Here is a 1,098,755-nt window from a genome sequence, read left to right on the forward strand (position 1 = left end):
TCTCTCTCTCTCTCTCTCTCTCCAAGGGATTCAGAGCAATGGACAAACACTGATGGTCTTCATAAAAGAACACTTTTAAATACTCGCATGAGCAAAAGTTAAATGTTTCCAGGTCATTATTCCAGTTTTTTAATAACAAATAACTAACAAACAACACTGTGAGAAATTCTGTGTACGAATGTCGATCAAATATAAATATAAACGGGATTTTTGTTCCTAAACATCAACGGTTGGTAGGACTGGCCCCGCGCTTCTGCTATGCTTAGTAGTGATGGGCAGTCTGAGACTAGGCCTCGAGATTTCTCAGGATTTCTCGAGACTAGCGCAGGCACTATTTCTCGCGAGAAATTTCGAGAGATCTCGAGAGCGTTGTCCTCGCATTGTGCGGCGAGCCCCGTGTCGTGGTCGGAGCTGAATGTTGTTTGTGCCGAGAATGCGAATAGCCAACCACGGGCCTTCTCCATTTCGTAAATACGTGTCAACAAGCGACTAGGGCGTTCATTTCCACCGAGGTCTATTTTGACATAGTATAACATAACGCATTCTGACATTGTATCGCAGTGGTCAGTACACGAATGAAGAGGCTAAGTACAGAAGCTAACGGCTACTGTAGGTACACCTACCTGGATACAGTACTAGAGGCGTGCATTATTCGAACTGGAGACGAGACGAGATGCGCCTTGCTGCATATGCATCATCCATTACGCATGAGTGGAATGTGTAATCTAAAATGCTTGAGTTTGCTCCAATTCATTCGATAGGTAGGTGTACATCGTTATCAGACCCCACATTCAATATCATATTATGACCACTGTTTGTGTTTACTGATATTTTGGTGACGAAGAAAATAAATCCTTACAATATTATAGAGTATTCGCGTCATATGTAAAGTTAGCATAATTACCCAACAAAACAAGAGTACCTACGACAAGCAATTCCATGTAAAGGAAATATTACAAGTAGTACTACTAATTTAACATTCTAAATCCAGCATCATACACAAATTCAGTATTTCAAGTGCTTAACACTACCGCTTACAATACTATAGGTTGAGCTATCTACTAGCTTAATATTACAAGTGATAACAAAGTGAAGTTAATCCATCATTTCCCTGCAACTATAATGACAGCAACGATCGAAAGTATGACAAGAAATACTGTACTACTAGTTTAACTTTCTAAATCCAGCTTCATTATACACATATTCACACACAACTTAAGAATTTTCATTACTTAACACTATGGCTTCCAATACTACAGGTTGAACTTACCTACTACTAGCTTAACACTACAAGTGATATTTAAGTTAAAACATTACTACCCAACAACTAAAACGACAAGAGTTCAACAAACAATTCCATGGAGAGAAAATATTAGAAGTACTACTAGTTTAACATTCTAAATCCAGCAGACAATCACAAATTCAGTGTCCGTCGTTGACAGCTTTTACTTTGCACTAGCACTAATCATCATCTTAAACGATTTGATAACGGAAGAGAATCCATCAAAGACTGCTGCAGGTAATTTATTCCAATCCCTTATGGTCCTGTTTACGAAGGAAAACTTGCCCACATCAGTATGCTGGTTATTATTACACTACTGTAAGAGACCATTGCCACTGGGATATTCCCATCTGCTATGTATTTGTTAATAATAATAATACTTCGGTATATGACAGTGCAATGTGTAATTGTGTCTAGTTGTACATGACAACTTGAAGACGATGTCCGAAATGCAACGTAAGTCGTGGATGTCGGTTATTTTGAAGAGAAGCCACATTGCACAGCCCGCTGTGTTGTTTATTCAAAAGAAGTAAATTACGTCGGCAGAAATAATTCTGGGATGATCCGACACTTAAAAACTCATAATATAAATGAAGAGGAATAGTCACAGAACACCTCCGGTCCGGTCTGAATCACAAGAAGCTGCTCTGCCGACAACGATTGTGAGGCATCCAGGTAGGTTTACATCATAATAACAGTTACAGTTACTAACAAATTATACGGGCTATTCAGCTAAGAAGTCCACCTGAAATAACTCGTGAACAGTTTAAGATACCGGTACTGGCATTCTGTCTTCACTTTCTTTAATGGTATTAAGGAGCTCATAGGTTAACATGCAGTGCTTTCCTAGGTTTTTGACAAGATTTATCGTCACACGTTTCCATATGAGAACTGCTGATTATAACTATGAAGCTTACCCTCATAGTTACTGGGACGTCGCGTCGCACAGCTCGCAGCACACGAGAATCGGTCTCGAGGGCGTCGCCCATCACCCCTGCTGAATGAATTGGAGCAAAGTCGGGCATTTTAGACAACACGTTGCATATGTAGCAAAGCACACCTTCCCCGTTTCAAGTTCGAATAATTTACGCCTCTAACATCCAAGTAGGTGTTCATCCTATCTACAATTATTCACGAATTATGCAGGTTTATTCAGCTAAAATGTCCACCGCAAATTAGCCGTGAACAGTTTAAGATACATTCGGTTTTCACTTTCGTTAATGGTGTTAAGGGGTTCATAGTTAAACACGCAGTACTTTTCCAGGCTTTTGACAAAATGTATTGGCTCACGCGTTTTCATGTGAGAACGCTATTTCACGCAATAACTGCCAATAATATACTATCAAGTTTACAGTCGTAGTTACTGATACGTCGCACAGCTTGCACTACAGAAGGATCGGTCTCGAGATCTGTTATGTCAGTCTCGAGCGAGGGCGTTGCCCATCACTAATGCTTAGGCGGGACCGTTAGGAGTGGGGAGAGCGTACTGTTAGATATTTTCCGCCGTTTCGTCAGTAACGCTCACGATGTCGGAGCAACACGTGCACCCCTCCACTGCGCAACGCATAATAATAAAAAGTCTTGCTCGTGGAGTTAAAGCGGCGGAAATTTGCCACAGATTGACTGCACAGTTCGGTGATCAAACATTGTCAAGGACGCATATGTTTGCCTGGCATAAAAATTTCAAGGAAGGACTAGAACTTGTGAAAAATCAGCAACACGATCGTCGTCCTCGGACCAGCATTACAGACGAAAACGTTCGTGCGGTTAAAGACATTATTGACGACGATCAACGGGTGAGAGTATCAGAAATTGCAGAACAAATCGGAATCAGTTATGGGAGCTGTCAAGCAATCATCACAAACGACCTCAAGTTCCGTAAAGTGTGTTCCAGATGGGTCCCTCGCCTTTTGACTGAAAATCTGAAGTCGAGACGTTCGGAGGTCTGTCAGAGGCTTACAGCAAGGTCTGCGGAAGAAGGTGATGTATTTTTGAGTCGGATCGTCACCTGCGACGAAACATGGGTCCACCACTACACTCCCGAATCCAAACAAGCCAGTAAGATGTGGCGGAGGAAAGGGGAGGCAGCACCAGTGAAAGCCAAGACTCGACTGTCAGCTGGCAAGGTTCTTGCATCCGTTTTTTTTTTCTTTTTGATCGGCAAGGCATTTTGCTGATTGATTTTTTGCATGAGCGACGCACAATCAATGCTGCTTACTACTGCGAGCTGTTGAACAAGGCGAGGGTTGCATATCGCCGTAAAAGACGAGACCAACAGGTCATCCTCCACGACAATGCGCGGCCCCATACTGCATTTCTGTCTCTAAGCTACAGGAAATGCACTGGACTACACTTGATCATCCTCCTTACAACCCGGACTTATCACCCTGCGATTTCCATTTGTTCGGACCGCTTAAAGAAGCTCTAGGAGGGCAACGATTTGAAGATGACGGAGAGTGTGGAAGACTTCGTGCGCAGCTGGCTGGTGACACGACCCTGTTCTTTTTACGATGAGGGCATCGAAAAGCTGCCCATACGCTGGGACAAAAGCATCTTCAAAGCAGGAAACTATGTGTAAAACTAAATTGTAATTGCCTCATGTTTTTCGATAAATCAATTTAAATAAAATATAAAACTCCGTTTATATTTGTTCACCCCTCGTATTACAATATCCACAAACTGGTAAAGTGAAGTTCTTTCTCGGCTTATTAGTATTTAGATGATGTACCCCTGCTTCGCTACGGGATTCTCAGAAAGACTGACTTTGTGGTTTTCCTAACTGAAGTCATCACAGGTCATTACAAAAACGACAGTAGGTATGTAGCGATTAAAAGCAATGTTATCATAAAATACTCGATCAAAAGAAAAACTGCACATTTTCTCACTTATAACGAACGGTGCCGATCTAAGAGTCCAAAGTTCAAGAGCTGGAATGACCAGGCCGCAGACAGCCGTTATTCCTCTGCCATTATTCCGTTAAATATGCACTGCTCATTCCAATCAGTGCCTCAGAGCATGGATTGAATAGATCGAATGCTATGATGAACCAGTGTATTACGAACCAGTAGTATCAAAAAATTTATGAACCAGAGGAATAACATGCTAAAGAAGAAAGTTATCTAACTCCCCAGCTACTTCCCGCCAATATTCAGGCAGGCTGTTACGCTCGGTACGACCGGGCGAGATGGCCGTGTGATTAGGGTCACGCAGCTGTGAGCTTGCGTCCGGGAGATACTGGATTCGAACCCCACTGTCAGCATTCCTGAAGATGGTATTCCGTGGTTTCCCATTTTCACACCAGGCAAATGATGGGGGTGTGCCTTAAGGCCAAGGTCGCTTCCTTCACACGGTGCGGCGTAAAGCAAATAAAAAATACTCTGTACGCAGCAGTAATCCTATATATCGGAGATGAGTGGCAACAGAAGGCACGAAGCACATGACAGCAAACAGTGGTCAATGTAATGTTATTGTTGAACAATTTTATGAGCTTTCTATAGTGTAGCCCTTCACATTTAGTTGCCTTTCGACTCTGTGATATTAGAGCGTCTTATATAATTATTTATAGCATAGACTGTAGTTCCTTATTCTCCGATTTTACATACCGATTTTCATTAAATTCTGTTTACCTATATTCTCGTGACTCGACGCTGATACGGACTTAGTAACAAAAATCCAAATTCATGAATTATCTGTGATGATAGCCGGCACGGTAACAATGTGTAAGACATAAATGATAGGAAATTTAATCTATATATATAAAATAACTTGTCCTGACTGACTGACTGACTGACTGACTGACTGACTGACTGACTGACTGACTGACTGACTGACTGATTCATCATCGCCGAGCCAAAACTACTGGACATAAAGAAATGAAATTTTGGGGATATATACATATTAAGATGTAGGTGCTCGCTAAGAGAGGATTTTTGGATATTCCGTCGCTAAGGGGGTGAAAAGGGGGTTGAAATTTTAAAAAGAGTGTATCTATATCTCAAAACTTTAAAAGTTTACAGATGTAAAAATTGGTATTTAGAACCTTATTTTAAGGATACACGTATTTTTTTGTTTTCTGAAAACACCAATAGGAGGTGTGAAAAAGGGTGAAAATGGGGAAAAATGGGTTGAATGCCTTCAATCAGGATACCGGTACTTATATCTCAGAAACTGAAGATATTACAGACATGAAAATTGGTACTTTTGATCTCTTTTAAAAATAAAGAAACACGCATTTTTTTGTTTTTGGAAAATCCAATGAATGGGAGGGTGAAAAGGGGGTGAATTTTTAAAATGAGTGAATCTATATCTCCAAACTTTTAAAGTTTGCAGATGTAAAAACTGGTATTTAGTATCTTCATTAAAAATAAAGAAACACGTATTTTTTTTGTTTTCGGAAAATCGCAATAGGAGGAGTGAAAAGGGGTGGAAAAAGGGTTGAATGCCTTTAATGAGGCTACTTATATCTCAGAAACTGAAGATAGTACGGACCTGAAAATCGGTGTTTGGGATCTCCTTTAAAAATAAAGAAACACGTATTTTTTTGTTTGTGGAAAATCCAATTAAGGGAAGGGGGTAATATTTTAAAATGAGTGTATCTATATCTCAAGACTTTTAAAGGTTATAGATGTGAACATTGGTATTTAGAATCTCCTTTAAAAATAAAGAAACACGTATTTTTTGTTTTCGGAAAATCCCAATAGGAAGGGTGTAAAAGGGTGAATAATGGGTTGAATGCCTTTAACGAGGCTACTTATATTTCAGAACCTGAAGATATTACAGACCTGAAAATTGGTATTTGGGATCTACTTTAAAAGTAAAGAAACGCGTATTTTTTCGTTCTTGGAAAATCCAAATATTGGGGGACGAAAAGGGGGGGGTGAATTTTTTAAAATGAGTGTGTCTACATCCTAAAACTTTAAAATTTACAGATGTAAAAATTGGTAGTTAGAATATCCTCTAAAAATAAAGGAACACGTATTTTTTTGTTTCCTGTAAATCCTAATAGGAGGGGTGTAAAAGGGTGAAAAATGGGTTGCATGCCTTTAATGAGGATACATATATGTCCGAAACGAAAGGTATTACAGGACTGAAAATTTGTATATGGGATCTCCTTTAAAAATAAAGAAACACGTATTTTTTAGTTTTTGGAAAATCCAATTAATGGCGGTTAAACAGGAGTGACAAATTGGGGTGAATTTTTTGAAAGACTATATCTACAGAATATCTCGGAAACGTAAAATGTTACAGGCGTAAAAAGTGGGTGTTTGGAACCTCCTGTAAATGTAAAGAAACATAGGTGATTTGTTTTTGGAAACTCCACTTAAGGGGAACTCAAAAGGGGTGAAATTTTAAAATGAGAATTTTTACAGTATATCTAAAAAAACTTAACATGTTACATGTTTTATCTCTATTAAACATAAAGAAACGTGTATTTTGAGTTTTCGGAAATATCACTTGGGCGGAGAGAGGGGGGGGGGGGTAAAAGTGACTGAAAATGGTGTTGAAGTCTTTTAATTAGGCTACTGATATATCAAAAATGAAGATGTTACAGACGTGAAATTTGATATTTTCAATGTGCTTTAAAAGTAAAGAAACACGTATTCTCTTAAAATCCTATGAAGCCGGGGGGGGGGGGGGTGAGAGAATTGAAAAATTAATTGGCTTAATTGTATGAGAATACATACATCTAATAAAAACTAAAGTTGTTACAGACGTGAAAATTCGCATTTGGATCTTCTTTAAAAACAAAGAAAAACGGGGTTTTGGGCGGGAAACCATCTTGGAGGGCGGGACTGTAAAGGAGTTGAATTCCTTTCATGAGGACACATGAATCAAAAACTGAAGAAGTTAGAGTCGTGATCATTGGTATTTAGAAGATCCTTTACTATCAAAGAAACAAGTATTTTTTGCGGGAAAGTTCACTTAGGGGGGGAGGGGAGTAGTGTGAAATGAAGTGAAAAAAAGTAAATTACTTATATGGGGATACTTATATCTCAAAACTGAAGGTAATAGACGTGAACATTGGTGTTTGGAATCTCCCTTAAACATAAGGAAACAAGCCTTCTTTTAATTATTTTTTTTTTTGGGGGGGGGGGTTGGCGGTAAATAAACTTAACGGCAGTGGGGTGTAGAAGGAGGTGAGACCAATTGATTTTACTGTTATTAATGTACTTATAAGGATCCTCCGTTGCTCAGGCGGCAGCGCGCCGGCCTCTCACAGCTGGGTTCCGTGGTTCAAATCCCGGTCACTCCATGTGACATTCGTGCTGGACAAAACGAAGGCGGGACAGGTTTTTCTCCGGATACTCCGGTTTTCCCTGTCATCAGCCATTCCAGCAACACATAATAATAATAATAATAATAATAATAATAATAATAATAATAATATTCCGGACCGTCGTCAAATGTGCGGACCGCGCTGGTAACGGCTCCTGGACGGGTAATGACTAAGAATGCAGTCCGGCCGCGGGACAGTGCCGCCAAAGCACCCAATATGACACCACGCCGGATCTCCTGAAGGATTTTATCCATATTAAAAATGATTAAAGGAAAAGATGGCAAAGATTTACGGACCCAACTGACCAGGAGGAATACCTGAGCCTAGCCCGGGAAGTACGAAATCGATTGCTGGAAAGGAAGATTGAAAAATGGGAGGAAACGTGCTGTAAAATAATAGAAAACGAGTCAGATCGGGAAATTTGGTGGATTCTCGCAGTAAACGAGTCAGATCGCGAATTTTGGCGGATTATATATCTAAACCAATAAGCATTCAATTATAAATTTCAGTATAATACCGTAGCGAAGCACGGGTATCTTGCTAGTACTGTATAAATTGAGTTATGTAGTATTTACCGATAAGACCACTAATAAAATATATTTGAGAATTAAACTGTAGACCTTCCGCTAAACTACAATTTCCCTTAGCGTGAATAACATTATTTAAGGCCTATATTATAATGGCTTATTTCCTGACTTTGCATACCGATTGTCTTAAGATACGACCGCTAATAACATGAATGTTTAAAAATTAAATTTTAGGACTTCCCCTAAACTACCATTCCATTCAGCATGAATAAAATTAGTAAATTGTGGCCTGGATTGTAGCGACTTATTCCCCGACTTTGAATACCGATTTTCATTCAATTCTCTTCAGCCGTTTTCTCGTGGTGCGTGTACGTACAGACAGACAAAAATAACGGGGAAAAATGCATTTCCTTGTTACTGTGGACACGACTGGTACAGAAATACCACCATTTTTAAATTCTGATCAATATGCAGAGAAACCTCCTCTGCGAACCATGTGACCTTGACGCGGTGGGGAGGCTTGCGTGTCCCAATGATGCAGATAGCCGAGCCGCAGGTGCAACCATATCGGATGGGTATCTGTTGAGAGACCAGACTAACGAATGGTTCATCGAAAGGGAGATAGCAACCTCTTGGTAGTTGCAAGGGCGGCAGTCTAGATGATTGACTGATACGGCCTTGTAATAATACTCAACATGGCTTAGCTGTGTTGATACTGCTACACGGCTGAAAGCAACGGGAAACTACAGCCGTAACTACCTCCCGAGGACATGCAGCTCTCTCTGTATGAAGGATGTACTGATGATGGCTTCCTCCCGGGTAAAATATTCCGGAGGTAAACTAGTCCCCCATTCGGATCTCCGGGTGGGGACTACACGAGAGGGGGCGATCACCAGGAAGATGGATACTGACATTCTGCGAGTCGGAGCGTGGAATGTTAGAAGTTTGAATCGTTGTGGTAGGTTAGAGAATCTGAAAAGGGAGATGGATAGGCTAAAGTTAGATGTAGTTGGCATAAGTGAAGTACGTTGGCAGGAAGAACAAGATTTTTGGTCAGGCGACTACCGAATTATCAACACAAAATCAAACAGAGGAAATGCAGGAGTTGGTTTAATAATGAATAAGAAAATAGGGCAGCGGGTGAGCTACTACGACCAGCATAGTGAAAGAATTATTGTCGTCAAGATAGACACCAAACCAATGCCCACCAAAATAGTGCAGGTCTATATGCCTACTAGTTCAGCGGATGATGAAAAAATTGAAAGAATATATGAGGAGATAGAAGATTTAATACAATATGTCAAAGGTGACGAGAATCTAATTGTGATGGGAGACTGGAATGCAGTGGTAGGCCAAGGAAGAGAAGGTAGTACAGTAGGAGAATTTGGATTGGGACAAAGGAACGAAAGAGGAAGTCGGCTGGTTGAATTCTGCACTGATCATAATTTAGTCCTCCCCAATACTTGGTTCAAACACCACAAACGACGGCTGTATACGTGGACGAGACCTAGAGACACTGGAAGGTATCAAATAGACTTCATTATGATTAGGCAGAGATTCAGAAACCAGGTGTTGGATTGCAAAACTTTCCCAGGAGCAGACGTGGACTCTGACCACAACTTGTTGGTCATGAAATGCCATCTGAAGTTGAAGAAATTGAAGAAAGGAAAGAATGCAAAAAGATGGGATCTAGACAAGTTGAAAGAAAAGAGTGTGAGGGATTGTTTCAAGGAACATGTTGCACAAGGACTAAATGAAAAGGCTGAAGGAAACACTATAGAGGAAGAGTGGAGAGTCATGAAAAATGAAGTCAGTAGGGCTGCTGAAGAAATGTTAGGAAGGAAGAAAAGATCAACTAGGAATCAGTGGATAACTCAGGAGATACTAGACCTGATTGATGAACGACGAAAATACAAGAATGCTAGAAATGAAGAGGGCAGAAAAGAATACAGGCGATTAAAGGATGAAGTGGATAGAAAGTGCAAGGTAGCTAAGGAAGAATGGCTGAAGGAGAAGTGCAAGGATGTTGAAGGCTGTATGGTCCGGGGAAAGGTAGATGCTGCATACAGGAAAATCAAGGAAACCTTTGGAGAAAGGAAATCTAGGTGCATGAATATTAAGAGCTCAGACGGAAAGCCACTTCTAGGGAAAGAAGACAAAGCAGAAAGATGGCAGGAGCATATCCAACAGTTGTATCAAGGTAACGATGTAGATAATTTGGTTCTGGAACATGAAGAGGCTGTTGATGCTGATGAAATGGGAGACCCAATTTTGAGGTCAGAGTTTGACAGAGCTGTGAGTGACCTAAATAGGAACAAGGCACCCGGAATTGATGATATTCCCTCTGAATTACTGACTGCCTTAGGAGAAACCAGCATGGTAAGGTTATTTCATTAAGTGTGCAAGATGTATGAGACAGGAGAAGTCCCATCCGATTTTCGGCAGAATGTTGTTATACCTATTCCCAAGAAAGCCGGTCCTGACAGGTGTGAAAACTACCGCACCATTAGTTTAGTATCTCATGCCTACAAAATTTTAACACGAATTATTTACAGAAGAATGGAAAAAAAAAGTTGAAGCTGAGTTGGGGGAAGATCAATTTGGCTTCAGAAGAAATGTAGGAACACGTGAAGCAATCCTGACTTTACGTCTGATCTTAGAGGATCGAATCAAGAAGGACAAGCCCACGTACATGGCATTCGTAGATCTAGAAAAGGCATTCGATAATGTTGATTGGACCAGGCTATTTATGATTCTGAAGATGATAGGGATCAGTACCGAGAACGAAGAATTATCTACAACCTATATAAAAATCAGTCTGCAGTGATAAGAATCGAGGGCTTTGAAAAAGAAGCAGCAATCCAGAAAGGAGTGAGGCAAGGCTGCAGTTTGTCCCCTCTCCTTTTCAATGTTTACATAGAACAGGCAGTAAAGGAAATCAAAGAGAAATTTGGAAAGGGAATCACAGTCCATGGAGAGGAAATCAAAACATTGAGATTTGCCGATGACATTGTTATTTTATCTGAGACTGCAGAAGATATCGAGAAGTTGCTGAATGGTATGGATGAAGTCTTAGGTAAGGAGTACAAGATGAAAATAAATAAGTCCAAAACAAAAGTAATGGAGTGCAGTCGAACGAAGGCAGGTGATGTAAGAAATATTAGATTAGGCAACGAAGTCTTAAAGGAAGTAGATGAATATTGTTACTTGGGTAGTAAGATAACTAACGATGGCAGAAGTAAGGAGGACATAAAATGCAGACTAGCAGAAGCAAGGAAGAGCTTTCTTAAGAAAATAAATTTGCTCACTTCAAACATTGATATCGGAATTAGAAAGATGTTTTTGAAGACTTTTGTGTGGAGCGTGGCATTGTATGGAAGTGAAACATGGACGATAACTAGTTCAGAAAGAAATAGAATAGAAGCTTTTGAAATGTGGTGTTACAGAAGAAGGCTGAAGGTTAGATGGATAGATCGAATCACGAATGAAGAGATACTGAATCCAATTGGTGAGAGGAGATCGATTTGGCTAAATTTGACGAGAAGAAGGGATAGAATGATAGGACACATCTTAAGACACCCAGGACTTGTTCAGTTGGTTTTTGAAGGAAGTGTAGGTGGCAAGAACGGTAGGGGTAGACCAAGGTATGAATATGACAAACAGATTAGAGCAGATGTAGGATGCAATAGTTACGTAGAAATGAAAAGGTTAGCACAGGATAGGGTGGCATTGAGAGCTGCATCAAACCAGTCTATGGACTGATGACTCAAACAACAACATGCAGAGAAAACTCTTATTTTATATACTCAGATTTTGCAGCGCGCAGTTTTTTTTAATGTGGATGAATGTGGTTATTTTTTTTTCAACTAGTGCTCAGCAAGTCACATGTGTTCAAAGAGGAGAGATGTCACGGTGCCATACTAAGCATGGAAAGGGTCACTGTATTTGTTGCTGCAAATGCCGAATGATGAATCTGTGATATTGTCACTCATTTCATAGGGAGGTCTGTTAGACCCTGATATATTAAATCCGCTAATCCTGCCTTGTGAATTCAGGAACTAAGCACGTGCCTGGATGAATGACGACTTGTTTTTCACGCGAGTAAAAGACTTGGAGCAAAAAAATGATAAACAACCAACTGCACAATTCTGGTTTTCGTTGATAACTGTCTAGCTCACCCGAAAAAATGTGTCTCAAAATGTAGAACTTGCATTCCTGCTCTCAGACATCTAGCAAGCTTACACCAATAGATCAAGGTGTTATTAAAGTGCTGAAGCATTTTTGTCAAAAATGGTGTTGTGAAATATCTACAATGATAATGGCGACGAAAATTCGCCTCTCCATGGTGGACGATATGAATTTCATCTCTGCTGCTCGGGAAGGGATTGACGCTCAGGCCATTATCAGCTGCTTCAGGAGAGCAGGATGTGTTTAAGGTAAGATTCTCAATGTTATTTGATTAGGTTGTTGAGCTTTCATCCAAAACTTTGTTTTCTTCAATAGGGTATTCTTTTTTAATGTATTCGGAACCTGGAAAAACTCCGTGTGAAACGAATGCAATTTTCATAATGGATGACAACGATTGGATCGCATAAGGGAGAAGTAGGGAGATGTTAACTTACGTGATTTTGTGTCAGTTGACAATGATATACTGACGCCAGGAACCCATGATATCGATGAAATGATAGCAGATCATGTTGTTGCTACTGTTCAAGATGAAGACGACAAGGAAATTGAATCCAGGGAGGAAAATGTCCCTGCACGAAACGAAGTCCTCAGAGCAGCAAATCTTTGAAAATACGATTGTATTGCTCCTAACAGTATATCAAATGATGTTAATGGATAGTTGAACTGCATAGATAATAATATATAATTCAGAAGAGCAGTAATTAGACATGGCAAACAACAATCCTAAGACATTTTACATAAGAAATATTCATTTTCAGTATTTAGTATTAAATTATATATGAATGGGTGTCAGAATTGCTTTCCCCATAGCATAAAACATTTCCCATTTACAGCGCTGTGCAGCTTATTACGTGTTTAAGACACAGTCCCTTGCGGAGCATATTAATGGGGTTTTGCTGTATTTTAAGAGGGAAATTGCTTTTGATTGGTAGGTTTGGTAGAATTTTGTACTCGGTAGCTGCAGTCGCTTAAGAGCGGCCAGTGTTCGGGAGATAGTGTGACGTAAATTCTAGAAAGAAATCTTTCGATTTGCATGAGAATGATTACTGTACCTTACCCTGTCCTCTAAATTTTGGCCTGGCTCAGCGAAGAAGCTGTGTAGAGCGTTCGGTTGAAAGGTAGGTCTCAATATCTAGCTAAAATCTGCTTAAATCAATCGGACAGTATCTAGAATACATATTTTAGTAAATGAGAAGTGAAAATAAGGGTGGAAACAAATTTATTATCAAAAATGCATGAAAAAATTATAATTTGGTAAGATAAAAATTTACAACAATCTCAAATTTACAAAATTTATACAAGGAAATTCGACGTCACAAGTGTGAGTCGAAGCATGGATCTCGATCCCAAATCAAAAACATCGTGAGTGAAAATTACGGTGGTATCATTGTATTTTTGCGCAGTGTACAGATTAGTTATATCTACGGGTGGCATGAAACCTGAAATTAACTATACACTGCAACTGACCTACAAATACAGACTCGCGCTTCTCACACCAGTTTAATAAATCCGATCCAATCGGTAAATATATACAAAAAACCTGTCTTGGGGATGACACATTTCCCCCAAAAGAGCACTGAATTTAATATCACGAAATCCGCCCGGATAACTGGAGAGGACAAAACCTCGTAACCACAAATCCAGCTCGTGCCGAAATACCATTATACAATGCCGCACACAAATGACAAATGACAAAATGAAATACACAAGCAAAACAAATATGCACTGAAACCCGTCTGAAAACACGTAAATACACTTGATGTCTGATATTCTGGTCGCGAACTCGGGATATCACCAGCTGTATCCTGCGCACGTGGCAGGTGTCGGTGCACCAGCTAAGCGGTGCCAGTGATTGATCAACGAAATGGCGCTTTAACTGAGGACAGGCCTCCCCTTGCCTCGGTCAGAACATAACTGTACCGTGTGTACACTCATTCATTTACCACGTCTTGGGTCGCTGACATTGAAACTACCTGCGTTCCTCATAAATATTTATCCTTGTAGCTTACATAACGAGCTGCAACTGCCACATCGGCAGAAAAGCGACACAAGTAAGCCTCTTCGCATTCCAACATTTGCGTCACAATAAACACCACGTCAGGGCTCGCAGTAACCCATATTCGCATATATACGCAGTAGCGCTTCTGGCGTCTCGCATTTCGAATATACAGGTTCCACTCTTGGCTCGCTCTCGGTCCATTGTCCAAGTCTTCTCTCGACTAATCTCATTAACATATCGGCTCACTCTCGTCCTGTTAACTAAGCCTTCACACGGCTAATTCCACTGTTATCTCGTGGCGGTAGTACACACAAATATCTGGGCTCATTTCGGCCTCATATCTACCCCCCTCTGGGTTTGCATCTACCCTACGGATCGGCCTTTCGCATATAAATCTAAAAGATCCTCGCTCGTCACAACGGTGGAAATATTTCACTGGTCTTGCTCCAAGCTGTAAAACATGCTTTGTGAAACTCATGCACATCGTGACATTAACTACGTGATATTCGATACCGGGTTCCCCGTTCGAAACGCTTGCATCCGAATCTAACTGTAGAAAATGACATCAATAATCCTAAAACGAAACTACATAAGAACACATAACCATTACTCTAATATCACCCTCATACCTTCTTAAACAAAGCTAAAAAACGCTGACGCGTGTCGTCAGTCCCAAGTTAAATTAATTAAAGTGTACTTAATTAAAGTGTGCTTAAGGCATTGGACTTATGTAGTTAAATATTTACATGAAGGAAAACGGGCTTGAATCGAGCTTATAATTGTAAATCATGCTTAAAGATTGCAATATAACTCATCTGATAACCTTCGCCATTTGCCTCGGGCCACTGTCCGGGGCTCGTGGTACAATAAAGCCATCATGGAGTTGCGGACGTCAAGTCTGGAAGCCTGGCACTCGACCCCTGAGAACGCCATCACTGCTGTCGTCTCCTTCTTCCTTGTCTTCTCTTCACGTCCTAGAAACTGGCTGCGGCAAGTAAATATTCCCCTTTCCTGCCTTGTACGAATATGCGCAGAGTGCTGTGACCGAGGCGAGATCGTTTAGCTAATCTCCTACTTACGCCTCAGTCCCGTTACAAGTAGAGCCTGTTACAGTAAGAAGCCGTTCACAACGAGTTCATTAGGCAGATAACTACCGCGACCCGAAATAAAAATGACGAGCTTGACCTAATTCAACTATCCTCCACTCGCATTATATGCTTGGACGTGCTTGTTACATTCTATTAAAAACTCTATTCTCACTTTGTATAAGGCACTCTAATTTAGGTGAGTTGTCTCGAGGTTTCACTCGAGCGGTACGCACTTCGCACTGGTCTGTCAATTACAAGGGCTGAGCCATTCGCCCGGTTCTCCTTTATAGAAAAAAGTCTGTTTCCGTTATGGGTGGTACTTCCCCGTTCTTTCTATAGCCTGTCTTTGTGTACTAGCCGTTTGCCGTCAACGTTCGTTTGAATTTTAGTGAAGAATTTTAGTGTGGAAATAGCTTGATCTACTAACTTGCTGTCAGGCCTGAAGTGCTTATATTTGGCTGCGTGTAGTTGGCACTATTCGCTACACGTGACAAATTCAAATCTCTCTGTCACCCTCGCGCGATCTCCTTTCTCTCCCGCGGTCTTTACCAGTAAGTTTGAAATAAAGCTTCCTTCCCGTCCGGGGTCTTCACACGTAATCGCACGGACTGGAAATTGCAGTACTGGGTCGTTTTCTCCTAAAGCACGGAGTTCGGCCTCTATATGGTGCTATATTTGAATATACTGGTTATATCAAATTATGTTAATTTTACCGTGAATTGGTTATACGGTTCATTACCTAGTTGTACTTTCTCGTAAAACGCAACATCACCACGACTCTTACACAATAAACTGAATTGTTGATTAAGAAAACCAAGATCAGTGACGCGCACGAGCTATAACAACAGTGAGTCCTTACTCACAGCGCGACGTCGCAAGTCAAATACAAAACTGCATCGCTGCGTGGTGTGGCATTATTAATGCCCAGCGTATATTATTTATAAGAATGCTTCGCATCACCTTCTCTAATGGAACAGTTCGACTTGGAGCTGTCTCCCTTGATTGCTGAGAACATGAACATTGTCCGTTAGAGATTCTCCGTGAACGACCATCAGCCGATCGCCGTGGTAGAGATAGGACAGTCTGTCTCTGTCTGGTACTCAAAATGCTGCGAAAAGCAACTAGCCCCGTCTGAGGCTATAGTTTTAGACGCAGGCTGAATGTCAATAATTTCAGCGCCGCTGAATCTAGTATTTTCGTCTGGTAATATTCATTGATTACATCTAAGGGATGGTCTTCTACTGAATTGTAAGTTGCTTTTCACTTCATCACTTGGGCATTCTACATGATTACAGTATATTGCTTGAAATGTCCTGAAATCGTCGACCAAATATGATAACTCGTGTGATTCAACCTATCTGCGCGTGATACCCGTGTTTTGAGCATTTTAAAATGTGTATATTGTACCAGGAAGGCATAGGCCGTGGCACATATGTGTTATAAAATCTTTATTCATGAGCGAACGGCTAAGTTACGACGTACGAACAGCTGTGCGAGAGAATGTTCTCGTCCGCACTGCGCTGCGTGAGAAAGACAGCATGAGTGGGACAAGGTCGAGTGACGTCAGCACTGCTTGTAGCCTACCTCCCCGCAGAAACGTCTCGAAACTATTTTTAAGCTTCTCAACGGCTGGATCAATAAGTATGAGACTAACATCAAGTTGTAACTCACATTTTTAAAATTCAACCCTGCAAATTTGAGACCAATCCGTCCAGTGGTTTCAAAGATATGACGAGTTGAAGTTTGGGAAGTATTATCCACCCCCCTCTGTCACCTGACTTAGAGTGCGGCTCCCAGCCGGATATATACAGGTCGACGAACCAAGGGTATAGTCAGTGTATCTTAAACTCTACAATCATGACAAGACGTCAGTATGCTCCGTCGCGCTTCGCGAGAGACATAAAAGTTACACTCTAGAACTTTGAAAGTGTGCGAGGACGTCGCAAATGAAGTTTCAGCCGCGTCGAGGCGTGTGAAGTTTTATAAAATTTTCTCTGACTAAATCGTCATTGTATAAGATTTGCGAGTGTCTTAACTAAAGGAATTTACGATAGAGGCTGTGCATTGAAGATAATTGGGAATTCAAGTGTTTAGTTTACCAGTTGACGGTATTGTGGACTTTGTCACCCTCTCGTAATTTTGAACTTTGTCATTGAGAGTAACAGCATACTAGGACATTGTGTGTGATAAACTGAACTTCCAATTTATGACAATTTAATTAATTCTGAGACGCATTTCTCGTATACTAGTACGATTATGAACTGTGTGAAATAATATTCCAATAAATATTCAACAAATAAAATGACTATTTTTTCACGTATTTTCTCGAAATTTCGATTATTACCCTGAAAAACTTACTGAATGTTAAGGACTTTTTATGGCAATTTTAGGTCATACGAACTCGAGCCATGCAAATTCAGTCATAAAAACTTAATCTATGAACACTGGTATTCCACAGACTGTTATAGGAGTGATATTAATGGCATTTTCTCAAGTGTTTCATGGACTGTAATGATTATACTACGATTGAACGTAAGACATAATCAGTGACTGTTATGAACTGTGACAGTGTTCAATTCTCGTCCTATAAACTGTGAGTGAAAGACTGTGTTTTCCATTTTTGAAAACGACTGTAGGTCCTTACTGCATTAACTTAACTTGTGAATCATGCTATAGCATAAAGTGTGATATTCTAAGTCACGTATTTAACATTGTAAAACAAAAGTGAGAATACGAACTATGCATTAAGACTTTTGTCAGTGTAAAATACCAATCTTAATGATAATTAAGAGTTCTATAACCCATGATATAGTGCCAAAAGAACATCGGAAATCTTGGCGAAGTGTCGTGATATTACACTGCGTAGAACGCCATTTCCAGCGTGGGATTAAACGTGGTTTCTTCAATTGTGGTATCCAGCCAGGGAATGATCGTGATTTCGACGAGGGATAATAACGTGGTGTCTTCAATGAATGGACGTGTCACGCTGCTGGTGATGAGTTCGAGTCTTGGCTGCACGCTCCAAACAGTTCCAGCCACCAAGCCGCAGGACAGTACTTCATCAATCCTTACAAGCAGATTACAGGTGATATAATTTTTCATATTTTTTTAGTGAGTAATTCCACGTAGACACTAACTGACTTTTAACAAAGCACTCAATCATTTTTAGTGCTACATTCATCAACAGAAAAGTGCTTCGTGTGAATTTTACTATTCTTAATAATTCAAGAAGATTCCATGTCTTGTTTTTAACTGTAGATTTCTCTTTAAAATCTTTTCACTTAGACGAACTATAGGGTTTGCCATAAAGCAAGTGCACTATTTCATTTTCTTATAAAATCGATTTAGATGAACTGTAGGAGTATACAGCAAGTGATTGAAAATTTTACTTGAACTATCAGATTATTAATGGAAGTGTGTGTTAATATTATGTTCAAAAATTTTGCATCACAAGTGATGGACTTGATTTTTATGCAATTTGGTCAAATGAAGTTCCATGTGCCAAGTGTTATTTTGGAATTTAAACCTATATACGAGATCCTAGATGAACTGTAAGGTGTTTATGATCTCAGAAAATTCGTATTCCTTTTGAACATTTTTAACATCAAGTGGATGTCTCAGAATATAACAGCACCGATATTTCATTTTTGCATTTTGAAAAGATTGACTGAAAATTTAATTTTGACAATCCAACTGCAGGGTTATTTACATAAAAATTTCAATAAATATTGTCAAAAATTTTACCATCTATTATTCGCCCTGCGAAAATATCCTTCTCTGTACCTGTTCCAATAAGTAACCGCACACTACCTGAGATCCTTCCCATGCTCTGGCCCCACAATCATTTTCCGGTACAATATATATTGAGTTGCCAAAAGCCACGGGAAAGGGTGTCCCATTAGAAAATGTATCGTGTACCCATTTCCCGGTTGCAGGGAGCGCTGGCAAGTGCGTGTTATGTGGACATTCTCTCCGACCATCTGCATCCCTTTCTGGCCCTAGAGTACCCTGATGGAGATGCCATATTCCAACAGGACAATGCGCCATATCACCGCTCTGTGGTAGCACGCAAGTGGATGGAGGAGCACTCCGGTGAAGTTGCGACCATGGATTGGCCTTCCAGATCTCCCGATCTTAATCCCTAGCTGTGGCGTAGCTGAGCAGTCTGTCACATACACCAGTGTCGTGAAGATGGAAACACGTCGCGTGTCAACCGACTTTGAACATGGGATTGTCATCGGCGCATGGGTAATAGCATTGTGGATATTACACGCGAATTCAGGTCAACAGTGGCACGGGTGGATCTTCAATATCACAGATTGTTACCACCCGCGTAAACCGCCGGACGAGAAGACCACAGGTGTTTAAAGAACGGACATCACGTAGCTCCCGCAGAAACATACTGTGCGCTCGACGGCTATTGTTAGGTCACCGCCCAGTTGAATGTTGGGAATCAGGAACCCATTTCTATGAGGGATGTAAGGAGGCAACTGCACATCTCGACAGAGAGCTGACGTGCATGGGCCTGCGAAATTTGGCACTGGACCATGGAACAGTGGCGGCGAGTTGTATGTTCCGATGAATCCCGGTTCCAGTTGTATCGAGCTGATGGGGGCGAGAGAGTATGGCATATGCCACATGAAGCTATGGATTCTGCGTGTCAATGAGGTTGTGTCCAGGAGGGTGGTGGCTCAGTTCTGGTCTGGGCGGCATTCTCATGGTCGCAATTAGGCCCCATTTTCCGCCTGCAGGGAGCTCTGACAGGTGCTCGTTATGTAGACATTCTTTCATACCATCTGCATCCCGTTCTGGCCCTAGAGTACCCTGATGGAGATGCCATGTTCCAACAGGACAATGCGCCATATCACCCCTCTATGGCACGCAGGTGTATGGTGGAGCACTCCGGTGAAGTCACGACCATGGATTTGCCCTACAGATCTCCTGATCTTAATTCCATCGAGCATTTATGGGATTCTGTCGATGCTGGTGTACGCTCCAAGAACACCGCACCAAATAAACAAGAACAATTGTGGGTAGCATTGCAAGATGCGTGGGTTCAGGTCCCTCCAGAACAATTCGAATACCTTGTAGAGTTAATGCCTCGCCGTATTGCTGCCGTTTTGAGGTATCGCGGAGGAGCAGCTCTCTATTAACATCACATTCAGTGTTTTATATGCTTTTTGGCCACTCAATGTATATATATTTGCTGAATTTCAGTTATGGCATGTTGCCAGCGCTGTGTGCAATGTTCAATTCCAGCGTGTGTTAAATATTTTCACATAGTTCCTTGCCTGCGTAAATGCTTCGAAATTCTTTTTAAGATGTATTCATCCTTATGTTACCGGTAATTAATTTAATGTTTTGTAACGTGTATATTTTTCAATATTTTCTTTTTACTTCACACTTCCGGCAGACACTTTATTATTAGTAGTAGTACACTAATCTGTGTGTGTTAATTTTTCTTATTTTAATTTTCTACAAGCCGTGTACTAAGTTTTGTAAGATAAATATCATGTATTATGAATTACTCTTACCATTACACTACCGTAAAAACAGCCTGTACTTGCGCACTCTGTTTTCATATGTGATAGGTGAGAGGATATGAAGGGAATGAACTAAGTACAACAGTTTACTGTGTAGCCGAGTCTAGCTGAGTCTGGTATACTTCAATGCATGTGTGTGTGTAGTCTTAGCTGCTAGAGTTGCAGATTATCTGAAAAGGTGTCATCTAGCTAGCCTGCGTATCAATGCATCCACCTAACATATAAAAAGAATTATTGCGGGACAAAATTCCGAATCCACTGAAAATACAATTTTCAGTCATTTATCTCATATTGTGTTTTTGCTGTAAATGGTATGGAAAGTATTATTTCATACGTATGTTTGAAGCTTATGTTCCAGTTCCAAGACTTATCAACGACGTAAGTATAACAGACTTCAGACTTTTCAGTGTTAAAGGACAAAATAACCAAGATAGTATATGCTTTTCGTGCATGAGTATAAAGATTTAATTTTTGTAAGCTTCAGCTAACTCTACTGCTAGAAGGGGTTCAAACCGGTCAGGTCACAAGCCACTTCAGAAGAGTCTAATATGATGTGCCCCCACTGAAGCAGGTGAATTGGTTAGGTGACCTGCAAGTAAGGTAACATGTGTGTTTACCTAACCTAAAATCACACAGGCTCTTTAACATCTGCTCTTAGAAAGGCGTAATCAATTTGATGACACCCAGTTGAGGTTCAAATGTTATTATGTCATTATAACCTAACTTTGATAATAGAAACGCTAACTTAAACTCACACACGACCTTTAGTGATACCTCTTGAAGGAGTTGAACAGGCAATGTAACTTGTAGGTGAGGTTAACACGTGTGTTAACCCAACCATGCCCATAAACACTAACCTTACACTCTCCGTTTCAAAGTGTCCCAATTACCGACTCTTCTTAGAAGTGTCAAACTGGTGAGGTTGGTTCACCAAAAATAAACACGTAGGTGTTCTTTTCTGTTCAGAATACAAGAGATTGTATGCTGACTGTTCAAATCTTTTCTGTTCACTACAAAATACATGTATATTAGAAATTTATGTACAACGTACGATAACAAGCGACAATATAAGTTCTAAAGACAAAATATAGTTTGTATGCATTCAAAATTGCCAGTTGTGTCGCCATCTTGCTCACTTCCGCTACTTCTGTTGGAATGCGGTACTTTACGAAGTACACGCAGACCAACAAGGCCGCCATCCAGGATCGTCGACCACCTACCAAGGCGAAGTGGTCGCAGACGCAGGCCTACCAGGAGGGGCCTGTAACCCGGGCGCAAACCAGGAGAGCGCCCGTGATGGTGGATAGCAGCACGGCAGTGGACAAGGACGCCCCTTGGCGTGCTGAGGCCGCCGTCCAAGCCCTGCCAGTCAACATGTCGTTCGAGATGCAGACCTCGATGTGCGCCCCACAGGACAGGGAACGCAGTCGAGTGTTAGCACCGACCGACGCCGCCGCCGCCGCCGCCGCCACCCAGGAGGAAGAAGCAGATGGCAACGCAGCGGAACCACCAGTCACCCCGGGGTCACCAGGTCGGGAGGAGGGCCACCAGGACGAGGACTCCCCCCGAGCCAAGAAGCAGCCCCAGGGAAGAAGAAGAAGTCGACGCTGGCTCATCAGGAGAGGACCGCCCAGCCGCAACCCAAGACTGCTCCCAGGACAGCAGTCAACCGAGGAGCCAATCAGGAGAGGACCTCAGCAGGTAGCGGCAGACAGGTGAGACTAAAACGTCCCCCTCAGCAGCTCTTGCAGTGTTTCCGCTGTCTGAGGTGGGGCCACCGTCAAGGTAGCTGTGGACTCCAAGTGAAGTGCAACCGCTGTGGTGGTGATCACCACTACACGGCCTGCGCAACATTTAAGGAGGCGCCGGTGTGCGCCAATTGCGCGGGAGGCCATCCGGCCTCCCACCGCAGTTGCCCAGTCTACAGGGCCATGGCGCGGGCAGAGAGGAGGGAGGCGCGCCGCCATGACCCACCCCTGCCAGGAGGCCCCCGCCTCTGCGGGCTTGGCCTCACTCTCCGGGATCGGAGACTGGGTACGAGGTACCCCAAGGAGGTGGAGCTGTGCGACAGGCCCTAGTGGTACTTGACGCATGGCTCCGCAGCCGGCAAGGACCGTGCTAGTCACAGCAGTGCCCAGACGGACAGATCCCCAGACGATGGAATGGCAAGGAATTGGTTTATGTTTTGTGCATGTTACCTGTTCCTAACTAACACAACCTCTGGTCTTTCTCCAGCCCACATCCTTGCATGTGCTATCAAAAGATGTCAGGTTTTACATGTAGGCTCTTTCTTCTTTCTGCCTATGTGGTTTTTCCCTGACCCTTCAATACCATACTTCAATACCATATACCTAACACAAACTCTTGCCGTGGTGGCGAGTCTGACTCGGAAACCGGCAGATACTCCTTGTATCACTTCCCACTCCTCCCTGCTATCTCTTTCTTCTTCTTAGAAATAATAGCATGTCGGAGGCCATGTAGATTGAGTCGTTGGTCACGCGGGGGGAGCGGGCTTCGGCCCCCCCCCCCCGAAAAATAAAAAAACGCTCCTCGCCACTTTCTGCAGAGAAGGTGGTCATGCCTGGCTTCTTGCCAAAGAAGCTGGCAGTATTTTTGGTCGAGAACCGGGAGGTGGTCCTCTGGGAGAGAGCAATCCCTCTCTCTTCTCCTATTTTTGGTAGGGGCTGGGAGGTGGGCCTCAAGGAGGGATGAGGCGACACTCTCCCTAACTCCCAAAAAATTTGGTCTCAAACCTAACCCAATGAGGTTAGGTTAGCGTCCGTATTTGTAGGTTAGCTTAAGACGGGATCGTGACGTCATAATCTCACCTACGTGAGGTTAGTCCAGCTCACGTAGGTAAGGTTTTACGTAATTGTGACATCTTTGACTTGGAGTCTGTAGTGACGTTTATTGCATGCTAGTGTGGGTGGGGATGTATGCACGATGAGTGGAGAGACTGAAACCGCGCATGCGCACTAACTAGAGTGATATCAGCACACTCACTCGGGTGGACTTGACAAGTAACTATCTATCTCCGGGTACACAGCTGCAGCGTCTTTGCAAGTTACTGCGTTTCAAATATCGCGCTAGTGTGCTCACGTGGTGAGAGGACTTAAAAAGTGCATGCTCTCGTGGGGTAAGTTACTGAAAGCAAACGACGAACAGATCGCACAAGAGATGTATTGCCGCACCATCTATTCATCGACTTCGCGAGTTACTTACAATCAAATCACTAACAGTTCACGGCAGTCCCACTGGTGTGGTGAGGGGAGGGGAACTGTCAAGTGCACACTCTCATGGCGAATTTCGTTACTGAAAGCAAATGACAAACAGATTCGCGCAAGAGATATATCGCCGCTCCAACTATTCATCAACTTCGCGAGTTACTTAAATGCCTAACAGATCCCCGCTTGTGACGCAAAGGATACGCCACCTAGCAGCTAGTTAATAAAAATAGTCAACAGATTACACACTTACACAATATGTGATGAAAAGTAATTTTCATGTCAACTTGGTGATTCTGCTTTTTAAATATCCCTCTAGGCATTGGAAAGGTAGAAACATTATTGTTATTATTATTGTTATTATTATTATTATTATTATTATTATTATTATTATTATTATTATTATTAAAAATGATCAACAAATTCAACCCCCGTGGGCAGCCCAACTAGTGCGATGAATTGAAGGTGTGTCATCCGCCCGTAAAACAGGGTCAAAACCACACACGTGCTACGCATATCCTCCCAGGTATGGAAAAGTAGAAAAAGTATCCATCATATGCGGAATCTTAATACAGGCGAGAAACCACACTGATGCAATATCATTATGTAGTCGAACAGCTTGCTGCCAGATAGAAGAGTTAAAATGCGATTCAAACGTAAAGGAACTGACAATGTGGTTTACAGTGGAAGATCTATGACAATTCCTATCTAGAATATGCAGATGAGGCACTGAGATTAGTATTTAGCCTGGGATTAAAAATTGAAATTGCTACAATAAAGAAAGCTGAGATTGTGCAGTTGTACAGCGCTAATCAACATAACAGAAAATTTTGTGAGTATTATAATTTATTCCATTGTACATCTTTTAAGTACATGTAAACTTTGTAAATCTACAATTTACATGTAGAGAAACATTTATTTCCAAGCCGAGATTGATAGTAAACTGCCTAAAATATTCAGGTGAAAGTTACTGTATAAACAAAAACCAGAGATTTGCTGTTAGGAAGAAGCAATCTCGATTTCACAGTGTGAAAGCACTTAGTACGTTTTTGCACAAAGTATTGAAAAATTAAAATAATAGAATTTTCAACTAGTAAATACATTATATTCAAGTAAATATTTCTCTTTTGGCCTTTCAATAGTTCATATTTGTCTAAGATTGTTTTTAATCAAGTAACTAAATATGTTCTTCAATCAGGGAAATCGCACCCCACCTGAGAGTGAGCTAGTGTGTACCGAGCTCCCCGCTTAAGGGGTTAATGACTAATTCGAGGCCTTCTGTCCCGTTATGTATATTACCTGATATGTACGATCTTCCCCTCTGATTATCCCTGTGGTCAATTCCCTGGTGGCCATTACCATGCCCCCGTCTCCTGCATCCTCGCAGTGTTGACACACACTCACCATCAACGCCGCCCGCCCCTCTGCCTCTCACAAATAAAGATCGTACTCTAGAATCTCAAGCAACACAAATTCTGTCGCCCAGAAATTATTGTTTCAGTACCCGCTCAGCGGTCGGCGGCCGTATATCCACCATCAGGCGAGAGATACCGGAGCGGGAACTGGGCCCACTCCACTCTAGTGCGGCCTCCTTCTGAACGGTGCGCCGGAGTCCATCTTCCCGCCAAGGGCTGAAGTGCGCTAACCCTACCGCCAACACATCTGGGGATTGCACATGTACATCTAATCTGCGGCGACCATCATCACGACTACCCCTCTCATAGTAGCGCGAGAGGTGTATCTGAGAATCCTTCGTGGTACCGGGCGATCTCACCTTGGGTATCGGCAGCGGCGGCAGGTCTTGCCGTCAAACTTAATCAACATGTAATTAACTTCTACGATCACCGAAAGACTTCAAATATGGATTTCAAGACTAATTTTCTAAAAACGAACTTTCAATTTTTTCCCTCTCCGATACAACTATGTGCAAATATTCTGTAAAATTGTTCTACGTCTCCCCAACGAAGGACATTTGGGTGGGGGGGGAGGAGGTCTGTACCGGGAGGTACACCTCAACCCCGCGCACTAAAAAAACGCCTTTATGAACTCCTCTATTGACCAAAAAGTGAAATTGCTACTACAGGAATTTGGGACATTAATCTTAACAAGTCACTAGTGATTTATTGAGAAGTTTATCATGTCTAAGTTTCCTAAACTGATTGGATATATTTTGTTTTGTTTGGCTGTACATCAAGAAGTTTGGACATTTCCCCATATATGCCATTACAGAAACGGAGATCATGCACTCTGGTGCAAAGTGGAAGAACTTGTAATTTAAAGAATTTTGGTGTTTCTAGGTTTTCATAACTGAATCAGTGTACATTTATTTTTAGGCTGGCAACACTTCTTTTTCATTCCGCCAGTTTTGAATCTGGCCAATCATGAATTTGTGTAATTCATTTTCAGCCTATCTCTCATTTCTTATTTATTTTGATTGAAGCAATAAAAATTGAGAGGGTGTGTCCAGATTAGTCCAGAATCTTCTCGAACCTTCCCTGAGGGTATATAAGTTGCGGCTTTTCAAGTTTCCTTGCCTCATTGATCGTCGTCTTTCTGAGTGTGTGTGTTAAGACAGAAGGCGGGGCCTCTCATTCTTCGGCAGGCAGAACATCATCCTGGTAATGGCCACTCATATTCTATCTTTCTAGCTGTCTCCGCAAACGTATCCGAAGGAAAGTTCCGAATTTCTAACTATGTAACCGTTTGATGTAAACTTCTTCTTTTTCATGTAAAATTTCATAAAGTCTTTAACTTTAAATCGGGGATAGAAAGTGCGTTACCCTCTTGAGTTACCCTGCACCGTGGTTTGAGGTGACTACGACTTGGTAACTGTTTTTCTTCTTTTCTGTAATGCGTTAAAGTAACTTTAATTCGAGTCCAGAAGCTTGGGATTAGCCCCTCTATCACTGGGCCGAGAGCCCCGTTAGGATTTTATTCTTCATTTAGGAGTGCAAGAATACGCCTCCTTTCATTTTGTGTTCGGGCCGTTAATTTAACCTGTTATTATTTTTCCACGAAGGCCCAGTAGGTTGGGTACTAGATACCCCTGTAAACTAACTTTTGTCAACTGTACATTACGCCCAGAGAGAGGCCTGAGATTGTACGATTTTTGATGTAATGTGGCCTTGAGTAGGCTGAAAGAACTTTGTTAATGTTGGAGGGCATGTAAACTCTTTTCGAAGTTCTGTAATTGTGAGGAGTGCCTTCGGAAGGCTAGAGATTGTAATTTTTCGAGCAAAGTGCTCTTGAATTGGGGGATTTCTGCCCTTGCCTAAATTATTACTCATTTTGAATTGTAAATTTTGTAAACTTGAGCTTGTAGCTCAGAACTTGCAAATCTGGGCCTTGAAGCCCAAAGCTGTTAAATTCCCTATTCTGGGATGTTCCACCCTTGTAGCAAAATAGGCATTGTACCTGCGATTTTGTTGTTTTCTCGCAGTGACAAATTTGTTAATTTGGTGATTTAAAGCGAAATATAACCTTTGTTAAAGTTTTAATTCAATTTCTGATATCGTAGTTAAACCCATTCAACACCCACACCTTCTTTCACCTCTTTCTGCTCCACGGGTATCCCCGTAACGATGTCCAATCATTTTTGTCATAACATGCTTTTCTGTACGAAATACAGTAACAGAGCTAATCGTCAATTTAAAAGTTTGCCAAGTTGAAAATAAATGGTTGAACAGAATGTAATAATATTCGCAGTATAAAGGTTTGGAATAAATCACAACCGAGTAGGCTATAAATAATTTTATTCATGCTAGTTGAAATGGTAATTTAGTTGAAGTCCAAAATTTAATTCTCGTATAATAGCAATAACATCAGTTCTGTCGAAAAATACTACATAACGGAAGTTGTTGAATGAAACATTTATGTAATTTTTGCCATAACATAGATTTGTGATCATACTATAATAAGAGAGAGTTGTGAGAAAATAGTTGAACAAAATGTAATAAAACCAGCAGTGTACTGCAGATTGCCCCGTACTTATTAGCGGCTGCTCATTAGATCCTGCTCATTAGTGGCTGATCATTAGCCCCTGGCCATTAACCTTTGCTTATTATCGCTGCTCATTAAACCGCACTCACTAGCGACTACCCATTTGCCCTTGCTCATTAGCGACTGTTCATTAAACACTGCTCAATAGCGACTGCTCAGTAGCTCGTGCACATTAGCCCCTGATCATTAGAAACTGGTCATTAGCTCTTGCTTATTAGCGACTGCTCGTTAGCCACAGCTCTTTAGTGTTCTCATTTGCGCTACAAGGTAGAGGTAGAGGCAGAAGCGGAGGACCTGTAAGGACGAGGACGATGAGGATGACAGAGAATCCTTCCAGTATCAGAATTATCTGAAGCCTACAACAAACCAAACCTTGGCCTAGGACTAGATATAATGCTATAAGCGCTTGCATAAAATAACATATAAAAGAACAATGAATATCAAATTGTTTATTTTCTAGCGTCCCTGCCCGCAACGTTTGAAAATGTACCAATGAAGGGTAGAAACGTTACGTGAAGATGAATAACACGTAAAATTACACATTTTCAGCTGAAGAACAGAATTCTAGAATTACCAGTTTAGAAGATAATACATTATTTAGTTAATTGATGCTTCCATCCCTATCTTATTTCTAGTCTGAAAGTAATTTGAAGCACATTCCGAGTCTGTTTTTTAACGTTAGAAGTTATTTTTGCCTAAAATTGGAAAGAAATAATTAGTGGCAATTTGATATATATAGACTATTAAATTATTATTTTTGATGAATTTTAAGCTAAAGAAAACTTTTCTAAGTTATCCTGTTTAGAAAATAATATATTTTTAACTCAAGGGGTGTTTTCAACTTAAACGAATATTTTACTCTAAATGTAATGTTTACACACCAACTCATTTTTACTCTAAAAGTAATTTGAATATTCAGAGACTATTTTAACATTAGAAATTACTTTTGCCAGAAATTTTGGAAATAAACCGGGATGATTTGATACGCACGGACAACCTGCCCGGTGATGAATTTTAAATTATAAAAAACTTTTCTAGGACTACCGGTTTGGGAAATACGAAGTGTTTATTTTAAGGGATGTTTCCAAGCATGCTGTACTTTTACTCTTAAAGTAATTTGAAGTACGGTATAATCCGTGACATTTTCTTAACTTTGGAAGTAATTTTTACTGAAATATTTAAAAGAACCAGTTGTGGATGAGCTTGTACTTATAAGCTGTTCAAGGATATTTTTGATGAATTTTAAGCTAAAAAGTATTTTAAGGCATCGCTTTAGAAGATAATTTTTAAATTAAAGGATGTTTTGGCCTTCCTGAAATTAGAACGTGTTTACGCACTACTACAGTAATACAGATTATCAAACAAATTCTGCATACATACAATTACACGAGGCTGATGAGCTCAATGTTTCAAAGCTCCTAATGTATCAACAACAACGACAACAACAGCAACAACAACTTGAAAGAACAGTTCGTTAATGAGAGAGCATGAAATAGTTAACAACATAACGCGTCTAGTTACCGTATACGTGGTAAAACACACGAAGCATGAATGATGAAATAATAATTGATTCGAATCAATGCCAGTAATGTTAATATTGCACTCTTCTCAGCATCAAACTCGAGTCTGTAAGGTTGGCACCATCAACAACGTCATATGTCTTCCAGTAGCGGCTCGCTCTAAAGGGCAGAGGGCCACGTGCTAAGTAACTATTAATGCATGGTTTTTGCAACTACTGGCAATTTGAATGATGATATATTCAGATTTTAATATTAGGCGTCACATGCAGCTAGTGCGTCAATTTTTTAATCAGACACGTACTTTGCTTCCTGCAGCGGGCTTTCCGCTGGCTGGTCATGCTGTCCCTGTGCCTCAGCTGTTGACTCTTTCTTAGGTAATTTTCGTTCGCGCATGCGTAGAACTATTTTTTAACATGCACTGAATTGGAAATTGTGTCATTGCCGAAGCCAGCCCGCTACGATTCCGAAAATACGCGAAGGCTTATCGCGCCGAGTAAAACATCCGTTTCATATTCGTGTTTCAGGTCTGTCATCTGCGGTCTGATAAGCATTCTGTATTGACTAATGAAATTAATTAGCCAGTATCCTATCTCATAATATTTAGTGCGGTGTCGTTAAGAGTAAATCTGTCGTGTGTTGTGTGAGGATATATAGAATCCCTATGAGGAGTCGCATAAGGTATATCACAAAGGTATGATTAACCTGTAGGCTACGTACAATGAATTCTGTGAGTAATATTTTAAGCAGACCTTTTTCCCAACTGTCCCTAAAGGAAAAGACAGAGATAAAGACTCTCGGTCGACCAACACCTCATTTACAACTAGAACAAGTCGGACAATATAAAGAGCGCGAATAACGACGTAGATTCCAGTCAGGGGTGTATACAGAATGCAAGTGTTTGTGTGGCTGCGATTCAAGGAATGCGTTTTTGTGCTTTCCGTGCATGTTTTTCGGACATGACCTGATGTGGACGAAAACCGGAATAACAGATCTCAAGCACCTGAAAGAAAAAATTAAAAAGAACGAAAGTTCCTCCCAACATATCAATTCATGCATGGAATTAGCTGTGCTAGGGAAAGTTAATATAGTGTCTCAAATGGATTCTGCTTATCGCCAATCCATTTACAAACACAATCATCAGGTTAGGAAAAATAGGCTCTTATTATGTAGAATTTTTCAGTGCATAAAATTGTGTGGCGTATTTGCAGTGGCACTTCGTGACCATGATAAAACAGAACATTCTCTAAATCCTGGAATTTTCAAAGATCTCATTGATTTTACAGCTGAAATAGACGTTGCTAGGAAAGAACACCTGTCCAAAGTTCTGTATTTAAAGATACGTCAAATATCACTCAGAACGAGCTTCCCGACCGTATGTTGAATGAGTGTAGGGAACACATTTCTTCAGAAACTGGGGAATCCCAATTCGTTGCAATAGAAGCAGATGAAACAACAAAAGCCAACTGGTATTTGTTTTCCGATATGCATTAGAGGGTGACATCCATGAACGGTTTTGGGGGTTCACGAATCCAACCGACAGGACAGCGGATGGATGGAGTCAATGTATGTTAGAGCAAAGTAATCCCATAATAAGGGGCACACCACATAAACTTATTTATCAGAGTTATGACGGAGCCAGCGTAACGAGCGGAAGGGTATGCAGGCGAAATTGAAAGTACACTACACTAATGCACGTTCATTAATTGCTATGTACACTCCCAACTAAATTTGACAATGCAGAAGGCTTGTTCGTATAATCCCCAAGTCAAATAATTTTTCTGTAATCCGTCCGCAATCCCAACTTTTTTCCAACTCGTCTCAGAGAATGAAATAATGAAGACCAGACTCCCTCGGACAACTAAAACATTCGTACGGTGAATGTAATTTACGAGAAAGGTGAGAAACTTATTGAGTGCTTTCGTGGAATAGAATAAGGTAAAACTTCTGTTAACGTAAACGAAGCCATTGGACTGCACCGCGCTCTTGAGAATACCAGATTCATGTTCTGGTTGTCGGTTTTTCACAAATTAATGCAGCATGCTGACGTACTGTACAGCTACGAAAACAAGAAACAGATTCAATCCAAATAAAAAAAGGTTATTTCTGACTTCGCAAAGTGAACATGAAGAAATAGACACAATTGAATGTGATCTCACGGACTACAACAATTCCGACAAAAGACGTAGAGTGACACAAGGACCTTTGCAGTGAAAGAAGTCTGTGACGTTGTAATGAACCAGGTACATGATAGGTTTACATTTACTTGGCATATTGAAGCTGCAACACTACTGTACTCCGATTCATTAGACAAATTCTCTATAAATTTTCCAGATAAATTGTATTCAATTCTACTGTGTTACATTATCCAATATTGCAGAAAAAAGCCAAAGATAGAAGGGATTCATTAACGAACAGATTTCAGGCAAGTCAAAGCAGCTGTACCACTCCTCGTTTTTATTTTAGAAAATAATCTCAAATCGACGTTCAAAGCCGCTTAAAGCTTCTCAGGATAATTGTGTAAACACCCATGTCCACAGCCGAAGCAAAGCGCTGTTCTTCGACACTGGTTCGTTTTTTTGCTAATTGCTTTACGTTTCACCGACACAGATAGGTCCTATGGCGACGATGGGACAGGGGAGGGCTAGGAGTGGGAAGGAAGTGGCCGTGGCCTTAATTAAGGTACAGCCACAGCATTTGCCTGGTGTGAAAATGGGAAACCACGGAAAACCATTTTCAGGGCTGCCGACAGTGGGGTTCGAACCCACTATCTCCCGAATACTGGATACTGGCCGCACTTAAGCGACTGCAGCTATCGAGCTCAGTACACTGGTTTGTATTAGGACATTTCTACGCAACACAATGACCGAAGAATGACTGTCTACTGTGTCAATGATTTCTTTGCGAAATTCCTCATTTACGATATGTTTGACTTCGACGATGAACTTGTGAAAATTTAGATTTTCACCTATACAATATTGTAATTGTCTTTACGACAAGGACTGCATTAAATTACACTCGTGAAACATGTTTCGTCCTCTTATAGGACATCTTCAGTCACAAATACAAATACATAACATTGAAAATAAGGCCAGGACACATTAAAATAAGTAAATGCAAATCTTTGTATCCTGTGACGCGGCGTGATAGCGTCTTGTCAATCTTCAATGTTAAAATAGTGCGGTGTGAACATGATATGAAGCATGATGTCCAATTAAAATCATATGTTAAAACTGTTGTTGAGAACAACGAATTGTCAATTATAAAACACCGTAAGTGGCTATGCAAATACAATTATGTGCGTATTGTACAGAAAACAGTGTTGTGGTGATGCCACATTATAATAGATTTCTTGATTAGGAGGTGGAGTAATACTGATGCAAGTTGTACCTGATTGTGTGTTGACAATAGGGGCCTAAAAAGAAAAAGAAGATATGAATATACTGAAGAATAAAATGCCGTTAAAATGTGAACTAAGTGCGCATCCAGTCACTGACCTCCTTGCCCGTCCTACATCGACCACTCCACCTCAAATGCTAAGGCTAACTGAGTGACGTCCTCGAAGGTCGTTGAGGACTGACTATGAGGGGAGGTTGAGAGGAGTTTGACGTAAGGGGAGAGGCGTGAGGTGACGTATTACTCACGCGCCTTCGTGAAAAGAATTTATTGATTAACTCCTCGAAAAGTATATTGATATCCTCCGATATCTCATTAAGATTGTAAATCGGATTGCATTTTTTATCAATATTACAAAGATGTTTTCTAAAATATTCAATAGATTTCCTTTCTTACATAAATGGAGAATTTGAAGGTCTTGTTGTATGCCCGTGAATGTATGATTGGTATCGTCCATATGAGAACCGAATGCTGAGAATCTGCCGTACTTTGACGCATTAACATGTTCATTATATCTTATGTTAAAATTGCTGCCTGTCTGTCCAATATAACTGGCGGGACACTGCTGGCACTTTAATTTGTAAACACCTGATTTCTGAAATTTGCTATTGCCGTTATTGATAGTGTGCTGATTGAAGAAAAGATCAGTGTTGTTATTGGTTGTTTTAAAATAAACTTTCATATTAATTTTTTTGAAAATATTCGTGATTTGGTATATTTTACTGTGACTATAAGTTATAAGGGCGTAACTATCTTCTTTTTTTTTGGTATCCTTGGTTAATGTGGAAAATGATTTTTTCTCATTTTTGCTAATAAGTAAATTGCCTGTTGAACCCGTTTCTTTTTGCTATAAAATAAATAGTATTCAATTCATTTTCACGATCTGCTTCTGACATGGGTATATTATAAGCTCTGTATAAATCATACTGTAAAAGAAGGCCCTCTTATGTGCTGCCGGGCGTACGGAATTTTATTTAATTACGTTTGCCGTTTGAGTAGGTTTCCTAAATATTTTAAACCTAAGTTTATTAGAGTCATTAATAATTGTAATGTCAAGAAATGTCATGAAATTTATAACGTGCAAATTCGACGATGAAGTCATTTCTTTGTGGATTTACGGCATAGAAAAATGAAATCCGTGTTTAAATAATGGAATAACACTGCCATCGCCGAACAATTCCCAGGCCCTATCGTATTCTTCATTTGAATGACCAGGGCGAGTAGACTGTACTTCGTTCGTCCTGTAGACTCAGTAGTAGGCCTAACAGTCGGTACAGTAATCCGAATGGACCTACGGATTACCCGGCCATCCAACGGTAGTTCGATAAAGTATACTGTATAGTGTGTGAACGTATTTCTGATAGACTTCAGTGACATTAGGTACATTTAAATAGTTCAAGGTACTTTAGTGTCAGTAGTTACTGTATATTTAAACAGTTCAATATACTTGGGTGAGGTAAGAGTCTGGATCACCGTCTTCTTTGAATGGGCACCAATATTTCATTGCACATTTTCTCTTAAAATTAAGAAGATAGCAGTGAAGTAGGTGAGTAATGATCAAGTATTTTACATTGTATGATGTGTATCCGTGCATGCACCTGTTTATTGTGTGTGTGTTTAGTAAGTCCAGGTTAGTGTACGAACTTTGTAGATAACCGTTCTATATCGAGGATCTAAGAATCAATCTAGTTTTGCCCTTCACAAGACAAAGCGCAGAAGAGAAGAATGAAACGAGCCCAAATTCTATTCCACCGAAGCCATGCTGGAGCGAAAATGGACAGGCGTATCGAAAATAATAGAATTCAGTGTAACAGTATCACAACACATATACGTTGACGACATGGTAATTGGGTCATCCAACTTGGAAGACCTTCAGGAAGCAATGAACAGGTTGGAAGCATGGGCAGAAGAAAATGATCTGCAGATAAACGAATGTAAGACGGTAATGATGATCTTCAGAAAGGGAGGAAGAGCTGCAACAAAGGACAAAATTAAATTTCAGAACAGAGACCTAAACATAAAGAATGCCTTCAAATACCTTGGAATAATCTTACAAACGACAATGAACTCCTACAGAATTCACATAAAGGAAAGGACAACAACAGCCATCAAAGCGATATATAGAATTAAGGACCTCCAAAAAATTCTTTAAAAATAGCACTAGAATTATTTTATGCTGCAATAAGCCCAATTGCCACTTATGGCATTGAAATTATTTGGGAAAAGTTATCTGTGGCTGACCTTAGGGCTCTAGAGAAACTAAAAGGAAGATTTCTAAAGCGAGAATTAGGTGTGCCTACGAACACAATGTCCAGGTTGGTGTACGAACTTTGTAAAGAACCATTCTATTATGAGGATCTAAGAATCAATCTAGTTCTGCCCTTCACAAGACAAAGCGCAAAGATAATTGAAGAGAGAAGAATGAAACGAGCCCAAATCGAGCTCGAATTCTATGCCACCGACGCCATGCTGGAGTGAAAAAAGACAGAAGCGAACTACGAACAGCGACATGTGGTTACAAGGATGGCAGTCCATGGCTTCCACCATAAGCTATATGCGACTAAGCTATTCCATGAGGTGAACGACGAGTGTGTGTGCTCTCTATGTGAGGAAGTGTGTGATCACTACCACATACTTAAGTTTAAAAAAAGAACAAGATCACTCAACGAATACTGTAAAGACAATTAACTATTTAACTCTTTGCACACTTGTGCGCATTTCACTTATTAATTTAGTAAGAATGTAAATTTGTGGAAATATAGTGCTCCTCCGGCAGTCCCCCTCAGCAGCCACTAGTGATGTCTTCACTCTATTTCGATATGAACTCTGCGGAGTTGTTTGGAAGAGAATCCAAACTTTTTTCGATCAAGGGGACTAACCACAGTGTCAGACCATATAAACTTTTACGCCTTAGTGCTCATGGCCACCAGGCCTCATCACGCACTAATCTTTTGTGGCATATACTGTTTGTTAATTGCACTTAGCCTGTTTCAGAATTTTATATAATTAAAATTGAATTATTTTACGCGGGAGCAGTTTTAGTAAAATCCTGCAGTGCTGCTAACGTGCGTACTCCATATTTCGCAACTACGCGTATGTTATGTTTGTTTTCACTATAGAAATGACCATAAACTTTACTTCACAGTGTCGCTTAGATATCGTAATCTGATTAAATAGAATGTATGGCAGACATTATTTTGATTGTGTGTGTTTTATAATGTAACTTGGAGGGTGCTCTAAGAGTTCATTGTGAAGAATGTATATGTTTTCTATCGTGGGTGTTGTTCTCTTTGGTAACAAATGCATCTCAGCTAGCGTCTCTATTGTGAGACGCATAAACTGCTACGAGTTTGAGTTCTGTCGGCGATGTGACTTTGTGGCGAGAATAGGACTGTGTGAAGAAAGTAAGCTAATGTCGATGTCATACTGTGAGAAGTAATGATTTGTTAAGCATGGATAGTTGTCGTATAAATAAGCTTGCGACTTGCTCGCAATGCTCCCAGTTATTTACGATCAGAGGTAAGTGTTTGAGAACGTGCAACATTTGGCATTGTTTCCTTAAAGTCCCTTTCTATATTATTTATTGTGCGTTATTCTTACACGTGGTGTTGAATTTCTTTTAGTTAGTGTAGTGGAAAAGCATGTATGATTACTTGTAAATACGGGTGTATAGAATTTAAATAAGCTATACTTGAATGCACTGAGGCATTTTAAAAAATGATCCACTTGACATTTTAGGTTATTGCGGATAGATTTATTTCACAGTGATTTTGAGTTGGTGGAACCATGATCTATGTTTATTTTTGTGCTTAATGTTCGGTATTTTCAAGGGGTGCTGATATTTCGAATAGCGTAAGTGCGTATGAATGATAGGTTATTAAGACAGTTGTGCTTTTTTTGGTTAATTTGTGGACACTATACGAGCATGGAATTTTCTAGTGAATTTAGCAGTTTAAATAAACCTATCTTCGCTTCTTATTCATCTATGATTTGTTGTTTTTTGAGCGTTTTGAGATTTGGATAATGCAGTAGTTAACTTGGCTGTTGGAGAATTAGACTCAAAAACAGGTATGTGTTAACTTGCTTTTCTGGTTTGTGAAAGGTGGTTTTCCATGAGATGCCATTGTTTGATTGAATTAAAATGTTGTATACTTATTTTATTGTAAATTATTTTGTTTAGGCTATGCAGTAAGCTTTGTTTAGAACCATTATTGTAATATTGTGATGATGGTTTACAAACTGCTTTTGTACCGTAAATTTAAATGAATTCATATCGTGTTGACTTACTGAGTTTTTTGACAAGTTCATAAAAACTCAGTTTTGTTGATTCCAGGGTAGATCCCAGTCATATGAGATACATGAATGGGTCTGGTTGGCAAAATATAATATGGGAAAACATTGTGTCAGACAAAAATGTTGGATATTCAGCTGAAAGGAGATGATCTCTGGCTTAATTCTGGAAACCAACCTTCCTGCTCCTTTTGCGATACTTCATGTACATATCTAAGCAGATATTTGGATGGCTATCATGTTAACTTATGCCCAAGAAAGTAAGGCATAAGGATTAGATGTTCTGCTGGTGTATTTTGTCTATTAGGTTGTGATTTGCCATTGCTCTTACTAAAGACCTCTAGGAGTTAAGTCATGCTGCTTAGACACTAACATGTCATTGGATATACTTCATAATTCCAGTTCAAGGCCAATAACTTTTCTTAAAATATTCTATTCAGTAGGCCTTGTCCATCTTTACGATATCCATCCAGTGGGTTCTTGGTCTTCCCACCATTCGTTTCCCTGCCATACGTCACACCAAGTTAACGTATCGTCGCTGCTGGGACAAAACCTCCTATGTGAAATATTTTAGCTTAGAACTTTGGCCGGTAAGGTTCTGTCATCTAAGGTGCAATTTTGTGTGAATATTGTCAAGGCATTCTCGCTCTTCATAATGTATGTGCTGCGGGTCAGTATATCTCCAAAAATGCTATCACATAGGAGGTTTTGTCCCAGCAACGACGATATGCTGTCCTTGTTGGCTCCATCCTCATTACATGCCCAAACCACCTCAGTGTGGACATGCAGATCCGATCTAACAATGATGTAATAATTCCAGCTTCCTTTCTAACCACATCATTCCTCAACTTGTCCAGTTTGGTTTTTTGAATTGTGGACCTAAAGGAACTTCATCTCAGATGCCTGCAACCTTGATGAGTCTTTCTTAGTGAGGGTGCAGGTTTCAATACCATAGGTTTAAGATTGGTATGATGTACTGATTAAACATCACCAGCTTTAATTTTGTTAGTACTTTGGGATCCCAGAGGAGTGTTCATACTTCCTGGGAAAAAGTGAGAGCTCTTCTGCACTCTATTCGCCACCTCCTTTGTGGCTAGTGTATGCCGAGGTATATAAAGCTTTCCACAATTTCTAGTAGATGGTTTCCTAGCATGATGTTCGCTGGCCGTCCCTTTCTGTTTATTGCCATCACTAATATTTTGAGTTCACTTACCTTGAGATTGAACTCCTGGAACTTAACCTTCCATTCATTGAGTCTCGACTGTACTTCTTCCTCAGTTTCTCCCTAGATCATAACATCATCAGCAAAGGACATTGCATTTAGTTCACCAGAGGTTTTCTTGATGTTCTTCAATTATGTCATCCATGATGGTGATAAACAATAACGGGGATAGTGCACTGCCTTGCTCGAATCCACTTTCGGTCTTGAACCAGGATGAATGTCCGTCAGCCAATCGCACACAGTTGGTACAGTTCTCATACAGCATCTGAACTTTCCTCACCAGTCCCTCTGGCACATTCCTTTTTCTCAGGCATTTCCATTCTCTCTTGCAATGCTGTCATATGCCTTCTCAATGTCAAGGAAAACCAAAAACAGATCTTTGCCTTTTTCCCAATATTTTTCCATTGACATATGGACACTGAAGATTAGGCCTGTTGTGGACCTGTTGGGCCTGAAGCCATACTGTTCCTCTTCAAACTGTGACTGTAAGATGACTCGCAATCTGCTCTCTTAAGATTTTCTCAAGAATCTTTAAGCCCATGAGAAATTTGTGTTATTCCCCAGTAGTTGGAGCATTTTGGCGATTTCCTTTCTTAAAGAGGGGGATAATGACACCCTTGCTCCAATCAGTAGGTATCTTGCCATCTTTCCAAACTGCATTGAGCACTCTGTGTAGCCACTGTAAACCCTGGACTTTTGCTGCTCATGTCTGTGCTGATTTCATCTGGACGTTATCCTTGTAACCAACAATCTTTACATACTGCTGACTGAATACTTCTGCCTTTTGAAGATCCTAGGGAGCAGTGATAAGGGAACAGGGAACTGGAAATCAAGTAGGGATGACATAAAATTGTTAGTGTTGAACTGTAGAAGTATTGTAAAGAAAGAAATAGAATTAAGTAATTAATATATATTTACCAGATATTGTAATAGGAGTTGAATCATAGCTGAGAAATGATATATTGGATGCAGAAATTTTCTCACGGCACTGGAGTGTGTATCGTAGAGATAGGAATGGTGGGAGGGGGAGTATTCGTTCTGGTGAAAGAAGAATTTGTAAGCTACGAAAAAGTTAAAGATGAGACACATGAAATTCTAGGTGTAAGGCTCATTTCTAAAGATAATAGGCAACTTGATATATTTGGAGTGTACAGACCGGAAAGGGTAGCAATGACACGGATTCGGAATTATTCGATAGGATAGTCGGCTATGTGGGAAACGACATGGACAGAAATGTGATTGTAGCGGGAGATCTGAATTTGCCAGATGTCAATTGGAAAGGAAATGCGAACGACAGGAAGCATTACCAACAAATGGCAAATAAGTTAATATGGGAAGGACAGCTGATTCAGAAAGTGATGGAACTAACCAGAGGGAAAAATATCCTGGATGTGGTGCTGATAAAACCAGATGAGCTCTATAGGGAAACTGAAGTAATAGATGGTATTATTGATCATGAAGCTGTTTTTGTCGTACTCAAAAATAAATGTGATAGAAAGGAAGGTTTTAAAAGTAGGACTATTAGGCAGTACCATATGGCTGATAAAGCAGGCATGAGGCAGTTTCTGAAAAGTAACTATGATCGGTGGAAAACAGTAAATAAAAATGTAAACAGACTCTGGGATGGGTTTAAAGAAATTGTTGAGGAATGCGAAAACAGGTTTGTACCATTAAGGGTGGTAAGGAATGGTAAAGACCCACCTTATTATAATAGAGAAATAAAGAGACTAAGAAGGAGGTGCAGACTGGAAAGAAATAGTTAGAAATGGCTGTGGAAGTAAGGAGAAATTGAAGGAACTTACTAGAAAATTGAATTTAGCAAAGAAGGCAGCTAAGGATAACATGATGGCAGGCATAATTGGCAGTCATACAAATTTTAGTGAAAAATGGAAGGGTATGTGTAGGTATTTTAAGGCAGAAACAGGTTCCAAAAAGGACATTCCAGGAATAATGAATGAACAAGGGGAGTGCGGCCAGTATCCAGTAATCGGGAGATAGTGGGTTCGAGCCCTACTGTCGGCAGCCCTGAAGATGGTTTTCCGTGGTTTCCCATTTTCACACCAGGCAAATGCCGGTGCTGTGCCTTAATTAAGGCCACGGCCGCTTCCTTCCACTTCCTAGGCATTTCCTATCCCATCGTCGCCATAAGACATATGTGTCGGTGCGACGTAAAGCAAAAAAAAAAGAAAAAGGTGGTTCCATCACTTTCTGAATCAGCTGTCCTTCCCATAATAACTTATTTGCCATTTTTTGGTCATGCTTCTTGTCGTTTCCCACATAGCTGATTATCTTGTAAAATAATTCTGAATCAGCGTCAGCGCTACCCGTTCCCGGTCTGTACACTCCAAAGACATCAAGTTGACTATTATGTTTAGAGATGAGCCTTACACCTAGAATTTCATCTTTGTCGTCTTTTTCATAGCTTAAAAATTCTTCTTTCACCAGAATAAGTAAACCCCCCCCCCCCTTCCGACCATTCCTATCCTACCTCTACGATACACACTCCAGTTCCGTGAGAATATTTCTGCATCCATTATATCATTTCTCAGCCATGATTCAACTCCTATTACAATATCTGGTGAGTATATATCTATTAAATTACTTAATTTCAATTTAGGCCTACCACTTCAACCACAGTTCGACCATGGCGCGTGCTGTGTGTGTTGTGTAGGAGAGCTCTGTGTTACCAGCCCGAATTAGCAAGATAATTAGCAGACATGTCCAGTGAGTGTGTGTCAGTAATTACACCAGACAACTGACATCTAGTTCTAGTAAAAAGATGTCCGTAAAAAGTGTAAATAAGCGTGTGTCGGACTTTGAAACAAAGTTTGTTAAACGGACGGATGAGTTCCAAGCTCGCTTGGAACAGTTGACATCAGCCTGTGCCAGCAGGGCTGCCAACACTAACGACCGCGCCGATGAAAATCTGTCTTCCCTCTGTTCTGAGTTCAAAGACTTCCGCCAGTACATCTCGGCGGAAATTTGTGTAAAGGAGTTACTAGTTGTTCAACGGCGTCTTGACCAGCACGAAGCCAGGGCTGGCGAAGCCGAACAATACCGTAGACGGAACTGTCTACTCATACACGGGGTGAAAGAAGAACCGGCTGAGAATGTCTATGCCTAATTGATGGACAGTAAAATCTAACCTACAAGTGGAATTATCGATGGATGACATCAATCGCTGTCGTAGACTGGGACCTCTATGCAGATCAGCTGCGGAAGTTGTGACGTCGGGAAACAGGCTGATTATAGTTAAATTCGTCCGGTTTCATGTTCGCGATTGTGTCTGGTGCGCTAAGAAGCTCTTCAAAGGCACCAAACTATTGGTTACGGAGTCATTGATTGCTTCTAGAAAAGATCTGTTAAATCGAGCCCGAGACCAGCTCGGAGTGCGTAACGTTTGTACCCAGGAAGGAAGAATCATAGTTCTAGGCAAAAACAAATTCACTGTGACCACTAAAGCGGAACTAAATGCTGTTATTTCAAGGCTAGGTGATTAGTAGAGTACATGACTCACGGATTTACATTTTAATTATAAGTGGTTTTATTATAAGTTTAGTGTGAGTGAATGTTTAAATGATTCAAGTGGCTTACGTGGGCAAGAGGAAGCCATGGTAAGTTGCCCTCTGTTTATTTTTGATTATGGTTAACACAGGTAATATCTTTCTCCCTGGGCAGGGTAAACAACCTTCACCTTGATACTGAACCCTCCCACCCTTCTCTTTCCCTGACCCCTTCTCACCCCGCCCGCAGTCACCTGGAGAGAGAATTCTCGTCCTTTCCCTGCTCATTACTGTGTGCCCATGTCAATGCTCAGTCTATAATTGCCCATCACACTGAGCTGAAAGCTATTTTTGAAGGAAGCATGGTAAATGTTGTAGCAATTAGTGAGAGTTGGATGAAGGACTCGGTCCCTCTGAACTCGGTAAATATAGAAGGATTTAATGCAGTTTTTCACAATAGACCGAAGCGCTGTGGAGGAGTAGCTCTATACTACAAAAACAATTTAATGGGGAAGATTATACAAACTTCGACATTATCTACTGACACCTTAACTGAATATATGTTTGTAGAACTATCTGTTGATAAGAGTAAAGTACTGATGGGAGTTGTTTACAAACCACCAAAAGCAGGAAACTTTGCCGACTTCGAAGAAAATTTACTAAGACTCTTACCTACCTACGAACGTGTACTCATATTTGGTGACTTTAACACAAACCTGTTAAGACTCCGTTGAAGCAAATCGTTTACAGAACATATTTACCTCTTGTAACATGTCGGTATTGCCACTTAACCCCACTCACCATGTGCACACGGCTAACGGATCCTCACACACTCCAGTAGATATACTTATCACAAACAATCCTCAGAAAATACTAAAACACGGACAAACTTCTGTACCTGGTATATCATACCACGATCTCATATTTAGCTTATTCTTTGAAAGTTCCCAAAACAAAGCCGAAGTGGATAATCTATAGAGACATGAAAAAATTAAATCCTCAACAATTAATACAAGATGCTAATCTCTGCCCGTGGGACGAAATACTGCACTTGACTGACAATGACGAAAAAGTAAAGAGTTTTAACACATTATTGTTGGGATTGTATAACAAACACGTACCTAAACGTACTGCTAGGGTGACTCACAAAGCTGCTCCATGGTTATCAAATGACATTAAGTCCGCAATGGCTGAACGAGATGCACTACACAGATGTTACAAGCAGACATTATCAACTGGAGATTTTGAAAAGTACCGTGTGCTTAGAAATAAAGTTAAACAAATAATCAGAAACAAGAAAAATATGCGTACTTCCAACAATTAGCCAGTAACTTGAACACAGAATGTACCTGGAAACAACTCAGATCCGTAGGTATTGGGAGGCAAACTACAAACTCCAATATGCATGACATATATTAAATGCCCACTTTACTAGAGAAATAGTTAATACCCACCCGCATATTTATTTATTTATTTATTTATTTATTTATTTATTTATTTATTTATTTATTTATTTATTTATTTATTTATTTATTTATTGATCTGAAAGTACACAGGTTTTAAAAGAATCAAGTTTCATAATGATAGATCCGTATTGAACTGTGATTACAATAGAGTAAATTAACATATTATTTTGGGTCCACCTTTTCAATACAAAATGTAAATAGTTTAAATTACATAGGGACTAGTTTCGACCTAGCAATAGGTCATCAGCCTGAAGTAAATTAAAGCGCAAATATCGAAGAAAAAATAAACAATGTAAACACAAGTACAGTCTTTTTAAAAGTACATACCATGTGGGATATTGAGCAGCAATATATTAAAAATAATAACTCTTCCAATTGACGATGCACTGAGCGGAAGTTATGTTGTTTATTTATGAATAAAGTTCAGTGGGCCGTATAGTATTAAAAGTCCAGTGTGCACTAAAAGATGTTATAAAGAAGAATTATCAGTTGAATGCTGGCTTCTTGAGTTTGCTGTTGTGTATTCGAAGAAGTTACGTCATTTTTTAAGGTATTCATAGACGTCAAAACACATGGATGTTGGAAAGGCTCTTCAGTTTTTTGGAACTAGGTAATTGTTGCGCGTGGAGGATTAGGAGTCCAGAGAAGCGCTATATTATGTTAAAAAATAGAGATCCATAAAAAAGGTCCCGTGCGTCGTATAAAAATGACAAGTTGTGAAAGTGGAAATCGAAAAAGGTTGGTTTTCAAGCGATGGTGTTCATTCAGAGATCAATTGAAAATAAAGTATCGTGACATTGTCTTCTCAAGATTTTATAAACTAGAAATAATTGTCGATGTGAAGTAAGATGCTAGAAGAAAGCTCTTCTGCTTCTGGAATCTTGAAGGACGATGGCTGTTTTACGGGGCGGAATAACATATATGGAGTTAAATAAAGGTGGTTATAAATTCGCAGTTCAATGCGGACCATACAATTGACTCTGAATAAATGACAGTAGGAAATAAATAAATTTGGTCAGGTGGAAGAAAATGTTTAAATAAAATATGTCATAAGGGAATTTACGCGTGTTGTGATAAGCTGAAGAGAGAAATGGTGGTAGGTAAGGTTCAAAGGAAATCTTGAGGAGGTGAAGGGAGAAAAATAAAGGAAGTAGAAGAAATAAACAATATTTGGTCTGGTGGAAGAAAATATTTGTCATGAGAGAATTGACGCTTGTTGTAATAAGCTGAAGAGAGAAAAAATGGTGGTAGGTGAGATGCAAGGAAAACTTGAGGAGGTGAAGGGAGAAAAATAAAGGAAGGAGAAGAGTACCTTCTTGACATTCATTAACAATCTGTATCTATGAAGTTAAAGTTTAACAAAAAGTTAAAAATCAACAAAAAAAGAAAAAGAACAAAATTAACATTATATCTGATACTATTTACAATTTATAGGAAATAAAAAATTCACTACGATATCACCCGGTAATACAAAGCAAAAGACAATAAACAAAGAAACTTAAAAAACGAATGAGTACACTGGGAAATATGGTGAGTACCAGAAAGAAGGAATTATTAAAAAATTTGCAAATTGTAAAGGCAGGCTTCTAGTTTCTTATTGAATTCATTATCCGATTCGGTGAATATATAGACTTCTTTGGTTATAGTGTTATAAAGGGTTGTCATTTTCACAAAAGGTGAATTTGACTGATACAAAGTTTTTGACCTTTGAACATAAAATAATTGGTGCTGATGTGATCTTGTCTGCGGAACATGGAATGAAATGTGTTTTAACAGATCCATAGAATCAAATCGTCCTATTACAATTTTTCCTAGTATTTGTATAGAAATTAGGGACCGTCTGATTTTCAGTGAAGGAAATAGAAATAAATTCCTTAATAACTGGGTTGATGTGTCAAAAGGGCAAAAAGTTTTAAAAGTTTTGAAATAAAGATAATGTAGGAACTTGTTTTGTACAATTTCAATAGCATTCACTTGTTGCTTTGTATACGGGCTCCAAATTATTACAGAATATTCCAGTATGCTCCGTACTAAGGTAATGTATAATTTATTCAGTACAGACGGCTGGGTAAATGGTCTCAAAGTTCTTACCAGAAATCCTAGCATTCGGTTAGCATTCTTTGTTATTGTATTAATATGATCTTTGAACAACAGCTTACTGTCAAAAATTATACCAAGATCCTTAAACGTTAAAACTCTATCCAATTTTTTCCTCCTTATATGATAGGCTGAGACATCATATTCCTTCTTCCTGGTAAACGTCATGTATTTACATTTACTAACATTCAAAGACAAATTATTAATGTCACACCAGGAAATGACATTATTAATGTCCTTTTGCAACTCGTCCTGGTCTTGGTGGTCGCTAATATATTTGAAAAGTTTCAAATAGTCTGCAAAATGTAAACAGTTAGAGTGGCAAATATTGTCTGGTAGATCATTAATTAGAATTAAAAACAAGAGAGGTCCAAGATTTGAACCTTGTGGAACACCAGGACGACTGATAAAATTTTCTGAAATTCCATTGTTAAAATAAACAAACTGCTGTCGATTTTTTAAATATGAACATATTAACTGCAACAGCTGTTTAGAAAAACCAAATTTATACATTTTTGTAATTAAAATTCTATGGTCGACTTTATCGAATGCCTTTTCTAAATCCATATAAACATCAGTCCTTCCGTTGGTATTAATTGCATCATACAAATTTTGAGTATAACCCAGAAGATTGGTGATAACTGATCTGTTAGGTACAAATCCAAGTTGAAATTCAGACAGGGCAATCTTAACATGGTTATAAATCTTACGGTGCAATATATGTTTGTATACCTTAGCTACGGCGTTGATAATGCACACTGGACGATAATTAGATATCATTACAAAACTGCCTGTCTTAAAAATGGGCGTAACTTTAGCAACTTTCCATTTCTCAGGAAAGGATGAAGTGCGAATAGAAAGTTTAAAAATGAAAGTTAATTGATTAGCCAATAAATCGGCACAAGCCTTAATTATATATGGAGGTATGCCATCAGGACCAGTCGATCTTTTAGGCTTTAGTTACCATTAATAACCTTTTTCACCTCTTCAACAGATATCTCACTGACATGTAATATATCAACAGAGGGAAATAGCGCAATGTCATCTAAAGCCAAATTATCCCGTATATAATTAAAATCTGATCTGATATAAACTGACGAAAAATATCTAGCAAAGCCATGAACAACATTTTCGCCTTCGTAGCTCTCACCATTATACTCGAACGTAGTTCCTCCTGATCTCGTGAATCGCTTATTTTTTATGTGCCTCCAGAAATGTGTTATCGCATTTTAAAATAACCTCTAATTCACTGATGTAATTTCGATATGCGGAATTTATTTTTACTTGCAAGTCAGATCTGAGCTGCTTGAAACGTTCATCATAGTACCTAGAGAATTTCCTCTTTTTGGCACACTTCCTTTTCTTTTTGATTATCTGAATGATATCGTGATTGAACCAGGCTGGAAATTTTGATTTTTTTAATGACTTGACCCTTAGGTATGCAATTATCGAAGCATCTATATATTGACGAGTAAAGGAAATCCACTGCCTCATCCACATCCTGATATGTATACAACGGGTTCCAATCAATATCTCTTAACTCGTAATACAGTCGTAGAAATCCGCTTTCTTGAAATCGTAGTGATCTCGATTTATATTTTTTGGTAATGAACACCTCTTTACTGAAGGTAATGATAAACTGAGTGGGGGATGATGTAAATCTTCAGACACGAGCAAATTCCTCACGTTTCACGTCAACTATGAAATTGGCCAGTACAAGATCCAGCGTCATAGAATTGTAATTAAGAATATTATTATACGACGTTAAACCTAAATATGATTTCAATTGACCCAATCTTTTACTAGTCACAGTTCCTTCTATAAATGAATAACCAGTACCATTAATTTCAGGAAGATTGAAATCGCACACGATAGCTCTGTCCGAAATCATAAGATCGTCAGTGCTTTCTAAATAACCAAAGTAGTCCTGATAAACTCTTCAAGATGATGCTGGAGTAATGTACACAACATTTATAAATAACTTCCTATTATTATTTGAGATGCAAATAGTGATTCACAATGCTCTCTAGAGTACTTGGATAATAGTTTTGCCTTAAAACTCCTTTTGACGGCAATCAAAACTCCCCCGCCCCGCTCCTTGCCGGTTACTAAAGGATCTGTCATTTCTGAGCACTAAATATCTACTGTCAAATAATTCAATATCATAATTATATACTATTTGATAGAGAAGTCTCAGTCAGTACAACAATATCGTATGAAGAGCACAGGAGATTTTGGATAAATATATCAACCTTAGTTCTAAGTCCTCTTACATTTTGATAATAAACTAAAAACTCAATATCATGGCTCATGAAAAATCAAAGTTGAAAGAATAACAACGTTACGATGAAAAAATTACAATTTATCCAAATCACCCTCACAACGAATGGCATGCACTAGACTTCCATCAGTCTTTCTCATCAAAATTTTGCCACTCCTGATACTTACATTCTCTATCACGTTGCAATTGTTTAGCAAATAGAATTCACCTATTAGGAGCTATAGACTGATTAATATTTATATGGGACTAGGGACGGAAAAACCAGGATGAGTTGTGGACAAATTCCTTTTGATCTTACGCTTTTCTAAGATCTGTTCCTTATAACATCTTCTAACAAACTTTACAATAATGCCACGAGTTGGACGATTATTAACCTTTTCCAGCCTATGACATGCATCAATCATATCGTCTTTTATTTCTACATCTAGCGCCTTGGCAACACTTATGACAGTCTGACAGACATTTTCATTCGGCACTTCCAGAACACCGTATGTCTCAAGTGTATTAATCCTAGAATACTGCTCGTCATCGCACTTGATTTTAAGTTCACTGAAAGCTTTTGCAAGGTGATTGTTTTCAGATAATAAATTATCAATAATATTTTGCTGTCTGTTAATTATTGCCTGTTGATTTTCTAGAATTTGTTTTAGCTCGTCCAGTCATGACACACATCAGTGGACTTACCTAAATGCTTTTCTATTTCACTAGTTGTTTTCTTCAATGTAGCCATATCTTCAGTTAAAATTTGCAGCAGTTTATAAATATCCCCAACTGATGGTGCCGACGAACTTGACTGCGCTTCTTCTTGCATGCTCCTATGCCGCTGTGAGTTACACTGGTCACACCTCCATGTCTGATCTTGGGACTTCAAGTATTCCACATCTTGATAGTTAAGCTTCACACATTACAGACAACAATAAATTCTCTTCAATCTACTCCGTTACCACAACGGCCTTTGTTCAAATTTTGTAAAGTAAATGAAAACGATGTAAGAAGAAAACTAACATAAATCAAATCGCAAGCAATCGGAGTGGACGACATCCCGATATCCTTCGTCGTTACCTTGATAGATGTAGTACTGTCAATTTTAACCCTTATATGTAACTCATGTCTTTCAGAAGGCTACTTCCCAACTATTTGGAAGGATGCTTTAATTTTCCCAGTACCAGAAAAATCTGTAGGAAATTCTCCATCTGACTATCGACCTATCTGTATACATTCTTCACTTTCGAAAGTCTTAGAAAAACTCATGCATGAACAACTGCTCCAATATTTGATGCACCATTCGTTACTTGATCACTTCCAATCTGGATTTAAAAAAGGACATAGTACATCTGCTGCTCTTCTAAAAATTATGGATAACTTAAGAAAAGCAATGGACGAACGTAAAGTGACCGTGCTCATTCTCCTAGACTTCGGCAGTGCTTTTGACACTATCAGTACGGACATATTAATAGCGAAATTGCATTCCTTCCATCTTAGCCACGCTGCTCTCAAATTGTTCGCTTCCTACCTCCATAACCGACGACAGTGTGTTGTCATGAATGATAAGGGAACCGAGTGGAAGTACAAAGTTAATGGTGGGCCACAAGGTTCTATACTGGGCCTCCTGTTATTTATTTTATATTTGAATGACATCTCTTTTAAGTGGAAAAACTGCAACTACCATCTCTATGCCGACGACCTTCAAATTTACTGCCACACAAAAATGAATGACATAAATGCAGCTATTGAAAATATGAACCGAAACTTAGAGCAGATCAGCTATTATGCAGCTGAGAATTCTCTCTCCATCAACCCAACGAAAACACAAGCTATCATACTAGGGCAGAGAAAACTGCTTGCCCTTTTACACAGTCTACAAATTCCAGTCATTCAACTAAATGGCATTGCTATCCCATTCTGTAAATCAGTAAAAAGCCTTGGAGTCACTATAAATGAAACTTTAAACTGGGATGAGCATGTCACTAACGTATGCAGGGAAGTTCATTCATCACTTCATCCCCTTAAGATTCATCAGACCGTATTACCTCTCAACTTTAAAACTGGTTCAAACATTGATACTTCCAATTTTTAACTATTGTGATGTGTTGCTGGATGCTACCAGTGAATAAAATAGGAAATTGCAGAGAGCTTTAAACTCCTGCATTAGATTTATTTTTTCATTGAATTTTGCCTTGCATGTATCCCCTTTTTATGCACAACTTTCTTGGTTAAAAGTAGATCAGCAGAGAAATCGCCATGTACAAACCTTATATATCGACTCTTGACTGAAAATATACCTGAATATCTCTCCAGTAATTTCCGTTTTCTATCCTCCTTTCATGACTGTGACACGCGATCTGGGTCAACAATTGCAATACCTCCACATCATATATCTGCCTTCAGTAATTCATTCCTTGTGTCAGGCGCTAAAATATGGAATGCTTTACCCCTGAAATTAGAAATTGTTCCTCATTAATTACCTTCAAAAGACAGTATAAAGATTTCCTCTTGAATACGTAGCCTGTATCATGTAGTTGTGTGAATGTGTGGAGTAAATATTTCCCAAAATTCACATAAATTACTGTTATATGAATTCCACCTAGAGTAGTTAATATTGAATTTATTTTTCTAATTTTAGACTTAGGATGTAATCTTTTAGTCTATATTATGTTATATTATTATTATATTATATACACTGTGTTAAGTTTGAATATTAAGTTTGTATTCAGTATTATGCCGCACAATGTGGTTAAGTGTTAGAGAGGGCCAAGAGCCCTAACTTTGCCACAAATAAAGACATCAATAAATAAATAAATTCCTGTTCCTTTCTTTACAATACTTCTACAGTTGAGCACTAACATTTTTGTCATCCTTACTTGATGTCCAGTTCCCTGTACCCTTATCACCGCTCCCTTGGCCACCCCATTTTTCCTGAATGTACCTCTGCAGTTTAAGTGAAGGCCATCTGAGCGCAGATCCCTATCTCCTACCAATCCATTAGGATCTAGAAAGCTAACTCCCAGTTCCCCACATACCCACTCCATAGTTTCATTTAAATCCCCAACCACCTTCAGTTAGTATACCTCCTAAACAATATTCCACTGAATCTCTGCTTCCTTTAACTTCACCCATGCTGCATTTACCAAATCCCACACATCCTCAACTATGTTGCTACTTATAGCTGCTTGTCTTATGTTGTTAGTACCAACGTGAAACTCTACTACCTTCTCCTTTCCCTCCTCATGACCAACAAATCTATATATATATATAATAAGAGTTTTGTCTGTACATTGCTCAGAATTTGAAAAGAATGGTATTTCTGTATCGGTCATGCCCAGAGCAACAAGGAAATGCACTTTTTACTTTTCCGTAATTTCTGTATGTCTGTATGTACACACTTCACTAGAAAACGGCTAAAGAGAATTTAATAAAAATCGGTATGTAAAGTCGAGGAGTAAGTCGCTACAATCTAAGCTGTAAATAATTTTATTCACGCTGATAGAAATGGTAGTTTAGGGGAAGACCTAATATTTAATTCTCAAATATTTATATTATTAGTGGTCGTTATCGATAAATACTACATAAACCAAAGTTATATAGAATTAAATTTCCGACCATTTATGTCTTATACATTTTTACCGTACCGGCTATGATAACACAGTTATTCATGAAATTGTATTTTTGTTGCTAAGTCCATATCGATGCTGAGCCACGAGAAAATGGGTTAAAAACGGTCTGTAATGAAAATCGGTATATAGAGTCGGGGAATAAGAAACTACAGTTTAAGCTATAAACAATTTTATTCATCCTGGATGAAATTGTAGTTTAGGGAAAGGCGCCTAAAATTTAATTTTTAAATATCTATGTTTTTCGTCCTATTGAAAAGTACTACATAGCAGAAAGTTTCAGAGAATATAATTTCCGATCATTTGTTTTATTCACTTTTACCGTTCCGACTATGATGAGTGGTATTTCAGAGTTGGAAGAAAACTAAATGTGAAGGCCTACAATATCGAAAACGCATAACATTGATCAACAATAACATTACGTTGACCATTGTTTGTTGTGATGTTATTTGTCTCTTATGCTGCCTCTCAGCTACGATAGATGGGATTACTGCTGCGTACCAACTGACTGACCGTACTGACTGAATGTTGGTGGGAAATAGCTGGGGAGTTAGAAAACTTTCTTCTTTAGGATGCCATTCCTCTGGTTCATACGTTTTCTGATACAGCTGGTACGTAACACACTGGTTCTTCATAATATTCCAGTTATTCGATCCCTACTCTGACGCTCTGTTTTGGTTGAGCAGTGTGCATAGTTAAGGCAGAGGCTGACTTAGAAGAAGAAGAAGAAGAAGAAGAAGAAGAAGTAGCAGTATGGCCTGGTCTAGAATAACAATATAGGCCTATTTCAAATTATAGCACCACAATTCACTGAATAACTCAAAATTCAACCCTGAAAAGAGCCATTTCTTAAGAAAAGCTTCTTCACCTTCACTTTCCTACATTCATTTAATTCCAAATTATCAGTGAAGAGAGGGTTTCTCCTCTGGCTTGGAGAAAAAATTTGCCTCCATGTTAAGTAGATTTTTCCGCCGCCAGTGTAGTGAATAGATATTTTCTGACTCATCGGATACTCCGAGGAAACATCAGTAACAGGGTATATTTTTTACCCTGGGAGTCTCCACTATTCGACCCCCCCCCCCCCCCCGCCGAAAAAAGACGAAGAGTGTTCACGAATCACGGCTGTCTGCAGCTTTGTCATTCCGGCTTTGGAACTTTGGACTGTTAGATCGGCAGTGTAGTCCTGTTCGTTAAAAGTGAGAAAATGTATGGTGTTTCATTTGATCGAGTATTCCATATGAAAGCATTGCTTTTAATCACGCCATTCCTCCTGACGTCATAATGAAAATCCGTATGTAAAGTCCGGGAATAAGTCGCTGCAATCTAGGCCATAAATAATCTTTTCAGGCTGAGAGAAATGGTAGTTTAGGGGAAGGCCTAAAATTTACTTCACCGAGCTCAATAGTTGCAGTCGCTTCAGTACGGCCAGTATCCAGTAATCGGGAGATTGTAGGTTCGAGCCCCACTGTCGGCAGCCCTAAGGCTGTTTTTCCGTGGTTTCCCATTTTCACACCAGGCAAATGCTGAGGCTGTACCTTAATTAAGGCCATGGACGCTTCCTTCTCATTCCTAGACCTTTCCTATTCCATCGTCGCCATAAGACCTATCTGTGTCGGTGCGACGTAAAGCAAAAAAGAATTATATATATATTAATTCTCAAATATTTGTTAATGGTGGTCCTATCTTAATGAAAATCAGTACGTACAGTCCGGGAATAAGTCGCTACAATGTAGGCCATAAATAATCTTATTCACGCCGAGAGAAATTATAGTTTAGCGGAAGGCCTAACATTTTATTCTCAAATTTTGATATTATTTGTGCTATATTAATGAAAATTGGTATGCAAAGTCGGGGAATAAGTCGCTACAATCTAGGCCATGAATAATTTTATTCACGCTGAGTGAAATGGCAGTTTAAGGGAAGGCCTAAAGTTGAATAATCAAATATTTGTGTTATCAGTAGTCCTATTGACAAATAGTATGTAACTAAATTATATATTAAATTTCCGATCATTTATGTCTTATACATTTTTATGTACCGGCGATATTAATGAACTTGGATTTTTTTTTTTTTTGCTATGTCCATTTCAGTGCTGCCACGAGAAAATCGGTTAACAGAATTTAATTTCCTCGACCTTACATACCGATTATTGTTTGCATGAAGGTGGTATACCAAATGATTGGAGAATTGCTATAGTAGCCACTATGTATGTATGAAGGAAAGGGTGATGGACATACAGCTGAAAATTACGGGCCAGTAAGTGTGACATGCATTGCATACAGTCTACGCTATAATTAATTTTATATGTCGCCCTAATATTAGAGTCGAAAGGAAACAATGTGAAGGCCTACAATACAGTTTTAATAACATTGATCAACAATAACATTACACTGACCATTGTTTGATGCGATGTGCTTTGTGTCTCTGTTGCCGCTCATCTCCAATAGATGGGATTACTGCTGTTACCCAGTTTTGTAAAATTTGCTCTACACCGCGCCGACACAGATAGCTTTGGGAAGGCATACTTTCTGAATGATTGAAACTGTCTTTACGCTGGTCTTTTTTCAAACCAACTATACTTTACGGGAATGAAAGTTGGGTGGACTTGCGATATCTTATTCATAAATTAGAAGTAACAGACATTAAAGTCGCGAGAATTTTCACTGGGGTAAACTGGTGGGAACATTGGTAGGAGGGTACTCTGAATGAGGAGTTAAAGGCTAGGAATGAATTATATTGATAAAACTGTGTGCATAAGCCAGCTTCGGTATTGGGGTCACGTGAGGCGAATGGAGGTTAGGTTACCTAGTAGAATAATGGGCTGTCATGGAGGGTATGACTATGGTTACTCTGTTTCTAATGAAAGATACTAGGTATAAAACTAAACAAGACCACAGAACTAATTGTAAATAGAGGATTGTGGCATAATTTTGTAAATTCAGAGGCTTGCAAACTGAACGCTGAAAGGCATAACAGTCTATAATGAAGATAGAATGTATGTAAAATATAATGTTCAATAAGCAGCGTATTGCACAGTTTTTGCAAGTCATTGAAATTTCTGTAAGGTCAGTGAAAACTGCTACTGCATCCTATGTCTACTGTTATATTAATGCTGCCCCTGCCCTTCTTACCCCCTACATTTCCCTCAGAAATCAGTCTGGGATATCCATAAATGTGTCCTGTTAATCCTTTGGTCAAAGGTTGCCAAATCTTTCACCAACTTAATACAGTATATTGAAGTTTTTGTCTAAAATCCAGTACCAACTTATAACAAAATGGTAGTTGGTAATAGTTATAAGTATCGGAGAAGTGTTTTATTGAGTTTATTTTCAATAATTGGTTGTATTAATTAAACAGTATTTCAGGCAAAACCTGTCTGGTGCTATGTCGAGACTGTGTTCTAGAGTTAGAGTGAATAGTGGTTACCTGATTTATAAACTGTATTAGATATGAAATGCAAAGCATGCTAGCTGGTTCTAATAGATGTGAACAATGAAATGAGAGTGCTGGTGAGGAAATAATGCAATATTAGAATCAAACATTATATATATCCTGTGTATATATATTGGCTTAGTTTTGGGAAGATCATATCAAGTGAATGGATCTTCAGAGAGAGCTACCTATGCTATTACTCGTTTACTATTGGAGAAGTGTCAAACCTAAGGGAATCTTAAGGAATTGGTATAAAGGAGGATTTTGTAACTCCTGGAAGTGATTTTTTAATATTTTTTTTTATAGGACTTCTTTCTCTAAATGTTACAAATTGTTACAAAATATTGTTCATATAAAACAGCTACATTCCAATTTGAATGTATGAATGTAAATATATTTTCCTGTTGCAGATCCATTACGACCTCGGGGATTTCGATGCCCACTTGTCTTGCCATGTGGGCATTCTGTATGTGAACAGTGTGTCAGAAGTTCACTACAGAGTTCTAATGGTGTTGTGTGTGCAGTATGTGGGAGCAAGGCTCCATTCTCTCAAGCAGAAATCATGAAGAAAGATATTCCAATCAACATGTACCTATTGGGCTGCTTTGTTGACAACTTTTCCACCAAACAAACAGTAGACACCAGGATTGTATTCCAACCAGCTGGAATGAACTTACAAACCTTGAAGAAAGGAAAGGGACATGGAACGAAACCTGGTGGGTAGCTTTGTTCCTTTGGTTTTGTTCCTGAATTATAGGATGTTAAAACATTAATCGGAATCAAACTTAATTCATTATTAGTTTTTTTTTTTTTTTTAGCATTTGTAATTCTTGTGATATGTTTATGCTATTATATCGTACACCAGTATGTATCAGTTCTGCATGCTTACAATAAGCTTTCACATGGAGTGTGGAATATTAGTTAATGCATATAGGAGTGCCAGTTGTCTCCCACCAGCTAAATGTAACAAATATTACTGAATGTGTTCATCCTGGGAAAAGAACAATTCATTTTTATGGAAAATTTTAAATTAAAGTTGGAAAAAATGAAAATGAAATTGTCCAGGATGTAATTTAACTGATGGACGATAACATTATCTTCAAGGTGTAAGCTTTTAGGTTTTTCTGACTGAGTAAAAAGTTGCTTAATATCAATCAATCAATACTGATCTGCATTTCGAGCAGTCACCCAGGTGGCAGATTCCCTATCTGTTGTTTTCCCAGCCTTTTCCTAAATGACACTGAATTTATTAATGATTAAACCACTGCTGGGCCCAATGCCACCAATGCCATTGTCCGAGTGAGTAGGGCCTGAAAATAAAACAAAGTGTTATAAGGTACTTTCTGGATTAAAAGGATAATCTCATAATCTCCAGATCTTTCTGAAGTAGACACCTTTCACACCATTTGTTTTTATCTGCATGCAAGCCGTCCAGTCATGCACAGAAGGTTCCCCAACACGTGTCCTGGTGGAGTGGTGTTTCTTGAAATGTGTTTCTGCCGGGGGGGTACCAAATTGTCGCAAGACACTTCTAGATTAATAATTTGTCATTGTTTCTGCAACGATATACAGGATGTTATGGGGGATATATTTCAGTTATTCACACAATTCACATGATAAAGCAGATTTTGCAATATTTTGTGAGTTCATTTTTCTAAAATATGGTACTTTAATTTCCTAGGAAGCCGTATATTGGTTAGAAAGAGCATTTGAAAAATTTTGCGTTTATCACTGTTATCAAAATATAAGACCCGTATGTATGTCACTATTTCCTCAAACCTGATATGACCGGGCGAGTTGGTCGTGCGGTTCGGAGAGCGCAGCTGGGAGCTCACATCCGGGAGATAGTGGGTTCGAACCACACTGTCGGCAGCCCTGAAGATGGTTTTCCGTGGTTTCCCATTTTCACACCAGGCGAATGCTGGGGCTGTACCTTAATTAAGGCCACGGCCGCTTCCTTCCCATTCCTAGGCCTCTCCTGTCCCGTCGTCACCATAAGACCTATCTGTGTCAGTGTGATGTAAAGCAAATAGCAAACCTGATATGTGTCATTAAGTGTTGTAGTGTGATGCAACTGGGTAGGTATTCAGAGTTCCTGTCCAAATCTAAGTATTGTGGAATTGCTGCTAAGTTTGTGAATGATGACGTTTGTCCAAATATTTTGGAGCTTATTGTGATTAACCTTCCGATAGGCGGGCCCTCTAAAAGTTCATGAACGGTTGTGTGTATGTGAGAGATACTTACCTAGATTTATTTCATTGCTGGCCATAAAAATGGTAGGTTTAAAATGTCTGACTACATTTTTATATACAACAGTGCGCATAATGTTTTCAAATGTTACATATTAATGGCTGATTCCAGAGAATAGTCCACCCAAGTAGGAAAAAGTAAAGTTTAAAATTAATCTCGACAATTTGTTTGTATGATTGATAAACATGATTTTTTATTAATTTTATGATATGTATTAATTTATTGATGTCTTTCAGTTCTTAATTACGTGCTTAATTAAACTTTTATGTAGAGGCTGAATTCATTTGATTGTTATCAGTAATTTTAAGAATTTCTCTTTATTATTGCGCCTTTCCTGCAACCAGGGCGGGTCACGAAGAAATCCAGATAGTAGACTTAGGGTTGATTGCCTTTCAAAGTTTCCTTTTTAACATGGATCCGTGAAAGTTGCGAAAACTTTCTATCTTACGGATAAGTCATCCGCCGCAAACACTAATGGTCGTCTCCATCGTTCCAATTATCAATTATATTGAGAGATAATTCCTAATCTATCTTGAATTAAGAAATGTATATCTTACACATGTAATGCTTACGCTAGAGCAGGGCCTCTCAAACGCCCAAAATCTCATTCATGCAAACCTAGGCGCAGAGATTCCGTGCACTGTGTATCGGTCCGACTCGGCTCAAGTCGGCTTGACTCGGATGGTGTAGTGTACTGAGAGCGACGAAGCATTCAGTGATAGACAGCTTGTTTATCAGTAAAATAGATAAGTGCAAGACAACAACATAATAATAGAGCAACCTGTTTCGAAGAAGCAAAGACTTCCGAAAATCGAACTGGGTACTTGCGTATTTTTCCTAAGTCGTGATGATAAAGCCAAATGCTTACTCGGTTGGGCAATAATTACGTTATCAAAAAGATCTATTTTTCAATACAAAGGCTTTGCTCGAATTCTACGAGAATTTGTCGAAGGAAGAATTTCCTACACTGCATCGAGAAGCACATGCATATGTGAAAGTTTTTTCTGTTTTGACTTGTACGAAAAGTAGGTTGCGTGTGAGTATTTTTGATTGTAATGTAAAGAACGCTCTCAGAATTGCTGTCAGCTGATCCCTTCTTCCAGACATTACTGGTATAATTGCAAAGAAATAGGGAAAAAGAGCTAGAGAAGATAAATTGTATGATCAAACTAAGCTGAAAGAAGAGTTTTTAACACTGGTAATACTGTCCCATACAACAGAGTGTCTCCGCACACCGCATATAAACATTTCGCAGTGAGGGGAGTGTGAAAAAGGCGGAGACAGGCCAAACAGGCAAGACAGATGTAGGGAAAGAGGAGTGGATGTTTGTGTTCTGGTCAACCTACCGAAGTCGTGTCCTGCACCTTGTGCTGTGCAGTGCACTGGCGCATGCACCCTGAGTGGCCCTGTGCTAGAGTATAAATATAAATACAAATATATATTGTTATCACAACTATTTATTCAAATTCTGAGAAAATTGAGAAAAAGGAAATATAGTTAAAATAAAATTATCATATTTAAACATTCATTAATTTTCATTGTAGTGCTTGGGGTCCTTGATTGAATTGTAATAATAATTATCTACCACAAGAAAAATAAAATAATTACCGGTATGTAAAACGTTCATTATTGAAATGAAATCAATCACACATCATCTTCTCATTATCTATACAAAAGAAATTGTTCATAAATTCCAATCAAAGTTTCTCAAATTATTTATAGATCATCTGAGGAAATGTAATATCTCAGCATAGTCTTTTTACTTCTAATCATTTATTTATTTATTTAGTTAGTTATTTAGGATGAGAATTAGATTTTCTATTTTGGGATTATGCTTTAGGATGCATCAGTAAAAAGGTAAGTACCATGTCAACCATAATATGCACCAATGTCTACATTAATATCTAACATCACTAGTCAGCTCAAATATATCATTCATCTTATTAATCTTACAAATTAGTTTAATCATGTAAATGTATGTGATGAAACATGTTGTCAGATAGCTAATCGAATTCCAACACATTACCTAGTGTCATTTGCTAAACTAGGTGTAGAATATTATTCATGAAGACTAATTAATTTTACCTACTGGAATATTCTATATGAAGAAATTATACTACTTGTGCATAGGGTTCAGTGAGTGCCATGTACTTCAACATATACTCCACTACAGTAGAGCTGTATTTTACTTTTAATCAATATCCTACTCAACTTTCCCTACAGTGAATTATTTCAGTGATTTACTAGTGCCATGACTTATTATAAACTTCACCATATGTCTTCATTCATGTTGGATATGGAATACCTGTCAGTGATTATACACCATGGTATCAAGTATATTACTGATCCTGGATTGCATCAATACTCTTCTCTTTATCTTCATAATTAATCATTCCCTTCCTTACCGACGAAACGATACATATCACATTTATTTATCCTTCCTTGTATTCATTTAATATTCTAACATTTTCTTCATATATTATCATTTCTCTTCCAAATAATTCTTAACTATACCTTAATTTGACTCTTTTATTTTCACCTAGTGTTTAACAGTGATACGCTTGAGACATTTTAACCATTCGAAAGTGATCAAGTCTTTAAACATTTATTGTCTTCACTTTCATTTTATACTTTGACCAACAAGTACATAACTTGTTTATATTCTTTTAAGCATTGTATTTTTACTTCATTTTAATGTCACTTATTACTTTTTGCTTGTTGCTATACGTCGCACCAACACAGATAGGTCTTATGGCGACGATGAGACAGGAAAGGGCTAGGAGTGGGAAGCGGCCGTGGCCTTAATTAAGGTACAGCCCCAGCATTTGCCTGGTGTGAAAATGGGAAACCATGGAAAACCATCTTCAGGGCTGCCGATAGTGGGGTTCGAACCTACTATCTCCCGAATTCTGGATACTGGCCGCACTTAAGCGACTGCAGCTATCGAGTTCGGCCACTTATTACTAAGGGTCTATTATATGTATTATATATATTATATGTATTACATAATTGTATATCTTTGTTCGTACAACCTGTTTCAGCTGATGATGGTGTCCATAGACACCAAAACTGAATAAAAAATGTGATTATATTAACAACACATTATGTATTGAAAAAAGGGGATCAATCAAAATTTCCCTCTATTGTATGTTATCTCCTTTCAATATGGGCCAGATATGAAGTTTTTAATGTTGAATTCTCTATTATTCATTCACTTGATTAATCCATTTCTTCTCAAATAATCTCATTACCATTTTATATTACTCTCATCTATATATATATAAAATAAGAGTTTTGTCTGTACATTGCTCAGAATTTGAAAAGAATCGTATTTCTGTATTGATCATGTCCACAATAACAAGAAAATGCAGTTTTTACTTTTCCGTAATTTCTGTCTGTATGTATGTATGTATGTACATGCATCACAAGAAAACGGCTGGAGAGAATTTAATAAAAATTGGTATGTAGAGTGGGGGGGGGGGGTGAGCCGCATCAACCTAGGCTATAAATTATTTTATTCATGCTGAGTGAAATGGTAGTTTAGGGTAAGGCCTAAAATTCAATTCTCAAATATTTGTTATTGGTGGTCATATCGATAAATACTACATAACTTAAGTTATATAGAATTAAATTCTTGATCATTTACGTCTTATGCATTTTTATCGTACCGGCTATGATAACACAGATATTCATGAATTTGGATTTTTGTTGCTAAGTCCATATCAACGCCGAGCCCCGACAAAATGGGTAAACAGAATTTAATGAAAATTGGTATATAGAGTCGAGGAATAAGAAACTACAATTTAAGGTATAAACAATGTTATTCAACCTGAGTTAAATGGTAGTTTAGGGAAAGGCACCTAAAATTTAATTTTTAAATACCTATGTTCTTGGTCCTATGGAAAAGTACTACATAACAAAAGTTATAGAATAGAGAATATAATTTCCTATCATTTATGTTTTATTCAGTTTTACCGTACCGACTATGATAAGAGTGGTATTTCAGAACCGGAAGATGATTAATAATGTAAAAGCCTACAATATCGAAAGCAAGTAAAATAGATCAACAATAACATTACACTGACCGTTGTTTGTTGTAATGTTCTTTGTCTCTTATGCTGACATTCAACTCTGATAGATAGGATTACTGCTGCGTAGCAAGTATAACAGCCTAACTGAATATTGACGGGAAATAGCTGAGGAGTTAGATAACTTTCTTCTTTAGCATGCCAATCTTCAGGTTGATACATTTTCTGATACTGCTGGTACGTATCACACTGATTCATCATAGTATGCCAGCTATTCGATACCTACTCTGACGCGCTGTTTTGAATGAGCAGTGTACGCACTTAAGTCAGAGGCTCAGGTAGTAGTAGTAGTAGTAGTAGTAGTAGTATGAACTGGTCTGGAATTACAATTTAGCCCTATTCCAAATTATAGTGCCACAATTCACTAAATAACTCAAAATTCAACCCTGAAAGAGCCGTTTCTTTGGTAAAGCTTCTTCCTCTTCACTTTCATTAAATCCACATTAATTTTATTCCAAATTAGCAGCGAAGATGTGGTTTCTTCTCTGGCTTGGAGGAAAAATTGCCTCCACGTTAGATAGTTCTTTCCCCCGCAGTGTAGTGAATTGAGATTTTCCGACTCATCGGGTACTCCCAGGAAACAGATAAATATAGGGCATAGTTTTTGCCCTGGGACTATCCACTATTTCAACCCCCCTCCTGCCGAAAAAAGGATGAAGATTGTTCACTTATCACGAATGTCTGCGTCTTCGTCATTCCAGCTCTGTAGCTTTGGACTGTTAGTTCGGCAGCATAGTACTGTTCGTTAAAAGTGAGACAATGTGTGGTTTTTCATTTGATCGAGTATTTCGTATGAAGGCATTGCTTTTAATCATGCCATTCCTACCGACGTCATTGTAATGACCCATGTTCGTTTCAGTTGGGAAAACCACTAAGGGAGACTTTGTGAGAATCTATACAGGCAGGCAGAGAGTGAGTGTCTGCCATTATAATGAAAACTTCCCAACCTGATTGTGACTGACGGTAGGCAAGCTGGCCTACCATTACAATGAAAATTTCCTAACCCAGTCTTCATATGAAGAAATACGTTGGTGACTTGCCAGTCATTTTATTCAACATTTTATGCAACTTAATACAATCTTGCTCACAACGTTTACACTACCTAACCTAGAATTCTGTATAAAATTTAGAATTCCGTTGTGAAGCACGGGTACATCAGCTAGTATCCCTATATAATTCTATTCTGATTTTATATGGCATTGTTTAATCTTCATACTACAAGATATAACCATCACTCACTTTTAACCTTAACTATTCTACCGATATGGATCTCATAATTCATATATAATAACCTCTTCACATGCTTAAATATCACTGGTATGGCACTTACGTATTGTTCACTTCACATTTCCTAGTCAAGGATTGGTTATGTTATTCAGGTGACTACCTATTATCCCTGTATTCTGACACTAACATATCTGAGCTAATTTGAAGATCACAACGTTTAACCATCTGTTCACCATCAAATATTAACGATTATATTACAATTTGCAAGATTTATCTAACTGCGCTAAGAAATTAGACTTAGGCCTATCTTTTTCCGTCAGCTCCACTGGGATTGAATTAGTTGCTCCGGGAGATCTGTGGTTCGAGCTCAGCAATTACATCCTCTCACTGGACATCAAGATGCTCTGGGATAGGTGAGGTTCTTTTGCCGTCACCTCAGCTCAGCCTCCTCTGGACATCTCGCCATCGTCTTCGTAGAGCGTCACGAGAGCCATGTCTTACGCAAATGTGATAGGAAATAAACAAATATGAAGTTGGTTGCGTCATAATACGAAATTCATAGCCTTCTAACATTCTAGCTTCAATGTGCATTCTGTCATTTTAACTCTAGTTGTAATAGCGTTTGTAGACTATTAAAGTGTCTTCCCCGGTCTCCGATATCTGTATTAGGCTGATTCCAGAGAATTGTCAACCCGAGAAGGAAAAAAAAGTAAAGTTTAAAATAGAACTCAACAATTGGTTGTTATGATAGATAAAACATTAAATTTTATTAATTTTATGATATATATGTATACATTTCTGCCTGCTATCATTTCTTGATGGATACAGTACTTTTGCATCCATCTCTTGGCACAGGCCAGAGTAAAGTGTAGCTTCCACCGAAGTCCAAGTCAACATCATGGCTGTGACAATATGGAAGCTGCTGGTGTATGGGTAGTGCTGAGTAATGACATTCAGAGCACGACTAGTGCTTCTGAGTGTTATGAAAGGTGCTGCTCACAGGGTCAGACATGCTGCAATAGTACTTTCTGACCCAGTGAGGAAAGCAATGGCAAACTACCTCACTCCTCATCTTGCCTAGTATGCCTCATTTTGGTGCTGCCATTGGTTTTTGGGGTTTCCTTATGACCCCACAACCTTTGGTGGTGCTATTTGAGGATCCAACCAGCCTCTGGGCTGTTGACCAGACAGACAGACATGTATTCATTACTGTTTATTATGATCAAATGGTATAAAAATAATTATGGTAAATGTTTATTCTAATGCTCTTTCTCTTCATAGTAAAGTACTTATTTAGGTTATTAACAGTTTATATAAGGTATAATAAGGCAACAAATTTATTGCTGCAGGCCGTGTAAACATGCGACGAAAAAGGTATAAAAGTTTCTGTAGACGAAAAGTGCGTGGCTCAGTTTGAATAAAATTTGGTATGCAAAGCCAGTACTGTACACCCTTTCAAACTGCTATATCATTTGTGTAAAATTTCAAATGGATTCATACGAAGCTGATAGTAAAATACGTCACGTGTTTACGACGTTTTCGCGAGTGGGCAGCTGGGGAGATCTCCGTCGCATGGAGCCATGTGTACAGGAATGCTGGAGACTAAATTGAGTGATACCAGTGGCAAAGTGATGATGAAAATCATGCATCTCGAATTCAAGAATCTGGCACAGTTAAAGTAGTAAAATCGTGTCCCTTGTTTATGAAGCACAACATTTATTAAAAGAATGCAAAGCAAAATGTTCGATGTGCAGAAAAAACAAACGACTGGAAATTCTATGACTTTGCAAGTGGATTTTGCAGAGAATTTCACTATTCTTCCACAAGATGAAATTCAGAGTTGTTATTGGCATCACCAACAAATTACGATATTTACTGCTGTTGCGTGGTTTACGGGAGGAAATCATGCTTCATATGCGATTGTCTGACCATATGGAGCATGACAAATATGCCACGCACTAATTTTTAAGCAGAATATTAACAGACATCAAGGAAATACGACCAGAAATCACAAATGTGTTTATCTTCTCGGGCGGGGCGGTGAGTCAGTTCAAGCAAAGGTTCATGTTCGCAAACCTAACGTTTTTTAAGGAAACTTTTGGAATGAATGTAACTTGGAATTTTTTTTTTCGCCTGGTCACTGAAAGATGCTGTTGACGGTACACTAAAACGTAATTTGACTGTTGCTCTACGTGCAAAGAGAGACCTTATAAATGTGCACAATGTCGTGAAAGTAGCGAAAAGAAATTTGACAAACACTTCTGAAAAGTCGCTTCGCCGATGTCTGTGCAGTACCAGGAACACATGATATTCACTGTGGAGCCATTAAAAAAATACATAGTTCAGAGATGAAAATTTTATTACTTTTATTCAGAAACAACTACCACACACTCTCTACATCCAGACTACAAGATCGAAGCAGATGACAAAAATCCTCGCCGTGATACGACTTTTGAAGTGGGAGACTTCATTCTTGGAAAATACAGCGAAAAGAAACATTCCAAGTATTATGTTTGTACCATAAGTGATGGTGATGTTTATTTTGTGACCAATTTTGCAAGTGCAACAATGATGCTAAACTGTTTTGTGACGAAAGACGAGTGCTTTTTAAATGAAAGTGAAATTGAAAGAAAATACCGGTGCCTCGTTTTACTTGTGGGAAATGGTATTTTGATGGGTCTATACCAGGAGCAGAATGAACATAAATTGATTTCATTTTATTTTTTTTCTGATCAAGCTTTCATTCAAACTGTAGGCTACATACCAGTAAACGTTGAATGTCCAGATATTTTTAAATATTTTAGTTCATTTTACATTCACTATTATTAGTGTTAAATAAATGTGTGACAATTCATAAAAACACTACTTAGGCCACATGTCCGTACCAGTATCTATAGTTATATATCTTCTTATTATTGGGAGGAAGGAAGCTTGTAGTTTTATGTAACCGATAATCACACTATCATAAGCGACAGAATTTCATATTTTGCGTGAAATCCGAACCACCGGACGTGACTTTCACGTCGAATCACAGATGCATTAATCGGGACTCGAACCAGTCCGTCTTGATGGTTGCAAGCAGTTTGACCGCTGCACCATCACACCCCTTATTTATTATTACTTGCTGCGATATTAAATATACATGTTATCATTCAGTGATCGTATTTGATGCGGAGTTAAAGATTTTTTAGCCACTCATGCCATGTCGCCATAGCGCAGATTCGAGTGTGTAATCCTGTGACGCTGTCAAGTAAACACGCGACGATCGTTTTTAAATATATTACGCAACTTACACATTTGGGTTTTTTTTCACAAAATGTATATTTGTCCTTCTTGTAAACAATATATTAACATTACTAATAAAAGTGACCACAATTCGCAGAATTCAGGAAAAATGTAAAGGTATGCGAAGTTAAAAGTCCGTCCCATGTAAACACCGATCACTACATTTAAAAGTTTATTAAAGCGCACACATCAGGTTTATAACAATGAAATTTGTGGGGGTTATTAAGTATCATCTAGACTTCACTATGCATAAATCTCAATTTGTTTAGGTGGTAAGCTTCATATCTATGTTAAAAAGAGATGTACAAATTTAAACACGCAACGCCTGGAATTGGCCATTAGTTATTTTATGGGTTAATTTAGCTATTCCTCCGTATCCTCGAGATTTTCTTACTTGTAATCATGTCAATGGTTATCCCTTACCGTCTTGTTAATCCAATGTATGAAATTCTTTTTAATTTTCTTCTTGTGTCGGAGATTTATCTACGGTTTCCATAATTGTGTTCTCCAATAAGTATATATATTCTGCCGATCTTCTTCCTTGAATGTTTTTCTAAGTCTTGAAATATTGTATGCGTTAGTTATCTCCAGATCAACAAGACTGTTTCTCAAGCTTGCTGTTCCAGTTTTCCATTTTTCAATAGTAGTATCCTAAAAATTCTGAATTCTTTCTTTGTCTCAATCACTGCCACCTTGATCTTTTCTACTCATTGTATCTCATTGATATAGATGACTGAGTTTATGCATCATATTTAACTTAAATCTTGGTAATTGCGTCCATTTTAGGTCCATTAAATTATCATTTTTTGACAGTGAAATGGCACATTGTTCTCCCTAAGTTGATTTAAATATACTGCTTGCGATATATTTACATATTTTATCTCGATTTAAATGACTGCTGTCTTAAATTACTGTCCTCTCTTTATCTTCACCGGAACGTGTGTGCCTTCTCATATCTTTTTCTTAAATATATGTTCCTTTATATAAGCCGTATTTTATCTATTGTGGTACCGTCTTTGTTTCTAGTATTCATTTTCACTACCAGAACTGTCTTCTATATATAATTTCTTAGTCCTCATGATATAGCTTTAAATTTGCCGCATTATGTATACTTTTATGTGTACCATTCATGTTTTCAATCTCATATGCATTATTACAAAAAGTTTTTTTAATTATAAATGGCCCATCAAACAGTTGCATAAATTCTGAGAATATTTTAGCTGACATATTAAAAATTATCGCTTTTCTGATCAGCACAAGATCACCTTCTTTCAGTGGTGGATGGAATTTTTTTATGTTGGACTCTTCTCCTTCTCCGAGACTGCCTACACATCCATTTTCTAACCATCTGATTTATTTCCCAAGACTCGATTTGTGCTATAATCCAACTTGAAATTTTGCTATATTCTTTGTCTCTAACATTTCCTACCTCTTCTTATATCCAGAAATTGGCTTAAATTGTTTTTTTTTTTTTTGTAAATTATCATCATTTGCCTCTAATCTATGATGAAAGATTGAGCAGTCGAGTTTAATCCCTGTCCTTCCTGTTCCTTTCTTTTGTATCTCTGCAACTCAAGACTCTCCGCTCCTTCGATGTCTCCATTCACATCCTGATCCTTGATTGCGCGTTCCCATTTGTCTTTATTTTGGGTCGCTTTTTTCAGATCCTGAATTTATCTTCTATTCCTATATTCTCTATCCTGATCATTCCCATCTTCTCTTCCTTCGTATCCTGGCTTTCTTCTATAATTGGATCCATCCCTGTTTCGGTGATAAGGTATAAATCTATTATTTCCATTGTACCTTTCACAACCATGGTTACCTCTTCTACACTTACATCCGTCTCCTTCTGTCCTTCCTTCTCATTGAGTCCACTCTATTCTTCTAGAGCTTTGTTTCTTTCCTCTTTGCTCACTTGGTATATTTTTATCAGAGTTCTCCCGAGTTAAAATATTTGTTTCTTTATTATTTACGTTTCGCACCACTCTGTCTGACATACAGTGGTCATATCTGTCTTAAAATGTTTTCCATTTAATCGCTGTCTCTACATTTGCGGCTGCCAGTAACCTTTGTGCGTCTGGTAGAAATTTGTTTCTGGATGGTCTTTGCCTCCAACTCACTAGGAGCTGTATCTAAATCTTAGAAACGATGAAACTGATATGCAAAATAGTTACTGAATCTAGTTTGTCCATTTAATGCATATCTTTTAGAATACAATTCAAGTCTCAGATTTTATTGCACTTCAGAATTCCAAAATCTCCTTTAAAATGCTGTTTTAAAATCGTCATATTCATGGAAACTATTTGAATGCTTGAAACCACAAATTAGGGTTTGAATCTAAATGTTTTTCTATTGCTCTCAGCCTTTCATCTTCGGGGATTTTATTCTCCTTGAAATAATCTTCCATTTCTCTTAGAAATCTCTTCGGAGATATACTTGCTGAATTATTTGTGTTTTGGTCTGCCGTCACAGGTCTTAATAGTATTGATTATAGCTGGGCTTCCATTACTATTTCCCATTCTCATTTCACCATTACTCGGGTTAGTTTGGGCTGTCATTGTAGGTGTTGTTTCTCTTTCATTTATGTGCAATTCCATTGCCCTTTGCCTTTCATTATAACTATACATCAGACTGTCATTTGTGTTTTGTTTCGTATATCCTGTATCTCTTTCTGGATTTGCCTAATTCCTTCCTCTGTTCTATTTATCCTCTTATTAGCCTCTACCTTATTCTGTTCAATGTCCTTCATAATATCTAAATTGTCTCCGATCTGATCTCGGGCTACTGTAAAACTCACTTCCATTGTTTTATTCGCCAATTCAATTCCCTCATTCATCTTATATATTTTTTCTTGACATTGTCCCCATTTTTCTTTTGAATGAATGTTCAAAGCACCGCCGTCTCAATCCTATCAACTGCCTGCTCTATGCTATGCGGTTAACATGCTTCTCAGCGAGCTCTTAGTGTCACAAACCTCCCCTAGGGGCGCCAGCTAACCCACCCAAGTTATCTCCGTACCTACGTTGTTGTGTTCCCACGCATTTGGATCGAGCAATTTATGTGTGTGTCTGTGGTTCTAAAATGATGTATTGTTGTGTTCCTCTCTGTATATCATAGCAAGAAATCCAAATTCTTCAGGTGTGAGGATTCCTGAAATCTCTCCAAATAAAGAACTTTGGGAAAATTGGCTTAACGGTATAAAGGCAAGGATCAACCAAGGGTAATCAATGTATTCCATCTGATTATTCTGGTGTTTGTAGCCTGAATTTTAGAGATGGAGGTAAAGGATAAAACTAAAATAACAATATATTGAAGCCAGGGAGCGCGCCTAGTCTTCGAATTATCCCTATTACCTTCAAACCAGAGAAATAGCTTCACAAAAGACCAGACAGCGACAAGATATGTCTCCGGAAGAAATCTATGATGAAAGTTCTTCAACCACAGGAAATACCGGATGACGAGTACGAAATCCATGTGAACAGTGATGTCTCAAGCCAAGTCAGTATTCCAACGAGTAAGAATGACATCAGTGATCAGAAAATCAGACATTAGAGGCTCCGATCGAGAATTCTGAGACTGCGATAACAGCTGATGAGTAACTATAATGTAGTTAAGACTACAGAGGAAATTTGAAGACAACCCAGAAATTGATCGTCTGAATAAAGTAACAGAAGCAGCTAAATATAATGAAAAATAAAGACCGTTTATCTTTAAAATTAAATCCAAAATTTTTGCAAGACAAAATCTGCGCGGTCAGAACAAATCACACGGTGGCGTGGGGAATAGTATCCCAAACGGTTACGAATATGGCAGGACTCCTGGTCTGGTGTCATCTCTGTCACAAAGTACTCTGGACAGGTAGCCTAAATGGAAAATGTTGATAGTTTTTGTCAGGATTTCCCAATTAGTGAAGGAAAGACTTGGGGCCAAATTCATAGTGAGCTCTTATACGTAAGTGGAACCCTTAAGTAATAAGGGATCGCTTATAATAAGTATTCACTTATGAGTTTACATTTCATAGACAGCACTTACAGAGCACACTTACTGATACAGTTAGTATTCACTGGAGATGTGGCAATGCTGTATATTATGCCAATGCTTCCTGGATCGTGTAGTTCTGGCTACCGAATAGTTGGATGATCCTGATCTATTGTGTTTTGTTTATCGAAGGATATCGCGCGACCGCGCACAAAATTTTTGAGGTTAAAAGATCGTCTATATCAGGGCCTCTCAAACGCCCAAAATCTCACGCGTGCAGAGCGAGGCGCAAGAGCTCCGTGCACTGTGCATCGCTGCCGCTCGGCATGGCTCGGATCAACGCTTCGTCTCTGGGCTACTCGGCTAAGCTCGGCTCAACTCGCCTATACTCGGCTCAAGTCAGCCCGGATTTGGAGCGCTACGGCGCAAGTGGGGCAGAGGGAGACAGGCGGAGCGAGCGAGACAGGCGTGAGGAAAGAGAGAGTAAGCGCTATTGCTCCAAATCGAGGAGTGGGGGGTCTGCACTTTGGTCAACCAAGCCAAGTCGTCTTTTGCACCGTGCACCCTGAGAGGCCCTGGTCTATATTGTATTTGGTTATCAGAATGGATAAAAAAAAAACCAGCGAGCTGAGACGACACCTGCAAGAACTTGTGTCGAAGTCCATGCACATAATATAGAACAAGTAGATCGACGCAGTTTCTCATCAGAATATGAATGACGTGGGAAAAACTTTTTGTGGACAATGCAAACTACGAAAATGCCCAGAGTCTAATTTTCTTCTTGAGATATGTTTATAGTTATCCAGGTACTCAAGCCTATACAAATATTCATCCAAATGTAGAATATCTAGCCTTACAACTCTCTTAATGATTTGACAAATATACCCGTAGCCGTTACATTGTAATAGGCCTAATTACTTCGCCAATAAAACGTAAATAGTATGGTTTGATGTGTGATGCCAGAAACTTCTGATATAATCCGGCAAACAATTGGTTGACTAACCTGATATAATTAGCACACATCAACCTTAAAATAAATGGTAGTAGTGCAACACATTTTTTTCTTCTTATAACTTAACTCGGTATAGTTCTTTTCTATTCCATAGGTCTACAGTCTTGATAACTTATCGACTTGTAACACGTTTCCAATTAAGCAAAATACTGGTAATGATGACGGTGATGTTGATAATAATAACAATAATAACCTGAAATTAAGAGGTGGCATAAAATCTCAAAACAATATCTTCGTTAATGGTGGGATAGTGAGTCCTCTAGTAGAGGGTATGTTCTCTCTCTCAATCAAAGGAACAAGAATATTAATAACTGTCACTTTACTAACACAAAACTTTCTTTAAATTGTTGATCACATTACATTTTGACAGGATTTTCTATCTACTGTGTGTACGGAAAGTATTCTGTGAATGAAATGCAACATGTTCAGCAAAATCATCCTCCATCTTGCTGCAACATAAGTGAGTCACTTAAGTGTGTGTGGGAGGTCCACTTATAGCAATAAGTGGGACACTTAAGTAGGTAATATGAAATGAAACCTGGCTTATAAGGGGCACTTCTGTATAAGTGGTGTCTATGAATTCGGCCCTTAGAGCTGAATGTAAAACTCGCAGACCATCCGAGAGGAATGTAACAGTGATTGCTGATTAAATGGCTAATTAGGTACGGCTCCTCTACAACCAAACCAGTGACAAGTTCGTTTGCATGTTCAGTGTTGAAGGTGGGTACAGCACAAGTATTGGAAAATCTGCTCTCGCGAATGAGCGGTTCCGTTTACTTGTAAACGGACATGCAAAAACGTCCCTATTTCTGCTGCCTACTTCCTCGTTAAAGGTTTAGAAGTCTCCGATCTATTCCTTTTCAGAATTAATTAATGCCGTTGACTGACAATCATAGAAGCAATGTTTAACCCTTTGTTGCCTGACGGTACTTTAAAGTACCATCTCATATTTCATGGCTTTGGAATTATTCGGTAAATCCTACCCTTGTATTTTCCTCATGGTACTTTCAAGTAACTAATTCTTGAAACAGAGATTTCATTTTTGATGTTGGCATTGATGAAAAACGCGGGAGATCGTTTTATTCTTAGGAGTGTAGTCATAGTGTTACCACTGTAAACAAATGACATTTTGATAGATTATTTCTTTGCTCCTATTGTTACATTCGACCTGCAAGTGATCTTAGTACATGTAAGTATGCTTCTATAATGCAATAAAATACTAAAATTGATGAAATTTGCAATTGGTGCAGATATATAGCTAGTAAATGGCAAGGTACTTAGAAGTACAGTCAGGCCATATGGAGGGTCTCATGTTATCATATCCAAAACCGAAAGTAGTGCTTTCCTGCGATGGACATCAGTGTTTTTCTATGGAAAGACAGTAAAGGTGTGCTTAGCATCTAATTTCCATGGAACAGAAGCCAGAACTTTCTAGGAAACAGGATGATGGAAGTCGTGTTACTGTTAATTGCCCGGTTGTTGTGCAAGACTGCAATGCACACATTGGTGGAATGGACCGTGCTTACAGACTTCGAGGCGTATATGGTTTAGGCTGTCGATCCAAAAATGGTGGCATAGATTATTTTGGGGAATGATTGAGATAGCATTTGTCAATGCCTACATCATATCCTGTAATCAGCATGAAAAAATCCCTCTAATGGCATTCCGGCATAATGTGGCCCTAGGACTGGTGAACAAGAAAGAAATTCCTCTTCCAGAAAAACTTTCACGTGATATGAGGTCACCAAAGTCACCAGAGCAAACTTGTCTACCAAAAAGGAGGAAATCAGAATATTCTGTGCCCAGTGATGTCAGACTAAGTAATCGTGGAAATCATTTTGTTGTTTTTGTGTTTTCGAGAAAGAAGGTGCAGTCAAGACCGCATTCAAATTTTACTACATGTAGTGTTTTTCTTTGCTGCAATGAAAAAAAGAACTGCTTTGCAGAGTATCATAATGTGTCAGCTGTATAGGATGTATGCAAGATGTTCTACATATGAACAATAATATTAGGAAACTTCACTCTTATTACACATATTTGCTTTAAATTTTGCTTTTACATTTTTGTAACAGTTTTAGGTATGAAAAACATGTTCTACTAATATTTTGAGACACTAAATGTGATATAATTTCAAAATGTGAACATTCTTATCTACCCAAATATGAAGCCTCCTATATGCCTGACGGTACTTAGAAGTACCAGGCCCCAAAAGCATACCAAAGATTATTATTTGAAAGTATTAGAATTTACTATTTGAACATATTCCATTAGAATAAGGTGAAAAAATCAGGTATACTTATTATTTTTCACTATTCAGGCAACAAAGGGTTAAATATTTTGGAGAGGGAAAAGTGAGAACCTGTGCGAATCATCCATGTGATCCTAGTCGTAAACTTTTTTAAGTTTTCACCTACCATTTGATAAATGTGAGGTCCCTGTTTCTAGACAGTGAAATGACAGCAATTGCATCATCACCTCCAAATAATGTGAAAGAAATGTATCACCTCCTGAGAGACTTCACATCCAAGCCTGTTCGGTGCTACGAATAAACAGAGGAATTAGGAAAAGATTAATGTTCTGCTGTAAATATATTTCCCCAGTGGTCACTGCTGCTATTCGCTTCATAAAAGAAAAACCATTCCTGTTTATAAACACATGTTTAGACTTTTCTTACGTGGAATCGACGGTGCGCTTCATGGAATGAATTTACAAATTTTTCACATTCCACAAAGTTATTGACAGAACTCAGCATATTCAGCAAAACAATCCAGATTGTGTGCATTTTTATTCACCAACAGGTAATATACTTACAATGGTTGATGATTTTATCGTGTACGTTAAAATAAATTCATTTGGAATCAAAACGTGGAAAACTGAATTGTCTGACTGAGAAAGCAGATGTTGTCTCACTAACTGTGAAATCTATGGTGGAATGTGCGTGTTATCTGTTACAAAATCGGTTATTTTTTGTTCTCAATAAATGATTTTCTGGAGACTCAATAGAATCTCTGTTTGGTGCAGTGAGATTGGGTGGTGGATGTAATGCCATGACGGACGCACGCACTGCATTATGTGCTATACAACGTATCCTGAAGTCTGGTCATGAATGAAGGATCAACGAAATAGCGATAGAAAATTTTTTGCGTCCACTGCTGGTAAATAAAAGTAAGAAAAGTAGCTGCGTTAATCATGTCGAGAAAATTCCGAACTTTGTATGTACCATGCAGCATGGGATGATCTTAATATATATATATACTGTAACTGGTAAGATTTTATATATTTTACGTTTCTGTATCATAAGTCGAACTCAAATGTGAAGTGTTAGTTTCTGTATGTGCATTATCTTCTCAATTAGTAACATGTTAAGGATTATTTTTCATTTTATATTGGTGTTTCAGATGAACCCTCATTTAACCAACGTGTGCTCTGGGTGCGGTAAGTGCTGCCATCTGCAATGATGCTGTAGACTGAATTCTCGCGGCACAGAGCAGGCAGTATATAGAGATTGAGACGGCGGTGGTTCACAGTGATCTGGCCTCACGGGAGCGATAACCTACAGCTATTTCTCGACCATCTCAACTCCATACACGTAAATATTCAGTTCACCATGGAAATAGAAGTAGACGGAAAACTACCGTTCCTGGATGTGCTAGTAATACGTAATCCCAATGGGACGCTGAGTCGCGCAGTATACAGGAAACCCACTCACACAGACAGGTACCTACACGCCTCGTCTCATCATCACCCATCACAAAAGCAGGCTGTCCTAACATCACTAGTGAACAGGGCCATAGCGATATCTGACGCAGAGCACCTCGAGGAAGAGAAAGAACACCTCACGGAAACCCTTAGGAAAAATGGCTACTCGCTCAATAACATCCGACGAGCCCTTAAAAAATCAGAAGCGAACAAAGAAAAGGCCTCCGCAGGAGAAAACAACGGGAAGGAAGAACTGACCTGCCAGAAAACAGCGATACTGACATACATTAAAAATACAGACAGGATCGGCAAGATACTGGACAAATACGACATTAAAACTATCTATAAACCTCACTGTAAGCTAGCCCGTTATCTACCACCAGTAAAAGACACAATAGAATTACAGGCCCCTGGAGTGTATCACATTGAATGTAGCTGCGGAGCTTGTTATGTAGGTGAGACAAAACGTCTGATCTCCACCCGCCTAAAAGAACATATCCGTCACACCAAGAACCAAAACACAGATATTTCAGCACTAGCCAAGCATTCCTACGAAACTAGGCACGGAATATCATTTGACAAGACCAAGATCCTAGCAGCTATCCCTTGGAATCTGGAAAGGAAAATCCACGAGGCTATCGAAATCAAGAAACATCCGAACAACAAATTTAGAAGGATATAAAATCAGTAATTCTTGGATGCCTATCATTCATAGTTTAAGACATACAGACCACAACATCAACACACGGGCCGCAACCCCATTACATAACAGCGCAGGCAAGCCCCCACTACCTGGCTGTAACATATACTTTCCAGAAGTCTCGCGAGACAGCCAGGGCTTACGTCAGCCAGAAAGGCTAGGATATAAAAGGCCAAGATCAAGGCCACTCTAGTAGTGTAATTTCTGCCTGGGAGACTGATTACCTCGGATCGAGTAGGGGTATTTCAGTCTCCTTGACAAAGAATACTGCAATGTATTCGAAACGTTGGCAAACTGTACGTGATATGCGTGCAAGTACAACACGGTTCAACCCGGAAATTAAATTAAATAATTCTGCACACCGTGGAAGCTTCACTTCTAAGATGTTATCACAACTATTTGTTCAAATTTTGAGAAAATTGAGAAAAAAGGAAATATAGTTAAAAGAAAATTATCATCTCAGTTAAAAATTCATTAATTTTCATTGTAGTGCTTAGGATCCTTGATTGAATTGTAATAATAATGTAGCCTACAACAAGAAAAATAAAATAATTATGTAAAACTCAAATTATTGAAAGGAAATCACAAATCATCTTCTCATAATTATATCTATACAAAAGAAAATGTTCCTAAATTCCAATCGAAGTTTCTCAAATTATTTATAAATCGTCTCGAGAAATATATAATCTCAGCATCGTCTTTTACTCTTCTTATAATCATTTATCTATGTATTTATTTGGTTATTTAGGATGAGCATTAGATTTTCTTTATTCTGGGATTATGCTTTAGGATGCATCAGGAAGATGAGTACCAACTCAACCATAATATGCACCAATATCTATATTAATATCTAACATCACTAGTCAGCTCAAATATATCATTCAACTTATCAATCTTACAAATTAGTTTAATCACGTAAATGTATCTGATGAAACATGTCAGATAACTAATCGAATTCCAACACATTACCTAGTGTCATTTACTAAACTAGGTGTAGAATATTATTCATGAAGACTCTAATTTATTTTACCTACTGGAATATTCTATATGAAGAAATTATACTACTTGTGCATAGGATTCAGTGAGTGCCATGTACTTCTTCAGCAAATACTCCACGTTACGGTAGAGCTGTGTTTTAATTTTAATCAATATCCTACTAAACTTTCCCAGCAATGAATTATTTCAATGACTTACTAATGCCATAACTTATTATAAGCTTCACCATATGTCTTCATTTTGGATATGGAATACCTTTAAAGATAAAAATTTCATTGTTCCGTATTGAAAGTATTAACGTTAAAAATTAAATAATTGAAAAAGAGGTTCAACCTATTCAATACATAAAAGAAAGAAATGTAGTGATTACATTCTTATTTAATAGTAACTATAAATGGGACCGGTTTCGACCCTAGTCCAGGTCATCGTCAGCCGTAAAAACATGTAAAACAATGCATATGAAAAAGAAAAAGATTAAGTGAACTCTGGATCAGTATAAGATGAAACATAAATTAACGATGGGGGTAGAAATTGTGAGTCACCTAAAAGAAAACAGTACGTAATATTAAGAATGGTAGTATGGCACACGCAATGATAGGGAAGTCTCACAATGTTTATCCTTCCTCAATACCATCTAACTTCAATTTTTTTATTCTTTCTCTTATTTCACTATCACTCTTCCTCTGTTAATTTATTCTACCTTCTCTATTTAAAAAAAAGAAAAACCCATCGACCTTCATTTTGGTTCTCCTCTTTCAAATTTTAACTCTTGTCTTGCGCCAACTTCGACTACTTCAATCATGACTTTAAATTTTTTCAATTTAAAAAATAGCGCACTGTGCATATAAGTTTTCATTTGTTTTCCGATATTGCGCTTTTTACTATATTTTTTTCTCTTTACAATTGTTTTTTCAAGTCAACTGTTTTCCAAGAACTTAGCAGGAGCACAAGTACTCATTCAATTATACTGATTTGCGTTGTATATTTCTATATATACGTACTTAACTTCCCGCTACCGAGACAAATACTGGACCTTCAGGATATTCTCCATTCTACTTTGGCGTTCGAGACCGCAGCGCATGATCTTCAATGTGCCGCGCTGATCACCGGGAGCTGGCGGTTTGCTTCTACAAATCTATTCGTCTGCGACTTCAAGTTAATTATGATCTTCATATATTATTTGATATTGTTGTGGCTTTGTGCCTGACAGTGTGTGGAAACTGACCCATTTGACCGTTCTCCAATATTCATAAACATTGTGAGACTTCGCCTATCATTGCGTGTGCCATACTACCATTCTTAATATTACGTACTGTTTTCTTTTAAGTGACTCACAATTTCTACCCCCATCGTTAATTTATGTTTAATCTTATACCGATCCAGAGTTCACTTAATCTTTTTCTTTTTCATATGCATTGTTTTACATGTTTTTACGGCTGACGATGACCTGGACTACGGTCGAAACCGGTCCCATTTATAGTTACTATTAAATAAGAATGTAATCACTACATTTCTTTCTTTTATGTATTGAATAGGTTGAACCTCTTTTTCAATTATTTAATTTTTAACATATGGAATACCTGTCAGTGATTATAAATCATGGTATCTAGTATATTACTGATTCTGGAATGCATCAGTACTCTTCTCTTTATCTTCACAATTAATCATTCCATTGCTTACCAACGAAACAATACATATCACATTTATTTATCCTTCCTCATATTCATTTAATATTCCAACGTCATTTTCTTCATAGATTATCATTTCTCTTCCAAATAATTTTTAACTAAGTTATACCTTAATTTGACTCTTGGAATCCTCTATTATTCATTCATTTGATTAATCCATTTCTTCTCAATTAATCTCATTACTATTTTATATTACTCTCATATCCCTATAAAATTCTGTTCTGATTTTATATGGCACATACCTGAGCTAATTTGAAGATCACAATGTTTAACCATCTATTCACCATCAAATATTATCGATTACATTACAATTTGCAAGATTTTTGTAACTTACTGCGCTAAGAAATAAGACTTATCTTCTTCCATCATCTCCACTGGGATTGAATTAGAAGCACCAGGACGTGTCGTTTGGGATCGGCAATTACATCCACTCGCTGGACATCAGGATGCTCTGGGATAGGTAAGGTTCCTTTGACGTCACCTCAGCTCAGCCTCCTCCGGACATATCGCCACCGTCTTCTTAGAACATCATGAGAGCCATGCCTTGCGCAAATATAATAGAAATAAACCTGTATAAAGTTGGTTAATAATACGGAATTCATAGCCTTCTAACATCTAGCTTCAATATGAATTCTGTCATTTTAACTCTAGTCTTAATAGCCTTTGTAGACTATCAGAATGTCTACGCTTGTCTCAGATATATGTATTGAAGTTATTTTATGGGTTAATTTAGCTATTCCTCTGTATCCTCGAGATTTTTTTCCTTGTAATCGTGTCAATGGTTATCCCTTACCATCTTGTTAATCCAATGTATGCACTTCTTTCTAATTTTCTTCTTGTGTTGCAGATTTATTTACAGTTTCCATAATTATGCGTTCTCCAATTAGTATATATATTCTGCCAATCTTCCTTAAATTAATTTTTTTCTAAGTCTTGAAATACCCTATTTACTCATGTATTAGACCCCCTCGCGTATACACCCCCACTGGCTTTTTGATACGCAGAAAATGAAAAAATAAAACTCGCATACAAGACCCCCAACGTAATTCGTCAAAGAACGATTCCGCTTTGAAGCAGCTACAAGCCTTTTGCAGCTCTGATGACATTACACGAATATTTGAATCGTTTTGTCCGTACGACTCGCGCGTTGAAGTCATGCAATAATCTGTGTTTCGTAGTTAAGAAATATCTGCCTCCTTAGTGTAGGCCTACTGCAGCTCTGACGTCGCACAAATAGGTGAACAGTTTCGTGTCTGACATGCGCATTGCAAGCACGCATCGGTCATGTATGTGTGTCTGTATTTTGTAGTTAAGAATGTCCGCCAGCATGATGGTTAGCACAATTAGCTGCCATTCTCGGGATCCTGAGTTAGATTCTCCGTACTGTATTGCCAGAGATTTACGAATGGCAGGAAGGTTGATTTGCGATAAAAATGGTACATGAATTTCCCTTCCACTGGGAGCCTGTCTAAAAAGGAGCTGCACCACCTCGTATGAGAAAAACAAGTTTACTTCAGGTAAGAAATATTTACGGTTGTTGCTAGGCCTATTAATATAGGTACTGTTGGAGTTGGCCGTGCAGTTAGGTGCACGCAGCTATGAGCTTGCATCCGGGAGATTGTGGGTTCGAACCGTACTGTCGGCAGCCCTAAAGATGGTTTTCCGTGTTCTCCAATTTTCACACCAGGCAAATGCTGGGGCTGTACCTTAAGGCCATGGCCGCTTCCTTCCACCTCCTAGGCCTTTCCCAACCCTTTGTCGCCATAAGACCTATCTGTGTTGGTGCGACGTACAGCAAGTAGCAAAAAATTAATATAGGCAGCAAGATCATTAACAAAGTGATCGTTTAATATCTCGTAACTCAGGCCAATATGGGGTTTTCTGGGAGAGAAGTAGGTTTAAAACTTGATAAAAACAATCCAATCACATTTGTTTTACTCGCCAGCGTACCAAACAAATAATAATATTAATAATTATGTCCCCACCTACTTTCAATGATTTTTGTAGATGCCAAACAAAACATACTAGGGTATGCATTAATAAAAAATGGAAGGCAAGAAACGTACAGTTAAACATTATTATAATAAATAGGTATCCATAAGGGATATATCCATATATATCCATAAAAGCTGCAAACTTTCCTGTTATTTATTTCTATTCTTTCCGTCTTGGAACTTTTGGCACAATTCGGGCGATATCATACCTAACCTAAACAGTGCGGTCTCTCTTATCTCATTTATAGCTGTTTTGGTTAAACTTGATGTGATAAATTTAGAGAAATAAGCATGAAATATACTTTAACATAAGGGTCTGACTTTCAACAGCTGCAGTTATCAAAGGAATGCTTTCAGACACTATGTATTACATTCAGAAATACAACTGGTAAGATACCCTAGTTATCAGTTGGTGGTTTGGCCCACTTTCAACAACATGGCCTTATTCAGAAGGCGTGGCTTCTGCTACAAATACACCAACTGGGAATATCAGAGACCATCTCCAGAAACGATTTGGGAATAGCTTCACACAGTTTGGACTCGACAGTGGGGAATGAAACTATTTTTAAAAGATTCAAAAAGACGAGACCTCGAATGCTGTCTGTCTCGGTTATAGTTGCAGTGCATGGTTGACAAGGTGGCAGTGCAGATGACGTCACTTGGAATGACGACGCCCCAGTAGCAGGGAAGTTGGTGGCGCGAGACAGTTAAAATGAAAGCGGTGATCAGGTTTTTGCTGTGTAATAGGCCTACTGCTCAACTGGCAGAGACAAAAGACTGGCCATTGAGTTATTTTGTATCAATATGGCATAATGTGATAATACGAGACCCTTATCCCTTTCTCTATGGGGTCGAGTAGGTAGTGAGACAAATCTTTGTAGCGAGTTTTTAAGTCCGGCCCTTCCTGACGTCTAACCCATCAGAGGAACGAATTATGTGATATGAGTAACTAAAAAGTAAGCCTAACATAAAGATATACTTCCTTGCAACGAAAATAGCCAGTATAATTCAAATATATTCATAGGTTTTGTTAAAGAACAGTGTAGAATGCTTACATGTAAAAATTATAGCTCTTTATGCCCTGGAAGTCATGTGTTCACTGCACAAAATTTGTTGTCATTGCGTATTGGATCCCCCCTTTACCTTTTTTCGGCTGTAAAAGTGGGAAAAGAAGGGGCCTAATACGCGAGTAAATGCGGTATTGTATGCGTTAGGTATCTCCAGATCAACACAAGTTTCTCAAGCTTGCTCTTTCAATATTCTTTTTTTCAATAGTAAGTGTCCTAACGATTGTGAATTCCTTCTTTTTCTCAGTCACTGCCACCTTGATCTTTTCTACACTGATCTCGTAATATATTGTATCTCATTGATATAGATGACTGAGTTTATGCATCATATTTAACTTGGATTTTGGCAATTGCGTCCATTTTAGGTCCATTATCATTTTACAACAATGAAATGGCACATAATGATGAAAAGTTGTGAAAATAATTATAGTAAATGTAATTCTGATGCTCATTCTCTTCGCAGTAAAGTACTTATTTAGGTTATTAAGAGTTTATATATGGTGAAATAAAGCGACGAATTTATTGCTGCAGGCCGTGTAAACATGCGACAAAAAGGTATAAAAGTTTCAGTAGATGAAAAGTGCGTGGCTCAATTTGAATAAAACTTAGCATGCAAAGCCAATACTGCACACCCTTTCAAGCTGCTATATCATTCGTTTAAAATTTCAAATGGATTCATACGAAGCTGATAGTAAAATACGTCTCGTGTTTACAGCATTCTTGCGATCAGGCGACCGGGAATTTCCCTGCTGCCGCAACACGCTTTCCACAGGATTCAGTTTCTGCGTCACACACACTTGTAAAGGACGTATGTTAGAATAGCAATCGGTGTTCACAGTGAGGTAATATTTAATAATGCCGCTTTTTCACAAGGAGCGTTGTAAACAGTATCGCGAGAAGAAAGATGACACCTGTTCGGTTACGCGTGCGCTGCCAACAGGTACGAGAATCTGTGAAGAAACATAGAGCTCAGAAAAAACTTTAGTGCTTATCAACAGTTACTTCCTGTTCTACAAGTCCAACAACACAACCATCAACATAGATTGCAGAGCCGAGTACGCTAACGTCTGGTTATAAATGCAAACAAATATTGGGGAACTCAGCTCTGCAATCGATGTTGATGGTTGTGTTGTTGGACTTGTAGAACAGGAAGTAACTGTTGATAAGCACTGAAGTTTTTTCTGAGCTCTGTGTTTCTTCACAGATTCTCGTACCTGTTGGCAGCGCACGCGTAACCGAACAGGTGTCGTCCTTCTTCTCGCGATACTGTTTACAACGCTCCTTGTGAAAAAGCGGCATTATTAAATATTACCTCACTGTGAACACCGATTGCTATTCTAACATACGTCCTTTACAAGTGTGTGTGACGCAGAAACTGAATCCTGTGGAAAGCGTGTTGCGGCAGCGGGGAAATTCCCGGTCGCCTGATCGCAAGAACGCCGTAAACACGAGACGTATTTTACTATCAGCTTCGTATGAATCCATTTGAAATTTTAAACGAATGATATAGCAGCTTGAAAGGGTGTACAGTATTGGTTTTGCATGTTAAGTTTTATTCAAATTGAGCCACGCACTTTTCATCTTACAGAAACTTTTATACCTTTTTGTCGCATGTTTACACGGCCTGCAGCAATAAATTCGTTGCTTTATTACACCATATATAAACTCTTAATAATCTGAATAAGTACTTTATTGCGAAGAGAAAGAGTATTAGAATTACATTTACTATCATTATTTTCATAACTTTTCATTATAATGTGCCATTTCACTGTCATAAAATGATAACCAAGATCTAAGTTAAATATGATGCATAAACTGTCATCTACCGGGCGAGTTGGCCGTGCGCGTAGAGGCGCGCGGCTGTGAGCTTGCATCCGGGAGATAGTAGGTTCGAATCCCACTATCGGCAGCCCTGAAGATGGTTTTCCGTGGTTTCCCATTTTCACACCAGGCAAATGCTGGGGCTGTACCTTAATTAAGGCCACGGCCGCTTCCTTCCAACTCCTAGGCCTTTCCTATCCCATCATCGCCATAAGACCTATCTGTGTCGGTGCGACGTAAAGCCCCTAGCAAAAAAAAAAAATAAATAAATAAACTGTCATCTATATTGATGAGATACAATATATTAAGAGATCGAAATAGAAAAAAATCAAGGTGGCATTGACTGAGACAAGGAAAGAATTCACAATCGTTAGGACACTACTATTGAAAAGAAGAATATTGAAAGAGCTTTTGATCAGTTGTGACAAGAACTTTTAAATTGAGAATCTTCCTACTCTAAGTAGAACTCAGGACTTTGAAGATTCCATCTTGAGTAAAATAATTGTCATTCTAATTGTGACTGTCATATTTACAGAGAAACTCTGTATGTGGTTCGACCTTTGTATAACATTTCATTTATGACAAAACTTTTTATTTATTTGAGAATCTTACAGTTCTAAGTTGAACTCAATACTTTCAAAGTTCTAACTTGAGTGAAATGAATTCTGTTGTGTTAAGTGTAGTTCTAATCATGACCTAAAGATTTTAAAATTGTGATTATTTGAAGTTTTGTTCTTTAGATACTTTTAGGGGCATTATAAATCCCATAATAGGAGTGTTTATATATGTGCATTGATTTAATGATATATTTACGATTGCCTGTTTTCATATTTGGCTGAAGATGATGCTCACCAGTGTTGAAACTAGTTCCAAGTAAATGTTATGACTTATTTATTTTAATACTAGTTTTGAAATGGTGGATTTTAAATTTTGCTTATCTATTATGATGAAGCATAAAGCACGGGTACGTTAGGCTAGTGTTGCTACGCGACAGGCAACAATGAACAAATGGAGCTAAGATTATCATGTGATGCTCTGTAAACAGATGTGACTTACGTATCTGCCACATACGGTAGAGGTCCTAGTGTCAACAATATGTTCACTACAGACTTGAAAGTTTGCAAGTGGACTCGTCCAGAGGCAAGGGAAGGATAGCAGAGTGTGGAAACTTTCACTGACTTAGGTTTCCTACGGACAGGTTATGAAAAATATTGACTGTATCTGCTGCACATGTGTGCCAAGGGAAGAGTGCTAAAAATGACTGACCCATCATTTCTGTTACAGGATCAACTACAGAGATCTGCAGTGAATGTGGAACTGCTTCTGCTGTTTGGAGTTGCCCACAGTGTGCTGTATTGTACTGCAACCAGTGCTATATGAAGGTAATACTATATCTTCACATTCCATTATTTGAAACTAGTCCTTGAGATGATCGGTTCTGAACTCTGTAATGTTCGTAGTAATAATCAAATTACTTTTATTTTAAGGGGGTAGACAACCTTAAAATTTGACAATATTTTAGTGATTTTCTTTCTTGATCTTATTTTGCATCCATAATCTGTTCTAACAAGATACAAAGTGGTTTTCTTGAAACCAACAACAAATTAGTTTAAGAATTGGAGTTATGAAATAGCTGCAACAGGGGTGAGAAGGTGTGACACCAGTGTCCTGGTGGAGGGGTATCATTGTGTTTCATGAAAAGTGTTTTTGCCAAGGGGGAAATACCAAAGTATTGCAAGGCAGAAATTCATTTATCTCTGGACTCATTATTTGTTGCAAGTAATCCCTGTTCATAAGAGGCAGTTCTAGCAATATGCAGTGCTATTAAAACACAGAATACTAATGAAAGCCTTCTGAGTGGTCATCTGGTTAAAGTACCTTAAGGAGAAATTTGTCTTAAATAAGAAGGTTGACTTGGCTATTGCAAAAACGGTTTCTGTTGTGAACCATGAATAATATTACTACTACAGTACAGAGATATCCAGAACTTCAGTGAAAACTTTTTCTCAAGTTAGGTCGAGACCAGCAATGAATAAAGCAAAGTGTGAGGTGTGATCTGGAAGTAGAAAAGACGACATGCAACCAGAGTGACAGAAATTCATGTGAAGGATCCTACGATGAGCAAGAAAGGAAAAGCATATGCTGCTGGCGACTCCAGTGTTTTGTGTTCTGAAAAATATTTTAAAAACTATATTACATTTTTGATTGTTTTTTGTCTCAGGCTTTTTTTCAAACATTGAACTACCACTTTGTAGCTTTCTTGTTTGCGTATTATACACATACAGTGGAAATTTGATTCTCCGTTTTTGGCAGGACCACGGAAAAAACATACAACACAGAAAACCGAAAGATCCGGAAACGAATGAACCATCGGCAATTTGGCTAAACATCACAGAAATGAAATACGTATAATTATAATCTTACAAACACTCCTACACCAAATCAAACTACAGACCCAATGGGTCTTTGCCTAAGCAACCGTTGCTCAGCCTGAAGGCCTGCTGATTACAAGGTGACGCACGGTCAGTGTGACTAATCCTTTTGGCCGTTATTCCTGGCTCTCTAGACTGGGGTCACAGTCTCACCATTAGGTAACTCCTCAATTAAAGGTAATCGTAGAATGAGTGAACCTGGAACCAGCCCTCATATCCACGTAAAAATGCCTGACCTGGCCAGGAATCGAACCCGGGCCCTCTGGGTGAGAAGCAGACAAGTTAGACCAAAGGGCCAGCTTCAAACATTAATTCCTGGTATGGCGCGGCTGTGAGCTTGCATCCGGGAGATAGTAGGTTCGAATCCCACTATCGGCAGCCCTGAAAATGGTTTTCCGTGGTTTCCCATTTTCACACCAGGCAAATGCTGGGGCTGTACCTTAATTAAGGCCACGGCCGCTTCCTTCCAACTCCTAGGCCTTTCCTATCCCATCGTCGCCATAAGACCTATCTGTGTCGGTGCGACGTAAAGCCGCTAGCAAAAAAAAAAAAAAAAAAAAAAAATTCCTGGTATGCAAATTATAAACTTTCGTAACTTTACATTTAGTTTTACAGGGGAAACTTTGTCAGTTTCCCGTGAAAACTTCTTTCAGTTCAGCAACTTTCAGCCAAACTCTTATAAAAGTCTAATGGCGCCAAGCCAAACGGCAATCGACCACAAGTAGTTTTTAATTCTCTAATATAATAAAATAAACCACATTGGATACAAAAGCTCCCATCGGGATGGCGAAATCTTTTCAAAAAAATCTTTTCTTGTAATTTGATCCCCGGTATACTGTTCGTAGCCAGTTTCTAGAAATCTCGTACCGTGTAAATTAGGCCTCTATCAACTTTTAAAGTTTATGTTGAACTCGAAAATCCAGACAATACTGACTCGTATAGAAAATAAGGCATCGGGCTTATAGATGGGGGTTTTTAGAGTCAGGGTTGGGGGATGACTTCGGTCCACCCTCTTTTGGCGTGGTTCTTCGCAATTCAGAAGTTCCTTGAATTATTCCGCTAATATCTTACAGGTGCCTCTATTACTATATGCCATATTCCCTTTCTTGTCCTGAAATTGGAGAGTTGGAGGGTCATATCTGTTCAGCTTCTCCCTGAAGAAAATATGGTTTCGAATGTAAGTATTGATTTTCAAAAGTTCTTGAATGCATTATATTCAATTCTGCCAGTCACTGAACACAATCACATTGGAAAGAGAAAGAATGTCAAAACTTCAGAAATTACAGTTATTACTGATCTTGAGCTTGGAAAGTGTGCTCGCAGTGCAAGTGGATACTAGTGAAAAATTATATTAACTTTTTAAATGTAATATGCACAGATAAAACAACTGTGGTTTTTATAACGATTTTAACACAAAAAGTAGCATTCTCAGGGCCGAATTCATAATCAAGACTTAGGAGTGCATTTCGACAGTAAATTGTTGTTTGTCTCGCACATAAACAGGGTTACCTCACGTGCTATGTAACTCCTTGGTTTACTGTACAGGTTTTCTGACATCACAGATGTAAATGCCCTCAGAGCATTCTACGTCTCCTGTATCTTACCTATTGTTGAATACGCCTCTCCAGTCTGGTCCATTTCTGCTTCTTCAAACCTCAGCCATCTTGACCGTGTACAATCTTTTTTCTGTGCTATCGTCAGAGCCAGGGTCCCTGCATGTCACAATCTAAGCACTATCCAAGTGCTTGGGAAACTGAACCTCAAGACTCTTTCTGCTCGGAGGAAAGGAGCCGACCTAAAGCTGCTATACAAAGCAGTTAATGGTATGGTTAGGTCTCCAGATTTAGCTTCCTTATTTCCCCTCCACGTCCCATCCCGTAATACCAGAATGAAGACCCTATTCCATACTCCTTACTCCCGGCTTTCTCTCATCCAAAGGTCCCTTTCGGTACGTATTCCAGCAATGTTTAATACATTATCTATCAACAACAACCTAGATCTTTTCGTAACGTTTCCTTCCTTCTGTCATGATATTTATCATATAACTTAATTTTCCTTCTTGTTCTTTCCCGTTCTGCTCCTGTATTTACTGTAAATGTGTTTTTCTTTGTTAATAACGTTGTTTATGTAAATATGTATTATATATGATTGTACAGTTTTTATTGTGTATATTCGTGTCCTTTGTAAGTATTTATATATCTTTCATTTTAGATTCATATATATTGTACATAGCTCAGATCGTTGTAATTCGGCGTTATGCTGTTGCTGATCCTGAATAAATAAATAAAATAGAATAATCGTATATGATAATATTAAAATACTAAATTTATGTTAAGAGGTGCAGATTCGATTCCTGCCTGAAAGTCCATCGACTATACAGTGCCCTGAGGGAAGTACCGAAAACCTGTTTGGCGATACAATCAATGAAAAAAAAACCCTTCTAACCCTGGATATAATGTAGATGTTTTACAAGTACGAACATTTTACGAAACTCATTCCATCTCTAAGTAGAGCTGTCGAAAAGTGCTCTGTCCCCTTCCAGATGTGGCCACTCTTTGCTTTGATTTCCAAGGATTCTCTAAACAATACCAACCGAATGCGATTCTAAGATGGTCCCTTATGCAAGTTCACCGTGATCGCTTTTCCTGTACACCATTTGCTGCAATTGTCACAATGACGGGACATTAACACCAAGGTCCATAAGTATTCCGTAGCCGTCCTTTCATGAGATACAGTTTCTTGAAAAAAAAAAAGTTGATCGAGGATTTACCATTGTTGAGACTGAAATTTCTGGGCGGTTGAGCCTGGAAATTGTTTCTTCGAGGAACGGATGATGCAGGGTTTTTACAATGTGATTTAATCAGGATGGTCACGAGACCACGTAATTTGACCGAATAATCCAGGAAAACTTAGTTTCCGGGAACGTATAATTGAGGTTCTACTGTATTGCTTGTTGGCAGCCCGTACAAATGGAAAGGTGATGGTACAGTAAATCATATTTCTCTCTAATGAACAAATTTGGCAAAATTTTTACAGCTTGTGCAGTCATTAAACAGATATAAGTATTCATCAGTTCAACTGTGTGAAAATACTTTTGAAAATATTTCTGATACCGTGATACCTCGTTAATGCGTTCCTCAATAAAATGTTTTCCTACTTAGCACGTCGTAAATAAGACGTCCCGATTCTCCTCATTTTAAATATATGTAAAGTACCTCTTTTATCACGTCAGGAATTTTCACTTTACTGCTTATTACAATCATATTTTTCCTAGCCCATAAAATTTCAGTTGTCATCCATTGTGAATGAAACTTGATTTCCAGTTCATGTAAGAGCTGTCACCACATTTGCGTCGTTACGGAAAGAGGCCTTGAATTCCTGAACTTCACAGGATAAGTTGCATTTTCGGGGAGCAAGCATTTAGCCTCAGGAATGTTCAGTTTTGCTTGCCGGTTAGCAGCAAGATTGAGCCTGTTTGTGCTTGTATTTTGCATTCCATTCAGAAAAACATTTATGTTAGGTGGTACAGTGTAGGGAAGCGAATATTTGTCGCGTGATAACCTATATCTGGATTAGGAACATAATTATGTGAAGTTGACTAGCGTGGTGCATATTTGTCTTTTGACAGCCTAGTTACGGATACGGAGAAAGTCGTGAAATTCCTTGCTAATGACAAGAGAATTAAAATATTTCAGAAAGTAACCTGGCATCCGCATCTTTAAGACTGCAGAGGTGGCACAAATGTTGAAACTCTCACCTTCAAGTTTCGACTCAATCCACTCTGCAATTTACAAACTTCATCATATAGGTCCTTATTGATACAGCTTAATTAAGAACTAGTATTAGGTTGCATCTCTTATCTAATTAAAATATGTAATTATTACTGTCTAACAATTTAAAATGGTTGAACCCACGTCCTTTTTGAAATGTTAAAAAAATACACTATAAACAATACATGCTGTTTTGCCTTAAAACTATCTGTCACTTTCTTACAAACATTCTTCACACATTGAAATTTGTTGTCTGGTATTTTTCACACTTTTCATTGCACTGTGATTTTATTTTGTAAGCCCCAGCGGTAGAGGTTTTCATATTTTTATTTTTCACACCTTGTAATACTTTCCTCTTATTTTTAGAAAGGTAGACATAGCTTTCGCTGTACTCACGAATACACAATGCAAAATACCCTCATTACAAGTTATTATCCTTATGATTTTTTCTGTATTGAAAGTTATTCATATAAGAAATAACAAAGGTATTTTTACTGTTCCACCTATTCAATACAACCCACTGTTCTGTGGTTACATTTATAAACAGCTATATAGGTTATCTGAGGGCAAAACATGTACCATTAATCTATATAGCTGTTTATAAATGTAACCACAGAACAGTGGGTTGTATTGAATAGGTGGAACAGTAAAAATACCTTTATTTCTTATATAAATGCCCTCATGTCAGAAAAAATTGTATCTAGTGTTTCTATATCCCTGTTAGATAGTTTTTATTCATGTATTTAGTAGTACGTATTCTCGCTTAACACGTTTTTTCCTGGTTCCCTGCAGAAACTTCTTAATAAGGTTTTACTGTATTTTTTTTATCATAACACTGGACGAGTTGGTTGTGCGGTTAGGGGCGCGCAATTGTGAACTTGCATCCAGGAGATAGTGGGTTCAAACCCCATTGTCGGCTTCCCTGAAGATGGTTTTCTGTTTCCCATTTTCACAACAGGTAAATGCTGGGGCTGTACCTTAAGGTCACAGCAGCTCTCTTCCCACTCCTAGGCCTTTCCTATCCCACGTCGCTATAAGACCTATCGGTGTCGGTTCATCATAACAATCATTATCCATTTACCTCTTCCAGCTCCCGCCGGTCTGGGATGTCTTCCTCTATCCAACCGCCATTGTTCTTCGTCAGCTGTGTGTTCCAATTCAGGTTTCTTCTAATTGTACCATTCTTGATCATTTCCATCCACCTTAGTCTGGGTCTCCCTCTTTCTCCCTCCTATCGGGGCTTTCGCCATCTGCATCGGCGTTCTTGCCTCTTCCATCCTCTTAACATGTCCAAACCATCTCCCTCCTCCATTGTGTTGAAAATTTTTTGCACTCAGATTTCTTTTCTGACTTCCTCATTTCTTACTCGGTCCTTTCTTGTCTTTCCTATCATACTTCTTTTAAAAAATGTGATTCACTAGCCTGGATTTTATTCTCCTGGCCTTTTTGTCGGTATCTATGCCTCTGCTGCATATATCAGTATTGGGCAGTAGTAGATCTTGTACATTTCCTTCTTACACTTCATTGGTACTTCCTTCCTCAGCACTAGGTTTCTCACACACTGGTAGAATGCATTTCTCTATTGAACACTTTTGTTGATCTCCTTGTCCAGCTTCCCAAGTACTTGAAGCTCTCCACAATTTCAAGGTTTTGTCCTTTTGTTTTTATAATTCTCTTCTCGTCAACACCCTTGTCTTACTCTTTTCCATGCTGAGTCTCATTCCATAATTTTCGGTCATTTCACTCAATATGTCGAGTTACCCATGTACTTCCTTTTTGTTAGCTCCCCTCACCATACCATCTGCAAACAGTATTACTTTCAGCTCCCTATCCCCATATTTTACTTTAGTCTCCTTCAGAATTTTGTCCGTTATCAATGTGTATAGCAGTGGTAACTGCACACTTCCTTGTCGTAGTACAGTTTCATTCCAAAACCACTATGTTCTGCCCACATGTATCTGGGCACAGCTGCAACAGCTTTTGTGCATTGCTTGCACACAGTCATTTGTTTTCTGCTTTCTGTTGCTTTACATTCCTTACCTTTGCTCTGGGTACACTGTCGTAAGCCTTTTCTAAATCAAGGAATATAATCGCTGTGTCCCTTCTGAACTTCCAATGATTTTCCATTGACTGCCTTATACTGAAGATGGGGTCTAGTATTGACCTTCCATTTCAAAAGCCATATTGCTTTTCTTGTACTTGCCCTTCGCCTTTTTCATTTTCTTTTCTAGTATCCTTTTAGATATTTTTGCTGCTTGAGTTATGAGGAGGTTGCTCGATAATTATCACGTATTCTCACTCTTTTTTCCTAATTTATTATTGTAAACTGATCAAAATAGTTCAGAAATGTGAAAAAAAACAAAGTTGACTAAACTCTGTTTTTACCCTTGAATATTTGAAAGTTATACCATAGTAAAGGTCTCAGTAGTATGTCCTCCTTCCTTGTTGGTTTAACAAGGAGTGTGAGCGGTCATTGCTCTGTCCTTCGCTTGAGACCAGCTGAAAAATTGGAGTTGTATCTCACCAGTGGCTTCTGGTGATGAACATTTCAGTTTTCTTACTCCAATTGTGTCATCCAACCTAACTTATATTGTGAAAACATATTTCAGGTGGCAGTAAAGTAATAACCTTTTCTGTATAAATTTACATGGGAATAACCTTTCCGAAATTTAACCAGACTTGAGAAAATACAGTGAAATCTGATTGTGGATTTCCTCTTTAAGACGATTTCTCACTTAGCACACCATAAATTTGAAGTACCAATTCACATCATATCAAGTTTATTTAAAAACACCTTGCTTATCCCGTCAAAAATTATCACTATTGCTGCTTAGTTCGTTCACATTTTTCCTAGCCCGGAAAATGTTCTTTGTCATCCCTTGTGAAAGGAACGTGATTTACAACACAGATTAGTCTTCGCCACTGGAGGTCGGTCAGAGAGTGTTGTGCGAAAATGCAGAATGGCCTTGAAGTCCTCGACTTTACAGGGTATATTACACCTTCAGGAATCGAGCTGTTAGCATCACAAAAGTTCCATTTTGCACTCTGCTTTTCATTGATATTGTTGAATAACTGAGAAAGCCTGTTTTTGCTTGTATTTCCCATTCCATTCAGAAGTTAGAAATTTGTGTTGAGCAATGCAGTGAATGGTAGTGAATATTTGTTGCGTGATAGACTACCTATGGATTAGGAACATAATCGTCTGAAGTTGACTAGCGTGGTCATAATATTGTGTAGGTCAGTTATGGATAGTGAAAAAGTTGTGTAATGAAGACAAAATTTAAATCCAGGAAGTCTTTCAATGGTGGCATGTATGTTGAAACTCTCACCTTAGAGTAGGCATCGTCAATCGAGATCGAAATGCCTTCGTAGCCAGTTTGCTCCCCGCTGTCGAGGAACATGAGCAGCTTAGCGAGCAAGTAGAGGAAGTGCATGACATAGTACGTACTGCAGGGCAGTGGTGCAAAGGTATAGCATATTTTTCTGGACAGGTTAGATTGCGACACGATACGCATAAACTCATGAGAGGTGACACTAGTGTGTTTCCTTCTTTATCCTCATACCACACAATGTTCAAATTTAGTATGTTAATGTCTCATTTACTATGGAAGGGATTTCAGCACAGCATGGGCCATCGACGCCAACAAGTTTCAAAACTTCTTGGGAAGAAGAGTATTTAATAGTTTAAATAACACTGCAAAATGTGTAATAACGTAATAAAATATGGAATCAGAAGAATATAAAGAGGTTTTATGTCGCTATTAGAGTAGGTTTCACGACATTCAGACATTAGAAAAGGATCTGCAGGTGTTCGCTGTGCCCTTCTCAGTGGATGTGCAAACTGTTAGACCAGAACTGTAGCTAGAACTGATTGACGTACATTGCGATGCTCAAATGAAAGATAGGTTTGCAAACACAAGCAGTTTGACTGAATTTTATATTCGTTTTACACGGGAGAGATTTCGTGGAGTGTACACATTTAATGCTCATATTGTAAGTATATTCGGATCAACCAACGAGCTAGAAAGAGGACTATAGAGTGGCTATTGGACCACCATATTTGAATCTACTTGAAAGCCACGTCCGCCATATTGTAAGCGATCAAATCGAGTGGGCTTGTGATGAAGCAAGTACAGAGGCTGCGGGAATAAATACCGTTTCACAGTTTTCTTTATTAGGGAAGCACTGAAAGATGCGCAATGTCTGTTTAAAAGGACATTAAAAATACAAGATACAGGCTACGCAGTTACATATTGTATAAAGAAAGAAAATTAGCGCATTTCCAGTAGCCCGAATTACAATACAAATCACAAGACATTGCCAAAAATTTAGACCCACTTACAGGGAATGAAAATATAGAACAGAAAACCTTGAGCAAAGTAATATAACAACATCGAGAAATAATTAATATAACTTTAATAATAATAATAATAATAAATCCTAATATCTTTCCATTTACCTGGAATTGGAATTTTGTATGGATTTAGCCTAATTTTACGACCGGATGCCCTTCCTGACGACGCCAAACCTAAGTGGAGTGATGTATTTACTATTGCGTGTTTCTGTAGTGGTTTGTAGTATGTTCTGTTGTGTGTAGATGAAGGTTATCCAGTCCCGGATCCAGAGTAATTAACTGTCGACTGCCCGGTTAAAATCCTCAACCCGGTCGAATCCGGTGCCCTCTGAACCAAAGGCCAGCACGCTGATCATTCTCTCAAGGAGCCGACACTAAACAACTTGGCAGGTTCGATCCTGGCTCAGTACGATAGTATTTGAAGGTGCTCATATCCCTCAGAACTCCTGCGCGACAACATTCCGGCACCTCGGCTTATCCGAAAAAGTAGTTAATAGGACGTAAAACTAATAATAATTTACGAAAAATAAGTATTCTAGAGCCGTGGGGTACAAGGTTTGAAGTGAACAATGGTGTAATAAAGTATCCCTTAATAATAATAATAATAATAATAATAATAATAATAATAATAAAATAACAAGAATTTGTAGGATAAACAATTTGAAATAATTGTTGAAAAAGAGAACAGTTCTTCTTGTGATAATGATCTTAAATCACATAACTTTACTGAATAATTCACTTCGATTATCTTTGGAAGAAGATTATGGTAACGCCGATTTTTATTTGCCTTATGTAACACCCACTCAGACACGCCTTACAGCTACGATGCTAGGACTGCGAAGGAAGTGTCAGTGGCATTAAGGCACAGCAGCCCCCGTATTTGCCTGATGTGAAAATGGGAACCATGGAAAACCAGCTATCAGTGCTGTCGGCAGTGGAATTAGAACTCACTATATCTCTAATGCAAGCTAAGAGCTATATACCGCGAAGCACGTAGCCAACTCGCTCAGTAGTAGTGGTGATGTAGGACTGAAAGCCCTCATATTACTCCGTATCGTTGGCAGAGGGGATGGGCTGACTAGGAAATTCTAAATATTGTAGGTGTGGCGTTGGACAGCAGGCGTCTTGTAACACCGTTGTTCACTTTATATTTATTTTCAAAATGCTGGGGAAATGTGCTCTGTAGGATACAATGTAATAATAAATAGTGGTCTTGGTTTTTCGTCGTACCGACTACTTAGTACGGTTTTCGGAGAAGCTGAAGTGCCGGAGTTTTGCCCCGGCGGAGTTCCCTTACGGGCTGGTAAATCTACTGACACAAAGGTGACCTATCTGAGCACCTTCAAATACCAAATATGGCAACTTGAGCCACTTAGTCAGGCAGGATACATTTTTATCGTGTTTGGCTGCCAGTTCCTACAAGAAAATAAAAGTAGGCCTGATGTACACGTGCTGGATTGTGCTTACACAGGCAACGTAATTCTGCTAATCGCCCAAAACTGTGTACTTTAGTAAAAAAAAAATCTTATCTGAAATATGATATTTATTCTTCGTGTTTTCTCTACAATTTATGCAATTGCATGCCACACACGTAGAGAGCATAATTTCTTCGATCTAATCTGTTAAAAGTATCGCACCGTATGCGGAAGAAATTATATGAATGGCACTTAAACTATGGAGTCGCTATTTCGTCTTGGCACCACCCAGAGCGCTGTAGCAGCCATGTTAGCCACTCTATAGTCCTCTTTCTAGCTCGTTGGGATCAACTTATTTATGTGAACATATGTTTTCATTAATGAGGATTTGTAAATCTAGACACAAAAGTAGGCTCAGCGATGAAAACTTGAAATGTATTTTGAGACTTGCCAGTACGCAGGCAATAGTAGCAAACATTGAAACAATATCTAAACGAGCTCAAAGGTTCCGTGAAGGAGTACACCAGTTCATGTTTCATTTGTTGTCATAGTCATAAATGCCATACAAATATTGAAATGTATGTTAATGAGAGTACAAAGAATATGTACAAATCACATAAATTGTATTTTCTTTCGGTAAATCGACATGTCCCAAAGCTTCAGTTAATCATGAAAATTTATTTATTGTGGAAATGTTGCACACTGCTGTATATTTCCCTTGTCAATGAATAATTTTCTTGTCCTGATATACCCCATAATCTGTCTTTTGTTCGTCTTGTATGATACATGCTGAAAATTATTATTATAAAAGCTGTTGTTCAAACGGTAACATTTCCGAGCGGCAAGTACAATACGGTCACGGTATGCAACCCGTCTGTCTGCTGCTCTCTTGTCACGTGACAACCGTCCAGAGTGGAGCAAGAAACACCGGCTCCCTAGAGCAACTACGTGATGACGTCTGGCTTAGAGTTTAGACTAGAATCAGTGTTTCACATTCGAGATGACGGTCAAGATAATCCTCTCGCACATGGCAGAGTTGAACCATAATTCATAGTTGAAGAGTGTGATCAGAGAACAATATTTAATAACCCACCAGTCCAAAATATAAGGCTTCAGCCGACATCTGTTTTAGAAAGGGTGTGATCTGCAAATAATGTGCTGATACTTTTTGTGAACCTGACTGCAAATGTTTTTATATTTGTTGTCTTGTGTGTGTGTGTCACACACCTTTTAATACACTGTTGTTATTTAACCCTTTTGCTTTCAAGCTCTCAGCTGATGGATGTGTGAAAACTGTCAGCTATATTTACCACACTATGCACACACTTCTTTAAAAATTGCGTGGTAAGCACGCCAGTAAAGATATCAATATGAAAGTTTGTAAACTTACCAGAGTATACATCACTTACTACCACTGCAGATAAGTCATGTCTCTAAACGAAACGGGTTCAGTGTTTAAAAAATAACACATGTGGGAAACAAAGTTATAAGTTTGAGATTTTGAAAGATTTGAAGTATTTCTGGAAAATATTGTTCACTGCCCAAGTTCATGATTGATGTTAGTAGAAAGCCTGTATTATTGTCTACTAGCATGGTAAATATTACAATTCTGTGCACAGCACATCCAAGGATAGATTAAAATGTGTCAAGTGATGTATGGCTGACGAATGTCGGCCAATTTCGTATACTATACTTCTTACTGGAAGTGTTAGATTACTATCTGTGTCATCTACACTTTATGATGTGGACAATGAAACATCATCTCTTGAATAATTATAAAAATATTCCCTGGTATCATCTTCGCCATGTCGCACACATTAAATAACTAGGCATAACCTAACTGAAATATATCTAACTTAACACTTCACTAACACTATGCACCTAATTACCTAAGAAAACTACTTAAACAGTGAACTAGCACGTAAACTAAATACTATGAAACTGCTTAATTTCACTATAAAATACCCAACAGAAACAGACTGAAACGCATGCAAGTTCGTCACCAATCGCAATGTAAACAAGACACAGAACTCCAATGAACACATTGGACTCTGAGAATACAGATAAATAAGGATAGTCGGCTGTTCCCATGGAGCATAACGTGACTTAGAACTTTGCTGTTCTTATTCCGTGCAAAATGCTGCTGTCTGGTGCATATATAACGAAATAACAATAAAGGCCGGTATAAACGAATCGTTACCATGGCGGTTTTTGCTGGTACCAATGGGGTACCGATGGATCGTTACCTTGAAAGGGAAAGGGTTAATACGCCCCAGTGGAAAATGTTTCCGTGTTTGTTCATCTTTGTCACGCCTTTCAATACTCTGATCCTTAGAATCAGTAGATAGCCTGTTATCTTTCACTGTACCCGTACATACACGACTTGAAATGCAGGCATGTCGGGGGGGAAAGAAAAATATTGTGTCTTTAACCGAAGGACAATACAGTTTATTATAGGAATTTTCAAGGGACAGAAAAATCTTTCGTTGAAACAGTGCTCTCGTGATATGCTATACTCGATATAGTTAACTTCTGCTGTATATGGATATTGCTTAATGGAGTATTTAATGGGCTGGCTAGTTTACCGGTAATGTTCCTCGCATCAATTTTCTGGTGCATTTTGTTTGATATGTTTTTAATACTTGGTTTAATAATGCTGGGGTCTTTGTAAAGGTATATTATGGGGTTGTAGTTGTTATATTTAGTGTTCGACATGCTGGAGAACTCTGTTGTATTATCTGAGTCTACGCTGGAAAGTATATCTTCTTTTTTTATCAAACCCTCTTCTCAGTAGCTTAGTAAAATATTAAAATCTAATTTTTATCTTAAAAATTTTCCACATTTTCTATTTTAAAAATAAAAATTAGATTTTAATATGATATTGAAACTCAGTACAGATGGGGAACTGAGGTCATAACTTGCAAGAAGCAGCTTAGAATTGGTGAGAGTAGCTTTTGCATGCTGCTCAACAGCACTACTGTTTGCAATAACGGTTACCCTGCTGTTGATTTATTTTTAGTGACAATTGTCCCTGGAATGGTGTTATTTTTCTGATAGTCAGAAATCTGACACAACTTAAGTTAGTGAAGAGACAAATTAAGAAACATCATGGAGACTTCAAAAATCTGCTTGATACCTACCTACCTGTCTGTCTGTAGTAGTATTGTGGGGTCGGGGTTCTTTATGTATATTGGGGATTCTTAAGGGGCCCATAGACGTGCAATATTATTGTGCAATATCGCGGTTTATGCAATATAATTGATAGTGTGTATTTAATATTGACGGGTTGTGCAATATATTGTACGAAATCAAAAAAGTTTGAAATATATTGCATAAATCGCAAAATACTATGTCGTGTGTTAGGAATATTGTGCAATACCGCGCCCTCCCATCAGTTGGTATCGACAAATGGGGGAGAACATATCGTGATGGCAGACAAACAGATAGTGAAAAAAATTATTTTTAGTTTATCGACGCCTTCTGGCTCTATGGGACGTTAAGAGCAAAGATTACAGTACTCGCGTTAGAAAAAGGTGAACAGAACGAGGTGCTTATTGAGAAATATCATGAAAATGGGTGGGATCGAACGGGCTGATCAGAATCTTTCACTCTATAGGGTGTCTGCCAGTAGAAAGAAATGGTATTTCCCCCTGATAGCACACATGATAGATTTAGCAGAGCAAAATGCCTGGAAACTATCAGAAAGATGGTGAAAAACTAGATCATTTCAATTTTAGAAAAAGTGTGGCCACACCTATTTTGAAATCCAATAAACCTGTGTTGTACTGACTTATGCTGTGCAAAACTGTAACTACCCTATACTGTACTATACTGCAGAGATAAAGACTAGTATGAAAAACACTAATTATGGAAGAAAAATTCAAAAGATTGCAAACCCTATCAAATATCATACATGCTGAGTAAGAGAGAGGTTAACCACGTGGTGAATGTAAACAATAGAGTTGCCAACTAGATTTCGATATCGCATTCCGCTGATATAAATCAATATGAATGGCAGCTTGGGATTGGTTGGATGTCTGTGTTTCAGCGCATAACCACCAAACAGTCAAAATCGGCTAAAATGTTGGTTTAGAAGTAAAGCCGTGTAATACCTTCTGTATTCAGCTGGATACTTGGCAACAACCGAACTAGTTCACAAAGTAATGAAATGAAATATCAGGATCCACCTTCAGTACTAAATTATGTGAGATTATTAGATCACCACATATTTCTTTCTTTCTTTCTTTATTTATTTATTTATTTATTCATTTCATGGTACCAGTTTCGGCAAAGTGTTTGGCATCATCCGCCATAGGGGGTTTACAAAGACATACAGTGACATTGACATGTTAAACCTTATAATGAAAATATACTGAACAACTTAAAATGGATATCCGAATAGTAGCTGAATGTTATTTACAAGTATATGACTTGATAGTCATTTAACTGAATTTTACGAGCAGTAACTTGAAAGTCATGTTTATTAAAGGAGAGTAACAATCTAAAATCCAATATTAGATGTTGTAAAATATTATGATTGCACTTTGTCAGTAAAATAAGGTGTATTTTACATCTATAATTTACTAGTAGTATGATGTGTACAAGTGACAAGAAGTTCCTTATTAATTGTTTCCTTCATTAAAAACAGCGTGAGTCAATTATACGAGGTTTGTCCGGAAAATACGTATAAATCCGTCGGGGTGACGTATCACGTATTGTGGAGGCGCCGCCAGGTGGCACTGCTGTTGTCGCCAATCTTCTCAACGCTCAGTTCGAGTCGGAGAGCTCTGCGTGTCAGTAGCAGTGTGCGGCTGCTTGTTGAAAGTTACCCGTTTTCACCTGCCGTCGGTATGGAGCTCTCTCTGATTGAGGAACAGCGCATCAACATCAAGTCTCAGAGCTCGTGTGGCCAGAGTTCGACCGGATTTGGCACAATGGAGCAGGTGGATCCTTCATCACGACAATGCGCCCGCTCACACGTCGCTTGTTGTGCGTGAGTTTTTGGCCCGAAGCTCAATCACAGTGACAGACCACCCGCCTTATTCACCCGATTTAGCCCCTTGTGACTTCTTCCTGTTCCCGGAATGCAAAATGGTGCTTCGGGGGCGGCACTTGGGTGATGTGGAAGCCATCAAGGGAGAAACGACACGGCAACTGAACAGCATCACAACTGAAGACTTTCAACAATGTTATCAACAGTGGAAACGGCGTTGGCAGAAGTGCATCTTGTCTCAGGGAGAGTACTTTGAAGGAGACCATATTGTAATACCTGAATAATTGTCAAATAAAGTTATTATTCAACTTTTATACGTATTTTCCGGACAAACCTCGTATGTAGTCCATGGATATTGTGGCCGTATTTCAGTAATGATGGGCTGGTATGAAAGTAACCGAAGGGTCTTTATAAGAAGATAGTTCCTAAGAAATACAGGTTGCGACAGAAATACCTGACGAATTTCAAACGTAAATAACTCGGCAACCTAACAAGCCATTTAAAGATTTATTGCAAATTTGGAAAGAGTAGTGTTTGCCATTTGTCACAAACACACTAGGTTTTGAAAATGTCATCCAAATGCCGACTGTCCTGGTCGATGCACCTCTCAAGCCTCTCCCTGAAGTTCCGCATGACTCGCTTGAGCATGTCATGTGGTATTGCCTTGATTTCTTCACGGATGGCAGCTTTCAGGTCATTATGTTCACAGCTTACGTCGGAAGACGCGATCCTTCAAATATCCCCAGAGAAAGAAATCACACGGGGCAGGTCGAGGAAACAGGCTTGCCGTGGAACGTCACCATGTAAGGAGATGAGACGTCCTGGAAACATTTCTCTGAGGAGACCCATCGACGCCCTGGCTGTGTGTGCACTGGCACCATCTTTTTAGAAGCACGGAGCAGGATTCCTTAAGTCGGTGAGTCTGCTGCAGGAAGTTGCGTAACAGCTGTTCGTAACGATCAGATTTTACTGTTGCAGTTCTGCCCTCCTCTTCAAAAAAGTAAGGGCCTACAATTCCAAAATCGGCAACAGCGCACCAAACAGTAACACGCTCGCTGTGGAGAGGTCGCTCATGGATCTGTTGAGCTTTGGTTGTGGACCACTACCGAAAAGTTTGTTAATTAACGTAGCCTGACAAATGAGTGTGCTTCATCACTTGCCAGGACACTGGTGTCAACTGTTACAGTTTCCAATCACGTTCACTGAGTTTCTGAACATCCACCATTTTGTACGGATGGAGCTTCACGTCTGCGTGTAAAATCCTCCTTACAGTGCGATCCGAGAGTCCCAGAGCACGTTGATGCCTACGCACCGAACGTTAAAGAGATTGCGTAACTGCGTGTCTCACTGCACGGACGGTCTCTGGTGTTCGGACGCTATGAGGCCTACCAGGCGGCTTCGTTTTCACACTCGCACCACTTTTTCTCAAACTGTTCACTCATAACAAAATGGTGTTCCTGTCAGTAACTTTCTCATATCGACCTAAGCCAGTGTCTGCGAAACAAACGCTGTGATGTGGTAACAGAGTTGGCATTTTTTAAATAAGTCTGCCATGAAATCTCGGTGTTCACCACTCCACGCCATGCTAGCGGCTGGCTGACTGACCGACGAGCCCAGACGAGACGATGCACATGTTCTCCAAGGCCAATGCCAAGACTGCGCACACCATGACAATAACGCCTGTTTGAAAACTGTGGCCAATACGACAGTTAGTTCACTCCAATCTACTGTATATGACATATATGGCAAACCCTGCTCTTTTAAACAAAATTGTGAATGGCTTGTTGCGTTGCTGAATTATGTATGTCCGAAATTCGTCAGGTATTTTTGCTGCACCCTGTATAAGGTTGAGTAATTGTATACAGAACTGGGCTCAAACTTTGTATCGTGGTGTTAACATAACAGAAGAATGGATCTCATAGAACATGTTTGTTGCTACAGAAGACTCACCTCTGGTGACGAGTTGTTGTTTGGGAAGGGGCGGGGTTACTAGGTTGGAGGGGGTCAGAACGGGGTAGCAGAGGATGTGCAGTCAGGTGGGCGTGGGGAGCGGTAGGGGTAGCATGCAAGCGTATTGTGTCTTATCTGAAAGACTGATCGGTTTTTAGGTAATTTAATATTGTTTAATAAACATGTTGAACACAATTTTAGGTTTTTTGGATAAATCGTTGAGATTTAGATTTGGATTATGATATTGATCAAGTTGAATATAGCATTGATCAGAAATGTCAAGTAGGGAGCCCTTGTTTATTATTTCAATGGTGTCTGTCATGGTCTTTGCCGTAGAATTTATGTTTATAGTCGTGCACATGTTGACCTACTGCAGAGAATCTTTTATATTTGATTGCATTCACATGTTCCATGTATCTAATTTTCAATGACCTACCAGATTGATGTATGTTCTGCGGCAGTCGTTGCAGCGGAATCTGTATACAAAAGGGTTAGAAGCATTAATTAAATAGGAGTTGTGTAAAATGTCTATATTTCTATTGTTCGTTCTAAAGGAAATGTTAACGTTCTGCTTTCTTGAATATGTTAGCGACACTATAAATATTACAATTTAAGGTAAATGTTGAGAAAATTTTGGATTTAATTGTTTCTTTAATTAAATTTGATTTTAGGGACATTATTTAAATTTAAAAATTTCATTTTATATCTGTATTGAACTGAGAACATAAGATAGGTAACTTGAAAGGTCCACCTTTTCAATACAAATAAATGTTATAATGGTTAAGTTTCAACATGTTTACTTGGAACTAGTTTCAACGCTATTTAACAGTAAACCCGTTTTTTCACTAGGCTATTATAAGTGGTGCGTTTATGGTTAAGAGGGTGTACAGAATCTTGTTTGTTGTAGCAGTGTGTGTGGGTTTCCTGTAGATTTTATACTTAAAAGAAGGGAGTCTGGTAATAGTTGCGTCTAACTATTACTTCAGATTCTAGTGTGAATTTGATGTCCGTATCAATGTTATTGAGATATGATATAGTAGTGGCTGCGTCGGTAAGCGTTTTGTCTAAAATGATGAATGTATCATCTACATATCGAGACCAGAAGTGTATATTATTGAATTTTGCGTCTATAAGTCCAAATAATTTTCAGCTAATATACCGGAAGCCGGTGACCCCATGGCTAGACCGTCTTATTTGTACACTGTCTTGTTGAAGGTGAAGTAGTTGTTGTTAATTAACAGCTTCAAAATGGATATAAAGTCAGATATTTCTAGTTTACTTAGTTGACTATGTGTAGTTAAGTTCCTGGAGTTGATGTGTGAGTTTTTCTGTTCTTATGCTTGTATACATATTAGTAATATCAAAGGAATGTATAGAATGGTACGGTTGGAGTTTGATGTTGTCTAATCGTTTGATAATTTCTAAAGAATTATTGATGGATTTATTTGACTGGAAAGTATGTTTGTTAACCCTCAAGCACACGCGCCAGATCTTAGGACGCAGACACGCGCTTGGGGGGTGATTTCCACCCCACATATCATTGTATTGTAAAATATGAATTACTGTATTAATTGGAGATTTTAAGATGGATTATGTAAGAATGACTCTTTCTGTGGTGATCCAGCCAGAAAGGTACAAGAGCAGGGAAAGCACAGAAAAGTTATTTGTACATTTCACTAGGAAATAAAATGACCTGGGGTTGATTCCACCCCATACGCGTGTGTTTGAGGGTTAAGAAATTGTTTGATGAGTTGTGCTGTTTTATATAGGGGACTTCGTCTAAAGTTTACGGTTGGGTGTTTGGGGATGCCGGTTTTATGAATCTTAGGTTGTGCCTTAACGGTAGGTAGTCCCGGGTTCATGTTAATAAGTTTGTGTTTTTCACTGTCCATTAAAAGAAAAGATGTATTTTTAAACGTCTGTTTAAGTTGGTGTTGGATGGATTGGGTTGGCGACATGGCATCAATATTGCATTTAAAACCCATTATACAAACAGATATATATTAAACTCCCATACAGTAAATTTAACACACAACAGATACTCAAACTCAGGGATTTATAGACGAAAATGCCCCCACTGTAAGTTTTCATACGTGGGACAAACTGGATGCAGGTTTCAAAGGAGGTACATTTAATCCATCTAAGCACAACAGTCTGCTATGAGTATTCATACTAAAGAAACGGGACACAGTTTCACCACTATAGACCAGGACCTTCAGATCTTAAAGATACTTAATAAAGGCAGGTGAATGACGGAATACGAAAACGCCTATATCTCTTTAGACCAGCACTTCAATAAGAATCAAAATCTAAATGACATCGTACTAGTTGCTTCAGAAGTCTCGAATCCTCCATCCTCATGATATGTCCAAAGAATCCCAGTCTCCTCTTACGCATAGTATCTGTAATGGGTTCTAGCTCTTTGTACACGACTTTGCTAGGTATTATCTCCTTCCAATTTTCTGAAGTCTGTCGGTCTTTGATTGTTTATTCAGGTGAAAAAGGTGTTTCTGCTGCATATGTAGCTTCTGGTTTTATTACTGTGTTGTAGTGTTTTATTTTTGCATATATTATAAACATTTCTTTTTGTAGATATCCCATGTTAATTTTTGTGCTTTAGCTAATCTATTTGTTCTTGTTTGGATTGAGATTTTTTCAATTAGGTTATGTGTTATTACTTCTCCAAGATATTTAAATTGAGTTACTATTTTGATTTTATTACCATTTATGGTAACTTCTTTTAGTTGTGTTGGTTTTTGGGGCATAATTTCTTTTTTTTTCAAATGATACTTTGAGGCCAATTTTATTTGCAATGTTTTGAAGTTCTGATATCTGGATTTCTGCTTTTATGTCCAGTGCTAGTAATGCCAAATCGTTGGCGAAACCCGGGCAATTTGTTTTGGTTTTTCGGCCAATCTTTATTTTTGGGGGACATTTCCTAAACCATTCCCTCCTTACCATTTCTAGAGCACAATTAAGTAATAGTGGTGAGAGCTCATCTCCTTGCTGTAATCCAGTTTTAATTTCAAATGACTCTGATATTTCACCCGTAAACTTCACTTTTGATTTGGTGTTAGTGAGAGTCAATTTTATCATGTTTATTAATTTGGGGTGTAGTCCAAGGTGTCTTAAAATTTTAAACAGAGATTCTCTATAAGACTCGTGATCTGATCAGGACAGCTCCTCCAGGGTCTGAAACCTCCTTGATAATCTCCTAGTTCTTTCTCAAGTTGTACACTTATCCTATTAAGGATGATTATTGAAAATATTTTGTATGTTATGTCTAGGAGTGAGATTCCCCCCTTTAGTTATTATGGTCAGTTTTGTTCTTTTTTGTTCAGTGGGTGAATGAGGGCTGTTGTCCAGTGTTCTGGCAGTTCTTCTTTAATCCATATAGAGACAAGTTGTTGATGGAGGGCAACTATTGCTGATCTTCCTGCATATTTCCAGATTTCCGCAAAAGTCTGATCTTCTCCTGGCGCTTTGTAGTTTTTTTAATTTATTCAGTGCTTGGTAGACTTCCTTTATTGTGGCGGGGATTGATGATTTATGGTGGTGTTTTTATTGGGGTGTTGGTGTCCAAATGAAGGAGTTCTGTAGGTTCCTCACAATTTAGAAGCTTGTTGAAATATTTAACCAGAATTTCTGCATTGTCTTTATTGTTACGAGCCAGCTTACCATTTTCATCCTTCATCAGTAGGGTCGGGAGTTCATATTTTTGGAGCTGTTTTCGGAAGGTTTTATAGTAGTCCCTTGAGTTTTTTTGAATTCTTCTTCAGTTTATTGCAGTGTGTCCTTATGATGCTCTCTTTTTATTCTTCTTAAGATTTGGGTAGTTTCTTTTCTCTTTTCTGCTAGATTTTGATAGGATATTTCTGATTTTTGGGACTGATGTAATAGCCATGCCTTATGTCTTTTCTCCACTGTTTCATCACATTCTCTGTTCCCCCGTTGTTGTTTTTTATGTGGTTTAATTGGAGCCAGGTCTTCTGCAATTTGTTTAAGGTTGTGTACTAAGTCTTAAAGTTTATCTGTGATTTTTATTTTTTCAGTTGCTTTTTGGATTTTCATTGTGGATTAGCTGGGTAGGATCTATTTTTCTTTTAATTTTAGGGGCTTTCTTTTGTAGTTTCCTCGGGAGTGAGCTTAATTTTTATTTTAACGATGTAGCGATCTGAGACTCCATTCTTTGGATGACTTTTATGTTATAGATCTCTTTGTGGTGGTGTTTGTCCATGCAGATGTGATCCAGTTGCCATTCTCCTTTAGTGTAGTGAGGGTGTTTCCATGTTTGGGTTTTTGAGGTTTTGTCTTAAAACATGTAGATTTTGAGCTTAAATTCTACACAGGTCAACTAGTCGCTCTCCATTTTTGTTTTCTTGTGTGCTGACCATTTTCCGATGATGTCACGCTATTTCTTTCTCTGCCTAGTTGAGCATTGATGTCTGTAGTGTAATTTGTGGTTTATCATGTCATTTTTCAAATAATTTAAGCTATTTGTTTCTTAATCCAATTATACCTTTATGATTTGTTCCAGGTTCATAAAGCTGCCAAAGCATTGCAGAAGCATACTAAAATTCAGCTCGGTATTGATGTATTAGTTCCAGCTTTCACACAGCCTAGATGTAAGGTGCATCCTGAACAGAAATTGGAATATCATTGCAAAGAGTGTGATCTTGTTATGTGTCCGATGTGCGCCATTGAAGGACATGCTAAGCATTCTATCTGGACCATTCGAGAGAGGGTAAGTTACCTGTTTGAATGTTTACTATTATTTCTGCATTTTGACAGAGGAATTCATTCTACAGCGAAGTGAATGAAAAGACGTATAAAAAACATATTGTAGCTAACGAGAGAAAATAAAAGTTGTACATGGTTATTATATGCATTGATCTCTTTTGTTTTTTCACTACCATATAATAGATATTTCTGTCAACATTTTACTTGCCACAAAAACAACTGTCATAATTTATGTACTGAGTATATTATAAACTCCAACCCAAACACGTAAAATTTTCCTTCTGAAGTCTCTTACAACAAACTGTTCAAATTTCTAACAAGCTTCTTCTTTAAATAAAAACCATCTGTCTGGTGTAAATCATCAATGTGCATAAAAGAAAATATGACTTGCCTATAGTGGAATGATATGAATGGTCACTGCAGGGCTCTAATGTATAGATTGAGATATACTTCAATAATTAACGTACTTCACCCCAAAATCTCACACTTTTATTACTAAAGTTTTCAAAAAAAAAAATTGTAGTTTGCGACTATTACGTAGAGAATTTTTATACAGTGCCAATATTTGTATTACTCAAAAAAAATAACGTAATTGTATTTGATACAAGTGCAAGTTGCGCTTAATACTTGAGTATTGCACCCGTCATGCCGGGCTCAGCTCGGCCGGTGAGCGAGGATCTCCAGGGGGTAGATCGTTCGCTTATCGGCTGTGTGAAAATTTTAAAGTGCAGGGATAGATGATGAACTAGTGGCAAATGAGAGAAAGCTAAATAGGTTTCACACATTTATTACAACTACTGCTCTTCTCAAATTCTACAAATAATTTACAAAATCTAGGAATTGTCATATAACTCGTCTTCTTTTATGTCATTACCAACATGGACACTCCATCGATAAATGGAACAGCAAATGCCTGAGTCTGTAAATATAATATTTAGATTTTTAGTTGAAAATTAATTAAATGATTAATAATTAATTTGAGATTATCTCTTCCATTAATAATTAAATGATTTGAAAATAAAATTTCCTTCCTCAATGGACTTAAATCGAGTTTGAAAATGATCATTTTCACTCCTTTCTGAAAATTAAATAAAAAAATTTCTCCCATGAAATTATGGTTGAATCGTCTTCCTTGACCTTCAAACTAGTTGATAAATTCCCTTTCATAATTATTCAGTAGTTGATCTTCACACAATAATTTGGAACTTGACATCATGTTAACCTATATTTACCCATTGATTGAAAATAATTAGCTATGTCACTCTTACAACTTCTATTTTGTGAGTTCAATCCACTGACATGGCCTATACTTACTTATATGTATTCGCTAGTTAAGACCCTATTCTTCCTTAAAAACGAATAAAATTCACTAAAGGTTTATATTCTGTCAAATAGTGAACCACTAAAGTTGGCATAAATTTGGCCAAAAATCCACGAAACAGCGAAGAGCATCATCACAAATATGGACTGTAAAATTACAATAAGCAAAATACAGACAAATCACACACACTACATTCACACAAAGATACACGGAAATATTATATACATATTTACGCGAATGCTAGCCCTTGATTATTATTTTCATGTTTAGTCAAAGTCAGGGAAAATATTCTCAAGATGACAATATCGTGGGGACTTCCTCTCATCAACTTGAGATGTGATAGAGCAATGATTATCACTTTATTGAAGAACTCAGTCATACGACGATGTTCAGGGAAAATTTACGAGCAAAAATCATCCGAAAATCGACAAAATTGCTTAAACACAGGTCAGAATGAACATTCCGCGCACGCGGTTCATGAGCTGCGATATTTATTTTTACCTCTCCAACATAATTGTGGCTCTCAATTAATCTGCGCTCACAACGAAGAAATTATGTCAGGTAACATTTCTTCTTAAATTGACTCAATAATGGATGCACAACTTATCTGCTAAATTCAATAATATCCATCTACCAGTCAACTAATTATACTAGCACAGCAAAAATATATATAAATGTATCGGTCAGATACTGCCATTTCCCAGGCCTAAATTAATATAAATGAGCGCACATCAACCTTATTCAATAATAATTATTATTATGCTCATGACCTTAGGTGTTCTTTTACGCGATAATTAAGTTAATTTATTTTTATTTTTTATTATTATTATTATTATCCCTGGCCGCGCAAGATCATACATGCGGAAGCTGCTGCACAACAATATCTCAGATGACTCTATCGCACTCGGAATCCAACCATACGTCGTATAATCGAGGAATGAACTCTGATATAATGGAATCCACGAAATTACTGTCCCATTAGATTAGGAAACGAAGTCTTAAAGGAAGTAGATGAATATTGTTACTTGGGTAGTAAAATAACCAACGATGGCAGAAGTAAGGAGGACATAAAATGCAGACTAGCACAAGCAAGGAAGAGCTTTCTTAAGAAAAGAAATTTGCTCACTTCAAACATTGATATCGGAATTAGAAAGATGTTTTTGAAGACTTTTGTGTGGAGCGTGGCATTGTATGGAAGTGAAACATGGACGATAACTAGCTCAGAAAGAAAGAGAATAGAAGCTTTTGAAATGTGGTGTTACAGAAGAATGCTGAAGGTGAGATGGATAGATCGAATCACGAATGAAGAGATACTGAATCGAATTGGTGAGAGGAGATCGATATGGCTAAATTTGACGAGAAGAAGAGATAGAATGATAGGACACATCGTAAGACACCCAGGACTTGTTCAGTTGGTTTTTGAAGGAAGTGTAGGTGGCAAGAACGGTAGGGGTAGACCAAGGTATGAATATGACAAACAGATTAGAGCAGATGTAGGATACAATAGTTACGTAGAAATGAAAAGGTTAGCACAGGATAGGGTGGCATGGAGGGCTGCATCAAACCAGTCTATGGACTGATGACTCAAACAACAACAACTGTCCCATCTGATCTCAATTCAAGTATAAAAATTATTCAAATAGTCCTAGTTTAACGTTGAGGTCGTATTACTTTCATCTCTCCTGCCACAATGAACTCAGGACAGTTGAAACATTTCTCGATGACATTCACTCAAAACAAGCTAATAGGTTCAAAATACACACACTCATTCCCAAACTACCTTCACCAAGAAAGAAGAGGCAAAAAAAATTCTAACTAATAGAAATTCTTCTAAGCAAATAAGTAGAGGCTATATCATTACACTGTACATTTACAAATAGGAAGAAAGAATAACAATGTTTAAATATTACTTGGTGGTGACTGCCGATCGTAGAACTCGGGCTGATGACCTAGTGCATTACCACGTTACGCACCATCGATCCTGGTCTCGCCCGTCTGAGCTGCTTTACATTCTACTCGTTCACTGAGGACATGCTGGCGCGCTGGAAACCACACCATTCATATCGTAGGAAGACAGGCATCCTGACTTGCACTCGAACCAATGATCTCCTCTGTAGAAGTTCTTGCGAAAGCTGAAACTGAAAATTAAGTCTGAGACAAGTCCAAAACACACACCGCTGTTTGACGAGATGGAAAAGCAACTTATCTTTTAATATCTTCGGTTAATTGTAAATAGAATCCGTGAATGTCTGAACTGCTATCTGCAACAAGTTGGAAGCTCTAAATAAGACGAAGTTCCCCAGTAAGCAAAGTGCGTCTTCTCACGTCCGTAGTCGAAGTCAGGATAAATCTCCACTCGTCGCGTTCAGAGGTAGAAATTTTAGAGTAAAATTTCCTTAGGAAAATCCATAATTCACCGTCTTAAGACAGGGGTGCGTCTTTTCATTATAAGCGATTGGTCACTTCATTAACTTCACACCAAATTGATCACTTGATTGGCTGCCATAGTCAGACGTCATATACCTTTACTAATATCGATCGAACATTTGACACACATTTCGCCTGATCACGTTGCACCCGCTCATGTAGCGGTCAGTGCCAAGTTATCCCGGTTGCTCTCTATTTCTTCTCAGGGTATCCAATTCCGCTCATAAAATCTGTGATTTTATATATGATTATTTTACGTGGTTTCGAAAGAGAAATTGGTCGCTGGGATATGCTTCACGGGAGTATCTATACGCACAAGAAACAAACCTGTGAGCGATAACTTCAAAGGGATATCGCTTTTCGTTTGAAGAACATATCAATTGCTTACATCTAGAAGACTTATTGACTAACTTACAACTAGACGTTACCCGAACAAAAATTAAAACACAGTCACTTACTGAAGAAAAAATATATAAGATTATTTATTGACTAAAATAATATTCGATGTTAGATATAGTGAAATCTGGGTAGTATTAATTCTGTATTATTTAATCATGGGAAAAACTAGAGTCAGCGCTGGCTCAAATAAAAATAAATAATGAAAGCTTAAAAAAAAAAAAAAAATGCTAACATTCTCTCATAACTAATGTTCAAATTCCAATTAAAACATATCTGAATATTCGTAGCCATGTTCCGAAAGTATTACATTTTCTCCAATTATATTCGCGATCACTGAGCATTCATGGAATCAAATAAAATTTACATATTGTAAATACTGCTCTGTTAATTATTAAAATTATCCTCACAACATATAAGACATCATACTGTGGAAAAATGAATAATTTGTTAACTTGAAAACGTAATGAAATTACATAGAAAAAAGTTAAATTGTAAACGCAAATCTGCTCATATTTTCACGTAATTATTTCCCAAATTTACTCTTTTGTGAGTATTAAACTGTAAAAGTGTCCTCCAACTTTCCATTCACAAGTTATAGTCTTTCACAGATTATATTCATTCATAGATCTGAACTCTATTTGGTCACATATTTTGAGTACGCACAAGTAACTAACTTACGAGCTAAGGCAATACCACCCTAAAGCCTACGACATATGGCTCCTAACTAACCATAGTAATATACTTCATATTTAAAATTCCCGAATTGAAATAATTATTGTATGAAAAGAAATAAATATCTAACTATTTATTCAAGTAGTTTCTGATCTACACACTCCTCTATTATTGGCTCAATGTACTCTTGCGATCTGCACTGTCTCAATATTTCATATATATACGTGCTACTGAACTTGTATGGATAGTATAGAAAGAAATTATTTCGTATTATCCTGTAACGTCACCGCACCACGAAATATTAGATGTATACTCAGTCATGAGTCTATTGAAATCGTATATTAAAATACTCTCTCATACGCAGTACCTGTTATTCACCAAAGTCAGACATAAATATAACTGTCACGATACACAATTCTACATAATACATGTTTATCTTACCTTATAATGGTCATCTGCGCGTTATTCTCTCCTTGTCATATACTTTCAAATACGGCACAGAAACTCACCTTGTATTACAAATATAACATTATCACGTCGAATAGCAATTCTTACACTTCCCGTAGGACATAAACAAACCTCTATACTTTAACCATTCATCAATATACTCCAATAAATAATCACATATCAACACTATTCCAAAGACACTTTAACATAATACCGGCTTCAATATGGCCGTATGCATATAGCCATTACTCCCAAAACTATATGCTAAATATTCAAGAATTGCTTTGTAAAAGTACGCAGTTAATAACCTTTATCTTAACGTCAGTAGTACGAGTTCAATGCCCACTTTCTATGATGAAAGGAATACTTAATTTGACAATAATCAACGCATCGCGCAGGTATTTCGTGACGTAATCTATATTCAGGTAAGCGAGATTAATCGAAATTTCACTAGTAAGTTAGACTCATTGCTACAAGGTATTCACAAGTGACACTTCTTTCTCTTATCCAAACTAGTTCCACTGTAGATATGCTAGTGCGGTAACCCGTATATGTCATATTAGCATTCTAATTCTACACTTCCATCTTATCTTAAAGCCTTAAGTAATTCACACTTCACTTATATTACACACGCGTTCTTTATTACTTCAAAAATCACCAAATATTCAGCACATGCCAAAATAGATTGAGGGTGCAGATTACAAGAAACTACTCTACTAAAGAAATGTATGGACTTAGCTCGTCAGTTGCTACGTTTGGTCTGGTGGATGCTCCATCCTTCGGTTGCAGCTAGACCCTCAAATCGGATCTGGATCTCTGGTTGGATTGCACGTTCATGGTCATCAGCTGGTCACATAGCTCGTCGGACCACTCCTTCTCGTCCGGTCTATTGGCTGGCCGGTGCTCATCCACGTCATCATGTCCACTGGTTGGCCGGTCCAATCATCCACAGCAGGTCATCTGGCTTGACGGTACACATCCCCAGTTCGGTCCATCTTGTTAAATTAGCAGACAGTCATCATCTTATATCTGTAGACAACGAAAAGAATTCCATGTGCGCAGTAATTAGTCATGATATTTTCCATTTTTCTAATATTTAAGGTAATCGTTGAAGTTTTTCTTTGCTCTGAAAAGATTCCTCCGTAAATAGTTATTAGGTTTACTGCTACGGTATTTGCTATCTTCTCGTATGAAGTTATTCAAAATTATAAAATGGTGAATTCCGATTCTTTCGATCGCTGATTTGGTGTTCACTAAACCAAGTCCGTCGTATATCACCAAAAATTATATATTTATATACTTTTCTCGCCTCTTCTACTAGTATTCACCAGTGAATAATTTACTCGTATGCTATCGCCGATATATATAGTTAATATTCTTCTTCAATAGCTAAGAGTATTCTTCGAATATGAAGTTCCGCTCGTCTCTGCGTCTTGTCTCCGCGAAAATAATTTTTGAGAGTGAGTTCTTAAACAATCCTCCCGCTGCTATATTTTTTTAAAACAATTCAAAATGAGCCTCTACTGTTCTGCAGTGTCTTCGAAATTTATCCTTTCCATGACGTACATAGCCTCCTATTCGCTGCATTGATATGAAGTTCATTGCCTTAGTAGATCGCATGGGCCATACCTTCCTACGCCGCCATTTTGTTGTTGGTCTTCGAGATGCGAACGGGCACAACGTGGTATTCACGGCTGATTTGAAGGTTACTTGGCTAGCGGTTTCTGCTCGCTCCCTCTTGCTCGCCCTTAGCTGGGATTTCCGTACACCTGGTGTCTGGTTCTAGTCGACTCGACGTGCTAAAACTCCCTTCCTGGTTCACAAAATAATGTTCCAATTTACAGTAGAAATAAAATATTCTCCAGTAAATGCTTTTTACCACTTTTGAAGGGGACAGTATATACATTGAAATAATTAAATTAATCTATTGTAATAATAAAAGTAGGCCAAATCAAACTTATAAATAATACAGATATATGTACGACACATGACAGTATGGTTCCAGTGTATGATACCTTCACCAGGACTGCTTGATTCGAGAACTGGGAAAAAGTCCTAAGGAAAGCAACACGAATTTTAGTTTGACTACATGGTCGCGAGACAATGTGCAATTTATTCTCCAGTGATATGGATTCTGATTTGAAATACGTAAGCCTGCAAGTTATCGCTAGTCGGCAGCGTCACTGGGAAATACCAGCTCCGCATACATTTGTCTACTAGTACGGCTTTCAAAGCCTTGCAACCAAGGGTACACTGGTTTTAGAACACACAGACAAATGGCGACAAAATGAGTCACTGATAAACTAATTCAAGAAAAAGGATAATATTTGTTCTTGTCACTGGTAACATCGAAATGAATGTCCTCCTTTCATTAACACTGTCATGTAATCGGCCACATTCTTGTGGTCTTCTTGTGGGACCCTCACCAAAATTACCTGATTCAAGAACTGGAAAAAATCCAAAGAAAAGCAGCTCGATTTGTTCTGGGTGATTTCCGACAAAAGAGTAACGTTACAAAAATTTTGCAATGTTTAGGTTGGGAAGAATTGAGAGAAAGAAGAGGAGCTGCTCGACTAGGTGGTATGTATGTCTGAAATATTATTACAATATTATAAGTCCACCTGTTCAATACAATACAATATGATCCACTATTTCATATGGTCAAAAATTTTATACATAATACATAAAAGTCAATGGTACATGTTTCACCCTCCGTACGGGCATTACATGTTTCACCCTCCATACGGGCATCATCAGCCTATATCAATCTTAAAAATAATACTTATGGTGTCATTCTAATCTTATAAATTATAGGTTAAAATGTTGAAAAATGATTTTGTAAAACATTATACAATAACATCTAAAACTACGATAATGCACCAAAGTATGTTAAAAGAGAGTAAATTAACTGTTTTTGAAGATTAAAACGTGGTTAAACATGAATTTTGAGAGTTTAAAACTAAAATGGATCCTTTTTTTATAATATCATTAAGACTGTGATGGCCTTGAGTGTAAACACAATCATCAAAGTTTTAATGCAATGATACTGAACAGTTACTAGCAGTAATTTACATAGCAACACACTGTGTGATTGTGATCATCAGCAATTACAGAAACTATTTTGTGGTCTTCAAGCAAAACGTAATTGTCTTCGTTGAACATTACAGATACAGAGTGGAGGAAAGAACGTTTTCTGTGAGTGAAAAGGTTGTGCGTAACTGGCGAAAATGAAATGAAAAGCTAAAGTGCACACAATATTCTACACGTGCGTTCATCAGCTGGAGCAGCAGCTTCGTCTGACGAGTGACGATGTCGCGTGATCACAGCTGATCAACATGGCGGGATCCCGGTCCTGAAGTAGTCTCCGCAGTGTCAGTGTATTCTGTGAAAGTTGTACAGACATCTCGCAAGCGTGACTGCGTTGCTAAACTCTCCATACACCATTCATTTATTTAAATTGCGCTTTGATATGCAATTAACATTTACCTTTCAAGTGGCTTGGGGTACAAAATTTGAACATGCGGCTGTTATGCGATGAAATTTTAATATCCGATTTTTAGAATTTAAAATAAGGATACGACGATAACGCACTGGCTATGATTGTGCAGTGAAATACGGTATTCTCTGTTTAATCAGAGGCTCTTAATGCAGATTCAGTCAAGGTTTAGCAAAAGTATTGAAGTGATCTCACTGTTGCAATCAGCGGTATTCAGTAAGAAAGAAGTGAGTTTGTGGTGTTTTCGGACCAGTGCTATGGAGAATCAAAAACTGGGTGGACACAGGATATCTTACTCATAAATTATAAGTAACAGAAAGAAAGAAAGAATGGTTGCCATTACAAACATATGTGAGACTAAGTTAGGAATGTACTCGATAGATGAACCTGTGCGCATGAATTGGCTTTGTTATTGTTAATGTGAGCCAAGTGGGGAAAGAATTTGTGGTACCTTGAGATTAATGGATCCTGCCATGGATGGTAAGTTGAGCAGAGGGGAACCAGTGCAAGATTAGTTACACTCAATGCTTAGGAATATCAAGGTCTTGGATGTTTAAGTAGATGAGACGACTGCTCTGATTAAAAATTACGCATTTTCTCGTATAATTAGCGCCCTTGCATAATTTGCGCATTCCAGTATTTTTGGTTACAAAGTGGAGAAAAAGAAATGTTCATGTATTTGACGCACCCACTTCTTCGAAAATCCATCACACAGCTCCAGATGCGTTTTGAAATAAAGGTGTCAACTACTCCAGTAGCAGCTTTCAGTTGCGAAACTGGGCATTCCAAATACCGTGCAACGTGCTGTTCTCAGCTGGTAGAAAATACCACTGCACTAGTTCAGTGAGAGAATCAGTGCAGAAGTAACTAGTAATGCTCTATTCCAGTCTGGTACAAAGAAGTGTTTTGAGTACGGACATGCATTTTCTGTGATCTCAAAATTGTTTTAGTTCACAGTGAGCAAGTATTTGAGTAATACTGCATCATATAAACTCACGGTGATCAGTTACGCTGAAACATACGGGAATAGGCCAGTGAGCTGCAAGTATTCAGTGTCCGAATGCAATGTGCGCTACCGCATAAACAGAGAAGTGAACTTCAAGCGACCATCAAGTTTTGCAAAGCATTTTGCAGACCAAAAAGTGACAAGTTTCCACGAAAAGAGGAGCCTCTTCTAAAATATATGATTTTGTTACGCAACGTTGGATATGTCATTTCATACGAAGTGCTGTATTTTAGAGGTCACGAAATAGCTACTGGACATGGAATCAGTGTCTAGGATTTGAAGGTTAGCCGAGGCTTGATAAAGAGAAATGTACTTTCTCTTCAACGAAGAATATTATGCCACAAAATGCCGAATGATTTCAACCAAAAAGTAATTGATTTTCATCGCTTTGTGATTGAGATGCATCAAGTGAAGGAATATACGCTCTCCCAAATAGGAACCACAAGTCAGAAGCCAGTCAGTTTCCGTATGCCACAAAGTCGAAAAACCGATAAGAAAGGGATATCGAGTGTTATCGTACGCGCTGCCTCTAGCGAAGAACAGCAGTGTGCTGCAATGCTTTACTGTAACAGGTGGTGTCAAAAAGCTTGCTCCTTATGTTGTTCTAAAACAATTTTTTTTTTTCTTTTTGCTGGTATGGCATTATGTCCTTACATGAATTGCACTTTTATTAGCACATTTTTATTTCACTTCAGGCCAAATTGTCAGCTCATAATGGGAAGAATGTTTTCCAATGTCTGTACTTCAAACCCACGTGTCCAACTTACCTGATGTACCCTATTTGACTTTTCAGAAAAAAATTCACGCCAGAATTTTATGCCGAATAAGGATTAACCGCAAGTGAGTCGACCTAATTGCATGTATATTTGATGCGTCTCTTAAATGTAAATTGATTGTAAATTATTTTTTAAATATCTGAATTCCTCAAAACATTTACTCATCCAATTTTTCACCTGTATTTTTCATCAAAAATGCGTGTTAATTACGTGAGAAAATGCGGTAGTGTGTTATGCCTAGGCTTGTAGCCTAAACGGTGAAAGGCATAAAAGTCTATAATGTGTATGCATGTGTGTAATCCTCCCCTGCGAACCATGTGACCTTGCCGTGGTCCCAATAAAGGAGATAACCGAGCGGCAGGTGCAACCTTATTGGATGGGTACCTGTCGAGAGACCAGGCTAATGAATGGTTCATCAAAAGTGAGGTAGCAGCCTTTCGGAAGTTACCAGGCCGGCAGTCTAGATGATTGACTGATATGGCCTTGTAATAATACTCAACATAGCTTCGCTGTATTGATACTGCTGCAGGCCTGAAAGAAACAGGAAACTATAGCTGTAGAACAAGTCAGTGATAAAAAGAACATTCTACTTAAGACAATCCATAAATTTGTCAGAACTTCTACAATAAAAATTAACCCTGCCTCCATCTCTCCAATTCACCACCACTCCCCCTCTCCCCCTCAGTCCTGCAATCCCTCCCCTTACCCCTTCACTCCTCCCGTCCTCGCAAACACAGCTGAGCCAACAATAGACATGATCGTGAGAAGGCACTGTTAACTTTGAGAAAGTCAGGCCATTTCGAGAGGAGAACCACTTAAATAAGTTTAAATAGTTTCTTTACACTTATTTTTTACTACCTGATGTCCCCGTGCTTCACTACAGGATTCTCAGAAAGACAGTCTGTGGTTTTCTAACCAGTGTCAACATAGAAAATTACAAATAATGTTCATAGGAATATAGCGATTAAAAGCGATGTTATCATACAAAATACTCAATCAGATGAAAAGCAGCACTTTTAACGAACAGTACTACAGTGCCAATATAACGGTCCAAAGTCCCAGTGCTGGATTGACCAGGCTGCATATAGCCGTGAACACTCCTCTGCAATATTTATGTAAGTGTGCACACTGCTCATTCCAATCACTGCCACAGAGTAGGGATTGAATAGCTTGAATGCTGTGATGAACCAGTGTGTTACGTACCAGTAGTATCAGAAAATTTATGAATCAGAGGAATGGCATGCTCAAGAAGAAAGTTATCTAACTCCCCAGCTACTTCCCACCAATATTCAGGCAGGCTGTTGTATTCGGTACGACTGGGCGAGTTGGCCATGCGGTTAGGGACGTGCAGATGTGATTTTGCATCCAGGAGATAGTGGATTCGAACCCCACTGTCGGCAGTCCAGAAGATGAATTTCCGTGGTTTCCCATTTTCACACCAAGCCAACTGCAGGGTGTACCTTAAGGCCACGTCCGCTTCCTTCCCACTCCTAGCCTATTCCTATCCCATCGTCGCCATAATACCTATCTGTGCCGGTGCGACTTAAAGCAAATTTTAAAAAAAATACTTGGCACGCAACAGTAGCCCCGAAATGAGTGGCAACAGAAGATACAAAGCATATCTCGACAAACAATGGTTAATGTTATGTTACTGTTGATCAGTTTCATGAGCTTTCAATATTGCAGGCATTCACATTTAGTTTTCATTTCACTTCGTGATATTATTTACATACCGATTTACATTAAATTCTGTTCACCCATTCTGTCATAACTTGGCCCTGATATGGACTTAAACAACAAAAATCCAAATTCATGAATATCTCTTATCATAGCCAGTATGGTAAAAATGTATAAACCCCCTGTGGCTGGGGGGCGCAGACGAAGAATACACCCATGGTATCCCCTGCCTGTCGTAAGAGGCGACTAAAAAGGACAACCAAGGGATGATCCAATTAGAACCATGAGACCACTTGTAATTAGTACCACCTCGCAGGGAACACCATGGGTCGCATTTACTTGCTCATAGTACCACCTAATACCTATCTGTGCCGGTGTGACGCAAAGCAAATTTAAAAAAAAATATTTGGTAAGCAACAGTAGTCCCATCTCTCGGAAATGAGTGGCAACAGAAGATACAAAGCATATCACGACAAACAATGGTCAATGTAATGTAGTACGAGTCCCTGTGGTTAGTATACTTACGTGATGAACACCATAGGTTTGCGTTGCCTGTAGGTGGCACCACAATGTGTCTTTCTTCTTTATTCGTGTCAGAAGTATCAACTTTACTTACAGATATTTAACAAAAACCAACAAGATATCTACATTCCTACTATACAAATATACAAGTCTATTATACAATCACAGATAGAGCAACAATATTGAGAGCCAGATGATGCTTGCCCAGTATTGGGCGACGTCAATAGCGTTGGGGGAGGCTGCAATCAAGTCTTTCATAGTACACATTGAAGGACATAAAACACACTGACCTAGATGTTGGATCGTCTGCTGCTCTCCGCAATCACAAAGTGATGAATCACTTGAGAAGCCCCACTTCCGCAAGTTTACTTTGGTTCTGCCGACTTCTGTGCGGAGTCTGTTAAGGGCTTTCCATACTGTCCACTTCTCCTGGTGTCCACATGGAAGACTTTCCTTCGGCTCTATCCAGTTGGAAAGGTGGTGGATTCTTTCTTTCCACATTGTGACTCTAGCATTCTCTGCTTTCCCCTCAAGGTTAACTGATGTGCGGAGAAAACTTTTCCTAGATTTTAGCCTCTGTGTGACTGGGTGGTATCCATAGAGAGGATGTGCTTCTGAAGAAGATGCCTGGAGCCTTTCTTTGTTAGCTGCTACCTCCCTACGAATCTCACCGGGAGCAATACCAGCTAAAAGTTGGACCTTCTCAATGGGTGTAGGTTTCAGACATCCAGTAATGATCCTGCAGCTTTCGTTTAAAGCGATGTCGACTTGCTTCGTATGAGCTGACCTGTACCAAACCGGGGAGGCATATTCTCCTGCAGAATAGCATAGAGCTAGAGCTAATGTTCTAATTGTTTGTGGTTGTGTTCCCCAACTTGTTCCTGATAACTTTCGTAGAATGTTGTTTCTGGCAGCTATCTTTTGTTTCAGGTTTTGGCAATGTTTCCTATATGTTAATGTGCGATCCAGCATAACTCCCAGGTACTTTGGTGTAAAGCAGTGTTCCAGTAAGTTCCCCTTCCATAGTACTTTGAGTTTCTGAGAGGCCTGCGCATGCCGCAGATGGAACGCACAAATTTGAGTCTTAGCTGGATTTGGTTTGAGTTGGTTTTTCTCATAATAGGTACCTAGCTCTTCTAATGCAGCAGTTAAAGAGATCTCTGCTTCATCAAAGGTATCAGTTTGAGTAGTAAGTGCAAGGTCATCAGCATAGATAAAGCTTTTAGTATTTTCTGGTAATGGCTGGTCATTAGTGTAGATGTTGAAAAGAATAGGAGCCAGTACACTGCCTTGAGGTAGTCCATTCCTTTGATTCCTCCATCTGCTTCGGCGTCCTTGGAATTCGACAAAAAAGCGACGATTTTCCAGGAGAGTAGCTATCATCTTGGTTACCTTGATGTCTGTAATCATTCTATAAAGTTTGTGTAATAATATCCTGTGATTTACTGTATCGTAGGCGGCTGAGAGGTCCACAAAAGCCACACCAGTAATCTTCATTTCAAACCCGTCCTCGATGTGTTGGGTTAGATGTAAAACCTGTACTGTGCAACTCTTTCCTGGGCGGAAGCCACATTGCTGAGGGATTAGGACTTGGTCTACTACTCCCATTAAGCGATTGAGCAACATTCTTTCCATTATTTTGTATAGGTGGCAGAGTATGGAGATTGGTCTGAAATTTTTGGGGTTTGAAGGTTCCTTTCCAGGTTTCAGAAATGCGATCACCTTGGATTTTCTCCATATTTTTGGAATGTTTAGGGAAGTAAAGCAGTTGTTGAAGAATTTTAAAAGCCATGCCTGTGTGGTTGAACTGAAGTGTTTTATTTGTTCTATTGTGATATCATCTAATCCTGCCGCTTTTCCATTTTTGGCGCATTGAACCGCTTTCTGTAATTCCGTTATTTCAAATGGCCGGGATAGGTTACTGGACTTCATTACCTCGCTTTTTATAATATTATGTTCCATCTTCCTTATTGGGTGATTTGTTTTCCCATTGATGGCAAGCTGATTTGCGATTTGGTTTGCCGTAACATTTGCATGGACAATGTGTGAAACACCATAGGTCTGTGTAACGTATGAAATAGGTTTGTGATTAGTACAGTGTGTGCTGCTGGCTTTTACAGTACCTGCGATTTGTACCATTAAATTAGTGACATCCTGGTTCTGGCTTGCCTGTGATTAGTATCCACTATATGAGGAACACCACGGGATAGTACGAGTCCCTGTGGTTAGTATACTTACGTGATGAACACCATAGGTTTGCATTGCCTGTAAGTGGCACCACAATGTGTGAAACACCATAGGTCTGTGTAACGTGCAAATTTCATTACCTGTGAGTAGTACCATAATGTGTGGAATACCGCGAGTCTGCACTCCATTTTTATTAGTACCGCAACATGACAAATACCATGGTTCTACTTTCCTGGCTATAAATACCATTTTGAGGGGCCAATGACTTTGATTTTGGACCTCTTTAGACTACAAGCATCATAGATTTAGTATTGTGCTATAGAAGCAGTCCCTTGGTCAGTAATACTATTGTTTTACGTCAGTTTCTGTGAATGTGAGACATTGCGGGTCGGATCCACTGACTGTTTTAAATTCACATCCATTCATTCTTCGTCCTCACGTTTTGAATTCTGGTCAGAGGAGGATTTTGGACTTATAATTTGTCAACAAGCATCATCTTCAAAAATGTATGACATACATGATCGGAAATTTAATACTATTTAACTTTAGTTATGTAGTATTTATCGATAGGACCAATAATAACTTAAATATTTAAGAATTAAATTTTAGGCCTACCCCTAAACTACCATTTCACTCAGCGTTAATAAAATTATTTATAGCCTAGATTGTAGTGACTTATTACCCAACTCTGCATACCGATTTTCATTAAATTCTTTTTAGCCATTTTCTAGTGATGCGTGTACATACTTACAGACATACAGAAATTATGGAAAATTTAAAAGTGGACTGTGGACATGACCGATACAGAAGTACCATCCTTTTTACATTCTGAGCAGTGTACAGAGACAAAGCTCTTATTTTATATATGTAGACTTATCAGCCCAAGCTTTTCATACAATCTCATTTTTTCTATTACAGATTGGAACTTCATTGACGGTTATCACTATGGTCTCGTGCAGTTTACCAGGCATCTGTTATAATACAGCTTCTCAATTTTCTTTTTTTTGCACTGAGTTCGATAGCTGCAGTCGCTTAAGTGCGGCCAGTATTTGGGAAACGGTGGGCCCATTTTTGCACCAGGCAAATGCTGGGGCTGTACTTTAAGCCCATGGCAGCTTCCTTCCCATTCCTAGCCCTTTTCTGTCCCATTGTCACCATAAGACCTATCTGTGTCGGTGTGAAGTAAAGCAACTTGCAACTACAATAAAAAATTTTCGCTGTCCTCCTGTTCAAAATAAGGCAAACAAACCTAGTCAACATTGGAAACAGTCATTGAGAACGGGAGTGCTATAATTGACAAGATCAGGCCTTTTCATATTCACACTATTCTAAAATTTGGACTTCATTGGCGATTTTCCAACACGTGTCGCGAACATTTCACCTGGCACGCATTTCCTCTCAAACCCAGGTTCTCAAGTGTTTCGATCCCCTCTTGACTATTTGTGATGGTGGCTACATAGACACTGTCAGTTCTGAATTTTTAACCCGATGATTTCGTCCTGTTTTTTTACTTGTATCACACAGCAAAATTTTTAGACTAAGAGGTCCACAACCTCACCTTATACACTTACTGTTTGTTTCCTTCTTATCTCGTATTTCTTTTTTTTTTTTTCAGTACACTTTTTAACTTCAGTTAAGTAATAATTTTTTTTCACTGAAGATGGCTCAAACAGTTCGAAACATGTTTGATTTTATTACTCCATCTAATGATGGTGATATATATGTATGAATAGGATGACTTTACAAAAGAAAATAATAAAATCCTCCTAACAATACAAGTCAAGTCATCTGTTAGATGAAGCAAAGTCTATACATGTTTCAGCCTAATCTCAAGGCCATTTTCAGTAGTAAAACAATGATTACATAATATACAAACAAATTAAAAATGTAATGATGTGAAGTGACAGTCATCATGATTAGTGAGTTAAAAACACATTGAGGTACAAAGTCCTCTCGTCTAAAAATCTTGCTGACTGTTAAATAAAAACACTGCTGAGAAGTGTAGTGAGACCGTCAATACTACGAATAAAACGTGTATAACATCTGTAATGAGAAAAAAAGGAATATATGAGTGGATGAAGAACAAGTTAAAATGATATACGAAAAGAAAACTCGTATGACTTACTTGTAACTAAAAGTTGTCTCGAATGGAGATGACCTTGTCGGTCTCAAGTCACATTGACAACTAAGCCTGTGTGTGGCTTACTGTGTATCTGTGTCGATGTGGTTGGGAGGGGTAATGGAGGGGGAGGGGCAGGGAGGGAGGGACGTTGTGATTCGCGGAAGGAGGGTGTTGATGGAAGGGCGGGTCTTGTTCTAGAATGTCGGTAGTGAAACTCTTTTTTATTAATGAAATGTTCGCAGATGAGCGGGACAAAGGTTTCCAAACAAACATTTTTCTTTTCGTTGATTTCATTTAAGTTATAGACGGGATTGTTATATTGGTCGATATATATATATTCTCTAGTATATTAAGGGACCTTTCTGTTCGTAATGCAGGATCTTTAAATGTTGATCAATTGTTGTCTATTTATGATTTTTCTCTCTACAATGTTCGCTCATGGCTGAGTAGCAATTATACTTTAGGGCATTAAGATGTTCGGAGTATCTTACATTGAAACTGCGGCCTGTTTGCCCAATATACGTTGAAAGACATGATTGGCATTTTAATTTGTATATTCCAGAGTTAGAAAATTTTTTGCTGTTGACAGTATGAGAAAATTTTTTGCTGTTGACAGTATGAGAATTCAAAAACATTTTTGTATTGGTGTGAACGGTCTTGAAAGCTACTTTTAACTTGTGCTTTTTAAAGATGTTTGTAATAGGATATATTATTATTATTATTATTATTATTATTATTATTATTATTATTATTATTATTAAAGGTAAATGTGGTGAACTTCTCTTTATGGGAAGATTTTTTTCTAAGGTGGTCTTGGGTTTATTTCTAAATTTATTGAGAATTTTATTCACGAAAGCTTTACTGAAACCATTACCTTCGGCTATTGCATAAATGGTGTTGATTTCCTTTCTAAAATTCTTACGGGATAAAGGAACATTAAGAGCTCTGAAAATCATACTATTGTAAGCTGTCTTCTTCTGTGTCGCTGGGTGTAGAGAAGTTTGGTGGATTGTGTTTATTGTGTGAGTGGGCTTCCTGTAAATATTAAAAGAAATGGTTTTATTCTGATTGCGAGTAATAGTTAAATCGAGATAATTAAGGGAATTGTTGTTCTCGGATTCTATCGTAAACTTTATGTGTGGATCCAGGTTATTAAGTATTAAATATTTTCTTTTGTAAAGTGATAACCGTCAATACGGAATGAGATTCATAACTTGCAATGAATAGGATAACACGTTAAATTTTCCTTCGTAAAGTGAAAACCGCCAATACGGAATGATTCTAATATCTTGTAATAGAAACCAGCCTGGCCAGTGTGCAAGATGTATGAGAGAGGAGTAGTGCCATCCAATTTTCGGCAGAATATTGTTATACCTATTCCCAAGAAGGCCAATACTGACAAGTGTGAAAACTACTGCACCATTAGTTTAGTATTTCACGCCTGGAAAATTCTAACACGTGTTATTCACAGAAGAATGGAAAGACAAGTTGAAACTGAGTTGAGAGATCAATTAGGCTCCAGAGGAAATGTAGGAACACTTGAAGCAATCCTGACTTAACGTCTGATCTTAGAGGATCGAATTAAGAAGGGCAAGTCCACATACATGGCGTCCGTAGATCTAGAAAAGGCATTTGATAATGTTGATTGGACCAAGCTATTTGAGATTCTGAAGGTGATAGGGATCAGGTACCGAGAAAGAAGATTTATCTACATTCTATATAAAAATCAGTCTTCCGTGATAATCAAGGGCTATGAAAAGGAAGCAGCAATCCAGAAACGGGTGAGGCAAGGCTGCAGTTCGTCCCCCTCCTTTTTAATATTTTTATAGAACAGGCAGTAAAGGAAATCAAAGAAAAATTTGGAAAGGGAATCACAATCCAAGGAGAAGAAATCAAAACCTTGAGATATGCTGATTGTTATTTTATCTGAGACTGCAGAAGATCTGGAGAAGTTGCTGGATGGTATGGACTAAAGATGGGGAATCTGATTCATCTAGAATGATTCACCAAAATGATTCATTCATTTGATTCGTTCATTCGATTGCCACGTCTCTGAGATCCGAAAGCGTAACCATGGAATCAGATGAGCCATTTCGTTATGTGCTTTATAATTGCTACTGCTTTACAAGTTTACAAATTACAAGAAGTGGCATGATGAAGGTAATTGCTAGCATATCCTTTTTAGAGGTTACAGTTGAAAAATGCTACACCGTTGTCCAACTAATCCTTTCCAAACTTAAATTAGGTTAGGAACTGCCGATGCTTACCTGTGATTTTGGGAAAGTAACGTGCATTCTTCAAAGCTACCCTTCGACACTATACAACAATCAAATTTGACATCTATAGTATGAAGGTCAATCAAATATAAACTGGATTTTTGTTCCTGAACATCATTAGTTGGTGGTAGGACTGGCCCCGCGCTTCTGCTATGCTTAGGCGGGAAGGTTAGGAGTGAGGAGAGCGTGCTGTTAGATATTTCCCGCCGTTTCTCCAGTAACGCTCACGATGTCAGAGCAACAGGTGTACCCCTCCACTGCCCAACGTATAATTATAAAATTTCTTGCTCGTGAAGGAGTTAGCGGAAATTTGCCAGAGATTGACTGCACAGTTCGGTGATTAAACATTGTCAATTACACGTATGTTTCCTATCATAAAAGTTCTAGGAAGGATGAGAACATGTGGAAAATGAGCAACATGATCGCCGTCCTCGCACCAGCGTTACAGATGAAAACATTTGTGCGGTTAAAGACATTGACAACGATCGAGGGGCGACAGTACGAGAAATTGCGGAACAAGCCTGAATCAGTTGTGGGAGGTTTCAAACAATCATCACAAACGACCTACAGTTCCATGAAGTGTGTTCCAGGTTGGTACCTCGCCTTTTGGTTGAAAATCTGAAGTTGAGACATTCGGAGGTCTTTCAGAGGCTTACAGCAAGGAAGAAGGTGATGCATTTTTGAGTCGAATCATCACCTGCGATGAAACATGGGTCATTGGGAGATTGTGGGTTCGAGCCCCACTGTCAGCAGCCCTGAAGAGGGTTTTCCATGGTTTCCCATTTTCACACCAGGCAAATGCCGGGGCTGTACCTTAATTAAGGCCACGGCCGCTTCCTTCCACTTTCTATACCTTTCCTATCCCATTGTCGCCATAAGATATATCTGTGTCGGTGCGACGTTAAGCAAAATAGCAAAAAAGAAAAAAAAAGAAAAGAAAAAAAGAAACATGGGTCCACCACTACTCCCGAATTCAGACAAGCCAGTAAGAAGTGGTGGAGGGAAGGGGAGGCACCACCAGTGAAAGCCAAGACTAGACCGTCAGTTGGCAAGGTTTTTGCAACCGTTTTTTTTTTCGATCGGTGAGGCATGTTGCTAATGAATTTTTTTTTGCATGAGTGACGCACAATCAATGCTGCTTACTACTGCGAGCTGTTGAACGAGGCGAGGGTTGCATATCGCCGCAAAAGAAGAGGCCAGCCGATTCGACAGGCCATCCTCCTCCATGACAATGCGTGGCCTCATACTGCAGCTCTGTCTCCAAGCTACAGGAAATGCACTGGACTACACTTGATCATCCTCGTTACAGCCCAGGCTTATCGCCTTGTGATTTCCATTTGTTCGGACCGCTTAAAGAAGCTCTAGGGGGACAACTTTTTGATGATGACGAGAGTGTGGAAGACTTCGTGCACAATTGACTGGTGACACAACCCTGTTCTTTTTACAATGAGGCCATCAAAAAGCTGCCCATATGCTGGGACAAATGCATTTCCAAAGTAGGAAATTATGTGGAAAAATAATTGCCTTTTGTTTTTCAATAAATGGATTTAAATTAAAAATAAAATCCTGTTTATATTTGATCCCCCCTCGTAGATATGTACATTTTTGTGGCAGTTTGAAAGTGAATATTGACAGCAGCTCACCATCATTTCTCTTTTTTTTTTTTTTTTTTTTTTTTGTGAAGACATATTTCTAAGATATCTGAAATCAAATGTAAACATGACCACCTGATAATCAACCGTGACATCGCAACTGCTACGTTATGGTTTTTTGAACTTTGATTGTTCTTAACAGCATTCCTTAATATTTTCATTCAGTTCACTGCTACTCACTAGATACCTACCTTAGGCAGGTCACACAATCTGCAGTAGGCGGTGAAATGTTATTAAACAAATCTGCACCCTCATGTAAGACTATGGATGCAATGTTATCCTCAAATGGATCATGGTCACTTTTGGCAAGAATAACTGTTCATAAACAGTAAATACTCGAACACTATAAAAAGCAAAATAATACACTGCTGGGCTGAGTGGGTCAGATGGTAGGGGTGCTGGCCTTCTGACCCAAACCTGGCAGGTTTGATCCTGGCTCAGTCCGGTGGTATTTGAAGGTGCTCAAATACATCAGTCTCGTGTTGGTAGATTTACCGACACATAAGAGAACTCCCGGACAAAATTCTGGCACCTCGGTGTCCCCCAAAACCGAAAAAGTAGTTAGTGGGACGTAAGGCCAATAACATTATAATTAAATAATGCATTACCGCCAATAAGTCATTGCATTATCGAAATAAAGCATCTGACTGTCTTAAAGAAATACAGGAGTAAGAAGAAGGCAGAGCTGCCGACATTGGAGTTAAAACCCACTATCTCCCAAGTGCAAGCTGATAGCTATGTGAATGAAACCGTGCAGCCACTCAGTCGGTGACTGTCTTTTCTTTAGTACGGTTGCCCCGTAATATAGCCTACTGCCCTTTCTCAGAGAAAACTTAGAAACCAGAAAAGTGACTGCCAAAGGGGGAAGCATGGAAGAAAATGCTTAAGAAATAATGGAGGTTATGGGTCAAATAGTAACTGGTGTACATATCACTTTCATAAGAATCTATCGCTTGGAGGACTTATTCATTCTTTGCTTTATTTGCTCCCTTGGTTATCATGATGAAGAAAATCTTATAAAAAATGTAACCTAATGGACTTGTATAGGTTATACGCTACAAAGAAATTATGGTTAGCTATTCCACTATTAGCTATTTCATGACATGAAAAAATAAAAAAAATATCACTTGTATCTATTCATACTAAGGGCTGAGAATGAAAATGGGGGGGGGCTTCCATGTTCCACAGGTTAGTTCGCAGTAGTTCGCGAGAATGGGAATCTTGAAGTAAACTTAACCTAACATTTCGCAATGAGTTGGAAGTTGAGTGCACGTTTCAGTTCCGTGAAGTGTGGGACTTGAAACGAAGTGATAATTTCTTATTTAAAAAAAAATTTTTTCCCTGTTAGGTTTGGTGTGGTTGACTCGTGAAGCAGACTTTTAGATAGGTTATTAAAAAATAACAAGAGTCGGTCTTCACAACTTGTCATTGATTTAAAAATGGCAGATATGGATATCCGAATTAGCAATATGAATCAGAGTGAATCAAAGGAGTAGGAGCGAGGAACCAAGGAACAAGTTGCGGCTGCGCGCTCTCGATTCAGCTTGTGATACACAGAGTCGATTCATTCCGTGCAATGATTCGTTCGTTATGAATGACTCGTTCAGAATCTCCCCATCTCTAGTATGGACGGAGTATTGGATGAGGACTACAAGAAGAAGATAAGTCCAAAACAAAAGTAATGGAGTGCAGTCGTACGAAGTCAGGTGATGCAGGAAATATTAGATTAGGAAATTAAGTCTTAAAGGAAGCGGTTAAATATTGTTACTTGTGTAGTAAAATAACTAACAATGGCAGAAGTAAGATGGACATAAAATGCAGGCTAGCACAAGCAAGGAAGGCCTTTCTTACGAACAGAATTTGCTCACTTCGAACATTGATATAGGAATTAGAAAAATGTTTTTGAAGACATTCGCTTGGAGTATGGCATAATATGGAAGTGAAACATGGATGATAACTCGCTCAGAAAAAAAGATAGAAACTTTTGAAATGTGGTGTTACAAAAGAATGAAGGTGGTATGGTTAGATCGAATGACGAATGGAGACTGAATCAGATTGGTGAGACGAGATCTTTGTGGCTAAATTTGATGAGAAGAAGAGAGAGACACCCTGGACTTGTGCAGTTGGTTTTCGAGGGAAGTATAGGGGGTAAGAACATTAGGGGTAGACCGAGGTATGAATATGACAAGCAGATTAGAACAGATATAGGATGCAGCAGTTATGTAGAAATCAAAAGGTTAGCACAGGATAGGGTGGAACGGAGAGCTGCATCAATAAAAATATAAGAAAATTTATTGGACTCCAACCTATTCAATACATTACAGGATGTTAACATTTTTAGTTAAACATCGTTAAAATGGAGACATGTTTCGCCCCCTATGTGGGGCATCATCAGTCCTATCAAAGCACCTCAAAATTACACCAGACGTCTGGTTGGGACTTATCAACATAATATGAGAGAGAGAGTACATTAACACGTTTGCGGCCGCTCGGATATCGGCAACCATTACCGTGGTACCGTAATACGTTTTTGCTTAAAGGACTTCATTTCTGTGTCCTTATGCATTTTAAGTTATTATTTTAATTATTTCAATATATGTGCATACGAGCCATGACGCACACGCTGTGTCAGCGGCACTACCGATGAGTTTTTCGGCTTCAGTGCCGTTTGACGCAGCGTGTGTGTCATGACTGGTAATGAAGTGAAACGAGGAAACTAATGTTTTGTTAGAATGTAGAACTTCTTTACAGCAGAAAAATAAGTTTTTGAACATTTCACACAAAGATACTGTGCAGTAGAATCTTATTATTGCTGTGTCAACATGTATACTTACACTAGGCCTACTCCATAAGCTGTACAATGTAACAAGTCAATACAGTGGGCTACCTTCCAGTGACATTTCCTCGCAAAAATAACTCTTCTGCAAATGCGTTACATTCAGTTACAATGTTATTCAGCAAGTTGTCATCTGCAAGCAAGCTGAAATAATCAATAGGTTTCGCATCACTCGGCAGTGGAACATTCATTCTCGGCCGACCAATAAATTTTATTTGTTTCATTCAGGACTAATCTGAACTCCAAGAAATGACCTCTGAAATATTGCCCATTTTATTTGGCGGGAGATTTGGAGATGAGATATTACTTATGTCTTCCTCATCTTCTGTAATGTGAGAATTGGGAGTAGACACTCGACACGCACACATCCGTGATTAAGATTCTCACTCAGGTGGCTACAGTCACTTTTCACACTGTGATCACTGTTGTCACTATCAATGCTGTCACTGTCACTGGCATTCAGGAGAGCTTCCAGAGTATCATCATTAATTGCAAATCGCCTGTTTATCCCGCTATGACGTGGTTTCTTCCGAAGAGAAGGTTCTGAAACTTCACTGTTCTCTCTTGACATCACAGAAATGTATGCCGACTTGTAATGGCTACAGAGATTGTAACTCACAATTGATCTGATGCCTGGATGGCGCATATGTTTAATAACACCATAACAATGCACAGATAAGAGGTCTTAGTTTACATACATATTGGCGGAAATACGAGCTGTAATATTTGGCGCGGAGTGTGATGCACGTGTGTCGTCATCAGCACTGAGTGAAAGTGGAGTCGTGACGCATATGTGTCGTCATTGGCCGCGAACGTGTTAAAAAACATTTACAAGGTCTTAGACGAAATATTATAATGCCTGCAGCCAGGACGGCCGAATACCCCCCTGTGAGTAGGGTACGCAGACGAAGAATTCACCCATGGTATCGCCTGCCTCTCATAAGAGGCGTGACCAAGGGATGATTGAATTAGAACCATGAAGCTACTTGTGATTAGCACCATCCCGCGGGGAACACCATGGGTCACCTTTACTTGCGAGTAGTACCACTGTTAGGTATGCAATAGGTTTGTGATTAGTAGCAGCAGAGAGCGGTTTTCTGTTGGTTCCAGTACCTGTGATTAGTACCACTATATGCAGAACATCGCGGGCTTACTTTGCCTGTGATTTGTACCATTATGTGAGAAATACTACAGGTCTGGGCGTTGCCTGTGATTAGTACCACTATATGAGCAACACCGTAAGTTTGCGTTGCCTGTGATTAGTACCCACTATGTGAGGAACATCATGGAATAGTAAGAGTCCCTGTGATTGGTGCACCTATGTGAGAAACACCATAGGTCTGTGTTACCTGTGAGTAGTAGCATAATGTGTGGAACACCGTGAGTCTAGGCTATTTTTTATTAGTACCACAACTAGAGAAATACCATGGTTGTACTGTACTAGCGGTAAGTACCATTATGAAGGGCTGTTGACTGGATTCTGGACCCCTTTAGACAACAAGAATCATTGATTCAGGATTGTGCTTTGGAAGCAGTCCCTTGGTCAGTAATACTGTTTTATTACAGTTTCTGGGAAGGTGAGGCATTGAGGGTCAAATCCACTGATTGTTTCAAGTTCATAATCATTGTTGATCGTATTTTTAAACAATTCTTGTCAGTGGATCGATTTTGGAATTATTTTTAACTTTTAGTGTGGTGAGTTGGCTCTGCTGATTATTTTAAAATCATTCATTCATTCATCATCACGTATTGAATTCTGGTTATTGGATCAATTTTGGAGTTTTAAATTGTTACTACATTTAGGCTCATTTCGAACCATTAGGGGCTGATGACCTAGATGTTACGCCCCTTTAAACAAGCATCACCATTAGGACGGCCAAATAATTGTACATACTGTTGACAGGAACCAACTGAACACTGCAGAATTGTATCTTCTGATCAGGTGGTGCTGAACTAAAAAATACATGGCACTACAGCTTCGAAGGGCCTTGGCCTACCAAGCGACCGCTGCTCAGCCCGTAGGCCTGCAGGTATGAGGTATCGTGTGGTGAGCATGGTGAAAGCAGTAAATATTTGTATGTGTAATAGGTTTACGTTTGTAAGTGAAGGGTGGCGTTGTGGGGTGTGCACATATGGTAGGAATATGTCACTTTCTCTTCTTTCAGTGACACCTGGACAATAATAGCCCATCTTCCTCCCTCTCCCGCAAATCGGCACCAATTCCCTCGCCTCACCCCTCTGTCCTAGTTGTATGTTCCCATAGAATATTAGAGAATGAACTCAAGGCTTTTCCATGAGTGGTATGTTGTGCCCATATAAATAGCCAGACTGTTGTGCCTCACCTAGAAGAAATAAAAGCTATTTTTGAAGGGAGTGTGATACAGGTTGCCACTATAAGTGAAAGTTGGTTGTGAAATTCCATCGCTTCTAGCATAATAGCATTGGAGGGGGGTACTGTATTGATCTCTACGACCGGAATCGACTGGGTGGAGGAGCGACTTTGTTTTGTAGGCCCGATTTGAAGAGCAAAATATACATACGTCAGCTTCAACTGTAAACCCCACTCCTGAATCCATGTTCATTGAGATTGTTATTGGTATGGTTAAAGTTCTTATTGCAGAAGTATACAAGCCACCTCAGGCAAAGACAGGAAGCATGGGAGACCTAGAAGACAACCAAGTGAGACTTCCTCCCCTTCATGAACATGTACTTGTTTCTGGTGACTAACATTAACCTACTGCCACAGAGCACTGATAAAGTAAAATAATAAAGATTCCTGTCCTGTGACATGACTGTATTGTCTCTTGAACAATCTAATAATGTCAAATCAACTGTAAACTCAGACACTATGACACCGAAGGAGTTGGCCATGCGGTTAGGTGCGCAGCTTTGAGCTTGCATTAGTATAGGTCAGTCCTTAAATGACTGGTTAATTATTTCAACAAGCATACTGCAAAGTTTACCTGCTTGTGTTTGAGGTGTAAATAGGAGTTTGCTCTTGGTATTTTTGTACATGACCTTGTAGCTTCTAGTCATTTCTGCATATTTTGGTAATTACTATTTTATGTTAACCCTATGAAAAATTCTTTCAGAATGAAGCTGTGCTGCCAGAAGTGAAAGAGGCTTATGATAAGGCTAATGTTGTATTGAAACGACTGATGAAGGCTCAAAAGGTAAGTTTTTTCATGCATTAATTTTCCTGTCCGTGCCTGTTTACTCTCCCCTGGTATGTGTGGTTGAACCTGGCCTAAGGCTAGGGCTCTATTTTATAGGAAATTGCTGAACTAACAAAATCTCTGACCATGGGATGCTTCTCTGAGTTATTGGTCGTATGAAATGTGCATAATGGTTGTCGCAGATAAGTCGGCCATTGCAGTTAACCCTTAATTAGTCACGCAGTATCTTTTAGACATGTGTGTTATATTTTGCTTCTGATGAGCTTTGCAGGCAACAGAGATAACTGCTATATTCTGTACGCACACTCATTGTTCATAACTCGGATTTGATGTTTTTACAATTCTTCTTTAACATCTTGACGTAAAGATTAGATCTTGGTCATTACCTTTCCTAATGCCTAATGCCTAGAGCTACAGTTGAAAGCCTCCCTTGGCAACTGAAAGTGTAGGCTGCTTCCTGGCATTCTTGACAGGCAAAATCAAGTGAAAAAGCCACAGGTGCACTGGGAAGACAGTTTCTAAACCTCGCAGCGGAATAACGCGTGTTACCAGGTGTATGCATTAGTCTTTTCCTGTTTCACTAAGAAATGGCGCCAGCGAACACTACACAGCGTATGAATTTCACACATACGTTGGTTTGTTCGTCTTACATTAAAATTTCTAAAAGAATGGGTTTTTTAGTGAACCTTTTCAGTACATTGTTTATTGATGTACATAAATAGTTTTACATTATTGTGTTTTAAGTGGGATATGTTTTGCCTGTTTTTTAGGCATTTTCAGCTGCTGTTCTTACTACCTAAGATCAAAATAGCCAGGATCCTGGGTTTTGTTTAATAATAAAATAGACATGAATTGTCTTAATTGAAAAATATTTGTGTATTATTTATTCTGTAGAAACATCCGGCTGATGTGAATTGTTATGACTAGTGAATTGCGTTTACATGTCCTGTATATACTAACATTTAGCTTGCATACAATTGCTCTGTCTAAGAAGGGTAAGTTTACAGTTATTGTACATTTGATTAAAACATGATTGATATGCTTTAAAAACTTGTAATGAATTTGGTTGGTTTGGGTTATTAAGTCTGTAATAACTAAAGGCCTTATTTTTTAGTGAAATAAAATTGTTGTTTTCAGTGTTAAAACTGACATTATTTTGGTGGGTATTTCGTGAAACAAACTGCCGAACTGATCAATGTTTCTTGCGAAATCTTTTGTATAGTATGGGGTAAATCTAACTAATTTCTGGTAAGGGTTTTTAAAGTGAACTCTTATGTTTCCTTGTTATAAAATCTTAATACAACCAAACATACAAAATTTTGTAGAAATATACAAATCACTGATACCTCGAAATAAAGTCAGGTGATTTGCCGTGTAATATGAATTTATACATGGCCTACATTTTCTTTACATGTTAAATTACTTTTCTCCAAAGTACAAACTGGCATGGTTTCAATATCATCAGCAGGTGCGATGGTCAGAAAGTATCTTTGTGTAAGCAAAGAAGCCCCTCTCGCTGTCCTCATTAGACGTCAGAAACCATAATGCTTGCGAGAAATTGGATACAAATTCACTGTGGTCTTCTATCAAACCACCTAAAACTTCACTAACAATGTCTTCTTCCTTCTCCTCTACCAGATGTGCTTTCAATGCATTTTGCAAACCCATACAGCCCTGGAAGATGTTCATGGATACGCTGATGCTCCCCGGCCAGCTAAAACGGTTAAGGCGCTGGCTTTCTGAGTCGAAGTTGGCAGATTCGATCTTGGCTCAGTCCGGTGCTCAAATAGTCAGCCCCGTGTTACTAGTTTTACTGGCTCGTAAAAGAACTCCTGCGGGGCAACATTCCGGCATTTCGGAGTCTCCGAAAATCGTAACGACTGGTAGTGGGACGTAAAAACAATAACATTATTACTACTCAACCAGGCGATTTATTTACAATAGGCCTACTAATACCATCACACTTTAACAATAAAGACAGAATTATTTATCTTTCCTTTTATATTCATCCACTTCCTCATGCCAGGATTATTAATTTTTTCTAGAGGAATGTTGGCTTACATGAATGATTTTGTTGTGTCTACTACAAATTGATCTCTATCTCTTTTAAACTTCTTTGCGATATGTGAAGTATCGCCGATTGTTATCTTGCGCTTAGAATGATATTCATTTGCTTCATTCTTCTTCCTCGTGTGTGTTCATGATCCTCTGCAGTGTATATCGCACGAGCCTCTTAGTTTCCATGTAATACAAACATTACAGTATTTACACATTAGAATGTTTCTTGCAGCATCAAATACATAGAACGTCTCACTGTTGTTTTCCTCGAGCCTCGTAAAACCTCTTTTGACTTTAGTTTTTGGCATTTTTATACTTAAATGCTGTACATTTGCCAGAAAAGGTTCATAGGTAGCCAACTCTTACTGCGCACTGTTGTATCTACGACCGGTCTTGTTAACGCCATTTGCTGTGATCGATAAGATATCGATCTTTATAGACTGCCTTCGAGATCGCGGAACTGAATACACGTACAGGGCAATTCAAAATGATGGACCAGATTTCATAAATTTATTCTGTGAAATCTAACAAATATTGTAATGTGAGACGTGCTAAGAACGGTAAACTCTCAAAGTTTTTTTTCAGTCATATCCCAAGTGTTCTATGTGAGCACCTTGCGTAACACACCATACATCAAGCCGATAGTCTATCTCTTGCCTAACTTTGTGTAGTGTGTCGTGCTCAATCTCTGCGATGGCTGCTGTGATGCGGGCACGAAGGTCGTTCAGTGTTAGTGGAAGATCCTTACGTTGTGTCTATTCACAGCCCCGGAAAGGTGAAAAGTCACTTCCTCACTGAAAATTACCCCTTCGAGAACCCATCCTCTTCCATTAATGCGAGAAAATCAGCACAGAAGGATGCTCGAGCAGCATAATCGGTGTCTTTTAAGGCCTGCACCAGTTGCAAGCGGTAGGGTTTCATTCGTAAACGTTTCCGCAGAATGCGCCAAACAGTTGCCTGTGGAAGTTCAAGTTTGCCTCGCTGCCCGGTAGGTGGACTTCTGTGGAATCTGCACGAAACTGGCGTGAACGAGTTCCACTCTCTCTTCCTCGGTCGAAGGACGGCCAGTCGACTTATGCTTACAGATGCAGCCCGTGTCTCTGAATTTTGCATACCACGCATGAATGGCCTTTTCCAGTAGGTGGGTCTCTTCCATATCTGGTATGGAAATGCCGTTGAACACTAATCACAGACTTGTTTACATGGTAATCAAACACAAAGAACGGCTTCTGCTCTCCAGCCACAGCCATTTTCTTTACTCGCTTCCTGCGTGGTCGTAACAGCTGAGTTTGCCTTTGTTTGCGCATCTCTCACAGTATGATATGGTCATTAGATTTCATAGAATAAATTTATAAAATCGGGTCCATCATTTTGAATTGTCCTGTACTTCCGATACACAGTGCGCATTGCTTTGTGTGCGTTTGTATAGAGAATGTACAGTTCTATCAAGCAACTGAGAAGGAAACTACATTAGTCAAGTTGTCAGAAGCATTTAAACATTTATCGGAGAGCTTTTCCGCTACTATTTTGTATTTCTTCGTACCAAGTAGGGTATATTTCGCGATTATTTGACAAATTTGCGCAGTAAATCAAATTTCACGATGTTTCGCGAGTTCATTTGGATAAAATACAGTATTTTCAGTACCTAGAAGGTCATATCAAGGCAAGAACGAAGATATTTAAAAAATTTGTCCGTATCACTCTTACCAAAAAATACAGTCCCTAGTAATAACCAATGTGCGTACTCTCACTGGAATCTTCATGGACTTGAGTGTAACCTTGGGAGTAAAATTGGGTAGTGTTTTCTTAAGATATTGTATGATCCGTTGTCTGAATGTTGCTTTATGGTGATTAAAATTATGTAAAATCTTGCTGCTCGTCTCTGTGTGGGTTTGAAGAATAGACTTCTCAAGGTCATTGTGACAATTTGTTGTTGTCTTGTTGCTTCTTTTAAGGGCTGATATTGGTGGATTGAGAGTTATGTAACAAAAAAAAAAAAAAAAAAAAAAAAAAAAAAAAAAAAAAAAAAAAAAAAGTATCTCAGTTCTGAAGTTAGTGCGAACTGAAGTATAAAATGAGGATGTTGAGCAGGCTCTTCCTCACCCCCTCTCTTCTTTTGCGGCTGGCTTGGTCTTGTGGCACCTTCTGTCTGACTGGCGATGGCTAATTCCGTGCACCTAGTGTTGTGTGTGTGTGTGTCATGTGGGGTGTATCGATTGGGGAGGGGAGGGGTGGGCGGATGAGGTATTGTCTGTTCTCGGAGGAGGGGGTTTATCTGTGGGTGGAGCTTTTACGAATGGGAATTTATTGATGTTGGGACATGTTTTCTCTTATAATTAATATTTTTATTAATTGTGGGATTTGATCGTATAAAGGATTTTTAGTCTCTATAATATCATTCAAATTGTGGTTTCTGTTGAAAAACTGGTCTATTAAAATGTGATGGTTTTTGTATTCGTTCATCAATTTCTTTTTTTTAAATTCTCTTTAGTGTAGTTAAATATTTTTCTGTGGTCGTGTAGGCATATCCAGTTTCTTTCATATGTACGCTCATTGCCAAGAATTTATGATGTTTGTTTGCATTGTAATGTTTTAAGTATTTCGTTGAGAACATCCTGTTTGCCCTGTGTATGAAACGAAACATTGGGTACAGGTGAGTTTGTAAATCCTGGATCCTGAGTATTGGTCTTTATTGGAGTTGACACTATTTTTATTTAGGAACATGCTTTGGTTGGTGTTTTGTGTTTTGAATGAAATTTTGAGGTCATGTTTCTTGAAAGGGTTAGAAATTTGATATATTTTATGATTACTGTAAGTAAATGACAAATTTAGATTTTTTTGTTTTTCTGGAATTAATTTTGAAATTTGTTTATTTCTAATTTTTCTTATTATTTGATTGACCATTTCTATGTTAACCCCTCTGAACTTGGCTATGTTCCTTATATATTGTAATTTTTCGTTGAGGTCTTTAGGTGTGAGGGTTTTTTTAAATGCTCGAAGGATTAACCTGTATTAGGCTGCCCGTTTTTGAGTGTTTTGATGTAATGAGTTGTTCTTGATTGTGTTTGGTGAAAAGGTTGGCTTCCTATAAATATGGTATCAAAGCTTTTGTCTTGTCGTGTGATGGTAATGTCTAAAAATTTATGAGCTTATTGATTTCATCTGGTGTGAATTTTATGTTTTGATCTAAGAGTTGAGGTATTGCAAAATAATTTTACTGTTGTTGAAACGTTGGTCCATGATGATGAACTTGTCATCGACATAGTGCATACATAGACTTAAACCTTGTATTTTCGTTTTGAGTTTTGTGTGTTTTTGTAAGATGCCTGGTGCTGGATCTCCCATTGATAAACCTTTCTGATATGTTGTCTTATTGAAGGTGAGAAAATTGTCGAGGACGAAATTTAAGTTGTTGATAAATTCGATTTCCATTACACTGAGATGGCCTTGTTTAGTAAAATTGCCTTTAATGATAACTGTTTCTCTTGTTGGAATGTTTTGAATACACATTGGAAACTTCAAAGGAGCACATAATGTAATTTGTTTGTATTTTGAATTTTTGTAACTTCTCTCAAAAATCGATGGAATTTTTTATTGGAGAATTGTTATGGAATTTTTAGTCTCTTTTAAGAACACTGTGTATGAACTGTGAAGTTTTATATGTTGGCCTATTTGTACTGTTGATGATTGGTCTAATGGGAATTTCTGTTATGTGTATTTATGGTAGTGTTCTGGCTGTTGGTATATTGGGGTTCATGTTTATTCATTTTTGTGATTCCTGTTCATTTAGTAAAAAGGTTGAATTTTTGAGCAAAGTCTTGAGATTGCATTGGATTTGGGCTGTGGGATTCTTGTTTATTAGAGAACAAGAATTATCTGTGAAAAAGGCTTCAGTCTTATTAATGTAATCCTTCTTGTTCATTATTACCCCGGTGCAGCCTTTATCGGCCAGTGTGAAGATTACATCATTCTGCTTTATTTTATTTTGTAAATTTGTACTTTGTGATTAATGTGTGTTGAATTTATTTCATTTGCCAAACCAGCGAGTTTTTTCTTGATTTTGTACCTCGTGTTATTTTGTTAAACAATGGGAAGCTTGGGAATATTAGACTAGACTTTGGCGATTGTCGTTATGTCTTTTTCTTTGTGGGCATTGGGCTGATTGAATTTGAGGCCTTTGTTAAGCAAGTTTAATTCGTCTTCTGAAAAATGTTGGACAGGTTTACAGTAAGAAGTGTTGTTTAATTTTGGGTTAATGTTTTTGATTTCTGTGGTTTGGTCTTTTTCTTTTTGGTTTGAGGCATTAAGGCGTGCGAGTTTGCTGTATTGAGTTTTTTTGTTTATTGCTTAGAATAGTTTTCAATTTGTTTGAGACATGCATTTGAATTGAGCCTCATTCTATAGGAGCCAGCTGCTGGGAAGCGTTTAAATTAACCATCAAAATGGAGGTGGGCTTTGACACAATATTTTTCTACTTGTCTCATAGGTACTGGCATTTCATATCCTTGAGACTTGAAAGACATTTTCAGTGGGATCAAGACATGACATTTTACTGAAAGGAATAACAAAAAAATCTCTCAAATCTTTTATTACAAAAACTTACATACAAAATATTGATAAATTAATTAATCCAGTGTTATGCAAAGCTTAATATACATCGGTATTATTGCACACTCAAGTGACTAGAGATGAATATTCATTACAAGGCTAGTTCTTGTTCTCTGATATATTTGCCACTTTTCGTGTTCTATCAGTTTATAATGAAGTAGACATAATTTATAATAAAATTCTTCCGGGCTGTTATGCCGTGGTCCACTCCTCTCGTTTCTCCCAGACGTTTCGACTACTGCTTCGGTAGTCATCTTCTGTGGCAGTCGCCAGCGGGATACAGGAGAGCGTATCTGCACGACGTCACAGAAGATGACTACCGCAGCAGTAGTCGAAACGTCTGGGAGAAACGAGAGGAGTGGACCACGGCATAACAGCCCGGAAGAATTTTATTATGTTGACACCGGCCATGAAAGCCTTCATACTTTAAAGACATAATTTACATTCTTGTAAATATTAAATTATACATTACACACACATTGTCATAATTTCAAGTCATACAGTATTAGGATCATGTTCTTATTGTTTTTCTACCGTATTTACGTAAATAATCCCCTTTAATTTTAGGGAGCTCATTTTAAAAAAATGAACTGAACTAAACGTCCTTCCATCAAAAGAGTAACATAGGCATAAACCTTCAGTATAACTCTGCGAGGTCCATGTGGTCTTTATGCAAATATGAACCTGTAAATTTACAGATATAGCTCCTTTGCCTGAGGTAAAAGAAAATCACTGCTATGCAATATATTTGCCATGAAAATTAGCAAGTAGGTCTACTTAAGTAACAGTTATTTCATTAATCTGAAATTGCAATAGGCTCGCTCGACTCACTGTAGATCGGAAGATTCGTTGTCTCTTGCATCACTAGAATTCTCTCCTAAATTACTTAGAAATTGATCACACTCCACGTCTAAAACACTTCTCACACTCAGTCTGTTTTTACTTGGGTAGTAACATGGCCAGTGGTGGATAATTCTTTTCGTGCAGTGTAAACACTTGAAACAGACACACTGGTGCATTGGGATGTTAGTTTTGCAATACAGTAAAACCTCATTAATTAGACGTCTTTGGAACGCAGAGATCATACTTTGAATTGTGTGATTACGAATTAACCCTCGACTTGTAAGAAATGCCAACCCTCACTGTGTCAGAAAATATTCTAATACCCATTACTGCAAGCAATTAACACTGATTCACAGTTTACGACTTTCAAATGCCATGAAAAAAATAATTTCCAAAATGTATCCAACAAGGTGCATTTACAGTATTCAAATAACCTCATACAACGAAAGAAAAAATTATTCAAAGGTGGGGAGAAATCTATGCTGGCTACCCTGTGCAGGTGCTTTATTCATTGGATTACTGTACTATATGCACTTTAGATGCCTTGTACTTGCACGGAAAGTGTTGGGGCATATTGAACTTTCCTATGATGATTGAAGTCTTTCGCTTCTGTCTGCATTGCTGTCTGTTTGGGCTCAACATTAAAATAATAAGAAAAATTGGTTTCATCGGCATTGACAATATTAGTAAATTTACGAACTTCGTGTAGATCCATATTGATACAGTTAAAACTAAGAAACAATGTTAGGTTTTGATCCACCCAATCAATACACATCAATATTGTTCGGTGCTTATGAATTGATTATAATTATGAGCCACGCTTTTTCGCCAACTGTTGGCATCACCAGTTTTCACAGATTCCACTTCTCCGCACACTGCCTGCTACGTGTTATTGTGGCATTCCTTAAAACGCTGAATACAAAATACTGTAATTAAGATTTCACTCGAACTTCAACTATGAAACACACTATAAACACACCAAACCGAGTGAAAGTGCGGAAAGCCACCACTGCATGTTCCGGAAAACACGTTCCACCGTGATACAGAGATTTGAATTTAAATTACTTTGTAAAATATTTTTAAAAATGTAAAGGCAGTTTGGAATTAAGTTTGAATTATTTTCTATTTATATATTATGTATGGGGACAGTTTTCTTTCGTGTACAGTTACACAAAGCATAACTGTACACTTAACATCAAAAACTACTTGAGCAAGGAGCGTGTTGCCAACCTTGATGCAAATAAAACCCGCACCCCAATTTCATGCCCCAATTTTTTTTTAAATGCGGGGATTATTTGCATAAATATGGCACTTGATGAGACACACTTTTTTGTTCTTTTCCGATACGTAAGTCGCCATTTGTATATCAGATGTTCATGATGAATCTTGAGATAAAATTAGGAAAATGTTTTATGTATTTCAGTATAATTCAGGTTCTTCATTTCTTGGCAACTTAAAAATAATCTTGCATTTCTATAAGAAGCCACTACCCATACTTAATTACGCAAGCCATGGTATTATATAAGTGCACTTGTCTTCGATGCATCTTGCAATTTATTGTACCAAAGGAATATCTGAAATGAGTCAGTCTAGTGTAATTCTTTGTTCTTTGTAGCCTCTCGCTTGATAAACTATATATCCACCACTTCATGAGGTGCCATTGCTGGCAATTTCCAGATGCCACATAGCCCATAAAAATACCCAGACACTTGATAAAAGGAGAGAAATTTGCTGTCTTACAATTCATGGGGATGTTCTATAACTGTAAGCCAAAAAGGTAAAATAATAATTTACCAAAGCACGGTTGATGCCACAGAAGACAGAAAGTTCTTATAACAAAACAATTACAGCACAAAAGATTTATCTGTGAGCCGGAATGTGTCACTCCACCTTATTTCCTTTGCTTGATTAATGATACTCTAACCCTATGTTTGGTGATTTTGTAATAATTTATGTAATGTTCTTAGAATCCTTCTAGAAGAATGTTTCTACTTTGTATGTTCACTTGAAGGTTGTAACAGCCTCATGAATTGCTAATACAATTGAAAAGAGGGAGAAAAAATGAATTTGTTGAGTAAATCATTATTTATTTATTTATTTATCTATTTATAATTTTTTTTTTTTGCAAGTTGCTTTACGTCGCACCAACACAGATAGGTTCTATTGGCGACGATGGGACAGGAAAGGTCTAGGAGTGGGAAGGAAGCGGCCATGGCCTTAATTAAGGTGCAGCATTTGACTGGTGTGAAAATGAGAAACCACGGAAAACCATCTTTAGGGCTGCCGACAGTGGGGTTCGAACCCACTATGTCCCGAATACTGGATACTGGCCGCACTTAAGCGACTGCAGCTATTGAGCTCGGTGTAAATCATTCTAACAGTGTCAGTTGATTATTATTCAGGCTTTTTCTCTCCTGGGAGAATTTTTGCTTTCTGTGCCAACACCATGCAGCCTGCTCTGCAGCAGCAGCAGCTTGCACCCATCTAGCAAATTTTCCAGACAGTTCTTGGTTGTTTTTTGCATGTTTCTTATCCTTCAGTGGTAGTTGTTTAGTTTGGAGACAAAGGTTGCTTGTAGTAATTGTGTTGGGGAGTATTTTTGTTTTATTTTTACTTGTTGTAACCAGGAACACTTACATTCCTATAATTTTTGTGAAATTAAAATACAACTTCATTACTTTAGACTAGTGTATTTTACCTGTACGATTATTACTTAAAAAGAATAGTGCTGGGTACATGCAAGGACATGCATAGACATAAAATCAATTCATGCCCTGGTAAAGAAATGAAGATTTCTTACAGAGGAGACACTAATTTTATATGCTAGCCCTTAATGTTCATTTTGTTAATTTAGCTGGGATATGGATCTGTAGGTGGTAAGTACATCGTCTGAACTGCCACAAAATTGTTCAAACTGCAATAGTACAAGAACACCTCAGTGCATGAACTAGAGCCATGAGATACAGTAGTTAGGGTATATTTCTGTAATTGGATTGTACAGATGATTTGTGATGGTGAGATAGATCCACTACTGATTTTTCTTTACATTTACTGAACATTAGGTATTGTTCAACTATGAACCTTAGATTGACATACAAAATTCCCTTCATGATGTTATAGTTGGCATATGATGTGCAAATTGTATTATGGACCAGTTTTCTTCCTGTTAACAATTAACAGCCATAGGTACGTTACAAACATACTGCGTCCTTTCTCTGAAAAACTGGTGAAGAGAAGCCTCTGTTTTCATCTAGGTTCTGCAATGGCACTAACAGCATAGGAATATAAGACAGTCTTGTATGCAGCATTTGTGGCCACTCCATTCTCCCAACCTTTTCTTTTCCTGGCCGTCTGTGTGCCCACAATGGACACACTCGTATCACGCACGGTCGGCTCTTTTGATCCTAAGAGTACTCCCTGCGGTTGGATGTCTCCGCCACTGGAATGCCGTTCCTTCTAACCCTGTGATTTCAAATTGTAAGGAAAGCTGAAATTCAGTGTATACAGATCAAAATGCCACACCAAGGACGAACTAAAACAAAACATAAGATTTTGTTACTTTCTAAACATGACCTGGGTTACAGTGGTTGTGACTGCTAGTTAGTGAGCCTTATAAATTTTGTACATTGTACCAATATTCGCCCAGTGTGACGTTTCAGTAGGTTTTGTCATAATCAGGCTTTGAAATTGGCATTTATTGAATTTTCTCCTGCTTAAAACTATTCTTTATTTAATCATTTATGCTTGCTCTGTCTTGTAATATTGAGCATTGTTTGCAGAAATAAATGTTGAAATTTTATGATATTCCACATAAAATGGTGGATATTTTCCTGGGGGAAAAATTATCTTAAATCACGTTCATATGATTGTTTCGAATATGCCACATAAATCTGCTTCTAGCATTATCCACTAATTTTCTAACAGTTCACATTCTAATTTATAATCTTATTCTTTGCTCTTTTATTTTGCTGTTGAACACACTAACAAATGCCTTCTATTGTTAACTTTCAGTAAATGATGGCACTGTTAAATGAGTTGGCCAAAAGAATCTTATCCTGTATTACACTTCATTTTGAGTTGCACAATTTGAGTGCATATTGTAGTCAATCTCCTGAATGCTGAGGTGAAAAGTTTCCTCTTGTATGGCTAAGGTTTGTTACAATTTACGTTGGTCTTCTCTCCTCCACTCTGAATGCCGAGGTGAAAAATATTTTTAAATCTGTAGTTGTCTGTTGAAGATGTTGGATCAGAATTATATGGTATTTATTGCACAGCAGTTAGTAGTTGCATTGGGTAGTTGTATTGTTTCAGCGTTGAGTCTGTTCACTGGGAGCTTCAGTTGTGGTTGTGGTCGTTGTCTTATTTTTCTTCTTGTTTTCTTGTTCTTGGAATTTACGTGTCAAGTACTGGTCCACTAGTGGCCCACTGAAGTCCTCGGGGAAGCTGGGCATCACTGGTAGGATGTATTTGTAGAGGCGCTCGTTGAGAACATACAGCTGCTCTGTTGAGGCACAGCGTACGTTAAACCACCAGTCACATGTCAAGCCCACTTGACTGAAGATGGTCCCATTTGGACAAAGAAATGAGGCTTGTCCTCCATTCAGGTCACAGTAATGCCACACCTGTAAAAGAAAACCATTCCTTTACTTATTTTACAAGTGCATATGAAAGGAATATGTTTTTATTCCCTTACTCCATTTTAAAACTGACAATATTAAAGGAATATGTTTGTGTGGTGGTTTTGGTTCTTCAGCTCCAAAGAAATGGTGGCCATTTTCAAGTTTTCTCTGTGCATAGGCTTTTACTTTCTCACATGAATTGATATCCTTCCTGTCTTATTTATGTATAGAACCAGATATTAAAGTTCGTTTAGTCATTTATAGAATGGTTGAGCTGTTGTAATATTATAAAGAGAGAAAGTTTGAGCTTGTACAATACCAGGAAGATATGGTGTTGCTTGCTCAGACCATTAGTCCTTTTACTTCAGTTTCCTGAAATTGGTATTTGGATTTGTAGTAGGGGGTTTCCCATTTCCCAAACAAAGTAATACGTGGAAATCAGTCTGTTGTTACTGTGAGAGTAATGCATTGCTTCGAACTTCATCCCAGTGATGTAAAATTGCATCTGATTTATTTTTTTTTCTATTTGCTTTACGTCGCACCGACACAGATATGTCTTATGGCGACGATGGGATGGGAAAGGACTAGGAAGTGGAAGGAAGCGGCCGTGGCCTTAATTAAGGTACAGCCCCGGCATTTGCCTGGTGTGAAAATGGGAAACCACGGAAAACCATCTTCAGGGCTGCCGACAGTGGGGCTCGAACCCATCTGATTTATTGTGTAAAGAACAACCGAAAATGTAATCAGCAGCTAAGGTTACGTTAAGTTATTGAATGGAACAAATTTAATGCATTTTTGAAATATATTCTACTCTTTTTTGATGGATAAAAAATATAAATTTTCACATTCACGAATTGTGAGTAGAAAATATGCTATAGAAATGTGCTGAATGTAATTGAGGACCAGCAAGTCTTAGCTAATATATTTGAGTGGTATGTTAATGGTAGCATTATTAAGAACCAGTAAATAGCTGCATTTATTAAATTAATCTACAAATATGTAGGAGGATTTTTTATAAATCCAAAGAAATCTTTGAAGGCAGTGTCTCTAGTGTAGTTACAGTAGTTCACATATTGACAGTATCAGACTGTTACAGTAGTCTCCCTCATCCGACCTTTGCTTATAACATTCCGTGTTATCCAACACCTGGTAGACTTAATTTGAACTTTTGGTGGAGACTAATACATTCTAGGACACCCGGTGTGGAGGATGCGGCCGTAGGACAAGGACTGACCTGACTGCTGACGGTAGGACTGGTTTTTTTGTTCAATGACAGGTGCAGCTAGCCATCAGTCTTTTATTGCTTGGGTGTGGATGTTATCATTTTTCACATCCGCTGTATGGCGAGTAAACGGAAGAAAGAGATTGTTTCCATGGAAGGCATGTTGAGTGCATTAAGAGACTGGACAAAGGGGAAACTCGTCAAAATGTGACTTCACATTATGGTGTTGGGTGTGTCTCAGTGGGAGACTGAGCGAAAAAAGAAAAAAGGCGGGGGGGGGGGGAAGAAATTGAAAAGTGGTGCTCTACCAAAGCAATGAGTGATGCACTAAAATTAGAAAAACAATGAAAAAATGAGTACCAAAAAGTAAATGAAGCACTATTTCTTTGGTTCACTCAGAGCCGGGAAAAGGGCCTGCAAATATCTGGCCCCATCTTGCAAGGAAAGGCGGTGTATTTCCAGAAGGAGTTTTATGAAAGGGACCCTAATTTTACTGCCATTTCTGGGTCGCTTGATTGGTGGAAGAAACTGTCCGGCATTAGGGAACTTAATATCTGTGGAGAAAAACGGTCAGCTAAATCCAATGATTAAAATGCTAAAAAGAGAAAGATGTTCCACCTATTCAATACAATAATATTGTTGCACGAATTAATGTAGCAACAAATATGTTATGGGACTGGTTTCGACATGTCCATGTCATCAGCCGACACAAAAATGGCAAGAAATCAACACAATTGTAACACTTATGACACTTTTCTTGATCTTGATGTACAGCAAGAGTGCTCAAGAATCTCTACATGAACTTCTATTTTTAATTCAAGAAAAGTGTCAAGTGTTACAATTGTGTTGATTTCTTGCCATTTTTGTGTCTGCTGATGATGACATGGACATATGTCAAAACCGGTCCCATAACATATTAAATATGTTGCTACATTAATTCGTGCAACAATATTATTGTATTGAATAGGTGGAACATCTTTCTCCTTTTGGCATTGTAATTATTAGTTCAATACGGATCAGTGATGAAGTTTTAACATTAAATAAATCCAATGAGGTCGTGAAATTTAAAAAAGGAATTTCAAGAAATAATTTTGGCTGAAGGTTGACCGGTGATCAGGTTTTTAATAGTGATGAGATTGGGCTCAAATTTAAGATGCCGTATACAACTCTTGCAGCCCAATCCAAGACGTCTACACCTGGCTACAAGCGTAGTAAGGAAAGAGTTACTGTTGTTGCCTGTAGTATTACTGGGGACTTAAAAGTAAAATTGCTTATTGGTAAAGCAAAGAAGCCTAGAAAATGTAACATTATTTCTCTTAATGCTCTACCAGTCCATTACACGAATCAGAAGGCTGCCTGGTTGTCTGCTGGCATATTTATAGACTTTTTTTTTTTTTTTTTTACACATTTGTCGCAGATGTAGAACAATTTCTAGCTTCAAATAATCTCTACCCTTTGATTAGTGATCAGTTGCCAATACAACCATAATTAAATTCATTACTTATGATTAAAATAATCTCTCAAGAAAACCTCTTCTTCTACTAGACAATGCTCCATCGCACCCGAATGAAGAACAACTTGGAAGTGGTGACATCAAAGTCATGTTCCCCCCTCCTAACATGACATCATAATGCGTAAAATATTGGCGTTAACTCCTTTCATCCCTGATATAAAAAATGGACAATGGCAATAACATCATAGAAAAGTTAAAACGAATCAACATGTAAGACATAACATTCTGGATCTGGATAGTGCATGCTTGGTAAGAAGTTGAAACAACGGCATTAGCAAAATCTTGGAACATATTATTGAGTGTGGCTGAACATCAAGAGGAGGTGGTACAAGAAGACAAGAATTGCATTCTTGGCTATGAGGATACTACATCTCAAGATGTGTGGTGGGCATAAGATCAGCTGTTTGAACTAACTGACCCTAATGACATTCGATGATGATGATGATGATGATGCAGGAGGCATTACAGAACAAAGAAGAAAAAGATGATTCACAGTGAAGGATTAGGTGCATTGGATATGGCAGTAACCTACGTGGAGCAACAACCAGAAGCAAGCGCAAAGGAAGTGTTGATTTTTTGTCGATGATGAGTTCTCGCAGCAAGAAAACATGAATCAGCAGACAAGTAGACGTTGGCAGGGTTTTTTTCCGTAAGCCGTTTGGGAAGTTTCAGTTAAGTACTGCATGTACAATTGAATTGATAGTTCAGTAAATAGAGTATCGAAAACATGTCATTGTTTTAGTAATACAGTATAGCATAACTGTTTTAGTTCATTTTCAGTTATTCTGTATTAAACATTTTTGGTGATCCGACGTACTCCAGGTACTGTTTAAGTTGAATAATCAAGACTACCGTATACAAATGATCTTAGCTTTTTAAGACATATCTTGAATTTTTGCCACAATTTTACATTCATGCTGTGCATTTTATTTAAAAATCTATCTTAAAAAATGAATTTGGGGTTTATGAGAGCTGTTTATTTGTAGAAATAACTGATTTTAAAGTTCCTACTTAGAGCAATAATTATTAGGAGTATTATTTGTGAATCAAAGTTTCACCTCGGTGATAAAAATTTGAGCTACTGAAATCTACAAATTAGTTCTCCCATTGTCTTAGTAATTTTTTTTTTTTTTTGCCATGGGTTTCTATGGAGCTATAGGAAAGCAGCACAGTCAGCTTTTACTGACTGTATATCTTTATTTCCTCAAATTTTTTTGTTTGTTTGTAAATATTGATTATTGCACTATACAACATGTTCTTTTAGCTAATAGTTTACTTGATAATTATCTCTTATTTTGTAAGGTTGTGAAGACATATTTTTTATAAATCCTTTAGAAAGTAGTGGTTTGTAAATACCAATATAATATGTATTTTACCTGACATGATGTCTCAGGGTCTCCAAAGAATCCCTTGTATCTTTGTGTCTTGCAGTTGAAGCTAGTTTGAGGAATGCTTGAATAGGTAGGGTAATCTATACCAGCCCGTCCTGGTGTGCTGCCCTCTGAATTGGGATCTGGATAGCTCTGAGTAAATGTGCTTCCTCCATAGTAGGATGGAACCTTGTCTACATCCTTGTTGGCATACTCGTATGGTTGCAGTTTGTCCTCATCGTCGGATGCTGGTCTGTTACTGTCTTCTCCATTGGGAATCACCTTTACTTCTGATAGCCTTACCGGAATGTTATAGTTTTGTAGTTCATTTGTCTGCTCTGTAAGGGAAGGTGTAGGTGTTGTTGAGATACCATCACTGTAGCCTCTAGAAATTTCAGGAATGTTGGATTCTGTGACCATGGATTGTAGTTTTGGGACAGCTGTGTTGTGTAAAATATTGATGCCAGGAAGTGGAGTTGTTATTGCTTGGGGCAGTTTGCTTGTGTATATTGTTATTGGAAGTTTGGGTGTTAACTGCGGTTTGGCAGAAATTGGTGATCCTGTAGAAGTGATGCTAATTGCTTGTGGCTGTTTGTAATAGTGTGGTATCTGCGTAATGAATTTCAGCAGACTGCTCCGCGTTTCAATTGGCAATTGATTAGTTTGTTGGAGTATGCTTAGTATTTGTGACAATGTTTGTCCACTGTTGCTAGCTGTTACAGTCTGTGGTAGGCGTTGAGTTTGTTGTAGTATGCTGAGAATACGAATTAGAGTAGCTGTTCGTGTGTTGACAGACAATATAGATGGTGATGGTGCTGTTGGGAGTGTAGGATATGGTAGCTCTATTTGACCCTGTGTGGCATCGTAAGAAGGTCTCGGAGTATCAGCGAAGTATGGATCATTATTGAAAAGTGTATTGTAGCTACTGGCGTCATTAGAGGGGAAGATTTGTGGGTTGTGCTGTCGAATGCTGGATTGTGGTTCATACACCTGCTGTGGGAGTGGTTTAGTCGCTGGTCGGTTGGGTCGTAGATATGTGGCGGGTACAACAAGATTTCCCTGATACTGTGGTAGTTTGTTGTTAGATACTGGATATACTGTTGCAGGACCATGGTATTGCTGAAATTGTGGTTTGCTGCCGTAGTTCTGCTGCGCGAAGTAGAACGTCATATAGGGAATCAGCCGACGGAATCTTTCGTTTGGTTTCAACTCTGGTGTTGTGCTATTGTGTGCAGCAACCAAGCCTGAAATAAAAATGGCATTACTCAGACATTTAAAGAATTGTATATTAGCAATTACAGTAATTTGCTTGATTTTCAACTCTACAGTAAAAAATGGAGAATGAGAGATGTCAGTCTCAAGTTGAAGGAAAATTATAATTCCTTGAAGAAAACAGGCCGGTCAGGTCGGGAATATCCTGCTACCATATGTGACAGTAGACTATATGACCTGCGACTGTCTGGCCGAGGGTCAGGCGGCCATTACCAAACCTGACAACCAGAAGGGGGACCAGCGGCTACAGGCGGAAGGAGGTTCCCTTTTGGAGGCCAGATGAAGCCTTTGTGCAGGAAATGGCACATAAATTAATCAAAAGTTGGCAGTCAATGTCTACGAAGGCGGAAGAAGGAACCTTGTAAACACCTCAAAGGCGGAGTAGGCAGAAGAACTGCGAACCACAAACTGCTGCCTTGCAGGTAGGGAGAGGACCCCAAAGGCTAAGGGAAGGTACACTGAGAAAACGGGCTGGTATGACAGCTAAGAGGGCAGCCCCCTCATCATGCTAGCTTCCGTAGGGCTAATAACCCACACGGAGCGAAATTAACTATTCAGAGAAACACGAGAGTAGCTGGACGGATATCAAAGAAACAACATGGCACGAAGCGGTATATGGAAATTGGTATTTGGAATGTGACCTCTCTGTCAGGGAATAAGATAGAAATAGTTGAAGAAATGGAGAAGTACAAGCTTGCTATACTTGGAGTCGGTGAAATCAAGAAAAATGGTAGTGGCCAAATAAATTTGGATAAGGAACATGTAATGAGATACTCAGGAGTCAGCAGGAATGAACGGGCGAAAGGAGGAGTGGCCATCGTTATGTCCGAAGCAGTGGAAAACAGTGACAGGATGGGAACCTTATTAACTCCAGACTTATCACAGTGGATGTGGAACTAGAAGAAAGTATTATGCTAGTGCAGGTCTATGCCCCCACCGGAGATATGCAAGAAGTAGATAAGGAGCAGTTCTATGTTCAAATGAAAAAAGCTATAAAGCCAGGGAAAGAAGTAGACGTGCTGTTGTGATGGGGTGCTGGAATGCTAGGATTGGAAACAGGTTACGTCAAGGACATGGATGTATGGGCCAACATGGAGCAGAACATACCATCAATACCAATGGTGAAAGAATGTTGGATTTCTTTATTGATAACGAGCTAAAAATTGGCAACACCTTTCTCCCCCATAAAAGTATCCATAAAATAACTTTTGAGGCAGTAGGCCAAGTAGCAAAGAGTTGCATTGACTACTTTTTTTTCCACCAAGAACATGATTTACGCAGCACTACATGTAAGGGTCTTCCGCAGTGCAGAAATGAATACAGAACGTCGGCTTCTGGTTATGAAAACAAGGTTTAAGGCTACACCCACACCCTCTCATCTTCGAATCAAGAAAATGAGAATTTCTGCATTCAGAGAGGAAGAGGTAAGGCAGAATTTTCAAAAGTTGGGGGGATATCTTCAGCAAACAGAAAGAGAAGAATCCGAGAAAGGCTGGAACTTAGAAGAGAGATGGAGGGAATTTAAGATGAATATTATCAAAGTAGCAGAAGAGGTATGTGGGAAAACTACAGTAAACACACAAAGGAAATTAACAAAGTGGTGGACTGAGGAAGTCAAGGAAGATGTAAGGAGGAAAAAAGGCAGCATGGAAGGAATACATGAGAATAAGAAGGGTAGAGGACTGGAGGAATTATGTTGAAGCATGTAATGAAGCTAAGCGGCAAGTTCAAGAGGCAAACGTAAGGAACTGGCAGGAATTTGGTGAGGAAATGGAATCAGAATACAGAAATAATCAGAAAAAGTTTTGGAAGATACTAAGATCCCTCCAAGTCAAAATTGGAAAGAAAATCAGAAACATTAAAGGCAGGAACCAGAAGACCCAAACGGGGCCACGGGACATTCTTGATACGTGGAGCACTTATTATAAGGACGTGTTCCGTGCAGACCAGAATTCACAAGAATACTCCGGTAATTGGGCAGACGAAGAGCGCGAAGAAGGGGAGACAGTTATGCAGAGTGAAATAAGTGTGTCTATCACTGACATGTCGGTGGGCAAGGCAGCTGGTTGGGATGGAATCTCACCGGAATTGATGAAGTATGGAGGAGAGGATGTGGTGAAATGGATGACAAGAGTATGCCAACAAGCATGGAGCATTCCGAAGATTCCAAAGGATTGGGAGAAGAACCTTATTGTTCATATCCATAAGAAGGACAGCACTCTGGACTGTGCAAACAATCAATCAATCAATCAATACTGATCTGCATTTAGGGTAGTCGCCCAGGTGGCAGATTCCCATCTGTTGCTTTCCTAGCCTTTTCCTAAATGATTTCAAAGAAATTGGAAATTTATTGAACATCTCCCTTGGTAAGTTATTCCAATCCCTAACTCCCCTTCCTATAAATGAATATTTGCCCTAGTTTGTCCTCTACTGGGCGAGTTGGCCGTGCGTGTAGAGGCGCGCGGCTGTGAGCTTGCATCCGGGAGATAGTAGGTTCGAATCCCACTATCGGCAGCCCTGAAAATGGTTTTCCGTGGTTTCCCATTTTCACACCAGGCAAATGCTGGGGCTGTACCTTAATTAAGGCCACGGCCGCTTCCTTCCCACTCCTAGGCCTTTCCTATCCCATCGTCGCCATACGACCTATCTGTGTCGGTGCGACGTAAAGCCCCTAGCAAAAAAAAAGTTTGTCCTCTTGAATTCCAACTTTATCTTCATATTGTGATCTTTCCTACTTTTATAAACGCCATTCAAACTTATTCGTCTACTAATGTCATTCCACGCCATCTCTCCGCTGACAGCTCGGAACATACCACTTAGTCGAGCAGCTCTTCTTCTTTCTCTCAATTCTTCCCAACCCAAACATTGCAACATTTTTGTAACGCTACCATTGCCCGCTGTCCATCTCACAACATTTTCGAGGTCACGTTGCAGTTGCTCACAATATCGAGCAATTTGCCTTTCCAGTGTGGCTGGTGAGGAGAGGAGGCTGGGACAAGAAGTAGAGGAAAAATTGGAAGAACAGTGTGCTCTCAGGCCAAATCGACAAACACGCGACCATACATACACACTAAGAACCATTATAGAGAAACGACTTAGTCGTTGGGAGGATGCTCTAGCTGCATTTGTCGACCTTAAAGGCCGCATTTGACTCGGCCCCCAGGAAACAGCTTTGGGGAGCACTTGAAGAGGAAAAGGTAACCAAGGCTCTCTTATGCCGCATTAGGAGCATGGACAATAGAGTCCAAGGAGTGGTGAGAATAACTGGTGAATGCTTTAGGGAATTTTGAAATGGTGAAGGGAGTAAAGCTGGTGACAGCTTGAGCCCTTTTCTCCTTATGTTCATGAACCAAGTCATTAAGCAGTGTGAAAGAAGAACTAAAGGAATTAATGTTGGCAACTGGAACATGAGACCAATATACAATCTTTGGTCTATACAGATGACATTATGATTTGGGCTGGGCAAGAGGATCTCCAAGAAGCTCTTACTGAATGGGCTTATGCCTTCCAGAACTGTGGGATGGAAGTGAATGCGAGAAAAACCAAGGTCATGCAGTTCGTCGAAGGAGAAAAAGGACAGCTTCAGATCAAGTGGAACAATGAGGATATTGAGCAAGTAGAACAAATTGAGTACCTGGACACCATCTTCAGAGAGGATGGAAAATTAGAGGCAGAAATAAACAAAATTAGAAAAGCTAATAAAGTTTACTATGGTATAAACAACAATCATAGGGAACAAGGAAATTATCAGAAAAACAAAAATGCTGGTTATATCATGCCGTGTACCTGCCAAACCTCCTGTATGGTGCAGAGAGTTGGACAGCGCCTAAAAAACTGGAAGTCGTTTGGTCCCGCCGAGATGAGATATTTGCGGAAAGTTGCCGGGAAAACTCGAAGAGACCATATTAGAAACACCATAGTGAGAGATGAACTTCAGCAGGAGTCAGCAATGAATGTCATTGAGAGAGAGGATTGGGCTGCATTGATCACCTGGAAAGAATGGAAGATGAAAGGAAAGCGAAGCAAGTGTGGCGAGCCAGACGAACAGGAAGAACAACACAAGGGAGGCCACGAATTGAATGGAAGGAGTACATCTTGGGACTGATCAGGAAGTGAGTGAAGACCCTGGGTGATGTTCAGAGAATGGCGCACGACAGAAGAAACTGTAAAAAATGACTGAAATGCCCCGGCGCCTAATGGCACAAAGGGAAAGAAAAAGAAGAGAACAGTACGCATTTCCTACAGCACGTGAGGGGGTCTCTTTGTGTGGCTGAGCAAAGAGACTATAAAGTAAGTGCTTTCGCAATCTTGAACTTCACATGGCGGTTTACTTTGGGATGAGAAATTGCCACTGAAAGCCATTAAGCTATAGTCAGATTGTGCGAGTGGTATAGACCCAATGAAGGATGTACTCAATTGGCAAACTTAGAGTAATATTTAACTACAGGGTAGGCGAAAAGTCCCTTTGTATTATGTACAGTATATACAGTTAAGCGCAAAACCCTTTTTATGGATCTGTACCATCTTTGTTCATCTCTCCATGTTCGATGCAAAAGTTGATGCGTTGCCATCTTCTGTTGTGCAGCATAACGGCGGTGACTCATTTGCACTATGCTATCCGTGCTGTTGACCCTGACTACGATGTCACTCAATGATTCATAAAAATTGTCAACTTCATCTTTATCTGCACCGTCACATGGTTAATACTCTGAGACAATTTTCGTGTTATTTCCTTAAACGGCCAGGGCCTATGACCTTCGATGTTAGGCCCCTTAAAACAACAAGGATCTTCAACGGCCAAATCTACCAGTTATCATTCGGTCATATACGTGCCTAACAGAAACTGTTACTTGCAGTAGTATTCCTGATGAACAGTCCTGCGCCACACTCCGCCCTTCCCATTTTAACACCCGTCAAGTGCACTTTATAATCTCTTATGTCTTTCTCATCTCCTCTTACCCGAATATCATCAACTTCTAACACATCCAGATGCATCATCTTTGCTGACTCAGCCAGTTATACTTTCTTTCTTCCATAAACACCATTAAATGTTGATAGCTCCCATTCGAATTCAGTTTCGCTCGCCATGCTGTTTTGAAGGCGTCCCTCGCCTGTCAAATGGGAGTGGGACTCCTGTAGGCTGAATGGTTAGTAAGTGGTCCTGAAAGGTCGGGATCCCAGTTGCTATGGAATGGGAGTGGGCAACTCGGACATGAGTCCGAAGCTTGCTTGAAACGTTCTTACGCGTGCTCTGGGAAAATTCTGGAAAATAGGAAACCATGGAAAACAATTTTCAGGGCTGCCGGCAGTGGGATTCGAACCCTAGCTAATAGCTGCTAACCGCGTAGCTAACTCGGTCGGTCGTGCGTTCGTATTTACCTTTCCCTCTTAATGTTCGTTCGAATGACATGGTGTGGTAATTGACACTCTCCACTTCCTTTCTCATTGTGGTCCACGTTCATTGACAGTACACTTCAACAGTACAGTTGTACAGCTTGAGACACATACAGTACACGGGGATGCTGTTTACGATGTCGTAGCTCTCCTTCGATTCCAGAAAAGTATACAACATACTCTCTCTGTGATAATAATAAATGGACTTTTGGTTTTATGTCTCGTCATTTTTTTCTTTTCAGGAAACGTCTCATCATGACGAATATAAGAACCAAGTGTGATGACTCATCGAGTTCAGGCGCGCCCCGCCAGGCAGCGCTAGAGTTTGGTAGCTCCACAATACCTATCAGCTGGTCTTAGGAATGGTGACACAGGAAACGTATTACTCCGTAACTGATCAGTATATACACTGTCTTTTATATTAAAAAAATGAGAGATTACAATTAAAATACCACGGCAGAGAACAATGGAAAAATATACACGGAAATAAGAGCTACGACTTTCATCACATGTTGCGAAAAGCACAAGGTACTCGAGTGTATATATACATAAATGACAAAACTCCCAACATATTAAAAAACACCCATGAACTATTTAATACTCTACTTACAATCTCAGTTTGTCGGTTACTGGACTTTCGAAAGCTTGCGTGAAGATTTGGCGGATGTTCGAGATTGTAAATCTCGCCGGATTTCTTTCATTCTGAAGAAAAATCGGCACTTCAGATAATGATAAACAAGGCTGGGGAATATATTCATAACATGTTGAAGACAACAGCCAGCACCTGAAGGATCAACTGAAATTTTGTCTATAGAATCGATAAAATCAAAAAATATTTCGCTCCGCATCGATTTTGAGTTCAGTTTTTCGCTAAATACTTTCTCGGCCTGGAAAAGAATGTCACATATACTTTTCGAAGGGCGTGTTAAAAACACTTCATTATTGCTTGAACCGTAGTCTTTTATTTCGGAGAGAACTGAAAATGTACTATGATTATTATCACGTAGAGAATGGGCACAGGGCGAACACTTAAAAAATTTAGAAGAGTGCTTCACAACGTACCCAGCCAAATGGTTCACTATGTTTCGAACTGTGTATTTCTAACCCGCTTCTCCAATAAATTAATTCTCGATTTTGCTGAGTTTAGACTGGAAATTTCGATTAGCATTTTTAGGCGCCTTTTGAGCGATAATATTGTCTTTTCGGCATCAGAAAGCACACTAGAATAACCCAAATTTTGATCAACATTAGACTGACCTTTTAATTCTCTATTTGCTGCTACACTCCCGTCTTTCTTCTTCTCCTAGTGGTGTCTAGATTCTTCTTTCCTGTTGGGAGTTTCATGGGACTTAATCTCACTTGAAAGGTATTTCGGCAAATTAGGGAAAATATGAGGCACTGCTCCTGGACGTAATTTCTATCTCTCACGAGACATAACCACTTTTTCACCATTCACTATAAAGTTATCTGATTTTACTCTCAAATCATCAGAGAAATGAATTTGACAAATTCTACTATTACGCGTTAACACAGTATCCTTTCGTGGAAAAGCTCTGACCCATTTTTCAAATTTATTTCTATCCTTCGGTGATGAAAATAATTTTATACCATTAACTACTCTACCATAGCCTGACTTACAGCCAGGCACAAAACAGTACGGCATGTTGAACTATTAATTTAATCAGGCCACATAACACACGTGCTTCAAGTGCACAACACACAATGAACTGAGTTTAGGAACTGAAAGCAAAGGAAATTCAACTTGTTGACTTGAAATATCTCGTACGATAACATCTCCCGCACTTTTCCAACACATGGTTTGCCGGTCTATTGAAGTACGTGTTGGACACCGACGTTTGCAGTGCTCGCAGTGGCGGGTCCACAAACTACCACGCTATAACAGTTGAGTCATCACACTTGGTTCTTATATTCGTCATGGTCTCATTTTAAGGTTTTCAGAGGTGCCGCCGAAATGTTGCACCACACGAGTTCTTTAACGAGTTGGTGAATGTACCGACTCAAGGCTAACGTATTTGAACACCTTCAAATACCGCTGAGGAGCCGGGTTTAAACCTGTCATCTCGGTCTCGAAAGGCCTGCGCTCTACGGCCTGAATCAGTCAGCCCGGCATTCTGACACGTCGTAACTTGAAGTATCGTCTAGGTATGCTATTGTACCCGAATTCTTCATTTGAACCACAGAGTTAAGGTTGCGATTTCGTTACGTGCATATCTGTTTAATCTAGGGTAATTTTCATTTAAATCAAGCACTTCCTGCGAAATGATGCTTTTATGAATGGTGACCATCAAATGGAGATGCATATTTGCTGTAAGAAGTTAGGTTCGCATAAAGGCAGTTTTATGTTCATGCAGTAGTCTGTGAACTGACTCGTGGTTTGTGCAAGTCTGATTCCAGGATGGTGCCATTACTGAACATAATTCGAGCAGGGACATTTTGATGATTAGAATGAAAATATTGGAATATTACATCTCTTGCTACCGTGTCTACTTATGGTTATCGGGCCATCGCATGTATCGCGCGCTGTAATTTTTGACATGGAACTCTGGGAGAAAAATAATCCCTGCTTATATCTCAGATAGGTTGTTCTTTCATGTTAGGTCATCAGCCAGATGCTGGTTGGATACTCATATAGTACCACAAAGGGTATGCGTTTACGGAAAAAGTGCAACAACCTGTGGCGGCGCCAAATAAGGCGTGCTATAAGTAATTTCATGTTAAGAAAACAGTAGGCCTACTGCTCTTATGGCAACAAGGTTGCCATATCGAACGGCTCTGCTCAACATCACGGAAAAACCGTGGCATATATGTTGGTGAAACTCAGTACTTACGTTCAAAATGAAATGAAGAAACTAAGCTGCAATTTTTTAAGTCTAAGCTGCAGGGGTTGTAAAAAGTGGGAGGGGGTGGGGCTTATGTTGTTACAGCAACATGGATAAACGCAAACTACTGGACATACAAAACCTCAGTATTGAAGTTCAAGGCAGACTGGGAGAAAAGAGAAAATGATAATATTTTTGGGCTTGGGGTGGGGATTGGAGTTAATTGCATTGAAGAAATTTGCCCAGGCAACGTCGTGTACTACTGTGACGTCATATCGCCCCACGAAAAGGCTGGTAAAAACTAAATGCGCTTGTAAGAAAAGTGCTAAAATGTTGGCAAAAATAAAATGCGCCTAAGAAACAAAAGCTAAATAACAAAACCAAGGACGATAAAAATCATAGGGTATTTCTAGATCAGTACAAGTCGTGCCGTGGTGTTTCGCTGCACACCACATCATCAAAATCTTCAGTAACAACTGCTGTACAATGCGAAAGTATTAGAACACAAATAGATGACTTCTCTAGAACAGTGATAAGCTGCCGGTGATTCACAGCGTAACGGACGTTGCATGTACCAGAGCAACTCAGAAGGAAAATGACGGAAGGCAACAAAGCGATTTCTGATCCTGCCATTGTGCTTCCTCCCTGCGAATGTATTTATGAAATAGGAAGGCTTCAGTAGTTAATTTAATAACTCACGAGCAAAAGCATGCCCCATCCATTTTCTGTCTTTCAAAATACATTAAAAAATGGCATTATAGTATTTCTTAGTACTATTTCCTTAACATGGAACGAGCTATAGGCAAGATGAGGAGTGAAGTACGGTAGTTCACCATTTCTTTCCTCTCAGGACCAGAAAGTTCTGTTGTAGCACGACCTACCTTATGAGCAACTCGTTTCATAACAATCATATTCATACCTCGGCAGCTTCCGTATTGTCACAGCCGTGGGTGAGAACTGCGGAAGAAAAATAATCTCTGCATATGTCTCCATGTGTCAATATAATGCGGCATGCATGCCCGCTCTCGGCTCAAACTCGAACTGTCTCCCATAATCCTGTTCTTAGTCGCAGCAACTCGCTGCGCTTGTCTGGTGACAAGCAGGCAGGTGATCTGAGTATATCCTGGCCTAATGAACTAGATGTAATGTAACGCTCTTCAAGTAGCTGTAATTTCAGTACACCAGCGTATGGTGTATGCGAAACGTAAGGTATAAGATTAGAGTCCATTATATTACGATGTCGTCATTGCTTTTCAGCATTACTTCTCTTCTTGGCAAGTTATGGAGAAGCGTTGCAAGTTTTACGGCAAGTTGTAACATTCAAGCAATTCAGTTTCCTGAGAAACACTGCAATCATGCTTGAACCTAGAATTCAATGCTACAGTTTAATGGTCTACTGGCGAAAACGCAAACAGATCAAGAAAAACGTTCCGGTGGCCGAAAAGTGGATACGTTTCGCGAGGTCGAAAATGAGCTGCTTCATTTCTTGAATTATTCACGTGATAGTGGATATCGTGTTTCACACGAAATGGTACAATTTCAAGCACGTGAAATAGCGACAAAGCAGGGTTTTAGCCATATGGAACAAATTGAGCTGTGGCTGGATAGCCCAATTACGAACAGGAAGCTTAAACGGCAGTGTAGCGTATTCAGCAACCAATGAAATCCTACCAACTTCAATACTTATATTAACCCTTGCACTCCGGTCGACTGCTCTAGCAATCGGAAGGGAGCTGTGCCGCGCAACTGTACGGTCCGCATTGAACTGCGAAATCCAACCACCTTTATTTACTATTATGTATTAAGCCTCCACGCGCAACAGTCATCCTTCAAGTTTATAAAAACAGAAGAGACTTTCCAACATCATGCTTCGCATCCATGTGTACTGAATTTATGAACATCTTGAAGACAGCGTGACTTCGGCTCAGTTGATCTTTGAATGGAAAGCAGTATCTTTAAAGAGCCAGCCTATATTGATATCCTTGACCAGCAATTTAAGTATCTCTTTCTTAAACAACTTTTTTAATGTTGTGCGGCGCACTGGATTTTTTATGAATCTCTATCATAGAGCTATTTTTGAACGTAGTGCAGGCCATCTCTCGAATTCTTAATATATCACATGGTATGTACATTTTTAAGACCTTTGTGTCTTTACATTGTTTAATTTCTTTGATACATTTGTGTTTGATTTACTTTAGGCTGATGGTGACCTAATGTTAGGTCGAAACTAGTCTCTTAACGTATCATCATCATCATCATCTAAAGGCTTCGCCTTGTCGCTGCAACCATTGATCTCTTCTCTCTGCGATCCTTTTCATCTCTCCATAACCTTGGCATCCCATCATCTCAACTACCTCTTCAGTGTTCTTCTTCCGTGGTTTCCCTCTGCCTTTCTTTCCCATCACCTTGCCTTCGAACAAGTTCTTTATGAAGTTATTATGCCGGAGAATGTGAGCGAAAACTGATGCTTTTCTCCTTTTTATCGCTGTTATTAAATGCCTCTGGGTGTTTATTTCTCTAAGCACTGCTTCATTAGTTTTCTTCTCAATCCAGCTAGTTCTAGTCATCTTCCTCCATAGCCACATTTCCACTGCCTCTAGTCGTTTCACGTCCTCCTTCAAGAGAGTCCATCCTTCACAGCCGTATAGCAGCACACTCCAAATGAACGTTTTGATAAATAATTTCTTTTGTTCAGTATTTAAGGATTTATTAGTTAAGAGCTGCTTCTTCTCCTCAAAGGCTTTCTTACACAGGGAAATCCTTTTTTTTATTTCCACAGTGCATCTGTTGTCATCGGTAATAACTGATCCTAAGTAGCAGAACTTGTGCACCTGTTTTATTAAAATATTTCCAATTCTGAGCTGTGCCTCTGGCTTCATTTTAGATTTGCTTACAACCATAACATTAGTTTTATTTACATTAATGTTAAGTTGAATTTAAAACATTGTACAATTTGTATTGAAAAGGTGGACCTGAATAATCTATTATTTAAATACTATTGTAATCAGACTTCAATACGGACCTATAATGAAATTTATTTGTTTTAATTAAATACTTGTTAGGCGTCAAGGTCGACATGCGTTATATAAGGTTAGTGTTCTGACTGTAAACAAAATATATTAAACTATTTTAATGTTACTTTAAAACAATAAAAAATTATGAACAGCAAATATTGTGAGTTAATTCTTCCTTATTAGCACTATATTTATAAGAATGCAATGTTATGAGTCAGGCGAATAGTTTTTTTATTAACTGTACATTGCTCCGCGATTTTTAAGCTCAGGTTTTCAGAAAGAAGTAGGAGATACACGCGAGCAAAAACGGTGTTCATTATACGGCTCGTGATACGGACCATTTTGTATTTATCATACGTCTATACATGTATGAATACTTGCACCTGATTCACTTTTCTCTCTTGTCTCACTAATCAAAATATTCTCGTGGGGTTTTATCTAATGAGGCAGAAAAATCGTAGTTTAATGTAAGTGGGTGAGTTAAGATTGTGACTGGAGAACTGATATCCGTTATACCAGAGGTTTGTAGCTCGGATATCCAGGCACTGCTTTTTGTGCGTGTACTCAATTGCTACAGGATGATGGGAAAATGTTTATTTACCGGGCGAGTTGGCTGTGCGGTTAGGGTCGTGCAGCTGTCAGCTTGCATCCGGGAGATAGTGGGTTCGAACCCCATTGTCGGCAGCCCTGAAATTGGGTTTCCATAGTTTTCCATTTTCACACCAGGCAAAAGTTAATGAAGGTCACGGCCGCTTCCTTCCCACTCCTAGCCCCTTCCTGCTCCATCGTCGCCATCAGACCTATCTGCATTGGTGCGACGTAAAGCAAACAGAAAAAAAATTAATAAAAATGTATGTATGTATATATATATATATATATATATATATATATATATATATATATATATATATATATATATATATATATAATTTCTGGAGGGCTAGTTTCTGGTGGATGGCTTTTCCTATTTGGTCTTGTGGATCTGTGTTTGAGTTTGCTTGATGTGGACAACCTGATATGTTATGAATTCTGTTGACCTGCAGCTGCAGCGGCACCTGACGTAATGCTGGAATCCTTCAAGAAAAAATGCATTTTACGAGTGACTATAATCTTGCATGCCCAGAACAAAGCCATCAGTTCCTGTGAAGAGTTTGGGAAAGGGAAACGGGTAGAATGGTCATTCATGCATGCAACATACTCATTGATAAGGGACTTACCCAGCTCATGCAAGAATTTCTCGCGCCGAGCTGTTTCCATTGAACTGTAGATATTACCTATAGTTCAATGGCTGTTTCCAGCAAACGGTGCTGATTTCCTTTGGAGACGACTTAGGCACGTGTGATTCTAATGACAATTTTGTATGATTCACATTTGCTGTAGAGACTGCTTAAGGGTACGTTTATGCTGCAGCTTCGCTGCTGGCACATGGATGCTCGCCCTAGCCCCTCGCGACTACGAAGACGTACTTCCAAGAGCTACCCCGTCGAGGAAAAACAACGCAGCTCCAGCTGAAGCTTCTGAAGTGCGGAATAAATTGAGAGTTTTTTAACGAGTGAGTCGCAGTTCTGTTGGCGAGTGTATCTTACAATAATTTGGTATACTGAATGTTAAAAAGTGTAAAATGCTTCGCCTGGATTTTTCAGTGCATTTGTACTGCGGGACTTAATTGAAGAATGAAGCTACAAATGCTTCATTTCGTAATTTAATAGTGCACTTTTGAATAATGTAAAATGAGGGGTTATGGAGTATCTCATTTTGACTTTAGTTAGGTCTCCTTAACAAAATGTGTTTTCAGTTTGAAAAAATAACTGTCGACTTTCCATGAAAAACTAGGTAATTCATATAAATCACCTGCTTATAATGATAGAGGTCCACTAAATGGCAAGAATAAAATAACAAATTTGACGTAATCGTTCCGTATTCTTTTGTCACGCCATTCCATAGTTTGATGATGATTATGCTTGTTTAAAGTGGGCTAACATCTAGGTCATCGGCCCCTGATGGTACGAGATGAGACGAAATGGATTAAAAGTTAATTAACCTACTGACTAGGATTAGAAAAATGATGAAAATTATCATGTATTTAAAATAAGTAGTGGATCTAATTCGCAATGCCTTATTTTCTTCTAAAATGAAAGAGTAAAACGTAATAAAATTTAATATTTAATTCAAATTAAAAATACACAAAGTTAAACGCACAGTCAATAGAAAAAATAGGTTTTTGCCATTTGTTTTACGTCGCACCGACACAGATAGGTCTTCTGGCGACGATAGGATAGGGGAGGCCTAGGAATAGCAAGGAAGCGGCCGTGGTCTTAATTAAGGTACAGCCCCAGCATTTCCCTGGTGTGAAAATGGGAAACCATGGAAAACCATCTTTAGTGCCGCGGACAATGGGGTTCGAATCCAGTCTCCAGGATGCAGGCTCACAGCTGCACGCCCCTAATCGCACGGCCAACTCGCCCGGTAGAGTAAAATAGTAGTTAACAGTAAACCAAATAAAACACAAATAGAAACTTTACTTTTAAACACGATAAAACAAGCTACTCTCCCTCATAAAACGTAGAAAAAGCTCTACTGGCCGCTCGTTATCTCGTCACTCGTTTTATCCCATATGAACCTCTTGTGATGAGCCGCATGCCGCTGGTTCCAAATCGCATTGTGTTCGAAGACAGGTACAGATGACAAGTGAGCAGGTGATCACTGAACGTGTGTATAGAGTGCGAAGAGTGGGAGAGCGGGTGATCTTGAAAGAACCAATCACAGTCCAAATTACAGGATAGCCGGCGATGTGCCGGGCTCGAAAATCAAACGTGTTTGAGACCATGGATGGCGCGAGGATAGCAGCCAGCAGCGCAGCTGAGCCGGGCTCCAGGGTAAAAGCACTGATTGAGATCCATTGACTTGTTTCATCATCGCCTAACATCGAGCAGCGAGGCTTGGCGATGTGCCAGCAGCCAGGCTGCAGCATAAACGTACCCTAATGGATGTTGGGGCATGATAGAATTCGCGGGAGACTTACCGAAATATTATGTGTACTCGAGTTTTGAAGTTTATGAAATAACCAGTGGGCTTACAGAAAATCCAATGACATAGTTTTCCTCGTTTCATTTCCCGTTGGACATACCTGCCAATCCTTTTGATTTACCCGGAAACTTTCAGTTTTTAACTAGTCTTCCGATTTTCCGATTTATTCTTCTTCCTATTTTTGACGGTCAATAATCTCCCCCCTACTTATGTGGTTGTGTAATTTACGCAACCCTATTTTTAAGAGTATTTATTTGATGCTTTATTTTGCGAGGGTATCGTCCGTCGCCTTCGTGTATCGTTTGTACTTTACAGCTGGGGATTCGGGACGGAATTCGTCCTACAAGCAAGAGAGGCTAACGTGCGCTAGCGACTCAGTTAATCGAGATGAAAGAATGAGTTCATTATTGCGTGGTTCGCGCACTGTTAATATCGTTTCTGCGCGTAGTTTTGTTGGAGTTGTAGGCCACGTGCTTTTTCTTACGGTTCTGTGCTTTTTCCCCTGTCAGAGTCGTATTTTAATGTATAAAACACGTTGATCTGTTTTGTATGTGGCAGTTTTCTGTGCATTTGTGTTTATTCTTACTTTATAATTTTAACGAGTTTCATGTATTTCAACGGAGTTGTGTCGATTGTTTCTAGTATTTTATCTTCATGTTATGCCAAAAAACATAACAGGCGTTATCTCAAAAGTGTTCAGTTACCAATAAAATTTAATTTCCGTTCATTTTACAGTCTAATTCATATGTATGTCATAAATGAGAATGATTATGTACATTTTCTTGTAACCATTTTTGTTTTCTTAGTTTAAGATTCTAAATTTAATGGTCAATTCCCATTGTAACTGTAGATGTGTATGCCTTCTATCCTGTTCTTTTTTCACGTAGATCCTAGACCGTAGTGCAATATATGTGATGAAAGTCCAAGAATCTCCCTATTTTTATTTCTAAAAGTAGGCAGGTATGCCGTAGTCATGTAGGTTTGGACTGTGCAATTCAACATTTTTATCATTGTATGTGGAACTCAAAGAGCGCCTATTTCGGAATGTGTTTCAACCATGCGTCAACTTTGACATTGTTTCTCAAAAACCCGTCGTGTGTTTGGAAACATGAAATTCTGCAGTTTATAAACAAAGTATAAAACATCCCAAGTGTATATTGTGTTTAAAGTTAGATTCGATCAGATGGCGATTTTTTTAGAAACTTCACGCTTTCGTGAAACACATTTAAACACGGGCACTTTCTGCGTTCCACTTCCGATAAAAAAAATAGTAAAATACACCTTCAAAATTCCAAACCCATTTATGACCTAACGTAAAATGAAAAAAAAAATGACATCGTATTTTTTGTAGGCCTATTGGTTATTTAATAAATAATCTCTAGACTAGAGTTTACATCCCATCACATTTTATCTAGGCTTTGGATTGGCATAATGATTGTATTTAAATAGTTTTTGCGTGTTTAAAATACGCTGTAGCTAAGCTTCGTTAGTTATTATTGTCGGCTTTAGGTGAACGTCGTTTTGATTTTGTGTTATGTACATACCTGTTTACATTAGGGACACCTAAAGCCGCAAGAATATTAGGCTGTTTTTTATGTAAGAAATAGTCACTGGTTTCTTCAAATTTCTTAAGGGTTTTTTCAATAATGTCGTCTTTCTTCACATATATAGTTTTTCCATTTCTTACCTTCAAGATTGAGGTCCATTTCAGGTACATGCAGTTCGTCGCTTTTGCTTCCTTCGAACTATCCACCAAATCGTCGGATCGAGGATGTGGTTTTCATACTAAAGAACAGATCTTGTGATGCCATCCCTAACAGCATTTGTTGGTCGATGTCACTTTTAGTAACAGTGATTGGTATCTCGCTGTTTTCAAGCCGTACGTCTACAAAATATTTGAAGAAGTCAGCAAGTTGTTTCCTGTAGGAGCAGACTGCGAATGGATCACCAGCCATTCTTCATTGACGTCATTTGGCTTCATAAATACCAAAGCAGCGCACATGCGGATGTAGAGGCTTTTCTTTGTTCTTCTTTGCAGTCAGTCCTTTGTCAGGCCAAGTTTCTGTACTTCCCTCCAGAGACATTGCTTCACGTGGTAAAAACCACGTAACTCTGTTGACGGAAATACTTCTCGTAGGGCTGAAATCGTAACTTCTTCGAAGTCAGTAGTGATTTTGTTAGGATTCCATTGAGGAACCGCTTCCAAGACAAGGTGAAAGAAACTAATGTAATTTTCTTTTTGTTAGGCAGGAACGCAACAACTACTGTATAAATGTTGCTTTTATCACTCCGGGTTTCAAGGTCTGCAAGGATGGTGTATATCTGGGCGAACTGTTTGCTGCAACTCTTGAACGTGCCATCCATATACAATTGCACACGATGCCTAAGATAATTAATCCGGTCAAGAAGATTAGATGTTTTGGATTTTTGGTAATGCCTTCTCAAGCGTGGGGTTTATGTTTAGCGCAATCTGAAGAGTACAGTTATTTGAAAGGAAACTAGCATTAAACTGGAACTTGAGAAAATTAGCCCCAGCTGGGTGTGGATGGCCAGCCCCGTGGTTTAGGGTGGTGTGCCTGTCTCTTACCTAGAGCCCCCCCCCCCCCCCCGATTCCCGACTAGGTCAGGGATTTTATTTGGATCTGAGGTCTGGTTCGAGGTTTACTCAGCCCACGTGATTACGATTGAGGAGATGGCGGCTCTGGTCTATAAAGCCAAGAATAACGGCTAAGGGATCGTCGTGCTGATCTCACACCTCATCTGTCGGCCTTCAGGCTGAGCAGCGGTCGTATGGTAATTTCAGGGTTTGATTTGGCGTGAAAGGGAAAAATGGAGGCCATTCAGCGAGAATGAACGTGAATGATGATCTGAGATTTCGTATTGTGCTAACTTTCTGTGTGTCCAGGACGTTGCTTATGTTATTAGACAAGTCTGGGAAATGAGCAATGAGAAGTGGGGTCACCGAATTTAGTTTTCAGATCTCCCACTAGGATAGTCTTTCTGAGACACAAGTTTTGAGTGTTTTCTTATGCTCAGCATGGGTCTTGTGACAAGTGCTTGTGAAAATTCACTAATGTATTGCTAATTATGATATTTACGTAGAAACCATATGTTCTGAATTGTGCTTATGATCCATTTTTGTTGTAGTGCAAATAATCCGTCAATATGATGTTAACATATCTTGTTGGAAACTTGTTTGCATCGGTATTTTGAGGTTATGAGTCGTCATAATATGGACCCACAGTAAACACTAATTTACACATATTTGCAAAGGTGCTGTTTGTGAGAATCTATGGTCAATTGTACACACGTAAAAGTTAATACTTAAAAAAATAGTCTTTGCAGTTGGTTTCCAGTTGAGATTCACTATTTGAATCTCACATCACTGCCCAGCTTAACTTAGCTTAACACTTTTCTATTCAAAGATTACTTTTGTGTAAAATAATGACACAGGAATCTTGTAATGTGTGGAAAGGCCTTTGAACAGAATGCAGAGCAATTTATTAGAAATCTTGTCTTCAATACCGACAGGATCTCTCTACAGTACATCAGTTATTCTGAGAAGCTTATCCAAATTCCTGTCATAGATCAGCCTTGATTTTATTGTCATCTATGATAAGAAAAGCAACCTTATAATTATCGTGCTGTAAAGATTTCTTTTCTGAAATCAGACGAGCTCATAACAAACAATTAATTCTTATCTCTCCACTGGAATGGGCAATGTAAGTTTTTAAAGTTTTTTGGTGTGGTAGGTGCAAAATATTAAGATATCTTAGGAACTTGTAGCCTGTGGGTGACCTGTTGGATAGTAATGTGCAGACCTTTATAGTATTCTCTCTAAATTTACACTTTTGTTTACAAAAAGCTTAAATCTGCTCAGTCAAGAAATTTGCTTTTAAATCGCCTTGTTCAACTAGTTCTGTAATTTTATTTAGTTGACTCTGGAGTCCATTCTGACCTTTTTTTATTTTCCAGTTGATGCATCCTTTCTTTTAAAGTGGTAATATTTGTCCGCTTCCCTATAAGTGCTGTTTGTTTCCTACATTTTCTAACTATTCTTTTCAGTTCCAAATGTACATTAGTGCACCCTGTGCTATGGTTTTATATAAGGGTTCACTGATGATGAGTGGAGGGCCTTTCTCTTCGCTGACTGTAAATGTGGTTGGTTCTACACGAAGTTCAAATTTCTTGTAGAGTTTAGCTTCATTTCCCACTTCTGCAGCCTTCCTCTTCTGCGGTCTTCCTGTATGTGATTTTTTTTTTGTGTGTGTGTGCGGGAAAAACTTGAAATGCAGATTGACATTTGAAAGTAGGATTTATTATGCTGTGTTTACTGTTACGAAAATAAAACTCAATGGGCCGATTGCAGAAACAGTATTTAGACGATGTCTACGGTTAAACAATGCCTAAGCATGGCTGCCGCATTGCAGAGACGTAATTTATCACTTAGACACTGTCTAAAACCGATGTTCAAGCGGTCATGTTTAAACACTGCCGAGAGCACTGTTTAACCTCAAATGAGAGGAGTGAATCACAATCAGAGGTTGTGTACTGTCCGCACACTTTATCTTGATGCATTTGTGTACGGGGTGAGGAGTAAGGAGGGAGCTGTCCCGGTATCGATAGTGCTGCCTGGTGCTGCCAACTGAATGAAAATGAAATCTGAATTGAGTCGAGAATATGATCGATCGATATGAAATTTCTAAACCGTTGTCATCTTAAGCCAACAACTATGTCACATACACATTATATAACATTATAAAACATATCTCTCGATGCGAATCTTGTTCCTAGCATGAATTCTATACTTTGACTTTGATGTGTAAACAACAACAGTACCAGTACGTAAAGTTTACGCCAGATGTCGCACAACGATGCTTAAGCGATTCATAGCTTGTGTTTCAAAGGTTGCCAGTATGAATCTCGAAGATCGCCGAGGTCGACCGATTCAGCACTAGGATGTAAATGCACCAAGATAAAGTGTGCGGATAGTAGGTACCATGAAATATGTAATTTGTATTATCATGTTCAGACGATTCTGGGAAGAAAGGTTAGTCCGACGGCCTCTCTGTGGGTCGCCCGCTGCTAAATCGCAGCAATTCGTTTTACATGCACGGGAGATAATCATAAAATAAGGTTTCGCTTTACGGGACACTTGTTTCTTGAGACTGACAAAGTGACAGTCCGGTAACTCAACTTGAATACAATTCTTGGCAATCGATATATTTTATTATTATGTACATGGGGTAATTTCCATGGAATTATAGGTCACTTCGACTACATACACATCAGAATGACGTGTCCCGATCGTCTGAGGGCTGTCACATACATCAACTGGGAGGGATTGATTCGCTTATATTTACTGCCAAGTACACGCACATAATAGTGAAAACTAAAAAGTAGGTTGTATGGGATTTATATATATATATAATCGTATAAGTTTTCGGAAACTATCAGATAGGAAAAGGCAAGTGGTGGTGATTATCGTTTAAAGAGGACTGGGGAAGAAGAGCCGTGGCCATAACAGCCTTAGTATTTGCCTGGTGTAAAAATAGGGAAACTACGGAAAACAATCTTCAGGGCTGCAGATGATGCTTTTCGAACCTGCGATCTCCAGAATGCAAGCTACATCTATATAGCCCGTACAACACACTCGGTTACACATTACTATTGCTTCATCTTCCCTTCGTCGAAGCTACCGTATTTATGAGTAGATTACACTCACTGTAACAACGCTATAATGAAAGCTACACTTCCCCGTACGGTGGCGTGTCGCTTTAGTGTCGATAATATGAGATTTAATTACCACCGAAAGCGATACTCTTATCTGTGAGCAAGTCATGCTCAGCCATATTTGAGTAATGTGTAGGCAAACAAACAGCTGACTGGCGTTCGGCGCGCGCACCGACGAATTTCATTGGTTGCGGCAAGCAGAGTCGCATGTAAGATACTTCTGTCTCCATTTTCAAACCAAAATTGAAACTTTAAGGGATGTCTAGTTAAACATCGACTGAACATTGTTTATGCAATGGAAGATCGTGAACGATTTAGACGTTGTTTAGGTAGACGATGTCTACGGCTTAAAACTAGTAGTCGTTTCTGCAATCGGCCCATAATCTGTTTCATTATTATAATTTATTTTAGGATGGCCTAACAAATGCACACACATATAAAAACAAACAATTCTAACCAGTTATGAATGGCCACAATAATTATCGGTACATATAAATGCAAACAATTTTAACCAGTTATAAATGGCCACAATAATTGTCAGTCTATTTACAAATCTCTCTGTTATGGCGCAGCAAGGGTCCAGCCCGTTCCTTTACCTAGGACACTAATCCTTACTTTCACTTTCCCCCAAGTCCAGTCACCTCTTACAGCCACTGTGCGTAGACAGCTCGATTTGAACACGGTGCCCCTGGCGATACAACACACGACGACTGTTCGTCGGTTCGACTCCAATGATAGCCCAGTACTTAACACAGTCACATGAAGTGAACAACAATCAGCAACAGCTCAACAGTGTCCAACAGCAGGACGATACACACAGCAGAGAATATTAGCACACGTCCAATTATCCTCTCACTCACAATAACTGCTTCAATCGCCGATTCACGGCGGTCTTCAATCCACAGAAGTACACACACAGTACTCCAAGGCAGTACAGTTTTCTGTCCCGTACGCCGTCTCCCATGCAGCTACTCATTGGACACTCCGACACCACAACCACAGCTCCTGGTTCAGACCTCAGTGGGACACCTCTGTCGCCCTCAGTCCAGCCACCGAACCCCGACTCACTGTCACATTGGCTCCACCTTGGAGCCGGAGTTCCTCACCAGGGGTGATGTCGCGGCCAGACAGATTTAGGATAGAGTTAGTATATATTTAATGCAGTAAAGTAGTTAGTTTAGTTATAAGTAGAGGTGGTGTGTTGCATGTGGAGCTGGCGATCCGCCCATGTGCAAGATACTACAACATAGTAGATTTAGAGGTAGTTAAGTAGTAAGTAGTTAGTGCTTAGCTATGAATAGTCTGTAAGTGTTTATTTTGAATTACATATTTGGAACATTGTAACTTAGCGAAAGCCTGTTATGTTCAATTCAATAAATACATACATACACACACCTTGGAGCCCCACTGTCACTGACTCGCACACGGAGTCCAACTCTGACTGTCCGCGACTAGGCTCCCTTTTTATAGCTCGCGTGATTTGATCCAGAAATTTCACGATGTCAGTACAGGCAGAACATTCCCGATGAATCTTCAAGGAACTCGCAGGTACCGGGCGAGTTGGCCGTGCGCGTAGAGGCGCGCGGCTGTGAGCTTGCATCCGGGAGATAGTAGGTTCGAATCCCACTATCGGCAGCCCTGAAGATGGTTTACCGTGGTTTCCCATTTTCACACCAGGCAAATGCTGGGGCTGTACCTTAATTAAGGCCACGGCCGCTTCCTTCCTACTCCTAGCCCTTTACTATCCCATCGTCGCCATAAGACCTATCTGTGTCGGTGCGACGTGAAGCCCCTAGCAAAAAAAAAAAAAAAAAAAAAAAACAAAAAAAAAACAAAAAAAAAACAACTCGTAGGTAAGCAGGCCGCCGAGAACAATACACGGAAAGGCTGGTCCCACCCCGCAGGCCGGCTGAGAGATTGCAGGTCGGCTGAGTCACCAGCCCCTTCCTGGAAGTACCGAAAGGGGCTACCACGGGGCCGGCACGTAATATTACGCTAATGAGTCCTTACAATGCCTACTGCAAACAGTGAAATGCACGCTAGGTTTCCACAGAGTTCCCAGTCTATTTCCTTGACGAGAAATTGCCAAATACCGTCTAATTTTAAGTTCCTCGCTTTCGAAAATCTGTGAAACTAAATACCACATTCTTTTGAGGTCTTTGATGTATAGTAAGGAACTCGACAGTATACTATGATTTTAAGAGTTATCCGATGTTCGCATTACGATACGTAAATACGGTCATTAATTTCAATCACTAAGTTATAATCACCCGTACTAGCACGAGAAAGCTCATAAAGTACAAAAATACGTCTTGACATGCTCGTGAATGTTTGGAGGAGTACCTACTTCAACAGCGCAATTTTATCACCAAGAAGAGCGCACCTAGCGGCAAAACGATGCGCTTCACGAGCCCGAGCGGGAACCAGTTTCACGACCAGCGAGGCCTTGTATTTCCCAGCCTTTATAAGTGCAGGAGCTAGTGTACCGCTGTACGTTACGTAAGTTTAGCGGGAAGTTTCTACTGCATGTCTTGCTGTAAGCCGCTCCAGTAACAATAGCCATCCATCATTTGAAGCTAGACCTACTTCTGCATTCATGGAGTAATTACGTTAATGAAAAGTTGTGGTCGTTAATATTAATTACATATTATGTTGCTGTAATGAGACCTATTGTTACCAATGGCAGTTCGGGAGTTAACTCATAGCTGTTCCGCCCATTGCATCCTTGTTTTCTTCTGGCCACGCGGTTCGGTTTAACGTAACTGCGAGCTTACATTCGGGAGATGATGGGTTCGAATCCCACCATCGGCAGCCCTAAAGGCGTATTGCCATGGTTTACATTTTCACTCCAAGAAAATGCTGGGGCTGTACCTTAAGGCCACACCGTTAGCTTCCCATTTATACCCTTTCTCATCCTTCAGAGAAAACCTTCAGTGTGTAGTTTGACGTTACACTGCTAGCGAAGAAAATATTTATTCAGGGCAGAAGTCCAATAATAATAATAATGATGATGATGATGATGATGATGATGATGATGATGATAATAATAATAATAATACACAGCCTGTTTCCAGTCATTTGGCCGGGTCAGGAATGGAATGTCTAAAGCCCCCATCTAGCGACGAGGATAGGAATCGTGCCAGCAGCCGAAGCCTGTTGCAGTCCTCTGGGGAAAGGATTAATGACTGACGGATGAAATGAAATATTGGAGTGTGTTGCTGGAATGAAAGATGACGGGGGAAAACCGGAGTACCCGGAGAAAACAATGTCCCGCCTGCGCTTTGTCCAGCACAAATCGCACATGGAGTGACCGAGATTTGAACCATGGAGCCCAGCGGTGAGCGGCCGGCGCGTTGCCGCCTGATCCACGGAGGCTTCCAATAATAATCATAATAATAGTCCGAAACTTCTAAAGAGCTTGTTACTCCTTTTGAACTATTGCTGGAGCTGTAATAGAATTTCATATTGTAGTTTGTTAACCGCACACTTCAGTTAAATACGCTTGCCTTCTTAAAACTTACAGAATCCTGTTCAACCATTAACCCAAAGACTGGTAGGATCCACGCAACTCACTGTCCTTGTATGATACATTATGCTTATAAAATAACAAACTCTCAGAAGTGCTAAAATGTGTCGTTTTAAGCTACATCTTCGGTATAGGCCTATATGACTAGTAGCGTTCATTGTAGAGCCTGTGCAGTACTGGATAGCGGTGATTTCAAACGAGTGTGAAGTGTTATATCTTAGGGGTGGTGACTAGTCTCAAACAACTTCACGATGGTTGGAAGCAGAGGCGACACGTGACAAAATTTTCAGTGGGTTCACAGCAACATTTTTGTTCACGCCTCATATGTACCAAAGTAGAATACATATCAGTACAAAGCAACTTGCTTAAATCATTTTACTAAAAGTTCCTTGTATGGTTCATTCTCATAATATGGTACAACCCCTACAACCGAGGATACATTTTTCCTAGATTAATGTGTGAGTGTACAACAAAACTAAAATTACGACTGCCGGTCTGAGTAGCTCAGACGGTTGAAGTGGTGGCCTTCTGACCCCAACTTGGCAGGTTCGATACTGGCTCAGTCCGGTGGTGTTTTAAGATGCTCAAATTAGTCAGCCTCGTTTGGTAGATCGACTGACACGTAAAAGAACTACTGCGGGACTAAATTCCGACACCTCGGCTCCTCCGAAAACCGTAAAAGTAGATAGTGGGACGTAAAAACAATAACATCGCCGTTATTATTATTATTATTATTATTATTATTATTATTATTATTGTTGTTGTTGTTACGACTGCTACTGAAGTGTCTCCATTCCGTACCCTGATGGTGGGCCTCCTAGAGGTGGGTGAGGTGAGAAGAACGTAGAGAGGAGCGACCGTGACCTATAAAAGGAACTGTTCATGTATTTCATCATTCGCTTAAGAGGAGAATGGAAATCCTTGGAAAACCATTCTCAGGACAGCGGACAGGAGGAGGAGACCAACTCCACCCCCTCCCGAATGTAGATCTGAAAGCCACAGTAAAGCCGTGGTCACTGTTAGCCGAAGCTATTCATCTCGGTGAAAGTAAAATTCACAGCAACGTTGCTACAATGTTGTAGGCTACCGTAGCGAATATTGAAAGATGAAATGGCGTATGGCTTTTAGTGCCCGGAGTGTCCGGGGACATGGCGACCTGCGCGTCGTGATGAGGATGAAATAATGATGATGAAGACAACACACACACGCGAACACTATTCTCGGTTTTACATAGCACGAAGTTCTCCTAAGCGAATATATTTGAGTGGTGTCTTTAAAAGTAGGAAAGATCACAATATGAAGATAAACCTGGAATTCACGAGGACAAATTGGGGCAAATATTCCTTTATAGAAAGGAGATTTTAGGGATTGGTGTAACTTATCAGGGGAGATGTTCAATGAAGTTTCAATTTCTTTGCAATAATTTAAGAAAAGGCTAGGAAAACAACAGATAGAGAATCTGCCACCTGGGCGACTGCCCTAAATGCAGATCAGTAGTGATTGATTGATACGTATAACGAGCATAAAAATAATGCGTACTGGTACCACATTTACCAGTACTCAAATTAATTTCACTGGAAACAATTCTCCACCCTTAATGTAAAGCAAACTTCTTCCCGCGATTACGAACACCTGTTCAGAATTTACCAACTGGCGAAATTTTCCGGCGATGTAATGCAGTAGTAACTTCTGGGAGCTCTGGCCAGCAGTAACAGGGGAGGTAGCAGACCGTTGTGGTTAACTGTAGTACTATCTCTGGTTTGAGGGTGGTTTAGACGGAAAACATACCTTAACCGTGCTCCTCGTTCGGGAGGTTGTGGGAATAAACCATGACGTCATCGGTATGCACATGCGTAGTCTTCAGACTCGTAGCACAACTGCCAGCGTGCTTCCTGCATTGCAGTGATGGGTCGATCTAGCTCTTTCGAGGGAGCTAGAGTAGAACGCAGCCCGGAAGAAGGTTTCATTGCGCAGAGAGAGACAGAAGTATGAGGTGCGGTGATATCAATTTGGCTACCCATAACAGCATGTATGTGAAAACATTTTTTCATCCAGTTATATCATGAATTCCAAAGCGATGACCTATATTTTTCGTGGGCTTAAACGTTTCCTAAAAGTCCAAATTAATGTTTAACATCAAACCCCGCGAAAGTGTTGAGGGAAATTTTCGAGATATTAAGGTAAATGGACGGTCCAGTTTCAATGCTGTAGGATATTCGCCGTTTTTATACATATCAGATATTGTTGTACGCAGAACATTTTTATTGAAATCATCGAGGTCACTGGCTTCTTCCTCTAAGGGTTCTTCTCTGGCGACCTGAATACGGCATTATTTTTATTTCCGAAGCTTCTTTTATCCTCTGCACTGTTCGCAGGCCGATACCACACGCGAGTGCTGTCTTCTTTTGAAGCGTGGCAAACATGGCGTTCTCACCTTCTCCGCCTATGAACGCCTGCTGCTGCATGCTCACAAAATACAAATACACTTTAAATACTATTTCTCTCGCCTGTCGACGGAATACTTGTCTTTTTGCTCTTCCTCGATCTACCGTACACACGCAAATAGTTCCCTAAATTCGTTGATTATGATATTTACAAATAAAACTCGAAACATTCACTCGTGACCCGCACAAACAGGCACCTCTTACTGAAATGATTCTATTGGCTCAGCGGAAAACACGTCATACTACTAAGCGCGCGAATGTTACTGCGCAACCCTTTTCAAACCGCCTTCCGGGCTGCGTTCTACTCTAGCTCATTCGCTTCCGCTCCCAGCTGGGAGTCGTACGAAAGAGTCGACTCTTGGGGGCGGGAAGGTTGGAGTGAGCCGAGGAAGTCAGGCCGCTCTCCGCCTCCAGGTTCGTTCGTTCATTCGTTCATCCGGTTTAGGAGAGACGGCTCTTTGACTTCCGGTCGCTCTGTATGACTTATGGGAACGAACGAGATAGTGCAAATAGTTTAAATTTCCCACAACAGGTGGCAACACAATGTTCAGTTTGGCACGCTACTCTTGGAATAAAACAAATGAACAACTAATATATATATGCACTGCTAGCAACATTGGTAATTAATCCAATGATAAAGCTTTACCCTCTACTGGAATGGTAACAACACAGAGATGAGAAATGGAGTAAGATTGTTGTCTAGAGAGTTAGATGGTATTACAGAGATCTAGTACATCAATGAGAGGATAATGAAGGCAACAGTTCGCCTTGGGAAAGAGAAGCTGATACTGGTGCAAGTGCATGCCCCTCGGACGGGTTGCATTCAAGATGAAAAGAACAAGTTTCTCGAATACCTAGAAGAGATCATCAGTGAAGAGAGGACAATCATCATCGGGGACCTCAACGCACAGCTCGGTACAGACAAGAATGGCTATGAGAAGGTGATGGGACCACATGGCTATGGGAGAAGGAATTCAGAAGGCGAACAGTACTACGCTGCCGATCTAACAGTCTAAAGTTCTAGAGCTGGAATGACCAGGCCGCAGACAGCCGTGAGCCGTAAACACTCTTTAATTTCGGGTGGAGGGGCAGGAGGCTGGGTCACTAGTGTAGAGTCCCAAGGCAAAATATATGCCATTTTACTCATCTGTTTAATAGGAGTACCCGATGAGTCGGAAAGTCTCAATTCACTACCCTGGCGGGGGAAAAATATGACTTGGAGGTAAATTAATAAAATTAATGTAGAATTTAATAAAAGTGAAGAGGAAGTTTTTCTCAAGAAACGGCTCTTTTCAGGATTGAATTTTGAATTATTTTAGTGAATTGTGGTGCTGTAATTTGGAATAGGCCGAAATTGTAATTCTAGACCAGGTCATAAGCGAGCCAAATGAGCAGTGATTTTAATTAGATCCCAGTACCGGTGTCGCTTTAGCGATCCTCACCTGGGCTGTTTAGGAAATAAGTATAGGTATAATAGGTATAGATGGTTGTTGATAGTAATAATAAATAATAATAATAATAATAATAATAGCTGTAATTTTGTATTGGCATTTGTATGTAATGGACTATTGTGTGAGCGTATTTGGCACAGTTGACTTCGCGCCATTGTTGGCCATGGTTTTCTGCCAATATTCCGTTAAATATGCACACTGATCATTCTAGTCAGCGCCTCAGAATAGGGATCGGATAGCTAGAATACTATGATGAACCAGAGGGATGGCATGGTAAAGAAGAGTCATTTAACTTCCCGGCTATTTCCCGCCAATATTCAGACAGGCTGTTATACACGTTGCGCAGCAGTAATCCCTTCTATCGGAGATGAGTGGCAGCATGGGAGAGAATATCACAACGGTGGTCAGTGTAATGTTGTTGTTTATCTATCTTAGAACTTTCGATATTGTAAGGCTTCACGCTTACTTTTCTTCCGACTCATAGTCGGTTTGGGTAAAACTGAATAAAACATAAATGATTGGAAATTGTATCTCGATAACTTGTGTTATTTAGTACTTTTCGATAGGACCAATAACATAGGCATTTAAAAATTAAATTGTAGGCACCTTCCCCTGAATTTCCATTTAATCCAAAATGAATAAAATTGTTTATAGTTTACACTGTAGTATCTTATTTCCCAAATATATATATATATATACATACAAATTTTCATTAAATTCTGTTTACCCATGTTCTCGTGGCTCGGCGTTGATATGGACTCAGCAGTAAAAATACAAATTCACGAATAGCCGGTATGGTAAAACTGTATAAGAAAAATGATCGGAAATTTAATTCCATATAACTTTAGTTATGTAGTATTTATCGATAGGATCAATAACATAAATATTTAGAATTTAATTTTAGGCCTTCCCCTAAACTACCATTTCACTCCGAGTGAATAAAATGATTTTTAGCCTAGATTTACATACTGATTTTCATTAAAATCTCTTCAGCCGTTTTCTCGTGATGCGTGTACACGCAGACACACAGACAGAAATTACGGAAAAGTGAAAAGTGCATTTCCTTGTTACTGTGGACATGACCGATACAGAAATGCCATTCTTTTTAAATCCTGAGCAATGTACAGACAACTCTTATTTTGTATATAAATATGCTTCCTGTCCAGCTATCCCAGAATTTTTAAAGATTTCCCAAGCTAACAATTTGTTGCTACTGACCATAAGTATTTTCTCGAGAGTTTAATCTTGGTGTAAACATGGTATGCCCGGACCTGCACATCTTCATGGGTGGTCCGAGGAACACTGTTGACGCTCGAAAATACAGGGATGAGGTACTGAGACCACATGTTCGACTCTTCAGAGGATCGATTGGTCCAGACTTCCTCTTAATGGACGATAATGCCCGACCGCACCGCGCTGCTATAGTGCTTGAATTTCTGGCTGGGGAAGACATTCATAGCATGGACTGGCCAGCGAGGTCTGCGGATCTGAATCCTATAGAACATGCCTGGGATGCATTTGGGAGGCGAATTGCATCCCGGCAATTTCCACCAAGGCCCCTCCAAGATCTTCGCATTGCCCTTTCGGAGGAATGGGATCGACTGCCACAAGAGCGCTTTGACCATTTGATAGAGAGCATGCCACGTCGCTGCGAAGCATGCGTGGCCGTTAGGGGTAACCATACACCCTATTAACAGTATATTTTGTTGTGGAAGACATTGCCAAGTTTTGTTAGTTGTTGTCAAAGGTGTACCTTAGCTATAAGAACCTTTGTCACTTTTTTTTGACATGTTGTGTGACATTTCAGTTTGTTCAGCAATTCGTTTGACATTCCTATCAGGCGGTATGGCCTCGTTTAGTGATTATGCTTAACTTTTGGACACTAGTGTATATTGGACTCTAGTAATAAAATTTCAATTGGAATAGCGCTAAACAGACGAAAACACCAGGGAACACGTATACCAGCGCGCTTAATTTCACTATATTTTCAGTAACCTTATTACCAACGCAATAAAAATGTTAGTACATCTTTCGCATAACAATACCGTCGTTAAATTCCGTTGGTAGTATGCAAGAAAACATTTAACTTCCAGTTCGCAAAACTGCGGTCTACGTATCTGGCTGTTTATCTGGCATTCGTAGTATAGGCCCTTACTGGCAATGTGTCAGATTTAATAATGCTGCAACAAAGTAAACACAGTGTAATAAAATTAGCACCTGCTCTTGATTAAAGAGAAGTACTGTTCCCGACTTCCTTAGAAATGTAGAACGTAAACTTAGGTGCCTGGGTTTTGCGATGAAAAAAATGTGGCTGCTCTCAATCAGCTAGAGTGTAGTGTCTACAATGTTGAGGGTGTCCGATCTATTGGCTGAATGGTCAGAGTACTGGCCTTCTGTTCAGAGGGTCCCGAGTTCGATTCCCGGCCGGGTCGGAGAATTTAACCTTAATTGGTTAATTCCAGTGGCCCGGGGGCTGGGTGTTTGTGCTGTCCCCGACATCCCTGCAACTCACACACCACACATAACACTATCCTCCACCACAGTAACACGCAGTTACCTACAAATGGCAGATGCCGCCCACCCTCGTCGGAGGGTCTGCCTCACAAGGGCTGCACTCGGCTAGAAATAGCCACACGAAATTTAAAAATGTTGAGGGTACTATTTGTTCTTCCGAAGTGATCATTAATGTTCTGTTTTCTTGGTAGTTTGGATCTTGATGTATATCAATCATGTGGCAAGGATTTAAATACATTTAAAAGAAAGTGTAGGCCTATATTTACGTTTTGTAATGTCTTACTGAAGAACGATAGCTAATAAAGCAAAAGTTAGGTGTTGAACGCAAGAAAGCTACAAAGAAAATTTTATAAGCTTACTAATATGGAATAAATGAAGACTGGAGTTTGTGATCTATTTTCCTACAGCTACTAAATATTCTTCTAAACATTTAAGATTGTTTATTTGTATCCTCCTTCTGTATACAGTTAAATCAGAAAAAATAAAAATATGTACTGGTTCAGTTAATCACAGCTAGGAAAGAAAAACTGTAATCGGAGCGGGGCTACGTAACAGAGCAGAAGACAGCGGGACTATCTATTGCTGTGACGTCACAGAAACAGCAGCACGACCTGTATATAAAGTTGTGGCTTTGGCTGATCACCCCTCTCCCCCAATCTTCATCGTCATACTCTGTAGCTGGACCTGTAGTGAAACAGGTGCTGGGTTTCTGACCTTACCTTTTTAGTCGACATTAAAAACTATTTAAGTGACGTGTTTGTTTGCAAGGCAAAATTGCGTTGATTTGTGCTGTGTGTGACAGTTTCCTTCTAATATGGAATTTTGATTGTTCAAACGATCACAAGAGAAATATTTTGAAGAATTTCCATCTTCAAACCATTTGGATTGTGGGATTGTTCCACTGATAGTTACTGTGAAGCCTTTCAGAATTTTAACAAAGGATTAGGAATATCGAAGTAATGTCATCTGTATCCAACATTTTATGCCGCCAGTTTTTGGAAATTTTTAGCAGGCTCCAGTCATATTTCAGGGGGAACTGATAACGCTTTAGTGTAACACAATTTTGAATGATTTTCCAGGCGGACTTTTATTAGAACTTGGAACAACAAGAGACTCCGCGTATCTAAGCATTACATGCAAGTTAGTTGCTATGTTGGGCTGTGTTTACCTCTCAGAAAAATGGTCATACTTGTCCAATATTGCATTGGAGGCATGATTGCGCATTCATTCTGCTGAAACAATTTTCCCTGGCATCATGAAGGTAGAGAAATAAGGGAAATTCAAGTACCGTCCTAAATATAGAAAAATGAGTTTCATTTTTTTTTAAGGCTGATTTGAGTATTTCTTGAATGCTTCTACGTTCATGACATGTGCCGTCAATACAAATCACTCTCATCCTGCTCCTACTCTCTCGCCATCTCCTTCGGGGCTTCCCCCTGGAGGTGTGGGTGGTAGATTACATCCACGATATCTTCTGCCTGTCTTACAGGGCTAGTAAAAGGGAACTCAGCGGCTTTCATCTTGGGAGCGTGGATTAGTGATCACAAGTCCCCTAGTTGAATCTGGTATCGCTTCCACTTATGTGTCGTGTCCCTCGGATATTTTTTTTAAAATCCTATCTCTTTGTCAACTCTTGTTATTTTTCGACCCCGTTTGGATTAGGCTTGCTAGGCGTGGGGAGCCTTTCATTTTTAAGCATTTCGTGGCCCTTCCCTTCACTTTCTTTTGCCAATACTATGCTTCTATTCTTCGAAGTGGTAGACCTCTTCTATTTTTCATCTCGATTAGTGCTACGAGAGGATTGCTGCCCAGCTGTACTTTCTCTTACCGAACGAGTGGCTGCGCGGTTTGAATCACGTAGCTGTCAGCTGGCATTCGGGAGAAAGTGGGTTCGAACTCCATTTTCGGCAGCCCTGGAGATGATTTTCCGTGGTTTCCGATTTTCACGGTCGTTACCTTCCCACTCCTAGCCCTTTCCTATCCCATCGTCGACATAAGACTTGTCTGCATCGGCGCGACGTAAAGCAAATTGTAAATAATAATAATAATAATAAATAATAATAATAATAATAATAATAATAATAATAATAATAATAATAATAATAATAATAATAATAATGTACTTCCTCTTAAAACAATTGCCACAGCTCCTTTGGGGTTCGATGTCAGCGCTGAGAGCCCGTGACTAACAACTTAGAATGACCTGGATTAATTGGATAAGTGGACGCCCCGTACTCGAGCAGGACTATGAGGCATACTAGGCAAGATGTGAGATAGCTTGTTCATACGTTTCTCACTGAGCTAGGGCGTACTATTGTTGTACTGTTAAATATGAGTGACACTTCACAGCACCAATACCTGACCAGTTTCCATATTGCTATCCATTGAAGAGTTTGTTGGCTTACTCCGGTCCACACTGTGAATACATCTTGTTCATGTTACTTCAGTCTTCAGTTGGGGGTTGCCTAGCTGAGACTCAGTAGGTGTGTTCGGTTCGATTTCCTCTCAGGAAGACGAAAAAAATAGGAACGAGATTTCCACTTGTGGAGAGGCACATGGCCTGAGGTTCACTCAGCGCACACCAAGATGAGTACCATGTTAATTCGTGGAGATGAAGGCGGTCGGTCTTAGAGTTAACTAGTTTATCCCACGTAGTGCTGGGATTACGGGTAATGGAAGCCAAAACATGTGTTTAAACGTAATCTCATTGAATTATAAACACTAAAATGGGTACCGGAATAACCCTAATAAAAGGATTTGTACACACTATGTACATGGGATTGATGGCGGTGATGTCATTGGTCCCTTAAATTAAGAAATACCAACGTTTTACCTGTGCGAAGATATGGAAGGCTTCCAACTCGGTCATGGCTGACTAGCCATCGCGAGGGAGTACAAAGCGGTCAAGGACATGCGTGCTATGAGACGGAGAGCTGTAGTTAACATTCGTAAAACCTTCCGACTCGTGGCACAGATGAATGACAGTGCTATGCTTGACAGTTTAATTGCCGAGATTGAATAGTAGCAGTGTTGTCAAGTTTTATTTTTTCATTCTCGCTGTTGTGCGGTTTACAATTTTTTGAAACCTCTTACGTTGCGAAAGAATACAAAGGCTCTGTTTTAGATTACTTGTGTTGAATACATAATTTATATAGAACTTTTCTCATTCCTATTACCTGAATCGCAGATCGTCTACTTCAGTTACTTCAATTTTCGGGAAATCACGCAGTAATTCTGCCTGCTTAATTTTTCCATTTGGTTAATACACAGACTAATTTCGTGATTGCTTCTGTTCTACAACCGTATAATTATCATCTGTGTTGCTGTTTTTTTTAAATACGAAGACTGAGCGAGTTGGCTGCGGACTGCCGAGGATGATTTTATTAGTCGTAAAGAAAGACTTTGACTGTTTCGAGACTGTTTTTGCTTTGAGGATTATTTTATTCGTTGCAGATATTTCGTCCGGATTCAGAAGTTCTTTATACACAGGGTGATTCAGCTAAGTTGTCCACCTCAAATGTCTTCTGATCCGTTAGACATAGATTTTCTTTTTTCAAATTCTTAAATTGTATTAAGGGGCTCATAAAATACTGTCCTACTCCTCTCACATACGTAATTACCGAGAAACCGGTAGCAACTTTGTTTTTTAAAATAGAATATACTAATTTCACCTAATAGGACAATTGAGAATAGATCGACAAATTCAATGCAAATCAGACGAGTACTTGTGGAGATATTTAAGGATTTCGTATGTGTGGGTGTTAAAGTGATGCGCCACTCGCTGTGATGTCCAGTGAATTGTCCTGCATGACACGTGCTTTGTTGATACGTAGGCTACCGAACGTGTTCCATACATAGCATATGGTGATGGTATTGTTCATTGTCAGAATGTTTGATGGTCAGTCACCCTCGTATAGTAAAATTAGAAGAGACGTTCACAAGAAACTAAATGGGCGAGTATTGTTTCATTTTAAACTTTAATGTGTAAATTAATTCAATTTTCTCAGGTTCGCCCGGTACTGAACGAGTACAGTACTTATTATTTATCCTATTCATTAAGGTGGTTTCAGATATTTCCGTTAGGATACTGGACGGGTTGTAGTGGAGGAAATACTTCCGGACATGAGACGGCATTCCACACATGCCACCCCATGTTTACATAACATGTAGGTCATGGTCGCAAGACTGCCATGATCAGGCCCATCCTTTTGAATGGTTGTGAGGCCTGGAGATATATTCCTATAAAGGTGCGTCCACACTAAAATGTTTTCGTTCACTTTGTTAATAAACAATGTTCGTGAACATTTTGTATGACCCCTTATGGGTGGGGGACGCAGACAAATACACCCACGGTATCCCCTGCCTGTCGTAAAAGGCGACTAAAAGAGGCGGCCTAGGTGCGGACATGGATTGCGGTTTGGTATAATGTGTTGGACCCCCTATGGATGGGAGGTGCTGGATACATTCACAGGTAATCCCTGCCTGTCCGTAGAAGGCGACTAAAAGGCTCATGCGGTCATGGTCCCCTCTATTTTTTATTGTGTAGGTCCGTACGGCCATTCAACATGTTGCCGTCCTACACCATGGCGCTACCACCACCACCATATTGGTTCCGTTCACGATGTTCCTGTGGTTGTATCGGCTACCCGGTTCTCTCCAGATGTGCGATGGGAATCGTTGTGCAAACTGAAGCGGGATTCATCTGTGAAGAGCACATGCCTACATTCATTCATGGTCCATTTTCGATGTTGGCGGCTCTACAGTAAACGGGCCCGTCTCTGCTGGAGTGAGCGGGGGACACATCGCTGGACGCCGGGCAAACAGCCCTGCTGTTCTGAGCCTCCGGTACACAGTTTGCCGGGAAACGCCAACCCGTGAGACGGCTGCAAGCTCCGCCGAATATTGTCCTGCAGGTGCTCTCCGATTTCGTCGGGCACTTAAGGCCATATATCGGTCCTGCTGTGGGGTCCCTTGGTCGACCTGGTACTGGCCTTCGACTATGTCTTTTCACGAGAGTTTAATCCTGATGTAATCCTGATGTAAACAAAATTGCGGAGCACGTTGCCTTTGCACGTGGACATAGACGTAGTTGATTGGAGAAGCAACCGTCGCACTCACTCGACTGTATGCGAGCTCGAAGAAAAGTAGTACGTGGCATTAATTTTATTTTATTTTAGTTTATTTCATTTAGGGAGTTTGGAAGAGTATATAATCAAATTAACATATGGTTGTCATATATATCGGTATGTATTTGATTAAAAAATATAAAATAGTGATTAAATAACGAGAAATGGAGGCACAAGGCGTGGTGTAATACAGGAAGTCTTCTCGTAGTGAGGGAAAGTCCCAAGCTGTACAGTGTAGAGATAAGGTGTTGCATCTTGCAGCACAGCCAGTGTCAGTATTCACAGTGAGAAAAATGGAGCAAGAGGTAGGACCATCGCGTGTAGTGAAGCACAAAAGAGGAAAACCGCTCAGAAGTGATCATAGGCAGTGCATTGTGAATGTGTTCAATAAACTAAGTGTTCAGAAGTTCAGATCTTCGCACTGTTATCGTATGCGATGCTCAGCCCTGTACGTCCGAACACGAGGCGTTGACGGCGTTGACGGGGTGGAGGTCGGTACTACGCGCTCAGCGAATCACAACTCTTTCTTTGGCGGAGGCGTGGACATACCGTTTACATCAGGATTAAACTCTCGTGAAAAGTCATATAACATTTCCTGTGTCTCGAAATAGTCTCCAAAGTCTGAAAATGACACTTCGTGGCACATTCAAGGATACGGCGACTTCGGTCTGTGTCTAGCCTGCTTCCAGGCGGCCGAGTATTCTACCCTGCAAAACGGGGTCCAAAAGGCGTCGTTGTGCCATTATGTTGTCACGTTCATCACGAGGTTACACTCCGCACACTATAACGGCAAACACGACTAAGGGAGTATGGGGCGCAGGGACTGGCTGTGTTTACCTAGCGGTTACTCTGCTAGTTAAAGCAGGGAACTCTCCTATACAGAGCGAACACGTAAGGTTGATAGGTCCATATGTCGTGCGATTTGCTGTCTATTTCCTGTTGCACTGTTTACTCGTAACTTATGAACTTTTGGACACTAGTGTATACTCTTATTAAGCAATAGTGTGGAAGTTCAGGTCAAAAACAAAATTAGGACTGAAATCTACACATACGAAGAAATGTTAAAATTAACTAACTACTAGCTGATGTACCCCTGCTTCGCTACGGAATTATACATTGTATACAGAATTCTAGGTTATGTAGTGTACACGTTGTGAGTAAGATTGTATTAAATTGCATAGTACTTAACGTTACCCTAGAAACGCGACGGGGAAGTCGCCAAACGTCCTTTCTCATATGAAGACTGGGTTAAGGAATTTTCATTGTAATAGTAGGACCCCTTGCCTACCATCAGTTTACAATCAGGGTGGGGATTTTTCATTATAATGGCAGACACTCACTCTCTACCTGCCTTTTTACATCTTCAGGAAGACCGTCTTAGTAGTTTTCCCAACTGAAATGAACATAGGTCATTACAGTGACGTCAGTAGGAATGGCGCGATTAAAAGCAATGCTTTCATATGAAATACTCGATCAAATGAAAAACCACACATTTTCTCACTTTTAACGAACAGTACTACGCTGCCGATCTAATAGTCCAAAGCTCCAAAGTTGGAATGACCAAGTCGCAGACAGCCGTGATCCGTGAACACACTTCGTCTTACTTCAGCAGGGTGGGGGTGTCAAATAGTGGAGACTCCCAGGGCAAAAAACTATGTCGTTTTACTAATATGTTTCCTAGGAGTACCCAATGAGTCGGAAAATCTCAGTTCATTACACAGGCGGCGGAATCTATCTGACTTGGAGGTAATTTTTTTCCTCCAAGCCAGAGGAGAAACCCCCTCTTCACTGCTAATTTGGAATGAAATAAATGTAAAATTTAATAAATAAGAAACAGCTCTTTTCAGGATTGAATTTTGAGTTATTTAGTGAATTGTGGTGTTATAATTTGGAATAAGCCTAAATCGTAGTTCTAGACTAGGTACTACTACTACTATTACGTGCGTCCCTGTCTATGCACATTGCTCATTCAAACCAGCACGTCAGAGTAGGGATCGAATAGCTGGAATACTATGATGAACCAGTCTTACGTACCGGCAGTATCAGAAAGTGTATGAACCAGAGGAATGGCATGCTAAAGAAAGTTTTGCAACTCACCAGCTATTTCCCGCCAATATTCAGTCAGGCTGTTATACTCGGTACGCAGCAGTAATCCCATCTATCTGAGTTGAGCGGCAGCATGAGAGAACATCACAACAAACAATGGTCAATGTAATGTTATTGTTGATTAATGTTATGCGCTTTCAAAATTGTACGCCTTCATATTCATAAAATTACATTTTAGGCGCCTTCCCCTAAACCTTAATTTCATCCAGGGTGAATATAATTGTTTTTAACTTAAACTGTAGTTCCTTATTCCCCGACTCTATATACCGACTTTCATTAAATTCTGTTAACCCATTTTCTCGTGGCTCGGCGCTGATATGGACTTCGTAACAATACAAATTCATGAATATATGTGTTATCAAAGCCGGTACGGTAATAAATTATGACATAAATGATCGGAAATTAAATTTCCTAATAACTTTCGTTATGCAGTATTTATCGATAGGACCACTAATGATATAAATATTTGAGAATTAAATTTTAGGCCCTCCCTTAAACTACCATTTCGCTCAGCGTGAGTAAAATTATTTATAGCCTAGATTGTAGTGGCTCATTCCCCGAATTCACATACAGATTTTCATTAAATTCTCTTCAGCCGTTTTCGCTTGATGCGTGTACATACAGACAGAAAATACGGTAAAGTAAAAATTGCATTTCCTTGTTACTACGGACATGACCGATACAGAAATACCATTCTTTTCAAATTCTGAGCAATGTACAGATAAAACTCCTATTTTATATATAGGCTATAGATGTAACGAAACTCAGAAATTGTAGGAAATAAAAAGACTGAAAATGTAACCCGGATGCAAAAGTTGCGATTCAGATTATGTACTTTACCAATAACCCTACCACACTGCATAATTTTGTTTTTTGTCTAATATGTATTAGGATGTGCTTTTCGACGAAAGTGAAATTTATATTCGTAATTAATGCCACTGTATGCGGCGTAGAAGCATTGATTTTATGTTATTAATTCAGTTTATTGTTCCTAATTTAATTAGTTAGTTTCTTTTTTCCAAGACAATGTTAGAATAGTAGTAACCGACAAGCATTTATCTCACTTTAGTGTGAATACTTAGTAGTAAGTTGTTACGAAGTCAAAGAAATAAAACCTTAACGTCCTCATTCGACGGAATTTATTTCAACCGTATTCTGTAAGAACATTAAACATTGTAAATAAGGTCTTCAAATGCATGCGATTTTAACCATAAGCTGAAGAAAAGAATTTGTTCTCGAAACATGTACTTGAGTGTATATATGTATATTATAGTTTAGATACATAATATATACTGAATTGTATTGAGTAGGCGGAACTTGGACATTATTTACGGTAGTAATTAAGTCAATACGGACCATTGGTGGCCATCATGGTCAAGCTAATATATACACAATTCTAGAGCACTGTGAGGAATAGAACCGTAGTCACCGTACCACGACCGCCTATTAAGCGATGTCTCTGTGCATACATTTCACGGCTTCATTTCACAATTATCTTTTACCTTGTACCGAGTAAGTCACAACCAAACAGCATAAATGAAAAACGAAACTAGGTCTTCTGACACTCTTTTAAAACACGCGCACTGTACACATAAACAAATACATCCGATACACGTGATAAGTGAAGGATTGGGCACTATCTACCCTGGGTCCTCGTGGCTAGCTGTTCCACCGTGACGTCATGTGCTAAGCGAGGACAAGAGGGAAAGAAGAGCGCCCTTACAAGGCGTCCTTCCGTCTCTCCTACGAATGGGGTGCGGCTTGCCCCAGGGGAAGGGAGTTGGAAACATCAGTAAGGGAGCTGGATGTATGTATTTTGAATATAGGAGAACCAACTAATTTCAGTGTACGTTACGGTATATACTATCGCATAGACTTAAGTCTATGCAGCCGAACGTTGGTTCCGCTGTTTCAGTGGAATACACACGATGATCTCTGTGACAGTGATCATGTTCCCATTGTTCTTACTTTGTTCAAACAAAAATCCGTCGAGGCTCCTCCTCGAGGGATTCTTACACGTGCTGATTGGCCAAAGTTCACATCCATAGCTGTTTTTAACGACGAGACCAGCCGGACCCTAGACGGCGAAATAACGTGCATAACACAAGTTATTCTTGTGCTGCTGCTGCTGCTGCTGCTGCTGCTGCTGCTGCTGAAAAGTCCATTCCCTCCTTTTTCAGCGACTCCTTGCTGAAAACTCGTTTCTTCGTGGAACGAAGCAATTGCAGCAGCTACCAAAGAACGCCACCACGCTCATAAACGTTATCGTAGGTAGCCTACTGTGTCCAACTTGGTAAAATATGAAAAACTCCGCGCTAAGGCGCGCGTTCTTATTCGCCAAAGTAAGAAAACTTCGTGGGAGAGAGAGAGATGTGTCGTCTATGACGTCACATACTCCATCTCAAGTCTGGACTAAGAGGTATTTCGGCTTCTGTACCGGGAATTTTCAATTTCCATTGCAGGCAGTATCGTCACTGAACCACTCGATTGCTAATCATCCAGCTAGTCATTTCGCGGATGGGCCTGTCTTCGGGAATTCCTATAGTGATTTCCTCACTCTGAAGTGGGAGGCAGAACATCATCACTTTAATTTTGCCCCTCAAGCTTCATAGGACTCTGTGTCCTTTATGGAGTGGGAACTGCGAAGCGCCTTGGCGCTGTGAAAGGGCACGTCTCCTGGGCCAGACAATGTCCATAACCAGATGTTCAAATACCTTGGTGTGGATAGTCTGTTATATCTCCTTCGTGTGTTCAACAGAATCTGGATAGAGGGCATAGTCATTCCTGTCCTCAAGCCTGACAAATCCCAAGTATGCAGGAAGCTATAGAGCTGCTTTTCATACTGTCTGTGTAAGCTATTTAAGAGGATGGTAAATCTCCGACTTGTGTGGTGTCTGGAGAAACAAGGACTTTGTTCCCAGTACCAGTGTGGTTTTCAAGCCGATCGCTCGACCACTGACCACCGGTTACGCCTGGAGAGTTCTGTCCAGGATGCATTTATCCGCAAAAAGCATTTGGTGGCTGTTTTCTTCGACTTAGAAAAGGCCTATGACACCACACGGCGAAATGGCATCAGTGGAGATTTCGACGTAACTTGCCGGTATTTTTTCCGAATTTTTTTGTCCCTTCGTTTATTCCGTGTCCGAGTTGGGACGGCATATTCGCAATACCACGTTCGAAAAAAGGGAGTCCCACAGCAATCGGTTCTTAGTGTCATTCTGTTCGCGATTGCCATAAACGTTATTGTCGCTGCTGCTGGTTCAGCAGTAATACCGTCGCTATATGTGGACGATTTTGCACTGCATTATGAATCGCATAATATGGCAGCCGCAGAGCGACAATTACAGCAAGCTATTAGGAGAGTGAAACAGTGGACTCTAGAACATGGCTTTCGGTTTTCAACCGCAAAGACCTCTGTTGTACAGTTTTGCCGGCAGCGCAGTCCACTCCCATGTTGAGCTTTGTTTAGGAAATGTCGCTCTTCCCGTAGTTGGCACAGATTTCTTGGGCTCCATTTCGATGGTAAATTATCGTGGGAGTCACATGTGCGGCAGTTAAAAGTGCAATGTCCCCCAAAATTATTTCTTAGCAGCACTAGTTGGGGCGCTGACCGCACAGTGCTCCTACGATTTTGTAGGGCACACATATTATCCAGGGTAGACTACGACAGTGCAGCATATGGTTCAGCAAGGCAAAGCGTCCTTGCGAAACCGAATAGCATCTACCACAGCGGGATTAGTTTGTCGGCGGGATCTTTTCGTACAAGCCCCATTGCTAGCCTGCTCGCTGAATCTGGTGTGCCGCCTTTACGCGTGAGGCGCCAGCAAATGCTTCTGTCCTATGCTGCAAATTGGCAACAGATGCCATTACACCCAAGCTATCCTTGCGTATTTCAGAATGGAAATTGTCCGCTGTACGATGCTCATCCTCGAGCAACGCGGCCGGTTGGAATACGCTTGGATAGCAGTCAGATTGTTTGATGCATCTTCGGGTCCCTGCCTTTTCAGACAACCAAGTGGGGTACCTCCGTGGATAATACGACGACCTGAAATAATCCTGGATCTGCACACTGGCCCGAAAGAAAAATTGGGCCCTTCGATTTATCGTAGTCTCTTCCTGTCTGTTGTTGGCCGGTATTCAGGTTCAGTCGTCGTTTACTCGGATATTTCAAGGACAGAAACGAAGGTGGGCTGTGCGTTCGTTTTCGACAATAGCTTTTTTGTTTGTCTTTTTCTCCAGGAAACCTGTAGTGTGTACACAGCAGAGCTCTTATGCTATCTGTGAAGCTCTGCGGTACGCACTGTCCGATGAGCGCCGACACTTTCTTCTGTGTACTGACTCCTTGAGCTCGGTACAGTCTATTGATACCTTTTTCCCTCGGCATCCGCTGATGCAGCGGATCCAGGACCTTCTGGCTGGGTGTTCGGATGCCAGCACCTGAATCAGGTTTTTATTTGGGTCGCAAGCCACATGCATGTAGAGGGAAACGAGCGAGCAGATAGGGCTGCCAAGGGGGCGTTTACACTGCCCCTGTTGCTTTACAAGGTTCCAGCAAATGATATTCGCTCTCAGCTGAGACATCCGGTTATGTCCTATTGGAAGATGGAGTGGCGGCCACTTCCAAATAAGCTGAGAGCGATTAAAGGTGCAACGAAGGTGTGGAAGACTTCCCTTCTGGCTTCTCGGAGGGAAGCAGTGGTTATGACGTCTTCGGATCGGCCACGGTAAAGTCACGCACTCCTATTTACTGAAAGGAGAACCCCCTCCGATGTGTACTTGCGATGACCATCTTACCGTGGTACGCATCCTTACGGAGTGCGTGGACCTGATCGATCTGCGTCGTAGGCTAAGTCTCGAGTACCATCTTCCTCATCCTGCGAGATGACGAGCAGTCAGCAGGCCTCGTAATCCGTTTTATGAGGGATAGTGGTCTTTTTTTTAATCGTGTGTAGTAATGTCCTTTATCTTAGTGTATTTGTGTGAACTGCGCTTTTATCGCATTGACTCTTTCAGTTCGTGTTTGCGTATTTTTTGTTATTTTAACTTCTAACTTGAATTATATATGTACTTCCAGACAACGCCTTATTCCATTATCGCGTGTATTTTCTATAATTTTATTAGAAAAGAAGGCATTGTTTTAATCTCATAATTAGGGCTCAGATGTTTAAGACATAAAAATAGCCCAAATAAGCAAGCAAGTATGACGTCAAAAGTGATTAAATATGACCAAAAATTGACGAAATATGACGCAAAAATGACTCGAAAATGATTACTCTAAATATGGCCATTTAAAAATAAATTATAAATCGAAACGCCGACTGTGTGGTGTAGTGGTTAACGTGATTATCTGTCACTCCTGGAGGCTCGGGTTCGATTCCCGGCTTTGCCACGAAATTTGAAAAGTGGTACTAGGGCTATAACGATGTCCACTCAGCCTCAGGAGGTCGAGTGAGTAGAGGTAAGTTCATTCTCATCTCAGCCATCCTCGAAGTAGTTTTCCTTGGTTCCCCTCTTCTCCTCCAGGCAAATGCCGGGATTGTACCTAATTTAAGGTCACGGCCGCTTCTTTTCCTCTTTTTGTCTCTCCCTTCCAATCTTCCCATCCCCCACAAAGCCCCTGTTCAGCAACGCAGGTGAGGCCGCCTGAACGAGGTACTGTTCCTCCTCCCCGGTTGTATCCCCTCGACCCAGAGTCTCACGCTCCAAGACAATACTCTTGAGGCGGTAGAGGTGGGATCCCTTTTTGAGTCCGAGGGAAAACCAACCCTGGAGGGGTAAACAGATTAAGAAAGAAGATAAATCGAAACGGCACATTTGTATTTATTCTTACTTTGATATTGATTTTCTGAATATGCATGTGTAGCAGTTATTCAATTTTCCTTTATTCACTTGTCAAACATTTGTGAATACATACCTATAAAGTACTAAGTTCGCTAAGATTATCAGATCACACAACATTTTCAAAGTCAGAACATGTTTGCACCCTGCATTGATGGTTTGAAATACGAAAAAACTAGGAATTAATATATTTTTTGAATATTTTGGAACGTTTGAGCCCAGATTTCATTGATATTATTCAGATGCGTTAAAGTTTAAATTGAGTACCACGAAACGAATTACCGGTGAGTAGATGTCTTTCAGTACATTACGGTAGGGCCTATAGTGCAAACTCACATACGTTTTTAATTCTTCTCCGTGGCTGGAATTGAGGTGTATGACAAGATTCATGTTTTGTGAACACTTGCATTTGGCGAGTTGAAGATGATTTTGCACAGCTACAGTTGTCAAGCCGCCGAAATATGACGTTTCTACCAACAAAAAAACTCAAAATATGACCATATGACAAAAAATAGCCAAAATATGCATTTTTATGACAAAAATCACTTAATTGTGACCATAATCACTTGATTCGCACCAAAATCCTATCAGGGAAGAGAATAGACAAAGGCATAAATGACTTTTCCTAAACATCCGAGCCCTTTTCATAATCAGCTTCACCACCATTTATTTTAAACTCTAGTCAGTGGATACATTTTAAAATTTTAATTATGTCGTCCATCTCGTACCATTAGGGGCCGATGACCTTAGATGTTAGGCCCCTTGAAACAACAAGCGTCATCATCATTTTTGTATGCTAATAAACAAAATAGCGTGTTCATCAACTTTTCGAGCATGTTGATAAACAAAATTTCTTAAACTTTTGTGAATGAAACTTTTCATTAACATTTCGTGTTTTCGTTAACATTTCGGTTCGCACATGCACAATGACGCAATTGGATCACGCAGATTCGTAGCGTGGAATGCGATGATTTCTTATGGTCTATACATATAAAATAAGAGTTTTGTCGGTACATAGCCCCGAATTTGAAAAGAATGGCATTTCTGTATCCGTCATGTCCACAGTAACAAGGAAATGCACTTTTTACTCTTCCGTAATTTCCGTCTGTCTGCCTGTATGTATGTATGTATGTACACGCATCACGAGAAAACGGCTGAAGAGAATTTAATGAAAATCGGTATGTAAAGTCGGGGGATGAGCCACTACAATCTAGGCTATAAATCGTTTTATTCGCGCTGAGTGAATGGTAGTTTATTGGAAGGTCTAAAATTTAATTCTCAAATATTTATATTATTAGTGGTCGTATCAATAACTACTAAACAACTAAAGTTATATAAAATTAAATTTCCGATCATTTAAGTCTCATACATTGTTTTTTGTACCGGCTGTTATAACACAAATATCACGAATTTGTATTTTTGTTGCCAAGTCCATATCAATGCGGAGCCGCGAGAAAATGGATAAACAGAATTTAATGAAAATAAGCATATAGAGTCGGGGAATAAGAAACTACAGTTTAAGCTGTAAAGAATCTTATTCACCTTGGATGAAATGGTAGCTTAGGGGTAGGCGTCTAAAATTTAATTTTTAAATACCCATGATATTTTTCCTACCGAAACGTACTACATAACAAAAGTTATAGCGAATACAATTTCCGATCATTTGTTTTAATCAGTTTTAAGGTGCCGACTCTGATTAGAGTAGTATTTCAGAGTCGGAAGAAAATTAAACGTGAAGGCTTACAATATCGAAAGCGCATAGCATTGATCAACAATAACATTACATTGACCATTGTTTGTTGTGATGTTCTTTGTCTCTTGTGCTGACACTCAACTCCGATAAATAGAATTACTGCTGCGTACCGAGTATACCAGCCTGATTGAATATTGGCGGGAAATAGCTGGGGAGTTGCAAAACTTTCTTCTTTAGCATGCCATTCCTCAGGTTCATACATTTTCTGATACTGTCGCTACGTAACACACTGGTTCATCATAGTATTCCAGCTATTCGATCTCTACCCTGACGCGCTGTTTTGAATGAGCAGTGTGCACACGTCCGGCAGAGGCTCTCTTAATAGTAATGAACTGATCTAAAATTACAATTTAGGCCTATTCCAAATTCTCACCACAATTCACTAAATAACTCAAAATTCAACCCTGAAAAGAGCACATTCATAAGGAAAGCTTCTTCCTCTTCACTTTTATTATATCTGCTTTCATTTTATTCCAGATTAGCAGGAGTGGCTTGGAGTGAAAATTTGCCTACAAGTCAGATAGTTTCTTCCCCCGCCAGTGTAGTGAATTGAGATTTTCATACTCATAGGATACTCCTAGGAAACAGATAAATAAACGGGCATAGTTTTTGCCATGGGACTCTCCACTATTCAAACCCCCGCCTATAAAAAACAGTGTGCTCACGGATCACGGCTGTCTGCGGCCTGGCCATTCCAGCTCTGGAACTTTGGACTGTTACATCGGCAGCGTAGTACTATTCGTTAAAAGTTGAGAAAATATGTGGTTTTTCATTTGATTGTTTCATATGAAAGCATTGCTTTTAATCGCGCCATTCCTACTGACGTGATTGTAATGACCTATGTTCATTTCAGTTGGGAAAACTACTAAGACGGTCTTTCTCAAGATGTAAAAAGGCAGATGGAGAGCGAGTGTCTGCCATTATAATGAAAACTCCCCAGCCTGATTGTGTCAATTCCCTAGTCCAGTCTTATGAGAAAAGACGTTTGGTGACTTCCCCGTCGCGTTTCTAGGGTAAAGTTAAGAGTTATGCAATTTAATACTATCTTGCTCCCTAACCTAGAATGCTGTATTCAATGTAGAATTCCGTAGCGAAGCACGGGTACATCAGCTAGTTTCTTTTAAACATTGACTATCAAATCGCAAGCGAAAGTTCTAATTTACAATACCTTTAATTATGCATATTATTTAAGCTGTGTTCTAATGTAGTTTACCGGGCGAGTTGGCCGTGCGGTTAGGGGCATGCAGCTGTGAGCTTTTATCCGGGAGATAGTGGGTTCGAATCCCACTGTCGGCAGCCCTGAAGTTAGTTTTCCGTAGTTTCCCATTTTCGTACCAGGCAAATGCTCGGGCTGTACCTCACGGCCGCTTCCTTCCAACTGTTAGCCCTTTCCTATCCCATCTTCGTCCTAAGACGTATGTGTCGATGTGACATAAAGCCACTAGAAAAATCCAGTGTAGTTTCATTCCAGCGTAGCTCCTCGCTGAATAACCTAACGTCCCATAATCGCTTGTATATCATCAAAATAATGCTATCCTAAGTGGGCAGGTTAAATGAAAATTTTCTTTATTTCGCACTATTACCAATTCCTTGATATTGTTGTATATCGCTTCAAACATCTTAGACACAATAACTGAAATTGCTTGTTTTGATACTCTAGACCAGGGATGGCGAATCTATGCCACCCGTGACACGCGAACACTATTTCGGTGGCATATCACATGCACATATTACTATAATGTTTTTATGTACATCTTGTGCTAAAGACTATACATATCTCGTGCATTGTAACGTCGTAGTGTTTCAGGTTCAAGCAATAAATACTGAAAACCTAAATTCTACTTCCATTCGGACGTATGTTATGGCAACACTGCAACACTGATAGGTCCGGAAGCCAAGTGAAATAAACGTCAGACGCGGCGGACGAGCCATTCGCTGATCTACATCGGTCGATTAGTGAAGTTTGTCATGAGTGTGCTTGCCAGCATCGCGTAATTATTCTTCGCGAGTAACTGTTTATTGTTTTCAATTTTGTAAGATAAATAGTTGCCAAGAGAATATTCCAATTTCTAGATTTGGAGAAACTATCGCACTTTATTTCAAAACCTCATATTACACAAAGGAGTGATATTAGGCCTAATGTCAATTTTTTGTGTGGTTAGATATTGACAAATTCGTACACCTTGGTGAAGCAATGGTGAAAATCGAGTGTGCTGTTGATGGTGAATATTCTCTCAGAAACCGGAGAACATAATACTTGAACAGTGGAACAGGCAGCTACAAATGTTTTCGGCCGTGAAGAAATTTGTTAGTTATATTGTTTGCGTCAGCATACGCCTGCGAACAGCTGTTTTATACAATGAACATTATGAAGTCAACAGTTAGAAACCGTTTTGCTTCAGATCTATGTGCTTCTCGTATGTTATTGAAGACAAGAAGTGAACCTAACATAAATGACATGGCTACTAAGTATTTTTGCGGTACTGGCAAAATACGACCACAAAACATGCAATAAAATGTATTATTTTACGATGTATACATGTATAAGTAATAACATTATGAAACACAATTTTGAATTAGGGATGGAAGTCGGTGGTGATGGGGGTGGGGGGAAGGTGGCCATTAAAAAACGAAAGTAACAAGTGGCACAGTAGACAATTAAGAGTAATAAACCACACTTCAAATGGCACACTAGTTGGAAAAGGTTCACCATCCCTGCTCCAGACAAATAGGAATATAAGTGAAATGTCGCCAGTTGCTAGGAATCTTCCAAGTTTTAGTCTATATGTATATATAACTAGTCTGTTATTAGTGGAGCCGGCTTTCCGATAATCTGTACCATTACTTGCAATAATTTCAGACCCAATTTTTGTGTGAAACCAGAATATGATTATAACTATCAGAGTTCCTTTTATAAATGAGTTGACTCTGTGTTGACACTGTAAAACTTAACTAAACATATTTTTTCCCTCTCAAACGAAACATTTGCTATAAATAGTTTTCTTGAAAAAAGTGTTGCTCTCGAGGTAAGCAGTTGGAAATTTAAAACACGCTATGTAATACCACTCTTCTTTTAGTGCTGTAACAGCATGTAACAATCTGTTTTATAATATAATTTGAAACATGGTGTCACTTCAGTTCAGAAACACAGGAATATTCAGTTATTTTTTAACAGATAATTTTTTGTAAATAATGATGAATTTTGTGTAGTCACTAAAAATTTGAAATATTTCAAGTGTTAAGAATATTGGACCCTAAATAATGAAAAGAAATTGCTATTGTTCTTATTTTAAACAGCATTACCTTTTGGCGAGGTACGGTATATGATACAAGCTGACAAAGAAGTTGAAAGTTTGATTCACACCAATCTGTGAAAAAATGAGTGTATGACCGAAATGACGTGTGATCTAGCTCAAACGCTTTTTCAGTGAGTTAATTTAAAAATGTAGCCACTTCCAACTCTGCTGTTAAATTACGTGGTTCAGTTGTTTTTAAAGTACCTTATAGTTGAAACAATAATTGCGACAACTTTGTTTTACGGAACAATAACAAATGTACACTGTTGGGAGGGCATATGGCGCTATTGATTGTGATTCGTCCGTAGGATGGAGACGTTAAGGCTCGAGCAGACCCCTTGGTGCTCTACGACAGGAGTAGTCTATGTGCCAGCACTGGGTTTCACCCTCTCCCTACTATCTTATATCACGTCATTCATTTCATCTCATTAACACCTCTGAGGAGGTTGACATCAGGAAGGGCATCCGATCCCAAAAACCCGCTATGACAGATTCATCTCATCTCATACCCGACCCCGTAGAGAAACGGGACATGGGTTGTACGGACAAACAACTCATGTATTTCTTTCATTGGAATCTGAAGCACACTGAGTGAGGATGTTGGTGAGAACTTCTGGTGCTCGGAATCGAATTCCTGATGTTTGAATTAAAAAAAAAAACAAAAAAACTTTAAATGAATGTTCTGTCTACGGGGCAAGCTAGTGAGCGTGATGCCCCACAGATCGGACTTTCTCCTGCACTTCTCGCGTGGTTCCTTCTTGCCGACGGCGGTTTGGTCATCCCAGCTCGCCTACCTTGCCGCAGGAGAAAGTGACCCTTTACTAGGTGAAAGCTGGTTAGGTTTACTACATCGATCCCAGTATTCACAACACGATATTCTTGACATTCGGAACTAGGAGCCATGTACTGGGTTCCTTTATTGCTTTGAATAGCTGGTGAAAACTGTGTTCTTTCATCTTTTTACTTATAACTGAACTACTAGCAGGAGACCCTCCAAACATAGCAGTGTAGATCATGAACGACGAAGTATTGAACAGAAATAGTTAACCATCAGTGGTTTTGTTATTATCCACCTTCGTTGCTGAGTACCTTATTCTATTCACTGGTAGGTACAATGTTCGCAAATGTTTTGATTTGGTTTCCAGTGGTTATTTTGAGTGTTATTTTTCCTGATTGTCTAAAAATTTCCAGAGTCGAGCAGATGGCAGGGAAACGGATCTCTGCTGGGCGATGTATGGCTGAGTTTTAATGATTAGTGAGAGATTTACATGCTGACAGCGTACCACATCGAATACTGAATGGACGTTCTTTTACCCTTCAGATTTAAACTCTACCCAAAATCTAGAATTCGGAGGCAGACATTCCACTACTTAAAATGTACACGCATGCACAGAAGCAGTGTTCCAATATAAACAAAGCAAGCCCCCACCTCCTCGCTTAACGCATTTCTGCATGTAGGCAGCCCACTGCAAGATTTCGTTTTAATTGAAATGGACAGTGGCGGATGTATTGAAGGATAGTAGTAGGAAACCCACTCTTGATAATTACAGTATCAAGAGATAATGGAGGTTTTTAACCGAAAAGTATTCCTACTATTTAGGAATATTTTGTATCTGCGTCATTTAACTGGTTCGTAACTTGGTTCTAGATTTTACTGAAGTAAACATGTTCATGAAAACCTTAACACCTTGAAAGGCAATACCACAAAACATGCTCAAGTGACTCAAGCGGGCCTTAAGGGGAAGGCTTCAGAGGTGCATCGAAAAAGGACGGTCGGCATATGAATGACATTATTTTCAAAACCTAGTGTGTACGTGACATAAATGGCAAACACCACTATTTTTAAACTGCGTAATAAATTAGTGGATGGCTTTTTGTGTATGCGTTATTTATGTTTGAAATTAGCTATTTCTGCCGCACCCTGTACTTCTATTTTTGAAATACTTTCTGAGTTGATCACTTGGCACGCGCTCAGCTTTTTCCAGTCTTTGCGATCATTTGTTTTCATATCTCCCCTACCCTGTCCATGGGCTGTAGGGTTTTTTTGTTTTTTTTAAATCTTGGACTGTAGAATATGATAAGGCACAGATTCTTCAGAATTGTGTCTTTAAAGAAGCATCCTTCTCGAGGTGGCTGGAGAAAGCCACGATGTGCACTGTTACGAAACTCATTGTGCCATATAGAGCTTCCGGTGTTGTACACTGCGATGTAATTAGTGCAAAACTATGTTTCATCGGTATCTTCTGGAAAGGAATGTAAGCTTGCTGCTCATTGTTTACTGGTGGAACTCGAGAGTAACCGTCAGGTATGCCATTGGATACTTTTCCGGAGTATTTTAGGCTGCGGTCTCATCAGAGGTGCGTAGTGCTTGGGTGGTCGCCTCGGTAACCGGTAGCCGATCTTAGCTATTTCGGACAGTAGGGCCTAGACGAAATAGAATGAAGGCATAGGACATGATAAAGATACACCAGAAAATCTGACAAAAACTATTTTGTATGGTCCTGTCACCATTTCACGCAATGTAAAACTACTACTGAATTAACTCCCTATGGAAGCTATCACACCTGGCACCAAAATATGTTGTTCCCTAATACCGGTGAACTATTTCACATATTTTGACACTAGACCCTCTGAATATGAAACAAATATGCTACTGTCGTCTATAATGCAGGAAGTAAGGCAAAGGAGAAGTCCTAATTTGTTCATCCCCATAAAGTAAAGAAGGCAAACAACTCACCATTCTCTTCACACATGCACAGTTTTTTTCGTGTAACTGTTTATTTAACTTCTTGCACTTCTCCACTTTACTACTTTTCTGTTTGTAATTGATAGTCATGCGTTTATTTGAATTGTCTTCATACGACAGTACTGACATTTTTTTACTTGATCAAGCTCACACTATTCATGGCAATTCACTGCACCCCAAAGTACTCGTTATAGGCATACAGCCCGTAATGGCAAACTACGCCAATGAAGGTGGTGGTGATTTTTAAGAGGAAGTACCACTAGTTAACCATCCTCAGAATAGAATAATAATAATTAGAATAATAAGGATAGCGACAAAACAACGGGAAGAGCCACAAAGCGTGTGGAAATGAGACTCCGTAGACCTCGCAAACCTAATACCGTTGGGAGTCGGAAGAGAACAAGAGTTGTTGACCTAGGGAGGTCGCATAGGATAGAAGAAAACGAAGAGCCTGGCGCAAATAAGTGGAAGCAATGCCAAAACTCAGCTAGGGTTACCGTGGTCGCCAACCCACGCTCCCAGGTTGAGCCCCTAGATCCCATTTAAGTTTCAACATAATCATGGTTACTGCTACAAGTACAATCTGCCATCTACAAGCAACTTAAGAATTGCTCTGAGAGAGTTGAAAGTTCGGTTGACTGTCAGGCTACCTCAGTCGACAGCCTGTGGTGGCCAAAGATTGACACGATCGGTCGTAGGATGCAGAGTAAAAAGGCTGAAACCATAAGAGATTACCTTAGCAGATAGAATATTATGGCGGGATATATGAATTGTATTTCCTCGTTTGAAGAAATAGTTAGACGATTTTTATACGGCTTATATTAACTTTAAGCATAGGGCCATGGTACAGTGACACTGCCGCTGAAGCCGCCTCTGTAGCTAAATAATCCAATTAAGCAAACAAACAGTGGAGAACATTAGAGAACAGCCGCCGAGTTAACTCATGAATTGCCAAATAACTATCCTAGTGAACGAACGCGGCTGTTTTGCCTGGACGGATAGTCAGGGGTTTACCGGCTTTACTTGTTCTTTTACACAATGTGTGCAGAATTATATGTTGAGCAGAAGTATGGATGAAGCTCTCTACAGAGAGAGTTTCGCTTTCGTTCTCTCTCTCTCTCTGATCCATCTGATGAGCTGCATAAAAACGCAAGCCGAAGAAATTAACGGTAGGATTCAGGCGTCTGAAAACTGGTACAGTCCTCTGTGGACTACAAGTTGCTACTCTAACTGGGAGAGACACCAGAAGATCCTCAGGTCAAGTGTAGAAAACACCAGACGAAACAGAATCAGTCTGCCTGCAGCTAGGGCAGCAACAAAGTGTACTTGAAATTCGGAGGAGTTACGTTCGAAATTGTTTGGTCACCTGATGATGGCATAAATCCAGTACCTAACTGGAAAAAGACCTAGCAGACCAAGATTTGGATGAAGCAGGTGCAGAAGGACGTGGGTAGAAGCAACCTGAAATGGGAGAAGATACTGAAAGACAAGCGATGGCAGGACAGTTATGGAAGAGGCTTGTTCATTCCCACTGCTGTTGAATATCGAACGTGTTTGTACTCATTCTCAAATCCTCAACGAACTTGCATCTTCGTAATTGTGCAACTACACTGAAGAAAATGAAAATTGCAACACCGAGAAGAAGTGGTGCTACAGTGCTGCAATTGAACATGCTGGACGAGTGTTAGGTTGTGATTCGATGATTACACTTTCATGTCCCTCTGACCGCAAGTTTGGACAACAATACAGGATGTGCCCACCACGAGCTGCAGTACATTGATGAATTCGTCGAGGTATGGAGTCAATAAGGTCCTGGATCGCTTCCTGAGGAATTGTGGCTCATGCTTGCTGCACTGCACGGGTCAGTTGTTCCAGAATTGTGGGTGGCCGAGGACGGTTGGCCAGTTGTCGACCCATCATGTCCCACACATGCTCAATAGGACTGAGGTCCGGGGATCTGGCGGGCCATTCTAAGGTTGTGTTGTTCTCTGGAGATGCATGCAGTGTGAATCCGGGCATTGTCGTGCTGAAACATTCCATTAGCAATGTTCGCCATCATAGGGACAACCACTAGATTGAGTACCCTATCAACGTACTGTCGAGCAGTCATAGTGCCCTCAAGAAGCACTAATTGTGATTTCACATTAAATCCAATAGCTCCCCAGACCATAATGCTTGGTGTTGGTCCTGTGTGCCTCTCGACAGTAAGATCTGGGCGGCCCCTCCCCCCGGTACGTCGGCGCACACGATTCCGGCGATCACTGCGGACAAGACAGAAGCGCGATTCATCACTAAAGACGACCCAATGCCATTCGTCGACCCACGCCAATCTTTCTCGACACCAGGCCAGCCTAACACGTCGCTGTTGTGGGGTCAATGGAACACTTGCAGGGACACGGGCTCGTAAGCCAGCTGCACGTAGGCGATTACCAACTGTTTGTTGTGTAACATGGGGTGCAACAGCTGCTCGAATTTGCGCTGCTGTTGCATTGGGTTCCATCCGGGCCATCCGAATGATGCGGCGATCCTCTCTCACAGTTGTCTGTGCCAGGTCTACGAGTGTGGGTACCTTCATTTGACCACTGCAGCCATACACGTACCGTAGATGCCTGCCGCCAACACGTGCAGCGACAGTCCTTAGCGATAATCCAGCCTCACACAGCTCAATTATCCGAGCCCTCTCAAACGGCGACACTTGTTGATAGCGTGCTCTTCTCTGTCGTCGAGGCATGTTTGACGGGGAACACTTCACTGCACAGACTGCAAGTCAACTACCGGTACGCTACACCAGAGTCCGTATACTGGAGTTGATTCCTCCGCGACCAATCACGTAGGGAGACCTGTAGAAACAATCCAATGGGTCTGAAACTTTGATCGTTTACATACCTACATGACATCGTTCCATATTTTGAAAATCGACACAAACGACCAATGCCTTCATGGTGTTCAAATTTCCATTTTTTAAAAGTGTATTTATGTAGAACGTTTCACTCCCTTTTTTCTTACTCGCGAGCTACTAACATCATGCATCCAACATGTTTGAGATAACAAATCTTTCTTTAAGGGAGTATTTTCTGGCAGAAGTATTCGTCAACTTTCAGAGGGACATTTCCATCGTTTATCATTCTGTTGACGTCGCGAACAACTGAGCTTATGGGGAGAATGATGTAGTGAAGTTACTCTTCAGGAAGTGGAAAGGATGGTAAATAAACTCTTATTGTCATAAAGCAGCAGGAATAGTTGAAAAGGTGCCCGAAATGTTGAAATATACTAGGAAGAAAGGGATGAAATGGCTTCACAGAATATCAGCATGGAATGCTTGAATGTTACTTAGTAAGGTACGTGGTGATTGGACGAAAGCAGTAATTGCACCTTTCTGTACGCAAGATAACACGAAAGATTGCAACAAGTATTATATTGATCAGTATACCAGGCAAGGTGTTCACTGACACTTTGGAAAGGAGGGTGCGATCAGTGGTTAAGAGTACGTTGGATGAAAAACAGTGTGGTTTCTGACCAAAGAGGGGCTGTCACGATCAGATTCTCAGAATGCGCCAGGTAATTGAAAAATGCTACGAGGGGAATATACAGTGGTTTGTTTCGTAAACCTGGAGGTGGCATATGACAGAATACTGCGGGAAAATGTTTTCTGTACCATAGCGTATTGAAAGAGGGAGTGAGTGCTTTCTCGTAGTTAATAGGCGGTGGCGGGAGACTGCGCTACTGTAGCTGTGGATGAACAGCGCTGCTCGCGGTAATACAATAACTGGGCGCGGCACTATACAAAACGTACATGAAATGAATTGTCGAAGACTTCTAGTGCCAGAGTGACCTTTGAATTATGCCCTTTCATGTGCAATGTGTGTACAGTCCAGGAATTTTTGAATGAAAGCTGGTCAACACACTAATTGAATGGCTAAATGTTATCCTCTGAAATGATTTGAACATCAGTAAATCTGAAATGACTTACAAAGTATTGAGATAGGCCCTATAGTTCAAACAATTATGCATTTCACATTACGTCACAATACATGTCGTTTCTAAGACGTATACAACAAGTTTTTAACTCGCCCTCGAAAGTGTTAGTTGTCCGAAACCTTGGAGAACTTCCGAGACGATTTTGGCTGATTTGGACGATAGCTGCTCTTTCCTTATTTCTTTCGTACGGAAGAAGAATCGGCACTTAATGTAATGAAACACTAATTTTCTCACAAGGTCATATCTGTAATCACTGCTGCATCCAAACTCTGTGGGTCCCACAACTGTAGAGTCTGTGCTGTCCAAACATGCACAAAATATATCACCCCATAAATTTTGTTCTGATCGCAGTTTTTTCTGAGACGACCTCTTCTACTTGCAGTAACAAGCTGTTTAGCTCGTGAAGGATATGTCAAGTATCGCAAGCCTTTCTTCGTGCCATCATCTTTAATGAGGGTGGTTGTTGCCAGTGGAAGCTGAGGTGGCTGTTAAGTACGAAGAGTGCGAGCACAATCTAAGCAGTCAACATATTTGTCACTTTTTCTTTCTATGTAGTCGGCCAAGTGAAACACTAAATTCTGTTTTGTGAGGTTTCCCTCGTAAGGAAGAGTTATTTAATTTTCCCAGTCCGTGAGTACTATTTTTTCTTTAATTTTGACCTCTGCTGAATCTTTCATTTCTTTACTCTTACGTTCACTTCCTTTAGCCATTGCACGGATATGATTAACAAATGAAGCGAGGGGGGAATCTACAACTGACTCTCAATTTGCTGTCGAATTTAAGGCGAGTTTGGTAGGTATATTGATTAAATTTTGCCGTCAGGACATACCTAAATCCTCTGCTCCACAAGTAGTCCGCCATTTCCAGAGTACTTGTCAAGGTTACTCTTAATGATTCCAAAGTTCTTGAAGATGCAAGTGTGTTTTTCTGAGATGTGATGTTTTCTAAAAATTCAAGCAATATTTTGTGGGACGGAGAACCTTTTACGGGCAATGTGGAGTTAAGGGCATCTGCAAGATTGATTTCTCGTGTGAAAATTTCTGTGTGCTCACTATCACCGAATTCATTAGGCTTGGTTTCTCTGAACAGCTTAATTGCGTCGGCTACACTATTACTCAATAACTTAAAAGCTGACCTGGCGTTCATCCCCTGAAATGAAGTTGGGTCTATGTGAGAGGATGTTATCTTAGGACAACTTCGAAGACCAGCGAACTCAGGAGAAGTGTCAGTCTGATATAACTGTCTATAAAAGTTGTAATTCACTTCTTTTCCTTTATACAGCAAAAGAACGTTATCGTGGAAATAATTACGTATGCACTGCAAAATATGCACGGAATCAGGAAATGCCCACACTCGCTTTTGATGATTGCCGGGTTTTCAATGGAGCATTTTATTTTATCATTCTTACCTGAAATTCCCAAATTCATCCACGCCCTTTTATTACACTGACTTCCATCAAATGTAAAACCAATTACTTTCAGCCCAGCTTGTTTCAATTGAGTTATGACCTGAATTATTGTTTTTGACAGTTGTCCAGGAGTTACATTCTTGCTAGCATACACTGCTACAGGCTAGATCCAGCTGTGCAACAAAGGGACAAACATAAATACAATCGCGTGAATGGCAAGGACGTTCTTTTTGTCGTAGGGAGTTTAATCTCCTGAATCAACAAATCTGTCAGCTGTCAGTGTAGTTGTATTAAATCCAATGTATCAATTTCACTCCATAAAAATCACTATACCTAGTCGCATGTTTTCGTCTTGCTCGTTTAAAAAAAAATCGTTAATTGAATTCACGCCATTTCCATTAATATCATCATTACATTTGAACCCGTGGCATAGTCGTCTCAAATGAGCTTCGGTAGGGAGAGGAAGTAACTCATGCTTCAATGCCTGTAACCCTTAGGGAATTTGATTTTCAAAAGCAAACTACTATAAATTCATTAGAATAGTGCATACCTTTCGGGCTGGTGCTACATTTTTTGAGCATTGTGCCCACAGTTTTTTTTCCTTGCCAAGGAACTTAAGACTGTCTTTAAACTTCACTTGACGACATTGACTTTATTTGCAATCTGCTTTAATTTAGCTCTGCATGCAACTAATTTGTTTGGTTCTAATTAAATTCCTACCAAGATCTCATTTGAGACGACTATGCGAAGGGTTCAAATGTAATGATGATATTAATGGAAATGCCGTGAATGCAATTAAAGATTTTTATTTAAACGAGGAAGACGAAAACATGCGACTAGGTATAGTGATTTTGATGGCGTGAAATTGACATTAGATTTAATACAACTACACTGGCAGCTGGCGGATTTGTTGATTCAGGAGATTTTCTCCTCAGATTTACAATAGTTCTAGAAGCATCGTCACTATCAAACTACTTTACAGGGTAAACTGAGACCAGGTTCTTTTTACATTATCGTCTCTATTAAGTATTTTAGATGTGGAGGGAAAATTTAGTTCATTACATTTTAATCTACTACTGTTAATATTGTAATTGCCAACATATTCTTTCAGTAACTCTCGTTTTAATGAGGTTTTTCTATTTTTCAGGGACTTGCTTAAATAGGACGGTAAGTTAGGAAAAATGTGAGGGACAGCTCCTGCCTTTAAGCCCCACCTTATTCTCGGAATTTCAACTTTTTCGCCATTAATAATAAACGAGTCTACCTTTATAATAAGATATTCCGAAAAATGACACAAATCGTAGACTTACGCGTAAGCTGCATGTCTTTTCTTGGGAACGCTCTAGTCCACTGAGAGAAATGCTTCTCATTTTCATGTGGAGAGAAGAAATGTTTATCTTTACCTGACCTGCAAGCAGATCGACACCTCGGCACAAAGCACGACGGTATTTTCAAACTCACTATATTCCAAAATATAGTTATTACACTCAAAAAATCACTCCCGCTACAAGTAAAAAGGCGCGCACCTTGTATAAACAATGTCATGTGTTCACCCAAAGCGGTCGTTGCGCTGCAGTGGCAAATCCCCACACTGTAGCCACTAGTTTCTCCGTTGATGTAATGGGAAAGAGAGTCGAAGTGCTCTCACTTCTTTTTATTCGGTATGGCTGTACTAAGGGTTTATGTATTATTAAGGTTGGGTTATTAAAAGCAATCAAAAGCATTCGTATTGGCGCATTTTTGTTGACATTTAGGTTGCAGTGATAATTGATGGTAGAATGAGCTCTAGGATAGTTACTTATAGGGATTAGACTAGGTTGTAATCTGTAACCTGTGTTGTTTATAGTTCGCATGGGGCATTATTATTATTATTATTATTATTATTATTATTATTATTATTATTATTATTATTATTATTATTATTATTAAAGCGTCTTTATTGTGGCGAAGTTTGGGCTCCCGGCCCTTTCTTACACTTAACCACTTCATGTATATACATCTATTGAAAGGTATAAAGTGATAGGGACTGATTTAGTTGGGTTGAATTGCAGTAATAAGTTTGGCCTATGATGACGACTTGATATTTTTGGAAGACTGTACTGAAAGTCTGTAATGTATTGGAACTTGAAAATAGGTGCAGTGAACGTGATATGAAAATCAGCACTTCGAAAACTCAAGTGGGGAAGAAACCTAACAGAACTGAGTCTTCGGTTAGGAATACAAAATTGAAACAGGTAGATCACTTAAAACATTTAGGATGTGCGTTCTCCGAAGTCGAAACTGAAGCTAGTAAATGCACTGAAGTTTGCGATCGCCACCTACGCTGCTGAGACGTGTACACTTAAGTCAGCTGACAGGAAGACGATGGAAGAGTTAATGACGTTCAAAAGTGGAAATGGAATGCCATATGCTCAGGCCACTTGGTACGCTACCGGCAGGAAGGCGAGCAAGTGCTGGAGAGAATAATGGCCGTGGATGAATTTTGGGGGAGGGCGTATGGACCAGAAGTCTGAACTCGAAACCAGTCTGCAGAATGGTGACATGCAGGATCACTACGAAGACAGAAGTTCTGACAAAATCCTTTTCCCATGAAGCTAATGGTCATTGTGGCTTACGACGTCAAAGGGCACGATTGCTTGTCACTTCATTCCACATGGCACAACGGTGACAGCAGCGTACTACAGGGCCCTGTTTCATAAAACATCTTTCACCAATAATATTAACTAATAATATTAATATAATGTTTCATAGAGTTATTAGCTAATATTAGTAATTAGTGAAAATTATTAGTATATATTCCTAATAATATTAATACATTGTTTCATAGACAACACGACTAATAAAAGTTACATTAGTAGGATTATTTCCATGAGTTTATTTTGACTCATAATTCATATTAGTGAAACCAAAGTGAGTGGTATTTTAATATTTTGGCATAAAATCGTGAAGATCACTGAAATGGTCGACTGTGATTCAAATAGTGATAAGGAACGAATGTAGGTATTCACCGTTCAATAAATGTTACGTCAAAAACAGCCTGTACTGGCATGTAACAAACATTAATACAATGGGAGATTTAGGTTAGATTACAGAACTTTTGAGTATTTTGTTGATAGGATTGGTAATAGAACGTTCCACTGCAAGGAATGAAGCGTAACCTTAAAACAGCAGCTTTACATTGCACTCCACCGGTTGGTAGTGGTACACAGTATCATCGTGTTTATCTGGTGGAGTTCTGCTCGGACACTCCAGGTGTCCTTTTAAATCTTGTCTTATATCACCGGTAAACAAAGATGATGGTGGCGATGATTATTGTTTTAAGAGGAAGTAGGCTACTACTAGGCAACCATCATCTATAATAACACTAATCAGATGGAAAAATGGAAAGGATCAGTCATTTTGAAAAATGAAGGTATCGGCCAAAGAAAGAGAAGGGCCACGAAGGGCGTAAAAATGACTCTCGGCCTCGCAACCTAATACTGTCAGGGTCGGGAAAGAACAAGAACAAGGGAGTTAGGAAAGGTAGATGAAAATGAGCCTGGCACAAGTAGGTTGAATTAATGGCAAGACTCATCTCAGTGCCCTGTATTCGCCAACCCACGCTCCCAAGTTGAGAACCCTGGGATCCCTTTTAGTCGTCTCTGACGACATACAGGGGATACCGTGGCTGTTATTCTACCGCCCCCACCAACAGGGGGTAGTAAACAAAGATTTTGCTAGTCCATCTCAACGCATTTTTAAGAGCACATGAAATAAAGTAGTAAAAGGAACAAGGAGGGTTGTGTGCAAAAGACTGCGAGTAGTTGACGCTTTAACTCAATCACTTTCCGCAAAGGAACTTCCTTCTCTCACATTATTTTCACTTCTTTTATCCATTTTCATATGTGTCAGTCACAACAACGAAAATATCAAGTTAGCCTCTCGAACATGTGGATTCATAGTCTGTTGTAGTCTAGTATTAGCCTACCGCTAGGAACAAACTCAAACCAAGCACGTATGCCACAGACAGATTCTAACCTCCATTTGTATCAGCTGACTAATGAACTAATATTATTAGTGAAGATATTTTATTAGTCATCTGTAAATCTTTATGAAACAGAATTTGGTTAACTAATAATGAATTTTTATGACTTCTAATATTATTAGGTAATGTTTATGGTCACCCACCATACTTCCCAAAGGGAAAGAACCATTCCGTGGCAGATGTGGGACACAGGAGGTCGTAACCATTTGTCTGGTAGATCTCGCATTCGTGCGGGGGGGAAACGTTAACATGACTTAACGTTGTTGTTGTTACGATTATTATGTGGTTTCTTTTCGTAATTTTTGTCGAAGTATTCTCTAATACTTCAAGTTGGGACAGCCTGTGTCAAAGTACTCTCCCACCTGTCTTTGGGCGCCGTATGAAACCTCAATCCCTTCTTTGCCCGTGCTAACTATGAGCGGCACGTCCCGTTACATGTTGTAGAAATAAGTGGTATGCATAGTAAATTATCAGCGCCTACGGATACCTGCTGACTCATATATTCCGAAAGTCCTTGAGTAAATTGTTATACCGCCGGTATATGCGGTAAATGCGAGGATTAATTTCAGCTTCCACCCTCGTCGTATTCTTTCCTAATGTGATTCCCACGGTCTCGTTTGTAAGGGGATATATCGACAAGATATCAAAAGTATGCCTTTCACATGCTCACGATTACTGTTCCAGTTGTTACACCATACTGTGAATTACTCGATCCTGTTTGTTTGCATGTTGGTGAAGTAACGGCTGTGAGACACCTTTCACTCAGACTGCACACGACCTTGAAACAGTTGCTCTGCTAGGCGTATACACACCATTTTCTTTCCGTTGTGCTTTCACTACGCGTAGCCTTCTATGCGCGTGTCATTCAGTTCTTGTCACTTCCGCACCTTCTTCTTGAATGTAGTTCGACTGTTGATGATACGTTAATTAATCTGGCAGGTTATCTGTTTGTAAATATATTAAGATTCGATAAAGGTTCTGTGGGAGGATAGTACTATAGAGCGTTCCAACCTTAAATTGCAGTACAGCAGTAATGGCATAATTCCGTCTCTCATTCTCCCATGTTCCGCGGGTAGCGCTGTCCTACTCTAATGCAGCGGGTTTGCCAAATATCCGTAAATCAGAATGTTATCGGTTAAAATGGGTGAATATCGTGTTATGTACAGAATTTCAAGGCGCATTTGATGTCGTTAACAAAAAAATGTAAAAAATTAATTTAGTATGAAAATAGTAAAATAATGGAAAGTGTTGCTGTAAGAATGGGGCCCTATCTGTGATAAATTGTAATGCTGAAGACGGCACACACACCCAGCCCCCGAGCCATTGGAATTAACCAATGAAGGTTAGTAAAATCCCCGACCCGGCCGGGAATCGAACCCGGGGCCCTGTGGACCACAGGCCAGAACGCTAACCATTTAGCCATGGAGCCGGACAAGATCAGTGATAAATGTAAAATTCTGGAGGACACGTGGATTGTGTTTGTGTCTGTGTAGTCTGTGTAGTTGTCAGTTCGTGCTCGTACAGAGAGTTCTTAGTTCGAAGAAAAAGTGCAGAAGGATGTACAATGGATCGTAAAATTAAAAAGAAACGTTCCTTAGGTAAACCCAGGGGAAAAGAACGCAATAATATGAGTGTCCTGAATTATTTTTTAAAGACTATGAATATGAGCAGCGCAGTCAGTGAAACAGCTAAAGCTACCGGTTGTTCCGAAAGAATAATCTATGCTATAAGAAATGAACACACACATGGTCATTTGCGAACTGTCGCAAAAAAAAAAAAGAGGCAATAAAAGAGAAGAACGGCAGAAAAATGCAAGGAAAATTAAATATGATGAAATTATGCGATGTTGAATGCGTCAGGTGGTTCACTCTTTTATTTGCCAACATACCACCGACATTGAACGTGATTTTGAGTCGGGTAAATGGAGAAGATTCTTTGCCACGATTTTCCAAAACTACGTTGTATCGCTTCTTACATGTTACAGGCTTTCATTGAAGCCGATGAAATTAATCATTAGAGGCACAAATATCTCAGGGAGATAAAACGTTTGAGGGCACAAAATAAAGCTATAATTTACACAGATGAATCGTGGGTAAATATTGGGCAGACAGTGACAGAAGAATGGAAGGATACGGCAGTGAATAGTGCACGGCAGGCCGCCATTGAAGGGGTGAGTTCGGGACTTAGGCCACCGAAAAGCCGAGGACCGTGATTTGCCTTACTCCACGTGGGTAATGTACATGGTTTTGTTCCAAATGCTGAGCTAACATTTTTATGCCATAAAAACATAAGACAATTGGGCAAATTACGTGAACGAAGTAAAGAAAAATGAAGGATTTGTGGAAAGCAGTCGAATTACAGAACGATGTCGACGATGAAAAGTTTTTAATACGACTTACTTCATCGTCCGGATCATCTTCAAGTTCATCTCCCGAACCCGGTTCATCCAAAGCGGGAACATCAGGCCTTGCAGAAATGATAAGTGTACGTCCAATGTCTGAGAGCAACGCCAGTGATTAAGATATGTTGTATTTATTTTACCATCCTACAAATAATTTATGAATGAATGAAGTTAAAATTACAAACGAAAAATGTGGAACTGTGACGCCCTGTTTGTCACACTCGAGCGTGATCTTCACGAGTCTATTTCGCAACAGCGCGCTCCATCTACGCTGTACTGCAATTTAATGTTGGAACGCTCTATAATAGCTATTTTTCCAGATTCAGTTTGGAGCTAACTCCCTATGGAAGAACCCACAATGTTGAAATGATGTATTTATACTGTAGTAGAAATGTAGAAAAATGTCAGGGAATAAAGCCCACTTGCTGTAAGTACTTTGGATCTTGTAGCATGCACTGTTAGAATTTGGAAACTTTTTGCTGATTCATCGCAGTGTTGTGGGTTTTGATGCCCTAACGACACTAGGAAAGGTAACAGCCCTTTGTTCTCATACATGGCTATCAAAGAATCTGGTCTGTGTTATTAGGCGCTCACCTCGTAGACTCAAGAGTATTCCCGTTCCATGTTCCCTCTCTGATAAGTTTTAATGGAGGATGATTACACAGTTGTACTTCCTCTTAAAACAATCACCGCCACCTAAACTTCCAGTCTGAAGGGTTGCGCCGTATAGCCAGACTATTTATACAGATATTCATTCAATTCCGTTGTCATTTCCTCGCCATGTGCGGACAGACAGATGATGATGGAAAATTAAAAATGGCATTTTCTTACTACTGTGGACACGACCGATACAGAAAACCTTTTTTTCTTACTGGATATTCGGTATTTATCTGCGGCTAATACGGTCATACAAACGTGTAGTGTGTGAAAGTTTTGGTAAAAGGAAATGGCGTATGGCTTTTAGTGCCGGGAGTGTCCGAGGACATGTCCGGCTCGCCAGGTGCAGGTCTTTTGATTTTACGCCCGTAGGCGATCGGCGCATCGTGACGAGGATGAAATGATGAAGACAACACATACACCCAGACCCCGTGCCAGCGAAATTAACCATTGATGGTTAAAATTTACGACCCTGCCGGAATCGAACCCGGGGCCCCTGACCAAAGGCCAGCATGCTAACTATTTAGCCATGGAGCTGGACGAAGTTTGGGTGATGTACAGTAAGTGATATTTATGTAAAAGAATTGAGACTGACCTAAAGACTAATGGGAGCGAGAAAAACCTATAAATAATAAAGTTTTTATTGGTATTGAAATATCTGTTTATTTTGGTCATATACTTCGAAAGCGGGGTAGCAGCCTTTCGGAAGTCGCAAGGGCGCTAGTCTTCTAATAATACTTAACATGGCTTCGCTGTGTTGATACTGCTACACGGCTGAAAGCAACGGGAAACTACAGCCGTGACTAACTCCCAAGGGCATGCAGCTCTCTCTGTATAAATGATGTACTGATGATGGCTTCCTCCGGGGTATAATATTCCGGAGGTAAAATAGTCCCCCATTCGGATCTCCGGGTGGGGACTACGCGAGAGGGGGCAAAATGAAATGAAATGGCGTATAGCTTTTAGTGCCGGGAGTGTCAGAGGGCAAGTTCGGCTCGCCAGATGCAGGTCTTTTGATTTGACTCCCGTAGGCGACCTGCGCGTTGTGTGAAGACGGCACATACCCCCAGCCCCGTGCCAGCGAAATTAACCAATGATGGTTAAAATTCCCGACCCTGTCGGGAATCGAACCCGGGACCCCATGACCGAAGGCCAGCATGCTAACCATTTAGCTATGGAGCCGGACACGAGAGGGGGCAATCATCAGGAAGATGAATACTGACATTCTGCGAGTCGGAGCGTGGATTGTTAAAAGTTTGACTCGGTGTGGTAGGTTAGAGAATCTGGAAAGGGAGATGGATAGACTAAAGTTAGATGTAGTTGGTATAAGTGAAGTACGTTGACAGGAAGAGCAGGATTTCTGGTCAGGCGACTACAGAATTATCAACAAAATCAAACAGGGGAAATGCAGGAGTAGGTTTAATAATGGATAAGAAAATAGGGCAACGGGTAAGCTACTATGACCAGCATAGTGAGGATTATTGTGGTCAAGATAGACACCAAGCCGATGCCCACCACAATAGTGCAGGTCTATATGCCTACTCAGCGGATGATGAAATCGAAAGAATGTATGAAGAGAGATATTGCATACAGTATGCAAAAGGTGATGAGAATCTAATGTGATGGGAGACTGGAATCCAGTGGTAGGCCAAGGAAGATAAATTAATGCAGTAGGAGAATTCGTATTGGGACAAAGGAATGAAAGAGGAGGCCGGCTGGTTGAATTCTGCACCGTTCACAATTTAGTCCTGGCCTAACACTTCGTTCAAACACCATAAACGACGTCTGTATACATTGACGAGACCTGGAGCACTGGATGGTATGAAATGGACTTCATTATGATTAGGGAGAGATTTAGAAACCAGGTGTTGGATTGCAAGACTTTCCCGGGGCGCAGACGTGGACTCTGACCACTACCTGTTGGCCATGAATGCCAACTGTAGGTGAAGAAATTGAAGAAAGGAAGGAATGCAAGGAGATAGGATCTAGACAAGTTGAAAGTAAATAGTGTTAGGGATTGCTTCAAAAAAAGGCGTGTAACATAGGGACTAAGTGAAAAGGCTGAAGGAAACACAGTAGAAGAGGAACGGACAGTCATGAAGAATAAAATCAGTAAGGTTGCTGAAGAAAAGTTAGGAAGAGAGGAAATATCACCTAAGAAACAATGGATAACTCAAGAGATACTAGACCTGATTGACGAACGACGAAAGTAAAAAAAATAAAAAAATAAGATGGCAGAAAAAAATACAGGCGAATAAAGTAGATATAAAGTGCAGGACAGCTAAGGAAGAATGGACCGAGCTCGATAGCTGTAGTCGCTTAAGTGCGGCCAGTATCCAGTATTCGGGAGATAGTAGGTTCGAACCCCAGTGTCGGCAGCCCTGAAAGTGCTTTTCCGTTGTTTCCCATTTTCACACCAGGAAAATGCTGGGACTGTACCTTAATTAAGACCACGGCCGCTTCCTTCCCACTCCTAGTCCTTCCCTGTCCCATCGTCGCCACAAGACCTATTATTGGGAGATCAGAAGAATGCACATGCCCGGTGAGGCACGAGGCGAAGGGGGTTTACACCAGGAGACCCAGTAATGCAATGGTTACCATAGCAACCCCGCTACTACCCAGGCGACTTTATATTATTTTCTACTGGCGGCTCTTCGTCCTTGACAGTTGTAATCCACCAAACTGCAAAGTGTGAGTCAATGTTTTCGTGTAGCAGATAAGAGCCGATCTGTCTGAGCAGAACAGCAAGTTCGTGCTTGCAGGCCACTTCTCAATGATAATTTTGGTATAGGTGTTTCAGATTGGATGGTGCATCATAAAATCAGCAGATGTAATCAAATAGTGACTTATTCAACAAGATTTATGTCTTTGCATCAAGGCCACTCTAGTTGGTGCTGTTGACATACAAAGGAAGACATGCCAGTGCATGTATGATAGACGTACAGTACTAGAAATTAGTAATCTCCCATCTGATGTAGTTAAAGAAGTCAGTCCCATAACGCATGTTACTAGAGGCGTTATAACCGTCATGTGGAAGTTTGCGAAGTAAAACTTAACTCGCCGGACGAGTTAGCCATGCGGTTAGGGGCGCGCAGCTTGTATCCGGAACTTGGGTCCTCATGCACACCCCCGATGGAGGTCAGCTGCCCATACCCTTTCAACCACATACCAGCCCCTCTGCCATTCTTACATTTCTGGCAGTACCGGGAATCGAACCCGGGCCTCCGAGGACGGCAACTAATAGTAGTTTGCGGAGCGAATCTTCACTAACGCTATGGGCAAATTTGGTATAGGCCTACCCTCTGCAAAAATTCATGCTTGGTGTTAATATTGGGCTGGGCACATTCGAAAGGAATGTGCTCTTTGCTGTCCAGCGTGTGCCCGGGGCTCAGGCTTCACCCCGAGTGTCCATTCAGTTCGGCGGTAGCATGTTCTTGACAGTATCTATTATTTTTAACAAATAGCTTCATTTAGTACATATGGCGTATGGCTTTTAGTGCTGGGAGTGTCCGAGGACATGTTCGGCCGGCTCGCCAAGTGTAGGTCTTTTGATTTGACCCCCGTAGGCGGCCTGCGCTTCGTGATGAGTATGAAATGATGAAGACGACACCTACACTCAGCCCCGGTGCCAAGGAAGTTAACCAATGATGGTTCAAATTTCCGACCCTGCCGAGAATCGAACCCGAGACTGCTGTGATCAAAGGCCAGCACGCTAACCATTTAGCCATGGAGCCCGACTTTTCATTTAGTAATTCAATATTACTGTTACTGACATGAAATTAATTTTTCATTTCTGTTTTCACGTGCGTTTGTATACGAATTACGATAACGGTTGTCTTGCAGCGAATACCAACCAATCCCTCGGTCTGCGCCAGTGTATAAGAAGTGATATGAGTCCTTGCGCATTCACTGTAGTTACACTAGACTATTATCTGGGACTTCGGCAATTCATGTGTGCCACTACTTATTTCTAGTACTAATAAATATTACCTTCCATTAAGATGTTCTTAAAAATCCTTGCGATATTATTATTATTATTATTATTATTATTATTATTATTATTATTATGCGATTTCGTGTTACTGATACTTCAGTTAACATTCACTGACGTGGGAGAGACGGCACCTCAAATTGAGCACCCACCTTTCTGCGAACCCTTTACTTTTTAATATTCATCGTGCATGCTAGTGTGTCCCTTAATGAGAAGTCGAAGGAGCTCCAACATCATTTGTCAACTTTCCTTTATGGTCCTTTCTGATAAGTGCGCGTATTAACTCTTAAAATTGGGCATTGTCCTTCTCGTCAGTCCAACTATCTAACAGTTTTCACAACAGGGCAGCGTTTCCTTCTTGTTAGTACCAGTTCAGCTTATTGTCCTTTCAGTTCATTTTGTTTTAATGGATTCGGGCGAGATACAGGTAATTTATAGTCATTTTAAGAGGATTCAATATCAAAGACCACTGACAAGAAAAGGGTCGTACCAAAATCTTTTTAAAGTGTGTTCATAAGATTTCTAATTATCCGTTAAGTGTCTTGAAAATTTACTAAATAGTTGACATTCTAATTTCTCTCTCATTTTGAATCTGTTATATGACCTGTGCTGTCCTGTTGTTCATATAGTGCGGATCGGGAATTTTAAACTTTATATTGTGCAACTAGCCTGTTATTTACATTGTTAAAATGATTTTTCTTATTATTATTTTTAGTAGTAGTAGTAGTAGTATTAGTAACAACTCCAGCTGTCACAAATGTAACTCTTTCAATGGCAAAATCTTTGTAATTTTTGTTCTCAACTTGATCCAACACACATGGTAATATATGACAATACTTGTTAATAATTGTCCGGGTTCGGTTCTCAGCCGGGTAGGAATTTTAGCCGTGTCTGATTATTTCTTCCGACTCAGGGACTTGGAATTTGTGTTTGTCTTAATACACTCTTCTTAATTTACACGCAACACACTACACCACACGAAATTACGGAACATTGCAGAAGCACGCAATAGGGAATACATACATTTACATAGGATTTGCGTCAAGAAGGGCATCCGGCCTTAAAACTGGGCCATCTCCACGTGTTCAGCACAAGCCGCTCTCGCGATCCCACCATGATGTGGGAAAAAGTGGCATAGTAGAAGGATGATTATTTCCATATCAATGTCTGGTTTAAACCTAGGAATAGTGGTTATCAGTAGAGCTGATTTATAAAAGTCCAGCGGTGTTCACGCCAGCTAATAAATATTGTACTGTATGCATAGGTAGGCTTTTAGACATGGAGGCCGAAGGAAGATGTATTTATTCAGCATATTTATGTTTTTATTTAATTGGCTTTAAATCGAAAATAAATACGGTAAGCTCTGAATCACAGAATTTCCAGGTTCTCTTTCTAATATCTGAGAGTATCGCTTGATCATCGCCGGCGTCATAAAATACGTCCAAATGCACACTTCACACTTCACTATACTTTCTCCATCACAAGACAAAGCGTTAGACCTAATCGCTGATAGTTTATCAGGACACTTGATAGGACCAAGGTGCCAAATGTGATAGATCCTTTTCTAATCATGACGACTGAACAGCAGCTAGCACGGAAATTTCCCTCCCTGTTGGTATAGGAGCTTTTTTTTCTTCACATGTATAAGGTATACCTTATTACTAAAACGAGAGCCATAAATGCACTCAGTTTACTCCGCTTTGACTACTGGAAACTTATTTTAGGTGTTTAAGGCCGCCTGGTGACCTTGATCGTAAGACGTCAAGTCTATATTGTCTGACACCAGTGTTAGCCTGTTCGAATCTCGTTGGTCGACAAGAAAATAGGTATCAGAATGTTGGCCGCCAGGACGGGAGAGGCGGTGGTATACAATTTCGAATCACTATATTGCGTGCCAAAAGCCTCGGTTCCAAGCATTTCTGCAGTGTTCATATGGAGTGAGGACTTAAAAATAAGTGCATTTTAGAGATTTTATCATCAATGTATAGCTTACTTCGTTCGACCTCTACAACCTCCGAAAGTGTTACAACGAAAAATCTAATTTATTCATGCCTGGAAAAACTGACGGTTTTCAGTGTTCTGACGTTAACTGCTTTGCTTAATTCGAAAGGGTGTCCGGCTTCTTGGCTGAATGGTCTGCATAGGGCCCCGGGTTCGATTCCCGATCGGGTAGGAGATTTTAACCTTGAATGGTTAATAACACGCAATATCCTACATACGGCACATGCCGCCCACCCTCGTCGGATGGTCTGCTGTACACTAGAAATCTTTAGTATCTCGTGGCCAGAAATATTAATTTCAGGCAGAAATCATTACAGCCCTCAGAACCACCCAGTACCCGCTTACACTCTCTCTCATTGTTCACATCCATCAGACGCGTTAACACATGCACACATATGAAGAGTGAGTGGAGGTGGAGAAAACGGAAGTACTAGGATATATCTAGCTTGAACGAAGCACACGCGGAGGGGAAGGTACTTGCTTCTCCGCCTGCCCACACGTTCCACTGGCTCGGCAATGAAGAGAGAGGGAAATCAATGGAGGAACTGCACGCTTCCTTCAAGGCAACAGACGTAATGTGTATGTCAACTCATTGAGGGTCAAATTCTCCAGTTTCGTTGTAATTCTCTTGTGCGAGGTCTGGCTGAACTGTTAGCTGTCTCGACTGTGACTTCATTATCAAATGGCATCGCGCTCAACCATTGTAAAAAAGAATGAGCTTTATTTTCGTCAGTATAGGCCCTGTTAAATACTACTACTACTACTACTACTACTACTACTAATAATAATAATAATAATAATCAAAAACCAAAGTAAATATAACCTGGTATTAATTATGATGATTATCAGAGATGCAAGGGCGTTTGGAAAACCGTTCCTATGAAGTTGTCAGCGCTGATCAAAGAATTAAATGCTATATATTGGGGTGGGATTACATCGTGCACACTTCATCGCAATTAAATTACAGTTGTTTTCTTTGAGTAGGAAGAGCTAGTATAGTCAGAATGTTTAACCACAGAAACATCTTAATCAGTTCCCGAAAAAATGGAGGTGGGAGTGGCCTGTCTGTGCAACGTCGCAAACCACACCTCCTGGAAGACGAACACATGTGACATTGCCTTGGTTACTTCTCCTTCATCCTCAGGGTTGGCCAAAATCTTCGCCCAAGCGTTACCCGTTTCCTTTTCCACCCGGAATTCTTGTGATCGCGATTGTACAGGAGCTGCATCAGGTTAGAAATATCCACACGATTGTTTAAATCGAAAGGGTAATTTTGAGTTGTAACTATTTTGCAGGTAATAAATGATGTAAGAACTGTGTACAAACCAGTTTTCGTTAAAAAATGTGTAGCAAGTGTATTGTTAAGAGGCAATGATGTAATGTGATAAAACTTTCAAACTTTTCTGAAAAATTCTGGACTTCCTGCCATTGACATGACGTTGTTGGTGATTCGCCCGTGAGATGGAGACGTAAAGCCTTGAGGATATTCCTATCAACCACCACGCCTGCATGGACGTTTAACTACTTGAATTTGATAACTTGGAGACTGGTGATTTAAATCGTGATCTTAAGAAGTGCTCCGTTATTTGTCTCTGTAATTAATACTGTATTGTTTATTTCCCAATGAAATTCCACAGCATTGATTATTATATTCCAACTGGCTTTAGATTATGAAATCTGCTTAAATACTGTTTCGAAACCATTGTTTAAGCAGCGTGACTTACGTCGACCTTGTTTCAAAATGCCACTTACTGGGAGGCGCCGCCTTGTAACAAAGTCGTCGAGGTCTGAACAATTTTGATAGCAGAAATATTAGTTGTGATTTGCTAGCATTAAGAGGGGGTGGTATGCGGATGTGCGTGTTGTGTGTATTTAATGAAGTCTGCTGTACATAACGTCATTTTCTTATTTCTATTAATGTTTATGTATAAATAGTAGGGTGGATGGTCGTATACGTGATTCTGAGTGTGCGAGGGTGAATTCTGAGTCATTCTACTAGAATGCCTGTGGGGGGGGGGGGAATCAATTGGTAGTATTGTAGTGTGTATTTCTCAACGAAATGCCACAGTATTATTTCAATATTATAATTATTATAGTAATCCGCGCGTGTGTACAAAGAATTGAATGTCTAGGTTCTGCACCAGATCGTGTCCATACTTCATATATAAATAATACTTTAATGTAAATATGGTGATTATACATACACATACTGAAGTCAGTGATGACCAAGTGAAGGGATTGCAATAACTAAATGTTCAGAATGTGATACTGTGTCCTATTATTTTAATTGTTCAATATTGTAATTTGAGTGGGAATGGAGGCAGCTTTATATACGTGGGGTAATTCACTTTCTTCTTTCACCATCCCTTATTGTATATGAGCTATATGAATTATTTGTGGGGAAAAATGTTTGGGATGTATAGTTGTCGCCTTGGGCAAAATTAAGCGAGTTATACCCCGGGAGCAAGTATAAGGAATGGCATTTTAACAGTGTTGTGTACGCCGGAAATATTTTTTTTCTTTCTAAATAGTATGCTCTAGTTTACTAAACTGTCATGTCTAGAGTTAAACTTGGATTGCTGCATTTCTGGATATCCCAAGATTTGTTTCTCGGCGCTGTTACATCTGTATAGGCTACATCTACATGCTGGCGACCTCCAATCATTTTGTGAATTAGTTCATAGAGGACAGAATAAGTAAATAGATAAATAGATGGGTAGAAAAATCAACGCTGTATGTTCCCAATTAAATAAAACTTAATTATACAACAAATACACCTTGAATATAAACGAATCGCTTAAAGTGAATGCTGATTGTGCGCAATAATCACGCATTCTTGATTTTATTAAGTGAATACATCGATTAATGTGGACAAATCCTCGACATGTCTTCTACCAATAGAAAATAAATCTTCGTTATTGTACTTTTCTTGGGTACTCGGTCCCAAGGCTGGTTGGGTCCTTAACAGCTCTGCCATCAGCCTTCATAGATGACCTAGGCGTCGCTGAAGAGGCTTATAAGAGAAATGAGGAGCGAGGTAGTTTCCCTTGCTTTCCTCATCGAGCCGAAATTTGCTGTTACATATGTCTGCCAGGCCGACTGAAATGCATGTGCCAACCGAAGCATTGCCAGTTGGCAAATGTCTGATATACTGAACTTATGCAGGTTCGATCCCAGACGACGTTGATATCATGAGGAAGAGTCGTTGACCTTCTTCTCAAAGAATCCCTGCTGGACAAAATTCCGACATCTTTGCGTCTTTGAAATCCATACGAATATATATATAGGAGTTTGGCCCTCTAAGAAGCACGTAGAACCATTATTTAGTATTGGTGTTCTTGATCTTGTTCCATCTTCCCGAAACTTCCTCATCCGTTCACTATGGGCATGTCGTCCTTTTTGTGTCCGCGTTTTTTAATTCCAAATTTCTTGCCGTCGGTTTCTTGGACGCAAACTTTTGGGTGTTGATCTTTTGTCTATATGAAGCCCTTGCGGTTTTCAGTGGGTCAGTGTCGACTTCCGCGAGATCTTTTTGGGTGTCTACTAGCCAGCGCACTTTGGTTTGTCGTGTTCCATTGATAACGAAAAAGATTTTCTTGGTCAGTCGTAAGTCATCCATTCGTGCCAAATGCCCGTAGAATTTCATACGTCTCTTGCGTGCAAGTAAAGTGAATAGCTCAGTCCGGCGAACTCCCTATCCGCCACCTGGTACGCGTCCGATAGGGGAACAGGTAAACCCCCGCGATTATTATTATTATTATTATTATTATTATTATTATTATTATTATTATTATTATTATTATTATTATTATTTCAAATGGTTGCTAGTAGTTTGTTCCTTCCATCTGGTAGGATATGACAGGATTGTGCCTTTCTTATTCGTTACGATCTCTCCACGCCAAGATTAGAGAGAGTACTACGCTAATCACATTTTCACTTCCTACGAAACGAGTCGCAAAGTGCCTGACTGACAATGTGTTAGTAGCACGTGACCTCTCGTCATCTCAAGGGTGTAAACAATATGTTCAATAACATTCAACCCTCACAGAAAAATGTGATCTGACTGGGTATGGTAAGTGCAGACCCTCGTGCTCTAAAAATGTAAGTTTTGTATGTCTATGAAGTTGACATTCATATCATTAGAATAGGGACTTCGTTAACCATGATTAACTATGCCTGGAAGAAATTTACATTTCCAGTTGAATGTTGTGCATTCGATGCTCCTGGCAATGTTATCTAGGACACTGAAGATTGGAGTTACTTAACTTACAACTGCACAAATAAATCTTTCGTCCGCTGTGCTTGTTATCTTTTATTTTTGTGCTTAGCCATTTCTATATCAAGACGCACAAACATGTTTAAGTGTCTGTAAGGTCAGCTAAAACTAGTAGATTGATAATTATTTCTAGCAGAGTTTCCTGTCGTATTTGTTACTATACCAGTATCTACCTAGGTTCATAAACATGTATAAGTACCGCCATGGGCAGCTAACATTGGTACGATTGTAGCTGTACGTTCCATCATGTTAGATTTTGTCATTTCTGTGGTTACTTTGCATTTAATTACCTTTTCAGTTCGCTAAACACACTGTCTGGGGGCACAAAAGAATGCTGAACTGCCGGAAACCCTACCTCAATTTTAGTCGATGCCGATGGGACCCAGCTTCTGAACCATTTCATGATAGTGCCAATCATAGACACGCGAACACGACTTAGCGGCACGTTAGACAACATACAAACATATAATATTTTTAACATATAATACATAGGTCGAGCATATAGCAACATAGCATACTGTAACATTACGCTTTCATAAGGAAGAATGTCTCAATTCTATCGGCATATTTCGTACAAATTGTATTAGGTTGAAGCAAAAATATACCTTATTCTTAAAATGTATCTTTTCTGAAATGTAGTTTTCAGTGATGTTCGCAAAACAAAATCATGAAACATTCAGTCGAAGGGATTTATATGTAATGCAATCAAATACCTAAATGAAGTCTAGGCGGGGTTTCATGATTATTTTAAAAGTAATTAACCGATAGCACACCAGACGGTAAAAAGTAATAAACAAGACCTTAATTGACACGCTAGTCGGTAAAAGTTTGCCATCCCTGGCCTAGGACATCCATCATAGCACAGTATAAGGTATTTCACATTGTCTAAGGCGAAAGAATATAAGACGTAACGGATCATATTGAATTTCTTTAGCACCTCATGGCGGTCTGTATTCTCTTAAGAGAAGATTGTTGCGTTATTCTTGTTTTGTGAAGACGACGAAACCTTATAAAACCGGGCGAGTTGGCCGTGCGGTCAGGGGGGCGCAGCTGTAAGCTAGCATCCGGGAGATAGTGGGTTCGAACCCCACTATCGGTAGACCTGAGGATGGTTTTCCGTGGTGTTTCCCATTCCATTTTCGTAACAGACAAATGCTGGGGCTGTACCTTAAAACCATGGCCACTTCCTTCCCATCCCTAGGCCTTTCCTGTCCCATCGTCGCCGTAAGACCTATCTGTGTCGGTGCGACGTAAAGAAAAATAGCAAAAAACCCCACAATAAGGAACAAAAATACCACTCACCAGCAAAAAAAAAAAACGAGCTCGATAGCTGCAGTCGCTTAAGTGCGGCCAGTATCCAGTAATCGGGAGATAGTGGGTTCGAGCCCCACTGTCGGCAGCCCTGAAGATGGTTTTCCGTGGTTTCCCATTTTCACACCAGGCAAATGCTGGGGCTCTACCTTAAGGCCACGGCCGCTTCCTTCCACTTCCTAGGCCTGTCCTATCCCATCGTCGCCGTAAGACATATGTGTCGGTGCGACGTAAAGCAAAAAAAAAGAAAGCAGTTTTCTGTTTGAGCTGTCTGTTATCCAGACTTGTTAAGAAGACAGCTGCCTGAAGAAAATGTGGCGACGAACAGGAAAAACTCACCGAGAATTTTTTTAAATGCGTTTGTTCAGAATATAATAGAAAATATTTACGAATTAATTTTCTCAATTTAGTAACACCAGTTTGGATAATGAGATTAACCATATCCAATCACAAATGGCGTCATAAGGATAAGGCTAACGTTGTTGCATATAATTTCATGCGGGTAAGGAGAGCGCTGGAACAAAATATTCACAGGTCAAGGAGAGTTTTTAAGTCACTCATTTCTGAAACTCTTTATTTCTGTAGTTTATAAGCAGGCTTGACACGGAGTTAATTTTCAGTTGCAGCCATACCAGCTTACTTGGAATCCTCAGTTTTGATTCTCACCTCCTCAGTTGCACTATTTGTACAATAATCTCCCTCGTCGCGCGCACGCGCTCATTAGATACAGTTAACATTCCAAGCTTTACCGTTTATCTAATGTCGTTCTAACCCCTCAGTACATAAATCACATGGAGTAAGAATGCACTCCTTTCTCCGGATAGGAGTGGGTCATTATTGAGCGGATACCCTCTTGTGTTCGGTGGCTATGTGCTGACACAATAGTTCCGTTCTCAATATGGAATAATATGACAACACAGTACTAGACTTCGAGAACTCGCTCCAACAGCTCATTCAATTTACTTATCGAAAAGACCATTCACGTATTCATATTGCTAAATTTTTTCATCGACGTTTTCTACAAATTTGGTGAAACGCTGATGATTAAAGACACTTCAGTTGAAAATAGTGGAGTAACTATGAGGCCGATGACCTGCTTTTAAACATCTTTAATTTAACTGTTGGCACTGAATGTTATTCTTGCTTAATACAAATTTTAGATTAAAAGAACAGTCGCTGATTGGTGCGTTGGTATTTCCATACTTCAGTAGATGCTAAGTTTTTGTAAACTGAGAGTATGCCAGTTTGACAATCCCAATTATTTATTTACTTACCATTGATTGCATAGTATAACGGCGGATTCTTTTCATGTGTTAACGTTGCGTTTTCCATTCTGAATAATATTCATGCCATCGATCTTAAGTGGCATATTTTGTCATTGAAAAGGTTTTAAGGACTTACCGCAGACGTGGAGCAGCAACAATAACAGTATCAGACAGCCAGTTCCCATGTTCACTTCGTTATATCTGGTGTGGCCTCAACGGTGTCAGGCCATCAACTAAGCGCTGGATACTGGGTAGCGCGCTAGCTGGGCTCGTGAAAGTAGGGTCGGTCGCTGTCAAGCTGCACCCGGTCACGTGGATCTCAGCCAGTCACTTTCATCACATTTTTATTGCCTTTCTATATTCTGATTCCTTTACTGCATAGTAGCACATAGAAATCTGAACAAGAATTGAACTAGCCAGGAACTGATTTATACTGTTAAAATAGATATTCTGTGGTCCCAAAGAAGATCTAACCAGATTAGTGAAAAGAAATGTGTGACCATTTCTACTCTATGGAGATGTGTGGATAATTTACAGGAGATGTGTGGATAATTTACAGTATTAATTATTGTAAATTATAAAGTTATTTTATTGAATGCTGTATCACAATCGAAACATCGTAATGAAAATATAACATTTTACCTTAATTATGGCACTTTTTTTTTTTTTTTTTTGCGAAAGCAAATTAGCGTGCAATTGTGACTGTTAAAGCTTTAGTCGTTAGCTAATTAAGGCACAGCCTCAGCATTTGCTTGGCGTGAACATGGGAAACCACGGACAGTCGTTTTCAGGGCTGCTGACAGTGGATGTCGAACATATCTCCCGAAAGCCAGCTGGCAGCTACGTGACCCACTCGTTCGATTCATGGAATCCTGATTAGTTCAAAAATTCCTAGTATACTAGTCTAGAATCGAACTGTGGTCGCTTTTGTTAGTAGCCAGTGACGATTTCGTATAAGGTCTCGCATCCCAAGTCTGTCTTATAGTATTCTTAAAATGCGCGTGTTTGTCGATATATATATATATATATATATATTTTTTTTTTTTTTAAACCAGTTAGGAATGTTTATGATGCTCGATTCCTTCGTCGTGCTGGTATTACCCGAAAATAGTGGCATCCCTCTTCCCCTGCACGAACCCCATTGAATTTGTCCGGGATATTGAAACGTGATGAATATGGACGTCCTGAACGACCACTTTATGTGCAAGACTGTGAAGAATTGCCAGCGATGAGACAAATTGGACCAAGAATGTTTTTTTTTTTTTTTTGACCTTGTGGACTATGTACCTTGACGGATTCGGGCATGGGTTCGAGCTAAGGAATGTGCTATGTAGTAACATGGTCAAAATTGCTGTTGTGAAAAGATCAGCTGAGAAACTCCGATGACTGGGTGTTAATGTTTATTTCAATGCACTTCTTTTTGTATACACAGCACATCACACTAGAATACCAGTCACCGCAGAAATACGAATGGTGAGTGCATCCCTCCAAATAGGGCTGACGTTAGGAAGGCCATCTGGCCGTAAAACACGGCCAAGTCCTCAAGTACGACACACTTCGCACACGCGACTGCACCAAGTGTAGGAAAAATGGAGGAAGACACCTGGCGATTAGTGGGACTATACCTTAATTTAGGCCACAACATTTTCTCGAATTAAAACCACTAGGCAACAAACAGCTGACTTGTACTGGCCTGATACGGTATCAGTTAAAAAATATCTGATACGGTACCAGTTAAAAAATATCGCAAATACTGGTGAATAATTTATGCAGTAAAGCTTTTCCATAGCATCCTGAGATAAGTGTGATATCTTGTGAATTATTATTATTATTATTATTATTATTATTATTTGCTATTGGCTTTACGTCGCACCGACACAGATAGTTCTTATGGCGACGATGGGACAGGAAAGGGCTAGGAGTGGGAAGGAAGCGGCCGTGGGTAGCCTACAGTCCCAGCATTTGCCTGGTGTGAAAATGGGAAACAACGGAAAACCATCTTTAGGGCTGCTGACAGTGGGGCTCGAACCCACCTTCTCGAATACTGGATACTGGCCGCACTTAAGCGACTGCAGCTATCGAGCTCGGTGAATTATTATCAACGTTAGTGTAAGCTTTGAGATTTGTAAGGTTCCAACAACGGGGGATGCGATGAATATGTAACATTCGTTATTACTTATTACATTATATGATAATCCTACTGCGAACGTTTCGTCTTGATGATCTGCCCCTGTGGGTGGGGGCGGTAGAATAACACTGCCTGTCGTAAGAGGCTGCTGAAAGTGGGACCGGGGGTTCTCAACTTGTGAGCGTGAGTTGACAACCACGGTTTCTATGCACGGGTTTGGCATTACCTCAACTTGTCAGGTTCCTCACTTCCATCTTCCCTATCCGACTTCCCTTCGTTAATTCTTGTTCTCTTCCGACCCCGATGGCTTTAGGTTTATGAGGCCTAGGGAGTCCATTTTCACGCCCTTCATGGCACTTCCCATTTGCCCATACCTTCATTCTTCGAATGTACGACCCTCGCCTATTTTCTCTCTAATGTTAATAGAGGATGGTTGCCTAGTTATGCTTCCTCTTAAGACAATCACCACCATCATCCTTGGTAATCCTGGTGTATGTCGATAAGGATTAATTTTTGCACCTATACACCTTGTGGCGACAGTGGCATAGGAAGAGCTAGGAGCGTGAACGAAGCGACCATGGCCTTAATTAAGGTAGACCACAGCCCCAGCATTTTAATGGTTTGAAAATGGGAATCCATGGTAAACAATCTTGGGCTCGGGGTTTTCGAACCCACTGCCTCCCGATTGCAAGCTCACAGCTACCTGAATCAAACCTCGTAGCCAACTCACTCGGTCGATGATGATTCTTGTTTGAATATGTCATTGTACTATTGTACTATATATTACATTAGTAAAGGTATCTATAGATGAAACCATTGCGAGGAAAAAAAAATGACAAAATGCTTCACATATAATGCTATTTTATTGAACAGGAAACTTGCCTAAGTGCCCTTAACTATCTTCTGCTGGAATATGGGTTTAGTTTTCCAGTTTCTTAATTAGACTAGTGACAATAAAATTTTCTCTAATGTTCAGCGTTAGTCCATATAGGCGACTCCTCAGGTCGGGTCCCAATAGACGACACACTTCTTGTCCCAATAGATGCCATATTTAACGCAGAGAAACATTTAATCCAGATCAGTGCTGCAAGGAAGAACGTTTCTAACAGTGCTAGTTAAGGAAAACGGTTGCTAGTATTAAAGAAAAATGTAGAAAATCAGTCTTAAAAGTAAAATCATGAAATCAGACTTTAAAATTAAAGAGGTGATGGAATCAGTCTTCAAATAAAAAAATAGCCAGGGGATCAGTCTTTGGAGTAAAAATGCAATGTAATGTCTTCAAAGTTTTAAAAATTAAAGCCACACAAGCAATAAAATCACAATTCTCTCACTGGAACAGACGTTTCAAACATACATATCTAATTCATTTTCCCTTGCTTGATATTTTAGGCAGATCTAGTCTTCCAAGCACCTGTTTGATAGAAATGGATGAAATGCCGTTTTCATTCACTGTGAATTCCATCTTTCGTTCATCCTGAGATTTTAGACCCATAACCTGGATCTCTGGCTCATCTTTCGCTTGCACAATACACAAGTACACATATTCTGATTTCTCTTGCCACCTTTGAACTCGTACAACTCGGTCTCCTTTGAGTCCCTCTAGTGTCACTGGTTCGCAGGACACATCATCATCACTATCCTCACCCCAGTCTGAATCATCCATGCCTCTGAAACTGAAGTTGAATTTAATGTGCAGTCAGGCTTTTCATTTTCTTTCTGCTGTTTCTTCTGTTTTACTTGGTCTTTGGCCTTTTTTCTGATCTGGCCCTTTTCTTTACCTCTAAAGCCTTTTTGTTTTCTTCTCTGCTTTTCTTTTTGTGTTTTTTTCCTCGTTCTTATAGTAAGCTGTCATTTGATTTGGGTAATTTCCGACAAAAGAGTAGCGTTACAAAAATGTTGCAAAGTTTGGGCTGGGAAGACTTGGGAATACGGAGACCGTCTAAGTGGTATGTTCCTAGCTGTCATTGGAGAGATGGCGTGGAATGACATCAGTAGACGAATAAGTTTGAGTGGTGTCTTTGAAAGTAGGAAAGATCACAATATGAAGATAAAGCTGGAATTCAAGAGGACAGATTGGGACAAATGTTCGTTTATAGAAAGGGGAGTTAGGGATTGGAATAACTTACCAAGGGAGATGTTCAATAAATTTCCATTTTTTTAAAAATCATTTAAGAAAAGGCTAGGAAAACAATCAATAGGGAATTTACCACCTGGGCGACTGCCCTAAATGCAGATCAGTAATGATTGATTGATTGATTGATTTGGTGTGAAGTGAGGACAGCAGGAATTTTTTCCTTTTTCATTCGTTTAGATGTGACTGCAGATTCACCTGGGCAAAATAAAACTCTCTTGAATGGTGAAGGGATATTGCATTTACTAGTACCAGAAGTTACTCACGTTCCCATGGATTTTTGAGGGGTTTATAACTCTAGATCCAAAACTTGCTGTTCAGGAACCATTAATAAAGACTCCGGCTCTGGGGATACCATCTCTTCTGGTTTATTAACAGCTGATGTTGAAGGTAGTATTTCCACTTATGGTTATCGACTTGGTATTGGTAATCCTTTGTACATTTCTATCTGAACATTAAAAGTTAATTCTTCTCACACTAATTTTCCTGGTTACAATATAACTTATTTCATCGTCATTCCAAAAAAAAAAAAAAAAAAAAAAAACCCCTTTAAATGTAAAGTTTGTCTCCTGCTCTTCCAACTTGTCTTTGTTACTCTTCCATATGTTGTACAAGGTCAAATCTCTGTTTCCGCTCCATTCTCCTTTATTGTTCCTGAATACCAACAGTTTCTGCTGTCCAATCTCATGCTCTAGGTAAGATAAAATGTCCGTGACTCTCCCGAGGTCGGTTCTTGGTGTTGGAGGCATTGGCTGGTCAGGGTCTAAACACACAGCTTGAGGATTCCAGGGCATTAATCCAGACTTTCTGAATCCACTTTCAAAGATGCAGTAGCAGAGGTAAATCTTTTTTCTTCATTCCCGTGCTTTTAAAGAGTGGAAAACTGCCGCATCCATGGGCTGCGGAATGTGTTGCGTTTGGATGGAGAGCAACCAGTTCGATGTTGTGGTCAACACAAGTGGGAAAGATGGAGAAATATATGTGAGGAGTGATCATCAAGGAAGAACACCACATGCAGCTCAATATTCTCTTTCTTCAGCCATGACCGAGCTCGATAGCTGCATTCGCTTAAGTGCGGCCAGTATCCAGTATTCGGGAGATAGTAGGTTCGAACCCCACTGTCGGCAGCCCTGAAGATGGTTTTCCGTGGTTTCCCATTTTCACACCAGGCAAATGCTGGGGCTGTACCTTAAGGCCACGGCCGCTTCCTTCCCAGTCCTAGCCCTTTCCTGTCCCATCGTCGCCATAAGACATATCTGTGTCGGTGCGACGTAAAGCCAATAGCAAAAAAAAAAAAAAAAAAATCTTCAGCCATGAGTAGAAGATATTTACTATATACTCGTAGAAGAGTTCATGAGTCATCCATCCATTTTCTGATCTACCCATAGCCCATTCTTCTGGGAATGCCTCAGCAATGTGCATTGATATCCTTTGGTACCTATACTCAATCATTGGTGGTGCTATCTGGCCAGCTGCATTTGCTGTCATGAGCACGGTGACATTCTCCTTTTCATCATTCGCCCCGGATAGGTACACTGTCTTGTTCCCTCTTTCAGCAGGTACTTTGCCCCCTCTTGGACTGAAGTAAAATGCTGACTCGTCAGCATTAAAAACTCGTGATACATCTTTCAGTACAGCCATTAGACCCTTCTTCCACCTCTTCATACCATTTTATGAGCTTCTCCTTCGTGACCGTGTAAGTGCTTGATAAATTCTGTCACTAATGGTAATATTCCTGCCTCGAAAAAGTTTGTACCATTTCTCTCCGGGAGGTTTTTTCATGCCCAACTCCTTTGACAGCTTGGACCACTAATCAGTGAACATATCCTTTGTAACAGGGAAACTGGCTTTTGCCGTGGTCATCACCCACTCGGTCAAGGTTTTTACCTGTTCAGGAGGAAAAATAGTACCTGGGCCCATTTTCTTTCCCACGGGCAGTTTCCCCTTGACTCCAAATTTCTTGGCAGCTCCCATCACAGAACTCCCACTTCTGACTTCTTCTGTGGCATCAGCCATGGTCTCTTGCGAATAATTTAAATTCTTATTTTGTCATTTTGAATCTAGGGATACAAAAGAGAAAAGAAATTTTAAAAAGGATTTAACGAGCCAGTGCCTGACACCTTGAACACCAATGGCTGATACCCCCTGTCAGCTACTGGAAGTCAAATTATAATGAAATTAACATTGTTTCCCGTATATTTTTTTTTAAATAACTCTTTTAATTTAGCCATCTCCGATGTAGAACAAAATCCACTGCCTGCCACTCCTGTCACCATTGGGCCAATGGGTTCAGTAAGACCAATAGATGACACCCATAATAACATATGCAGTTTAGGATTATTCCTTTCTACCAAAGCAAATAAATAGCCTGGAACCCTGCAACCTATTATACAGTGATAAACTTTACCTTCCTATATAAAACAATTTAAATAAAACAAACTTTCAACTAACGGTACCTCTTAAGGAATGTGTTTAGAAAAAGAGAAATGTTGAGCCATACATTCACAAGTCTTACAGAGATCTGTTTCACATGAAAACAAACCCACCACTGATCCTAAGGACCAACTCAGGTAATCAAGGAAGGCTCACCAATGTTCCCAGTTCTTGCACTACTCCGTGGGGATGTGAAAATTCCTTAATGTTGCAATATTCAGACTGTCACCAATTGGTATTGCCAGGCATGGGTGTCTGTCGTCTATTGGTACATTTACCTGTAATATAGCACTGACCAGCAGTTTTTAACATGTCATGTGTGATGCATCATAAACGGCGAAAACTGCTGGAGGGGTCGAAGGTGTTGACCTCGGTAGCTTCTTCGGAATGGGTAGAACAGCTCTCTTGACGCTCATGCTACTTTCTAAATACTTGTTAAGCATTTTAACATCACGTGGTTAAAAGTTGATTTTGTGTCGGTTTCTCTCTCTCTCGCTGTCTCTGTCAGTCATTGTAAAATTGTAGTACTCTGCACAGATTTGCACGTTTATGTCCTGCGTGGAAATTCGACATTTCCTCTTGTGATATTAATTTTCAGAAACTATATGAAACAACAATAATAATTATAATAATCGTATGGACTCAGCTGCCATCTTGCAGATATTTTTCTTCGACGCCATTTAAGCTGCCTGCTTGTCAGTTTGGATGTTTCCTTTCACTCTGTGGCAGAGAAAACGGATCCCTCGTCGATTTGTGAGTGACTTATATTTTCGGGTAAATACTGAATGTCACCAGATTTTTTTTTTCATGCCGCCATCTTACCACACGCATTTTATGGACTCTCTTTCTGCCGTTCAATAATCCGACTTTCTCTGTCGGGTTTGAACATGCGTTCAGAATTATATCAAGATTAATAGCGGAAATACCCATGGAGCAAGCGGGATTTAGGCGTCACCGCAGCTGTACAGACCAGGTGTTGTCACCAACAACGTTTACTATAGCAGTTTGTCACCAACAACGTTTACTATAGCAGTTTCTCAACAGTGCTTGAATTCATCTGTGGCTTTCATCGATCTTAAGGTCGCATATGACACAGTATGGAGAGGTCTGATTTACTAGTTACTCAGAGTAATTCCCTGCAAGGCTGTTGCCAATCTGGTCAGTAACATGCTGATTAGTGGACTGTTCAGAATTGTCATGGTAGTAGAGTTAGTGCACAAAGGAAATTGACGGACTACCACGAGGTTCTGTCTTAGTTCCAATTCTTTTCAGCTTCTATATAGCTGGTATGCCTGAGACAAAACCAAGGAAGATGATTGGACAATAGCCGCAAGGATCTCGGACAACCACTAAGACCACACAACACATTCGAGTATTCTACAGGACTATTTCCGCAAATGGAGACTCCGTATGACCAAGACTAAGTTTGTTCTATTCATCTGAACAATCGCATGACTAAAATGGATCTCAGAGTGTATTTTGGTGACGTCCTTTTACCACACAATCAGCATCCCAAGTATCTGAGTGGTACTTTGGAGGGAACGTTATCCTTTAAGCAACAGTAATGTTGTTGAAGACTGCTCTAAAGCTGAGATACGTAACATGATCTAGAAACTGTGAGGAACAGCATGGGTCTAACTTTGACATAGTGTGACGTGGTTGGTTGGAGCTCGGTAAAAGCTTTCATTCCGTACTCGACAGGATGCGGCGGGCCTCATAGACGGTTACGCCATCTCTCAGGCCAGGGAGATTTGCTTTGATGTGATTTACGGGAAAGGTCAGGTGGTTGCAACCATGGCTTGTAAAGGAACTGTTCCGCCATTCGCCTTAGTGCAGAAGAATGGAGAAACCACGGAAAACCATTCTCAGGACAGCCGACGGTTGGGACTAGCCCCTCCGCCTCCCGAATGTGGAGCGCCAAAGCTAGTAAGGCTAGCCGCTTTTAAGCCGAAGTCTACTCTACTTGGTGGCGATTGTGGTCCCTTGTTTAGAAGTCCTTAGGTTATGTTATTTGCTCCTAACATTTACTAATCTTGTTTATCTAGCACAACCCTTTTTTATTTATTTTATTAATTCCAACCAGCCAAAAGCTCATATACAGCAATTGTACAATACAATTTGTTTAGCGTCTAAAATTAATGTTATACATATACAATGGCTGCAAATGAAAAAAAAATACTCGAAATATTCCAAAATTTCCTGTATGTTACAATTACAGCCTTTCTCAGAAATCGTCTACTTACTTAAGTACGTATTCTATAGCACTTTATTTAATTTCATTTTGAAAGATGACAGATTTGGAAACTGATTTTAAATCTCTTGGAAGATGATTATATGATTGCATGGCTAAGAACTTAAAACTACAGTTGCCAAACTTATGAGTGTGTTTGAAAGAGAGCTGTGTCACCTGTTTGTCGTATGTTATAATTATGAATGTCGGAACTTAGAGTGTAGTTACTATCGTGCAGTACACTGTTTGGTTTAGTTTAGTTTTGTGAATTAATATTGATGATCTAAAAGCAGTGCACGTCGATTAGAGCATAATTTTACTATTAGCGTATAGAACTCGATTGTGTGTGTCAAAAGGAAGACTATAGATATTTTAAAGTTCATGAAGGACTCTCTTTCTGCAACGAAATCAAATTATGTTTAGGTACTGTGAATGTGTAATATACTGTGAGTGTAACTTTTCTAGGAAATGTTAACCTTGTCAATAGTCCACATAGTGGAGCTATCTTTTTCGCAATGTAATCAACATGCTCTACCCATCTTAAATGTTCATCTGTTATTAGACCCAAATACTTAAAGTGATCGACGTCACCTATTTCTGTGTTATTAATATATATTTTCGAGTGATTCATTTTTTATACTCGGCGTATTTATTATATATTTAGTTTTATTGACGTTCGTAGTTAATTTATTGATACTGAGCCAGTTGTTTTTTGCGATTATGTCTTGCATATTATTGATTACCGAGTCCACTTTGTCACAATTGTAGAATACATTTGTATTATTAGCGTAAAGCATAATTTTACTTTTTAATTTTAGAATGTGTCATTTATGTGTATCAAAACAATGTTGGGCACAAGATACACCCTTGCCACAATTCACCTCTTTTTCCGTGCTTTGATAACAATTGACGGAAACAAATTGCTTTCTTCCACTAAGGTAGCTGCGGAACCACTCTAATGCAACACCACGGACTCCAGCATATCTAAAGTAGTTAACAGAATTTCGTATTTTACCAAATCGAAAGCTTTAGGGAGATCAATGAATAATCCGGCAGCTATCTGGTTACTGTCAGCGCTGTCCTGAAGTATCGACACAAGATCAATAACTGCGAGTTCACCGAGCTCGATAGCTGCAGTCGCATAAGTGAGGCCAGTATCCAGTATTCGGGAGATAGTAGGTTCGAACCCCACTGTCGGCAGCCCTGAAAATGGTTTTCCGTGGTTTCCCATTTCCACATCAGGCAAATGCTGGGACTGTACCTTAATTAAGGCCACGGCCGCTTCCCTCCCACTCCCAGCTCTTCCCTGTCCCATCGTCGCCATAAGACCTATCTGTGTCGGTGCGACGTAAAGCAAAAAAAAAAAAAAAAAAAACTGCGAGTTCTGTACTGGAATTCTACCTGAAACTATACTGGGCTCGATAAAAGAATCTGTTCTTTTGAAGAAAAGCCATTAGTCTTACCTTTTAAATGCCTTCCAATATTTTGGAAATGATGGGCAGTATGCATATAAATTGCGATCAGCATGCCACAGTAATTTGCGCATGTGCCCCCACATTAGACTGATGATTACATCAAAGAAACATTCTATACAGATCTGAATGACATCCTATCAAACATCAATCGCCGAGACAAAATCATCTTGCTTCGTGATTTTAATGCCAGAGTGGGAAAGGACCACAAAGTATGGAATGGTGTCATTGGCTAGGAAGGAGTTCGCAGTGAAAACTCCAATGGTATTAGACTCCTCTCAAAATGTGCTGAACTTGGATTGTTAATCATAAACACTATATTTCGCCCAAGGGATCGCTTCAGAACATCATGGTAGCAACCTAAATCGAAACACTGGCACCTCATTGACTATGTAATCGTCCGCAAGCAAGATCTGCGTGATGTTCTCATCACCAAAGCAATGGCGGGAGCTGATGACTGTTGGAAAGATCACCGACTTACTAGATCAGTGATGCTTTTGTCACTGGCCACCCAGAGGAGGGAACAACAGAAGAGCTGCAGACATACAACCTGTGACAATGAAGTTCGGTGAATAGTCCTGTACTATCAACATAGATGATCAATGCACGACAGTGAACCTACTGTCCTTCGAATAGTCCCCTCCCATAACTATGCACTGCTGAGATCGGCGATACATGTCCCGGAAACTTTGCAAGAAGGTTTCTTTTCGGATGGTGTTCAAAAGCCTCGTCACGTTTCGTTGGATGTCAGGAATATCGTCAAATCTCTCTCCTTTGAAAGCAAGTTTGATGCTTGACGTTTCGGCTCTGACCTTTCTTCGACGAGATGATCCCGGAGAACGCAATTCCATGTTTAGCCGTTTCGTTTCAGGGTCGTACCTGAGACACCAGGTTCCATTCTCAGTGACATTACAGTTCAAGAAATTTCGTGTCGCATCCGCCATTTCGACAAAATCCTGTGAAGCCTCTAAACGTGCCTGCTTCTGATCGTCAGTCAAGTGATGTGGCACAAGACGAGAACACGTTTCACTCTTCCCTAAATTGTGGGTAACGATTTGTCGCACGGATTCACGGTTGATTTGCAGTTCTTCCGCTGTCATGCGCACAGTTAATCGCCGATCGTTCGTGATTAATGTCCTCAACTTCTCAATGTTTTAGTCACTGACGGCGGTCGCCGGTCTTCCGCTACGGGCATTGTCAGAAACACTTCCTCGGCCGCATCGGAAACGGGCGAACCACTCGTACATACACTTCAAGGACAGTGCATGATCTTCATAAACACGCAGCAGCATCGCATGCGTTTCTTTCGGTGTCTTGCCAAGCTTAAAACAAAACTGTACATTGATCTTTTGGTCGTTCATGTTCCTGTTCGCAGTTCAGAACCAACGCACTAAACACGCACTGTGTCAAACCGGTCTTACACGGCACACACACGATGCTCAACTGAACAAAGTTGGGAGCAGGTGGTCAAAACCTGTTGCTAAGCAGGTGCAGCGTTGCGTGTCGCCAGTGTTGCCTGATCTCCCGTTCTGACTTCAGTCACTGAACTTTGTCACGGAGAAGTGTGGCAATATAGAAATTACTTCCAAATACAGAGCTCCTTCATCGGACTCGGCCGAAGGAATATCAACCTGATGTAACGCAATACAGAGTCTGAAGACCACTTCAAGATGCTTGCAAAGAAACAGTATGGTATAAGACTAGAACACATCAGGACTGATTTGATGAAGGGACATGGACTCCCACTCTGAGAAATAAGCCGTAAGTATTCCCAAAGCAAATGTCCAAAGAAAAAACCCGTGAGCTCAAGAATGCATGTTGGACAGCAAAGGCAAAAGAATTGCAATATCTAGCAGATAAAGATTCACGACAGTTCTTCCAAGCGACAAAAGCAGTTTATGGTCTCACCACCTTTGGGAGAAATCCCCTTTGGTCCAGCGATAAGAATACACTTTTGAAAGATCAATACTCCATCATGAATAGGTGGAAAGAGCATATTTAAGACCTCTTGGACCAAGAACTGGTGTAAGATATATTGAAACAAGCTCCTATCAATGTAGAACTTTGCTCCCCGCCAAAACTGGATGAAGTTAAGCATGCTGTCAATCAAGCAAAGCGTCACAAAGCCTTTGGTCCTGGTGGTGTACCAGTGGAAGCTCTCAAAGGAGGTGAGGAACTCATCAGACGCATACATGAACTGATTGTCAAAATTTGGAGCACTGAAGAAATGGCTCCTGATTTCAGAGACAGTCTGGTAGTTTTCATATTTCAGAAAGGGGACCGAACAATCTACAATAACTAACGGGGAATATCCTCACTGTCGTGCTTGCGAAAGCTTATTCCTCGAATCTTGGCAAATCGTACTGTACCCTTGGTGAAGAAAATACTTCCAGAGAGTCGGTGTTGCTTCAGGACTTCTAGAAGAACCACAGATATGATATTCACAGATCGTCAACTTCAGAAAAAATGTAGAAAACAAAATATACCTCTTTATATTGCCTTTATTGATCTTACTAAGGTATTTGACTCTGTGAACCGAGAAGCTTTGTGAAAACGTTTAGCTCTATATGGTTTTCCGCAGAAATTTGTTGCCATCTTGAAAATGTTCTACACTGATACGATGGCAGATGTCATTGGCAACAGCTATGTTGGAGAGCCATTCCATATCAGTACCGGTGTTGAGCAAGGCTGTGTGATAGCCCCCACTTTGTTTTCCTTGTATGTTGCTGCTGTCATGGAACTTGTCAGTGATGATCTCCCTCCAGGAATACATATAACTTACAGGATATATGGAACTCGGACATTCCCTGCAGCATTAGTTGAGTTACATTACGCTGATGATAATGTTGTCGTAGCTGACATTAGAAGAGCTTGTGATAATCCTGAATGCTTCTTCCGCTGCGTACAACAAGATCGGACTCAAACTGAATACCAGCAAAACACTGATCCTATACCAACCAGCCCCTGGGGAAGGTCAAAGAGATATCAATGTCACAATTGATGGAGTGAGCCTTCAAGTTGTAAACACCTTCCCATACCTTGGCAGCACCCTCTCATCAAGCCCAAACATAGATTCAGAAATCCAACACAGAATTAACCGTGCAGAAGCATCCTTTGCTAAGTTAAGATCTCGAGTTTTTGACAATCATGTCATTAGTGCAACACAGATTCTTGTGTACAATTCTGTTGTAGTTCCAATCTTACTCTACGGATCTGAATCCTGGACATGCTACAGTCGACACCTTAAGCAGCTGGAACAATATCATCAGGGTTGCTTGAGGAGAATACTGCAAATAACTTGGCAAGACGAGCGCACAAATATCAGCGTTGTTGAAGAAGCACACACCACCAGTATAGAATTGATGGTTTTAAGACGCCAGCTACGATGGACAGGGCACGTAGTTCGCATGCCCAATAATCGCATTCCCAAACAAGCTTTTTACTCTAAGCTATCAGTAGGTAAACGCTGTGTAGGCGGTCGGAGGAAGCGATTTAAAGATGTAATCAAGGCTAACTTAAACAGATGTAACATTGATGTTGATAACTGGGAGAACTTAGCCCTTGACCGTTCATCCTCGAGATCACTAGTCCATCGTGTCACTCTGTCTTTTGAAGGAAACCGCCGACGTACAGCGAATGACAAGAGGCAACGTAGGAAAGAAAGAGAAAGTGCTGAGGAGAAATAGAAACAATATCACTGCTCCACCTGGGACTATCTGTCATCACTGTGGCAAATTGTGTAACTCCCGCATTGGACTTACTAGTCGCCTCCGAGCGTATAGATGAAGGGGCATCCTGTCTGGAAGACTAACTTACTCGATTACGAGTGTTTGCTATCATCATCATCAGCATCGTCCCCTGCGTTGCTTGTGTTCCCTCCTTGTAAAATCGGGATGACTTCGGCCATTTTTAGAGCCTGCGGTACGACCCCAGTTGCCATGGTTCATTAATTAATGTAACAAGATAGGTTATTAGCTGTTCATCAAATATTTTGACCACAGTAGCTGTAATTCCGCCTGCTCCACAACTTTTTTACTTTTAAATTCTTAATTATACATTTGACCTCCTTGTTATCTGTTGGAAGAAAAAATCAAGCTGGCGTTTACTATTCAGACCTGTGAAACCATGTGTTATCTGAGATGCAAGATTATCGGCTATGCATGTAAAATAGTCATTTAATTCATTAGCAATTTCTTGTTTATCATTAATTACCACGTTCCCTATTGACAGAGATATGCAAGTTTCTGAGCTGAGCTTTTTGTTATATATAATTTCATTCAAAATTTTCCACGTTTTCTCGGGATTTTTTATCATGCATGTTTAATATTTCCGAATAATAATTTGTCTTTTGTGTTTTCTTTTTAGGAATGTTACTGAATTTCTACATTTAATGTATTTTTCTCTCAAGAGAGTATTATCTTTGTGTTGCGCAATCATAAGTTTAGAGTGAAGAGTGTTACGTTGCTTAACGAATTATATCAATTTTTCACTTTACAATTTGCTTTACGTCGCACCGACACAGATAAGTCTTATGGCGACGATGGGATAGGAAAGTACAGCCTTGTGTGGAAATGGGAAACAACGGAAAACCATCTTCAGGGCTGTCGACAGTGGCGTTTGAACAATGTTGTTTAATTAGATACTGTACTTTTCCACGTCTTTCTGTGTTGGACCGTTTCAATCGTGTTTCTCCCAGCATGGCGCTGGGTATCGTCTTGGCACCTTGCCTGGGGTCTGCCTATTCTGGGGTATCCACTGTATAACAGACTAAATCCATTTTGTGTCACCTCTTGCAACATGGCAAACACATTGCCACTCATTCCATCACATCCTATGACTCTTGTTCTCCGAATATCTTGGTTCGATATTCCGTCCCGCAGTTTGACTCCCAGCATCGCCTGTCCAATCACTCTCTGGCAAATTCGAGTCGATTTAATCTTTTGAGCGGTGTTCTCCCGTTGTTTCTACTGAATATTGTCGAATATGCCTTGGTGGGTCAGTGATACTCATGATTCGAAGTTCGCCGATTCGATCGCGCTGAAGTGGTCGATTTTTGAATGAGCAGTCAATAATCCGGCAGTCCACATTATTGTTATTGGCTTATTGCAGATGTGGCGCACTCAGTGTCACCCGGCAAAATTAAATTAACTCAGCCATAATATTCGTCCAGTAGAATTCCGCTTTCGTTGCTAGACAGCAGGACAATCGGAATGTTGAAATCGGTAGCCAGGCACCACTTCAGAAGGTCTGTAACTCGGTAGTTGAGGTACGATTATTATTATTATTATTATTATTATTATTATTGTTTTTGTTTTTGTTCCGGGTATCTGTGGAACGCTGAGAGGTGAAAGAAGGTGTGGGCTTGAACGAGTCTAACTACAATATCAAGAATTGAATTAAAAGTTTAAATAAAGGTTATATTTCTTTTAGAATTTCAAACTTAACAAATTTCTTCACTGAGTGAACAATAACAAATCTGTGGATTAAAACAGAGAACCCCAGAATAGGGCATTTAACAATTGTGAGCTTCAAGCCCTCAGATTTACAAATATTGAGCTTCAGGCTCCAAATTTACAATTTTCGCAACTGTTTCGTTGATCAGATAAGGAGAGATATCTTCCAAATAAAAGAGCACTTGCTCCAAAGTTCCAGAGACACCCCTCACTATTACAAAAACTTATGAAAGAGCTTACATGGTCTCAATTTCTTACAACCTGCTCAAGGTACCATTACATCAAAATCTTACACTCTCTGGCCTCACGAGGCACGATTTACAAATGGAAATAGTTTTACACAGGGGTATCGTGTACCCAACCTACTGGGCCTTTGCGGAAAAAGAACAAGTTAAATAAATGGCCCGAAAACAAACTGAATGGAGGCGTACACTTGCGCTCCTAAATAATGAATTAAAATCCTTACAGGGCTCTCGGCCCGATGATACAGGGACTAATCCCAAGCTACTGAGATGACTCGAATGAAAGTTAATTTAATACAGGAAAGAAAACAGTTATGAAATCGTAGTCACTTCAAACCAAGTTGAAGGGGAGCTCGAGAGGGTAACTCACTCTCTATCCCCGATTTACAGTTAAGGACTTAATGAAATTTTTACATTAGTCGAACGAAAATTGACATTAGGAAAATTCGGACTTTCCCCTCGGATAAGTCTGCGGAGGTAGCTACAGAAAACTGTCATGTGGTCATTATCATTATTATTATATTGTTATTTATCTTTTACTTACAGTTCAAGAACGAACTAAGGGGAGCCGACCCATTTGTTTTATACAAAATCAGTATGATATTCGGGTTAGCTAAGAACTCGCTGTGTACTTTCATTCCTACATATATCAGTGGCATGAATTTTTTCCGAGGTACCTGGTGGCGCGAAATACAAAATTGTCGGAATCTGGACAAGGTAGCAAGAAGACATAAGTTAGCAGCTGTAGGCGTTATAAAACCAGTTTGCTTATTACATTTGAGTCTCCTGGATGTTTGAGTATCTTAACAGAGTGAACATGCATTTTTTTAAAGGAACCCGAGTAAACCAGTACATATCTTTGTGATATACGATGTAATGTGCAGATAATATATTTTGATGTAGTCTAAATGAACTACGGAAGCTATGTGGGACCGACATACATGGTCCAATGAATGTAATTTAACTAACTTCCTTCGCTGTAAAGCGTTTTATTGAATCGCTACGTTCTACGTCAGGAGAATGAATCAAGGTGCAGTCAAGCTAATGCATTTAGTTCGCAGTTGCGATCAGTAGTATTCTCTAAGAAGGAAGTCGGTTCCCTTACGAAACTATCCTTACATCGGTCGGTCTGTTTTCAGACCAGCTTTGCTTTACGGGAGTGAAAGCTGGGTGGACATAAGACCGAGCTCGATAGCTGCAGTCGCTTAAGTTCGGCCATTGTTCAGTATTCGGGAGGCGAACTCCGCTGTCGGGGCCTGAAAATATTTTTCCGTCGTTTCCCATTTTCACACCGGGCAAATGTTGGGTCTGTACCTTAAGGTTTTTTTGCTAGCGGCTTTACGTCGCACCGACACAGATAGGTCGTATGGCGACGATGGGATAGGAAAGGCCTAGGAGTTAGAACGAAGTGGCCGTAGCCTTAATTAAGGTACAGCCCCAGCATTTCCCTGGTGTGAAAATGGGAAACCACGAAAAACCATCCTCAGGGCTGCCGACGGTGGAATTCAACTGGAAAAAATTCCAAAGAAAAGCAGCTCGATTTGTTCTGAGTGATTTCCGACAAAAGAGTAGCGTTACAAAAATGTTGCAATGTTTGGGTTGGGAAGAACTGAGAGAAAGAAGAGGAGCTGCTCGACTAAGTGGTATGTTCTGAGCTGTCAGCGGAGAGATGGCGTGGAATGACATTAGTAGACGAATAAGTTTAAATGGCGTTTATAAAAGTAGGAAAGATCACAATATGAAGATAAAGTTGGAATTCAAGAGGACAAACTGAGGCAAATATTCGTTTATAGGAAGGGGAGTTAGGGATTGGAATAACTTACCAAGGGAGATGTTCAATAAATTTCCAATTTCTTTGAAATCATTTAGGAAAAGGCTAGGAAAGCAACAGATAGGGAATCTGCCACCTGGGCGACTGCCCTAAATGCAGATCAGTATTGATTGATTTTTTTTTAACCCGCTATCTCCCGGATGCAAGCTTACAGCCGCGCGCCTCTAACCGCACGGCAAACTCGCCCGGTGTGTACCTGAATTAAGGCCACGGCCTTCACACTCCTAACCCTTTCCCGCCTTATCGTCACCATAAGACCTATCTGTATCCGTGCAACGTAAAACAACTTGTAAAAATAATACATTACATACATTGTCATTATAGACTGTTATGCCTTTCAGCGTTCAGTCTGCAAGCGTCTGTGAATTTACTAAACGTAGCCACAATCCTCTGTTTGCAACTGTTTGTAAAAATAATAAATAAATAAATAAATAAATAAATAAATAAATAAATAAATAAATAAATAAATAAATAAATAAATAATACTGCAAAGTTAGGAGTAAGCAACATGAAAGTATCGAGGATGATTGCTGGTGCCAACAGGTGGGAACAATGGCAGGCGGGTACTCGAACTGAGGAGATAAAGATACGTTAGGGATAAACTCGATGGGTGGAGATGTACGCATAAACCGGCTTCGGTGGTTGGGTCATGTGAGGCGAATGTTAGATATGTTACCTAGGTGAATAATGGTTTTCTCTCTAACTATCGCCGCCGATCTTCGTTCCTACCCATAAGGCTGAGGTTCGAATCCCGATCGATCCAGGGTTGAGATTTTCATTTCAATCACGTGACATCAGGAAGGGCATCCGGCTTTAAAACGCCGGTTGAAAGCAAAATGTGTTTGGGTAGCTCCAGTGACCCCAGAAATAACAGGGGTGAGCTAAGTTGAAGAAAGTACTCTGGACTGTGTGTCTCATGGTAGAAAACTAGTTTCCTTAGTCCATGATGGTGGTTTCGAACCCGACTCAGTCCGGTTGTATACACAAGCCTCGAGTTAGTACATTTATCGACGCAAACATTACCGTCGCCTCGGCGTCTCTCAAAGCTGTAAAACCTATAATATAAAACATACAATATATGATCAAAATTATGTTTCGCCGTCTTGGTATCATCTACTTCTCTTACCCTCCATAACAGAATCCACCAAGTTCTTTTCTTTATTTAGTTGTATGATTAATTAAATATTTAATTTCTTTTTCTCTTTTCATTTACAGGTAAGTCTCTGCAATGACTTCAGTTTCCTTGTGCTGCTGAAAGTTCTTATACGTAGTGAGTAATTTACTTTTAGTGAACTTTTATGTAGCGATCATCCCTCTCTTGGTTGAATTTTGAAACAAGTTTAGAATTAATTGTTTGAACTTAAGGTTGGTAAATGTGGTAAGTTGAAATTGCATGAATTTATTTATCTATTTTTTTATTTATGTATTTATTTATCTATTTAGAATCAGAAATAGCATAGCGGCGAATTACAAAAATCCGTATTAAAGCTCTTTATGTACGGCAGTTAATCTAAAATGGGAAATACACAAAAATTTACAAAGAACACGAGTATAAGCAAAATAAACTGTACAAGTCTGATGGAGCTAAAACCCTCAATTTACATAAACAGTAACATACAGAAAGAAAAAAATCCCGCAAATACAATAGAAGAGGCAGAGATTGGACGATCAGTGAAGGCCGGGCTGAATTGCTCAGACGGTTGTGGCGCTGGCCTTTTGACCCCTATTTGGCAGGTTCGATCCTGGCTCAGTCCGATGCTATTTATAGGTGCTCAAATACGTTAGCCTCGTGTCGGTAGATTTGCTGGCATGTAAAAGAACTCCGGTCATTGAAGAAAGACGACTAAAGAAGTAAGATGTATGGTGTGGTGGCTAATGGGTATACAGTATATAAAAAGGAGGTTCTGTGAGGAAAAATTTAGAGAATTCTTGTTTTTATGTGGAGAAGGAATGGAAGAGGCAAATCTGTTGAAAGTATGTAAGGAAGCTGACTCACTTAGGTTCAAATACCTGTGTAGTGATTTTAGAGCAAAAATAGAGAGAACCTTGTACGACTATACAATTATTAAATATTAAACAAAGAATAAATCAGATCGGGTAGGACAGCGACATCTTTTTGTTATAGTTAAAAATACGTGGCACAAGAGAAAGAAAGAAAGAAGTAAGCACTAATTTAGCATGTTGTCCTAGTAGACTATATAACATTAACATCTAAGGCTAAATGTCAAACACTGCAATTTAGAGATCGGAATGTAGATAGTTATTAGGCTTAATTATAATGCTCAATGGTTTTTTTTTTCTTCAAAATAGGCACCCGAGTCAAGGCTCATAATGGTGCAGTACAATTATATTTGCAACAAAGATGAGATTTGAGAACATCAGCTTCTAGGACAAAAATATAATACACTGTACAATGAATAATAATAATAATAATGATGATGATCGAAACCAAATATGAACAGCAGTGATATAGTATACTAAATCAGTACTCTATGGGCTTGACATTTTTACTTTTAGAAAATTAACAAGCTTGGTTTTAAAGATGGGAAATTTAGCGGCTTCTGGAATATGCTCAGCAAGGCTATTGAAAAACTTTACAGAATACAATAGATAACTGATTTTTGGCTTTACTGTTCTATAATTACCGAGTAACACCGTATCACCTTTCTTGAAGGTAGGGACCGCGTAACCCCTTTTCCAATCAGCTGGAAAACACCCACACTTAAATGATTAAGATATAATTTCGCATAGTGGAATTTCCAGTTGGGAAGCACATTCTTGGAGAACGATGCCAGGTGTTTCGTCAGGCCCTCGCGATTTGTCGATAGCTACCGATGATAGGATCCTTTTCACTTCTGCCACAGAAGTTTGAATCTGCACTGGATCCATTGTGAATGTGGGAGAAAAAGTTGATTTGCAGGGCTCGGAAGGAAAATGGTACTTAGCGGAAGTTTGCGGAAATGTATTTAGAATTTGATCTTTTCGTGTATTTCCGTTCCGTTCAGTAGCATAGTAGGAAGCAGACGGGAAGATTTTCTTTTACTATTATAGAAATGCCAAAAGCGCTTAGGGAATGTGATGACTTCATCTTATACCATACTACGAGCTGTTAAAACGCCACTGTGCGGCCGCTACACCCCCCCCCCCCCCGGACCCGTAAACTTAATAAACCACGTGATGGTAAAATCGCGGATGTTAAACGTCGATCAACACGCTCAGCTATTCTATACGAACATTTAAAACGCTGTTATTGAGCGGTCGCTTTCAAAATGGACTGTACAGATCGGGTGTGTCGCGGGATTTATTTTGGTTGAAGAAATTCGTAAAGAAACATTTCGTGAAAACGGACGTTGATGGACTCTCGACGTGTTGTTTAATGGTCTTCTAACAGGACAACTTCATGCCATATTCGGTAAACATATAATGTATGGAGACAAATTCTTTCAGCTCTGTAGGATGTCAGTATCTTAATTCGATGAACGACTTTATTTAGTGAATGATAATTCTGCAAAACGTGATACCGTCATGAGGAAGAGTATTATTTCAGCATACTACACGGCGCGGACGCTTTCAACGACTTGTTACTTCCTCGTCTAGATCGGTTCGCATTCCTACCTCAAACAATGCCTCCATCATGATCCCTGACCCTAACGATACCGCACACCTCGATGATAATATTGTAGTGGCTGCGAGTACCTGATAGTCTTATCGAGGTTCAGTGTACTTTTAGTTCCTGCTAGAGATGAAATCACGGATAGAATTACGGTACTGTATATTAACGTGGACATTCGTGTCCTACCAGCTAGGTAGCGATATGTCCTCTCGAATTACTTGTGGAAAACGAACACGGTAACAAATAGACCTGTTCTCTAAATGCCAGCAGATGTTGACCGATATTGAAGTCAGCTGTTGATTATTGCCTTGACAGCTGGTGTCCGTGCTTTTGCGGAAGGTAGTCTCGTAAGTCTATCACCTGCCTGTTCTTGTGATAATATATTGGGGTTATCGTGAATATTAGTCCTCGAGCCGTGCAGCATAGTATGCCTTTTCAGGTTCTAATCACAATGATATCCAACATAATGTTGATTTTTTCTCTCTCTCTCTCTCTCTCTCTCTCTCTCTCTCTCTCTCTCTCTCTCTCTCTCTCTCTCTCTCTCTCTCTCTCTCACACACACACACACACACACACACACACACACACACCGCTCTCTCAGGCTGTTGGCATAAATATCCCAAGCCCCATACATGAAGCTATAACAACTTCAGGACTGCAGAGTAGGGTACAGGGAAAGCTACTTATTGTGATGATCTAAGATTCTGTACATTCTTCAAATCTTATATTTCTAGGGTTGAAAATTATCTTCCATGTTGCCTTAACCATGCTATTTCGCGTTATCCCGTCCTTCAGGCATCATTGATTGTGAACATTGTTTTGAATAGATGAAAACTACAGTTTATTGGTCTCACCTGCGAATTTATTACTCTGAATATAGATGTTTTCTTAAATTATTATTCGATATTTTACTGGGAATTCCTTTTAGTTTTTTAAATCTGAACACCGGCCAGTCTAATAAGGGCCTTTATTACATCTCCATAATTCTTTGTTATTTATTATGTTGCTTATTATTATTATTATTGTTCCTTAGATTGTTTAGTCACATAAGGGAAATATTTATTCCTTTTTGTTTTTATTTTATGATGAGGGTATTTCACGAATTGATAGTACTGGAGTGTACTTCTGAAGAGAAAAGATTCTCACTACCTAATGCATCAAATTGCCTTCAAAAATATAATTATAATTATCTAACCCTTTTTTGGCATCAACGGTAGCATATTATGCACGATGCGTTAGTCGCGTTTTTAAATTAAGAGTTATGAACAAAGAAAAAGATCACATCGCACAAGTTGCATACATAATTTAATATATTACCAGCATCACAACAAAAATATCAATTCTGTGGCAAGGTTATGGAACTTCAATTTTCGTTTACGTCGTAGTATGTACTCTTTGGTATTATCATTAATCATCTTTCTGTCTCTTGAGTTTTGAATATCAACCTGATGTTTGAGTTTTGCACCGGATAGGACAAATATTGGCCTACGGCGGGTTTAGTTTGTTTGTGTTGGTTTGCCTGTGACAGCATCACGGGAAAACTCTTAGGTGGATATCCATGAAAGTTGGTACTTATGCTAGTGATAAGAACGAGTAGGGTCGTAGCTGTATGTTCAGAAATATTCACCCGGAGAGATGCTTCCGAGTGAGTCTGAAACATAAAACTAGGTTTCTCTCTTTTTGTTCTATGCTGTTTTCGATACAGCGAAAAAGAAAGAAAATACCAGTGACACTTGTGAATGTTTTCATTATCAAGACAGAATTAACAGATTTGTATTACTAAGGGCCATTAGAAATTCAAACTAACCCTATGAGATCATACCGGCAACGTTTTAAATGCTTTGTGCATCTCTTTGTACTTTTTGAACGTTAATCTGATACTCGTTTTCTTATCTGAAGGAAGAGATCAAACTTAAAAACAGCAGAAGCCCCCAAGGGCAGGCAAGTTTCTTACCCAGTGTGCATGAGGTAGGTGTGCTTGACACTTACCATAATCAAAATGTCAGGTAAAACTTTTCCCTTTGCGAAAATCAAATGGTCATAAGTATGTTTCCTCGGCTATGGCCATCCATCAATGGCTGCTAAATTCAGTTGACAGCCAGCCATAAAATATAACCTGTATGGTTGCTAGGTTGCATTGTCTGACCATCAATCTATACCTTACATCACTGCCTACATGGTTGCTATGGTTTCACTTCCGCATACATTTTGTCGCGTCACGCTACCCAGATTTTCGGATAACCCCTAACCATAAGACATATGTCAAAATATGAAACTCAACACTACGTGAGAGCCAGGAAACGAGTACGTCACGGCAAGCCGCTGACAGGGAGAGGCGATCTACCTATGTGTCTTAGAATGTCGGCAACAACGTGAGGGGTCGACAGAAGTGTAATCATGCACATGCTGAGGCCCAGTTCATTCAACGAATGTTAAATGTTAACACTGCTGTTAAGGAGACTTAACACATCATTTAACAAAATGCTCGTCTCATACAGAATTGTTAGCTTTAACAAATTGTTAATACTTGTGTTAAATGAACATGGCAGCAGCCCTGTGTTAAACCTCTTAACTGCTAAAATTTCAAAATGGAGGCATGTAGAAGACGTAAGTTTGAAGCTTCGCTGCTGTATGAATACTATTTATAAACTGAAGAGGGCAAAGAACGAAATTTTTTTCGAAAACGAAAACATATTGACCTAAACCCTTACACACGAGTTACTGTTGAGTGTCCCCTAATAGGTATATCAATTAGCTCGTTGAAATCGATTGGACGCCGGGCCTGACCTCTCCTTATAAAAAATATTAGCTACTGTTGCGCTGTAGACACTGATGTCTTAATCTGTTGGAAACTCCAACCCACGTCGACGACGTTGGCAGACAGGTACAGTGCCCACTAGGCTACCGCTCGGTTTGATTGTGATATAACTCACAAGTACATATGCGTTGAATTGGGATTGGGGATTCATCAATTGTTCAGAAATTATTAGGTTGCGGACCTGACATAAAATTTGTTCGCGTTTTAGTGTTTCATCATCTCCACTTCGTTCGAAGCAGATCATGTGTCATGACATCTGACTTCATTTTTTGTCGAAATGAAATCGTATAGACCTAAACTGTAACAAGAATTTACGCTACCCTCATTTGTTGTACATATGATTTGTGTGTGGGAACTTTATCTACCATTCTCGGCCATTGTTTGCATTGTCGTTAATTTATGTGCCTGAACTGTATATTTAAAATGTATATTTTGCCATTGTTACGTCGGTCCTTCGATTTTTCTGATTCGCTCAATTAGCTAGTTGATTCGAGCGCGCAAGCGCACTTCTACTTTGAACTGAGCGATGCGCGGCTTGCTCGCCTGCACGCCAGTCTGTTGGGCCGCCATGACTGACGCATTGGAAAAGCTGTCCTGTACAAGATGTGGTTGAAAGTTTTTGGAGTGGAGTGTGATAATCCAGGCCAACAGCCACGTGAATTAAGGCATTTGCCTTAGTTGTAGCGTAATTATGTTTTAGTGTGTTTCATATTTACAGTTCTTTAGTATTAGTGTGACCGGAATATATGAAGGAGGGCAATTCATTCCAAAATGGCCTAAAACGTACGCTATTGGATTACCGTATATTAAATTGGACACCCAAAGATGTAAGTACAAGTATCTTCTTAATTGTTTCGAAACTGTTCTACTGCCGGATTATTTGGAGAAGAAGAATGTGTGTAACAAGGTATCTGTGACATCTATTATATATATAAAAAATCGGCAACGCTGCTAGTTTCGTGTCTACTCCGCAGCGGTAATTGAAATTAGGCCTACAGTTTATGGACATGTCGGCCACCGTTTATTCATTAAATTAAACTGGAATTTCTTCTGCATCGGACATTTTAATGATATAAGTTCTACCTCCAAACTATTAAAATGTAACCTAACTAGTGGTGGCAGAGCGTGGTTCTACACTACTGCAACCCGATGAAGATGAAAACAAGAATGATGATCAAAACCCATAAGTAGCACCAAATGAGCACAAGAAGCAAAAATACCATCGAGCAGCAGCAGCAGCAGCAGCATTAAATATACCAGCGTGGAGGGCACAGAACATACAGGAAAAGGGCAGGATCAAAACTAGCTACTTGGGGTGTTGCCAGGTCAACATTACCAACTACTAAATGAAAGCAAGATTAAATTTCAGTAATTTTAACTTTACTTAAAAAAATCAGGATTTTTTAAAAATTGAATGAAAACTGAAGAACAAATAATTGATCTGTAAATAACCTCTTTGAATTATGGATAAAAATCAATTTTTAAAGCAATAACTATGAGTGCGCACTGGGATAACAACGTAAAATAATTTTTATATAGTAATAAATAAGTAAATAGAAGAACATATACCCCATAAAAGAAAAAATCTTATTCAATTCATTAACATAATTAAAATCGTGAAAATACACTCAGATTACAAACTAGAGCTTGCATTAGTCAATAAATGGAAAAAGTTAAAACGGATCCGTGCTTTAGAAAATTAATTACACCAGTGACCAGTGTTTTTGTAAGCGGGTGTACTACATTAAATGACACTAAACTGAAATTTGTTTCCAGACCCTGTACACAATAATTTCAATCATCCCAGAAACACGGAATCACACCGAATATTAAAGGCAACGGTAGCCAACCAAATATTCCCCACGTAAATAATAAAAGAACACAAAAGATAATAGCACGAACCCGAATACAAATGTCTCAAATAATTTACAAATTACGAAGGGAAACACAATTAAAATTCCACAGAGAAACAGAACAATGGTCCACACGAAGCATGCAGCTCCCTAAAAATCAAGCCAACATCCGACTTAAAAACAACAGGCAAAGCCCACACAAAATTAGCGTTCCTGAGATAAGATAAAAACATGACACGCAATAATTACAGAAAGAAAACACGGACGCGAATTGTCTGAGGAGGGCAAGTAACTATCATCAAGAAATGGGGAAACAAATTTCAGTTTCAATAATATAATTATAATATTTTGAATTTAACATTTCCTCCAACCAAATATTAATAGAGGATGTGAATGCCGGTTATTACATTTTAATTTTAGGAGGCTCTGGGAAACGGTAATGGCCGAATAAGACCGGAAATAGACCATCCCATTAAGTAATTAAACAATGATCCATTACGAAAACAATACTAGCACACAACGTCTTTCAAAACATTGATAACAGTCCAATGGATACCACAAATATGAACCAAGAAAGGTAGAAGGTAATCCACCAACTAAATTAGTAATAATAATAACTTATGAAACAGAAAAAGGTATCACAACGATAATCTCAATTTAAATTAAAGGAATTTGCCCGTCATCAGCGCATATACCAAGTTCCAGAATTACTCCATACTTCATGATTTGGATATAGAATTTTACAAAAATCTAGTTAGGTTACATTTTAATAGTTTGGAGGTAGAACTTATATCATTAAAATGTCCGATGCAGAAGAAATTCCAGTTTAATTTAATGAATAAACGGTGGCAGACATGTCCATAAACTGTAGGCCTAATTTCAATTACCGCTGCGGAGTAGACACGAAACTAGCAGCGTTGCCGATTTTTTACATATATAATAGATGTCACAGATACCTTGTTACACACATTCTTCTTCTCCAAATAATCCGGCAGTAGAACAGTTTCGAAACAATTAAGAAGATACTTGTACTTACATCTTTGGGTGTCCAATTTAATATACGGTAATCCAATAGCGTACGTTTTAGGCCATTTTGGAATGAATTGCCCTCCTTCATATATTCCGGTCACACTAATACTAAAGAACTGTAAATATGAAACACACTAAAACATAATTACGCTACAACTAAGGCAAATGCCTTAATTCACGTGGCTGTTGGCCTGGATTATCACACTCCACTCCAAAAACTTTCAACCACATCTTGTACAGGACAGCTTTTCCAATGCGTCAGTCATGGCGGCCCAACAGACTGGCGTGCAGGCGAGCAAGCCGCGCTCGAATCAACTAGCTAATTGAGCGAATCAGAAAAATCGAAGGACCGACGTAACAATGGCAAAATATGCACTTACATAAACCCTTATACCGGTACACGAGTTCAATCAATCAATACTGATCTGCATTTAGGGCAGTCGCCCAGGTGGCAGATTCCCTATCTGTTGCTTTCCTAGCCTTTTCCGAAATGATTTCAAAGAAATTGGAAATTTATTGAACATCTCCCTTGGTAAGTTATTCCAATCCCTAACTCCCCTTCCTATAAATGAATATTTGCCCCAGTTTGTCCTCTTGAATTCCAACTTTATCTTCATATTGTGATCTTTCCTACTTTTATAGACGCCATTCAAACCTATTCGTCTACTAATGTCATTCCACGCCATCTCTCCGCTGACAGCTCGGAACATACCACTTAGTCGAGCAGCTCTTCTTCTTTCTCTCAACCCAAACATTGCAACATTTTTGTAACGCTACTCTTTTGTCGGAAATCACCCAGAACAAATCGAGCTGCTCAGTTACTGTTGTGTGTCCCGCCACAGGTACATTGAAGCTCGTTGAAATCGGTTGACCTCAGGGTCTGTTAGATATTATGCTTGAGACATTTTTCATTTAATTGTAGGCGACTAAGTTCACGAGTGCAAGACTAGAGTGTGTAGAATTCTGCAAAGAATTCCTGCTACCATTGCGGCATGAACAAGGCATTACATTATTTTCCCCGCAGTAAAAGAATGCCCGAAAATCATATAAGACATATCAGTTATCACATTCACCTGGTGATGTAGGAACCTTAGTTTGCACTCATATAAGAATAACATTGAATGTTGTGATACAGCAATCCATTCTTTAATATTCCAAACACACTCGCATACTTTCAAATTACAATTACAACATTTGTCCCGCATGCATCATAATAACGCTTTTGTTGCCTCTTTCTACTCATGTTTACGTCGTAGCAGTCTTAACCTATAATAATGTCAACCATGTGTGACAAAATACTATTCCAGCGTACCGCTAGGAGCGCTTTATGTAAAGAAACAAAAGACTCTCACTGCCAAACGGGTTCGGAAATCTCACGGAAATATGTTAATTTGTTTTTAACAATCGTTTCGTAACAAATGTTGGAAATGTGTTCGTGAAACACTTTTAACCGTAGTGTCAAGTTAATAACAGTTGTTGGTTAACATCATAAAGTAGTTACGTTTAATTTAATGTAAATTTGTCATCTTGCCCCGTGTCCGGGGTAAGTTGACAGACCAATTGGAGTAAGATGAGCATTCTTCTCAAGTGCTTCAACATAGAACTTCACTGAAATTTGTTACACACACCATCAAAACTTGAAGTAACTTTGTTTTAATTATGTACTACACAAGGACATACATTTCTAAAGAACATATATTTTTAAAATGTTTAAATACTTTCAAATAAATTAAAAATATTTTTTAGAATCTCCTGCTAAAATGAATAATTACTGTACACTACACTGAATACAAGAACTCTGAAGAAAACACTTTTAAACTGGAATATATTCGGCACATATCACGGAGAAACCGTCCACTACCTTCATGACTTGAACAGTCTTCATGCCACCACACTTTACCGTCTTGGAGGATGAACACACCTTTCCTCACACACGGGACATACAGAATTTTCTTGCTGCCGATTATTGCCAGATTCGGATATGAAGCCCAACTGCTTGGCTAATTTCCTTCTCTGAGTTTTACATTCCTGCTCTTTTTTCGGCATTTCTTTTTGATGTAGCATGTCCTTCATGGGCGTGCTCATTATGATGGATGCTGATCTAGCTCTTTTCCTCGTTGTGACGGGCCTTTCAGCGTGCAGTAGTGGTCGAATATCATGTATCGTCGTTGACGTTCCTGGCTGTGGTGATTTTGACACTTCAGGTTGTAGTGTTATGTGATTACTGATAGTCGTATATTCTTCTAAAATTGAAGTGTCAGGTACCGAAGGCAAATCTGCATGTCCATTACGCTCATCGTGTGCTCCTGAGGTAGAAGGCCCTGCCAGGTCCTGCGAAGAAATAAAGATAACTTTTGAATAAGCTATATTCCAAAATATGCTATTTGGATTAGTTACTGGCCGAATTCCTTACTCATTAAACTAGAGGCTTACCTCTTGCGTCTTCTTCAAATAACGCCTTAAAGTCGCTTTAGTGCTGCGGCTGCATTACAAGACATCAGAGTTTCTTTGACAGCATGCATTGCGGCTATCATGCTTACTTCATCCCAGTCCCGTCTATCCATCTTCCGCTGAAAATTTCTAGGCATTTCTGTAATTAGCGGAAGGGTATGGGTGACTAAGTGTAGCCTATACCTGGCCTGGGGTAAGATGACGAATTCGTCAACTTTCCCCCGTCATCTTGCCCCAGGTTGCTTAGGAAGTGGTTTGCCCTTATAATCCACAAACGTCTTACAATAACGATTCAGTTACTATTGAAATAAGTAATACATACATTGACATTTGAAGAAAGTCCGACTCCTTGGCTGAATGGTCAGCGTACTGGCCTTCGGTTCAGAGGGTCCCGGGTTCGATTCCCGGCCGGGTCGGTGATTTTAACGTTCATTGGTTAATTCCAATGGCCCGGGGGCTGGGTGTTTGTGCTGTCCCCAACATCCCTGCAACTCACACACCACACATAGCACTATCCTCCATCACAATAACACGCAGTTACCTACACATGGCAGATGCCGCCCACCCTCATCGGAGGGTCTGCCTACAAGGGCTGCACTCGGCTAGAAATAGCCACACGAAATTATTATTTGAAGAAAATAAAACTGTCAATTCGTATTGTGCACACACTAGTAGCAGAAGATTCCTGCACATACCTAAGATATTTTAGTGCGACAGCGCCAGGTACCCCCCTACCACTGCATGTCTTAGACAAAGAAATTTCCTTCTATGTGTAAGTTATACGTGTGAGATATCGGGCCGAAGGTCACATGGTAGCAAACTTAGTGGACAGAATATTACAAAAGTTATGGTTGATTCGTCATCTTGCCCCGGTCTTCCCTAATACAGTAGGCCATGAAGTATGCTGTAAAGTTACTTCATATTTGCAGTAAAACATCCTTGTTACAATACCCTATTTTTCAACATAATATCCGTTCAATGTTACGGCCTTGCGCCAACGCAGTGTGTGGGCCTGTATGCCTGCATGGTACCACTCGACTAGTCGATGTCGGAGCCAAAGTCGTACTGCATCGATAACTTCATCATCCAGATAGTGCTTCCTGCAGAGTTCAACCTTACTTGGGCCAAACAGATGTAGGGTGGATGAGGAAGAATAGTCCACTAAAGTTTTGTGAGCTCCTGTCGGGTGCGCCGACTAGTGTGAGGTCTTGCGTTGTTGTGGAGAAATAGTTCATTTTCATTTTTGTGGCTACGAACACGCTGAAGGCGTTTCTCAAATTTCCTTAGAGTAACACAGTACACTTCAGAGTTGGTTTCATCACGAGGGAGGGCATCGAACAGGAAAAAACCCTTTCAGAGTTCAAGAAGACCGTAGCCATGAGTTTACCAACTGAGGGTACAGTTTTGAACTTTTTCTTCGTGGGAGAGTTGGTGTAGCGCCACTCCATGGATTGTCGTTTTGTTTCCGGTTCGAAGGGATGAATCAATGTTTCATCGCCTGTGACAATGTTTGACAAGAAATTGACACGTTCAGCCTCATAACGAGCAAGCAATTCCGCACAGATTTATTTTTCTTTGCTCATTATGGGCTTCCGTTAGGTATCGGGGAAGCCAGCGGGAACAAAGCTTTGAATACTCAAACTGGTGGATAAGTGTGTCAGCACTACCAACAGGGACGTCAAGTTCAGCAGCGAGCTGATTGTGATCCGTCGATCTCCTCGAATAAGGGTGTCCCGCACGTTCCAACTTTGCAGGCGTCACAGCTGGCCGTCACGCTAGAGACAGATGTTGTTCGACCTTATGATGATGATGATGATGATGATGATGATGATGATGATGATGATGATGATGATCATCATGATGATGAAATACGCCTCACCCAACGACTCACCTTGTCCACTACCAGGTCTCCGTAGACATTCTGTAAGCGCCCTTGAATATCTGTGATGCCCTGGTTTTCCGCCAAAAGAAACACTATAACTGCTCTCTGTTTGGTACACACCTCCGTTTCAGACGCCATTTTAATAGTTACAGCGCTGCCACCTATCGGAAATGAATGACACTCTATTAGACGAAGCGGGAATATTCAAAGATGTCCCGAACAGAATTCCAATTCTTTAAACCGAAATTAGCCGAGAAATAAAATGTGTTGCATTATATATTAAATACCCTTCGTGTGAATCATCCCATCTATAATAGTGGAAGTAGGAATTAATAAACAATGCCCGTTATAAAAGTGCGTTGAATTTTTTTTGTCAGCTATTGTATCTCGCGCCGAATATTATTGGTGGAAATAAATCACTGATTTATGTTTTCATAGAAGTTCGTCATTGGGAAGGGTTTGCTGAAACCAGTTTAGTTTCCCACACAAGCTGATAGTGTTGACTCTGTGTTGTCGTTTTGGTTCTGTCCCCGGATGTAGCATTCAAAGCAGGGACTTTTTAAAATATTAGCCTACATCAGATTAATCGAGTTCAGTGGGATGTTTCATGTTTGTAACTTTCATTATGAAACGGATCGTATGTTAATCATGGACTGACAAGAGTAGTTTTATATTCCGGAACAGCTCATCTTATGGAAGGTCGTTACATACTTTATTTGATTGTGATGTAAGTGTTACTTGTACACTCACCACATCTCATGATAGGACGTACCGGTAGCAGTACAGTGTACCGGTAGATCCTTGGAAATCTTGTTAGTCTTGATTTATCTCTCAAAAATATTAGTACCGATGCACGAGCTAATCAATTTTGATTTATAGTCCTGTCCATGGAAGTTCAATTTCCTTCCTTTCTTCTGTACTCTATCTCACATTTCATTTTACTTCGAATATATTACTGTGATACATTAAAGTAGGACTTCGATCGTTGAGAAAATCGACACTATTGTTCAGATGCTAGCCTCTGTTTCCGTGATTGCGGGATTGAATCCCTACGCAGTCTGTTGACATTTCTACTATCTTTTAGTACAATCATATACTACAGGTTGATATCTATTACTGGACTTTTCAGAAAGGAAGATGCCGTGGCCTGGATAAACTGAGGTCAGTTGTCCGTCAGTGGTGTTATTCTCACGTTGCCGGGCGGAGTGGCTCAGACGGTTAAGGCGCTGGCTTTCAGAGCCCAAGTTGGCAGGTTCAATCGTGGCTGAATCCGGTGGTATTTGAAGGTGCTCAAATACGTCACGTTCGTGTGCCGGTACACTTACCGGCACAAAGAGCACTCCCATGGGACAAAATTCTGGCACCTCAGCGTCTCCAAAAACCGTAAAAGTAGTAAGCGCGACGTAACAACTATTATTATTATTATTATTATTATTATTATTATTATTATTATTATTATTATTTACTCACGCTAACACTGATCCTCTCCCATTTTGCTTACTAATTTCAACTTTCGGATTTTGGATTTTTTATTTCGCATTTGACGTAAATATTAAGTTTTCTTCTTCGAAACCTATATATTAAGAGTTTACTAAAAACTACTCGACCGATTTGCTTCAATTTTTTTTATTCTCTCCGGAATTACCTGCTGGTGAATCACGAGACAGATTGGTCTCTAAGTTCAGCCAACTTTGGGTAATCATAAAATCAAATCATTAAATGATCGCTCCAATAATTGCAGGCGAGGGCTCACCCTAACCCGATTCTGTACTTAACAGGTTGCGAAGCTACGAACACTTTCATAAATATTCTGACATATACAATTTTCATCCGTGGTAAACCGGGCGAGTTGACTTTGCGATTAGGGGCGCGCAGCTGTGAGCTCGTATCCGGGAGATAGTGGGTTCAAATCCCACTGTCGGTAGCCATGAAGATGGTTTTCTGTGGTTTCCCATTTTCACACCAGGCAAATGCTGGAGCTGTACCTTAAGGCCACGGCCGCCCTTTCCTGTCTCATCCTCGCCATAAGACCTGTCTCTGTCGGTGCGACGCAAAAAAAAGAAAACCCTTGGAATGCCATATTGCATGCAGCCATGTTTGATTACTACCTCTCAATGTGTCATCAGACATCTTTTACATGTCGACATCGTAGTGTCGAATGGACTTTCTTCGGCCCTTGAAACAACATACTACCTCTGCTGGGTTTGAACCCACGATGTTCGGATCCAGAGGCCAACACCCTACCACCGATCCACAGATATACTTATTAATTCGTGATTCTGTCAACCAATGAAATGTGCTCTGCAGTTCGTATTTCAAATGAACTTTCTTAAAAGTCGATGTGTCTATTCCATGAAACAGAACGGGGAACACGCTACAATTATGCATAGATTTTAAGTAATCGTTTGGCGGGAAACTTGTCATTTTAGAGAATATTGCCTATTCCGTGCAGTTCTTGACCTCTTATTTTGTTTCCTATTCATTTTTAGAATCGTCCCCCTATATTTAAATGAAGACACCATGAATGTTACTGACCACGTAGGTACAATATTTAGGTATTCTCGGGAACTTTTTTATCCGACCTTGTACATATTCACAAGTGCTCTGTGCCACCGATTTTTACGTCTGATGGAATGCGATGTTGTTCTTCTTTGAGTCATCAGTCCAGTGACTGATGCAGCCAACCATGCCACCCTATCCTGTGCCAACCTCTTCATTTCTACGTAACTACTGCATCCTACATCTGCTCTAGTCTGCTTGTCATATTCATACCTTCGTCTACCCCTACCATTCTTATCGCCTACACTTCCCTATAAAAACAACTGAACAAGTCCTGGATGTAACAAGAGGTGTCCTATCATTCTATTTCTTCTTATCAAATTTAGCCAAATCATTCTTCCCTCACCAGTTGGATTCAGTATCTCTTCATTCGTGATTCGATCTACCCATCTCACTTACAGCATTCTTCCGTAACACCAAATTTCAAACGCTTCTATTCTCTTTCTTTCTGAGCTAGTTATCGTCGATGTTCCTCTTCCATACAATGCCACGCTCCATACGAAGGTCTTCAAAAACATATTTCTAATTTGTATATCAGTGCTCGAAGCGAGCTAAAACGAATTTAAGGTAAGTTCTAATAATCTTCAAGTTCTACAAGGTTATTTCCCCTCCGCACAAATATAGCATGGATTCATAGATCAGGACTCAGACCTAGAAAAGTCCGAATAGTTTGTCGGTTGGACCATTAAATGATTGTGCGAAGACAAATGTCAGAAGGAATTTCCTTGCGAGTGCTAGAGTGTAACAAGGATCACTACTCCAGTCGATCTCCATGCGTTATTAAAGGTTGTGCGACGGTTTTGCACCAGCATGGTTCCCCAATGTCTTCTATACGTTGTGGAATCCATGTCACGCCGCGTCCCTATAATCATCAGGGCGAAAGGGGGCGTTACACGTTGCTAGCCAGGTATCTCGAATTCAGTGGCTCATCAGCGTAGTATAAACTTAAAATCTGCTTCTGACTATCCGGGAAAGCTCCGAAACTTCTCAATTTTGCCTTCTTGCTGTTTCACAGTTTACGAAGCGTGCGTGGCTATCACAGGACCCCACCATAGAGTGGATTTATTTCACGTGCTTGTGGCGATCCTCTTCTCAATCATGTTCCCTGAATGCTTCCCTTGGTCAAACTTTTTTCAAACCTACAAAACGAAGTTGTCATTTTTTGTATGTGTATTACCGACCTTTTATTTAACTGTTAACCTCATTATTGATTATCTTCTACTCTTATGGGGCGATCATCTTCGATAGCTATGCATTTTAAACCGAATCATACAAAATCATCTCCATAAAAAGGCAAATAGCCTTACGAGACCTCCCTATCTCTGATATTTTTTTATTGACGATATCTGCCGTAGATGGATAGGTCGTCTTAAGATATCTTGTTAATGTTTATGTTAATTCTGAGCTTAATTTGCCCCTTGTATTTGCATCCTCTTTTTAAAGGTATTTTTTACTTAACTCAAGAACACTCCAATGCAAATACCTTATTTAGGCCGAGTTAAATGAGTCACCCTCTTATTTAATTGATCGTGTCGTGCACGCATTTCTAATGTGTTCTGGTGTATGATAAGGCAGGGTGATTTTGGTTGATTTCTGCTTCACCTTTAAAACTCTTACGGATTGCAGTAGCAGCTCCGATGTAGACATGTTCTCGACATTTTGTTCTACTAGCGTTCTTTGATGTCTGAACAGTATGTTGGTTGGAGGGTTGCTAATTTATTCTCCTTTCTGCTTTCTTTGTAAGGGCATGTTTATACGCCCAGTCAAACTATTTCTTTCGTCAGTGGAACTCGCCATTCGTGCGGACCGCCATGTTATTTTCTAATGAGTATAGAAGTACATTTCGTGTTTTAAGTTATGGAGTTTAAAATGTAATAACAGGAATACATAAGTATGGATACGGAACAAAAAGAACAAGACATAAGCGAGTTTCTGGGTGAACGGAATTCATCTGATGACTATTCATTGCTCTCGAAGATTTGCGCCATTCATATACCGATACTGAATGTGGAATGTGTGGAGAACGAGCCACAATTTACACGCGTTCCCGAAAAGAAGGAAAATACATTGTATACTATGTCCATCTACATTACATAACAATAATTCTGACAGTTGCAGTAATCATGTTGCGCGTCCTTATACCGTGAACTGAATTTCGGCGACTGTTGACAACTTGAACCTCTCCAGCCTTCCGCGTGTAGATAATAGCGACAGTGAAGATAAAAGGCTCCGATAGTTAGAGCCCTGCACGGATGCGGATATCGGCGAATTTATCCGCGGATATCCGCTAAGTTAGTGTCTTAGCGGATGCAAACTGTATGACACTGCGGATAATTTATAAATAATGAAGTTTATTGATTTTCACTCGGGTAAACTCTTATTTTTGCTTGTGATTAGGCAACCCTTGATAATGGTACGGGAGAATGGTGATATATAAAGACTTGAGACCATAAAGCCTAACTGGTTCATGCCCGCAATTAATGGAAGGAAGCAACAAAGGTCAATATGTCGATAGTTGTCGCAAGAGAAAATTCCTCATAAACCTGTGCCTGTAGGCTGTCTGGTGTCAGGTATTAGGCCTATTGTATTATGTTAACAGATCTATCCGTTTCAATACCTTGGGTGTAGGATACTGTAGTAACATATTTACAGAATTTCCGTCCCGAACTTGGGACCCTCTGAACTGAAGGCCTCGACGATGACCATTCAGCCATACTCTGGTGAAGAACAGGTTATGAATGAGTTGACTATTTTCAAACACTCTTGACTAAATTACACGTTCATTTCGACATATTAAGAACATTTTGTTAATTGTTTGGGAAAAATCTATTGTTACAAATTAGGTAATTCATTAATGAAAGTGCAGAAATAAAACAGAATGGACTGTTAGCAATATTGAAAAGAAATTGTAGTGCAAAGGGTTGGTTTGATCTTAGGGGTTTTTCATACAACCATTTGCCATATCGTAAATTTACATTCAAAATGAAAGCTGGATTTCAGACATTCTCACTGTTAAACCAGCTGGACTTTGTTTGATGTCCTTGATTTCTGGTAAGTTATTTAGTTCCGCTAATGCTAGCAGCGGTTCTCTACGAAAAGTGATTGCTAGTTTCAAGGGCTTGGAAACGCCGTGAGAGTTCAGTTGTTTCAGGTTCACCTTCTCTTGCACGCAAGGTCGGGTATCGCCCATTCACCACCTATCTCCGTGCCGCAGGCATATTTTACTCAGTTAAGTACCCGTCGTCCGGCTCCGTGGCCGAGGGGTTGGGTGCCTGCCTTTGAACGAGTTCTGGGTTCGTTTTCCGGCAAGGTGAGGCGGATCTGAATCTGAGAGCTGGTTCGAGGTCAACTCACCATACTTGATTACAGTTGACGAGATATCTGACGGTTACAACAGCGACCCTGATCTAGAAAGCCAAAACTAACGGTCGATTGCATTCGAAAGATAGGTAGTGGGTTCGAACTCCACTGTCGGCAGCGCTGAAGATCGTTTTCTGTGGTTTCCCATTTTCTCACCAGACAGATATTGGGACTGTACCTTAATTAAAGCCACAGTCGTTTCCTTGCCCACTTCTAGCCCTTTCCTATAACAATGTTGCCATTAGACCTACCGGAACTGGTGCAACGTAAATCCAATTTTAAAATAAAAAATGACGCTCGAGAAAATTCGTTGCGCTGACCACGCATTACCTCGTAATCTGCAAGCCTTCGGGCTGAGCAGCAGTCGCTTAATAGGCCAAGGCCCATCAGGGCTGTTGTGCCATGGGGTTGGTATGTTTGTCTTATTAATACACATCATTTCAATTTCCTTAGTTAGTACCCTTCACTAAAAGTAGGAGGCTATAAATAATTTTATTTACGCTGAATAAAATGTTTTGTTATGGGGAAGGCCTAAAATTGAATTCTCAAATATCTGTAATATTAACGAGTACAACATAATAAATGTTACAGAAAATACAATTTCTTATCATTTATATCTTACGCAGTTTCACTGTACAGACTATGAAAACAGAATTCATGAATTTCGTCTTTTGTTACTTAGTCCATATCAACACCTAGCATCGCTAACATGGACATATTGTTCAATCGCTTTAACTTGTGTTGTTGGTGGGTTTTGTCGTTTTTGGCGAAAAAAATGCCGCGTGGTCATCAAGTCATATCGGCAAGGAACATTGCGAAGATCATTCTCAAAATGAGAAAAAAATCGTGAAGGAATGATCACCTCGAAGAATAAGACGAGAAAGAAGCATGAAAGTGGGGAAAAAGGTTTCCTAATATCACTAGTCGGAAGAAAATGAAATGCGAAGGCATACAATATTGAAAAAAAAAACCCATAAAATTGATCAACATTAACATCACATTCATTTGTTCGTTGTGATGTCCTTCGTCTTTTTTGCTGCCATTCATCTTCGATAGATGGCATTACTGTTGCGTCCCGAATAATAATAATAATAATAATAATAATAATAATAATAATAATAATAATAATACCGGGCGAGTTGGCCGTGCGGTTAGGGGCACGCAGTTGTGAGGTTGCATCCGGGAGATAAGTGGGTTCGAACTCCACTGTCGGCAGCCCTGAAGGTGGTTTTCCGTGGTTTCCCACTTTCACACCAGGCAAATGTTGGGGCTGTATCTCAAGGCCACGATCGCTTCCTTCCCTCTCCTAGCCCTTTACTATCCCATCGTCGCCATAAGACCTATCTGTGTCGGTGCGACGCAAAGCAATTATCAATAATAATAATAATAATAATAATAATAATAATAATAATCGAATGGCCTCGGCTACCGTGTGCAAACATTTTCATTTAATGGCATCTCGCTGCCTGCTCGTCAATTTTGACCTCCCTTTTTATTCTAGACCTACTAGAGGGCAGAAGAAACCGAATCTCTCTTGGGCGTCTGTGCCTTGAGTTTTTAATTTATTTTGTTGGGTGAACACCAAATATGTCACGAGGGATCCTTTACATGCCGGCATCGTACGACGTGGAGTGTCGAATGGACTTTTTTTCGCCTTTGAACGATCAGACTGCGTCTGCCAGCTTTAAACCTGCTATCTTGTGGTCAGGAAACCGACACTCTGCCACTGATCTACAGAGGCAGTTTTGGGTCCCGAGTAGAACAGCCTGCCTGAATATTCTCGGGAAGTAGCTGGGGAGTTAATTATTTTGTAGAGTACCATTCCCCTGGTTCACACATCCTGTACTTCGATAACTACTGGTACGTGACACATTAGTTCATGATAGTATTTCATCAGTTCGATCCCTGCTCTGGGACGCTAATAGGAATGAAGAGTGTGTAGACTTAACGGAAAATGGCAGAGCAGTATTCACTGCTTTATGTTACCAGGTCATTCCAGCTCTGGAACTTGGCACTATTAGAACTCCAGCGTAGTACTCTTAGAATAAGGTAGAGTAGGACCCTAGCTATACGTTGTCAAAAAAAAAAAAAAAAAAAAAAAAAAATCACCATGAAGGGGTGCTTTATAATTGGTTTAAAGCAGAACATTCGATGCATCTCTCGTATGGTTAGATGGCACGACAATAGCTCATGGAGAACTATTTGAAAAATAAGGGAAATATCAGTGCCAATTTTAGTCCGAGTCGGTAACTAACTCCATAGATTGTATAGGGAGTTGCTTTGGAGAACGTTCCGTCAACGTTAGGAGAATATGTATTAAACCGATACTTGGCTATCTCTTATACCGGAAGTAAGAGATCAAATCGAAATCAGCAATAATGCAAACAAATAAAAATATATATACGGAATTGTAAAGGGCCACAGAGAGCAAGGAAGGAAGTACGTCCCGACAAGCCGCTGATAATACGAGGCATGCTCACTTATATCTCTTAGTATCTGGGAACAATGTGACGAGCTGACAAAAATAAAATCCTCATGCTAAGTGATGGTCACATCAACGACAGGTATTACACCTGTTATATACTAATCGTCACCATAAAGTTACATCTTCATTATAGACTGTTTTGCCTTCCAGCGTTCAGTCTGTAAACCTCTTGTTAATTTAGTAAACGCCTCCATAATACTCTATTAGTAACTAGCTCTGTGGCTTCGTTTAGTTTCATACCACTTACCTTTAAATCGCTAGAAAGTGAGTTTTAAAGGATATACTGTACATGTCGAAAGAATTTCAAGTGTGTAAAGTGTGTGCGCGAGCTTCTTTGTATAGAGGTAGTGTGTCTATCTTTCATCCGGAGGGTCCGAGTTCGATTGCCATCTCGTTCGAGGGTGTGAATTCTGATCTGACCTTGTTATGTGTAGAAGAAATTCACGCAGTCTCGTGAAGTCAGCCGAGGAACTACCAGATTCAAAAGGCAGTAAACGTAATCAAGAACACAAACGGATAGGGAAATCGTCATGCTGATCAGTTGTTTGGCTGAGCAACAATCTTCTTGGTAGGCTACGGTTCTTGATGCGATAGAATGTATAGGTCACAGTTTATGAAGTGTATTCTGTTACTTCATCAACGATTCGGTAGTTTTTCCCGGAATTTTCAGTCAAAGAATGGAGTTTCAAAACCTTTTTCTGACCCCCCCCCCGCCCTTCCCCACAATCATATTCTGTTTATTACTGCAGCCAATTGAAAATACTTGAAATATTCTGCAGGAAAGGATTGGTACCGTACCGAACCACCACAACTTAGGCTCCACATGGCTTTGTTAGCCGCGCAACATCCGTCAATGCATTTGTTATTGTCTGGGCGTTTTACTTTGATTTCCGCTTACTCTTTCCGAGTAGAATTATGGACAGGAGGCAATGGTATGTTGATAAAGGGGGTTAAAAGTCAGGTTGTGAGTTTCACAAATAGGAAAAGTCCTCTGTTTTAATTACTGCGTTGATGGGGGTGAAAGTTCCTTTTGGCGATCATTGTAAGTATCTAGGTGTTAATATAAGGAAAGATCTTCATTGGGGTAATCACATAAATATGATTGTAAATAAAGGGTACAGATCTCTGCACATGGATATGAGGGTGTTTAGGGGTTGTAGTAAGGATGTAAAGGAGACGGCATATAAGTCTCTGGTAAGACTCCAACTAGAGTATGGTTTCAGTGTATGGGACCCTCACCAGGATACCTGATTCAAGAACTGGAAAAAATCCAAAGAAAAGCAGCTCGATTTGTTCTGGGTGATTTCCGACAAAAGAGTAGCGTTACAAAAATATTCCAAAGTTTGGGTTGGGAAGAAATGAGAGAAAGAATAAGAGCTGCTCGACTAAGTGGTATGTTCCGAGCTGTCAGCGGAGAGATGACGTGGAATGACATTAGTAGACGAATAAGTTTGAATGGCGTTTATAAAAGTAGGAAAGATCACAATATGAAGATAAAGTTGGAATTCAAGAGGACAAACTGGGGCAAATATTCATTTATAGGAAGGGGAGTTAGGGATTGGAATAACTTACCAAGGGAGACGTTCAATAAATTTCCAATTTCTTTGAAATCATTTAGGAAAAGGCTAGGAAAGCAACAGATAGGGAATCTGCCACCTGGGCGACTGCCCTAAATGCACATCAGTATTGATTGATTGATTGATTGATTGATTGAATGATTGAATTTCATTCACCACCACTCTTCCATCTTCGCTAGCTCAACTGAAGTTGGTGTCAGGAAGGGTATCCAGCCATAAAACTTGCCATGTAATTTCATGTCACCTCATACCTATATCGGTAAGCGCGACTAACGAGCAGCCCGTCACATGCTATGCAATGAATCATGACCGGTTGAATACTTCTCCGTTTTTAAATAAAATATTCACTACTTGATTACCCATGGGTTGTTAAAGACTTTTTAAAAAAATGCAAGTTGCTTTACGTCGCACCGACACATATAGGTCTTAATGGCGACGATGGGACAGGAAAGGGCTGGGAGTGGAAAGGAAGCGTCCCTGGCCTTAATTAAGGTACAGCCCCCAGCATTTGCTTGGTGTGGAGATGGGAAACTACGGAAGACCATCTTCAGGGCTGCCGACAGTGGGGTTCGAACCTACTATCTCCCGAATACTGGATACAGACCGCACTTAGCGACTGCAGCTATAGAGCTCGGTATTTGAAGTCTTCAGGGATGCCAGTAAGCTTCTTGCAATAAACATTGTTACATGTTGTTGGCATGCGAGTGTGTTGCTTCGTTCCGGGAAACGTCACTGTCGGTGGGATACTATATCAGTAGCTGCCCTGTGGATCAGTGGTAGTGTCGGCCTCTGGATCCCAAGATAGTGGGTTCAAACCCGGCAGAGGTAGTCGGATTTTTGAAGGGCGAAAAAAAAAGTTAATTCGACAAGTCATGTCATACGATGTTGGCATGTAAAGTATATCTGGTGACAGATTTGGTGTTTACCCGACAAAAATTCATTAAATCTGTCATAGACGTCCAAGAGTTTCGGTTTAGGCCTACTCAGTCTGCCGACTAGTAGGTCTAGAGTGAAACAGAACGTTGAAATTGACGAGCAGACAGCCAGATGGTGTCAAATTCAAATGTCTGCATACGGTAGCTGGGGCCATATTATTATTATTATTATTATTATTATTATTATTATTATTATTATTATTATTATTATTATTATTATTATTATTATTATTATTATTATTATCATTGCTATATCAATATTGTTGAGAGTATTCAGAGAAAGATTGGTAGGAGAATAAATCGCACATAGATACTACTATTGCTTGAGAGAATCGTTTTGTTATAAGGTTATCAGGAAGTGATTGTTATGCTCCATGTGCAGCGTTAGTTCAGCATTGACGGAAGAGTAACGAGATATCCAGTTCTTCTGTAACAGTTCATCCTTGTTTATTACAGTGTGGGTTGCGTGCTTTTCATGTTCTTTTAAAAACTGCCAATGACAAAGCTTCACAAGCTTACCAGGCTGTTCGTGTAGATTCGAAGGATAGTGGGTTCGAATCTCATCGTCGGCAACCCTGAAGATGGTTTTTCACACCAGATAACTGTCTGAGCCCATGCCTTAATTAGGGCCGCAGCTGCTTGTTTCCCAATCCCAGCCCTTCTCTATCTGAGCAACGCCGTAAATACGTTTCGGTCCAAAAAAGTATCCCCACCTACAAATTTTACTTAATGCATGTCAAAACAACAACAAAGAGGCTATATTTCATTGGTTTATTAAACTTTTTTTAGTGTGAGTTAAATTAAGTTGTACAGAACATATTACATCAAAATCAACCTATATCGTGTCTTTTTAAGGGCCTGGACTCGATGTGTCATTGACTCATCAAGTTTTTCACATGTTCCAGGCGGAATTCCATGGTATTGGACTTGGTACTAGACTTGAACAACAAAATGTAGTTTTTGAGACATAATTGCCCACAAATTCGCAATAGGGTTCATGTCGGGAAAATTTGGGGCCCACCATAACCGCTCAATACCCATGCAAACAGCACGCACATTTACAGTTTTGTTCCATAGCGTACGATGTTGAAGCACACACTAATGTTAATGATAAAGAGCTATGCTTATTTATAGTCTCGTAACAATATTCGTTAGCGGACGGTAAGTAACATCACTATGAATAATAAGACAATAGGCTGCTGTGTTAGCAGGAATGTTTTCAGATGTTTCAAATTCTAAACGAATATCAACTGGAGATTCTTTTATAGATTATTCATGATAACAGCAGTCTATGACTGCAATCGGTGCTTTATTTTTAAACTAGCTGATGTACCTGTGCTTCGCTACGGGATTCTCGGAAAGACTGACTTTGTGGTTTTCTTAACCTGAAATCAACATAGGTCATTACAAAATCGTAAGTATGAATGTAGCGATTAAAAGCAATGCTATCATATAAAATACTCGATCACATGGAAAGCCGCACGTTTTATCACTTTTAACGAACAGTGCTGCGGTTAGATTGCGGTGCCAGTCTAATAGTCCAAAGTTCCAGAGCTGGGATGACCAGGCCGCAGATTGCCATGAACACTCAACTGCCATTATTCCGCTAAATATGCACACTGTTCATTCCAATCAGTGCCTCAGAGTAGGGATTGAATAGCCCGAATGCTATGATGATCCAGTGTGTTACGTACCAGTAGTATCAGAAAATTTATAAACCAGGGGAATGTCATGCCAAAGAAGAAAGTTATCTAACTCCCCAGCTACTTCCCATCAATATTCAGGCAGGCTGTTACTCTGTACGACTGGGCGAGTTGACCGTGTGGTTAGCGGTGCGCAGCTGTGAACTTGCATCCGAGAGATAGTGGATTCGAACCCCATTGTCAGCAGTGCTGATGATGGTATTCCGTAGTTTCCCACTTTCACACCAGTCAAATGCTGGGCCTGTACCTTAATTAAGGCCTAAGGCACTCCTAGCCCTTTCCTATCCCATCGTCGCCATAAAACCTGTCTATGTCAGTGCGACGTAAATAAAATAAAAAAATACTCGGTACGCAGCAGTAATCCTATCTACCGGAGATGAAGGGCAACAGATGACACAAAGCACATCACGACAAACAATGGTCAATGTAATGTTATTGTTGATCAATGTTATGAGCTTTCTATATTGTAGGCCTTCACATTTAGTTTTCTTTCGACTCTGTGATTTGTAAAATATTTTATACCATAAACTGTAGTTTCTTATTCTCCGACTTTACATACCGATTTTCATTAAATACTGTTTACCCATTTCTGGTTACTCGGCGTTGCTATGGACTTAGTAACAAAAATCCAAAATCATGAATATCTTTGTGATCATAGCCAGTACGGTAACAATGTATAAGACATGAATAATAGGAAATTTAATACTATATAACCCTAGTTATGTAGCATTCGTCGATTACACCTCTTAATAAGAAATATTTGAGAATTACATTTTAGGCATTCCCCTGAACTACAATTTTACTCAGCGTGAATAAAATAATTTACAGCCTGTACTATAGCGACTTATTTCCTGACTTTGCATACCGATTTTCATCAAGATAGGACTACTAATAACAATATTTGAGAATTATATTTTAGGCCTTCACCTAAACTACCATTTTTCTCAGCGTGAATACAATTATTGATAGCCTAGATCGTAGCAACTTATTCCCCAACTTTGCATACCCATTTTCTTTAAAATACGACCACTAATAACAAATAGTTGAGAATTCAATTTTAGGCCTTCCCCTAAACTACCATTTCACTCAGCGTTAGTAAAATGATTTATAGCCTAGATTGTAGAGGCTCATCTCCTGACTTCACATACCGATTTTCATTAAATTCTCTTCAACCGTTTTCTCGTGATGCGTGTACAGACAGACAGACAGACAGACAGACAGACAGACAGACAGACAGACAGACAGACAGACAGACAGACAGACAGACAGACAGACAGACAGACAGACAAATTACGGAAAAGTAAAAAGTGCATTTTCTTGTTACTATGGACATGAACGATATATTTTCAAATTCTGAGCAATGTACAGACAAAACTCTTATATATGTAGATTCTTGAGGTCTAAATAGCGGACGATCTTCTTTCTTATAATACGATGATTGAAATTTACAAAACATGTCATAGAGCATCCCAAGCTTATTTTTCTCAGTTATGTTTGTTTTCGTAGGGATACGTAATTCCGTTGAGATATAGTCTAACGTGTCTTAATTTACAGTGAGCTATCTTTTTCGTGATTGAATTTACGATTAGTTTGAAATCCAAAAATAATATACAAGGCCTTCTCAGTAAAACGTGTTGTTTTAACGGCCCAGCTATGCTTGTTTGTAGGTGGTAACACAAGATATTCATGCAGTTCCCAACTTCCCCAGGTTTCAGTATGGTACACCTATCTCGAGAGATAGGTGTTTGTGTTATGCCGATACCGGTGTCTCTTCGAGACTCCTCTGTCGGCCTTTAATGTTATTTATGCAGTCAACGTTGAATTAATAAAGAGGATGTACTTTAAATCTTATGTGTGTTTTTTAATCCTCTACCTCTCATTTCTTGTAAGTCACTAGGACATGCTGTAGGATTAAACAACACATGTAATATGTTTTGGAAATTCATATTTATTTTAGAATATATATACATTTTTATCCTTTGTTTATTTTACTGTCTTTGTCACTCAGTTTTCGTTTTATCGCACCAACAACAAGTGCTGCTATCTTCTGAGCAGCTGAAGCCCTAGGTAATAACACACACATAGCATAACTTTGCGAAGCAGATTTTATCAGCTACACGTCTTAGTTTAGGATTGTTTTGTCGACATACTCTTTGCAGGCAGCATGTAACCACGTGTCAGGCGAACGTGTTCTAGGGCCGCAGGGAAGATGAAGCTCGAGGAAAAGAACAATCATTTTATTGATGAGCCCATGCCCAACATGCTTCCTCTTCTTTTTCCCAGCACGTTTCTTTCACCTTTTCCTTGTTTACTCTCTTCGCAGCCATGGTAAGTGTTCATAAGCGAAGACAACTCGTTAGTTTTAGGTCCGTGATACAGTTTAATTAGTTGACATGTACGGCACTGTCTCATAGAAGGTCTGGCTAACCTCACGTGTTCATGATGTAAACTACACGTTTGAAGCTCTGACAAAACAGGATCTTGAGTCCACTCACGAGGCACCTTATCCCAAATCTTCTTTACAGCATTCGCAGCTACATTAACCGAAAATACCTTTGGTAATGCATTTAACTCTTCTTCAGTAAAAGTGTTTAGTTTCTTTTTGCATGCATAAAACTTTACGATTGCCTTTTCAACTGCGTTACACTTAGTATATGTTAGAAATGACATGATGTCTTTACAAATGTTTCTTTTACACTAAGGTTATTTCAACACTGCAGTTTACATATGTTCACTTCCCGGCATGCACTGCAACACAACCAATCAAAGAGCATGCATACATGTTGTGAAGACCGTTTACTTGTTTCTCTACTATGCTCTTTCGGAAGAGTTTTAAATGAAGGACACCCTAATTCATGCATGTCGATAATTTCACACGATGATGGTAGATACTCACGTAACCATTCTTTCTTCACAACCCTTTAAAAGAACAAGATCTGCTCTTGACAAATGTGCATTCATCATTAAAGATAAAAAACGATAAGGTATTCCTTTTTCTTCCCACTTCAAACCTAAATTATGGTCGATCCATTGAGTCTGCTTTTTATCTTCATCTGTTTGCAAACAGTAAGGGAAAGGTGGGCTAAATACTAAACTAACAAGTTTTGGTGCCCACAAGACACTGCAATCTAAGCCACCTCTTTAAACACAAATTTGTTGCCGTTTACTTTAAAGCCTTGTACATCAACTATTAATGTTTTCGTCATGTTTGCACTCCACTCTCTTTCACTGTATCTCTAAGACTAAAGCTTTTAGTCAACGAACAGGTTTAAACATGCACACCTGTAATAACGTCATCGCTGCAGCGCATGCACACTCTCGCTTTTATGATGCATACTTATTGCATTCCATACACGTACTCACTCTTAAGAAAATGATCAAGTCTAAACATGCACAATGACGTCATCACTGCAGCACGTGCTTACTCTAGCTATCCCGATGCACGTTTAAACTTGTTCGATAAAGCTATGCCTTAACAGAGGAATAGGCTATAACAACCACCGCCATCTTGTGTAGTAGCTTGTAAGTGCTAATTAGCGATGCAGTAGCCGTAAAGATAGCAGCACGGTACTCTGTTGAATAAAGATAGCTGCTGTCAAAAAAGCATGTAGAATTTTTTTAAATTGTCCGCCACCACATTTCAAAGGTAAGTAGCTAAAGAGTGCAGCACCGAGGTAAGCGATGTAAGATAGCAGTAGCTAAAGATGGCAGCACGGTGCTGTGTTGATTAAAGATGGCAGCTTGTCAAATAGAATTTTTCAAATTATCCGCCACCACATTTCGAAGGTATGTAGCTGAAGAGGGCAGCACGATGATCTGTGGATTAAAGATGTCTGCTGTCAAAAAGCATTTTTCAAATTGCCGCCACCACATTTACAAGGTATGTAGCTAAAAAGTGCTGCACTGAGGTTTGTGATGCAAGATGGTGGATGGCAGCTGTCAAAAAAGCACGTGAGTTTGTTTCCAAACAAGATCACGTGGAATTTTTCAAATTGCCGCCACCACATTTCAAAGGTATGTAGCTGAAGAGGGCAGCACGGTGCTCTGTTGATTAAAGATGGCAGCTTGTCAAATATAATTTTTCAAATTGCCCTCCTCAAAGGTATGTAGCTAAAGAGGGCAGCCCGGTGCTCTGTAAATTAAAGATGGCTGCTGTCAAAAAGCATTCTTCAAATTGCCGCCATCACATTTACAAGGTACGTAGCTAAAGAGTGCTGCACTGAGGTTTGTGATGCAAGATGGTGGATGACAGCTGTCAGAAAAGCACGTGGATTTGTTTACCGATTCAAATCTCGCGCTAGTAAGGTTAAGTTGGCAGCATTGAGGTTTAGGGCCGTCAAGATGGCAGCAGTGAGGTTAGCGTTGCGTTGTTGTCAATGACAGCTGTCGAAAAGCACGTGGCTTTGTTTGCAAATTCAAATTTCCCGCGGGTGGAGGAGCCGGCCCCTGGGAAGGCCTCCCGGGTGGCGGCGGAGGAGCGGGCCCCTGGGAGCCCGGCGGTGGCGGCCGTCGAACCATCCAATATATCTACTGACTCCATTACTCCCATAGGTCCGAGGCTTGCTAAAAAATGTTCTGAGCTCGATAAGTTCATGAAGCAGGATGCTACCCTACTTGCAAATTGTCCAAGTGAGGATCTCTCCTCCAACGGGTTATGGACCACCGGTGATTTGTTTAGTCCTAGCCGCCTGAGCACAAGGAGAGCCATGACTCAGAATATGTCCGAGATGCCCACTCCCATTCTATAGCAACTGGTATCCCGACTCTCAGGACCACTTACTAGGCCACTCAGCCGTTCCCCATGGTTCACGAAGTAGGACGTGACTACAGTAACCCACAAACATGAACCATTTACTGTAATTAAGGCTAACTTTTTTTTTTTACATTGCAATAAACGGTGTTACATTGACACGTTCCATTTGAAGCCCTTGAAATAGACTCTCATACTTTTCACTCCAATGAATTGCCTTCAGCAACTTCGTCTTCAACCAGTATGTCTCAAAACCGCTTTTAATTTAATCTTTTGTTAAGCGATACGACAGCACAGTAGTACCCTGCGTTGCCTGAGAAAATATAATAATAATAATAATAATAATAATAATAATAATAATAATAATAATAATAATAATAATAATAATAATAATAATGTATGTATGTACAGTCCTCAGCCCGAAGGCTGGTTGGACCCTCAACAGTTCCTCCATCAGCTGTCATAGATGGCCTAGGCATCAATGAAGAGGCGTACTAGGGAAATGAGGTAGTTTCCCGTTGCTTTCCTCGCCGAGCCAGAAGTTGCTATTACATATCAGTCTGCCAAGCCCACTGAAATGCATGCACTAACTGACCCTATGAGCAATATTTTCACACCATTCATAGCAGGGACTTGCTGCAAAAGGAATGGCATTACTAACATCACTCATACCTCAGTCACTTTCATTTTGTTCAAGTCAAGGATAAAGCTGAGACAGATCAATGAAAGTAACAAAATTGCTCTAGCCCATACAAGACATAGTGCACTGTAAACACTAGGTCCTGCCAGCAAAGGCACTTATTATTATTATTATTATTATTATTATTATTATTATTATTATTATTAATTGCTTTACGGCCCATTAACTACTTTTACGGATTTCGGAGACGCCGAGGTGCCGGAATTTAGTCCCACAGGAGTTCTTTTACGTGCCAGTAAATCTACCGACATGAAGCTAAGTATTTGAGCATCTTCATATACCACCGGACTGAGCCAGGATCGAACCTGACAATTTGGGGTCAGAAGGCCAGCGCCTTCCACAGTCTGAGCCACTCAGCCCGTCTGGGGAAATTTATTGAATGCAGTTAAATACATCCTTCACCCTTCGAGCCCATAAAAATATTATTTCACTATTTTCTCTGCCGATTTGCCCTACACTTCAATGATGAGGTTTTTTATGTGCCGTAGTTTACCTCTGATGCTGTACAAACCAAAAATAGCCCCTGTAAACCCCCTTCCCCATTAGTTCATGCAAATAATTTGCTGCTTAGTTTATTCCGCCTGTTATCTTGAAGTTAAATATTGAATTTCACAGATTTATGTGCCGCCGTTTCCCCGTGATTGTGTTGCGCAGAGCCGTTCGATATGGCAACCCTGTTGTCATAAGAGCAATACGGTTTTCTTAACGTTGAATGAATGTTTTATCTGGTACGATACCTATGTAGAAAAACTGCAACTTTGCCTTTAGTACACATTTACCGTAAACTTTCGGCTTGATTACCACGGTTACCTTAAACCGCACTACCTTATCTGGATAACCACTACTGCACAGAATAACTACACTGCTCTTCCCGTCGTGAATGTAACGATAACCGGAAACTGGAGTGTTTATATTTTTAGCTGTGGACAATTTAAATGTATGTTATTTCTCGTTCCCCTTCGTTCGTCCGAATCATAAATAATTACAGATAATACATTCTGGAAAGGGATAACGCGATTTATAATACAAGAATTATTTCACAGTACTTTCTCAGGATATTAAAATCTTAGTGATATTTATACGATTTTCGAGCTTCGTTGCGGTTCGCAGGATAGCGCGTTAAAAGAAAGAGTATCCTACGAAAAGCAGGACATCTGGTTGCCCTAATCGAAAATAAGGTATTAATACTCGCATACACTTTTTCCTTGCCCACAGTTTAGTAGATGCCAGTAGGATCGCAATTTGGTACGCACTAGCCGTTTTGCCTACTGCAAATTGATATTTATATCAAAATCAAAAGTTATTCAGTATTCTTCTTCTTATTTTATGACCACATAGGATCACTTTAGTCAGTCCGTCGTTCAGGTCTCTTTGAAGGGATTGTTCGGGCTTTGCGGTCCTCCCAGTACTTCTTCAGACGCTCCGATCTTCGTGCCCTTTCCTCAGTTGAAAATGTGCGTGTTGTTGGTTTGTTTTGTGTAAGGGTAAAGCGGAGGTTTATATTCTTGAGTTTTGTATTCAATTTTATCTTATTTTTGGTGTCTTCTGTTGTAAGGCCTATTTCCTTCAGATCCTCTCTTACTTCTCTGATCCATTTACATCCTGTTGTGGTATTTTTTGAGACGAGATTGTGTTGTACTAGTTGTTTCAGAAGTCTCGAGTCCTGCATCCTCATGATATGTCCAAAGAATCCCAGTCTCCTCTTACGCATAGTATCTGTAATGGGTTCTAGCTCTTTGTACACGACTTTGTTAGGTATTAACCGCCACTGTCCATCTTTCTGATATTTTTTGTTGATACAGGTTCTTCCAATCCTCCTTTCAATTTTCTGAAGTCTGTCAGTCTTTGATTGTTTATTCAGGTAAGAGTGTTTCTGCTGCATATGTAGCTTCCGGTTTTATAACTGTGTTGTAGTTATTCAGTATACTGTACACCATTGAACACTTCATGACGCAGCTAATGCAAAACTGGAAGGTAGCTCTCTTTGATCGCTATCCAGGGCAGTGAGTCTCGGATGGTACTAACAATGATGAATACACACCACTTCAAGAAGAAAGTGATGCCATAGTTTATTCAGTGGTTAGGCTTTTGGAAAATCATATTAATGCTGTGTGTTTTGTAAGTTTCGTGCTTAACAATATAGTGCAGCATATCAACTGAGTATTATATACACTTGACGCGTGTCTTCATCTTTTGCGTTCCAAGGGCATGATAAAAATCCACAAATCCTCTTCCTGCTCTTAAATTATTCACTATTTTTATGACTGCAGTATATAGATTACACTCTTGCGTTATGTTTTGTTGATAATGTGTTACAACATGTATTCTGTTTTTACTGTAAAACCTTCCCGCAACAGCTGCGGGTTGCCAGAGGACAAAAGTGTACCTGAAGAACAATAATAGATACAGAACGGATTAGGTCTACGTGAGATAGCACGAAGTTACTTAAGTATAGGTACAAGTGTGGATAACTAAAAGTCAAATATTTATTGAGATATGAAAGTATGTTTCTTGAAGATCATGATGTAGTTCGCATATTTTACCCTATTGTAATGAAATGGTGTATGGCTTTTAGTGCCCGAAGTGTCCGAGGACATGTTCGGCCCGCCAGGTGCAGGTCTTTTGATTTGACTCCCGTAGATGACCTGCGCGTCGTGATGAGGATGAAATGGTGAAGACGTTACATACACCCAGCCCCCGTGCCAGCGAAATTAATCAATGATTGTTAAAATTCCCGACCTTGCCGGGAATCGAACCCGAGACCCCTGTGACCAAAAGTCAACACGTTAACCATTTAGCCATGTAGCCGGCTGCCCTATTGTTATCATTTGTATGTAATTTTCCCTTTTATATGCCACTGGTTCTCTTTCTTTTCTGCACATTCTCTTTCCAAATTGGAGGATTTAATTTTTTTTCTACGTTTGTGTAAAGTTTTAACAGCTTTTGCAGTTGAACTGCTTTCTGTTTCAGTTATGTTTACTTGATATTTGCTATTTCAGGGTGACCAACCTTACAACTGCAAATAGACAACTTGTAATCAGGGGGGGAAAAAGTCACAGAAACTTGCCTCTGTAATCTTATTCATTCAGAAGCCCATTATTGCGAAAAATGTGATATACAGCCTTCTTTGAGAGAAGTCTTGAATTAGAAAATGAAGTAGTTGTTGATGTTCATTACTGACATAATCCCAGTATGTATGATCGATTCGTTGTTTAATAGTCGAACCGTGATCAAATTGTTGAGTTATACAGTACTTTTATGGCTATTCCATGATTTTAGTGCAGCATTGATTTGCATTTACTGCGTGAATTTCTTATCAGCAGAAACCCTAATCACATTGTTTTGCTCCTTGAAACAGTCGCCATCACCACGCATCCTCTCGTATGTAGGCCTTCTGTAATTGAGACAGATATTTTTATTCTTCAATTGCTTGAGTTTACAGTGAATGCAGTCTTGAGTGTTAACCCTACAAGTTCTAAGGATTTTTTGTAACATGGATTACGAAAGGGAGTGGGGCTAATTAATGTCCACCGACGTCTTACTGTATTGAAGGTTGCTTATGGCTGTGACATATTGCGTAATCCGCTAGATAACATTACAAGTAAAAAACAAAAACAAAACAAAACAGTCATCTCCGTACAGGCGATGAAGGCTCTTCGATGGGTGGAAGGTAAAGGCTTCACTAGTCGTAACCTCGGCACGTGATGGGGTAGAGTGATTAGCCCTACGCCCGGGCGCCTTTGCCCCCAGGAATTAACCTGGTACTCATTTTTGGTGTAGGCTGAGTGAACCTCAGGGCCATATGCACCTCCGGAAGTGGAAATCTCGTTTCTTAAATTTTTATGACTTCCTGACGGGTATTCGAACCCACGTCCTTCCGGGCGATCCGAGAACGCCTTTACCTCCTCGGCCAGGCAGCCCCTAACAATACAAATAGACACTGTAAAAGAATTAAACTAAGATTTTGCAGAAATAAAAATGTCATCACAAACAGTACTTCACATATTTAAGTTCTGCTTGAGCTTTTCTCACTCATTTCTCTTTTTGCTTTGTTTTCCACAGACAAAATTGTGACGAATTGTGCATTGAATGGTTGTTTTTGTGAGTTTTTCTCACTCTTGGGACGTGTATTCTTGCAGCAGATAGAGCATCTTCCTTTGGTAGTGGTGGGTACTAGCTCTCGCTTCACGTTGTTCTGCAGTTTTCTTCCTAGAATGCTTTCCTGTGGTCTTATAACGTGAGATGTTACGCCAATCAGGTTTTTCGCACGGCCTTCAACGTGGGTCTTTCTTAGCTATAAACCAAGCTCCTTGAGAAAGTCTCCGTTTTTTACTTTCTTTGCATTCCGGCGGATAAAAATTACGAGGAAGAGGGTAAAGGTATATATTCCAGCTGTGTGTATAAGAGTATAGACACAGACTAGGGCCACGTCCTTGTACCTCTTCTTGTTTAGCCTCGTGACTTAACTGGTCAGTGGTGTCTATGCCATCTTCTGTTAGCTTCAGCATGTTGGGTCTACAGCAAAAGTAGTAGTCGCTTTGGCTTTTATCGAGCGAGGTATGATATGCCTACTACGGTGACTGCTGACTTATATAATTTAGGATCTGTAATGCAAATTTGCTAGAATAGAGTTCTCGCCCTGCAGTGATTTTCAGTTGTTGAGTAATGTGCTTTCTGCTGTTTAGAAGCGTGCCTACCGTTGTCAGCTGATGCTGTGTCCTGAGATCTTCGGCCAAATCAGTAGATGTGTAGTAACGATTGTTATGTCTGGTTTTGTCGATGCGTTTCACAACTCGTTTCACCACAGCTGTTGGCCGTGAGTTGCCACTGGTCTTTACAGCGTATGCTCCCATTGTTCCTAACTATCGGCAAGCATACGGATCCGTATCCCGCACTTTTCCGGTTTGTCTTTCATAAATACTTTGAACGGACATCTCCCTGCAGACACATAGCATTTCATTAACTACTGTGTGTGGCCTTGGGTTGTAGAACTTCGGAAAATGATCATTCAGAAAGTCGAACACTTGTCGAAAGGGAGCAACTTTATCTTCAAGTGTACGGACAGGTTTTACCTTATAAAACTGCATTATTTTAGGTATATGGATGAGCCTGTTTCTAATCATACAGCCGACATAAAATCCCCGACCTAACAAATTAGACCACAAATCAGGAGTAGGTACGGTAAAGTCTTTGTTTGCTCCCATCAGTATATGTATTCCAATTGTTACGAATAAAACTTCCGGTCTGTTTCATTACTCCAGCTTATTTCAGGATGACTCAATAAATGCACACAGATATTGTACCAGGAACCGTCAGCGGTCTGGAACATAATTTAATTGAGCGCGAAGCATTGCCAGTCACGGTCAGAACTTGTGTTCAGCAAGCGAGGTGACTACGTCACGAGCTCTACGCGAGGGAGCTATACTGAGAGTCAACTCAAGACCTTAGCGGTCCCTTTGATGTTAGTCAGACTTCTGGTCGGTGAAAAGGCTTCCGCAGCGCCCTTTGATGTTAGTCAGACTTCTGGTCGGTGAAAAGGCTTCCGCAGCGCCAAATAGTTCTCTACGTTTGTTACTTGTTCCTGAAGTCAGGAGCTTCCTTCAGTTTGGTTAGATATTCTGGTGAACTAACTTGACGAATTAAAAATTTTTTGTCCTGTATAAATATGGAAAATATATCGCAGGTTGTATATTATTCGGGTTCGTTACTAACTCTTATATTTCATACGTAGACGACTATGAATAGTTATTGTTCTCAGTGGTGTATGTAGCAAAATAATAATTATTTAATGATATTGATATCTTATTGCACTGTGTGCTTAGTAAGCTTTGTTAGAGTTCATTCCATTGCTGATAAGTTCGCATAATATGTGCGACGTTGAAGATGGATCCTGCAGAGGTGCCAACTATTACGGATTGTCCGCAATGATTACGGATTTCACTTCGCGATTACGGCATTACGATCGAAGGGGAAATTATTACGGAAAAGCAACATTGCCACGATAAAAATTAATTTCTGTGAAGAAAAAGGAAAGAATGTTCAATCCCTTGGAGCATCACTGGTCAACCCTCCTCGTTTCAGTGTTGGTAAGTTGGCAACTAACCATATTTGGCAGTTATTTGGTCGTCACTTCGTTTTGTGTCCCGCGAGCGTTGTGAAATCATGGCCAGCTACATAATTTACTCTGCTGTCTTAGCTGGAATGACGTACCAAGTCGGCCGTGAGGTAGGCTCTACTCCTTGCTCTGCTGTTCTCGAGTGCGCGGTTTGTTGTGTGCGTAGAACGAGTGGTATATTTAGCGCATTTCAGTTCTAAATATCCTAGACGTTGATTCGAAAAGTAGTGATAGGTTTTGTGAAATGAAGCGGAGCAATTGTCAAATTGCATCTTCTCAGAAGACAGCAGTGTTACAGAAATATCGAGACGGTTATACAAAAGAATGGCCGTGCTTACTTGCCTCACGTGTTAGTGAAAACCACGTGTTCTGCAGTGTGTGTTCGTGTAATTTCTCTGTGGCTCACGGTGGACGAGATGATTGCAGAAGACGCATAGAATCCTAGAAACATCACACCTACGGTGAATCAAAATTACGAAACGAGTATGTTTCATCGTTCTTCGTAAAAAGTAATGAAACTGCTGTGACAAATGCCGAATTATTGTTCACATAATTTCTTTTGGAGCATAATATTCCGTTATCAGTTTCAGACCACGCTCGAAATTTGTTTAGATCAATGTTCTCCGACTCTAAGATATCTCAAATATGGTTGTGCAAGACTAAAACCTCTGCTTTGGTTCAATACACGGCATCTGAGGCAAAAAAGGAAATAAGTGAACTTTTGCAAACAACGCCTTTTTCTTTGGCTACTGATGGTAGTATGGATTGAAATGCAGTTAAACTTTATCCTATAGTTGTATCTTTCTTTAATGCTCAGAGAGGCCAAATATCAAGTCTTCTATTGTCATTGTTAGAGAGTACCGACAATAACACAGAGTTTACACGAGGACAGTAGACTGGACAATACAGTGAGCCAAGACAATATTGTCCTCGTGTGAACGAACTAGCCGAGGACAGGACAATGAATAAGCTACTGTCTTACGAGTTAGCCTCGCTTCCTATCTATCGGGACAATGCCTTCACCCCACCATCGCTCTTATTGTCCTGTTGATAAGTATGTTAGAGTAATTTGTAGTTTTTCTCTGGCGGGTATTGCTTCTCTCATTAATGTATTGTTACGTTGAATTATAGGTGAGACCTTCCTCAGAAGGTCTTCAAAACATTCAGTTGACATCTTCATGCACATTTTATATTCTTGAGGATCTTCTAATTCTTTTAATAATAAAACAGACGATCCTAATGAAGATCTGCGTGACAACCATTTCCGTAACCTCTCTTTTTATTTGTAGTTATAACGTCTTCAACTATATCTAACACATCTTCGTATAAGATATGAATCAATTGCCTTAATTTTCCTTGAAGAGCACGGCGTCGTGGATCCATTTTGATGATGGAAAGCGGACGACTTGATATTGTCTTGTCCTGCGCAAGGGAACTGTTCACGGAGCACAGGACAATACCAGGAGAATACAATATTGTCCTGTCTTGCATACTGTTCTCGTGTAAACTCGGCTTAAAGGTGAAGGAATTTTCTCTGTTATTAATAGTGAATTGTTTTCTTTAGCCATTCCATGGGAAAATTGCATTTCTTTTTCATCTGACAATGCATACACAATGATAGGGGCAAATAAAGGTGTTGCCAAATTTGTGAAGGACAGGCATTCTTCTGTATATGTCCCGGGTTGTTCATGTCATCTCATACACATCTGTGCACAAAAAGCAGCAGCCCAATTCCAGTCAGTGTAGAGAACTTTTTGGTTCAGTTATATTACTATCTTGATAAGAGTTCTAAAAGGCAAAACACGTTGAAAGTTTATCAGGCTGTTTGTGGCACAGAGGGGTCACAAAATTTTGAAATATGTTAGTACCCGTTGGCTCTCGCTTCTTCAGTCTATTGATAGAGTTCTTGAGCAGTGGGAAGCTTTGACACTCATGTTTTGTAGTGAGACCCACCATAAAAATGATACCACCAAGCAGTTTGAAACTGTGAAATCTTTCGTACAAGACCGACACACAAAACTGTTCTGCTACTTTCTTTAGAGTTCACTTCCTGTTTTTAACTCTGTGAATATATTTCTGTAACAAGATGCTTCAGCCATACATCTTCTTAGGAGGAAATTTACTGGTCTTTTAACTGACCTATTGGTCAGATTTGTTCAGCCATGTTCTCTTCAGTCAGAATCTACCTCCCTTTCGAGTGTTGAATTCAAGAGGAGGAAATACCAGAAAGCCAATGAGGACTTGGTAATTGGAGCAAAAGCTAGGGCATACTTGAAAGATAATGACTGTGATAAAGAGATGTTTTATAATTCTGCCAGAGAGTTTTATATGGCAGCTTGCAGTTACATTACCAGGAAATTTCCCCTTGATGATGAATTTCATCATCATTCCGAAGTTCTAGACATCTCTCTCAGAATGAAGGTTTCCTATTCATCTCTAGAATATTTTGTACGAAGATTCCCAACTTTGGTCAAGGAAAGTGAACATGACAAACTTGAAGAGGAATTTGCAGTTTACCAGTGTGATACTTTCCCTGAGTACATTGTACATGGACCTAGCATTGATGTGAATTGGGGCAACATTGCAGAGCTTAAAAATGAAAATGGACAAATTAAGTATAAAGTCTTCAGTAATGTTGTATTTGCAGTACTAAGTGTACCTCATGGTAACTCTCCCACAGAAAAAGTTTTCAGTGTTAGGAAAAATCAGACAGAATTCAGGCCTACGTTAAGTACTTCTACACTGGAATCACGGTTCTGAAGACGAAAATGTAATCTCAGGGGGAAGTATGTTTCAAGAAAACCTACACCGAAAAGCAGCTGCTGGTTGCGAAACAAGCTACAAAGAATTTTTTATCGCAGAACTAACAGGTAATGAGCTAATTTTAATGTGTAATATGATACTCTTTAGAATAGATTGCTGTAGTAAAGGGCAAACGGCGTGCTTTGTATTTAACTCGTAAACGTTTTGTCGGGGGAGGGAGTTAAAAATGGGATTACTGATAACCCACTTCAAAGGTTGGCACCTCTGGATCCAAGAAAACTGTTGGCAGTACTGGCTGCAACAGCATGTTCAGTATTCATAATGCCTGCCAGCTGTAAGCAAGACGTGTTTGATGCTGTGACGCTTTAGTCTCCTGTGAAATATTTTAAAGCTAACAAAAGTGGAGAAAAATGAAGTAGGGAATCTAAACCAAATTGTTTTAAACGTTTACAGTAGCCTACAAGATGAGAATCCCCTGTGGACTGTGGAAGACGTGGTTAAAAACACCGCGCAGCTGACCTGCGTTTCTGTGCAGAGCTTAAAAATGAAAATGGACAAATTAAGTATAAAGTCTTCAGTAATGTTGTATTTGCAGTACTAAGTGTACCTCATGGTAACTCTCCCACAGAAAAAGTTTTCAGTGTGAAATTTAAACTCCACGGAAGATCCAAGTCTCCAGCGAAAGGTCTATGTGTCAGCTCAGCACTCGCCGTAAATAAAACAGGAAGGGTCATAACACGGTATGGAAATAGGATCCTTGGCGTATTCGATGATAATAATTTGTACATTGCTTTATATTCGTAACCGCCCTCTACCTGCAGAAATGTTGTCATGAGGGGATCATGAGTTCGTTTTTACTTTCCGAATGATGAGACTACAGTATGTACAACATTCCTGGGAACATTGTGGTTTGCAATCCCACTCACAGGTGTTTTTTTTTTTTTTTCCAGCTTTTTGAGCTGTGGGGAAACTGCCACTGACACGAGAGCGGAATCGTATACCGGTACTTATGTTGTAAGTCCCCATGTGCCTCACACAAATTGCAGTATGAAATAAAAAATAAACCTTGCTTCTCTTGCTTCGGTATTCGTCAGCAATCTGTAGGTTTTACATGGTCAATATAGGAATAAATAGCTATGGTACGTAATCAAAGTACAGCTATGTGAAAGAATGTGATTTCGGTTGATGCTTCACTATTTCAGAATGAAGTACTTGTCAGATGGACGCACGGCGTTAATAATAAGCTGATTGTGGCGGAGATGGAGAACGGAGATGGGAAGAGGAACAGGGGACGTGCTCATGTGCGGAGGGATACTTTTCCTAAGCTCTGTAGTTGAATTTCAGTATAGCTACCGTGCGGAAAAATAAAATGGCGTATGGCCTTTACTGCCGGGAGTGTCCGGGAAAAAGTTCGGCTCGCCAGATGCAGGTCTTTTGATTTGACTCCCGTAGGCGACCTGCGCGTCGTGATGATGAAATGATGTTGAAGACGACACATACACCCAGCCAGCCTCCGTGTCAGCGAAATTAACCGATTATGGGTAAAATTTCCTACCTCGCCGCGAATGGAACCCGGGACTCCTGTGACCAAAGGTCAGCACGGTAACCATTTAGCCATGGAGCCGGACGCTACCGTGCTATGACGCATCGATCACGTGTACAGTGCGTGATAGCCTGGAAACGACCAGAACATGTTTCACTATGTTTTGATCCTGATACTGTATCGAATAATGAAATCTCATATTGTAGCACATCATTTGAAGGCCAACATATTCAAATTTCAAATAAATCGGCCTAGGGATTTGCAAGCAATTCGACCTTGAAGGAAATCAATTCTGTCACGGGGACAATGAGTCAAACCTGGCAGAATCGCATCAAAGGTCAAGGGTTTGCCAAGTAAAGACAGTTCACAACTAGTGCTGGGAAAGGAGCGGTAGGAGCGGAGAAGTTGTTCGCGCCACATCAATCGGTATCTCGGATTACCTCCGTTTCCTCCGCCTCCCCCGCTAAAACGGTCATGTAAGGAAAGGAGAGGTAGGAGCGGAGTAGTTTGTTTTAGTATGACATATTTTAAGCAGAGTGTCAATGCGGTCAAGCCGTTGAACTGTTACATATGGTACTATACTTAAGCAACAGATGTGGTAGTGTTGATTTGAATGAAGAAACTGCCGTGTATTATATAATACCGATACATCATTTAATGTAACAATAACTTTTTTGGTAGCCCATATTAAAGAGAAGTATGTTTATAAAAAGGCAGCCTCATAGTAAATTCACTCAATTATTTCGGAGCCAGAGCCATACACCAAATAAACAAATAAATGAATCAAATAAATAAACGTTTCAGTCAAGAAGAAACTAAGTTCAAGGCTACATACGTTACTTGAAGAAATATCTAGAGTTTCCGTGTAAGAAAAGCGAAGTGTTTGCTCGTTCTGGTGATACAGCATTTCTTCTTGCTGTGATTATTTGTCCGGCAGCAGAAAACATTCTCTCCGCTGGGACAGAGGTAGCTGGAATACAAAGGTAGTATACCGCTATTTCATGCAGCGGATTAGATTGGTTTGCCATTTGAGCCCAGTACTTGACAGGGTCAGTCAACCTATGCTCTGGCTCTAATTTCACGTACTGTCTTAGGAGTATCGTGGTATTCGACGTAGGCGTCGCAACACGTCGCTTTTGGGCCAGCTTTGCATTAAAAATTATAACAATAGTAACAATAACCAGTTTACGTACTTTTTCTACATGATCTGGTATCCAAAATCCATCCATTTTGTATCTAGGATCAAGAAAATTTGCCGCCCTTGTCACAGAATGAGTTTCATATGCAAAAAGTCGCGTTGTTACGGCTTCCAGACTTGCTTCGAAGACCATCTGTCCCACAGTGGTAGCTGGTTTTTCTACTTCCGTAGAACGAGTGATAAATAACCCTTGCACGAAAGGGATCTCGTGAGAACAAGTGGTGTATATTCTCCGGATTACATGGTAGTCATCGTTGCGAATGGGACTAGAATTGCTACGCACTCCTTCAAGATCAACCATTCGTTAGCTGAAAATAGTTAAGGTCATACATTATATTCAAATGTTACAAAAATACAGGGTTTTCAATACATTACACTGTATTCATAATTATCACGTGTTAGTGTTTGAGGTGCATTCAAAAGTTCCGGCTGAGCCACTATGAGTTGGTCCTTTACCTCTAGGAGACGGCGCATCATGGGTCGAACAGTACTGAATAAGCCGGAGTGGCTGCTTACCAGACTCTGACTGTTGATTTTTTAATTTATGGCTTGCAACAATACTTTGCTTAGGAGAAAAATCAGGACACAAATAGTAGCAGCGTTGCGAGCAGGCCTGGAGAAAATGTGTATGTACAAGCCTTAGTTCGGCACTACCTTGTGTTTAACATTTCGAAACTTACAATCCTAATCTTACTTTTACTTCTATTGTGACATGCTTAATTCAAATGCGTGACAAGGGAACGTGCTTTTTACCCCACCACTTATCGCCAAATTAACTGTGTGCGCTACACAGGAAACAGGTCGTACCCCAGCTAACTGCACCATATTTGCAGCGTTATCTATTGCTAGCACTTAACCAGACATGTATTTGACGTCTTTGATATAAAATGGGCAGTCACAGTTATGTACGGGTCTTGTCTATTAGATATCCAATAGTCAGTCGTTAAAGCGGTTGCATATCTATGAGGTAGAAAGAAACATAGCCAAACTCCGATTCAAGCGCTTATGCTTTTCACTGCTTGGCGCGTACACCTCGCGCTTTGCTCAGTTGTTGGCTCCAAACATTGCTTAGGACTCCTCTTTAAATGATCAAATAAATTAGATGTGCCGCCTCCCCTTGAAAATTTACGAGCACATAATTTGCACTTGGCAGATTTCTTCTGATCGCCTTCTGCATCGAAAAGTTACAAACAACTGATGCTTGTCGTGGCATTAGCTACCCAGTGGAGTTAACGGTGCCAGAAAGTTCACCCGTTACACGCAGCAAGTCACGGGAAGGAGTATCTTGTCTGAATGAGCAGAGCACGTTCGCTCAGTTTCCTCCGCCGCCCTCCGTATACCTCCGCAATTCTCCGCAGTAGTACCGGAGAATACCGGTGGAGCGCTTCACTTGCTACAACCGATTCAATCACTCGGACTGCCTCCTAGGGATGGGTTGCGAACGGAGTCGCGAAGAGTCGAGACTGCTACCTCTGGAACCGACACTCTCGACTCCAATGTCGACTCCACTGATGCACTAACGCCATCTAACAACTATTGTCGGAACTGCTTGGAATTGTAGTTCCCTGTTCCTCCCTTGGTAACTTGTGATACGATGAATACAAGATGATTATTAGCCAGCAAACATGAAATTTTTTTTCGGGATTTTATCATCGTTAGTGTTATTTTGGCGACGATGATAATGATGACGATAATAGTAGTGGTAATTATAATCTGACAGTACACTTTTACATAATCGCCAATATTGGCTTAAAGGAGTTTAGCTCCACGGTGTAGGGGTCAACGCATCCGCCTGTCACGCGGCAGTCCCGTGTTCGATTCTCGGCCGGGTTAGATTTTTAATTGTAAATTATTAATACCCCTGGCCTAGGGCATAAAACAGAAAAAAAGAAGCGAGTACTCACAGTATGATTTTACAACAAATATTTTACCATACATTGTGCGTCATGATAGCCGCCTCCGCAGTCTAGGGAGGCCCCGGGATCGATTCCGGCCAGATCAGGGATTTTTACCTCTATCTCAGGTTTCGTGATAACGGTGAGATAGGGACCGGGTCTAGAAAGCCAAGAATAACGGTCGAGAGGATTCGTCGTGCTCAACACACGTCACCTCGTAATCTACTGGCCTTCGAGCTGGGCAGAGGTCACTTGGTAGGCCAAGACCTATCAGGGCTGTCGCGAAAAGGGCCTTTTGTGTATACTACTACTACTACTACTACTACTACTACTACTACTACTACTACTACTACTACTAATAATAATAATAATATATTCTGACAGAATAATCTTCAATAATCGCCAACGTGAACTTATACATAATACAAACAAATTTCATGTACTAATGGAATATTACAACACGTTTCAACAATTTTTTTATAATATTAATAATGTATTATGACAGAATCGTAAGTAATCCCCAATATGAAATTCAATTACATAATAACAAAACACCGGCGAACGTATTACGTATGACAACAATTTCTTATCAGTTAATGCTTATAATAATAATAATAATAATAATAATAATAATAATAATAATGCACCAAGACCTAACGTGGTCCTTGAATTATAATGAAAACCGACAGCCTGTTTTCCAGTCAGTGAATGACGTCCCCATCCTGCGGCGAGGATAGGAATTGTACCGGCTGCGAGGCCTGTCGCACTCCTGGGGAATTGATGAATGACTGACAGATGAAATGAAATGATGTTGGAGAGTGTTGCTAGAATAAAAGATAACGGGGAAAACCGGAGTACCTGGAGAAAAAAAAGTCTCACGTGGAGTGACCGGGATTTGAACCACGGAATCCAGCGGTGCGAGGCCAACGTGCTGCCGCCTGAGCCACGAAGCCTTTTAATGGTTTAATCTATGTTCAAATTATGTTAGAGGATTTACCCATATTAGATTTGTTTTCATCGTTTATGTGCAATTCATAATGCATACCTGCCAACCCTTCCGATTTACCCGGAAACTTTCCGGTTTTTAACTCGTCTTCTGAGTTTCCGATTTATTTTTACTTCTTCCGATTTTTGACTAATATAATCTCTAGTACGGCCAATACTCTTCCCCTAGAATAAAGGATAAATTCTTATGTGCTTGTGTAATTTACGAAACCGAATTTTCAAGCGTATTTGATGCTTTATTTCGTGAGTGTTTCGTCCGTCGCCTTCGTGTATCGTGTTTCCCGCTCACCACAGCAGCGTGTGCGCTTTATACAGCTGGGGATTCGGGGCGGCAATCGTCCTACAAGCAAGAGGCTAGCGCGCGCTAACGACTCAGTTAATCGGGACGAAAGAATGAGTTTGTTATTGTGTTGTTCGCGCGCTGTTAACATCGTTTCTGTGCGTAGTTTCGTCGGAGTTGTAGGCCACGTGTTTTTCCTTGCATTTCTATGACCGTTTCTGGTATTTTCTTTTCTCGTTATGGCCAAAAAATATGACAAACGTTATCTCCAAGTGCTCAGAGATGCCTATAAATTTCTGTACATTTTACCGGCTATTGAAGGAAACTACCGTATTTTCCCGCGAACCGTAATCGACGCCCTTGAATAATTTACACATCCCAATATTTTTGGGTCCAAAGTGGAATTCGACGCACCCACAACTTTGAAGATCCATCACTCAGCTCCGGATGCGTTTCGGAATAAAGATGCCAACTACTCAGGTAGCAGGCTTCCTATTGCGAAAATGGGCATTCCAAATACAGGCAACGTGCTGTATTAGCCGGCAGGAAATCCCACTGCACTAGTTTTACGAGTGTTTCGCGTACGGGACATAATGTGATCTCAGAATTGTTTGTCAGTCCACAGTACTCGATTAATACTGCATCATACGAACTTGCGGTGATCAGTTACGCCGAAACGTAGTGAATAGAGCAGCGGGCAGCAATTTCTCAGTGTGCAAATGAAACATGCGCTACCGCGGTAACAGAAGTGCACTTCAAGCGGCCAACAAGTCTCGCAAAGCATTTCGCGGACCAAAAAGCGGCAAGTTTCCGCAAGTAGAGGATTATCTGCTTAACTATATGATTTTGTTACGCAATGTTGGATAAGCCGTTTCTCACAAAATGCTGCATTTTAAAGAATGAGAAATAGCCGCGGCACGTGGAATCATTGTCTCGTATTTGAAGGGTAGCCGAGGTTGAATTCATTTTATGAAGAGAAATGGACTTTCTCTTCGACGAAGAACAGCATTATGCCAAAAAGTGACGAATGATTTCAACCATTTTCAGCGCTTTGTGATTGAGAAGCGTAAAGTGAAGGAATATTTTATCTCCCTTATAGGAACCGCAGGTCAGACGCCAATCAGTTTCCATATACCATTAATAAGTCGAACAATTGATAAGAAAGGAACGTACAGTGTTATCGCACGCGCTACCGGAAGCAAAAAAACAACGATGTACTGCAATGCTTGCTGTAACAGCTGATCGCAGAAAGCTTGCAGCTTACATTGTTCTAAAACGAAAAACAATGCCTAAAGCAAAATTTCCGCGAGTGATCCACGTTCGTATTCAAGAAAAAAGGTGGATGGACACGTCATTCGTACAAGATTGGATACGAACGGTTTGGGGTAATGTAGCAGGGTCCCTCCATCGATGCCCGGCCCTTCTCGTGTTGGACAGGGTTTTTTTTTGCCGGTATGTCATTCAGGTCGTATTGTCAGCTCGTAATGGGAAGAATGTTTTTCAGTGTCGGTAATTCAAACCCACGTGTCTAACTTATCTGATGTACCCTATTTGACTTTTCAGAAAAAATCTCACGCCGGAATTTTACGCCAAATGACGATAACTGCAAATGGGTTAAACCAATTGTGTTTGGATTATATTTGATGTACCAGTATCTTTTAAATGTAAATGAATTGTAAATAATTTGTAAATATCCGATTTCCTTGAATCGCATCCGAAGTTTTCGCCTGTATTTTTCGTCAAAAAAGTGCGTTAATTATGCGAGAATATACGGTATTATGCATTTTGTTGCGCGTGTCGGTGTGACAAATATTATTCGTATGTTAATGTCATAAATGAGAGTGATTAAGTACATTTTCTTGTAACCATTTTTATGTTTTCTTAGTTTAAGATTTTAAATTTAATGGTCAATTCGCATCGTAACTGTAGACAAGTATGCCTTTTATCCTGACCTTTTTTCACGTAGACCTTGGTGGAATATATGTGATGAAATCCAAGAATTAAAAAATCTTCCTATTTTTGGTTTCTAAAAGTTGGCAGGTATGATAATGATTTACCATCGATATCTGTTTATCAATTTCCTGATCACGACAAATAAGACGTGAAATTAAATGTCCGTGGTGTGCTATGCCGATACTTCTGACTTGACACGTGTCAACTACACCATTATGCTCGTCGTCTTCGTTAACAATATCGTACTTCACTCTACAGTACTCTTAAAAAAACCTAATGGGCAAATGAGCAGCAACATGTATGATTTTTCACGTTATTTTCCGCGCCTCGACACGCAAGCGGCCCCGGAGTGAGAGTTAAGTTCGCTTGGAGTCGAGAGGCTTCATGCGAACCGAGACCGGTGTTCGGAGTCAATGGAGTCGACGCTCTCGATTCCAGGCTTCAGTCGCGCTCATCCCTACTGCCTCCTCTCCCAGCACTATTCACAAATCGCAGCAGAAGGGAAAACATCCTGTCGTGCGTGTCTCCGCCGAGGCTCGTACTTGGTCGTTGCGAGGAAGTTCGTAAGCGGGAACTCGACCGTAATTATCAACAGACTTATTTTAAAGTGTTACTTCCTGGACTTAGAAACTTTTCAACCATTCATATACGAACTTATTCTTCTCGTAATTCTGAGAGTGTTTTCAGGACGTGTGACATTAACTTATATTGTGAAATAATAATTTGAACTTCAGCTCGATTGAAAGGGAATTGTCAGAGCTTGTACTCACTTCAGAGTTACACTTCGAACATTCGTGAAGCGTGTGCACATTAACTCTATTTTCTAGTGAACTACATAAATATCCCGTCTATTAAAACAAATAACTCCACAAAAGTCCTTGAAGACGCGTATTCAATTTAAAGTTTATTTAACTTTAAATAAGATTAATTCACTCATCGCAAGTGAATAAGACAGTGCCGCATTTGACGTTCCATAACATTATAATGCTTATTGCTCACGGTAAAATTTTCTGTCAGATTTATTGTACAGTAATTTTATTTTATAAAATTTCTGTTGCTCATGGTCAAATTCAAGTTTTATAAAACTTTTCGTAAAATAGGACATGTTCTATTCCGTAAAATTAATTTTATGAAACGAACCAATCAGCGAAGCTACGTCGTGAGAAGATTGTGAAGCTCGATTGTAAACAAACGCTTCTTTTTAAAATGGCAAGATCCGGGTGGACTAAGGAAGCTGTTAGTGTTTTACTGGACGAATACCAGAAATATCCTTGTTTGTACGAAGTTAAAACGCCACTTTACCACAACAGAAATGCAAGAAGAGCGGCAGAAAACAGTTACCGAATTCTTATATGAATGCTGGTCTTCTAACCTCAACTAATATTTGACCAAGGACAACAATCCTCTACCTTCTTCTCTTCTGTTGATCCAACCCGAGTCCAGCATTTCCTGGCATTTCTTTTCTTCCTTTTTACCACTGTACAACATATAATTGCAGCTAAAGCAGCAAGTTTTGCTTTGTTTGTTGGAGCAATACTCTCAAACACACTGTAAGTTGAACAGCTGATTCTTGGTTTAAAAGTTTATCGATAGATGGCAGCACATGCACATCCTAGTTCAATAGTGAGTTCATAGATGACCATCCTGATGCTTCAACGGATTTTATAAAATAATTTTACCGTGAGCAACACAACTTTTCACCAAATTTTTATAAAATTAATTGTACAACAAATTTTACGAAACATGTTACCGTGAGCAATAGGCTTAAGCATTGCAACATAAACATTCACGGTTTAGAACAATTTTCTATAGTGAATAATCTTTTCCTTCTTGTGTAATACCTGTAATTATGTTAGAACTGTGTTTTCCATATGAACAATTGTTCCAGTTAGATGATCTTTCATAATTTTGCTGCCAGTATTAAGAACAGTGAACAAATGCACTTAACGAAATACCGTGTCTATTTTATGATATGCAAATACGAGTTATTCTGAATAGGACACTACTAAGCAATTCTAGTCGGTTGACCTTTCGCGTGTTCGCTATACCACATGGTGACGCATGAAACCCTGACGATTGCCAAAAAAAAAAAAAAAAAAAAAAAAAAAAATCTACATGCTGCTATCTCGAGTCGATGTGGGACGTGTCTACGAGGGATGTGGAACGTGGTTTCATCGTGGGAAATGGAACGTGGTGCCATGGGGACGACTTCGACATCGACTGCCCATGTTATCAACTTGCTGTTCGCTGACCAGCATCTATCTACATTCCGGTCCTGAATTCCAGTGAATGCTGGTGATATGATGTGCAGTTCAAACCATTTTTCAGAACAAGTGCGTAGAATTCCATCAGACATTCTTTTAAGTGGAATGATATAGTGAGTGATTTTGTTGGCAGTTCTACAGGCAGTTAATATAATGCTCATTGGAAATCAGATTGATCTTGCATTATTTTCAAAGTGTTAAATTTCAATACTTAGAAAGACTGTAGGAAAACTTTGGAAGTGAAGAAATATTTATTTTGAAGTGAAAATCATATTTATGGTAACATTATTTAGAAAGACTGTAGGAAATAACTCCGATATGTTGGATCTCCAATTTTAAACGAAAGATATTAGTTTCCATTAATTTATGGTGTTTTCAAACATTAAGACTAAAGACAGTCATCTCTTGAAATATTTTGCTTTAATAATTTATCTGCCATACTAATATTTCGAGCAGGAATAACAGGAAACATTAAACGTCAGTTCATGGTAATGAATATATTGAATTTTAAGCACAACTATTGTTTCGCTCTGCATATGCCCCTCTGTACCTATTCCATAAGAACAGTCCACCGTTAAGTGTAGATTCCCATGCCCAGATCCCTGATCATTTCCCGGCAGATTATATATACCCACACAATTCTAATTAATAGGGCATGACATTTTATGATTTTGCATCTTTTTTGTATGAAGGCCGAAAGATAGCTCGAGTATATGTGTTATCGGCACACGTTATCTTGGTGCATTTACACCCTAGTGCTGAATCGGTCGACCTCGGCAATCTTCGAGATTCGTACTGGCAACCTTTGAAGCACGAACTATGAATCGCTTAGGCATCGTTGTGCGACATCTGACGTACACTTTACGTATTAGTACTGTTGTTGTTTGCACAGCAAAGCCAAACTATAGAATTCATGCTAGGAATAAGATTCGCATCGAGAAATGTTATATAATGTGTGTGTGACATAGTTGTTGGCTTAAGATAAAACGGTTTATTAACTTCATATCGATCGATCATATTCTCGATTCAATTCAGATTACATTTCGATTCAGTTGGCAGCACTATCGGAACCGGGACAGCTACCTCCTTACTCCTCACCCCCGTACACAAATGCACCAAGATGAACTGTGCCGATAATACATGTGTTCCATGAATTGACTGATTAAAATAAGGGCAATTTGTTAGGGCTTTTTTGTGCATTATTTGCCGTTTACAAGAGAGAGGTCATTTTTTTGAGCAATTTTAGGTCATTTTTGGCATTTTTGTTTTCTGGTAAGCGTTATATTTCGTTATATTTGGATATTTAATTAATACTATTTATGTTTACAATACTTGCCTGTTATATTTAACGTAGACAAATAACTTGCTCAAGAAAGAAAGTAGACTTGCAACATAACCTGCTGCCACTAGTTTTCAAGGAGAGAGTATTTTCAACTCAATTATACTTCTTAAAAAACATACTAGAAGCAGTACGTGCTTCCCCTATACGCAAGACGCATAATGGACTCGCCCAAGCTGAGCATTGCTCTTTATCTTCAGCTAGATAAGAAAAGTCAGTCGCCCGCGCGCTGAGAGTCGAGTGAGTTCTTTGCGGACAAGTACTGTAAGATGCCCAAAGTTAAAGGAAGTGCAATTGTTAAATTAAAACAATTTGTTACACAATATGGAGAAAATATTTTATTCCACTGGTGGAATAAAATATTTTGCAGTGTGTGATGGACGAGTTTCAGCAGAAATGTTTACAGTTGAACAACATGTGCCGCGAGAAAAACATGAACGTGGTGTGCAGCGACTTGAAGATAAAAGAAACCGTGGCTTACACCAGATACTAATGGGTAAATCTTCAACATTTTCTCCGTTTTGTGAGAAAGTGTGTACGGCATTTTTATGCGCCGATATTCCACTGAACAAATCGAACCATCCGAAGCTGCGTACATTCTTAGAAGAGGAGACTGGAAAATCTATACCGATCCCAGAACGTTAAGAACAACCTACGTTGGAAGGTGCTATGACAGAACGTTACCAGAAATAAGGATAAGGGTATGAGACGGAAACATATGGGTATGCATAGATGAAACAGCAGTCTAACCTAGTCAGCGTTCGGTGGCAGACGTATTGTGGGGAGGTGTCGGGAGAGCCGGCGTGGAATGTGAACGGTGGCCAGTAAAGTAATTCGAGAGGGAAGAGGAAGATGATTGGCGTGGATCAATATCGTGTGGCTATTGGAAGATGGCAGATGAAAGGGAAAAAGGAGATAGCTAGAAATAAAGGAAGTATAATGGAAACAAGAATGATGGACGAGATGATATTGGCGGCAGTGGTGATTATGATACTACTAGTTATAGGAGGAGTAGAGGTAAACCCCGGCCCGACTTCTAGTAGCAGCATGAACTGGGAAGACGTGGAGGTCATTAGAAAAGTGGTGGAAGAAGTATGCCCGTTTGACCAGATTAAGAATATGATGAAAGAGCAAATGAAAGAACTTGAGCATATAAGGCGGTGGGTACAGGGAAAAACAGACGAGATAATGAGTAGAGTAGAAACCAACGAGAGAGAGATCATATCACTCAAGTCAAAAATAAGGGAGATGGAAGGAGAGGTGGTGAAGTTGCGAGCGGAAATTGAAGACTGTAACCGAGAACGGAGGAAGAAATGCCTATTCATATATGGAGTACCGGAAGACAAAGCAGAAGATAAAGTACTGACAACATACAAAGTTGTGGAAGTCATTCAGAAAATGATGAGAATTAATTTTAGCGAAGTCGATATTGATGATGTAGAAAAGATAGGTAAAAAACGGGGTGATAGACCGATAAAACTGAAGCTATTCTCCACCTTGATGGCAGAAGTGGTGATAAGAAGTGCAGATAACATACGGAGCACAAAAATTCGGATTAAAGAAGACAGTGGTAGAGAAGGGGTAAAGAACATAAACACTATGAAGAAACATTTGGCCAGGGCTAAATTACAGGGGTTAAGAGCTCATATTAAGGGTAAAAAATTAGTAGTGACCAATGGTACTTGGACTAGAATGTGGACTGCGAAGAAATTACGAGAAATGGAAGATGACAGGAATGACGAAGTGGTAGTGGGAAAGAGTGGAGGAAAGGCAAGCCAGAGACTGTAAAGTGGGGGATGAAGGACATGGAGGCAAAGAAAGAAATAAGGTAAAGGAACCAAGCTCGCAGCATGAAGGAAGTAACTTGATAGATTTGTTAGCCATAGCGAATAGGGAGGTAATGGCAGAGATGAGTGTGATAAGGAAGGAAACCAGGGAGACCTACGCATTAACGAAGGAGTCCAGGACGGAGGCCAGTGGGAGAGAAGATATAAGGATACAGGGAGAAATTGTGGGAGTAGAAACGCAGGACGGAACAAGAGCAAGCAAACGAAGTGAAAACACGACTGGGAAGCAAGAAAAAGAAGCAAGAGGTGCCCTAGTGAGAGGGAAAGTCTGAGCCTAAGAGAGTTATGGGGCAAAAAGAACAGAGTAGACGAAGGCATATTGACAAGAAGCAAAAAGTTGATGTGTAGTGAGAAGTAAATGGTTGTATTCACGATAATAGTGGAGTGTGTGCGTGTTGTTCATAATTATGTTAAGAGCGAGTAAACGACAGGTGTGATAGAAGAGGCAAGTTTCCAGGCGGTCAAGTGTGTAGTGAATGAGGAAGAACATTAGACAAATTGGTCAGATGATAATGAGAAAGATAATATCTGGTGCGGTTGGTTTATGAGCTGGGGTCCTAGTTATAAGTGAGTGAACATGGTTTCATTTAAGGTGGTGAGTTGCATGGGTTCTAAAGTTAACAAATGTAGCGAATTAATAGAGGTCGAAGAGTGATCAACAAGAAAGAAATGTAAAGTGTAATAAACTGCATATCGGCACTACAGTGGAGATAACACGTAGTCAGGTTAGCAATATAAATACCGTCTTACTAATAAACGGTGTATAACTTTTATACAAGGTTTATACACCGTTTACGCGAAATTCGTTACTAATAAACCGTGTATAAGCCTCCTATGTATACATCTGTTATAGTTATTCACTGAATTGCTTATACAGTCCAGGACCCTTGTATAAGCGTTGTATAACAGCTTTTAGCGGAAAAAAAGAAACGAGTGAGCAGTTTATTTTCGTGGTATTTATTGTCGACAGTAATATAATCGTTGTAAAATATTCGACTTATCCATTTAACATTGAACACACGTTGAAAGAATGACGATAACGTTGATGATCTTCACGATATTTTAAACATAGAAGACATACGGTACCGTACACCATTCAGAGGTTATGGAAGCTGGACATCTTCGTCAAGTAAAACACTTTAAAGAGACGGAATGACAATGAATAACTATAAAAGAAATGATGGTTGGGCGTATTTTTGTGTAAAAATGTGTTACAGCTTAATAGACCTTTGATATTGCGAGTTTATTATACACTATCTGCCCCTACAAAGATCTTTCTTAATTGAGTAGGTACCTACCGTATACAATGGGACATATTCCTCGAGATAAAAAGTGGCATAACTTGAAAACCATACGTAATATGATTTCCATACTTTGTAGTTGAATACGTAGAAATGTGATGTATAAATGCCTAATAGAAACTTTTTTGATCTAACCTTTCGTTTAGCTACAAAACAGGTTTTCCTTTCTCCTGAAAAGTAAGGATTTTGGAATGTGTACCCTTTTCAACTCGCCGATTCAATTACAATTGCTCACGTTTTCCGAACTACCCCAGTTAGGAGCTTTTGATATTTTCTTAAGCTTTTCCATTTCTTTTTTAGCGTCCATTACACAAGCAAGCTGAAGAAATGTTGATATCAATATAAGTCAATTTCCAGCTGTCTCACGGAATGACAATGAATAACTATAAAAGAAATTGTGGTTGGGCGTATGTTTGTGTATTAAGGTGTTACTGCTTAATAGACTTTAAATTGCGAGTTTATTATACATTATCTGCCTCTACAAAGATCTTAGATCTTTCTCAAATTTGAGTATAAAAAGGGTCATATTCCTTGACATAAAAAAATGGTATAACTTGAAAACCGTACGTAATATGATTTCCATACTTTGTAGTTGAATACGTAGAAATGTGATGTATAAATGCCTAATAGAAACTTTTTTGATCTAACCTTTCGTTTAGCTACAAAACAGGTTTTCCTTTCTCCTGAAAAGTAAGGATTTTGGAATGTGTACCCCTTTTCAACCCGCCGATTCAATTACAATTGCTTACGTTTTCCGTACTATCCCAGTTAGGAGCTATTGATCTTTTCTTAAGCCATTCCATTTCTTTTTTTGGCGTTCATTACACAAGCAAGCTGAAGAAATGTTGATATCAGTATAAGCGAATTTCCAGCTGTCTCACTTAGTGTTGCCACTGCCTTTTCGATATGCCGTGCTACTGTGCGACTTTCCGGAAAGTTTTGCTCGTAGATAACCAGCAGAAGCGATCATAAAGGCGGTGAACGTGCGAAATACGTCAGTGAACTGCAGGAAGAGATTCCTACTCCTTGGAACGAGTGTATACGTCCTGTGTAGTAATACAATGCGTATACCTCGTTTATTAGTAAGAAAACTGTAAAACGCTTATACAGGGTTTATTCACTGTATAACTAAACAAGAGTTAAACAACGGTATAAGGACTTTTTATTAGTAAGACCCGTAGAATATAAGAAAGGCCAGTGTCTAAGAGAGAATGTGCTGAGTGCGAACCCGGCCGGAAATGGAACAGTCTGTGGTCTAGTGCAGACTCAGCCCGACACAGCACTGTACTCTGCTCAGTTATATGTTGCCAGTTTCAGTTTCACATTGCCATTAATGCCATACAGTCTATAGATGGAATTACCCTGTTGCAATAGTTCTTTTAGTCTTCGTTTTATCCCTTTTCTTAATAGCAATATTGAGTTTTCACATTTTATTATTATTATTATTATTATTATTATTTTCAGTATTACTAGCTTTCGTTTATCCTTGGTCTTAATAGCAATATTGAGATTTTTTGAGGTTTTGTTTATATCAGAAAAGGTAACATTGACTCATGGACATTTGATTATTATTATTATTATTTCCAGCAACTTTGTTTTTCCACATTTGGTGTTAGTTATGTTTACTATACGAGTATTATTTTATGTGTATAGCATCTTAAGCTGTCTAGGTTGGGCACTGTTATTTTTCTCCCTTAATGGATCAATAAGGCCTCATCGCTGTAGATCTGGAAGAAAAAGGATTTACTTTCTTACATAGATGAAACAGACAATATGTACGTTATTGTAAGCATCCTGGAAGCAGAGAATGCTGGAGAACCATTTCTACTACATTGTGAGCAATTGGACAAACCTAACTGGTCAACAACTAGCAAACTGTTTGACCAGTCTTTGAGGCTATTGTGGCCCTATGGCATTCGGAATGACAATGTCCTCCTTTAATAACAGATGCAGTACCCTACATGGTGAAGGCTGCAAATTCATTACGTGCGCTCTTCTCGAAAATGGTGCATGTCACATGCGTAGCCTATGCATTACGTCGGACCGCGGAGGAGGTACGACATAATTTTCCTCAAGTTGACAAGTTAATTGGTTGCACAAAGAAAGTGTTTTTAAAAGCCCCACCTAGAGGTCTAGCATTCAAAACAAGCTCGTGAAATTCCCTTACCCTTTTCACCTGTTTTGACTAGATGGGGAACGTGGATTGAGGCTTGTTATTGCTACTGCGAGAACTTTGAAGTTGTAAAGAAAGTGGTCGATTCCTTCGACAAAACTGAGGCTGGATCAATAAAAACAGCGCAGGAACTATTGGCTGACAAACAAATTGCAGGTAAACTTTTCTACATAAAAACAAATTTCGGATCCTTTCCTAATGCAATAAGGCTCTTGAAAAATCCCAAGTGCCACTAGTGGAGCAGCTGAAAATTGTGTATAAAGTTGTGAATGATATGAATCGTGTGTATGTGGTAAAGTGGGTGAAGTTGTATCCGTGAAATTGAATAAGGTGTTGCAAACGAACAGTGGGTATAAAACTTTGTGTTCTATTGGCAAAGCATTGTCGGGTGAAAATTTTTCTCTTACCGACTTTGAATTGAATCCGGGAGATATTTCATGTTTTCAGTATGCACCAATTGTTTCAGTTGAGGTAGAGAGAAGCTTCTCCATGTACAAATCGTTACTTGCAGACAGTAGGCAATCGTTTTCGTTTGACAACCTACGCAAAGTTTTCTTTGTGCATTTTTGGAATTTATTGTAAACAGCCACAGAACTTTGTTTTCTTAAATATTCTTTGTTAATTAAACTACTAGCTAGTAGTTTCTTGCATGTTCTCCATAGATACGCACCCCACTGTCGGCAACCCTGGAGGCTATTTTCTGGGGTTTCCCATAATCACACCGGTCAAATGCTGAGGCTGAACCCGAAGACTACGGTCGTTTCTTTCCCAGTCATAGTCCTGTCCTATCCCATCATTGCCATAAGACCTGTCTCCGTCGGTGCGACGTAAAACAAATAGCAAACCAATTTGAATACAGAAACATTCTTTGTTCTATTTTGGGTGACTGCTGTATTTTAATTTCGATACAGTCAAACATCACTCTGCATTTAGGATACTTTATCCTGTATATTATTGGTATTGTTTCATGAGTATTTTCTCTGCTGTGCCAAACACAAAATATTTATCGTTGCAAACGCGAGCATCATTAACGTTTTAGGAAAAATGCGCGAAACGTTTGTACGTTGTTTCAAAAATCACTAATTGCTGAGAATGACGGTACTTCTGTCTCACCTGTTAAAGAATATCCATGGGAGCCTTGATGTAAAATTTCTTACGTGATTTCAGATCTGTATGCAATGGGACAGACGCTTGTGTAGACAATGTACATCTACTAATTGTGCGAGAAGAAACGAAATCGCTAAACACAGGTTCACATCCATCCGTCTGTGTAGCGGTTTCATTCTTTGTAAACGCAGGCTTATTACTTGCTGAAGATTTATTTGTCCTGCCTCAAACTTTTATCTCCCCCCTCCCCCCTCCGCCACCCGGTATTTGCCGCTCTTGCAAATTTCTCCGAAGCTAGTGGAGGCGAAGTAGTCTTTGACATAAAATCACCTGGAAAATTGCTGGGAACATATGCTGGATTCTGGGTGTATCCTGACCTTTTGTTTCCAATTAAATTAACACTACCCATTCTTGATGCGGGCCGGGTGTTAGCTGTCATGCTGAACCATCAGGATTGAAAATCCCAGCATTACATACTGATACTAGTACTTTCCTAAGTAAGCCGTTTTAATGATCCCATTTTGAAACCCTTAAAATTAGATTTAATAACGAGATCCTGTCCCCGTCGAAAATGTGTTCAAAGAACACTTTTTCACTGTTAAATGTGACGTAGGCTATTGAATATTTATTCATACATTACTTTTTTCTGCTTGCTTCAAAATCTAATATAAGTATCCTATACTAAATATTTACCTTGTATGTTATAACGGCAATTGGCTTTAATTTTCCTGCGCATTGCTTGAATCCAGTTTTCGTCGTTCCTTTTTTTTTTCCTTTTGTTTTCCTCGTAGAGAATAAATGAAAGGCTATGTACGGTGTGTTTTAATAATCATTACTGCATCCAACAAAGTAACATTTCGCGTTAGCTGTACTCTGTTCAGTGTCCTCCATATATATAGTTCGGGGCAAATCATGATGCCCTCGCCTCACACCACTACTTTTCAGCGACAGCTCGGTGTCTGTTAGCGACTTATAGGATTTACTACCTCTACTAGAGCCAGAGTTGCCAAATCGGTTCCTGCACTCTACACGAAGAAAGGGTAAATACTACAGATAGTGTGGAAGAAAGTGGATTGGCAGCCTCTCCAAAACAAACAAGGATCACTTAGAACTCGTTAATTCAGCAGGGTGCAGGGTGTAATTGACTGCTGGCTTCCAGCTCGCTTCTAGGAAATGAGGCAGTCATGTTTTGTCCCCAACTATATAATTAGTAATACATGCTTTCACCTTCACTCGTATGCTTCAAGCTGCGCCTACCGCGCCGTAATGTAAGCACAGCCGTCACCAGAGGAGCATACTCGGTGCCTTTAGAGATAAGAATTGATTGTTGCTGATTTGGTGGTCTTGTCTGGTATTCGAATTCTCACATTTTACTGATAGTACTGGCTGTCTGTTATTGTACGACTGTAACTACTTAACAGTAGAGTTCTAGTGGATTCCTTTCAGAAAAGACGTGATGATGATATGGGACAGCCATAACTACGGAGAAGATTAGCATGATACGCCTGCATGCTTATACGTCAAACTATAAATGAAAATGATGCATTCATGCGAGGCAGTCGGATCTTGCAGGAATTTATAACGCATTCGAACAGCATGACAATGTATATTTCAAAATTAGTGTCTACCCGATTACCCAACAACTCACTCTTGGAAGATAATGTCGATTCTATATTACTATTGTATTTATTATAGGTAAGTACATTGAATTAAACTAATTCGAAATAATGTTTTAATTCGTTGCTGACAGAATGAGTGTATTACTATGTTCGAAAATTATAATAAACTAGCAGAACGTTCCCTTCATTAACGATATCGGTGTTATATATTTACCCAATGGTAACCTGTACAGTAAGTTGTAGCTTTTATATATAAAGCGATTTTACAAACAATCGCGCAAATCGTATAGTTACAGGTCAATATTTTGAAGCAAGACAGTTTATCGTGTGGCATTTTCCACGGAGAGTGTCATTACGACTTTCACCGATTTCCACCAAGTAATTTAAATGTGATAGATATTTCGGAATGCAAAGTGGCAATTTCAGCTATATCTAGAGAGATTACGCAAGTGGGAAGGTCATGCATGCAATAACGTTTTTACGGCCGGATGGACTTCCTGACCCCAAACCTATATAGAGTGTTGTGTTCACTGACTTAAGTGTTCCTTTCGTGGTTGGTAGTGTGGTGGTTTTTCTTTAATTCAAGATATGTGTATTAAGACTATCACAAACATCCGGTCCCCGAGCGAGAGGGATTAACCATTCGCAGTTAAGTTCCCAATCCCGGCCAGGAATCCAACCCGGGGCCCTCTCAGTATTTCAGTAAACGACTTTTAAATGACAAGCAGCTGAAGCTTTATAATGATCAGATTATTATTATTATTATTATTAAGCGTATGGAATTTACAGAATGGACAAGTATATACAATATTATACAAAAGAAAAACCTGCAAAGAATACAAGTTAAGTAGGGAACAATTACACATGAATATCTAAATTGTTTATCCACTGCACTAGGGATACTGAGACATCAGCAAAGTCTTTTCGGTCTCCAATGATCAGATGCACTTAAATGAAATATCAGCGAAACTACTTGATTCATTTGTCCGCTGTCGGTAGAGAAATGAATATGAACGAATTTACACAGCTCGCAAGGAAACTGTTTGGGTTGGACCAGATCGATAGAAGTGAAACTTAAACGATCAATTAAGACTTCATAATCTTAATAATCCATTCTGCCGTAAAATTACATTTACGTACTTAAAAATTTGTAGTTCGTTCTTGGCATATTAAATGGAGCGTAGTGTATAGAAGGCATCGATTGCAATTATACTTAGTAGGATGACCGGCTATAACATCGGAACATTACTGTAAGCCTGGCGACACTGTACACTGTCCGCAGTATGACAAAATGAATGATTCTGAACAAGAATCCGGCTTTTTACTTGTTGGAGCGTGCACGTTTATAATATACATGACCAGTTTTCATACTCAGTACATGTACATTTAAAATGGAACCGTCGGCCGACTTCCTGGCTGGTCAGCATACTGCCCTTCGGTTCCGAGGGTCCCGGTTTTGATTCCCAGCCCGGTCTGAGATTTTAATCGCTTTTGATTAATTCTTTCGGCTCGAGTACTGGGTGTTTTATTCCGTATGTCCCAACACTCTCCTTTTCATACACAAACAACACACCACACTGCCAACTACCACAGAAACACGCAATAGTGATTACATCCCTCCATATAGGGTTGGCGTCAGGAAGGACATCCGGCCCGAAAACGGGGCCAAATCCACATGTGCGACGCAGTTCGCACCCGCGACCTCACAGGTGTGGGAAAAGCGGTAGAAAAAAAGATGTTGATTTAAAATGGAACCATCGGTATATTGCATACGCAAGATCATCAGGTAACTGCTTCGAGCTGCCCATCTACTTTTCAGCAATTAATTATTACACTACCGTTCGTTTTATTGCAAAGTGATTACCGTTAAGTTTCAATCAATCAGTCAATCACTCACTACTGATCTGCATTTAGGGCAGTCGCCCAGGTGGCAGATTCCCTATCTGTTGTTTTCCTAGCCTTTTCTTAAATGATTGCAAAGAAATTGGAAATTTATTGAACATCTCCCTTGATATGTTATTCCAATCCCTAACTCCTCTTCCTATAAACGAATATTTGCCTCAATTTGTCGTCTTGAATTCCAACTTTATCTTCATATTGTGATCTTTCCTACTTTTAAAACCACCATCCAAACTTATTCGTCTACTGATGTCTTCCCACGACATCTCTCCACTGACAGCTCGGAACATACCACTTGGTCGAGCAGCTCGTCTCCTTTCTTCCAATTCTTCCCAGACCAAACTTTGGAACATTTTTGTAACGCTACTGTTTTGTCGGAAATCGCCTAGAACAAATCGAGCTGCTTTTCTTCGGATTTTTTCCAGTTCCTGAATCAAGTAATCCTGGTGAGGGTTCCATACACTGGAACCATACTCTAGTTGGGGTCTCACCAGATACAAATATGCTCTCTTCTTTACATCCTTACTACAACTCCTAAATCCCCTCATAACCATGTGCAGAGATCTGTACCTTTTATTTACAGTTCCATTTATGTGATTACCCCAATGAAGATCTTTCCTTATATTAGTACCTAGGTATTTACAATGATCCCTAAAAGGAACTTTCACCCCATCAACGTAGTAATCAAAACTGAGAGGACTTTTCCTATTTGTGAAACTCACAACCTGACTTTTATCCCCGTTTATCATCATACCATTGCCTACTGTCCATTGCGTAACACATGTAATTTCTGCGTCGTTTCCGTAGCGTTGCAATGCCTTCAAGTCAATACACAACCACGTTATTCAGGAAATAGTTAAGGATATGTTAATTGATCATTCACCTGTTTCATCGGTCTGGTCGAAACCGAACAGTTTCTTTGTCAGATATGAGTAAATGTTAAGATTTACTTCAGCAATAAGTACTTAGAGCCACGGAAGTCATTCTTCCTCTCTGTGCAGGGTAAGTCTTCAAGAAAAGCTTGCGTTGTTCTCGAGTGGTGGGGATAGAGAGCGCGGTTAGGCAGCGCAGCGAGCATGGTTAGCGGTAAGTGTACGGAATGAATGTTTAGTTTACGAGTGGAGTTCTTGAGTCCACGTTGTATTCCTATACTTGTTAAACGTTATTTATGTTATCCTTCAGTATGGTGTGGTATTGTACTGGACAAAGGATATTTCCGTAGCGTTGCAATGCCTTCAAGTCAGTACACAACCACGTTATTCAGGAAATGGTGAGAAATATGGTATATTTTAAACGTACGCCTGAAGCCCTGGAGAATTAAATCAGACGACTGATACGTGAGATTTTATAGGTGGTGATACGAGTTTCGGAGGTGGTTTTTACACCTATGCAACGTTCGTATTGAGGTCAGTGGGCATCATTTTCAACAGCTTTTTGAAAAGGTAATATCTGCATTAGTTTAAAACTAATAATTTAGGCATACCGTAGTGAAACTGAACGCCGCTCACGCTTCTAAAGCTTACCTGTGAGTCTAGCCATTCAATGCGGGCGATTTGCACCCCAATACGTCTCCTGTATAGTGCGCAGTGACTTAACGCAGCCTCCCCATTGATGGATCTTCAGGAAAATAATATAAATTTAGAGGAATATTTATTAAACATAAGTTAGAAAATTACCTTTTTATTTACACACTTCAGTTGTATAGTTTAACAATAGAGAACAAAGCGGTTCTATATTTATATTTCACTCACCTGACTACATATCAAACATGTGCTTCATTTTTATTTGGATATTGTCTTCCGCTCTTCGGTTTTCTCTGTCAGTAGCGTGAATAAACAATGGAATATCCGTAGGACGAATATGAAACTCAAACTAGAAATATATTTCTTCATTTTTTCCCCAGTCAGAACAATGTAGTCTGAGAATGTTCGAGAATTATCTCGCCTCGTTTCCTCTGCAGTGTCCCTCATTGATAAATATTCTTATTTATCGTGAAAAAATTGTCCACTTAAATTGCCAGATACATAACGCCTTTTAAAACGAATATCATAGTATCAGGGAATGTGTTGGAGACTTAACAAATAGTTGAGTCATTACACTGGATCGTGAAGATTTCGAATCTTTTAATCTTACTTGAAAAGTGAGGGCTAACCGGGAATTGCTGGTGGGATATTGGTTAGTTTTCACAAATACAATATGTAAGCTATTTTGTGTCGTGATGCAAATGGGTTGGTATTAAATGAGATGAATTAACGGCGCTGCTTCCGTTGGAGATTCAGCAATTAGAAGCAAAGTGCAACAGAATTCTTGGTTAAAGTTTCTTTCTATCCTAGCTAGTAGGAGAATCCTCTTCGGATTTAAAGTCGTCCATTCTTTCAACGAAAGTTCAATCGGCTGTTCATTGTTTCCTTCAACCCTGCTCGTACTCGGACGAAATGCTGTCGTTGTCCTGGGAGTTCGAGTAATTCGTTACTACATGCCCACTGTAGTTCCAAACGTTGCTTATCTCTTACCGTTTGTAAAGAATGTATATATGCATTATATCTGGAACGTTAAAACATGTAGAGAATCTCATGAAGATAGCTTCGGATTCTTTACTTTGGTACTGATTGGCTTAATATTACACTATTTGGCTGATACGCAAATGCATTTTACCTGCCAGTCTCGGAAATAGTTTGAAGACACGCGCTCGATATGGTTCTTTGGAGTTACACGAAGATATTGTCGATCAGGTCCTTGGTAATGAGACGGTGAGGCTTTGTGGGATCTGGTTTGGGTGGCCCGTACAGGCGGCTATTGATGGCATACAGCGCCCGGCTCAGCTCGCAGCGCACGTTGAACCACCAGTCGCAGACGAAGACTGCCTGAGAGAACTGCGTCCCATTGGGGCACAAGAAAGTTGCCTGGCGCCCATCGATGTCGCAGTAATGCCACGTCTGGCAGCGTGTTTCTTCATCAGCATAGAACCCTGGATACGGCTGTTCGTCGCAATAAAAGTTAGTGTATGGCACTGTGCCTAACACAGGGTAGTCGGTGCCTGGTCGTCCTGAAACATACGAAATTTGTTCAAATTTATGTTTTCACGGCCTGTGGGGGTTTTGGGCTTATGCCGTGTCAAGAAAATAAGGCTGTTCACGAGGAAGTCTTCTAAAATAATTAGGGTTTGAATTTAATAATGCTTTACCATTGGAGAACTGTAGGGGTACGCTCGTTCGTTACCGGGTGTCCCGTTGTAAGCGGGAATGACAACATTAAGCTCCAAAGATATTCCATCACGCCGTGTGTGCTTAAGTATCAGAGAGGACATAGGACGAAGTTTGAGCTCTGTGCCAGCATACAGCAAGTCACTGGTGACAAACGAGAGTACCTTCTCCAACGGTAAAGTATTCTTAAATTCAAACCCTCATTATTGTAGACTTCCTCGTGAACAGTCGAGATTTTCTTCTGAAGACATGGAGCAAAGATCTCTGCGAAATGTAGGGAGTTTCACCTTGTTTTCTTGACACGGCATAACCCCAAAAGCCCAAATCATGTCTATAGGAAATTTGCTTTATAGCGGAAGAGACGGGAATTTGAGAAATCAAGATTAGGTTATAGGAATTAGTTTTGTGATACAGGGATATGTGCAACAATTTTCTTTTATTACAAGTTGTTTTACGTCGCACCGACTCAGGTAGGTCTTACGGCGCCGTTGGAACAAAAAGGGCTAGCAGTGGGAAGGAAGCGGCCGTTGCCTTAAGTAAGGCACAGCCCCAGCATTTGTCTGGTGTGAAAATGGGGAACCACGGAAAACCATATTCAGGGCTGCTGAAAATGGGGTTCAAACCCACTATCTAACGAATACTGGATACTGGCCGCACTTAAAAGTTTGCAGCTATCGAGCTCGGTGCAACAAATTTTGCAATCCTCTTAACGTGACTAGTGGACGCGCGCTGCTCCACAGCATCAGTTACAAACAGGTAAGATGACACTTCTTGATATGCCTGTCGTAGGCATATTGTTTTGCTGCCCTTTTCACTAGTTTTATGAACGTTTAATATGGTACTTAATAATAACTGTTTCATTTGTTATGTAGTTTATAACACTTCTTTCCATACAGTATTCACTTTGCTTCGACCATTCGGGCGTATCTAGATCTTAATATTTTTCCAAACCATCTTGCCTGAGATAGTGCAAACATACAATTGGCCGTGGCTGAATACTGGTTCGGATAAGCAAACACCCACTTTTTCAAGAGGTTGTCCCTGCGCGTTATTGCTGGTAATGGTAATACAGAAGGCTAGTCGACTTGACATTTTCCCGTCGGTGCGTACGTCGATGTTTTCTATTGGCAGCATGCAAGTTATTTGGAAAGTTTTGCCATCTGTTGAATATTAAGAAAATGGGGAAGGTCAGAGAAGGAGCATACAGCACAGACTAATATTCTTTCATGATCAGTGGAAGTGTATACTCTCTGGCTTTTGACTGCTAGTAAGTAATCTTACATGGCTGCATGCAATGGCATTACTAAGGATGAAAATCACATAAATTAGATCAGAATATTAATGAAAGTATTAGTCGCTTAGCAACCTGCTAAGTACAGAATGTATAGCGGGTACTCTGAAGCCTTCACGATTGATGAGGTTGATACAGCATTAAAGGGCATGAAAGTTGGTAAGGCATCAGGTTTTGATGAAATACATCCTGAATTTATCGTAAATATGGGACGGAATGTGAGAAGGTGGTTGACGTGCTTCTTTACCCACATACTTCAGACAGGTGTTCTTCCTAAGGAGTTTAAGATGACTAAATTCCTTGCCATATTGAAACCTGGCAAACTAAAAGATATACCACAAAGCTACAGACCAATCGCTCTCCTCAGTTGTTACTATAAACTCCTTGAAAGACTACAATACAACAGAATTAGCATTGTAATTAATCAACATATTCCTATTGACCAAGCTGGTTTTAGGCAGACTCGTAGCTGTTGTGGCCAAGTCCTTGCACTCACAACATGCATTGAAGCAGGATTTCAGCAACAGTTGAAAACCTCTGCTGTTTTTCTGGATCTTTCTGCTGCTTATGACACGGTTTGGAGACAAGAGATGCTGTATAAACTTCTTCAGGTATTACCATGCAAAACCACGGTACAATTAATTGGAAACATGCTGAATAATAGACTCTTTCATGTTGTTCTAGGGAATAGGACTAGCAAGCTGAGAAGATTGAACAATGGTCTCCCTCAAGGATCAGTCTTGGCTCCTCTCCTGTTTAATCTGTATATATCAGACTTGCCACCAACTAAATCTAGAAAATATTGCTATGCTGATGATATAGCTTTAGGTACAAGTCATAGTAACCTGAAAGAAACGGAGGACATTTTAACCGATGACCTTTCCATTCTTAGTGACTATTTTCGGAAATGGAGACTCCAACCAAACACCAGCAAAACTGAGATGTCCTGCTTTCATCTTGTTACCGTGTTTTGGTGGATCAGCAGAGGTGAACGAAGGTGCGGGCTGGAACAGGTCTAACTACAAGGCCGAAAGATTAATTTAAAATTTAAATAAAGGTTATATTTTCAACAGATAACAAGATTTAACAATTTTACACTAGGTGAAATAACAATGAATATTCAGGTACAATAATTTTACAAGCGAAAACACAATTTAAGGTGTCTTTACAAATCCTGGGCTTCGAACCCCAATTTGACAGTCCTTGAGCTCTCGGCTCACAACCACAAATTACCAAAGGGCAGAAAACCCCTAATTGCATGGTGCACTTGCTCCCACCTCGTAATGTCAAGCCTCCTAGAGGCACCTTTCAAAATACCAGAAAGAGCTGACCCGCTCTCAATCGTCCAGGCCCATTGAAGCCAATAACAGACTATTACACTTATCCGCCATCAAGGCACAACTTATAATGGAACAGGGGTATCTCGTACCCAATCTACTGAGCCTTAAAAGAAAAATAATAGGTTAATGAAATGGCCCAAAATACCAATGTGAATGGAGGCGTTGCTTGCACTGCTACATGTAACTTGTTAAAACCTAAGGGGCACTAGGCCGAGTACACAGGGGCTATTCCCACACTAGGGAGGTGACTCGTATAAGAAAAATAATTTAACACATTAATGAAGAGAAGAAAATCGGTTAGGAAAACGTAGTCACCTCAAATCCAAATTGAAGGGGAGCTCGAGAGGGTAAGGCACTCTCTATCCCCGATTTACAGTTAAAGTAATAAGAAAATGTTTACATAAGCCTGCACTAAGTTACATTTTTGAACAGGATACTTTGAAAATGTTTTGAACCTTCCCCGAGGATTAAACTGCTGAGCTAGCAAGAAAATAAAGTTAAACGGCCATTACCTTGTAGAAGAGCTGCTGGCGGATGAAAGAGGCGCTTCCCGCCTCCTGCTGTACTTCCATACACTAAGCTAGATGTTGTATGAGTGGCCGAGAGCCCGGAAAATCAGCAGTTTTTATACTCTCGGGGAAGATTCGAGACCTTTCATGAATAATTAAGACACACCCACAGACGTTTATTGGTCGTCTAAAGTTACAGATCAAAAATTGAGGAAGAAGGACATGATTGGCCCAAAATGAATTAAAGAAATTCGGGATTGGGTAAGTTCAAAAGTGGCGGAAAGAAAGATTTATATTGCCAACCTACGAATGAAAGAACGAAATTTAGTTATAGGAAAACTTATGAGTATAAAATATCTTCAAGAAAAGTTCCATCACTTCGCACCAGGGTGCGTGATCATAATTTTTGGTAGAGACATCTGTGAGAGAATGTCCACACTTCTTGATAATTAGTAAACGAAAACAATTCAAAATTAACACAGTGACATCTTCAGATAAACGGTTGAATTAATTCAGTTTTATAGTTCAGAGTTTCAGCTGTAGAGGCGTACTTTAAGGCGGAAAATTCAAATGTGCGGCGTATAGGTGTACCAACCGGTACACATCTAAATAACAAAATGTCAAACTGTACTCTCCAAGTGTCTTTTAACGGTAAGGTCCTCAGACACAATAATTACCCAAAGTACTTAGGTATAACATTAGATCGGACACTCTCCTTCAGGCAATATCTCGTAAATACAGCAGCAAAAGATTAGGAGTCGTAACAACATTCTGCAGAAGTTGTGTGGTACAACCTGGGGTGCTTCTGCAACTACCTTGAGATGTTCTGCCCTTGGTTTAGTTTTCTCTGCGGCAGAATATTGTGCTCCTGTGTGGATCAACAGCTGCCATGTGAAACTTGTGGACACTCAACTCAACAACACAATGAGGATTATTTCAGGTGTAATAAGATCAACTCCTACCCACTGGCTTCCTGTCTTGAGCAACATCATGACTCCTTCATTCCGTAGAGCACAAGCACTGTTGAGAGAATACTCCAAGATAATGAGAACCCTGACTTGCCCATCCACTCCAACACTCCTGACCAGGGGGGTGAAACTCTAATAGGGCTTTTGGTTCCAATCTGTAGCTAGCTTCAGGTAGTTTCAGTCTCTTTTTCTAGATGGCGCTGGAGGTCATTTATAACGTGTAAATAGTTATATACACGTTCTGTAGATGGCACGCAAGTAAGCATGAAATGACCGTTGTTAATAATTAAATGCAGTTTGTCTCGAAGTGAAGTATTTAAAGTTTTTCAAGTCTAACCTGAATCAGTGGGTACTTCTCACAAATTAATTAGTCATAAAATGTCAAGCATTGTGGAGATAATATTGCTGAATTGCATCGAATTCGACTTTACCCAATCGATTAACCTTGTTCAAACTTATATCGATTTTAATCGATAGTTCCCATGATGCTACAGTATTTGTGTTGTTTGAATTCCAAGTGCTCATGTGCTTGTGATGTAAATCTTAGTTCCTTGTGCTTGGTTATTTGAAATATATCTCCGCCAGTCCTCCTGAAATCCTGTATTTCCTGTTTGAGTACACATCAGGGGCTGAAAGCTGAATGGTTCTATTAATGTAGTTCTATATATTTCCTGTCCCAGTGCTTTTAATTCTGTTATTTTTATTTTCATGTGGTACTTGGATATTGATGTGATACCCCATTGTCTTGTATATGGTGTGCTCTATTGTCTTGCTTTCGAAGGGATTTTTTATTTGTTATAATATCAGCGTTGTGTTAATGTGTCAGTCATTCATTTGAAGTTAAAGCTGCTTTGAGGTGTGTGGTTATGTTCTCAGTAACATAGTATGCCATACGAACTAGGGGTATCAGATTATTATTTACAACGTAGTAAGTACTTGGAAATAAAAATATATGAATTACAATGTATTGGGCATGGAAGTAGTAGAACTGCATTATTATTGCCGTTTGGTGGGAGGGGGGCGAGGGGCAGGGAAAGGAGGGGGGAGGAGCCGTAAGCATACCCGGATATGCGTCACTGTGCCGGATGTTAATTCTCCGCGCTATCTGTTGATAGTAATACTAAGGTATTGCACCAGAATGCACACTGTGGCGCTATCTCGGAAAAGAGACTAAAACTACTAGCGCCAAGTGGCTTGGAACCGAAATTTATCATTGAGTTTCATCTCTATTCTATTCTATCCTCTTTGCTCCTGACCTTCAGAGGAACCGGTTGAAATCTAGACATCCGCCAGTTAAGTTCGCTCAGAAGCTCACAGAGGACAATTTCAACCCCTATGCCTAGAGGCATGATTTTTTCGCATTAATTTTTGTTCGATTTCGCGTAAGGAAAACAATTTTTCGCGTTATTTCGCGAAATAGGGCTGACCCCATCGCTTTAATTTCGCTTTAATCATTTCGTAAAATTTTTCACAAAATGTTTAATTCGTGAGATTTGTGAATTATTTATGTGAAAAATAAAGAGAAACAAAATTGTTAATCATTCATTATGCCTTATGTAACTTAATCTTGATTAGAACTATAATATAGGCCTAATCAAGATTAATAACAAATTGCCCTTTTCACTATATATGGCTGCAGCTGTCACTCTATCGCCATACCATTAAGGGTTTTTAAAATTTTAATGAAAACAAAGAGATACTTCTGTCGAATTGAGAAATCGTTCTTCTGTCATCTGTTTCTCTTCACACGCGTGATATTCGAATACAGTTTCAAGATCGTTATTTTCAATTAATTTCGCTGCATTTTCGCACTTATCGCAAAATAAGTGCATTTCGCTTTAAACTGGCCTCATCGCTTTAATTCGCTGTAATTCGCGAAAACAAAATCACTGATTTCGTAACCAGAATCATATGATTCTTTAAGATATCTCAAAATCGCTTCAAAAGATTTTTTTGTCGCGTTTATCGTTAAAGCGAAAAAATCATGCCTCTACCTATGCCCAATGGAAGGAAGATTGGATCTCAAAAACAGGTGAACATCTCTGGCCTTTCTTCCCACCTAAAACTTGGTCTGATCTCCCAAGAACAACTTGGACCATCCTTAATGGGATTCGATGTGGTCATGGTGTCTGTGCTGCGTCCCTGTATAAATGGGGAAAGAGACAATCACCGAGTGTGACTGTGATGCTCATTTTCAAACCATCGAACACATTGTAAACGAGTGTAGCAGAAGAGCCTACCCTGGAGATTGGTTTGATTTTCTAGAGGTCAATACAGAGGCTCTAGAATGGATAACATCTTTGGACATTAAAATATAATGTACTTGCTTTCTTGTTTCTGTACATATGTATATATGCCATACGATAAATAAATAAATAAATAATAATTGAGGCGATTTTATGATTACTCAAAGTTGGCTAAACTTAGAGACTATCAATTTCTCCTGATTCTCCGGCAGATAATTCAGGAGAGAATAAAACAGAAATAAAGCATATCGGTCCAGTAGAACAGACGGACGGATATGCCAAAGGTTTTGTAGCACTCTCTTGTAATATATACAGTAGATTGGAGCTAAAATGTCGAAGTTTGATGCGATATTTCTAAGTTTACTAAACATATGGTACCCATCATCTCTGTACGGCTCCTTGGCTGAATGATCTGCGCAGTGGCCTTTCGTTGAGAGGGCCGCGGGTTCGATTCCCGGCCGGGCCGAGAATTTTATCTGCGTATATTTTAATTCCTCTGGTTCAAGGGACTGGGTGTGGTATTTTTCATTTACACTCAACGTACCACACTACAAACTCCAACAGAAACACGCAGTAGTGAATACATCCCTCCACATTGGTGTGAGGAAGGGCATTCGAACGCAAAACTGGATTAATTCCATTGAATTGAAGGCTAGGAAGAACAGCATTGATCATTGTTAAATTTAATTTATAGATCATTTATCTCGGAACCGACCTAGTTGGGTACGCGTTACGCGCCGGTATGAGCTTGCATTCGGAAGATGTGGATTCGAATCCCGCCGTCAGCCGCCCGGAAGATGATTTTCCGTAATTTCCCATTTTAAGAGCATACAAATGCTGGAGATACAGCTACCCTAAATAAATCCATAGTAGCTTTTAGATCCTAGCCCCCTCTTCATCGCCGCGCCACCCTTCGATGCATTGTCTGTCTGTTAGGTCATCAGCCCAGAGGCTGGTTGGATCCTCAGATAGCATCACCAAAGGCTATACAGTTATAGGGAAACCACAAAAACCAATGGCAGTACCAAAATGAGGCGTACTAGGCAAGATGAGGAGCGAGGTGGTTTGCCATTGCTTTCCTCACTGGGCCAGACAGTGCTATTGTAGCATAACTAACCCTATGAGCAACACCTTTCATGGCACTCACACTGGTTGTGTTCTGAATGCATTAATCAGCACCACCCATACCCCAGCAGCTTCCATATTGTCACAGCCATGGATGAGACTGGGACTTCAGTGGAAGCTACACTTTGCTCTGGCCTGTGCCAAGTTAGTGCGGCATTAAAACTAGCAAAAGAAGGTAAAGATGGATGTCATCTCTAGTGCACTGTCACTGCATTGTAAATCAAGGAGATCATTTTGCAAAATGTTCAAGATAACATTTTATCCATACAGAGGGTCGTTCGGGATCTCTGGGGACTATTTTTGAAGTGTAATCAGCTTATGAAAAGCCATGTCTCCATCAACGATCATGCTCAATTTGAAAGCCAGCATTTCTGTTGTAGCTCGACAACATAATTTCCACTGCAGCAGACTTGTTTTTTGCTGAGCTAGCATGTCGATCTTATCCTACTCCTCTTGACAGGCTTTCCGGAGCCCATCGATAGTGCGTGGACGTCGTATTTCATAAGGCCCTTGTTAAGAAGTAAAAATGCACAGTAGTCCCTGGGGTGACCCATCGGGTGCCTTCCAGTTTCCATGTGCATTCTCCCTATGATCAGACGGGTTGAACGAGAGGTGTGGCTGGATGCTTTATCTTGATGTACCCATACTTGATTATTCGCCCTGTGTACAGTGCTGGGATATCCGTGTTGTAAATGGGTGTTAAAACTTCTTGCTGGTAGTACCTACGTAGAGTTCACCTTCACGTTATTAGAGAGACGGCGAATGGTTCACTTGCAATTGTAGCAGTATCCAGCGATGATCATAAAACCCCTTGCAAAGCTATCCTGGCATTCTTTATACAATGTTTTCTTGTCTCTAAGGCGGTAGTAAATCGAGCGGGGTTTGTTACAATCACTAAGGTGATTCACCGCATTTCTCCATCTGTCCCCTGCTAGATAACCCTCATACAGTTTTCTTGCATTAGTGCGACGTTCGGATATTGGACAATGCTTGAACGAGGCAACAGCTTGTGAACTCGGCACGTATGCCGCTTTTCTAATTGCAGGCCATTGTTGATTATGAACTGTTGAAACGGTCATCCCCAACTTACGTGCGATAGTCCTTCGGGGGCAGCGTTCCCATCTGAGACAAGAGCCTTCACTTTCCTTACCACGTCTGGTGTTCGGCTGGTCGCTGGACATCGATTAGCCTGTTTTTTTTCCTTTGGAATTAAGATCAGTCGGCCTTTGCCTTTTTTATTCAGTACAGCACTGATTCCGTTCTTCGATATCAAGAAATCACCCTTCTTGCACATTCCTTAGATTGCAGAATAGCCATATTTAGCATCTGAAAGAGTTGTTATATAGCCCTCCCTGCAAGGGTTATTCCGCTTCAGCCTCGTTGCTGCTAATGTTATGAAACTCTACACACATGTTCTAAGTACTGACGTGAATTTTCACCCCCTGTTTTGACGTGCTCAGGTTGATAACAGCGCCGCCAGCGGCCTTCGAACTCGTGACCAGAGATCCCTAACGACCTTCAGTATTTTCCCCTTAGCATTCATGTCCTTGTATATGCAATGTAATTAAGTTTTGTTCCTACCTTTTAACCTATTTGATCCCATTGTTCCCAAATGGGAACATGATTTCTTATTCTTTTCAGGAAACATTAAGCTAAGTTAACGCTGTTCTATTGTTACTCGCGCCTAGTGTTGAATTCCGTTTGAGAGTTCCAACTCAGTTCCTGGTTTTATACAGTACCGACATCTGTAATTTTGTTGTTGTATCTTCATGCTGCAGCCGAATATCTTCGACTTCGCTATGTTTACGTTTGAAGTAAGTTATAATATTTTGTTTTCAATACCAGTAGCAAATACATGTTTTTGAATCTCTGGAGTTTACAATATACTAAAATAAATATTAACCCTCCGTTAAACGCGCGCTCTGTTGTAACACCACTACACGCGCGCGGACTAACAGTCCGCGATTGTTTGTAAGCTTCCATTCCTTTCATTTCAATTCTTTTTTAAGGAATTCTTTATTTCTCTCTTTTGTCAACCTGTCTTACATCGTGATTACTTTATTTTGATTTTATTTATATAGATACATTTATATATAATCTACATTTACAAGAATATTTCAGTCCTTTAGGATAAATTAGAAGGTATCATCTGCAAATCACAGGACTCAGCAAAACTAATTGTAAATTAACAATAATTGGTTATTAATTTACTTCTTGGAATAAAATTGTAATCGTTACATTCTATTAATTGATGTATATCGCACGGAAGAAGTCACGACGCGACGTCGTGATGTTCTTGCCACGGAGTAAGTGCATTTCATTTCATCCTCCTTATCAACGCCCGACTTCGTGTAATTATAGAAGGTAATCATTGAGGGTTTTGATCCATCTGAATCGTCATCAATAGAATGGTCTTCATGGAAAGTAGATAGAACCAATAAAACTTTGTCTTTTCTTGACTGTATGATAAAAGGGTATATATAGCGATTTGTGCATGTTACGATTTCTTTTAGCATTTCGTCGGTAAAGAACAATTGCGTCTCAGTATTCTTGGCAACTCCTACTACTCCAGGCAAGTGCTTTATAATATTATGTTCAAGTTGCCTAACCCTTCCATTACGGTTCATTACAGGCCGATGATTCCACTTCGTCCCGTCCATTCCTCCATACATTTCATGCTACTCACTTTCAGCCACGTCCTCTTCACACGTGGACTGTTCGCTCTCAGAATTATGATCACTATCGTTTACGACGTCCCGATCACTATCATCACTTGCACCAACTTCATCGTCGTCCAACGACTGCTCGATTTGATCCATAACTCTCGGAATAAATCGCACCAACTCCTTGGAAAGAGGACGCAAAGTAATTATTCATAGCTCATTTCGTAATATCGTGTTTATCCCACTATGAATAACCAGATGTAGAAAATATATGAAAATGAGCCCACTACTACACTTGTAGGTAATAAAAGTTTATCATTTTATAATAAATATTACAGGAAGTGTGGATGACTTTCCAAAAGAGTGAGTAAGATTAACAACTCACCAATACACGCCTGCGGACTGAGACTCCGCAAGTCTACAGTTGACAATAGAAACTTCTGTAATCAACAGCTCGGCTATTACTCAGACATTTTCACGCCGTCACGGCCTTAGTATTATTGCAGAAGGAAGCTACAAGAAGGCAGCCCGTTCTGCCTTGCTTTTTCGGCCTATGATTCCAAAGAATAATAAAGTGCGGACTCTCACTCCGCGGCGCGTGTAACGGAGGGTTAAGAACACGATAGATGGGGGGGATGGTAAAGGATTCATTTTTGTTGTTCCCAAATGGGAACAATGGGACCTTATAGTGTATTTCCTATAGAATACAAAAACATTTCCACTCATAACCTAAACATTTATCAAATTTGACTATATTAGTTAGATTATTGAGAAATTCAAACGCGTTGTCAATGCTCATTTTCTGTGGATTAATAATCAGAAAACTTCTATGACTTTTGCTTACATACAACCGCTTCACTTCACGTTGTTCATGTAAGTTCATTTCTCTCCTAATTTAGATTTATTTCAAGTAATTCCTCAAACTTGAAGAGATTTTGGAAGAATTAGAAAATGATAATCTACAGGGTGAAGTAGATATTGTTATAATGCCCCCTGAAGGAGGAGATGGGAACTTGACAGATGAAGCTGGTGACGATGACGTAACATGTACTGATGAGCAAGATCTGCCTGCAGAAATGTGTGGAGAGGTGGAACTACGCCATGTTACTAATGATGATGCCGATGATGGCGGTGAATCGCATTCTAAGAGGATTAAGTCTGAAAAAGATCCACGCATTTCCAGTAACACGGCAAGTAGTAAAGGGAAGAGGGAAAGAATTACACCGCAATGGAAAAAGTCGGAAGAATATACAGCCAATCTACAAGAAACTCCTATTTACAGTTTGGAACAAAGTCATCCTCACCTTGTAGGAATGGAGCCGTTTTCCCTATTCCGTTATATTTTCAATAATCGTATTTTGGACATGTTTGTAAAGGTAATGAAAAGATACGCAGATAAAAAAATGACTCTAATTTTTACCGTGATGAAAGAGATGTGCTAAAATTTTTTGGAATAATATTTATGTCAGGGTAATCATTCCTTATCATGAGAAATTCTATATCGGTCAAAAGCAGATGTTTCTGTTTCATTTGTTTCAAGGCAAATTAGTCATAACAAATTTCAGGCGATGAAAAGAAACATTCATGTTGCCAACAATAAAGACCTGATACCTGGAGACAAAATGGCAAAAGTGAGTCCTCCCATTCAGGCAGTGAATGAATCATTACAACAATTCGGGATTTTTGAAAGAGAATTGAGTGTGGATGAACAAATGGTATCTTACTATGGACGCCATAGTTGTAAAATTTTCCTGCGTGGTAAACCGATCACATTCGGATTCAGACTTTGGATGTTATGTTCTGCTCGTGGATATCCATTCAACATTGATCCATATTATGGTAGAAACATCAATAATCAGAAATCTGGTATTCCTTTCGGCACACCAGTGGTGAAAAGTATGTTGAGCTGTGTATTCAACCCGTCATGTCATATTGTGTTCATGAATAACTTTTCCACGTCATATGATCTCCTGGCTGAATTACGCCTTCTTGGATTCAGGCCTGCGGGAACAGTGCGCGAACTGAGACTCAAAAACAGCCCTCTGCAGAATATACGACTTTAGAACTGATGGAAGTGTCCTCGCAGCAAAGTGGAAAGACAAAGTTGTTTGTGGTGCAACAAATTTTGACAAAGTGCATCCTACCCAGCAGGTGAAACAGTATAGCCAAAGTCAGAAAAAGCATATACAAGTTACCCAGCCTCTTTTGATAAAACCTTACAACAAGTATATGGGAAGAGTGGATTTGCTTGACAGTTTCACTTCCCAGTATAGGCCGGTAATAACGTCAAAAAAATGGTACTGACCTATACTTATGAACTGCATCAGTTTGCTGAGAATTGCTGCTTGTCGGGTCCACACACTACGTTCTCCAGAGTCAAAGCTGGACCACCTTGCTTTCACCAGAATGCTAGTCAGTGATATGTTTACATGCACTCCAACATCTCCCAGAACTGAAAGTTCAGGATCACTTTCTTTTGTACAGAGAACTGATGTAGCACACCATCTCGTACCAGCAAAGAAACAAGGAAGATGCCGTTCTGCAAAAGAACACCCGTCTAATGTGTTCAACTTGAAGTGCACAGATACCAGTCCTGTTGCACCTTCACTGCTCACTATTGTTCCACAGTGCAAGATAAGAAGACTGGACTGAATATAGCTATTGTGTGGGACCATTGTTCCCAAATGGGAACGTATATTTTTGAGGATATTCGTATATGTAATTTACTTTTAAATGTGTTTTGCAGTCTAAAATGATGTCAAAAAATAAAAAATAAGGATAAACTGTAAAAACGAAATTTTAATGGGGTTGGGTCCAAATGGGTTAACTCGGGTACCTAATTTCTGTAATTCAATAAAGAACCGAACTAGAAACCTCTACTCGTTCCCTGATCCCATAAAGGCTCTAACGATATCTCGAGCATTTTCACGAATTCAAGACTTCAAATTTAAAAGGACTCAGTTGTGTATGAACGTAGATTTTTTGCCTTCTCCATCATGTTCTTTAGTGTTTATTGCTATTTAATGTGCTTTAATAATCTACCTTCATGTCCGAGAAACTTCAGACACGGTCAACGAGAAGGTTGGATTAATGCTCGTTGGCTGTCTTGAAATGTTTTCGATTCGATCATATTTTTGTATGATAATGCTCTGATATTAGATGATGCCATCCTCTTTCCAATTTTTATTTTCTCTAAGCCATGTTGTAAATCAGATTTTGGTATACCTATTGTAACCCTAGACCCTAATACGAGTAGTTACAAATGCACTACTGCAGATTGCAATACAAATGTGTTCAGACACTGCATACATACACAAGTTCACTAGGTAGATGCCCTTGGTGTGACTAAGAATTATCAGCATCGTATTTCAACTTTCCGACTCCTATCCCCTTAGCTGCCTTATCCCTGTCATATCCCCTTATCCCCGTATCCTGCACTAGCATCGATTTTATTCACATGTATACATGTACTTGGAATATATACCTAGCATTTTCTTACAATCTGACAGTGTTAGTTTCGAGACATATCTTGTTGAAGTATACGTTATTTAATTTTATTCTGGATTTCTGAGAAAGTCGTGAATATCCTTAACGCAGTTGTTAAAATTGAACTTCAGTTCATTTTTTTTTGTTGTACTGCAGCAATGCTGGAGTAAACTATAGTAATTAGTATGTAATATTCAGAGAATGTATGAACATACTGTTTTATGTTGATGTAAAATTAAAAATTGTGTAGCTACGGAATATTCGCGAGTTATTTTTCTGTCTCAGAGCGCAATTTCTTCAAGAGTATTGTATGTTTAGGTTTTAGTTATTGATCTTATGGCGAGTGTAAATCTGACCGGTTTCTTACAGCACAGAAGTGTGAATGTAGACTGTTTTTTAAATACTTCTTTTTACAGTGGACCACTTTTATTTTGTATTACTTGGCGAAAGCCACTCGGGGATGAATTTACGTCGTATCACAATCCTGAGTTTTCTTCTTTTTTTCTTTCTACTTGTTTAACGTTCTTTTAACACTGATTTCTTTTTATTTGTTGAGCTTTGCATTCTTTCTTAATTTAATATTCTTCACATCTGTAATTTAGTTTAGTTATCTTTGTTTTTATCATAGAATGGTCCATTTCTTTTATGTATTATCTTTTAAATTTGTTACTGCTAAAGATAAACAAATAAATACATAAATAACACATCGAAGGTTTATGACAACGGAAGAATGGAAAAGGGCTAGGATTGGAAAGGTAGTGGCCTTGGCCGTAATTAAAGTTCAGCCACAGCGTTTGTCTGGTGTGAAAATGGGAAACCACGGAAAACCATATTCAAGGCTGCCAACGGTGGAACTCGAACCCACTATGTTACGAATGCAAGGTCACAGCTGCGCGACCATAATCACACGGTCAACTCGCTCCGTAAATCAATAGTTTAGCTGTGCAATGAAGTGAGTAACCTCTGAAGTTTGTTTCAAAATTCACTTCAAAGAACCTTCTGGAAATCGTATATTGACGAGGAGAGAATATTTTTACTACATCTGAAATGAAGGGGAATTGATCGTGCTAATTTATATTAATACTTTTACCCTGTATATTAGTTGACGATAGGACCCTTCTTGAATTTGTGCTGGTATTTCAACATGGTTTGTCATTCGACTGCTCATTTTCTGATTTACGCAATGCACGTGTTTAAAGATTTAACATTATTATCGTCATCAGCATAATGAGCACGTCTTCTTCACGTGTTTTCTTCACTAACTGGACGTGAGTTGATGTGGCTAAGACTAGAGCCCTGCGCGGATATACAAAATATCCGCATCCGCGAATGGTTATCCGCGGATATTGTAAATATTTAACTACAGTATATTACATCCAAGATATTGAAACGGATAGATCTGTGAACATAATGCAAAAGGCCTGATACCTGGCACAAGAACCCCTAGTCACAGGTTTACGAGGGATTTTCTCTTGCGACAACTACCGATATATTGACCTTCGTTTCTTCCTTCCATTAATTGCAGACAGGATCCAGTTTGGCTTAGGTCAGATTTACAGCTTTATGGTCTCAAGGCTCTTCATACAGGGTGCCCCCCCCCTCCCAAAAGAAAAACACGGACAAAGCTAGTATGTTATCCGGGAAGTCAAACTGACCCGTTTTCAAGGAACCCATATCCAGAAACGCACGGCTTGGACGCTGTAGCGCTTCGAAGTGTGAGATATGTGTGCGTTCCACATGTCTTCAATAAATCCAACATGAGTAGCGCATTGGGCTCATAACAAACGGGCTTCGAACTGTGTACCTCCCACAACATTGCAGATCCTACATCTGCGGTGCTGAGTCTCACGGCCATGACCGAATACGTGCGGTTTTCTTTGAAGAATTTCAGTCGCTCCGTGGACTCGGGCAATAAGGTCCTCCGCTGACGTTATAGGAGTGTCATACATCATACTACCTACGTGGAACTGTCCGGCTTCTCTTAGTAGTCTCTCGATGACCGCGAACGTGGTATGATGCGGGGTACGTCTGTTTGGAAAACGTTCCGCATACAGTATTGCAGCAGCTGTACCATTGCAATCCTCTTTGCCGTATACAAGCTTCATGTCCGTCATTTCCGCAGTTGTGTACTGGTAAATGTCGCACTGCTGTTAAACGTTACTGCACTGGCAGACTGCCGTGCACAAGTAACGTAGTAGGGTGCGCACCAAGGGCTGTGTGCAGGAATGTAAAGCACAGGAATGTTATTAGGCTGAAGTCGTCCATCCGCAGTACACGGATGGCTAAGGGATTGCCTACTTTCCGTATTAAGACACCAAATCGGAACAAATTGTCACAACCGTTCTCAGACTTCGACGGTCTCCAGCGGCCAAACTGTGCATTTCCGGACAGGGGCGCCTTGAAAACCGGTCAGTCCGCCATCCCAAATAACATACTTATCTTTATCGGTGATTTTTGGGGACACACTGTATATCACCATTGTCCCATACCACTGTCATGCGTCACCTAACCACAGGCAAAACTAAGAATATACCTGAGTGAAAATTAATAAACTCCATTATTTGGAAATCATCATTAAAATTATCCGCATCGCCATACAGTTTGCATTCGCCAAGACAATAACTTCGCGGATATCCGCTAAATGCCGGCAAGACCCAAGCAATTTTTTTCGAGAAGAAGGCCTAGACTTGGTCATCTTCGTATTAACAATACCCCCGTGTCCTGGACTAATCAAATCAAATATCTCGGCTTAACAAGGGACAAAAGTCTAATCTGGAGAGGGAATATAGAATAGGCCCTGCAACGAGCATGGGCACGTGTGGCTAACCTGAAACCTCTGCTTTATAATACTGTAGATACCAGTGGCGGTGCGTTCTATATGTTCAGTGGTTCAGTGAACCCCCTAGAAATAGATAAGTCTATGCAAAATGGTTTATTACAGCCTGTTCCTTTAATAAGCTCTGCATATCCACGCGCGTAGCGGTATTTTTGACATCAACACTCTGTTGCTCTTCGGAACCAGCGAAGAGGTTCAATTTCAGGACTGCGGGAGCGGGGCCGTGAGACGTAAGGAGGGTGCACAAGGCGAGCGGCTGTGAGGAGCAGGGAAAACAGCCCAGGAATCGCTGGCGACTGGACCAGCGATAGACACGAGTTACATCGAGCAGTTCCGAAATGAGCCGAAGCGCTGTCAGAGCGCGCGGTTAAAGTTTGCCGTATGTGGTAGGTTTTGGAGGGGTATTTTGGTAACTACAATTTTGTATAGCATGACCAGGTGTACCTAGCCTGAGTTTATGTAATTAATGAAACGTTTCATTAGTAAGTGGTGATGGTGATTATTGTTTTAAGAGGAAGTACAACTGGGCAACCATCCTCTATAGAACACTAATCAGAGAAAAAGTGGAAGGGATCCTACACTTCGAAAATGAAGGTGTCGGCCAAAGAAAGGCAAAGGCCACGAAGGGCGTGAAAATGAAACTCCCCCTGGGCCTCGAGTGCTCTAATACCCTCGGGGTCGGAAAAGAACAAGACTTGATGAAGGGAGGTCGGATAGGATAGATGAAAGTGTGAGGCCTGGTGCAAGTAAGTGGAAGCACTGCCAGGACTCAGCTAAGGGCCCCATGGTCACCAACTCACGCTGCCAAGTTGAGAGCCCCTGGAGCTTTTCATTAGTAATACGTGTTTTATAAAAAGTAAACAGAAAAATCCGTCAATACAGTAGTCTGCCTAACACGTTCTTAAAGAAGTTATTTGTACGCAAGCAACGTCTCCAAAATCAGAGGAAATGGGATCAGCTATGAGTAATTGCACCTCATATTCTCTGTCTTACATCTTCATTGCTTTGGTAACTTCTTCGAGCTGTAGCCGTGTTCTTTCAAAGGAAAGTCGCGTTTCTAATCAAGCAATGTCACTATTTTACATCTATATAAACATCACGAAACAATAAATCTCAACACGTTATTTTCGACAGAAGTGAACCCCCCGACGCTTTTTCCACGCGCCGCCACTGGTAGATACATCTCTAATTCCATCAAGAGAAGGCTCTATTTAGCATGTTCAGGCCCATACTGCTTTATGGGTGCGAGGCCTGGGGCTATATTCCCAAAACTCCTCTTTCTCAATTAGAAGTATTCCAAAACAAAATACTCAAAGATGACAAGAGCTCCCATTCTGAGATCTAATAGGAAGATACGCAGTGAAGTCCGTATTTCGACTATTAGAACTCAGATAAATTTAACCAAGATGACTAAGACTAAAATACTCCAAGTCCAGTCTACCGATCAGGGCATCTCGCTACTAAAACGGGTCATCAGGACCAAGAAACCAAACACTCGCTTGAAATACTGCAGCCCTTGGCTCATGTATGACCCGGCTTAGTAAAATATTCGGCCTGTTCCAAATTCTGGCACCACCTGTTCACTAAATACCACTAAATTGTACCCTGAAAAGCGCCGTTTGTTAAGAAGACTCCTTCCTCTGCACCGCCACTAATGATTGAGTTATTTCTTCCAAATTATGTAGCGAAGAGGGGGTTTTCTCCTCTGACTTGTGGGTCCTCCACCTACAAGACAGATCGCTTTTACCCCCGCCAGTGCAATGAATTCAGATTTTCAGACTCATCGGCTATTCCTTGGACACAGATGAGTAAAAGGGCATAGTTTTCGCCCTGGGACTCTCAATTCCTTCTCCCACAACAACAAAATATATCCGCATCCGTGCAGAGCTCTAGCTAAGACGAAGTTGCTTCCCGTCGTTGCATGCAACCCGTCTAACATGCGTGTTACGCAAGTGGATTCTCAACATGGCGTGGTGTGTTGTATCGTGTACAAATACGGGGTCGTCCAGCTCCGTGGCTAAATGGTTAGCGTGCTGGCCTTTGGTCACAGGGGTCCCGGGTTCGATTCCCGGCAGGGTCGAGAATTTTAACCATCGTTAATTTCGTTGGCACGAGGGCTAGGTGTATGTGTCGCCTTCATCTTTCCATCCTCATCACGACGCGCAGGTCGCCTCCGGGTGTCAAATCAAAAGACCTGCACCTGGCGAGTCGAACTTGTCTTCGGACACTTCCGGCACTAAAAGCCATACGCCATTGCATTTAAGGGGTCGTATTTTTTTTATGAACATAGCTTAGTCAATGCGATGAAATGTGTTCTCGTTGGTTCGTTTCTGTGAAAATCCCGCTCCACATGGGATGTAAAGCAACTCGGGCTCTGATTCGTAGCTGGTGATACCTTTTGTGGATCTGGTTGTAGAAACAGCTATGACAGGTAACTTATGGCAGTTGTTTCACGGCTGGGCCGAAGTAAAGTAAAAATAACGATTTCTGCATAAGCTTCCGGTAGTTCCTATGGTTGAACTTCCAGTAGGTTGTCGGACAAGAACTTATTAATGTACTAGACTGTTGAGCAAGATATTCCAAATCTCATATATTTAACAGTAATATACCGTATGTATAAATCTAATAGAATAGCACGTACACAGAGCACGTTTAATCAACACTTCAATTCTTGCTGTGTTCCTTTTTTCTCTCCGCCCACATCTGTTTCATCCGTTCTGATCTTTGTTTCCGGAACTGTTCTATGTTGTTTGGCTGCTTTCTTTTTCTTCTTGTTCATCCCTGAAGAACGCTTTTTTAATTTTGTCCCTAAACAACTTCCTATTATGTACCTGTATATCCTTAATGTCAGTGTTTGCTTCCTTGAGGTCATTTAATGTTAGTGTAAATCATGCTGGTTGTACTTTAAGTATTGTGATTTTTTTTAAAAAAAATTCAGTGTCATAATGCATTTGTTCAAATATCCGAAAAACTAACAAGTTTCTTTTACGCATGTTGTGTTTATTATTATTATTATTATTATTATTATTATTATTATTATTATTATTATTATTAAGTTCGGTCATATTGATAGCTTGTCGCCGTGAGAAGCGTAATTACATTTTTAATTTTTATTTTATGTTCAAGATTGTGTAACTACAGTCCAGATAGTTGCAGCAACACCAGATACAGTGCGTCTAATTTCTCCTGAAAATTATATTTTCTCATGCTTTTGATATCTGTCAACGTTGTTTGCGTGGTTTTTATTACTTCATATTTCGTCGAGTTGAAGACAAAAGTTTACCTGGTTACAAGATAACAAGATGCGTAAATGTATATCGTTCCTCTCTAACTTGATGTGTTACCTCTGCGAAGAAATTCAGCTACCTCGTTTGATGTATCCTGTAAATAAGTGACAGTCCTTTGTGGAACGTGAAAGTATATATTATCTTACTCATCACTGACTAGTTACGTTCGTGAGATAAGATTGGTTTCTGTCAAAAGAACGCTTCAGCTAGAAGACTGTCATAGGTGCTCCGCCTCATGGATCTAAAATACTATTAGCGTCTATCGTTGTCTAAGGTCGTTGATAACACTACACCGTCCACAGGGCAAACCCGAAACCCCTAGGAAGGTGAGCCTTAACCTTACCCACCCAATGGGAGTCCACCAGGCAAGAAGGTTGGTAGTATGTTAGCCCCCGAAGAGAGTTAAAGCTAACACGAAAGCAAGTCATAAGAATACAAGGGGAAACAATTACAACACATCACAATGACAAGCAAATGGGAGAGAAACAAACACTTATCTTGGGAAGCGGGAGGAGAAAGCTCAAGGCCGTGGACAAAATTAAGAAAAAGAAAGTGACTGCTGAATTGATTCAAAGAAATGAAAATCAACATTCTAGTAACACACGGCAACTTTACTTCATCTATATATATAAAAAATCCTCCTGTGAACCATGTGACCTTGCCGCGGTGGGGAGGCTTGCGTGTCCCAATGATCCAGATAGCCGAGTCGCAGGTGCAACCATATCGGATGGGTATCTGTTGAGATACCAGACTAACGAATGGTTCATCGAAAGGCGGGTAGCAGTCTTTCGGTAGTTGCAAGGGTGGCAGTCTAGATGATTGACTGATACGGCCTTGTAATAATACTCAACATGGCTTAGCTGTGTTGATACTGCTACACGGCTGAAAGCAACGGGAAACTACAGCCGTAAATACATCCCGAGGACATCAGCTCTCTCTGTATGAATGATGTACTGATGATGGCTTCCTCCCGGGTAAAATATTCCGGAGGTAAACTAGTCCCCCATTCGGATTTCCGGGTGGGGACTACACGAGAGGGAGCGATCATCAGGAAGATGTATACTGACATTCTGCGAGTCGGAGCGTGGAATGTTAGAAGTTTGAATCGTTGTGGTAAGTTAGAGAATCTGAAAAGGGAGATGGATAGGCTAAAGTTAGATGTAGTTGGTATAAGTGAAGTACGTTGGCAGGAAGAACAAGATTTTTGGTCAGATGACTACCGAATTATGAACACAAAATCAGACAGGGGAAATGCAGGAGTTGGTTTAATAATGAATAAGAAAACAGGGCAGCGGGTAAGCTACTACGACCAACATAGTGAAAGGATTATTGTCGTCAAGATACACCAAATCAATACCCACCATAATAGTGCTGCTCTATATGCCTACTAGTTCAGCGGATGATGAAGTAATCGGAAGAATATATGAGGAGATAGAAGATTTAATACAATATATAAAAGGTGACGAGAATCTAATTGTGATGGGAGACTGGAATGCAGTGGTGGGCCAAGGAAGAGAAGGTAGTACAATAGGAGAATTTGGATTGGGACAAAGGAACGAAAGAGGAAGTCGGCTGGTTGAATTCTGCACTGATCATAATTTAGTCCTTGCCAATACTTGGTTCAAACACCACAAACGACGGCTGTATACGTGGACGAGACCTGGAGACACTGGAAGGTATCAAATAGACTTCATTATGATTAGGCAGAGATTCAGAAACCAGGTGTTGGATTGCAAAACTTTCCCAGGAGCAGACGTGGACTCCGACCACAACCTGTTGGTCATGAAATGCCATCTGAAGATGGGATATAGACAAGTTGAAAGAAAAGAGTGTGAGGGATTGTTTCAAGGAACATGTTGCACATGGACTAAATGAAAAGGCTGAAGGAAACACTATAGAGGAAGAGTGGAGAGTCATGAAAAATGAAGTCAGTAGGGCTGCTGAAGAAATGTTAGGAAGGAAGAAAAGATCAACTAAGAATCAGTGGATAACTCAGGAAATACTAGACCTGATTGATGAACGACGAAAATACAATAATGCTAGAAATGAAGAGGGCAGGAAAGAATACATGTGATTAAAGAATGAAGTGGATTGAAAGTGCAAGGTAGCTAAGGAAGAATGGCTGAAGGAGAAGTGCAAGGATGTCGAAGGCTGTATGGTCCTGGGAAAGGTAGATGCTGCATACAGGAAAATCAAGGAAGCCTTTGGAGAAAGGAAATCTAGGAGTATGAATATTAAGAGCTCAGATGGAAAGCCACTTCTAGGGAAAGAAGACAAAGCGGAAAGATGACAGGAACATATCCAACAGTTGTATCAAGGTAAAGATGTAGATAATTTGGTTCTGGAACATGAAGAGGCTGTTGATGCTGATGAAATGGGAGACCCAATTTTGAGGTCAGAGTTTGACAGAGCTGTGAGTGACCTAAATAGGAACAAGGCACCTGGAATTGATGACATTCCCTCTGAATTACTGACTGCCTTAGGAGAAACCAGCATGGCAAGGTTATTTCATTTAGTGTGCAAGATGTATGAGACAGGAGAAGTCCCATCCGATTTTCGGCAGAATGTTGTTATACCTATTCCCAAGAAAGCCGGTCCTGACAGGTGTGAAAACTACTGCACCAGTAGTTTAGTATCTCATGCCTGCAAACTTTCAACACGTATTGTTTACAGAAGAATGGAAAAACAGGTTGAAACTGAGTTGGGAGAAGATCAATTTGGCTTCAGAAGAAATGTAGGAACACGTGAAGCAATCCTGACTTTAGATCTTAGCGGTTCGAATCAAGAAGGACAAGCCCACGTACATGGCATTCGTGGATCTAGGAAAGGCATTCGATAATGTTGATTGGACCAAGCTATTTATGATTCTGAAGATGATAGGGATCAGATACCGAGAACGAAGAATTATCTACAGTCTGTATAAAAATCACTCTTCAGTGATAAGAATCGAGGGTTTTGAAAAAGCAGCAGCAATCCAGAAAGGAGTGAGGCAAGGCTGCAGTTTGTCCCCTCTCCTTTTCAATGTTTATATAGAACAGGCAGTAAATAAAATCAAAAATAAATTTGGAAGGGAATCACAGTCCAAGTACAAGATATTTTTTATCTAAGTCTCCAGAAGATATGTTGAAGTTGTTGAATGGTATGGGTACAGTCTTGGAGGATGAGTGCAAGATGAAAATAAATAAATAAATAAGTTAAATAAATACACTCAAAATGAAAGTAATGGAGTGCAGTCGAACGAAGTCAGGCGATGTACATAACCTGCAGATTAGCACAAGCAAGCCACGCCTTTCTTAAGAAAATAAATTTGCTCACTTCGAGCATTGATATAGGAATTGGAAAGATTTCAGACTTTGGTCTGTAGCGTGCCATTGTATGGAAGTAAAACACGGAGGATATCTCAGAAAGAGAAATAATAGAAGGTTTTGAAATGTGGTATTACAGAAGAATGCTTAAGGTGAGATGGGTAGATAAAATCACAAATGAAGAGATACTGAATCAAATTGGTGAGAGGAAAACGATTTGACGGAATTTGACCTGGAGAAGAGAGAGGATGGTAGGAAACATCTTAAGACACTCGGGACTTCCTTAGTTGGGTTTTCGAAGGAAATACAGGCGGTGAGAAAGGAAGGCGTATACCAGTTATATGAGAAACAGATTAGAGTAGTAGAAAACCGAGCGAATTGGCTGTGCGGATAGGGGAGCGCAGCTGTAAACTTGCATTCGGGTTATAGTGGGTTCGAAGCGCACTGCTAGAGGCCCTGAAGTGGTTTTCCGTGGTTTTGCATTTTTACAATCAGAGACAAAGTGCTGTACTTAATGAAAGCCACGGCCACATCTTTCCCACTCCTATCCCATCGTCGCTATAAGACCTATCTGTGTTGGTGCGACGTAAAGCAATTATTGAAGGAAGAAAGGATATAGTAGTAGTTACATAGAAATGAAAAGGTTAGCACAAGATAGGACGGCATGGACAGCTGCTTCAAACCAGTCTTTGGACTGATGACACAATCATCAATATACCGTCTTACTTTGCGCAGTTGGTCATCCGTATGTATTTTCTGACCTTGTCATTGTTACCTTTCAACATTTCTATTGCATTCCAGTTTTAGTTTCCAAATACGGATCTGAGGTGGTTCGACGATTGGAGAAATTTGAAACTGAAAAACCGGGGTGACTTGTACTATCGCTCATTCTGATGCGCCTGTTGCATTGACTAGTGAATGCGACTGTGCTCCTGAAATCGAAGGATCATTTCTGAGATCCTGAACACATGCAAGCTCAACATAGGAATTCATTCTTACATGGTATGGCAATGAGTGGGAGCAGAAAATTCAGATATGAGGCGTTACGGAGCAAATGCATCAAACCTGCTTAATGGCATTGACAGTCAGGAACTAAACTCTATGTAAAATCTCAATAAGACTGTTAGATGATGCAACCTTGGCTGTGGATCCGATTGGTTGCAATACTCTTCAAGTATCTTTCCATCTGATAAGTATTAAACACAAGAACGTAAGCGGTAAAAGACGTACCGAAGACTGATTGCTTACAAGTAATTTGCATATGTATGTATTCTGCTCTAAAATGACACCGGTCGTAGATTTACTAACAGTGCACGGAATTTGGAATGTTACAAAATAATAATGATGGCGTGTGGCTTCCGAGGAGGCCTGGTGCAGGTATTTCGATTTGACGCTGTGTAGGCGACCTGCTTTTCTATGAAGACGGCACGCACATCCAGCCCCCGAGCCATTGTAATTAACCAATGAAGATAAAAATCTCCTGTCCGGCCGGGAATCGAACCCGGGACCTCCTGGACCGAAGGCCAGCACGCCCACCATTTAGCCATGGAGCCGGACGGAATGTTACAAATCAAAAAGGCTTCTGGAGAACTGCTTTTGTGTGTTACTGATAGAACGAGACTACTGATGTTTGAGATATTGCACAGTTAATGCAATAGGTAAGCCTAAAGTATGCTCATGATAAATTATTTTCGTTGCGACACTTGACTTTGTAAAACTGCGCCAACGCGATGAAATGAATATCAGTAATATTCTACACACGAAAGTGAAGGAAATGTAAATCGAGCCCAAAATAGCATTAACTACTCTAGAACAGTATTATTTCCCTGATTCAGTCGGGAGTTTGGTTCATATTTTAGTAATCGTTCTGAAAAGAGTTTTAACTACTTGAACAAATGCTACCGTTCTATTCATATGGTTTTAACTCAGTTAATTTCTAACTTTTAAAAATATTGTGTCATCTTCAAGATAAAGTTTCTAAATTTTATGTTTAAAGTGTGCTGGGAATTCAGATACAACTACAATCTGAACATGACTTCTTTGTGTGTAAAATATAAGTTAAATAGATGTGCAGGCTCGCTTAGTAACGAATGCTATTGGGGGGAAATGAGATACATACATACATACATACATACATACATACATACATACATACACGTATGAAAGGTTGATGTTAAGAAAGACCAGTCACTCGTAGGACAGTTACGTAACTGAGCGCAAGTAAGCCAAGGTTAGTTTAGGAGTGGTCGCCGTCTCCTGTTCTCTTCTTCTAATGCAGAGATTAAAATCACAACAATGAACGACGTCTGTTGAGCTCATTTTATTGTCTGTTTTGCCACTAAATTCTCCTATAAAAAAGGTTCCGTTTTTATGAGTTTCGACTTGACAGTCCGGAAGTCAGACGGTAGTGCCAAATTGCTACGAATACAAACAGCTGATTTACGATACACAACACGAACGGAAATGTATATACTGAAATATAAGTCCATAATCAATTATTCTTTGTAGCAAAATACAAGATTCACATAAGATGAACAATAATACACAACACATTTAGGATAAGGCTACGAGATAAAAAATATGTCAATGCTCGAACAGATAAAACGTGAGAAAATAAAATAAAATTTCTACTCGCCATGTAGAAGTTCTCGCGTTGTTGTTAGATTCAATTTCCAATAAGGAAGGAAATAATCCCACAAAGGGAACACACCACTCATTTCTGAGTCACTATCGGCATTGTCATCTTCTGTTGAGGTTTCATTCTAGCCTGACCCTAAAGAGATATTAAAGTTTTCAACATAATCTTCTGTGAGACATTCTTTCTCCCAAGCTTTAATCTTCTCGGATTTCGCGTGTCTCACAACGTTGCACCAGTCCTTCGCACTTATACGGCATACGGCTTCGAAAATAAGTCTTCCAACTTTCGAAACTGTGAAGAGTCGGTTATTCTCAGATATATAATCCTTCACTTGGGTCCAAATCAGTTAAAATGACAGTATGGTGGAAGGTGAACTACTATGACCATGCATTCTGGCTATTTCATCCACCACATAAACTGGGCAATAGGGCTTGTTTTGTTTCAAAAGATGCATGAGCTCCCCCTTCCTCATGTCATCGCGAACCGAAATATTGTGCTCCGTCAACCACTTAATCAACTCATTCTTTCTAGCCGCAATTTTTGGTGCTTTGTCAAGAATGACTTCCTAACATAATTTTCCGGGCCTGGCTCCTTAGTGGAGTACCGCGTCCGAAGGGCTCTCTTCTCTTGGGAGCTTCATCCTTAGACGTAGGCGTCAACATGACAGAATATAAAATTCGCACACGGGCCTAAAATTAACCTGCTATATAACTACTGAATGAAATATTAAACTAAGGTACTATATAAACTAGATCATTATTGTACCTTGTTACACACTATTCACTACAATATAACGCGCTCTACTATAAAAACATACTAAACAACAAATTTATAAACTCTACACTACTAAATTTAAACGAACAACCTAGCACAAAGACACACAAAGACCACCAAAAGAACTGAGCACAATCCAACACACAGCTGGTAGCACGTGGTTACAGTAAACAGCAGATCGACAACACTGCTAACTGGAACTGGAGTTTAATGCGCTCTATTGGAGCGATCGGCTGCCTATGATTCGCTGTTGATTAATTCACTTACCCTCCGCGAAAAGGCAGCGCTCAAACGTCAAGTCGAAATTCATAATAACTGAACTATAGTTAGCCAAAGCTGCCAAAAGTCGCTTAGTTTCTCCGTTGCCCAGCTCCCTAGTCGAATTTGTATGGATATTTTTTTGGCGATGAGCAGTGGGAGGCAGATACCCAGAGCAAGAAATAGCCTTTAATTGACTATGTTAGTGATGATGGCATTTGTATAAACATCTCATCAGTTGCTGTAGATTTTAAGAGACATGAGCATTCTTCGTCTTCTCCCTTGCCCCATCCCCCGGGCAATAGTTCTTTAATGTGCTGAAAGCTAACGAGACAACTTTGTGATATCGCATTTAAACATCCCTAAATACCACCACCTCTCGGTCGGGATGGAATCCATTCTCCTGGGAACAAAAGGACAATAGATAACAGGAGGCCCTTCTTAGATCATTGGACATATTAGTGATTAACTAAATATTATTGCTTTATGCTGATTTTTAGTCCATTTTTCGTATTTAACGACAGAATAACTCATGTTTTCAGTGATAGTAGGATAAGAGTGAGAAGGTAGCGGCCGTGTCTTCAGTTGAGGTACAGCCTCGGCACTTGTTTGGTGTGAAACTGGAAGAAATCACGGACAACAGTCTTCAGGGTTGCATACGGACGGGTTCGAACTTGCGATTTCCCCGAATGCAGTATGAGATTCTTTTGGCATCAATTTCTAGAAATTATACGAATCCAGAATAAGTGATGTCACGACACGTACAATTTTTCGCGGAATTTGAACCAATCTGAGAGTTCATTTTAAAAACCACCTACCATTAAAGCTAGCAGTGTCACTGAACTGCCACGTTAGTTCACATTTAATCCTTCCTGCTTTCAGTGTTTCTTTGATACAATTTATATCCAAAATAGACCATAGTAAATGCGCACGAAGAGGCTCTGGTGTAGCCTGTTGCTCCTCTATTGACGATGTCTTAAAACTTTAGACCTTAAAATACCCATCGTAATGGGAGTTGGCATGAAATTTACTGTTAATATATTGTTTGCAGTAAATCTTTTCCTAGTCGATTTGTAAACAAATGTTTTGCAAATAAATGTTTTGCAAATATTGTTAATGCTTTTCTCAATCAGCTGTTCATAGGAGATGAAACGATGGTACAATACCGGGAATGGATTTTCCTAGCTCCAGGTATTCACGTACAGATGGACTAAGGAACCCTGGTGGCACTGTACTTTGTGGCTTAGGGACATTCCTATCCTGTAGCTCCAATTCGGACTCCAATTGCGGCGCTCTGGGACGCTTAGCGCCATCTGAAAAAAAAATCAAATTAGTGTTAGATTTATTTTCTACTTGGTGCTATTTTAACACTATAATAGGACATACATTCACATTAAGGACATGACTTTTGCTTAATTAGTAAAAGGTAACATAAGTTTGTTAATGAAGATCGAATCGTGTTGGAAGACTGTCCTTTCCTACTTACGGCCTGAAAATATCATATGTTCATGTCTTGAAAGCTTTGTTAATAATAACAGTAATGCTGTATTCGCTGTGAACGAAAATAGTGGAGTTAGATCTACAATTACAGTATGCATACTTACGCAAGATAGTCACGGGCATTGCCTAATCATGCTTTCCCCTAAAACAACAATAGCCAACAATGACAATTTTCTAAAATAATTCGGTATTTCTTACAGTTCGATATACTGTATTGTTTTGGGCAAATGAACATGCGGTCCTTTATGACCGTATTTAACATTTTCTTAATATGAAAATGGCCTATGCTACTAACGCCATTCCGCATGCTGCCAGTCCCTGGGATTAATGGTGTAAAGGTGGTTCTCGTAGGGTCGGTTGATGTATGCTTTTGTAAACTATTAGCAAGAACACCATCTGACTTCGCGAAGAAAATAACGAGAAACTACCTCACTCCTAATTTACCTAGTACGCCTCTTCAGTGATGCCTAGGTTCATTATGACAGCTAATGCTGGATTTTTTCAGGGGATACTTGACAATTTTGAAGTACCATTCCGGCATATGGTTTGTAAATTCGATTTTATTCATTTCGGGGTAGCTCGTGAGGTTCATTCTTCCCTGATGTGTAGCCTATTTTTACTTGAATTTATTTATATGCAATATTTGACGGTTCAAGGAATCGTACGAAACAAACAAATACCCTATGTAATAAGTATCAGAGGAGAAAAGATAGCCTACCTGGGGAAGATTCATAGTAGGTATGTTTTGTAGCTCTTTATAGCGGGTTATTTTTATTCGTGGGACTCGGACATACGCTTGAAAGCAGTCTCATTTAAAGGATGGTTGTGTACTTCTGTACCGGATACGAAATTAGATGAACAGAATTTTAAGAAGAGAAATTGAAGCCATGAATTCCAAAACAGCTCAAGTCCACATTTCGACGCTATTGAGTTTTGGGTATCCCTTGCCTGTCGTAGAAGGCGACTAAAAGGGTCATGAGGCCATGGTCCCCTATTTATTCATTGTTTTTTGAGGGTGGGTTGTAGACCGATTCAAAATTCTCGATGTGCGTGCTGCTCGGAGATCTGTGCGTGCGATTACGCTCGAAAGCCCGCGCAGTGACTACTCAGGAAACGGCGGGTGGAGTGTCGTACCCTTGCAGTATTATCCGCCTGACAACACCGGTCCCCGCACAGCCGAATGCCAGAAGGACATAATATTATTGTTTTTTCCCTCTATATTTAGAGCTCTGTACACGCTATGGGTTACATGCAATTGCGGATGATTGGAGGAAGGGAATCGTAGTGCCCATTGCCTCAGTCATACCGTATTAGTCATTGTCCAACATCCGACCCCGGGCAATACCGGCTACGACCAGGTGGGTATTGTCTTGGCTGCTTTGTTCGGCTCAGAGACTCCTGATCAGTGTGGGTGGCATTCGGGGAGGGTGATTTCGGGCATGGCGTCGAAACCACTTCCGCCTGCCTTCTCGAGTAGTTCGCTACCCAAGTCTTTAACATTTCATTCACTAAGCGGGGCAACCCCTTGGGAAAAAGCGCAGCGTATTAGTCTGGGTACCAGCTTCCGTAGGTTCCTTGTTGCTACCAGAACCGATGGGCAAAATTTCAAGCTGATGAAATCGATTCTTTTCAGTCGACACATAGAAGGTGTATACGTTGAACTTGAGGATCTTAAGAAAATGCGCGGTGGTGGTTTGCTTCTTAAAGCGATCACTGCGCTCCAAGCAGATCGGTTGCTTATGTGCGACCACTTTAGCGAAATCCCCGTCAAAGTGGAAGAGCACAAAACCATGAATCTGGTTCGAGGAGTTACTTTCCACCGTGATCTCGTTCTGAACTCGGACGATGAATTGATGGAAGACATGAAGCACCTTGGCGTGACACACGTTCGGCGCATCACGCGCAAAGTCAACGGTGAAGACGTTGCCACGGGTGCTTTCATAGTCTCCTTCAAATTGTCATTGTTGCCAGAGAAAGTCAAGGTAACAACCTATCGTTACGATGTGAGGCCGTACATCCCGCCTCCTATGTGATACTATCAATGCCAGAGTTTCGGAAACATGGTATCTCGTTGTTAGAATCCATCTATGTGTGGTGCGTGTGGAAGAGAAGCTCATAGCACGGTATAGTGCTGAACCATGCTAATATAGCATGTTCATTGAGATGATGTTTCCCGTATTACAAAGAACTTGTATCGGCCTCGCCTCAATTCACTTAAGTGTTTCAATGTTTGTATCAGAGGGCAACTACCTCGGTCGTGAGCACGGGAGACCATTCTTTCGGCGAGAGAGTAGTTTTATTTCTTTGGAGCTCTTCCTTGCATTTTTACGTGTGTGAAATGTAAACATGGACCCCATGCATATTGGAGTGGCGTTTTTGTGCCACAAATGGATCTTTAACAGATGAAAACTTGATCCGTACTACCTTTCTTCTTGATGTCTTGAGTATTGATACGGCAGGTACGGTAAATCTTGTATTTCTATTACTATGCATAAATTGTGCCCTTCACCTTTTAGTAATGATGGCCGGTTGATAATGCATCCTTGTGCTCTACTGCATAAATGGGCTGTGTGTCTGTGGTTGATGTGACTGCGATGTATTAATAACTGGGTCTCTGATTATTTTCGTGGTATTGTGTCTAGCCGTCAATGAATGCACACCCTGCGTGTCGACGCGGGATCCATTCCTGTTGTACGCAGCGCGTGAGATAATAGTTTAATGCGTGACTACTGAGTCTGTATTATCCTGCTGGTAATTATGCGCGCCATTGACGCTGCTCTGTCATACGCGAGACCCTGGTTTGTGACCGTGTGAGTCATACTGAACCCATAATTTTACGATGAGAAAATTATTTTTTATTTTTCTCAATATTTATTTCAGCTACAAACTACTTTTTTGAGAGCAGCCATGTTTGCATTTCAAGAGCCTCTCTGTTTCGTGGGAGCGAGCGCCCCGCGTCAAGCAAGCTGCCAACTCGTGAAACGCCGGGACACTTCGGTGGACTTCGAATATTCAACAATTTTTCAAATTCAAGGAATTCTTTGTAACGAGAGATTTTGGCTACACAGTAAATCCAGAAATAAAGAATCTAAATTATTTTTAAACCCTACGGGAAGACAGAACCCCAGGGTAAAAATAAATGCAGTTAAGCCCAGAGAAGAATTTGCGCCCGGCTCCCGAACTAGCGACACGTGCCAAGGTCGATGGATGAAGAAAACCCGCGAAACGCTCGGGCAGAAATAATTTATTTCGCCTGTTGCGAGTATGGTAAAAATATTAAAATTACTCCGTAATAAATCGTAAGTCTGTCCGAATTTATGGAACAAATTTCAGAAAAATTGTCTATTGAATGCGGAATTAGCATATTACACAACCAAACTTCATGGTGTGAGTAGCGTCACCCCATAGGGTATAACAGAAATCTCCCTTCGAACATTACACACTCTCTGTCTGGTTACTGGAGCAGCGGAGCCCGCGTCACTCGTCGGCAGAAAAATGTGAAAATTTGGTCTCCAAATAACTTATTACATGTTCGTGTGTATGGTTCAAATATACTGTTAGAATGGAAGATGATAGACATTTTCTGAGCTGCCGCTAATGGGAACTTTGAAGGTTTAGATATTTTGGTGAATAAGTAATTGAGTTTCCCTTTGTATTCAGTGTGTGCGTATAATATTTGTTAGAGTCTGGATGTGAGCTACAGGGTCTGGTTTCTTATCTGTTGGAACACCTGGACTTTTAAGTGGGGTGATAGAAAACAGGGGTCTTGTGAGCACAGTAGATGTGGTCATTTGAGCAGTGTTCGTCGCTTGCTAAACGTTTGAAAGTGCGTTGGAAAGTGTTGTGTAATTTAAGTTGTATGTATGGGAAGATGATGGTAAATTTAACCATGGAAGGCTAAATATACGAGGTCTGCTGGCCAGATGCAGCTAGAATCCAGGACGATGGCTACGATCACAGGTCTTTGAATATTTTTGTATCAGTGTTGTAGTTAGATTATTGTTTGTCCCTACCAAATTTCATTGCGTGTGTTGGGTTGATATTTCGTAATGCTCACGCGAAGGTATTATATTTCTGGTCAACGTGTGAAAATCTTTAGTGTTGTAAAATTCACGTCAAGAAACTAAAATGCGAAGTTTAAATAAATTGTTAATATTCTTTGAGATATTGTCCGAATTGAGAAAAATTAGGAAGGTGATAAAGATAACGTAGTCGTGGCGAATGTCTTAATTTCAAATGTCGTTTGAATTCAGACATTTTTGTCGTAATAATAATAATAATAATAATAATAATAATGTCTACCGCGGGATAAAATTTTCCTATGTTAAAAGTGGATTTAACAAGTATGTTCTACAATGTTTGCGGGTGTCTAGAAAATTCCAGTGAAATCCGATAAAGTTATGTTTTATTCATTGGAAGTAAAGTTTTGTGACATCGTGTATGTCGATGATATGGAAAATCACGATGTGGTGTTGTATTCTCGAGGTCCGAAAGTTGTAACAGTAAAATGAATTTTTTTTTTTACAAAAGTTGTTTGTCACGAGACGATTGAGGTTTGAAAAAAGTCTTGAAATATAAGAAAATGGATTGAGAGCGAAGAATTTATATATGTGGAGATAAGAGTTGTAGAAATGTTGAAGGCACAGAAAACCTGGATATTTCATATAATACCGCCACGAGAAGGCGATGAGAATGATTTTTTGAGACAGGCTATATTTGCCGAGGAAGAATTTTTGAGACAGGCTGTATATAAAATCAAATGTGAGATCTATGTGGCAGGCTGTAGTATATTCCGCTAACAATCCGAAAGCTGAGACCTGGAGAAGGTTGGTTCGAGATGATTATTGTGTGAGGCACAGTAAATTTCAAGTAAAATCCCAAGTGAAACACGATTTATGGTGGAGAGTGTAAATCATGGTAGTAAAAGAAAAAAATGGAAGTGACTAGTTACATAAAGTCGGTGGGTGTAATGAATATTGGAATAATATGACCTCAAGGATAGAAGATCATTTTGAATACGCGGGTGGTGTTGTTTGACTGTAATAACAAGTTTCCAATCAGTAAAGTTCATAAATTACAAGGCGGTAATTTATCATTAAATCGGAAACATTGTGGGATGAGATATTGGACGTTATTAAAGCGAGATGTTTGACTGTGTAGATTCATTGGGTTTCATTTCACTGGATATTCATGGACGTGAATATTTGGAAAATGACGGTGGGCGATTTGAGGGCTTCACCCTAAAACTGCAGTGTGGAGTTTTGCGATGGTGATGATTATTATTGGGCGATGGTCAAGTAGTGTCAGACGTGTGTTGGAAGTCATTATTCTTTTCTAAACTTCATTGAGCATGCTGAGATCGTGTTTGAGTTGTGGATTGTTCGCCACGCATTATTTATATTTCAATTTCACGTTTTAGTAACAAAATTGGATTTGTTGCATTTTCCCGACTTACGTTCTTTCTGTGGCAAGATTTGTTTCGTTGTGTGTTATTAGTTTCGACCGGATTTACAGCTAAAAATATCAGAGTTTGAAATTACGATTTCGCCTGATATGCTAGAGGAAGCGTATACGACCTAGTTTCCGCTCGACAATAGATTTAGGACGTCACATGTTATCCTAGGAACATACTGATGACAGACGTCCTAGTTCACGCTCAACGATAGAATTAGGAAGGTATGTGTACATAGAGGTTAGTGTTAGGGTGTGCAGACTTTAAGTAGGCCCGACGATAGGTCTGGGATGTCAGCTGTACATACTCAAGTCTTAGATTAGATGTTTTTGCGAAGTGACTTGAGCGATGGTAGTGTCTGCAGTAGTGTATGCAATGCGAAGTGTTAGCTCGGTAATAACGAGACCAAGCTTGTACGCATCTCTTTACCAGCTGGAAAGTGTTTACCTAAGATTATGAAATCACTAATGGCGAGGGTTGTCCAACATTGGGTACTGAGATAGCGGAAATTGACTATTAACTGCAGTTCGCCATGCGAGTTTGAGTTCAATGAACTTCAGTATTTTATTTTACGGACTTAATTGTTTTGTCGTTCTGACGTCCGTTTTTGCTTTGGCAGTGTGCGTGCTGACACTCAGCGTATGTGTGTGAGACTTGAGTTACGAATGCGGATTCGATTCGTCAGCCGGTAATATATTTTATTTTCAATCCTTGTCGTTCTTTAATTTTTATACGTAGTTGTGTTTGGTCAATTGATAAGTTTGTAGGTAGTGTGTTGGGACAAACAATAAGTAGATGGATCTGTGATAGTAGTCTTTGTTACATAGGAAATAATTCTATAATGTTGTTTTATTTTACTATGTGGACTTGTAATTTTATTAAACGTAACGTAACGTAACCAATCATAACCTGAAAGTCGGTTTTATACAGTAATAATATTTTTCAAGTGATTTACCACTTTTTAATTAACTTCAGTGTTTGGCATTTCTTCTAAATGCGTGATGAATGTTTTCTGCGTTTCGGAGTTTTGTTCCTCCAGAACGACGTGACGTAATGTCCTCTCGGATCGTGTTGTTGTTGGTTTTTTCTGAACAGCTGTTTGGGTGATACACGTTTTAGCATCGGGATTATTTTATCACTTACGGGTGTCATGAAATCACAAATACATGATGGAATTTTGTTTCAATTGGTAATGCTGCTGTTAACTTCTAATGAACACCATGCTTTCCAATAATATTTCGCAACCTATCCAAAGCAACTGATAGTCAATTTGCTTCGATTAAGGGTCCATTCTGCGGGTGTTCCGTATCCGAAAGGGTATTCGATTGGTGGATAACCTTAATTAAGAGGTAATCAGGCGTTCTACTTGCTGAAGGTCAGTTTTTCCACGGATCGTGTGGATTAATTCTCAGTTATCGTTTGGATTAATAGGTGCCCGAATTTTCAGGTTTTCTTTCTCACTTTTTCACTTTTTCTGTCCACTAATTTATGAGATTCCTACTTTCTCCGAAGAAAATTCTTCGATATTGTAAAAGAAAATATATATGCCATGCAATGTGACTGCGTTTGAAACATTTTATAATTAATAATTTATTTTTTGGCCGAGGATTTATATATTGAAAAAAAAATTGTGTCATTAAGAATTCAATAAAAGTTAGCAAGTACATATTTGCTCCTCATTTCGAATAGTTAGGCTCTCTTCTTAACCCCATCGTTTGGTTAAGATCGTGACTGAAACATTCCCGCAACGACCCAAAGATTTAAGAGTTCATTATTGCTCTACTGTAGCAGCTGTGGTCGACCAACGATGGAATGGTAAGTCAAGGGTTCAGTACTACTAGTGATTGAGTTCGACTTATTTATGAGAGCTAATGCTCAGATTTTGTGCGTTCCGGTGATGTCTGAATGTTTGGGAGTGTGCTTGTGAGTGAATGGGGAGAAGGGATGACATATCGATCTGCTTATTTTATATTTTAACCTTGTTTCTGTGCCTGATGTTTATTTCCGGCACGATACTATTTGTTTTGCCTTGGTTTTTATCGTGGCCGTTGTTTGCCTAGGAGGCCGCCATTTTCTTTTCTTATTTTGACCATGCGCATGCCTGTGATGCTCCTTCAGTTTAAACTTTACTTCCGTGTTCCAGTGATGTTTGTCTATTATGTCGCGATCTCTCGGATTTTTCCCCTGTACTTTTGCCCTCCATGCTGCGTGAAAGCTTTGATCTGTGTTGTAATTGTTGTGGATGTGGAAGTTAAATAGATGGGTTCATAATGAATTTTATCAATCTCGCGGAAAGAATGACCGAAATAAGCCGTACGTATTGTATTTGCATTACCAGATTATGCTGTTAGATTGAGAATATAACGGCGAACCCATGTTATGAATAATTTGAGGTGTGTATTTGATGAGTTTGTGCTCACGCATTAGCGTCATAACTTCAATTGGATGGGCTGTGTACATGTACGAATCATTTATTTTGTTTAATTGCTGGCTTCATTTGCTGTTTCCTTTTGATTTTTATTATAATAAAACCTCATTTAAATTTTCTTGGTATTTTATTGCTAGTTGCTTTGTGTTTTTCCTGTTATGATTTTGATATGAGCACCGTTTACAGTTCAGGGCTGTGTTTGGCCTTTCCTAGTCGAGGCCCACGTCTCGAATCTCCGACGTGCGCGTTTTATGCGTAGGTGTGTTGTCGGTAAGGGTGGGGTGTGGCTCAGTGCACAACTCCATATAACTGCCTTGATCTTCATTCTCCTCGAGATCGGTACCGTCCGGTATACCTAAGTGAGAAGAAGATCCAGGAGATTAAGACGCTGGGTGGTCTTTCCTACCAGAAAGCGTGCCGTAAGTTTTTCTCTGAATGCACCGGCCAAGACACTAGACTTCAGCATGATAGCACAGTCTCTCCCACGTTCGTCATTTACAACTGGAACATCTTGCCAGAAGATCGCTGCGTCCAAGGCGGCAATTCCTCCTGTGAGCTCGAAGGCGGGTTCATCCTACCCTTCGACTACAAACAAGCCTGTGCCGGCTAAGAAACCTACGCCGGCACAGTAGGGGAAGAAGACAACGTGTCCTCCCCTCACGAGGTCGGCGAAAGCCGCGCCTAAGCCGGCGGAGGCGCCATCGTCGACCAGGGCTGGGGAATTACTTCCCAACCCGTCTAAACAAGAGTCGACGGCGGGAAAGAAGAGCGCCTTACAAGGCGTTCTTCCATCTCTCCTACGGATGGGGTCTCACGCTCTCCACCCGGAGGGTCTGAGTCTGCGCCAGCAGGTTTACCTTCTGGAAAACCTGCGTGCTCCCCTCGTAGGAAGAAACGCCGCTCCAGGAATACGTCGAAGTAGTTCAAGGCATGTTCGTCACGAGACGAGGTGATACACATGGAGCATTTATCTCGAATTGGGATGCGAGTATAGCATTTCGCTGCTTCTAACCCAAACCTCAGAAGTCCACATTCACACGATGGCACTGTTACAATGGAATTATAATGGTTATGAAAGGCATCTTGCTGAGCTGCGCCAGCTCATTGGCGAGTATTCGGCGACTATAGTTTGTATTCATGAAACAAATTTCAGACCAGATCATCATACATTCTTGAGAAATTTTCGACTATACTCGACAGAACGACATTATGCTGACTGGGCTTCCGGTGGCGTTGGCATTTTTGTCCGTATTGATACCTACAGCGAAGAGATTCCACTAAGAACCTCACTGGAGGCTGTAGCAGTTCGCGTTCCGCTGTCTGTCATAGAAACAGTGTGTGTAACGTTAATTTTCCACCACGCCAGCCTCTTAATATAAGTGATGTCACTGATCTTACAGATCAGCTTCCACCTCCCTTCCTGTTATTGGGCGATTTTAACACCAATCACCCCATATGAGGCTCCGAAGCGCCTTGCCCCAGGGGAAGGGAGTTGGAAACATTAGTAACAGAGCTGGATTTATGTATTTCGAACCCAGGTGAACCAACTCGTTTCAGTGTACGTTACGGCACATACTCTCGCATAGACTTAAGTCTATGCAGCCGAACGTTTGTTCCGCTGTTTCGGTGGAATACACACGATGATCTCTGTGACAGTGGTCATTTTTCCATTGTTCTTACTTAGTTGAAAAAAAATCCGTCGAGGCTCTTCCTCGAGGGATTCTTACACATGCTGATTGGCCAAAGTACACATCCCTAGTAGCTGTCTTCAACGACGAGGCCAGGCGGAAGATAGGCGGCGAAATAACTTACACAACACAAGTAATCCTTGCTGCTGCTGCTGCTGCTGCTGCTGCTGCTGCTGTTGCTGCTGAGGAGTTCATTCCCTCCTTCTCAGAGAGTCCTCTCTGAAAACTCGTTCCTTCGTGGAACGAAGAAATTGCAGCAGCTATCAAAGAACGCCGTCGCGCTCATAAACGTTAAAGTAGGCAGCCTACTGTGGCAAACTTGGTAACATTTCAAAAACTCCGCGCCAAGGCGCGAGTTCTTATTCGCCAAAGTAAGAAAGCTTCGTGGGAAAGAGATGTCGTCTATGACGTCACATACTCCATCTCAAGTGTGTACTAAACTTTGACGTATTTCGACATCTTTACCGGGAATTTATATTGCAGGCAGTATCGTCACTGAATCACTCTCGGTTGCTAACCATCTTGCAAGTAATTTTGCGGATGTGTCTGGCTCCGGAAATTACCATCGTGATTTCCTCGCTCTGAAGCGGGAGGCAGAACGTCAACTCAGTTTTGCCACTCAACCTTCAAAGGACTATAACGTGCCCTTTATGGAGTGGGAACTCCGGAGCGCCTTTGCGCTGTGCAGGGACACGTCTCCTGTGCCAGACATTGTCCATAGCCGGATGTTAAAAGACCTTAGTGAGGAGAGTCTTTATCTCTTTCTTGTGTTTAACAGAATTTGGATAGAGGGTGAGTGTCCGTCTCAGTGGCGAGAGGGCATAGTCATTCCTGTCCTCAAGCGTGACAAATCCCAAGTATGGAGGAAGCTATAGAGCTATTCGTCTTACTGTTTGTGTGAGCTATTTGAGACGATGGTAAATCGCCGACTTGTGTGATGTCTGGAGGAACAAGGACTTTTATCCGAGTACCAATGTGGTTTTCGAGCCGATCGCTCGACCACTGACCACCTGGTACGCCTGGAGAGTTATATCCAGGATGCATTTCTCCGCAAAGAGCATTTGGTGGCTGTTTTCTTCGAATTAGAAAAAGCCTATGACACCACATGGCAATGTGGTATCCTTTCAGTCCTGCATTAGTGGAGATTTCGAGGTAACTTGCCGATATTGCGAATTTTTTGTCCCTTCGTCTGTTCCGTGTCCGAGTTGGGAAGGCATATTCGCAATGTCACGTTCAAAAAAATGGAGTCCCACAGCGTTCGGTTCTTAGCATCACACTCTTCGCGATTGCCATAAACGTTATTGTCACTGTTGCTGCTGCTGCTGCTGCTGGTGGTTCAGCAGTGATACCGTCGCTATATGTGGACGATTTTGCTCTGCATTATGACTCGCATAATATGGCAGCCGCAGAACGACAATTACAGCAAGCTATTAGGAGAGTGGAACAGTGGACTTTAGAACGTGGCTTTCGGTTTTCAACCGCAAAGACCTCCGTTGTACATTTTTGCCGGCAGCGCATTCTTCACTCCCATCCTGAGCTTTATTTAGGAAATGTCGCTCTTCCCGTAGTTGACACCGATTTCTTGGGCTCCGATAGCAAATTATCATGGAAACCACATGTGCGGCAGTTAAAAGTGCAATGCGCCAAGAAGTTGATGTTTCTTAGCAGCACTTATTGGTGCGGGGAGGGGGGGCTGACCGCACGGTGCTCTTAGGATTTTATAGGGCACACATTATCCAGGTTAGACTGCGGCAGTGCAGCATATGGATCAGCAAGGCCAAGCGTCCTTGCGAAACTGAACAGCATCCACCATAGCGGGGATAGGTTGACGACGGGAGCTTTTCGCACAAGCCCCATTGCTAGCCTGCTCGCTGAATCTGGTGTGCCGCCTTTAAGCCTGTGGTGCCAGCAAATGCTTCTGTCCTATGCTGCAAATTTGCGACAGATGCCACTTCACCCAAGCTGTCCTTATGTATTTAAAACCGTCCGCTGTACTATGCTCATTCTCGAGCAACGCGGCCGGTTGGAATACGCTTGAATAGCATGTACAGATTATTTGATGTATCTTCGGTTTATCGGAGGCTCGTTCTGTTGTTTACACGGATGGTTCGATGACAGAAACGAAGGTGGGCTGTGCGTTCGTTGTCGACAGTGATAGGTTTCCGTTTGCTCTCCCGGAAACCTGTAGTGTGTACACAGCAGAGCTCTGTGCAATCTGTGAAACTGTGAGTGTTTCATTGTTCACTGTAGTACGCAAGTTATGTTTTTATCTTCTTCAGAGTACTCATACTCCGTTCAGAGGAAGCCGTGGTCACATGAAATGTTAATATTAAGCGAATTTTTACACTTCCACATACACTGATTCGAGGTTATTGAGTACAATATAATGGACAAATTTTTGAGGGGGCGTTGTTTTTCTATATCGAAACAAATGTTCATCTATTCATTTTCCAATCTTTCTCTATTAAAAATGGGGGTAAATGTTCATAAGACTATCAGCTTAATAGTAGGGAAGCTCCATATAAACTGTGACATGAGTTGGATCCAACAACTTTTCAAACTGGATGTTCTCCAAATCGACAAACCGTATTTCCATTTGCATAATTGAGGTGTCAAGAAATTCACATGTTTACATTTTGAGCGCTTCGAATGTTCTGTCATCTACATTCGTCTCACTGTTTATTTTGCGACATTTTTTCAAGGCAAGATGTTTTCTGATCGCGTGTCGTTGAAGATACCAATGCAAGAAACTTTCAGGTAGATTTCCTGCCTACCCATTCATTAACTAATAGCTTCACCACTGAATGATTATCCTTTGCAGTCAGTGACAGGACTGGCGTGCATTGTCTTCTACATCTGGAACAAATACCACAAATATTAAAATAACTGTGTTATAACGTATTTTGCTACTGTGATTCTGAAATCATGCTCTTTACTTGCAATCCTCTCCTGTTTGTCGGCCAGGGAATGATTTTCTTCCAGTTTTGGCGGTGATATTTCCGTTTCGGAACTGGTATACCATCTTAACCACACTAGTCACTCATTTTTCAATACTGTTTCATAAAATATTGTACGAAATCCACTAATATCGCACTACATAAAAGTAGATGGCAGGACGAGCATATTCCACTAATCTACTGGAGGCAAGATCAATCAAGGTGCAATTATTGTTCTACTCGGTAATGAACTTATTGAGAAACACTCTTTACTTTCTTGTACAGTTCTGCTTTCGGGTCTCTTAACGTACTCAAGAAGGCCCAATTCATTTATTTGCTCTGTCCCTTTTATATATACAGACCATCTCCTTGCTGTACTGCAATATAAAACATCGATGTAATTCTGTGCCAGCAGTATTTTTCGATGTAGAAAAAGCTTTCGACACTGTCTGGCACGATAATTTAATTGTAAAACTCCTGGAACTGTATAAAGTTCCATCTTATTTAGTCAAAATTATACAGTCATATTTGACAAACAGGAAATTTTACGTTTCCTGTGAAGGGGAGCAATCCACCCCTCGGGCACTCAGAGCTGGAGTCCCACAGGGTGGAGTGCTGAGTCCCACTCTCTACGGCCTATACGTAAACGATCTACCAATGAGAGATGGTGTCGAGGTCCAGCAGTACGCCGATGACTTAGCCATTTACATTGGTATGAAAAGAAATGACTTTGCTCTTCGGCGGTTACAGCAATGGATAGATCTCTTTAGGGAGTGGTGCCAACGTAACAAAGTGAAAATAAACGCCGACAAAACCCAGGCGATTGTTTTCACTAAACGGCGGCCTAGTTTCGAACATCTTACTATTAATAACGTCCTCGTGTCTTAGACTAACCAAATTAAATATCTTGGTTTAATTATGGACCGTACTTTGTCCTGGAAACACAATATAGAACAGGCCCGTCAGCGTGCCACTGCACGGGTGTCAGCCTTGAGACCTCTGCTTGAAAATAAATATATCTCTACCTCCATAAAGAGAAATATTTACCTAGCATGTATCAGGCCCATCCTGCTGTATGGCTGCGAGGCCTGGGACTATATTGCGAAAACTCCACTTTCTAAATTACAAGTTATTCAAAATAAGACACTTCGTATGATGACTAAGGCTCCATATCTGAGGTCTAACAAGCGGATTCGAACTGAGCTTCGTATTCCGACTCTTAGAACTCAGATTAATAAAATAGCTAAGATGGCCAAAACTAGAATCCTCTCTAGTAATTCAACCGACCCTGGCATCCTATTATTAAAGCAGGTCATGAGGGCCAAGAAGCCGCGTACTCGTCTCAAGTACCGCGGCCCTTGGATCACTTATGACCCGCCGTAATTAGACCCAGCTCAAAACCCTTTCGGACTTTTCCAAATTTTTTCGTAACATTTTTCCTCACTAAAAATCTTCAAAATTAACCCTGAAAATGCCCGTTTGTTAGGAAGGCAACATCGCAAAGCATAGCTCTCCGACCCTCCAAATTAAATTACATTCCCCGTAGCGAAGAGGGGGTTTCAGCTCTGACAGGAGGTAATTATGACCTCTCTGACAGATTGTTTTTCCCCCGCTAGTGTAGCAGAACAGAGACTTTTCCGACTCATCGGCATTCCCCTGAAACAGATGAGTAGAGGGGCATAGTTTTCGCCCCGGGACTCTCGTGGACTTGCTCTCAACAAAAAAAAGTGTTGGAAGTCTGAAGGATGACCTTGCGGTCAATTATTGTTGATGAACATACTTCAAAGTAGGTCCCGATTCTACGAGAACTCAAGGTGACTACACTACGAGAACTACTTAGAGGCATGTTCGTCAACAATTGACCATAGGAAGCTGGAATACGTGCGATGTTTACGTGTATTTATTCAATCATTTTATAGTGTTGCCAAGTTTTTTTGATACCATAACGTTTCGGCATGACTATGTACTTACTGTTCACTTCATTGAGAAATTCCTTTCACGATCTAGCGAAATTTCAAAAGGCAGTGGATCTTAGCAGTAAACCGCGAGAAGTAACTCGGTTCAAATATGTTAATTAATACAAAATAACATTATGAAACTTTTTTTTTTTTTACAAATATTTTGTGCCGTGCCGAGCGGGACCTAGAGTGTATTGTCTTCTGGTATAGGCTTGAACAATTTTGTTACTTTCATTGATCTCTGTCTTATCCTTGCCTTTGACAATATGAAAGTGACTGAGGTATGAGCAATGCTAGTAATTCATTCCTTATGCAGCCAGTCCCCGCTATAAATGGTGTGAACATGTTGCTCATAGGGTCGGATGATGCATGCATTTCAGTGGGCTTGGCGGACGTATGTTATAGCTCGGCGAGGAAAGCAACTGGAAACTACCTAATTCCTCATTTCTCTAGTACGCCTCTTCAGTGATGCCTAGGCCATCTATGACAGCTGATGGCGGAGCTGTTGAGGATCCAACCAGCCTTAGGGCTGAGGACCGAACATACAAATAGGTTCAAAACACAAACACATTATTATGGCAATGCTGTATTTGCAAAGTAAGCTGCAGTAGGTCATCATTTTTTAAAGCGCACTAATAGACGCACTATTGTAGTCTACAACCGCAGTCTTAATAAGGTGCGTTTTCCAAGGTGCGATTGTAGCCGCACGGCGACGGCAGTCTTCCATCTCCGCGCATGCGCAGTTTGAATTTGGTCTGTGACTCGCTGCGATTGCGGCTTGAGCCGCCACACTGGTGCAGTGAGCAGTGCTGGCGGCCGCTGCGGAAGTGGCAATTGCTCAACACCTCCTCCGCAAGCACTCTCCTCTGTCAATCAAGGGCTGATAAAAGCCGAGCCGTGCTCAGATGTAAACAGTCTTAATATTTTGTCAAGATTACTGGGTCATAATTTATAGGAATTTTATAGGAATGAATATACAGTGTAATATGTACTTTTAAATAAAATGCAAATCCCACACTGCATTATTTTTATGCGTTTTTATTGATTCCTTAATTCCCTAGATTACACCGATGGAATGGCATGCAAATAATTGACATATTGGCGCAATTAATGTTGTGTCACTCAATTAAGTTGCGGGTTTGTTAAACTTGAAGTTTACCGGGCCAGTTGAGTGTGCTGTTAGGGGCGCGCAGCTGTGAGCTTGCATCCGGGAGATAGTGGGACCGAATCCCACTATCGGCAGTCCTGAATAGGGTTTTCCGTGATTTTCCATTTTTACACCAGGCAAATGCTGGGGGCTGTACCTTAATGAACCCACGGCCGCTTCCTTCTAGCTCCTAGGCCTTTCCTATGCCATCGTCGCCATAGGACCTATGTGTGTCGGTGCGACATAAAGCCACTAGCAAAAAAAAAAAAAAATCTTGAAGTCTATTACGACCACAGATTTACTGATCGTTATGTCTTACTGTAAAAACACTTATTCAGCTGAGCTAAACACTGTTAAAATAAGATTAAAATATCCGTACCTGAGAGTGAGTGCCAGTTTCTCAGCTGGGCCGATAGGCTTCTTGTACCGATTGCACGGGGTTTTCAAAATTTAAAAGTTAGAGAATATAACAAAACACTCAGTCTGAAATACTTCCTGAACTTTGTATCAACACTTAACAGATGCCTGTTAATTAAATTGTTATAGCGTCCTTCCTCATAGTGCGATTCAAATATACTGTTGACTTTCCTTCTTTTCGGGCCGATATACCACATTGACAGTTCTCCTCCTCCTCCTCCTTCTTCCATTAAAATGTCAAGGAAATCCCTGCCACTAACGAAATCGCCCGTGCTCTCGTCCATTTCTGACGGACTGGACTGCGCGACTAGCGGCTGGAGTCGTGTCTAAGAAAACACCCCACGTGCCCGTCGCTTGCGGCTGCTGTCGCCGACGTATATGGCGACCCCAGTCGTTGCGGCTCTGGCCGCCGTGGCGGCTACAGTCGCACCTTGGAAAACGCACCTTAATGATAGGCGGTATAATAATAATAATAATAATAATAATAATACAGAGCAACGTGTAAAATGTTGTAGTATTCGGTCACGATCTCACATAATTAATTTTAAAATGCAGTAACTTACATAGAAATATAATTACAGAAAGAGGCCTGCATTACACAATACCAATAGCTCACAGAAATACCCTATTTTACAAATGCGTAATCATTCGTGTCCCGAGGTGCAACTCTTTTCAGACACAGCCCTAGTGGATATGAGGTGCGTATACCGTTTTTACCATAAAACGGCCCTAATGTCAGTCTTACATTTCTGGCACTATCGGGAATCAATCCAGGAACCCGAATACATTGGCTAATAGCGCTAACCATTACACTAAGAACATAATCAGATTGTATCAAGTCAAAATCTGATGTTCTTTCAAGAACAAAACATATAATCGTTGTTTAATAACAAAACAAAACCTCATGGTACAACAGTCCCGAAGGGTCATTGCCTACCAAGCGACCGCTGCTCAGCCCGAAGGCCTGCAGATTCAGATATTGTGTGGTCGGCACGACGAATCCTCTCGGCCGTTATTCCTAGCTTTATAGACCGGGGCTGCTATCTCCTTGTCATATAGCTTCTCACTTATCACGTAGGCTGAGTGGACCTCGAAACAGCCCTCAAGTCCAGGTAAAAATCTCTGACCTGGCCAAGAATCGAAGCCGGGGCCTCCGAGTAAGACGTAGGCACGCTACCCCTGCACCGCGGGGTCGGCTCTGTGTTTTATAGTGTGTATTTTTATTCCTTGTTTAATAGTGTGTTATATATTTATATTGAACGTATATGTTCGACAGAGTGAAAAGGTTTCAAGTTACATTTAACTGAGTCGACACCGGAAAGTATGGCTCCTACTTAACAAAACATTCACTGGGTTGATTAGTTTTGCGTGAACTGAATAACTTAAATATGCTTACATTTCTCTCACGGAGAGCATTCACAGGAACAGTTAATCGCCACCCTAGCAGCGTTTACCTTCGCTAACATGATATTGTATTAGAAATAGGTCAAAACTATTTTTTTCTGAAGACAGCATTGTTGAATGTGTACATGAACATTAATCTCATTATCACCACTACTGATACATAAAACACAACGTTGCCTCTATCGCGAGATCGTAGGGTAGCTAGTGAACAGATGTTTCTCATATCACATTAGCAATTATTACTCTATTACTATTTCCTGCGAACTTTTTACTTGTAAATATGACTACTTTATGCAAGATTGGATGAATTAGGCTGATAGCTATCATATAAACCACTCTGAATTCCCACTGTTATTTAGTCGGCCATTCTCACACACCGTGAGTCTGCAGCAGATTTCGCAGCGACACACAATAACTTACAATGTTCGCCACGCGCAGCGCAGCGGTGCATTTCTCCCATTCACGCAAGGATTCTATCGTATATCTGACAATCAAGCTTTCATGTTTCCGTACACAGAACTTACTGAAAAAGACGCCTAATGAAACGGTTTCTTTTTCGGATCATTTCATCAAACATTGATTTGGCCCGAGTGTGAAACATCTGTATATTCTCACAGATGAATGTACAGCTCAAAACCGAAACAACTCTGTTATCAAATATCGACATCACTTCGTGAAATGTGCACGTTTTGAATAGATAAGACACGTTTATCCGACAAAAGGCCACTCCTATCTACCCCGCGACAAAGATTTTTTGTTAGCATAGAATTAAAAGAAGATAAATCAGGACACTGTGTACACTCTTCAACAATGGATCGACATAATAGAGAAGAGTGCAAGTAATATACACATTGAATATTGAATTTTCACGACTGCATTGTAATCGAAACAGACTTTCAACCTATTAGGTCGTGCTACGTACATTTAGTACTTGTTGAAGGGTTGTTATATGCAGAACAAAAATGGCCAACCGAACACCAGCGGGATCCGAACGCGCAACCTACCGATTTCGCGTCGGTTGCTCTACCAATTGAGCTATGGTGGCATAGGTCATCCTTGTTCTGTTGAAAGGAAGCTACATGTCTGGCACTACTGCTATCACACTGTAGAGTGCGTGCAAGTGTCCGGTTGGCCATTTTTGTTCTGTAATTAACATCTCTTCAACACGTACTAAATGTACGTAGCACGACCTAATAGATTGAAAGTCGGTTTCGAATATACACGTTGTTCGAATTGATCAATCCATGATTAAGTAATACCGGTAGCTTTTTTTTCTTTTCTTTTTTGCTTAAGTAAATGACCCTTGTGCGACTGTCTAATCATGAAGGAAAATGAAAAGTCTCATCTTACAATATTATTCAGTACTAGATGATGTACCCGTGCTTCGCTACGGAATTCTCAGAAAGACTGTCTTTGTGGTTTCCCAACTGAAGTCAACATAGGTCATTACAGTGGTGTCAGTAGGAATATCGCGATTAAGAGCAATGTTATCAATCATATGAAAAATACTCGATCAAATGAAAAACCGCACATTTTCTCACTTAACGCTGCCGATCTAACAATCCAAAATTCCAGAGCTGGAATGACCGGGCTGCAGACAACCGCGAACATTCCTCTGCCTTTATTCCGTTAAATGTGCACACTGCTCATTCCAATCAGACTCTCGGAGTAGGGATCGAATATCTGGAATGCTATGATGAACCAGTGTGTTACATACCAGTAGTATCAGAAAATTTGTGAACCAGAGGAATACCATGGTAAAGAAGAGAGTTGTCTAACTCTCCAGCTACTTCCCGCCAATATTCAGACAGGCCGTTATACTCGGTACGCAGCAGTAATCATCCCATCTATCGGAGATGAGTGGCAGCAGGCAACTCAAAGCACATTACAACAAACAATGCTCAATATACTGTTCTTGGTAATCAATTTTATGAGCTTTCTATATTGTAGGCCTTCACATTTAGTTTTCTTCTGACTGAGATATTAGGGCATCTTAAGTAAATTGAGTCCTCTCTTCTTTCATGACTCCCTCTTGTCTTATTATTCAAAGCGATCGTTCCTTCATGATTTTTTCTCATTTTTATAATTACCTTCGCAATTTGTCTTATCGATATGGACCGATGATCATGAGTTTTCACACCATAAGGCAATCATGACAGAATCCATCGCCAGTTAACACGATTAAACAATATTTCCATATAAGCAATGCTTGGCGTTGATATGGACTAAGCAACAAAAATCTAAATTCATGGATTAACTTATTATAGTCGTCCACCTGTGGGCAGGGGTGGTAAAATGGCATCCACGGTACCGCCTGCCTGCTGTAAGAGGCGACTAAATGGGCCTCGCGGGCTCTGAACTTGAGAGGTTGGGTTGGCAAACACGGGACCCTTACCGGAGTCATGGCATTGCTTCCGCTTACTTGTGTCAGGCTTCTCACTTTCATCTATATGCACTATCTGACCTCCCTTGGTCAATTCTTGTCCTTTTCTGACCCCGGCACTGTTACGTATGGAGCCCTAGGGAGTGTCTCATTTTTACGACCTTCGTGGCCCTTGTCTTTCTTAGGCCGATATCTTCATTCATCGAAGTGTCGGACCCTTTCCATTTTCTCTCTAATTAGTGTTATATGCTGTAGAGGATGGTTGCCTAATTGTACTTCCTCTTAAAACAATTATCATCATCACTACTAATCTTACCATAGTTGGTACGGTAAAACTGAATAAGACATAAATGATCGGAAATTGTATTCGCTATAACTTTTGTTATTTAGTACTATTCAGTAGGACCAATAACATAGGCAATTAAAAATACAATTTTAGGCACCTTCCCCTAAACTACCATTTCAACCAGGGTGAATAAAATTATTTTAGCTTGGACTGTAGTTCCTTATTCCCCAATTTTACATACAAATTTTCATTCAATTCTATTTACCCATTTACTCGTTATTCGGTGCTGATATGGACTTCGCAACAAAAATCCAAATTCATGAATATCTCCGTTATCATAGCCGGTAAGGTAAAAATGTATAAGATATAAACGATCGGAAATTTAATCTATATATATATATAAAAATAAGAGTTTTGTCTGTACATTGATCAAAATTTGAAAAGGATGAAATTTCTGTATCAGTCACGTCCATTGTAACAATGAAATGCATTTTTTAATTTTCCGTAATTTCTGTATGTATGTACACGCACACGAGAAAACGGCTGAAGAGAATAAATAGAAAATCGGTATGTAAAGTCCGGGAATAAGTCTCTACAATCTAGGTCATAAATAACTTTATTCACGCTGAGCGAAATGGTAGTTTAGGGGAAGGCCCAAAATTTAATTCTCGAATATTTGTGTTATTAGTTGTCTTATTGACAATTACTGTATAAATAAAGTTACATAGTATTAAATTTCTGATCATTTATGTCTTATACATTTTGACTGTACCGGCTGTGATAACGGAGATATTCGTGAATATGTATTTTTGTTGCTAAGATCATATCAGCGCCGTCACGATTAAATGGGTAAACAGAATTTAATGAAAATCTGTATGTAAAGTCGGGGAATAAGGAACTACAGTTTACGTTATAATTAATTTTATAAGACGGCCTTATATTATAGATTCGAAAGAAAACTGAATGTGAAGGCCTACAATACAGAAAGCTCATAACACTGATCAACAGTAACATTACATTGACCATTATCTGTTGTGATTTGCTTTGTGTCTCTGTTGCCATTCATCTCCGATAGTTGGGATTACTGCTGTATACCGAGTTATTTTTAAAATTTGCTCTACGTCGCGCCGACACAGATAGGACTCATGGTGACCATGGGATACGAAAGGGCTAGGAGTGGGAACGAAGCAGCCCCTACGATAATTACGTTACAACCCCAGCATTTTCCTGGTGTGAAAATTGGAGACCACAGAAAACCATATTTGGGGCTGTCGACAGTGGAGTTTGAACCCACTACCTTCCGGATCCAAGCTCACAGTTACGTGCCACTAACCACACAGCCAACTCACCCGGTCGTACCGATTTTAACAGCCTGCCTGAAAATTGGCGGAAAGTAGCTGGGGACTTAGATAAATTTCTGATACTATTGATACGTAACAAACTGGTTCATCATAGCATTCCAGCTATTCAATTCCTACTCTGAGGCACGGATTGGAATGAGCAGAGTGCATATTTAACGGAATAATGGCACAGAAGTGTTCACGGCTGTCTGCGGTCTGGTCATTGCGGCACTGGAACTTTGGACCGTTAGATCGGCACCGTAGTACTGTTCGTTAAAAGTGAGAAAATGTGCGGTTTGTTAATTTGATTGAGTATTTTATATAACATTGCTTTCAATCACTCCATTCTTTCTGACGACTTCAGGTAGGAAAACCACAAGGACAGTCTTTCTGAGAATCCCGTTGCGAAGCACGGGTACATCAGCTAGTCTATATAGGCCTGAGTTTTGTTTGTACATTGCTCAGAATTTTAAAAGGATGGTATTTCTATATCAGTAGTGCCCACAGTAACAAGAAAATGCACTTTTTACATTTCCGTGATGTCTGTCTGTACACGCATCACGAGAAAACGGCTGAAGGGAATTTAATGAAAATCGGTGTACAAAGCCGGGTAATAAGCCGCTACAATCTAGGCCATAAATAATTTTATTCACGCTGACTGAAATGGTAGTTTAGGGGAAGGCTTAACATTTAAATCTCAAATATTTGTTATTAGTGGTCATATCTTAATGAAAATCGGTATACAAAGTCGGCGAATAAGTCGCTATAATCTAGGCCATAAATAACTTTACTCGCGCTGAGTAAAATGGTAGTTTAGGGATAGGCCTACAATTTAATTCCCAAGTAATTGTTATTAGTGGTCGTATCGATAAATACTACATAACTAAAGTTATATAGTATTATATTTCCGATCATTTGTGTCTTATACATTGTTATCCTACCGGCTATGATCAGAGATATTCATGAATTTGGATGTTTGTTATTAAGTCCTTATCAGCGCCGAGTCACGAGAAAATAGGTAGACAGGATTTAATGAAATTCGGTATATAAAGTCGGAGAATAAGGGACTACAGTCGACGCTATAATTAATTTTATAAGACGCCCTAATATCACAGAGTCGAAACAAAACTAAATGTGAAGGCCTACTATATAGAAAGCTCATAAAATTGATTAACAGTAACATTAGACTACATTGATCATTGTTTTTTGTGATGTGCTTTATCTTTTGTTGCCACTCATCTCCGATAGATAGGATTACTGCTGCGTACCGAGCATTTTTTTAGAAATTTGCCTTACGTCGCATCGACACAGTTAGGTCTTATGGCGACGATGGGATAGGAAAGGGCTATGAGTGTGAAGGAAGCGGCCTTGGCTTTAATTAAAGTATAGCCCCAAAATTTGTCTGGAGTGAAAATGGGAATCCATGGAATAACATCTTCAAGGCTGCCGACAGTGGAGTTCGAATCCACTATCTCCTGGATGTAAGCTCACAGCTGCGCGCCCTTAACCACACGGCCAACTCGCCCAGTCGTACGAGTGTAACAGTCTGCCTGAATATTGACAGGAAGTTAGGTAACTTTCTTCTTTAGCATGCCATTTCTCTGTTTAATAAATTTTCCAATACTACTGGTATGTAACACACTGGTTCATCATAGTATTCGAGCTATTCAATCCCTACTCTGATGCCTGATTGGAATGAGAAGTGTGCATATTTAACGAAATAATGACAGAGAAGTGTTCAGGGCTGTCTGCGCCCTGGTCATTCCAGCTCTGGAACTTGGGACTGTTACTTCGGCACTGTAGTAATGTTCGTTAAATGTGAGAAAATGTGCAGTTTTTCACTTGCTCGAGTATTTTATGTGATAACATTGCTTTTAATCGCTATGTTCCTACTTGACGTTTTTGTAATTACCTATAGTGACTTAAGTTATGAAAACGACGAAGTCAGTTTTTCTGAGAATCCCGTAGCGAAGCACGGGTACATCAGCTAGTACTATATAACTTCAGTTACGTAATATTTATCGATAGGACCACTAATAACATAAATATTAGAGAATTACATTTTTAGGCCTTCTCCTAAACTACAATTTCTCTCTGCGTGAATAACATCATTTATGGCCTAAATGGTGACGATTTATTCCCCGATTTTCATTAAATTCTCTTCAGCCGTTTTCTCGTTTTGCGCGTACATACAGACAGAAATAATGGAAAATTTAGAAAGTGCATTTCCTTATTACTGTGGTCATGGCCGATACAGAAATCCATTCCTTTTAAATTCTGAGCAATATACAGACCAAACTTTTATTATATATGAACAATGATGTGACTGTTAGCACATCTGCTAGTGGACTAGTGACAGACATATCAGTTCAAACGAAAACGTGTTTCTAATTTGGCAGCTTTAAAGAATGCTAACAGCAGTGAAATTAATTTGTAACCCGCGAAAGCAAGAGAGATTTCGAACTATATGCTATCCATTGACGCACAGCATCGGCCATACTTCGAGCGTCTACTTCTTTATGGAAACCGACAATGCTGCCTCAAAGTGAAGCCTGGGATTCATACTGAACATTTGTTAGGGACATGTATTTACTGATATCTTTCTGAATATGATTTCACCAAAACTAAAGTTTTGCAATGCATTTGAGTGCAATCAAAGAACTGTTAAGTAATATTAAAAAGAATTAAAATTATTTCCACAACAGCACAATAACACCATTTTTATATATTTTTTGCTCTGAACCCGTTCATTGTTTTGTTGTAATATTTTCCAAGACACGTACGTCTTGTAATATCTATGTTGAGAGCGGCAGGTTCCGCATAGAAAATAATCAAAGTAATAGCTTTCATAGGTTTAAAGATGTATAAAAAGAGTGCTTATCTCAAAACTTTGTTTAGTGGATTTATGCTGTTATGGAATTCACGGCTTCAGTTAGTGATCGGAGTGAGTTGCACCTAAGCTGTTAAGCAAGTCTGTGCAATTATTAGTCTGCTTAGAGTATACAGTATAGGGTGAACAAATCTGGTAAGAAATTTATGTGTGTAATTACGTATTTTCATCATTAGGCTGCTTTGCGAGGCGTGAAGGGCTGGACTTCGGTCTTTCTTTGTTGTTGTCACTATTAGATTTCAATTTTTATCATTGTTCTCCTTAAATGATCAGAGGTCGCGCGGCAGCTCGTTGGACACCTTTCTGGAAGTTTTATTAAATAGAGAATTAGGTCATGGTACGAAGAGATAAGGATGGGCTGGATGTTATTTGTAGGTAGGAGGTGCGCAATTAATTTGTAGTAATAGCAACTTCCAACAGAATTCTAACAATAACCCTTGCCAAGGTAACTAGAATATAAGGTAGCCTACTCCGGCGGTTGAAGCTTCCATTGGCTGGAGCGCTCTGACGTCACGCGGTATGAACGATAGCAAGTAAGGTACACAGTCGCAGTACAGCCAGCCTGTGAGTTCTCGTCCATGTGAAACATCTTCTCAATCTTTCATCAAATAATAGTCTGGTTTAGTCCGATTTGGTAAGTAACGGCACTTCCAATAGATTTAAAAACATGAAAATGTGTTAAATTTCGTCACATGCTGAGCAGGTAGAACATCAACTATCAAATACATGACATATATTACGATGAGAAATAAAATATTGCCATGAAACTCAAAATAATGAATTTATTTCCTGATGAAGTAAATATTTAGATCATATCGACATCTTTATGGAATTATATTAAATGATTAAAACGTACGTGTCAGGAGACTTAATTACTTGATGAACCAGCCCAAAGCTTAGCCTTCTTATTGGCATATTTTCTCAGTGCTAGCTCCTTACTCTTTGCATTAAAATGCCATATCCTAATAAATGTCCTGGTCCTTACGTAGAGACAAATTATTTTGTCATGGAATACTGGACATTTTGACTTAATAATAGAAATAAGAGTTTTCACGTTTTTGCATCTGGATACAGTCTTACCGTGAAACACACCAAATGAAATTTCGAACTGGGCTATATTTTTAACCACTCATGACTGGGATGTGTGAGGCCCCCTTTTGAAATAAGAGATCCAGTAACAGGTCTCTTCTCACACGACATTTTTGTCTCTTTCTTCGTATTTACTGTATAGCGGATCACGGATACTGTATTATTTCACGAGCTTCGAAGTATATTCAGAAATATAAGTTATTAGCACTTAATAATGTTAATGTTATTGGATTTTACGTCCCACTAACTGTTTTTGAGCACCTTCACCACCGGACTGAGACAGGATCGAACCTGCCAAGTTGGGCTAAGGCCAGCGATCTACCATTTGAGTTGCTCTTAAGCATAATCGACGGAATCCTACAATGACCAACCATTGCGTTTCACCGCCTCTCCGCTAAAGCCCATTTCTTGATTCGAGAAAAATATGCGTCTTCCATGACTTCATATACTCCGTCATCACAAGTGTGGACCAAACTCTCCAATTCCCAAACAAGGTAAAGATCCGAAGCTTCTGGATAGTTACAGGACAATATGCCTTACAAACGGCCTCTGCAAGCTACTTGAAAGGATGGTGAAGCGACGAAGAGAGGGGTCTCCTAACTACTAGTATGGTTTTTGCTCTCATCGGTCTGCCACCGATCATCTCAGTCATTAGATTGGAGAGCGCCGTTCAGGACGCCTTTCTCCGGAAGGAACACCTAGTCGCCGTGTTTTTTTTGACCTGGAAAAGGCTTACGACACTATCTGACGGTATGGGATAATCTCCACACTACACCAGTGAGGATTTCGGGGTAATTTACCTACGTTTATTGAGAACTTAGTCCCTCCGACTCTTTCGAGTGCGAGAAGGGGATTGCTTTCCCCCCACCCACGTTCAAGAAAATGGAGTACCACAGGAATCTGCTCAGAGTGACACGCTGTTCGTAATCGCCATCAATGACATAGTTGCCGCTGCTGGGCCAACAATCATTTCATCATTGTATGTAGACGATTTAGCTCTACATGGCAGTTCCGGAAGGATGGAGTTTGCTGAGAGGCAGCTACAGCAGGCTATTAACAGAGTCGACAGATGGGCCCTACAACATGGTTTTCGTTTCCCAACGGCGAAAACTTCATGTGTACACTTTTGTCGACGTCACATTGTGCATCCTGAACCAGAGATCCGCTTGCGAAATAGTATCCTACCAGTGTTACACATGTCGGTTCCTGGGTCGCAATTTTGATGAACGATTAACGTGGCAGCCCCACATCCGTCACTTGAAGGTAGCCTGCTTAAATATCGTTCGGCACCTCTTGGGGTGCTTGGTGGGGGGGAGGGGAATCTATCCGTGCGATTCCACCCCAAATTGACTGTGGTAGTGCGACTTATGATTCAGCATTAAGATCAACGCTGAAACTTTTATGAAGTATTCACCAAAGTCGAGTAAGGCTGGCAATTGAAGCTTTCCGTACTAGCCCCATTCCCAGCCTACTCGCCGAATCGGGAGTTCAACTTTTACGAATAAGACGGCAGCAAATACTGTCCACGTACGCTGCAAGAATTCGTGAAATGCCGCTACATCCAGGCTATAAATGAATCTTTAGTACCCGATACCACCTGACGTACCAAAACCGACCGAATGCCACACGGTCGGTAGGGCTTCGAATTGAATTGATAGCTTGTATCGTGGGTTAGATATGGCTATCGGTGGTTGTTTTGAGCGAACCCATAGCGAAGTATCCCCATGACTAGTCTCGCGGCCGGATATACGGCTTGATCTACTCCGTGGACCCAAGGAGAACACGCATGCCTCTGTTCATTGGAGGTATTTCCAGGACTTCGTTCACCAGTATCCGGCCGCGCGACTTGTCTTTACGGGTGGTTCTAAGATCGGGGAAAATGTAGGTTGCTCTTTCGTCTCTGATGATAATTAGCACGAAGATCTCTCTTCTCAGTCTGTGTAGCGTGGCTTTACGCCATATTAGCCTAAGTGTACAGTAGCAAGTTACTGCACGGAGTAACTTGCTGCGCCAATTGAAAGTCTAAATTCCTCAGCAAGCTGACTTGCGGCGGTTAGCAATTTCTTCGACAAGACTTACAGCCACTCTCATGCTAGCAGTGTGAAGAACATATCGTGAGCTTCAGCATATTACTTTCACGGACAGAATGCGATCCTATTTTTGTGCAAGTAGAAGGCGCAAGTTCGTAAGTAGATGATCGCGAAGGTTGGCGGTCAACATGGCGATCTTGAATTTGGATGCAGCCACACGGAACAGACACATCGTGTCCAACGTAATTAAATTCATGCAAGCACCACATCACTCATACAAGAAATTGAGAGCTTCCCAGAAATTTGGGATGTTCACAGTAGTGAATTCAAAGACAGAACTACTAAGACACCCAATGTTTTCAGTACCAATGCGGAGGACTTCACACCACCGAAGAAAATATTGAGAAAGTGGCACAACCTTTCAACATTTATCCCAGGAAGTGAAGAAACATAAAAAAGTGGCTCCTCAGGGATACCAACCGAGTCTCGGTGGCCGAATTTTTCAGCTATGAAATTCATAGAGAATTGATAGGTGTTCCCAGATGATGTCTAAAGCGTATGTCATGATGGGATCTGTTTGTACGTAGACAATTATCTCATAGCAGCATGTAAGTTATGAGGAACGCTCTGCATTCTATTAAATATATTTGGAAGATGGGGAAAGGTTCGAGAATCAAAGAGTATCTCGCAGTGAATAGTATTTTTCCGTGATCAGAGGAAGTAGTATTCTCTTTGGCTCGACAGGTAGTAATCAAACATGACTGCATGCAATGCTATTACTAAGGATGAAAATCACCTGCAGTTTGGCAGATTTTTAATGAAAGTGTTAGTCGCTTAGCAACCTACTAAGCGCATAATGTATTGCGGGTTAGGGTAATCCTGTAATAAGTTGATGACTACTGATAAATAAATCATAATAAAATCATGAATAAAAATGTATAAATAAAATTACTCAAAAACTTAATAAAATTAATAAGCATAATTAACCGAAATGTCCGTAGTATGGGCGCCAGAGTTCACCAGAATGGATCCCTCGAATTTAGATAAGAGCATGATAAACTTTATATCCCAGGGCGTGTACATAATGCTGCGTACTGGTACATCTGCTGCAGGCCTTACCTAACCTCCTGAAAACGACTAATTAGGTAGGAACTGCACCTAGGTTTATCAATAACACTGATTCTAAAATAGCTAACTATATTCTGAACAAATTCCGTGCATGAGCACCTCATCAACATACAACATTAGACATATAATACACACATAAAATATTGCTGGAAGACTCCATATTTACAACAACAACAATAATAATGAAAATCGTGGGAAAACGAAAGTGAGAACTAAGCTACCATTTGCAGATAGTCCGATGAACAATGTACATGTATGAAGATAAATACCCTTCACTGTCTCTATATCAATTCGACTTACCGATTCTCATAATCGGCAGTTATCACTTCACACAGATACTGTACCTTGTACTACTGTGTTCACATATTTTAACACTTGTAAAGATATATACACACGTCTGTCGATCCTCAACATATAAATTTATGGAAAGTCTGAGATAGCTTTCACCAACATATAATGCTAGGCCGCCACAAGTGCTGCAATACTTAATGCGCAAGCACTCTCCACAAACATAACACGACTACGCTCCACGAACGTTTGAAGTCCAGTCCATTGCAGCCATGTCAATCCAGTACCGTGTCTCAGCACCACTTCCTTCCAGTACAGTCCGTCAGTTGTAGTTGTAGTTATCTTCCTTCTCGTTCCTATACAATCACCTTCACAATCACCCTTACAATGTTTCTTATACAATCTCTCATACAATCATCTTGGTTGCTGCCGTATGACCAACCTTTATAGACATCAACATCCCCCTCCTTTCAGATGAGACGTCTGGATTGGTGCTTGCCAGCCAATCATGAGTGATCTCAAATCAAGACCAAGCCCTGAACTACTTCTTCCTCCCAAGACAATAACAAACTCTGGGGAGTTTTCATGAATCACCAAACTTTCCTGGTACAACAACAAGCTTATCTCATCAGGCTGGGATATATACATGAGTAAATGGAATTTCCTGACACAAGTACATCACAACAGACACTGGGGTAGCCAGATGACTCATTCAAATTACCAGAGTTATTACAGCAATGTTTTCCCACTGGTGCAAAACAAATTACTCATACCTACATATGTGGATATCTTCCAGCTTACCAATATAAATGGCAAAATATACAAATGAAATAATAATAATAATAATAATAATAATAATAATAATAATAATACAAATCGAATACTGACAATAATATCTCTAACTTCTACATATAATTCGGGGGTGTGATATATGTACTATCACATAACGCCCCCTTGGTGAATCGATGATATCATATATTATGATTCACCATAAAACAGAACTTCATAAATTATATAACTGAACTCTTAATTTACTGTAATAATGATATATACATTGCGTCTACTGCATTGTATTCGCACACACGAAATACAATTTGTCCAAACAATAATAATAATAATAATAATATGGCTATATACACACAACTCCGATTGTTTCATATACCATTGAATACAATCCCTTCTTACTACTGTACACATAACTCATAAATGATAATATATACATCCAAGGTGCAGATCCTATCTCTTATATCTGCGAAGGCTATAGATATTAAATGTCCCAAGGACCTTTTTTCAGCGGTTAGGAGCCTATAAGCACACTTGCCTATTCTACTGTCCACAGAATACGGACCCTGATATAATGAAAAAAACTGTACATAAACTTAACATTGGCATCGATAAGCGAGGAATGCGTACCGCAATAAGAACTAACTACGTCTAGAATCCACTCTATCTCACACACAAACATTCATACCATCCAGTCAGACAAGAATCATACAAACTTTCATTCGGAACATTCATAAAAAGGAAATCCCTCTTTCTGAAATGCGCGGGAATCTCACTACGTTTACTCTTCCACAAAACCATAATTAATGCAAGCAAACAGATCACATACTTTTTCACACATTCCACATCGATATCACTCAGCACGTCATTCAAATCTTTCACACATCTCTCAGAATTAAATAAAACATTACACACACGCTTGGATAGACTTTCTTTCATCTCACGCACCCTTCCATTCTCACTTACGCTCACTCTATTACTGAAATTCTTACCATAATACACTTCGAAATTGCTGTCATTACTACATAATGACCCAACAATTAATCCATCTTCACCACCTTCAATATCAGCTCCTACTTGCACCACTTTCATGCCAACAACACTGCTACTTTCGACTCTCTTATCAGAAGTTTCATTAATCTCAAAGTCACCATTTTCACACATAATGGTCCTAACTTTACTCTCCTCACGTACACTTAAATCAACAAAAACATCCTCATGATGTATACTCTGTGAACACACTTCACTTACTAAACAACCTTCATCAACTTCACAAAAAACTTCACTTTCAATTTCAGAAACTTCTACAAGATTATCGATCGCAGCACCGCTATTACCATCACCACTAGCACAAAGTAAGACATCCGACACAGCTTTCTTACCTTCATCACGCCCTCTATTCTCAAAATCTCCCTGAACACAAAACACATGGTCACACAATAATTCCTCTTTCACGTCTACCTCGTAACTTACCTGTTTCATCGCGTGAATAGGAATTTCGGTATCGGACTGCCTATCTGACCCAACTAAGAAGTCCGATTCCGGTTTAAATTACTTGACGTGGACTGTTCACTGTTATCATGTCTCGGCACTTGTTCTGGAGGTCTTTGATCCGTACGCCCCCTACTTTCTGATTCCTCTTGATTAGGTCTTCTGCCAAAATATTCCTGGTGATTAACTCCCTGATTAGACTGTCTGTTTCCCCTTCCGAAATTACCACCCTGATTCTCTTGCCTAGAATGACTGAAATTCTGATTATTCCTATCTCCCGCTACCTGATTACCTTGTCTCCCATTATCTCCGTAATTCCTACCTTCACTTTGCCTAGTCCTCCCCTGCCCTTCCAAAGCATCAAACCTCTCTAACAGCTGCTCTAATTCTTTAATCGTAACAATATTCTGCATACATGCAGCTAATCCGACCTTCTCAGGAAAATGCCTCAGCATCTGGCGGACTGTATCTCTCTCCGATGCTAGACCTTCAATATTCTGGCTGATCAGAACATGCGCCAAGAAATATTCCGTCATAGATACACCTTCCGGAGGTTTATACTTGCCAAATAGCACGCGATCTCTTTCCCTTCCCTGAATAGCTTCACTCCAAAATTTAGAACTAAATTTCTCCCTAAATTCCTCTAAACTCGAAATACCCTGTCTATAAACTTGAAACCAGGATCTCGCTTCTCCAACAAATGCAATATCCAACATCTCATCAACCATACTCCACTCAATCAAACCATCGTCAAGATTCTTGGAAAACCGTTTCTCCACTGTTTTCAAGAATTCCATCGGATTAAACTGCCGACCATTAAACTTGGGTAATTCAGAGTCCTTCGTACAAGATACGTACCTATTACATATGCTGCTACCTAATTGGATTTGACTGATCTCCTGCCTTAATTTCACATGACATGATTTAATTCCTTCTTCCACTACCATTCTGGCATTTCCTTCTACTGACTTGAGGTCATCTTTTACCGACTTAAGGTCTTTCTCCAATTTCTCATTCTTCTCATCTATACGCTTCGCTAAAACGTTCTGATTGGATTTAATTCTATCTATTTCTTCTACTTTATCTTCCACTATTTTTATTCTCTTATCACATTCCTTGCTGTTTTCAACAAATTCTTTCCTAACTACATTAAATCGGCATTCAATTTTCTCAGTCAATTCCAAGCATTGAGCTTCTACCTTATTATTGACTTCCTGAATTTCCCTGCTTTGATGGTCAAACTTCTGGTTCAGTTCATCTATTCTACCATTCACAGCACTACTTAAACTATCAATTTTACTAGACAATTCAACACTCACTAAATTTAACTCCTTACTCTGATTCTCAATCTTACTAGACAGTTCCGTACTAACTGAATTTAATTCACTATTAATACTGTATATTTCATTGCTTAAAAAACGCAATTCACTCTTCAACTCTTTACTCTGACTATCAATCTTATTGGACAATTCAACATTATTATTGTCTATTTTACTGGACAGTTCAACCTTCAACTCTTCATTCTTCCTATCCATTTTACTGGATAATTCATCACTCTTACTGGACAATTCATTAAATAGTGATTTAATCATACTAAAAGTTAAAACCTCCCCTTGAACCGTTTCCTTAACAACCCCTACATTCTGAGTTTGAGACGGGTTACTGGATTCCTCACCGATCGTTGCAAATTGATCTTTCCTACTATCAGCCATTTTGCTACTCTCACTTAAATTAGATAAACTCAATGTGGTGGAATTCTTTTGACTTCTCTTATCCTGATTCTTAGTACCAGCAACTTTCAAAACCTCTCTACTTCTCAATTTTATAATACTGGACTCGCTACAACATTTCTTCATACTCCAAAATACACATGAAACATATAAAACACTTCACTGACATAGTTTGCAGAATTCCAACCACACCTGACAAGTGCACCTACGCTTATAAGCCTAACAGATGTACCAATCATTCAGCCACACGTTGGGAAGCCATTTGTAACTCTTTGATGATAATAAAAAATAAAATCATGAATAAAAATGTATAAATAAAATTACTCAAAAACTTAATAAAATTAATAAGCATAATTAACCGAAATGTCCGTAGTATGGGCGCCAGAGTTCACCAGAATGGATCCCTCGAATTTAGATAAGAGCATGATAAACTTTATATCCCAGGGCGTGTACATAATGCTGCGTACTGGTACATCTGCTGCAGGCCTTACCTAACCTCCTGAAAACGACTAATTAGGTAGGAACTGCACCTAGGTTTATCAATAACACTGATTCTAAAATAGCTAACTATATTCTGAACAAATTCCGTGCATGAGCACCTCATCAACATACAACATTAGACATATAATACACACATAAAATATTGCTGGAAGACTCCATATTTACAACAACAACAATAATAATGAAAATCGTGGGAAAACGAAAGTGAGAACTAAGCTACCATTTGCAGATAGTCCGATGAACAATGTACATGTATGAAGATAAATACCCTTCACTGTCTCTATATCAATTCGACTTACCGATTCTCATAATCGGCAGTTATCACTTCACACAGATACTGTACCTTGTACTACTGTGTTCACATATTTTAACACTTGTAAAGATATATACACACGTCTGTCGATCCTCAACATATAAATTTATGGAAAGTCTGAGATAGCTTTCACCAACATATAATGCTAGGCCGCCACAAGTGCTGCAATACTTAATGCGCAAGCACTCTCCACAAACATAACACGACTACGCTCCACGAACGTTTGAAGTCCAGTCCATTGCAGCCATGTCAATCCAGTACCGTGTCTCAGCACCACTTCCTTCCAGTACAGTCCGTCAGTTGTAGTTGTAGTTATCTTCCTTCTCGTTCCTATACAATCACCTTCACAATCACCCTTACAATGTTTCTTATACAATCTCTCATACAATCATCTTGGTTGCTGCCGTATGACCAACCTTTATAGACATCAACATCCCCCTCCTTTCAGATGAGACGTCTGGATTGGTGCTTGCCAGCCAATCATGAGTGATCTCAAATCAAGACCAAGCCCTGAACTACTTCTTCCTCCCAAGACAATAACAAACTCTGGGGAGTTTTCATGAATCACCAAACTTTCCTGGTACAACAACAAGCTTATCTCATCAGGCTGGGATATATACATGAGTAAATGGAATTTCCTGACACAAGTACATCACAACAGACACTGGGGTAGCCAGATGACTCATTCAAATTACCAGAGTTATTACAGCAATGTTTTCCCACTGGTGCAAAACAAATTACTCATACCTACATATGTGGATATCTTCCAGCTTACCAATATAAATGGCAAAATATACAAATGAAATAATAATAATAATAATAATAATAATAATAATAATAATAATAATACAAATCGAATACTGACAATAATATCTCTAACTTCTACATATAATTCGGGGGTGTGATATATGTACTATCACAATCCTTCGCCTGCAATTATTAATCGTAATTTAATGATTTGACTTTATGATACTCGATGTTGGCTGAACTTCGAAACCTATCAATGTCTCACGATACACCGGCAGGTAATTCCGGAGAGAATAAAACAAAAATGAAGCGTATCAGCCTAGTAGAACGGGTGGATGGATTTGCCAAAGCAGTTTTTAGTAAACTTTTAATATATCGACTATTATTATTATTATTATTATTATTATTATTATTATTATTATTATTATTATTATTGTGGATCTTTGAGCGGATGCTGTGACTTCTTCGTTTCCATTACAGAATGTGACCGTAGCTGCTTGTTGAGATGTCTGTTCTGTGGATTGTGCTTTGGGTTGTGATTTCTTGAAATGTTACGCCTGTCTTATTTAGGAGACCAAGGTGAGTTCTGTTACGGTCAGTGGCGAAGCGTGAACTAACGGGGTAGACACAGATTTTTTAACATTTAAACTATTATTATTTTCGACGCATAATAATCTGTATTCAACATTATATTAATGATTACGAAACTAAGACAAACCCTATAACAACCTACAATCCTACGTGCACTCGTTTTATTTTTAAGTATAGACTAAATAGGCAGCGGGAGTTGTCAAATAACAACATACTTTTAGAATAAAAAATGCCGATATATTTCATTGTTACATAGATTTAATGAGAGAAATAAGAAATAAATATATTTTCGCACAAGTCTAAACATACAGTTCAATCCGCCTGTACTTCATTTCAGCAAAATCCCGTCTTGAAGTCAGTCATGTTGCTAAGATGCCACAGCAGTGCTCCTGTATAGCTAGAGTTCCCAAGTTAGACAGTCTCTGGTTGGTCATCGAATTCCTTAAACAGGTTTTAATTCGTTTGAAGGCACTCATAGCGCCTTTACTAGCAACTGACGCTAACTGTATATACAGCATCAATTTAAGCAATTTTGTTGTTTTCCGTATTCACACACTGGGGTTCATTATTAAGAATGTATGTCAATAGTTGTTGGGGTTATAATACCATAACTAATATTGGCGGGCAAGAAAATGCACGTATTTGAAGGGTTTTGATGCCATCATTCATTCATTACGTGTAAGTTTGCTATACTTCGTATTTGAATATTATATTGTTTATAGACGTGCCGTATAATAAAGTGAATTCAAATTAATTACACTAAAACCATGAATCACATGGTAGCCAATAAGAACACCGTTATAACCGAGATCCAAATACTAGCCAATGAGAGCAAGAAGAGACGCTGGTAAGTCTGTCTACTGGGCGGAGAAATCTCGCTATAGGAAAGTCCTAGTTCCACAGTCAGAACCTACAGATAACGTTAGTGTTCCTCTATCTGAAAGCCTTGAAAATCAAAGGGATCATACACAGAATGGACAGCGCTACTTTCGTCTACGTGCTTCGTGTAACTGACGCGAGCCCTGACATTGCCAAAGTGAGACGAAAATAATTAAATCGGGGAATAAAATATCATAAATGTAGAAATAATTAATGTTCTAAAAAATAATTGAATTAACTAGACAACATTTCGTTCACAAAATGTTAAGGGTACACACTGTCTACCCTGTCTCCCCTGACGCTTCGCCCCTGCTTTTGTATTCATCTCTTGGCACAGGCCAGAGTAAAGTGTACCTTCCACCGAAGTTGCTGGGGTATGGGTAGTGCTGAGTAATGACATTCAGAGCACGACTAGTGCATCTGAGTGTTATGAACTGGGCTGCTCATAGGGTCAGTCGTGCTGCAATGGTACATTCTGACCCAGTGAGGAAAGCAATGGCAAACTACCTCACTCCGCATCTTGCCTAGTACGCCTCAGTTTGGTGCTGCCATTGGTTTTTGGGGTTTCCTTATAACCGCATGACCTTTGGTGGTGCTATTTGAGGATCCAACCAGCCTCTGGGCCGATGACCTAACAGACAGACAGGTCAAACTGGTCATAGTGCCCTGGACATGCATCAACTGTGATTTGTGGTTGTACCCAATAGCACCCCATACCTTAAGGTCGTGAGTTGGCGCTGTATGTCTTGTGCGAATGCAGTCATTGTGATGCCTCTCCCTCTGTCTGCTGCGAACAAAAATGCGGCTGTCATTTTCAAACAAACAGAACCTGGATTCGTCCGAAATACTTTTCTGCTGCCATTGCTGTCCCCAGTGACGTCGTTCCATACTCCGTTCCAGTCTAGCATGTTTATGCACGTTAGTCAAAGGTAGGCGGAGAAATGGACGACACGCCGGTAGCCCAGACCGCAATATACGGCGATGGACTGTCACTCCTGATAGTGTGCTATGTGTTCCACTGTTGCGGCAGAGCTGAGGACGACGCAGATTTGTCCTGCAATGCCATTAGGATGAGGTGTCGATCTTCTCGGGGGGTGATCTGGGTGGTGCGACCAGACCCATTTCGTCGTGTTCTATGGCCTTCTGTGAGCGATTCTGTACACACCCGTTGCACTGCCGACAGACTTCGTCTCACACGAGCGGCAGTTTCCTGAATCACGTTCTCTCATGCCAATAATGCGCCCTCTTTTAAACTCACTCATTTGACGGTACGGTTCTCGCCTACGCCTACGAGGCATCCTGCACGTCTGCTCAAGTCACACTGATCCATTACCTTCGGTTTATAGAGACGAGCGTCGCAGTCACATTTTACCAGTCGGTGGTGGTGGTGCGCCGAGATATCGATATGGACCCTGAACCTGAGGGCCGACGTCGTTCAAGTAGTGATCATTTCTTCAGAACATACTAATGCACTTGTCTGTGAATATGAACTTCCTGTCTCTAGTCATTCAAGTGTTTTCGTTTTTATATACGTGAATGTAGTTAGTGGGACGTAAAGCCATTATTATTATTATTATTATTATTATTATTATTATTATTATTATTATTATTATTATTATTATTATTATTATTATTATTATTAAATTTCAGTGCATTTTCAATAACCCTATTGCCAATGCAATAAAAATGTTACAATGCCATAGTTAAAATCCGTTGGTACTGAACAAGTGGCTACGTCGTTTGGGTCACACAGTTTTCAGCTTACATTCGGGAGATAGTGGGATCGAAGGCCACTGTCAGCAGCTCTGAGGATGGTTTTTCCTTGGTTTCCCATTTTCACACTGGTCAAATGCTGGGGCTGTACCTTAAGGCCACAGTCACTTTCTTCGCAGCCCTAGCCTTTTCCTGTACCTACCTGTGTCAGTGTGATCTAAGGCAAATTGAAACAAAAAATCCTGTGGTAGTATGCAAGTAAAGATTTGTCTCCAAGTTAGAAAAACTGCAATTACGTATCTGGACGTCTTTTGCCAGTCGTAGTAGCGTGCAGGCCGTAAGTGGGATGGAGTACTTCGCTCTATGCTCGACCACCTCCGCAAATCTTCCTGGAATTGAATTAGTATTAGAGTGAACATCAGGGAAATGGGATTCACGTCATGATGGGGAACAGAAACTACGTTTTACTGGGTGAATCCATTGTAGATAGTCCCCAATTCTCGAGATGCCTTTTTCATTTCCTGACACAATAAATTAATGTTGCAGCAGACGGTGAAGCAATTCAGATTACGTATGCGGGCATGAGCGCATGGGATAGTGAACAGCCTCTTCTAGATTCGTAAGTCTTTATGCAAATACACCAGCCTCATGTCGAAAATTTACTGGCATGTAAGTGCGGAACAAAATCCTTACATCTCATCTTCTACGAAAACTGGAGAAAACAGAGTGAGTTGGCCGTGCGTTTAGGGTCACACCGTAAGACCTGTGTCGGTGCGACGTAAAGCAAATTGTAAAAGTAGTTAGTGGAATGTAAAATCACTTTATTATTAATATTTATTATTGTGATGTCCAGGCAGTGAAGGATTGACTGCGCGGAATTGATAGTGTAAGTGTAAGCTCGTATTACGGAGACCCATTTGTGGGACCCCCTGTTGGGAGTTGTGAATGGTTGCTGATTTTTACACTGGGAAATACAGGGACTGTGTCGTAATTAATATCACAGCTGCTATCTCATCAGTCCTTGACGTCTATTGTATCACTGAAAACTTATGTTCGCGTGTTGTATTCTGTAACTATTGGAAAACGAATCAACAGTAAATATTATCATATCGCGTTACACATCAGTGACATACATAATCTTTTCAAAAAACTAATCTGGGTGGTGGATAAATGTTAGCGTAAGGTATTCCTGTTGGCGTTTTGTCTTCCAGTCGTGTGCGTATGCTTGGTCGAGGAGGGTGGGGAGCTACAGCCAGTTGAATGTAAATGCAGTATTGCGTCATGGTCTTCGTGTCATAACTTCCGTGGTGCTGGGAGAAAGCGCTACCTTCCGGCATGCGTCTGTATGGCCAACATGTCTATAATATTTATGGATGTAAGCGCCATTGTCATTATGTACTGTAGGTAATTCGTGTTTATTAGGGCCTGTTAGATGTTGCTGATTGAGATGTTTGCGTCTAGTATGCAATTGACGATTTTTTTTTGCTATGGGCTTTACGTCGCACCGACACAGATAGGTCTTATGGCAACGATAGGATAGGAAAGGCCTAGGAGTTGGAAGGAAGCGGCCGTGGCCTTAATTAAGGTACAGCCCCAGCATTTGCCTGGTGTGAAAATGGGAAACCACGGAAAACCATTTTCAGGGCTGCCGATAGTGGGATTTGAACCTACTATCTCCCGGATGCAAGCTCACAGCCGCGCGCCTCTACGCGCACGGCCAACTCGCCCGGTCAATTGACGATTAATGTTCCTTTTCCTTAAGGAGTACTACGTAGTATTTTAAGACAGACGATTCAGAATTTGTAACAGTGCGCTGACGGAGACTATATGTACGGTGGGTTAGTTGCGGCGGTTGGGAATTAGAAATGGTGGAGGGGGCAGGGTACAAAAATGTATAGAAAAAAAAAGTACAGGGGGCCTGGGAATAGCACGGGGTAGACAATAAAACTGAAGCAGAAATATTTCGGGTGCATTACGGTCGTATTTACGTCTTCAGTATGCACTTACAGTATACCGTATTAAGTTAGTAATTTATACGAGAAAATATTCTATTCACCATAGGGATATAGTGAGTGTGATTAGGGCCTCCGATTTACCGTTGCCGAGTTCCCGGGGACGAATAGAAATACTGCACCACTTAACTCTTTGGTGTTTATCTTTTGGTGGCATCAATAGTGTAAACCTATTCTCTTGTGAAACAGGCCGATGACACGTTCAGTTTTGCATGGCAATAGTGTTGGTCGTATAGAAGATTCACGTCGATTACGTTTTTTAATATTTTGTAGGACGTGGCGCTAAGAAACAAAACAAAATAAACAACATAAAAACGTAAACATAGATTCTTATGATGAGCTGAACATGAATAAAACCGGCTTTTTACAGAATTTTAATGAACTTACCAAATATTTTTCTCAATCCTGGTAATAAACACGAGGAATATAACATCAAATATGATTACGTTTTCTGGTTCCCATCTCTCTTTACCCAGGCTTTGGACGGATAAATCTCCTCTTGATTTTATAAACCCACAACACTTGTCCGACTGTTCGGCCCCATGGCTAAATTGTTAGCGTGCTGGCCTTTGGTCACAGGGGTATCGGGTTCGATTTTCCGGCAGGTTCGGGAATTTTCACCATAATTGGTTAATTTCGCTGGCACGGGGGCCTGGTGTATGTGTCGCTTTCATCATTTCATCTTCTTCACTGCATGCAGGTCGCCTACTAGAATCGATTCAAAAGACCTGCACCTCGCGAGCCGAAATTGTCTTCGGACACTCCTGGCACTAAAAGCCATACGCCATTTCATTTCATTTCATTTCATTTCATTTCATTTCATACTTGTCCGATTGATGCTTTACACAAATCCAAGTATCAGTATCGTCCTTCGCCTGTCGCTTGTACCTGTATGCGTATCTCTCGGAAGTGCACACACAAACCTCCTTGGTCTTAGAACACAACTCCATGTTACAATTCCCAAATTTTAAAAGCCGCGCAGTGTGATCACTACTAACGTTAATGTGGTAATGAACGTGGAACTGCTATTCCCATCTGATATTAGGTGGTACTACGGATTGTCCTGGCGTAAATATGGAGAATACGGAAAAATCGTTCCCCGGTATTTAACGACGTAGGTACGAAATGTTCTCAAAAATCAAGTAGTACGGAATGTCCGTGGTACGAAATGTTCGGACACGGTTATTATATTTTCAAAAATCTCCACAAAGTTGGGGTGGGGGCTCCCTCCCGCTCCTCCCTTCTAATCGCCATCACTGCGGTGGGTTGAATTTTTTTTAATGGTTGCTGTTTAGTTTGCCTGAATTTATCTATCGTCTCTTAAAACAAAGAAACTTGGGGAAGTGGCAAATTAAGTATCAAACCGACGAGAGCAACTCCATGTGCTGATCACGGTTGGCTTTGAATTCGGAAGAGGCGTACTATTGATCCCATTCCTTTTATCGACCACCCTCAAACATGGCTTTTGCGTAATTTTAATGTCCCCGCTATAGCTAGCTTTCCTCATGGGCGATACATGCTTTTTATCTTCTCCATTACTTGTCTAAATTCGAACTCGGGCAGGTTATGAGGCATATTTTCTTGAATTAAGTCGCAGGGCTGACTGATTTCCAATGAAATCCCCAGTCTTTACTACCATTCGACAACAAAGATCAAAACCACTTCAATTTATTTTGGCATGCAGAATTTGTAAAGAGGTGAGTTCATCTGAACGGTGTTCCCTCTGCGCAGCAGTTTGTCGATAATGTACTTCAACTACGAAATGGTGCTGTGACTTAGGGTGGGCAAGATGGGAACGTGGGGATGAAAAGCGCAGGAAGAATTGTTACAACCCAAGAGCTGAAAGAGGCGGTGTTTCCAAATGTAGCTCAGCATTTCACCGATCACGCATGGCTTTGTCAGAGAGCTGGACGTCTAAATTCAAAGCTCATTATTTAGCCTTTCTCGTTGTCAGTCGAGATTTTCTTCTCACGACGCAGAGCGCAGTTCTCTTTATTTTCTAGACACGGCATTAGCCCAAAAACCTTATAAGTACGGATCGTGAAAGCATCAATGGCAACTCCTCTCCCATATTCCGTTAAGTGTACACACTGCTCATTCCAATCAGAACCTCACAGTAGGGATCGAATAGCTGGAATACTATGATGAGCCAGTGTATTACGTACCAGTAACCAGAGGAATGGCATACTAACGAAGAAAGTTACCTAACTCTCCAGCTACTTGCCGTCAATTTTCAGGCAGACTGTTTTACTCCCATCTATTGGAGATGAGTGGCAGCAAAAGCGACAAAGCACATCACAGCAGTGGTCAATTTTAATGCTATTGTTGATCAATTTTACGAGCTTTCGATATTGTAGACCTCACATTTATTTTTCTTCCTACTCTGTGATATTAAGGCATCTGAAGTGAGTCGTCCTTTTCGTGACTCCGTCTTGTCTTATTCGAGCGATCGTTACTTTACGTTTTCTTATTTTTATAATCATCTTGACAATTTTTCTTGTCGGTATGGATAGATGACCATGACCTTAACACAATCATGACGAAAACCTTAGCCAGTTAACACGGCTGAACAATATTTCAATGTGAGCAGTGCTCGGCGTTGATATGGGGAAGCAAGAAGTCTAAATTAATGAATTCTCTTGTAGTCGGTACAGTAAAGCTGAATAAGACATAAATGATCAGAAATTATTCTCTCTAACTTTTGTTATTTAGTACTTTTCGATTGAACCAATAACATAGCTATTTAAAAATTAAATTTTTAGGTTCCTTCCCCTAAACTACCAGTTTATCCAGGGCGAATACAATTATTTATAGCCTAGACTAGGTGACACGCTAACACGATTTCGGTGGCACGCCACATGAACATATTAACGTTTTTATATACGTCTTGTGCTACAGACTATACATATCTCATGGATCGTATAGTTATAGTATTTCACGTGTAAGAAATAAATATATGAAGTCAGTCAGTGAATGAAGTTTGACTTGTGTGTGATAGCCAGTAGCGCGTAATTATTCGTTGTGTTACTGTTTTCTGAATGTCGTTTTCGGTGTCGTAAATACAAACAGAAACTTAACAAAGATAGTGACCGGATTCTTTAAGAACACTGGACAACGGAATTCGGAGCCATAGAAAGAAGCAATAAAGCTATGTGTTGTCTGTGCTTGAAAACTATCGTGTTCCGCACATTCAATGTAGGCCTAAAGCGCCATTTCGAGACGAATCATTTAAATGTTCGTTCCTTGCAAGTGAAGAAAAAAGAGAGCTCGTTTCACAGAAAATCGAACAATACATAAAACAAACTAGTTGTTTTGTATCGTCTTTCAGGCCAAGGAATAATATCAGTGCGGTTATTTCCATCTGTCTCACTGCATATTAGAGCATGAGGAACTGATTTTTTCTGATGGTGAGTTCTTGAAAGAGACTTTCTTATTGACGCCCGATACATTAATATGAAGACTTTCCTAACAAACAACAAATAATTAACAGAATTATAGAAATGCTAGCCAGGCGAAATCCTGTTAAGGGTAGAATAATAAGAATGAGTGAAGATGTTTCGGAACAATTATTAAAAGCTGATTCGGATAACTCCCAGATATATTCAGTATATCTTGTTGAAATCACGTATGTGACCTTACAAGAAAGGATCGCTGTTTTTTCTGATTTCCTTGTGGAAATGTGATGAGGGAGGAGTTAGTTAAATTGTTGAGTTTACAAAATACGACAATAGGTAAAGATGTAATGAAGGATGTGAAGCAAGAACTTGTATTAAAAATGGGGTTTGACGTACAGAATATTGCCTGAAGTATGGTGGGTATTCATAATGGGTTTGTGCAATTTCTTAAAGAAAGAGTTAAACATCGTATTTTACAGTTCCATCGCATATTGCACCAGGAATCCCTATGTGCGAAGAAAGGTATGCAGTTAGTTGATAGAGTACTCTCGGTGGTAACTACAATAATTGTGAACTTCATACCTGCACGTGGTCTAAATAATCGCCAGTTCTTGAAAATGTTATAAGAAGTGGAATCTCACTGTGGCGTACTTGTAATGTACAATAATGTTCGCTGGCTGAGCCGTGGTCAAGTACTCCAGAGGCTTGTCGACCTTTTGGACGAAATTCGCTTCTTCATGATAGAAAAGCACGAAGAAGTCCCAGAACTCACGGACCCTATCTGGCCGTGCGAATGTATGTTTCTCCGTGATTTTACAGCAGTATACAATGATATGAATCAGGAACTACAAGGAAAGGGACATACTGCAGAAGATTGTTTGAGATCATAAAATCACTCCAGAGAAAACGTGTGTTCGTCAGGGATGTTGATACAAAGAATTTTAAGTACTTTCCTTCACTTAAAGTACAACTTGAACTCATGTCAAAGTTTGCAAATCAATTAATTTTGAAGTCACAATAAGTATTTGTAAGAAGTATGTGGACGTCTCAAAAAATGCAAAACAAGTAATTTCCAAGAAATTTTCCCAATTTCGAGATTTGGAGAAAATATTTCACTTTATTGTAAAACCTCGTATTACACAAATGAGTGACATTAAGGTCATTTTTTTACTGGCCATTTAGAAGTGGAGTTGATTGAATGTGAAGAAAGCAGTACATGGATGAACAAATTCGTACAACTTGGTGAAAATAAACTGTGCTGTTGATGGTGAATACTCTCTCCAGGAGCCAGACAACTTAATACGTGAACAATGGGACAGCCTCCCACAAAAGTTTTCGATGATGAAGAAACTTGCTACAGCATTACTTACTTTGTTTGGGTCATCATATTCGAATAGCTATTTTCTACAATGAACGTAGAAGCCGTCTTGGTTCAGACCTAAGTGCTTCTTGTGTGTTAATGAAGACAAGAAGTTATGAACCTAATATAAATGACATGGGTACTAAATGTGAGAACGAGATTTCACTTAAAGTCCATTAGCAATATTAGTGTTTTTAATTATTATATTTTATAATACTGTATTTAATGACGAAGTGTTACAATGAGAGCTTATTATATATATTTTTACAGGTAATGTTAAGTATTCTCCAAACTTACATACCGGTACTTAAAAATGTATTTGCAAAATACAACCACGAAATATGCAATCAAATGTATTTACAAGATATATATACTGAATAAATAAATAAAGAAATAAATCACTAAATGAATAAATAAAATATTATGAAACATAATTGGGAATTAAGAAAGGAAGTTGTGTGTGTGTGTGTGTGTGTGTGTGTAGGGGGGGGGGGGGTTGGAGCCATTCCTTAAAAGAAAATAACAAGTGGCACAGTAAATAGTTGAGAATAATAAACCAGACATAAAATGGCACACTAGCCGGAAAAGATTCGCCATCCCTGGCCTAGACTGTAATTCCTTATTTTCAGACTGTATATACCGGTACCGATTTTCATTAAATTTTGTTCACCCATTTTCTCGTGGCTCAGTGCTGAAATGGATTTAGTAACATAAATTAAAATTCATGACAATCTCTCTTATCACAGACGGTCCGGTAAAATGCATAATTCGTCGCCATAAGACCTATCCGTGTCGGTGCGACGTAAAGCCCCTAACCAAAAAAAAAAAAAAAAAAAGCATAATTCCGGGCGAGTTGGCCGTGCGCGTAGAGGCGCGCGGCTGTGAGCTTGTATCCGGGAGATAGTAGGTTCGAATCCCACTATCGGTAGCCCTGAAAATGGTTTTCCGTGGTTTCCCATTTTCACACCAGGCAAATGCTGGGGCTGTACCTTAATTAAGGCCACGGCCGCTTCCTTCCAACTCCTAGGCCTTTCCCATCCCATCGTCGCCATAAGACCTATCTGTGTCGGTGCGACGTAAAGCCCCTAGCAAAAAAAAAAAAAATAAAAAATGCATAATTACCGGACGAGTTGGCCGTGCAGTTAGGAGCGCGCAACTGTGAGCTCGCATCCGGGAGATAGTGTTGTCGAACCCCACTGTCGGCAGCCCTGAAGATGGTTTTCCGTGGTTTCCCATTTTTACACCAGGCGAATGCTGGGGCTGTACCTTAATTAAGGCCACGGCCGCTTCCTTCCCATTCCTAGACCTTTCCTGTCCCATCGTCGCCGTAAGACCTGCCTGTGTCGGTGCGACGTAATGCAACTTTAAAAAAACTTTAATTAACTGAGCTAGTTGGCCATGCGGTTAAGGGCGCGCAGCTGTGAGCTTGCATTCTGGGAATACTGGGTTCCAACCTCACTGTTGGGAGTACCGAAGATGGTTTTCCGTGGTTTCTAATTTTCACACTAGGCCGTACCTTAAGGGTACGGCCGCGTCCTGCCCACTCCTAGCCCTTTTCTATGCCATTGTCGTAAGACCTATCTGTGTCGATACGACGGAACGCAATTATTGTAAAAAAGATAATAATATATAAATGATGGGAAATGTAATCCTATATAACTTTAGTTATGCAGTTTTATCGATAGGACCACTAATAAATATATTTTTGAGAATTCAATTTGAGTCCTTCCCCTAAACTACCATTTCACTCAGCGTAAATACAATTACTTATAGCCTAGATGGTAGTGCCTTCTTCCCCGACGTTACATACACATTTTCATTTAATTCTCTTATGCCATTTTGTCGTGGTGGAGGTATATAATGGTGTACGGTCGAACAAAGTCAGGCTATGCAGTAAATATTAGATTAAGAAATTGTCTTAAAGGAAGCAGATGGGTATTGTTACTTGCTGCGTAGTAAAATAACTAATGGTAATAGAAGTAAGGCGGCATAAAATGCAGAATAGCACAAGCAAGGAAGGCCTTTCTTAAGAAAATGTTCACCTCGCACATTGATATAGGAATTAGAAAGATGTTTTCGAAAACTTTGGTCTGAAGTGTGGCATTGTATGGAAGTGAAACTTGGACGATAACTAGCTCAAAAAGATAGTAGACGCTTTTGAAATGTGGTATTACAGAAGAATGCTGAAGGTGAGATGGATAGATAGAATCACGAGTGAAGAGATACGAATCGAATTGGTGCTAGGAGACCGATATGGCTAAATTTGACCAGAAGAAGAGATAGACTAATAGGACACATCTTAAGACACCCAGGACTTGCACAACTGTTTTTATTTTTTAAAATACGGAAGTTCAGGTGGCAGGAACTGTAGGGGTAGACCAAGGTACGAATGTGACAAGCAGATTAAAGCAGATGTAGGATGTAGTAGATATGCATGAATAAAAAGGTTAGCACAGGATAGGGTGTTATCAAGAGCTGCATCCAACCAGACTCTGGACTGATGACCCAAACAACAGCGCGTACATAAATAGGCCTACAGAGATGACGGAAAATTAAACCATGCATTTCCATGTTGCTGAGGACACGTCTGTTACAGAAATCCCATTCTTTTTTATTCTGAGCAATGCACAGACAAACCTCTCATTTTATATATATAGGCTCTACTAATGCGAAAGAGGCATTTTAACACTGTTTGAAGAAAAGCTATTCGTATTTCCAAATCGTATCGAAGAACGATACGGGAAGGTTAGGTGTTCTCTTCTGATCGAAACATAATTTCCTGTAAACTACGTCAGTGTTCATACAGTCCGATATGGTGCCCCCCCCCCCCACCTCACTCTCTTTAAATTGTAAAGTTAACCCAGTATTAACAATGTCATAGTCCAGCTGGAGCCTTGCGGCTGAACTTGCATCTTGTTAATATTCTCATGTTTTATTTCCAGATCAGGAAATGATAAATAATTTGACTGCTTACCTGATACATAAAGCATCCGCAAGCATAGGAGCAACAGAGGGCCGAGTATGTGTCTGGAGTCCATGTTGTGTCTTCTTAGCCTGCCATAGTCAACTAACAGCAGTGAGAGTGTTTGGTAGGATTGGGGTCAGGCCTTAGGCAGCTCGCAGGCGAACCCCGCCCCTTCCCCCCTTACATTTCTTATACTGTATAGCTGCCCACTAAGGTTTGCTATTGTGTCCATTGCATTGTTAACTACTGTCATCAGACGGATACATTCTGCACATTTCGATGCATAATGATCAGTTTATTAAATTGTCGGGAAGAATTTCTGTCGTGTTTGAGGACGGTCGTCGTTTTTTCATTTAACATACCGAGCAAGTGTACCAAAATTGGTTGCGCGGTTCGGGGCGTGGAACTGTGATCTTGCATTCGGGAGATAGAGAGTTCGAACCCACCGTAAGCAGCCCTGAAGATCGTTTTTCGTTGTTTCCATATTTTAACATCAGGCAAAACCCGGGACTATACCGTAATTTTGGCCTTGACAGCTACCTTCTCAATCCTAGCCCTGTCCCATCCTTACGTCTCCAAACAACTTCTGTGAGTTTGGTAAACCAATAGCAAATAAATCTATATATATAAAATAAGAGTTTTGTCTGTACATTGCTCAGAATTTGAAAAGAATGGTATTTCTGTATCGGTCATGTTCACAGTAACAAGAAAATGCATTTTTTACTTTTCCGTAATTTCTGTCTGTCTGTCTGTCTGTATGTATGTATGTACACGCATCACGAGAAAACGGCTGAAGAGAATTTTATGAAAATTGGAATGTAAAGTCGGGTGATGAACCGCTACAATCTAGGCTATGAATTATTTGAATCACGCTGACTGAAATGGTAGTTTAGGGGAAGGCCTGAAATTTACTTCTCAAATATTTGTTATCAGTGGTCGTGTCTTAATGAAAATCGCTAGACAAATATGGGAAATAATTCGCGACAATATAGGCTATACACGCTGAGAAAAATGGTAGTTTAGGGGAAGGCCTAAAATTTAATTGTCAAATATTTATTTTATTAGTGGTCGTATCTTCACGAAAATTGGTATGCAAAGTCGGGGAATAGGTCGCTATAATCCAGGCTATCAATAATGTTATTCGCACTGAGTGAAATGGTAGTTTAGGGGAAGGCCTGAAATGGAATATATATATATATATATATATATATATAAAATAAGAGTTTTGTCTGTACATTGCTCAGAATTTGAAAAGAATGGTATTTCTGTATCGGTCATGTTCACAGTAACAAGAAAATGCATTTTTTACTTTTCCGTAATTTCCGTCCGTCTGTCTGTCTGTCTGTATGTATGTATGTATGTACACGCATCACGAGAAAACGGCTGAAGAGAATTTTATGAAAATCGGAATGTAAAGTCGGGTGATGAACCGCTACAATCTAGGCTATAAATTATTTTAATCACGCTGAGTGAAATGGTAGTTTAGGGGAAGGCCTGAAATTTAATTCTCAAATATTTATGTTATTAGTGGTCGTGTCTTAATGAAAATCGCTAGACAAAGATGGAAAATAAGTCGCTACAATATAGGCTATACACGCTGAGAAAAATGGTAGTTCAGGGGAAGGCCTAAAATTTAATTGTCAAATATTTATTTTATTAGTGGTCGTATCTTCACGAAAGTTGGTATGCAAAGTCGGGGAATAGGTCACTATAATCTAGGCTATCAATAATGTTATTCGCACTGAGTGAAATTGTAGTTTAGTGGAAGGCCATAAATGTAATCTATATATATAAAATAAGAGTTTTGTCTGTACATTGCTCAGAATTTGAAAATAATGGTATTTCTGTATCGGTCGTGTCCATAGTAACAAGAAAATGCACTTTTTTACTTTTCCGTAATGTCTGTCTGACTGTCTGTCTGTATGTATGTATGTATGTATGTACACGCATCACGAGAGAACGGTTGAAGAGAATTTAATGAAAATCGGTATGTGAAGTCAGGGGATGAGCCTCTAGAATCTAGGCTATAAATCATTTTACTCACGCTGAGTGAAATGGTAGTTTAGGGGAAGGCCTATAATTGAATTCTCAACTATTTATGTTATTAGTGGTCTAATGAAAATCGGTATGTGAAGTCGGAGGATGAGCCTCTACAATTTAGGCTATAAATAATTTTACTCACGCTGAGTGAAATGGTAGTTTAGGGGAAGGCCTAAAATATAATCCCCAATTATTTTGTTGTTATTAGTAGTCCTATCTTGATGAAAATCGGTATGCAAAGTCAGGAAATAAGTCGCTATAGTATAGGCTGTAAATTATTTTTTTTACGCTGAGTAAAATGGTAGTTTAGGGGAAGACCTAAAATGTAATTCTCAAATATTTCTTGTTAGAGGTGTAATCGATGAATGCTACATAACTAGGGTTACATAGTATTAAATTTCCTATTATTCATGTCTTATACATTGTTACCGTACTGGCTATGATCACAAAGATATTCACGATTTTGGATTTTTGTTACTAAGTCCATATCAGCGCCGAGTAACCAGAAATGGGTAAACAGTATTTAATGAAAATCGGTATGTAAAGTCGGAGAATAAGAAACTACAGTTTATGGTATAAAATATTTTACAAATCACAGAGTTGAAAGAAAACTAAATGTGAATTCCTACAATATAGAAAGTTCATAACATCAATCAACAATAACATTACATTGACCATTGTTTGTCGTGATGTGCTTTGTGTCATCTGTTGCCCTTCATCTCCGGTAGATAGGATTACTGCTGCGTACAGAGTATTTTTTATTTGATTTACGTCCCACCGACATAGATAGGTTTTATGGCGACTATGGGATAGGAAAGGGCTAGGAGTGCCTTAGGCCTTAATTAAGGTACAGGCCCAGCATTTGACTGGTGTGAAAGTGGGAAACCACGGAATACCATCATCAGCGCTGCCGAGAATGGGGTTCGAATCCACTATTTCTCGGATGCAAGCTCACAGCTGCGCACCGCTAACCACACGATCAACTCGCCCAGTCATACAGAGTGTAACAGCCTGCATGAATATTGATGGGAAGTAGCTGGGGAGTTAGATAACTTTCTTCTTTAGCATGACATTCCCCTGGTTTATAAATTTTCTGATAATACTGGTACGTAACGCACTGGATCATCATAGCATTCGGGCTATTCAATCCCTACTCTGAGGCACTGATTGGAATGAACAGTGTGCATATTTAGCGGAATAATGGCAGATGAGTGTTCATGGCAATCTGCGGCCTGGTCATCCCAGCTCTGGAACTTTGGACTATTAGATTGGCACCGCAATCTAACCGCAGCACTGTTCGTTAAAAGTGATAAAACGTGCGGCTTTCCATTTGATCGAGTATTTTATATGATAGCATTGCTTTTAAACGCTACATTCACACTTACGTTTTTGTAATGACCTATGTTGATTTCAGGTTAAGAAAACCACAAAGTCAGTCTTTCTGAGAATCCCGTAGCGAAGCACGGGTACATCAGCTAGTAAATAAATAAAATAAATTAATACTCATAGGGCACCTGAGCCTCTGTGGCTCAGGTGGCAGCACTCCGGCGGCCTCTCACCGCTGGGTTCTGTGGTTCAAATCCCGGTCACTCCATGTGAGATTTGTGCTGGACAAAGCGGAGGCGGGACAGATTTTTCTCCGGGTACTCCGGTTTTCCCTGTCATCATTCATTCCATCAACACTCTCCAATATCATTTCATTTCATTAGTCATTCATTAATCATTGCCCCAGAGGAGTGCGACAGGCTTCGGCAGCCGGCACGATTCCTGTCCTCGCCGCTAGATGGGGGCTTCATTCATTTCATTCCTGACCCGTTCAAATGACTGGAAACAGGCTGTGGATTTTCATTTTCATAGGGTACCTGATCTCCAGACCATTTCGGCTAACGTATGGAATCCGTAGTACCGTCCTTGTTAGATTCCATCAATGTGGAATGGACATTATTGATACTGTTGTAGATTTTTGTAATCTCTTTGATCTTTCCGTGCAGTCTAATTTCTTGGAGTTTGAAAAGAGGTACAGTGAGTATGGATTTCTTGTGTACTTACTAGGCTTTCACAGAGCACAACAGGTGACTAGCAAGGTTGTCCGAAACAGTGAGCTATACGAATACTTACCTTGCTAGTAGAGCTACTAAATTCTGGGCCTAGTTGAACCAGTTTTAAGAGTCTGGAAAAGCTAAATAAATACAAAAATAAGAGTATCCCTGCCCCGAACTCGGACTTGTAAGACTGGCGCGCCGTAGCGTTCGGTTTGCTCACCTCCTCTACGCCATATTGTACCGCGGTATTATCCGTGTAGATTACACTTCATGTGATAGTTTTACATAGTCACGATGTCCACTTGGTGTTTCACTGACGTTCAATTTATATATTAGATTATTTAAAGAGCGCACTCATGGTTTCTATTATTTAACGATATTATGGCATAACAGATTACTGTGTTTGTGCAGACCGTAGCTACAAGGATATCAGTTTTACTGTGTTTACTCTGCTTCCGGAGGAGCACATGTTTACAGGATGTATATCCAACTGGGGTTTGCAAAAAACCAGTGTTAGCAGAGGTAGCTAATTCTCCTCGTATAGATGCCCACTACAGGTTCACTGTTGTGCCTGTTGCATTGTTAACTACTGTCATTTGAAGTAATCAAAATTCTTTCCGGTAAAATCTAGTTGTTTTCCATATTTATATCTCCTCGCTCTGCTTTACTTGTATTTCTTGTGACTTACTGTGATTGAGTTCGACTCGTTGGCTGAATGGTCAGCGTACTGGCCTTCGGTTCAGAGGGTCCCGGGTTCGATTCCCTGCCGGGTCGGGGATTTTAACCTTCATTGGTTAATTCCAGTGGCCCGGGGGCTGAGTGTTTGTGCTGTCTCCAACATTCCTGCAACTCACACACAACACTATCCTCCACCACAATAACACGCAGTTACCTACACATGGCAGATGCCGCCCACCTTCATCGGAGGGTCTGCCTTACAAGGGCTGCACTCGGCTAGAAATAGCCACACGTAATTATTACTGTGATTGAGTACCGTACTGAATTATTGTTCATTAAAACACGCACGCACTCTCTTTCTCTCTCTCTTTCCTACCATTTTCTTCTATACTGGAATAGCCGTTCTTCATTTGTCCGTCCTCCCACACAGCATGAATAAAATGTTTTTGCTATTCGCTTTACGTCGTACCGACACAGATCGTCTTATGGCGATGAAATAAATAAAATGTGTATGACCTAAATTGTAGTACCTTATTCTCCGACGTTACGTACCGATTTTCATTGAATTCTCTTCACCGATTTTCAAATCGTTTATAAAGGAAGTAATCTTCATCAAATTCAATGTTAGTGGTATAACAAAAGTTGAACAATGTAATGTTTCCTGAACGCCGTTCAAATTCTTGTGCAGTTGTCATGATCTGTGGGTTGTATGAACACTGCAAACTGGTATGGGGAGGAAATCTCTTGACCGTAGGCCTACCTGCTATACCATCGCATGGTCTTTTGCGTGTGAAGTGGCAGAGAAATTTCATTCTGCTGATACATTGAAATCTTTGTATTGAAACAAAGGTTAACACATTTTTTTTCTGTTTTTATACTTAGTCTAAGACCCATCACAACAGAAATAAGCATGATTAAGAGTTCTCTTGAAATGATATGCCAAAAACTTCATTAAATATCCTTGGAACAAGTGCACACTGACAGTTTCATGACGAAGGATCATCAGTCCATAAACTGGTTTGATGCTGTTCTCCATGCCACCGTATTCTGTGCTAATCTTTGTCATATTCATACCTTGGTCTACTCCTGCTGCCTACACTTCCCTCAAAAACTAACTGAACAAGTCCTGGGTGTCTAAAGATGTTTCTTCTTCTGATCAAATTTTGCCAAATCGTTCTCCTCTCACCAATTCGATTCAGTACATCATCATTTGTGATTCCATCTAACAATCTCACCTTCAGCATTCTTCCGTAACATCTCATTTAAAAGCCTCTGTTCTCTTTCTTTCTGAGCTAGTTATCGTCCATGTTTCACTTCCATACAATACCACGCTCAAGACGAAAGTTTTCAAAAACATCTTTCTAATTCCTATATCATTGTACGAAATGAACAAATTTCTTTCCTCAAGAAAGGCTTTTCTTACTTGTACTAGTTTGCTAGTCTCCTTATGCCGTAATTAATTATTCTACTTTCCTGGTCACAACATTCATCTATTTCCTTTAAAACTTCATTTCCTAATCTAATATTTCCTGTATCATCAGACTTCATTTAACTGCACTCCGTGACGTTTGTTTTGGATTTATTTAATTTCTTCTGGTATTGCTTCACCAAGACTGTGTCCATACTATTTGGCAATTTCTCCAGATCTTCTGCAGGCAGATGGAATAACAATATCATCACCAAATCTCATAGTTTTGATTTCCTCTTCTTGGATTGTGATTACTTTTCCAAATTCCTCTTTGATATTCTTTATCGCCTGTTCTATGTAAACAGTGAAAAGGAGACGGGACAAACTGCAGCCTTGCCTGGCTCATTTCTAGAGTGCTGGTGCTTTTTCATAGCCTTCGATTCTTATCACTGCAGACTGATATTCGTACAGATAGTAGAAAATTATTCTTTCTTGGTATCTAATCCCGATCACCTTCAGAATCTCACATAGCTTGGTCCAATCATTATCGAATGCCTTTTCTAGATCTACAAATGCCATGTGCATAGGCTTGCCTTTCTTAACTTGATCCTCTAAGGTCAGACGTAAAGTCAGGTTCGCTTCACGTGTTGCTACGTTTCTTCTGCAGCCAAATTAATCTTCTTGCAGCTCAGCTTCCACCTGTTTCTTCATTCTTCTGTAAATAATGCGTGTTAAAATTTTGTAAGTGTGAGATTACTAAATTAATGGTGCGGGTTCTTCACACTTGTCAGCATCTGATTTCTTGGGAATAGGTATAATGACATTCTGTCTAAAATCGGATGGCACTTCCCGTATATCATAAATCTTACGCACTAAATGGAATAATCTCCCCATAATGGTTGCTCCTAGGGCGGTCAGTAATTCTGAGGTTATGTCATCAATTCCAGGTGCCTTGTTCCTATTTAGGTCTCTCAAGGCTCTGTCGAAATCTGGCTTCAAAATTGGGTCTCCGATTTAATCATCATAAACAGTTTCTTCTTGTTACAGAACCTTATCTTCTTCTTTTCCTTAATACAATTGTTGAACATGTTCCAGCCATCTTTCTGCCTTGTCTTCTTTACTTAGAAGTGGTCTTCCATCTGAACTCTTAATATTCATAAAGTTTTCCTCTCTCATAAGGTCTTGATTTTCCTGTATGCAACATCTACCTTTCCTAAAACCTTAAACATCCCTGCACTTATCTTTCAGCCAAGCTGACCTGCACTTTCTATCCACTTCATTCTTTAATTGCCTGTATTCTTTTCTGCCTTCTTAATTTTTTTTTTTTCCCATTCTATTTTTGCCGTTCAACAGTCATGTAATATCTCCTGAGTTATCCAGATGGTTAGCATGCTGGCCTTTGGTCGCAGGGGTCCCGGGTTCAATTCCTGGCAGGGTCGGGAATTTTAACCATCATCGGTTAATTTCTCTGGCACGGGGACTGGGTGTATGGTCATCTTCGCCATTTCATTTTTTTTTCTGACTTATCCTCTTATTCTTACTTAATCTTACCTTTCTTCCTAACTTTTCTTCAGCAGCCCTACTGATCTCATTCTTCACGACTGTCCACTCTTCATCTATTGTGTTTCCTTCAGCCTTTTCATTTAGTCCTTGTGCAACATGCTGCTTGAAACAATCCCACATACTCTCTTCTTCCAACTTATCTAGGTCCCATTTTCTTGCATTCTTTAATTTCTTCAATTTCTTCAACTTCAGATGACATTTCATGACAACTACCCTGTGGCCAGAGTCTGCATCTGCTCCTGGGAAAGTCTTGCAATCCAACACCTGATTTCTGCTCGAAGTCCCGGTGCTGGTGGTTTATGATGAACGCCCTTCACAATTATATCTTGATGTCTGAGCCGCCAGAGCGAAAACTCTCATCATAGCGAACACTATAGGTCGCATCGGTTTTCTTGGTAAAGATTTGTTCTAGAAATATAGGAGTTTTAGGTCCATATGTAGTTCTAAGTTGGCAGCACGTCGGCCTCTCACCGCTGGATACCGTGGTTCAAATCCCGGTCGCTCCATGTGAGATTTGCGCTGGACAAAGCGGAGGCGGGACAGGTTTTTCTCCGGGTACTCCGGTTTTCCCTGTCATCTTTCATTCCAGCAACACTCTCCATTCTCATTTCATAGCATCTATCAGTCATTCGTAAATCACATTGGGAGTGGCGACCCCATCGTACTAATAGCCTATATCTGCTTCATTCATTCCATCCCTGACCCGGTCAAGACTGGAAAACAGGTTGTAGGTTTTCATTTTCATTTAGTTCTAAGTAACGTCTTGGAATTGCGCATGATATTTTGTTGTAGATAGGTGTTTCCGATAAAGAGTGTCGTGACATGGTAGGTGTTCAAGCAATGGCCGGCGCTGACAGAAACTTGAAGAGAAAAACATGTCTTCGCCATTGCGTGAGGTCTGGGCTGTCTTCGATTGTGTTGTCATTTACATGTTCTTTATACCTAATCTTCATACTTCTTCCAAACTGTCCTATATATTGCTTATTACATTCTTGGCACATTATATACAGTAAATTCCAGTTTTATATTTATTCTCCTTATTGATAATGTGGGTGTTGAGTAAAATTTTATTATTTGTTCTATATATGACTTCGTTACCATGTTATCTAATTATTTTGTTTAAACTGAATGAATGTTTATTATGGAATGTGAAGACAACTGTGTTCTTCTCTTTTCGGTCGCTATTCAGAGTGGACTTCGGCTTGTTTAAAATGTTATTTTTTTGTTCTATTAATATATTTCTTAGATTAAGTTTAAAGGACATGTAAACACGATCAAACATACAAGATTTTCAGCAATAGGAGAATATATAGACGATGTTATTCATAATTTGACTGACATCACCAAGGACTTCAAAATATTACACACAAGTAAAGAAAAATTTACGTATAAACTTGAAGATTCCAATCTATGTAGCACAGAAAAGAAACAATGATTTAAATTTGAACGGACCATTAAATGCAGTGTGTTCTATTTAAATTAGCAAGAAGATACTTTGGGAAGAAATGAGAGAATAACCCAGCAAACACTCCCCCTCTAGTCTTTAGCTACCATAAAATTCCAGTTATCATTTCCTTGTCTTATCTTTGGTAAACCAGCAATACATAAAAGAAAACACGATTGTATTCCTATTATTATGAGAACAGAAATTTTTATGCATTTACATTCTTTCTGGAAAGCTTGTTTTTAATTTCTAACATCTTCCTTTCATAAATACAATTATTATATGAATATCTTCCAAAGAAAGAAGCATATAATAAATACTAAGCTAACATAATTTCAAAGCTCATTTGTTTTTTTATTGAGGTAATTGTGACATGATATGCTCAATACTATAGGAAATGTTCTTTATAATAAGTTCTAAGATTTGCAATGGTAGTTTAAGCTGCTGGAGAGCACAACTTTGCTTCTTGAAACATGTTTGTGTTTTGAGATTGCAATAAATTACATATTGCTGTTGACAAGGTGAACATTGAAATTTGACCTTTTAATGTGATACATTTCTTCACTGAAATCATTACTTTTGGTTTCCTTTTCTCATTTAATGTGCTGTTGTACATCAAACATACTTTTTGCTCTCACTTCAGCACTGCACAATTTACAAAATTAAACATGCCCATCTGCTGTAAATGCATCTTTTCCAAATTCATTCACTAGCTGATTTAAAATTACTCTTTGTGGTGGTTTCACTTTTGGCTTTTTTTTTTTTTTTTTCACAGAAATACCCAGGAGGATAATCCTGTACTGAAGCGTGTCATTATATAACTGTTGTTTCCAATCCCTTCTCATTTCCATGTGTTCTTGGCCTTCAGGTACACAGTGGTGAATGACTAGCTGTAGGATTAGGTGCGATGCCTGGTGCATTTCTTGTGGTTGAGACACGTTAGGAAATATTTTCTGATAATTATCAGTTTTGTATTGTGTTCCTGCACATATCTTGGATACACAAGACTCCTAGGTATAAATCCTTTTTTATCCTTTTAGTCACTAACTGTTGGTCAGTTTGCCTGGTCATGAAAGATTTAGCAAATTTAACCTTGTGTAAGTAAACTACCTATCCCCACAGGCCTCACATTCAGACTGAAGTCCTGTCGCAGGGAGTGCTGCACTCACCCCCCTCCCTTTATAGCAATTTTAGTGCAATGTTTGTAGCACTTCCCTGGACAGGACGTCAGTCGGGTTTTCGGCCGAGGGGATAGGTAATCACGAGAGAAGCACACTTCTCTCAAGAGCTTCCTTTATTAATTTTACATACTATGTTAACAAATAGGAGTGTACATGTTAAACGGGGGTCCAGCCCGTTCGGAGAGTCCAGAGAGCTACACTGCTGTCGGTGAAGATTCGTAGTTCCGTGAAGGCGTGTGGCAGGACTGCCAGAGCCTACAAGGTTCCCATAATGATGGCAGTCATCTTGGCAGCATTGATGGAGGCTGGTGTGGCATAGGTCTGTGTGCAGCCTTGATTTGTGGTTGGTGCGATGGCAGCAATTGAGCGAGGAGTTGCGTCTGTGTAGATATCCATTCGGACGCCGATGGTGGCCAGGTGTCGTGGTGTAGCTATGACCTGAGATGTGAGGAGTCGCTTAATCCAGAATGGTTCACCTGAGAGGGCGTATTTAGGTGTAAATCTAGGCCAGCCCATCACAAACGCACCCAACTGAGGTAACCTGCAATCTGTTGTCTTTCCTCGTTGTCAGCCACGGTGATGAGGGGGATGAGTTGGCATACCCGCTGCTGTGTGGAATATTGTAGCGATAGCTTCTGGCAGGGTATATCAGTTGTAACCCCTAGCTATGTCAATATTTCCACTGGTAACAGTGAGACCTGTGGAGAATCTCTTTCAAAGAAATGTTTACTTTATGATGTAAAATATTATTGCAGAATATTTTATTTGTATTCCCTTTATCTACCTAAGTAACTACTAGATTGTAAATTATTATTCTTCAGTGATATTTGGTAATGTTCCGGAAATATTATGATGCGGACATTTGGAACAGGGTGTGTTGGCCCCTGTCAATTTTAGAAGCATGTCTTTACTAATTCTGGAAGATGGAAGGTTCGCGATTAGGCTTTGCCATGTTCTGGAATATTGTGAAAACATCGCGACTTGATAAAGAGTTTTGATTGGTGGATCTGGGTGGCGATGGGATAGCTCTTGTGCTCTGATTGGTCAGCCTTGCCTTTTTAAGCGAGTGAGGCAAGATTTCATGGTCTTTCGTTCTCTCGTCAGTCCAGAGATCAGATGCACGTCAGCGAATCCTCGCTTCTGCGATTGGCTACCTTGGAGTAAGCACTATTGGTTTCAGTTCCACTTAATTTTACATTTATTGTTCGCGTGTATTTTCACATAGGAGTTTGCCCTACTCGCCCAGACTCACCACTCAATTTCTCAGATGTCTTAGAAAGCATGCTAACTTTCATTTAATATTGTATTTGTATCCTTGTTTCCTCTTACCCTCAAATTGTATTGTAGAAGTTGCATATATGTCAAGATATCTGTGGTTAACCTTTTGTCCTAAAAGCAAAGCTCTTTGCAAACTTCATCTAATTTGTATTTTGGAAACAGTGTAACTGGATTGTTGGGTTAGGTGGATTCTGTTCTGAATTTCTTTGTAATGTTTATTTTGAAAAATAAAATCTTGAATAAAGGGATCACCGTTGATTTTTCTGGAAACCCGCAACCTTCGTATTCCAATGGCCCTGGTAGGTTTCCCAGACCCGTTCCACGTTCCTTTATTATAGTCGTCACGTTGCCCAACCTGATGTTTGTTTGTATTGGCGCAGTTCATCTGGTGTTTTATTGTGTGCTAAGGTTTTAAAGTGCCTTGTAATTTGTTTTCCCCCCTTTCTTAACTGTGTTATCGTGTAACCACTGGAAACCGGTTACAAACAGGATGGACTTGTGGGAGTTGATGGTGATACCCAAGATGACCGTTAGGTAGAGATGGATTTCGTCAGCGAGGTCTGCTGTCATATGCTCGGCGCGGAAGGGCCAATTGTCTCAAGTATACAATCGTCTTCATGGGGAACTCTTGCTCCAAGATCTGGGCGATGGCCGTGGCCCACCGCTGCATGACCGATGGGGCCAAAGCATGTTGGTTTTTAGTTGACTGTTTCCAGTGGTGGGTTATTTGGTGTTTTACAGATTTGGTTCTTTAAAACTGTTCGAACGTTTGTTATTCTTCTGTAGCATGCCATATTTCTGCTAGGATTCCATCAGTTGCTGAATCTCATAATTGGGTTGTTGACTTAATGGCACTTCTAACTTCATCTTTCAATACGGAAGATTCCTGATTAAATCAACGTCTTCTTCTAAGCTCTCAGTACTTGTGTCTTAACTGTACTAGTTCTCTGTACCTCTGTTTGATCCCTACTCTTATCACTTACTGCATCTCTCTCTCTTTCTCTCTGATGTTTTTGTGGACAAGAATGGAGGTGCCCATTTAAATATGTGTTTTACCACCTATCACCTCTGGAAATATAATATATAGTTGATTTTAAGAACTTTAGTAATTCTCTCGTTCAAAATTTACAGGGTAGAGGACAGTTTTTGCACTAATTTACTATGGTTAAATTATGTCAGTCTCGTTTTAATATACAATATTTTTGTTTACAGGATGTGAAGAACATAGCCTTGAGTTCAGACACCACCAACAAGGTGGCCAATGATGTCCTGGTACAAACACAGCGCGCTGTGTCTCGTCACTTTGTGGACTTGCATGGTGCTCTTCAATTGTTGGAAACCTCCATTCTAGGGCAACTGGAACACGTTGGTTCAGGAGCAGCACGTAGTCTGGAGCTTGCAGCTCAGGAGCTAGACCTTCATATCGAAAACGTCAAGCAGCTGTTGGATGAAGCTGTAGCTGTTTGTGATCCTTCCAACCTTCCTCAGTCAGATGTACTGAAGGTTCTCGAGAAATTACAAGCTGCTGGGAATTTGCCTTGTCACCTGTTAACGGAAGAACCTAATGATGATGTTCAACTCAAGTATGTGTTTAATTTCTTGTTGTTACTATTCTTTTTGGTATTGCATAATTTGTGTCATGTTAGAACCTATATTTTAGCTTCAGAAAAGGGACAATTTTCTTTCTATTTAAAAAAAAAAAACAAAACTATTCAGGACGATTCACCGCTACATTTTTTATGCAGGTGCCATAATCATAATTCTGTTTTGTGACAGTCTAGTTCTGTTTCTCCTGCTTCCTTTAAATATCATTAGGACTTTCTGAACTTTTTGTCATTTTAGTCCTAAAAAAGTGTTCTATTTGTAAAGCATATCTAGTTAGCTACTTAATACTTATAGGCCCTAAGCAAAAAAATAGTTGACCTCTTGAAAGTTATTCTATGTCAAGACATTTATCCAGTAACAAAATTTGTCATACCAAAGGTTTAGCAGTGAGACAATGTTGTAAATATATTTTAAATAAAATAGAAAATATTATTTTGGAAGACCGTAGGTTGAGAGTTACTGGACGTAGCCAACTTGCTTGGCGATTGCACGTGTACACCCAGCAGAAGTACGTGGATTTTTATAGGAATAGAACAAATGAAGTCTCCATCTAGCGGTGAGGATAGGAATTGTGCTGGCTTCTGAAGCCTGTCGCACTTCTCTGGGACAATGATTAATGAATGACAGATGAAATAAAATTATATTGGAGAGTGTTGCTGGAATGAAAGATAATGGGGAAATCCAGAATACCCAGGGAAAAACCTGTCCCACCTCCGCTTTGTCCAGCACAAATCTCACATGGAGTGACAGGGATCTGAACCACGGAACCGAGCAGTGAGAGGCTGTCGCCCGAGCCACGGAGGCTCTTACCAGAATACATAACACTAGAGATATTGCAGTATCTAATAAGAATTACACAAACCTCAAAAACAGGAATCAATCACATAACAAGTACAGATTCAATTTCTTACCGTGCTGATTAGCCAGACAAATCGGCAATAACTGAGCACACTCTGTCATCGGGTCGTGATGTAGTGTTCCAAAATGTACGAGCTCTTACCCACACTAGACACTACCGATCCAGGATTATGTGGGAAACTGTGGAAATACGTAGAAATCCTAACATTTCATTGGGGACACTTTCTGTCAATTAAGTAATACGTGGTTGCCAGTCATTAAATGTTTCATTCCAGTCTTGTATCTATGTCATACTTTCATATTTGGAGCCATTTGGTTACAAATGAACGTACCACTTCCACTTCTATTATAACTTCTAAATTCAAGCATTATTCCTTCAGAAGTCTTTCTTGTGAACAGTCAAGATTTTCTTTTGAAGATGCAAAGTTCTCAGCAAAACGTAAAGAATTTTACCTTATTTTCTTGACACGGCATAAGCCCAAAAGTCTATATCATGTCTGCAAGTATGGGCCGCGAAAGCATCAATGATTAGTTACTGTTAATTTCTGGTTCGGCTGAAGTGAATGGATCGTTATAAGGATATGTAAGTTGTCTTTTTAATTTTTTAAAAACTGCATTTGAATGTTAATGTTGGTTAAAGGTTGATTCATTATTCAACCTTCCCATGCACTGTGTCAGCATCATAATTGCTTAGCTGGTCATTTACTATTAAGTCTGCATTTGATTTTTCATGTTTGATATTCAGACCAATCTGTTGAGACTAGTTGACAGCCATTCTGGTTAGAGCAGTGTTTGCTGTGACATCTTTTCCAACTATTTCCAGTCATCTGCATAGCATGATATAGTTGGAATATTGTTGTCTATTGATAATTTAAAACCATAAGAGTCCTACCATTACTGCTGCTGCTGCTGCTGCTGAATCTTAGGTATTTTCATTTTACACCATCTAGACTGTCTGTATGCCAGTTTTGATGTCTTTAACTCACCAGATGGCAGAGAAATTGATCTATATTGGGCAGTCCAGTAATGGACCAACTACATTTGTATTACAGTCAGTGGCTGACAGTTAATGTTGTCGGGTAAACATCTTTCACATTCCTATGTCATAAGTCATTGAATGCTAGATGGACATTTTTCTGTCCTTGAGAAAATCTCTCTCTGCCAGGTTTGAACCCGCATCTTCCAGATGCGAGCTCACAGCTGCATGCTCCTAACCGCATGGCCAACTCGCCTGGTGAAAGAGTATTTAATTGATTAACTGAAAGAAGCACAGTTTCGTATAAAGGTAAAAAATACATGATGATTTTCATAACAATAGACAATAATAACCTCAGTGAGGTAAAGTTCCTGTCTTTAAAATAATTGTGATATACGTCCCACAGTACCAGTCTTTTAAAAACTGATGAAATCAATTCCTCTGTTCCAAAAGACATGGCAAACTTGGGACAACGTGTTTTCTGCTGAGCAGCAAGAAACAAACTGATCCGACTTGAAGCAGTGTTGGGCAGCAAGCGTGTGAGCGATAGAGCCAGTTCTGCTCTCTGCCTGGCCATGTCAAACACTGGCTTGATTCTATGCACTCAACTGCTCAGGACCGCTTGTTAATGCTTGCTACTTCAGAATGCTTTCTGTGTGGCCTTACCCTTAGTATTACATAAACAAGGTGTTTTTTGTTTTACCTGAGGACATACTGATTGTTCATTTTATTAGCATGATTGTGCATCTTTACATTTTATTGAAGTTCCTCTTGGTAGTTGCAATCCTTTCTTGCAGATTTTCTGTAGATGCAAGCTTTGTGGAGCAGTTAAAATCACATTGCCACCTTGAAGTCCCTGCAATGAGGAAATTCATTCTTGTGCCAACTGAGGATTTACCAGAGGATTATAAACTAGAAACTATAGACGAAAGTGCCCCAGGTAAGAATCTCATTTCCCTAGCTCTAATTTTATAAAGAAAAATACTTTCTTTGTTTGCTTGGTGGGTGGAAAATGTCTAATAACTAGAAATATAATATTTAAGTTTTAGATGCTTGTATACAGTAGGTTGGAAAAATATTTCCTTTAGGTAGGTGCCATGAAATTTATGAAGTACACCATAAGGAATATAAGTAGATATAAAATGGTCAGTTAATGGGAAAACCATTAAGGATTATCAGCACCATTGGTAGATCAAGCTTTATTTTAAAATCTTGGTGCTACTCGACAGGAGTATGCTGTAGACCGGCACCGGGGTGTCCTCTCCCTACTGTCATACATTGCACCATTCATTTCATATCGTTAACTCTTGTGATGAGATTGATGTCAGGAAGGACTCTGGTTTTAAAAACTCTCTACAAAGATTCATCTCGCTTCATACCCTATCTCTTAGAAAAATGGGACAAAGATTGCACATACAGAAGAGGTTGATGTAATGTTTTACCATTCATATTCACTGTATAACTATGGCCCACCTTAGCCTGACACCATTGGTCGAAACAATTTTCTCTGTCATTATGTTAGCCGGAAGGGTAGGAGATGTGTTGGTATAACATTTCTAATCACTAGGTTGTGTGCCAAAAGTGCATCAGCAGTTTTTATCTACTGTACTCACTTCGGCAGTACATATACTACCGATATCAAATTCAGGGGTATTATTTTTGCCCTTATCTCTTAAAGTTTTGTCTGTTGTACACTCTTAATTATGCTCCTGGATGTTCGTTGCTCCAAATGCTTTGCACGTGTCAAAGTAGAACTACACTTGCCAGCGTAAAAAAAAAAAAAAAAAACAGAAAAAAGTAAATAAAAAATCAGAACGCTAAGAATTTCAGACAGAATTTAATGTTGGTCAGGTTCATACGTTGTATAAATGAAAAGTTATGACATTACAACAATGTATCTTAAATTTATTAGTCCATTTGGTAAGTTCCAGGTAATAATTTATAAATATAATTGATCGTGACAATCGTAGTACCAATATCGCCATTTCTTGTCTTTGGCAATTTGCCCAACACCCATTGAAACTGGACTGTGGAGTAGTGGAGCTCAGTGCTGTTAATGGATGATTCAAGCTTCTATATGGGGCCACTGGGTGGAAGGGGGAGACAGTATGGCAAAGCCCTGGGGAATGTTAGTCACCCTGTACTTTCTCTGCAATGGCACTGTTCGTTGGTGATCCTGTGATGAGCCACACAGCTTGTGTTCGTGAAGAATGGGAGTCTGACAGTCGGATACATTGAGGAGACTTAGTCGATCGCATTGTGCCTTTTGCAGCTGTCATCGGTGAGAACCTTAGCCTGATGCATGACAACACTTGACCACACTTTGCAGTCTGTGTAAGCGAAAACCTGGAAGAAGTCTGAGTTACGGTGTATTTTTCTTTGTAGGATGCTAAAGGGTTAGTTTTTTCCACCTATTCAATACATATAAATTTTATAAATTAGGAATTTATTATTGATTCCACTTGAGACATGTTTCGCCCTTCATTGAGGGCATCATCAGTCAAAATATCACCTCAAGGTAAAAAATCAGGTAACTGGTTAGTAGTTGACATGTACAAATTAATACATATTATTAATACAATTACAAAAATTAAGTATGGGAAATAGTTGTACAAAAGTGATGGTTGAACATATAGGTTTATAGATGAAAAGTCAGCACCAATGCCTAAAATTAACATAGTAGAGTTCGGCAGTGGTGCTCTGGAGAAACAGTTGACGCAATCATAGGAAAAATAAAGTTGAAAAATATTTACATTAAAACAATTAAGGGAGAAAAGGTGTAGTGTTCGGCGAACACATGGAACATAGGTTTGTGTTACCTATATGAAATAAAATACTTGTGAGTAGTACCATCTTGTGTGGAACATGGTGAGTCTTCGCTACTTTTGATTAGTACCCCAACATGACAAATACCATGGTTCTACTTCACTCGCAACATGTACCATTCTGAGGGGCCTTGGACCTGGGACCCCTTTAGACATCAAGCATCCTTGATATAGACTGTGCTTTATAAGTGGTCCCTTGGTCAGTAATACTATTATTTATGATCCTTTTTTTTGAGTCGGATCCACTGTTGTTCTTGTTTGTTTCTTGTTTGTTTTTGTTTTTTTGGGTTCATGTCCATCCATTCATTTTTCATGACATTTTTTATTTCGGTCAGTGGATTTTTTGAACTTTTTGTTGTCATTTCATTTTTCACCATTAGGGACCGATGACCTCGATGTTAGGCCCCTTTAAACAAGCATCATCATCGTCATCATCATCATAATCATCATTTCTCTGAAATTCTCTGGCAACCTAATGACATGATTTGATCCAATTACCTGTCTCATGCAAGTGATATTGATATGGAGCAAATTGACATTTTATTTAATAACGGTATATGTCTAGATGAAATCAACTTTGCTGTTCATCATACAGCCGTGGACACATCACCCGGTCCAGACCACATCCTCATCACAGTTATCAAAGACAGTATTGCGGTCTACATAACATCTCTCATTGCCACACGTGTGTTGAAAACTGGGGTTGTACATTCTATCTTGAAAAAGGCTAGGACTGTTCTTATCCATAAAGGTGGAGATACACTCAGTATTAAGAACTGGAGACCTATCGCAATCTGTTCGGTAAGAAGAATAATAATTGAGCATATCCTTGACAGGCATCTCTGTGAACACGTTTTCTTAAACGCCAATCAGCAAGGATTTACCAACTCCTCTGGAATGCATGTCAACACTGCGATACCTGACCCTCTTCTCCGTGAATCCAAAAACAAACATGCCAATCTAATATTTTTTTTTGATATACAGAAAGCCTCTGACAATGTATGTCATGCTCATTAAATGAGACACTAAAGTCGTTACCAATTCCATCGAAACTTGCAAATTTAATTATGAATCTGCAAACAGGAAATGTCACACAAATTCAGACGCAGGGAAGCAAAACAAGAGTTCTCTTGAGAAGCACGGGAATTATGCAAGGTTCTCCTCTTTCGCAATCCTGTTTACTCTCGCCATCAATCATATTCTGGATGACCTTAGCGAAACATCAATATCTACCCAATGTGGCTTTCAGTTGCGCCCAGATCATGAAGTTCTAACAGTATTAAGTTTTGCTGATGATGTAGTTATTGCTGGAAAATATTCTGAGTCAGCTTTATTACTTGCTCATGAGGCCATACATGAAGTACAAGAAAGTGAACTTAACATCAATATTGGAAAATGTAAACGAATATGCACCAGACAGACATGGTCACCTATCAGAAGAAAAAACTATTCACAGCAGATGAAAAACAGATACCATGTCTGAAGAAAGGAGAATCTATTAAGCACTTAGGTGTAAATTTCTCCAATGAAATTACCTTCCAGTCCATCAAGGTCGTAAATAAGTTCAAAACCACCCTAGAGCTCATCATTTCTTTACTGCTTTTGCATTCCTATCCAAAATTTGTAATCAAAAACACTTCAATCTTCAGACAGTACCACCACAAAAGATTCCAGTCAAATTTATAAATGACGCCGGTATTATGGTTAGGGGAGCATTAAAGGAAAATTTGCAACTTCCCATGGATGTCCCGAATGATATGATTTTATATATATATATATGCTGAAATGAAATTTAAAGGTCTGGGTTTATTTTGTGCGTCATGGGAAATATATCTGCAACATATTAATGCATGCAAAATTTTGAAATCTTCCAATAACGTTTTATTTTTACACTAAACTAGAAACTTACGTCAAGAAATCAGCACAAGCCTCGCTGCATGGAATGTAGCAGAAACAGTATCTATTGGAGTTAAACGGCTTGGTTTTGTAGATACAAAGAAAGTTCGACTCGAATTGAGAAGAAGAGCTTTCGGCAACTGAGCAAGAAAGAGCATAAAGGCAGGCAAAGGTGTAGTCCTATATAAACAGCGAATGTATGGATTTGTGATCATAAAGAATTGTCTTGCAGTGAATGGCGTGATGCAATAAAAATGAATGCCAATGTCTCTGCTGTGCGTGCTGTACGTGGCAGATCCCAGGGCAACAGGCTCCATCGGCGTTGCCACAGAGAGTTCGAAACTCTTTCACATGTCCTGGGAACCTGTCCACATGGTGAATTACTACGCACCTCACTCCATAATGTAGCCAGATCAATAATAGCTAATGCTTTGAGAGGACAGGGTTATAATGTCTACGAAGAAGAACACTGTCTCTCCAACAGAGGAAGCAGCAGATGCATAATTAAAAATTTGTAACCTACATGACCCGACGTGAAATGAAACTAGGAAAATTAAGGTGTTACTGGATTTTCTATAGTCCTCTTGGTTATTTGTTAACCCACCTCCAGACTCAAGTACACATAATACTTTTGTTGACAGTAGTAGCTATTTGACATAGAGATTTTCCTCCTAATGCCTTTTCACCTACTTCAGAGATCCCCGTGGCTTCTGTTGGTCTTGAAATGCGGGCAGAGTATCTCAGGAAAACTTAATCACTTGTTCAAGAGCCTATCCTTAAATCTGAGCTTCTTGAGAACAGAAACAAGATATCCATAAGACATGGCAGTGCCCCACAATCCCAGTAATTCTGTTTTATTCTTATCAGCTGTCTGTGTGGAACCTAATCCAACATTGTTAATAATGCAGTGCAGATCCTATGGCAGACATGGTCTGATCCTACTTTTGGTTAGATTTCTAATTAAGTTGTGGGAAAATGGTGGAGGGGCATATAACATAGTTCTTCTTCCTCTTTGGTTCCAGTTTCCTGTTCTCTCCTCAGTCAAGGACTTCCTATGTTGCCTGTCACTCCACAACTCTTTTCCTGCTCCCAATATTTTTGTCTAAATTTCCTTGTCCCTTTTCTATACTCTCCTCCACTGTATCCACACACCTCTTTCAAGGCCTTCTTTGTAGTCTCTGTCCTGTTGGCAACTCTGAAAATGCTTACTTTGGGACATGGTCTTCTCCCATTCGCATAATTTGTCCATACCGTTTCAGGTTATATGTTTCTGTCCTGTCCTGTATTTTTGAAACTCCAGTCCACTTTCTAGCCTCTTTATTTCTAGTTCTGTCTTTTCTTGTCTTTGCTACAGTACCGCTAAAGAATTTCATCTCGGCCATTGAACTCTCTCATCTTGTTTTGCTGTCCATATACCTGCTATATATGGCTATATTGTTAGGTAATAGGTTAAATATAGAACTGCAGGGCTGAGTGGCTCGGACGGTTGAGGCGCTGGCTTTCTGACTCCAACTTGGCAGGTTCCATCCTGGCTCCACACGGTGGTATTTGAAGGTGCTCAGGTACGTCAGCCTCGTGCCTGTAGATATACTGGCACGTAAAAACTCCTGCGAGACTTAAATTCTGGCATCTTGGCGTCTCCCTTAAAAGTAGGTAGTGGGGCATAAAGAAAATAACATTATTTTTTATAATACAGAACTTTTTTTCATTTCCTTTGAACTCCCTGGTTTTGCAGCATATCAGTCTTACTTGGGTAAAGGCCATTTGCTTGTTGTACTCTTTACTCTCTCTTCACTTATCTTCCCATCTTCTGTGATTACACTCCCCAAGTATTTGAAACTTTTTGCAACCTCTATTGGCTTTCCATTTACTGTTATTTTCCACTTTACTTCATACCTCTCGTCATCACTACTGTCCTCTTAATGCTTATTCTCATTTCAAACTCTTCTATCACCTGATTCCATATATTAACTTGTTCTAGTACTTCTATTTTGTTTGCTGTCCATTTCACTTCTCTATTGCCCAGTCCCAAGTCCGGGATGAGAAATGAGTAATTCGTCTTTATTCATGGCACAGTTAGGGCTCAAGGCCCTCCCTTATGCTTTACAACAACATTAAAAAAATTGTTTAACAGAAATGTAACTTCATTTTTAAAATACAACATATCATTAAAGAAAATTTGTATGGTAGTACTATGGAGATTGTAATAATAGAAATAATTATAGATTGTACAACATGACAATGTAAATGAACATGATCATAATTATAGAAAACAATAGTAATAATAAAAGAAGGAAATGCAGTAAAAACCTATAACTAGCAACTACATTTCTAATTTTTATAAAGATGTGCTCATTCACACACTCATTCACACTTCACTCATCGTACAAGTCAGCTAGAAGTATTCAGCAAGTGATTTTGGCCATTCATCTTAAATCTCCTACAAGAACGCAAATCTCTAATGTTAGTAGGGAGGGTATTCTTTTCCAACTCAGTTCTGTAATGAGGATTCTCTTTGGCCCACACTACAACATTTCTAGCATGTGAGCTGCGATAAGTAGCTTGGTACGGCTCACTGCATTTGGGAATTTATTTAACGAAGCACGGCATGCTAAAACGCGCTAATTCCAGTCTCTATCCGATAACTTGTTTTACGGACGTCGGTTGAAAAGGTCTGAACTTAAGGACTTTTAGGTCTTTTTAAATGTAATCTTGCATTGTTGTCCTCAGTATACAGAGTTCCGAAACACGTTTACGTGTCTACTTCATAGGAGATTGTTCAATCGAAGCTCAGACTGCAGCACATGTTTCTTCTTGTATCTTCTTCCTTCCACTTCGCGGCCTGTCTTTAACACTGCCCAAGTCAAAAGCACGTCTGTGCCAATCAATAAGTGTTGCTTTTCGTGGTGGAGCCATATTAAATCTTTCCTGGAATGCTCCCATAATGTCTCATTGTCTGCCCTGTGTGTTGTCATTTGTGCCCCACATGCTTGCCACTAACCTCTCCTCAATAGTATAAGGCTGATGGCACATGGAGCGATTTTTGCCGAGTCGGCGCATGTTTTTATTGTATCATATGGGATGAAATATACACAGTGGTGCTCGCGGTCAGACGGCAGATTTGCTGACTCGGTCTGTGGTTTGCTGGCAGTGCAGTGAGCGTTTAGAAGATTTTGTGCGCGCTCTAAGGCCATAGATTGAATACATACATTCAGCTGAATTTACGCAGCATCGTTGGTATTCATTCATACGTTTTTTTGGTTGCTATTTTGCATTACGTCGCACCGACACAGACAGGTCTTATGGCGACGATGGAACAGGAAAGGCCTAGGAATGGGAAGGAAGAAGGTACAGCCCCAGCATTTGCTTGGTGTGAAAATCGGAAACAACAGAAAACCATCTTCAGGGCTGCAGACAAGAGGTTTGAACTCTATATCTTCTGAATACTGGATACTGGCCGCACTTGAGCAACTGCAGCTTTTGAGCTCGGTAAACTACTTCTAACAAACAAACAAACAAACAAACAAACAAACAAACAAACAAGCAACATAAAAATAAAAGTACTCGCATATATTACGCCAGGAAATGTTGAAACTGCCTGCCTTCGTTGTTCAAGCATTTCTCGCACCTGCTTAGGAAATTGTTCATTACCCTCTGCAGTTCTTTCTGAGAAATGCCAGCAATTTCTTGATTCGAAGTTCATCTAAAGTGTGTGGATTTGTTTTGTACACTTTCTCTTTCAGTGCCCCCAGAGATAAAAATCGCATGGGCTTGTATCGGGGAACCGAGTAGACCGTATGTTGTTAGTGATAACTCGCAGTAACTTTGTATCTGGTATTATAATAATAATGTTACTAGTTTTACTTCCCACTAAGTACCATTTTTACGGTTTTTGGAGACGCAGAGGTGCCGGATAGTCCCACAGTAATTCTTTTAGTGCCAGTAAATCTATCAACTCGTGGCTGACGTACTTGAGCACCTTCATATACCACCGGACTGAGCCAGGATCGAACATGCCAAGTTGGGGTCAGAAGGCCAGCGCCTCAACCGTTTTGAGACACTCAGTCTGGTTATAATAAAGATAATAATAATAATAATAATAATAATAATAATAATAATAATAATAATAATAATATATTTTTTACATAGTTTATGCCCACATTGGAGCACTTAAATCAAACCCAAATACATTAATGTTAACAAAGAATTAACTGAAGATTTAGCTTGCATCATCTTCTTCCTTTCCCAAAACCTCTTCATTCTGGCTGACCTGGCTGCCCTTTCTTCATCAGATATGACATATTGTTTGTGTTGTACAGTTTTTAATGACAATCTTATTTGTTTGTTCTTGAGTATCCTTTTTTCTTCTCTATTTTCAATTTGCTTCATTGTAATAATCAGCTCTTGTAAATCATTCCGAACTTCTTTAAACCAATTATTTTTTGTTTTACTTTTCCAAAAGTAATTAAATAGTTGTTTTATTATCCTATTTTCATTTAATCTGGAAAGATGACAGAAAAAGGCAATTCTTCTTTTTCTCATCGTATCTATTATAGATTCACTTTCCCTATAAAACCACTGCATTAGGCAATAATCTCCATTGTCCATCCACCTGATGTTTTTTATTAATGATTGTTCTGAGTATCCTTCTGTCAACCTTTTGCAGTGTATCAGTTGTTGCTTTGGTGTTCAATTTAAATAGTGTTTCACAAGCATAAGTCGCTTCAGGTTTAATGACAGAACAGTATGTTGAAGTTTAGCATTTATTGAAAGAGATTTTTTCTTGCATAATAATAATAATAATAATAATAATAATAATAATAATAATAATGTGTTATTTATATTACTGATGACAGTAATATGTAAAACAATATTAACAATAATAACAGTAATCTGTATATACAAATAAAGAGTTTTGTCACTATATTGCTCAGAATTTGAAAAGAATGGTGTTTCTGTATCGGTCATGTCCACAGTAACTTTTCACTTATCCATAATTTGTCTGTATGTACACTCATCTGCCGGGCTGAGTGGCTCAGATGGTTAAAGTGCTGGCCTTCTAACCCCAACTTGGCAGGTTCGATCCTGGCTCAGTCCGGTGGTATTTGAAGGTGCTCAAATACGACAGCCTCGTGTCGTTAGATTTACTAGCACGTAAAATAACTCCTGCAGGACTAAATTCCGGCACCTCGGCGTCTCCGAAGTCCGTAAAAGTAGTTAGTGGGACGTAAAACAAATATCATCGTACACGCATCATGAGAAAATGGCTGAAGAGAATTGAATGAAAATCGGTATGTAAAGTCGGAGTATGATCCACTACAATCTAGGCTATAAATCTTGTTATTCACTCTGAACGAAATGGTATTTTAGGGGAAAGCCTAAAATTTAATTTTCAAGTATTTGTTATTAGTAGTCCCATTGATAAACAGTACATAACTAAATTTATATAGAATTAAATTTCCGATCATTTATGTCTCAAACTTTTTTTTTACCGTACTGGCTATGATAACGCAGATATTTATGAATTTGTATTTTTGTTACAAAGTCCATATCAGCGCCAAGCCACGAGAAAATGGGTTAACAGAATGTGGTAATCGTTACATAGAGTTGGGGAATAAGAAGCTATAGTATAAGCTGTAAAATTTTATTCACCCTGGATGAAATTGCAGTTTATGGGAAGGCGCCTACAATTTAATTTTTAAATACCTATTCTATTGGTCCTGTCAAAAAGTACTACATAACAAAATTTATTGAGAGTACAATTTACGATCATTTGTGTTTAATTCAGTTTTACCTTACTGACAATGATAAGAGTGGTATTTCCGAGTCAGACCAAAACTAAATGTGAAGGCCTAAAATATCGAAAGCGCATATCATTGATCAACAGTATTACATTGACCATTGTTTTATGATGTTCTTTGTCTCTTATGCTGCCACTCTCCTCCTATAGATGGGATTACTGCTACATACCGAGTAAAGCAGCCTGACTGAATATGGGCGGGAAATAGCTGGGGAGTTAGGAAACTTCATTCTTTAGCATGCCATTCCTCTGGTTCATAAATTTTCTGATACTGTTGGTACGTAACACACTGGTTCATCATAGTATTCTAGATGTTCGATCCCTACTCTGTTTTTGAATGAGCAGTGTGCAAATTTAAGGCAGAGGGTGGTGGTGGTGGTAGTAGTAGTAGCAGTGCAACCTGGTCTAGAATTACAATTTAGGCCTAATCCGAATTATAGCACCGCAATTCACTAAATAACTCAAAATTCAGCTATTTCTTCAGAAAAGCTTCCTCCTCTTCACTTTTATTAAATTCTACATTCATTTTATTCCAAATTAGCAGTGAAGAGAGTGGCATTTCCTCTGGTTTGGGGAAAAAAAATTCCTCCAAGTCAGATAGATTTTTCCACGCCAGTGTAGTGAATTGATATTTTCTGACTCATGGGGTACTCCTAAGAAACAGAGTAGTAAAAGGGCATAGGTTTTGCCCTGGGACTTGCCACTATTCGACGGCCTCCCACCACCGAAAAAGACTTAACAGTGTTCACGGATCATGGCTGTCTGCAGCTTAGTCATTTGCAGCTCTGGAACTGTTAGATTGGCAGCGTAGTTAAAATGTGTGGTTTTTCATTTTATCAAGTTTTTCATATGAAAGGATTGCTTTTAATCGCGCCATTCCTACTGACGTCATTGTAATAACCGATGTTTATTTCAGTTGGGAAAACCACTATGACCATCTTTCTGAGGATGTTTAAATGCAGGTGGAGAGTGTATGCCGTTATAATGAAAACTCTGCAACCCGATTGTGACTGATCTTAGGCACGTGGTCCTACCATAGCAATGAAAATTCCCTAACCCAGTCTTCATGTGAGAAAAGATGTTTGGTGTCTTCCCCGTCGCGTTTCTAGGGTAACGTTAAGAGCTATGCAATTTAATACAATCTTGCTCACAACATGTGCACTACCTAACCTAGAATTCTGTGTACAGTGTAGAATTCCGTAGTGAAGCACAGGTACATCAGCTAGTAGTAGTAGTAAAAGAAATCACACATAAAATATCATATTTGTATAATACACATCGTACGTACAGCTCATTTAAATATATGAATGAGTACTATAAATATTACTTAAAGAGAAAGTTTCGAAAATAGATACATTTTTACAATATACTGAGATATCGCCTTCAGTTGAGAGGTGAAGGGAATGACTAGTAATAATAATAAGGTGATTTATGGAAGGAAGAGGGGGGAATAATGATGAGGAGGTATTAGGAGGCATTTTCAGGTCATTATTTGATGATTTATATGCATTCTTACCTAGTATTTAGACACAGGCATTTTTAAAGGCTGAGCTTCTGGACATGATTGTGATGCCCACTGGTAAGAGATTCCACTGTCGGCCTGCGGTAACGGTGAATGATTTAGTGTAGATTGTTGTTCTGTGTACAAGAAGGTATATATATATGGTGCTGCAGGATCGAGTATTTTTGTTACGGTCTGCTGAGAGGAGTTTGATGCGATCACGGTGATAGGCTGGTTCGGAAATTTTAAGAATATTATGCGAAAAAGTAGTATGCAGTGTGCGTCGTTCTTGCAGGTGAAGTAACTCGAGCCGTGTGTACGACTGTGTGGCGTCAGCATAATGAAGGCCACAGATAAATGTTACAGAAGCATTCTGAGCACACTGTAATTTCCTTCCCCATTCTACTCCTAGCTTGTTGAAACCTATATCGCAAGGAAAAAATGAGGTAATGCGAGTGATTCAACAAGAATTTCCTTAGTTTGAAGGGGAAAGTGGATTTGAATTTACTGAGACAGTGTAGCGTTCTGTATATTTTTCTACACACAGATATAGTTAGGGCTGACCAGGACAGATGTTCGTCAAATATTGTACTAAGATTCCTTACGGTTTGGCTATACTGTATGGCATTATCACTTATGGACAACTGTCGTAACGCTGTTCAGTTGAGTTTGCAAAGTAATGTAGGGTTACTGGTGACCAATAATTGTTTGGAATTTTGATGGGTTTAATTTTAATCCGTGATTTTTGGCCCATGTATCTATGGCCATTAGATCTTCATTCGGTTGAAGTGTTTCTAAGTGCAGATTTTCGGGTTTGTGTGTGTATATCTGTAAATCATCTGCATGGAAGTGGTATTTTCAGTGTTTTAATTCGGAAGCTATTCCATTTATATATGAAAAGAAGAATAGGGGCCCAGTACAGATCCTTGTATTCCTACATCAACCGTATGCCAATTTAAATATTCATTATTGTTATTAAGTACACACTGCCGGGTGGCCAGTGAGACAGAAACTTATTCACTGGAGTGCACTCGCGGAGAAATTTAAACTATTCAATTTGGATATAAGTGTGACTCTGTCAACAGTGTCGAAACCTTTACTAAAGTGTAATAATGCTCAAATTGTCAGTTGTTCTCCATATCTTGCCTTATGTCATCAGTCACATGTGTTCGTACAGAACGATAGGAAATATCCATTTCCTGAGCAAGTCGTCCAAGTGATTTGTTACGAGACCTATCCATGGCGTTACCAGTGTTGCCTACAGTTTCTTGTGCGAGTACTGTACATGGTTTATTACGTGCTTTATCAAGAAGACTTCCCGTCTTATGTAATTTATTTACTATTCTATGAATCGAAGTCTGACTTGGAACTTGAATATCAGGAATCTTCTCTTGAAGTTATCTCCTTACAGCCCTAGCACTTTCTGTGCGAAAGTATGACCCTTAAATGCTCTTTCAGGAAAAGAATATCAATATCCGACTTGAGCCACCTGAGCCATCTGAATTCAGTCACTGTACTAATGACACCAAGTAAACACTTGCCACGTTTGCAGACGTTTAACAAAGACTGAAACCTGGCACGGTAGCGCGGCCTTAAGTACATCCGGCACTGTATTTCATCCCCACCACACTCACTCAGGAATTCCCGCGCACAGGATGGAGCGATTCTCCTTTATTCTGCTCACCATGTAGATCCACATTATTGCAGAGATAAAGCACGAGGATCCAATACTCATCTTACAAATACAAATCCACCGCCTGTTTCCAGTCATTTGACCGGGTCAGGAATGGAATGAATGAAGCCCCCATCTAGCGATGAGGATAATAAATGTGCCGGCTGCCGAAGCCTGTCGCACTCCTCTGGGGCAATGATTAATGAATGACTAATGAAATGAAATGATATTGGAGAGTGTTGATGGAATGAAAGATGACAGGGAAAACCGGAGTACCCGGAGAAAAACCTGTCCCACCTCCGCTTTGTGCAGCACAAATCCCACATGGAGTGACCGGGATTTGAACCACGGTATCCAGCGGTGAGAGGCCGGTGCGCTGCCGCCTGAGCCATGGAGGCTCCGCAATACTCATCTTGCACACTATCTGAATTCAAACATGGTTTTTAGTTATATCTCTTGAAGAATAATCTAAATTAGAGTATGAATTACTTAATGTGCACATACCACCTCTCATTCAGAGGATGTTTAGTTGAAACATCTACCAGTGGAACAGTCTTATCCCACATAATGTTTGCCTAGCTTCAGGAATTGTACATTACTGTTTACTGTGATGTTTAAAACATCAAGTGACATTATGTGTATGAGAGTGTAGTTAAACATATTAGTTTGTTTATAATTGTTAGTGATCTTGTTGGGAATTTTTGTACACTCTTTTTGATATATGTGATAGCTGTGGAACATAATCACTGGCTGCTCAGCGAGATAGCTGTGGTTAAAATCACAGGTAAGAGATTTTTGAACTGAAAATTCGCATATCTGGAGTTCGAATTTCATGGTTATGATCTTAATAATACAGAATTAATTTTGATTTTGTTTCTATAATTGCTAACCTAGAGTTAAAATATGCTATCAAGAGGATTTTCATAAAGGCTTTTTTTCTGAAGGTACATCAAAAATGAAGTGGGGCCATCTTTCTTCATGTAATCATTCATCGATTATATCAAAAGTTGTATTACGCACTTTCTTCCATAGCATTACCACCACCACCACCACCACCAATAATAATTTTTAATTTAATGCTTACCTTTGTTTCTTGCTGAAGGAATTTGGGAACGGCTGGCAAAACTGGGATCTGTTACAAAAACATCTGGTATGTAACATTAATTTCTTGATTTTACTGAATCTAATTTGTACAACACTGATCAACAGCATTTTTGTCACAAAGAATATGCATAGTGTTCTGAATGTTAATAAACTTAACCATGATAGGTTAATATTGTGTTAGGTCCGTATTGACTGGTCTGAATGTATAATATAACTATTTATAATAGTTTATTTAAATCCGCCTCGATCAATACACTCATTAAATGAAAGAAACGTTATTAATTAAACCATACATGTTTCGGGAAATCTCAACCATTCCCTTCATAGTGTCATATTGTGTTATTCTTTGATCTAACCACTGATGAAGGGAATGGTTGAGATTTCCCGAAACATGTATGGTTTAATTAATAATGTTTCTTTCATTTAATGAGTGTATTGATCAAGGCGGATTTAAATAAACTATTATAAATAGGTATATTATACATAGTGTTCTGAAGTCATAGGTGCCGATTTTGAAAAATTAAATTTGCCTATCAGGCTCAGTTTTCATGTGATGGTCCAACCTCCGTCTATTGAAATATTTGAAAACGCTGCATAATGATTAATCTGCTGTAATATAAGTATTGTCTTTTCTTTGCAGTTACACATAAAATGCTGGGTGTGCAAATTGAGGAGTGTTTTTGGCAAAACTTGACATTTGCAGCAAACATCATTTTTCAGGAAATGTGTTCTTTTATTTTCACTTAGAAGCATATGCATGAAACATTTCAAATTTTTGTCGATATTAGTTCCAATAGAGACAAGCACAGTACCTGAATAGAACTTGTTGAAACTTAAGGTGGATGAGGTAAGATTATAAGATAATTTTCTCAAGTTTTTTCAAAAGTTGATATATGCAAATATTCTGGTAAAGTGGAACTTCACATTAATACTCTAACTGAATGATATGCTTTTGTTTATCGTATTATTTACTTTTAAATTTTTTTGTTACTTTGTGAATAATATTTTTTGAATATTTATTGATTTTTTAGCTCCATTGTCATACATTTTATAATATAGGCTACTTGGGGTATTGTAAGATTACACAATATTATTAGTTATTACTAATATTATTAGCATCAAGCAATGTAAAAAAAACAAAATACGGTATTAACCTATATTATCAATCCTATTGTAATGAATGAGCACATTAAAATCACAGAGGTTAAATTAAAATTAAGTCTTACAAAATAAAGTCTAACTGAACTCATCAAAACACATAGCCATCAGAAGTCTGTTACTTGTCGTCTAACACAACCCTGCAGAAATCCACAGCATCATCCGCTATTTCAAAAAATTTCAACAGAGTTTGAACATCCTTCTTCTTTCCTTTGCTCACCATAGTTTTCTTTGGTAGAAAAGAGAATTTCTAAATGCTTCATGGCTGGATTTCATTTTCAGAACTTCAACTTCCACTGGGTATGCGAAGTAGGTATCCGGTACTGATACGGAGACTCTCTTATGTTTATTATACGCGATAACACGTTGACTATTCATTTTAAATGACAACCTAGTTCGTAGTACCTTCTGTGAACTCTCTTTATCTTTGATTTCCCAGTCCCTGCTCAAAATTTTAAGGGTGCCATGTTTCTCTAAGATATCATAGTATTGTTTGGGAGACAGTATGTTTTCCTTGTCTTCTGTAAGATTTCTCAATTCTACTGAACACTCTGTCTGGAGCCATGTTGCTGTGTCCCGGAATAGGGAAGAAATGGAGAATATTATTGAATAATGTACTTGTTTCTTTCAAGAGAGGAATAAGTGTGGCCAGGATGACACTGTTTTTGTTTTGGTTGCTACAAGAGTCTGAGAATAAATGTATCGTGGTAGGGCCATCATTGTGCAGTTTCTTTTCTACGTTAAAAAGAAAGTCCAATAAAGCTGAAGCAACTTGATTGCAACCTCTTGAGGATTCTGTTTCTATCTGAGAGATATGACGGTAAATATCCTCTCTTAGACTTTCCCCTGCCATGGTGGCTCTCTCTGCATTTATACCTTTTGATGTGATTTTTAATGGCAACCATTATGTCCTTGTGTTCCTTGCCTGATCTGTCACCACCTCGATTTTCCTTAGGTAACTTCCCAGTATGATGAAACCTACTAGCCAGATAAGATAATCTGTTCTTTGACATGCCAGAAATTCCTTGAAAAGTTGCACCACAGACAGGAAGTATTTCACTAGTTTTCTTCTTGATGCTGTACTTCATAGAAACAGTTTTTTTCTTCCTAGCACTTTCAATGTTCACTACCCTGCACTGAGGTGTGGAAATGTGCATATACTTCAATAGAAACTTGTCTTGATAAATCTCGTTTAAAGAAGTCACATGATGATGGAATTCTGTGATATCTTCATAGCAGAGTCCAGCAGCTTTGCATCGTTTTATCCTTTTACTTTTTGTACTTATGGGCAAGTCTTTGAGTCCATGAATGCATTTAATATTAGGTTTGTTTTTAGTTCTAGCCAGCTTTCCAGGTACTCTCTTCTTGTATCTAGACTTTCTTCCACCGACACATTCATAAACCGGCACGCCAGTTTCAGAATCTTCAGATTCATCATTCATACTGTTGTAGAGTGAAACAGTTCCTCACACATTAACTTGTTTAAAACTTCTCCAGAAGTGAGTTTCTTTTTTTCGACGACAATGAGGGTTAATCGCGGGAACATGAGGCATGCAGTTCCAAGAATACATCCTTTCAATAAAGGAGTCTGGCGTTCCATTGTTCCACAGAATAACACTCCCGATTATCCATGAGAATGCTACGTGATTAATAGTTAACTGCATTTACCGAGTTTTGCTTTAACTTTCCAAGAGCACATATCGACTTTTGCAAAAACCTAGCGATTTCAACCACTTCTATACACAGCAAATATCGACTTATGCAAAGGATGATTGCACAGGATGGTGAGCAAGGTCAAACTGATAACATTGGATGCATAACTCAGTTCCGAAATTTTTTGCATTTATCGAGTTTTGAAAAACCGCTCCTGATTTTGTTTTGCTGTTTTTTTAAATATTACAATAGAAGTCCATTATAACGAGTTCTTATAGCACATCTTAAATTCCCTCAGGACGAGTCGACTGTCGGTGTTCTGTCTCCTGATCCGCTGTGTCATGGCCCTACAGGACTTGTCTTGTTTTTGTCATAGCTTAATTACTTCCAGATCAAGTTCTTTCTTGATGATCATAAGGACAGGTTCATTGGGTTCGCTCCGGTGATTTTGTGGGAATTCCCTCTTGACAATGGTGCTCTTAACTTCAGGTTCCATCACTGGGTGGCTAGATAAGCTATCTGCCCCTATGTTCGTCGGTCCTGGGACGTCACACACATCAAAGTCAAATACTGCGATTAACAGAGCCCATCGCATCAATTTAGATTTTGAGCCAGAGACAGATTTCAACCATTCGAGAACTGCATTATCGGTGTAGAGCTGGTACTTCCTTCCCTCCAAGTAGCCTCTTAATTTCCCCATGGCACACACCACGGCTAAGGCTTCCTTCTCGGCAGTGCAGTCGCATTGTTTGGTGGGAGATAGATTTCTACTGGCATACTCGATGATGTCCCTTTCGCAGTCACTCCTCTCCTGAACTAGCATTGCTCCTAGGCGACAGTCGATGGCGTCCATCTGCAGGCACATCTTCCGTTGAGGGTCGGGATGGGCTAGACCGGGAGCGTTGCATGTCGCAGCCTTAATGTTTTGGAATGCTGCCTCTTCCTTGCTGCTCCATCGGAACGGGCGGTTATAATGGAGTACATCGGTGAGTGGTATTGCCTTCTCTTCAAAGTATGGCACGAAACTGCTATACCATCCATACAAGGCAAGGAACTGACATACTTGTCGTTTGGTCCGCGGGCGTTCAGCCTTCTCGATAGCTCGATTCTTCTCTGGTTGCCTTTCTAAGCCTTCAGATGTTAGGACATTGCCAAGATATTTTACACATGACTAGGCGAAGTGGCACTTCTCCGGTTGGCAAGTCAGTCCATGAATCTTCAGTTATTCCGGCACTTTTGTCAGATGTACCAAGGTGTTCTTGAAAATTCTTGCTGTGAATTAAGATCAGGTCGAGATACACTTGGCAGAGATCTGCAACGTATCCTGACAATACCTTATCCATCAGTCGCATGAAGGTTGCAGGAGCATTCTTCAGTCCAAAAGCTTTACTGTAAATTGGTACAATCCTCTCGGTAACATGAAGGCGGTCAGTGGTCTGGAACTTTCCTCGACCTCCACTTGCCAGTATCCGGAGTTGAGATTCAGCATGATGAAAATCCTAGACCCACTTGTCTCGGCAAGTCTTTCAGGTCAGGCATGGGGTACGCGTCGCTAACGATCTTCTCGTTCATTCTGTGGAATTCCACACACAGTTGATTCAATTCTTCTTTTTCGGTAGACGATAGGTGAAGCCCAACAGGATGTAGAGGGTTTGATGTGACCTTGCCCTTTCATCTCTTGGATCTTCTGAATGACGAAGTTGCGCTTATCCAGGTTGATTGGATGTGGACTTTTCTTAATGGGTGAGGAAGTGCTGCATTCAGTGTTGTGAGTTACCGTGGGTAGTCCGTCCTATTTTATTGGTGATGTCTTCCGGAAAGTCTTTTAAGGCACGTCTCAGCTCCTCTTCTTCAGTTGGTTGAAAATGTGTTAACTGACTGGATATCTCCCAGGTCTACGTCGAATTCTGCGTCCTTGGGAGTCCGGAGATTTCCATTGTGCCAGGTGACCCTCAGTCGTCTGCCTTTTCCCAAAACGACTTCATGAGCTGCATAGCCTAGGATCACCTTGTATTCTACCAAAAAGTCATGACCTAATATGATGTCACGTATTAGGTTCTGAATCACTGTAAAGTCAATTACAATAGGCAGGTCCATGCATGGAGCGGTTAGGTTAGTCTGTCCTTGGATGGAATAGGTTACCCTGTCCGCTGCTGTCACTACCCTTTCAAGATGGTGAGACTTCATAGGCGGTAGTAATCTGGCAACAGTCCCATTGACAAATGAATGGCCTACTTGGCTGTCGAGTATGGCTGAAAAATTCTCGTTGCCTGCCCTCAAGATGATCTCTGGGCGAGACTGGTCTGTTCTGCCCACAATCTGACCAATCCCTCTCCTGCTGTTCCAGGTCTGCTTGTCTGTCAGGTCTGGAAGCACCTTCCTTTTCTTGGTCCCATCCACCCTTAATCCACAATGGGCCGTACCTAGTCTCTCTGACGCCAGAGTGGGGCATTTGTTCTTCAGGTGTCCTATTCTCCCACAATGGTAGCATTTCTTAACCAAGCTAGTCTCTTCTGTGGCTGAGCTCTGGTGTTCTTCTTCCAACTCGGCATTGATTCTACGTAGATCATCAAAGGATCTCGGTTGTGATACTTTCACTAGGGGTCTAATGTTATCTTGGAGTAGCTCTATGATGTCTGGGAAGATCTCGTTCTCCCTTCTTCCGGGTGCAGCTGCTTGTAGTTCGTCCAGTTTAAATTTAAGCCCTTCAAGTTATTCCACCGGGTAGTGGCTTGGCCTTTTAGCCGCGGTGTGATGAGTTGAGCAAAGATGACCCTCTGGTAGATTAGTCCTTCCTAATAGGTTGACCGATCCCTAGGCGAAGCTAGTCGGGGTTCTCCTCCAGTCACCCATGGAATTCTGTAAGGCTCTTTATAATCACCGTCGGGTCTAGTTGTTCTGTGTTGCCTGTACCAGTTTTGACCTGCTGTCCGATATCTGCTCTGTTAATTGATTGGTGACGTCACTAATTTGGGATGAAATTTTATCATTTACGGTTGAAATTTTCGATTATAGGCACTGTTCTACTTTGTAAACCTGCATGTACACTTGCGATATTTGTCCGGTTGGAACTGAATTAGATTGAGATATTTCGTCTGAAAGTTTGTCATTTACTTTAGAAATTTGTTCTGAAATCTTTTCTGTTAGGGCGGAATTGATGTCTGAAAGTTTGTCTTAAAGTTTGTCATTCTGTTTTGGTAAGGTGGAATTAACTCTTGAATCAACGTCTGAGATTTTGTCATGGAGTGCCTGAATCATGCTCAGTAAGTTAAAACACATTTTTGTTATATTTACCTCTTCTTCCGATGACGAATCCTGATGTTCGTTCACCTCAATGAAAGACTCTTCGGGATCTTTTCCTTTTTCGATGAGATCTTCTCGTAATCGCGTCTTGAATAATTTCTTCTTGCCGCTCGTCAGAAGATTTCTTTGCGAATTTGTCTTTAAGTTATTGTACAGACATATTTTCTAGTATCACTTGCATTTTGTTCTGATGCACTTGCACTCGTATTCCAAAATTGATTCTTCAGTCCAGTCGCCACGGTCACTAATGATGTATCTACAATGATGCACATGAGATGCTGTCAGTTGTGTACACTATTTTATTTACAAATTATATTTACATCTTCTGCAAATGCACACTAATAAGCTGCCATCATAAAACACTACTACGAAGAATCAGAAGAAGACTGTAACAGATGCATGTCAACTACCAACCAAACAAAACCAATTCACATACTTCAAACACTTGGCTTCAGGATTATGGTGACTTCTCAGCATGCAGTGCTAATCCCTAAAGTGTTTACAGTGCTTCTTGAACTGCATTTGCCGTTGTTTTCCCGTGCATTGTTTTGATATTTTATGTGATCCGGAACAGTGGTCGAAACTGGTACAGCATTTAATTAACTAGGTATGTAACATTACATTTCTATTTCTACTTGTATCGAATAGGTTGATCCATTATATCTTATTTCAATTTAATTGTGGTTCTACACAAGTCTCATTAAAACAAGTCAACTCTACCTCAAGACTGCCTCTTTATATACGTTGCCTGGCCAGGCTTCTAGAAGAATGACACAGCAGATTTTCTCGTAAATTTGAGAGTCTCCAGTATCCTAGTTACAATGTAAGGAACTTTCTACATAATTTTAGTCGCACATAGCATGGTTCAGGACTTATTACAGTGTGTTGCATAATGTTACATTAGATTATACATCATGTATATAGGTAATAATAAATTATATATTATTGATTATGCGTTCTTACATTGAATAAACTCATATTAATAAATAAATAAGTAAATATATATATACAGCAGATGTTTCATGACATAACCTCTCAAATAATACGATCATGATTATGTTCATACACAACTATGTAAATAATAATACTAAATGGATGTAAACACTCAATAGCCATACCTCACAGTAATAATAATAATAATAATAATAATAATAATAATAATAATAATAATAATAATAATAAATATTTGTTTTATTTACCCATGGGTTAAAGAAAATTGTTTCCAAGTTATATTAGTCTATTACACTTGCATCAGCTTCCATTCAGCAAAACGTTGCGACGAAGGTGATTTATTTTACTTCAGTGTACTGCACATCGAAGCACCAGTGGTCAGTGGATGTTCGTATCTAGAATGGTGAACATGTGTCCCAAAACGAGAGATTTCAAGATCTCTGCGAGATAGAATTGTGTGGTTGCATCAGTAAGGCAAAAACTATCGTGAAATAGGAACAACTGTAAATATCAGGTATTCCACAGTGCGTCACGTCATGAAGAAACTGGTGACGCAGTGAATAAGAATAGTTCAGGCCATCGGCGAGAACTTACTAATAGGGAGCGCTGGCATATTATAAGACGAGTTACAAAGAACCCTTTTAGAAGTGCTCAAACATTAGCTTCACATATTGCCACAGCATCTGGTAAATGTATTAATCCGCAGACAGTAAGAAATGTATTGCACAGCGCACAATTGCACAGTGGAACACAAAGGGGGAAAACCATTCTTCAGTGAGGTTAATTAACAAAAGCTCTTAGAATTTGCTAGAACTCATGTAAACAAGCCCATGAAGTTATCACACTTTTCGGGTCTGATGGAAAGGGAAAGAGCAAATACTGAAGTCTGTTCAAAGAATCTCCAAGCTTCTGTGAAACATGGTGGTGGCAACGTCATGATTTGGGCATGCACGACATAAATGGAGTTGGAAATATGATGTTTATTGATGAAAGAATGACTGCCAAGATGTATATTGAGGTGTTGCGAGGTCGGTTAAAATTAAGTGCACCAATAATGAACCTGAGTGATACATTTTATTTCCAACAGGATAATGATCGCTTCTGTACAATGTCGGTAGAGGGCTCAACACACCTCCGCAGTCCCCGGACATTAACCCCATTGAAAATTTATGGCAGATATTGGATGTGGAAGTGAAAAGAAAATGCATGTTTTCAGTAAACGTCACTTGTTGGAGGCATTGTCAGAAGAATGGTACAAGATCTCATCAAACTGCTCACAAACTTTGGTAGTATCAATGCCAAGATGATTACAAGCCATGACTGGCGCAAATGGAATGCATTCAAAATTCTGATGTGCATACGTTTCTTCATAAGCTGGAATTTTGTTATTTGTTTTGATCGTCTGCATATACTGTATTTTTTTGACATTCAAATTTATGTTTGTGTTCTTTTCGTTATGCTTGTTGTTTATGACTTGCTAATAAGTAATAGTTCATTAGCTGGTCATAAGCTATGACCCAATATCATTTGTAATATAAATATTGTCTTTTCTTTGCAGTTATATATAAAATGCTGGACGTGCAAATATTTATTTGACCCACTGTTTGACTGTCTCGAAAAAAGCACTGTGGAGGTGAGCCTCACTTAAGGGTTGTGGTCGGGAAGGGGTGGAATGAAAATACTGTTGAAAACATAGGTTTCAGGGTCGCTGAGATGCAGTGACACTGTGCATGTATTGATGCACACATGACTATCTGGTTAAAAAGTAGTAAGTGGGGTAAGACACCCCTAGCACCCCTGGTGGAGGGGGCGATACTAAAAATCGAAAACGACAAATATTATTGCCGAATCTATAGTTTTCGGGGTCGCTTAGATGAATGCTGACACTGGGGATTATGTCCAAGTTGAGCACCCATTGGCATGGCGATTCAGAAGAGGTGATAAAGAATATGTCCAAATTTACTGATATTAATGTTGCTTACAGAGTTTTTGGTGTCACTCGGCTGATTAATGACAGTCCCAGTGACAGTTGGAATCGTGTACAACATATCTATAATGCAACGCGTAAATACATTACAACTTATTTTTATTATTTGTTTAAAATAATCAGTTACTTCCCAGACAATCTGGGCTGCTACAAGGAAATACTTTGAGGCGAAACAAAATAATCTCATGCTGAAACCTAAAATTATACACAACAATATTTCTAAATTTACAAATTTACAAGAGAGTTGATAATCAATCAACGTCACTATTAAGACAACTTAAAACCACTTGAAACAGATAATACAAATCCTAAACGTGAAAGGTGTGAAAGAGAAAATTACCGAAATTGTAGATACGTGTACAGCATCTTCCAGAATAGATCTCAACCAAACTTCGTACAAATACGAATTAATATCTCAAAGATACATGAGGAGTAAAACACCTTCTAGCGAACATAGGGGAAGGAATGACATACAAGAATAATCGAAACCCACCAATATTAGCGTCGATCCATAGTTTCCGCGGTCGCCGAGTTGTATTGTGGCACTCTGGATGCCATTTAAGTACCAGTTCAGCTGCGTATGTATGTTCATTCCTCAGCCCTAAGGGTGGTTGGATCCTCCACAGCTCTGCCATCAGCTATCATAGATGGCCTAGGCATTACTGAAGAGGTGTACTAGGGAAATGAGTGGTGATGTAGTTTCCCATTGCTTTCCTCACCTAGCCAGAAGTTGCTATTACATATCAGTCTGCCAAGCCCATTGACATGCGTGCACCAGCCAACCCTATGAGCAATATTTCCACACCATTCATAGCAGGGACTGGCTGCATAAGGAATGGCATTACTAGCATCGCTCATACCTCAGTAACTTATTGTCAAAGCAAGGATAAGACAGAGACAGGTCATTGAAAGTAACAAAATTGCTCTAGCCTATACCAGAAGACATTGCACTGTAAACACTATGTCCTGCCAGCAAAGGCATGGCAAAATGTGGTGATGACGAAAATGTCCAAACTTACCAAGATTGGTTCAATTAACGAGAAACTAAACAATCTATAAGACTTGAGATTAAACACACAACAATAATCTTTAAAATACAAAATAGTTCTTAATCAGTCAATGTCACAATAACGAAATCTACAAAAATGATCTTCACACATAATTTATAGGTAATAAAATAGTTAAAAGTAAACGATAAAATAACACCGAAGGAATGGTTTCTCTAACACACGCTTTCAATTTCCGGAGAATATCTTTATATTTTTCGCAGGCACGGTGTGGTATTCCTGTATTGGAGATAAAAACATATATATCACAAACTACTAGGAATTATGTATTTACTGCATTATGTCAACCATCTAGTCCTAACTCAAGTTATTTACATTACATCCTAAACAAATCTGAAGCTTGGGTAATCCTTAACCTAATATAATCCTACCTCTTACATGCATATTCACATACATACCATAGTAAACACACGTTAAAATAACTCTATAAATTATTTACAATGTTTTTGACACTCCTTGGAATATCCAGCAATGCAAGTACGGCTCTCTTTGGACACCTCTGACGTGGATCACTCCAACGACGTCTATCTTCTCAGCTGAAGATGAATACTCAAACGGAAAAAATCTATCTCCCTGGAATTACTCCTGTCGTTTAAAAAACAATTAATCTAATATTTTACAAGTTAACATTAATTCTCTTGACTAATTAATAAGTAGCATTTCCCACTACTAGCACTGAATGATAATTTTGTCTCCTGTGGATCTCCGTAGCGTGTAGAAAAAAAATCATTTCCTTCAACCTCTAAACAGATATCTTAAAAGCGCATTCATAATTTAAGAAATAAATTCATGTTTGCACAACAGTAGCGTGACAGAAATTATCATCAAACTAATACCATGCCGAATATGTTCATGCTTTTACGATATGCAAGAAGGTTTGAGTAGACAAGTCTCACAAAAATTAGACCTAAATTTTATTCAACAGGATCGATGGTCTAACGTGGACATCAACCCAAGGTGTTTAGAAAACTTCCCGTGCCATACGATATAGGCAAATAATCCTTGGACATCTCTGACACAGAATGCCGGCATGACACAATCTGAAAATACCTCAGGACAATCTACTTCTCAGTAACTACAAGACTTCAACCTCTTGGGCCAAATTCAACGTCCCTTCAACAACACTGACATGGCATATCTGATCTACATCTACATCGTCTATCATGACATATACACTAGTGTCCAAAAGGTAAGCATAATTACTAAACGAGGTCATAGCAACTTATAGGAATGCCAGACGGATTGCTGAACAAACAGAAGCTGAATGACACACCATATGTCACACAACTTGTTTTTAAAAAAAAACAAAAAAAAAAAAAAGAAAAGAACCGTGTCAGAAAGGTTCGGTTAGCTAATGTACACCTTTGACAATAACAAAATTTGGCAATGTCTTCCACAACAAAATATGCTGTTAATAGGGTGTACATTACCCCTAACAGCCACACATGCTTCGCAGCAACGTGGCATGCTCTCAATCAGATGGTCCAAGAGTTCTTGTGGCAGTCGATCGCATTCCTCCGAAGGTCTTGGAGGGTCCCTGGGCGAGGCTGACGGGATGCAATTCACCTCCCCAATGCATCCCAGGCAGGTTCTATAGGATTTAGATCCGCAGACCTCACCGGCCAGTCCATGCGATGATTGTCTTCCCAGCCAGAAATTCATCCACCAGAGCAACACGGTGCGGTCGGGGATTATTGTCCATTAATAGGAAGTCTGGACTAACTGCACCTCTGAAGAGTCGAACATGTGGTCTCAGTACCTCATCCCTGCGTTTCTGAGCATTAACAGTGTTCCTCGACCACCCATGAAGATGTGGAGGTCCGTACGGCCATTCAATATGACGCCGCTCCACACCATGACGCCACTACCACCATACTGGTCACGTTTTACGATGTTCCTGTGGTTGTATCTGCTACCCGGTTCTCTCCAGATTAATGTGCGATGGGAATTGTTCTGCAAACTGAAGCGTAATTCATCTGTGAAAAGCACATGCCTCCATTCATTCATGGTCCAGTTTCGATGTGTACTGCTCCACAGTAAACGGGCCCGTCTTTGTGCTGGAGTGAGCGGAACGCACACCGCTGGACGTCTGGGAAACAGCCCTGCTGTTCTGAGCCTCCGGTACACAGTTTGCCAGGCAACAGCAACCCCTGAAACGGCTGCAAGCTCTGCCGACAATTGTCTTGCAGGTGCACTCTGATTTCGTCGGGCGGTTAAGGCCAGATATCTGTCTTGGTGTGGGGTGGTTACCCTTGGTCGACCTGGTACTGGGCTACGACTAACATCTTCTGTGTCTTGAAATTGTTTCCAAAGCCTGGTAATGACACCTTGTGGCACATTCAAGGATACAGCGATTTCGGTCTGTGTCTGGCCTGCTTCCAGGCGGCAGAGTATTCTACCCTGCAAAACGGGGTTCATATAGCGTCGTTGTGCCATTATGTTGTCACGTTCACCACGAGGCTACTCTCTGCACACTATAACAGGGCAAACACAACTGAGGGAATATGGGGAGCAGGCACTGGCTGTGTTTACCTTGCGGTTATGCCGCTAGTCAAAGCAGGGAACACTTCTTTCCTATACAGAGCGAACACATAAGGTTGGTAGGTGCATATGTTGTGCGATTTGCGCTGTATTTCCTGTTGCCCTGCTTACTACCCGATTGCAGAACTCTCATGATACATTACAAATAGAGAAAAAATTTAAATGTTTTAAGTTTTATTTCCAATGGACAATACGGGTATCAAAGCACGTCAAATCTTCTACTGAACATATCTCAAACTACTGATATCAAATTTTCTTGAAACCACACTTCGCCAGTTTTACCTTCGAAATACATATAGAGACAAAATTTTTACTTGACGGAAATAATCCAGCCTTCGACACAAATATCGTATATTACCCTCATTAAATACACAAAATTAGACACGCACACGCTAATGTTTCCCTATAATGATTTCCCAAGATATGAAACAAATGGTTGACCAAAATTCATCACAAAATTTACAGAACACGGTGACATTGTGAAGTAAACACTTTATGTAAGGGGTAAGTCGCATTACCTTAAGTAAATATAGGAATCCATCACGAATGTTACCAGCTTTCTCTGTGCCTTAGCCGGCCATCATAAATGCATTCCTGTATTTGTTATACATTTTATTTCCTTATTTGGGATTTCCCTTTCGATGCAATGGGTTTTATATTTTTCCGAACCTATATGTAAGTTTAAGTAATTACAAAAAATATACCGTCACACGCAAATTTGCTTTTACAAATCCGCACTCGTTTGTACGAATGTTTTCCCGCCCACGCTTCAATTGTATGTTCAACACCACCTTCTATTTATTTCAATTCGGAACTCCGGCGTACGTGCGATTGTCTATGAATTTTAACACTATTCCAATTCTGGAATACCGACAATACTTTTAACCGTTGTGACTGACAATCTGATTTGCGATTCGAAGTGTTTTACTAATTCTTTGACCACTGCCAAATGCAATCTGACTGGCAAATATCGAAGACAAAGTTCACTAGTGTTATAGAAGTACCGCTACTGCTGGAGGCTATGTCCCAGGCTAGCCTACACACAGTAGCGGCGATAAGAAGCCCACCAACCTGTGGGGCGGAAGGGGTCATGACTGTTTCTTAATTCAGTAGCTGAAGAGTGATTTTACATATTGATACAGTTATAGCCCACAAAAGTGTCATTTGTATTACATAGGGTTATTTCAAACTTAAGCCTTTGTAGTTCAGAGCTTCTTTCCTCAATAAGTGTGCAGTAGTTATTTCTGAAAGAATGTGGGTTTCCCAACCTTTTCCACTCACCATCCCGGGTTACCACTCACAACAATAAACTAGGCTTCTGAAGTAATTAGCCAGTTCTGAGAACTCAGTAGTCAGCAAAGATGCGATAATAAAGATATCCTCCTTATCTAAACTCTAATACTGAAGTTTCAAATTGAAATGGCGTATGGCTTTTAGTGCTGGGAGCGTCCGATGACATGTTCGGCTCGCCAGGTGCAGGTCTTTTGATTTGACATCCGTAGGCGACTTGCGCATCGTGATGAGGAGATGATAACGACACACAGGCCAGCAAAATTAACCAATTATGGGTAAAAGTCCCGTCTCTACCGGGAATCGAACCAGAGACTCCTGTGATTTAATGCCAGCACGTTAACCGTTTAGCCATGGAGCTGGACACTGAAATTTCGAGTCTGTTATAACTTTCGGCAGTCAGTGTAGCTAAGTTGGCCTGCGATGGACGGTTGAGTTGTAAATAGTAGTAAATCATTTGTGATGGTCAGCGTGTTTTGGTTACTATAACTGGAATGTGCCTTTCTTTTGTGTGTGTATGTGTGCGCGCGCGTGTGTGTGCGCGCATGCGCACGCGTATAATATAAGTGTATTACTGTAATTCCTTCGAATTTAAAAACTTAATTTGTATCATTATTATTATTATTATTATTATTATTATTATTATTATTATTATTATTATTATTATTGTCATTGCTGTTCATTGTAATAATATACAACTTTGTACTACGAAATAAACTTGTAACTTTCCTTATCAGGAAACGAGGGGCCTATTTTCAATTATTGCAGGGGACCTCGAGCTTCTTAGCGCCACTGCTGCCTACACGGCTAAAACCTAAGTCCAGTTTTCGAACTTGTAGTCTTTAAGTGTTTATTTTTAGTGTATGCAAAGCGACGTTTTTTACTCAGTTACCAAGCTAAAATGATCAAAATTAAGATGGCGGGAGCTGTTTTATTGCATCGTAAAGATGTCATAGACCAGACACTGATAAAATAACATCTAAATAATGGTAACTGGCACTCGTCATAGGGTATTTGAAAACTACACTGATATTTGTTCTCTACGTCCAGGGATTGGCATTTAAATTATAAACCTTTATCTTCCAAACTGAAAGTTCACCCAGGCACTGTGTTTTCGATGTTGGCAGAGTTTTAAAACTCAGGCACGTCCTTTCAGGATATCGCTAATGTGAGCAACTAGAGGTCATTAGTAATGAATTAATTACACTTCTAGTTCTTGCAACTTTTCTTCCGTCAATTTCGTCCCAATTCCTCTGTAGATAAAATACGACTTAAACTCCCACGAAGCATCCTGTATTCTTACACCCACACGTGTGTACCCGATATCATTTCTTAATTCGTGGGAAACAAAATACTCCTTTGCCTTTCCGCGTGTCTAGGCTGACCAAGAGAAAAACATCAGCCATGCGCCTCATGCTGTTTGCCCGCTTGATTCAAACCTTCTGAACTTTTCAGTTACGGGCTCTGATTTACCCTCCCTTGGGTTCAAGACTCCGGTTCTTCCTAGCTGAAAGGCTAATTGGCTGATGATGACACTTCAAATGTGTTGAAACCGGTCCCAAATGAACAGGTTGTACTATTTTGTTCAGCTTAACAACGGAGTATTGAAAGGTGGATCCTTCCTTCTGTTTAATATTGTATATTTCTCTATTCAATACGGAACAATCATGAAATTTTTAACTTTAAACTATTTTTTTCTCGTGAGCAGGAAACAACACAGAAAATCTAAGATATGCATTTGGAAACTTACGGTATGTACTTGCGTATGATAACACTAGATGGTGTATGGAAATGACAATGTGGGTCTGAGCATGCCCACAAGTTCAGTGTGTGAGTGAGAGGTCGCAAAACGAGAGTCAGCAAGCAGGAGCAATGATCATATATTATAATAGCAGTTCTTCACGGCAGAAATGCACGCTAATGCCATGCTGAGCTGCGGGAAGCATTAGGTGTGCATGCCGTGGCCTATAGAACTGTGCGAGGTGGGTGGAGACATTTAAATGGGGTAGAGTATCAACTGCCTATTTGCCTCGCCCAGGCCGTCCAGTGTCCATAGACAAAGATGTACGGAGTAGATTATTTCGAATGTCTGTAACCAGTGGAGACCTGTCCTTTGTACGTAGTCCTGTGTATTTGCTATCTATACCATAATAAAACAATGTTTACCAATGTCGTGTGTTCTGTCACTTTCCTACGAGAATCTCCTGGAGTGAGAATTTGTCTTCAGGCACTGTGCATAAGTACATGCCCTATATTTCCAAATGCCTATCTTAGATTTTCCGTGTTGTCTCCTGTTCGCGAGAGAAAAAAGAATCCCGTGACTTATGACTTGACCCTTGTGTATGCGCGCGCGCGCGCACACACACACACACACACACGGGTCGAGTCATATATGAACACACATTACATAGAATCCAAAATAACTACAATACGTATACACATACAACTGAAAGCTTTATTTTTTTTTTAATTGGGGGCTCAGCTCCTGTACTGTTTGATTAGTGACATTGAAAGAACCCAACAGTTAGACAAGTATTAATTACTACCTTCAGTATTAACAGGGGAGAAAGAGTAACGTTGTATCCTTAGTGTATACGCTTACATGGTAGGGACTTCAACTCAGTTATGGATATTGAAAAAGTCACCAAATTGCCTACTAGCAAAGACAAAGTTAAAATCCAGGAAGTGGTGAGGCATGTGTTGAAACTCATACCTTCCGAGTTTTGATTCGAATTGAAGTGATGTCTAATTGATCAAATACAGTGGTAGAAATAATACAGGACAGTCTGCGAGATATCGAAGGACAGCGATTAGAGCTCTGTCTAGTGGAGTGACCTGTAGTTACCAATTCTGTCATAAAGAGCATGTGTATTTGTTTGTGAAGTGTTTGGTGTTATTTATGCGTTTGCAGTAAATTAACATAAGTAAATAGTAGCGTGTGTCATTCCTTTATATATCTCCTTGCAACATGAGTGGAAAGATGTGCTGTGTTGCCTGCAGAAGGATTCGCGGTTGGTCTTCCGTTTCCCTCGTGACACGAAAATGTAAGTAAATATTGTTTTTGCATATATATATTCTTCCAGTGACAAGATTTTTATAGTACTTCCTAAACTTCTCACCAGCGCGACCCATATTTTAACTGGTTTAAAATATAATAAACTTATTTTATTGTATAGTGCAGCAGTTAACCTTCAGTACTGATGTGGTGTTGTAGGTGTGAACTGTGGGCTTTAAAATGTCAGAGAAGTGTCTTCGATAAGGTAAATAGGAAAGAAGGAAGTTACGCTTGAATAAGAATTATACAATCTCTTCAGATCATTTTCAGGTCAGCGACTTTACAAATCTCCGACTAAACAGCGAAGTGTGTGTTAAATTTTTACTCCAATTGTACGTAAATATTCCTCAAAACATAACTATTGATAGCATTTTCATGCTTTTCCTTATTTTATCCCTCTCCTCAGATTAAAGCCGTGATCTGTACCAACAAAGAATCTCCCAAGAAATGAAACATCAAATGCTACCGACCCTGCCAAAAGGGTAGTCCTTCCAAGAGGAAAGACAAAAAGACAGGAATGTGCTGATCTGTTTATTGACAAGTGTCTTAATGTTGTGATACAATGTTTTTTAAATGAGGGAATATACAAATCTCACCAGAAACGTCCAGGCAGTAATGCTAAATCAAGAAAAATAATGCATTAATGAAAGATCAAGCCTTTTCACAATAGTGCATTTCACATCTTGATTATATGTCTAATTTCAGTTTTTAAATCATAACTTGTTAAATAATTCTTCTTTCATTTATCTAGAATTGCTTTAGCAACTTTGAAGTTTATATCTTTCTAGACTTAATTTATTTATCCATTTCCATATATGAATTTAGCACGAATTTCCAGGTCACGCCACTAGGAGTGCCATTTGCTAATTGTCTCCCATTTTAACAAGGCTAAATCCGCAAATGTCTTGTATTATCTACGTATACTGTATTTGATCGCATTCAAGATGACAGTCATTAACTCTCACATGGCCGAATTTAACCTCCAAATTATTCATGGTCGAAGAGTGTGACCAGAACACAATATTTAATAACTCGCTGGTCTGAAATAAAAGGCTTCAGCTGACATTTGTTTTAGAAAGAGTGTGATCTACAATAATGCGCTGATACTTTTTATGGCCCCGGTGCAAATATTTTAAAATATTTGTTGTTTGGTGTTATACACACCGTTTTACTTCACTGTTAGCTGCCTCTGTGGATCAATGGTAGTGTCGGCCTCCAGATTCTAAGATAGCGGGTTCAAACCTGGCAGAGGTAGTCGAATTTTTGAAGGGCGGAAAATATCAATTCGGCACTCCATGTTGTATGATGTTGGCATCTAAAAATCTCTGGTGACACATTTGGTGTTTATCCGACAAAATTAATTAATGAATTAATTAAAATCTCAGCCGTAGACAACGAGAGTTTCGGTTTACTCGGTTTGCCATCTAGTAGCATATAGATAGTGCACAGTAGAGTTTTCCACGTAATCAATACTAAGTTGTATTTATAGTATTTACATTACATGGAACTAGTTTCAACCCTACTCGGGGTCATCATCGGCCATATTAAAACATACACAATATAAATGCGAAATCCTAAAACATGTTTTCTAGCAGTAAGAGTCTTATGAAAAAAATAATCTTACAATATGAAGTGGGGTTGAAATGTTGCAAATGAAGATGAAATATTATGTGTGATGTGGGTGAGTAATAATTAATACAAGTACATTATACATGCTAAGTATTCTGGAACAGTAGTACATATAAGGTGCTCTGTGTTTTTAATTAATAACTGTTAGGTTCTTCAGTCTGCCAAAACTAATTTTGAGTAATAAATTTATATTCTACCTTAATAAAAAAAAAAAAACCCATGGTAACAGTATTATACTTGTATTAAAATAGAATACGTTTAGTTCTTGGAATAACATCAGATTCTATCATATTACACTAAAATAGTTAGAAAATTATAAACATTTGATATTTATTTCTGTGTAAATATTCCTGAACTTGAAATCCGTAACTTATCCTAATGAAATCCTGTTTTCTGTCTACTCGAGCATAGATTCTATGTGAAACATCATCTATTTTAAATCTGTTTCTTTACCATATGTTTTCTTTTTCAGGTAGTTTATAAATGCTATAAATTAGTTTCAGCAGGCTGAAAAACCGAACAGTTATAAACAGATATTTTAGGCCAGGATTTCAGTGTAAATGTGTAGCACTCGTCCATAGACAAAGTTAGTCTCGAAGCAGTACTTCTCCTCAATGGGAACAAATTTCTTTTGTTCCGATTGCTTATGCAGTTAACCTGAAGGAATCATATGAGAACTTTAAACTTTTACTCCCACTTATCTAATATGAGAAATACAAATGGCACATATGTAGAGATCTCAAAGTAATTGCAATTCTGCTCAGCATACAGCTAGGGTATTCAAAGTACTGCTGCTTCCTATGCGAGTTGGACAGGATACACAACCACTATTGTGGGGAAATGAATTGAATGAATTGCCCGGACAGTGAAATATACCGAACACTCCCCTTGTTGACCCCAAGAATACGTATCTACCTCCGCTGCACATTAAACTGGGTCTCATCGAAAACTTTATCAAAGCTATGGATGAAACATCACATGCATTCAAATACTTGGGAGAGAAGTTCCCTGGGATCAGTCAAGCAAAAATAACGGAAGGGATATTTGTAGGACTGCAAGTTAGGAAGTTAATGACTGATGAACATTTCCGTGATATGTTGAGTAGTGTTGAAAAAATGGCATGGCTGTCTTTCATAAGTCTCTGCAAGAACTATTAGGGCAACCACATGGCAGAAAGCTATCGGAACTACCGAGATCATACCACTGTATGGGATGTAACGTGTCACTTGAACTACATTTCTTGAATGATCATTTGAACTTCTTCCTGGATAACCTTGACAGCGACCAACACGACTAACTGTTCCAGGATATATCTCAAATGGAATAACATTATATAGGCAATTAGAGTGCCACAATGTTGTCTGACTACTGCTGGACTTTTAAGAGATGTTCCTGAGTCAAAGTATCACAGAAAATCGGACAAGAAATATTTTTAGGTATGTTTTTGCACCTCCTTTTACTTATGTTGCTTACTTCTTTGATTCCTGTGTACTGACACAGATATTTTTGCAGTTTACATTTGAAACTCTTGTTGCGAGGATGTGCCATTTTGCCAGACACATTAATACATAGCCTGGCGTAAGCATGCACAAAAACTGTCACATGAAAACTGAGGCCAATGCACAAATTCTGAAATTGGATTTGGATTGAGGGATGAATTAACTTCCAGAAATAGTATTCTTTTTGTTCTTGTGACATTTTTTTTTAGACCAGTGTAATTTTAATATTTGCTTGTTGTACCTCTTTGACTACAGCAGTTTATTTAAATTAATTTGGTTTGTTATACAGTACACATTTCGTTTGGAGACTTGTTCATTTCTTTGTTCAGTCTGTATGATTCTGTCATTCTGTCTGAGAATTAATTTTTTTGGTGAACCTCTATTCAAAATGAGCACTTCAGACTTGTTGTGTTTAATTACTTTTTCCCCCCCTTAGAAATTCTGATTTTCTATGCAAGTTCCTATGTATTAAACTGTAAGTTTTGGACAAGTTCATCATATTTTGCTATCTGTGTGAAAATAGTTCTTTTGTATGATATTTCTATATTGTTTCCTTATTTAAATGGCCATAGTATTCCAAACCAAACCCTATGACGCAACAGCCCCGAAGGGCTTCGTCCTACCAAGCGACCGCTGCTCAGCCCGAAGGCCTATAAGAGGTGTTGTGTGGTCGGCACGACATCCTCTTGGCCGTTATTCTTGGCTGTCTAGACCGGGACCGCAATCTCACCGTCAGATAGCTCCTCAATTGTAATCACGTAGTCTGAGTAGACCTCGAACCAGCCCTCAGATCCAGGTAAAAATCCCTGACCTGGCCGGGAATCAAACCCAGGGCCTCCGGCTAAGGGGCGGGACGCTACCCCTACACCACACAGCCGGTGGTCATCGTATTCAGTGAACAAAATTATTTCTGCCTTTTGTCATTTTTTAAGTACTTAAAACCAAGAATTTCCTTTTTCATGTATTCTCACTACAGTCTAATAATCACTGTAAGTACATTTGATTTCTTGTTATCTGTCCTTGAAGTATGATAGAGGTTCAAGATGGTCAAAAGATTTATTTCTTTGTATTTAAACATATAGTTTTTTTAATAACTGTGGAGCATTAGTGTAACAGAGTATTCCTCTTGTTGTAACATTCTTAATTAATTTAATTTGATCTTGATGTGCCCTGTGTAATCTGAAATCATGCTGGTTTCTTTTCATCTTATTTTCCAACCTTGTTCACTTGTGTACATTAAGACTACATTACTGATCTTAAAAATATTCTAATGTACCATAGTCATCAGAATTCTTTGTGTGCCCTTACTCGAAAAATTCTGTTGGTATTATTCCTATTTATCAGAAGTATTTTACCCACTTCCTTGTCAATCCTGTTTTTATATTCAACCATTTCTTTTCATCCTTGTCACTTTGCTTCTCCTTTCCTAGCATAATTAAATGTAATCCTATTGCATTTCACTATACTTTAATTTTACTTTCATTTGTGTATCCATCATCATAAACTTTCCATTTACTGTAATTCCAAACATTGGATCATTTCCAGAAAGTTAGCTGCGTACTTCACATTATAACTTAACATTTGCAACTGACCCCAATGTCTCATCTTGCCATACATGCTATGTAAGATAGTTTGAAGGATGTTCCACCTTTCAACACATTGTAAAATATATTCATTTATAAGAAGACCGGTTTTGACTCCCTTGGAGTCATCATCAGTTCTTGTTGAAAATAAAATCAAGGGAAATCTGATAACAATCATCATAATAAAAAAATATATACCTAAAGGTGATTACCTTTTATATTCTGTTCCGTCTATTTTTTTTTTAATTGACCCAAGGAAATTCATCTCCATTGTTTATATCCAGCAGTTGTCCCTTCTTGTCAAGGTAGTAACATACACAGTCCATAGGTTAGAACAGGAATCAGATAGAACTTATACAATGACAATTTGGCTTCCTGGGGGGAAGGTTGTTTCGTCCTATAGAAGTTGAAAGGCAGAGCTGTAGAAGTTGCAGATGTTTGAACCGTACAATTGTTTTCTTGGGTTAATTTGTCGATTGCTGACATAAAGCTACTGTTATATACAAAATGCTGGACTGTTTTAATGTCATGCTGTCTTAGTTTCAGATTGACAGCTTTGCTCTCCCAGCTCGTCGCCAAGCAAACAGCTTTTACTTACCTGATTTTAAATCCAAACCTGTTGAATCCTTCCATCGATTAAATCATTGTCATTTTCAATCTTGCCCCATATCATGACATCATCTGTAAACCCATTTGCATTTGAGGGTTGTAACAAAGTGTACTTGAGGGTACTGGACTTCCTAGAGGAGTCTAGGTTGAAATGGTTGAGTTACCTGTTGAAGTTGGTAGCAACACAAACACCCCAATACTGTTTTGAAAGAGAAAAAGACCTTGAAGCAGACAAACGGATAGATGATTGAAACAGGTTAAATATGACATGTCGCCATAAGACCTATCTGTGTTGGAGCGACGTAAAGCAAAAGAAAAAGAAAAAAAGAGATGACTGGAAGCAACGTGGAATGCGAGAAGATAACGGAAGACCAGTAGTGGCAGGACATAATAAGTGTTCATTCTCACATACAGCCTGTTGGAGTAGAGAATTGTTGGCGGCAGTGATGTAAAAACACTACAAAATAATTACCGACTATTCATGGATTGTACTTCGCACTGCTTTAATTCTAAATTGACAGTTTGTAAAATACATGAGCATCGTCTTACCTCTGTTGCCAGTGCTTTACTGCCGTGATACCGAGCTCGATAGCTGCAGTTGCTTAAGTGCGGGCAGTATCCAGTATTTGGGAGATAGTGGGGTTCAGGCCCGACTGTCGGCAGCCCTGAAGATAGTTTTCCATGGTTTCCCATTTTCACACCAGGCAAATGCTGGGGCTGTACCTTAAATAGGGCCACGGCCGCTTCCTTCCCACTCCCAGCCCTTTCCTTTTCCATCATCGCCATAAGACCTATCTGCATCGGTGCGACGTAAAGCAACTTGAAAAAGAAAACCCGCCATGAGAACAGCTGATGCAGTACGACCGTGGCGAATAGCCATCGTAAAATGTAATACCGTACTCAGAAAATCTGATGAATCGAGATTGAAAACAAATTCACAAAACCTTCAACACTGCTGTATGTGTACACTTACTAATAACATCTGGCACTAGAAAGAGAATACATTATTAAGAATGAAAGAGAATGAGGAAATAACACATCACTCACCACTAATGGCTGTCACAGGAAGGAGGTTTATCCTACAAAGAGAACACCACTGATCTGCAAGTCACAGGAACCCTACAACGAAGAATCACTGTCAGTATGACCAGCTCCCAAAGATATTCTTAAACTTTCGGTGCAGTTCTCCACTACACGTTCATTTTCCCACGGCTCTCATATTACTGTTTGTGTATTGCACTCAACTTTCCTCCAGTTATTGGCATTGACATTCACCACAGGTTCGGCTAACAGATTTTCCACTTCGGAACCAGTGAACCACTTATTTTTTGTTGCAACATAACTCTTAATCTGAGCCCAAACGAAAAATAAAACTATAGCTATTTTATACACTGAACTATTAAACCTGTATTGTACTAACTTACATTATGCTTAAACTATGCTATACTATACTAGAGAGATAAAGAGAGAAAAACATGGCTTACTGAAGAAAAATGCAGATCATCCTGAACTGTACCGAATACCATATACGCTGTGCGAGATAGGTTAACCACGTAGTGAATCTAAACAATAGACTTTTGAGATCATTCTCTACTGATATAAACCTGTATGAATGGAATTTTGGGATTGGTGTTCGATGTGTTTCAGCACATACCACTAGACAGGACCAAAATTGGCCAAAATGTCAATTTGGTATTAGGCCGTGCGGAGTATAGGCACTTGTATGGAAAGTAGGTTAGCTGAGCACTTAAACAGGGAGTTCCAACTTACATGAACTCATATTTTTGAAAATATCAGGTGACTTCATGTTTTGAATTCTAATATATGTAAAAGTGTGGCATGGTGTTCCATGTCTGTGATAAACAGGGAAGAAAGAGAATGTCATCAGAATAAACTTCAAGTCAATTCGCTCATTTGTTCGGGGCAAGGCCTTGCCGAACAGTGCTCCTTGGATGCGAGTGCAGTGGTGTCAAGGAGCAAAAGATAAGCAATGTCGCTGCAGTGGTTAGGTATAGCTGGAGCACTGCATAAACATTGACCACCACCGGATTGGAGCTATAGCCTCTTGATGAAAACTTAAAATCAAGGCTATTTTATGTAGTATGAATGCATTTAATTTTATCCTGGTTAAATTCTCGATCAAAAATCACTTAATGAGGATAAGAGAAATACATGTTCATAAAAGACATTTAACTAGCAGACAAGATCACAAAATATTAATTATGGTGCTTGATATTTCACAATTTTAAAAATCTAAAATTCTTGTGCTGAAATTCTGTTTCGTTAATTGCTTGTTCTAGAAAACATTTATATATACCGAGTGTCAGGTAAAATGTTCACCCACCATAACTTACAACTGTTAATGATATCAAAGATCTGTTTTCACTTTGAGTAATATTACCAAGGGGCTTATAATTTGACTTGCCTTTTCCAGGGAGCCAGTATCCGCTGAGATAATAATGCTAACTTCTTTCTTATGGAACTACATTACTTTCTACACCTAGCATTCAAGTCGTCCTCCGTGAACCATGTGGTCGGGAGGTTTGCGTGTCCCAATGAAGTAAGTAGCCGAGCTATAGGTGCAATCACATAGGTATCTGTCGAGAGATGACTAACGAATGGTTCATCTAAAGTGGGGTAGAAGCCTTTCGGAAGTTGCAAGGGCAGCAGTGTAGATGATTGGTCTGATATGGTCCTGTAATAATACTTAACATGGCTTAGCTGTGTTGATACTGCTACAATGCTGAATGCAACGGGAAACTACAGCCGTAACTAACTCCCAAGGACATGCAGCTATCTCTGTATGAATGATGTATTGATGATGGCTTCCTTCCAGGTAAAATAGTCCCCCTTTCAGATCTCCGGGTGGGGACTGAATGAAAGGGGGCAGTCAATCGGAAGATAGATACCGACATTCTGAGAGTCAGAGCGTGGAATGTTAGAACTTTGAATCATTGTGGTTGGTTAGAGAATCTGAAAAGGGAAGTGGATAGACTAAAGTTAGATGTAGTTGGTATAAGTGAAGTATGTTGGCAGGAAGAGCAGGATTTTTGGTCAGGTGACTACAGAATTATCAACACAAAATCAAACGGGGGGGGGGTTGCATGAGTTGGTTTATTAATGAATAAGAAAATAGTGCAGCATGTAAGCTACTACAATCTACATAGTGAAAGGATTGTTGTCAGGATAGACACCAAGCCAATGGCTACCATAATAGTGCAGGTCTGTGTGCCTACTAGTTCAGCGGATGATGAAATTGAAAGAATATATGAAGAGATAGAAGATTTAATACAATATGTAAAAGGTGATGAGAATCTAATAGTGATGTGAGACTGGAATGCGGTGGTACACCAAGGAATGTAAGAGGAAGCCTGCTGGTTGAATTCTGCACTAATAATAAGTTAGTCCTTGCTAGTACTTGATTTAAACACCACAAACGGCGGCTGTATACGTGGATGAGATCTGGAGACACTGGAAGGTATCAAATAGCCTTTATAATGATTAGGCAGAGATTCACAAACCTGGTGTTGGGTTGCGGAGCAGACATGGGCTCTGACCACAACTTGTTGGTCATGAAATGTTATCTGAAGTTGAAGAAATTGAAGAAAATAAGAACTGCAAGCAGAAGGGATCTAGGTGAGTTGAAAGAAAAAGAGTGTGAGGGATTGTTTCAGGGAACATGTTGCACAAGGACTAACTGAAAAGGCTGAAGGAAACACAGTAGAGGAAGAATGGACAGTCGTGAAGAACGATATCAGTAAGGCTGCTGAAGTTAGGGAAAAATTAAAGATCAACTAAGAATCAGTGGATAACCCACGAGATACTAGACCTGTTTGATGAATGTGGGAAGTGCAAGAATGCAAAAATGTAGGAGGCCCATAAAGAATACAGATGAATAAAGAATGAAATAGAAAGTGCAGACAGCTAAGGAAGAATGGCTGAAAGAGAAGTGCAAGTTGTATGTTCCTAGGAAAGGTAGATGCTGCATACAGGAAAATGTTTGGAGAAAAGAAAAGTAGATGTATGAAATAATAAGAGATCAGATGGAAAACCACTTCTAGGGAAAGAGAAAGGGCGGAAAGATGGCTGAAATATACCGAACAGTTGTATTAAGTTAAAGAAGTAGATTGCAGGGTTCTGCAACAAAATCAGCTGTTAATGGTGACTATGTGGGAGATCCAGTTTTGAGTCAGAATTCGACAGAACTTTGAGAGACCTGATTAGGAACAAGGCACTGGAAATTGATGACATACCCTCAGAATCACTGACTGCCTCAGGAGAAACTAGCATGGCAAGGTTATAATTTTAACATGTATTATTTAGAGAAGACTGGAAAGATAAGTTGAAACTGAATTGGGAGAAGATCTACTTGGCTACAGAAGAAATGTAGGAACACGTGAAGCAATCCTGACTTTACGTCTGATCTTAGAGAACTGAATTAAGATAGACAAGCCTACACACATGGCATTCGTAGATCTAGAGAAGGCATTCAGTGGTGTTGATTGGACCAAGCTATTTGATATTCTGAAGATGAATGGGATCGGATACCGAAAAAGGAAAATTATCTACAACCCATACAAAAGTCGGTGTACAGTGATACGAATGGCTGGCTTTGAAAAAGAAGCAGCAGTCCAGAAAGTAGTGAGGCTAGGATTCAGTTTGTCCTCTCTCCTTTTCTATGTTTACATAGAACAGGCGATAAAGGAAATCAAAGAGGAATTTGGAAAGGGAATCACAATCGAAGGACAGGAAATCAAAACCCTGAAATTTGCCGATGATTTTTTAAAATTTTTTATTTGACTCTGCAAAAGATCTGGAGAAATCGCTGAATTGTATGGACAGTCTTTGGGAAGGAGTAAAGATGAAAATAAATAAGTACAAAACAATAGTAGTGGAGGGCCATAGAACAAAGTTGGTTGATGCAGGAAATATTAGATAAGGAAGTGAAGTCAAAGGAAGTAGATGAGTATATTTACTTGGGTAGTAAAATAAGTAATAGTGGTAGAAGTAAGGAGGACAGGAATTGCAGACTAACACAAGCAAGGCCTTTCTTGAGAAAAGAAATTTGTCCACATCGAACATTGATATAGAAATTGTAAAGACTTTTGTTTGTAGCGTGGCATTGTATGGAAGTGAAACATGGACAATAACTAGCTCAAAAGAAAGATTATTTCAGGAATCCATACTCCATTAGATTTGTTGAATATTTTGTAGTAGAAAAATTTTGCTGATTTAAATGTACGGTTCTATAGATATTACCAGTTTGCTTCTCGATGAATGCATACTTTTGGATGTATGGCAATATTGTTGTATCGCTAAGGGACCCATGATTAAATTTGCCTGTTCTAAAATTTCATAAACATGACACACTGGTGTTTCATTTCAGAACTGTCAAGTGGATCACGTACTTCATCAGTCTCGGCTTTGAGTGATATTGCTCTCTCAGATTCAAGCTCGGTAACCAGTTCATCTCGGCTGTTAAATGCAGGCCAACCTGCTAAAGGTAAGTAACTTTCTTGAGCTATGTTAATAAGTCCTATATATGACAACAAATATAACAGGATAAAATTTCTTCTTCATACAAAATTCAGTAGAACATCAGTTAATCTGCCTCAATTAACCAATGGTCATATTATCTGAATGCCTTTGCAATGTTTAATAATCAATACTGCTAACTAAAATTATACTTCTAAAATTCTGCAGGGTCTTGTGAAAGCTAAATGGGAGGCTTCATTATCTGTAACAGTCTGTTTCGCGTATGTGATGCTCGCTCCACTTTGTCATAGACTTGCAGAGTGAGAGGAAATCTGTCTTTGGCATTTTTAATATCAACGAAGCTGATAACAACTGGACTGGCAGGTGATTAAGAAGAGTCCTAAGGGAGAAGGCCTTTCATCCATGGGCTTCTCACTCCTTGAGAGGAAGGGGTGTCTCAGTATACACTTACTTACCCAAAGCCAACTTTTGAGAGGAAAATCCTTGTAGCGGACAAACTCCCTTAAAATTTCTATCATCTCAACAGTTCGAGCATTCCCTGGAAGGTGCACAAGTACAACCCATTGCAGTCAGCCTGACTGTGGCGAGACAAACTTTAGGACACGTGCTTGGTATCTGTCCCAAGGGAGCACTGCAACAGGGTTAGACCAGCTCTGGCTTCAGCATTGAGAGAAAAAGAAGTACCAAGTTTCACTGCGTGTCTTCTACAGGGTAGACTAGAAGAGCCGTCATCATACAAAAAAAAACAAACAAAAAAAACCAACCATATTGCTTTAGTGTTGGATCCCACTGTAAGCTTAGAAAGAGACCTTGGGGCATATGCATAAAGTTGAGTAAATACTTGTAGTAAATACTTCTGGTAAATACTTATAAGTAGAAGCATCTACTAAAATAGTTGTCAAATCATTAGTGGTATGTAATGGTGTCGTTCAGGAGAATGAATGGTAGAATGCTGCCTAACAGCAAGTGGGTAATGGCTTTATCGTTTGGGGTGGTTTCAGTAAAAGTAAGAGTAAAAGTAAAAGTAAAAGTAAGGTGAGAGTGGAAGGTATCTATCTTCAGGAAGCATATTCTATCGAGCAATGCAGTACCATTTGAAACTTAGTTTAGTGGAAGAGGGTTTGTTCTGCAGCAGGACGATGACCTGGAACACTTGTCAAAGCTGTGCAAGAAGTATGTAAGAGACAAAGAACAACTGCCAAGAGTTGTACAGGTAATGACCATCACGAATAGTATGTCAACAGTTGTGAACATTTCTGGCAATGCCTCTTGCATGCATGGTGGACTAAAACCACAGAGATGTTGGAAAAACCAACCGGAAGATTGCTATATATTTGTCAAGCAATATTCAGAGCAAAGGTAGGAGGATACAGATGATCACAAAAGTTAACAGTGTAGCTCTAAAATACATTATATTCTATTGATTGAAGCATAAATTGTTTTATCGTTCGTCAGTTTGTGTATGATGGATGCCTATGTTTGTATTTTCATAAGAAATAAATGTAATTTGAAATATCACTAATTTGCTGCCTACCGGGCGAGTTGGCCGTGCGCGTAGAGGCGCGCGGCTGTGAGCTTGCATCCGGGAGATAGTAGGTTCGAATCCCACTATCGGCAGCCCTGAAGATGGTTTTCCGTGGTTTCCCATTTTCACACCAGGCAAATGCTGGGGCTGTACCTTAATTAAGGCCACGGCCGCTTCCTTCCAACTCCTAGGTCTTTCCTATCCCATCGTCGCCATAAGACCTATCTGTGTCGGTGCGACGTAAAGCCCCTAGCAAAAAAAAAAAATTTGCTGCCTAACGAATAACAAGAACTGGAGTTTTCTTAAGGGAAGTTTGAACTTTCTGATGCCAGTGTATAACATTACAGGGTTTCTTTTCTGGGCATGTTCTTTACTCTGCTAACTAACACTGTGCTTCATGATGATGATGATGATGATGTTTATTATGGATCCTTACGGGAAGATTGAAAATGATTACCGAAGCTCCATTTGTCGTGGGAAGGCCCGTATACCATCACCCCGATTAAGGGCGTTGTCTACAGGATCGAGCGACCTCCTTGGAGGAAGCTGATGGTTGTCCATCTGGATTGCCTGGAGCCATATCATGGAGCTGCCTTAGGGATGGTGCAGTATGATTTAGAAGGCCTCGGCGATGCCATTTTTAATGGAACAAGCCTGGGTGGATGAAATAGGGGCGAATCACAGAGTTGTACTCCTCGTTCTCGCACCACTACGGACAACCCGTTGGAGATGGGACGGGGTGATATTGCTGCCAACTCGTTTACTGCTATTGCAGTGTGGAAACAATGAGAATCGTGAACCGAGACCCTTCCATATCCAGAGGTTTCCACAGGCTTCTAGTGCCTGATGGATCTTGAAGGGTCATTCACCTTATATCAAGGTGCAGGATTGTTTAGTGTACACTGTCAGTCAGCAGTTGATTTTGATGAGTGGAGAGTGCAGTCAGTGAGACAGTGCTGTGTGGTGTACTGCTGAATGTTAGATCAGAGCAGTGTGCTAGAGTTGACGGAGATCTGTGAGTGGACAACGAGGTATTATAGTACAGAAGAGTGACTGCAGTGTGAGTGCGAACCATGTGTCTCATACGTAAGATAGGTAACTTAAAGGCTCCACCTCCTATCTTACGTTTTCAGTTCAACATGGACAAAAAATGAAATTCTTAGGTTTACAATGTGTCTCATACGGACCTGTTAGACTGTTGTGCACACCTTTAAGCTGTGACCAGTGCAGCCGCTTAACCTCTTAACATGAAAGCCCGAGTATACTCGGGGTTTTATATATTCATATAAAATAAAATCCCGAATATACTCGGGAATGTCGCTTATTGGTCGGTACCTAATTTAAAAGGCAGAATATACTAGTTTCTTGTTGTTTCTCAATATTTCCGCCAGATGTTTATGAAATTATTACTTTAGGGTCCCATTTTTGCCAACAGATGTCTCTGACTCAACCGTAGTGGATGTCGGTGACTCAGGCAGTTTGTTTTTGCGGCTTTCCAGCGATGTAGCATTGTGATCCTTGTTTTAGGGCATTTCACACAGCCACAAACATTTGAACAGTATTGAGTGTCATGTTGTATTACTTGCCATCTGTTTAGTGCTGTGTTATTTATTTTAGAATCCGTAAAAAATATCGCAAGTATACTCAGGATTTTAATGCAGGAACTTTTCGGTGGCTTATATTTCATTGTTAAGTTCGAAAAATGTATTTTTATTGTTACCACTGTCATTAGTTTCCAATAAATAGCCCATTTTATCAATAAAAAAATATTCATATTCATTCTATAGCTTGAAATTCTTTAGGTAATGAAGAATATGTACATATAAATTGGCATTATCATTTTCTTTGTGGTTCATATATTTGGCTCTGTTGCCCACATATTTTTTTGTTTTCCTGACCATTACCTCTCAAGATGTAGGAGTCTTGAGATTGGTAATGGAGTCATATCCCATTGTGTGGGAGGAAATACACTGTGTCCACGAGGCACTCTATCAAACCCCTTTCATCGTTTATATTGTACTGTTTTCATCGTCCTGATATCGGAATAAAGGTTGTCATACGACATTATAAGTTTGCCATGCACGGTAATGAGATCGCGAAGATTACGTAATTGGGCCATACATCAGAAAAGAATGCATATATTAAGTAAAATAGGCCGTGATTTCGGAGTGTATATATTATACAAACGTATATAATCAAGAAGGCCATGCACGTGACGGCAAAGATGTTTATTTGATGAATTAAATATGCCTAGATCACGGACTGAGACGGAAAGTTATAAAGGATCCATGCGGCCGTGATAAAATAATAGAAGGTTTTAAAATTGTTAAAAAGAAGTAGCTGAACAATAAAAAAATCTGTTACGCAAAACGATGTAAATTTATCCACGAGAAGAAAAATTAATCCTCGTATAAAGAAGAAGGGAGATATTGTAGTTATTACCGGCTGGAGAACCTGCAAAGTGAAGGAATATTTGGATATCATATATATTCGAACGAATATCGTGACGGAAAATCAGAGCAAGTTGGAAAATACCCGAACAGTAGTCGGAGTATAGACTAAAGGCCATACGAGCAATCAAGCCGAATTTAACGCAGTATAGGTTGAGTAGCTGGACAAAAGAAATTTTTAGAAAGCTAACTTGATAGATTTTACCTGTTAAACTGCCGCAAAGAATTAACCTTGAATTACTGTCCTGATAACCTGAATCTTAGATACAAACTTGATACTCATTCCCAAGAGTATGGACGTGAAATTAATTCCCGTTTTGGAAATGTTTCTTTCATATATGACTGACGGCTACAACATGAGAGGCTAAATCGGAGATGGAGCTGACTGTCCGACGCAGACCGCCCAGCTGTTACTACTATCCCGGGTCCCAAAACTACAACCTGATAGTGACGTAACGGAGGATGGAGTCGTTCTACGCAATCTTAAGATGACAACATCGAAGCCAAAGCCAGTCATCTAACGTCAGTGATCGCAAAATAAGTTCCAAAGAGTTACTTTATTTTCTTGAAATTAATATGCAGTAAATATAGTAGTTATATTTGTAGTGAACATTGGTATGTTGTTTTTACGTAGTTCTTCGTGATAAAATCTCAGTCGTTGCCATCTTTGCAATGAGATTGTCCTTGTTGACTTATTATTATTATTATGGGAATAGGTATTTCTTCCAGAGTTTACAATCAATGTCATAATATAGGAATGTTTATAATTGAACAAGGAGAGATTTAGAATGTGATTTTCAACCATTATGGGACTGAAACATCGTATATAAAGAGACGTAACCCTAATTAAATTTTTTAAAGAAGATAGTTGATTTCTGAACAACCAATATCTGTTTGCTGATGCGACGCGATGACATGTGAGTACATATTAACTTGTTTGATTTATATATGTGTTTCATTTTCAGGCTAACGTGTTTATGTGTATTATATATGAAATCTAACCCAAAAGAGTACCGTTGCAGTACATTAATGAGATGTTAAGATGATTTGCCGTCATGTTGGAAATGATAAATGTTTACGTAGGGAAGTTATGATTAGAGTGGCATGTTAATGTGGATTTACGAATAATTATTCGCCGAGATATGTTTATGGGAATGAATGGTGATATATTATGGTAATTAATATTGGTAAATGGAGACATAGATATGCTTATGGATAATTTTGGCGGTAAATACAGTGTATTATTGGCCGATGGTGATGTTTCACATATGCGGCAAAATATTAATATGGTAATGCGAGATATATTGGGTTAGCGGTACACGAATACAATGAAATACATCGCAGATTTCGTATATGGGTTACCGTAAACTGTCTTCATAGGAAATATCCAAGTAGGAAATAAAAGAAGGGAAACTTGTAGTCTTCATAGATAATATATATCAACGTTGTACTGAATATTATTGGAAGTTTGTTGTCGAGAATGAATTTAATTCATAGAACAATCCCATAATTTAAATCTCTACCACAATTAGATAAAATAGGTTACCAAATGCATTCCTACGGAATTCTTGATACCTGATTGAATATTGGTAAACCGTAAGACATGTTAGGTATAATTTCTATTTGAACTACGATTATAATTATTCTTTACACGATACCTACATTTAATTTTAAGGTGTTATTTGAATATTTTAACCTAATGACATGGTCAAGGTGACCAATATTTCTCATTTAATGAACTATATATATTTGAAATAGCCATTTTGAGCTGATATATATTTGGAACTTACTTGCGATTGCTAACGTTATAACATGGGAGGAAACACGTGTGTTTGACAGAATATCAATATGATAATGATGAAAATAAGCATTTTTATTTTTTTTAAAAGAGGAAAGAAACAATAACTGATGGACTCAGACTATGCATATTTAGTATGGAGATTACTTAGGCTTAGGGACTTAGATTTATTTTTAACCCAAAAATGTTATACTACGTTTTCAATAGAAAGAATATGTACTTTCGATTTTTATAATTAAGAGAATTTATCCTTTATTTTTGTGATGCGCATAATTGATACAAGAAGAATAGTTGAATCAGATCGAAGTTAGATTAAATTTAATTTAATTTTTTTTTTTTTTTTTTTTTTTTTTTTTTATAGAGAGGAGGAAGATAATTGATGTTGATAAATATTATCAGATTTTCTTTTATGATTCTGGAATCATGAAATAAATTATAGATTATCCAATTTAGATGTTATTATTTTAGGAGATAGGCTAATATCATTATGATATAAATAATTTTGGATTAATTCTTTTTAAAAAAATATTTTATTTATTTTCTTTTCTTTTCTTTTCTTCGAATAAATGGACTTGGAAAACTTGATATTGATTCTGGATGATGAATGGTATCGATAGTAATTTATTGAAAAGGAAATGTGGTGTCTCACTTGATCTCACGTAAAAACAGTATGGTTCGCAGATGCAATTTAATTATCCCTGAGAGGTGTCGCGTGGCAATTTAAGGATTACCACATCAAATATTGTGATAGGAAAAATGAAGGTTACGACATCGCTAAAATTCTATGATGCGATAACTGTTTATATGATGAGTATTTAAAGCTAACATAGCTACCGACACTTAGCATCAATTTTATTATATGCATTCATCCATTTAATGATCTGTAGGAGTGATGGATGATTGAGGGGAAAATAGCCGGAGCAATTGTTAGGTCGCCCAATCTGGCGCACATATTAAAAATGGTTGCCCAATATGGTGCAAGAAAGAAACCCCCTCAGGATGGTGCAATATATTTTTCAAACCACCTATTCTCATTCAGAGAGAGTAGGAGTTTGTATTATTTTTTTAAATTTTTTTTTTTTTTTTTTTTTTTTTTGACTGAACGCTGAAAGGCATAACAGTCTATAATGATGATGTATGTTTTTTTTTTTTTTTTTTTTTTTTTTTTGTGAGGTTGTAATAATATTCCCATAGATAAATCTTGACAATATACGTAGGCAAGTCAATAAGTATCTGCAATTTTGCTCTAGTTGTCTTTAGGTTGGCTCTACGGCGTATGCTCACCAGCCGCTAGATGGCACCGTTGCCTACGTCTATGGTAGGTTTCAGTGTTGTCAGTCAGTACAGCTTGTGCTTGCAACATAAAAATGGCTGTGCCACTCTCTTTGCACCAAGGAAGAACAGCATTCCATAATCAGTTTTTTTTTGTGGGCTGAGGGTGTACCAGGAATGGAAATTCATAGAAGACTTTCAGCACAATACGGGGACAGTGTTTTGCCACAGCAAAGTATATATTAGTGGATTGAACAGTTCAAGAGGTGTCGCACGAGCGTGAAGGATGAGGAAAATTCCGGGCATCCATCTGCAGCCGTAAGTGATGTCAATTTTGAATAAGTGTGTAATATGATGCAGAATAACAGGCGAGTGACTATTGATGACGTGGCAAACCATATGCACATTATCCATGGTTCTGCATATGAAATAATGCATAACCAGGCTTAACTTTCACAAAATCTCTTGGAGATGGGTTCCAAAACAACTCGGTGAAGAGCAGAAACTCAATCATGTGAGAATCTGTCGGCACCTACTGGACCGTCATGCTAACGAAGGTGAAAAGTGTCTGAAACGGATCACTGGAAATGAAACGTGGGTTCACCACTTCGAACCAGAGAGCAAATGTGAAAGCATGGAATGGAAGCATCCCAGATCCCCATTCAAAAAGAAATTAAAGAGTCAACCTTCTGCAGGAAAAGTGATGCTCACACCGTTTTGGAACTCTCAAGGGCCAATCCTGCACCATTACCAAGAAAAGGGTGAAACAGTAAACGCTGAACGTTACAATGATATGCTGGTAAACAAGTCGAAACCTGCAATTCGCAACAAACGCAGAGGTTGATTGTCAGAAGGACTTCGTTTGTTGCATGACAATGCGCGTCCACATACTGCTGCCCACAGCGCTGAAACTCTTCAGATACTGTGTTTTGACGTGTTGGAGCACCCTGCATACAGTCCAGATCTCGCCCAGTCAGATTACAATCTGTTTGGTCCACTTAAAAATGCTCTAAGAGGCCATCGATTCAGCTCCAATCAACAGGTGAAGGAAGCGGTGCATATGTAGCTTGCTGGACAGCCAAAAACCTTCTTTGCAGAGGGTATCAGAAAGCGTGTGAAATGGTGGACCATATGCATGGAGAAGCAGGGTGAATATATTGAAAAATGATATCAAAAAAAAATGTATACTCTTTTGTAATAAATTATAAAAATTGATTGCAGGTACTTATTGACTTGCCCTTGTAATCAGAACCAAATTTCCCCGATCTAATTCAGGGTAGACGTTATGAAGAGTAGTAAAATAACAGGATATTGTGATAATGATTTTTAGTGTAGTGGCTATGGGAACCATTAACTCGATAATATTTGATTACTTCTTCTTGTCTTATTAGGGTCTTTGGTTGGGAGAGAGAAAAAAAAAAAAAAAAAGCCCTCTGTCAGTAAAATGACTATTAAACTTTTCATACTGGGAGTAGTTCAGCTCAACCCTTGATAAAATAATATCAGATATCCACCCAACACCAGAGTTTTATGATCAGTTTGTTGAAGCTGTGAAGAAAGCTTCCCGCGCTTCCATACCACGAGGATGCAGAGTTAACTATATACAAGGTCTAACTTCAGACACAGCTGCCCAAATGATTTCACTGTTTCAGGAAGATCCACTAAGTGAAGACACTATCTCAGCTGGAGGGAAACTGCTTTCCTCAATTGCAGAGGCAAAGAAAGATGCTTGGATCAAACTTATGGAGGAAACTGACATGTCAAGGGATAGCCGAAAGGCTTGGAAGCTTCTCAAACGACTTAGCAACGATCCAGCCAAGGGACCAGTCCATGCAAATGTTACAGCAAACTAAATCGCAAATCAGCTTGCCATCAATGGGAAAACAAATCACCCAATAAGGAAGATGGAACATAATATCCTAAAAAGCGAGGTAATGAAGTCCAGTAACCTATCCCGGCCATTTGAAATAACGGAATTACAGAAAGCGATTCAATGCGCCAAAAATGGAAAAGCGGCAGGATTAGATGATATCACAATAGAACAAATAAAACACTTCAGTTCAACCACACAGGCATGGCTTTTAAAATTCTTCAACAACTGCTTTACTTCCCTAAAAATTCCGAAAATATGGAGAAAATCCAAGGTGATGGCATTTCTGAAACCTGGAAAGGAACCTTCGAACCCTAAAAATTTCAGACCAATCTCCTTACTCTGCCACCTATACAAAATAATGGAAAGAATGTTGCTCAATCGCTTAATGGGAGTAGTAGACCAAGTCCTAATCCCTCAGCAATGTGGCTTCTGCCCAGGAAAGAGTTGCATAGCACAGGTTTTACATCTAACCCAGCATATCGAGGATGGGTTTGAAATGAAGAAGATTACTGGTGTGGCTTTTGTGGACCTCTCAGCTGCCTACGATACAGTAAATCACAGGATATTATTACACAAACTTTGTAGAATGATTACAGACATCAAGGTAACCAAGATGATAGCTACTCTCCTGGAAAATCGTCGCTTTTTTGTCAAATTCCAAGGGCGCCGAAGCAGATGGAGGAATCAAAGGAAGGGACTACCTCAAGGCAGTGTACTGGCTCCTATTCTTTTCAACATCTACACTAATGACCAGCCATTACCAGAAAATACTAAAAGCTTTATATATGCCGATGACCTTGCACTTACTACTCAAACTGATACCTTTGATGAAGCAGAGATCTCTTTAACTGCTGCTTTAGAAGAGCTAGGTACCTATTATGAGAAAAACCAACTCAAACCAAATCCAGCTAAGACTCAAATCTGTGCGTTCCATCTGCGGCATGCGCAGGCCTTTCAGAAACTCAAAGTACTATGGAAGGGGAACTTACTGGAACACTGCTTTACACCAAAGTATCTGGGAGTTATGCTGGGTCGCACATTAACATATAAGAAACATTGCCAAAACCTGAAACAAAAGATAGCTGCCAGAAACAACATTCTACGAAAGTTATCAGGAACAAGTTGGGGAACACAAACACAAACAATTAGAACATCAGCTCTAGCTCCATGCTATTCTGCAGGAGAATATGCCTCCCCGGTTTGGTACAGGTCAGCTCATACGAAGCAGGTCGACATCGCTTTAAACGAAAGCTGCAGGATCATCACTGGATGTTTGAAACCTACACCCATTGAGAAAGTCCAACTTTTACCTGGTATTGCTCCCGGTGAGATTCGTAGGGAGGTAGCAGCTAACAAAGAACGGCTCCAGGCATCTTCTTCAGAAGCACATCCTCTCTATGGATACCAACCAGCCACACAGAGGCTAAAATCTAGGAAAAGTTTTCTCCGCACATCAGTTAACCTTGAGGGGAAAGCAGAGAATGCTAGAGTCACAATGTGGAAAGAAAGAATCCACCACCTTTCCAACTGGATAGAGCCAAGGGAAAGTCTTCCATGTGGACACCAGAAGAAGTGGACAGTATGGAAAGCCCTTAACAGACTCCGTACAGAAGTCGGCAGAACCAAAGTAAACTTGCGGAAGTGGGGCTTCTCAAGTGATTCATCACTTTGTGATTGCGGCGAGCAGCAGACGATCCAACATCTATGTCAGTGTGTTTTATGTCTTTCAATGTGTACTATGAAAGACTTGATTGCAGCCTCCCCCAACGCTATTGACGTCGCCCAATACTGGGCAAGCATCATCTAGCTCTCGAATATTGTTGCTCTATCTGTGATTGTATAATAGACTTATATACAGTGGAACCTCGATTATCCGTTCCCCGAAAATACGTTTTCCCGGAATATGCGTTCAAATTACGTGGTCCCGCGAGCATCGTAATTAAATCACGTTGTAAAAGTCCCGCATTATCCGTTCCTCGAAGAAACGCTTTCCCGGATCAACCGTCCAGAAATTCCAGTCCCATTAATGCTAAATCCTCGATCAATCGTTTTTTAATAAACTGTATCTCACGAAAGGACGGCTATGGCATATTTATGGATCTTGGCGTTAACGCCCCGTCACTGCGATAATTAAAGCAAGTACTGTACCGGTACTAGAAAAGCGATCGGCGGTGAACTTGCATAAGAGACCATCTTAGCATCGCATTCGGGTGGTATTGTTTAGAGAATCTCGGAAAATCATAAAGCAGAGGGTGCCCACAACAATTGCAAGGAGACACGGTGCATTTCGACAGCTCTGCTTGAAGACGGAACGAGTTTCGTCATATGTTCACACTTATAAAACGTCCATATTATGTCCAGGGTTAGATGTTTATATTTTTACATTTTTTTCGATCATACTGCCGAAGAGGTTTTCGGCACTTTGATCAGGGCACTGCAGAGTAACTGGGCTTTCAGGCACGAATCAAAACTGCTCCTTCTTAACACAAATTCAGTACCTTTTGATATTATCGTACATGATATGTTAGCGAGACCAAAACAGATGTTGCACGCCACATTAAAAAGAAAAAAGCAATGGGAGGTCTTGGGATTGCCTATTACTGTTTAGGTCCTGATGTAAGACTGGGAAGTTACGTTTTCGTGTTAAAATACCAAAAACTGCAGTCGTTTTATTTGCGCACGTTACATTTTAAATGGTTGGTATCATTTCAAACTCGTACTGACATGTGCAGCGAGCGCGCTTTCCAGATGACCTCAAGGTCACGAATAACCGTAATTTCTGAAGTTTTTACATTTCTTTTATCTTTCCAATTTGATTGGATTTGTGACGCGCAGAATTGAATATAATGCATTCGAGAACTTTTAAGAATCGATACTTACATTTGAAACCATGTTTTCGAGTTCAACATAACCTTTAAAAGTCGATGTAGGCCTAATTTGCGCGGTACGAGATTTCCGGAAACTGACTACGAACAGTATACCGGAGACCAAATTACAATGAAAGATTAAGAAATGAACGGATTTCGCCATCATTTTGGGTGCTTTTGTATCTAATGTGCTTTATTTTATTAGATGAGAGAATTAAAAACAGTGGCGGCTCGTGGATATGAGCAGTGGGGGGCGTGCCTTAGTTTCATAATTCCATAATATATCTCAAGTTCTTCAAACCATGTCATCAAGATACACACTTCGAAAACTATAGGCCTACGGTGCAATGCATATGCAATTATTATTATTATTATTATTATTATTATTATTATTATTATTATTATTATTATTATTATTATGCGTGAATGGTCCCTTTTGGAACACACGAAGCTTTATTTATGATATGCTTTCATCTGTTGACTAAAGATCCTCTTCCTTTCTTACGTCCACTTGGTACCCGCTCTTTTTGGTACTTCATCCTCTGGAGTAACTTCCCACGTGTCAATTTTCTTTCTATATATGTTTCGATTCAAAATGTCTTCGGGTTGAATTTGTGCGTTCTTCATGTCCGCTTTTGTTTGTATTATTATTATTATTATTATTATTATTATCATTATTATTATTATTATTAACATTTGCCTGTTCTTGTCCATGATCGAATTATGTTTACGAATAGTTTCGTTGTAGTGATCACTCAAACAAGACATGACATTGACTTTACCAAGCATTTCAAAGTCCATGGTACTATTGATATCACCCCTGTGGTGATCAATTTATCTCCTTTCCTAGAACGGGAGAATAGCGGGCAAGGAATGCAGTAAAAGGTTTCTGAGACATCACTTCCACATATCCGCGCGTTCTTGTTATATACGTCAGGAGAATTAATTTGTCTTTGGAAAGCCCTATTTTCATTTTCCTTGGTCTCCGGACTTTTCAACGAGAAGTCTGGTGTCGGCCTACCACACTCAATCAATCAATACTGATCTGCATTTAGGGCAGTCGCCCAGGTGGCAGATTCCCTATCTGTTGCTTTCCTAGCCTTTTCCGAAATGATTTCAAAGAAATTGGAAATTTATTGAACATCTCCCTTGGTAGGTTATTCCAATCCCTAACTCCCCTTCCTATAAATGAATATTTGCTCCAGTTTGTCCTCTTGAATTCCAACTTTATCTTCATATTGTGATCTTTCCTACTTTTATAGACGCCATTCAAACTTATTCGTCTACTAATGTCATTCCACGCCATCTCTCCGCTGACAGCTCGGAACATACAACTTAGTCGAGCAGCTCTTCTTCTTTCTCTCAATTCTTCCCAACCCAAACATTGCAACATTTTTGTAACGCTACTCTTTTGTCGGAAATCACCCAGAACAAATCGAGCTGCTTTTCTTTGGATTTTTTCCAGTTCTTGAATCAGGTAATCCTGGTGAGGGTCCCATACACTGGAACCATCAGTTCGATAGAAAGAGAAGAAAACGTTAGTTCTTTAATATGTTCGATGGTAATCATACTGTACGAAGTGCAAACATAACACTACGCCTACATATAAATCACAAACTTTCTCCTAATTTCACCTCGTCACAGTCACCTCACGAGATCATTCATCAACACACAGCTAAACATCGCGTTCTCCAGTGAGTATGGCCAACATGAGTCAAGTGCGAGGAGACAGTAGTTACAGTCGTTACGCGTTTCGTTAGTTAATAATCCTGAAAACTACAAGACTATTTTAAATATATACCGGCATATTTAACTCGGGTAAGTGCCACAGTAAAATAGTTCCTAGTTTTAGGAGAGAAATGGCACAAACTGACCCCTGTTAAATAGAAATCAAATCAGCAATGTTTCAGGTAGGTTGGCTGCAACCATGGGCCGCGGCAGAAACGCGCCGGAATCTCCCTTAGAACAGCACATCTCTACTGTGCCTCTGATTGGCTCCCTCAAGGCCAGTCGTGCGAGACTCGGAGTATTTGGTCCGCTATGAGAGAGCGCCCTCCTGCGCCGGGCCAGCAGCGCATCGGGCCGCAGTACAGTACAACTCGCGCCCTTGACAATAACAGTACAACTCGCGCCCTTGATAATAATAGTAAAATATTTCACTTGTTAACATTTAAGATTAAAATTCCCTAATTTAATGGAACCCGTGGGGGGCGCGCGCCTTAGCGCCTCCCAAACGAGCCGCCACTGATTAAAAACTACTTACGGTCGATTGTCGTTTGGCTTGGCGTTATTAGATTTTTCGAAGTTTGGCTAGCCTAATCAAAGTTGCTGAACTGAAAGAAGTTTTCACGGGAAACTAACGAAGATTCCCCTGTAAAATTAAATATAAAGTACTGAGATTTTGAACTTGCGTACCGGTAATTAATGCGGTTTCGCGGTCTAACATGCCCGCCTCTCATCCAGAGGGCCCGGGTTCGATTGCGACCAGGTCAGGCAATTTTACCTGGATATAAGTCTGGTTCCAGGTCCACTCAGCCTACGTGAATACCTTTAATTGTGGAGCTATCTAATGGTGAGATGGCGACCCCGATCTACAGAGCCAGGAATATTTGCCGAGAGGATTCGTCGCACTGACCATGCGCACCTCGTAATCTGCAGGCCTTCGGGCTGAGCAGCTGTCGCTTGGCGGGCAAAGTCCCACTGGGGCTGTAGTTTGGTTTGGTTTAGGAGTTTTTGTAAGATTATAATTATACATATTCAATTTTTGTGATGTTTAGCCAAATTGTTGATGGTTTTCATTCATTCCCGGATTTTCCGTTTTCCCGTGTTGTACGTTTTATTTTCATGGTCCCTCAAAAAACAGAGTATCGAGGTTTCACTGTATTTGTATAGTTGGAATGTAGATATCTTGTTGCTTTTTGTTAAATATCTATAAGTAAAGTTGATACTTCTGACACGAATAAAGAAAGAAAGGTGATTTTATTTAAGATACATATCTCTGAATGGATCTTGTATTTTCTTATGGATGGATGATTGTATTTCAGGTTGTACTGAAATTGTGACAGTCTCTCACATCAAGGATCCCTCAAGCTTCTATGTCATCAGAGAAAGCGATAAGAAAAGGCTTGACATGTTAAGCAAACAGTTGCATCAGTATGTTTCAAGAGGAGCTAGACCTCCAGCTGTTGTTCTTCAAGGTAAGGCCATGGCTGCTGTGTTATATAAGATAGCCTTTTAAAAAAATTAACCAGCTGCATATACCATAATTGTAGTCTTGATGGTTGCTTTCTTTATAACAAATATGTTTCCCATTTTAAGAATATTTCAATATTAAAATATTTACTTCATTTTTGCTGTTATATTAAAGGTAAACAGGTAAATTTCTAATAGTTCCTTCAGAATAATGGTTTATAAGGAGAACTAATATCATATTTACTCGTGTATTATGCCCCCTGGCATTTTGAGAAGAAGAAAATGAAAAAAATTAATCTTGCATACAAGACCCCCAAACGTAATTCGTGAGAGGAACAATTATTCTGCTTCGATGGGGGTAAAAGTCTTATTGCAGCTCTGATATTGCCCAAAATTGTGAATAGTTCCGTTCGTATGACCCACGCAATGAAAACACGCATCAGAGTCATGTGGTACATCTGTGTTTCGTAGTTAAGAGATGTCCGTCTCCTTAGCGTGGGCCTACTGCACCTCTGGCGTCGCACAAATAGGTGAATAGTTTAGTGTCCGACCCACGCATTGCAAGCATGCATCAGTCGTGCTACATGTCTGTGTTTTGTAGTTAAGAATTTCCGCCAGCGTAGTGGTTAGCACAATTAGCTGCTGTTCTCGGCAGTATTGAGTTTGATGCCTGGTACCGTACTGCCAGAGATTTATGAATGGCAGAAAGGTTGGTATGCGGTAAAAATGGTATGTGTAACTTGCCTCTATTGGTGGCCTGTCTAAAAGAGCTGGATGAGAAATGAGTTTACTTTAGTTGAAAAATATTCCTGGTTGCTTTATTTTTATTTACTCGAGTCAGAAGCATAGATTAGGACTTTTATGTTTTGGTTTTTACATTACAATTTAGTAACAATAAAACAGAAGGAATTTTTACATATACTGTATATGCTAAAATGGTATTAAACAGTCTTTGCCCAGAAGCGATCAACTGCGACTGCATATCCTTGTGCCATGAGCAAGTCCTTCCACTGCAAGAATCGGGCCAACACAAGCACTGACACAGATGCTTGGTAGTCTGCACCTCTCCGCATTCACATAGTGGTGACACATCCAAGTATCCCTATTTCACTAAGTTGTCTTTAGACTTTCCAACACCTGTTCTTAACCTGTTCAGTGATCTCTATGTGATCCAGTCCAAGTTGTGTCCGGTTGGTAAGCATTCAGCTGGTTTTGTCCATGTTTGAAGATGACTTGTTCTGAATGCCCACAATTTTTTCTCTGTCTTTCTTCAGAAATGTATTTAGTAGAGATGTTAACTGTAGGAAGCTCCTCCTACATTTCAATATAGGCTTTGATGGAGTGTGTCTGTGTAGGATGTCGCTCATTTTCTTCAATTTTTTTCCTTTTGGCATTTGCGGCTACTTCCCGGTGCGTATCAGGAGGAGAAATTTCTGCCATACAATACAGTTTGTTGGCTTCAAACATCCAGTAATTAGTCTTGCAGTTGTTGCTATCAATATAGCAGGCGAGATCATTAACAAGGTGATTGTTTAATATCTCATAACTCAGGCCAGTATACTGTGGGTATTTTTTTTGGAGAGAATTAAGTTTAAAACATGACAAAAACTATCCAGTTACAATTGCTTTACTCGCTAACGTACCTAGTAATAATAATAATAATAATAATAATAATTTTATGTCCTAATTTACTTTTAATGATTTTTGGTGATGGCAAACAAGACATACTAGGGTATACATTAATAAAAAAAAAATGGAGACAACGAATGTACAAAATTAAACATTGTGATAATAAAACGAATTACCACCACACCTGTAGATGTCCACAAATGCGGCAAACTTTCCTGCTATTGATTTTTATTCTTTCCATCGTGGAACTTTTGGCACTCTGGCTGATGGTATACCTAAACCTAAATAATGCAATCTCTTCTCATTTACAGCTGTTTAGATAATTCCTGAGGTGATAAATGCAGAGGGCAAGCACGAAATATACTTAAAAATAAGGGTTTGGCTTTTAACAGTCGCAGTTATGAAAATAATGCTTCCATTCACTAGTATTACATTCAGAAGTACAACTCGTAACATACGCTGGTTATCAGCTGGTGGTTTGGCACACATTCTACAGCACGGCTTTATTCGAAAGGAGTGGCTTCTGCTACACATACACCAACTGGGAATATCAGAGACCATCTCAAGAAACAGTTGGGGAATAGATTCACACTGTTTGGACTCTGTAGTCGGGAACAAAAGTATTTTTAAAACGTTCACAAAGACGGGACCTTAACCTTTTCAATGTCATACCCCACAATTTAGGTTTTTACAGGCACATTAATAAACCTCTCTCTAAATAGCAAAACACGCTCATGGGACACTATATTCACAAAAATGGATAAAATACAGATGAATAAAATTGAAAACAACCATATCACACAATTTACCTGCTTAAAATTTTTTTTTTTGGTATGATATTCCTCAAAGCATGGTGCTGGGCACAGAGTTTTGTTGCAGTCCTTGAATTGGTAAATTGTCCTCGTGGTCTTCTTCTCTCTTCTTGCAGTGTGTGCACACACGCTGGTTTAACCTTGCAGGTGTATCACCTTTTGAAGGTCGGCCTCCAGTAGGTCGTGTGGCTCTTGGAGGAGCATTCTCTGCTAGTGATCGGATGACTTCCATTCTGAACACCTTATGAGGTCTCTTTAGTCCTTTCAAAACCCTTTCCAAAATGAAGCTGTTCAGAATTACAATCTCCAACAGGTGGAAGAATAGTTTTTTATACAATTTTTTGGATTTTTGTGATGGCTGCACACCCGTAATCATCTGGTCGGATTTATCAACTGGTCCCATTTTCTGGTTGTAGTCCTGAACAGACACTGGGATAATTCTCCGTTGTCCTTTGGCTCTTTCAGTCTTGCCTGTATCAACAATTCCACTAGTATGAGCAGTTGTGAGCATGTTTACTTCCCTTCTATCCATCCATTTGACAGCAAGGTTATTTGAGGTATGCCTCTCTTCTACCTCACCTCTTCTTAGTTTGGTAGTGGACCCTGACATTCCCCTTCTGTTTTTCCTCACTGTTCCACAGGCATGAGTACGCTGTGCATGCAGATCTTCTAGAAGTTCTGGACTGGTGTAAAAATTGTCAATATAAAGTGTATGTCCCCGATTGAGAGATGGTTTCATGAGAGTGAGGACAACAGAAGCAGAAAACCCTATCTGTGAATCTTCAAGTTCTATTGTGGCTCCAATATATACAATAATATTGAAAATGTATCCAGTCTCAGTCACAAAGTACAAATAACTTCACACCAAATCTACTTCTTTTTGACGGAATGTATTGCTTGAACGCTAAGCGTCCTTTGAACAGAACTAGACTATTGTCGACCGAGCTCGATAGCTGCAGTCGCTTAAGTGCGGCCAGTATCCAGTAATCGGGAGATCGTGGGTTCGAGCCCCACTGTCGGCAGCCCTGAAGATGGTTTTCCATGGTTTCCCATTTTCACACCAGGCAAATGCCGGGGCTGTACCTTAATTAAGGCCACGGCCGCATCCTTCCACTTCCTAGGCATTTCCCATCCCGTCGTCGCCATAAGACCTATCTGTGTCGGTGCAAAAAAAAAAAAAAAAAGACTTTTGTCGAAGCATAAATCTCTAAAAGGCTGAAAAATGGCAGGGAAAGTTTGTTTCAGGTGCTCAATAATAGGCTGGATTTTGTATAGTTTGTCACCTTGAGGTTGGTAGTAGTTGTCATTTAAATGAGGGAACTGCAGAATTGCTTTATACACTCCTGCATTTTCACAGTTCAATACGGAAACATCAGTAAGTTCATATCTTTGAATAGCAGTGGTCAGGTTTACTGTGTGGTAGGCTTACTGCTCAACTGACAGAGACAAATTACTGGCCATTAAGTTATTTTATATTACATGATATGGTAATAAGATACCCTTATCCCTTTTCTCTACAGGGTCGAGTATGAAGCGAGACTAATCTTCATAGTAGTTCTTATGACCGTATGCCCTTCCTGACATCCCCTCATCAGAGGAATTAAGGAGATGAAATGAATAACATGAGTACCCAAAACTGACTATGTTTACTTCATATGTAGGGATAAAAGTTGTGTTCACCATTTACTGGTTTTTTTTACATTTAGAAATATTGCCTTCCAATGAAAATAGCCAGTATAACACAAATACATTTATAAGTTTGTTAAAGAATAGTATAGAATGTTTACACGTACAATTTATAGCTCTTTATAGCCTAGAAGTCGTGTTCACTGCACAAAATTTTAGGTTATCGCATATTGGACCCCCCTTTACTTTTTTTGGCTGTGAAAGTGGGGTGAAAGGGGTCTAAATACACAAGTAAAAGCGCTAATTCCTCACTTTTCAGTGTGACATCTAAGCCCCTCATCCAGTTTATGAATAGTGTTTCTGTGTTGTACAGCTGCCTGGGGTACAAAATAAAATGTCGTGTAGCTTTTAGTGCCTGGAGTGTCAGAGGAGAAGTTCGGCTCGCCGGATACAGGTCTTTTGATTTGATGCCTGTAGGCGAATTGACTTTCAGCAATGACTGAAAAATATGTTGTATCTGCCATCTATCAGCTACATTACGGAAGCTTGCGCTAATTTGTATTCTGTTTGGGAGCAGTGTTAACTTTAATTTTTCATGTGAATGTCTAACACACTTGGGAGTCAATGCGGTCTGATAAACATGGCTGCTCGCAGGCATACGGAAGTTTTGAAAGGTGATGAAAAATTGTTTGAAATATTAATGAATGATGAAAGTGAGGGTTCAGATTTGTGTGAAAGTGATTTAGAAAGTGTTGAGGGTATTATACCCGAAGTTTCAACTATCGACTATGAATGCTTGAGCGACAGTGATGAAGTATACCCGAAGTTTCAACTGTTGACAATGAAGGCATAAGTGACAGTGATGAAGAATTACAACCAGCTACTACGAAGTGGCAGAAACGAAATGTATCAACTGATCACCAGATCTGGGAAAAAGAAACAGGTAATAATAAACTTTTACCAACTGATTTCGGCTATAAGCCTGATCTAACTGGAATCCAGGATCAATCTTTGACTGAAAACTCTCCAGAAGTAGATATTTTCAACTGACATCAGTTTAGTCCCAAAATAAATGGTCCGTTATTGGACATTATAAATTTTCCAGCTAACTCATTCCTGGTTGCCAGTGTTTTACCCCTGTGTGCTGTAGGCTTTCGGCACTATCTGCCATTAAGACCAAGTCATCAGCATAGGCCAGACTGCTTACTACATTTCCACTTATCTGACTCCCTCCCTGCAATTTTATACCTTTCAGCAGATGATCCATGTAAACTACGAACAGCAAAGGTGAAAGATTACAGCCTTGTCTAACTCCTATAAGTACCCTGAACCAAGAACTAATTCTACCATCAATTCTTACTGAAACCTAATTGTCAACATAAATGCCTTTGACTGATTTTAATGATCTACCTTTAATTCCATAGTCCTCTAGTATGGCGAACATCTTTTCCCTCGGTACCCTGTCATATGCTTTCTCTAGATCTACGAAACATAAACACAACTTCCTATTCCTCTCGCAACTTTTTCAGTTACCTGGCACATACTGAAAATGTGATCCTGACAACCTTTCTGTGGTCTGAAATCACACTGGTTTTCATCCAATTTCCTCTCAACCACTAATCGCACTCTCCCTTCCAAGATGCCAGTGAATACTTTGCCTGGTATAGTAATCAATGAGATACCTCGATAGTTGTTGCAATCCTTCCTGTTCCCTTGCTTATAGATAGGTGCAATTACTGCTTTTGTCCAATCTGAAGGTACCTTACCAACACTCCATACTAATCTTACTACACTATGAAGCCATTTTCATTCCTGCCTTCCCACTGTACTTCACCATTTCAGGTCTAATTTCATCTATCCCTGCTGCTTTATGACAATGGAGTTCATTTACCATCCTTTCTACTTCCTCAAGCGTAATTCCACCAACATCATTTTCCTCCTCCCCATGAACTTGGCTGTTCACAACACCACCAGGAAGATTTCCTTTTACGTTGAGATGATGTTCGAAATATTCCTTCCACCTCTCCAGTGATTCCCTGGGATCTATTATGAGTTCACCTGAATTACTCAAAACACTGTTCATTTCGTTTTGCCCTCTCTTCCTAAGATTCTTTATTACTGCTTAGAAAGGTTTCCTTGCTGCTTGACCTAGCCTTTCCAGGTTATTACCAAAATCTTCCCACGACTTCTTTTTGGATTCAACAACTATTTATTTCGCTCTGTTTCATCTACGTACAAATCCCTGTCTGCCTCGGCCGTTGTTTGAAGCCATTTCTAATAAGCCTTCTTTTTACATTCGAAAGCTACTTTCACTTCATCATTCCACCAAGATGTTCGCCTTTTCCCCTCTTTACACACCGTTGTTCCTCGACATTCCCTTGCTGTTTCTTCTACAGCATCCCTGTATGCCACCCATTCTCTTTCTATATCCTGAACCTGCTTACTGTTTACTGTTCGAAACTTCTCACTAATCATATCCATGTACTTCTAATTTCCTCGTCCTGGATATTTTCTACTCTTTTTTCGTTTGCAGAGAGATTTCACTTTCTCTACCCTACGCCTAGGGATACTTAGTTCAGTGCAGATCAGATAGTGATCTGTATTATCGAAAAATCCCCAGAAAACTCATACATTCCTAACAGATTTTCTGAATTTGAAGTCTGTTAAAATATAGTTTATTATGGATCTGGTACCCCTAGCCTCCCATATATAGTGGTGAATAGCCTTAGGCTTAAAGAATGTATTGGTAACCGCTAAACCCATACTAGCACAGAAGTCCAGCAAACACTTCCCATTCCTATTAGCTTCCATATCTTTCCCACATTTACCAATCACCCTTTCGTATCCTTTAGTTCTATTTCGCAACTCTCACATCGAAATCGCCCATTATCACTATTCTATCCTTGCTGTTTACCCTGGCCACGATATCACTCAATGCTTCATAAAACTTGTCAACTTCATCCTCCTCTACACCCTCACATGGTGAAAACACGGGGACAATTCTCGTTCTAATTCCTCCAACTGACAAATCTAACCACATCATTTGCTCATTTATGTGCCTAACAGAAACTATCTTGCGTGCAATGGTAATCCTGATAAACAGCCCTACCCCATGCTCTGCCCTTCCCTTTCTAACACCCGTCAAGTATACTTAGTAATCTCCTATCTCTTCCCCGTTATCTCCCCTTATCTGAATATCACTTACTCCTAGCCCATCCAGATGCATCCTCTTAGCTGACTCAGCCAGTTTTACTTTCTTCCATAAGCCCCATTAATATTGATAGCTCCCCATCGAATTCCATTTCGTTCGCCAAGTTGTTTCCAAGGAGTCCGTCGCCTGTCAAATGGGAGTGAGACTCTGTTACTTCCATAGGTCCGAGGCTTGCTTAAAATGTTCTGAGCTCGGTAAATTCATGAAGCAGCATGCTACCCTACTTAAACATAGTGCAAGTGAGGATCTCTCCTCTAACGGGTTATGGACCACCGGTGGATTGTATAGTCCTAGCCGCCTGAGCGCAAGGACGGCCATGACTCAGAATTTGTCAGAGATGCCCACTCCCATTTCATAGCAACTGGTATCCCGACTCTCAGGACCACTTACTAGGCCACTCAGCCATTGCCCATGGTTCACGAACTAGGATGTGACTACAGTAACCCACACCATGAACCATGTAAACATAAAAATAATATCCAGTAATTAAAAAAAAAAATACTACAGGCAGTTACGCTAAGACTAGGTTACAAATCAGTAGGGCAATTTGTGATAATACTACAGCAATAATAGGACGATGAAGAGGAAATGTAGTGGTGGTGGTGGTGGTGGTGGTGGTGGTAGTAGTAGTAGTGTAAGTAGTAATAATAATAATAATTATTATTATAATAATTACTGAAGTACATAATTGATAAAGCAAGACCCATTCACACAGCAACCACACGATGGCTCAAACATCTCAGTTATATGTTCCCAGGAAAATCTTTCGGCTGGCAGATTTGAATTTCCGATAGAAAGTAACATGCCGAATGTCCATTGGGAGTGTATTCCAGAGTCTTGATACAGTAACTTAAAATAGAATGAAATTCGTTTAGTGGAATTTCAAGTAGGGAACCAGAACGAGTACTAAATTCATGGAATGAAGAATGGGGGGGAAAAATAAAGTAGAAGGTGGGTAAGTAGAAGTGTTCCTTGAGTGTGTCATTAGCTACAACATTCCTTTGTTCATTTATGTGTAGCCATCCCAGTGTTTCGAAATATGGTGTAACATGTTGTGTCGTAGTTGGAAGGCATATCGTATGGTTGAGTTTTGCTCGTTGAAGGTGCAGAGTTTGTTGAGCATTTAGATTGATTAGTATCTTTTCACAGTATTGTAAAATTGGGAATTTTAATCTAAGGTTTTGAGGAAAAGCATTCTTATGATGTTTCAGGGGATATAGAGCTGCATGAACATACATACATGTACATACATTATAGCACAACAAGTTGAAGTAAGACCCTGGAATGTGAGCGACGCTAGCGTTAGTTTCGTCAGTAGGAGTGACAGAGGGAGGATGGTGGGTATGAGAGAGAAGAGTGTAGATGCGCTTTTGCCGTAGCGAAGCACAACAGCCATAGTCAGCTGTTTAACACGGCGAGAATAAATTACTGTACGAATACGCTTATAAGAAAATAAAAGAAAAGGATATAAAAACAGTTACTTTAACTTACCATAATAATTAATTAAGGAATATCCAGTTTAGTGTTGAGGTGCCTGCAGAGTACCACGTAGGTTTATATTCTTAAGTTAATTCCTCTATTCTTGATATTCCACTGTGAACTGAACTATCACTTTCAGGGTTGGAATTGGTATCACTGTCATTGCCACTTTCACTGTCACTAACATGTACGCTCTGCCGCTATCACCTCCCTTTGATTTTCTTAATAAATGTCTCGGATTTTCCTGTTGCCGCTGAAGCTCGTTTGGTTGCTTGACATAAAGGCAAACTGAAGCATTGTGTAGACTTTTCTAAATCACAGAAAGCAATTACGTTGTGTACTGTCTCCCTTCATTTGCTATGAACAACTTTCTTCTTAGTACTTGCCATAATTTAACACACGGATGTAATAACTTATTTATACTTTCGATAAGACAAATATCACATTCCAAAAAAGACGTCAGGGAAAATCTCTCGCTGAGTACATTGCAACACTCAGCATACGAAACCCGGCAGCTCTGCCTGTTTAGGCCTGGTTCACGCTCGGTGTTGCCAAGCCTTGTGCAGTGATAGACAAAGCATGGAGCTTGAGCACTTCAATGCTGACTTAACGGAAACGTCTCCCTTGAGAGCTTGGCGAGCACTGAATTGCAGTCGTTAATCGGCAACATTGGGCGATGTTCATTTCTATTGGCTCGTGAGGAGACACGCCCTTGTACACTATTGGTTGTGCATGACTAGGGACAGAAGGGGGAGGAGGGAGTTATTCTAAGTTTGCATTCCTTGCAGGGTCTCGGTTGGAGTTGCCGAACTCTAGCAGCATGTTCATTCCAGGTCAGATTCTCATTGATAGAGATTCCAAGATTAGTTACATTTATAAGGTATGGTACAGCAATGTCATTGATGATTGGAGGGGGATTGTTATTGCTTATCTAATTTAATAATTTAAAGTTTCCTATGATGATACCTATTTTGTTTTTTTACGAGGGTTAAATGGTTGTTTTTAGAATAGACAGAACCTGTATCAACAAAAAATATCAGAAAGATGGACACCGGCGGTTAATACCTAACAAAGTCGTGTACAAAGAGCTAGAACCCATTACAGATACTATGCGTAAGAGGAGACTGGGATTCTTTGGACATATCATGAGGATGCAGGACTCGAGACTTCTGAAACAACTAGTACAACACAATCTCGTCTCAAAAAATACCACAACAGGATGTAAATGGGTCAGAGAAGTAAGAGAGGATCTGAAGGAAATAGGCCTTACAACAGAAGACACCAAAAATAAGATAAAATTGAATACAAAACTCAAGAATACAAACCTCCGCTTTACCCTTACACAAAACAAACCAACAACATGCACATTTTCAATTGAGGAAAGGGCACGAAGATCGGAGCGTCTGAAGAAGTACTGGGAGGACCGCAAAACCCGAACAATCCCTTCAAAGAGACCTGAACGACGGACTGACTAAAGTGATCCTATGTGGTCATAAAAGAAGAAGAAGAAGAAAAAAAAGAAAAAGAAGAAGAAGGCAGCAGTGTTCTCCCTAGGATTTTTTAAATTGGCGCACCACCCTGCAGTTTTTAGACCGCCTAGGTAACATAACCTAGATATGTAATGTTATTTGCTTTACGTCCCACTAACTACTTTTACGGTTTCTGGAGGCGCAGAGGTGCTGGAATTTAGTCCCCCAGGAGTTGTTTTATGTGCCAGTAAATCTACCGACACGAGGCTGACGTATTTGAGCACCTTCAAGTACCACCGGACTGAACCAGGATCGAACTTGCCAAGTTGGGGTCAGCGCCTCAACCGTCTGAGCCACTCAGCCCGGCACCCAGATATGTGCAAGTTACATAAAGTTAATACATATTTGAGTCATTGGGTGCTTCAATTCAAAACATAAATACTTCAAAACTGTTTAGATGATAAAACTTCATTATTGCCAGCATAATTGCATGAATTACATCGGAGTTTAAAAGTTATAGCTTGACTATCATTTGGGTTTGGATTAGCGCAGAATCACCTGCAAGCACACAATTCTGTATGACCTCACAGACTCGTTAGCATTTTCCCTGTGTGTGTGTGTGTGTGTGTGTGTGTGTGTGTGTGTGGGGGGGGGGGGGGGGGGTAGAATAATACCCAGAGTATCCCCTGCCTGTCGTAAGAGGTTACGAAAAGGGGCCCTGGGGCCCTTAGCTAAGTCCTGGTATAGCTTCCACGTACTTGTGCCAGGCTCCTCACTTTCACCTATTTCGCCCGACCTGCCTTGGTCAACTCTTGTTCGTTCCAGGCCCCGACGGTATTTTGTCATAAGGCCTATGGAGTCTTTCATTTTCACGCCCTGTGTGGTGGCCCTAGTCTTTCTTTGGTCGATACCTTCATTTTTCTTAGTGTCGGACCCCTTCCATATCTTCACTGTGATTCCAAGAGGATGGTTGCCCAGTTGTATTTCCTCGTAAAACAATCACCACCACTACTCTCCACAAAAGTGAGTGGTAAGCTGCAGTGTCACACGATTACATTCGAAATGTTCAAAAGAATCTTTTGTCTTGTTCTTGATAATAACACTAAAACAGTTCAATTTTGCAGTTAAGATCTATGGTTTCTAAAAGAATGTCAGAAATACTAATACCTAAGTAACTTATCAAGTTCAAGATCGTATGACATCCAAAACAAAATCAATAAGATATGGCTAAAAATGAAATGAAAGCATTATATAGGAAAAATCTTTATTAAACTTGCATCTGTATAAGGTACACTTAAATGTCGCTCACTTAACAACCCCATTAGAATGGAATTCCATCCAACAACACACTATCGAGAAATTTGTCAACTTCTTAGAAAAAATAGAAAAATATGCTAGTAAACAGGCTAGAACAACTAAAAGAAACAAATAATAGGTCAAATAAACCTTTAATCAAAAAAGAAAAAGAACTAATTTCACCAATATTCAACAATCTCAACACAATTAATTTATCAAGCACTAAATTTTCTGATCAAGAAATGAATATATTGAACAAAGGAGCGAAGTTTAATTGGTCCAACCCATACAGAATAGAAGACCTAAGAAATACAAATAGCAGAAACAGAATTTAATATTGGGAAACTACCAATAGAAATACAGAACGTTAAATTTGAAATAAAAAAGAAACTCCCAAATTTAATAAAAGAAATGAAAACAGATTCAAATCAGATCCTATCAAAGCAAATAAAGGATTTAAAAACCAAAATAAAAGTTAATAATGTAATTGTCACTAAGGCAGATAAAAGCAAAACAATAGTTCTTGTAAATAAGTGACCATATAAAGAAAACCGTAGAATTTTTCTCGGACAACTTTTATACCATTGTAAACAAAGATCCAATCCCCCAAATTCAAAGAAATTAAAAAATCTATCCTTAAAATTTCTGACTTTTTATTCAAAGAACAAGAACAACAGAAACTGATAAACTTGAACCCGAAAATACCAAAGGCAATTGCTCTACCTAAAATACACAAGAATAATATACCTATTCGACCAATCATAAATAGCATGAATAGCCCCACATGTAACACATCAATCAAAATTTATATACCAGTTGCTTAAATACAAATTCAGTAATACTTCCTCAGTCAAGAACTCGATAGAGTTCTCTGAAAAATTAAAGTAGTTCAACCTGCAACCCCATCATAAAATTATTTCCTTTGGTATCACTAACATGTACTCTAACATACCTACTAACGAAACATTCAAAATAATTGAGTCCAATTTATCCAAACATAGCAATCTTAAGTAAATTAGAAATAGTCATATTTATTGAACTACTTAAATTTGTATGAACAATAACTCTTTCTCCTTCAATAACAAGATCCATCACCAATTAAGCTTGGCTATGGGGGACTTCAGCTCAGGTTTATTAGCTGAGATCTATACAGATAACTTGGAAGAATTTAAAACTAAACCGAATATAGAGGCTGTGCGTTTGGTCGAGGTATGTGGATGGCGCGTTCGTGATAATAGACCACCAAAAATTAATAGTACAAAAATTCTAGAATTTTTAAACAAGGTAGATAGTTGCATAAAATTTACCAAAGAGGATGAAAACAATGGTTCATTAAATTTCCTGGATATAAATGTAACACATACAGATTTTGATTTGAGTTTCAGATATACACACCCCAATTACAATAAGAAATGATTCCCTTCATCCAAAATCACACAAACAAGCTTTTTTTTTTTTTCAGCTTAGTATACAGAGCTTTTATGATACCTTTATCACCAGGTAACTCAAAGAAAGAACTTGGATTTATAAAAGAACTAGCTGATGTACCCGTGCTTCACTACGGAATTCTACATTGTATACAGAATTCTAGGTTAGGTAGTGTACACATTGTGAGCAAGACTGTATTAAATTGCATAGCTCTTAATGTTACCCCACATATTCATTCATTCATTCATTCATTTATTTCAATTAATTCCAACGAGCCTGCAGGCTCATACATAGGAATTGTACAGGACATTACATACTGGCGGGCACTTACACATCAAAATATAGTTTGTGTATATAAGATAATTAGTAAATGGTTGAACATATAAACACATACAATATATAAAATATGTACATCATCAATATGAGGATTACAGAGAATTATTTCTGACTGTATTTACATTTACGTAACATGAAAGTTGCAAAAGTACAAGAATGGATTATGGAATATTTTCATTTACATAAGAGTTGCTGAAGTACAAGAATAGATTTCAGATTATTTACAATTACATAACACAAAAGTTGCAGACGTACAGGAATTGATTACAGAGTATTTATAGTATATATACATAACACAGAGTTGCAGAGGTACAAGAACCGATTACAGAGTATTTACATTTACATAACATAAAAGTTGTAGAGGTACAAGAATAGTTCCGGACAGTTTGCAAGATTGTTTGGGAGAATGCCTTAAATGACATCTGATATTTTGATTTAAACAGCACTGTACCTTTCCCAAAAATAATGCTTGACTCTTTGTTTGAATTTTGCCAAAGTTGGTGCTGTTTTTATCTCCACAGGGATGTTATTAAATAACTGGATCGCAGAGAACTTCAAGCTGTTTATACCATATTTATAAGAGCAAACATTGTATAAGGCAAAGTCATTTGCATGCCTAGTACTATATGGATGGTTGTCAGAATTCAGAGTATATGTAGTGTTGTGTTGTATAAATTTATGTTTTATTTTATACATGAGTACAGCTGTATTGAATTCTGCACTCATGCTTAGGGGTGGTATTTTAGCACTTAGGTATAGATATTTTATTGGTGTTAAGTAGGGAAGATTAAGTATATTTCTAACAGCTCTATTTTGTACTACCATTAGCTCGTTCAAGTCGGACTTCTTACAGCGCATCCAGATTACATTCAAATATTGTAGGTGACTATGAATTAAAGAGTAGTAGATGTGTTTTAGAAGATGTTGTGGGACAAGATAACTAAGTTTCTTTAAAATTCCTGCAACAGGTGTGATCTTTTTAGTAATGTATTCAACATGGTCTGTCCAGTTCAAGTTCCTATCAATCACCAACCCAAGATATTTGACAGTTCTAACTAGTTTTATTTCAGTATTCTGCATATATATTTTACTGTGTGGGATTTCATTCTGACCTTGTTTTGTCATTATCATATAATTAGTCTTTTGCACATTAATAGTTAATTTATTTGCTTGAAACCAAAAGCACAGAGTATTGAGGTCTTCCTGCATATCCTTAACAATGGAGTCTATATTACTACCAGTATAGAACAAGTTTGTGTCGTCGGCATACAGTGTGATACGTCCTTTCAAGCGGCAAGTTGCAATATCATTGATGTAGACTAGGAAGAGAATCGGCCCTAATACTGACCCCTGTGGAACGCCATGGGTTACCCTAATTGCTGAGCTCCTACAGTTATTCAGCACTACATACTGTTTTCTATCGGACAGATAATTATCAAACCACTTCAATGCAACACCACGAACTCCTGCTCTCTCTAATTTAGCTAACAGTCTTTCATGGTCTACTGTATCAAAGGCCTTCTTTAGATCTATAAATAACCCACCAGCAAAACTATTAAAATCTATTGACTCTTGCAGCATATTTATGAGATCTACGGTTGCTATTTCAGTGTTAGAGTTCTCACGAAAGCCATATTGTGCATTGTAAAAGAAATTATTTTTGTTTAAAAAAGTGAGAAGTCTCTTTTTAACAATAGTTTCTAATATTTTGGAGATTATGGAAAGAATACAGATAGGCCTGTAGTTACTAGGATTCCTCCCGTCCCCACCCTTGAAGACAGGAACTACTTTAGCTACTTTTAGCTCACTAGGTAGTGTACCAGATGCCAAGGATTCGTTAATGATATCTGTTAGCATCCCACTTAAAGAATCCTGGAATTCTTTTAGAAAGTTGGCAGTTATACCATCCTGCCCACAGCTACTCTTGCTTTTTAGATTTGATATTATAGATCTTACTTCTGTTTCATCAGTTGGATATAGGTAAAATGAGTTCAAGTAACTAGGAACTGCAAGTGTTTCAGTGCTCTGGGGAGGGATTGCTGTAGCCAGGGTTTTAGCAATATTTGTAAAATATAAATTTAATGATTCACATATTTCCTGACTGTCTGTAATTATCTTGTTATCTATTTCTAGAGATGTACAATTATCGCCTTTTGTTGTTTTGCTGTTATGTATGATTTCATTGATTATTTTCCACGTTTCCTTTGGGTTCTTGTTATGAATTCTAAATTTTTCAGAGTAATATTTGTTTTTTAAGCTCCTTTTTAGATTTGTCACATTATTTCTACACCTGCGATATTCCTGATTGAGATTGATGTTATTCTTTAGGGTGGGATTTTTAAGTTTTGCATGTAAAATGTCACGTCGCTTAATAAGGCTGAGAAGTTCAGAAGATATCCATGGCAAGCTACCAGTTCTTTGTGTTTGATGACTTTGTGCTTTCTGTTTTTGTGTACCAAGCGGTAGCTGGTCAATAAAGGAATTATACATTATGTCAATTCTACTAGTAGTGTTGTTTATGACTTTTGTGTTATGTTCAGTGATATGACTACTTTCAGGTCTATCATTATTTTGGTCTACATTAGTTGCTTTCAGCCTTTTCAGTTCAAGCGATTGTGATGGAGATTTAGAATTTGGCAAACGAATATCAAATATTAATATATTATGGTCACTTATATAGCTACCAACATTTGATAAATAATAATATATTCCAGAATTATTTATAGACACATGATCTATTAAAGTGCTTGTGGTATCACATATTCGTGTTGGATATACATTATTGCATTGCTTGAAATCATAGCAAGAAAGCAGGTTCATGTATTTTCTTTTTAGTTGGTCACTAGTTAAGATATCAATATTCGTGTCACCCAAAAATAGGCATAAATTGTTAGTTGTTTTACTTAGAAAATTTTCGAGGGATGCTAGAAATGGTATGGCATTATTCCTATTTGGGTTATATCCTGCAATTAAATCAATACTTTTATATTTACTACTACTAAATTTATCCCTATAAATTTCAACCCATATCAAGCTATGATCAAGTTCACAATTCATTTTCACATTTGCTTTCCAACAGTGCGAAATGTAAATACCTAAGCCACCTCCAGCTTTGCCGTCTCTGTGTGAAAAGATGCTTCTATAATTTGGTATATTATAGTATTTCGCCTCCTCACTTTTTACCCAAGTTTCTGTCACAACCAATATATCTACCTGGCCTAAAATGTGCAACAGAATTTCTATTTCCTCAAGTTTGTTTCGGATACTCCTGCTGTTTAGGTACAAGCACCTAACCGCACTGTAAGATTTTGACGGGCCAGTAGAACTGTTTCCGTCCAGGTGAGAAGCAACTGTATATGAACTGATGTTCTGTAAAACAAAATTATTTATGGAATCGTATTGTATTTCATAACAGCCTAATGGAAAAATGGAATATTTGTTGTAACACTTAGGTACTGCCATTAACGAGTGTTGGTATGATATCTTGGCTGTGCCGTTACACTTGTGTCTTCGCTCTGCAACTTTTTAATATCATCAATGCTCCTAATTCGCACTGATCGATGGTTTTCAGTCCTTCTTACGTAGATTTTGCAGTCCCTTGTCCAAATATATTTATATCCATGTTGCCGTAGATCCCTGGCCATCTTGTGGAGATATTTATTCCCCGATGTCAGATGTTCGTTGATGTATACAGCTCGGTTAGCTGCTTGGATACCTAAATCTTTTGAGCTTAGTGTTGATTTATTCTTCCTTGCTGCGAGCAGCTGATCCTTTTTTAACCGGCTGCAAAATTTTACAAGGAGAGGAGGAGGGAGCTCCTGCTTCTTTTGGGGTAGACGATGACACGCATCAATATCACTGTCGGTCACTTCGACACCGAGCGCATTGCCAAGTGCTTTCACAACTGCGACTGGATTCTCGTCACCAAGCTGAGGCAGTCCATGAATTTCTACGTTGTTCCTCCGGACGTACTGTTGGAGGTCTTGATTTTCCTCTCTAAGCTTAGAGACTTCTTCGTCTGCTATTGTCTTTTCCCTTTCGAGGACAGCAACCTTAGACTTCAATGCCGCTACTTCTGCCATAGCGTTTTTAAAGTCATCAGTTATTTTGTGCAGCTGACGCTTAATATCGTCAAAACTCTCAGCACAGAAGGACACCGACTTTCTAATTTCCGCTTGTTCAGCTTCGATTCCTTCTAGTTTACACAACCTTTTGTGGATGTCCCTAACTACAGATTCCATATCCCCAAGCTTATGGTCACTCGGCCCTACAGCCAGATCACCATTCACACTATCACACTTGCCGCAGTACCACTTCTTTGATTTGTCCTCAATTAGTGTCTTGAATTCCCGTTTATTTAATTTAACACACGCTCTGTGATGTTTTCTATCACACTTACCGTCACAGATGATGTAGTCGTCCTCGGCAGTAATTGATTTTATGCACGAACCACACACAGCTAGTTGCTTATTGCCCGCCATCTTGATGCGACGGGAAAATCACCAAACGTCTTTTGTCATATGAAGACTGGGTTATGGAATTTTCATTGTAATGGTAGACCCGCTTGCCTACCATCAGTCACAATCAGGTTGGAGAATTTCATTATAATGCCAGACACTCGCTCTCCACCTGCCTGTTTACATCCTCAGAAAGACTGTCTTAGTGGTTTTCCCAACTGCAATGAACATATGTCATTACAATGACGTCAGTAGGAATGGCGCGAGTAAAAGCATTACTTTCATATGAAATATTTGATCAAATTAAAAATTTTACATTTAGTCACTTTTAACTAACAGTACTTTGCTGCCGAAGTTCTAGAGCTGAAATGACCAGGCCGCAGACAGCCGTGATCTGTGAACACTCTTCGTCTCTTTTTGGGAGGGGGGGTCGAATAAGGGAGAGTACCAGGGCAAAAGCTGTGCCCTTTTACTAATATTTCCTAAGAGTACCTGATGATTCAGAAAATCTCAATTCACTACACTGACGGCGGGAAAATCTATCTGACTTCGAAGTAATTTTTCCTCCAAGATGGAGGAAAAACCCTCTTCACTGCTAATTTGCAATCAAATGAATGTAGAATTTAATGAAAATGAAGAGGAAGAAGCTCTTCTTAAGAAAGGGCTCTTTTCAGTGTTGAATTTTCAGTTGTTTAGTGAATTGTGGTGCTATAATTTGGAATAGGCCTATCTTGTAATTTTAGACCAGGTCATACTACTACTACTACTACTACTACTACTACTACTACTACTACTACTACGCCTCTATCTTAAGTGTGCACACTGCTCATTCAAAAGAGCGCGTCAGAGTAGGGATGGAATAGCTGGAATATTATGATGAATAAGTGTGTTACGTACCAGCAGCATCATAAGAGACAAAGACCATCACAACAAACAATGGTCAATATAATGTTATTGTTGATCAATGTTATGTCTTTTCGATATTGTAGACGTTCACAATATTATAATATGTCTTAGGATTTCGCCACAAATTATCTTTGCTCCAACACGGCTGATGATGACCCCTAGATGGGTCGAAACTAGTACCGTATAATTTTGTAATCTTGTGAATATATTGTATTGAAAAGGTGGAAACATTTAAGTTATTATTATTATTACTTATATATTGTTCAATACGGACCAAAAACATGAAATTCATAACCATCAGTAAAGCCAGTAGTAAAAAAAAAAAAAGAAAAAAAAAGTGTTCAAAAGAACATTTTTGATTTCCACACCAAAACTCCTTAAGTTTTTACCTTCTGCCTTTTGCATTTTACAATGTACACGGTGCATACCTCTGAGTTTCAACCTGTACACCATAAACAGTAGTTGGTGATCTGAGCCACAATCTGCACCAGGGTATGTTTTTGCACTGATGGCAGAGGATTTCCAGCGATTGTTAACCAATATAAAATCAATCTGATTTCTGTGAAGACCATCAGGGGAGCACCATGTATACAGTCAATGAATATGATGTTGAAAGAATGTGTTGGTTACACATAATTCACGTTCCTTACAAAACTGTAGTAGCCTCTCTCCTCTTATCATTTTGCTTTCCAATGCCATAATGGGCCACAATGTGTCTAAACTTACTGTCAGTGGTTGTTTCTCCAATCTTTGCATTAAAGTCTCCAAGAACCACTGATATTTCCTTACTTGGGATATTCTTCATTACATTATCTAATTCTCCATAGAATTTCTTGATTTCTTCTTTGCTTGAAACAGATGTAGGCTCATGCACTTGAATGATATGGAGTTCACATGGTGCTGCCTTAAGTGTTAAGTGGATTATTCTGTCGTTAACACTTCAACATCCATCCACTAGATTTGCCAAATGCGGAGGGATAATTACCGGAACCCCATTGGCGCTTTCATTATCTGGTAGAGAAAAGTACACCGTATTACCCTTGTGGTGCAGAAGAAGCCATTACCTTTCCAGTATTTCAGGTAGACCTAATAAGTCTAGATTGTGATTTTCCATTTCCTTCTCAATGATCTTAAGCTTCTCAGGTTGCAAGAGTCCCCTTACATTCCAAGTTGCTACTTTATTTTGGCATCGAAGAGATGTTCTCTTTAAGATGTTACTCTTCCCAGTCGCAGATTTTCCACACAAGGCCTGGGAGTCTACCTTCATTTGCCCAGTCACCAATTTCACACCATTCAGACTGGACCCGAGATGGCGCCGGGTGTCAACCGGATCGCGTGATGAATTCATTTCCAAATTAGCCATATCCATCAGAGATTCTCTTGGGAAGGTAGTGTTGTAGTTTTGTCTTGTTTTCCACACTGCAGTATCGTGGCCATTGATGCTGATTCAGCGACGCCCATAATAATCTAGTGAGGAGCCGATCCAAAGTCATTCTTTTTACGCCTCATCCTGGTACTGATAGGTGCTGCTGCCCTCTATCGGGTATGGATTCCAGTGACATTTCCTCCACTGAGTGGACCACCACCCCACCTAAAGGAGCTCATCAGCCAAAAGCCGTTGACACCCTTAGGGAGTAGGGTTATTTATCGCCGCCCAATACTCAGCGTTGAGTCGTGGCCATACGGTCTACTCCATTACTGTAGCAGGGTAACCTGGCCAGACACAGACCTATACATACTCTTCCATTTTTCACTAAAATTTGTATGGCCGCCAATTACTCTTGCCATCGTGTTATCCATAGCTGACTTCTTTGCTAGATTCAACTTCCTGGTAAGTTCCTTCAATTCCTCCTTATTTCCACAGCCATTTCTAACTCTCTTTCTTTCCAACCTGCACCTCCTTCTTAGTCCCTTTACTTCTCTGTTATAATATAGTGGATCTTTATCATTCCTTACCACCTTTAAAGGTACAACCTATTTTCACATTCCTCAACAATGTGTACATGGATATTCCACAGTATTGGGCCTCCTGTTGCTTTTCTTTTTCTTTCACTTCAGTAAACTGCTATAGTTTTTATTCCCTACTTACATTAGTTGCAAAGAATTTAAACTCACCTTAAGAAAACTCCAGTTTTTGTTATTTCTTAGGCACTGGGGGAATTGGCCGTGAGGTTGGGGACACGCAGCTGTGAACCTGCATCCGGGAGATAGGTTCAAACCCCACTGTCAGCAGCCCTGAAAATGGTTTTCCGTCTTTTCCCATTTTTCCACAAAGCGAATCTTGGGGCTGTATCTTAATTAAGGCCATGGCAGATTACTGAGGTTTCAAAGACATGTATTTTAAATCAAAATACATCAACATCTAGTGTACATGGACACAGTATATAAAGCAATTTATGCTTTAGATAATGGAAAGCAGTATCCTTTAGAGCTGTTCAAACTTTGTGTTCAGTTGAGAGTCCCCCTTTTTTGCTGTGTTTACTGATTAACAAAAAGTGGTATTCTTCTCGTCAGTTTTTCCAACATTTCTGTGGTTATAGTTTCCCGTGTTACAAAAGGCATTGCTGATTGGCAGAGATCTTCACAGCTGTCGACAGAATATTATTTGGCCTTACTGTCGGGTTCTTCCCACATCAACTGAATGGGTGATAAATAGGGTAACTGAACCTGCCAGGTTATTTCTTGTAGAATTCAGTTTCTTACATACTTCTTGCTCAACTTTGATATGTGTTTTCGGGCAGTCATTCTGCTGCAGAGCAAACTTCTTTCAGTAAGTTAAGTTCAAGAGTACTGCATTGCTCGATAGAATGCAATGGTACTGCTTCTTCCTCCTCCTTCCATTCTCACAAAATCTCCCACCTTACTGTTACCCAAACAACCCCAAACCATAATGTTACCACCCCAATCCTTTATAGTTGCTATTGGGTAGCCTCCTAGCATTCGTTTTCCTGGATCACTGCAAATATGCTGACTGAAAAATCTTCTCAAATTTTGATTCATTAGTCCATAGAAAAAGTTTTCACTGGTCAGTGGTCCAATCCTTGTGTTGTCTGGCCCACCTAAGCCTTCAAGATTTATGTCAGTGTGTTAAGAGGCTTTTTCATAGATACACGTCCACACAACCCAACATCACGTAAACAATATTTCACAGTCGACACAGACACTGGTTGTTCTCTAATTCTTTTGACTTCAATGCATATGTCTGCAACTTGCCTTTCTCTTTTCTTCACTTCAAAGCTGAGTGAAGACCAAATTCAGGAATCCCTAATACTCGAGGATATCCACTGATTTGACCAATTGGTTTGTTGGTACAGATTTCCTAGCTTTCTCCCAATTTTTGCAGTGAGAGACTATCCTGCAAAAATTGGAGCAGAACTGAATAGAAGTCGGTGTGGAAAGCGTCTAAATCAACAGAAACATTCAAAATGGAGGGAAAGTAGTTTTTATTATAGCTAACAATTTATGATTTCAACAAGAAGTATATGTCTTCTAAGGTTAGGAAATGCTTTGGTGGGGCATTATAACAGAATCCAGGCTGACGTTTTGTGGCTGAAGATAATACGAGGCATGTTTTTTAAATAAGTACAGTTTTTATGTGATAGGAAAAAATGTAATGCTATTTTTTAAGTTAAGTTTTTTCATGTAAGCCTGTACCTTCAACTACTTCTCAACATAAGGCCCAAGCATATTGTGACATCGTGGGTGTCGAATGGGTACGTGAAGCGCAAGGTATCCCAAGCAATGGATACCAATGAATGAGGGTGGTGAATGCCTCAAATGTCACACTAATATTTATCATGCGCAACCAATATCAATCATATGGCAGCATCCTAGCAAACCGGGTTACTATCATAATAAATATGTATACATATTAAATATAATTGAATCTGAATTATTGTATATATATATATATGACATCACCAAAATGAAACTCTAATCATACATGTAAGTTTTGCTCATGACCATGTAAATACAGCATAATAACTCCAGCTGAACATAAGGTTCTGATCTCGTAAGGGTATGTTCTCACGGCAGATAATCACCCCTTAATAATAATAATAATAATAATAATAATAATAATAATAATAATAATAATAATAATATCTGAGACAGACTGGCGCCTCGTGCAATGGCAGTAATTTAATATAAATGAAGGGATATGGAAGGATTCACTATATCTACAAATAATAAGATTAAGTACGGCATGGCTTGTTTATTGACATACTTTCTTGGCATTGTTGTCGAGGTGCAACATTACATTGTTAATGCAATAAGAGGGAGGTTTGTGATAATGGCAGTATACTGATCTCTAACAAATACATACTTGAAACATTGACAATTCATCATCATCCTAAACCATCTCCAGTTTCCTGGGTGTGGTAATGACTGAAGTATATGACTTAAAAATATGACTTGGTGACTTATGACTTCCCTTGCCTGCGGTTCTAAAGTAAAATCCTGGCATCACTATCAGCATTCGCTTCCAGGTTGTTGCCAGTTAAGCAAAAAATACAAATTAATATTACATCAATGGCAGTAACATCCAGATATTCATTAAAATATGAAAAAGATTTTCCCTCTACCAAATCACGTAGTTCAATGTAAATGTGGACATAGTGAAATTGAAATGACTCATTTTGAATATATGACTTGCAAATATGACATCATCTCAAGGTAATAAATGAATTATACACAAACATGCTAGCAGAAATAACAAAATGGCATAGGCTCGTTCCCTAGAGTGGATAAAATACATTTCCAAAATACACTTCAGTTGCATAGCCACTGAGTATCTACGGTTCTGGATCCCTCAGTCACAAATACCTGTAATAAATCATGCATATGCACAATAATACAATCATGACGCTAGTCACAGGATCTGGGCAGGTTTCCGTAGAATGTACCTGAAAGAAATGTATCGAGAGCAGAACTTGACACACAGCTCCTAATATCTATTCTGGTTCATATTAAAGATCACTATATTCTGTTGCCTTCATATATTTATTCATTACTCTAAATATTCTACTCATTTTCATATGTGAAGATTCTATACTCAACATAATTCCTCTCTATCTCTACAAAATGTAGATTCACAATAAACACATAGATTCAAAATAAATAAATAAATAAATAAATAAATAAATGAATGAATGAATAATCGCCTAGATATCGCAGTCTTCGCTCCTCCAGTAATAAAATTCCTCTGGTACTTTGCAATAATTCTGCTCTACTATGCTGCAAGAAAATTCCTGCTCTACACTGCAATCCAGGTACAAAATCAAGTAATTCTAACGATGTATAATTATCACCTTGAAGATCCTAACTTACTCTGACCAATGGAACATCATTGAAATTAAATATATTGACTGAATGACTTCCAGAGATTAAATTATATGAAATGAGGTACAGTTAAATTATTCAAAATCTTGCGTAGCATTTGGTTATTGAATGAAGAGTAACATCCCTAAATAATTTGATTTCACTCAATGACACGATATCAGTTTCATATTTCTAAATATTCTAAATGTTCTGCTCATTTACTACACTAAGGGCCTGTGCTACGACAGCCAGATAAAAGTGCAGTATAAATTTATTTGGCAGTTTGGACATTTATCTGGAAGTTCGGTTGAAAACGCGTACTACGACTTTCGTTTATGTGCAATCTGGGAAAAATATTCTCGAGTATAGCTATGCCGAAGTTGGAGAGGCTGTTAACGCTCTTATCGGGGATGCTACTGTAAAGAATCAAGATGGCTACACATCAAGGTGAATCTACATCTGCATGATGCTGTGCGAAATTAAGTTGTTACAATGTAATCTATGTATATATTTTTAAAGTATGTCATGCTTCCTGTCCAGGTATCACTGAATTCTTAAAGATTTCCCAAGCTAGCAAGTTGTTGCTACTGACTATATGAGTAGCACACAAGCAGTCCACAGGAATCTTCATGGGTAGCCGTGGTCGTTAGAGCAACATCGTTTGCTGCTATGCAGCTTTTTGTGGGTTCGAGACCCAATAGACTAACATTTTTTTTTACCTTCTAAATGATAGTCTGCAGGGTACTAGAGGTGATAGTACACATTTCCTAATCATTAACATGCGTGTCAAAAGCGTGGGTTCTATTCCAAATCTATCCACGACGCACATATGGATTAAAGGTATACGACGTTGTTAATGGCTCTTCGTCCGTCGAATGAGGATGTTAAGGAGGTTATATCTCTTTTACTTCATAACAACTTGCTACAAAAGTATTTACGCTAAAGTGAGATAAATGCTTGCCAGTTGGTATTCTCACATTGTATTGAAAAGGAAGTAACTAACTACTTATTCAATGAGCAAACAATAAATTGAACTAATAATAAAATTAATGATTCTACACTGGATCAGTGGCATTAATCACGAATATAAACTTTACGTTCGCCGTAATGCACATCCTCGTAAATAGTACTAGACAAAGAAAGATACATAATCTGAATCTTAACATTTGCGTTCAGGTTAAATTTTCAGTCTTTATTTTCTATAACAGTTTCAGTTTCATTGTACAGTTAATTAATTTTTACATTTCTTCGTATGTGTATATTTCTGTCCTAATTCTGCTTTTGACCTGAACTTTCACAGTATAGCTTAATAAGAGTCTATTGGATCCTAGTAATAAAATTTCAAAAGGAATAGAGCTAAACAAACAAAAACACCAGGGAACATGTATACCATCGCGCTAAATTTCTCTATATTTACAGTAACCTTGTTACCAACCCTATAAAAATGTTACTACATCTTTCACATTACAATACCGTTGGTAGTACGCAAGAAAATATTTAACTTCTAGTTTGCAAAACTGCAGCCTATGTATGTGGCTGTTTACCTGACAGTCGTAGTACAGGCCCTAAGAGCTATGTACAAAAATTCAACATCCTGAAAGAAAATAATTGATTATTAAAGAATTAAGCAAGGACTTAGCTTTCAATGAACCGGCCACCACCGGGGTCTGGTGTTGTGTTGTAATCCATCATGGGTGATGTTCTTACGCCTCGCATATTTATTCCTTCTTGATGACACACTCACAAATTAAGAACACTTTCACTTCCATCGTGCACTGAAAAATAACATCACTCATTGTTGTGCATAGGCCAAGCACAAATCAATTAAATATCAGTTATAAACACACAATAAACGGTAAAGAAACATTGTCAAATGCAGTATTAACAGAGCATCACAGTTGATGGTTCTCTCTCCGATATTAGAATTATTGTTGTATGACAGTTCGCGACCCATTCTGTCGTCTTCACGGCGGCGATACGTGTACGTAAAACACGGCGGTTATGAGTGCAGATACTGTATGTCAATACTCGGCGTTTTCAACTGGCCTCACTCACATTCAAATCAAGATTGGGCATTGACAACTACTGGAGGTACAATTTTGCCGCTTTTATACAACTCTGGTCATGTCAGATCTAGAATTCTGAGTTTCCATGTGTAGCTTCTTAAATATAAATATAGCAATATAATATTAAATTATGGTGTGAATTATAATGTGTTATTCCACACTTGTAAATTCTGTTATCACATATTTCATTTAAAGAAAATTGTCATATTGACAGGTTGTCATTGCATCTCATTCCAAAGATATTATTGCTATGAATTATGTTCTCCATGAATCAAAGATTGTTTATTCCAAACCCATATGAGAGAAATGTCACAATATTAAGACATCATGAAGTCAGCTTCTGAATTCCATCCTCGTAGAAATCTGTCACCTGATGTGCCAGCCATTGCCGCACTTTTTTTTTAAGGTCATTGCTGTGGCGCTGACTTCCTAAATGCTTTTCAAGCGCAGGAACAAGTGTTAGTTACTAGATGCTATGTCACGGATATATATGGAGGATGATCATATTGTTCCCAACCAATTGAAGCTATGAGATCTCGGGTTCAATTAGCCACGTGAAGTCGTGCATAGTCATGAAGCAAAAGAAAACTCCTTGTGAGCATGCCATGCTGTTTGTTTTGGATTGCATGATTGAGTTTTTGTAAGGTTTCGCAATAAGTCTTGCCAGGCTGAGTGGCTCAGACGGTTCAGGCGCTGGCCTTCTGCACCTAACTTTGCAGGTTCAATCCTGGCTCAGTCCGGTGATATTTGAAGGTGTTCAAATACATCAGCCTCATGTCGGTAGATTTACTGGCACATAAAAGAACTTCTGCGAGATAAAATTCTGGCACTTCAGCTTTTCCAAAAAGCGTTAAAAAAAAATAATTATTGGGACGTAAAAACAATGACATCATTATTACAATAAGTCTCTGCATTTATTGCGTCAACCCGGTGTAAAAAAATCCACAAGCAACGCACCCTGCCTATTCCAAAACACATTGCACATTGTTTCCAAGCTGAAATTTTTTACTTGCACCTCTTTTTCTTGGGTAATGTTGAGTGTCTCCATTCAGTGGAATGCCGTTTTGATTCTGGCATGTTTTGTCGCCGGTGATTTTTCAGCTTAGGAACGCATCACCTGCATTGCTGTACTGCTCGAGGAAAGTCAACGCACTGCCTATGCACTTTGTTTTGTGCATCTCAATCAGCATTTTCGGTACCCAATGCAAGGACAACTTCCGATAATATAAGTGTTGTAAAGCGTCTGTCTTCTCGAACCTTCACATGAACTTTCTGCACCATGACTTCAGTAATGACAGACATTCTCCCATTACGCTTCTCGTCATAGACCTTAGTACAGCCTTCTTTTAAGGCTCTAACTCATTTTCTTACCATTCCTTTTCTATCATAGGGTGTTCTTCATACACTTCAATACTCAGCCCATTAATTTCAACAACTTTTACGTCTTTTGTATTTAAATAACTAATCATAGCGTGTACCGTACTTCACACTCGCCAGGACCATTAGTTGTCTGAGGCATTTACAATAGGTACAAACATAAATACTGACATGGTGTTCGTGGCTAGCCTACAGATGTACATACTGAGCATGCATGCTCTAGCAGGAGTGCTGTAGTGGCCATATTTGAAAATGGTTCTTTCCTAAAAAATGACCTTCATATTACAAGTATTACTCTCCAGGTACCTACATAATACCTAAATAATCATTAAATATCAAATTGTAAAGTGAGAAATCCAATACATCTTTAAGTATCAGTTTCAAGAAAATATAGGGTCTTTCAGAGATGAGTTAAAACTTTTTGATGATAGTGTATGTATTACTGTTATTCACTTGCTTTATGATAAATAAAGTAAATAGTTCTCTGTGTCTTCTTTTTAATTTTTAGATGGCCTCTATATAGTGCAGTTTGATGCTGATAAAAACTGGTACCGTGCTCGTGTAAAGAAGGTGTTCCCAAATGTGTCAGAATTAGAGGAAGAGAAAATTGAAGTTTTGTACATAGACTATGGGAATACAGAAATAGTTCCTATTTCCAGGTATGTTATGTTGTCTGTTAAAAGTAATGCTAAATACAATTAATTAGTTTTTGTGCCTTCAAGGATATTTTTAATGTTTTGATAGCGTGTGTATATATTCTTCATTTTTGAAAAGTAAATTGCACCTTTTGTGAATTTGATGTATAAGTTAAAGGTCAAAACATGGCTTCTAAAATTCATTGAATATATTCATAAGAAGTAAGTAAAAAATCAAATAAATGCTATATGAATTATGGGATTTTTTCTGGTTTGGGTAAATAATGAAATACCTTTTTTTTTTAAACTCTTTCCTAGATTGCGCTGCATCAATCCAAAGCACACTGTCATTCCACCTTTTGCACAGCACTGTGGTCTGTTTGGTATTACTCCTAAAGGTGGGAAGTGGACCCATGAGTCTATAAAAACCATGGCTCAAATGCTTGATGGGTAAGTTTATTGCAAAATAATATAGATGGACTTTTTGACATCTTTTATCTTTAAGTATTGTGTGTCATGTTCAGGTTAAGTGTTAATAATCGTATGGCCTCACCTACTGTGTGCATAGATTTTAATTTGATGCCATCTTGCTGTTGGCTCATCAATTTCGTCATTCTGTTTTACTCCAGGCCTACTAGAAGGTAGAGTAAACCAAATCCTAGGTTAATCCAACAGCATGGAGTGACGTGTAGAACACCTCATGCGGTAGCCGTCTACTGCTGTGGAGTGATGTGTCTGACACGCATTCTGCCGCATCAGCATTGTCGTTCCCTGTCGGTAGTTTCCTTAAAACTACATCCGAAATATCTTCACAGCCATCCAGATGGAGCTACAGTCTTTCGTTTCATACATCTATTAATTCATTTGAACGATTTTTCACCTCGCTATCGATTAGTAAAAATCGACTTTTCCTTTGTGTAATCTTCCCGCCATGACATTCTTAAACAAAGATATATTAACTCGCGATGCTATATAAGGCATTTTAAATGAGTGTTTTATGATTCTGAGGATAGTAATTATAATTTTTGCGAAGATTCTGTTGACAGTGATGTTCATGTTGCTGAATTAGACCAATACGAGTGTGAAAGTGATTCAGAAAAGACTGTCATTGCCGGTGCAGCAGGTGGTAGTGCTGCCTTTAATTTTTACTGGGAAGACGTGGATAATTACGTGAGTAGAAAAGAAACATTGCTAAATGTGTTTGGACCCCAAGGTAATTGAACTGGTAAAGGCTTTCAAACTGTTTTTTATTGAACTCGTTGAGCTGATTGTGACGGAAACAAATTGCTATACTGAGCAATATGTGAAGTCCTGAGGAATATTATTTCTGTTTCGATGTAGGGTAAAGGAATGGATTCCACTAACTGAAAATGAGATGTATGTTATCTTAGCCCTCATCATGCTGATGGGAATTGTACAAAAATAAACTTTTTGGTCATAGTCCTCAAAATTGTACCATTGCCATGCCCCTTTTTGGATCTGTCATATTGTTATAGGTGGGCCGGCGTAAGGTTGCACATGACAGCTGCGCACAATGTTGGTCACACTGCAATGGCTCATGAAGCGATGTTGCCGCCGCAACAACAGCTGATTGCATGACACGTGAGTTTTTAAAATCAAGGGAGAAATGTTTTTAATGTCATCGCAATGATACACAATACAAATGAAATTCGCCTACAGAAATCGAACTTTCAACTCGCTGATTATTTATCACACAAAATGATACGAGATATACTAAGAAGTTCTTATTATCGCAATGTTAGAAAATATGGAAGAAATCGGCCGATAAGAATCTCGCTTTACATACACCAAGGGTTAGAATAATATACACCGGTGCTAACACACAAGGTTTCAAGTAAAATCTATAAAATTTACGAAAATTCAGAAACCTTATTTTCATACCTGATTCACAAAGGTAGAGGCTCGATACCCTCCAGATCACTGCCATCACTACCGTCGCCTTTGTTGTCATTGTCATCGTCGTCTAGGCAGATCATCAACTCCTGACAGTCACTGATGATGCCATGTATTGCCATTGCCGAGTTAATGAATGTTGCGACATGACTAAATTTCTTCATCCACAAAGCCGCATGTATTCGAGCAATACTCTCCCAGAACAGTCCATCCACTTCAGTAATTGTGAAGGACATGTAAAACATTACGTACGCACTAATAACTTCATCCCATACCGTACCAACTCAGTGAACTTGAAGTGACAGTGGTACGGCAGCAACCTAATAACCTTAGCCCTTGTTCCTTCGCTACCTCTTCAACTAATTTAGTCATACACATATGCGCTGGGATTTTCTTTATTGCAGTCATTCCACTAACAGTTCTTTACGGGCACTCGAAGTAGGTGTCTTGTCCATCATTACGGAGTAGTAAGGTGCATTGTTCATAACAATGACAGAAGGGACTTTGAGCTGTAATAATTGTACTCTTGTCTTTGTATTACATCAGCCTGGAAATAATTAATTCCTGTTACAGGATATAGCTTAATTCGTTTCTTTACCGGAGTGCTGTGAAATAAGTCCCTACTATCAGCCCCGTTTCCGCTACTGCTATGTACTACAGTCCCTTTTCACTTCTGTTCTTGGAGGCGAACACCATTCTGAATAACAGTACGCTTGTTTGATATATACGTTCCACAACATGATCTTCAGGAACAGAGAGACGGCTATACAAGCGTACGAATTTCTTCTCCCTTTCGTAAAACTCACGAGTTCTTCGCACTAATTCTAATGCATGACTATTAAGGAACACTCCGCGGCGCAAGGAATTATCACTTCGCACTTCATGACTATGTTGTCGTTTCCGAGACATCACCAGTATCCAGTATTCGGGAGATAGTAGGTTCGAACCCCACTGTTGGCAGCCCTGAAAATGGTTTTCCATGGTTTCCCATTTTCACACCAGGCAAATGCTGGGACTGTACCTTAATTAAGGCCACGGCCGCTTCCTTCCCACTCCTAGCCCTTTCCTGTCCCATCGTCGCCATAACACCTGTCTGTGTCGGTGCGACGTAAAGCAAAAAAAAAAAAAATCAAATCACAATTATCTCACAATGAAAACAAAACTTTCATAAACGCGCGTATCACACCTGACCGCGTGCTAGCAGCGACACACAATATGGCAACACTCCATTACGGTAGTCAAGCTAGTTATAGATAGCACTACTATACCATACACATTGCCAACAACAATCAACGGAAAATAGTTCGTATTTATTTTGTGGCTCGCTTAAACCTTATAATATTTCTTTTAAATGCTCATGTTTGTGTAAGCAAATAAAACATAAGTTTTATACAGAATTATATATGAATTAACATGAATAAAGTGCGTAACTGTATCTGACATAAAAAGTAGTAGATTGGTGATTCTGATTGACGAGTCAAGTTCTTCATTTCATTTTTGTAGTGGTGCTAACATAACTTACAACTGTCAAATGCAACCTTGTGGCAGCCCCCCTATAGACAGTTTTGAATCCATATCTAAATTTCTGCACTTCAACGACAATGAGGCTAAACACACTTTGTATGGGAGGCTAAAAAACAATTTCCAATATATCCATTTATCACATATCTCAATAACAGATTTCAGCCTCTTTATTTACCTGCTCTGGATATTTCAATTGATGAACCGTAACTTTGTGGAAGGGACGACTCATTTCAGCAGTACCTGCCACTCAGATCTTCCAAATTTGGCATTGAAACATTCAAACTATGTGAGTATAGCATTGGATATCTCTGGTCTTTCATAGCATATACAGGAAAGGACACTATACTAGAATCTTCTTTTGTAACCAGTGATACAACTAAAACCATGGCCATAGTCTTGACCCTCATTGAACCCCTTCTTAGAAGAGGACATACCTTGCGGATGGACAATTTTTACAACTCTCTCATCTTGGCACAAATGTTAAAAAACCTGAAAACAGAATGTGCAGGAACCCCCAGGCTTAACAGGAAGGAGGTGCCAAAGAAAGTCAAAGACAAAAACCTAAAACCTGGAGAGATTATTTCCTGACATTCAGGACCTGTTACTGTTATGAAATGGAACAACATTCCACAGTGATGAATCCAAATTGGTCAGCATGAAGAAGAATAAAGAAAAAGTCAAACCTATTTTTGTATTGGACTATAATAAATGCATGGGTGGTGTCGACCTGAAAGACCAGCTTCTTAAAAGTTATTGAAAGAAATAAAATTAATAAATCAAACCTGAAACTATTTAGAAGATTGCTAAGTGTGTGCGTATTAAATGCTTAATAATATGCAGGAAAAACTGTCCAAAAAAAAATAGACTCGCTCAGTTTCAGAGTTGAATTGGTGGAGGTACTGCTGACCGTGGGACTGGAGTTGAAAGAAAGGTTCCAGAGAGTCATTCCACATACAATATGGTGCCGTGGTTGACAGGGAAACAATTCATAGAAAGAATCCCTTCCACAGGGAAGGAGAGTAAGCCAAAATGTGGTGTATAGTTGGCACAAAAAAAAAAAAAAAAAAGAAGAGGATGAAAGAAACAGTATATTGGTACCCGGACTGTGCAGCTGCACTTTGTATAGGTGAATGTTTCAAAGTCTACCACACAAAAAGCCAGTTTTTGTGTATTCCATGCATGTAGGCTACATTTCTCAAAGTCTTTGAACTTACTGTTTGACGTCGCTGTAAACTGCAGGGTTATAGCATTGAGACCTACAGTGTAATGTGAAATCATAACCACAGGAACGTAACTTTCAAGAATTCCACATGTGCTGTATTTTTTCTAAACATGTGCAGTGTAAATAGTGTATACTGTGCTACTGAAGAAGGATGTCTGTGAAGCTGTACTTCGCATGTTTAAATGTTGCAAAAATGCTATAGTTGTAAACCTCATGTGTAAATATTTCTTCAGAATGCTTTCCATTAGTGTTTGTACAGTGTGACTGGTGTAGATATGTGATAAGTGTATAAGGGAACTGTAGATACTCTACCTTACATGGATATATGATCAGGTGAGTAATTATGGAATTTTTAAATTGTACATCATTTTAATTAATTTGTGTAAATATGATCTAAATTGATTGTAAATCAACAGAGATATGGCATTATGAAAGAAATTGGTGCTTAGGTATGCTAGCATTTAAATGCCCAGTGAAAGCTCCTCCCATATCCAGTGAAGGCCAGGTCTTAAAATGTTCCCGCTCAGAGGGGTTAAGTGTTATAGTGCTGTATATATCCTGCATTTTAAAGATTTTCCTCAGTACAATAATGCTATTCGATGTTTGTTTATTTCTTCCTGTTTTACATGGCAGTGGTAATATATTTTCCCACATTATGGGCACTTGCATTCATCACTTAGGGTCAGCTCATTTAATCTAGTGTTGGCTACTGAATGCATGATTCGAAGCAGTGTATCGATTCATTCAAGTGTCCGAGTGAATCGATTCACAGGAACGGCGAGCTCACGGCACACGATTCAGCTTACTCCCAGCGGACAGTGCTGAGTGGCGCACTCACTGGACGTTGACGGGGAGCCGAGCTTCCGCTGCAGCGAGACAGTGAATCATGGCACATCGAAAGAATCGTGAACGAGCGCGGCTCGGTGAGATGCAAGATACACACGGCTCCTCTTCGGTTCGCTGGACAAACGGAGAGCCGAGCTTCCGCTGCAGCGAGACATACAGTGAATCATGGCACATCGAAAGAATCGTGAACGAGCGCGGCTCGGTGAGATGCAAGATACACACGGCTCCTCTTCGGCTCACTGGACACGCGGAGAGCCGAACTTCCGCTGCAGCGAGACGTACAGCGAGCCATGGTTCACTGAAAGAATCGTATGCTATAATGGACTCTCGAGTTCGGCTCATTTGAAAATAATGCTCATTTGCATTCACTGTCCTCTTCTTACAGGGAGGTTTAAAAAATAGATGGATTTATTTGCAGTGTTAAAAACGTAGTCAAAACATAATTCTGAAGTAGCTAGTAAGTAGGTAGGCTATTAGGTTATACTATTTATTAGTTTAATGAATCTTAGTATTATAACTTAGTTGATATTTGACAATTAAACTCGACTCTAGCCTGCCCTATGACTATGGGTCATGTTCATGACCACTCAAAAGTACCTGTTTTATATTGGGAAGAACGGCTCAGTATTCTCTCAATTCATATGTCACATCGTTGCACAAGACTTCAATCATATGTGGATAGATGCAATAACTTAACGAACAGTATGTTGAATCAGAAAACCAGCGGGCTACTGCACAACTTGCGTAGCCTATACAAATTATGACGATTTAAAAAACATCCTCAGCTGATAGAAAAATACATATTTTCAAAAATGACTGAGCGAGTTGTAGTGCGGTTAGTATCGTGTAGTTATGCGCTTGCATTCGGGGGATGGTGGGTTCGAATCCCACCGTCGGCAGCCGTTAAGATGGGTTTTCCATAGTTTCCCCATTTTCACACCAGGAAATGCTGGGACTGTACCTTAATTCAGGCCATGGCTGCTACCTTCCTAATCCTAACCTTTCCCACCCTGCGTCGCCGGAAACCTTCAATGTATTAGTGACTAGCATTTTTTCTAAGAAAGGAGTTCATAGTATGAAGACCAGATGGCAGCTGCGAGCACTGAATGCTGTTGCTTCTGTCTTACCAGTACATACTACACAGATGCAGGGAGCGGTGACTAATGTGCCGTGAATCGGATCACTGTATCGATTCAGTAACGTGAATGGAATCAAATGAATCGATTCAGTAAAATGAATCGAATGTCCCATCACTAATCTAATCCCGAGAGAGTATTCACACCTTGTCTACATCTAGACTTCTGGGATGTCTTTCTTTTTCATGGCAATTTTAGATGTTTGACACAACCTTGCTCTTCGTGTTTTCTCAGCCTCACCTTGGTTCTGTGATTTAGCGATTTTAGTATATAGATTATGTACTTTCTTCTTCTGGTTAATTGAATTTTAGTGTACAGAACATTATCATGGTAACATTTCTTTAGTCTACCTTTCCCAAGCTTATAGTTTAAGAAGGAAACCATTTTTCAGTGTTGACTCAGTTTATGTAACTTCAAAGTTTTTCAGTCTGTCGAAAATGATAATTATAAAATACACATATCAAGCGAGTGACTGCTTAGTTTTGGTCACACAGCTGTCAGCTTGTATTCAGGTGATACTGGGTTTGAACCCCACTGCCGGCAGCCCTGAAAACGGATTTCCGTGTTTTCCCTGTGTTCACACCAGGCATATGCTGGGGCTGTACTTTAATTAAAGTCACTGGGAAAAGGAAACCACACACTAATAAACAGAGAATGACATGTGAAGTTCTGCCCTGATGAAGGCCTATTCAATTTGGCTGAAAGCTTGGCTTCATTGGTGGCTTTAATCCAGATACACATTTATTTCTTTATGTTAATACAATGAACCACAAAAACCTACTTTCGTTACAAAGAATGACATGTTATATTCTTCAAGAACATCCTCAGATTCTATCAAATTACTATAAATAAGGTGTATATATTTCCAATATTGTTTGTTGTATAAACTTGTCAGTGATGGTGAATTGGTGATGTTTAAACAAGTAGGATAAATTGATTGTAGTAGTCCTCCACTGTTATCTTAGTAACTTTGAGAAAGTTTCCTATACTTAACCTAAGCTGATAATTGTCCATTATATCCAGCCACTGTATTTGGACTGAAATCAGTTCCTTAGTGGTCATGGGTGCTATGTAGGCAGGTTAGGGTAATGCTGTAGGCAATAACTCTGTTCATTGGAAAGGGGAGAAGAATGTTGCTTGGCCATATTACAATGCCTTTTTGTGAATTGAGTAATTGTATGATAATAATTTTGATAAAATAAAAGTGTGGAATTAAGTTGTATCTTGTATGACATTATTTTTAGTGATAAATAATAATCTGCTTTTGCTAGTTGCTTTATGTCGCACTGACACAGATAGGTCTTATGGCGACGATGGGACGGGAAAGGGCTAGGAGTGGGAAGGAAGCGGCCATGGCCTTAATTAAGGTACAGCCCCAGCATTTGCCTGGTGTGAAAATTGGAAACCACGGAAAACCATTTTCAGGGCTGCCGACAGTGGGGTTCGAACCAACTATCTCCCGAAAATAATCTGCTAAAACATCTTGAGTGGCAAAAGTGCTGCCCAAATTCAGAAAATATAGTACATATAAGAATATCCTAACCCAGATTCCAGACTTTGAGCCTCAGAGTAGCCTCCTGTGGGATTCATTAAGCGCTGTTACAAAATGTGTGAAATATTGTTCAAAACTTATGTAGTGTGGAGATGGGGGAATTTTATACATATGCCATATGTACTTGCGTATCGGTCGCCATCGCATATCAGCTGCACTCCTAATCTTTTGACCAAATATTCGCTAAATTAACGCTATTTCATTCCGAAGCTATTCCACTTGATGTTCACAACACAATGATCACATTTAAAAGAAACATCACTGTTTCGTGCCGAAACAAATCCAGTTGAAGTTCATAAGCAGGTCTAGTACAATCCTGTTATGCCGCATTCTCATATAAAGACGTATGAAGATGATGTATTTGAGATCGATAATGAGTTAAAGGACTTGTTCTAATATGAAAACTTGAAGTATAACTCGTTATGAAATTGAACTTGTGATATGCAGTTATGTATAGTTGTTGGTAGGCAGGTCTTGTAGGCATTTGGTTCTCCGGCCGAAGAGTAAAAGGTGATGTAATTGAAGTCTTAGGAAAACAGTGTAGGACTTAATTTCGACAATTCGAAGATATATATTTTTTTAAATAACAAAAAAAGAATAAAACCTGATAAATATATATATAAAAATATGAAGAAAATTTTAAGAGAAATTACAATGTGAGGCTCAGCTCAAAACAGCTTGCCGTGGTGACTGATAAATGAATGGGAGATGATAAATAGAGAAAAGGGTGGGGAATAATGAGCATTTATCAGGCATGAAATAGTCTTAATTGTTTGTCTGTGATCATTATGTTAGTTGTTTTTAGATCTTTATAACTTAATTTTTGCACTGCTTTGCTAACTGGCTGATGACACTTCAAATGTGTTGAAACTGGTCCCAAATGAACAGGTTGTAACTTCTATTTGGTTCAACTTAACATCAGAGTATTGAAAGGTGGATCCTTCCTTCTATTTAATATTGTATATTTCTCTAATCAACACGGAACAATCATTAAGATTTTACAGACCGTGTCTGTATTAGTGGAGATGAATCGGATGTGATCATAACACATGCCGCTCCTCCACGGCAGACCATTAATGCGGTGTACTAATGTTAATTTTTTGCAAAATAATCTGTGAGCAGCTCTGAGAAGAAAACGACAATACTTCATGGATAACCCACCCGTCGTTCTGCTTGACACTGTTACGGCACACACAGCAGGAGTTGTCTTGAATGGTTCAGTCGCTAGGGGTGCTCTATCACTCCATATATTTACCGGATTGAAGTCCCTGTGACAACCCTAATAAGAGGGAGCCACTACACAGGAAGCGCTTCTGTAGAATTGAAGGAGTATTGAAGGCCACCGACCGCTCTCTTTGCACCATCAACAGACTGAGCAGTGCCAACGGGATCAAATGGTTTTCGCCTAGCTTGGAACGTGTTGTACACAACGCTGGTGACACATTGTATGCAACGCTGGTGACTATATCGAAAGCCTATGGAACTATGTATCAATAAATAAAATAGTTTCAAAAATTTAAAAAACGAACCCTTGTACAATGTCATGAGACCCGTCAGCAGGCTCACCATCCAGAAGTAAAGAGTTGCCATGATCCACCAGCAGGTTTCACAGTTGCCACGTTAACCCTCCGTTGGTCGCGCCTCATTTCTTAACGCCGCTGGTCGCGGGTGAGCGGAGCACTCACCATTAATGTAATTGATTTTTGAGGCCTTTATTATTATTATTATACTTGTTTATTCTTTAATTACTTTTTTGTTGACAGGTTGAGTACAATATTCATTGAAACAGAATACACATAATTATGCAAATACCATGGTGACTTACTCTCCTACGGAATAGCAAACTTTACAGCGCTGTACAAAGCCCTCAAATATTTCTCGTATAGCTGCCAATTTATCGATGGATTTCCTCACATTTCTCGTTTGAGCATCATCAAATCGGAGACATCTCAAAAGTAAGTAAAATCTCCGGTATGACATCACTAGGCGAAATATTTCTGTAGCTGTCCCATCCGTCGCCCACACTGTCTTTGCATTCTGTGTAACACGTGTGACACCTGGTAGATGAATCACGATGTTTCTTTCCTTCCTACGTTTGTTGGGGCTAGGGCTATGAATATTTCACAGAGTAATGTTGTTACGACCAACGTATTGAGGATCAGGCTCGAGTGGCTGACCAGGAACGGCTTCGTCCACAGAAACATCAGATGCGCTGTTATGATCGCTGTTGGCGGGTTGCTCTGTATCTGAGTACTCAGAATCTTCATTATTGCATTCAGCTAAGAGAACTGCTTCATCGTCCGACTCCTCTAATAACCAATTACAAATCATGAAATCTTGATTCGTGACTTGTAGGCTAATATGATAGGAATAATGTGGAAGTTGGAAAGAATGTAACGCCAATGGACGCGGACGAGCGACTCGCTCACTTATAGTGCACTGTGGTCATTAACAATTGCCTGGCTGGTAATGAAAGTCGCGCCGCACCCTGCAACATTGTTGGACTTGCTCAGAACATTCCAAAAGTCAGCTACTCGGTGATTAAGAAGTATAGTGCTACTTAGTTTCGCACGGCTCAACTTTAAAAAGGAAAGTGAGCGCCACGCTCACCCTGCGACCAACGGAGGGTTAAGAGAACGTGATAAACTTTATTATTAGGTATCCGCTTGGACACTAATTAAAGTCGAGAGCTTTATGCATTGAAAGGTAGAAAGTTCTAGACTTTAATTACTGTTAAGGCAACATTAATATTCTCTGTAAATAATATTGGTTTATGTTTTGTGCTGTGTATCAGTTTTAAGAAGTAAATTGAGAACAACTTGTGATTCAGGACAAAACCTTCCTGCCTTCATGTTAACAAATAATATTATTTATGATTTTTGTAAATACTTTCTTTGGAAGTGCAATAATACTGACAGTTTCTTTTAACTGTGTTTTAGTTGGCGAGTAATAATGACTGTAATGGGCCACAGTGGTGGAGTGTACCTTGTTGATTTGTCCCGTCTCCCTGGAGAAGAAGACAGTGATGTACCAATGTCTGTTAGAGATGCTATGATATTCTTGGAGCTAGGTTGCTTCATGGATTCTGCTGTGCCATTGGTATGTATTGTCAGTGTTCTACTAATTTAGAGATCAATTTATTTGTCATGTAATTTTTCATATCTCTTCATTAGAAAATTACTACAAGGTGTGTCGAAATGGTACAGTGAATAGACCAATATTACAGTGGCAGCTGTGGTAACACGGCATGTGCATGTGAATAGACGCACATGGTGAGAAGCGCCCTCTAGTGTTGAAAACATGAAGTTGAAGCAGGTTAGTCTCCTGCGGCTAGTTGAATCTAGTGCTTTGAAGACTTGTGTCATGGTGCAATGGAGCAACATGTTTTGTTACAAATTGGGAAAAATGGCATGGAAGACTCGTGCAATGTTGGTGCAAGTATATGGACCAGAAGTCTTAAGCAGAATGGACATGGCATATAATAAAGCTTTTTTTGTCTATCCCAAAAGCGCTTGAACCAGTCGTAACTGCTTTTCCCAATTTGTAAAAAACTTGACGTTTGTGCATTGCTGCATTGCACTATGACAAGAGTCTTCATACACACTTTATTCGACTGGCTGCAGCAGAATACCGTTTGTCACCGTGTAATCGTCGCATCCTTTATTTAAACCTAAGAATTTCATTTTTGTCCGTATTGTACTGAGAATGGAAGATAGGAAAACTTAAAGGGTCCACCTTTTCAATGCAAAAAATGTTATAGTTTATTTATAACATGTATTTGCACTTGGAACTAGTTTCGACGCTGTTTGGCGTCATCATTAGCCAAAATGTGGGAAATAGGCCAGCATGTAGGCATTTATATTACACAAGGCGTTACATTAAACAATACACATCTTACAAGGAGATAAAAACAGGGATGAATATAGAAACAAATGAATCGTTGAGAAAGCAAAAGTTATACATATTAAAAATAACCTTAACCACACATCTTGCAGTTCGAAAGTAATCTTCTTGAATGATTCCTGAATATAAAACACATGCGCACACATTTCTGAAGAGCCAGCAGGCAGGAAAAAGTAAAGTGAAACCTTAAGAGTTCTTCTGAGAAGAGTTCATCATTCTTTCTATGTTCCGACTAACTAATGAAGTCTCCCTTGAGTTCCTGATAAACATACACAACAGGAAATTCTCCTTCACTCTCAACAATAGCTATAAAGACCAACGGTAAATTTCATTTTAAATATTGTGCAGAGACGTGAAAGCATGATCTTGTACATGATATAACTTCTTCATTTAACCCAATTTTTTACACAAGGTGTTACATTAAATAATACACATCTTACGAGGAGATAAAAACAGGGACGAATGTAGAAACACATGCATCGTTGAGAAAGCAAAAGTTATACATATTAAAAATAAGCTTAACCACACAACTTGCAGTGCGAAAATATTTGCCTTGAATGATTCCTGAATACAAAACGCACGCGCACACACTTCTAAAGAGCCAGCAGGCAGGAAAAAGTAAGGTGAAACCTTAAGAGTTCTTCTGAGAAGAGTTCATCATTTTTTCTATGTTCCGACTAACTAATGAAGTCTCCCTTGAGTTCCTGATAAACATACACAACAGGAAATTCTCCTTCACTCTCAACAATAGCTATAAAAGACCAACGGTAAATTGTATTTTAAATACTGTGCAGAGATGTGAAAGCATGATCTTGAACATAATATAACTTCTTCATTTAACCACCTTTGAAAGTCTTTCTCTATATTACATAGCTTCATTAACACACCATTCTGTAGAAGCACGAAATAATCTTGTAATCTTCACAGGTCCGGTATTCAGCTCGACAAGAATATAAAATTGGTATTAAGGAATACGTTTTTGAGAGTTTGGAGGTTGACTGTGCCAGTATTTGTGGTGTATTGTTGCAGCGTTACGTGTAGGGTGGGGGCAGGTTTCTATGATGTTTATTGCGGGACTTGAGGCGGTAAAGCTATGGCGCGAGATGAAGAGGAACAGAGCGTGTTGGATAGTTTAGGTCTGGGGAGCGGCCATTGTTGGATTAGGAGGGGAGAGGGGAGGAGCGGTAGGGGAGGAGGAGTGGAAGGAGGGGAGGTATGGAGGGTGATGTGGTGAAAGTGTGTGGCGTGACAAAGTATTATGCATAATCTGAAAGACAGATCTGTTTTTCGGGATATTCATGTTTTTGAAAAATTCAATGAGAAAGTCGAATAGGATCTTAGGTTTCTCTGAGATATCATTTAAGTTTAGGTTGGGATTGAAATATTGGTCTAAATGAATATAGAGGTTTTCAGTGACGTCTAGGAAAGAACCTTTGTTTAGAATATCTAATACCTCAAGATCTTGATTTATTTCAGTAAAGTTGTGCTTAAATTCTTTTATATGTAGGCCGACCGCGGAAAAACGGTTGTGTTTTATGGCATTGACATGTTCTGCATATCTGATTTTAAAGCTGCGTCCTGTTTGCCCTAGGTAAGAACTTTTGCAGTCTTGGCAAGAAAACCTATATACACCTGATTTAGAAAAAGGACTACTTTTATTTATTGATGATGAGTTGTGTAGGATCTCTGTGCTTCTATTGTTAGTACGAAAGGCTATTTTAACGTTGTGTTTTTTAAGAACGTTAGTGACGTTGTAAATTTCTTTATGGAAGGTAAATGTGGAAAACGTGGCAGTGCTGGTATTTTCTTTTATTAGGGTGGTTTTTGGGCGGTGTCTGAATTTATTGATTATTCTTTCAATAAAGGATTCATTATATCCATTGAATTTTGCTATAGAGCGAATGCTGTTCAATTCTTTATGTAAGTTTTTTCTTGACATCGGAATTTTGAATGCTCGGTTCCTCTTCATCTCGCGCCATAGCTTTACCGCCTCATGTCCCGCAATAAACATCATAGAAACCTGCCCCCACCCTACACGTAACGCTGCAACAATACACCACAAATACTGGCACAGTCAACCTCCAAACTCTCAAAAACGTATTCCTTAATACCAATTTTATATTCTTGTCGAGCTGAATACCGGACCTGTGAAGATTACAAGATTATTTTGTGCTTCTACAGAATGGTGTGTTAATGAAGCTATGTAATATAGAGAGAGACTTTCAAAGGTGGTTAAATGAAGAAGTTATATTATGTTCAAGATCATGCTTTCACGTCTCTGCACAATATTTAAAATGAAATTTACCGTTGGTCTTTATAGCTATTGTTGAGAGTGAAGGAGAATTTCCTGTTGAGTATGTTTATCAGGAACTCAAGGGAGACTTCATTAGTTAGTCGGAACATAGAAAAAATGATGAACTCTTCTCAGAAGAACTCTTAAGGTTTCACTTTACTTTTTCCTGCCTGCTGGCTCTTCAGAAATGTGTGCGCGTGTGTTTTGTATTCAGGAATCATTCAAGACGAATATTTTCGCACTACAAGATGTGTGGTTAAGGTTATTTTAATATGTATAACTTTCCCTGTTTTTATCTCCTTGTAAGATGTGTATTGTTTAATTTCCTGTTGTGTATGTTTATCAGGAACTCAAGGGAGACTTCATTAGTTAGTCGGAACATAGAAAGAATGATGAACTCTTCTCAGAAGAACTCTTAAGGTTTCACCTTACTTTTTCCTGCCTGCTGGCTCTTTAGAAGTGTGTGCGCGTGCGTTTTGTATTCAGGAATCATTCAAGGCAAATATTTTCGCACTGCAAGTTGTGTGGTTAAGCTTATTTTTAATATGTATAACTTTTGCTTTCTCAATGATGCATGTGTTTCTACATTCGTCCCTGTTTTTATCTCCTCGTAAGATGTGTATTATTTAATGTAACACCTTGTGTAAAAAATTGGGTTAAATGAAGAAGTTATATCATGTTCAAGTTCATGCTTTCACGTCTCTGCACAATATTTAAAATGAAATTTACCGTTGGTCTTTATAGCTTTAAGGTTTCACTTTACTTTGTCCTGCCTGCTGGCTCTTCAGAAATGTGTGCGTGTGTGTTTTATATTCAGGAATCATTCAAGAAGATTACTTTCGCACTGCAAGATGTGTGGTTAAGGTTATTTTTAATATGTATAACTTTTGCTTTCTCAACGATTCATTTGTTTCTATATTCGTCCCTGTTTTTATCTCCTTGTAAGATGTGTATTGTTTAATGTAACGCCTTGTGTAATATAAATGCCTACATGCTGGCCTATTTCCCACATTTTGGCTGATGATGACGCCAAACAGCATCGAAACTACTTCCAAGTGCAAATACATGTTATAAATAAACTATAACATTTTTTGTATTGAAAAGGTGGGCCCTTTAAGTTTTCCTATCTTGCATCCTTTATTTTGAGTACAGAAATTTTTAAAATTTCATCGCCTAATCATCGCATTTAAAATTGAAATAATAAATAAAGAGGTTCATCTTGTTCAATACATAAGAATAAGAAATGCAGTGATTACATTCTTATTTAATAATAAGTAAAAGTGGTACTGGTTTCGACCCTAGTCCAGGTCATCATCAGCCGATTAAAACATGAAAAACAATGCATAGGAAAAATAAAATAAAAGATCAAGTTCACTCCAGATCAGCAGAAGAGGCAATATAAAAATGCCAACCGATGAACAAGATGAAATCAAATATGAAGTAAAATGAAAATTCGATAAAATCTTCATTAACAATAACACCAACACTTCTCTTAATAATTATAATAAAAATAATACCAATAATATTAATAATTTAATTACTGATAATAAACTCATTAAAAAGAAAATCAATGACAATCTCATCATCACCATATCTGATAAAGGCAACACTACTGTCATAATGGAAAAAACTGACTACTTAGATAAAACTAATTTTTTTTCAGTGACTCTTCTTTTTCTATAGTAAAAAAAAAGACCCAACCACGAAAGTCCAATGCCTACCCAAACAAACTTTAAAAAACACTTCCTTTCTCCTCACAGATCAAGAAAAACTTAATTAATAAACATGAACCCAGGCCTACCCACTGCCAAAGCCCTTCCAAAAATTCACAAAACTAACATTCCCATCCGTCCAATAATCAGTTACAGACCCAGTCCCCTATACAATACTTCCAAATTCATCCAAACGTTTTTACTAAAAAACTATCGATTTGTATCCAACAAATCTATCAAAACATTTCTGAACTAATCAACAAATTAAAGAACTATGATATACATCCAAATTTTTCTCTCCATTCTTTTGAAATTGTAAACATGTACCCTAGTATTCCTATTTCCAAATTATTCCCCATAATAAACAACAACCTAAACAAATTCAGTAACCTGAGTAAACTTGAAATTCAAGACTTCATGTCGATTCTAAAATTGTAATTCTTTTACCTTTGATAACACCATTTATCAACAAGATGGCTTGGCTATGGGCTCACCAGCTTCAGGCATTCTTGCTGAAATTTACCTTGACTTCTTAGAAAACACAGAAATTAATAATAATAATAGTAATAATAATAATAATAATAATAATAATAATAATAATTTCTCTAACATCCTCTTTTGGGCCAGATTTGTCAATGACACATTAGTAATTTTAAATGAAGAATCAACCAACGCAGCCTCTACACTTCTTCATCTCAACAACATAGACTCTAACATTAAATTCACCCTCGAATCAGAACACAACCAAACTCTTAATTTTCTAGACTTAACCCATTCGCCTCACATTTAAATACCATAGGAGTTCACTAAGAAATCACATTTAAATATCGCTCTACGGCCGTCGTCATCACACTATTATTTAGAAAATCATACAAAACCAACCAGTAAATATTCCTTTCTGAAAATTTTCATGCATGATAACAAAGTAATAAACTTACCAATGCCGCTATTTTAGTACGTCTGCTGGGTGTGGTACACCTCAAAACATTCTTCTAAGTGAATAGCAACGCTACATTTTTTGCACTGCCAGCAACTTTCGCTTCTTTTACCCCGGCTGTAGTACACAACACACCTCCTTGTGACTTTTGATTTCTTCTCTGTAGGGCGAATACGCATGGGAAAGTGGGCCCATGATTTAGCTTGTAATCTGGTTGGGGTGGTACTCGCTGAAGGTCGACCTCGAACCGAGTACTCCGGCAAATGAACAGTCTCTAGTAGCTGCTGTGCAATACTAGTTCGGTAGTCCATGTAGCTCGTCTTTCTGTTAGCAGCGATCTTGTGATACACAATGAAGGAATTGAAAATACACATAAGAATATTTTCCTATGCCCTTTTACTGTGCGCTGCACGACAGGGAACAGAGCTGTAACCTGATCCTGAAGGTCAACACCACCCATCCCCTTCTGATATTCAAGGCCACACTTGGGCTTTATCACTTCTTCCCTCAGGGTTTGTCCTCTCTTTCGTCTGAGTTTGCCTGTCCCTGTCATGTCAGCTGATTTGTGTTTAGTGGTGAGAAAGCAAACATCCTTGTTATCTTTCCACTTCACACACAACATACTGTTGGCAGCCCACGTCTCGTACTCTCCACGTTTTAGTTTCGTCGTACTGATATCGCGAGGCATGTCTTTTCGGTTCTGTCTAACAGTTCCAATTACATTCATCTGCTTGTCGTGTAGCCTTTTGAATAAATCTGGGGAAGAATACCAGTTATCTAAAAACAATGTATGTCCTCGGCCTAACAAGGATTCACACATGTTGAGCGCAACGTTTGTACTTGCTGGCAGTCTTGGATCCGTTACATCATCACCTACATAAATTTTGAAGGACAGACAGTAGCCAGAACTTGATTCACAAATTTTGTAAATTTTTATTCCAAACCTAGAACGTTTAGACCTATTACACTGGACATATGAAAGGCGGCCTCTGAATTTCATTAGACTTTCATCTAGAGCAAGGTCCTGTGAAGGAAAATATAATTCTGAAAATTTGGAGCAGAAATGTTATATTATAAGCCTAATCTTTCTTAGTTTGTCACTACTATCGATTTGTTCATCGTCAACAAAATGTAAAAATCATGAAATTATAATAATTCTTCCCCTGCTCATGGTTTCACGAAAAATAAGAGTGTTTATACACCTGTTTTTACTCCACTATAACTGTATTCTTGATTTTCGCACTTGTGACATTAGTATAACTAACGCAAAATATGCCCTAATATCGTCGGGTGTAGTCTCAAACCATTTGTCATCGTCTTTCAACTTTTTTCTGTCAGGATTGCTCAACTGTTTTGCTGCATATGAATTTGTCTCAACAGATATTTTGTCAAACAAAGGGTTCATGTATTCACAAAAACTGAGAGTTCAGATAGTGGCTGCGTTTCAAACTTTTTCAGTAAGTTTTCACTAACCCCACTGTATTCACTAAACTTATGTACAACAGGTTTATTGTCACTTTTTGTCCAGTTCCAGTCAGTCAAGTTAGTCTGTGCCGAGGTACGAGCTCGTTTGAAAAGACTCGGCACACCGTCGTCATTTGCATCACTTTCTGTGTCATCAGAACTATTATACGCATCGCTAGTTTTTGAACTAAGGACTTCAGGGTCTATTTCGTCGTCACAAACATCACTGCCTTCAATATCACTCTCTAAAACACTATCTATTAGCTTCCGTATTCCTTCCTCATCAACACCAGCACATCTGCTTGACGCCATGATGGCAACTGACAGGAGCGAAATTATAAGAAAAAATATTATCTTATCTCTCGTTCCGGAAGTGTGTGAGAACCTGGTGAAAAGGAAAAAACTGAAGCCACATGTGTAAACTTCAGCTCAGAATGCCTACAAGTGGCATCTGTGGGTTAGTAACTGAACTACATGGATTGATGTACAGCTGTGCATCGCCGCGAGCAGAGCTCGTCATTTGATTCATATGCCACGAATAACTATGACGAGCTAGGGTCGTCAAATGATGCGATTGGGTTAACTATCACTAGACATCCTTCTTCTTTATGTTACAAAATATTCAGAAAACCAACCCAAACAGCAACCACAATACGACAAGATTCTTCGCACCCTCAAGCACATAAATGCGCTACTTATAACAGCTTAATTTTTTGTGCCTTCAGCACCCCTATGTCTAAAAAAGATTTAAATAATGAAATGAACACCATCCGTAGCATCGCTAAATTCAATGGCTTTAACAACTCCTTCATTAACCGTGTCATTAACAAATTCAAACACCGTCCTAAAACCATGTTATCTAAATACATAACAAAACCAACTGCATTTTCCACTTTCACTTTCACTCAAGATGCTTATAAAATAAACTAATGTTTTTAAAAAATACAACATGAAAATTTCTTTTAGAACTAACAATAGAAATTTTGATATTTTACACAACTCTAAATCACTAAATAAATCTAATGCTTTATCTAAATCTGGAGTATACAGATTCAAATGTAACAACTTCAGCTCCTGATACATCGGACAAACTGGCCACAACTTTAATATCAGACACTCCGAACATATCAACGCCATTAAATACAACGGATTCTCTGCCATAGGACAATACATACAAGACTCCAGCATAATTTCACCAATATTGAAAAAGACATGAAAATACTTAAAATCAGCAACAAATCCCCCCCTCTTAAACACTACTGAAAATTGCTTTATTCTCCTTGACCAATACTTCAACCCCAATTTCAATTTAAACGACATTTCTGAAAAACCCAACATCCTTTTTGACTTCCTATTTCTTCTTCTCAAAAATTCTAAATTTCAAAACCCCAATTCTATTTTCCATGCCTTACAAAGTTCTCACCCACATTTTCTACCTCCAATAACCCACCCTCCTAACCCACCCTCTCTTATCCTTCCTCAGTACCTTTTAACTTCAATTATTCTTCTCTTATTCCACTATTCCTCTTCCTCTATTAATTTATCCTATCTTTTCTTCTAAAAAAAAAGTCACCTTCATTTCAGTTCTTCTCATTCAGATTTAACTCTTGCCTTGTGTCGACTTTGATTACTTCAATCACGACCTGAATTTTTTTCATTTTAAATAATAGTGCACTGTGCATTTATGTTTTCATTTGTTTCCGGTATTGCGCTTTTTACTATATTTTTTTCTCTTCACATTTGTTTTTTCACGTCAACTGTTCCAAAAATTCTACAGGATCACAATTACTTATTCAATTATATTGAATTATATTATATGTATCTATATATACTGTACTAGGAACCGCCAGCGGTCTGGAACATAATTTATTTCAGCGTTAGGTACTGCGAAGTAAACAAAGTCACAGCTGGAACTTTCGAGTGAGAGAGAGTAACTACGTCACGAGCTTCACGCAAGGAAGTAACATTGCTATGATGCGCCGATCACGGCTACAGCGCGTGATTGCATGGAAAGGGATGGTATAAAAGGATAGGGATTCACCAAGTAAAAGTCAGTTCATAACTCGCAGCTGAAGGAACAACACGATGTTGTACGCGGGTGAGTACGCCGAGGTTCGAACATAGCCGCCACGAGTGAGGTTCGCCGGTAAGAACTCTGCCGTAATTGTCGTCAAAAGACTTGTATTCAAAGTGCTACATTTGGACTTACAAATTTTTCGAAAATTAAAATACGAACTTAGTTTTCACGAACTACTAGGACTATTTCGAGAATGTGTGACAGTAACTTAAACTGTGGTATAATGTATTTAAACTTCAACTCAGTCGAAAGCGAGTGTGTAGAACTTGTCTTCACACCAGGTTTATCTTTAACTTGGAACATTTGTAATTTAAAAGCAGTTGCATATTAATGCAATTTTCCAGTGAAATACATAAATACTTAGTCTTTTAAAGCAAATAACGCAATGAAAGTGTTTAAAGATTGGTATTTAATACAAGTGTGATTAACTCTAAACAGCATTAACCCCTTAAGCGGGGAGCTCGGTACACACTAGCTCACTCAGGTGGGGAACGATTTCCGTGATTGAAGAAAATATTTATTTTCGTGATTGAAAACAATCTTAGACTAAAATGAACTATTGAAGGGCCAAAAGATAAATATTTACTTGAATATAATCCATTTAATTCTTGAAAAATTCTATTATTTTAATTTTTCAATACTTTGTGCAAAAATGTACTAAGTGCTTTCACACTGTGATATCGAGATTGCTTCTTCCAAACAGCAAAGCTCTGGTTTTTGTTTATACAGTAACTTTCACCTGAATATTTTAGGCAGTTTACAATCAATCTCTGCCTGGAAATAAATGTTTCTGTATATGTAAATTGTAGATTTACAAAGTTTACATATACTTAAAAGATGTGCAATGGAATAACTCACGAAATTTTCTGTTATGTTGGTTAGCACTTTCGAGGGATCAAGTTTATATAGCCTCCCTACAATTACTAAGTGACATAAGCGGACCACATTACACTACAATACAGGTAATATTTACAGTATTTACAGTGTTATGTCTTTTACAGCTGTTCATTATGATACACACGGAAGCAGGTCATGTTATATAACCTGTCTCGCATTTGCATAATTTATATAATCCCATACCGAAGCGCGATCGTTTTCTTGTTATGTAAACTTTCCACTCTAGCCACCCTTTCCACAGCAAGAGGTTCTCATCAATTGACATTTTGCCATCACGGGTATAAGCTTCCGAAAATTTTGCTAACAATTGGTCAAGTACTGGATTTATCTCGTATATTTTTGGAGGAAATTGTGAATTATTCACCTCATTGTGAGAGATATGTATAAAGCTGTGGAGGAAAAGCTGATGATGATAATAATAATAATAATAATAATAATAATAATAATAATAATAATAATAATAATAATAATAATAATAATAATAATAATAATAATAATGATGATGATGATGTTATCGGCTTCAAGCCCCACTAACTACTTTTACGGTTTTCGGAGACACTGAGGTGCCAGAATTGAGACCCGCAGGAGTTCTTTTGCATGCCAGTAAATCTGCTTACAAGAGGCCAACGTATCTAAGCACCTTCAAATACCACCGGTCTGAGCCAGAATCAAACGTGCCAAGTTGGGGTCAGGAGGCCGGCCCAGCCACTCAATCTGGCAAGAAAAAATCTCTTCTGTGTCATCAGCTCATAGAAAATAGGTGAAGTGAACAAGCAATTGTGAGAAATAATGTCCTAATTTAAGTTTCTGTACAATCCCCTGCGGCAACAGTATGGCCATAAGAAGCTGTATTTCGTCCTTATTTGTTCGGAACCGGTCTTGATCTCGATTCCTTCCTTTCGTCTTACTAAACTGGGTTTTATGTGTGATTTCCTGCTCAGCATCTTTTATCTGTTCAGCTATGTTCTGGCATCTCTCGTTTTTTTTTTTTTTTTTTTTTGCTTGTCTTTTAATTTCCACAAGTTGCGTATCACCCCTTTACTTACGGAAAATTTTCTTCCCTCAGCTCTGTTTCTGTACTGTTCAGTGCATATAAGAAATAAATTGACCTTTTAATACTACATATCGAGTAAATAATATTACATAAGTCTTGGGATTACTTTCAGTCCGTTAAATTGAACAGATCATATGATAACTAATATGTATATAAGATAAAGACAATGTTGCAGGAATAATTATAAGATTAAAATACGAGATCATCTTGTCGTAATATGATGTCTTTGAGTTAGGACCTCAGGCAATGAAGTAAATCTGGAAATGATAACCAGAATTAGGAACGAATATACAAACGGAATTGAAATTACAAAGGAAAAAACTTATTCATGAGACTCACCTCTAGCGTGAAATATACAGTATATGTAATGTCTGATGTAGAACTAAACACTGACATGCTAGAGGAAGCAGGCAGACCGAGGAAACAGAGGAGTGGATAGGGAACAAAACGCTGACATGCTGTAGGGCGCAGGCAATGTAAACAAAGGAGTTGATTGGGTAGGGGGAGGGGTGGGTGAAGGAGAGAAGGGGGTGTCTAAGGTGGGGCTGCAGGATGCGGAAAGGAAGAATGCTGCTGAGAGGGGAATTTAAAGAGATTGTAAAAGAAAGAATTCTTTTTTCTGACAAGTAAACCTTCTCTTCTTTGACACTGATTTCCTGGAAACCCATATATTTTCTGAGGGTTTATATGAACTAATATGATAAGAAGGTGGAGATCTCAATATGAAGGAAAAAACTACTCACCGAAAAGAAACAATATACATTGGGATGTTGAAAATGTGACATTTTATTGACTTCAAACGAAATCTATTACACGAGACAATGTGCAATTCGTCAAATAAACAGTGAGATGGGCACAAACACAGTTCACAATGGGCACGTTTTACGAAAGTGATAGCCTTACATTTTGCACACGCATCATTTGTCAATGAATCGAAGCAGTAATCCATTGGCACGATCCACATTTCAGGTTCGTCGTCCAAGTATCCGCTATTATTAAATGATATTTAATGAAGTTCTTGAAACAAGGCGCGCTGGACTGATATAGGGAAAAGGACTGCAGAGCCAGAAAACTATTGTGATGCCAAATGTGCTCCTGTGTCTCGATAATGATTGTGTCTGTTATGTAATGAATAAAAGATTTGTACAGTAGAACCTCGATGATTCGAAATCGGTTAATTCAAAATCTCACCTAATTCGAAGCTGCTCTCGTTCCTGGAAACATGAGGTACGGTTTTGCAAGTTATTTAATTAGTTTAATTCGAAATATGGATAATCCGTCATTCAAAGAACAATGTCGGTCCCATTTCCAAAATTTAGACTTTTAATTCGAAACTGCCTTTACATTTTTCCAGTATTTTACAGAGTATTTTAAATTTAAAATTTCTCCGCGTCATGAAAGAACGTGTCTTCCGGAGCATGAAGGGGTAACTGAGCCATGTAACTCTTTGTCAAATCTACTCTGGTCAGCATTGAAGGCGTGTGTCGGTGGAAAGTTTTCTGTAATGATGAGATTGTGAATTTTTGCAACAAAATCATCGCTCGCCTGTGACAAGTTTGCCTTCTTATCCTGCCAATTTCTGCCAACTTAGTGGGTAATTGTTCTGTCAACAATGTTACTCAGCTTCTTGAAGCGATATACTCAGGAATCAGAAGCTTTAAACTCGATTGTATTTTGCGGACCCATCTCTATCTTAAGTTGCATTGGCCACAGTTGCAACGTCCGGTCGTGAATAATTGCTCCTCCTGTTTCCTTTTCTTTGAAATTCAGCAGGACAGCCTGATATTTTTTTTTAAATCTACGGAGTATTCATTTTTTCATGTTCTTAATTTTCTTGAACTGGTTCATTACTGACGCATGCGACAGACGTCTGAGGTTCGCCTGTCATAGGATCTGTGGTCCAATACACTAAATCGTGCTGCTGATAAGCTGTCCAGTCTCCTTATGTCATATTTGTAGGACCATCATGCTTTCGCCTTTTGGGCGAAGGCAAAGGCACATACTCAGATGCCGATGAATTCGAAGTAGAGGGAAGCGACTGCTGCAACGAGCATTGCTGTTCCATATCGACACCATCATCTCCAAAGACCATTTCCTCATCCCATTCTTCTCCATTGTCTCTAGCAAATTCTAATCTTAGGATCTCTTCCACAATTTCCACATCATTTTCCAGTAGAGTAGTTATGTGTTTTATCTTCTCCGATTACTGGATGTTCGGAGACCGATTGCTTGTTCCAAATCGGGATACCAAGGCAACCACAATGACTTTTGGATCCATCTGCACTGTAAGATGATGACATACAATATGTTAGTACTTGACAGCAACACCACATCATCACCCACAACGTATCATTAAAGTGTGTATAGATGGACATATTCCCGTAATGATTGAAAAATAATCGGTGTGCTTTTGTAAAATTTGCCCATTCTGAACTCTTTTTTTCCCATTTTACTGTTTATTTGATGAATCACACATTGATTGTCTCTCGTAATAGATTTCATTTGAAGTCAATAACAAGTCACGTTTTCAACATAACATATATTGTTTCTTTTCAGTGAGTTGTATCCTCCTTTATATTGAGATCTACACCTTCTTACCATACTTTTAGTTCATATAAATACATGAAACGAGCATTTTAGCAACTTTTGGTGTCATGTTTCCAAAACTTTACTGGTTCTTGAGTCTTATAGATCTTAAACGTTTATCCCTCTGCCCCTAAGATTTCATAGTTTTTCTACTTGTGACATAAGCTTTCAGAAAATATAACGGTTTCTGGCAAATCGGTATCCAAGGAGAGGTTTACTTGTGAGACATGATTACTCATCATCATCGTTCCACTCCAGTCGCCCAGATGTTGTTACTAAAGATAGGAATTAAAAGGTCAAATAAAATGGGTTTTTTTCTTTGAAATTTCATTTAGACTGAAGTAAGGATTGAAAAACTGTTCCGGATGGATAAAACAATTTTCAATTTTTCTATAACTTTGAGAATTTTTATGTCTTGGTCAATATTAATGTATTTACGGTTAGTATCACTGATGTGCTGTCCCATGGCTGAAAATCTGTTATATTTTAGGGCATTAACATTCTCTAAGTATCTTGTATGGAAGCTCCTACCTGTTAGATGCGTCACAGTTATTGCAATTGAGTCTATAAACGCCTGACTTGGTGAAGTTGTTGCTATGATTAATAGAATTGGTATTTTGTAAAATATATGTTTCTGTTATAAGTTTTGAGGGCTCTTTTGCCACCATGCTTTCTAAATATGTTCATGATTTGGTAGACTCGTTTGTTACTAAATGAAGGTAGATTTAAAAAAATTTGTTTTTCCTTTTGTTAAGTTGGTTGAAGGTTGATGTTTGTTTATTAATGATTTTATCTACAAAGGAGCTGTTGTGGCCATTAAATTTGGCTATACAGTGGAACCTCGATTATACATTTCCGGAAACTATGTTTTCCTGGAATATGCGTTCAAATTGTGTGGTCCTGCGAGCATCGTAATTAAACCACGTTGTAAAAATTCTGCATTATCCGTTCCCCGAAGAAACGATTTCCTGGATCAACCGTCTGAAAATTCCAGTCCCATCAACGCTAAATCCTCCATCAATCGTTTTTTTTATAAACTTTATCTAACGAAGGGACGTCTATGGCATACTTACAGATCTTGGTGTTAACGCCTCGTCACTGCAATAACTACGCAAATACTGTACTGGAAAATCGATTGGCGATGAACTTGCATAAGGGACCATCTTAGCATCGCATTCGGGTGTTATTATTTAGAGAATCTCGGAAATCATAAAGCAGAGAGTGGCCACAATAATTGTAAGGAGAGACGGCGCATTTCAACGCCTCTACTTGAAGACGGAACAACTTTCATCAAATGTTTGCACTTATAAAACGTCCACATTATGTCCACAGTTAGATGTTTATATTTTTACTTTTTTTTTTTTTTCGATCTTACTGCCGAACAGGTTTTTGGCACTTTCCTCAGGGCACTGTAGAGTAACTGGGCTTTCAGGCAGGAATCGAAACTGCTCATTCTTAACACAAATTTAGTATTTTAATATTATCGTACACGATTATGTTAGCGATACCAGAACAGATGTTGCACCTTACATTAAAAAAGAAAGCCATGGGAGGTCTTGGGATTGCCTATTACTGTTTTGGTCCTAATGTAAGACTGGGAATTTCACGTTTTGTGTTAAAATGCCAAATACAGCAGTCGCTTCATTTGCGCACATTATACTTAAATGGTTTGTATAATTTCCAATTTGTACTGAGGTGCAGCGAGCGCACTTTCCAGATGACCTCAAGGTCAGGATAACCATAATTTCTGAAGTTTTGATGATTTTTTTTCTCTTTCCAATTTGATTGGTTTAGTGACGGGCAGAATTGAATATAATGCATTCAAGAACTCTCGAGAATCTATACTTACATTCGAAACCATGTTTTCGTGTTCAACATAATCTTTAAAAGTCGATGCAGGCCTAATTTACGCAGTACAAGATTTCCAGGAACTGACTCCGAACAGTATACCGGAGCTCAAATTACAATGAAAGATTAAGAAAAGTAGGGATTTCGCCATCAAGTTGGGCACTTTTGTATCTAATGTGCTTTATTTTATTAAATGAGAGAATTAAAAACTACTTTCAGTCGTTTGTCGTTTGGCTTGGCGTTATTAGATTTTTCGAAGAGTTTGGTTAATCAAAGTTGAAAGTTGCTGAACTGAAAGGAGTTTTCACGGGAAACTGACGAAGATTCCCCTGTAAAATTAAATATAAAGTATTGAGATTTTGAACTCTCGTACCGGTAATTAATGCGGTTTCACGTTCTAGCATGCCTGCCTCTCATTCAGAGGGCCTGCGTTCGATTCTGACCAGGTCAGGCAATTTTACCTGGATATAAGGGCTGGTTCCTGGCCCACTTAGCCTACGTGATTACCTTTAATTGAGGAGCTATCTAATGGTGAGATGGCGATCCCGATCTAGAGAGCCAGGATTATCGGCTGAGAGGATTCATCACAATGACCATGTGTCACCTCGTAATCTGCAGGCCTTCGGGCTGAGCAGCGGTCACTTGTCTGGCAAAGTCCCATTGGGGCTGTAGTTTGGTTTAAGAGTTTTTGTAAGATTATAATTATACGTGCTTCATTTTTGTGATGTTTAGTCAAATTGTTGGTGGTTTTCATTCATTCTCGGATTTTCCGTTTTCCCGTGTTGTACGTTTTATTTTCATGGTCCCTCGAAAAATGGAGAATTGAGGTTCCACTGTACTGCGAATGTTGTTTAATTAGGTTTAAAGTTGTTCTTTAGACAGCGGGTGCTAAAAGCATGGTGTACCATACTATGCACGTTTATGGGCATATGGAATCTTGATGGATTGAGTTAGTGGTCAGTTTTCTAAAAATCTTGTATCTCATTGAACCAGGTTGTCTTGTCAGGGACACTCAAATGTTCCGACTCAAAACTCGTGAAATTTTCAAAAGTGTTAAATATCATGGGAGAAAGACATATATACAAATTTTTAGGTTTACTCACAAATTTATCGCAACTAGAGAAATAATCGTGCATTAAACAGTTATCAAAGGTAAGTAACATTCAGTTCTTATTTTCTTTTGAATACTTGTATTTTGTTGTGGGTGACGTAACAACGTAACAACAGACCGTGCTCTGTTACCTGCCAGCTTTGACAGCAGAGTGGGTTAGGGATTGTAACCAGTTCTCTGTTTGCAAAATATCGTAATAGAGATTGCACGCCATTTGTCCCGCTCAAGTAGTCGCCAGATGGAAAGTGATGGTCTATTTATGCACTGGGCGGGGCGATACATAGGATTGGGTGTATAATTAATGCAATATTGGTATCTTATTGCGGGTTTGTTTTCTTGCATTCTGATCAAGTATCATACAATAGAGATCCGTCACTTCCTTGTTGAAACTTCACTCGAAAGATGCATGTGTGGTGCACAATACAGTTGCTTTAAAGTAGCAGTGATTTCGTAACATTAACCTCTCACTTAACCCCTTAACTGGGTTTGACGCCTAAAGGCGTCAACAGCTGTCGCACGAGTATTGGGTTTGACGCCTTTAAGCGTTCTTGTACTTCTAAATGTGTTCTTACGTAGGGTTAGCTTCCTGTAGGTGTCTGACTATTCTTAATCACTTCTGCCATCTACTATCATAATTTAAAACAAATTCCATTCATATTAGATGTGATTATTGATGTTCTATTCATTTTTATCCAGTCTCACGCCAGTCGGGTAGTTCGCGCTTACGCGGCAGTTCAACAGCTGTCTCGTGTTGTCTCATACGGTCCGCGCCAAATTCTTCGTAAATAATTTGTGTATGTGTACATTAAAATAACTAAATTTGTGAGTTGTTGTCGTCGTCGTTGTTGCTACTACGGTACAGTTGTTCTGCGAACTCCATTGTCCATGTTTTGATAACTTCTTGTAAATTGGTCTGTATATGTTCCGTGTGACGTGATAATGGCTTGATTAGGAAAGACGTTGAATTATCTGAGAATCCACCGACCGGATATAGGAATCAATCAAGAAAACGTTGTGTTGTGTTGTGTGCCTGTCAAACCAGAGGCGATGGGAAACTGTCTACTATTGTGAGGAATGTGACGTGGCTCATTGTGCTTGCCCTTGCTTCTGTATTTACCACACTGTGCGCAATTTCTGAATGACCTGCGAACCAGAAAGTATGTAGAACCTATTGATGCATATCTGAAAACTTGAAAAAATGTCATCATAATAATGAAAGGAACACTTTTTAAATTCACTTTTGTATGAACACACTGTGTATATAGGTATATAGTTACGGGTTTACTAGAAAAACGGTAATAACATAATGCTATTGAATTTCTACTATATCACTCATAATTTAAATAAATCAAGTAAAATATATTTTTCTGTTGAGTATTTACATCTGTGCCGGTCTGTGGTGTAGGTGTAGCATGCCTGCCTCTTACCCGGAGGCCCCGGGTTCGATTCCCGGCTAGGTCAGGGATTTTTACCTGGATCTGAGGGCTTATTCGAGGTCCATTCAGCCTATGTGATTAGAATTGAGGAGCTATCTGATGGTGAGATAGCGGCCCCGGTCTCGAAAGTCAAGAATAACGGCCGAGAGGATTCGTCGTGCTGACCACACAACACCTCGTAATCTGCAGGCCTTCGGGCTGAGCAGCGGTCGCTTGGTAGGCCAAGGCCCTTCAAGGGCTGTAGTGCCATGGGGTTTGTTTTTGTTTTTTGTATTTACATCTGCCGCACGCTACTGTACCCATTCCAAAAAGTGCGTGTTGCGCTGAATAATTACCCACTGGCTGGTTGATGTTACGAAACTATTCCCCAGTTAAGGGGTTAAGCTGTAAGCCGTAGCTATTAATCCTTAATATTCAAACTTCTTCTTTTCCTTCCTCTTTTCTCACACCTTTGGGATCATGGAAGTGGATTTGGCCCTTGTTTTACGGGCCCTTCCCACCGCCAACCTCTTCTGTGAAGGGATGTATTCACTATTTCGTGTATCTGTGGTGTTTGGTAGATAATTTAATTGCACAGAATAATTAGTTGCATTTTTCGGACTATTAGGGGGCCAAACTGGATATCCTCTCTCTAATCGATATATGATATCAGCTAATATTCCCTTAGAAAAGGCAGACCACCCACCTTTCAAAGAAAGGGTGAAGAAGAATATTGTAGGTTCATACCTGCCTATGATTACGGTTTATCTGTGAAATTTACAGAAATATCAGCATTTTACGATTTTACGGATGGACGTGTCATTTTACGACTTTGCAGACAAAAGTTTGACAAAAGATTGATTGCGTGGGTCGAAGGCAAGTCCACGGTAGTTGATAACTCATTCTTTGATATGATTGGTACTTTTAACCGTATGATGTTTGTGTTGTCATTGTAATTGAATTTAAAGCTGGAATAACAGTTCTTCCATGTGAATTTTGGGCGTGTTGACAGGTTGCTCCCCAAATGATTATTCCGCTCCGTTCTCTTGTGATTTAACCCATATTCTTTGAGCACGTGAGTGTTGTTCTTTGTTCACGAAGTTGACGTTCCTTGAATATTTTGGCCTTTTAAGGTTTTGACATATTTTAATGAAGTGTTTGAGTTTTTGTGTTATAACTTCGTGCTTCGTAGTTTCCTGTGTTCCTTGGAACAATTACATTTGTTCCACGTGTGTGTGTTTTTAATATGAGCATATTCTTTGTTCATGAGGTTGGCTTCGTGTTCATTTTATGGTGTAAGAGTTTTGTGTTTTGACATGTTTTAATGAAGTGTTTGACTGCCTTGAGTGTTTGTTATAATTTTATGTGACGTTCAGTGATCCAGGTTCCTTTCAATGTTTCAGTAGATATCGAGACATTCGTTCTCAGACATTGCCTTTTGCACACTATGTGGGTGTGATGTTAATATTGCACATGGTGGAAGAAAGGATTTAAGTAACCAGTGAAGTGCAGTAAACATGTAAGTTATGTTAAATAGAAGGAAGATAACTACAAAATTAACACAGTTTTTTGCCAAGTTTGGAAACATTGGCGGTGACGTAATTAGGGCTGAGTGTCTGTTTACTTCCTTCTTGGTGAAACACAATGTGCCCTTAAGTACGGCTGATCATACTGGTGCTTTATTTCTGATGGTTTCCCACATCAGAAGTTGCTATGGTCGCATGAAAACATGAATTGTAAATAAAATGGCAATAAGGGAATCATCTGAAGTTAAGTGCCTTCAGGACGGACCATTTTCTTTGGCAATGGATGGAAGCAACAATACAAATGCCAAGTTGTATCCTGTTTTTGTTACATTCTATGATATTCTGCAGGAAAAAGTAGTGAGCCCTGTACTATCCATACCAGCTCAACAGGGCGTAACATAGGTAATCTAATGTTATCAAAGCTGAATTCTCATAACGTATCAATTGAAAACTGTGTGACTTTCTGCTCTGACAATGCTTCGTTATGATAGGACACAAAAATGGGGTTTCAGCAGTTCTGAACGGAGTTCAGCCAGGTATTGCCATCATAGGATGCATTAGCCACCTAATTAATCTAGCAGCTGAAAAAGGTGCTGGAAGATTACCACTTAAATGCGGGTGAGATCCTATTGGGTCCGTGGTAGAGTGTCGGCCTCCGGATCCCAAGATAGCGGGTTCAAACCCGGCAGAGGTAGTCGGATTTTTGAAGGGCGGAAAAAAGTCCACTCGACACTCCATGTCGTACGATGTCGGCATGTAAAAGATCTCTGCTGATACATTTGGTATTTACCTGACAAAATTAATTAAATCTCAGCCATAGACGCCCAAGAGAGATCCGGTTTACTCTAGGTCCGCTAGATGGCAGACAGAGTAAACCGGAACGTCGAAATTGACGAGCAGACAGCCAGATGGCGTCAAATCGAAATGTTTGCAAGCAGTAGCTGAGGCCATACGATTATTATTATTATTATTATTATTATTATTATTATTATTATTATTATTATTATTATTATTATTATTATTATTATTATTTCTTAGAGAAGAGTGTCAAAAGAAAAGAACACCTTCAGAAGTTTTGGAACTTGCACAATAAAGAGCCAAAGATTAAACTCAACTGCCTTGCTTTTGCGGACGATTTAGCATTACTTGCAAATACAATAGAAGAGGCTAAATTTCAAATTGAACAACTAGAAATTATAGCAAAAAAAAAAAAAAAAGATTACAAATTTCATTTGAAAAAACAGAAATGATGCCAACTCTTTCTTTTAATGTTGATTTACCAGTTATTCAACTGAACAGTAATAAAGAGATTAAAATGGTTCAGAAATTCAAATATCTTGGGGTAATAATAACATGGAACACAAATGAAAAAGAAGCAATAGAACACAGAACAACTAAATTTAAACAAGCACGAAGACTTACCTGGCCAACCTATATATATAAAAAAAACTATTTCGATAAACGCTAAACTGAAACACTATAATTCCATAGTTAAACCAGAGGCAACGTATACTAGTGAAACTTTATTCAAATTAAATATAAAATCTACAACAGACAAATTACAGAAAACTGATAGAAGAATTCTTAGAACAAATAAAAAACCACAAAGTTGATGGACAATGGAGATTGTTGGCTAACAACATTGTCTATCGTGAATGTGAATCAATAATATCTACAATGCGTAAAAGAAGAATTTCCTTTTTCTATCACATATCAAGATTACCAGACACCAGGATATTGAAACAACTATTTGATTACTTTTTGAAAAATAAAATCAATAATAATTGGTTCTAAGAAGTTCAGGATGATTTGGAAGAATCGGGTGTAACTCGGCTACAAATCAAAGACAGAAAAGAGAAGAGGATTTTGAAGAACAAAAGCATAAGTCTCAAACTAAAAACAGTTGAACGGAAACAATATACTATATATCAGACACACAAAGGGCTTCCAGGTTGGAGAGGATGAGAAAGTTCTGGGAGAAGAAAAAGAATGCTCCAATGTGGGTGTAAAATATGTAAATAATAAATAGAGGCAAAGAAAATTCTGAAGGATGTATGTACAGTACTAGATGGTTATCTTTAGGCAGATGCTTGGATAGACTACTGGACCAGTTGGATTCTTCTTTCTTTCTTTCTTTCAAGGAAGAAGTAATATTATGTACCCAAAACATTTCCACAAGCTTGACCAGAATACCTAGAGTTGAACAAAGAGTATCCAAGGAGTATCAGAAGAATGGAATTCTTGATTCTGCTACTATACATGCCCCTAAAAGAATAGCATATTCTTCCAAATGTGACAAACCCATCCTAAAAAGTAAGACTTCTGCTACAACACACGAGGAAAAATTGTTTATGTTCCTGTCTTCAAACTTGAACAAGATCTTTTGCATTTTCATTCATGTGACCATTCCTGTATTGGACAAATTAAGAGTTGCCCTTCAGGCTTCTTCCCCACAAGTTCACTTTTTATTAGAACTTCTAATGGATTTGCTAAAGATGTTGTTCACCAAGTTTATGCCCAAAATTATTAAAAGCTCCTCATTGCTTGAAGTTGAGTACAACTTGATTCAAAATCAAAGAAGTTATGGTGAGTTAGTTATTGGCATCCAGATTTCGAACATAGTGAATGATATCCAGGATACTGATAAATCCCTTTTCATCCCCTGTGGGTGGGAGACGCACATGTAGACTACACTCACGATATCACCTGCCTGTCCTAAGAGGCGACTAAAAGGTGCGACCAAGGGATGATTGAATCAGAACCATGAAAATACTTGATAAGTACCATCATTCGGGGAACACCATGGGTCACCTTTACTGTACTTGCGAGTATTACCACTATGTTAGGTACTCAATAGTTTGTGATTAGTAGCAGCAGAGAGTGGTTCGCTGTTGGTTTTCAGTACCTGTAATTAGTACCACTAAATGCGGAACATCACGGGCGTACGTTGCCCTTGTTTAGTACCATTATGTGAGAAACGCCATGGGTCTGGGCATTGCCTGTGGTTAGTAGCACAATATGAGCGGCATCGTGGGTCTGCATTGCCTATCATTAGTACCCACTATATGAAGAACACCACAGGAATACGGGCGCCCGTGATTAGTACACCTAGGTGAGGAACACCATGGGTTTGTGTTGCCTATGAGCGGCGCTACGAGGGTTGGGGCAAAAGTCATGGAAACTATTTTTTTCTTGAAGATACCAGTTTGGTTGGAAAATTTGACATATACAGACGAAAGGACAAGGTGTTAACTACATGTGTGGACAATAAATAGCACTGAAATATCGTAACACACTAATTCATTATGGTAGTATACAGGGCAATGTGGCCTTCCCGGTGCAAAAGAATGGGAACACAGTACACGTCAAGTTGACATGACAAACCTGGGCCTAAAGACCCTCAAATTAGTCCCCTGCTACTGACACCACATGCTGCCAACGATATGGGAGACGCTGAATACCATCTGCCTCAGCATTTGCCGCACCATGTGTGAATCAGGTCACCTGTTGGCGCACAGCATTACCAATGTCCTCTCGTGTTGCAAACCGCCTACCACATAGAGGTTCCTTAATTTTTCGAATGAGATCAAAGTCACAGGGCGAAATGTAGGGAGAGTACAGTGGGTGCTTCAATTTTTCCCATCCCCAATGTCGCAGTAGCTGCCCTACACACTCTGCTTTATGTGGTTTTGCATTGTCGTGCAGGATTATTGCACTGTCCACAAGATCCGGATGTTTCTCCTGAACGCCACATCGTACCTGTCGCACCAGGAAGTCCCTGTAGTACTGTGCGATCACTGTTCTGCCATGTGGAACAAAGTGGCAAACAATGACACCCCTGACGTCATACGCGACTATCACCATCATTTTGACTGGGGAAGGGTTCTGACGGACTTTCTGCCTCCTTGGTGATCCAGCATGTCGCTACTCCGCGAACTGATGTTTCAGTTCTGGTTCGTATGCCATGGCCCAAAATTCATCGATGACGATCATTCGTGACAAGAATTGATCGCCGCCCTGTTGCCAGCGTGCAAGGTGGTCGGAGCATAATGCATAGCGCACCCGCCTTTGAACTTCCATCGGTGCATGTGGTTCCCACCGCGATGCGATTTTGCGCAGTTGCAGCTCATTACGCAATATCCTGTGGACGGTGTGTTTCTCGATGTCACTTGCCCTTTCTAACTCCAGTAGCATCCATTGTCTGTCTTCTTCCAGGAGCTACTTGATGATGGCATGTGCCACGTTGGTCCGCACACTGACAGGTCGTCTCGAACATTACTCATCACTGGTTGACACACGTCCTTGCTGAAACTTCCCTACCCACCGTGCTACTGTACGGTATGGTAGGGCATTATTCCCAAGGGCTTCCGCTAAGTCACTGTGACATTCCATTGCATTTTTCCCTCAGAGAAGGGCTATTTTGATGTAAGCGTGCTGCTTAACACCGGTTACGACCATCTCGCATGACACTCACCAACTGACAGATTTCACAGCCCTCTGTGCTACTACCAGCTATCACATAGCCATCTGTTGTTCTGCATACACACTATACCTTCAGAACTTCCACACGGCACATATACGTTTGTGATCTGTTCACATATCTACAAGAAAAAAAATAGTTGGCATGAATTTTGCCCCAATCCTCGTATTATGTGAGGAACACCATAGGTCTGCGTTACTTGTGCGACGTACATTACTTGTGAGTAGTACCATAATGTGTGGAACACCGTGAGTCTATGCTACTTTTGATGAGAAATACCATGGTTCTATTTTACCAGCCATAAGTACCCTTATAAGGGGCCATTGACCTGGATTTCAGCCCCCTTTAGACAAGCAGCATAATCGATTCTGGATTGTGCTTTGGAAGCAGTCCCTTGGCCAATACAATTATTGATTCAAGATAGTTTCTGGGAAGGTGGGGCAATGTGGGTCAGATCCACTAACTGTTTGAAATTCTTATTTATCTATTCATTCTTCATCATCACGTTTTGAATTAAGGTCAGTGGATGATTTTGGATTTTAAAATTGTTATTACATTTTGTCTCATTTTGTACCATTCCGGGCTGATGACCTACGTATTAGGCCCCTTTAAACAACAAGCATCATAATTATAAAATTCCCTTTCTTTTCATCAGTAAGAAATTACTTTTGTGCTGCCTGTGACTACATCATCAATAAGTTTCCACTCAAGGATGATGTGTTAAAGCATGCTCAAATTCCTAGGTTTGACAAAATTGAAGATGCACAGCTTTCTTCTGTTTGTTTTTTCATGGAAAAGTTTCCTATCATGTTATGCAAGGAAGAGAAACTACAGGTGAGGTGGTGAATGAGCTTCAGAGGCAGTTCACAGCTCTTCAGGTAGATGGCAATTCGGCTGCAAATCAAGATGCTGCAAGTGATTCCAGTTGGGCACAAATATCATGAATTTGTGGAGCCGATTGACTTCTTAAGTACAACAGAATTTCTAGAGTAATGCTCTCTATTCTCACCATACCCCATAGCAATGCAGAATGTGAACATGTTTTCAGCCTTGCGAGGAAAAATTGTTTAGATCACCCGTGTCCAATGAATCTCTGGAGTCTATTTCTACTTTGAAGATCAGGAGTTTTGGTCCCTGTTATGAGAAAATATTTTCTCAAGACTTCAAATCAAATCAAATCAAATCAAAATCTCTTTATTTGCAAATGAGGTGTCTACCTCGGTGGCAAATGGTACACTAAAATACATTATTGTCAAGCACTAAATATTAAATTAACAAGAGAAGAAAATTTTTCCTATAATACAATATTATACAATTTACGCTAACAATGTTTTCTATTAAACACACAGCTCATCCTTAATAAATTTATATTGTTTACAAAATTCTACTTATAATATATCCTGTCCTACTTACAAATATAGTCAACTGATATACAGTATGTGGAATTACTTCAAATGATACTATACAACTGGTATAGCATTAATATTTACATTGCATTTATTTATTTACTTTTTTCTTTTTTTTTACCCGTTCTGGATCCTAAGTAGCATAACGACCTGCTGCGTCTTAACCAGAGCCCCTTTTGCCACCACTTTTCAGAGTTCCTGAAGGGCCTTCACAGCTACCGTAGCGGTCCCAGGGCCCTCGAAGTCCCCACTGTACTTCACCCCTACAGGCAGTCCCCTACTTTGGCTGTCCAAACTCCTTAGACCAGGGGATGGAATTAATTTATTCACACACATTTTTTTATATACAATAACCTGCACTGGTCGAATGCCCTCTAACATTTCATTTATTTTCTCTGTTGCTGTTTATTCTCTTCTTGAATATCTGTACAGATTTTGGAAAAGGATCAAACACTACCCCTGGTAAACTGTTCCACTCCTTCACACCCTTCCCAATGAATGAAAATTTACCCCAATCGCTTCTGCTAAAATTCCTTCTAATTTTATATTTGTGGTCAGTCCTGCCGATATAATTATTTTCCAACTGAAGCCTCTCACGGATATCTCCCCATGCTTCTTCTCCTGTATAGGCTCTATATAATCCTGTAAGTCTAGTTTTCTCCCTTCTCTTACTTAAAGTTTCCCACCCAAGTTCCTTTAACATTTCTGATACACTACTCTTTCTCCTGAAATCCCCTGTTACAAATCTTGCTGCTTTCCTCTGCACACTATCTATTTCTTTTATTAGGTATTCTTGGTGAGGATCCCAAACACTGTTTGCATATTCCAATAATGGACGAACCATACTCAAGTAACTTTTTTCTTTTAATTCTTTGTTGCATCCTTTAAGTAGCCTCATTATGACATGTAACGATCTGTATGCTTTCCCAACAATGTCATCAATATGACCCTTCCAGTGCAAATTACTTTCAAATCTCACACCTAAGTATTTGCACTTGCCATCTTTTGGGATAACTACCTCATCCAAAGTATATTCAAATTCAGTTTTAAAGCTCCTGTTTGTAAAAGTTGTAACAGTTGATTTGCCTCCATTAACCTTCATATTATTTTCTTCAACCCATTGTTGGATACTTTCAAGGTCCCTTTGTAATTCTGAACAATCCTCAATGTTGTTTATTTCTCTATAAACAATTATGTCATCTGCATACAATCTTATTTTTGATGTTATATTGTTCCCTAAATCATTTGCGTATATTAAGAAAAGTAACGGACCGATTATACTACCCTGTGCAATTCCCTTCCAAACTTTCTCTTCCTGAGATACATTATTTCCTACTTTGACTTTCTGAACCCTTGAATTTAGAAATGCTTTTATCCAACGTGTAACCCTTACGTCCAATCCTATTCCCTCCAATTTCTTTAATAATATTCCATGTTCCACTCTATCAAAGGCTTTGGAAAGATCTATGGCTATGCAATCTAACTGACCTCCTGAATCCAACTGATCTGATATGTCCTGCTGAAATCCCACCAGTTGTGCCTCACAAGAAAATTTCTTTCTAAATCCATACTGGCTCCTCATGAACCAATTTTTATCATCACATATCCCTCTGATGTACTTCGATATTAAACTCTCCAGAATTTTACAAACTATACTGGTCAGGCTGATTGGTCTGTAGTTCTCTGGTTTCCTTTTATCACCCTTTCCTTTATAAATTGGTATTATTATAGATTCCTTCCATTCCTTTGGTATTACACTATTATTTATGACATAGTCAAAGAGAAATTTTAAATAAGGCACTATGTACCACCCCATTGTCTTTAATACCTCCCCAGTAATTTGATCACTCCCTGCTGCTTTTCCTTGCTGAAGCTAAAAAGGCCACAACTATGACTTCAAAGTCAACTAGCATGTAATTTGCTGTGTGTGTTATATTATTTCTTGCCTGTGTTACATTAAACAAATTGTGTAAAGCCTTTTTCAGTTGCCACATATCTGTTTAATTTATCAAGGAAGTCCTGCTATGTATGCTCCAAACCTATATTCAACACGCCTGCTGCCGTTTAACCTGGTTTTATTCTTGATTGTTATGTTCATCTACAAATCATTGGCTTATGATGTAAGTAGATATGATTTCATTGAAGTAGCCTGTTTAAAGCAGGAATTATCGTATTTTGTAGCCCAGAAGTATTATTATTTTCGTCTAGCCAGGGTGACTTACGTCGAACATCATTAGATTTTTTGTCACGTGTGAGTTTTACTGATAGCCCTTTTCAAAAGTTGGCAGGTATGTACGTGGTGGAGACGTTCCAGGAAATATAACGTTCTTTGTAGGAAATATTTGCCTCTCATGGCAATCAAGGAAGGAAGAGGTTGTTATAGCTGTACAGAACAAGTTGCTGTGAAGTGTGATGAAACAATTGACAAGATGGGCAGGGCAGTTTTTGTTGTTCTGATGTCTACAGTGGAGCCTTCCACATCACAGGACTAGCATGTGGCAGCAGTCACTTGTTGGAGGCAGTTGGAGACTTGTTACAGAGGCACTGCGTGACACAAAAGTGAACTCTGACCAGGTTGTGGCCTTAGTATCTGACTCAGTCAAATAAATGTCCTCATGTTTGCTGGGTTGTCACTCGTCTTGTGAGATGACTCTTCGCATTCAATGCTGAGCACATAAGGTCAATGTAGTTGGTGTTGTGGACTGTGGTGAAAGAATGTCTGTCATTCCTGAATAAATTAGTTGTTTCCATTAAGCAAACATTTCTCCATGCCAGAAAGAAATGGGGCCTGGGATTTTTCCAGTTTCTTTTGCCACAAGGTGGAATTTGTTAAAGATGGTATAAAACTCTGCCTCTGAACCAGAAGAATCAACCAGTGAAGGTTGAAATCACCAACAAACCCTGAATCCTTGGACCTTACGCCAATACGCCACGGGACCGGATGGAATATGAAATAGTAGACCAAAGTTGCATTCAGGGAAACGGTATGGTAAGAAAGGGAGTTCGCAAACAAATGATGGGAATTCTACGTGCAATATATGGCAGTATTTTAGCGGAGTCTAGACCAAAGTTGGAAGGGCTGAAGTTTTTTTTTGCTAGTTGCTTTACGTTGCACCGACACAGATAGGTCTTATGGCGACAATGGGACAAGGAAGGGCTAGGGGAAGGAAGCGGCCGTGGCCTTAATTAAGGTACAGCCCCAGCATTTGCCTGGTGTGAAAATGGGAAACCACGGAAAACCATTTTCAGGGCTGCCGATAGTAGGTTTCGAACCTACTATCTCCCGAATACTGGAGACTGGCTGCACTTAAGTGACTGCAGCTATCGAGCTCGGTGAAGGGCTGAAGTTTAGGAATGTTACTGGACCAAGACAGGGAAGCATGTTGTCACTGCTATTATTTACAATGAATATGGATGGGATTGTGAAGGAGTCAAAGGAAGCATTTGATGAAAGTGAGTTGAAAGTAAAGCTATTTGTTGAGGATATTTTTGTGTGGGAAACAGTCACTAAGGAAGTACAAGAACAGCTGGACAATCTGAATTAGAAAATAGTGAAATCCTATGTGAAATTCCCTAGTCTGGAGGGAGAAGGTTCCTATTTATTTATTTATTTATTTATTTATTTATTTATTTATTTATTTATTTATTTATTTATTTATTTATCTGTCTATCTATCTATCTATCTATTTATCTATCTATCTATCCATCCCAGTGCCTGGTGTGAAAATAGAAAATGGAAAACCATCTTCAGGGCTGCTGACACTGGAGTTCAAACCCACTACATCGCAAATACAAGCTCACAGCTGTGCACCATTAACCGCACGGCCAGCTCGCTTGGTGGAGGAAGTACCAAGGAAATGTAAGGAAGTGATGTACTATTTTTACTATACACTTACGTTGACATATACAGCAGAGACTTGGGCAGTGACAAGAAAGGAGAAGAGTAAATTTGAGCCAGTGAAATGAAATTCTATGAAGTGTGATGGGAAAGACAAGGAAAGACAAAATTGAGAAGATGGTTTAGACATCTAAAGAATTGAGGTGGAATACTTAAATAGACAATCAAGGCTATGTTTTAGAAAAAGAGAGCGCAAGAAACCCCCTTAGCCAGATGGATAGACTTCATAAAGACCAGTATAAAGAGTAGGAATCTAGGATGAAACAGAGAAACAGAGTGGGAATGGAGATGTCTGAAGGAAATTGTAGTAGAATGACTGAATTAAGAATAGACTAAGATGGTGGAAGGGGAGAGTAGAGTGGAGACGTACTGTATAAATATCCCAACCTGGCTGGAGCTTGATAGGAGGAAATTATATCGATGGATATTAATTCTGGTTTTACTTTCCACTAGCTAGTTGTATGGTTTTTTGGGGATGTCGTGGGGCTAGAATTTCAGTTCCCAAAAATCCTTACACCGAGCTTGATAGCTGCAGTTGCTCAAGTGCGGCCAGCATCCAGTATTCGGGAGATAGTGGGTTCGAATCCCACTGTCAGAAGCCCTGAAGATGGTTTTCCATGGTGTGGTTTTCCATTTTCACACCAGGCAAATGCTGGGGCTGTACCGTAAGGCCACGGCTGCTTCCTTTCCACTCCTAGCCTTTTCCGCTCCCATCATTGCTTTAAGACCTATCTGTGTCAGTGCAACATAAAGCAACTTGTAAAAAAAATTTTAAAAAATATGTATGTACACATTACATGTAACTAATCTCATGATTAGACCCGTATTGAAATTTGCTATAAATGCTTACAATATAGTGATTATTTTAATCCACCTATTCAATACAAATTGGTTTTGTGTTGCTAGTTCATAATACTACAACACAAATTTACAGGGACATGTTTCACTTTATTTACAAGCATCTTCAGCCTACAACAATTGCATTGGAGATCACAATTATTAATCAAATTCTCAATATCGGAAGTTACTGTGTTCCAGAAATCAGTGGATCTTAGAAAAAATGGCTCCTATATTTTAACCTTCAGTTTATATTTATGACTCAAATTTAAAGCCAAATTACAGTAGATTCAGTCAACCACAGCATTGTGAAAACAATTTTAGCCAAATTTTTAAATTGTAGTTACTATGTTTTGGACGTCAATGTATTTTAGAGTTAAGGGTTACTCCAATTCAACATTGTAATTGTGAAAACAATTTTAACCAAATTTCTAAATTGTACTTGCTATGTTTTGGACGTCAATGTATTTAAATATTAAGGGTTACTTCATTTCAACATTGTAATTCATATTGTCATACTTTTAATGTGTACCCAATTCCTATGTTTTTTACATTTTATTACTAAACATGGATTTATACTCAAGCAGAAAATAAGTAAAAACAATCCAATTATGACAGGTCTTAACCTTGAGACAATTATGTAGGCTGAAGATGCTTGTAAATAAAGCGAAACCTGTCCGTGTAAATTTGTGTTGTATTATGAACTAGCAACACAAAACCAATTTGTATTGAATAGGTGGATTAAAATAATCACTATATTGTAAGCATTTATATATACACATACCGGTAAATCTACCTGCATGAGGCTCTGTATTTCAGCGCCTCCAAATACCACCGGACAGAGCCAAGATCGAATATGCTGAATTGGGGTCAGAAAGCCAGCACTCAGCTGCCTGAGCTATTTAGCCTGGCACAAATTAATGTGCAGATTGTAATATTCTTCTTAACTCATATGGCTCATCTTTGATTTACTTTTCTTCCTTCACTTTTGGTGGGTTTTTTTTTATTAGGAGCTGGTAATCACATTGTTTGGTCCCTTAAAGGGGCAGTTGACACTACCAGCACCCATACTACTATATTCATTTTGAAACAGATAGAAGTTGATATAGATGAGCAAGTTTGTTATATGGGGAACTGAATGTTTGATTTCACTTGTTTTTAACAATGTGTTTGACATCAAGTTTTTCTCTCTACAGTTGCAGAGCACTCCTCTTAATAAGCAGTACCTTGGACCTGAAACCATAAAGAAAGGATTGGTGTATGAAGTAGTTGTAAGCCACATTGACACTCCAGCTAGCTTTTATGTGCAGAAGGTAAGCTCCTTCTAGTGAATAGTATGAAAAATATGAAAAAGGTATGGAACTATAGCAATAAGTTTTGTGATCTAGAGTATTCAGTTCCACAATATTCACTATTACAGACTCATAGCCTTTGATAATTTTTCATCTTTCCATTTAGGAATTACATTATGTTTACTTTTTACTCATCATCATCATCATCATCAGTTTTCGCTTCCAGCGAGCTGGGTAGGGTATTGGAAAACGAGCGTCTTCCTAAAGCTGCCTATTCAAAATGATTTTGTTGTCCATGACAGATTCCCAATTCCATCCTCTTCTCCCCACGTCTTCCCTCAGTTAGTCCATCCATCTTCTTCTTGGTCTTTCAGCTGGTCTTCTACCTGTTATTCTCTTTTCCAAATAACCTTGTGCTATTCATTCTTTTAACATGCCCAAACCATTTAAGTCTAGATGACCTAAGTCTTTCCTTCATAGATTCATTTTGTCCTAGGTTAGATCAGATCTCATAATTTTTCACATGATCAAGTTGTGTCTTTTGGAGGCAGTTGTAAGAAATTTCATTTCACAGGCTTGAATCCTACTACAATCCTTTGATGTTAGTGTGCAGGTTTCCAGAGAATATGCAAGGATGGGAATGAGATATGATTCGTACAAGATCATTTTTGTGGTTTGTGGGACCTTCTCGTCCCGTAGTAGGTATGTAACGATACTGTACATGTTAGAGCCTTTAGTTACTCTGTTTGTTATTTCTATCTCAGCTCTATTATTACTAGCCATTACACTTCCTAAATATCTCATTTGGTGTACTACTTCAACTTGGTGGTCCTGTACTTTATGTTGCATTCTGTATCATGTCTGCTGATTTTAATTGCTAATGTTTTTGGTGGGTTCAATTTCATTCCATATTCATCAAACTTCTTACACCATGCATTCAGATTATTTTGTACTCTCTTCCCTGTTTCATCCCATATTGCCACATTGTGTGCAAACACCAGAAGATCTTTATTACCTTTTCCTTTTATTTCCTTTAAAATGGTATCCATAACTGCTATGAATAAAGATGGTGTTAAGGCACTTCCCTGTTGTACTCCTTTGGTTGTATTGAGACATTCAGAGTGACCATCTGCAGTACTGACAAAGCTTTTACAATTAATATATAGCATCTGGATCTTCCTGATAAGGTACTCTGGTACACCAAGTTTTCTAAGACTTTTCCAAATAGTTGATGTAGGAACATTATCATACACCTTTTCAAGGTCCATAAACACAATAATTAGGTCTTTTCCTCTTTCCCAGTGTTTCTTTGCCAACATCCTTAAAGCAAATATCAGATCTGTTGTGCTTCTTCCAGCACTAAAGCCATGTTGTTCCTGTTCTAAGGCTCTAGCAGAGGTGCCAACTATTACGGATTGTCTGTAATGATAACGGATTTCACTTCGTGATTACGGCATTACAGTCAAAGGGGAAATTATTACGGAAAAGCAACATTGTCACGATAAAAATTAATTTGTACGAAAAAAAAGGAAAGAAGTAAAAAAAAAAGGTTCAATCCCTTAGAGCATTACTGGTCAACCCTCCTCATTTCAATGTTTGTAAGTTCGCAACTAAACATATTTGGCAGTTATTTGGTCGTCATTTCCTCTTGTTTCCCGCGAGGGTTGTAAAATCACGGCCAGCTACATAGATATACGCCGCTCTCTCAGCTAGAATGACGCATCAAGTCGGCCATGAGGTAGGCTCTACTCCTTTCTACTCGCTACTCCTTGCTCTGCTGCAGTTCTCCAGTGCACGCATTTGGCTCTCTGTCTGTTGTGTGTGTAGAACGAGTGGTATATTTAACGCATTTCAGTTCTAATTATTCTAGTCATTGATTCGAAAAGAAGTGATTGGTTTTGTAAAATGAAGCGGAGCAATTGTCATATTGCATCTTCTTCTAAGAAGACAGCAGTGTTACGGAAATTTCGAGACGGTTACACAAAGGAATGGCAATGCCTACTTGCTTCTCATGTTAGTGAAAACCACGTGTTCTGCAGTGTGTGTTCGTATGATTTCTTTGTGGCTCACGGTGGACATGATGATTGCAGACGACACAGAATCCAGGAAACATCACACATACAGTGAATTAAATTACGTAACCAGTCTGTTTAATCGTTCTTCATAAAAGGTAATGAAACTGCGGTGACAAATGCCGAGTTGCTGTTCACATCATTTCTTTTGGAGCATAATATTCCGTTATCAGTTTCAGATCACACTGGAAATTTGTTTAGATCAATGTTCACTAAGATATCTCAGAAATGTGGTTGTGCAAGAACTAAAACCTCTGCTTTAGTTCAATACACGGCATCTGAGGCAGAAAAAAAAAGGAAATAAGTGAACTTTTGAAAATAACGCCTTTTTCTTTGGCTACTGATAGTAGCATGGATTCAAATGCAGTTAAAACTTTATCCTACAGTTGTCTCTTTCTTTAGTGCTCAGAGAGGCTAAATATCAACTTTTCTATTGTCATTGTTAGAGAGTACTGACAATACAGGCAAGGGAATTTTCTCTGTTATTATTAGTGAATTGTCTTCTTTAGCCATTCCATGGGAAAATTGCATTTCTTTTTATTCTGACAGTGCATGCACAGTGATAGGGGCAAATAAAGGTGTTGCCAAATTTGTGAAGGACAGGCATTCTTCTATTTATGTCCCAGGTTGTTCATGTCATCTCATACACATCTGTGCACAAAAAGCAGCAGCCCAATTGCCAGTCAGTGTAGAGAACTTTTAGGTTCAGTTATGTTACTATCTTGATAAGAGTTCTAAAAGGCAAAACACTTTGAAAGTTTATCAGGCTGTTCGTGGCACAGAGGGTCACAAAATTTTGAAATATGTTAGTACCCGTTGGCTCTCAGGTCTTCAGTCTATTGATGAGAGTTCTTGAGCAGTGGGAAGCTTTGACACTCATGTTTTGTAGTGAGACCCACCATAAAAATGAGACCACCAAGCAGTTTGAAACTGTGAAATCTTTCATACAAGGCCCACACACAAAACTGTTTTGCTACTTTCTTCAGAGTACACTTCTGTTTTTAACTCAGTGAATATATTTCTGCAACAAGATGCTCTAGCCATACATCTTCTTAGGAGAAAACTTACTGGTCTTTTAACTGACCTATTGGTCAGATTTGTTCAGCCATGTTCTATTCAGTCAGAATCTACCTCCCTTTCGAGTGTTGAATTCAAGAGGAGGAAATACTAGAAAGCCAATGAGGACTTGGTAATTGGAGCAAAAGCTAGGACATACTTGAAAGATAATGACTGTGATGAAGAGATGTTTTATAATTCTGTAAGAGAGTTTTATATGACAGCTTGCTGTTACATTATCAGGAAATTTCCCCTTGATGATGAATTTCTTCTTCATGCTGAAGTTGTTGACATCTCTCTCGGAATGAAGGTTTCCTATTCATCTCTTGAATACTTTGTTCGAAGTTTCCCAACTTTGGTCAAAGAAAGTGAACATGACAAACTTGAAGAGGAATTTGCAGTTTACCAGTGTGATACTTACCTGGAATATATTGTACGTGGACCTAACATTGATGTGAATTGGGGTAACATTGTAGAGCTTAAAAATCAAAGTGGACAAATGAAGTACAAAGCCTTCAGTAATGTTGTATTTGCAGTACTAAGTCTACCTCATAGTAACTCTCCCACAGAAAGAGTTTTCAGTGTTGTTAGGAAAAATTAGATAGAATTTAAGCCTACATTAAGTACATCCACACCTGAATCACTTATGGTTCTGAAGACGAACATGTCATCTCAGGGGGAAGTATGATTCAAGAAAACCAACACTGAAAAGCAGCTGCTGGTTGCGAAACAAGCTACAAAGAATTTTTTATTGCAGAACTAACAGGTAATGAGCAAATTTTATTGTGTAATATGATATACTTTAGAATAGATTGCTGTAGAAAAGGACAAACCAGATGCTTTGGATTTGACTTGTAAACGTTTACAATGGGCAGTGAGTGGGGGGGGGTGCGTGAGTTAAAAAATGGGATTACTGATAGCCCCCTTCAAAGGTTGGCACCTCTGGCTCTAGTATATATCTTACTCTGGCTTCAATGATCTCCATAAGTTTAAGGCCATGTGATAGGAGGGTAATGCCTGTGTAATTTTCACTTTTCGTTCTACTCCCTTTCTTAAAGATGGGAACTATCATCCGTTTTGTCCAATCTTCGGGTATTTCATTATCCTTCCAAACTGTTCGGAGAACTCTATACAGCCTGTATATTCCTGGTGTTCCAGCAGGTTTAATCATGTCAGCTGTAACTTCATCAGCTCCTGCTGACTTACCACTTCTCATCTTATGGAGAGCTTGCTCTACTTCTGTCCATGTAATTGGGATATCTTCCTCTATTGTTTTCTGTCCTACATCCTCAACAGAGATCTCCTTAGGGCCATTTAGGAGCTTGTCAAAATACTGTCCCATTGTATCCCCAATATCTTTCATATTTCGAACTATATTACCATCTGCCGTCTCCAGATCTGTAATCGCTTCTTCATCTGATCTTTTACTTTTTACTATTCCATATATAATTTTCATATTCCCTTTAGTGTCTTCTTCCAGTTTAGTTGTAAATTCTTCCCAACTTTTCTTCCCGTACAATTCTCTTCAAATCAAAATCACTTTATTTGCAAATGAGGTGTCTACCTCGGTAGCAAATGTTACAATAAAATACATTATTGTCAAGCACTAAATTTTAAATTAACAAGAGAAGAAGACATTTTCCTAGAATACATTATCATTCAATTTACACTAACAATTTTTTCTATTAAACACACAGCTCATCCTTGATAAATATACAGTAGAAGTCCGTTATAGCGAGAATTCATAACAGCGAAAGTTTACTCGCTATAACGGATTGTTGTTATATCCGATGTTTGTATAAAAGTCGGAAAACCCTTCATGCATTTTAAAATCTGTATGAAACGGCAATCAGTTTGTTCAAAACTTGCGTTTCCGCAGATGATATCCACACTACGGCTTACTTGTTTGTTATTTTTCGCAATCTGATACTACGTGAGAGTGTATGTGTAATTTCATTCTGAGAAAAACATAGTTCCGTATTTCTCCGAATCCAAGATGAACCCCACTTTTTCCTTCAAAAAATGTAAACCAGGCTCAATAAGAAGTTTGTAAAATCATACAGGCCTACGCATTTTTAGACTATTTTTAGACGCTGAACATTGACTTTTGTCAAGTCGTATTTCATTTTTTTTTTTTTTTTTTTTGCGGCTGCACAATTATTCTTTATTTCGGCGGGTTTAAGGACCATTAACTTAACATTGGCATCATAGTACCGAAGAGAACTCATTGAAAATTTTCCGGCAATACCTATTCCATGCGTCTCTACAATACAACGATCCATCAGGAAATTATTCTTGCTGTCTTTAAAACTGTTACTTTTACGCAGCGTCAGATATAACCGGCTACCGCTACACGCACGTCTTGCTTGTCGGGTGCGGCCAAATCCAACGGCTAGCGATGTATAGGCCTAATCGCGAAAGTTGAAAGTCAACGAACGAGTTTATTGCGCCACGGTATGGCCAACCGCTCTTGCGTGTTTCGTGCACATACCTCACAATTTCATCATCGACTTCTTTAAAGCGTCCTTGTTGCAGACCACTGAATGCATTTTTTGTACATTACGCATTTTTTAGCTCTTTGTCTTCACGCTAACGCCAAATATTGACTTTAGTTAGGCCTATGCCGTGTTTTTCTTGCGGCTGCACAATTATTCTACATTTCCGAGTGTTTAATAAACATTAACTTAGAATTGGCATCATAATATCGATAGAACCCGTTAAAATTTGCCGGCAATACCTTTTCCACGTATCTTTACAATACGACAATCCATCACGAAAATATTCCTGCTGTCTATAAACCTTAATTCTACTAAGCGTCAAGTGCAATAGACGCGTTATGACTCTGCCACCGAGTAGCCATGGCTTTTCTAAGAATTCGAAGGGTCGCATGTTTTGATGCCATTTTGCAGATTTTAGAAATACACAGGCACTGTACACTGTAGAACCGGTAGCGATGTGTAGTAAAGAGGTGGTCGTTTATTGTCAATGAGTTCTGTGTGCGTGTGAAAAGAAGCAGCGTGGTTACCGCGGTAGTTGCCAGTGGTATCCATTAACTTACTGTTAGGCCGCGAATGCAACAACCCTTGAGTTTTCGCATGAGATTCTGAGAAAAAAAAGTCTTGGATTCGGAGAAATACGGCTATCACTCCAGAGATTTCTGTGGAAAACACCTAAGGTTCTTCTTCAAACAGCGTCACCTAACCTTACCGTATATGTAGCCTATCATGAAAACATATTTGAAACGCATGTAGAGAAATAACCTCCTCGCGAAAAATTTACATGTAAATAGACGTAACTAGACGCGAGAAGATTTGAAATATCCTCTGAAATCAGTGATGTACTCTGTCATATCTTGAGGTGTATGACATTCTTACATAATTTACGTATATAACACTAAAATTAAGATATCGTTTATTCAGTCTTTATTTTTACGAGTTAACAACTGCTATCGGCCACGTTATTTACACATTTATTACGAAAACATGTTATACTCTTTTCATTTCGAATTTTCTTTAGAGAACAGCAGTCGATGTATTTTACTAATCAACTCCAACATCGCCTTTGACTGCCAACGAGAGAGCTCGCAAATGCACAAAGTGAGAAAACTATACCGTACCGAAGATGATCGATCTCATTTTGTTGCAAACGTTTCAGTTTACTTATTCAAACAGCGTCACGTATCCTAATTTAACCGTACTATACGTATGATGAAAACACTTCAAGCGCCGGTAGAGAAATTATACCTTTCTCGCTATAAATTTTCATAATAGCCTTTCCATAATTTAACCAGACGCGACAAAATACAAACTAACCTCTGAAATCAATTAAGCACTCTGCCATATCCCGAGGTGTATCCCCTTATAACTTAATTGCAGTTATTAGCCTCAAAATTAAGCGGTCGTTTAGCCAGCCTTAATTTTTAACGAGTTAACAACCGTTATCGGACACGTTATTTACGCATTTATTACGAAAATATGTTCTCTTTCATTTCGAATTTTCTTTACGGAACAGCCGACGGATATTACTAATCGACTCCGACATCGCCTTCAAATGTTGACGAGAGAAATCGCTAGTGCACATAGCGAGGAAACGATGCCGAAGGTAATCGATCGTATGCAATGTCATCGCTGGGGTGCATAAATATCGGTAACGGAAAAAATCGCGCGCGCTTAATCGCTCGTAATAACGGATGCGCCAGTGATAGGGTTCTTGCTGTAACCGAAGGACGATACACAGTTTAATATAGGAATTTTGAAGGGACAGAAAAAAGTCGTTGCTATAACGTAGTTCTCGTTATATGCCGTACTCGTTATATCGGACTTCTACTGTATATTGTTTACAAAATTATAATATCTCCTGTACTTACATAGTCAACTCATATACAGTATGTGGAATTAATATTTATTTATTTATTTATTTATTTATTTATTTACTTATTTACTTATTTACTTATTTACTTACTTACTTACTTACTTATTTATTTATTTATTTATTTATTTATTTATTTATTTATTTATTTATTTATTTATTTATTTTGTACCCATTTTTAAAAAAAAATAGATTTATTGATCAAGTAAATTACAGATTTTTTAATGTTACATCTTCAAAGAAATACTGTAATTCTGGTACGGACTGGATTGTCTTTTTAAAAATGCTGTTTACGTGTTACATGTTAGACACACCTAAGAAGTGATACAAACTAGTTTCACAGAGTATTCTAGACAAAGACATTACTGTACTGTGTTCAAATTTCTCTCTGTTGAGGTTTTAGAGTCCGTAATGTATCCGAAATTCCTGTGGCACTTTCGTAATTCCTGTAACAAAACCAACAAAGACGTCAACAACAAAGTACTACTTATCACAAATCACTTAGATAATGTCCACACACGTCGTTGACTCGGGGAGCAACAAACTTCCATCTTGTTCGCTTCAGGTATGCACCGTAAAGTTCCTTGTTAATTTGGAACCTAAGTAGCATAACGACCTGCTGCGTCTTAACCAGAGCCCCTTTTACCACCGCTTTTCTGAGTTCCTGAAGGGCTTTCTCAGCTATCGTAGCGGTCCCAGGGCCCTCGTAGTCCCCACTGTACTTCACCCTTACAGGCAGTTCCCTACTTCGGCTCTCCAATCTCCATAGACCAGGGGATTGAATTCATTTATTCAGACACATTTTTTTATTTACAATAACCTGCACTGGTCGAATGCCCTCTGACATTATTTTCTCTGTTGCTCTTTATTCTCATCTTGAATATATGTACAGATTTTGGAAAAGGATCAAACACTACCCCTGGTAAACTGTTCAACTCCTTTACGCCCTTCCCAATGAATGAAAATTTACCCCAATCGCTTCTGCTAAAATTCCTTCTAATTTTATATTTGTGGTCAGTTCTGCTGATATAATTATTTTCCAACTGAAGCCTCTCATGGATTTCTCCCCATGCTTCTTCTTCTTCCTCTCCTGTATAGGCTCTATATAATCCTGTAAGTCTAGTTTTCTCCCTTCTCTTACTTGCAGTTTCCCACCCAAGTTCCTCTAACATTTGTGATACACTACTTTTTCTCCTGAAATCCCCTGTTACAAATCTTGCTGCTTTCCTCTGCACACTATCTATTTCTTTCATTAGGTATTCTTTGTGAGGATCCCAAACACTGTCTTCATATTCCAATAATGGGCGAACCATACTTAAGTAACTTTTCTCTTTTAATTCTTTGTTGCATCCTTTAAGTAGCCTCATCATGACATAAAATGATCTGTATGCTTTCCCAACAAAGTCATCAACATGACCCTTCCAGTGCAAATTACTTTCAAATCTCACGCCTAAGTATTTGCACTTGCCATCTTTCGGGGTAACTACCTCATCCAAAGTATACAAAATTCAGTTTTAAAGCTCCTGTTTGTAAATGTTGTAACAGTTGATTTGCTTCCATTAACCTTCATATTATTTTCTTCAAACCATTGTTGGATACTCTCAAGGTCCCTTTGAAATTCTGAGCTATCCTCAATGTTATTTACACTGACTGGACAAATGTCGTGGGATAGCGGAGCACTGATGCGCAGGTGTGTTGTCTGCGCACCACACGCCCCCTTTGCCAGCGGCAGTTGTATAGGAGACCTTGTGAGCAGTGGCTGTGCATTTGACAGGTGTAACATGGAACGTCGCTGTAAGCTGACACTGTTCGAACGGGGTATGGTGGTCGGTGCCCTACGGATGGGAAGTGCGATTTCGGAAGTGGTGCGGGAATTCGGCTTCACACGATCAACTGTGTCCAGGGTGTATCGTGAATGTTGAATGCGGGTGTCACCGTCCAAAACAGATGCACGACCGGCCGTCCAGCCACCCTTGATGACCGTGACCTGTGACGTCTGAGACGGATTGTCAATAGTGACGGATGGGCAACCGTGCAACAAATCACGGCTCAATTCAACACAGGCCATGCTAGACACGTCTCCCAGTGGACAATCCGTAGGAACATGGGTTGTATGGGGTATGGGAGCCGACGCCGCACACGGGTGCCACTGTTAACCCAACGTCATCGGGCACGACGACGCGCGTTTGTCGCTAGTCACCAGGGATTGACACAGGAACAATGGCATAACGCGATATGGTCGGATGAATCACCATTTCAACTGCACCATACCGATGGGAGGCACCGTGTGTGGCGCAGACCACATGAAGCGATGGATCCCGCCTGCCTCGATGGTGTGGTCCAGGGCACTGGTGTGTCTGTTATGGTTTGGGGTGCATTTTCCTGGTATGGAATGGGCCCCCTAGTTGTTCTGGAAGAGACTTTGAATGGTACACGGTATGTTGAGCTGCTGGGAGACCATCTCCACCCATTTTTGGCCTTCCAGCGCCCAGACGGTTCTGTGGTGTTTCAAGATGATAACGCGCCACCACATCACTCCCACGTTGCCCGGGAATGGTTCCAGGAACATGCAGCAGAGGTCCAACGACTGCCATGGCCACCCAGGAGCCCCGATATGAACCCTATCGAGCATATCTGGGATGTTTTGGAACGCAGGCTCCCTGCCATGGATCCTTCTCCCACGAACAGACCGGCATTGGCGGCTGCTCTACAAACGTTCATAGGACTATCAGGGACTTGTCGACTCACTTCCACGGCGTCTCACTGCTGTTTGCAGGGCCAGAGGAGGCCCCACACGCTATTAGGTGACTATCCCATGGCATTTGCTAAGTCAGTGTATTTCCCTATAAACAATTATGTCATCTGCGTACAATCTCATTTTTCATGTTATATTGTTCCCTAAATCATTTGCATACCGGTATATTAAGGAAAAATAATGGACTGATTATACTACCCTGTGCAATTCCCTTCCAAACTTTTTCTTCCTGTGATACATTATTTCCTACTTTCACTTTCCGAACCCTTGAATTTAGAAATGTTCCTATCCAACGTATAATCCTTACGTCCAGTCGTATTCCCTCCAATTTCTTTAATAATATTCCATGTTCCTCTGATGTACTTTGCTATTAAGCTCTCCAGTATTTTACAAACTGCACTGGTCTGGCTGATTGGTCTGTAGTTCTCAGGTTTCCCCTAATCACCCTTTCCTTTATAAATTGGTATTATTATAGATTCCTTGTGTTCCTTTGGTATTACACTGTTATTTATGACATCTTCAAAGAGAACTTTTAAATAAGGCACTATGTAGCACCCCATTTTCTTTAATAGCTCCCCAGTAATTTGATCACTTCCTGCTGCTTTTCCTTGCTGAAGCAGTTGGATTTCTACAACCTACTGGATCTCTGAATTCCCTACTAAATAGATTTGCTTTCTCAGTATCTGTTAAATAGTGTTCACCCTCTTCTCCCACCATTGTGGGAATTTGGATTCCTTTTCATTTTTGATTCCTAATATATAAATACACCTTTTTCCATTTCCCTTTGTGGTCATTAGCCTCTTGAAGTATGCCATTCATATAATTCTCTTTTGCTCCCTGTTTCATTCTATTCAGTTCCTTCATGAGCTGTTTTCTAGTTTCTCTACTCTGCCTACCCTCTTTGATTTTTCTGTTTACTATTCTACATTTTCTTTTTAATTTTCTTATTTCCCTTGTATAATAAACAGGGAATGCAGGAACGAGAGGAGAAATAAAACTTGGAACAAAAAACAAAGGAATCACGATTAAGTGTTTGGCATTTGCTGTCTACTTGGCGCTGCTTACAGAAACGTGGGAGGAAGCAAGAGAAAATATTGCCGAATTACAAGAGCAGGCGGGGAAGATAGGACTTAAGATTTCTTTCGAAAAGACGAAGATCATGACAAATATACGTGACTCCTAAGAGATTTAAAGTAGGAGCTCAAAAATTAGAGGTGGTGATGAGTTTCAAGTACCTAGGGGAATGGATTGAATGGAACAACCTTGAAGGGAAAGCAATGGAAGCGAGAAGGAACAAAATGGAACTAGCTTTCCAGAAAACCAAAAACACATACAATAAGAAAGCCCTCTCTGGGAACACCAAAATAAGGCATTATAACACGGTAATTAAGGCGGAAGCACTCTATGCAGCTGAGACACTAGTCTTGGGGAGGAAAGGGCAAATGAAGAAATTGAAAATCATGGAGAGGAAAATATTGAGGAAGATCATGGGTCCCAAATTCCAAAATAACAGACAAGTTCTTTTTATAGAAACAAATCCCTCTTCGTAAAGTCGGAAGGACTCGCGGATACCATGAGGAAAAGGCGGATTGATTTCTATGGACACACATTCTGAATGAATCCTGACAGATTAACTAAACAGACCTTAGACTTCTTTTACAAAACAAAGGCTAAACCCAATTGGTTTAAGGAAGTTGGAAAGGATCTGAGAGATCTTAAGATTACCAAACTCATGTTAAAGAATGGTACAGCCAAAACCGTGACCAAAGACAAAACTAAGAGGTTCAAAGTTAAGAATAACACCAGAAAACCGATTCATATATCAGAGGAAGAAAGGAGGAAGAGATCACTTAGAATGAAGAACTGTTGGGAGAAGAAAAGAGCACAAGCATCTAAGAAGTGGTTGATGTGACGTACCCCAAAGTTGGGTGATTCGAAATTAAGAAGAAACAGGGTCTCTGTAGTTTTTGTAGGAAGCTTGCTTTTTGGTCGTCACTACAACCCTCCTGGGGAGCATAAACTTGGACCACAGTTTGGATTTCTCCATTTAGGCATATTTTAGCTTCGATTAATCTCTCATTGATGAATGAGATGTCTGTTACATTATCAATGTCTTTATGGAGTATAAAACCTACTCCATTCCTTGCCACTGCAGGATTACCACTCCAGTATAATTTATATCCATCCTCTAACATTCTTGTTTTGCAACTTTTCCATTTGGTTTCACTTAGCCCTAGGATGTGAATATGTCTGCGGTTCATTAAATCCGTGATTTTGTTGCATAGTTAGTCATAAGTTTAAGGTTCTAATCCGAAGCTTGTTTCTATGATCGGTTCTTCTCGTGCATCTTGAATGAACATCGGACATGAACTTCAAATTAGATACTTAGAACACATTAATGCAATAAAATACAACAGATTTTCGGCAGTGGGGCAACATACACATGACACAAAACATATTTTCACTACAATAGACCAGGATATTGAAATTTTCAGCATTCTAAATAAAGGCCCTCTCCTAGACATCACCGAAGTCTGTTATATCCACCTTGACCAGTTTTTCAATCCAAACCTTAACCTGAATGATATTTCTGAGAAGCCTAACGCCCTTTTTGATTTTCTCATCTCCATTTTAAGTAATCTCAAGTTAGCAAGTAAGCGATCACTCTTTCACAATTTACACAATACCTTCTCATGCTACTTGCCCCTTCCACAATGTACCCATGATCCTCCTTAGATATTTCTCTCTCCCCCCCCCCCCCCCCCCCTTCCTTTTCCTCCCACTCTCTAATAAGCGCTTTATATTCCCCACCCTTTTCTCTATTTATTGTCTCCCATACATTTATCTATCGCCACTGCAAGCTGTTCGAGTTGAGCCTCACATTGTATAATTCTTTAAAATTTCCTTTTTTTTAAAAATATTTTTTATTTGGTTTTATTCTTTTTTAATGATTCTAATATATTTTTAGGATTTAAATATCCGTTCTGAATTGTTGAAATTACGTCCTACACTGTATTCCTTAGACTTAAATTAAATCGCTTTCCACTCTTCGGCTGAAAAAACAAATGCTTACAAGACTTTGCCTAGCAACAACTATACATAACTGCATATCATCATCATCATCATCATCATCATCATCATTTAACAGTTCCAGATTCCCACCATCCGTTTCCCTGCCACATGTCGCTCCAAGTTAACATACGCTGTCCTTGTTGGCTCCATCTTCATTACGTGCCCAAACCACCTCAGTCTGGACATGCTGATCCTGTCTAACAATCGTGTAACAATCCCAGCTTCCTTCCTAATGACATCATTCCTCAACTTGTCCAGTTTGGTTTTTTGAATTGTGGACCTAAAGAACTTCATCTCGGATGCCTGCAACTTTCATGAGTCTTTCTTAGTGAGGGTGCAGGTTTCAGTACCATAGGTTAAGATTGGTATGAAGTACTACTTGAACATCACCAGTTTTGATATCCGAGAGGAGTGTTCGTACTTGCTGATATAAGTGAGAGCTTTTCTGCACTCTATTTGCCACCTCCTTTGTGACTAGTGTATCTCGAGATATTACATTGCTGAGGTATGTAAAGCTTTCCACACTTTCTAGTGGATGTTTTCCTAGGATGATGTTTGCTGGTTGTCCCTCTCTTTTAATTGCCATCACTACTGTTTTGAGTCCGCTCATCTTGAGATTGAACTCCTGGAACTTATGCATGCCATCTGAGAGCTGAAATGATGCAGGCCAGCAGAAGCCATATGGAGAAAATACTTCTACACATGCATGGTCAAACTGGTGTCATAACTGCAGTTTGTCTCTGTAAGAGCCAAGATGGTCATAGTTTTTCAGTTAGAGATTGAGTTGTTAGGTGAAAGGTATGAGCTGTATGTGTGAATTTTAACTTGTGTTATGTTGTGGTTGTAACAACATGATGAACACATTTCAAAGCCTCTTAAAGAGACCTTTTTCTGGCAGAACTCTTGAGGGAAGAAAGTGGAAATAAAACAGTTGGATAAGCCTACTCCAGAGTGGGCAATTGCGTCGTCGTCGCCATCATCATCACTACCACCACCTGTGTATTTGTTTGCTTGCTTTTTACATCTTAAATTGGTTATTTAAAATATAGTGCAATTTAAAATAAGGTACTGGTCACACCTGATTTCTTGCGCAAGCTGCCACTGATACTTAAGTATTTTGTACTTGAATGTATTCAGCTCTTATTCGTGCTCTTAAATTGAAATTATTGAAACTGTTTCTCAAGGATTTAGGGTGTAAGTTAAGGATATCTCATCAGTAAACAGAAGAGTTAAATATTTGCAGAAAATGTTTTTAGAGTGTGTTTCCTTAAATAAAAGTGCAATTACAATTATAATCTTGTTCTTGGTTGATGGGTTGCCTAGTTGTATTCCTCTGTGTTCAGTGTATTTATTTTTACCTGTTGATTTGTTAACTTCCTTTTAAAAAAAACTGAGGGTGTTCTCTTCCAGCTTGGGTCACATGCTCAGTACTTGACATCTGTCATGGAAGATATGAATCAAACATACACGGTTGCTGGACAACGAGGCATGATATATACCCCAAATGTTGGTGAGTTTCTTTGTCATTGTTCATATGGTTCTCCAAATTGAACTTTTAGTAGTCTTTCATCCTTAACTAACTATATATGTGCGCTTCCCTTTTCTGTCTCATTTTTGTTGCATACCTACACTGATTTCACTTAACCGTTTCTTCATTGAATTGTTATTTTTTTCTGCACAGAAATTTTAACACGTTCAGAACCTGCTCCTGAGCGGGACACTTGAATGCCTGGACCAGCCATTTTCATGCCCGGCCCTCTTAACGTGTATCACGTAATACAGTTTACAATTACTCCTAAAATAAAATGTTAGAAAAATTATACTTTGTGCTTATCTCTAGTAAATATTTAGGGTGTGAATCTGGTATCACAGGTTTCAAAATACGTCCAATTTTATGCAGCCTATCTGTATTTTCAGCATAATGATTACTGTCACCGAAGTGAAGAAATGAAAGAATACGAAGGAAGCGTATTCGGAACATTGTCTTAGAAAATATCGGAGTATGAAAAACATGGTCCTCAGTCCAGTACGTTTTTATATCAAGATTTTGGACTAATCGGTTTCCACGATTGCATGCTCGAATTCTTTGTGAAAGGCTGGGGCACCGGACTTGACTCGCGTATAGATTGGTCTGCTCACACACATACTGATAAAATTCGTCATTCACGAAAATACTTACGTAACTCAAAATATCCTGCTTATTTTCTGTTTGAAAGTTTTACCTGAATTCTCTGTAAATAGTGGAACGGGTGGACAATAACTAGGATGATATGTATCAGGCACTTCACTTTTCTCTATAGGCCTGTCGGAATTTCATCGTCATTCTCACTATCTGAGTCTATTTCAGGAATAAGTTCATCACCAGAATAATCATTGTAAACAATATCTAATAATTATTCTTCCGTTTTATAAGACATTATACTACACTCGGTAAGAACGACACGCACTGCACTGGAATCTCAAGTACCGTCTTGACGCGCGAGGAAGTGCTGAGATATTCCCGCTAAAACAGCTAAGATAAACATGAGCACTCAATGAGACAGTTATCTCAAAAAGGTCAACCAACTTCCTGCTACAACCAGTAATGCTGACTAAGGTGTAAGAATGCATAGATGACGAATATAAACAGCATTGCTTCGCGCGGAACATTAAACGTCTTACGCCGTCCACGGCTCGCAGCTTAAGAGCAAGCTTAAACGTCTTACGCCGTCCACGGTCCACGATGAGTTAATATAGTTTACTGATATGTAGATGTAGATATCCATGGATCTATATGTGATATACAAACATGTATGCAACCATAAATATGCAAAATATGAGTAATTTGTGCCTAAGTGCAAATTTTTCACCACCAAAGGATAGAAATCAATTTCAAAAATGTATCAGAGCGATTCCACAGAAGGATACTAAGTTATTGCATAATAACAGAATTTGTCATATTCATTTCTCTGATGATTTGATTGTAAAATCAGATAGTTTTATAGTGAATAGTGAATTTACAATCTCGAACATCTGCCAAATCTTCATGCAATCTTTAGAAAGTCCACTAACCAATAAATTGAGTTGGTAAGTAGACTATGGTAGAGTAGTTGATAATATGCAATACAGTTCATGGGTGTTTGTTTTGATATTTATTTATATATTACGCCGTTCCTGCATCCAGGTTGGTGTACATAAAAGGAATCCCAGCCAGCTTTTTAAGGTGCTTGATTATGTAAGTTATTTTACGTGGGATCAAAGAAAAGTTGATGTGTCAAGTCTGATGTTACCTAAATGAAATGAAATGGCGTATGGCTTTTAGCGCCGGGAGCGTCCAAGGACAACTTCGGCTCGCCAGATGCAGGTCTTTTCATTTGACTCCCGTATGCAACCTGCGCATCGTGATGACAATGAAATGATGAAGACGACATATACACCCAGCCCCCGGGCCGGCGGAATTAACCAATCATGGTTAAAATTCCCGACCCTGCCGGGAATCGAACCCGGGACCCCTGTGGCCAAAGGCCAGCACGCTAACCATTTAGCCATGGAGCCGGACTGATGTTACCTAAATTTCAGTCTACTTGACGGACGTCTCCATCCAGCGCATCAATGGGTCGACACAATTGCTTGAAAACTCCTTGTCTTAACTCTAATATTCCTTATGCTACTGAAGAAATCTATAACCGAGCTCGATAGCTGCAGTCGCTTAAGTGCGGCCAGTATCCAGTAATCGGGAGATAGTGGGTTCGAACCCCACTGTCGGCAGCCCCGAAGATGGTTTTCCATTTTCACACCAGGCAAATGCTGGGGTTGTACCTTAATTAAGGCCTCTGCCTCTTCCTTCCCATTCCTAGGCTTTTCCTATCCCATCATCGCCATAAGACATATCTGTGTCGGTGCGACGTAAAGCAAATAGCAAAACAATAGAAATCCATATATAAGACCGAGGAATTTTTAACTACTACTATTTATTAAAATAAAATATAAGCATATTGGAAGAGAAAAATTAAATTACTTTATTAAAAGCCAAAATTGATTTATATAGCTGATGTGTTAAACTCATCTGATATATGGCCACATTTACCTCTGTTACCTCTCTTTATCATCATTGAGATAGGCTAGGCTTTATTTTATTTACCACTTTGCTGAAATGAAATTACCAGAAAATGCAATCTCCTCATGGGAGAATTAAGTTGCTATCAGATAGTATTCTTTACATTTAACATCCATTGCTACCTGAAATAGTCCTACATATTCATATCACAGTTCAATAACAATTATGCTTGATATCTTCATTTCTGAATTGTATCATGAAATTTATTTTTATCGTTAGCATTGTAAACTTGACAAGTTTTCTTGTTTAGTTTAGCAGATATTTACTTATAATAACTTACTATTTTTCTATCATTCGAAAGACAAGTCCTGAATTCATATTCCTATTTAAAATAAGACAGTCACAAAGTCAAATATGTCATTTATAGCCTTTAAATGATTTAAATAGAATTGTAAGATCTCGCATGTGCTAGTTGGTATTAGGGAAATCTCCTTCTTGAAGACATTAAACAACATTAACCCATTCATATTCTCTTATACAGAAGCAATGAAAAATGAAATGGCGTATGGCTTTTAGTGCCGGGAGAGTCCGAGGACATGTTTGGCTCGCCAGGTGCAGGTCTTTTGATTTGACGGCCGTAGGCAACCTGCGTGTTGTGATGAGGATGAAATGATGATGAAGACGATATATACACCCAGCCCCTGTGCCACAGAAATTAACCAATGATGGTTAAAATTCCTGACCCTGCCGGGAATCTAACCCGGGACCCCTGTGACCAAAGGCCAGCACGCTAACCATTTAGCCATGGAGCCGGACTACTGAAGCAATGATCCACTATATTACTCCAATCGTCCCATGATTTACTTAAAAGTATGTAGCTAGCTATAAGATGTTCAACCTTGTTTGCTGGCGTAGCAGGGGAGTTGTGATACTCCCACGTGGCACGTCCCAGGTGGCGGATAGGTGGGTCCTAACCGGCTTTGTGGCAGACTTGAGGGAAATAAAATACCTCTCGCGGACCACACACCCACCCCCTGTGGGTGGGGGACGCAGTCGAAGAATACACCCATGGTATCCCCTCTCTGTCGTAAGAGGCAACTAAAAGGGGCGACCAAGGGGGTGATTGTATTAGAACCATGAAACTACTTACGATTAGTACCACCACATGAGGGAACACCATGGGTCGCTTTTACTTGCGCATAGTACCACTATGTTAGGTACCAAATAGGTTTGTGACTAGTAGCAGCAGAGTGTGTTGCCGGCTTGTACAGTACCTGTGATTAGTACCACTTTAGGAGTGACACCATAGGTGAGAGACACCATAGTTCTGGCTTGCCTATGAATAGTACCCACTGTCTGAGGAACACCATGGGATAGTAGGGGTCCCTGTGGTTAGTACACGTATGTGATGAACACCATAGGTTTGCGTTACCTGTAAATGGCGCCACAATGTGCGAAACACCATAGGTCTGTATTCCACATGTGAATTTCTTTACCTGTGAGTAGTACCATACTGTGTGGAATGCCGCGAATCTACGCTACTTTTGATTAGTACCACAACGTGACTAATACCATGGTTCTACTTTCCTAGCGATAAGTACCATTATGAGGGGCCGATGACCTGGATTTTGGACCCCTTTTGACTAAAAGCATCATTGATTCCGTATTATGCTATAGATGCAGTCCCTTGGTCAGCAATTCTATTGTTTCTCGTCAGTTTCTGTGAATACAAGACATTGCAGGTCGGATCCACTGAGTGTTTTAAATTCAGATCCATCCATTCATTCTTCGTCCGCATGTTTTGGACCTTTAATTTGTCATTCCATTTCATCTCATTTAATACCATTATGGGCCGATGATGTTGATGTTAGGCCCCTTTAAACCAGCATCACCATAATTTATTTATGGTAGGTATATTATCAGATTACCACGAACTATCATCATATGTCTTGCACTAGGTTAAATACTATGCAGTTATTGTAGTATGTGTTTTCTTGAAAAATTCCTAACCCCGCCCAAAAAATAATCTTTGGTACAGCCTTGTTGGGGTCCACAATAAAGCAAAACAAAATTTAGCAAATGCGTAGAACTTGTGATTACACCCCAGTTAATGTAGGCATTTCACGTTTCCCACCTTCCTTTATTTGAATTTAAATTGCATCTCTGAGGGAACTGTAACCAGACTAGATTTTCATTTTTGAAAGAATTGATGCACCAAACAATTTTCTCAAACTGATCTTTTTTCCATTTATTGAAGATGACATTCTTAGGATACCTAGCTTGAGAAAGTGTGATCGATGTAAGATATTATAGGGATTTTCACTCTAGCTTGCTCTTTGATGAATGAGCCACTTTGACAAAAATGTCTTTGTATGCAGTTGCTCTAAAGGAGTAAGCTCAACCGAGGCATTGTTAGTTGCTGAAGGATAATTCCCCTCTCGGTTGCAGAAAAATTTATGGTCATGAAGTTTGGAGTACAGCAAATGAGAGGTTCGATACAAAGATCCCTTAAGTTCAGTAGTTCAACAATCTCATCTGCATGATCCTTGACAAAGGCCAGATGTGAATTAGATCTATTCACTTCCCAGTCTGTCAGATCCTTTGGGTACTTAATGCAACAGTTGTTGATACCCTTCATATCAAACTGAATCTGCTGTGGCATGTAATCCATTCCACCAGGCGAGTTGGCCGTGCGCGTAGAGGCGCGCGGCTGTGAGCTTGCATCCGGGAGATAGTAGGTTCGAATCCCACCATCGGCAGCCCTGAAGATGGTTTTCCGTGGTTTCCCATCTTCACACCAGGCAAATGCTGGGGCTGTACCTTAATTAAGGCCACGGCTGCTTCCTTCCAACTCCTAGGCCTTTCCCATCCCATCGTCGCCATAAGACCTATCTGTGTCGGTGTGACGTAAAGACCCTAGCAAAAAAAAAATTTAAAAAAATATATTAAAAAAATCCATTCGAATATTGCTGAGTCTTGTAGGCATTTACAGTATACAGTAGATGTGTGCCCATAACCTCAATAATTAATATTGATTTAACTTCATCTAATGAAGTTCAATCATGAATGATGCGAAAAGGAAACACACATCTTACGTCTTGTCTCATGCCAATCTCATTTTTCACTAATAATCGATAAAATAATATTCGGTGAAACAGGGTTATGGAGGGGGTGGGGCACACAACTCTCACTTTTCTCTATAGTCGATAAAAACAAGTCTTATGATCGTTGTATGAATAGATTATTAATTCATTTTACACCAAACAAAAAGATTTTTCCCCCAAACAAAATAGTGCGTTTATTATGAATTAACTACAAATCACATATATTCGCAAAATTATGGTTTTGAGTCAAAATTCACATTTTTTTTGCATTTTAAATTTTGTTAACACAGTGTTTAACCACACCTTACAACTATAAAATACTGGTAACCATCAGACAAAAATGTGTGGTTATGGTCCATCATCATGATGATGATCATCATCATCATCAATGTCCCACTCCAGTCGCCCAGGTGTGGTTAACAAGGCTCCTCAACTCTGTTCTGTCCTTCCACTTTTCTTGTTCCATTACTTCCCGCCACATCCAATCCAGCTTCCCTAATGTCCTTCCAAATCTTACCCATCCACTTTCTCTTGGTCTTCCAGCTGGTCTCTTTCCTTTAACTTCTCTTTCCAATTCCCTTCTTGCTACCCGTTCCTTTCCCATTCTTTTTACATGTCCGAACCATCTCAGTCTTGCTTTCTGTACTAATGATTCTATATTTAGCTCTTCTCTGATTTTAATATTTTGAATTCTATCCCTTCTTGTCTTTTTAACCAATGTTCTTAAAAATTGCATTTTTACTGCTTGGATCTTACTATCTTGTCGCTTATTAGTTACCAGCGTTTCTAGTCTGTGTGTTACAGTTGGTATGAAATACTGTTTATATAATGTTAATTTCGTTCTCTTGGGTACTTTGTCATCACATAACAGCTCTCCGACTTGATGATAAAATGTTGTACCTTTACTTAACAACAGACTAAGGATTGATTTCATTACTTCCATTAATAATGCTACCCAGATATGTAAACTGTTGTACATTCTCTAACTGTTCTCCATCTATGTTCATTTGGCTTCTCTTTTTCTCTTTTCCACAGTGCGTGACTACAGTTCTCATTTTACTAATTACTATTCCAAACTCCTTCAGATTTTCATTCCAATTGTCCAGTCTCCTTTTTACTTCCTTTTCTCCCTTTCCCCAAATCACCACATGATCTACAAATACCAAAGCATTCAGTTCATCACTACTGATACTCTGTTTTACGTGTTTTATGGTTTCACCCATCAATATATTAAACAAGAATGGCGACTGTGCACTTCCTTACTTGAGACCTTTTTTTGTATAAAATGTTTCAGTCACCACTACCCACTTGTACACTGCTTTTACTCTCATGATACAACATTTTTATGTTGTTAATTAATGATTTTGGTACATTCCTTTTCAGTTTTCTCTTAACTGTAACATAAGCTTTTTCCAAATCCAAAAATACGAATATGATTTCCTTGTTCCTTTCCAGATGTTTTTCCATTATCGTTCACACTGTAAATATCGAGTCTATTGTTGATCTATTTGGTCTAAAGCCATATTGTTCTTCCTCTGACTGTGTTTCTATTATATCCCTCAGTCTTTTGTCTTTTGTCATTTTTTTTTACCCATGTGATAATAGAGGTATACCTCTAAAATTTTCACATTCCTTCCAATTTCCTTTTTTGAACAGTGGTACATTTCTTCCTTGTTGCCAATCTTCAGGTATCCTTTCATCCTTCCATATCGCATTGAGGGTTCTGTATAGCTACTGTAGTCCAATGCTTCCTGCTGCCTTAATCATATCAGCATTGAATTCGTCTTTTCCCACTTGCTTTACCTTTGGTCATTGCTTTTACTGCCCTTTCATGTTCTAACCATGTTATCGGGTTCTCTTCTTTTTCTCCATCTATTTTTTTCCATTTTCTTATCTCCTTCTTCCTCTGCACAGTCATCCTTATTATAACATTTTTCAAAATACTTTGCCATCACCTTCTGAAGACCTTTTTCGTCATGTACTATGGATCCACCTTCCCTCTCTCATGCCTTGGTTATTTCTTGATTTATTCTTTTTGATTTTATTACTCTGTATAATAGTTTCTGATTTCCTCGAATATCTTGCTCAGTTTTGTTGGTAAACTATCCCCAACATTTCTCCTTTTCTTCCTTGATACTCCTCTTTACTTGTAGTTTCAATCTTTTGTATTCCACATGTAACTTTTCTATCTTATTCCCATTCCTGTTATATGTTTTTTGCTTTTCCTTATCCATTTCTTTCTTCAGCTTGTTCCTTTCTTTTATATCTGTTTTTATTTTGTCTGTCCACCACCGTGTTTCCTTTCCCTTAACCTTTGCTTTTGTTTTCCCACATACAATTGCTGCTCCCACAAATGTCTGTCTTGAATTGTCCCACTCTTCGTCTCCACTTCGTATTTCCATGTTAGGCAACTTCCTTTTTATACAATCTTGGAATGCCATCCTCCTCCTCCAGTTCCCAAATCCTGATCTTTGGTTTCTTCTTCAATACAATTTTAGGGAATTTTACTTGTTTTAATTCCACAATCAATAAATTATGATCATCTTCCATACTTTCCCTTGGGATTATCTTCGTATTCATGACGTATCTTCCATCATTCTCGGTCTGTTTTTATAAAATCAGTGAGTGTTGCATACTCTCCATCCTAACTATATCGGCTTTATATCTATTCCTCTTCATAAACCATGTGTTCTTTATTATCAGGTTATTTCTGATTTTTAAAAAGTCCAACAGTTTCTCCCCATCTTCATTTCTATCGCCATACCCATGTGGGCCCAGAACATTCTCGTATCCCAGTCTATCAGTTCCCACATGAGCATTCAGATCTCCCATTATCATGATCCCATCTCCAACAATATGTGTTTCCAGTTCATTGAGGAACTCTTCTTTTTCTTCCAGGCTACATCCTGTCTGTGGAGCATACACCTGTATTATCTTCAATAGTTCCTTGTTTACATGTATGTGCGTTATTATAATTCTTTCCTTTACATACTCAACTTCATTGGTTCGACATTCTGATTCACTATAAATCCCACTCCATTTCTTTTCTCTTTACTGTTACCCATCCAGTACAAAGTGTACCCCTTTCTTAGTTTCTTCATTCCTTTCCTTTTCCATTTTACTTCATTTAATTCCAGGATGTTGAGTTTTCGTCTCTCCATTAGATCAATTCATTTTCCTTCCCAGTCATTGTTAAAATATTTATATATCCAAATCAGGTTTTGTTCTCTGATCTAACACTTGCACAAACATCAGGATTACCATCATACTGTAGTCAGAGACTTGTCAATTCCATTTCCATTTTTAAACTTCCATGTGAGGCTTGCATTGTAGTTGAAAGCAAGTACAAATTTACTCATCTGCTGACCTGCCAAGCCAAACGAATCTGAGGTTTTCTTTCGGGGTTTACTCGCTTAGCCTTTGAAGATCCCTCTTCTCCACAAGGCAGTGGTTTCCTCTCCTAATTTTCCCCAGAGAGGATGGGTTTCCTCATCCACCACTTTTGCCATTCCAAAGGTCTTCTCTGCCTAAGATGCTGTTAAGGTCTTCACCCGTAATTCTGGGTATGGGTTCCACGTTATAACATTATACCCCGTGAGACTGGGTCCCTGCCTGAACTTTGCTCTCCTTTACACCGGCGTACTGATGTGGAGGATACCCACCCCCGCAACGTGGATGCGCGAGACAAGAATTACTCAAATGAAGGATAGGGAACATGACCGTATCTCCCTTGAGCTGGGTTAATGCTTGTGTATGATGCCACAACCATTGGTCCGTATTAATGGTTATTCATTTTTACAGCTGATTTTCAAGTAATGGAAAGGCCGTAACCCCTATTGGTAACTGAAGCTTAAAATATGCAGTTCATCCATCACCATCTTTGGCATACGTTGACACCATGCAATCCAAAGTTTGTAATATTATAAGGAAGTGGAAATTATGCAAATCTTACTGGAATTTCTTTTAGAGTAGAGATGTTTTCACTGCGATGTCTAGGAGCTGACCATCCCACCCCCAGAAGTACATTTACTATTACAACCTAATAAAGAGCAGCAGTAGGTACTTGGATTCCTTTTGGCCAACGTGGAAAGAATGTCTTGATTAATTAATTAATTTCATAAAGTTCCGTATTGATATCTATAATATGTCATAGAAAGAAAGAGATCCACCTGATCGATACCAATTTTATTAAAATTTTCTTAATAATAGGACCAGTTTCGGCTCTTTACAAGTCGTCCTCAGCTGTCATATACATACACATTAGAATACATGTTTTAATAGTTTCACCTTGCCAATAAACTTTCATATTTGACTAACATTAGGTAATATGTTTCAGAGTGAATAATTCTGTTTTTTATGTCTAAGTTTAGAAAACCACTAATATATTAAAAAGATACCTCTTTCTAAACACATTAAAAGGATCACAACACATGATAAAATTTGCTATGTACATCTGACCTTGAATATATAATTAACGTTCAAGTTTTACCAGTAAAACAAGTTCCTGGGATGACTTTGTCCTATTGCGTTATTTTTAGTCGTAAGGTCTAAAAAATGTGCTTAAATGTAGCTTTGTGGAGTTCATATGAAGTACTGTTTTCGTTACGCGTACGTGTCAAGTTCAAATGGGGCACTTTTTGGTCACTATATGATAATTGCTTAAAGTCCAACCACTATATAGCTTATATTTTGTTCTAGTTAAATGTACAGATTTGAAGATGAATGTGCTGCTGAAGTTTGAAACCGTTAATACAGGAACACTAGCGTGTGAAAGCTGTTGTTGTAGGTGGCTCTTTTCCGGTCTATGACACTTGCTAACTCTCTGTAAAAAGTAAATAAATAAATTAGAAGTGTCTTGGGATGTTAAAGGGTCGAACTTGTGTGTGTATATAAAAGTTACTTACTGTTGTTGGGTGATTGGGAAGTGTGTAGCTTGGCTACTTGGCGTGTACTATAGCGCGAACTTCTGGTATTAGTGTCTGTTGTCGTGAGGGGAAAGGAGGAGTGGGCGAGAGGAGTTGCTACACGCGTAGGGGTGGAGTTAGGCGTGTCCTTCACCTGCGCTGTGAGTTGCGCGTGGCATTGTTTACTGACTGTTCTAAGATAGTTTTTTACAAAAGGGATAATTTTGTTAAATAAAATATTGGTTTTTTCGGTCATTTCGTTAATGTTATGATTAAGGTTGGCATATTGATCTATTGTTATGTATAGTTCTTCAGTAATATTGAGTAAGGGTCCCTTGGGGTTTGTACTTAATATTTTCATATCATTATCTATATTAGTAAAATTATGTTTGTAAGAAGTACAATATTATAGGGAAGGGTCCACCTTTCAATACTCCGTAGTAAGTTGAACAAAAAAGTAGTTACAACCTGTTTATTGGGACCGGTTTCAACACATTTCAAGTGTCATCATCAGGCAATTAGCGAAGATCTTAAAACAACTAATATATTGAACACAGGCAAAAAATTAACATTGTATCATATCGTAGCAATTCAGTTAATGTTCAAAACTCTCTTGACTGTGATTGTTTGTGTTTTGAACATTAACTGAATTGCTACGATATGATACAATGTTAATTTTTTGCCTGTGTTCAATATATTAGTTGTTTTAAGATCTTCGCTAATTGGCTGATGATGACACTTGAAATGTGTTGAAACCGGTCCCAATAAACAGGTTGTAACTACTTTTTAGTTCAACTTACTACGGAGTATTGAAAGGTGGACCCTTCCCTATAATATTGTACATCTTCTTATTTCTCTATTCAATACGGAACAATCATGAAGTTTTTAACTTTAAATTATGTTTGTACTCGACCATGTGTTGTCCTATCACCGAAAAATGATTATGCTTTATAGCAATGATGTGTTCATTGTATCTGATAGTAAAGTTTCCACCAGTACGTCCTATGTAACTTGTTAAGCAGTTATTACAGCTGATTCGGTAAACTCCAGAATGAAGGTATTTGTTGTTTTTGCTAATAGTTTTTGTTTTATGTATGATGATATTACTATTATGTGTAGTCCTGTAGGCTATTTCAAGATTGTTTTTTGAAAATGTTGGTTAATGAGTATATGTGCGTATTATTAAATGTAAAGGTGCGTAGTCTTTCTTAGGTTTGTCTATCTTTGACAGTTTAGTTTTGGGTCGTGATTTGAACTTGTGAATGATTGAATTGACTACATCTTTCTTGTATCCATTTTTTCTCTAAAATCAGTTTTTGAAAGTGGTATGTTAAAGGCTCTATAAACCATGCAGTAATACGCTGCTTTTTTATGGGAGTTGGGGTGAATGGAATCTGTTCCTATTGTATTTTATTGCGATAAATTTTGAAGGTCAAATGATTATCACATCTAGTAATAATCAGATCAAGATAGTTCGGTTTGCAGTTGTTTTCTGATTCTTTTGTAAATTGTATATGTGGGTCTATGGTATTTATTCTGTCTAACAAAATGTTGTCATTAGTTAATCTATTATCGATGATGGCAAAAACGTCATCAACAAATCTGCACCAAAAGAATATTCCGTCTATTGTACTAATTGAGTTGTATATGAGGTTGTCTATATATATTTCAGCAATTATACCGGAGGCGGGGGATCCCATTGGTAAGCCTAGCTGTTGATAAATTGTGACATGGAACCTGAAAAAGTTGTTATTGACAGCGAATTCTAATAGTATTATGAACTCCTCGATTTCTAAATTACTTAGTTTACTGTGAGTTTTGAGATTGGATAAGATTATATCTATAGTTTTTTTAGTGGGGATATTTGGGTACTTATTGGTTATGTCGTATGACGTTAAGGAATGGTATTGTTCTAACTGTAGCTCCTTAGTTTTGTTGCAGAAATCTACTTTCAACGTATCACCAATAAAATAGAGAACTTAGCTATAAAAAATAAAACAACCTTAGTAAAAAATTAGATTTTTTAAAACAGACACAAAGAACGGAACCCATGATTCCCAGTACAAATAAGATCACTTCATCCCAACCTAAATCTGACATTGAACATAATTTCCATCCATCTGTTAAAAATCTCACGAACACAGTGTTCGATGAAACAGAAATTGAAATATTGAGTAAGCATCCGAAACATAATTGGGGCAATACCTCAATTTTACAAAATATCACAACTACCATCGCGGAAACTGAACTTGCAATACAGAAAATTCCATATGACCTACGAGATGAAGTAAAACACGACATCGCAAAAAAAACTACCGCAGTATATTAACTAAGTACAAGAAAATAGTTCACACAGCAACAAGATGAATATAACACACATAAACAGACTAAATAAGATAAAACAGAACAATCTGGTCGTAACTAAAGCAGATAAAGGCAACACTACAGTAATCATTGACCAAAATGAATACATTAAAAAAACAAAAGTCTTCAAAAATGACACCTTCCGGATCATACGTAAGGGTCCTACAAATACGATACAAAGAAATCTCAAGACCTTACTAAAAAACACACACCTTTTGCTTACAGAAACGGAAGCATCAAATCTTATAGTAATGAACCCCCAACTACCGAATGCAAAAAGCTCTTCCAAAAATACATAAGGACAACATACCCATGAGACCCATGGTAAATTACAGAGAGAGTCCTACATATACGTTATAGCAATTTATCCTAAAATTTCTCAAAAAACATTACTTATTTCAAGCCAATAAAACTATACGTAATTCAGTAGATTTCTGCAACAAAACTAAGGAGCTACAGTTAGAACAATACCATTCCTTAACGCCATACGACATAACCAATATGTACCCAAATATTCCCACTAAAAAAACTATAGATATAATCTTATGCAATCTCAAAACTCACAGTAAACTAAGTAATTTAGAAATCGAGGAGTTCATAATACTATTAGAATTCGCTGTCAATAACAACTTTTTCAGGTTCCATGTCACAATTTATCAACAGCTAGGCTTACCAATGGGATCCCCCACCTCCGGTATAATTGCTGAAATATATATAGACTACCTCATATACAACTCAATTAGTACAATAGACGGAATATTCTTTTGGTGCAGATTTGTTGATGACGTTTTTGCCATCATCGATAATAGACTAACGACAACATTTTGTTAGACAGAATAAATACCATAGACCTACATATACAATTTACAAAAGAATCAGAAAACAACTGCAAACCGAACTATCTTGATCTATTACTAGACATGATAATCATTTGACCTTCAAAATTTATCGCAAGCCCACCCATACAATAAATACAATAGGAACAGATTCCATTCACCCCAACTCCCATAAAAAAGCAGCGTATTACTGCATGGTTTATAGAGCCTTTAACATACCACTTTCAAAAACGGATTTTAAAGAAGAGATACATCTGATCAAAGAAATACCAAGAAAAAATGGATACAAGAAAGATGTAGTCAATTCAATCATTCATAAGTTCAAATCACAACCCAAAACTAAACTATTAAAAATAGACAAACCTAAGAAAGACTACGCACCTTTACATTTAATAATACGCACATATACTCATTAACCAACATTTTCAAAAAACAATCTTGAAATAGCCTACAGGAGTACACATAATAGTAATATCATCATACATAATACAAAAACTATTAGCAAAAACAAGTACCTTCATTCTGGAGTTTACCAAATCAGCTGTAATAACTGCTTAACAAGTTACATAGGACGTACTGGTAGAAACTTTACTATCAGATACAATGAACACGTCATTGCTATAAAGCATAATAATTTTTCGGTGATAGGACAACACATGGTCGAGTACAAACATAATTTTACTAATTATTTATTATTATTTACAGAGTTTACCTCCACATTGGAGCACTTAAATCAGACTACAACAAATTTGTCTTCCTTTTCTTCTCCCAAAAAGTCTTGAGTCTGGTTGACCTGGCTGCCCTCTCCGCATCCGTTATAACATATTGTTTCCTCTGTACAGTGGTCAGAGCAAGCCTGATGCATTTATTCTTCAAAATACTTTTCTTGCCTCTGTTTTCTATGGTTTGCATGGTAATATTCAACTCCACCAAATCACTTTGGACTTCTTTAAACCAACTGTTTTTTTGATTTATTATTCCGAAAGTAATTAAATAATTTTACTAATATAGATAATGATATGAAAATATTAAGTACAAACCCCAAGGGACCCCTTACTCAATATTACTGAAGAACTATACATAACAGTAGATCAATATGCCAACCCTAATTATAACATTAACGAAATAACCTAAAAAACCAATATTTTATTTAACAAAATGATCCCTTTTGTAAAAAACTATTATCTTAGAACAGTCAATAAACAGCGCCATGTGCAACCCACAGCCAGGTGAAGGACATGCCTAACTCCACCCCTACGCGTGTAGCAACTCCTCTCGCCCACTCCTCCTTTCCCCTCACGACAACAGACACTAATACCAGAAGTTCACGCTATAGTACACGCCAAGTAGCCAAGCTACACACTTCCCAATCACCCAACAACAGTAAGTAACTTTTATATACACACACAAGTTCGACCCTTTAACATCCCAAGACACTTCTAATTTATTTATTTACTTTTTACAGAGAGTTAGCAAGTGTCATAGACCGGAAAAGAGCCACCTACAACAACAGCTTTCACACGCTAGTGTTCCTGTATTAACGGTTTCAAACTTCAGCAGCACATTCATCTTCAAATCTGTACATTTAACTAGAACAAAATATAAGCTATATAGTGGTTGGACTTTAAGCAATTATCATATAGTGACCAAAAAGTGCCCCATTTGAACTCGGCATGTACGCGTAACGAAAACAGTACTTCATATGAACTCCACAAAAACTTGAATGAATGTCTTATATTCTTTGTTTAACATTTGCGTATTGAAGTGTACTATTGTCTTATGTTGCATGTAATGTATTTTACACAGTATACAATTGAAGAGGTCATTCAACACAGGTTTTAATTAGCTGGCTTACTGTTATTATAAACGCATACATATCACTTTGTCAACGTAAATTCAAGTTCTAGGGGCCGATGACCTTCGATGTTAGGCCCCTTTAAACAACAAGCATCATCATCATCAATTCAAGTTCAGATTCATATTACTCAATTTGACAAGGTATAAGCCTAACATAAAGTATATTATAAGAGTATACGCAGCTACATTTAAGCACATTTTTTAGACCTTACGACTAAAAATAACGCAATAGGACAGTCATCCTAGGAACTTGTTTTACTGGTAAAACTTGAACGTTAATGATATATTCAAGGTCAGATGTACATAGCAAATTTCATCATGTGTTGTGATCCTTTTAATGTGTTCAGAAAGAGGTATCTTTTTAATATATTATTGTTTTCTAAACTTAGACATAAAAAACAGAATTATTCACTCTGAAACATATTACCTAATGTCAGTCAAATATGAAATGTTTATTGGCAAGGTGAAACTATTAAAACATGTATTCTAATGTGTATGTATATGTCAGCTGAGGAAGACTTGTGAAGAGTTGAAACTGGTCCTGTTATTAAGACATACATAAGAGGAAAGAATGTGACGTCATTGCTGCCAACGTTGATAATTAGATTGCGTCACCAATCCTGGTTGAATAAAAGTACAAATAAAAACACCATGTAAAGGAAACAAGTTGAAATACACAACAGCAATAACTTTTATGAAACTTAATGTAGTTGCGGATAAAGGGCTGCGGCAGTCTTCGGGAATTCCATGCACCCATGCACCTAGGGGAAAGGAGCTCTTAATTAGGGATTCGCCTGCCGCCTTAGGCTAAATAGAATAAGTTCTTATCACCGTACAGAATGCTAGAGACCTAAAAGCCACTTCGCAGCCTTAACCTGGGGGGCCCTTACGCCCCCCAGTCCCCCTTCGTTTGGTCACTGTCCAATGGTTTTCTCACTAATCTAGGTTCCCAACTAAACAGGTTGGCAGCATTGTTGACGCTCGAGCACATATGTCCACAGCGAGGAGGCCGCAAGATGCAAACAAATTAGTCATTCCGCGTACATCTGAATGTAGCAAGTGTTGGGTAGCACGGTTTCAACTATTGATCCATCTTCTACGTAGTGTCCTGCCAGTCACTATTGCTTCCTAGAGGTCGTAACTCAGGGATATGTCCGAGCAGCCCTCGAGGATCAAACACTTGACATCTGCCCCATACATTGTTCAGATGCCTTATATTACACTAATTCTGAGCGCTGGGCTGCCTCTTCCATCACATATGTGGTTCTGAAATTCACCTTCTCCACCTTAGTTGCCTTTGATTAAAAGTTTCTGCCAGGTGGTCCAGCTGGACAAAGGATTTTCTGAGAGGTGTCCCTCTTGTATCATTCACCCCGTTTCCTGCTTTTCCAGCTTTATATGACAACATAATTTTTAAATTCCAAATATCGCTTACTTTGAAAGCAAATAATTGCCCTCAAATATCCATCATTTTTGGGTTCTCAATCAACATCTGATCCTTTTGGCCTCTAGGTGTGAGATACTATTTACCGTAAAATGACATACAGTAGTTTCAATTATCAGTACAATATCCTATCTTTTCTGTAGTTTATTTTCTGCAGCTGCAGTATCTAGTGGAACGTACAGAGACTTCTTCCCACATAAAATGTCTGTTAAGTGCTGGATATCTCCAGACTTTGTTTGTGGTATAGATGCTTTTTGTTTTGAAAATCACTTATCAGCATCTTTCCAGTTTCCAAATTTTTCACGCAGTCGGCCTAGGGTTGCTTACCAAATTCTGCACCATCACTTTGAGTAAGGAGTGCACAAAATTTACCAGTACTGAAAATCCACAGCCTGTTTCCAGTCATTCGACCTGGTCAGGAATTGAACGAAGCCCCCATCTAGCAGTGAGGATAGTGTCGTGACTCACCTTCTCCCGAGATGTTCTGGACAATTTGTTCTCCCGAGCAGCTTGGAGATTCTGTGGGTTGGGTGCCCTGAACCATTAAATGAAGTACTGAGTCCCATTTAATATGATATATATTTGCCTTCAACTCTGACTTCCCAACTACCGTTCATATTTACAATGTCTATTTACAGCATATTTCATTGATTTGCCTGCTCCGGAAGCTTCTCCGGAAGCTTTTAGAATACTGACTTCCAACCTGGGTAGAGTTTATGTTGAAAACCTGAGAGTTGCCCTCTAGCTTGTCTCTAAGCCTAAGTCTGCATCTCCCACTACTGTCTGAGAGACTAAGTCTTTCCAATATCACTTCTAACGCGGCTATGTCCTACTCCTCTCTCTCATTCTGAATGTCAGCACCTCCAGTCTTATTACCGACTTCCTTGACCTACGTAGAACGTTCTTCTCCCCAAGACGAATGATATCCCTTAAGCCTCTGCAGCTTGCATACATATCCTGGTCTGGCCCTTGCTAACTAGTGAGAGGGGGAACTCCCACCCTAGTACTAGTCTACCCCCAACTGGGATCCCTCTCCAGTAGGTGGTGCTATAGTGGTCAGTCTCAGAACCACTTATTCTCTGTCTCACTCAGCCTAACTCATATCTCTCACTGAGTGGAATGTTTTGCCATGAAGTGGAGATTTTCCGAGGCTCCATCTTTCCATGAGTCATGTATTCTTTCCTTGTCTCTCCCTATGCTAATTATTCTGAATGCTGGATTTGTGCTTGTAGCTAGCCACTGTTCATTTACTCAACCCTTGGTCAGTTTACATAGATAAGATTACAACTCAATAACAAGTTACTCATAAGCCTTCCGTAGCAGGACTTGAAGAACAAGTAATTTCACATATCCAATTCTAAATGTTTCAAATATAAAGTAGCACATTTTACACAATTAATTACCATAATTCTCCTTGTAAGAAAACTCTTTTATCCTTTCGTTTATACACTGACTGACAGAGCAAATGCAACACCAAGGAGGAGTGGTTCGAAAGGGATGAAAGTTGGGGAAAAAAACAGAGACGGCACGGACGAATAATTGATGTTTATTTCAAACCAATGTGCAGGTTACACAATGCGCACGGCATCGACTCAGTAGGATGTAGGACCACCGCGAGCGGCGATGCACGCAGAAACACGTCGAGGTACAGAGGCAATAAGAGTGCGGATGGTGTCCTGAGGGATGGTTCTCCATTCTCTGTCAACCATTTGCCACAGTTGGTCGTCCGTACGAGGCTGGGGCAGAGTTTGCAAACGGCGTCCAATGAGATCCCATACGTGTTCGATTGGCGAGAGATCCGGAGAGTACGCTGGCCACGGAAGCATCTGTACACCTCGTAGAGCCTGTTGGGAGATGCGAGCAGTGTGTGGGCGGGCATTATCCTGCTGAAACAGAGCATTGGGCAGCCCCTGAAGGTACGGGAGTGCCACCGGCCGCAGCACATGCTGCACGTAGCGGTGGGCATTTAACGTGCCTTGAATACGCACTAGAGGTGACGTGGAATCATACGCAATAGCGCCCCAAATCATGATGCCGCGTTGTCTAGCGGTAGGGCGCTCCACAGTTACTGCCGGATTTGACCTCTCTCCACGCCGACGCCACACTCGCCTGCGGTGACTATCACTGACAGAACAGAAGCGTGACTCATCGGAGAACACGACGTTCCGCCATTCCCTCATCCAAGTCGCTCTAGCCCGGCACCATGCCAGGCGTGCACGTCTATGCTGTGGAGTCGGTGGTAGTCTTCTGAGCGGACGCCGGGAGTGCAGGCCTCCTTCAACCAATCGACGGGAAATTGTTCTGGTCGATATTGGAACAGCACATGCTGAAGAATGGCGGTTGACGTGGCGTGCGGGGCTGCCACCGCTTGGCGGCGGATGCGCCGATCCTCGCGTGCTGACGTCACTCGGGCTGCGCCTGGACCCCTCGCACGTGCCACATTTCCCTGCGCCAACCATCTTCGCCACAGGCACTGCACCGTGGACACATCCCTATGGGTATCGGCTGCGATTTGACGAAGCGACCAACCTGCCCTTCTCAGCCCGATCACCATACCCCTCGTAAAGTCGTCTGTCTGCTGGAAATGCCTCCGTTGACGGCGGCCTGGCATTCTTAGCTATACACGTGCCCTGTGGCACACGACAACACGTTCTACAATGACTGTCGGCTGAGAAATCACGGTACGAAGTGGGCCATTCGCCAAAGCCGTGTCCCATTTATCGTTCGCTACGTGCGCAGCACAACGGCGCATTTCACATCATGAGCATACCTCAGTGACGTCAGTCTACCCTGCAATTGGCATAAAGTTCTGACCACTCCTTCTTGGTGTTGCATTTGCTCTGTCAGTCAGTGTACATTCCTAGTGGTCTCCTGTACTGGGGATCCACTAGTTCAATTCTAATCTCCTTAACTTAATATATGCTATGGGACTTAATATACCTTGGTTCGATTCCCGGCATCGGTGCCATCACGACAATAGGAAATGTGCCAGCTGCTGAAGCCTGTCACACTCCTGGGGGGAAATGATTAATGAATGACAGATGAAATGAAATGATATTGGAAAGTGTTGCTGAGATGAGATATGACAGGGAAATCTGGAGTACACCGAGCTCGATAGCTGCAGTCGCTTAAGTGCGGCCAGTGTCCAGTATTCGGGAGATAGTAGGTTCGAACCCGACTGTCGGCAGCCCTGAAAATGGTTTTCCGTGGTTTCCCATTTTCACACCAGGCAAATGCTGGGGCTGTACCTTAATTAAGGCCACGGCTGCTTCCTTCCAACTCCTAGGTCTTTCCTATCCCACCATCACCATTAGACTTATCTGTGTCGGTGCGACATAAAGCAAAAAAGGAAGAACCAATCAACCAAAATAAAAACCATTAAATTTATTAAAGTTCGGAAGTTTTGAAATGAACGTGCAGTATATTGGGGGCCAGTAAAATCAATCATTCCTGTATTTAAGAAGGTTAATGGATAAAAATCCAGCAACTACAGGAGCAATCACTCTTCTGTCTCATGGACTCAAAATAATGGAATGAATCATAGAACAGAGATAAAGAATCTTCATTTAACCACAGCTTGAAGAAGAGCAGTATGATTTTAGAAGGAATAGGGCAATGACAGATCTAATATTTTCTGTAATCATGGAGAAGCACTGGGAAAAACAAAAATATGTAGTCCTCATTTTCCTGGATATTAAGAAGGTTTACAACAGTGTACAGAGACAAAATATCTGGGAATGCCATGAGAATAGGTCTATGCTATGTGCTTTAACCCTTAGCCCTCCTCTTTTTCTGAACACTTCTGTCTCTCCAGCTCCATTCAAGTATCTACTTGCAGAGGGATAAGAGACAGCACAAACATATGACAGCATATTTGTAAAAATCAACTAAAGAAAACACAAAATAAATATAATACAAGTACAACGCAGTATTCAGGTGTAATGTTCAGCAGTTTCAAACCTGAAATTATCTCAGTCGCCTTTTGTCTGTAATAGTGCATTGTGTGGAACTTCCCAAAACACTCACTGGGATGTAATCCAGGCTTTTGTACAAGTACTGCTGAAAAACACAGTCTCACGTCGTAATTCAGGCTTACTGTTCATTGCCTATTTAGAAATACTCCTAAAAATGCCTTGAATTCAGGAGGAGTAATAGCATCTATAAACGACCTCCTAATGGACTCACGTCTGAGGGGCATAACCTTTTTGCATGGTTACATTAGCATACCGGTTAATCACGCGCACAATTTCCGACAATAACTCGTCAGTCATGAATAATTGGAGAAAGTCAAGTTCACTCAACCTTGCGGTGGTTTATAAACCTACGTACCTGTGAATGGGCTTTTGAAGTCCAAGTCATTGTCATGTTATTTCCTACAGCCATCAGTAGAGGTACCAGCACTGTCATTCAGCATAATTTTCTCATTATCGATATTTTCATCACAACTCACCAACACAATCTCGTTCCGCAATATCTTCCTCACCACTTAATTGAAAATCACTCTCACTATCGCTGAAATCGTCACTTTCACCTAAAAGTCTGACTATTTCTTTCTCATGCTGCTCGAACGACGCCATGTTGCTAAGCAACCTCTGATAACAAACTCGCATAGTCTTCAAAGAATGTGTACAAAGCCTGATTTCAAAGAGATTATAGCTATATATGGCTTCATATTGTTGAAGGATGGCAGTAGCTTACTGTACTTGTAATTTATGCACGCGTGACCCGACAAACGAGTTATATAGGGCATGGCCCGACATAGGATCTATGCGGGATATTCTCGTTGTCTGGCATGGCCCGCCGTGTGAGTGCTAAGGGTTAATTAATAAAGTCAGAATGCCGTACGAACATTGCCAGAGTTATGTTCTAACCAAACAGGCGATGGGTGTTCCAAGTGGTTTGAGACTACGCAGGGTATGCAACAAGGGGGCCACTATCGCCACTTTCATTCATCACTGTAATGGATGAAATAATGAAAAGAGTTGTGAGACTTAACAACTCTTGAGTTTAAGGGTCTTTTTGCAAATGATGTGATATGCGGTGATAATGAGGCTGAAGTACAACAAAAGCTGAATGACTGGAATGTTATGTTAAAGCAATTTAGTCTCAAGATAAAAATGTCCAAATGTCCAAAATGGTAGTGTTGGCTGTTAGTCGACAGAACATCATTGTAGATGGATCAAACTTGGAACAAGTACATCAGTTCTGCAGTGTAGTAGCAGCATATAGCAAATTATCTTCAGAAATCATTAGTAGAGTACAGAATGGAGCACAGTTTTATCATTTTGTGAGAAAACTTTTTTGGGAATAGCAAGTTCCATTAAGATCAAGATCATTACAGAAGCCTCTTTATACCAGTTACCACATAGTCTAGAAACCTTAATCGAAATCAACAAAAATACCAGGAATCTATAGGCAGTAGAAGTTAAGTTCTTAAAAATGATGATTCAGAAAACAAGGAGGGACAAAATAAGAATTGATGAGGTACTCCAGCTTGTCAAAGTGAAACAACCCGCTAGAGAGATCAGCATTGAAGCCAGGCTGAAATGGTTTGGTCATCTCTAAAGAATGGACCTACAGAGAGTGTGGTTTGAGAAGGAACTCGAAGGCATAAAGTTCAAGAGGTCAGCCAAGGAAGAGATGCATCGATCAGATCTAGCTGGGTGAGGTCTGGGTTTGCAGCAGGTTATGGAGGAAGACCCCCTACATGGGCAAATTAATTATTTTATAACTGCTATTATATCAGTTATATTTAAAACATTTTCATTAATTTGTATTTTAAAAAATATTTTCATTATTAACCTCATTACATCTTATTCAACTTCATAATTATTGAACTCATATTCTTACAATTCTACTAGCTAGTATTAATGTAATTTATTTACCACAATTGTGAACAGAAATAGGATAGGTCTAGAGAAAAGGGGCAAGCCCCATGTACATATAAAAATGTTCTGTAGCCCTATATTTATCTATATTTTGTTCATAACATTAAGGGCCAACATTAGGGAGAAATAGGAAAACTGAATATAGTGAATATATTTTAAAGTCCACCACATTCTTTCATATTATTATACACGAGCAGAAACTGCACTCTCTAGTTACACAAGTCTGCTGCTGCCACACTCTAATAAACAACCATGTCTCACTGCCCTCTCGCTAGCACAGAACTTGCTGCCTTCGCCTTCTGCCCTCTTTTCCTTGCGTTGAGGCTGCGTAGCCTACATTGTAATCTGTCATATATGTTTCCTGGTTTAGTACTACTTCTCTAGTTATTAAAATTAATTTCTTTTAACAGGAATGCCATGTGCTGCTCAATATTCTCTAGATAAAAAGTGGTACCGTGCCAAAGTAATGGGATTGCCTGGCCAGAAGAACGTCGAAGTATTCTACGTGGACTATGGTAACAGTGAAATTTTGAGCTGGACATCGTTACGAAAGCTAAAAGACAGGTTCCTGCGTATTGCTCCTCAGGTGAGTTGAATCTTGGTATTCCAGTCTGTCTTGCCTTTCTATACACTCTTCTTCTAAGAATTTTAGATTATCTGCCACAGTAAGGTTGGGATTGTGGAGCACGAGGCCCATTGCTGCAGTCCTTTACCTTTTGATTACCCTTGTGTCAGCGTGTAAGATCTGTATCTAACCAAGACTTACAGTTACTTCTGCCAACATCAATGCTGTTATACCATGAAATGCCCTCATGGTCAGAATGTTGCCTATTAATTTGAAAATTTCAATACTACACTCCCAAATACTGACAGTACTCCAATATTGGAGAGGCTATTATCTTCTCGACTTGTAAGTATATAATAGTACATCCTTCTGAGGAGATTAGTTCATTTACCCATAAATTTTAAATAAGGGTCCATTTCTGCTGTGAATATTACAGTGTTAAACTACGCTTTGCCACAAATTACACGCTGTGTCTAGTACAACTACATTGCTTTCATTTTATTATTTCTTAAGTGTGACTCTGTGATGATATAAAATAGTATTAACTGGAAGTGTATGAGATCTCTTTAGAACTATCAAAGGGTAGGAAGGGTCCACCTATTCAATACTATTAGTACTATTAGTATTCGGCACTACTTGTATCTTTTACCTTAGACTGCCCCCATGTAAATATGTTAATATAATCCTTTTTAACTCCATATTAATGAACATTGTTTTTCTCATTGAAATTTTAGTAACATTTTCCTTACATTTCTGATAGTGTAACGTCAATATTTCATACGGACCACTGCTGCTGGACACTGTTAAATACCCTGTGGTCTTACCTATTGGTGCCAGTCACTTATTTTTCCCTTAGACTGCCCCCATGTAAATATGTTAAGTTAACCTTTGTAAGATACACCCTAACATTTTAACGCTGTTATCCTTCACATCTGGTAATTACAGCTAACGGCGGATATGTTGGTATCCATATTATCACTGAACATTGTTTTTCTCATTGACTATCCCTACTGTAATATGTCAATATTATTTCTTAGTAATTACAATTTAATTACAAATCAGGTACCTGATTTATGCGTTGAGGTAGTACTGTGACTGATGATGCCTTCAATGAAAGGTGAAACATGTCTCATGGAAATAAAGATAAATTCCTACTTGTTTAAAATTTTAATGTATTGAATATATGATATTATAAACTAATTAGCATCCTACATATAGTATCTTCAATACGGATCCATAATGATATTTATCACTTGCAATATACCCCTTAGTCGAGCAGCTCATCTCCTTTCTCTCGTCTTCCCAGCCCAAACTTTGCAACATTTTTGTAATGCTACTCTTTTGTCGGAAATCACCCAGAACAAGTCGAGCTGCTTACAAAATTACTGACACAATTTATCACTTCAGAGGGCAGGAGGTGTGTCAGTCATTATTTCAATTTGTATTCGCTTGTGGCTCTAAGAGAATAAAAAAATTAAAGGAACAATCCAAGAAAGAAGGGTTGCAGCCTAAAAATTCATCGAAACATATTAAAGACTTCTCAGGTAAAATCTATTTCTTTTGATGATCGTAAGCATGCATTTGACTTTATGAATAATTTCATCGAACAAAGTGCACTTGTCATACCAGGCCGGATTCCTAGAAAACAAAGAAGTGATCTTGTGCTTCTCCCAACCAGCATGTCTAAGGAGTACGTTCATACATTATACTCTGACAGTTGTAAATCATTAGAGAGAATTCCTGTATCACTCTCGTCCTGGTATCCCAACTGGCATACATTTTGCAATAACATAGTAGTTCAGAACCCCAAGTTTGATATCTGTATAACTTGTAGAAGCAATCAAACTGTAATTGGGAAACTGTCAAGTATGGATGAGGAGGAAAAAAGAAATCTGACGGAGCAGGCTTACATCTTAATCACGTCCAAGCAGAGTGGACTGCTTATAAAAACACCATAGACAATTATTGTAGACAAGGGATTAGACAACTGGTAACTCCATTGTCTCCTGGGCCACATAGCTGTAACACATACAAAGGCACAGTGCATTATAGTTTTGATTTTGCCCAACAGGTGCACTTACAATACGATCCGCAACAAGTTGGACCCATTTTCTTTCTTATACATTACAAAGCGGGTCTCCTTGGTGTAGCTTGTGAACCACTTAACAAATTTTTGTACATTATTCCAGAAGCTTGTATTGGGGGTAAAGGAGTAAATACTGTCTTATCTCATGTATTCTTGGAAAACTTTTCAGTAGGTGCGGAGCATTTAGAATTCCATGCTGATAACTGTGTTGGGCAAAATAAAAACATCTTAATGAAATATCTCATGTGGAGAGTTATGACATGAAAGAACGCAGTTGAAAAATTTCATTTTTGTCAGGGGGGCTCACGAAATTTCAACCTGATTTGTATTTTGGTTGTTTCAAGAGAGCATTCCAGAAAAGTTAAAGTGAAGTTATTGAAGATGTAATTAATGTCGCCTGTGCAAGTTGTCAGGTTTCTAGCTCTATTATTCCCTTCGCTGTTGGCACAGAAGCCAGAAATGTAACAATTCCTACGTATGACTGGCAATACAACTGTGCTGGAATGAAGAAAATTGCACAAATAACCTGGATACATCACTTCGTGTATATGAAAGAGCACCCTGGTGTAGTGCTGACGAAGAGATCCATAGTTTCTGACGAAGTACCCTACACCATACTTCCAGAAAATCCGCTGCCTGACTTCAGTGACCTTCCACAAGTCACCAACCCTCAAGAAATTATCATCGATAAAAATCTCCATGAAAAAATTAGACCCTTTGTATCAGAAGATAAGAAAGATACAATATATGTCCTGCTGTAACATCTTTCCCCCGCCAACAAGTGAAAATCTTATGGAGCCAGCTTCTGTTTCTCCTCCTCTGCCAATAATTACACCATCATCATCTTCTTCAAAAAGTGTAAGGCCTAAACAAACAAGTAAGGCTCAGAAGAGAAAACCACCAACTCCGAGAAAATTCTCCCTAAAGAAGAGGTCTTGACCCACCTGCAGCTACTGTGGCAAGGCAGGACATTGGCACTAGGTGGTGAAAGGGCATATACTACGCCCAAAACACAGGCTTCAGCATGAATAACTGATATTCCTTTCTTATGCTGGCTGTGATTAACGATCATTAAGGTATGTGATAGTTTTTGTAAAGTGCAGTAGTGTTGCAATTAATTGTCGTCAGGGACCTTCGGCAAGTCATAAAACTTCGGAGACTTAGCATCGATAGATCTCCACGAAAAAATTTGACTGTAAATAGTATCTGCTGGGAATCGTTAAAAAAAATCTGTCAATACCGGTGAGAATGAAAATGTAAATGCCAGCGTAAGTTCCAAATAGTTTACAAGTTGTTTGTGTCACAAAGTAACCAAATTTTTAAACAGCTCTACTGAAAAGTTATGAAATCTTATGTTGTAACATTACATGCTAATTTAAGGCCTTAATTTCTTTCGAAGTCATTCACTTCAATTACATGGTATTAGTTACATATTATGGAACACGACAGTACCTTTATCTCAATACATGACATGTGGTCCCTTTTCATATGCACGCAGACATATTTTAATTATTCACACATATTGAATAACATTAAATGTGAACGGTACCGTATAGGTTAACTACAAAATATTGGTCTGGACAAGGCAGTTAGTGTGGACTGGTTAGGGCCTGCTAGTGACAAGGCCATAGGGACAAAGGAGACGTGGCATTATTTAGTTTCAGGCTTTTCCTGTTTTAATTCCTGTATATAAATAAGAATACTTTTTGGGGCGGGTAGGTTGGTCCCTGCCAAGTATCGAGGAAGGATCTCTTCTCTATCCTACTTCAGGTCTTATAAAACATTATTTTTCTATGGTTCCAACACCTGAATCAGATAACAAAATGCCATCAAAAAAAAAATTACACATTGTCAAGCTCTTGTTAGTACTGTAGACAGTCTTAAGGCTTCCGGCTGCGAACTGAATTTTTACATACATTTACGTTGTACTGATTTGAATATTAATATTACACGGTGATTTTTTTTACAAAATATTATTATTAATAATGATGATGATGATGATGGTGATGATAAAAACCGCAATTATGCATTTATATGCACATATGTACACTAATCATGATGACTATTCATATGCACTGAAAATGGCAAAATATGCATGAATCTATGCACTACAAAGCAGCAATATATGCACTCATATATGCACTGTTGCATGCTCTCTTATAGAATTTGAGGTAAAATAGAAATTTTATTCAATCGTAAGTTAATGGAACATTTTGCATCCTGTGAAAGGAATACAAACAATGTGGGACATTTTCCTTAAATATAGGGTTGTCCAGTAAAATATAGGATGCCTGGATAGTGTATGGATTGATTAAAAAGGAAAAAGAAAAGAAAGATCTGCACAAAATTGGTGAAGGAAGAAAGTGGAAACGTAATAACAGACTCAGAGGAGATAAAGAATAGGTGAAAAGACCATTTTGATAAACTCCTGAATGTGAGAAATGATAGAGAAGAAAATGTAGTGGTAAATGAGGATGATCCGGAAAGAGAGTGATATTGCAATGGTAGAGGTGAAAATGGCTGTCAAACAAACGAAAACAGGAAAACAGCAGGGATGGGTGAAATGTGAGGAAATGATAAAAACAGCAGGACCTATTGGTCTATATTGCTTATACAGGCTGGTAAGATATATATGGAGTGTAACAACACTACATTATAAGAGCCAACTCTACCTTGGTGTCTCTAAAACCTTCCCAATCGGTAGCAGTTGGACAACACTGGACCTTTCAAGCAAACTACGGAAATGAGTTACTTACTACTACGTCCTAAGAAGCGTGAAAAAACAAATACTCGGTGCTAGAGGCTATGTGAATCAAAACAAGAGAATGTACCGACTATAAAGGAAAAGACAGATTAAAAATTTAAACTAACTTTAATGAATCAGGATTTCAATTCTCAAAGAACAGTAATAACATTCGGACTTACAATACGATGATTAAAGGAAATGAAGAAAATGATCATCACACTAAAAGAAAAGATAATATAACTTGGGTCGACCCTTGAAAATATAAGAAATAATCCTTCGGATCACAATCCTTGAAAACCAAAATTATCAATCAGTTAAATTAGTTGAGTAGCAGTGAATTAAATAACAGTAAGTTGAGACTTGTTTCTCGACACTTCTAGTATGAATTCAGTGAAATAACCGAAGGGTAAATTCATGTTATCAAGTTTTAGGCGAAATAGAAAAAAATCATCAATAAATTAAACCGAAGCATAAGGTATGGAGGAAATGCCATCCCGAGTCGAACACCAGGCTCTCTCCAAGACTTACAACCTTGGAAGTAACTTGGTCGATGTAAAACTACACCAACCCCAAACTACAAGTTTTCAACTGCAAAGCATGGAGGAAAATTCAACAGGAAATTGTACCCCAGGTGGTAAACAATCCACCGTCGCCTTGAGTGACGCATGCAGGCCTTCGGATTGTGGGGTGCCTGCACCTACATGCAAGGAGGTATCGGAGACTCCTAGGAACAAAATCAGCCACAAACACCGAAATTTTTTTGCTACCTTCAATGCCAACTCCCTCTTGAAAGTTGGTAAACTCAAACATCTTACAGATGTCCTCTCCCATCATGAAATCCTAATTACAGCAATTCAAGAGTCAAGGTTTGCTGATGAACATGCGTGTGAATCACAAGGTTATAGAATCTTCAAAGGGAAAACTGGCAAACGTGTGATGAAAACTGTTCCACACCTTCGCACAGGATTTGTCATCAGGAAAATTATTGATTCAGTCACTGATTTCAGCTCTCCTAACAGCAGGGTCTCGATGCTCAGCTTTCGGATTATGAACAATGTACACATGCTTGTGAACGTACATGCGCCAATCAACCAGGCAAACAAGAAAGACCCAGAAGGAACAGACAAATTCTGGGAGGACCTGGAAGATGTTATATCAAAAATTCCTGATAAACACACAATCATTTTGCTTGGAGACTTCAATGCCCAGATTGGCAAAGAAAGGAAATTCCAAAAGATCGTTGGAAACTATCCAGCCCACAGACGAACCAACCGAAATGGGGAAAGGCTTATAGAGCTTTGTAAGGCATTCAATCTTGTTCTTAAGTCAACAGCCTTCAAACATCTACCGAGAAAACAAAAGACATGGATATCACCAAATCCTCACTTGGGAGAATTTCAAATAGATCATGTTGCCATTGCACGAAAAGCAACACAAGAGATCCAAAATGTTAAAGTCCTGAGAAGTGCTAACCTTGACTCAGACCACTATCTATCCAAAATCAAAATTAAGCTTCATCCAAGAAACACCAAAAGAGTTAAGATAAAGAAAACTAGCAAATTTGATACAGAAAAGCTGAAAACCAGTGAAGAATTCATTGAGAAACTTCAGTCTTTGGATACAGAATATTGGGAACAACTGAAAAATGCCATTGTTGAAACGGCCGAGGAGACAGTATTGCTAAAAAAACCAAAGAAGCATCCGTGGTGGACTCAAGAATGTGATGAAGCCATAACACAAAGACAAATCACTTGGCAAAGATGGAATTCCCTGAAGAATCCAGAAAGATATGAAGACTTCCTGGAGGCTAGGAAACATGCAGCGAAAGTGATCCGCCAAGTAAAGTGCGCATTTGACAAAAACCAACTGACACAGATCGAGCAGGACTTCAATAAGAATAATACTAGGGATTTCTATAGAACCTTCAAACGCAACCTCACCAAGTACACCCCACCAAGTCTACATTTCCGAGATCACAATGGAAAAGTTGCCTACAACGACAAGGATAACTGCCAAATCTTGGCTAAATATTTTGAATCTCTTCTTAACTGCAAAGAACCAGAATCAGAATTCACCTTTGAAGAATCCAGACATCCCAACCCAGACTCTTCTCCCCCCACAAAAGAGGAAATCAAACAGATAATTACATCATTAAAGAACAACAAAGCACCTGGAGAAGATGCGATAATTGCTGAACTCTGGAAGTCTGCAGGTGAAAAGGCGATCGATAAACTGAGATCATTCGCGAGATCTGGGAAACAGAGAAGATCCCAAATTATTGGTCAGCAGCCCTGATTCATCCCCTACATAAGAAAGGTGACAAAACAGATGTAAACAACTATCGCGGCATCTCCCTTCTCTCAGTAACATACAAAATTCTCTCCAAAGCCCTTCAAACTCGGGCAGAAGAGCAACTTGATTCACAGTTGGGTGAATACCAAGGAGGCTTTAGAAAAGGATGATCTTGTGCAGAGCAGATCATGAACCTTAAGTCTGTCCTGTCGTACCTAGAGTCCAGGAATAAGAATTTTGTAGTTACTTTTGTTGACTTCCAAAAAGCCTACGACTCCATAGATCGACACACACTCCTCCGCATTCTGAAGGAAATGGGCTTAGACAACAAAACGAGAGCTATCATTCAACAGACCTTAACCAGCACTACGTCCAGGGTGAAATTCATGGGAGAAATTTCAAACGTCTTCGAAATCAAGACTGGCGTTAGGCAAGGGGATGGAATATCACCGCTTCTCTTCAACTGCGTTCTGGAGAAAACCATTCGGGAATGGCGCAAGATGTGCAAGGAAGAGGTTGAGAATGGCCTTAGAATAGGATGTAAGAAAGATGATCTTATCATAGACTGCCTAGCTTTTGCAGATGATCTAGCGATCTTTTCTGATTCCCTAGATACTGCTGAAAAACAAATTAACCAACTGAGAATCCAAGCAGCAAAAGCTGGCCTCCAAATCTCTTTCCAAAAAACAGAGTTTATAACCAACATCAAGCCAGCTCCCAGAGAGCTCATTGTGGAACAGGGAAAAATCAAGCAGGTGGAAAAGTTTAAGTACTTACGCGAGTGGATAGTACCTAACAACTCTGAGAAAGAAGCAATCATGTGCAAAATCAACAAGATGGAGGTGGCATAACAGCTGACTAGGAATGTCTACAACAAAAGATTAGTGTCCATCAACGCCAAGCTTAGGCATTATTGTTCGGTTGTACGCCCGGAAGCACTGTACGCAGCAGAATGCCTTGCAATGAACAGAAAAGGTCTGATGGAGAAGCTAGAAGCTAAAGAAAGAAAAATCCTGAGAAAGTTTCTTGGACCAATCAAAGAAAATGGTGAGTACAGGAGACGACACAACAGCGATCTGTACCAGCATATGTGGAGCATAACGGACACGATTCGGAAAAGGATGAATTTTTATGGCCATATAGCACGCATGAGCACACAGAGACAGACCAATAGGATCTTTTCCTACTTTCTTAACAAGAAAACCAAGGGACCCTGGTTTATCGAAGTTGAAAAAGACCTTCAAGAAATAGGAATCACACTCGAAGACATCCAGAAACGTGCTCCTCTCCAGAAAAAGCTCCAGGGATACAAGAGGTTCCAAGAAAGGCCAAAGTTGAAAACAGACAACAAGTGGACTGATGAAAGAAAGGAGGCTCACAGAACGAGAATGCGCGAGTACTGGGGAAGAATTAAAGCTCAAGGATGCATACGGTTGAAATAACATGGTCCACAGCAGGCCGAAACGAAGAAAGAAGAAGAAATTAAACCATGGGGAAAGGAAGACATATTTCAATTTAAGGGTTAGTAAATTGGAGTACAATATGAGTCGTCATACCGGATCAAAGGTACAATCTGCAGCCATCAGCTGTTTTTGTCAACACAAGGAATACATGTTTGTTTACCACAGTTCCGATAGAAACGGGTCACGTGTCACGATTAAAAGATGGCTTCCAAATTTTTATTAGACAGACATCGACCAATCAACTCCAACTTACCGATTTTCATCTGTGATCTACCAAATAACGCTTAACTTGGTGTTACAAGAAAGGTTTTGAAATGAAAATTTACAATGTACATAAGAAATCTGAGTCCTGATTTTAAGAAAAATGACATCTTATTAATGCCAGATTAAGGGCTACCGCGTGATCAATGAAATTCCTCTTGATAACCATAGTTTAAAACATACTCGCAATTCGAATCTTTTAACTTATTCAGTCCAAACAAAATATCTTGAGCATTCTGGAGATACCTCAGTAGGAAAGGGTATTCATGCAGATTTCATCATGTAGGGTAATTAAAATTTCTCTGAAGTAAATATAAGATGTTAAACAAACCACAAATCCAACCAGAATTTGTGACCGGTTGGCCACAAACTTAACCGGGGTCAAAAATCAGCCTCATCTCGCCCGTCTTTTCTCCTTATTGATTGAGTTTCTTTTAAAAACCAAGTATCTGCGACCAGGTTCCAAGAGTTTACCTTCGCTGATCTCAAACAACTAGAAAACAAAAACAACCACACATATATTGTCGTACTCGATCGATAATTCTCCGTGCGACTCTGTACTTCACAGAGCTCTCACATATGGCAGGAGAACGCAGTTCAGGTGGAATACTCAGTCTGATAATCACCGCCGAGCGCTCGTCAACGGTACAACTAGTAAGAAACCAGCTTCTTATGAATCGTGTACAATACCATCGGGCCTTGAACGACTTTTAGATAATTTTCAAGTCTATACATACTCCAAATACGTGATATATATGCATACACCATAGGAGGAAGAAGCAAGTACTTGATGATTGGTGTAAAGTTGTAATTATAAGAAAGGTGACAGGAAGGTATGTGATACTTATTGAGGAATTACACTGTTGTCACACGTAGCCAAAATATTGGAGAGAATAATAGAACAGAGGATGAGAGGAGGAGGGGTGTAAAGAAATTTAGAAGGGCAGTATGAACAGAGCAGGTCAACAGTAGACCCTACATTTACCATGAGATTGCTGATGATGAAACAGTAGGAATATGGAAAATATCTGGTGATGGTATTCGTTGATCTATAGAAGGCATACAGTGATGTTAATAGAGAAAATATTTGGGAAACATTGGAAAGAAAAGTATGTGGAAGACAATCAAGGGAACTAGTGAAAGTAATGTATAAGAATGGTTTCATTTGTGTCCAGACTCCATTGGACAGAACAGATTGGTTTAGAAATCAAACTGGATTAAGACAGGGAAGTGTATTGTCTCCACTTATATTTGTAATGTTTATGGATGGAATTCTAAAGGAAAGAAAGGCAAGATTTGGAGGGGATATGAAAATATTCTTGTTTATAGATAACATAGTCACCTGGGGAGTCTACAATAAAGAAGTGCATAGCCAACTATAGAGGCTTCAAATGACAATATTGTGAAATATGGTATGAAAATCAGTGTGGAGAAGAGCAAAACAGTGGTGATGACAAGAGGAGAAAGAGAAGGAAAAGGAATCGTTAGTATCAGGGGTCAAAATCTTGAGGTTGTTGATTGCATCAAATATTTAAGAAGTGAAATAATGCAAGATGCTAGGTTGGATAAGGAGATCAGCAGAAGGGTACAAACGGAAAATACATTTTACCAGGATGTAACGAATCTGGTATGGAACAGAGAAGTTTATTTGAATTGTAAAGTGATAACGTACAAGATGTACTATTCACCTCATAAAAGTGCCACCGCATAATCTTCACATCCTGTATTTTCAATACATAATTCGGATTTTAAAATTTCATCGCATAATCGGCAAATTACATAAAATCAGCTTCATGGTCCGTATCGCACTTCAGTAGATTTACAATTAAGTATTTATTTATTTTCCACGTAGTCGATACAGTGATTGCTTAATGCAATTTAATGGTTAAAAGTGGTACATGTTTCATATATTATCAACATCTTCAGCCTCATAACACTGTTTCGTTGAAAAATATATAAATTGTCATAAGACCTATCTGTGTCGGTGCGACGTAAAGCCCCTAGCAAAAAAAAAAAATTAAAAATAAATAAATAATAAATTGACAAAGTAATGCTTTAGAGGAAGTGTCCTTAAAATTAACATAAGATTGACAACATTAAAATAAACAAATAACTCAAGAGAAAATATATAAATTATTTCTACAATTGAAAGCAGTCGTCAAGGAAACACTTGTACAATATTCCATAGAGAATATGTCCTAATGAATATTCTTTTTTTAATAATTCATGAAAAAAGGTCAATTCATAAATTAAAAATTATACAGTTTATAAGTAATTGTCGAAATGAAGAAATCCAGATATCGCAGTGTGGCTCTTATTATTAATGCAGATGAAAATATAACTAATTCCTAGTTGTCAATTCTTATTAAGCCTGCAGGAGTTACTGTTCCAAAGGAAAGCAGGCTTAATAAGAATTGACAACTAGGAATTAGTTATATTTTCATCTGCATTAATTATAAGACCCACACTGTGATAGCTGGATTTCTTCATTTCGACAATTACTTATAAATTGTATGATTATTAATTTATGAATTGACCTTTTTTTTATGAATTATTAAGAAAAGAATATTCATTAGGACATATTCTCTATGGAATATAATATTGTACAAGTGTTTCCTTGATGACTGCTTTCAATTGTAGAAATAATTTATATATTTTCTCTTGAGTTATTTGTTTATTTTAATGTTGTCAATCTTATGTTAATTTTAAGGACACTTCCTCTAAAGCATTACTTTGTCAATTTAAATATTTTTCATCTAAACAGTGTTATGTGGCTGAAGATGTTGATAATATACGAAACATGTACCACTTTTAACCATTAAATTGCATTAAGCAATCATTGTATTGACTAGGTGGAAAATAAATACCTAATTGTGAATCTAATCGGCAAATGTTCGAATTTTGTTCCTCAAGCCACTCAAATGTAAACGGAACTGCAACGTAAATTGCATATGAAAGCACAATTTAAATACGTGTGTAGCATATGGGGAGTTTAGCAACACAGTCATGTTTGCGGGATGTTGGTACAACTTTCACTGAATTCATTGCCATCGACAGTGCACAGACTACTTCAAAGGACCCAGATCCCGCCATGTTGATCAGTTGTGATCACATGACATCAGGATTGAAGCTGACACTCCAGCTGACAAACACACTTATAGAAAAATTTGTGTTCTTTAGCTTGTCCTTTAATTTCCACCAGTTACACACCACCTTTTCACTCATCGACAATTTTCTTCCCTCAGCTCTGTTTCTGTACTGTTCAGCGAAGAGGTTAGCTGGAAGACCACAGAATAGTTTCTGTAATTATCCATTATTACAAATAAATGCTTTTCATGTTACTGTGTTGCTATGTAAATTACTGCCAGTAACTCTTTAGTATTATTGTATTAGAAAACAAAAAAGTCTACAAACATGCCAAAAAACAAAATAAAACTAAAATTCTCACACACACATATACCTACAGTACAGTAATCGCGTCACTCTCAAACACACATGCATCTGTACATTCCAGATCAGTTGATACTTCCACGGGAGATGTTACCAGTGACAAGAACAAATAAATATTTTTTTGCGTCAATTAGATTCTCAATGACTCATTTTGTCACTGTTTGCCTGTGCATTCTGATACCAGTGTACTCGTAGTTGGAAGGCTTTGCAAGTCGTACTTGTTTCATTATTTATGTCCGTATTGATGGATTACACATACACACACACATATCTATATATATTGCACCCATCCGTCACAACGGATTGCAAATAACTCCTGACAGCTCAAAGTAATCCCAGGGTATTTCATTCCAGGTGAAAAATCTAAAAAAATTTCATTTGGTTCCGCTTTACGTGAATTCATGAAGAGAAAAGTTCACCCAAAAGAACGCAGTAGTATTTGCCTAGTCCCAATGCTAAAGTTATGACATCACCAATAAATGCATTCACGTTTTTACAATTAATTAATGTCTCATCTTACAAACTAGATAAAAAATTAACACTAAAAATTAACACTCACAAATTATATAAAAATAATAATCCACATTTTATTTAATTAGAGAATCGCCCTAAGAAATGAGAAATAAACTTTTTAACGGGCTACATTTATCACTATATAGAATAAAATATTTCAAGAATTGTAAGTCAGTCAGTGCTGGCTTATTAAAAAAAATTAACATCAACTTATTCGAATTGTTTCTGAAATGAAATAAAAAATATCAGCGTTACTGTCCATAAATATCCTTGGGACATCCTATGTATCACTGAAATGCGTTATCCAATTGCAATTATTATATTGTAATAACATTTCAAAGATTCTTCTCATAATTATATTACCATTAAAAACAAACAAAAATCTGAACTCAATTAATTCGGGTTCATTCTCGGATTTAAATCGGTAACGATTCACGTGCTAAGGCTTAACATCCCTAATGCCTGCTAAATCCGGCTCTTAATGTATCATCTTCCTGTATATTAACTTTTCATAAAATTCATATTCAACTATACATTGTTTAAAAATAAATAATCTTCCTATTCTATCCACATAATTCTTAATTTATGTATGTATGGCTCGATATGCTTAAATCCGTCGTATACTATTCATAATCCTACTGTGCAAGCTATTTAATTCGTTTATGCAGTGTGAAGATGAACATTTCAATATAATGCTTTGCGATTACACTACCGCATATGTATACTATGTCTTATATCTGGCATTTATACGATTTGAGAATGTGTCACGGAATTCATATACTTCCTACATAACAGCTATCTTGACACTACATCACCATCTACATCTCAATTAAATATCAATATTCAATTTCCATACCTTAATTCTGGTTACTCCCGCGGTGTACTTCCTCTTATTTATTTGCATCGTTTCATTAGATTCATGTCTTCCACATTTGACATTTAACTTCCTTCAACATATATACCTTGCATTTACCATAAATCATAATATAATTCTTCATATCACTTGATATACCTTCCTATTTCATCGTCTGACGATCCATTACTATCATCACAACTATTCAATATTTCCTCTTATTTAACATAACCTTCAACACAAACGTCACAATTACTAACATATTGCTTTGATAAATATGCCACTATGTGATTCCCATACTTTACTCTTCTCAAAAAAATTACGATGCATAACCTCATATAAGTTGCTATTACTACAATATCGCTCTATAAGGAGTACATAATTACAATCATTCACTTTTGACGCGCGGTCCATGTATGATGTAATCCATGAATACATTCTATGCAAGATTTATCGATATCCTACAACATATGTTAGTTCTTAGTGATCAGCTGTTATGTCAAGTCTTTTCAAATCGTATTCACGACTACTTCACTGATCTATTTGCCCAGACACGGTAATGCGTTCGCGAGACATATATATAGTTCTACACTGCCTTAATATAGCATTAATATCTTAAATATCTCACACTTCACTGCATATTATCACTTGCACACTTAAATATCATGGTTTCAAACATCTATTCAACTCCAAAGCATATGCCAGCTAATCATATAATTTAAGAATTATGATGCTAATTGTAAAGACTTAGCTCGTTTCTCGTTACTCCAATGTCAGTTGTTCCTCTTTGACCGTCACATGGTTAGCTTTGCGGTCTGGATCTAGGGTTGAACAGGACTCCTTCTCCCGTTCATAACTGGTCTTGGTAGGCAATAACCATCTCTCGTCATGGGCTGGCCATCTGGCTGGATAATACCTCTCTCGTCACGGGCTGGTCATCTGGCTGAATGATACCTCTCTCCAGGTCGGTCCATCTTAAACGTCTAGCAGTTCATCATCTTTTTCGTGAGGCTGCCTAAAAAGTCAAAGATTCCCCGAGGAGAACATGGTTGTTATAAAATTCATATTAGAATAATATTTTTTCTTAAGTTACTCTTCTTATCCTTCTTCTGCGATATATATTGCTAACTCTTTAAAATTGCGTATATTTTATCTTTTTCGGGGAAAAAATCTTCAGAATTAGCTTAATCTTCAGAACTATTTTCCTCTTAGCCTCCGCGCCAATAAAATAACCTTCTTTCAGTTCTCATCTTTCTTGTGCAGTTCGTATAATTCTTCCCTGCGATAATGTTGGACTTGCTCTTCGGGTTCCAATAAGCGTATTTAATCCGAGCTCGCTTATCTGTAATATTTTGGCTATTCACAGTATATTTTTGGATTGATTATCCCCTTTTCTTAATGAATATAGTCTTTCTTCAAGAATTTCGCTGAAATCTCGTAGAATTCCGTCCTATACGTAGCACGTTCGCAATTCACATCTTGACCTTGCCAATTCAGTTTTTCAAGTATTTTTTTAACAATCTCTTCTGTTCTATTTTTTTCTCTAAAACAATCTACTTTACCTTTTTGCTGTTCTGCACTGCCTTCGGTATACATCCGTTCCCAGTTATACACGGCCTTCTGTTATACCACGATATCACGTCTTCATTGTGTATTCTTTTAAGTTGAGTGGGCCATACCTTCCTTCGGCGCCATTTTGTAAATGTTTACGAAATGCAACGGGCACAATATATATATAAGCCGTACTTGTAGACAATTGTGTGCGGTGCCGGTATTTCCCAGTGACGTTGCCGATGAGCGATAACTTACAGCCTTACATATTTCAAGTGAGAACTCACGGTATCACTAGTGAATAAATTGTACATTGTCTACAACAACGTTGTCAAACTACAAATCGTGCTGCTTTTCTTTGGACATTTTTCCATTTCTCGAATCATGTAATTCTGGTGAGAGTCCTATACACTGGAACCAAACTCTTGTTATGCGTCATGCGTATACCGGTATTATTTATTTATTTATTTATTTATTTATTTATTTATTTATTTATTTATTTATTTATTTATTTATTTATTTATTTATTTATTTATTTATTTATTTGATTTGGACTATTTTAATTATTTTGATGTAGGTACACAAATATTATGTGCACCTTACACTTTTATCAGATACAATTTAGTTATTTTTTTTTTTTTTGTGATAGAAATATTGGTATGATAAATTCTTTGCATAATGGTCGCACCCTAGAATTTTTTCGGAAGTTTTTGGTATAAAAAGTGCAACGATTATGCTATGAAATACAGTACTCCCCTATATTAACATATGCATCAGAGACTTTACTTTGACAGCAAGAATTGAGAGTAAATTTCAAGCCAGTTACATGAAGTTCTTGAGGATATGGTAAGTAAGACAAGGAGAGAGGGCGAGTAAGAAAGGTTGAGGTCAGAAAAGGGATAAGGGTAGAAAAACTGAGTGATAGGATGGAGAATAAATTGAGATGGTTTGGACAAGTTATGAGGATGGAGGAGGGAAGGATACCAAAACAAGTGTTGCAGGCTAAGATAGAAGGAAAGAGGGCAAGAGCGAGGCCCGGAGCAAGATGGATGGACTCTGTCAAGATCAGTGTAAGAAAAATAAGACTGGACTGGAATACAGTAACTGAAGAGCAGTGGTGAAAAGAAAGGCAATAATGGAGAAGTGCCATCAATATCCCGACCTGGCAGGAGCTGGACAAGAGGAAATGAATATGAAATGATGAATGCACATATGTGAAGAATGTGCACATCTCCCATATATACGCATCTATATGCATTATAAAACTTAGCCATTCGATTTTAAATGGTATGAATGGCCTTTCTTTTGGGCATATTATATTGTGAAACAAATAAAACATGCAGGCATGCCAAAATCTGCCCTGGGATGACTAAGCATGATAATCATGATATCTCGCCTTACAAAGTCATAACCATGTGTTGTTATTATTATTATTATTATTATTATTATTATTATTACTATTATTATTATTACGTGACAAATCTCTCTCATCAGAAGCTTAAAGCAAGTTAATAAAGACAAAATCACAATCCTCTTTTCTTAAGAATTTGAGGAATTTGAGGTAAAATAGAAATATGATTCAGGTTTTAAAATGTGACAATTTTGCGTCCCGTACAAGAAATGCAAATAATATAGGGTTGTATATAAAATAACATATCCTGACTGACTGACTGACTGACTGACTGACTGACTGACTGACTGACTGACTGACTGACTGACTGACTGACTGATTCATCATCGCCGAGCCAAAACTACTGGACATATTTTGGGGATACATTTATATTACAGTGTATATGATCACTAAGAATGGACGTTTTGATATTCCATCGCTAAGGGGGTGAAAAAACAAAGGGGGCTGGGGTAAATGTTTAAAATGAGTATGTCTATATCTCCAAAATTTAACAGTTTAAAGACGTAAATTTGGTATTTTGGTGTCTTTTTTAGAAATAAAGAACCATGTAGTTTTTTATTTTATGAAAAACTACTTGCAGGGGTAAAAATAATTGAAAAGGGGGTTGAATCCTTTTTATGAGGATACATTTATGTCAAAAGCTGAACGAGTTACAGACATGAAAATTGGTATTTGGAATCTCCTTTAAAAAGAAACCAACTTTTCTGGAAAAACCACTTACGGGGGTTAAAAGATTTGAAAATGGTGTGAATTTTTAAATTGCATATATCTACAGTATTTCTCAAAACCTTAACCTGTTACAAACGTGAAAGCATGTATTTGGAATCTCAAATAAATACACTGACTGACAGAGCAAATGCAACACCAAGAAGGAGTGGTCAGAACTTTATGCCAATTGCAGGATAGACTGACGTCACTGAGGTATGCTCATGATGTGAAATGCGCCGCTGTGCTGCGCACGTAGCGAACGATAAATGGGACATGGCGTTGGCGAATGGCCCACTTCGTACCTTGATTTCTCAGCCGACAGTCATTGTAGAACGTGTTGTCGTGTGCCACAGGGCACGTGTATAGCTAAGAATGCCAGGCCGCCGTCAACGGGGGCATTTCCAGCAGACAGACGACTTTACGAGGGGTATGGTGATCGGGCTGAGAAGGGCAGGTTGGTCGCTTCGTCAAATCGCAGCCGATACCCATAGGGATGTGTCCACGGTGCAGCGCCTGTGGCGAAGATGGTTGGCGCAGGGACATGTGGCACGTGCGAGGTGTCCAGGCGCAGCCCGAGTGACGTCAGCACGTGAGGATCGGCGCATCCGCCGCCAAGCGGTGGCAGCCCCGCACGCCACGTCAACCGCCATTCTTCAGCATGTGCAAGACACCCTGGCTGTTCCAATATCGACCAGAACAATTTCCCGTCGATTGGTTGAAGGAGGCCTGCACTCCCGGCGTCCGCTCAGAAGACTACCATTGACTCCACAGCATAGACCTGCACGCCTGGCATGGTGCCGGGCTAGAGCGACTTGGATGAGGGAATGGCGGAACGTCGTGTTCTCCGATGAGTCACGCTTCTGTTCTGTCAGTGATAGTCACCGCAGACGAGTGTGGCGTCGGCGTGGAGAGAGGTCAAATCCGGCAGTAACTGTGGAGCGCCCTACCGCTAGACAATGCGGCATCGTGGTTTGGGGCGCTATTGCGTATGATTCCACGTCACCTCTAGTGCGTATTCAAGGCACGTTAAATGCCCACCGCTACGTGCAGCATGTGCTGGGGCCGGTGGCACTCCCGTACCTTCAGGGGCTGCCCAATGCTCTGTTTCAGCAGGATAATGCCCGCCCACACACTGCTCGCATCTCCCAACAGGCTCTACGAGGTGTACAGATGCTTCTGTGGCCAGCGTACTCTCCGGATCTCTCACCAATCGAACACGTGTGGGATCTCATTGGACGCCGTTTGCAAACTCTGCCCCAGCCTCGTACGGACGACCAACTGTGGCAAATGGTTGACAGAGAATGGAGAACCATCCCTCAGGACACCATCCGCACTCTTATTGACTCTGTACCTCGACGTGTTTCTGCGTGCATCGCCGCTCGCGGTGGTCCTACATCCTACTGAGTCGATGCCATGCGCATTGTGTAACCTGCATATCGGTTTGAAATAAACATCAATTATTCGTCCGTGCCGTCTCTGTTTTTTCCCCAACTTTCATCCCTTTCGAACCACTCCTTCTTGGTGTTGCATTTGCTCTGTCAGTCAGTGTATAAAGGAATGTTTCGTTTTCGGAAAAGCCACTTGATGGGAGGGAGGGGAAGAAGTGAAAGAGGAGTTTAATTCTTCTTATGAGGATACTTATATCTCAAAACTGAAGATGATACATATGTAAAAATTGGTATTTTGAATCTCCATTAAAAATAATCACGTATTTTTTTGTTTTAGAGAAATCCACTGGGACGGGGGAAGGGTGGGGGTTGAGGCGGGAGGCCTGATAAAGGGTTTAATTATTTTTATGGGGATACTTATATCTCAAAAACTGCATATGTTTCAGAAGTAGAAATATGTATTTGGAATCTTCTTTAAAAATTAAGGAACACGTTTTTGCTTTTTTACTTGAGAGAGGACGGTTTCTCACATATATAGTTCTATGTCGCATGTTTCAGAGTTAGCTCTGGCAGTAGCCTGGTCATGTTAGCTCTAATAGGCAATCTCACAAACGTGGTTTACAACGAGGTTCTGAGGTAAATGAAACTCAATTTTTCGGTGAGTTTTTATACTTAGGAATTTTCAGTTAATGTTTTTTTTAGTTCCAGGCATCAATTTTTGGAAATGAGACAAAGTCTCTCATAGTGCATTGGCACTGCCAGTTGCTCCAAGTAGCCTATGCAGTGGCCTCCACGGTATGCACTAGTCATGCCTCTTGGTAGGTGTGCTATTTACCAGCTGATGAGCCCAACTTAGCACACTGGGGCGAAACGCTGGCAACCAGGAATGAGTTAGCTGGAGAATTTATAATGTCGAATAACAGACCAACTATATTGGTATTATAAATTCTTTTAAGCCGTCTTCCTGTGATGTAACAGACAGATGGAGAAACATTAAATTGAATCTACTTTTGTATATTTAATCAGAGATAAAATCTATTAGGCAAAACTTTCAAGTATATAGAGTAGATAATTTTATGCATATATAAATATTTGTGTGTTATTGCTGTATTTAGTATATAAGGATGTTGGTTTAGTAGAGAGCTTGCCAAATAAGTATGTGGTAAAAAAGGCAATGTATATACGCAGACGACATGGTGATGGGTTCTCACGAAACTAACGAACTCCAGAAAGGAATAAATGCTCTAGGAACATGGGCTGAATACAACGGACTGCAAATAAATGCAGAAAAGACAGTACACATGGTCTTCAGGAAAGGAGGACGCCTATCTGCAAGGGACAAAATTTACCTCAAACGTGAACCTTTACAAACTATGAACAGCTTCAAATATCTGGGCTTAACGGTCCAGACAACAGCACACTCATTCAGAATTCACACAACACAACAAGCAGCTGCCGCAACCAAAGCCATCTACGACATCATGTCATTAAGCAAACTTTCCCCGGATACAGCTATAGCCCTCTTTGAAGCCAAAATTGTTCCTATTCTAACATACGGAATAGAGATAACATGGGAAAAGTTAAGCTATAAGGACCTAATACGAATGGAAAAAGTGAAAGCCAGATTCTTGAAAGCAGCCCTCGGGATTTCAAAGTACACCGAGTCAAGACTAGCGTACGAACTCGCGAGAGAAACATTTCCAATAGAGGACCTGAGATGGAAAATCAATCTGCCCTGTACAGACAACTGGAAGAAACTGCGGTTGGAGAGGGAGAAGAAAAACGAGATATGGCAAGAGTTCTACTCTTCAGAGGCCATGATGAACAGAGCATGGACCGGAACAAACCAGGAGCTGAGACATTTTGTAAATTCCATGGCAGTCCATGGCTACCATCATAAAATCTGTAGGTCGAAGACATACCACGACCCGGACTCGATGTGCATATGTGAACTCTGTGGTAAACATTGTGACCAATATCACGTACTGTCGTGTAAAACGTGCAAAATCAATCATAGACCTCTGTATTGATTAATGTATCCTAATAATGCACAACTTGTGCGCAATAAAGTTTATATATATATAAAAAAGGCAATAATGATACAATAATGAATAATTTCTCTTTCAGGCTATTCACTGCTCAATGACTGATGTGATTCCAATCAGTGGGAGTGTGTGGTCACTAGAAGCCAAAATGTATTTCTTGAAGATTGCGACCAAGAAGTTACTCATGTTGTTTGTGGATGAAGTGTTGAAGACACACTGCCGTGTGACGTTATACGAGTCACAGTCCACTATTGATATATGTCTTAATGCACTATTGGTTAAAAGTGGACATGCAACGAGCACAGGATCCAGGTATTAATTTTTTTTTTTTAATACATTCATTTTTAAAATCATAATTAATTATGAACACAGTTCCATACTTCTCCTCTGGGACATGCTAATAGAACTGAATGTAAGCTCTTGACTAAAATTTAATGTTGTTTTACAGTTCTGTGTTGGTGGAGTATCATAAAACGGGAGCTCGAGTGTTAACTTCTTCCAACAAAGGTCCAAAGAAAGGAAATCTCTGCAAGAGTCCGGTAGGCATAGTAATTTTCTTTTTTGTTATTGAAATGTATCTATTTTTTATCATCCATCTTTATTGAACTGTTACAACAATGCTGTTTGCTATCAGGAAGAGTTCTAATGAACAACTGATTAGGGACTCCTGCAAATCAAGTGATTTACTTACTTACTTCATCTGGCCAACTGAAAATTTCCAAAAAATTTATTAGCTGAGATGAACGTGTCATTGCTCGAGATGTCTTCCACTTTGAATGAATGATTGAGCTGGGGGCAAATCAGCAGGTGAATATCATCCTGGACAGCGCCATACCCACACAGGATAATATGCTTCTGGTGCAAGGAGGCACCAATTCAGTAGGTTGGTCTTGCACATTGGCATTCCCACTCTCATGCATTTTAATGTCCTCCATACTTTGTAGAGCAGGTCACGACCAAGAGCCAGTTCTTCTTTTACTGGGATGTTGGAAATTATCCAGCCCATTTTTCCACTTTGTGATGCAGTTTTCTTTCTGCAATCCCTCAAGGATCTGTGTTCAGCACAAGAATCTTCCTGGGCTTGAGCCATCATACTATAGGCTGGTGTTTGCAGTGGGTGACCCGAATCTGTTTCCTGCTTTGTTCTCTCCATATCTGCAGCAATGTCTGTTGCAGTTTCTGTACTGGGGTTGGCCTCAAGCATCCAGTAGCTTACGTAATGGAATAAATTATATTACGAGCAACTCTCTGCCGACTCTTGAGCAGTGGTAAAATAGTTTCAGCTGAGGATGTTCTCTGGATAGGGTGATGGCTTTTTGGTTGAGGAAATAACTCAGTTACTTTCATGCAGGCTCTCTCAAGATTTGCAGCAAAGAGACATCTGTCTCCATGTTAGGAACAGTGTAACTAAAAGCTGGTGGTAGATATAAAGCATTTCGTGAGAGTGATCATGCCATCTTAATATTTGCCAATAATTACTTACAGATATAGTGTTGCAAGAAAGGGACAGGGAATTTTTTTATGTATCTGGTCCACAGTCAGTTTAGAGCAGTATTAGTACTTTATAAAAGTAATCATAGTATGATCAAATTACCATTTGACCTGGGCAAAATTGCTTCAGAAGCAATTGAAATGTTGCTTTTTAACATAATCAAAACTCAACCCTGGGAAAGTACCTTAAGAGAAATAAAAATGGCTGCCCTTTTTAAAAAATCTATAACGGCCGAGAGGATTCGTCATGCTGACCACACAGTATCTCATAATCTTCAGGCCTTCGGCCTGAGCAGCGGTCGCTTGGTAGGTCGAGGCCCTTCAACGGCTGTAGTCCTGTGGGGGGTTAAAAAATCTTGTTTGTAAGTATAAAATGAAATGTTTTCTAACGTGTAATTTTAATAGGTAAAATGTTGAAAGAAAATTTTGTAGTTTCGGGTAAAGTTTACTCAGAATGGCTGCCACTGGACAGCATTGTGTATTTGCAAACAAATTGACGAAGATGGCCAGGAGGTAGTGACTTAAATGCAGATGGCGTTGTTGGCCTAAACACAGCCAGTAAACTCCATGGAAGCAGTGCAATCGTAAGTGCTGGAAACAGAGTTCAGATGTTATGCAGAAGAATGCACACTGATGAGAAAGGGATTGGTATATAGAGCACAACAATCAACAAGTAAAACATGCATTGGAAGGAGAAGTGTCAGTTTAGATGAAGGACCTCTTTTTGCTGAAACTGACTGCTTGTTTTGTGGAACTCCTGTGGATTTTTCTGCAAAGTACTAACTGAAATGAGATCAATGTAAGGTGTGGACATCCCAATTTGCTGAGACCCAAAAAAGAATGCTGTGAGAAATGCTGTGATGGTCTTTTGTGGTAAAAGGATTCTGAATATTTCCTTTCAGATCTGCTTGCTGCCGATTGCATGTACCACCACACATGTAGTGCAAACTTTTGTAATGGGAAAAATATTCATCAGGAATATGCACGTATCGTGAACAGTCCTCAAAGAGACAAGAAACAAGGGGGTCCGATCAATGAAGAGCAACAGTACGCTTTCATGAAGACGTGTACGTACCTTGGATCTAATGACAAGGAAAAATTACTTGTTGTGAATCTTATTTGTAAGATGGAAAAGTATCTTTAAAAAAAAAAAAAAAAAAAAAAAAAAAAAAAAAAAAAAAAAAAAAAAGCATAGTCACATGAAAAGAAAGCTTGAAGAACATTGTGGTGAAAGTGTTATAATATCTGGTGAAAGTGGGAGGGCTGACATTGTAACATTTAAAGAGTCCGCTGATCAAATTCTTAAATCTTATCAGGCAAAGTAAAGACTTTGGTCCTGAATTACAAAAAAATATGCATAGTAGGGGCGAATGAAAGACTAATTAAGAGTGATGAGAAAGTTTATGAATGGGTAAATAAAGAGATATATCCATCAACAGCTGATCTCTCAACGGGGGGGGGGGGGGGGAGATTACGTTCCTGGCAGCTTAAAGGTGCTCTGTGCAAGCAATATGCCCTCGAGCTTTAATATTCCCACTGCAGATAGGTTTAGCTATGTAAGTAGGAGGTTTTCTACAAACACTTAATCATCAAATATTAGTGGAAATAGTTTCAGCAACAAAGTACAATACCACAGTTTCCGTATGTATTACCAGATCAGTGTTTGAAAATCGAAATAAACACTTTAACTACTACAGAATGGGGTGGTTTGTTACAGAAAACTTGTTTTCCCCTACAGTGTCCGATATGCCGCCAGCGTTAGAGTGGTTACTGAAAATGATCCATTGCTGTCCATTGCATCTTACAGAAACAATGCTATGTAGATGCAAACAGAATGGGCTGTATTGTTCAGGCTCTTGTGGGGAATGCCAGATCAGTGGATGTGACAATATTGTTGTAATAGAAAACAGTAATTGTGATTGAAATGCTTAGTTGTGCCAACATCACTTATCTAATTCCTGAAGCTTTCACATCATATTTGATTAGTCTTGCAACTGCTGCTGCTGACTTTGCATGGTAGGATCTAAGAATTTGATCAGCAGTCTCAAAATGTTACAATGTCAGCCTTTCCACTATCACCAGATATTATACCATTTTCACCGTAGCGTTCTTCAAGCTTTCACTTTCATGTGTCTTCAGTCGTATGCTTTACAATCACTTTTTTTAAGATACTCCTCCATTTTACAAATAAGGTTCACAACAGTTAATTGTTCGCTGTCATTAGATTCATGGTACGTATGTATCTTCAGCAAAGCGTATGCCGGAGAGGAGACTAAATTGGACTTCCAAATTTCAAATTCCTAGACCTTTGTACAAAAATAAACATAAATATGTCCAAAATACTGAATGTGACTTGGTAGAATCTGATGTTCTTTTAAGAACAAAACATGTCATTCTTTGTTTAATGGTGCATTTTTTTTGTTTTTTCAAAATCAAAATCTCTTTATTTGCAAATGAGGTGCCTACATCGGTGGCAAATGGTACACTAAAATACATTATTGTCAAGCACTAAATTTTAAATTAACAAGAGAAGAAGAAAATTTTACTAGAATACAATATTATACAATTTACGCTAACAATTTTTTCTATTAAACACACAGCTCATCCTTAATAAATTTATATTGTTTACAAAATGCTACTTATAATATCTCCTGTACTTACAAACATAGTCAACACATATACAGTACGGTATGTGAAATTATTCAAATAATACTATACAACTGGTATAGTGCAATTTTTATTGCATTTACCGTATTTACTTGCGTATTAGACCCCCTTTTTTCCCCCCACTTTTACAGCCAAAAATAATAAAGGGGGGTCCAATATGCGATAACCTCAAAATATTGTGCAGCGAACACATGACCTAGGTTATAAAGAGCTATAAATTGTACGTGTAAACATTCTATACTATTATTTAACAAACTTAGAATGTATTTAAGTTATACTGGCTATTTTCGTCGGAAGGCATTGTTTCTAAACGTAAAAAGACAAAAAATGGTGAACACGAATTTTAGGCCTACGGTACGTATAAAAGTCCATTTTAGTTACTCATATCACGTCATTCGATACATCTCATTTATTCCCCTGGTGAGGTTGACGTCAGGAAGGGCATACGGCCGTAAAAACTCGCTACGAAGATTTGTCTCACTTCATACTCGATCCCGTAGAAGAAAGGGATAAGGGTGTTGTGTTATCATATAATTAAATATTGATACAAAAGAACTTAATGGCCAGTCATTTGTCTCTGTCAGTTCAGCAGTAGGCCTACCACTCAGTAAACCTGATCACTGCTTTCATTTGAATTATCGCTTTGTGCCGCCAACTTCCCTGCCTCGGTGCGACGTAAAGCCCCTAGAAGAAAAAAAAAAAAAAATCCCTGCCTTGCTACTGGCGTGTCGCCATTCTAAGTGACGTCATCTTCACTGCAATCTCTCGTCAGTCGCGTCAGCCTTGCTTCATTGTTCATTCTCTTCGAGCCATGCACTGCAATCAAGAGCATGCGAGGTCCCGTCTTTTTAAACCTTTTAAAAATAATTTTGTTTCCGACTATAGAGTCTAAACAGTGTAAATCTATTCCCAGATGGTCTCTGATATTCCCAATTGGTGTATATGTAGCAGAAGCCACTCCTTCCGAATAAAGCCGTACTGTAGAAGGCATACCAAACCATCAGCTGATAACTAGCGTATGTTACGAGTTGTACTTCCGAATGTAATACATAGTAACTGGAAACATTTTGATAACTGCGGTTGTTAAAACACAGAGCCTTATTTTTGAGTATATTTCATGCTTGTTCTCTAAATTTATCACATCAGGATTTGCGTAAACAGCTTTCCACGAGATAAGACAGACCACGTTGTTTAGGAAAAAATAAAAATAAATAACAGGAAAATATACCGCATTTATGGATATCTACAGGTGTGGCGGTAATGAGTTTTATTATCATAATGTTTAATTGTGTACGTTCGTTCTCTCTTTTTTTATTAACGCATACCCTAGTATGTTTTGTTTGGCGTCTCCGAAAATCGTTTAAAGTACGTGGGGACATAAAATTATTACGGTATTATTTGTTAGGTACGTTGGCGAGTAAAACGATCGTTTGAATTGGACAGCTTTTATCACGTTTTAAACTTACTTCTCTCCAAATATGTACCTATAATGGCCCGAGTTACGAGATATTAAACGACCACTTTGTTACTGTTCTCGCCTTCTATATAAATAGCAACAACCGTGAATATTTCTCAACTAAAGTAAAGTTGTTTCCTCATCCTGAGGTGATACAGCTCCTATTAGACACATGCCTAGTAGAGGGGAGTTACAGGGACCGCTTTTACCGCATATCAGCCTTCCTGCCATCCGTAAATCTCTGGCAGTACGGTACCGGGAATCGAAGTCAGACCCCCGAAAACAGCAACTAATTGTGCTAGCCATTACGCTGGCGGACATTAATTACCACAAAACAAAGACATATAGCATGACTGTTCTATGCTTGCAATGTGCGGGTTGGACACAAAGCTAGGTCTGTTCATCTATTTGTGCGACGTCATCAGAGCTGTAGTAGACGTACGCTATAGAGGCGGACATTTCTTAACTACAAAACACAGATGTACCGCATAGATTCGACGCGTTTTTCATTGCATAGGTCGTACGGACGAAACTATTCACAAATTTGTGCGATTTCATCAGAGCTGCAATAGGACTTGTACACGGTTTGAAGCGGAATCGTCATCGTTCTCTGACGAATTACGTTGGGGGGTCTTATAGGCGAGATTTTTTTTTTTCATTTTCTTCGTCTCGAAAAGCCAGGGGGGTCTAATACACGAGTAAATGCGGTATTTACTTATGTATTGTTCACCCATTTTGGAACCTAAGTAGCATAACGACCTGCTGCGTGTTAACCAGAGCCCCTTTTGCCACCAATTTTCACAGTTCCTGAAGGGCCTCCACAGCTACCGTATTAGTTCCAGGGCCCTCGAAGTCCTCACTGTACTTCACCCCTACAGGCAGTCCCCTACTTCGGCTGTCCAAACTCCATAGACCAGGGGATGGAATTCATTTATTCACACACATTTTTTATTTACAATAACCTGCATTAGCCAAATGCCCTCTAACATTTCATTTATTTTCTCTGTTGCTGTTTATTCTCTTCTTGAATATCTGTACAGATTTTGGAAAAGGATCAAACACTACCCATGGTAAACTGTTCCACTCCTTCACGCCCTTCCCAGTGAATAAAAATTTACCCCAATCGCTTCTGCTAATATTCCTTCTAATTTTATACTTGTGGTCAGTCCTGCCGATATAATTATTTTCCAACTGAAGCCTCTCACGTATTTCTCCCCCTTCTTCTTCTTCTTCTTCTTCTTCTTCTTCTTCTTCTTCTTCTTCTTCTCCTGTATAGGCTCTATATCAATCAATCATTCAATCAATCAATCGCTACTGATCTGCATTTAGGGCAGTCGCCCAGGTGGCAGATTCCCTATCTGTTGTTTTCCTAGCCTTTTCTGAAATGATTGCAAAGAAATTGGAAATTTATTGAACGTATCCCTTAGTAAGTTATTCCAATCCCTAACTCCCCTTCCTATAAACGAATATTTGCTCCAATTTGTCCTCTTGAATTCCAACTTTATCTTCATATTGTGATCTTTCCTACTTTTAAAGACACCATCCAAACTTATTCGTCTGCTAATGTCCTCCCACACCATCTCTCCACTGACAGCTCGGAACATACCTCTTAATCAACAAATTAATCTAAAAAGCCACCTAATCGATACTTTATTTCTTTTGCCTTTGGCAAACTTAAAAATGTTGTCATCTAAGATTTTTTATATACAGCTGAAGATGACCACTAAGTGGTCGAAACATGTACTGTGTTTGTTAATGTATTTTTAAGTTTGCCAAAGGCAAAAGAAATAAAGTATCGATTAGGTGGCTTTTTAGATTAATTTGTTGATTATACTCATCGATACGGCCATGAAGTGGACAGCTTGCAATACATACCACTTAGTCGAGCAGCTCGTCTCCTTTCTACCAAGTCTTCCCAGCCCAAATTTTGCAACATTTTTGTAACGCTACTCTTTTGTCGGAAATCGCCCAGTCTAGTTTTCTCCGTTCTCTTACTTAGTTTCCCACCCAAGTTTCTCTAACATTTCTGATACACTACTTTTTCTCCTGAAATCCCCTGTTACAAATCTTGCTGCTTTCCTCTGCACACTATCTATTTCTTTTATTAGGTATTCTTAGTGAGGATCCCAAACACTGTTTGCATATTCCGATAATGGGTGAACCATACTTAGGTAAATTTTTTCTTTTAATTCTTTGTTGTTGGATGTTTTTTCCTGGCAGTGAAGGGTTAGGTAACAGTCTCTTGATGATAATGTTACTGGTTTTACATCCCACTAACTACTTTTACAGTTTTCAGAGATTCCTAGGTGCCAGAATTTAGCACCACAGGAGTTCTTTTATGTGCCAGTAAATTTACCAATGCGAGGCTGACGTACTTGATTAGCAATATTGGTTGGTGAGAAATATTTTTCTTCTTTCCTGTGTGGTATATTGAGCAGTATATCTCTATCTACGGCTGGCCTTGAAGTCTGCAACTCCACGTCCTCTTGGCAATGTGGGAGAGCAATTAAATGATACGTTTTCTTTAGACAGCACAACTGAATAGTTTTTTATCCCTCATATATGCCATCTCATTGTCCTCTGTTTTGGGATACTTAACTTTTTGCCCTTGAAATGCTCTAATACTTCTGTTTTGTAGAATCAACCCACATTACAGTGACATTGTCTGTTTCATAATATTTTATAGCATAAAACAACGGTACTAAAATGAAATTTTAATATTAGAGTACCTTAATTAAAATATTGAACTCTTTACTTAATTTTATGTCTATATATATGCTAAATACCTAATAATATAAAACAAATTTTATCAAACATGATAACATATTGACATGATATTGGCTTTCTGGGCTTATGCCTTGTCAAGAAAATAAGGTGAAATTCTTTAAGTTTCGCAGAGAACTTTGCTCTGTGTCATGACAAGATAATCTCGACTGTCCCTAAGAAAGGCTTCTCAAACTTCACTGTGCGCAATAAAAGGAATTAATACAGAGCTGTGATGGGCAATGACATCTTTGTAGCATTCACGGTCAGTATGATGGGACGTGGTTTCAAGACTCCAAAAATCCTGTTTTAGATATTGGCAAATAAGTACTGTATATGGAATTGCTGAAGATCCTTCTTCAGTGGTATTCCTGAGGCAGCAGATAGGAATTGCTATCCAGTGAGCAAATGCTGCCAGCATTATGGGAACGTTTTCAGGTATAGGTCGGCCGCTCGTTCTTGGCCGGTCACTTGCGCTTGGGAACAATAGAGTGTGTCTAGAAGATCATGTGACTTACCCATGCCAGTCTTCGGGCACCCTTCGCACATCACCGCACTGCAGGCTGTATAAGGAACCGTCAAAGCAAAGCAAAGCAAAGCAAAGCAAAGCAACTTTCAGTTCACCCAAAATCTTTTTACAAATTATTCTTTACACTAAAATATTCACATCACTAGTAGGCATTACTGTACTTTCCAGTTAACTGAAAAAAGAATACATTTTCTAACTTCTACTCAGGTAAAGTATTAATACTAATATTCACACGAGCTAATAGTAGAGGCTTTAGTTCAGTTCCTGTACACCTGACATTGCTGTGTCGTCACTGTGTAACTACCGCAAGCTATTGAAATACTGAACAGATAAACGTTGACTCAACTAAGTGTAAATAACAAGGATAATGGGCGCCACCTGCAAAACAATTGCAGGAATATTTAATTATGTAGAGCAACGAGCCACTCCCTTTCCCAAGGCGACGGTCATCAGGCTGACGAGGCTCCAGACTTGCTTTATAACCTTACCTGTTGCTATATAACCCCTGAAATTAAATTTGGGTAACATGCCAGGTTCACCCTTACTCCACTGACAAAAGACTCACTTTAAGTTTGATTCTATGACTTTACTCCCAGAATAAGAACTAATGTGTGACAAACACCAACAAAAATGAACACTTATGCAACCCACTTAGTGCTTGCCGTTTACATAGAGCAAATATACACAATACAACCCAACAAAATCATCTCTTCACGAGATTTACTCGTTTGCCGTCTATAAAGGCAAATTACAAATCATTAAAATCACTAATAAAAATAGAACATCATTATACTTTTAACATATCTCCAGGTAAGAGCCCCTTCGCACTCCACTGTTACCGTGAATCCTAATCTGGTAGAGAAAAGTACGACGACTATTTCTCTACATATGGATGCAACCTTCTTTAAGACGAGCATCCCTAACCTTATTTACACTTCTTCGTCGACGTCTTGAATTCTTTCCAATTGCTGGCTGGACAGAAATCGTTACATGTCCGGAGGCAAGCAAACGGCAAAATTCTCCATCAACTGAAGCTGCATACTCGGGTGACAAGTTCCAAACAAACACTTTCTTTTTTAGAAAGTCCACTGCAAAGCCGGTAAGTCGTTGAGATTATCCCATGTTCACTCCGCAACAGATACTCCGAACAATAGCAGATCGTATAGCAAACTGCGCAAATACGTCGCTCCCGCAGACCAGTACAAATGAGAAACACACAGTATCAGCATCAGAGTCAGAAACAGAATGAGAATGAGAATCAGAATCAGAATGACTCGCCGCACACGCGTACCCACTTATATATGCTTGCTACACGTGGTTATCGCGTCCTGAAAAGTTTACTGGTAGCAACGCTCACACTGGCACTTCTTCCCGCGTCACTCTGTCAACCCAAACCTCGCTCAAAACAAAGCCCTCGCATTGGCTATCGAGTATATGATGTGACATAGACCGTCCACTCATGTATGTCCACATTGATTCACACCAATTCTTCAACCGATACAACCTGCCGTACCCCGTGTTTCAAAGCCACTTAGTTGCAACACACACAACCAACCTCAACCGTCCTTCCCGATATAGTCGCTGTTTTCCCGGTTGCACAATCCTTACGGCTAGGCCATATTTACAGACTCTTACCCAAACGGAAATTTATACAAAATATAATGATGAACATATGCAATATTCCCTAACTATACATTCTTCTTATAATATTACGTTTTTACATGGTAAATAAACAAAATTACATGATTTTAACCTAACAAACTATATACGAAAATTTCCTAACCTAAAAACTCGGGGATCGTACATACGTACGGTTACAACTGTCTCCTGATTGAATGTTCTCTTTGGATTCACTGTCACCGTCACTAATGTCACTACTGCCATTAACTGTGAATGTTATTCTTTCAATCGCGTCTTCGATTAGTCCTTCCCGTACATAATATTCTAATTCATTTTCCTCTGTGCAATGGCAAACCTTTCTCCATTCCTCTTCTCTGATTTCTGATAATCTTTCCTTGCACAAAGCGATAACATCTTCCATTTTAAAAGTGGTGTTCCTACTTCCTACCCATTGTTTCACGTAAGCCCATATCATTTCTATAGGATTTAAATCAGGATGGTATGGGGGTAGTCTCAAGGTTGTGCCCCCATGTCTCGCCATAATTTCATCTATGAGATACTGCTGATGGAGCAGTTTGTGCAATTTAATAATGTTGTACAATTCGGCCTTGAGCATATTCTCTTCAAACGGAATTCCTTTTTTTCTAAGCCATGCTTTCATGGTGTCTTTCCTACTATTGGAGGTTGGAGTTTTGTTCAAATGAACGTTATGATAAGAAGCATTATCTATTACCAGCACAGAATTAGGTTGTAAATTTGATATTAATTACTCTGTCAACCATCACTGATAATTCTCAGAGTTCATTTCATTATGGAAGTCTCCCGTTGACCGCCCCGATTTGAATATTAATAGGGATTCGGTACAAAACCTGACGAGCTACCGGTGTGAACGATTATTAATCTATTGCCTTTTGATACAGGTGTCATCAAACCTGCTGCCGTGTCATCACTCAAGTTCTTAGGGCTTCAGTGGCTACTATGAATGTAAGACTCGTCTTCATAAACTATGGGACGACCCTCCTCTCCATATTTCTTAATCGCCTTCAGAAACTGTATACGCAAAGACCTAATGTCATGTCGTTCTATCAGAACAGCCCTTGTCTTTTTATCCATTTAAAACCCATATTCAAGATAAGTTTTTAAACTTATTTTCACCGGGCGAGTTGGCCGTGCGCGTAGAGGCGCGCGGCTGTGAGCTTGCATCCGGGAGATAGTAGGTTCGAATCCCACTATCGGCAGCCCTGAAGATGGTTTTCCGTGGTTTCCCATTTTCACACCAGGCAAATGCTGGGGCTGTACCTTAATTAAGGCCACGGCCGCTTCCTTCCAACTCCTAGGCCTTTCCTACCCCATTGTCGCCAGAAGACCTATCTGTGTCGGTGCAACGTAAAGCCCCTAGCAAAAAAAAATAAAAAAAATATATATATATATTCCTTTGACATTAGGTGGTTCCAGAGAAGTTTACTTTGATCACGTAAGATCGTGATATAAATAAAGATGAATTCCCACTTCAGTTTAAACCTGAAGGAGAAAATAGCCAAGTTAGATGTTGGAAGCAATGTATGGAAATTACTAGAAACATTAGGATCATTGAATGGTGGATTAACTCACCTATAAGTCTAGGAAGGAGTTTGCCGATTGTTGGTGCACATTTCTCTACAAGATAAAAGTCAAAAAACAGATCAGATGTAAGGCTTTTCAGGCATTTGCTCTATTAACCAGCATTTCGTTTTAGGTCTGACACTAGACTCATCAGAGTGGGATGTGTCAGACCCTACCCACTGACGCTGGGGTGTATGCAGGTGAACTTATCAGAAGTCCATTATAAGAGGCACAGTCTGATAACTGCATATGCGAGATAAATCTCCACAATGGAATTATTGCCCGCCGAGCAATTCCGAATAGAAATTCTAAGTTCCCATGGAGGGAATTAGATATTTTTCCAAAAAGTCATGCACTGTACGGCGAATCACAGACACGTCGAAGTCATCCACACCAGTGATAAGTTTTCTTACTGCGTGCTTTTTCCCAGGCGTTCCAAATGATGTTCCCGTTTCTTCAGCAGCTTCCCTTTCTCTAATAATCCGTCTCACAAGTCGTTCAGACACACGAGTCGCCCTTAAGACCCTTTCCTGAACGTTTTTCAAAGGGATCATCACTTCACCGGCCGCTGCTTCTCTCTTCATAAATTTGTGTACATTCGAAATAATTTCACGTGATTGACTATGCAAGGTTTTTGACGCTAGTTTTGAATGAACAGGAGGCATTGTAAGAAAGTAAAAATGAACCACTAGTCGCTATTCTTACCGCTCGCGTTACTCTGCTGTCCGCATAATTATTATGCACATGCCCTGCGCAGGAAGGTCACTGTGCATGTCAAATGTATTGGTTACCGTAGTGGGAAGAAACTTATAGGTTCGCTATGCGTGGAGAGACCACTACGCACGTGAATTGCACCAGCCAAGAACGAGCGGTCGAACTGTAATGCTCCACTGGACAATGTTTTCTATCTGGTATCGTAAGACTTTCGAAGCTGGAGCAAAGCAACAAGTACAACAGTAGGAAGTCTTGTTTGAGTCATCTCCTTAATAGTATATATAGCCTAAAAATGTTATAATATTTTTCTTTGTATTCTAAAAATAAATACATACTCATATTAGTGTGAACAATCACAATCACATTCTCTCACCTCTATATTCTCTGCAAAGTGAAGTGAAATTATCATAGAAATTGTCCACTGTACATCACCACACAGTGGTTGGCATTTGCCATTGCCATTTTTAACCCCTTTCTTCTTCTTCTTCTTCTTCTTCTTCTTCTTCTTCTTCTTCTTCTTCTTCTTCTTCTTCTTCTTCTTCTTCTTCTTCTTCTTCTTCTTCTTCTTCTTCTTCTTCTTCTTCTTCTTCTTCTTCTTCTTCTTCTTCTTCTTCTTCTTAAATGTTCGTTGTGTCAAAATTCTGTAAACAGTATTTTGGATGCATGTTTTTGCTTTTGTATTTTCCTTCCTCCAAAATACCTGCCTGAGAATAATATTAAGGGAAAAGAAAACAACAATGCACTGAGTTGTTCCCTATACATGAGCAAAATAAGGAATGAGGAAAATTTAAAATAATTTCTTTCTGTTGTTATGTATTTTGTGTGTATAGGTCTGGCCAGGTGACATTGCTGTGGTAATGGAGTAGGCCTTGGAACTTGCAGCTCAACACAGTGTTTCGTGGCAGGAAAATGCCTGACACTCTGAGAGGTCCATTAACTTTGGACTCTTTGACAGGTTGATGGTCCGTCGGAGGAGGAAATACCTCTGAAACCCATCAGGTAGCGTGTCTACCCTAGGTTAGGAACAGATACAGGGGTCTGTTCTCCAGGTTAGGAGCGGGCTTTTAACTCCCATGGACGGTTAGCGACAGTAAGGGCATGCGGTCGTAACACTTTGCTCCAAATTGAGCAGCAGACCCAGTTGAAGGCTGAATCCTGTTTGGTGATAATGTTGTCCTTTGTCATTTCTGTACACTTTTACTAGATGATATAGGGCTAGTCTAGGTAATATTAATCTAGACTAGCTCTATATTCGATTCTCAAGAGTCTTTGAATAAAGTAGTTCAGTGTGTAACCTAAAATAAAGCTAGGAGATTGTTGTTGAAATGGCAATACAAGTGGAAATATCATGTTTTCATTTATTTCTGTTGATTCCGGTTTTATAAATGATGGTTCTGCTCATTCTAATTGTGGAAAGTATTTCAGGTTGCGATACAAAAACATAGATCAAAAAAGCAATCTAAAGCCACGAGGCAGAATTCGAGGACAAATGTGAGTTCTGATAGCTCTGAGTTGCAAGATTCTTCAACCGAGAAAATTGAACTGGGACAAGAACCTGAAGATGGTGGTGGTGATAGCTTTCGTCTCGAAGTGACTGTACTCTCAGCTGTCAACCCTAGTTGTCTCTATGTATCCCTCACTAGTCAACAAGATATCATGGATGAGTAAGTACCTTAAATATATATCAGTACCTTAAATATATATCACTTATGACACTTTGTTATAATACTGTATTGCTAATTTCCTCTGCTTCAATGCTGAAGAAATGAGATAGTCGTTTGTTCTACAAAACCATGTATCCAGTTTTGACTTCTTTTGTAGGAGGAGAAAAACTTCTTCTCTACAGAATCCTTCTGAACTGAGACAAACTTCTGTTAATATATCCGGAATTTCTTTCAAAATCGTAGCTAATCTGAAAAAACTAAATCGATGTTATAATGTTGTAGATATGCGAGATACGTGGTTATGCTTTGGAAGTTGCTGGACAGAAATCGTAGTTCTGTGGTATTGCAGCGATGTTTTACGATATTGAAATCATGTATTTGTACATTTTAATACAGTTTTTTTTGTTTTTGGAACCGTGAATTGAAATATTTATGGCAGATTATTGGCTTAATTAGTATCAACATTTGTAAGTTGATTTGGTTAATAACATTGTCTTAAGGGACCCATAGACGTGCAATATTATTGTGCAATATCGGGGTTTGTGCAATATAATTGATAGTGTGTACTTCGTATTGAAGGGTTGTGCAATATATTGTACGAAATCAAAGAAGTTTGAAATATATTGCACAAACCACAAAATACTGGGCCGTGTGTTGGCATTATTGTGCAATACCCCGTCCTCCCCCCAGTTGTTATCAACAGGTGGGGGAGAACGTATCGCGATGGCAGACAAACAGGAGGAGACAAAGTTTCTTTTGGAGTTTATCGAAGTGTACCATGACCTTCCGGCTCTATGGGACGTTAAGAGCAAAGATAACAGTAATTGCGTTAAAAAAAGTGAACAGTACGAGGTGCTTATTGATAAATATCGCGAAAAATACCCGAACGCCGATAAACAAGAAGTTATTAAAAAATCAATTCTTTGCGTAATAGTATTCTTTTTCTCGATTTGAGGCATAACCAAAGCGATAAGTTCATCAAACAATTCACCATTCATGCGCAGAAAGTTTCGAAAATCATTTGGCTTGCATTTTCTCAGTTCAGTGAGTAAATTTTCATGAGTGTACCTTTCTCTGTCCAGAAACCACTGTTTGGCCCATGTCCTCCTTTTTCGTTTCTGCTTCTTTTTGGCACTTACGCCCACGGCGAGCAAAACTCAGCAAAGATCAGTGTCACTCAACATGTTCACCAAACAAAATAACATCACGGACTGACTATATATTGCAACACATATTGTACAACCCTTCAATATTAAGTACACACTATCAGTTATATTGCACAAACCCCGATATTGCGCAATAATATTGCACGTCTATGGGCCCCTTTAGACAATTCTCATAAAATGAGACATGTTTATTAACAACCCTGAAATAAAAGTAAATGGAATATATAAAAAGACATTCATAAATGAACATCAGTAGCACCTATTTTTTGCTAGTTGCTGTACGTTGCACCGACACATATAGGTCTTATGGCGACGATGGGATAGGAAAGGCCTAGGAGTTGGAAGGAAGCGGCCGTGGCCTTAATTAAGGTACAGTCCCAGCATTTGCCTGGTGTGAAAATGGGAAACCACGGAAAACCATCTTCAGGGTTGCCGACAGTGGGGTTCGAACCCCACATCTCCCCATTACTGGAAACTGGCCGCACTTAAGCGACTGCAGCTATTGAGGGCCAGTTTCATCAACTACTGTTAAAAATCTGCTAACAGAACTTTAGTTAACACCTTAAGATTTTAATGCAAAGATTATTTTCACTGAACAGTATAATAAACTCATTAACTAACATGGTGTTAACATTAATATCAAATCAGCAGTGTGTAGCATTAACATTATTTGGCTCTTCTGAACAGTGCCAATCATAATGTTATTCATTTGTCACCTTTTGGCATGCAAAAGAACTCTTGCAGGACAAAATTCTGGCACTTCAGCATCTCTGAAAACCGTCCTGTACACTTCGTGCAGAATAAGAGGTTCTGTGTGAAATTCAACTTACTTGGTGATAGGAAGAGATTGTAAATTAGACTATGCACAAAAGAAAAATAATCATAATGGAAGGTGACGGGAAAATATCTTTGGGGCAGTAATTTTACTTCACTGGAGAATAAGATTGTCAATTTACTTTCAAAAATATGTGAGAGCATTGTAACGTAATGCTTTTTATTCTATCATTTCCACACAGCAATGCAGACTGAGAGACTATTTTTAGTATATTTACAAGGATAAAGAAGTTCAGGTCAAAGCTGCCCGAAAAAGAATTCTGGAAAAAATTGAAATCTTAAAACCCGTTCAACAAGGCCAGTGCTTTGAGCATTAATCTAGTTGAAATTTATGAAGAGGCCTAAGGTAGATACAGTGAAGAGTAGTGTTTTCTAAAGCTCTGATACATGCAATATTTCAGTATTTATAAATTAATTAGTAAGAGAAATGACATAATTGAGTAGTATAATTAGTTAAAGATTCTTCAAAGTTACTCCATCAATGATGTGTCGTAACATGTCGGGATATGCCGCAAAAAAAAAAAAAAAAAAAATATTGTGTACTAGTTTTTTCCTTTATTTTCGTTTAGACTTCTCTGTTAAATATAGAAAGGCTAAAACACCTTTTGCTAATGATATCCAACCAAGGCCACACCAGATATACAGGCCGTGCTGCTCCCCCACCACCTGAGATGCCATGTCACAAATGTGCATGGTGCAAGCAAATACCTTGCTTCATGCGCATTCATTGCCTGTCGGCCATCTTGGATGTTTGCATGTTGTTCCTTTGATCAATTCACCCTCTTGACGTGGTTAATCATTTCTAGATATAGTGATGTGATATTATGAAATTTGAGAACGAATTACATGACATTGACTCTGAATGAAGAGATAGGCTAATTTAGAAATGAACTCGATAGATGAAGCTGTACGCATAAACCGGCCTCGGTGGTGGGGTCGTGTGAGGCGAATTGAGGAGGATAGGTTACCTAGGAGAATAATGGACTCTGTTATAGAGGGTAAGAGAAGTAGAGGTAGACCAAGACGACTATGGTTAGACTCAGTTTCTAACGATTTAAAGATAAGAGGTAAAGAACTAAATGAGGCCACAACACTAGTTGCAAATCGAAGATTGTGGCGACGTTTAGTAAATTCACAGAGGCTTGCAGACTGAACGCTGAAAGGCATACCAGTCTATAATGATGATGTATGTACAGTATCGGTCAAAAGTTTAGGACCACATAAAGAAACCACGAAATGTCATCCAGAACCTAAAATTGTGCCATTATACATCTGTAATTTTCTTTCTGAGCTCTCATATCTAACAGGATGTATGTTACCTGATTTCAGTGAGTTAGTCCTACTACTGTAGAAGTTATGTATTTTTAACTCTTGGAAGGTCACACCAAAAAATAAAAAATTTGGTAACATAATGTCGTGTATACTCTAATTGGTTGCAAGTATCACCAACAAGATTTTTCTGTAGACTTAGCAATGTGGATGGCATCCAAGAACACATTTCTGATGATCATAGCTCACACTGAGACCTATGACAAGAACAAGGTAAAATTGACTATTTTAGCGCTTGTTTGAGAAAAAATAAACTCAAAAAAACGAGTGCTTCATTTTTTCGGAATTTTTATATTTATACTAAAATGACCCCTAACTATTGCTGAGTCTCTACAAGAATCTTTGTGGTGATACTTGAAACAAATTAGAGGATACAGTACATAATATTTCCAAAAATGTTGACTTTCTGAGTGACCTTCCAACAGTTAAAATTGTATAACATATACAAAACTTGGCGTAAATCACTGAAATCAGGCGATGTATATCACATTAGATGCAATAGCTCAGGAAAGAAAATACAGAGGTCCAGTAACAAAATTGTAGGTCCTAGATTGAACTTCATGATTTTTTTAATGTGGTCCTAAACTTTTGACCGGTAATGTATGTATGTATGTATGTATGTATGTATGTATGTGTGACTGAATATGTTATCTACTTAGTGTGTCCCAGGTTGTAAAAGTAACTATGATACTAGAAATCCCGTAGTGTATTTTCGTTTCCTAAGGATCCCACTAAATTTCAAATATGCTTTAGAGCTATCCTCGGGAGTAATTATAAAGTTACTAATTTGTCAAAGGTATGCATCATAAATTTGGATGAAGGATACATAGTACGGGAAGAATCAGTGACACAGTTTGATGGTTCTGTGCTGTGAAATGTGACCAATTAAAATGAACTAACGATGTCATACCCACAAATTTAGAAAAACTTGCCGGCATATCTGCCTAAAATTTTGCCTCAAGAAAGAAAAGATCCTAAAGAAAGACAGAACAACACATTCAGAATTCCAAGAAAGAAGAGAAACTACTAAACGACATTGTCTTCCAAGAGATAACCAGGAATTTTGCAGTAGAGTGTGCATCTGAACTGGAAAATGTGTATGCGAAAGTAAGCAATAACCAGCTTATTTACAAGTAATTTGATGGAAAAGGAGTTTCCAAAAATAGGAATATCTTTGGTAATTAAACCTGATTTGACTTTCACTATTGTTAAAGGTGAATTATTCATAAATGATAACTAACCTTCTAAAATTTATAAATGGTCTCAGTTCAAACAATTATGTAACTTGATATTTCAACAGGGCATCCCGTTAAGGATTCAGAAAATGGACAAATTAACAACTTGATGGATGATATTAAGGACGAAACTGATGACCAACACGTTTGTGACGAATTCAGTTTCTGCAAAGAACGAATTAACCTATATCCTTGATATTTGAAAAGATTTACTTCTAAGGTATGCTGTGAAAGTTCTGAAATAGATGTATCTCATGTACGTTATTTAACGAAGAAAATATCTGCACTGAGTGAACACAACACAAAAGTCATTGTAATTTGCTTTTGGATGAAATTTATGTTACTGGTAGGTCTGAAGTAACATAAAAAGGGGGGTAAGCTTGAAGCTGTACAACCCTCTAATGAATATTCACTGTATGTAGTTATTACTATACAGACTTTTATGGTATCCTCTTTACTGTCAAACAGTAAAGATGTAGGTTTATTTTCTTGCAAAAATTTAACGGGAGATCAGTTATGTAAACTTTATTTATAGGTATGTGTTGACTGAATTGGGCTATAAGGTATTTAGTTTTATTTTAAATAACAACCTCATGATTACAAAAATATTCAGTTGAACTTTTTCTTCTGAGTTCGTTAATCCTTATGACAATACTCAAAATATTTTTGTCCTGTTTGACTCAGTACACATTTTTAAGTGTATTAAAAATAACTGGTTTAATCAGACTGATAGTAAACAGACATTTTATGTCCCAGGTTTTACAAATCATAATGCCACTCTTACTGCCAGTGTGTCCGATTTAAAAATGCTGTAACAAAGTGAACAACCCAATGTAATTAGCACCTGCTCTTGATTTTTAAGAAAATATTGTTCCCAACTTCCTTATAAAGGCAGAATGTGAACTTATGTGCCAGTTGTTGTTTTTTTTTTTCCCAAGAAAAAATGTGGCTGCTCTCTAACAATATCGGCTAGAGCGTAATGACTACAATGCTGAGGGTACTATTTGTTTTTTAGAAGTTAGGGGAAGTTGCCCCAGTGCTACACACTTAAGCCTTTTGTCTATTTTATGGAAACCTCCATGAATTAATATGGAGCCCAGTTCCGAGGATCAAGGATAACGTATGTAATAAGGTAATATGAGAAAAGTGGATATATCTGATATTTTAATAGTATGATTTTGAAATATAAAAATGGTTACTAATGACGTCGTTCAAAAAACTGTTCCCAGTACTGGATGCATTATCTAAAGTACAAAAAAAAAAATCAATAGTCAACACACACATACAATTTCAAATGACATGAATCAGAGGTTAGTTATTTACTTCAGCTGAATCGCTTAAGTTATAGCTTGGAACTTTTACACACAATGTGATCAATGTTATCACTGTCAGCACATGCAACGTGAGCCCAAACACTACAGGTGCAACACTGTACCCAGTCCTCCTCAAAACACTCTCCACAAATTAGACACTCAGTCTTCTTGGAATCATTTTCATCTGCTTTCCTATCCAAACTCAAGCCTCCTTTTCACGACTGTGATATCTGACCGTGACTCCTTTTTTGACCTCTCCCCAATGTTATCTGTTTTCTGTCTTCGTTCTTGTTTTTATTTCTTTAGCAACTTCACTTCTTCTTTCTCTTCCAGCAACTTTTTGCAAGGCGTGGAGGTCAAAATCTCTCTTTTTTTCTCCTCTCCTTTTTTTCTGACAGTGATTTTTCCTCTTCGAAACATCAGTCACAAGGGAGATCTGATCGATGGCTTTTTGAAAGGCTTTAGAAGTGGAAGAAACAGCCATATTGACTAGAGGAGTGTTCTGTTGTGGGACGATCACAGGCAAGGTGTTAAAGTTCCCTATGGTCACTGCTTGTAGCTGATCAGAAGCACTACCCACTCTGACATCTTCTTCTGGCACTGATCTGGTGTTTGACACTGGGAGGAAGTCCAGTTCTGCAAAAATATCCTTATTGAATGGGTAGATCCCTGTGCACTCAAATGAAGATTTTTGCTAGATTCATTCTGCAAAGTTATGAAAAGGCAGTTCCAACCAATCCGCAGATGTCTCTTTCAGTGATTTTCAATCCTTGTCTTCCATACTTGCTCATCCTCACCTCACATGCTGAATTGAATGCAGTTTTAAAAGGGCTCATAATTGCTTGATCGAAAGGTTGGACCTTGTGTGTGGTATGGGGGGGCAAACTCAACATATGAAGATGGTGCTTCTTTGCGTACAGAACGACTTCAAGGTCTTTATGAGTACTATGACCATCCAAGATAAGAACTGGACTTTGTTCTGATGGAGTAATTCTCTCAACAAAAGCTTTCAAACATTTCAGGAAGCCTGAAACTGTGATCCAAAGATCTTTGTAAATCAAAGATGCTTCCATCAGGTGCGTCCTTGGTCAACTTTGGATCCATTCAAATTCTGTGAAAAACGAAAAGAGGGGGTATAAACTGGTCCTCTGCAGCGTTAATACAAAGCATAACTGTAATGTTCCTCCCTCATTCACCCGACGTCGACGTCAGCTTGCTGACTTTTTTTTTTCCTTTAAGGGGCAGAACTTTCAATGTGTTTGAATGCACAACACTGACACCAATTTCGTCACAATTAACAATTCTGCTTGGAGGAAAGGAATATTTCCTTAATAGTTCCTCTAATTTGAGATGAAAAGCATCCACTTGTTCCTTGTTAAATCCTTGGGCTCTCTGTAAACTTGTTGATTGAGCACAGCGCAAATAAAATTCCAGATGCCGCTTGATGAATCCGCGATAAAACTTGTTTCCTGAAATTTTTTGTTTTGTTAAACTGGTGTGGTAACTTGAAGTATTCAGCAAGGTCGTGCTTAAAGTAAATACAAAATTTTAATATTCCACCTTCTCAATAAAAAAATAATAATAATAATCATTTGATGTTTTTACAAAAACATTACAATGATATTAAAAGGTACTAGTTTCGGTCCACTGTGGACCATCATCAGCCTAGCCAAATTACAACAGTAAAAGACATAGTGATAAAAATAGTGTGGAGAAATGAGAGAGGATCTAGAAGGATGGGATGGTGGTGGAATGACAGACAAAAGTGAAAAACCGTATTTGCGAATAATGATAAAAGTAACAGAAGTGTTCACATTGACAAGTAAAATCTTGTGAAGTCACGTAAAAACCTCTTGATGAGATAGTCTTTGGTTATCAGTTACTCCTGTGTTGCACAATTGACATATATAACTAAGTATATGCTTCTAGAAAGTTGTAGATGCAAGTTCCACTTTTGCATAGAGGGAAGAATTGTCCGATGAGACCAGCACAAGATTAAAAATTGACAAAGTTGAACATGTTCTATGGTGGAATGAAAAGCTTGCTGTGTTAAACAGAAGTAGTCTCAGTTCAATTGGGACCCAATGAACCTGGGGAAAGAAGATAGTATTAACGTGAGTAATCGAATAGAGAACAAGCGAGGCACCGGAAAATATAAACGATGACTCACCTTGCGCTGCGTGGAACAAACTTGCTGTATTGAATGCAACTTACGGAGTGAGCGTAGCGCGGAGTTGATCAGCAGGAGAGGGGTAGGTGAATACGGAGGGGAGGAATGACGTAAGTGGTGGAGGGCGGCAGGGATGGGAAAGGTTCAAGGCGGGGTGGACAGGAGAGGAAGTGATGGTGTTTGTATTGTCGGGGGACCCTTAATTGACTTAAAGAAAGAATTTTGAACGATCGATTTGTTTTTTCAACATTGGATATTTAGAACATTTCAATGCAGTCAGATACAACAAATTTTCAGCTATCGGCCAACATATGGTCGACTATAACCACAAATTCACGAATATTGAAACAGACATGGACATTCTCAAAATAGCTAAGAAAGGACCCCTACTCAATATAATAGAGAACTTTTACATTCATTTAGATCAATACCTTAATGCCAACTATAACCTTAACAAAATAACTGAGAAACCCAATATTTTATTTGACGTTTTCATTACTTATTACAGAAAAACAAATCGGTCGTTCAAAATTCTTTCTTTAAGTCAATTAAGGGTCCCCCGACAATACAAACACCATCACTTCCTCTCCCGTCCACCCCGCCTTGAACCTTTCCCATCCCTCCCACCCTCCACCACTTATGTCATTCCTCCCCTCCGTATTCACCTACCCCTCTCCTGCTGATCTACTCCGCGCTACGCTCACTCCGTAAGTTGCATTCAATACAGCAGGTTTGTTCCATGCAGCGCAGTTGAGTCATCGTTTATATTTTCCGGTGCCTCGCTTGTTCTCTATTCGATTACTCGCGTTAATACTATCTTCTTTCCCCAGGTTCATTGGGGTCCCGATTGAACTGAAACTACTTCTGTTTAACACAGCAAGCTTTTCATTCCACCATAGAACATGTTCAACTTTGTCAATTTTTAATCTTGTGCTGGTCTCATCGGACAATTCTTTCCTCTACGCAAAAGTGGAACTTACATCTACAACTTTCTAGAAGCATATACTTAGTTATATATGTCAATCGAGCAACACAGGAGTAACTGCTAACCAAAGACTATCTCATCAAGAGTTTTTACGTGACTTCACAAGATTTTACTTGTCAATGTGAACACTTCTGTTACTTTTATCATTATTTGCAAATACGGTTTTTCACTTTTGTCTGTCATTCCATCACCATCCCATCCTTCTAGATCCTCTCTCATTTCTCCACACTATTTTTATCACTATGTCTTTTACTGTTGTAATTTGGCTAGGCTGATGATGGTCCACAGTGGACCGAAACTAGTACCTTTTAATATCATTGTAAAGTTTTTGTAAAAACATCAAGTGTGGTTTTTTTTTTTTTAGTATTGAGAAGGTGGAATATTAAAATTTTGTGTTTACTTTAAGCATAGTCTTAACTCAATACGGAACCTAACAATGAAGTTTATATTACTTTTAATCAGCAAGGTCATACGCTAGTGTTAAAAGTTTGGTCTTGTTCACAAGTAAGAAACATCCGTCAAGATATTTGAGATGGCTAACAAGTTTATTTTCCAACTCGTTGAATGTCTTATGAAATCTACCCATTGATTGCGCCATTTTAATCGAGTCTTCTCTTTAAGGGCACAATTGCGATCTCCCAAAGAGCTTTTGGGGACACACAAGTGTTTATATGCTCTCCTAATGCTGAATTCTCCTTCGAGCACACCATCAACTGCCTTTTTCATAATTTCATCACTCCACTTTCTGTATTTGTGTGCATCCATCTCATTAAGTATCCCTAAAAAGAACAACAGCATTAGTATGTTTGTCACAGGATTCTGTCTTTCTGTTCGATACTGTTGACATATGCAGTGTCCGGTACTGAGGCCACACAAGAGGTCAAAGAATGTTGCTTACTATTAATACCCAATGAATATTTCCTTAACCCCTCAGCGCCGACCTCTATACGTGGTATAGACCCTCTTTCCTTCCGTAGCCGCCAACCTCTATACGTGGTATAGACCCATACATGGTTTCACATTTATGGCTATAGCGCGAAGAGTTTTGGAGTTATTGATATGCAAATTGTTTTGTTTCCAAGAAGACATTTTCGGGTTTATCAGCGTTGTAAATAAGAATTGAAAAATCGTTATAATGTAGTTGTTTTTGCAAGGATAATTATTTGTCAAATAAGTCTGAGCACTAATCTCTTACTTTTTTAAAAGTCTGGTTGCTTCATTCTTTCCCACAGAATAAAATAAAGAAAAGATGATCTGAGAAGTTTGTCTTTTCGTGTGATGTTCTTTGCTCTATTTGTACATTGGGAGTGCGGTTTATTTATTATATTTGTCTTTATTTCTCAGCTTGTAATATTTTCGTAACTCTCCACGAGCGCTCTGTGTAGGCATCAGTTAGTGCTGCTTTCTGTCATACGATACGAGAACCAGTTGTTCATGGTATATATCTCGCTTGAAAGACGATGTCTCGACCTTTTATCTGAAATATGTATCGAGTTGGTTTCTTTCGTCATAAATGTTATTCCCCTCGTTCAGTTTCGTCCTGTTGCTTTCGGTCTCGCTGCAGCTTCATCAGTCCGTGTGACGCGCCGCGCTCAGCCGCGGTATGACTGACAGTAACGTGCTTGAAATATTGTATAATTCAGATGAAAGTTTAGTCGGAAGTAGTAGTGACAGTATAAGCAGCAGTGATAATGAAATAGATGATGTAGCAGTGGTAAATGATGAGAGTGACGATGAGGAGGAAACAGTACTTGGAAATTTCGTGTAAGAGACTAGATAATTATACAGGTCAAAGAGAAGTTTTCAACGATGAATTCTGATTGCTAAATTCTCTAATAATACTCACACAGGTCACAGAGACAAATATTGAGCAATTACCTTATCGGGTTCAGCTGGTGAAAGGTTTGTTTACAAAATACGCTTGCTCGGGAGGGGAACGAAATATTCAAGGCCGGCGCGCATCAGATAATACAGTTCCAAGGTTGCAGGAAAGACATTTTATCAGGAAATTAGCACCCAAGAGTTGGAAATCCAAACCTCAGAGACGTTGTATCCTGTGTTCAAAACACGGCGAAAAGAAGACGTCAGTGTACTGCTTCCAGGAGTGTGACTTGAGTCCCTGTCTCAAAGAGTGCTTCGAACTCTACCACACGGAACTAAATTACTAAGGAAATGTGAAACAATTATGTAATTATCTGCATGTACATAGTTCTGTCATAAGGTATTCTAAATTTCGTGAAAATCGGGCTACTCTTATACTTGTAGTAACGCTTTAAGTGAATCGATGTATTTCAGTCGCGCGTAGTTGAAATCTCATCCGGCCGCGGGGTAGGAAGCTATTTAAATGGCTGCGACGCTGAGGGGTTAATCGAAGCACATTATCCTCTTCTCTATTCACATAGAATATTGAATAATATATACATAATTTCTTTAACTCAACTAAAGAGGGTAAAAAGATGCTGTAAAAGTTAACTGCGTAATGCTATTAGTATGCGACACGCACTTCACAACGAATATCTCAACACTGGCAAACTCTACAAGCAAGTTGCGTGAACGTCTGCTGTCCTCTGTCTCTCCCTAACAAGTTTGTCCATCAAATGCATCCATCCAGCGAAGGAATGTGTAAACCTCCACTGCCCGGTACTGTGTTACGTCCGGCGCTGGGGCAACCTCCCTTATACTTAAATGAATGGTGGAAAATAATGAATATAAATCATGTATTTAAGTGGGAGAGATTTAGTGATAATTACTGCCGCCCGGTGACATCTGTAGATTGTGATAATTATTTAATTTTTGAGAAACATTTTTGTTATGGATAAAGAAATGGAATTATGTTGTCGTACCAGGAGAAGGTGAAAAGTCGAAGAAAAGAAATGGTAAGGTCACATCAGATATTCAGTTAGCTTTGACTCGTACTGTTAGTACTGTACTAGAAATAGTTAAGTATTTATTAACAGTATAAAATTTTAAATACATGTTGCTAGATCAAATTTAGACATGATTTGGAGGCTAGGTTCGGACAGTATCATCAAATTAGTTTAGCTTGTTATAATATTTCAGCCGTGCAAGTGATCAAATCAGGAAAAAAAAAAAAAAATGCTCACAACAATTAGTATTAAGATATTTTCTGTTAAACGTTCTGACGTAGAAATAAGAGATTTTAATGTAAATGAAGAAGACATGCCTGCCAACGTTTACGGTTTGTCCGTAAAATTTTGCGGAAAGACCGTGTTTTATGAATGAGCTATAACATTTTACGATTTTACGAACCAAGATCTTTTTTAACATTCATGCAAAAACAAACTTTGACCGGCTTCCAATACACGCTGTGTGACCAGTGAATATTTAATACATCGCTCTGATTATATTAATCTGATCGTTAGTCTTCAACTGGGAATATGAGATGCATCCTGAATCCCAGTTGATCGTTATCGATTTATTTGTGAAGGAATGTGTAAACCTCCACTGCCCGGTACTGTGTTATGTCCGGCGCTGGGGCAACCTCCCTTATACTTAAATGAATGGTGGAAAATAATGAATATAAATCATGTATTTAAGTGGGAGAGATTTAGTGATAATTACTGCCGCCCGGTGACATCTGTAGATTGTGATAATTATTTAATTTTTGAGAAACATTTTTGTTATGGATAAAGAAATGGAATTATGTTGTCGTACCTGGATAACTGTACGCTTGTTCTTTGCATTGATTCGTTCGATAATATCACTTACCATCAATAGTTTTGTTCTTCACCACAAATTACAAAGCATAGGTCATGTGGTAGTTATGAAAAACACATGTGAATTGTGTTCATCGCTTAATTATCTTTGTATTTATTGCCACGTATTGCGAAGCTGAGTTTATGTAGTTGTGGAGTAACGTGAATCGTATTCATTGCTTATTTTGTATTATGATCGTTGTTTATCAGTAATCATAAGTTAATCTACGAAAAATATCATGTGTTTAGGGAAACCTATTCTTTGAGTTTCCCGTGGGTACTGAAATCGAGAAAAGGTGACGAATTTTCACTTCGTGCCTAACCTAATCTTGGTAATTTGAAATCTAAGGAAGAAGATCAGAAAATGAACAGATTTTTTTTGCCAAAGCTGGAGATAATGTTTATGGTGTAATAAAGGCTGCGTGTTTGCTTACTTCTTTTTGTAGTGGAACATAACATTCCATTGAGTGCAGCTGATTATCCGGGAGCTTTGTTCAGAAAGATGTTTACTACTTTGGAAATCACAAAAATGTGAACAGTGCATGTCCTAAATGAAATGGCGCGTACTGTAACACAGGACAGTCCATTTTCTTTGTCGACAGGTGGATGCTATGATACCGATTCAAAGTTGTTTCCCAAAGTGGTTACTTTTTATGATGCTGCTCGAGAAAATATTATAAGTACTGTTTTATCAGTGCCAACATTGGAAGGGGATTCAACAGGGCGCAATATAGGAAAGCTGCTATTGTCACAGTTGGAGTTAAAGTGCTAATTAAGAACTGTCTGGCATTCTGTTCTGACACTGCTCCTGTTATGATTGGACAGAAAAATGAAGTTCTAGCAGTTTCGAAAGAAGCTTATCAGGATATTTTTTGTATTTGTTGTAGCTACCATCTAATTTACTTAGCTGCTAAAAAGCTGCTGCAACTTTACCAGTTAGAATTGATGAGAATCTTGTTGATATTTTCCATTACTTGGAGGAGAGTGCCAAAAGAAAAGAACGTCTTCAGAAATTTTGAAGTATGCATGGAAAAGAAAAAAAAGAAGTTGTTGAATCATGTGTGCACGAAATGGTTATCCCTAGTCAGGTGTTTTCAGATTATTAGATCCAAATATTTCTGCCAATTTTTTTTTTTTCTTGGTATTCTCAAAGGACACAGTATATCTGATGACAAATGAAGAATGCGTTTGATCCTCCTCTTCCTGATCTTCTGCCAAAAGAATGGAATTTTCTTCCAAACATGACTCGCCTGTTCTCAGAAACGTGAATCCCATTACATCTCGTGAAGAAAAGCTGTTTGTTTCTTTCCTATGACCTACAGTAAACAGGGTATTTTGTACGTTTTTATCTGCGACTATCCTATCATTTGACAAGATCAATACTGTCCTTCAGAGTGCTTCGCCATATATCCATGTACTGTTTTAATTAATGACGGATGTATTGAAACAGATGCTCCCCAAGTTTGTCATGATTTATGATAGGATCTCTAGATTCATGCTGTCTGTTCTTACCATATCACATAGTGGTACAAAGTATGAACAAATTTTTAGCTTGATTAAGAAGAACAGGACACAGTTCAGGTCATCGATCCAATGGAACTCTTGAAGCTATTTCGATTTTTAAGACCAGAAGTTCTGAAGGATGTTATACAAACATGTATTCTTTTGACTTCTGAAGATAGCAAAACAAGCCACAACCATGGCTGTTAAATCAGAGTGAAGATGTGCGTGTGATGATGTAAGTAATGTAAGTAACTTGGGTGCATATCATTTTGTGCAGAAACGTATTTTCTTCAAAGTTTTAGTTAGTTGTGTGCATAAAGAAATTACATTATGTAAGTAGATTTCGTCATTGCTTTCTAAAGATATTTGTGGTGGTTTAACTGTGGTAAAATATTTTGTCCCTTATAATGTCACTGGTTGCATGTAGTGTTATTTATGCTGTTGAACTCGTAATTGTATGAAGTAAGGAAAATGCATTAATTTTGTCGGGTTTTACTGCATTTTGGTGCATTGCTTTCATGCGTATTCAAGATTATAACCTGACATATAACCAAAAATACCATCATCATTACGTACATAGGAGGCTATCTCTGTGTCAGAAATTATTTAAATACGTTACTGTAACAAACTTGTGTGTTTATTTTTTTGTCGTACATTTTGTTCCAAGTCAGCAGCACTGCCTTTTAATTTTCAGCTTTCTTATTTGTTTGAATAATTGAATATGACATGAATAATTTATTCTTTTTATAGCTTAATGTCAGAACTTCAAGCATACTACAACTCTATGGACACAGACGACTTTGGTCAGCCATGGAGTGTAAATGACAAATGCTGTGCTTTTAACCAAAAGGAGCGGAAATGGTATCGTGGAATTATTGCTGAAATCAATGGGAGTTTGGTTAAGGTACTTTTTTGACATCCTATTTCATTTATAATATGGGATAGTTCATTTAATATTTGGTTTGTTCATGGTAACCTCCTGGAACAATACTTATACATAAAGTATTCTAATCCCTTAGAGCAAGTTCAGTGTGAAGATAAGAACAGTTTCCACACTTGGCATGATCTATGGATTTTATGGTGGTTAAAATTTGATGACTTCACATTTCGGGCTTCTGACACATTAAAAAATTCCTGTTGAACAAACTTCTGATGCTCTACCTCATGTTAAAACCATTAACTGTTCGAGTGGACAAAGAAACAAACATATTTATTATTCAAATCAAGCCGGTGTATAGTCTGAGAAAATAATAATTCTTTGCTGGGCTAATGCTCAATTTTAATTGAAGTTCTAATCCACCAACCAGCTACACTGTCATAGCAGGCAGAAAGATTATAACCTGACGTGGTGCGTCCGAGGTGGTGGTTAGGTGGTCCTCGCATTAATTTTATTGTTATTACACAGAGTTACAAAATTTCATATTTTGTCAAGGCTTGTTAGCTCTGATGGGTAACTTTAATGTGCACTGCCGGCTGAAAGTTTTCGGACCAAATATATATACCCTCACGAATGTGTTTAATGATTGTTTAATGGCAGAATATATTAATGTAACCAAGTTTCCAAGGTTTTTGGTTTATGGCGATGAGTTTATAATCAACACTCAGCATCGGAAAAAAATGATTCTACTGTGTAACACCTACAGTGAAACATGGAGAAGCTCTGTGATGGTTTCACATTCAGTGGAGTTGGTAGACTGCACCGAATTCAAGGAACACTCGACAAAAACAGGTACGATTCCATCCTATCTCGTTATTCTCTTCTGTCTGGACAGCAACATGGGTTTGTCCTCCAACAAAATAATGACCCCAGTCCCACGTATTGCTATTTCATGAATTATCTGCAAAATAAACAAAACTATGGGGAATTCTTTTTTTAATGTAACGGCCCCCAATCCCTGGACTTAAATCCAATTGAGCTGCTGTGGAAGGAGCTGGATCAGCAAGTCCGAAAAGAGTTCCCTTCATCGGAAAAGCTGTGGATCTCCTGCAGAATGCCTGACAAAGAATACCCGCATCAGTGTTAGAAAAACTTGTTCTGGGGATCTGCGAGAGTAAATGTGTACATATTGTTTATTTCTTGCTCAAATGTAATGTAAAAACATATTTTTATTAAAAATATTAGTTTTATAATATGTATTTGTCAATTCCTTGCATAGGTATGTTGTTTGCTTTTAATCTTAGTCCATTCTATCAGTTCACTGCTTGTCTGAAAACTTTTGGCCAGCAGTGTATTTTTGCCTCCTGTTTATCATGAAGTCGGATTGTATGTATCACTTTAAAATCAAAGTGAAGTTATTAAGTACCTATGATATCATTTATAGTGAAGTTTTGGGAAATTAAATGCAGAAAAGTAACAATGTTATAATAAAATGAATTCAGAAAAGAGGCTTCTTATTACTTTATTTATCAACATATAAAATTAATTTTGATGTATATCAAGTCCAAGATCCACATTTTATAACTTCACAGAAATCTCCCTTGTTTTGAGGGAAAAGTTCAAATGGCTATGAAGTTAATGGAGCTTGATACTCATATTACAAACTAAATTTTTCATAGCCATAAATCTATTTTAAAGGAATTTCTTATCAGGTTGCTTACTGTTCTTAAAGAATCCTATCCTATCCTTAGATGTCATCAAATTCTCAAATGGTTTGTCATAATGCTCCTTATCTGTGGTCCCATAAAGATTTCTTCGACTTTCACCATACAAAAATAACAATCGATATGGCTTCTGCTTTTCATGGATCCATTTTCATAAATCTGTAACACACCTATGACGCACACTGTGTGATGCAAATTGTTGTTCTTGTCCCCTAACTTGACACGAAACTAAGCTTCTGTTCTGTCAGTGATAGTCACCGCAGACGAGTGTGGCGTCAGCGTGGACAAAGGTCAAATCCGGCAGTAACTGTGGAGCGCCCTACCGCTAGACAACGCGGCATCATGGTTTGGGGCGCTATTGTGTATGATTCCACGTCACCTCTAGTGCGTATTCAAGGCACGTTAAATGCCCACCGCTACGTGCAGCATGTGCTGCGGCCGGTGGCACTCTCGTACCTTCAGGGGCTGCCCAATGCTCTGTTTCAGCAGGATAATGCCCGCCCACACACTGCTCGCATCTCCCAACAGGCTCTACGAGGTGTACAGATGCTTCCGTGGCCAGCGTACTCTCCGGATCTCTCACCAATCGAACACGTGTGGGATCTCATTGAACGCCGTTTGCAAACTCTGCCCCAGCCTCGTACGGACGACCAACTGTGGCAAATGGTTGACTGAGAATGGAGAACCATCCCTCAGGACACCATCCGCACTCTTATTTTCTCTGTACCTCGACGTGTTTCTGCGTGCATCGCCGCTCGCGGTGGTCCTACATCCTACTGAGTCGATGCCGTGCGCATTGTGTAACCTGCATATCGGTTTGAAATAAACATCAATTATTCGTCCGTGCCGTCTCTGTTTTTTCCCCAACTTTCATCCCTTTCGAACCACTCCTTCTTGGTGTTGCATTTGCTCTGTCAGTGTATTTCTAAAGCAGACTTTAAAACTTTGTTCACACATTACCACTGCAAACTTAGACGTCGACAAATGCTGATCTTCCTGCGTAACAGCCCTTTCCGATGCTACATATAGCTAATCTGCAATCCAAGGAATGTGCAAGAAGCATGATTTCTTTATATCAAAGAACGGGATTGGTGCTGTATTGGATAAAAGAGGCAAAGGCTGACTGGGCTTAATTCCAGAGGGGAAAGAACAGCTAAATCCACAACCAGCCACCAGCCATACACCAGAAGTAGTGAGTAAAGTGAAGGCCCTTGTCTCAGGAGGTAACCCTGCCCCACAAAGGACTATCGCATGGAAGTTGGGGATGTCTGTTTCAATGGTTAACACCATAATCAACGATGACCTGCGATTAGAAAAGCGGCATATTCGCCGAGTTCACAAGCTGTTGCCCCATCACGTTTTGGAACGTCTGACTAATGCATGAAAGCTGTATGAGGGTTATCTGGTAGCGAACAGATCAAAAATGTTGTGATTATAGACGAAGCATATACCTTAGTGATTGTAACAAACTCTGCTCGATTTACTACCACCCAAGAGGAAAAAAAAAAAAAAAAAAGATCAAACATTGTATAAAGAATGCCAGGAAAGTTTTCCAGTGGGTTTCGTGATCATCGCTGAATACTGCTACAATGGCAAGTTGATTATTTGCCATTTCGCTAATACTGTGAATGTGAACTTGACATACTATCAGCAAGAGGTTTTTAACACCCATTTACAACACAGATATCCCACACTGAATGGGAGGGCAAAAGATCAGATATGGGTACATCAAGGTAAAGCATTCAACCACACCTCTTGTTCAAATAGTTTGTTCTTAGAGAGAATGCAGATGGAAACTAATATCTGTGCATTTCCTTTTACTGACATTTTGATGAAGGCACCTGATGGGTCACCAGTAGACTTCCGTGCATGTGGACTCATAAAAAGGGCCATAGGAAATAGACGTCCACGGATTATCAATTGCCTCTGTAAAGCCTGTCAGGTGGAGTCGGATAAGATCGACATGCGCAGACGAGGTCCGAAATAACCCAGACTAAACCACTAGAAACATCTCCCCCACCTCCCTCCCCTCCACCACCCATGCCTGTTGAATCTAGAGCAGTCCAAACCAACTCACAATAATCATCACCACCTCCTACTCCACCACCACCACCACCATCCACCCAATCCACACAAGCCGAAACCAACCCACGCAGACACCCACACACAGACCAAGAGCAGGCGTAAAAAACCTGCTCCTAGGCCGTACACTCACAAAGCATCACCTCAAAACCGAACCCAGACTCTCCTACATACATCCCTCCTTACACATTGCTTTAGCTGCCTAAAGCATAAATCATTCTGCAGCTTCATGCTCAGATCCCACCAGCTGCAATAGGTATGGCGGTCCCCACTGTCACACAGATTGTAAGGTGCCCCGGGACCAGGCGAGGTGTGCCAACTGCCAAAGCAGTTATGCCGGCTCGTTCCCTCGCTGCCCTTTCATCAAAACACACATTACATTCTCAGCCCAGCGCTCATACAGAGCACACCACAGAGATCCAAGCACCGAGCCAGCACCCTGCTACCAGCCAGCTCGCCTACCGCCAAGAAACTTCTCCAGCCCCCGCTCAGTCTGCCTGTAATTGTCTGCTGTATAGTTTCCCAGAAAATTCACACAAAACAATTTAAAGGCAAGCTATCCTTTTTTTTTTTTCCCCAACAGGATTGAGAGTTCCCTTGTAAGAGAACGCATATGTGTGGCTTTTAAAGATACCTTCCTTTAGTTTTGCCACACTCTTTCTTTGAAGTTTTCCCCTTGTATACTGAAATGCCCTTCCTGATATGTCTATTGCCTTAACAAAGTTTTCATCAACCCCAGTTTTATATGCAAAGGGTGAAGAAATATTTTGGTGACATCGAGTGGTAAGTTTTTAACACTTTTGTCCTAATACTACACTTCTTATTGACGACCACTCTCTAATTTCATAATGATTATGTTTATCTCGACTATCCCACTCACAGAGAAGACAACAAAATTTTGTGAATCCGGACTGCATTCCTGTTAGCATACCTATCACCTTTAGATCTGCACAGATCTACCACCTGTGTTCTCTATTGTTCAAAGCCTTACGAATTGTTTTCATACTATCACGTGTTCCTTTCATATTAATGGAATAGGCAACTGGGGGGTTTAACATTCCTTTAGAGTAATAAAACCAAGAGGTATAGTAAGAAAGTTGCCCAGACTGGGAGGCAATAGCGACTTCCGGTCCTGAAGAAAGTAAGTTCCGCTGTTGAATGCAATACAAATATTCAACAACGTTAGGTAATAGAAAAAAACTAATGTTATTTTCATGATCAGCGTGTCCAAAAATAAAAATATTGATATATTTTGTGTCTGAGAGTATTTCACTGTTGTACTGCGTAATCTGTACATAAATTACGAGATTCTAATTCAGGCGCTTAAGATGTAATGACTGGTGCTTACAATAACATGGTGTTCTGTATATTACTGATGGTGGTTATGGTAATTTATTTTTTACATTGTTTTTACACTGTAGATTCATTTAACGCTTACAATACTTTGCCAGCATGTGTAGTGGAGTCCGACTGATCTGTAAAATTCATAACCTCAATTTTGACAAAAGTGTCTTTCCTGGGACAATATGTTATACTTCATGATTATTTTATCACATGAGTTTTAGCTTCCTAGCAGACCAATCCTCTCCAGCAAACGACGTGCCTTGCCTCGGTGGAGAGCCTTGTGCCTTCCAGTGAAGCAGATAGCCGAGCCATGGGTGCAACCAAATTCTGTTGCGAGACCAGACTAACGAATGGTTTATCAAAGAGGGGGCTACCAGCCTTTCAGAAGTTACAAGGGCGGCAATCTAGATGATTGACTGATGTGGTCTTGTAATGATACTTAACGTGGATTAACTGTGTTGATTCTACTACATGGCTGAAAGCAACGGGAAACTACAAGACTAAACTTGGATGTAGTTGGTATAAGTGAAATATGTTAGCAGGAAGAGCAGGATTTTTGGTCAGCTGATAACAGAATTATGAACACAAAATCAAACAGGGGAATGCAGAGGTTGGTTTAAACGAATAAGGAAATAGGATAGCAGGTAAGCAGTGTAGTTAAAATATTATTATTGTCAAGATAGCCACCAAGCCATTGCCCACCACAATAGTGCAGGTCTATTTGCCTGCTCGTTCAGCTGTGGATGAAGAAATCGAAAGTGTAATATTACGGTGAATTTGAAAATACAAAATGCATAACTGGCAACTAGAGTAAAGTATAAATAACGAAATTGAGTGCCACCTGCAAATGATTTACAGGAATAATCAACTCTGTAGAGCATGAAAGAACTCCCTCTCTCAAGGCGGCAGTCATCAGGCTGATGAGGGTCCAAATTTCATTCATTTCCTTACCTGTTACTCTTCAATCCTGAAATTAAATTTGGGTAGTATGCCAGGTTGGTACTCCACCAGTTTCACTACATGAATTTACTCCTGAAACAAAATTAAACCAAGACAAAATAAACACCAACAATCATCACATGAGACCAATATAAACATCCACAAACAACATCTACAAGCTATACACCACACCTATACATAGTTCTGAAGACCACGCTTCCTATTCATGATATCCTACAGGTAAGACGACTGTCCCTTCTTAACCATATATACATAAGCATAATAGCATCAACATCGTGGATCTATATATCGTGGGTTATAACTGCATATACAAGTATGAAGGATGAGGTCTCCACCTAATCAATACTTTATTTTACATAGTGTCAATGATTTACATAAAAACAGTACCAGTTTCGACCTGTAAATAGGTCATCTTCAGCTGTTAGACAACTTGCTTAATAGCGACTGTACAGAATAAACAGTACTAAAATTAAAACTAAACAAGAATGCCATTAAATAAACATGATACCACTATTCTAAAATTACTTAATATTTACATATATATATATGGTACAGTTTTGGGGTTAAGGGTGTTATTTTCAAATATTACACATATTGAGGCTGGAATCTGATACAATTCTTTGAGTTGATCAAGAATCACTGGTATTTAGATGTCAGGTTATCTGTGTTAAAGCCACTATTATGTCCAACGGTTTATGAGATCTTTGAAGTGCATTGTTGTTTCGAAAATATTCGGAGGTGTCGTGTTCCTTAGAATAAGAGGTTCAGGGACCAGTTCACGGACACATAGCTTATACCCAGTCTATATCACTGCTGAAAAATACATTAGTGAGTGCCACTATTCTAAAAAATACTTAAAATATATACATATACAGTTATGGGGTTGAAGGGTTTCACACTGGCCCCATGATTACCACATATTACAAAAGTTCCGTTTGCTGAGGTTGAAATTGGATACAATTCTTAGGGTTTATGGAGAATCATTGACATACTGGTGTCAGGCTCAGATATCCAATGTTAAATGTCAGTACCATGTCCAACGGTTATTCAAGGTGCATTGTTGGGTCGCAAACATGCGGGGACGCCGTATTCATTAGAATGAGAGGTTTAACAACTTGTTTACAGGTACATAGCTCTTATTCAGTCTATATCAATGATAAAAAACAAGCTAGTTTATATTAGACTTCCTTATTGAGGTTTACGTTGCTGTGCGTGACATATTGAAATCAGTGAAAGCTAGTTGTGGGTGCTCCTCTCTTCATATTTGCGTTCCCTCATATAATTTTAGAAAATCTGAGAAAGAAGAAAAGGAAATTAGGTATTAGAATAACTGATAGAGAGTGCCTGTTAAATAGGTTGTATATACAGTATGTGTGTGTGTGTTACTTACGTGTGAGCTGGATATTACAAGTTGTCCATTTCATGACCGTATCGATGTTTAATCAAGAAGTAAGTATAAATAACCACCTAATCGATACTTTATTAATGCCTCAGGCAAAATTGAATAAAATTAAAACTTACAGGACATGTTTCGACCACTTAGTGGTCCTCTTCAGCTGTATAAATAAAGAACTGAAAAGAAAAACATTGACAATAAGCACAAATAAAAGTTCTTTGGAGACTCCTTTGATAAAAATGGAGGTCGTCAGAATAGGTCATCTTGCCTTTCGTTCTTGTTTGGAAAAGATGTTTATTCTGCGCTGTCTAGAGGGTCTGTCTTTGAGCGCGACCTGGTGAAGTAACGATGTGATACAGTTTGACAGTTCATGGAAAGCTCTGGAGAGAAGGGAAGTAGAGTTTCATCGTCATCTAAAATAACATGTGAGGGAGGAGGGAGATTGGGCTGTGCTTCTGCGATGTCGTGTTTGATTATATCTCTTGTTCGTCTAGTCTGTTTCATGTCTACCCATTCTAAGTATTTGCTAATATTCTCATATAAGATGTTTTTATGCTCGTTGTTTTCGTTGAGATTCTCTTCACTGTTTTCCAATTTATCAAGAACGATGTGGATGTTTTCCAGGTTGTTCATAAGATTACCTTTATTAATCATACAGATAATTTGAAGGTCCTGTTTTATATTGGTGAATTTGTGGTTGGACTCTTTCATATGGGATCCCATGGCAGAGAATCTTTTGTATCTTTCAGCATTGACGTGTTCTTGATATCTAATTGAGAAGTTCCTTCCAGATTGTCCCACGTAAGTTTTTTTTACATTGAGCACAAGTCAGTTTATAAATACCCGATTCCTGGAATTCGTCATCTTTAAGTTTATTAGCTTTATTATGACTAAAGAACCTATGTTTCGTGTTGTTGTTTGTAGAGAAGGCTACCTTGGTATTGTGTTTCTTGAATAAGTTGGTGATTTCGCTAACAGAAACAGACAGAAAAAAGGAACTTTCTTTCATTCGTCAACAGGCTCTACATAATGGTTTCAGTTTGAAATTCATCAATAAAATCATCACTAAATGCAAATACCAACAACAAATTAAACTTAAACAGCATTCAGAAAAAGAAAAAGGATATGTAAAATTCACCTTTAATAACCCGAAGATTTACGAATCAATTTTTGTTGTGTTGGAGGTTTGTGTAGGTTTCCTGTAGATTTTGTATGTTAATAAAAATTTATTCCACTCACCCAAACGCACACACAAAAAAAGCGGCATACTACAGCATGATTTACAGAGCTTTCAACACACCTCTCTCTCAAGAAGAATTGAAAAAAACAACAACATAGTTCACGAAATAGCTGAGCATAATGGATACAACAGAAACATGATAAACAAAATCATTCACAAAATAAAACATCAGCCAAAATCTAAATTAGGCAGAAACAATGAAACTAAGGAATACTATGCACTTTTTACATTTAACACCCACATCCACCCCATAACCAACATTTTCAAAAAACACAATCTAAGAATAGCTTACAGAACCTCACGTAATAATGCTTCTATCTTACACAACACTAAATCGGTCAATAAAAAAAACAAATACAGCCACTCTGGAGTATACTGCATAAAATGCAACGTCTGCGAAGCTAGCTACATTGGGCGCACAGGCAGATGTTTTTCTATCCGATACAATGAACAAATCAACGCTACCAAATATCACTTTTCTTCCATAGGGCAACATGTTGAGGAACACAAGCACAAATTCACCAACATCGAGAATGACATGGATTAAACCCCTCAGGCCCATTGCTCAATATAATGGAAGATTTATACATAAACATGGACCAATATGCTAATCCCAACTACAACTTAAATGAAGTCGCAGATAAAACAAACATCCTTTTCAACACAGCCATACTCTTTCTAAAAGACACATATTTAAAAAGAATCAGCAAACATGGGCCCACACACACCCCATAATACACGCCTCACTCTACACCACCCCCTCCACATGCCCCCCTCCTCCCTACCACCACTCTTCTCAACGCTATGATAGCCACATGACGTACACGCAACAATGTGCAGCACGCTCCTAACCATGCTCAAGGACATATCCAGCTCACACGTAAGTAACACACACACACACACACACACACACACACACACACACCGTATATACAAACTATTTAACAGGCACTCTCTATCAGTTATTCTAATACCTACCTTCCTTCTCTTCTTTCTCAGATTTTCTAAAATTATATGAGGGAACGCAAGTATGAAGAGAGGAGCACCCACAACTAGCTTTCACTGATTTCAATATGTCACGCACAGCAACGTAAACCTCAATATGGAAGTCTAATATAAACTAGCTTGTTTTTTATCATTGATATAGACTGAATAAGAGCTATGTACCTGTAAACAAGTTATTAAACCTCTCATTCTAATGAATACGGCGTCCCCGCATGTTTGTGGCCCAACAATGCACCTTGAATAACCGTTGGACATGGTACTGACAGTTAACATTGGATATCTGAGCCTGACACCAGTATGTCAATGATTCTCCATAAACCCTAAGAATTGTATTCAATTTCAACCTCAGCAAACGGAACTTTTGTAATATGTGGTAATCATGAGGCCAGTGTGAAACCCTTCAACCCCATAACTGTACCATATGTATATATTTTAAGTATTTTTTAGAATAGTGGCACACTCTAACGTATTTCTCAGCAGTGATATAGACTGGGTATAAGCTATGTGTCCGTGAACTGGTCCCTGAACCTCTTATTCTAAGGAACACGACACCTCCGAATATTTTCGAAACAACAATGCACTTCAAAGATCTCATAAACCGTTGGACATAATAGTGGCTTTAACACAGATAACCTGACATCTAAATACCAGTGATTCTTGATCAACTCAAAGAATTGTATCAGATTCCAGCCTCAATATGTGTAATATTTGAAAATAACACCCTTAACCCCAAAACTGTACCATATGTATATATGTAAATATTAAGTAATTTTAGAATAGTGGTATCATGTTTATTTAATGGCATTCGTGTTTAGTTTTAATTTTAGTACTGTTTATTCTGTACAGTCGCTATTAAGTAAGTTCTCTAACAGCTGAAGATGACCTATTTACGGGTCGAAACTGGTACTGTTTTTATGTAAATCATTGACACAATGTAAAATAAAGTATTGTTTAGGTGGAGAACTCATCCTTCATACTTGTACTTGAACTATCAATACGGACCATGAAACTAATAGATTATAGTTATAACTGCATGTCAAACAACCCAGTCACCTCTCTATACACTGTTAATCAAACTACTTCACCTTGTAAGAAAGAAAAACTTCTGTCGACTAGTTGAAAACAAATACCATATCCAATCAATAAAAATAAAAAACCAAGCACTGAACACTTGGCCTACAATTTCTTCTAGCAATAGCTCTGTTCTGTGCCCAACACCACATCTCCAGATTACCTATAAAACACTACCCACAGTGTGCATTTCCTCAGAGAGGAATAATCCAGAGTCGTACTTACAAAAGAACACTATGTAGCATCTTCAACCAACTGCTCATTGGGTACGTAAATTAGCGAGTGATGGACTCGTCATGACTCTGTAATGGTACAGTAATGCACCTGTAAAGAACTCTTACTGCAAAGACTTCATAGTGGTAATCGTCATCAACAACAACCACAATGGTCATGAACAGTAATAGTAAAAACCTTGTTGCACACTTGTACAATGTGCACTCTGTAATAAATAATATCTCCGTCGCACGTGCATACCTGTATATGTAGGCTCGCTCCACGTGGTGTAGTGTCTGCCAAAATCCACTGGAAACAACACTATCACTGCCACATCTTCATCAACCCAAACCTCATTGAAAATCGTAGCTTCCGGATTGGTTATCAAGCTGCCGATCCACAAATAGCGATCTTGCACAATCATTCACATTGATGATTTACCATCTTAAGCATACACTTCCTGGCCACACCCTGGGTTTCTAAACTACTTGTTGCAACACTTAACAGACTTCAGCCGTACAGGATTGTGATGGCGTGTAATAAATTCACAGAGGCTTACAGACTGAACACTGAAAAGCATAATAGTCTATAATGAAGATGTATGCATGTATGTATCTTTAAATCATTAGTAACAGAATCTAACCATTGTGGTCTTGGTTTTCGTTTACGTCTCTTACCCTCCATGACTGAGTCTATCCTCTATGTTCTTGCCGATTCCGATATGTTACATGACCGAGGGAGTTGGCCATGTGATTAAAGGCGCGCAGCTGCGAGCTTGCATTCGGAAGATAGTGGGTTCGAACCCCATCGTTGACAGCCCTGAAGATGATTTTTTCCGATATACCATAAGGTCATGGCCACTTCCTTTTCAATCCTAGCCCTTTCCCATCATCGACATAAGACTTGTCTGTGTCTCTGCAACGTTAAGCCAAATGTAAAAAAAAAACTTTAGGGAAGTCAGGTTTGCCCCTCCCTGCAAGAATTGTACTTTATCCCTACAAGAAATTGCACTAGTCAGTCAGTGGTGTTGAACCTCTACAGCTCCACCAACAGCTGTTGTAGATAGCCTAGGTGTCACTGAAGAGACATACTAGGGAAGTGAGGAGTGAGGTGGTTTCTTCACTGAGCGAGAGGTTGCTGTAACATATCAGTCTGCCAAGCCCACTGGGATGCATGCACCACCCGAATTTGTGAGCGATATTTTCACAGGATTCATAACAGGGACTGGCTGCATAAGGAACGGTATTATTACAATTGCTCATACCTTGGTCACTTTCATATTGTCAAAGAGAGCTCAATGAAAGTAACAAATTTATTCTAGCCCTTACCAGAAGACATAGTGCACTGTAAACACTACATCCTGCCAGCAAAGGCATTTGTATTCCTATTATACCATTAGTAGGGTGTAATTGTCAGATCCTAATGTTCTATTGGTTAAGGATTTTACGACTTATTTTTAATTCAGATTTACAACTGATATACGGTATTCTATATGATCTTTCCAAATTAATTTACTACCAATTTTCACTCCTAGATATTTAAATGAGTGTTGGACTAATATTTTGTAAATTGTCATATTTTGTATGTGTGCGCTCATGTACAGTTCTTAGTAAAAATTACTGCTCAAAATTTATTGTGTTCTAAGCAGGATCCTATTGGTATTTTTGTAGTAGTACTAAAGTTTGCTCCATTGTAATAAGGAATTCTGTACTGTATCTTTTTTAGAATAAATGTTATCTCTTTTGGTACCATAATTATTTATACCAAATTATTTTGCATTACAATGCTTGTAAAAGAACTACTGGTGGAATGCCATCTGACAAGTATACACAAAAGTTGGCTGGCAGAGAAATATTTCATTTTATACATTTTTGATTTTTTAACTGTGGATAGCCGATGGCTAAAGAAATTATACTTGGGATCCTACCTCCCGAACCAGATGTTTATCCTGTTTCAAACAAGAGGGTTTTGAAAGAAAGTCGTCTCGTGTGATTGAGTGCACAATTATGCCTAGAACCAAAACATGCCTCTGTGCATAAAGAAGCCAAAACTAAAGCAAGGAAAGTACATTGCATTCCACATTGAAGAAATGTTGATGCTTGCTTGGCAAGATAGGTGTGCCATTGCAATGCTTTCCACCAGTGATTTGGCAAGAGAAGTGCCAAATGACAGGAAGTAAGGGATGGGGGAGATGAATGAATTGAAAGTTCCAGAGTTGTTCCCAATTTCCCAAATTTATGAGAGAAGTGGAGACAGTGGTCTACTTACCAGCATCCTGCTGTTTCCTTAAAAAAACAGTCAAATGTTAATGGAAATTCTTCTTCCGGAGGATGGAAGTCTGTGTTATAAACAGCTACCACCTGTACAATAAGACTCTTTCCAGAAGTGAGGAGGTGATAAAGCATGTTCACTTCCTCTGGAGTCTTGTGATGGATGTGATTACTTGCAAAGTAATAGTACCAAAATTATTTAACACCACAGGTCAGTTTATTTTCACTTCTTAGGAAATATTGCACCGAGCTATGTAACATTCAATAGACAGTAGTTATTCAAGCAAATTATGTAAATTAACCCATAATTACTAAATTGTTGAATGATGTAAATTTTTATTTCAATAGGGAAACTGAAATATTTAAAGTTCCCTATGAGAATCAAAATATACCTATATCATCTGATTGCCTAGCAGACATCAGTGTTTGTAAAAGAGACAGTCTTGTAGTGTATTGGGATTGTCTGTGGTTCCAAGTAGCATGTGCAATGACCTTCAATATATGCATTAGCCATTAGCCTTGGTAGGTGTGCTAGTTACCAACTGACGAGCCCAAATTGGCACAGTGGGGTGAAAACTGGCAACCAAAAATAACCTAGCTGGAAAATGTATAAAGTCCATTAACGGGCCAATTATATTGAAACTATTGCATACCTGCCAACTTTCCCGATTGAGGCGGAGACTCCCGATTTTCGACAGTTTTTTCCCACCTCCCGATTATTCTATTATTTCTCCTGATTTTAGCTTATTTTTTTGGTGAACTTCAAACATTTGTCTTTCTTACAAAATTGTACAAAACTATTTTAATCCTCCTAGTCAATAATACATATTTTTACGTCCAATTAAGACGGAAGTTCATATATATAAATAGACGTAGGTCGAAATTTGTCTATTGATGTCAATTGACGTATTCGGCAACCCGATTTATTTCAATGTATTATTCTGTCCTTGTCTTTTTTGTGCTTTTTCTTGAATATTTTACGGCTGATGATGTCTACAAGTTAGACGCAACATGTCGCATCATATTTTAAATAATGTTGTTTAAATAATTAGACAATAAACTTTTGGTATTTTAAAGGTGGAATATTGACTTAACCTTAAAGTACACATCAGTCTAGTCGATTCTAGAAACTAGTCACCAGATTTAAGAGTCTTTTTTAGTATGGTTAGTGGCAGAATGTCAATGATAGTGACTAGTGACTATTCTATAGATTTTAGGAGCCATTTAGAGACATTTCTGGTAAATTTTAATTTATTACTTGATACAAATAACATTGCGCTTTGCATGATGCAATATATTTTGCAAAGTAATGGCATATAAGTACACGAGTGATTCACGCATGTGGAGCACGAGTTCATACTATTTTCAGTAGACTTACCAGAGACCAATTATCTCTCTCATATACTTCCTGTGTAATTTTTAGCCTTGTAACCTCGTATAGCATAAGTAGGGTTTTGAGACAATCATCATCATTTCCCAGCTCAAGTTTCCCGGGTGTGGTGTACAAGCGCTCGCAATCTCCTTCTGTCTTCAAACATCTCCTGTTCCAGTACATCCTCCCATTTGTGTCCCCTCTCCTCCACATCTGATCTTACAGTCTCTATCCAGCATTTTCTTGGTTTTCCCTGTGGTCTTCTTCTTATGAGATTAAGGTCAAAATATTTTCTGGCAGGTATTTCCCTGTGCATTATCATTATGTGCCCATACCACCGAAGTCTGCGTTTCTTTATGACACTGGTAATAAGAACCTCTAAGTGCGGCCAGTATCCAGTAATCGGGGGATATTGGGTTCGAGCCCCACTGTCGGCAGCCCTGAAGACTGTTTTCCGTGGTTTCCCGTTTTCACAGCAGGTAAATGCTGGGGCTGTACCTTAATTAAGGCCACGGCCGCTTCCTTCCACTTTGTAGGCATTTCCTATCCCATCGTTGCCGTAAGACATATCTGTGTCGGTGCGACGTAAAGCAAATGGCAAAAATAAAATAATAAAAAAGAACCTCGATACCAGCTACTTTCCTATTCACTTCATTTCTGACTTGTCCTTTCTGGTAGTTGGGTTCATGGTTCTAATGAATCTCATTTCAGTTGCTTGGATTTTACTGAAGTCTTTAATAGGGTACATGTCCCTAAACCGTACTTGAGGATTGGTACAAAGTGAGTGTGGTACACAATGTTTTTGGTTTTTGTGGTATTTTGCCATCCCAGAGAAGATTTCTGACTTGACTGTAGAAGTTTGGTGCTTTCTGTGTCCTGCTGAGTATTTCCTGCCTAACAGTGTTGTCTTTCGAAATTGTGCTTCCGAGGTACTTGAAGTGGAAAGTTGACTCAATTTTTACTTCTTCCAGAAATATATTTGAGTTTGTTCCTTCCCTATCGAGGGTCATTTCCACTATCTTTGTTTTGCTCATCTTCAGTACAAAATTTTTGAATGTATTGTTCCATTAGTTCAGTTTGTTCTGAACTTCAGCTTCTGTCTCTCCCCATAAAAGCAAATCATCAGCAAATACCAGGGCGTTTGGTTCACTGTCCATTTTCTTGATAAATTTTATGACCTTGTCCATTACTATTACGAACAGGAGTGGTGTTAGGGCACTTCCTTGTTGGACATCTCTCTTTGTTTCAAACCATTTTGATCGTCCGTTGTCTATCTGAACACAACTGTCGCACTTCTGGTATAGCATCTTGACTGTGTCAATTAAGTACTTTGGCAACTTTAGGTCTTCCAGATATTCCATATCTTGTTTCGAGGAACACTATCATATGCTTTGTCAATGTCCACAAATGCAATCACAAGATTTCTTCCTTATTCGCAGTACTTTTCTGTTAGCATTTTTACTGCATACCTGCCAACCCTTCCAATTTACCCGGAAACTTTCCGTTTTTAACTCTCTTCCCATTTTCCTATTTATTTTTAATTCTTCCTATTTTTGACAAATATAACCTCCAGTACGGTCAACACTCTAGCCGCAGGATAAAGGATAAATTCTTATGTGCTTGTGTAATTTACACAACCTTATTTTCAAGCATATTTATTTGATGCTTTATTTTGCGAGTGTATCGTCCGTCACCTTCGTATATCGTGTTTCCTGCTCGCTACAGCATCATGGTTGCTTTCCGGCTGGGGATTCGGAATGGTAATCATCCTACAAACAAGACAAGTGAGTGCACGCTAGCGACTCGGTTAATTGGGACGAAAGAATTACAGTACTTTCTTATTGTGTGGTTCGCGCACTATTAACATCGTTTCTGTACGTAATTTCGTTGGAGTTGTAGGCCACATGTTTTTTCTAGCGGTTCTGTGCTTTTCCCCGTGTCAAAGTAGTATGTTAATAATGTATGGGATATACAAATTCCATGAAGAGCAGCGGAAGAACAGGCCCAAATTTGTAATATCTGAGGAACAGAGAAAAATAAGGAGTGAACGAATGAAGAAGTTCTGGGAAGAGAAAAAAAGAATGGCCAGAAAGTATTAACTTTCACGCGGTCCACAGTTGGCCAAATTCGGAAGCAAGAAGAATACCGATCTGTTTTGTATGTGGTAGTTTTGCGTATTTCGATGTAATTTTGTTCTTTCTTACTTCATAATTTTAATGAGTTGAATGTATTTCAGGGAATTGTGTTGGTGACAGTTTCTGGTACTTTCTCTTCATGTTATGGCCAAAAAAACATAATAAATGTTATCTTCAAGTGTTCAAAGATACCTATAAAATTAAATTTCCATTCATTTTACAGTCTAATAAAGGAAACTGTTATGTTTTTTGTTGTGTGTGTTGGTGTGATATAAATACAGTGGAACCTTGATATCTCGAATCACCTCGGGAGATAAATTTTATTTCAAATTATCGAAATTTTGAGATATAGAGAATACCGTTTTTGAGCATGTATAGTACATAATTGAATCATATGTACCTACGGGCTTTCACTGAATGCATTATTTTTAACAGTACCGTACTTAAAAATATACAAAGAAACACTATTTTACGGCATCACTTTAATTATAGCATTTATTATAGTAACTTTTTAGTAGAGAGGATACAGTAAATACAGTAGTGAAACAAGAAACATAGCTTCGTTAACACCTTCAGAAAAAATCCGTTAGTCTCTTTTGTTAGTTACTGTTAACCTTTCCTCCCTTCAAGTTGAAACTTCTCGTCAATACCACGCAACTGAGTTTCGTAAATGGAGCTTGTCATCCGCGACTTCTGGGCTTGATTTCGTACGTGACCAGTAATTAATTGACATCCAAGGAACAGCGAGGCTTTGCCGATTTTCCGATCGCTAGAAGTTCGAGTGTTTTGGTTCCCGTCCTTTTTGTTCCCAGCTTCACTGTAACCCGTTCTTTACTTGTTAACTGTTCCTCACAAACCACAAATGCCGTATTGCACAGTTAATTTTGCACAAAATTTGAGGTATTTATTATTCTTTTAGGATGGAAATGTATGCTTCGAGAATTCGAGAAATTCATGTAACCGAATTTCAAGTAATAGAGAAATAAATACACGTGAAGATTAGGGGAAACGGCCAGAAAATGCAAGTTACTTCGAGATACTGAAAATTTGAGTAATGGAGATTAGAGTAGAGATATCAAGGTTTGACTGTATTATTATTCAAATGTATGTGTAATAAATGAGAGTGATTAGGTACATTTTCTTGTAACCATTTTTATGTTTTTTATAGTTTAAGATTTTAAATTTAATGGTCAATTCACATTGTAACTGTAGATATGTATGCCTTTCATCCTGCCTGTTTTTCACTTAGATCATGGCACACACAATACATGTGATGAAATCCAAGAATTTAAAAAAATCTTACTATTTTTCATTTCCAAAACATTTGTAGCTATGTTACTGCAAAGATAAGATCCACAGTACTTCGACCTTTCCTGTACCTGTGTTGTTTTTCCTCAAGCAAAGGTTCCACTATCTTCCTCAGTCTCATTTCTATGATCTTTTCCAGCAGCTTCAGTGTGTGTGACAACAGCGTGATGCCTCTGTAATTTCCACATTTCCATCGGTTGCCCTTTTTGAACAGTGGGATGATGACTCCTTTTCTCCAGTCTTCTGGGATTTTGTTTCTTTCCCAAATCACTGATAATACTCTATGTAGTCAATTCAGGCCTGGTATTCCAGCTGCCTTTATCATGTCTTGAGCTGAGATCATCAGCCTGAGGACTTCTCATTTCACATGCTCTTTAGTGCTGTTTCTACCTCAGGCCATGTTATAATGGATATTTGTTGTTTTTGGCCACGCCTATACTACAGTCATTGGTGGTGTTGCCCCATCTCCATTTAACAGCACGTTGAAGTACTTCTTTATTTCATCCCTGATGCCTTCCTCTGTTCATATTAAGCTACCATCATCTGATTCCAGTGCAAGGATGTTTACATATTCATTTTCTTTTACTGTTTACTATTTCGTACAGTAGTTTCCTACTCCCTTGACAGTCTTCCTCTATCCTTGTAGTAAAAGTCATCCCATCACTTTTCCTATTCTTCCTGGATCTGTATTTTTACAGCCGGTTTCTTTTCCTGTATTCCTTTGCTAGATAATCAATTTCTAATTCATTTTTTCTATTTTCTGTTTTCTGTTTTTTGAGGTCTAATTTTCTTTTCAGTAAATTTCTATCTTTAACTGCTGTCTCTTCACTCGGTCATTCCACCAAAATGTTTCCTTCTCTTTTGTTGTGGCACTTGTTTCTCCGCAAATTTCCATGGCTTCTTTTACAAGGGTTTCTTTGAATAAGTACCATTCTTCTTCTACTCCCACTTTAGCAGTTTTGGGTAATTTGGCTGTTATCCTCGCTTCATAGTTTCCTTTCTTCTCCATGTCCTTCAACAGCCATGTCTTAATCTTTGGCATTTTCTTTTGTTTAATTTTGGGCACATGGACATCTTTTAGATCAGTGATTAATAGCCGATGGTCGCTATCTAGGCACTCGCTGGGAATGACTTTAACATCTGTAACATACTGACCTGCTTTTCTATCAGTGATGATGAAGTCGATCATAGTCTTGAGCTTTCCATCCCAGCTGTATCTAGTTATTTTATGGCTCTCCCTCTTCTGATGCCATGTGTTCTGTATAGTTAAGTTGTTTCGCACAGAGAAATCGATCAGGTTCTCCCCTTCAGAGTTTGTTACCATAGCCATGGGGGCCAACGATGTTTTCACGGAGTGAGCGAGCGCGCATGTGGGTGTGTTATTTTTTTCATATTTGTTGGTGAGAGAGAGGATATTGAGTGTTTGAGTGTATCAATTTTCAGTCGCTCCTTCTTGGGAGGGTTTTATATCTTCCAGTATCTCCGATGAGCATCAGGCTTTTGGCCATCATAAATTTGGACGGAACGAGAAGAACTGTCATGTCCGGCATTTAATTTATTCTTCCACCCGAGGCTTGTTTTAGGTTTGAAAGCAGTATATTCATACTCTACTGGTGACTTGCTTGGCCCAACACAGGTGAGGATTTTCTTTCGGGGTTTACTCCCTTAACCTTTGAAGATCCCTCTTCTCTGCAAGGCAGTGGTGTCCTCTTCTAATTATCCCCCAGTTGACTTGCTAAGCCTAACACTGCTGAGGATTTTCTGTCAGGGGTATTCTCCCTTAGCCTTTGGCAGTCCCCTATCTCACTGCAAGGCAGCAGCTGATGAATATGTGTGTCATTTCCTACACAAGGGTCTCATCAAACCTTCTAGGGGAAAATTCCTCCACCCGTAGCTGTTGGTCTTCCCCTAGTTTGTCGGGTTTGGTGTCGGCCGCCCAACCCTCGGCTACACAGTCGCAGGTAGTACCGTCTACTGTCGCATACGGTAGCAGGATCACTCCTGACCTGACATATTTCAAGTGATAACAGAATACAGGATGAGATTAACAACCGCATTCAAAAATCAGCTCAGTTTTACCATGAAGTTCGGAACCTCCTCTGGAACGAACAAGTTCCCTTAAGATCAAAGCAGATTCTATTCCAATCATACTTCACCCCCATAATAACATATGGCCTAGAAACCTACACAACAACCCAACAAGTGGATAGCAAACTACAAGCCGCAGAAATGAAGTTCCTACTAACTATGGTACAGAAAACAAAAAGGGACAGGGTAAGGAATGAAAGAATAAGGGAGGAAGCTGGTGTGTACCCATCCCTGAATGAAAAAGTGACAAGGGCCCGTTTGAAATTGTTTGGCCATGTCAAACGAATGGACAATAGAAGGACAAGGACAACAAAACAATGGCTACACACATTCATGGCCGGAAAATGACCGGTAGGAAGACCTAGGAAGAGATGGCTGGACCAAGTAAAAAAGGACATAGGAACAAGAGGAGTTGGTTGGGATGTCGTCTTGAGAGAAGAGTGGCACATTGATAGACAGAAGTGGAGAGAGCTTGTAAACCGTACCCGGGCAACTGGAGTAGAAAACTAATGATGATGATGATGATGACATACACACAGTAATATTGCATCTCTTTCAAAAGATTTTCAACTAGTTTTAGCACTTCCATACTTTATCAAATTCCTAACAAACCATTACTTGATGCTCAACATATATGGCTCGCAAACAATGACTACAAAAGAACCAAGTCATGCAATGCTTTCTTGAGGGACAAAAGGCACAACTTTTCCTATAGTTCTGTGGCACAGTGTATATACTGTAGTTTGTGCTGGTAGCTTTACATCATAGAAGATGCTGTTTGCCATTTGCAAGGGTTCTGTTAAAGTTGACGTATTTAGATGCTTTACGAGCAAGGGCTTCTCTAGTTTTCAAATTAGTTAGAACAAGGTATAAAATGGCTAAAGTGACAACACTGTAGATCCGCTGTCAACAAAAACAAGAGGGTTAATTGTTCCCAGTTGAACAATTAGCACTAGTTCATTGACAGAGTATTGTGACAGTACAGATGCAACTTTATGCATTAAACTGCGCAAATGTGATGAACGTTTGATAACTAATCAGTATCACAGTAAGCATAACTTGGAACATTCCAGTGATGATTCCTCTCACTTATTTGTACCCTGAAGGTGAAAATAGGAAAATATGGAACATTATCTTCAAGATGATCTGCGATGGGATACAAACCACTCACAATCTGTTTGCAGCAAACTTGCCAAAAGAGCGTGCTACTGACAACTGAGCCTTAAACTCATTTGCTACAAAATTTTGACTTCAGCTATTAGCTACATTTTTACCAATAAATTTCAGTTAGGTGAGTTATTTTGGCTTTCTCCCATTTGGTGCTTTACTTATAAATGGATTTTAATATATTCACTGCAATTGACGGTCAAGACGTATTGTATGTTTAACTTATTGGTGGCCTTTGACAAAATGGTACAACGGTTATTAGTTGCATCATTCATTACTCCGGTGTTTCAACCATTCATTTACAGCACTGCAGGCTGTCAACCAGTCCATCACTCGGGAAATCCCTGAATTCCATCAGTTAGCTTCCTGGCTGCCTGAGAGTCTCAGAATAAGACATTTAAACCAGTTCAATGCAGTTATGTAAACTGTGGAATTCTTAATAATTTCTGTGCCCTTAAGAATGTGTTAGCATCTTATTTCAGTCAGAAACTGATTGCATGTATAGGAAATGAGAAATTCAATCTTATAACAGATAAGTTGTAAAACATTTGGCCGTTAGTGAGTGTTATTTCAGTTGCATGAACAGTACAGTTTGGCTATTTTATGTGTTCGTAAGTTAGCAGCACTGACCAGATGCTCGACCTTGATGATACAACAGTACGCTGCAACCATTTTAAGCAGTTGCTCATGTACCCCGGCTAATCAGTAATATCTCATTATGCATAACTTGGAATATTCCAGTGATGATGCCAGTTGTTGCGTTGCAGTTCTTGTAATTCCCAAAACACAACTATCCTCAAGAATGGTGCAAGCTACAGGCTCGAAACTTGCAACATTGTGATCCTCTACCCAGTATCTATTACTTTTCTTCATTTGGTGTATCAGTTCTTTCCACCCTCTGTATAAAAGTACTGGGCAATTCAGTCACACCCAGAACAGAAAGCTTTTTCTTTATTTCCGTAGTTTCTGGTATAGATGCACTTCCTAAATTTTGTGATTAATGAAGTTAGGAGGTCAAAAGTACATAAGAAAAACTGGTAAACTGTAGGTTTATGAACTGTTGGTAAATAAAAGTATAAACATCTGAAACTAGCTCAAAAGTATCATGCCTAGAACTGTGGAATGATTCAAATTCTCTTATAGAAATAAATTAAATAACATGACAACTATGTATTTGATCTGGTTTTCTTGCTTGTAGGTGTTCCTGAAGGATTTTGCAATAGTAGAAACCGTTCCTATAACATACTTGCGTCGACTAGTCCCTCAATTCATGGAAGTTCGTGATGGTGCTGTAAAATGTCACTTAGCTGGAATAAGAGCAGCTGGTGACAAAGCAGAATGGCCAACCTTAGCCTGTGAGCAGCTCACCGAAATTGTCAACCGTTACGATACTTTCTACATTTCCAAGAAGGTGAGAAGTTCAGTTATTATTGTCATTTCTAAAACGTTATACTTTTTTACTGCAGTACAAAATCTTGTCTCATTGCTGCAACAACACATGGCATTATCCCACTGTGCTTTTTCAGTGTGGTGATGAGCATCCTTGGACTCGGGATATAGGTTTAAATTACACTACACAGTATTTTTGAGGTGGTTTTGTTGCTTACTTCATCAGTTTCAGATAATTCATCTATATATATAAAATAAGAGTTTTGTCTGTACGTTGCTCAGAATTTGAAAAGAATGGTATTTCTGTATCGGTCATGTCCACAGTAACAAGAAAATGCATTTTTTACTTTTCCGTAATTTCTGTATGTCTGTCTGCCTGTATGTATGTATGTATGTATGTATGTACACGCATCACGAGAAAACGGCTGAAGAGAATTTAATGAAAATCGGAATGTAAAGTCGGGTGATGAACCGCTACAATCTAGGCTATAAATTATTTTAATCGCGCTGAGTGAAATGGTAATTTAGGGGAAGGCCTGAAATTTAATTCTCAAATATTTGTTGTTAGTGGTCGTGTCTTAATGAAAATTGCTAGACAAAGATGGAAAATAAGTCACTACAATATAGGCTATACACGCTGAGAAAAATGGTAGTTTAGGGGAAGGCCTAAAATTTAATTATCAAATATTTATTTTATTAGTGGTCGTATCTTCACAAAAATTGGTATGCAAAGTCAGGGAATAGGACGCTATAATCTAGGCTATCAATAATGTTATTCGCACTGAGTGAAATGGTAGTTTAGGGGAGGGCCTGAAATGTAATCTATGTATAAAACAAGTGTTTTGCCTGTACATTGCTCAGAATTTGAAATGAATGGTATTTCTGTATCTGTCATGTCCACAGTAACAAAGAAATGCATTTTTTACTTTTCTGTAATTTCTGTCTGTCTGTCTATCTGTCTGATTATACACGCATCAATAGAAAACGGCTGAAGAGAATTTAATGAAAATCGGTATGTAATGTCGGGTGATAAACCACTACAAGCTCGGCTATAAATTATTTTATTCACGCTGAGTGAAATGGTAGTTTAGGGGAAGGCCTGAAATGTAATTCTCAAATAAGTTATTTATGTTATTAGTGGTCGTATCGGTAAATCTATATATATAAAATAAGAGTTTTGTCTGTACATTACTCAGAATTTGAAAAGAATGGTATTTCTGTGTCGGTTATGTCCACAGTGACAACGAAATGCATTTTTTACTTTTCCGTAATTTCTGTCTGTATGGATGTATGTACACGCATCACGATAAAACGGCTGAAGAGAATTTAATGAAAATCAGTATGTAATGACGGGTGATGAACCACTGCAATCTAGGCTACAAATTATTTTATTCACGCCGAGTGAAATGGTAGTTTAGGGGAAGGTCTGAAATGTAATTCTCAAATAAGTTACTTATGTTATTAGTGGTCGTATCCATAAATACTACATAACTAACCTAACTTTAGTTATGTCGTAAGTTAGTAGTAGTTATGTAAGAAGTTATTCAATTTCCGATCACTTGTGTCTTACACATTGTTACCGTACCGCATATAATCGGAGACATTCATGAATTTGGACGGCACCGAGTCACGAGAAAATGGGTAAACTGAGTTAGTGAAAATCGGTATGTAAAGTCTGAAAATAAGGAATTACAGTCTACGATATAAATAATTTTGTAAGACACCCTAATATCACAGAGTCGAAAGAAAATTAATGGGAAGGCCTGCAATATAGAAAGCTCATAAACTTTATCAACAATAAAACTACATTGACCATTGTTTGTTGTGATGTGCTTTTTGTCTTCTCTTTCCTCTCATCCCTGATAGATAGGATTAATGCAGCGTACCGAGTTTTTTGTTAATTTGCTTGACGTCGCACCAACACAGGTAGGTCTTATGGCATCGATGGGATAGGAAATGAATAGTGGTGTGAAGGAAGCGGCCTTGGCTTTAAGGTACAGCCTAGTGTGACTGGTGTGAAAATGGGAAACCACGGAATACCACTTTTTTCTGCTTAACGTCGCACCGACACAGATATGTCTTATGCGACGATGGGATAGGAAAGGTCTAGGAAGTGGAAGGAAGCAGCCATGGCTTTAATTAAGGTAGAGTCCCGGCATTTGCCTGGTGTGAAAATGGGAAACCACGGAGAACCATCGTCAGGGCTGCCAACAGTGGGGCTCAAACCCACCATCTTCCGAATACCATCTTCAGGGTTGCCGGTAGTGGGGTTCGAATCCACTATCTCCCGGATGCAATCTCACAGCTGTGCGCCCCTAACCACACGGCCAACTTGCTTGGTCGTACCGACTGTAACAGCCTGCCTGTATATTGGTGGGAAGTAGCTGGGGTGTAAGATAACTTTCTTCTTTAGCATGCCATTCCTCTTGTTCATACATTTTCTGATATATCTGGTACGTAACACACTGGTTCATCATAGTATTCGAGCTATACAATCCCTACTCTGTGCCACTGATTGGAATGAGTAGTGTGCATATTTAACTGAATAATGACGGAGGAGTGTTCACGGCAGTCTGCGACCTGGTTATTCCAGCTCTGGAACTTTGAACTGTTAGATCGGCACCGTAGTACTATTCGTTGAAAGTGAGAAAGTGTGCGGTTTTTCATTTGATCGAGTATTTTATATCATAACATTGCTTTCAATCGCTACATTCCTACTGACGTTTTTGTAATGACCTATGTTGAATTAAGTTAGGAAAACCACCAAATCAGTCTTTCTGAGAATCCCATAGCGAAGCACGGGTACATCAGCTAGTTACGATTATACCTAGTTTTTTTTACAAATACAGTATTTAATATCTACCCCAAAATAGAAAAAGTTGGTTCGTGTGTAACTATTTGTGAATACCAATAAATAATAATAAAATATAATAAATAAAATTACTCAAAACTTAATAAAATTAGGAAACATAATTAATCGGAATCTCCGTAGTATGGGTGACGGAGTTCACCAGAATGGATCCCTCGAATTTAGATAGAGTATGATAATTCTTTATATCCCAGGGCGTGTACATAATGCTGCGTACTGGTACATCTGCTTCAGGCCTTACGTAACCTTCTGAAAACGACTAAATAGGTAGGAACTGCACCTAGGTTCATCAATAACTCCACTGATTCTAAAATATCTAACTATATTCTTAACTAGCTGATGTACCTGTGCTTCGCTACGGGATTCTCAGGAAAACTGAATTTGTGGATTTGGTCCTTAAAATCAGAATAGGTCATTACAAACACATCAGTAGGAATTTAGGGATAAAAAGCAATGTTATCATATAAAATACTCGATCAAATGAAAAACAGCACATTTTCTCACTTTTAACGAACAGTACTGCGGTCCCGATCTAGCAAGACAAAGTTCTAGAGCTGGAATGACCAGGCCGCAGATTGTCGTGAACACTCCTGTGCTATCGCTCTGTGAAATATGCAAACTGCTCATTCCAATCAGTGCCTCAGAGTAGGGATTGAATAGCTTGAATGCTATTATGAACCAGTGTGTTACGTGCCAGTAGTATCAGAAAATTTATGAACCAGAGGAATGGCATGCTAAAGAAGAAAGTTTTCTAACTCCCCAGCTACTTCCCGCCAATATTCAGGCAGGCTGTTGCACTCAGTACGACCGGGCGAGTTGGCCGTATGGTTAGGGACACGCAGCTGTGAGCTTGCATCCAGGAGATAGTGGATTCGAACTCCACTGTTGGCAGCCCTGAAGATGGTATTCCTTGGTTTCCCATTTTCACACTAGGCAAATGCTGGGGCTATACCTTATTTAAGGCCAAGGCCGCTTCCTTCACACTCCTAGCCCTTTCCTATCCCATCGTCACCGTAAGACCTATCTGCGTCGGTGCGAGCTAAGGCGAATAAAGAAATAATCGGTATGCAGCAGTAATCCTATCTATCTGGAGTGGTGACAGAAGACACAAAGCACATCACAACAGACAATGGTCAATGTAATGTAATTGTTGATCAGTTTTATGAGCTTTCTATATTGTAGGCCTTCACATTTAGTTTTCTTTTGACTGTGTGATATTAGGATGTCTTACAAAATCATTTATAGCGTAGAGTCTAGTTCCTTATTCTCCGACTTTACGTACCGATTTTCATTAAATTCTGCTTACCCATGTTCTCGTGACTCGGCGCTGATATGGACTTAGTAACAAAAATCAAAATTCATGAATGTCTCTGTGATCATAGTTGGTAAGAATGTATAAGACTAAATGATCGGAAATTTAATACTATATAACTTTAGTTATGAAGTATTTATCCATACAACCACTAATAACATAAATATTTGAGAATTAAATTTTAGGCCTTCCCCTAAGCTACCATTTTATTCAGAGTGAATACAATTATTTATTGCCTAGATTATATCGACTTATTCCTCGACTTCGAATACCGATTTTCATTAAGATATGACCACTAATAACATAAATATTCGAGAATTAAATGTTAGCCCTTCCCCTAAACTACCATTTCACTCAGCGCGAATAAAATTAATTATAGCCTTGATTGTAGCGACTTATTCTCCGACTTTGCATACCGATTTTCATTAAATTCCCTTCAGCCGTTTTCTCATGATGCGTGTACATACATACATACAGACAGACAGACAGAAATTACGGAAAATTAAAAAGTGCATTTCCTTGAAGCTGTGAACACGACTGATATAGAAATACCATCCTTTTTAAATTCTGAGCAATGTACAGACAAAACTCTTATTTTATATATACAGTGAAACCTCGATTCTCCGTTTTTCGAGGGACCATGAAAATAAAACGTACAACACGGGAAAACGGAAAATCCGGGAATGAATGAAAACCATCAACAATTTGGCTAAACATCACAAAAATTAAATATGTATAATTATAATCTCACAAAAACTCCTAAACCAAACCAAACCAAACCAAACTACAGCCCCAGTGGGACTTTGCCTGCCAAGCGACCGCTGCTCAGCCCGAAGGCCTGCAGATTACGAGGTGCGCATGGTCAGTGCGACGAATCCTCTCGGCAAATATTCCTGGCTCTGTAGATCGGGGTCGCCATCTCACCATTAGATAGCTCCACAATTAAAGGTATTCACGTAGGCTGAGTGGACCTGGAACCAGACTTATATCCAGGTAAAATTGCCTGACCTGGTCGCAATCGAACCCGGGCCCTCTGGATGAGAGGCGGGCATGTTAGACCGCGAAACCGCATTAATTACCGGTACGCGAGTTCAAAATCTCGGTACTTTATATTCAGTTTTACAGGGGAATCTTCGTCAGTTTCCCGTGAAAACTTCTTTCAGTTCAGCAACTTTGATTAGGCTAGTCAAACTTCGAAAAATCTAATAACGCCAAGCCAAACGACAATCGACCACAAGTAGTTTTTAATTCTCTCATCTAATAAAATAAAGCTTATTAAATACAAAAGCACCCAAAATGATGGCGAAATCCGTTCATTTCTTAATCTTTCATTGTAGTTTGGTCTCCGGTATACCTATCGTAGTCAGTTTCTGGAAATTTCGTACCGCGCAAATTAGGCCTACATCGACTTTTAAAGGTTATGTTGAACTCGAAAACATGGTTTCGAATGTAAGTATCGATTCTTAAAAGTTCTCAAATGCATTATATTCAGTTCTGCGCGTCACAAATCCAATCAAATTGGAAAGATAAAAGAAATGTAAAAACTTCAGAAATTACGGTTATTCGTGACCTTGAGGTCATCTGGAAAACGCGCTCGCTGCACATGTCAGTACGAGTTTGAAATGATACCAACCATTTAAAATGTAACGTGCGCAAATAAAACGACTGCAGTTTTTGGTATTTTAACACGAAAATGTCACATTCCCAGTCTTACATCAGGACCTAAACAGTAATAGGCAATCCCAAGACCTCCCATGGCTTTCTTTTTTTTTTTTTTTTTATGTAGGGTGCAACATCTGTTTTGGTCTCGCTAACATATCATGTACGATAATATCAAAAGGTACTGAATTTGTGTTAAGGAGCAGTTTCGATTCCTGCCTGAAAGCCCAGTTACTCTGCAGTGCCCTGAGCAAAGTGCCGAAAACCTCTTCGGCAGTATGATCGAAAAAAATGTAAAAATATAAACATCTAACCCTGGACATAATATGGGCGTTTTATAAGTGCGAACATATGACGAAACTCGTTCCGTCTTCAAGCAGAGCTGTCGAAATGCGCCGTGTCTCCTTGCAATTGTTGTGGGCACCCTCTGCTTTATGATTTTCCGAGATTCTCTAAACAATACCACCCGAATGCGATGCTAAGATGGTCTCTTATGCAAGTTCACCGCCGATCGCTTTTCTAGTACCGGTACAGTACTTGCTTTAATTATCGCAGTGACGGGGCGTCAACGCCAAGATCCATAAATATGCCATAGCAGTCCTTTCGTGAGATACAGTTGATTAAAAAACGATTGATCGAGGATTTAGCATTGATGGGACTGGAATTTCTGGACGGTTGATCCGGGAAAGCGTTTCTTCGAGGAACGGATAATGCGGGACTTTTACAAAGTGATTTAATTACGATGCTCGCGGGACCACGTAATTTGAACGCATATTCCGGGAAAACGTATTTTCGGGGAACGGATAATCGAGGTTCCACTGTACAGATAAAATCCGTGCATGAGCACCTCATCAACATACCAAAATACACTTATAATACACAAACAAAAGATTGCTGGAAGACTCCATATTTACAACAACAATGAAAACAGTGGGAAAACGAAAGCGAGATCTATGCCACCATTTGCAGATAGTCTGTTGAACAATGCACATATATGTATATACCATATTTACACGAATAATACCCGCACAATGTTTTAAAAAATTTGGGGGAACAAAATTGGGGTGCGGGTTTTATTTGCGTCAATGTTGGTTTTTATTTATTTACTAGCTGATGTACCCGTGCTTCGCTACAGGATTCTCAGAAAGACTGACTTTGTTGTTTTCCTAACTGAATTCAACATAGGTCATTACAAAAACGTCAGTAGGAATCTAGCGATTGAAAGCAATGTTATCATATAAAATACTCTATCAAATGAAAAACTGCACACTTTCTCACTTTCAACGAAGAGTACTATGGTGCCGATCTAACAGTCCAAAGTTCCAGAGCTGGAATAACCAGGTCGCAGACTGCCGTGAACACTCCTCTGCCATTATTCCGTTAAATATGCACACTACTCATTCCATTCAGTGGCTCAGAGTAGAGATTGTATAGCTCGAATACAATGATGAACCAGTGTGTTACTTACCAGATATATCAGAAAATGTATGTACCAGAGGAATGGCATGCTAAAGAAGAAAGTTATCTTACACCCCAGCTACCTCCCGCCAATATACAGGCAGGCTGTTACAGTCGGTACGACCAAGCGAGTTGGCCGTGTGGCGCGCAGCTGTAAGATTGCATCCGGGAGATAGTGGATTCGAACCCCACTGCCGGCAACCATGAAGATGGTATTCGGGAGATGGTGGGTTCGAGCCCCACTGTCGGCAGCCCTGACGATGGTTTTCCGTGGTTTCCCATTTTCACACCAGGCAAATGCCGAGACTGTACTTTAATTAAAGCCACGGCCGCTTCCTTCCACTTCCTAGACCTTTCCTATCCCATCGTCGCCATAAGACATATCTGTGTTCTTGCGACGTTAAGCAAACAAAAAAAATGATGGTATTCCGTGGTTTCCCATTTTCACACCATTCAGACCAGGCTGTACCTTAAAGCCAAGGCCGCTTCCTTCACACCACTATTCATTTCCTATCCCATTGTCGCCATAAGACCTACCTGTGTCGGTGCGACGTCAAGCAAATTAAAAATACCTCGGTACGCTGCAGTAATCCTATCTATCGGGGATGAGAGGAAACAGAAGACAAAAATCACATCACAACAAACAATGGTCAATGTAATGTTACTGTTGATAAAGTTTATGAGCTTTCTATATTGCAGGCCTTCACATTAGTTTTCTTTCGACTCTGTGATATTAGGGTGTCTTACAAAATTATTTATATCGTAGACTGTAGTTCCTTATTCTCAGACTTTACATACCGATTTGCACTAAATTCTGTTTACCCATTTTCTTGTGACTCGGCGCTGATATGGACTTGGTAACAAAAATCCAAATTCATGAATATCTCCGACTATATGCGGTACGGTAACGATGTAAAAGCATAAGTGATCGGAAATAACTTTTTACATAACTACTACTAAGTTACGACATAACTAAGTTATCTTAATTTTTAGTATTTATCGATATGACCCCTAATAACATAAATAACTTATTTGAGAATTACATTTCAGACCTTCCCCTAAACTACCATTTCACTCAGCGTGAATAAAATAATTTGTAGCCTAGTATCAGTGGTTCATCACTCGACATTACATACCGATTTTCATTAAATTCTCTTCAGCCGTTTTCTATTGATCCGTGTACAATCATACATACATACATACATACATACATAAATACATACATGCATACAGAAATTACGGAAAAGTAGTAAATGCATTTCCTTGTTACTGTGGACATGACCGATACAGAAATACCATTCTTTTCAAATTCTGAGCAATGTACAGACAAAACACTTATTTTATATATAGATTACATTTCAGGCCTTCCCCTAAACTACCATTTCACTCAGTGCGAATAGCTATATTGATAGCGTAGATTATAGCGACCTATTCCCCGACTTTGCATACCAATTTTCGTGAAAATACGACCACTAATAAAAATAATATTTGACAATTAAATTTTAGGCCTTCCCCTAAAATACCATTTTTCTCAGCGTGTATAGCCTATATTGTAGCGACTTATATCCCATCTTTGTCTAGCGATTTTCATTAATACACGACCACTAATAACATAAATATTTGAGAATTAAATTTCAGGCCTTCCCCTAAACTACCATTTCACTTGGCGCGATTAAAATAATTTATAGCCTAGATTGTAGCGGTTCATCACCTGACTTTACATTCCGATTTTCATTAAATTCTCTACAGCCGTTTTCTCGTGATGCGTGTACAGACAGACAGACAGACAGAGAGAAATTACGGAAAAGTAAAAAATGCATTTTCTTGTTACTGTGGACATGACCGATACAGAAATACCATTCTTTTCAAATTCTGAGCAATGTACAGACAAAACTCTTATTTTATATATATAGATTTATTTTTTCAATATCTGCCTTCCTAAATTTAGGGTGCGGGCTTATTTGGTGGCTGGTATTATTCACGTAAATACCCGCACATTTTATAAAAAATTTGAGGCGCACTAGAGAGGACACCACCTACTGCACACCGTAAGTTTAAGCATTCTTCACAACCATTCCACACTTTTTACTTATCAACCCATGTTTCTCATACAACCTCATTTTTTCCATTACAGATTAGAACTTCATTGACGGTTTCCACTAGATTACTACAGTTTACTATGCATCTGTCTTCCACCTAACACAGCTTCTCATATTTTTATATGCGGCTCTTCCGACCCCTCTATAATAAGGCAAAGCACCAGCCAACATTATGAAACAATAATGAAGAAAGGGACCGCTAGATTGAGAAAATATTGAGAATGCTGCTATTTCTAAAGCCTTAAATTTCATGGTGTTTTTTTCTCCTTATCACAGGCTTTTCTCCTGCAGGTTAATTCAGGCTTGGTTTCTCTCAAAATGTTTGCTCCCGCTCTCCTCCTGACCAATTTGAGGTGATGGGTTTCCACTAAGATGATTTTGACAGCGATTTCAAACTGTTTTGTGATTTTTATAAACCAATAGTTTGTAAACTATGAGGTCCACAACCTCACCATGTGCTACTATTATTCATTTCCATCTACATCATTTGTTTTCTCATTCCCTTGTTTCTTAGGTTAACGCAGTTTTTAGTATCTATTATTATTTCAAATTAACACCTGTTTCACTGAATTTTGTCACAATAAGTTGTTTTTTGCTCTGCATATTGATGTAAATATTATATATTTGTGCTAATTTTGTTTCCGTATAGGCTCTCTTTTGTTTGTTTTTTCATTTGCGCTTTCATTATGTTTTTTAGCATTTTTTCAAATCATATTATGTAAATTATTCCAACCCCCCTAATTTTTTTCACTGAAGATGGCTCAAACGAGCCGAAACATGTCTGATCTTGTTTACTCCGTCTAATGACGGAATATATGATGTATTGATTTGGAGGATACTTTCATTTTTCGCCATTGTAAAGTGAAAGCCGTCAATACGGAATGATTCTAATATCTTGTAATAATACCCTTCACTGTCTCTATATCAAGACGACTTGCTGATTCTCATAATCGGCACTTACAATATCACACAGATACTGTACCTCAGAATACTGTGTTTACTGCTTTTAACACTTGTTCATACCTGCCAAGTATTCCGGTATTTCTGTAAAATGTACGGATTGTGAGTGTGTTTTACGGTTGTACGGATGAACAACGTTATTGTACGGATTTTGAATATCCGCGCTCTGTTTCGCTTTCTGAGGTCAAATCGGATTTGTTTGACTTTCAATAGTAGCTGGTAATACGAGATGCAGTGTTTGAAATTCGACCGGTAAATGTATCAATAATCATGTTATCGATTATCACCGTGCATTTGTCACCTGTTCAACCTCAACTGCCACTTCATTCAATAAGATGTTCCCAAACAAGTAGCAGACTGCGATTTTGAAGAAAATGGAATTAATCAAGGAAAGTTAAAATCCTCGACACAATCGAGACCCCTTGAACCAAAGAGCAACACGTGCTCATACTATACATAACTGTATCAAAATATTGCAACCATGTTATAGGCCTACGAGGTTAAAATAAAAAGCGTGACTTTTACGCCGTTTCGTTTCACTTTTCTTTACACATTTCGTAATAATTGAAAACCTTTAAGTTCAGTTCTCTTATTGTAATTTAAGGATATAGGTGGATATTACGGCGATAACCTGTATTTAGGAAAAGATTCCGTAGACCCTTTGCGAACGATAGATTATATACCTAATACGGCGTGGCTCCCGCAGCTCAGCTGACACAATGTCACAGAGGTCAGAAATTCAATGGGGCGTGTCTCGAATAATGTCACAGCAGCTTGTGCGAAGCTGCCAACGTAGGAACTAGTTACAAGATTAGGCTATGAGAAAAGATTCTTGGTCTGGCTTGGTTAGGTCCGGCTTGTAACAAGTCTATTGGGTAGAGGGAAACAAAGCGGTCAACAGGCCTCTAGTATCCCACACACTCCACAAGGTATGGCGCGATTAATCACCCTGTGAGTAATTAAAACGAATCTGGCGCCCTGTGCGATTTTCTCCTTTTTATTCTACGAAGTTGGCAGCCCTAGCCAGCTTATACCAACACAGTAAATGGTGGCAAATTTGATTTTACGCCATCTACGTTTTAATTCTGGTAAATAAGAATACTTTTAGGGGTCGGTTAGTGGGTCGAGGAGAAGCGTTGGCACCAGGGGGCTTGTAATGAGGTTGCCCGTGTATAATCGGCGCACAGCACTCCAGCCTACAAGATCCTTGTTCAAGACTAGCAACTCCGAATTGCTCGTACATTCTCGTGTAACAGCTTGCCCCTATTATATGCTGAAAGTATTGAGCAGTCCCTCTAAATTCAAAAAACTTTTGCGTATATTTTTCTTACGTACGATCGATCAATGCGGGAAACATGTGACTGAGTACAAACCATTTTTCGACGATCGAAAAACGATAGATGCGGGGAAATTTAACATTGGTTTATAAGGAACATTTTTGGGACCGAATAAATTCAACAATGAATACGAGAAAACCACAGTTCCGGGAACGATGCATTGAGGTTCTACTGTATTTGACTTGTATTAGTATTTTTTATAATCTCCCCCCCCCCCCCCCCTGCTGTCCTTTTTCATTATGTCTCAAGACTGTTACGCATGCGCGTGTTGTTAAAAATTTTCCGCTTAAGGATCTTCCGGATTTCTGTTTTTGAAAGTTAGCAGGTATGCTTGTTGTAAAGATATATACATTTGAGCAACACACGCTTGTCGAACCTGAACATAAATTATGGAAAGTCTGAGATAGCTTTGACCAACATACACTGCCAGGCCGCCACAAGTGCTACAATGCCTAATGCATAAGCACTCCACAATTTGTCGATCAGCCACTTTCCACGAACATAACAAGACTACGTTCCACGAACATTTGAAGTCCAGTCCATTGTAGCAGCGTCACTCGAATAACGTATATCCAGTTTCACTCGCGTGTGTTAGTACTACTTCATTCCTGTACCATGTGTGGTCTCTTTCCTTCTCATACGGTGTTCTGGTTGTAGTTACCTTCCGCTGTGATGTCAAAGTATATAAAGACCAGCATTCCCTTTCCTCTCACATGATTCGCCGAGATTGATCCCTGCCAGCCAATCATGAGTGATCCTCTTGTCAAGACCACGCTGTGAACTCATTCCAGTGTCCCAAGGCAATAACACACTCTGGGGTGTTTCACATGAGTCATGGTACTTTCCTAGTACAACAACAAGCTCTTCTCATCAGACTGGGATATATACGTGACTCATGCAAAGTTTCCAAGTTCCAATATAGCAATGTTTTCCCACTCGTTGTTCAAAACAAATTACTCGTACTACATATATGGAGACATCCCAGCTTACAAATATTAACCTTTTGGATGCCGACCCATAATAGCTCATCATATGCATAGAATGCCAAGCATGTTTCAATTAATTTTGCATCACTGTATAAAATATTTTATTTACGTCTCAGTTTAAAAGATATGGAGGTAAAATTAGGCATGTGAGGTTGACATACTCCATCATTCTTACATTTCAAAAAACAAAATTTTGTGGAATAATGTGCACAAAAATATTATTTTTTATTTAAAGAAAGGAAAAAAAATATTTTGAAATTAATTAGCACATTTTACACTAAACCCAATGTGACTAAGTGAAGATATTTAATCTTAACTCATATCTGGGATCATATATACCAATTTTTGTTAATGTAAGTCTACTTTACAATTTATAAACTAATTTCCAAAAATATTGAACATGTGGAGAGAAAGACACAAACAGCGTAACCTCTCAACGATTGAATATTTTATGAATTTTGGGAGAGTAATAGTTATCATTTGAGAGAACTGTGTCTAGTAGCAGTATTTGTTACTGCAGAACAGTTCAGAAGATCAGAACAACATACAAAATCAACTAATAGTGTCAGAAATGAAAGTGTAAAAAACAGATTGAAATATTCTATGGGCGGAGCATCAGATTGAGGTAGGCCTACGTGTTTAGGCCCTGGGATTTGATAAAAATGGTGGGGATGGACAACATTACTTTCAGGGAATATGCATTCGGTCCAAGAATCATCTAATGCACTGTCACTGTCATTTTCATTAGCACTGTCACTATAACACTTTGACATTGCACGAAATGTTGTAAGCCCATTAGCCAACAGCACGGCTCCATCATTCTGTGGTGCGCTACCCGAAGACCCCGAAAATATCATAATCAACACTTTCGATAAAATTAGAGTCGCTTACATCTTCAAAGCAACCCAAAAGTTCCTCAATTTCTTCTCCCGAATTAGGCCTACGTGACGACATGCCTTGTTGTGATAATTGTACTATTTACAACTTGACTACGACCTAAATAAATTGCTAGGTAATTATAACTGCAGTAGAGATAATAACAAAATTAATATATTACGATAAATAACTCAAATGCGTCAATTAGAACGTAAAATTATTTAAAACAAGTCACAACAAGCGGACATAAACAAACAAGGAGGTTGCCATATTGGATCGTAGATGTCAAGCGCTCACAGATCATACACTCGCAATCGACGAGTAAATTAGCAAAAATGAAACTATGTCAGTGCCATCTAATGACATAAGTAGGAATTACAAACATTCTACCTTCTTTCTACTTGATTTGTGACACAATCTAGTGCCTTACTACATAACTACACCACTTATAAGAGGGTGCCGATGGAATCGGCATCCTGGCATTTTTCGTACAGAATGTACGTGCCGATGCATCGGCATCTTGGCACTGTAAGAGTTAATGACAAAATATACAACTGAAATAATAATAATAATAATAATAAAAATAATAAATTGAATACTGTCAGTAATATCTATCACTTCTACATATAGTGTGAGGGTGTAATATTTGTACTATCGCAAGTTCTACTACGCGTATAAATTCCTATTATGAGTGTTTCTCTGTGGTGGTCTTCTAAGAGTTGCAAGTATTTATTAACTATTATTAACTATATCTGTTATAGGCCCTCTAGTAATACATTGGCTAAAATTGTTTTAGAAATCCAGTGTTGCATAGCAGAATAAATGTTTGTTTCCATATACTGTATATCTGAAGTAATTAGAATGCAACATAAGACCAAAAGTAGTTAAAATGAATGTGTGGTTGTATTTAATGATATTCTCAAACAATGGGGAAGGTTCATATAAACCTGCTCTGCCTCCTCTTGTCCAGCACAAATTTCACATGGATTGCTGCAGACTTAAACTTGAAATTCAGCAGTGAAAACTAGTCGTAAATCACCTTAGCGAAGGAGTTGATACCAGTGATGCAGTCCTTGAGTCTTTGTTAGTGTGAATCGGTCAAAAACCATTCTAACACAAAGTTCTATGGCTAGGTAAACTCCATGATCCAGTGAGAAGTGGTGGTGGTGGTGGTGGTGGTGGTGGTGATCTCCTCGATGTATGCGCCGATGGCAACATTCTAGCATTCTTCTTCTCCCTAATGTTTATCCCAGGTAATTACAGATCCACTTTTCTGGACTTTACTTTCCATCACTTCCAGTCCTTGACGTCAACTGGAGTAATGCCCGTTCAGCACGTCTTCCCGTGGTGTGTCGAGCCATCTCTTCCGTGGCCGTCCCTAGTGGTCGACAGCCCTCGGGGTTTAAATCTACTGCCATCTTCACAACTGAGGTACTACAGCTGTACCATACATGGCCATATCATCAGACGAGTCTCCCGCATTTTGTCAGTAATTGGAGCCACTCCAAATTCCACTCTGACATCCTGGTTCCTTACTTGGTCCAATTTACTTAGTCCCAGAGGCCATTGAAGCATCCTTATTTCATGACACAGAGATGTTGTTCATGTCTTTCTGTGACTTGCCTGGTTTCCGCCCATGTAGTGCTGCAAGACGACCATTAGTACACCAGGATCTCCTAGTCAAAGGAACTCCCATAACTTGGTGTCACTTCATCCAGGCAGTGTTCACTCTATTCCTTGTATCTGGTAGTGTATTACAATCTGAAACAATGACTGATCCCAGATATTTATACCAGTTTTTATATTTTTAAGAAGATCAATGCTGTTGATGTTAATGGCCTTTTAAATTTACTGCTGGTACTAGCATGTAGCCCAACCAGACATCGCAAGAATTGGTATCATCATTGTCATGACTTTGAATGGCAAGGTAGAAGAACTGATAGAGTATATGGAGAAGAAAGACGTAGCAATGATGGGATTGGGCGAGACGAAATGGAAGGGAAAAGTTAAAAAAGAATCAAAGAAAGGGTATAGATTATATTGGAGTGGAGGAAAGATAGCAACAAATGGGGTTGGTGTTACATTGAGAGAAGACCTAGCGCAATATGTGGACAAAATTGACCAGATCAGTGACAGGATAATTCAAGTTAGACTTGGACTTGAGAGTGGAATCAAGGATTTCATACAGCCCAATTGGGGAATGCAGATGAATGTTTAGAAGAGTTTCTAGAAGAACTGGAAAGTTGTATTGAAGACAAAGAGGTTATAATAACGGGAGACATGAATGCACATGTTGGAACACACAGGGAAGAGAAGAGATAATTGGGCCCTATAGTTATGGAAACCAAGATGGAGATTTGGTAGTAGATTTTTGTAGAAGGAATGGATTAATTGTTGGCAAAATGTGGTTTAGGAAAAAGAACTTAAAAAAATAACTACATACCTGCCAACCCTTCTGATTTACCTGGAAGTTTTTCGGTTTTTAAGTCTTCTTCCGATTTTCTGATTTATTTTTACGTCTACCTATTTTTGACCAATATAACCTCTAATACGGCCAGTACAGTGAAACCTCAATTATCCGTTCCCAGAAACTAAGTTTCCCGGAATATGTGTTCAAATTACGTGGTCCCGCGAGCATCGTAATTAAATCACGTTGTAAAAATCCCGCATTAGCCGTTCCTCGAATAAACGATTTCCCGGATCAACCCTCCGGAAATTCCAGTCCCATCAATGCTAAATCCTCGATCAATCGTTTTTAATAAACTGTATCTCGCGAAAGGATGGCTATGGCATACGTATGGATCTTGGCGTTTACGCCCCGTCATTGCGATAATTAGAGCAAGTAATGTATCGGTACTGGAAAAGCGATCGGCGGTGAACTTGCATAAGGGACCATCTTAGCATCGCATTCGGAGGTATTTTTTAGAGAATCTCGGAAAATCATAGAGCAGAGAGTGGTAACAAGAAATGTAAGGAGACACGGCGCATTTCGACAGCTCTGCTTGAAGACGGAACGAGTTTCGTCAAATGTTCGCACTTATAAAGCGTCCATATTATGTCCATGGTTAGATGTTTATATTTTAAAATTTTTTCGATCGTACTACTGAGCAGGCAGGAATCAAAACTGCTCCTTAACACAAATTTTGTATTTTAATGTTACCGTACGCGATTATGTTAGCGAGACCAGAACAGATGTTGCACCCTACATTAAAAAAGAAAGTCATGGGAGGTCTTGGGATTGCCTATTACTGTTTAGGTCCTAATGTAAGACTGGAAATTTTAAGTTCTCGTGTTAAAATGCCAAAAACCGCAGTTGTTTTATTGGCGCACATTACGAGTACATTTAAATGGTTTGTATCATTTCCAACTCGTAGTGACATGTGCAGCGAGCACGCTTTCCTGATGACCTCAAGGTCAAAAATAACCGTAATTTCTGAAGTTTTGATGATATTTCTTTTATCTTTCCAATTTGATTGGATTAGTGACAGGCAGAATTGAATATAATGCATTCGAGAACTTTTGAGAATTGATACTTACTTTCGAAGCCATGTTTACGAGTTCAACATAACCTTTAAAAGTCGATGTAGGCCTAATTTATGCGGTAACGGTACAAGATTTCCAGGAACTGACTACAAACAGTATACCGGAGACCAAATTACAATGAAAGATTAAGAAAAGAAGGGATTTTGCTATCATGTTGGGCGCTTTTGTATCTAATGTGCTTTATTTTATTAGATGAGAGAATTATAAACTATTTGTGGTCGATTGTCGTTTGGCTTTTCGTTATTAGATTTATCAAAGTGTTTGGCTAATCAAAGTTGCTGAACTGAAAGAAGTTTTCACGGGAAACTGACGAAAACTCCCCCGTAAAATTGAATATAAAGTATCGACATTTTGAACTCGTGTACCAGTAATTAATGCGGTTTCGCAGTCTAACATGCCTGCCTCTCATCCAGAGTGCGCGGGTTTGATTCCGACCAGGTCAGGCAGTTTTACCTGGATACAAGTCTGGTTCCAGGTCCACTCGGCCTTCGTGATTACCTTTAATTGAGGAGCTATCTAATGGTGAGATGGCGACCCCGATCTAGAGAGCCAGGAATATCGGCCGAGAGGATTCGTCACACTGACCATGTATCACCTCGTAATCTGCAGGCCTTCGGGCTGAGCAACAGTCGCTTGGCAGGCAAAGTCCCATTGGGGCTGTAGTTTGGTTTGGTTTAGAAGTTTTTGTAAGATTATAATTATACATATTTCATGTTGTTGATGTTTAGCCAAATTGTTGATGGTTTTCATTCATTCCCGGATTTTCCGTTTTCCCGCATGGTACGTTTTATTTTCACGGTCCCTCGAAAAACGGAGAATCGACGTTCCACTGTACTCTTATGTGTTTGAATTTACGAAACCTCATTTTCAAGCATATGTACTTGATGCTTTATTTAGTGAGTGTGTTATCCGTCGCCTTTGTGTATCGTGTTTCCGGCTTACCACAGCAGCGTGTGCTCTTTATACAGCTGGGGGTTCAGGGTGGCAAGCAAGAGAGGCTAGCGCGAGCTAGCGACACAGTTAATCGGGACGAAAGAATTATTTTATTGTGTTGTTCGCGCTCTATTAACATAGTTTCTGTGCGTAGTTTCGTCGGATTTGTAGGCCACGTATTTTTTCCTTGCATTTCTGTGCTTTACCCCTTCTGTCAAAGTCGTATGTTAATAATGTATGGGACATATTGAATTGTTTTACATGTGGTAGATTTGTGTATTTAACTGCATAATTTTAATGAGTTGAATGTTTTTAAGGGGGTTGTGTCGGTCACAGTTTCTGGTATTTTCTTTTCTCGTTATCGCCAAAAAATATAACAAACGTTATCTCCAAGTGTTACCTATAAATTTCTGTTCATTTTACCATCTGATAAAGGAAACTACTGTATTTTCTTGCGTAATTAACGCCCTTGCATAATTTACGCATCCCAATATTTTTGGGTCCAAAGTGGGGAAAACGAATGTTCACGTATTTGACGCACCCACAACTTCGACATCATGCAGCTCTGTATGCGTTCCGATATAAAGATGTCAATTACTCTAGTAGCAGGCTTCCTATTGCGAAAGTTGGCATTCCAAATACAGGGCAACGTGCTGTTATTAGCCGGTAAGAAATCCCACTGCACTTGTTTTACAAGCGTTTCAGGTACGGGACATTCTGTGATCTCAAAATGTTTGTCAGTCCACAGTATTCTAGTACTACTGAATCATACGAACTCTCGGTGATCAGTTTCCGGAACATTTGGGAATAGGGCAGCGGGCAGTAAGTATTCAGTGTCCAAATGAAACGTGCGCTACCACGGTAACAGAAGTGCACTTCAAGAGGCAAACAAGTCTCGCAAAGCATTTCGCAGACCAAAAAGCGGCAGGTTTCTGCAAGTAGAGGAGGATCTGCTTAAATATGATGTTATGCAATGTTGGATAAGCCATTTCTCACGAAATGCTGTATTTTAAAGAATGAGATATAGCCGCTGTACTTGGAATCAGTGTTTTGGATTTGAAGGTTAGCTGAGGCTTGGTTAATTTTATGAAGAGAAATGAAACAACAAAGAACAACATTATGCCAAAAAATGAAGAGCGATTTCAACCATTTTCATTACTTTGTGATTGAGAAGCGTAAAGTGAAGGAATATTTGATCTTTCATGAGTTCTATTTTTGGGCTTATGCCGTGTAAATAATTATAAAACACACTCAACGTTTCAAAAGGAACCTTGCCTTTCTTCATCAGGAGACCAAAGAGAAGAGAAACGACGCACTGATGGTTGCTAGGAGAAAGCAACAAGGAAGCTACAAATGGTGCACCATTTGTAGCTTCCTTGTTGCTTTCTCCTAGCAACCATCAGTGCGTCGTTTCTCTTCTCTTTGGTCTCCTGATGAAGAAAGGCAAGGTTCCTTTTGAAACGTTGAGTGTGTTTTATAATTATTTACACGGCATAAGCCCAAAAATAGAACTCATGAATAGTTACACGGGCCGTGAAAGTCTAAATGATAATAATATTTGATCTTCTTTATAGGAACCTTAGGTCAAACGCTAATCAGTTTCCATTTGCCACAAAGTCAAACAATTGATAAGAAAGGAACATACAGTTTTATCGTACACGCTACCGGTAGCAAAAAAACGATGTAATTACTGCAGTGCTTGCTGTAACAGCTGATGGCAGAAAGCTTGCACCTTACATTGTTCTAAAATGAAAAACAATGCCTAAAGCAAAATTTCCGTGGGTGATACAAGTTTGTATTCAAGAAAAAGGGTGGATGGACACGTCACTCGTACGAGATTAGATATGTCACAGGGTCCCTCCTTCGATGCTGGCCCTTATCATGTTGGACAGTTTTCTTTTTTGGCCGGTATGGCATTGTTATGACATTACATGAATTGTACTTTTCTTAGTTCATGTTTATTTCACTTCAGGTCGTGTTCTCAGCTCGTAATGGGAAGTATATTTTCCAGTGTCAGTACTTCAAACCCACGTCTCTAACTTACGGACTTTCCTCATGTACCCTACTTGACTTTTCAGAAAAAATCTCACGCTGGAAAATTACGCCAAATGACGATAATTGCAAATGAGTTGAATCAATTGTGTTTATATTATATTTGATGTATATTTTAAATGTAAATGAATTGTAAATAATTTGTAAATATCTGAATTCCTTGAATGTTTACGCATCTGAAGTTTTCGCCTGTATTTTTTATCAAAAAAGTGCGTTAATTGCACGAGAAAATACGATATTATGCATTTTGTTGCATGTGTCGGTGTGACATAAACATTATTATTCGTATAAGTGTCATAAATGAGAATGATTTGGTAATTTTCTTGTAACCATTTTTATGTTTTCTTAGTTTAAGATTTTAAATTTAATGGTCAATTTGCATTTTAACTGTAGATAAGTATGCCTTTTATCCTGACCTTTTTTCACCTAGACCGTGGTGGAATATATGTGATGAATCCAAGAATTTAAAGAATCTTCCTATTTTTGGTTTCTAAAAGTTGGCAGGTATGTAACTGGATGTGGTTTGGGAGATAGAAAGACAAAGACAATGATTGATTTTGTTCTGGTGGAGGAGGAGAATTGTAGACATTTGAAAGATGTGACAGCAATGCCAAGAGCAGATTTCGAAGGAGACCATAAATTGGTGGTAGCCAAATTAAGACTTGGTAAAATAACAAAGTTAATAGTAAAAAGGGAAAGGAAAAATGAAGGGATAGAAGTTAAAAGAGAAAGAAATAAGGGAAAAGTTTGAAGAGGATCTGAAGAAAGAAATTCCCAAAGATGACGTGAACAATGTGAAAGAGGAATGGACATGTTTCAGAAATGGTTTTGTAAAGTGTGCAGAAAAAACCTGTGGAAGACTGTCAGAGAGGAAAAGGGAAAAGGAGACTCCTTGGTGGAACAGCAGGGTAAAGGAAGCAGTTAAAGAGAAACAAATGGCTTGGAGGAAGTGGATAGGCAGCATTTGTACAGAGAATTGACAGAAATATAAAGAAGCTGAAAAGGTATGTAAGAAAATAGTACAAGAAGAGAAACAGAAGGGCTGAGAAAAGTTTTACAGAAACTTTACAGGAGATAAAGGGAAGTAAAAATGTTTTGTATGGTTTGGTGAAGAATAGTTTATGAAATGGGGGAGATACAAAATTTGTAAAAACTGAATCAGGGCAGATATTGATGCAAAGAGATGACATGCTGAAAAGAAGGGAAGAAGACTTCTGAGAATTACTAAATATTAAATACAGAGTACTGGTAGAAGAGAAGGAGCAAGAAGAAACAATGGGGAAAGAAGAAGAGCAAGAAAAGGAGATATCGATGTTAGAAATAGAGGAAGCCATATGAAGGATGAAGAGTGGTGAAGCAGCAGGAGTGGATGAGGTAACTACGGAAATGATAGAAGCAGCAGAACCAATAGGGCTACAGTGCCTGTATAGATTATTTGGAATAATCTGGAGGAAGAGATCCCAGAAGAGTGGGGGGAAAAGGGTTGAATTATCCCAATATTTTAAAAACGTGATATAAATGAATGTAAAAACTACAGAGGGATCACCCTTATTGCCGATGTAGCCAAGATATTCGAGAGAGAATTGGAAGGAAAACAGAGGAGGAAGCTATGGAAGAACAACAGTATAGTTTAAAGAAAGACAGATCTTTGACCTGATCTTTACATGAAGACATATGATGGAGAGAAGATGGGAGTTTGGAAAAGACATCACTATCACTATCAGCCATATTCAATCGTTTTTACGATGTAGCCTCTTCAAGTCCGAAGCAAGACCACTTCCGAAATCGCACTTCCCATCCGTCGGGCACCGACCACCATACCCCGTTCGAACGGTGTCAGCACACGACGACGTTCCATGTTACACCTGTCGCATGCACAGCCACTGCTTACAAGGTCTCCTATATAACTGCCGCTGGCACAGGGGGCGTATGGTGCGCAGACAACACACCTGCGCATCAGTGCTCCGCTATCCCAGGACATTTGCTCAGTCAGTGTATATCCTTGTGCTTCAACCCCTGTTTCAAGGCATCATACTCGACCCAAATTGTAACACGGGGATGTAAATACATTTCGTTACTATTTCAAAATAAGAATATTTCGAAACTCTTTTTTTGGTCAACGGCGATGTCGTATATTTTTATTATTTCTTATTTTTACTGTGAGGTTCTTCATTATTCTTTATTTCCCATTTCTAGTAGTCTGGGTTGGGTTGTGAGTCAAGGACATCGACAGTTTTCTTTCTCTCCACCACTCCCTCCCTTCCTTGAATATTTTTACTACTCTCTTTTCTATACTCTTTTCCACCGTATCTGTCCACCTCTTTCTGGGCCTTCCCCCATTGTCTTCCTCCTATTATTTTCTTCATAAATACAGTAGAGCCCCGCTCAACTGAACTTCGCTTAACCAGAACCCGGTTTAACCGAAATGCTCCAGGAAAATTGTATTTTAACATTTTGTTTTTATCCTCTCGTTCTTAGCCGTCGATATGTGCTGAGAGCTATTAGGTAAACCCTATTTTTATATTATGACTTATGCCAGAATGCACATGTAGCATAAAACAAATTAGTTTCTTACTCTCTAGTTCGTTCCACGATACACTTTTTCTTGAACAAGCAAGGATTATTATTATTATTATTGTTGTTGTTGTTATTATTCGTCATGAAGATTATGTAGACGACTCTAACCTTGACAATAGCAGTTCTGAGAGTCGAGCTACACTAGGTGATGGATTTAATGCATTGGAGGTAAGATTGATTTTGAATTTTTATTAAAATACATTACCACCCGCTTTAATTACAGTACTGTAATAAAATTACTGTATACAGTATTCAGTTCAGTAGTAACTAAACAATGTTTTATTATTTCAGATTGCTTAGTGCTTTGTTGAACAAAGCAATGAACCTACACTAGCTGATGTATTGTTGATTAAACGGTGGCATGACATAGCTGCACAACAGCGCTGCACCAAGAAAATAAGAAGAATACACTGATTTTAAACAATGAGTGACATTGTGTACATTTTAATGTTAATGTACAGTATACACCTTTGCTTAACAGAGTTTATGCATTTTTATTTCAACATTAAACTTACAAAAATATTTACCATGTGTCATCCAAAAAAGTGTCATCCGAAGAAGCTCCGTCCCCTTTATTTTGGATAAACAGGGTTCTACTGTACTTGCTTTGGTGCTCTATCCTCTTCCACTCTCATGTGTCCATACCATTTCAGCTTACTGGCCTCAATCTTGTCTTGCAGTTTAGGGAATCCAAAGCTCTCTCTGATTTCTATGTTTCTGATTTTATCCCTTTGTGTCGTTCCAATTATTCCTGTAAAGAATTTTATCTTGGCTGCTTGGATTCTGCTTTCATCACATTTTGTTAGTGTTGTCCATGTGCCTGCCATGTATGTCAATATTAGTACGTAAAACATTGAGTACAGAACATTTTGCATTACTCTGGGACGTCCTAATTCCACATTATACCTCTCACACATTGCTAAAACCCATTGGCTTTATTGGATTCTCCTTCCAACTTAATTTATTTTCCCATCTTCTGCTAGTATACTCCCGAAATATTTGAAGCTTTTCACAACTTCTAATTGTCTTCAATTTACTTCAATATTCTCTCTTCTTTCCTTATTATCTCTCCTCATCACTACTGTCTTACTCTTCCCCACACTTATTTTCATCCCATATTACTCTATCTCCCATTCCATGCAGTACCGGTAACTTGTTCTTGTACTTCCATTTAATCTTTTCCCCTTATTACTATGCGGCCTTTGTCACTTTGCTTCCCATTATTTGCTGTACACTCCTGTGGATTTCATCCACAACTGTGATGAGGAGTAGAGAGGATAATAACACTTCCTTGTTACACTTCCTTGTCGAAGTCATGTTTCCACATTGAACTGGTTTGTTTTTCCGATCTTAGTCTTCACACTACTTACGCACATTTCATACATGGCTTTGATCATTTGTACTTCTGCTCTGCCCACCTTCCTTTTTTTTTTTTTTATCAGTGCATCCCAGACCAGTTGGCAATGATGCACTATCGTGCCTTCTCAATATCTATAAATGTCATCACTAAATCCTTCCTGAACTCCCATCTCTTCTCCATCATGTTCCTTAATGCAAAACTTAGATTAAAAGTTGGTCTCTCTCTTCTAAATCCATATTGCTCTTCCTCCATTTCAGTTTCTACTTTCGTCCTTAGTCTTTCCTCTATTATCCTCAAAGATTTTTGCTACATGTGAAATGCAGGCGATTCCCCTATAATTGCTACATTCTTTATCACCCTTCTTGAATACTGGGATTATCAGACCCCTCCTCCAATCGTCTGGTACTTCATTTTCATTTTCATCACTTGAAATAGTCTATATATCCAATGTAACCCTACTGGTCCTGCTGCTTTTATCATAAGTTATGTTAAGTTGGCAATGGTTGGTTGTGTGTGAATATTGCTCCAGTAACTGTGAGTTACTTTATAAAATAATGTAAGTTTAGTGATTAGAACCTGGACCCCCAGATTCTGTTAGTGTTAAATTTGTGATAATTTTTGCCAAATGTATGTAAACAAAGGCATCAGTTAAATGTGCTTTTGAGCGGTCGCGACACTTCCATGTACTGTTTTGGTTCCTTCGATATGTCGAGTCAAGGTGAAAGTGTGGTACCGGGGTCACAGCACACTACTCACATCGCTTGCCTATCTGTTAATTTTACATTAAAGAACAGATGAGTACCTGTGCCAAGTGTGGGAAAGCGGTACCTAGGCAGGACATAGCATGTAAAATTGAGTGTAACACCTGTAGCAGTTAGTTTCACAGTAAGTGTGTGAACCTTAATGATCAAAATGTAGAATTTTTGAAATCCCGGGGTCAGACTTGGAGATGTGACCATTGCAACTCACAGCAGCGTAGGAGCATGCAAGAAGAAGCGCAGTCACTTGTGTCAGCATCTTCCGTTGGGGACATTTATAAACTGCTGCTAACTTTAACTAAAGATCTGGCTACACTGAAGAAAACAATTAGTGAAATAGAAAAACAGTTAGGTAAATTGATTGATGTGTGTCATGAAAGGCTGGATGAGCACAAAAAATTCTGGATAATCAGCATGCAATAATTAATCTACAGCAAAATATTATTGGTAACTTACTATCTGAAAACAATCGGCTTGCAAAAGCAGTTAGTGAACTTAAAATCGGGTGTGATCAGGATTAACAGACTCTAAATATACGGTGTTCCAGAAGTTCCAAATGAAAATGTCAGACGGTTATCAGTGTCTCCAAGGCACTAGCTGTAGTTATAAGACGATATGATTGTTGCGTGTCACAGGCTGGAAAAGTTAATAATTGTCTAACTCGTGGCATTACTGTAAAATTTGTTAGATGATATAAGGAACAGATCTTAGAAAAACGTAAGATCAATCAGAAATTGTCCACAACTCATCTTGGTCTTCCCGTCCCTAGTCCTATATATAGTCATTAGCTTCCTAATAGGCGAGTTCTATTCACTTAAGCAAAAGTATCTGTGGGTGAACAGGAGTGGAAAAATTTTGATGAGGAAGACTGATGGAAGTCAAGTGCATGCTATTCGTTGTGAGGAAGATTTGGATGAATTGTAATTTTTTCATCGTAATGTTTTTACTTTAAACTTTGATTTTTCATGGACTGGGACACAGTGTTGGAGGAGGAGTGGTGGAAAGACCGAAGAAAGTGGAGAGGAACCATATTTGCCCCTACCCGGCTACAGCTGGATAAAGGGAAATGATGATGATGATGATGATGATGATGATCAAAATGTAAGAGGACAAAACTAAGGTTGACATATTTATCAAAAATCTCTGTGCTCTTCATACAATATTGTTGTACTGACTGGGACTTCTCTATCAAATAGTGTGTATGATAGTGAATTATTTGGCAGTAGATATTTAGTGTTCAGAAATGACAGAGATCCTTTAGTAACCAGTAAGGAGTGGGGCAGGGGGAGCCCTGATTGCCATCAAAAAGAGTTTCAAGGCGAAACTATTATCCAATTACAGTTAAACTTTGTTGGTGCATTCCTCATTAACACATTTTCCCGTTTAATACGTTGTAAATTTGAAGTCCCGATTCTCATCATATTGAATCTATGCCTCACTTATCGCATCACAAATTTTTGCTATGACCGCTTAGAACGATTACATTTTTCCTAGCCCTGAAAATGTTATTTGTCATTCCTTGTGAAAGGAACATGATTTTCCACTCTGGTAAGAAAGAGCCCTCGCTAAAGTTGCTTGATAATGCAAAAAGGCCTGGAATTTCTGAACTTCATAGGCTAAGTTGCACCTTCTGGGAGCGAGCAGTTAGCCGCAGGAATTTATTTTGTGTTGGGTGGTACAGTGAAGGGTAGCGCCTGATAAGCTACATCTCGATTAGGAACATAACCGTATGAAGTTGACTAGCGTGGTGCATATTTCCTTGTGACAGCTTATTTGTGGATTCAGAAGAAGTCCTGAAATTCCTTACTAATGAGGACATAATTAAACTCTATCAGAAGGTGGACTGCCACCCGCATCTTTAAGCATGCAGAGGTAGCACGAATGTTGAAACTCGCACCTTCGAGTTTCGACCCGATCATTTGAGTTTATCGAATCAAAGTTTTGTCGATTTTAAAATGGCAGCCAAAGTTACAGTTGCACTTGGTTAAATGTGACCTTCAATTCATTGTCAAAGAGTGTGGAAATAATGTTTAATAACTCACTGCTCGAAAGTAAAAAACTTCTAACTTTTGTTTCTAGAAAGAATGTAATCTGCAATAATACTTTGATATTTTTATTGGCCCCCATACAAATGTTTTCATATTTTTGTTGTCTGGTGTTTTTCACACCTATCAGTGCACCTTTGTTATTTTATAATCCCCAGCAGAAAGGTTTTCATATTTGTTTTTGTGATTTTTCAAAAAAAAAAAAATTTTTTTTTTTACACCTTCTCTCATCTTTAGACATGGTATATAAGAGTTTTCATCGTACCCGCAGATAAACGACGTAAAATGCAGTCAGGTCAGAAAAAATCGTAGCTAGTGTTTCCATGTCCCTGTTGGATAGTTTTTATATGTGTATTCATTAGTACGTTTTCTCGCTTAACACGTTCTTTTTCCTTGTCCTCTGCAGAAACGTCTTAGGGCCTGTACTACGACTGTCAGATAAACAGCCAGATATGTAGGCTGCAGTTTTGCAAACTAGAAGTTAAATATTTTCTTGCGTACTACCAACGGATTTTAACGACGGTATTGTAATGCGGAAGATGCAGTAACATTTTTATTGGGTTGGTAATAAGGTTACTACCGGGCGAGTTGGCCGTGCGCGTAGAGGGGCGCGGCTGTGAGCTTGCATCCGGGAGATAGTAGGTTCGAATCCCACTATCGGCAGCCCTGAAGATGGTTTTCCGTGGTTTCCCATTTTCACACCAGGCAAATGCTGGGGCTGTACCTTAATTAAGGCCATGGCCGCTTCCTTCCAACTCCTAGGCCTTTCCCATCCCATCGTCGCCATAAGACCTATCTGTGTCGGTGCGACGTAAAGCCCATAGCAAAAAAAAAAAAATAAAAAAAAAATAAGGTTACTGAAAATATAGTGAAATTTAGCGTGGTGGTATACGTGTTCCCTGGTGTTTATATTTGTTTAGCTCTATTCCTTTTGAAATTGTATTACTAGAATCCAATATCAGACTCTTATTAAGCTATAATGTGGAAGTCCAGGTCAAAAAACAGAATTAGGACTGAAATATACACATACGAAGAAATGTTAAAATTAACTGTATAACGAAACTGAAACTGTTATAGGAAAAAAAAAAAAGACTGAAAATGTAACCTGGACGCAACAGTTAAGGTTCAGGTTATGTATCTTTTTTGTCTAGTACTATTTACGAGGTTACGCATTAAGACGAAAGTCAAGTTTATATTCGTAAGTAATGCCACTGATGCAGCGTGGGATCATTAATTTTATTATTAATTCAATTCATTGTTTGCTCATTGAATAAGTAGTTAGTTTCTTTCTTTTCAGTACAATGTGAGAATAGTAAGTGGCAAGCATTTTTCTCACTTTAGCGTAAATACTTTTGTAGCAAGTTGTTATGAAGTAAAATAAATATAACCTCCTTAACATCCTCATTCGGCGGACGAATCGCCATGAACAACGTCATATACCTTTACTCCATATGTGCGTCGCGGATAGATTTGGAATAGAACCCACGCTTTTGACATGCATTTTAATGATTAGGAAATGTGTACTATCACCTCTAGTACCCTACCGACTGCCATTTACAAGGTAAAAAAATGTTAGACTATTGGGACTCGAACCCACGAAAAACTGCTAAACAGCAAACTTTGATGCCCTAACGACCACGGCTACCCATGAAGCTTTCAGTTGTTTGCTTGTGTATAACTGATATAGTCAGTAGCAACAACTTGCTAGCTTGGGAAATTTTTAAGAATTTTGTGATAGCTGGACAGGAAGTATGACATACTTTATAAATATATACATAAATTACATTGTAACAACTTAATTTCGCACAGCATCGTGCAGATGTAAATTCATCTTCATTGGTAGCCATCTTGATTCTTTACAGTAGAGTCCCCGATAAGATTTAAGTCCCAGATAAGAGCGTTAACAGCCTCTCCAACTTCGGCATAGCTATACTCGAGAATATTTTCCCAGATTGCACATAAACGAAAGTCGTAGTACGCGGTTTCAACCGAACTTCCAGATAAATGTCCAAACTGCCAAATAAATTTATACCGCACTTTTATCTGGCTGTCGTAGTACAGGCCCTTAACAGGGTTTTACTGTACTCTAAACAGCATTGTGAATCACTTACTATTTGTATCTCAAATAATAATAATAATAATAATAATAATAGGAAGTTATTTATAAATGCTGTATACATTACTCCATCATCTTTTAACGATGTATCAGGACTACTTTGGTTATTTAGAAAGCACTGACAATCTTATAAGTTTGGACTGTGTTATCGTGGGTGATTTAAATCTTCTTGAAATAAATGGTGCTGGTTATTCTTTTACAGAAGGAACTGTGACTGGTAAAAGATTGGGTCAATTGATATCATGTATGTGTATGTTTAGTCATCAGCCCGAAGACTGGTTGGATCCTCAACAGTTCCACCATGAGCTGTCATAGATGGCCTAGGCATCACTGAAGAGGCGTACTAGGGAAATGAAGAGTGAGGTAGTTTCCCGTTGCTTTCCTCAACGAGCCAGAAGTTGCTATTACATATCAGTCTGCCAAGCCCACTGAAATGCATGCACCAACCGACCCTATGAGCAACAGTTTCCCACCATTTCTAGCAGGGACTGGCTGCGTAAGGAAAGGCATTACTAGCATCGCTCATACCGCAGTCACTTTCATATTTTCAAAGCCAAGGATAAGACAAAGACAGACAGACAGATCCATGAAAGTAACAAAATTGCTCTAGCCCATACCAGAAGACTTAGTGCAGTGTAAACACTAGGTCCTGTCAGCAAAGGCATAATTGATATATTTAGGTTTGACGTCATACAATAATATTCTTAATTACAATTCTAGGATGTTGGATCTTGTACTGGCCAGTTTCATAGAGGTGGCGTGGAACGTGAGGAATTTAATTTTACATCTGAAGATTTATATCGCCCCCCCCACTCAGTTTATCATTGCCTCCAGTAAAGAGGTCTTCATTACCAAAAAAAAAATTGAGAATACTATGATTTCAAGAAGGCTGATTTTCTACAACTATACTGTGAGTTAACAGATATTGATTGGAACCCATTGTATACGCATCAGAACGTTGATCAGACTATGGATTTCTTCTACTCGTCAATATATAGATGCTTTGATAATTGCATACCTAAGGGTCATATCATTTAAAAGTAAAAATTTCATGTCTGGTTTAATCATGATATCGTTAAAAAATAATAATTATAATTTAAAAAAAGGAAATTTGCCAAAAGATTAAGTTCTCCAGGTACTATGATGATCGGTTCAAACACCTCAGATCTGAATTGAAAGTAAAAATAAAATCTGCGTATCGAGATTACACCAATGAACTAGTGGTTACTTTAAAATGTAATATAACACATTTCTGGAGGCACGTTAAAAGTAAGCAATTCACGAGATCAGGGGGAACTATGTTTGAGTATAATGGTGAGAGCTACGAGGGCGATGATGTTATTCACGGTTTTGCTCCGTATTTTTTGTCAGTTTACATCAGATCATATTTTAATTACATGTTGGATAATTTGGCTTTGGATGACATTCCCCAGTTTCCCTCTGTTGAGATACTGCATGTCATTGAGATATCTCTTTAAGAGGTGAAAAAGGCTATTAATGGTAAACTAAAACCTAAAAGATCGAGTGGTCCTGATGGCATACCACCATATATAATTAGGGCTTGTGCCGATTTGTTGGTGAATCAATTAACATACATACATACATACATACATACATACATACATACATACATACATACATACATTATCATTATAGACTGTTATGCCTTTCAGCGTTCAGTCTGCAAGCCTCTCAGAATTTACTAAACGTCGCCACAATCCTCGATTTGCAACTAGTGTTGTGGCCTCATTTAGTTATATACCTCTTATCTTTAAATTGTTAGAAACAGAGTCTAACCATCGTCGTCTTGGTCTCCCTCTACTTCTCTTACCCTCCATAACAGAGTCCATTATTCTCCTAGGTAACCTATCCTCCTCCATTCGTCTCACATGACCCCACCACCGAAGCCGGTTTATGCGTACAGCTTCATCCGTCGAGTTCATTCCTAAATTAGCCTTTATCTCCTCATTCCGAGTACCCTCCTGTCATTGTTCCCTCCTGTTTGTACCAGCAATCATTCTCGCTACTTTCATGTCTGTTACTTCGAAGTTATGAATAAGATATCCTCAGTCCACCCAGCTTTCGCTCCTGTAAAGCAAAGTTGGTCTGAAAACAGACCGATGTGAAGATAGTTTCGTCTGGGAGCTTACTTCCTTCTTACAGAATACTGCTGATCGCAACTGCGAGCTCACTGCATTAGCTTTACTACACCTTGATTCAATCTCGCTTACTGTATTACCATCCCGGGACAACACACAACCTAAATACTTGAAATTATCGACCTGTTCTAGCTTTGTATCACCAATCTGACATTCAATTCTGTTGAATTTCTTACCTACTAATATCAATTTGGTCTTTGAGAGGCTAATTTTCATACCATGCTCATTGCACGTATTTTCAAGTTCCAAGATATTAGACTGCAGGCTTTCGGTACAGTCTGCCATTAAGACTAAGTCGTCAGCATAAGCCAGACTCCGTACTACATTTCCAGCTAACTGAATCCCTCCCTGCCATTTTATACCTTTCAGCAGATGATCCATGTAAACTACAAACAGCAAAGGTGAAAGATTACAGCCTTGTATAATCCCTGTAAGTACCTGGAACAAAGAACTCATTCTACCATCAATTCTCACTGAAGCCCAATTGTCAACTTAAATGCCTTTGATTGATTTTAGTAATCTACCTTTAATTCCATAGTCCCCCAGTATAGCGAACATCTTTTCCCTCGGTACCCTGTCATATGCTTTCTCTAGATCTACAAAACATAAACACAACTGCCTATTCCTCTCGTAGCATTTTTCAATTACCTGGCACATACTGAAAATCTGATCGTGACTGCCTCTCTGTGGTCTGAAACCATACTGGTTTTCATCCATTCCAAGATGCCAGTGAATACTTTGCCTGGTATACTAATCAATGAGATACTTTGATAGTTGTTGCAATCCTTCCTGTTCCCTTGCTTATAGATAGGTGCAATTATTGCTTTTGTCCAATCTGAAGGTACCTTACCAACACTCCACGCTAATTTTACTACTCTATGAAGCCATTTCATCCCTGCCTTCTCACTGTACTTCACCATTTCAGGTCTAATTTCATCTATTCCTGCTGCCTTATTACATTGGAGTTTATTTACTATCCTTTCCATTTCCTCAAGCATAATTTCACCAACATCCTTTTCCTCCTCCCCATGAGCTTGGTTGTTTGCAACACCACCATGATGATTTCCTTTTACATTGAGAAGATGTTCAAAATATTCCCTCCACCTCTCCAGTGCTTCCCTGGGATCTGTTATGAGTTCACCTGAATTATTCAAAACACTGTTCATTTCCTTTTTCCCTTCCTTCCTCAGATTCTTTATTACTGTCCAGAAAGGTTTCCCTGCTGCTTGACCTAGCCTTTCCAGGTTATTACCAAAATCTTTGCATGACTTCTTTTTGGATTCAACAACTATTTGTTTCCCTCTGTTTCTTTCATCTACATACAAATCCCTGGCTGCCTCGGCCCTTGTTTGGGGCCATTTCTGATAAGCCCTCTTTTTACGTTTACAATCTGCTCTTACTTCATCATTCCTCCAAGATGTTCGCCTTTTTCCATCTTTACACACAGTTGTTCCTAGTTATTCCCTTGCTGTTTCTACTACAGCATCCCTCTATGCCACCCATTCACTTTCTATATCCTGAACCTGCTTTCATTCTTCTGTTCAAAACTTCTCACTAATCATGTCCATGTACTTCTGTCTAATTTGCTTGTCCTGGAGATTTTCTGCCCTTATTCGTTTGCAGACAGATTTCACTTTCTCTACCCTACGCCTAGAGATACTTAGTTCACTACAGATCAGATAGTGGTCTGTATCATCGAAAAATCTGCAAAAAACTCATACATTCCTAACAGATTTCCTGAATTCAAAGTCTGTTAAGATATAGTCTATTATGGATCTAGTACCCCTAGCCTCGCATGTGTAGCGGTGAATAGCCTTATGCTTGAAGAATGTATTCGTAACAGCTAAACCCATACTAGCACAGAAGTCCAGCAAACGCTTCCCATTCCCATTAGCTTCCATATCTTCCCCACATTTACCAATCACCCTTTCGTATCCTTCAGTTCTATTCCCAACTCTCACATTGAAATTGCCCATTAGTACTATTCTATCCTTGCTGTTGACCCTGACCATGATGTCACTCAATGCTTCATAAAACTTGTCAACTTCATCCTCATCTGCACCCTCACATGGTGAATACACGGACACAATTCTTGTCCTAATTCCTCCCACTGACAAATCTTCCCACATCATTCGCTCATTTACGTGCCTAACAGAAATTATGTTGCATGCAATGGTATCCCTGATAAAGAGCTCTACCCCAGACTCTGCCCTTCCCTTTCTAACACCCGTCAAGTACACTTTATAATCTCCTCTCTCTTCCTCATTATCTCCCCTTACCCAAATATCACTTACTCCTGGCACATCCAAATGCATCCTCTTTGCTGACTTAGCCAGTTCTACCTTCTTTCTTCCATAAGCCCCATTAATATTGATAGTTCCCCATCGAATTCCATTTTGTTCGCCAAGTTGTTTCCAAGGAGTAAATCTTTTCATTGGTATTTCATCCTTTCCTGAGAAATGGTAGACAAGCAGTTTTGTACTGAAATTGAATTATCATCCAGTGTGCATTATCAATGCTATAGCTGTAGATGAACGTATGTTGCTCAATAAGATTTATAACCATATTAAGATTGTGTTATCTGAATCTCAGCATGGATTTGTACCCAACAGATCAGTTATCACCAATCTTTTAGGCTATACACATAATTTGCATGATACCATTAATACCAACGGAAGGACTGATGTTGTTTATATGGATTTCGAAAAAGCGTTTGATAAATCCGACCATATAATTTTAATTGCGAAAATGTATAAATTTGGTTTTTGTAAATAGTTGGTCCAGTTAATGTGGTCAATCAACAGCAGTTTGTTCCTATTAACAATAAATTGTCAGATAATTTTATCAGTCCTCCTGGGGTACTGCAAGGTTCTAATCTTGGACCTCTTGTTTTAAATTCTAATTAATGATTTACCAGACAATATTTGCCACTCTGTTTACTTTTTGCTGATTATTTGAAACTTTAGAAATACTAATAATGCTAACCGAATGCTAGGGTTTTTGTTAAGAAATTAGAGATCTTTTACCCAGCTCTCTGTATTGAATAAATTATCTTACCTTAGTAAGGAGATAACTGGAATATTCTGCAGTAATTTGGAGCCCGTATACAAAGCAACAAGTAATTGCTATTGAAATTGTACAAAATAATTTCCTACATCACCTTTATTTCAAACCTTTTAGTACTTTTTGCCGTTTCGACACATCAACCCAGTTATTGAGGAATATATTTCAATTTCCTTCATTGAAAACCAGACGGTCCTTGATTTCTATAGAAATACTGAGGAAAAATTGTAATAGGATGATTTGATTCTTTGGATCTTTTAAACCGCATTTAATTCCATGTTCTGCAGACAAGATCACATCGGAGCCATTTATTTAATGTTCAAAGGTCTAAAACATTGCATCAATCAAATTCACCTTTCGTAAATATGGCAACGCTTTATTATACTCTAACAGAAGATGTCTATATATTCACTGAATCAGATAATGAATTCAGTAAGAAACTAGAAACCTGCCGCTACAATTTGTAAATATTTTATAATTCTCTCTGGTCATATTTCCCAGTGTACTCATTTGTGTTCTAAGTTTGTTTTTTGTATTTTCTTTTGTTTTGTACCATGTGATTTCTTAGTGCATTTTTAATTTCTTTTAAGTTTTAAATTATATCATATATGATAATATATTTTTTTTTTAAACTTGGTTTTGTTAAATTTTAACTTCATAGATATAGATCGATAATGAATGTTAAGAAGGTACTTAATTGGGTGTAAAACTTGTGTACTTTCAGGTAAATAAATGCATTTCTGTAGCCACTTCATCAACACCTGATGTTTTGCCACTTTTCATTTTCTTTATAGTGCCTTCTATTTCCAACATAGTTATATCTTCTGTTTGGTTTTCTTTTACCATTTCTTCTCAGTGTTCCTCCACTTCCTCCAGTGCTCTGAATTTGATATTAATTTAGCAAAATACTCCTCCCACTGCTGGAGAATATCCTCTCTTCACGTCAAAATTTGTCCTGTATCTGTCCTTACAAATTTTGTCTCTTCTCTCCTGTTTGCTTTGCTTTTAACCAATCCATAAAACACTTCTTCCTTCCTTCACATCCTCTCACAAGGTTTTGGTGAAGTTTTCCCAGCACTTCTGTTTCTCTTCCTGTTTAATCTTCTAACATGCTTTCTTTGCTTCATGATCGTTACGCATACTTTCTGCATTTATGCCTCGTAGCCATCTCCTCCAGGTTTTTTGTTTTTCTTTCACTGCATCCCCTTACTTTGTTATTCTACCAGGGTGTCTCCTTTTCCTTCTCTGATTTTCTACCATAATTGTGTGTCTTCTGCACATTTTACTATTCCTGGTTTGAACTTGGCCCATTCCTCTTCAACATTGTCAGCCTCTCCTTTAGGAATTTGTTTTCTTCAGTTCTTCTGGGAAGTTTTCTTGTGTTCTGTATCTTTTTTTCTTTTCTTTTTGTCTCTTTTAATTTCACCATTTTACCAAGTCTTAATTTAGCTACTACAATTTTATGGTCTCCTTCAAAATCTTCTCTAGGGATAACTGTCACATCTTCCAATTCTTTGCATTTCTCTCTCTCTCTCTCTCAGCTAAAATAAGATCAATCACTGTTTTTGTACTCTTTTGTCCCCATCCATATCTAGTTATTTTTCTGAGCTATGTATTGCCTACTATTAATCCATTCCTCTCACTAAAATTTAATAATTGTTCTCCTTGTGCATTTTTATTTCCATAACTGAAAGGACCAATTATTTCTTCTTTACCTTCCCTGGCTGTTACTGTGTGGGCATTCATGTCTTCCATTATCACCACTTCTTTATCTTCAATGCACCTCTCCAGTTCCTCCAAGGACTCCTCTAGACTATCTTCGATATTACCAGCCGGGCTGAGTGGCTCAGACGGTTGAGGCACTGGCCTCCTGATCCCAACTTGGCAGGTTCGATCCTGGCTCAGTCTGGTGATATTTGAAGGTTCTCAAATACGTCAGCCTCGTGTCGTTTGATTTACTGACACGTAAAAGAACTCCTGTGGGACTAAATTCCGGCACCTGTCTAAGGTGCATATACTTGGATAAAACCTACTCCATTATAGCAGTTTTGCACCTCCACTCCGAAACAACTGAAACCCCTTCCTCAATCTCTTTTGACCCTGTGTGGGTGGGGGATGCAGATGAAGAATTCACCCATGGTATCCTTGTGATTAGTACCACCACGCAGGGAACGCCGTGGGTCGCTTTTACTTGCACGTAGTACCACTATATGAGGTACCCAATAGGTTTGTGATTAGTAGCAATAGAGTACGTTCGCAGCTTTTACAGTGCCTGTGATTCGTACCCCTATATGCTTAACACCATGGGGTTAGCGATACCACGGTTCTGCCTTGCCTATGCTTAGTACCCACCATGTGAAGAACACCGCGGGATAGTGCAGGTCCCTGTGTTAGTCCACTTATGTGAGGAACGCCATAGGTTTGCGGTGCCTGTATAGGTTTGCACTGCGTGTAAATAGTGCCGCAGTGTGCGAAACACAAAAGGTCTACGTTGCATGTGCGAATTTCATTACCTGTGAGTAGTACCATAATGTGTGGAATACCGCGAGTCTATGCTACTTTTGATTAGTACCGCAACATGACAAATAGCATGGTTAAATTTTCCTAGTGATAAGTACCATTTTGAGGGGCCAATGACCTGGATTTTGGACCAGTTTCGATTACAAGCATCATCGGTTCAGTATTGCGCTTTAGACTCGGTTCCTTGGTCAGTAATACTATTATTTAACATTAGTTTCTGGGAATCTGGGGCCTTTTGGGTTAGATCCACTGATTGTTTTAACTTCATATCCATCCATTGATTTTTCGTCCTCACGTTTTGCATTGTGGTCAGTGGAAGATTTTTGACTTTCAACTTGTCATTACATTTCATCTCATTTCGTAGCATTAGGGGCCGATGATCTAGATGTTAGGCCCCTTTAATCAACAAGCATCATCATCATAATCATCATCATCCTAATCAGCAATCTCCTTTGTCCCTTCTCTTTCAACTTGTTTGCACTCAATCCCAACAATGCAGTGTCCTTCTTTTCCATGTATCCTATTAGTTCTTCTGTCTTGCCATTAAGAGTCAAGACATTTATGATTGCAATCTTCTTCACAGTCTTCTACTTTAATTAAACTTTTCCAAGTATAACACTGTTACCATATGTTTTACTCAAAACTGAAAAGAGTTGGCTTCAGATATTACTGATTTTTCATCCTTAATGGGGAACAGGTTGATGGACTATAGTTGTGGACAATCTCTCTCTGCATTCAGAAGATGAGTGGGTTCGAATCTCTCCGTCAACTGTCCTGAGAATAGGTTCCTATTGTTTATAATTTCACTTCCTGGCAAATCCCAGGACAATTCCTGACAGCAGATTCCTTCCACCTGCTTATCGTATTTCATTGACAATCATTAGCTCCTCGCCTGACGTTGGCGACATAAAGACATGTCTTTATTGAGTACTCTTTACAAGAGTCTGTACCATGCCTATTCAAGCAGTAAAGCCGTATCCAGCAGTCAAATCATGCCGTATAACTTCATAAGAAAATGGATTTGTCATTTTCCACCTTTCAGTACCAACAAGTTATACTTAATAGTACATGTTTTGGTCTATTTTAGCTTCTTCAGCTATGAATGTAATATGTTTATTTAACACAAAAACGATGGTATATTTAACACAAAAACGATGGTCTCCCACCACCTTGAATTATGGAGGGGTCAAAATGACCCAAGCTTGAGATATACTTTTAAATTTGGTTATTAATTACATTAAAACAGAAATGGGGTAGGTTTTCTGTTTTTAGTATTGAAAATTAGTTCCAATGCTCTTCTTGATCATTATACTATATTTTAAACTATATAATTACCGGTACATTGTAAATTCAGACATACGAGTACTCAATAAATGCAGATATATCAATGTAGGTATAATCAGTTAAAAATCGCTCTTGATTTTCTTATTAGTTCTCTGAGTCTATACCATGCCTATTCAATCATGTTAATACACAATTATGTGAATAGCACGTGGTTAAGTTCAATATGTGTGTGTGAATGAAGGATATCGCCCTCAAAGTTCACTGTTCACGAACATTGTGCATGGGTAACAATCATTTTCTTTGTTCCAGTGCATTTCTTACAGACAATCTTTCTGCTTGCATCACACATGTGCACATCCTTCATGTTCTTCTTAAATTAACATATAATTTCCTGTGTTTATGGTCAGGTTGGGGTTCATTATCACCTGCAGTTTGTGTCCATTTTTTTAATGCATGTTTACCTTGTTAAGTTTCTCAGCAAGTTGTAGCAGAAACTTTCGGCATGATATCCTGATATTTGTAACATGCTTATACAGCATGCAAGTGTTTATTCTTGCTAAGTATAGGATGGTACTGAATGTGTGTAACGGCCGCTTATGTGCAGTTGGTTTCTTAGTATACTTTCTGGACACTTGGTTCACAACGTCAATTCCATACTTGTGCCATCGTAGCATGTTACCACGTTTGGCTTCTTTCTTTCTGTCCCTAATTGCACATCTGAGTGAAGAGAACTGAGGACCAGTACATTCTAATTGACTTTCCCTTGATGAAGGGTCAAAGTTATGTCTTTATTTTTTAGCACCTTGGTTTTCTGAGAAGGATTTCTATGAAGCAAAAGCAGCAGCTGTGAAGATGCTGCAAGAGAAGTAACTTGTTTATGTGTTTGTAATTCTTTTGTTAACTTGTAGGAATAGAAAATGTTTGTGTTCTTTGAAATTGTGTGTTATTATTTGCCCGTGATCTCGCGTTCCCTATACAGTCTCTTCTGAGAATCACAGTAATGATCATCACCTCTGAAGATTGCCATCTCTGCACGTGTATGTCAATTCACATCAGTTCAAGGATATGAAGCGGATCTAAAAAATTTACACATCAAAGATAGACAGAAATACATAGGCACTAAGGAGGTATCAAAATTTACATTTGGGGGGGGGGGGAGGGGAGGAACTACATTTAAGATTATAATAATAATAAAACTAAAATTACAGTTTCAGAAAAGGGATTGACGTGAACAGAAAATTGCCAGTAAACTATTCAACCCATTGAAAGCTCATTAAAAATCCCTTACATAATTTACATAATAATAATAATAAGAATAATAATAGTAATAGTTATGGGAGCAGTAATAATAAAAATAGTAATAAACCGAAAGGTGTCGTTGACCTCACCAGAGCATGACGTAACTGAAAATTAATTGACAAACTAGCCAGCTGGACTCACGGTATTACACCACCCTGTATTCTGTGCTAGACTAGTAAGGAGGGAGGAAGTGTTGGAGCTCTTCATTAAGATAAGTTCCAAATTTCAGGTATAAAAGGATACAGACAGAATTTCAACATGAATCTTCACACATTTCTAAGTATTTTCAAGTGTGTTTTGATAGAATCTGATGATTTCCTTTCAAGAACGAAACATGCCAGCATTTTTTGTGAAGTTTTTGTTTTTTTTGTTTTCAGGTATAATTCTATCATATGTTTTCTTTTTCAGGTAGTTTCTAAATTTTATTTATTCATTACTTAGTTTCAACAGATTGAAAAACCTAATGGTTATAAATCTCAGTGTGAGGGTTTCTTGCATAAACTTAATTTTTAAGCTCCCCCATAAATAAAAGTCACAAACAGTTAAATCTGGGGACCGTGATGGCCATACGTCCGTACTAGTACACTGTCTTCAAAAAAAGTTTCCTCAATTAAGTTTAATATGTCATTAGCTGTATGCTCGGTGTCAGAATCTTGCTGAAAATATCCATTTCGACTGCCAGTGTCAGCCAGTTTGTCAAAAAATAGTTTGATATTATCCCTCTCTCTTTGTGCATTAACTGTGCCCTGATAAAAGATAGGTCCTAAAATTCTTTATCCATTGAACCAAGAACTGTCTCCCCAGCTCATGTTTCCATAGTGATGATGGATCCTGGTTTCAATCTACACAAGGCTGAGGGCATGGCTGAATAGAATTTGGACCAGCCATGGTATATACACTGATTTGCTCCATAAGTGGAGCATATTGCCTTCTCCAGAGTAATGTGACTGTGGTGATAAGAGACAGTTTATCTAACACATTGTACAAAAGTGTTTTCTGAAGGCTTACTCTGGTAAACCTGGCAACTATATCAATATGACACTATACTCAATGTACTACCTAAGGAACTTGGATATATGAATTATGCACATAGTTGCTGCTTTTCTCTTGATGCTTTTTATAACTGTCCTTAGAATGTCTTGATGCAGCATTCCATGCTATCCTATCTTGAGCTAACCTTTTCATATCTAAGTAACTACTACATCCTACATCTACTCTAATCTGCCTTTTGTATTCCAGCTTTGGTCTATTCTTTCTGCCTACACCTGCCTCATAAACTAAATAAACAAGTCCTGGGTGTCCTATTATTCTCTCTCTTCTTCAGGTCAAATTTTACCAAATCAATTCAGTATCCATTCAATCTGAATCATGATTCGATCTAACAGTCTGAACTTTAGCATTCTTCTGTAACACCACCCACATTTCAAAAGCTTCTATTCTTGTTTCTGAACTAGCTATTGTCGATGTTTCACTTCAATACATGGCCACGGTCTATAAAAAGTCTTTTACAAGTAACGCATTTCATCTTGGTCTGTGGTGGAATGATTATCTATAACAAATTCCATCTTGTAAGTTAGAGAAGTTCTACCTTTCCACCATTCTAAAATCTTACGATTCTTTAAAATTAAAAAAACATTCATTTATGTTAAAAGTTGGTACAGGTTCCGTTTTTCATAGTAAAACATCTTCAGCCGTGATCTTGATTTACAGTTAAAATATGCACAAAAACACAGATTACATAAGTAAAACACAATTAACCATTCATATTAAAAATAAAGTCTAAATATCTAAAGCGCCTTTGGTTTTTTCTTCACTGTCACTATTCGACATCTCTTGATGTTAAAGGTGCATTATGCATAAAATACCACTTGGAAATTATTCCCAAGGCAAACAGATCTTAAAAGTTTCTTGGTAAATAAATGAAACAACAGTGTACAACTATGCAAATATTTAATTATGAAAGTGATCAGGCTGTCATGTTTAATAAGACCTTGAGTTTACTCGCCACCTGACACCTCTCACGGATGACACACACCAGGCCACCTCCTGCGCTCAAAGTTGCTTTCCTGCTAGTGTTGTATCTGTGTGTGCCAGCAAGGTCTGCATGCATGGCAGAGGGAGGGGGAACAACAACTGAAGGAGGTGAAGTAGAATGTTCCATTTAAGTGGGGGAAATTCTTCCTTCTGTAAGCTATCTTGTTATTGACACCAAGTAGGTTTAATACGAGAGGTATTGAATCAAAGGATTCCTATTTTCTATGTTGTTGTTCAGATCATGTTTATTATTGCAGAACTCGTCCAGGAATAGGTTCTTCATTGTATTCATGAAGCACCCTTTCTTTACTCTCTTCCTGAGGGCTTACTATGATAAACCTGGCAACAATGCCAATGTGACATTTGACTCAATGTACTACCTAAGGAATCTGGATATATGAATTATGCATATAGCTGCTGATTTTCTTTTTGTGGTTATTTTACTGTCCATAGACTGTTTTTATGCAGCACTCCATGCTACCGGAAAGAAATAAAAAAATCCGGCTTTGCTGTTTTTTAATATAATAATCCCACAATTTTACAAATAACAAACATATTTAGAAAAAATGAAAGTCCAAGTAGCTTACTCCCCCCATAATACAAATGCGAATACATTTTTTTTAATCACAGCAGTGTTAACCCAAAAAACAGTAGTTATACAGATTCAGATTAAAGTTTTTACAGGCTTAATTGTGCTAGCTGTGAAGCCTCGTACGTTGGGCAAACCAGGTGATACTTCACAGCTAGACGCATGGAACACATAAATGTCAGTAAACACTGAAAATTCTCTGTTATAAGTAACCACATGGAAGAGTCCGGACATACGTATACCTCCATAGAACAAGATCTGGAGGTAATAAAAAGAGTGAATACGCCTACAAAATCCCTAAGACGACTTGGACAAGATGCTGGGGTTTCGAAGAGCTCAGATGGCGGACTCCAAAAATGTTAAAACTAAAACCATACAAGGTATCTGTAGTACACAAACTGCATCCACGTGATCATGGTAAGTGGGTACATTTTTGTAATTGGATGTTGGGAAATGATCGTGATGAAATCATTGATCCACGTTTAATATTTTTCTCTGACGAACCACGGTTCCATTTACACGGGTATGTTTCGACGCAGAATAACAGATATTAGAATATACAAAACCCCCATCACATACACAGAATTCCTCTACATGAAGAACAGATCGCAGTATGGCATGCAGTGAATGGATTGAAATAAAATGTGTAAAGACATAGTTCTGGCTTAAACTGTTGTGTGTTACATAGCTAGAACTATTATCTCAATGTATATATATTTCATCCAGTTTATTCAGATAGAAACAAGACTATCAAGTCCAAGAACACTCTTAAAGCACCATGTGTTTCATATCATTATAAGCGTTTATGTTGTATTTGTGTATATTTTCAACCATTGCATATGTTTCCAGTGTTTTGTGTTCCATGAACACAAGACAGTTTAAGCCAGAACTAAGAACTTTTTAAGTTCCAAGTACTGCTTACCATGTGTACGTTACATTTCAAGGTAATGTTTTGCAACCCATTGATGTGTTTCCAGGCAATCGCCTTTAGGTATATAATTTTTTATTATGATGATTGTTATCAGATTCCCCTTGATTTGATTTTCAACAAGAACTGATGATGACTCCAAAGGAGTCGAAACCGGTCTTCTTATAAATTAATATATTTTACATTGTGTTGAATGGTGGAACATCCCTCAAACTCTATCATATTATCTATTTGGTATGTACTATACATACTGAACATGACCTAATGTGTTGAAAGTTTTAGAATACAATGTGGTCGTGAATATTCAATATTCATTTTTCAGTCTTGGTATAGCTTGTACGATCTTTTTCTTCTAGGGAGAAATTGAGAACTTTTCACTGCCCATAGAGCTTTGGGTTAAAGATGTTATACCCGGAGGTCCATTGGAACCTACAACTGAGCATTGGTCTACTGTGAATCAGAAACTAGTCGATCAGGGTCTTGCAATTCCTGTTCGCAGGTGAGTTGAGGTTCATGACATGGCTTTCCCTTCACAATGGGCTTGCCTGAGATAATGCATATTTTTATGAATAAAACACTGATTATTGAATTTAATCAAGGATGACCCAATTAGTGCACACACAAAATGAATAACCACACTTCACGAATTATTGGCTATTTACAAAAGTCTCTTGTCCTCACAGCGGATGTTCAGGTGACAGTCTTGACCTGCAATGTGTGATCTTCCATAATCTTGACTGATAGGTTTCAACTTTCTCTTGCCTTTACACCCACCAGTCAATTAACACAACAGCTCCATGCAGTCAGGTTGAAATGCACGTCTGTTGGCTATCACAGCCATCGCTACTGTAGATACGGCTTGACTCCAGTCAAGTGACGCGACCCTCTATGCACTGAACTGGTTACTAACACTCAACAAGACAACTCAACTCTACTATGACAACTCAAGGCAAGCCTGCTTGTATATACCTGGTGATGAAGTTCTATCATCTTTATGGTGTGATGAGAATAAGTGTGTTCTAGTTGTGCCTTCCAGAAAATTCACAGACACATCAGACGAAGGAGACAATGGAAGTTGAGATAAACAACATTAAGCACACACTGACTGAACCCATCCCTTACAGGATATAAGTTAATACTCGTAACCAGTGGAATCATTGTCACTCACAGTGATGTGGAATACAAGGAGGGAAGCACAAAACAATTAACAGAAGAAACATACAAACAAAGGGCAGAAATACAACCAAAAACAAGGAACAAATTAACACCACCAAACCACCTAGTACTTACCTTAAGTCTCAGCAAACAAAAATGGGAAGCAGTGGACACTTAGCCAAAAGAAGAGGAAGGGACCCATAATCTATGCTTAAGCCATAGGGGTTAATTGAGAAGAGATTGCCTCAAATAATGAATTCTTGGTTACTTACAACGTTCATCACGATTTGGGACACCATGTGTCCAGAAGCATGTTACTCTCATTTGTTGGTGCAAACTTCTCAAAATTGCGAAGTAACTAACTACGTCCTAGTTACAAATTTCCGATAACTAATAGCAACATAGTACTCGTATTGAAGTAAAGGATTGAGGTATACTGCTAGTTTCGATCGACCCACTGGTGAAAAAAGATTTCTTTAAATTTTTTTGCATCGTTCATTCATATCGCTTTGGGTCACCCTGTGTTCGGATTGTTGTCTAACCTAATTTTTTCGCCACAATCATTTCGCGCAGTTATGGTGAATGAAGCCTACAATTTTGCTGCCTTCAGATGGCAGATTGTTGTTTAATAAGAGGAGTACCCCCCTTTTTTATATCTCGGGTAACCTATTCCATTCTAGATTGCTGTAAGGTAAGCAAATATAAGTTTTCAGATTTTTATTTATTGGAGTAGTTATTGACATGTTTTTTATCTTCAATACATAATATTTACAAGCTAATTTACTTTTTTTTTCTTTTTAAAGGCATAAAGCCTTCACATTCTGACGCACCGGTTGAATGGAAAAGAGAGAGGTTTTGGACGGCACTGTATTCCGGACAAATTGCTCATTATTTGGAACTGTTATGAGATTGACAGTGTTTTCTCTCCAGTATGTGATGATGATCCTATGTACAACCTCCAAGATAGTGACTCGTCTTCTGACACAGGCAGTGACTCTGAAGCATGTGGGTCAGCCATTTATGGGTACGAAACTCTTAAGTGATACCTCTCCAAGTCAGATTGTTCGTGATGATGTAAGCGATGACATTGGCATACCCATTTTTTATGAAACACAAGTGAACATTTATAACTAATTTTGATAGCCCTTCTGACACAGGATTAAATTGTATTCCTGAACTGCCACTGTATTGGTGGAATAACAATGAGACTCCAGCCTAGAAACCCTAGATTACACAGGACCTCCAAGATGGTAAGATTTGACGTAGAGTGACTTAAAAACAGTCAAAAAGTAAGTTGGAAACTGTACAATACAGATCTCAACAGCTGGAACCCCTCACTAGAAGAAGGAAGCATCTGTGGTGGACTGAAGACTGTGACAATGCAATAACCCAAAGACAATCAGCCTGGCTAAAGTGGAATTCTAAAAAGACCAAGGAAAATTGGGAGAACTTTTTGGAACAAAGAGACCTTTCAGCCAAGATAATTCGAGGAACCAAATGGACCTTCACACAAAACCAACTCAAATTGAGGAGAGCTTTGCTAAGAATAACTCCAGAGATTTCTAGAGAACCTTCAAGCAGACACTCAGAAAATACACTTTGCCAGGCCGCCACTTCAGAAACTTGCAAGGTAAACTGGCTTTTAACAACAAGGATAACTGCCACCTTTTAGGCCAGTACTTTAAAAACCTACTTAGCTGTGATCCACCCAGCGAAGACTTCGACTACAAACAATCCACATCAAACCTGGACTCGCTGCCTCCTTCACTGGCAGAAATTGGCCAAATCATTCAACTTCCTAGGAATAATAAGGCCGCTGGAGAGGATTCTGTCATTGCTGAATTGTGGAAATATGCTGGAAGCAATGCTGTGTGTAAGCTCACTGAGATCATCGAGGACATCTAGGAAACAGAGAAATTACCACCTGATTGGAAATCGGCTCTCATTCATCCGCTTCACAAAAAGGGAGATTTTACTGATGTAAACAACTACCGTGGATTTTCACTCGTCCCAGTAACATACAAGATTCTCTCCAAGGCATTAATAACAAGGGCAGAAAATCAGCTGGATAATAAATTGGGAGAATGTCAGGGAGGCTTCAGGAAATCCCAAGCCTGTGCTGAACAGATCCTCATCCTTAAAACTACTTGCATACTCCAGATGAGAAACCGCAAGGTGGTTGTCACCTTTGTTGATTTTAGGAAGGCCTACGACTCCATTGATAGAGAAACCTTGACCAACACCCATTCCAAGGTTAAATTTAGAGGCGAAATCTCAAAGTTTTGAGATAAAAACTGGAGTGAGACAAGGGGATGGACTTTCCCCACTTCTTTTCAACTGTGTCCTTGAAGAGGTTGCGAGAGAATGGTGCAAGGAACTGATCAACTTGGGTGTTCAGAGTGGTGTCTACTTGGGCCGTAAGAACGATGGACTGGTTGTAGATTGCCTGGCCTTTGCAGACGACATGGCACTGATTGCTGATTCTCTTGAAATGGCAATAATGCAGGTAAATTGCCTCAGGAAACAGGCTGCCAAAGTGGGTCTTCAACTGTTGCTGGAGAAAACAGAATTTTTCACCAACATCAAAGAAGCCAACAGAGAGATGTTACTAGAGGAGGGAAACATCAAGAGAACTGAGAAATTTAAATACCTCGGCAAATGGATTGAACCTAACTTATCAGAAAGAGCATCATTATCCATGGGAGTCCAAGTTGCGACTGGCCTATCGACTGACTAAGAACACCTACAACAAGAAATGCCTGTCATGCAACCTGAAACTTAAACACTACACATCAGTCATATGACCAGAAACCTTGTATGCCATGGTGTGTCTTTCCGTGAACCGAAGAGGTCTGATAGAGAAATTGGTACTCTGAGAGAGGAGAATCCTCAGGGAGATCCTAGGCCCGGTGAAGGAAGATGGGGAATTCCAAAGGCAACATAACTCCGAGCTCTATGAACATATTGAGAGGCTCTCTGACTGTGCAAGGAAAAGCGTGGTCCAATGTAAGCACGTTCAAAGGAAGAAGAAGAAGAAGAAGACAGGGTCATCAAAAGTGTCCAATATTAAAGGTAAAATCCGTAATTACATGAGGCACGGAAATGAACACAATAATAAGAGAAAGGAGAACCAATAGGAATCCAGTGTGCCTTCCATTTGTCCAATTATGGAAATGAACCAATAAAAATATTTTAACAAAAATGAGTAAATTGATAATTATTAAATTAGAAAAAGATTTAATTTAAATGATTATTTGGATGCACTCCGTAGATATGACCCCTGTAAGTCTTATGAAAATAACAAAAGCGCAGAAATGAGAAAATAGGCAGTATCAGATAAGGAAAAGTGTAACAATAACACAACCAGGGAACGAACCAAGGTTGCAGAAATGAAAGGGGGCGATAAGTGGGGAACACAAGAGAAATAAATCAAAGATTAATCATGCGCACAGTGCAATCAAGTGCTCTCCTTAAACCATCCAGAATCACAACTGTAAATAATGCAGGTAAATTGCCTCAGGGCCAAAAAAAAAAAAAAAAAACCACCACACACATCACATCAGCCAGAAAGAATCCACGATCTCCAGAACATGCCCTCAGTAACAAGTATGAAGGACAGATAAAGAAATTATTACCTCTTGTTTTTCGGCAGGTAATGACGAGAGTGATGGAGCGCCGGTTTCATTTTCGAATTCACCATCAGAAGAAACAATGACTCATGAAGAGGCAACAATGCAGCTATTTAGAATCCCAGGCTGAAACCACATCGGCTGATCGTGATCGTGCTGCGCGCAAACCCCATACAAATGTAAAACAGAAAAAAACTCTCACATTATTTTAGTGCATAAAACAGAAATGGGAAAGTTAATATCCACCTTTTCAATACAATATATTACGTGAAGGTTTACATTTAAAACATCACGTTTATTTACATTTGGTACCGGTTTCGACAATGTTTGATGTCATCATCAGCCAGGACAACTATACAAAGATATATTACATTAATCGTGACTCCTACAGTAATATTACATTGATAGTATTGAATATAAACATGAGTATAATTAAAAAGTATATACATATATAAGCTGACAGTCAGTGCGATAAAAGATTGTTTTTATAAGGTGTACACCTTTAGTTAAAAAAGGAGAAAGTAATGAAAATGAAGTATAATAATCAGCTTTTAGTGACATATTTGTCTGTTGAACAGTAGGGTTATGTTTATGAAGGCTGTGTAGCCATGTTTAACATTATAAAAGAAGTAAACACATGCTTAGTTATGAATGTTTCTACATAAAAGTATGTACAGTAAAATCTAGAAAGTATTCGAATATGGCTTGAGCTTGGACTTACTAGATTGGATGTCACATCACGTTGATGTTGGCATATAAGGATGTCCGTTGGTAGATTCTATGTTTAAGTTTTTGTACTCTAATTTTGTATGTTTATATCATACTAGCTGATGTACCCGTGCTTCGCTACGGGATTCTCAGAAAGACTGAATTTGTGGTTTTCTTAACTGAAGTCAACATAGATCATTACAAAAACGTCAGTAGGAATGTAGCGATTAAAAGCAATGTTATCATATAAAATACTCGATCAAATGGAAAACCTCACCTTTTCTCACTTTTAACGAACAGTACCACGGTGCCGATGTAACAGTCCAGAGTTACAGAGCTGGAATGACCAGGATGAACCAGTATGTTACGTACCAGTAGTATCAGAAAATGTATGAATCAGAGGAATTGCACACTAAAGAAGTTATCTACCTCTCCAGCTACTTCCCGCCAATATTCAGGCAGGCTGTTACACACGGTACGCCCGGGCGAGTTGGCCGTGTGGTTAGGGGTGCGCAGCTGTGAGCTTGCATCCGGGAGATAGTGGATTCGAACCCCACTGTCAGCAGCCCTGAAGATGGAATTCCGTGGTTTCCCATGTTCACACCGGGCAAATGCTGGTATGTACCTTAATGAAGGCCAATGCCTCATCCTGTACACTCCTAGCTCTTTTCTATCCCATCGTCGCCATAAGATCTATGTGTGTCGGTGCAACGTAAAGTGAATTTTTAAAAATACTCGGTATGCAGCAGTAATCCTATCTATCAATCAATCAATCTATCAATCAATCAATACTGACCTGCATTTAGGGCAGTCGCCCAGGTGGCAGATTCCCTATCTGTTGCTTTCCTAGCCTTAACCGAAATGATTTCAACGAAATTGGAAATTTATTGAACATCTCCCTTGGTAAGTTATTCCAATCCCTAACTCCCTTTCCTATAAACGAATATTTGCCCCAGTTTGTCCTCTTGAATTCCAACTTTATCTTCATTGTGATCTTTCCTACTTTGATAAACGCCATTCAAACTTATTCGTCAACTAATGTCATTCCACGCCATCTCTCCGCTGACAGCTCGGAACATACCACTTACATGTAATACAAGAAACAGAAAACCCTAAACCATAAATTACTTTGTCTTCAAGAAAACAAATGTAAAACTCGTGACCAAAATACAAACAACAAAGTGTTCCCTTCCCATTTGACTAACATTCCCACTACAATCAACCTATCTAATGCAACCTTCTCTAACCAAGAATTAAATCTATTAGATGAAGGCATCAAACATAATTGGCCTAATCATAAAAAGGCAGAAGACATCATCACTACCATCGGTGAAACCGAAACTAATATCGATAAACAAATCCCAATTGATAAACAGAATGACGTACGATATGAAGTAAAAAAGAAACTCCCAACTTTGATTAATGAGAACATCTAATAATAACTACATCATCTCGAAACAAATTCTAAACCTGAAATCCAAAATCAATAACAACAACGTAGTAATTACAAAAGCAGATAAGGGCAACTCCATAGTAATAATGAACAAACAAGATTACATCAATAAAACTGAAACTTTTTTTTCAGACAATACCTATACCTTAATTAACAAAGATTCAACAAACAAAATACAGCGTAACTTAAAGAACCTTCTTAAAAATTCTAACTTCATTTTAAATGATCAAGATTATCAGAAATTAACTGTAATGAACCCAAAATTACCTACAGTCAGATCACTGCCCAAAATTCATAAAAAGGATGTCCCCATTTGGCCTATAATTAATAGTATCAATAGTCCTACCTATAAAACCTCTCAATTACTACACAAATTCCTGAAAAAACACTTCAAATTTCACAACTCCAACCCCATAAAGAACTCGATTGAACTTTGTAATTCCCTAAATAAGTTCAGTCTACAACCAAACCACGTTTTATGTTCTTATGACATCACCAACATGTATACTAATATCCCTATCAACAATACTATTAACATCATAAAAAACAATCTGTTGAAACGTAGCACATTGAGTAAAATCGAAATTGATGAATGCTTAAAATTACTTAATTTCGTTTTAGACAACAACTATTTTACCTTCAATAAGAAAATTTACAAACAAGAAGGTCTAGCGATGGGAGACCCGTTATCTGGAATACTAGCCGATATATACTTAGATAATCTCGAACATAGTAAGATTATTAATAACATCAACGGACTCTGTCTTTGGCATCGCTATGTTGATGATACCATAGCTATCATTGATAAACAAATCAACAACAGCAATAACATACTATCATTTCTCAACAACTTAGATAATAATATTAAATTCACTAAAGAAGATGAGTTCAATAACTCTTTGAACTTCTTAGATATCAAAATCACACGAGCATTGAACAAATTCGACTTCCAAATATACAGAAAACCCACCTTTTCTCCAACAACCATAAAAAATGATTCTTTACATCCCAACTCGCATAAAAAAGCCACTTATCACAGTTTAATATATAGAGCATCAAAGATCCCTATGTCCTCTATTAATTTAAAGAAAGAATTACTATTCATTAAGGAAATAGCTAAATTCAATGGATTTAACACGAGTATGATTGATAAAATCATCAATAAAACCAAACTGAAACTAGCTACCAATTTAACTCCATTGAAACCCGTCAAACCAAAATACGCTAAATTCACGTTCACTAACCATAGCATTTATCCGATAACCAATTCATTAATGAAGCACGAAATGAAAATAGCCTACACAACAAAAAACACTAATCGTAATTTATTCTTCAATCACAACTCTATTAACATCACAGACAATAGTTACTCTGGATCAGGAATATACAGATTGAAATGCTCTACATGTAATTTTTCTTATGTTGGCCAAACTGGCCGCAGCTTCTCCACCAGATACGCCGAGCATTACAATGCCCAAAGACACAACAAATTCTCCGCAATGGCCAACCACATGAGGGACACAGGGCATAAATTCACCACAATAGAACAAGACCTCCTTATCCTAAAAAGAGTCTATAAAAGCAAACTCATGACAGAATATGAAAACTTACTTATTTTCCTCGACCAACATTTTAATAAAGATAAGAACCTAAATGACACTATTGATAAAAAAAGCCCCTTGTATGAACAGATTCTTATTTTATTACGAGAATCAACTTCTCACCAACATATTCTTAAAAATCTTCAACCTCACATCAGTTAGCGTTCCCACCTCCCCTACAGCTAATATACCCTCCTCCCTTCCCCCCGCCGCTAGTACCTCTAATTCAAATACAACCAATAAACCCATAGTCACACCCACCGTAACATCGCTCCCTCCAATAGCCTTACACCGTTACAACACGCGCAGTAATACACTCTCTTCCTTCCCTCCCACCAATAGCAGCCCCCCTCCAATAGTTACGTCAACGCAAACAGATCCCCCTCCAGCACAAACCTTCAGTTATAACACACGTAGCAAGAAGTCTACTGTTGCAAATACTTCTAACTCATAACGTTACAAGCTATCTTTGTCACCGTCAAATGGTAAGTGCACACGATTCTACTTCAATTTTTTCAAATATCTTTTCACACAATTAACTCTACGTTTCTTGCTTCCTTTTACAGATTCCACTTTTATATGCTTTTTCAACTAGAATATCTACAAACTCACAATTTACAACATTTGAACATCACTTCAAATTTTGAGATGGTCCATAGTGATCCTATTTGAAACTGTTCAACTTCTTTTCACCAACTTCATATCCTCAACGTGTTCTACAACTTCACCATATGCATCTGACTTTCGTCTTTTATCTTCAAGATCATGATTAACTTCGGATCTCTCGACTAACTTTGACTTTTATTCTCTCTTCTTTACTTTGATTATATACGATTTTCGCCATCGTCTAATTATAACCGCCAGACTATCAACTTTACTTTTATGCAATCTTACTACTTGTTGTATAACAATCTGTTGTTTTATCCATTGCACTTATTTTAGCAGCCTTCTAATGTTAATTTTGTTAATACTTCCACTATTATATCTCATCACATTGTATTTTCAAACCATCATTGTTATTTTTAATGTTATTTTACTTCAAATCTCTTCAAGATTTTAAAATTCATTTCATTACTACATGTTATTTAGACGCTTATTTTTAATTTAAGGTTAAGACTATAGCTGATGATGCCTTCAGGGAAGGCGAAACATGTACCACTATTAGTTAACAAATTTATGTAAATCATCCAAGACGATTTTTGTATTGATTAGGTGGTCAAATAAATAACTTAATGTTATTATTTCAATCACATACCACTTAGTCGAGCAGCTCTTCTTCTTTCTCTCAGTTCTTCCCAACCCAAACATTGCAACATTTTTGTAATGCTACTCTTTTGTCGGAAATCGCTCAGAACAAATCGAGGTGCTTTTCTTTGGATTTTTTCCAGTTCTTGAATCAGGTAATCCTGGTGGGGGTCCCATACACAGGAACCATACTCTAGTTGGGGTCTTACCAGAGACTTATATGCCCTCTCCTTTACATCCTTACTACAACCCCTAAACACCCTCATAACCATGTGCAGAGATCGGTACCCTTTATTTACAATCCCATTTATGTGATTATGATAGATGAGTGGCAACAGAAGTCACAAAGCACATCACAACAAACAATGATCAATGTAATGTTATTGTTGATCAATTTTATGAGCTTTCTATATTGTAGGCCTTCACATTTAGTTTTCTTTCGACAGTGTGATATTAGGGCGTGTTATAAAATTATTTATAGCGTAGACTGTAGTTCCTTTTTCTTGGACTTTACAAAGCGATTTTCATTAAATTCTGTTTACCCACTTCCTCGTGACTTGGCGGTGACAGGGACTAAGTAGCAAGAATCCAAATTCATGAATATCTTTGTGATCTTAGCCGGTACAGTAACAATGTATAAGACATAAATGATCGGAAATTTAATGCTATATAATATTAGTTATGTAGTATTTATCAACATGACCATTAATAACACCAATATTTGAGAATTAAATGTTAGGCCTTCCCCTAAACCATCATTTCACTCAACATAAATAAAATTATTTATGGCCTAGATTATAGCGACTTATTCCATAGATATGAATACCGATTTTCATTAAGATAGGACCACTAATAACAAATATTTGAGAATTAAATTTTAGGCCTTCCCCTAAACTACCATTTCACTCAGCGTGAATGAAATTATTTATGGCCTAGATTGTAGCGACTAATTCCCCGACTTTGCATACCGATTTTCATGAAATTCTCTTCAGCCGTTTTCTCGTGATGCGTGTACATACATCCAGACAGACAGACAGACAGACAGAAATTACAAAAAATTAAAAAGTGCATTTCCTTGTTACTGTGAACACGACTGATACAGAAATACCATCCTTATTAAATTCTGAGCATTGTACAGACAAAACTCATATTTTGTATATATAGATTACATTTTAGGCCTTCCCCTAAACTACCATTTATCTCAGCGTGTATAGCCTATATTGTAGCGACTTATTTCCCATCTTTGTCTAGCAATTTTCATTAAGGCACGACCACTAATAACATAAATATTTGAGAATTAAATTCTAGGCCTTCCCCTAAACTACCATTTCACTCAGCGTGATTAAAATAATTTATAGCCTAGATTGTAGCGGTTGATCACCCGACTTTACATTCCGATTTTCATTAAATTCTCTTCAGCCGTTTTCTCGTGATGCTTGTACATACATACATACAGACAGATAGACAGACAGACAGACAGAAATTACGGAATGGTAAAAAATGCATTTTCTTGTTACTGTGGACATGACCGATACAGAAATACCATTCTTTTCAAATTCTGAGCAATGTACAGACAAAACTCTTATTTTATATATATAGATTAGTGGATAGAGCATTTTGGATTAAGTGCAGTTCTGTTGTGATGGTATTGAAGAGATTCTTGTGCTTTGAGTTGCGAGTACATAGGTTGTTCGAGAAAGATCTTGAACCAAGACGGAACCTATAAGAAAATATAATCCGCGAATTTAGAATTACGTAAGCCAGGAAAGTATATTATTAATAAAAGAATAGAAGACTCACCTCGGATGCCAAGCCAGTATTAGATGTGTCAGAGAGGAACCAACGGACTAATTGAAGGTAAAGGCGGATGTGCACGAGTGCAGAGAAGGGCGGAGTTTCTAAGTTGGAGGGAGGGGGAGGGGAAGGGCGATAGAGGCGGGACTATAATCAGGTGGGCGCGGAGGGCGGTAGGGGTAATACTTGAGCGTGTTATGTATTGTTTTGAAGACATTGATTTTTGGGTATTTTTAGATTATTTAAAATTTTAATGAACGTGTTAAACAAGATCGTAGGTTTTTCGGAGAGGTCATGGAGATTATAATTAGGGTTATAGTACTGGTCAAGTGGTATATAGAATTGTTCTGTTGAATCAAGTGCAGGGCCTTTGTTTATTATTTCGATGATGTCTATGTCTTGGTCTAAGCCTTGAAATTTGTGTTCGTAGTCGTTTATATGTTGGTCCTACTGCAGAGAAACTTCGGTATTTGATAGCGTTTACATGTTCTGTATATCTAATTTTGAATGATCTACCGGTTTGTCCGAGATAAATACTGAGGCAGTTGTTACAATTAAATCTATATACACCTGACTTTTCAAATGGGTTGGAAGTGTTGATTGAGTTAGAATTGTGTAGAATGTCTAGGTTTCTATTATCGGTTCTGAAAGAGATGTTGATATTCTGTTTCTTAAATATGTTTGTAATTGGATGGATGTTGTTGTTAAAGGTGAAGGCTGCAAAAGTTTTTGATTTAGTAGTTTCTTTAAGAAGGTTAGATTTTGAGCGATGTTTGAACTTGCTAATTATACTTTCTATAAAACTCTTGTTGTAGCCGTTATAGAATGCTATCTTGCGTATGGTATTTAATAATTCTTTATTGAGGTCTGATTTGGACATAGGTATGTTGAAGGCTCGATATACTAGACTATTGTAAGTTGCCCGTTTATGATTAAGGGGGTGAATGGAGTCATGTTTTATTGTTGTAGCAGTATGCGTAGGTTTTCTGTAAATTTTATATTTGAAGGAAGAGGGGAGCCTAGCGATAGTAAGATCTAGGAAATTAATGGTCTTGTTGACTTCGGACTCTAATGTAAATTTAATGTCTGCATCGATAGTGTTTAAGTGTGCTAAAGTAGTAACTACGTCTATGGAACGTTGGTCCATTATGATGAATACGTCATCGACATACCTAGACCAGAGATGTATGTTGTTAAAGGTTACGTTACTGTCTATTTTTGCGTATTCTAAGAAACCTAGGTATATTTCTGCTAGGATGCCGGATGCAGGTGAGCCCATGGCTAGTGCGTCCTGCTTGTATATTGTTTTATCAAATGTGAAGTAATTATTACTGATTAAAAGCTTCAAAATAGACATGAAGTCAGAGATTTCGAGTTGGCTAAGTTGACTGTGGGTGCGTAAGTTTTTAGGAATAATATGCAAGAGTTTTTCTGGTTTGATACTTGTATACATGTTAGTGATGTCAAATGAGTGTAAAGAGTGATATGGTTGAAGTGCAAAGTCGTCTAGTTGTTTGATAAGTTGTATTGTGTTCTTTACAGATTTTTTTGACTGAAAAGTGTAATGTTTTTAAAGGAATTGCTGAATGAATTGTGCTGTTTTATACAGGGGACTAGGTCTATAGTTTACAATAGGCCGTATGGGTACGTCAGTTTTATGTATTTTAGGCTGAGCTTTTACGGTAGGTAATACTGGGTTCATGTTTATAAGTTTGCTTTTTTCGCTGTCCGTTAGGAGAAAGGATATTTTTTTCAGAGTCTGTTTTAGCTGCCGTTGGATAGCTTGAGTTGGATCTTTATTGATTATTGTAAAAGTGCTATCTGTGAAAAAAAAATTTGTTTTGGTTACGTATTCTGTTTGATCCATTATTACAGTAGTATTTCCTTTATTTGCCTTCGTAACGATGGTATGAGTATTTTTTATTTTATTTTTGAGTTGATTGATCTTTTTCCTGTTTTCAAGTTGTGATTTGGTTATGTTCGGAGTAGGTGATATAAGGGTTTTCTTAATTTGTTTATTGGCTTCATGTCTGAGCTCGTCCTGTATGTCGTGAGGCATCTTTTTGATCGCCATTTCTGTTTCTATTATTAGTTTTTTAGCAACATTTGATGGATTATAATTAGGCCAATTGTGTTTTGGGCCTTTAGACAGAATAGCGATCTCTTCATCGTCGAATGTTGCATTAGAAAGATTAATGAATGGGAGATAGAATTCGGTAGGAGAGTGGCTAGCAGTATTCGGGCTGGTTGGGTTCTTGGGTAATTTGTTTGTTGTGGAGGATTTGCTAAGAAGGGTTTGGAACTTGTTGTTTAGGGTGGACTGTTTTTGAGCTAGCAAAATGGATAATTTACTGTAGACTTTCTCTTGGAAGATATTCCATTGGGAGTCTGATAACAGCATGGCAACTTCGAGGTGGGTTTCATATAACCGTTTGTTTAAGAGTGATTTCTTCTTATGTAGAATTTTAATTCATTCCTAAGCCATAATTTGTTAGTTTGTAGACCTAGTGTCCTGTATAAAACAGCACAATTCATTCAGCAATTCCTTAAAAAACATTACACTTTTCAGTCAAAAAAAATCTGTAAAGAACACAATACAACTTATCAAACAACTAGACAACTTTGCACTTCAACCATATCACTCTTTACACTCATTTGACATCACTAACATGTATACAAGTATCAAACCAGAAAAACTCTTGCATATTATTCCTAAAAACTTACGCACCCACAGTCAACTTAGCCAACTCGAAATCTCTGACTTCATGTCTATTTTGAAGCTTTTAATCAGTAATAATTACTTCACATTTGATAAAACAATATACAAGCAGGACGCACTAGCCATGGGCTCACCTGCATCCGGCATCCTAGCAGAAATATACCTAGATTTCTTAGAATACACAAAAATAGACAGTAACGTAACCTTTAACAACATACATCTCTGGTCTAGGTATGTCGATGACGTATTCATCATAATGGACCAACGTTCCATAGACGTAGTTACTACTTTAGCACACTTAAACACTATCGATGCAGACATTAAATTTACATTAGAGTCCGAAGTCAACAAGACCATTAATTTCCTAGATCTTACTATCACTAGGCTCCCCTCTTCCTTCAAATATAAAATTTACAGAAAACCTACGCATACTGCTACAACAATAAAACATGACTCCATTCACCCCCTTAATCATAAACGGGCAACTTACAATAGTCTAGTATATCGAGCCTTCAACATACCTATGTCCAAATCAGACCTCAATAAAGAATTAAATACCATACGCAAGATAGCATTCTATAACGGCTACAACAAGAGTTTTATAGAAAGTATAATTAGCAAGTTCAAACATCGCTCAAAATCTAACCTTCTTAAAGAAACTACTAAATCAAAAACTTTTGCAGCCTTCACCTTTAACAACAACATCCATCCAATTACAAACATATTTAAGAAACAGAATATCAACATCTCTTTCAGAACCGATAATAGAAACCTAGACATTCTACACAATTCTAACTCAACACTTCCAACCCATTTGAAAAGTCAGGTGTATATAGATTTAATTGTAACAACTGCCTCAGTACTTATCTCGGACAAACCGGTAGATCATTCAAAATTAGATATACAGAACATGTAAACGCTATCAAATACCGAAGTTTCTCTGCAGTAGGACAACATATAAACGACTACGAACACAAATTTCAAGGCTTAGACCAAGACATAGACATCATCGAAATAATAAACAAAGGCCCTGCACTTGATTCAACAGAACAATTCTATATATCACTTGACCAGTACTATAACCCTAATTATAATCTCAATGACCTCTCTGAAAAACCTACGATCTTGTTTGACACGTTCATTAAAATTTTAAATAATCTAAAAATACCCAAAAATCAATCAGTCTTCAAAACAATACATAACACGCTCAAGTATTACCCCTACCGCCCTCCGCGCCCACCTGATTATAGTCCCGCCTCTATCGCCCTTCCCCTCCCCCTCCCTCCAACTTAGAAACTCCTTCCTTCTCTGCACTCGTGCACATCCGCCTTTACCTTCAATTAGTCCGTTGGTTCCTCTCTGACACATCTAATACTGGCTTGGCATCCGAGGTGAGTCTTCTATTCTTTTATTAATAATATACTTTCCTGGCTTACGTAATTCTAAATTCGCGGATTATATTTTCTTATAGGTTCCGTCTTGGTTCAAGATCTTTCTCGAACAACCTATGTACTCGCAACTCAAAGCACAAGAATCTCTTCAATACCATCACAACAGAACTGCACTTAATCCAAAATGCTCTATCCACTAATATGATATAAACATACAAAATTAGAGTACAAAAAACTTATACATAGAATCTACCAATGGACATCCTTATATGCCAATATCAATGTGCTGTGACATCCAATCTATTTAGTCCAAGCTCAAGCCATATTAAAATACTTTCTAGATCTATTTAGTCCAAGCTCAAGCCATATTAAAATACTTTCTAGATTTTACTGTATATATTTTTATGTAGAAACATTCATAACTAAGCATGTGTTTACTTCTTCTATAATGTTAAACATGGCTACACAGCCTTCATAAACATAACCCTACTGTTCAACAGACAAATATGTCACTAAAAGCTGATTATTATACTTCATTTTCATTACTTTCTCCTTTTTTAACTAAAGGTGTACACCTTATAAAAACAATCTTTTATCGCACTGACTGTCAGCTTATATATGTATATACTTTTTAATTATACTCATGTTTATATTCAATACTGTCAATGTAATATTACTGTAGGAGTCACGATTAATGTAATACATCTTTGTATAGTTGTCCTGGCTGATGATGACTTCAAACATTGTCGAAACCGGTACCAAATGTAAATAAACGTGATGTTTTAAATGTAAACCTTCACGTAATATATTGTATTGAAAAGGTGGATATTAACTTTCCCATTTCTCTATTGTGAATCTTGATTCAATACGGAACCTGAAGAATGAAATTCTTAATGTTAAATAAAACAGTCATAATTGTAAGAAAAGTGTTGTTATATTTTTTGTACAACTGAAAAAAGGTATTGCTGTACAATTTATGTTAATAGATTATGTAACATGTACTGTATTTGTTTTTTAGTTTTTCACGATTTTTTATTATCCGGATCAGTTCCGGTTCTACTTAATCCGGATAAACAAGGTTCTTGTGTACCACAGAACTTAGGCCTACAACCAATATACAGACAATTCAGACATCATTATTGTGGATGTTAATCACCAGCACCAGTGAATTTTTACAATTTATAGAACTGATAACTATGCTCAATTTCATATTATGTTGAATGATAACGTTCTGAAGTATGTAGGAAGTTGCGTATATTGATCTGAAGACACTTTTAAAACTCGGTTAGCTAGACATAAGTCACATGCCATCACACACATATGACCAAGGAGGTGAATGTGGACAACAGTCTCATAAATATGAATGTATACGTAGGTGGTTTGAAAAGTTCTCGGAATGTACTAGAATTAAGTATCTTACCTCGTTGGAACTGCTTTTACTTTTCAACATAGTCTCCCTGTAGACTAATGCATTTGGTCCAGCGATGTTCCAATGCCTTGATCCCATCTCGAAAATGAGATTCCTCCAGGCCTGCTAAATACCTCTCCAATTCGGCTCTCAGTTCTTCCCTTGTAGAAAATCTCCATCCACCAAGGGAAACTTTCAGCTTGGGGAATAGATGTGGCAATAATTCGTACCCCAGTTCTTGAAGTTTTGCCATGGCAATAACACTTGTGTGTGGTGGAGAGTTGTCCTGATGAAAGATGACCTTTTTCCCTGCCAAACCAGGCCTTGTTTCGCATATCTTTTCCTGTAGTAGTCTAGGAGGTTTGCATAGTATTGCTCCGTAATTGTTTGGCCAGTAGGAAGATAATCTATCAGCAGAATGCCTCTTGCATCCCAGAAAACTGAGGCCATGACCTTTCTGGCCGAACGCACTGCCTTTGCTTTCTTTGGTGGTGGTGAATCAGCATGTTTCCACTGCTTTGACTGCTGTTTTGTCTCTGGAGTATAGTAGTGGACCCAAGTTTCATCTGTAGTCACAAACCAGCACAAAAGATCTTGTTGGTTTCACTGAAAACGGGCCAGACTTTGTTCGGACATTTCCAATCTGGTGCGTTTATTGTCCACTGTCAAGAACCGCGGCACCCATCTTGCGGATAAATTTTTCATACCCAATTCTTCGGTTAAAATATAATAAACCCGTTCAGGAGACATCCCTATGGCTTCAGCAATCTCCCGCACTTTCAGTCGATAACACTTTTTGGTCGTCCACTACGCGGATCATCATTCAAGCTCTCCCGACCAAATTTAAACTCGCTGGTTCACTTGGCAACAGTTGAAAATGAAGGAGCAGGGTCCCCCAGTGTGTTCTGAAAGTCGGCATGAATTTCGTTTGCTTTTATACCTTTCTTTACAAAGTATTTAATCACTGCTCGAATCTCAGTTTTTTCCATTGTCACAAATCACATCGTGGGAACAACAACAAAGAGTCATCACTACCACACTCCTACAGCTAGAGCACTGACGCGCCGCGTGTTCACTCACAAAGGATGTGTGATTAATGCGCGGGAACCTCGTTGCTCTAGCACTGACATCTAGCGGTGATTCCGAGAACTTTTCAAACCGTCCTCGTAGATACCGCAGTTAATACGATATGCCAAGTTGAATGAAGATTTGCAGTTACCATCTTTAAATGCTTGGAGAATTTTACTTACAGGTTGAATGACCACACTGTAGGTTAATCACTTACGGTGCAGACATAGTCGAATCCAGTTTAAGTAGTATCATTTACGTAGCACATCCAAAGATGTTTGAGAATCCAAATGTAGCTCTTTAGTCAAGTATGCCCAGTCAACTATGCCTGCATATCCACTTATTGAAGTAATTTTTGGAGGAACTATTGAAGAATGTGATGGCAAGGTTTGTGAAACTCATACTCCAGCAAATTAAAAGGATGATTGTGATCTGATGATAGGGAACTCTGCGTTTGTTTTAGTGAACACTTTGAAGTCTGAGGAAAAGTGCGTATTTTTTAAAGTGTTTCTCTTCATCATGTAACTACATCTTAGACAAATTTCTGTTCAAAGATGTTTTAATTAATCCAGAAGTTGCAAATACTTCTGCTATAAGTAAGGCATTATTTTCTAGCCTTAATTTTTCATTAAGAAGTTTTTGAAGAATCTGACTAGTGAAACGGAATATTTAGAGAAAGAAACTGATATTCTGCACTCTGTTCTGTAACTTCCAGCTCGAAGAAACAGATCTGGTAAAAGGAAGAATAGATGTTCAGTGGGCGGATGTCAGATGAAATCAGTTGATGGTGTACTTAAATATGACATCTCTAAGGTGATGCTTGCTATTTTATCAATTCCACATAGCAATGCGGAATGTGAAAGGATTTTTAGCAGAGGCACAAAGGCAAAAACACAGTTCAGCTCCGTGCTGTCTGAACAAACTTTGGAGAAACATTTAATCTCAAAATCAGTTCAGCTTGGCAAGTGCTTTAAACAAAAATTTAGTTCAGAGTTTCTGAAGAGGGCTAAGTCAGCTACGGGTGTGTTGAACAACAATTAGTCATAATGTGTTCTGCATGTTGAAGGATGAGAAGTCACATGTTCCTAAAGTTCACGTATGTCCAGTATTTAGTATTCACATATAAATAATAGTGGTGTGTTTCCTCCGGAGAGGCCTGGTGCAGGTCTTGCGAATTGACGCCATATAGGTGACCTGTGCATCTGTGAGGATTGGGCCGTACCCATGATGAATTCTAATGCTGAAGATGGGCACACACACACACACACACACACACACACACACACACACACACACACCCAGCCTCCAAGCCATTGGAATTAACCAATGAAGGTTAAAATCCCCGACCCGGCCAGGAATCGAACCCGGGATCCTCTGGACCAAAGGCCAGCATGCTAACCATTTAGCCAGGGAGCCATACATATAAATAATGAGAAATGTACATATGTAGGTCAAATAGAGTTGTTAATGTATTGAATTACAATGAATTGGTACATGTTCTGACATCAGTGATGTGTCGTAATACGTCACGATTCACTGCTAAATTGTTTCTGATTTCTTACCTTTGAATGTTGCCATGTCTGGAGTATTGCAGCTGTCAACATTTCGAGCTAACCATTCTTGGGCAGGCAAGGACAGATACTTGAACTACACACAATTTCTCCATGTATGAAATCACAGTCAAATATTCTACCTGCCTTATAACTAAGAATTGTTATCATCATCATGCCAACAAGAACAACTCAATTATTTTATTTTATTGGAACTATCATATGTGTTCAATATCTTTGTCTTCATTTTATTTGAACCAAACATTTGTGCTCCAGAACATTCTCCAGACATAAGTTTTTTATTAACGCATTCGGTAATCCATATCATTTTCATGTGCGTTTGTCCTTGTCTATTGTATGTACTTATTTTTACAATTATTCAGATGATGTCTACAAAATATACAAAACATGTACCGATGTTTGCTAATAGTTCATTTTAAAAATCTTTTAGCATTGTAAAGATAGAACATTTGACTATACCTTTCGAATAAGTATGTCTGCAGCAGTCATGACCACATTTTCGATTGTATTACCAGCATTTGCATCACCCCTTAAAGCTTTAAAAAAACACCTTTTCTCCACTTCTCAATGCTTTTGTCTTATGTTTCACGTGGAAAGTCCAGAATCCATCTTCTCATTACTTTGCACAGAATTTTCAGATACATACATACATACATACATGCTGCACCCGTCCACCTCCCGAGTCCCAGACTAGCATTTATCTCAGGGGTGTCGGTTCATTATTTAAGTCATCAAATATAAATATAGCGGCATAAATGAACACGGGAATGAACGGAGCAATTAAAAATTAAAATGGGGAAAACTCGATTGTAAACTTGAATTTAAGGACTCCATGATAGGACTAGGAAGTGACTGTTAACTTTAAAAAGGGCATCATCTAACTACAATAAAAAGATTATGAGAATGGTTTCCTTTGAAATAATTTGCCAGAAGGAGCAGTTTATTATGCCATCCGGCGTACGAAACTTTGATACATTTGGCAACGAAATTTAAATTCCCACACATGTTACATAAATAAATCACTTGCTATACCGCAAGTGGTATCAATATGTTGCTGGGTTGCTTCTGAAAGAAATTACAAGTGGAGTATAACTTATGGGTCAATTCCATTTGAATCGAACCGTTGTTCAAGGATATAGCTTCCTTCTATTGGGAGCCCGAGCATAACCCATGTTACGGTCGGCTTCCCGATTTAACTAAGATGATGTACCCCGGCTATATACATTTTTCCGAGACCGGTACTCGGACTGGGTAATGTTTCTCGTGAATTACGAAAAATGGATTACACGGACAGTTCCTATCATACGATGTCCAGCCGATGCCATACCACTGAATTAGCATTTACATTTTATTTACACATGATTTGAAATGTTACAAAGTAGCCTCAGTAGACTACTGCCACAGATGAGATAACGAGAAGCGGTGGGAAATACCGTGCGGAAACCGTACGATAACGAGGTAACAAATGACTATAATATTTCTCACTCTTATTATTCAACATACGAATAGAGGGATGTTGTCACCAATTAATTTAATCCACTATCATCAGAATATTCATTTATCCATGAAATTATCATCCTTGAAATTATTATTATTACTATTATTATTATTATTATTATTATTATTATTATTATTATTATTATTATTATTATTATTAATGAATCGGTCACTTCCGCCAAAAATGCATTAGGATATCGGTCGCAATCACAATTATTTCACTGATCAACCAACGTCATCATTACTGTTATTATTATGACAATTATTATTAAGCTGACCGCGATGATTTAACATCGTCCTTACATTACTATTATTATTATCGGTTGCATATTATCATTTAGATTCCCGTTTAACATCTTTATCAACGCTCATTTACTTAAGGCGGTCCAAATCTTTATCTGCAATATTTATTATTATTATTATTATTATTATTATTATCACGACATCATGATTGTCATCGCTCGTCATTACAATGATTACACTCTACGATCATTTATGTGGACTCTTAACTCTCATTATCCTTAGATCCGTAGTATCTCAACGAATAGCGGTGCAGTCTATTTATTTCGTACATGCTGTCACGGGTTCGAATTCTACCCGCTACGTAACTCAGTATTTCTCTGTGACACTGCCCGTACATTTTACACTGATTTCAATATCCTAAGTGTCTCTCGTACGGAATTTATATCCCTTTCTATCTCAATATTCCTTGATTCATTTATTTCTCACAGAATTTTCAACTGACTTATTTATTCACTTCTGACATCGTACGACCTTTTTATTATCTGACTGCAGATTCTTTAACATTTTTGTATCTCATTTTGATCTACGCCTTAGTTCGTTCTCCACAAATAATCGTAACATCTTGAAATTATATTTACCAAAATTTGACAATCATGGTTTCGTAATATTAGTCCTACGTGTTCCAGCTAATGAATTGCAACTTTAAGACACAACATTTATACGTAAAAATATTGGACCGTAATTTAAACCACACGTTCATTAACATGTACGGATTATTAGCACCGATCTTAAATTTCAATATTATTAATTTATAAAGTTAAATTACCACACTCTTTAATTCCGAATTAAAAACGACATCCCGTCATTAAATGATTCCCGACAAACTCAACACCTGATCACTTAAACTTATTATTACGCACGGCTCACTAAATTTCCGATATCACATGAATTATTATTATATCCAATTTAAAAAAAAAATTATTCTTCAAAAAAAGTAGTTTTATTTTTATTTATTATTATTAATTTTAAAAAAAAATTATTTTCGCCTGTTACACGGTAGTCCACTCTTAATATGTTTAACGCATAACCCCTTTTACAATTTCGATTTATTCTGGCACTAATCAATCCAGATACGATTTACTTGGAATATTATTATTATTATCGCTTCTCACAAATTTTAACAACTTCACTTTGAAAATATGAACATACTAATCAACAACAAAACACAACTGGTATGACGAGGCTGGACTTACCTTCAATGTCATTACATCGCTCGTTAAAATGACAAACATAAAAGGACATATCGGGTCTATTTAACTATAATAACCAAAATCAAATGTAAAGAAAATTATTCTTGAATACGAAGAAAATATGAATGCATGCATGACTTAACGTACTACCCTATATCTACAAAATTTACATCTACAACGAACTGAATACATAAAAAGACCCGATTATTTACATTGTTATTATTTACTACTGTCCGTGCTACAAATTTAGGATGGGGTCGTTAAGCGACTCGTCTTGTTACAGAAGGTAACCAAGTCTAATCAAATTATTCCCATTTTTCCCATCACGATAACATTTCCCAAATATTATTTACATTATGTACTCATCTTAGTTTCTCGGTATTCCATTACAGCTTTGCAGATGAGAGGCTCCTTTCGGCCCCTCTCTGCATTTTACTCCTCCATTCTTGATGGCGTAGTTCCACAAAAGATTTCCTGGCACATTACCATTTTACACTAATACCTTAATTATCACCAAACTTCACCATTGACAACGTTAACACTGGACACATTACTTTTATAAAACAAATTAATATCCTAGACCCAAAAATTTAATATTTACACTATTTTAATCTTCGTCCAATTACCGCACAATGGACCTGGACACGTACGACAAGGTGTCAAATTGTACGCCTGTCGCGATTTATGTCGTCCGACGCGATACGCCCGTTTCATACGGCACTCTTGAAGTGTTCATGATAGCGGTTCGATATTGCAAAGTACAGGCTATTATTCCCTTAAAGTACTGATCGTCACACAGTATGTTATTTACGTACTTATTGTGGTACAATTTATATTACTCTCTTACAGTGCAATTAATTTACTTCACTGATATTTATAACTGACAAACACTGCCCTACGTTAACTATTTCCAGTTCACGTTGCTTGAGCGCGATCACATTTTCTAAACACTGGCGGATGCTCGCGCCATTAAATGTTGAGTTACTGTACGCCCGTAGAATTCGAAGTTGGCCGCGACCGATGGTTCAGCTCCAGAGATTCATTTCAAGTGTGTTGGCGAGTATCCCTTGTCCCGTATATATGGATGAAGCTTTCCCTCGCGGATTCATTGACGTCATACCCCTGAGGGAGGGGGTGGATTTTTAATATCGGTACTTGCACTCCGAATTGGACGTTAAAATTTATATCAAATTAATTCACTCCGCTAGCATATTTGCTGGATTAAATATGAACTCCTGGCGATCACAGATTTAGGAGATACGGGTGGATTTAGCTCCTCACATTTCGCGCCTTCGGAAGCGTCCCTTACAACGTGGTCTTCGCCCAGCCAATGACATTCAAGCTGTCTGGTTTCCAAGAAATCCAGCCTTCAATTTATTTAATTTGCCAATAATTATTGATTATTTTTCCATGCGTGACATCTAATAAATTCATTACATCGATCCGTGTACTCACAATAATTTATTACTGATTACTTTTGAAGTTACGAGAATATCTCGTCCATCATTCCTTAAGATGGTATCCCTGAGTCTTCCATCAAATTTTAGCGATTGGCCGGCAAGCGGTCACGTGATTTAACCCCTCAGCGCCGACCTTTATACGTGGTATAGACCCCCTTTTCCTCCGTAGCCGCCGACATCTATACGTGGTATAGACCCACACATGGTTTCGCATTTACGGCTATAGCGCGAAGAATTTTGGTGTTATGGATATGCAAATTGTTTTGTTTCCAAGAAGACATTTTCGGGTTTATCAGTGTTCTAAATAAGAATTGAAAATTGTTAAAGTGTAGTTGCTTTTGCAAGGATAAGTATTTGTCAATTATGTCTGAGCACCAATCCCTGCTTTTTTAAAAGTCCGTTTGCTTCATTCATTCCCACAGAATAAAATAAAGAAATGATGATCTGAGAAGTTTGTCCTTTCGTGTGATGTTCTTTGCTCTAATTTTGTATTAAGAGTGCGGTTTATTTATTATATTTGTCTTTATTTCTCAGCTTGTAGTCTTTTCGTAACTCTCCACGAGTGCTCTGTGCAGGCATCAGTTAGTGCTGCTTTCTGTCATACGACACGAGAAGCACTTGTGCATGGTATATATCTCGTTTGAAAGACGATGTATCGACCTTTTAATCTGAAATATGTATCGAGTTGGTTTGATTCGTCATAAATGTTATTCCCCTCATTCAGTTTCGTCCTGCCGCTTTCGGTACCGCTGCAGCTTCATCAGCTTGTGTGACGCACCGCGCTCAATGGCTGGCTCCTGCTGAGAGTAACATGCTTGAAATATAGTATAATTCAAATGAAAGTTTAGTCGGAAGTAGTAGTGGCAGTGTTAGCAGTAGTGATAATGAAATAGATGATGTGGCTGTGGCCGATGCAGCGGTAAATAATGAGAGTGACGATGAGGAGGAACCAGTACTTGGAAATTTCGTGTAGGAGACTATAGATACGCATACATGTCAAAGGGAAGTTTTCAACAGTGAATTATGATTCCTAGATTCTCCAATAATATTTAGACAAGTCACAGGGACAAACATTCAGCAGTTATCTTATCAGTTTGAGCTGATGGAAGGTTTGTTTACGTAGTACAAAATACGCTTCTCGGGCGGGAAACGAAATATTCAAGGCCGGCGCGCATCAGATAATACAGTTCCAAGGTTGCAGGAAATACGTTTTATCAGGAAATTAGCACCCAAGAGTGAGAAATCCAAATCTCAGAGACGTATCGCGTGTTCAAAACACGGTGAAAAGAAGACGTCGGTATACTGCTGCCAGGAGTGTGCCTTGGGTCTCTGTCTCGAAGAGTGCTTCGAACTCTATCACACGGAACTAAATTACTAAGGAAATGTGAAACAATTATGTAATTATCTTCATGTAGATAGTTCTACCATAAGGAATTCCAAATTTCGTGAATATCGGGCCACTCTGATACTAGTAGTAAAGCTTTAAGTGAATCAATGTATTTCAGTCGCGCGTAGTTGAAATCTCATCCGGCCGCGGGATAGGAAGCTCTTTAAACGGCTGCGACGCTGAGGGTTTAAATCTCCACCTGCCCGAACCTAGGCTAGCGAATGTCCTTGCAACCGCTGTAGCTTTCCATGACGTCACGGGAATCTCCGTCCTGCCAAAAATATCCCAGCGCATTACTTATGTTGCGAGCTTCCTTTGTGTCACCTACCCCTTCTCTTTCTGACCAAGACTTATTTGTGGACTTGTATTTCCTTGTTCGCCAACTAATGAGATCCCCTGCTGTGAAGTAGCTAAATGTTGTTGTGTCGAGCTAATCCGTCAGGCTCCAGTCTGTCGTCCTTCCTTCGCTCATATTTCGACATTACACAGATGAAATATTTTCAACTACACTTCTGTATTTCAATAAATGTACCATATATTATTTTATCAATCAAATCATGATTGACTTTGGGCCTAAGTCACTCGGGTTCAATACATACATACATACATTATCATTATAGACTGTTATGCCTTTCAGCGTTCAGTTTGCAAGCCTCTGTGAATTTACTAAATGTCGCCACAACCCTCGATTTGCAACTAGTGTTGTGGCCACATTTAGTTCTATACCTCTTATATTTAAATCGTTAGAAACCGAGTCTAACCACCGTCATCTTGGTCTACCTCTACTTCTCTCACCTTCCATAACAGAGTCCATTATTCTCCTAGGTAATCTATCCTCCTCCATTCACCTCACATGACCCCACCACCGAAGCCGGTTTATGTGTACAGCTTCATCCATAGAGTTCATTCCTAAATTAGCCTTTATAACCTCATTCCGAGTACCCTCCTGCCATTGTTCCCACCTGTTTGTACCAGCAATCATTCTCCCTACTTTCATGTCTGTTACTTCTAACTTATGAATAAGATATCCTGAGTCCACCCAGCTTTCGTTCCCGTAAAGCAAAGTTGTCTGAAAACAGACCGATGTAAAGATAGTTTCGTCTGGGAGCTGACTTCCTTCTTACAGAATACCGTTGATCGTAACTGAGAGCTCACTGCATTAGCTTTACTACACCTTGATTCAATCTCACTTACTATATTACCATCCTGGGTGAACACACAACTTAAATACTTGAAATTATCGACCTGTTCTAGCTTTGTATCACCAATCTGACATTCAATTCTGTTGAATTTCTTACCTACTAATATCAATTTGGTCTTTGAGAGGCTAATTTTCATACCATGCTCATTGCACGTATTTTCAAGTTCCAAGATGTTAGACTGCAGGCTTTCGGCACAGTCTGCTATTAAGACCAAGTCGTCAGCATAGGCCAGGCTGCTTACTACATTTCCACCTAACTGAATATCTCCCTGCCATTTCTAGTCCCAATTCCTCCAGCTGACAAATCTACCCACATTATTCGCTCATTTACGTGCCTAACAGAAACTATGTTGCATGCAATGGTATTCCTGATAAAGAGCCCTACCCCAGACTCTGGCCTTCCCTTTCTAACATCTGTCAAGTACTCTTTATAATCTCCTATCTCTTCCTCGTTATCACTCCTTACCCGAATATCACTTACTCCTAGCACATCCAGAATCATCCTCTTTGCTGACTCAGCCAGTTGTAGATTCTTTCTTCCATAATCCCTATTAATATTGATAGCTCCCCATTGAATTCCATTTTGTTCGCCAAGTTGTTTCCTAGGCGTCCCTCGCCTGTCAGATGGGAGTGGGACTCAGTTACTCCCATAGGTCCGAGGCTTGATTAAAATGTTCTGAGCTCGGTAAATTCATGAAGTAGGATGCTACCCTACTTGCACATAGTCCAAGTGAGGATCTCTCCTCTAACGGGTTGTGGACCACCGGTGAATTGTATAGTCCTAGCCGCCTGAGTACAAGGAGGGCCATGACTCAGAATACGTCCGAGATGCCCACTCCCATTCCCTAGCAACTGGTATCCCAACTCTCAGGAAAACTTACTAGGCCACTCTGCCATTGCCCATGGTTCACGAACTAGGACGTGACTACAGTAACCCACGTACCTAAATTTTGAAAAACAAAACAAGGACTGAGTCCCAACTTAATTAATAATGCAATAGTGTATTACTAAGTATTAACAAGAAAGAAACTTATAATAATTCACTAGGATATCAAAAGCACACACACTCACAGCAATAAACTGAGAGGTTATCCCACACATGATTCGCTTGTTGGGTAAATGAGCTTGGACTTCATAGCGGCATGGCTGTTACATGGTTGCCACTTTCAACACTTTTGAAAGGTACTTTAATGCACAATTTCAATTAAGAATTGGTACCAAACTGCTTTTTTGCAGTAAAAAGTGAAGCTAAATGGAATGAGATGTTATACGTATAATGGTTATTTGGAAATAATGTTCCTTTTTATGAATGTAAAGTATTTGTAATGCTTTAATGAAGTTGTTCCGACTCATTTCCCATGTTTTTTTGTTTGTTTTGATTGTCTCTCAGGTTCTTTGAGGTAGGTTTTAGGTATTTACGTGAGTTACTCCCCATAAAACCATCTGATCGAAGACTGTATTGATATCCCTCTTGTTTTTGTTTCCTCTGTACTCTTATGAGGCTGCTTTTATTATATTCCTTGTTTCTTATGGTTTCCTTACTTTGTTATATTGTTTGATTTTGCACTCATGAAATCAGTGATTGAAAATATCGCAAAACATTGGCTGTGTTTACGTTTCCCAGATTTCAGTGTTAGAACGTTCAATATTTAACCAAAATAATCTGAACAAATTTGGCACTTTGTTTTCCATACACCTAGTGATGAGAAAATTTATGGAAGCAAACATATCATGGTTCATGTTTGTGGGTTACTGTAGTCACGTCCTAGTTCGTGAACCATGGGCAACGGCTGAGTGGCCTAGTAAGTGGTCCTGAGAGTCGGGATACCAGTTGCTATGGAATGGGAGTGGGCATCTCGGACATATTCTGAGTCGTGGCCCTCCTTGTGCTCAGGCGGCTAGGACTACACAATTCACCGGTGGTCCACAACCCGTTAGAGGAGAGATCCTCACTTGGACTATGTGCAAGTAGGGCAGCATCCTGCTTCATGAATTTACCGAGCTCAGAACACTTTAAGCAAGCCTCGGACCTATGGGAGTAATGGAGTCCCACTCCCATTTGACAGGCGAGGGACTCCTTGGAAACAACTTGGTGAACGAAATGGAATTCGATGGGGAGCTATCAATATTAATGGGGCTTATGGAAGAAAGAAGGTAGAACTTGCTGAGTCAGCAAAGAGGATGCATCTGGATGTGCTAGGAGTAAGTAATATTCGGGTAAGGGGAGATAAGGAGGAAGAGATAGGAGATTATAAAGTGTACTTGACGGGTGTTAGAAAGGGAAGGGCAGAGTCTGGGGTAGGGCTCTTTATCAGGAATACCATTGCACGCAACATAGTTTCTGTTAGGCACGTAAGTGAGCGAATGATGTTGGTAGATTTGTGTGGGAGGAATTAGGACAAGAATTGTGTCCGTGTATTCACAATGTGAGGGTGCAGATGAGGATGAAGTTGACAAGTTTTATGAAGCATTGAGTGACATCGTGGTCAGGGTCAACAGCAAGGATAGAATAGTGCTAATGGGCGATTTCAATGCGAGAGTTGGGAATAGAACTGAAGGATACGAAAGGGTGATTGGTAAATGTGGGGAAGATATGGAAGCTAATGGGAATGGGAAGCGTTTGCTGGACTTCTGTGCTAGTATGGGTTTAGCTGTTACGAATACATTCTTAAAGCATAAGGCTATTCACCGCTACACATGGGAGGCTAGGGGTACCAGGTCCATAATAGACTATATCTTAACAGACTTTGAATTCAGGAAATCTTTTAGGAATGTATGAGTTTTTCAGGTATTTTTCAATGATACAGACCATTATCTGATCTGTAGTGAACTAAGTATCTCTAGGCCTAGGGTAGAGAAAGTGAAATCTGTCTGCAAACGAATAAGGGCAGAAAATCTCCAGGACAAGGAAATTAGACAGAAGTACATGGATATGATTAGTGAGAAGTTTCGAACAGAAGAATGAAAGCAGGTTCAGGATATAGAAAGTGAATGGGTGGCATAGAGGGATGCTGTAGTAGAAACAGCAAGGGAATGCCTAGGAACAACTGTGTGTAAAGATGGGAAAAGGCGAACATCTTGGTGGAATGATGAAGTGAGAGCAGCCTGTAGACGTAAAAAGAAGGCTTATCAGAAATGGCTCCAAACAAGGGCCGAGGCAGACAGGGATTTGTACGTAGATGAAAGAAACAGAGCGAAACAAATAGTTGTTGAATCCAAAAAGAAGTCATGGGAAGAGTTTGGTAATAACCTGGAAAGGCTAGGTCAAGCAGCAGGGAAACCTTTCTGGACAGTAATAAAGAATCTTAGGAAGGGAGGGAAAAAGGAAATGAACAGTGTTTTGAATAATTCAGGTGAACTCATAACAGATCCCAGGGAATCACTGGAGAGGTGGAGGGAATATTTTGAACATCTTCTCAATGTAAAAGGAAATCAAGCTCATGGGGAGGAGGAAAATGATGTTGGTGAAATTATGCTTGAGGAAGTGGAAAGGATAGTAAATAAACTCCATTGTCATAAGGCAGCAGGAATAGATGAAATTAGACCTGGAATGGTGAAGTATAGTGGGAAGGCAGGGATGAAATGGCTTCATAGAGTAGTCAAATTAGCGTGGAGTGTTGGTAAAGTACCTTCAGATTGGACAAAAGCAGTAATTGCACCTATCTATAAGCAAGGGAACAGGAAGGATTGCAACAACTATCGAGGTATCTCATTGATTAGTATACCAGGCAAAGTATTCACAGGCATCTTGGAAGGGAGGGTGCAATCAGTCGTTGAGAGGAAGTTGGATGAAAACCAGTGTGGTTTCAGACCACCGACAGGCTTTCAGGATCAGATTTTCAGTATGCGCCAGGTAATTGAAAAATGCTACGAGAGGAATAGGCAGTTGTGTTTATGTTTCGTAGATCTAGAGAAAGCATATGACGGGGTACCGAGGGAAAAGATGTTCGCTATACTGGAGGACTATGGAATTAAAGGTAGATTATTAAAATCAATCAAAGGCATTTATGTTGACAATTGGGCTTCAGTGAGAATTGATGGTAGAATGAGTTCTTGGTTCAGGGTACTTACAGGAGTTAGACAAGGCCGTAATCTTTCACCTTTGCTGTTTGTAGTTTACATGGATCATATGCTGAAAGGTATAAAATGGCAGGGAGATATTCAGTTAGGTGGAAATGTAGTAAGCAGCCTGGCCTATGCTGACGACTTGGTCTTAATAGCAGACTGTGCCGAAAGCCTGCAGTCTAACATCTTGGAACTTGAAAATAGGTGCAATGAGTATGGTATGAAAATTGGCCTCTCTAAGACTAAATTGATGTCAGTAGGTAAGAAATCCAACAGAATTGAATGCCAGATTGGTGATACAAAGCTAGAACAGGTCGATAATTTCAAGTATTTAGGTTGTGTGTTTTCCCAGGATGGTAATATAGTAAGTGAGATTGAATCAAGGTGTAGTAAAGCTAATGCAGTGAGCTCGCAGTTGCGATCAGCAGTATTCTGTAAGAAGGAAGTCACCTCCCAGACGAAACTATCTTTACATCGGTCTGTTTTCAGACCAACTTTGCTTTATGGGAGCGAAAGCTGGGTGGACTCAGGATATCTTATTCATAAGTTAGAAGTAACAGACATGAAAGTAGCAAGAATGATTGCTGGTACAAACAGGTGGGAACAATGGCAGGAGGGAACTCGGAATGAGGAGATAAAGGCTAATTTAGGAATGAACTCGATGGATGAAGCTGTACGCATAAACCGGCTTCGGTGGTGGGGTCATGTGAGGCGAATGGAGGAGGATAGGTTACCTAGGAGAATAATGGACTCTGTTATGGAGGGTAAGAGAAGTAGAAGGAGACCAAGACGACGATGGTTAGACTCTGTTTCTAACAATTTAAAGATAAGAGGTATGGAACTAAATGAGGCCACAACACTAGTTGCAAATCGAGGATTGTGGCGACGTTTAGTAAATTCTCAGAGGCTTGCAGACTGAACGCTGAAAGGCATAACAGTCTATAATGATTATGTATGTATGTATGTAAACATATCATGTTTACTTTCATTGATCTATGCAGTTTTACCACATGATTTATATTTCATGGTTTCCGTCATGGTTTGTCGTTCGAGTTTTGTAATTGTCTTCTTACAGTTGGTCCATACATTTTTGTTGGGGTTGACATGCGAGTTGCTGGACCAAGGGAATACCGGAATATCGGGAATACTGAATGTCTTTGTGTCTCTTCAAAGAATTTATTTCTTTGTGGATGTGTGACATGGTGCAAGATCTTGTTGAAAAACAGTCACCATTTGGAGAGAGTTTTTGCAGTGATGGTGGTGGTGATTACTGTTTTAATAGGACAACCTTCCTCTATTAACATTAATGAGAAGGAAAATGGAATGTGTCTGACCTTTCAAAGAAGAAGGAGTCAGCAAAAGAAAGGGAAGGGCCATGATGTGTGTGTGAAAAATGTCTCCCTAGGCCTCAAAAGCCTAAAACCTTCAGGGTTGGAAAAGAACAAGAGTAGATAAAGAGAGGTCAACAGCCCAGGTCCTGGTCCCCTGTTGATTAAACATTTCTAGACCATAACTTAGGAGGATGCTGAGGTGCTTGTTGAATGTGAGCCATTGACTCTTTTTTTTTTCATCCTACTGATCCTTCTTTATGCACATAAGGAACGCCCTGACAACTCTGTTTGTCTTCCAAATTTAGTCTTTAGCGAGTCTTGCTCATATCAATAGCTTTTTTACATTATGTCTATCAGAAGCTGCTCTGGTCTGAGTGTTCTTCCTACTTCCAGCAGTCCGGGGCAAACCATCATAATATCTGTCTTAAATGTTTTTTGTGAACAGCTTGGAGCCTGGTGTTTATTTTAATCTTCTGAATGTTTAAACAGTATTCTTTTATTGTAGTTTTGTTTCTCCTTCAACGATAAAAAAAAGACTCTTTCTCTGTACTATTTCAAAGTTGAATTTGCACCAATACATTGTCAATTTTTCTTTGTTGTGGAGGTGTGCTTAGCCAATGTCACTATTTTTTACATTTACACAGTGTTTTATCCATTATCAATTTACAGTACAATAACACAACGCAATACTGAAAATTCATATAACTTGGAGACATTCAACTAATGACTGGGCATAAAGAATATCGAACAATGTCATGTAATGTTAACAATAATGCTGCCGTATACCTACAATGCAATTTGTTTGAAAGCGGAAACACTATGAAAGGGAATGTTCAATTCTGCAAACATTCGTTACAAAATGTCTTAGAAATGATTGTGTTCAGATTAATTTACGTACTACTGTATCAGCAATACTGACCATTATCTGACCTGCCACAAAGTGAGTATTGCATGATCAGAAGTACATAAAATGAGGCTAATCTGCAGAGAGTAATGAGCAAGCAGCTTCAGAAGGACAAGACTAGGCAACTAATACATGGACATGGCAAATGAAAAGTACCAAACAGTAAACTGTAAGAAGGTCCAGGATATAAAACTGAAATGGGTGGTATGCAAAGAGCTGCTACCATCACTGAATCTGTTCTTCCCTTCAGTCATTTTTGCTAGTTTCATAGCTGTTGCTTATGAATTAGGTGTCTTCGATCTGCCTACATTTTAGCTGATATAGATGTTGATTCCCATAGGGAATCTGAAATACTTGTCCGGAATGAGTAAATTTATAATACCAATGTAATTGGTCCGTTAGTGGACATTATAAATTTTCCAGGTAACTTGTTCCTAGTTGCCAGCATTTCACCCCTGTGTGCTAAGTTGGGCTCATCAGTTGGTACATAGCACACCCACCAAGACGCATGGCTAGTGCATACCGTGGAGGCCACTGCGTAGGATACTTAGAGTCACCGGCAGTGCCAATGCACTATGAGAGACATTGTCTCATTTCCAAACATTGATGCCTGCCTGGCCATCAGATGATGCAGATGTCGATTTCCATAGGGAATGCACTAGTCATGCATCGTGGTGGGTGTACTATGTACCAACTGTTGAGCCCAACTTAGCACACTGGGGCAAAATGCTGGCAACCAAGAATGAGCTGGAAAATTTATAATGCCCAATAACAGACTAACTACATTGGTGCTTTTCAGCTGGTCTAAAAGCAAGAGCAATGGAAAGACAAATTTAGTTTCAATTTGCTTCTTTCAAAATTCCTCTATCTGCTACAAGGGAACACAGGTTGCACAAGGCATTGCAAACTAAACCATTAAATAATGGTTAGAGGAATGTTGCATTTAAGATATTTGAATAGGTGATACTTGTTAGGAGGGTATGATTGATTGTATTGATGTTCTGTTTTAGTGAGCCTAACAGTGAAACTGTTCCATCAAGTCAAGTTCTTAAAGAACTGCAAGAACAGAATCAAGATATGGTGCCAGTCTCAATCTCAGAATGTGTTTCATGTGAGAAGGTAAGTTAATGGTCTTTTAAAGATGGTTGCTGATTTTGTATTTCCCTACTATGGAGTGGTTTGGTTAATTCTTGCAAGGAAAGAAAATTGTTCCGTCAGTTTTCATCGGAGGTTCTTAAATATTTTGAGGATGACAATAAAAGTATCATTTTAATGTGTAATTGTCTCATGCAATGGGGAATAAAGAAGTATGTTAGCAAATAAAGCTGCCAAATCTATACGAAGGCTTTGTCATTACTCTTTTCAGAGTTTGTTGCTCATCACCAGTACTAGTAGAGGTGATGGTTGGTGCTGATTTATTTGAAAAGATCATATCTTTGGGTCTGTTGTTCAGTATTGATATTTGAAAAAGTCAGATCTTGAGTTCTGTTTTACAGGATTGAACACAATGATAATGTCCTTTGTGAAGTGATAAAATCATACGCGTACTTGGATCATCTTCTCTACAATTTTAAACTGACTTCTATAGGTATTTCCAAGAAACAGAGACATGATTTTCACACTTAATCTAATTACCTTTTAGTTACCAGTACCTCGACGGAGCACTTATAACTGTGAATAAGCCATCTTCTGAAAGGGGTTAGTTACCTAGTCACGCCACAACTCCAGATGGATGAATCCATGCATATCAGAATATTTCCAGGCACTGGTTCCTCTGTGAATGTTACTCATTATCACTTGTACCATTTGTTGAAGTCTAAAACAGTTTCAGGAGCAACCTGTACTGAGAATTTTTTAATAGGTTGGTTTGTGTAGAGATAACAAAACAAAATGGCATCAAGCCTATGCAGGAGAAAATGTGTGAAAGTCGTGTCATGTGCTGCAAGCAGAAGCAGATAACACTGCAAGGATGGACTACATGCTGGAAGTCATTGGATAAAGACCTAAGAGAAGACCTAAGCAATGACGCCGCACTACACAATCTTGTGGAGGGAGATCACACAACTGATTTAAATGGAAACAGTCGGGCCATGTAGGGGACCCTGCCGCTACGTGGGACAAGCGCTAATGAGCATGAGGAAATGTGCCTGTCCTGAGAGTAAACTATTTCCAACGAAAGAATAAAGTAGACATGAACAAACATTTTGTATCACTCCGCAAGGCCCACGTGTCTCGCTGCCTGCTCTTTACATAAATCTAAACATAAATGAAAATACAGATATAGACGCTAGACCTGGACATATTCCATTCTGGATTAACTCTGCGTCAAGAAACGCCTATCGTCCCATGTGAGTGAGTGTTGCCTCCAGTTCCTTGGCCACATTTTAAGACGAGATGGAGAGAACTTGGAAAAGGTCATTTCGCAAGGCAAAGTTGAAGGCAGTAGACCACGAGGAAAAACAGCAAGTAGATGGATAGATCAGGCGAAGATGATCACTGGTCTACCACTTCAGATCATATTAAAGAAATGTGAAAACCACTTGGGATGGAGACATCTCGTCAAGGTTGCAACACTGAAATGATCGTTATGAGGTCACGAATCTCAGTAATGAGCACTACGACTAATGATGATGATGATCAAAAATACATTATATATCTGCCATGAAAATTAACAAGCAGGCCTACTTACGTGACAGGTACCTGCAGTTCATTAATCTGAACTTGCAAGAGGCTTAATTCCCCGTAGATTGGATGATTTGCTGTCACTTGCATCACTAGAATCCTCTCCTAAATTAATTACCACTTTTTCAACAGTATCTATGGAGCTTTCCAGGTCTCACATAGTCTGCTTTTTGCACACCACATGCTGGACATAGGAACGCCATTGATCAGCTGCCACTCCACGAAATGCTGTGTTTATGCTTGTGCATGTCACAAAATTTGAAATTGGTGTTGAGGTTGGCATCAAAATGTTTGATCTGGCTCCACAACAACTCTATTGGGTTTAATCCACAGTAATACGGAGGTAGTCAGAATACAATGTAGCCCGCTTGTTCAGCTAAGTCCTCTATTACATATTTCTCGAACCGAGGCTTGAGAGTCTTCACCTATTTCGGAAATTCAGCTTTAACAAGTCCTTCATCGCATGTTATTTTTTTACTTCTCAGGCAGGAAATTACTTAAGCTTTCTTCCTGAATTTGTTTGGGACATGTTTCAAGTTCACACTGTGATAAGGAGCGTTGTCTAATGTAACGCTGACAGGCATCAGTTTTGGTAGTATTCTTTCAAACCACAATTCAAATACATCACTACTCATTTCAAGTTGATAGTCTGGGATTTTTAGACTCGAACACAAGATAATCATTTTCAACAAAACAGTCACCACTTCCTATGTGTAACACTATCAGTCGCATACACCTCCCTTGTTGGATTTTTGTCATCCTTAACTTGTCAGCCCTACTCCATTTTATGCTTCCTATACTGTCATCACTGCCCCCGGGTCCATCCTGTTTCCCTCAATGTACCTCCCTATAATTCTTCCAAACAAACCCCCTAACATATGTACCATTGCAGTTCAAGTTCAGGCCCTCTCAGCGTTCATCCTTATCTCATACCCACCCATTAGGATCTACAAATCACACTCCCAGTTTCCCACATACCCATTCCATAGTTCCATTTAAATCCCCAGTCACCCTCAATTCAGTATCCCTCCTATACAGATAAACTTCTTCCATGTTGACATAACCAGATCCCAAACATCCTCAACTGTGTTGATTCTCTTGACCTCCTTTTGAACAGACGAAAACGGAAGACGGAGCTCGATAGCTGCAGTCGCTTAAGTGCGGCCAGTATCCAGTAATCGGGAGATAGTGGATTTGAGCCCCACTGTCGGAAGCCCTGAAGATGGTTTTCCGTGGTTTCCCCATTTTCACACCAGGCAAATGCCGGGGCTGTACCATAATTAAGGCCACAGCCGCTTCATTCCAATTCCTAGGCCTTTCCTATCCCATCATCGCCATAAGACCTATCTGTGTCGCTGCGACGTTAAAAAAAAAAAAAGGAAGTAACCTCATTGCCTCATCACACTCGCCGTGGTTGCCAAATGAACCGGCCCACGATTGAAAGTTGTACTCCAGCATAGCTCACAAATTGTACTTCGAATGCATTTAAAAGAATTATTGCATTAACGTATGCGTGTTAGAATCCCATACAGTCTTTTAACGGCTTACATCTTTAAACAATTAATTTACTGAATTACATTTTTAATGTACCTACTAACTACAATTTCACGTTTAAAGCCTTGTGAAGGAATTCTTTGACATACACAGTAAGCATTACATTCATTAAATTACTATTACTGTTATGATTATTATTATTATTATTATTATTATCATCAATATATTTATATACTCAGTCCGGTGGTATTTGAAGGTGCTCAAATACGACAGCCCCGTGTCGGTAGATTTACTGGCACGTAAAAGAACTCCTGCAGGACTAAATTCCGGCACCTCGGCGTCTCCGAAGACCTTAAAAAAGTAGTTAGTGGGACGTAAAACAAATAACATTATTATTATTATTATTATTATTATTATTATTATTATTATTATTATTATTATATTTATAACATTATTTTATTATTTATCATTCACTGTTATTAGTGTATCTAAATATATGGCCTGATTCCATTTGAAGACCGGACCAGGAATGGAATGATGCCCTATATAGCTCCAAGTATTTGAAATGAGCCTGCTGGAGAGGTCTGTCATGCCACTCACGGGTGATTGATGAATAAGCGAGAGAAGTGATGATTACGTACTCCTACTGGAATTAACTTGAAACTGACGGGGGAAGTTGGGGATCCAGGTGAGTGTTCAAGACATCCACTGAGTGAGTTAGTATGGCCGCTCCGCATTGACGGCACCTTTGCCAAAACTTGCGCTGAATAGTGCGCCTCCTTGTCCCCCTCACCTACCATGTGGCAATACCGTAGGCACTACCCCTGTCGCCTGCGCCATACCCTGATCCATACACTCGCTTCTGCTTTAGTCTGCTCGAAAGGTGGTCTGGAGAATAGTACATATTTCTGCTTGCCATACGTTATTGGTACCAACATGGAAAATTTCCACCTTCTCGTTACTCTCCTCCTTCCCTTCTGTTTTCCTCGACATCTGCCTTAACCTAATTCCTTGATAACATTTTACTTTGGATCCATTTCTTCCACATACTTTCTCCACATGGTCACCCATTACCAGAGCCTTGACCCCACCCTCATTAGAACCCCTCCACTCCTGGTCTCCCTTAACTTCCCTGATACCTGCAGAACTTGCTCCTCGTCCCTTTTCTCTCTCTCATTACCCTGTTCCATCTCCCTCTTTTTATCCTCTGCTCTACATTTCCCTTTCCTACAGGTCCCTCTTCTCTTGCCCCGCCCTCCTCTGTAACACTTCCTTTATCTCAGTTTTACCTCTGCTGATCTACCTGCAGTGACTCATACCGATTCCTCACTGATATCTCTTCTGGGCTTACTTCCTGAAGAAAACCCTTAACCATTGTTGTCCTTGATCTTAAGACATTAGACCACATGTCTTCCACAACATCTTCCCTTCCATCTCCTCCCTCTCACCTACTTTCTGTTTCCTGTACATTGATTGAGAGCGAGAGACCTATCTTCATTCCTGTCCTCCGTTACAAGTCTAGTTATCTCCCTCAAACTCGCTATCTCTTCCCTCATCCTCTTTAGTTCCCACTCAAACCCACAGTCCTTACACCTGCGTTTCTCAGCCATTCTTGTATCGCTTCAAAGAAATGTGAAATACAGTAATATGGAAATAACAACAGAAGTAAAATAGCGTATTTTATGAATAGATATAGGTACATATGTCAGACGAAGGAAATAATGTATACTGCACAAAGATTTCACGATGATAATGTAATCGGGAAAGAAACTGTTAGAATAACTACACTACAATTACACTAGTTAAAAGTATCCTGATTATAAAGTACTACTACTACTACTACTACTACTACTACTGCTGCTGCTAGTATAATAATAATAATAATAATAAATAATAATAATAAATTTGCTTTAGGTCTCACCAACTACTTTTACGTTTTTTGGGATGGCGAGTTGCCAGAATTTAGTCTTTTGGGAGTTCTTTTACATGCCAGTAAATCTTCTGACGTGAGGCTGGCGTATATGAGCACCTTCAGGTACCACTGGATTGAGCCAGGATCGAACTTGCGAAGTTAGGGACAGAAGGCCAGTTCCTCAACCGTCGGAGCCACTCAGCCCGGTGATTATAAAGTACTAGAAATAAGAGGCTAACTATTTCTGTCTAATAAGGATAGTTACACTACAATTTTAATCTGTAGTGACCGAGCAAGAGGCTATGCTGTTAGGGTTGGGCAGCTGTGACCTTGCATTCGGGTGATAGTGGGTTTGAACCCCACTGTAGGCGGCCCTGAAAATGGTTTTCCGTGGTTTACCATTTTCACACCAGGCTGCACCGCACCAGCTTCAGCAAGCAGTGGGCTATTTCACATAGCTAGCTTGGGTCATGGGTTGGCCCCTGATTGTCACCAAACACATTCTCGCAGGCCAACTATATATTTGTATTATAAATTTACTCATTCGGAACAAATATTTCAGGTTCCCTATGGGAATCAATATCTTGATCATCTGATGGCCAGGCAGGCATCAGTTTTTGAAAATGACAGTCTCTCAGTGCATTGGCACTGCAGGTGGCTCCAAATAGCCTACGAAGTGGCCTCCAACGATATGCACTAGCCATGCGTCTTGGTGGGTGTGCCATTTACCAAGTGATGAGCCCAACTTGGCACACTGGGGCGAAACGCTGGCAAACAGGAATGAGTTACCTGGAAAATTTATGATCAAGCATTATGAATTTTATGTTTCATTGAATTCAATAGGTGGAAAACTTCTTTGTTTATAATTTATATGTAAATTTATAATGTCCAATAACGGACCAACTATATATTGGTACTACTGTATCATTGCATAATATTTGTCTAGTAGGGGGGAAAACCTCCCCTGGGAAACATGTGACCATGCCGCGGTGGGGAGGCTTGCGAGTCCCAATGAAGCAGATAGCCAAGCCGCAGGTGCAACCATGTCGGATTGGTATATGTTGAGAGACCAGAGTAACGAATGGTTCATCGAAAGGGTGGTAGTAGCCTTCCTCCCAGGTAAAATATTTCGGAGGTAAACTAGTCCCCCATTCTTATCTCCTGGTGGGGACTACACGAGAGGGTGCGATCATCAGGAAGATGGATACTGACATTCTGTGAGTAGGAGGATGGAATGTTAGAAATATGAATCGTTGTAGTAGGTTGAGAATCTGAAAAAGGAGATGGATAGACGATAAAGTTAGATGTAGTTGGTATAAGCGAAGTACGTTGGCAGGATGAACAGGATTTTTGGTCAGGCAACTACAGAATTATCAAAACAAAATCAAAGAGGGGATTTGCAGGAGGTGGTTTAATAATGAATAAGAAAATAGGGCAGCGGGTAAACTACTATGACCAGCATAGTGAAAGTATTATTGTCGTCAAGGTAGACATGAAATCAATGCCCACAACAATAGTGCAGGTCTATGCGCCTACCAGTTCAGCGGATGAAGAGGAAATCGAAAGAATATATGAAGAGATAGAAGATTTAATACAGTATGTGAAATGTTACAGGAATCTAATCGTAGTGGGAGACTGGAATGCAGTGGTAGGCCAAGGAAGGGAAGGTAATACAGTAGGAGAATTCGGACTGGGACAAAGGAACGAAAGAGGAAGTTGGCTGGTTGAATTCTGCACTGATCATAATTTAGTCCTTGACAATACTTGGTTCAGACCCCACAAATGACGGCTGTATACTCGGGCGAGACCTGGAGACAGTTGAATATATCAAGTAGACTTCATTACGATTAGGCAGCGATTCAGAAACCAGGTGTTGGATTGCAAAACTTTCCCAGGAGCAGATGTGGACTCTGACCACAACTTAGGCATGAAATGCCATCTGAAGTTGAAGAAATTGAAGAAAGGAATGCAAGGAGATGACATCTAGACAAGTTCAAAGCAAAGAATGTGAGGGATTGTTTCAATTAACATGTCGCACAAGAACTAAATGAAACAGCTAAAGGAAACACAATAGAGGAAGAGTGGATAGTTATGAAAAATGAAGTCCGTAGGGTTGCTGAAGAAATGTTAGGAAGGAAAAAACGATCGACTAAGAATCAGTCGATAACTCGGGAGATACTAGAGCTGATTGATGAACGACGAAAATACAAGAATACTAGAAATGAAGAGGGCAGAGAGGAATACAGGCGATTAAAGAATGAAGTGGATAGAAAGTGCAAGATAGCTAAGGAAGAATGGCTGATGGAGAAGTGCAAGGATGTCAAAGGTTGTATGATCCTGGGAAAGGTAGATGCTACATACAAGAAAATCAAGGAAACCTTTGGAGAAAGGAAATCTAGGTGTACGAATATTAAGAGCTCAGATGAAAAGCCACCTGTAGGGAAAGAAGACAAAGCAGAAAGATGACAAGAACATATCCAACAGCTGTATCAAGGTAAAGATGTAGATAATTTGGTTCTAGAACAAGAAGAGGCTGTTGATGCTGATGAAATGAGAGACCCAATTTTGGGGTCAGAGTTTGACAGAGCTGTGAGTGACCTAAATAGGAACAAGGCACGTGGAATTGATGACATTCCTTTTGAATTATTGCCTGCCTTAGGAAAAAGCAACATGGCAAGGTTATTTCATTTGGTGTGTAAGATGTATGAGACAGGAGAAGTCCCATCTGATTTTCGGCAGAATGTTGTTATACCTATTCCCAAGAAAGCCAGTGCTGACAGGTGTGAAAACTACCGCACCATTAGTTTAGTATCTTATGCGTTCAAAACTTTGACACACATTATTTACAGAAGAATGGAAAGACAAGTTGAAGCTGAGTTGGGAGATCAGTTTTGCTTCAGAAGAAATGTAGGAACACAGGAAGCACTCCTGACTTTACGTCTGATCTTAGAGGATCGAATCGAGAAGGACAAGCCCTTGTATTTGGCGTTTGTAGATCTAGAAAAGGCATTTGATAATGTTGATTGGACCAAGCTATTTAAGATTCTGAAGGTGATTGGGATGAGTAACTGATAACGAAGAATTATTTCCCTCCCCTCCTTTTTAGTGTTTACATAGAGCAGGCAGTTAAAGAAATCAAAGAGGAATTTGGAAAATGAATCAAAATCCAAAAAGAGGAAATTAAAACCTTGAGATTCAACAATGAAATTATTTTATCTGAAACTGCAGAAGATCTCGAAATTGCTGAATCGTATGAAGGAAGTCATGGTAAGGAGTACAAGATGAAAATAAATAATTGCAAAACAAAAGTAACGGAGTGCAGTCAAACGAAGGCAGGTGATGCAGGAAATATTAGATTAGGAAATGAAGTATTAAAGAAAGTAGGTCAATATTGTTACTTGGGTAGTAAAATAACTAACAATGCCTAAAGTAAGGAGGACATAAAATGCAGACTAGCACAAGCAAGGAAGCGCTTTCTTAACAAAAGAAATTCGCTCACTCAAACATTGATATAGGATAGAAAGATGTTTCTGAAGTCTTTCATCTGAAACATGGCATTGTATGGAAGTGAAACATGGACGATAACTAGCTCGGAAAGAAAGAGAATAGTGGCTTTTTAAGTGTGTTATAGAAGAATACTAAAGGTGAGATGGATAGATCGAATCACGAATGAAGAGATGCTGAATCGATTTGGTGAGAAGAGATCGATTTGGCTACATTTGATGTAGATGTTGATTCCCATAGGGAACCTAAAATATTTGTCCTGAATGAGTAAATTTATAATACCAATATAATGGTCCGTTTTTGGACATTATAAATTTTCCAGCCAACTCATTCTTGGTTGCCTGCGTTTCGCCCTCGTGTGCTAAGTTAGGCTCGTCAGTTGGGACTTAGCACACCACCCAAGACGCAAGGCTAGTGCATACCGTGGAGGCCACTGCATAGGCTACTTAAAGCCACCAGCAGTGCCAATGCACTATGAGAGCTATGTCTCATTTCCAAAAATAGATGCCTGCCTGGCCATCAAAATCACTAGGGGCTAGGGGCTCGCTCCACCTCTGTCACGGGTTGGCCCGGCATTGCAGTACAGTCGGGATCAGGCAGGTAGCAGGTAGGGACCCTCTTCGGAGGCAGCCCTACCCAGGGAGTGGCGCCCCTGCCTATGTGAGTCCCAGAGCACACTGACCCGGTGTGTAACATCTGGTATGGGTCCCAGCTCAGGGTTACGAGTGAAGACCTCAACGGCATCTACGGCGGAGAAGGTGGACTTCGGTACGGCGGGGATGGCGGAAGGGGCATACCCGTAGCGTCTGTACTCCAGAGGAGCGGCTACGAAAGGCGTCTGTCTCCAAGTTAGGAGCGGCCTAATTTTGAACCTGGCAGTAGGTATAAAATGCCTTTGGGTGTGGCGAGCCCATCGTAACAATAGCCTATATGGACAAAGCAAATATGGTGCCTCGGAAAAGGTTAGGGCGTCCCCTGCTAAAAGCGACGCGCAGCTCTTCAGGTGATGGGGAAACTGTGAAAAATGGGCAACCAGCACCAAACTACATCAAAATTGCAACAGTTAATGTACTGACACTGACGGGAAAGACAGAAGAACTGGTTGACTTCATGATAGAAAAAGATATAGCCATACTTGGACTGTGCGAGACCAAGAAGAGGGGTACAGGGGAGATCCCTCTGAGAGAAGGATGCAGGCTGTATTACAGCGGAGGACCTGAAGCAAAAAATGGAGTGGCCATCATACTTAGAAGAGAAATCCAAGAATATCTGGAATATACAAAGTACGTCAGCGATAGGATGATGATGATGAGACTCTAGTTTGAAAATGGCGTGAAAGATCTATTTCAGTTGTATGCCCCACAAACTGGTTGCATAGATGAACATCTAGAGGACTTCTTAGAGGAAGTGGAGAGACAGATAGAAGATAAGGAAGTGCTATTGATGGGAGATCTAAATGCACAAGTTGGAATGGAAAGACAAGGAAAGGAAGATGTTGTAGGGCCCTTTGGGTATGGAAATGTAAATCCAGAAGGTGAGTTGTTGGTGGATTTTTGCATGAGGAATCAAATGATTGTTGGAAACACCTGGTTTAGGAAGAAGAACAGTCAGAAGATTACAAGCTATGGCTGGGGAGACAGACGGACAAAGACCATGATTGATTATATAATCATAGAGAAAGAACACTGGATGAACCTTGTAGATGTAACAGCCATGCCTGAAGAAGCCTTTGGTGGAGATCATAGAGTTGTGATAGGAAAATTGAAAGTTGGAAAGATTGAAAAACCCCAATTAAGAAGAGAGAAAAGAATTAAAGTATGGAAGTTGAAGGAGAAAAGCATACAAGAAGAATTTCAAAGGGAAATAATACCCTTGGTACCCAGGACAGAGGTGGGGAATGTTGAAGAGGAATGGAAAAGATTTAAGGAAGCACTGGTTGGATGTGCAGAAAAGGTATGTTGTAGAACATCAGGAAATTCGTGCCCAGCGTATAAAAAGAAATCCTGTCAATTGAAAACATAAAACGGTAACTTTCATGGAAGTACCTTACTCCTGCGAAATCCTGTTCCAAATTAAAAATTAAAGATGAAATGATCAGCTTCTCAAAACTGGAAGAAGAATCATCGGAACTTGCATAAATAAGAATTACTAGGTTGAAGGCACATCGAGAATCCTTCCTAAAGAAATTGTCTATTGAGAGATTGACCCAATCATGAGCACAATCGAAAGAAATGAATAGCAGTTGGACTTTAGTTAGGAGATGCAGAGAACAAAACTAAAATTGACACCCTTCTTAAGACTCGCACATTTTCAGCAGAAATGACAAAGGACGTTTGTAGCGAATTGAAAAATTGTAATTGGAATGAATGAAAAAGTACTTGGCTGATCACAAAAACCACTCAGTACAACCTTCAAAGAGGAAGTGAATATGAAAAGACTTAAGTGGTCCAATGTGGCCTTTAAATTTAATAATACATACATTATCATTATAGACCGTTTGCCTTTCAGCGTTCAGTCTGCAAGCCTCTGTGAATTTACTAAACGTTGCCACAATCCTGTATTTGCAACTAGTGCTGTGGCCTCATGTAGTTCTATACCTCTTATGATTAAATCATTAATAACTAAGTCTAACCATCGTCGTCTTGGTCTCCCTCTACTTCTTACCCTCTATAACAGGGTCCATTATTCTCCTAGGTAACCTACCTTCCTCCATTCGCCTCGCGTGACCCCACCACCGAAGCCAGTTCATGTGTACAGCTTCATCCATAGAGTTCATTCCTAACTTAACCTTTATCTCCTAATTTCAAGTACCCTCCTACCATTGTTTCCACCCGTTTGTACCAGCAATCATTCTCACTACATTCATGTCTGTTACTTCTAAGTTATGAGTAAGATATCCTGAGTGCACTCAGCTTTGCTCCCATAAAGCAAAGTTGGTCTGAAAACAGGCCAATGTAAAGAGTTTTGTCTGGGAGCTGATCTCCTTCTTATAGAACGCTGTTGATTGCAACTGCAAGCCCACTGCGTTAGCTTTACTGCACCATGATTCAATCTCATTTACTATATTACCATCCTGGGAGAACACACATCCTAAATATTTAAAATTATCTACCTGTTCCAGCTTTGCATTGCCAATCTGACATTCATTTCTGTTGAATTTCGTACCTACGGACATCAGTTTAGTCTGCAAAGGGCTAATTTTTACACCATATTTATTGCACCTATTTCCAAGTTCCAAGATATTAAACTGCAGGCTTTCAACACAATCTACCATTAAGACCAAGTCGTCAGCATAGGCCAGACTGATAACTACATTTCCACCTAACTGAATGCCTCCCTGCCATTTTATAACTTTCAGCAGATGATCCATGTATACTACGAACAACAAAGGTGAAGGATTACAGCCTTGTCTAACCCCTGTAAGTACCCTGAACCAGGAACTCATTCTACCATCAATTATCTTACCAGTATAGTTGGTCCGTTGTTGGATCATAAATTTTCCAGCTAACTTATTCCTGGTTGCCAGCGTTTCGCTCCAGTGTGCTTACTTGGGCCCATCAGTTGGTAAATAGTACACCTGCCAAGACGCATGGCTAGTGCATACCATGGAGGCCACTGTGTAGGCTACTTGGAGCCACCGGCAGTGCCATTGTGCTAGAAGAGACTTTGTCTCATTGCCAAATATTGATGCCTGCCTGGCCATCAGATGATAAATGTTGATTTCCATAGGGAACCTGAAATATTTGTCCCAAATGAGTAAATTTTTAATAGCAATACAGTTCGTCCTTTATTGGACATTAGCACACTGGGGCGAAATGCTGGCAACCAATAATGAGTTAGCGGGAAAATTTATGATGTCCAGTAATGGACCAACTATATTGCTATTGTAAATTTACTCGTTTGGGGCAAATATTTCAGGTTCCCGAAGGGAATCAACATCTGTATCATCTACCATCGATTCTCACAATTGTCAACATAAATGCCCTTGATTGATTTTATTGATTTTAGTAATCTACACTTAATCTCATAGTCCCCTAGTCTGGTGAATATCTTTTCCTTCAGTACCCTGTCAGATACTTTCTCTAGATCAACGAAACATAAACATAACTGTCTATTCCTCTTGTACCATTTTTCAGTTACCTGGCGCATACTGAAAATCTGTTCCTGACAGCCCTTCTGTGGTCTGAAATGACTCTGGTTTTCATCCAACTTCCTCTCAACCACTGATTGCACCCATCCTTCCTTCCAAGATGCCAGTGAATACTTCGTCTGGTATACTAATCAATGAGATACCTTATAGTTGTTGCAATCCTTCCTGTTCCCTTGCTTATAGATAGGTGCAATTACTGCTTTTGTCCAATCTGAACGTACCTTACCAACACTCCATGCTAATCTTACTACTGTATGAAGCAATTTCATTCCTGCCTTCCCATTATACTTCACCATTTCAGGTCTAGTTCCATCAATTTCTTCTGCTTTATGACAGTGGAGTTTATTTACCATCCTTTCCACTTCCTCAAGCATAATTTCACCAATATCATTTTGCTTCTCCCCATGAGCTTGGTTGTTCGCAACACCACCAGGAAGGTTTCTGTTTACGCTGAGATGATGTTCAAAATATTCCCTCCACCTCTCCATTGATTCCCAGGGATCTATTATGAGTTTACCTGAATTACCCAAAACACTCTTCATTTCCTTTTCCTCTCCCTCCCTGGGATTCTTCATTACTGTCCAGAAAGTCGTCCGTGCTGCTTGACCTACCTTTTGAAGGTTATTACCAAAATCTTCTCACGACTTCTTTTTTCATTGTACAACTCTTTGTTTCGCTCTGTTTCTTTCATCTACGTAGAAATCCCTATCTGCCTCGGCCCTTGTTTGGAGCCATTTCTGGTAAGCCTTCTTTTCACGTTTACAAGCTGTTCTCACTTCATCATTCCACCAAGATGTTTGCTTTTCCCCATCTTTACACACTGTTGTTACCAGGCATTCCATTGCTGTTTCTACTACAGCATCCCTGTATGCCACCCAATCTCTTTCTATATCCTGAACCTGCTTACTCTCCACTGTCCAATACTTCCCACTAATCATATCCATGGACTTCTAATTTCCTCGTCCTGGAGATTTTCTATCCTTATTTGTTTGCAGACATATTTCACTTTCTCTATCCTAGGCCTATTGATGCTTAGTTCACTACAGATCAGATAGTGGTCTGTATCATTGAAAAATCCGTGAAAAACCCGTACATTCCTAACAGACTTCCTGACTTTTGAAGTCGGTTAAGATATAGTCTATTATGGATCTGGTACCCCTACCCTCCCATGTGTAGCAGTGAATAGTCTTATGCTTGAAGAATGTATTTGTAACTGCTGAACCCATACTGGCACAGAAGTCCAGCAAACTCTTCCCATTCCTAATAGCTTCCATATCTTCCCCACATTTACCAATCACCCTTCCGCATCCTTCAGTTCTATTTCCAACTCTCACATTGAAATCGCCCATTAGCACTATCCTATCCTTGCTGTTGACCCTGACTACGATGTCACTCAATGCTTCATAAAACTTGTCAACTTCATCCTCATCTGCGCCCTCACATGGTGAATACACTGAGACAATTCTTGTCCTAACTCCTCCAACTACCAAATCTACCCACATCATTTGGTCATTTACATGCCTAACAGAAACTGTGTTGTGTGCAATATTATTTCTGGTGAATAGCCCTACCCTATACTCTGCCCTTCCCTTTTTAACACCTGTCAAGTACTCTTTATAATCTCCTGTCTGTTCTTTGTTATCTCGCCTTAATCAAATTATCACTTATTTGTAGCACATCCAGGTGCATCCTCTTTGCAGACTCAGCCAGTTTATACTTTCTTCTGTTAGCCCCATTAATATTGATAGCTCCCCATCGAATTCCATTTTGTTCTCCAAGTTTTTTCCAAGGAGTCCCTCGCCTGTCAAATGGGAGTAGCTCTCCGTTACTCCCATAGGTCCATGGCTTGCTTAAAATTTTCTGAGCTCGGTTAATTCATGAAGCAGAATGTTACCCTACATGCCAATAGTCCAAGTGAGGATCTCTCCTCTTACAGGTTAGGGACCACCGGTGGATTGTATAGTCCTAGCCGCCTGAGCACAAAGAGGGCCATGATCGAGATGCCGAGATGCCCACTCCCATTCCATAGCAACTGGTATCCCGACTCTCCGGACCACTTGCTAGGCCACCTAGCCGTTGCCCGTGGTTCACGAACTAGGACGTGACTACAGTAACCCACACTATGAACCAAAATTTAATAGAAATAGTAGTAGTAATAATAATAATAATAATAATTATTATTATTATTATTGTTACGGAGATATCCGTGGTAGGTAGAGGTGAAAGAAGGTGCGGGTGTGAATGGGTTTCAAGCTACGAAATTATAGTGCATGTAAAATTAATTTAAAATTTAACAAGGTTATATTTTCTTTTCAAAAACAAAGCAATAACAGACATGGCAGGTACAATGTAGCAAAACAAGGGGAGTTACAATATTTACAGGTTTTGGGCTTCACGCCCTGACTTCAGCGATCAGCTCAGTTTTACCACAAACACAAGTTTTAACAGAGGGGCAGAAAACCCCATTCATCCCTAGGAGCCCCTGGCTCCGAATTACACAGAAAAGCCTCCACGAGGCATATGACACTCCATTTCAAAAGAGCGATCCGCTCTCAAAATTTAAGCCTCTCAAAGGCCACACCAATCTCTACCTTCAAGCTGTCCTCTAAGGACGTATTCACAGGGGTAAAATACCCAACCTACTGAGGTCTATTGAATGAAAAAGAAGGTTGATTACATGACCTCTATAATAACAATTTGAGAGGAGGCGAACTTGCACTCCTAATACACTTTGTTTTTTAAAACCTAATCTGGCTCTGGGCCACTAACGCAAGGGCTAATCCCATACTACAGAGGTGACTTAGAGAAGAACACTTTACATTACATAAACGAAAAATAGTTTGAGAAAATAAGTTCACCTCAAACAAATGTGAGTGGGAGCTAGAGAGGGTTAGCACTCTCTATCCCAATATGTAGCTTTACAAGAAAAAGATGAAAAGAGTAATTACATTTTAGGAAAAGGTTACATGATGGAAATGCTTCGAACCCGCCGCGAGTGTTAAACTGCCGACCTAGCAAGGAAAGAAGTTATTAATAGGCCATTACCTGGTGTTGAACGGCTGAAGAAGAAAGAGGCGCTTCCCGCCTCCTGCTATGTACTTAATACACTGAAAGATGGAACAGAAGTGGCCCGGAGACCCCAAAATCAGCAGTTTATATCCTCTCGCGGAAGATTCTAGGCGTTAGGGGAAATAAAACACCCTCCCTCAAAGTTTTTATTGGTTCGGGAAAAGAAACCCCTACATAGAGGAAAAAGAAACACATTATTGGTGGAAAATTAATTAAAGAAATTCGGGATTGGCTAGATCCAAACTAAGGGGAAAAAGAGGGGTATACAGCCAACTTAAACAATGACAGAAGGAAATTTAACAAAGAACAAACTCTTGAAATAAAAATTTCTCCAACAAAATAGTTCTTTAACTCCGCACTAGGTCGCACTATTGTTGATCTTCAGTAGTGTCCTCTAGAAGAGAAAGTTCACACTTCTTACTTCAAGCGAAACAAAAACACATCAAAAGTGACACAGTTCAAAAACTCAAAATTTTCCACGTGGTGACATCTTCTGAGAAAGTAGAGAATTAATAGAATAGATAAAGTTCAACCTTCCTCCAGAAGAGGAGTTTCAACTGGCGCAACTTTTAAATAAACAGAGTAGAGGTGTACCGCCCGGTACAGACCTCCCCCCCCAAAAGTTCCTCCAGGGGTGACACATGAAATCAGTTTGAAACAAAGTCCAAGTAATGATGTTGATATTAAGATTAATTGCGGAAGCATTTATAAGATTTTAGTAATTTGGTTGGTTTCAATTTCAAAATATTGTTGTTGCAGGTGAATGAAAGTCTTTCTGTTGTAGTAGTTGAATTTCTGAAGATAAACCTTTAATGCTTAAAAGTGAAGAAAAGTTTTGCAATGTCCACCAAATATTGTTGTTAAATTCCCAAATGTAATTATTGCTTATGTTGACTGTCCATGTAGTTGATGTAGATTGAGTCGGATGGCCAGACCGGCCGTTGCAGCTTGCGTCCAACGGAGGCCGCTCGGACCCCTCAAGTACCCTGAGATACCGCTCGCCCGCACTATGAGGGGAGCAGAGGTGTTGAAGTACGCCGCGCCCGCGGTGAACAGATACAGGCTGCGGGCATGTAGCAGGTCGTGCGCCGCACATCAGCCTTGGCCGGGGGGGAGAGCTCCGGCTCGCCGTGCACATGTCGTCCTCGCTGGAGAGGAGGGGGCCCATCCCCCTCCCCAGTCGCTGCACGGCGCTGCGCGGCTGCGGGGGCGCTGAAACATTAAAGCTAGGCGGCAGAATTGTGTTGGACTATCATCTTCTTTGAGGGTACAGGCTTGTAGAGAGAGTGAGGGGCCAGCGGCGTGCAGATATTCATGGTATTCATTAAGCCACTGTGTAGAGTGGAGCAGGAGACGGGAGCGTGGTAATGGCCGTGGCAAAGACAGGATGGCAGTTTAATGGGTCGGGGCAGGTTTCACAAACATGCTTACATAAGAAACAAAATCCTATAGAAGGGGCAGAATGCCTTAAAAGTGAAACTCAAAAAAAAAAATATAACCTTCATATCCTTTCAAAATAATATGAAGCAAGTTAACACAGAAATTACACCGGTTTCACCTGGGACAGGTGAACCCTAAATATCCTCTCGGTGGCTGGATTACTTAGCAATAAGGTAACCGGCGTAAGAAAATCGAGAATGATACAAGGCCCATGAAATCTGGGGGCAAGCTTGCCCGCGGGAACAAAATTTTTGACCATAACCTGGTCACCTACCTTCAAGGTGGTGGGTCTCCGTCCACGATCATACCTTTCCCTAACCTTTTCACGAGATACTTTAAGATTGGCTTTAGCCTTCTTCCAAAGATCTTTAATGTTATCCGGATCTATTGTCTCGGGCAGAATGTCATTCAGAGACCAGAGGTTAGAGAGCGGCGTGTTGGGAACGAACTTAAACATCAAGGAAGCTGGAGTAAACTTGTGAGATTCATGAACCGCTGAATTCAAAGCAAAAGCTATCCAATGCAGGGACGTGTCCCACCTGGAAGGATCTTCATGATGATAGGCAATGAGTGCGGACCTGAGATTACGGTTAACCCGTTCAGCCAGAGATGGTTGAGGATAATAAGCAGATGTAGTTACATGAGAGATGGACAAGTCAAAACAGAATTTACGAAATAAATTAGATGTAAAAGCCTTAGCATTATCAGATACAATATATTGACACGGACCAAAAGAAGCAAAAATAGAATTTAAGCAAGTAATGGTTGACTGAGCGGTAGCCAGCTTAGTCAGAAATAACCAGGAAAATCTTGTAAAACCATCTACACACACAAGGATGAACTTGTTGGCATTGCCCTTTGACTGGGGGAAGGGTCCCACATAATCAATATACAGGCGTTCCATGGGGCGCGACGCTTGATGAGAAGACAAAAGGCCTACTTTAGTGGACATGGTGGGTTTACTGAGCAAACAAGATTTACAAGCTTTTACAAGTTCACGGATTTCACCGTCCATACCTTTCCAGATGAACATTTCACGAATCTTTTCACGAGTTTTAAAGATACCCAGATGCCCCCCCAATGGGGTCTCATGATAGTATTTGAAGATCATAGGTACAAGAACCGCTGGAACAACAACTTTCATCAACTTATCATGCCTCGAAGGGCAACATAGAACACCATTCCTCAGAACATAAGGGACAGCATGTTCCCCAGAAGAAAGGGTTTCCATTATAGGAGCCAGCGTCGGATCTTCACGTTGGTATTTCTCAATATCCCTAAAAAGCATGGGAGCATCTGTTAGGATGGCATTAACCTCGGATAGTATGGACTCGGAAGGTGATGAACTGTCGACCGGTTCGTGGGTTTCGACGTCGTTGTGAAACATACGGCTGAGTCCATCAGCAACAACATTTTCGGTACCTCTGATATGTCGTACATCAAATTGGAAGGCAGAAATACGGATGGCCCAACGGGCTATACGACCAGTACGACGCGGCCTACCTAAGACCCAGCTTAAGGCTTGATTATCTGTCTCCAGGTCGAATTTGACATGTTCCAGATAGAGACGGAACTTTTCTAAGGCGAATAAGACTGCCAACCCTTCGAGCTCATAGATGGAATACTTGGCTTCTTGAGCCGATAGAGTCCTAGATGCATAGGCGATGGGACGCCTCCCTAGTTCAGTCTCTTGAAGAAGGACTGCAGCTACAGCTGACGACGACGCGTCCGTTTGGACGATGAATTTCTTCGAGAAATCAGGCATAGCAAGTACAGGGGCATTACAGAGAGCTAATTTAAGATCTTCGAAAGCGGCTTGTTGAGAAGGTCCCCACTCGAATTTGATGCCTTTCCTACGAAGAAGGTTTAAGGGCGCCGCTCTATTAGCGAAGTTAGGAATAAACTTCCTGAAGAAATTCACCATACCAATGAATCTAGCGATACCTTTGATGTCCTTAGGAGGTTTAAAATCACGGATGGCCTGTGTTCTAGAATGATCGACAGCTACCCCATCGGGAGACACAATATGCCCTAGGAATGACATAGAGGGCTTAGCAAAGGCAACCTTGGACAACTTGACAGTTAACCCAGCCTTACGAAGGCGATTGAGAACTTCTCGCAGATGATCTAGATGTTCTTCAAAAGTCTCGGAAAATACGACGACATCATCCAAGTAGTGATATAAGTACTCAAATTTGATGTCGGAGAAGACCCTATCTAGTAGCCTAGTGAGCACAGCTGCCCCCGTGGGGAGCCCGAAAGGCACGCGGTTGTATTCGTATAAATTCCAGTCCGTGGCAAACGCTGTAAGATGTTTAGACTCCTCGGCAAGGGGAATTTGATTATAGGCCTGATTCAAGTCCAAGATAGTGAAGAACTTGGCCTTTCGAAACCATGAAAAGCAAGAATGAAGGTCGGGAAGGGGCACAGATTGCAACACCACCTTCCGATTGAGAGCCCTGTAATCAATGACAGGCCTGAAGCCTCCTTGGGGTTTCGGGACTAGAAAAATAGGCGAAGAATACGCTGACTTAGAGGGCCTAATAATACCATCCTTCAACATCTGATCGATGATTTCTTTCAGAGCCTTCATTTTAGGTGGAGATAGCCTATACGGTGGAAAACGGACAGGAATTGAATCCGTGACCTCAATTTTGTATTCAATAAGGTCAGTAACACCAAGAGTATCAGAGAACACCTCGGGAAACGACTGACACAGTTTCCGAATACTATCAGCCTGCTCCTCAGGTAGATGTCTAAGGTCTAACAACATCTCATCCTGGGTAGGCGAAATAGATGAACATGATACAGAATTACACTTTAACAAGGGAATTCTACAATTGGACGCAAATTTGAATGTGCACGACCTACTCTGGAGATCGAGCACAAGACCAGTGTGAGAAATGAAGTCCGCTCCCAATATGATGGGGCAAGACAAACGCTTGGCCACAAACAATTTAACTTTCCATGTAAACTTAAAAACACGAATTTTGACCAGTAAGGAACCTAGAATTTCTAATGGAGATGAATTAGCCGAAACGTATTGAACAGGAGAAGAGACATAGTCAGGGAGTTTACAAACAGATTTCAATTTAGAATACCAATCAGCCGAAATAATGGAACAAACACTGCCTGAATCTAATAGAGCTGTTATAGGTTCGTTATTTACCTCAATCTTAAGGAAAGGAACAGGTGCGGGGGTATCCGCCGCAATCCTAAGACACTCTTTGGGGCATTCAAAGGACAGATTAGCAGATTGAACGTTCCCAGAATTTTCGATCTGCTTACCAGGGGCTGAGCTTCGGGAAGATGGATTAGTTGACTCAGCCGAAGCCACTAGTCACTTTTGATTATTGTTGGAAGTTACACCAGAAGTTGAGCAGGAGGGGGTGCTATTCGAGTTTGGGCAATTCTTGGCGATATGTGAGAAGGCCCCACACTTAAAACAGCCTTGTGATGACCCTGCTCCATTCCTTGTCCCACTTGACTTGATCAGAGGACACTTATTCCGCAGATGGTCAGGCGACCCGCAAGCATAACATTTACGGGGATTGACTGGTCGGCGAGGTGGAGGCCGAGTGTTACTAAAGGAAGGCGGGGGTTCTTTCGCGACACGCAAAGAATCGGCGTATCTAACTCCTTCCGCTGAGACTGCCAATGCTTCAAGTTCCGAGAACGTTTGCGGGCACGCCGCGAAACACAAATATGACCTATAGGATGGTGAAATACCTTCCACAATAGCTTGTACAATTTGATCCTCAGGGAAGTGAAGAGCAAACACCCTAGTATAAAACTTAATATCTTGGATGAAGTCTGCCAGGTTTTCATCCAAGCGCTGTACCCGATAATAGTATTTCTGAATAAGGGAGGACCTGGCCCTAGCCGGGATGAAGTTAGCTAGCAAATGGGCATGGAAATCCTCAATAGAAGATTGCTCAGCGATGGCTCTAACTATTTTGTCAGATAGAACACCAATAGCATAAGGATAGATAATTTGCAAAATTTGACATGGGGAAAGAGAAAACACAAGGGCATGATCCTGAAATTCCACTAGAAATCTTAAAAATGAAATTACGTCACTGGTGGTGTTGACGGAAAACTTAGAGATACCTCTAAGCAACATTGCCAATGGATGAGGCAAGCTGCTGAACCCAGGTGACATAGTCGTTAAAGGTTTCAATGGCAAAGAAGTTAATTCAGAGCGGATGTTACTCAATGACGCACGGCGTTCAGATTCGTTGTTCGATGGGGCAGAGATAGTTTGAGCAGCAACGGTTATCCTATTGACTTCTCCCTGAGGAGGCTCTTCCTCGTTACCTACATTCACCGTGGCGGGTTGATCAGTTTTGGGAGGAGCTTCGCCGGTTAGCAATTGAGTGACCTTATTAGACAATTCAGAAATAGTTTCAAGGAGCGTATTAGCTTGCTTCCTCTGAACGTCATTCACCTTTAGAGACAACAGATCATTAACTCTATTTGCAAAGTGATACAGCCTGCCTTGCACACGCTTAATTTGATTAGGAGATGGATCGTTTTCATCAAAAAAGCTGACTACCGATGCAAGCCCAGTAATATTCTCGACAATCGTGGAAAGAGAGTCATCAATTTCTTTCTCTCCCAAATTGGGGATGGAAATGGGCAAATCAAGGGACTCTCTAAGCTTGTTAGTGTCTATTGCAACCGTGCCTCCAGATTGAACGTTTCTGATAGTTAACTCATATATCAACTCCTCTTTGCGCAAGTAGTTAAGGAGGAGAACATCGCGAGGGCCGGGCATGATGACAGAACAATTTTGAAAAACTCAAAAAATTCCAGCAACTGAGAAAATTGTTAGAGTTCGAATCAAAGCAATGTTTAGCCGTCAAAAGGGGCTAAATTGAGACCCATTCAACCACGCTCTGCTACCACTTGTTACGGAGATATCCGTGGTAGGTAGAGGTGAAAGAAGGTGCGGGTGTGAATGGGTTTCAAGCTACGAAATTATAGTGCATGTAAAATTAATTTAAAATTTAACAAGGTTATATTTTCTTTTCAAAAACAAAGCAATAACAGACATGGCAGGTACAATGTAGCAAAACAAGGGGAGTTACAATATTTACAGGTTTTGGGCTTCACGCCCTGACTTCAGCGATCAGCTCAGTTTTACCACAAACACAAGTTTTAACAGAGGGGCAGAAAACCCCATTCATCCCTAGGAGCCCCTGGCTCCGAATTACACAGAAAAGCCTCCACGAGGCATATGACACTCCATTTCAAAAGAGCGATCCGCTCTCAAAATTTAAGCCTCTCAAAGGCCACACCAATCTCTACCTTCAAGCTGTCCTCTAAGGACGTATTCACAGGGGTAAAATACCCAACCTACTGAGGTCTATTGAATGAAAAAGAAGGTTGATTACATGACCTCTATAATAACAATTTGAGAGGAGGCGAACTTGCACTCCTAATACACTTTGTTTTTTAAAACCTAATCTGGCTCTGGGCTCTACCGCCTTACCGACTATCAGCAGTAGAAGTTAAACATAGACAAGAAAATTAAGTCAATAGACACCAAAATCATTAATGTAAACACTTACCGTTACATAGGTTTACCCAACAGTTACCCAGAGACCATGAACCGAAAATTACCCTTGGTATGGCAATAAGTTGTTTCAACACTACTAAAGAAAACAAGATGTTCTTTGAGAACAAGATACCTAATATTTTATTTAATAAATAAGGGTAAAAGTAGTCATAATTAGTATAAAATGAATAGATGAACGCCCTCGAAAAGAAACTATAATCTACATAAAACGCAAGGGTGAAGTTAAAATATAAAATGTTCGGCCGAACGAAAAGAAAATAATATACTTTCAATATTCCATAAAAACCTCCCAGAAATTGAGGACTTAGTAACCTGTTTACACTTCAACAGAGACCATTTCTTTGCTTAAATTATACTCTTAATAGTTTCCAATAATTAAATTTTCTTTCATTATTATAATTATTATCAATTTGAACAGTACCAACTACAATCCAGAGATTCCACCAGAATTCAGTACATATCTCACTGCCAGAGAAGGTAATAAATCAAACCACCCAGGGAGAGCGTAGAATAAAACAATTCCCAGAGAAAAATAAGAAGGGAAATAAAGAAGGAAAAGGCAAGTAAAACAAGATAATACCCCACCAGGATGTAGAGTCAACCCAAGACATATAATTAGAAAACGACGTAAGGACAGAAACTCACCCATGAAAATAATAATAAAACACCAGCAGAGAACAACCCAACCGGTTACTATGGAAACGTAAACATCCCATGCGTCCATAGCAACCACCAAAAACAAACAAGAGCAACAATGGTACAAATACAGGAGGGAAAGAAACCCCAAAAACATAATTAAAAAGAACCCAGGAGAATAAATAAAATTAACCAGAATTAGAATGTGGCAGAAAAACATTTCACTGAAATTCAGGTGAAACCTCTCGTGCTCTATAGTTTATAAACAGCGTAGTTACCTTTCCAATTACACATAACTTTCCGAAAACGTTAGATAAATATAAACCAATTTGCCTTTACAAATTAGAAGAAATATGAAAACATAATTCTTTTTTGGAAGTAACCTTAAATTTCACTACCCACGCCTTTCAAAAACAGATAGGCGACATTACCAAAATACAATAGGGAACCCGAATTAAAGAATGCCCTAACTAAAATCAAAGAAGATGCGGATGGAGAAGTTTTCACACACCAGGAATCTTGAGACACACAGTTTGTACACCACCTTCGATAGAATCCAGAGGCCAAAGGAAAAGAATTTATGAAGAGACTTACATGTTGGTTGAAGCTGCAGAAACACGTTACTTACATAGAGGTTCAAGTACATTACACATTATTAGAAAACTAAATAACTCAGAGGACGTTCAGTAGAAAAGTGGTTGAGAAGATTTTTGAGGGCAAGCCCTCAATACCAAGCCATCTATCCAGGCTTCATGTCGTTTTCAGAAACCAAATGCCGGAGCGGAGTAAACACACGTCCTTCCTCCATCATACTCAAGGCAAGACTCATGGCGGGCCACACCGATAATGAGCATGGCCCCACAGAAGGGAAAGCGAAAGTCATAGACTCGCCCACCAACTTAGGGCACGTAATTTTACCAGACCAAGATTAAGGATTGCAAGAGAAAACCTTACAGCAACATAATCTCATGGTGACAATGACGAAGATGGTATCAATTAAATAAAGTGGGCAAGGCCACGTAGAAGGTACTTGTAGAATACAAGACTGAAATAATTCTGATTGACACAATTTTAAAGAAACACAAATGCAGGTTTCGAAATATGGTTGGGGAGAGCTAATACTCATCACCAACGTCACAGCCTCCCCCCCAAAAACCACACATAATGCTCTTACCATACAGTGATCAAACGAATAAGAAAATTTTTGGTGTAGTACCAATCACACGAGAGAAAGATCACTGAACCAATTTTTTGTACCACACTTGCAACATGCATAATATACCACCATTCTCATATTACTTAGACAGTTTACAATGTAAAATAAGGTCAAATGTTCAGCATACTTGCAGCCAGAATATAAGTTCATATTTTACATTAACCCTCTTTTTTTTTACTTTTCACACATCAGTATCTTTTTTCTTTTGAATAGAGTTCCTTTAAGAAAGTTCTACAGTACACATCCTTGTAGTTCCAGGTTTTTTGTTATACCAAATGAAGGTTAATTTTCGTTTTAAATTTCAGTAGATTTGAATTACTTAGTTACACTAAATTGTTAACCATAGGCAACCAAAAGGGTATAATCACCAGCTAGGCATACAAAAGTTCTTACATATTGTTAGGAGGATTACGCCTTTTTAATTTAGCATCACACGGGTCCTGCACATACCATGAAAATCATTACCAATAGTTTATATCTTCATTCCTTTATCATAAAGTTCCTATCAACATGCGTCCATCTTTAGGCTTCAAGATTATCATCATAATATTAATCCTATCTATCGGGTTTCCATGGTAAAAGAGCGCAATATCTTGTTTCATGGCAGAACAATTAGCATTGGTAAAAAAATAAAGGAAACGCAAAGGCGCAAGGGAGGGCAAAGGAGACGCAGTTGGTGAATGAACTACAGAATAACCAAATTCAAAATTTAGATCAACACGGATTATTACACTTGATTGAGTCAGGGCCCAAGTGTACCACTCAAAACACAGAGATCACCAGAAAGCCCACTTCAGGGGGGGGAATCAATAGCGTAAGTACAAGTAGCACAAGGGGTACCCATAATACAGCAATGGAACAAGCAACGTTACATATCATCAAGTCAAACGGGACTCATTAATTCATCACTCGGTTCGGTAGCGACCCAATACCCAGGTTTAGGATCACCACTAAACAATAACTCGCAATCAAGAGCATCAATCACAACTTAAGATACCACAAACACAGTACCAAAATGACAACATCCCACGGTCGGCCTAACCAGATACTCAGAGTGGAACGACCAAGATTACAGGTACCATAAAAACAGTACAGCATCTTACAACAACCGGATAAACGTAAGTTAATAAGACATAGATCAAGGGAAATGTTTCCCGGAGAAGAAGTTATTACACAGATAAAATCCAAGGAAGCAGGGTCAAATTCAAAGTTTAGAGCTTAGCAGATACCGGATTACGACACGGAGAGGAAACAATCGTTAACTATTTCCAAAATACACTGGCAAGAGGGTCAAGTAAATTTTTCACGAACACAGTTTCAACTTCCCACATCAGAATACATCACCTAGTTGAATAAGAATAAGGACAAGCTACCAATACGCAATTAATAAATTATACTTCAATATACCAGGGATAGGGTATTAAATATGAAAAATCCAAGGCTTAAAAGATAAACAAATTCATAGCAAGGGAAGAGTAGGCACGATCGGTTGGAGACCACTAGTACTATTAGGTGTAGGGGGCGCAATCAGGTTAGTCATCAACAACTAATCAACCAACTAACACCAAGCGAACAGACACTTCATTAAACACTAATAAGCAACATGGAATTACCAGGACAGAAATAGGGACAGAAGAATCACAGGAGGGAACACAATCTGGAATCAGGTAACTAACCTACTGCATGGAAACATAATCACAATTCATTCCACAAAGGGACAACCAATCAAATCAAAAGGAAATTTAAAACCTCAGATCAGAAGACCCCAAAAGGAAAATAACGAGCACTGACCAACACAGCGTACACTACCGGTTACCCAAAAGGGTCTCAGCATTACCTGGTCTATAAATATGTGACTTTCCGATCACACTGTCGCTCTACAGCCAACAGGTGCCTCCCCCTATCTCCCAGGGGAGCAGGCAAATAAAACATAAGTGGCAGAATACGAGGCAAGTCCATGGAAAATGCTCACAGAAGCATGAAGAAGGCAGTTCTCAACTAATAGACCCCATAATCTATTAGCAGGAAGAATCCAGTACCGACTAAGGGAACACTACTCCGTCCCATACCAGAGTAGCAAACCCAGAGCACGGTAAGATGACAAACACCAATGTCAACAGACAGTAAGAGATCCACTGAGAAAAATAAAACACCATAGAGTGGCAGGTAAAATTAAAATGAGCTTTACCGTAGAAGAAATTACAGACACGGTGACATCAGATCAACAGGCAATACATGGAGACAGAAAAGAAAAACCCGAGCATACCAAACAGACACATTACTGAAAATCCACAAGCTAATTCCGAGAGTAGTAGATTCATGTAGAAGAAATGGCCATATCCACAGAACACGGAGGTAAATCAAAGACAGACACGAACACTGCCCATACCAAGGTGCCAACAACATCAAATAATACAACACAAAAGAATAACCCAACCATGACAAACCACACCGGACATGTGTCAGCTCCACAAAGGGATTAAAGGAACACAACCATCCTCAACAACATGCCGTGAAGTTCACATGCCACCCCAAAATAAATACCCAAAAACAAACCACGGTACCGTCACAACACAACCACCTTACATATGTCCAAAGCCATCCCAATGAAGGTTCAAAAGGGCATACACCACCCCTCAGGCAGAGGATCATCAACAACACAACACAAGACCCGACAAGTAGATATGGTAAGGAATACTTGAACCCACAACTCAAAGGAATTAGATAAGTACCAATAGGTTAACAAAATTTTGACAACACATATTCTAGGCCTATAATTACCACGGTAGTGCACGATACCAAATGGAGAGAATAATCAGGCATAAGAAACACCAAATTACCAAGCAATGTTTACAGCAGGATGAAAACCAAAGCAGTAGTTCAGAAAAGGTCAGTCAGATTAATTAATACACAGCAAGACAAGTTACGAGTAGGAAACTAGAAGTGGCCCAGACACCAGATAAATGTACTTCAACTAGTTGATAGGTTACACGAGGAAGATGGTTCACGACACACCAGAAATAGTTAAGTACGTCCAACCAATAATCAGGAAGGAAAAAACCAGTTAAAACTATAATAGCTCAGGCACAAGGCCATCCAGTTATCCCAACCTAATACCGGCCAACATGGCCCAACCATAACTGATGACTGCCTCACGAACAGTTGACAGAAAGGATAACTCCAATCACAAACCAAGACCAGGCATACATACATACTCACAGGTGGGATGATGAAATGAAAGGACACACAAACCGACAACACACAGCACTCAGTCAAAGCAGAAACACACCAAAGCTCGGTAATGATTGAGGCACATCATATAGGCAGATTCAACATACCAAATTCCACACAAGGATGGGAACAAGTTACTAAAAATTGGTGAAATAACCCAGTCATGATCATACAAGGATGGATATATAACGGCACACTGCAAGTTCACTACACTACAGAAAGGTAGTAACTTAAATCAAAATTAAAGAAATAATAATAGTCAAGTAAGGTTAAACAATTTCCAAATTAAAAACCAACCAAAGAGCACAGAAACATTACAGGCTTGAAAAGTTTCAAAATACCATGATGTTGTCCACTAGATTATCAGATACTAACAGCCAAGAACGGACACTGGCATGGAAACAACAGAGGTTAGCCATAAGTTAGTAGGGGCAAATAACTTTACCCACACAGCACCAATTAAATGAAAAGCACATACAACCATCAACGCCAAAATACCAGGTCTTAGTTCACAACAATGATAGGGCATAACACATCACCGTATACTTCAGCACATAACCGTTTACACATATAATTAGCCATAATTGGACATGCCTAGAGGTTAGGTTAACTTATCGGTATCACACACCAGAGCTAACGCAGTTGAAAATATAATTTAGAAGAAGATAAATTAACAATTAGCATGTACACCACCGAAGCACAATACCAGAAATATGATAGTAATGATAAATAACAACATTAAGGCTGGGAGCCAAAAGCAAAGCCAGAACCAATAACACAATTAAATGCTCCCAGGTGATACACTATCACTCACCAACAAGCAACCAAGTAAACTCCACTTAAAAGTAAAGATCTGAAAAGCTTTTCCACATAAAACCAAATTAATCCACACCGAAATCGCAACCACAGTACGCAGGAAGGCAGTAAAAATACAAGGTTGACCGCCAGTACACATAATACAGCACATGTAGCCAACGGTAGTACACATGTAACCCTGAGTCAACCAAGTCATACTCAACTACAAGTTGTTCAATAATTACAACTTCCACCAATCCAGGATAAATAATTAAATGCAATCACTCACCAAATCCGCCGAGAATAAGGAAGAAAATTTACAGGTCACCTCAAAACATCCAAGCAGAGAGGCTGCGAGCACCACACAGTAACCAGAAGGGTTTCAAAATCATAATCAGCACATTGGATAATCATACAGCTCAGTATAAGTGCAAAAGAAGTAAAACAGGGGACTCCAAATGGCAGATACATGAAACAAACAAATAAGATATTAGACAAGATCACTGCACTCTTTTTTACAATTTTATATCACAATATTTGTTTTGTTTTTGCCTCAGATAGTCTTTCAACAACTTAATACCATACCATTAAAATAAAACCAAGGAAGGGTGCAATCAACCTACAGTAGATAAGAGCAGTCGGCACTCAAAATAATAAACTATCAGCACAGACAGTTGGGTCTGTTGGGGGTAACAGACCAGATTACAAAAGTGAGGATGCAACAAACCTACATTAATCCCACAACACCCAAATAAAATAACCACAGAGCTGCTACCAATTAACTCTACCGCCTTACCGACTATCAGCAGTAGAAGTTAAACATAGACAAGAAAATTAAGTCAATAGACACCAAAATCATTAATGTAAACACTTACCGTTACATAGGTTTACCCAACAGTTACCCAGAGACCATGAACCGAAAATTACCCTTGGTATGGCAATAAGTTGTTTCAACACTACTAAAGAAAACAAGATGTTCTTTGAGAACAAGATACCTAATATTTTATTTAATAAATAAGGGTAAAAGTAGTCATAATTAGTATAAAATGAATAGATGAACGCCCTCGAAAAGAAACTATAATCTACATAAAACGCAAGGGTGAAGTTAAAATATAAAATGTTCGGCCGAACGAAAAGAAAATAATATACTTTCAATATTCCATAAAAACCTCCCAGAAATTGAGGACTTAGTAACCTGTTTACACTTCAACAGAGACCATTTCTTTGCTTAAATTATACTCTTAATAGTTTCCAATAATTAAATTTTCTTTCATTATTATAATTATTATCAATTTGAACAGTACCAACTACAATCCAGAGATTCCACCAGAATTCAGTACATATCTCACTGCCAGAGAAGGTAATAAATCAAACCACCCAGGGAGAGCGTAGAATAAAACAATTCCCAGAGAAAAATAAGAAGGGAAATAAAGAAGGAAAAGGCAAGTAAAACAAGATAATACCCCACCAGGATGTAGAGTCAACCCAAGACATATAATTAGAAAACGACGTAAGGACAGAAACTCACCCATGAAAATAATAATAAAACACCAGCAGAGAACAACCCAACCGGTTACTATGGAAACGTAAACATCCCATGCGTCCATAGCAACCACCAAAAACAAACAAGAGCAACAATGGTACAAATACAGGAGGGAAAGAAACCCCAAAAACATAATTAAAAAGAACCCAGGAGAATAAATAAAATTAACCAGAATTAGAATGTGGCAGAAAAACATTTCACTGAAATTCAGGTGAAACCTCTCGTGCTCTATAGTTTATAAACAGCGTAGTTACCTTTCCAATTACACATAACTTTCCGAAAACGTTAGATAAATATAAACCAATTTGCCTTTACAAATTAGAAGAAATATGAAAACATAATTCTTTTTTGGAAGTAACCTTAAATTTCACTACCCACGCCTTTCAAAAACAGATAGGCGACATTACCAAAATACAATAGGGAACCCGAATTAAAGAATGCCCTAACTAAAATCAAAGAAGATGCGGATGGAGAAGTTTTCACACACCAGGAATCTTGAGACACACAGTTTGTACACCACCTTCGATAGAATCCAGAGGCCAAAGGAAAAGAATTTATGAAGAGACTTACATGTTGGTTGAAGCTGCAGAAACACGTTACTTACATAGAGGTTCAAGTACATTACACATTATTAGAAAACTAAATAACTCAGAGGACGTTCAGTAGAAAAGTGGTTGAGAAGATTTTTGAGGGCAAGCCCTCAATACCAAGCCATCTATCCAGGCTTCATGTCGTTTTCAGAAACCAAATGCCGGAGCGGAGTAAACACACGTCCTTCCTCCATCATACTCAAGGCAAGACTCATGGCGGGCCACACCGATAATGAGCATGGCCCCACAGAAGGGAAAGCGAAAGTCATAGACTCGCCCACCAACTTAGGGCACGTAATTTTACCAGACCAAGATTAAGGATTGCAAGAGAAAACCTTACAGCAACATAATCTCATGGTGACAATGACGAAGATGGTATCAATTAAATAAAGTGGGCAAGGCCACGTAGAAGGTACTTGTAGAATACAAGACTGAAATAATTCTGATTGACACAATTTTAAAGAAACACAAATGCAGGTTTCGAAATATGGTTGGGGAGAGCTAATACTCATCACCAACGTCACAGGGCCACTAACGCAAGGGCTAATCCCATACTACAGAGGTGACTTAGAGAAGAACACTTTACATTACATAAACGAAAAATAGTTTGAGAAAATAAGTTCACCTCAAACAAATGTGAGTGGGAGCTAGAGAGGGTTAGCACTCTCTATCCCAATATGTAGCTTTACAAGAAAAAGATGAAAAGAGTAATTACATTTTAGGAAAAGGTTACATGATGGAAATGCTTCGAACCCGCCGCGAGTGTTAAACTGCCGACCTAGCAAGGAAAGAAGTTATTAATAGGCCATTACCTGGTGTTGAACGGCTGAAGAAGAAAGAGGCGCTTCCCGCCTCCTGCTATGTACTTAATACACTGAAAGATGGAACAGAAGTGGCCCGGAGACCCCAAAATCAGCAGTTTATATCCTCTCGCGGAAGATTCTAGGCGTTAGGGGAAATAAAACACCCTCCCTCAAAGTTTTTATTGGTTCGGGAAAAGAAACCCCTACATAGAGGAAAAAGAAACACATTATTGGTGGAAAATTAATTAAAGAAATTCGGGATTGGCTAGATCCAAACTAAGGGGAAAAAGAGGGGTATACAGCCAACTTAAACAATGACAGAAGGAAATTTAACAAAGAACAAACTCTTGAAATAAAAATTTCTCCAACAAAATAGTTCTTTAACTCCGCACTAGGTCGCACTATTGTTGATCTTCAGTAGTGTCCTCTAGAAGAGAAAGTTCACACTTCTTACTTCAAGCGAAACAAAAACACATCAAAAGTGACACAGTTCAAAAACTCAAAATTTTCCACGTGGTGACATCTTCTGAGAAAGTAGAGAATTAATAGAATAGATAAAGTTCAACCTTCCTCCAGAAGAGGAGTTTCAACTGGCGCAACTTTTAAATAAACAGAGTAGAGGTGTACCGCCCGGTACAATTATTATTATTATTATTATTATTGTTGTTGTTGTTGTGATTGTTATTATTATAAGGTAGTAAATAGTAATAGATAATAAGGTAAACTTGGGCAAAGGTTTAGTTGGCAGAAGTGAACCCAGTCCCAACGGCCGATAAAACTGAAGAAATTCTCCTGTCGGTAGCGTTTGTACTGATACTTTTAAGAAATGCCATGAAAGTCTGACCCAGAGGGAGGTTATTAAGGGAAAAGGAGGAGGAGGATGGTGGTGATGAAGAAATTGCGATTCAGACCCATCTATAGTCAATAATGCATTTTTATTGTCCAGTAATGGCCATTATTTACTCTAGCGATTCCTATTTCCTGCTGGAACCTGCTTAGCATAGCACATCAAAAACCCAATTCGGAAATGTTAATTTTTTGCCTTATAATTGTATTCATTTGTAAATGCGTCAGTAATTGATTGTGCAGTGTAAGAAGTTGCTTGATTAAAGAACACATTGTTTGCACCTCTGTCTAGTTCTTTAAGGTTTCTTCAGGCCCATGTGTTGATTTTCATTTTAGGAACCAGAAGACAAAGAAATGGTGTACACATCAGATTCACCTGAGAGACTTTCTGAGAATGACGATTCTGAGAATGAGAGTGAAAATAACTTGGGAGAAACACTCACTGATTGGCTTCCAGCTGTACCTATTACAAAGAAAAAGTTCTCGGGCATCCCTACTTATGTGGACGATGAATGTTCCATTTACCTACATGAGACTGGAAGTAAGTATCAGTAAAACAATTTTTTCATTAAATTACTTTCGGTTTTAAAATTAATATTGTAAATTGTGTTATAAATTAATATTTGCATGTATTGACCATAAAAGATTTTGAGTGTTTTCTAATAGCTTTTATTGTGCAAATGGAATCCTTCTTATCCAGCAGTGACCAGTGTATAACTTCGTTAACTTTTCCTTCAGTCACTTTTAGTCATTTTCATTTATTAGGTATGTGTCGTAACTTGAATACCGTATTGGCCCAGACATAAGGTAGCCTCGCATGTGAGATGACCCTGAAATTTTTGAAGATATTTCAAGGAAAATTTAATTAATGAATGTATTTATAACATGTTATTTTAATATAAAATATTGTGGACTTTCTTCAGTTTGCTTACGTAACACTGATCAATCAAATTTTTCAGCATAATTTTCTGGTAGGCATTGCACAATATTGTAGTAGTGTGACATTGTAAATACAGTTTCAAACGCCACATCATTTGCTTACACCTTCCCAGGCTTGCCTTAATTTCAGTTAGGCTACAGGTAGATAGTCATTTTAAACTAAAGAGTTTTTAGGGAAATGAATGTAACATTGTATTCTGTTCAACTGGCTAGACCATATGTTAAATAAAATATCTGTGTGTTAAATGAGTCGGGGTTTGGAATGTGCCGGTTGCACAATCCTGTGCTGTATTGTGTCTTAGACCATTGTACATCTTCAAAGAAATTGCAGTGTTTTTAAAACTGATGACAGAATCGTGCCTTACATCAATAGCAATTGTTTCATTATCATTTGTTTTATGACTTCATTAATAGAATGTAGTGACACATCCTGTAATTGGTGATAGATGTAGCCGTAGGTTTAAAAAAAAAATGCTATTTGTTCGAGGTGTCGACCTAGAAAGATCTTTTGCCCCTACATGCACCATATGTGAGGAACCTGCGTGTATTTTGTAAATGGCGGAATTGTAAAGTGTTGAATGTGAGGAAAGGAATGTTAAGGACGACACAAACACCTAGTCCCCAGGCCAGGGATATTAATCATTTACAATTAAGAACCCATGACCCAGCCGGTAATCGATCCCGGGGTCGCCGGGTGATAGGCGGACGCATTGCCCCCTACACCGCGGGGCCAGACAAAGTTAGCCCGTAGTAATAAAGAAAATACAGAGATCCTCGCAGAGACATTCAACAAACTTTTAAATTGCGATGACCTACTGGAAACGTTGGAAGTAAATACTGATACACCCATTTTAACCACCCCAGATCTTTTGATCTTCCAACTTTCAATGAGGTAGAATTCACAATTAAGGAACTAAAAAAAATTATAAGGCATGTGTTGAAGACCTAGACTTTGCAGAAATCTGGAAAAACGCAGGGAAACCAGCAATCATAAATCATCATCAGCATCTAGTCAAAATATGGATCACAGAGAAAATCCCAAAACATTGGACCTCAGGAGTAATCCATCCATTATTCTAAAAAGGAGATAAAACTAATCCAGGCATTTACAAAGGAATAGCCCTTTTGGACTGCACTTACAAAATTTTCTCCCGCATAATTTACAATATTACAAGTTATAAATCTCATTTTTCAACCGTATTGGAGTTCAGAGTAATAAATTATTATATTTATAATATATTGGAAAGGTGGTTCTTCAAATATATTATAAATATAATAATTTATTAATTTACAATAGGATAAAAATCTGAAATCTTAAATTTGGAGCGTGGATTGGCAACCACGGGGCCCTTAGCTGAGTCCTGGCATTGCTTCCACTTACTTGTGCCAGGTTCCTCACTTTCATGTGTCCTATCCGACCTTCCTTGGTCAACTCTTATTCTTTTCCGACCCCGACACTATTAGGTTTCCCAGGGCTAGGGAGTCTTTCATTTTCATGCCCTTCTTGGCCCTTGTCTTTCTTTGGCAGATACCTTAATTTTTCAAGGTGTTGGGTCCCTTCATTTTTTTCTCCTCAGGGCTAACAACCTTGAGTAGACAAATCATCACCCGCTAAGGTGGCCTCATCTACATACTCGTTGGACTGAATATGAAAGGAAACATTAATACAAAGAATACCCCAGGTGGTAACAAATCCACCCCCACTTGTGATGGGGCAAGCAGGTCATCAGATTCTGGGGAGCCTGCACCTTCATGTACTCCACCATGCAAACAACAGCAGAAAAGAAAGAGAAATATCATCTACTTGGCTACAGTGAACATCAACTCGTTGCTAAAGACTGGTATACTTAAACAGGCGCTAGACGTGCTGAACAAATATAACATCAAGATTGCAGCACTACAAGAAACACGATTCACAGACGAAGATGCTTTTGAATCCCAAGGATACAGAATATACAAGGGGAAATCAGGCATCAGAGTGATGAAGACAGTTCCACATCTTGGCACTGGCTTTGCTGTTCATCATAGCATGATTGATCACATAATAGGGTTCACTTCACCTAATGGTAGGACCTCCTCAATATCTTTGAGGTTCCGCAATAGGGCATATACCATAATGAACTTCCAAGCACCCACAAACGACACAAATAGAAATGACCTGGAAGCTGTTGAACAATACTGGAGCACTCTAGAAGCAGCTCTGGACAAGATCCCACAACATCATACCACCATACTCATGGGTGATTTCAATGCACAGGTAGGAAAGGAGAAAAAATATCGCAGGATAGTGGGCCTCTACCCAGCCCATAAGAGGACAAATAAGAATGGAGAACGTCTTGTAGACCTTTGTGACAAATATGGTCTCATCCTAAAATCAACTGCCTTCAAACACCTGCCTAGGAAGGCGAAGACATGGAAGAGCCCAAATCCACTAACTAGGTGAATTGCAGATAGACTATGTGGCCATGGACAAAAGGCATCACAATGAGATTCAGAATGTCAAGGTGCTAAGGGGTGGTAACTTAGACTCGGACCATTACCTGTCTCTGGTAAAAACTATCCTACAACCACTGAGAAGGCCACCGATTGTCAGCAGAAAGGCTAAAATACCGAAGTTCAACATTCTCTGACTGAGTGATGAAGACTGTGATTTCAAAGTCGCTCTGAAAGAAAACGCACAGAAGCAAGGGTGGCCCAACCTACAAAAAGCTCTACTGGACGCTGCTCAGAAGACCATGCCTGCCTCATCCAACAAAGGAAAACATCCATGGTAGACCACTACATGTGACCATGCTATAGAATATAGACACAGAGCCTGGGTCACGTGGAACCAATGCAAAAATGAGGCTAACTACCAGGCCTTCCTTACTCAAAGGAAAATAACTGCCAGTACAGTATGACAGGCGAAGAGGAACCATAACAAGTCTCTAATACAACAGGCGGAAGAGGACTTTAAGAGGCACAATTCAAGAGATTTCTACAGGGAACTCAGAAAAACAGACAACGAAGTACACAGCTCCCACCCTTCATCTTCGTGGACCTGATGGGAAACTTCAGTTCAACAACAAGGATTGTACTGATACTCTTGCAGGGTATTTCAAACAGCTCCTCAATGCAGAGGAACCTAAAGAGAGACTCGCATTCTCTGAGCCTCTTTCCAGAAACCGAGACTCCACACCGCCATCCATTGAAGAAATAAGGGAGATTATCAAGAACCTAAAGAACAACAAGGCCGCAGGTGAAGATGGTATAGTAGCGGAGATGTGGAAACGTGCTGATGAACAATCCATACAAAGCATCCATCAGATCATAGAGGATATTTGGGCAACGGAGACCTTATCTGCGGAATGGACCTCAGCGGTGATCCATCCTCTACACAAGAAAGGTAGTAAGATAGACCTCGACAACTACACAGGCATCTCTCTAATATCGGTTACATACAAGATCTTTTGTAAAGCCCTGCAAACCAAAGTGGTCAGTCAACTGGATTCCCAATTAGGTGAATATCAGGCCAGTTTTCGCGCAAATAGATCTTGCACAGAGCAGATACAGAACCTTAAGACAATCCTGAGGTACAAGAATCATGGCGGACACAAATGGGTAGTCATACTAGTGGACTTCCAGAAGGCATATGATTCAATAGATAGCCAGACCCTCTTCTCCACCTTATGGGAATTAGGCCTGGATGAGAAGACCACCAGACTAATCCAGGCTACGCTCAAGAACACCACCTCCAAAGTAAAATTTAGAGGTGAGCTCTCAGAGAGTTTCTCTATCCAAACGGGAGTTAGACAAGGTGATGGAATTTCTTACATTCTCTTTAATTGCGCTCTAGAGAAGATTATCAGGGAATGGACTGCCACATTACCTCCAGGAAGTGGACTGAAAATTGGCTACAAGAAAGATAATCTCGGTGTACCTTGCCTGGCCTTTGCCAATGACCTTACCTTATTAGCCAACAACATAGAAGAAGCTACTCACCAGCTACAGAGCCTCTATACCATAGCAGCTAAAACCGGTTTGAGGGTCAATATAAAGAAAACTGAGTTCATGACTAACATAAAGGGAGTCCCACATACTATGCCATTGGAAAACACCACCATTCGTAAGGTTCCTGCAGTGAAGTACCTAGAGGAGTGTATTTCAGCAACCGAGAATGAGACACTAGCAATAGACACCAGATGCACCAAGTTGGAAAGGATCTACCATACCTGTAAGAGCATCTATACATCCAAGTGCCTCTCTAAGAACCTTAAACTCTAACATTACAATTCAGTAGTAAGACCGTCCGTACTGTATGCCTCTGAGTGTCTTCTGATGAACAGAAAAGGTCCACTGAGGAAGCTAGAGCTCGAGGAACGAAAAATACTAAGGAGGATTTTAGGACCAATAAGAGAAGGGGATGGTACCTACAGGATAAGGCACAACAATGAGATCTCTGATCATCAAGAAGACATAGTTACATCAATGAGGGAGAGGCGATTGACTTTCTATGGGCATTTGACTCGTATGAGTACTCACAGACTTACCAGCAAGATCTTTACCACTACAGGCAGAGGGAAAGCGTCCAAAAATAAATGGATCACCACAGTGAAGTCCGATTTAGAACAGCTGGGGATTTCAGAACATACCATGCAGGATCGTGTATTATTCCGGCAGTTGACATTTCAAGGTGTCTTTCCAGAGTCTCTCACCAGCAGACAGAGTACAGGCACCACCCGACCAAATTGGACCGAGGAAAGGAAACAAGCACACAACCAGATGAAAGCTTTCTGGGCGAAGAAAAAACAGAATTTCCATACAAGGAGTCAAAACGAGCCGCGTGGTCCTCAGTAGGCCCAAACGACAAGAAGAAGAAGAAGGATAAAAAATATTTTGGAACCACAACTTGGAGAATACCAAGGAGGATTTTGCCCATACAGAAGTTGCCCAGACCAAATTCTCAGCCTGAAACTAATAATGGAATGTTACAAATAAAGAAATAGCTGTTTATTTCATTCAAACAGCTGTTTATTTCATTCATAGATTTCAAAAAAGCTTATGATAGTATACACAGACCCACTTTTTAAAAAGTCCTTAGATCATATGGCCTTCATCGTAAATTAACAAAAATTATTGAGCTAACTGTAACCAACACAATTTCAAAGGTAAAGGTCAGGGGAGAAATGTCAAATACTTTTACAGTAAATACAGACCTCAGACAAGGTGACAGATTATCCCCACTGCTTTTCAGTGTGGCTCTAGATTACATCATGAAAATTTGACAAAAAGATAACCCACCTAAAATCAAAATTGGAGCAAAACCCTCAATAAGGACGAACTGCCTAGGGTTTGCAGATGATTCAGATCTCTTTAGCCCTCGACATGGAAGAAGTCCATGCTCAGAACACTAGTCTCCAGAAAATTGCATTAAAAATAGGATTAGAAATATCCTTTGAGAAAACTGAGATCTTGTCAGTGAAACTCCTTGACATAAACGGAAGTCGACATAAATGATCAAAAAATTAACATAGTTGTGCAATTTAAATACCCTGGAGAAATCATTATGCACAAATTGAGAACGCAACATGGATAAATGGAACCAACAAAATAAAAAACAGCACAATTTCTAACGTAGTGAACTTACATCAAACAAAAACAAACAAAAAGTGCTTGTCAAAGGACATTAAGATCCAACACTACAAAACTGTAACTTTGCCCGAAGCCACTTACGCTTGCAAAACCTTGTTCCAAATTAGAAATGAAGGAACTGATCAGCTCTTCAAAACTGAAAGAATTATCAGAACTTGCATAAATAAAAAGTACCAGGTTCAAGGAGTCTGGAAAATCCTCCCCAATGAAACTGTATTGAGAGATTGATCCAGTTACCAGCACGATGAAGAAAAGAATCTCTTATTTCTTTCACATCTTATGATTATCAGAAAACGTGAATTTATGACAACTAGTGATGAGAAATCTGGGAGAAAAGACAGGAGGGCATTGGATCAAAGAAATCCAAGAGAATCTCAAAACAGTTGGACTCAAAATATAGATGCAGAAAACAAGAATAAAATTACCACCCTTCTTAAATATCACAAATTTTTAACTGAAATGATGCTCAGAAGGCATGTAGAAGTTTCAGACGAATTAAGAACACTGCAATCGGAATGAATGAAGAATTACTGGTCAGATAAGAAAAACCAAACAGTACAACCTTCAAAGAGAAAGTGTACATGGAAGACTCATGTGGTCCAATGTGGCCAATAAAATTAATAATAATAATAATAATAATAATAATAATAAATTATTTTCAACAGAATTAAACTATTAATGGAGAAAACTAAGTCCATTAAAAAATAAACATTACATCACTACAGAAATTATTTTTTGATTAAATAAAAGAAGCATAATTTCATGTATATGTGAAGGTAGTAAATCCATTATTGTCCATTGGCCTTAATAATTAACAACCTCAATCAGGTTGCTATACATACTAGATACGTCATGATAGGAAGCCATTGCCATGGGAGAACTGTAGAAAAGGAGGCATATATTCTGTCCCAGCTGCATGGAGGTGGAGCATAATGTGAAGTATGCCTTAAAATAACATCATCAATCTAGCTATTGCATATCTATCCTTAATCATAATTTTCTTGTTCTCAGAAGAGATTTTATGTCTGCCAGTAAGCTTTGCAAAAACGTCATGACGCCATCTTCTGAGGCTCTCTCCAAAAGAGCAATTTCCTTCTTTTCATTTTCCAAAACATATCTGCCTGAACTCATTGCCATAGCTTCTTTTGCATGCTTTGAACCTGTTTCCTTGGCCAGTTTCACAAGACTTCTTGGAAATATTAATTTCCTTACTTGGGGGTGAAACATAGTTTGCAACATACTGGTCTTGTTAGCTTTACTCACTGAAAACTGTCAGTACTGGCTTTGCTAGTTTGAGTTATGATTTCACTTGGCTGAAGGCTGCAGTTATTATGTTATGTTATGTTATGTTATGTTATGTTATGTTATGTTATGTTATGTTATGTTATGTTATGTTATGTTATGTTATGTTATTATATCCCAAGGTTTTTCGTATAAACCCCAGCTGGTGAAATATGGCCAAGTAGAAACCTTTTTGGAGCAACCAGAAGAACTTAATGTACATTTCTCTATCTTATTTACTTGTCATCTATAATAGTCTTTCACTGTTTTCCACTTCTTTCTCACCAGAACAGACAAATGGATGATTAAATGTTAGATCTCTGTAAAGCATGTTGTTGAAGTCGCAGACCTACTGGCGGCACAAAATTTTATGAACCCGAGTTGGAAGCTGAATATCTGGAAAGCTACCCATTCTATTTTCATGAAATGAACTTCAAAGTTACATTTATTCACAATAAATTACGTGGAAATAGATAAAGATAACCGTTTTTAACTGAAGATACTACGGGAAATTCTGACTGAAGATAACAATGCAACCGTAAAGCCGGGGTGTGATTCACCGGGCAACCACGCACAGATGGATGTTAAACGGAAGGTTCTGCAAACATGCCAGCCTCCATGTTGCTACATTAAGAGATGTACAAATTTTACAAGTAAAATTTGCTGTAAAATACGTTGTAAGTTCATATCTAAGTATATTCTGAAATCATAGTATTGAAGAACTCGCGATGCAAATGATGCTGGGACTATTTTGTTTGCAGATAGCGGGTTTCCACATAAGTAACAACTCCTTAGACATATTAGGTATCAGTAAGAAAGCTTAACACAACATTTATAAATGTGGCAGGCACCTGGTATTAAAATGCAGTAACAGTAACTCTGGAAATATTTTTATACCTGGGTCGCAAAATTCAAATTTGCTCATAAAAGATAAAAACCACTCTATTCCAAAGCAAGACTTTACCTCATTGAAAGAAAAAAGATCAGTATTAAATACATGTAGATCCGTTTTGAAATGTATTTAGTGAAAATAGCCCAGGTGGATCTCCAGACATTCAGCTTCAAATGGGGGTTCACATTCTTTATGCGCCAGTAGTAAATAACTACTATTAATATAAATTGCTGGAAGTAATTCACTTTTCCAGATTTTCTGCTACTGGGGTGTCATTTCACTCTCTAGCTTTTGCATTTCAGATGGGCAAAGCTACTTTCGCTTCAATGGTGAAAGATACCTCAGAAGCAATATGGGAGTTTCTAAAGGAAAACTGCCTTCCTTTCCCTGCTGAAAGAATGCGGAGAAATATTGCTGAAAACATGTACCTTAAAACTAATTGTCCTAATTGCATTGGCAGCATTGGTGGGAAACACATTAAAATAAAATGTCTAAATGATAGCGGATCCAATTATTTCAATTATTATTACATCGTTCTACAAGCGGAGGCAGACACAGACTATATATTTGTTGCTATTGATGAGGGCTGTAAAGGCCGACAAAGTGATGATGGTATTTTTAAGAGTTTGAAATTATGAGTTGCTGGAAATGAATCGTTTAAATATCCCACCACCAACTGAATTACCCAATTCACTGATTCAAGTGCCTTTTGTCCCCATTGGTGACAAGGCTTATCCTCTTTTAAATTATCTAATATGACCTTTCCCTAGAAAATCATTGGATGATTCCAAACTTATTTTCAACTACAGACTGACAAAATGTAGATAGAAAGTAGAATGTGTATTTGGAATTTTAACTGCTAATTGGCAAATTTTAAGGAAAGCTATAGAGACTTCATCAAACACTACCATCACTATTGTTAGAGCTGCCTGTGTGTTGTGTAATTTTGGAATTATTTACAAGGGAATAGACACCCATAGTTTGCACCTAGAGATTCAGCCTGCTGGTAGAACAACATTCATTACAAAATCATGCTATGGATATTATATTACAGCAATGTTTACTCAGTATTTTAATAGCAAAGAAGGGGAACTACCTTGGTGAAATCAATTTGTATTACGTGGGAATGCATTGCACAGTGCAACATAGAAACACGTAGCCAGAAACAATCTCATGTTTGGTGACTAATTTCTTTATAGTAAATATAGGCCTGTGTATAAATGTGGTTTAGTTGTGTTCTTGTCTGTGTTTTTGTTATAAGCATATACATCTACTAATTTTGTCTTAATTGTATTAGCATTAGGTATTAACTGTATTCTCGCACAGGTGACATCCTCTGATCTAAAATCAAATATTGTATTATTTTATACTTGGTAAGGTACCTTCAGATTGGACCAAAGCAGTAATTGCACCTATCTACAGGGTGGCACACAAATAGTTGACACATTTGAAAAGCAAATATAAAGTGCAACTTACAGTACATACTATGTTGTTAAAATTTCGCACACACCTTCCCAGCTTCATGGAAATAACTCTAGAGGTGACACTGCTGCTTTGTCTCCAAATGCCTGCATTGCAGTGAGCTTTCTGCCATGGCCAACCACAGCCGACTCTCAGTTCAGCAGCGCGCCAAAACAGTTAACTTTTATTGCAAATCAAAAAGTGTTACGGCGACACAAAGGAAATTTCGAGCTGTATTTCCGACTAGGTGGGCATGTGCAAGGAACACCGTCCTTCACTTATACAGAAACTTTGAAGAACAAGACAGTGTGAAGGAAGAAAAGCAACCACATGCACCAGCAGTTCGGTCTCCTGAAAACATCGCTGCGCTGAGGGTCGACATGCAGCACAGCCCACACAAATCAACACGGGGAGCTTCAAGAAAAAGTGGAATATCGCGCATTCTGTTCAAAGAATGTTACCCGGTGACCTTCAATTGTACCCGTACAAAATGACTGTACTAGACAAGCTAACAGATCTTCTCAGGCAGAAGACTTTGCAGTACGCCTTATGGACTCAGGATAAATATGAAGTACTGTTTAACACTTGGTTCTCTGATGAAGACTATTTTCATCTGAACAAGGCAGTTAATAAACAAAATATGTGGCTTTGGGCTACAGAAAAACCAGACATTATTCACAAAAAAAATACCATATGGGGAAAAAGTGAGTCTGTGTGTAGGTCTGTCAAGACATGGGTTAATTGGACCATTTTTCTTCAGTCAGACAGTTCTTGCACAGCAATAGGACATACTGGGGAATGAATTCTTGCCTCAAATTCTCGCTATCCCTATTCATACGCAGTGGTTGGTGCAAGATGATGCAACACTTCACACAGCTAACGATGTTCTTGAGATTTTGAGGGTGATCGTGTAATGTCTCATCGTTATCCACAGTGCATCGATAATGGCGGATGTTTCTAGCCTCCTTAAAGCCCATAATTAAATCCTTGTGATTTCTTTTAATGGGGCTATTTGAAAGAAAACCCCTTTGCTTCAAGACCTCAAAGCCGCATGGAAATGCGTGCTCGGATCGTGCAGCTCTGCAGTGAAATTCATGAAGACCTGTGCCGCAAAGTCATCAGAATCCGCGTACTCGTCTCAAAGAGGTTGTCTGCCACAGTGGAGGCCACATTGAACGTGTGATACAGTGAAATGTATTTCCAGGGTCCATGATGCCTGTGTCTAAAATTTCAGTAGTGTTCTGTGAAAAATAAAGTTGTTACTCTAAAATTAAATGTGTCAACTATTTGTGCGCCATCCTGTGTATACAAGGGAACATGAGGATTGCAACAACTAGCGAGGTATCTCATTGATTAATATACCAGGCATAGTATTCACTGGCATCTTGGAAGGGAGGTTGCAATCAGTTGTTGAGAGGAAGTTGGATGAAAACCAGCGTGGTTTCAGACCACAGAGAGGCTGTCAGGATCAGATTTTCAGTATGTGCCAGGTAATTGAAAAATGTTGTGAGAGGAATAGGCAGTTGTGTTTATGTTTCATAGATCTAGAGAAAGCATATGAGAGGGTACCAAGGGAAAAGATGTTCGCCATACTGGGGGACTATGGAATTAAAGGTAGATTATTAAAATCAATCAAAGGCATTTATGTTGATAATTGGGCTTGAGTGAGAATTGATGGTAGAATGAGTTCTTGGTTCTGGGTAGTTACAGGGGTTAGACAAGGCTGTAATCTTTCACCTTAGTTGTTTGTAGTTTACATGGATCATCTGCTGAAAGGTATAAAATGGCAGGGAGGGATTCAGTTAGGTAGAAATGTAGTAAGCTGTCTGCCCTATGCTGATGACTTGGTCTTAATGGCAGATTGTGCCAAAAGCCTGGAACTTGAAAATAGGTGCAATGAGAATGGTGTGAAAATTAGCTGATGTCAGTAGGTAAAAAATTCAACAGAATTGAATGTCAGATTGGTGATACAAAGCTAGAACAGGTAGATAATTTCAAGTATTTAGGTTGTGTATTCTCCAAGGATGGTAATATAGTAAATGAGATTGATTCAAGGTGTAGGAGAGGTAATGCAGTGAGCTCGCAGTTGCGATCAACAGTAGTCAGTAAGAAGGAAGTCAGCTCCCAGACGAAACTAACTTTACGTCGGTCTATTTTCAGACCAACTTTGCTTTACGGGAACGAAAGCTGGGTGGACTCAGGATATCTTATTCGTAAGTTAGAAGTAACAGACATGAAAGTAGCGAGAATGATTGCCGGTACAAACAGGTGGGAACAATGGCAGGAGGGTACTCGGAATGAGGAGATAAAGGCTAAGTTAGGAATGAACTCGATGGTTGAAGCTGTACACATAAACCGGCTTCGGTGGTGGGGTCGTGTGAGGTGAATGGAGGAGGATAGGTTACCTAGGAGAATAATGGACTCTGTTATGGTGGGTAAGAGAAGTAGAGGTAGACCAAGACAGTGATGGTTAGACTCGGTTTCTAATGATTTAAACATAAGAGGTATAGAACTAAATGAGGCCACAGCACTAGTTGCAAATAGAATATTGTGGCGATGTTTAGTAAATTCACAGAGGCTTGCAGACTGAACGCTGAAGGGCATAACAGTCTATAATGATAATGTGTATATATATATATATATATATATATATTACACCCGTCCATTGCCCGGGGATATAGAAGGTTCGTAGGTTCTTGTGATAAGCCTCAGCTAAAGTCAGTCGTGACGCATAATTCTCCACCCAGGGCATGGACATCCAAGTACTGTTTATGCAGTTGGACTAGCATTTGACGCAAGACGTTCATGATTATGGTAATAATAGTATTCAATAACTTCGTAAGGCTAAATATATCTCATTTAAATAAGGAAAACGAATGTTAGTTTCTTGGAAGGACCTTTTTCCAATTTAATGAAATCTAAACCTAACTTAATACAATAATAATACATTGTATGATGATTTGATAATAGCTAGATAGACGAACGAAAATCTCTGTTGGCTAAATACTCAAAAAACATCATTATTTAAACCTTGATTGAAAATACTAACTTGATGGAAACGAATATGGAACTTGCTGAAGGCAAATCATCATTATTATCATTAATTGTCCGCCCGCAATAAATAATAGGATCGAATAAAATTTCATTCAAATATTTTTTTTTATAAACTACACTTGCTTTTATCTTCACTTATCCAAGATTTCATTTCAAAGTACCCTACATTTATCCATTATCTCAGAAATTATCTAATTGCTAACCAACTTGAATTCTCTAAGGGTGACCAGTTTCAATATCAATATCCATAAAGTGCACACAGTGTAGGAAAACCCACATAATAATTGGATCTCATATCGACATAACTCAATCAACAACAGCATGTCCCAGGAATCCGTATCAGCCACCTAAATAGAACACAATATCTAGCCGCTACAAAATCATTAATGATCCAAAAGAATGATTAACAGTAACTGCTTCCACCGGCACTGCCCTCCTGAAAGAAAATCTTGAAGGCACACTATCTACGGGAAACATACTATAAGCAACTACGCAAGAATACAATCTACTACCAGGTGACAATAATTCAATAAATACGACCTTCTACTTCACACATATTATGCTTGTTAAATGTTGAAGACGTCTAATTAGTGACCATTTCCTCAAATTAAATGGTATCTGCATCGTATCCCGTCGCGAAACTGTTTCGATGATCATATAACAATCCCTACGCTCGACCTTCGGACATCTTACACCACCAAAAATAACGACGACACAATTGCTTGCCTATTCTGGGTTCTTAATTGTATGATGAGCGCTTAAATCCATCTCTAAATCTCAAATAATTATTTATCACACTCCCATTATCTATTTTTCAACGAGACACTTACCATAACAATATTAATTCATCATAAAACACTTTATGGACGACCCTGTCCTTATTATTCACCATATTCAAACACATCATACATATTCACACATTACTTACCCAAGAGAATTCACAAGCATTCCCGAAGAATCTCTGTTATCATCACCAAAGTATCGCAATCAACGCAACACTGATTTCACGAAACAATCGCCACTACGCAATAAACACGTATTGTATTATCATGCAGAAGACCTTCTACAAATAACTATTAAAATAAAGTCACCTCACGAAGTATTCGTGCAACACAAGTATGGTTCACTAATGAAGACACCGCATTCCTCCATTCACCGTAAACGTGAAGAAGATTCCGAGTAACTCGCGGTAAGACACGTATTTACAAGCTAAATCTTGCGTATAATAGATGATCTTAATATTACAACCTCGGACATAACCGTAATCACAAGTAACCGGGCACTAAATGATAGTCGCATTAGGTCACTCAAGTTGTTTAAATTTACGTCACTTCATTATGAAAGAAAAACTACATTCTACTCTACAGCTATGCAACTACAAGAAAATAGGGTAAAGAAAATGAAATCTTGGTACTTATCAGTGAAGATTATGTGATACCGCTCTCAGTCCTTTGCTCCATTGGTCATAGTTTTGGCCCTCACTTCGGCATTATCTCCCGGGCCTGTTAGGATATCGGAATGTTTAAGCACTCATATTCATTTCCATCATTACATCATTGGAAAAATCTTCATACATTTTTGAGTCCATGGACCTGAAACTTAGAAACACAAAATTAACACAGTGACACAGGCGTTTTACAATATCTCACAGTTATTTCCGAAACTTTCCTTGTTCAGTATTAAAACCTCAGATCGCTATTCGACACAGTAATATTATTTTATATATCACGTTCCCTAATATTTCTCTTAGGTTCTGCGAACGTAGACGTTCCCTTTAAAGACGTGCTAATTACTGTCCGTTCACCCTTCAATCTCCGTTTTTATCTGCCATACCATTACTCATAAAACAAAAAGTTCATTACCATTGTTATGCTAATAATATCGGTCTGCATTCCATACGTTAGGCTCAACTCACTGACTCGTAACCTCTCTTCCATCTGTTTTTGACAGTTCGACTGCGAATTCCAAGATAACGTGATCCCATCTGACTGGAAAGATGTACAAAGGAACACTTCGCCATTGTCTTTATGACGTATGTAATCGACCTAACCTCTTCAGCGCCGCCTTGATCCTGTAACATATGGCATCAATTCATGGCCTCCTTCATGACACCGCTGGACCTGAATATCATATAGTCGACTTACTTCTTAATACTGTTGAGAATGTAAAATTATTTTGCTAATCTCTGCTCAGATATCAGATAATATTTCGTGACTGTAAGCGTGCGGTGACCACGGGGTTTTGAGCTTAGGAATTTCATTCCTCATCTTATATCCATCCAATTTCCTGTCTGAATGGGCGAGTTATTCTAGATATTTGACCCAGCTGGATGTATTTCCGAGTACTTCCTGTTAACCATTCCTTTAGCATGACCTTCAATGGCTCAACAGCTGACTCACTTGACATTGGATGGTCATAATATATATATATATATATATAATATAATATAATGTTACTGTAAGTTAAAAGAAGGAACAGTGAAAACTCGTTAGTGCGTTGCTCAGTAACATGTTTTACTGTTTAGCATGTCGTAAATTTGAAGTCTCGATTCTCACTGTATTAAATCTATATAAAAATGCCTCACTTATCGCGTCATGAATTTTTGCTATTTTCGCTTAGTATGATCACATTTTTCCTAGCCCGGAAATGTTATTTGTCATCCCTTATGAAATAAACGTGATTTCCAACTTGGGTAAGATCCGTCGCCATAGTTGCATGATTACGGAAAAAGTGAGCCTATTTGTGCTTGTATTTTCATTCCACTCAGAAGTTAGAAATTTATTTTGTGTGTGGTACAGTGAAGTTTTGTCGTGTGATACGGTATCGTTTATCCAGATTAGGAACATAATCATGTGAAATTGACTAGCGTGGTGCATATTAATCATGAGATAGCCTAGTTATGGATACGGAAAAGTCTTGAAATTCCTTACTAATAAAGACAATCTTTCAGAATTCGGACTAGCATCCGCATCTTTAAGCATGCAGAGGTCGCACCTTCGAGTTTCGACTTGATCATTCGACTATAAGTTTTTCAAAATGGTGGTCAGAGTCAATCCTTCTGTAACCTCTAATTCATTGTCTAAGAGTGTGACCAGAAAATAATGCTTAACTACCCACTGCTCCGAAATAATACTTGGATATTTTTATTGGCGCCCGTGTATATGTTTTCATATTTGTTGTTTGGTGTTTTTTCAGACATTTCAGTGCTCTTATTTTATAAGCCCTAGCAGAAAAGGTTTTCATAATTTTTCTCTCGTGTTTTTCACATTTTTAATACTTTCCTCTCATTTTTAGAAATGGTGGTAGACATCGTTTTCACTGTACTCGTAGATGCAAGACGTAAAATGCTCTCATGTCGGAAAAAAATTGTCTAGTGTTTCCATACAGTAACAGTGTTGGATAGTTTTTATTCGTATATTCCGTAGTACATTTTCTCTCTTAACATGTTCAATTTTCTTGTCCCCTGCAGAAACATCTTAACAAGGTTTTACTGTATAACAGGTTTTTGTTAAAATACTATTTTAGGAAAATTGCTTTGCTATATACCGTGGAACCTCGATTCTCCCCTTTGGAGGGACCCTGGAAAAAAAACGTACAACACAGGAAAATGGAAAATCCGTGAACGAATGGACCAACAACAGTTTGGCTAAATATCACAAAAATGAAATATGTAGGCCTATTATTATAATATTACAAACACTCCTAAACCCAACCAAACTGCAGTCCCAATGGACCTTTGACCGCTGCTCATTCCGAAAGCCTGTAGATTACGAGGTGACACATGGTCAGTGTGACAAATCCTCTCGGCCGTTATTCCTGGCTCTCTAGACCGAGGTCGCCATCTCACCATTCGGTAGCTCCTCAATTATGGTAATCATAGAATGAGTGAACCTAGAACCGGCCCTCATGTGCAGGTCAAAATGCGTGAATTGGCCGGGAATCGAACCCAGGCCCTCCAGGTGAGAGTCAGGCAAGTTCGATCGCGGGGCCAGCTTCAAGCGTTAATTACCGGTACGTGACTTTAAAAATCTCAAAACTTTTCATTCAGTTTTACCAGGGAACCTTCATCAGTTTCCCTTGAAGACTTCTTTCAGTTCAGCAACTTTGATCAGCCAAACTCTTCGAAAAATCTAATACCGGTACCGCCGAGCCCAACAATCGACCACAAGTAGTTTTTATTTCTCTAATCTTATAATGCACATTAGATGCAAAAGCGCCCAACATTATGGCGAAATCCCTTCTTTTAATCTACCATTTTAATTTAGTCACCGTTATACAGTTCGTAGTCAGTTGATGGATATCTAGTTACCGCATAAATTAGGCCAACATCGACTTTTAAATGTTATGTTGAACTCGAAAATATGGTTTAGAATGTAAGTAGCGGTATCGATTCTCGAAAGTTCTCGAATGCATTATGTTCAGTTCTACGCGTCACTAATCACAATCAAATTAGAAAGAAAAAATATATCATCAAAACTTCAGTAATTAGGTATGGTTATTCATGACCCTGAGCTCAGATGGAAAGCGCGCTTGCTGTACAAGTCGGTACGAGTGCCAAATGCTACAAACTTTTTAAATGTAACGTGCGCAAATAAAACGACTGCAGTTTTTATAACATTTTAACACAAAAACATGAAATTCCCAGTCTTATATTAGGACCAAAACAGTAATAGGCAATCCCAAAACCTCCCATGGCTTTGTGTGTGTAAGGTGCAACGTCTGTTTTGGTCTCGATAACATAATCGTATACCTACGGTGATATGAAAATACCTACTAAATTTGTGTTAAGAAGGAGCAGTTTTGATTCCTGTCTGAAAGCCCAGCGACTATACAATGCCCTGAGGGAAGTACCGAATACCTGTTCAGCGATACAAAAAAAAAAGTATTTAAAAAAATCTAACCCTGGACATAATGTAGATGTTTTGCAAGCACGAACATTTGATGAAACTCGTTCCGTCTTCAGGTAGAGAGCTGTTGAAATGCGCTCTGTCTCCTTCCAATTTCGGCCACTCTCTGCTTTACAATTTCCGAGAATTCTCTAAACAATACCACCCGTATGCGATGCTAAGATGGTCCCTCACGCAAGTTCACCACCGGTCGCTTTTCCAGTACAGTACCTACTTCCTGTAATTATCGCAATGACGGGACGAACTCCTCATCGAAATAAATTGTTTGACCTCCTCCGCTCTTTCATAAGGATTACAATAACCTTGTCAGGACATTATTTGCATGAATGGTTCAGAAGTTATGACCATTTTAGGCTGTAGTGGTAATTCGTTCCCTGTTGTCTGCTAGCAAGTTGCCTCTACCTCGCCGCTAGAGGTGCTAGTGTCGCTTCATCTGTCAAGTGGATGAAACTTCCTCGTATTAGAGCTTCGCGACTGTATATATATATATATATATTTTATTTTTGCTAGGGGCTTTACGTCGCACCGACACAGGTAGGTCTTATGGCGACGATGGGATGGGAAAGGCCTAGGAGTTGGAAGGAAGCGGCCGTGGCCTTAAGGTGTGCCTGATGTGAAAATGGGAAACCACGGAAAACCATTTTCAGGGCTGCCGATAGTGGGATTCAAACCTACTATCTTCCGGATGCAAGCTCACAGCCGTGCGCCTCTAGACGCACGGCCAACTCGTCCGGTAAACTGTATATATTAGACTGTGGTTCTACTGTAATAACATTAATATTTATACTAAATATGCTAGTACTAAATTTATTGTGTTATCATGTTTTTCTTTTTCTAATTTTTTCATTTAAAAAAATACTTATTAGATATTCACAAATTCTGTTCTTTACAGTCTGCATTATGTTGTATAAAATCCACCTGTAAATGAATGTTGTTTCTGTTGGTGGTATATGTCTAAATAAATAAATGTATAAATAAATAAGTTAATAAATAAATATTTGTGCGAGTGCAACTTACCTTCATTTGTCTTCAGATCTTTACATACTTCTTTCCATGCCCGAGGTAATGTTCATGTCTTTAAAATATTTGTGGGATACATCCCACAGTACCCGTCATCCAAAAACTGATGAAATCAATTCGTTTGTTCCAAAATACTTGGTGAGCTCGGGACAACACCCTTACAGCTGAGGAGCAGCAAGAAACAAACTGATCTGACTTGAAGCAGCCTTGAGCAGTAAGCGTGTGAGCAGTAGAGCTGGTTCTGCTCTTTATCTGACCTTGCCCATGTTCAACTGCTGGCTTGATTCTAAGCGCTCATTTGTTCAGGACCGCTTGTTAATGCTTGCGGCTTCAAAACGCTTTCTGTGTGACTTTAGCCTAAGTTCTCCCCTTTATTTCTGCTTCACATGATGCTTGCTGCTTGAAAACTGCCTCAAGTATTTGAACTCTTGTACTGTACTGAAGGACTGGTCTCTAGTTGGCAGCATCTGAAATTATCTTCCTGTGCCAGTTTCTCTCCAGCTTAGCAGAAGGTAACTTGGTCTTGGCTTTGTTTACTAAAAGTCTGATCTTGCTTGCTAAATTCTCCGTGGCCTCATACATCACGTCGGTTCCACCCTGGACTTGAATATTAGGACTACATAATTGACATAAGCTATGTGCATAATTTTCTCCCCTTAGACCAAGATTTGTTCAAAATTCCCCGGAAGAACTTATCTTCTCAGCGAGTTGTCGTAGCACAATATTGTGTACTGTAGAATGATCCATCCAAAATCTACTCTGGTACTCACCAGTCACATCTTTTAATAAGTGCTGAATTCTTACAACAGTCAGTTTGACAAGAATCTTGCAAGAGACACTGAGAAGCATGATTCCACAGTAGTAGTTGCAGTCCATTTTACCATTCTGCTTGTGAACTGAACAGATGATTTATGTCTCTGGGTTCTCTTCCATGGCTATATCATCTGTATGTCTAAATGTGAACCTCATAGCTATTAAAACGATTAAATGAGTAGTTTATCTTGAGAATATAATGCCAGCATTAGGATTTAGCAATACTGCCTACCACCATTTGTAAAATCCCTCTAAATATTGAATAATGTGCACCAGTCATGGTAGAAATGTAACTTATGATAATATTTTGGCTTTCTATGAATTTCTCTTGCTTCTTAACCTCGCCAATCCCCAGCCCCTATCTGGCCGGTAATTGACCTAGTTTCCATTTGTATTTCACATGCTGCTGGTGGTAAGACTTGTTTCACTTCCCCGTGAGGTTTCGTCCCCTCTAGATAAATGTTATACAGGTTCCATTACCTAGGTACATAGCGACTCCATGCACGGTCACATTTTCGCCAGGGCTGCTGTACACCATATTGTACCATAACTACTCATTAGCTATGATTTGCCCATGTGTATTTATGATGTACCACTTCATATTTTTGCTCTATGCTAGTCACTAAATTTATTTATTCATTATACAAATATGAAATATATCTGTTTCACTACAGATGATGAGACCCTGAAAGTCATCCAGAAAGCTCTGCAAAGTCGCCTGCAGAATTCGCAGCCCAAGCCTCATGATCTATATTGGTTTGCAGGGCAGCTTTGTATTGCTCAATATTTAGATAAAAACTGGTATAGAGGTAGAGTAATTGAGGTGAGTATCAGATTGCAAACCAAATTGTTATATGTTGAAATGATGTATATCATTCTTTCTTATTGTATGTTTTCTTTTGTACATGGGTCTTGCATCTGAATTACCTTATGTAAAAGAGAACTGTATTTGAATTGACTGGAGAAGAAAAACATTAAGTCAGTTTTGACTACTTTTCATGAGAGGGAAAGAATTTCATCAATCCAAGTGAAATTAACAAACACTCTATATTAATTTTCTATATTATTAAGCAGCTACTCTGGTTATGTTTTACTAGTGGGAGGTGAAATTAATTAGCAATTTTAAAAATCTATTTTGGAAAAGTGACTTACTACCTTTCAGCTCCGTCGTCAGTTTAATGTGGTGTAAAGCAATCCTTATGATTCAATATAATGGTGATTTGATATTTTTTCTAAAATGCATTTATAACATAAAAACACCTATATAGTGTACAAATAATTTACAACACAACTCGTGGCATAGAACATTATGAGGATTCGCTTTCATTTGCCGTATGTGGTCAGTTCAAAATACCCTTGTAGAGATCTAGTCCTTCATGTTGAACATAATGCGCCGATTGCAGAATCGATGACTAGTTTTAAGCCGTAGACAACGTCTAAATTGAGCACGATCTTCTACTGCATAAAAAATTTTCAGCTGGTGTTTAACTAGACATCATTTAAAGTTTCAATATTGGTTTGAAAATGGAGATAGAAGTATCTTTCATGACTGATATATTCAAGATTTTAATCATCCAAAAGTGGCGTGTATGTATAATATGGGATGCAATTTTTGATAGAAAATATGTTTGTCAGAAACATGAATGAATGTGATATATTATACAACAATTTACGATGCTAAAGACTAGCGACTTATAAAAAATTACCAATAATATGTATTAAATGTTCTTTAAAAAATAGATCAAAAATGAATGTTTAATCAAATAAAGGAAAATTTAAAAAGTGCAATCATTCAGTTGTTCCACATGAACGACTATTTTACAACATGTCACATGCAATCTCAACATCACAGTGAAGGTCGTGGTACCACGCCTGCATGTACAGATATGTCGATGATGATCTCTTAACCCGTACAGCGGGGCTTGCAGCTCCATCTGCATTTTTAACTTTGCACTAGGGTAGGCGATGCAGCTCCAGATGCATAACTGTTTTTATTTTTTTTCGCTTATCTTTAATCTTAGGCATGAGCCTTGAAACTTTCCTCACACGATTTCTACGGGTTTTTTTTTTTTTTTTTTTTTTTTGCTAGGGGCTTTACGTCGCACCGACACAGATAGGTCTTATGGCGACGATGAGATGGGAAAGGCCTAGGAGTTGGAAGGAAGCGGCCGTGGCCTTAATTAAGGTACAGCCCCAGCATTTGCCTGGTGTGAAAATGGGAAACCACGGAAAACCATCTTCAGGGCTGCCGATAGTGGGATTCGAACCTACTATCTCCCGGATGCAAGCTCACAGCCGCGCGCCTCTACGCGCACGGCCAACTCGCCCGGTACGAATTTTTTTAAACTACATAGTAAGGATGATATTACGACAGGGATTCATCTTGGTATTTGGATCGTATTTGTTCAGTGCAGTAACCACTTAAATGCTGCATCACATTCAGCCCGCGTGGTATGCATTTATCAGTAGGCCACGTGGCTCATTCCTTTGCTGTATGAAGTTTGTGAGGTACAGAAGCTTCGATGTGTTCCTTTTGCGTTTCTTGAAATGTGTTAGAGATTTGTTTTATATTGTATTACAGAATGTTTAAAAGGGCAAAAGATATTCCAAGTAAATGTCATCATCATCATCATCATCATCATCATCCTAAACCATCTCCAGTTTCTCGGGTGTGGTATATGAGCCTCCTCCATCTCATCCTGTTCTTGTACCATTCCTCCTCCACCAACTTGTCCCAGTCATGACCTCTCAGCAGTACATCGCTCTTAACTAAATCTATCCATTTCCTTCGTGGCCTTCCCACGGGTCGTCTTCCTTCTACCTTTCTGTCAAATTCCTTCCTTGCAGTTCTGTTTACTGGCATCCTTTTCATGTGACCAAACCACTTCAGTCTTGATATCTGAATCTTATTGAGGAGAGAATCATCTATTCCTACTTCTGTAATTTTATCATTCCTAATCTTGTCTTTCCTGGTTTTCTGGATCATAGTGCATAGGAATTTCATTTCAGCTGCCTGAAGTTTGGAATTATCTCTATTGGTCAGTGTTGTGGTTTCGAGACTGTATGTAAGAATTGGTGTATAATAGGACTTGTACAATGTCATTTTTGTTTTCATGGGTATTTGCTCATCCCAAGTAAATGTACTATTCGTAATATGCTCAAACACAGCACAGTGAAGGTGAAAGTTGTAGGGAGTTCAGTTTGGAAAGTAACTATGAGACTCCGTTATTAATAAATACTCTGGGGACTAGTTTTTCTAGTAGGGTTCCAAGACACAGCGAATCGGTATGGAGTGAGTTCAAGTGAAAGCAGTGAAACTTAAACTGCGAATGATGGTAATCCTCCTGCTGTACAGGGTGATTGGGACGTGTGGGGTTGTAGGCGAGGATGATTTCCGACTAATTACAATGTTGGAATTCAGGGCAAACTTCTAGATATGGAGTAGCCAGAAGAACTTTTTGATTATTTTGTAGATGACCGACTTTGTGAGCTTATTGCTCAAATCTGTACGCTCAGCAAACAATTGGTTTCAATTTGTTGATGAAAAGTAGAAATCGTGTGAGAGACTAGATACCAAAAAAAAAAAAAATTTAGGAATTTCATTACTGCAGGGTATTGTTCAGAAACTGAAATTATCCCATTACTTTTCTCAAAATAAACATACTCCCATATTGTATGAAATTATGTCTGAGAAACTATTTTTTTCTCCTGCTCAAATTTTTGCATGTTGCAGGCAGTGAAGCTTGTAATAGATGAGTCCACCCCAAATTGTATAAAGTGAAGTCAGTTCTAGACAACCTGTTATCAAAATTCAGAACCGTGTATATTCCACATGATAGCCTATCGAATAAGTTATATGAAACTAAGACTGGGTATGTGTGGAACATCTTATGGTATACGGGGAAGGAAACTGATCTGGCAGATGAAGTTTGCAGAATTGGTATTGCTGAGTACACTCAGCCTTCTCAAGTGGTATTTACACTGGCTGAAAATCTCCTGAATAAGGGTTATCTAATAGCTGTGGATAATTACTACAGTAGTCAGAGCTATTTGAAGCTGCTGAATAACTTTCAGGCAGGTGCTGCAGGGACTGTAAGATCAAAGAGAAAAATCCTCCCAAAAGATGTTATGGGGGAAAAATTAAAAAGGGTGAAATTGCGTTTGCTTATCGTAACAAACTCATTGCTCTCAAGTGGAGAGACAAGATGGGCGAGTGTATGCTAAGTAGCATACATGATGCCGAAATGCACACTGTGAAAAATAGAAAAGAGGACACACCAGTAAAGCCTGTCAAGTGTATAGATTACAATGATTCGATGACTGGGGTAGATTTATCTGATCAGTGTATTGTCCCATACAGTTCATCCAGAAAGCAAATAAATAAGTTCTGCTAAAAGATTTTCAGGCACTTGTTGGACATTACAATGTTCAGTTCTTTTATAATTTATCAAAATCATGGAGAAAAGTTCACTTGCAATTTCGTATGCAAAATCTGATTGGGGGGGGGGGATTGAAATCCGGAAGGTGCCTTCCCGAGAAATGGTCTGAAGGATCATTTGATAGTGACACCACTTATCTGACCGGCTGGGCTTCAGTGGAGGTTGATCTATCATACTTGTCAAAAAGCTTCTGAATAACGATTCTATCAAAAATTGCATCCTGTATTATACATACACGCCAGCTTTGGATGATTAAAATCTTGAATATATCAATCCAGAGAACAAAATAATACCATAATACTGTAGAATGTACAGAGCACTCACTTCAAGAAAAGAATGAGCACGCTCTTGGTAAAAATTTTGCCCAAGTCACAACAGTGGGTTTAAATAAGAACCTTTAGAATAGTGTCGGGGATTATTAGTATACAGTAGAAGTCTGTTATAACGAGAACTCATAACAGTGAATATTTTCTCGCTACAACGGATTGTCGTTAAATATCAGATTTTTTGTAGAAAGTCTGAAAAAATCCATACACATTAAAATAGGTATGGAACTGCAATCAGTATGTTCAAAACTCGCATTTTCGTGGATGTTATCCACACTGCAGCTTGGTCATTTCTTATTTTTCGTAATGCGATACTATGTGAATGTGTGTTTAATTTCATTCTGAAAAATTTATAGTATCACTCCACAGACCTCTGTGGCAAACATTCCAGTTTTCTTCCTCAAACAGCATCACGTAATCTAAACATATATGTATCATGAAAACATATTTCAAGTGTACTTAGAGAAATGATAACCTCCTTGCTACAAATTTTCATGGGAACAGCCTTTTTGAAATTTAACTAGACACGAGAAAATATAAACTAGCCTCTGAGTCAGCGATGTAGCCTACTGTGCCATATCCTGAAGTAAATCCCATTCTTATGTAATTTCAGTATATAACATTAAAAATTAAGCGATCATTTGTTCAGGTTTTATTTCCAACGAGTTAACTGCTATTGGCCACGTTATATATGCATTTATTACTAGGTATATGGCTGGATTAGTAAAAGTAAATGTTGCAAACTGGATTTCTTGGTTTTATCTGGTATGAGATCAGTAGCCATTTTCAGTTTCATCTTATTGATGATCTTATTGACCATTTCTGTTTTATAACCATTGATTAAAGCTAGGTCCTTTATGAAATTGAGCTCCTTCTGTAAACTGTTGTTTGTAAGAGGAATTTTATGGGCTCTTTAACCCAAACTGAAAAAAGCTGCTTGTTTCCGTCTGTTTTCTATAAATTTGAAAATCAAATTTGTTTCCTCCATGCTTTATATTGATGTCCAGAAAATTTATTAAGACACGTGAAGAAAAAATCTTATTCCAAGAGATCATAGCACATGCTTAAAATTAATAGTGATCGTAACAAGTTCTATAATAACAGGAGTGTGCATTAAGATGTGAAACATTAAGAGAAACTTATTCCAAGGGATCATAGTACATTCTTAGAATTAATAGTGATCATGACAAGTTCTTTACTAACACGAGTGTGCATAAAGATATGAAACATGAAGGGAAATCTTATACAAGATACAAAGCTAGTACAACCTATGGTATAAAGGGTCAGGATGGGAGACATAGGATACCAAAAAAAAGAAACACAACGCGAGATGTACGTCAGACGTATAGAGGTCATGGTAGACGGCCATTCAGTTCCATAATTGCAGCTCGACATCGATTATGCAAATTTTCAGCGAAGGTTATCTTGACTGTCCGCAACGTGCAGACCACTCCAACTTCCACCAAGGTGCCCATAGAAAAGAATAGTTGACTTAAAATTTAAATAGAAAGGTCTCCATATCTCTCACCTCAAGGTACAGCAGCCAAGTGATGGGCAGAGAAAGTTCTCATGCCTCGATGAGGTCCTGTGCTCATTCCAGTCTCAATTCCACCTGCCGAAATAGGCAAGATGGCAAGAACATATAGGCGGAAAGATAATTCTGGAAAGTGTAAGCATGACAAACATCTGAGCCAATGATGTATAATGACAGCAAAGGAAACAGATGAGCATCTGATGTGGCGACCAGTCAAATTTCAGCGGGAGGGAGAGGAGGAATAAACGTCAAAACATATAGAGTGTAGACATGAAGAGGTAAGTTCAAAAAACTGGGAAGTCTATATAATGAGCACACGAAGTAGGATGGCACAGTATTCCCACACATGTGAAAAATAGTTCAGAGGAACTTCTTTTTTTTTTGTAGCAGCAATGATGTGATCTGAGGTCTACAGTGAGTGCAAGTCCAGCATAGGTGTATAATGTAGGTAGAATCGTGAAGAGTAGACGAAGAGATGCTCCAATTGAATAATGTGGTGCTGACTCAGTGGTGGTGCCAATCAGGAAACAGCAGCACATGGAAGTCATTCAAAAAATAGAAAAGTAAGATGCACACATGCTGGAAGAAGAAAATAAACGAAGCTGAAAAAACGTACAACAGAATCACTGGGAGGGGTTCCAGAAGGAATGGGTAAAAGAAAGAGAGGAGGGGTAGGGATAAGGGAGCACTCCAAAAATGTGGAGGGGATAAAGAATGGTACATAGTAAACATTTACAATATTTTGATGTTAATATCTCAAGGATGTCTAGAATTTAAAAAAATGAATGAGGGAATGAATGAGTGAGGCAAAATCGAGAAGATAGGGTAAGAGAGTGAGCACAGTGAGAAATGAGGCTTGAGATATAGAGACATAAATATGTTAAGATGCATATAATTTAAGTTGAGAGAAGTGAGCTCTCTTTACATCAAAAGGAGAGGACACCAATTGTAAAATGGCATTGACCGGAGTTGGGAGAGCGATCACACGGTATGACCCAGTCCACGGAAGAGGAAGCTTGGCAGGAAATATTATCGGGTGCAGAGCTCTGAGAGTGGGCCTGTAACAAGACCAAATCTCAGACTTTAAATTTTGACTGAACGTGATCACAATTATAACGAGTCTGGTGAATTTTCTGCATGGCATACAAGTTCTGAAGGGCAGTGTGTGGTATGATTTTCCACAGTAACAAAGGAGATGCTTCTCTTCCCATAACCAGTCACATGCAAGTCATAGGTTAACATACAGGAATGAAATATAGTGGGATTTCTAAGTTTGATTGGAATTGTACTTATATCAAAATTGTGCCACTCCATCCTATTCTTTGCAGTGACTGCCGTTTGTCATGATCCCCAAAGCTGGGAGTGCCCATGGAAAGACCTTCCTCTTTATATATCTGACCATTAAAAGTGAAATAATTATTAGTGGTAATAAACTCTAAAATATTAATAAAATCCTCTGCCTCTTGTCTGCTTAATTTACTGTATTTGAGTAGATTGTTCTTTACTAGTCTTACCGTTTTTGATAACGGATTATTAGTGCACACATTTTTAACATCAAGTGAATACATCTTCTGGTCCGATTGCATGTTTAAATCTTTGGTCAGATCACAAAATTTTTAAAATTTATTACTCCTAAAACTATAATTTTTTTTTAAATGTGTATACATCTACACGTCTTGCATGTAGAACTGTTTTCGAAATTTATTCATTAGTGGTTTTTTTTTTTTTTTTGAGACTCCCTCTCTTTAAGGATGAAAGAAGACCATTTAAAAAGTTGTTTTAAATTTCTGTGGATGTTATTAGTTGGGTCTTTTCTTATATATTTGAATGAATTCTCGGTGAAGAAGGCTTCAGTTTTTTGTATGCAGGTATATGATTCTTTATTCATAATGACCATAGCATTATCCTTCTCCGTTTTGGTCAAAATCAAATCGCTCCTTAATTTTCTGTTTCAGTGAACTTGACTTTGATGTGAAGGAACTGCTACTTCACTGTTGCTTATTAGGAAGTTTTCCTTAATATTAAATGTAATCTCAGTTTGGTTCTCAATTGGTTATTTCTGTAATGCACTTTCTGCTTCTGCCATAAAAGTGATTGCTTCCTTGTGCGTAAATTGAATGGATCATTTGAATTTGGGACCTTCTTCCATAACTCTCTTTCCTTATTCCTCACATTGGGTCTTCGAAAGATTCATAACTGGCTTCTGAAATTTGGGGATTGTTGAACGGGCCTGATTATTGAAATCCATGGATAAGGGAGAAGTATTATCAGTTTTCTTATTATTCCACCTAAGTGTATTAGTTATTTTTTTGACTAACTTGTTCTGTTGATCTACAGGTAGATCAAAAAAAATTCCATTAACATTTTGAAAAGAATTCCATTCTAGTTGGACAAAGGAGGAAGAGGCAATCAGATGGGCTTCATATAACTGAGTGTTAACTAATGCTTTTTTCCTATAAAGGAATTTAATTTTGTAATTTTGTCCCTGATCCATAGAACGTTGGATTTCTCCTGTGTCTTTGTCTGCCAGTATGACTAAACATTCTTGTTATGAACAGATTTTAAAAAAATATGGATAAGTCCTCCTTTGAAAATGAAATGACATATGGCTTTTAGTGCCGGGAGTGTTTGAGGACATGTTTGGCTCGCCAAATGCAGGTATTTTGTTTTGACGCCCGTAAGCGACCTGCATGTCGTGATTAAGATGAAATTATGAAGACGACACATACACCCAGCCCCGTGCCAGCGAAATTAACCAATTAAGGTTATAATTCCCGACCCTGCCAGGAATCGAACCTGAGACCCCTGTGACCAAAGGCCAGCACTCTAACCATTTAGCCATGGAGCCAGACAATTCTTCTTTGAGACAGTTTTATAAGAAAAGAATGCCTGTACCTTTTTTTTTTTTTGTAATTTTGGTCTTTGGATTTAAATATTTTTTAGCTCTGCCTGCCTGGTTGGCATAAACATTACTAGCGATAAATTACATATTTGAGCCCATATTGTCATTAAGTATTAACTCATGAAATCCGTACATAAAATGTTCCCCTTCTTGAATACTGTGAATCGTCTTTAATGTTAGGAGTACATGTTTTGTCCCGCTTTCGAACATTTTCAGTCACAAACATGAACATTAAAAATATAGTAAGGTCATAGGACCATTGGATAAAAAGTCTTTGTATCTTGTTGCAACGCGACATTCTGGCGTTTCGTCAATAAAACGTTTGGTAATATATTGAGAAAGTCCTAAAACTGACACGAACATGAATATGATTTAAATTACATCCAAATGTTGCACAGGTTAATGCATCACTGTGTCCGTGGACTGCACAGATTTAATGCACCATAAGCAGCTTTATAAAATGTTCATAACATAACATTGTAATAATGATTGCACATGTTACTGATTGTATGCATAAACTGTACAAGTTAATGCCTTACACTTACTCCTTATACTTATTCTTGCCTGGCGCGACATCAGTTTTGTTTCTCTCTCATACTTTTACCAGATATCGGAGTCGTAAGGGATAGCCTGCCAGACATGGTCACTCTCCTTAGTGCACTCCTAGCAAAAAATGAGAAGGGTCTGGTATATGAATTGAAGCCGATCTTAAGCCCTTCATAATGTTGAAACCTCTTAGAAATCAGACTGGCTAACAGGCTGGAAAGGCGACAGTGCTGCTGTCGCATGGCTGGACGTCTAACCTTTCCCTCATAGTCTACCCTCAACATCATGCCAGGCAAATGCTGTTCGGATAAGCAACTCTTGGCCACCACTGATTTCAGAACACTTCAGTACCGGTATGTGAATACTCTGCCCCTTTGCAGGGTAAAACTCCAGCTCTGGGGCTTCTTGTAAGACAGATGGTTGTGAAGGGAATGTTAATTATGAAGTCCACATATATTCTGTGATGTTTTGATCATTGCTGTAAATATTTCATAATCAGTTTCAGTAATAGCTTACTATATTGAATTTTCAAGTATTTTAAAAAAATTTATTTGATCTAATTACACAAATAAAATATAATAATTGTTATTTTTCCTCGAGATATTATACTAGTACAGTGTACAGCATACATAAAACTATGGGACCTATAGTGAAAATACATAATATTCCATGAAGAATACTGTTAATGTATGAAAGTATAAATTTTGATATTGTTATACAACAGATTATGACAATAAATCTCTTTTTTCCCCTCTCTTGGGTTTAAAGAGAGAATTTATGTGTTAGTAAAACAGGAAGGAAAATTTAAAAATTTTACTAAGTAGGCATGATAGTTCTCTCTAGCACCTATTTAATGTTCGATTATTGGGTATAAGCTATGAATTTCTAACAATTTCCCCTTTTTTGTTTTTCCTATAGGTGAATGATGACCACACAGTTAAGGTACTGTTCGTAGATTATGGAAATATTGAAGATCTCAAAGCAACGGAAATGAGGAAGAATGTTTACATGGGCCACATACCAGTCCAGTGTCATAAATATAAATTGGATGGAATAGTACCTGTAAGTTCTTATTGTAAATGTTTTAATAAGTTTATTGGACTCGTATTTTCTAACATTTCTTTTTAAAAAAACCTTAAAGACTTCAACTTGCAAATCTTGAAAACACAGTTCAGTCATAAGTTTGCTTAAGAATATGCTTAACCATCTTGAGCCATTTAGTTAGCTAATACCAAGCAAGTAGCTGTGCAGTTGGGTTACGTAGCTATCAGCTTGCATTCGGGAGTTGGTGGTTTTGAACCCCACCATCAGCAACCCTGAAGATGAATTTCCCTGGTTTCCCATTTTTACACCAGGCAAACGTTGGGGCTGTGTATTAACCCTTAAGCACACACGCCAAATTTTAGGACTCAAACACACGCGCAGGGTCTTAAACACTCCAGCATTTAAAATAACATATTTGAAAGATTATGATGGTGATTTGGATTCCTGTAATTTGACATAAAACAACTCTTTGACTAATCTTCTATCACTACTTTATTACACAATTGATCAGTGGACATCAGTACGAAGCATAATTTGATATATGCATTTTTCCAGACAGATTTTCCTAAGTTGACACTAATTACAGAAAAAACTGCTAAATTCTTTGAGAACATCGTCTATTTTGTTTACGTTAAGCAAAAGGAGTAATAAATCATGAAAACTGTAAAGTTTCAACACACACTTATTCGAGAAAACGTTTAGAAATAACAGCACAAAATGTGGCTTGTAAAATTCCTTCAACACAGAGAAAATAGTGAGTCATACAGTACAAGGAATGGAGTGCAAAATATAAGGTTAAATGTCTGAAACACGTAGTTAACACTAAAAATATACAGTATCAATCAATCGTTGCACACACACATAATTCACAAGGAAGTTCCGGGGGAAGTGGAAGGGGGGCACTTGCTTTTATCCGGAGCGCACCCTTCGCAATAAGTGAAGCTGTGTTCCTTACAGATCAGCTTGTTGCAGTTGCAGCATGATGTCTGTGTTTTCCTGTCTCTTTTCCATGGATATTCTTCACAGTGACCGGATGTTCTCTTTTGCCTTTTCTGTTGTTGTTCCCCTTCACCTCCACTAATGCGCTTCACAGAAGCTTTTGAGTTGTAGGGGCAGGCCTTTCAGAGATACTCGGGATGCTACATGCGGCCTGCTGAGTTTCATACCAAGCTCTTTCAGGAACGCCCTTCTAGATAAAGTATTTTCCAGCCCAGCATTGTTCTTATAAATGACAAAAGCATTTTTGGCAGCAACATTTACCATACCAAAAAACACGGTCAGTGGCCAATGTTTACTCTTCCTCGATACAGTGTATGTTCCACACAGTTTGTCCACAACATCAGTGCCTCCCTTGTGTAAATTATAATCCGTGATCATCACAGGTTTCGCTTCCACTCCTGTTTGTGGATCAAGTTTGTTATCATGGTGCATTGTTGATCGCATTACAACAATCTTTCCAGGCACAGAGGCAGACGAAATAATAGTCATGTCCTTCGAAAAGCCGAAAAGACTTCAGTATTTCTCCTTTTTACCCCTTTTCCTGGTCATTTCTTGTGGCAGTTCTCGCTTGTTGAGACACATATTTCCTGTGTATGTTAGGTTATAATCTTTTAGCAAATCCTTAGCAAGAGGAACGCTCATAAACCAATTATCACAAAAAATGTTCCGTCCAGTGCCACTGATAGGAGCAACTAACCGTTTTACATCAGCTGCGGAGTTGGGCACGCAGTACGGTCATGGAGGTTGATTACAGACGTACACTTCCATATTACACGTGTAATACCAATGCGAGTCTGCAAGTCCAAAGATCTCTATCCCATATTTTGCGGGCTTACACTTCATATACTGCCGGAAAGTTCACTTCCCACGAAAAGGTTGCAACTTTCCGTCATCAGTCACATGTTCAGAAGGAGAAAACCCATTCTGAAAGTTTCTGACAATCAGTTCGAAGACAGCTCTTATAGGAGCAAGTTCATCCTCTTTTCTTCTGTCCTCACGAGTTTTGATATTGTCATAATGAATACACCTTAGCAAAAAGTGAAACCTATTCAGGCCCATTGTTGCAGGGAATAATTCAATGCCAATGCCATTGTTGTCCCACTGTTCTTTAGTATTTAAATTGTTTGATTTCATCACACCAGCAAAGTACAATGACCCGAATAATGCCTTCATTTCTTTATTTGTAAGTTTAGCATCGCATACTCGCTTGTAATTCTGGCTCACAGAAAGTATGAAGATATTGGTGCAAGTAATAATTGCGTCAATAATACTATCATCAATCATACATAGCCAAGCATCATGAGAAGTATTTGCCTCTTTAGCTACAGTTTTCACAGTAGAGAGATGTATGGAAACAATGTTTCTTGCCCTAGTTCTTACATTTCCTGGCAGAGGATTCTTTTTCCAAATGGTGCCATCGTTTTCTTTGTAAACATCTAATCTATGTGCTAACGGGAAATCATCATCGTGCACTATGCCTAACACAGCTGTGTTGAAACGAATAAGAGCACACAACTCGACAATACACTGAAACAAAGGTGTTGCACAAGCACACGCGCAAGGTGTATTTCACACCAGTCCAACTTTAAAGGTGTACCCTCCTTGATGACTGCGCGGGAACTGCCTGCACTTGGCTGAGCGTTTGGAGGGGGAGGTGCTAGTAAGTTACCTAAAGGAAGAAACAGCTGAAAAACAAAATGCGCACTGCGTCGAAGTATCTAACTCTGCTGGGGTGGATTTCACCCCAGTGTGTGTGTTGAGGATTAAGGCCAGTCTCTTCCTTCCCATTCATAGACCTTTCCTATCCCATCGCCACCATAAGACTTGTAAGTGTGACGTTTAAAAAAAAATCGTTAGTTTCCTGCTAATGTACTATGAATTGTGGGAAAAGAATATACAGGTTCTTTAGTTATGTTTGGTAAGGACTTTCTTGCTCGACCTTGGCTGCCAGTGATGGTTCAGTTGCCAGCTACTGCGCGTGTGTGTACGGCAGAATACGGTGTTCAAAATCATTATCATGCATTTTACTCGCCATTTTTACAGTTTATGCTGAAAATGTTCCCCATACGCTGCCAGACATAATTGGCATCTTCTAATGAAGTTTTTGGTTACTTTACCAAGCTCTTCAGCACTGATGGATGCAATTGCAGCTCTTATATTGTCCTTAAGTTTAGTGTATGAGGGTTGTTCCCATAAACTACATTTTTTAACATTCCCCACAAATAAAAATCACATGCCGTTTAAATCTGGGCTACGAGGGGCCATAGATTTTTACTCATGATCCTCGTACCAAACACGCTTCAGTAAGGACATAACAACCTTTACGTCTATTTTTATTGTTTACTGAACCTGTACGTTTGAATCTCTTGGCCAGTTGTATTATTATCCAATTGATAGGATTGGATCTCCCTGGAAATTCCGCTCAAAACTTTTGCCTTGTTCTAGCGCACGATTTTCTACACTTAATGTAAGTATTGTGCAGATATGCACGTTCACGTTATGAATATTTCACGTACATTACAGCACTATACACAGTCACAATAAAACACTATACAATACGACATATGGTATGCAGTAGCTTAATTGAAAGCCCTACTATCTCGTAGCTCAGCTCTCACCAACTGCAGGAAGTGCCGGAAACCGCGCGCGGCAGCGGCCGGTAGCGGCCTGTCATCTGCGGCCAAGGTCGAGCAAGAAAGTCCTTGCCAAGCATAAATAAAGACCCTGTACATACTGTTTCACTGTGCCTGCTGCTGTGCTTCACATGTACACAGTATTTATAGAATAATGAACATATGGAGCTGAATGAAGTCGGATATTTTCTTTGTTGAATCAGGAATTTTTTTTTTTCTTCTTCTTGATCAGACAATAGAATTTGTAGCTTATCATCTGGGTGTTTTTCCTCATGCTTAGTTTTTGCAATAGTGTAACAGAGAAATTAAAAATTAATCAAAAATCTCTCTTGAGAATGCTTAATATATTGGAGATTACGCATGTGTATCCTAAAATCTAACCTTACTATAATACCTTGGTGATTATTTTCCATCAGGAGTGTCCAAAACCCTACACCAGTACAGAGTTCAATACATTCTACTTACTTCATCATAGTACAGTAGGCAGGCTGTCTGAATTAGCATTTTATAACAACAGAAAGTGCTGTAAGGAACACATTTTTTTTACAAGAGAAATGTAATCAGTCTGAATATCAGTTTTATCCAGACTGATTATATAGATAATACTATATATATGTGACTAATCCCAGCATATTTTTTCAAAATCTGGTGGCAAAAAGTTGGGAGTGCAGGTATATTTGCATCAAGGTTAGTGCAATGCTCTTGACATACAGAAATCTGGAAGTTGGTATTTGCCTGCTCTGTTGGCAAATCTGTTTCCACCACAACTGCATGCAGCGTACTTATCGCGTCATTTGCATTTCATCTGTTTAAGTAATAGCTTGTGTTTGAGATGGCTCGTGTGAGTTCTTGTTATAGATATTTCATGCTCCACATTATTGAAGAGAGAGGGGAAATATGTAATTGTGCTGTGGGAAGAAAGTACAATTAGGATAAGAGTTGTTGTACGGTACATAATTGGAGGAAAAATAAAGCTTGTCTTGAGCGTATGGTAACAGATGGATATTTTGCGAACAAAAGTTGAAGTTTCCAGAAATCGAAAAGAAGCTATGTGAATACCAATTGAAATAAAAATCTTGTAGGTTCCACCTTGTTTAATACAAATACACTGTTGTTAGAGGGATTTGCAACATATATTTTATTGCAGAACTAGTTTCAGCGCTCATTTAGGCACCATCATCAGCTGTATAATAAGTAAAGAAACTTGGAGATTTAAGAATATAAAACAACATATTAGCTGCCTCTGTGGATCAGTGGTACACTGTCGGCCTCTGAATCCCAAGATAGCGGATTCAAACCCGGCAGAGGTAGTCGGATTTTTGAAGGGCGGAAAAAAGTCCATTCGACACTCCATGTCGTACGATGTCGGCATGTAAAAGATCTCTGGTGACACATTTGGTGTTTACCCGACAAAATTCATTAAATCTCAGCCATAGACGCCCAAGAGAGTTTCGGTTTACTCGGTCTGCCATCTAGTGGGCCTAGAGTAAAACGGAACGTCGAAATTTACGAGCAGACAGCCAGATGGCGTCAAATTGAAATGTCTGCACACGGTAGCTGAGGCCATACGATTATTATTATTATTATTATTATTATTATTATTATTATTATTATTATTATTATTATTATTATTATTATTATTATTATTATTATTATTAACAACATATTGATATAATTAACTCCTTAATATCTATCTAATGTTAAGTTTAAAAACTCTAATTTACAACAAGATAAAACTTTCTGAGTCAAAAATGAAAAATCTCATCTCTGAGTGATGAGTTGTCTTCAATATTCTGTTATGGCTATTATTCTATACACTCGTAAAAAAATGAAGTTCAAATACAATCTTAAAATTGAAAAATTAGAGCTGAACCGAGTCCTATAATGTTAAGATGTTCATTTCACAGATGCATTGCTAGCCATTTATTGGATAAAAATGTTGTTGTGTTCATTAAATTGCTAAACTGCACCGTCTTCTGAAGTTTATTGATACGTGGAAATGTAGTTCTTATGTTGTATATCTAATGGTTGGAACTGTGATTATTTGCCCTGATGTTGTTAAGCGGCCATAGCCTCTCAGTTCAATACAACCCTGTAATGATGAAAGCCCAATGTTAATAGAAAGCAAGAAAAAATGTTAAAAACCTGATTGAATCAAACTATTCATGAAACCGACTCAACCTCAATGGCTGTGTACTTGGCGCAGCGACTGCAGCACAACGAGTGTGTCTGCTCATGTTGTGTGCTATCTGATGAAGCGCTACGGAAGGGGAAGTAGGGGCGGCAAGGGGAATGGTTCTGGAACGTTGACAATGTAGGAGAGGGTCCGGGAGGTGTTGTGAACGAAGACAGTATTATGAAAAACTGTTCAGTAGAGTTCGAAAGACGGACAAATTTTCTGGAATTCTTAGCTTGTCAAGTAATAGAATCAACCAATCGTATAATACTTTGGGTTTCTCCGAAATTTTGTTCAAATTTAGGTTAGCGTTATAATACTGGTCTAAATGTATTAGACACGCTTCTATAATGTTAAGCCTCAGTCCTTCGCTAGTGTTTCCATGATCTCAAGATCGTGATCTATGTCTGTGAATTTATGTGTGTATTCATGCACGTGTTGGCCTACGGCTGAAAATCTATTATATTTCACAGCGTTGAGGTGTTTTTGATATCTGACATTAAAGCTACATTGAAGCCCAGTTGGTATTCGCCTGTGAGTTGTTCTAGTTTTTCCTGTGTTCTTTGGAGGAGGGCTGCGGAGAGGATTATGTATGCAACATTCACCAGGGAAATTCCCCTGTAATTGTTCACATCTTGTTCGGTCACTTTTTTTGCGAAATGGAACGAGGAATTGGCGTTTGTCCAATTTTCTGGTAGTTTTTCCGCTGTCCAAATTTCTTGTATGATATGTGTGAGTTTTTGGAGTGAATTCTTTCCTAGATGTTTAAGAAGCTCTGCTACGATGCCGTTGTCTCCAGATGCCTTGTTGTTTTTCAGTTGTATGTGTCGTCGTATTTCCTCATGTAGGTGGGGATGAGTCTGGGTTTGGGTTCGGGTGGGGTTTATGTGGAAACCATTCTGTTGGTTCTGGGCAGTTGAGTAGTGACTCATAGTATCTCGAGAGTTCCTTGATGTTTTCATCATCTGTGAGTGCCAATTTTCTTTTTTTTTTTTTTTGAAGCAGAGATTCTTGGGCATGTACCAATTTAATCTGTTGCAGAAGATGCTGTAAAAATCTCAGGTGTTGTAGTTGCGGAAGTCCTGTTCGGCAGACTTCAGTTGGTCTTCCAGGTATTTCCTCTTGGTTTGTCTGAGTTTAGAGGTCTGTCTGTGGATTTGGCAGAATTTTTCCTCATTTTCAGGTGTATGGTTGTTGATGAACTTCTGGTATGCGTTTTTTTTTCTGTTCTGTATGGCTTGGTGTCATTTGGTGTTCCAAAAAGGGTGTCTGCTTTTTTATATATATATATATTTTTTATTACTGTAATGCGATTTCACTTCGATTCTTGTTAGATGATGGTCCGAGTCAATGTTGGCTCCTTTGCAGACTTGGACGTTGTGTACTTCTTTTTGTGCTGGGAAGGAGAAGGTGACATAATTGATCTGTTTTTTTCTGCAGCAGGTGTTCGGTGATTCCCGTTTGAAGAGCTTATTGGGGTTTTTCCGTAGGGATGTTGACATGATTTTCAGGTCGTGTTGTTGACAGAACTTGATGAGGTGTTTGCAGGTTTTGTTGGTCTTTTTGTGTGCTGAGAATCTTCCTGCAGTTTTTCTGTAGCACTTTTCTTTACCAATTTTACCGTAGAAATTGCCGAGGAGAATGCTTGTCTTTTTCAGGGATTTTGATGAGTGTGGTTTCAAATTTGTTCCAGAAATTTTCTGTTGGTTTCTGGTCTTTGCAGTTGTATGTGGGTGCATGGGCGTTTACGAAGGTGTAGTGGTGATTTGTACAGTGAATACAAAGTATGTTACAAGTGTTATTTTTTAATATCCACCTATTCAATACAAAGAGATCTAGTAGCTGCATGTCACAAGATTACACTCTCCAGAGCGCTGAGTCAGTGTGCCCAAAACCTGTTGAGGGTAGAGCAATAAACGCTCGATCTTTATAATGAACTGGGAAAGATTTTCAATAGAATAGATTTGAATAAACTGAGATGGTTTGGACATGTTAAGAGGATGGAAGAGGGAAGTATGCCAAAGCTGATGATGGAAACTCAGGTAGAAGGAGGGAGGGCAGACTAAGGTGGCTGAAAACTCTATCAAGAATAGTATAATTATATTGGAACAGATAAGGAGGAATAGTGTTTGGATATAGGAAGATATAAAGGTGCCATGAACATCCCAACCCAGCAGGAGCTGTAGGAGAGGAATGGATAATGATGATGATGTAACGAGAATTAGCTATTATACATCCAGTAACGCTGTCTCCTCGTATGTCCAGTACCGTTAGGTTATAGTATACAAAAGTTAATCAGGCCCTGAATGGAGGCTGCTGTCACTGTATTGTTATGATTGTACTGTTTGATGATTTTTCATCAGGGAATAATCAATTCCTAATACCTGTTTTCCATATTTATGTATGCGCCATTTCTAGGAATTGACATGAGGATTGGGAAGAGAATCGAGGCGTAATTGAGGTGAATAATGTGGATGTGGATGGGTGTGTATCAAACATTAATTCGCTCTTTTCTGTTCTCAGGTTTCAGACACAGGCAAGTGGCCAACAGTTGTCTTGGACTTCGTACATTCCACCATAGTGGAAAAAAAATGTAAAATAACAGTGAAGTCAAATGTTGGAGATGGGACACCACCTTTGGTTTGTAATATAAAAATAATAATACATCTGTTAGACCTTTCTTTTTTTATTCCTTTTTTACTTGATATACTTCATTTGGTTATAGCTTTTGTAGATTATGTAGTTGTAGGTCTTTAAATGTATGTGCTAAGTACTTTTTAATTATTTTGTTCCAGATCTCAGTGACTGCTCCAGGATACATTGATCTAGCAGCTCTTTTAGTTAATATGCAATATGCCAAGTACACTAATGCTTCAATGCAAATCAAAGCTTCCATTGAACCTCCCATGTTTAAACTCAAGTTTCATACTGGGGTGAGTTATATTGACCAAGAGTCAGACTCTGGCAGTGTGATTATAGAAGAAGAAGAGGAGGTAAACTCTGTACTGGAGGAAGGTACAGATCTGTTCCATGAGGGGAAAGAGGAGGCTGAGGTCATGGAAGAGGGTGAGAAGGAATTAGTGAGTAGTGAGGAAGGGACTGGCGGGGAGAAGGTTGAGAACCAAATGGTGAATTTGTTGATTGAGGGAGAGGGTGGAGATGATGATGTTGTGGTGGAAAGTGAAGTTGAAACTCTTGTTTTAAATGAAGAGAAGATCTGTATGCCAGTTGACAAAGAAGAGTGTGCCTGTCAAGTTTCTTCAGAGGAAGAAAAATATTTTGAAGCATCTTCAGAGGAAAAGAATTCTGTACTAATAAACAAAGTAGAAGGGATGGTGAAAGACGATATTCTGACTCGAGCAAACATTCAAGAAGATACTATGAGTGAAGAGGAGGAGAGGACAAGGGAACAAACACCAGTAGAAGAGCAGAACATTGTGCAAAATCTAGTCAGGGAGGAGAAACTTCTACAATCTGCAAAGGAAGAGGTTAAATTGGAAACTACTGAACAGAATGCGGGGAAAGTGGGAACACACAATCTGTTGGAGATAAAGAAAGAGGAGCCTCTTTCATGGGCAGACTGTTTGTCAGAAGATGAATCAGAACAGGTTGGATTTTTTTCTTCCTCTCCTTGAAGCATGTTATATCATAAAATATATGTATGATGTTTTTAGTTATCTGACTAGAATTTTCTCTATTTAAGCATGCTGTTAGATTTCTATATAAAACCATTCTCAGCTTATTTTTGAAATTTACATGAACTCCTCTTTTCCCTCTCCTCACATTCCTTATTCAGGGTGAATTTGTAGAAATGTGATCTGTGGTAGTGAACTAAAAATTAGAAATTATGTAGTCTTGTATGAAATAATGCATGCATTATTTCAGCATTTTGTAAAGCATCCTATTGGATCATGTAATTCTGGAATTTTTCTTTTTACAGGAGGGAATGGGGAGTGACGACAAATATCAGAGCTATAAAGTTTTAGACCTCCTCAATTATAATGAGGTTTTAGTTGAAGTGTCTGCCATCATAGCTCCTAATGAAGTCGTCATAAGGCCAGTGGAATGTGAGAAGAATGTTGAGGTAAGTTTTTATATTTTATGCCAGAAAATCATTGCTGATCTAAACTGAGAGGAAAGAAATGTACTGTGGGGGGAGAGAAATTTTTTCAGCCATTACAGCTCTGGGACCATTTTAATAATGGTACTCCACACGATAGTTAAATCACTGATTTTTGAAAAATTTTGATGCAAATTTCTTCATTGTCCAGTCACTTATGCACAGAGTGTACTTGCATTTGCTATAATATCATATACCGTATTTACGCAAATAATCCCTGTCGCAGAATATTCCCCGCACCCTAATTATAGGAAAGATAATTTTGAAAAAATGAAATGAACTAAAATTCCTTCCAGCGAAAGAGTAACATAGGCATAAACAAACCTTTCGTATCACTCCTTGAGTTCCACGTGGTCTTTACGCAAATATGAACATAATGACTATAGCTACTTTGCCTGAACACATTTGAGATGATAAAAATGCATTATCACTGCTATACAATATACAGTAGAAGTCTCTTATAGCGAGAATTCATAACAGCGAAAAATTTACTCATTATAGCGAATTGTCGTTATATCCGATTTTTCATAAAAGATTGTTCAAAACTTGCATTTTCGCAAATCACATCTACACTACAGCTTACTTGTTTGTTATTTTTCGAAATCTGATACAACGTGAAAGTATATGTTTAATTTCATTCAGAAAAAAATATATTATCACTCCAGAGGCTTAGTTTTCTTCTTCAGACAGCGTCACCTAGCCTAACAGTATATGAATCATAAAAACAATTCAAGCGCACGTAGAGAAATTATAACCACCTTGCTATGAATTTACATGGGAATATTCCAAAATTTAATTAGATGCAACAAAATATAAACTATCCTCTGAAATCAGTGACGTACTAACCTATCCTCAGAAATCAATGATGTACTGTCCGACTCCATGGCTAAATGGTTAGCGTGCTGGCCTTTGTTCACATGGATCCCGGGTTTGATTCCTGGCAGGGTCGAGAGTTTTAACCATCGTTGGTTAATTTCACTGGCACGGGGGCTGGGTGTATGTGTGTTCTTCGTCATCATTTCATCCTCATCACGACGCGCAGGTCGTCTACAGGCATCAAATCAAAAGACCTGCACCTGGCGAGCCGAACATGTCCTCGGACACTCCCGGCACTAAAAGCCATACACCATTTCATTTCATTTTTCAGTGATGTACTCTGTCATATCTTCAGGAGAACCACATTCTTACTTTATTTCAGTATATTAAGTGATCGTTTGTTTCAGCCTTTGTGTCTAACGAGTTTACATCTGCTATCGGCCATGTCATTTACGTGTTTATTATGAAAACATGTTATCCTCTTTAATTTTGAATTTCCTTTTCGAGTACAGCAGTCAACGGGTATTACTAATCGACTCCGACATCGCCTTCGAATGTCGATGATAGAGCTCGCAAGTGTACATAAAGAGAAAATGGTACTGTTCGATGATCAATGACATTTTGTGGCAAATATTTGTCTTCTTATTCAAACAGCATCATATAACTTGACCATACTATATGTATCATGAAAACATATCCAAGTGCCGGTAGAGAATTGTTAACATCTCTGTATAAATGTACATGGGAATAGCCTCTCCGAAAGGTAAACTGACACGAGAAAATATAAACTAATCTCTGAAATCAGTGATGCGCTCTTCCATATCTTGAGGTGTACCGATATTACGCCGGCCCCATGGTGTAGGGGTAGCATGCTTGCCTCTTACCCGGAGGCCCCGAGTTCGATTCCCGGCCAGGTCAGGGATTTTTACCTGGACTTGAGGGCTGGTTCAAGGTCCACTCAGCCTACGTGATTAGAATTGAGGAGCTATCTGACGGTGAGATAGCGGCCCCGGTCTAGAAAGCCAAGAATAACGGCCGAGGGGATTCGTCTGCTGACCACACAACACCTCGTAATCTGCAGGCCTTCAGGCTGTGCAGCGGTCGCTTGGTAGGCCAAGGCCCTTTAAGGGCTGTAGTGCCATGGGGAGGGGGTACCAATATTACATTTTTACTTAATTTCAGTCATAATCATCATCATCATCATCATAGTCTTCATTTCCCATTATCCAGCTGTAGCCGGGTAGGGGCAAATATGGTTCCTCTCCACTTTCTTTGGTCTTTTCACCACTCCTCCTCCAACACTGTGTCCCAGTTCAGGTTTTTTTCTCTAATCTGCTTTGGATTGTGTCCTTCCATCTCAGTCATGGTCTTCCATGACCTCTCCTTCCTTACATTTGCATTTCCATCACCTTTTGGCATTCTTTCATCACAGATTCGCTTTATATGCCCAAACCATCTTAATTGGCTCTTCTCTATTCTTTCATTCATTTTTCCCGCTCCAATTTCTTCCCGGATTTACTCATTCCTTATTTTGTCTCTTTTACTCTTCTGCATCATACTCCTCAAGAACTTCATTTCGGCTGCCTGCATTCGACTCGCATCCTTCTTTGTCATTGCCCAAGTTTTTGATCTGTGATTTGTTATGGGTATGTAATAAATCTTGTTCATAGCTTCCTTTGCTTCCATTGGCACATCTTTGTCCCATAACTAGAGTTCGTGGTTTATAGCATTTAAAAATCAGTGATTTAGCGTTTTGATTTTCAAATTTAGCGTTTTGTAGCATCTAAACTTCTCAAATTTAGCATTTTGTAGCAAATTGGTTAAAAATAGGCAAAATTTGCTAAATTGCACACACAACAGTTGGGAGTAAAATCATGCTGTTTAATCACATTGCTCGTCATGCAGTTTTGAATTTACTATGGAAAATAAGACAAACATCAACATAAGACTGCAAGAAGTATTCACGAACACACAGGAATATGCTTATTTTCAAATTTACAAACACAATTTCAAAGTGAAAAATACTATTCTGAACGTATTTATTTATCACAGTACAACACACCTACAAGGAAGAGGAATTTCAATGATGATTTAAGTACAACATGCCAATTATTTAAAAGGTGTCCTCCTTCATTTGAGACCGCCTATCAGTTACAATTATGTTGTACTTGCTAAAAAAAACTCTACATCGACACTGTTCGTAGAGGCCCAAATGCACAGAAGTGCTGCCAAGGCGAAGGAAAGCCTGCAAAACATTTTTTCTTCTTCAAGGTTTTGGTTGCAGAGTCAGCACATCAATATAGGCCATCTGTATCCTTACATAAATATGTCCCGATTTTTGACTTTCGGCATGCTGTTTGATCGTCACTTCTCTTCGACCCATGACTAACAGACAATAAAATAAATCGCTACCGTACATTTAAACGGAACTACTACTCAACACCAATGTCAAGAATAACCGACTAAGATCAAGGGTCAACACACAAAGAGAATGAACGTGGTGCTTGAAAGTGTATTTGCTGTTTGATTGACTGGTCTTTGCAGTGCTCTTTGGCCAGTGAAAGAAATTCCACACATTGAATGATTTAACCCTTTGGCCTGCCATTACTTGTGAAAGGAAATATTCCCTTACATACTATTTATTTTTTCGTCACTTTAACATAAATTTGAGTAATCACATAGGCTACATAAGAATACACAAAGCAAAGTGAGCTTTTAACTCGTCTATAGTAACAGGAAACCAATGTTTTTGTTCGTAAGTATTACTGGTTTCAAGGGAAGCAGATAAATTAGCAAGAAATGTAGAGGCATAGGTATTGGTTTCCTTAGTAAAGTGATCCCAGAACTGTGGGTTTAGATATTCATTCCCTAAGTCCATTTCTTTTGGATTATTACCCAACCCCCTCCTCACTATAGAGTGAATTTCAAAAACTGGTTTAGATGTTACATTATTGTCAACAAGATCATAATTCCAAGTATCATTTTACTAGACTTCTCAACGGGTGAGTTGGCCGTGCGGTTAGGAGCACGCAGCTGTGAGCTCATCCAGGAGATAGTGGGTTCGAACCCCACTGTCGGCAGCCCTGAAGATGATTTTCCGTGGTTTCCCATTTTCACACTAGGCAAGTGCTGCGACTGTACTGTAATTAAGGCCACGGCCGCTTCCTTCCCATTCCTAGGCCTTTCCTGTCCCATCATCGCCGTAAGACCTATCTGTGTCGGTGCGACGTAAAGCAAAAAAAAAAAAAAAAAAGTAGACTTCTGACTCTCTCTTGTTGCATTCTGGTTTTGTCACGTAGTTTCAATTGGCACTATCATCTCGGAATCACTTTCATCACTGTCATTTGAAGATGAAGAATTTTCACTTTCCAGAGAATCTTTTCCACTTTCAACATCACTATTTTCAAGCCAGTTACGAATAAACTCATCCATGCCGCGCTTGGATGCCGCCATGATTGTTTACGACGAGCGGCAAAATGAGGTGCTTTTTATTTTCCGTATTTCAGCTCAGAGTTACTTTTTACACAGAGAAAATAGCTTCAGGTATCATCTCACATGAATCGGTTAGGCTGCGAAACAAAGAAAATAAATCTCTCCGACCAGCTAACTGCGATAATGAACTTATAGATGTTCCGTGCACCAAAACGGAAGTGTCCGTCAAAGCACGTTACCGCTTTACGATCGCAGTGGGCGCCGTAATAATTATTTCTCCTGAAATAAATAACAACATTTATATCTTATTTTTAAGAAAAATGCATACTTTTTAAAAATATATGTTTATTTCGTATAAAACTGAGAGTTTCGCATCTATTTCGCATAAATTGTATAATTTCGCATTTTGAACCAATTTTGCATTTTATCGTGTATTCAAAATCGCTAAAGACCACCCGTACGGGTCATATAAGATGAAGGCACATACACTGACAAAGTTTCGGCATATTTCGCATTTATCGCAAATGCTAAAAATCACAAACTCTACATAACATGTTTCTTACACTATGATAGAAACAGCTTCCAGCTTGAATCATCTTACTAATTTCAGCATCCAGTGGAGCATTCTCCATTAATTCACTCCCCAGGTATTTGAACGTCTCCACTACTTCCAGGGGCTTGTCTGCAAGTCTAATCTGACATTTACCTTCCTTCTCCTCTCTAGTCATAACAAGAGTTTTACTTTTTTCTACACTTATTTTCAATCCACATTCTTTGATCTTCTCATTCACTACATCCAACTATTCTTGAACTTTCATGTTGTCTTCTCCCCAAATCACAATATTATCTGGAAATAGCATGTTCATTTCTCTTCCTCCATATGCTGCTTTTGCTGTTTTTATGATGTCATCCATTACTATTGTAAACAAGATTGGTGATGGAACACTTCCCTGTCTCAGCCCATTGGTGATTTTGAACCAACTTGTCCTGCCAACTTGTGTTTGCATGCAACAACAACATTCGTTGTATGCTGCCATGATCATTTTTTTAAATCCCTGTCGAATTCCTTTTTACACCAGACTGTTCCAAACTTTAGTCCTGGGGACACTGTCATATGCCTTTTCAATGTTAGTGAATGTAATCACCATATCATTCCTATACTCCTATTGCTTTTCCATTAGTTGTCTTACAATGAAAATGGGCTCTATTGTTGACCTTCCCCTTCTGAAACCAAACTGATTTTCCTGTATTTGATTTTCGGCACTCAACGTTATACTACTTTCCAGTATCCTTTCCATTATCTTAGCAACATGGAATATCAGAGTAATTCCCCTGTAGTTCTTCAATACTTTCTTATCACCTTTCTTGAAAATTAATCCTGAGGCACCTCCTTATTCTCCCAGACAATCCTGGGAACTTGATATGTCCACTGCAGGCCTACAGCTCCAGCTGCCTTTATCATCTCCACTGAAATTTCATCTATTTCAGCAGTTTTTCCATTCTTCATCTTTCTTACTGCCATTTAAATTTCATTCATTGTAATTTCTTTATGCATTTCTTCATCAACTAATTACCGTTCCTGGTGGTCCATTGAATGACTGTCTTTATTTCTGATGTTCAGCAACTTCTGAAAATCTCTCTCCATCTGTTATTTCTTCTGGCTTTGTTAATATTATGCTGTCTTCATCCTTCTCAAATCTGGTGTTTACTTGATCTTTTTTTTTTTTTCTTAAGATACCATACAATAATTTCTTGCTGCCCTGCATATCATCTCTCATTTTCTTTGTGACTAAGGCCCAGCTTTTACTCTTTTCTTCTTACACTAGTTTCTTGGCCAGTCTTCTTTGCCTTCGCATGTTTTCTACTTTCTTCAGTCTTGGATCTTCTCCATGCCATTATCTTTTCCTTCACTTACTTTCAGTCTAGAGCATTAAAATTAAAGACCACGTTATTTACGTATTTGTTATGAAAACATGTTCTCTTCTTTCTTTAGAGATTAGCAGTAAATGGGTATTACCAATCTACTCCAACATCGCCTTCGACTGCCGACAAGAGACCTCGCAAGAACACATAGCAAGAAAACTATACCTTACCGAAGGTCACATTTTGTGGCAAACACTTCAGCTTTCTTATTCGAACAGCGTCAGCTAACCTAATGTAACTGCGTTATATACCATGAAAACATATATAAAGCACCAGTAGAAAAGTGATAACCTTCTCGCTATAAATTTACACGATAATAGTCGTTGATAAACTTAACCATGATAGGTTAAAATGATTATATGATCCGTATTGACTAGTTTGAATGTAGTACAGAAATATTTAAAATAGTTATATTTGAATCAGCCTTGTCAATACACTTATTAGTGAAATAAAATTATTTATTCAACCAAATGTGTTTCAGGAATTCAACCATTCCCTTCATTAGTGGTCAGATCAAAGAATAAAACAACATAACAAAGTCTTTTGTTTTTACAATTCAAAGAAGTATTGTGTCCTAATACACCAAATCAATAGGTAAAGAAAACTTATGAAATATTATAAAGATGATCAATACATAAAATTTTGTTGAACTGAATGAGAATACTATATAAATTTAACAAATGCTATCAGACACGTAATTTATGCACTTACTATGAAAGCATGTTCTCTTTCATATCCATTTTTCTTTATGGAACAGCAGTCTACGGGTATTACTAACTGACTCCGACATCGCCTTTGGATGCCGACAAGAGAGCTTGCTAGTGGACATGGCGAGGAAACGATAGCAAAGATGATCGATCGCATGCAGTATAATGGCTGGGTGCATATTTAAAATAATATTGGTACCAGAAAAAATCGTGCACGCTCAATCACTCGTAATAACGGGTGCGTCAGTGATGAGGCTTTCGCAGTAACCAAAGGATAATACACAGTTTAATATAGGAATTTTGAATGGACGGAAAAAATCTGATGTTATAATGGGGTTCTCGTTATACCAGGTGGTACAGCTGCCCCTATTTTTTCCCGAATATATGCAACCAGCTAGGACGTAAATGCCTCTTAGTCCCATCATGCGCAACACCTTACAGCAATGTTATGTGCATTTAACCCGATGTAGACTTCTCCGCATAATGGAAAAATGGTACAAGAGGCAGTAAGTGAGGTCCATCTCAAAAACACTGTACCATTTTATGTAGAGCGGTGTCCAATACTCTACTAATTTTTACGAAATGTTACTATACTGTACAAACCATAAACACGCCTATAGCTGTCGGTAGAGAATTGCGCACCTGATTGGTCCAAGAGGCCATTTTCTTTTGATAGAAAGGGCGGTCGTGGTATCATAGAAAACGTGATAGGGTAAGACCAATTACAGACATGTCAATGCACCACCATTTTGTACAGTCTCATCACATCGAAATTGATAGAAACGTGTTTTGCACTGTAGTTTATAATCTGTGGCACGCAAATGCTGTACAGCAGATGTGATAGCTTACGCCATGTAATTACTACCATTAGAGCGATCAAAAAAGGCATAAAACGGGACCATAAGGCTGTAACTCATCAGTAACTTGTCGAAGCGGGAACTTCCGCTCTCCTCGTGAATACAGAGTTACAAGGATGGCGCTTGTACGTTGCAAATAGCTGCGCGGAATTACGTGTGGAAGACGTACCTTGATAGGTTACTTGAAGCAGGAAGGGTTCCAACCATTCTTGAGTCATGCATTTTTTAATGTCATTTCGTATTCGCCTAGGCATCGTTTACGAAGACCTTTCTGAAGTCTCCGATATTCTTCTACGGAAGTTATAAACAGGTATCATAAATATCGCCACATACGCACCGATTGTGAATACCACCTGAAACATAACGCTGGACTCATTCAACCAAGTAACGCGTAGAAAATGGTTGCAACTATCTGGGCGTAAGAGAGACGCGATTCTTTAGTTCACTATGGTGTTTTGCACATTCGAGTTCAGAACTTTTAACATCAACGATCAGTATCGAAGCGATAGCCTAGGTCGGGGATGACGAACCTATCTCACGCGTGTTGCTAGGTGACACACGAACACGATTTCGGTGGCACGCCACATGAACATAATGTTTTTATATACGTTTTGTACTACAGACAATACGTATCTTAGAGTGTTCCACGTGTAAGAAATAAATATCGAAAATCTAAATACCAGTTCCATCCGGACGTTCAATATGGCAACACAGCTACACTGATATGGTACGTCCGAAAGTCAAGTGAGATAACAGTGTCGTTTTCTGGTGGTTTCGTATACGGACCTCGCAAACATGTTTTCGGTGCCGAAAAGAACAGAAACTTAAAAAAAAGGTACTGACCGGATTTTTCAAGAGCAGTGGACAAGGGAATTCGGACTGACAGAAAGAAGTGTTGCCTGTGTTCGCAAACAATTGTATACCTCAGATTTAATGTAAAGCGCCATTTCGAGACTAATCATTCAAAAGTTTGTTCCATGCCAAATGAAGAAAGAAGCGAGTTCGTGTCATAAAATATCGAATATTACACAAAACAAACTAGTTCTTTTGTATCATCTTTTCCGCCAAGGAATAATATCAGTGCAGCTGTTTCTATCTGTCTCACTGGATAGTACGACATGCATGGGATAATTGGGAATTTGGAAAGGAAGTTGCCGCGGGGGGGGGGGTTGTAGGGTGTAGCCATTCCTTAAAGGAAAATAACAAGTGGCACAGTCAACAGTTGAGAATAATAAACCAGACTTAAAATGGCACACTAGTTGGAAAAGGTTCGCCATCCCTGGCCTAGGTAATTCCATGAGCACAGAGCTACGAGACCAATTCTTTGTCGCCTGCAGTGGCTACATGGCACCATTCGCAGCGAGCATACGATATGTTAGCAGGCATGTAGAGTTCGAATCAAGTTACGAGCTTTTCAATTTTATTTTTATATTATACTTGTAAGGCCATTCGTAATAAATATTTAACGTTCTTAAGTCTCAAAAGTAATTTGCCACCTTTACAAAGAAAGCATACATACGAAAGGAATAATAACATGCGACTTCCATATGGCAAACGACTACAGGGAATGAAGCGCAGTGCACGTGTTGTCAACATTCTGACCCACCCATTCAACCAAGCAACTGCGCACGTTCGACTCGAAGACCAACTAACAGCAGTCTACACTTCATACGTAGGGCACATGAAACAGCATATCGTAATCCTAGCAGCAACGTGTGAGCACGTACTGTACGGTTAGCACGAAAGCAAACATTATGTATTCACGGGATGATTATGTGAATATGGTACTACTTTATGGAGAAGCAAGGCAAAATGCACGGGAAGCCAGACGCTTGTATCAAAAACGACTTCCTGGACGAAGGCTGCCAACTGCAGATACATTTCGACGTGTTGAAAGACGGTAGCGTGCAACGAGGTCATTTCATACATTACCCCCCGTTCGGGATGCTCCAGTGACGTCTGGAAATAACGACGAAGCTGTTCAAAATGCAATTGCATACAACCCGCACACAAGCTCACGGGCCATAGGAAATGAACTGAACATCAGTCATGTATCTGTACTGCGAATATTGCACCGCCATAAATTCCACCCTTTCCATCAACAGCTGCACCAGGAACTTCACGGAGATGACTTTCCAAAACGGATAGAATTTTCGCAATGGATATTACAAAGAGTTGAAGCTGATGCGAATTTCTTAATGGACATTCTCTTTAGTGATGAATCCAGATTTCACAACAACGGAACTGTTAATCGTCACAACTTCCATTACTGGAGCGTTGAAAATCCTCACTGGATCGGGGGAGCTCGATTTCAGGTACAATGGGGCGTCAACGTGTGGTGCGGGATACTAGGTGACTAGATAATTGGACCATATTTCTTTGAAGGAAACCTCATGGGACGACGCTATCTCGAGTTTCTTCGTGAGTACCTCCCACTCTTATTGGAGGATGTGCCCCTTATGACACGGTTACAGATGTGGTTCCAGCAGGATGGAGCTCCCCCACACTGGTCGTTGGCAGTACGGAACCACTTGCATAGGACATATCCTGGACGATGGATTGGACGAGGGGGTCCGGTCACATGGCCGGCTAGATCACCTGACCTTACTCCACTAGACTTTTTCCTCTGGGGTTATTTAAAGGAAAGAGTCTATGAGCAGGAGCCTGAGAGCCCGAATCATTTACGGCGGCTCAACACGGAAGCCTGCAGGCAGATTCCACCACATATGTTGCAGCAAGCAAGAATGTCTCTCCTCCACCGTGCTCAGATGTGCATTAACGAAGCAGGTGGTCATTTTGAACATTTGCTTCATTAATAGAATGGCCATGCATAAGCCCATCGCACCGCTGTCGGTACAATCTCACTTTATTGCAAATAGCTCTTTTAAGAGGTCCTTAAAAAACAAACATAGCTGAGTACCTGCAGTATGAGAACTGATCATGATTTAGATTTGTCGTCAACAACACGACTCTCACGAACATCAACAATGCAATAAAAATATTCGTCGTACACAGGACTCGAACCGCCTACTAACGAACACCGGTACTCTCCTCTAACTTTTAGCAAGCTCGGCTATCACGGATTGCTGTTTAGCGCTGTTGTGTTGCTGCTACTTCTAGTCATTCACCAATAATATTCTCTGTACAGGACGTTTCTGCGATACATAATTTCACGATTCTTTACCATCAATCGGTATTTTATCATTAATGCTGATTTGCTTGACACTAATAAACGAATTATGGAAAGCGTTGTAAGAGCAGACATTGTAGTGAGTAGTCAAGGTCAATATTTTTAGGTTCGACTATAATCTGCGGGTTGCATAAAACTGCATGAATAGGGGCAGCTGTACCACCCGGTATACTGTACTCGCTATAGCAGACTTCTACTGTATTTGCTATGAAAATTAACAAGTAGGCCTTCTTACGAGACAGGTATTTCATTAATCTGAACTTGCAATAGGCTCGATTTGCTGCAGATCGGAAGATTCTTTGTTGCATCAATGCAATCCTCTCCTAAATTACTTACAAATTTGTCACACTCCACGTATAAAACACTTCTCACACGCAATCCCTTTTTACTTGGAGAGTAACACGACCCGTGGTGGATAGTTCTTTTCGTGCAATGTAAACACTTGAAACAGACACACCGGCAGACTTGTTTGTTAGTTTTGCGATACAGTAAAATCTCTTCAATTCGAAGTTGTACGGACACAAAAATGTAACTCTGAATGGTGTGATTTCAAATTAACCGCCAACTCGTAATTCAGATATGCCAACCCTTGCCGCATCACAAAATATTATAAGACCTGTTACTGCATGTAGTTAACATTGATTCACAGTTTAAATCTTCCAAATTGCCACACCAGAAAAAAAATATATATATATATATATATGAGGGCTTTTTTTTTTTTCATGGTCCTATTGGTCACGAAATGAAACAGCAGTACAAATTTGACACTTTTCTATTAGTAATACTTACTGATACATCACAGCTATTTTTCAACATAGTCGCCTCGCAGATTGAGACATTTGTCGTAGCGTGGTACCAACTTGTCAATGCCCTCTTGATAGAACGTCGCCGCCTGCGCCTGTAACCATCTTTGTACGCCGGTCTGCAGCACCTCGTCGGTGTCAAAACGCTGTCCTCCTAGCCAGCGTTTCATGTGAGCAAAGAGGTGAAAATCTGATGGAGCCAGGTCCGGACTGTATGCTGGGTGATCGAAAACGTCCCACTGGAAACGTTCTTGGTGGCAGCTGCAATGTGCGGCCGAGCATTGTCATGGAGGAGGACAATGCCTGATGACAACATCCCTCTCCGCTTATTCTGAATTGCCCATCGTAGACGTTGAATAGTCGCACAGTATGCGGCTGCAGTGATGGTGGAACCACATTCCATGAATTCCACCAACAGAACTCTTTTCCGGTCCCAGAACACAGTAGCCATACACTTTCTGTTGGAGAATGTTCGCTTGAATTTCTTTGGCTTACTCGGGAAGTGCGAATGCATCCACTGTTTGGATTGCTCTTTTGTTTCTTCCGTTTCAAAATGAACCCATGTCTCATCCCCTGTGACAATTTTGTTCAAAAAATCCGGTCCTTCATCATGGTAGCGCTGGAGAAACGCTAAAGTGGCGCCCATTTGCTGTGTTTTGTGACGGTCAGACAGCATCTTCGGAACCCATCTCGCACAAAGTTTGCGGTACTGAAGTGTCTCACTAACAATTGTGTAGAGAGCTGACCTGGAAATTTCAGGAAACGAAGCACTCAACACAGAAATTGTGAACCGACGATTTTCTCGAATTGCCTGATCCACACGCTGAACAAGATCATCGGTTGACACACGCTTCCTTCCCTGGCCGCCTGCATCATGGACGTCTGTACGCTCTGCTGTAAAGTTCCTGCACCATTGTCGCACTTTGCTGTCGCTCATGCACGTTTCACCATACACACGACTTATTCGGCGATGAATTTCGGCTGCATTGCACCCCTCAGCCTGAAGAAATCGAATTACACTGCGCACTTCACACTTGGCGGGCGAAGCGATCGTTGTAGCCATGTTTACGAGCGCGCTGCACGTTCACTACTGACGGGACTGAGGTGAGGCGCATAACGGTCATTTCAGAGACGTTGCGCAACACATCTGCGCAGCGGTTCATCATATATTCGCGGGCGTTTGACTGTCGCGACCGATCGGACCTTGAAAAAAAATAGCCCTCGTGTGTGTATATATATCCAACGAGGCACATTTACATTAGGGTACAACGGGGTAAGTGGAACCACATGTTTATATAGTTGACATTCTATTTGCAAGTGTACATTGATTTGCTATTTGATTTTATTAACATTGTATATACTGGTTCAGAAATAGATGCTCTAAGTTCAGATGAATCATAATACAGACATATTTTAATGGTTTCCATTCCAGAACACAGAACATAAATCTTGGTTAGCGTTTACACTTGCCCCTATGATTGGGGAAAGTGGAACCCAAGGCCTGTTAATTTATCATATATCACAGAAATATCATTGGGCTAAGTGGAAATGATTCAGTGTGACATACGATACTAATAGAGCATTGAGGATTAGGATGATAATTTTGTCTGTCAGGCCTTATATTCTCATAAAAGCACATTTATCTGATGTTGTCTTTCTTTCTTTCTTTTTTCTTTCATGTCTGCAGTTAATTAAGGATTTCCTGTTGATGTCAATGAAAATGCAGGATGATGCAAAATTTCAACCTCATATTGTGCAGCCTTATGTCGGTAAGTAGGTGCATATGTCTCATTATTTTGCCAAAAACACAAAAATTTTGCACGTGTTCTTCATTTGGCAAAAAATGGCAGTATTAAATTCGAGTTCAAATTTAGATACAACAATTTTGAGGATCCTTCCTAGTGAACTCCATTATCTCATACTAATGTACCATGGTTTCTTTTGTAAATATTATGGTACCTTGTTCAGCTAATATTAACTTGTGTGGTGGGCGATGCAGCCAGATCCACGGCTACAAGTTGCTTGCTCATTTGGGAAGGCAGAGGTATATGCCAATTCTAATAGGTTTTTTCCCCCCTCGGTTCAGGTAGCGATTATGATAGTAGCAGTAGTGATGATAATAATGATAATATTCCAACCATTGTAACTTCGTCAACCTGGACTGAAAATGGACAAAAAAGGTCCTGCTTTGATCCAAAATTCTATCATGGTGTAAAGGAAAAGTCTTTAGGGAAAACAAAGCTGAGCGAAATATTAGAATTATTATTTGATGATGAGATATGCCAGAACATAGCTGAACAGTCAAACCTCTGTGCCCAGCAGAAAATCACACATAAAACCCACCTTAGTAGATGAAACGAAGAAATCAAGATCAAGACTGGATCCCGACAAATAAGGACAAAATAAATGTTCTTATGGGCACACTGCTCCTGCAGCAGATTGTACAGAAACCTAAATTAGGACATTATTTTCCTTTCAATTGCTTGTTGGCCACACTTGTTTTATATTTTCTTCCTCATATTTTTAAATTTCTGTGACAATGAGGCATATAGTGGACAAATTCCTCCCAAAATTTACTTTTAAAAAAAGCCAGTATTTGACCACCTGGCAGCAAAATTTTCAGAAGCTTATACCCTGATGGCAAAGCGTCAGTTGATGAGAGCCTCTTGTTATGGAAAGGGCAGCAAGGGTGAAAAGTGTGCACCAAAAAAAAAATTTTTTTTTTTTTAATAAATGGTAAGCTGGCCCATAACAATAAAGACAATGCAGAAATTCTGGCTAAACATTTCAACAAGCTTTTAAATTGTGAGGAACCTACAGAACTCCTTCATTTGGACACCAACACCCCGATAAAAACATCACCAGAAAACATCAATCCCCCCACAATAAAGGAAGTCTACCAAGCTCTGAATAAATTAAAAAACTACAAAGCGCCAGGAGAAGATCAGACCTTTGCGGAAATCTGGAAATATGCAGGAACCTCAGCAAAAGTTGCCCTCCATCAACAACTTGTCTCTATCTGGATTAAAGAAGAACTACCAGAACACTGGACAACAGCCCTCATTCATCCTCTGCACAAAAAAGGGGACAAAACCGACCCTAATAACTACAGGGGAATCTCTCTCCTAGACATAACATACAAAATATTTTCAATAATCATCCTTAATAGGATAAGTTTACAACTTGAGAAAGAACTAGGAGAATATCAAGGAGGTTTCAGACCCTGGAGGAGCTGTCCTGATCAGATCATGAGTCTTAAGTTGATAATGGACTATAACAGGAGAAGAAACAGAGATATGGTGATAACATTTGTAGATTTCAAGAAAGCTTATGATTGCATCCATAGAGAATCTCTGTTTAAAATTTTAAGACACCTTGGACTACACCCCAAATTAATAAACATGATAAAATTGACTCTCACCAATACCAAGTCAAAAGTGAAGTTTAGGGGTGAAACATCAGACACATTTGAAATTAAAACTGGACTACGGCAGGGAGATGGGCTCTCACCACTATTATTTAACTGTGCTCTAGAAATGGTAATGAGGGAATGGTTTAGAAAATCTCCCCCCCAAAATAAAGATTGGCCGAAAAATCAAAACAAATTGCCTGGGTTTTGCTGACGATTTAGCATTACTAGCAGTGGACATAAAAGAAGCAAAAACCCAGATATCAGAACTTCAAAACATTGCAAATAAAATTGGCCTCAAAATGTCATTTGAAAAAACAGAAATTATGCCCCAAAAACCAACACAGCTAAAAGAAGTCACCATAAATGGTAATAAAATCAAAATAGTAACTCAGTTTAAATATCTTGGAGAAGTAATAACACATAACTTAAATGAAAAAATCTCAATCCAAGTAAGAACAAATAGATTAGCTAAAGCACAAAAATTAACATGGGATATCTACAAAAAGAAATGTCTATCAATAAATACAAAAATAAAACACTACAACACAGTTATAAAACCGGAAGCTACATATGCAGCAGAAACACTCTTTTACCTGAATAAACAATCAAAGACTGACAGACTTCAGAAAATTGAAAGGAGGATTGGAAGAACCTGTATCAACAAAAAATATCAGAAAGATGGACAGTGGCGGTTAATACCTAACAAAGTCGTGTACAAAGAGGTAGAACCCATTACAGATACTATGCGTAAGAGGAGACTGGGATTCTTTGGACATATCATGAGGATGCAGGACTCGAGACTTCTGAAACAACTAGTACAACACAATCTCGTCTCAAAAAATACCACAACAGGATGTAAATGGATCAGAGAAGTAAGAGAGGATCTGAAGGAAATAGGCCTTACAACAGAAGACACCAAAAATAAGATAAAATTGAATACAAAACTCAAGAATACAAACCTCCGCTTTACCCTTACACAAAACAAACCAACAACACGCACATTTTCAACTGAGGAAAGGGCACGAAGATCGGAGCGTCTGAAGAAGTACTGGGAGGACCGCAAAGCCCGAACAATCCCTTCAAAGAGACCTGAACGACGGACTGACTAAAGTGATCCTATGTGGTCATAAAAGAAGAAGAAGAAGAAGAAGAAGAAGAAGAAGAAGAAGAAGAAATGGAAACAAAGCAAGGCCAGAGCAGGGTATGTATGTAACATGATCTGGTATAATACCAATATAAATGGTCCGTTATTGGACATTATAAATTTTCCAGCTAACTCATTCTTGGTTGCCAGCGTTTAGCCCTCGTGTGCTAGGGTGGGCTCATCAGTTGGTACCTAGCACACCTACCAATACGCTGGCTAGTGCATACCGTGGAGGCCCTGCGTAGGCTAACTAGAGCCACCGGCAGTGCCAATGCACTAAGAGACTTTGTCTCATTATCAAAAATTGATGCCTGCTTGGCCATCAGATGATATGGATGTTGATTCCCATAGGGAATCTGAAATATTTGTCCTGAATGAGTAAATGTATAATACCAATATAAATGGTCCGTTATTGGACATTATAAATTTTCCAGCTAACTCATTCTTGGTTGCCAGCGTGATCTGGTATACCAGATGAAAACATAGAGGTTTTCGGAGTAGATATTTCAAAGCCTTCAAGATTGTGTTTATGTTGGCTGAAAACATTTTGAATCTGGGGTATCATTTCAGCATAAACAATTATTATAGCAATTATTATAACAACTTCAATACAGTTGCCACTGGTGTGCACGAAGTAATAGAAAGAAACTTCCAAAAGAAGTTATGAAACGGAATCTCAAGAAAGGGGAAGTTTCAGTTTTGTACAGGAAAAAGTTGATGGTTCTCTATTGGAGGGGTAAGAGGGAAGTCTGTATAGCATCCATGGCAGCAAAATGAACACTGTCTCGGATAGAAAAGGGTGAACGAAACATGCATTGCATGCATTGATTACAATGATGATATGGGGGGCGTTGATCTATCCGATCAATATACAGTAAAACCTCGTTAATTCGAAGTCGTTGGGACTCAAAAATCGGACTTCGAATTACGTGATTTCGAATTAACCGCCTATTCGCAATTCAGAAGTACCAACCCTTGCCGCGTTACGAAATATTCTAAGGCCCGTTACTGCATGCAGTTAACCTTGATTCAGTTTAAACCTTTCAAATGCCATGAAAAAAGAAATATTTACTAAATTTATCCAAATATGTGCATTTACAGTATTCAAATAATGCACTTGCATATCTCATTGGCAAATATAACCTCACGCGATGGAAGAACGGGAGAAAAAAAAAAAAAAAAAAAACCACGATTCAAAGACGAGGAGAAATCTATGCTGGCTCCCATGTGCAAGTGCTTTATTCATTGGAGTACTATACTGTATGCATTTTAGATGCCTTGTATTTACACAGAAAGGACCTGATGCCCTTAAAATCAAACTTTCTTATGACTCTAACCTTGTACGATTTCCCGCCATGGCACTTCTCTCGTACTTCAGAAATGTAAACACTTGCCGCGTCACAAAGTATTCTAAGACCCATTAATACATGCAATCACGTCGATTCACAGTTTAAACCTTTCCAATGCCGTGGAAAAGCTATTTCTGAAATGTATCCAACATGGTGCATTTACAATGTTCAAATAATGCACTTGGATAAATCACTGACGAACATAACCTCACGCAACGAAAAAAAAAAATCACACCACTCAAAGACGAGGATAAATTATGCTGGTTCCCCTGTGCAAATGCATTATTTTTTTGGATATCTGTACTGTTTGCATTTTTAGATGCTTTGTACTGGGATGGAAAGTGCCCGACGCGCTTAAAACATTGTAGCTTATCGAACTTTTCTATGACGAGGGGATAAAGTTTCTCGCTTCCATGTGTATTGCAGTTGCAACGCACTACAATGACCATTACCCCCGACCCTTGTACGATTCTCCAGCTGGCACTTTCTCCTTTAAAACCATAAGACCGTTTGGGCTCGCATTAAAATAAAACAATGCAGTTTCATCGGCAATGACAGTATTGTTCGGTGCCTACGAATTTATTATATGAGCCACGCTTTTTCGTCAACTGTCGGCATCGCCAGTGTTCGCGCATTCTGTTTTCCCGCACACTGCCTGTTGCGTGATATTACGGCGTTCCTTAAAAGGTTGAATACAAAAGAATTCCGATTTCATTCAACTTGGCAATCATGAAGCGCACTGTAGACCCACCGAAGTGAGTGTAAGTGCGGAAAGCTACCCCTCCACGTTCCGGAACACACGTTCTATTGTAACGCAGATAAATTTCGAGTTGAAATTACTCTGTAACATACTATTGTTTTAAAATGTAAAGGCAGTTTCGAATTAAAAGACTGAATTTCGGTAATGGGGCCGACAATGTACTTCGAATTTCGAATTAAATAACATGCAAAACTGTATCTCATGTTTCCGGGAATGAGAGCTTCTTCGAATTACGTGGGATTTTGAATTAACCGATTCTGAAGTATCGAGGTTCTACTGTATATTATGTATGCCACTAGAAGGACAAGGCTGAAGAAATACTACCTGAAAATATTTAGACATATACTGGATCTCATGGTGTTCAGCTCCTTCATAATACACAGGAAGAATGGAGGAAAATACACTAATCTGCAGTTCAGAATGTACCTTATCGAAGAGATTCTAGACAATTTTACAGAATTAACTCTCAGGAAGCACTTCCCATGCGAATTGTATGCACACAACCTTCAGATCGCAGGGTGTCTGTTGTACTGGAAATACTGGAATTTTACTGGAATTTAATATAGGTAATTGAAATACTGGAAATATACTGGAATTTTGAACCATATACTGGAAAAATTATTTTTAAAACAGAACAAATATTCTTTATAATCTACCCTGCATATTTGCACTCTGAAAGTCCAGATAATAAGAATAATTGTTTAGGTTGGCATTATAACTTAGTGATCTTATTGAAAAGTAAGACTTACATAGTACAGTAGTAACTACAGTTATTAGAATAATAACTTGTGATTTTTTCTAATAACCCGGCATCGGGTCATGACGCCCTCATCGTCCAGCATCTCTCTTGGTGTTGTAGGCAGCCACTAACTTCCCCTTTTCTACTAATACTGTTTTCAGTTTCCGTTCCCTTTTCCTTGATAGCTGTAGTCCCTTAAGTGCGAGCAGTATCTAGTATTTGAACCCCACTGTCGGCAGCCCTGAAGATGGTTTTCCGTGGTTTTCCATTTTCACACCAGGAAAATGATGGAGTTGTACCTTATTTAACGCCAGGGCTACTTCCTTCCCACTCCTAGCCCCTTCTTGTCCCTTCGTCGCCATAAGACCTATCTGTGTTGGTGCGACGTGAAGCAACTTATTAAAAAATTTGCTTACATTGGTGTTGCACTTATTTTTCAGAGACAATGAGTAAAATAAGAGGAAAGACTTCAAAGATTACTGGTTGGACAGAACAATAAATTAAGACTGGAATTGGCTTCAGAGAGTGGAAAGTGATAACTATAGAGGGTATTGCTCTTTGTGTAGGACTAGTTTTGATGTTAGCAACATGGGGGTGTCTTCAGTTCAATCTCCTGCCACAGAAAAAAGGCACATCGGAAGAGTAAACACTTCAAGTTCCAGCAAAAATCTGTTTCACATAATACTTGCCAAGGAAGCAACTACAGACTCTGCTCCTGTGAATGCTGAACTTTACAAATAAAAATATTTATAAAATCCTCCTTATCAATACAAATCAGCTCATCTGTTAGATGGAACAAAGTCTATACATGTTTCAGCCTATTCTCAAGGCCATCTTCAGTAGCAGAACAAAATTATTACATAATACAAACAAATTAAAAATCTTGATAAAGTGAAATGACAGTGATCATGATTAATGAATTAAAAACATATTGAGGAACAAAGTTCTCTCGTCTGACGGGTCGTTCTTGATTGTCAAAACTTGCTGACTGTTAAAAAATGAAAACACTGTGCTAAGCAGTGTAGTGAGACCATCAATACCAAGGATTAAAACGTGTGTAACATCTGTAATGAGAAAAGGAATTGTAAGTGGATGAAAAACAAGTTAAAAATAATGTAAGAAAAGAAAACTCATTTAACTTACTTGTAAATAAAAGTTATCTTCTAAAATGGAAATGACCTTGTCAGTCTCAAGTCACATTGACAACTAAGCTTGTGTGTGGCTTACCGTGTATCTGTGCCGATGTGGTTGGTTGGGGGAGTGGAGAGGGAGGGGCAAAGGGGCAGTACGAGGTGAGTCATGGGAGGAGGGTATTGAAGGAAGGGCAGGTCTTGTTCTAGAATGTCGGTAGTGAAACTCATTTTTATTAGTAAATTGTTTAAAGATAAGCGGGATAAAGGTTTCCAATAGTATATTTTTCTTTTTATTGATTTCATTCAAGTTGTGCATGGGGTTGTTATATTGGTCGATATCATTCTATATAATTATTCTCTAGTATATTAAGTTTAGTGTAAGATCTTTAAATCTTGGTCAATTGTTGTGTATTTGTGATTTTTCTCTCTACAATGTTCTCTCATGGCTGAATAGCAGTTGTACTTTAGGGCATTGAGGTGTTCGGAGTATCTTATATTGAATGTTTGTCCAACATACGTTGCAAGATACGATTGGCATTTTAATTTGTATATCCCAGAGTTTGAACATTTTTTGTTGCTATTGCCAGTATGAGAATTAAAAAATGTTTTTGAATTGGTGTGACGGTCTTGAAAGCTACTTTTAACTTAAAAAAAAAAAAAAATGATGTTTGAAATAGGATATATTATTATTATTATTATTATTATTATTATTATTATTATTATTATTATTATTATTATTATTATTATTATTAAAGGTAAATGTGGTGAATTTTTCTTTAGGGGAAGATTCTTTTTCTAAGGTGATCTTGGGTTTACTTTTAAATTTATTAAGAATTTTGTTCACGAAAGCTTTACTGAAATCATTCATTACCTTCGGCTATTGTATAAATGGTGTTGATTTCCTTTGTAAAATTCTTACGGGATAAAGGAACATTAAGAGCTCTGAAAATCATACTATTATAAGCCATCTTCTTCTGCGTCCGTGGATGTAGAGAAGTCTGGTGAAATGTGTTTATTGTGTGATTGTGTGAGTAGGCTTTCTGTAAATATTGAAAGAAAGGGTTTTATTCTGATTACGAGTAATAGTTAAATCAAGATAATTAAGGGAATTGTTGTTCTCAGATTCTCTTGTAAACTTTGTGTGCGGATCCAGGCTATTAATTCAAGAACTGTGTTGCTATCAGTAGTATGAGAATCTAGGATAATAAGTGTCATCAACGTAGCGAGTCCAATGTTTGATACCATTAATTTTGCCTATAATATGACTGTAATCAAGGAAATGTACGTAAATATCAGCGAGGATTCCCGAAGCCGGTGACCCCATAGGAAGACCCTTCTGTTTTTTTTGTTTTCTTACGTCGCACCGACACAGATAGGTCTTATGGCGACGATGGGTCAGCATTTGCCTGGTGTGAAAATGGGAAACCACAGAAAACCATCTTCAGGGCTGCCGACAGTGGGGTTTGAACCCACTATCTCCTGAATACTGGATACTGGCCGCACTTAAGCGACTGCAGCTAACGAGCTCGGTACCCTTCTGTTGGTATATGATGTTATTAAAAGTGAAGAAACTATTATTTAATGTAAACTTGAGGATCTGAACAAACTCATCTATCTCACCTACAGTCAATTTGCTAAATTTGGAAAGGTTATTTTTTACTATTTTGATGGTTTTGTTGACGGGTACATTCGCGTATATATTGACTATGTCAAAAGGAGTGAAGTGTGTAATGTTTTGGTAAAGTAAAATCTTCTATTCTATTGCAGAATTCCAGGAAATTTTTGACTGATGTGTTAGCGTGGAAGAAATAATGTGTTAAGGAAAATTGTGAATATATTGGGATATTTTGTGCGTCGGACTATTCCTGAAGTTAATAAACGGGCCTTATGGGGACATCCGCCTTGTGAATCTTCAGTAACACTTTCGCCGTAGGTAACTTGGGCTTCATGATGACCAATTTTGGTTTTTCTAGGTCATTAAACAAGAATAAAAGGCTCTTGATTAAAGCTTTCAGTTCTCTTTGTATTCTATTAGTGAAATTTTTTTTCTACATTAAAGTTATTGTTAGTAAAAAAGGACTGTGTTTTATTTACATAGTCCTTATCTTCATATCTACAGTGGCATTACCTTTATCTGCCTTAGTTACTATTAAATCGTTATCTTTAATTTTCTTTTTGAGATTGCATATATCGATGACTTGTTCTTTATTGGGTTTACCAGTATGTTTCTGATCGAAAGAAGAAAGTAACTTTCGTTTGACTTCATATCTAACCTCATCTTGAACGTCTGTAGGTAACCTATTAACCGCTAATTTGGACTCGGGCAATGTAATGATTAAATCGTCGTGGTTGGAGGACGTATCTCAGTTATGTTTTGGTCCCTTAGTCAATATGAAGTGATTTGTTTATATATTGTCCGTCTTACTAATAAACGGTGTATAACTTTTATACAAGGTTTATACACCGTTTACGCGAAATTCGTTACTAATAAACCGTGTATAAGCCTCCTGTGTATACATCTGTTATTGTTATTCACTGAATTGCTTATACAGTCCAGGACCCTTGTATAAGCGTTGTATAGCAGCGTGTAGCGGAAAAAAAGAAACGAGCGAGCAGTTTATTTTCGTGGTATTTATTGTCGACAGTAATATAATCGTTGTAAAATATTCGACTTATCCATTTAACATTGAACACACGTTGAAAGAATGACGATAACGTTGATGATCTTCACGATATTTTAAACATAGAAGACATACGGTACCGTACACCATTCAGAGGTTATGGAAGCTAGACATCTTCGTAAAGTAAAACACTTTAAAGAGACGGAATGACAATGAATAACTATAAAAGAAATGATGGTTGGGCGTATTTTTGTGTAAAAATATGTTACAGCTTAATAGACCTTTGATATTGCGAGTTTATTATACACTATCTGCCCCTACAAAGATTGAGTACCTACCGTATACAAGGGGACATATTCCTCGAGATAAAAAGTGGCATAACTTGAAAACCGTACGTAATATGATTTCCATACTTTGTAGTTGAATACGTAGAAATGTGATGTATAAATGCCTAATAGAAACTTTTTTGATCTAACCTTTCGTTTAGCTACAAAACAGGTTTTCCTTTCTCCTGAAAAGTAAGGATTTTGGAATGTGTACCCTTTTCAACTCGCCGGTTCAATTACAATTGCTTACGTTTTCCGAACTACCCCAGTTAGGAGCTTTTGATATTTTCTTAAGCTTTTCCATTTCTTTTTTAGCGTCCATTACACAAGCAAGCTGAAGAAATGTTGATATCAATATAAGTCAATTTCCAGCTGTCTCACGGAATGACAATGAATACGGTAACTATAAAAGAAATTATGGTTGGGCGTATGTTTGTGTAGTAAGGTGTTACTGCTTAATAGACTTTAAATTGCGAATTTATTATACATTATCTGCCTCTACAAAGATCTTAGATCTTTCTCAAAGTTGAGTATAAAAAGGGACATATTCCTTGACATAAAAAATGGTATAACTTGAAAACCGTACATAATATGATTTCCATACTTTGTAGTTGAATACGTAGAAATGTGATGTATAAATGCCTAATAGAAACTTTTTGATCTAACCTTTCGTTTAGCTACAAAACAGTTTTTCCTTTCTCCTGAAAAGTAAGGATTTTGGAATGTGTACCCTTTTCAACTCGCCGATACAATTGCAATTGCTTACGTTTTCCGAACTACCCCAGTTAGGAGCTATTGATATTTTCTTAAGCTTTTCCATTTCTTTTTTTTAGCGTCCATTACACAAGCAAGCTGAAGAAATGTTGATATCAATATAAGTCAATTTCCAGCTGTCTCATAGAATGACAATGAATAACTATAAAAGAAATTATGGTTGGGCGTATGTTTGTGTAATAAGGTGTTACTGCTTAATAGACTTTAAATTGCGAGTTTATTATACATTATCTGCCTCTACAAAGATCTTAGATCTTTCTCAAAGTTGAGTATAAAAAGGGACATATTCCTTGACATAAAAAATGGTATAACTTGAAAACCGTACGTAATATGATTTCCATACTTTGTAGTTGAATACGTAGAAATGTGATGTATAAATGCCTAATAGAAACTTTTTTGATCTAACCTTTCGTTTAGCTACAAAACAGGTTTTCCCTTCTCCTGAAAAGTAAGGATTTTGGAATGTGTACCCTTTTCAACCCGCCGATTGAATTACAATTGCTTACGTTTTCCGTACTATCCCAGTTAAGAGCTATTGATCTTTTCTTAAGCCATTCCATTTTTTTTTTTTTTTTTTTTTTTTTTTTTTTTTTTTTTTTTTTTTTTTTTTGGCGATCATTACACAAGCAAGCTGAAGAAATGTTGATATCAATATAAGCGAATTTCCAGCTGTCTCACTTAGTGTTGCCACTGCCTTTTCGATATGCCGTGCTACTGTGCGTTGCTCGTAGATAACCAGCAGAAGCGATCATAAAGGCGGTGAACGTGCGAAATACGTCAGTGAACTACAGGAAGAGATTCCTACTCCTTGGAACGAGTGTATACGTGCTGTGTAGTAATACAATGCGTATACCTCGTTTATTAGTAAGAAAAATGTAAAACGCTTATACAGGGTTTATTCACTGTATAACTAAACAAGAGTTAAACAACGGTATAAGGACTTTTTATTAGTAAGACCCATAGTATTTACATGATTTTGTTCCAATTTTTTGTTTGATTTATTAGCAGGCTTCTGTATATGATACATTGTTTCATCCATTTCATACAGAGCATTGTCATCTCATTTACATAGCGTTTTCACATTTTCTTCTTTTTGGTATTTCTATGTTATTTGTTCAAATAATTTGTAAAAGCCACCTATAATTGGAGCGTGTCTCTGTTGGTAGATAGATAGATAGATAGATAGATAATGCCTTTATTGGTGGCGAAGTTAGGGCTCAAGGCCCTCTCTTACACTTAACCACTAGATGAGTATACATATACATAACTTATAATTTTGAATACAAATAAAACAAATAATACTAATAGCAATAATAATAATAATAATAATAATAATAATAATAATAATAATAATAATAATGAAAAAATCCTTAATTTTAAAATACACAAAAATAACGTACACTTAAATTATGTAACTGCAGTAATCCATTCATTCATCCCATTCATTCCTTCATTCACTCAACAATTATCCAGCAAGTCAGCGGGATGTACCCAGCAAATGCTCCCGGCAAGCCACTTTAAACTTGCGATGAGAAGGATTTTCTCTAATGTTCACAGGTAGTGAATTCCATGACCTAGACACAGAGATTATGAAGGAGCAGTTGTACACAGCAGTGCGGTTTACAGGTATGGCAAGAGAGGAACCAGATCTTGTATTATGTTCATGATAGGACGAGAGGTAAAAAAAAAAAAAAAAAAAAAAAAAAAAAAAAAAAAAAAAAAGGCAGATAGTCGGGAGTATTAGTGGAAAGAACTTTGTGCAGAAGCGATAGCATGTGAAGTTCACGGCGCTGGTGTGCTCGAAGCCACGACAGGTCCTTATAATAAGGTAATATATGAGCATCATATCGCAGATTAAAGATATATCTTACCGGGCGAGTTGGCCGTGCGCGTAGAGGCGCGACTGTGAGCTTGCATCCGGGAGATAGTAGGTTCGAATCCCACTATCGGCAGCCCTGAAAATGGTTTTCCGTGGTTTCCCATTTTCACACCAGGCAAATGCTGGGGCTGTACCTTAATTAAGGCCACGGCCGCTTCCTTCCAACTCCTAGGCCTTTCCTATCCCATCGTTGCCATAAGACCTATCTATGTCGGTGCGACGTAAAGCCCCTAGCAAAAAAAAAAAGTATATCTTATGCAGCTGTTCAGGCTCCGGTCCAGTTTCTTGTTACTGTCCCCGGTTATTCCAGTCAACACAGTGTCACAGTAGTCAAATATAGGTAGTATAAGAGAGCGAATTATTTGTACTTCAAGTCGAACAGAGAATATATTAGCGAACCGTTTCAGAGGATATAAGCATTTATGTACTTTATTGCATGTGCTTATCACCTGTTGAGTCCAGTTTAGAGTCTCAGTCATGATAATTCCTAAGTTGGTCACTGAAGTAGAGTAGGATATGATTTTATTGTTTAAAATTACTGCGGGGATGTTCTGTTGCTTGAGGGAATAAAGGTTTTTACTGGTACCGATAATAATAACTTATTTGGATTCATTAATAAACTGATTTTATTTGCATAGTCACTAAGATGTTGAAGGTCAGAATTTATTTTAATAATTGCAGTACCAATATCAATCGGTTTTGAATGATAGTAAATCTGTATATCATCCGCGTACACTTGCAATTTGCAGAATTTAAGAGCTTTTGATATATCCTTAATTTGGATGATAAATAGCAGTGGTCCGAGAACCGACCCCTGAGGGACACCGAGGGTCTTCCTTTGCCATCCTGAACTCAAATTTCCAACTGTTACACGTTGCCGGCGATTTTCAAGATAAGATAAAAATAAACGAAGTGATACACTGTTAAAATTTAGCTCTCGAAGTTTCTGCAGTAGTAACTGAGGATTAACAGTGTCGAAGGCACTACTGAGATCTAATAATGTCAATACAGTCACGTCCCGTTGGTCTATTGCACGTCTGATATCATCTGTCACTCGTAGTAAAGCTGTCGCAGTGCTATGTCCTTTCCTGAAGCCGGATTGAAAGGGATTAAAGAGGGAATGCTTGGTAAGGTATTCAGTAACTTGTGTATGAACTAGACATTTAAGCACCTTGGATAAGGGTGGTAGAATGGATACTGGACGATAATCTGAAGGAGAATCCGACTTGGAGCTCTTCGGGATGGGTCTAATTAGTGCATCTTTCCAAACATCTGGGAAAACTCCGTTTGTCAGGCAGTAGTTAAATATATGAGTTAGTATTAGCAGAACAGCTCCTAAGATATCCTTAATAAGCGATATAGGAATGTCATCATTACCTGTGGCATTAGATGTTACAGCGTATATCACACGTTTAACTTCATTCGAGCTGACATTTCTAAAAGAGAATTGCTCATACACAGACTGCTCTTGTAACAAGGATAGTGAATTTTCTGGGAAGGAGGTAGAGGCTATTCTTGGCCGTGCGAAATGATCATTTAAAACATCTAGCGATATGCTTGGCACATGTTGCTCTATGGCTTTACCTATACCTGTTGTTGTTGTTGTTTGAGTCATCAGTCCATAGACTGGTTTGATGCAGCGCTCCATGCCACCCTATCATGTGCTAACCTTTTCATTTCTACGTAACTATTGCATCCTACATCTGCTCTAATCTGCTTGTCATATTCATACCTTGGTCTACCCCTACCATTCTTACCACCTACACTTCCTTTAAAAACCAACTGAACAAGTCCTGGGTGTCTTAAGATGTGTCCTAATATTCTATCTCTTCTTCTTGTCAAATTTAGCCACATCGATCTCCTCTCACCAGTTCGATTCAGTATCTCTTCATTTGTGATTCGATCTATCCATCTCACCTTCAGCATTCTTCTGTAACACCACATTTCAAAAGCTTCTATTCTCTTTCGTTCTGAGCTAGTTATCGTCCATGTTTCACTTCCATACAATGCCACGCTCCACACGAAAGTCTCCAAAAACATCTTTCTAATTCCGATATCAATGTTTGAAGTGAGCAAATTTCTTTTCTTAAGAAAGCTCTTCCTGGTTTGTGCTAGTCTGCATTTTATGTCCTCCTTACTTCTGCCATCGTTAGTTATTTTACTACCCAAGTAACAATATTAATCTACTTCCATTAAGACTTCATTTCCTAATCTAATATTTCCTACATCACCTGCCTTCGTTCGACTGCACTCCATTACTTTTGTTTTGGACTTATTTATTTTCATCTTGTACTCCTTACTCAAGACTTCATCCATACCATTCAGCAACTTCTCGAGATCTTCTGCAGTCTCAGATAAAATAACAATATCATCGGCAAATCTCAAGGTTTTGATTTCCTCTCCTTGGACTGTGATTCCCTTTCCAAATTTCTCTTTGATTTGCTTTACTGCCTGTTCTATGTAAACATTGAAAAGGAGAGGGGACAAACTGCAGCCTTGCCTCACTCCTTTCTGGATTGCTGCTTCTTTTTCAAAGCCCTCGATTCTTATCACTGCAGACTGATTTTTATACAGATTGTAGATAATTCTTCGTTCTCGGTATCTGATCCCTATCATCTTGAGAATCATAAATAGCTTGGTCCAATCAACATTATCAAATTCCTTTTCTAGATCTACGAATGCCTTGTACGTGGGCTTGTCCTTTTTGATTCGATCCTCTAAGATCAGACGTAAAGTCAGGATTGCTTCACGTGTTCCTACATTTCTTCTGAAGCCAAACTGATCTTCTCCCAACTCAGCATCAACTTGTTTTTCCATTCTTCTGTAAATAATACGTGTTAAAATTTTGCAGGCATGAGATACTTAACTAATGGTGCGGTAGTTTTCACACCTGTCAGCACCGACTTTCTTGGGAATAGGTATAACAACATTCTGCCGAAAATCAGATGGGACTTCTCCTGTCTCATACATCTTGCACACTAAATGAAATAACCTTGCCATGCTGGTTTCTCCTAAGGCAGTCAGTAATTCAGAGGGAATGTCATCAATTCCAGGTGCCTTATTCCTATTTAGGTCACTCACAGCTCTGTCAAACTCTGACCTCAAAATTGGGTCTCCCATTTCATCAGCATCAACAGCCTCTTCATGTTCCAGAACCAAATTATCTACATCTTTACCTTGATACAACTGTTGGATATGCTCCTGCCATCTTTCTGCTTTGTCTTCTTTCCCTAGAAGTGGCTTTCCATCTGAGCTCTTAATATTCATACACCTAGATTTCCTTTCTCCAAAGGTTTCCTTGATTTTCCTGTATGCAGCATCTACCTTTCCCAGGACCATACAGCCTTCGACATCCTTGCACTTCTCCTACAGCCATTCTTCCTTAGCTACCTTGCACTTTCTATCCACTTGATTCTTTAATCGCCTGTATTCTTTTCTGCCCTCTTCATTTCTATCATTCTTGTATTTTCGTCGTTCATCAATCAGGTCTAGTATCTCCTGAGTTATCCACTGATTCTTAGTTGATCTTTTCTTCCTTCCTAACATCTCTTCAGCAGCCCTACTGACTTCATTTTTCATGGCTCTCCACTCTTCCTCTATCGTGTTTCCTTCAGCCTTTTCAGTGGTGAAGCTATTAGTTAATTAATGGGTAGGCAGGAAATATTGCCTTAAAGTTTCTTGTCGAGGAGTTCCATAAGTCGAGTTTTCTTGGTTGTAAAATGGTCAATCACACGGTCCTTCAATTCTTGATCACTCATCAATTCCTTCACAAGCATTTTCTCGATAGAAATGGTACTAAGACTGCTGAGTCTTTCAATGTTCATTGAATTACGCAGAATTGTTTTTATCCTCTTCAGAGTGATCATACTCCTTACAGAGGAAGCCGTGGTCACAGGAAACGTTTTTTTTTTTTTTTTTTTTTTTTTTTTTTGCTAGCGACTTTACGTCGCACCGACACAGATAGATCTTGTGGCGACGATGGGATAGGAAAGGTCTAGGAGTTGGAAGGAAGCGGCCGTGGCCTTAATTAAGGTACAGCCCAAGCATTTTCCTGGCGTGAAAATGGGAAACCACGGAAAACCATCTTCAGGGCTGCCGACATTGGTTCGAACCCACTATCTCCCGGATGCAAGCTCACAGCCGAGCGCGCCTAGGTACAGGAAATGTCAATATTAAATTAATCAATTTGACACTTCCTCATACACTGATTCAAGGTCATTGAGGACAATATAATGTAATTTTTTTGAGGGGACAAATGTTTTTCTATATCGGAATAAATGTTAATCAATTCATTTTCCAATATTTCCCCATTAAAAAGGGATAAATGTTCATAAGACTGCTCAGTTTATAGCAGGGAAGCTCTTTTTGTAAACTATGAACTGATTTGGATCTAACAACTCAACAAACCGGATGCTTTCAAAATCGCCAAACCGTTTTTCCATCTGCATAATTAAAGTGTCACCACCAAACAAAACGCACGTATAACGAAAAAGGTTCTTGGTTTCCGAACAGGCTGTTAACCACGAATATCGTGTATACCAAGAAAATTGAAATTTCCTTGCTACTTTACCGTCAAAATAATTAATAAGTTAATAACCAGATTAGGCATACATCTTTTGTATTTGGATTCACACTTCTCTTCGTAAGTCCAAGATGTGAACGGTTTACGTTTTAAAGAGTTCAAAAGACTCGTTAAGTTCCCGAAGGGGCCTACATCACATATCATTTCAACGCGATTTTCAACCGGATGATGTCACTCTCGTTTTACACAACTAACAGTCCATGTCTGAATTGTTACAAATAAAGCCAATAACCTAATGCACAGATTTCCCACTAATTTCAAAGAAAAACACACACTTAACAATAGGGTACTGCTACTTCATTGTCCCCTTCGCGCTGGGAATTACTACGCTCTCAAATAACACATGAGGCTTGCCTCTCTGGGGTCTAGACTTTGTGATGAGAGGAGTGCGGGCGGTAAACTTACCTTTCCTCCACCACCCCGCGCCAGTCGTCAAGCTGACTGAAGGGAAACAAAACAAAAAATCCTGGGTGAGACAACTTACAGACTACCTCCCAGTCAGAACAAGTGGTCTGCTGTCGCCATCTAGCGGGGCGATCAGCGAAGCACATCATCTGCTGTCATCATGTAGCACATATAAAAGAGATTATTGTTGATTTAACACAATAACAACAGCAGATAAATTTGTTACAATATTTATGTTTAATCGTATTTCATAGGGTAGGCATTGCCTCAAATGACTCCAAGTAGTTTCGCCACTGAGCCTTTTCATTTAGTCCTTTTGCAACATGTTCCTTGAAACAATCCCTCACACTCTTTTCTTTCAACTTGTCTAGATCCCATCTTTTTGCATTCTTTCCTTTCTTTAATTTCTTCAACTTCAGATGGCATTTCATGACCAACAAGTTGCGGTCAGAGTCCACGTCTGCTCCTGGGAAAGTTTTGCAATTCAACACCTGGTTTCTGAATCTCTGCCTAATCATAATGAAGTCTATTTGATACCTTCCAGTGTCTCCAGGTCTCGTCCACATATACAGCTGTCGTTTGTGGTGTTTAAACCAAGTATTGGCAAGGACTAAATTATGATCAGTGAAGAATTCAACCAGCCGACTTCCTCTTTCGTTCCTTTGTCCCAATCCAAATTCTCCTACTGTACTACCTTCTCTTCCTTGGCCTACCACTGCATTCCAGTCTCCCACCACAATTAGATTCTCGTCACCTTTGACATATTGTATTAAATCTTCTATCTCCTCATATATTCTTTCGATTTCTTCATCATCCGCTGAACTAGTAGGCATATAGACTTGCACTATTGTGGTGGGCATTGGTTTGGTGTCTATCTTGACGACAATAATTCTTTCACTATGCTGGTCGTAGTTGCTTACCCGCTGCCCTATTTTCTTATTCATTATTAAACCAACTCCTGCATTTCCCCTGTTTGATTTTGTGTTGATAATTCGGTAGTCGCCTGACCAAAAATCTTGTTCTTCCTGCCAACGTACTTCACTTATACCAACTAGATCTAACTTTAGCCTATCCATCTCCCTTTTCAGATTCTCTAACCTACCACAACAATTCAAACATTCCACGCTCCGACTCACAGAATGTCAATATCCATCTTCCTTATGATCGCCCCCTCTCGTGTAGTCCTCACCCGGAGATCCGAATGGGGGACTAGTTTACCTCCGGAATATTTTACCCGGGAGGAAGCCATCATCAGTACATCATTCATACAGAGAGAGCTGCATGTCCTCGGGAGGTAGTTACGGCTGTAGTTTCCCGTTGCTTTCAGCCGTGTAGCAGTATCAACTCAGCTAAGCCATGTTGAGTATTATTACAAGGCCGTATCAGTCAATGATCTAGACTGCCGCCCTTGCAACTACCGAAAGGCTGCTACCCCCCTTTCGTGCGTAATTTATTCCATTTTTGTCTCGGGCTGTTATTGTTCATCAGTTCCTCAAAATATTTATATTTAGCATTCCTAATTAACTGCTTGGTTCTGTTTCTCAGAATCTTGTATCGCTGGAAATCATCTGTGTCATGCGTCTGTCTGTATTGTCAGTACAGTTTGTCACGACTGGCCATAGCAGATCTTATCTCGGCCGTTAGCCAAGCGGAAGAATGGCGGGTGATTCTTACCTGTTTCTTTGGTGCGTGCTTGTCAAATATTTCCAGTACCTGTGAATTGAATTTGTTTACTTTAGAGTTAATGTTCTGAAAATTACGTATACTATCCCAAGGCAAGTTATATGCATCGTAGCGTAGTTTATTCCGGTCCATATGTCGTAAGTCCCGTATTGTAATGTAGCGTGGTTTGTACTTAGGTATTCGAGTAGAATAACACACGTACAATAGATCATGTGAAGAGATGCCAGGAGCAGGGATCTGTCCATGCTTAATTACTTTTTTGAGGTTGATTTGTCACAAGATCAATTAAGGTATGACTTGTGCGGTCAGAGTAATGAACATGATTAGTAACGTTGAGGGGTAAAATTGTCATGTTTGTAGCGATAAATAAATTCAGTAGATTGTTCGCGTCACTAGTCTGCTTCAAAAGGTCAGTGTTAAAGTCGCCCATGATTATAATGTCATCGTATGCCGAGATAAGATTTGCTAATGCCTCTTCAAAATCATCAGTCTGTCTTATTTTAGACGGCTTGTATACAATCCCTATCAATATCTTTTTATGGCAGTCTAATTCTAGGAACATAAATTCCGGTCGCCGTGTAAGTCGTGGGTCAGAAGTGGAAATTATATTTCAGGTCATTTCTGTAATAAAGTAGAAGTCCACCGCCTATTTTGTCAATGCGGTCATGGCGTAATATTGAGTATCTGTCAAGGTTAGCTGTCGATGACGGCATGTCTGTACGCATCCAGTTTTCACTGATGGCACATTTATTAAATAAATAAATAAATAAATAAATAATCTTGAGGTCCTTAGAATCAAGGTCAGCTTGAATGAGGTTCACTACTGGCAGATGAATAACATTGGATTCAGCATTATTCTGCAAGTTTGGGATATTGTGGGAAGCTTTTATTAAGTGCTTCTCAAGAGTGCTTTTGTTTTGTTTTTTCTTTTCTTTTCTTTTCTTTTCTTTTCTTTTCTTTTCTTTTCTTTTCTTTTCTTTTCTTTTCTTTTCTTTTCTTTTCTTTTCTTTTCTTTTCTTTTCTTTTCTTTTCTTTTCTCCAGTAAAACCTTACTGAGTCTATTGGTGACGTGAGCTTGAAAAGAAGTCCATTTGAGAGGATGCACAGCACTTAGTTTATCATCTGTGATGGCAATAGAATCTGTTAATACACTAGAGAATATTTATATAGATATCGACTAATATAGCAATCCCGTGCACAACTTAAATGCAACGAAAAGAAAAATATATTATTGGAAAACTTTGTCCCGCTTATCTGTAAACAATGTATTAATAAAAATGAGTTTCACTACCGACATTCTAGAACAAGACCCGCCCTTCCTTCAACACCCTCCTCCCATGATTCACCTCGTCCCTCCCTCTCCATTCCCCCAACCAACCACATTGGCACAGATACATGGTAAGCCACACACAAGCTTAGTTGTCAATGTGACTTGAGACTGACAAGGTCATTTCCATTTTAGAAGATAACTTTTATTTACAAGTAAGTTAAATGAGTTTTCTTTCATCCACTCGCAATTCCTTTTCTCATTACAGATGTTACACACGTTTTAATCCTTGGTATTGACGGTCTCCCTACACTGCTTAGCACAGTGTTTTCATTTTAACAGTCAGCAAGTTTTGTTTGACAATCAAGAACTACCCATCAGACGAGAGGACTTTGTTCCTCAATATGTTTTTAATTCATTAATCACGCTCACTGCCATTTCACTTCATCAAGATTTTTAATTTGTTTGTATTATGTAATAATTTTGTTCTGCTACTGAAGATGGCGTTGAGAATAGGCCGAAACATGTATAGACTTTGTTCCATCTAACAGATGAGTTGATTTGTATTGATAAGGAGGATTTTATAAATACTTTTCTTTTTTTGTAATGTGACGGCCGTCAATACAGAATGAGATTTATAACTTGCAATGCTGAACTTTGTGTGTGCTTACTTCAGTTGTTAATGATAAGCATACTTTGCTATTTGCTTTACATCGCACCGACACAGATAGGTCTTCTGGCAACGATGGGATAGGAAAGGGCTAGGAGTGGGAAGGAAGCGGCCGTAGCCTTAGTTAAGGTACAGTTTGAAAATGGGAAACCACGGGAAACCATCTTCAGGGCTGCTGACAGTGGGATTCAAACCCACTATCTCCTGAATACTGGATACTGGCCACACTTAAATGACTGCAGCTATCGAGCTCGGTGATAAGCATACTTATGCTTTGCCTAGAAGCACTCTTAACAATTTTATCATCAATAAAGCTGGAATTTTTATGTAGTATAAAGTGGCATAATATGTACATAAATATGTAACAAAAAGTATCAAAATATGTAGAATGGGCAAAATATGTAATATCATATAATTAATATAAACTTACAATTTTGTCAGTTACAACACACTAAACACGCTTTATATTACATTTTGTAACACAGTGAACAAGTAAGTATTTTTCAGTGTTTTTTTGGAGTCATGTCATGTGAATATATCACACGCATATTCAATAGAAACTTATTTTCAACACTCAAAGTACGTTTATTCCTTAAATTTTGTAGCACAGTGAAGTATTAAGTATTTTTTTATGTTCTCTGGGGTCGTGGAAAGGCGTTTGTCACTTAGGATGTTCTTATATGCAGAGAAAGATCTTTCAACATCACATGATGTAACTGGGGCAAATTTTAGGAGAGGAGTTTTTGCTGGAGAAATGTCCTCAGGAGGATCAGAGTTGTCTCCATTTAGAATTCGGCACATACTGTGAAATGTCGAATAACCAGGATTTCCCTTCAACACTTTTTGCAATTTACTCAATACACTTGCACCAGTTTCCCTAAGGGTTACTTGAAGGTGAAGGCTGCATTTGTGTTAAAGGGATTTGTTTCTTTTGTATACCTAACTGTTGGTTTTTTTTCTATGCAGAGCACTTTGTGCATGCTGGGATTTCATGGAACATGCAATATGTTTGTTGCATGCTTGGCATATCACTACTTTGCCATCAGTTGCAAAGGACTCGTCAACTGCAATCCATGATTATAAGTTTAAAGCCAGCGAGGACATTACTGGTGTCATATTGACGCTAGAGGAAACTGATGTTCATGAACTATGTTCTTCAGCTGTTCAATACATTGTATTGAAAAGTAAATTTATTTCTCATACATTGTTGTACTCAATTCCTCCCAATTGACTGCATGCTTGAAGCAATGCACCTACAGTAAAAGTGATACCTTGACGAATAGAATACATAGTGTGATCGCTCGGGAGTTAAAGTGCACCACTAGAGAGGCAGTAGTGGAGCGATGTGCCAATGCTACACCATGATGGCTACGTGGTCAGTTGTTTAATGGAGGTTGCGCTGATACGCATTTACCCAAATACAACACCCAATTGTCTATACTTTTGAATAATACTGTCAGAAAGTTGTAATTAGTATTCTCAGTCCCCATGCAGAAATATATTTTGACTTTAATGAGAGAAAATATGTTTAACTAGAGACTAGAATTATAGGCACTAAAAACAGTTAAAATAGGCAGGCGTATAGGCACTAACGTGTAAAATAGGCAACAAAATAGGCATGAAAAAATTACTTGCAATTTAATAATACATCCATTTACTATAAAAGGAATTTACAAGCAACATTTCAATGTTTTCCAGTAACAATCTTGTTTTCCTCTCATGCATAATGTTTTTGTACTGAAAGAGATCTCACAACATCACGAAGTGATTTGACAAAACTTCAATGAAGTCAATTCTTCTGGTTTTATTTCCCAGAGGTTCGGTCAAAACTTCCCGTGAATTCTTCCACAATCCTAAATGACTCCACCAGGGGCGTACCACTCTTCTCCAACTTGGTGATTGCTCCTGGCAGCTTGTTGAAATCTGAAGATGCTCCGGTTTTTGCATGGGCATATTAGCTCCAACATTGTAGTGCATAGGTCTGAAGAAAATGGTTGTTTGTTGTTGCCCAAAGTGGATTGGTAGAAAGGCTGCGTTGATACAGATTTCTGTACTCGTATCAGCTGCATCGCAGTATTTCTAAGTTGACCTATGTGGTATTTTTCTCACATTTGATCTGAAAAATAATAAAACTGACATAAATTACATTATCCCTATATCTTAAATTTCTACAGTTGGGCTAATTGGCAATAATACTTGGTATATATCATGCATTTGTTTGATTAAACAAAAAAAAAAAAAATATAGATGATGTTTCTAGAAGTACAAAACTTTAAAGTAGGAACAAGGAAATTAGTAATTTACATGGAAATATGTCCTCGAAGATTTTCAGTTATAATTTGGCAGTATCTTGTCGAGTTCACCGGGTGAAAAATATAATAAAAAGGGCGTGAAACGATACCAGAGAAGCGTAGAGGAGAGATCCGTCCTTTATGCTTGCCAAGGACCCACCAAGCTGGTCCTGGCAGTATTCTTACTTATATAGAAGAATGAATACGGAGGCACTATAAATCTCAGATTTGTGAATATGTTACCGTTTTCTATTTGCCGGCTTTGGTCAGCCGGGTCAGCTGTCATGAACACTATTTTCTGTTGCCTGCAATAAAATCCTGCGTCATGTTTGGAAGGGAATTGCACAGGGTAGTATAATCGGTCTGTTACTTTTCTTAATATACACAGATGATTTAGGTGCAATATAAAATATAAAATAAGATTGTATGCAGATGACATAATTGTTTATAGGGAAATAAATAACATTGAGGATTGTTCAGAATTACAAAGGGACCTTTAGAGTATCCAACAATTGGTTGAAGAAAATCATATGAAACTTAATGGAGGCAAATCAACAGTTACAAAATTTACAAAGAGGAGCTTTAAAACTGAATTTAAATATACTTTGGATGAGGTAGTTATCCCAAAAGATGGCAAGTGCAAATACTTAGGTGTGAGATTTGAAAGTAATTTGCACTGGAAGGGTCATGTTGATGACATTGTTGGGAAAGCATACAGATGATTACAAGTCATAATGAGCCTCTTTAAAGGATGCAACAAAGAATGTCCATTATTGGAATATGCGAACAGTGTTTGGGATCCTCACCAAGAATACCTAATAAAAGAAATAGGTAGTGTGCAGAGGAAAGCAGCAAGATTTGTAACAGGGGATTTCAGGAGAAAAAGTAGTGTATTAGAAATGTTAGAGGAACTTGGGTGGGAAACTTTAAGTAAGAGTAGGGAGAAAACTAGACTTACAGGATTACAGTGAAACTTGGTTAAGAAGTTCCCGCATAAGAAGTTTTCCTGCCTAAAAAGTTTGATATTCTTGGTCCCTTGATCATTTGCATTTGTTTAAAGTGTTCTGTTGTAAATATACTTCCCGGTTAAACAGTTCAGATTTTAGAGCTCATTGAGATAGAAAACGTCCGCTCAAAGCAGCCCATGGTTAGAACCCTCCATCTCCACGCAAGTTGCACCCTGTGTTAGACCGTTCACGAGCTCGTGTTGTGTCTCTGGTGTCACAGAACCTGTGCGGGCTTGCCAAGGCCACATACGACGTCACACTATGACAACACGGACACCAGATGCTCACTCTCACCTTGTGGAATCGAATCGAACCCATCAGTCGAAATTTCCACTCCACCGTTCCATCTAGCGGAATAGAATCGAACGGGATTCTACGAATGGATGGTTTGATAAAACTTTAATGCAGTAATTCGCGGGTCGCGACGGGTGAAGTCAGTAATCGAGATGGCCTAAACATTAATTAAGAACCGTAAAGTGTATATGTCCACAACATTACTGTTAATCTACCACAAAATTGAATATTCTAACCTGTTTGATTTTTCATTCCCTTGCTTATTTCCTTCCAGGCATTCTCTCTTAAGTTGTTGTTGCAGTAATACTTATGGGTCTTGCTGTAGAGGAAATTACGTTTTATAACTAAACTGAAAAGATGTTTCGTGTCCATTATTAGTGAGGTGAACAAAAACAACTTCCCAACTCTATGCAGGAAACAGCCGACTTGCCAGCAGCCAGCTGATACACATGGCGCCAAACAGCCGGCCGAAAGATCCCTATTGTTTACGAAGTTGAACGAATGTTGATAGCCAACTGGGTGTTGGTAGGAGGCACACACATGCATTGCAATACCACGTGTTGGAATAAAATTGAAAGTTATTTTTAATTTTACCTTTATACGAGCTAAACATTGTATTATCGTGTCACTCGTAATTATTACATCGTATTATTAGAATGTAGCAGGATGAGGAGACATGAAATAAAATTCTTGCAGGGAAAGAAACTGTTCACGTTTAGATGTGCTAGCGTTGCTACTGCGCATTTATCACTCCCACATAATACCCCAGATACTTTTCCATGCACTCATTTCTGCTACTTTGAACCTGTGTTTCTTTTCTTCATTACCTATAGCATGAAGAGGATTGAAGCGGGAAAATAAACTCAATACTGTCTTGGCCATGCGGTACTTGTGAAACATGCCTGTTGCCGTGACAGCCAGTAGGAATACAGGGGCGATTTAGGCCTAGGTTCTAAGAATCTCTAAGAATAAGTTGCCAGATTTTCCGTTTGCTGCCGTTATCCTTGAAGGAGGTGTCAGGGGTGTGAGGAAGATAGAAAGCACATGCTAACAAACTGTAGTACACGTCTTGTCTTTGTGTCTTGTAAGTCTAAGCTGCGGATTGCCAAGCATCATCATCATCATCATCATCATCATCTTCCTTCCAAGTATTGGGCCATGTGACTCGTTACGGTCTTGCATTTTACTTTTTGTAAGACTTGAAAGCAATCAAATGTCCTTCCAACTGGTTGCTAGCCTAAAGGAAGCCAAGCATAGTGTAGCGTCGTAATTAGTATGAATAGGAGTCGGTGAAGTTAGTTGTACTTGTAATATCAACGTACAAACATTTTAAGTGAAAATGAGCAGAACTCAGAGGAAAGAGATCAAGCGAAAGGCACTAACAATAAAAGACAAAGTGGAGATTATAAGAAAAGTGGAGTCATCGACACTTTCCCGTGTTGCTTTGGCAAAGGAGCTGGGGATGCCACAGTTTACTTGAACGGCATTATAGTAAAGAAAGAAGTGATCTTTGCTTCTGCAGAGAATACTTCAGCAAATTGTAAGGAAGTTAAATCTGAAAAGTACGATGAAATAGAACAAACTCTGCTAATATGGTGTTTTTTTTGCTAGGGGCTTAACGTCGCACCGACACAGATAGGTCTTATGGCGATGATGTGATAGGAAAGGCCTAGGAGTTGGAAGGAAGCGGCCGTGGCCTTAATTAAGGTACAGCCCCAGCATTTGCCTGGTGTGAAAATGGGAAACCACGGAAAACCATTTTCAGGGCTGCCGATAGTCGGATTCGAACCTACTATCTCCCGGATGCAAGCTCACAGCCGCGCGCCTCTACGCGCACGGCCAACTCGCCCGGTCTAATATGGTTTGAACAGCAGTGAAGTTTAAACATGCCTTTCAGTGGGACTATTGTGCAGGAGAAAGCCACATGCAAATTAAGGGTACCTTTTATCGCGTCGAACGGGTGGCTGGACCGCTTTAAAATTCGAGCTGGCATCGTTTACAAAACAATTTGTGGCGAAGCAGAGTGTGTAAGTGCGGAGGAAAGGGAAGTGTGGAAGGAAATGGTTCTGCCTGCTAAAATAAGCAAAACTTGCAACGTTTTTATATAATATGTTCCCGTCTCTTATCAAATATATTTATAATACGGTATGTTCAGTTATTTTACTTTATCTCTAAAAATATTGTCATGATAATCAAATTTTTATATTGTGGCTTTCTGTTAGCAGCTCTTATTTATCGGCCTATTTCGGTATTGTTTACAAACAAGGAAATCTGTCGGCTGTGTGTTTCACACGTATTTCAAAGTACAGAATAAGACTTTGTTTTTTTTTTGCAGTCCCATGAAAAACTTCTTAACAGAGCCTATACAGAAGAAGAAGCCTGGGGAGAAATTCGTGAGAGGCTTCAGTTGGAAAATAATTATATTAGCAGGACTGACCACAAGTATAAAATTCAAAGGAATTTTAGCAGAAGCGATTGGGGTAAATTTTCATTCATTGGGAAGGGTGTGAAGGAGTGGAACAGTTTACCAGGGGTAGTGTTTGATCCTTTTCCAAAATCTGTACAGATATTCAAGAAGAGAATAAACAGCAACATAGAAAATAAATGAAATGTTAGAGGGCATTCGACCAGTGCAGGTTATTGTAAATAAAAAATGTTTGTGAATAAATTAATTTCATCCCCTGGTCTATGGAGATTGGACAGCCGAAGTAGGGGACTGCCTGTAGGGGTGAAGTACAGTGGGGACTTCGAGGGCCCTGGGACCGCTACGGTAATTGTGAAGGCTCTTCAGGAACTCTGAAAAGCGGTGGCAAAAGGGGCTCTGGTTAAGACGCAGTATGTCGTTATGCTACTTAGGTTCCTAATGGGTAAAAAATAAATAAATAAATGCAATGTGTATTTTAATACCAGTTGTATAGTATTATTTGAAGTAATTCCACATACTGTATATGAGTTGACTATGTTTGTAAGAACAGGAGATATTATACGTAGAATTTTGTAAACAATATAAATTTATAAAGGACGGGCTGTGTGTTTAATAAAAACAATTGTTAGTGTAAATTGTATAATATTGTAATCTATTAGCATGTCTTCTTCTCTTGTTAATTTACAATTTAATGCTTGACAATTGTTGAAAATTAAAAACCACATAATTTGAAATTGTTGTGACATGCACTCATAAACTTATTTGTCACAATTTAGCAAGACTCTTAGAGGGGATGCTAGAGGCTTGTTAACCTGGGAGCTTACGCCCCTCAGACTCCGTTTGCTTCCCCATCCCCACCCCACCAAGTACAAAATTTACTAACCAGACGTCACCAATCCAGACCAACAGTCTTTTCGCTGGGCTGGTCTTGTAAAGATAGTCTTGGCTATATTAGATCTGAAACCTGTGTTTCGCAAAGGCTTAGCAGAAGTGTAATAGCATTCACGATTTTTTAAAGGAAGTTTTAAAAGTTGCACTTCAGTTGTTAATCTCTATTTTCACAGGAAATGAATCACAGTTCAAAAATACCGATTTAATTTTAATCCATTCTGTGGCAAGAGACCACCGGCTTCTAACTCCTCGTTCAGTAATTTAATGATTATTTACATTTTAGCAATATAAATTATTGAAAGTTCACAACTAATACAGCATTGCAACGAAACAACTTGCCACAATACATAAAATAATAGGCCTATATATGCTACAATGAAATGCGATCATAGTTCTCAATCACAAAAAAGATAACCCTGGGATCCCCTGTGATTCACTGTTTCAGCCAGTAGGACTTCAACGATTTTTCTTTGGGCATTGCCGCAAATGCTCTTCTTCTTCCACTTCACAATAAATCACAACACGTTCTGAACATAAAGCGTACACATACAGCAGTTCGCATCGAAAGGGAGGTACAGGGCATATGGGTTGTGCAACATAGTTCGACATTGACTCGTTCTCGCATATGTCTTAGGAGGTTGGGGGTTGAAGGCTTCGAGGTCAAATTGTTCCTTGTTTCTCCTGATGGAAATTTCCCTAGAACTATTTCTGGTGACTTCTGAAAATTTCCATTTTTGTTCTTGGGGTAAACAGATAGTGAGAAAAGGGGAGATAATTCTGTCGAGCACTCTAGCTACAATATAATGCACTGGAAGAAAATCGGCTTTAAATAGTGATAGACCCATTTAGGAATAATGTCCAAAGTATGTTCATTACAACAGCAAGCTCCTGACAGCACAACTGAAATTGTCTCAATCGGATCAAGGTGCTCATAAAAAATATTGCCCGACATTGACATAGACAAGCTCAGTTTCTCATTAATTTTCCTTTCAGGCTGGAAAAGAATATCACTCACACACACTTTTGGAGGGACAAGTTGAAAACCTTGTGCCACTGCAGGATCCATAATTCTGTATTTCTGTATAAACTGAAAAAGAAAAGGGAAAAAAAACCACTTTAATGACAGAGAATAGACACGGGATGTACACATGATAAATTTTGAGGATTGCCTCACAACGTACCTGGCCACATGATAAAAAAAAAAAGAAAGCGCTTTTCTATTGAGGATCGGGAACAGGGTTAAACTCTGGGACAGCACTTTCTCAATATTCAGTACTTATCTTGAATAACTTACGTTTTTCTTTTAATGGAAGTTCCCACAGAGCTTGTTACAGTCTCATTATGCAACTTTCACATTTTGGGCCAACATTCGAAGCTGGTTTACAAAGGACATCGGTGCTAATTCCCTTTTTTTTTCCTCACTGGTCCTCCAGGGATAATGTCTGCTTTACAGGAATGTTCTCGTAAATGCCAGGGAAGGAAACCTATCATAGATTGATGCCATCTGAACTGAGCGGACGCGTGATTCTGAAGTGTTATTCCAGGGTTTCCTGAGCGAGTTTGCTTGTTGTTACATATGCAAAACATCTTTCCCAGAGTTACTCACTCACCTCTATTGTACTAATGTACTATTAAGCATTCCACTGTCCCACAAGAGACAAATGTGTTATCTGTAGATTTTTGAGTTTGAATACAAGTGAGGACATGTCTGTGGGAAGATGGATTTTTATAGAGACCCATAGAAGTTATGTATGCATTGAGTGCATCAGAAACATTCAAGTCACTTATAAATGTCTCAATGCTCTCACTGGCTACGTAAATGCCTCATTGCTCTCACTGCCTGGCTGTTGTCAACTTGGCAAGCTATAAGTCCTGCATATCAAGATAGAGCATCCTTAGACAGTTCCCTACAAAAGTTCAAAAATGAAACTAATGCATGATTTACCATCCGATTTCTGTGACAATCTGGCGTGAACTCGCCCAATTGACCAAGCCATCTACTTTCAGGGAAGAACCATTAAATTGAATCTCTTCTGTTAATTTCATTCAACAATCAATCACTATTGATCTGCATTTAGGGCAGTCACCCAAGTGGCAGATTCCCTATCTGTTGTTTTCCTACCCTTTTCTTAAATGATTGCAAAGAAATTGGAAATTTATTGAACATCTCCCTTGGTAAGTTATTCCAATCCCAGCTCCCCTTCCTGTAAACAAATATTTGCCCCAATTTGTTCTGTTGAATTCAAACTTAATCTTCCTATTGTGATCTTTCCTACTTTTAAAGACACCACTCATTCCACGCCATCTCTCTACTGACAGCTCGGAACATACCACTTTGAATATAACTACTCTGTACCATTTCTTGTCATCTATTTCATCTTCAAAATTATCTGAACTGGGCGAGTTGGCCGTGTGGTTAGGGCCGCGCAGCTGTGAGCTCGCATCCGGGAGATAGTGGGTTCGAACCCCACTGTTGGCAGCCCTGGAAATGGTTTTCCGTGGTTCCCCATTTTCACACCAGGCAAATGCTGGGGCTGTACCTTAATTAAAGCCACAGCCGCTTCCTTCCCATTCCTAGGCCTTTCCTCTCCCATCTGTGTCGGTGCAACGTAAAACAAATAGCAAAAATGATCTGAAATAGCACTTATACGAAGGAACATGCAAGTCCTTTGCAGAGTTTCCTCAAATGGCTTTGTGAGGAAGGAGGTAACAGATTATGCCACAGCAGTGCCTATGTCCTTTAGTGATTTTTTTTGTTTTTTAATTATAAACTGTCCAAAGGAAAGTCACCTCCGTACCTCATACCATTGGGAGATTTTACTTGGCATTTTTTAAACATATAGTGTCTATAATAATTTTTTGCTTCTTACTAAGAAAATTACTGTTTAAATTGAAATTCTGTGTTCTTAATCTACCTGTAGAAAATTAATCCTAGCTATGGCTGAGAACGATATTGTTGGCTACTGAGCATGTGATTCTAAGCAGTGTATCGATGCATGGAACTGTCCGTGTGAATGGTGAGCTCATGACGCACGATTCAGCTGAGCGGTGCACTCACAGATCAGTGAGACACAAGAGACACACAGTTCATTATCAGAATACTGGACATTGGCAGGCAGCCAAACTTCCGCTGTGGGCGAGACATACAGAGCCATGGCTCACTGAAAGAATTGTATGCTATAATGGACTCTTGCTCTCAGCTTGTTTGAAAATAATACCCACTTGCATTCATTGTCCTCTTCTTACAGGGGGGTGTTAATAATTGTTGTATGTATTTGCAGTGTTAAAAAGGTAGTTAAAACATAATTCCAAAGTAGCTAGTAAGTAGGTAGGCTATTAGGTTATTCTATTTATTAATAAATCTTTGTATTATAACTTAGTTGACATTCGACAATTAATTCAACTCTTCTCTCTAGCCTACCCTATGACGAGTCATGCTCATGACTACTCAAAATCATCTGGGTTTTTTTATTGGGAAGAACTGAACAGTACATATTCTCAGTTTGTGTAGCGCATCATTGCACAAGACTTCAATAATCGAATCAGGGGGTTACTGGTGTAAATGAACAGTGAGCAAGTGAGCTGACTGATGCAGTAACTTAACTAAAGAGATGTTGAATCAGAAAACTGAGAATACATAGAAATTTTCAAGTTCTGTGAAATTTAAGAAAAGACTAACCAATTAATTGACTAGGAATTTGTGACATGGACGACAGCCTTAAGTGCAGATCATTGATGATTGTGTGTAGAGATATATTTTCATCTCATTCTATATACTTAATCAATGGAGTTGTCACTGTGGAAGAAAGGATTTGTAACATCAAAACTTGATACAAAGAAGTGGCTGCAGAAGAAACCTGAATCTGAAAGCTGGATGAGGTGTAGGAAAGCAGTTCATAGAATGAAGGCCAGATGGCAGCAGCAAGCATTGAATGCTGTTGTTGCTGTCTTATCAGTACACTACACAGATGTAATATGAATTGTGACTCTAGCGTACCATGAATTCGAATCACTGTATCGATTCAGTAACGTTAATGGAAACAAAATAATCGATTCAGTAAAATGAATAGAATATCCCTTCGTTAGAAGACAGACTACATTTAACTCTCACTAAATTATGCGTTGCATTCTGCCGTTGCCATTTGAGAGACAATATTTTCTTTTCAGCATCGGTAAGAGAACTAATAGACTGGCCCTGAATTTGAGTACTACTAAACCTTGAACTTCACTGCTTATTGTTGCAGTCTCTGCTTCATACACATCATTATTCTTGTTACTTGTCCTCTTGGTGCTGTCTTAATTCCTTTTCCTGCTAGGTGGTTTTTGCGATTTTTACCTCAGTGGATAAGTACCAGTATTTCAGTAAATTTGGATAAATATGAAGTAGGCCTACTGCTCCTGATTTTAATTTCCGCTTCACACAAGGGTTTAAAGTTTCCATCATTAACTACGGAACGGTACACCTTTATTATTAAATCTTCCAAAAAATGCATGTCACAGAGTCTGCTTTTGGTCGACAATTGCTTATCTTTCTGCAGAATAACTTTTGCCCACTTCTGGAACACGTTTTTTAGCGACAGAAGGATGGGCAAGTGTTGGGATTGGGAAGGTAGCAGCTGTGGCCTTAATCGAGGTACAGCCCCTTCTTTATAACTTTAACACAGCCCCCCCCCCCCTTTTTTTTTCAATGAAGATGGCTCAAAAGAGTCGAAACATCCATCTAATGATAGAGATATATATGTATTGAATACGACACATTAAATTTTTCTTTGTAAACGTGCTATTGTTAGTGCAAAGCAACTGCAGTGCCACACTCCAGCAGAGGCACGAACAACAATGTTTAGTGTGGAATGATAACAGTAGGTATTCTATTCGTCATGGTGATACTGTCAGTGCTGACTACTCTAGTTCATAGTTCATGGACATCAGATTCATTCTGATATTTAAGGCTTATTTTAGGCTATTTGAAGTCCTATTTCCTCAATACTGTAGCTATTTCTTAAAATATTGAACAACTCTGATGTTAATCCGTGGTTCATTATCTTTTACAATGTTTGTTCTTTTATTTCAGGTCAGCCATGCTGTGTATGTTACAAGGAGGATGGTCAGTGGTATCGAGCAACTATTCTCTCTGTGGAGCCAAAGACTGCTCAACTTAGGATACAATACGTAGATTATGGCAATGTGGAGCTTGTTGGTGTAAATGAGTGAGTGGTGGTAGCATTGACTTACTGTACTGGGTGTTTCAGATGAATACTCCGCACTAAGATGGGGTTGCTGTTCCCGGCAGGAACATACTCTGCAATATCCTGGGTTGCTGCACCAGGCAGGCAATTCATGTGGGAAGGAAAGTGAAAGGAACTTAACATTATTATATATCATTATTGTTGCATTATTCATCAAAATAGCCTTCTCCTTGTTCCACGTCCAGTGCTACTCTTCTTGTTATGTTATCTTGTTAACATTGCCGGTGTGATAGTTGTTGTTGCTTTATGTATTTCACACCCCAGGTCCATTGTTTCCGGGCTATGTTGTATAAATTTGATCGCACAAATACCCTCGTCAAAGTTCCATGTATTTAAATTGGACAATCTTGCAGACATAAGCTGATAAATCAAAACTACAAGGCACTACATGCATAAATTTGCATGGTAAATAACTTAATTTATACTTGCGATCTACTCTTAGAAAGCCTCCAATGGGCATGGTTGTCCAGCTGCAGACGCTAAGTTAGAGGCTGTTTGAATGGGTGCTAGTGCAGAAAACGAAAATCCACAGCCTGTTTCCAGTCATTCGACCGGGTCAGGAATGGAATGAATGAAGCCCCCATCTAGCGGCGACGATAAGAATTGTGCCGGCTGCCGAAGCCTGTCGCTCTCCTCTGGGGCAATGATTAATGAATGCCAGGTGAAATGAAATGATATTGGAGAGTGTTGCTGGAGTCACAGGGAAAACCGGAGTACCTGGAGAAAATCCTGTCTCACCTCCGCTTTGTCCAGCACAAATCTCGCATGGAGTAACTGGATTTGAACCACAGAACCCAGCGTTGGTAGGCCGGCGCGCTGCCGCCTGAGCCATGGAGGCTCGGGTGCTAGTGCAGATTGTTTGATAATTTTGTGCCCTTATATTGTCCCAGTGTGTGCGTATGCCACAGCTCTAGTACTTACGAGATTTTGCAACAATAGCTTCTCTCACCATATTTACTTTCTCCAGATCCCCTTTGCGGTGCCCCCAATAGGCGAGTCACCTTAAGCATACCTTGCTGACCTAGGCTCTTTTGTACATTCTAGACCATACTGTGGTCTGTATATCGTCTGTCTGAATATTGGTGTTTATGAAGTGCAGGTATTTGTTGTTCATTGTGATAACACTCTCCAAATATAAGCAGCGTATCCGTAAGTTACTTGTTTGTATAACATGGTTGTTCCATTGTTTTGCATTTGACTAGACAGAACGTTTACACACCGCAGCTGCTTTTACCCTGAGCAATCCAAGAAGCCCTCATGTGGTGTTTTAATAAATTGAGGTCCTATTGCTCCTGCGACATTTGGCATCTTCTCTGATTTCACGTTGTTGCATCTAGTCATTCAGTGCATCACATTGAAAACTCCTACTGGGAATCAAATAGACCCCATGTTCGGCTGCAACGTATGTATCTGAAGCACCCAATACATTTTTGTTTAACTGTGTTGTCATTACTTTTAACAGATTCCACTACAATGATGGACACACCCATCATTAACATTAACATGCAATGACTGGTACAGCCGTCATAGTATATGAGAGTTGTAAACTTTGTAAAAGTATACCTTTGGCAAGCGATTTATTTTGGCAATGATATTCTATTTTTATAATATTTATAGAGAGTATTTGTGTGTTTTACAGGCCAATTATCCAAAGGTCATTTCTTCAATATTTATATTTTCCTAAATTTTGTCATCTTATTTGTGGGTAAGCACCATTATGAGAAATATAACGCGACGAGGAGGAAAGAATTTGTCGGTTTTTTCGTAAAGGTACTGTGTAATGATGTCCCTTAATAGCCAAAAGAGCCACTGTTCCATTTTATTAATTTTTCAGGAGATGCAAAGAATGTTTTAGGAAATGTTGCTTTATCTTAATGTTAAAAGTGATAGCTCATGTGAAGTGTGCAACTTTTCTCTTTATGTTGATGCTCTTTTTTTCTTTTATTATTGGTTGTAACTAAAATAATTCTAAAATAAATATTAAAACTACAACGTTCGCCCTTTTGCCAAAAAGCCTCCATATTGCAATTAATACATTGTCCCTTTATTGGGGAATTTTATGGGACATTGGCTCTTTTGGTAGTAACTATTTGGGTTTCAGTTTTGCTGTGCTGAATCTCATTCTCCAGTAATTATTACTGAGAAGAATAAAATTGCACACAAATCATATCAACGTTGTTATATTTAATCTTATGTTCTGAAGTACTATTGTTTGTACATTTCTGCTTCTGGCTTGAAGTTTCTGCCAAAAAAGTGGAGCAAAGGGGATTACATGTTTGTTAACACTTCTTCAGTATATCAGTGTGCATTCAGTGCACTGTTTGCATCTTAAAGCACCCTAAACCATGTGATAAACTTAATGATCCATTCTGTATTAACTTACAACTGCAATCTGATAACATTTCTTATAAGGAAAATTTAAATCTTAAGTCCACTTATTCAATACAATTTATATAAACAAGTGCGTACTACAGTAGAACCTCGATAATTCGAAATCGATTAATTTAAAATCTCGCCTAATTCGAAGCAACTCTCATTCCCGGAAACATGAGGTACGGTTTTGCCTGCTATTTAAATCGTTTTATTCGAAACACGGATCATTCGTAATTCGAAGAACAATGTCGGTCCCGTTACCGAAATTCAGACTTTTAATTTGAAACTTCCTTTACATTTTGAAAAAAAAAGGTCTTTTACAGAGTAATTTAAATTCAAAATTTCTCCGCGTGATGAAAGAACACGTCTCCCGAAACGTGCAGGGGTAACTTAGCGCAATTTCACCTATTTTGGCTGTCTACAGTGTGCTTCATATCTGCTATGTTCGAGCGGAATTGTAATTATTTTGTATTTGTCGTTTTAAGGAATGCCACCATATCACATAGCAGGCAGTGTGCGGAGAGGTAGAATCCGCGAACACTGGCGATGCCGACAGTTGGCAAAAAAGCGTGGCTTATAGCCTATAATCAATTCATATGCACCAAACAATATTGCCAATGCCGATGAAACTGCATTGTTTCTTTGTTTTATTTTTTTAAATGCTGAGTCCAAACGGACACAGAGAGTTGCCAGTCGGAAAATGTACTGTGTTGCGATGCAGTGCACACAGAAGCGAGAAACTTCCTTACCCTGTCATAGGAAAATTTGAAAAGCCACAATGTTTTAAGGGTGCCGGGCACTTTCCATGCCTGTACAAGGCATCTAAAAATGCAAACAGTATGGTATTCCAGAAGATAAAGCATTTGCACAGGGGAGCCAGCATAATTTTTCCTCGTCTTTGAATCTTTTTCTTTCTTCCTTTCGTTGAGTGAGGTTATGTTTGCCATTAGCATAGTGGCTTTAATCCAGTTCATTTATTTTTTTATGTTAATACAATGAGCCATGAAAACCTACGTTCCTTATTTATGTTTGCCATTGTTTTATACAAGTGCATTATTTGAATAATATAAATGCACCTTGTTGGATACATTTCTGAAATAGTTTTTTCCATGGCATTTGAAAAGTTTAAACTGAGAATCAAGGTGATTGCATGCGTTAATGGGTCTTAGAAGTGCCATGGAGGGAAATCATATATACAAGTATAGTCACCGTACTGTTGTAAATTGGATGGAAGCGAGAGACTTTCTCCCCTCGCCATTGGAAAGTTCGATAAGCCGCGATATTTTAAGGGCGTGGGGTACTTGCCGTGCAAGCACAAGGCATCTAAAATGCATAATCCAATGAATAAAGCACTTACACAGGGGAGCCAGTATAGATTTCTCCTCGTCTTTGAATCATGTTTTCTTTCATTTTATTTCACTGCGTGAGGTTATGTTTGCTGGTGAGTTATCCAAGTGCATTATTTGAATTCTGTAAATGCACCTTGTTGGATACATTTAGTAAATAGCTTCTTTTTTTTTCTTCATGGCATTTGAGAGCTTTAAACTGTGAATCAAGGTTAATTGCATGCAGTAACGGGTCTTAGAATATATTGTGATGCCGCAAGGGTTGGCATTTCTGAAGTATGTGTTGGCGGTTAATTCTAAATCACGTAATTCGAAGTCCGATTTTTGCGTCCCAACACCTTCGAATTAACGAGGTTTCACTGTATTAATACTTGTTTTGGACCCTTTTGGGCCTTCTTCAGTTAATAATCGTAGGTAGAGTTAATAGTTTAAAATAAACAAGATTCTTATATTTTTATTAAGTTTGACTTTAAAACAATACAACCCCACTGGCAAGATAAAAGTGGATCACTTTGTAAAAATTGAATTGGAAATAAACAAACACCAACAAACAGACAAAGATTCCACTAAGAGAAGTTTTATGGTATAATAAACATGTATTCAACAATTTTGGAGATACGAGGTAGAGAGAGAAGAGACCTAAATGATCTTCCTTACTTACTTATCTGGCACTACAGTCCTTGTCGATCACTTGTCTCCTCCAGTTCCGTATTCCTAGTCTTCTCAAAGCCGCCTCTACATCGTCCAGCCGTCGTAATCTTGATCGTCCCACTGAACGACTTCCCTCGGGCTTGGTGACTAAAACCTTACAAACCGTTATTCTCGTCATTATTCCATATTGAAAAATAGCTAATCACAAAGTTTATACAAGGAGTAATTTTAATGCCACCTATTCAATACAATTTATTTCACTATAGTGTGGTTAAATACACATGGAAATTACCAGAGATTTGAAGGGTACATGTTTCGCCCACTATTTATTGGGCATCATCAGCCTCAATCAATCTTAAAACACACATGGTCTAAGGAGTCATAAGAACTTACATAAAACGTATTGATGAATATTTACAAATGTTAATATTGTGGATGCAAAATGTTGACAGTACAAAAATATCGAATAAAACAGAACTTATACTAAAATCACTTTGAAAAATAGACATGTTCGTCTAAAAGTAATTGTCACACATTGTTTTTAAAACGTTTCCATGTCTAACACTGAAATGATCTTTTTGATGAAAAGCTTGAACAATATATATTACATTATGAAAACAGAATATAAAAAATAAGGCGTCAACAGGATAAGAACAAGACGGTTGAAAGATACAGTATATGCTCATGTTTGAGGCCAATATTTAAAATAAGGATGGGAATATGTAGTTGAATTGGAGGCGGTGTAGTTTAAGACATCTTGGAAAGTTGGATAAAAATCGTGGTATGTCGTGAAGTGCTAAAAAGCATCAAAGAATTTGCCATAAAACGCTGCTACAATATCAAATAAAAGAAGGTAGGCTGGACGACAGTTTCGTGTAACCAGAAAATGCCTCCTGTGGATGTCCGTAGTAAACAATGTTGTCAATCTGGAATGAAACGGAAAGCTAACTTGACGACGGGAAATTAGGCCAAGAATATATCACTGAAAACTACATGTTGAATAATGTGTACTTACTTATTCTCAAGATGTAATGTATGTGCTAATGTATCTGCAGCTTTAAGTTTGAAGTTCCTACTTCCAGTGTAGTATCAACGCTGTGGAGGTGTTGGGGAATGCTGAGGGGAAGAGGGGATACCGGTAGGCGGAGCCTCATGTGTTGTAGCCAGTATAGGAGGGGCGTTACTTGAAGGAGCAAGTATGGCGTCGGTATTTAACGAAATAGAGGGAGTCTTTAATTCTAAGGATTTAAATATCTGAGGGACATCTATGGTTTGGGTTGATCGTATTCAATAACTTAGGCATTGAAATATGTAGCGGACTTCTGACTTCCGTGTCTTCATTAAGATTACAATCTTTATTATATGTCCTGTCCAAGAAAATGTAAATACTCTCTAATTCATTCAAAAGTTTACCTTTGCCTGTATTCCTGATTATTGTGAGATCTTTTTCTATTGTAGTGAACCGGTGTCCAGTTTCCTTCATGTGGGTGCTCATTGCCGATTATTCTGTTTTTCGGCATTGAAATGTTCCATGTACCTTATATAAAAGCTGCGCCCAGTCTGTCCAACATAAGATTTTCCACACTGAGAACATGTTAATCTATAAACTTCTGAACCTGAATATCTATTATTGTCGTAATTAATCTTATTATGATTAAAAAATATGTTTTGAGTTGTGTTAATTGTTCGAAAGGCTACGTTCATTTCCCGTCGTCAAGTTAGCTTTCCGTTTCATTCCAGATTGACAACATTGTTTACTACGGACATCCACAGGAGGCATTTTCTGGTTACACGAAATTGTCGTCCAGCCTACCTTCTTTTATTTGATATTTTAGCAGCGTTTTATGGCAAATTCTTTGATACTTTTTAGCACTTCACGACATACCACGATTTTTATCCAACTTTCCAAGACGTCTTAAACTATACCGCCTCCAATTGAACTACATATTTCCATCCTTATTTTAAATATTGGCCTCTAACATGAGCTTATACCGTCTTGTTCTTATCCTGTTGACGCCTTATTTTTTATATTCTGTTTTCATAATGTAATATATATTGTTCAAGCTTTTCATCAAAAAGATCCATTTCAGTGTTAGACATGGATTGCTTTTTAAAAACAATGTGTGACAATTACTTTTAGATGAACATTTCTATTTTTCAAAGTGATTTTAGTATAAGTTCTGTTTTATTCAATATTTTTGTACTGTCAACATTTTGCATCCACAATATTAACACTTGTAAATATTCATCAATACGTTTTATGTAAGTTCTTATGACTCCTTAGACCATGTGTGTTTTAAGATTGATTGAGGCTGATGATGCCCAATAAATAGTGGGCGAAACATGTACCCTTCAAATCTCTGGTAATTTCCATGTGTATTTAACCACACTATAGTGGAATAAATTGTATTGATTAGGTGGCATTAAAATTACTCCTTGTATAAACTTTGTGATTCACTAAAACCTTCCATGCCGGGCTGAGTGGCTCAGACGGTTAAGGCGCTGGCCTTCTAACCCCAACTTGGCAGGTTTGATCCTGGCTCAGTCCGGTGGTATTTGAAGGTGCTCAAATACGACAGCCCCGTGTCGGTAGATTTACGGGCACGTAAAAGAACTCCTGCGGGACTAAGTTCCGGCACCTCGGCGTCTCCGAAGACCTTAAGAAGTAGTTAGTGGGACGTAAAACAAATAACATTATTATTATTATTATTATTATTATTATTATTATTATTATTATTATTAAAACCTTCCATGGTACTCGCTGCTTCTCCATTCGCTGCACATGTCCCAACCGCCGTAATCTTCTAACCCTTGCATCTGCAGTTACTGACGGATTCTTGTAGAGGTCATACAGCTCTTTGTTGGTCCTAATTCTCCAGCCACCCTTCTCATATACTGCACCATATATCTTCCTCAACACTTTTTGTTCCCATGCGTCCAAAGTATTTCTAATTTGTTGTGCAATTGTCCATGTTTCCGATTCATACATAACTACAGGTTTTACAATCGTTCTGTACACTGTTAACTTCAGCTGCTTTTTTTTTTTTTTTTTTTTTGCTAGGGGCTTTACGTCGCACCGGCACAGATAGGTCTTATGGCGACGATGGGATAGGAAAGGCCTAGGAGTCGGAAGGAAGCGGCCGTGGCCTTAATTAAGGTACAGCCCCAGCATTTGCCTGGTGTGAAAATGGGAAACCACGGAAAACCATTTTCAGGGCTGCCGATAGTCGGATTCGAACCTACTATCTCCCGGATGCAAGCTCACAGCCGCGCGCCTCTACGCGCACGGCCAACTCGCCCGGTCAGCTGCTTTGAGATGTTTGTTGATTGCAACAAGTTATGGAAACTATAATAGCATCTGTTACCTGCTGCTATTCTTGCCTTTATCTCTACTGGTACTACATTATTTTCTGTAACTATTCCTCCCAATACTTGAACTTGTTTACTCTTTCAAACCCTTCAAACTGTTCTGTACCTCTCCACCTTTTTATTTCTGGTGTTGGTCATATATTTTGTTTTCTCCTTACTTATGACCAAGCCCAGTGTAGCCGCTTCACTTTCCAAAACTGTGTAGTTCTTGAGGAGGTACTTTCTATTCCTCCCAAGCATGGCTATATAATCTGCAAAAGCCATTCTCTGGGACGTTCTGTTGAATATAGTGCCATCTAATTTGCTTGGCAGTTTGTGCACGATTCCTTCCAATGCCAGATTAAACAGTGTAGATGATACAAAATCTCCTTGTTTTAGTTCTCGAATGATTGGAAAATTATTGGTATGTCTGCCATTTGCTTTTATTTTGCAGTTGGTGTTGCTTAGCGTCATTTTCACAAGTCTAACTAACTTTGGTGGTATTCCCAAATCCTGTAACACCTTAACAAGCCTCCTTCTATTAACACTGTCATAGCCTGCCTTAAAGTCCACATTAAGTTTATGAACCGTTATATTGTACTCCTAACACTTCCCCATTATTAATCTGAGGGTGAACATCTGGTCCGTTGTTGTTCTTTCCTCCCTAAACCCACACTGGTATTCTCCTATAGTGGCTTCTGCCTATGGTTGTAGTCTGTTGTTCAATATCCTAGAAAATATTTTATATACTGCATTAAGCAATGCTATTCCTCCATGATCATTACACTTTGTTCTATCACCCTTTCTATATATTGGTACAATAATGCCTGTGTTCTTATTTGTTGGCACTACCTCGCTTCTCCAAATATTCTTTATCAATCTATGCATTTCCTTTAAAAACTCTATACCACCATACTGAAATATTTCACTTGGTATCTTCTCCCACAGCTCTATTACTTCTCATCTCCTTTGCAGTTTTAGTTACCTCTTCCAATGTTGGTTCATAGCTGTCATGTTGTTCCTCCTGTTCCTCATCTAGCAGTTTCTGGGTTTCATCTGATTACAGCAGTTCTTTTGAATATTCTTCCCATCTTCCAATAATTTTCCTTTCATCATCGTCCCTGCACATTGTTGTACGAGGCTGCCATCACTGTTTTATCTCCTTTATACCTCTAAACATTTTTCTTACGTCCTTTTTGTTTCTACATTCTACATTCTTCAATGTCTTTAAATCTGTTTTTCTCAAATTCTCTCTCTTTCCTTCTGCAGATAGTTTTTTTTTACTTTTCTTCTCTTTCCTTCATAGTTCTGTCTGAGCATCTTCCTTGCGCTGTTTCGTTCTTCTATTGCCTTCTCACATTCCTCATTGTACCACTCCTTTCGCTTATCTCTGTTTTCCTGAACCAGCTTGGAGTCCATTGTTTGCCGTATTGCTCTTTCCATTTTTTCCCCAGTGTATCACGGGGCTTGCTGCCTCCTCCTCAACAGTAATCGCTCTTATTGCTTCTTTCATTCCTCTTTGAAATTCCCTTCTTTCCTTTCCATCGGTGCTGATTATAGTTACATTATACTTTTTATCCCTTTCTACTTGGTTATAGATGGTTGTTTATATCCTCTGCCTGTACTTTACCATTACCATATAGTGGTCTGAATCAGCATCTGCCCCTCTCATCACCCTAACATCCCTTATATCTGTGCCATGCCTTCTTTGAATAAGCACATGATCCGATTGACTGTGATTCCATCTGGTGAAGTCAAAGTTCCTTTATATATATATCCTTATGTGGGAAAATAGTGCTGCTTATGGTGAGATTTTTGCTTACCGCAAAATCAACCAGCCTCGTCCGTTGTCATGGCACTCTTCATGTAAACTATACTTTCCCTCATTTGGCTGATACAGTTTCCCATCCAACCTTGGCATTCATATCTCCTTGAATTACTTTCACTTTCACATCATTTTCAGAAATTGTATCATATTGTTCATAAAAGGAATCTTTAACCTCATCATTCGTTCCTTCTGTTGGAGCATGAGCACAGATCAATGTTGTATTGTAGAATTTCATTTTAACTTTGTGTGCATGACCTGCCATTAATTGGTTCAAAGTTCAATATTGCCGCCTTGTATGCTCTGTGTACATGAAAGCCTGTTCCAAAATTAGCTGGCCCACTATTACTACAAAACATTGTGTAGTTCCCCGAATCAATCGTGTATGTTTCCTTCCATCTAATCTCCTGCAAAGCTGCTATTTCTATCTGGTACTTCCTCAGTTGATCTTTCACATTCCTGAAAGCTCCTGCTGTATTTAAACTCAAGACATTACATGTAGCCATTATTAGATCAGTCTGTGTCCATTGCTTGGTCGTCGCCGTTGAGAATGTCCGGTTTCTACACGTGTTCGACATTTTTGTGACTATTTTTTACATGGCCGAGAAGTCACCCCTGCGCACAACCAACAGGGGGTCTGCCCCTTCGCAGCCTGTTGGGTGGCTGCCTTTTCTGTCGGGGATGGTCCCTTAGTCTTTGAGGATCCCTCCTATTCCTACAAGGCAGTAGGCTGCTAGTGTTAACCTCAGTTGTCAGGTGCCCCTTACCCCATTTACACCGTACCAATAAATTTTATTTCCGCCTTCACTGCCATTAAAATCTTTACCGTAACCCTGGTTAGGGCACCTTACAAGGTACTATCACCCAATGCAAGCGATCCAAGGTTGGTCCTGACTTGTGACAGGTAGAGCCTGGCTTCCTCAACAGAGGTCCAGGTTGGTTGCGTTAAATGATCTTCCACGAGCAGCTTTTTAACCGTAAGTGCTAGATGCTGATTTTATTGCTCTCGCAGAGTCTTCTCGGCTAAGAGGCATTTTTACTCATTCTTGATTAGTTAGCTGGAAAATTTGTAATTTTCGATAACAGATCAATCTTAATTTTAATGTGTTTATTTAAAACTATTAACCTTATCCATGATTATAAGCTGAAGAAGGCTCAAAAGGATCTCAAATGTGGTATTAAGTAATTGTTTATATACATTGTATTGAGTAGGTTAATTTGACTTTTATAATTTCTTTATAAGAAATGTCAGATTACTGCAAACCATCACAAAGCCACCTCTTAACAGTGTCCTTTTGGAGGTATGACTGGAGATAAAATCACGACTCATCTGTGAAGAGCACTATTCACCACTGCTCCACAGTTCAGTTCCAGTATTGACACGCAGATTCTAATTGTGCATACCAGGGGCAATTCTTCTTGACCTCAAGACTTCCAGAAGTCTTTGTACAGTCTTCCCATAGCAACATTTCTTACCACTTCTGGTATAATTGATCCACTATTGGAAATTATAAATTTCCAACTTGCTCATTGTTGGTTGCCGGCATTTTGCTCCAGTGTAATTTGGGCTCATCAGTTGGTAACTAGTGCACTTACCAAGATGGATGACTAGTGCATATAGTGGAAGCCACTGCACAGGTTACTTGGAGCCACAGACAGAGCCAATGCATTAAGAGAGACTTAATTTCTTTTACAAAAACTACCGAGCTCGATAGCTGCAGTCGCTTAAGTGCGGCCAGTATCCAGTATTCGGGAGATAGTAGGTTCGAACCCCACTGTCGGCAGCCCTGAAGATGGTTTTCCGTGGTTTCCCATTTTCACACCAGGCAAATACTGGGGCTGTACCTTAATTAAGGCCACGGCCGCTTCCTTCCCACTCCTAGCCTTTCCCTGTCCCATCGTCGCCGTAAGACCTATCTGTGTCGGTGCGACGTAAAGCAAATAGAAAAATTTTTTTTTACAAGAACTATGCCTGCTAGGCCATCAGATGATGCAGATTTTTGTTGCCATAGGAAACTTGAATTTTTGTCCTGAATGAGTAAATTCATAATTCAAATATAGCCTAATTGGTCTATTATTGGAAATTATACATTTTTCAGCTAACTGATCAAGAATGAGTAAAGATGCTTCTTAGCTGAGAAGATGCTGCGAGAGCAAAAAAATCAACACCTAACCTTGAGGGTTAAAAAGGTGTTCATGGAGGATCATTTATGATCTCTTCTCTCTCTGCCTTATATAATTGTTGAATACATGTTTCTTAACTCATAAAACCTCCCTTAACAGAAGCTGTCCTTGTATGTTGGTGTTTATTTATTTACAATTCAATTTTTACTAAGTAGTCCACTTTTTCTTGCCAGTCGGGTTGTCTTTTTTAATGACAACCTTGTATGGAATATGATAGAGTAGAATTGAGGAAAATACCCTAGAATTCAAATTACTTTAGTGTCATGTGTGTTACACATTTTGAAGAAAACAGACTAAATAATATTCAAAATGCAATGCAATTATTGTTGGCAAGAATTTGAATTTTAATTATTTTAACATTTTCTACTTCACCCCTTGTTATTGTATCCAGCATTTCTATTCCTATGTGTAAGGTTGGAAATTTTACTTTCCGTAGTTCCTTGAAAATCGGAGGCGGATCTAGGATTCTCTAAAGGCAGGGGCTAAATTTAAAATTTAAAAAAAAAAAAAAAAAACACAAAGTAAAAATGAGTAATTGGGACATTTTACTTCCATAGTGATGAAATTTTCCAAATTCATTTTAAGGAAATTGTTCCAGTATAGTAAATGCTAGTTATGGTAATTTATTTATATTTATTCCTCCACAAAATTTCATTACATTATGCTTAAAGTACTACTTCAACTTAACTATTTACAGTTACATATTAGTAGTTCACATCAATCAACATATGACTGACCAGTCAGAAATATCCAGCCTACAGTGTTTAACAAGCAATCTTTAACATTTATTGCCTTTTCCTTATGGATGTTTGCTAATACAAGGCCATTAAGTCGGTTTCCTCCCATAGTACTTGTATGTATTTAGTTTATGTAGGGCCGAGAGCCTCTCTCTGTAGAGGCTGTCATGACTGGCAGTGTGGCAGATGTTTTTAGCAGTAGTCTAATATTGGGAGAGTTTATTTCATAGAGCTAATATATGCAAATTTTTGGTCTTCTATTTTCTTCCGAATGAGACGTCCAATTATCCCTCCATAGGGATTTTCTGCTCTTAATTCAGCACCCGTTTCTGTGCAATCTTGTTCATGCACCTCTGCTGCTTTAATAATTTTGTTTACTGAAAACTTTGAAAAATTACTGGGTATAACCCCTTCTAAAGGGGTCACTTCGTAAACATTATCACAAAGGGTAATTAAGGGGTCGACAAAAAAAAAGAAAAGCAAGAATAGTCTATTATGTTTCTGGCGTAGTCCTCAGAATCCTTAGTTGACACATTCATTCTTTGAGTTTGCCTGCCGCAAATAGTAAACTGACCATTTTTTCCATGGCTCAAAGCGGGACACACTGATTCCAACAGCCTACGCATAAACGAGAGGTCAAATTTTGACACGGCTATTTTTTACACGTTGAAATTGGTATTGCAATATTTCTCCTACACATTTTAAGATAAAATTATAATAATACAATACCTTCCTTTGGGATACATTCCAGTGTTGTACTTCTCAGAGGATATAATTAGCTGTAACAACTGTGGTGATGATTTCAAAAACTTATGAAACTCTAAACAATTCTGCAAAAAGTTAAACTTGATCATTAACAAAGCCTTAAGAGTAGAAAGTTTCAGGTGAGATTTTTCAGATGTCCACAGTTTGTTCATTTGAGAAAAAACTCGTTCAACTGAAGCATTAGTTCCGGGAAGAGAAAAATTATACTGTGCCACTATTGAGAGTTGACTGTGTGTTATATTGTTTTCCTTGAAGTGAAGAAAAACCTCCGTCCACCTTTTGTCTACTGAAACTTCTGCATCATTACAATTGGATATTTTCTCTGCAGTGGCATATTTGGTTAAGCAGGAAAATTGATCAAATAGTTCCGAGTCATTCCCACTGTCAAAAAATCCTTTACTTTCTGCAAAATTACATTTTTCGACATCAGACTGTTCAGGAACAGTTTTTAGTGCTGCCCATTGGAAATTGTTCTTGTCTTTAAAATGACCAGACCATTGGTCTAAATACTCTATACAGGTCTCATAAAATGTTCCTCCACTTCTTCAACATTCTTCCTACTTGCTAATCCTTCATCTTCAAGCGCACCAACAAGAATTCTTACCTTATGTGGTAAAAACTTGAGACAACTTATCTGAAAGATTGTCTTTTAGCTCACTGATGGCTTCCATAACCTCTGTTGCAAAAATTAGCTCACCTTCAATTTTCAATACTACTTTGTGGAAAGAACTGGCTTGTGTGAAGATAAAATTTAACCACACCTCTGAAATAGGATCTTGATAGAAATGTCTCAAGGAAACTGGACATTTTGTTTGACTTAAGAAGTATGATTTCATTCCTTGGTACATGTCAAGCATTCTCTTCGCTGCTGGCATGAGTGCTAACCACCTTGTTTTGCTATACCCAAGAACTTGTTTATACTCAGTTTCCACAAAATCACAGAACTCTTTCAACTGTTCAACTCTGACTGTGTTATGTGACCAATTATGTTCTCTACATCAATAGGTAAATGATCACAAGAAGACTATATCGCATTATGTATAATATGAGCATCACATCCTATACCAATCAAGTCCCTACCCAAAAAACTGTTCAGTTTCCTGAAAGTATCATTAAGTCCTTTCCTTGCTGACTCTCCAAAATTACTGTATGTATTATCACCACAAAACCCAATGATTTTACTTGCAATATCATTTTTTACTAGCACTTCTTCCAAGTTTTTCACAAAAATGTCTGATGTTTCACTGGGTTATGATCGAAGGTCCAGCAGTTTCACTTGAACACCATCATAGGGGTCATAAAACTGAACAACAACCAGGAACACCCTAAACATTCTTGTGGTTCGAGGCATTCACTTGCAGTGTAAAGCAATGTGCCTTTCCAAGTTGTTGTTTGATTTGTTGCTCAGATAAGGGGCAAACACTTAGTAATTACACATTCACATTTTGTCCATGCACATCTGAATTTGGGCTCGAAACTTGTTTGGAGAAGTTTTGAAGTGCAGTCACATGAGCGAAAGCTTTGATTTTCTTTAGCTGTGTGGTATGGTAAGCCCAGGCTCCTTCAGCAGCTGTGATTTCAAAGTCCTTGGACGTAGGTGTTGCACTCTTGAAAAAACTCGTCAATGCTTTGCTTGAACTTGCAGTACTTTTAGCAGATTTATGTTTGGTAGATTGCAAATGTTTCGTTATATCATGTCCACCGTCGTGTGCAACGCTAAATGCCGCCTTACAAGACTGACATCGAACATCATTGTTGGATATTGTTCTCTTAATAAATGGGAATTTATTTTGCAAATCCGTATTAAATATGCATTTGCGTTTAGGCATTGTGCAATCACAGAAAAGAAACCAAACGTTCTAAACCACACCACATCAAGCCAGGAAGCAGGAACTATTGTGAAGTCTGAACGAGAAACAGAAGTTTTGAGTATCGATATTGTGAATAATGAATCGATATAGATAAATGACTTTTTACCAGTTTCTACTGAAGTGCGATGTTTAAAATTATCAATCTGCAAAGCGGGACATTTATACGTCCCCAGAGTTTTTGAGGGACAGCAGGACAGAATGCTTAAAAGCGGAACTATCGCGCCAAATCTGGGACGTCTGGTCAGTTCACAAATATGTACATACCTGCTAACTTTCCCAATTTAGGCGGGAGACTCCCGATTTTCGACAGTTCTTCCCGCCTCCCGATTATTCTATTATTTCTCCCGATTTTAGCTTATTTTTTGGTGAACTTCAAACATATGTTTTCAAATCTCGCCATTTCAGCCTTTTCATGCCAGTAGGCGGAAGTCCTTCGCTCATTGGCTGCTTTCAAACGAAATATCTATGTTTATTAATGCAAGAAATGTGCGCGAATGTACGATGTTTATTGAAATTTGTATATCGCGACACGTATATCAATTGTCAATCTCTCGTTCTTGCATGCTACGTTTATGTTCGTTCACCAGTCTAGTCGATTCTAGAGAGTGTAGAGACTAGTCACTAGATATGGAGTCTTTCTTAGTAATTTAATGGCAGAATTTCAATGATAATGACTAGTGACTTTTCTATCTAGGGATTTTATGAGACATTTGGAGACAATTCTGACTAATTTTAATTTATCTCAATATAAATAGAGTAAGAGTTTTGTCTGTACATTGCACAGAATTTAAAAAGAATGATATTTCCGAATCAGTCATGACCACAGTAACAAGGCGAAATGTACGTTTTAATTTTCTGTCATTTCTGTCTGTACATGTATGTATGTACGTACGCTCATCACTAGGAAACGGCTGAAGAGAATGTAATGAAAATCGGTATATATAACGTCACGGAATAAGTCGCTACAATCTAGGCCATGAATAATTTTATTCACACACGTATAAATGTCCCGCTTTGCAGATTGATAATTTTAATTTTAAACATCGCACTTCAGTAGAAACTGGTAAAAAGTCATTTATCTATATCGATTCATTATTCACAATATCGATACTCAAAACTTCTGTTTCTCGTTCTATTTACTGAACATGACACACGGTCATAAAATAAAAATACAACTCACAACAATGGTTTCCAACAAACTTCACAAAAGGTGAAGGCGGAAAGGTAAATATGGTCAGGCCAAAAACCAAAAGAGAGAGAGGGTCACGCGCAAGCATGGTGCCCAGGATTAGTAATAAACAAGAAGTTGCTAAGGAAATAGTATATTAAAAAAATAAAAAAATAAAAAAAAAATGAAAAAAAAAGCAAGAGGCCAAGAAAATGCTGTGATAAGAACAAACAAACAACACAACCATACAATGTGATATGCGTTCTACATATCTCGCATTCAAACACTCATGCAATAGGTTAAAAGGAACCAACGAACAGGGAACGTACGACAGAGAACAGTCAGAGAAAAAGAGAAAAATAGTGTAGAAGTACGGTTCATAAATATCTTGCATGGATTTGCGAGGCCAAAACCCACACAACATCGGAGACCCAATTCAAATCATCAATACGTCTGTCATATATAACTCGAATGCCAACACAGCACCAGTCTCCCATGTACTTGCTTTTCCGATACACAACCACATAGCGGAGACATCGGATAGCAAATTGGTACACGAATAATAAGATGGAGACCTCCACAACATGAACCATAAAGTCGATGTAACACACTTCCAGTGTGCAACCGCTCATTCACTCAATTTGCCTCATTTGCACTCTTGTATTACCTCATTTCGACTACTGTGACACCGTGTACAACGACCTGACTGCTACTCTTAACGACAGACAATGCGCACAAAACGCTTGCATTCGCTACATATGTGACCTACGTTACTTTGACCATGTTACACCTGCCTACGATGAACTCGGTTGGCTAAAACTCAAACAGCGCCGTAATCTTCATGCTTTATGCCTTCTTCATCGAATACTCTCCTCATGCTCACCTCCCTACTTGTACAGTAAATTTCACCACCTCTCATCCAATCACAGTTTCGGAACACGGTCAAAATCTGATACACTCTTATCTATTCCACCTCACCACACCATACGATACACAAACTCATTTGTTATTTCTTCGGCACGACAGTGGAATACACTACCCGTCTCTGTTAGAGGAGCCTCACCTGCTAGTTTTAGGCAACTTTGTCACCGCTACCTAGTAAGTAATAGATGAAGTCCTATATTGTTATTTGTATGTTAAGGAAATTTTTGTAGATTTGGCCTTCCTCAAACTATAGACTCACTGTTATTATCAAGGTTAATTGAAATTAGGTAATCATGTCATAATTGTGTAAATAATCATCTTCATCATCATCATCATCATCATCATTTTCCAATTTTTAATTTTTTGCTTTTCATCATAATATTGCATTGTTTAGTAGTTACAAGATGTTTCAATTGTAGGCCTAAGTCTATTTATTTTAATTTGCACATGTAGATACTGTATTTTCTGGTTAGATGGAAGAGAGGGCCTAATGGCCTTAACCCTCTACTGGCCAAATTATTTTGTTGTGTTTTAAAAAATTGTCTCTGCCATATACTAGGTAAATATGTTGTAAACTACACATAAATGCAGTTTTTATTGAATTTTCATTTTTGATTTTCAAAAATTAGGTTTGTGACTTCCAGGTCACACTGGGCAGTAATGTTCTGATATGTGAAAATTGACTCATTTATAAAATAACAGTCTCATAAAATATTCAAGATGCTTACCTTTGGTTTCTATATTTTTTATGCATATAATTTGTTAGTAATAACACAAAACATAATTGTAAAACTAGCTATCCGCCATGTGCCTGGGAAATGCTCCCAACCATATATTTGGCGCTTCCTGGTGGCTTATGCATATAACTATTAAACTATAAACAGTTGAAAATCACACAGCCATACTGTAACTTGAAAGTTACACTGGGAAGTAGTGGCTCAAGTGCATTCTAACAGTAGAAAATGTGTACAGAATGATGTGTGACTTCAAAGTCACATTGGGCAGTAGAGGGTTAATCTTGCCAGACAAAATAAATCCATTGTATTGTAATAAATATGTCTAGTTGTGATACCAAGAAAAACATAAGCTAATATAAATGTCACATGGACAACAACAGTATGAACCAAGACGGGCCACAAAATAAATAAAAAGCTACGGAGATAAAAAAGATAGTAGCCAAGCATAATGCCACATGGTGATATAAAGCAAACATGTCCCACATGACCAATCATCACCCCCCCACAAAAAAAAAAGGGAAAATGGTGAAAGAACCGTAAAAATAGTAGTTAAAATACCTTAATCAGGCCATACATGTAAGTGCAATAAAGCATGTTGGAAACCTCAGAGATCACTAGTGATTACAACTTAAAATGGTTGAAATAATGCTTTTAAAAACAAGCCTCAAGAATTATCGTGTCGCTCTCCATTACACTTCAACAAGATGAAATCTTAGAAGAAGAGCCATGGAAAAGCTAGACAAGATCGGGGAACATAATGTCGTAACACCACAGGACGACACAGGCGACATACAGTGGAACCTGGATTCTCCGTTTTTGGAGGGACCATGGAAAAAAAACGTACAACACGGGAAAACGAAAAATCCGGGAACAAATGAACCATCAACAATTTGGCTACTAAACATCACAAAAATGAAATATGTATAATTATAATCTTACAAACGCCCCTAAACCAAACCTAACTACAGCCCCAGTGGGACTTCTGCCTACCAAGCAACCGCCGTCGGTCCAAAAGCCTGCAGATTGCGAGGTGACGCATGGTCACTGTGTCGAATCCCCTCGGCCATTATTCCTGGCTCTCTAGACTGGGGTCGCCATATCACCATTAAATAGCTCCTCAATTAAAGGTAATCGTAGAATGACTGAACCTGGAACCAGCCCTCATATCCAGGTAAAAATGCCTGATCTGGCCAGTAATCGAACCCCCCCCCCCAGCTGAGAGGCAGGCAAGCTAGACCACGGGGCTGGCTTCAAACGTTAATTACTGGTATGAGACTTAAAAATCTCAAAACTTTACATTCATTTTTACCGGGGAAACTTTGTCAGTTTCCTCTGAAAACTTCGTCATATTCCTTTGAAAACTTCTTTCACTTCAGCAACTTTGATCTCTTCGAAAAATCTAATACCCGTAACACCAAGCCAAACAACAATCAACTACAAGTATTTTTTCATTCTCTAATCTAATAAAATAAAGCACATTAGATTCAAAAGCATTGAACATTATGGCAGAACCCCCTTTTTTTTTTATAAATCTTCCATTGTAATTTGGTCACCGGTATACTGTTCCTAGTCAGTTTATGGAAATCTTATACCGCGTAAATTAGGTCTAAATCGACTTTTAAAGGTTATGTTGAACTTGATAATATGGTTTTGAAAGTATCAATTCTCAAGTTCTCGAATGCATTATATTTAGTTCTGCCCGTCACTAATCACAATCAAATTGGAAAGAGAAAAAATATCATTAACACTTACGAAATTACGATTATTCACGACCTTGAGCTCAGCTGGAAAGTGTGCTCGCTGTAAATGTCGGTACGAGTGCGTAATAACAGATACAAAGTTTTTAAATGTAACGTGCACAAATAAAACAACTGCGGCTTCTATAACATTTTAACACAAAAACGTGAAATTCCCAGTCCTATATTAGGACGAAAACAGTAATAGGCAATCCCAAAACCTCCCATGGCTTTATGTATGTAAGGTGCAATATCTCTTCTGGTCTTGATAACACAATCGTATATTATAGATAAGAAAGGTTCCACCTTATCAATACAAGTTTTATTTATATAAGATCCTACTTACAGTACCGGTTTCGAAACCGTTCTTATCTATAATATACGAGAACTATCAATACAGAAAATGAAACTAATAAATCAAAAACACAATCGTGTACAAGAATGTTAAAATACTACATATGTGTTACTTAAGAAGAAGCAGTTTCGGTACCTGCCTGAAAGCCCAGGGACTACAGTACCCTGAGAGAAATGCCGAAAACCTGTTCGGCGAGACACTCGAAAAAGTAAAGAAATAAACATCAAACCCTTACGTTTTGCAAGTACGAACATTTGACAAAACTCGTTCCATCTTCAAATAGAACTTCGAAATGCGCTCTGTCTCCTTCCACTCTCCACTCTCTGTTTTATGATTTCTGAGGATTCTCTAAACAGTACTACCCGAATGCGATGCTAAGATGATCCCTTATGCAAGTTCACCGTCGATCGCTTTTCCAATACAGTACTTCTTCAAATTACCACAATGACGGGACGTCAACACCAAGATCCGTAATTATGCCATAGCCATCCTTTCGTAAAATAATTTTTTTGAAAAAACGCGTGATCAAGAATTTAGCGTTGATGGGACGGACATTTCTGGACGGTTGATCCGGGAAATTGTTTCTTTGACGAACGGATAATGCAGGATTTTTACAACATGATTTAATTAGGATGGTCGGGGGACCACGTAATTTGAACAAATAGTACGGAAAAACATAGTTTCCGGGAACGTATAATCGAGGTTCTACTGCATTTGATCTCCTTGGGCTAAGTTTGCATGTACAGTTAGAAGTCAAATGCGGCCATGATGGTCATGTTAATGAGTATACATATGTATCAGAAAGCAAGAATTTTGTCAGAATAATGAACCAGATGGAGAAAGACCAGGCCAGGTATGAAACAACTTGTAAATGTAGCTAGAGGTGGGGGGAAGGGCTTAAGCCCCCTTAGCTCCTCCCTGGATCTGCCTCGGTTGAAAATGTACACAAGCTGTTTCCAAGTTGGTCTGCTATGTGGATTGACAAAACTTGGTTTTGGAAAGACTTGTTCAAATCTCATCAAGTTTTCACCAACCAAGTTTAATCACACACTGACTGAGGGATCATTTCTAGTGGCAGTGTATGCGAGTTGATACTTTAGATTCAGTTGAAGTTACAGAAGGTAATCAGTATATTATCTAGCTGGGCATTTTTCTGTTAAAAAGCAGAGATCTTATGGAGTTGGAAGCAGTGCGTTAAGCATGACCACAGCAATGTTCTGAAAAATACTTAATTTTTTTATTTATATATTAATTTTAAAATGCCTGCATAAATAGCAATTTTGCTCACTGATCTATTTCGGTAGGTTGTTGAGTTATATAGGTAGTATATTGTACTAAACAATAACAATAACCTATACATTAGTGCCAGCTAATGTATAGGTTAGCCCTTTGCTTGATCATGTCACATTACAGCACTAGCAAAAGGTTATTGGACAAGTATATCTGAAGTGTTCAGTGTATTCATATAAAGAAGAAAACATTGTCATCATTAGAACAGCACACACCACAATCTCAGGTCTATACATACAGCCTCAAGCAGCAGTGGAAGACGCAACTGAAATACTTGCTAAAATCATTAAGTCGAAAAAGAGCAAAATATCGTACCGTATAATCTCAAATACTACCCGCACTGTGGTTTTTGTTTTTTTTTTTTCTCCCGAAAATATCGTTTCCAGAATTGGGTGCGGGTCTTATTTAAAATTTTGGGGAATTTATCTTTCCGAATGCGCGTAAATCAGGTTAGACAGGTTTTCAAGATGCCTATCTTTATTCTGCTTCAGTGTCTCTGTATTGATTCTGGGGTTCTTACTTGCTTTTGGTTTGGGTTTGTCTGTCTAGAATTTGACCTTGATCTCTGAGAGGTACTGAGTCGATGTTAGCGCTCTTTCTTCCTTTCATGTTTGGAATTTCTTTTCAATTTTGGTCTGTTATTGTGACATGGTTGATCTGGAACTCCCCTAGCATTTTGTTAGGAGAGACTCATGTTTTCTCTTTCCTTAGGAGGGCTTCAAAATATGTTAACATTATTTTAAGGTTGAATTATGTACAGAATGCAATAAGCCTTTCACCATTTTTATTTGTTTGTCTATATGCCGGGGTAGTACCCCATGATTTTTTTCTATACTTCTTTTCCCTGCCAACCTGAGCATTGAAGTTATCGAACATGATTTTTACATGAAGTTGAGGGAGTTTCCCAAAAGGCATCCACTTTTTGTAGGTTTCTCTTATTACTAAGCCTGGTGTGTGGTTTTTTTTTTTTTTCCTGGTGGGTCATAAATAAAAGAAGAGTGTACATAGCCAAACGAATTTATTACCAAATGTTAGGTACAAATGTGGTTAGTTTTCAACATAATCACCATGAAGTTTGAGGCATTTGTCATACCTGTTGAAGCTTTTTGGTCCCACCAGTGAGTTCAGATAGGCACAAACATTGTTTGAAGATCTTCATCTTCCTTGAACCTCCGCACTCCCAGCCACTTTTTCAGTCCTGGGAATAGGTGGAAGTCGACGCTAAATTGGGGCTGTACAGCAGGTGGTCAAAAACATCTCATTCATATTCCTCAAGAAGTTGTTAGGTGACATGAGTTTTGTGAAGGCAAGCATTGTTATGAATCAAGAGGACCTCGAGCATCAGCATGCCTCCGAGTTTGTTCTGTATGGGTCTCCGCAGACATCGTAAAGTCTGGCATAAACAGCTGCACTGATCGTAGACCCCTGTTCCATAAACTCGACGGGCAACACATCTTTTTGGTCCCACAATACTGTAGCTACCATCTTCTTTTTAAAGTTAAGAACTTCATTTTGGTCCGTATTGAATTTAGATTTACACTATAAATTGAGGATAGTTATGTCCACCTTTTCAATACAAAAACAATGTGAGGTCATTAACACATCACATATTTATTACCTTTCAAACATTGGGACCGGTTTCGGCATTATTTGTATGCCATCATCAGCCATAGGAAACTTAGTGACAAGGCCTAAGTACAATATTAACATAACTTACAACATAATTATATGTATATATAAAAATGAACATATTCTTACAGTGACTATTAAAAAATGTTTGGTGTACACCATAAAACCTTATATTAAAATTGGTAGCATATTTTATGCGATATATTATGACTTTATACAATTATTTGACTAAAGTTAAAGCTTATTGTCAGTTTTTCTAAATATTACCAAATGTTAAAAGAGCATCCAGATAACAATTTTCAATCTATAAAAACTTTTATAACTCCTAGGCGTTAAAGATAATAGTACATTTGTTTGGTCAATAGTGCTAAATTGACATGCATTAAAATGAAATCGCCTACTGTCAGATGGGAAACAGTGACCTATTTGTACTAGGTATGGAGATAAGTTACATTATAAGTCTGTAGTAATTCTATAACTTGCGTTAATATAGTTTGGTTATTTAATAACAAGTCGAATAAAATGATAAATTCGGCTGATATTTTAAACTTTAAAATATTAATTGTCCATTGTAGAGGTCCCTTTTTCAGTGAAGATATATAGTGAGCAAAGCAGTTCCTCTTAGAATTGATTGCAGGTTCACTCTATTTTAGGTGGATTTTGGATTGAATAAATTTCTTATTTCGCAATGTAATGTCGTTAAGCAATGATCGTAATGTAATATTCCGTCATTTATGCTAATGTTGATAAAATGTAGATCGACTTGGTCGAAGTGGACTGGTGAACCAAATTTTCTTGGACCATAACATTCAAGGTCTTTGAGGTTCTAGAAATATCTCGATCCAAGACGGACCTAAGAAGAAAGAATATATATACTATGTATTAGCGTAAGAATAACTAAGTTTAATAGGCATTATTTTCGTTTAAGTAGAAACTCACCCTAAGCACTGTGTTGTCGAGAATGAAGCCGATGAGGAACTGTCTACCGGAAAGGCAGAAAGCAGACTACGAGTATTAGAAGAGGGGCGGAGCATGTTATGTAGGGGAAGGGGGATCGCGATAATGCGAGGTTATTGGTCGGGAGGGCGTGGATTACGGAGGGGATGGTATATGAGCATATTGCGCACCATTTTGTGTACTGGTTGATTTATTGGTCTTTTTAGACTGTTGATCACTGAAATGAGCGTATCAAACAATATCGTGGGTTTTTCGGAAACCTCATTCAGATTATAATTCGGGTTAAAATACTGATCTAATGATATAAAACATTGTTCCGTTATGTCAAGTAAGGGCCCTTTTTCCATTATTTCTACGACGTCAATATCATGGTTGATGTCATGAAAACTGTGTTTATAGTCATTGATGTGTTGTCCTATAGCTGAAAATCTCCTATATTTAATGGCGTTGACGTGCTCATTGTACCTAACCTTAAAGGATCTCCCTGTTTGTCCAATGTATGTACTATTACAGCTGTTACAGTGAAATCTGTATACGCCCGATTTATCATATGGGTTTGGTGCGTTGACCAGTTTAGCGTTATGAAATATGTCGAGATTTCTGTTGTTGGTTTTAAAAGAGATGCTAATCTTATTCTTCAAAATGTTTGTGATTCTATAGACATTAGGGTTAAATGTGAATGTTGAGTAGACTTTTGGTCTAATTATTTCTTTTTGTAGGTTTGATTTCGGTCTGTGCTTGAACTTATAAATTATTCGTTCTATGAAACTACGATTATAGCCGTTATGGGCTGCAATACTACGTATTGTTTTTAGTTCTCTATTTAAGTCTGATTTTGACATGGGAATGCTAAAAGCTCGGTGTATCATACTATTATAGGTTGCTCGCTTTTGGCTGGGTGGGTGTATGGAGTCCTTATGAATGGTTGTAGCGGTGTGTGTTTGTTTTCTATAGATCTTATATTTAAAGGAATGCGGGAGCCGAGTGATTGTTAGATCTAAAAAGTTAAGAGCTCTGTTGTCCTCGGATTCTATTGTAAAGTTAATATCTGGATCAATATTATTAAGGTGTGCCAGGGTGGTAGGTGCGTCTGAAAGATGCTGGTCCATAACTATAAACGTATCATCAACAAATCTGATCCACAAGAGAATGTTATTAAATTTCTTATCATTTTCTATTCTAGTATGTTCAAGAAAATCAAGATATATATCAGCCAAAATACCAGACGCTGGTGACCCCATGGCCAGTCCATCTTGTTTGTATATCACTTTGTCGAATGTAAAGTAATTGCTATTAACCAACAGTTTAAGGATGGTCATAAAATCTGCTATTTCTAATTGACTGAGTTTGCTGTAAGTACGTAAGTTTTTTGAAATTATTGGTAGTAATTTTTCTGGTTTTATGTTTGCATACATGTTGATAATATCAAATGAATGCATCGTATAATGGGGTTGCATTTTAAAGGTGTCTAGTTTTTTAACTAATTCTAGAGTGTTCATCGCGGATTTGTTTGCTTGGAAAGTATAGTGTTTTCTTAGGAACTGTTGTATAAATCGCGCTGTCTTGTAGAGAGGGCTCGGTCTAAAATTTACTATGGGACGTATAGGTACTCCTTCCTTATGGATTTTTGGTTGGGCTTTGACCGTGGGGAGATCAGGATTCATGTTGATCAGCTTGTTTTTTTCGCTATCAGTCAACAGGAAGGTTATGTTTTTTAGTGTCTGTTTTAACTGTTTTTGAATAGATTTAGTTGGATCTTTTTCTATTATTGTAAACGAACTGTCAGTAAAAAAGTTTTTTGTTTTGGATATATAATCAGTTTTGTCCATTATAACAGTGGTGTTTCCTTTGTCCGCTTTGGTGATGATGGTTTTTGTATCTTTAATCTTATTCTTAAGCTGTAGGATCTTTTTTCGGTCTTCGTGTTGCATTGAATTAGTGGTGTAAATTGGTGCATTGAGTATACTGTTTAATTGTTTCTTCGCTTCATATCTAACCTCATTCTGAGTATCAATAGGTATTTTGTTGATTGCCGCTTCTGTTTCTATTACTAGTTGTTTAGTCATGTTCGCTAAGTTATAGTTAGGCCAATTATACTTGGGGCCTTTGGAGAGAATAGCGATTTCTTCTTCGTCAAAGTTAGTGTTGGAAAGATTAATGAGGGGTGGGTGAAATTGAGCTAAAATTTGGCTATGCGCGTTATTAGGGGTAGCGTTCCTGGACGGTCTATTTTCTGTATTTGATTTATTGATTAGGATTTGGAATTTATGGTCTATTGTATGCTGTTTCTGAGAAAGTGTAGTGGTTAGCTTGCTGTGCACTTTTTCTTGAAAAATATTCCATTGTACATTGGTCAGCAACGCAGTGACTTCAAGGTGGGTTTCATATAGGCGATTGTTTAAAAAGGATTTTTTCTTGTATAGAAACTTTAGTTCGTTTTGCAGCCAAAGTTTGTTTGTTTTTTGGTGTACTCTTCTCTGATGTGGTAAAATATGTTGTTTGTTATTCTTCAGAAAATTTGGCGTCAGGTTATTTACGATACATTTTTTAATAAAGTTTATGTCCTTGCCTAACTTTCCTATTTTTATTTTTAAGCTCATATAATGTTGAGCTTTAATCTTTGCTTGGTAAGCTGTTCTATTTAAAGTTAAGAACTTCATTTTGGTCCGTATTGAATTTAGATTTACACTATAAATTGAGGATAGTTATGTCCACCTTTTCAATACAAAAACAATGTGAGGTCATTAACACATCACATATTTATTACCTTTCAAACATTGGGACCGGTTTCGGCATTATTTGTATGCCATCATCAGCCATAGGAAACTTAGTGACAAGGCCTAAGTACAATATTAACATAACTTACAACATAATTATATGTATATATAAAAATGAACATATTCTTACAGTGACTATTAAAAAATGTTTGGTGTACACCATAAAACCTTATATTAAAATTGGTAGCATATTTTATGCGATATATTATGACTTTATACAATTATTTGACTAAAGTTAAAGCTTATTGTCAGTTTTTCTAAATATTACCAAATGTTAAAAGAGCATCCAGATAACAATTTTCAATCTATAAAAACTTTTATAACTCCTAGGCGTTAAAGATAATAGTACATTTGTTTGGTCAATAGTGCTAAATTGACATGCATTAAAATGAAATCGCCTACTGTCAGATGGGAAACAGTGACCTATTTGTACTAGGTATGGAGATAAGTTACATTATAAGTCTGTAGTAATTCTATAACTTGCGTTAATATAGTTTGGTTATTTAATAACAAGTCGAATAAAATGATAAATTCGGCTGATATTTTAAACTTTAAAATATTAATTGTCCATTGTAGAGGTCCCTTTTTCAGTGAAGATATATAGTGAGCAAAGCAGTTCCTCTTAGAATTGATTGCAGGTTCACTCTATTTTAGGTGGATTTTGGATTGAATAAATTTCTTATTTCGCAATGTAATGTCGTTAAGCAATGATCGTAATGTAATATTCCGTCATTTATGCTAATGTTGATAAAATGTAGATCGACTTGGTCGAAGTGGACTGGTGAACCAAATTTTCTTGGACCATAACATTCAAGGTCTTTGAGGTTCTAGAAATATCTCGATCCAAGACGGACCTAAGAAGAAAGAATATATATACTATGTATTAGCGTAAGAATAACTAAGTTTAATAGGCATTATTTTCGTTTAAGTAGAAACTCACCCTAAGCACTGTGTTGTCGAGAATGAAGCCGATGAGGAACTGTCTACCGGAAAGGCAGAAAGCAGACTACGAGTATTAGAAGAGGGGCGGAGCATGTTATGTAGGGGAAGGGGGATCGCGATAATGCGAGGTTATTGGTCGGGAGGGCGTGGATTACGGAGGGGATGGTATATGAGCATATTGCGCACCATTTTGTGTACTGGTTGATTTATTGGTCTTTTTAGACTGTTGATCACTGAAATGAGCGTATCAAACAATATCGTGGGTTTTTCGGAAACCTCATTCAGATTATAATTCGGGTTAAAATACTGATCTAATGATATAAAACATTGTTCCGTTATGTCAAGTAAGGGCCCTTTTTCCATTATTTCTACGACGTCAATATCATGGTTGATGTCATGAAAACTGTGTTTATAGTCATTGATGTGTTGTCCTATAGCTGAAAATCTCCTATATTTAATGGCGTTGACGTGCTCATTGTACCTAACCTTAAAGGATCTCCCTGTTTGTCCAATGTATGTACTATTACAGCTGTTACAGTGAAATCTGTATACGCCCGATTTATCATATGGGTTTGGTGCGTTGACCAGTTTAGCGTTATGAAATATGTCGAGATTTCTGTTGTTGGTTTTAAAAGAGATGCTAATCTTATTCTTCAAAATGTTTGTGATTCTATAGACATTAGGGTTAAATGTGAATGTTGAGTAGACTTTTGGTCTAATTATTTCTTTTTGTAGGTTTGATTTCGGTCTGTGCTTGAACTTATAAATTATTCGTTCTATGAAACTACGATTATAGCCGTTATGGGCTGCAATACTACGTATTGTTTTTAGTTCTCTATTTAAGTCTGATTTTGACATGGGAATGCTAAAAGCTCGGTGTATCATACTATTATAGGTTGCTCGCTTTTGGCTGGGTGGGTGTATGGAGTCCTTATGAATGGTTGTAGCGGTGTGTGTTTGTTTTCTATAGATCTTATATTTAAAGGAATGCGGGAGCCGAGTGATTGTTAGATCTAAAAAGTTAAGAGCTCTGTTGTCCTCGGATTCTATTGTAAACTTAATATCTGGATCAATATTATTAAGGTGTGCCAGGGTGGTAGGTGCGTCTGAAAGATGCTGGTCCATAACTATAAACGTATCATCAACAAATCTGATCCACAAGAGAATGTTATTAAATTTCTTATCATTTTCTATTCTAGTATGTTCAAGAAAATCAAGATATATATCAGCCAAAATACCAGACGCTGGTGACCCCATGGCCAGTCCATCTTGTTTGTATATCACTTTGTCGAATGTAAAGTAATTGCTATTAACCAACAGTTTAAGGATGGTCATAAAATCTGCTATTTCTAATTGACTGAGTTTGCTGTAAGTACGTAAGTTTTTTGAAATTATTGGTAGTAATTTTTCTGGTTTTATGTTTGCATACATGTTGATAATATCAAATGAATGCATCGTATAATGGGGTTGCATTTTAAAGTTGTCTAGTTTTTTAACTAATTCTAGAGTGTTCATCGCGGATTTGTTTGCTTGGAAAGTATAGTGTTTTCTTAGGAACTGTTGTATAAATCGCGCTGTCTTGTAGAGAGGGCTCGGTCTAAAATTTACTATGGGACGTATAGGTACTCCTTCCTTATGGATTTTTGGTTGGGCTTTGACCGTGGGGAGATCAGGATTCATGTTGATCAGCTTGTTTTTTTCGCTATCAGTCAACAGGAAGGTTATGTTTTTTAGTGTCTGTTTTAACTGTTTTTGAATAGATTTAGTTGGATCTTTTTCTATTATTGTAAACGAACTGTCAGTAAAAAAGTTTTTTGTTTTGGATATATAATCAGTTTTGTCCATTATAACAGTGGTGTTTCCTTTGTCCGCTTTGGTGATGATGGTTTTTGTATCTTTAATCTTATTCTTAAGCTGTAGGATCTTTTTTCGGTCTTCGTGTTGCATTGAATTAGTGGTGTAAATTGGTGCATTGAGTATACTGTTTAATTGTTTCTTCGCTTCATATCTAACCTCATTCTGAGTATCAATAGGTATTTTGTTGATTGCCGCTTCTGTTTCTATTACTAGTTGTTTAGTCATGTTCGCTAAGTTATAGTTAGGCCAATTATACTTGGGGCCTTTGGAGAGAATAGCGATTTCTTCTTCGTCAAAGTTAGTGTTGGAAAGATTAATGAGGGGTGGGTGAAATTGAGCTAAAATTTGGCTATGCGCGTTATTAGGGGTAGCGTTCCTGGACGGTCTATTTTCTGTATTTGATTTATTGATTAGGATTTGGAATTTATGGTCTATTGTATGCTGTTTCTGAGAAAGTGTAGTGGTTAGCTTGCTGTGCACTTTTTCTTGAAAAATATTCCATTGTACATTGGTCAGCAACGCAGTGACTTCAAGGTGGGTTTCATATAGGCGATTGTTTAAAAAGGATTTTTTCTTGTATAGAAACTTTAGTTCGTTTTGCAGCCAAAGTTTGTTTGTTTTTTGGTGTACTCTTCTCTGATGTGGTAAAATATGTTGTTTGTTATTCTTCAGAAAATTTAAAATTTTAATATAAGGTTTTATGGTGTACACCAAACATTTTTTAATAGTCACTGTAAGAATATGTTCATTTTTATATATACATATAATTATGTTGTAAGTTATGTTAATATTGTACTTAGGCCTTGTCACTAAGTTTCCTATGGCTGATGATGGCATACAAATAATGCCGAAACCGGTCCCAATGTTTGAAAGGTAATAAATATGTGATGTGTTAATGACCTCACATTGTTTTTGTATTGAAAAGGTGGACATAACTATCCTCAATTTATAGTGTAAATCTAAATTCAATACGGACCAAAATGAAGTTCTTAACTTTAAATAGAACAGCTTACCAAGCAAAGATTAAAGCTCAACATTATATGAGCTTAAAAATAAAAATAGGAAAGTTAGGCAAGGACATAAACTTTATTAAAAAATGTATCGTAAATAACCTGACGCCAAATTTTCTGAAGAATAACAAACAACATATTTTACCACATCAGAGAAGAGTACACCAAAAAACAAACAAACTTTGGCTGCAAAACGAACTAAAGTTTCTATACAAGAAAAAATCCTTTTTAAACAATCGCCTATATGAAACCCACCTTGAAGTCACTGCGTTGCTGACCAATGTACAATGGAATATTTTTCAAGAAAAAGTGCACAGCAAGCTAACCACTACACTTTCTCAGAAACAGCATACAATAGACCATAAATTCCAAATCCTAATCAATAAATCAAATACAGAAAATAGACCGTCCAGGAACGCTACCCCTAATAACGCGCATAGCCAAATTTTAGCTCAATTTCACCCACCCCTCATTAATCTTTCCAACACTAACTTTGACGAAGAAGAAATCGCTATTCTCTCCAAAGGCCCCAAGTATAATTGGCCTAACTATAACTTAGCGAACATGACTAAACAACTAGTAATAGAAACAGAAGCGGCAATCAACAAAATACCTATTGATACTCAGAATGAGGTTAGATATGAAGCGAAGAAACAATTAAACAGTATACTCAATGCACCAATTTACACCACTAATTCAATGCAACACGAAGACCGAAAAAAGATCCTACAGCTTAAGAATAAGATTAAAGATACAAAAACCATCATCACCAAAGCGGACAAAGGAAACACCACTGTTATAATGGACAAAACTGATTATATATCCAAAACAAAAAACTTTTTTACTGACAGTTCGTTTACAATAATAGAAAAAGATCCAACTAAATCTATTCAAAAACAGTTAAAACAGACACTAAAAAACATAACCTTCCTGTTGACTGATAGCGAAAAAAACAAGCTGATCAACATGAATCCTGATCTCCCCACGGTCAAAGCCCAACCAAAAATCCATAAGGAAGGAGTACCTATACGTCCCATAGTAAATTTTAGACCGAGCCCTCTCTACAAGACAGCGCGATTTATACAACAGTTCCTAAGAAAACACTATACTTTCCAAGCAAACAAATCCGCGATGAACACTCTAGAATTAGTTAAAAAACTAGACAACTTTAAAATGCAACCCCATTATACGATGCATTCATTTGATATTATCAACATGTATGCAAACATAAAACCAGAAAAATTACTACCAATAATTTCAAAAAACTTACGTACTTACAGCAAACTCAGTCAATTAGAAATAGCAGATTTTATGACCATCCTTAAACTGTTGGTTAATAGCAATTACTTTACATTCGACAAAGTGATATACAAACAAGATGGACTGGCCATGGGGTCACCAGCGTCTGGTATTTTGGCTGATATATATCTTGATTTTCTTGAACATACTAGAATAGAAAATGATAAGAAATTTAATAACATTCTCTTGTGGATCAGATTTGTTGATGATACGTTTATAGTTATGGACCAGCATCTTTCAGACGCACCTACCACCCTGGCACACCTTAATAATATTGATCCAGATATTAAGTTTACAATAGAATCCGAGGACAACAGAGCTCTTAACTTTTTAGATCTAACAATCACTCGGCTCCCGCATTCCTTTAAATATAAGATCTATAGAAAACAAACACACACCGCTACAACCATTCATAAGGACTCCATACACCCACCCAGCCAAAAGCGAGCAACCTATAATAGTATGATACACCGAGCTTTTAGCATTCCCATGTCAAAATCAGACTTAAATAGAGAACTAAAAACAATACGTAGTATTGCAGCCCATAACGGCTATAATCGTAGTTTCATAGAACGAATAATTTATAAGTTCAAGCACAGACCGAAATCAAACCTACAAAAAGAAATAATTAGACCAAAAGTCTACTCAACATTCACATTTAACCCTAATGTCTATAGAATCACAAACATTTTGAAGAATAAGATTAGCATCTCTTTTAAAACCAACAACAGAAATCTCGACATATTTCATAACGCTAAACTGGTCAACGCACCAAACCCATATGATAAATCGGGCGTATACAGATTTCACTGTAACAGCTGTAATAGTACATACATTGGACAAACAGGGAGATCCTTTAAGGTTAGGTACAATGAGCACGTCAACGCCATTAAATATAGGAGATTTTCAGCTATAGGACAACACATCAATGACTATAAACACAGTTTTCATGACATCAACCATGATATTGACGTCGTAGAAATAATGGAAAAAGGGCCCTTACTTGACATAACGGAACAATGTTTTATATCATTAGATCAGTATTTTAACCCGAATTATAATCTGAATGAGGTTTCCGAAAAACCCACGATATTGTTTGATACGCTCATTTCAGTGATCAACAGTCTAAAAAGACCAATAAATCAACCAGTACACAAAATGGTGCGCAATATGCTCATATACCATCCCCTCCGTAATCCACGCCCTCCCGACCAATAACCTCGCATTATCGCGATCCCCCTTCCCCTACATAACATGCTCCGCCCCTCTTCTAATACTCGTAGTCTGCTTTCTGCCTTTCCGGTAGACAGTTCCTCATCGGCTTCATTCTCGACAACACAGTGCTTAGGGTGAGTTTCTACTTAAACGAAAATAATGCCTATTAAACTTAGTTATTCTTACGCTAATACATAGTATATATATTCTTTCTTCTTAGGTCCGTCTTGGATCGAGATATTTCTAGAACCTCAAAGACCTTGAATGTTATGGTCCAAGAAAATTTGGTTCACCAGTCCACTTCGACCAAGTCGATCTACATTTTATCAACATTAGCATAAATGACGGAATATTACATTACGATCATTGCTTAACGACATTACATTGCGAAATAAGAAATTTATTCAATCCAAAATCCACCTAAAATAGAGTGAACCTGCAATCAATTCTAAGAGGAACTGCTTTGCTCACTATATATCTTCACTGAAAAAGGGACCTCTACAATGGACAATTAATATTTTAAAGTTTAAAATATCAGCCGAATTTATCATTTTATTCGACTTGTTATTAAATAACCAAACTATATTAACGCAAGTTATAGAATTACTACAGACTTATAATGTAACTTATCTCCATACCTAGTACAAATAGGTCACTGTTTCCCATCTGACAGTAGGCGATTTCATTTTAATGCATGTCAATTTAGCACTATTGACCAAACAAATGTACTATTATCTTTAACGCCTAGGAGTTATAAAAGTTTTTATAGATTGAAAATTGTTATCTGGATGCTCTTTTAACATTTGGTAATATTTAGAAAAACTGACAATAAGCTTTAACTTTAGTCAAATAATTGTATAAAGTCATAATATATCGCATAAAATATGCTACCAATTTTAATATAAGGTTTTATGGTGTACACCAAACATTTTTTAATAGTCACTGTAAGAATATGTTCATTTTTATATATACATATAATTATGTTGTAAGTTATGTTAATATTGTACTTAGGCCTTGTCACTAAGTTTCCTATGGCTGATGATGGCATACAAATAATGCCGAAACCGGTCCCAATGTTTGAAAGGTAATAAATATGTGATGTGTTAATGACCTCACATTGTTTTTGTATTGAAAAGGTGGACATAACTATCCTCAATTTATAGTGTAAATCTAAATTCAATACGGACCAAAATGAAGTTCTTAACTTTAAATAGAACAGCTTACCAAGCAAAGATTAAAGCTCAACATTATATGAGCTTAAAAATAAAAATAGGAAAGTTAGGCAAGGACATAAACTTTATTAAAAAATGTATCGTAAATAACCTGACGCCAAATTTTCTGAAGAATAACAAACAACATATTTTACCACATCAGAGAAGAGTACACCAAAAAACAAACAAACTTTGGCTGCAAAACGAACTAAAGTTTCTATACAAGAAAAAATCCTTTTTAAACAATCGCCTATATGAAACCCACCTTGAAGTCACTGCGTTGCTGACCAATGTACAATGGAATATTTTTCAAGAAAAAGTGCACAGCAAGCTAACCACTACACTTTCTCAGAAACAGCATACAATAGACCATAAATTCCAAATCCTAATCAATAAATCAAATACAGAAAATAGACCGTCCAGGAACGCTACCCCTAATAACGCGCATAGCCAAATTTTAGCTCAATTTCACCCACCCCTCATTAATCTTTCCAACACTAACTTTGACGAAGAAGAAATCGCTATTCTCTCCAAAGGCCCCAAGTATAATTGGCCTAACTATAACTTAGCGAACATGACTAAACAACTAGTAATAGAAACAGAAGCGGCAATCAACAAAATACCTATTGATACTCAGAATGAGGTTAGATATGAAGCGAAGAAACAATTAAACAGTATACTCAATGCACCAATTTACACCACTAATTCAATGCAACACGAAGACCGAAAAAAGATCCTACAGCTTAAGAATAAGATTAAAGATACAAAAACCATCATCACCAAAGCGGACAAAGGAAACACCACTGTTATAATGGACAAAACTGATTATATATCCAAAACAAAAAACTTTTTTACTGACAGTTCGTTTACAATAATAGAAAAAGATCCAACTAAATCTATTCAAAAACAGTTAAAACAGACACTAAAAAACATAACCTTCCTGTTGACTGATAGCGAAAAAAACAAGCTGATCAACATGAATCCTGATCTCCCCACGGTCAAAGCCCAACCAAAAATCCATAAGGAAGGAGTACCTATACGTCCCATAGTAAATTTTAGACCGAGCCCTCTCTACAAGACAGCGCGATTTATACAACAGTTCCTAAGAAAACACTATACTTTCCAAGCAAACAAATCCGCGATGAACACTCTAGAATTAGTTAAAAAACTAGACAACTTTAAAATGCAACCCCATTATACGATGCATTCATTTGATATTATCAACATGTATGCAAACATAAAACCAGAAAAATTACTACCAATAATTTCAAAAAACTTACGTACTTACAGCAAACTCAGTCAATTAGAAATAGCAGATTTTATGACCATCCTTAAACTGTTGGTTAATAGCAATTACTTTACATTCGACAAAGTGATATACAAACAAGATGGACTGGCCATGGGGTCACCAGCGTCTGGTATTTTGGCTGATATATATCTTGATTTTCTTGAACATACTAGAATAGAAAATGATAAGAAATTTAATAACATTCTCTTGTGGATCAGATTTGTTGATGATACGTTTATAGTTATGGACCAGCATCTTTCAGACGCACCTACCACCCTGGCACACCTTAATAATATTGATCCAGATATTAAGTTTACAATAGAATCCGAGGACAACAGAGCTCTTAACTTTTTAGATCTAACAATCACTCGGCTCCCGCATTCCTTTAAATATAAGATCTATAGAAAACAAACACACACCGCTACAACCATTCATAAGGACTCCATACACCCACCCAGCCAAAAGCGAGCAACCTATAATAGTATGATACACCGAGCTTTTAGCATTCCCATGTCAAAATCAGACTTAAATAGAGAACTAAAAACAATACGTAGTATTGCAGCCCATAACGGCTATAATCGTAGTTTCATAGAACGAATAATTTATAAGTTCAAGCACAGACCGAAATCAAACCTACAAAAAGAAATAATTAGACCAAAAGTCTACTCAACATTCACATTTAACCCTAATGTCTATAGAATCACAAACATTTTGAAGAATAAGATTAGCATCTCTTTTAAAACCAACAACAGAAATCTCGACATATTTCATAACGCTAAACTGGTCAACGCACCAAACCCATATGATAAATCGGGCGTATACAGATTTCACTGTAACAGCTGTAATAGTACATACATTGGACAAACAGGGAGATCCTTTAAGGTTAGGTACAATGAGCACGTCAACGCCATTAAATATAGGAGATTTTCAGCTATAGGACAACACATCAATGACTATAAACACAGTTTTCATGACATCAACCATGATATTGACGTCGTAGAAATAATGGAAAAAGGGCCCTTACTTGACATAACGGAACAATGTTTTATATCATTAGATCAGTATTTTAACCCGAATTATAATCTGAATGAGGTTTCCGAAAAACCCACGATATTGTTTGATACGCTCATTTCAGTGATCAACAGTCTAAAAAGACCAATAAATCAACCAGTACACAAAATGATGCGCAATATGCTCATATACCATCCCCTCCGTAATCCACGCCCTCCCGACCAATAACCTCGCATTATCGCGATCCCCCTTCCCCTACATAACATGCTCCGCCCCTCTTCTAATACTCGTAGTCTGCTTTCTGCCTTTCCGGTAGACAGTTCCTCATCGGCTTCATTCTCGACAACACAGTGCTTAGGGTGAGTTTCTACTTAAACGAAAATAATGCCTATTAAACTTAGTTATTCTTACGCTAATACATAGTATATATATTCTTTCTTCTTAGGTCCGTCTTGGATCGAGATATTTCTAGAACCTCAAAGACCTTGAATGTTATGGTCCAAGAAAATTTGGTTCACCAGTCCACTTCGACCAAGTCGATCTACATTTTATCAACATTAGCATAAATGACGGAATATTACATTACGATCATTGCTTAACGACATTACATTGCGAAATAAGAAATTTATTCAATCCAAAATCCACCTAAAATAGAGTGAACCTGCAATCAATTCTAAGAGGAACTGCTTTGCTCACTATATATCTTCACTGAAAAAGGGACCTCTACAATGGACAATTAATATTTTAAAGTTTAAAATATCAGCCGAATTTATCATTTTATTCGACTTGTTATTAAATAACCAAACTATATTAACGCAAGTTATAGAATTACTACAGACTTATAATGTAACTTATCTCCATACCTAGTACAAATAGGTCACTGTTTCCCATCTGACAGTAGGCGATTTCATTTTAATGCATGTCAATTTAGCACTATTGACCAAACAAATGTACTATTATCTTTAACGCCTAGGAGTTATAAAAGTTTTTATAGATTGAAAATTGTTATCTGGATGCTCTTTTAACATTTGGTAATATTTAGAAAAACTGACAATAAGCTTTAACTTTAGTCAAATAATTGTATAAAGTCATAATATATCGCATAAAATATGCTACCAATTTTAATATAAGGTTTTATGGTGTACACCAAACATTTTTTAATAGTCACTGTAAGAATATGTTCATTTTTATATATACATATAATTATGTTGTAAGTTATGTTAATATTGTACTTAGGCCTTGTCACTAAGTTTCCTATGGCTGATGATGGCATACAAATAATGCCGAAACCGGTCCCAATGTTTGAAAGGTAATAAATATGTGATGTGTTAATGACCTCACATTGTTTTTGTATTGAAAAGGTGGACATAACTATCCTCAATTTATAGTGTAAATCTAAATTCAATACGGACCAAAATGAAGTTCTTAACTTTAAATAGAACAGCTTACCAAGCAAAGATTAAAGCTCAACATTATATGAGCTTAAAAATAAAAATAGGAAAGTTAGGCAAGGACATAAACTTTATTAAAAAATGTATCGTAAATAACCTGACGCCAAATTTTCTGAAGAATAACAAACAACATATTTTACCACATCAGAGAAGAGTACACCAAAAAACAAACAAACTTTGGCTGCAAAACGAACTAAAGTTTCTATACAAGAAAAAATCCTTTTTAAACAATCGCCTATATGAAACCCACCTTGAAGTCACTGCGTTGCTGACCAATGTACAATGGAATATTTTTCAAGAAAAAGTGCACAGCAAGCTAACCACTACACTTTCTCAGAAACAGCATACAATAGACCATAAATTCCAAATCCTAATCAATAAATCAAATACAGAAAATAGACCGTCCAGGAACGCTACCCCTAATAACGCGCATAGCCAAATTTTAGCTCAATTTCACCCACCCCTCATTAATCTTTCCAACACTAACTTTGACGAAGAAGAAATCGCTATTCTCTCCAAAGGCCCCAAGTATAATTGGCCTAACTATAACTTAGCGAACATGACTAAACAACTAGTAATAGAAACAGAAGCGGCAATCAACAAAATACCTATTGATACTCAGAATGAGGTTAGATATGAAGCGAAGAAACAATTAAACAGTATACTCAATGCACCAATTTACACCACTAATTCAATGCAACACGAAGACCGAAAAAAGATCCTACAGCTTAAGAATAAGATTAAAGATACAAAAACCATCATCACCAAAGCGGACAAAGGAAACACCACTGTTATAATGGACAAAACTGATTATATATCCAAAACAAAAAACTTTTTTACTGACAGTTCGTTTACAATAATAGAAAAAGATCCAACTAAATCTATTCAAAAACAGTTAAAACAGACACTAAAAAACATAACCTTCCTGTTGACTGATAGCGAAAAAAACAAGCTGATCAACATGAATCCTGATCTCCCCACGGTCAAAGCCCAACCAAAAATCCATAAGGAAGGAGTACCTATACGTCCCATAGTAAATTTTAGACCGAGCCCTCTCTACAAGACAGCGCGATTTATACAACAGTTCCTAAGAAAACACTATACTTTCCAAGCAAACAAATCCGCGATGAACACTCTAGAATTAGTTAAAAAACTAGACAACTTTAAAATGCAACCCCATTATACGATGCATTCATTTGATATTATCAACATGTATGCAAACATAAAACCAGAAAAATTACTACCAATAATTTCAAAAAACTTACGTACTTACAGCAAACTCAGTCAATTAGAAATAGCAGATTTTATGACCATCCTTAAACTGTTGGTTAATAGCAATTACTTTACATTCGACAAAGTGATATACAAACAAGATGGACTGGCCATGGGGTCACCAGCGTCTGGTATTTTGGCTGATATATATCTTGATTTTCTTGAACATACTAGAATAGAAAATGATAAGAAATTTAATAACATTCTCTTGTGGATCAGATTTGTTGATGATACGTTTATAGTTATGGACCAGCATCTTTCAGACGCACCTACCACCCTGGCACACCTTAATAATATTGATCCAGATATTAAGTTTACAATAGAATCCGAGGACAACAGAGCTCTTAACTTTTTAGATCTAACAATCACTCGGCTCCCGCATTCCTTTAAATATAAGATCTATAGAAAACAAACACACACCGCTACAACCATTCATAAGGACTCCATACACCCACCCAGCCAAAAGCGAGCAACCTATAATAGTATGATACACCGAGCTTTTAGCATTCCCATGTCAAAATCAGACTTAAATAGAGAACTAAAAACAATACGTAGTATTGCAGCCCATAACGGCTATAATCGTAGTTTCATAGAACGAATAATTTATAAGTTCAAGCACAGACCGAAATCAAACCTACAAAAAGAAATAATTAGACCAAAAGTCTGCTCAACATTCACATTTAACCCTAATGTCTATAGAATCACAAACATTTTGAAGAATAAGATTAGCATCTCTTTTAAAACCAACAACAGAAATCTCGACATATTTCATAACGCTAAACTGGTCAACGCACCAAACCCATATGATAAATCGGGCGTATACAGATTTCACTGTAACAGCTGTAATAGTACATACATTGGACAAACAGGGAGATCCTTTAAGGTTAGGTACAATGAGCACGTCAACGCCATTAAATATAGGAGATTTTCAGCTATAGGACAACACATCAATGACTATAAACACAGTTTTCATGACATCAACCATGATATTGACGTCGTAGAAATAATGGAAAAAGGGCCCTTACTTGACATAACGGAACAATGTTTTATATCATTAGATCAGTATTTTAACCCGAATTATAATCTGAATGAGGTTTCCGAAAAACCCACGATATTGTTTGATACGCTCATTTCAGTGATCAACAGTCTAAAAAGACCAATAAATCAACCAGTACACAAAATGGTGCGCAATATGCTCATATACCATCCCCTCCGTAATCCACGCCCTCCCGACCAATAACCTCGCATTATCGCGATCCCCCTTTCCCCTACATAACATGCTCCGCCCCTCTTCTAATACTCGTAGTCTGCTTTCTGCCTTTCCGGTAGACAGTTCCTCATCGGCTTCATTCTCGACAACACAGTGCTTAGGGTGAGTTTCTACTTAAACGAAAATAATGCCTATTAAACTTAGTTATTCTTACGCTAATACATAGTATATATATTCTTTCTTCTTAGGTCCGTCTTGGATCGAGATATTTCTAGAACCTCAAAGACCTTGAATGTTATGGTCCAAGAAAATTTGGTTCACCAGTCCACTTCGACCAAGTCGATCTACATTTTATCAACATTAGCATAAATGACGGAATATTACATTACGATCATTGCTTAACGACATTACATTGCGAAATAAGAAATTTATTCAATCCAAAATCCACCTAAAATAGAGTGAACCTGCAATCAATTCTAAGAGGAACTGCTTTGCTCACTATATATCTTCACTGAAAAAGGGACCTCTACAATGGACAATTAATATTTTAAAGTTTAAAATATCAGCCGAATTTATCATTTTATTCGACTTGTTATTAAATAACCAAACTATATTAACGCAAGTTATAGAATTACTACAGACTTATAATGTAACTTATCTCCATACCTAGTACAAATAGGTCACTGTTTCCCATCTGACAGTAGGCGATTTCATTTTAATGCATGTCAATTTAGCACTATTGACCAAACAAATGTACTATTATCTTTAACGCCTAGGAGTTATAAAACTTTTTATAGATTGAAAATTGTTATCTGGATGCTCTTTTAACATTTGGTAATATTTAGAAAAACTGACAATAAGCTTTAACTTTAGTCAAATAATTGTATAAAGTCATAATATATCGCATAAAATATGCTACCAATTTTAATATAAGGTTTTATGGTGTACACCAAACATTTTTTAATAGTCACTGTAAGAATATGTTCATTTTTATATATACATATAATTATGTTGTAAGTTATGTTAATATTGTACTTAGGCCTTGTCACTAAGTTTCCTATGGCTGATGATGGCATACAAATAATGCCGAAACCGGTCCCAATGTTTGAAAGGTAATAAATATGTGATGTGTTAATGACCTCACATTGTTTTTGTATTGAAAAGGTGGACATAACTATCCTCAATTATAGTGTAGCATCTTCTTGTCGTTGAAGGTTTTCTTAAACTTTCTCTGTTTCTTTGGTGAGTGTGTGTGCATCCATTGACGTGATTGTTTTGTTTCCGGGGTGTCGTAACAAATCCAGGTCTTGCCGCCAGTCAAGTGAAGTCTAAACAGTTAACAGAAACTCCGCACTGAAATGTTGTATATCTCAGAGTAGTCATGAGCATGGGTGTTTTCTAGGTCTGAAGTTCAATAGTAGCCGCAGTAGCTAATTGCACAGTTTTGCATGTGTGTAGCACATCCAAAAGTAATCATGTATTGACTTTGAAATATTTTTCTTATAATTATAGGAGTGCAGTATGTGCTTTAAAAATGTATATTTGAAAGAAATAATTTGTGCATTTAAGAGTTAATGAGGAAAATATGTTACATTAGATATCATCACTGTTATTAAATATTGCTTCAGAAATTAACCAGCTTTCAAAAATGTGCAATAGTTGAACTTACTTTTAATAACTGAAGGTTATTTTAAATTAAAATTTTTTTTGGTGTTAGTGGTGTATTTATTTTAATAAATTCAGAATGTCAAGTCTATAACTACATTTTTATTTTAAAATTTGACTCTTTTAAAAGAACCTATTTATGAATATGGTAATATTTCTTGCAAAAAATAGATTGCCTTCATTTGTTTCCAGAATGTGTTTAATATTATGCTTTTATTATATCTTTTGTGTATCATATACAGTATGATTATATCTTTATGAGGACCATTATTCAGAATATGAGATGTCCATTCTTATTTAATTATTAAGTAGTACACTTGACTCTTGAGACTGTGAAATAAAATGAGGAACCATTGTCAGCGGTCCAGCAACTGGAATGTGTTTGATATATTTTTATTCTGTCTGTGAATTTCCTTATATGATCACTTTTTGGGATGAGAGGATTTTATAGCCATAATTTCTTGATTATGAACAATGAATCATTGTTTTATTTCCATAATGTGTTGTTGTAAATTCCTAGGATTCATGAATTGAAACCGGAATGGACCAAAGTACCTGTTCAAGGAATTCCTTGTCAATTGTGGAAAGTGGAAGCACCAGCAACTTTCGATCCTACTGAGTTACTGACAAGGATAACTGACTGTCTTTTCCATCCACCTCTCAGAGCCAAGATAAAGGTAAATTAGTCTTGATTCTTGTGTAACTGGATTTATGTTTCTTTTATGAAATTTGGGGTGAATAATTTTCAAGTACAGTCATTTACAAAGATAAATTGTGCACCTGGAAGAAGCCATTGCAGAGGCACATAAGTGGGTACTGGCACAGATTATAGTAGGATAAAGTAAACTTCAAAATATTGTACCACACCAAGCATATATTGCAGGGGGGACACATACTTGCAGGACACACACAGTACAGTGTTGGACCATCCTTAACATAGGACAGGCAGCGATACAGCCGGGTATAGAGGCTTGCAGACATAATGTGGAACATCTTTCCACAGCTGCAGACTGACCCTTCAAATCTGCCGTAGTTCCTGCTGGCTGAAATTGCTATCTAGTCTGGTCCCAAATGTTCCTGATGGGCGAGAGGTCTTGATACCTGCTGGCCTAAGAAACATGTTTGTATCATGGAGGCAAGCCAGAGATACCCATGCTGTGTGAGGCCGGGAATTATCTTGCTGGAAAATGGGTTCATCAAGTTGCACCAGAAAGGAAAGCACACATGGTCGCTGAATTTCCTGGAATTATCACCATGCTATCATGGCTACTTCAATCACTGCCAGTGGGGAGCTGGAATCATAACAAATAGCACCCCACACGATGACCCCTTTCATTGGGCTGATATACTGCTCTACAGTGAAGCATGGATCATTGCTAGTTGCCTAGATATGGGATTGGTTGACACAGGCATATCCCCAGCTTCCATAAGATATCTCTGAATGGTGCACAGCGACACTTGTGTAGTGCCTTAGAGCCTGCCGCATGATGAAAGTATTCTCTCTGCTGGTGGTCCACTGGGTTCGAGCCAAGCCTTCCTGACGCTTGTGTACCCTCATGTTCCCAATTTCTCCAACACAGTGCACTGTGTTGTCAGAAAAGTTCATGTGCACAGCGTGCCAAAACATCCAACCTACCTCTTGTAGTCTGAGGGTGTGGTATCTCTCAAACTCGTTTAGCTAGTCAAGGGATTGTCGAATGTGCTGTCGCAGCATGCTCCATGTTCACTCATCTTAGCTGTATGGCTCACACTGCTACTAAGACCTTATTGGATGTGTTGCGTCTATGAATGAGGGTGAGACATATATGCCTCCTAGTAGCACTTCAGCACAAGCAATCCACATTAAATCCAAACGGAACACTTGTCGGTCTTTGACGTTACTGTGTGGCAACTTTGTTGTACTCTTGCATTTCTTTCGTGGTGCAAAATTTATTTATTTCTTAAAAAGTTTTATGGAAGATTTTAATTGTTTTAGTAATTCCAGATCAAGAAATATTACAATATTACTGTATAGATTGAAATAAAGTGCTGATATTCTTTTTACCCCAAGAACTGCAGACCGTATGTCTGAGAGACAGGCAACTATTTCTCATTTGTTATCGTCTGTCTGACAGACGATCGGGAAAATCATCGTAGTTCGTAAGAATCTCCAGAGATGGCATGTTTAGCTGCTAGTTGGAAGGTTCATCATTTTTGAAAGTATTTGTGAATCACCAATAGCATTTGTTTTGAAGGCAGACACTTTTATCTTTACACTTCAAGTTATTAGTAAAGCAATATGGAGTCTGTTTATATTAACGATAATGAAATTGAAGGTCTTAATTATGATGATATAGTGATGATTACTGTGTGTAGGATAATGTGGAGAGTTCATCAGATGACAAAATTAAAAATGAAAGTGTGAGTACAGTGGGTACATTATCACAGGGTGTCCTAAAATGCGGTGACACGTATGTTGCTGAGCTCCCGGGTTCTAAAACAGGTTTTCAAGTGACTGGAAGTGTAAGTATTGAAGGTGTGAGTGTAAATTGGTGTGTTTTGGAACCTCCAGAAGGTGAATTCCCTGGGAAAAGCGTCTCATTTACCGTTCACTACCCAAGACCCAGAAATATACCTCCCCGTAATGGAGCCCCAATTATGTACTTCTTTCTGATTTTTATGCTTGGGTTCTGGACATTATTAGTGCAAGAGAGTACAGCAATCGTGTCAGACAATACATTCATAAGTCAGGTGTTCTACAGAAGCACAGTTGATTTAGTCTATGGCCAGGTGGTAGAATTGGGATGGTGGATTTAAAACATTTTACTGGCCTAGTCATAAATATGGATCTTGTGAAGGAAAAGAACCTGTCAAGTTATTGGTCAGCTAAACACCCTAGTCAAGACACACCCTTCCCACTAAAAAACAGATTTTTTTCATATTGTAGAAAACACATGCAGCAAGAAACCAGATGACCTGGACTATGACCCCGTCTTCAAAGTTAGGCCAGCCATTGACCACTTCAATTCTTGTTTTACAAATCACTGTGTTCCAGGGAAAACACCCAGTATTGATGAGACATTAGTTGTTACTAAATACAGAACTCATCTGATTCAGTATCTGCCAAATAAGCACCACCACCAGTGGGGAATTCAACTTTTCAAGGTGAGTTAACCATGTTCCTCTTATACGATGCAGTTAATGTAAAGTCTGGAGGTTCTGCACCAAGTGATAAAGGATTTGGGTTTGATGTAGTTTTCAGTTTACTGAATAGTGTTCGCAGTATATTTGGAAAGGGGTACCATATTGTTGTTGACAACTTTTATACTTCTGTTGACCTGGCATTCGCTCTTTGGGAAAATAAGACTCTCTTCACTTGTACTGTTCTCAGTAATAGAAAAAAAATCTCCCTTCAGGAATAAACAGCTTAAAATTAGAGCCTGAACAAACTGTATATATAAGAAGTGGTCCACTGCTGGTCACTTTCTGGAGAGAGAAAATATCTCAGAAGAAGATACAGTATAACTCCAATTTTCCATCACCTCGATTTAGCATAAACCCACATTTAACGGAAATAATTTCAAGTCCCGAAAATTATTCCATAAGTGCAATGCAGTTTTATATTCGACTAAATGTAATTCAGAATAGGGTAAAACCCGCATTTATCATTAAGGCAATGTTAAAATTCTCAAATATTTACTTCTGTTAGTTTTCACATAAAATAAATACAAAATTTAATCCACCTTCTCAATACTTAACAATCATGCGATGTTTATAAAAACATTACAATATACTGTTAGTTTTGGTTATAGGACATTAAGAACTTATGAAAAAGACATCATAAGCCTGCTAAGGATGATTCAAAGCAGAAGAGGAATTTGGATCACGGACACTTAGGGCTAAAGTGAGATGTCGGACTCGGATACACATCCGACCACGGCTGCTTTAGTACAGTAGAAGATTATCCCCGTTTTAGTAACGTTGCTATGCCCTTCGAAAATTCCTATATTGATCCGTGCAATATTCTTCGGTTGCAATGAGAACTCTATTAACTAATTAATCCGTTATTAGGGCAAATTTTGGACGTGTTAGTTTTCATCCATTATCAGTATCCATACTTGACTCCAGCGTTTATATTAAATGTGATTGACATCTTCCGTATCAATTCCTCGCTACGCACGATCGAGTCGATCTTGAGCAAGCCAGAGCTCTCCTCATCCTCACAACTCTGACTGGTATAAACAGACATTTGGAGAATGTTTTTGCAGTAAGTGCAATGACAGAAGTTGTTGACTCCTTAGAAATAAAGGCCGAAGTAAACGATTGCTTAATTTTAATACTATGTACTCATTTAAAATAAGAATGTGATACTTCTCAAGATACAGTGGTGTGCATAACTAATTTTTGAGGTTAGGTTATGTACTTTTGTGTCTTGTTAAATTTCAAAAAGGCTGTTCCCATGTAAACTTATAATGAAAAGATTATCATTATTTGACAAGGAGTTTGAAAAAAAAAATGAAATGGCATATGGCTTTTAGTGCCTGGAGTGTCCGAGGACAAGTTCGGCTCACCAGATGCAGGTCTTTTGATTTGACGCCCTTTCGCGACCTGTGCGTCGTGATGAGGATGATGTGATGATGAAGATGACACATACACCCATCCCCCATGCCAGTGAAATTAACCAATTATTGTTAAAATTTCCGACCCTGCTGGGAATCGAACCCGGGACTCCTGTGACCATCGGCCAGCATACTAACCATTTAGCCATGGAGCTGGACGAGTTTGAAAACATATTTTCATAATACGTGTGTGATAAACCTAGGTTAAATACAAAGTATGTTACAAGTGTTATTTTTAATATCCACCTATTCAATACAAAGAGATCTGCCCTCCCCATTATCAGAAATAATAGCGAACATATTCCTTAATAACATTGAAAAAATTTCTTAATCAACTAAGAGATGTATAGGGAGACAATGTATTAAGAGGTGTGCAACAAACTGACTGGCAAAATTAATGGATCACTTGAATTTTCTAAGGAAAAAGCATGTTAAATTGTGAAACATTTGTTGTATTATTTATACTGATCATTTTCATGAGAAAAAAAAAAAAAAGAAGTAACTCTCTCTTCGTCCGATTAAGAGTCTTTTTGTGAGACCATGAACACGAGGACATTGCACTCACGCCGCAGATGTACCAAAGCCCTCTTTCTTTGTAAGTGTCTGACGAATAGAGTGGATTGCTCAACATTACCGGAGCTGATTCCCATTACATGTTCCTTTTTTCGTCTACCTAAAGTGAGAACTGTGGCTCGGGCTAATTCGTGGCTTGTGAGGGCATTAACGTCACTGAATGAGGTGGGTGAATCAGTGGACCTTTTTCACTCGCCCCCATCTAAAATCAGACGTGCCCTAATGACCTCATGAATGACCTCATATCTCTAAGATATGTAAATATGTAAATGTTACTAGATGTAGTTTAATAATGTCAATTATTTAAGGAGATTTAGATTTATTTATTTATTTATTTATTTATTTATTTATTTATTTATTTATTTATTTATTTAAGGTGTTGTAAATATGCATATATAAAGGTCTCTAGATTTAGTTTGAACTTGGTTATTATTTTAGAAAATTAGTGTTAACTAAGGTGTATTTGTTGTATATTATGTTTTATTGTATCATCTTTAATTAGGAAAATGACGTGTTGATAAATAAATCTATTCTATTTGTTATTGCTACGCTTATTTAGATAATTTTTTCATTTAAAAAAATCAGTGTAAGGAATAAAACATTATCATTATTCGACAGGGAGCTTGAAATGTGTTTTCATAATTCGTGCACCGTAAACCTAGATTAGGCGATGCCGTTTGAAGTAAGATAATGGAAATATTTGCCACAAGTCTTTGGAGTGATGCTATTACAATTTTTAAGAATGTAACTGAATGTGCCTGTTCAGATTATTGGAATTTGAAAATACGTGCTGATGAGTAAGCTGCTGCTTGGAAAACATCCGCGAAAATGTTTAAACAAACTGATTGCTGTTTCATACAGATTTTAATGTGTTTCTGTGTGAGTTTGGTATCTTTCCCGACTTTTTGTGGAAAATCATGTACGATATAATGTTATAAGAACAACCTTAAACCGAAGCGATTTTGCATTCACCGAAAAAATAATCTGTCAAAAGGAAGGGTTAACCATGGGCTCTCCATTATCAGGAATAATAGCAAATATATTCCTTAATAACATTGAAAACAATTTCTTAACCAACCAAGAGACGTAGAGGGACACAATGTTTTAAGAGGTGTGCAACAAATGGACTGTATGGGGTCGGGCATGAGATGAGATGAATCTGTCGTGGTGGGTATTATAATCAGTTGCTCTTCGTGACGTCGACCTCATCAGAAGAGTTAATGAGATGAAATGAATGACATGATATATGATAGTAGGAAGGGATAGGGTGAAACCCGGTGCTGGCACATAGCCTACTCCTGTCGAAGGGGTCTGCTCAAGGCTTAACATCTCCACCTGATGGACGAATCACCATCAACGGTGTCCATGCCCTCACTCCATATGAACACTGCAGAGAAGTTTGGAATTTAATCCAGGCTTTTGGCATTCAAGCTAGTATATATATTCATTTATTCACGAAGCACAAGATACAGCTATGCTAAGCAAATTTCACTTGCATTGTCAACAGACTAATTAACAAATGTAAACTTTCATAATAAAATATAACAAACATAACAAAATACAACAAGATCAGGTACACAGCCTGCTAATAACAACTGTCCAAATCGAAAACCATGAGAATGTCCATGTTCATAGCCAAGTCGTCGTAGGTCAAGATGACGGTATAATCCCTTCACATCAACTTATCTTTAAGAGACTATTTACACCCCGCTCAAATATGCTTTTATTTGATGCTATATCAAGCTCTTGTCTCCTATTAATATTGTTAGAGTGTTGGGAGGCAGATTAGGAAAGATCGTTCAAGTATTGAGTGCTGACTGTGGGGAATGTGGAGGAGGTCTTTGGTTCTGGTGGAGCGGGAAGGAACACAGAGAGAGAAGAGGGAGACAAGATGTTCCAAGCGGTAATGCCCATTTAAGATCCCATGGAGGAAACTCAGGTAAGCTACCTGTCACCTGATCTGCAGCGGTGACACTTTTGTTGCCCTTAATACCTGTTGCGTAGACAGTTTTCTGAGCTTGGGGTTTCTGTTCCTTACAATTGCAGCAAAGAAGGACACTGCTCTAACTGGTTGGTATTGGAGGGGGAGGCTGTTGTCCAAATCGGAGAGCAGTAGTTTAAGAGAGGTTGAATGATCGTGAGGAAGAAGTGACGAAGAGCAATGGGGTCAGAAATTTCTGCGAAGCGGTAGAGAATGCCCAGTAATTTCGTAGTATTGGTTGTATATGTTTCTATGTGGGTCTTAAATTGTCGGCAGCCCTGAAGAAGGTTTTACTTCTTTTCCTATTTTCACACCAGGCAAATGCTGGGGCTGTACCTTAATGAAGGCCAGGGCCACTTCCTTCCTATTCATAGGCCTTTCCTGTCCCATCGTCGCCATAAAACCTATCTATGTCGGTGTGACTTAAAGCAACTAGCAAAAAAAAAAAAAAAAAAAAGTAATTTTATATTGAGTATTACACCTAGGTCATGCTGTTACGTAACTACATTGATGGGCTTCTCGAGTAGGTAATATGATGTTGGTAGAGGAGATTAACGTAGCTTTATAGTCGTGGCTGCATTTTTGAGGATTGGGGATAAGTTTCCAAGTACGGCACCAGTTTGAGAGGGCATTAAGTCAGGACTGTAGCAGAGCTGCATCTGCTAGATTCCTGATCTCCCTAAATATCTTGCGGTCGTCAGCAAAAAGTAGGGTATTTGCTGTTTCGTTGAGTTCGGACAGCAGATCGTCCATAAACAAGGAAAACAGCAAGGGGCCAAGAGCACTGCCTTGTGGGATACCGTAGGTGACTGCTAACCATGAGGATGAAGTGCCTGATATTACCATTCTCTGTCAACGGTTATGTAGGAAGCCAGCAAGAAGGGTCAGAAGACTGCCATGTATATTAAATCACTTGGAGAGTTTATGAAGCAACAGAGTATGGTCTACAGAATCGAGAGCTTTCGAAATGTCTACGTAGCAGATATCCAGCTGTAATTTAGCTGCAATGGCATGTGATGCAAAGCTATGCAGAGTGGCCGGGTTTATTAGACAAGAGCCACCTGGTAGAAAACCATGCTGCTTGGTTGAGATATAGGGCAAGGTGAATGTGAGGAGACGCTGGTGTAGGGCCTATAATTTTTTCAAACGCTGTATTGTTACCCTGTAAAATGACACGACCGAAACAAATAATGTCTCAAAATTGTCATTCGTTGTTTTAGGACCTTTCAACTGAATTGTATATTTGAATTTTTATGGCTGATGATGACCCCGAACAGGATCAAAACTGGTACCGAATAAATTTTAAACTGTAATGTAAAAAACTGCATTGCAAAAGTATATTATATTGAATAGGTGGAGTCGTAAATTTTACTTTAATAAATATATATGTAATCTCAGTTCAATATGGGCCAATCAAAATGAAGTTTCTAACTCTTAATGCAATCTAGTGACTAGAAATTGTATACCACCACCTCCCCTACCCTGACGGCCAAAATTCTGATAGTGGAATTTTTTTTGACCAACAGGACTTGAACTGGCTAACCACGGTGTCAGACTATTTAGACTTTAGTGCCTTAACGATCATGGCCACCAGCCGGGCTATTATACTCCACACAAAAATCATCACTAATATGTCTTCCAAATTCATTATTGACAACATAAACAGATGCCTTGTTGCTTTACTGATATCTGAAATAGTGTCTGCCTTCCAAACAAATGCTATTCCTTCCAACAAGCAGTTAAACATACTTACTACTACTGCCATCTTTTGAGATTCTTTTGAACTACGACAATTTTCCTGTCTGTCAGGCAGATGGTCCGCAGTTCGTGGGTTAACGTAAGTTCTGTCAGTTTGATTAATTTTGGGTGGAGTCTGAAATTTCTTAAGATTTTCAGTATTGAATGTTTATGGCTAGTCATATGCCTTCTTAACGTCTAAAATGGTTATTGCAAGAGGCTTGTTTAGTTTCCTTTGTTATACCATGACTAATTTTAATGGTGCTAAATTTTTAGCTTCTTGTTTGTGCGAATTCTTCTAAAATTTCAAAATCATGGCCAGTGCGTTCAATAAACTTTTTATTGCAAAAAACCCAAGGAACTTTGCACATTCTAGATTCTGTCTAGAATCCTATATTGGTAGGATTAAAGAACAACAAGAGTGAGAATTAAGTTGATACCAGGGAGGCTTCAGACCTTCAAGAAGCTCGATAGATCATCACTTTAACACGTTAGCTACCACGCTACATTTGACTAACCCCCACTTAAGTGCCATTTTGAATGAAAAATATTTTCTCCTTATTTCCTATTTTATTGCACATGTGTATTAGTAACAAACCTTAAATGAGGCAAAAAAATGTTAATATTCAGGGGCTCACAAGTGCCAACCCAATCGGGCACTGGCCATTGTTTAGCCTTTCGTGGGAGATTTGGCGCAAGAACTTCAAGCCACAGTGTTTGCTTACTTTCACTACGTCAAAGACTATTGCGTGTTAATGTGTATGAAAATGAGTGATTACTGAGATGCAACAATGAAGCTGGCTGGAGACCCAAAACCGAACGTCATAGCCCGCCACATAGCGGGGCACAGACTTGCTTTGCTCCATTGGACGGCCAAGACAGGCCACCAACTAAATCGGATCACCACATTTACTTTTGGTCACTAGAAGAACTTAAAGTAAAATTGCCAACCTAGTCTGGCAGTAGCCATTACTCCTTTATAGCTACCCCATAAGATGACACGACCGAAACACATCACGTCTCAAAATTGTCGTTCTTGCATTTATGACAGTTTACCTCTGACGTCCTAATATAAGAATGAATTAAGAGTAATAGCATCATAATGTTCTATATTCATTTTTTACATACAGTAGAAGTCCGCTATAGCGAGTATGGCTGGTTACAGGGAGAACCCTATCACCGATGAATCCATTATTACGAGCGATTAAGCGTGTGTTATTTTTCTGTTATCGATGTCTATGCACTCCAGCTATTATATTGAATGTGGTCGATCTTCAGTGTAGTTTTCTCGCTATGTGCACCAGCGAGCTCTCTTGTCGTATTTCAATTCGGAACATGCAACGTAAGTCACATGTTCCTTAAACTTTATTTTAAAGAATAAACATTTGAAGTATTGTAAAGCAGTAACGTTTTCTTGATTAAACCATAAAACTGTCCAAATGCAGAAGGCAATGTCTGAGTTGATTAAGTAATTTTTCTTCTTTTTACAAAATTATAACAAGTTCAACCGTCGGTACGGATCTAACATGAAATTCATAGTCTGTAATAAGTAATGCGTGTCGACTGGTTCTGTAAACACAATTTGAAATGAAAGAGAAAATGTTTCCATAATAAATGCGTAAATAACATGTCCGATAGCAGTAGTTAACTCTTTACAAATAAAGCCTGAAGTAAACGATTACTTAATTTTAATGCTACTGCAATTAAGTAAAAATGTGATGCACCTCAATATACTGCGCAGAGTGAGCGACTGATTTTGGAGGTTAGTTTATTCAGTAAAACCTCATTAGGAAGTTTCTGCAGGGGACAAGGAAAAAGAATTTAAGCGAGAAAACATACTATTGGATACATGAATAAAAACTATCCAACAATGTAAATGCTCATTATTATTATTTTTTTTTTTTTTTTTTTTTTTTTTTTTTTTTTTTTTTTTCCTTGTAGACATGCGCTTATGTCATGTATGTATGGGTATACTCAGTATTAAAAGGTGTGAAAAAGACGAGAGAGCAAATACGAAAACCTTTTCCATTGGGACTTACTAAATTAAAAAAAAAATTATTTTCTTTTTTTTCTATTGGCTTTACATTGCACCGACACGGATAGATCTTACAGCGACGATGGGACAGGAAAGGGATAGGACTGGGAAGGAAGCGGCCATGGCCTTAACTAAGGTACAGCCCCAGCATTTGCTTGGTGTGAAAATGGGAAACCACGGAAAACCATCATCAGGGCTGCCAGCAGTGGGGTTCGAACCCACTATCTCCTAAATACTGGATACTGGCCGCACTTACGCGACTGCAGCTATCGAGTTCGGTGGTACTTACTGAATAACAGTATATCAAAAGGTGTGTAAAACACCAGAGTAGTGGTGGTGGTGATTATTGTTTTAAGAGGATGTACAACTAGGCAACCGTCCTATATAACACTAATAACAGAGAGAAAAAATGGAAGGGGTCCGATGCTTTGAAAAATGAAGGTATTGGCCAAAGAAAGACAAGGACCACGAATGGCATGAAAATGTAAGACTCCCTAGGCCTCAAATGCTCTAATACCATTGGGGTCTGAAAAGAATATAAAACACCAGACAGCAAATATAAAAGCATTAGCAATGGGGCCCATAAAAGTATCAGCGCATTATTGTAGTTCACACTCTTTCTAAAACAAATGTCAGCTGAAGCCGTATATTTCAGACTATGGGGTTATTGAACATTGTTTTCTGGTCACACTCTTCGACCATGAATTCTTATGAGGTTAAACTCAGCCATGAGCGAGAGATAGACTTTGACCATCATCTTGAATGCGGCAACACTTCGTCGACTCCAGTCGAAACTCGAAAGTGCTAGTTTCAACCTATGTGCCACCATTGAAAGAGGCTTCCTGGATTCTTATTTTGTCTTCATTAGTAAGCGATTTCACGATGTTTTCAATATCGTTAACTGAATTGCCACAAGACAAATATGCACCACAGTAGTCAACTTCACACGATTTTGTTCCTAATCCTTAGGTAGTCTTATCACAAGACAAATATTCGCTTTCATTCACTGTATCACTCAACAAAGAATACATTCTTAACTTCTGAATGGAATGCAGAATGAAAGCACAAACAGGCTTACTGGGTTATTCAGCAATATCAGTGAAAACTGGAGAGCAAAACTGAGTTTTCTTGAGGCTAACAGCTTGCTTCCCTATGGTGAAGTTCAGGAATTCAAGGCCATTTCCTGTTTTTGCATAACTTTCCCAGATCTGTGTTGGAAATCATGTTCCTTGACAAAGAACATTTTTAGGGCTGGGAAAAATGTGTACGTACTGAGTGGTGGTTGTTGTTGTTGTTTGAGACATCAGTCCATATACTGGTTTGATGCAGCACACCATCCCACCCTATCCTGTGCTAACCTTTTCATTTCTACATAACTATTACATCCTACATTTGCTCTAATCTGCTTGTCATATTCATACCTCAGTCTACCCCTACCGTTCTGACCACTTACACTTCGTTCATAAACCAACTGAACAAGTCCTGGGTGTCTTAAGATATGTCATATCATTCTATCTCTTCTTCTGGTCAAATTCAGCCAAATCGATCTCCTCTCACCAATTCGATTCAGATCTCTTCATTCGTGATTCGATCTATCCATCTCACCTTCAGCATTCTTCTGTAACACCCCATTACAAAAGCTTCTATTCTCTTTCTTTCTGAGCTAGTTATCGTCCATGTTTCACTCCTGTACAATACCACGCTCCACACGGAATTCTTCAGACATCCTTCTAATTCCTATATCGATGTTTGAAGTGAGCAAATTTCTTTTCTTAAGAAAGCTCTTTCTTGCTTGTGCTAGTCTGCATTTTATGTCCTCCTTACTTCTACCATTGTTAGTTGTTTTACTACCCAAGTAACAATATTCATCTGCTTCCTTTGAGACTTGATTTCCTAACCTAATATTTCCTGCATCACCTGCCTCCGTTCGACTGCACTCCATTACTTTTGATTCGGACTTATTTATTTTCATCTTGTACCCCTTACCCAAGACTTCGTCCATACTATTCAGCAGCTTCTCGAGATCATCTGCAATCTCAGATAAAGTAACAATATCATTGGCAAATCTCAAGGATTTGATTTCCTCTCCTTGGATTGTGATTCCTGTTATGAAGAGACTTTTGATTTTTGCAGATGTATTTCATTAATTGAAGTTGGCACTTTCCAAGCCTATTACCGATTGGTCAGATGATTTTGTATTGTTGAAAATGGTTACACATGCAAGTCATGTCAGTCATCAAGTTGTGATATCGCATCATTAAGACATATCAAATGCAATAAAATATTGAAAGCACCAAGTTCCTTTACTGCAAAAGCAAAACAATTCCCTTTCCAAATTCCCCTTTGATTTTCTTTACTGCCTGTTCTATGTAAACATTAAAAAGGAGGGAGGACAAACTGCAGCCTCGCCTCACTCCTTTCTGGATTGCTGCTTGTTTTTCAAAGCCCTCAATTCTTATCACTGCAGACTGATTTTTATACAGATTGTAAATAATTCTTAGTTCTCGGTATCTGATCTTAATCACCTTCAGAATCTTAAATAGCTTGGTCCAATCAACATTATAGAATGCTTTTTTTTAGATCTACGAATGCCATGTACGTGGGCTTGTCCTGCTTGATTCGATCCTCTAAGATCAGACGTAAATTCAGGATTGCTTCGTATGTTCCTGCGTTTCTTCAGAAGCCAAATTGATCTCCCAACTCAGCTTGAACTTGTTTTTCCATTCTTCTGTAAAAAATAAGTGTTTTAAATTTTTGCAGGCATGAGATATTAGTTTTCACACCTGTCAGCACCGGCTTTCTTGGGAATAGGTATAACAATATTCTGCCGAAAATTAGATGGGACTTCTCCTGTCTCGTATATCTTACACACTAACCATGCTGGTTTCTCATAAGGCAGTCAGTAATTAAGAGGGAATGTCATCAATTTCAGGTGCCTTGTTCCTATTTAGGTCGCTCACAGCTCTGTCAAACTCTGATCTAAAAATTTGGTCTCCCAGCATCAACAGCCTCTTCTTGTTCCAGAAGCAAATTATCTACATCTTTACCTTGATACAACTCTTGGATATGTTCCTGCCATCCGTCTGCTTTCTCTTCTTTCCCTAGATGTGGCTTTCCATCTGAGCTCTTAATATTTATACACCTAGATTTCCTTTCTCCATCCTTGCACTTCTCCTTCAGCCATTCTTCCTTAGCTACTTTGCACTTTCTATCCACTTCATTCTTTAATTGCCTGTATTCTTTTCTGCCGTCTTCATTTCTAGCATTCTTGTATTTTGATCAATCAGGTCTAGGATCTCCGGAGTTATCCACATTTCTTCAGCAGCCCTACTGACTTCATTTTTCATAACTATCCACTCTTCCTCTATTGTGTTTCCTTCAGCCTTTTCATTTAGTCCTTGTGCAACATGTTCCTTGAAACTACCATCACACTGTAAAGTGCGTCTAAGTTGCCCGTTGAGGGCCAAGTCGGGAGGTTGTGGGTTCGGATCCCACTGGTGTCTGCTTGGCCATTTTTGTTCTGTACTTAACATCTCTTCAACACATACTAAATGTGCGTAACACGACCTAATAGGTTGAAAGTCGCTTTCGATTACAATGCGGTCGTGAAAATTCAATATTCAATCATTATGAACTTAAAACGGTCAGTGGATCCGATCCGAAGTAATCCACCTTCCCAGAAACTAACTTAAAACAGTGACCAAGGGGCTGCTTCTAAAGCACAATCCTGAATCAATGATGCTTGTTGCCTAAAGGGGTCCAAAATCCAGGTCAACAGCCCCTCATAATGGTACTTACCGCTAGTAAAGTAGAACCGTGGTATTCCTCATGTTGCAGTACTAATCACCCACTGTGTTCCTCACTTTGTGGTGCTACTCACAGGCTGCTAAGCACAAGTAACACAGACCTGTAGCGTTTCTCACATAAAGGCGCTGCTCATGGTGTTCCTCACGTAGTGGTACTAATCTCTAGGTTCCGTACTGTCCCGTGGTGTTCGTCCATAGGGAGTACTAATCACAGGCAAGACGGACCCGTGGCGTTCCCCGAAATGCAGACCCACGATGTCCACAAACAGATGCTGAAACACCCCACTGAGGCTAGCCTCTTTTTTCTCCTTGGGGTGTTCCAACCAAACCTGGACAGACGAGAGCCTCCGTCATAATGGCAGATACTGTACACTGGTACTGTAAACCTAGGGTGATCTACCCACAGACCCATGGTATTCCTGACATAGTAGTACTAATCGCAAGAAAAGTAGACTCGTGGAGTTCCTTGTGTGGTGGTACTAATCACACGTTATCTCATGGTTCAAAATTCTCATCTCCTGATCACCCCTTTTAGTTGCCTCTTATGACAGACAGGGTATACCTTGAGTTTATTCTTCCTTGGTGCCCCCTAACCAATGAAGGCTTTCCTTTCTCCCCCCCAACTTGAACTTGTGCAACTGATTGTAATGGAAACCACACATTAAATTCCAAGGAATATTATTTCCATTTTGATCTAGTGTAAGGTAATTGATTCCAGTCATTGACAATGAGTTGTATGTTATGATAGCCCTCGTCATGCTGTTGGGAATAGTGCAGAAACAAACTTTTAGGTCTTAACTTCTCAAAAACTTGTACCATTGTCTCACCCCTTTTTTGATTGTCATATCTCTAGACAAATTTGAATCCATATGCAAATTTCGTCACTTCGACAACCAGACTAAACACAATATATGAGGGGGCCAAAAAGCTGGAAATACAGTGAAACCTCATTACTGCGTTCCTCATTAACACTTAGCACGTCGTAAATTTGAAGTCCCGATTCTCATCGTATTAAATCTATACAAAAATACCTCACTTATCGCATCAAGAATTTTTTTCCTAGCCCTGAAAATGTTATTTGTCATCCCTTGTGGAAGAAACATGATGTCCAACTCGGTAAGAAAGAGCGCTCCCTAGCTGCAGTTGCGTGATAACAGGAAAAGGCCTTGAATTCTTGAACTTCATAGGATAAGTTGCACCTACGGGGAGCAAGCCATTAGCCTCAGAAATGTTCAGTTTTGTTTGCCGGTTAGTAGCGGGATTGTTGAATAACGCAGTGAGTCTATTTGTGCTTGTATTTTTCATTCCATTCAGAAATTAGAAATTGATTTTGTGTTTAGTGCTACAGTGAAGGGTAGCGAATATTTGTCACTTGATAGCCTACTTCTGGATTAGGAAAATAATTGTGTGAAGTTAACTAGCATAGTGCATATTTGTCTTGTGATAGCCTAGTTGTGGATTCAGAAAAAGTCATGAAATTCCATACTAATGAGAACAAAATTAAAATCTATTAGAAAGTGGACTGGCACCCGCATCTTTAAGCATGCAGAGGTTGCGCAAATGTTGAAACTCACACCTTTGAGTTGGTCGAATCATAGTTTTGTCGGTTTCAAAATGACAGCCAAATTCGCACATGGTCGAGTATAACCTCCAATTCATTGTCTGAGTGTGTGACCAGAAAATAATGTTTAATAACCCACTGCTCCAAAATAAAAGGCTTCTACTAACATTTGTTTTCAGAAAGAGTGTGACCTGCAATAATTTATTTTTATTGGCCATCGTGGAAATGTTTTCATTCTTTTGTTGTCTAGTATTTTTCACACCTTTCAGTCCACTGTTGTTATTTTATAATCCCCAGCAGAAAAGGTTTTCATATTTGTTCTCACATGTTTTTCACACCTTTTAATATTCTGTCATCTTCAGAAATGGTAGTTAATAGTTTTCATCGTACCCACGGATGCATGACGTGAAATGCCTTGATGGAAAAAATCGTATCTAGTGTTTCCATATCCCTGTTGAATAGTTTTAGGTTCAGTAGTACGTTTTTTCGCTTTACAAGTTCTTTTTCCTTGTCCCCTGCAGAAACTTCTTAACAAGGTTTTACAGCATATACTCTAATCAAAATTGAAAATTAACAGAGATATGGTATCATAATACAGTTTGGTGCATAGGTGTGCTAAGCCTTTAAATGCCCCTGCTCAGAAGGGTTAAAGTACTGGCAGCTATTTTTTACTGATCAGTGACTACCTTAATTACGAGTGAGACTAATGAATACACAAAGATAAAAATTCAGTGAAGTGCAACTGGATAGCAAGCTACCATCTGCAAGTAAAAAAACAAAGTACTATAAGATTTGCAGCAGTAGTAAAGTTGCTTGTGGAAAGCGAGAGACAGTTCATTATAAGCAACCTGTACTTGACCCAGGACTGTGTTTTGAACAGTATCACACCCTCCAAAAATATGTCAAAACAGTGTTTTTATTGTCTTTGTGTACATTATGTTTTGAACCTGTATAAAGTTGTTGCAGATATGTGCTTCATAATACGTAGGTCAAGTCATAAGTCATGGCAACTATATTTTTCTCGTGAACAGAAGACAACATGGAAAATCTAAGATATGCATTTGGAAACATACAGTATGTACTTGTGTATGATGCCACTAGATGGTGTATGTAAACAACAGTGTCGGTCTATGCATGCCCCCAAGTACAGTATATGAGTGAGAGCATCACAAAATGGAAGTCAACAAGCAGGAGCAACGATCGTATATTAAAATAGCAGTTCTCCGAGACAGAAATGCACGCAAATGCCATGCAGAGCTGCGGGAAGCATTAGGTACGTATGCCATGCCCTGTAGGCGGGGTTAGCGATACACATGCAGCGAAAGGTATTCAGCGCCTGCCCCACCGCTGGCAATGCACAGTGGAAACCTTGGGTGATTATTTTGAAGGTCTGTAACCAGTGGAGACCTGTTCTTTGAACGTAGTCTTGTGTACTTGCCGTCTATATCACAATAAAACAATGTTTACCAATGGCCTGTGTTCTGTTACTTTCCTGTGCGAACTCCTGAAGTCAGAATTTGTCTTCAGGTACTATGCAATATTATTTTCCTGATGGATCGTCATATTTTAGAGATTAAAAATATTATGATGTCAACTTTTCATTCTGAAAAAAATATAGTACAGTACTGTATTTCTCTGAATCCAAGACGACTCCCACTTTTTCCTTCAAAGCATTTAAATCAGGCTTAAAAAGTGCTTTGTAATATCATATGAATGCCTTTCTTATACTGTACGCATTTTTAGACTCTGGCTTTAGTTTTGCCATATTTTTTTGTAGCTGCACAATTATTCCTTATTTCAGCGGGTGTAATAACCATTAACCTAAAGTTGACATCATAATATCGAAGAGAACACGTTGAAAATTTGCCGGCAGTACCTCTTCTACGCGTCTCTAAAATATGACGATCCATCAGGAAAATATTATTGCTAACTATAAAACCGTTACTTTCACTCGGCATCAGATACAACTGGCTGCCGCTACACACACGTCTCACTTGCTGGGTTCGACCAACTTCAGCGACTAGGGATGTATAAGCTTAATCGTGGATGTCGAAGGTCAACGAACGAGTTTATTGAGCTGCAATATGGCACTTCCGCCCTAGCATTTTTCGTGTAATCATAATTTCACCTTCGACTTCTTTAAAGCGTCCTTATTGCGGACCACTGATTGCATTTTTGTACAGTATGCATTTTAAGCTAGCTTTGTCTTCACGTTAATGCTGAATATTGGCTTTAGTTAGGCCTATGCCGTATTTTCTTGCAGCTGCACAATTATTCAACATTTCTGTGTGTTTAATAACCATTAACTTTTAATGGCATCATAATATCAACAAGAACCAGTTGAAAATATGCCAGCAAATCTTTACAATATGACGATCCATCACAAAAATATTCCTGCTGTCTGTACAACTTAATTTTTCTAAGCGTCAGGTACAATAGACGCGTTATAACTGCACTACTGAGTAGTCGTGGCCTTTCTAAGAATTCAAAGGCACGCATGTTTTGATGCCATTGTGCAAATCTGAGAAATGTTTTTGTAGAGGCTAATAGAATGTCTTTCTCTCTTTACTATTTCCCGAGATCCAGTGACTTTACTCATAGGCACTGTGCAACCGGGTGCCACGGGTAGCAATGTATAATAAAGAGGCGGTCATTTATTGTCAACAAGTTTTGTGTGTGCGTGCGGGGGCTGAAAAGAAGCGGCGTAGTTACTGCGATAGTTGCCAGTGGTGTTCATTACTGTTAGGCGCAAATGCAAGGTGACCCTTGATTTTTCACAAGATTCTGAGAAAAATTATGTCTCCTTGGATTCGGAGAAATATGGTATCACTCGAGAGGCTTCTGAGGCAAACAGTTCAGTTTTCTTCTTCAAACGGTGTCACCTAACCTAACCTAACCGTATATGTATTATAAAAACATATTTCAAACACATTTAGAGAAATGATAATCTCCTTGCTAAAAATTTACATGGGAATAGCGTTTCTGAAATGTAACTAGCCGCGATAAAATATAAACTATCCTCTGAAATCAGATGTACTCTGCCATACCTTGAGGTGTACATACCTGCCAACTTTACAAAACAAAAAATCAGGAGATTTTGATATGAAAATCAGGAATAATCAGCAGAAATCAGGAGATACAAATGGTTAAGACTGCTTATTCACCAAGTCTTGCACAATACAGTTCTATGATATATTTATAACACTTATTGGGTGGTGTGAATAAAAATGAGTCTAAGCGAGTGAGCGCGTGCTCGTTAAGTGCCTGAGTGTCTCCCTGCCAATGAGCTTCCACTCCGCATTTGTGGTGAACTAAAATATAGTGCGGAAGCACAGCGCACACTCGAGTGCCTGTAGCAGCCACTCAGTGTCACTGATCAAGGTCGTGCATGTGTCATGTATATAACACCTTAGACTGTGATAACACTTCGATGACTTCCAGGTAGTTCAATGCTTAACATGGCAGACGACAGTGTGGAATTCCAGTCCACTTTTATCTCCATTTTAAAGGAACATACAATTATGTTTTCAAAGTCACAGTTACCAGATAAGAAGCACAAGAACAAAAGTGCAATAAATGTAGTTCAGTGTGAACTACTCGCTAAATATAACTTAAACATTTCCGTCCAACAACTGTCTGATTGGCTGAATGATCAGCATTGAGGCCTTCGGTTCAGAGGGTCCCGGCTGGGTCGGGGATTTTAATCGCCTGTGATTAATTCTTCTGGCCCGGAGACTGGGTATTTGTGTTTGCCCCAACACTTTCCTCTTCATATTCGCACAACACACTACGCTACCAACCATCACAGAAACACGCAATAGTGATTACATCCCTCCATCTAGGGTTGGCGTCAGGAAGAGCATCCGGCCGTAAAACAGGGCCAAATCCACATGTGCGACACAATTCGCACCCAGGACCTCACAGAGGTGGGAAAAGCGGTTGAAGGAGAAGAATTTCCGTCCAACAACTGTTGGTAAGAAATTACAAAACATGAAAACAAGACTGAAATATAAAGTAGAACTAAAGCGTTCGGGAAACAAATGCATATTGTTAAAATAATGGATGAAGCGGCTGATGAATCTGATGCATTGGCCGTTTGAAAGGTAGGAAATCATACCCTGAATATTACAACATTATTAAATTGAGGAAAATGGTAGGCCTATTACGTAAATAACAAACATTAATTATGATGAAAATAATATATTGACAATTGAAGGAAATTTTTAAGCAGCCAGATCTGCAGGACCGGATGAATTGGCTGTACGGTTAAAGGCGCGCAGCTGTCGGCTTGCATCCAGGATATAGTGGGTTCGATCCCTACTGTCAGCAGCCTTGAAGATGGTTTTCCGTCGTTTCCCATTTTCACACTAGACAAATGCTGGAGTTGTACCTTATTTAAGGCCACGGCCGCTCCTTTCCTACTACTACGCCATTCCTATCCCATCGTCGCCATAAGACCTATCTGTGTCGGTGTGACGTAAGCAAGTTGTAAGATCTGCAGAAGTTGTCATCCCTTCAACTTCCTACAGAGGCAACATAACTCTGCAAACATCGGAGTTTCTCCAAATTCGGGAGTCATAGACAGTCAGGTCGTGATACATCTAGACTGGTTGAATTCTTCCTTTCCATTGCAAGTGGTCTGTACATTAACACGTTCACGGCTGCTCGGATATCGGCAACCATTACCATGGTACTGTAATACTTTTTTTGCTTAAAAGACTTCATTTCTGTGTCCTTATGCATTTTAGATTATTATTTTATTTAGTTCAATATTATTTATGTGCATACGAGCCATGACGCACACGCTGCGTCAGCAGCACTACCGATGAGTTTTTCGCCTTCGGTGCAGTTTGACGCAGCATGTGCGCCATGGCTGGTAATGAAGTGAAACGAGGAAACTGTTTTATTCGAATGTAGAACTTTTTTACAACAGAAAAACAAGTTTTTGAACATTTCACACAAAGATACTGTGCAGTAGAATCTTATTATTGCTGTGTGAACATGTGTACTTACATTAGGCCTACTCCATAAGCTATACAATGTAACTTGTCAGTACAGTGGGCTACCTTCCAGTGACATTTCCTCGCAAAAATAACTCTTCTGCAAATGCGTTACATTCAGTTACAATGTTATTCAGCAAGTTGTCGTCTGAAAGCAAGCAAAAATAATCAATGGGTTTCGTGTCACTTGGCAGTGGAACCTTCATTCCCGGCTGACCAATAAAGTTTGCTAGTTTTATTGAGGACGAATCTGAACTCCAAGAAATAACCCCTGAAATATTGCCCATGTTATTTAGCGGGAGATTTGGAGATGAGATATTACTTACGTCTTCCACATCTTCTGTAATGTGAGAATTGGGAGTAGACACTCGACACACACATCCGTGATTAAGATTCTCGCTCAGGTGGCTATAGTCACTTTTCACACTGTCGTCACTATCAATGCTGTCACTGTCACTGGCGTTCAGGAGAGCTTCCAGACTATCATCATTAATTGCAAATCGCCTGTTTATCTCCCGCTAAGACAGGGTTTCTTCCGGAGAGAAGGTTCTGAAACTTCAGTTCTGTCTTGACATCGCAGAAACATATGCCGACATGTAATGGCTACAGAGATTGTAATTAACAATTGATCTCGTGCCCGGATGGCGCACATGTTTAGTAACACCATAACAATGCACAGGCAAGAGGTCTGTTAGTTTACATACATATTGGCGGAAATACGAGCTTTAATATTTGGCGCGGAGTGTGACGCATGTGTGTCGTCATCGGCACTGAGTGAAAATGGAGTCACGACGCATGTGTATCGTCATCGGCTGCGAACGTGTTAATGCTAGGGATGCCTTCTCTGTAAATGTAGTCATTCCCATTAACATGTGGCTTCTGTATTTGTACAGTTCCGACAGCATAAAGAAAGCTCAAACGTTCTTGCCACTTAGCCCGTGCTTCCTGCATCTAAACAACATTTGTTGGAATTTTATCTAATGATCTGCTTTCATTTCTGTTCATGTCAAAACCTGCGAACATGTTTTTGACACAGTTCTCCAAGAAGTCTTCACCAACTCCACTCTGAAACCCAGGGTCACCAACATAACGCAAGATGATTTACATTTTTTCTTCATTTGTTAGTGCACCACCACTTGTTTCTTTGGAGTGCCCAAGGAAATGCTCCGCTAACAATTCAGCAGGCTCGTTGAAAATCCACAGCCTGTTTCCAGTCATCTGACCGGGTCAGGAATGGAATGAATGAAGCGGTGAGGATAGGAATCGTGCCGGTTGCCAAAGCCGGTCGCACTCCTCTGGGGCAATGATTAATGACTGACAGATTAAATATAATGGTATTGGAGAGTGTTGCTGGAATGAAAGATGACAGGAAAAACTGGAGAACAACCTGTCCCGCCACCGCTTTGTCCAGCACAAATCCCACATGGAGTGGCCAAGATTTGAACGGAACCAAAAGGTGAAAGGCCGGCGTGCTGCCGTCTGAGCCACGGAAGCTCTTCAGTATGCTCTTTACTGGACCTTCATAACACTCTGTAATCAAGTTGAGATGATTCTCTGCGAAGTTCATATAATTTTCTTTTCTGATTAACCACTACCATTACCTCTGCCATGCTATTGAACTTGACACTATCATTTGGAGTCACCTACTGAGTTAGCTCAATGAAACATGAGCAGGCGCTTACCGGAAAGAGTGCCTGCTTTATCTTTATTCACCAGAAATCTGGAGCGCCCACTCTGCTACTTGAGCGACTGGAGTGTGTGTTCAAGGTCACAGGTCTGCTGTGATCGACCTGCTTCCGACAGGCGGTTTTTATTCACACCACCCATTGTCTCAAAGCCTGACTTTTGCTATATAAGGCTACAAGGCTAAATATTACGCAACTCTATTCCCTCAAAGGAAGTATGTCAGTGAGATGGTCAGTCAGTATTTAGCATTAAAATTAAGCTATCATTTATTCAACCTTTATTTTTAACGAGTTAACAACTGTTATCGGACATGTTATTTATGCATTTATTACGAAAAAAAAATCTTTCATTTCAAATTTTATTCGACGGATATTACTAATCGACTCAAGACATCGCCTTCAAATATCGACGAGAGAAATCGCTAGTGGACAATTTAATATAGGAATTTTGAAGGGACGTATAAAATAACGGGGTTCTTGTTATATACTGTACTCGCTATAGCGGACTTTGACTGTATATACATTTTGTGCTATTAGCAGTAAGAAGAATTTACGTTAGTTTAATATGACCAGGAAAATTAAGTTTTCCTCCTTGCAAGGTTTGTCAGCATTTGGTACTTACGGACTTGAACTTGCTTTAAAATAAACAGCCCACAGGGCCCTTAGCTGAGTCTTGGCATTGTTTTCACTTGTGCCAGACTCCTCACTTTCATCTATCCTATCCGACCTCCCTTGGTCAACTCTTGTTCTTTCCCGACTCTGACGGTATTACGTATGGAGGCCTAGAGTGTCTTTCATTTTCACGCCCTTCGCGGGTCTTGTCTTCCTTTGGCTGATAACATTTTTCGAAGTGTCGGGTCCCTTCCATTTTTACCCTCTGATTATTGTTATATAGAGGATGGTTGCCTAGTTGTACTTCCTCTTAAAACAATAACCACCACCACCACCACCACCTCACATTGACAAATCAGTTGTCAGTTTTTTCTATAAAGTAATAAATTTTCTACTAGTACAGTGAAACCTCATTAGTGTGTTCCTCATTGACACATTTTCCCGCTTAGCACATTAGAAATTCGAAGCCCCGATTCTCATCGTATTAAATCTATATAAAAAATACCTCACTTATCGCGTCACGAATTTTCGCTATTACTGCTTAGTACGATCACATTTTTCCTAGACCTGAAAATGTTAACAGTATTGGTCATCCCTTTTGAAAGAAAGAAAAGTGATTTTTGACTCGGGTGAGAGCAGACACCACAGTTGCGTGATTACAGGAAAAGGCCTTTCTGAACTTCAAAGGATAAATTGCAATTTCGGGGAGCAAGCTGTTAGCCTCAGGAATGTTCAGTTTTGCTTGCCAATTAGCAACGGGATTGCTGAATAGCAGAATGAGCTTGTTTGTGCTTGTATTTCGCATTTGATTCAGAAGGTAGAAATATATTTTTTGAGAAGTGTAGGTAATATTTGTCGCGTGATACAGTAGTCTATATCTGGATTAGGAACGTCATAGAGGAGTGAAATTGACTAGTGTGGTGCATGTTTGTCTTGTGATAACTTAGTTGATATGGAGAATGCTGTGAAATTCCTTAATAATGAAGACAAAATTTAAATGTCAGAAAGTGGATTGGCATAAGCGCGCAGAGGTCGCGAATGTGGAAACCTATGAGTTTTGACTCGATCACTCAAATTAGTAGAAGTTTTGTTTGATTCAGAATGGCAGCCGAAGTCATTCTTCACAGTTGTACATGTTGAGTGTAGCCTCCAATTCATCTGTGACCAGAAAATAATGTTTAATTTAATCTACTGTTCTGAAATAAAAGGCTTCTTCTAACATTTTTTTAGAAAGAGTGTGATCTGCAATAATACTTTGTTAGGGGCCGATGACCTCGATGTTAGGCCCCTTTAAGCAACAAACATCAGTCATCAATAATACTGTGATAATTTTGTTGGCCCCTGTGCACGTTTTATTTATTGTCTTGTGTTTTTCACAACTTTCGGTGTACCGGTACGTGTTATTTTATAATCCCCAGCAGAAAAGGTTTTCATATTTGTTCTCTCGTATTTTTCAGTTCTTTTGATACTTTCCTCTCATCTTTAGAAATGGTAGAGAGGCATATAGTTTTCACTGTACCTGCGGATATACGATGTAAAATGCCCTCACATCGGAAAAATCGTATCTAGTGTTTCCATATCCCTGTTGGATATTTTACATTCATTAGTACGTTTTCTTGCGTAATACGTTCTTTTTCCTTGTCCCTTGCAGAAACTTGTTAATGAGGTTTCACTGTATTTATTTTCTAGACCTGGTAAAACCGTGATATTCCTCTGGTATTTCTTGGATGTAGATTCCAGTCATGTTGTACAGTAGAACCTCGAAGCATAGTTGTTAGGTTTGTCGGTTCCCTGTATTCATTGTTAAATTTGTTCGGTCCCAAAAATGTTTCATATAAACCAGTGTTAAATTTCTCTGCATCTATAATTTCTCAAACTAGAGTTTCATTGCATCGATCGTCAAAAAAATATTTCAAAAAGTAAGTTACCAGAAGGAAACCATTCGATTGCAAATGTTGAGAACATCTGTCCCGCTGGTGATTTTACAATTGAAAAGGCCTTAAGAGCTTAGAGGTTTTCAAAAAAATATTTTTTCCTCGGCCACAAATTTCCTGCATTGATCAGATAATTTATAAGGAAAAAATAGGAATAGGTTTTTTTTTTTTTTTTAAAGAAACGGCTCCAATACTCTTAGCATCGAATAGTAGCAATTTGTTACGTGAGAATGTACGAGCAATTCAGAGTTGCTAGTCTTGAGCAAGAATCTTGTAGGCTAGAGTGCAGGGCGCAGGTTATTCATGCGCAACCGCACTATCTACACCTATGAGTGCCAGCGCTTCTCCTCGATCCACTAACCAGCCCCTATAAGTATTCTTACTTATGAAGAAGAATTTAAAAGGAGGCACTGTAAAACTTGGATTTGCCACCATTTTCTTTGTTGCTATTGGCCGGCTAGGGCTACCACCTTCGTTGAAAATAAGAAAATCAAATAGTCACAGTGTGCGCACCGAGTACTTCTTAATTAGACACGGTGATTAATCTCGTCGTACCTTGTGGAGTGTGTGCGATGCTAGAGGCCAGTTGACCGCTTTATTACCCCCTGCCCCTAACCAATCCAGACCAATGGTCTTTTCACTAGACTTGTCTAAGTAGGTCTGGCCCTACTCCTAAGTAGGCAGCCTCCTGTCGCCCTCTGTGACATCATCCGAGACACACTCTGTAGGATCTCTAACCTATTCTTTGTGATGGGTCCACAGAATCTCCATCAAAATGCAGGTTATTACCGTAATATTCGCGCATATCATTAATTTGCAATAAGAGAACTGGCTTAAAAGTTTTCAATTATTACAATAGATAAAAAAAGTTATAAAAAAGACTTAAAAGGTGCACTTCTTTTTTTCACTGCGTATATCATGGTTGCAATATTTTGATGCCAATGCCGTTATGTATAGTGTAAGCACGTCCAGCTCCATGGCTGAATGGTTTGCATGCTGGTTTTTTTTCTGTCTAAGGGGTCCCGAGAGAGTCAGTGCTAACCTTCGGTTGTTAAATCCGACAGTTCCGGAGCTGGGTGTGCGTATCGTCTTCAGCATTAGAATTCTTCATAGAATTTTCATAAATGTGCAGGTCGCCTATCAGGCGGCAACTCAAAAGACCTGTACCAGGCTCTCCAGAGGCCACGTGCCATTATTTATTATGATACTTACTGTACATAAAGAAAAATGTTGAAATACATAACCTGCATTTATACTGACCAAACCCACGCCCTTTAGGAAATAATACGTTGAGGTGTACTGTATATTTTATCATCGGTGATCATCCACAGTTGCCTGGGTGTAGTGTACTAGCATCCTCCATCATTGTCCTCTCTCTTCTAGACATCTTCTGCAGCATATTGGTCTATTTTCCTCTGGTTCTGCCCACTGCTCTTTTTCTTTTTACTTCTTTTTCATATTCTCTTCTTGCAGTCCTACTTTACTGTATATTTTATAATATATAATATGTTGAGATTGTACTGATCAATTTTATAAACAGGAAAAAATTATCAGATTGTAAAATAAAATTTTTTTTTAAAAATTAACAGTTCACTGTAAGGATCATACATGATTAATGTACTAAATTTCTGGTATCAAAATGAGTATATTTATAACAGCTATTCTGTTTTCAGTGTCGGGAGCCCATGATGAGTGTAGAACTCTTTGCTGGTGACAGTAATGTTCTAGTCTACCAACCTCTGATTGATGCTGGTCTTCTGGCATTTGAAGGAAGGAAGAAATGATACATGATAAATAAATGGATACTGTGTATCCTTTGTCTTTTAGTGTGTTTATTCACAAGATACTTTTGAACAAAGAATGTATAGAGGAAAATTGACTTTGTAATAACATGTTTCAGTTTATTGTATATTTAAAGAAAAGCTGAGAGCCTCATACATAATATTAACGTTGGGTGCTCTTAGCAATTTGTTCCTTCAGCACCAAGATACTCTGGCGTTGTTCAGGAGGAAGCATGGCAATCTGTTCATCAGATAACTGCAGGACTTGCATTATAAGTGCAGCCTGCAAACATTCCAAAAAGAAATAGCAAATTATTTTCATCATGTGTGTATGTGTGTGTTTTATGTTTAGAGTTCCTAAACAAGTTTTTAGAATATAAGACAAGAAAAAACAGTTACGTTTCCTTTAATCATATTTGTAATAAATAGCTTGTGTGATAAATGTAAGCTTATTAACTGACCTTCTCCTGATCTGAAGCTCCTCCTCCAATACTAGGTGACATGTTGGGTGCTGGAGTAGGTCTAGGGGCCATCACTGGTGGTACTGGAGCTGGAGCACGAGGCGGAGCCACAGGCAGTGGTGCTACACCTGAATAATGAAACCAAAAAATAAAAGGCTGCTCACTTACTCAAGACAAAGGCAAAGCCACCCATAAAAATATTACCTGTTCGGGGATCAACCCTTTCCCTAGGATCACGGGGAAATCGCTCTGGCACAGCCTGACGTGGATCCCGAGGAAAACTGAAAATCAAGAAAAAAAAAATATTATGATTTGACTTAACGCAGAATTCAAATCATTCCAACCATTTTAGCTCTCCTACTCTACAAATAGGTAACAATCTATACGACATGCACAACACTAATGGTGAAGCACAAACCTCTCAGCTGTCTCCACGAGCTGAGGTCTGCAACAGAACAACACACTCTTATGAAACCTACTTTTAACTATGAATTCTCATGTTAACCATCATACAAAAAATTCTGGGTTATATCGCAAAAGATCTGAATATAATTACTCACTGTTCAACTGGAAAGTTCTCTCTTGGATCTCGAGCAGCTGGCTGAGTTTGAGGCTGTATAGGTTGCATAACAACAGCACCAGCTGGTGGTACTCGCAAGTCCTGGTCTCCCATGCGGGCAAGACGAGGGTCAAGTGGACGGTGATCCACATCAGAGGCAACAAAGGGAGTAGCTTGGTTTTGAACTGGTGCGGGAATTGCTGGTATGGCAGCAGGTCTTGGACCAATCGGTATCCCTGGCTGAACAGGCCAAGCTTCTTCTCGCACTATTGTTGTAGGAGGAGCTGCAACAGGTGCAGGTTGGGGCTGGGCTACCGGAGCTTGCACAGGAACAGCAGAAACTGCTGGTGCGACTGGCTTCTCAGCAGGTACTAGTACTTGGGGTATTGGATTGGCCTTGTGCAGCATGCTCTAAAAAAGATAAAAATATATGCTTGTAACAAAAGATATACTAATGTAGTACGTATCATAATTACTATCTCTGTGATCTGGAGTTCCAACAGCATTCTGGGACCAGCTTCAATTCTAAACTCTGCCATGAATTTGATCGATTTCAACTGGATCCAGCTTTAAATACCACAAAAAGAATTCATCTCTTTGCCACTGTAGAAACTGTTGTGCATGGTTTCCCCACTTCAGCTCTAAATACATGGCAAGATAAAACCTATGGCTATCATTACTTCCTTCCACATTTCAGCCCCAGTAACTAACATGTTCGCTGTAGATTTGTAGAGGAGAGAATATTCGCTAACCTGAACAGGTTTGTTGCATGGAACTTCAGAATGTCTTCATCTTAGTACATCCACAGACGCAGTTTTCTTTCAGTCAAAAAACTAATTTTAGGCCTCATGATGTTGATGGACAAAAATGCAAAATATGCATGATTATTTCGAGTTCAAGCATGGTTAACATTTTGTAATAATGGTATAACTCTGCTAAAAAATAAAAAAAGTGGTCATGGCATTAGATGTTTCTAACTACAGCACATTGTACTAATCTTTGTAGGAAGGGGATTACACTATCACAACAATACCATGTCCTGCTTACATAACAGAGGGCTCTACTCTCATCCTGATGTTTTGGAGGTGTCAGTGTCAATTTAAAAGTTCAAGAGCCTGGGCCCATGAGAGGTATCGGTGAGAAATCTGTATGGCAGGGAAGTGATGAGTAGACTATAAGAAGAGCGATATGGAACAGAGTAGCGAGGGGGGGGGGGGGGGGAAGGAGGAGGGTTGGGTTGGGTTGAAGGCTCTGGTCATGGATGACTCGATTGTCAGTCATGTGGGAAAAGTGTGTGGAGGAAAGGGACCCAGGGTAGTGCATTATCCAGGAACCAGGTTAAGGCAGATGTTGAGAAAAATAGAAGAGAGGGATGAGGGTAAGGAGGTGGTAATTTTCTACATTGGTACCAATAACGTAAGGCAAGCAGGAATAAGTACTAACATAGTTCGGATGTGTGGGATCTGGTTACTGCAGCACGGAAGAAGTTTAAGGAAGCAGAGATTATCAGTGAGATACTGACTGGAGGGTAATTAGGGATTTAAATGAGACTATGAAATGGCTGTGTGGGAAACTGGAAGCGAGATTTGTAGATCCTAATGAGTAGGCAAGAGATAGGACTCAAGATAGCCTTCACATGACCTGCAGTGGTACATGTAAGTTAGGAACTTTGTTTAGAAGGATTGTAAGGAAGTACATTTCAGAGAAATAGGGTGGACTAGGGTGTGGTAATAAGGGTACAGGGATCTGGATGTCAAGTAGGGAAGACATAAAAATTTGAAGTGTTGAACTTCAGAAGTATTCAAAAGGAAGGAATAGAATTGAGTAATTTAATAGATATATACACTTACCAGATATTGTAATAGGAGTTAAGATCATGGCTGAGAAATGATCTCATGGAACTGGATTGTTTCACTTTACAAATAAAAAGTCTAATCTAATACAGGCTAGATGGTTGTTTTCTATTGAAAAGGAGGATTATATAAAACTTTTTATTTGTAAAGTGATAACTGCCAATATGGAATGAGATTTATAACATGTACTGGAGTGTTTATCGTAGAAACAGGATAGGAATGGTAGGAGGGGGAGTATTCATTCTGATGAAAGAATAACTTGTAAGTTACGAAAAAGTTAAAGATGACAAACATGAAATTCTACGTGTAAGGCTCATCTCTAAAGATGATGGACAACTTGAACGTTTCTGGAGTGTACACACCTAGAAAAGATGATGCAAACACTGATTCAGAATTATGTGGGAAACGATATGGAAAGGAATGTGATCGTACCAGGTGATCTCAAGGTAATGCAAATGACTGGAAACATGACCAACAAACGGTAAAATAAGTTAATCTAGGAAAGACAGTTGAATCAGAAAGTGATGGAACCAACTAGAGGCAAGGATATTCTGGACGTGGTGCGGGGAAAAAAAGAGATGAGCTCTATAGAGAAACTAAAGTAACGGATGGTATTAGGATCACGAAGCTGTTTTTGTCAAGTTAAAAATAAATGTGATGGAAAGGAAAGTAGTAAAAGTAGGACTATTGATCAGTATCATATGGCTGATAAGACAGTCATGAGGAAGTCTTTTATAAGCAATTACAATGGTGGGAAAAAAACATTTGTACACATTCTTAGAGTTTTCTAACTCGCTCAAGATTTGTTGTTGAAACAGAGCATATAGAGTACATGAAATGATTACATTTACAGATCAATAGCTCAAGCAGTATTGAGGTACCAGGTGTTGATCCATGCTGAAACACCCCTTTTAATTACTTTGTATCTCCTCCACAGGCGACAATGCAGGTGCTGATCTGGCATCCATTCTACCATACAGATGGCAAATACTGTCTTGGGATACATTATTCCATGCCTGTTCGACCTGTTCACGTAGTTTTGCAAGAGTGTGGGTTGACGAGTTGCACGTATCAGTTGTCACGTCATATCCCACACGTGCTCAATGGGAGACAAGTCCGGGGATCGTGCTGGCCAGGGAAGTTGCTGCACGTCTTGTAGTGCACATATAACTTCACACGCATTGTGTGGGCGAGCATTATCCTGTCGGAACAACACATTACCCTCCTTTTGCAAGAATGGCAAAAAAAGGGGTCTTACAACATTCTGCACGTGTCGAGCGCTGGTCAGCGTTTCCTCCACAAACACCAAAGGTGAACGAGAGTTGCAGTTCATTGCACCCCAACAATAAGAGCTGGGGTGGCGCCAGTATGTCTTGCACGAATGCACTCTACGAGACAGCGCTCACCAGGTCTACGTCGTAGCGCTTGCATGCAGGCAGAATCTGCTTTAATCGCTGAATACCATGGCCCACAATTCCATCTTCCAAGTGATCCTCTGACTGCACCAGTCGAGCTGTGCACATCGATGCTGTAGTGAGAGTGGAAGGCGGGCTAGAGGTGTGCATGCCTGTAGTCCCACTGCTAGTAACCAGGTGGCAACAGTTCGTGTTGACACTGCTGGGCTTACAAACTCTCTTATCTGTACTGTGGTAGCTATACGATCTGCCAGTGCTGCCCTTACAATACGACTATCTTGGCGGAAGTCTGTGCTGCGTGGACGTCCAGAAACTCGTCTATGGGTGTGAGAAAGTTCATGTGACCATTACAATCAGCATCGTTGCACAACTGACACAGCACGTCCAACTTGTGTGGCAATTCTCCGAAAGGACCATCCCGCGCCACTCGGAAGGCCACAATACTTACTTGATAACTGTTTGCATGAAGGAACTATTCCAAATAAATGGAGAGTCGCTATAGTAGCCCTCTGTGTATAATGGAAAGGGTGGCAACCATAAAGCCGAAGATTACAACCAGTCAGTTTGACGTGTTTCATGAAAACATTGGCAAAGCATTATTTCTGATTATATTAGATATGTTTGCAACATTGATAACTGGTTCGACAGAAGGCTATTCGAGTTTAAGAAAGGTTATTTCAATGAAGCCCAACTTGTAAATAATAATAATAATAATAATAATAATAATAATAATAATCGCATGGCCTTAGCTACCATGTGGAAGCATTTCGATTTGATGCTGTCTGCTCGTCAATTTCAACGTTCCGTTTTACTCTAGGCCTACTAGATGGCAGGCAGAGTAAATTGAAACTCTCTTGGGTGTCGATGGCAGAGATTTAATTAATTTTGTCGGGTAAACACCAAGTGTGTCACCAGTGATCTTTTATATGCCGACATCGTACAACATGGAGTGTCAAATGGTCTTTTTCCGTACTTCAAAAATCCGACTACCTCGGTCGGGTTTGAACCCACCATCTTGGGATCCGGAGGCCAACACTCTACCACTGATCCACAGAGGCAGCTTAAAACCCATGTCCTCATACAGAGACGATGCAGATCTTTTTTTCAGGCACACCCCCAACGGAGGTGAGCTGCTTGCACCATTTCAACCGCATACCAGCTCTCCTGCCATTCTTAAATTTCTGGCCCAACTTGTAGGATTCCAGCAATATATAGCAGATATCCTAGATTCGAGACGTCAAATGGATTGTGTCGTGATTGAGCTATTTGACAGGGTAATCATGGGAGAGTAAATGAGTGCAACTGGACTAGACAAGAGAGTGACAGAATGGGTGGCTATATTTCTAGAAAATAGAACTCAGAAAATTAGAGTACGTGAAGCATTATCTGATCGAGTAATCATTAACAGGGGAACTCCTCAATGCAATATTATTGGACCTTTGTTTTCTTATACATATGAATGAGTAAAGAACTGGAATCAGGGTTAAGGCTTTTTGCTGATGATGTTATACTCTATAGAGTAATAAAACCAAACCCAATCCCCATGGCACTACAGCCCTTGAAGGGCCTTGGCCTACCAAGCGACCACTGCTCAGCCCGAAGGCCTGCAGATTACGAGGTGTTGTGTGGTCAGTACGACCTCTTGGCCATTATTCTTGGCTTTCTAGACTGGGGCCGCTACCTCACCGTCAGATAGCTCCTCAATTCTAATCACGTAGGCTGAGTGGACCTCAAACCGCCCCTCAGGTCCAGGTAAAAATCCCTGACCTGGCCGGGAATCGAACCCGGGGCCTCCGGGAAAGAGGCAGGCACGCTACCCCTACACCGTGGGGCTGGCCACCTATAGAGTAATAAATAAGTTAAAATAAATAAATTAAAAGATTGTGAACAACTGCAGGAAGACCTCGACAATGTTGTAAGATGGACAGCAGACAACGGTATGATGATAAACGGAGTTGAAAGTAAAGTTGTGCATTTCATTAATAGGAAAAGTCTTCTGTTTTAATTACTGCGTTGATGGGGTAAAAGTTCCTCATGTGGATCACTAAGCACCTAGGTATTATAAGGAAAGGTCTTCATTGGAGTAATCACATAAACTGTATTGTAAATAAAGGGTTCAGATCTCTCCACATGGTTGTAAGAGTATTTTGGGGTTGTAGTAAGGATGTAAAAGGGCATATATGTCTCTGGTAAGACCCCAACTAGACTATGGTTCCAGTGTATGGAACCCTCACCAGGATTACTTGATTCGAGAACTGGAAAAAAATCCATAGAAAAGCATCTGTTCTGAGTGATTTCCGACAAAAGAGTAGAGTTACGAAAATATTGCAAGGTTTGGGAGAAAGAAGACGAGCTGCTCGACTAAGTGATATGTTCATTTCAGTGTTGACTCAGGACAAACAGTGCTGCTTTTCTTTGGATCTTTTCCAGTAATTTATCAAGTAATCTTGATGTAGGTTCCCATACACTGGAACCATACTCTACTTGGGGTCTTACCAGAGACTTACATTGTACACTCTCTCCTTTACATCCTGTACATCTGCCACACAATGAATGATAATTTTGTGTTCAAAATCCAACATTTCCAACTTTGTGTTCTGTTGGTTTTACGTACTTGAGAGCTGTTTTCCTTTGTATATACCCTTCGTAATGTATACTGTAACTATATACATATACCAAAATAAGAAAGTGCACTAAACCACAAAATTAAACTTTTAGCACTGTATTTTATCGCTACATCCGTTTTTGGAATTATCTTCTAACTTTACCCACAGGTTTAAGATAATGCAAGTCTTTTTCAGGTAAACCACAATCTACCCAATTTCCATGATTTTCCCATAACAAAACTGTGGATAAAGCTATCATGTTTATTTTGGGTCTGGACAAGACAGCCCCCTACAGCTGCACATTAGCTTAAATGAAAGATATAATGATAAAAAATAATTACAACAGCTGTCTGTGGATCCACAATTCTCATGACAACTTGAGCTTGCAGAAGAGCGTATGCCAACTGAGGATTCTGAAGCAACATCTGTCGAGCTTCACTGGGGTTGTTCTGAACACAGAGTTTCATCTGTTTCATAAGTTCAAACATTTGCTCTGGAGGAAGTGATGCTACTGCTTTACTGATGGCTTCAGGAGCTTTATCAGCCTGCACTGCCTCTCCATATGGATTTTCTACCACTGGACCCTGTAACAAACCTGAAGAAAAGAAATTATCACTTTTATTATACAGAGCTTACAGCTCTGAAAAGATATGAGAGGAAATGCTATCATAATATGTGCTGTAACTAGCCTTCTTGTTTAGGACACTCAACATACCTTAGTGCTAAGTTTAATGGATTGACACAGTAATTCACTCAGTAAATGCAACTGGGCAAGAATAGACTTGCTTACGAATTACCACACTGAATAATGGGCATATATGCCACTTTTAAGATCCCAATATGAAAAACTAAACAAATAAACAGTAAGAAAATCTACTTTATTAAACATTATTAGGAGTGGGTATGATATCCAAACAACTGATTCACTGTAAGTAGGCATACATACAATATTCTTCACTGGAGATGCCCAGCTCAATAATAACTGTATTGTAACTACAAATAACAGGTTATTCAATACTATTAAAGCACTCTTTACAGGACAAAGAAAACTATATAGAAGATGTAATCCATATAGCCCATAACCAGAAAGACCGGAAAACTACCAAATTTGTAGGAATTTTTCAGAATTTTAAACTGCTCTCCTCAACAAATTACTTTATGCAGATATGATGTTCTTAGTTTGAGGGGATGAACTTACAACTGAATGACTGAAGATAATATTTCCTAAAGCAAGGAACCAATCACTCACTTTGCATCTCCATGCGAGATTTCTCAGTACAAGCGTTGTCAACTCTCAAGGTACGTCCACCTATTTCATAACCATTGAGATTTCTCATGGCACTTAAGGCGGTTTCTTGGTCCTTATACTCACAGAAGCCATATCCCTTCGGTTTTCCAGTTTCTCGATCATACACAAGTCTGAAATAAGATATGTTTGTTAGCAGGAACTGTATATGCTGCATGAAAAGAAAGTGAAATATTTTTTTAAGAGCAAATACAATATAAAGGCAAATCAAATTAATTATTATATTTTAACACATACAGCCCAATGGTGAACAACCATAGAGTTCCCAAAATTCCGCCACAACTTGTTTAAATAGATTAGATGCTATGTTTTCGTAATTAAAGGAGGTTATTGAATAACAGTTATTTACAAGCATTTTGTGCACCAATTTTTGTTATATCATGTACCACGCATGTTGTTGTTTAAGTCATCAGTCCCTAAGACTGATTTGATGCAGCTCTCCATGCCACCCTATCCTGTGCTAATGTTTTCATTTCTACATAACTGCTGCATCCTACATCTCCTCTAATCTGCCTCTCATATTCATACCTTGGTCTACCCCTACTGTTCTTACCGCCTACACTTCCCTCAAAACCAACTGCACAAATCCTGGGTGTCTTAAGATGTGTCCTAGCATGTGTGTCTTCTTCTGGTGAAATTTAGCCAAATCAATCTCCTCTCACCAATTCAATTATCTCTTCATTTGTGATCTGATCTATCCATCTTGCCTTCAGCATTCTTCTGTAACACCACATTTCAAAAGCTTCTATCCTCTTTCTTTCTGAACTAGTTATCGTCCATGTTTCACTTCCATACAATGCCACACACCAGACAAAAGTCTTCAAAAACACTTTTTAAATTCCTATATCAATGTTCGAAGTGAGCAAATTTCATTCCTGAAGAAAGACCTTCCTTGCTTGTGCTAGTCTGCATTTTCATTTTATGTCCTCCTTACTTCTGCCATCACTTGCAGTTGAAGGCAGGTGATGCAGGAAACATTAGATTACAGAAAAGTAGATGAGTGGTGTCGCTCCTGAAGTGGTACTAATCACAGGAACGTGAAAGTCGGCAACAATAGAGTTGCGAGTTTTGATTACAATAGCATACCCCCCCTTGCCTTCTACCAGTCACATTTCAGTTGGGAAGCGTTCATTATAATAGCAGGCCCCTTCCCTACTGCCAGTCAAAAGTGAGTTGTGATGTTTTTATTATAATGGCAGGCCTCCTTGCCTTCTGCCAGTCACAATTAAGATAGGAAGTTTTGATTATAATGGCAGAACGCCTTACCTACTGCCATTCACAGTATAGTTGGGATGCATTCATTATAATAGGAGGACCCGTTGCCCACTGTCAGTCACGATCAAACTGGGGTGTCTTCATTATAATGGTAGACTCAAGTTTCCTACTGCCAGTTAAAATGTAGTTGGAGTTTTCATTATAATTGCAGGACCCCTTTCCTACTGCCACTAACAGTCAAGTTTGATATTTTTCATTACCATGGCAGGGCCCTTTTCCTATTGCCAGTCACAGTTTAAGGATACTAATACATGGAACTTAATGTGAAGCAATCTGTACAAAAGTATAAAAATGAAAATAAGAGATGAATTAATGAGGCACTTCCTAGTATCCTACATTTTACTTGGTACCAGAAAAGTTGATGTCCTCAGAATTCCTAGAAAAATCAAAACTTCCCAGTATTCCCCATGGTAACCAGGCTGGGTGGGGTTTCAAAATTGGGGCTCAGCATAAGAACAAGTGTAAGAATTTCTTTCACCCAGTCGGATTTTTTTTCCAAAGCAATGACATAGCTTTCATGTGCTACGAGTTTCATGAAAGTCCAAATTAAGTTTTAACATGAAACCCAGAGAAATTGTTCAGGGAAATTTTAGAGATATTACGGATACTTCTGGAGAGCCTCCATGGCTCAGACAGCAGCACACTGGGCTCTCACTGCTGGGCTCCATGGTCCAAATCCCAGTCACTCCATGTGAGCTTTATGCTGGACAAAGCAGAGGGAGGACAGGTTTTTTCCTGGATACTCCAGTTTTCCCTTAATCTTTCATTCCAGCAACGCTCTCCAATATAATTTCATCTGTCAGTCATTAATCATTGCCCCCAGAGGAGTGCGACGGAATTCGGCAGCCGGCACAATTCCTGACCTCCCCACTCGATGAGGACTCCATTCATTCCATTCCTGACTCAGTCAAATTACTGTAAACAGGTTGTGAATTATCATTTTTACTAAAAGGAACTCAATGGGAAGTGATCTACGTGTAAAGGTTTAAAAATGAAAATACAGTAGACACGAATTAGTGAGGCATTTCCAAGCATCCTGCATACTTTTAACTTTGTACCAGTGAAGCTGACACCCTCAGTTTCTCTAGCCAAATCGAAAATCTCCAAAATTTCCCAAGGGTGCCAGGCTGCAGGGTTTCAAATTTGGAGTTCAGCATAAGTACAGAAATGTAAGCTTTTCTTTCACCCAGCCAGACCTTTTTCTTCAAAGCAATGACCTATAGTTTTTGTGAGGTTGAGTCCAAATTAATTTCTAACATCAAACCCCAAGAAAATGTCACATGACATTTTCGAGATATTAAGGAGGATAAATGGACGTTGATGTACATAAGGACATTTCGTTTATCATACGGTTCTTAGAAGAACCAGGTACATATAAATGTGAATATCAGCCCCCAAGGAGTGTGGAGAATTTTCTCGGAGTTTATGTTAAAACTTAATTTGGACTTTCAACTTTTACCCCAAGAAAACTATACGTGATAACTTTGGAAAAATATATCCGACTGCGTAAAAGAAATGCTTACAATTGCATTCTTATACTCGGCCCCAATTTTGAAACTCCCCAAGCCTGCTGGCCCCCTGGGGAATTTTGGGAACTGAAATACAATATAGCATAAGCTTGTCCAATGGTCCATTTTCACACAGTGATGAGCTACTGCATTGTATATATATACTGTATTTCATCAATATGCCCAGAATTCATCTTCCAAGCCTTCAATAGGCTGTGGAATGTGTTATTTTGTTAACTGACAACTGTCATTGAACTCCAATTTTCAGGTATAGGTTTAACCCGGCAACGCCGTGCGGTACCGTATAGTACCAGTGCGCCTTACTTCTGATTTTCTCATACTGATCCTTACTCGCGCCATAAATCTGGCAACTTCGCTTTACATTGTCAAGGAGATACTCTCTACAATGCCTAAAATCAACAAAAGGTTTTATTTGAGTATTTGTTTGCGGCAACAACTGCTTGTAATTTGAGATCGTGTCGAGAGGAATAAAAATGACTACCTGTCTAAAGTAAGTTGCTTTACTTTGTTTATAAATATTGAGAATACGATTTTGTATCATGTGATTTATTGTCTTGAAATATAAGTCCATGAATTGAAATAACAAGCAATTGGTCAGCATTCCTGTGTCAGCTGTTATGATACAAATTATTCCGTTGGTACCGTATGGTACCGCACGGCGCTTACCATGCCTCTCTGTTTACTTTCTCCTCCTTACTTCTAAGGGTAACAATTCATACTGTAGTTGCAAATAATGATTTATGTGTGTCATAAAAATCTATAATTGTACATTTTACTTTTAAAAATTAAACGGCATGACATACTGAACCACTGGAATCTAAGGTATTATCCGAGGAAGATGAAGGGGGTCTCGCAGATAATCTTACGGGAGGTCAATCACGGGTACCAGCAGAAATAGTGCTAAAGCAACAAATTCCGCACAGGAGTAGATAACCCATGTCCGATAATGATTCATGGCCCGGGAAGAGAGCGAAATCATCACCTCATCCACCAGATACCTGGATGGCGTATGGCCCAATTTCACTCCAATTCCCTAGTGCGAAATTTTCCACTTTTCGATATATGATGCCGACCGAAATATGAGGGTTTTCTTTACGATGAAATTATGAATTTCTTGTGCTCTGAAGTCAACAACTACCGGTATATGCTTTTTACAAACGAAAAATAACCCCGAAGAAATGAAAATTTCATCGGCATTTTCCTTCTAAGTAGCTATGTGTAAGTACCACAATCAGAAAAGGGTAGGTGCAAAATATTTATTACGACATATATATTTGGGTGGTATTTTAAGGTAAATAAATGCAGTTGTTTACACTTCTTAGTGTATCTGACACCTTGAGATTCAATGGCGTACATCACTATATCGCTCCGACAAACCAAAGCAGGAGTTGTGCGGCGAACGAATGCGAATTCCGCGGCCGCACAGAATGCGTCACATGTAGTGTGGGCGTTTGTGTAAACAGCATTTTGCCATTCTAAACTAGTGAAGAGTGGAAATGGGTGACTAAATAAGAAAAGCTGAAATAATATTACTCGTATTTCCTAAAGATATGTCACGTCTGAGCTAATGTTATATTTCGGAATTCCAAAGGGATATCACAAATAAACCTATAAACACCGTTTCTTCTTTTGTTTATTGCTCAGTAATTTGTAAGTGATATTCTGTAACAATATTAAGCATTCAGTTCCATGGTATTCTAAAGAGGTAACAATTTTTATGTTCCAACCAAAAGCTATGTCAAGCGCCGTGCGGTACCGTATGGTACCAGGCCCTCATTTAAAAACCAACGATTCAATTTTTAGAAAAATGACTTTTAAATGTTCTCTGATATGTGAATGCTGGGTATATTAAACAAAAATTTAAAAAAACGAAAATTGAAAACTCCGGCGTTCCCGGGTTAATGAGCTCATTTTCCCAGTTACCAAAATTCAAAGACTGCAGTCTACAAGGAATATACCGTCAGATGGCCAAGAGCTTGAACCTATCCTTAGTTTCAACTACAGCTCCACTTCCAGCACCAGCATGATTCTACACTATTTTTTTCCATCCAGGCAGCATTCCATCGTCCTTAAAAATCATTCTTTGAAAAAAAAAAATTCTACTGGTTTAACATCTCACTATAGCTCATTCCACGTTAAGAATAAATACGGTATTGCTCTTGCGGACCTACAAGGAGTGAAAACACTCCCTCTGAGACACCCATAATTTCTTGCGATTAAGGGATATTGTTCTGTACTTTGTAATGTATTATCAAAGACAGATAAAAAGGATGAAGCACAATGGCAGGAACATCCGTCGCTTTGTTGCCTTCCTTCATTTTCCTTCTGTGTTGCTCTCGTAGAAGCATCGTGTAATCCCTTGGTCTATGAACCGCTGGCAGCTCACTTCTGAAGTGAAGTCAACTACCGTATTTATTTGTTGCGTGTGTATTTTTTAGGCCTTAAATCAGCAAGTACTTGTGTTGATTGAGAGTTGGTGTAACTTCTATTGCATAGCATTTGTGTGATTTCTATTATTTTCATACTGCACAGAAGTTGTTACTGAAGATTTTGGTGTTGTTGTATACAGCCATACGTCATGGCATAACTTGTACTAATAAAAAAAATTGCCGTGTGTTTTATTTGTGCCTGGTTTTGCTATTTAGCTGTTCTTCCTTAAGCGCATTTTAATTTTATCACTTTTTCACAACCGCATTTCATTTTTACTATTCTTTTTGTGAGCAGCACAGTAGTACCCCGCGTTGCCTGGGGAAATTTATTAAATGCATCCCTCACCCGTCGAGCCCATAAAACATATTTTTTCTATTTTCTGCCCCAATTTGCCTTACACTTCAATGCTGAGGTTTTTTACGTGCCGTAGTTTACCTCCGATTCTGTTCAAATCAAAAATACCCATTAGTTCATAAAAATAATTTGCAGCTTAGTATCTTCTGCTTTTTTATTTTTAAAATAAATACTGAATTTCACAAATTTGTGTGCAGCCATTTACCCGTGATGTTGTTGAGCAGAGCCGTTCAACATGGCAACCCTGTTGTCATAAGAGCAATACTGTTTTCTTGACAAGGAATAAATTAGATAACACATCAAAGGATGGGAAAGGACTAAGATTGGGAAGGTAGCGTCCATGGTCTTAACTGAATGCTGGTGTGAAAAGGAGAAACCATCTTCAGAGCTGCTGACGACAGGATTTGACCCCACCATCTCCCAAATGAGCTAATATCTTTAAAAATATAACAGCTCTAATATGGTAATTTTATTTCAAATTTAGCGACATAATATTCAAATTCTGTTTTATAGGAATGTCAAGAGACTTGAAGATAAGTTTCTTTTTTTAGTTATCCACAAACTGGAACTAAGATTGTTCGAATTAACCAAGTTCAAGATATTTTTCACAAAATGTCTTCTTTTATGAAGCAAGCTGAAGTTATGTAATGTTAACAGGTGTTGATCGCTATTATTTGAAATAGAATATCAGCATCCTGGCAACATAACGTTAACTGCCAACAGACATATTCTTTTATGTTTGTGGACATACTGAATATTAAAAATGAGCACCACAACCTTGTACTAAGGAAAACATTCTGTGATGCTTACTACCGTGATTTCGGAATAACAGTTAGAAATCAAGATGTTCTTTGGAATCCTCATCTTGCGGTAGCGTTGTCTACAAGAGTGTATCCATTTTACTATTCCCTAAATTTGGAATGTGTGTATAAAAATATAATGAGTCAATCTTTTATGGTCGATTACACATTATAAAAGTACCAAAATCCAGGAACTCTGTTGCATGTCATAGCATAAACTTGTCCAATAGTCCATTTTCACACAGTGATGAGTTACAAAATTCTCTCGCCACCAAACTCTGCTACACTGGAAGATGTAATAATAAATGCAAGGGACTGCAATGACACCACCCAGCATTAATAGTGAGAGGATTTCAAGGAAACCACATTTCTTTACTCAACTGGAATCGGATGACCTTATTAAGGAGCTTGAACTAACCAAATCAAGGTAGATATCGTGGCATATACTGGTAACTTGTTTGATAAATTTTTGGCATGCTGCTACCAAACGAAAGGAACTTTGTTATTGTTGCAATGTTACTGTCTCTTTGACAGTATACAGATTTCTCTTGAACAAAACCAATGGCCTCTTTTTGTATACAGCTCAAGTTTCAGAGCTGTTCTACCACATGATGGGAACATAAAGGGAGTATAGTTTGTTTAAGACTTCCCACTTCTGTTCACAGGCCGTGGGAATCCCTAAGCGGATGCCATATAGCTTGTGTCAAGCCTGGCATGATGAGAAATGTTGAACCACTTAATTTCTTGTTTCAATTTAATTGATAGCTGAGGCAGCAGATGTTTAGCTCCATTTTGCTAGTAATGAGGTGTCTTTTAAGGTTATTATTGCGATGGTTATGTACACTACAGTGCAGAGAATATGTCTGATCGAGTGTTATTTGCACAAGAAGAAGAAACCAGTTAAAAAGTGCCTTCGAAAATCCCATACAGTTTTCCGGTTCTACAGTACCATCAAAACAGTACGTGCATCAACTTGATCACAAGTGGCGTAGTACTGGTTCCATTACAATTAAGAAAAACAGTGAAGAACAGCTCTCACACAAGAGAAGTTAGAAGACATACAGGCAAGAATGCAAGTCAGGCCACATAAAACGCTTCAGAGAGTAGCTCAGGAAATGGGTATTTCACATTCATCAGCATGTAATGCAACAAAATTATTACTTTTACAGTCTTACCGGACTCATTCAGTCTATAACATACAGCCTACAAATTTCATTGCAAGAATAAGATTTTGCAACTTGCTCATGAATAGTGTCCATGATGGTATCGTGGATCCGAACTTTCATTTTATGAGTGACAAAGCATGGTTTAATTTGAGTGGACATGTCAATTCACAGAAGAATAGGATCTGGGATACAGAAGACCTGCACATTTCACAGCCAAATCTCTGCACGACATGAAGGTGGATGTATGATGCGTAAATTAAACAGTCCCATATTTTTTTAGAACGCAATTACTTCCGACAGTTATATTCACAACATTCGTGAACCATTTTTTGCAGAACTGAACTGAAAAAGGCACGGCTATTTCCAGCAGAATGGTGCGATGGCTCATATGGCACACAGTTCTATGTGACGGTTGCAGGAAGTGTTTAATGATGATCAGATCATCAGTAAAGGCCTATGGTCCCCTCACTCGCCTGATTTTAAGCACCTGCAACTTTCATCTATGGGGAATTCTCAAAGGAAAAGTTTACAGGAATAATCCTCAAACTGCAGAAGAATTAAAATTCGAAATTAGGAACATTGTCTATTCCATCAGTGTCTATGAACTGCAAAGTATGTTCCAAATACTCATTACAAGATGTGAAGCTTGCATCGCACCTCAGGGAGATCACTTTCAAATCTTTCTCCCTCTTTCCTAGAGTTTATCCCAAAGTATGGCGTCCGCTGTTTTGCTACATCTCCTCCATTTCGTCCTATTGCCGACATCTTCAGGTTTTAAACCAATATAGTGCGTGTCGTTAATATTGTCAGTCCACCGCTTTAAGGGCATTCCATGTGGTCGTATTCCTTCCGGATCAACTTGGAGAGCTGTTTTAGCAACTGAGCCGTCCTGCCCTCTCATAACGACTGTACCAGCAGAGATGCGCCTCCCTCACTTTCTGCACAATTGGAGCAACGCCAAGCCTTTGTCAAACAACTGCATTTCTTATGTGGTCACATCGAGTCGGTCAAAGTATCTACATTTCCATTGTATGAAGAGTCTGCTCATGCTTTTTTGTCATTGCACGACATTCTGCCCCATAAATAGCTGCTGGGCGTACCACGGTCTTATAAATATTTGCCTTTAGATGGTGAGGCATCTTTTTGTCGCACAGGACTCCGGTGACTTGTCTCCACTTGAACCAAGCTGCACTTACCTGTGCTCAGGTATCAAAAGTGGGATCACAGTTCGAAGGACTCAGCTAATTTGTGTCTGGCGTTGGAGTCCAAGGCGTGTTTGTTGGGCAAGTACCACATCATCAGCATAAAGAAGGGTCCAGAGAATGCGATGTCTGTACGTCAGTCATAGGTGTATCCAAGCAGAGGATGAATAATAATGGTGATAGAGCTGAGCCCTGATGTACACCCATGGTGATATCAAAAGGCGGGGAGATTCCAGCTGGATTCCGGACCACACTAGTTGTATTGTGATATGTAAGTTGTACCCAGCTTACATAGGCTTCCGGGACTTCATGCTTATGAAGAGCTCGCCAGATGAGGTCATGTGGGACTCTGTCAAATGCTTTTTCTATGCCCAGAAATCCCATGCGTACACTCTTCGGCCTCTCCCTATGTTTTTCCATCGACAGACATGTGGCATGGATGGCATCGATGGTGCTGCATCCCTTAACAAAACCACACTGGCTGAATGTTACTGTGACAATGTTTCTGAGCCTGCTGTCCAGCACTCGTTCGAATATCTTCAGTGTATGGCAGAGGAGCCTTAATATGTTCAGCAGTCGCTCACGTCTCCTTTACTGTTCCAGACTGGAACTGTTATGCTAGTTGTCCATGCAAGGGGAAGTTTGTTCTTGATGATGATCAGGTTGAAGAGTGTGGCAAGGAATTCTGCCGCAGGCTTGCCAAGCATTTTCCAGATTTCTGCTGGTATGTCATCTGGGCCAGCTGCTTTTCCATTCTTCATCTTCTTTACAGCAATCATTACTTCTTCTTCTGCCATAATCAAAGGCACGAGTCCATAGACGGGATCAGAACTTCAAATCAGCGGATGATCAAATTCTTTGTTGCTGATGTCTGCAAAATAGTCTGACCATCATTGAAGGATATCTTGTTGGTCTTTTAGTAATTTGTTGTCAGCTCTCTCAATATGCATGACATATCCAGTGTCCTGGGTTGAACAGTTACTGGACTTCGCAAGGCGATAAACGTTACTGGTGTGTCAAGCTGGTCGCACAGATCCTGGTAACAACGATCTTTTGCAGCAGCCACTGCTCTTTTCGCTGCTGATTTCAGCACTTTACATCTCTGAAGGTCAGTACCCAGGCGTGTCTTCCACCAAGCCATAAAGGCTACATTTTTCCCCTTGATAACTTGTATTCCTTTCGGTATTCAGTAATTAACAGGTGTTGTAGGATAAAAATAGAGTTTGACTAAGTAGTATTGTAGTGTAGTCGTATATTAATAACCTTATTGTCGTACGATCTTTGAGTACTATCCCAGACAATATATCCCTCCGTTCATTTTTTTTTTGCACATAAATTATTTTTCCTTTCCCCCCCCCCCCCCCCCCGTAAAGAATGGCTAAGGAGTGCAAGTGTAGGGACTGTGGGTGTGGCGAGGCATTGAGGGGTATGAGGGAGGAGATGGAGAGTTTGAGGGAGATAATTAGGATTCTCACAGAAGACAGGGAGGAAGATAGGCCTCCCTCAAACAAGGTACAGGTGTACAAGAGGGAGAGGAAGGAATTGTAGAAGACAGGTGATCTAATGTTCTAAGGGGAAGGAGATTGCAGGCTAAGGGCTCTATTCAGGATCAAAATTCAGGTCAGGTGTCTGTGCAAAATCAGTATACGAGCCACTCCAGGTACAGCAACAGAGGGAAGATGAGGAACAGGGAACTGTTGCTGAGATGTGTGGAAGTAGGAGGAAGGGAAAAGGTAGGAAAGGGAAATGTAGAGCAGAGGATAGGAAAAGACAGGTGGAACAGGGTCAAGGGAAGGAGAAAAGGGAAGAGGAAGTAGCTTCTGCAGCTATCAGGAAAGATAGGGCTGACCAGGAGGGGAGGGGATCAAATGAGGCGGGTAGGGTTGAGGCTCTGGTCATGGGGGATTCCATCGTTAGACATGTGGGGAAAGTGTGTGGAGGAAAGGGAATCAGGGTAGAGTGTTATCCAGGAATTAGGTTGAGGCAGATGTTGAGGAAAGTAGAAGAGAGCGAGGAGGGGAAGGGGAAGGTGGTATTGTTTCACGTTGGTACCAACAACGTAAGGCAAGCTGATATAAGTACCAACATAGTTGAGGCTGTGTGGGATCTGGTAAATGCAGCACGGATGAAATTTAAGAAAGCAGAGATTGTTATCAGTGGAATTCTGTGTAGGAGGGATACTGACTAGAGGGTGATTGAGGATTTAAATGACACTATGGAGTGGGTATGTGGGAAGCTGGGAGTGAAATTTCTAGATCCTAATGGGTGGGTAGGAGATAGGGATCTGCACTCAGATGGCCTTCACTTAAACCGCAGTGGTACGTATAAGTTAGGAAATTTGTTAGGAAGGGTAATAGGGAGATACATTCAGGGAAACAAGGTTGTCTAGGGAGCGGTGATAACGGTACAGAGATCTGGAAGTCAAGCAGGGATGACAGCAAAATGTTAGTGTTGAACTGTAGAAGTATTGTAAAGAAAGGAATAGAATTAATTTAATAGATATATATTTACCAGATATTGTAATAGGAGTTGAATTATGGCTGAGAAATGATATAATGGATGCAGAAATTATCTCACGGAACTGGAGAGTGTATCGTAGAGATAGGATAGGAGTGGTGGGAGGTGGAGTATTCATTCTGGTGAAAGAAGAAATTGTAAGCTACGAAAAAGTTAAGGATGAAAAACATGAAATTCTGGGTGTAAGGCTCATTTCTAAAGATAATAGGCAACTTGATGTCTTTGGAGTGTACAGACCAGAAAAGGGTAGAGCTGACATAGATTCAGAATTATTTGATAAGATAATCAGCTATGTGGGAAACAACATGGAAAGGAATGCGAGTGTAATGGAGGATCTGAATTTACCAAATGTCAGTTGGGAAGGAAATGCGAATGACAGGAAGCATGACCAACAAATGGCAAATAAGCTAATATGGGAAGGACAGCTGCAAATGATGGAACCAACTAGAGGGAAAAATATCCTGGACGTGGTGCTTGTAAAACAAGATGAGCTCTAAAGAGAAACCGAAGTAATAGATGGTACTAGTGATCATGAAGCTGTTTTTGTCGTATTTAAAAATAAATGTGATAGAAAGGAAGGTCTTAAAAGTAGGACTATTAGGCAGTACCACATGACTAATAAAGCAGGCATGAGGGAGTTTTGAAAAAGTAACTCTGATCGGTGGAAAACCGTAAATAAAAATGTAAACAGACTGTAGGATGGGTAAAGCAATTGTTGAGGAATGTGAAAACAGGTTTGTACCTTTATAGGTGCTAAGAAATGGTAAAGACCCACCTTATTATAATAGAGAAATAAAGAGACTAAGAAGGAGATGCAGATTTTAGAATCAGAAATGGCTATGGAAGTAAGGAGAATTTGAAGGAACTTACAAGAAAATTGAATCTAGCAAGGAAGGCAGCTAAGAATAACATGATGGCAAGCATAATTGGCAGTTATACAAATTTTAGTGATAAATGGAAGGGTATGTATAGGTATTTTAAGGCAGAAACAGGTTCCAAGAAGGACATTCCAGGAGTAATTAATGAACAAGGGGAGTGTGTATGTGAGGATCTTCAAAAGGCAGAAGTATTCAGTCAGCAGTATGCAAAGATTGTTGGTTCTAAGGATAATGTCCAGATAGAGGAGGAGACTAATGCTAAAGAAGTCTTAAAATTTACGTATGATAACAATGACATTTACAATAAGATACAAAAGTTGAAAACTAGAAAAGCTGCTGGAATTGATAAGATTTCTGGGAATAAACTAAAGACACTGGGTTGGGATATAGTACCATATCTGAAGTACTTATTTGATTATTGTTTGCCTGAAGGAGCTATACCAAATGAATGGTGAGTTGCTATAGTAGCCCCTGTGTATAAAGGAAAGGGTGATAAGACTTAAAGCTGAATATTACAGGCCAGTAAGTTTGATATGCATTGCATGTAAGCTTTGGGAAGGCATTCTTTCTGATTATATTAGATATGTTTGTGAAATTAATAACTAGTTCAATAGAAGGCAGTTCGGTTTTAGGAAAGTTTATTCCACTGAAGCTCAACTTGTAGGATTCCAGCAAGATAAAGCAGATATCTTGGATTCTGGAGGTCAAATGGATTGTATCGCGATTGACCTGTGAAAAGCATTTGATAGGGTGGATCATGGGAGACTACTGGCAAAAATGAGTGCAACTGGACTAGACAAAAGAGTGACTGAATGGGTTGCTATATTTCTAGAAAATAGATCTCAGAGAATTAGAGTAGGTGAAGCTTTATCTGACCCTGTAATAATTAAGAGGGGAATTCCTCAAGGCAGTATTGTCGGACCTTTATATTTTCTTAAATAAATATGATATGAGTAAAGGAGTGGAATCAGAGGTAAGGCTTTTTGCGGATGATGTTATTCTCTATAGAGTGATAAATAAGTTACAAGATTGTGAGCAACTGCAACATGACCTCGAAAATGTTGTGAGATGGACAGCAGGCAATGGTATGTTGATAAACGGGGTTAAAAGTCAGGTTGTGAGTTTCACAAATAGGAAAAGTCCTCTCAGTTTTAATTAGTTCGTTGATGGGGTGAAAGTTCCTTTTGGGGATCATTGTAAGTATCTAGGTGTTAATATAAGAAAAGATCTTCATTGGGGTAATCACATAAATGGGATTGTAAATAAAGGGTACAGATCTCTGCACATGGTTATGAGGGTGTTTAGGGGTTGTAGTAAGGATGTAAAGGAGAGGGCATACAAGTCTCTGGTAAGACCCCAACTAGAGTATGGTTCCAGTGTATGGGACCCTCACCAGGATTACCTGATTCAAGAACTGGAAAAAATCCAAAGAAAAGCAGCTCGATTTGTTCTGGGTGATTTCCGACAAAAGAGTAGCGTTACAAAAATGTTGCAAAGTTTGGGCTGAGAAGAACTGGGAGAAAGAAGACGAGCTGCTCGACTAAGTGGTATGTATATCTCAAATATTATAATAATATTTGAGATATATGTCAACTTCAATATGGAACCAAAATGAGAATAGTTACTTGTATGTGGTATGTTCCGAGCTGTCAGCGGAGAGATGGCGTGGAATGGCATTAGTAGATGAATAAGTTTGAGTGGCGTCTTTAAAAGTAGGAATGATCACAATATGAAGATAAAGTTGGAATTCAAGAGGACTAATTGGGGCAAATATTCATTTATAGGAAGGGGAGTTAGGGATTGGAATAACTTACCAAGAGAGATGTTCAATGAATTTCCAATTTCTTTGAAAACATTTAAGAAAAAGCTAGGAAAACAACAGATAGGGAATCTGCCACCTGGGCGACTGCCCTAAATGCAGATCAGTATTGATTGATTGATGATAATGGTGCAATAGTTCTCACACTTGTCAGCATCGGCTTTCTTGGGAATAGACATAACTACATTCTGGCGAAAATCGGATTGTACTTTTCCTGTATCCTAAATCTTACACGCTAAATGGAATAACCTCGCCATGCTGGTTTCTCCTAAGGCAGTCGGTGAGTCAGGGGGAATGTCGTCACTTCCAGGTGCCTTGTTCCTATTTTAGGTCTCGTTGAGAAGATATTAAAAATATTCTATCCACATGTCCAGTTTTCAATTACCTGGCCCATAGTGAGTATCTGATCCTGACACTCTGTGGTCTGAAACCACAGTGGGTTTTGTAGCGTCGTCTTCTTTCTCCCAATTCTTCCCAGCCCAAACTTTGCAACATTTTTGTAACACTACTCTTTTGTCGGAAATCACCCAGAACAAATCGAGCTGCTTTGCTTTGGATTTTTTCCAGTTCTTGAATCAGGTAATCCTGGTGAGAGTCCCATACACTGGAACCATACTCTAGTTGGGGTCTTACCAGAAACTTATATGCCGTCTCCTTTACATCCTTACTACAACCCCTAAACACCCTCATAACCATGTGCAGAGATCTGTACCCTTTATTGACAATCCCATTTATGTGATTACCCCAATGAAGATCTTTCCTTATATTAACATGTAGATACTTACAATGATCCCCAAAAAGAACTTTCACCCCATCAATGCAGTAATTAAAACTGAGAGGACTTTTCCTATTTGTGAAACTCACAACCTGACTTTTATCCCCATTTACCAACATACCGTTGCCTGCTGTCCATCTCACATCATCATCGAGGTCACGTTGCAGTTGCTCACAATCTTGTAACTCATTTATTACTCTATACAGAACTAGCAAGATACCCGTGCTTCGCTACGGTATTATACTGAAATTTATAATTGAATGCTTATTGTTTTAGATATGAAATCCGCCGAAATTCGAGATCTGCCTAGTTTTCTGCGAGAATCCACTAAAATATGCGATCTGACTGGTTTTCTAATAGATTACGGCAAGTTTCCTCCCATTTTTCAATCTTTCTTTCCAGCAATCGATTTCGTACTTCCCGGGCTAGGTCCAGGTATTCCAACCGGTCAGTTGGGTCCCTAAATCTTTGCCATCTTTTCCTATAAGCATTTTTACTAGGGATCAAATCCTTCAGGAAATCCGGCGTGGTGTCATCTTGGGTGCCTTGGCAGTACTGAACCTGCGGCCGGACTGCATTCTTGGTCATTACCCGTCCAGGACCTGTTTCCAGCACGGTCCGCAAATTTGATGACAGTTTATTATTATTAAATGTTCTGGACCACGCAACAAGATGCAAGACCGTTACTTGGCAGTAAGTTACATCTGCTGCCATTGTCATTATTGACAATGTGACCAGCACCATTGTCGCGCGTAGGCAAGTGTGCAGGATTTCTGGCGATATGAATGACATACTTCCGTGCATTATTGACCTTATTATAGAGGTGAACAATTTGACAGTCAATCACATTCATATCGTTTATTTCAAATGTGTTTAAATTTTTATTTATATGCCAGGAGAATCTACTGTAATCTAAGAACGTTCTCCAAAGGAATAGATGGCTGTTGAAAACGAACCCAGGAAAGATTAAAAATGATCGGTTTATGATCAGAATAAGAACATCGAAAATCTACAGCCTGTTTCCAGTCATTCGACAGGATCAGGAATGGAATGTATAATGCCCCATCTAGCGGCGACAATAGGAACTGTGCCAACTGCCGAAGCACTCCTCTGGGGCAATGAGCGATGAATGACAAATGAAATGAAATATCGGACAGTGTTGCTGGGATGAATGATGACAGGGAAAACCGGAGTATTCGAAAAAAAAAAAAAACCCGGTCCCGCCTCCGTTTTGTCCAGCACAAATGTTACATGGAGTGACCAGGATTTGAACCACAGAACCCAGTTGTGAGATCCGGCGCACTGCCGCCTGAGCAACAGAGGCTCCTTATAAGTACATTATGAACAGTAAAATCAATTGGTCTCAGCTCCTTTTACATCCCACCGCCGCAAAGTTTATTTACCCCCCCCCCCAAAAAAAATTAAAAGAAGGCGTGGTTCTTTATGTTTAAAGGAGATTCCAAACACCAATGTTCACATCTATTAGCTTCAGTTTTGAGATATAAGTATCCCCATAAAAATAATTCGCTTTTTCACTTCCTTTCACATTCCTCCCCCTCCCCCGCTAAGTGAATTTTCCGGCAAAAAATACTTAGTTTCTTTAATAGTACAGGATCTTCTAAATACCAATTATCATGACTCTAACTTCTTCAATTTTTGATTTATGTGTCCTCATGAAAAGAATTCAACTCCTTTTCACTCCCGCCCACCAAGATGGTTTCTGTCCCAAAACAAGTTTTTCTTTGTTTTTAAAGGAGATCCAAATACCAATTTTGACATCTGTAACAGCTTTCGTTTTTATTAGATGTATGTATTCTCATAAAATTAAGTCAATATATTTTCAATTCTTTCACCAAACCCCCCCCCCCTCATTGGATTTTCCGAGAATATGTGTTTCTTTACTTTTAAAGCAGATTCCAAATATCAAATTTCACGTCTGTAACATCTTCATTTTTGAGATATCAGTAGCCTAATCAAAAGAAATCAACAACATTTTCAGTCACTTTTATCCCCATCCCCCAAGTGGTATTTTCGAAAACTAAAAATTCAAGTTTCTTTACTTTTAACAGAGATAAAAAATACCATTTTTCACTTCTGTAACATGTTAAGTTTTTGATATATACTGTAGAAATTCTCATTTTAAAATTTCACACCTGTTTATTTCACCTTAAGTGGAGTTTCCAAAAACCAAATCACCTATGTTTCTTTACATTTACAGGAAATTCCAAATACCCACTTTTTACGTCTGTAACTTTTTACGTTTCTCAGATATTCTGTAGACATAGTCTTTCAAAAAATTCACCCCAATTTGTCACTCCTGTTTAACTGCCATTAATTGGATTTTCCAAAAACAAAAAAATATGTGTTTCTTTATTTTTAAAGGAGAACCAAATTTTCAGTTCTGTAATATCTTCAGTTTCTGAGATATATGCATCCTCATTAAAGGCATTCAACCCATTATTCACCCTTTTACACCCCTCCTATCGGGATTTACAGAAAACAAAAAAATATGTGTTCCTTTATTTTTAAAGAAGATTCTAAATACCAATTTTTACATTTGTAAACTTTTAAAGTTTTATGATGTAGACACACTCATTTTAAAAATTCACCCCCCCCCCATTATTTGGATTTTCCAAAAATGAAAAAATACCTGTTTATTTTTATAGTAGATGCCAAATACCAATTTTCAGGTCTGTAATATCTTTAGGTTCTGAAATATAAGTAACCTCATTAAAGGCATTCAACCCATTTTTCACCCTTTCCTACCCTTCCCATTGAGACATTCCGAAAACAAAAAAATACGCGTTTCTTAATTTTTAAAGAAGATACTAAATACCAATTTTTACATCTATAAACTTTAAATTCACCCCCTTTTCACCGCCCATTAATTGGATTTTCCATAAACCAAAAATACGTGTTTCTTTACTTTTAAAGGAGATCCCAACCACCATTTTTCAGGTCTGTAATATCTTCAGGTTCTGAAATATAAGTAGCCTCATTAAAGGCATTCAACCCATTTTTCACCCTTTTCCACCTTCCTATTGGGATTTTTCAAAAACAAACAATACGTGTTTCTTTATTTTTAAAGGAGATTCTAAATACCAATTTTTACATCTATAAACTTTAAAAGTTTTGAAATATAGATACATGCATTTTAAAAATACACCCCCTTTTCACCCCCCATTAATTGGAATTTCCAAAAACAAAAAAATATGTTTCTTTATTTTTAAAGGAGATCCAAACACCAATTTTCAGGTCTGTAATATCTTCAGTTTCTGAGATATAAGCATCCTCATTAAAGGCATTCAACCCACTTTTCACCCCTCCTATTGGGATTTTCCGAAAACAAAAAACACGTGTTTTTTATTTTTAAAGGAGATTCTAAATACCAATTTTTACATCTATAAATTTTAAAAGTTTTCAGATATAGATACACTCATTTTAAAACTTCACCCTCACCCCCATTAATTGGATTTTCCAAAAACAAAAAGTACTTTTTCTTTATTTTTAAAGGAGATCCCAATCACCAATTTTCAGGTCTGTAATATTTTCAGTTTCAGAGAAATAAGTATCCTCATTAAAGGCATTCAACCCATTTCTCACCCCTCCTATTGGGATTTTCCGAAAACAAGAAAATACGCCTTTCTTTATTTTTAATGATTCTAAATACCAATTTTTACATCTGTAAACTTTAAAAGTTTTGAGATATAGATGCACTCATTTTAAAAGTTCACCCCCCTTTTCACCCTCCCATTAATTGGATTTTCCAGAAATGAAAAAATACATGTTTCTTTATTTTTAAAAGAGATCAAAAATACCAATTTTCAGGTCTGTAATATCTTTTGTTTCTGAGATGTAAGTACTGGAATCCTGATTAAAGGCATTCAACCCTTTTTTCACCATTTTTCCCCCTCCTATTGGGATTTTCTGAAAACAAAAAAAATACGCGTTTCCTTATTTTTAAAGAAGATTCTAAATACTAATTTTTACATCTGTAAACTTTTAAAGTTTTGTGATATCGATACACTCATTTTAAAATTTCACCCCCCCCCCCTTTTGAACCCCTTAGTGACAGAATATCCAAAAACCCTCTCTTAGTGAGCACCTACATCTTAATATGAATATATCCCCAAAATTTCATTTCTTTATATCCAGTAGTTTTGGCTCGGCGATGATGAATCTGTCAGTCAGTCAGGACAAGTTATTTTATATATATAGACTAGCTGATGTACCCGTGCTTCGCTACGGGATTCTCAGAAAGGTTGACTTGGTGGTTTTCCTAACTGAATTCAACATAGGTCATTACAAAAACATCAGTAGGAATGTAGCGATTGAAAGCAATGTTATCATATAAAATACTCGATCAAATGAAAAACCGCACACTTTCTCACTTCCAACGAACAGTACTACGGTGCCGATCCAACAGGCCAAAGTTCCAGAGCTGGAATAAGCAGGTCGCAGACTGCCGTGAACACTCCTCTGTCATTATTCCGTTCAATATGCACACTAATCATTCCCATCAGTGCATCAAAGTAGGGATTGAATAGCTCGAATACTATGATGAACCAGTGTGTTACGTACCAGTAATATCAGAAAATGTATGAACCAGAGGAATGGCATGCTAAAGAAGAAAGTTATCTTACTCCACAGCTACTTCCCGCCAATATACAGGCAGGCTGTTACAGTCGGTACGACCAGGCGAGTTGGCCGTGTGGTTAGGAGCGCGCAGCTATGAGCTTGCATCCGAGAGATAGTGGATTTGAACCCCACTGCCGGCATCCCAGGAGATGGTATTCGTGGTTTCCCATTTTCACACCAGTCACACCAGGCTGTACCTTAATTAAAGCAAAGGCCGCTTCCTTTTCACCCCTACCCATTTCCTATCCCATCGTCGCCATAAGACCTACCTGTGTTGGTGCACGTCAAGCAAATTTAAAAAACCTTGGTAGGCTGCAGTAATCCTATCTATCGGGGATGAGTGGAAACAGAAGACAAAAAGGACATCACAACAAACAATGGTCAATGTAATGTTATTGTTGATAAAGTTTATGAGCTTTCTATATTGCAGGCCTTCACATTAGTTTTCTTTCGACTCTGTGATATTAGGGCGTCTTACAAAGTTATTTATATCATAGACTGTAGTTTCTTATTCTCAGACTTTGCATACCGATTTTCACTAAATTCTGTTTACCCATTTTCGCGTGACTCGGCGCTGATATTGACTTAGTAACAAAAATCCAAATTCATTAATATCTCTGTGATTATATGCGGTAGGGTAACAATGTATAAGACATAAGTGATAGGAAATTTAATAACTTCTACTATAACTACTACCAACTTACGACATAAGTAAAGTTATGTAGTATTTATTGATACGACCACTAATAACATAAATAACTTATTTGAGAATTACATTTCAGGCCTTCCCCTAAATTACCATTTCACTCAGCGAGAATAAAATAATTTGCAGCCTAGATTGGAGTGGTTCATCACCCAATTTTACATACCGATTTTCATTAAATTCACTTCAACCGTTTTATCGTGATGCGTGTACATACATACATACAGACAGACAGACAAATTATGGAAAAGTAAGAAATGCATTTCGTTGTTACTGTGGACATGACCGATACAGAAATACCATTCTTTTCAAATTCTGAGTAATGTACACACAAAACTCTTTATTTTATACATATAGATTTATCGATACGACCACTAATAACATAAATAACTTATTTGAGAATTACATTTCAGGCCTTCCCCTAAACTACCATTTCACTTAGCGTGAATAAAATAATTTATAGCCTAGATTGTAGTGGTTCATCACCCGACATAACATACCGATTTTCATTAAATTCTCTTCAGCTGTTTACCCTTGATGCGTGTACATACATACAGACAGAAATTATGGAAAAGTAAAAAATGCATTTCCTTGTTACAGTGGATATGACAGATACAGAAATACCATTCATTTCAAATTCTGAGCAATGTACAGGCAAAACACTTATTTTATATATAGATTACATTTCAGGCCATCCCCTAAACTACCATTTCACTCAATGTGAATAACATTATTGATAGCCTAGATTATAGCGACTTATTCCCCGACTTTGCACACCAATTTTCGTGAAGATACGACCACTAATATAATAAATATTTGACAATTAAATTTTAGGCCTTCCCTAAACTACCATTTTTCTCAGCGTGTATCGCCTATATTGTAGCGACTTATTTCCCATTTTTGTCTACCGATTTTCATTAAGACAGGACCACTAATAACAAATATTTGAGAATTAAATTTCAGGCCTTCCCCTAAACTACCATTTCACTCTGCGTGATTAAAGTAATTTATAGCCTAGATTGTAGCGGTTCATCACCCGACTTTACATTCCGATTTTCATTAAATTCTCTTCAGCCGTTTTCTCGTGATGCGTGTACATACATACAGACAAATTATGGAAAAGTAAAAAATGCATTTTCTTGTTACTGTGGACATGACCAATACAGAAATACCATTCTTTTCAAATTCTGAGCAATGTACAGACAAAACTCTTATTTTATATATATAGATGATAACATCATCTGCAAAAAGCCTTACCTCTGATTCCACTTCTTTACTCATATCATTTACATATATAAGAAAACATAAAGGTCCAATAATAGTGCCCTGAGGAATTTTCCTCTTAATTATTACAGGGTCAGATAAACCTTCACATGCTCTAATTCTCTGAGATCTATTTTCTAGAAATATAGCAACCCATTCAGGCACTCTTTTGTCTAGTCCAATTGCACTCATTTTTGCCAGTAGTCTCTCGTGATCCACCCTATCAAATGCTTTAGACAGGTCAATTGCAATACAGTCCATTTGACCTCCTGAATCGAAGATATCTGCTATATCTTGCTGAAAACCTACAAGTTGAGCTTCAGTGGAATAACCTTTCCTAAAACCGAATTGCCTTCTATCGAACCATTAGTCTAGTACCTCATAACTGTAAAATTTTAACACATATTTACAGTAGAATGGAAATAAAAGTTGAAACTGAGTTGGGAGAAGATCAGTTTGGTTTCAGAAGAAATGTAGGAACACGTGATGCAATCCTTACTTTATGGCTGATCTTAAAGAGGATCGAATTAAGAAGGACAAGCCCATGTACATGGCGTTCGTAGATCTAGAAAAGACACTCGATAATGCTGATTGGACCAAGCTATTTAAAATTCTGGAGGTGACCGGGATCAGATACTGAGAATGAAGAATTATCTACAATCTGTATAAAAATCAGTCTGCACTCATAAGAATTGAGGGCTTTGAAAAAAGAAGGAATCCGGAAGGGAGTGAGACAAGGCTGTAGTTTGTCCCCACCTCATTTTTCAGTGTTTATATAGAACAGGTGGAAAAGCAAATCATTGGAAAGGGAATCACAATCCAAGGAGAGGAAATCAAAACCCAGAGATTTGCTGATATTGTTATTTTATCTGAGACTGCAGAATATCTGAAGAAATCACTGAATGGTATGGACACAGTCTTGGGGAAGGAGTACAAGATGACAATAAATAAGTTCAAAACAAAAGTAATGGAATGCAGTTGAACAAAGTCAGATGATACAGGAAATATTAGATTAGGAAATGAAGGCTTAACGGAAGTAGATAAATATTGTTACTTGGGTAGTAAAATAATTCATGATGGCAGAAGTACGGTAAGGAGGACATAAAATGCAAACTAGCATGAGCAAGGAAGGCCTTTCTTAAGAAAAGAAAATAGCTCACTTTGAACACTGATATAGGAATTAGCCGCTTTTTTTTAAAGACTTGTCTGGATTGCGGCACTGTATGGAAGTGAAATATGGACAGTAAGTAGCTCAAAGAGAAAAGAAGACCGGGCGAGTTGGCCGTGCGCGTAGAGGCGCGCGGCTGTGAGCTTGCATCCGGGAGATAGTAGGTTCGAATCCCACTATCGGCAGCCCTGAAGATGGTTTTCCGTGGTTTCCCATTTTCACACCAGGCAAATGCTGGGGCTGTACCTTAATTAAGGCCACGGCCGCTTCCTTCCAACTCCTAGGCCTTTCCTATCCCATCGTCGCCATAAGACCTATCTGTGTCGGTGCGACGTAAAGCCCCTAGCAAAAAAAAGAGAAAAGAAGCTTTTGAAATGTGGTATTACAGAAAGATGCTGAAGGTGACATGGATAGATCAAATCTTCAATGAAGAGACAGTGAATCAAACTGGTGAGAGGAGATTGATTTGGCTAAATTTGGCAAGAAGAGATAGGACACATCTTATGACACCCAGGACTTGTTTAGTTTTTGAGGGAAGTGTAAGTGGTGGTAAGAACGGTATGGGTTGACCAAGGTATGAATATGACAAGCGGATTAGAGCAGATGTAGGATGTAGTAGTTACAAAGAAATGAAAAGTTTAGCACATACCCTGCTAAAAGCAACGCACAGTTCTTGTGGGGGGGGGGGGGGGGGGGGGCTGTGGGTAACCACAAGTTAATAATATGAAGATGAGAATAATAAATGTTGTGACACTGATGGAAAAATCAAAGGAGTGACTGATTTTATGGAGAAAGAGAATGTTGATCTTACTGGGTAAGTAATGTATCAAGGGATGACAGGAGATTATGTAAGAAAGTAGTGCAATGAAAGGACTGAGTGTGATCAAGTGGAGGAGGAAAAGAGTGAAGAGGATGAGTAGACGGTACACCATATACTGGAGTGGAGGAGGTGATGCTGCTTGTTGTTTTAAGGGGCCTAACATCGAAGGTCATCGGCCCAAGTGGAGGAGGTGAGGCAAAGAATGGAATAGGAGTGACTTAACAAAATCCTGGATGAAAATGTGGATAGGGTAGACTACGTTAGTGATAGAATAATAGAGTTCAACTGAGGACAGAATAAGGAGTGAAAGATTTTATCCAAGTTTATGCACCCCAAACTGGAAACAGAGAGTAAAATATAGAGGAATTCTTGGAGACGCTCGAGGGAGTAATCACCGATGTGGAAATGACAGTCATGGGAAACATCAAAGCGCAGGTTGGAAATAACAGAATTGGTAAAGAAGTGATTGGTCCATTAGGATATGGAGAAACTTTTTTTTTTTTTTTTTTACAAATTGTTATATTACATGTTATAAACCTCATTTTAGGTCCGTATTGGAAATTTTACAGTTCAACAATAATAAAGGTGTTTTAATTTGTTCCACCTATTCAATACTTATATTTTCACTTATAGTGGTTACATAAATAGATTCTTAGTTACATGGGACATGTTTCGCCCTCAATTAAGGGCATCTTCAGCCTAAACACAATCATCAACAATACAACTAAATTAAAAGTGGAAGTTAAAAGTTTAGCCAGTTATTAAAATTCGGAACATAAAAATGTGAAAAGTGATACAATATATAAAGATGCTAACGGAAAACTGTCTTATGCTTAAACTATAATCTTGTCAGAGACTAAAACTACTTCTATTAAAATTCTAATTAAAAACAGTTCATATAAAATATTAGTGGAAAACCAAAGTGGTAATAATATAAAGCCAACGACATGAGGGCGTGAACACAAGCATAAATTTGATTGTCATGAATACAATCTTTCCAAGGCTGCTGATGAAATTCGGCAGCAAGTGAGACAGAAGCATCTGTTGAAAAATTGTAAGTGGCCCTTAGCACCGGTAGGTAATAAAATGGCTGAAACCTTGCCAGAAAATGTCAGTAGATGCAGAAATAATGTTTTCTGTAAGAGAAGGAAAAGAAGAAATAAGAAATTGAACGTAAGGAGAGAATTCGGTTTACATAAAATTGAAACAGATGAGGACTTACATGTAAGTGGAAGTTGTTATTTGTTATCTACTGTTGTGCTGATTGCTGCTCGTCTGTTGGCTCTGAGTTTGGTGTTGTAACTGTGCTGCAGAGGCGGCAGTGAACTCGGAGGGTAAGGAATAGGGGGGTGCGGAAGGGAGGAGAGGATGGGTGGAGTAAGTTGTGACGAGGCTGACAAAGGGGCGGAGTCAACCTTATTGCTGGAAGTAGGCCTAATATCTGTGGGTATGGGAGCAGTATTAGAGTTTGAGGAATTAAATATATTAGGTATCCTAAATTTATTCGAACTAACTGACTTTAATAATTTTGGCATTAATTCATGTAACATACTTTTATGACAAGATACATGGAACATGTTAACGTGGAAAAACATAGAAAATACTCAGCAATGAGTTTGCATATGAGGGAGACTGGTCACAGATTTGAATCCATAGAGAAAGACTTAGCGATAATTAGAAACATACAAAAAGGGAGAATGCTGAACGAATTAGAAAGTTTATACAACTATTTAGATCATACGTACAAAAAGCAACAGAATCTTAATGAAACCACGGACAATAAAAGTATGTTACATGAATTAATGCCGAAATTATTAAAGTCAGTTAGCTCGAATAAATTTAGGAAACCTAACATATTTAATTCTTCAAATTCTAATACTGCTCCCATACCCACAGATATTAGGCCTACTTCCAGCAATACGGTTGACTCCGCCCCTTTGTCAGCCTCGTCACAACTGACTCTACCCATCCTCTCCTCCCTTCCGCACTCCCCTATTCCTTCCCCTCCGAGTTCACTGCCGCCTGTGCAGCACAGCTACAACACCAGACTCAAAGCCAACAGACGGGCAGCAATCAACACAACAGTAGATAACAAATAACAACTTCCACTTACATGTAAGTCCTCATCTGTTTCAATTTTATGTAAACCGAATTCTCTCCTTACGTTCAATTTCTTATTTCTTCTTTTCCTTCTCTTACAGAAAACATTATTTCTGCATCTACTGACATTTTCTGGCAAGGTTTCAGCCATTTTTATTACCTACGGTGCTAAGGGCCACTTACAATTTTTTAACAGATGCTTCTGTCTCACTTGCTGCCGAATTTCATCAGCGGCCTTGGAAAGATTGTATTCATGACAATCAAGTTTATGCTCGTGTTCACGCCCCCATGTCGTTGGCTTTATATTATTATCACTTTGGTTTTCCACTAATATTTTATATGAACTGTTTTTATTTAGAATTTTAATAGAAGAAGTTTTAGTCTCCGACAAGATTATAGTTTAATCATAAGACAGTTTTCCATTAGCATCTTTATATATTGTATCACTTTTCACATTTTTATGTTCTGAATTTTAATAACTGACTAAACTGTTAACTTCCACTTTTAATTTAGTTGTATTGTTGATGATTGTGTTTAGGCTGAAGATGCCCTTAATTGAGGGCGAAACATGTCCCATGTAACTAAGAATCTATTTAGGTAACCACTATAAGTGAAAATATAAATACTGAATAGGTGGAACAAATTAAAACACCTTTATTATTGTTGAAAAAATTGTTTTATGTTGCACAGACACAGATAGGTCTTATGGCGAAGAGAAGAAAGAAACAGCGAGGGAGATAAGTTGATTTTTTGTGAGAGAATTGGAATGATTGGTTTAGAAAGAAAAACAGTAGGAAGATCACTAGATATGGAAGAAAACATTATTGATTATTTTGGGTTGAGAAAATAGATCGTAAACCGTTAACAGATGTAACAGCAATGACCAGGTGAGGCGTTTGATGGAAACAACAGAGTACTGGTAGCAAAACTGAAAATAGGTAAAATTGTGAGAGTAAAAGAAATAAGACAGAAGGAAATAAAAGTATGGAAATTAAAAGATGAAAGAACACAGGAGAAATTAAAACAGCACATCCTTATATCAGAAATAGAAAGTGCAGAAGAAGAATGGACTAAATTTTAACACATTTGTAAGCTGTACACAGAAGATTTGTGACAGAACTGGCGAGAGTGAAGAAAAAGGAGACACCTTGGTGGAATGAAAAGGTGAAGAAGGTTGTTAAAAGAAGAAAGCATGGTAAGAATGGAATAGAGAAAGGAAAGAAGGAAGTAAAATTAAGTATCAGGAAAATAAAAGTGTAAAAAGTTGGAAATGAGAAAAAAAGAAAAAATGCTGGGGGAGATTCACAGAAGAGTTGGAAAAGAATGTAAATGATGGAAAAAGGTTGTTGTATGGACTGATAAAAAAAATAAGAGAAAGGAAAAAATCTACACAAAACAAGTGAAGGAAGAAAGTGGAAATGTAATAACAGACCCAGAGGAGATAAAGAATAGGTGGAAAGACTATTTCAGTAAACTGCTGGATGTGAGAAATGATGCAGAAGAGTGTGTAGTGGTAAATGAAGATGATCCAGAAACAGGGAGTGATATTGCAATAGCAGAAATGAAATTGGCCGTCCAACAAATGAAAACAGGAAAACAGCAGGGAACGGTGAAATACTTGTGTGTGGAAATGATAAAAGGCAGCAGGACCTATTGATCTACATTGGTTATACAGGCTGCTAAGGTGTATATGGAGGAAAAAGCAAGTATCTGATGATTGGTGTAAAGGTGGTAATAATACCAGTATTTAACCCCCGGGATGTCGCGCCGCGGTCTTTTCAACCGCACGCATTCTTCTTTTGTCACTCTGTCTACGATTGTTACAGGACAGATTTCTCCCTCCACCATATCTACCCCGCAACCTTCCTCTAGTGTTTATAGCCAGGTAGTGCTCCCTAATTGCTCTTCTGTTGTCGCTGTGGATGTTTATGTGAGTGTGCGATGCTTTCGACCGCAGGCGACTACTGCCGTTTGTTGAATTTGATTCTAACCCTGAACACGCAACTATTCGTATTCTTGAATTGTTTGATTGTTTGCTTGTGTTGTGAGTGAAAATGGATTCTGAAGAAGTTGATAGGATAAACATATTGATTGATGGTGTGGAAAAGGAAACAGAAAGACGAAGACTTCGTGTGCTACCTGCTCTCTGTGCATATGCCAGGAGCACACTGTCTTCACCTGTCAAGCCTTCAGTATAGAGACAGCAGGTGAAGATGAAGAAAATGATGACCGTTTTATTATCTAAGGACAGTCAGCTCACGAATATAATGAAGGATGACAAATAAGCTGTCTTTAGTGAACAGTAAATCTCTAACTGCTGTTACCCTTCTATCTGTTGTAGCCTTGCTCCAGACTGTATACCTTATTTATATTGCTGTAACTTTGTTTTGTACATATTTTTACTGATAGTTGTAAATTACTCGTACATTGCACTATACTTCTTTTACCAGTTTACTTTTGTGAATTCTGTAAATCTATGTTCTTCCCATTTCACTGTTTTTTGATGCGTGTTAAGTAGAACGTAACGTTAGTTATTGTATTACTTTAAAGCACTATTTAAATGTAAATAAATTATATTTGTATTTTTAATTATGAAAATAGAGAATAAACAAAAATATAGCAACATAACAAAAATACGTAGCAAATTGAAATACAAAAATCATATGGAATTGAAGGGCTTAGTGGAAAAAGGGGGTATCCCTCCTTTCGGTGAAAATTGAGCTAAGTGCATATTATGTGATCTGGATCCATCTTGCATCTGTTTATTGAACTATCAGAGTGCAATGTCAATACTAAAAAGGATAAGATAACAGGCCTTACAGAGCAGACTCACACTTCTGAGTGGAATAAGGTATTCCAAATCTGATACCTGGGTTCCAACTGACTAAATGATTACCTAACCAACCAATAGGAGAAACAAGATTAAATATATTTATAAATTGTAACTAAATTTATGAACAGAATATCGTCATTGTAAATATTAAGTTAGGTTATGTTTTATTACAGATGTTCCTCAAAATACGAATGGCGAGTTATCATGTTTACAGACACCGGAAATGGATAGACAAGGGAAGCATCACAACAGACCTCATAAGTGCAAAGATGTCGAGTTTGTGAAGAAGCACATTGGATTGTTCCCTAGATAGAGATTTCATTATTCGCTTTCACAGAATATAAACAGGCATTATATCCTCAGTGTCGTTTCAGTCGAGGAAATGTACCGAGTGTATGTCATCTACTGCCGTAATAATGGAGCTGTTCCTTTAAAACTTTGTAAATACAGATTCATTTTCAATAACTATTTCAACATAGGCTTCAAACTTTCACGAAGTGACACATGTAAAGTATGTGACTAAGCTGCAAATATCCCGCTTGAAGATATGGCATTAAGTCACTGTCTACATCTAAAGAAAGCTGACAAGGACTACGAAAATCTATCGGAAGCAAAGTAAATGTCTCTCGATCCTGCATGTGACACGTTGGTTATTACAATGGATTTACAACAAGCATTACTGACACGAATGATTTCAACCGAAGTTGTGTTTTATTTAAGACAGTTATGGATCTACAAATTTGGTGTTCATGTTTGTAATACAAGTGATGTATTTATGTGTGTTTGGCCCGAGTGTATGGCAGGACAGGGAGTGAATGAAATAAGTAGTTGTTAGTTGTTTGCTTCAAGTTATCCCCAAAATTAGAGGAAACATGAAACACCCTATTGTTTATGATTATTCTTGTGTGGGACAAAATAAGAACATTCCCATTATGATTGTATGTGTGGATCTACGTAACTGAAATGAGCTGGTTTGAGAGCATAGAACATAGATTTTTGGTGCCTGGCCATACATATTTGCCTTGTGATGCAGATTTTAGCATCATTGAAAAGTTGAAGCGACGTACGCAATACGTTTACACCCCTCAAGAATGGGCGAACCTGATCTGAAATTAAAGGAAAAAGAAACCGTTCCCTGTAGTGGAAATTCAGAAAGAGGATTTTGTTAGTTTAACTCCATTAACAAAAAAGCTAACAAAAATAAACAAAACCCCTTCTGGCATAAGCGTGGACTTCCGAAAGGAATCTGTTCTGAGGTTCCAGGGAGGGCATAAAGTGCATGTACGGTTCACATACAGTGATATAGACCACTATACTACCATAAATCTGCAGAAAGGTAAGGGAAGGGCACAGAAAATAAATGACACAGTTCTGGAACCAAAGTACTAATGGTAGGTCCATCAAAGCGGCTAAACTGCGTGTTATAATGTCCATGTTGAAGTTTGTACCTCCCGTTCACAATGGCTATTACCAGAATTTAAAATCAGACAATGGAAATGAAATAGAAGATTACCTTGATGTTATTTAGGGTGTTTAATGTTCATGAGGTTATTTAGAGTTATTTTTTCTCTGTTGTATTTGAAAATCTGTGTTTTGTCTACAATATCATCTACATGTCAGTAGTCAAGTGAACATTTTTTACATAAAAATCAAGGTATTCTGCCCCACATTTGCAGGAAGTTAATACAGTACCTACATAACTCAATCCTTAAAACATTTTCTGATTCTTATCGTTTTGATAAAGTTACAGGCAATCTAATAAAATGCTAAATATCTCAAAAGTATACTTTGGAGGGATACCCCCTTTTTCCACTAAGCCCTTCAATTCTTGCGCGGTCTTTTCCACTGCACGCGACAACTGACGTTACACTGCCTCGCGCAACGACCCGAGGGTTAAGAAACGTGACAGGAAGGTATGTGACAATTATAGAGAAATTACACTGTTGTCACAGGTAGCCAAAATATTGGAGAGAATAATAGAAAGAAGGATGAAAGGAAGGGTGGAAAGAAAATTAGAAGAGCATTTTGAATTTCGACAGGGCAGGTCAACAATAGACCCTATATTTACCATGAGATTATTGATGGAAAAACAGTGGGAATATAGAAAAGATCTTATGATGATATTCCTTGATCTAGTGTTAATAGAAAAAAGGTGTGGGGAAACCCTGGAAAGAAAAGGTTGTGGAAGACAATCAAGGGAACTAGAGAAAGCATTGCATAAGAATTGTTACAAGTGTGTCCAGACTTGTTTAGAAACTAAAGCTGGACTAAGACAGGGAAGTGCATTGTCTCCCCTTATGTTTACATAACTTACTATTGTTATGGATGAAATTCTAAAGGAAACAAAGGCAACATATAGAGGGGATATGAAAATATTGTTTGTAGATGATAGTGATCTGGGGAGTCAACAATACAGAAGTGCAAATCCAACTAAAGGCTTTAAATGACAATATTGAGAAATATGGTATGCAAAATCAGTGTAGAGAAGAGCAAAACTGTGGTGACACAAGAGGAGAAAGATAAGGAAAAGGAATCATTAGTATGAGGGGACAAAACCTTGAGGTTGTTGAATACTTTAAATATTTGGGAAGGGAAATAAAGCAAGATGCAAGGTTGGATTTTTAAGATCAGCAGAAGGGTACATGCGAGAGGTACGTTCTACCAGAATGTAAGGAATCTGTTGTGGAAGAGAGAAGTTCCTATGAAACATAAAGAGATAATGTACAAGATGTAGGCTACTATACCCGTATATTATTATTATTACTATTAGAAAGGGGCACCCGAATTGGCATTAGGATTTACAATATTCACTTATCGACATGATTCTCTTGTTGCAAGTCATGATGTGATACCTGTCACACTGTTTGCCACATAAAACGCATATACAATTGATATCTGGATTATGAAAAGACTTCACAGTGCATATCTTGTGGTGAAAACCATGAATGGAAAGACGTGTTATAATATGTCTTTGATCTTAATTTTCTTCGGTCCAGTTTCTCACCAACATGGCATCTGAGGTATAAAAGTCGGGGGTCGATTTCCTTTTTCTTTTCTTCCCTTCTGCGTAGAAGTTCATTGTAAGCTCCAGTAGATGGCAGATAGAGTCGCATTCTGAGGTCTTGAATGTAAAATGTTTCTTTGGCCAATTCATACACTAGACGTGATGGAGCCGATTTTCCAACTCGTAAAGTACATTTAAGAAAGCGTGCTTTTACTTTTTCTATCCTTTCAAGATCTCTGAGTTTGAGATGGTACCAAATTAATTCCAATCCATAAGACAAAACAGGTGATATTACTGTATGGAATATATTAACATATGCATCAGAGACTTTTACTTTGACAGCAAGAAATGAGAGTAAAATTCAGGCCAGTGAGATGAAGTTCCTGATGAGTATGGTAAGAAAGACAAGGAGTGACAAAGTAAGAAATGTTGAGGTCAGAAAAGAGACAGGGGTAGGAAAACTGAGTGATAGGATGGAGAAGAATAAACTGAGATTGTTTGGACATGTTATGAGGATGGAGGAGAGACGAATACCAAAACAAATGTTAGAAGCTAAGATAGAAGGAAAGTGGTCGAGAGGTATGCCCATAGCAAGATTGATGAACTCCGTCAAGAACAGTGTACGAAAAAGAAGACTGAACTGGAAATTACTGAAAAGGAGTGGTTGAAGGAGAGGCAATAATGGAGAAGTGCCATCAACACCCCGACCCAGTGAGATGAAATGAGGGGAAATGAAAATGATGATTTTAGTCTGTGTATGTGTTCTTCCTTTTATTTAGATTTTCTGTAAACGGGGGTGTGCTCTATGTTTAAAATAAAATTTCATTTATTATGATTATTTTAAAGATTTCATTTCCCGTTAATTTTTTAAAGTCTGAAATGAATTTCATTTTGGTTCGGTATTGACGGATTATGTTATATAAATTTAAAAAAAACAATCATACTAGTTTTTAAACTTATATATTTTAAAGTCTAGTTATTCAGTATACATTTGAATTCAGATTCTAGTCAGTTATGAAGCTTGAGTTGTTGTTGGTTTCCTTTCATTATTATGTCATTTTCCATGGCCCCCTATCCCTTGTTTTATCACCGAGCTTACTGTTGATGTGAATAGCGGCCAGTATCTGTCGAGGGAATGGGCATCTGCTTTAACATTCTGATACTGAAAATTTTGTGATGTGATTTTAAGGTCCATGTTACGTAACTCTGTGTTTATTATTTGCGTTTCTGTTGTATTGCCTCTTGGATTTATTTTATTTAATCATCATTTACGATTTTATCATCACTTCAATATTTTCTGATGTATTTTGGGTGATTCAGCATGAACTTATATGATTCAAGCTTCATAGCATCTGCCCGGCTCCATGGCTGGCCTTTGGTCACAGGAGTCCCGGGTTCGATTCCCGGTGGGGTCGGGAATTTTAACCATAATTGGTTAATTTCGCTGACACGGGGGCTGGGTGTATGTGTCGTCTTCATCATCATTTCATCCTCATCACGACGCGCAGGTCACCTATAGGTGTCAAATCGAAAGACCTGCATCTGGCGAGCCGAACTTGTCCTCGGACACTCCCGGCACTGAGAGCCATACGCAATTTCATTTCATTTTCATAGCATCTAGTGTTTTGGACCATGAACTTCCCTAACTGAGTCGAGATTCCTCTAAAATATACTTAATACGAGAGGAACGGTATTTGTTTTTCAGTTGTAATTCAGATTATTATTATTATTATTATTATTATTATAGTCAAAAGATACGAATTTACAGTTAATATACAAATCAATAATTTCAATGTAATATTTTTTTAAAATATAATTGTTTTGGCCTGGTGGCCCTGATCGTTAAGGTGCTGAAGTCTAAATGGTCTGACACCGAGGTTAGCTGGTTCAAGTCCCGTTGGTCAAAAAAATTTCACCATCAGAATGTTGGCCGGCAGGGTAGGGGAAGTGTGGTATACAATTTCTAATCACTAGATTGTGTGCCAAAATTCTGGTTTAAATTCCAAACCTCTCCGCAGTGCTCATATGGAGTGAGGGCATATGACACTGTTGATGGTGATTCGTCCGTCGGATGGAGACGTTAAGCCTTGAGCAGACCCCTTGGTGCTATTTGACAGGAGTAGGCTATGTGCTGGCACAGTGCTTCACCCTCTCCCTACTATCACATATCACGTCATTCATTTCATCTCATTAACTCCTCTGATGAGGTTGATGTCAGGAAGGGCATCCGGTCATAAAAACCTGCTACAACAGATTCATCTCACCTAATACCCGACCCCATAGGGAAACAGGCCAAGGGTTGGACAAACAACAACAACTTTTAATTTGTCTTTTTGGATTAAATTTTCGTTTAACAATTAAGGTGGTTGTCATTTCCGTACATTTAATATGATACTGATACTCAGTAAAGCGAACCCTATTTGTCCTCTCCTCTTTTTATAGTGGAATGGATTTCTCCAGTGCTTCTTCCACATGGGCGTTCTGTGGAGAGGGAGAGTTTGAAGGTTAATCTAATGGTATTGTATAGTGCTATTATTCTATGTTGTTTGTATTTGTTTGGTGTCCCTTCTCCTGCCCACTCTTGTAATGCTACTGCCCCACCAGCGCTAATAGGGAAAGTATACAGACCTGGCACTAGTGCCACATTCATATATACAGTGCAGAAACCAATCACTTCTTTTAGAACCAATGACTCGAATAACTAGAACTGTAATGCATTAAAGCACCTTCCACTTCTATGCAAACAACAGACAGACACCACATACACCAATGACGCACACTGGAGAAGAGTACAGCTTCTTCACTCACAATGAATTTCACAATGCTCACGGGCAGCCAAAGGAAGTGACCATCGGATAAGTATAGTTGCCAACTCAAGCATTGCATTGAGAAGAGATGAGCACTAATTCTTGAAGGGGTTGAAGATTTTTTCTTCTTTCCTATTTTTCTTTAAAATTTATTTTTTTGTAATTTACCCAAGGCATTTTAAAATTACATGCAGGTGTGTCATTCATGATTTAAAGCTAAAATGTTGGCTAAACTGATTGCACTAATTGCAATGCAATGCTGGCTCAACTGAAAACAGGTACTAAGCGGCAAGGTCAACTTCGTAATACATGTGAGTGAGGAACACATGAATTTGAGTCATATCCCGGTTGTCAACATGATGCTCTCTTCGCCAGTTTAATTTATACCAGGTTCCTTATTTTGAACAATGACTATCTCGATGTTTTTACAATGTTTAATGCTAGTCCGTATTTACCTTCATAGATTAATGTCATGTCTTTTTTATGCCCTAAAAGAAGTTGTTGTTATTTATAATTTGTTTTATGTCGCAGTGATACAGATAGGCCTACGTCTTATGGTGATGATGGGATAGGAAAGGTGTAGGAGTGGGAAGGAAGCGGCCATGGCCTTAATTTAGGTACAGCCTGTGTGAAAATTGGAAACCACACAAAACCATCTTCAGGGCTGCCGACAGTGGGGTTCGAACCCACTATCTTCTGGATGCAAGGTCACAGCTGCACGCCCCTAACCACTCGACCAACTCGCCCGGTATTATTATTATTCATATGTTCAGCAAATGCTCAATATTTATTGTACAGCTTTAAAATGTTCATTGCAGCATCGAGTCAATGTCTGTCCAGTCCTTCCTCCTAATTATTTTTCTTAGCTGCCTCTGTGGATCCATGGTAGAGTGTCGGCCTCCGAATCCCAAGATAGCGGGTTCAAACCTGGCAGAGGTAGTCGGATTTTTGAAGGGCGGAAAAAAGTCCATTCGACACTCCATGTCATACGATGTCGGCATGTAAAAGATCTCTGGTGAAACTTTTGGTATTTACCCGACAAAATTAATTAAATCACAGCCATAGACGCCCAAGAGAGATCCGGTTTACTCTGCCTGCCATCTAGCGGACCTAGAGTAAAACGGAACGTCGAAATTGACGAGCAGACAGCCAGATGGCGTCAAATCGAAATGTCTGCACACGGTAGCTGAGGCCATACGATTATTATTATTATTATTATTATTATTATTTTTCTTAGTCTTCTCATGTGAGCTCATATGCGTCCAAATTTGTATTGATGTTTTTTTGTTAATATATTGGGGGTGAAGGTTATTTGAAAATGAATTAAAATATAAAACAAAAAATATTGTAATACACCCTTTATTAATCCAATCTCACCCATAAATCGAATGACAAGATCAGCAGTATTTGTAAGTTGCTTTAAGTCGCACCGTCACAATTAGCTCTTATGGCGACGATGGGACAGGAAAGGGCTAGAAGTGGGAAGGAAGCGGCCGTGGCCTTATTTAAGGTACAGCCCTAGCATTTGCCTGGTGTGAAAATGGGAAACCACGGAAAACCATCTTCAGGGCTGCAGACAGTGGGGCTCGAACCCACTATCGCCCGAATACTGGATACTAGCAGTATTTGCATCAGTGGCTCGTATAAGTTCGAGGGTCTTCATAAAAAAATCATCATTACCGTTTTAGATTAATTTATTTGCAGCTCGTTTACTTTTGCTCATTCTACAATATGGTCCACGGTAAAGAAAGCCATCCTAGCCAATTTACTTACAGATACTATTAAGCCTAAGTGCAAATACATATTATCATTAATGTACGTGAAGTAAGTCAATGTGGAAAGAGTTCTCACCCATCGAAGAACTAGCGGGCTGGGTAAATAAAGGCAACGGCCAGGAAAACGAGGAAAATAAATATTTATCATAAAAATTAAGCCGAAGCAATGCCAGACTCAGCTGGAACACTGCAAATGTCCCCATAAGTTGACAATTCTCACAGTACTGAAGTATATACACAATAAAACAATAATAAAAGAACTCTCAAAAATAATACTAACGAAAAATCACGAATACTTACTTGAAAGAAAGGACAGGTCCGACTTCACTAAATATGTCTTTTAACTTTTCTTCCGTTGCTTCATAAGGAATGTTTCCAACTAAAATTTCAAAAGCAAACAATTTAGCGCTAATATTACAAAATATACATCCTTAAAACATCAGAGTTATAGCAGAGAAATTACGAGAGGGTACCAACCAAACACCGACCGTAGAGACTTATCCATTAAACTTTGATCAGTCATTTTGTTTCCAATTGTTAAGAAGGTACACAGTGAGGCAAGAGATACTTCCTTCGTTTCTAAGCCACCTATGCAGGGTAGACTTCAACCGTAAACACCGCTTCTAAAGCGATCCTTGAACTGCTCCAAATCCTAACCTCAGCGTGTCAATAACTCTTCTTCTTCTTCTTCTTCTCCTTCCGCCTCTTGGTGATGTTTATGGGCTCTTAGACTTTCGCCCAGTCCAAAAATCAATAACGCAAACGATGTTCGACTTGGATACTTTCAAGACCAACTAAAACTAGCATGCGTTTGTTTTGATTTGTGTAAGCCGTGTTTTTACCAAATATTTACGAAAATTTTAATATTATTATTCGTACATTATATTTATTTAAGTCTTAAGAAGGTTACAGATCATCTTTCAGTGCCGTAAGAAGCTATTTGTTCTCAAAGAGCTTATTTATTCCACCAATATCGGTGGTGATAAGGTTAATGTTTATTCTCGTGTCGTGTTCTTCTCTGAAAGTTTTTTCTTCATTTTTAGTTACCTATGCAATATGTTTATAGTTTAATGTACTGTGTGCCTGGATGTAAGAGCTTCAGTGTTCCCGTTTCCAAAAGACCTAGTATTAAGACAAAATTGGGTTAAGAGCATTCGTAAGGAAAACTTCGAACCGAATCATAGGACTAATAATGTTGTGTGGATTAATCATTTCTGAAATCAAATGTGTTGTCAGGGAAGACATTATATACCCATAGAAGGTGGTGATCTAATTCGAGTGCCGCGCAAACTTCCGAAGTTTAAACTAATGATGCCTTTCCTAGCATTTGTCTTATCAGCCAACGTACCTTACTACAAAGAACATTAAATCAGTCCCAGAAATCATGACTTAAATTTATGATTTAGAGACTAAATTATTCTTAAACGGTGGCGCAAGAAATATGTAATTAATTTTCAACGTTTTACAATGAACATGCGTAAACTAAACCTAACTCCATTTTCCGTGGAGTGAACATGAGGATTATGTTTTTTATGTATAAAATACAATTATGCCATCAATTCTGGTGAGTTTTAAGCTGACGAGTGCTTTAGATGGTCAAGTGTATCATACAAATATCGCTTGTACCTACTCAACAATACAGGTGGATTTTGGAGGGTTGAAATTTTATTGGAGAAATTTGTTTGCGTGTTTTACATAATGGGCTGTGGTTAATGGTGGTGTTACATAGTATTTCATGTAAGGTTAATAATGTTCCTTGTTGACATCTATATATCGTATTTGCTGACCGGAGATTCATTTGTGAAATATTTTTATACTCTGTGTGTCTGTTTCAACCTGACGTTGATACAATAATTCTCCCTTCGTTATTTTCCCCTCTGAAATTTCATTTAGACTTGCAATACGCCATAACGCTACTTTTGGTGTTTAATTGTTCAAATTTTGAGTTAGTGAGTTGCATTTCGTGACGTTCGACTTGTGATATTTTCTTTAGGTGAATCGAAATAAATATGCATAACCTTTCCCTCAACCTCTCATATCGCACACCGATGTCCGCCATGTTTATTCTGGATTACGGTCTGATGTAATTGTAGTTGGTCTTGATTCTTTCTTTCTTTCACTGCCTGCTCGATCTGTATCCGATGGCTACTTATACTGCCTGCTCATTCCATATTCAATCGTGTAACACGACTTACAAACAATCTGCCGCTAGATCGCAGCACCAGACTTAACCAGTTATCGCATGAATACAGCTAGTTAAGCATACAAGCAAAATTTAAAATCTGAAAGTAACAGAAAAATTAAAGAATTGTACGCATAAAGTGGTGCTCTAGAGAGTGATAGCTGCAGGACTTTTCTAGAAAGAGATTTAGACGAACAAGAAAACCTGCAAACTTTGTCTGTGTGGTACATCCCTACATTGCTAAGTAGATGTTTCACGAATTTGGCCAGCACAGTTTCTGACACAAATTCCTGGTGCTTATTGTCACTAAAACACTTTAAAGTCTTACAGTGGCACAAAGAGGGTAGAACATAGCTTTTTATAGTCTGGAGCAGACTTGCAGATTACTTGCAGTACGGTAGAGCTGCCTCAACAAATTTCTGTAGCCCCATAATTAGGCCAATAAATCGTTGCTGGGGATAGCGCAGGCCTCCTCTATCAGACTGCCTGATTAAGTTCATCAATGGGGATGCATTAACTGAGGTGGAAACGTTACTCAAGCACGTGCTGCATTTTTTTTCTTCGATTATACGCACTAAATAACCACATACTAATGCATGGGAAGCAGTTTCCAAAGTGACACACACTGACTCAGGGGGCTCACGAACATCTTCCAGTAAATGAAGTACATACTCAGCGGGCATCACTGGTTCTGTTTCGTCAAGTGTGGGAGAGGATACTGAGGCAGAAAGAATTGAATGTTTCTTGTGGATAACGTTAGCACCATCGGTGGACATTAAAATACCGGATTTCGGAATTCTCGTTATGGAATTCTGAGTACCGGTAGCCCGGGAGTCAGTCATGTCATTGCACCCTGCTCCCATTCTTATAGAACTAAACATGGCTTCAACTGGATCTCCTGAAAAAGCCCGTATCATGGAATGAAATATCACGGCATTATGGCTTCCCTTTCTTTGATTTGAAGGAAGGCACGCAGCAGTACACCATTTTCAATGTAAACAAATACAGTACTACCCTATTTCCCGCTATTTCATTCCGACAGTTCACGAGCCGGTTGGTGCTGCCACCTGCTGTGTGTATTTTTAAACGGAGTGTTTCATTTAGTGCCCTGTTAAAAAATGTTGTATTGAGCAGACAGTATAAGCAGCCATCGGATGCAGATTGAGCAGGCAGTGCTTCCTTTCTTTCTTGAGGAGATTGGTTGGCTTGCTTGCTTGCTTGCTGATGCTTATTGGGCTGTGTCTACGACATTTCACCCAGTCAATACTCGCTTACGCATGTAAACACACTAGTCTAAATGAAAACACTTCAATTCAATAATTGATGCCTGAACTTGCAAGTAGAAAAACACAAAACACGAAACTTCACTATATCACATAACTACCCCATTTTGCTAGTATAGACTGTTGTCATACGGGAAACTTCCAATCTTGCAATCACACTGCGTTTAAAGCGTCACCCACACGAAGAATCCAAAATAGCACTCACAAGTAATACACTAATGATATGAGGAATCACTCAAATGGAACCTGAGAAAGCATGAGTAATTCTCACTGGATATTATAGACAAAATTATAACACGATCTTGGCTTCATCTAGAAACAAATTTAGCACTCTAATAATCTCTTCTGTAGGATTACAGAGCAAACAAGAAACACTGGTAGGAAAAACCTGCTTAAGTCGCTGGAGGTTAGCCATAAGTTTTTTACGTTGGTTAGCATACAAAGAACATTCAAAGAGGATGTGATTAGAATCGCCATTACGGATATCTGTACCACACAAACAGTTGGTATCTTGCGTTAAATGGAACCGTGATCGATATTGTGGTGTGAGGGCATGATTAAACCGTAACCGAATGATGTTAATAATATGTCGTCTAGTATAAGATCCTCGTATAAACCAAGGTTTAACTAAAAGGCTTGGTTGTAAATGATAATAAAATTTACCTTTGACTTGTGCAGTTTGTCGGAAGAAATTCTGCCAGTCTGAACGTCCCTCCTGTCGAAAAATAACTACATAATCAGAAGCTGGAACCATATTGTTAGTATTCGGAACAGGAAGACGAGAAGCTTGTTTTGCAAAACAGTCTGCTTTTTCATTACCGGCGATACCCACGTGACCTGGTACCCATACTAAAGTTATGGAAATACCGACATTGTCAAGCATATAAAGGATACTCTTGACATTGTAAATATACCAATTATAGGATAACTCATCAGAAACCAAAGATTGTAATGCACTCAGCGAATCCGTATAGATTGTAGCTCGCGTATATCCCTTTCGCTGAACAAAAAGTAAGGCTTGCTGTATGGCAAATAGCTCCGCCGTAAAAATCGAACAGACACTAGGCAAACCAAATTGTTCACTAAAATTTAGAGAAGGTATATAATAAGCGGAACCGACTCCATTAATGTTCTTTGCCCCATCTGTAAAAATGTTTATGCTTCGTGGAATATGAGAAAATTTCACTCGTTTAACTGGACATATCTCGATCCCCTGCAGACAAGGAAATGTAGTAGAGCCATTACGCATAGGCCAAATGATTTGAGGCTTAAAATGAGAAACCGGATAGGGTAAAATATAGGGTAGTAAAGTAGCACTGTGTATTAAGGTACACTGCTTCGACTTTAATGTATTAAATGCATGAAACAATGCAGGCAATCTGCTTAAACCCTGGCGCCTAACTGAATAATACTCCGAGAGTAACTGTAACTTCGGAATTAGAGGATGACTTGTGAATGAAAACTTTTTAAGTAAATATTTCGTTGCAAGTATTTTTCTACGTACTTGTAAGGGAGCTTCGCAGGCTTCAACGAGGAGGGCATTGGTAGGTGTGGATTTTAAAGCTCCAATACAGGATCGTATTGCTTGATATTGACAAGTGTTAAGAATATGTAAGTTAGTAGAAGATGCTACGTCGAAAATATGTGATCCGTAATCCAATATCGTCCGAATAGTGGTTTTGTACAGAGATAGCACCACAACGGGATCTGCCCCCCATTGCCTACGGGTTACGGCCTGTATAACCTGAATATACCGTTCACTCTTCGAACGCAAATATAAAAAATGATGTTTCCATGTAAGTTTTTGATCGATAAATAACCCAAGATATTTATGGTGGCTAACCACTGGTATTTCATACTGATCAAAGGCAAGTGGCGATCGGTCATAGGTTCTGCGATGTGTAAATATCATTGCTCGACATTTCGCTATGGAAAGATTTAACCCATGGGCCTCTAACCATGTTCTAGCTTCATAAAGCGCGAGACTAATATGTTGTCTACAGAGCTGTAAATCTTCGTGTGTACAATAAATCAAAAAATCATCAGCATACGCCTGTATGCGAGCATGACGTAAAATGACCGTTTCAAAATCTTTCATAAAAAGAGCGAAAAGAATACCACTCAGAATATCGCCCTGAGGCAACCCATTACTTACCTGCCGGGGCTGGAGTGTACAAGGCGTCGATTTAAATCGTAGTGTTCGATAAGTCAGAAGTTGTCGGAGAATGCTAATAAATCCCTCAGGAATCTTAAGAGTTGCAAGTTTTTCCCATAAGATGTGCAAAGGTACGGAATCATAAGCCCGTTGAATATCAAGAAAAACCGCTATGGTACTATGTTTTCTATGACGAGCTAAAAGTAAATCGATAACAAAACTATTAAATGCATCAGATGTACTGCGTCCCTTAAAAAAGGCATATTGATATCGAGGCGTCAAGTTATAGTATTCTAATACCCATAGGATTCTTCGAAGTAAGATCTTTAGAAACACTTTACGGATGCACGAACCGAGGACTATACCTCGATAATTACTTACCTCTGTGGGTAACTGCTTGTTTTTAAGAATGGGGATTAGGAAAAATTCATTCCAACTAACAGGTGTACTGTGATTGCGAAAAATATCATTATACCTATTTAGTAATACCTTCTTTGCGCGAATAGGTAGTAATTGGAGCATTTGATAGGAAACATTATCTGGACCTGGGGAAGAATTTGAGCATGAGCGGAGTACTGCTTCTAATTCCTGATAGTCGCAGGGTTGTAGCAATACGGAAAAACGTGTGTCTAGTGGGTCTTGGTAAGGAACATACTGTGGCACTACAAAATCTGGCGCTTCTCTAACAAGAAAATCTGATAATACTTGACCGGGGATGGTCTTGGCAGGGGAGTGCTGCGTCACTCTTGTGATTGCCCTGATGGCATTCCACAAGTCTGCAATCGGAACCTGGCGCGTGAAGGACGATATAAACTCCCTCCAAGCGTCACGCCGTTTTTGATGGAAAAGTCGGCGGGTTTGTGCCATGTGTCGTTTGAGCCGGAAGTAATGCTCAGGTGTTGCGTGCTGCCTATATTGTCGAAACAGTACTTTACGAGTTTGAATCATCAAATGGCATTCTTCATCCCACCACTTAACATGCACAGGTTTTCTAGAAGATAAAGGAGGTGAAGCGCTGATGGGGTGATGAAGGTTAATATAAGCTGTTAAAATCTGCATTAAAGTTTGATATGAACAAGTATTTACCGGTATTTTTTGTAACGCGTCCTCAATGTAGGCAGTATATATTTGTGGTTTAAAACTCCTTAAAGATCGAATCATGTTATGTGAAACAGTGTGGGGGGGTGGAGAAAAAGGTCTGCCTACTCCATAAGTAATAACAATAGGGAAATGATCACTGGAATAAGTATCACTCAAAGTATGCCATGTAGCGATAGACACCATATTTCGCTTACACAATGTTAAATCTACTGCGCTAGGAGGGGCAGAAGGCGCAGTCAAACGCGTAGGAGAGCCATCATTCAAAATAGCGAAAGCATGGTTATTTACTTCATTAAGGAACTGTGTACCTTGAAGGGTATCCAAATGTCCTCCCCACAGGGTGTGATGAAGATTAAAGTCCCCAAAGATAAAAACATATGGTTCGGTAGTAAATTGTTGAAAGAATTGGTTCCATTGTCTCTCAGTAATGGAAAATTCAGGAGGACAGTAGATATTCACAAGTAAAAAATGCATATAATATAATCCTATAACATATGTATGGGGTATGGCCTGAATGTTCAAATGGATGCTATATGTCACGGATGAGTGGACCAAAAAGGCAACCCCCCCGTAACCGGGTCCATCATTACGTAAAACTGTGTAATTTGGATACTTGATGCGAGTCTCTAGATGAAACCAAGTTTCTTGTATAGCTACGAAGTGAGGTACTGTTTCCTGTATTAATTTATATAGCTCATGACGCTTGTTCATGAGACTTCTAGCATTCCATTGAGTGATTCTGATCATAGAATTGAATAAAATTACAAATCCTGTCCCTTAACTGGAATACATTATGCGCTAACGCGGGGTGATCACCCAATAATTGTACTAATTGCTGAATAGATTGATAAAGACCACTTTGAAGATGTTCTCTTTGCCTATGAAATGACGAAAGTGGCTGCGCCATGGATGCGCTACTCGTGGCAACAGGTTCGTCAAAAGGTGCCTCCATCCGACGGTTTGCGCCGCCGTAAACAGGTGTAAGTCTTGAAGCCGCCATCTCCATGCGGGGAAGCTCGCGAACCAAATTTTGGTAACCTTCCTTATCATATCCTGGGGCTGGTGCTGGTCTCGGGGATTTTAAAATTACTTGAGTGAATTTCCTCTTACGGGGATTCGACTGTGTAGGAGTCTGCCCCTCCCCATTTAAAGGGGGAAAATTTTGAGAAGTGTCCACTAGATTATATTCCCTAGGTTGGACTTTTTGAACAGCGTCCTTGAAAGATAAATTCTGGTGGCTCATTATCTTTTTAATGTGGACCTGCTGTTGGTGCGTTGGACAATCCACATTGCCAGTTGAATGGGAACCGCGACAATGCACACATTGAAAGAAAGTTTCAGTACAGTTCGCCGTAGTATGGTGCAATGCACATTTCCCACACCTGGGACTTGTTGCTCTGCAATGCTTATCAACGTGCCCGTACCGCTGGCATTTTTTGCAGATGATGGGAGCAAAAACATATGGCTCCACCTCTAAATGCACTTGATATAAAGACACGTACTGTGGAAGTTTCTGTGCACGAAAAACCACTTTGATAGATCCAGTAGGTACATACTGTGTGCCTTCTTCGTTAACAACTCGACGGTTCAAACGTTTTACAGATTTTATTGTAGCAGGAGACTTCAAGTGCTTTAATATGGCATCCTCAGTCAAGGTCTTCTCTACTCCCCTGATGACTCCTACCCGCAATACATTAGAGCTAGGTATGTATGCCCGTAACTGCAGCTCAACTAATATAGGGTGTTTCAAAAATGAATTTGCCTGTACAGCATAGACAAATTCTATTTGTACCCTATTGCGTCCCTTGCGGGCCACTGATTTTATGCCTGGAATATTGTTTTCATAGAAAGTCCTACCTAGGGTCATAGGATGCATGTTACCGACATTGCCTGATGCTGTGGACTCCACAAAAATAATGAAAGGTCCATAATGAGTACTAGGATAAAGTTCCTGCGACTCAGTCTTCGAATTCGAAGTAGCAGTCTCTTTATTCACTACCTCATTGGGTGTATTAGGTGTACTCACTGTACTACTATTCTCACTTAGACTATCATCCTCATCCTGTTCCATTTGAACTGTCTCTTCCCGAGCAACTTTGAGGGTTGAAGGATCAGGAGACTCCTCACCACCACTTTGCTCCCCCATAACTTACGTATTACACTCGCAAAAGCACTACTCTATACCGTCCACGCTACCTCCTCACAGCAACTGTCAACTCAACTGCACACGAGCACTGCTAAGAGGGAACTATACTGGAGATTGGTTGGGATTGAGTGTGACTTGGATTCTCAGGCAACGTTCTTAGGGGTCAAGAAATAAACAAACCAGGATTGCAACCAGAAGTGACTAAAATTACCATAAGATTGACATTTAAAGGTAATTTCCATAGATTTAAAAAATAAATGTGTAGTTACAAAACGTCAAGTTATTTACACTCATTATTCCATCACTCTCATGAAGAGATTAAATATTATATGTGTAAGTGTAATTTTCTATACAATAATCGATAGTTCATTGTACATTCCATTGAACTACAAGCTCCGTGCGTTAATGGGAGAAATACGTGTGGCCAACATTGTAAGTGTCGCTGCGCAATCTGATGTAGTCTCACCGCGTGCTGCAATGGCCAGCACCTCCTAGAGACCAAGGCCTGGCAGCACGAATGAGAGTAGCTGATGACGTATGTCCGGGTGGGCCCATGCCAGTAAAGGCGGAAACACACTGCTGTCACTTCACGTGAGTTCGCACATATCGTGAAGAAATCGAACTTGTCAAGAAAGATTTGTTATCCTTTTCCACACTGTATGAAATGTAGAGTGATCACACTGTACTCATATCACGGCTGTTGACGTCGGCTGACGTCATTGTGACGTAGAATCTGGTGACAGCGCTCTTCACGCGGAGCACATTTTTCTGCTCTAGCACATATCTGACGACGTGAAGTGTCAATAGAAGCAGTTTCTTTTAGCGATATGGAACAAATGTTAATTGAATTGGTGCGTGTACATGAGAATCGGTATGACATAGGTTCGATTAACTATAGAAATCAGCAAATGTGGCACGAGGGATGGTACAAAACAGGAAAGGAATTAAAGATCACACGTATTAGTTTGAATACGCATTCGGTTGTTGAAAACAGTCCACAATTGTGCTTATGATTATTATTCCAACCAGTGCCGGATTAAGGTGTTTGGGGGCCCTGGGCTATTTACAAATGTGGGGCCCCTTCTTCGTAACATCACGTAAGACTAGCATACTGAAGTCGTTATAGAACTATTTCCACTTAAATTGATGAATAGGGAAGTGTTGAAATAGACTACAATTTTTCTCTGTTTTTCATGTTAATATTTCATAATGCCAAAACATATTTTACATTTGTCTCATCATCACTATCAAATCGACATACAAAACAGAACTTACGTTTTTGGCACCACTAGGATATTTTCTATCCATTTTTCAAGAACATTACAGTTGTAACTTACGAATGGTTCAATAATCAGAGATGAACTGGAAGTTCTCTTCCTGATGCAAAGATATAGTATAGCATGCGCATTCCACCGTGCTTCCCCTGTCCACTCCCGCTCACTTCCTAGACGTCTTCCTCATTCCCCCTCTGCCCGTACTCGCAAGTTGCCAGATTTAATTTTTCGTTAATCCGGCCCTGATCCCAATAATAATAATAATAATAATAATAATAATAATAATAATAATAATAATAATAATAATAATAATAATAATAATAAATGAAATGGCGTATGGCTGTTAGTGCCAAGAATGTCCGAGGACAAATTCGGCTCGCCAGGTGCAGGTCTTTTGATTTTACTCCCGTAAACGATCTGCGAGTCGTAATGAGGGTGAAATTATGATGAAGACACATACACCCAGCCCCTGTGCCAGAGAAATTAACCAATGATGATTAAAATTTCCGACTCTGCCCAGAATCGAACCCGGGACCCCTGTGACCAAAGGTCAGCACGCTAACTGTTTAGCTACGGAGCCGTACTTAACAATAATAAATTAAATCCTACACAAATTACAAATTATCCTGTTGAATTAGATATCGGTGAATAAATATGTATAGTATGATCCATTCACTACCGCACAGTTCTTTTCTTCTTTGTTTAATTTATCCATGACGATGGTAATTGCCATGGCACAGCGGCTTCAAGCGAGTTGAAGTAATTTTTGAAATTCTCTCATATCTGTGAAGCTTGTGTAGGATTCCTCCGAATCAGTTGCAAATGCAGAGCGTACTTCGGCCAACAATTTCAACCTTGATGAGATTATGTAAGTAGTTGAATTCATTTTATTTTTCAGCCTGAAGTACGTCTGAAATTTTTCTGGATGCCCATTTAGCTCCCTTAGCAAATTGTGGTATTCACAGCAAATTACTTTCATGTACCCACAGTCGTTTACGACAGATAGTACTCATGGCAACAGAAAAATCACAGGCAATTAAAAGATCATCATAATCCGATGAACTGGATGTACTATCGTAGCTTGCCATCGGAAGAAGTATACTGTGATCTTTGAACGTGAGGACAGTGTGTTTCCTATCTTCACACCACATGCAGTGACATCATCAACCTCCCCTCCACGCTGACTCAGCTCAGAGACAGTTCACGTGAAGTGACAGCAGTGTGTTTCCGCCTTAACTCACTTAGCTTGGTGCCGCTTTGTGCATAAGGACGCGTTTCCCTGTTATGTCTGTTTTTCATCGATTAACTTAATCGAGTCTTGTATGTTAACACTCGCTTAATATTCCTATTAGTGTAAGTTACAAGAGTCTAGCTCCTGAGGGAGCAATAGTTTCATGTTTCGCCACATAGCGCTGTAAGAAAATAATCGGAGAACTTAGGTGAGTGAGCTTTAGTTTCAAGCTATGGCATGTAATGTTGCGAGCACGCTGGTGAACCGGTAGCAGCTGAGAGACATGCTTGTGCAACGCAAACACAAACAGCTCAACGGAGTGCGGCTCGGTCCTCGTTACTACAAATAATACTAGGCCTATGAAATAACCACATAAACGCATGTACCGAATGAAATTACAGTTAATTCAATAAGTAAGGACTTTTGTCAACAAAACAAGAAGAAATTATAATTAAAAATATTACTCGCCATTGACGACTAGCGTATGGAAAAACGGCGACTTGTCATTTTGTCACTTGTCGAAGCACATTACAAACGCGCACACACTGTAGGCATGCAAACACTCGTCAACTGCCCGAAAATTAAGTTCGGATAACTGTCAAATATACATTACTAAGCTTACTAGATGCCCTAATGCTACTGTACTACAAAATATGAGTTCATTGTGGTACCGTAAGGCAGTTTCTTAACCTATAAACTACTTTTTACTGAGGTGTATGTCTCAGTCAGTCTTAACTTAGATGTAGGATGGTTAATGAAGATGAAATGTCGTATGGCTTTTAGTGCCGGAATATCCCAGGACGGGTTCGGCTCGCCAGGTGCAGGTATTTCCATTTGACTCCCGTAGGCGACTTGCGCGTCGTGATGAGGATGAAATGATGATGAAAACAACACATAAACCCAGCCCCCGTGCCATTGGAATTAACCAGTTAAGGTTAAAATCCCCGACCCAGCCGGAAATCGAACCCGGGACCCTCTGAGCCGAAGGCCAGTACGCTGACCGTTCAGCCAACGAGTCGGACAGGATGGTTAATAATGCACTTGAACAAATTAATCTAAACATGAGCATTCAGAAACAGTAGGTAGTGTTCATAGGGCATTTATTGGTTCCATGCAGAATGTTCCTCCTTGTCAACAGAACTGATTAAATCGAAGGTAGTAGCTTGTTGTTCCACTGGAGATGGTTTGGTCACTATACTACATTTGTCGATCTTTTCTTCTTGGACGAGATGAGTCCCCTTTGAGGTTCAATTTTTCTTTTCTGAGATGTGTATGTTTGATTATATGGCATGATAAAACTTTGAACTGCTGCTAATGTAGTCTTAACTGGTGATAATAACTTATCTAAAGCATCGGCTTCTTGAATGGCTATAAAATTTTGTACCAATTCATTGGTTTCATTTAACTGAGATAATATTTCTGTTTCTTGATATCTAACCACCTGTGTTGATTATTAGGTTCTGTAGTACTGGTACTTTGGAAGGCATAGGTGGTAGAGATTTGTTTCAATAATACTTCTTTTTCAACAACTTCTAACTCTTTTTCAGAACATATTTGAAGGTGTTCTTGACATTCTTTAGGCTAGACCTCTACCTCTGAAATAATCTGGCTTACAAGATGAACGTGTTTGCACATGTTGAATCGTATGCCAGAATCAATGCACGTGCAAGAGTAGCTGTGAATGCATGACTTGGAGTCATTACATACTAACTGGCACTCACAGTTTCATTTCAGCGGGACAATTGTGTATATATCAGAACTGGATGTTGATGGAATAGTCCATATGTTGCCTTCCTGCATAACTAAATATTTTCTTAATGTCAGACAAGTTTAATGTCTTTGCCTAAGGACCCTCAGCTTACTTGTCACTTTACCTTTATGCATAGTGATGACCATGTCAAACATCTTATCTTTGAGGAATCTCATTATTGCACAAATGGATTTGTCAAGGCGCTTTATTTTCTTTCCTTGCAAATATATATGTTTTATGCATTTATGCAGGTTCTCAATTTGCATATTTGTGTTCAAACCACAGTGCATCCGATAGCTATATGCCCACTGTCTGACTGTGGGAACATCATTTTCTAAAATATATTTACAAAAATCATGGGTGTCAGGGTCATCATTTAATTTCTGAACAGCTGGTTCAAAAATAATACTGAATGTATTCACATCTCGCTCTTGCATAAGTGATCTTATAATTTTGTACATTTCTGCTTGCTTGTCTCTATATTTTATTTTGCCAAGGTTCTTACGCCATGCCCGGTCAATGTGCAAGGAGCAATACAGCCTTTTATTTGGTTCCCCCATAACTTCAATTCAAGCATTAAAAATGAATCCGCCATATCTGACATAAAAATCCTTGGAGACAAATTGCCAAGATGGTCTTTGATTTTTGAAAATAGAATTTTTAAGACCTTTATCAGTTCTGTTTGCAAATAAAAGTTAACATGGGAAACCCTGACGCTTATCATCAATAATTATAAGAGTTATCAATTCAAAATCATACGCATTGAGTCCATGGGTACCATAAATGCATACAGCATCCCGGCATATTTCTCAAGCATTGAAGCTTGTGCATCATTCATTTTAGCCAAGAAAGGATACCCTTCAGAAACCGTCCCCTGAGGCTTATAAAATAACACATAGTCCCCACTTCCTGCTCTCACCTCATTCACCCAGGCATCAACACTCACCGCATCATTAGAATGCTTCACAGCTTCTTAGCTCAAATTATAAGACTTCTCAAGTCTTTTCTTGTGAGGAGATGAATTCTTTACAGTTCTTCTGGGGTTTTCATATTGCTTCGAATATCATCTAATATGACACCAAAAGGAATTTTCAACGTTACTTTAGCTGCCAAAGAACTCTTTTCATCCTGAGTTAAAAGTGAATGCTATAAATCATTTTGATGCCTCCACATGAGTAGATGAAAACAGCCTAACACCTTCCCTCTTCAACTAAAGAAATTTTTATTGTCAAAGGGAAGGGACCATCAGTCTTTTGGTGCCTTGGCTCTTTAAATCACGGGCAGCCGACCCCTTTGATTTGAAGTGTACTAAACGATGTACTGTCCCATTCTTTGCAGTGTCCTCAGAACCAAACATTAAAATATATTTCACAAGGTTTCGTGCTTTATAATTTCTTTCCCATTCCTCAAAGTCTTCAAAAGAATTAAATGACTTGCTTTCACTTATCACAACAATGTAATGAATATTGTGGAAATATATATATATATAAAAGTATCGGTCATGTCCACAGTAACAAGGAAATACACTTTTTACTTTTCCGTAATTTCTGTCTGTCTGTCTGTGTGTATGTATGTACACGCATCACGAGAAAACGGCTGAAGGGAATTTAATGAAAGTCGGGAGATGAACCACTACAATCTAGGCTATAAATTATTTTGTTCACGCTGAGTGAAATGGTAGTTTAGGGGAAGGCCTGAAATTTAATTCTCAAATATTTATATTATTAGTGGTCCTATCGATAAATATTACATAACTAAAGTTATACACAATTGAATTTCCGATCATTTATTTCATATACATATTTACTCTACCGGCTATGATAACAGAGATATTCGTGAATTTGTATTTTTGTTGCTAAGTCCATATCAACGCCGAGTCACGAGAAATTGGGTGAACAGAATTTAATGAAAATCTGTATAACAGAGTCGGGGAATAAGAAAATACAGTACAGTCTAAGTTATAAACAATTTTATTCACCCTGGATGAAATTGTAGTTTAGGGGAAGGTATCAAATATTTAATTTTTAAGTACCTATGTTATTGGTCCTATCGAAAAGTACTACATAACAAAGGTTAGAGAGAATACAATTTCCGATCATTTTGTTTTATTCAGTTTTACCGTACCGACTATGATAAGAGTGGTATTTCAGAGTCGGAAGAAAACTGAATGTGAAGGCCTACAATATCGAAAGCTCTTAAAATTAATCAACAATAAAATTATATTGACCATTGTTGTGATGTTCTTTATCTCTTATGCTGCCACTGAACTCCGATAGATGGGATTACTGCTGCGTACCAAGTATAACAGCCTGACTGAATATTGGCAGGAAATAGGTGGAGAGTTAGAAAACTTTCTTCTTTAGCATGCCATTCTTCTGTTTCATACATTTTCTGATACTGCTGGTACGTAACACACTGGTTCATCGTAGTATTCCAGCAATTCGATCCCTACTCTGGCGCGCTGTTTTGAATGAGCAGTGTGCACATTTATGTTAAAGGCTCATTTAGTAGTAGTACGATCTGGTCTAGAATTACAATTTAGGCCTATTCCAAATGATTACACAACAATTTACTAAATAACTTAAAATTCAACTCTGAAAAAAACTGTTTCTTAAGAAAATCTTCTTCCTCTTCACTTTTATTAAATTCTATGTTCATTTTATTCCAAATTAACAGTGAAGAGGGGGATTCTCCTCTGGCTTGGAGTAAGAATTTGCCTCCAATTCAGATAGTTCTTTACGCCGTCAGTATAGTGAATTGTGATTTTCCGATTCATCGAGTACTCCTAGGAAACATTAGCAAAAGAGCATAGTTGCTGGCCTGGGACACTCCACTATTCGACCCCCACGCTGCCGAAAAAAGACGAAGAGTTTTCGCGAATCAGAGCTGGCTGCAGCTTGGTCATTCCAGCTCTGGAAATTTGGACTGTTAGATAAGCAGCGTAGTACTGTTCGTTAAAAGTGAGAAATTGTGTGGTTTTTCATTTGATCGAGTATTTCATATGATAGTATTGCTTTTAATCGTGCCATTCTTGCTGACGTCATTGTAATGACCTATGTCCATTTCGGTTGGGAAAGCTACTACGAAAGTCTTTTTGAGGATGTAAAAAGGCAGGTGGAGATTGAGTGCCTACAAATTATAATGAAAACTCCCCAGCTTGATTGTGATTGATAGTAGGCAAGCGGGCCTACCGTTACAATGAAAATTTCCTAATCCAGTCTTCATATGAGTGGAGACGTTTGGTGACTTCCCCGTCGCATTTCTAGGGTAACGTTCAGAGCTATGCAATTTAGAACAATCTTGCTCACAACGTGTACACTACCTAACCTAGAATTATGTATACAATGTAGTATTCCGTAGCGATGCATGGGTACATCATTAGTGTAACAATTGAGACAGTATTAGCAAGTTTGAGCCTCCCCTATAACCTTTTGGACTGGTGCTAGCGCCATTGAAAATAGCGTCAATCGGCTTTACGCCAATATACTTCTTAAGTTTACGTAATGTGGAGCTCGTTCATGTAGCGAGCTGGTGAATATTTCCACCTAACTGCGCATGCGCCGGTAGCCGCCAGGAGTAACTAGTCCAGGACTCGCCAGCGTTAGCGGGAGCAGTTCCCTACGAGAAGCCATCATGGATGGAAGTGTGTGCTTGTACTGCGCTATGGCGTGGTGGGTTATTCTGAAACCACCGTAATTTCACATTTAAAGGGGATGTACTTGGACTTGCTGTTGACCATCTACCGTACCTTTGGGATGTAATTATGGAGGAATGCGTCTTCTGGATTCTTCGCAACAAGATTAAGTTCTCCGTCCTCGTGGTAAACTTTTTCAACAACAATGACCAGGTTTGGATTTTCAAAAAGGTCATGTCTAAAAGGTATGTACCTGTGTTAGATTTCCTTCATTCGCCGTGAAGAAGAAAATATGTATTAGTTTTAGGGCATGGAATAATAATAATAATAATAATAATAATAATAATAATAATAATAATAATAATAATAATAGTAAAGATGTGGATGTGTAAACTTCTACGTTAAACTTTAACTTATCTTGGAAACAGCCCCTTGGTGTAAATTGAAGAGATTACTCGAGCGACGAAGAGTAACATCCTGCTTGATATTTTTTTGCTAGGGGCTTTACGTCGCACCGACACAGATAAGTCTTATGGCGACAATGGGATAGGAAAGGCCTAGGAGTTGGAAGGAAGAGGCCGTGGCCTTAAGTAAGGTACAGCCCAGCATTTGCCTGGTGTGAAAATGGGAAACCATGGAAAACCATTTTCAGGGCTGCTGATAGTGGGATTCGAACCTACTATCTCCCGGGCTTGATATTTAAATGAACTATAATCTTGTTAATGAAAACTAATAGGTTATCTGGTTTATTCTTTACGTGATCGATCACATTTTATTTTACCTCTTAAGTGTTTCTTCTCTAATGGTCAACGTTTTTTTCTTCTTATCCAAGTTGTTTTCAATTACTTATTTATTATTTGTTAAATGAATATCATATTTTTCCAATATCGTTAACGAATTAATGAATCCAACATTGTTGTTATTTAATAATTTTTAATCTGCTGTTAATTATCAGCTAATCAATATCAAATATTTTTCCTCATCAATTTAACTACTGTTCTTTTGGTTATTTACATTTAATCTTTTCCAAATATTACATTAAATTTATTTTCTGATATCAGTTTTCCTTTTTGAATTAACCTAGGTTTTCTTAAATTAATTTCTTTTAAGTTGTTACATCTTTTCCAGTTCTAATTAAAGCTATTTTCTATCACTAAAGTGTTGTTTTCATTCACCACTTTGAATGGAGCACTGTCACTGTCACCGTTGATAGTTGTAACCACGGCCTTTAGCCGCTTCCTTTCCTCCGCTTCCGGTAAGTGTGTTATTTCTTCCTTTGCTTTTTGGTAATGTTTTCATGTTGTTTGTATTTTCTCTTGCTTTTCTTGTATTCGCTTAACCTCCCCTCTGGGGGCGAATGCACTACCGACCTTCTCGCCTGGGAGCACCCCTCCTAGGCGTGTGAGGTTATTCTGCCCACTGTCCCAAGGCCTGGTACTTAGCTTAGTGGACGGTGTTGGTGTGAGTCAATATATCTGATATTTTAGAATATGTATGTGAACATACACTGCATGTAAAATTACCGGCACTGGTAACATCAGGGATACTTGAGCTAATTTCCTTATGTATACTATTAATGTGTCTATTTAAACTTTGTCTATGCCTGTATAACAAACCACAGTCACTACACTTGAACATTGTAAAAATACACCTGAAATTATCCACATAACTGTATACACTTATAAAACAGTAACACCCATCTATTTATATGTTACAGTGCTGGTTATAACCGCAGCATTCCTTCAACCACGAGCGCGGACAAACAGAGAATCTATCGCCTGATGTGTAATCACTTCAAATTAGACGCATTATATGCACTTCCTAACTTGTAACACACATTTGCATGGTACTACTCTAGCTAATCCCTCTTTCAAACTAGAGCGCAGACTAATGAACGAAAAAGAACGAAAATACTATTTAATTTGTCACCCGAATCACTTTTATTTTCCTATGGTGCTACGCGGCGCCAAACTCACCGAACTTTTTCGAAGGGCTCCGGTTATTATTTTCCTTCGGCGCTATGCGGTTAAACACTAAACTGTGGCTCTCCCGAAGAATTACATCTATTTTCTTACGGCACTGCGTGGCGGCAAATACACAGATTTTTTCCAGTTTGAGAAATTAAATCACCAGCGGAACAAATGTATTTCGAAATGAATGAATTTGGGTTTGCAACTGCCCTTGAATGTCTCTTGCCTGTTATATAAACCTACGGTTCAACTGGCAATGTCGATCGTTCATTTCCTTCAGGAAAGCAAACTAACAGTATAACATAAAAGAGATTCAGTGGCTGGTCGGCGGCTATGCCGTATATGTGGATTCCAATAACGACCAAGAAGTAAAAGTAATTAGTTGTGGGAATAATGCAGGTAGGGGCGCACAGCTGTGAGCTTGCATTCGGGAGTTCGGAATCCACTGTCGGCAGCCCTGAAGACGGATTTGCGTGGTTTCCCATTTACACACCAGGCAAATGCATTGGGGCTTTAGAATAACCCTTACGGTATCCCCTGCCTGCTGTAAGAGGCGACTAAAAGGGGCCACAGGGGCGCATAAATTTGGAGCATAAATTGGCGACCGCGGGGCCCTGAGCTGAGTCATATCATTGCTTCCACTTACTTGTGCCAAGCTCTTCACTTTATCTATCTGAGTTCCCTTGGTCAACACTTGTTCTTTCCCGCCCCGACGGCATTAGAGCAATCTAGGCCTAGGGAGTCTTTTATTTTCACGCCCTTCGTGGCCCTTATCTTCATTTGGCCGATACTTTCATTTTTCGAAGTGTCGGATCCCTTCCATTTTTCTCTCTGATAAGTGTTGTATAGAGGATGGTTGCCTAGTTGTACTTCCTCTTAAAACGATTATCACCACCACCACCACCTGGGGCTCTACCTAATTAAGTCCACGGCCGCCTCCTCACTCCTAGACCTTTCCTATCGCATCGTCACCATAAGATATATCTGAGTCGGTGAGACGTAAAGCCAGTTGTAAATATATATATACACTATGGGGTATTTTCATTTCTACTAGGACGAGAACTTTCCAGTCGCAACGATCTGACTCGTATGAGCTCTTCTTGAATTGTTGTGTGATACATTTACTCTTCTTCATTAATCGTCACAGGAATACCAATTTTCTAATCAAAACCCATTTTCAAAAAGTCCAAGACCTTGGAGCGAACCGATACTTCGTCTCTACAGCAACACAGGCACTCCGAGTCACCTGCATCTTCGAAGAATCCATTGAAATGATGGTAATAATGATGCTGCTGCTGATGATGATGATGAAAAGGTGTTGAAAAAGAATTTGCTTTTGTGCAAGTCATAGTCGTAACGCCTATTGGAATCGTGCTGAGGAATGCGATAACCGTATATCTAGCGGCACTATTTTAACTGTCTGTCAATTTAGTAAGCCTACTTGCAAAGACCGCGCATACAGAGGCCTTTACTTATCTCGTAGACAACGACCCGTTTCACAGCTGGTTCACAAGATCCACTGCACCAGCGCGCTCCCGACGTAACGTGCCATAACTTGAAACTAAAGCTCCCTCGAGCTCGAAAGTTTCTGAAGTTTCCGATTATTTTCCTACAGCGCTATGCGGCAAAACACGAAACTATTGATCCCTCAGGAGCTAGATTCTTGTGTGTAAGTTCAGTTAAAGCTGTTAGTACTTATAAATTGTTAATATTAATAAATTGTGTTTAAAATGCTGGCATGGCCGCCACGTGGGGTTAGAACTGAGTTTATTTTAATGGTGTGTTGCTGTGAATTGCGATCACTGTTTTTTCAAATTATGAATAACGATGCCTCAGAAATGCAGTGTTCTAAATTGTAAGGGCAATTATCGCACTGGTCCTAAAGTGAGTGTTTTCTCGTTTTTGACGACTCGGAGAGAGCTAAGCGGTTAAGAGCTATTCGCGGAGATGATTTCATTCCAAAAATGCAAAGGTAAGTAAAAAATTAAGTAAAACAGTTGTGGAGTAAATGCGATTGCAGCTACAATGGTCAATAATTTTGATGAACAGCTATTAACTAAGCTTGTTATATTAATTAATGAATACATGGCAACTGGGGTCGTACCGCAGGCTCTAAATATTGCTAAAGTCATCCCAATTTTCAAAGGAGGGAACACTAGTAACGCAGGGAACTATTGACCTATATCCACATTACCCATCATTTCCAAACTATTGGAATGCATTTTAAAGGTAAGACTAATGGCTTTTCTTAAAAAAACAAATTTGTTCGATCCCAGTATGGTTTCAGGGAGAATTCCATCACAGAACACGCAGTTACTGATCTTGTGTCGATGCTTCAGGAAAGCGTTGACGGTAACCAGATTGCGGCCGGATTGTTTATTGATCTCGCTAAAGTTTTCGACACGGTAAATCACAAATTCTGTCATCTAAATTAGAAGATGCTGGAATTCGTGGTGTTGCATTAGAGTGGTCACGCAGCTACCTTAGTGGAAGAAAGCAATTTGTTTCCGTCAATGGTTATCAGAGCACGGACAAATAGGTGAATGGTAGGGTTCCACAAGGGTATATTTTTGGCCCTACATTGTTTCTGACAAACATAAATGATTTAATTATTCTAAATTTAAAGGGTAAAATTATGCTTTACGCTGATGATACAAATGTATTCTACACTGGTGACAAAGTGGACTCGGTGGTCAGTAATATGCAAGAAGACGTCATCGCAATAAACAAGTGGCTCAGTATCAATAAATTAATTATGAACGTCAATAAAACTAAATATATGATAATAACTAAGCCGAGTATAAAAATATTAATCATTCAAAGATATATATTAATAACACCGAAATAGGTGAGGTCGATCACTTTAAATATCTGGGCCTAATAATAGATAAACATTTTAGCTGGGTGGAGCATGTTGATTACAATGCAAAAAGGTAGCTCCAGTATCTGGGCTATTGTGAAGATTAAGATATGTTGTCCGTAGGAATGTTCTACTTACAGTATATTACTCAGTCATTCACAGTCACTTACAATACTAAACGTAATTTGGTCTCGTTGCAGAAAGACTGTCCTTCGTGAACTTGTGGTAATACAAAATAGAGCAATCAAAAATATCTATAATCTTCCTTTTGACACACTCACTCGTGTTCTCTACTCTAATAGTAAAATTATGCCCTTATCTACGAGCACTGCTTTTAGATCATCAATATTACTGTAATTCACAAAATTAAACTAAACGGTGTCCTGCACGATAGTAACTACACGCTGAATTCAGACATTCATAAATATAACTAGGGAGCGGATTTTTATGTAATTACATATTTTTTGCGTAAGTTTTAACGCAAGTTACGAAGTTCGTTATTCCTATTGTGCATCCCCAAGTGTAAAAACTGAATCTTATTTCACATAAAAACACATATTTTCACATATTTTTTATGTAAATACATATTTTAAGAAAATCTATAATAAGTACATAAATCGGCAATATTTGTTGATCAATAAAATTTAAAATGCTTCTGTATTATAAAACAATGCTCATATTTTCATTTTACGGTTACGGTATTGTTTTTAACATTGTATTTAACATAATGTATCTGAATGTTTCGGCTATTTATGGACTTCCCTCCATAAGTTCTAAAACTTTCTGGTCACTGGCTACGTCGTTATATTTAGACAGCGATTTGATTTGCTGCACAAGATGTTTCTTTGCATGATGTCATTCCAACTCTTTATGAGTCAGGCCTCTCGGGTTTTGTTTATTGAAAATCAGCGAAAGGCAATCACGGAGAGATAAGGTGACGCAATTCCGTTACGACATGGGAGACTAGTAGTGGAATTTCATCACTCCTAATAGTAAGGTTATCTGTTCGGGTCCATATATCATTCCCGTGGTCGTGTCATTTTGTATGGATTTATAAGAAATATTTCCTTCAGTGTCCGCTGCTATTCTTTTTGTTGAAACAGTGATTCACCGTAAATGCGTGTGTCGTAACCTGCAAAATAATGCCAAAAGAGAAGGCGAGTACAAGGTCGCGTCTTCAACAAAATGTAGTGGAATTTAAAAGCATTTTCACTACCGATGGAAAAGTATTTATTTTGCCAACCGTGTGTAAAACAGTACGTGCAGATCAACGTTCTCAAGTAATCAAGCATTTGTCTGGAAATAAGCATACTGCGCCTGCTTCGCGTGTGCGTTCGCGACAATTACTAATAGCTGAACCAGCTACTTCAAATGCAGGCCCATCTAAATATGCCCAGTATTATTTAGATGTGTGCAGAGCATTTGTTTGCGCCTACATTCCTCTTGGTAAAATAAATAATCCGGGACTGAGACATTTCCTAACAAAGTACATTAATTTTGAGCCTCCAGACGAATCCACATTAAGGAAAAACTATCTCCCAAAATGTTACGAAGAAACTTTGCAGAGAATTCGGGCAGTATGTGATAGCGAAAAACTGTGGGTGAGCATTGACGAAACCACTGATTCAAGTGGCAGAAAAGTAGGATATGTTGTAGTTGGTGTGTTGAAGAATGACAAAACTGCTTGCGAACATTCTTATTTGCTAGCTTGTAAAGAAATGCTTGCTGCAAACCATGTCACTGTAGTTAGGTTAGTCAATGAAGCCATGCACTTACTTTGGCCAAAAGGTATAAAATACGACCATGTATTCCTTTTCCTTAATGATAGTGCAGCTTACATGTAAAAGGCAGCCAAAGGTCTTTCTGTGAGCTTGCCGAAAATGATTCACGTAACTTGCGTTGTGCATGCTCTACACAGGTTATGTGAAACTGTGCGGGCTCAGTGTCCTCAAGTGGATAAATTAGTGTCTAATGGCAAAAAAGTCTTCGTAAAAGCACCCTCAAGAATCGATCTCTTTAAAGAGAAAAACCTGGATCTTGCGCTTCCTCCTCTGCCTAATGTTACGCGGTGGGGTACCTGGCTTAGCGCTGTGGTATACTACGCAGACAATTTCGAAAATTTTGCATCCGTTGTGAACGTGCTAGATAAAAACGACGAGTCGTCAATTGAGATTCTTCAAGAGATACTAAAAGACAGCTCTTTGGAAAATGATTTGGCGTTTATATCTGCCAATCTAAGCTTCTTGTGTAAAACTATAGACCTACTTGAAAAATCCACTAAACTGTTGTCCGAAACAGTGAAGGAAGTGCGCGCTGTTGAAAATAAATTAGATTCACTCCAGACTTCGCAGGTACAGGGAGTATTAAAGGTCAAATTTCAAAATTTGTTCAGGAAAAACAGAGGATTTCAAACAATGTGCCAAATTTCTAATGTATTAGAGGGGGGTCAGGTTGGCGAAATTGATGGCGTTATTGTTGGTGACATTCCTCTCTTTAACTACGCTCGTCTGACTTCCTGTGATGTGGAGCGATCGTTTTCGCAGTATAAGGCGTTCTTTAGAGATAATCGGCATGGATTTGTGATGGAAAATTTGGAGATGACCTTTGTTGTTCACTGCAATTCTGAGACTACTTCTAGCAACTAATATTCCACCGTGTGATGGGTGAGTACGAACTGGTACTATTTTTTCAAAGATGATAGGTTGCTTTTGCCATATTTAAACAAAACATTACCTTTAAAAATAACCATTCATAATATCTACTCTGGCATATCAAAAATTAATATACCATACAGCACGTTTCCATACACAGACATCATTTTGCCTTAAGGAGCACGTTTGGTAGCACCATCTTCTAATACAAAACATTATACTTATTTACTTCTTGAGCGCGACTAGTTATGTGATATTTAAAGGAAAATAATTTCAATTTTTTATCACATATTTTAAAGTTTTTCAGCACATAAAAAATAAAAAATTCACATTTTTAGCACATAAAAATCCGCTCCCTAATTATAACGCACGACAAACAGGTGACATAGCTCTCTTTGAAATACACTCACATAAGTATGGCAACTGTAGCTTTAAGTTCTCAGCCATTCAATCATATAATCATCTTCGAAGGGATTTAAAATTACTTTCCAATCTGTCATCTTTCAACATTAAATTAAAGAAAGTGCAATGGAATCAGTACCTAAGAAAGTAGACGACTTTCTCGATAAGACTTTGTGTAATGGTAACGTAAAGGAATATTTAGTGTAACGTTCATTATAACAAATTTATGTATTTATTTGCAGCCAATGTAGATGTATTATATTAATTTTAGACGCTAAACAAATTGTATTGTACAATTCCTGTATGTGGGCCTTTGGCTCGTTGGAATTAATTAATAAAGTAAGTAATGTTAGTTATTAGTGTATTATGTCTAATTTCAATCATTCAATGACTTAGTTGTGGAATGGTCCTTGAAATGGAGCCCTGTGTTGTAGGTGTGCGAGCTCCATTTCAAAATTCATGAGGTTGAATGGACGACCAGCATGCATGATGAGAGAAATGGGAAATTATTGACTGCACCTTTATCTAATCCAAGGCTTGTGAAAGGTTTGTGGATAGGTCTCTAATACCTTAGTACTATTTATAAATGTAATAGTAGATTTTTTGCTAGTGGTTTTACGTCGCCCTGACAGAGATAGGTCTTATGGCGACGATGGGATAGGAAAGGCCTAGAAGTTGGAAGGAACCAGCCGTGGCCTTAATTAAGGTACCCCCAGCATTTGCCTGGTGTGAAAATGGGAAACCACGGAAAACCATCCTCAGTAGATTTTTCGGGGTGATTTATATCTTACTAATTGAAGCATTTGCTGTATTGAATTTACCAGTTATTACCTGTAGTCTGGGATGTGCTGAGTATTCACATTACTTTATAGGACTACTAGTATGAGTATAGTGATATTCTATCAAAAGTTATACATTAAGAATACATGTAAGGTATTGGCTTTCAAGCATTCTTACTGTGCTGGACCCTTAACTGCAAGTGAGGCAGTTCTATTTATTATATCGCATGAGGGAATATACCTCCTAGTATGGGTTAATATTTGTAGTTCAGGCTAGACAGCAATGTTATTGTATTTATTGCAATTATGTTAGGTTCTAATTCACTCAAGGATTGTCTCTGTCTCCTTATGTGCTATATGTTTTACATTAAACTCAACCAGATATATCTAAGACATGACATAGTCCTGTGAAGTAAGTGGTGCCATGAATTAATAGATGAGTGCATTTATATCTAGGTGAATCCATTCTAATTTGGTCTAACGTTTTAGGAGCTGTTCCTTCTCAGTATCCAAACTGCACAGAGTACTTGTCTAATACCACATCTGCATACTGAGAAGCTCCAGATGATATCAATGAAGTAATTAATTCCCAATTTTTCACAGATACATGTTACATTCATTACATGCAATAACAAAAGCTTGAAGGCGTACTTTCTCAAAGAGAAAGTTCATAACCAGGGTGTGAATAGGTTATAATGCTGGATGAGGAAATTCATAATTGAATTCACAATTACTCAAACAAGGATGTTTACTACTGAATGAATTTACAGTGATTAACCCTGAATTGATCTCATGTGTGTCATATCTATACAATGCAGCTGGTTCATAAAGCATGAAATGAGTAGTTCAATGTGTGTTCTGATACTTTTTCATTAATGTAATGGCAAGGATGCAAGTTCTTAATATTTTTCTTAGGATTTTAACAATTACTGTTCATAGAAATGTCCTTTTATATTTTCTTATAACATGTTCACCTCACGTCCATTTCAATTTTAAGCAACCTGGTGAAGTTAAATTGAAAACAATTTCAGAAAGGATTTCTGGATAAGGTCAGTTCAAATGTTATCAGAATTGACATGCTACTTTTCAAATTAAGTTTATATATTTTACAAAGTTGTTTCATTTCCAGTTTAATTTCAATTTTTCCCCTGTTCTGGTTATTTGAATCAGGGTCCAAACTAATATGCGTACACTTATATACACCAGGGAATGCGAATATAATTTTGATGACGTGATGAACAAGCTATTGTTAGCATGTTCTGTAATCATTCTCTTTGCATAACAGCCAAATTTAGTGAGCTCTCCATCTCCTTAATTTATGATGGGTTTCTATTGGAAAAAAATATATTTACCTGTTTTCATCCGACAACACTGAGCATTACAGCTTGTATGTTACTGGACTGCTACTAATATACTCTAAGTAAGGTAGTTTATGTGTTATTATTTTTATTTAATAGCTTTTGCTGTACGTACATGTTGTTTTTGATATTTTATCTTTCATCAGCAAGTTCAGTTTTGTAAAAGGAACTGATCATTTTTGACTCTTAAATACCGTATACGAAAAACGTGTCACATAGGCATATTATTAAAGTTGCTCTTTTTTAAGTCTCTTTTAAAAACTGAATTCTATTCTTTTTTGCATTTTTTATTGTTCTAATTATTACGGTTTATTACTAATCTCGCTTCCGAAATGCACGCCTACGAGAAAGTATATTCGTAGAATGTAGTTTAACCAGCGTATTTTTCAATCATCGTAAGGAATTAGCTTCATCTACTATCCACTCTGGCTACGAGAGCTGGGTCAAGACCAACTACAATACAGTACCGGAAAAAAATTAAGAGCACCCAATAAAACATGTTAATTTTCATAATTTAACCTATTATTCAGTCATTTATTCACTTAGAACAAAGATACATAGAAATACAAGTTACATGCCAATGTTTAGCAGTGGCGGCTGGTGGTTTAAAAGTTCAGTGGTGCACAATTTTTACCAATTATATAATATGATTACAGGCTAATTTTCAAATCTAGATACATCAACAATACTTTTTTATTATTAAAAATAAAACGAACATTTTACATTTCTATTTTCAGGAATATTACTATAACGCATTAACATTTTTTTAAATTTAAAACTCTTTTACCATCCTGAAATGAAACACTCTGAGGTAGCCTAATTCCGGTATTGAAAAAATATTCGTTTGTAATGTATCTGGTTTCGAAATTAAACGTCGTGTGGGCCTTCCCATTCGTTTCACCTCGAATTGTTCCTCGGCAGTCCGTTGCGGAAACGGCCTAGACATTAAAGACTGCACCGAATTCATGATCTGGCAAAATACCACTAACTGATAAAAACGCACAATAATAAAAAACACACATGCTGACACGAATGTTTACACAATGAAATCAATAAGCTACTTAGCTTGTACGTACATAACAAAGCTCACGACTATACTGAAAGAAATGGCGGTGTTTATTATCAAATTTAGAGACATTAGTTATATATCCGATGCGTCGCTCTAGTCAGGACGAATAGCTCTAGCTAGCTCCTTACGGAGCGCAGCGAGGGATCCAACCGGCCGAGATCCAGCAGATGAACTTCCATCCGGTGTCGCTAGATGACACTCCTGTTCTATAACAGAATCTCACATTGAGCAGCAACGGTCTCTAGCGACTTCGCTAGTAGTTGGTTACGTAGGAGCGCGGCCGATTTGATGCGTAGCTCTAGGTAGTTCCTTAGCGCAGCGAGGGATCCAGTCGGCCGTGGTAGGAGGAGCCAGGTTGATAAACCTCCATTTAAGCAATGTATAAGAAGCCACGCCTATCTTTTCCTCTCCCCGCGCACCCCTCTAGCAGCCCAAAAGCACACTTCTAGGAGCCCCGCGCACCCCTTGAGCAGCCAAAGTTTCATCCTACCTCAGGTTGACTTCCCGCTGCAAACTTTTCGGCTCCTGCAGTGAACATCTAAGAGTACCGGCTTGTAAAGTACCCTGTAGTCAATATTTGCTCTTTCAAGATCTTGAAAGGTTTGTCTTGTTGAAAGAAAATACAGTAGTTGAGTAATCTAAATGATAAAACGTTACCTAAAATAAACAAAAATTTAATGGGGGTAGCGCAAACCTGCAACCTTATGGAGAAACCGCCCCTGATGTTTAGTATTTTATTGGACCCCCTCTGGACTTGTAGAATGCTTTGAAACTGTCAGGCACAGAGTGGATCAGCTACCTACACTCCTCGCATGACACTTGTTGCCGTAGTGTGAGGACTCCCAATCTCAATTCTTCTGCATTCTTGGGCTTGTGTTTTGCCAACCAGTATCCTATTGCGTTATTTTCTATGGGGTTGAGATCTGGACTACGAGGAGGCCAGGGAAGCAGCTCAATGTCTTTGAATCCAAACCATCGCGTCAATTTCCTGGATGGGTGGGATGAAGCGTTGTCGTGCTGATAGATGAAATTTTCCCCCAGTAGCCTCTGTGCTGACGGAATCATGACTTCCTCCATAGTCTCGCAGTGTCTGGCACTGTTCATGGAACCTGTCACTACTTTATACTCTCCTGTGCCCTCTGAGGTGATGCATCCCCAGATCATTATTGCATCGCCTCCTTGTTGCAATGCTGGCGCGACTCAAGCTGGCAGAAACTTGTCGGTGTTTGTTCTACGAACTCGAATCTTGCATCGGGGAAATAGCTCGAAACGGCATTCATCCGAGAACATTACTCTCTCCCAAGCTTCCTTGCTCCATCTCAAACGCTCCTTACAAAACAGAAGTCGCTTCTTTTTGTGACTGTCGTTCAAAAGTGGTTTCCTCAGTGCAAAAAACGATCCTAGGCCTGGTTCATTCAATCTGTTGCTTACCGTGCAGTATGTTATGGCAATATCGCCACAAGAGTTCCTTAGATCTCTCAGAAGATCACTACAACTAGCATTTCTGTTACTCTTACAAAGTTGCAGTAACGTACGCTCTCGCCTTGGTGATGTCTTCCTTGTGCAGCCTGGCCTTGGCCTGTCAGCAACTGTTCCAAACTCACTGTATCGATGTATTATTTGTTGCACACAAATTCTCAGCAGTCTCTCTCTGTGACTTTCCACCCTTATTTAAACCATTCATTTGCCACTTGGTGGTTTTTGACACCGACTTTTTCCCCATATTGTCTCCAGCACAATAGTTAACCTCCAAATGTTGAAAGAAAACAACGGCTAAATGGCGGGAACTACGAAGCAGAAGTGCCAATTGACTTGCAGAGAGTCTGTAATATCAGAATTAACACATATTGCAAACCGAAACGGAAGGTGGAGATTTTAAACTGCAATAAATGGAAAGTGTAAAAATTGACACTTTTTAGTCCTAAATTCAGCGGAGCAAATCCCTTATTTTTTATGACGGATTCTTGTGATTTTTTCCAAGGCTTGCATTTATGTACCCTACCTATGTTCTCTTTGGACAACAGAACTCGTACCCCTGTCTTACCCAGTTTTAGCTGTCAAGTTTTCTTCATGATGAACTGTTTTTTATTTCATAATACCTCAAAATTGTTGTAACTTTTGAACAGTTTCGGCTACAGTATTTCCCATTTGACCAAAATATTCTATTTTTAAAGTAGTTTATGCAATATGAAAGGAAAGGTGAAAAAGTAACAAGTTTAAGGCCGACAGCACATTCATTGATTTCTAGGATTGGTCTTAAACTTTTTCCGACACTTTATATCAAACCTTAATGCAGCTATCGATATTAACTAAAATGGCGCCCCGATTGGTTTGTTCAATTGTAAACATGAGCATGTGCGAAGCATCTGTTTAGTTCTTTCTGTTTTCTTGGTTTGATTCGGAAACGTTAGTGTAGTGATGTTTATATTGAAATTTGGTTTTAAAACTATTTTGATATATTAGGAGGTGTCAGTCGTAATGCATGCCTGAATGTAATTCATATTATAGCATATGCACTTACATTCAGATCAAGTGTACTTAATACAACGTGACGATTTCGTAGTTAAAATTAATTTATAAGGGTGCATTAAAACATTCGAAGATACATTTGTTAATAAAGAGGATGTGTTCCGTGTACGGTACTTAATGAGCTGTTTTTTGCGGATAAGGCCAAAATTCTTTGTTGGTGCCGATCCTAGCATGGGCGCCCATATGAGTTTGTAGAGGGTGCCAGACCTGGGGGTACGTAGTATTTTTAATATTTTGTAAGATAAATGGCGACTTGTGTTCTGCGGTAAAATAACCCACGGTATCCCCTGCCTGTTGGTGGGGGACGGTACTATCGCTTTTACGTAATACTGACTTTTAAATAATTTCCTGGAAAGGAAAATTCATGACTACACTAGATTTTTGCCTTTCCCTGGAGCTAGGGAGGCCGCGGCCCCACCTTGCGTCTGGGTATGTTTGTCCTTGAATCCCGGTACATTTCTCAATTACGGCACTATACCTTTTGAGGATTTGCAAAGTGAAGTTTTAAAAAGTGATAAAGCTATTAATTTTATCTGTGAATGAATATTATATTCTCTTTGTTAAATTAGAGGACAAGGCATCAACTGATATACTGTCACTTGCAGTAGGTGCGCATTTACGTTGCCAACGATTTGGGTGTTGAAGTGCTTTATACGAAAATGTATATGCTACCAGAAATTTCAAATTGATTCTCCTATTGATTATCTGAAGTGAAACAGATGAAACACTTTGGTGGATCATTATCAGAATCATTGTTATGAGAGAATCGAAATTCGCGACAAGGTTATGTTTCTAACAAATTTCTTGAACGAGGTAGGTTATTAGATTTAATGGTAATAGAAAGGTCATTCAAATAAATGTATCTCTAAAACAAGCACTGATTTATAGGAAGAAGAATTACGGTCTAGAATAATTTACCAAGGCCTACTATATCTACATCAATTAGATAAATTTCCAATTTCTTTGAACTCACTTGACTAGGCAGACAATTGATACGTAATCTGTCACTTGGACGACAGCCCTAAATTCGGATCATTGGTGATTGATTAATTAATTGACTGAATTGAAACGCATGAAATATTCCCCCAGGATTGTTACTTTAGAATACAATCCTATATTACCTATTTCCTTTACCATACTATTTCATAGAAAATATTTATATTTTGAATTATCCACATATTGCTTATCTAAATATAGGGTAATTCTAGATGGTATTGGTCTATTACCCAAAACATTCTGTTCGTCATTATTGACAGCTTAGACACTCAATACGATAATCAAAAGGTTATGTTTATGTTTCACAGGCGTGTTTACATGGAACCGATGCGTCGGCCATATTGTTTTTGTATTAAGATCTGATATTATTGTAGATAGTCTTGGCTGGGCCCACGCGCGTGATGTCACGAATCGTGTTGTCAGGCCTTGTTTTCTACGAGGATCTGCAATGGCCAACTAAATAATAGAAGTGGGACTTGAGAGAGTTTTATATGGCAGCTTTCAGCCTAATTCTTCAAATATCGCAGAAAGTGGTCATGTTTATAAAAAAGGTTCGCAGGAAATAGCAAGAGAGTAATACGGTATGCGCCAAAATATACAGTACTCATTTTCGCGCAGTGCGTTTGCGCACGCCTGAGCGTCTGCGTGTTGTTACATCGCCATGATGAATTGTTAGTTGTGTAAAGAACGCTGTGCTCTGTTATTGGAAGTAACAATGGGTCTCGCGACGGAGGAAAAGGTGTTTATAGTGGAGTATTACTTTCGCTCGTGCGGAAACGGTTATCAAAGTGGGCCGAGTTTAAATTTAGTTGCGGAACAATATCGTGAGCCCATCAATAAGCCAGCACCTAAGAACACAGTTATGCTATCTATTGCTAAAATATTTCGTCGTACTGGTAGGGTATTGTGTCAACGCAAAGGAAGATCTGGTAGGCCAGTAACTGTGTCCACAAATGAAAATTATGGACGTTTCCTCAATCTGGTGTTGCAGTCTCCAAAGCGAAGTCTTCGGCGAACAGCCCTGAAATTAAATATCATCCCTACGTCACTTCGACGACTGTTTAAAACATAGGTGGATTTCCGTGCCGAATACAGGTTGGGGAACGTTTGACGGAGCAAGATAGGCATATCAGGGTGGAATATTGTGCACGATTTTTGGCCATGGTGTACGAGGATCCAGATTTCTTGTTTAACGTGTTGTTCTCCGACGAAGGTCATATTCATTTGGACGGTTTTATCAAACGTCAAACAATTTGCTTTCTTGGTTTCGAGAGGCCAGACACTATAGTCCAGTAACCGCTACATAGAGTGCATGTGACGATTTGGTGTGTACTATCAGGAAACGGTGTGCTAGGTCCGTATTTCATAGAGAATGATGATGGTGCTCCTCTTACTGTTAACCAGGAACGCTATAGGAATATGGTGATCAAGCCATTTATTCAGAATATAAGAAGGTTTTGTCGTGCTAGGAACATCCAGATGAATAGACATTGGTTCCAACAAGACGGGGCGACCTGCCACACCGCACGACAGACTATGGCTATGTTGCAAGAAACCTTTCCAGGACGAGTAATTTCCGCGGGGCTGTGTTCCCCTACCCATCACATTCCCCCGATCTCACACCACCTAACGCTTATGTGTGGGGTTTGTTAAAGGAGCAAATTTTCAATTGTCCATATCCACCCAAAACTGTGCCTGCATTTCGTCAGAAGATCGTCTCGTTCTTCGGGATTCTGCAGCAACCTATGTTCCAGAATATGTTGGAAAATCTGCGTGATCGTTATGAACACTGCCTACAGCGCAATGGAACACATTTTGAACATTTACACCATCATCTCAAGAAGTAAGGTAATGACAATAAGACTAACATAATTTCCAGTCCTGTATATTTTGGCGCATAATGTAATTGCTAATGGGATAAGAGAAACGTCAGTTCAGTAGCTACCCTACCGTGACCATTTCACGATAGCGGCAACGTAGTGATTTGTGTAACAGTAGTGGTGATAATGAAAATGTTCATGTGCACATTCAACAATGATCTCTTCAGAAAAAAATACATTTGGGGTTTTGGCCTATTTCTAATAAGATATCATGATAGCGAAGTAAATGCTGCTAGGGTGTGTATATTTATTCCTTGTTCAATAGTATGTTTTTATGTTATAATACGATACGATATTTATATTGAACTTTTGTGTTCGACAGACTGAAAAGCTTTTAAGTTACAACCCTGTGAATGGTCTTTCCCTCGCATCTCAAACGCGGAAAAAGAGAAAATGAACATGGGGAGGAGATTAGAACTTTTCCGATAACAGGGCAGAGGCTTGACGTTGGACCTTTTGAAATTCCTGATTTTGAAATCGCATGTTCATTGTCAAAAAACTTAACATGAGGAGAAAAAAATCAAAATCACTCAGTTGCCAATGAATGATTATTTACATTATACTTCTGTATTCATACCACCAATGATAAAGTCCACGTCCGTAGTGTAATGGTTAGCGCTATTAGCCGCACTCCTCGGGTTCCCGGTTTGATCCCCGATACCGCCAGCAATGCAAGATTGGCTTTAGGGCTGTTATGTGGTAAAAACGGTATATGCAGCAAAATTCCACATGGGCTGAGCCTGAAAAGAGTTGCACCACCTCGGGACGAGGACATGAATTTACATATGATTAGCCATTAGTAAAATAAGCAATTTCTGCGAGTTATTGGGATCGTGCAATGTAGGCCTATTTCTGTAATTTTATTTCTATAAACTGCATTTTAATATTGCGTATGCGCGTTCGTGACTGAATAATATAACATTCCACATGTTGCTCTGTGCTGAAATAAGATTTTTTTATTATTGTTATTATTATTATTATTATTATTATTATTATTATTATTATTATTATTACGGGGATACCGTATTGGACAGGGATGAAATAGGGTGCTGGCATGAGTGGGTCGATATTAGTCAGTCAAAAGATTAATTTGAAATTTTAAAATTAGAGTTATATTTCCTTCTCATTTCTTTTGTGTTTCTTTTCAAAGATAGACTTTACAATTTCAGGTACCAAAATTTGCTTACACTTAGAAAATCAGAATAATCCACAAATGACCAGTTAATAACCTTGAGCTTACAGCTCCCTAATAACCAATTTTGCACGAGCACAACTGCTCCCATTAACGAACAGTGAAGGAGACGGATTTCCCAATTTCTTTTACATCAATGTAAGTGCCTCCTTGCTATACAAGTTTGTCTAAAAGACTACTCTCTAAACCTTATAGCCTTCCAAAGGCACCATTCACCTTTTAAATGAATACACCGAGCGACTTTGCTCTATAAAATTTAAATGTCTAGGCCTATCAAAGGCACAACATAAATTTTACAATTCAAACAGTATTTACTGTCTTAGATGCTCAACAGTCTAACGTCTTAACTTTAAGGGAATGAAAATGTTTAAGAGGGGTATCGAGTACCCATCCTACCAGCTCTTTGTGAAAAACAACAGGTTAAGTTACTGGCCCAAAACTCAAAATAGTGAGGAGGTTGACACTTGCGCTCCTTGAAAATCGAAAATAAACTTAAAGCCATTTTGGGGTTTATAGCCCGAAGTTACAGAAGCTAGTCCTATACTACCGAGGTGACTAGATTGAGAGAGTACTTAAATCACAAAGATTTCAAACTGACAAAGGTTAGAAAATCATAGTCACCTCAAAATCAAGTTGATAGGGAACGCGAGAGGGTATCTCACTCTCTCATCCCTGATTTCAGCAAAGTCCTCTGGTTTGTTTTTAGAAGATTAAATTTTAGAAGTCTTGAAATTTACATTTGAATTTGGAATTTACATTTCAGAAAATTAAAGTTACATAATAAAGTTTTGATAACTTCCCCTCGAGCTAGCTTTCAAAGACTATCACTTAATAAAATCCGGACTGCCATTACCTTGAGCTGATAGACTGATCGATGATGGACGGGGCACCTCGCCTCCTTTGTAAAAACATACACTAGACTAGAGCGATGAATAAGAATCCCTGGTCGAAAATGTGCCAGCTTTTATACCTGAGAGTAAGATTCTAGAGAGCTCTGAGCTAAGGCCCGACACATCCCCAGTTCTTATTGGGTAATTAAATAAATACTAGACATAATTTGATAGGCTGTAAAAATAAATATACACAATTTTATATTGGCCCACATCTTAAGTTGGCTGGAAGAGATCGGAATATTGTCAACTTAACATACCAAAAACAAAGAATACTCAACTCAGTGTAGTAAACCTTTAAAATAAAAATGGCTTAACAATGTTAACAATTCCTGTTCACACCAGAGGGCACAACATATTTTGTAGTAGAAACATCTGTTAGCAAAAGTTCAGACTTCTTGCGCAAGTTGTTGCGAGTTTTAGCTTTAAGATGGCATTGTCCAAGGCGCTTCATTTGAATGAACGGGGTGGGTGTACCTTCCGGTAAAATTATTATTATTATTATTATTATTATTATTATTATTATTATTATTATTATTATTATTATTATTATTATTATTATTATTATTATTATTAATAATAATAATAATAATATTGTTTCGTTTCGGCCAAGGACTACGTCAATTCAACTGTTCCCCTTGGGCTTTAATGTTGGTCCAGTATTCCTTCATTCGTATACGGTGTTGCTATTTTCGCTCTTCCGTCCATGCCTTTCCAGTTTTCATCTTCGGCTTTGGTTGGAAACTCTGATGTTCTTGAAGTTTTTTCTTAAGTGGGACACGCTCCTGGATATCTTCAAATGAGTTCCCAATCTCCTGCAGATCGTTCTGTACATCACTGAACCATGCCCTCTTTGTCTTTTTCTCTTGGAGGAAAGCGAAAATGCGGTTGGTTAACCGTGTCGACTTCATTCGGGTCATGTCTTCATAAAAAGTAATCCTCCTTTTGCGCATCACTTCGGTTATTTTCTCCACATGCGAGTACAACTCCTGGTTGTGCCGTATCCTAAACTCGACGTTATCTTTGACTGGACCTACGATTTTCCTCAAAATCTTTCTTCCCTTGGCCTCCAATTTCTCCATCATGCCTTTTTTGTTCATGGCGAGACATTCCGCTGCTCCGACCAAGGTACTACCAAGGTTGTGAGTCTTGGAGCCCCCAGCACTGATCGGTTCACCGACCCATTTTCCCGCTCGGATTGGTTACCCGACCTTCCACTGGGTTGCTCGGCTTAACAACACCTCTTTTAGGTTACGTGCTGGAGTTGGAGTGAAAGAAACTAGTTGGATTCTCTTGCTGAATCCAATAATTTATTGTTGCAGATGGTCGCAACGACGCATTTCACTCCCATTTGCCAGGGCGGTGAAGTCCCCTCCTAGGTTATTATTATGTCTTCGTTATGCCAAACTATGGAGCGCGTTTGAACTTATTTAGCTAATGTCGTTGCCTATTTCTTCTCCCGAAATTTCTTCATCTTCCCGCTGTGGCTTTTCTTGCAATCTTCTGACCAAATTTTGTTGGTGGTAGTGCTTGGATGATTTTTAAAGCGGTGATTGTCGTCTAATTTTCTGAACTTAGATCTGTCTATCATCAGTGATACCTATTTCGTGAAGATCTTTTCCAACTTCTAGCAGCCAATTTTTATATACTTTCATTTTCCTAAATTTGTCTGAGGTTTTCTCTGAGAGCTGGTACAAGTCGCGAGTTTTCCTTATCATCCAAAGTCCCCCTTTACAGGCTGGTCCAAAAATTGTCCTTAAGATTTTTCTTTCTTGCTTTTCTATATCTTTAATCAATGATTTTCCCCCAATGATCAGTGTTTCAGATGCATGAAGTGCTTCAGTATTGATTACAGTGTTATAATGTCTTAATCTCCCATTTTATTATATCTGATCCAAATGAGTCTGTATTATCTTTGTAGTGTAGAGACCCTTTCTTTGTTTGCTTCACGATTGAGTCCTGAATGTTGGATGACTTCTGAGCCGCACTTCATTACCTTCATATCTTACTTTTGTACTATACAGATATAGCATTCTTTACGATGTCATAGATCACTGTTATGGCTGCTTAGTGTTCTCTATCGCTGACTTGACATGTAATTCGTCCCGATTAGACAGATGGCGAATCATGTAACGGTGGTTTGCCAATGCATTTCTTTCTAGCTTATCTTTGATTCGATTTATCTCTGATGGGCGGAAAAAATGGCTGTAAAGTATATATGGAGACGTTGGTCTACGAGATGACTTCGTACAAATGGTTCTACAAAAAGATTCCAACTTTACCTTGTTTGGCTTTCTTAGTTTAGAGTCAATAATGATGACTACTTACAGTCAATGTATCTGATTTCCTCAATATCAAGGTATTTATCCTACTAATCCTTTCTTGGCTTGCCATAATTATAATTATAGGATGCTAATTAATTATTTATCCACTTATACAATACATTATAGTCTTATACGATTAGGATTTGATCCTTATTACCTTACAAAATATGAGACATGTTTCGCCTTTAATTGAAGGCACCTTCTGTAATTGTACCACCCACTACCTGATCTATGCTATGCGGTTAGCATGCTTCTCAGCGTGAGCTCTTACGGTCACGAACTTCCGCTAGGGGCGCCAGCTAACGCACCCAACTAATCTCCGTACCCACGTTATTGTGTTTCAGTGCGTTTGGATCGAGCATTCATGAGTGTGTGTCTGGTTGTAAAATGATTAATTGTTGTCTTCATCTCCGTATATCAAAGCAGGAAATCCAAATTTTTCAGGTGTGAGGATTTTTGTTATTCCCCCAAATAAAGAACTTTGGGAAAATTGGCTTAACGCTATATCAAGGCAAGGATCAACCAAGGGTAATCAATGGACTCCATCCAATTATTCTCGTGTTTGTAGCCTGAATTTTAGAGATGGAGATAACAGATAAAATGAAAATGAAAACCTACAACCTGTTTTCCAGTCAATGGCCGGGTCAGGGATGGGATGAATGAAGCCCCCAACTTGCGGCGAGGATAGGAATTGTGCCGGCTGCCGAGACCTGTCGCACTCCTCTGGGGCAATGATTAATGACTGAGAGATGTAATGAAATGATAGTGGAGAGTGTTGCTTGAATGAAAGAAGACAGGGAAAACCTGTCCCGCCTCCGCTTTGCCCAGCATAAATCTCACATGGAGTGACCGGGATTTGAACCACGGTATCCAGCGGTGAAAGGCCAGCGCGCTGCCATCTGAGCCACAGAGGCTCTCAAAAGATAAATCTAAAATAAAAATATATTGAAGCCAGAGAGCGTGCCTAGTCGGTCTTCGAATTTTCCCCATTACAGTTCCATGAACGACCAGACAGCGACAAAATATTTCTTCGGAAGAAATCTGTGATGAAACAAGCTCTTCAACCGCAAGAAATACATTGAAATGTATCAATCCAAGTAATATTCCAACGAGTAAGAATGACAGCAGTGATCAGAAAATCAGGCATTAGAAACTCCGATCAAGAAATCTGAGACTGCGATACCAGCTGATGACTAACCACAATGAAGTTGACTGCAGAGACAATTCGAACACAACCCAGAAATTGATCGTCTGAATAAAGTAAAGGGAGCAACCAAATATAAAGGAAAAAACGACCGGTTTTAAAAATCAAATCCATAATTTTCGCAAAACAAAGTCCGGGCAGTCAGAACGAATCACGTGGTACTATGTGGCGCGGGGAATATTATCCCAAACGGTTACGTATATTGCAGGACTCCTGGTCTAGTGTCAGCTCCGTCACAACCTAAATGGAAAATGTTGATTGTGTTTGTCGGGATTTCCCAATTAGTGAAGGAAAGACTTAGAGCTGAATGTAAAACACTCAGACCAACAAAGAGGAGTATAACAGTGATCGCCGATTAAATAGCTAATTAGGTACGGCTCCTCTACGACCGAACCAGTGACAAGTTCGTTTGTGTGGTTAATGTTGAAGGTGTATGCGGCACAGATATTGTAAAATCTCCTGCTCTTGCGAATAAACTGTTGTGTTTTCTTGTAATCCGGCTCTCACAGAAGTTCTCTAGTCCCCCTGCCTACTTCCTCGTTAAAGGCTTAGAAATCTCTGATCTTGCCATTTTAATTCAGAAATGATTACTGTAATGCCTCTCGGCAAAACAATCCAGATTGTGTACATTTCTATTTACCAGCAGATAAAATACGTACAATGATTGAATGATGATTTCATCGAATACGTTAAAATAATTCTGTTGGAATCAAAACATTAAAAACTAAAGTTTCTGACTAATGAGACGGCAGATGCTGTCTCGCTGTGAAATCTAAAGTGGAATGTGTGTCTTATCTGTTACAAAATTGGTTATTTTATGTTCTCAGTAGATGATTTTCTCGAGACGCAATAGTAGCTCTATTTAGTTCAGTGAGATTGGGTGGTGCATTTAATGACATGACGAACGCACGCACTACATCATGTGCTATAAAGCGTATCCTGAAAACTGGTCATGAACAAGGGTCAGTGAAATAGTGATAGAAATTTGTTTGCGTCCACTGCTGGTAAATAACAGTAAGAAAAAGACTGAAAATGTGCTCCGTTATTCTTCGTTATTCTAAAATTTGTTTGTACCATGCAGCATGGGATGATCCTAATATATCTATTGTAACTGGTGAGATTATATATATTTTACGTTTCTATAACTTAAGCCAAGTTTCTGTTTGTGCATTATCTTCTCGGTTAGTAATATGTTAAGGATTATTTTTTATTTTATATTGGTGTTACGGACCAACTCTCATTTAACTAACATGCGCTCTGGGTGCGGTAAGTGCTGCCATCTGCAATGTCGCTGTAAACGCAATTCTCGCGGCACAGAGCAGGCAGTAGGTTAAATCAGGCACCTGATTTATAATTAAAATATAATTATTAATATCTAATATGAACACACTTCAAAATAGGAGCAGCTAGAGGAAATGTGAATAACAATTTTTGGTATTATTGCGAATAACAACAATTTCAGCCGTTGGCTGTTGATTAATAGTTGTGACAATACAGTGCTTAGTAGCAGTGGTCTGTTTTGAATTTTTAAATATTACAATTTTTCGGAATGTTAGGAAAAACATTCCAGCAGTAGTAGGGCAAGGACGGTTCCAAATCACAGGTCTCACCATTCTTCTGCTGAGTCAGCACCCGAGGTCATTGCCCTTGGAAGTATACCTATGCGGGTCCTGACCCGAGGTCATTGACTCCTTGTAGTAGGGCTATGTTGATTCGCGAATTTGCATAAGGGAGCGAGCCTAACCTCACAGACGCCACCTTGGAGGGGCCTAACCTCACTTGTACGGTCAGTTGCCCTTCCCGACGCAGATTTTGTTTAAGAGAGCAAGCTTAACCTCACAGTCGCCATTTTGGAAGGGACTAACCCCAATTTTACGGGCAGATGCCCTATGCGACGTGGACAGTCACCATCTTAGAGGAGCCTAACCGCACAGGGTGTAGTTTTACGGGCAGATGCACTTCCCGACGTCATCGGTCGCCATCTTGGATGAGGCTAACGACTCCTTTATGGCTAGATGCCCTTCACGACGCTATTTTGAGTAATAGGGCAATCTGGGTTCGCGTAAGAGAGCAAGCCTAACTTCATGGAGGGACCTAACCTCACTTTTACGGCTAGATGCCCTTCCTGACGTCATCTTGAGTAGTAGGGCAATGAGGATTCTCGCGACGCCATCTTGAGTTGTAGGGGAATGGGGATTCGCATAAGGGAGCACACTTAACCACATGGAGGAGCCTAACTACACATGGCCTAGTTTTACGGTCAGATGCCCTTCCAGACGCTATCTTGTGTAGTAGGGCATGGGAATCCCTCGACGCCCTCTTGAGTAGTAGGGGAATGGGGATTCGCATAAGAGAGCTCACCTAACTACAGTGAGGGTCTATCCTCACTTTTACGGCTAGATGTCCTTCCCGACGCCATCTTGTGTATTAGGGAAATGGGGATTCGCGGATTTTTTCCGGCGCCATCTTGAGTAGTAGGGCAATGGGGATTCGAATAAGAGAGCATACCTAACTGCACAGAGCCTAGTTTTATGGTCAGATGCCTTCCAGACGCCATTTTGGAGATGCCTAACTACACAGGGCACAGTTTTACGGACATATGACCTTCCATCACAATTTTGACCCTAACACCAGAGGAGGCACATATGACCTAAACTAGTTTTATGATCAGATGTCCTTCCCGTCGTCATCATGGAGGGGGCCTAACTACACAGGGCACTGTTTACCGGTCAGATGACCTTCCCGTTACCATTGTGATCCTCCTACCAGAGGGGGCAAATAGCTTTATGTCTCCATCCGACAGTGATGAACAAGTCTAAACACGCATAACTATGACGCCTACACGTCCCATACAAAGATGATTCTATTTTTAACATGCAGCAATGACGTCGACATGGTTATGCATGTTTAACTTGTTCGTTATCAAGGTTACTCTTCGGTAAACTCAAGCCTTTATAAATAGTATGAATGTGAATATATTAGATAGGTATAAGGAGGCAAAGGGAACGCAATAAGTAGAACATTTTGAATTTAATAAAATATCTATTGTGTAATTATTTACAAAATTAAACAAACTACTACCGGTTATACAACAGTTTTGGTTGTGCTGTCGACCAGTTTGCTGTACTCCTTAACAGCTTACTGCGATGAGGTAGCATGCTTCGAAAATTGTAATTCCCCCTGCAACATTCAAATTAAACAAAATATTTATTTATGATATTATTTTGAATAAATATATTATACTATGGATGTTTACAAAGAAGTTAATGCAGTTCTTACCTTGTTGTTATTCATGAAGGGAAAAAGTTCATTCATACACTGTGTATAGTTTTCAATCTTAGGATTAGGTCCGTCCCAATCATCCAAACCATTTTTACCTCGATGCTTATAATGATGTTGAAAGGGTCTGCATAATGCTACATCGATTGACATCTTACTGTAGAAAGGAAGGATGTCCCAAAAAGCATTCCCGAAAGGAGCAGCATACGCAGATAAAAGACCTTTGTGGTAAACATTGTAATGTTCTATGTGTATTACCGACCTTTTATTTAACTGTTAACCTCATTATTGATTATCTTCTACTCTTATGGGGCGATCGTCTTCGATAGCAATGCATTTTAAACCGAATCATACAAAATCATCTCCATAAAAAGGCAAATAGCCTTACGAGACCTCCCTATCTCTGATATTTTTTTTATTGACGATATCTGCCGTATGTTAGATGGACAGGTCGTCTTAAGATATCTTGTTAATGTTTATGTTAATTCTGAGCTTAATTTGCCCCTTGTATTTGCATCCTCTTTTTAAAGGTATTTTTTACTTAACTCAAGAACACTCCAATGCAAATACCTTATTTAGGCCGAGTTAAATGAGTCACCCTCTTCTTTAAATTGATCGTGTCGTGCACGCATTTCTAATGTGTTCTGGTGTATGATAAGGCAGGGTGATTTTGGTTGATTTCTGCTTCACCTTTAAAACTCTTACGGATTGCAGTAGCAGCTCCGATGTAGACATGTTCTCGACATTTTGTTCTACTGGCGTTCTTTGCTGTCTGAACAGTACGTTGGTTGGAGGGTTGCTAATTTATTCTCCTTTCTGCTTTCTTTGTAAGGGCATGTTTATACGCCCAGTCAAACTATTTCTTTCGTCAGTGGAACTCGCCATTCGTGTGGACCGTCATGTTATTTTCTAATGAGTATAGAAGTACATTTCGTGTTTTAAGTTATGGAGGTTAAAATGTAATAACAGGAATACATAAGTATGGATACGGAACAAAAAGAACAAAACATAAGCGAGTTTCTGGGTGAACGGAATTCATCTGATGACTAATCATTGCTCTCGAAGATTTGCGCCATTCATATACCGATACTGAATGTGGAATGTGTGGAGAACGAGCCACAATTTACACGCGTTCCCGAAAAGAAGGAAAATACATTGTATACCATGTCCATCTACATTACATAACAATAATTCTGACAGTTGCAGTAATCATGTTGCGCGTCCTTATACCGTGAACTGAATTTCGGCGACTGTTGACAACTTGAATCTCTCCAGCCTTCCGCGTGTAGATAATAGCGACAGTGAAGATAAAAGGCTCCGATAGTTAGAGCCCTGCACGGATGCGGATATCGCCGAATTTATCCGCGGATATCCGCTAAGTTAGTGTCTTAGCGGATGCAAACTGTATGACACTGCGGATAATTTATAAATAATGAAGTTTATTGATTTTCACTCGGGTAAACTCTTATTTTTGCTTGTGGTTAGGCAACCCTTGATAATGGTACGGGAGAATGGTGATACATAAAGACTTGAGACCATAAAGCCTAACTGGTTCATGCCCGCAATTAATGGAAGGAAGCAACAAAGGTCAATATGTCGGTAGTTGTCGCAAGAGAAAATTCCTCATAAACCTGTGCCTGTAGGCTGTCTGGTGTCAGGTATTAGGCCTATTGTATTATGTTAACAGATCTATCCGTTTCAATACCTTGGGTGTAGGATACTGTAGTAACATATTTACAGAATTTCCGTCCGGAACTTGGGACCCTCTGAACTGAAGGCCTCGACGATGACCATTCAGCCATACTCTGGTGAAGAACAGGTTATGAATGAGTTGACTATTTTCAAACACTCTTTTATTGACTAAATTACACGTTCATTTCAACATATTAAGAACATTTTGTTAATTGTTTGGGAAAAATCTATTGTTACAAATTTGGTAATTCATTAATGAAAGTGCAGAAATAAAACAGAATGGACTGTTAGCAATATTGAAAAGAAATTGTAGTGCAAAGGGTTGGTTTGATCTTAGGGGTTTTTCATACAACCATTTTCCATATCGTAAATTTACATTCAAAATGAAAGCTGGATTTCAGACATTCTCACTGTTAAACCAGCTGGACTTTGTTTGATGTCCTTGATTTCTGGTAAGTTATTTAGTTCCGCTAATGCTAGCAGCGGTTCTCTACGAAAAGTGATTGCTAGTTTCAAGGGCTTGGAAACGCCGTGAGAGTTCAGTTGTTTCAGGTTCACCTTCTCTTGCACGCAAGGTCGGGTATCGCCCATTCACCACCTATCTCCGTGCCGCAGGCATATTTTACTCAGTTAAGTACCCGTCGTCCGGCTCCGTGGCCGAGGGGTTGGGTGCCTGCCTTTGAACGAGTTCTGGGTTCGTTTTCCGGCTAGGTGAGGCGGATCTGAATCTGAGAGCTGGTTCGAGGTCAACTCACCATACTTGATTACAGTTGACGAGATATCTGACGGTTACAACAGCGACCCTGATCTAGAAAGCCAAAAATAACGGTCGATTGCATTCGAAAGATAGGTAGTGGGTTCGAGCTCCACTATCGGCGGCGCTGAGGATCGTTTTCTGTGGTTTCCCATTTTCTCACCGGGCGGATGTTGGGACTGTACCTTAATTAAGGCCACAGTCGTTTCCTTGCCCACTTTTAGCCCTTTCCTGTAACAATGTTGCCATTAGACCTACCGGAACTGGTGCAACGTAAATCCAATTTTAAAATAAAAAATGACGCTCGAGAAAATTCGTTGCGCTGACCACGCATTACCTCGTAATCTGCAAGCCTTCGGGCTGAGCGGCAGTCGCTTAATAGGCCAAGGCCCATCAGGGCTGTTGTGCCATGGGGTTGTTATGTTTGTCTTATTAATACACATCATTTCAATTTCCTTAGTTAGTACCCTTCACTAAAAGTAGGAGGCTATAAATAATTATATTTACGCTGAATAAAATGATTGTTATGGGGAAGGCCTAAAATTTAATTCTCAAATATTTGTAATATTAATGAGTACAACATAATAAATGTTACAGAAAATACAATTTCCTATCATTTATATCTTACGCAGTTTCACTGTACAGACTATGAAAACAGAATTCATGAATTTAGTCATTTGTTACTTAGTCCATATCAACACCTAGCATCGCTAACATGGACATATTGTTCAATCGCTTTAACTTGTGTTGTTGGTGGGTTTTGTCGTTTTTGGCGAAGAAAATGCCGCGTGGTCATCAATTCATATCGGCAAGGAACATTGCGAAGATCATCCTCAAAATGAGAAAAAAAATCGTAAAGGAATGATCACCTCGAAGAATAAGACGAGAGAGAAGCATGAAAGTGGGGAAAAAGGTTTCCAAATATCACAAGTCGGAAGAAAATGAAATGCGAAGGCTTAAAATATTGAAAAAACCGTAAAATTGATCAACATTAACATCACATTCACTTGTTCGTTGTGATGTCCTTCGTCTTTTCTGCTGCCATTCATCTTCGATAGATGGCATTACTGTTGCGTCCCGAATAATAATAATAATAATAATAATAATAATAATAATAATAATAATAATAATAATAATAATAATAATAATAATAATTTAATAATTCTTATTATTATTATTATTATTATTATTATTATTATTATTATTATTATTATTATTATTATTATTATTATTATTATTATTATTATTATTATTATTATTATTATTATTATTATATAATATTACCGGGCGAGTTGGCCGCGCGGTTAGGGGCACGCAGTTGTGAGGTTGCATCCGGGAGATAAGTGGGTTCGAACTCCACTGTCGGCAGCCCTGAAGGTGGTTTTCCGTGGTTTCCCACTTTCACACCAGGCAAATGTTGGGGCTGTATCTCAAGGCCACGATCGCTTCCTTCCCTCTCCTAGCCCTTTACTGTCCCATCGTCGCCATGGGACCTGTCTGTGTCGGTGCGACGCAAAGCAATTATCAATAATAATAATAATAATAATAATAATAATAATAATAATAATAATAATAATAATAATAATAATAATAATAATCGAATGGCCTCGGCTACCGTGTGCAGACATTTTCATTTAATGCCATCTGGCTGCCTGCTCGTCAATTTTGACGTTCCGTTTTATTCTAGACCTACTAGAGGGCAGAAAAAACCGAATCTCTCTTGGGCGTCTGTGCCTTGAGTTTTTAATTTATTTTGTTGGGTGAACACCAAATATGTCACGAGGGATCCTTTACATGCCGGCATCGTACGACATGGAGTGTCGAATGGACTTTTTTTCGCCTTTGAACGATCAGACTGCGTCTGCCAGCTTTAAACCTGCTATCTTGTGGTCCGGAAACCGACACTCGGCCACTGATCTACAGAGGCAGTTTTGCGTCCCGAGTAGAACAGCCTGCCTGAATATTCTCGGGAAGTAGGTGGGGAGTTAATTATTTTGTAGAGTACCATTCCCCTGGTTCACACATACTGTACTTCGATAACTACTGGTCCGTGACACATTAGTTCATGATAGTATTTCAGCTATTCGATCCCTGCTCTGGGACGCTAATAGGAATGAAGAGTGTGTAGACTTAACGGAAAATGGCTGAGCAGTATTCACTGCTTTATGTTACCAGGTCATTCCAGCTCTGGAATTTGGCACTATTAGAACTCCAGCGTAGTACTGTTAGAATAAGGTAAAGTAGGACCCTAGCTATAAGTTGTCCAAAAAAAAAAAATCACCATGAAGGGGTGCTTTATAAGGGTTTTAAAGCTGAACATTCGATGCATCTCTCGTATGGTTAGATGGCACGACAATAGCTCATGGAGAACTATTTGAAAAATAAGGGAATTATCAGTGGCAATTTTAGTCCGAGTCGGTAACTAGCTCCATAGATTGTATAGGGAGTTGCTTTGGAGAACGTTCCGGCAACGTTAGGAGAATATGTATTAACCCGATACTTGGCTATCTCTTATACCGGAAGTAAGAGATCAAATCGAAATCAGCAATAATGCAAACAAATAAAAATATATATACGGAATTGTAAAGGGCCACAGAGAGCAAGGAAGGAAGTACGTCCCGACAAGCCGCTGATAATAAGAGGCATGCTCACTTATATCTCTTAGTATCTGGGAACAATGTGACGAGCTGACAAAAATAAAATCCTCATGCTAAGTGATGGTCACATCAACGACAGGTATTAAACCTGTTATATACTAATCGTCACCATAAAGTTACATCTTCATTATAGACTGTTTTGCCTTCCAGCGTTCAGTCTGTAAACCTCTTGTTAATTTAGTAAACGCCTCCATAATCCTCTATTAGTAACTAGCTCTGTGGCTTCGTTTAGTTTCATACCACTTACCTTTAAATCACTAGAAAGTGAGTTAAAGGATATACTGTACATGTCGAAACAATTTCAAGTGTGTAAAGTGTGTGCGCGAGCTTCTTGGTATAGAGGTAGTGTGTCTATCTTTCATCCGGAGGGTCCGAATTCGATTGCCATCTCGTTCGAGGGTGTGAATTCTGATCTGACCTTGTTATGTGTAGAAGAAATTCACGCAGTCTCGTGAAGTCAGCCGAGGAACTACCAGATTCAAAAGGCAGTAAACGTAATCAAGAACACAAAAACGGATAGGGAAATCGTCATGCTGATCAGTTGTTTGGCTGAGCAACAATCTTCTTGGTAGGCTACGGTTCTTGATGCGATAGAATGTATAGGTCATAGTTTATGAAGTGTATTCTGTTACTTCATCAACGATTCGGTAGTTTTTCCCGGAATTTTCAGTCAAAGAATGGAGTTTCAAAACCTTTTTCTGTACCCCCCCGCCCTTCCCCACAATCATATTCTGTTTATTACTCCAGCCAATTGAAAATACTTTAAATATTCTGCAGGAAAGGATTGGTACCGTACCGAACCACCACAACTTAGGCTCCACATGGCTTTGTTAGCCGCGCAATATCCGTCAAAGCATTTATGTTATTGTCTGGGCGTTTTACTTTGATTTCCACTTACTCTTTCCGAGTAGAATTATGGACAGCAGGCAATGGTATGTTGATAAAGGGGGTTAAAAGTCAGGTTGTGAGTTTCACAAATAGGAAAAGTCCTCTGTTTTAATTACTGCGTTGATGTGGTGAAAGTTCCTTTTGGGGATCATTGTAAGTATCTAGGTGTTAATATAAGGAAAGATCTTCATTGGGGTAATCACATAAATATGATTGTAAATAAAGGGTACAGATCTCTGCACATGGTTATGAGGGTGTTTAGGGGTTGTAGTAAGGATGTAAAGGAGAGGGCATATAAGTCTCTGGTAAGACCCCAACTAGAGTATAGTTCCAGTGTATGGGACCCTCACCAGGATTACCTGATTCAAGAACTGGAAAAATCCAAAGAAAAGCAGCTCAATTTGTTCTGGGTGATTTACGACAAAAGAGTAGTGTTACAAAAATGTTGCAAAGTTTGGGTTGGGAAGAATTGAGAGAAAGAAGAAGAACTGCTCGACTAAGTGGTATGTTCCGAGCTGTCGGCGGAGAGATGGCGTGGAATGACATTAGTAGACGAATAAGTTTGAGTGGCGTCTTTAAAAGTAGGAAAGATCACAATATGAAGATAAAGTTGGAATTCAAGAGGACAAACTGGGGCAAATATTCATTTATAGGAAGGGGAGTTAGGGATTGGAATAACTTACCATGGGAGACGTTCAATAAATTTCCAATTTCTTTGAAATCATTTAGGAAAAGGCTGGGAAAGCAACATGTAGGGAATCTGCCACCTGGGCGACTGCCCTAAATGCAGATCAGTATTGATTGATTGATTGATTGATTGATTGATTGATTGATTGATTGATTGATTGATTGATTGATTGATTAATTGTTTATAGAACATCTTAATAGCCTTACTTACTTCTGTGAGTTATATAAGATGTTGCGTATTAGCATGTAAACAGCATGCACATTCACAGTTTTGTTTGTTATCAAGATGATTGTGTGTAACCGTGTAGTCTTTTTCTTCTCTCTGTTCCATCGTGTACAATGTAGAAGCACACACTAATTTTCATGGTAAAGGGCTATCTTTATTTGTAGTCTAGTAACAATATTCGTTAGAGGATGGTAACATAAATCACATGAATAATAAGACAATAAGCTGCTGTGTTAGCAGAAATGTTTTCAGATGTTTCTAATTCTAAATGAATATCGACAGGAGATTCTTTTATAGATTCTTCATGATAGGAGCAGTCTATACCTACAATCGTTTCTTTATTTTTAAATTGCTCAGGCGAAAATAGCGGACGATCTTATTTCTGATAACACGATGACTGGAATTTACAAAACATGTCATAGAGATCCCAAATTTATTGTTCTTGTACCGGGCGGTACACCTCCACGCCGCTAATTCAAACTTTGCGCCAGTTGAAAATCCTCTGCTGGAGGCAGTCCGAACTTTATCTAATGTATTAATTGTCAAGTTACCCAGTAGATGTCATTACTTGGAAATTTTGAAGTTTCTGAACTGGGTCGTTTTCGACGTATTTTTGTTTTGCTTGTAGTAAGAAGTGTGAACTTTCTCTTCTAGAGGACACTACTGAAGAACTACAATAGTGCACCCTAGCGCAAGGTGAAAGAACTGGTTTTTTGGAGAAATTTTTATTTCAAAAGTTTGTTTCTTGTTAAATTTCTTTCTGGTATTGTTTAAGTTGGCTGTATACCCCTTTCTTTCCCCTTGTTTTGAATTTAGCCAATCCCGAATTTCTTTAATTAATTTATGACCAATAAGGTGTTTCTTCTTCAAATTGGATATGCTGCTTAACCCTAACCAATAAATGATTGTGGGCGGGTGTTTTCTTTCCTGAAACGCCTCGAACTTTCCGCGAGAGTATATAAACTGCTGTTTTTAGGGTCTCTGCGCCACTTCTGTACCATCTTCCAGTGTGTAAAGTACATAGTAGGGGGCGGGAAGCGCCTCTTTCTTCGGACAGCAGTTCAACTACCAGGTAATGGCCGTATAATAATTTCTTTTCTTGCTAGCTCAGCAGTTTAACTCTCGGGGCGGGTCCGAAGCTTTTCCACCATGTAACTTTTCCCTAAAATGTAAAGACCCTTAGTATCTATTCTCTTTTATGCTACATATTGGGATAGAGAGTGCTTAACCCTCTCGAGCTCCCACTCATATTGTTTTGAGGTGAACTTACCTTTTCACAACCAATTCTTCTTTAACGTAATGTAAATTGTTTCCTTCTAAAGTCACCTCGTTAGTATGGGATTAGCCCTTGCATTTGTGGCCTAGAGCCAGATTAGGTTTTAAAACAAAATGTATTAGGAGTGCAGTTCGCCTCCTCTCACATTGGTATTTTAGAGGCCATGTAATTATCCTTTTCTCGCTTTATAGGCCTCAGTAGGTTGGGTATTTTACCCCTGTGTTTACGTCCTTAGAGGACAGCTTGAAGGTCGAGTTAGGTGTGGCCTTTTTGATAGGCTTAAAACTTTGAGAGCGGATCGCTCTTTTGAAATTTGTTTCTGCGTGCCTCTAGGAGGTCTTACTGTGTAATTTGGAGCAAGTGCTCCTGGGCATGATTGGGGTTTTCTGCCCCTTTGTTAAACCTTATGTACATGTAAGCTTGGGCTACCTGCTCAAGAATTGTGAGTTCGGGGCTCGAAGCCCAAAGCCTGTAAATACTGTTGTTGCTCTTTTGTTGCCTTGCTACTCTGTACCTTCCATGCTTGTTATTTCTTGATTTTGAAAAGAGAACATAACCTTGTTAAATTTTACATTAACTTTAATTTCGTAGTTTGAGACCCGTTCACCCCCGCACCTTCTTTCACCTCTACCTACCACAAAAATACGGTAACAGTTCTCAAAATTAATGTCCATGTTTTCGTAGGGATACGTTATTCCGTTGAGATATTGTATAATATTTCTTAATTTACAGTAATCAATCTGTGAGCTATGTTTTTCATGGTTGAATTAACGATGGGATTCAAATCCGAAAATAATATACAAAGGCATTTCAGTAAAAAGTAAAGTTTTAACAGCCCAGCAATGTTTGTTTGTAGGTGGTACCCTAACAGAGGATATTCATGCAGCTCCCAATTTCGAAAACGTATAGGTAATGGTGCATCATTTTCTACAATCTTGAGCAATCGAAGTTTTTCTTGATCAGATAATGTTACGTACGGAATCCTCCACAATATACGATGAAGTGTAATTTTCGAGTCTAATAGTGTTACTGCTGCTTTAAGAGAATTTTAATCACTTCGTTTACGGATCAGGATTAGCTCTTGTTTTGCGATGATTATAATACATCTAAAGTCTTCTGCGAAGCCAGTAATATGTTTCAATGATAACATGCCTGTAAAAGTTTCGTCCTGATTAATCATCCAGTTGTTAGTAGCTTTTGGAGACCATCCTGCCATCCGTAAAATATTTTATACCAACATACTTCGATCTATCTATTTCGGCATTATTTACTTCATATCGCTCTTCAGAAAAGAGAAAAGCTAGACCATGGTTGTTTAGTTGAGATATACTTGGTAAACTTCCATCTGACTTATCTATTCGTCCTTCAATATAGGGGTAGCTTTCGTGTGGTAGGGTGTATACATCTTGATGATTAATGATAAAGCAAATTTCATCATTGTTAATTAATCCAAACGTAGAAGTTTGATAAGAATGAAGCTCACTTCGTACTAAACCTTCATGAATTTCTAATGTGTTCATAATGTCTAGCATTTCTTCCATTCTGTTGTAGTAGCGTATAACCTAAATCTTGGAATATCTGCTTATGGTTATCTGTTAACTCGTTGAGTCTTCGCAAACATGTAGTATGTCTTCGGAATGTACACAGATGTTTTTCATACTGGTTTAAGATGAAGTGTGTATGCTACGTACGTGTGCCGATCTAAATTAATAAGCTGATTCTGTTTATTGATGTGATGTGATGTGATGTCACTAATGTGTTTTTAACAGATACTGGATGATAAAGAACTACTGACGATTTCTCACGAATAGTATATCCTCGTTCCTCTGTAATAATAAAGTCGTGCAGAACGTGCGAAGATTGTTGATTACTATTCAAGTCTGTAAAAATATTACAAGTAATGTGCACATGATGATCATCGAAGTGTGGTATAGGTTGATCAGACTCGTAACGTACGTTCGATGCGAGCTCCCTTGGTGAAAATCCAAGCAATGGTCCAATCGAATCAGGTTGTGATTAGAATTCAATCTTAAATGATGACTCAATAACACATTTGTGTGTGATGTTGCTTACAGTAATTGAGAAATTGCAATTATGATTACTAAAACTCTCTTCTCTAATCTGTTCAATTAACGTACATTCAATGTAGTCATGAATATCATCTACTGAATAACTGCCTGATGGTAGCGTTAGCACATACTCATCGTATTAGAACTTGTTTACGCCCTCACACACATTATGGAATTGATTGTAGCTTTCAAACGACATTAGTCCAAGACTATATGGCTGATCACCGAGTTCGATCGGTGCATTAAAGTAGACGGTTGTTTCAGGTCCTTCTCCGCGTACAGCGAACGTTGCTGCGGTTTAATTTTGCTCTTCTTCATGAATAAAAGTTAGGAGAAAGTTAGATAGTGAACTGATAATTTTGGAGGTACAAAGGTACCCGTGCCTTTACGACACAAAAGACAGAGACTTAAAAAACTGGGAAATGAAAAAATGCGTGGTTAGCAGTAACGGGCGCTGTTTTCGGGGAGACGTGGAATGAAATGGATGAAGGAAGGAAAACAGCTATCGGTAAATAGACCTATTAATATTATTGTTATTATTATTATTATTATTATTATTATTATTATTATTATTATTATTAGGAGCTGTAGTATTAATTTATTTATTCTTATCCATGACGTATCTGATAGTCAGAGGGAGGCTGTGCCTTTTCCAATATTTAATTTTTATACGCAAAGAAGTTCTGAATTACAAGGGGCTGCTGACCACGATGTACTTAAAACGAACTACAGCCGAACTTCCATAATTCGAACTTGTACACGTCGAATTTTCGGTAACTCGAAGTAATTTTAGTTTCCCGACGGTATCGTATCTATTGTATATGTTACATTTGTTCTATAATTTGAAGTTCTATTACTCGAATATTTCGACAACCCCAATAGATGACAGATTGCCTTTCAAAGATTTTAATTTTTACGAAAAATGAAAATCAATTAGTAGGATAACTGTGTAGTAGTTTAATAAAATAGACACAATGCAGTAGAATAGATCGATACTTGCACATTATTAATACGATAGCATTAGACCCTAGCTGGTAGACCCAAACATAATAAGGGTAGGCCCACTGCAATAGTTATAGTAACAATAATAGTAAAAAGTAGCAACAGTTGACTATTCGTGTGTTTATAATACTGCAATGGTAAAGCTCCCTTTTCTTTTTCTTTTTTAGTTTTTTGTAAATATTTCGATATAGAGAAATACAGTATCAATTTCTGTAACATAAGTAGCTACTTCGGTGAATGAAAAAAGAAGAAAAGGATTCCATTGTAGCCTATAAACAAGTTCATAAATTTATTTTGTAGTAAAAGAAATACACATATAATTTACCGTCTACAGTCGTATTTAGTTTATGTGTAACTCCCTATCAACAGGAGGGAATCACAATTCATACATTTATACACACATCAGTATCTCTGCCTCCTTACTACGCCTAATAAAATGCAGTACAATTCGCTGTTCAAGGAGGTTATATGAATGTTGCCATGGCACTGATCCTTCAGCAGAACAGAAGTAATCAGTAAAATGATCCCTGACCCTTTTCCACTATTGCTTCCTCTCGTTCCATGTGCAGGAATACTTTCCAGCGTAATACTGTAATGGTAAAGCTCCCTTTTCTTTTTTTAGTTTTTTGTGAATATTTCGATATAGAGAAATACAGTATCAATTTCTGTAACATAAGTAGCTACTTTGGTGAAGGAAAAAGAGAAGAAAATAATTCCAGTGTGTCATCAAAATTGTAACCATCGTGGTTTCTTACAAAATTAGGCAATACGCAACAAGATTGAATGAAAATATCTGCCAAGTCCACATTTACATCCATTGAACGTTGGAAAATGGGCCATTTATTCGCTAAAATGCCAAAAGAACAGTCTACATGCCGCAGTGCTCTTGATAAGCGGGAGTTAAAAATTATTTTCTCAGGAGTAAGATTTTTTGCGGGGTAAGGTCTCAGTACATTTTCACTGATGGCAAAGGTCTCATCGGCCACAAAGACGCAGGGCACAGGTATTCCAGGAGAGTCATGCACAAAGTTGACGGTTGTGGGATACTCAAAGTTTGTTTGTAAATTTGTTTCCCTATTTCAGTTGCTTTCAAGATATTAGAGTCCCCTCCATGACCAAATGCCCCTACGTCTATGTATCGGAAACAGTAGATAATGTCTGATACAGCCAAAATACAGCAGAAAAGTACTTTTTATAATTAAAATAGTCACTGCCAGAATTCCTTGGTTTCATAATACTTACATGCATTCTATCGATGGCTCCCAAGCAATGAGGGAAGTTAGCTTTCCTCTCGAACTGTTGACTAATATTCAGTCAGTCTTCTGTGGTTGGTGGCTTCATGTATTTCCTTCCATATTCTCCCATATGGCTGCGCATGTGTCACGAATAATGACAGCAGTTGTCGAGCGACCGAGGCGAAATTCGAAATGTAGAGAACGAATCGAATTTCCAGTCCCCAGATATCTGCAACATGATGCAACAGTACTTTGTAAACATTATGATTGTAAAAATTACGTGCGTGCATTAAAAGTTGGTATTGTTTATCAATTTAATTGCATTCCAGGAAAAGAAGTTAAAAAAGATGGAAGAGTATGAAGGACAGTTGTACGAAGTGCATTAAAAGCCAAGAGGGGAAAAGTGGAGATGCAGGAAATTCTAAGAAAACCTACATATTTCACAAACAACTGTCCTGTGTTCAAACCGTACTTCAACAACGAGAGTGAGTAAATATGCTTATATTTTGCTATTTTATGTAGATATGATTTCGGAGATTGTATGCACTAAATGTTTTAATTAGTTTCATACAAGACATTGTATAGTATGAATTGTTTAAAAAACGAAATACTCCTTTCATTGGAAAAAAATTATAAAACAAAATGTCATACAAATTACACAACCAATCTGTTAACGCAAATGGTTAGCTCGCAGCCATAGGCTACAGGCTGGGGAGGACTCGGGAGACGAGTGGCTTGAATCAACTGTCGGCCACTCTTGAAATGTGTTTCCGTGGTTTCCCATTTCCACTTCATGGAAATGCCAGGATGGGAACTTCGATACAGACTACAGACGCCCCCTCTCATTCCTAGTATCTATCCCTCTCCGTGGCCGTTGTTCCTACAACCTGGTCACGTAAAACAACAAATAACATTACATTACACTGTGTAATGGATAATTAGGCTACTTCAATTAACTGTACAAATTATGTTGCACATGGTGGTTACTAAATATAGGTTGATGTATTATTGTTTCAGAACATCTGGAAACATGAATATTGCGGCAAATGTCATCTCTGAAACCAGGGAACCGTCACAATTACCTGGACCATCACATAGATCAACGTTCGAGCTAAGGTTATCACGTTTTCCAACCAAACGAAGACGTGGTACTTTTGAACAAGATATCCTCACTGTCCTCAAAGAAAATGCACGTCAGTCCACATCACAAACGCCTGATCCGGATGTAATGTTCCTAATGGCTCAACTTCCACTAATTAAGCAGTTGAAACCCTCCGATAAAATGCATTTCCAAATAAAATTTATTCAAACTCTGCAGTCTTTCACAACACTTTCTGAATCTCATACGACTAGCTCCGTCTACGACACATCTACAGCCGAATCCAACCCTTCACCTCAGACGCCTAGCTCCGTCTACGAAACATCTACAGCCGAATCCCACCCTTCACGTACTTCAGCAGTCGACATTGAGCATCTTTCACCTCTCAACGAATTCAGCATACCATCTTCCGTGGAGATATCCGATGAGGACTCAATCATATCGTTCTTTCAATTGTAAGACCAAGACTCCCAACTAGTTATAAGTAAACAAAAAACAGTATGTTTGTAATGTAGCATTACCTATCATTTTTAAATTAATTTGAATTTGAAAATAATAAAAATTTACCTCAATGTCAATGCGAGTTTTTCTTCCTCAGGAATACATTCCCGCAGCCTTGTGTTTCCTTTGTGGATAACATTTTTCAACAAACAGAAAATCAGTTCAAATGAAGTCACGGACATTACGCAATACTAAAAAATTATCTTGGTTGTCTTTTGGTTTATTGTGTAGGAGCACAAATTGTCCACTTGATGACCTGTCACTTAATATAGGATGGATCCAATATTTTCTTTGACGCTGACGACGACGAAGAACAACCAACGCAGCACATAACGCAACAACGGAGTTATTATTTAAATATGGAATGCCTTCCAAATGCAGAGCAATGGCGATGTTTTGACACTCACAATATACAACACACTAATAAAATCACGCCGTACAAACACACAAGTATGGCCACGTGTCGTCGTCAAGCTGCGCGAAAAACACGCAGAAATCCTGCGTGAACAAACCGCAAGTGTGGCCACCCCCTCACAGGTCGTCCAGCTGCGTAAAAAACACGCAGTCCCGTTGTGGGAAAACACGCAAGTGTGGTCGTATCCTTAGTCGTCACGTGCAAACTAATGCTCTTTCTCTACTGTGTGGGTTTGATATGAAAACATAAGACATAATCGTTCGGACATGCGTGTATTGAACTTTTGTACACGGTTTTTATTGTTAATACTGTGTGCACTGCTTCCGAAATAACGTATGAGCTCAAATGGAGGAGATAAGTCTCCATAGCTATCGAAATACCATAATTTAGATTTACGTTTTACGTAGGCAACGTAATGAGTTCCAGGTCCGCGACTGTTGTCTTAATTACAGCACTCGCTCGTTCACTAGAGCACGGTGGTAGTTGATCGTGCATTACACATCTCGAAAATAACGAATTCCTAGTTGTTTGGCAAACGTAAAATCTTCTTCATGGGTTACAGCTCGATGTGGCTGTGCATTTGGTACACGTGTTTTGGAGATATGTAGATGCTAAGCCCTTTTTTGTACGGCGCTAGCTTCATGTGTACGCCTTTTCCTCGTAATGCAATTGCCTCCATCGTCTTTTTATGACGTTCACTCTCTTTCAACTGTTGTTTCGCTTCTTCTACAGCATTAACAGTTTTTGCAACAGCACTAGCACCACGCAGCAAAGACCATAAAGCTGCTAGTCCAGCAAACACCACAGGAAGGAGTCCTCCTCGTTTTGGTGCAGGAATAATTCTTGCACGTTTACAAAACATTGCTCTACACTTTAGAGAAATTCTCGCTCTTGCTGCGTGTAGTGCCTTAGTTATAGCTGCATGCGGATTGTATTCCTCGAATAGCTTTCTGTGCAGCCTTTGTAACATCTTTCCATTTAACAGTTTTAGTTTTGTTCTTCTTCATGTTGTTTGGATATCGCTGTTTCATTACTCTATACACGACCTTAATCGTCAAGATCAAAGTACAAACTGTCAGTTACCTGTTGTTTCGTTTGATATATATGTTACTATTACCTGCTTTATTATTCCGTTGCCATGAAAATTACAAAGAAGAAAGACACACTACCTGTTAGTGACATTGTGCCACATCTCTTACATAATTCTAGTGACTTACTTGACTAATTTCCTATATCTCCTAAGTGGAGCATAGGGCATCAATGAACTTCCGCCACCGGACTCTGTTCTGCGCCATCGTCCTGATCTCTGTCCAGGTCTTTCCTCCTTTCTCCATCCCTTCCGCTATTACAATCCTACTCCATGTGTTTCTTGGTCTGCCTCTTCTCCTGCTACCTTGTGGTTTCCATTCCAGGGCTTGTCTTGCTATGTTGTCTTTATCTCGCCGTAATGTATGCCCGATCCACTTCCACATAATTCTAGTACAAGTACAAAAACACTTCATGGGACGTTGTTTCCTTTTACTATTCGATGTATTATATCTGGCCCATCGGGATGTGGAAAGACAAATCTTTTACTCAAACTAATTATTTCTTTAAATGGCATACGCTTCGAGAATATTTGCGTTTTCGCAAAATAACTCTATCAACCAATATTATACTATTCTACAAATTTTAATGCACGATCTGGTTAAAGATGGAATAAAAATTTTGAATTTAATTCACATGAGCAGGTACCATCACCGGATGATGGTGCTTCCCAATTCTCTTATGATCTTTGACGATGTCGCAACAGAAACATTAGTAGGGGCGACATAAATATGTAGATTGCATCTATTTATGTCAAACCCATTCTCGTGTGCCTACTCCAAGTAGAGTTAGAGTATCGCGGAGTAACTAGTAAGGTTAACTCTGAGTAACGGTATAACGCTTGGAGTGAATACAGAGTAACAAAATATGGCTGATCAATTAAGGAAGGTTATTTGTTTTACCATAACCTCGTTTGCGAGGAATTTAATGAATAATTTTCAGGTGAGTTTATTAATAGCAGTGTGTTGTACTAGTTGTTACTACTTTCCTCACCGAAATGTGACCTAAAACAGTACCGGTATCCGTTATTCTTTACCTTGCAGGATGAATCTAATGATGATGATGATGACGACGAATACCAGTATATCTGCTCTGCATTAATGAATGATAAGCCAATTAGAATAACTGGATATGTAGAATATGTTGTCAACAGCTACGATGAAATCGAATTTAAGCAACATTTTCGATTGCCGAGATCAGCATTCGAACATCTTCTGAGTGTCATTGGTCCTAAACTTTCGAAATCCAATATCAGGGAAAGAGGAAGACAATTGCAAGATCCACGAAAGCAACTTCTGGCTGTAATTTGGATCTTAGCAACGCCTGATTCGTACAAATCTGTTGGGGAAAAGTTTGACATGGCCAAGTCAACTCTTTCCGTCTGTTTTGTGAGAGTTATAAATGCATTGTGCAGTATTTCACATAATATAATTAAATGGCCGCAGGGTAGTGAGATACAGGAATCATGTGAAGCCTTCCAAAAATTATCAAACATACCTAATGTCATAGGGGTTATTGATGGCTCATACATTCCCATTAAAGCCCCAAAGAAAGATCCTGAAGTTTATGTGAATAGGAAATGTTTTCAAGCAGTAACACTACAAGGAATCTGTGACTCAATTTTGAAGTTCATCGACTGTTTTGTGGAATACCCGAGCTCAGTCAGTGATGTACGAATTCTTCGAAATTCTGACATTTACGCAGATATTGTGTCGAATAATAATCAGTTCTTTCCAAATGGCGAATTCTTATTGGGTGACAAAGCGTATCCTGTATTGAATTGGCTCATTCCACCGTATATTGGTAGAGGTCACCTCAATAGAACTGAACGAAATTTCAACCTGGTACTTTTCAATACTAGGCAAGTGATAAAAAGAACATTCGCCCTGCTGAAAGGTAGATTCAGAAAGTTAAAATATTTGGACATGAATAGGACAGATTTAATTCCTGCAACAGTTCTAGCCGCTTGCGTCTTGCACAATATTTGTATTGACCACGACCCTTTGGTGGAAGAGTACATAGGTGAAGGACAGGAACGAAATGATGAGTTTGAAATTGAAGATGTTGACCGTTGTCTTCAGGATGTACGAGATGGGAATGAAAAGAGACGAGATTTAGCCCAGCAGCTTTATTTTAATTGAGGAATTTAATTTGGCAAGATATTTCAACTCTAGTTCGAATACAATTTTTAGTTTACTTCCTTCTCTACTTATTAACGGACATGAGCTTCAATTAATAAATGACGCCAAATAAACACACACAAGAAAGAAACATGAATAACTAAGAAAATATTTTTTTGTAAATTAACTTTTTTCCAAAAATTAAAATTAAATTAAATTAAAATATTAAGGCTTTTGGATTAATTTGTCCATCTTTTCACTGAAAACCCGTATGGCATATTTCTGCACATCGATTAATTCCTTGTGCCTTCTTTCATTTTCTTTCTCCCTTTCGGCGCTTAATTGTGAAAAGTGTGAAAGCACTGTATCTAATTTCGCCTTCTTTTTGGGAGGCTGCTTGGACGCCTTATTGAGTATTGGATAGTCAGTATTATCCATATTTTCATCTTCGCCACTGGAATCTGACACTTCGACATTTTGATCACCAGACAAATTAATGTTAGCACCCCTGCTTGAAGAAGCCAATGCCACAGAAACGACATTGGGTTTCTTCCCAAATAATTCGTGGAACTGATCAAAGTAACCGAATTTAAATTTTGAAGCTCCAGACTGCGTGGATTTCGTATTGTCCACTTTAGCATGGTACCCCTTCTTTAAGTTTTTGAATTTAAATTCACACTGTTTTGTTGAGAAATTAAACCCTTCTGACATTAAATGAGTGGCAATTTTATTCCACACGACATCATTTTGCACAGCAGAGGATGCGAATGATTCAATGTTATTGCTGTATCCATCTAACAGTAATAAAATCGCATTGTGTAACCAACGACTATGATCTCCTTTAAGGTCTTCAGTTATTTCAGACGATTTCTCATTCAGAAGAACATCTAAAATAAACAGAGTTACATATACCTTTACAAAATAAACATTAGGAATGTGAGGTTAATAAATCAGCTGATCATTCATAACATGGGTGTTCTTATAAAAATGTAATCATGTTATTTCCATCGATTATGAAATTGATACCTACATTCCCTGTTTTGGACGCAAATATATCCTTCTTCATTCAGTACATAACGTCCTTCTTTATCAACAATTAGATAATAATTGGAATTGGAATTCATTTCCATGTCAGTATACGTACTTGTGTTTTATAGTTTAAGTTTTTCACCGCCGCCAATGAATGCATTACTGCGCGTGTTGAGTTAAATCTACTTACCTATTTACGCAGAGTAAAATATACTCTGAGTTAACTCGAATGGATTTTCTGAACACCTTGTAGAGTTAACTCTTTGCTTTTGTGAACGGATAGAGTGATCTCCGAGTTTACTCGGAGTTGGAGAGTAGTATTTTGTGAACGCAACCTAAGCAGTTGATACCCGACAACGCAAATATTATTGTGCTTTTTCGGCAAGATGAGTGCAACATGCGGCATGCGTATGATGATCATGTTAGCACAGATATAACAATGGCTTTAAACGTATGTGTGCTACATGTTGGTCATCACATCGTTACTGCTTTTTAGTTATTCATAAAGAAAGTTATGTTCAGTATGGACGATATCACATGAGTTTTGATAATTTTATATGCATTAACACAGATTTAGAGTCACCACTTGATCAAAAACCATCATCAAGTCAACATCCAGCAAAGAGATTACAAAACATATAATCCGTGCTCGAAACAATATTCGACGGAAATTTAAAGAGCTTAAACGTATTCAAGCAGACAGTGATGTATTTTTGAAAACGCAACTAGGTACACTTCAGAAGGAAATGTTTAATTCTACTTCATTGCCGCAGTCTACCACAAGTTTTGTTTCTATGCAAACATCATATGATAAAGAGAAGCATGAACAAGAAAAGCATGAAGAAGAAGAGAAACATAAACAAGAAAAGCATAAAGAAGAAGAGAAGCATAAACAAGAAGAGAATCAGGATGAGGAAGAGGAGAGGCAGGATAGGGATAAAGAAGAGGATGAGGAAGAAGAACTTAACGATAATTCACAATCTAAACATGTTAAGTTTATAACTACAGATGTTATTGCTGAAACGCCTACTATATCAACACAAGATCTACTTTTTTGTCAGAGGTTATGATCACGCCAGATTATCGTAATCAGTTTATGACTTTTATTCGAAATGACTATGGTTCTCTCTTTGCTCCTTATATAGAAAATCTCTTTACAGCGCAAACTGACACAACCTACGGTATTCGCTGTGAAGACGACTGTTTCTGGATAGGTAATGCAAATGTTAAGATTAATAGGAAGAGACTAATCGTAAAAAGTGTTACCTATAAACCTACTAAAATACTCGGGTATAGTGCGCATTGGTATCACCTAAATATCACTATAAAATTTGTCACAAATGGAACATAATAATTACTTTTACACATATCAAGTGAAAAATCCATGGAAAATTAAGAAATATGTTTTTTGGAGAATATTAATACGTACTTTACCACTTTACAAGTACATTTGGTGTTGCGCTCACAGTGACACACGTATGTCTTTTGTCTTACACTTTGAACTATTTCGTGTGTGATATCTGTGTTCACTGAAGTTCTTTGCTTTCGTTTCATTCTTCACTTGTCAATGACATCATTTCATGAATTGTATCGCGATATGCAATATTTAATAGGCGACAAAATGGTATGGCCAATGTACACAAGAAAAATTCAGTGGACTAGTGATTTATTGGTCCAGGGATCGAGCTACTTTCTTTCGAACAGAAATAAAAATATTTATTGGTCCAGGGATCATGCTATTTTTCTTTTGACCTCCATTTTGCTGTTTGTACTGGCCAAAGATAATGAGAATTTACAGACATAGCACTCCCATTCCACGGTGCTAGCCCTGGACCTGAAGAAAGTAACAAAAGACGGCACCAGCAGCGAATGGACAAAGATAATGAGAATCCACAGACATAGCCCTCCCATTCCACGGTGCTAGCCCTGGACCTGAAGAAAGTGACAAAAGACGGCACCAGCAGCGTAGTACGACATAAACCAGTCCTGTCTACAAGCCTTAAGTATGTTTTCATATTTCTCAAATAACGACGGTATTTATTAATTTGCCAGGGATTTTTCACTTGATATGTGTAAAAGCAATTATTATGTTCCATTTGTGACAAATTTTATAGTGATATTTGGGTGATACCTTTGCGCATCATACCCAAATACTCTAAGAACGTTTCTCACGAATACCTAACAAGGATATAATTTTACAAGACGATCTAAAAAAAATAAAAAGCAATATTTTTTCTAATGACGCAACACGACGTAATTACAAGAACACAATCTCTAAATGCAAGTAAGAGTCACAAGAATCGTGAGTTTATTTCTAAGCTGTTTCCTTCACATCAACCAATTACACGTCGTCTTAATGTTATCTACAAGCCTTTGTTGCCGTGTGTAGACGTAAGATACTGGAATGACCCTAACTTACTCGTTGAACGATTACAACTTCTAAGAGCATCGCAAGACGCTGGTCACACAGGTCACGAATCGGAAATTCTTGCAATAGAGAGAGAATTACGACATGCAGGTATTATTCTGTTATGGCTGGTTAAAATAAGACCCCACCTGTAAAGATAAGGGTCGAACACGAGTTACATAAACCACAAGTCGCACCTAATGTTGCAAACGCGTTATTACACGCGGAAGATATGATTTCTGGCAAGCAGACTTAGTAGAAATGATTCTATATGCCTCTAGCAATACGCGGTATAAGTATCGGCTTACTGCCTTCGATGTATACACTAAGTTTGCTTTTGCACAACCTGTGCGTTCAAAGATAGCAGCTCATGTCAAAAACGCATTTAAACAAATTGTTGAACAATCGAAACGCTGTCCAAGGCTTCTTCAAACCGATCAAGGTAAAGAGTTTTACAACAAGGATTTTTCTTCTTACTTCAAGTTACTTGGCATTCATCACTACTCTACGTTCTGTAATCTCAAGGCAAGTGTTGTAGAACGCTTTAATCGTACATTCAAAATAATGATGTGGCGAGAATATACAGCACAAGGATTGAACTGCTGGCTAGACTTGTGTCTACCTACAACGATACATCTCACCGCACTATCGGGACAAAGCCATGCCTTGTTCCAAGGAATATACCACGCTTAGATGCTATTCATCTAATCAAAACAGCTGATTCGCGCCGCAATCGCTTTAAAGAACATGATTTCGTTCACATCAGCAAACACAAGTCTATATTTTCAAAATGATACATCCGTAACTGGTGCACTGAAATTTTTCAAATCAGGTGTGTTAAACTTACTAATCCAGTTACATATTTACTTCGCGATCTCAGGGGACAGCATATTGAAGGAGGATTCTACGTCGAAGAACTGCAGAAAACAAAATGTCATGATCACTTTTTAATCGAACGTGTTATTCGACGTTGTGGAAATAAACTGTATGCCAAATGGCTTGGTTTTAATAACAAATTCAATTCGTGGAGTAATAAAGAGGATGTACTTCAAATCTTGTGTTTTTTATACAAGCCTCCACCCCTCCTTTTTTCTACGTCATAAGACAAGATTAAACTTGCAAGTTAACATTATTATTACTAGATAATTTAGGACATGCTGTAGGTTTAATATTAAAAATTCAAACAACACTTGCAATATGTTTTATAATTCCTATTTATTTTAGATTATATACATTTTCTTTCATCAGTAAAAGTATTCAGGTTCTTTTTGCATGCATAAAACTTTTCGATTGCCTTTTCAACTGCGTTACACCTAGTATCCGATAGAAATGACATGCTGTCCTTACTCGACAAATATTTCTTTCACACTGACGTCATTTCGACACAGCAATTTACATATGTTGTTCACTTCCCGATCTGCACTGCAAAACAACCATTCAAAAAGCATGCACACATGCCGTAAAGACTGTTTATTTTCTCCACTATGCTCCTTGTAAAGAATTTGAAATGACGCGCATTCTAATTCATTAATGTCGGTAATTTCACACGTTGGTGTTAGATACTCACGCAACCATTCGTTCGTTTCAAAACCCTTTAAAGATAAAGATCTGCTCTTGATAAATAAGCGTTCACGATCAAAGACAGAAAGCGATAAGGTATTCCTTTTTCTTCCCACTGCAGACCTAATGTTTTCAATCCATCGAGTCTACTTTTTGTTTTCATCTGTTTGCAAACGGGAAGGGAAAGGTGGGCTAAATACTAAACTGATCAGTTTTGGCGCCCACAAGACAATGCAATCCAACGCAGCTACCTCTTTAAACACAAATTTGTCGCCGTTTACTTTGAAGCCTTAAACATCATTTACTAACGTTCCTGTCATGATGGAAAGAAGCGCTCTACTCTCTACCACAGTATCTCAGATACTAAAGAAAAATTCTCACTCATATCATCTATAAAGGCTCGAGTTTACCAGGGTGTAACCTTGATAACGAACGTCATCGCTGCATGTTAAAAACAGAATAATCTTTGTATGGGACGTGCTCAGTCCCGTCGCAGACAGTCTGTCGTATGGAGGCGTAAAGCCTTAAGCATAAGATCACGTCGTCATAGTTATGCATGTTTAGACTTGTTCGTCACTGTCGGATGGATACAAAAAGCTATTTGCCCCCTCTGCTAGGAGGATCAAAATGGTAATGGGAAGATCACCTCTGTAGGTAGGCCCCCTCCAAAATGAGGACGGGAAGGTCATCTGACCATAAAACTAGGTTAGGTCATATGGGCCTCCTCTGGTGTAGATGTCAAAATGATGACGGGAAGGTCATATGTCCGTAAAACTGTGCCCTGTGTAGGTAGGCTCCTCCAAAATGGCGCCCGGAAGGCATCTGACCGTAAAACTAGGCTCTGTGTAGTTAGGCTTGTCCATGTAGTTAGATAAGCTCTCTTATGCGAATCCCCATTGCCCTACTACTCAAGATGGATACGGCAAAAACCCGCGAATCCCCATTGGCCTACTACACAAGATGGCGTCAGAAAGGGCATCTAGCTGTAAAAGTGAGGACAGACCCCTCCATGTAGTTAGGTGCTCTCTTATGCGAATCCCCATTCCCTAGTACTCAAGATGGCGTCGAAAGAATCTCCATTGCCCTACTACACAAGCTAGCGTCGAGAAGAGCATCTGTCCGTAAAGCTAGGCCCTGTGTAGTTAGGCTCCTTCATGCGTTTAGTTGTGCTCTCTTATGCGAAACCCCAATCCCCTACTACTCAATATGGCGTCGGGAAGGCCATCTAGCCTTAAGAGTCAGGTTAAGCTCCTCCAAGAGGTTTGGCTTGCTCTCTTACCCGAATCCATATTGCTCTACTACTTAAGATGGCGTCGCGAGAATCCCCATTGCCCTACTACTTTTTTTTTTCAAAATGGCGCCCGGTAATGACGACGTAGTGTTTTATTCTCCGAGTAAATTAACCGTAAAATGTGACGAAAAGTGCGGAAAATGTCGAAAATTAGTGAAAAATGGAATGTTGTGTGATTCATGTGATCGATGGTGGCATTATAAGTGCGGAAATTGCCCTAGAGACGTAAAAACTAATGAAAATGTTGACTGGATTTGTGAGCAGTGTGTTCGGAATGTTGTTGTTGGGGACGGTGTTGACGAAGCACCGAAAACAGTCGATGAGGAATATAAAAGTGCATTAGAAATTATAAACATTCTAAAAAAGGACAATGAGACTCTTAAAGTTGAAAATCAAGAATTAAAAGAAAGACTGCGATCGCTAGAATTTGGGACTGACCATTCTTCGAGTGATATACCGGTACAAGTAACAAACTCGAGCACGTGGTGTCAAGTAGTTCGTGGATGGCCGGCTAAGAAGAAATCTACAACTGAATTTCCGGAAATAAACATTAGAAATAGGTTTTCTGCCCTAAATAATCTAATCCTGGAAGAAAGTGATCGCGCGCGTGAAACCAAATCATCGCGATCCGTTGCCGTGCCGAGTCTAAAATTTAGGCCTAGAATTCAGATTCAAGACCCAGTTAGGCCTAAATCAGCGAAGGTAGCTGTGTTTGGTGATAGCCAAGGAAGGGGAATTGCGGGAGTTATTAACGACGAGAATATAGCAGCAACCGGAGAAATATATCCAGGAGCTTCTATCAGCAGTGTTGTGGAAAACGTAGAAGCAGCAACTAAGAACTTCGGGAGCGGCGATGCAGTGCTTATCATCGGTGGGACGAACGACGTAGCTCGCGACGACGCCAAGAATGTAAGATCACAACTTAAACATACACTAGGGAAGCTGACCCACACTAACGTTTTTGTAGTGAACGTGCCCCACAGGCATGATTTGAGTAGAGACTCGTGTGTGAACATTGAAGTGGACAAGGTCAATACAGATATTGTTAAAATTTGTAAACATTTTCGGAATACTCAGGTTATTGAATGCAGCAGTTTTGAGAGATACTGTTATACAAAACATGGCCTCCATCTAAACAATTCAGGTAAACGAAAGATAGCAAATATTGTTCTAGATTTTATTAATCTTAAGATATGTACTGTAAAACAGGCAACTCCCTTGAGTTATAATACTGACCAGGAAAACTAGTAGAAAGAGCCAGCTGTACTTCAAGCTGGCTCAGTCAACTAGAAAAAGAAACTCAGGATAGTAAGGAATTTCAAGTTACCCAATTGCAACAGTCAAGTTTTAGGGAGGAAGGGGGTCTGAGATTGCTCTTGGTAAACTGTCAAAGTGTAGTAAACAAACAATTAAAATTCGGTACATTGATGGAATCTTATGAGACTGATGTGGTGATAGGAGTGGAATCGTGGTTGAAAGAAGGGGTGGGTAATAGAGAAGTATTTCCAGAAGGGTACACAGTCTATCGTAGAGACCGAGGAGATAAAAAGGGAGGGGGGGTGTTTATTCTGGTGAAGGAAACTTACTGATCACATGAATGGTTTACCGATGAAAGGGATGAAATATTAGGGATAAAATTAGTTTGTCATAATATGAAGGAGGTGGGAATTATAGGAACATACAGGCCTGGAAGAGAGGAAAGAGACATGGAAATCTTTGAAAAAATAATAGATTATACTCATGAAAACAATAATAATGATATGGTAATAATTGGGGGAGATCTAAATTTGCCTGAAGTTGAATGGAAAGGAGCTGCAAGTGAAGCCCATGAACAGAAACTGGCAAATAAGTTAATTTGGGAGGGAGGATTTACACAAGTAGTACAAGAACCGACTCGTCTCAATAACTTACTAGATGTATTCTTGGTTAAACCATGGGAAATTGTTGATAAAACTGAGGTAATTGAAGGAATAGGAGACCATAAGGCTGTAATAATGGATGTAGGACTCGTACCAAAAAGGCTTAATAAGAGGGTTACACAAGACAAGAAATTGTACAGAAATACTAAAGTTGATGAATTTGGGACTTACCTTAAATCACAATTCAGTTGTTGGATAAGTGAAGGGAGTAACGTGGATACACTTTGGGCTAAATTTAAAGGAATTATTTGGGAAGGAGAGAAGAAATTTGTACCTGTTAAGAAGGGTAAAATGACCTCAGACCCTGTTTATTATACAAGGGAAATAAGAAAATTAAAAAGAAAATGTAGAATAGTAAACAGGAAAATCAAAGAGGGTAGGGAGAGTAGAGAAACTAGAAAACAGCTAATGAGGGAACTGAATAGAGTGAAAAAGGAAGCAAAAGAGAATTATATGAATGGCATACTTCAAGAGGGTAATGACCACAAAGGGAAATGGAAAAAGCTGTATTCATATATCAGGAATCAAAAAGGAAAAGGAGTCCAAATTCCTACAATGGTGGGAGAAGGGGGTGAACACTATTTAACAGATACTGAGAAAGCAAACCTATTTAGTAGGGAATATAGAGATTCAGTAGATGATTGTCAAGAGTTGGAAACCGAAACAGAAGATAGAGAGGGAGAGAGACAGAGGGAAACAAGAAGCTTCTCATTCACAAACGAAGATATTTTCAGAGAAATCCAACTGCTTCAGCGAGGAAAAGCTGCAGGAAGTGATCAAATTACTGGGGAGGTATTAAAGACAATGGGGTGGTACATAGTGCCTTATTTAAAATTTCTCTTTGACTATGTCATAAATAATAGTGTAATACCAAAGGAATGGAAGGAATCTATAATAATACCAATTTATAAAGGAAAGGGTGATAAAAGGAAACCAGAGAACTACAGACCAATCAGCCTGACCAGTATAGTTTGTAAAATTCTGGAGAGTTTAATATCGAAGTACATCAGAGGGATATGTGATGATAAAAATTGGTTCATGAGGAGCCAGTATGGATTTAGAAAGACATTTTCTTGTGAGGCACAACTGGTGGGATTTCAGCAGGACATATCAGATCAGTTGGATTCAGGAGGTCAGTTAGATTGCATAGCCATAGATCTTTCCAAAGCCTTTGATAGAGTGGAACATGGAATATTATTAAAGAAATTGGAGGGAATAGGATTGGACGTAAGGGTTACACGTTGGATAAAAGCATTTCTAAATTCAAGGGTTCAGAAAGTCAAAGTAGGAAATAATGTATCGCAGGAAGAGAAAGTTTGGAAGGGAATTGCACAGGGTAGTATAATCGGTCCGTTACTTTTCTTAATATACGCAAATGATTTAGGGAACAATATAACATCAAAAATACGATTGTATGCAGATGACATAATTTTTTATAGAGAAATAAATAACATTGAGGATTGTTCAGAATTACAAAGGGACCTTGAAAGTATCCAACAATGGGTTGAAGAAAATAATATGAAGGTTAATGGAGGCAAATCAACTGTTACAACTTTTACAAACAGGAGCTTTAAAACTGAATTTGAATATACTTTGGATGAGGTAGTTATCCCAAAAGATGGCAAGTGCAAATACTTAGGTGTGAGATTTGAAAGTAATTTGCACTGGAAGGGACATATTGATGACATTGTTGGGAAAGCATACAGATCATTACATGTCATAATGAGGCTACTTAAAGGATGCAACAAAGAATTAAAAGAAAAAAGTTACTTGAGTATGGTTCGTCCATTATTGGAATATGCAAACAGTGTTTGGGATCCTCACCAAGAATACCTAATAAAAGAAATAGATAGTGTGCAGAGGAAAGCAGCAAGATTTGTAACAGGGGATTTCAGGAGAAAGAGTAGTGTATCAGAAATGTTAAAGGAACTTGGGTGGGAAACTTTAAGTAAGAGAAGGGAGAAAACTAGACTTACAGGATTATATAGAGCCTATACAGGAGAAGAAGCATGGGGAGATATCCGTGAGAGGCTTCAGTTGGAAAATAATTATATCGGCAGGACTGACCACAAATATAAAATTAGAAGAAATTTTAGCAGAAGCGATTGGGGTAAATTTTCATTCATTGGGAAGGGTGTGAAGGAGTGGAACAGTTTACCAGGGGTAGTGTTTGATCCTTTTCCAAAATCTGTACAGATATTCAAGAAGAGAATAAACAGCAACAGGGAGAATAAATGAAATGTTAGAGGGCATTCAACCAGTGCAGGCTATTGTAAATAAAAAATGTGTGTTAAAAAAAAATGTATTCCATCCCCTGGTCCATGGAGTTTGGATAGCCAAAGTAGGGGACTGCCTGTAGGAGTGAAGTACAGTGGGGACTTCGAGCGCCCTGGGACCACTACGGTAGCTGTGAAGGCCCTTCAGGAACTCTGAAAAGTGGTGGCAAAAGGGGCTCTGGTTAAGACGCAGCAGGTCGTTATGCTACTTAGGATCCAGAACGGGTAAAAAAAAATAGTAAATAAATAAATGCAATGTAAATATTAATGTTATACCAGTTTTATAGTATCATTTGAAGCAATTCCACATACTGTATATCAGTTGACTATATTTGTAAGTAGTACAGGAGATATTATAATTAGAATTTTGTAAACAATATAAATTTATTAAGGATGAGCTGTGTGTTTAATAGAAAACATTGTTAGCGTAAATTGTATAATATTGTATTATAGGAAAAATTTTCTTCTCTTGTTAATTTAATATTTAGTGCTTGACAATAATGTATTTTAGTGTACCATTTGCCACCGAGGTACACACCTCATTTGCAAATAAAGAGATTTTGATTTTTTTTTGAACTAGCCGTAAAAGTGAGGTTAGGTCTATTAAGCTAATCCACATTGCCCTATTATTCAAAATGGCGTCACGAACAGCCCCTACCAATGTCCAATGCAAGACCTCGAACACTAATTGAAAGAAGTCCCAGCCCCATACAACAAGCAAAAGGCAGGTTAAATCCACGCAAGCTCCCCCCGAGCTGCTACAGCGCCCGGCCCAGGCAAGCTCCTCCCCCTGAAGGGAAACCTGCAACTAGCAAATCGGCATACGCACTACCGCTCCCAACGCCCGCCCCCCGCGCCACACCACCCTGACCCATCACACCACATACACACGAAACACAGAAACAGGTAAAGCGGCCAGAAGGGAACAGGGCAGGAAGGGTCTTTAAGGAAAGGATAGAAGAAATCCTGAAAACCATCTTCCCGAACTTGTATCTTACTGAAATCATAACCTCTGGAGTTATGATAGCCAACTTGCTGCCAGTCCCCTGGCAAAGGGACCTTGCGAATGCGATCTACGACCTCCTAACCCAAGATGGCTGAACAACCCAACGAGGATAATAATAATAATAATAACAATTCTAACAATAACATCAATCACACACAAAGGCTTCGAGTACTTATATGGAACTGCCAAGGAGTCAGGAAAAGAAAAGACGAACTCGAAGCCTTCCTGGCCGCGAACTCAATATATGTAACACCCCTAACAGAAACTTTCCTTCCACTGGGGAAGAAATTCGCCATGAGAGGCTACAAAATCCACCGAAGGGACAAGGCTAACGGAGATGGAGGGTGGCAGACCTGGTAAGGAAGGACATCAAACATATAGATGTGGACATAGGAGAGTTAGTCGAACTGGAGGCATACCGAATTGCCATACCAGTGAGAGGAACACTCATAAATGTCATAGCGGCATACTCCAGACCAAAATGCCTAAAAACCCAATCGAAAGACGATACTAGGAGGGGACCTTAACTTGAAATACTCCAGCTGGGGCTGCCTGAGCCCGAACTCAGCAGGCACAAGGCTGTATAACCACATGCTATCCCAGGACTATGTGGTAACAGCCCCCAGCGAGCCCACGTTCCTAGCACCAAACGGACAAATCTCTGACATACTGGACATAACCCTACTGCGACATATTCATCAAGGGCATAGCAAAACGGTAGTAAACGACCTTGGCTCGAAGTACCAACCAGTGATATTTACACGAAATGTGAACCCAGAGGAATATGAGAACAACCTCAAGCGCCAGCTCAACTACAAAGCAGACAAATGGGGGTAAATTCGAACACAAACTAGACACTCTTCTAGAGGGAAGCGAAGGCATGCTAATAGACAACACAGCCCAGATTGACGAAGCAGTCAAAACCATAGTAGAAGCAGTTCAGGCAGCCGCAACAGCAAGCATACCATTAAACAAACCCAAAGTATACCTCATTTCGAGATAACAAAGGAGCTAATACGTAAGCGAAACAGCCACAGACGTAAGGGCACGACATCATACAGACTACGACAGCGATATGAAAAACGAACTTAACACAGAAATACAAACACAACTACAGGAATGCAGGTCGCGTGAAAAAAAACCTCTGCCTATTCGACACAAACATCAGGCCTGTGTGGACCTTAGCGAGACACTTCACACAAGAAACTCACAGCATCCCTACTATTAAGGGACCTAAGATGCGGTATACGAGAACCATGATAAAAAGAAAGTCATAGCTGACTCGATTGAGGCGGCATTCACCCCGAACGATATACCATCTGTCCCCGCCTTCACCAGGCAAACTGAGGCAAAGGTAGCATAATTCCTCGAAAATGCACCTAAGTCGGGGGTTAAGAGGACAAATATACATGAAATTAAGAGGATCATAGGTCATCTTATCCCCAAGAAGGCGCCTGGTCCCTAACACTACCCACCAGCATTTTCAATGCAATGTTCATACTCCAGTACTACCTTGAACATTGGAAAAGGGCTAGGATACTAGTAATCGAAAAACCCGACAAAATAAGTCAGATCCAAACAATTACTGACCCATTAGCCTTCTGGACGCCATCAGTAAAGTATTCGAGAAAATACTACTGAAAATATTAAAAGGTCATATCAAGGAAAAAGGAATAGTTCGCAATGAGCAATTTGGCTTCAGGAACGGGTATTCTACTCAACAACTACTCACGCGATTCATTTAACAAGCTACCATAGGTTTTAATAAACGAAGGGACACAGGTTCGGTTTTCCTAGATATCCAGAAAGCATTTGACAAAGTCTGGCACAAAGGCCTACTAGGGAAACTAATAGACCTCGAATTCCACCCAGGCCATATAAGACTAATAAAATCCTATCTGGAGGGCCGAGAGTTCCAAGTTGACGTACACAACACGCTATCAAGCACGCGAAGTTTTAGAGCGGGCCAAGCCCAAAGGTCCCTTATTGGCCCAATCCTCTTCGTCCTATATACAAATGACATGCCAACGGCGCAAATTACTACCACACACCTGTACGCTGATGACACTGCTATCATAGTCCAACACCCACAACTAGCGTGAACTCAGAAGAGGCTACAATAAGCACTACGAACTCTCGAGTCATGGCTAACGAAATGGCACATCAAGGTCAATGTCGACAAGTGCCAAGCCGTGAGGTTCACTAGGAAGAACAGACGCACGTACAGATCAGTCAACATAAAACCATTAAAGCTTTTTAATTAAGACATAGCATGGCATGATAAAGCCAAATACTTAGGAGAAATCCTAAACAGAAAGTTTACTATGCTACACCACATCAAAGACATCGAGAGAAAAGTACACATAAGACTCAGCCAGCTATTTCCTATAATGAACAAAAAGTCCAGTATAAACACGAACGTAGCTATAAACATATATAATGCCTTAATTAGGCCAATAATGTTCTACGCAGCCCCAGCATCGGGGTTCACTGCTATGACGAACTTTTATAAGCTGGAACTAATACAAAACAAATGCATTCGAGCAGCGGCAGACTCGCTTTCGACACATCAATACGCCACCTACGCGCTGTTGCGAAAGTCAGCTCGATAAGGCACCCCTTACGTAAAAAACACTAAGAATGTACAATAAATCATGGAGTAAAAAGATTAACCCATTAGTAAGCGGGATAGGACGCTACGACGTCGATCTCTACACTAAATACCCCACACCGAAGCACATTCTGTTCAGCCACAGTGTTGGTAGGCGGGAGACCGATAGCCGACCCCCTTACTAAGCTGACACCTAGACATCAGGTAAACCCACCACACCATATATCTGTGTATATATGTTCCTTTGATTACAGCTGTATTTACCCCCAGGGACATGGCGAGGAAAGATTGATAAGAAACACAACACAAGAAGACGATGGCAACGCAGCCAGACGGCCAAGGACGAATCAATCCACCTCCGCTCCCCGACAGAGACACGGAAGCGGAAAACCAACCCGCGCCCTACAACGAAGACAGCAGTGCTATTATAGAAAGTTACTTGTTATTTCACTCTTTACATAGGTAAAAACATGAACATGAGAGCAGGCAAGCAAGCCGGCACTCGAACGAACATCTGTATATATAGTACTAATGTCCTTAGCATAGTTGCAGATCTGCGGTGACAAGTGTGTTCCAACAACACCGCATAAGAGGGACATTGCCAGGCGTAAGAAAACAGCCCCTTGCACCATGCCAGGCTTGGCTTTTAATCCCCTTCTCCAAAGGTAGACTTGGCACCAGGAACTACTGGCTGCTGGACAATGGGACGAACCTGTGGCCCAAAGCCCAGACGCTAGTGGACCCGAGCTGACCCGGCAGTGACAAGAAGGACTGATCCCCATGATAAAAGACAATGGCAAGGAAATGGTTATGATCGCATTACACATATTCCTAACTAACACAACCTCTGGACTTTTCCTTGCATGTGCTATCAAAAATAATTGTCAGGTTTTACATGTAGGCTCTTTCTCTTTTCTGCCTATGTGGTTTCCCCTGACCCTTAATACCACATCTTAACACCACCTTACCAACACACACTCTTGCCGTGGTAGCGAGTCTAACTCGGAATCCGGCAGATACTCCTTGTATAACTTCCCACTCTTCCCTGCTATCTCTTTCTACTTAGAAACTAAAAGCATGACGGAGGCAATGTAGACTGAGTCGATAACCACGCCGGGGGAGCGGCCTATACCCCCCCCCCGCACTAAAAATCGAGTGAACGTCATTAGTCCGACAACACTCAACACGAATAAGTAACATCTTAGCAGCCTAAGGGGTAAGTGATATTAACATTTACCCATCTTTACTGCTTAGCTCATTTCTTTTGAACAATAAGTATAATAATACATTTTATCAATTACAGACAGTCTACACCATCTATCACAATTTAGATGTCTCTTTTGACCAACACGCTAGTATTCAGCACGCACCAACACCATCAAGCTGTGCTACTTACAACTTCACTTCACTACCAAGATTAATGAAGCGATGTTTTAAGTAAAGATACTCCAATCAAGTAGTTGTTTTACTTTATCATTTCATCACTTCGCTGCGGACTACACCAAATATTAAATCATCTATTATATTTACAAGGCAAATATCACGAGCCAAAGACTTCAACCTGTCGGCATTGTTTTCAATTTTACGACATTATTTCCGAATAAGGTCTAATTTAACTATTCTCATATCGCTGGAATGTATTTCCAGACATTCTGAAAATGTAATATTTAAAAACACAAAATATACCACTGCTACTAAGCCCTGTACTATGTACCCTTGACACAACTATTTATCAACAGCTAACGGCTGTTGTTGCTGTTGTTCACAATAGTAATGAAACCGTACAGTGTCCTGCACGGCTCATTGACAGCATAGGTGCCTTTCTACCCTAATAAAATCATTTCAAAAATCGCGTCATTTGTAATATAATGGGAAAAGCGACTCGAGCGGCGTGTGGCAAGTACGAGACCCGGTAGTATGAGGCCGTGGATAGTCTAGAGATTTTCAGACATGTAACTCTCAGTCGAAAGGCGTCTAGTTCGAGCCCAGGTCAGAAAGGGCTGCCTTGTGCGAGCTTCCATTAAGTTTGCGCCGGTGCAGAAGATATTGATAACCATATTTTTCTTACAGGAATGGCCCAATTTAAACAAAATATGTACATATGGTTGTGTTTATTGTTTAGTGTGAGTTGAGTTCAAACAGAACCGATGTCCAACGTTGTTCGCCTTGGTGCCATATTAGGGAGCCCGGGGAGTTTAGCACAGTGGTATGTGAGTTTTTGTTTGTGTATTATGTAAATATCTTTCTAATATGTCAGTTATGTAGCGTAGGGACCGGTTAATTACGTGCTAAGAATATAATTTATTATATAAGGGGACATCATCTCATATTACATGGTGTGATCGACAGAAGAATGAAATTAACGAAAAAGGTACGAAATTAATGAGGTAATGACAGACGATATTATTCGCCCAACCTCAATTATACCTTTGTGCTAAATGAACGCCCTCTGGCGAGTCAATTTAAAGTGTTTATTGCTTTTCTTTTGTTTCTCTCCGTATGCGGAGTATTCATTGTATAGGGTTGTTTTTCTTTATGCCACAATTCATGATAAATTAGTCTTCATAACCCCATTACATGATTCTTGTCATTTTTAGGAGTGCTAAGCAGTATCCAGTAGACATTTGATCCCAGAGATCCTACTTTCATATTATATATAAAGCTCCATCTTAGGTATTTTTCACCTTCTTGCGACCGTGACCACCCCCAAGTGCTCGAGCTGCCGAGGCCAGCACAGAAAGTAGGAGGGGAGAGAATCGAAGATCGTTCGGCAATTCGGGCCGCTCTTCACTATAGTCCCATCCGGGATTGTTTACCAGGTTACGCTGAGGCTTTATTATGCATGGGTCGTCCATTCGAGGCCCGTAAGGGTACATACATGGCACCCAGCGTGGCAGGCATTGTTAATATTTTTACGCTGCAGCATTTTTAGTAGTAGATAGGCTACCAAATACCACGTGGAAAGTCACATCCTTGGCGTCCCAATCTTGGGGCCGTATTGTTGGTTTTTGGCATGTTATATCCGCGTTGAACGTTAAATCTAGACGCCCGACGGGGAGGATAGTGTGATATGATGGAGTCAAACCGCCAGGTTCTTGCCACTATCTGATTACATTTGGCATCGAACGGGTTGGCAGTTAGTTGAATCGGAGTACCCGCCACATAACCGAACAGATGGAGACGTTAAGCACATGTCCGAAGTGCTAAGATTCATAAGGATAGATTGGATACTGCAGCATTTTGGTCAGAATGTGTGATACTCAGCATGATTGCCAAGGTTATCGTACTGATGTGCGGAAGTCACCACACGTGATGATAATTCACACGAGATGAGCCACGAGAAGGAGCGACGTGTATAATAAATAGGATAGAAAAATGACAAGAACAACAAAATCATATGGCCAGTTTAAATGCAAATCCACATGAGTGCCACTCATAAATTAAAATTGATGCCTGGGACAGACTATGGAGTTGTCAGTTCTTTGGGAGACAATATTATGATTCCCTCAGTGTGAGGTTAAGAAGGCCGGTAAAATTCTTCACATTTTGCCAGCTACAGGTATCAGCAAAGATTGTGCGCTGAGGTATAAAAATTCGGCAGAAGTAAATATTTATTTCGGGAGGATGCCGCGGACGAGAGACCGTTACCTCAAACCATGCTCTAATTTTTGCGCAGTGACGGATGCGATGTTGCCAGCTTGAGACGTGTAATTGTCTGCTAACGCCGTCTTTCCAATCTGAAAGTGATAACATCCATTTGTGACTTGAGTATGCCACGTTTACGGCATACGTAAGTTCGAGGCCACGGTAGGTCAAGCGCGAGACCGGAAAATTTATTACAGGTTAAGGGCTAACGTAGAATTATTATTATTATTATTATTATTGTTATTATTATTATTATTATTGTTATTATTATTATTGTTGTTGTTGTCGGGTTGATATGATGAAATTTCCCATGTGATATGGGGCGTGACATAAGCCGTTTGTAGGCTCAGTTTGGATTGACTTTATGGAATTTCAAATAAATGTAGTTCAGGTCGAAATTTATATTAGAACTTAAATATATCTATGCTTTCTGTCGATTACCGGTGGTCAAATTTCTTCCCACGGGAGACCCGCTCTCTCCAAGATCGAATGTAATATGGATGTTCAGGACATGAGGGAGATGATGTGCCAATTTTTGGCAGAACGCAAGGAACTTTTAAAAGAACAATTAGTAGAGAGCCTGACGGAACGTGCGGATCAGCAGGCAACAGACGTTAAAGCGCAATTCGAGAAGCAGGGGGAACTTTTAAAGGAACAATTAGACAAGCAGGCAGAGCTTTTCCAGCCTCAGACGGCTATGAATAAGGCTTCGCTAGACGAGCTCGCAGAGGATATGAGATTAGGTCGTGAACGTAGCGACGAGAACGCCATGAGATTGGAGGCAAAGATGACTGAAGCGTTAGAGTGGAAGTTAGAGGACGTCATCCAGCAATTAAGGCAAGTGGAGATTAGGGTGAAAAATAGGATCGACCTGACGGACACCAGGATAAGTGCATGCGAGGAAGAGATTGAGCAGGTGAGCACCCGTGTAGAGGACGTTGCGAGAGACGTGCAGGATGCCAAGGCGGAAGTCCGAGAACTAAGGACGCAGACGACAGAGTCTCCCGAGAAAGTGGGGAATGAGCTCAGTGACCGCCTTGACCAAGTGCAGGATACTGCGACCACCAAGCTCAAGGAAGTCCAGACTCAGGCCCGTGGGGACGTCATTGAGCTTCGGAAGGAGATGACCGAAGAAATGGAAGTAGGACGAATTTGTAAAGATTCTTCGGAGCATACAGCGAAAGGATATAGTGACAACGGAGTAGAGAAGGTGACCACTAAAGGGGATACCGAAATAAACTCATCCAAAACCCAGGGTGACGTCAAGATAGATGAAACTGACGTACGGCGACCACCAGGCATGGAGATAAGTGACATGACTGGTGGAGTGGACCCAAGAGTGGAAGAAATAAGGAAGATGATAAATGATATAGTGATAATCCATCTGGAGTCAAGGGAAGACGTAGGAACTGAATCGGTAGGAGAGGAACAGCGATAACGGCTAATGATATAGAAACAATTGTTGAAGGTACTGTGGAGTCGAACTCAAGACGAGAAGATATGGAGTCACTTGTTTATCAGGCAGAGATACGAACCCGAATGTTAAAGAAAATTTCGAGACGAGAGTGTTAGAGAATGGAGCCACGGAATGTGACTCGCTAATGTATATAGAAGTAGTCGTGGAACGTAGGGACGCAAACTGTCGGGAGCAGGTAGTGAACTTCAAAGAAGAAAGGAAGGCACTGGTTCATCTGGGAGCACAGCTGGAACAAGGGGACGAGCGGACTTTAAGTACCCACGCCATTCTGAATGGACAAGATGCGACAGGCGTATCCCTAGCTTCTAATGAAGGAAAGGCCGCAAATGGAAATGTGAAGGGAGACTTAAGCACGAACGATAACTCTCGTGCGGAGCTAAGTAAACAGGTGCTGGAGAACAAACAGATTCAACCAGATGGAGAGTCGAACTGGGTATCTCAGCCCAGGGGAAGGAAGAAGAATGCATCAGGTCGACGCAAAGGACGATACCGCTCCAAGTACGAATGGTTCACTAGGCGGAGAAAATTGCAGTTAAGAAGAGAGGCGCGACGTTACGGAAGAATCATGATATGGCGACCAGCACAGCGCACCTTACGTAATAACAGGACTCGGAATAAGGAGGACCAGTGCAGCTACGGGAACGTTAGCACAAGAAAGAAGAAAAAAGGGAATAGTTGTGAACCTTGTCCTAAGGAAGGCAGAGACAGAGGTATCCAATTAGACTCCCACGTCTCAGATGACGGTCCCGGAGGACGAAGAGAGGACCTACAGGATTGATAGCGAGTTGTGGCCGCACGTGGAACTGTATATTACGTAAATAAATTTCACCATAGTTGTAAGCATCTTGCCACAAATTTTAAGGGGTCGCGACTATATTATTAATTATGCATTAGATTGGACCAAGTTGCAATGAACGTGTGCCCGGAAGAGTGAAACTGAACTTCGTGTGAGGACAACTATACAATATGTCCAGGCATAGGCTGAAAAGAGTCTGAGAGCAAGGACGTACTATCAAAAGTTTGCAGAACTTTACATCGGGCCATATAGGATAATCCAGAACCTACAGAATTACGCTTACAAAGTACAGTCAATGGACGGAGGACCAGAGTCCACTTACAATGCTGCGAATATTAAAATTTACGACGCCCCAGGACAGCACCCTGAAGAAGGTCTGGAGGAAGAAGAACCGGGAGAAGCCGAAGACGACGAGGAAAACCCGGATCTGGTGGAAGAAATGGAAGCCGATGAAGAAGATAACGCCGTGAATCACATCGTCATGGAAGAAGGAAGCGCGTCTGAGGCGTCAGTCTGTGAAGATTTTTCAGAGTGCACTGAGAGGGCCGATATTAGGAACGCTTTGATCAAACTGTGTTACCAAGTCCAGCTCGAGAACACAGTTCACTGAGAAGGTCAGCAAGTTACGAGAACGTCGCCAGCAACTACTTTCTGAGACAGTTGAAAAGGAAAGATAGAAGTTCGTGATTTTTCTTTGATGAAGCAGGGGGAATAATGAATCCGTACAGTGTCCGATACGGCACATTGACAGCATAGGTGCCTTTCTACCCTATTAAAATAATTTCAAAAGTCGCGTCATTTGTAGCATGATGGGCAAAGGGACTCGATCGGCGTGTGACCAGAACGAGACACGCTAAAGATCGCGTGGAAAACAAAGGGAAGGTTGGGCTGGAGCCAAGCCCTCGTGTAAAAGCCCTCTCAAGTTGTAGACAGAGTTGGAGATAAGACGCCACGCTCCGGTAGTCTAATACGTCCAGAGGTGTGGTCTAGTTTCTCAGCGTTCCACACTAACGGAAGGAACTTCCGGTTTTTCATGCACGTTCTACTGAAGCCAACGTCGAATTTTGGCGCGTAAAATTAATGATATGTTGATCCAGACATGGGAAAATTATGGGAGGCACATCAATGAATGGAGCTGAATTTTCTGCGTATCCCAGACTGAAAATATGGAATACTTTATTCAAGGGGCGAAATGAGGTCCCTAAATGTCCAGCTGTAAGCTGTAATGTATTACTAACACGTGAAAGTAGAGCGTCACCCAAGCTAAGAATCGCACTCAAAGATGGCTCCTCCCCCCAAGCGGACGTTAGTTAAATAATTAATGGCCGGAGCCTAATTACGTGAGAAATGCCGTTCGCAGTCCGATGACACCTGGCCCAAAAGAAAGAGGAAATAGAGGGTTAAAATACGCACCATTTAAATGTCTTGAATTCCCGGGTTGAAAGCAGCTGATGTCCTTAATGAACCGTGAAAGGCCTACACCCCCAGTCTTCTGGCGTGGAAACAATATAAGCTGGACGGGTCCTCACTGAAGATAGTTCAGAGAGGGTAGTTGAGAGAGGACAGTGTGTTGCATTGTGTTTCAGTTTTTACAGTTTACCCTCCGCAATCTATTGACCGCTTACAAAGACAAAGTTATTGTGTCCGTCGCGGCCGTGAATTATAAAAATCTTGTGAATTGTAGGTGGGAAGTCGAGTAAAAGCCAAGCAAGCATAGGCATTGTCTCAGTGCCGCGTGTCAATTAATTAGGCTGCTAGCATAATTTATGAACCAGTAGCGGGAGTCGGCTATGAACAATGCCGGCCTAACTGAGTACGTGATATTAATAAATTGGTGTTATTCAATCCGCTACTCTGAGTCAGGGTTCTCAAGTCCTATGAGCCACCCGTTCTGTGAATGCGTGCCGCATGACCTGCCTGCTTAAAGAAAAGTCTGATGTAAATTCTGTATGTGTGTCGCTGTAAACAGAGTAACGTGTGACGAGTTTGGAGTTGACACCCCTTTTGGATTACTTTCAGATTGTAGCAGTGAACGAGCCACCCAGGATGACGGACTTTTCCGGACCAGGAACCAAGGACAACACACTCGTCTCCAGCGCCGAGGTGATGCAGCAGTAAACTCCACCATGGGTCTCTCGTGGAAGGAAAAACACGGCCACCAGGCAGATGAGTGATGTCAAATTTAATGTCTTAGCGCGATAAAGTATAAGCGGGATCATAGGATGAGATTTTTTTGGTAATACCTAAATGTTTTAAATAATGCATGTCCTAATATGGATATTTTATTGTTCTTTGTTATGATAACGTAAATTCAAGGGAGCGAACTCTCCGGACAACCCATTTCTTTCTTAGTGATTAGTTTTTCGCGAGGAGTAGTTATTATTAATATGTATAATATCCTAGCAAGTATGGGAAAAAAGGATAGAAGTGTATTTCGTGTTCCCCTAGAGGGGGTTGGAAACAGTAGTGTTGATGAGCAAGGAATACCATGTCCAAGGGTTGTTATTTAAAGTCCAATATGGCTATCGCATATGCTGGGGAAACTCATGGATCAGTTAGACGATGCATGCTTAGCTGATACGTACAATTAAGTCATGAACATCAAGAGAGAAGAAGTCCCGACTGAGAGAGGTACAGAACTGTGTTATTTAGGTAAATTTTGTGAGGGACAATATGCAGGTTTCCGTGATTATTGATTATTTGACCAGAATGTGTCTGGAGTTTTTTTTGTCCGTAAACAGTGTGAGATGCCGAGAGGCTGGAGGCTTTAACGAATGTTCAATAAATATATATATATATATATATATATTTGCGATGATCAAAGAGAACTGAGAAGAGCCGAGAGAGGATCATGAGAGCCCTATGTCCCAAAGAAAGAAGATACGCAATATGAGATGTAATGAGAGAGCCGAATGCACAGATAGTTTGTGATGAGATATTTCTGATGTTATGTTGCCCCCATTCGGCGCTCAACGAAAAAATGAGAGGGTAGAGAATAAGTGGGTATTTCTTGGGAATTCTGCGATAAGATGAATAAAATGGGATAAACAAATGAAGTGGGCCAGAAATATGTATATCCAGGAAAGGAGAATTTGCCATCGTAGTTGTAAAGGATCAGGAACCTCGCGCAGCCACAGAATGGATGACCTAGTCGCGAATTATGACCTCCCCTTTCGTTTCCTCTCCCCTAGTGGCAGTGCGGACGACAATGTTGTTGAAGTTAAAGGACTCAAGTCTCGGGATTTCGCACTGTGTCTTGTGTTTCAATGATTCGGCTAAGAACACTTGTGTAAGTGATAATATCACTATGATTTAGAAGGTAGTTAATAAATGATTATAGATCCCCAATATCCGGTAGTATGAGGCCGTGGAAGGACTAGGGATTTTCAGACATGTACCTCTCAGTCGGAAGGCGTCCAGTTCGAGCCCAGGTCAGAACAGGCCGCCTTGTGCGAGCTTGCATTAAGCTTGCGACGGGGCAGAAGATATTGATAACCATGTTTTTTCTTACAGCAATAGCCCCATTTAAATATGATGTGAACATATGGTTGTGTTTAGTGTTTAGTGTGTATATATTTGATTTCTAACAGAACCGATGTTCAACGCTGTTCGTCTCGGTGCCAGATTAGGGACTCCGGGGAGTTTAGCACAGTGGTATGTATGTTTTTGTTTGTGTATTATGTAAATATCTTTCTAATATGTCAGTTATGTAGCGTAGGGACCGGTTCAATCAATCAATCAATCAATCAATCAATCAATCAATCAATCAATCAATCAATCAATCAATCAATCAATCAATCAATCAATCAATCAATCAATCAATCAATCAATCAATCAATCAATCAATCAATCAATCAGTCAATCAATCAATCAATCAATCAATCAATCAATCAATCAATCAGTCAATCAATCAATCAATCAATCAATCAATCAATCAATCAATCAATCAATCAATACTTATCTGCATTTAAGGCAGTCGCCCGGGTGGCAGGTTCCCTATCTGATGTTTTCCCAGCCTTTTCCTAAATGATTTCAAAGAAATTGGATATTTTTTTACATCTCCATTGGTAACTTATTCCAATACCTAACTCCCCTTCCTATAAATGAATATTTGCCCCAGTTTGTCCTCTTGAATTCCAAGTTTATCTTCATATTGTGATCTTTCCTCCCTTTATAAAAGCCACTCAAACATATTCGTCTACTTATGTCATTCCACGCCATCTCTCCGCTGATAGCTCGGAAGATACCACTTAGTCGAGAAGCTTGTCTTCTTTCACCCAGTTCTTCCCAGCCCAAACTTTGCAACATTTTTTTAAAGCTACTCTTTTGTCGGAAATCACCCAGAACAAATCGGGCTACTCTTCTTTGGATTTTTTCCAGTTCTTGGATCAGGTTTTCCTGGTGAGGGTCCCATACACTGGAACCATACTCTAGTTGAGGTCTTACCAGAGACTTATATGCCCTCTCCTTTACATCCTTACTACAACCCTTAAACACTCTTATAACCATGTCAGAGATCTGTACCATTTATTTACAATCCCATTTATGTAATTACCCCAATGAAGACCTTTCCTTATATTAACACTTAAATACTTACAATGATCCCCAAAAGGAACTTTCATCCCAACAACGCAGTAATTAAAACTCAGAGGACTTTTCCTATTTGTGAAACTCACAACCTGACTTTTAACCCCGTTTATCAACATACCACTGTCTGCTGTCCATCTCACAACATTTTCGAGGTCACGTTGCAGTTGCTCACAATCTTGTAACTTATTCATTACTCTATACAGAATAACATCTTCCGCAAAAAAACCTTACCTCTGATTCCACTCCTTTACTCATATCATTTATATATATAAGAAAACATAAATGTCCAATAATACTGCCTTGAGGAATTCCCCTCTTAATTATTATAGGGTCAGATAAAGCTTCGCCTACTCTAATTCTCTGAGATCTATTTTCTAGAAATATAGCAACCCATTCAGTCACTCTTTTGTCTAGTCCAATTGCACTCATTTTTTGCCAGGAGTCTCCCATGATCCACCCTATGAAATGCTTTAGACAGGTCAATCGCGGTACAGACCATTTGAGCTCCGGAATCCAAGATATCTGCTTAATTACGCGCTAAGAATAGAATGTATTATATAAGGGGACATTATCTCATATTACACGGTGTGATCGGCAGAAGAATAAAATTTAACGAAAAAGGTTACGAAATTAATGAGGGAAAGATAAACGATATTAGTCGCCAAACCTCAATTATACCTTTGTGCTAAATGAACGCCCTCTGGCGAATCAATTTAAAGTGTTAATTGCTTTTCTTTTGTTTCTCTCCGTATGCGGAGTATTCATTGTATTCCTTTATGTCACAATTCATAATAAATTAGTCTTCGTAACACCGGGCGAGTTGGCCGTGCGCGTAGAGGCGCGCGGCTGTGAGCTTGCATCCGGGAGATAGTAGGTTCGAATCCCACTATCGGCAGCCCTGAAGATTGTTTTCCGTGGTTTCCCATTTTCACACCAGGCAAATGCTGGGGCTGTACCTTACTTAAGGCCACGGCTGCTTCCTTCCAACTCCTAGGCCTTTCCTATCCCATCGTCGCCATAAGACCTATCTGTGTCGGTGCGACGTAAAGCCCCTAGCAAAAAAAAATTAGTCTTCGTAACCCCATTACATGATTCTTGTCATTTTAGCAGTGCTAAGCAGTATCCAGTAGACATTTGATCTCAGAGATCCTACTTTCATATTATATATAAAGTTCCATCTTAGGTATTTTTTATCTTCTTGCGAACCTGACGACCACCAAGTGCTCGAGCTGCCGAGGCCAGCACAGAAAGTAGGAGGGGATCGGTTCGAAGCTCGTTAGGCAATTCGGGTCGCTCTTCACTATAGTCTCATCCGTGGTTGTTTACCAGGTTACGCTGAGGCATTATTATGCATGGGTCGTCCATTCGAGGCCCGTAAGGGTACAGTACCAAAAATTGTTTATTCAATCTTTCTTTTCGACTGCTCCTATAATAAGTTTGTAAATGAATTAAGATACCCCAAACAAGTTTTCGGTTTAAGCCAAATGTTAAATCAACAATTATTTATTGCAAGCCAAAAATCTCGAACCTATGATTTCAATGTGATAGTTCTTCAATTTTTGCGACTTTACTTCTGAATAAACTCTCAATTAACATTCTCATATTGCTGGAACGTTTATCCTTACATTCCGAGAAACTGTAATATTTACACATTCAAAACAGGCCACTGTTCTAACCACTGTACTATGTACCTTTGTTTCAACTATTAATCAACAGCAAACGGCTGATGTTGTTGTTATTCCCAATAATACCAAAAATTGATATTCAATTTTCCTTTAGAATGCTGCTATTTTAAGTGTGTTAACGTTTATTCTTAATAATTATATTTCAGTTATAAATCAGATGCCTGATTTAACATTGAGGAGGTACAATGATTGAAGCTGCCTTCAATGAAGGGCGAAACATGTCTCACATTTCATGAGGTAATAAGGATCAAATCCTAATCTTATCAGAGAATAATGTATTGAATAGGTGGTTAAATAATAAATTAATTAGCATCATACAAGTATAGTAACCTTCAATACGGTACCATAATGATTTTTATCACGGCACAGCGATAGTAGGTTAGTTTCTTTTCTGCGAGATCCCTGTTTTGTATATTATTCTTTTATCAAATTTCTGTAGACTTATCTCACTGTCCTACTTTATTTTTCTTGTTTGCTTGTTATGTAATCTTTCCTAAATAGAGCGAAATGTAGCACCGATCCGATTATTCGTCTGTGTGATGAGTTTGTTTGTGTTTTTTTTGGAGTCCTTCCGTTTCTCTATGTCTTTGACGTTTGGCTCGAACTTATGTTCTGCACTATTGTTTATCGTTGGTACTGTACGATTCATGTTCGCCTTGGTATGCGATAATAATACGTGATATGCGGTGTGTAAGTTATTTAGGATGTGTTTTGACTGTTTGACATGTTTGCGAAATTAATGCCTGGTTTGACAGAAGTCAGTTCTGGTTTAGGAAAGATTATTCCATTGGAGCTCAACTTGTTGGATTCTGGAAAGATATAGCAGATATCCTGGATTTAGGGGGTCAAATAGACTGTATGCGATTGACCAATCTATGGCCTTTGATAGGGTAGATCATGTGAGACTGCTGGCAAAAATGAGTGCAATTGGACTAGACAAAAGAGTGACTGAATGGGTGGCTATATTTCTAGAAAATAAAACTCAGAGAATTAGCGTAGGCGAAGCTTAATCTGTCCCTGTAATACTTTAGAGGGGAATTCCTCAGGATAGTGATATTGGACCTTTATCAATGATATGTGCAAAGAAGTGGAATCGGAGATAAGGCTTTTTGCAGATGATGTTATTCTGTACAGAGTAATAAATAAGTTGCAAGATTGTGAGCAACTGCACAATGACCTCGATAGGTTTGTGAAATGGACAGTAGGCAATGATATGATAATAAACGAGGTTAAAAGTCATGTTGTGAGTTTCACAAATAGGAAAAGTCCTCTCAGTTTTAATTACTACGTTGATGGGGTGAAAGTTCCTTTGGGGATCATTGTAAATACCTAGGTGTTAATATAAGGAAAGATCTTCGTTGGGGTAATCACATATGTATGATTGTAAATAAAGGGTAAAGATCTCTTCACATGGTTATGAAGGTATTTAGGGGTTGTAGTATGGATGTAAAGGAGAGGGCATATAAGATTCTGGTAAGACCCCAACTAGAATAGGGTTCCAGTGTATGAGACCCTCACCAGGATTACATGATTCACGAACTGGAAAAATACAAAGAAAAGCAGCTCGATTTGCTCTGGGTGATTTCCGACAAAAGAGTAGCGTTACAAAAATATTGCAGAGTTTGGGCTGGGAAGACTTGGGAGAAAGGAGACGAGCTGCTCGACTAAAGAGTATGTTCCGAGCTGTCAGTGGAGAGATGGCGTGGAATGACATCAGTAGACGATTAAGTTTGAGCGGTGTCTTTAAAAAGTAGGAAATATCACAATATTAAGGCAAAACTGGAACTCAAGAGGACAAATTGGGGAAATATTTGTTTATAGGGAGGGGATTTAGGGATTGGAATAACTTTCCAAGGGAGATGTTCATTACATTTCCAGTTTCTTTGAAATAATTTAACAAAAGGCTACGAAAACAACAGATAGGGAATCTACCACCTGGGCGACTGACCTAAATACAGATTGTACCGGGAGGTACACCCGCCCCGTTCATTCAATAGAAGTACTAAAGGAACTCCATCTGATATACGAAGTTTGCAACAACTTGTGCAAGAAATTTGGACTTTTTTCGCAGATATCTCTACCAAGAAACTCACATCATGCCCTTTGCCGTAAAGAGGAACTATTAAAATGGTTAAGCAAATTTTTATTCCTTGGTTTCGTAAAATGAGTTGATTATGCTTTGTTTTATGTGTAGTACTGTTTGCTACACTTCTATCTCTTCCAAACAGCTCGAGATGTTGGCCAATAGAAAATTGTATGTATTAAATTTTCAACCAATAATTGTTTTCTTGTATCTATTTAATTATGCAATAAAATTTGGATGTGTGTTGGGCCTTAGCCCAGAGCTCTCTAGAACATTCCTCTCGGTTATAAAAGCTGGCACTTTCTCGAGCCACCTTGTCTTATTGATCGTCCAGTAGACTGAGTGTGTTTTAATAGAGGAGGCGGGGGCGTCTCGCCCATCATCGAGTATTCCATCAGAGTAAAGTAATGGCAGTCATTTTCTAACTATGTGATAGCCACTGAAAGCTAGCTCTAGGGGAAGGTTTCCTATCTTTAATAATGTAGCCTTAAATTTCCGAAAATGTAAATTTCTACTTCTAATGTAAATTTCAAACAATTCAATAGAACTTAGCTAAAATTCGAGAATATAGAGTGTGTTACCCTCTCGCGTTCCCTGTCAACTTGATTTTGATGTTACTATGGTTTCGTAACCTGTTTCAGTTTGAAATCGTAATTTAAATTTTCTCTCTATCTAGTCACCTCGGTAGTTTAGGCTTTGCCTCTGTAACGTCGGGCCAAAATTCCAAATAGGGTTTTAATTGCAAATTTCAGGTAGTGCAAGTGTCCGCCTGCATCAGATTTTGAATTTTGGGCCAATAACTTAAACCTGTAGTTTTACCACATAAGCCCGGTAGAAGGGATACTCGATACACCTGTATCATATCCTTTGTGTAAATAGGCAGACTGTTGAACCTAGAAGACAGCTAATACGGTCTTGTTAAATGTAGGTTCTACCTAGATAGGCCTGGAAATTGTAAATTTTTCTGAGAAAAGATCCTATGGTTATAAATGTAAAAGTTGAAATTTGCCTTGAGAAGGCTGTAAGAGTATAAGGTTTGGAACGCAGTCTCCTAGATAAATTCACAGAGCAAAGATGCTCTTTCTATGCATGTAGAGGTTAACGTATCCACAAAGACGCACACGAGATGTTGTCAAATGGTACAATATTTTATTTATCTACAAATTTTACACACACTTAAGCTTAATCACAGTATCACACAAACACTTCACTTCGAGAATATCAACAAAGCCGCCATTATTAAAACAACTAACAATCGCTGCACATAGGGATTACAACTTTGAAACACAGTTGAAGACAGATGACTGCGTCACGCATGTCTCTTCAATATGGAGACTGCAAATATGGAATGTCAACACGAGAATAACTTCCAAACAATAACTCTGTGTCAATAACTCAGCAGTAAGTAACTTCATCGTCAAGATCATCTCTTTATTTAGGTGCCTGGCCAGGCATCTAGAAAGTAATATTACAAAGAATATCTTCGTGAAAATTATAGAGTGCGTAATACACAGTTTACAATGGGTGGAACATACTCAATCGTTCTCGTCACCTATTACCATTCTGGAAGTTACAGTGTGTTTCACAATTATGGATTACAATGTATATAAGAATAAATTATAATATGATTTTGCAGGTATTTACATTAACTGAACTCATATGAATATCTATGTATACCACATGTTTCATAACATAACCTCACAAACAGCGCGATCATGATGTAATAATAATAATAATAATAATAATAATAATAATAATAATAATAATAATAATAATAATAATAATAATAATAATAATAATAATAATAATAATAATAATATAGTAGTTCGAGCTTGATACTTGTATTAGTTACCCATTTGTGGCAGAATATTGTTTTCAGCTTATACCTGTTATCGCATTTGCGTCATGGTGTTAGTGTAAATATTGAATGGCGCATTTTGGACGGCGTGGTGGTCTCCTAGATAATTTTGTGGAGCAAAATGTGCTCTTGGAAAATCGTATATTGTGAATACTCTGTAAATGAAGTTGGGAGACCTGTCTCCTTGACTATTAAGTGCATGGAGCAATAGTGCTCAAGTAGCATTTGTAAAATTGGGAGTTTTAAGCTCAGCCGATTTTTGTTGATTTTTCTAATTTCTCTAACTTTGTACCTAAGCCAACGAACCAGTTCTGTACCCAAAATCTTGTTCATTCGCTGAACGACTTGTTTTGTTAAAATTCAGCATCTGAACAGAAACAGCAGAAAGAGAAATATAGCTCTGATTTTAAAGTTTTAAATTAATCTTCTAATTGCCTCATATAAATCCATTCATGCCCGCATTTTCTTCCACCTCCGTCCACCACGGTATCCCCGTAACACGGATCGGTAGTGATTAATTGATATTGGGTGAGCCAGGCCTCTTTGCGGTGACTCAGGCATCTGATCTGTGCTCTCAGTTCAAGCTCATGAGCCGTTGATTGATTCATGTCATGCTGTTACGATTCTTGTCGTAACGTGTATTGATATTATACCTCGCCATTGTTTCCGATTTCCTCAGCCGATTGATGTGTTTATTTAGGGATTTTGCTATCATTGTACTGCTTTATGACTTATGCTTATTTGCTCAGTAATTATGGCAACTCCTTTTCTTACCTCCTTATGTTCCATCACGTGGGTGAAGGTGAGATACGACGAACGTATAACAGACCGTACTTCAGGGCCTTGCCTCTTGGAAGCACTTCAAGGGGAAGAGTCGCGTCGTGATTTGCTGGCTTGGCCTCGTAGTCTATGTTCGTAATCACGGTCATAAATTGAAAAATGGCGAACGAGTTATATTCGGCATAATAGGTTATGAGAATATAGTTATGAGAAGAAGTTTCTATGAATAAGGAGTCTGTTATTTTTTAAGATACGCTTAATATCCACGGTTTGCTATATGTTTGAGTTCTGTAGTTTTGCAGTTTCAATGTAATCTACGTGTTGCCAGAACATAAACGCTGTGAGATGTTATTTTCTGCCGAAAGGTGCTAAGCATAGCGAAGGTATGTGTTATGAAAATGTACTTGTAAATAGTGTATACAATTACAATTTTTCATTCCTTCCATTTCTTTGTTTTTAGTTTAGAACTTTGTTTTCAAACATGTGTTCTTTATTTCAGAGTGATAACACCTTGAGGTTAAAGTACTCTTGCAAACTTCCAGCATGTACATGTGGCTATTATGTCGATATGACTGGCAAGCTCAACATCAAGAATATGCATTTTTATAAATTTCCTAAGGAAACAAAGAAGGAATCACGTGTGTTGTGTGAGTGATGATGTATATATTGTTCTACTTTTTATGTTTGGAAGATCATTTACTTGAGAAGGACTTCATTAACTGCCGGTACACTAGGCACCGTTTAAATTATGATTTTGTTCAATCAAGCTGTCAGCTAGAGATCTGCATTTAGGGTGGTCGCCTAGGTGGCAGAAAATCAGTTGTTCAACTCATATTTACATCTATTTATAATTGTTTACCTAGCTTTTTCTTTAATATTTTCAACGAACTTGGAAATTTATTGAACATTCCCCTTGATAATTTATTCCAATCCCTTACTACTCGTCCTATAAATGAACATTTGCCCCAATCTTTCCCCTTGAATTCCAACATATTCTTCATATTAAACATCTGGAAATTATCCCCTATAATCCCTGTAATTTAGGGATGTCTATGTCAAGTAATAGCATAGCAGAAAATAGAAATATAGGCCTAAATGAAATGTCAGTAATTTCAAATACAGGATTTGTAATTTGTAATCTACATCTTTCAGTTATAAGTGATGTTGATGAGATTGACATTGGAGAAAACACAAAACCGGTACGGATGAAGGTGTCATTATTGTATTCGCCCATAACAGAGACAAGTGTGGTGTTTTAAGGTCAAGTGTAAAAAAATCTGGTTTGACACCTAAAATGTCAAGAATGTACACCATTCATAGAAACAAAATTGCAAAGCGAGCATAGTTGAAAAGGCGTTTTGGTGAAGGAAAGAAATTTAAAGTACTGAAATATCTGTATGAAGCCAAGAAATTCCATTTTATTGAGGAAGGTCGAAATGAAGTCAGAAAATAATTTATCAATGCTCAGTTACGGAATTCTAACAAAGGTCCATCCGGTATGCGTTGGAATGTTGAGGATAAGGTTATGGCACTTCCAATTTATAAACGTTGGCCTCGCTTAATAATAATCTTCCATCTGTCATGCTTTTGAAATCTTTACTATCACAAATAACTTTTGACATTGTTCTAAATCCATCCATAGTTGAAGTGCTGAAAGTAAAGGTGATAAAATGTCTGACATTAACAGATACTGTGCTGTCCTATTTGATGAAATGTCACTAGAAAAGGGGTTATGTTATGAGGCTAATAAACAACGTATATATATGGGTATTAAGATCTTGGTCCTTTAGGAAGCTCACCTGCTCTAGCAAATCATACATTAGTTTTAATGTTAAGAGGTATTCACAGAACTTGGAAACAAATAATTGCCCATTATTTCACCACAAATTCAGTACCAGCAAGTAATGTAGCCTTAGAACTGTTGTTTGTGTTTATTGTAAGTGTACCGGAAGGCACACCTCAACCCCGCGCATTTAAAAGAAGCGCCTTGAAGAACATTATCCATCATACAAAACTTGAAGCAGCTAGTGCAGGAAGTTGGGACATAGACCAGCAGGTGTCACTACTAAAGTGATAGATTAATGTGATATTTTTAAGTTGCCTAAACTGACTGGATTTCTTTTGTTTTTTTGTGTTTACCACAACTATTTCAAGAAGTTTTGGACTTTTCTCCATAGATGTCTCTATTAAAAATCTAATGTCATGCACTCTGGTGCAAGGTGGACCAACTAGAAATTGAAATAAATTTTGTGTTTATGGGTTTTCTGATCTGAATGGACATTCTTAGTTTTTGATATTTCCAGGTTTGCAACACATCTTATTCATCCCGCCAACGTGGGATTCTAACCAATCATAAACTTCATGTATTTATTTTTCAGCCAATCATACGCTACTTGTACCTATTTTATCCGCCAATAAAAATGAGAGGGTGTGTCCGGATTTAGCCCAGAGCCTTCTCGAAATTTCCTCTCGGGTATAAAAGCTGATGTTTTTTCGAGTTAACTTGTCTTATTGATCGCCGAATTTCTGAGTGTGTGTGTGTTACAAGAGGAGACGGGGGTCCTCATTCTTCGGCAGGCAGAACATCAGCCCAGGTAATGCCCACCAGTTTGTTATCTCTGTAGTTATCTCCGCAAGCTGAACTCGAGGGGAAGTTTTCAATCTTTAACTATGTAACCGTCAATTCCTAAAATGTAAACTTTCTTCTTTCTCATGTATAATTTCATGTCAGTCCTAAAGACTTAATCTGTAAATCGGGGATAGAGAGTGCGTTACCTTCTCGAATTCCCCTTCAATTAATCTTGAGGTGGCCACGATTTTGTAACTGTTTTTCTCCTGTAAATCATAATATAACGTGTCCTTCTAGTCACCTCAGTAATATGGGATTAGCCACTGCATCGTCTGGCTGCAAGCCCAAGCAGGGTTTTAACCTTGGTTTTCTAGGAGCGCAAGTGCACGCCTCCATACATTTTTGAAGTTTGTTCAGTAATTTAACTTGTTCTTTTTCACGTAGGCCCAGTAGAATGGGTAGGTACTTGTTACCCCTGTGTAAACTAAAATTTATATGGTACTGTAAATTGCAGGTTGTGCCTAGAGAGGCCTAAAGGTGTAACTGTATTGAGCAGAGACGCTCTTTTCCGTCTTTTAATAGTTAACGGTTGCCTCGAGTAGACCGTAAGAGTTCGGTAGCGCTGTCTCCTTGGTAGAATTTATAGAGCAGGTAAGCTATTTTGTGGTTAGGTAATAGATATTTACGTACTATTGAGTGGTGCCTTTGGAAGGCCGTAAATTGTAACCGTTGGAGAAAAGTGCTCTTGAAAATTGTGTTTTGGGAGATATCTCTCCTTATCTATCTAACTAAACGCAACATTTGTGATGTTGGGATCTTGTAAATTAGGATCTTGAAACTCAAAATTGTAAATTACCAATTCTTGGTTTCTCTATGTTTGTACCAAGTGCCTATGTACCTGAAAATTTGTTATTTGTTGAAATTTAAGATCCAAAAAGAAAGAAATATAACTTTTATTTTTAAAATTTAAATTCATCTTTGAGTATCGTAGATAGACCCATTCCAGCCCGCACTTTCTTTCACTTCTGCGTTCCACAGATAACCCCGGAACAGCAAATAAATGGGTTGAAAGTAATTTTCAAAATCAAGCTATGACATTTGTCGCAGGATGCCCTTCATGGCCCTTGTCTGCCTTTGGCTGATATCTGCACTTTTCGAAGTGTCGGACCCCTTCCATTTTTTCTCTCTGATTAGTGTTATATAGAGGATGGCTGATTAGATGTACTTCTTTTTAAATAGATAATCACCACCACCACCACTTAAACGTCAAATGTGTAGAACTTAACGGAACCACAGCTGCTAAAAGACGGCTTTGAGGAGACATAGTTAATTAACAGAGGATTGGAGACGGAGCGTTGAAGGGCATAACCGTCTATAATGAAGACGTACGGTATTTATGCATTTTATTGTTGCTTGTACTTTTGCTGAAACCATGGTACTGTATTGTCTTCATTAACTGATGAAGGCCTAGGCAATTTTAAGACTTGTGTGATGGTAAACATTGTTTGTGTACATTGTAATGAAACTAATACCTCGGCGACAGCTCTAAATGCAGATCGCTGATGATTTATTTATTTATTTATTTATTTATTTATTTATTTATTTATTTATTTATTTACTTACTTATTGTCATTTTAATGTACATATCATTTCTCTGAAGGAAAGGCCAGTTCCATCTGCTTCTCCTGTTGTCATTTATAATGTTTATGATTTTTCAATTTATTAATTAATTAGCATTTCAACAATCTTTAAAACTTCAAATATCATCATAATACTGTTTTTATTTGTTGATAAGGTTATGTTAGTGTTTCTCCCACAAAATACAAAGCACTAAGCTCCTCATTCAAAACTGAACACATAACGTCATAATATGTGAGACTGTTGTCCTGTTCGCAGGGACAAAGTGTATTTTTTCAGCTTGTAGGTTTAGAAATGGAGCGCACTCGCCGCGGTGATAAGTATGATAATCTTAGCTTGCAAAGTACCTCCTGGTATGAAAACTTTCATTTTGTTATTTAGGATATCCTACCTCCCCACACGTTGCTCAGTATTTTAATATATTGAACTTCGTTTCATTATGTCTACGAAAGTCTGAGCATACAAAGTAATTTATGGACCAGTAGTAAAACAGTTATTCAATATAAGAGAAAAAGTTGTAGACTGTTATTTGTTATTCAACATGTTAAAATACTGAGAAACGTGTGAGGAGGCGGGATATCCTAAATAACAAAACGAAAGTTTTCATATCAGGAGGTACTTTGCAAGCTGAGATTCTCGTACCTATAATCACGGCTAACTTGATGCGTCGCTCGCGCTGGCGCAACAAGGGCTCCATTCGGCCGTGCTTTCACTTAGCAGCCAGGCAACTAGGAGCGCTGCGATCATCTTTGTTTCCAAGCTCTAACATCGAGTGTGCATTTCTTGATTGTTGTGAAATACGTAAACTAAGAGCAGCGTGCAATTAAAGCTGTTCGGATTTGGCGGTTTGGAGCAAAGTTGTGTCTGGAATAGGAAATCCGTGAACAGCAATTTGCGTTATTACGTATCCTAGTTCATATCCGGGCTTTTTCCTGAACGGTTGCCTTGTATAGTGTACGGTTGAGTGTAGTGTAGTTCAGTGTGCGCTATATAGTCTATTACTATATTTTACCTCTTCGTGTAGTGAGTGTGATATGGCAGAGCATAGTGGGGGGGGGGGGTGACGAATCGCCCCAGCTACAGGTTGAATGGGAAAGAGAACTCCGTATGATATATGATACCTCACTACTTAATTCTGCTCAATTACCCAATTCTTCTTCTCAAAATATGGAAGGATCTAATGATCCACTCCACTCTGATACTACTCCGCCTGTTGTAACTGAAACGTATCCTAATAATCACTATGGACCATATATTGTGTATGTGGATTCTATCAATCCGCAGAATATCAGTCATTTGCACCCGATGGCTTTGGGGCGCAAATTTCATGAAAATGATTTAAGTACCAAATCCATTACTCGCAAAGGACGTAATCGCTTTCAAATTGAATTTTCATGTGCAGTGCAAGCCAATGCTCTCTTAACTAATCCTCTTCCCACTACTCTCCAAGTTAAAGCATTCATACCCAGTTCCAATATTATGCGCGTTGAAAAATCACTTACTGAGTCTGAGATTCTTAAAAACTTAAAATCCACGATCCCAGTTAAATCTGTTAAACGCATTAACCGACGAGTCACGCAGCACGGTAGTACAGAATATCTACCCACGGGCTCTTTAAATGTGTTCACTGTCAAGGACCCCATCTGACTTGTTCAGCCTCCTGTCCCGAACAACAACACCAGCTCCAGGTTAAGAAAATCATGAGCACTGAAAATATCTCCTTTAATGACGCCTTGTCTAAGCTACATCCCCAAAATTATTCTCCTGATCGGCATCAGCAACAGTTTTCCCCTCTACCTCAGGCTACATCTCCTATGCCTACCGAACAACCAAAACACGCAAATTCACCCAAATTATTACTCATCAACCTCGGCCTGTACCTGTACTAGGATATGACCCAGAAGGTTATCTAAATTTCATACGTGCTCCTCCGACACCAGTTTCTCAACCTCTTTCATTGCCATCCACTTCAAACGCCCCATCTGTACCCCCCGCTTTCGGAGCTCATCCTATATCCGGAAGTGTGCCACACCCACCGCTGGTAGACAATATCCAACGCCAACGTATACATATACGACATGATATTACCAATAAACTAGCACAATGAATCCAATTTCTGTGAGATAATCATCAAGTATCTCATGCTCTTCACACGTTAAAAAATAGTATATACTCTATGTTTTCTTTTTATGATCATTCTCATGCAATGGAACTCCAGGAGCATCCTGACTAAACAACATGAACTAAAAGTACTTATCCAACAAACACACCCTCAGATTGTATCTTTACAAGAAACATGGTTTTACCGAGTCATTTTTTTCTATCCCAGGTTATAATATTGAACGATATGTTGGGCGAGGATTTGGTGGCGTGGCACTCCTCGTTCAAAATAACATGTCATATCAACCATTACACATTACTACTCAACTTCCTTCCACCTTCAGTTTCGGCATACTTTATCGTGATATATACATTATCAATATCTATTGCCCCCCCGGATATTTATCTTTCAGAAGAACAATGGTCGAACTATTTCGCTCAATTTGATCATGCCTCAAAGATTTGGTGGCGTGGCACTCCTCATTCAAAATAATATGTAATATCAACCATTACACATTACTACTCAACTTCCTTCCACCTTCAGTATCGGCATACTTTATCGTGATATATACATTATCAATATCGATTGCCCCTGGATATTTATCTTTCAGAAGAACAATGGTCGAACTATTTCGCTCAATTTGATCATGCCTCAAAGATTCTCTTCCTCCAAGATATGAATTGTCACCATACAGTGTGGGGTAGTGACTCTGATTCGTCAAAAATACCCATCTATTAGATTCGCCATATCAACATAATCTCATAATATTCAACGATAGCTCTATGCCATCACACACAACCTGGCATTTTTTGTGGATATCTTTACAAGCGATCACTTTCCCATCATTATTTCGTACGGCCTCAGTAGACCGAACCCGTCTCTGTTTGACAGCAGACATATTCCTACCCTACGATCGCTTATGAACTTTAACGCGAACATCTTCCGCCACTTTATCGCGACTCAATTTTTTCTTATGCCTTCTCATATGCTAATATATGACTCACTCCTGCAGATCGTCTTTCGCTACATCAATATCTATCACCCTTTTAAAGTCGTTCAAACTCCTCAATCCTGGCAACCTTGTCAGCTGCGTTTGTGGAATGATGAGTTCCACAACATTATACAAAAATGTAAAAGATTATTTCGTCTTTATCGAAAAAACTTATCGCCTCACAACAATTTCGCTTTAAAACATCATATTGCTTATTCCGACCGAGTTTTGAATGCCAAGCGCCGGGAAGCGTGGAGGAACTTTATTTCATCACTTAAAACATCCACACCGGTTAAGCAACTCTGGAATGCTGTTCGAACATAGACTCGCGTTTCTGAACTTGCCACAAGTCCGATAATCCCGACTGATGTGCTTGAGCAATTTCTTCATTCTCTCACTCCGGACTATGTCGTCCCTGCCAGTACCTTTTCACAAGCCTATTCCAGTCGTTATACTCTCGTTTTACTGCAATCTATTCCACTATATGAATTCGAAGCAGTTATCCCTACATCCTCTCAATCAGCACCTGGGCCTGATTACATTACCTACAGTATGCTACACTTGTTTCCTCACGCAGCTAAGCAAGTCATTCTTAAATACTATAATACCATATTATCTACACTTAAAGTGCCCTGTCAATGGAATGACTTCCTTCTCGTGCCAATCCTTAAACCGAATAAGATAGCCTCTGATTTTTAAAGTTACTGTGGGATTGTTCTCAGTTCGTGTATGAGGAAAACATTTCTTAAAATACTACTCCAGAGATTTCTTTGGGTACTCGAATATTATAACCTGGTCCACAAAATTCAATATGCGTTTCTTAAGGACCGTAGCACTCACGATGCTATAAACACCTTTGTAATCGACCTAATATTGGCCAAGTCACGTCGACACAGTACCACAGCTATTTTCTTGATATTCATGGGGCCTATGACTCTATTCCGTTACGTATGTTATGGGATTGTCTTTCTGCTAAGAACTTCCCACCTGGTTTTATATACATTTTACAGCAATCATTTACATACCGTAATCATATAATCAAATCGTCTAATATGCTATTTCTAGTCGGCAGATGTCAAATGGCTTACCCCAGGGGGACATTTTCAGCGGGATACTTTTTGCTCTTTATATGAGCGAATTTGACAGGTTAGTAACACGCTCAGCTCGCATAATAGCGTACGCTGACGATATCGTTCTTTACCTGTCTCACATCAACATAGATACATGCCGCGAGCAAATGTCGCAACTTATGAGTGAGGCTACCTCGTGGTTGGATTCCCATAGCCTTCAGCTTGCAATATCCAAATGCTCAACGATGATCTTCACCCATCGCCGTAAATATGACCGGAACTCTCTTCTATTCGATACGTATTCTATCCCTATCTGTAACCATTATACATACCTTGGACTACATTTAGACCATAAATTAACCTGGACTCACTATATTAAGCATTTACGTAACAAAGCTACTTCTTATATAAATGTCCTTCGAACTGTTACACGCAGAAATTGGGGAGCGGACCATACCACCGCTCTTTCTTTATATAAGGCTACTCTCCGTTCCTATATGGACTATGGTGCCCATGTCCTAGATATGGCTTCTAATACTACTTTAGTACATATAAATACGTTATAATTCAGTGCTCTCAGCATTTGTCTCGGTGCTCTTCACACAACGCCTACTAACGCATTACTTGTAGAAGCTGGCGATCCCGCTCTAAAAATACGACGACTTATGTTAACAACAAAATACCTCTTCAAGAAATTTGCCACCATCGCTACTCCCCTCATACCAAAATTACAACTATTGTTCGAACTATACGCTCTTCCCCGTCACCGTCTTCAAAAAATGCCGACACTATATCATGCGTATAGTTATTTACATGGATATCGAGATATCATTTTGCGTATGCCTACACTGCCGTATTCTTATGAATGTCTCATTCATCGCCCTTACATTGTTCTCCCTACTGCATCTAACTATTGCCGCGATGCAAATCAGAACTGCACACAGGCACAGCTTCACAAAAAATTACGTGTCTCCCCCTTTACAAGTACTGTTGATATATACACAGATGGCTCTAATTCAGTGTCTGGCTTTGGAGCGTCCTTTATTGCTGTTCAACCTCAGTTAGCCCAACAATTTAGATTACCTAAACATTTCTCCATTTATTTTGCAGAATTTTTTGCCGTACGCCAAGCTCTCCTTTATGTTAACCCTTTGGATACCGACCCATAATAGGCCATCATATGCATAGAATGCCAAGCATGTTTCAATGGATTTTGCATCACTGTATATTTTATTTACGTCTCAGTTTAAAAGATATGGAGGTAAAATTTGGTATGTGAGCTTGATATACTTCAAGGAATATAAACGTGTGACTTGCATTTCAAAAAACAAAATTTCGAGGAATAATGCGCACAAGAATATTATTATTTTTTATTTTAAAAAAGGAAAAACATAACTTGAAATTAATTAGCACATTTTACACTAAACCCAAAGTGACTAAGTGAAGAGATTTTATCTTAACTCATATCTGGGATCATATATACCAATTTATATTATTAATGTAGGTCTACTTTCCAATTTATAAACTAATTTCCAAAAACATTGAACATGTGGAGAGAAAGACACGAACAGTGTAACCTGTCAACCACTGAATATTTTGTGAATTTTTGGAGAGCAATAGTAATCATTTGAGGGAACTGTGTCTAGTAGCGGTATTGTTACTACAGAACAGTTCAGAAGATCAGAACAACATACAAAATCAACTAATAGTGTCAGGTATGAAAGTGTAAAGAACAGATTAAAATAATCTAGGGGCGGAGCATCGGGTTGAGGTAGGCCTACGTGTTTAGGCCCTGGGATTTGATAACAATGGTGGTGATGGACAATATTACTTTCAGGGATTATACATTCAGTCCAAGAACCATCTAATTCACTGTCACTGTCATTTTCATTAGCACTGTCACTTTGTCACGTTGACATTGCACGAAATGTTGTGAGCCCATTAGCCAATTGCACGGCCCATCATTCTCTGGTGCGCTATCTGAAGACCCCAAAAACATCATAATCATCACCTTCGATAAAATTAGAGTCGCTTACATCTTCAAAGCAACCCAAAAGTTCCTCAATTTCTTCTCCCGAATTAGGCCTAAGTGACAGCATGCCTTATTGTGATAAATGTACTATTTGCAACTTTACTACGACCTAAATAAATTGCTAGGTAATTATAACTGCAGTAGAAATAATAGTAAACTTAATATAATATGATAAATAACTCAAATGCGTCAATTAGAACGCAAAATTATTGAAAACAAGTCACAATAAGCGGACATAAACAAACAAGGAGGCTGTCATATTGGATCATAGATGTCAGGCGCTCACAGATCATACACTCGCAATCGACGAGTAAACTAGCAAAAATGAAGCTATGTCAATGCCATCTAATGACATAAGAGGGAATTACAAACATTCTACCTTTTTCTACTTGATTTGTGGCGCAATCAAGCGCCTTACTACATAACTACACCACTTATAAGAGGGTGCCGATGGAATCGGCATCCTGGCATTTTTCGTACAGAATGTAAGTGCCGATGCATCGGCATCTTGGCACTGTAAGAGTTAAACAACATAATTATGCAAAAACAACCATCTACACCGATTCTATAAGCGTATTACAATCACTCTCCTTCACCCCCTTCTCATACAATTGGTACCTATATAACGTAAAACATCTTATTCATACTCCAGCTACTTGTGTACTGTATGGCAACAGCAACGATCGGCAACATCTGTATATCAGCAGCAGATCAACAGAGGGCAACATCCGCCGAAAATTTACCACCTGCGGGTAAAGCAACTTTCATGACGTCCGGAAGTACTACACCACCACCACGAGGACAACAAACCGTGATGGACGAGGAAACAATAAAACAAGCAAGGAGTCTTGAATCCATCGATTCGCCGAGTACCAACCATCGTAAGAAGATCGCCATTGCTCCTGAGGATGACAGGTCCCGTGCATCGACTGGCAGTACCTATACAACACTGTCAGCCAATCCCGAAGCATCTCCAAGCGGCATATCACTTCTAAACATCAAAGAGAGTGATATTATAGCACCGTTCCATTTACCACCCGGGAGCCAGTCTCCGGAATTTATGCCATCAAATATTAGAAGTTATGCAGAGGCAGCAAAACATCCTGCACTGCCCTACCAAGTACGACAGCGCAGTGACACAGCAAAAAACACCGGTCTACCTGCCCCATTCTACATTGTGAAATTGATGCATCTGAACCCGGACATCAACTATCCGAAAGCAATCTACCATATTATCACCAAGTTTCTGCCCAACGCCATACATCAATACAATCTAGAAATTCAATGGAGCAAAGACGGCTACAATATCAAAACTTCTAGACCATTCTACCCAGTCCTAGTCAACTCCATAGGAATGGCTCACTTTTGAAAGCACGCTGCAGCACAGAACGTGGCTCAACAACCACGGCGAAACCAACCACCTTCGCGTCCAGCCCCCACCTTGTCAGTGGTGGCATACGGGGTCGATCGCAGTTATACTGAGGACGAGGTCGCTGCCCAACTCCAGCAGCAGGGACATCAAATCTTCTGGGTCATTCGTATCCGGAATGCCAAGGGACCGACCTCGCTGACGCGTATCCTGTCCCGGGATACCGTAACATTGGACCAGCTACTGAGGGATGGTGTGCTGATCTACGCGAAGCGACATCGTGTGGAGGCCTCCCGCTCATCTCCACCACAGCGCCGGCGCTGCGATCGCTGTCAATCCTACGATCATCCTACTACTGCACCGTGCTTTCTCGATCAGGTGTGTGCGATTTGTAGTGGCCAACACGCCTCACATGCTTGCTTGAATAAGGGATCACCCAAATGCAGCCCCTGCGGCGAAGCTCATCCAACATTTTCAGTTAAATGCAAGGGTAAACCTCAACCTTCCCCCACTCAACCAGAAACCGTGCTCCCTATCACTCCTATTGGCCTTCCTATCCCGCCTTCCTCTTCCACTCTCCCCCTTACTCCACTGAGAACATTCTGCGATTCATCACTATGGTGCTCCAGAATGTTCTGCCCTTCCAACGTCCTAATATTCTGTATCAGGTCCAGTTAGCGGCGCGATCTTCCAGACTCACTTGGACGCAACGTTCTCTGGGACAAGAATGCACTGTGCATTCTTTCCCCTTGATCCTAGTCCACTATTGTAGTAAATGAAAATTTATTACGATAATGTATGCTCTTTGAGGGCCAAGCGCCCGCTGCTGGATCTGCAGATAGATCAACACAAACCGGATATCATAATTTTTAATGAAACATTTTTAACAAGGAAACAAAGTCCAAAATTTAAAAACCATACATTCTACCGCTCCGATCGCCCCACCAGAGGCCGCGGAGGGGTAGCTATTAGTATTCATCAATCCATTCCCTCACAACAACATTATCATTATCTAAATGAATATCCATCTGAAAACTTAATTATAGAAATCACGATTGGAAATCAAATAATAGCTCTAGCAACAATTTATATACCTCCAGGTTTTTCCCCACCAACCAAATTTGTGGAATACATCGATCGTAAATGAAGTACGTACATTATTATCGCAGATTTTAACATTACGTCATATACGCAGCAACAACAAACCATCTACGATCAACTATTACATGATAACCAGGGTGTTGACTTACCCTTCCCCTCCCCCACGCGCCCTATATCACAAACGTCTTCTGACATTCTAATACTCTCCCCTAACCTAGCAACGAACTGTGACATCACTATGCTTCCTTTAATTGGCAGTGACCATGTTCCTGCTCTATTAACCGTCACAAATATCCTAACTAATCCATACCAACATACCCGACGTCCTCCACCAGTCAGAGAGTATAATCGAACAGATTGGGTAGCATACAGGCAAACACTAACAGATATAATACGCGATACTGACCCACCTACAATACCGCTTGAATTACATGACGTAATTAAGACATTAGAATCCGCACTAATTACTGCCGACAGACTCCATATTCCTAGCCATACCTCCCATCCCTCCAAACCTCCACTCCCACCTAAAGCACTCCAACTATTAAAATATTCCCATGACCTTTGCAAGGCATACCTCCGCACCCGTGACCTAAATACCCTCTGCGAACATAGAACTACCCTTAGACATGCTCGTTCATTCATCAAGGCTATGAAAAGAAAAGCCTGGGCAAATACCTGTACCTGCACAACACGACTGATACTCGCAAATATTGGACCAAATTAAAACAACTGACACACATAAAGAAATCCTACCCCCATTATCCAATAATACATAACAAATCCGCAGCCAGTGATCCTAAAGTAAAGGCCGATATTTTCGCAGATTATTATAGAGTAATTTCCTCGCCGTCTTCCGACCCCCATTTCTACCACCCTGACCACGCTGTAATAACCGAATATGCGGATATCACTCAACCTCCTCTTCGACCTAGCTTTAAACCTCCTTCGGCCCTTGATTCCCAACATCCCCTACATGCTCCTATTACAGTACAAGACATAAAAGACGTACTCAGGACCAAAAAGAACACTGCCCCTGGTCTAGATCAGATTACTTACCGACACATCAAAGAAGCTCCACATCCCTTCCTACAACTCCTAAGTGCAGTATATACTATCATTCTCCATACCTGATTATTTCCTTCCCATTGGGGGCATGCTACTATTATACCATCCTTCCTAAATTCATATCGTCCTATCAGCCTTCTAACAGTGTATTCTAAAATGTTAGAAACCATCCTCGCACGCCGTATATATTCCTATCTCAACTCCTTCCATCTCATACCTCAATCTCAAGCCGGTTTCCGTCCTCAGCACTTCACACATGACCACCTCTTTCATATCTCTGCATCCCTCACAAAACATTTACCTCCCCAAAACCGCGCAGCCCTTATCAGTCTAGACGTTGAGAAAGCCTTTGGCAAGGTATGGATCGACGGACTGATATTTACTCTTCGCCACCTCCCGCTACCTCTGACGATCATCCGTTTCCTCGCCAACTTTCTTAAATCCCACACAGCCCAAATCAATATCCATAATACATTATCCTACACTTTTCCTATTAAAGCAGGAGTCCTACAAGGTAGTCCATTGTCACCGCTTTTGTGTATCTTGTTTTGTATCGATATTCCCCAAACTCTTCCCCACTCAGATTATATCAATTTGCCGATGACATAGTAATACTGGCTCTAGGAACTAATAACCGATCCCTGCAATCCCGATTACAAACCTACTTAAATGAGCTCGAACAATGGCTGAATCTTTGGCACATCAAAATCAATTTAAGTAAAACACAATTTATAATTTTCCGCAATCGTAAACGTAGATGCCGTCCTACTAACCAAATTTACCTATCCTTACATGATCAACCCCTTACCGAAACCACCACTCTTACCTACCTAGGCATCACTTTTCAAAATAATTTAAAATGGAATATACATTTGGACCAGATTTACAAAAAGGCATCCCGCAGGTTTCACCTCCTCCGCTGGTTGTTAGATCAAACCTGGGGATTAAAAGCAACACAGATTATTAATACATACAAAGCTTTTGTTCGGCCTGTTATCACGTACGCCTCCTTATGCTGGATCTCCGCCTCCCTTCTCCGATACCTCGACATATTGAAACTAGACCGTCACGCCATCCGACTGGCTTTACGCCTCAGACCAGAAACTAGACTCGAAGTAGTAAATAATCTTTATACATTCCCAACAATCCTTTCCCATCTACATTCTATTCGTCTTCGCTATTTACAGAATGCTGTCTCCTGCAGCTCATCTGAACCTTGAGAAGCAATTAGACTTCCTCCTTTCGCCACCGCCATCCTTAAAAACCAACCAACACCTCTTATCAAACACCTCTTTCTACCATCGACCTCAGCCTTCAACTAACGCTAAACGCACATAAAGTTATGGACCACTACAGATCGCACAATTCTGACTGAGGTTCTTTTTCCGGTTATTTTTCCATTGCCACCTTACACATTTAGTGGAATTACAGGCGATACCACCGCCATCTCTGATTACATTTGTGTTCAGTATATGTGTGACCTCTCAGAACTTATGACGACTTGGCTTCTTCACTTGGACAAGAATTGGTTAATACTATTATGTCATTGCTTGTACATTTAAATTCCGCTCTTGTTTATCATTTCATTCCATATTCTTTCTCTTCAAGAAAACAATATTTACTGTTCTTATGTTAAGTTTGTAGTGCTTCGTACTTCAAGAAACAGACTTTTATTTCTGATGATGTGTTCTACAAAAGAAGACTCTTTTTAACCTTCGTAAAACGTGTGCTATTAGCACACACTCATATAAAACATTTCACACCAATTATTGTACATGTAATCGGCCAAAGAGTCCCTTTGTTAGACTGGCGGCCCGCTCCCCTCACGGGGAGAATGAAACAACTATTTGAATAAAAAATGATTTATACACTCGATCACTCAAACGTCTACCTCACTTTCGTCTGGGTGCCAGCGCATATTGGAATTTTTGGAAATGAACGGGCCGATACTTAAACAAAGCAAGCAGCACGTCTTCCGCTTCCCGCTTCTCCTATAGCCATTCCCCACACTGATTATTTTATACATGTCAAAACAAGGCTCACACTGAATGACAATCAGAATGGCATGATACTGCCAAGTACAAAGGCAGATCGCATTACCAACTGCAACCTGTTATTCCTCTACAGTCGTGGTCCATAACAGGCCAGTACTCTAGACGACATATAACTACTATGTATCATCCGTCTAAGATTTAATCATGTCCTTACTCCGCTCTATAAATATCGTTTTCATATGACAACTCACCCCATTTGTGAATGTGGTTACCCCGACGAAGATCCTAATCATATCTTTTTCTAATATCCTTTATATCGTTCAGCTCACCAACGTTTGTTACACCACCTTATCCAGCACAAATTTTCATTGCCTACCAGTATTTCTTGTTTACTCTATAATCTAACACCCACTGCAATTTCAATAATTACTACTTTTCTTGATGACTCCAACCTCACTTTATAACTTAATATCATATTACTCTTTCATTTATTTTTGTCGGTATGCTCCTGGCTTCCATTGTGTATATAACCTGATCGTTTGTTTTCTGTTGTGACTCCTTCTTCATTCTCAGTTTTTCTTCTATTTTTACTGGAGCTGATTACTACCTTCTCTATGAAGCTTATCCCTTGCATACTATACCGTTACTGCTCTATGAATTAATCAAGTTTATCATACGCACCTCCTTTTCCAAACACCCTGTGTTTTCTGTCGTGTGTATGGTACAGTGCTACCATTTGTTTATTTATATTTATTCAGATATCTATATGGTGTTTTATAAGTCCCATAAGAATATTGACTGGTCAGAAATCACAAGGAGCGCAACACAATATTTCATGAAGAAGAAGAGAAGAAGAAGAAGAAGAAGACTTGCACTTCTGTTATATATTGGTGTTCTGTGTTCCATATTTGTTTACTTTTCTGTCAGCCTTGGTTCACTGGCGTCTTTTATTTCTGGGGATGCAATCGCTTTTGGAGATTGTTGGGAGCCAGGTTTTCTGGACAAAAAGGCTTGACTTTGTGTGGGGAGCCGTGATATTTTTATTGTGTGAAAGCTGTTTCTTTAACCTCATAATTGTATACGGTCCTTAACCCTTACCCCTCGAATTAAAGTTCTCTGTGTTGCCTCTACTACTCGTATTTTAAGTGTACATTTTTATCTTATATGACCTGTATTAATTTTTCACGATTTTGGAGATAGCACTTGGTTTTAAATGATGTAGTTAGGCTATACACGTTTACAGCAAGCTATACTGGAGCAAATAAAAGCAATATGTGGAATTTAAGACGAATTAATTTGCATTTTTTATTATTATTACCGTTATCGCATACCGATTGGTTTCGTTAATAATTTAGTGTACAAATTATCGCCAAAAAGCAATTGAAAAACTCTATTCAGTCTCTGTTTTCATACCTCGCGGTAGTTTGTAGGCTGAAACCACTGTAAACGGCAATTTCTTGAAATCTGAATCTGTTGATTTATAATTGTGCCAGCCGTCAGCAGCAGGTAGATGTTGGGTTACGGTACACAATCCGACGATCATCAGTTCACTTTTAGGCATCGTGAAATGCAATTAGATATATTCATTAGGAGCAGAGGTGCGAAAATACTGAGGTTTTGTTTGTTGTCTGACATACACAACATATATATAACTAGAAGAGCACATGGCGGCCATGTTTGTTTACTATCGCTCGAGCTTTCATGTGCGTAATTTGACAGCTGACGGCTACACTGCCATCTAAATGATGGATTTTTGACTGACTGTCGAATAGTATCTGGATTCTACAAAGTTCCACGCGGAACCAAAAGATGGCAGTACAGTATATCATCGTGTATTTTGTCGGATAAGAGACGGCAGACGACCGGTGGGCGATAAAATGCCATGTCGGGTCTCCCCCGACATGCGACCGGAACGGGAATATCGTAATGTCGGGCCTCACCCGACAGACGAGTGGTAAAGGGCCACTGTCTGCTAATAAATAAAGATAATTGTATCACAGTTTATGATACCTCTGTTGGGACGGTGTAAAGGCCGGTCTCCACTGATTAACATTTAACACCAACATGTTAAAATTAACATGTTAAAATTGACATGTAAATTGTGTCTTCCAATTGACTTTGCATGTTAACTCAGAATGTTGAGGTTAACACTTTTAACATGTTGGCGTGTTTTCCGCTCCAGGTGGAAAACATGTCAAGTCAATTCGTTGTTCGTGAGATGTTGGCACAGCTTCGGCAACTTCCTGGCCGTTTCCATGTCCACAGATAGCCAAAGGACGCAAACGACGTGCTTCTCGTGAAGTAGGATTATACTTACAACACTCATCCTCTTTGTTATAAGCTACAAATACAGTACCGGTACGCGCACGCGTGTCGTTCTCTCTACACTATACTAAAATTTATAGTCAGAAATGGAGTGGAGCAAGATTATTTTGGACTTAATTAATGACATAATAGAAAGGCCTTGTTTGTGGTATGTCTCATCAAAGGAATACAGGGATAAACCGAAGAAAGCCGACAGTTTCCAAGAACTCTACATTATCTATAATTATTACTGCGAGTGCATCGAAAAAACTAGCGTCCGTCCGCTCCAAGTACAGTCGAGTAATGTAAAAAAAAAATCAGAATAGTCGGAAGTCGGGGGCCGGGAGCGGACGAAGTTTATACTTCAAAGAGGTTTGCTTTTGAATCAATGAGCAGGATGAGGGGAGGAAATGTGTCTAATAAAACTGCATTTGTAAATCATAACAAGAAGCAACAGTGGCAATAACAAAGGCCAAAACCTATTCATCTGAGTCCATTGTCCTTGTTTGAAAATACTAGACACCATTTAAATGTATTACCGCAAATTGATATGATGAACTACCTATATATAAACTAAAAAGTCAAGTTTAAGAAGTTTATTAAGTGTGGACACAATGTTAAAGGAAACAGTATTCAACATTTAACATTTAAGATGTTGATTGTGTCACCAGTTAACATTTAACACTTTTAATGTTTAACATGTTGGTGTTAAATGTTAATCAATGGAGACCGGCCTTAAGATTCTATAAGATTCAGATTGAATAGTCAAGCGATTTGATTGTGTTTTGAGTAGGTATCTTTACATCTTTACAAACCATGAACGTGAGTATTTGACTCCCTTGTATTCCCCATTTATTTCTTTGATGCATATCTTCTAAACTTTATTCTCTAGTTTATGTTGATAAACCGAATTCATTTAAGCTGACCTCTGCTCTCTCTGCTTTGTGGACATGCCTTTTATACTTTTGTTTTCTAGTCTAAGTGGCCCGGATACAGCTCCGGGCAGTCAATTTGACCGATCCAGAATAGACAGGTGGTCTAAATGGTATTGTAACAAAAATGGCCATAGATGGTTATGAAGTGCCCCAAATTTGGGCGTCAAACTCCTGACAAAATGGCGCAAAGTTGGGCGTCAAAATATGTGACAGAATTTTCAGTGGTGAAATTGGGGCCTAAATATTCCGTTAATTATTCATAAGCGCAACCAGTATCACTCATCCTACAGCAATCATATTAAACCTATTATTATAATAACAAATATGTACATCATTTAATTTTAATCAAACCAGCGTCATTATTAAGGTAGAATGACATAAATAATTCTATCATATGTGGGTTTGGTTCACACTCATATAAATGATCCCGTATCATATGCTCTCATATTATATTATATTACAAGCTGATGTACCTGTGCTTCGCTACGGGATTCTCAGAAGGACTGACTGTGGTTTCCCTAACAGAAATCAACATAGGTCATTACAAAAACGTCAGTGGAATGTAGCGATTAAAAGCAATGTTATAAATTATCATATAAAATACTCGATCAAATGAAAAACCGCACATTTTCTCAGTTTTAACGAACAGTACTATGGTGCCGATCTAACAGTCCAAAGTTCCAGAGCTGGAATGACTAGGCCGCAGATAGCCGTGAAACCGCCTCTGCCATTATTCCGTTAAATATACACACTAATGATTTTAATAAGTGCCTCAGAGTAGGGATTGAATAGCTCGAATGCTATGATGAACTGGTGTGTTAAGTACCAGTATTATCAGAAAATGTATGAACCTGAGGAATGGCATGCTAAAGAAGAATGTTATCAAACTACCCAGCTAGTTCCCGCCAATATTCAGGCAGGGTGTTGCACTCGACACGACCGGGCGAGTTGGCAGTGTGGTTAGGGCCGCCCAGCTGTGAGCTTGCATCAGAGATATAGTGAATTAGGACCCCACTGTCGGCAGCCCTGAAGATGGTATTCCGTGGTTTCCCATTTTCAAACCAGACAAATGCTGGAGATGTACCTTAATTAAGGCCAAGGCCACTTCCTTCACACTCCTAGACATTTCCTAACCTATCGTCACCATAAGACCTATCTGTGTCCATGCGACGTAAAGCAAATTAAAACATACTCGATACGAAACAGTAACCCTATCTATTGGAGATGAGTGACAACACGACGCAAAGCACATCACAACAAATAATGGTCAATGAAATGTTATTGTTGATCAATTTTATGAGCTTTCTATTTCATAGGCCTTGATATTTAATTCTTTCGTCATCGTCGCCATAAGACCTATCTGTGTCGGTGCGACGTAAAGCAACAAGCAAAAAAAAAAAAAAAAAAAAAAAAAAAATTCTTTCGTCTCTGTGATATTAGGGCGTCTTATAAAATTATTTGTTGCGTAGACTGTTGTTCCTTATTCTCCGACTTTACACACAGATTTTCATTAAATTTTCTCGTGACTCGGCGCTGATTATGGACTTAGCTTCAAAAATTCAAATTCATGAATATTTCTGTGATCAGTGTATAACAATGGTAACAATGTAGGCCTATAAGACATAAATTAAATGATCGGAAATTTAATACTATATGACTTTAGTTCTGCAGTATTTATGGTACGTCTTCTCCATAACTACCATTTTTTCAGCGTGAATAAAATTATTCGTGGCCTAGATTATAGCGACTTATTCCCCGACTATGAATGCCGATTTTCATTAAGATAGGACAACCAATAGCATAAATATTTGAGAATTAAAATTTCGGCCTTACCCTAAACTACCATTTTTCTCACCGTGAATACAATTATTTATAGCCTATATTCTAGCGACTTATTCTCCGAATTTGCCTACTTATTTTCATAAAGATACGTCGGGGGATGAACCGCTACAATCTAGGCTATAAATAATTGTATTCACGCACTGTGAAATGGTAATTTAGGGGAAGGCCTAAAATTTAATTCTCAAATATTTATATTATTAGTGGTCCTATCGATAAATACTACATAACTAAGGTTATAATGAATTAAATTTACAATCATTTATGTCATACATTGTTACCGTACCGGCTTTGATAACACAGATATTCATTAATTTGTAATTTTGTTGCCAAGTCCATATTAACGCCGAGCGACAGAATTGAATGAAAATCAGTATATAGAGTCGGGGAATAAGAAACTACAGTCAAAGCTATAAACAATTTTATTCACCTTGTATGATATTGTAGTTTAGGGGAAGGCGCCTACTATTTAATTTTTAAATACCTATGTTATTGGTCCTATCGAAAAGTACTATATAACAAAAGTTACAGAGAATACAGTTTCTGATCATTTAGGTTTTATTCACTTTTACCACAGTCTAATATAATAGTCGCGAAGCTCTTATGATATTTTTCATCCGATGCGACTACAGCGCTCCAAGTGGCGAGGTAGAGGCAACTTGCTAGCAGATAACAGGGAACGAATTACCACTACAGTCTAAAATGGTCATAACTTCTGAACCATTCATGCAAATAATGTCCTGACAAAGATTGTAATCCTTATGAAATAGTGGAGGAAGTCAAACTATTTATTTCGATTAGGAGTTCGAGGATAGTATCGAAATATTTATTGAATCTTAAGTACTTATCTTTCTTTACCGCGGACTATGACATAAAATCGCTTCTAGAGGGCAGCCGGTTTGAAATAGGTATATACCATCGCGGACTCTTTTGTAGAGGTTTCTATGCTCTACAATTCGTACGATTACGCTTGGGGTCTATCGTTGACGGTTCACGCAGAGTAAGCCAAGAGAGCAAGTGACCGACCGACCGACATCGAACCTGCCAAGTTGGGCTAAGAAGGCCAGCGCTCTACCATGGTCGGTCACTTGCTTTTTTGGCTTACGCTGCCTGAACCGTCAACGATAGACTCCAAGTGTAAGCGTACGAATTGTAGAGCATAAAAACCTCTACGAAAAAGTCCGCGATTGTATATATCTATTTCGAACCGGCTGCCCTCTAGAAGCGATTTTATGTTTTAGTCTGCGGTAAAAAAATAACTCCTTAAGATTAAATAAATATTTCGATAGTATCCTCGAACTCGTCGTCGAAATAAATTGTTTGACCTCCTCCACTATTTCAGAAGGAGTACAATAACCTTGTTAGGACATTATTTGCATGAATGGTTCAGAAGTTACGACCATTTTAGACTGTAGTGGTAATTCGTTCCCTGTTATCTGCTAGCAAGTTGCCTCTTCCTCGCCGCTAGAGGAGCTAGTGTCGCTCTAGCTGTCAAGTGGATGAGCCTTCCTCTTATCAGAGCTTCGCGACTGTATATATTAGACTGTGATTTTACCGTACCAACTATGATAAGAGTGGTATTTCAGAGTAGGAAGAAAACTAATTGTGAGGGCCTACAATATCGAAAGGCGCATAACACTGATCAACAACAACATTACATTGACCATTGTTTGTAGTGATGTTCTTTGTTTCCTATGCTGATATTCAACTCCGATAGATGGGATTACTGCTGCGCACCGAGTATAACAGCCTGATTGAACATTGGCGGGAAAGAGCTGGGGACTTAGAAAACTTTCTTCTTTACCATGCCATTCCTCTGGTTCATACATTTTCTGATACTACTGGTACGTAACACAATGGTTCATCATAGTATTCTAGCTATTCGACCCCTACTCTGTTACGCTGTTTTGAATGGGCAGTATAAAATCAAAATATCATAATCTATTTATTTGCAAATGAGATGTCTACCTCGGTGGCAAGTGGTACACTAAAATACATTATTGTCAAACACTAAATATTAAATTAACAAGAGAAGCAAATTTTCCTATACTACAATATTATACAATTTACGCTAACAATTTTTCCTATTAAACACACAGCTCATCCTTAATAAATGTATATTGTTTACAAAATTCTACTTATAATATCTCCTGTACTACTTACAGAATATAGTCAACTGATATACAGTATGTGGAATTACTTCAAATGATACTATACCGTAAACTGGTATAAGATTAAAATTTACATTGCATTTATTTACTTTTTGTTACCCATTCTGGAACCTAAGTAGCATAACGACCTGCTGCGTCTTAACCAGAGCCCCTTTTGCACACGTAAGGCAGAGGTTCACTTATGACCTGGTCTAGAATCGCAAATTTAGGCCTATTCCAAATAATAGCACTACAATTCACTAACTAGCTCAAAATTCAATCTTGAAAAGAGCCGTTTCTTAAGAAAAGCTTCTTCCTCTTCACTTTTATTAAATTTTACATTTATTTCATTCCAAATTAGCAGTTAAGAGGGGGGTTTCTCCTCTGGCTTGAAGGAAACATTTGCCTCCAAGTCAGATAGATTTTTTCGCGGCCAGTGTAGTGAATTGAGATTTTCTGGCTCATCGGGTACTCCTAGGAAACAGTTTAGTAAAACGGCATAGTTTTTGCCCTGGTACTCTCCACTATTAGAACCCGCCCCGTCGAAAAAAGACAAATAGTGTTCACGGATCACAGCTGTTTGAGGCTTGGACATTCCAGCTCTGGAACTTTGGACTGTTAGATCGGCAGCGTAGTACTGTTCGTTAAAAGTGAGAAAATTTGTGGTATTTCATTTGGGCCCGGTTTCATCAACACATGTTAAATATATACTAACAAGTAGTTAGTTAATACGAAGTTAAAATTTTAACATCTTGCTAGGTTTCTTGCGTTTTATCAAACTTTTCTTGTGAAATGTTAACTAATCGACTGTTAACTCTCCAAATATTGCGAACTGGTGCGAATCAAGGAGGCAGTGGTACGAACATGCTGTTTACAGCGCGCTCCGATGCGCTTTTGTTTGCGTACAGCTGTAAAATATGGCGCGAGAAGTGAAACGGAATCGTAGTTCTAAATTTTCCTCCTTCGAAAGAGAGTTGTTAATTGAATTAGTTGGTAAATGTATATAAGTTATTGAGTGCAAGCGCACGGATGGCTTGACGATAAAACAAAAGGACGTGGGAGAAAGTCCGCGATGGTTTCAATGGGATTAACAGATATTTTTTTTAGCGGGTATCCACTGTCACCTTACAAAATCACTTCGTTAATTGTCCAACTTCAAACTGTGCTCCGATATGGGAGTTATTAAACATTGTATTGTCGTGTGCAGTACCAGACCACCTAGCAAGTATATCCCTGATTTGGAGGTTAGGCTCATTAATCACCTGAACATTAACAGAGAAATATCCCTTCCGATTACGACATATTTCGGCCCACTTGCCTCAAGGTGGTTGGATTCTTTCATGTGTGTAATCTATTGCACCTAGAACAAACACTAGGAAAACGGCTTATTTCATAGAAGTCACGGATAATTTGCTGACGCTCTTCTACTGAAGGGCATGTAATGCTATATGCCTCCTCCTCATGGATGCTATTGCTGCAGACACTCGTCAAACAACTCTACTAACAGTGGCTTTAGAAATTCCAGCATTGTCTCCGGCCATTATGTGAAAATAACCAGTAGGAAAAATCGTAATATTATCAGTACCTGCAACATTGGAGAAAGAGGTTAAGTTTCTCTTCGTAGGATATTCTAACCTCACTCGAATTTCGTCAAGAACCTTAGCAACGACTATTTTCGATAACCTGTATCTATGAAGAAATTCCGCATCCGTCAAATTTTCAAAAGTCATTACGTCGCTGAACTCTTCTTCGATCAGGATTGTTTTGTAAAGGATTTAAATAGAGCAATTCCGCATCGAAAGCGAGATTCACAGCAGCCATTTTGGAACAGGTTGATAAATGCTAATGTTTGCCATTTAACATTGGAAATGAAATGGCGTATGGCTTTTAGTGCCGGGAGTGTCCGAGGACATGTTCGCCTCGCCAGGTGCAGGTCTTTCGATTTGACACCCGTAGGTGACCTGCGCGTCGTGATGAGGATGAAATGATGATGAAGACGACACATACACCCAGCCCCAGTGCCAGTGAAATTAACCAATGGTGGTTAAAATTCCCGACCCTGATGGGAATCGAACCCGGGACCTCTGTGACCAAAGGCCAGCACGCTAACCATTTAGCCATGGAGCCGGACTTAACATTGGAAATGGGTGATGTTAACTTTAATACGCAGTTTAACATTTGTTAATGTTAACAGTTGTAGATGAAACGCAAATTTTCTTAAATCGTATGTTAAAATGATGTAACACCTTGCTAAGTACTAACATGTGTTGATGAAACCGGGCCTAGATCGAGTATTTCATTTGAAAGCATTGCTTTTAATCACACCATTCGTAATGAAGTCATTGTAATGACCTATGTTCATTTCAGTTGCGAAACCACTAAGGCAGTCTTTCTGAGGATGTAACCAGGCAGATGGGGAGTGAATGTCTGCCATTATAATGAAAACTCCCCAACTAGATTGTGACTTATGGTATGCAATCTGGCCTACCTTTACCATGAAAATTCCCTAGCCCACTCTTCATACGAGAACAGACGTTTGGTGACTTCTCTGTCGCGTTTCTAGGATAACGTTAAGAGCTATGCAATTGAATACAATCTTGCTCACAACGTGTGCACTACCTAAGCTAGAATTCTGTATACAATGTATAATTCCATAGCGAAGCACGGATACATCAGCTAGTGTATATATAATTCCCAATTATTTTGGAAAGACCTCCTGTATTTACAGGCTGCCTCTAAGAACAAGGTAAAACATATCAAATTTCTGTACATATCTATTAATTAAAATATTCAGAATTAGCTAGAGAGGTGGTGTCTCAAGCAGACCCTACACGATCAATAAAACTGTCAGTACCGAAAAATATTTACAGTAATACTGATCGCGTGTGGACTGGAATGATGGAATGAAGGCCAGTACTGAAGCAGATCCGGGTTTCCTGATCTGCGAGCGTCAGTACTGTAGAGTGGTGGGGATACTGACAGTTATACTCACCGTGCGAGTGCGCTTGTCATTATTTCTGTCAGTATCAACGGAGCAACGGTGGACGACAAATGCGTTTCTCACCAAGGCCAAGTAGAGGTGCTTGTGGAACCGTCAAGTAGGCCTATTGCAAAAGTTTATCGAGCTATATGAAACGCTGCCAGAATAAACGTACTTAACACAATATTTTACATGTTTCCACAACTGCTGTACTGATGGAAACTGGTGACATTATAGCGGAAAACTTTACATCTTCAAAATTGATACCAGTTGTAAGATACCTCACTGTCACCGCTAATCTCTCTGCCACCGATAAACAGCACCGCATGTTTGTATTTTGCCTTATTACAAAAGGCTCTACCAGTCTTAAAAATTTATACCAGTTGCATGATACCTCACTGTCACCGATAATCTCTCTGCCACCGATAAACAGCACCGCATGTTTGTATTTTGCTTTATTACAAAAGGCTCTACCATTCGTAGTAATGTCTCAAAAGTACCCTCACGCATTCGGAGATACCGTAGTTCTGATAATCTTCTGCTTCGGCATATTGTGTTTCCCTCAACACTTCATATGAGAATACTCTTCTCTTTTCCTAAACCAATCTTTAACCCATCGTTTACGTTTAAAACTGCGTTTCGTGCAGTACTAATATGATAGCTACAAAATGCCCGTCTTTTACGATCCATTTTGATACCGCAATTGCATGTTATAAATCTCATTCCGTAGTGACGGTTATTGACTTTATTTGTAAAGTTAGAATGCCGCAATGGTAAGCTAGTGCACTGGTACTGACCAAAATATTGACAGTAATAATGATCGTGTAAGGTCTCTACAATATTGATGCGTACCGGTACTGTCAGTATTATTGACTCAGTATTACTGATCAGTATTACTGACCGTGTAGGGTCTGCTTCAGGATCTTGATGGAGCCTCGGAGGACGAGGGTCGCGATTTCGGGGATGAGCTTCATTGGGAGTTGGAAGCGCTTCCATGTGGCGACGAAGTGACGAGGTATGGTACCGCGAGCTCCGACCATAATCCCTTTTATTTCGATTTCCTAAAGGTGGTATTTCGATTTGTAGTAAGGGATAGTGGGTTTGTATTTGTTATGATTCATATCGAAGATGGCTTCATTCTATCACCTTTACATTACTTCATTCCTATAAACGATCTGTTCGTTTCTATATTCGAAGACTCTATTCAATAAATGCCTCTCTCATAAAATATCAACTGATAACAACACGTACGGTACCTTCAATAACATGTAGATTCAGTAACGCGTAGTCACAATAACACGTAGATTCAAAAACATGTAGATCCTCAATGATACGTAGATTCTCAATAATTTATGTAGCTAACACTGTCCTCGATTTTCCTGTAAATAAACTTACCGTACAATCCTGCTATAAATCTGCTGCATAACTCTGAAATGGAATTCTTACTCTACACAGTAATACTGGTGTAAATATAATTTAATATCACGATGCATAATTGTTATTTCTAAGATCCTAATGTTTTGACCCATTCAACATCACCAAATACAGCAGAGACAATACGCGATACTTCCAGATTTAGCCTTGTTAAAATGGGAGACAATTCGCAAGTGGCGCTCCTAGTGACGTGACCTGAAAAGTAGCGCTAAATTCAAATATCAGTGGAAGTGCATATACGAAAATGGATAAATAAATTACGTCTAGAAAGAAAGTATTATTGAGCTATTAACTTCGAAGTAGCTAAAGCAATTCTAGATAAATGAATGAAGACTTATTTAAAAGGTTATCATTTAAAGACTTAAATTAGACATATAAACAAGATGTGAAATGGACTGCTGTGAAAAGGCTTGATCTTTCATTTATGAATTACTTTTTTGTTTAGCGTTCCTGCCTGAACTTTTACGGTTAGATTTGTCTTTTATCTCATTTAAAAACACTGATCATCACATTAAGACACTTGTCAATAAAAATATTGGCACATTCCTTACACACTTGATGCAATGAATTAACATTTAAAAGTTGGAGAATATTCCTCTTAACATGAAGCCTAGTAACAGAAAGAAAATCTATAAAATCCCGGCTTTAATCTGAGAAGAGGTATAAAAGAAAGAAAAGTATGAAAATGTTGTTGATAGTGATGCTTTGAGTAATATTTACGTACAATTAGAGTAAAAATGTAACGTACCCTTGGCTGTATAATCAAGGATTTCTAAAGTCGCTGGCCTGGAAATGATCTGAACGGATCTTTTAATTCTTATATAAGCGTAACGTCCCTTCTTTCTTGTACACCTTATCCAAATCACTTCTGTGACATTTCAAATCCCACAGATCACACCTACATCAACACATCGGTATTGAAGGTTACCTGCTGCACTGTACAATAAAATTTGCGTATTATATTTTAACCCAGTTAAAATATGGGTCGATGAGGTCAGAAGATTATGAAGTACTATAAAAATCTCTTTGTCACTGGAAGAATATATGTGCAAACACAATATTACACTTTCTTGCCACTAGAGAAGCGAAAGAAAGACCGCGCATTCTTCTCTACTTCATAGTTACTGCAGCCAAACACAGCACATTACTTTCCCCTCATACTGAGAGGAGATATCAAGGAATGACACACGCTACTATTTAATTATGTCAACTCACTGAAAACGCAAAAATAACACCAGAAACTTTACACACAAATACACGTGCTCTTATGACAGAATCAGTAGTTCTCAGGTCTACCCGCTAGAGAGAGAGCCCTAATAGCTGTCCCTCGATATCACGCTGAGTGTCGCGTATTGTCTCTACTGTATTTGGCTGTAATGAAAGAGCCCAACTGAATATAGACGAAGGAGAAAAAGAAGAATGCCATTGTGTGACAAACTCAAGGAATGGCATTTAGAAACAAATATGTTACGGTCTTACAATCCCGTGTTTCACGTTATGGTCATCATTTACTTAGCTGTTGTAATAGTAGTTAATGATTGGAGTATTTATTCCGACTATTCGGCAACAGGTCGCAATTACGGACCGTGACGTCACCATGGAGATTCGAATAAGCTACTTCGCACGGGTTACTAGGAGAGGCTCGGACTCGCCAGACTCGATTCTCGCCAGTCCAAGCGTTACTCGCGCACATCACTAGCTAATACAGTAGGCCTAAGGTAAACATAATTACGACAAATCTTACATCATACATAATTCTTGGGCATTAACATACGATTTAATCACACACGTCAAACTCGTCTTTTTGTTCCTTTACAGTATAACCACATTCTTTTCTTCGATGTTCCACATCTTCTAGAAGGACTACATTTTCACATCGATACCTTAAAGCACACAAGTGCTATGTCCACTTTTTTGGGATATCGACATATTGGTACCATCAGATTAGTCATGAGAAACGGCATTGAATGCACAGTTGTTCTTTGTCCATACCAAGTGGGAAATACGAGAAAAATCGAGAAAACTAAAATTACTATGTCCTACCCTGTCTTCTTTACAAGCGCACACAAGTACTATGTCCTAATATATTCCTTGTTGTCAGGTCTCACGTGCTCAGTTGTGCTATGTCCGGACATAGTATGCGTGTGCATTTACTTCACGAAACAAGAATGGACGTAGATCACGTTCTTGATTCATTATTGGCCTTGGTACTTGTTGTTTTGGCGGTCTTGTACAGCAGTTTGTGAGAGATATTGTAATTGTTCTGGCTCACATAATAGCTGTAGGTGTTAATCGTGAATGAGTGACATGGTGTCAATATCGATTGTGAAAAGACTGCTTTTATAGTTGTTGTTATACTACAAACTATAGCGGTAAGTTATCATCTTATTAAACTCATTCTTTATCTATCAAAACAATCAAAACTCGTATTTGTACTGAAGGCTGTACTAATGCAATTATTTTGCATATGATTAGAAATGAATGCAGAGGCAGATCAATTGTGCAGGTGGTTGGATGAGTTGGAAGAAGAGGAACGTGAAATTAACACCTCTAATAAGGTCCAAATTAACTCTCAAAGTAATGCCACTGCTATGGATGTACTAGGACAAGGGGAACGAGAGTTTGACACTGACCATTTTATGGAGATCGACGTAAAAAACTTCGCAACTGACATTAATGGTGACCATTCATTTTCTTTTTTCTCATAGTGTACTTACATATCTAGTCCAACAAAACTGTTCTTATTTTGTTTTATTGTGTTTAATAATTCATTGCAGAACTGGTAACTGGCAACGAGGTAATAGAAGTCATAGCAATAGTAAACGCTGACGGCACAGTGATATCAAATCAGAACCGACACACCGATGAAGCAAGTAAGGCTTTCATAAAAGGTCAATCAAGTACGTCAATTTTATTTTTCTCATTCAGTCTGTTTTTCTAATTATACAATTAATTGGGTTACAGGTGATCCAAATGCAATAGAACAAGATGATCTTACTATTTCCACCAAAAACCAATTAGTAGTTTTTGAGGAGAGCAACAGTTACAACATATCAATTCTTGAAAGGTGTGCAGGCGAAGAAAAAGGTGAAGGTTATGAACCGCCAGAGGATGCTGGAAGTGACAATCATGAATCACAACATACAATGGATGGTAAGATCGAGTTATAAATACATTAAGATAAACAATGACGAATACTTGGTACAAATATTTGCCAATATATCCCGTTTGCCTCTCTCTTCCTGTATTTGTATTTGCAATAGGATATTATTTTTATTGTTTGCTGTTGCAGAAACCTTAAATAACAAGAACGAAGAGGCAGTGCTTAATCAGAATGTTCCTGAGGAAGTTTCCGAGATTGGTATTTCCAATTATATTGCATCGGAAACACCAAAGCGGAAAAGACGACGTTTTGCAGACCCTGCAAAGTGGAAGAGAAACGTCAAAAAGCTAAATCGGCTGGCTGGCAAGAGTTACAGTGACGTCAATGGCCGAATTATTCCACCCAAGGCTGTGAAGCTGGATGACTGTGCATGTAGATTCAGATGCCTAACGAACATTACTCGAGAACACCAACAAACACTGTTCGACGAATATTATGGTTTCGAAAATAACGAACGTCAAAAGAATATGTTGTGCAACTTTGTTAGTGAACAACCTGTTCAACGGAAGAGAAAAAGGCAACCTGATTCGGAATTCAATAAAGAAGTCAGTAGGAAGTATACGTTGCCAAATGTATCTGGAAATGCAGTTCGAGTATGTCAAAGATTTTTTCTGAATACCTTTGCTATTTCGAAGAGTGTGGTAAACGCGGCTTTGCAGTATAAGAGCCCACACGGATCCTACTTAGGGAGAGATCGGAGGGCTGGACGACCAGCACCAAATGCAACTCCAGAACGAGTTGTTCGCCACGTTCGTGCCTTCATTAACTCGTTTCCGAAAGTTCCTGCTCACTACTGTAGAAAGAAGAGCAATCGTCTCTACTTGGCACCGGACATAAACATACGAACCTTACATTACCTGTACAGCAAGGATGCGAATCGCCCTCAGGTGTCAGAATCTGTATTCCGGGCGATTTTTAATAAGTTCGAACCACCCTTAGCCATTTTCACTCCGAAGAAGGATCAATGCTCGAAGTGTACCGAGGCAGAACGCACCAAGACAACTACCACCAGCTCGGACTATTTGGAACACATCACTCGTAAGCTTCAAATACGAGAAATGAAGGAAGAAGATACCAAAACTGAGGCAGACAATCCAAAGTTTGTGTGTGGAAGTTTTGACCTGCAAGCGATACTACAAATACCCTTTGCAGGGGACTGCCAAATTTACTATAAGAGAAAACTCTCAGTTTTTAACTTTACAGTTTATGATTCATTCAAGAATGGAACCTGCTACTTGTGGGATGAGACCCATGGTAGGAAAGGGAGTGCAGAAATTGGCAGCTGCCTGATGAGTTACATTAAGCACTTGCATCCGGAAGTTGAGCATTTAGTCCTGTATGCTGATACATGTGGTGGGCAGAACAGGAACCAAAACGTAGTTTCTGCTTTGCTCTACTCAATGAATACCAAAATGCACCCTAACTTGAAAACCATAGACTTGAAATTTATGGAGAGTGGCCATAGCTACCTTGAGGCTGACTCAATTCATGCCGCAATAGAGAAATGTCGAAAACACAAAACTATTTATACTCCACACGAGTATAAACTTGTAATCGAAATGGCCAGAAAGAAGCCTCGGCCTTACACTGTCATTCTACGGAGCTACAACAACGTGTACGACTTAGAACAGCTGACAAAACAAGTCATGAAGAATCGAACAAGAGATTCTATGAATGAGAAAGTTAATTGGCTTCACGTAAAGTGGTTTCGTTTCCAAAAAAATTGTTCGACAATTCACTCAAGTATGGTGTGAAGGACGATTTCCACGAGCTTGTGGTGAATCCGTGTACAATTGATTGGGCAAAAATTTATCTGAAAGTAAAATACAGTGCTCAGCTGCCCATATCCATTCAGAAAAAGAAAGATTTATTAAATCTGGTGAAGAATGGTGTAATCCCATCTGATTACAAGGGCTTCATCAACAATTTGCCTTCTGCAAAGGATGTCTGTGATGAAGCTGTATGGGCACCGACAGCGGGCAAGGATGATTAGAATGTTCCAAGAATATTCCAGTGGCGGCCTTTCTGTTCTGTGTCTCTTTCACATTTGATATTCCATTGTACATTGTATTGTATTCAAAGTGCTAAAATGTCATAAATGTTTTCCTGGCGGTTAAAATATTGTTTTTTTGTTGAAAATATCCTGCTTTCACCTTTGTGACACATAATAAAACTGTTAGTACTATGTCCAAAAATGGTATACTTGTTAGTGCTCAGTTGTGCTATGTCCCGACTTAAGTGCAAAAAACACATTAAAATATGAAAATATTTAGAATTTTCACTTAAATTCTTTAGAATTAGAGCTCAGATGCATTATGCTTCAAAAAAAATCAGTGTAACAGCATATAGGAACAATGGATTATAACGAAATATCAATCTCAAGTTTTGTTTTGCGATTTCCCACAACTTGTCAAAAGTGGACATAGAACTAGTGTGCTTTAAGGTATCGACATGATAATCAAACATTACCTGTCAAATACACGGAAATACTCGTCTCAAAAGCAGCTTCAACAAGGATATCAACGTATTTTTACATTTGTTATATCAAGATAATATTTTGGATCAATCAACTCAATGAGGATAATTTTATAACATTCGCTTTTTCTCTTGGCCAGTTTTTTAGCGCCGGAACGCAAAATATAAACAAAATTCACCCTCAAGTTTTCAACGATTCTAGTCTATTGAAAACTTATGTTGACAACTGCTACAGCAAGTAGCCTATATGGTGAATTTTCTTACGATGAGGATCCACTTCAGTACCAGACTTGTGCTGTTTTGGGATTTTATATGACACAAATTTCCGATAGACAAAATTTTAAACATGTTTACAATGATTTCAACATGTGTTGTAAGTATATGTCATGTCCCAACATCATATTTTATAACTACTATTCCGTAATGTTAATATCATAAGAAATCACAGTTCAGTTTTTACAAATTATAAATTTCAATGTCCTCTAAACAATGTTTGTTTTAAGATTAAACCAATATGGCTCATGATGCCCAATAAAAGAAGGGCGAAACATGTCCCCATAAAATTTACATTTTCTATGTTTACTTAACCACATAATATGGTAGTAATTGTATTGAATAGGTGGGAAAAAAATATACTCCTTTTGTAAACTAAGTGCGATCGCTGTATTGAATACGGAACAAAAAAGTGAGATCAGCTGTCCTTCCCATATGAACTCATTTGCCATTTGTTGGTCATGCTTCCTGTCGTTTGCATTACCTTCCCTATTGACATTTGGTTAATTGAGATCACCAGCTACAATCATGTTCTTTCCCACGCAGCTGATTATCTTATCAAATAATTCAGAATCAGCGCCAGCGCTACCCTTTCCCAGTCTATACACTCTAAAGACATGAAGTTGCCTATGAAATGAAATTAAATGAAATGGCGTATGGCTTTTAGTTCCGGGGGTGTCCAAGGACAAGTTCAGCTCGCCAGATGCAGGTCTTTCTTGATTTGATGCCCGTAGGCGGCCTGCGCGCCTCGATGAGGGGAAGGAGATTGCAGGCTAAGGGCTCTATTCAGAATCAGAATTCAGGACAGGTGTCTGTGAGAAATCGGTACGAGTGACTCCAGGTAGAACAACAGAGGGAAGATGAGGGACAGGGAACTGTTGGTGTGATGTGTGGAAGTAAGAGGAAGGGAAAAAGTAGGAAAGGGAAATGTAGAGTAGAGGATAGGAAAAGACAGGTGGAACAGGATCATGGGAAGGAGAGAAGGGAGGAGGAAGTAGCTTCTGCAGCAGCGAGAGAAGATAGGGCTGACCAGGAGGGGAGGGGATCAAATGAGGTGGGTAGGGTTGAGGCTCTGGTCATGGGGGATTCCATCATTAGACACGTGGGGAAAGTGTGTGGAGGAAAGGGAAGCCAGGGTAGAATGTTATCCAGGAATTAGGTTGAGGCAGATGTTGAGGAATGTAGAAGAGGGGGAGGAGGAGAAGGAGAAAGTGGTAGTGTTTCACGTTGGTACCAACAACGCAACGCAAGCTGATATAGGTAAGTACCAACATAGTTGGAGATGTGTGGGATCTGCTAAATGCAGCACGGGTGAAGTTTAAGAAAGCGGAGATTGTTATTAGTGGAATACTGTGTAGGAGGGACACTGACTGGAGGGTGATTGGGGATTTAAATGAGACCATGGAGTGGGTATGTGGGAAACTAGGAGTGAAATTTCTCGATCCTAATGGGTGGGTAGGAGATAGGGATCTGCGCTCAGATGACCTTCATTTAAACCGCAGTTGTACGTATAAGTTAGGAAATTTGTTTGGAAGGGTAATAGGGAGGTACATTCAGGGAAACGGGATGGCCTAGGGAGCGGTGATAAGGGAACAGGGAACTGGAAATCAAGTAGGAATGACATAAAATTGTTAGTGTTGAACTGTAGAAGTATTGTAAAGAAAGGAATAGAATTAAGTAATGTAATAGATACACTGACTGACAGAGCAAATGCAACACCAAGAAGGAGTGGTCAGAACTTTATGCCAATTGCAGGGTAGACTGACGTCACTGAGGTATGCTCATGATGTGAAGTGCGCCGCTGTGCTGCGCACGTAGCGAACGATAAATGGGACACGGCGTTGGCGAATGGCCCACTTCGTACCGTGATTTCTCAGCCGACAGTCATTGTAGAACGTGTTATCGTGTGCCACAGAACACGTGTATAGCTAAGAATGCCAGGCCGCCGTCAACGGAGGCATTTCCAGCAGACAGACGACTTTACGAGGGGTATGGTGATCGGGCTGAGAAGGGCATGTTGTTCGCTTCGTCAAATCGCAGCCGATACCCATAGGGATGTGTCCACGGTGCAGCGCCTGTGGCGAAGATGGTTGGCGCAGGGACATGTGGCACGTGCGAGGGGTCCAGGCGCAGTCCGAGTGACGTCAGCACGCGAGGATCGGCGCATCCACCGCCAAGCGGTGGCAGCCTCGCACGTCACGTCAACCGCCATTCTTCAGCATGTGCAAGACACCCCGGCTGTTCCAATATCGACCAGAACAATTTCCCGTCGATTGGTTGAAGGAGGCCTGCACTCCCGGCGTTCGCTCAGAAGACTACCATTGACTCCACAGCATAGACGTGCACGCCTGGCATGGTGCCAGGCTAGAGCGACTTGGATGAGGGAATGGCGGAACGTCGTGTTCTCCGATGAGTCACGCTTCTGTTCTGTCAGTGGTAGTCACCGCAGACGAGTGTGGCGTCGGCGTGGAGAAAGGTCAAATCCGGCAGTAACTGTGGAGCGCCCTACCGCTAGACAACGCGGCATCATGGCTTGGGGCGCTATTGCGTATGATTCCACGTCACCTCTAGTGCGTATTCAAGGCACGTTAAATGCCCACCGCTACGTGCAGCATGTGCTGCGGCCGGTGGCACTCCCGTACCTTCAGGGGCTGCCCAATGCTCTGTTTCAGCAGGATAATGCCCACCCACATACTGCTCACATCTCCCAACAGGCTCTACGAGGTGTACAGATGCTTCCGTGGCCAGCGTACTCTCCGGATCTCTCACCAATCGAACACGTGTGGGATCTCATTGGACGCCGTTTGCAAACTCTGCCCCAGCCTCGTACAGACGACCAACTGTGGCAAATGGTTGACAGAGAATGGAGAACCATCCCTCAGGACACCATCCGCACTCTTATTGACTCTGTACCTCGACGTGTTTCTGCGTGCATCGCCGCTCGCGTGGGTCCTACGTCCTACTGAGTCGATGCCGTGCGCATTGTGTAACCTGCATATCGGTTTGAAATAAACATCAATTATTCATCCGTGCCGTCTCTGTTTTTTCCCCAACTTTCATCCCTTTCGAACCACTCCTCCTTGGTGTTGCATTGTGACTGTCAGTCAGTGTATATATTTACCAGATATTTTAATAGGAGTTGAATCATGGCTGAGAAATGATATAATGGATGCAGAAATTTTCTCACGGCTCTGGAGTGTGTATCGTAGAGATAGGATAGGAATGGTGGGAGGGGGAGTGTTCATTCTGGTTAAAGTAGAATTTGTAAGCTACGAAAAAGTTAAAGATGAGACACATGAAATTCTAGGTGTAAGGCTCATTTCTAAAGATAATAGGCAACTTGATATATTTGTAGTGTACAGATCGGGAAAGGGTACCACTGACGCGGATTCGGAATTATTTGATAGGATAGTCAACTATGTCGGAAACGACATGGACAAAAATGAGATTGTAGCGGGAGATCTGAATTTGCCAGATGTCAATTGGGGAGGAAATGCGAACGACAGGAAGCATGATCAACAAATGGCAAATAAGTTAATATGGGAAGGACAGCTGATTCAGAAAGTGATGGAACCAACCAGAGGGAAAAATATCCTGGATGTGGTGCTGATAAAACCAGATGAACTCTATAGGGAAACTGAAGTAATAGATGGTATTCGTGATCATGAAGCTGTTTTTGTGGTAGTTAAAAATAAATGTGATAGAAAGGAAGGTCTTAAAAGTAGGACTATTAGGCAGTACCATATGGCTGATAAAGCAGGCATGAGGCAGTTTCTAAATAGTAATTATGATCGGTGGAAAACGGTAAATAAAAATATAAACAGACTCTGGGATGGGTTTAAAGAAATTGTTGAGGAATGCGAAAACAGGTTTGCACCTTTAAGGGTGGTAAGAATGGTAAAGACCCACCTTATTATAATAGAGAAATAAAGAGACTAAGAAGGAGGTGCAGACTGGAAAGAAATAGAGTTAGAAATGGCTGTGGAAGTAAGGAGAAATTGAAGGAACTTACCAGAACATTGAATCTAGCAAAGAAGGCAGCTAAGGATAACATGATGGCAAACATAATTGGCAGTCATACAAATTTTAGTGAAAAATGGAAGGGTATGTAGGCCTATAGGTATTTTAAGGCAGAATCAGGTTCCAAGAAGGGCATTCCAGGAATAATTAATGAGCAAGGAGAGTGTGTATGTGAGGATCTTCAAAAGGCAGAAGTATTCAGTCAGCAGTATGTAAAGATGGTTGGTTACAAGGATAACGTCGAGATAGAGGAGGAGACTAAGGTCAAAGAAGTAATATTATTTACATATGATAAAAATGACATTTACAATAAGATACAAAAGTTGAAAACTAGAAAAGCGGCTGGAATTGATCAGATTTCTGGAGATATACTAAAGACAATGGGTTGGGATATATTACCATATCTGAAGTACTTATTTGATTATTGTTTGGTCGGAGGAGCTATACCAGATGAATGGAGAGTTGCTATTGTAGCCCCTGTGTATAAAGGAAAGGGTGATAGACATACAACTGAAAATTACAGGGCAGTAAGTTTGACATGCATTGTATGTAAGCTTTGGGAAGGCATTTCTGATTATATTAAACATGTTTGTGAAATTAATAACAGGTTCGATAGAAGGCAATTCGGTTTTAGGAAAGGTTATTCCACTGAAGCTCAACTTGTAGGATTTCAGCAAGATATAGCTGATATCTTATATTCTGGAGGTCAAATGGACTGTATCGCGATTGACCTGTCTAAAGCATTTGATAGGGTGGATCATTGGATACTACTGGCAAAAATGAATGCAATTGGACTAGACAAAAGAGTGACTGAATGGGTTGCTATATTTCTAGAAAATAGATCTCAGAGAATTAGGGTAGGTGAAGCTTTATCTGACCCTGTAATAATTAAGAGGGGAATTCCTCAAGGCAGTATTATCGGACCTTTATGTTTTCTTATATATATATATATATATAAATGATATGTGTAAAGGAGTGGAATCGGAGGTAAGGCTTTTTGCGGATGATGTTATTCTCTATAGAGTGATAAATAAGTTACAAGATTGTGAGTAACTGCAACGTGACCTCGAAAATGTTGTGAGATGGACAGCAGGCAATGGTATGTTGATAAACAGGGTTAAAAGTCACGTTGTGAGTGTCACAAATAGGAAAAGTCCTCTCAGTTTTAATTACTGCTTTGATGGGGTGAAAGTTCCTTTTGGAGATCATTGTAAGTATCTAGGTGTTAATATAAGGAAAGATCTTCATTGGGGTAATTACATAAATGGGATTGTAAATAAAGGGTACAGATCTCTGCACATGGTTATGAGGGTGTTTAGGGGTTGCAGTAAGGATGTAAAGGAGAGTGCATATAAGTCTCTGGTAAGACCCCAACTAGAGTATGGTATCCTCACCAGGATTACCTGATTCAAGAACTGGAAAAAATCCAATGAAAAGCAGCTCGAATTGTTCTGGGTGATTTCCGACAAAAGAGTAGCGTTACAAAAATGTTGCAAATTTTGGGTTGGGAAGAATTGAGAGAAAGAACAAAAGCTGCTCGACTAAGTGGTATGTTTCGAGCTGTCAGCGGAGAGATGGCGTGGAATGACATTAGTAAACGAATAAGTTTGAGTGGCGTTTATAAAAGTAGGAAAGATCACAATATGGATATAAAGTTGGAATTCAAGAGGACAAACTGGGACAAATATTCATTTATAGGAAGGGGAGTTAGTGATTGGAATAACTTACCAAGGGAGACGTTCAATAAATTTCCAATTTCTTTGAAATCATTTAGGAAAAGGCTAGAAAAGTAACAGATAGGGAATCTGCCACTTGGGCGACTGCCCTAAATGCGGATCAATATTGATTGATTGATTGATTGATTGAAATAATGATGAAGACTACACATACACCCAGCCCCCGTGTCAGAGAAATTAACCAGTTATGGTTAAAATTCCCGACCCTGCCGGTAATCGAACCCGGGACTCCTCTGACCAAAGATCAGCACGCTAACCATTTAGCCATGGATCCGGACAAGTTGCCTATTACCTTTAGAGACGACCCTTACACCTAGAATTTCATGTTTGTCATCTTTAACTTTTTTCGTAGCTTACAAGTTCTTCTTTCATCAGAATGAATATACCCCCTCCTACCATTCTTATTCTATCTGTACGATACACACCTCTCTTTTGTGAGAAAATTTCTGCAATCATTATATCATTTCTCAGCCATGATTCAACTGCTATTACAATATCTGGTAAGTATATACCGTATCTATTAAATTACTTATAATTCTAGTCCTTTCTTTACAGTACTTCTACAGTTCAACACTAACATATTTATGTGATCCCTACTTGACTTCCGGATCCCTGTACCCTTATCACCACTCCCTGGACCACCCTGTTTCCCTGAACGTACTTCCCTATATCCTTTCTAAGCAAAATTTCCTAACATACATACCCCTGCAGTTTAAGTGAAGGTCATTAGAATCTAGAAGTTTCACTCCCAATTCCCTCACGTACCCACTCCAAAGTCTCATTCAAATACCCAATCACTTTTCAGTCAGTATCCTTCCTACAGAGTATTCCACTGATAGTAATATCTGCTTCCTTAAACTTCACCCATGCTGCATTTACCAGATCCTACATCCCCATCTATGTTGGTTCTTATACCTGCTTGCCTTACGTTGTTGGTACCAACATGAAACACTACAACCTTCTCCTTTCCCTCCTCCTTCTCCCCTACTTTCCTCAACATCTGCCTTAACCTAATTCCTGGATAACACTCTACTCTGGTTCCCTTTCCTCCACACACTTTCCCCACATGTCTAACAATGGAATCCCCGATGACCAGAGCCTCAAGCCTACCCACCTCATTTGATCTCCTCCCCTTCTGGTCAGCCTTATATTTCCTGATGGCTGCAGAATCTACTTCCTCCTCCCTTTTCTCCCTACCATGACCCTGTTCTACCTGTCTTTCCCTATCCTCTTAATCTACATTTCCCTTTCCTCCTACTTCCACACTTCTCAGCAACGGCCCCCTGTTCTTCATCTTCCCTGTGTTGTTCTAACTGCAGTGACTCGTACCGATTTCTCACAGATACCTGTCCTGAATAGAGCCATTAGCCGGCAATATCCTACCCCTTAAAACATTAGACCACCTGTCTTCTACAATTTCTCCCTTTCCTTCCCATCCCTCTTTTACACCTCCTGTATCCTGTACTTTGTTTGAGGTAGGCCTACCTTCTTCCTGTCCTCTGAGAGAATCCTAATTATCTCCCTCAAACTCTCCAAATCCTCCCTCATACTCCTTAATGCCTGGCCACACTAACAGTTCCTACACTTGCACTCCTTAGCAATTACAGAATAATGAAAAGAAAAAAGAAAATAACGTATTCTGTGCAAAAAAGGAAAGCCAGTAGAAGCCCGTTATAGCGAGAATTCATAACCGCGGGAAATTTACTCGCTATAGCGGATTGTCGTTATATCCTATTTCTGTATATAAGTCGGGAAAACACCCAAACACATGAAAACAGCAATCAGTTTGTTCAAAACTTGCGTTTCTGCGGATGATATCCACACTACGGCTTACTTGTTTGTTATTTTTCGAAATCCGATACTACGTGAAAGTGTATGTTTAATTTCATTCTGAAAAAATACAGTACCGGTACCGTATTTCTCCAAATTGAAGACGAATCCTACTTTTTCCTTCAAAAAATGTTATCAGACTCAAGAAATGCTTTGTAAAATCATATGAATGCCTTTGTTGTAGAGTACGCATTTTCAGACTATTTTTAGACGCCGAACATTGGTTTTTTATGCCACATATTTTTTGCTGCACAATTATTCCTTATTCTCGCGGGTTTAATGACCAATAACTTAAAATTGGCATCATAATAGCGAAGAGAACCCGTTGAAAATTTGCCGTAATACCTATTCCATGCGTTTCTACAATACGGCGATACGTCAGGAAGACATTCTTGCTGTCTACAAAACGGTTATGGTACTTTTACTCAGCGTCAGATATAACCGGCTACCGCTACACGCACGTCTCGCTTGCCGGGTTTGGCCAACTTCAACGGCTAGAGTTGTAATGGCCTAATCGCGGACTTTGAAGGTGAGCGAGTGAATTTATTGCGCCATGGTATGGCCATTCCGCCCTTGCGTTTTTCGTGCACATGCCTCACAATTTCATTGACTTGATTGAAGCGTCCTTGTTGCGGACCACTGAATGCATCTTTTGTACGGTACACATTTTTTAGCTATCTTTGTCTTCGCGCTGATGCCAAATATTGACTTTAGTTACGCCTGAGCCATATTTTCTTGCGACTGCACAATTATTCTACATTTCAGAGTGTTTAATAACCATTAACTTAAAATAGGCATCATAATATCGACAAGAATCCGTTCAAAATTTGCCGGCAATACCTGTTCCACGTATCTTTACGACCATCCATCACGAAAATATTCCTGCTGTCTATAAAACTTAATTTTATTAAGTCAGGTATAGTAGACGCGTTATAACTCCGCCACTTAGCAGCCTTTCTAAGAATTCGAAGGCTAGCATGTTTTGATGCCATTTTGCAGATCTGAGAAACGTTTTTGTAGAGGCTAATAGAATGCCATTCTCTCTTCAGTATTTCCCGAGATCCAGTGACGTTAACACACAGGCACTGCACAACCGGTTGTCATGGCTAGCAATGTATTAAAATAGGCGGTCGTTTACTGTCAACTAATTTTGTGTGTGCGTGCGCGTGCGGAGGTGAAAAGCAGCAGCGTGGTTAGCGCGGTAGTTGCCAGTGGTATTCATTACTGTTAGGCCGCGAATGCAAGACAACACTTGATTTTTCGCATGAGATTCTGAGGGGAAAAAACGTCGTTTTGGATTCGGAGAAATATGGCATCACTCCAGGGTTTTCCTCTTCAAATGGCGTCACCTAACCTAACCGTATATATGTCATGAAAACATACCGGTATTTGAAACGCTTGTAGAGAAATGGGTTATCCTCGCTAACAATTGATATGTGAATAGCCTTTCCGAAATTTAACTAGACGCGAGAAAATCCTCTACAAACAGTGATGTACTCTGACATATCTTGAGGTGAATCACATTCTTACTTAATCTATGTATATAAAATAACTTGTCCTGACTGACTGACTGACTGACTGATTCATCATCGCCGAGCCAAAACTACTGGACATAATTAAATGAAATTTTGGGGATACATTCATATTAAGATGTAGGTGCTCGCTGGGAGAGGATTTTTGGATATTCCTTCGCTAAGGGGGTGAAAAAGGGGGTGAAATTTTAAAATGAGTGTATCTGTATCTCAAAACTTTAAAAGATTACAGATGTAAAAAATGGTATTTAGAATCTTTATTAAAAATAAAGAAACACGTATTTTTTTGTTTTCGGAATATCCCAATAGGAGGGGTGAAAAGGGGTGAAAAAATGGTTGAATGCCTTTAATGAGGATACCTATATCTCAGAAACTGAAGATATTACAGACCTGAAAATTGGTGTTTTGGTATCTCCTTTAAAAATAAAGAAACACATATTTGTTTGGTACTGGAAAATCCAATTAATGGGGGGGGGGGTGAAAAGGGGGAACTTTGAAAATGAGTGTATCTATATCTCTAAACTTTTAAAGTTTATAGATGTAAAAATTGGTATTTAGAATCTCCTTAAAAATAAGGAAACACGTATAGTTTTGTTTTCGGAAAATCCCAATAGGAAGGGTGGAAAAGGGTGAAAAAATGGGATGAATGCCTTTAATGAGGCTAATTATATTTTAGAATCTGAAAATATTACAGACCTGAAAATTGGTATTTGGGATCTACTTTAAAAATAAAGAAATAGGTATTTTTTCGTTTTTTGAACATCCAAATAATGGGGGCTGAAAAGGGGGGTGATTTTTTTAAAATGAGTTTGTCTACATCTTAAAACTTTAAAAGTCTACAGTTGTAAAAATTGTTATTTAGATTCTCCTTTAAAAAGTAAAGGAACACGTATTTTTTTGCTTTCTGTAAATCCCAATAGGAGGGATGTAAAGTGGTGAAAAATGGGTTGAATGCCTTTAATGAGGATACATGTATATCAAGAACTGAAGATATTACAGAACTGAAAATTTGTATATGGCATCTCCTTTAAAAATAAAGAAACACGTATTTTTTGTTTTAGGAAAAAGCCAATTAATAGCGGTTAAACAGGAGTGACAAATTGGGGGGAATTTTTTAAAGAATATATCTACAGAATATCTTAGAAACGTAAAATATTACAGACGTAAAAAGTGGGTATTTGAAATCTCCTATAAATGTAAAGAAACATAGGTGATTTGTTTTTGGAAACTCCACTTAAGGGGAAAAAAGGGGTGACATTTCCTACAGTATATCTCAAAAAACTTAACATGTTACAGAAGTAAAAAATGGTATTTTTATCTGCATTAAAAATAAAGAATCGTGTATCTTAATTTTTCTGAATACCACTTGGGTGGAGAGGGGAGGTAAAAGTGACTGAAAATGGTGTTGATTTCTTTTAATTAGGCTACTGATATCTCAAAAATGGAGATGTTACAGACATGAAATTTGATATTTGGAATCTGTTTTAAAAGTAAAGAAACACGTATTCTCGGAAAATCCAATGAAGTGGGGTGGGGTGAAAGAATTGAAAAATTAATTGACTTAATTGTATGAGAATACATACATCTAATAAAAACTAAAGTTGTTACAGACGTGAAAATTGATATTTGGATCGTCTTTAAAAACAAAGAAAAACGCGTTTGAGGAGGGGGACCATCTTTTGGGGCGGGAGTGAAAAGGATTTGAATTCCTTTCATGAGGACACATAAATCAAAAACTGAAGAAGTTGGAGTCATGATAAATGGTATTTAGAAGATCCTTTACTATTAAAGAAACAAGTATCTTTTTCACTCTGTGGGGCGGGGGGGGGGGGGGGAGGAGAGGAGTGTGAAAGGAGGTGAAAAAATGTGAATTATTTTTAAGGGGATATTATATCTCAAAACTGAAGGTAATAGACGTGAACATTGGTGTTTGGAATCTCCTTTAAACATAAAGAAACGCGCCTTCTTTTAATTTTTTATTGGGGGGGGGGGGGAATAAACTTAACGGCGGTGGGGTGTAAAATGACGTGAGACCAATTGATTTTACTGTTCATAATGTACTTATAAGGAGCCTCCGTTGCTCAGGCAGCAGCGCGCCGGCCTCTCATAGCTGGGTTCCGTGGTTCAAATCCCGTTCACTCCATGTGACATTCATGCTGGACAAAATGGAGGCGGGGCAGGTTTTTCTCCGGATACTCCGGCTTTCCCTGCCATCATTCATTCCAGCAACACTGTCCAATATTTCATTTCATTTGTCATTCATCGATCATTGCCCCAGAGGAGTGCGACAGGCTTCGGCAGCCGGCACAATTCCTATTGTCGCCGCTAGATCGGGCTTTATTCATTCCATTCCTGACCCTGTCGAATGACTCGAAACAGGCTGTAGATTTTTTATGTACTTATTCTGATCATAAACCGATCATTTTTAATCTTTCCTAGGTTCGTTTTCAACAGCCATTTTTTCCTTCGGAGAATGTTCTTAGATTAGAGTAGAATCTCCTGGCATATAAATAAAAATGTAAACACATTTGAAATAAACGATAGGAATGAGATTGACCGTCAAATTGTTCACCTCTATAATAAGGTCAATAATGCACGGAAGTATGTCATTCGTATCGCCAAAATCCCGCACACTTGCCTACGCGCGACAATGGTGCTGGTCACATTGTCAACAATGACAATGGCCGCATGATGTAATTTACCGCCAAGTAGCGGTCTTGCATCTCGCTGTGGGGTCCAGAACATCTAATAATAATAATAATAATAATAATAAGAAGAAGAAGGAGAAGAAGAAGAAGAAGAAGAAGAAGAAGAAGAAGAAGAACAACAGTTCCGCCAAGGCACCCAAGACGACACCATGCCGGATCTCCTGAAGGATTTGATCCATATTAAAAATGCTTATAGGAAAGATGGCAAAGATTTAGGGACCGTACTGACCGGGTGGAATACCTCAACCTAGCCCGGGAAGTACGAAGTACGAAATCGATTTCTGGAAAGAAAGATTTTAAAATGGGAGGAAACTTGCCGTAATCTATTAGAAAATGAGTCAGATCGCGAATTTCGCCGGATTACGGTATATATCTAAAGCAATAAGCATTCAGTTATAAATTTCAGTGCAATACCGTAGCGAAGCACGGGTATCTTGCTAGTTTCAGTATATAACATTAAAATTAAGAGATCGTTTATTTCAGCCGTTATTTTTAACAAGTTAACAACTGCTATCGGTCACGTTATTTACGCATTTATTACGAAAACTTGTTATCCTTTTTCATTTCGAATTTTCTTCAGAGAACAGCAGTCGTTGGGTATTAGTAATCGACTCCAACATCGCCTTCGAATGTCGACGAGAGCACTCGCAAATGCACATAGTGAGAAAACTATACGGTACGGTACAGTACAAAAAATGATCGATCGCATTTTGTGGCAAACGTTTCAGTTTCCTTATTCAACAGCGTCACCTATCCTAACTCAACCGTACTATACTACTATACAATCATATGATGAAAACATACTTCAAGCGTCAGTAGAGAAATGATAACCTTCTCGCTATAAATTTACGAGATAATAACCTTTCCGTAATTTAACCAGAAGCGAGAAAATATAATTTAACCTCCGAACTCTATTATGCACTTTGCCATATCTCGAGGTGTTTCCCCTTTTTACTTAATTGCAGTATTTAGCATTAAAATTAAGCGATCGTTTAGTCAGCCTTTATTTTTAACGAGTTGAGAACTCTTATCGGACACGTTATTTACGCATTTTTAACGTTGGGGTGCATAAATATCGGTAACGGAAAAATCGCGCGCGCTCAATCGCTCGTAATAACGGATGCGTCAGTAATAGGGCTCTCGCTGTAACCGAAGGATAATACACAGTTTAATATAGGAATTTTGAAGGGACAGCAAAACTTTGTCGGTATAACGGAGTTCTCGTTATATGCCGTACTCGCTATAGCGGACTTCTGCGGTATTATCTAAGATAGTACACAAAGATCACATGAATATATGGTAATTAATATACTACTATACTACAATACTACTAAGTTTTACTATATTTTTATCCTACAACATCTTAACAGGATAAAAACTGCCATTAATTACTGAATACTAAAAGGAATACACAAGAATGACACAATTCTAAACTGCAGTTATGCCTATCCTAATTACAACAGAATTCTAGTACCAGTACCGGTAAGAGATTTTCTGTACTTCTACTACACAAATTTTTCACAATGATAGAATAAGCATGCTGATTTCTTATAAGATACTACAATAGAGACCAATAATTTTTATCATACTGAATCCAAATTCCTGAAAAGTTTGTTTCTAGCTTGTTTACTATTTGTTGGTCCGACTCGTTGGTCATTTAAAATTTATCTTTGGATTTGGCGTGCATGTGTGGGTAGGGGTCTAGACCCCCTTTGAAATTTCCTCTGTCTTTTGGAAAGTTTTATGTGTTTATACCTTTAAGCTGTCATGTGTAGAATGTGTATGAAGTACACATATCCTAAAATAGCAAAGGGTATATCCCTAATGAGTTGGGATTCAGATAGTTTTATGATGTCTGGTTTATGGTCCCATTGATTTAACATAACTAGCATGCTTTCAAAATTTGTTATCATGCTATTTATATTCAGGTGCCTAAGTCTCATTTCTGCAGTATAGTTAATTAATTTTTCAAATCATGAGGGCTATTTACAATGCCTGTAGTGATATTATCTTCTAGGGTAAGACCTAACTCATGATCTGGTTTCTTATCCATAGTCTATTGTCTAGTTTTAGTGTGCATGCTTAGAGACAGAACTTAAATACAAGTATATTTATGAATCACTTGGCTCAGGTATACATATCCTAACTTGTGTTTTCAATCTCCCTGCTTCATGGGAATTCCTGGTAGGTCAGCTGCAATCTTGATTTGCAATATGGGGCTTCTTCATTTTTCTTCACGGAGATCTTCCCATTCTTGGTCCGTGCAAATTTGTAGTTTAAGGAGTGTCTTGTATTTCTGGCTAGCCAATATAGATTTTGGTTCTGTTTTGTTAGAAGTTCATTTAAGTACCGTATACTGTTGTGTCCCCACTGACTTTTATACCTGCACAGAGAAGTTTTCCTTTTTCATCCATGATCGTGTTTTATGTTTTACACAAATAGAGTTTTGCAGTTATGAGAGGAGTCTTGAGATGAGTCTTCTTCCTCCTGTCCTTACCTGTAACAGCTGGGAGTCAGTGGCAATATTCAGTGTTCCGATCAAGTATAATTGCCACTCCAATTGCATCTGCAACTTGAGTTGCTATATCATACACATTCTTGTCCTTTTGTCCTTAGAGTATTGCTCTAGATCATATACCGTATTTCAAAATCTCTTTATTTGCAAATGAGGTGTCTACCTCGGTGGCAAATGGTACACTAAAATACATTATTGTCAAGCACTAAATTTTAAATTAACAAGAGAAGAAATTTTTTTTTTCTAGAATACAATAATATACAATTTATGCTAACAACTTTTTTCTATTAATCAAACAGATCATCCTTAGTAAATTTATATTGTTTACAAAATTCTACTTATAATATCTCCTATACTTACAAACATAGTCAACTCATATACAGTATGTGGAATTACTTCAAATAATACTATGCAACTAGTATAAGATTAAAATTTACATTGCATTTATTTATTTTTTAAAAAACCCATTTTGGATCTAAGTAGCATAACGACCTGCTGCGTCTTAACCAGAGCCCCCTTTTGCCACCACTTTTCAGAGTTCCTGAAGGGCCTTCACAGCTACCGTAGTGGTCCCAGGGCGCTCGAAGTCCCCACTGTACTTCACTCCTACAGGCAGTCCCCTACTTTGGCTATCCAAACTCCATGGACCAGGGGATGGAATACATTTTTTTTTAACACACATTTTTTATTTACAATAGCCTGCACTGGTTGAATGCCCTCTAACATTTCATTTATTCTCCCTGTTGCTGTTTATTCTCTTCTTGAATACCTGTACAGATTTTGGAAAAGGATCAAACACTACCCCTGGTAAACTGTTCCACTCCTTCACGCCCTTCCCAATGAATGAAAATTTACCCCAGTCGCTTCTGCTAAAATTCCTTCTAATTTTATACTTGTGGTCAGTTCTGCCAATATTATTATTTTCCAACTGAAGCCTCTCACGGATTTCTCCCCATGCTTCGTCTCTTGTATAGGCTCTATATAATCCTATAAGTCTAGTTTTCTCCCTTCTCTTACTTAAAGTTTCCCACCCAAGTTCCTTTAACATTTCTGATACACTATTGTTTCTCCTGAAATCCCCTGTTACAAATCTTGCTGCTTTCCTCTGCACACTATCTATTTTTTTTATTAGGTATTCTTGGTGAGGATCCCAAACACTGTTTGCATATTCCAATAATGGACGAACCATACTTAAGTAAGTTTTTTCTTTTAATTCTTTGTTGCATTCTTTAAGTAGCTGCATTATGACATGTAACAATCTGTATGCTTTCCCAACAATGTCATCAACATGACCCTTCCAGTGCAAATTACTTTCAAATCTCACACCTGGTATTTGCACTTGCCATCTTTTGGGATAACTACCTCATCCAAAGAATATTCAAATTCAGTTTTAAAGCTCCTGTTTGTAAATGTTGTAACAGTTGATTTGCCTCCATTAACCTTCATATTATTTTCTTCAACCCACTGTTGGATACTTTCAAGGTCCCTTTGTAATTCTGAACAATCCTCAATGTTATTTATTTCCCTATAAACAATTACATCATCTGCATACAATCTTATTTTTGATGTTATATTGTTCCCTAAATAATTTGTGTATATTAAGAAAAGTAACGGACCGATTATACTACCCTGTGCAATTCCCTTCCAAACTTTCTCTTTCTGTGATATATTATTTCCTACTTTGACTTTCTGAACACTTGAATTTAGAAATGTTCTTATCCAACATGTAACCCTTACGTCCAATCCTATTCCCTCCAATTTCTTTAATAATATTCCATGTTCCACTCCATCAAAGGCTTTGGAAAGATCTATGGCTATGCAATCTAACTGGCCTCTTGAATCCAACTGATCTGATATGTCCCGTTGAAATCCCATCAGTTGTGCCTCACAAGATAATTTCTTTCTAAATCCATACTGGCTCCTCATGAACCAATTTTTATCATCACATATCCCTCTGATGTACTTTGATATTAAACTCTCCAGTATTTTACAAACTAGGTACTGGTCAGGCTGATTGGTATGTAGTTCTCTGGTTTCCTTTTATCACCCTTTCCTTTATAAATTGGTATTATTATAGATTCCTTCCATTCTTTTGGTATTACACTATTATTTATGACATAGTCAAAGAGAAATTTTAAATAAGGCACTATGTACCACCCCATTGTCTTTAATACCTCCCCAGTAATTTGATCATTTCCTGCTGCTTTTCCTTGCTGAAGCAGTTGGATTTCTCTGAAAATATCTTCATTTGTGAATGAGAAGCTTCTTGTTTCCCTATGTGTCTCTCCCTCTCTATCTTCTGTTACTGTTTCCAACTCCTGACAATCTTCTACTGAATCTCTGAATTCCCTACTAAATAGATTTGCTTTCTCAGTATCTGTTGAATAGTGTTTACCCTCTTCTCCCACCATTGTAGGAATTTGGATTCCTTTTCCTTTTTGATTCCTAATATATGAATACATCTTTTTCCATTTCCCTTTGTGGTCATTACCTCTTGAAGTATGCCATTCATATATTTCTCTTTTGCTTCCTTTTTCACTCTATTCAGTTCCCTCATTAGCTGTTTTCTAGTTTCTCTATTCTCCCTACCCTCTTTGATTTTCCTGTTTACTATTCTATATTTTCTTTTTAATTTCCTTATTTCCCTTGTATAATAAACAGGGTCTGAGGTCATTTTACCCTTCTTAACAGGTACAAATCTCTTCTCTCCTTCCCAAATGATTCCTTTAAATTTAGCCCAAAGTGTATCCACATTACTCCCTTCACTTATCCAACAACTGAATTGTGATTTAAGGTAAGTCCCAAATTCATCAACTTTAGTTTTTCTGTATAATTTCTTGTCTTGTGTGACCCTCTTATTAAGCATTTTTGGTACAAGTCCTACATCCATTATTACAGCCTTATGGTCACCTATTCCTTCAATTACCTCAGTTTTATCAACAATTTCCCATGGTTTAACCAAGAATACATCTAGCAAGTTGTTGAGAGGAGTCGGTTCTTGTACTGCTTGTGTAAATCCTCCCTCCCAAATTAACTTATTTGCCAGTTTCTGTTCATGGGCTTCACTTGCAGCTCCATTCCATTCAACTTCAGGCAAGTTCAGATCTCCCCCAATTATTACCATATCATTATTATTTTTATGAGTATAATCTATTATTTTCTCAAATATTTCCATGTCTCTTTCCTCTCTTCCAGGCCTATATGTTCCTATAATTCCCACCTCCTTCATATTATCACAAACAAATTTTATCCCTAATATTTCATCCCTTTCATCGGTAAACCATTCATGTGAACAATAAGTTTCCTTCACCAGAATAAACACCCCCCCACCCTTTTTATCTCCTCGGTCTCTACAATAGACTGTATACCCTTCTGGAAATACTTCTCTATTACCCACCCCTTCTCTCAACCATGATTCTACTCCTATCACCACATCAGTCTCATAAGATTCCATCAATGTACTGAATTTTATTTGTTTATTTACTACACTCTGACAGTTTACCAAGAGCAATCTCAGACCCCCTTCCTCCCTAAAACTTGACTGTTGTAATTGGGTAACATTTGACTCATGAGTTGAGAATGTCCCTGGGACCTAGATCTTTGTACATAGATCTTGATTTAAGGATCTGGGTTTTCTGGCAAGTTTCCCTGTATATGCCAATTTAGTGGTATGGGTTTTCTTAAGTGCATATTAGTTTGCAAATCTCTGTTGATAATTGTAGGAATTTGCTCTGTCAAATGATTATTTTGTTCCTTGAGAGCACTATTTTCAGCCTTGCTGTTGTTGACCTCACTGGTTAAATGGTCTATGCACTTTTTTTAGTTCACTGTTTTGCTCTAGTAGTTCATCAAAGTTTTTGGACTGAAATTCCAATGAGCTGCACACATCTTCCAGGAATTGTATGATGATGTTTCTAAAGAGAATTATTGTCAAGAATTATTGCAAAAAGAATTATTGAGTTAAAAATTTTGGAAATATGAGAAGAGATCATAACTGGTCTAAATTGTTTTATGTCTATTTTATCACCATTTTTGAAAACTGGGCTAACACATCCTTTCTTCCATTCCTTTGGGAAAACACCTTGGTTTAATGATAAGTTGAAGAGATAAAAGATTGCTTCACAAAAAATAAATGAGCTTTTCTTAACCAGATAAGTTGAAATGCCATCTGGTCCTACAGCTATTTTTAATTCAAGAGATATCATATTGTTGTAAATTTCTGCCTTACTAATAACTGACAGATTGACTGAAAAAGGATAATCATATGGCTATTATTATTCTGATAAGAAAGTGCTGAGCAAAAAGATTGACAATGTTTTCACCTTTATCTGATGTACATTAAGATGCAATGGTGAAGTAATATTATTACATGACCTATTAAAACTTAGATATTGCCAGAATTTCTGTGGGTTGGAAGTAATATTTTGTTCAGCAACATTTGAATACCTGCATTCATTTCTTAATTTAGAAAAATGCTGATAATCACTATTGAGACCTGATATTTTCTACAGATTGTGTGCTTTCTTCTTTTCAATAATCAGTGATTTCAATTTATGATTATACCGTCTGACTCGTTGGCTGAACGGTCAGCGTACTGGCCTTCGGTTCAGAGGGTCCCGGGTTCGATTCCCGGCTGGGTCGGGGATTTTAACCTTAATTGGTTAATTCCAATGGCACGGGGGCTGGGTGTATGTGCTGTCTTCATCATCATTTCATCCTCATCACGACGCGCAGGTCACCTACGGGTGTCGAATAGAAAGACCTGCACCTGGCGAGCCGAACTTGTCTTCGGACACTCCCGGCACTAAAAGCCATACGCCATTTCATTTCATTTCATTTCATGATTATACCACTTTGGGAGTTTGCGAGTCTTAAAATTCCATATAGGGATGCAAAATTCAATGCCATAATATAGTATTGAATGGAGGGTTTCTACTGCTTTATCAATTGATCTGAAACATCACCTTCCAGTTGAACTGTGACAGGTAATAGTTTAGTCAATTGTTTGTCCAACCCTTGTACTGTTTCTCTATGGGGTTGGGTATGAGGTGAGGTGAGATGAATCTATTGTGGCAGGTTTTCAGGACCGGATGCCTTCCTGACAACAACCTCATCAGAGGAGTTAATGAGATGAAATGAATGACGTGATATATGACACTAGGAAGGGAGAGGATGAAACCCAGTACCAGCACATAGCCTACTCCTATCGAATAGCACTAAGGGGTCTACTCAAGGCTTAACATTCCATCCAACGGGCGAATCACCATCAACAGCGTCATATGCCCTCACTCCATATGAGCACTGTGGAGAGGTTTGGAATTTAATTCAGGCTTTTGGTATGCAATCTAGTGATTAGAAATTGTATACCACCACCTCCCCTACCCTGCCAGCCAACATTCTGATGGTGAAATTTTTTTCGACCAACGGGACTCGAATCGGCTAACCATGGTGTCAGACCGTTTAGACTTCATAGGATAAACTTCATGTTTTGATCCGTATTGAATTGAGATCACAATAATAATTATTAAATTAATATCGTATGGTCCACCATTTTTAATACTATATTATGCAATATTATTGAATTACATTACTAAACTAGGGACTAGTTTTGGCCTTGGCTGGCCATCTTCAGCCTTAATGTAATACATCTAATACTTAAATAAATCTAAAAACATGCAATTGACAAAACTATAATGTACAAACACACAATTAACATTAAAATCTGGGATGAACTAAGTGTAAAATCTGAAAAAAAATTAGGCTCTAAATTCTTAGCATCTGGAGTATGCTCATCATCCAGATTCTTTCTTGTATTGATATTCATAGAATTGTTAGTTCCATCACTGCTAATCATTACAATTTCAGTTGCAAATTGGGAACTGGTAAATGTTGATTCTGTAGTCACATCATCAATCATCAAATATACCTCTTAATGTGCCACACTGACAATGTCCAACAGAATTTCAGCATGATTTTAACAAGCACTACAGGAACATTTCATTTTATTTACATTGGTCGATGTGGAAACAACATCTTCATGTGCCACCCTGAGAGTGTCCAACAGCATTTCAGCATGATTTTAACAAGTACTACGGGAACATTTTATTTATGTTGGTCGATGTGGAAACACCATCTAGCAGTTCTGTGTCAGCTGGTGGTTATTTACAGTGGCATCAAATGGCTTGCATACTTCACACACCACTGAAGTAGATTTGATGATTGATGATTTGACTACAGAATCAACATTTACCAGTTCCTGTTTTGCAATTGAAATTGTAATGATTAGCAGTGATGGAACTAATAATTCTATGAATGTCAATACGCAATAGTCTGGATGGTGAGCATACTCCAGATGCTAAGAATTTAGAGCCTAATTTATTTTTCAGATTTTACACTTAGTTCATCCCAGATTTTAATGTTAATTGTGTGTTTGTACATTAGTTTTCATGTCAGTTGTGTGTTTTTACATTTGTTTAGTAATTAGATGTATTACATTAAGGCTGAAGATGGCCAGCTAAGGCCGAAACTAGTCCCTAGTTTAGTAATGTAATTCAATAATATTGCATAATATAGTATTGAAAAAGGTGGACCATACCCCTTTCAGACCGAGTACGCACAATTGTGCGGGTTCGTATTTTAGTTATCCCTGACCGTATTTGATGTTTTTTCGGCGCTACACCGGACTGCAGTGATTGTGCAGGACACGTGGCGTGTATTTCAATTGATTTTAGTATGCGCTTGACCGCCAGGGCGAAGGAAGAAGAGTTTAAAAAGCACAGTTGATCGGCAAGATGGCAGGAAGCAGTAGTGCCGAAAGTACGTATTTATTTACTGCGTTTATATTAATCTAGAAGCTTTACTGAATACCGGAATATATTCAATGAAGTGTGTACATTGGTTAGTGAACGTAAATTTTGAAGCTACACCATCGTACTTGATACAACGAGGTTTTGAATTTTGATACGCACAATTGTGTGGGTCCTGTTTTTCGGATGTTAGTTTTTATTTTGTAAAATAAACTATTAATATGTGTATTGAGGAGCACTTTAGTCAGTTCTTGACGTACAAACAAAAATTCACACCTCCAGTTTTCTTTCAGGTCTGAAAGGGATACAACATTAATTTTATTTTTATTATTATTATTATTATTATTGCATTTAGACTTCAATGCCTTAACGATCATGGCCACCAGGCAGGCAGTAGTTTAGTCCATTATAATTTACATTTAAAAAGTAAAAGTAATAATTATCAGTGGATAAGGAGGAGAAAAATTCTAATGCTCGGTGGTGTCTATTGAGGGGGACAAATTTTCATTACTAGCTTTTACTTCAATGGAACTGGAGTTACTGAAAACCAAATAAAGAAAATGATTCAGAACATTTGGGATTTCATTAAACAGATTTACACAGAGATAAGAAAAAACTTTTGAGATAATGTTTTCAGCAGCAGCGCAATGGTCGAAATATTTTTGGACAGGAGACCTGGGTGGATGTATACAGCACCAATGCTTCATTTTGTGGTGTTAAAAGTTAGGGACTCAAACAACTGTTCAACTGTGCCATTGCATGGTATCAGAGTAGGTTTAAACCTCTTGCTAATACAAATCATTACACCCCCATGAGATGCCTTCATACTTGTTAAAGAAGACCTATCACATCTGAAAATTTAATATGTCTCGAGTCCGAATTCCTCATCACTAATTTCTACATTCAAGTTTGTGTCTGTTAATGTCATGAAGTCATAGTCAGCTAAACATAAAGAAATTCTAAGTTCAGTTAGTTTGCTTCAGAGTACATTTGTGCAGTAAATGGCTAGTTGCTTAAGAAGGATACCACTATACAGTGCCACAGAAATTGCTAAGACTTGCATTTGCATGGCATTTTCACAGTTCAAGTACTTTTTAAACAGGCCTTTTACTCAAAATTCTGCAAATTAATAAAGAATGATATTTTCTGTCACTCTTGATGGGACATTTACAAATATATCAGTGTTTTAAAAATGCAAAATCCTACTGGTATAATTTCAAATGTTCCTCCAAAGATTTATCATAAACCTCTCCTTATTGTACTTTCCATTCTAACTGAAATCAATTTATTTGAGTACCTACGTTTTTACTTTCCTTAAAAAGCTAACAGAATGTCACACATTCATACAGTACTAGACATTCATATCAGATAGATTTACCCAGGTGTAGACTGTACAGAACTTTGAAATTCCATACCATTATAACATTTTTTAATAAATGAGGATGTGAATTTCAAAATCTACCATTAAAAGGATTTAGGAAGGGCCATTGTAAAATGGTTGTTGGTCTATCCATGGTTATTCCATTAGTGAGTGCCTAGAAGTTGACTGGCTTGGTATGAAGTAATGTATTGGTAGTTTATTATTTATATGACAGTTTTGTAAACCGATTTTTTCTTGTATACCGTACATCTTCAGTCTACGATCAGTGTTATTGTTGCTTGCTCACTTGCTCAGATAGAGATTGTGTGTCTTGAGGGAAATTACCGGTTTAAGAGAAATATCCTCCAAAGCTATTAACATTTGATAGTTCAATTTAACAATCCTGTTATTCTCCATAATACTGTAGTTATTCATATTGGGATTTTTCTTGCTTTGTTCTGGCTATGAAACATTTTTATTGACCAATCAATAATTGTGACCAAATATGTACATAGGATAATAATAATTCATTCACTCAACAGGCAATTGACAAACAAACATGGACATCAAACTATTTTATTTGATTTTGCAGTTGTCTCCTTTTCATTTCTGGAAGATTTTAAATATCGTACTTTATTACATGTTATTTATTTTATCTAATAACTAACATTTCAGTTTAAGTTTGTAATATCTCAAGCCATTTCCTTTTAGTGTTGACTCAGATATTTTATAACTATTAGGATCTTCAGTTTGCCGAAACTAATTTTGAGTAATCAATTTATAAAATACCTGCAAGAAAACTTATGGTGACAGTATTAAACCTAAAAAAGAAACAACTTATAGGTAATATT

General features: G+C 39.0%; 4 protein-coding genes across 7 annotated transcripts; 1 reads left to right on the forward strand and 3 right to left on the reverse strand.

Annotated features, from left to right (window-relative positions):
* The first annotated feature begins 36,380 nt into the window (after nucleotides 1–36,380).
* Nucleotides 36,381–907,025, forward strand: qin. 2 transcript variants are annotated; one of them, XM_067138014.2, is made up of 33 exons: nucleotides 36,381–36,559; nucleotides 55,353–55,658; nucleotides 84,032–84,129; nucleotides 106,199–106,405; nucleotides 133,310–133,390; nucleotides 398,574–398,944; nucleotides 401,598–401,740; nucleotides 415,597–415,644; nucleotides 443,310–443,426; nucleotides 458,249–458,401; nucleotides 486,316–486,466; nucleotides 486,761–486,892; nucleotides 497,576–497,735; nucleotides 529,277–529,393; nucleotides 544,106–544,205; nucleotides 567,539–567,714; nucleotides 588,543–588,772; nucleotides 588,909–588,999; nucleotides 602,728–602,966; nucleotides 617,968–618,121; nucleotides 640,668–640,880; nucleotides 684,031–684,173; nucleotides 717,765–717,873; nucleotides 750,583–750,787; nucleotides 770,919–771,067; nucleotides 780,910–781,053; nucleotides 789,367–789,483; nucleotides 789,639–790,451; nucleotides 790,784–790,927; nucleotides 804,379–804,460; nucleotides 837,415–837,550; nucleotides 880,214–880,370; nucleotides 906,889–907,025. In XM_067138014.2, exons 1-33 carry the CDS (start codon nucleotides 36,493–36,495, stop codon nucleotides 906,997–906,999), a joined length of 5,664 nt encoding a protein of 1,887 aa, XP_066994115.1. In that variant the 5' UTR covers nucleotides 36,381–36,492; the 3' UTR covers nucleotides 907,000–907,025. The 2 variants fall into 2 exon arrangements, with proteins under 2 accessions (XP_066994115.1, XP_066994116.1); XM_067138015.2 differs by lacking the exon at nucleotides 415,597–415,644.
* LOC136858854 (uncharacterized) lies at nucleotides 143,084–152,277 on the reverse strand. The gene is made up of 3 exons (XM_068225718.1): nucleotides 152,268–152,277; nucleotides 149,633–150,870; nucleotides 143,084–145,524 (listed from the first exon to the last, which is right to left on the reverse strand). Exons 1-3 carry the CDS (start codon nucleotides 152,275–152,277, stop codon nucleotides 145,210–145,212), a joined length of 1,563 nt encoding a protein of 520 aa, XP_068081819.1. The 3' UTR covers nucleotides 143,084–145,209.
* LOC136858462 (uncharacterized) lies at nucleotides 308,619–385,845 on the reverse strand. The gene is made up of 3 exons (XM_067138019.2): nucleotides 385,737–385,845; nucleotides 338,050–338,196; nucleotides 308,619–310,000 (listed from the first exon to the last, which is right to left on the reverse strand). Exons 1-3 carry the CDS (start codon nucleotides 385,798–385,800, stop codon nucleotides 309,663–309,665), a joined length of 549 nt encoding a protein of 182 aa, XP_066994120.1. The 5' UTR covers nucleotides 385,801–385,845; the 3' UTR covers nucleotides 308,619–309,662.
* A 2-nt stretch (nucleotides 907,026–907,027) lies between the features above and the next one.
* On the reverse strand, nucleotides 907,028–951,715 carry CstF64 (cleavage stimulation factor subunit 2 CstF64). Of its 3 annotated transcripts, none has more exons than XM_067138016.2 (9): nucleotides 951,541–951,715; nucleotides 951,353–951,460; nucleotides 915,140–915,309; nucleotides 914,232–914,485; nucleotides 908,018–908,427; nucleotides 907,876–907,902; nucleotides 907,662–907,738; nucleotides 907,458–907,585; nucleotides 907,028–907,279 (listed from the first exon to the last, which is right to left on the reverse strand). In XM_067138016.2, the coding sequence occupies exons 1-9, from the start codon at nucleotides 951,573–951,575 to the stop codon at nucleotides 907,160–907,162; spliced, it is 1,329 nt and encodes a 442-aa protein (XP_066994117.2). In that variant the 5' UTR covers nucleotides 951,576–951,715; the 3' UTR covers nucleotides 907,028–907,159. The 3 variants fall into 3 exon arrangements, with proteins under 3 accessions (XP_066994117.2, XP_066994118.2, XP_066994119.2); XM_067138017.2 differs by having other exon boundaries at nucleotides 951,353–951,431; nucleotides 951,530–951,715; XM_067138018.2 differs by lacking the exon at nucleotides 907,876–907,902.
* Nucleotides 951,716–1,098,755: the final 147,040 nt, after the last annotated feature.

Source organism: Anabrus simplex, chromosome 1 (genome assembly GCF_040414725.1).
Source record: "Anabrus simplex isolate iqAnaSimp1 chromosome 1, ASM4041472v1, whole genome shotgun sequence".
Lineage (NCBI taxonomy): Eukaryota > Metazoa > Arthropoda > Insecta > Orthoptera > Tettigoniidae > Anabrus > Anabrus simplex.

What these genes read in the sequence shown, in the direction of transcription:
- LOC136858462 (XM_067138019.2), bottom strand. Translation starts at nt 385,800, where the DNA reads ATGGACTCCAGACACATACTCGGCCCTCTGTTGCTCCTATGCTTGCGG. An exon ending in GCGGATGCTTTATGTATCAG is followed by an intron (nt 338,197 to 385,736) that starts GTAAGCAGTCAA and finishes TTTTTTTTTCAG; the next exon opens with ATGGCGCTAAGCGTCCCAGA. An exon ending in GCTAGGAAAATCCATTCCCG is followed by an intron (nt 310,001 to 338,049) that starts GTATTGTACCAT and finishes CGTATGTTTCAG; the next exon opens with GACGACCAGGCACCGACTAC.
- CstF64 (XM_067138016.2), bottom strand. Translation starts at nt 951,575, where the DNA reads ATGACTGATCAAAGTTTAATGGATAAGTCTCTACG. An exon ending in TTAATGGATAAGTCTCTACG is followed by an intron (nt 951,461 to 951,540) that starts GTCGGTGTTTGG and finishes TTGTAATATTAG; the next exon opens with CGCTAAATTGTTTGCTTTTG. An exon ending in AAGGGTTGATCCCCGAACAG is followed by an intron (nt 907,586 to 907,661) that starts GTAATATTTTTA and finishes TTCATTATTCAG; the next exon opens with GTGTAGCACCACTGCCTGTG.
- qin (XM_067138014.2), top strand. Translation starts at nt 36,493, where the DNA reads ATGGATAGTTGTCGTATAAATAAGCTTGCGACTTGCTCGCAATGCTCC. An exon ending in TATAGACGAAAGTGCCCCAG is followed by an intron (nt 401,741 to 415,596) that starts GTAAGAATCTCA and finishes TTCTTGCTGAAG; the next exon opens with GAATTTGGGAACGGCTGGCA. An exon ending in GAAATAGTTCCTATTTCCAG is followed by an intron (nt 486,467 to 486,760) that starts GTATGTTATGTT and finishes ACTCTTTCCTAG; the next exon opens with ATTGCGCTGCATCAATCCAA.
- LOC136858854 (XM_068225718.1), bottom strand. An exon ending in ACCCTGAGACATCATGTCAG is followed by an intron (nt 145,525 to 149,632) that starts GTAAAATACATA and finishes TTTCTTTTACAG; the next exon opens with GTGTGGCATTACTGTGACCT.